At 39.6% G+C, this 1,115,000-nt stretch overlaps 1 protein-coding gene, 1 non-coding gene and 1 pseudogene across 15 annotated transcripts; 2 read left to right on the top strand and 1 right to left on the bottom strand.

The window, feature by feature from the left end:
* Window positions 1–246,640: 246,640 nt before the first annotated feature.
* On the bottom strand, window positions 246,641–247,031 carry LOC101594784 (annotated as a pseudogene).
* A 10,713-nt stretch (window positions 247,032–257,744) lies between these two features.
* On the top strand, window positions 257,745–740,553 carry Adgrl3 (adhesion G protein-coupled receptor L3). 14 transcript variants are annotated; one of them, XM_045130204.1, is made up of 25 exons: window positions 257,745–257,976; window positions 274,936–275,139; window positions 331,390–331,603; window positions 386,961–387,070; window positions 423,237–423,251; window positions 425,328–426,128; window positions 476,322–476,402; window positions 547,140–547,445; window positions 549,722–549,825; window positions 556,199–556,384; window positions 559,333–559,371; window positions 584,384–584,567; window positions 585,631–585,753; window positions 590,455–590,663; window positions 591,416–591,592; window positions 614,563–614,772; window positions 618,185–618,405; window positions 631,041–631,107; window positions 633,537–633,628; window positions 659,829–659,855; window positions 662,421–662,589; window positions 668,650–668,775; window positions 674,442–674,538; window positions 701,376–701,427; window positions 703,337–703,531. In XM_045130204.1, the coding sequence occupies exons 1-25, from the start codon at window positions 257,928–257,930 to the stop codon at window positions 703,395–703,397; spliced, it is 3,924 nt and encodes a 1,307-aa protein (XP_044986139.1). In that variant the 5' UTR covers window positions 257,745–257,927; the 3' UTR covers window positions 703,398–703,531. The 14 variants fall into 14 exon arrangements, with proteins under 14 accessions (XP_044986139.1, XP_044986143.1, XP_044986131.1 ...); XM_045130208.1 differs by lacking the exons at window positions 701,376–701,427; window positions 703,337–703,531 and adding an exon at window positions 739,588–740,553; XM_045130196.1 differs by lacking the exon at window positions 701,376–701,427 and having other exon boundaries at window positions 703,337–705,771.
* LOC123453422 lies at window positions 385,683–385,790 on the top strand. The gene has a single exon (XR_006632812.1). It is a non-coding gene; the product is annotated as a U6 spliceosomal RNA (small nuclear RNA).
* Window positions 740,554–1,115,000: the final 374,447 nt, after the last annotated feature.

Here is a 1,115,000-nt window from a genome sequence, read left to right as displayed (position 1 = left end):
GTTCAGGTTTGGAGATGTGTGTACTGATCGGCAGAGAGACTTACTGCAGAAGGTTGCTCTTAGCCTAGTTTTATCTTCTCACACCCTTGAACTAGCTACCTGGCGACTTTTGGCACTAAGGAAACTGTGGAAGTGGAGGGAGTGAGATAGGAGGAGGAACCCTGGTGCTATTTGATGGAAGTTAACTATCAAGATGAGCAGCCAGTTAGAGACCTGCGGTGGAGTCATGCAGGCAAGACAGACCTCCCTCCTCCGGCAAGATTAGAATGCTTCTTAAAGTGTGGTGGCTTCTCATGGCATGTGATAAGAAAACATTTTTTATTGATAAATTGTTATGGTGAATTAAAGGTGAAATTTCTTCCTGAAAGAAAAAGTGACCCTAATTTAGGACTGTTTGGAGGAAATGAAAAGTATTGTTTAATAAAAATCTCTTAGAGGAATAACATTATTGTAGAAGAGAAAGTTGGGCTCATTGTTTTTGTTCATTCATGTGTATAGATTGGCTATTTCCAATATGACAAAAACAAATACAATTTTGGTCATATTGAAAAGGAAGTATGAGGCATATCATAAGAATCTTTGACTCAGAGCTCAGAACTCTAGGTCATTGGTTTTTTATTTTTATTTTTCCCTGATGCACTGACCATGAGAGATTGCACAAAACTTGGCCACAAAGCATCCTGTCTCAGTGCCTGGAGGAAAAAGAAAGAATTAATTGAGAAACTCCAATGAATTAAGGAACATAGGATTGAGAAATAGGAGGCCAGAATATCTGGAACATAGGACGGTAAAGATATGAAACTGGCAGGGAAGGAAACAGGGATCTAGAATGTGTAGCTGTTTATTTATTTTAAGGAATGAATATCTAGCAATCTGTGACACAAACTGAGAACTTACGGGCATTGTCAGAGAAGGCTAGAAAGGCTTTTATAACTTGTTTTTAATTTCTACATTCTGTTGGCATAGTTTGAATAGATGGCCCCCAATATATTCAATGTTTTGTTAGTTTGTATTTTGCATCTGCAGCCACCTGGCTGGAAGAGGTGTCCAGGGTGGATCTTAAGGTGTGGTGGTGGGTTTCAGATTTCAATCTAAAGATATGCAAAGTGTGCCTAGCAGGAGTTCCTGAAGTGTGCTATGCTGCATGGCTTTTGGATTTTGGCTTGTGCTTCTCTCTTTCTCTCTGCTTGGTAGTGTGAAGGCAGGCCAGCTTTTTCTGCCATTATGGAACTTCCCCTGGATCTGTAAGCTTCTATAAATATCCCTTCCTCCATAACCGTACCTGGTCTGGATGTTCATCTCAGCAAACCTGAGCATAATATATGTGCTATGAAATGCAACTTGTATGATTAATATTTCAGGGCAGATCTGGTCTCCCACCCAACCCCACAATGCACAGTTGTCTTTAAGTTTTATTTTAAAGATGTGAAAAACCCACTTATTCTAAGTGAAAATTTAATAAGAATTTATTAATGTTGCCGTGAGTACAAGGCAGGAGGAGGGTGAGCTCAGAGGCCTTTATCTCTGATGAAGTACTCTCCTTCAGTGGATGAGAGTCTTATAAATAAGTTGAGGGCGGTTGCTTTTCCCCATCACAGACGTGCCACTATTGCACCTGTTGGCTCATTTGGCCTGGCTGGCCTAATACAAGGCTTGTGGAGTCCACTGTTGAGTATCTTCACTGATGGTTTTTCTCTCTCTCCCATTGAACTGTATGCATCATGGCTTTTTCCAGCTTTCTGTCAGCTGGTCTACATGGAGGAGGCTTTCAGCTCAGCTCCAGTAGGATTGTTCAGTGACCTTGCAGCCCAAATCTGTGGAGTCTTCAGAAATAGGGTCTTAACATCTATCTATCCTGGTAGGAAATCAAGGGCTTCGGCAATGGCCTGTAGTGGTTTGGGGGCATCAGGGACCTCCCTGGCCAACAACTCATTGGAAGGTATCCCATCCCTGGCACTTAAAATATTGTAGTAATAATCTATGGCTCCTGTGTGTTCCGTTGTCCAAAAAAGTAGGTTTCCATATGACTTATTTATATCCTCTTAGTTTTTTGTTTGTTTGTCTGTTTGTTTTTGTTTTTTGAGGCAGAGTTTCACTCTAGCCCAGGCTGACCTGGAATTCACTATGTAGTCTCAGGGTGGCCTTGAACTCACTGCAGTCCTCCTACCTCTGCCTCCCAGGTGCTGGGATTAAAGGCGTGCGCCATCACGCCCAGCTCCACTTAGATTTTGATTAGCCCTCCCTTCACCTTTCCTTTACTTAGTCTCTTCCCCTGACCTCACTTAGGCCTTTTTACCCCCCAGCAATTAGGAATTATACTTAAATAATATTAAATGAATTTATTTGATATAATGAAAATAGAAAATTATCATGCATGACTAAAATAATATAGTTCAAAGGGATATGTGAAAGCCCTTTGAAAGCAATGGTGTACGTATGTGAACCAGGAGCTGGCATACTTTACCCTTGGCCTGTGAGAACTTGCCTTTCAAAGGTAGGCTTGTAATATGATGTCAGTGTTCATGACCTCTAGGAGAATGGCTATTTCAATATGAGGTATTCTCTACTCTCTAATTACAATATGTAAAGGAGATACAATTTGAAACCTTTCTTGACAGCTGAAAGGACAATTTGAAAGGACAATAAAGACCCTTAAGTTCTTGTACTGCGAGGCCAAGCACCTGATTTTATTTATCACACTCACTGCACTATAAGTGAATTGTTAATTTGCCTGTGCATTTCTTTTTAGAATTGATACTTTTGTGACTAAACTGCTGTGCATCTTATTTTTTTCTGAGTGTTATATTAAAAAAATACTACTAAGTAGATTGTGGCATGTTTATATACAATTAAAAATATTTTGATTAATTTTGTGTGATTATTGTAGCAACTGGATGTTACTGGGTTCTTATTTAATCAGAGATAAAAAAAATATTCACAATATACTTTTGTCTAGCTGTCAGTGGAGAGAAATGAACCTGTTTCAATCAACATGCTCCTGGTTGAAAGCAGGGGGGGATATAATATAATATTTTTCTAGCTACATTTGTGGAGAATAAATACTGATTTTCTGTGTGGTGCGACACATGCTGAGTTGACTCTGTCATAACCATAATTTCAGCAAAATCTTTTCGATATTTCAGTTTTATAAGTTTTACTTCACTTATCTTTCTGGAGGAATTGGATTATATTCTACTTTTTGCTCCTATTTTACAACCATAAAGGCTTATGTGTAACAGATGCTACTGCTTAGGACAGTCTTGATAAGTGTATTGGCCAAACACAGAACTGTAGCCCAGTTCAGATATGTTACTGGTCCCCCAGTTAAATAAACTCCTTATTTACCTTTCTTTCTTTCAAAACTGCATTTAGGCTGGGTAGATGGCCAAGTAGGCCTGGGTTTCAGTTTGCCAGTATGCATATCGAGGCACACCGAAAGTGATACAAGCATCTGGGGCTTGTTTGTAGTAGCAAGAGACCCTAAAGTGTACGCGTACGCACGCCTGTGTGTGAGCACAGCCGCTCCTGCATGTGTGCGTGCACGCCCCCCAATAAGTAAATATTAAACCCCAAATCTGTTGGCCTTCATGGGAGAGGCTTCCCTGTTCATGTTTTGTTACCGATCAGTCTGTTGGTTCAGTAGTACTGACAGTAGTGCTTCCCCAGCTGGGCTGACTCCTCAGAAAATGTGACTTAAAGTAAAACATTAAAGTAAAACAAAACCCATAGTAACTAGACCAAATAAAAGAATAAGGCACAAGGCCAAAAAAAAAAAAAAAGTTAATTTCAAGCTCTATTGGAAATGCCAGTGAGAAGAATGGCAGAGACTCACCGTAAGTTCAGGGACCAAACTGGAAGAAATGAAGCTACATTCTGATCTTGCTGTGTGACGAAGAAAGGCAGAGGGAAAAAAAATCACAGTACATGAGAAGTTTCCTCCTATGACAATAGCACCATTACTTTCTCATAGTAGACTTTGCAAATTATCTATCTGTCTGTCTATTATCTATCTATCTATCTATCTATCTATCTATCTATCTATCTATCTATCTATCTATCTATCTATCTGTCATCTATATCTATCATCTACCTACCTACCTACCTGTCTGTCTGTCTGTCTGCCTATCTATCTATCTATCTATCTATCTATCTATCTATCTATCTATCTATCTGTCATCTATCTATCCATCCATCCATCCATCCATCCACCCACCCACCCACTCATCCATCCATCCGTCATCTATCTGTCTGTCTGTCATCTCTCTATTTATCTTAGGGGCTTCCAGTACTGTTGCCTGCAGGAGTTGTGATTATGTGGTTGTGAGTTTGATACTTTAGTTGTGATTGTTGATTTTGATCAAGTTTAAAAACTGCATAGTAAAAAGAAATGACATAGAAAAGCGCTGTGAGCTGCAATGGTTCCTCTAGATAACTGACTGTCCCTGATTGTGTAAATGCTTGTCTAGGCTGGTTGTCAATAAAATTAAGAAAATGAAGGTTGGAGTTAGACTTTTGAGATTTGGTTTTGAAACTCAAGTTATCTTTCTCATCTCTGCTTTATTCATGTCCTCTTTAGAAAGCAGGATTTGAAAGGGTCATTTCTGGCCATTGGCTGGAAGCACTTCGCAGAGAGCTTGGAGAGGCGTTGCAGTGTGAAGGAGGAGTGAAAACCTGTATGAATCGTGTTACTTAACGCTCTCTTACTTACAGAGTTTTGGAACAGAGTAGAAAGGGAATGCCATGGGCTCTCTGCAACCTCTGCTGTGTGCAGTGAAAGAGAAGAATATAAAATTGTCCCTTGATGAATCTCTCCTCTCTTACTCAGTGACTTGATAAATGAGATCTGAAAGAGCTCCCAGCTTCTGAGGCCCATGGTTTTGAAAGTAGGTGCATAATCAGACCTGTGAGCCCTGGGCAGATGCCTTGTACTTAGAGACGATGTGTCAGCATTGTGGGCGTGTGGCCCACATGCTATGGGGTAACCACCCATACTTCATGTGTCTCCCCTGCGGTGCTCAGGGTGTGTGTGTGTTTGTAACAGTGATTGTTTGTGTGTTTTGAGTTCCCTTGTCATTCTTACATTAGCTAGTTTCTGTCTGCCTCAGTAAGCCCGGTGAGACAATAAAAATAACTATATGGGAGGCAAGGGGTCAGCTTCCAAGAGCAGAATTCCAATATCCCAGAGTTAAAAAAGAATGATTTGTGCAAGATTTCAATTGTAACTGTCAAAAAATACAATCAACAAGGTAATAGGGTGTCTTTTTATTTATAAGCCTATCATCTGAAAATTTTAATACAGTGCCTGAGTTTTACTTTTTTGTTAATAAAATTTCTAAATTGGTAAATTAGAATTTAGTTTGAGATGCCTTAAAAATCTTACTTTCATGTTTATTTGCATAAATATTTTTATGCATATGTGAGTGGTACCTTAGAGTCAGATTTGATAAAACTTCCTTGCTCATAACTCACTTTTGATTGTTTTTCATCTTCTAGCAAACTTTAAATGCTTCTATTTTACATAGGTATAATTTGTTACCTGTATTTATATCTAAAGTATATTTAAGTATCTTGATTTTGGTCACTGTTGACATTAAAAATAAAATATATAAGCCGGGCATGGTGGCACACACCTTTCATCCCAGCACTCGGGAGGCAGAGGTAGGAGGATTGACATGAGTTCAAGGCCAGCCTGAGACTACCACGTGAATCCAGGTCAGCCTGGGCTAGAGTGAAACTGTACCTCAAAAAACAACAACAACAAAAATAAAATGAAACCCAAAAACAAAAAACCCAAATAAAAAAACAAAATTTAAAAGGTAAATAAAAAAATAAAATATATGTTATATGAATGTGGAAGCCATCCATTAATTCTTTTAAAAGTTAGTTTTGAGGTATGAGTGCCCAGAAACATTAAGTGCAAAGGTTAATTTTGGCCCTTAAAATAATTTGCAAATTATATTTTGTAATTTCTTTTCAGTTGAAGGAAAATTTTATAGATTAAATGTTCTAATTTCTTTCTTGAAAAACAATTAAGTTGTATTACATTTTTTTTTAAAAAAAGTTTTATTATTCTTTATTTTATTCTTTTATTTTTTTGAGGTCAGGTTTCACTCTTTGGTTTTAATTGGAATTATTTGTGTGGCAAACTGTAATGATTAAATAGAGGCACAGTGTGTAATGATCAAATCAGTGTAAATAACGTTTCCATCACCTTGAACATTTACCATTTATTTGTGATGGAGACTGTCAGATGTTTTCTAGTTATTTAGAAGGTACAATAATAAACAATGACATACTATGAACTATGGTTGCCTTATTTTGCTGTGGAATGGTAGAACTGATTTTCCCATCTAACTATAGCTTAATTCTCATTACTTATTTCTTTATTTCCTATAATGAGATACGTGGACTATGGGTAATTCAATTATTTTTTTTTTTAATTTTTTTTTTTGTTGTTTGGTTTTTCAAGGTAGGGTCTCACTGTGGCCCACACTGACCTGGAATTCACTTGGTAGTCTCAGGTTGGCCTTGAACTCGTGGCGATTCTCCTAACTCTGCCTCCTGAGTGCTGGGATTACAGGCGTGCGCCACCACGCCCGGCAACTGTTATTTACTTATTTTTAGAAAACTCCGTAATGACTGTCCACAGACACTGAGAGTCCCCTTGCCTTTCCCCTCTCCAGCATATGCTGTCTTTCTGTCATGTGATGGTAATTATTCTAACTGGGCATATGATAATCGCATTTGAGTCTTTGCTTAGGATTCTTCTTAAAAATGGCGGTTCTGAGCGGTCTGTTATTTTTCCCATACAGATCACTTACTTCCTCATTGATTTAAGGCCTTTCGCATATCTGCTTTTGAGAAATGCCATTTGGATTACTTGCCTATTTTTTAACGAGACTATTTGCTTTTGAGTTCCCTGTGTCCCGTGGGTGTTAGTCTCCTGCCGGGTGAGCACCAGTATGTTTTATCTTTCTTTGCTCTTCACACAATTGATTTGTCTTCCACTGTGAGGAAGCTTCTTAGCTTGATGTAATGCCTTTTGTCCCGTTTTGCTTTTCTGCTACTGATTTGAGGGTCTTATTTAAGTCACATCGTTGCCCCCTATCAAGGTCTTGAAGCACTGCCCTCCCTGCCTTTCCTTCCGGTAGTTTACATGTTTCAGGTCTCACAGTTAAGTCATTAATCCATGTTTCAAGGTCACGGACTCTGAAGCCCCCAGCTCTGTTCTTTCTGCCTAGGATGGCTTTGAAGTTTTTAGGCTTCTGTGCTTACATGACTTCAGCATGAAAATTTCTGGGAAGGATGCTATCTGTGTTTCGGTGAGGAGTGCTTTGAGGAATATGACACAATTGAATTTTTCCATTAACTAAAATTGGCTATCTTTCCATTATTTTGTTGTTGTTGTTTATTTTTATTTATTTATTTCAGAGTGACAGAGAAACGGGGAGAGAGAGAGAGAGAGAGAGAGAGAGAGAGAGGGAGGGGAGAGTGGGCGTGCCAGGGCTTCCAGCCACTGCAAACGAATTCCAGACACATGCGCCCCCTTGTGCATCTGGCTAATGTGGGTCCTGGGGAATCAAGCCTTGAACCGGGGTCCTTAGGCTTCACAGGCAAGTGCTTAACCACTAAGCCATCTCTCCAGCCCTCTTCCCCTTATTTTTATTGAGAATTTTCATACATGAAAGACTGCAATTTCATTATAATCCTCTCCCATTACCTTCTTTTGTCTCCTTCCTGTCCCCATTCCACTGAACTTTTTTATTTTCAGCTAGTACCTCTTCTATTTTGATATTTTCTAAATCAATGTTGTGCTTCTTGTCCCATAGAGATCATTTACTTCTTAAATAAATTTTCTCTTAAATATTTATCTTACTTTTTTTTAAAAATCTTACTTTTTATGTGGTTACTTTGACTGGGTTTTTTCTTGATCTTTTTGAAATGTTTGTTGGTGGTATGTAAAAGTTACATTGATTTGTATGAGGATTTGTATTTTGCAACATCACTGTATTTTTTAATCAGCACTAATATTTTTTGGTGGAATGTTTTTGGATTTTTTATGCAGATCATCTTTCTGCAAACAGGTAATCTGACTTCCTCCTTATATATTTGTATACCCTTTGTTTATGAATCTTGCCTAATTGTTGTGGACTATACATATTTTGTTGTATTGGATAATTGGGTATGAACTTCCACTGGTTTTTAAAATTTTTTTTAAACAAACTTTAATTATTCGATAGAGGCAGACAGAGGGAGAGAGAATGCGTGGGCCAGGGTCTTCAACATTGCAAATGATCTTCAGACACATGCACCACTTTGTGCATCTGGCTTACATGGGTCCTGGGGAATTGAGCTTAGGTCCTGTGGCTTTGCAGGCAAGTGCCTTAAATGCCAAGCAATCACTCTAGCTCAAGATTGTTTTTAAGAACAGGGATAAGTGTGCACCTGGGGAATCGTTGTGTTTACAGTGTATGTGTAAAAGCACAGAAAGAATAGTTTGGGATACTTCTTTAACCCTTCGCAGTCACAGTCTGGGCTCACCAGCGTTCTGTGCCCCTTAGGCTTGTGGGCACTTGGTCACTCAAATATCCTAGGCTAGGCCAGGCCTCTGGGTGGTGGACTCCAGTGCTCTGCAGTCACTGTTCCACTGCCCTGCCTGTCTACTTGACGACAGTGATGTGCAACACATCCTGATTCCTTTGGCAAACCTGCAGAGGGTGAAACAGCCTGTGTGCCAAGGCATGGGCTGCTCTTGCTTACTGAACTCCGTCTTCTGAATGTAATTGCAAACCACTCCTTCCTACAAGAAGCCCCACTCCTGTGCAGAGTGCAAGGGTAAGGGACTTCTCTTCTTCTGTCCTCACGTCCATTCCAGATTCTGATTTTATTTTATCCCTAGTAAAAAGAAGAAGGAACAACAAAATCTCATGTCATTTCACCCAAAGGTTATTCATCCTCCATGGAATTTAGTCAGTTGCACTGTGGAGCTTTTAGAGTCACTGCCTGGTGCATTGTGGAGGCCATGAGCATTGGATTGGTTCTTACATTGTCTTCTCATTACCACAGTGGGCATATTGATTGTCAATCCAACCTGTGTTCATTGAGCCAATAGTTACCCATAGCTAAAAGGCTGTGATGGACTGAAAATTATAGCAACAAACACATCCAATTTGTAGCTAATATGCCAGTGTTTGACCTTCCCATTTCTTTGCTTTCTATCTGTATTCTGGGAGACCGTTGTCCTTCCCTCATCCTCTTCAAACACAGGGCTGGCATTGGGTATAAACACAGTGTTGTGAAAAAAAAAAAAAAAAAAATATATATATATATATATATATATAGACATATGGTCTGGAGAGACAGCTTAGCAGTTCAGGTGCTTGCCTATGAAGCCTAAGAACTCATGTTAAAATCTCCAGGTCCCACGTGGCCAGATGCACAGTGATGCATGCATGCAATATGCAAAGCTCCACATGTCCACCAAGGGGCATGCATGCATGGGGTGTGTTTGCAGTGGCTGAAAGCCCTGGTGTGCCCATTCTCTCTCTGTCTCTTCCTCTCTCTCAAAATACAAATAAAAATAAAAGAAATATGTTTCACTCTGTATCATCAGTGACTGTCAATGCTAAAGCTACAGTCAGTATTTATCTGTGCAGGTAATTATACCAACTCGGCATTCACTTTAGCATAATATAGATTAATGTCTTTCAAGAGAATTCTGTTTTATCGGCACATCGGTTTTTACTTCCTTTTGGCTCCTTTAGTGGTCACCTGTTTCATTTCTGAACCATGCTGGCTTCCTTCTTGGGCAACCATGGTCCTGTCTTCTGAGCCTCTCCGTCCATAGTTGAAATTCTTTTAAGGGCACGCAGAGCTCACCGAGGTCTTTGGATCCTGTTTTAGATCTGCTTCCTTTCTCGTCCCACGCCCATGCCACCGAAAGCAACGGAAAGCCCCGCTGCTCCTCTGCACACACTGTCTTGGCCGTCACCATCTTCTTCCTCTTCTCTGATCCACTTGCTACAAGTTCTCAATCTCTTTTTCTTTTTTTTTTTTTTTTTCTGAAACAGTTCCCTGTGTGTTCTTTGTCCTGTCTCCTCTTCCCAAATGACTACTGGAACTTGAGTTGACTCATCCTGAGTTTCTTGTGAATCACGCCTGCCAAGCTTAGTTTGAGCTTCCTTTGTTCCTTTCCAGCTCGGATTTTAGCATGAGCATGCCCCTCTGCGCGCGGCCGCTGCCCTGCTTCCCTGGGCGCCCAGCTGGCACGCCTCCCTGCTCCCAGCACGACGGGCGGCTCGCAGCGTATGCTCGCCCAGTTTCTTGTAGTCAAGGGAGAGAAAGAAAATACCTTTGGGTTTATTTCAGCTATAGGTAGACAAGGCTTAGGGTTCCTAACTGGTGTCCAAGTGTCAGTTACTTATCAAAGAGGTTTGTTTGTCTAATAAAGTGTGGAAGATATCCCCTACCCACGGGGTCAGGATGTCTGCTTTTCTGTGTGTGCGTGGCTACTTTATTTTTATGGTCACCGATGAAGTCGAGGTTTCTGTGTAAGAGACTCTTCCATGACTGTTGACCTAGCTCGCAGGTTGAGATTCAGATGCCACCTCCGGGTTAGGAAGCAGACAGCGTGACCCCTGTTCACTTCACCTGAAGAGATGACGCGGGAAGTACAAACACGTGTCATCTCTAGTCTGCTTCTAGTGGTCAGTGAAGGACTTCGGAGCACACGCGTCATGGAGCGGGAGCTCTGCTCATTCCATAGGTGTTCATGGGGGAGAAAAACAATTGGAAATGAGAAACTTTCCACAGCCTCTTTGCTACTCTCTTTGCAATATCACAGATTGAGATGCTTGCAATCTCAAGAAAGAGCAACGGAAATGATACCTAATGTAAACCGTTTTTAAATCTCTCTTTTTTTAAAAAACCCAGAGTTAGATCTTCATCTGTTTTTTTTTTTACCCATTTCTGTTATTTGAGATAGGGTTTCTCTCTCTCTACCTTGATTGACCTGGAAGTCATGCTGTGGCTGCAGGCTGACCTCAAACTCGATGCGATCCTCCTGTCTTAGTCTTTCAGGCACTGTAATTAAAGGTCTGTGCTACCTCACTTGGTTTAGATAATCTTAATACTCTGTGATTTGGGCATATGTTATCTATGGTAAGAGTCATGGGGTCTTCTTTTTATAAATGTTGTTTCTTGGCACTCAGTGTATGTTGGTGTGGAGCCTGTAGTATTTGCTCCATCAATGAATTTGTTCAGGATGAAAGGTAATTAAATAGCCTTTTCTTTTATATCAAGTGTCAGCAGGAGATGGGGGATTTTTACCTGTTTTTATTTTTCCTGGTAACTTATTTGAAAATAACAGTATTTCATATTCGTGTGAAACATGTATTAAAATCAAAATGGGTTAGAATGTTGTTTTTTGGTCTTTTTCTCTTTGATCGAGCTGAACTCTGGAATTTTATGGCTGATGGAATTTGTTGCTTTCTTCCTAATTTTGAATGTGACATTTTGACTCATTTCTCATTCAAGGACATATGTGAGGCTATTCTTTTACCAACAGTTGGTGATTGGTAAGTCTTCGTTGTCAAGCACAGTGAGCAGGCACTGTGGAGTCCTGCTCTCCTAAAGCCTTAACACCCAGCGTGGTCACTGGTTGCCGTGCTTGTCCTGAGCAGGCTATGTGGCCAGCCACTCTGACATTTGGTGTTCATGTAGCTATGCGATAGTTTAGACTTATTTTATAAAAAAAAAAAATTATTTACTCATTTATTTGACAGAGAAGGAGGGGGAGACAGAGAGAAAGAATGGGCATGCCAGCACCTTCAGCTATTGCAAATGAACTCCAGACACATGTGCCCCCTTGTACATCTGGCTTATGTGGGTCCTGGGGAATTGAATCTGGGTCCTTTGGCTTTGCAGGTAAATGCCTTAGCCGATAAGCCATGCCTCCAGCCCATAAACTTCTTATTTTAAATCAAATATCAGCCTACAGAAAAGTTGCAAAACCAGTACAGAGGGTTCCTTTTAATCTTTTGTCCTACTGTTCCTGTGTCGGTAACCATAGTCCGTTACTAAATCTGCGCGGTGCTGTGATACTCTTAGCTGACTGGAGGATTCTGTGTGTCACCAGCTTTTCCACTAGGTAGAGGAGTCAAGGTGATTTGTACATGAAGCTAGTGCTAAGATTGATCAGAGTTTGCTTTGTTTATTTTTATTTTTAAACAAAGTACTGATAGAAATTTGGCAAGGCTCTTAGTACACGATGCTATCACAATGGTGTCTCTTCTTTGTATTATGAAGTATATTTTAATTGTCACCATTTGCAAAGCAGCAATGTCTTTACTATTTTTGGGAAACTATTATGTGGAAATGGTGTGAATACTTTGCCATGTTCAGTGATCTGTTTCTGTAGTGTGAAATCCGCTTGAATATTCTAATTTGATGCTCAGGTCTGAAATAGTCTTGAAATGTCATAACTCTTCAATGCCGTCACTCATAATGGCCACTCTCCGTGTAGTACAGGGTAAGAGGTAGTGAAATGGAGCTTTTCCATGTGGAAACAGGATGGAGAGGAACTTTCGGGATAGCGTACCCTGATGAACAGAGAGGAATTTGGCTTTGTGTTTGGATCTCATACTGTACCGTGACTTAAATCACTCTTTGTGTGTAAGCAGCAGCTGGTATCTGGTCCCTTCCTCGAGGACAGGTTCATTTCTCACTTATCTTTGCACATTTCAGCAAGAGAGGTTGCTGGCACCCGTACAGGTCCATACAGTGAACGTCTCTGCAGGAAAATCTGCGAGGGGCGGCAAGAGTGAAGGACTTAGAGGTGGGCACTGACCGGGCAGGCTCTGTCCTGCTGAAGGTGGTGACAGTCTTCTTCCTCCCCCCGTGCGCCTCTTGGTCACTAGGCTAAGGGTTCCAGATGGCTTTGCTTGGGTGCCGCAGGGGGTTCTTTCTCGTTGCTGGGACAAAGCACCTGACCCGAAGCAGTACTGGTAGGAAAGGGTTTATTTCAGACCTACAGTGTCAAGGGGGTCGTTTCCTCATGGGAGGGGAAGCATCATAGAGCAGAGGCTGGGCATCAATGGTACCCCATCGACTAAGAGGTGACAGAAAGATTGAGCTTGCTAGTGAGCGCCTAGTAAGGCTGGACTAATGAACCCCATGTCCTGGCCTACAGTGACACGCCCCTTCAAGCAAGGCTTCACCCCCCCAAGGCTCCACCAGCCGCGGATTGCTTACGCATCTTCATTATGTGAAGTGGTGGAGGTCACTGACCATTCACACCACCACGTAAGCCTACATAAGCCTTGCTTATCTTTTTATGAACAATGCAAACGTATAACATATCTTATGTCAAATGAGACATATAGAGAACAGATTTTTTAAAAAGTATATTTTACTTGTTTATTCGAAAGAAAGAGGGAGGCCAGGTGTGGTGGGGCACACCTTTAGTCCCCAGCACTTGAGAGGCAGAGGTAGGAGGATCTCTGTGAGTTCAAGGCCACCCTGAAACTACATACTGCATTTCAGGTCAGCCTGGACTAGAGTAAGACCCTACCTTGAAAACCCACAAAAAGAAAGAAAGAAAGAAGGAAGGAAAGAGAGAAAGAGAGAGAGGGGGAGAGAGAGGGCCTCCAGCCACTGCAAGCAAACTCCAGATGCATGCGCCCCCCTTGTGCATCTGGTTTATGTGGGTCCTGAGGAATTGAACCAAGATCCTTTGGATTTTCAGGCAAATGCCTTAACTGCTAAGCCATCTCTCCAGCCTGAGAACAGATTTTTAAATTAAATCTTCCAAGTAGTTGTGAATAAATCTATGCAAACAATTATTCGAATAGCCTTATGTAGACATTATTAGTTTCATAATACTGCTTGGAAAGAACTTTCATTCTGAACTAGCAAGGTTTTTGCTAGACTTGAATTGCCACATTTTATACTTCTTTTTTTAAAAAATATTTTTATTTATTTATTTGAGAGCGACAGGCAGAGAAAGAGGCAGATAGAGAGAGGGAGAGAGAATGGGCGCGCCAGGGCTTCCAGCCTCTGCAAACGAACTCCAGACGCGTGCGCCCCCTTGTGCATCTGGCTAACGTGGGTCCTGGGGAACCGAGCCTCGAACCGGGGTCCTTAGGCTTCACAAGCAAGCGCTTAACCGGTAAGCCATCTCTCCAGCCCGTTTTATACTTCTTGTATTCACATTGACGCTGGGATTTACACTTCTGTAACTTAGCTCTTATATGGTAATTTTAATTTAGTGAATACAGGAAAAAACAAAAGAAGTCTGTGAGTCTTTAGTTCATGGAAGCCATTGTACTACCATTGTTGTTACTGTGTTGTGTGTGGATTGTTTTTAAACCATCGAGGGTAGCCGAGGTCTGGTTAGAGGGGCATAGTTCCTAACAGAACTCTCAAATATCACTGATTCTCCTGGCAGCGCAGCAATCCCTTCAGTGTGGCCTTGTTCCAGATCCCCAATGCATAACTGCACGTTCTAGCAGTGGCGTATTTTCTCCTGCAAATATCTACCTAGGATGAATTTTTAGAACAAGCACAGTGAGAGGTGAACAATGAATGTAATGATTACAGGAATGTGCTAGAGTGAAGCTATCTGGACGTCTCTTCTTCACTCAAGTCACAGGGGAAAGCAGGACACCTGTATTTCCGAGTTCAGAATGTTAGGTTGCTTGCAGACGTGATTACGAAAGACAGTGATCAACTTGTCTTCCTGACTGATTTGCCTTGTTTCATGCCTAGTGCGTGCTCTTTAACTCACAGGTTATGTTCACCAAAAATTTGCAAGTTACTCTACCCCAAGAGCCACTAGTTGCATGTAAGTGTTATAGTAGTGTAAGTATCCAGATCTGCTTGACAAATTCACTGTGCAGTAATTTGAAGGTTTTTCCTGATATATGTAAAAATACCTGGAAACAGATCCAGTTTTAAATTGTTGTCTGAATTTTAAAGGCTTATATAAGGGAGGAAAAGTGCTGATAAAAGCTAGGCTGGGCCCAGTCAGGCAGGTTTGATCCAGCATGGGCGTCCAGTCCAAACCAGAGTTGACTGTGCTAGATAAATAACGCGTGACAAAAATCCTGTCATCGGGGTGAGCCAGGGACGAGAACTGGTGGAAACAAGTCCACGAGATGGGCCGGCAGAGAGCAGGCTGGGTCTAGATGGGCCACGTTACCAGGCGGCGGCAATAGAAGTAATTCACGCGCGGCTGAGTGGGTGGATGTGGGTGGGTGGCATTCTTTTAGTCTTTACTGGCAGCAGGGTGGGACAGAAACTGAAGTTGTGAAGACTTCTGTGACCCCGCCAAGAAGGAGTTATGAATGGAGAGGTCCACCGTGACTAGTGACTCAGCAGAGAAGCCACGAGCGGTGGCTGTGGAGGAGGAGTGGGCATGGGCACAGACCGCTTTGCCACCCCAGCTTCATTCGCCCTTCCTCCTGCCCCTCTGCCCCCCGGGCATTTCAAGCACATCCTTGAGGGTTCCGACTAGATATTGTCTCCCCCACGTCTTTGAAAAGTTCTCCTGAGCACTTCCTTCCACACAGTGAAAGAGCTTTCTGTGACCGTGTAACTGTGTGCCACTTATTTCTTTTCCCACACACACATCAGGTAATACCACTGCACCTTCATTTTACACTTTGAATCTAACCTGCAGCCTTCAGTATAAATTACTAAAATGCATCATAGCCTCCTATCGGCTTGCATTGGGACTTCACCGCCGTAGCTTGGGGGGAACGCATTTGGACACACAACACAGAGGAAGTAATTCTGACTCCATGCTAGTAGAAACCCAAAATGAGACCACTAGCTGAGAATAGAGAAGCAAAGGCAGCACTGGGCGGGAAGAGCATTACTAGACAAATACATTGGGAAACCACTGGCAAATAGCCTTCCGTACAAAATTCATCTCCCACATTCCAGTTTCTCAAGCTAACAGGGCTCATCTCCCTTGTGCGACAAGGTTAAGATCAAACGCACTGATGTGTGTGAAACACACAGAATCATGTTTATTGCAGAGTAAGTGATGATATTTAAGTAGATATTATATAGTACACATTACATTATATATACATATACATAATACATATAATATAATATATTATATATATATATGTATATTTTTTATTCTTAACTAGACTTAATAAAGTATGTTCACTAAAGAGATGCGGTGTCAATTCCGGAGCATGCTTGCTTGGGTTTGGATTCCTAAACTGCAGGTAACTGGCAGAGTCATTTTGGAAAAGAATGCTGATTTATCTTTTAAGTGGGGTCATAATGGCACCTGCTACTTTTATTCCTACCAGAGTATGCTACAGAGACTCACTCACTTACGGCATGCTAAGTGCTTAGAACAGTGCCTGGCACATAGGCAGTATGCTTTAAGATAATTGTTTTGTAGGGAAGGGCAAAAAGCAATGCGATGTGAGAGAGAGCACTCAGCTCTTACCGAGGTGGTGGGCAGAGCAGGGTTGCCCAAGGAGAAGGCCGTGTGGGACTTTGGTACTTTTGCCAGGATCTTGGCTTCACCAGGCCTGTGATCTCACGCACAGTGGCTTACTTATTCTCTCTTGAATGTTTAGGTGACATGCTCTCTCCATGTTTTCTAATTAATTTATTTATTTGCAAGGAGAGAGAGAGAGAGCGAGCATGGGCACACCCTGGCCTCCTGCTACTGCAAAAGAGCCCCAGGCACATGTGCCACCTGGGCATCTGGTTTTACGTGGGGCTGTGGAGAATCAAACTTGGGACAGCAGGTGTTGAAGCAAGCGCTTAGACTGCTATTTCCCGAACTCTCGCCATGGTTTTGTGATATGACCCTATGCAGAATTATGTGCTTGGCTATTTGTACAGACTTTTAAGATGATTTTATTATCATGACTAAAACCCATTATGACCGTCGTTACTAAATTTATTTGATTGTATTAATGAAAATGTAAAATATCCCCAGTACCAATGTTCATATCATATTCTGTTTAAGGTATTGATTTTAGATTTTATCCAAGTGCTTCCACATTTTTTTTGACTTCAATTCATCCTATCTACCTAGGCATTTTAGTGATCAAAATGAAATTAGCTCATTTCCTATACTCAGCGTCCCCCGCCCTTTCTCCTTGCAGGTTACTTTTCCAGGCCTCTACTTTCTAACTTAGATCATCTGACGTTTCTACCACGTGCTATTTAATATTTTTAAACTATTTTTGTTTGTTTATTTATTTATTTGTCAGAGAAAGAGGGAGAGAGAGACCAAGAGGGAGTGAATGTGTGTGCCAGGGCTTCCAACCACTACAAACAAACTCCGGACACGTGCGCCCCCTTGTGCATCTGGCTGACGTGGGTTCTGGGGAATCAAACCTGGGTCCTTTGGCTTTGCAGGCAAACGCCTTAACTGCTAAGCCATCCCTCCAGCCCTATTTAATATTTTTTTAAACTTCCTTGTGCTTTAGCATGAATACAAAGGGAATAAGTGTTCTAGGAAAAGGAGGCGGAGCAGGGGCGGGGCTGGCAGGGCTGAGGCAGAAGAGTGGAGAGAAGCTACCCAGACAGGAGACCAGGGTTAGCCTCGGCAGCCAGACGGGAGACCAGGGTAGCCCTGGCAGCCAGCCAGCCAGTCAGCAAAGGCTTGGAGGGCGTCTGAGTACTCAGGGAAGTGTAGCCCAACGTGCACCATCCTAATTGTACCTTTTAAAAGAAATAATTCTTTTGGCAGACAAACATATAGACAAAGATTATATTAGGTTATTTTTTTTCATATATTTTTGTTTCCCTTCTCCCTCTACTCTTACCTTCTTTCTCTTTTTACCTCCTTTCAAAAATCTTTCAAGTCCATGCTACATACGAGCTTTGGTTCCTCCCCTTTACCCACACCTCCTCCCTTCTCCTGGTCTCCTACCCAGCTTCATAGCCTACAAATATATATATCCTTTCTCACATCCAACTGTTTATACACACACCAACATTTCAGAGTCAAGATCTGCATATGAGAAAGAAGATAAAATTTTTGGTCTGGGGCTGGAGAGATAGTTTAGCGGTTAAGCACTTGCCTGTGAAGCCTAAGGACCCCGGTTCGAGGCTCGGTTCCCCAGGTCCCACGTTAGCCAGATGCACAAGGGGGCGCACGCGTCTGGAGTTCGTTTGCAGAGGCTGGAAGCCCTGGCGCGCCCATTCTCTCTCTCTCCCTCTATCTGTCTTTCTCTCTGTGTCTGTCGCTCTCAAATAAATAAAAAATTTAAAAATTTTTTTTTTGGTCTGCTTCAGTGATGAGGTGTTGGGGGCCTCTGAGGCTCTGGCTCTCTGATTTGGTAGGAGTTGATTTTTCTCTGTGTTGGTCTCCTTCCCCCTTGTGCTAGTATCTGGGTTCATCAGAAAAACATCACCCTTGCTTATTTTTGCCAATTTTCCTTAGTTTCAGTTGGGGCCTTTTTGAGGTATGGTGGGGTGGCTCTCTCCATAGGATCTGCATCTATCTGAAAAAGAGAAGCAGAATCTCCAACGGACTCACTTATTCAATTACACCTGTTTTTTTCCTGCAGATTTATTTTTCTGTATAGCTTATATTTTGTGGCCCAGTGTTATGATCCAGTCATGGGCTGATGTGCTTCAGGTCTGCTTCATACCCTAGCCATTGTGCGGAGGGCAGCAGCGGACGTAGATGTGCAAGTGGCTCCATGCTGGGCTGCGCAACCCTGTGGGTGTGTGCCAGCAGCGGCGCCCAAGCACAGACCCAGTGGGGCAGAATAGAGCGTGCAGACATCCACACAGCGGCCCCGCTCACCTCGCTTGAGACAAAGGCATCAAAAATATGCACTGGCAAGAGAGGCTACTTAACAAATGACACTGGCAAAAATGGAGATACTCCTGCAAAAGAATGAATTTAGATTCATAACTGTCACCTTGCAGAAAGAGCCGTTCTGAATGGAAGAAAGACCTTCATTTAAAACCCGAAATGCTGAAACTACTAGAGGAAAGTGTAGTGCATTCAATGACACGTGTAAGTATGGATAGAAACTTCTGAACAGGATTCCGATAGAACAGGAAATAGTCCCAATAATCAACAAATGGGAGTACATGATACGAAGAAAAGTTCTGACAAAAAGGACACGATCATCAGGAGAAAATATTCGTCAGCTACACCACAAAGGGTTGGTAGAGAGAATATAGAACTATAAAAATTAACTACCAAACCTAATCCCACCCCTACCCAAACTGCCGATCAATAAATGGCCTAATGAAGTAAACACACAGTGCTCAAGTAAAGAAACACAATTGGCAACAAATATTTCTATAAAATATTGTAATCCTTAGCCATCAGAGAAATGTAAATTAAAACTATCTTTGCATCTGTCTCACCCCAGTCAGAGTGAATACCATAAAGAACACAAACGGTTGGGGCTGAAGAGATGGCGCAGCGGTTAAGGCGCTTGCCTGCAAAGCCTGAGGACCCGTGTTTGGCTCCTCAGATCGCACCTAGCCAGGTGCACAAGGTGGTGCATGAGTTCGATTGCAGTGGCTGGAGCCCCGGTGTGCAAACTCTCTCTCTCTCATAAAAAATTGATGATTAGTAATTTCTAACTGTGTAAAAATAAGGAAAAGAGGCCTGGAGAGATGTCTTAGCAGTTAAACGCTTGCCTGTGATGCCTAAGGACCCTGGTTCGAAACTCGATTCCCCAGGACCCACGTTAGCCAGATGCACAAGGGGGCGCACACATCTGGAGTTCATTTGCAGTGGCTGGAGGCCCTGGCGCGCCCATTCTCTCTCTCTCTGCCTCTTTCTCTGTCTATCTGTCACTCTCAAATAAATAAATAAAAATAAAAATAAATTTAAAAATAAGGAAAGGAGTACATTAAATAAATGTATAAATTAAGAAGAAATTGTGTGTTAAAACCACGCTAGTGGTTTTAAAGGAGTTAGGAAATTATAGAATTAAAGCTGTGGGGGGTGGAGGTGACTGAGGGCCTCGGTGCTCTGACTTGTGTGGACTTTCTTTTAATTAGAGGAGTGGATTGTGGATAGGAGAGCTTCAGTCCTAGAAGGGAAGACAGTGGCTGACTGACTCAGTTTGTTTTTTGTTTTTTCCCCCTAGGCAGGGTCTCACTGTAGCCCTGAAATTCACTATGTAGCCTCAGGGTGACCTCGTGCTCACAGTGATCCTCCTGCCTCTGCCTCCCGAGTGCTGGGATTGAAGGTGTGCGCCACCACACAGGACTTTGGTCTTTTTTTTTTTTTGGATTACTGACTCTTATACCAAGCTATACAGTAATGGTGCAGAGTGCAATGTTGAGGTGATAAGGCAGGGAAATCTTGAACAATTGGCACCTAATTAAGATGCTTTATAGAAGAGAAGTAGTTTAAATGATAGGGCTTATGGTGTCATTTTGTGGTCCTAGAAGATCATGAAAAGGATGGTGAGGGAAAAGCTACTTTTGACATAGGCCTTATTTTTAATGAATATATGCTGTACGTAGAGGTCTGTGGGGCACAAAACTGAACGTCAACTAAAGTTATAGGTAGTGAATGTCTTCTAGTGGGAGTTGAGGTTCAGTGAAAAACAGGGTTTCATTTCTGTGAGAAGACGTAATGGGTGGCTGTGGAGTATGGACGATGATAAACCCATGGGAACTAGCGTTGAGGGCTAGGAACAAGAAAAGAAAACCAAAAAGAAAAACAAACAAACAAACAAACAAACAAAGCAAAGAACTTAGCTCTGATAAGAGAGTGTGTCAGAAACTCGGGGGCAATTCCTGTCCTTTCCAGAGCAGTTGCCGTGAGGGCAATATTGGCTGAAAGGTGATCGCAGGGGCTGGGAATTGAAGGAAGGTCAAAACCAAACCAGACAAAACACAGCAACAAGAGCAACAAAAGCCCAGCAATTGGTGGTGAGTTTTAGTGACAGTTATAGGAGGGGTCAGTCCTTTGCATACAACTGTATGTGATTCTGCCATGGAGCTGTAATGGCACCATTAGCCCCTTCCAGAGTGGCACAGACCGTGAGTGTGATGGCAATGTTGGGTACACGGGTGCTTTTCTCAGTCCCACGATACAGCATGGCCTGCTCCTTGGCCATCTTCTGGCAAATGTGCTGTGAACAAGGGCAGTGGGGAAGAAAAGAATAAGTTGTGTCCAGGCTGAGAGGATAACTGTAGACACTTGTGAAGATGGCTGCGTGCTTCCTGCCTCGTTCGCATGTTGTTTCAACATGTGAGAGGCTTGAACATAACTTTCTGTATTAAGAACCCAGCCAGGGTATTGGAGAAATGGCTCAGTAGTTAAGGTGCTTGCAATGCCTGACAATCTGGGTTCAGCCCCTTCAATGACCACGTAAGCCACATGCGCAGAGTGGCGCATGTGTCTGGAGCTTGTTTGCAGTGGCTGGAGGCCCTGGTGTGCCCGTTCCCTCGCCCTCTGTCTCTCTGTCTCTCGCTCTACCTGTTTGTCTTTCCCTCTGTCTTTGAAAAGAAATAAGTAATATTTATAAAAAAAATACTGAGTTCCACTATTTTTACCATGTAAATGTGATAAGAAATAGTGAATTAGTTAAGCGAGCACTATTGCACTAAATTTTAGGTTTTCAGTATACTTTTTAGTACCAAACAGAAATTGGCTGTATTTTTTACTACTCCTTTTCAGGCTATGTTACTGATCATATAAAATGTTGTAGATGATTACGTGAATTCTTTGGAAAGATCCAGCAGTATGCTGAGCCCTGTTTCCTGACGTGTTGCTTGAGGAAGTTAGAAAGGAAGTTAGTATCAAAGCCAGCAGCAGTGAGAGGGGACCATGATTGACAGGAAAGGTTTGTTAAGTTACCCCAAGGGACATGACTTCTTGGCCAGGGACTCCTGCCAAGGACCGGTGAGAGCGCTGTCAGCTGTGACACAATGACCCGCCTTTGAGAATGGAACCTGGTTAGCCGAGGTCAGCCTGCATCTCTTGGTTTAGACCATTGCTCTGGTGAGGTAGCCTGACTGTGGAATTCACTAGATATTTGAGCCAGTTTATTGTCTCTTGTTTTGATTCCATGCGTGTTCGAGTTTCTTGAAGTCAGCCTTTAAGGAGACCATGAGGGCTGGAGAGATGGCTTAGCGGTTAAACGCTTGCCTGTGAAGCCTAAGGACCCCGGTTCGAGGCTCGGTTCCCCAGGACCCACGTTAGCCAGATGCACAAGGGGGCGCAAGCGTCTGGAGTTCGTTTGCAGAGGCTGGAGGCCCTGGCGCGCCCATTCTCTCTCTCTCTCTCTTTTTCTCTCTCTGTCTGTCACTCTCAAATAAATAAAAAAAAATAAATTAAAAAAAAAAAAAAGGAGAACATGGACTGGTAGATGCGGCCATGGATTTTGGTGCTTGTGACTGTTATTTCTTGCAGATTAGTCAGCTTCCACGAGTCTGTGTGTATATAATGAGTTGGGTGTGAGAGATTATTTTTGATTCCACACGTGCTGTCTTTGTCTTTGTTCCTCTGAATGAGAGCCATGGTGAGGTGCCTACAGTAGCTGATGTTCTGTGTCATGCATAACAGACACACACATTTATAACCTTCAAGACCCTTGGTTGTTATTTGGTGTTATATGGAAGCCATTTTACTATATATGGGTGTGGGTCTAATAAGACTTTTCAATGTTTATATGTGTGGGATAAAATTTTTATGAGTTCATCAATATTATGGTAGCAAACTATAATGATTTTTAGTCATCATAAGTTGGAGTCCTGTCAAAATATGTAGGCCTATATTGTCTGCCTTATTAACTTTAAGGAAAATGTGCTAAGTGCTGCTAATAATTTCTTTGAAGTACAATTGTCACCGACGATGTTATTCATTACTTAATCTAATAAAATGAATTGGAGTTAAATATAAAAACTATTTGTCTACATGCTGAAAAGATAGTAAATATGTCTTGGTTTAAATTCTTCCTACCTACTTTTAAAATTATTTATTTATTTATTTAAAAGAGGCAGAGATAGAGAGAGGGAGAGAATTGGCATTGCAGGGCCTCTAGCTACTGTGAAAGAACCCCAGAAAGAACCCTTGTGCATCTGGCCTACGGGGGCACTGGGGAATCAAACTTGGGTCTTTAGGCCTTCATGGCAGCACCTTAACCACTGAGCAATATCTCCAGGCCCCTTATTACCTTTTCAGATAAATGAAGCCATGGCCTTGGTTTATATGACAGATATTACGTTAATGTCTTTAGCTTTGCATGTGAAATAAGGTTTACTGCCTTGTCTTTCGCAATGAAAAGAGACTTCATTCCTAGTTATACTCCCAATTCTGTTTTTATATTTTATTTTATTGAAGATGTCATGTGAATTAACTCAAGTTTATATTCCTTATAGTGTTTTCTCACATGCAAAAGTAGTTAGCAGCAGGATTCTAAAATGGTAGGACTATTCCATTATCCACATGTGTGTATGGGTGTGCATGCATACATACATATACATACACACACATGCATGCACTGTGACTGCAGGGGAAGTTACGTATATTAAATCCTTTCAATTTTGAGTCATTGAAAGCATTAAATAAAACATTTATACCTTATAATTCAATGCATGTTGAGGCCTCTTGTTTTTTTCAGCATGGTTTCTACTGGCTATTTACATATTCAGTTAGCAAAGGAGGGTCAGCTGGTTGATTTTGTTGCATAGAGAGAAGGGGTTTTCTCATCTCCATTTTTGACACAAGGAAGGACACAAAATGTGACTGAGGAGAATCACCACTAATATGATCAGAATACTTAGTTTCTGAAACACCATGAACAAATCAGACTTGGCCATTCTCCTTTGACCCTTCCTCCCCCACCCCCAACCCCGCTAAAGTGTAGGTCCATGTTTATATCTTGAACGTTCACTGCTCATTGGTAAAGACTACCCAAATTAAAATGGTCTGTTAGCTGAGAGGACACAAAAGACAGCTGTAAAATAATTACCACGAGTGAACATTTCTGCAGTTATTAGTATTCTAGAAATAGCTCACCAAGTTGCATTATGTATTTGAAATCTCTGCACGATCTATTTTTAAAATCTGGTCAGTAATCACATCTCTAGTGCACTAAATGTAAAACCAGCCCTGTTCGTGAGCCAGATGATGTTGTGACGTTGCATATAAGCACCGTGTGCGGCGAAACGGTCAGGGAACAAACGCATTGCATTTCAGATCCGCGCTCCTCGCTCCTCGCTGGGTGGGTGTGCTCGCTGGGCTGAGCCAGTTGACACTTGGTCTTTTGCAGCCTGACTTGGTGCTATTACGGATTCATTGGAGACTCACACTTCCTCCTTTCAGCTGATTGATTCTGTATTTTTCAAACTGATTAATGTTTTCATTTGAATGGTAATGCTGACTTTGCAGAAGATGTGATCTTTTAATTAGCAGATGCTGAGATTAGCATTAGGGCTGAGCAGTAATTAGCATTTGTTCTTACAGTGCACGAGCGGGTCGGGGCTGCAGCAAGGAGTGGGGATGGGCTTCCCCCGCTGCTGCTTCCCACTTTCTGTACGAGAGTAGAGGAGAGTTATTGGCGCTCGTAATCGCCGTGGTGCTTAAGAACATTTCAACCGACGGTGGGGCCTATGGGAGCAGTGTTTTCAATTCCCTTATCTGTAGATAGGTATGGCTCCATTTTCCAAGTTATCCTGAGTATTTCCTAATGGAATTAACTGTTTCTGTGAAGGTGCATGCTCTATCTAATGTGTGCATGAAAGAGAGAGGAGAGAAAAGGGGAGAAAGAGAGAGAGAGAGAGAGAGAGAGAGAGAGAGAGAGAGAGAGAGAGAGAGAGGGAGAGAGGGAATATGAGAATATGGGTCTGCATGTGAATATTTGAAACAAAGTGTCGGTTTACAGATTTTGCTATATTAGCAATGCCCAGTTCATTTGCATCGCTCTTTTGAGGATCAACCTACCATTGACGACTCCAAGAAGAAACAGCAGAAGGAAGGGTTAAATAAAGCATTGGGCTTTGGATTTGCAGCTGGATTCTTAGGGTCTTCACCTGCCAAAAATATGGAAAGAAATTTTTATAAAAAATGAAATTGACATTTTACAAATAGCACGTAATCCACATTAATAAAGAGTAATGGTTACTGTTTAAAAAATATAAGGTTTGTATAATTATCAGTATTCATTGTCATAAATGGCCTACCTTTTAAAAACCAGAAGAACATTGTAGACTTTTCTTTTAATCAAATGAGATAATTGAATACCAATTCATGAAAAACAAATACCCTCAAAAATATATCCTCTCTAGCTGGGCATGATGGTGCACGCCTTTAATCCCTGCACTCAAGAGGCAGAGGTGGGAGGATCATGGAGAGTTCGAGGCCACCCTGAGACTACATACTGAATCCCAGGTCAGCCTGGGCTCGACTGAGACCCTACCTTGAAAAAACCAAAATGTATGTTCTCATTCCATCAGTTTGGTGTTTTTTTTTTTTTTTAAATTTTTATTTATTTACTTGAGAGTGACAGAGAGATAAAGAGGGAGGGAGAGAGAGAGAGATAGAGAGAGAGAGAGAGAGAGAGAGAGAGAGAGAGAATGGGTGTGTCAGGGCCTCCAGCCCTTGCGAACGAACTGCAGACGCGTGCACCCCCTCGTGCATCTGGATAACGTGGGTCCTGGGGAATCAAGCCTCGAACCAGGGTCCTTATGCTTCACAGGCAAGCAGTTCACCACTAAGCCATCTCTCTAGCCCTGAGTTTGGTTTTTCATATTATCTTATGTACACTATATGCATGTCAGCGTGTAGAAGAGCATTTGATCTACTCTTTATGGGAATTCCTTCCCTTTGAGGTGTCACGATTACTCTTGAGAGGTGACAGCTACTTGAGTTTGCACATGCCTTCTGACCCAGGTGGTGGGGGTAAGCAGTAAGGATGAGATATTCATGCAGGCCCAGGGCCACGTGTCCTCATAGGCAATGGGATGTCTATTTTCAGGGCCTTGGTGGTAGACACAGGGGTGCTGCATAGACGCTAAGCATGTGCCTGCCTGCTTAGTATGCTTCAAAGTGCAGCCCGTGAAACTTTAGCCATTAGTGTTTAAGGAGGAAATTATTGCTGATCTCTAGAGTCTAGAGAGACTTGGGCCTACATAGGCCACCCCCCTTCCATTGATGGCAACTCAAATAGCCCTGAAGTGAACTCATTTACATCTGTTACCATGGGTGCGACTCTCCCTGGAGACAACAAATAGAGCACTTCAAACTGTTGAGCGAGGCATGATTGCCTTTCTGTGTCTCTTGCTTGCTACCTGCCCACAGAGAGAGAGAGAGAGAGAGAGAGAGAGAGAGAGAAAGAGAGAACACAAAATGAGCCAAACTACATCTTTAGGAGACAAAAAAATTGAGGGAAAGACCTCAAAAATACTGTTATTATTTTTTTCTATGAGAGAGTTGAAGTTGTGCTTGAATGTAATGAAATTTTAGCATTGGGAGGAATTAGGATTTTCTCCCGTGGTGTCCCGGCATTAAATGCAGGTAGAGGCAAATGTGCCGCAGAAGCAGGAGAGTCGTCCTCTGAATCAGCGCGAACAAGGGCCAGGCGGCTTCCGCAGGCAGCGCTGGCTGGGGGCGTCAGCTGGCCGGTTGGGGTGTCCGCTCCCTGCAGCGTGCACGCCTGGCCCCCTTGTTTTCACGCCTGCCGGACTCGGGCTCTCTCGTTCTGCTGCACCAGTCTATCTGAGACCGGACGACGTAGAACTAAGAATTTCCTTTCACAAAAGTTCGAAGGCTGGGAAGGTACCAGAAGTTTTGTTCTCTGGGGAGGACTGCCTTACGTTCCACAGTGGCCCATGATTGGAGTGACCTCAGGGGACAGGAGGCCCTGCTCCTCCCTTGGGCTCCTTCTGTTAAGCTTTCTAATCCAGTCGGAGAGATCTCTACTCTTCTGAGACCGAAGACCCCCACCATGTGGGTCCTAAGGTCCAGTGTAAATTTTCTTAGAGGACCTACATTCAAACCCTAGCATAAGGGTGTTTTCCATGTTGATCTTGTAAGATTGCCTTAGGCTATGTCTAACCAAGCCCTTCTCTTCACTTTTGAAATGGAACCCAGAGCCTCCTCAATAGCTACGGAAGCATTCTACACCGAGTCACATCTACAACAGTTCACAAGTTTCCTATACAGAAAATGCTAGCTTTAGATACACACACACACACACACACACACACACACACACACACTAGAGCTTACTGAAACCTATTCAGAGTTAGAGATATTTCATTTTGTTTTCTCATTCTTTTCATGTTAAATACAGTTTACTTGGCTAGGGGTCTGTTTTCCATATTTGCAAATTGTATGTTCCAAATCATATTATAAGACAGTTTAGAGAGGTGTGCACAGATGTTTTCGTATGAACACATACACAAATACTTGTAGTGTTTCCAGACCAGAAATGAACAGAAGATCACCTGAATAGAAATTTAAAAGGAAGGCTGGAGGGATGGCTTAGTGGTTAAGGCATTTGCCTGCGAAGCCAAAGGACCCAGGTTCAATTCCACAGGACCCTCGTTAGCCAGATGCACAAGGGGGCGCACGCGTCTGGAGTTCGTTTGCAGAGGCTGGAGGCCCTGGCGCGCCCATTCTTAACCTCCCCCCTCCCTCTTCCTCTGTCAAATAAATAAAAAAAAGTTAAAAAAGGAGAGATTTTATGAAGCCAGCCGGCGTCTGTCCCCTCCCCAGGGGAGCAGCCTGACCCTGTCCTACTTTTTCAGTGAGTTTTTTTTTTTTTTTTTGAGGTAGGGTCTCGCTCTAGCTGGAACTCAGTGTGTAGTCTCAGGGTGGCCTTGAACTCACAGTGATCCTTCTACCTTGGCCTCCCTAGTGCTGGGATTAAAGACATGCACCACCACGCCCGGTTTACGGTGAGTTTTAAAGGCAAAAACCACATTCCTTTACAAGGATCTTAAAACCCCCAGCCACCCCTGCACACATAATGGTCTTGCAAGAGCAAGCGAGCAAGCATGCTTACAAAAGTAGAATTTTTGTATTTAGCAGCAGGTATGAAGCAGACACCAAATATCAGGACATCTTGACCTTAGGGTAAGAGCACACACCAGATACCTTACTGGGACCACATCCTCATTCTTGGAATTACTGCTCCGGGCTCAGCTCTAATCTCCTGTGGCTTCCGGGGAATGTCAAGACCACCGAGTGGCCTAAGGTGACTTCCCTTAGGTCTGCCCGCAGAGGTTGTTCATACTCACTTGTGAGTTGCTAGGAATGTGTCCGTGAATGTTCATACTTGCTTTCATAGTGGTCGCCAGAGTCTTTTTGTTCATGAATTACTTGTGTAACATAATTTTAAGAAGAACGAATCTAATTTTTTTGTTCTGTACAATTCTATGTGTATATTCTTCATGTTTTTTGAATAATACTGTGAAATAATGTGTAAGAGTGATTTGGGTGGTTATTCTATCAAGGCAGTAACTGAATAATTTTTTTTTTATTTTTGATCTTCCATGTAATTGTTCATTTAAATCATTGTAGTTGTGTTATTTTCTGTTTTAGATGAACAGCTGTCTTTAATAAGTATACATATAAACCATATTATGTAAATTAAAAGTGAATATAATAAACCTTTATAACTTGAAAGCATCTGGACAATCACTAGATTATGTAATGGAAAAAAAGCATAGCTCATGGGGGTCCTTGAAAGATTGACATTGAGGGTTAAGCATGTTTACACGTACTTGTAATGTGCATGTGGTCAACCAGTACTTGGGAGGCTGAGGCAGGAGGATCAAGGCTAGCCTGTGATAACTAATAAAATTCTGTCGCAACACCCACCCTCTTCCAAAAGAGGTAGTGATTACTTATAGATGAAGTGTATAAAGATGTTTTGGTTTTCAAAAATATCTAGGATACACATTTTGAAACAGCATATTATTTCTCCAGAGGATCAAGAAGATCTTGAGTGTTAAAGGCATTATTAACTTACTCAGGAAATTGGACACCATGTTGATTCTGAAATTATGTTGCAATATATTAAACCTACTTTTATCAGTGCCCTACTTAGGGTAGATTACTTTACCATTGACTTGGAAATACTTTTAAATAATATTGTAAAGAAAATTTTAAAGAAAACATTTTAAAACTGAGCTTTTCAAAAAAAAAAGGTAAAAATCTGGTTTTCATCCTTGGTTTTCACTTCATTTATAAATAAAAGTTTGAAAATATGAAGTTTGAATTAGCAGTGACCTCTCACATGTTCTCTTTTACCCTGAATCCTTCTGATATTTTAATAAATGGCCCTGTGTATCTGTCATTTGTATATCAAATAACGTCTAAACATTTTAAATTTTTATTACCAAAATACACTCCTATGTACCGTTAATTCTTAGAAATTGCTTTTCCTTGCTGTTTTAGCCGTGTATTTTTCTGTGTTTCATGTTCCATAATTAATTTCACCCTTAAGATGGCATTTGTTTTGGCATTTGCTGTGATCTGCTTAGTGTACCATTACTTGCCTGGCACTCCTGACTCCGCTCCGTGATTCTCTGTAGGTGTTGTAGACTCATCCAGAAGTGCCGGCTCCTGACATTTTGTGCCCTGCTTCCTCTTACTCGTCTTCTTTCCTGGCCAGCTTTGCCCGGCCGCTGCTGCCTTCCCCTCCTCATGCAAGCATCCTGGCATGTGCACATGCTGCCTTGACCTGGGGCACTGGCTCGCCCCCCTCCCCTTTCCTGGGCAGCACGGATTCATGAATTTAGTGACTTGATCGTCTGTTTAATGTGTGAGCCCGTGAGTCCACTGTCACCCTGGTAAGAATGGTGACCACATCTATTATTTGGTACTGTTGATACTCGTAGCCCATAGAGGACTGGCCAGTTAGTTGATGTTCAGTTGGGATGTGTTAAATGAGGTGAGCGAATCTCTTTCCGACCGATTAAGTGGTGTTCCTTAAACACATGAGTGCTAACTGCCATAGAGACACCTATCAGCTATTTGAGAGTTTCCACGAGTTTAAAGAAATTATTCCATTATTTCACATATTTATTTATATTTGAAACAAAAGAACATGCATGTTATTTTAAACATTGAATATTCTATCTTTATATAGACCTAGATTTAGGAGGAAAGTCTGCCCCCACCCCGAAAAAAAGTGCCTAGCTGTATCACGGAGGAGTTTCCCAGTGAATCCATTGAGTGAATTTTCATGAACATTGGAACCAGCAGTGCAGAAAATACATAGAAATTCCCCCTGTACTGGTTATCATGGCCTGAGGGCTGTTGGCTAACAGTTTGCCCTGAACTGCTTGGGAATGTATTCTCATTTGTTGGGTAAACAGAATATATGAGGTGACTTCAGTTTCACAGCCTGCCATTACTTCACAAGCCTATCTTGAATGCTAATAGTTTAACATTGAAGAGTATATTAATTTTGCAATCCATTTATTTATTCTTACTAACTTTACCTTCTTCTCTCCTGCTGTCTCTCTCTCACTTCTCTTCTTCCACACGGTCATGTGCTGTCCCAGTTTACTTTAGAACTCACTCTTTAGCCCCAGGTTAGCCTCTGTCTCAAAAGATCCCCCTATGGTCCTCCCGTGGACATTGCAGATGCTGGGATTATAAGAGCGTGTGCAATGTAAGAGAGGCTTGATCTGTACAAGGCCCTTCTCAGTGGGCGAACTTTAGTGGGTCGCCCCTGGGTGTAAGGAGTGTTTTTGTGATCTGAGGAGGAAACGTGAAAGTTTCCATACGTACCTCACAAAGAGCCAAGGGACTGAGGGGAAGTGATGGCTACCCGTGGGAACCACAGCTCTTTGCTGAAACGGGCGATGCTGGACCTGGGTGCAGATGAGTGGGCATTCAGCAGGTGGGTGAGGAAAAACCCTGTGAGCCCTCTGTGTGATGGCATAAAGATTTGAATTTCAAACCAACTGGGAAATCACACAAATACCAGGTAGAGATTGTTTGCTTGTCACTATAAGCCTCAATTAAAACCCCAGTCTCACCTGAACTCAAGTTGCTTCCCATATATTTCTTCCCTAGAATTAAACTTATGTGGACCAAGAGAGAGAGGAATCCAGGTCATTTGTGGATTCTCTTTTTACATCTTTCCTTTGATGCATTGACTACTGTTGTCATCAATGACAGACTCACAAGGTCTTCAACCACCACACCCTAAGGAATTTCTGCTTCTCTCATGGTGAGTGGTGACTAAGAAATGAAGAGTTTTTCTTCATTGTGAGAAGATTCTGTACAAGAGATGAGTTTAGGCCACGTTTGGTGGTGTGCATCTTTAATCCCAGCACTGGGGAAGCAGAGGTAGGAAGATCACTGTGAGTCAAAGAACAGCCTGGGTCTACAGAATGAGTGTTCCATGCCAGCCTGGGCTAGAGTGGAACACTACCTTGAAAAGAGGGGGGGGGGAGAGGGGGAGGGAGGGAGGGACGGGGAGAGAACACAGCTTAGTTCTTCTAAGGGTATTTGTAAAAACATTGGCTTCCATATTAAAAGATACATCCTTGTAATAGGTAAATACGTTTAATAAGTTTATTATTTCTAACATTGGAATTTCTTTAAAGCTTCTGTTGTGAACACTTTCATATCCTTCTTAGTCTCTTCCTTCATAGACATTTGAAGGGAAGTCATGTTTGTGTTAAAGAAACTTTGGCAAATAATATTAAAAGGCTATTATGTCAGATTGTTGAATGAAACCCAAGGTTGATTTTCATACTGTCATCATAAAATCAGTTGAAGGACATTGTTTCACTATGCAATCTAATAAAGCTAAGCACATTATCAGGACTGATTTATATTCAGTTTTACTTCACTACTAAAACATTATAATGAATATCCTTGGATTTATTATTTTTTCTCTATCATATGTCAAGTTTGCATTGCATTTTTAAATATTGCCCATTGGTAGAATTCAGAAAGGCTTACTCATTATTGTCAGCTCTACTTTTCCTTTCCAGCACTCCATATTTTTCTGAGTATAAGTCTATAGGTTATGGCATTCATTCAGCTTAAGACATTTGGCTGTGGAAGCTTAATGACCACCTCCAGTAGCCCTGATTTATGTAGAGGTAAATATAATTAAAGGGGAGGAATTATTTTTATTGGTAAAACAGTAGACTAGAGAGGATTAAACTTTTTCTTAAGATCATATACTCTCTGGATATATAAAAATAATTGATCTTTGAGTAGAGTTACAGGTCCGTGCCTTAAGTTTTTCCTTTTCATGGAAGCCAAGTTATAAGTAATCACCAAAAATAAATGCGTATTTTTATTTCTCTTTCCAAGTAGGTATGTGCAAGTATAGACATACGGGTGGCATGTTATGTTATATCATGTGAGTTTGAATATCTGATACTGAGGAAATTAAACTAGCGTTTAACAGTGGTATTGTGCAGTGACATGCAATGTTGCCAATTAAAACTCACAGCGCTCTTGCCTGCGCGGTAACTCAGAGCATGCAGAGGGCGTCGGTCCCCGCAGAAACTGCCTGTCCCTGCTGGACCCTTGCGGATGTAGAGGGCATGAGGAATGCCCAGCAGTCGATGGTAGCAGTGGGTAAAGATAACGCTCCCCAAAGGATCCCCGTTTACCACCGGGATGTGGCTCCCCTGACGTCAGGTTTTTCTTACTGCCTTTCTCTTCCGGAGTCTGCCTCTCATCCAGGCTTTCTTTGTTATATACGCGGTGGTTTGTTTCATGGAAAGTCAGGAAGAGTTCATTACGGAGGTCACTGCAAGCTGCCCGCTCTTTCCCCTCCCACGTCCGCGTGTGTCCCGGTGTGAAGAGCTGCTGTGCGGACTGTGGCTGGGCCCTGGGCTGCTCAGTGAAGCGATGGCACCTTGCCCACTACTTGGGTTTTTTCTCCCTCTTCTCATCCTCTTCTCTCTGAAGCATATTCCTTTTGCCTGCCTTCGCGTTTGGCTTCCTGTGCCACAGTGCCAAGGATAGTGGGGGGGGGGGGGAGCCGCCCCTGGCCCTCGAGGGCAGCTGGGCAGTGCTCTCCTGTCTCCCGGCCCTTGCTGCTGTCACCCCTGCTCGTGGCATTGGCGTGCGCATTCTTTCTCGGAGGTGCCCTTGGCGTCTTGCAGACACAGAGCCGGGTCATCCGTCCAGGTAAGGCAGGGGGTACCTCGGTTCAAGAAGCCCCGCACGCAGGTGCGTTTCTTCTGCCAGCTTCCGCACCTTGACTCCACACGCCGTTTCATGTTACTCTTGTTTTTATCTTTACACTTTTGCTTCAGGTAGTGTTGCCATTACAGTCTGTGCCTTTTTTGCTTTCTTATTTATTTTAAATGTGTTTTGCGCCTGCCGGCGTGTGTTCATATGTATGCATGCATGCACATACGGAGGCCAGTGGACAACCTCACTGTCCGAGCACTCTCAAGGATGATTGGTTGAGAGGATTCCGCCCACGAAGGTCAATGATACTCAGACGCTGGTGTACTCGCAAAGGAGTTTACTGGGATGAAAGTCACACACAAGCAAGTCCAAACTATCACAACTAATATTATAGCTAATATAATATTTAATCAAGGTATATTCATCGCTACTAGCACAGGAATATTTCTAACGAGTCTAACATGTATACAACCTGATAAATGAGACTTGGGACGCAGTATCGCGAGACTCGGTCTCAACGCGAGACTCGGTCTGCGAGATTTCTGACGTTTTACAACCTGGTGGCGCTGGTCCGTGCTCCGACTTTTCTCTCGGTTCGCGGTGTTTCAAGGCGAGTCTCGGTCGTTCGGACAGCGTGTCGGGCAGATGAATTCGGATCGGTGATGCGTCTCACGGAGGTCTCAGTCCGGACTGCTGAGCAGCCGTTCAGTCAGTCATAGTGTCGGGAGGACTGGGACAATGGCTGCTGAGCAGCTGGGGTTTTTGTATTTTCCACTACTTATCTAGGGTTCCACACACACCTTCTGCTAATCTCTTACTATGTCATTGTACTCAGCTTACTCTTAGTTTTTGCTTACAAAGTTTGACTTTGCATTTTTACTCTCACACACAAAGAAAAAACAAACTTATTTATCTAAACTGTCCCTGGACCATATGCTGGTCCTTACATGCTCATAACACCTCACGTGTTACCCACATGAAGCTTTAGAGACGGGGTCTCTCATTGGCCTGGAGCTCACTGGTTAGACCATCCTGGTTGGCAAGCTGAGCTCTAGAGACCCTCCTGTGTCTGCTTGCCCAGTTCTGGGGTTATAGTCGTTTCATCATGCTCGGTATGTTCACGTGGGCGCTGCAGATCCGACTCAGGCCCTCATGCGTATGAGGCAGGCCTGTGCCCGCTGGGCCATCTATCCGCTTCCTCGTTTCTGCCTTTCTCTCATACGCGCCAGCCACCCCTACACATCTGTGTTTCATGAATTGTTTCTTGCCCATTGAGTATTAAAGGGTTCACACGCACTTGGGTTTGCTAACATAGGCGCGGCGTGGGAATCCGATGTCATTCACACAATCAGGGTAGCGAATGCCATCGTCTTCCTGCTCATGTGGTCATACTTCATTTATACACGACACTGCCCTGTAATCCGTTAGGCAGTAAGCTGTTGGAGGGTGAGGACGTAGTTTAAGTAATAGTCTTAGGTTTATTGCTTTTATTGCTATCAGATAAGGCAACAAAATACCTTCGAGGAAATAACACTCTTTTTTTTTGTTGTTGTTGTTGTTTGTTTTGTTCACACGAGTTCCAGGTATAGGATTTCCTGTCCACTGTGAGGAGTTCCTCCACAGCCGGCTAGGATCCGATCTGCATACGGTCACTGGGTAGCTTTCTCCTGGGTTTCTTTCTCGCCCTCAGCCCATCTTGTCCTGCTGGCCTCTCTTGCCTCCGTGGGTGTGCACTAGACAGCTCTCCCAGATCGCGCGCTGACCGCTTGCCAGCCCTTGAGGCAGCAGCTGCCTCCTCTTCCTCCAAGGAAGGGTGGAGCCCTCTGGCTTGGTCACAGCTGCCATGCTGTGGATTCCTTCGCCCTCACCGCCTTGAGAGCCCAGGCTCTTGGTTACACGAAGTGGCCCAGCTGTGCTTCATTTTTGTGCCCAGTGCTCAGAGGAGAGTGTTCATTTTTTTGGTGGGGGGGAGTTGTGACAAGTTACATGGGAAGCTAGGTGTTGTCCAGTAATTTACATCAAATGCCAGGGGTGAGTTTAATCATTGCTCTATTGCCATGTACTAACGACTGCTGGGAAGTGTGTTTTGTGACACAAATCTGTAAACCTTCAGGCACTGTTTACTCTCTGTGCCCATGGTGGCTCACTTTAAGTTTTCGTTTCTATTGACATGGGTGTTTAGGTTGAAACTTAAACAATGATACTTAACTTTTTTTTTTTTTTTTTAGTTTTCAGTTATTGATTTGACAGAGAGTAAAGGATGGGGGAGAGAAAGAGAGAAGGGAAGAATGGGCACTCCAGGGCCTCCAGCCATTGCAAACGAACTCCAGGCGCATGGGCCACCTTGTGCATCTGGCTAACATGGGTCCTGCGGAATTGAACCTGGGTCCTTTGGCTTTGCAGGCAAATGCTTTTAACTGCTAATCCATCCCTCCAGCCCAACAATATTACTTTTGAAGACATCCCAGTCAAAGGCAAATTCTGCTTTTCTTTCACCATATTATGATTTTTATTTTGCTCTTTCAAATGTAAATAAAAGACCACTGTGCCTTACATACTATGCTTATAACAATACCCCATCATATAATATAATACCATTTCTAAAATGAGTATGAGTTAGTGAAAGTATGTGCAGTGGTCAATTGGCCGACCAGAAATATGTTCCTTTTACATGGATTACCAGTTTTATAGCATCAAAATTCTTTGTATGCTTATAGGAAGCATATAAGTCATAATATATAGCCAGTACCAATTCCGAGTGCTACTACTAAGGAAAGATTGTTTTCCAAGTGAACATGATATGTAATAACATAGCAGTGTAAGACTTTATCTTTAGATGATGATCAATTCTTGAACTCATTATGTTGTCATTTTGTCATCGTTACCTTGAGTGTGCAGGCTTAGTAAGAATAACGAGAAGCAGTTAGTTCATAAAGCTAACTCAACTGAACTGTTGGTTTAACGTGTACAGTATCTATATTAGTTGCAGTGGACACTGGCAAATTACCCATATGACTTGTTTTTTACCATTCTTCTCACCCATTGCCATACCTCAGGCCTGCCTACTTTGTTCTCTCTTAGAATATTTAGGTATCAACTCTTTTTTTTGGTTGTTGTTTGTTTCTTTCTTTGTTTGTTTGTTTGGTTTTTCAAGGTAGGGTCTCATCTAGTCCAGGCTGACCTGGAATTCACTATGTATTCTCAGGGTGGCCTGGAACTCATGGCATGTGCCTCCAGGTATTAACTCTTTTTTGGCTAATTTGTGCCTTTTGTAGAGGATTTCAAGTCAACCCCAGAAAGATACTTATGTCATCTGTTACATGATGTCATGTAAAAAATTTAAAAAAAAATCAATGTCTAAAAACATCTGACTGCATTCTCTTAACATTCTTGAATTTTGTGTTTATCAGAAATCATTATGCCTTTTCTTAGATAGTAAGATCTTATCCAAAGATATAAAAAGAATAATAATAACTACCATTAGAGGTCAGTATCAATTCCAGAAGCTGCATTTTATAGAAGCCATAGGAAGTTGAATGTCATTCCTTTTATTTTCATCGTTGAGGCAGTTGTTCATTTATTGCTTCCCCGATGTTAAGCCCACCTGAGTAGATTCCAGGTCTCTGGCTAAACCTTCCTTGGGGTTTCTTTCTACCATTTTATCTTTTCCCCTTCACATGATTAGTAGGAACTCATCTAGCTCTTTGCTGCCAGAGCTGGGAGAAGACAAGTTAGTCACGGGCTCCTCATGTAAAGCGTGTGTGAGGCACGTCTCCTCCTGTCTTGATGCTTCCTTCTCATGCACTTAGTAGGAAAGAAGTCAGCAATAAGAGTCCTCAGTGTATTCCGAATACTTTCATGAAATGAAGAGTAACTCAAATCAAAATGGCCTATGTGGTTGTTTGAATGTGAATGTCCCATGTAGCCTTGTGTTTGTGATTAAGCCTCATGCACAATCTCCAGCTAGTGGCAGTTGGGGAGGTGGAGTCTTGCTTAAGGAGGTGTGTCACGAAAGTGAACCTTAAAGTTAGTTAGTCCAGCCGCACGTGGCCTTGCTTGCTTACTCTTACTGCTACCTCTAAGCTGATGTCACAAAAGGAGATGGGCAGCCTCTGCCCTGGCCTGCTGTCCCGGCCACAGTGAGCTGGGACGCCCCCTTGACGTTGGGAGCCAAACTAAGCCTTATCCTTCCCTACCGTAAGGTGTTTAGTCTCGGCAAGGGATGGTAATAGCCGTAGCATGATGCTTTCTTTTTCGGAGCAACTTAAACCACAGATATACTATAACAAGAAGAGTGTCATCTCTTGTTTTGAAGCCATTTAAACTTTTAGAGAGGGAATTGCTGATATATCCCCAACAACATTTGTTGGCTTGCAGAACTCAAGCATTCTCATTCATTTACTTATGTTTCTTATCAGCTAGATGAAGTCTACTGAAGAGTATCTGTGTTTTGTCACTCTTATAGATTTTCAGATTTTCTTCTACAGCACTCTCACGAAGAGCTGTCGAAATGCTTCATTTCAAGGTTGCCCGTGATTAGGCATGCCTTAAATTGAAAAGTTAAATTAAATTACTACTTATATAACATTTCTCTCCAGCCTTGAGTCTGATTTCTATTACTTATCAAGCAGCTCATCAGTGATTTTATTGTCACTGTCTTTGTCCATTTATTGTTTGTTTAAGGTACTTTAAAAAACAGATTTCACTGCAGTTCTGCAATCAGTTTGACTCAACAGCAAATACTATGTTAATCTACCCATATCAATTGTCTTTGGGTATAATTCAATCTGTAACACAACCTAATCTATCACGATTTGTGTGTGGGTCAATGAAAAAAGGTATAAAGCAGTTATCAGCTGGAATATGTAGTCAAAATGTTAGATAAACCTTTTACAAAACCACTTAAATTAGCCATTTTGTATTTGTCTACAATACTCTTTGAGACACCTTCCAATATTTCCTTTGGAAGCACACCTAATCAATGTCATGGTGAAGAACAATCAAGCCAGAGCCAGTTTTGAGCACCATTCTTCCCTGAGATGTTCGGAGGGCTGGGATTTATTTTCCAGTTCTAGCTGAGCAGCGTTTGGGACTGGAACGGGCATGGATAGTGTCTGGATGTACTTCAGCCGAGCGCTTGCTTATTGAGCTTCGCCTCGTTTTCCTTTGTCTGTCGCCACGTAAATAACGGGGGAACTTTCTTGGCTGGTGGATTTCCACGTGTGCAGCATACAGCTTCGAGTCAGCTCAGCGGAGCCGCCGCCACTTCAGGAGCTGCCTCTTCTCTCGGCTCACCACCCCACCTTGTCTTGTCTGCAGTGTGATGCACAAGGTATTAAGGAGTTTAAACAAGTAGAGTTTTCATGTCTCTCTTCCAATCATCCTTGACGTGAAGCATGGTTTCCTCCAGTCTGAAAGAGAAATCAAGACAAAGATTGCCATTCCATGTTAATTGATTTTTTTTTTTTTTAATGTTTCGATTTCTTCACAGTTTTCTTTCTGTAAACTATGTCGGTGAGGATGAACTATTTCCAATGGCACTTGTCAGATCTGAACACACTGAGGCCTTGTTAGCTTTGAAACGCATCTTTCTTGGAAAAGGAAGCTCAGTAGTAGAGAGTGTGTGACTCCCTTGTCGCCAGGATCTTATGAGGCTCTGGCTTGGCCCTCTCTTCTTCCTTCTTCCACATGTTGCCTGAGGCTTTCATTCTTGGCATCATCTCACATCAGATGGTGACTTCTGGAGCTGCATCAAGCTCTTGAACATTCCATATTGCATAAAGGAAGGAAGCAGAGCCGGCAGGAAACAAGGAATGTGTTTCCCAGCTGAATCAGCGGCTTCCCAGGAAACTCTATGCAACACTTATGTCGTTAGCATGAACTTACTCACAAGGCCTCACATAGCTGAAAGAGAAGATCCAAAGTGTGGCCTTTTTATCTGAGTGTATTGCCTTGGAAACTAGAACTTGAAAGGGGAAAACGTGTATCACGTCCAGTTGGCTGTGGTGGTGATTGTTCAAAGACTTGGCAAGTGCCAATCAGGTTTTTTGTTTCCTTATTTTTCAGATGGGCAAAGAGGGTTCTCTTCCTGCTAGACATAATTTGCTTGATCTTTAGGACATGCTGACTGTGGGAAGACTCATGGTGATCACATTAATGTTGGTGATTTTCCATGTTGGTAACGCCCGTGCTCTTTGTTTTACGTTGGCATTGCCATGCGCCCCCTCTTCTGTCATGCCCTTTCAAAGCTGCAGAGATCTGTTTTTCTTTCTGTGTTACATGTCCAGGTAGGAGTTAGTCACTCTTCGAATTGGAAAAGGATTTGACAAAGGAGTGATTAGTGCCACCCAGACGATACTGAAAGGAGAAGGCAGTCCTTCAGGGAAGGGGCTCGGGTCCCCTGATGCGTCATCATGTCCTTGTTGAAGAGGAGGCTGGCTTGCCTGACCTCTGAAGGCCATCGTTCTCCTGAGAGAGGACGACTGTCGCTGTCTCCTTCTCTTCGGGTCTTTTGTGCACTCATAGCGTTTTGCGCTGTGTGACCACTTTTCTCTGTAACCCGAGAGGGAGGAGATGATATGGTGGTCTTGAAGGAGACATTTCTCCATGGACCTCTTCCGCCTGCAATCCTGAGTGCTTTGTTTTTCTTATGCATTTAGAAGGTGAGCAGGCAAGCAGGGTGTGGTGGCGCACGCCTTTAAGCCGAGCACTCGGGAGGCAGAGGTAGGAGGATTGCTGTGAGTTCGAGGCCACCCTGAGACCACATAATGGTTCCAAGTCAGCCTGGGCTACAGTGAGACCCTACCTAGGAAAAAAAGAAAAGAAGAGAAAAGAAAAAAGAAAAGAAAGTGAGCTGGCAAATTATTCGGGCTTATCACTTCTAGTAAATGTCGTTGGTGGTTAAAGGATTTTACTGATAATTATATTGATACAGTTTGGCTTGTAGTTATGAAAAGGACTGCATATATATTTTTCTCCAACAAGGGGAGTGTGGTACTGATATCTGAGTTCCCCCAAATAACTCCATGAAGATACTAATTCTGATGTATGATGTATATTACTTGTGGGCCTAGGGTTATTACATTGGTCGCCATGTCTCTCTGTGACTTAATGTTTTAATTCATGAAATGGAAATTTGTGTAGTGCTTGTTTGTAAGTTACTTAGACAGGTATACATGTGAATTGTTTAAAGACCATCGAATAGATTATGAAGCAAGTTTTCTTATTATAATTGCTGTTACTATTGTGCTAACGGACTCAGGAAAGTGGCCTCATTGCCTAGAAGGGTTGCGACATAGCTCGTGATCCCCAACCTAATGATGTTAAAAAGACACGTGTGTTTTGCACACACAGTATCGGTGCAGAACTCTGACAGGGCGTGGTGAGGAGGGGGTCTCACGGGCCTCGAGGGGAGAACGGTGGAGTGTCCGGGAGGCTCCTGCCGCACCTGCTGGGCCGGAGGACGGCGGTCTGAAGAGCGAGCCCGCGGGAGCAGAGGCAGCAGGGCTTCTCCCCGCATGACATCGTGCTCGGAGGAGGAAGCGCGTAGGGAGCAGGGTTTCCAGCGACCGTGGGTAGTGATGACCGCCCTTCGGAAGCCAGAGTGACGCTTCCGCCGCATCTCGCTGGTGAGGGCACTCGGTTTCCTGCCGGTGGAAGGGAAGGAGGGCACGGTGGAAGGGAAGGAGGGCACGGTGGAAGGGAAGGAGGGCACGGTGGAAGGGAAGGAGGGCACGGTGGAAGGGAAGGAGGGCACGGTGGAAGGGAAGGAGGGCACGGTGGAAGGGAAGGAGGGCACGCATCCCAGAGCCCGCGGAGAGCGCCCAGGGTCAGACGCACGGCGGCGTCTCCAGCCTTGTACCGCTCACTGTGCAAGGAAGAGCGGAAGAAGCATCACTTATTTTTAAACGTTATTCGCAACATTGAAAGTTTTACACAAAGGCTGATAATTTTAAATGTAATCCCAGATTTCAATGCTGTTAATCTTAGGACTGATTATATACTCAGATGTGGCCTAATTATTATAGTTTTTATAAATTTTAAATACTATTGTGGATCTCAGGGCAGCAATTTTTTTTGTTCTTTTGCTTTTTGAAAATGTGTAAGAGTGTGTGTGTGTGTGTGTGTGTGTGTCTGTGAGTGTATGTGTGTGTGCTTGTTTTCATGTGTTTGGTCATTCTGTGTGTGCAGGTACAATCATATGTATGTGCGACGTGTGTAGAGGCCAGAGTTATATTCCTTGATTTTGTTATTTGTTTTACTTTTATTCTTATTATTAGTTATGCACATAGTGTATAAACAGCCATGTTGGTACCATCACTAGCCTCCTCGCTGTCCTTCCCCCTCCACAGGGACCCTCCTCGTTGGGGAGCATGGGTCTTGCATTGGGGGGTTAGCCAGAAGTTATGGGTAAGAAGCAATGTCTCAGTGCATAATGTCACAACTTGTGGCTCTAACAATCTTCCTGCCCCCTCTTCCATGAATTTCCCTGAGCCATACTGGGTTCGTTTTAGGTCTAATTCTAATATAGGTCTTGGGAGCCTCTGTGTCTCTGGATATCTGGTTGGTAGGAATTGAGTGTTCTCTGTGTCTGTCTCCTTCACCCTTGTGCTGGTATCAGGTTCCCCAAGAAAGTAGCACTCTTGTTCATTTCCCCAGTTACTCTGTGGTTTCGGCTGGGGACCTGGTGAGGTGCTTTGGGCTGATTCTATCCTCAGGTTCTGTGTCCATCTGACAAAGAGAAGCAAATTCTTCAATGGAAAGTGAAGTCAGCACCAGATAAATGGGATAACCACTATTATTATTTTAGTATTTTATTTTTACTTATTTACTTGAAACACAGAGGAAGGGAGGAAGGAAGGGAGAGAGAAAGGGAGACACAGAGAGAGAGATAGAGTGTGTACATGGGCTAGCCAGGGCCTCCAGCCACTGCAAATGAACTCCAGATGCCTATGCTCCCTTATGCATCTGGTTAATGTGGGTCTTGGGGAATTGAACCTAGGACCTTTGGTTTGCAGGCAAATGCTTTAACTTCTAAGCCATCCCTCCAGCCCATCATCATTATTTTAAAGAAAATTTAATAGGTGTAGGCCTTCTTGTAGCCCACAATTGGTGGGAGCTTGATAATGGAGAGCAGGCTCATTTTTTGGATATGGTTCTGACTTGTTTTCCTTAACCAGCTATGAATGGGTTCTGTTCCACTAAGCTGATCCATTAGCCAAATCAAGAGCAGTTTGTTACCCACCATGGCTGTGTGCCACTATTGCACTTGTGTGAGCATCATGTCAGGTTGTTTGCTGTTGAGTAGCTTAGGCCACAAGTTTCTTGGACAGATGTTGGTAATTTTCCCCTAGTCACTCATGTAGCCCCATCGGGCACTAGATGAGCTGACTATCTGGGGACTGACTCTCTTCCAGATTCCAGCCAGGTCACTCCATATTCCGTACTAATAGCATATGGTGTCTTCAGCAGTAGGGTCTTGACCACTAACCTTTGGTGGGTCGTCAAGTACTCTGACAGAAATCTGTCTTCTTTTGGAAACCTTGTAGGTCTCTCTGCTCTACAGTTCATTGTGGATGTTAACCACATCCTGGTACTGGGAGTTACAGGTCAGCACCAAGGGAGAAGAAGGAAGAAAAAGATAGGTCACATGAAAGTTTTGAAACAGGATCTTTGCTGCATCTACACCTCACTAGGTTAGCTAGACTAGCCAGCCAATGAGCCATGGGGAATCTCTGTTTCTGAGTCTGCGGGGTGGGATCCTGCAAGCCAGGAGCACTAGCGTTTTACATGTGCACCGGGATCGAACTCAGGTCCCAATGCTCACACAGTGAGCTCTGTACCCACTGAGCCAAGGTCGTAAGCTTTAAATGAAGGTGAATTTGCCTGCCCATGAAGAGCTTAGAACAGCACCAGATATATAAGTCTATTCTAAGTGCCTACCAAACTAAAACCAAAAGTTCATACCCATTTTTAAAAGCTATAGGAAACAATTGGCTTGTTTAAGTCAACATGGCATCTACTGACAAGTGTCACTAGCTGAAACACTCCAGTGTTTTGTCAAAAGATTTGCAAAACAAAAGTGACTAATGAACTTGTTTTAAAGTCTACATTCATCGTGACTATATTGTATTACCTAAGCAATTCAACTTTGTGAATGCCAGTGAATGCATATTCTTAAGTTCCTTGTCAGAGCTGGAGTTATAATTATATTGAGATGTGAGTGTCTCATTAATTTTTCAAATTCATCCCTCTTATTTATTTAGAAGTGACATCTCATCAAACCCAGTTAATAGCTCCCTTGTTCAGATCACTGTATTTTGGTACATTTTTTTTTATTGATATTTCAGTTGTCTAAAGTTAAATTGTTGTTGGTCGTACATGTTTATAACCTGACATTGTAGCATACAGTGTTTTAGTGAAACTATTAAAAACTTACTAAAAACAAAAAGGCAAAGAGGAAATGTGTTTACACTTAGGACAATATACTTTCTTCTACTCAGTATCCAGCCTGTTAACACATTTTCATTTTCAGTGACCTCATGGTAGGAGTCTAAAATGATATGAATGACAAAAGTAAATTTGCTTTTTTTTAAAAAAAATCAATGTATTTCCCTTCAGAGGGCTTAGCACTTAAGGTGTTTGCCTACAAAGCCAAAGGACTTGGGTTCGACTCCCCAGGACCCACGTTAGTCAGATGAACAAGGAGGCGCACCTCATGGTAGGAGTCTAAAATGATATGAATGGCCAGGGTAAATTTGCTTTTTTTTTTAAATCAAGCTATTTTCCTTCAGAGGGAGGCAAGGACACTGGAGTCAAAGTGTGTCATACATATTTTGTTCACTACTCATGTCTGTCTCAACCAGTTTCACAAACATTTCTGGTGGTTAACTTTGTAAATTGCTGTGGAATCTCCCTGTTTTCTCCAAACATACCTGGCCCTTTAGACAGGAATCTCCAGGCCGTGGTCTCTGGAGAGTTGCCTCAAGATGATTTAGAAAATTGGTTGGAAGCTTTGTTCTCAGCTATCCAAAATTAACCTGCCAGACATTTGTGGATGCAGCAGCATTATGTTAATAATTCTGAATCATGCACAAGACTTCATTTTCTTCTTCCTCTTTTTTTTTTTTTTTCCATAGGGCCAAAAAGTCCAAATTCCAGAGATTCAGCATTTATTATTTGGCCATGTACTTCTGTATCTGTGCTATGAATAGCACATTCATTATCTGGCTCCTGCCCTGCCTCAGGCCTCAAGGGTGTTTTCGCAGCCTGCTCACTGGAGGCAGGCTACTAGTGTTTCTCCAGTGATGAGCTTGCTTCTCATTTGCTGGGAAAATAAGAGAGGAACATCTTTGCATCAAAGCCTTAACTCCAGCAGGGACTGTTGTCTCATTTCCAAGCAGGCCAGGGAATATTTTGTGCTACAGTTTCCCCGCGAGTATTCATTAAAGCATCCTGACTGGGTTACAGGGTAAAGTGCCAAGAGAATGGAGAAGTGCCGAGTTTACGACCTACAGACTTATGGCTATATGTTTGATTCACTCATGTGTGTATGTATTTATGGGGAAGTATATATATACTCGTCCTTCGCAATCAATATCTCTTGACTTACAAATTACCAAGCTTATTTCTAGAATCATTTTGCAATTTATAATTAAAATGAGATTCTAATGCTTTGAAAGTGTACCTTTAAGTTAATATACTCTTCCATCTGCCAGGGTGGAGACAACTGATCTCCAGGGGCGTTTGCAGCTCTCAATCCCTGTGATTCGGTAACTCTTGGTTAGTTTTCCAAAACGGAGGTTCCAGTTGTGTCTTTCTCTTTGCTTGACTCAGGGTGTGAGCGTCCTCAGACAGGAGGCAGTGCCATCAGTCAAACAGCTGCATCAACACCAGTGGCTGAGCAAGGGATGCTGCCCACTGTCTGCTTCCTCTTCTGACCACTGCTCAACCTCAAGGCGCGTGCTTTCTTCCCAGGTACAGGGGTCCACTCACGTCCAGAAACGGGATTACGCCACGAGGAAGTCGTGAGTGTGGAGCAGTCCTCTTTTCACTCCCATCTCCCAGGAGTTCGGGTCAGACCTTCAGAACTGCTGAAGTGAGAACCTTAAATTTAGAAGCCTCAAGTATGTGCCTTCATTAGTTAAGTGTGTGCAATGCATGTGTTGACAGATGCTCAGATTCTTGTTTTGCATATTAGAAACCCCGATGTTTGTTTGGAGACATTTTCCATCCTTTATGCAATTTGAAATTGTCTTACAATCTTGAAGTGAGACAGAGGAATCGAGGAGCGAGGCGGGGAGCCAGGTCTGCTGTTCTCCATCTTCACGCTGAGGGGTTCCGTGTTGAGAGCCATTCGGTGTGGATGTGTGTGCAAAGCGCAGTTGTCTGTAGGCTTTGATAGAAGCTCCACAGTAGTTGGGTGGCTGTTACCATGCTTGCTTAGTTCATGAGCTCACTTTTGTCCTCTGATCCTCAGGTTGACAGGCATCGGGGATGAGTCTAATCTCCTGGTCAGCCAAACACAGAGCTTCCCCTCCCCCAGGGAAGACTGGCATGGAGCCTGGGCAAGTCTTGCCTTAGCGATCCTCCTGCCTGAGCCCCTAGGCACCGCCAGCAGAACTCTGCACTCGTTTTACTGGCCAGTATAGTTTCCTCCCTGTACCTCAGATGAGAAACTTAAACTTTTTTAAAAGACTTATATCATTTTTAAATTTTTATTTATTTTCATTTATTTATTTGAGAGTGACAGAGAGAGAGAGAGAGAGAGAGAGAGAGAGAGAGAGAGAGAGAGAGAGAGAGAGAGAGAATGGGCACACCAGGGCCTCCAGCCACTACAAACTCCAGACGCGTGCGCCCCCTTGTGCATCTGGCTTACGTGGGTACTGGGGAATGGAGCCTCGAACTGGAGTCCTTAGGCTTCACAGGCAAGCACTTAATGCTAAACCATCTTTCCAGCCCTGAGAAACTTAAACTTTTTTTTGCGTGTGATTTATTCATCATCTGTCCACATTGTCCCTGCTTTTGACCCAGTGCACATCTTTTAGCACCGATGATGTCCATTATCTTTTAATTCATGGCCTTCTGTATTGCTTTTAACATCTTGAGCTTTATATATTATGAAAGAATAGGATGCATAATGTATACAGAGTAGCTCAAATTATAAAATAAATATTGTGGCCACACATTAGATTAAAGGGTAAGGCCATCATCTGTCAGAGGCATATGATTTGAGTGTTCCATCTGCTTGGGCCTGGATGGGAAACAGGCTGATATCCAAATGTTCTTGCTCACTTTTATGAAACTTCAAAAGTGGGAAGTTCTCAAGTAAAGAGCTTCTAGCTTCAGGTTCTGGCATGGAAAACAACTCATAGATTCACGTACTGAAACATTGGAATTTCTGGGGTTACACTATTCCTTCTCCCCTGAATGCTCGCTGCCTTCCTAATCATCTAAAAAACACCCAGAATAATCAACTTATAAAGAGAAGCAATTTCTTTTGGCTGAGTGTTTCAGAGCTTCGAGCTCTTGTGGTTTTTGGAGCCGTGGTGGGGAGCGCCATGGGAGGAGCTCAGGGTGAGGGGAAGGGGCGCGGCTAACACATCCCCTTTGAAGCCCACCCCGAAATAGAAGCCTAGTTCTCTAGAACCCACTTAAAAAGTTCTTCCTCCTTCTAGTCATTCTAGGCTCCAGCACATGGGCCTTTGGCAGACACTCCACATGCAGAATATGATCGACCTGACTTAATTACTCAATTTTTACTGGTGTGTACAAAGCTACCATAAATGACCTTCACAGTTACCTTGTTGAAAACAGGCACATTTAATCTTCCCTGGGTCCCTTATTGCATTACTTATTGCATGTGTTCTGAAATTTTAGACAGTAATTGGGAATGACATTTTTAGTTATTTACTCAGAGAGAGTTTGTGAATTTCTGCATTACATTGTCATGGATACAGTCAACACCCCCCCAAAAAAAAGTATTATACAGAGGGAATTTGTTACCAAAGAAAGCCATGTTCTTCTGACAGTGAAAATTACATGTCCAGGTCACATGGGTAGGTGCCTGGCTCTGGAAGTTTAACTCAGAGCTGCCAGTCACAATTAATGCGCTGCACCATCTGCCTTCCAGAGCTGTGGTGGACATAACTCATGACTCCCACAAGCCGGGGCAACACCTAGTAAACACAAGTTCTTCCTAGCACTGTGCAAATAAATCCTTAGTTTGTTGTGGTAGAAGATTTTTGATGTATAATTTAAGTTTATAATTTAAGTTTTTTCATGATACTTTGAAGAATTCTCGGTTCTTTTTTTAAAGTTTTTTAAACTTTATGGTATTTTATTATTATTATTTGTTGTTTATTTTTATTTATTTATTAATTTGTGGGCTACAGAGAGAGAGAGAGAGAGAGAGAGAGAGAGAGAGAGAGAGAGAGAGGGAGAGGGAGAGGGAGAGAATGGGTGCACCAGGGCCTCCAACCACTGCAAACGAACTCCAGACGTGTGCTCCTCCTTGTACATCTGGATAACATGGGCCCTGGGGAATCAAGCCTTGAACCGGGGTCCTTAGGCTTCACAGGCAAGTGCTTAACCACTAAGCCATCTCTCCAGCCCTGTTCTTTTCTGCACAAAATGCATCCCCATCTTCTTCAAGTTTTGTAGTTCCTTCCGTAATTACTTCAGCCATTTTATAAGTCATCTAAAGAATGTGGTTCTGGGCTGAAGGGATGGCTTAGTGGTTAGGGTACTTGCCTACAAAGTCAAAGGAACCTGGTTCACTTATCCAGGACCCAGGACCCAGGTACAGCCATATGCACAAGGTGTCACCTGCATCTGGAGTTCATTTGCAGTGGCTGGAGGCCCTGGTGTGCTCATTCTCTCCCTCTCTCTCTCTCTCTCCCTCTCTTTCTCTGCCTTTCATGCCTCTTTGTCTTCCAAATAAATAAATAAATAAATAAATAAATAAATAAATAAATAATTTATATATATATGTATATATGCGCATATATGTGTTTTAAATGTGGTCCTTAGACAATTTTGCAGAGAATCAAATCTTCCTGTTTAAAATCTTGATCTCCATTTACTCTGACTGATGTAGTTCTTCCAGCCATGTAGTCATCCTCTTCACCACTGGATGGTTTTGTTTGTTTGCTTGCTTGCTCTGGAGAGTTTCTAGGTAAATTCTCACTCTAGCCCAGGCTGGCCTGGAACTCACTAGTGCCCCGGGCTGACCTTGAGCACGCCGCGATGCTCCACCAGGCCTGGAGGCACTGGTTCTGAGACACGATTATTAGTGGGTCTTTTTTTTTTTTTTTTGGTCTTTTTCCATCACTCTTACCTGTGACATTATCATTTTCAAAATCCATGCCTCTTCCTTCCTTATATGTATATTTTAATGTTGATTTAAGCTGCACCAGCAGTTTTTATTTTTGGAATTTAATTCTTAGTGCACTTAGTTGTCAATCCCAAGTCACCTCCTACAAAGCCGACAGGATTTTCAAAATCTGTGAGAATTGTTTTCCTCCTTGGGAGGCAGCATGATCCAGTAACAGGACTTGTTATTTGAAAAAAAGAAAAAAAAAACTCATGTAAATCTTTCTAGATAAACATCCAACAGTTAGCTTCCTGCATTTGCTTATGTTGTGTGAAGTATCATGAGTTAATGAATAGCAAATCAGCCAGAGAGAGGACATTTTTACTTTGGATTAACCAATGAGTCACTTTATGTTAATCTTTACCTTCTGGAAATAAACTGAGTTTATAAATGCTAAGGGAAGCTAAGGACATTCAGGGAAAGAATCACATTTTAAACACATAAAGTCAGTTAAATTTTAAGTGCATATGACTGTCGTGGCATTTCCTGTCATTTGTATTTATGGAGATAGAATCTGTCTTTAAAAGCTAAATTCAATATTTCTCCGATAAAAGGTCCAAAACTGTTGAGACCCCCTTATTACTTAAGTTTGAGACCTTTATGCATACACATAACACACACATTCATAAAACAACTCTAGCACTATTAAAACTTGAAACTTGGTCTGGAGGGATGGCTAAGGAAGTAAAGCATTTGCCTGGAAAGCCAAAGGACCCAGGTTCGATTCCCCAGGGCCCATGTAAGCCAGATGCACAAGTGGTCACACGTGTCTGGAGTTTGTTTGCAGTGGCTGGAAGCCCTGGTGCGCCCATTCTCTCTCTTTCTCTGTTTCTCTTTCTCTGCCAAATAAATAAAACAAAACATGAAACTGATAACTCCATACTTTCAAGCTGAACATGAAAGTGTATTAACAAACCCTAATGTCTATTCTATAAAAACAATGACAAAATTTCTTCATTGTAAAATATATCTCAGTGTATTTATTTCACTTTCTAATATCTTGAATTCCTTGGCATTGAAATGCAATATTTCTATAAATCATATCACTCTGTCTATGACTGTCACAGTAGCCCTCCAGTGAATAATATCTCATCCATGACAGATCACAATATCAAGAAACTGATCTGGTTGCAATTTTTTAAAGTTTTTTGTTTATTTATTTACTAGTGGCAGACAGAGAGAGAAAGAGGCAGAGAGAGAGAGAGAATAGGCAAACCAGGGCCTCCAGCCACTGCAAACGAACTCCAGATGCACATACCACCTTGTGCATCTGGCTTACGTGGATCCTGGGGAATCAAGCTTCGAACCAGGGTCCTTAGAATTTACAGGCAAGTGTTTAACTTCTAAGCCATGTCTCCAGCCCCTGTTTCTAATTTTTAACCATGTTGGGGAAAAAATTAAAAAGTTCCACTTATTTTCAAGTTTTATAAAGAAGAAAAAAAAAGACAGTTGTTCAGTGTAATGACTCTCATATTTATTTAGTGGTTTCTAACTGACTTTGTTGTCTACTGCTGTGTGGTTAAATCACAGGTGGGTGGCACATATATGTTGTGGGCAAATAAAACCCACCTAAGTTCATCCACCAGGTGTGTTCTACCAAGTTCAGCATTTTCCAGTGCTCTGTTAGATGCCTTAAACATGGCATTTCAAGGAAAGTATGCCGAGATTAACACTTTTAAAAATGAAAGTATTAAAATTCAGCTCTTCCGATACATTTCATTATTCTTCTGTTTAATCGTGAAGTTAAAAGTTGACTGAACCATGATCATGTTAGCATTTTTGTTCTGCCGTCACTTTCAATAAACTATAATATTAAAGATATAATTTTACTTCCTTAGCCTTTTCAAAATTTTAAAACGTTCCCCAGTTGACCTGGTTAGCTTTTCATCCCACGCTGATCGATCACCTATCTCTCCCATCAAACGAACTTATCTCAAACCCAGTTTCTCATCGATTCCAGTAACATCCATCATTGTCATCTTCCTATTGTCCTGGTTTCTAACATTTAAAAACTCATGATAAATATCATGCCGTTTCAAAAGTAAACCACCAAGTCCGCAGAACTGGGGAGAGCTCTCTCTGGTTTCATGCAAACAGCAAGGCAGAGACTCCCCACTGCCTCACTTCTTCATGGTGTCTTCATTGGCACCTGTGTCCTGGGCAGACTGACCACACTGAGACAGTCCTTATGCTCAGACCCCAAATCAGCAGATGCCCTTCTTCCTTCGCTGAAGAGAGCAGGCATGCGACCCTTTGCGTTGGGCAGAAGGAAATGTCCCTCAGAGGCCTGCTCCAGCTTTTGGTCTGGAGCTGTTGGCAGTTTGGGAGGAGGAGCCTTCCTGGAGGACCTGGAGGTGCATCAGCGCAGTGAGCTGGTGTCCAGAGCTCGCTCTGGCGACTTCTGGTGGGTTGTCTTGTCCCAGCACTGAGAAAGGACCTGCAACTCTCTTTTACCCTGAGATCGTGTTTCCCTTTGCACATGTTCCTTTGCTGAAGGACTACCTTCTGGTAGCAAAGTTTGCAGTTCTCTCATCAGGCCATGCAAGTCAAGGCAGACTCAAGTAGCCTACCCAGGCATAGGCCTGCTGTGCGCTGCACTTTCCCGTCGTACGTCTTCAGCGATTGTTATGATTCAGTTTGGGAAAAAAATTGAAATAAATATTTGACATCTAGTACTATGCTAGAAGCTTTGTAGAGTCCCAAAGAAGTATGAAAATGGAGTTACACACTTCCCTGGTATCTGTGACACATGGATGACTGAATGTCACAATATATAATGTACATACAAGATAAAGTGCCATATGCTGAGATATGGTGGAAAAGCTAAATGGATCAGATACTTGATGGTTTTGTTGAATCACCAAACTGTAATCATACGTACACAATGCTTGAAGAGTTTCTGAAGCTTCGCGATGGTTTGGTTGGTTGTTATTACGTGGGGGACAGGTCGAATAGATGGAGACTAACCTAAACTGAACACATTTCCCTGTCTCCTTGTATTAAAGCATTGAATCAGGACCTGTTTAAATGTCAACCCAAGCATGCACATTTCTGTTTTATTTTTCCCTGGGCATTGCTTGACTCATGTGTTAATAAATAATAGAATAATAAAGAATGAAGTATACAGTTTATGTCTGAAGTAGAGCTTAAGGGAAGATCAAAGTGTCTGTGTATAATCTGGCTTTGAATCTTACATTAGACATTTAGTGACTTTCTGATTTGGCAAAGCTATATTTAATATCACTGAGTCTTATGGTCATATGTACATGTGTGTATATCAGAGTGGTTATCCAGGTTTGAAATAAAACACACGGAAAGTGTTTAGCAGAATGGACGACACATAATATTCCTACGTAGTACAGATTTGCCTATGGCTTAAATTCACGGATCTAGGATTCTGTTCGTAGTTGGAAATTTCTTGTCTATATGTATGGTGGCATTGTCATAATTTTGTCCTGAGAAATTGGCATATATACATATTTTCAAGTTGTAGTTCACAAGTACTGTTCTATCAGAGAAGGCAAATGGTTAAATAAATTATAATGAAATATAACATGATGTTATAATGCATTGTTTGCCAGGACACGTAAACTCGCTGTGTAGATAAAGGACAGCATATGCATTCAAAGAAGTGATACTTAAAATGAATTTTGAAAGAGCATAGGATTTGTCAAGCAAAAAGGAAGACAGGTGAGTTTGAGGAAGAGCGAAGGGTGTGTAAAAATCCAGAGGTAAAAGAGGAATTGTTCTCTCAAACAGCCAAGTGCACTGACTAAGAGCTTAGGCTTCAAGGTGAGCTAGAGGTGTTAGTGGAAGATGGCATTGCGTTGGGAAAACAGTGTAACAGACAGCCTCAGGCTCGCTGAGATGAACTTCCAGACCAGGCTCAGTGATGGAAGAAGGGATTTATTGAAGCTTACAGATCCAGGGAAAGTTCCATTAACAGCAGACGAAGCTGGCCTGCTTTCATAGGTCCAAGGAGAGAGAGAGAGAGAGGGAGAGAGAGAGAGAGAGAGAGAGAGGGAGAGAGCCAGCCAGCCACAAGCCACAAGTGACACACGGCACACTTCAGGAATGCCCAGGTGGAACACTTTGCACATCTTTACACTGGAATTTCAAATCCACCACACCTTAGGGCTGGGCCCTAAGATCTGCCCAGTGACACCTTCTTCACTCAGATGGGTAGAAATCCAAGAAGTTCAGTAAACCCCCGAATCTATTGGGGGACATTTATTTAAACTACCACACAGAGATGAAGTGTCAAGGCACGAATGAAGGCTTGACATTCAGCATTATTCCTCATCGAAGGTAACTGTCCTGGAGTCAAGACTCATCTATGAAGGTACATCACGTAAGACAAATCAAATGATTATGTTTTTAGTATTTAATAGTAATCTAGGCTTGCGGGGCCATCTTAGTCTACATAACTACTATGATAGTTAATCTTGTTCATCAGGTTTTTTTTTTTTTTTTTTTTGGTTTTTCAAGGTAAGGTCTCACTCTAGCCCAGGCTGACCTGGAATTCACTATGGAGTCTCAGGGTGGCCTCGAACTCACGGTGATCCTCCTACCTCTGCCTCCCGAGTGCTGGGATTAAAAGGCGTGCGCCACCACACCCGGCTGTTGTTCATCAGTTTTGTTGGATCTTGAGTCACCTAGGGCATAAATATCAGGGCACGTTTAAGAGGGTATTTCTACATTAAGTTGCTGTACAAAGACCCACCTTGACTGGAGGGTACTAGCCCATGGGCTGGGGTCCTGGACTAAATGAAGAAAGGAGAAGATGAGCTTGGCCAGAACTTCTGTCTCTGCTTCCTGACAGTGGGCATTCTGTGACCACCCAGCTTCTGTTTTGGCTGGGAAGGGCTGTACCATCGAGCTGGGAGCCCCAATGACCCCTTCTCCTAAACTGCTTCTGTCATGGCACTTTGTCACAGCAGTGAGCAAACTAGTACTTATAACACCTTCTTTATTTCTTTTGCATACTTAATATATATGTCAGTATTGATGCTTTATATATTTTGTGAAATTCGGTATACTCAACTTCTCCAATGGAGAATGATGTCAGCTTACATTAACTGGGATGGGCATTGTTAATCCAGGGAGATTTTGATGGATGTAACCCCTCCTTTAGCCAAAGTCTAGTGGGAGGTTGATGTTGGAGACCATAATCTTGGTCTCCACAGGATTCTGACCTGGTTCCCAGTTCCAGATATGGGTTCTTTCTCCTGAGCGGATCTCTTAGCCAATCAGAAAGCCACTGGCTACCCAACAAGGCTGGGTGCCACCATTGCCTTGCTGTGTGCCTCTCTTTAGGCTGGTGGCTTGTGAGTAGCTTAGACCCCCACTTGCTCCTGCCGTTGCTGGCCGCCTTCCCCCGAAGCTCAGGTAGTGCTTCCCAGCACTAGAATGGCTAACCATCTGGGGAATGGCTCTCCCCCGGATTCCAGCTGGGTCTCTCTGTGTTCTGTGTCAGCAGCATATGGTGTCTTCAGCAATAGGGTCTTATCTTTGATCTGAGGTGGGTAATCAAGTGCTCTGACAGAAGCCTGTCTTGTTTTAGGAACCATGTAGATCTCTCCAATCAACAGCTCAATGGGGTCAGTAACTGATGTTTGGTACTGGGAGTTATAGGCCAGAGCCAAATGTTTTAAGGTAGGCTTCATACCACCCTCTCCAGGGACCTTTTTTTCTAGCTACTCCCCCATAATCCTACTGAAGGTTAAGGTTAAATATTTTAGTTGATCTTTAAGAAAGAAAAAAAAAAAAAGGTTTCTATGGTATCCATTCATTTTGGGTTTAGGTTTGCACAAGTTCTGAGTCTTACTAGTTAATATTTTTTTTTTTCAAAATTAGAATGTAATTTGATATTTCTTTACTAGAAATCTGTTTCTCAATAAACACTTCTTTTACAGGTTTTGGTTTGACAAGACAAAAGTACTAAGCACACCATCCTGTTATTTCTCCCATTCATTCATGTCCACCAATAGGCCACGTGTACTTGTACATTCTCTGCACGGTGCCTTAGTGATCACTTTGCAGATCACAGAATACACTGGGCTTCTTGTGCAAGGGAGCAGCATGGATTTTTCTGGATTCATAACATCGTCCTCTCAGTTGTGGGTGCTGGTTTCGTCTTCATTGTACTTATTCTACCATAATCAATGGCAGGAGAAATCACCTTTCGTTGAGAAAGCGGGAGTGGAGGATTTGGGTCCCCTGTCTGGTTTTGTTTTATGTGCTGCTTTTTCACCTACATGTCAGCGAGTTCAAACCTCTTTATATTTTGATTTTGGGAGATGAGAAATGAATATGTCATTTTTGTCTTTTGAGGTATATAAATAATGTTTTAAAAACTCCTGCAACTTAGCCAGAGAAAGGAATGTCTTTTAAAGTATCTGAAACCTCCAGGAGCATCTCAGCTCGCACGCAGCAGCTCCGAGGAGGACTTGGGATCTACTGGGCAGGTCCACTTCGCACTCCGCGCGCAAGCAGGAGAGTCTATTTCAGGATGAGGAAGATTGCCTCCCATTCCTCATTCTAGAAAAACGTCAATGGCAGTCTTGATACATTTACTCATTAGGTGGACAATGACTTACTAAGTTAAAAAGTTATGCAAATTTGATGTCCTTGAAGAAGTAATTCCTCATTTCTGTGATTCCCTCTGTTATTTCCTAAACATATTGTTCTATTAAAATTATTAAATGGAAAATAATAGGAACGAGGTTTAGATCATATACAATGATTAATAGTTATTAACCCTTGCTATCCAAATGACTCCAACTGAAAAGATAAAATTTGAAGTGATATTTAAATTCCCTTTTTTGGACTGAGACTGCCGAGGTTGCCCAGTGGAGAGGGTTTGCCTCTCAAAGTGGAGAACCGGACTTCAGTCCTGCGATCCATGCAGAGAGTCAGAAGTCACGGAGGGCTTCTGAATCCCGGGACATGGGTGTGGCCAGCCAGGTGGAAGCGGAGACCGGACTCCTGAAGTGCCGCTAACAATAGCAGAGCAAGAATCCAGAGGGAGAAACCGAGGCCCGAGTTAGGTGGACGGGGAAGACTGAGGGGAGAGCCGCTCTCTCAGCCTCCGCACTGGTGCGCTAGCATGTGATTGCACGCGTGTGCACACGCGCACACAGAGTAATCAATAATAAAATACTGTAAAAACTTAAAAATCTTACAGTTCCAAGGATGGCTTATTCTATTTATTAAAAACCATAATTACATATAACTTACACATCAGTTGTCTTTGGATACATGTTACTTGGGCAGGGAGGAGGCCAAGTCTATCCTTGATGTGAGGAATCAGCACTTTTAAATTTCATCCATTTGGATGGAATTGTCTCCGTACCTGGCAGTTAAAGGAAAATTCCCTCATTATATGAGAAGTGCTGGGAACCAAGCCACAGGGCTTCCTTGTCATTCTGACTCCGTCCTTGGTCATTCTAAGTTTTGTCCATCACCATTGTAGATATTCTGTCTCAAATGAGCAGAGGACATTTCCAAGGTGGCCAGGGAGACGGAAGCACCGGGGCAGCGAGGTCCTCACTTCATAACCGCCGGCCGAACGTCACATGGGATCGCTTCATCGTGGCGAACTCCACTGGTCACTTTCCCAAGTTAGTGCAGATTGCTTCTCCTTCTTTTGCTGTGAGTGCGTTCAAGTGACTGTGGATGTGTCTGGGCCAGGGTGCACATGCTCCTGTTGTGTACGTGCTTGGAGGCACGAGGATGACCTGGGCTGCGTTTGAGCAGGGGTTCTCACTGGCCAGAAACTCACTAACTAGGGTACAGTGGCTGACCACTAAGCCCAAGAGATCCTTTTGCCTCAGCCTTCCCAGCTCTTGCATTGTAAGTGTGGACTACCACACCTGGTATTTTGCACGGGTGCTTGGGATCCAAATTCGGATCCTCTTTCTTGTGGGGAAAATATTTTGCTACTGACCTGTGTCCCCCGCTGGAGATTGTTGTCAGTAGACTTGTTGGTATACTTGAATATCTCAGGTGTCTTCGTACCACTGGAAGTTTAGTTTAGGACACTTGCACAGTATAACAAGAGTGCTCAATCTGGCCAATATTGAGAACTCCTGACTCTCCATAAACAGCTCTGGCTGACTTCTAACTCATATTTTATCCATACTAATAGCGTGTCGCTGTGTAGATAGTTGTTGACAGTTGCAGGCTCTGGTTTCATTCAATTAAGCCGGTAACCTTTTTAAGAAAGTGCTTGTGAGGAAGCCAAGACTCCCAGTCAACGGATTTTTAGGGGAACTGAACTGAACTTGTTTTAGCCTAGAAAATGTGCCATGTAGGCCACAGCTGTGTTAATTAACCTTTTTCTTAAACTACTCTCTCTGCAGTTAGAATCCCAAGTTGGCAAGCCCAGTGAAGAATCATATTATGTAGATTTAGGTTTTGCTCAGAGTAATTATAAATTTGGAAAGACATCATAAAACAAGTTTGAGACACATAGATTATGAGGGATGGTATGTCTGCAAAATCAAAATTCAGATTCTTTGCTTGCTTTCTTCATTTTTTTTTTCTAAAAATTACTTACATGTGTATCCAATAAAAGTAAAGCCAGCATGTGTTACACAAAAGGCTTGCTTTCTCTGTCAAGCTGTAAATCCAAAATGACAGCTATTGTGCTTGGAAGGCCTTGGGAAACTTGGTCAAATGCAACTATTTCCTAATGAAATGGTGAGGTGTCACTTGGAGCTTTGTCCTTGACCTGTGGTGAACACTACCCGAACTGGCCTTTTGTCTTTCATGTTTGGTGTTCTCTTGAATGGGAAGGGAAGGAAAGGGGATGTTATGTTGAACGTATACATTAGATATTTTTCTTCAGTAAATCCTTGAGAAGAAGCTAGAAACCGAGGTCGCAGGTCCTGGTAGTCATGTAGTCAGTACAAGGCACCCTGTGCTTCACGGCCGTAGCCAGTCATCCGTCACCTTGAGCTGCTGGACACACGAAGGGGGCGGGGCAATACTGAGGGCATTTCAAAATCACCATTTCTCCCTGGGCAAGGGGAAGAGAAATATTATACATTTGCAAAACACCCTCCTTTGGGGGATAGTAATGTAATTCTGTGCCAGAATACTTGCCTGGCACGTGTGACCCCTGGTCTTAAGCCACGGCACCGCAAGTATTCAGAAGGCTGGAAACCCGCGGAGTGGGGAGGGCGCTTGCCGTGCACGTGTGACGCCCGACTTCGGATCCTTGGAACCCGGGTAAAGCCCGATGTCTGGCGCGAAGTCCCGCGGTCTTAGTGCCCCTCTGCAGCGGAGGCGGGTGGAGACAGGAGGCTCCCCAAGCTCAGAGGTCAGGCATCCTGGTGAAAGGAGTTACAGACGGTAAGAGAAGTCCAGCCTCAAAACCAACCGGGAAGGCAACAGCCAAAACTCAAGGTGACACTGGACAGATTTTGACTTAATGGTTGAAGCGCTCGCTTGCAAGCTGGCGACCCAGGTTTACATCCCCATTTCCCACATGAGGTCAGATGCACAAAGTGGCACATGCATCTGGGGTTCATTTGCAGTGGCAGGAGTCCCTGGTACTTCATATTCTCTCCCTCCCTCCCCCTCCTTCAGCTTGCAAATAAAATAAAATAAAATAAAATAAAACAAAACAAAATAAAACTTAAGATTGTCCTCTGACCTCCACACACACATGCTATCGCATGTGTACGTAGACACACGTACGCACACACAGCAAGAGAAAAGAAAAACACTAATTTATTTGGTGATCAGAACTAGTTCCAGGTGTTATCTTTGTATACAGAATCCCCAGAGCTACATTTTATTAGCTGCACCAGCATGATGAATATTTCTGTGTAACTGGGACATTAAAATCTCACAAAGGAAGACACATGCTGAAAATGAATGGTAAATACTGCATTTTAATAACGGAGGCCTCGGTCTCCACCCGTGATCTGATGCTCACGAGATCCACTGTTCAGATAGTCTCCCATTGTGGTTTTGACTCACTGACTTTTCCTGCTTGCTGACAGGTTTGCCTTATGCCCGTTGATTCTAGATGAATCCCCTAGGTTATGTTTCCACCCTGAAGTCACGAGAATTATTTTCTGGCTCCTCGGGACGACTAAGAGGAGAGTGTACTTAAATACAGTGGCTTTGAACTGTGTCAAAATAATGAGGCAGGTTTATTTTATGTTGTAAACAACCTTCTAATCTCTGAGGGCAAAAAGGTGAATATTATAAAAGATAAAAGAGTGGAATATGATGAGAAGTTTGTTAGGGGAGAAAGTAGTGAAATAATTGGCTAAAATGGGCCAGCTTTAAAATGTACTGGCCCTGAACAATGAGGAGCGGCCAAAAGTGCTGAGGAGAGCTGGGTTTTGGAGAAAAGCAATATAAGATGTCCTGGAGGTCAGGCACTTCCAGCAAGCGCGAGACCCTGGCACACGCAGGAAGGTAATGTGCACAATTAGCTTCCATCTATGATTTTTGACCTTTGATACAATTTCAACTTTAAAAAGAGAGCGAATGTTGGCTTTTGCTTTCTGGAATTTATCTTTCCATCCTATAAAATCACATGCATCTCAATAGATGATACCAACACATGAAGTATCCATACAAAATGTATGTACTAATGCAAAAATAAGTAATTTAATACAAAAGCCATGTATTTCAGCAACACTCAAGGCATTTTTAAAATAACAAATATGTTTTTTACCATGGATATGAACATTTTATATATTAAATTGTAAAATATAAAAAATCACATATTAACAAACATCAATTTTTTGTTGTTTCATTTATATGTATTTATTTGAGAGTGACAGACAGACAGACAGACAGACAGACAGACACACACACACACACACACAGAGAGAGAGAGAGAGAGAGAGAGAGAGAGAGAGAGAGAGAGAGAGAGAGAGAGAGAGAGAGAGAGAGAGAGAATGGGCATGTCAGGGCCTTCAGCCACTGCAAATGAACTCCAGACACATGTGCCACATTGTGCATCTGGCTTATGTGGGTCCTGGGGAATATAGCCTTGAACTGGGGTCCTTAGGCTTCACAGGGAAATGTTTAATTGCTAAGCCATCTCTCCTGAACATACATCAATATTTTAAGAAAATTATGTGTGCTGTGTAAATTTAACATGAAACCCCATCATAATGACTTTTGAATTTTAGTTGTCTTTAAGTTTTCCTGAAATTTTTATTTGTGCTGATACAACTAGATTAGAAACTCGATGATAATTCCACCACTTCATATATACTAGTTAGAATTTCCTGTCTCCTTAGAGTGACTCCAGTAGAGATTAAGTTATCACAGTTGCTTCAGCCTTTACACCTTCTCTAGTCATTTTGTACATGTGAACCCCAAATGTCTGTCATGAACCTCCCCTTGGTTCCTCATTTCACTTTGACATTGAGATGACATTAGCTACAGCTCTCTTATGTGGGCCTTTTTCTGTGCTTCCCTAATATACTTTCTAAATGCACATAGATTAAATTCCCTCATCTATATTCATACGATAGAGTAAACTTGGCTTACATTTGGAGGGATGTTTTAGAGAGGAGAGTCCCTGGCTCTAAGAGAAAGCTATTTAATTTTAACATTTCTACTGGAGAAAGATCCATGGCAGAAAGAATACTAGTGATGCTTTCACTGTTGATGGGAGAAGCTTCTCTATGGAGATGGGAGTAGACACTGAGGAGACTCAAACCTTAACAAAGCTGAAAGTAAAAGGCCAACGAGGGACTGGAGAGATGGCATAGTGGTTGAGTGCTTGCCTGTGAAGCCTACGGACTCCGGTTCAAGGCTCTATTCCCTAGGACCCACGTTAGCCAGATGCACAATGTGGCGCATGCGTCTGCAGTTCATTTGCAGTGGCTGGAGGCCCTGATGTACCCATTCTCTCTCTCAATGTCTCTCTCTTGCTCTGCCTGTTGCTCTCAAATAAATAAATAAGTAAAAACAAACAAAAATCAACCTAAGAAGGCCATTGAGAATTTAACCCTAAAGGAGACCTTTCTGTGATGCTCTCCAACGCTCAAAGAACACTGTGGACGTGGGGACAGAAAGGACGTGAGAGTCTCAGGGTGGGAAGGAGAGCATTGGGCCACTCTCCCCCTGAACTGAACCGAGCAGCGCGTCATGACCTCACAGCGTTGGCTGTGACCCTCACAACACCTAGAACAGTTCTGACCTGCCAATATTTTGACACAGAGGAGGTAGGAGGACTAAAAGAATGATAAAGAAAAATCGAGACAGTACTACTGGGAAAGGGGAGGGGGCTCAGTGGAAGAGGAGTTTGGCAGAGAGGACACAGAGTAGATAACGGGAAGGGAATACCAGCAAACTGTAGCATGCTCCTATGTGAAAGCTCTCCCCTGTGTGAAAGCTCTTGCCTGTGTGAAAGCTCTTGCCTGTGTGAAAGCTCTCCCCTGTGTGAAAGCTCTTGCCTGTGTGAAAGCTCTCCCCTGTGTGAAAGCTCCCCGTAATCGTGTCACAGAAGAGGGCTTCCATATGTTGCACTGATTCTTCGCTACATGCTTACCTGATGTCCGTGAGCAGAATCTGTGGAGAGAACGATTCTATAGAGGGCCTATATTAAGATTTGTGGGTCTCATTGGAGACTTACAGACATACAAGAATTTAGGGGGGCTGGAGAGATGGCTTAGCGGTTAAGCGCTTGCCTGTGAAGCCTAAGGATCAAGTTCGAGGCTCGGTTCCCCAGGTCCCACGTTAGCCAGATGCACAAGGGGGCGCACGCGTCTGGAGTTCGTTTGCAGTGGTTGGAAGCCATGGTGCACCCATTCTCTATCTACCTCTCTCTCTCTCTCTCTCTCTCTGCCTCTGTCTGTCACTCTCAAATAAATAAAAATTAAAAAAAAAAAAAGAATATAGGGAGTAGAATTCTGCCAGCTGAAACCATAGAGGAATTGGCGAAATGAGCAAGACTGCTGTTTTCCTGGTGAACCTGATGCCAGCACAAGGTGAAGGAGGCAGACACAGAGAGCTCTCACCTCCTACCAACCAGACACGGAGTCTCCCAAGACCTCATCACTGAAGTAGACCTAAAACGAACCCCACATGGCTCAGAATTTTCAGAAGACGGGACAGAAAGATTGTTAGAGCCACACATTGGGGCATTATGCACAGAGACATTGCCTCTTCCCCATAACTGATGGTTAACCCCTTAATGCATGACCCACATTCCCCAACGAGGAGGGTCCCCGCGGAGGCAGGAGGACGGGGAGGAGGCTAACGATGGTACCAACCTGGCTGTATACACACTGAGTATGTACATAACTAATAAGCAAGAAAAAAAAAAGAATTATGATAGAGTAACTTTTTTGATTTAGTATTTAGGATTTAATAATTATAATTATAGAACAAAACTGGCTTTATTTAAGTGAGAAAACTCGTATTCTTCCAAGAGTATTTTATACCTGACACAAACATCTTTCTGATCTAAATTCTAGTAGTCCAGTAATTATAGTAAGCCACAGACAAAAGTCAAATGTCATTGATATTTAAGAACAATATTATAGCAACCACAGTGAATAATTATTATTCAAAAATCATAATTTTGATGACAAAATGTATGGGCATAGCAATAAATGTGTTTGAATTAAATTTTGAATTATTATCAATAGTCTTTTGTAAATATTTTATTAGATAGATAGATAGATAGATAGAGATAGAGAGAGAGAGAGAGAGAGAGAGAATGGGCCTGCCAGGCCCTCCAGCCACTGTGGACAAACTGCAGACGCATGTGCATCTGGCTTATGCGGGTAGTGGGCAATGGAACCCGGGTCCTTAAGGCTTCTCGGCCAACCCCTTACTTGCTAAGCCATCTCTCCAGCCATGACTATAAATATTCTTTCTTAGTTTCCCAGTGTATGCCTCTTCTAAGTATCATGATACTGTGCTTAGCAGTTTTGAAGCATTTAATTTGCATTATGACAACTTCTCAAACAAAAATAGTTTCTATTTCCCTTCCTCGCTCTTCTCCTCCTCCCCATCCCTCAGTTTTTCCTCTTTTCCACCTTCGTCTCCGCTGCACTTTCATGTCACAGGAGACCTTCGGCCCTTCCCAGCTTCCTTCATTACCCATTCTTCCCTCTTCTGGTCTCCAGTCTAGTTCCTAGACCCACTTTCACATTCACTTATTTACATACGAAAATTAAATTTCAGATCTGAAAGAGAACAATAGCTGTGTGATGTGTTAAGAAAGATGTTAATAATCTACCTTAATGTTCTCTCAAAGTTCTGTGTGAAACGTTGAATACATAGTTGCAAAGGTATTTCATTTTTAGTGTGTGTTAATAACAACCTCTCCTGCCTTTTAATTTCACTTTTGTATGGAATTTTAACATGGGACACGTTTTTGTAAAGGCATAGTGCACAAATAAATGCTGAGCTACTAATATGTCCTCTTATTAATGGAGCAACATAATTTCTTAAGAAGCACTGCTTCCAAAAGGAAGGAAACACACAACCAGGCTCTGCAGAAAATCAGAGTTATATTTTTACGATGAGCAATATACAGTCTAGGAGTGTGCCTTTAAAAAAGCATTGTTTTGTAAATCCTTCCGTTATTTGCCCTTTAAATTCAGGTCTTTAAGAAGAGAAGGGAAAGTGATACTGTATCCACTCTCCCCTGAACCTTCAGACAGTACCTTGTTCAATTAAAAATTCTTGTTAGGTCAGACATAATGGATTCTTATTGTTACTTTAGTATTTATTCAATGAGGGAGATCAATATTTTGGGCCCCAAGGGAGCCATGGCGATAAGAGACTCTGCGGCGAGTGTCTCATTATGGACTTTTGGCTGCCGGGTGGGGAAACTGCTGCGCGCGCACTTTTCACTAGCGCGTCAAGGTGGGAGAAACGTTCAGACATTTTTTTCTCCCCCTTTCGTAGAACAGCTTCTGTGTTAGGCACAGTTTACATCGTCCTTGCTGTTCTTTTTCATGCAGTCTTTTTTTTTTTTTTTTTTTCCCCCTCAAGGGTCTTTGAAAAGGAAATAGGAGAAGAGATCTGATTTGGGGAAATTTAACCAGCATGCACTCGCACCCATTTGTTTCAAGTTTGAATAGGTCACATGTGACCATGGCGGTTTGCAGGCTGCTCGTACCAGATAGGAAGAGAAGAGTCAGTCTTTATTATCGCCGCCAAGTTTTAAAATGTGTCTGTGTTTAATTTAATGAAGCTGATTTGTGACTTTTCTGAAGCATGGCATTAAATAAAGCCATAATAAAATCTATTTTCTTTTGCTTCTTCTACTTTCCAAATACGGTCCAATGCTCTGTTCAAGGAATAATGTCATTTGTAGAACAAGCTGTCAGATTCGACTAGCTCTAGATTTGGTTAGAGTTATTATTTTAAAATCAAACCAAGCTGTAGGTCCTCGTTTTCCTTCCAACACAATCTCACTTGGACCATCGCATTTAATCTCAGATGATTTATTAACTCACCACTTTAATTCATCCAAATCAAAGGTTTAAATCAGATGGTAAATTTGAAAGCTGGCAGAAGCCTTTATAAATCATTTAATTTTGTTCTCTTGTCTAACAGATGAAGTTGAGACCAAGAGAAATTAAGTGGCATGTCTAAAGTTTCATATCAGTTGTTTCTAGAAAAGCCTGTTTGCCCAACTTTATTTTCCTTTTAAAGTATCATGTCAAAAATATTTCTTACTTGATGTAAGAAATGACTTTTTTTTAAAAAACACTTTGTTTATTTTTATTTATTTGAGAGTGACAGAGGAAGAAAGAGGCAGTTAGAGAGAGAGAGAGAGAGAGAGAGAATGGGCGCGCCAGGTCTCCAGCCACTGCAAACGAACTCCAGACGCGTGCGCCCCCTTGTGCATCTGGCTAACGTGGGTTCTGGTGGATTCTGGGGAACTGAGCCTCTAACCGGGGTCCTTAGGCTTCACAGGCAAGCGCTTACCCGCTAAGCCATCTCTCCAGACCAAGAACTGACTGTTTTTTTTTAAAGGATATATAATTCACTTTTTGTTTGGATCTTAGTTTCCTTTAGTGTTACCACAGGAGAAGTAATTTAGGTATTGGTGTTTGTGAGAACCATCACATTGACAGTTTGGAATATATATAAAGGTTAAATATTAGGTAAATGCTACATATAACTTGTAAGTCTAACCTTGAAATTGTGGATTCCTGGTTGCAGAAACATTGTCTACCTCTGTGATTTCATAAGAGAAAAATGTACTAGTTGAAATGTGTAAGAGATCATTCTATGTGATTAAACATCAATATTTGATAGCACAATTGATATAATGTGTAGTGCCTTACAGTTAATATTATAAATATGAAGAAAATGTGTTCATTTGAAATTGGCCACTTTTAGAGGTAGATGCTTGCCTAATAATAGATGTCTCAAGCATATGAGGACAGACGATGGTCATTGTAATTGTACAGAGCACAGCACTGATGTAGAGGAAACAGTGAAGATGCAGAGGTAATTGCTGTGTTGTGAGGAAATTAATATTACCAGAAGCATGTTTAGATTCTTGCTGCCAAAAGACAGACCGAATGTAAGCAGAAAAAAGAAATGGAAAATGTCCTAACATCTGTTTTTCACAGACTCTAAAATGGCAAGCTTATGCAGGAGTCCTATCCTTCCTCACCTTGCCCAAAACACCTGATTTTATGTCTTTTGTGATCAGGTTCATCATGGTCCGTGATCATGGCAAGATTTATTTTCGAATCATGTGGTTTGATCATGTGGTTGATCATGTGGTTTCTATGCTTTTACACACCATGAATTTAGAATTTGGTATTATTTGTACAACACACTCATTCCCCAGGGAATGGATTCCGTAATATAAAGAGGAAAATCCTGTGATGGCTGAGTGCTTTTTAGAAGTGATTGTTTAGAAAACACCTAGAGACAAACTTTAGGACCGTTGTAAAACAGTTTGCTGGCCTGGAGGGATGGCTTAATGGTTAAGGTGTTTGCCTGCAAAACCAAAAAACAAAGGACCCAGGTTTGATTCCCCAGGACCCATGTTAGCCAGATGCACAAGGGGGCACATGCATCTGGAGTTGGTTTACAGTGGCTGGAGGCTCTGGCATACCCATTCATTCTCTCTCTCTCTTTCTCTCCCCTCTTTCTCTGTCAAATAAATAAAAATAAAATATTAAAAAAAAAACCATTTTAACAAGTGTTCAGGGAAGTCCAGGGTTGAAGTGGCTGGGACAGAATTCATATCCAGGGCTTCAGTGTCCAGGTCAGAAGAATGCTAACAGCAAATGCTAAAATGAGAGTATAGAATTCCTGTGGCTGTAAACAGTTCTAAAGTCTTGCTCTCAAATTTTGACAGATTTACTACCATATTTTTTTTGAGGCGAGTCCAGTGGACTTTTTTTTTAATGTAAGAGAGCAAGTGAGAGAATTGGCATGTCAGGCCCTCCAGCCACTGCAACTGAACTCCAAATATGTGGGCCACCTTGTGTGCCTGTGCAACCTTGTGCACTTGCATTTCCTTGTGCATCTGGCTTATGTGGGACCTGGAGAGGTGAACATGAGTCCTTAGGCTTTGCAACCAAGCGCCTTAACCACTAAGCCATCTGTTGAGCCCTTACCATAAGTTTTCATCTGTGGATTTGCTGTGGAATTAAGTTCTAGTTCAGACTTTTAACTGGAAACATTTTAAAACAATAATTATGGCACATTGTGTTTGTATATATACACCCATGTTCTTCATAAGACTGATATGGTGACATTTAAGAACAATAAGAAAAATCTTAAGAACTAAAGGCTGAAATGGTTGAGAGGGCAGAACTTGGAGCTAAGAGTGCCTTTGCCCCTAAATCAGTCCTTATGCCTGGGTAGTCAGTGCTCTCATGCTCTTTGCATTATTGGGAAATAGCCTTCCAGGCGAGCCCAGAGTTAACGGGGGAGTTTTCTTAAAGTTGGGACTGAGAAAGATGTCCCGTGTCTCTGGGAGAGCTGGATCGCTAGATGCCCCGCGCCTTGGCCGGCTTCTCCAGGTGGTGCGGGAGGAAGAGGTTCCTGCCCGGCAGCGTGCCCTCGCCTTAGGCGTAGGCGGCACAGCCAGTTCCAGGGCTTGCTCTGTGATCACACAGATGGTCTCTCTGCTCTTGAAAAGAAACCCTGACTACATATAGAATTTAGTTCCTAGTGAAAATACATTGAATTTTAAGGAAATGATATTTATAAGGGGTTCATATAATGGAATAAATTTCTAGCCAGTGCCTTGGTATTTGCATATTTGGGAAATTTTTAGAGTACTTGACTTCTTCCCTTTCTTTCTTTCTTTCTTTCTTTCTTTCTTTCTTTCTTTCTTTCTTTCTTTCTTTCTCTCTTTCCTTCTTTCTTTTTTTCCTTTCTGCTTTCTTTTTGTACATTACAGGCACCCAAAACATGCTACAACATTTTATAATACCATGAAAATTAATTATTGTGATAAAGCAAAATTATATTTCTAAGTAGACTTCTGTCTGGAATTCATTTTAAGATTTTACTTATTTTTATTTATTTATTAGAGACAGAGAGAAAGAAAGAAATAGAAAGAGAGAGAGAGACAAAGAGTGAGAATGGGAACGCCAGGGCCTCCAGTCAATGCAAAAGAACTCTAGGTGCATGTGCCACCTTGTGCATGTGGCTTACGTGGGACCTAGAAAATCAAACCTGGGTTCTTAGGCTTAGCAGGCATGCGCCTTAACCGCTGAACCATCTCTGTAGCCCCAGAGTATTTTTATTATTAAACCCTATTTTTATTATTAAAACCTTAACTTAATTAAGGTTTTATTCTGGGTTTAAGATTTTTATGTGCTTTAAAAAAATTGATGTAGGGTCTTACTCTAGCACAGGCTGACGTGAAATTCAATCTGTAGTTTTCAGCTGGCCTCAAACTCATAGCAATTCCCTTGCCTCTCCCTCCCAAGTGTTGGGATTAAAGGTGTGTACTTCCATGCCCTGATCTATTGTTCCGTGTGTGTGTTTTTAATTTACGTTTATTTATATTTATTTATTTGAGAGCGACAGACAGAGAGAGAAAGAGACGGGGGGCGGGGGGAGAGAAAGAGAAGGAGAGGATGCTCGAGCCAGGGCCTCCAGCCACTACAAACAAACTCCTGACGCATGTGCCCCCTTGTGCATCTGGCTAACATGAGTCCTAGGGAATTACCTTGAACCGGGTTCCTTAGACTTCACAGACAAGCACTTAACAGCTAAGCTATCTATCTTTTCAGCACTGTTTTGTGTGTTTTGGGTTTTAATGGCAAACAAAATTTCAATGACAGAATCAGTGTGTGTGTATATATACATATGTGTGTGTGTGTGTGTGTGTGTGTGTGTGTATTTATAATGTATTATAACATATTATGTATATTTAAACAATTAAACCACCTTGGAGTGGTACGGTATGTAATAATAGCAACTGGCTTCCTCGTGTCTCACTGGCTCTGTGATTTGGTGAAGTTATGGACACATTTCAGTGCATTCATCTGTAAATGGAACGACAGTGAAGCCTAGTTAGGAGTATTTTTTTTTTTTTTTTTTGGATGAAATGAGTTTTACTGTACATTCTTAATACAACTTGTGGTGAAGTGTAAGTCTTGTTATTTTCATTGCTCCTATTGTTTGGAACAGAGTAAGTACACATGGTGACCTACTGGAGACTGGATTTGACTTCACGGTTGTGGAATTCAAGTGTTTCGCCACGGGGAATAAATATTTTAGTAGGACCACTGTCATTACTCTGAAGCCCTCTTTTCCCAAGTATGGAATTTGAAGGAAATTACGCACTAGAGGTTCTGTTCCCAGCTGGCAGAGTCGAGCCAATGCAGAGACATCTGTTTTGGATTTGGAGGAAAGTGGTCTCCGAGCAAGTGGCAGAGATGCCCCCTGGCCTTGCCCTTCCTGCAGAGCTAGAGAGTTTTGCTGAAAAACCCTCTTAGGAGGAGAGGCCAGGTGGTACTTTTTGTGGCACTGAATTGTTACCATCTGTTCCACAGCCAGTCTTAAAAGACAAAGGGAATAAGACAGAGGTAGCATTAGAAGCTAGAAGTGCACTCTTATAAAATATATGGAACATTTTGTTTTACACTTCGTCCTCCATCCCCTCACAGGTGGCCTACAAAGAGAGAGAAGGCTTCAGATGCCAACTGAATTACCACAGCTGCACTAAATTAAATCATTTCCTTTTTAAGTGATGTTTTCACTGTTCGCAAACAGTTGTCCTCCCTAAAAGACATTTGTCATGAATGCCTTAATTCAACTTTACATTATGTATGCACTATTCGTTTCTTTCGTTCCAGCCTGTGTGCACATGCGCACACGTGCAGGTATGTGTGTCTGTGCTTGTGTTGGGGTGGAGGCTAGAGGATGATCCCGCTGTCATTCTTCAGGAATTGTCTACCTTTCGTGAGAAAAGCTGTGTCACTTACGTGGAACTCACAACGTGGGCTAGAGGGTCTGGACAGTGAGCTCCAGGGATCCATCTCTTTTCACCTCCAACGTTCTGGTATTTCCACAAGAACCATCACCACATTAACTTTTAAAACATGGGTAATGGGGAGTCAATCACAGACCTTCATGCTTGCAAGACAGGCATTTTGCTGGGTTAGCTATCTCCTGAGCCAGTGTAACACACACACACACACACACACACACACACACACACACACACATACACAAACACACACTTATTTTTTTTATTTTAATTTTAAGCACATTCCTTCCCATAATGATATTAGTTCTTTTCCTTTCTTAAACTGAATTGAGCATAGTAAATACTAATAGTTTTCAAGCTGCAAAACCTCTTATTTCTTTGATAAATAACCTACCATCTTAATCATCCCAGTTACAGCAAAGGACGATCAGTTTTATTAAACAGTGCCTCTTCGAGAGGCATAAGTGAGCAGAGGCCTGATGAACTGTGATGTGTGTGTGGCCATGTGAGAGGAACAGGGTGTCGCCCCTCGAGAGGCTTTGGCAATGAAACGCCAGCCTAAGTGTGGAAGTCCGAGAAGTATTTGATGACAGAATCCTGGCAGGGGTAGCTTTTCCCTACCTTTCATCATGAAATATTGCCAAGAGTTTAATGAGCAAGTATAAAAGTGATAAATGTTAACCATTATTATATAAACCATGGGAGAGACTGCCATTGCCCGTACCAAGTTCAGGAGTTAGTTCCAAATTGTATCCCATTAGTGGAAGACAAAAAGGGAAGAATGTGTTATGAGCTCTAAGCTGTGTTGGCTCCATGTTGAAAACATCAAATTCCTCTTGGCTCTGAAAGTCCATCTGGGCAGGAGTGCTGAAGTGCTGTGCTCAGCAGCCCTGCTCCCCTATCTCTGGCCCGGAAGGTCTCGTCTCGGTGACTGGGGGGAATGGTTCTGTTTTCCTGATGTCAACAGGTTGAAAGTTCACCACACGTCCTCATGTGGTTACTGGGGCAGTGGGTCAGAAAGCACTAGAAGGACATTATGAGATTTGCTTCTGCACCTCTGTTCACCACCTTTGGGATCTTGAACTACCACTTTGTCCTTTTGTGATCTTCATGGTTCTTTCTGGAAAACAGCCATCTGGAACTGGACATTCTCAGCCTGTAGAGCTCATACGTGCTGAACTCACCCCACCTCATCTTCATGTGCACATGTAGCTGGGGTGAAGTGGTGAGTGTTCGGGACCAGTTTAACCATCTTTTGTTTGCTTGATTTTGCTCCCTCATCACACTCCTTTCTGCTGTTGGGGTAACAGTCTCTTAACTACACTGTGCCCTTATTTGAAGGTAGGGCTCTTATTGACTTTGGATGGTGACCATCATAATATTTTCATTTTTGTTTTTTGGTTTTTTATTTTTAGTTATTTATTTGAGAGCAACAGACAGAGAACGAGGGAGAGAGAGAGAGGGGGAGACAGAGAGAGAGAGAGAGAGAGAGAGAGAGAGAGAGAGAGAGGGAGGGAGGGAAGGAGGGAGGGAGGGAGAGAATGGGCGCGCCAGGGCTACCAGCCACTGCAAACGAACTCCAGACGCGTGCGCCCCCTTGTGCATCTGGCTAATGTGGGACCTGGGGAACCGAGCCTCGAACCGGGGTCCTTAGGCTTCACAGGCAAGCGTTTAACCGCTAAGCCATCTCTCCAGCCCAATATTTTCATTTTTTAAATACCTACAAAATGCTTTCTTCAGTAACAACAGAGAGCTCTGTTCGAGTCGTAACCAGATCTCCAAAACCATCTGGCTGGAGTGGTGGCTTATGGGCGTTGGCTTTTGTTTTCGTAGACTAGGCCCACATGAGTCCGTCTTGGTAACTAGGCTGTCCTGTCAACATCTCACCCAAACACAAGCCCTGGGCCTCTGGATTCCCTGCTTATTCCAAGTTCTCTGTGTCCTGCTGCTACTCCGTGATCTTAAAAAGAGGAAGTCATCTGCCTCAGCAGGAGCGCACGTGTCCGAGTCTTCCAGAGACATTGCAACTTGACAACGCCTCTGCTCATTTGGTCTCTGCAGACCCATGAGTGGGCATGGTGTCTAGACAGATCAAGACTGGGCATTCGGTTACTTACTTATCTGCGACCAGAGTGATGTCTGGCACCCTCAGGGGAGATGTGGCTGAATCTATTTATTCTCTTAACTATAAAAGTGGAAAACCAAATAAAGATTAAAGAAGTAGACATTTCTGACTCAGCGTTTATGATTATCATTTCTTTTTTCAAGCACTAGACGTGTGACTGTGTACCACGATTTGTTGACGGGCCTTGGGGAACCTTCGGGAAGAGACGGTAGGCTGGCGTCGGCGTGCGTGATGGGGTGGGTGTGCAGGCAAAGCGCGCGGGGATGGTGGGTGAAGAGCGGGCCCGAGGCACCAAGGGTGCTGGACACGGGAACCTCATCCCATTCTAAAAGTCATTTGCAGTGAAAGCCGTGCTGCTGGGGAGAAAGGAAAGGAAATTGTTCTTTCCTCAGCATGTGTGATGATGCCCGCAACAAAGATAGCTCTTTCTCCATCGTAACTAAATTCTAATGCTTCCCTGTCAAGCCTCGTTAAAGGTCTGTCATCCCTAAGTCCAGACATCTTTCAGACGTGTAAGTATCAGCCTGTCCTCTCCTTTCCATGTGCGATACTCCCCGTGTGGAGGACGTGTCTTTTCATTTGTTAGATATTTACCTCCTCTAAACTTTAAGGAATATCATTTAGTTCTGTTCTATAGTTGTGATATCACAGGTTTTGATCATATTTATCTTTGGGTTTTAGATCTCAGGACTATAAAGCACTTTATTTAGTGGTGGGATTTACATAGACCTACTTGAGAAGTCATTTTGTGTTGTATGTTTTAGAATCCCAGCTATTCATTTCTAATGTATTTTACTCAAGATACTTGGCAACAGATAAACGGGTTTCATTTTATGTGGGATTGCTCAATTTTCCTCAGTTATAGTCTTCCCATATATTTTTTTGAAAGCTTGGACAAATAAACTTAGAATAGGTTCTATTTAAACTGTTTTTTTTTTTTTTTTTCTCCATAAAGAGGGACTCAAATTTTAACAGTGAAGATTTTAACCACTCAATTTTAACAATCAACCCAAGGCACATAACATAAATTAAGTTTCCTACATCATAGTGTATGGAACTATAGGATTTGGGTAAATATCTCTAGTACATATTGGATACTTGTGTGAGACTCAGTGAATGTGGAGGAGGTTAGAAACTTTCATGTTCAGTCATATCGACTTGCAATACGAAGCTGAGGGCACTCTCCACGGGCATGCTTTTGGCAGTGCCATGCTTTTGCATCTTGCCTTAGTTTGCTGGTGCTGAGGTTAGAACCCAAAGTCTCAAGTCGGCTAGTCCTGTGTTTAAGCGTTGAGCTCCGTATCCAGGCCCTGCCTCCTCTCCACGGCTGTGCTTCAGGCTGAGCCCACCAGGAGCAATTGTTGGGGGGGGGTCCCTTCTCCTTTCATCCAAGTTCCACTTGGAACCACTCCTTGTTGAGCGTGATGAAGCGATTCTCGTGTCTGATAAGGACCATCAGCAGACTGATCCGGTGACAGAATTCTTGACGCCTGGGAACCCCAGGGCCAGGGGTGTTCGACCAGCTGTCCACCTCTGCCCCCTCAGGGCACCTCAAAGAACCCTGCTAGTCAGATGGGAGGCACAGTGTGTCCAGAGCAAGCAGATCTGGAATGTGAGGACAGGGCTGAGGAGAGAGGGTACAATTCCTGAGACTGACTGTCAGAAGGGACTTTTCCTGGGTGACTCAGGACAGATGCGTTGGATCTCCCCAGTTTGGGTCTAACAGGTGGGGGGGGGTGCATGCTTGTAGGTAAGGACAAGAGCAATTTCCTCTTGGCATGAGTAGCCACGCGCTTCACGATCTGCAGGCTAGGCCCAAAGCCACAGTCCAGCTCAACTTCTGTGAACCCACCATCCTTATCTGTAAAACTGGAGTTATTGCATCTATCCTTTGTACCGTAGATCCTGTTGTACATTCACACATGTCCACATGCTTAATAAACTCCATAGCTTACAATAGTTCTCCAAAACAAAGGGCAGTGTTGTTTACATTAGGCAAAGCTACGAGTTACCAGAGGTGGATGTCCCAGGAGACCCCAGCTGGCTCCCCGTCGGGGTAGAAGGGACAGACCCAGCCCAGGCATGTGACGGAAGCCACACACCTACCTGCTGGGCGAACTCTCAGCTGTAAGATCAGGGGTCTGCAGTTTGCTGAAGAAATTAAGAAAATAGGTTAAAGTAAAATTGGGTAACGTTTCCCTTGCCTCTGAATGTAACACTTGACATTGTTTGCCTGGGACACAGCTGAGCCTTTCATTTTTCTTTAAACTTATTACAGCAGGGTTTGGCTGCTCGCAGATCTGGCATGAGTCATGTTTATATCCTGAAAAGATCTTCTCTTTCATCTCCTCTTATTTCTTGCTTCCAGCCATGCCATGCAGCTATGATCTAAAAGTTGTTGCTGTTGTGTGTGTGTGCGTGTGTGTGTGTGTGTGTGTGTGTGTGTGCACGTGAGTGTGCGTTTGTGTGATTGTGTGTGTCCACCTCATGGGAGTTCTTGCCTCGTATGCAACAGAAACCTAGAATGCTGAACAAAGATAACTAACAAATTTAATCTTTGTTTTCCAAAGACTATGACAGCATTTCTCATAGAGAATATGTTGTGTTGCAAATAGGCAACATCACATGGAATTGCAGCATATTGTAGGAAACAATGCCACGTTATTGCACAGGGGGAAGAAACACATCAGTAGTGAAAGTGATGGGAGCATGCACGCAAAATGGAGTGGATGGGACCAGAGGACGGCTGAAAGCTCAGGCGACACTGGGATTTGTGGGGTTTGCTCCCAGACTTGCCAGAAATAAGGCCCTCGCATGGCAGACTTGTATGGCCCCAAGCACATTGTTGCCCTAGGTCTGTTCACAGTCAGAAAAGAGAAGAAAGTGTTCCAAACCTAAACAGATTGGCTCTGTCTAGACTGGTTTCAGAAAGGATATTGCATTATGTGATAATGGAAGTTATGACATTCAAGCGATTGGTCAGATAACTTTAAAAGTTTAGATCTGTTTGGACTAGGACTAGGGGATTGAAGCCCAAAAGATATTCCTTCTAAAACTTGGTTTCCTTGTAGGTCCCTAAGTGACTGACTCAAAACTAGGCATCTGAGCCTGGCGTGGTGGCACACGCCTTTAATCCCAGCACTTGGGAGGCAGAGGTAGGAGGATCGTGTGAGTTCCAGGCCACTCTGAGACTACATAGTGAATTCCAGGTTAGCCTGAGCTAGAGTGAGACCCTACCTCAAAAAAAAAAAAAAAAAAAAACCAAAAAACAAACAAACAAACAAACAAACAAAAAAAACAGAAAAAAACAAAAAAACTGGGCATCTGGTGAATTTCTGTCTTGTGTATGGAAATTTGGACTTCTACGAGCACAATCCCTTTCCTCATATAGTCCAGCTGTCTTCCCATTCATTTATTCAAAATACACTTACACATGATATTCCAGGAAGGAGTTTCTTTTTGCAAATGCGATCAAGGAAAGCATATTAAATGGAAAATAGTCAAGCTTATGCTGAAAATATTTACAGCTAATATATACACAAATTATATATAAAATAAAATGTTTCGAGCTAACCATTCATCCGTAAGTTAAAGTTGGACCTTGCTATGTCTAAGATCAAACCCATGATTTTAGACATGCATGAGTAATGTAGCACCTTTGGCTGTATTGCTTGTCATGGATTTATTTTTCAGCTAGTCAATTTTCTTTGTTTCTTTCTCTGAGTTTTTTTAATCCTTGCCCACCTATTATTTACTTTTATTTTATTTTTTTCTCTTACCAGTTCTGCGTTGCTCCATGACATGAGCTCTTGAATTTTGTTGGCTGGCGGGAAGGATATCGGTCTTGCGCCGTGCCTGCCCACGACGGCTTGACTGTGGTCACTTCACCATGTGCCGCGAGCTTGCTGTTAGCTGAGAATTTTTATGTGATCCCCCTGCTTCACGGGTCCAGTAGATGATTAATACTTCTGCAGCATAACTGTTGTCTCCTAAGTAGTTTCTGAGAAGTGCAGGCTCTCTTTGAGAACATAATGTCTTAGGGAACTTCACCTAAGAAGAGATGTTAACATTAGTCATGGAAATATAAGGCCAAATAATTTATGTCTCTTTCAGATGAATTTAAAGTACTTTCGATTTTTTTAAGTGGGTAATGTGATAGAAGTTCAAGAGGTTTGGTTAAGAGGCATTATTTTCTGTGTCAGTACGCTGTAATATTTTCTTAAAAATACGTGTGTATGTGCATGTGTGCATGTTCGTATGTGTGCATGTGTTTGGGGGACACATGTGCGTATGTGTGTATGCAGGTGGAGGCCGGAGGGAAAGATAAGGGCTTGTTCCTCAGAAATAGCACCCAGTTCCTTTTGGAGACGCGGTCCCTTGTTGGCCTAGAGCTCACCAGGTGGGCCGGAGAGGCTGAACCGCAGCTGGCTCCGGGCTTCCCTGCTGAGCGCGTTCCAGCACCTCCTGCTGCGCAGCCCGGCCTCAGGCTTGTGAGAAAGCACCTTACTGAGTGAGCTCCCTCCCCTTAACTATTTGAGAGAAAAGACAGAGAGAGATAATGAGGCAGAGAGAGAGAGAATGGGCGCTCCAGGGCCTCCAACCACTGCAAAAGAAATCCAGATGTGTGTGCCCCCTTGTGCATCTGGCTAACGTGGGTCCTGGGGAACTGAGCCTCGAACCAGGGTCCTGAGGCTTCACAGGCAAGCGTTTAACCACTAAGCTATCTCTCCAGCCCACTGTTTGCTCTTTTAAAGACTAGGTTAACAGTGTTGACTAGGCTGGCTTCAAAGTTGCTATTCTCCCTCCTCAGCCTCTTGAGAATTAGAATTACCAATGTGGGACACCAAACTTAGCTAGTGCCTTTAAATATACCATATCTCTCAGGCAAATATTAACAGGGGTGAAGTACTACCTAATGTTGATTTAAAATCTCACTTAAGATTAATAGTTTTTGGGATGGAGAGAGTGCTTAGTGGTTAAGGCACATGCCTGTGAAGCCTAAGGACCAAGGTTTGATTCTCCAGGTTCTACATAAGCCAGATGCATATGGTGGTACATGCATCTGGAGTTTGCAGTGGTTAGAGGCCCTGCCGTGCCCATTCTCTCTGTCCCTCTCTTAATAGCTTTTAATTATGATATTGTTTTTCATAAGAATACTAGTTCAAGTGATACTCTCTAAATCCTTAAGGTGTTATTATGTAAAGGTTAAAAATGTATCTTGCATGTTTTTCAGAAGAAACAGACAGTAACACAAAACTACTACTAATGCGTGTTTTGAGTGTGTGTGTGTTAGTGTGAGGGTTTTGTGTGTGTGAGGTTAGAGGACAGGTGTCAGATTTTGGTCCGTTTCTTTCATCTCATTTTGAGGCAGGGCCTCCCATAGGCAAGCTGGTCCCCAAGCTGCAGGAAGATGTTGTTGTCTCCACCTCCCTTTCTGTAATAGTCAGGCTGGGATTACGGACACCTGCTGCAGTGTCAGGCTTTTACTTGGCTCTGGGGATCTGAACTTAGGTGTGCACAGCATCCACTGAGCATGTCCCAGCCCCTAAAGATGCATTTTTTAAGTCAGATAAATACTAGACTCAATCTCTATGTCTAATGCAAAAAGATGAAGTAATCATAATGTAATAGATTAATTTAGTGGAATTTTTGTGATATTAAGATGAGGAATGTAACTTTTATACTTTTGATCTGAAAAATTGCTGTGATCTTTTATGTAACAAGACATATGTGTCAGCTATATGCAACTTTTAAAACATTACCTATTTATTTGAGGAGAGAGAAAGGAAGAATAGGCATACCAGTGCCTGGAGCCCCTGCAAGCAAACTCTAGATACATATATCACTTTGTGTGTCTGACTTTACGTGGGTAGTGGGGAATTGAACCTGGGTAGTTAGGCTTTACAGAAAGTTCCTTAGCCACTGGGCCATCTCTCCCACCCCAGCTACATACAACTTTTAATGAATCTTATTGGTAGATATAACAAAGAATGTCCTCACATACTATATACCAAATTTGTTTTTTTTCCTTTTCTCTTCTTTCCTTTTTTTTTTTTTTTTTTTGATTTTTCGATGTAGGGTCTCACTCTAGTTCAGGCTGACCTGGAATTCACTATATAGTCTCAGGGTGGCCTTGAACTCACGGCAATCCTCCAACCCCCCAGTGCTGAGATTAAAGGCATGAGCCACCATGACTGGCTGTTTTTTTTTTTTTTTTTAAGTACAATAGTTTGAATTATATTACCTCTGAGGATATTATTCTAAATGCCAATAAAGTCATGATATTCAAATCTAGGTGATAGTTATGTCCAATGGTCCTATTTTACCTTTAAACTTTTCATTTTCCAGCTTCCCTTTCTATGAATCTGGTAATATATCTCTAGTAACCTTTTGGCACCCCATGGGTAAAACCTACTGCATATAAATTTGTATTCTCTGATGAGGAATTAATGTTTTAAGAGCTCTCACATACTTGTAGGTAGCTCTCCTCCCCTCCCCCCTTTTTTTTGTAGAAGAAAATGTTAATCATTAAGAATGGCCATAGGGGACTTGGTTCCTGGATGAAGCTTACAGTAGTAACATGTGTGGAAATGAAGGCAGGATTAAGACTTCTGGATTTTCAGACTTAAATATTCCTTTATTCTGATTCTTTCAAATGGCTGACGACCCTGGGAGCGGATGCAGGAGCGGGGGAAGTGACAGGCAGGCATGGATCAGAGCTGCTCATGGACCTTGATCACGCTGGGGCTGCTGAGCGGGCGTGCACGACATTATTCTGTTGCTTTTATCTGCAGAATTAAGTTTTACGTTGAAGGTATTGTGTTTGAAAGCAGGTATTTCAACAAACATATTTATTTATGGCAATAAATTTACTTTGAGATAGAAAGAGAGAAAACGAGAGTAAATGGGTGCGTAGGTGCACTGGGGAGTCATGGCCACTGCAAGTGAACTGCAGACCCACGCTCCACAGGGCCCGGGACGCTGGTCATCAGGCTTTGCAAGCAAGTGCCTTTATCCCCTCAGCAATCTCCCCAACCAAGATGTTTTTGATGGTAAGGTTCGAAAGTCTTCTCGGTTTCGATCACGAGTCTTTCCTGGTTCCCTGCGTGTGTCCTGCGCCCGGTCCAGCTCTTCCTGTACTGGCTCCCGCGGGGCGGGGCTGCCTCGTTTCTCGTTCCTCGGTGGGTTTCTTTACCCTCGCCAAGAGCTTGGCCCTGGGTTTTGTGTTCTCCCAAACATGTTATTTTTCCATCAAGATTGTAAGTACAATATCATGCGCTTGTTTTTTTTTTTTGTGCTTTAGAAAATAAAATAAAATAAATAAATAAAATATAATAGAGATTACTATAGTGTTCCAATTCATTGAGGAAGTAGAGATGACTATATCTTGGATATCTAAGGGGAAGGTTGAATTCATAGTTTATTAGTTATGAAAAGCTATTCAAGGAAGGAAAGAAGGAGGGAAGGGAAGGGAGGAAGGGAGGAAGGATTCATTTTGGCTCATGTCACAGTGGCAGTGAGTGACAGCTAGGCTGGCTGTGGTGCAGGAGGTGAGGTGTGTCCGCGGGCACAAGGCCGGCACTGGCTTGTTTTCTTTTCACTTGCCCATGGGACAATGCCACCCACATTCAGGGTGTGCCATCCCTCCTCAGGTAAACCTCCCTAGAAACACCCTCTCTGACTTGCCTAGAAGTGCTTCTCACTTGAGTCAGGTTGGCAATGAAGACTGACCAGCTCAGGGCCTCTGTAAAGCACTCCACTTGACAATAACATATAATGAATAAATAACATATAATACTAAAAGAGATCACTATAGTGTTCCAATTCATTGAGATAGTAGAGATTACTATATCTTGAATATCTAAGGGGAAGGTTGAATTCATAGTTTATTAATTATTAAAAGCTTTCTGAGCTCCTGGGAGTGGATAATAGAATCCTCAATTAAAGAATCTTCAAAAATTTCACTCTCATATGTTCAGAGACCATGGTTCTTGGATACTTTGACAAAATCTAGCTGTACAATGAGGTTGTAAATCATACTTGGTTATTAACTTGTAGCCATTTTAATATTTTAAAGATATTTTGTGCGCATGTGTAGTGTAGTTAAACAGTGGCTCAAGGGTCAGAACGTGAGATTCTTAGTCTTTTTCAACGGCTCTTGACCACTATTGGAATTTTAGCTTTTTTTTTTTTTTTTTTTTTGAGTTCTTTATTGTTGCTTGTTTGAAGTTTTGTGGTTCCACAAAGCAAGTCACAGCAGTTTTTGCATCTAACACAGTCAGTTTAGGTTTTTACATTATGTATGCTTGTATATTGCCTTATGCTGTCAAGAACAGGTTGTGGTAAAGGGATACTAGTAATAGATTAAAATGACACAAATTAGAATCATAGATATCAATAACAATAGAAAGTACACAATGACTGGAGTTCAATATTTACCTTTGAACCCATGAGGAAGTTGAGAGAGAGAAATAGGGAGAGAGAGAGAGAGAGAGAGAGAGAGAGAGAGAGAGAGAGAGAGAGAGGGAGAGAAAGGGCATGCCAGGGCCTCCAGCCACTGCACATGAACTCCAGGTGTGTGTGCCCCCTGGTGCCTCTGGCTTTTGTGGGTCCTGGGGAATTGAATATGAGTCCTTTGACTTTGCAAGCAACCACTAAGCTATTTCTTCAGCTCAAAATGTTTTTTTTTTTTTTTTTATGCTTTAATAAGAAAATTCAGGGCTTGGAATACAGCACAGGCAATAGTGCAAAGCCTTGGACCTGATGTCTGGCGTCACACAAACCCGGCTTGGTGGTGCAAGGCTTGTATCTCCATACTGGGGAGGGGGAGGCAGGAGGACCAGCAGTTCAAAATTGTCCCAGGCTACGTAACAGATTCAAGAACAGCTGGCGATACATGAAACACTATCAGAAAGAGAGAGAGAGAAGAGAAAATGACAAGGAAGGAGACAAGGAAGGAGAAGAGGGAGGAAGGAAGGCAGGAGGAAAGAATGACTCTCAAATCCTCAACGTGGAGGTACACGTCTTTGTAGTTTACACAGCTGTTTCTTCTCCTTTTAAATCATCATGGCCTTTCCTTTGACATCTGTCCTTACAGCAGGTGGAATATTAAGGAGCTTTCGAAGGTTACACTAAGTTGGCAGGCAGATAACACATTGTAGGCATCGTCACTATGGCCAGGAATATTTCATGGCATACATGTGCTGTTAGGCTTTGGGAAAAAAATATAGCTACTTCTGTCTGTCCTGTGTTTTTCTTCCCTCCCTCCTTTCCTCCCTCCTTCCCTCCCTCCCTCCCTCCCTCCCTCCCTCCCTCCTTCCTTCCTTCCTTTCTTCCTTTCTCTCTTCTCTTTCTGTCTGTCATTTTCATTCTTGTTTCATTTGCTATTAAGCAACACATGTTTAACTCGAATATATCAAAATTTGTTAACTTTCTAGCACATGAAGTCCTTGAATTTAATAGCTAATGTCATTTTCCATGAAAAGAATTAAATATGTTACGTGGGCTGTGGCAGCTACATTCACATTGCTAGGATGGGAACACCTGAGCAGAATCAACTTTGAGAATGGCAGCTTACATTTTCAAGGGGAAGCCTCACCGTGGTGTGGAGAGCAGATACATACATGTGTATCGCGTCTCCACAGCAGCAGGGAAGCAGTAGACTGAGCTATCCAGCACTGCCAAGCAATCAAGGCTGGATTTATAAAATCTCAGACCCTTCCCAGATGACTCACCACACTCAGTAAGGCTCCACCTCCCAAAAGCTCTGCCAGCTGTGATTAAGTGTGAGGCTTAATCACACGCGTGAGGCCATGGGGGACTAGTGAGCTGTGTTCAAGAACAGCCCGTCCGAATGAATCTTCATTTCCAGTTTTTTTCCATGCTTTTCTGACTTTCCTCTGTTTCTCCCCCTCCAACAGCTGTTGCATGTGCTCATTGTCTCTGTGACTTGCTTCTCTGCTTTAATGATCACAAAGTCCTGTGGTCTTTGGACCAGGGACACTCTGGTCTGCCCGTGTGCAACTAGGTTTCAAAAAGGTCACAGATAACTGTTTTCCGTTCTTCAAAGTACAGCGGACAACTGACCCTCGTGGTTTAGATTGTACTCATTACCAATAAGACCACTGCGGTCCCCATTCTGCCTTCTTGTTTTTGGTCCAAAGTTTGAAGAGCTCAGACTAGATTCCTTTATCTCTTTTTACCTTGAAATGATCGATGGTCTCAAGGTCCACATTCCGTGGGATTTTCCTCCATTTAATCATGCAGTTTCGTAACCTGATCTGGTCGTAAATGCAGTCACAAGGCTGTGGGTCTGTCTTAGGACCCCAGGACATAATGGAATTGGTGCATCCTGGATTTTTATCCTTGATGAAATATCATGCCCCTACAAATGTCCTCTCATATCCCTTTTAATAATGTAAAAGGATATCCGTGGTCTTAACTGTGTATCTTTTGCAAATGACTGCTCAAAATTGCAGCAATTTCTACTCCTAATACTTCTCTGTAAGTTATAGTTCACCATTGCATTGCAAAGCACTGATGAAAGCTCAGATCATTTAAAGCATACTGCCAACTCCCTTGATCCTAGAGACCGTTAACTTTCCTTCTGAAATATTACCATCAGGTTTTCTGCCTCTTTAGGTATTCTATGCCAAACAATGGGTTGTTGCTCATTTTAGACTTACTAAAATAACTCTTTTTCCCTACACATAGAAAAGTTAAAAGATTTTGACACAAACCCAACATCTAGTCTTTACCAAGGAATATTTCCACATATCATTTGTAAGCTGCTTGTGTAGGGTGTATCCCAGAATAGATCTCTTTTTTTTCTGTCTGAAAGTATATATACGCTGATGTTATACTCAGACTCTTTTTTGTTCCTCAGAATTGCTTGTTTAATAAGGACTGTTTATTTTGAGAAAAAAACAATAATAAAGGTCCCAAATAGCAAGATGTTCACAAAATAACCCACAGTATCAACTTTAGAAAGTAAATATTAAGACTATTACAGTATTTCCTAAAAGATGCCTTTGACATGCCAACTCTGATTCACAAAAATACATTGGTACATATATGTTGAATACTCTCCCCCAGAGCGATGTGGAAGTAACTCACGTACCTGGAACTCAAAGTTGCTCTTGTGCTACAAGTAACTGGGAATGTCTTTGCAATCAGCGAAGCAACCATTGAAACCGTGTATGAATGGAAGAAATCTACTCCTTGCATAACAAGATATTATTTTGGAGACAGTTGATAAAAATCATACATTTATTTAATAATTATTTTTAAATCTTATTTATTTCTTTACAAGCAGAGTGAGAGTGAGAGAGATAGAGATAGAAGAGAGACAGACAGAGAATGGACACGCCAGGGTCTCTTGCCACTGCAAACAAACTCCAGATGCATGTGTCCCTTGTGCATCTGGTTTACATGGGTCATGGGGAATAGAACCTGGGTACTTTGGCTTCACAGGCAAATGCCTTAACCACTAAGCCTTTTCTTTGACCAAAAAAAAAAAAAAAAATTTTATTGTTATGTCATAAAGAGGTATCAAAAGCAAAAAAAAAAAATTACAGAATAAGACTTAACATAAGTACTTTGGAGCATCAAAGGAAGTGAAAATGGAACTTGGGAATGCGCAGCATAGTATGAATTAATGAATGTGGGTAGGACAAGGAAAAGGAGAACATAGAAAATGGGCCGAAGATTGTGGGGGAGTGGATCTGGTGTAATTTTGATCTTGGACAAACGCCTAGGTAAAGGAACAATCTGTACGAGTTCTCGACCCTGCTAGGTGCGTCAGAGTCATCCTAGCCATTGGCGCCGTCCCAGCCTCTCCTTCCCCAGCTTCTCCTTCCCCAGCCTCTCCTTCCCCAGCCTCTCCTTCCCCAGCCTCTCCTTCCCCAGCCTCTCCTTCCCCAGCCTCTCCTTCCCCAGCCTCTCCTTCCCCAGCCTCTCCTTCCCCAGCCTCTCCTTCCCCAGCCTCTCCTTCCCCAGCCTCTCCTTCCCCAGCCTCTCCTCCCTCAGCCTCTCCTTCCTCAGCCTCTCCTTCCTCAGCCTCTTTTGTGTCATCTTTGGTCAGTTCAGGTGGTCGTCCCCGTCCTCATCACGCAGCGCATCGCGCTCCTCGGGGGCGTCATCTGCACCTGCCCCATGCTCTGGTCCTTTCAGGCTTTCCTTCTGCTGGGGCTGCCCGGGACACGTCGTGTTTGCTCTGCTCCTTTTCTGTTTTCCTCCCCCACCCCCCAGCTTTCCAGTACAGAATCCACCTTTTGTTTTATCTGGGTCAGGTCCTTCTTAGTGGCTTGAAGGTCAGCTCCTTTTAACTTTCCAGACTTTGAAGAGGAACCCTGCTGTCCACTCTTAGAAGTCCAGCCCCGCGGCCCCTTCGCGAGGTGTTTCTGGGCACATGCTGGCGTCCAGAGGGCACCGCCGCCCCAGCAGCTGCAGGAGGAGGAGCGTGTGCTGGGTGACCACGAGTCCTGCCATCATAGCCACGACAGAGGAGGGCCGGGACATCTCCGCTGTCCATCGTTTCCCAGCTGCTTTTCCGCCTTTCACTATTAAAATAATTTTTTAAAAGATATATTTTATTTATTTATTTGAAAGAAAGGAAGAGAGAGGGAGAGGGAGGAAGAGGGAGAGAGAGAGAGGGAGAGAATGGGCGCACCAGGGCCTCCAGCCACTGCAAACGAACTCCAGACGCGCGCGCCCCCTTGTGCATCTGGCTAACGTGGGTCCTGGGGAATCGAACCTGGATCCTTAGGCTTTGCAGGCAAATGCCTTAGCCACTCAGCCATTTCTCCAGCCCCTCTGTTCACTTTTGGCTTTGCAGCCAGATTACTATCTAAAACCTGACCAGCTGTCATCCTGCCACCCTCTCCTGCTGTGGCAGCTCGGGCGTGCCTGTCATTGGCAAACTGGACAAAGGCAAACCCTTGTCGACGGAGCAGCCAGGCATTTTGCCACGCTTGGAGAGGGTCACCGCCGCGTCGGGCAGGAGTGTTGGCATTCCCAAAGACTGCACGGAATTCACAGAGCGAGGATGTGTCTTGTTGGAAACACAGCTAGCTGTTTTCTTTGAAGATAACGTTCCTCACTAAGCTGAAAAATGTAGGTGAAGATCATAAAAAAAAAAAGTCTCACTTGAGCAAAAGTGACTAACAAGTATTTTAAGTGATTTGCAACCAGGGTGAAGGGGATGAGATCTGGGCGCTGAATCTCCTCCTCCGGGCTTCCCCGTGAAGCACACTGCAGGGCAGAGACATGCCCCAACCATCCACGCTTCATCTCCTCAAAGAATACTATAGTCAGCGTTTTTGATTGCTAAAGAAACTTCAAGTTCATGATTAAAAAAAATACATTTCTGGAGCTGGGCATGGTGGCACACACCTTTAATCCCAGCACTCGGGAGGCAGAGGGAGGAGGATCACCGTGAGTTCGAGGCCACCATGAGACTACACAGTGAATTTCAGCTCAGCCTAGACTAGAGGGAGACCCTACCTTGAAAAAACAAACACTTTAAGCTTTTGTGGACTTCTTTAGAAACTGTTGAGCATAACTAAGCTTGAACTGTCCAGCTATAAAAATAACTGGAAGACACTTTCGTATTGGTGCACTCATTGATCCTCTTATGAAGGGGGAGGCCTCTCCATGAAGTCTCCTTAGCTTCTGTTATGCCAGCCTTGCCGAATGGTGGGGGCTGTCCTACTGAAGCAGAAAGAGCAGAATATAGAACTGCAAGCAATCCAGAGTTGTGTGAATTTTCCTAGGCATTTGTCATGCATCTTTATTTTTGTAAATTATTTTATTAATCCTATTTATGACAGAAAGAGAGAGAGAGCAAAGCAGTTAGAGAGAGACAGAGTATGCGTACACCAGGGCCTCAAGCCATTACAAACAAACTGTAGACACATGCACCACCTTGTGCATCTGGCTCACTTGGGTTCTGGGGAATCGAACCTGGGTCCTTAGGCTTGATAGGCAAAGGCCTAACGGCTCAACCATCTCTCCAGGCCTCATCTTTACTTTTATTTCTTCTTCCTGTCTATATCTTATTGAAACTCTTTTCTGGTAGGTTCTTTTTTTCCCATTTGTTTTTCCAGTGACTTTGTTTACATATCCTGTAACAACTTACCTAATGAGATAAATACTAAAAAAAAAATATTTTTGAGGTGGCTGGCCATTTATTTTTAGGCATTGTTTTGTGTTATGAGACAACAGCAACTTAATTGGTTGGGTTAAAAAAATTATGACCCTACATTTATTTAGTATAAAGCAATAATAAAATAATTTACCAACCTGCAGATTTCAAATAAATAAATCATATCTCTAGATGATAATTACAACAGAAGGTTTTACCACCTGGCCAACTTAAAAAAACAACAACAAATTATAGGTTGACTTCACTAAGTAAATTTATAATGTCTTTATTTACCAAATGGTAGCACAGATGTATTGGGTTTTCGTTTTCAACTCTGGGATATTGTTTGTATTGGAAGACAAGTAAGTATGTGTCCGTGTGTGTGTGTGTCCGTGTGTGTCCGTGTGTGTGTGTGTGTGTGTGTGACAGAGAGAGAGGGAGAGAGAGGGGGAGGGAGAGGGAAAGGGAAAGGGGGCAGACAGAGAAATGGCAGAGATATGCATATTTGTTAAAATTTATTAGGAGCGAGATATAATTTAGTGGTTTTCATATGTTAAACTCAAGGAATTATATGTTTAAGGTATTTCTTTTGATCTTTTTAGTCATTTATTGGCCCTTGGGTAAAGAAGAAAGAACAGTGTTCAATTCATGTCTAAAGCCCCCTTGAGCACGGCTGATCTACAGACCCGCGTGGGGAGGACCAGTATCAGAGCCGCTGCCGGTTCACCGTGAGCTCTGGAGTATGATTGTGACGGGCGTCCCTGGTTTTGAACTCCCAAAAATGTATCTTTAATTTCAGTTTCATCCTTGGCTTTATTTCCTTAGAGGTGAAAGGGAGCTCAACTTTTATACAGGCAGTTTGAGAGACAGCTTCAATTTTGTGAAATGTTTGGCCACATGGCACACTCCTTACTTTCCCATAAATTTAAGATTATTTGATTTGGTACCGAATCGAAATAGGAAAGGGACTATTTTTCCTAAGGAAATTAAAATAAATCTCATCCTTTTCCATGAAAACTGACTTACACTTTTACTTTGCCTGCCTTACTTTTGTCATAGCTCATACGTGAAGAGCTTAGAGCTATGTTTGATTTGCCGGGGAGCCTTTGAAACACAAAGCTGGACCTTAACCGTATTAAGCCACTGTGATTTATTCTGCTGTAAAGTTGATCTACTTTGTGGTCAATCGTTTCATGGTATCTTGGCATGAGAATATAGTGTATTCTTAAAAATGCAATAATTTGAAACTTGATTTATCTTTTTGGCTCACTTGTTTGAACCCAGAGACTATTTCAAAAGGCTTGAAATGCCAAATTTATGTCATTCTTGGAAAACAGTGTGTTTTCTTGTTGTGGAGTATGAAGCTTCTAGTTCAGTATTTTTTCCACCATTAACATCTTTTACTGTTGTCTTAAAAATCAGTTTCCATTTGCAATAATATTATAAATCAATGAATGGATGGTTATTATTCTTATTAGAAGTAAAATTTAGGATTTGTTTTCTATAATATGCCAAAGCTCTTGGATATAGTGACATATGGCATTATATGAGAAGAGAAAATCAGTTTGACTTTAAGATGGCATCTATGTAACTGAAGATAATTGGCAAATTACATATAATTGCTCAGTAATTGGTACACTAGGCTAATATAGTAATTCAGTTTTGTACTATTTCTTCCCACATTTGTTATATCCAAGTAAACTTTGTGGATGGTTATAAATTCGCCATATTCATTGATTTTTTTTTGAAGCAATATATTCTTTCCTGAGGCTCTTGTGTGAATGACATTTTTAAAAAAGCAACATTAAAATTCTGACATACTTTCTGAACCATTCTGTTGAGATACATACTATTGGGAATAGTGCTTCAAACTGAGAAATCCATTGTTTGCCTTTACCAAAAAATATCACTAGCTTCATAAATATTTTCTTTGTCCTGTCAAATTTTATAATTTTTAAAAATTTTCTTGATTTTGATAAAGAGGAACTCTGTTTGTTGTAGCAATTACAAAGTCTAAAGATCTCTCTTACTTCAAAATAAAAACTGCCCATATTTTACTGACTCATTTCAGTAAGTCAACATCACCATCAAAGAATGGACTTGTAGAGACATCTTTGAACTTATTTAGAAAATGTAGGAAAATGTAGAAAAGTTATGTGGATTTTTTTTTTTTTTTGTTGTTGTTGTACTGACGTAGAACTGTTCCATGCCGAGGGTTTGGTTACTGTACATGAATCTTACATGGAAATTATGGTTCAATCACAGTTTGTTCTCTTAAAACAGCGTAGCATTTGAATAGTAAACAGCTGTTGCTGATGTCTTTTTCTTTGCTGTGGTCTAGCCTCCAAGATAATAAATATGTCTGATGGTGTCTTAAGGCTGATAAATCTGGTGCCAACATATTGACATTTCCATTTCAATGTTCTCTATCTGTGTGAATGGGGGAACATTAGTGCACAGTTAGAACATTAAAAATGACCTCATGACTGGGAAAAAAAAATGACCTCATTACAATATAGTCTCCTTTACAGGATAAGGGGGATTTACTTCATTCTTTATGCATTGTTGGGGAAAAAATATTTCTGAACAAGTGTTACTTTTTGGGCCAGGCATGTTGGTGCATGTCTTTAATCCCAGCACTGGGGAGGCAGAGGTAGGAGGATCACCGTGAGTTTGAGATCACCATGAGACTACATAGTGAATTCCAGGTCAGCCTGTGCTAGAGTGGAACCCTGCCTTGAAAAACAAAAATAAATAAAATAAACCAAAAATGAACAAAAAATGCTATTTTTAAATACATATCAACTTTAAATTGCCCCTAGCTTCCTTGGTGACAAAGGCAGAGCAAGTTCTAATCTTCTAATTCTGAGAAGATTCTGGTGGAGCAGCAGCTTGGTGGAAGGTGTGCGGAGATCTGCCTTGATTTCTTAGGAGAACAGGAGCGAGATCAGAAGGGCGAGAGTTGCCTTTCCACAGGCCTTCAGAGCTGTCACAAAATGACACTCGGGGCTGTGCGTGGCTTGGTTCGGAGAGCGTACCTGTCAACACATGTAGCACCTGAGGATGGCACACCCTGATGGGCTAAGTCAGTTGAGGCTATGGTCTGCACGTGCGTGAATCCAGCAACTAGGTGGAGGGCGATGGGTAGACAGAGAGAGAGAGAGTGGCGTCGCAGCGGGTAGGGACTCAAGAGCTCGCGGCGCGGAGGCTGGGGCTCGGGAGAGCTTCAACTGAAGACTTTGTGCGTCGCCTCACTGCTGGTCACCCTTGGAGTTTTACATGGGTAACACTCTCCTGCTACCCAGTGTCATGGAAAAAGTGGGTCAAATAGTGTAATTAGAGCAGAATAATACACAGATATTTTGAAATCTTACTAACTTAGACTTATTTGAAGAAAGGCCCATTTTTTTTTTTTTTTCATTCTCTGGTGCCAATAACGTAAACACCGATTCTCCTGGCAGAAACCTGGCTGCATGCTGTCTAAGCACCCTGCTGTGCACCTGCAGCCGTCCTCCGCCGCGAGCCACACAAGAACGCCGCTCTCCTTTCCCTCGCGCACTTTTATTTCAGAAAGTAAACGGGGACTGGAGACATGGCTTAGCAGTTAAGGCGCTTGCCTGCGAAGCCAAAGAACTCATGTTCGAATCTCCAGGTGCCACGTGGCCAGACGCACAGTGACGCCAGTGAACAATGTCACACATGCGCACAAGGGGCACACACCTCTGGAGTTCCTTTGCTGTGGCGGAAGGCCCTGGCATGTCCATTTTCTCTCTCTTCTTTCTCAATCTTCCTCAGTGTAAAATAATATATAAATAAGTAAACGGTTCTAGTTGAGTCATGCAGGGCACTGTTGGTTCTGTGTAACAGAAGAACAAGCTAGTAGACAGATTGATAAAAGGACAACTACAACTTCATGAGTCTTCAAAAATAAATTTGGCTATTATTTATTTTAAAAATGTTTTATTTTATTTACTTATTAGAGAGAGAGAGAGAGAGAGAGAGAGAGAGAGAGAAACAGGCAGAAAGAGACAGAGAGAATGGATACGCCAGGGCCTCCAGTCACTGCAAAGGAACTCCAGATGCATACATCACCTTGTGCATGTGGCTTACATGGGTTCTGGAGAACTGAACCTGGGTCCTTAGGCTTTGCAAGCATGTGCTTTAACTGCTAAGCATCTCTCCAGCCCTATTTATTTATTTATTTTGTGTCTTTTTTTCCCCTGGGAACTGCAATTCCTAAGGCCCTCCGCTCTTTCAACATCTTTGGTAAGATTTTATTTTCCTGATATGAAGGTGAAATATCAATTTCAGATATCTTGGAGTCGGGTCCTGGATTGGATAATTTCTTTCTGATGTTGCCCAGAAAGTTCCTCTTCAGCATCACTGCCTCCTCCTCAAGCTCCGAATCAGTGTTCGCTGAGAAGCACTGGCAGTGTGCGTGCTCCTGGCTTCTTGGGCGTGGGCACAAAGTCGAGTGTTGTGAGGATAGGTGATGGCCAGCGTCTGCCAGCTGCGTGCACAGGCAAGAGAGCGCCTGTTGTTTAGTAGAGACACTAAAAGTCAGGAAATTCAGTAGAAAACTTTGTATTGAGTTCTTTTCCTGGCCCAATTTGTGTGATTTTTCTAGTGGTTCTAAATTTTTAGGACAGTGCTTGCTTTAAATTAGACCTTGCTTCTTGCTTTTTCTTTTTTTTTTTTTATTAGTCTAGCATACTGTGTCTAGGGCATTGGCAAAATGGACATGTGAACAAGTAATGCTAAAATTAAGATAAAATTATACTTATATCCATATATACATGCAGACATTTTCCAATACTTGGACATGTGTATCATCCTTATGTTTAGATGCATAGATTTCTACACAATAGCACAGGTGAGAAATTCTAATAATTTAAAACAGAATTATTTTTCATTCATTTGCTGATTGCATCCTATTCTCCTGTCCCATATTCAGATATGGATGACGAGTTTGCCATTGAAATCATGTATTCCGTGTAGACTATTTGTAAGAAGCATTTGAGGTAATTTTTATTCATATTAGCATCTCCTCAGAAATGTTAGCTTATTATGTTTAATAACATTTTTCTCTTTTTCTCATTTTATGTTTGATGAATAAGGTACTTATAATTGCATGAGACTTACATAATTATGACATGAATAATTTTGCTTTATTGGTCTCTTGCAACAAAAAGATTGTAGAGATATACATTACGGCAATAACTTTCTGTGTGATGTAGTCATAATTTACAATATAGTAAGGCAAGTCAATTAGAGTTTAGCTTTAAAATGATTTTTTTTCTTAGGCCATGAGAATTAGAAATTCTGAATCAGTTAAAAAACAGTGAACCTCTCAATTAAGAAAGTATTTGGATATAAATGCACAAATAAAAACCGGGCATGGGCTGGACATGGTGGCGTATGCCTTTAATCCCAGCACTCGGGAGGCAGAAGTAGGAGGATCGCCGTGAGTTCGAGGCCACCCTGAGACTCCATAGTGAATTCCAGGTCAGCCTGGGCCAGAGTGAGACCCTCAAAAATGACGACGATGGCAACAACAAAATGCACAGATGATTCTCTACGTGCCCTGACGTCTTTGTTAAAGGTGAATAAATAAAACTCGTCAAGAGAAATCAGCGTCTCTCATGATGGAGGCCATAGTCATGTGCGCTGCTCCGCCCGACCACGGGCCGCAGTTCTCTTCTCCATCCTCCAGGGGCTGCTCTACCATCAAAGGACTTTAGGAATAGTACAGGAAATTACTCAAGATGACACTTAGGTCCTAAAACATGGTAAACACGGAATAACTTTCAGTACTTGTTATCATTTGACTTGTAAACCTGGAGGGAGAGATACTTTGGGGCAGGGAAGGTTTTCATGTCTTTTCTGTAAAAATGGCGATATAATGTTCCCTGAAATAAGATGAGTCTAATGATCCATGTTAAATCCAGGGGAAGATTGTGCTCCTGAATGGCTTGTGTGCTTTCCATGGGCTGCGATTTTACATTCTTTGTCGTGATTATTTTTTACTGTTGGTGATACACTGTTTTTCTTTGCTGAGGGTACTAATAACAACTAAATAAAAATGGTGGCTTTTGTTGTTGTTGTTGTTTTGAGGTCGGGTCTCACTCTAGCTCAGGCAGACCTGGAATTCACTATGGAGTCTCAGGGTGGCCTTGAACTCATGGCGATCCTCCTACCTCTGCCTCCCGCATGCTGGGATTAATCCATTCATTCACCATCACACCTGGCTAAATGGTGTCATTTTGAATTACAAGTAAAAAGAAAAACAAAATAGGGCTGGGGAGATGGCACCTGTTCAAGGCGCTAACTTGCCGATCCTGATGGCCCAGATTCTCCTCCCCAGTACGCAAGTAACACCCGTGCATAAAGAAGTGCGGGCCCCTGGAGTTGTTTATGCTGGCAGGCGGCCCTCGTGTGCCCAGATACTTAACTAACCATCTTTTTAACAGGAAGGGATAAATATTATAATATAAATAATATAATATAAAGGGAAGAACAAGTGAGATGGAAACAATGTTTTTCAGTGTTCATTGGTCGGTACAACATTTATTGGTTAAAAATATGTCACCACAATTAAAGTTGAAGTGACCTTGCATCCCAGCAGATAAAGCGGGTACAACTGATGGTGCATCATTTCTCAGTGAAAACAGCTTTAAGCTTTATTGAACAAAATACACTTACTTTTCATTATCACTGAGGTATAAAGTACCCTGGGAAAGAAAGTATATTTAATTTTGTTTGTTTACTTTAATGAGAAAATGTTCCAGATTTGATGACAAAAGAAAATATAATAACATAAACAAGCAGAGTTTTGAGGCTATAGTTGTATGCTGAGTAACATTAATTACAGCTTATGTGAAAGATACTCATGGTGTCTGGGAATCATTTCATTGTTCAGCTAGCTAGCTTGCACATGCATGTAATTATCTTTTGTTTACATAGAAACATGTTTATGTGGGCATGTATACATAATCTGTACTCTATTTTTTTTAAATCTGTCTGTTTTAAGACAGCTTAAAGCATAGTCCATTCATGACCGTGTAACCCAGCCAGTGTGTGGTTTTATTGGAGTGAAAAACGTGGACGATGAAGAGAATGCCTGGGCTTTTTTGTCGATACCAAAGTTAGAGGCCTGGAGTCAAAAAGACAGAGGATCTTCAAGGCCATGAGGTTGCTGGGAGGCAGGAAATAGGGAACTTTTATAAAAACGGAGATCTTAGGTTCCTTCTGCATTCTCTTTGATGTCTCGCCTCAGAAAGCTCCTGTCTTCAGATTGGCAAAGAGAACCTTCTTGACCAGCGAGCCAGAAATCATTTTTATAGAGTGTACCTTGAGTTCGACTTTCTCTTCTGACGTGTCATTTCCCCCCCCGAAGCCCAGGGAAGGAGGGGGTGCTCTCGAGAGGGGTTCACAGGTGGCCGAGAGCCGGCTGAGCCGGAGGAGGCCGGAGGAGGAGGGAAGAAGCAGAGTGCTCGGGTGCGGGGTGTTGCGGGGAGAGCCATGAGCCCCTCCGCAGGTGGACGAGGCTCGAGTGCAGACGTCAGGGTGGAGCGGGGTGTGCAGTCACATTTCTGTTTGTAATTTCAAACCATCTTTCTTTTAAAAATATTTTATTTATTTATTTATTTGAGAGAGAAAGAGGAAGACAGAGAGAAACACACACACAGAGGGAGAGAGAGAGGGAGAGAATGGGCACACCAGCCATTGCAAAGGAACTCCAGATGCACGAGCCACCTTGTGCATCTGGCTAATGTGGGTCCTGGGGAATCGAACCCTTGTCCTTTGGCCTTGCACGTAAAGGCTTCAATCGCTAAGCCATCCCTGTAACCCTCAAACCAATCTTTCTATAGTTTGTTGACAGGGAGCTGTATAAAGCATGATTTCTGCGAGGAGGTTTTTGTTTTCTGTTTTAGTTTTCATTTTCATTTTTGTTTTATCCAATACAACTGTTGAATGCAACTTTCTTTTTAATTTCAACTAAACATCACAAAATTTCAAAGATTTTGCATAGACACTTGTAAAGTAGATTTATTCTAAAGTGATGTTAAAACCATTCCTTTTTAAAGATTTTTATTTATTTATTTGAGAGCAACAGACAGAGAGAGAAAGGAGAGAGAGAGAGAGAGAGAGAGGGAGAGAGAGAGAGAGAGGAGAGGGAGAGAGAGAGAGAGAGAGAGAGAGAGAGAGAGAGAGAATGGGCACATCAGGGCCTCCAGCCACTGCAAACGAACTCCAGACGCGTGCGCCCCCTTGTGCATCTGGCTAACATGGTTCCTGGGGAATTGAGCCTCGAACCAGAGTCCTTAGCCTTCACAGGCAAATGCTTAACCACCAAGCCGTCTGTCCAGCCCCCATTCCTTTCTTATAAATACAAATATACTGAGGGTAGAAGGTCCCAATAATTTGGTTTATGATTTCAGTCACTTTGATAAATGCAGTTATACCGAATATAGTGTCAATAAATGCCTTATCTGTATGTCCCTTATCCTGATGGGGTTTGCTAATGAGAAAGTAATGGGTTCAGAGGAGTATGTTGATATTTGATTCAGCTGTATTTGTTGATAATGCAGACAAAAGTTAATAGAGAAGCATATTCCTAAATATTTATAAGCCCATTTTAATAAGCTAATATAATAATAGATCTGTTAATAAAATTTTAGATTGAGCAAACAGTAACTATTGAAGAAGTGTCAACCAACATGGGATCTATTTTAATTCCCAACTCTGGGTAGCCTAGTTGTGTTACCTACAACGTATAACTCCCTCTTTCTAAGCTAGTTTCCCCACTTTATAAATAAGGAAAGTTATCTAGCAAATAAAAAAAACTGTTTATTTATTTACTTATTTATTTGAGAAAGAGCAAGCTCCAGGATCTCCAGCCTCTCCAAGTGATCTCCAGATGCATGTTGCCACCTTGTGTATCTTGGGTCCTGGTGAATCAAACCTGGATCCTTAGGCTTTGCAGACAAACACCTTTTCTGCTAAGTCATCTCTCCAGCCCTATCTTACAATTTTTTGAGAAAAGAATAGGGGATGGATCTAAGAGCATTTTTGCAATGGCAAGAACATATTATACTATAAGCATTACATGTTCTTTGTTGAAATCATATTATAACATATCTGAAATTAGGTATAGCTTGACAGTCAACAGTATATCAGTTTGATTGGTAATGCATTTTTCTTAATCTTACATAAATCATATCAGAGGTACTACATGTTTGCTGAAACGTGGTTCATACATGAAATACCTTTAATCAGGAGCTATTGTTTCATAATTGCTTCCTGAGTCTAGTATAACTTACTTTGCAATTTTACAATTATATTTTATTTTTAAAAATATTTTACTGATTGATCGATTGATGAGAGAGAGAGAGAGGGAGTCAGATAGAGAGAGAGAAGAATGAGTGTGCCAGGGCCTATAGCCAATGAAGATGAACTCCAGATGCATGTGACACCTTGTGTGTCTGGCTTATGTGGGTACTAGGGAATCAAACCTGGGTCCTTAAGCTTTGCAGGCAAGCACCTTAACCACTAAGCCATCTCTACAGCCCCACAGTTAGATGTTCTATATAGTGAGTATGACAGGTCTAATGAATATAAGGAAATATAAAAGCACCCAACTTTTCATAACTATAAAGGCAAGAAATTGCTGTTTTTTTTAAATGTATATTTGCTCTTCCTCAGCATTCCTATATAATAGGTATTTTCCAGATATGGGAAGTATGAATTAATAATGTCACCAATATACAATGGATGGCACAGTCGTTTTGTATTGTGGCATTTCCCTCCTGCAGCTTATTGGAGGGATGTGTTGATTTGGCCTATAGTTTTGAGGGGAAGTTCACCGGGCAGGGAAAGATCAGGATGGTGCCTTAAGTTCTCATGCATCTGTTAGAAGTAACTAGTGAGAGTGAGCTAGCTAACACTTACAAGGGTTGGGGGGAGGCTGGATTATAAAATCCCACCCCCCAACCTCAGTGACAAACCTCTTCAAGCAAGATCCACTTCCCTAAGGCTCCGCCAGCTGGGTTGTAGCAGGAGACTTGATCATAAACACCTGGGGCCATTCGACATTATGTGTTATGTATGCTCGAATCGTCTTGTAGGTCTTACGTATTCTTCATTTAACTTTCCATGGTTTCTCTTCAAAGGTGGATTGATTTCTGGTGGCTATGTTGTATGAGTTTGTATAATTTACACGTGTAGTAGGAAATGCCTATTTTGAAATTGGTGCTCTTTAATTTGCAGAACAGAAACAAAAGTTTATCCAGATGAGCACCATTGTTTTTCTGTGGCTTTGTTAAATTAGGTGTCAAGGGAGACTCCTATCTGGAAACAGAGTTGGAAACAGAACCGGAACATGGTAGGCTGAGGTTCATAGGAAATGAAAGAGGAAGCGCAGTGAGAGCTCAGCGCAAGCCTCGCAGACTAGCGGCTAGGCCGGGGCTGGGCACTAAGAGAAAGTCACGGCCTCTCACGGGGAATGCCCGCGCACCGGGGCGCGAGGGAGCCCCGATACCCCGGTGTGCCTCTCAGCAGATTTGTAAACTAGTAGACACGTGCAGTCAAAATCAGCCGCTTGGAGTTAGTGTGTCTTCTTATATTTGATGGAGAAATTGCTTAAGGATTTAAAATACATCCACTGTAAGGATGAGAAAATCTGGATTAGAATTAAGGGATTTACTTGGTCTTTTCCCAGAAAACCAAGATTACTTTATGTCAGAACACAGTGTGTTAAGAAAGTGTAAATAACAAAAGGCTTTACTTGCAATTTAATTTGAAAATGAAGATCCATATTTACAAAATATCTTATAAAATATAATTTTGTATATATTTATGTCTAAAAGTAAACATCCTTATATCAAGCAACATATGTTCAGTCATGTTTATAAAACATGACTTTGTGAAAGCAGCAAAGCTTATATTTATGTTTCTATTTTGACATTTTCAATTTAATTATATTATATTTTTATATAAATAAAATTCTATTGGGATGTGACTTGGCATAGTTCAGTTCATACCTTCACTTCATCTAATACCTAGGTACTGTATCACCTCACATTATTTCCAAAAAGAAAGAGAGGTGTATTAGCAGCTATATGGATAGATCACGGCTCCATAATGCTTATTACAGGACAGCAGTATAGTTGTCATGTTCTATTTTTAGTTAAAACTTACCTCTTACTGTGCTAAAATAAAATTTTATTACAATAATATGTGTATAGAAAACACACAGAGCATATGTAAAATCAGGTTCTTTTTGCATTGGAGCATTTATTGACTGGCAAAAGCACAGACTACTACACAGATGTAGAAACACTATAAAAGCAGGAAAAACACTAAAATTTTATTGTGTTGGGCTGACGAGATGGCTCAGTGATTGAGGCACTTGTTTGCAATACCTGATGGCCTGGGTTTGATTCTCCAGTGCCCACATGCAGCTAGATACACAAAGTGACACATTCATCTAGAGTTTGTTTGCAGCAGCTAGAGACCCTGGTACACCCATGCTTTCTCCCTGTCTTTCTCTCTGAGTTTGCAAATCAATAAATAAAGATTTAAAAACAATTATAGAAATTACTTTATTGTCCTCAGTGGTGAAAATTTTCCTCACTTTTTATGTTGTCTTGAAATACTTCATTTTTTATTCCTTCCTAGAGATATTTGCTTTTCAGCTAGTGTCTCGTTTATGCATAGCCTTTTAATGTAAGGCACATTGTAAAGGCTCAGGGAGGGGAGGGCGCTTGAAGGAGACAGAGCTGCAGCAGGAGTTGGGCTTCCTCGGTTAATACATCAATATATGCCACACACCCATATGACGTGAAGCTTTGAGCAGGTCCCCAGGCTCTCATCTTGTGAATGTAAAGAGCTGACATCCACCGAGCAGAGGGTAACGTTTACAGGTGTTGTTAGATTATGGATAGAACTTAAGAAAAGGAAGGCAAAGAGCTTATGCCCAAGACGAGACTTGAGTAGGATTTCCTGAAATGGGGAAGCCCGGAACTTAACAGAAGGAAGGACTGCAGAGCTCTTCTTCTAGAAGACAAGGAGGTCTTTGAGAAGCCTGGGATCTCTTGTATACTCCCTCCTTGGACCCTAGACCCTGGCCAGGGCTCTGAAAATAATGTGTACTGTCTTTGACACAATCCTTGAAATAAGGAATTTCATCCTGTATCTGTTTGTCCTTGAACTCAACTTGAAGGCCTCCCTAGAGAGAAGTCTCTCCCTCGAAAGGGCACCCTATGAAATAGGAGGTGGATTTTAGGGAGAATTAGAATCCAGGGGAAGACTACCTGGAAGACTCAAGGCAGAAGGGCATTTTCCTCCTGGCCTGACTGGATGGGGAGGGGAGAAAGGAGAGAGAGGTGCTGACCATCCCCCAGAGAAGCCTGTGCGGAGGGCATGTGGGCACACACAGGAATCAGAAAAGTTTCAGGTCTTTTTTTCCCTCAATTTTTATTAACATTTTCCATGATTATAAAAAGTATCCCATGGTAATACCCTCCCTCTGCCCCCTCCACTTTCCCCTTTGAAATTCCACTCTCCATCATATCCCCTCCCCATCTCAATCAGTCTCTCTTTTATTTTGATGTCTCTTTTATTTTGATTTTCCTCCTCTTATGATGGTCTTGTGTAGGGAGTGTCAGGCACTATGAGGTCATCCAGGCCATTTTATGTCTGGAGGGAGCACATTGTAAGGAGTCCCACCCTTCCTTTGGCTCTTACATTCTTTCCACCACCTCTTCTGCATTAGACCCTGAGCCTTGGAAGGTGTGATCGAGATGTTACTCAGTACTCCAGTCACTTCTTTCCAGCACTATGATATCTTCTGAGTCATCTCAAAGTCACTGCCATCTGAAAAGAGAAGATTCTCTACCCAAACTTTCAGTTCTTGACAGGAGATCAAACGTGGTAACAAGGCACGGAAGTGTCTGAAAGCAGAATGCATGTGTAGGAAACAAACAGAAGTTCGTCCCCAACCCCCTAGCAGGCTAGGAAGCAGGGAGAGCGAGTCTTACCCGCTGTTGTTCACGTGCACGTGCAGGATGGAGAAGGACAAGATGAAGAGTGTGCTTGCACACCTGCTTAGGCTCCTTTTCACAAACGAAGTATCAACGCCTTGCCGCAGACTCGGGAGGGGCAGCCCACCTGCGTGTGCTAACCTGCACTATCTTGAATGATGCTGGACAAGACACAGGTTCTAGTCTTGCCAGGGCAGGCAAGGTGGCATCAGGGTTTTCCTTGGTCCTTTGTCCCTGGCTGACTGCCTATAAAAAACGTTCTTTTGTTTCTACTTTGCTGTAACCCCTAAAATGCTTCCGGGCTCTTCAAATCTTAACTTTCTTTCATTGCTTTTCTTGTGCTAATGTCAGGTTATCCCAAGTGTCTCATTTCCAACGTGAGGTGTGTGTAAGATACATTCTGTGATGTTCTTACTGCTTCTAGCCCCATGCCCCACCCAGGCTGTTGACCCATAGACAGTGGGCTTGCTGTTTGCAGTGTTTGCATGGACTTGCTATCTACAGAGTTTCACAAGCACAGTCCTAACAATAGACAGGCTATGCGTGAGGAAGCTGGTGTTTGATGAAAGTGCTCCTCACCGTTACACGTCTAGGGTGCATTATAGGCTAAGAGGTGAGTCACTTTGTGTTTTTTCCACGATTTGGGATAGTATTGTTGCAAAGCAAAAGTATTATTTTAATTGAGTATGTGAATAATAACTGTGAAACTTTCCACTTAAGAGATACTGAAAATGTCCTTGTTTTCTTTTTCATGCTTTAAAAAAAAATGAATAGTGGTACTAGAGTCAGGAGAATATCATAATGATATTGAAAACAGCAGAGTCAGATTAGCTGCATTTAGACGTGTGTTAACCGGTGTGCGTGGGTCCACCTCCTGGAGCTCACAAGCTGCTTGCTGATTGTGTTTGTAGAGATAACCCTTAATTCCTCTGTATCCTGTTTTTGAATCATTTCATTAAACAAAAGCCATTGAGTCTTCCTTTGTTGCTGAGAACAAATGGCTAGATTTTAGCTACTTTCGTTATTCACAAATTCCAGAGCCTTTCAGAGCTCATCATTCCCAAGCACTCCTCTGCACACAATCAGGCATTATGTCAGCAGCTGCCCAGGGCGCCTTACCACAACCCAGTCAGCCAAATAATAACCGCCAGGACAGCCATCTCCACATTAAAAATAATAATACGATCAAATCCTCAAATAGCAGGGTGCTTTATTTCTGTAGTTAAAAATTAATTACTTAGATCCAGTAGAAGTCCCATTGTGCACCTTGACAGGTAGGCAAAAGCAATATCAGGGTTGAAAATTGAAGTGATTCGATTGATATGTTTTCATAATGGAGAAGGTTATAAAGGGTTCCATTTCTAAGTAAATGACTGCAGATGATTTATGAGAGGCCACCAGAACTGAATCAGATGCCACATTTTATTTTATTTTATTTTATTTTTTTTTTTTAGTTGAGCGAGCAATGAGAAGTATAATCATTTGAATAATTATAAATTTTGAAATTCCCATTAAGCACAGAGGTAATCAAAGTCTGCCTTTTATGTATTCAGAAAAATATACAGTTACTATTAACTGTTCAGATTATACATACACATACATACATATGTACATATATGTATGTATGTATATATATACATATCTGTGTATGTATATATGTATATATATATATACACATATATGTATGAATATATATATATGTGTGTGTGTGTGTGTGTGTGTGTGTGTGTGTACGTACATCAGAACATGGTTATCTGAGATTGTAACCTGTCCTCTCCACTTTTCTGCCACTGCTCTGCCCCTCTGTCTTTCTTGGCTCTTTCCTGTGAGGGTTGGTTCTGTCACCAGTGAGATCGAGACTGAGACTGCAACTCGCACGTCACATGGAAGCCCAAATGTTGGTGTTTATGTGGTGAACGCCATCGTGTCGCTGTTGACTTGTAGACTTTCATAGCTTTCCCTTGTGAGTTTCTCCCTGTTTTATGCCCTTGATCCCGTTACTCTCCACTGGTCACATCAATGAAAGTCACGTCACCGCCGGCATCCTCAGCTCTTACTCTAAAAGCATTTTGTCCGCAGGCATTTGAGGACACAGCTCCATCGCCCGCGCACTGGGTGCCGCCTCCGCCTCACTTCTCCTTTCTTGCTGGTTACCGTCAGTACCAGCGTGATTTCCCGGACATGTGAATTATATTTTTGTTATTTATATGAGAAGAGAAATAGGTGCCTTCAAACCTTTTTTACTTTACTCTGATTTACATATGTCACTAATGCCCAGATCAATGACTTACATTTTCTTAATTATTGGGGAAAGTTCAACCAGCAATACTTCACAGTTCATTAGCATATCCAAAGTGACGGAGACCAGTACATACAAGGCTATCCAGTGAAGTTCAGTTTTTATGGCAGACTATTTGTGGAACATCCATTCTTTTCAATTATCATCTGGTACCCATGTTATTCTCTTATTTATCTGCAGATATTAGGACCTGGTTTTCTATTGGTAGGCAAGCATTAGTAACAGGCTAAACAGTGGGTGTTTTATAAGTTATAAATGTATTCATTAACATTATTCCTAATGGGTAATTCTCAGTTTTCTCATTTTTTAAAATTTATTTATTTATTTATTTGAGAGCGACAGACACAGAGAGAAAGACAGATAGAGGGAGAGAGAGAGAATGGGCGCGCCAGGGCTTCCAGCCTCTGCAAACGAACTCCAGACGCGTGCGCCCCCTTGTGCATCTGGCTAACGTGGGACCTGGGGAACCGAGCCTCGAACCGGGGTCCTTAGGCTTCACAGGCAAGCGCTTAACCGCTAAGCCATCTCTCCAGCCCAGTTTTCTCATTTTTTTTTTAATGAAACGAACTTTGAATTTGATAACTTCTTAAAATTCATGTTCATTGAATCACTCACTGTGCATATATAATACCAGTATTTACCTTTTCATAACCCATGTTTCTAGTGTCTGTGGCTATTTCCCCCCAGTGGCACATTACATATATGTCAAAAGGGATTCTTGGAATCGTGCAAGCGCTTTGAAACCTGCCACACAACTCTTAAGTGCATAGTCTGCTCTTCAAACCAGTGTGATCCAGAACTGATGTGAAACGGGAGTAGGCCAGCCTAATGAATGCCAGGCTTAATGTACAATCTCCGTTTTGAATAAGTCATACAGGAAACTTGCAGAGTGTGTAAATTACACAGCCATCATCAATCAGTGTCCTTTAGATGGCTACGTATTAGATCAGGAGTAGCCGTACAGAGACTGTGACATACTTGGTAGACTGAGACACCTTCAATGAGATGAACAGGTGCAGTTGAGAGATAACTAGGTAAAGCATTTAGAAAGGAAATGCTCAGATTATTTTTATAGAAGATGAATATACAGCCACATGTTCACGGGCAGCGGCTATCTTACACAGCGTGATGGAGGGCTGTGATGGCGCAGGCTGATTTTCACTGTGTGATTCTTGGGGACTAACGTAAGATGATTAAACTCTACTTGCAGACTTGCTGTAGTCCTCAGGAATGAGTTGTCAAAACCCTAACACAAAGTAATTTCTCTAATAAAGTATTTGAGCTCTCTAATATATCTATAGATTTTGTTCCAATCTCAGTTTTCTGTTTAAAACATTTCTGAGACATAACTGTTGTCTCTTATTTTTTTTCTCCATGGACAACCAATTTATCAAAACTACACAGTGCTATCTGCCTATTAACTTTTTTTTCATCTGTACTAAGTGAATGAACATGTTAGCCATCAATAATAACATGGTCAGTTTGAGAAAATACTAGTTGTGAAAACATTATCTATATTGGTGATGTAAGTTTTATGAAGACATGTGGATACTTAAAAAAAAAAATCTTACCTCCCCGCCCCAGGATCTCATTAACTGCCAGGAAGTTTTGCCAAACAGATTTTTAAGGGGAAAACGAGGGTGTCCTAACTGTCCAAATGTTTTCTCAAGTTTCAAGCAAGCAGCTGCTGGGGAGTCCACGCCAGCAGTAAACCTTTCCGGCTGCATGTGAGCAGCTGCCAATCTCACGTCAATATTTTAGACAGTCTTGTAGCCATGGTCTCGGGAGTGAACATCTCCTCCTCCCCACATAGCCAGCAGTTACCCCTCTGTGGTGCTGCACCTCTTTTTACTGCCCTAGTGGAAAAGAAGATAAATGAGCATTATTTTATTTGAGGTTTTTTTTTTTTTTTTTTTTTTTTTTGCGTGGTTTTTCGAGGTAGCGTCTCACTTTAGCCCAGGCTGACCTGAAATTCACTATGGAGTCTCAGGGTAGCCTTGAACTCATGGCAATCCTCCTACCTCTGCCTCCCAAGTGCTGTGGTTAAAGGCGTGTGCCACCATGCCTGGCTTTTTATTTCATTGAGAGAGAGTGAGAGAGGAAGAGAGAGAGAGAGAATGGGCGCATCAGGGCCTCCAGACATTGCAAACAAACTCCAGATGCATGCACCCCCTTGTGCTTATCTGGCTTATGTGGGTCCTGGAGAACTGAACCAGGATCCTTTGCCTTTGCAGGCAAATGCCTTAACAGCTAAGCCATCTCTCCATCCCCTAAATGAGATTTGTTTTTTTTTTTTTTTTTTTGAGGTAGGGTCTCATGCTAGCTAAGGATGACCTGGAATTCACTCTGTAGTCTCAGGGTGGCCTCAAACTCATGATGTTCCTCCTACTTTTGCTTCCTGAGTTCTGGGATTAAAGAAGTGTGCCACCACACCAGGCTTAGAAATGAGCATTTTTGATAGGGATTTCCTTGAATTATAGAAGAGTTAATGTTGGTTCCTTCTACCAGGCAAAGAAAACAAATGTGGACTGGAGAGATTGCATAGTGGGTAAGGCATTTGTTTTCAAAGCCAAAGGACCCAGGTTCAATACCCCAGGACCCATGGAGGCTGAATGCGCAAGGGGTGCACGCATCTGGAGTTCCTTTGCAATGGCTGGAGGCCCTGGCACGTCCTTTCTCTCTCTCTACCTGCCTATTTCTGAATATCTCTCTCACAAACAAATAACAAAAAAGAGTCAAGAAGAGAAATGTGTTTGGGTAGATTGCTCAGTGGTTAAAGCCACTGGCTGCCAGAGGCTACTGGTCTGCACTTGGTTCCCCACTCCCCAAAAATCCAGACACACAAAGTAGCATATGCTGCTGGACTTAGAGGAAAGAGACCTTGGAATACCCATAGTCATTTTTTTCCTCTCTCATAAGTAAATAAAAAAAATTAAAACAGACAAATGTGAAATCAAAATAGTCATAAAGAAAATATTACATTTAAAACATAAAGACAGTTTAGCAAATATTTGAATGGTGAATTTATTTAGTGCTTTCTCCTAAACCTTTAAAAACATCTTTCTAAAAAGAATCAAAGCCCATAATTTTAATTTCAGAAACGTATGGATCAGAAATGTATAGATCCCTTTGGCAAAGGAAGGGTATTGATGACTAGAAATTAGAACTTTAATGTATCTGTTCAATTTATAGTCAGACAGCGGTTTTCTAGACGCCTTGTACACGGTGATGTAGAAAGGGTATTATTCGTGGTCCCGGGGAGTGTTCTCCAGTGCGGACAAAAGTCAGAAGCCCATGACGTGCACCGAGAAAACAAAATTCTCATAAGATTTTGTTTGAGAACAAACTGAATGAAACCTCTGTTTCTGAAAGTAAGTAAACTTTGGATTTTATTGAAAGAGTCAGATAGGAATAGGATGGGAATAAGAAAGAAAGAGATGGGGGTGTAAATAGAAGTGGGTACACCTGAGGCCATGGGTGTGTTTGTGGAGATAATTTGCTGAGCCTGAGGAGCTGATGTGCAGCCCGTCAATGGTGACTTGAAACAAATGTTCTCCTCATTTAAACTAAAAAAAAAAAAAAAGGTATTTGAAATTATTTGAAATTAGGAGTTGAACAGTTTGTGAAGCAGCATTGACTTCATTACTGCGGGTTAATTCCACTTACAAGGTTTTACTGGAACATTTGCTTTTCACATCAGAAATGACGGGCACGCCTCACTGTGCATGTTGACAATGCACAAAGCAACCCAATTCTGACTCAGGATTCACTTCACAATGAAGCCTAAAAAGCACCACTAGAGTTGGGGCGATGGCTTAGCAGTGAACGGTGGTTGCTCACACGGACAGCCTATTGGCCTGGGTTTGATTCCCCAGTACCCATGTGACGCCAGAAATGTGCTCATCTCTGGTGTCAAGAGACCTGTGTGTACATGCGAACGTGTGTACATGCGAACGTGTGTACATGCACACGTTCACGGGAAAATGAATGCTACTTTTTGTCAGAAGCTATCGGCAGTCCTACCTGGCCGAGGACCCTGTGCATTTAACCACTGACCTTCTAGGCAGGATATTTCCATGGGTGCAGTGATGGCGTGAATGTTAACGGGGCCACCTGTTGCTTTTGGATTGCATTTCAGGATTGCTCCATAGGTGGGATTTCATGCCTGGCACTGGAATCCTGACCAAAAACCTATGGCTGGGAAATAGGCCCTAGGATGTGGCTATGCTAAACAGACACCATGTCAAACCACCTTCTCCATATCTGCATTTCTTCCCTAGAGTATTACTCCTTGAAGCCTCGATCACAAAACTTTCCTATGACAATGGGCTGTGGTTAAAGCAAGGATGCATTGATGGTGTTGCAGTCAGGTTCCCATTGCTGGTAGAAATCACCCGACCAAGAGCAGGTTTTGAGGTGGGGAGGCAAGGATTTATTTTGGCTTATGGACTCAAGGGGAAGCTCCATGATGGCAGGGGAAGATGATGGCATGAGCACAGGGTGGACATCACCCCCTGGGCAACATCAGGTGGACAACAGGAACAGGAGAGTGTGCCAAACACTGGCAAGGGGAAACTGGCTGCAACACTCATAAGCCCGCCCCCAACAATACACCGCCTCCAGGAGGCGCTAATTCCAAAATCCCCATCTGCTGGGAACTTAGCATTGAGAGCACCTGAGTTATGGGGGACACCTGAATCAAACCCTCACAGGAGGTGTAAGTGACTACTGTGTGCTCAGCTTCCAATGAAACACCCCCCCCGCCCCCGCCAGGCACCAGGAACTTCATGGAAGGAGTGTGGGGCAGAGAGTGTGCAAAAGCAGGAGGAGAGGCAGGAAGGCTGAGAGTCTTCTTCTGGACATAACGTGAACTTTACTCTCACAAACTCACAGTAGCTGCGGTTTCCAGCACACGTTTGAGCCTGTCATTCCTTCACCATCACTGAAGGATGGGTGCTCAGACACCCTATGCGCCCTCCTGACTGCTGACAGCCGCTGGGAGAGGGGAGCAGGGGTCACCAGTGCTGTCAACATTGCTGTGCGGCCCGCTCCATGGTAAATGGCCTTCCACCCCCGAGTTTCCCAGGGAATGACACCCACGACAGCCCAGTGGGTGCTGAGATCCAGTCATTTTCACTGATTGGAGACTTATACTCTTATAGTAAACACTAATTTGTTAGACAGTTATACATCTCCAGTTAAAGTAAAATATCTAAATGGCGAGAAAATTGACAAGTTTCTTTGGCAGGATTTTTTTTTTTAAAGTCCTCTTGAACTATATTAATATATGAACGATTCTGTAGACAGTTTCAAACACTTTAGTTCTATCATTGTATTTCCTGAACCCCACTGGATACAGAAGACACGTATTTTGCAGGAGAATAAAGCTGTCTGGAACTTTTCCCGACCAGCTATTGGAGGCACGCATTTACATACAGCTCGGCGTCCCTGCTGCTTCCACAAGAAGCAGGATAGATACCCGGTTTGTTCAAGTGTGAGCATGCTCACTGTCTGACTCGGGAGCAGCTGGGACCACTGTGCGCAGATGTGACACACTCTCCAGGTAGGTGAGCAGCGCAGAGCGAGCGTGTCAGCTGGCGCTCACTGTGCCACACCTGCCAGCCCGCCTTCCACCTTGTTCCTCGCCACAGTGGCGCAGGACTCAGCGCGCTCTGGGGTTTTCCGTTCAGGTCATCAATTCCATGTCTGTTTCTCAGTTTGTAGTGGAATGGCGTTTGATTTCACTCCAGGAGCTGGGCAGTTCTCAGCACCCATTGTGCTACTGTGGATGTCAATCCCTGGGGGACTCAGGCCACGGAACTTGCAGCTTGTTTGTGTCTGTTCTTGAAGGCAGGGGTTAGACAGCCCCGTCTGTCTCCCTCCTATAGGAGGTGCTTCTGCAAAGCCAGCCCTTGAATGACGGTGGGCACTGAGGTCGCCCAACACCATCGCCTTTGAAAACACTAGAGCATTTAAGTATGTGTTTGACCTTCTAATACCTTGTATGTTCGATTAGATTTACCTTTCCTGGTAGCTGGACAACTTGTATTAGAATTTTAACATTATTAAATGACTTTTAAATTGCTGTGGCTTTTTGTGTTTTTCCAAAGGTTGTTGAAGTTTAAAACCCAAAATGACTAGACTGTGGTACGATCACAAGGTGAGGGTAGCTCAGCTTTGGTGGATGAGTTGGCATGGTCAATGCCAACCTTTAGTAAGGAGTTTTTCTTCAGCCACAGTAAGTGCTGTTGTCTTGGGGCAACCATGGGCTCACTCTGCCTGGCAGAGGGCCAACTCTGACTAGGTTTGCCAACTTTTAGAATTACTCTTCTAGTCTAAAAGTACTGGCAACTCAAAATCATTTTTTTTTTCTGTAAAAGTTCATAGAACAATGATGTGCATATCTTTCCAGAAAATCTTTCAGTTTTCTAACTCCAGGGTTAGCCCCAGCTTTTATAAATCAATATATAATATTTTTATGCATAAAGTGCACTCTTAAGTGATCCTTCAGAATTCAGTTTAAATCAGTAACACCCATCCAATTTAAAGTTTAGATTATTTCTCTCCAGAAAGTACCATTTCAACTTTCCCCTCATCCTTACTAAGAACCACTTTTTAGAACTTTCAGAGACCACTCTCTCTCTCTCTCTCTCCCTCTGTCTCTGTATGTGTATGTGCATGTGTGTATAATTTCATATGTCTCTCTTAATCGTCTTCCACATTATATTTGAGGAGAAGTCATCAATTCTACCACAAGTCAGTAAGCTTTTTTTCGGCTTCCCTGTGCTGAGAATACAGGCATCTGCAGTGCACTGGATTTACCTGGGCTACAGGGATCTGAACTCAGTTCTTTATGTTTGTACTGCATGCTGAGCCATCTCTGCAGTGTGGGAAATAGGACTTTATTTAAGATGAAATCCAAGGATTGTAGCTTCTGTTGGCAATCTCCTCTTTTAAGACCAAATGAAATACTTTTCCTCCTTGAGTCTTGAGAAGAGGGAAGAAAAACACTTATTTGTTTAATGCTTACTATGTGTGTAACAATTTATATTCTCTGAGAGTAGAAATTCCATAGGTTTTTTTATGCAATATCTACCGCAGGCAAGAGTTCAGGCTCATAATGAGTAGAGGTGCTTTGCCCAATGTCAACAAATGAGTAGCCAAGAGGAGAGTTAAAAAAATAGCCTCATACTATTGCAGATTATTTTTCAACTACTATAAGCCTAGAGATATGTTTCTGAAAATTAATGATGAAGCAAATTTATTAGTACATAGTTAGAGGACTATCTAAAATATTTTGATTGTGCTTAAGTTCCCTAAAATCACTGTGAGATACTATTTAAACTTAAATAGTATTTTTAAAGTTATGCATTTGTGATTTGTATCCGTATTTTATGTACAAAAAAGAAGGAATTGCTAATAGGAAATAATTTGTCCAAATTCACATATCAGGAGAATCAGGCAGATGAAATTTAATCTAAACATCATTATCATTAATGTTTGAAATTGTTATTTATTATATTTTTGTACTGCAAAGTTACCAATATTTGTTTGTAAAGTGTTCTTAATCTGTTATTTATTCTAATGCAACTATAGTCATCAATTGTGTCTATCAGTTAATGAACATAAAATATAAAAATATAAAATATATATTATATAAAATATAAATATATACATTATATATTAATTAAATTAATTAAATTAATTAATTTATTAATTATAAATATATATATTATATAAAATATAAATATATATATTTATATATATATAATATAAAAATATACAATTGTTATAGATGCTTTAAGTATGTGAACAGTGTTGATGAAAGGTAATGAGTATATTTACGATAGTTAATGTTAAGGAGAAAACCCAAATGAACGTGCAGTTATGGTATGTTGCACATTGTACTGAAGGGTGAGTTCTGTGGTCTAATTGTTGAATCATTTAAATGTTCAGGTTTCCCCCCTCTTTAGGTTAGATAGTGCAGAGACTTCGGTTTTTCTTCTGTCTTAAATCTGAATGATTTTGGAAGGTAAAATCAAGGTGATATTTTTAGAATTGTTATTTTTTTTAGAGAATGTAGGTTGGCTGAAAACGTGTTGTTCCTCGTTGTGGCTTTTCTTACTTGGCTATGGTAGCAGGAGCTGGGAGATGAAGATCTTCAAGAAAGCAGGAGTGCGTCTTTTTTGACTTTGTTGAGGCGGGGCTTACTTCTGGGTAGGCTGACCTGGAACTCACTACGTAGACTCATGCTGGCCGTGGACTCCTTTCAGTCCTCCTACCTCCGCTCCTGATGGCTGGCACTAAAGAATGAGGCCAGGCGTTGAGTCTGATACTGGTGACTTGGTACGTCGGAAGTGAAAATGAGGTCCAGGATGCAAGACCGTGTGAAAGGTGCAGGATCCGCGGATGGCTCCGATCGGAGCAGCGACATGCATATACTAACTGCCCACAGCTGACTGACCATGGCCCACTGAAAGCCCGGCTCTTAGTAGCTTGTTCTCTCCTTTATTATGGACCAAACAGCAGACACTCCTTACCTAATACTTTTCCTGAGGGTGGATGAGGTTGTGAAAGGAGACTAGAACTTTCATGCAAATCTGGAAGGGAGACAAGGGAGAGCTGAAAGAATGTCTGGCCTATTATAGATTTTGTTTTTGTACACTTGGAGGTTTCTGCTTGAGTGACAGAGAAGGGTTTCATCTTCCGAGTTTCTGCTTTGAAGGCTTCTTTGATATGCGCTTACTCTCCTCACCTGTTTCTTCTGCACCTCCATTCAACCCTGTAACTGAATTGCATCTAAAACTCAGATTTAAATGAGAGCCAATTGTGAGGCTCCAGTCAGTTACAAAAATACATCCTACAAAGCTTTACTTCAAGAAGTAATATGTGGTGTTTAAAAAGAGGGATTAATAGCCATAACTTAGAAAAAAGGTGGAAAGCATTTGTAAAACCCAATGGATAATAATTATGAAGATATGCTTGATTTTAGAATAGCCTTTGTAATCTTGGTCGCATTGGAAGGATTAAAAACCCTGCAGTTGGGATGGAGGGATAGATGATTGGTTAAGGCACTTGTTTGCCTGTGTAGTCTAAGAATCCAGGTTTGATTCCCTAGTAACCATGCAAACCAGAAGCACAAGGTAGTATATGCATCTGGAATTCTTTTGTAGTGGCATATTTTCTGTCTCTCTGTGTCTGTCTTTCTTTCTCTCTGCCTCCTTCTCTGTATCTAGCTCTGACGTATTACTTAAACCAAGGTAAAACCTTTTATGTTTTCAGAAGTCTAATATTACATTCTTTTGCCACAAATTGGCCACAACATAAAGATTCAAATTACAAGACTCCAAAGTGAATATCACAATATCAACATCTATTTTGAATCTGGAAAAAAAATACATATTCCTTATTCCTCATTGATTTTCATAATAGTAGAGAATGTTAACAAAGCAATTAAGTCACACCTGCTACTTATTTGTTTCTTTAATTGTGAATGTGTGTGTTTGCGTGTGCATATGTGTGTGTGTGTGTTCATAGGGATGGGGTGTGTAGAGGTCATAGGATAATCTCTGTGCTGTTTGTTTTTCTCCTCAAGCCTTCTTTATGAGAGAGGGTCTCCCTTGTTAATTTTGGTGCTGCAAGTGCACTGGTCTACCTGGCCTGCCAACTTCTGATCTATCCTGGGCCCTGCTCTCCTTCCCCTAGGTGCCATGTGGTCGTAGATACACGGGACACCCTGCATTTGGCTAAAGGTGAGTGGCGAGTATCAAGTATGCCATCAGGCTTGCTAGCGTCTTCAATGGCTGAACCATCTCCCCAGCCCTGGATGTTGTTAGGTAAACATATTTGAGTGTAGTCGGGAAATTTGACTTGGTCTACAGTATAATCCAATACCTGAGCTCAGGATAGCTAATTCCTGATTTGGTTCTGCCACTGTGCTCCAGGGGACATTTTGGTGGAGCATTTTAATCACCTTTTTGTTTATTCCTAACTGTTCTGTCAAGCTTTCAATAAAGTAAAATCCAGCAGTTGCCACAGATGTATTATTAACATCTCATCTATTGTCTTTATGTGAAAAGAAGCAGAACAAATACTTCTTCTATACTATTTCCCGATTGCTGTTTATAAGCTTGTTTATCATAGCAAGTCTCTTCCTTAGTAAACACATTTCTTGTTAAGTCATGTATAGCATAATAGAAATTCTACATAAGATTCTGGCACTTACTCCATTTAAAAAAATTGGAAAGAAAGAGATGGTGAATTGCTTATAGATAATTCATTGGTTCAATATTGGTTTTGAATTTTTACATTTGTTAGCTAGTGAAACCACAATAGATTCTTTTTGGGTAATCTGTACAGGAACATTACCCTCTTAAAAAATAGGATTTGGTTGTCCTATAAATCATCTTTCTAAGAAAACGAACTGTTCATGTGGCAGATGGAAAAGCTGGAGGGGGCACATGCTCTCTGCTGCCAAGGATATTGAGGAAAGAAGGAATTATGCTAATTTGTCTATTTTTCTCTTTTTCAAGCAAATTATATATATATATATGTATATACATATACATTCATATATATATACATATATGTGTATATAGTATATATATATACATATATATATATATATATGTATATATATATATATATATATATATATATATATATATGTATATATGGAATTCATCCTCTCATTCTGGAAGTTGCGTTATTATTTTTGAGCACTTGGCACCTAGCTTAAACTGTGCACAGAATGTATCTGCTCTAACATTTAAACATTACATACAAGTGCACTGTATTACTAGAAGGTCTCGGGCTTACTGGGTTTTGGAAAACAAACTGTGGGAAGGTTAAACAATGCCCAGGACATATGCTGGTAGTCTTTCTTGCTGCCCACTTTGAGGTCATGTGAAGATTATGAGAAATGTTAAAGAAGTCCAGGAAAATAAGTAAGATGTGCATGCCCTGTATGGTTAGCCATTCAGAGATGGCTTGGTTGTTAATTGTTGCCGGCATTCAGAGTGGTTAGACTCTTGCAAGATTTATGTACTGTGTTGGATTCTGACAGAAGACAGAATTTATTTTGCTGTCTTTCCCAATGTTTATGTAAGTGAGTGCTTACAACAAGAATCTCAGCTCGGTATTGTGACTCACAATTGGAATTCCAGCACTTGACAGGTAGAAGCGAGGTAGTTACTCATTCTAGACCAGCCAGTTCTAACTTGTGAGACTTGTTTGAAACAGAACAATCAAATAAACATGCAAACAAATAAAGCAGAATATATTTCTCTCTTTCAGGGAAAATTCTCTACCAAGGGCATGGGTTACTCTAGGGTATGGTCAAGTGATCAATCCATCAGTCCACATTATTATATCCTTCTCTTCAAAGTGAATATCATGAGAATTGCTTGTTTTCTCAGGCAGTCTCACATGTATTACCATTCCAAGATCAAACTCAAAATCCTTTGAGCTGTTTTGGAATAAATACGCAGTGTGAAAATGCAGAGCACATTCATTACAGTCTCTCCTTTCTTTCTTTTTTAAAAAAAATTTGGTTCATTTTTTAATTATTTATTTGACAGCAACAGACAGAGTGAGAAAGGCAGGTAGGTAGAGAGAAAGAGAGAGAGAGAGAGAGAGAGAGAGAGAGAGAGAGACAGAGAGAGACAGAGAGAGAGAGAGAATGTACCAGGGCCTCCAGCCACTGTAAACGAACTCCAGATGCGTGCGCCCCCTTGGCATCTGGCTAATGTGGGTCCTGGGGAATGGAGCCTTGAACCCGGGTCCTGAGGCTTCACAGGCAAGCGCTTAACCGCTAAGCCGTCTCTCCAGCCCCCACAGTCTCTCCTTTCTAAGAAAATACGCGTTCTCTAAGATCAGCACCTACATTTCCCTTGTGCTCTTTCGTCCACGCTGTTTATCTGCTGCACCTCAGAGGAGGATAAACAAATCACCTCATTCCAAGTGCTCCTGGGCCCTCTAAATTCAATGTCTCTAAGTGAACTAGTCATGTTAGGGTGAGAGGAATGATTGCATTCCAAACCATGCTGTGATTTAAGATGAGTACCTAGTTTCAGGTGTGGTGTATAAGTTTGATAGACAATAAAAAGGACACTTGGATTTTAGGTAAAGATACCAGACTGTACCAAATTTCAACTTTAGGTAACCTTATTTTGTTCTGAGTACTGCCACATTCCTGACTGATAATAGCAAAAGGAGAAAGAAAAAAAAGAGCCTACTATTTTTAGTGTATAGACTAGTGTAGGTTGTGGTCTGGATACAAAGGTTTTTAGTCATCTTACAGATCAGTGAGGGTCTTCTTGTATCTGGTGCATATTAGGGGGATTTCTTTGCTGTCTCTTCCCTAAACGGTGACTAGAAGACGAAGGCAGTTTCATATTGTACTTGCTTCAAGCATACACTGTTTCTGAGTTGTCCTCAGCACTTACAAGGAAAGCAAGAAGTCCGCTAGCTGTGTCCAGAAGGCCAGCTCGGGAGGGTCCGTGTCTGGAGGCTTTGCTTTAGCACTGGATGACCAGTGGTTTGAGGACTGTCACTGGTGAGTCCTTGTCAATGTGATAGTTGACTCGAGCTCCGACATCCTCAGTGTGGAGCACTTTCTCCTTCCTCTGGGAACTTTTGGGACATGTTTAGAGGTAATTTTTTGTTTGCCATAATGTGGGGTAATGTGCAGTTTTGGAATCGAGTCATTACGTATCAAAAATGGTGCTAACCATCATATAAGGATAGGGTCGCCACCACAACAGAGAAAATTGGTGCTATGGTTAGACAATCTTAGTGTTGCTGTTTTTTTTTTTCCTGTTTTGTTGGAAAAAGGATATATTATCTTATTATTGTTATATTATCTTACCCCTTATTAATTTAGTGGATGTTTATTAGATAACTATTAGAATAGACAGATACAATGAACATGTTTAAGTATGACCATATTTATGAAAGTGGATTGACTGTGATGTATGAAGGAAAGGTAATTGAAGGAGGCAGTTTTCAGCTGATATTTAAAGGACGAGACAGTACATTTTCTGCGAGCAAGGCAGGGCAGAGTGTGGCCAGGATGTGTTGAGGTCAGAGGGGGATTTCCTCATATGAATCTGGTCCAGGCTGTCAAAGGAGAGAACTTCTCAGGTTTTGCTCAGGTTTTTAATTCAAACCACCCTGCGTTCCTTCCCTGCTGTTCTGTTAAGTGACCCCATGGATGGTAAGGGTTTGCTTCTGCAACCCATGTTCAGGACACGGGATTAGTGAACAAGCTGTCTATATGTCTGTGTCTATGCAGGCATACAGTCAAATTCTTAGCGTGTAGCCTCAACTACCCACAAATGCTGTGGTGGTAGCCTTAAGCTGTCAGGCCAGCACTGTGAGCAAAGTCCTCTTTTATGAGGATGGGAACTAACCTAGTTATGGCCATGTTATTAAAAGCACAAAGAAGGGCTGGAGAGATGGCTTAGCGGTTAAACCCTTGCCTGTGAAGCCTAAGGACCCCGGTTTGAGGCTCGGTTCCCCAGGACCCACGTTAGCCAGATGTACAAGGGGGCACACACGTCTGGAGTTCGTCTGCAGTGGCTGGAGACCCTGGTGCGCCCATTCTTTCTCCCTATCTGCCTCTTTTGCTCTCTGTCGCTCTCAAATGAATAAATAAAAATGAGCAAAAACATTTAAAAAAAAAAAGACAAAGAAGCCAGGCGTTTTGGTGCATGCCTTTAATCCCAGCACTCAGGAGGCAGAGGTAGGAGGATTGCTGTGAGTTCGAGGCCACCCTGAGACTCCATAGTGAACTCCAGGTCAGCCTGGGCTAGAGTGAGACCCTACCTCGAAAACCCACAAAAAAAGAGTCCTGGATAGATGGCTTAGTGGTTAAGGCACTTGCCTGCAAAGCCAAAGGACCCGGGTTCAACTCCCAGGACCCACATAAGCCAGCTGCACAAGGGGGCACATGTGTCTGGAGTTGGTTTGCAGTGGCTGGAGGCCCTGGCATGCCCATTCTCTCTCTCTCTCTCTACCTGCCAATTTCTGTATATCTCTCTCAAATAAATAAATAAAAATGAAATATTAAAAATAATTTTAAAAGTCACGTGACCCCGTTAGTGACCATGGGGCCGCGAAGGCAGGGACCCAGGCTGGGCTCTGCTTAATATAAAGTCCTGGACGTGCAGCTTTAATCACGGCATCCTTTCAGGAGCAACTCCTGGGGTTAATCAGAGGAAGTTTGAGGTCCAGAGACTCACAGCAGTCATACTTGGGTTATGACTCTTGACAGTTTCCTTCACCTCCCCCATGAAACCATTCCTTCAGTCCAATTTCAGTCGTAGATAGTAATGAGTCCTCAAAATGACAGTGTTTCTTGGCATTGCATCAAGTGCAAAATGAACTTGTAGCTTAAGTTTACATTAAAGCTCATGAGTATCATTGCATTACCCTTTCATTGATCGGATATTTATTGTGTACTTAATTGTGCACCGGGACCAAGGCACTGATGGCACAAAAGTCCGTAACAGTGTGTTCGACCTCTCATAAAATGTGCTTCCACTTGGTGGAGACAGATGATGGAAAAATAATAACAAACACTGTAAGCTGTGGTCACGCCGATTACACAGACGTAGACTGACTTGAACATGAGATTCAGGTGGACTCTATCAAGAAAGAAAATGGGAGCTGGAGAGATGGATTAGCAGTGAAGATGCTTTCCTGCCAAGCAAAAGGACCCAGGTTTGATTCTCCAGCATTCAAGTTAGCCAGATGCACAAGGTGGCACACGCATCTGGAGTTCGTTTGCAGTGGCTAGAGGCCCTAGCTTTCCCATTCTCTATCTGCCATTCTCTCTTTCTGTGAATTACATAAATAAATAATGAATAAAAATATAGGGCCGGAGAGATGGCTTAGTGGTTAAGGCTTTTGCCTACAAAGCCAAAGGATCCCGGTTTGATTTTCCAGGACACACGTAAGCCAGATGCACAAGGGGGTGCTCATATTTGGAGTTCGTTTGCAGTGGCTAGAGGCCCTGGTGAGCCCATTCTCTCTCTTGCTCTTGCTCTCACTCTCTCTGCCTCTTTCTCTTTCTCAAAATAAATAAATAAAAATTTTATTTATATATATATATATATATATATATATATATATTATTAAAAGAAACAAAGAGTAAGAGGGGGCAGGGCTGGGAAGATGACTCAGTCATTAAAGGCATTTGCTTGCAAAGCCTGAGGGCCTGGGTTCATTTCCCCAGCACTCATATAAATTCACACACACACACACAAATGGCTCAAATATCTGTTGCCAGTTTACAAGATCAAGAAACCCTACCTCTCCAACACACACACACACACACACACACACACACACACGGAAAGAGAGAGATGCAAATCAATATATTTGAAAAACGAATTGTCAAGCTCGGGAAGTAGTGACACTGTCTCAGGGACACAGGAATGAGTCCTCTGCGGGGAGGGGAGGCACCCGCTGGTCTCCTTTCGCTTCCACATGACATGTGGGCCCAATGGGATATGCACATCTGCACACGTATGTGCATGTGCCACATGCACCATGCCACACACAGTACACGTGTGCAAAAAATAGTATGAAATGGCATCCGAATCTTAAGCAACAGGAGTTTCTTCTTCCCTGAGGACAATCTGGTAGTTAAGTGCAGAATCATCGAGACAATTTTCGCTTATTTCATATGCAGTCAAATCCAGTATGACTGGCATTTAGGACAACATGCATTTTAGAAGACAGGCGCAGTCTAAGTGACGTGGGTCCTCGAACGTCAGGGTGAGATGCTTTGAAGTTTTCCATGCTCCTGTAAACTCTTCCGAGTTACTGACAGGGAGCAGGGGTGGCAAGCGGGGGCGCTGCCCACGTGCTGCCGCAGAATGAGCCCCATTCATTCAGGGTGTGTGTGCGACGTTTCACTCCCTGTCACTGTCATGGGAAGACTATTTACCTTGAGGTCATTTTTAAAATTTTGAACACAGTTTTGCCAACATATTAAGTGCCCACTATAACCTAAATTTTCTCCTGCTTTCTGCACTCATCATGTAAAAGTGATTGGAGAGTTTTAGGCTTTTTTTTTCTTCTTCTTGATAATACAGAAATTGAGTGGTTGAATTGATTACCTTTGAGATATTTCTCAAGGCTTTCAAAGTGTTATTCTTCTACCATACTTACTTTTTGGATCTTTGGAGGGTATTTACTTATTATTTGTAAGAATATTACAGGGAAGAAAACCCTAAAACTCATGAATGTGAAAAGCACTATTAATTTCTAATTTCCCTTCTATCTGTGAAAACTTTGGTAATCCTGCATTGTGTAATTGGTCATAATCTCTATGGCTGGATATACTATTCTTGTAACTTATTGTAAAATTCTTAGAACTGAATCTAAGAGAAGTTATGCTGGACTAACTTCCTAGCTGCCTATCCTGCTAAGGATTTAGCAATCATTTAAAATTTTTATAAGATGAAAATGCCTTTCTAGGTTGTGAGTTGCTTGATTCAAGCGCCAGTAGGAACCTCACCTAGTTCTTCATGCTGCCAAAATTCAGACAGCCTTTCTGTCGTGCCAGCATCATTGAGGGGTTGTGGCTGGTGGAAATGGTTTTCCCTCAATCAAGGCCTTTAGCTTGTTTATTTATTTTTTTGCATATGTTTTAGCAGTCTTTCCTTTGTGTACTGATTCTAGTACTGTTTTGAAGGACACAGAATCAAGTATAAAGTGAGATTTCAAGTTAGTGGAGAGGCAAATTGTCTGCCTATTTCCTGGCCATATGTTTTGATTATGGAATGGAAAAGAGAGATTGAAAATCTAGCTATTGTCAGACGTGAGGTAACAGGATGGGCATCGGCTTTCTGATCAACCTCACTAACACATTCAACAGCAAAATACTGTCGCCCATCAGTTTTCTCTTTTTAAGCCTGATAGCAAAGCTACAAACACTATTGTTTTATGCACTATAAAATACACAGGATGGACATGTGAATATGTGTTTTCTTAACCTGTCTCTCCCAGCAACTTTGGAAGCAGACTATTGTAAGTAATACTGTTAAGTAAATTTACATTATGCTTTTGAGCTCTGCTTTTTCCAGTGAGATAAAACTCTACCTTCTCAAAATGGCATCACTTCACCGTCAGGAAAGCCATGCTCTGTTCTCTGCCTCTGCCACCAGTTTGTGTTGAGGTTAAGTGAGATAATGCTCAAAAAGTTTCTGAATCCTGAAGGCCTGCAATGTGAGAGTTTGAGGGATTCGCGTCATCACCCTTTGCAGGATGAGCCCCTCCGCCTGTCTGCCGGGGTCCCCTGGCTGGGTTCTGTGGGATGAGCTCAGGCCGCGCTGGGGCACCACAAGGGCACGGGACTGGCGGCAGGTGCGTCATCAGTCCTCAGAGCCTTCGTCAGGGCAGAGGCTCCACCACGCCCCATTCACTGCTCCGCCAGCATGGTGCTGTTCAAACTCTGCAAGAAATCACATAATTAAGTGTCTCTGCAGTTATATTTCCCATGATTTTTCCCTTGGTAAATTTAACACTATTGCTAGGGAAATTTAAAATATTTCAAATCACATGTTTTATGTTAATAGTTACAATGCTTATTAGATTTCATATTTATTTAGCATATGTTTTCAGATGTTTGGGAAGTTATACAAGTTTACGCTTCCATCCTTACATTTTTTTTTTTTCGAGGTATGGTTTCACTGTAGCCCAGGCTGACCTGGAATTCACGATGGAGTCTCAGGGTGACCTCGAACTCAGGAGATCCTCCTACCTCGGCCTCCCGAGTGCTGGGATTAAAGGCGTGTGCCACCACGCCCAACTCTCATCCTTACATTTTTAATCCTATGATATTATGCATACTTTAAAGACAATTGAAACTTAAGAGATTATAATAGCCTTATCCAAAATGGAAATTGATGAGGGCTATAAAGGGAAATCACTCAGTACTATGGTAGGGTCATTTATTTATTTATTTATTTTTTGGTTGAAAAATATAAAAGAAAAACTACCAATGGGGAAATCATTCGTTTCTTTTTCATTTAGGGTATAGAAAATACCTATCTTCCTTACAATCATTTACAATAAATTAATATGTAATTTTATGACCATCTTTCTATCGGTATTACTTTCTGCCTCACATGTCAAGACAGTTAAGGTTTTCCTATTCTCATTCATTCTACTCAGGATCTTGGGTATGTTTACAGGATTGTACTTAAGTCAAAAACTAAAGATGGGAATGTCTGGCTAGTTCTTTCTGACTGGCCTAGACACATGGTGCTACCCTCACCACGGTTCTTCCCTCGCCCTCAGGTTGTAGTTGACGAGAGAACTGAGTATAGAAAGCCCTTTGAATTCAAATCTACGTTCACACCTTTTTAACTAAGTGAGATTCAGGGGCTGGAGAGATGGCTTAGCGGTTAAGCGCTTGCCCGAGAAGCTTAAGGACCCTGGTTGGAGGCTCGATTCCCCAGGAGCCAAGTTAGCCAGATGCACAAGGGGGCACATGTGTCTGGAGTTCCTCTGCAGCGGCTGGAGGCCCTGGCATGCCCATTCTGTCTCTCTCTCTCCTTCTCCCTCTTTCTCTCTCTGTCTGTGGCTCTTAAATAAATAAAAATAAACAACAAAATATTTAAATTGAGATTCAGTGTATCCATTTTATGGTGCTGTGCCTTTATTGCTAGAAATATAGAATAAATCAGAATAATCATATATATATTAAAATATTTATTTATTTGATAGAGAAAGAGGGAGAGAGAATTTAACCTTGGTCCTTTGGCTATGCAGGAAAACGCCTTACCCGCTAAACCTTCCCTCCAGCACAGAATAATATATTTTTATATTTTAGTTTGCAAAAAAGTTACTGCGGGCGTGGTGGTGCACACCTTTAATCCCAGCACTCGGGAGGTAGAGGTAGGAGGATCATCATGAGTTCGAGGCCACCCTGAGACTACACAGTGAATTCCAGGTCAGCCTAGACTAGAGTGAGAAAAAAAACAAAATAAACAAACAAACAAACAAAAGTTAGTGTTTAACTAACAGGTGATCTTGCTGTGAAAGAGGAGGAAAGAGAGCCATTGGCTGAACACAATTTTAAACGTTTTTATTTAGTTATTATTTAAAAGAGAATGGAGAGAGAGAGAGAGAGAGAGAGAGAGAGAGAGAGAGGGAGAGAGAGAGAGAGAGCGCGCGCGCTCTTATGAGCATGAGTGATTTCCTGCTAGTGCAAATGATGCCTGAACCACTTTGTACATCTGGCTTTATGTGTCCATTGGGGACTCAAACCATGGGCCATTACACTTTGTAAGCAAGTGTCTTTAACTATTGAGCCATCCCTCCAGCCCAGCACAATTTAGACTTCTCCAAATTATGAAGAGACGTGTTCCGTTAAGAACATTAGAGGAGGGACTTGGAATGCTCCCCCCACCCCTTGGCACGGTAGTACGCGTGGTGTGCTGTGCACCATGAGCCTGCGGAGGTTACAGCGAGCGCCGCCCGCCCCGCCCTCCTGCCTGGTCCCCGCGCCGCTCTCCCGGGGACTCTGGCGCTCACTCCTCGCAGCGCAGCCGGCCCGCGCTCTGGGGACCTGCTCTGCACAGCACCGCTCTGTGGGTTAGGCTCAGGGCATCTCAGGCCCGTCGAGCTGGTGCAGCACGTGCCCGTAACCGCTGCGCAATCTTCCCTTCGAGATGGGGGGTCATGAAGCGCAACGATGGGGGCCGCTAGCGAGTGGGCTGTGCACCATTGCGCGGGGTGGGAATCTGGTCCCTCAGTGGAGACGCGAAACCAGCTGTGCCTGATTTTAACATTGATGCTTAAAAATATGCAAATTTATTTATTTGCAAGGAGAAAGAGAGAGGGGAAAGGGGGAGAGAATGAGCACACCAAGGCCACCAGCCACTGCAAATGAACTGTAGATGCCTGCACCATTGTGTGCATCTGGTTTTATTTTGGGTGCTGGAGATCAAACCAGGGTGGTAAGGCTTTGCAGGCAAGTACCTTAACCACTGAGCTATTGCTCCAGAACACCACTGATGCTTTTTGTTGTTTGGTTTTTCAAGGTAGGGTCTCACTCTAGCCCAGGCTGACCTGGAATTCACTCTGTAGTTCAGGATGGCCTCATAGTCATGGCAATCCTTCTACCTCTGCCTCCAGAGTGCTGGGATTAAAGGCGCGTGCCACCACGCCCGGCTCCCATTGATGCTTTTAACTCAAATAAAATCCAACATTTTTGATTTTCTCTTAACTCACCCACATGAGGGGATATCTCAGTTGCTTTATGCTGTTTCTATATGTAAAATAGGAAAACTTGGAAGGCGGTTTTGACTACTATGTGTGTGTGTGTGTGTGTGTGTGTGTGTGTGTGTGTGTGTATATATATATACATACATATTTACATGTATATTTAAAGTTTTATGTCGAAACAATAATTACATAGAAATTTTATCTAGAAACAATAGACTGGAATCCACATACATGGATTCAGGTTCTTCGACTGTATTCTCAACATCTGTATGTTCACTGTGGAACATACATGATCTGCTAGAGGTTTCAAATAAGCACATAGATTTATGAGGATAATATAGAAAAAAATGTAACATTGGTTACTTCTCTAACAGTTGTAAAAACTAAATCTGTACATTTTAAGTTTCGCATTTTATTTTTTACATGTGCACACTACGTGGTATGTTTTGTGTGATTATAGATTTAGTATGAACTTGCTGTGTGTGAGGGTGACGGTGCTGCCCAGGGGAATCATCAGGTGTCCCCTTCATTGCTTGTCTGCCTATTTTGCCTTGAGATGGGGTGTCTTCTGGGACTTTGGTATTTTCCCAAATGCCAGTGACTGTTTGGTCCCAGCCTCCCACAGGGTGAAGGTTACAGATGTGCACAGCCAGACCCAGGTGTGCACTTGGTGCTGGTCACAGGCTCCCTTGGGCTGCCATATTTTCACAGGAAGCACTCTTAATCAGTGAGCCATATCATCAACTACACATTTTTAATTAAAAAATATTAATTCATTTTCAAGCAGAAAGCGACACAAAAAAGTAATGGACAAACCAGAGCCTCTAGTCACTGCAAATGAGCTACAGATGCATGCATCACTTTGTGCATCTGGCTTTTTGTGGGTACTGGGAAACTGAACCCTGCTTGTTAGGCTTTGCAGGAAAGCACCTTAATGCCTAAGCCATCTCTCCCATCTATAATAACTTTTAAATAACTAAATTTAAATTCATATCTTAGTAATCCTAACAGGACATTTGTATTTGAAATTTATTTAGGCTTTTGTTTTCCTTAATTCCCACATGCTAAGAAAAGTTTGGTCAATGTTTTATTTATTATTTAATATGCTATGTATTTAACCTGGTCTTTTAATGACTATTTCTTGATACTATTTGTTTTGTGGCTGGTGTATGAAGCAAATAAACCAAACAGACACCATTTAAGTGTTGCATGAGACTCAGGAGAACTCTGAAACATTTTCTATATTTTATTAGAAATTTTAATAAGAAAATATTCATAGTCCTGATAACTGTTCACTTAATTGGTTCTTTTCAAATATAATTACTTGCAAGCTAATATTATGTCTTAAGGTAACTACAGTTACAGCATATCCATCATATTTTGTTATGCTGTTTTATTTAGGGAATGTAATTTGATTAACAAATTATTATTGTGGTGGTGTTGGTCGTTGATCCATGGTCAGCCAATTACACATGTTAAAGTAATTTGAAAAAATGGTTTGAGACTTATATTTAAGAATTACTAGTGATAGTTTTCCATATTCTTTACATATTTGAATAATGGAGGTCTAAAATGCACATGCTTATTTTACATGTATATAAGGCAAACAATTGGAAAATATATAGCAAAAAGGGAGATATGAAATTCAAGTCAATTAATATGTTCTTTTAAATTTTTATTGAAAGTTAATGCCTTTATCCATACATTATAAAAAGTAACTCATTTTCACAGCATAATGGGTCAATATTTTGGTGAGCCTGAGGCCCATAAGTAATTCCACAAAAGAAAATTTCAGTGAAATATGGTGTCTTATGCTAGTATTCATGAAGAACATGGCTATATTGCTGTAATTTATTACAATTAAAATTTACCACTAACATTTAAATTTGCTATGATAGGAAAAACAAGATTCTAATTTGTATTATGAAAACAATGACTAGATACTTACATAAAAATATTTCTGTGGAAATTATAAAATTTTATCTATTTTGAAAATCTTTTCACACAATTTGGGGTAAATTTTCAGCACAGTCTGCATTAAGATTGAACCCTGTAACTCTTCTGACTGACGTTAATGGGAATCTCTCAGTAAATCTGTTCATGCTGCGCTGAAAATGTACCCCCTAATGTTTGAGTAGTTTTTCGGCAATCATAGATGAGAAAATAGAGTTATTATGGTCTACTATATAAATATATATTCTGACAGTTTAAAAAATATTCATTTGATATAGGGTTATGTGAATTGTTTCATGGAACTCAAAACCAATACTCTACCCTTTGATGTTGAAAATAGTGGTGTTCAATGAAGAAAACCATATATTTTACTTCAAATAAGACAGAGATTCACTGTTTCACTCCGAGTTCATTTTCCTCCTTGCTATGATTTTGAAACGACGGCACTAAGGCTCAGAGTGATAGCACCCCGTAGATTCACTAATATAAAGCCGTGTGTTAGAGGTGGGCTACATGCTCCTCTTTCCCCATTGTCTTTAGTTTTAATCTACCAACCCTCCGAGGCACGCTGTCTACTGTAACCCGCACGCTGAATCTTACTGAGTCTATTTTTTCCCCTTGAGTTTTGCTGCTCACGGTACAAAAATGTATGCTGTAAAGTGTGCTCTTGCCAAGCCTGTTTTTTTTTTTTTTTTGACATTTTAGTCTTACTATTTAATTACTAAAATACTTTGTATACACATGTGATTTGATTTTAACTTCCCATGTGTGTGGTGTACATGCATGTGTATGTGTGTCCACACGTGTAAGGGCATGAGTAGTCAGGTCTGTATGTGTTATGGCATGCAATGAGCTTGGGTTAGCCTATGAACATACGCTTTGTAAAATAGACAGATGGACAGAGTCCTTGAGATGAAATCATGCATTTACAAATGATTAAGATATTTCTGACATTCTGTTGTTTGAGATGGTGACCTGCTTCACCTCTCAGGATGGCCACGGATTCCTGGATCGCTTGATCCTCTGACTTCTGTCTTCCTGAATATATCAGATAATCTCTGTTGGAATGGGTGAGAATTTGGGGTTCAAAGTACTGCTTGATGCTATAAAGCCACTCGTCATAGGAGATGAAAACTAATAGTCTTCCTCTGAGATGGTGTGTGATTTATACCAGCTTCATGATCCTAGAGTTCATAGTTGAGACATTAGGTTTAGATTAGACCACTAAGGAAGTGCATTTGGAGCAAGACTTAGCTTACCTTAAATGCCAAGCCATCTCTCCACCCCCCTAGACAGAACTTTTATTATGGTGTAAACAGGACTACTTCTGACAGGGACACCATGGCTATCAGCACTCACGATGAGATAGTTTCATAGAGATTGTTAACCTAGGGAGTAGAGATGCCCCGTTTAAAAGGTGATGGGGTGAAGTCTGGTAAAGTGGAGCTGCAGTCCTTGGATGACTCCCATGTCTGACAAAGATTTTAGGGCTCTTCATGGCAGATGGAACAGAGATTTGTGGGATTTATCCCTCACATGATTGGCTTGGTGATACGTCCCCAATGACTGATCACGTATGCGGGCCGAGCCTGGAGGGTGCATGCCCATGGCTTCCTTCTACACCAAGGGTAAGTTTGTGACAATGAGAGGAAAAGATAGAAACTTGCCATATGGCCTTAACAAGTTTTACAGTATAATATAAAAACAAGACTATTACCAGTAATAGAAAAGAGAAAAGAGTCCAAACCATAGAATTTTTTTTTATTTTTAAATTCCTTTATTAATTAGGTTTGTACTCAGTGAATACAGTCAGTTTGGTACCCTTATTAGGCTCATCTGTGACCTACCCCTTCTCATTGGCCCCTCCTTGTTGAGGTATATGGGTCATGCATTAGGGAGTTAGCCCACAGTTATGGGTAGGATAGTAGAATTTTATAAATCATTTGTTTCATTTTTCAGTTTCATGTTGATTCATTTCTTATATGTTACTTGGGGCCATATGCGACTCAGATGAAACTTCAGGGGGTCTAAATTACAGTGCTTTCGTTAATCATACACTGGTGAAATTTGCTAACATCAGTGGCCTCGCTTTATACAGAGGCTCTTACCTGTTTTGCTTTGTCAAGCTAGTAAGCCATCAGGCTGATGTTCCGCCTCTGGGTCCTCCTTCATCCCTGGAGCCAACCTTTGGTCTGTAGTCTACAGTGGGCGATGACTTGCTCGACCCTGAGTCTAGCCATGTTCTCTGAATGAAAATCCTCCTGTAGGACGTGATTGCTATGTCTGTGAAGGCCGAACTGGTTAGACACACTCCTCACTGCTCTGGAGTGTTCTACCATAAGGGATTGTTTGCCCATAAAAGATGGTAAATTGAGCAGATGTGAGGGACTGTGTTGATTATTGCTTTCCCTTTTACAATATGCACAACGGGAGAAAAAGGTACATATTAACAACTAGCCCTTGGTTTTGAAGCAACATATTCCTGTTCCCCTGAAAAAAGGTATGTTTAGGTGACTAATGGAGTCAGATCCCTAACAGGATGAAACCATCGCTTGGAGCGAAAGCTCATTAATGTCAAGAACTTTTCTTCCTGCAGAGATCAAACCATCCTTTGTATGAAAAGTATTTTTTTTTGATGTTCCTCTCAAACATGTTCCTCCTCCCCTTCTTCTCCTCCTCCTCCTCCTCCTTCTTCTTCTTCTTCTTCTTCTTCTTTTGTCTTTCTGCATTTCTGTTTAGCTTTATTAAGGGAGACATTTGACTTTGTCCTAATTTAAACAATTGATAATCCATAAAATTATTAAAGTGCAAAAATCATATAAAGGAAAATAATGAAACCCCTCAAATCTAACAATAGTTTGTATTTATTTATTTTTCATTTTAGGTCACTGTTCTTCTAGATATCATATAGCAGGGCTATTTTAAAGACACTGTGTCATGAACATTTTCCAAACCAGTTAAATTATTTTTTGTATTTGACAACTGTGCAATCTTCATATATTCAGCTGATTTTCTTCTGGCTGACATAAATTATTTTACTATAATAAGAAAGGCACAGGAAAACTTGTCTGTTCAGAGATTGGTGATGGGAGAGGCGTGAAGTATGAACAAAAAGGAATATTCTAGCAGGGTCCAGGCATCCTGGGGTTCTGACATTTCTTAATGATTTTTGGTGTCTTGAAAGGCCTAAATCAAGAAATAGCTTTGATATTATATTAGTGAGCTTTTTGATGCTCTACAAAATAACAGATGATTGACTTATACAAATCAGTGGTTGAGTTTTGGCTCACAGTCTTGGAGGTTTTAGTCCAAGATCAATTGGCCGTATTTCTTTGCGCAAGCAAACACATTAACATGGGAACAAAATTACTTCACTCAAGTCTGGAAATTGAAAGAAACAAGGGTACACATCATCCAGTCACTTCAGAGGCATGCTTCAGATGACCTAGAAACTTCTCCCCGGGGACTGGGGAGATGATATGGCGGATAAGGTGCCATGCAGAAGTTCACGAGGTTGGATTCCCAGCTCTCAAAGGGGTGCCACGTAGACATGGTGGCTGTCTGTAATCTCATCCCTTGGGAGAGGGAGACATGGGATCTTCTGGGGATGCTAGATAGCCAGCCTGGGTGAATCACCAAGAATCTGGGGCCTACTAAGAGATGCTGCCTCAGTACATGAAGTGGAGAATGCTGCAGGAAACCTGCCAGCGTCAAGCCTCTGGCCTCCGTGTGTGCCCACGTGCCTACGCACATGCTCACGCACCAGTGTCTATTGATCTGTTTTATTTCTTATAGTTTTTATTTTTTAAGACTTCCTACTAGACCACAACTTGTAAAAAATTACTCCACCACCAAGATGACTTTGGGAAACAGGCCTTTTAAACACAAATATCTTATGGTGATAATTAAAAAGTCCAAAACATCACAGAATCATGTATCTCCATTCTGTTTTTATTTTTCTTTCTTTCTTTCTTTCTTTCTTTCTTTCTTTCTTTCTTTCTTTCTTTCTTTCTCATCTTGCTTCTCTTTGGCATTTTTTTCTTATTCTTTGAGAGATTCTTGGGCATCTTGGCCTCTGGAAGTGGTGGAAAGTGGCTGTTCTGCTGTTTCATGATGTCTGAAGTTTAGTCGGATTAAAGTTTTATTTTTCTTTTCTTTTCTTCTTTCTTTTTTTTTTTTTTAATTTCCAAAGTTTGTTTAGGCAGATATCAGTTGGTCAGTTGATAGCGTAAGGCATGCCTTGTTAGCAAGCTCACCTTTATTCCTAGATATGCTGGTGAGGGTCTGCGAACATTTGAATTGCCCCAGTGAGTAAAGATGGTCTTTTACAACATGGATACTCACACCCAGCTTGAAGATGTCTGCAAAGGAGCAAAGTGGTGAAGGGGGGGGGGCATCTTTCTCCTTGGGCTGAGATGGCCTAAGCTCCAACAAGCACCATCTGAGCCCTGAGTTCTTGTATCTTCAAACTAGGGCCAGGATTTACACCATCAGCTCTCCTGGTTCTCAGGACTAAAACGTTTGTTCTGGCAATAACCACCATGTTCCACGTCTTCCCGCTTGCAAATGATATCTTGTGAGGCAATTATCACAACAGACCTCCCTATGTATGTGTGCCTGCATGTAGCTGTGAATGTGTGAATGCATGCATGTATGTACATATGCCTGTATGAATGTGTGTGTGTATCTGTGTTTGTTTGAATGTATGTGTTCATTTCACACTCATTTCTTTGAAGACTCTTACACTGTCTACAAGTGGAACTATCACATTAGAGAAGCCTTGCTGGTAAAATCAGTCCAGTTCATTGGAAGAGGCATTATTAATGGTGCCTTGTGGGGCTTACGGGAATTCTATAGGGTGTCGGATGTCAAAGAGGAAGTGCTAATGGAAGAAAAATAAGCTTTGTGCATGCAAAGCCAAAAAGTAGCTGATAGTTGGGAAAGTTTGAAGTAAATGTCAAGAAACAAAACATATAATCAATTATCCATATCATCTCAATTTGACCGTCAAAAGGTTGTGATAAGTGATCCTTGCTCCAACATTCTTGGAAATGCCTTCTTCCTTGACTTCCACAGTGTTTGTATACATAATAGGAAATTGTATGTTTTTAAAAGTTGACTTAAAGTGAACAATTTATGAGCAATTTTGTTTCAGTTAAAATTTATTTAAGTGAAGTTAAAAAATATTAAGCTGGAGAGATGGCTTAGTGGTTAAACCCTTGCCAGTGAAGCCTAAGGACCCCAGTTTGAGGCCCGATTCCCCAGGACCCATGTTAGCCAGATGCACAAGGGGTGCATGCATCTAGAGTTCATTTGCAGTGGCTGTTGGCCCTGATGTGCCCATTCTCTCTCTCTCTCTCTCTCTCTCTCTCTCTCTCTCACTCAATCTGCCTTTCTCTCTGTTACTCTCAAATAAATAAAAAAAAAATAAATAAATAAAAATATAGTTTGACCTTTTAAAACTGTTATAAATGGTAATGTATATGAGAAAGTATGAAACACATTTTAGATGCTGCTATCTATTTGCAAAAAATATATATATATGTATATTTTTCCAATGTTCTGTTTGCTTTAAATTCTATGATAGGTATTTTCATTTATAACTTTGTGCATAACTTGTAGAATGCTTCTGTTACTATTGGGATTAGCAACATTTCATATATTATAAAAAATTCAAAATTATATTTTTATCATATATACAGGCAATTTTTATGACTTATTTTTATTTATTTATTTATTAGAGAAAGAGAGAGAGGGAGAGAGGGAGGGAGGAAATGGGCGTGCCAGGGCCTCTAGCCTATGCAAACAAACTCCTGATGCATGTGCCACAATGGGGGACCTGAAGAATGGAACTTGTTCTTAGGCCTCGCAGACATTAAGTTAACTGCTAAGCCATCTCTCCAGCCCAAGACTGGTAATTTTTAAGGGTTAGTTTTTAGGTGTGATTAAAATTTTAGAAAGACATAATATAAATTAACTTTAGGTAAGAAAAAGAATTATGGATTTTTACTTCAATATATAAACTCCTATTGCAATTATAAAAATGCACATACTTACTTGCAGAGTTTAATCATATTTCCACCATGAATACAGCCATTAAATTTCAAGTCAATGTTTCTTTTCTTCATTTTCTGAAACATGAGACTGGGTTTTTGAATTGATCTCATGCAACTGCTAGTGAAAAGGGAAGATACATTCACTATCCTGTAGCAGGGTACCATGGCTTAATAAGTCTGACTTTTTGCTAAAGTTTACTCCCATTAAGGCCTTACACCAAAGCATTTAACCCATTTTCTTTAAATAATGATTGAATCAGATTCAGAAGGAAGTCACATACTAATTGCGAGTAATGTAGGAACAGGAATTTATACTCATAGATGGATGAATATTTGCATATTTATAATTTCTATTTAGTTCTTGCCCTCCCATTTTAAATAAAGTTGAAAATACAATATTTTCTTTTCTAATCCTTTTCTGTTTATTTATGTGTGTGTGCATATGTGTGTCTGTGTGTGTGTGTGTGTGTGTGTGTGTGTGTGTGTGTGTGAGAAAGAGAGAGAGAGAGAGAGAGAGAGAAAGAGTGAGAGAGAGAGAAAGAAAGGGAGAGAAAGAATGAGTACACCAAGATCTCTTGCTGCTGCAATTATATGTCTGTCTGGCTTTACATGGGTAATGGGGAATTGAATTCAGGGCTCTGCATGCTATACAATCAAACACCTCATCCACACAGCCCTCTCTCCAGCCCCTAAACTCACTATTTTTTGAAGAAATGCAAAAGAGAAAGCTTTCATGGATCGGGCCACTATAAAGAATGGAAACATTTGATATTCAATAGTAGACAGTGGGGCTGGAGAGATGGGTTAGCGGTTGAGCGCTTGCCTGTGAAGCCTAAGGACCCCGGTTCGAGGCTCGGTTCCCCAGGACCCACGTTAGCCAGTTGCACAAGGGGGCGCACGTGTCTGGAGTTCGTTTGCAGAGGCTAGAGGCCTTGGCGCGCCCATTCTTTATCTGTCTCTCTCTCTCCCTCTCTCTCTCTGTCACTCTCAAATAAATAAATAAAAATGAGCAAAAAATGTTCAAAAAAATAGTAGACAGTGTCACTGATATATGGGCTGTGAATGTAGTCCTGCCTGAGTGACAGGAACTGGAAATTCATGAAGTATGAATTCCTTATCTCAAGTGCTTCATTTTGATTACAAATATTTTGAAAATGTTTCAGCACATTAACTAGTAAGTGGAGTATAATAAAAATGATATGGCCTGAATTATATAAGATCTTTTAGTGCCTGAATGTCATAGTTTAAAAATATTTTTTGAATACGAAGTTCCTACTTTTCATAGTAACTGCCATGTGTCCTAAGTCTGAAACCTACTTTGGAAATTATGTCTTCAGAATAATAATTATATCTTCTTCAGTTTTTGTTTTCTTAAAAACTAGGGACTGTAAGCAGATTTAGTTGGAGATTTGTTGATAAATAAATTTTTATATGTATCTGAAACTGTACTGGCTGATCAGTTCACTGCAAACAATTGCAATGAGCTATGGAAACAATAGCTCAAAATTATGTTACCAATTGACACAAAAATAAAATAAAAGTATGATATAAATTAGTCAAGTACTTTTTCTTATCATGGCATATTTTGAACTTGCTTTCAGCTTAGAAATAAATATCTAAGCCGGGCGTGGTGGCGCACGCCTTTAATCTCAGCACTCGGGAGGCTGAGGTTGGAGGATTGCTGTGAGTTCGAGGCCACCCTGAGACTCCATAGTGAATTCCAGGTCAGCCTGGGCTAGAGTGAGACCCTACCTCGAAAATCAAATAAAAGAAATATCTATACATATAGTAATGAGGAATATTGTACTACTCCATAACCTTATTTTAAATTTCATATTTTCTATTCTTTGCATATAATTAATGTTAATTAAAAGACTGTGTCTATATACAACTCAATGAAAATAACACTGTTCTCTCTAAGCTTTGCAGACCCTGGCTACCCATTCTATTTGTGAGATCAAGGTTAAAGAATTTACAGTTTCTGAGGGCTCTAATGATGGTGTTGCTGGCTCAATGACAGGGTTTGTCTTCCAATAAATGGTGAACTTCTCACTCATGTGATAAATAGTGTACTTTACACAGAAGTAAAATGAGGAAATTTATTTCCTCTGCTTCAGGAAATGAAGCGAATTGCATACTGTTATCTTGGTTGAAATGCTGCTATTTTACCAGAATACCACAGATCGAATCTATAATGTAAACAAATGAAAATACTTACTAAAACTAAACTTTACTTGGCCACTTTATAGAGCAAAAGAAGAGTTCATAGCGATGTTTTTATTCTAGTAATATTCTAGTGAGTATAGCACTGGTATTACTAATATCTCTTCTTAAATTGCAAAAGTTTTATGGGAACATATTGCAAATTGGCCACCGTCCAGTTGGGTCATACTCCTGGGTGCCCTCTCGCCCACTGCATTGCACTCAGAACCCTCCTCAGCGGGGCTCTTTGCAGTCAGTGTGGCGTCACGAAGGTACCGGTCAGCCTCTGTCAGGGGACAGTGTTTCAGAGTAATCCTGTCCACCCTGCGGCTTTTACTTTCACTCCACAATATCGTTTCTTTATGAACTAGCATGCTATACAAAGCTTTATCCTGGGTTTAGAATTCATGCAAAGAAATAAGTATTAATAAATGTGCAAGTGTGGTGCACAACTATTTAGGGCATGTTCCCTTCCTTAAGGAATGATGCTCATGCCACAAAATTTACCCCCTTACTAACATCCTTAAATGTCAAAAGCATCATTTTGTTTTAAAGTATTTTACAGTTTTCTTTTATTTAGTTTCCTGTTGCTTAAAATATGAGTGAGCCTTCACAAGATACGTAGTGGGACATTCTGTGAATAGTAAAGGCAACGCCACTTGCGTTGTGTGGATGAGAGCCCTTGACTCTGCACACCCGCATGCCTTCCGGTCTTACGTACAAATTTTAAGTTTATTGAGCACTTGATCTTAAATATTACCAAAATAATGTAATTTCCTTTGCCAGAAAAAGATTTTAAAATAATTTCTTTAGTATAATTTGTCCCTCTGTCTATGTAGTGCTGTGAAATGGTGTTTCTTCTGTTTTCTTCTTTATGCAGTGTTGTTTATGCAGTGCGTGTGTGTGTGTGTGTGTGTGTGTGTGTGTGTGTGTGTGTGTGGTGTGCAAATACATGTACCGGAGACACATGCGGGTGGAGGCCAGAGGAAGACACTGGGCGTCCTCTATAGTTCTACATCCTTTTACCTTCAGGTAGTGTCTCTCTCAGAACCTCAAACTTTTTTGTTTAGACTGACTTGCCAGTGGGCTCCAGGGATCCCCCTGGCCCCACCCACCTGAGGCTGCTGGTTACAAGCCTGCGTTTTCTGTGGCTGCTAAGGACCTAAGCCAGGGCCTGTTTCTAGAAAAGCAAGCACTACTCCTCATTGCCCAGTTTCTCTAGCCCCGATATTCACTTTAACTAGAATAACTTTTTTCTCTACCCAAAGATGTGCATGGATGTTTTCTAGGGTACTTGATGAGTTAGGGAACTACTCTGGGAATTGCTCAGAATTGTTCCCTCTCTCTCTCTCCCCTATCAGCAGGAAGGAGACTATGGGAGAGCTGCTATGGGAAATAGGGATATTAATAAGAAATAACAATTCCTTATAGCCAAGCTTAAAAAGGGTATGTTTGGCACAAAACAAAAGCATAAGGAATTGTTTGCATTACTAATTAAGAAGAAAGAGTTGAAGGTCTCACTGGGAATATGGTTCTTCCCTGAGGGCTGTTCTGCGGTGGGCTCCCTTCTGATGTCATGGCCTTGAAACGCAGGTTCCTCTATGTGTGTCTCAACATGCCTGGAGGAACATCTGTAGTTGTGCTTCAAACTTTACTTCACCTTTTTATTTTTTTAAATATATTATTTATTTATTTATTTGAGAGAGAGAAAGAGGCACCAAGGGGGAGAGAGAGAGAGAGAGAGAGAGAGAGAGAGAGAGAAAGAGAGAGAGAGAGAGAGAGAGAGAGAGAGAGAGAGCGCAAATGGGCACACCAGGGCCTCCAGCCACTCCAAATGAATTCCAGACACATGTGCCCCCTCATGCAACTGGTTTATGTGGGTCCTGGGGAATCTAACTGGGATCTTTTGGCTTTGCAGGCAAACGATTTAAATGCCAAACCATCTCTCCAGCCCTCCTTTTTATTTTTTACTCCTTTTTTTTTTTGTGAACAAGAAAACACATGTTGTGTGATGTGTATCTGGTGTGTGTTTGTATTGTGTGTGTGGAGGGGTGTGTGTGGAGTGGGAGAACTGATGTGTTTCCAGCTGTTGCTTTTCATCTTGTTTATGGGGGGAGGGCATGAATTGTGCCCTGGGCTGTGTTAGCCAGGATAGGTGGCCTGTGAATGTCCCTGAGACATCCCTGTCTCTATCTCGCTCCTCCCCTGGCAGGCTGTGATTGCTGACACCAGTGCCCCAGGCTCAGCTTCTAGGATTATTTAACAATGCCTCCTAGAGAAGATTATAAATGGATCTTTCTCACTCTGACTTGCATTCTATACATTAGAGAGCTTTGCTAGGATTTTTATCTTTATCAATTTGAATTTAGAAAGAGATTTGTCATTCTAATAGATTAAAAGGTGAAGAAATCTAGTTTAAGTTGCATCTTACCATGGAATTAATTAAAGTTTCTTTTAAGGTCATGCATTAGAATGTTTGCTTCCTCATTACAGTAACCAATGATTATTATAACCCAGATGAATTGCCTTCATAACATTTTCTTTGAATTCACTTTAGAAATGAATTGTAAATTAGGAAAAAAAAAATAGAATTGAGCCCTCCATTCCCTTGGAAAAAGTTGTAAAATGGGAGAACTGATTCATGAGAAATGGAACTGGCTTTATTTTGTTATTAATTTTTATAATGTTGCTAGTTAGCCTTTTCAGACAAGTGCATTTAAACAAGCCTTCTCTTTATCTATCAAGGCTTTTAAAATCTTTGTAGAGAATTTGTAGTTAGAGGCATAAGGTTCATTTACTTTTCCTTGGGAAGGATAGCGATGAAAGTCAGGGTGTAATGCATATATTCCTCTTCACTCTGCTTTACCCTTGTGATTATTCAGGTTTTTCCAAATGCCATTATAGTGTAAGCTTATTCCTTAATGTGAGAACTCAGCATGCATCTTGGGAAATGGCTCCAATTCATATTTTTTCATTTGTCTGCAAGTGATATTATAAATGTGCAAGTGTGGTGCACAACTATTTAGGGCATGTTCCCTTCCTTAAAGAATGATGCTCATGCCACAAAATTTACCCCCTTACTAACATCCTTAAGTGTCAAAAGCATCATTTTGTTTTAAAGTAGAATGTTAGGTTATTTTTTATTATGAGCAATATATCTAGCAAAGAAGAAGAAAAGAAAGAAAGGAAGGAAAGAAAATAAAAGAGTAGAATAAAAAAGGAAATAAACTAATGAAAAGAAAAGAGACTTAAAAGTTGCAGCTGTCAGAGACAGCTTGGTTGATCATCTGATATGATGAAACAGGACTACATGTTCAAATGCTTGCCAAGGTGTCTGTGGTTTGCATGACGAGGAGCAACAGGGCGTATAAAATGGAAAGACAGAACGGTTGGCACAGGTGTGTGAAAACAGCTCCACCTGATTTCCAAATTTCACATTCTGAGAATTATTTCTTCATGCCTGTAAACTCTCTACCTCTTGGGGGAGGAGGGTTACTTCATTTTGATTTTGTTTATTGGCATGTGTATGTAATGTGAAGACATGTGTGCATGTGTGTGTGCATATGTGTACATGCACATGTGGGTGTGTATGGAAGCCGGGAGTTGGCATCAGGTGTGTTACTGGATCACTCCTTTCCGTGCTAACGTAGGCTCTCACTTGAGCCCAGGGTAGCCTCTTTGACTAGCTTCACTTCCAGCTTGCACCAGGGTCTCTGCTTGGCAAGCGCTGGGATTATAGGAATGCGCTGCCATGTCCACCCAAGATTTATGTAGATGCTGGGTATTTGACCTCTAGTACTCATTTCCACACAGAGAGTGTTTTATCAACTGAGCCATTTCCCCCACTTGTATCTTTAGGTTTTGCGGACAATGTCTCACCATGTCACTAGCCTAGGCTGCGCTGGAACTCGTGATTCCCCTGATTCAGCATTCTGGGTGCTGAGCTTACAGGAATGTGTCACCATACCTGGTGTTGGCATCACAATACAGTATACCCTTGAGGCCAAATGGGCAAAACAGTTTCCATCATTAAAAGAGAATCTTTTTTTTTTTTTAATTTATTTGAGAGCGACAGACACAGAGAGAAAGACAGATAGAGGGAGAGAGAGAGAATGGGCGCGCCAGGGCTTCCAGCCTCTGCAAACGAACTCCAGACGCGTGCGCCCCCTTGTGCATCTGGCTAACGTGGGTCCTGGGGAACCGAGCCTCGAACCGGGGTCCTTAGGCTTCAAAGGCAAGCGCTTAACTGCTAAGCCATCTCTCCAGCCCAAAAAATAATCTTTAATGATTAAAAATCTACTTATTGTATACTTTCATAGCAAGGAAGCCAAGGATATGATATGTATATCAAGAAGGTTTTGGGTAGAGAATAAAGAAAGGATATTGATTAATATGACAGGATTCTTATAATGCATTCTGTGTTTGATCATAACATAATGTTAAAAAACTGCTCTCACCTAAAGGGTATAAGAGAGAGCTTATTCTTGAGCCTAACATGTGGGATCATGGCTCTGCACCATGGATTTGGGTCTCTCCTACAATTTTTTTTTTTCCCCGCACTCAGAGGTTTCATGAAAGTTTTATAGTGATGTGACAAAAGATACCTATCCTTAAGGGAGAATTGTTTTTTTTCAGATCCATTGGTAGGAACATCAGGTAGACAGGTGATAGGAAAACAGGAACGTTTCCCTTCCAGGCTTTGGATGTTGCTGTCGGTGTGCTTAGCTCTGGGCTGATGAAGAAGAGGCAGGAGTCTAAGTTAGCCCATCCCAGTGTCCTTACCTGACCTTGAAAGGATGTTAGGTCAGAACCACCAGTGGGCAATGGATACTGCTTTGTGTGTGTGTGTATATATATATATATATATATATATATATATATATATATATATATATATAAAATTTATTTATTTATTTTCCAATGAATGATTCTTAAGGGACTAAAGATAACCCTTGACAATTGGCTTTGGGTCTGCAATGTGTGGAAATTACTAATCCCCCTTGTAGAATGCTCAATAATGGAAGATATTTTACTCAGTGCTGCAGTTCACAGTATCAAGTATACGGAGACTGATCTGGAGGCCATGGTTTGGTGGTGCACGCCTTTAATCTGAGCCCTTGACAAAGGGAGGAGGATCACTGTGGGTTGGAGGACAGCCTGAGACTACATAGTGAATTTCAGGTCACCCCGGGCTAAAGATACCCTCTCTTGAAAAGCCAAAAAGGAAAAACAAAAGTGGTTGAAATGCTGAAACCGATCTGGTGAAATGGCTGAGTGGTCAAGGACTCTTGCCAGCCAAATCTGGGGGCCCCGTTTTGACTCCCCGTGACCCATGTAAATTCAGGTGCACAAGGCGGCACATGCATCTGGAATTTTTTTGCAGTGTCTAAAGGTCCTGGTGCCTTCATACACTTTGCACACACAGATAAATAAATAAATAATGTTCTGAAGTTGTTCTCAAATGCTGCAATGATATTGAGAATAGTGAGGGACTACCCAAGCTATACACAGTCTGGCTTTTTATTTTTTTTAATATATTTTATTTACTGATTTATTTGAGAGAGAGAGAGAGATTGAGAAGGGAAAGAGAATGGGCATGCCAGGACCTTCAGCCACTGCAAATGAATTCCAGACACGTGTGCCTCCTCGTGCATCTGGCTAACATGGGACCTGGGGAATCGAACCTAGGTCCTTTGGCTTTGCATGCAAATACCTTAACCACTAAGCCATCTTCTCCTACTCTAGTCTGGCTTCTAAGTTGTCAGTGAGATCCAAATAACTTCCCCTGGCATCTCCCTGTAAATTAATTAATTTAATTAGTTAATAAATTTTTTACTTTGTGAGGGAATGGGTTATTTTGGCTGTCTCACTTTCTTCCTTTTGAACAGGAGTTTGTCTCAAGGAACGATTTGGCCACCCACCCCCAATGGGGATGGAGAGTGAACCCTTGCGGGCCTGAGGAGCAGGTGGGCGTCGAGAGCTGGGCCTGGGCTGGCTCTCCCATTCCCCTTGTCCTAGGATCCGGCCCAGAAGCCTGTGGGGTGTTTCCCTCCTATAGGCAAAGCGCAGCGTTTTGTGGGAGCCTGATCCTGTGGTGCCTGCTTTCTTGAGTGTCTGGGGCGGGGCGGGAGGGCGAGTGGACTCCTCATCTCTCTCAGTTTATTCGCTCGGTGGTGCCCGGTCATGCTGCCAGCGCTCTGGGTAGTGATCTGCCGACACTCGCGGAGGCTGCATTCACTGCACCCGCTCTGCTGTGCCCCTCCATTACAAATGGGCTCTGAATGCAAAGCTTCATGGTATCTGGTGATAAACAGAGTGCAGAGCCACAAAGACATGCCTTGTGTTCTTTTTAAAAATCTTCTTATAATCCCAAGATGTTTCACCCGCTTTTAAGAGGGGATTTTCTGAAATAGGAAGGAGAATACATGCCATCTCGTCTCTACTCTGCCCCAGTCTCCAGAAAGCGCTGGGGAGGCCTGGCTGTGGTTCCGAGCTTTAAAACCTATTTGTTCCTTAGTTTAACAATCAGCAAACTTTGGAGCTCGGTTTCCACCTGTAGAGGGATGGGTGAATTGGCCTTTGTTTACTTGTGTTACCTTGCCCGGCAGGTGGCCGCCTTGGTTATGCCTGGCAGGTGCTTCAGAAGGGCTTTGTGACCCCTGCTTCGTCCCATAAGCAGTTCTGAGGAGTTCTTAACCCTGTACTGGCCCTGCCCCTGGCTTTATCAGGGTCACCTCCTTTGGGTCTGTTTTGTTTATTATGTTGTCAGTGAGGGGGTCACAGTGGCTTTAGAAAAACATTCAATGACAAAGCTTCCAGTCAGCAGACCAGTGACAGTAACAAATTAAGTAGGGAAGGTTCACTTTCCTCACCCCAGTGCCTCTGCCCAGCGCTTCCCTGAGAATTAGGACCCCAGTGGGGAGGACGTGCAGCAGCTTTGGGAAGCTGCTTCCAGCGCTCTTATAGAAATGGAGGATGCTGATTTTTCTTTTTTTCTTTTCTTTTCTTTTTTTTCTCCCCTCCCCTCCCCTCCCCTCCCCTCCCCTCCCCTCCCCTCCCCTCCCCTCCTCTCCCCTCCCCTCCCCTCCCCTCCCCTCCCCTCCCCTCCCCTCCCCTCCCCTCCCCTCCCCTCCCCTCCCCTCCCTTCCTTTCCTTCCCTTTCTTTTTTTTTTTTTTTTTTTGTAAGATTCGGTCTTCTTCATTTTATTTTCCTAGTTTCTTTTTGTTCAAGGCTTTCACTCAAGAGAAGATGAGATATAAGTTACTCTTTTTGTAAAAGTTCACTTTGAACAGGCATTTAAAGGATCACATTAAAATTCTCTGAAGGCTGGAGGAATGGCTCAAGGGTTAAATGTCCTTTCTCAGCAAACACAACAGTTCAGGGGAATGAGACAGCCAGAGTTCAAGTCTCTGGATCCCCTGCAAACTGCTGGGCACGGCCATGCGCCCCTGTAGACCCAGTGCGTAGGAGAGCCGCGGCTTGAGAAGTGAGGGCCGCTGAGCCCCAGAAGCTCTGGAATCATTACAGAGACTCAGGCTCCTAACAAGACGTCGCAGAAGAATGATGGAGCTGGACACCTGATGTTCTGCTCTGGCCACAGGAGGCCAGTGTCCCTGCCTCAGGGGGGCACGTGGAATGCCACATGGAGTGTCATGCCGCACTGCATGTCTGCACTTGCACACACGCACACACATACACACACACACGAAAAATAATTCTTTGAGCAATTGATGCACACTGTATCTCAGTAATTTCTTATCTTTATTTTCCCAAAAAATGTTTTTTTGATAACTTCCAAAATTATAGAAAACAAACAGTGAGAATTCCCTCCCTCCCCCACTTTCTCTTTCACAAATTCACTCTCCATTATATCCCCTCCCCCTCTCAATTAGTCTCTCTTATTTTGATGTCTTTTCCTCCTATTATGAGGGTCTTGTATAGATAGTACCAAGTACTGCAAGGTCATGGATATCCAGGCCATTTTGTGTCTGAAGAGTGCATTGTAAGCAGTCCTGTCCTGCCTTCTTCTAGAAACATTCTTTCTGCCACCTCTTCTGCAAAGGACCCTGAGCCTTGGGAGGTGTGACAGACATGTTTCAGTGCAGACCACGAGATTTCTCAGTCTACCGGATGGACTTATGATCAGGAACGCCTGTGCTTCTCTAGAGGAGTCTTTGGCTCTTACAAACACACGAGTCTATTCTGGTGGCTTGGGCAAAGCATTTTCACTTCACTAAACCCTCACATTCTGTCCTAGGCATGTGTATGTGTACACATGTTTGCACACATTCTCAACCTAGCAATGTCTGCTGAGATCTTCCATACAGGCCTGAATGGAGCAAACCCCAAGTATTTTGTGCATTATAATGAAGAGAAAAGCCCTGCATATATCACGTCCTCCATCTTTTACTTCAGGATCTCCATAGCAAGACTTTTATGTCAATACAGAATTGAGAAAAACATCTCTCTGTTCACCATGTTTTTAGGAGGTTCTCAACTTTCTTTTTACTTGATTCAGTGATGTTGATGTGTGTGATATCTGAGTCAGAGGGAGAGGGCAAGAGGGCTGGGAGGGGAGAAAGGATTTTTGGCTTCATTCAGCAGGCTGTGGTGGCACAGGGTGTTAAATAAATGTATTTTTTTTCTGGGCATGATGACACACACCTTTAATCTCAGGACATGGAAAGCAGAGGTAGAAGTATCGCTGTGAGTCTGAGGCTACCTCAAGACTACATAGTGAGCTCCAGGTCAGCCTGGGCTACAGCAAGACCCTACCTTCAAAAGCCAAAGTAAATAATTGTATTTTTATGCAAGAGTCGTAGGCCTTCTGGGTGATGAGTATTGAGAAGTCATCAAAACATCATTCTGTGTGAAGGCTTACTCAGCAATGGAATTGATTTTACTGTATGCACTTCTCTTTGTTTCTTTCCATTGATTAAAAAGTCTGGTTTAGAGATACTTCCATTTTAAAATGTATTTGTGAGTCCAGAATCTACTCAAAATGTACTTCAGTTGCATTTCAATAAACTCATTGTAAATGGTAAATAACATAAATCAAAAATGCACTTAAAGCATTGAACGCCATAAATATAGTTTATCCAAGCTGCCATAAACACGCTCAGAAGACTTCCATTATAGGCTATAACTGGACAAAGTTACATAACACAAAAGCTCCTTTTATAGTAATGTTGAATATTTCGCATAACTTATTGAATATTGTTCCGGCAGTGAAAAGCAAAATGGTTTTATGAATATACTTTCCCATCATTGTACATTTGAAAAACAAATCATAAATTGAATCATTGTTAACTTGATGACTGTGGACACTTCATTATTTATGTCGCATAAATGTGCATTTGGTCTCCTGATGAGTTTTAGCCTGATTGAGACAGCACAACCTAACCACACGTGTGTCCCACGTCAGACAGAGCTGGTAAATGCTATTCCCATGTTATCGTCATAACATGTTTCATGCAGAGAATGTCATTCCCAGTCCATCCGTAGTTACTTATGAGCACTGGTCATAGCGTTGGGGGATTCTAAAATTCTTATAGAATCACGTGAACCTTGTGAGTGATTACAGCGTGTTATCAGCATGGATTCATTTTATTTAGATTTGGTTAACTCGTTACTGTTATTATGTTAATTTTGTACCCAAATAATTTTAGAATATCTAAATTAGTCACCTATGATCACCATCCTTCGTATTCGGAAATTGAAGAAAATAAGTACAGAATCATGACTAATCTGTCATTGGATTTTACCCAGGGATGGAATAGATTCCTTCTAGTCTCATCATACCATGAGTAGAGATCACAGCCCTGAGTTCATTACCACGAATACCACCCAGTCGATCATCTCCACTCCACGAATAGATCCCATGTGTATTTTAGACATCAATGCAATGTCAACCATTCTTTACTGTGCATTTTCAAAATAATTTTCTTTTGGGAATTTGTTCTGGTAACAACATATACCTATGCAGATATTTAGAAAGCCCTGCAAATAAAATTGTCCTCCTTTTGTATATGGGTATAAGTTGGCAAGGGCGGTCGTGTGGTCTGGCAGCTGTGCTGTGTAATGGATCTGCTCAGGGGGACAATCTCGGGTCCCTTGGTCCTTGGATTCAGAAGCCCAGGTGCTTTGAGGCCGTCTCTTGCCAGCTGGCTTGTTCTCACAGGGGACATTTTGGCAGGAATCCTTCAGGCAGAGAGCAGCAGTCATTTAGTCCAAATAACTGAAAACCATTATTGGATTCCGTGTTTAGGACAAATCTTTTTCACCTGCTCCTGGCTGCCAGGGAAAGAGGACCATGGCTGGTGGGGGTCTCTCGTGGTCCTTCTCTCCATTCCATCAAGTGCTCCGCTGCAGGTGTTCCGAGGCCTTTGGTTGCTGGGATGTGGTACGTTGCGGGCATTTTAGGCGAGACGTGCGTCCAGACACCACCCCTCAGAGCAGACTCAATGGTGCTCGGCTGTAGGGGTAACTCCCTGTCACCCGAATCTGACTGCTCCTTATCAGACGCTGGGTCTCATCAGACCATTATGAAATAACTCCTTTCCAATGGTTCCTTCCTTGCTTTCCTCTTTGGCCTTCTGTCTTTCATGTTTTTCTCTGTGACAGCAATGAGAGCAATGACTGGTGTCTCTCTTGGAGATGAGAAGCGCTGGGAGGGACACTCCTGTGCCCTTTCTGTCGGCGCAGCTCTCTTTGTGTGCACGCTCATCACAGTGCCCAGCACTCAGAGTGCTGACGGGGAGGGAGGGCCAGGCTGTGCCAGCCTTTCCTCTCTTGGGAAGGTGGATGAACTGTGTTGCCTTTGCCAAGCTTAATTAAGGTAACAAGTATCAGCCCCATTTCTTCTGAGTGGAATACTCTTGTTTTTCTGGGAGATTTCTGCTCAAGTTGTCCTTTAAAACTCCTGTCATGAAGCTGTGGTTACTAGTAGTTAGCAACAGCAATTATAATAAATTCTGTTACGTCAAGAGCCAAGGCATTTCTCCAGGATTTATGTCAGTGTGTTATTGACATGCATGTGTGGATATATATATATATATATATATATATATATATATATATATATATTTTACACCTATCTATCATCTATCTGTATATCTATAAAATGTGTATAGGTGACACACACACACACACACACACAGAGTGTTAGATCAGGGCTGGAGAGATGCCTCAGTTGTTGGGGTGCTTGCCTGCAAAACCCAATGTTCCAGCTTTGGTATTGGAGTTCACTTGTAATGGCTTTGGGGCCTGTCATGCCCGTGCTCTTTCTCTCTTCCTCTCTGTCTCTGTGTTTCTCTTCTCTCTCTGTCCTTGCAAATACAAAAAAATAAGAAAATAAAGAAAAATGTTACATTATATTTTCCTTCAGGTGGACTTTATTTAGATACATTTTTACAAAATTAATTCATGACTATAAAAATGTATCAAATTATACAAAAGTATATCACATAAAAGAATATTAGCATCCAACCCTCCATCTCACTGCTCCCAACAAATGCCTTTAAATGGTTTATTGTTTATTTTTCTAAGGGTTTCTTAATTTGTGCATATTCACACATTCGCTAATCTATTCATGTGTTCATATATGTATACATATAATGCATTTAATATTTGCAATTGTTTAAATAGGCATAGGCAAAATGTTCTCTGAGGTGTTTCTCGTGCTTAAACTTATCTTACAAGTCCTTTTCTACCAATATCCAGATGGTTTCATTCTCTGTATCAGTTCCTAGTTGTCGCCCATGCACGAGTCTTTAAATCATAGTTGAGTTCTCTTTTTCCCCTTTCTTGGGGCATTGACATTGTTCCACGGCTTTATTATTTGCCGGTGGCTGAAACTGTCATGTTGGACATCAGTATTGGTGTCTTGGTGCAAGCATCTTCAGAGAAAATACATGTATTTGAAGATGGAATTGCAGGTCTAGTTATGAAATGCATAATTAATGCTCTATTCAATATTACCAAAATACTCAATGAAACATATGCATTATTTATCCATAGTACTTCAAAACTAGAATTGTGATATTTTGGAGAAAGTAATTTTCCATTAGGTTATAAAAGAATGCATGTTCATTGTACATATTTTAGAATTATAGAAATGTTAGTAAATAAACAGTAAACTTTTATATGTATAAGCTTGCTATCTAGAGGGAGGCATGGGCATTGTTGATATTTTGAGACATTTCCTTGTAATCCCCATTTCCTTGCGCCCAAGTCTGGTAATGTTTAAGCTCTCATAATTCTTTATTCTGATGTTTTAGTTTAGCATGTCTACCTACATCATTGGAGACATTACAATGCCAATGTAGTGATCACATCATGGTCCATGACAGAACACCAGCTTTATTTTGGTACATAATGTATTTCCATTTTTGGTTTATGCCAACTCAGAAGATAAGGTATCTTTTTTTTTTTTTTTTGCCTGTATTCTTTGTTAGAGCATATTAAAAACTGTAAGTGCTGAGTTGAATATTAGCAATACAAATGTGTTTGTTTTTTATTGTTAAAATTATACTTTGTATGGATAGACCATGTGTTGCAATCCTCCACCCCCCATTCCACAGGGGTCCCTCCTCAGTGGCATTCTGGAATTCCCCGTGGGGTTGGGGGATGTGCTCGATGGTAGCAGCAGTCCGTGTCAGGTACGGGGTGGGGGGGCATGCTCTGGGCCTGACCCTCAGCCTGTGGCTCCCACAAGTCTGCACAAGCCCTGTGAGCCGGCTCTCCCTGAGAACCCAACATTGTTTTCAGTAATTTCAAAACAGCCATGCTTCAGACGCATCCCACTTAGTTAGAACCCCACCCACCTGCCATGATTTCCCTGAGCCTATGGATTGATATTTCTCTTTGCAGACCCCAAAAGTTAGATTTCCCTCTGATTACACTCATTTATATTTCTCACTAGCTTTTTCCAGGAGTCTCATTTTAAAACATTACCATGAATATTTTGACTTTCTTCTTTCTTTGCATTGGGCTCTTGGGTCACCCTTTCACTTCAAGTCTTAAGCGGGCAGGAGTGACCCGTGTTTGTACAACTAAGGAGCGCTGTCAGTGGATGGTGAAAGAAACCAGAGACCGTCAAAAAGGGCTTATGGTCATTGCTCCCGTACATATAAAACAAGGGAAAGAAAATCCTCTGTAGATTACGCATGAGAAGTAACAACATAATGACGTAACTCCTAATAAAATATAGAGCACTACCAGATACTCTAATAGCCGTCGTGTGACTATGCTTCCTTTCTCTCTCTCTCTCTCTCTCTCTCACTGATGTTATGTTTTCCCTTTTCTCACACGTCTTCATGTGATGAAGTAAAGTTAGACAGTGTTCACACGAGGGGATGAAGTGGGGTGAATTATGTAACACTTGTGATACAATGGTAGTCTACAAGGTAAGGCATTACTGAATACCTTTGAAGGTAAAAACAATGATCTGGTGACAGTTGACTGGCTCTGACGGTGGCTACTCAGTAACGCTAGGGAAGGTTATGGATACGGTCTGGACATGGTGGACAAAGAGGTGACTCTCCTCTCAGGTAGGACTGACGTGGACATATTGCATTTTCATCATCTATTCAGAACCCTATATGGTTTAAAACTCATGAATGGCTAATTTCTTTTTAAAGTGTGATATGTATGTGTGCATGATTCTGTGTGGCATTTGTGCATGCATGGCATGGGTGTATGTGGAGGTCAGAGGACAACTTCAGCATGTTGGTTCTCTCCTTCCGCCCTCTGGTTGGGGCAGCGTCTTTTGTTGTCTTGTTTCTACGGAGGCCAAGCTTGCTTTCCGGGACTTCCTGGATCCTCCTTCCCTTACGGAGGGTGTTGGGTTTACAGATGCACCGTGGGGAGGGTCCAGCTGAGGAGGCTAGTTTGTAGGCAAGTGTCTTTAACTGCTGAGCCAATCCCCCGCCCCGGGGTGCACCCTCCTTTTTAATCTAATATTTTCAAGCTCTGCCTCAGGGCAGTTGAAATGAGAAAGTGGACGTGTGGGGAAGTGGACCTCCTGTGCTCTGGGAAGCCTTGTGTTTCTTCTAGCCTTCCACAGTCAGGCGGGCGCTCTACCTGCGTCACGGGGGGTGCGTGGGGGGCTGTGGCTGGTGTTCCCCGTGTGCTCACCTGCAGTGAAGCCACAGCAGTTCAGCTCACTCTTCTTGCCAGTGGAGACGGTGACATTTGAATGATGCCCTCATTTTCTAGATGGAAAAGACACTAGACCCAAATGTTACCATTTACTGAAAGAGCCTCATTGTCAAATGAGCTTGACAGATACAAAAATCATTTCCTTTGCAAATTCACAACGTACTATAAGAGCACCTTAAAGCCTCTGAGTTTGGGGAGAAAATTACTTAACATAGTTTAATACTTTCATTTCTTGCAGTTTGATGGAGTGTTATACAATTAATTATTCTCTGCAGAATTAAATAGAGGTTAAGGGAGGCCAGCCCAGGTCATCTTTCAGATTATTTACTTTTGATTCTTGTTTTATGATTCTGTAACTTTTTATGTACTTCTTTTAGAGACTTGGAATATTTAGGAGCAGTACCTTTCTGCATCTCCATCACTCAGTGTGATGGATTTATGCGGCACATCATCCACAAATAACATAATGTAGTATGGTGACAGTGATCTTTCTTCAGAAAGTATTCGTTCAAGGTCAGCAGTATTTCAGGTGCCATGTATGAGAGGGCTGAAGAGAGAAGCCCTTCCCCTACAATTGTTGTGATTGGTGACCTGCAGTGTGGCAAGTCATTTCTCATTCTGTTTGCAGAAAATGTAGGTCTGCTTGAGACCATCTTTAAAGTCCACTGTATAAAAAGAGGATGCATTTATTTTTGCAAATGTGTATATATGTAAGAATCGCCAACAGTCGCTTGCACGACTTCGTGATTCTGATGGGCTGCCTATGTACAAGTTAAACAGATGCAGCAAGTACAGGCTTGTAAAGTTCAATGGAAATGCAAACTTGATTAACAAAGCCCCTGTCTGAGACTAATTGTAATTCTGCAGCATATGAATCTTGAATAATGTTCCCCAAAAGGTCAGCCAAAAATCCCCACTTCTCTTTCCTATTCCCTTGAAGAGAATTTTAAAATTTAGGTATTTCCTGGCATTATGAAAGTCAAAGAAGGCATAAAGCATTTTTTTCTTTTAAAGTTTCTTCCACAATTTAAAACAGTGGAATGTGGGTGAGCACAATGTGTGAGCTTGGTGTAATCTCTTGGAAAAGGACACGTGAATATGATGTGTGAATCATAGATATGGTATGCAAACCTTTCAGAGCCATATACATTGTCTCTTTCTTGCTTGTTTCATTGTTTAAGACTTTTTCTTCAGGAAAAAATAAAAAATTTCAGTGTTTCACACATTGTTAACATATTGGAGAGCCATGTCAATGTTATCAATTATGCATTTTAAAATAATTATGTTGAATTTATTATAAATGTGGAATATATTTTCCCAAGACAATAGCAGAAATAATGAACTAGTAGTTAGACATTTTGTCTAGATTTAATGATTAAATGATTGCTTCACTAGTATAATTTTTCAACTCTACATAATTAATAACTGTGAATATGTAATTAAATTATGTTTAATTTTACTAACTGTTATAATTAAATAATTACATATTTTGTTATTTCTAAACATTAATTGTTTTATTGGCTGCAATGTTGAGCAAGTCCTCATTTATGTAATTTGATTTTTGTCATTAAAAATGTTTCCAAGTCAAACAAAAATCTCAAGTTGACTTAACAGCAAAAGCTTTTAAATTTATTCTTAGGCAAGTATAAACCTTGGGGTCCAAGGATAAGAGACGTTCCATGTATATTATTAACTTATTCAAGAATGTTTTTCATAGAGGATGTTTTTCTGGACACTCTTAAAAGGAATTTTCTGTGGCATACAACTTTTCTTGTTTATTTTTTTCACCCTCCTATAAAGTGTTCAACATTTTATTAATGACTTGAAGAAACACATCATTTTTTTTTATATATTTCCAGAGGATTTTATTTGGTAGCACGATGTTATTCTGCCAGAAATCCCAATATTGGTTCTATAGCTTATGAAGCTTGCATGAGTTGCAGACAAAGAGGCTTATGGCTTCCTACCTTTCTTCAGTTCAAGAAGCCACACGGAGGATCGTCCCTCTGCAGGGACGTGTGCTCAGAGTGGCTCTGGTGGACACAAGTGAGGGCTTTTTATTCATCCTTCAAATGTGAGGGAGAACTCACCCCAGCAGGTCCTAGGCTCAGGGGTGTCTGGTCACCGGGGGAAGGAAGTAAACGAATGAGCAACGCTCAACAGTGAAGAGGCTGTGTCCAAGGCAGACGATTCGTATTGGAATGGAAGGAAGCCTCTTTAACCGGGGCCCTGTGTTCCAGTTTTTGAGGACACATGACCTTAACACATCTGGACAGGGATGGTCATGTCATCAAACATCTAAGACCAATCTAGATTGTTTTAATGACAATTAATATCACCCAGAAAAAGGGAGTTATATTTAGTAGTAAAGAAAAAAACATGCTCCAAACCATGTCATAACAATGTATTGTCTGAAATAGAAAATGCTTGGGGCAAGGACAGTTTTGTTTAAATGCTTTGAGGTGTCCAAACTCATACTCTAACTAGTGGCCTCCTACAAGTGGCTAGAATGTTTGTGAATGTAAGTGCAATTTGTCCCCTCCATATATATATGTGTGTGTGAATATATATATATATATGGAGAGAGAGAGAGAGAAAGAAAGAAAGAGAGAGGCTCTTAGAAACCTTAAGTGTCTGTCCTGTGGTATGTGAAATGTCCTCTAGTTTGCTAACAAAGGTAATTGTTTAAGAGTCTCAGTATGTGTCTTTCATCTTAACCAAGTTAAAAAACAATGTCCGCTTTAGGAAGCAAACCAAGTACAGTTATTTCCCCCAGCTACCAGATATGGAGGGTTAGTAAGTTTTATTCCCCTCAGTGACAAAGTGACATACTTGAGCCAAAGACAGGCGTGCTAGCCTTTTCGGGACAGCAGGCAGCATCCCATGTGGTCTTGAAATAATAGAGCCAACGATGTTCTAGTGTGCCCTTCTGGTTTTCAGTGTCCAACTCACAAGTACATAAAAAGGCCTTTTAAATTATAATCTGCCACAGGATGCCTAAACCCAGCAAATTCTAGGAAGCAAATGCAATGTGGATAAATGCTATATTCCAAGACTGATATTTAGAATCCCTGGGAAAGTCATCACTGTGATGGTGCAAAGAGCCAGTCCTGGTGCTTTGTATTTTCATAAGCTGAGCCCCAGAAAATTCCAATCAATGTTACAATGGTGTGCTGTTCTTCATGCCAACATCAAACGTGAAAGATGAGCCATGTTATCCACGGCTTCTTTCCTTACTAATCCATCATTTACCCTTGCTCGGTTTCGAGAACTTGCCTTTATTACGTAACAAGGCGCTTGTTGCCGCTGGGTTTCTGTGGGGCCATTTCTGTCCGACCCGGTTCCTGCTTCCTCAAAGCAGAAGGTTTAGTGAATGATCCTTACACTATGAATCATTTCTTCTACTCCACTTATCGAAGATAAATATGCTCATTTCATAGTGTTTGCTTAGCATGTAAAAGAGGAGGGTACCTTTGGATATTTTTTGTATTTTTTCTAAACTTCTAATAGTAGCAACCGTGAAAGAAAAAGAAGAAAACACCTCAAACCAAAACACACAAAACCCAGAGACATACACTTTTCATTTTTTGCATGCACGTGTGAATGGTTTAATCAAAATGGTTATAATGTGATTATTTTCCTATGTAGGGCAATGTTTTCTTTTGCATATGATTATGTCTTGTAACTTGGAATTACCAAGGATCAGCATTAAATGTGTAATGAAACATTTGTTATACTTTGTTGATTTTTTTTTTAGGCAAAGTCATTGTGCCTTTTAAATATTCAGAAACCATCTTCCCTTAGGACATCAATGAGGTCATGTAATAAATAGTCTCTATAATTCTAAAGCAGAGATGTGGATCAAATGTGGTGCATTCAAATAAGTATTCTGGTAGCTCAGCCAGAATTAATGTATGTTCTTAAAATACATTAACAAAACTTACATTCTTTTGAACGTGGAAGTATAATTCTTAAATTGAATTTTACAAGACAGAATTAAGGTTATTTAATAGGTAAAAATAAATTTCTATTGTATAGAAAGCCAGAATATGAGAAAGGACTAGCCACAGGTGTAAAATATGGTAGATATAATAATGAATTTAAATACCTACGTAAATCATGGCTGCAGCATTTTATTAGACAGTGATCTATAAACTGGGACCTGGCAAGCTGATAAATCTGCCTTTAATATTCAGTGATTAAGTTTTAAAATAACTTATTCCTGTGTCTTTTACCATGGTAGTTAGCTTAAGTCTGTTGTAAGAAATGAAGAAATCTTCCATTAGTGCCAAGGTAATAACAAAAATTAAGTAAGGAAAATTCCTGAGCATGAACATTAAGCAAGTATTATTTTAACCTTCTTCTTTATAAATTCTATTCTTGTTGCTACTCATCATGTTCAAATTGGCAGCACCTGATTTTCTTTTTAATCCAAAACAGTCTAAATCTAACAAAGCTTGGCAACGGAGTCTTGTTTGGGATGTGATTTATCCCTGTGTGGATTCATGACCTCCGTTGTTTAAAGACGTTGAGGACCTCATAGTCATGACGACTTCTGACTTCTGGCTTCTGAATTCATTCATTCTACTTCATTATTATGAGTAATTACATTTTCCATACAGGGGACCAAGTGTATGGGTTTGCACATGCTGGCCCACCTACCACTTTACCTTTGAGCTGCATCCCAGCCAGTCCACTCCCCATTCTTAAATAGGGTTTCACTCAATTGCACACATTGGTCTTGAAATCACTTTGCTTCTCCTGCCTATAACCTCTTGATTAGCTGGGATTATAGACCTGTGCCACAAGGCTGGGCTATTTAAAAAATGAAAAAGCCTTTCCTGTCCTGTCCTGTCCTGTCCTGTCCTGTCCTGTCCTGTCCTGTCCTGTCCTGTCCTCTCCTCTCCTCTCCTCTCCTCTCCTCTCCTCTCCTCTCCTCTCCTCTCCTCTCCTCTCCTCTCCTCTCCTCCCTGCCCTGCCCCTTTCACTTCCTCTCTTCTTTTCACTTCTTTGCTATAGATGATAGAAAGAATAACGGTGGCGATTTAATCCAAGTACGCGCCATAAATTCACATATTCTGAATGTCTCATCCCTAGCTACTGGCAGTTTGGGACGTGAGCCTTGTGGGAGGAGTGCTGCGGGGAGGAGACTTATGGGTGCTCCAGCCGCAGTTCCCTTGCCAGTTTCGGGCGCCCGCTCCTGCTGCTGTCGTCCACCGGGTACTGGCCGTGAGGGGCTGTGCGGCCTCGGCTCATAGCACAGTAGCCCTGCCCTCATGGAGCTTCCTCGCCTGTCTGTAAAGCCAAAACGAACTCTTTCCTCCCATAAACCGCTTTTGCTTTGTGCCAGCAACATTAAGGCAACTAACTGCAAAAGTAGCATCGTTACTCACCCATGGGGATGTAATTTAACGTACCTTTTTTGAGGGGACAGTGTCTTCTAGGTTAGGCAGACTGCTCACTCCTAATCCTCCAATCCCAGTCTCTTGAGTTCCAGAATTACAAACATAGTCCACTGTCTGACCATGGGTATTGTAGCAATAAATCTTTCCATCCCTAAATTTTGTACTATGAATTTCTATATAAATCTTAGCACACTATCAATCATAATGTCCCTTTGGAAGTTTTGATCAAGTTTGGATTCCAAATGTTCGTGACTTTACTCTTCACCATCCGTTAAATGGCATAATATTGTGGCCTGCTCTTTAGTGATGATTTAAAAAAATTGACTTTTATGTAAAGTAAGTACCGAGCCACAGAGTTTATTATTCCTGTTTGATCTCTGTAATGTGTAGATCCGGCTCCTACAATGGTGCGTTGTCCGTGGCCCATAACCGTTGAATGAATACGTAAACACATCCATGTCTGCCATGGTGACATTTTCATGGTACACTTTGCTCCTGATAATTTTTGAGTTCACCATTAAAAAGTTAAATGTGTCTTAATTCTCTGGTGTCTTCTACACATATTCATGTGCATACACTTAGGAGTTTAAGATCACCAATTAGCCAGTGACATATTCAGTTACATGAAATGTTCATCAAATTAATTAATAGATATTAAGGGTTTATTTCGGATGAGCTGGTGTAGCTAGACTCTCAGGTTGTAAGCAAAGAGATACATTTAAGTATGATGGTAATGCCACCTAGAGAAAATAACGGGGGTCTTAGCAGTACTGGGACACGCGCCTTTCTGTGTAACGCTTTTAGATATTCCTGCTGTTATCGACCACTTTGCGCCCGGAGTTCCGTACAGTAGAATGATTATGAGGACGATCATCTAATTTTGACGAAAGGTGTTCCTCCCTTGAAATATTCTGGTTGAACTTCTTTTTCTGTCTAGGCAAATCGAGCCTTTCGTAATACCTGTCTTGGCAGAAGTCTAGAATCGAGAGCCATGGAGCGGTGCACTTTTCTTACCCCTAATTGCAACGTCAGTAAGAACAGGCATCTAATGATTTGAGTGAAAAGCTAGGAATTGAAAATATTCACAGCCATTTAGTCCTCAGATGCACAGCGCTACATGACTAGACAGGGTTGTAGTCCTCCCATCTGTTTGGCCCTGGCTTAAAGAAGTCTCTAGAAAGAAACATTGTACGGCCTAGCTGCTGGTTGTTTAGGGGAATAGGCCCTTGGCTATCAACAGACAAATGTTGGCTACTGCCCTGGGCAAAGGGTCCAGGTGTGGTTATTGGTTTATTGGTGATTTTTATGTACAGCTCCAAATAACTTAACCACTCTGCCCTTTATGTTAACATATGTGAGCCTCTGTACATATGTGATGTCTTAGGCATGTAGGCATACATGTATAATTTATTAACCCATTTCATACGTTTCTGTCTTTAAGGCTTTTGTTGTCATCTTTTTGGTGTGTGTGTGTGGTTGGTATTGTTCTGTAATTTGAAAGAGGCTTTCTTACGTGGTTTCCCAGACTGGCCTCAAGCTCACTCTGTGCAAGCTGTCCTGCCTCATGCTGGGGAGGACCTGGGCGAAGAGCACCGGCACCGCGCCTGGCTTCGGAGACACCTTCAGTGTGTGCTCTGAGTTGCTGTTCTGTGAAAAATAGTTTCTTTCTTACTTACATTTTTTTCCCCTTTTTTTTTCTTTTTTCCGAGGTAGGGTCTCACTCTAGCCCAGGCTGACCTGGAAGTCACTATGGAGTCTCTGTACTCAGGTTGGCCTCGAACTCATGGCGATCCTCCTAACTCTGCCTCCCGAGTGCTGGGACTAAAGATGTGCGCCACCACGCCCAGCTTTGGGAAAACCATTGAATTATTGAGTTACTTGAAGGAGATATATTTTTAAATATTTTAAAGTATGTACTAAAGTTTTCTCTAAAGAATGTGTCTTAATAGACAGTGCTTTCCCTCATTCCATTTCATCGAAAGCCTGTGACCCTCACTACAGATTTTCAACTAACTCATTTTCTATGTCAGTTACTCATCACTTTGAGAACAAAAGAAAATCAGTTTATACAATTTTCGCCAAAAGCTATTATCTAAATGTTTGTATTTAAATTTTATGTCAATTCTTTTGAGACACTAACAAGGATGGAAGTTGCCATGCTATGTTACTGACTATAATGTTTTAGAATTACAAAACTTAAAGTTGTAGATAGAAAAGTCAGTTTTTGTGACACTAACTCGAAGGGTTTCTTTTCTATAGAAAGGAAAATTTGGAAAAGTATTTACGATTCCATCTAAAATGACCATGTGCATAATGTGCTCAGTAGACCAATGCAAGCAGACTGGTGTGATGCTTTGTTTCGTTGTAAGGACTGTGGGAGAAAAAGTTATTTACATATTTAAATACATAAAAGCCACACAAGAATATTAAATATGAACTTTGGTTATGACCCTTTTGAAAAAACAGTCATGCATGACTTTAAGACTGTTAAGTATAAAAATTTTAAAAAATTAAAATTATATACAAAAATTATAAAAATATAAAAAAACAGATAGTGAGTGATAGTAAAAGATGTTTAAAATATTTTGTATGAAAATAGATTGGTGACTAAGTAGAAAATACTGTCTTTTGAAAATATTTATGAATGAAGTGTAACTTCCACGTCATCTTTGTGAAATGTGTCAGCTTCACTCCCTCCCCCAAGAGAGGAAGGGAACTTGACTGCGCTTTGGACACCGTCCTTTGTCGGTGGAGCAGCGGGAACGTGTGATGCACGTTGCACTCTTAGCTTCCAGAATTTGCTTTTAGCTGTCATGGCTATAAAATTTACCCCTGTAGGTTCTCATCTTTCTGACACACTGGGTTGATGTTGTTCTTGTTTTCATTTTCCAAACAAGAGCTCACACCCTGATATAGTTTGTATCTCTCTCCTCAGAAAAAAATATAAGACTAACACTAACATAAGTATTTACTGATTATTATGGGTCACGTGTTGTCTAAGTGAATTACTCCTTGCCATCCATCTACCCATCTTCACAACAAGCAGATTATATGCATATTAATGTACTCATGTTTGCAACAAAAACATGCCGAGGTACAGAGAAATTGCTGTTCTTTCTTCACACTCAGGAAGAGTAATTCTAAACCAAGGATTGAAACCCTTGTAGTTCATCTACATTGCTCACACTATTAACTGGGAATCTATGCTACTCTTTTTTTTTTTTTTTAAATTTTTTATTTATTTATTTGAGAGCAACAGACACAGAGAGAAAGACAGATAGAGGGAGAGAGAGAGAGAATGGGCGCGCCAGGGCTTCCAGCCACTGTAAACGAACTCCAGACGCCTGCGCCCCCTTGTGCATCTGGCTAATGTGGGACCTGGGGAACCGAGCCTTGAACCGGGGTCCTTAGGCTTCACAGGCAAGCGCTTAACCACTAAGCCATCTCTCCAGCCCTATGCTACTCTCTTAAATGGATTTTCACACACATAAGTGAACAGATTTTAAACATTCTTCGTAAGGACTATAGGTCTAAGTATTGATAAAAGGGTAAATCTGAGGAGAGATTTTAAGGGTAAACACTGTAATTTAGAAATAAAATGTGATAGCAAAAAACAGGTATTACTCTATAAAACTCTTTTGTCTTATCTAAATGATTGTGTGTGTGTGTGCGTGTGTGTGCGCGCGCACGCGCGCGCGCGTGTGTGCGTGCATTTTAGTAACCCAAATAGAAAACAGACTTTGAACTCTGGCTCAGTAAGCTACTGTAAGATATTTAAAATTTTCAAAATTATTAATCATGTATGTGAATAATATGCCCATTACCCCTGGGTTCAGAGAGGCCAGGACAGTAGGTTCTGCAGAAATTAGCATGATTTATTAGTCGCTCTAAGTCATATCCATTTATCAGCATGACCTTGTTGAGTCTCTTTACAAACCTTCAGGAGTTCACCTTGCCTCAGTGTGTGTGGGGGGCGCTCTGTGGCTTCTTTTCAGCCAGGCTGTGTTAGACCAGGTCCTTCTCTGTTTCCAGCCTTTCTTCAGTTCCCATCTGAACTGACCTAGATACACAAGGTCAGTGGACCAGGACCATTTGTTCTTGGTTCTTTACTGAGGCCCCCTGAAGAACTCTACAAGGATGAGGGCATGTGTGTTTGTGTGTGTGTGTGTGTGTGAGAGAGAGAGAGAGAGAGAAGGGGGTGTGGAGCCTCTATTCTAATACCAATTCTACTAAGAGATGGTGCACAAGACAGTTAACTAATATTCTAGGCTCTCACCTTAATATTTGGTTAAAATGAAACCTACTCTGTGATCTGTGTATAAATCTTAAAAGGTTCAAACATCTTTGAAGCAAACCCTACCTCTTTATGCATAGCAATACTATAGTTGAATTTTGGTAATATTGTGTGAACTTGATTTAAGATCTTTCTTAAGCATCTTCCTCTCAGAGACATGCATTCTCAACTATGTGTATGTCCATAGTCCATCTTTATTGGCTATTTTTTTTTTAATCCTTAATCCAAAGGCATTAATCACTCCACAGAGACAGGCCCCTAGTGTTGAACAGACACTGTACTTGATGCAGAAGCATTTTCTGAGTTTCTAGGCAATAGCAGGTAAGAAAATGCAGAAACCTACACTTTGATCACATGTCAACTTGGACATACCGTGGCTGTCATAGCAACAAGAATTGATCTCACTTAGCCGGGCGTGGTGGCGCACACCTTTAATCCAAGCACTTGGGAGGCAGAAGTAGGAGGGTCACTGTGAGTTCGAGGCCACCCTGAGACTACATAGTGAATTCCAGGTCAGCCTAGGCTACAACAAGACCCCACCTCAGGGGAAAAAAAAGAATGCTCTCACTTTCCTTAAAATATGTAGATTTTGTTTACTTATTGGACATTTAATCTCTTAACATGGCTATTCTAGTTTCTGTAAAAATAAAGAGAAAATAAAAAAGAGCCGTTTTTCAATAAATACTGGTTAAATGTATAACAATGTGTTTCAAAGGTAGTCTTTTGGCTTTGGAGATAATTCATAGTGATGATGCTCAAAGTTTGAATCGAAGCCCTGTAGTTATTCCTTTATTCAATTCTTAGTGTCTTAATTTGACTTTGAATTTTAATTACAGTAATTATTTAATGTATTAAAATTGCTCAACCTAAAGGGGTGTACATGAGGTTGCTACTTTTGTGGGAAAACTTTGACATCATATATTCACACAGAGAATCCGAAGTTTTTGTGACTGGTTCAAAAGACTGTTCATAGTAGACCTCAGTTTTGTTTCTTTTATCTCTTTTTAATACCTTTGAAGTCATTTCCTTTTCTTCGAAAATAGGAGAACATAACTTTTTTTTTTTTTTTTACTGTTTACTCACCATCTGTTATTCTTATTGGGCTCTAGGTAAGGAAAGAGATTTCAGCATGCGAAAATAAGTGATTTTTGTAAAAAAAAAATTGAACCCTCAAAAACATATTGCACATAGAATTCATTTGGTTCTTCTGAATAGAAAGTTAAGGCTGCATCAAGCACACTCTTTATGGGTAAATTGTAAGTGAAAAGGAACACTGTAATTGTTAATGTAGTAAAAATGATTCCGCATATTAAGCTGAAAGAAACCCGATATTTTCCCTCAGAGGAAATGAATTCAGTTATATAACCAATGACCATATCTACTGCTTTTCTTCTTGTCTCTACAATACTATTTGGAGTTTTTATTTATTTATGTATTTATTTGCAAAAGCTTTCCTGTAGTACATCAAGCTCTGGGATTCATTCCATGGGGTATTTGACAAAGTTGTTGCAGTAAATACATTCTTTCAGTTTTTACTCCTTCATGTTCTTTGCTCAATTTCATTTTAAATTAAAAACAAACATAGGACTCTTCTAGTAGTTTCTTATCATAAAATCACTTACAGAATGAATTTCATCATTAAGAAGGAAAATGTTAAGAGCAAAAAATTTAAAAATATGTGTTTTTTACTTATATATTTGTGAGAGATTAAAAGAGGCAGCTGGAGAGAGAGAGGGAGAGAATGGGTACGCCAGGGCATCCAGGCACTACAAGTGAACTCCAGACGTCTGCACCACTTTGTGCATCTGGCTTATGTGGGTCTTGGGGAATTGAACCTGGATCCTTAGGTTTTGCAGGCAAGAGCCTTATTTGCTAAACCATCTCTCCAGCCTGCAATTTAAAAAATATGCATTGAAAATAACCATGACGGAACGTGTTTCCTGAAGGATTGGTTTATATTTTTGGTCTGGCTAGCAAACATCAGGTGTTTGTCCCCCTAAGTACTATTTACCTGTGCCTCAGTTTACACATTGGTGTTTGGCACCTTCATGATTCAATTTAATGACAAATATAATGCTTTACATATTTATTCAATAAAATGTTGGTCTGTTTTACATGCAAAAATTCACTTTTCCCGTCAGTGTCCTCAGTTTAACATCCTAACACCATGTACTCCTTTTATTATCTGTTAGTACTGTAGGATTTTTTTTAAGATTACTTTTTGTTTGGATCTGATAAAGGAAATCAGTCATTATAAAAAAACTGGATTTTCTGATGATAAAACATGATCTATGAATTTAATTTCTTCTTATCGTTAATTCATATTGACACTGTAAGTGGTATTCACTGCAATATTACTCCGCCTATTTTCCTTTATATGATGCCATCTTCCTTAAATTTTAATAGTTTTCAACAACCTACTCAGTTCCACCAAATTTTGGAGATTCTCACAATTTTGTCTTTAGTATTTCTTCTGTTATCTGTCTATGTTTAACTCACAATTAATCTCTTCTGAATTAGTCTAAAGTACCTTCTAAATGATTTTCATTGACCAGTATTTATCTGTAGACAAAACATTCCACTCCAGTCCCATATGCATGGCTGTTTTCCCAAGCTTTTTTATTAGACATCTTCAAATCTAAATCCCAACAGATAGTCTCTCACATTACTAAATTAGACTTTTCCCCCTAAATTTCTCTCCCTCTTTAACAATGAAAACTCTTCTCTTTCATTTGCAAAGTTTGCACAGGTTAATTTCCCTTTCTGTTACATCCCATAGATAAATCATGCAGGAATCCACTTGGGGCTATATATTACATGCGCCATGCATTGTAAGTACTCACTGCTTATGGAGTAACCCACCCACCATCACCTCCGGTCTGCATTAATGCAACTATTTTCCTGAATTTTCCACTGGGTCCTCTATGATTTCAAGGCAGCATCCAGATTAATAATAATAATTTTGGTTTTTCGAGGTTGGGTCTCACTCTGGCCCAGGCTGACCTGGAATTCACTATGTAGTCTCTAGATGGCCTCAATCTCACAGTGATCCTTCTGCCTCTGCCTCCCGAGTGCTGGGGTTAAAGGCGTGTGCAGAATAATTATCTAAAAGGTGGAACCTGCTGTGTTACTAGTCTGCTCAGACTCTTTCTCTCAGTGCATAAGTAATCACCCCATGACCTACTGAAGCCAGTGCTCCTCCTTGGCCCAGTCTCCTCTCACCGGCTGAAGTGCTTTAGCCTCTGCATGGCTGCTTCAATGTCCTTCCCAGCTCCATCCCTTGGGATTCTGATCTTGTTCCCTCTACTTCCCGTCCTTTCCCTGGGATTACCAGACACAACATTTTGGAGAGCATGGTGTACTTTCAGATAGCCATCCCTTAAAGGATAACAACGTCATGTAGATAGTAATTATAATAAGAGCATTTATGTTACAGGTGAAGGCAGCGTGCACTTGTATTATTAAGGCAGTTTAAGGGTGACAGGGTCCCAAAGTGAGTAAGTTTTCTCTTGGCTAAATACAGGAACTGTAGGGGGAAATCTAGGGCATTACGCTTTACTGCAGACCAGAAATGTCAGGAGGATCTGCCCTTTGCTTATCTCTGCTCCCTTAGGACGTCCTTCTGCTCCCTTTTGAGGGCACCCAAACCAGCTAAACCGGCTGCCTGTCCATGGGGCTCACAAAATAAATAAATAAGTAAATAAATAAAAGAACACCCCGAGTGCTGGGGTAGACTTCTGAAACTCCCTCTTGATTCCATGGGCAAGAAAAGGTGTGCCTTGCTTTCTTCTTTCAATAGTGTCCATGTACGACCACACCTGCTTGTGTCACTGCTGTCTGACTTACGTGGGGCACGGAGGGTCGACCAGGAGTGCTGAGCCATCTCCTGCCCTGCTCCCCTTTCTTACGTGGGTGATCACAGTCACGGTGCCAGGAGGGAGATGCTTCCTACAGTGACAGTACCTGTGTATGGCTAGCTGTTAGTAACTGTGCGGGTTCAGAGAGAAGAGCACCTTGTTCTTAGAAGGAGAAGACTTTTCCTTGTGGGGATTGCATGATTTGGACAGTGTGCTTTCACATTAAGCCATGAAGTGATAGTGACGTCATGTCAGTCAAAGAATGTGCAGATTGAAATGAAGCCCCGTTCACAGCATTGGTTTGGGGGATATGGAGTGCCTTGGTTTATCTAGTCCACTCATGGCAAATTGTTAATCAGTTCTTACATCTCCATTGATACATCATAAAACCAGAGCAGTAATGATATCTGCCTGCTTAATGTTGTGAAGATTTTAGTCAGTCGTATGGCAGTGTCTAACACACATAGCTCGCTGCTCTTCACTGTGAGTTTCTGTGTGCTTTAGAACACATCCTTTGGAAGCAATAGTTTTAATGATGTAAGCATAATGATATATGAAAATCTTACATATGTATATGCATACACACAAATATATGATATAAATATTGTTACCTTTTGGTCACTTTTTTTCTATGTCCCTGTCTCTTCCTCATGCATACTTTCTCAAGTTTTGTGTAGCTATTTACCAGTGAAACCTCACCTTCCTAGAACTTGTCTTAGAATAATATGGCATATTGGCACCAATGTACCACAGATAGCCTTTAGCCACCACTTCCCTACATTTATATTGTGTATTGTTGATACAGGTATGCAGCTTGAAACATGGAAAGCACTTATTTTAGGAATATGTTGGGTGGCCAGCTTCTCTTGCCCGCAGGGTTTGTCCCATGGCGGTGCCCGGCAGACGATAGTGCCCGGCCCCTGCCGAGCTGGTCGCTCTCTCAGAGACATCCTGCTTTCTCACTCCTGTGAGCAGGATTGCTGGTTTCAGTTTTGTGTTGTGTTGTTTTAAGTTTTGAGCAATTGAGCTCAAAGCCTATTGCATTTATGTATTTATTTAATGTTGGGAATTTTTGCAGTTTACTAATTTTAATTTAATTATTTTTAATTACGTCATTTTTATCAGTTGGAGATGCTCACTAGTCTCTGGAGATACCCTCAGCTGGCAGCGTGTGGGTTATGAGCGCCAGCACATCCTGAGCGTGTTGTTCGTATGTCTTTAGAATATTGTAGTTACCAGTTGACTTGAGAATTATATTGAGAATATTTAAAACATTTTTTCACTGTGCTGCAGATTCATTATCTTTTCAGTGGGAATGCTATTCACTTTAGAGATTATAATTTAAAATATATGCATGCAAATAATAAATTCTTTTATTTGGGGCCCTAGTAGCCAAAACTGCTGTGTTCATAATAGGTGCTAGAGTTAGCTCTGCGTGTATTTTTTTCTGCACATTTTTAGATCCGTTGCTTCTTTTTGATTTTTTCAGTAGCACTTTAAGTTCCTATTCCCAATTTTTTAAATTAATTTTTAATTTTTAAATAAACATATTTATTTATTTGGGAGAAATAGAGATAGAGAGAATAAGAATGGGTATACCAGGGCCTTTAAACGCTGCAAATGAACTCCATATACATGTGTTACCTTGGGCATCTGACTTACCTGTGTCCTTTGAAATTGAACTAGGGTCCTTCGTCTTTGTAGGTAAGCGCCTTAACTGCTAAGCCATTTCTCCAGCCCATCTAGTACTAATTTTATAAATGAGTAAAATCAGACAAGAATTTTGTTTCTTATCGTAATTACCATATGAGTTGATTTTTAAACACTTGTGTGTTATTTATTGTAGTCATGCAGGTACGTGATATGTTATATGCACAATCTGTGGAAAAACGAGATATTTCTGGGTATGGTAATGTACATCTGTTTTCTCAGCACTCAGGTGGCTGAGGAAGGAGGGTCACATGTTTAAGAATAGTCTGGGCTATACAGCAAGACCCCGTCTTCAAAAACACAATGAATGAATGAATAAAAGAACAGACAATTGCATTATCCTGTCCCTTTGCTGTTATGATATGATCAGTTAGTATATGAAATGCTAATATGCAAATTATATCAAGATTTATTAAAATCACTGGCAGTAGTAGACTTGACAATTTGGATTGTCTTGCTTACAAATATTCTATCTTCCACTGCTGCTTTCATTTCTTTGTTTTTTTTAAAGCATTTCCTTGTTATGCCAGCTACTTTCGCATGCCATTAAGAAGTTTAGAAAGCAGAGTTCTCCTTTGTTTTTGTCGCACACAACGAGGTGCAGAATGTAGCGCACAGAAGGTGTAGAATACGTGGTGGAGGATGAGCAGTGAGTAACGCGTCCTGAGCACTGCGTGTCGAATCCGAGAAGGGCGATGTCAGGTTGGGTCAAGATGTGCACAAGTTGCTTGTAGTTTTGGGTAAAGACAGGGCACATGAGAGACAGTGGTAGCCACCAACATGTAGTGATTACGGCAGACTTGCTACTAGGTGACTTGTGGCATGACTCTTTAATGGAGCCCGTTCTTTGATGTCAGCACCCCCATGTGAGTGAATAACTGTGTCGCATTTGATGTCGTCACAGGGAGTCAGTCTGTTTTAGTATCCTCATGAAATGGTGATCATAGTTTATGTTGGCTGAATTTCTGGAGGGACTATGAAGAGTTGGATGATCTTTAATGTTGCTCTCTCACTCTGGAGCACGTCTTTCGTCAAGGAAATGGCAGGTGATGGCATCATGGCCGTCCTGCACCTTGCCTGGGGATCCGCCTCAGCTAACTTCCATCTCTAAGCTGTAAGAGTTAACAAAGGAGTGAACCCTTGCTGTTTAGTTGACTTCACCTGCTGATCACAGTAGCAAATCCCAATTTCAATACAACTCAACCAGTTGGAAATTCCGCCGACCCGAAACACAGAATCCAGTTTCTAGAGACTGTAGAATAACGATCCATCGAGAGGTGGAAGCAGTGGAAGCCCGTGGAGGGGAGGGCCTGAGCGGTCGGACGGGAGGTGGTCCTCCCCTGGCTGTGCCTCAGGTCTTGTGGGGGGGGGGAGCATGCTGTAGTTCTCTGCAGAGCCGTGGGATGTCAGGAAGCCTTAGCTGTGAGATGAACCAGGACTTTGAGGACATGTTCCACAACTAATTAGAAATTGCTTCTGCCTCGAAACTAAAAGCAACTCTGTGGCCTCCCAAAGTTCTGGGCAAACAAAGCCTCCCTCAGTGTAGACAGATGATCCTGCGGAAGACCAGCGTAGTACCCTTTGAATCTGCAAATCCTAACCCCACGTTAATTTTCCTTACCTTCTCTTCCTTGCAAATAACAGGGAAAAAAAAAAAAAAAAACAAAAACAAAACAAAAAAAAAAAAAAAACTAGATATTTCTTTTTATATAGCTTAAATCTGCCATTGTACGTGCAACATTTTTCACATGTGGTGCATTGGAACTGATGAAATGCTGATGGAAAGAAGTGGCTGTGGAGTTGCTCCAACTGGAATGTTAACTTTGGTGTGAAGCTCACTCAGGTTCTCCGCAATTTGGTTACTTGCTGTTACAGTCAGGTTCTCATTGCTGGCAGAAATCACCTGACCAAAAGAAGCTTCTGGAAAAAAAAAAAAAGGATTAATTTGGTTTACAGACACGAGGGGAAGCTCCATGATGGCATGGTAAAACGATGGCATGAGCAGAGGGTGGACATCAGCCCCTGGCCAACATAAGTTGGATCATAGCAGCAGGAGAGTGTGCCAAACACTGATCAGGGGAAACTGGCTATAACACCCCAAGAATACACTCCTCCAGGAGGCGCTAATTCCCAAATCTCCATCAGCTGGGAACCTAGCATTCAGAACACCCAAGTTTATGGGGAACACCTCCATCAAACCACCACACTTATTCAGTAGCTAGGCTGACAGCTAGAGCTTTCAATTTACCTAAAATTCAGTTTGGTGAAGATGTTCAGATAGCTGATGATGTGCTGGCTACTAGTTTTGACAGAGACCTAGTACTTTTTAGGGAGCAAGAAAGATTTTAACAATTAAATATTTTTTTTAAGAACTAGTGGTAGCAATGTGCTTATTTTTAAAAAGCTATGCTTCAGTAATATAGTCACTAGAGCTACTGAGAAGCTTGTAGGTTTCTTTAAAGGCATGTTTTATGCAACATTTAGGTTCCAGCCCCACGGCCAGCTTTATAATCCACGCCATAAGCACCCGTGACTATAGACACGCGGTAAAGGCCCATGTGGAGCCCAGCCCGGCCTGACGGTGCCTGCGTCCGGGATTAAGAAGGCGTCTGTATCATTTTTTTTCCCAGTGCAAAATAACAGGATGTCACCTAGTATTTTTTTTTAACTAATGCATAATAAAATACAGCCATAATAAATAGCACCTAAAGAAATAAAGAGGGTTTGGACAGAGTCCCTCTTTCCTTCATCACTTAAAATATAGTTTGGGCTTTTAAAGAGCCATGTATCCTAAATGGGCCTAATTGCATCAACTTGCCTTCAATTTTCTGACTGCACTGAAGCGGAATCCATTATCTTACTTTTATTTGCCATTTAAAATTTAGGCGATGTTTTCCAAACATTTGCCTTTGTCCTCCAGTGGGCTTGTGAAGACAGGCCCGGTGGTCATCGAAATTGTCCTGCGATGAGGCTCGTTGACCTCCTAAGGTCGCTGCTGGCTGTTGCTTCACTAGTTTCTCTGTTATGCTTCGTGTTGGAGGTGTTGCCCATTAAACCCTTACAGGCCAAAACTGGCACTGCCCAGGACCTGCTCAATGGCCCATGGGTATCGTGGAAGCAGGAACAATGTTTCATTGGCTTTTGGTTTCTTAGCTCAGTTAGGAAGCCCAGCTCCTGAAAATTACTCTGAACAGTTTTCTCACATGAAAGCTAGCTTCTATATGGTTTTCCAGTTATGTATTTTAGATTTTCATGTGTTTTTATAGAGTAAACACTAAAAGGAAATGTTGAAATACTTTAGAATTTATACTGGGCATGGTGGCAGACCCCTGTGATTCCCACATAGGGGGACTGAGGGATTAGGGTCTGGAGTTCAGGCTGGCATTCAAGGAGAGTACAAAGCCAGCCTAGGCTACATGGAACAGCCGGGGTTCAGGAAACCCCAAACCAAATCAAAACAAAGCCTGAGAGTAGAAGAAATGCTAGGGAGTTTAAAAGCTATTGCTGAGAGCTTTGCGAATCACTGCAAGAAAGATAGATTTTTATGGTAAACAACAACAACAACAACAAAAAAAAACTGGTTTGAACAAAAGATTTCCAACTTCTCTGTTACTGGCCTGGACAATGTACTCAGTCTTTGAGATGGATTTTTCCTCAAATGTTCACAGCCTGCTGTTCTTACAGTCATTGTAAGTATGCAATAGCTACACAAAAGAATATGGGTGGATGCCTGGTTTCTATTAACACATAACCACTTAATATCACATGCTGTCTTGTAGAAACTGATAGAATACTTCTCATTTATAGAAACAGGTAAAATTGATCTTTGGGTATTCAAACACATGGATTTCAGCATTTAAGTTGCTAAAAGAAATTTTAAAATTTATTACTTTAGGTATTACTATTTCCCTTGTATGTCTAGATTATCTTCTCCTTTTGCTTGTTTTGGTTTGAGGTTCTGGAGACAGATTACACTATGGAGTCTACGTTAGCCAAAACCCACTATTTAGCTTAACATATCTCCAACTCATGGAAATCCTTCTGCCTTAAACTCATGAGTGCTAGGATTATACATATATGCCACCATACTGGCTTTGATTATGTTCTTTAAAAACAAATTGATTATAATTAATAATAATGGGAACTAAATTCCCTCCCCAGTAAATTAAAAAAAATACACACATACATCTTTTATTTGGCTCCCTCTCCCTCTATCTTGTATTTCATATGTAAAAAATAACATATATATATGTATATATATATATATATATATATATATATAAGTTCATGGCTAGTTAGTCTTCCTCCCCAAGCAACTAAATGATTAAGATGGTTTAGCTGACTTTGCCTGGACATAATGATACAAAAGTTTGTCTCATGGGTTTGGGATATCTAAAGAAATATTTAAAATGTATTTACATATTCCTCCTATGTATAATATGTAGAAGTACAGTCGAAATACTTAAAAAATACTGTAGTTCATTCTTGCCTACAGCTTCAATATATGATCAATAGTGATCCAAAAGTATACAGCTCCTAGAAATACCTCAGTCTACTGGTTTCACATCCTTGCTGCCGGGAGTGACGTGAGGACAGCTTGCAGCGTCCTCCTCAGTCCCACATGACACGTCAGCCACCGCCCTGCACAGCATGCTGCACCCCAGCGTGACCTGCCCAGCAGCCACGGCCACCTGGTGGTCATCAGAGGCATCGCCATGGTACCATGTGCCTGCCTTCCAGTTCACTTGTGTTATTCAGTAATGGCCCCAGATTACGGCAGTGTTGGTGCCCACAATTCACACATGCACAGAACAAGTCATAAACGGTTTCCTTTAATGCCAATGACGAAAGTTCCGTGAGATGTTTTTTGTGTGCGAAGGCCTCCACTTTCACGGACCTGCTGTTGAAGTGTAGTTTTGCAGTTGTAGTCTCAGTTACTGTTAATCCCTTTAATGTGCATGTGATATTTAGGTTAAAAGTTACCATATGTAAGTATAGGAACGAACAGTATAGATGGATTGAGTTCTAACTATAGTCTCAGGCATTCCCCCAGGATCCTGGAAAATATCTTCTACTCAGAAGAGTAGAAAGCTGCAATATTGTCAAAGGGAATGTCTAAAATATCCACCCAGCTGCCCGTCTTTTGCATTCCAGGAAGGTGGTTTTAATTGTCTTTTAAGATTAATTTTTAATGTTTATTTATTTATTTGCCAGCAGAGAGAGGGAGATAGAGAGAAGACAGACAGATAGAACGGGTGTGCTAGGGCTTCGGGGTATTGTAAATGAGCTCCAGATGCATGTGTCAATTTGTGCATCTGGCTTCACGTGAGTACGGGAATCGAACCCGCATCATTAGACTTTGCAGGGAAGCAGCTAAACCACTGAGCCAGCTCCCCAACCCTTAATTAGCTTTAATACTAGAGAACAATTTGAATTTACTGACTCATGAGGAGTTTGAGTCTTTCATAAGAAAAGCTTCAATTATCCAGGGTATTGTTGGATGCATTGGTGAGAGAAGACAATCATTGAGTACAGGAAAAACAAACTATGAAAATATATGTAGACACAGCCTTACGACACTGCCCAAACCCAGCGTGTTCCCCTTGACCTAATAATCTACAGTCAAAGGTCCTCGAAGGCGGGTGTGTTTTCTGCCACACTCCAGTCGTCCGCAGCGCTTGTTGGTCTGTCAGTCCGTAGCTCCTCCCTCTGACTAGTGCCTGTGGAGCACTGGGCGGGAAGGGTGAGCCAGTGACCCAGCTCATCAGGTCTTAGCGCCCCGACTTTTACCATAGTCGATTGATGCCTGGACGCTGAAGAATGGACACATGCACGCGATGGGGTGTTTTCAGCTGTCAAATAAAAGGAGATTATGAAATTTGGAGGAAACAAGAATGGAATTGGACAAGGTTACACTCGGTTAGGTAATCCAGGCCCAGAAAGACAAAAATCACATGTTCTTTCTCATATGTACATCCTAGTTTTAAATATTTGAATATAAGTAACTAAGGCGATGGTTGAGTGACTGTAAGCTATGGAGCGCTGGAGAGATTCAAGAGGTGATGGGAAGAGACCCGGAGAAAGGAGCACGTGGTGCCAACGTGGAAGGAGGCATTGGCCGGTGGGCCAGGGGGGTGGGGGTTGACAGGCTAAAAGAGGGTGAGAAGGAAGCAAAAAACAAACATATTTGAAATACAACCCAATGAAACCTACTTTTTTTTTTTGCATGTCATTAAAATAGACAAATTAAAGCAGAAAGAAAAATAATCACATTCCCTGATTCAGGACTGTAGGCTACTTAGGTCTGAATTCCAGCGGCTAGAGGTTCAGATCAGGGCCGGAGGAGCATGAACAGAAAGGCGACCATTTTGAGGCCATCAGCAGTGACGCTTTTCTGCGTGAAATCTTAGACAACGTGAGCAATACAGCGTCCTGCTGTGAGGGGAGAGGGGTAGAAAGGGAGCATAGCCCGGGGAGGCAGAGGAGCAGAGCTCTGGAAATCCGATATTTGATATGTAAGTTAATCACTTCTGGACCCCAGATTCATTTTCCCCCCACTTGAGCAGAAGCATTTCTTTATTTTGTCCTTTCTGCTGTTTGAGCCCAGTACCCGCTCTGGCACAGTTGGCGCGGTCTCAAAAGAAGCTGGCAGCAGTTGCATCTCAGAAGCCTTTTAAACTTTAGTTAGCATACATTTATTGATTTTATTGAATGACCAGAGGAGTGGGGGGGGGGGTTGGAAAATGCATATCTGAAACTCAGTGTCTGCTCTGGAAATCCAAACCATTTAAATGTCTGAGAACACTTCATTAAATGCAGGCGCTCATCTTTTGAAAACAGGAAAAGTTCTACTGTGTTTCTGTTACCTGACATACATACCCTTATGGGTCTGGGGGGTGGAAATCATTTTTCTATAACTCAAATAATGAAACTTTAAGTGCTACAAACATTCATTGATTTTATAAAATAATTCAGCCACTCATTTATAGAAAATATTTAGTGGCATGCATCATCACAATAACTAATTCTTGGACATGTGTTCCTCCACATATTGTGTGATAGAAATTAAACTCTTTTGCTAAACTTAACATCCATAGAAAGTACATGTTTAAAAGTAAAAATAATATTTTCATGTTATGGTACTTCTATTTGAATACATTTAAGATTTATTACTCAAAACTTAACCATAAAGCAGGAAAGATTTTGTTACACCTTAAACTGTGAGACAACTCTCATTAGATCCAAGTGATCGCTAGTTACAGTGTTTTGGTGTTAAAAAAACACAAGAGATAGAGTGATTGTTCTGAGTTTAAATGATAAAGATTGAAATCCAAATGTTTTATCTTGCATTTCAAAATGATTTTGTGTGCACCTCAAGTAAGTGGTGAACACCTCTGAGAGATGAATTCATATATACCATTTCAAAAAAGATGGTATATTAAAGATATATCTATACATCCATAGTTTTATATGATTTACAATGGCTAGCCATGATAGCACATTCTGGGTGTATTTTACCTCTTGACTTGATTATTCTATTGTGAAAAATACCCAATACTTAAAAAAAAAAAGTCTGAGCTGTGCATAGTGGCACACGCCTTTAATCCCACCACTCAGAAGGTTGAGGTAGGAGGATTTCTGGAGTGTTCGAGACTAGCTTGAAACTACATAGGGAATTCCAGGTTAGCTTGGGCTAGAGTGAGACCGTACCTTCAAGCCCCCTTCAAAAAAATGTATTCTTACGCAAGTTAAATGTGCTCTGACATGTATAATCCCTTTCTTAGTTAAAATTCTTAAATTTATAGTTATTCTTATGACTTCATTACTTACAAAGCAACTTGGAACCATTTTGTCATAGCTTTTAATTGTGTGTATATATTAATAATGATCATTTAATACTGTAAATAATAGGCTACATTGAAGTCTGCTGTATTAGGAAATGGTCATTGAAAGTACAGAGGGCAGGCACATTTTATTGTAATGGAGCTCCATAATCCCCATTATTAGAGAAGCTGGAGGTCATGATCAGGAGGCAAATATGTCATGTATAATTTTGAGGAGTAAAGGCGCGGAGCAAATGAAATGATTGTTTTTATATTGATAATTTGAAAAGTATTTCTCAAGCGCAGGAGTGAACCGCCTGTGCGGAGGAGGTAATCTCCTTGGACGCTCACCACGGCTGCTCAAGGTTGGCCGCGGGCCGCCTCCTTGGGATGTGAGATGGAGAGAGCCCGGTACTGCCTCCGCGGCTGCTCCGCCCGCTCCCGCGCCCCTGGCCAGGCAAAGCGCATCCTTCCTAGGTGTTTGTTCCAGCCTTCCCGAGTCACATCGGCCGCACCTTTTACCATTCAAGGCCCCTCGTTTTCCTGTGTGGGATGGTCCCTAGAATTCACACGCGGAATGTCTTCAAGCCCTAGGAGAGAGCCTGCTGCATCAGGAGTCCGCTAAAGCGCCGCGAGCCAGTGGGCAGGCAAGCGCATGGGCTGCGCTTGCGGCTGGCGTCGGGTGGGGCTGCGTTGTTGAGAAGAGATAAGTACCTGGCTTTGGAAAGTGTAACCACAACAGACCACTGCAAGAATTCCCACTCATGGACAAAGGCCTGGCCGAGCACTTACGCCGATGTTTGTGTTATGGAGGTAGCCCGTGAATTACAGCGTCTCCATGTACGGCTGTTGGACTTAGGATGAGCAGAAGTGGTCAGCATTCTGTCAAAACTGTGCTCGGAGGCTTTCATGATGGGGCTGAGCCAGGTTTGGGCTGCCCGTTACCCGAGCAGCAGCAATTGCAGTCCCTGGTCCCAGGCAGCTCCTTGGCAATGACAGTAAACCCTACCTTGTAGTCTTTCTAAACCATGCCATTCCACAGGTTTGGAGTAATAGATTCTTGTTTTGTTTACTTTACTTCCAACCTACCATGGGTTATTTGGAACATATCCCCATTGTAAGTTGAGAAACACCTACGTATGTGTGGACTTCTAATTAATAAAGGCCTTACCATGTCTATTGGGATAGGATGATCAATGTCATTAATTGCAACCCCAAGGAAATAAAAGCCTAACTCTTGTTTGGATTTTTATGTGCAAAATCTACTTTGCATGTATGGCAAGGATTATGTCTGTTTGTAGAATCCATCCTCCATCTGGTAGCCCCATGGCTAGGTATGGAGTAGACTTCTGGGTTTCTTTCTTATAATCTCTCTGCCTCCATATCATACATATTCTATAGTGTGGCATAATGTACTTGATATGGTGTGATATCCTATGGGATGTGATTGTATTGTAGGCACCTGAGCATGGTGCAGTATGGCATGCATAGTACCCTATGGTACAGTGTGCATGTTTCCTAGGTGTTTGTTCCAGCCTTCCATAGTCACATCTGCCGTACATTTTATGGTATGTATGAATGGAATGATATGGTAGCATGCATTTTCCTGCTATGCAGGTGAGCTATCATCATAGTCAATTTCAGAGTTCTATAGGAAAAAAAATGGTAATATGTTGGTTAAGCTTTGAGAATTTTGTGGTTTAAATTTTCTGTAGTTCTTTTTATTTCACAGTAATCGGTACCTTGTCTGTGCATAGTAAACATACTGACTTCTTTATAGGTCTGTTAGTTGTTCAAAATAAATATATTTTATATTAGGAGAATTTATTTTCTCCTAAGCCTGTATGTTTGCATGTGTGTTTGAGTGTGTATGTGGAGGTTAGCGTTTGTGTGCAGGCCAGTTCTCACCTTTTGGCTATTCTGATCAATGACTAGTTGATATCTTTGTCCTGAAATGGCTGTCATGGAATTTCTTGTCTGCTGTGATCCTCGTCCCTGGAGGAATATTTGCCAATTTTCTCTAACCGTTCACAAAGTTACACCCCCAGGCTCTTTCCTGAATGTGCTGGGTGGTGGTGTCTGCAGCTAGCGCATGTGGCCCGGCGTTGCCTGACTTCCGAGACAGGAACAATCTCACCCCTGATCTGGGTGACATGAAAATTATTTGGTAATATTTTGACAAAAAAGATCTTTGTAATATAAAATACTGTATTTTTCTTTATAGGGTCTTGAGCCCTAAACTCTGTGAGAAGCAATGTGGTGCCATCATAGATTGTAGGGAAGAAAGCCACCAAGGGAAAAATGAGGTTTAAGACTCCTCTGGTAGCAATTTGAGAGGTGAAATGGAAGGTCTCAAAGAACGCTGAGGTGCGGAGGCCAGCGCTGATATGTTGTCGTGAAGATGGTTGAGTTAAGGACAAAACATTTCGAATTCTCACTCTGACACTCTCATGCGGTAACCATGGTGATATTTATGAGTTGCAGATTTGTATTGTACAAGAGAAGGAAACTTTTTCTGCGCCTCCTTCACATAAGGAGAGAACATTATGCTATTGGAAACTGAGTTGGAAGAACCTTAGCTCTGTGGAGACAGTGAGGCGGTGGCACATGGTGGTGTTTTTCAATAAAGCACTTCAAGGAGAACACACTTCACGACGGCTGGACCCGTGCATCGAGAACTACAGCGAGAAGGCGACGAGAGGCATTTGAACATCATGAGTTTAGGGAGATGGAAAAATTGGAGGTGTAAGTGAACGGGGAGGGAGAATCACAAAAGCTTAGTAGTATGTGCTTCCAGATCATTCTCTGACATTTCCCCATAAATGTCTAGATAACATGAAGGCTAAGGTTTTCTTTTTATAGACAAAAAGAATTGTTGCACTTGAATTCTGTTTATCTAGTTCTGGAATTGCTCCTAGGATTAACTGTCACAGAGACCATTGCCTGATACAATTGCTCTAAGTTGCATTGTTTGTACCTCAGTTATGAGTGCTGTTCTGATGTGCCTGTTCTGGGGCGCACGGTCATCGCGTGCGGCAATGGCACAGCGCACTCTGAGGGACAGAGGCCTCGCTGCAGTCCCAAGCAGCTGTGCCTGCAAATATCTCACCTGAGGGGAGAGCCATCTAAGAGGCTTCCTTCAAGCCCCGCCTCTATCGCCTCATGGACTTTTCTAGAACATCCCTGCACTTTATGACACATAATTTTGGAATTAGTACAGTTTGGACAGTGAAAATGAAACATTTTCTTCTTAATTCCAGCCTTTCCTGTACCAGGTTGTCTTGGAAGATCCTTGATGTATGAAAACGTGAGGACACTCCAGGAGCAATTAGCACCATGAGCTTCTAGGGTGATCTTTCTAAGCTACCGAGTTAAGGGACTTACTGCCGCTTTAGTTATAAGCATTTTCTCATTGCATGTGGCCAGATGTAGTCAACATAATGCTACGTGGAGGGCGCAGCGTGCGGCCTGCCCTGGGGTGCTTGCAGGTGGAGTCCACCCTTGTCTCCTAGACGCTCATGAAGCAGGTCTGCAAACTTGGGAGGGTTTCTTACAGGGGGATAAATAAGAGTACAAAGGCTTTGGAACCCTGCACAGAGTCTCGTGACTAGTGAGATGGCTGAGTAGCCAAAGGCTTCTGGCTTGCAAAGCCTGACGGCTCGCTCCGCACCTGCATAACGCCACATTCTTAAGCGGTGCATCTGTCTCCAGTCTGCAGTGGCAGGCGGACCTGATAGGCTCGCTCTCTCCTTCCCTCCCTCCCTCTTGCAAATAATACAAAAAAAAAAAAATTAAAAGCATTGTAAGAATTAAAACAAGAATATAAACAGTAAGATTTTAAATATATAAAATATGTGCATAATATATAGAATAACAGCATATATTTTATGAATATATAAAATGTGTGTATGTGGATTTAGACACATACTTTTTTCTTTGTATGGCTGTCTGTCTCTGCTTCTGAGTGAGATTGTCACAAGCTCTGTGGGTTCTCTTGTCAGCCTTGCAGATCATCTTGAGTCTGTACTATGTGGAGCCTCCCAAAGTAATTCTAATGTGTCACTAAAATTCCTCATCTTTTTACACTTGCTGATGCAGAATTAATAAACTTACCTTGAGAGTTTCTATTTAGCACATATTCCTTTATTTAATACATTGGTCAGCCGAAACCAATTTCTACTTGACTTCAAATTCCCTTTTTATTTATATATTTTTATTTATTTATTTGAGAGGGACAAACGGAGAGAGAGAGAGAGAGAATGGGTACACCAAAGCCACTGTAAACGAACTCCAGATGCATGTGCCCCCTTGCGCATCTGGTGTATGTGGGTCCTGGAGAGTCAAACCAGGATCCTTTGAATTTTCAGGCAAATGCCTTAACTACTAAGCCATCTCTCCAGCCCTTTATATGTTTATTTGATAGGGAGAAAAAGAGCAAGAGAGTACTTTGTATTCTTGATTGTGTTTTATAAGTGATTGCTTCATAAAATTGATCTAAAGTGTGGGTTAATTTCACTTTGGATGTTTAATTAACATACCCTAGTACTTGGAGCCAAGGCATTTCCATCTAATTCATAAACATTTTAGGGTGTTGATTTTACATTTTCACCCATATACAAGTATAAAGTAATGCAAATATGAACGGATATTGGATTGCTTTAATTTTCAAACAAATCCTCCTCATCTTTCAGATCTTCTATGAGTTTTCCTTGTGAGTAGTCATGCCCATTAATGTAAGAGCTGCTTTTAAAAATCCATCTCACACTGTTTATTAAATAGGAATAGTAATTAAGCAACATTACTTTATACTGACAGAACGGTTTCATTTGTTAAGCGGTCTTTCTCTGTACGTATTTTCTTCTTCTCTCTTCCCTCCTCCCCTGTTTCATCTTCCCTGAGCTGGGTCTCATACCTGCCCTTCTCATTAGGAGGCTAAGTGGTTCTAGCAAGCTTGCTCCCGGCCTGCTCTGCCTGCCCACTCTTAAACCCAGTAAGTGGTTGTAATTGAGTGGAGCATGGAGACACTAAAGAGCTTAACTGTTACTGGAAGATTCACTCTTAATGCTCAAAAAAGAAAAAGAAAACTAGATGAATGAAAGTAGGTATGGAAACAAAGCAAATAATATAATGGTTTTCTTTTCCTTTGGTCTCAGTCTGGGACCAATGCAGACAGTTTCCGGTGTACACGTTATTTTCAATTGACGAAAATATAAATGTTGTCTACCCTACAATATTTTTGAGGTCTAGTTAGTAGCTTGGTCCTTTAGGGAAAGGACATATAAGCTATGTCCCTGTCCTCAGACAATTGCTTTTTGTACGTGTGGAGTTCAGCAAAATGGCAAAGTTCAGAGTAATGGTAGAGCTTGGAGAAGACATGACTGCTTCTCTCCTTGGAGAGGTGGGTCTGGTGGTGTCCGAAAGGACGTTGAGGGGTCACTCTTTCCAGTAGTCAGACTCTCTCTTATAGTGAGATGAACAGAGCTGATGGGAGATGGTGATTGTAGGAAAGCTTGTTCAGTCTGCCCATGATGGTAAAGACAAGTAGATCGTTTTCCAGGTGACGTGCATCCATTCTTCATAAACAAGAGGGAAAATCAACCTGTGCAAATCATCTATAGTTATTGAAAGAACGTGTTGGATTTGGTGAAACAATGATTGTTCAGTGAAATTAAAGCAGCTGATTAAAGTATTAGTGTTAGTGACCTTTCCAAGTACTTCAGCTCATCATTCAATCTGGAGTTTTCCCTTGTAGTCTAAAATCTCACTAAATGGTCCACATGAGCCAACACTTACTGGGAAATATCAACTAAATCCTGTTACTTTAATAATTTCAAATGCCTAACCAAAATGCAAGGCATCCATAACTGGAAAGTTGCCCTTAATTTGTTTTTATGTCATGAGAAAAATCTGAATTTAATCAATAGTTTGTCATAAAGATCTTGATTTTAACTTTATGCCATTGATTCTTGGCCATAGCTAATTTCTTATCCTTTTGGGTACAAGATGTTGGAATACACCTTTGGTTTTGTATTATTTTTTTTTATCTTGGCATGGGGTAATGAATATTAAACAGAATAATTAGTAGATGTGATAATTGTGCGAAACTAAAACAGATTCACTGGAAACTTCAAACGTTTAAATGCCCAGTTAGAGAACAATTAGAGGATATAAAAATCCCTCAAGCTCTTTTTTGATAAAAAGTTGATTAAGTTGATTGTAAGATTAATAACTAGGAAAAAACCATGACAGTTTAAGGAAGTGCATACTAAATCTTGAAAAATTAATGAATCAATTAATATATTAAATGTGTGCCTTTGTACATTTTTTTCCATGCGAGTTTGTTTTGAGTTTTAAAAACAACCAGTCTCTCTGTATCAGTATGTGCAGTGTACACCTGTGTGTGTATGGGGTGTAATCTGATGCATGAAGGTATTTCTCAACTTGGTTTTTCCTATATCAGTTTTCAAATAATAAGTTATTGGACATATCCCATGACCTTAGTTAGAAATGCTTGTTTTGATATGCCATATTTTTATTTTACTACATATCAAAACTTATTTAAAATACTTTTCTGTTGTTTAATTAATTATTTAAATTCTATACATAATGAATTCTCTAATATACTCAGGAAATCTGATGTAACTTGCTGTGTTACACATATTTGGAATTTTCTTTTTCCTGCTATCTATTTTGACATGTTCAACATGGGAAAATTGATGTGTAAAGCAATAAAGTATACTTTGTAATCATAAAATAAACATTCTCTCATCTAATTGGCATGTTTTCTTTCATTTTTTTTACAGAAATGTTTAATTCAATAAATCAGAGGAAAAAAACATGGATATTTAGCAATCGAAGAACAAATTAAGGTAATTGGTAAATTGTTCCCAGTTATATTTGTTAATAATTTAAAACTGTATTTTTTATGTTATTATATGTATCCAAGTTAGTGTATGGGTTTTGAGACATATTACATTTAAAATGAAGTATAGGGCTGGAAAGATGGCTTAGCAGTTAAGTGCTTGCCTATGAAGCCTAAGGACTCTGGTTCGAGGCTTGATTCCCCAGGACCCACATTAGCCAGACACGCAAGGGGACGCACGAGTCTGGAAATCCTTTGCAGTGGCTGGAGGCCTTAGTACGCCCATTCTCTTTCTCTCTCTGGCTCTTTTTTTCTCTGTCTGTCGCTTCAAATAAATAAATAAATGAACAAAAAAAATTAGAATGAAATGTAACTTAATATAGAATGAAATAAATTTTCATTTATTATATATTTTTGGAAAAATTTGCATATTTTCTGAAACATACATAATTGAACAAATTTGCTGTTGGGAAGAACTGCACTCTAGCTATAAGCAAAATAAGTGGGATATTATCAATAGTTATAGGTCTCCATTTTCTAGAAAGGTGTTGATGCAGTAATACATTATTAACCAATATGAAACAACTGTATTGAGTTTTTTTCCCCTTCAGATGATGTATGGATGTTAAGATAATGCATTCTATAATTTACTTTATTGGTTTCATTTTTGGATCCATAAATGAATGCAAATATTAGTGAATAAAATGTATTCCTTCCATGCCAGATCATTGTTTGATACAATATAAAGCCTATTATTTTCAAAATGGATTCATTTATTGAAATAGCATTCATAGAGTACAGAATGATAATATTCAGAGTATAAAGTTAAGATAGCACACGTATACCCTAGCAAATCGTAAAATGTAAAACAAGACTTCATATTAATCATCAGTGGTAAAATTTGTAATTTTATTTCTTTTACTTTTTTTTGTTGTTTTGTTTTGAAGCATTGTCTGACTGCATGGTCTTTATCTCATGATCTTCCTACCTCAGTCTCCTGAGTGCTAGGATTATAGGTGTGCACCACAATGCTAGGCAGGCTTCTGTCTTCTAGAATTTATTGACATTAATTTCCACAAAGTAGAACATTTGTTAAAATTTAAATTAAAATATAAATATGCACATAAAATTTACATCTATCAGTTTCTTATGCGGCTCATCATAACAAATGGTTTGTGTTCATTTAATTTTGAGTTGTTGAAATAATTGTGTTGTGCATTTATTTGTAAAGATTATAAATCTTTCCTATTAAGGTTGGGGACTTGAGGTTATGAAAACATAGCACTTGTCTTTGTAAGTTGTAAGCTTTTAAATTGATATTTCATCTTCTCAACATTTCTACCTCAGTTTCTTTGTCACTACCTCCATATCATTTACATATATAAAGTATTACCAACCTTATATTCAGTAGACCCCATTGAGACTTGTTTGCACTGATTGGCTGTTTACATTCATATCTAAATTTTGTAGTGATCTTGTACTAAGTTGAGAAATAGTTTCCTTGGTGCTTTGAAATTAAGTAAGCAGATTCTTTCCGTCACTTTTTTTGAAAAGAAATCAGTAAACCAAGCCAGAATTTCATGCACATATGCTTTGTTCATCTCCTACATCGTTGTTCCTCAGAGCATCATTTTGACTTAGTTATCTATTTCTCCACTGGCTTTTCTCATATATTGGGTAAATGGGACTATCATAGGTGACCACATGCACACAGGTAGGTATATTATCTAAGCAATACTTGAAATGACTCAGTTGGTGTCACATGAAGGTCCAACAGTGAGGACTGAGAATATTTACAAAGTAAAATTAGCAGATATTTATAACAACTTACTGCATTTGAATGAAGAAAGCAGAACTCAAATCAAATATAGGTCACAGCTTTGAACTGACAACCCTGTTTATGGTGATGCTGCTTAGTTATCTGTTCAGTAATTCTTAAAATATATAGGTGATTACATATAAACTGAACTATATACATAGATAATATATTATAAATTATATGTATAATTTAATAACCATGTAATATATATTCCATTATATATATACATACATATATATATATATATATATATATATATATACATATATATATATATATATATATATGTAGATAGTAAGACATGTATGCATATGAAACATTGTTTTATGGAACCAACACCCAGAGATATTCTTAATTTTCACATATAAGTAGAAGTGATGCATAAAAATATAATAAATGAAATTGAAGGACCTTGCACTTTCACCTTTTTGTTTTTAAGGACTGAAAATTTTATTTGTTAGTAGATTGCATTTTCTAACTCATTGCATACCGTACTCAGAATTCTAGCATGTTGATCACGGCCATTGGCAAGGTGAAAGCACATTGTCATTCTCCATTATTCCTACTTATCCCGTTCTTAGAGACAGAGTGGCTGTCACATTCTGTCACAGCAGAGTTAGGGCCCTTCAGTATCTGAGTGCAGAAATGCAGCCTTCAGAAATCGGCATAGCGATGTGGCTGGCGATGGCAAGAGAGCTGCCAGTCAGTTGAGCCCAGCTAATACTGTCAGCAGCTTCTCACCAACAGACAGGGTGAGAAACGGCGACAGGAAGGGCAGCATTTGCAAACTGCACACTCACCTACTAGCCGAAGCTAACTAACCTTGCTTTCAAGAAAAGTAAATCAATTCATAAGCCTTTCCTGAATATCCTGGGTTCTGGGTTTTTGAAGTGTATGGCTTGTTCTCACTTGCTTAAAAATGACTAAATGTAATCGTATTTGTTATCCTTTATTCATTCATTCATTCATTCATCCACTCATTCATTGTAGTACTAGGGTTTCAACCCAGGGTCTCAATACACATTGTGAGGTTACTTTCTCGTTTTTCCTTGCTCTTGTTCGTAACTCTGAACTAGTAGCAACGTGTATGTAAGCCTCACCATTCACCAGACTGTGTGCTGACCTCAAAAGGACTGGTCCTTTCTGTGTGGATAAACAGTGCTATTGTGAATAGAATGCGATCTATACATATGTATGGATTGCTGTTTTGTGTCATGACTAAATGACATTATTGGCAATGGGATATTTTTGTTTTCCTGCTAGTGGAAGATTTATTTTTTTCTTTTTTATTAAATATGTTACTGTATTTCTTGGGGAGGGGCAGGGAGGCTTTGTTTACCTGGCATGCTAATCTCAACTTTTAGATCTTTGTCCATTCCAACCAAGAGTGGAGGAAATGGAATCTTGAAAAAGTTAAATTACAAGATTTATTTGAGAAAATTGATGTCCAGGGAAATGCTGGAAGGGTGGAGGACATTTCTAGGGCAACTGACTGAGGGCCAGGGCTTAAAGGAACACAGATCCCCTCCTTCCCTTCCCACCCTTGTGTGGGAGGCAGGACGACGTGGGAAGCGGGCAGAGTGGAGGTTCGCGTTTCGTGGAAAGGGAGTGAATGGGTCAGGCAGTCAAAGAGCACCACGTAGAAGAGCAACGGAAGGAGGAAGAAAAAAGTACCTTCCCCCCATTCTAGCAACCAGGCCTTAGCAGGTGAGGAAGGCCTTACCAGTTGAGGTTCAGGAGAGGAGGAGTGAACAGCCCAGACGCCCTTACCCACCAGTTAAGCCCCTCTTGTGGATTATTGGGGTGGGTTTTACCTTCAGGCACAGGTGAGTCTGAGAGAGAGCTGACTGTTGGGAAGTTGGGGTGCTGGCCCCAAGGAGGTCTGCTACCGAGTAGAGGGCACTGTCACTGAGGATTGAGGCTGGGCTGTAGATGTGGAATTCCCTTTGGGTCCCTTCCCAGCTAGCTACCGAAATGCCTGTCTCCGTTTTCTTCCTCATATACATACTGAGAAACTCAGTGAGCAGTCATATATAAAATTGTGCATTGTATGTGTTTGATGCATTTTAACAAATGTGAATGCATAGAATCATAGCTTTTATCCACATGTAAACTCATTACTTCTTGGTAATTTTGGTAAATATCAAGTGGAGTATTTATGCATCTATCTGTCGATCTATCTATCTATTTATATCTTGGGTTTTTTTTTCTTGTCTTTCTAAATTGTATAAAATTTGTTACCTGTATATAATCATATAATTATCACCAAATTAGGATACCAAAATATTTTATAACTAATAGATTTCCTTCTATTTCTCCTGTCTATTCATCATGCATGTATGCCTTTAACTTGAGGGAATCACAGAACATTCTTTAATCCTCTAGCCTCATGTCTAGTGCTCTTTACATGCACAAGGAATCATAGGAAATATATATTCTAATAGATTAGGTCCTACAAAATTCGCCAGATGAAAAGCACTGCATTTTCATGGTCTGTTAAAACACGTATTTGGATAACAGGCTTTCTCTGGCAGGTCAGTGTTTCTCTGTGGCGTCACCAGTCAGAACTATATAATGGACATACAGGGGAAGCTCCTCTGAGCACGAAACCTTCGCCTGCACTGTGCATCTGGCATTGCCACTGCCTGGTTGTGAGACCGAGGGCACGTCAGTAATCTCTCTGGACTGCAGTATTCTCATTTGCCCAATTAGTGAGGGCAATGCCAGGTTACCCATAAAGGGCCTTCTTGCTCTGAAAAAAAATATATATATATATATGATGTTGCAATCCCACGGTGATCTTGTGTCAGTGGGTTGAAAAGTTGTGTGGATGTTTTTAATATGTTCTCTCAGAAGTCAACAACATGGACAATTTAAAAGGCATGAAAATACTAAAGATTAACAGAATATAATTTGCTAAAGTAGGCTGTTACATCCTTCAGACTACTTGCACATCATAGAAAAACTAATCCATATCATGATTTTCAAAATGTACTATCTTAAAAATTCTAGATATAAATTATGTTTACCTAAAAATGGGGTCAAAAATAAGTTTATGTCATGATTTATTATTAATTTGGGACTTTATTGAAAATTCTCATTTTTGAATTTTTCTAAAAGTATTTTTCTTTATTTCATTCATCTTTTTACTTCTGTATTTTGAGGAAGGGTCTCACTCTAGCTCAGGTTGACCTGAAATTCACTATGTAGCCCAAGGCTGACCTCAAACTCTCAGAGATCCTCCTACCTTGGCCTCCTGACTGCTTGGATTAAAGGTGTGCCCCAGCATGCCTGGCCAGATTTTCAGTGCTAGCATTTTGCTTCATTTTAGCCTCCCTTTCATAATAATGACTTGATTAAAAAGTACTTTATTCTATAAAGTGAAGATGCATTTCAAACTTCAATACATTCAAGGATATGGGTGAAAATATCATTTTTGGTTATACTTTGTAAACAATAGCATTTGCTTCATTATGTGACAATGTCTAAATCCTGAGGGTTGTTGCAAATCTTGAATAAAGACATAAACGTTAATTTTATTTTACAAAAATATTCATTTAGTGAATATTAGTGTTTGATCTGTACTAAAATGTAGAGTTCCAGTTCTATCTTTGTAAAAATATCTTTATTTATTTGTTTATTTATTTATGAAATACGGAGAAGAGGAGAGAGACAGAGACAGAGAGAGAGAGAGAGAGAGAGAGAGCGCGCAAAAACACCAGGGCCTCTAGTCCCTCCAAAGGAGCTCCAGACACATGTATTACCTTGTGTATCTGATTTATGTGGGTCCTGGGGAATAGAACCATCTCTCCAGTCCTCCAGTGCAGTCATGATTTGAGGAAAAGTGGTTGTTCAGCTAGCTGTGTGATACATCAAGTTACAAATACTTAAGATGCAAAGAAGGCATGGGAGTCATTTTCAGTGCAAGGCCTTCAAAATTTTTAACCTATCTTCAGTCTTTTACTTCTAGACAACAGAGACAGGCTTTCTATGTAAAATAGCATGGTAAGACTAGGTTATTTTGCAATGGTATTCAATGTGTTCTAAAGGCAAAATCATTTTCAGGAATCTTTGAAAGAGTATTGGCAAGTAAGAGGGTATTTAAGAACACATTAAGAGAACCTTTCGCTATTGTTAATAAGAATTTAGTGGAGAAAATCTGTGATATTAGTGTGAACTTATCTTTGGCGTGCAAGGGATGCATTAAATGTGGCATAAATGATTACATAAAAAACAATGGAACACTGAAGTACACATCCAGACCTATAGATCAAATATTCCAAGAACTGTTCACAAATGCCAGCACTCTCAACCCTGAAGTCAGTATGATAGGTGAATCCTGCAGTGTTTTTGGTCCTGGAGGACAAAACTGTTTCTTGATTTAAACATTGTAAATTTTACTGAAATAATTTTTTTTTGTGCCATTCTTATCTGTCCAATATAGAACATACACATTTATACTTGATCTCTAACATGTGTTAGTGGGAGAAAATTTAATTGCTTGAAGAGAAAAGAAGTTGGATTTCTAGATTTAGCCTATGCTTCCTTCAATGTTCTGAGAACAATAACACAATTAGCTGAGATGTTTATCTACGGAATTTAATTCCTGGGAGTATCTTCTCAGATTGCCTCTTCCAAGGATAATGAAAGCAAGCAGTTGTTTTGGTGGCTTTGTTGCAAAAAATTGTTAATGACTGGATTTTCAGAAAAAGCAGTGGTAATACATGTGATCATGTAAAGTTACCATTGTAAAATTAAATGAAAAAAAAAAACCCTACATTTTCTAAGTACATATTTTGGTTAACTGTATCTCATTGTTCTTAGCCACAAGTGAATACAGCCTTGTTACTAAACTATTCCACATGTAATATTCTTAATAAATGAGTTCCATTTGAATCTGTTATCATTATCTCTGATACTCAGCAGCATTTGATATGTCCAATGTGTGGAAAATTCAGTGACAAATAGTTGAAAATCAAAATTAGAGTTTTATTGTGGATGTAGTACAAAGTTTAAAGTAATATATGTTTTATATCAGCATCAGTAGTCATTGTAGCCATAAATCCTTGTGATGCTACCTCAGAAAAATATTAACTATAGAACAAGAGCAGAAATATATATATATATATAATATATGCATATATATGTACATATTGTATATATATATATATGTATATATATATATATAAATTTTATGTATGTGGACAAAGGATATATGCTTTATTTCTAGTAACATTGCTTGATTTTGACCTATGTTATTTCAGTTTCTTTTTTTCCCTGATGACATATTTTTGAACTATATTTTAAGCATGCTCACTGCTGTATTTTAAACCTTATATAGCAAAAACAATGAAAGCCTAATGGTTCTAATAGATAATTTAAACCACTTGACAAAATATATAAACAAATCATTACGTTGTGATTTATAAAGTAGTCAATTGCAACACATAAGATAGATTAGAAAATGATAATATATCTTCAAGAATTTGAACTAGAATTAAGTTCAACAGAATGCTAAGGAACAAAGGTAATAGAAAATTTGAAAACTATTGATGTAGGAGGGAAGAATTCAACCTTGAGTGTAGAAAGACGAACACTAATAGATTTATTATTCTGTTTACTGAAAAATCTTATGATAATTATATGACTGATATTAATAGAAAAAGAGTAAGAAACTATGGTGAATATATTAAACTGATTAAAATAGTTCACAGTTATAAGAACACAAGGTATAAGCCACATTTAAATTGAGATTAGGTTCAAGTTCTATTTTTTCATTGTTTACTTCAGCAAAACAAGGAAGGTAGGAGGGATTTGCTTGTGATGTCTGTCTAGATATGTTTTCTACATACTTTCCCCTATATATGTCTGTCATGCAATGGCAAAATTCTTTCATTTCTAGCTAAGGCAGGAAGTGAACTCTGTGTGTGTGTGTGTGTGTGTGTGTGTGTGTGTGTGTGTGTGCATGCGTGTGTGCGTGCGTGCTTGTATATGTTACTTTTTATTTACGTGTGTGTCTTTTTGCATTAGGTTCTCACTCTAGCCCAGGCTGGCTTCAAATTCATGGAAATATTTGTACATCAGCCTCCTGAGTGCTGGAATTGTAGATGTTTGCCACCAGGTCTGGCTGGCAAGTACAAATTTAAAAACATCTAGAGTTAAAACTTTCCTCTCTTGCATATTCATGTTTAGCACATGATAATAAAACATTCTACTTTTTAATATTGTATATTTAAAAGGAAATTATTTTATTTCTCTTGTAATGTCTTAAATCATCCAAAATTGGGAGTGTTTTGAAACATTTTAGTAAAACACATGAATTAGGTTACATGGTGGCATTTGTTGATGTGGAAGTGGTGGGTCTCAGTTTGATCTCCCTTGGATGCACAATTGACTACTTGACCTTTGTCCCCAGAGAGCTGTGAAATGCAGGCCTTATTTTAACGATCTTTTGTTACTGTTATGTTTTATCTTCTTAATTATTTTACTTTTTGCTTATTGATAATTTTATAAGTATATACAGTTTATCCTGATCATATTAATCCTCTGTTTCCCTCCATTTCTACTAATTTTCCTTATACTTTTTTGTCTTCTGTGTGTGTGTGTGTGTGTGTGTGTGTGTGTGTGTGTGTCCATGTGTGGGTGGTGTGTGTCCTATTGTAATCAGAGTTGCTTGTTGGAGTGTGGATTTGGAGATGCTGGGGTGTAGCAACTTACTGGGACTACACCACTGATCAGCGTCTGTCTCCCTCTCCCCAGCAAATCTATCTATAGCTCCCTGGGGACGGGCGCAGACATTGCCCTTCCTTGATGGATTGTTGATTTGGCCAAACTTACAGCAGGCTCTATCCCAGAGACAGCATTGCCCAGCGCTCCTCCTCATCTTGTAGCTCTTGCACTGTTTATGCCTCCTGTCGTGATGCTCCCTGGGCCTTGGACACTATGATAATACACACTTACAAAGACACACACACACACAAATTAATTTATACACACACACACACACACACACACATAAATATATTGTTGTTTGCTAATTACTACCAAACAGCAAAAAGGAACTTCCCTGACCGAAGCTGAGAGCAGCAGCGATCTAATGAGTTGGGTTCCGGGGAGCCCCTGTCTTTGTCTCTATTTCTGGTTGTCTCTGCTGTCTATTATTTTACCGACTTTCCTGCCTGCTTTTGCATGGTCTAGCTGCAATACTGGCCTGCTGCTACTTTGGGTGAGACTGTATCCTCTGTTTCTTGTGTTCAACTTCAGTCCCTGTCTTCTCCCTTCCCTCTCTCCCTTTCCCCTCTCCTCCCCCCTTCCAGTCCCTTCCCTCCCTCCATGTCTTCCTTCTTTTCTTCCCTTTTCCCTTCCTTCCTTCTTCCCTTCCTTCCTTCCCTCCCTCCCTCTCTCCCTCCCTTCCTTCCTCTTTCCCTTTTGACAGTTCTTTCTTTCTTAACACAATTACATGTGCGTGCATGTGTGAGTGTGTGTGTGTGGGTCCTCATGCACATACGCTGGCACACACACACACACACACACACGCGCGCGCGCATACACACACACACACACACGCCACAGTGTATTTGTATCATTTTCACCATCCATTCTCCTTTCTTGTTCCCTTAAGCACTTCAAATAAATACCTCCTTTGGGAAAATTTGAATGAACTTCTGGAGTCCATAATATTTTGGGAGAGGTGTGAATGAATTGAGGGTATTTAGTGGCCTTTTGAGGCTCTCTAGGGGGTGGCATAATCACTCTTTTGTCGCTAAGAATCATTCCTTTAAGAAAGTTTTACCTTTCATGTAAAACATTCTACTTCTCTGTATTTTACTCCCAAGAGGTCTTGCATGTGGAGTTGTGGAAAAACAACAAAACACTGGGGCAGAGGGTCATAAAGTTCTGGGCCATTGTATATTTTGAACGAATTAATCAATCTATAATTTGAAAACCAAGCTACTTTGAAATTCTTGGTAATAACCATTTTTCGTATTATTTTAATTTTTCCTCCAGGCTTCTTAGAGAGCTTTATGATGGGCCTACCAAATTCAACAATTTCAGTATTTCTTAGTGAAATAACATTTGCCTTTTGAGCCATATTTGTTTCCCTATATATAGTTTCTCCTTGTCTGACTACCCTACCTTGTTTGTATTCTCTGTTCCGTTAGCCATTAACCTCTTTATGGACTATCTGGTGGAGAACAATGGGTTTATTTTTAAGCAGTTTCGCTACTGGTGATGAAGTTCTCAAGTATGAAATGACATATTCCAGTGACCTGTAGGAGCACATGTGTAGGACAGCCGCCCTCAGAAGGACGGCGAGAACACAAAGGAGCGTGCTTCTCTCCTCCTCTTGCTCCTCGTTGTCGCGTGTGTTCCCTGCTCTGCCTCCCAGCGGCCCCCGACTCTCATTCAGTCTGCGCCCCAGCCCTCCTTCCTGCGTGCCCTCCTTCCTGCGTGCCCTCCTTCCTGCGTGCCCTCCTTCCTGCGTGCCCTCCTTCCTGCGTGCCCTCCTTCCTGCGTGCCCTCCTTCCTGCCTCTGGCTGCAGAGCAGCAGTGTCCCACTCCAGGGCTACTTAAATTCACATATTCTAGTCAGAAATTTGAAAAGTCCCGAATGGGCCATTTATAGTACCCAACGAGCCCATATTTGCAACGAGAACATATATGAAAATGGAGATTATCTGTGCTCTCTGAGATCATTCAAATTATTAGTGATTCAAATGGAAAAACTAGTGTGTAAAGCAACAATGTTTCGTTTGATTAATACTTATTTTTTTTGTTAAAGACATTTAAATGAACTCTTAAATTTTCAAGAATAGACGTGATTAAAAAAAAAAACAAACCAACAATATTTTCGAGTAAGAATGAACAGTCATCTGTAAAGGGTAATTTTGAGAATCTTAATCCAGATGCAGAATGTTTATATTACTGCTGAATGCATAGTGTTAAAGACAGAGTTAGTGTTGAATGACAGAAATTATGCATTGAATATTTTGGTCCAATGCAATTCATTATTTTATATATTTTTATGTGATGTCCACTAATTCTTCCAGATTTATTTTGTAGATGTGATTTACTTTGCAGTAAAACTTTTCAAAGCTTCTTTGGTTTGTAAATAAAGTAGAAAAGGATTTCAGTGAGTATCAGGATAAGGTGTCTCTCCTGGGTAGTAGACATCTAGCAATGCTCCCTGGGTGCTGGGGAGCGCAGTCAGGATTTGTAGGCCTTCCCCTCTAAAGCAGCTCTCCAGCCCTGCTCTCCTCAACTCCAGTCTACAGTTTGCGGAGGCTGGGTGTGGTGATTCATGTATCTTTATGACTCTAAATGGTCAATATCAAAGATTTCCTGCTCTGTGCCTTGAGCTATTTCTTTTGGCATTGCAGGAGTGAGGGAATGCAGTGGCGTTTCCTGTTATACACAGGGAAGTGAACAGGAAGCTCCTGCAATGAGTATAATTTCCAAATTCCAAACACTGTGATGAGGGATGCAATCAATTTCGGCTCAGTAACCCCTAACAGGAGTGAGCAGTGGAGGAACACTGCTTGTGTAAAATTCCCCCAAGAAAATAAGATTTTCAGCAAATCAGAATACTTGACCAGAGAGCATCTATTCCTTAACTGGGTACGAAGAATTTATCAGCTCTTAGTAGGTGCTTGAAAAGCTTGAGGAAAGGCAAGGAAATGATGCAGTTCAGTTTAGAAACTTTAGTAACAAATGTGGACTATAGACATATCTTTATGATGAGGGATATGCAAGGAGAATTCCATGTTAAGAAGGCATGTTAATAAAACTGTACAGAGAATATAATCTCTGTAAATCAATTGGGGAAAATAAAGTATGACACAGTTTTATTTACTACCTGAATATGCCAGACAACTTAAAAGGATTTGTTTGTTTCAATTTAAAAGCCACGTGAAATAAACATTGACTTAAAAGTGAAGCATACAAAACTCCTACAGTATATAAAAGGAAGAAAACAGTATGATTTCTTTTCAAGAGGTGACAAGACAGTGAACTAGAAATAATTCCTCTGTTTAAGCCCAGTATTTAGTGGGAGCAAACCACCAATATAGATGGTTGCTGAGAAGCCTTGTGAATGACTGTAATGTGAGGCTCCGGCAGCCACCTCTGTCCCTTCCAATCCAGTCATTGTGCTACTAATTAGAATTGGATATTGGTGGTCGTGGCAATGGTGGAGACTATCAATGTTACTTTGTGTTAAATTTTAATCACACAAGTTAGGACATTCAGAAATATGGTTTCCATGGTGACCACAACACTGAGCCCTGTGTGGAGGCATTACAGTGGGGGTCTTTGATTAAGAGAAAGTAAACCAGCAATGAAACAAAACCCTCCATATGTGCAGCTGAAGTGACCAAAGGGACAGGAGAGGGGCGGGGGGGAAGCGCAGGGCCCGGAGCCTGAATTGTGTTGGCTTAATGGTATGTCCTGTGTTTATGGGGCACACTGGGCTGCCTGTACAGCTCTCCTGTGGACGCGCTGTTTTCTTTAGATTTCAGGGTAGTCGTTTTCTAGCACCTTTTGAATTTTCTAAAATGTACACTATTTGTATACTTATTTCATTTTTAGAAGTAGCTGATGATTCTGACTTTTAAGTCTGGTTACAGTGCCTGTGGAAAGAACATTTTTTCAATTTTTTTTTTTCATTTTGTTATCTACTTAAAGATATGTTTTAACAATAGCAAACTCTTTTTTGTTGTTTTGCTTTTTGAGATAGGGTCTTACTCTAGCCCAGCCTGACCTGGGATTCACTATGTAGTCTCAGCGAGGCCTTGAACTCACAGCAATCCTCCTACCTCTGCCTCCCGAGTACTGGGATTAAAGGTGTGTGCCAACATACCTGGCTAAAGTTATTTTAAAATTTTATTTATTTGAGAGAGAGAAAGAAGGAAAGAGAGAGAGAGAGAGAGAGAGAGGGAGAATAGGAGCATGCCAGGCCCTCCAAGCCCTGCAAAGGAACTACAGATGCATGTGTCCCTTTGTGCATCTGGCTTATAAGGGTCCTAGAAAATTGAACAGGGATCCTTTGACTTTGCAGGCAAATGCCTTAACTGCTAAGCCATCTCTCCAAGCCCCTCAAATTAAAATTTAATGGAGTACTTTTAAATCAGTATTCAATGAATTTGAAGCGAAAATGAGAATGAGTAATTCAAAGGGTATTGAATTTAAATATGTGCATGCTCTGTTCCATAAGAGAATGGGAGCCCCACTGTTCACTGTAGATCACAGTAGACAAAGACACTTAATTTTACAGAACACACATTGGTCAAGGATGGGCATAATCACAAAGCCTTTAGGTCATATTCTGTGTCATTTTATCTCAAAATATTCTTAGTGTTGAGTGGAAATGACTGCTTCCTGTGCTTAAATTTACATGCCAGTAGGACTGAGGAATGTTTGTGCTATAGAAACCCAGCAGAGCTGCCCAGATGAGGAATTCTGCATGCACTGCAGAAGCTCTTCTCTGAGTGACTATTTGGGGTTTAATTTTGCCAAGGTTGCCATCCTCTCAGCTTGTCTTTCAGAAATCATATAGCCTAATGTCATTTTGTTGAACCTAAGTAAAAAAGACATGTTGCTGCGTTTTCACATTTAAATGTAGAAAATAGTAATCAGATCAACTTACATTGTTGTGTGTAAAATTTGTGTGGCGTGTGGCCTGTAAGGCGTGGTTGGTGCGTGTGCCGCATGCCGATGTCTTTGTCCTGTGACCGTGCGTGTGGAGGGCCTGGAGGGCCGGAGGAGCAGGTTTGGCGTCCTCCTTAATTGCGGATACGTCTCCTTGAGATGGGGATTCTCATTAGAACGAGAGCTGTGTTTTTGGTCCGTCTGGCTAATCAATGAGCCCCAGCAATTCTCTAGTCTTGGCTCCCCACAGGCTGGGGATGACAGGCTTGCATGGGGACAAGCCCAGCCCTTTGATGTGGCTTCTAGGGATCAAACTCAAGGCCAGTAAGGCCCTCTGACACAGTCACGCTTGCCTAGCATGCTCACTTACCTGCACAGACATCCCTCTAGTCCCTCGTGCTACATTGTAATGCTCTTTTAGCGTAACGTGAATTCAATATTGCACTCTGAAGATGGAGGTGTTGGGGAATACCTACATATCAGACTTGATGCCACATGTGCAGACCTTCAGTCCATTGAAAGGGATGTTTTTCTTTAAAGGGCAACATAGGAACTTCTTTCGACTTTGCAGGCTATGGGACTGTTCTGACAGCAACATTCAGTAACTGCATGACAAACACAGCCATTGTGAATATGTAAATAAATGGACATAGCTGACTTGTTATAAGATTCCAGGTTTGAAGTTCATAGAATTTTGATATCATAAAGTATTATTTCATCTTTGACTTGTCCAGCATTACAAAATGTGAAAAAAAAATGTTCTTAGCTTCTGAGATGAACAACAGCAAGCCATGTGACAGATGAATTTCTTGGAATGAGGGACTGACTAGTCGGCATTAGTTTGCCAAATACTGGTCTTTTTTGGATGTTTGCAGTGTTTAATTTTTTTCAGGTCAAGGTTTTGTTATTTGCATAAGTATCATTTTAAAAGTTTTCTTCTTGCATGGAAATAAATCTGTCTCTCTCATGAATATATATATACACACACACATATATTTCTAAAATATGACCAATTTTTCAATTTTTAAAAGATTACTTTTCCAACAATGATAGGCATATTTGATGATCCACACTAAGAGTTTAATCTAGTTGATCAATAAGCAAAGGTTTGGGCCTATTGAGATAAAATGCTGTAAAGGAGTTAGAGAATGAATTTACACACACGGGTACACTGGTCTAACTTTTCTCAATATTTTATTTTTATTTATTTATTTATTTGACAGAGAAAGAGGGAGGCACAGAGAGAGAGGGAGAGAGAGAGGGAGGGAGAGAATGGGTGCACCAGGGCCTCCAGCCACTGAAAATGAACTCCAGATGCATGCGCCCCCTTGTACATCTGGTTAACATGGGTCCTGGGGAATCAAAGGAATCAAACCTGTGTTCTTTGGCTTTGCAGGCAAATGCCTTAAGTGCTGAGCCATCCTCCCAGCCCTGGGCTAGATTTTTTTAGTCATACATTTCATCAGTGTGACAAAGTATCTGACATTGGCACCTTAAATTGAGAAATTATTTATTTACTCTGGATCATGGTTTTTCTTAGTTGATGGCCCATGATTCTGTGCCCAGGTCTTTGGTGTAGGACAAAAGTCATACTGACAGGAGTGTGTCAGAGATACCACTCATTTCACTTCATGGTAGACAGGAAGCAGAGAGAAAGGAAGGAGCCAAGAATCAGGTATTGCCTTCAAACTCAGGCCCCTTTGACGTACTTCCTCCAGTTATGCCCTTTTGAATTGTCCGCCCTCCACTAGCTGCACACCAAATGTACTATGATTAAACCTGTGGCGCATTCTAGATTGAAGGCATAAGATCTACCTAATATCACATCGTGAATTTCCAGTTTCCAGCATACTGGCAAGCAAGCCTAGCACACCAGGTAAGGACCACTACTGCAGCATGCACACTATGGGGCAGTCCACCTGAACTGGTGTTCCTTGTCAATATTGGCTGGCTTAGCAAATATAAAGAAAAGGAAGAACCAAGGTTAATTTTTCATGTTTCTGCCCTAAACACGTTGGTTAGAAAAGTCACCTTTCTTCTCTGTAGCACAGTGAATAACGGTAGGAAAATGCCAGGCAGTTACAACACATGCTTTTCTTTCTAATCAAAAGTGTGAATTCAAAGGCTCTAATCAAAACAGGCAGAAGTTCAAGGACGGCCAAATTACAGAGTGAGCTTTGGGCCAGCCTGGGCTGCATGAAATTCTATCATAACAATCAAAAAGGAAAAAAAAGAGACCCAAATTGAAAGAAAATGGGACTCTTTTCATCTTTTTCATTCATTCCTTCATTTATTCAGTGAGTTATTTATTTTTTTAATAAACTATTGTATTCAATCTCCTTTGAGATTGAATTAATCACTAGATTCCCATGATTTAATCAGTCATGCCCTCATGTAAAAATCTCCTAAGAATCCCAAGACCAGGGTGTGGAGAACTTCTAGTCTGGGGAACCATGGGGCTGCTGGGAGGGTGTGTCACCTGGACAAAGAGTTGGATCTCTATGTCCCTTCTTGCCCACCGTCCTCACCCTTGGCAACCCTTCATCAGTTTCATAGAGACTTTTGCTTTTAAGAAATGAGTGTTCTAGTTAGTGAAGTGCTTCTCTCCGAGTTTTGTGAGTGTTTTAATGTGATTGCGCCTAAAGAAGGGGATTCTAGAAGCTTCTCAATTATAGCTTGTCTACCAGAAACAGAGATGAAGCCTGGATTTGTGGCTGGCATCTCGGTTTAGGATAAGGGCAGCTTAGTGATGAGCTCATTTAGTGAGACTGGAACCTGAACTTGAGGGGTCTGTTCTAAGTCCAGGTTATAGAGAGTCATCATTCAACTGAAAGGTAGGACACCCAACTGGTATCTGAGAGACTGCAGTATTAATGAGGTAATATGGAGAACAAGGGGGCTTTGGCTTGTAAACAGAGTGATGTCATTGTACATCAGTTGTTTCCTCAGCCAGCACAGTAACAATCAGAAATTTAGCATAGAAATTTTGAGGGAACTCAGTTTACTCCAAAGCAGCTTCCATATCAAAACTCTGGGCTAATACTTTATATATATATAATGTTTAGCCATTTCTGGTGCTGAATATTTATGGTCCTTTGGCAAGTATCCATATTACTCAAATAATGTCAGCAATTAATGTTTAATTGCACCTGAAATAACTTTGCTGACAGAAAGAAATAATATTTTGAGACATTTATAATAACAAAGAAAACCTAAGTACTATATAAGTAAAAGATATCTAACTTCACCTGATGGTTTCTGAGAGGCCCTTCCTAGAGACCAGGAAGGTATGCCCTATAGAACAAAAACAGCCTGAGATGTTTGTACCTTCTTGCAGATTGCAAGATTCTGATTTTTTTCCTCTATGTTACTATAAGGGAAATAGAACCCTTCTTTTCTTCCAACACAGCATACATTTTGCTCTGAAAAAAAAGAAGAAGAAGATAAGGGCTGGAGAAGATTGCTTAGCAGTGAAGGCATTTGCCTGCAAAGCCAAAGGACAACAGTTCGATCCCCAGGTCCCACATAAGCCAGATGCACAAGGTGGTGCACGCATCCGGAGTTTGTTTGCAGTGGCTGGAGGCCTGGTGCGCCCATTCTCTCTCTCTTTCTCTCAAACTTTCTCTCTCTCAAATAAATAAATAAATAAAATATATTTGAAAAATTGAAGATAAATCTATAGCTTATAAGAACTTTTCTGTTGAACTTAAAATCAATTACCTAGAAAAGTACAGAATCATGCCACTCAACATTCTTTTGCCTCGCTTTAATATTTATTACACTGGAGGAAAGCTAGGCTAAATCTCACTCCTAAGGAGTGCATGAAGCATTTTAGTACATACGTTTTTAATCAGTGCTCTGAATAAAATCCAAATTATCTTGATAGAATAAGTAGTTTCATCTAAATCAATACTGTGTTCACTTCTGTTCTCTGAAAAATCTATTTTAATAACTATCAAATGGAATATCCATTTTTTTTTCTTCAAGCACCAAGTCAAAATTATAAGTGTAATAAGTGAGAGGATGTTATGCAAAATTTTGATATTCAGAGTCTTTGTAACTGGATATCTTTTGGCTTATTGCTCACTGTGGAGTATAAATAAGTACAGATTTTGAAATGCTCATCATTTTATTTGAAATAAGTGATTCTGGTGAGGAAGGAAATAAGAATTTCATCAGCCCCAGCACACTTTGTTTGGGGGGGGAGGGTTCAAGGTAGGTTCTCAATGTGGCCCAGGCTGACCTGGAATTCACTATGTATTCTCAAGGTGGCCTCCAACTCATGGTGACCCTCCTACCTCTGCCTCCTGAGTGCTGGGATTAAAGGCGTGTGCCACCGCGCCCGGCTTCCCAAAGCAGTTTTTAAATCTGAGGCTTATGATGACAACAAAAATGTTTATGAAGTTACGCAAGCTTTCATCTGGCTTGGAACCTGCTCATTCAACATCACAGTGAACCGAGCTGTGATCATGTGCCTATCACTTATTACGGTAGTTATACAATGAGAGCCAAAATTTATGGTGAATTTTAAAAATTATGCTATTTATGGATTTTTCTTTTACACTTAGTTACAAAGAAATATGTGGTGTTATAATTTTCAACCTCAACTTTGCCAATCTTGTGTTAGAAGCATCTTTGTATTGAATTCAAAACATATTGTTTACATTGTCGAATGCTAATTTTGTAAGTAGCATTACTCACTCTAGTGGTCAACCACAAGCAGCAAAACGAATGGACTTTGATGTTTAAAATTTAACATCTGGTTGTCGCTGGAACGCTCAGGCTACCAGATACACATTTGCCAGATGTGACTTAGGTTGCATGTTATTTTACTTAGTTCAGCCAAATGTATAGGAAAATAACTTTGAGAAAAGTATTAATTCCAGGAAGAACCAACCTGTAAGCAGCGTTCTTGCATCGTTCACTGAGAAGAGTTCGTAATGTAAGCGGTCAGCACACAGTGTGGGCAAGCAGCGTTGAATCCAAGCTGAAAGCAAGAAGCCGGCCGTCCGCAGTGCGCTGGCCAGTGTCTGCTGGGTTCCCGAGCCTCTGAGCTTACCTCGGCCCACAGGCCAGTCAAACTCCACTAATACTTGGGGGCGGCCTGCTACTCTTTATTGAATTAGCAATATGAGGTGTTACTTATTACTGAGGAAGATAGATAAGATTTTACTTTATGCAAATGTATTCCCTAGCTGAACATACAGACTTCTAAAAATTTTAGAGATTAAATTTTTTATATTATTTTTAATGTGGTGTCTTTAGCAATAAGGTCTTACCATTGTTGCATAATTAGTCTGTATGGTTTGAGGGTCTTTAGGGGACTCCCTGACAAATTCATTGCAAAGTATCCCTCTCCTGGCACTGGGATTTTTCTACAGTAATCTATTGCTCTGAGACAAGCATTATCCATTCACAGGGTACATCCATATGAAGATTTTAATGATTTTTAAACTTTTTTTTTACTGCCTCTTTGCTGATAATGTACTTTCATTCAAAATTAATGTCATTTCTCAATGTGCATTATTTTGCATTTAACTATTTCTCTTAAAATTTTTGTTTATTTTATTTCTTGGAGAATGAGAGACAGGTAGATAGAGACAGAGAGAATGGGAACACCAAGGCCTTCAGCCCTGCAAATGAATTCCAGATGCATGTAACACCTTGTGCATCTGGCTTATGTGGGTCCTGGGAAATTGAATCTGTCTCCTTTGGCTTTGTAGGCAAGCACTTTACCACTAAGCCATCTCTCCAGCCCAAATATTTCTTTTTATTTTAATTTTTTTGTTTATTTTTATTTATTTATTTGAAAGTGACAGACAGAGAAAGATTCCGAGAGAAAGAGAGAGAGAGAGAGAGAGACAGAGAATGGGCACGCCAGGGCTCCAGCCGCTGCAAACAAACTCCAGATGCGTGCGCCCCCTTGTGCATCTTGCTAATGTGGGTCTTGGGGAATTGAGCCTCGAACAAGGGTCCTTAGGCTTCACAGGCAAGCGCTTAACCGCTAAGTCATGTCACCTCCACCCCAAATATTTCTTTACTAGAATATAATGATAAGCACTGTGGTTAAATGCTTGGTGTTATAGACATTTGAAACATCACATTTATTTAAGAAAAGCTGAGTTCTCAAATATTTTAAATATAGTGTGATTTTACAAAAAAAAAAAATCCTGCACAGCATATTCAACATGCCAAGTTAGTATAAATGTAGCACACACTCAGTATTGTTCTTTAATAGGTGAATTTATCTCCTATAATGGCTAAGTGATGTCATAGGTATTTCCTTTTACTAATAGAAATGACACAAATCATTCTGTGGAACCAACTGTCATAAAAGAGAGTGTAAGGTTTTATGTTTCAACTAAAGCTAAAAATAACAAAATAAAATATTATGATTATAATTACCCTAGGCTGATTTCATGTGGGCTTTATTGTACCCACTGGCACTCTAAGGAAGGCAAATAATTACACAAGCAGTTCAGCTGAACTTTCATCCTGTGGCTTCAGTAACACGGTTTGTAGTTGATGCTTCAATCTTGTGCAATGAAACCTAAAATGTTTACTTTGATTTTGAAGAAAAATCTAGACAATTTGAGGCAGTTCGCCTCCCACTAGAAGCCAAGATTAGAGCCACATGGAAAATACTGCATTAGCAAATCATACTAATTTAATATTCTTGAAAAATAAAATACTTTCACACTGTAGAATTAGATATGTCCTTGTCCCTTACATAACATTTGCTGTTTACTATCTATAATTAAAGACGTTGTTGTCTTTTTAGACATGAATACCGTCTGAAAGGCTAGGTCCACAAGTACATTTGTTAATCCCTTCATTTTTTGTCCTTAAATCCTATGAAGCTCCAAACCTTAAGGTTTTCACTTTTTTTTTTTCACCTATGATTTCTTTTAGAGGTGCCTACAAAAAGCAGGAGAGACTGGAATTGTGTGGAACATTTTAAATTTATATTACATTGTGTTTTCTTTCCAAAACGCTCCAAAAATCATTTCTGTCATCATTAAAAAATAACTTCAAGAATTAGAAAAAGCAATATTCACATCTCTAGGGATGAAGGAGACTGGTTAGCCCTTATGCAGTGTGAGTATTTGACCATTAACTTTATAAATGCATGTATTCACAGCAGTAAAAATGCACATGGCTTGCATTCTGAAGTATGGATATGTGAACTCTATAAATGAGGCGGCGAATTCACTGGAGAATGAATAAATGACTGAAGAAGTAAATGAAAGGATTCTTTGTAAATCATGAACTCAAAACTATAAGTTAGTTTTGTATAGTAAACATTTTGTAGAATATATTTAAGATGAATGCATTTGGAAAAAATAAGCATGGAAATGCATATGGTAGTGGTTTTGTGACATCATTTCTGTAACAATTTTGTGCTGGTAGGGATAGAATGTATATGAAAGGAAAATAGAAAAAAAGTTAAAATGAAAGCTTATTTTTCCCAAACTCAACATCCAACAAACAATTTATTTTTTAAGATCAGAATAAAATAGACTATTGCACTCTGGTTTCATATTTTTCAAAGAATTTTTTCCCATTTCTTTTGCTATGGTGAATTACAAGTTTGGTGAACTTTTTACCCAGGACCTTGCTGAGGCCCAGTTTGCCACTGGCAAGGCTGCTTTAAAGCACTGACCTACACCTGGGTATTTGCAGCCCGTGATGGTCTTAGCTACTGCCTACACCCCCACACGCTCTTTTGATGGTTGGAAATACTTGACTTGTTTCTGACCGAACAAAGATTAATTTGAGCATTCCCTGCATGAGATCTGTTACCAGAAACTCCACATTTATTTCCCAGATTTTACTAGTATATTGCACCAATTTTGGCTTCTAGCCACATTTTCTGTCTTAAGTTTTAGGAAAATGGTCCTTGCTTCCCAGTGTTTAAATGAAAATGGAGCTTTTGCTCTAGATTATTCCTTTGCAACTGAGTCATAAGTAATGAACTTAGAAATTCTTAAAAACTAATGCATATGGTTTAGACTGAGATTCAAATATCATTGAGTGATAGCTTGATTTTTTTTTTCTCTTAGAAAATCAGTTTTTATGATGGTTAAAAAATTTATTGTGTGTGGTAAATGTAACATGCTAAAGTTTATGCATGAGAATGTTTAAATTATTGTCATATATCATTATCAAATAAACATCAGTGATATTGAAACTTAGTAGTTCTTCAATCTGAAGATGCTTTTGAAGTCTACATAATAAATTTTCTTTTTTTAAAAAAAAATCTTGATTCTTAACATTCCATTGATAGCAATCATTTTGGCCATGGAATTATGTTAGTAGAATATTCTTCCTCAAATTAGCTTTGCCTTACTCATTAGTTTGCTTTTCTTGTAACAAGCAGTTTTATCATATATTTTAACATATGTATTTTAACATAAAATTAAGATACATTCTGTGGGTTAAAAAAAAATAATCACTGGGCTTGAAGGATGGCTTAGTGGTTAAGGCATTGCCTGCAAATCCAAAGGCCCAGGTTCGATTCCATAGGACCCACATTAGCCAGATGCTTTGCATTGGTTGGAGGCCCTGGTGTCCATTCTCCCTCCCTCTCTCTCTCTTTCTCTCTCTCTCCCCCCACGTCGAATAAAGAAATAAATAAAAATAAAATATTTTAAAAGTAACTTCAAAAAAATAAAACATTTTCTTGAAAAATGATGTTAGGTGGCTTCTGTCATAAGTTTTTCCTTTTCTTATTTTAAAGCACTGTGATAACAGTAACAGATTTTCAACCTGAACATGCTACTTGCAAATGTACAAATTAAATAAAATGAGTAGGAAATTCTCCTTGTACTATTGTCTAAAACTTTAGTTACAAGCAGTCACGACTCATATTCTTACTAGAAAGGACAACATGCACCTTTCTAAATCACATTTCGAAGTAGAAGACAAAACAAAACATTTGTTTTCATAAAATTAAATTGAAATGCGACTTGATTTGTGAGGTTGACAGTAAAGAGGAAGCAGTCTTTCTATGCCTCTCTTACTTCCAAGAACAACTGTCTGTGCACTTATAAAGTCCTTTGGAGAAGTCAAAGAACATGAACTTTAAATAAGAGGTCACAGGAGGAAGCCTTCGAGCTCGAACATGAAATGGAGGAGCAATTGAAAATAAATATGGTTATTTGCATTTAGAGTTACTTACTACTTTATAAGAACTGATGTAAAAGTAAAGAGCTCCTTTTTAACTTGATAAATTTGTACGTGCAACTGTAATTAAAGTTAGGAAGTTAACTGATAATATGGTTATTTGTACCAGATGCAGTCAGCTGATGTGGGCCTGGCAAGCAAAGTTGTTCTCTTGGAGACTCTGGGCCAGCCCTGGTGAGGCAGGTGACCTCCAGGCGATCACAGCATCTCCCGACCCAACTTCTAGCTTCATTCGCGCTGAAAGAGCTGAGCTGGGTAGAATGAGCTGTTGGCAATCGCACCGCTGGCTGAGAGGTTGGACAAGGGACAAGGGACAAGGGCTACTTCCTGCCTTGACTCCGTGTGTGCTAAGCCTCAGTGCTACTCGGTGACCACAAATACCGAAGCAGCTGAGGGGCTGGGTGTGATGCCAAGTGGAAACAGGAACTCTTGGAAACCGGAAGGAGCAATTGAGGCCTCCATGTTAGCTCATAAAGGAATGTCATGTGTGCAGGCACCAGGTGATCTACACAGGCTCTGTAAGCCCATTCAACTTTACCTACAAAATGTTAAAAAAAAAAAAAAAACACAGTGGGATGGTTACTGAGAGCATTAGCAAGCATGGGCTGATGGATCTGCAGTGAGGCGTGTGTGAAGGGACTGGGTGCACACCCACAAGCCAGCCTTGTCTATGAACCTCACACATATTTTGAGCGTTCTAATGACCATTACAGCAAAGAAAAATTAGAACGTCCATTAGATTCCCCCCTTCATATCATCTTATGGTGAGATCCATGTGTCCCATATCGGGACAGCAGTGCTGCGGGAGGACGTGACGTCCTCAGTGAGTCATAGAATCAAATGTTGTCGCTACCAACTGGCATCGAACACGCACGTACAGGTGCCGTGACAGGGCACGCAGCATTTCCTCGTGATGAACTGGCCGACTTTGGCCTATCATGTGGCTACGTCAGTGTTATGCTTGGAAGTTTGATCCATTAATGACACGTCTGTGGCTTTTGGTGAATAGTTCAGCTCTTTTATTGTCTGTCTTGTCAGGAAAATAACCAGTCCTCCTTATTTTACTATGAAATTCTGTTTTCTTCACATTCATAACCTGTCAAATTTCAAGCACACTTTAAGCTCAGCTACTAGAAGGACTACTTACTACTTACTTATGCATTATTTATTGAATATCAGGAAATAATTTGAATATTTCAGAGATTTTCCCAAACCCTTTCAGAAGAAGCAATATTACTGAGGGAAAAAATAAAAAAAGTCATTTAGGAAATTCAGTCAATGAAGTGATAAGTCCATTTCAAGACAGAGTTCATTTTGCATGGTGATTTTTCTTCTTGTTTGGATTGAAATGTTGCATTATGTTAACCTTTGCTCTGCTCATGAACCCCATTCTGCGAGCTACGTCACCGCTCACACTGCTGGCTGCGGGGCTTGCTCGCTCGTGAACGTCTGCGTGTGTTGGTGGACGGCGTCCATCGACAGTTTAGCTTAGTCGGTGTCTCCCACGAAAGAGGCTGGCGCTGGGTGTGCTGAGATGCGCTGCTGGGTGACCTGAGCGGAACATGGAATGACTAGATTTTTGCCTTCGTTTCTCAGGGAACTTTTGTGGGTGGTGGTTTGTAGTTTTTTTGCTGATTTTCCTTAGTCATTCTTGTCCCCGTGTTCAGTTGGAACAGTTGAATTGCCATGTCTTAAAAGTAACTCATTGTATGCTTCTCCATCTCTGTTATGTTGGCGATACAGGGCCTGGGATGCTGCTGATTCTTCATATGGTGTATGAATGATTTCCTCGTGAGACTGTGTGCTATGTGACCTGGGCTTGGGTTTTATTTAAAACTCCTGTATTAGTGGGATTATTTAATTAATACCTTTTACCCTTTCTGTAGAAGGGAAAAGAAGATCAAGGACCTTCCCGAGCCATTGCCGATTCTGGAAGCTCCTTAATGCTCAGTGGGTTTGGAGACAGAGATTAATTTGCCCAGTAGGAAGGCATTGACAGCTTCCTGGCAGAGGTGTCGGGGAGCGTTAGCGCCCCGTCTTTGGCCCCACTGATACGAAGGTACAGAGCCCTGCCTCACCCCTGAGCATAGATGATAGCCTCCCAGAGGCTCTGTCATGGAAGGAGGCAGAGGTGTTTGCTATGGTTGGGGGTAGGCTGCAGTGTGGGAAGTCTGGGTTCCTGAGACAAACCCCCAGTCATTGCTCAAAGCTCCCTCCCGCGCCCCTGGGCTGGAGGCCCAGAGAAGTGCTGCATCCGAACCCAGCGCCTGGTCCTACACCCTTTCCTGCGTCTTGTCTTTACTGTGGCAGCTGAGGCCTTCACCGGAGTTTCGGATGTCACTTGCTGCATTATAGTTATTTTTGTTTTCACATTGCTGTGGGAAAATAACCTGAGCAAATCAGCTTATGGAAGAAGGGTTTGTCTTGGCTTACAGCTCAGCGTTACAGTCTATTATGGGGGGGGGGGGGGCGCATTAGCTGCCGAGCATGAAGCAGGTGGTCAGCTTGCGGCTGCGCGGGGCGGGGACAGGAACGCGCAGCCCCACTGTGTGCCTCGTTCCCTGTGTCGCCGCCGGGACTCGAGCCCATGGAGCAAGTGCTGTCCGCGTGCAGACAGCGATTTCCCGGGTTATTCTAGACCTATCCCGGTGGCAGTCAAGAATATTCACCACTTGTGCCTCAAGCAGGGTGGTGTGTGTCGGGAAGTTTGAATTGTCGCACCGCATTACTTTGAAACATTTTTGGTCCCTGCCTGTCATTTGCAGGTTTATATCACGGTGTACTTCTCCAAGTCTGGAAATAAAAGTCTTAAAATAGCAACTACAAACCAGTGCTGTTATTTGAGTCCTGATATTCTATACTCCCTTATCCTGCCTTATCCTGTCTTTCTTTCAGAGTGTTCAAATTTATGATATGTATGTGTGTGTGTGTGTGTGTGTGTGTGTGTGTGTGTGTATTTCATATTTTTTAGTTTTACTTACCTGAAGGAATATAACAAAAAATTCTGTCTGCACCTTCATATTGAAAGCCTAGATCTCTTTAACTTGCTTTTTAAAAGAGAAGTCCTCATATAATGCTTTGTCCTCTGGTTTTACAAGAAATAAAATATCAGTTGGGATTTTTTTCTTCTTATTCATTGATTTGGGATTACTAGTGAAAGGATTCTGTCTACATTTTAATATCAGTGGTAAATTGCTAAAGCCACATGCTGTTTTGATGAAAAAGATCTTTGGGATATTTCAGTGTCATGTTTAGATGGGTGCCTGTGTATCAGTCCATGGCATTTAAAATTACATTTCCGCCTTCATATTGGTTCACATGATTCTGTGCATCCTTTCATAAGCTGTCTAGTGATCAGGCTAATTTGTTCATCATCTCTATTTGTTCCAAGGAAAGAAGGCATTCCTCATGTGATATTCACAGTTTAATCATGATGCATGTGTAGAAAAAGAAGTGATTATTGATTAACACAAACACACGTAGCATAGCTCTTATTTTCTTTTTGTCTTTCTTAACTCTATCTGTGGAATCAAATTCTGATGTTTCAAACAGGATCAAATATCAGATAAAATCCAAATGTTGGCTTGGCACTCGTGATCCAATAAGTGGGGAGAGTTTATTAAATCATGCATTTTTCAAACATTATCTTTTTGTTGAGTAGTTATGAGTACTTTTCCCAAAGCCCCTATAAATGTTTATTTCCAAATGGCTTGTTTCTGTTATTCAGTTAAACCAACATAGTTGTCACTGGGATTTATAAACCCTGTGGGCAGATGAAAAGAGTCATAGATCACAGTACAAGTCCCTCAAGCCTGCCACACCACATCCTAACAGGTAGAAGCGTTGCTGGAGTGTGAGAGCTCAGTGGGCTCATTACTAGGAAAAAGCGGACAGAATTCTACCACCTTGTCTGAGTCTAGCAGAAGACTGTTAGGTTTCTTTAACTCTGAGTGAACAAATGTTCCAGAAATGTCCCTGGAATGTGGTGTAAATAGCAATAGTTGCTAGATACTTTCAATACTTTCAATAATAGAACTTTGGTAACTTTATTTTTAAAGTATGCATTGCTTTTAAAGTATGTGTTATTTTGCCCAGTGTGGTGGTGCATGCTTTTAATCCTAGCACTTGGGAGGCAGAGGTAGGAGGATCACTGTGAGTTTGAGACCACCCTGAGACTACATAGTGAATTCCAGGTCATTCTGGACCAGAGTGAGACCTACTTTGAGACAAATAAATAAATAAATAAATAAATAAATAAATAAATAAATAAATAAAGTATATGTTATTTTATCCCAAAATAACATGTACTTGATTAGATGTTTTATTCTCATTTGGTAATGGAAATAAAAGTAACTTCAGGGGCTGGAGAGATGGCTTAGCAGTTAAGTGCTTGCCTGTGAAGCATAAGGATCCCGGTTTGAGGCTCGATTCCCCAGGACCCACGTTATCCAGATGCACAAGGGGGTGCATGCGTCTGGAGTTCGTTCGCAGGGGCTGGAGGCCCTGGCGCGCCCATTCTCTCCCTCTTTCTCTATCTGCCTCTTTTTCTCTCTCTTACGCTCTCAAATAACTAAATCAAAATAAACAAAAACATTTAAAAAAATAAAAAAATAAAAGTAACTTCAGGTAACATGACCCAAATGACTGTTTCCAATAATTGGATGATTATGCTTATTATATTTCTTAATTCTAGGAGCTCATAGATCAACAAATGTTTTTCCTATTATATTAAGGATAAAAAGGAGTATGGGAGGCAATGAAAATATAATAATGGCCTTACTGTTACAGTACTATATTGAATTAAACAGTTATAGTTCTGATATTTTATTCTATATTATTCATAGTAAATGTTTATATTTGCATATATTAATTTTCTTATCTAAAATGACATTTCATTTAGTTTATTGTTGAAAAGAATGTTCAGTCTTCCAGAAATAGTTGTCAAAATAATGGAAGTTGTAAATCCAATTTCTTTTGGGAGTTGTGTGATATTTGAACCCAGAAACTGGTGATTTTGATATTATTATCCTTATTTTGCCTAAATTGTACAATTTTCATGGAGATCCTAAAAAAGTAACATTAATTACATGAACACATGCAGTATGTCTCTGTTTATTCTACTGCCTCAATGGGAAGAGTGTTTTATTTTTATTTATAGCTATTTGCTATTTTTTTCATTGGCATTAGAAAAAAAATAATTAGTGGAGACTGTCTTGAATAAAGTGAGTGTGACCTTTAGAAATAGGGATGTGGAAGTATCTTCGGAAATAGCTATCTGAGGCATGTTGCTACTGTACTGCATCATGCAGCAGCCCCAGGATCCTCAGATTACACTAGCCCGATCAGACTGATAAATTAAAAAATAGATAGGAATGGGGCTGGGGTGGCTATAAACTGAGGCTTAATAAAGGAAGCTGCCCTGCCTGTTTGCTAAGTAGTTACAAGATAAGCAGCCGCATCTGCATCTAAACAGACACAGTCCTTGACTTTTTCCCGTTACAGCTCTCTCTCTGGGAATGAAAGGTGGGCAAAGTGATGTGCAAAGTTAATGGTGAAGGCGAACCAAGTATGTGTGCAGTCAAAGGAGGCATCCCGTGCCATAGTCTCCAATGATGTTTGGTTTGGTGTCACATGTCCTATTAAATTCTTACTAAATACTATTAATGGTAACTTGATAGCAGATGTGATTGACTTTGATATCAACTCCATTTTTGTATCTCTGTGCTGGTGAAGGATAATCTATGCAGTCCTATCAGTTTATTCCCTTTATCCTTGATCAAGAAATAACTACTTTTTCTCATTGGGAGTGTGCATTTGTGTGTGGTGTTTATGTGTGTGTGTTCATATGTGTGTGGATTCATTACGTGTGCTGCCCCTGTGTGTGCATGCACGTGTGCATGCTTGTGTGCATGTGTTAGAGGCTGACATTGCTTGTCCTTCTTTATTGCTCTCCACTTTATTTTTCCTAAGGTGGGGTCCCTTGGTGAACCCAGAGTTCACCATTTCACACCTTGTGAGCCTCCCCTTCTGTCTGCCTCCAGACTCCTGAGATTACAGTAATGCTGTCTCGGCGGGCCTTTACATGGGTTCTGGGGATCGGAACTCTGGTCCCCATGCTTGTATGGCTAGTACTGTGTCTACCCGGTCACCTCCCCAGGCCCCTATTTATAAATTGTCCTGCCCACATAGGAGAAAGTCCAAGAAACAGTTATTTTTTTTTTTTTTCCAGATGGATAGGCAGTTTGATTTAAGAATGTAAGTGTGCATCTTGTCTAGGTATTGGATATTCAGAGAGTCTCAAGTTAATATAAATTGCCTTTCAGAAATATGTATGGGAAAGACTCATTTTAATTTAGAAGACACCCTTAGAAATGAAATAATTTTTAAGGTGATTTTCTTGGTGAGTATTTCACCGATAGTTAGCATTTATTTACCACCCAGATGTCATAATATGATGAGTATTTATTGGAGACTTTTTAATTAGAAATAATGGCTTGTACAGTTGAAGCGATGAATCATTCTGTTCATGTATTGGCCTACGTGGCCCCAATGAAAGATAATTCCATGGACAGCTTTTCACTGTCTTAACCAAATGTTTTATCTTTTAAACGAAACCCAATTTGTCCTGGATTTCAGTTTATGTACAAAAGCTCTACATCATCCTTGAGATACCAAGATGATCAAAATATTAACCTGTGCCCTGGAAACAAACCAGTGATTCTTTTCATTATAACTGAAGCACTTTATAAATTAATAGAAAAATATCTTCTCTGGCTACATATTTCTAAATGTAAATTGGCTTCGAAAGGAAGCATCAAATCTTGTCAAATTTATGAGCTGGAGTGCAGCTGCCTAGCAGATGAGATGCTCAAGCCGGTATGACGGACATGCCATTCGGAAGAACACATTGATTCCATAATTTTTTTTTTCTGTTTGTTTGCATTTAATTATGTCCTAAAAGGATTAGCGCAGAGAATAAAATATACATGAACTAGCACTTCTGATTTATAAAAGTATATCAGTGGCATTTCAATTTAAAGTACAACCTCTGTAGGGAAAATGTGACTGTGTACATGCAACTTGCATTAACAATATTGAATTGAAAAGAACATTTATTTTTATTCTTCATCCTTTTAGCCAAGCTATTATATTCCTACTGAAATGTACATTTTAATACTGCTTGTAGTTAGAACCCACAATCAATAGAACTGGATACAAATATAAATAACTAAAACATGGAATAAAATATAATACAGTTTTTTTCTTTACTCATCCTTCATTAAGAATGTATTTCTTAGTTCTCTTTCGTATGACAACGTCCATAATTGTAAGTAGTATCCCATGGTAATTCCCTCTCTTCCCACATTCCCCTTTGAAACTCCACTCTCCATCACATCCCCTCCTCCTCTCAATCAGTCTCTTTTATTTTGATGTCATGATCTTTTCTTCCTATTATGATGGTCCTGTGTAGGTAGTGTCAGGCCCTGTGAGGTCATGGACATCCAGGCCATTTTGTGTTTGGAGGAGCATGTTGTAATGAGTCCTACCCTTCCTTTGACTCTTACATTCTTTCTACCACCTCTTGTGCAATGGACCCTGATCCATGGAAGGTGTGATTGAGATATTCAGTCCTGAACACTCCTCTGTCACTTCTTTTTTAATTTTTTTTTGATTTTATTTATTTGAGAGAGAGAGAGAGAGAGAGAGAGAGAGAGAGAGAGAGAGAGAGAGAAAGAGAGAGAGAGAGAGAGAGAGAGAGAGAGAATGGGTGCACCAGGGCCTCCAGCCACTGCAAAGGAACTCCAGATGCATGTGCCCCCTTGTTCATCTGGCTAATGTGGGTCCTGGGGAATCGAGCGTTGAACCAGGGTCCTTAGGCTTCACAGGCAAGCACTTAACCACTAAGCCATCTCTCCAGCCCCCTCCTCTGTCACTTCTTCTCAGCACCACAGTGCCTTCGGAGTCATCCCAAGGTCACTGTCATCTGAAAAGAGAAGGTTCTTTAACCAAAAGTGAGAGTAGCATTAATATATGGGTATGAACATTAAGAGAAGTGCTTACTGGGCAGTTTGGTAAGCATAGTATACACATTTAGCCAGACAGCAGCAGATGATACACCCCTAGGGCTCATGACTACCCTTGTTTTACGTTTTCAGTATCAGGGATGTATTCCCTCCCATGAAGCAGCCTCCAGTCAAATTAAAGAGCAGTTGATTTCCCCCATAACAGACATGCCACTATTGTACCTGTTGGCTCATTTGGACTGGCTGGCCAAATATAAGGCTTGCAGTGTCCACTGTTGGGTATCTTCACTGGTGATTTTGCTTCTTCCAATTGAACTGTATGCAGCGTGGCTTTTTCCAGCTTTCTGTCAGCTGGTCTACATGGAGGATGTTTTCAGCTCAGTTCATGCAGGATTTCTCAGTGAACTTGCAGCCCAAGAATGTGGAGTCTTCAGCAGTAGGGTCTTACCATCTACTCCTGGTGGGAAACTAAGGGACTTGGCAATGGCCTGTAATGTTTTGGGGGCATCAGGGACTTCCATGGTCAACAACTCACTGGAAGGTATCCCATCCCTGGCCCTGAAAAATTTCTAGTAACAATCTATGGCTTCTATGTGTTCCATTGTCCCAAAAAGTAGGTTTCCATATTACTTATTTATATCCTCTTAGATTTTGATTAGCCCTCGCTCTACTTTTCCTTTACTCAGTCTCTTTCCCTGACCTCATTTAGGCTTTTTCACCCCCATTAATCTGTTTTTATACTTACATATATTCAGTAGCATCCTATTAAGTTCTCCACTCCCACCATTTCTATTCCCTTTATATCTCCTTTCTAGCTTACTCTCCTCTGCTACTGAGTTTTCTTCCTATTCACACAGAAGTCCAGTCATTTCTTAGTTCTCTTTAGATAATGTGAAGAAATTGTCTCCACCATTAATAGTCTATGTGATTACTGTTATTTTTCAATGTACCATTTATCTGATCTGATGATATCTGAATATGTTCAGGTGAATATGTTGGCATTACATATAGCAGAAGTTGAGCTGAAGCGATGACTCTGTTGTTAAGGTGCTTCCCTGCAAAGGCTAAGGACCAGAGCTTGATTCCCCAGTGCCCATATAAAAGCCAAATACACAAGTTGGTGCACACATCTGGAGTATCTGGAGTTCGTTTGCCAAGGCAGGATGGCATGCCCATTCTCTCTCTCTCTCTCTCTCTCTCTCTCTCTCTCTCTCTCTCTCTCTCTCTCTCTCCCGCATAAACAAACAATTAAATTAAAACATATAGCAGAAGTTTAGTGACAGAATTGTATCAGGTGGTCATGAAAAGTGCAATGTGGCCTAAAGAGCACATTCACATCCAACATTTTCGTTGAAACAATCTGTTCTGATGAGGAGTCAGAGGTAAGTTGACCATAAAGCAGGATCTTTAAGGATCTTAAATTGAAAGATCCATGGGTGTGAGGGACTTCTGGCCTGAGGTCCTGGCATCTTGTCACAGTTCCTGGATGGCAGGTCTCATCTTGTGTAGAAGCCCTCCTCACGTACAGGATGGCTCTTGCTTTTGAAGTGGTGCTCGCCGTGACTAGATCCATTTGCTTCCATCTTCAGATGTGCTCTGGGACTAGGCTATTCTAAATTCTCAGTTGATAGAGCTTAGGCAATTTTTTATAAAACTCAACCAAATACCAGTGAAATGAGTTTGGGAGTTAAAACATTTCTTTTATGTAACTTCTGTGTTTGAAATGATTAGGGAAACATGGAATCAAGAATATTGGAAACAACAGTTTCATGCTAGATCCTTGTCAAAAATAAAGACACTTTAAGTCACCTAACACCCCGAGCGTTTTTCTCATGTGGTCCTGTAATGTGTTTCGCACATAACTCGAGTTGTTCCGTCACAAGCGGCAACAATAGTCATAGCCCTGGCTGTGTAATGATCTCGGGTGTAGGCCGGTGACGTTTTCTGTTTTAGTTTCTGTCTAAGAGAAAGGCAGTAAGGATAGTTACCTTCGTCATTTTGCGAGATCAGGGGAGTAGGTGCAGGCTTTGTTCACGAGTTTTCTTGTGCAGAGCAGTCACGGCTTTATACTTAGCAGGGGCATCTGCTTGGCTGTTCCCTGCCTCCCGCAGAAGCGCTTGGCTTCGGGGCTGAAGGCGCGCCAACCCGTACTCACTTGTGAGCTGCCGCCAGGCCTGTGCCCTGAACCTGTCTTACTTCATGATGCAGTCACACGACCACATTTGGGACACTGTGGATGTCATGAGATTTTGTGGCTAATAATTGGGAAGACAAAAAAGCTAGCTTAATTTAAAAAAGGAGTTGTTTCCCACTGAGGTGGTTGTGATTGTCCTTCTTTGATCCATGTCATCAGTACTCACCAATCATTAGCTGTTCCACATTATCCATAATCAGTGAGATTATGTGAAAAGTTTCCCTAACTTATTTCTCCTCCCTCCTCCCTTTCTTTCTTCTGTTGACTTTTTTTTCCTTTATCAAGGTAGGGTCTCGCTCTATCCCTGGCTGACATAGAACTCACTAAATAGTCTCCGTCTGGCATTGAAGTCTTAGAGGTCCTCCTACTTCTGCATCCCAGTGCTGGGATGAAAGGCGTGCACCAACATGCTCAATTTCTGTTCTTTTCATTATTTTGTTTCTTTTTGTGCAAAGGGATGTGCTTGGCACACATTACAGAGCTAACCTACATGTGTAGTCTAGGCTTGAAAATTTTAAGTATTTGTTTATTATTTATGTATTTATGAGAAAGCAAGAGAGAGAGAGGGAGAAAGAATGCACGCTGGGACCTCTAGCCACTGCAAACGAACTCCAGATGCATGTGGCACCTTGTGCTTCTGGCTTTACGTGGGTACTGGGGAATTGAACCCACGTTCTTTGGCCTCGCAGGCAAGTGCCTTAACTTCTGAGCCATTTTTCTAGCCCTTGAATCAAAAGAAAATTCTCATGATTAACAATTATGTTATACTCTTTTCCTAATCTTAAGATAACTGTTTCAATCTCCTCATTCACTGTAATATTTTTCTTATTTATGTTTGTCATGTTCTTTTTTTATACTGGGACATTCTGAATTTCCAAAAGCTCAGCCTTAGGGAAAATTATAACACCTGGAGCTGTGATTGATTCCTATCCTACCATTTGCAGATGGCATAACAAAGGTAAAGAATGCACTGGATACAGAAATTACTTTCCTCCATTCCAGAGACCCCTGTGTTTATTCTGCACTGGCGTTCTTCCATGGTGTGTGCTCTGTTATGTAATGGGTCTGAATTTTTATATTTAAATTGTTTGGTAATCAAAGTAATGTTCATTCATCTTTGAACTATTAGTCCATAATAGACTGCTTGTTAGCTAACAATTTAATAAAAGTTTATTTAATTTCCTGAGAAATGTGTAGTGTACACGATCTTTAGTTCTTGTTTGGAGTGGATACCTTTTTAAAAATATTTTATTTATTTGAGAGAAAGAGGCAGAGAGAGAGAGAGAGAGAGAGAGAGAGAGAGAGAGAGAGAGAGAGAGAGAGAGAGAGAGAGAGGGAGAGAGAGAATTGGCACACCAGGGCCTAAAGCCACTGCAAATGATCTCCAGATGCATGTACCACCTTGTGCATCTGGCATACATGGGTCTTGGGGAATTGAACTGAGGTCCTTTGGTTTTGTAGGGAAGTGATTTAACCACTTAGCCATCTCTCCAACTCCAGGAATAACTCTTGATGTCAGATAATTTTAATTTTAGCACAGTGATTTTATTTCACTTACCAAGCCACTTCTCTCCCTGGTAAAGCCTTGATATTTGTATTAATAATTCTTTCAGCTTAGTTCCCAGTGCTTCTTAATCAATTATTCATAGTCCAAGTTTGCAATGGTTATTTTTTTCCTGGGTTGTTTGAGAATGTGCTGGCTTCCTTGTTAGTTTTAGGGGACTATATTTGCTTATGTTCCTCTTCATGACCCCAGAGGGGTGGTGTTCTTCATGGTCTGTCTTTACAGCTTGACATGTCACCCCACTCTGACTGAACAGTAGCGTCCCTCTTTTGCACATAATGAGTTTTTGTTGACCACAAAGTAATATATATTTTTTTTTTCTCAAGAACTTCAGGCTTATATGGCTGCCTACTTTTTTTCTCTTATCTCAATCTACTCTCTCTTTAGAATTTTGTTGTTGTTGTTGTTTGTTTGTTTTTTGAGATAGGGTCTCCCTCTGGTCCAGGCTGACCTAGAATTAACTCTGTCATCTCAGGGTGGCCTTGAACTCATGGCAATCCTCTTACCTCTGCCTCTCAAGCGCTGGGATTAAAGGCATGCACCACCAAGCCCAGCTTAGAAATTTTTTTTTTTTTCACATCTTTATGCTTTCATTCAATCCCAACAATTTGACCCTGGACAATGTTCCAAATGAGCCTACAGTTTTCTTTTCTAGTCCCTACTGTTATTATTATTATTTTCTGTTTACTGACCGTTTTCAAATGATCATAATGCACTTACCTAGACCTACTTAAATGTTTATTATTTCTTTGTTTTCTGCTTAAGGAAATCACTGAGTCCATCCCCTTGACTGGAATACATACTTCTGGACAGAAATTAGATCTGGTTTCCTGTTTGTAACTTTTTCAAGTTCTTGTATCAGTACCTAGAAAATTGGTTTTAGGAGATGTTTTCTGCATAAATAGATTGACTAAGTCGTCCTGGAAGATCTGTCTTCTCTTAACTCCTGATCATGACACTATCACAGTGACATCTGCAGTGGTCAGGGTGGAAGGACCATTTGCATGGCTTGGATTAGTTGATCCAAATATCACTTAAGTTGTATTGGGTGACCTTTGTACTTAACACTTTCCAGAATTCCACCTATAGTAAGTTGATGATATAGATCGTGTATTTGTACCTTTAACTCAAGCTGCGTGATATATTATTATGAAGTTCTGTGCATGGAAACAGTGAAAAAAAGAAATTATATTCTGTTTGTAATCTTTTTTAAGTCAGAATAAATAATGGATATAGAGAATGCTTTCTTGTTTTGTTATCAGTGCAAGCTGGATGATCTCTATGAATCATGCTATTTCGAACACTTCTCAATTCAAGATGTAATAATTTGGAAACAAGTAGAGTTCTTTATGCAACTGTATTGGGTGGATTTTTAGCTTTATGTTCATTGAGTTATTTCAAAATTAGCCAAGTTTCTTAAGAAATGTGGGGATGTGGGGGTTGAGATTTTGATTAGAGCTCACTTCAGATCACACTCACAGTCTGGTGCCGCTGGTGAAACTTGAAAAAATTAAGTTGTAAAATTGAAGAGGAACATGCCATCACTCATTTTAAAACAGAAATGGACTTTACACATGTCTTAATTTAAATATATAAAACAAAACTGATTCATATGCTAGGAAAAATATCACACAAGTACCATGAGAGGATGTTCTCAGATATGAATTTGCCAAATGCAAAATTCATAATTCTATTATTCTTAGATATTGTTAAAATGAAATTAAAGCAATACTTATTTTAAAATGTCAAAACAATTTTGCCAGGATCTGTGTCTTGACAATTTATTCATACAACATCTTTTCATATCAACATATTTTGATGAGTTTTTATGTGATATGGACATTTGAACTTGATAGTTTTAAGGCAAATTGAAGTTAAGACAAATTTTATTGTGGAAGAGTCAGTTTCTAAAATTAATAAGGATTCATTATCACTGCCATTCATTCCAGTTTTCTTTTTACATGACAGAAGAATTCATCATTTCTACAAAGGAGTTCAGGATCATTACTATAAATATTAAAGCAAAAGTAATAGAAGATTAAGTGAAGGAAAAGTAATATTCTTTTTTTACTCATGGCTTCAATCTCAACACCCACCAGGTACTTATAGACTCATTTTAAATGTCTTAAACTTTCCACATGCATATGATTCTTGATGAATCCATAGGTCCTTATTATGAGTTTGAGAATGCAAAGGTTGGAATTGCTATCTAAGTGTAGACTGAGTGAGTTTGTCTGCATTATATTTTCATAGTTTTATACCTTCTAAAATATGCATAGCATTTGATTATCATCATCTACTAAATGCTATGTCTCCTGTGGCACCCTCACCAGGATCATGTCACTGGCTGTTTGTCTGGCCATTGCTTTACTCTGATTCCTTGGTAATCCATTCTAGGTACCTAATAGCCAGTGTTGGAAATCCAACCCAATTACCTCTCCGCTTCCCATTTTGACAAGACTTTTTTGTTATTTTGACAAGTTTAAGTTACCAATGGGATATTTATTTTTCACTGGGGCTGTTTCACTTTTAGTTCGTACACATAGCAACCACTTATTACGGGGGCCATTTTTATGAGATTATACAGTTTTAAATATGTCATTCTTTTAAAAAAATTGACTACATTGAATATTAGTAGGTACTGTTGACAATTCAAACTAAAACCTCCTTTAAGCACTAGGCCATATGATATTTATTTTCACATTTATATAATGATGTGAATACAGTCAGTTTTCCTATGTATTATAGACTTCCATTAGCAGGCTCTCCCAATGGGTAGGTAAAATGTAGTGTTAAATATGTTTGTTATCAGGTCTTGTACTGTAAAGTGTTTTAAGTGCATTATTCATTCACTTCTCAAGAGATTATATGTTGTTATTCATATGGACTGAAGAAAGTATCTTTCCTATGTCAGAATTCTACCTTAAGTGAATCTAAGCAAAATATATTTCCCAGTGTTCCGGTTGTTCTAATAGTTACATATATAAAATGCCATTAATGTTAGTCTGACTTGAGTATGAATTTATGCCCACTGTACAAATTTTTCATTCTGTGACTCTCTCCGCTTTAACATATGAACATAGGGATTGTAAACTGTGTATGTGTATGGATTTTCTTATAATTACATCTAAAATGGCATTCTCAAGGCTTTCATAAATATTGATGATTATATGTATGATTTTACTTATTTCATGTTTATGATTGAAATTATGGGCTTACCTTCTTTCCTGAGATGTGTAACAATAGCATTATATTGGATGGATGCAGAATAAGGGAAGAATCTCATTTTATAACCCATTTTAGTCTTTTTCTACCTCGTTTTTGATCCTTGTATCTTCTCATTCCTTTACTACTCTCTCTTTCTGCTTTAAAGTATTTTTATGCTTTTTTAAAAATTACAGAAGCTTGAACCATAAAAAGCTTCCCCTAAATTCCATATTTCTACTATATTAAATGTTATTTATGAAACTAAAGTCTAATTTATTCCAAATCAAAATGTTCAGGAGCTTAAATACATATAATAGATACTTTTAAAAATAAATTTAAGATTTATCCTATAAATTAAATTCATATGGGAATTCAGACCTGGCATACGCTGAATAACTTTGTTAATATGAGAAACACTAAAACAGTTTCATTTTAGCCAAAATCATGAATAAGAGATTGGGCTGGAGAGATGGCTTGTAACTTAAGACACTTGGCTATGATAAAGCCTAAGGACTCATGTTTTACTCTCCAGATTCCATGCCAGCCACATGCACAAAGGTGATTCAAGCGCAGGGTCCCATGAGCTCACTGGGTGATGCAAGTATCTGGAATTCAATGGCAGTGGCTGAGACCCTGGTGCACCAATTCTCTCTCTGTGTGTTTGTCTCTCTCCTGCCCTCTCTAACAATAAAATAAAAAATAATAATAATAAGAGACTATAGCATTGAGTAAAGTTTATCTCTAAGTTATGAGTAGGTCTTGCATAATACCTACTGTACAGTTAATACATCATCTGTTTATCATGTATGTATTTAAATTGATATTTTCAAAAAGTTAGAGTCATGTGGATGACTCATTCTATTTCTTATGCATTTGCTCTCTTATTAAGTTTATGAACAGTAATTGTCAGTTTGTTTTCTGTCTTAGCAATGGTGATATAAATCTGAGTGGCAGTTTCTCTTGGCTAGGGCCTCACATGTCTAGTAGGGAGAGGTCTTGGTTGAGTTGCAAAGAATTATGTATAAAGACAGAGTTATGGAAACCTGTGACATGTTCCTGAAGAGATGCATTTACATAGAGCACTGCAGTCTTGTAGAAGAGCAATGTTCTAGCATTCACAAGAAGAAATAAATACTTGCACATAGAGACAACAGTGGGAGATGCTCGTTGCTGGGGAAAAAACACATCTAAAGATCACATGGATCTTAAGTGAAAGTTTAACAAATATGATATCAAGGTATACTTTATTATTTTTTAAAATATTTAGTTTTATTTATTTGAGAGAGGGGGGGAGGGAGAGAATGGGCCCACCAGGTCCTGTAGCCACTTTGAACGAACTCCAGATACGTGTGCCCCCTTTTTTATCTGGCTCACATGGGTCTTGGGGAATCAAGCCTCTAACTGGGGTGCTTGGGCTTCACAGGCAAGCGCTTAACAGCTAAGCCATCTCTCCAGCCCTGTTAGTATTTTTGAACAGATTTTTATGACTGACTTCTTTAGTACTAGATGTATTGTTTTTTCCTGCCTACCAAGAAAGGGCCAGTGGGTCTCACATCTTATTTTGTGTTTCTTGTGATTCTTGACACCTAACATTGTCTCTCATGTTATGGACACTGTATGTAGGAGGTTCTCTATCTTTGATTATGTCTACAATTTCTAGTTTGTGATCAGAAAAAAAAAAAGTTATTGGAATAGTGGAATGGATGGATGGATGGATTAATGAATGAATGAATACATTTATTTGCAAATAGCATGCCACAAAAGTAGCTGAGGATGAGACCTAAAGATGGTTTACTCTTACAGTATTAAGTTGAAGGAGATAGAAACTCTCAAGGAAGATCTGAGCTAAATATATTATAATGCATAGCAAAATCAAGGAACTCATGCAAATATCATTATGTTTTAATATTCTTTAAATTAAAACTTCCTGATTTGGGGCACATGTCATAAAGTTACCTTTTCTGTGAATCTACCTGAAAAGAATTAAATCTCAGGTTATTAAACTTAGGCATTACTAAAATAATAAAATAGACCTTAGGGGTTTGAAAGACAGTATTTGATAAGAAAAGCTAATTCTCAACAGATTCTTTTGTCAAGATTTCGTCTCCAGTAAAGCTTTAGAATGATTCCTTTATAAATCAGAGGTGACATTTTGCCTGCCAAAGAAACAGATATAAATATCATCTTGGCTGGAATTTTAAACAGCTTTCCTATTTATTTTAAGAATATGGCCCTTAGAAATATAAATTTCAGAAAAAATTATTTTTTCTTCCTCCTACACTCATCCGAAGTCACCATGCATTATTTCCATTTCAGTTTCTCTAACCTGTTCAGATACGGACACAGACACACACGGGGGTGCATACTCGTGTTTAAGTCACGTGTAATAAAAGTGTTACAACTTTAGTTAAGTCCCATTAATGATATGGTTGTATTTATTTAATATTCAATGTGTGGCTCTTAAATTTAGCATATTTTTTTCCTCCACAGTTCTTTTTGAGACCTCTGACAAAGTTTAGAAGAAGTTCAAAGTAATTGGGCGACTCTTATCATATAGTAGGTGATTCACTGGTGCTATTTTTTAACTAACATCTGTTGTCTGCAGTAACTGCTCAGACTTATAAGCCATAGCGATACATGGTTTCAAGCTTTTCCGGAGAGCATATTGTGGATGATTCTCTAAGTGGATAGCATCTACTCTAGCAGACGTTGGGCTATTATATGCAGCCGAAATGTAATCAGAATGCTTATGGTAAAGCAAAGACACTGTTGGCCCATGTTGTTTGCCTCTTTTTCCCAGTTTGGTGGTCACCGTGTTACCTTGTCCCAATTTTTCATGCTTCCCTGCCTTGTTCCTGCATTTCCTGGTGGTTTTGCAGAGAATAATGCTTATAATTACCCCTACCTAGAATCATGGCCAACTTACTGAGATCCTAATATTTGGGAAGTCATTATTTGAGCATTATGTCATGTCACCCACACGCCATTGAAGGACTGAAGTGTATTTACCCACCACTGGCCACATTGTGAGTGGAAGAGCCCACAGCCAGGCTCACTGCTTTCTGCATGGGCCATTACGGAGTGATGCCCTAAAATTCCTTTCAGCTGCGGTTTCTCTTCTGACTTTCTTTCCTTGTCAAAATGATCTGTTTTTGCTGCACTGATTTTAATGTTTTGTAGATATTTCTTAAATTGGCACCCACATTCCTTTCTTTATCCAGCCTCCAACTTGTATTCCAAATGCCTGGCCAATCAGTGGCTTTACCTGAGTAGCCTCCATATGCATCACTGCCTTCACACCAAGACCTATTCCTTATTTTTTTTTTTTTTTGGTTTATGGGATAATTATCTTCTTCCCATTTAGACTCGCATCACACATTTTCTGGTCCTGGTGTTTTGTTGCTCCTGCAGGTAGAAATCGTTTAGAAGTGATTTTATGCATGTCTGTGGGTTCTCACTGCTTCATCCCTACACTAGCTCTCCTACATGTAAATCTCCAATAGGACTGCCATTCCATACATTTTCCAGCTTAAAATTAGCCCTACAAATTTCTCTTACTTGTTGCTGCTGTTGAAGCTTTTGAGAAATTATCAAGTTTTGAAAACTATAAAGATTATGCTTACATTCCAACATTCTTCATCATCTCTACCTCTTACAAAAAGAATTTCAGAATTCACACCTTTTTTTCTTGGTAGCCAAGGTCCCCTATAGTGCATGCCCCTGACTCCTATGCATTAACTTTGTGAAGATGTTTAACTTCTCATACCCTTATAGAGGTCCCTTTGTGTCTTCTTGCAATCCTTCCCTCCTAACTCTCTTCCTAGCTGCTTTCCTAAATTCCACCCCTCCTTTATTCTGCGCAGATGGCTCCTTAGTGGAAAGAACTTTCTCCCATCATTGACCAGTATGCCTGAATGAACATTCTTTTCCACTGTAGATGTTCCATAAATATTGATTGAATAAAATCAACTTTCTCCATGCTCTAAGGCTTGGCTACTTAAATGTAGATAACATTAAAACCCCCCTTTTACATCCAGCACAGTCTTTTGTTTGAACAATTGACTGTAACTTTGAGCATTCTTGGTGAACACAGTTGATTTCTGGTATCACCAATTTTTTAATATTTCATTTTTATTTATTTTTTGTGAGAGAGCATATGTGCAGAGAGAGAGAGAGAGAGAATGACACAGAAAGAGAATGGTTCCTCCAGGGCTTCTAGCCACTGCAAAAGAAATCTAGGCACATGCAACCCCAAGTGCATGTGACTTACATGGGTTCTAGGGAATGGAACCTTAGTCCTTAGGTTTCACAGGCTAGTGCCTTAACCATGAAGGCATCTTTCCAACCCACAGCTTTTAATTACATTAATCAAGATGATGTTCATAAGACTTTTTCTAAAATGTTTCTTAGTACTGAGTGAAAATAATAAATAATATTTTTCAGATAAAATACTAACTTGAAATCTAGGGCATATTTTTCATCAACATTTCCATATATTTTATAACATATTGTTACTCAACTCAATCAAATGTATAAATTGAGTTCATGTTTATTGCATCTACTACTTACATTGACCAGTGTGCCTAGGACTGGCTGAGCTGATCATCTAAACGCTCTCTTTCCTTCTTGTGCTTAAGATAGAACTCCAGCTTTCAGTAAATAAATGTGCTTCACTGGGTGTGGTGGTGTATGCCTTTAATCCTAGCATTTGGGATGCAGAGGTAGGAGGATCACTGTGAGTTTGAGGCCACCCAGAGGCTACATGGTGAATTCCAGGTCAGGCTGGGACAGTGTGGAAACCTGCCTCAATAAACAAAGAATAAATAAATAAATAAATAAATATGCTTCATTGATAATTATATATTTATTATTTAAACACAAATATTTGGGTTGGGCATAGGGGACTCAGTTATTTCATGGAGGTCAGTCAGATCAGAACTGCACCCGAAGCACAAATCTGAGTTGAGAAGATCTAGCCCATGCAGTGCAGAGTGCTGCTGTTTTCCTGTGGAATATTTCCATGCGCGGCACAGTACGACAGAGGAAGCATGGGGCATGGAGGAAAGTGACTGTAGTTTAATCTTTTGGTGGACATGTGTCTCAGGAATCACTCAAGTCCCCCCTTGTCCCTACCTCCACAGCATGGAGATTAAATTTGCATGCTGTCATACCCGACCACAAGCAGTTTGTGGGAGGAAAGGGTTGGTTTGGCTTACAGACTTGAAGGGAAGTTCCATGGTGACAGGAGAAAACAATGGCATGAGCAGAAGTTGTACGTCACCTCCTGGCCAACATTTGGTAGACAACAGCAGCAGGAAAATGGGCCAAACACTGGTAAAGGGAAGCTGGCTATAGTACCCATAAGCCCATCCCCAATAGTACTTTGCCTCCAGGAGGCTGCAGTTCCCCTGTTGCCACCGGCTGGGGATCTACGCGTTCAGAACACATGAGTCTATGGGGGACACCTGATTCAAACCACCACAGCTCCTCATGCTTGCATTGCAAGCACATTATTGACTTAGGAGTAACCGTCCAGCATAGGAAGAACTGCCTTATTTTGGCAATGTATAGATGATGTCATCATGTGAGGACACACTACATAATAGATTGGAGATTAAGAAGAGGCCATTGAGGTCATTTAGGACCCACTTTTGGCTATCCAGCAGAGAAAAACATGCTCAAACAGAAAAAACGAGTAACAGATGGCAGACATGGCAAGTAAGGCAGTGCCCACACTCCTGGGTGAGGGTGCAGAGGTTCTGTGCGCGTTTATCGTGGAAACCGTGGCAGATCATGTCGTAAGTGTAAAAGTGCAAGGGAAAAAAAGGGTTAGGAGACAATACAAGCATAATGTATTTTTATTAATGACTTGATGTTTATTAACTGAGCTAATAGCTATATAATATGAACTTAAAACATGATGCATTTTATTAACATGTACTTTAAAAATAATATAAATTTTTCTCTCTTTCAAAACTTTAAAGGGTATTTTTGTTTTATCCAGAAAGAGAGAAGGAATATAAAGCGTTCTTGTGTGATAGAGCATTTTTGAACTTGAATTCATTTTTGCCCTAATTTACGTTTAATAGAATGTATCTTGGGAACATAATGTAGACTGTAGAGCATCTTAAACAGAAGTTAAAAAGACAAAGATACAAAAGCATTTTGTTCTAAGTCAAATGCACTGCTTCTGACCCTTCTCTTGCCAAGTTCAGTTGGTTTCAGATGAATGAAGCCATGTAACTTTCTCAACTGCAGGCCCCTTCGCTTTTGTTTTATGTAGCATTGTCTGTTCACCAGTCACTGAAGTCATTACCAAAGCCCATCCCATGTACACAGCTACTTTTTTTCACAAAAACAAAGCTCGATTTGTTTTTAAATCGGAAATGCTCTTTATAGGAACTCAGGTTCTAAGGAATATTTCAGTTTGGGTTATTTAATCTTACTTAAAAATAAAGTCATGCTTCTCCTTTAAAACAAGGGCAGGCCACCCATTTATCATAAACAATTGTATTATTCAGTGATGAATAATACCACCCTGTGCTGTGGGCTTTGTGGTTATTATCTTATCTAAGGAAATCTTCACAAGAGCTCAAATAATGTGAGCATGGAAAACAGCCAACATATGATTCTTTTCTTCCAACATCCATTCAGAATTGAAAATTATCGTATTGATCATGTGTTATACGTGTTTCGGGTGATTGTGCTTTTTCTTTATGGCAAATTCTGGCCTGAGGTCATCATGCATATAGATCAGTAACATTTTGTCTCCTCATACTTTATTCCTTACTCAAAACTCACATTTCAAGTTTTCAAAGGCAAAAAAAAAAAAAAGGAAATAGGCAGTGACTAACTTCAAAACCTTTCATTGTTATTCACTGACAGCGGCAGTGGGTGCAAGGACAAATTTCACTATGAATTATGTGAGAGTTATATCATGAACTTATTAATTCAGTCTCATTGGGTCTTCATGGTCTCATTTTGGAGTGGCTGTTGTCTTAAACTCCTTGCAAATGTGCTTGATTCTGATTTGGGAATCAATTTGGTGATAGATGGAAAACAGTCACAGCCATATGTTTAATACTTTGCAGTCCAGGCAAAGGGATTATCTTTGCTCAAATTAAGAAAAAAGCGTCCTTTGTTTCTAATACCCCGATCCATCCTATTCACTTGGTGTCAACATTCCGGTCTGCGGAGGCACCCTCGTTACTCTTGCACTTCTGTATTTCATAGCCTAACACATTCCATTCCTTTGGACAGTTAGCTTTGCAAAATATCCGAGCCTCTGTGCAGTGGCTTTGGATGCTGTTGACAGAGACTGTCAGTCCTTGAATTCTTCTCTCCTCTCCGCGGTGGGTGCTTTGTTGTATTAACCCATAGACACCCCAGCACCCCTTCCCTCGTAATTCCATGACCGTCTCTAACTATAGCTCTCTTAGACTTGGGCCGCGTTTTGGCCTGGAGAAAAGTTGTCCTTAGGATACTCTTAAAGCCTTTGATGAACCCAAACATTTCTGTACAGTTTTAGAGTCCTTGTCTCCTTGACTTTACATCGTCCTAGAGCCTCCTTCACACGTTTTGAGGTCTGTGCTTTTCTTTTGAGACGACATAGGCTTCCCCATGTAGCGCACGCACCTTCAATTTACCATGGAGCCCGCGCTGACCTCACCTTCCCCACATGCACCGTGCGGTCCAGGCTGGCCAGCTAAATCTGTGTCGTTGTCCCCGAGAGCTGTGATGGCAGGTGCATTTCTTGCTTTCCAAGCTGAAATGTGATTGCTTGTTGTGAAGTCTTTTTTAAAAAATATATATATATATATATACTTTTGCAAATACTACTTTAGTGAGTTTCATCCTCAAGGAAGTTTACACTACAGAAACCAGCTTCAGTCTGTGGCGTCAGTACAGTGTTCCGGCGGCTGTAGCAGACACTGGGTACTTACTGAGGCTGTATCCTGCCTAGAAAGATCCAGGGAGGTTGCTTTTCCCATCTTCATCTAGAGATAAGAAAACTGATGAAGTCCAAAAAACAAACAAAGAAACAAACAAACAAGTGACATCAGCCATGATTTGCGGGATGCCAGTGCTGCTGCTGGTCTGGGCGCAGAGCTGATGGGGCGCGGCGGTGCGGTGCGGGGGGCACCCGCATGGGCCTGGCACGGTGCTGCGCCCCTGCGCCCCTGCGGGTTCATGCGTGCGCGTCCTCGCACTGTTTCCCAGAGAGGTTTTCTCTGGGCGTTTGGTGAGGACTCTGCCACGGATGTGTGCGGGGACTGGGGCTCCTTCCTCCCATGTTCTCCTCCCTCTTTTACGTCTGTACGGGGAAAGGCCATGGATTTGTGCGGTTCTCAAATGTACAAGCAGGAGCAGCAGCGTGTGACCCCTTGCTTCACAGTTCAGACCGGCTACCCCACTTTTAGCCTTCCTTGGACTTCTGGCCCCCTGCTTTATTATGGTTCCAGGCCAGCTGATCTCACCTGAAAACTGCTCCCTACGTAAAGGTCATAAGAAAAGTAGTGTCTCACTTCTGCAGCCTCATGTTTACACAATAAAACAAGCTCTTGAGGGGGTGTGTGTGGACAGATATATTCAATATTCCTTATGTATTAACTACTGACATCTACAAGGAAGGGAAATCCTCTTGAAGAAACCTTCTCTGTTCATAAGTGCACAAAAGATGGGAATGGGGTGAGTGACCGTCCTCTGCAGAGGAAAGCGCTCAGAGCTCCTAAGGATGGAGCGGAAGTCCAGCCGCTCTGAGGCGCCTTTGTGTGGCGAAGGGCAGGGGAGGAAGCCGCGCAGTGTAGGCACTCACTCAGTGCAAATGTTTGCTTTGCAGCCCGTTCCCATTTCAGTCGTTTTTCTCCTTACCACAGAAGTGTAACAATAAGACCCCTGTAAAAGTTAAGAGGCCGGGCTGCAGAGATGGGTTAGTGGTCAAGGCACTTGACTGCAAAGCCAAAGCACCCCGCTTTGATTCTGCAAGACCCATGTAAGCTGATGCACAGGGGGCACATGCGTCGGGAGCTCGCTTGCAATGGCTAAGAGGCCCTGGCACACCCTTTCTCTCCTCTCCCTTTTCCTTCCTCTCTCTTTCACTTAAATATATGTATTTAAAGTTAACAATCCAGTCTGTGTGGTTATCTGCTTGGGCGACTTACCTGGGATTCCTTCATAGTTACCTAACCCCTACCTGTGAGTATTCTGTTTCTTCAAGTTAAAACAAACAAACAAAAATAATGACCCATTATTATGTATCAGGTAGGAATTTTTTAGGTAAGATAGTCCTAAAGGAATTACTAGAAAATACCCTTAATGTGGTAAGTTGGCAGCTGAATTCTGGAATGGTTAATTGCGATGGCTAGCTGTCAGCATGGTTAGATTAAGTAACGCCTAGGAGAGTAGGGGTGCACCTCTGGGCATGCCAGGATGGCAACTTCAGAGACTAGACCCTGAGGGCTCTGGCACCATGAATGGTTTAGTGCCTAGATCAGTCCACAGTGGGAAGACCTTATTGAGAGGTGGTGAAAGGGGGGTAGAGGAGCCCAACTGGAGGAAGCTGGTCATTGGAGGCATGCTCCTGAAAGCGCTATTGTGTCCCTGCCTCTTTCTGTATTGCCCTTCTTTTTGCCAGGAATTGAAGAAGAGGCTTGACCACACCCTCCCTGGCTATGGAGTCTTTTCAGGGGCAAATTGACTATAGGTAATCTCCTGGAACCATCTGTTTAAATAAACAGCCTAATGCTTTCTTTAAGGTGTTCGGTCAGGTATTTGATGACAGTGACACCAAGCACTAACTCAGCTCCCTGATGCTGATCATCTGCTTGGACCAGTCGTCACTTCCTGTTGTCTCAAGTATAAGGGACCTCCATGTCAACAGAGGGTTGAACCCTTTAGTGAGTCTTTTATTGGGCACACCACTTAATTTTGTTATGTGATTCTTTTTTTTTTTTTTGCAAGGTAGGGTTTCACACTAGTCCAGGCTGACCTGGAATTCACTGTGTAGTCTCAGGGTGGCCTGGAACTCACGGCGATCCTCCTACCTCTGCCTCCCGAGTACTGGGATTAAAGGTGTGTGCCACCACGCCTGGCTGTTATGTGCTTTTAAAAAAAAAAAAAACATTTTTGATTTATTTTTATTTATTTGAGAGCGACAGACAGAGAAAGAGGCAGAGAGAGAGAGAGAGAGAGAGAGAATGGATGTGCCAGGGCTTCCAGCCACTGCAGATGAATTCCAGATGTGTGCACCCCCATGTACATTTGGCTAATGTGGGTCCTGGAGAATCAAGCCTCGAACCAGGGTCCTTAGGCTTCACAGGCAAACGCTTAACCACTAAGCCATCTCTCCAGCCCTGTTATGTGCTTTTTTAATGTAGGCATTTCTTTAATTCACATTTCCTCAGTCTATACCTTTGCACATTGTGTTTTATAATACAGTGTTGGCTTTCAATGTGCACATGTAATCCCTTACCGATCATGCTTATTAGAACCCATTTTGTCACTTATTTCGGTTACTTGGTAATCTGCTGATTCTCACATTGGAAGTTTTAGAGTAGGTTTCTTGAGTCAAGTATTAAAATGTGAAATTTATGTAAGAGCCTGCGGTGTGATTCAATATAAATTCCAGCTACTTTGGGGGCTGAGACAGGAGGATTGTAAGTACAAGGCCCAAATGAGCTTTAGAGGAAACATCAGGCAATCCTGAACAATTTAAGGAGACACTGTCTGATCATAAAAATGTAAAAGGAATGGGTGGGGATGGAAATGTATGGACCGCTGTAGCACAGTGGATAGAGAGATTGCCAGTCATCTCTAAGACCTTAAGTCCATTCGCCAGTAACACAAAATAATTATTTTAGATGGATTTTCTTTTTTTTAATTAATTAATTAATTTGAAAGTGACAGAGAGAAGGAGGGAGGGGGAGAGAGAGAGAGACAATGGGCATGCCAGGGCTTCCAGCCACTGCAAACGAACTCCAGATGTCTGCACCCCCTTGTGCATCTGGCTAATGTGGGTCCTGGGGAATCAAGCCTTGAACTGGGGTCCTTAGGCTTCACAGGCAAGTGCTAAGCCATCTCATCAGCCCTTGGATGGATTTTCTATGATGATGTAGGTTTCAGATAGGGAAAGAAAGTTTGGTCCCTGGGTAATGTTAATGCAGGTAAAGCTGTCCATAGAAAAAGATGTTTTCTCCAGAACCTGCTAGGCATATTTGGAACAAATATCGATGAGTTTATAGATAGCTGGAAAAGGTTTATATAAAGGCAATAGTAATCTTGCTTATGTTAAATCCCAGTATTTACCTCAGTGGTGTGCAGAGAACAGTCAAATGTATGAGCTTGTATCACTAATGGCGTGCTGGTAAAATCCTCCACTGGTTCTTGAATCCCTGCACTTGGGAAGCCAAGGTAGGAGGATCGCCTTGAGTTCAAGGCCTCCCTGAGACTACAGAGTGAATCCCAGGTCAGCATGGAGTACAGCAAGGCCATAACAGACCCCACCCAAACCGATAAATTGATACATTTTGTAGAATTGCAGCTTGGTGAAGTAATAATGGCAAGTTAAATAACTTTCTGAAAGGACTTGGTATAACCTCTGATAAACGTGTTTGTTCTATCTTGAATGGAGTGGCAACATGCGTCACCAAACCTGGAAAAGTCTATAAACTCATGTCTATTTGGATTTTAAGCCTATAATGTTCTCTATTTTCCCCCAAGCAATAAATTGGTTTTAAAATTACAGAAAAGAATTCAATAATTATTATTTTTCACTGGTAGAATCTTAAGGTATGGCTTGTAATATACATTAAGCCTACCAAAATAATGTGGCACCTACATTCTCCTAAGGCTGTTTGGATTATCTGGAATGCTTCTTAAGTGGGCAGTAAAGAGTCAGGTTGCCACTGACAACAGCATTATTGTGTTCCATGCACATTAATACTGTTTGGTTTCTTGTGGTCTTATTATTTATTTATCTACAAAGTAATCAAAAATACTTCATTAAATAATTTATATTTTCTCTGCTTTGCATAATTTCTGCAAAAGTATTAGTAAGTATTAATGAGATCAAGATAGTGACTGAGCTGAAGTCAGAGCTGTTCTAAGGCAGTGTAGATAGGCCAGCTGGAGCACGTGGCTCAGGTCTCACAGGGCAAGTCATATCTGGACTTCTCGAGGCGATGGGTGAGGTGAAATTGCTTTATCTTTTATATGAATGTGTTTCTTATACAACATATATATGTTGTATGTATATATATATATATATATATATATATATATATATATATATATTGCTTAAAAGCATATACCTGCTAATTGGCATATTGAGTAAAGTTATGGTAACTGATGTTTTCATTTAAAATGTTCATGTTTGTAACTCATTTCTTTTTTTTTTAAATTTTTTAAAAATTTATTTATTTGAGAGCGACAGACACAGAGAGAAAGACAGATAGAGGGAGAGAGAGAGAATGGGCGCGCCAGGGCTTCCAGCCTCTGCAAACGAACTCCAGACGCGTGCGCCCCCTTGTGCATCTGGCTAACGTGGGACCTGGGGAACCGAGCCTCGAACCGGGGTCCTTAGGCTTCACAGGCAAGCGCTTAACCGCTAAGCCATCTCTGCAGCCCTGTAACTCATTTCTAATTGACTTGTTAGCTTTTGATTCTCTCCGATGGTAGTCTTCTTACATATGGCAAAGGGATTGTGAAATTTTACTCTGAATCTTTTTTGCACAATAGCCTTAAACTTTCCAATTATCTTAAATTATTCTAATACCCATTTGAGAGCCACATGAGTATATTATTAAAATTTGAAAGGACAGGACTATATTAAATTGACTGTATAAAAAGGAATAGTGAATATGAAAATAGACCTTGACTACTAAATAACATCTAAGTACAAAATATCTAAGTTGTGCAATTATCTTATTAGCATTTGGTATGATTATTCTACATGCAAATTTTATGTGTAAATATGTTTAAAAAATTGTTAGGGACTGTATACTGAGTGTCTATTTTGTTCTGACCATTTTCATTTTTCTTCTCATAGTTTATTTATAGAAAAGTAATTTGGACACAAGCACACTGAAAGTATTTGGACAAAAAAGATAGTCCAATAGCAGGATATAGGATAGATGAAAGCTTATTTAAATGAGAAAATAGGTTTCTCAGTTACTTAGAAGCCGTGTGCTTGGGTGAATGCTGAGTCTGGGGGTGGTTTGCTGCAATCTCTATGAAGATGTGTCGCCTTCACTCACTCCACATGCACGATAAATTGTAGGCGGCTTAAAGACCTCAGTATAAAAGATGTAACATTGTGGAGGGAAAAAAATGGGCCAAATATAACTCATAAGTGAACGTTGAAGAAATTTATGAGCTCGTGGGTAATGAAAAATCTCACCAAGGCTATGCAGCCACTGTGTTGAATGTAAATAGATTCAACAACTTCTGGATTGATAAGCAGGCTGGTTTACCACAGCAAGGTAAACAGTTCATTTACCTAACATGAACCAAAGGGGGGAAAAAAAAAATCTCAGAGACAGCAAGGTAGGAATTTTCCTATATAAATGAAAGTTCAAACATTGAGCTTAAAGTCCTTGCCACAGGGTTCTGAAATGTAAGAAAGGACAGGTGACCGAGTGAGGGGTTACATGGTGCCTTCTGCGAGTTCAAAGGTCATCATACGCAGGCCCAGACTCTTTATGTTCGTGCGTTTATAACAGTTGGGGACTGTCACATGTCCCCCAGTCTGTACATCGCTGCAGCTGATCAGCAGTCTTTAGTCCCTTCGTCTTGAGTAGAAGAAGGAGAGAGGTCAGTCTCCCCAAAGGCAGTCCTTCCACAAAGCAGACTTATGAAATAGGAAACATCAGCCAGCGCTTTTGCTACAACGACTAAAATTATTGGGTTCTGGAAAGTGGTTTTCATCATTCTGTTTTCAAAGCCCTTGTCGTCTACTGACAAAGCACATCTGGGTGTTTGTGATGGACAGTGTTTTCCGTGCCCACTCCCCTTCCAGCCTGATTCCCCTGGGGTACGGCTGATGTGTGTGGACAGCTGAGTTACTGCGCATAAAACCCACTAGAGAATTGGTGGGTTACTCAAGGATATGCCTACATTCTCTCAGGAATACCAATATCAGCGTCCCGAGACCCTCTCGTCTGACTCATCTTTGGACCATGCAGAGTGGCTCCCATGTAGACCCCGTGAGGAAGAGGTGAGACCCGTGCACATCCCCAGTCACAGCTCAGCATGTTTCTGCCCAGTGCTCAGCTCACTGTCCCCTTCTGCCCAGTTCTCGGCCCTCCCTCCCCACTGGGGCCGTCCTGGTGCCCTCCGGCCAAGGGTTTCTCCCGCTGAGTCAGCGGCCCGAGCCTGACCCAGTGCTCGTCCCCTAAAGTCAAGATCATGCTTCAGATCTTCCCCACACGGCCTCGGCTTTAGTTGGTATCTGAAAGAGGAAGAGAAGCTGTCCTTCTTTGTTGGATTTGTGGGGGTAATGTGTGAGAATTTTTTAACTGTTCCTTGTGGAGTGTTGAAATCATCGTTAGCATCTGGTCAACGATCAAAGGGGTTTTAAGGCATAAAACACAGAAGTCGAATCCTCTGTTTGCTTCATTCTCACTCACATTGTTGGCATAGCTAAGATGAACATGGCATGTCCACAATCTGTTAGGAAATTTGGAGGTTGGGAACTGTGAATTGCTTCCTCTTAAAAACTAAGCAACTCAAGTTGCAGTATTTTTTTTTTTTTTTCTGGAATGGCAATTATCTTTCTATCTGAATCTTTATACAAATCAAATTATTCTTTAACAGTTACTTCAATATCTTATTTTAGAAGGAAGAAACACATATTCCGTGTGTGTGTGTGTGTGTGTGTGTGTGTGTGTACACAAACACATACATACATACACACATACATATATATATTAGCTTTATTAGCTTCTATCTTGATTAGGTATCTTAGGTTATTCTCAGACTTTTAATAAAGTGTTTTAATCAGTAACTCTGTGATTTGATCTTAATAAAGAACTCTTATGAAAATTACTTTTGGTATTTCAATTTGTTCTGAAAGAGAGTAATATATTTCTCTTTGAACTTTATATAGATCATTCTAGAATGATAGGTAGATGATAAAGACTTTTGACACTCTGTAGTAGTGGAAGATCCACTTTTGACCAAGTTGTATGTGGAGGAAAATATGTAGATATAAAAGACTTGAAAATCCATGCCTAAATTTATCAACTTAAAATGTAAATTGTATGTAAAGACATTTCAAATAAAATGATATGCTTATAAAGGGGTAAACGTGCTACATTAGAAAGAGTTTAAACGAAGCTGTACTTGGTAGGAATCACTCACAATGGGGAAACAAAGTGTGTGCTGAAGAGTGCCTGTCCACCAAGCTGGTTGCAAATGCTGGCTCGAGAGGCTACTTGGTGGGTGGCCTTGGGTTAGTCAGAGCCTCTTTGCAACAGATTAGAAAAACTTAATTCCATATATAGCCCTCCCTCGTGAGGTAGCTGGACATGCTAAATAAAATAGCATTTGTTTATTGTCAGTGACTAAGGTAACCCTCTGTCTTGGAAGCAACCCTCTGTCTTGGAAGCTTACACAGTAACTATTGTTTTTCCTCATCGTTGACTAGCATACGATTTAAATGCCTTCTCCAACTAGAGCTTATCTTAATTAATGGTCATGTAAAATTAGTTACGAAAATTTGTTCACATTTACGAATGCAGGTGACAATGAGAGAAAGAAAAACTATGTCTTTAAGAAAAGAATACTATTTACTCTTGATTTTACTGGAAGAGTTTTTATTTATAATTTTTTAAGAATACTATTCAGATGACTTATGATGTAGATATTTTGCATTTCAATTTTATTTCAAGATATTGATTTATTTTTAAAACAACCAGGGAGTCTGGGCATATGTAGCTTCTTGAGTTAGATGTATGATGCATGTACAGTATTCTGCAGTGAATTTGGTTTATAAACCTGGGAGGTAATATAAGTCAACCATAAATTATAGTACTAAGCTGCTTCTAATTCTTAGAGTATCTGATTTTACATATGACCTGGATAGTACATGGACAACTTTGTTTCAGTAGGAGATTATGTATAAATATACATAAGGTTTTTTTTTCTCTTTGTGTAGATATTCCCAACTAATATTAATGTATTTCCCCTTCTTTCTATACACACATATACTTACATCCTCAATGTATGACTTATCTATAAATTTTCTTCACAATTATAACATGAAAATACTTTTATAATCACATGAAATAATCACTCATGCAAATATGTGATTGAAGAAAATGGAAGTTTTTTTTTTTTCTTACCTATCTTTGAAATTTCTGTTGTGAAAAGCTGACTACCAGGAAAACACAAGCCTTGTATTTATTTAAATCCTTCTTTGTTGACAATGGTATGACAGACTAAAGTTAGGGAATTTTGGGGGGGAGCCAGTGATATATTTTTTCTATAAGTTAAAATAAACAACAGAAAAAATATTGTAACAAGGTTTTATGACATGGAACTAAATTTCTACTTGGGTTGGCTGTGCGTACCTCAGTGCAATTACTTGACGTTGAAGTGTTGCAGGGATGATTTGTTGAGCACGTGACATTAGAAGCACAAAGATGGCCTTGTGGAGGGTGGGGCAGCTTTCAAGTCGGTTGGGAACAGCATCGCGACGTATTAAAGATGACAACGGGTGCTAATCGCAGGGTTGGAACATATGTCCAAAGTGATGTTTTTAAAGGTGACGTGCATAGAAGAGGGCAATGGCAACTGCCAAAAGCAAAAATATGGTGAAAGCTTCGGCATGTGTGAAAACTAGATTCTGAGTAGAGATTCCACACAATTCATTTGCTTGCTCAACAAATTTATTGACAATAAGTACCAGATCCTGACATTGTAGAAGAGATCAAAACAGAACTCAAGGAATGTTCCTTCTCATGCACTATGTTTATAATAAATTATATTCTTATATCAATATTCTCCAATTAGGCAACTATTTTCTATTCTGTTCTGAATTAATAAGTATTTCAAGAAAGGTGCCAGGTATTATCTGAAGACATACTTCTTTTTACCTTATGAAGTTCTCTGAATTTTGTAGTTACTTCACCATTAAACACAATGCATCTATGATCAATAAAAAGAAGATAAATGCTTATTTTCATTAAAATTATACTTATATAGGCATTAGTGGTTATATATGTTTACTTTCTTGTTCTCCCAATACCGATCTTTAATTCTCACATTTATAATGAGAAAACAAACTGGACGCATGAAGTGTATATAATAAGTAACAAGGTTGATTTAATTTCAGACCTATTGTTCATTGTGTATAACGTGTGATTGTACTTTAATGGAAACATTAGGTAATGGATTGGGAAAATGAATGAGAACAAAAGGTTATATAACGCAGTTACAACTTATATGGAAAGTTTTGAATATAGAAGGGATAGACAATAGATTTGAAATGAGATGCTTTGAGTATAGACTCAAATATAAGTAGAAAAGTCGTCATAAAGAAGGTGGGATGTCTGACTTTAGAATGTTCTGGATGCTCTTGTGGAAATAGGACATGCATGGGAAAGTTGTATGGCCCTTGCCAGGTAGAGTCTTGCTGAAAGGGTCACTGTGGGAGAGTCAGGATTTATGGCCCAGCCACACTCACCATAGCTAGCTCACTGAGATAACGTCCTTCTTCCTCATATGAAGATGGGCCCCCAGCTCCCTGCTCAGATCTGTCATGTTTCCCCACCGTGCTGACACCTCCCCTCAAAACCGCAAGCTGAAATAAACTCTTTCCTCCCATAGGCTGCTTCGAGTTGGGTGTTTTCCCCAGCAACTAGAAGGTCACTGCCACAGGAAGTTACATTTCTCCAATTTTCTTCTAATTATCATATTGATTTAAATTTGTTAATCCCTTTCTCTGATATAAACAAAAATATATGCAATAACAGACTAATAGCTTCTGTTTTTCTTTAGTTCATTATGATGATGCTTGTTGCTTGTAAATGCTTTTGCAGAATATTGTTCTGTCTGTCTCAATTTTTTAATACTCTTTTTCCATTTCTATTTATTTATTTGAGAGAGGAAGAGGGAGAGAGAGAGAGTGAGAGAGAGGGCATGCCAGGGCCTTCAGCCACTGCATATAAATTCCAGACACATGCTCCCCTTTGTACATCTGTTTTACATGGGTACTGGGGAATTGAACGTGCATCCTTTGGCTTTGCAGGCAAGTGCCCTAACCGCTAAGCCATCCTTCCAGCCGTGTCTCAATTTTCAAAAAAATACTTGCCTGTATTAGATTTATAATTGAAAATTATAGTTAACTAATATAATTATTACTGTTTATTAATATTATTAGTACTTTAAAAATTTTAACTCATAGATATGTGTATATAATTAGATAGATATAGATAGATAGATCATTATGTTATATATATTCACTAATATGTATTGATTAGTGCTGTGGAGGAAAACTACTTAACTTAGAAAATTATGGGGAATTAATTACCACATATAAAGCAATACAAGTCATTATTATTTAATCACTTAATTTTTGATACATTAAAAAGAAATTTCAACTTAAGGGAATTTTTTTAATCAGAGAATTCAAACCGTGACTTCATTCTTACTCTCAGCTCTCCCAGCATAAATTATGTAACTGTTATGTTCTTGCAAAAAATCTCTGTTAAAATGCAAATTACATACTGTTGAATAATGGGAATTTAATAAAATTAATGATTCTCTAATTTACATATTTAATCCTTTTGACTTCTTCTGGTCTTGGTGGCCGATCAGGTTCAGTCTGTTCTAGAGTGAGACCTTCTCTGCAGCTCAGGCTCAGCTTCCTCGGTGAGAATTTACTTCTCTGTGCTGGAGACTTGAGAGTGGAATTTGTATCTCTCATTTTACTAACGTGTACAGTGATTAGACAGGACAAGATTAGTTTCTACTTGGTTACGTCTAATGATGTGCATGGCTTGTTAAAATTGTGTATGAATGCGACACGCATGTGTGTGTATGAGTGTGGCTTCTATGTGTGTGTCATCCACATAAGTGTAAGTATGTTATATATGTGTGTCCATGGAGCCTTGTGGCACAAGGTTTCTAATCTCAGAATGAAAATAACCATCCTTTGAACCCTCAGATCCCTTCTAAATCTCAAATTCACCACACTGAAGGTCTCTAGAGAGTATGGCATGCCTTTTCTTCATAAAGTTCCTGAGATGTTTTGTCCTGAATTCATGCAGATGGAAATATAGTAGTGGCTACACATACATATGTCATATAATAAAATACTTTTCTCAGAGAGTGGGATTTTAATAGGTATAATGATTTGAATGAGGGTTTTAGATCACTTTTATTTGGTTTGTGTATATTACTAGGAAGTAGTAATTAATATGTTGGATTCATTCATTGCCATCTAGTTGAATATAACGTAACACTATAATGCGGTCTGTTCTTCCAGATTGCCTACTTTCTCACAAGAGGAACCAGAAAAACAGATAACTTAAATAATGCCATCTTTTGAGAATTCCTAGGGTATGAAATTAGATTCATAACATTTTTGTGGGTTAATAATCCGTTGTGCATTTATTAACTGAGAGCATGAAGTTCTATCAGTCAAAATTTGAGTTTGTTTTTTCTTACCCGATGTTGTTATAAACAAGTAGATACATATATTAGTGTACATTAAAGGATAAATTCCATTGTGCATGAATTATCTTTATCAATATGTTCCACTCAACATTAAAGCCACTACTTTAATGTTTTTATTTATTTATTTGACAGAGAAATAGTGAACCTCATTTAGCATGTCTAAGATAAATGCTTTGAGCATTTAAGTTGCCAGGAGAAGAGTTCATATACTTGTTTCTTTATATTTTGCTTCCTGCTACTCTATCTGTGTGTACCTATCATGTCATATTAAAGAATCAACTACTCACAGTTCTGACATAACTGTTTTCAAAAAGCAAATTGGTTCTAACGCTACTGAAGTGTTAGGCAGGTCTATTAGCCTAATGCTGACAGAATCTGATTATGTGAAGCCATAGGCGAGACTCATGAATGACGGGGTCAGCAAACCTGTGCCTTCCAGGTGGCCTGTCCCTATGAAAAAGTATTCAGTGGAAGACAACCCCCCCCCTTTTCCCCACATAATATCTTTGGCTTTTTTATGCCGCAAAGTTAGGGGTGAGTAATCTAACAGAGATTATCTCTGTCCTTTAGGAAAAAGGTCTGCTGACCCCCTAATTAGATGAACAAGGAAATTTGCCTCCAATTGCACCATCCTGCAGAGAAATCCAGAAAAATCTACTTTCAAATGTCCATTCACTGTCTCAGTGAAGTGGTTTGAATGCAAACACGGGTAGATAGGTTTTGATTAAGGTTCAACTTCCTGCTTGGGGGGGCCCGTCACTGGGGGAGATCTGCTTCCATCCCAGCAGTGCGGGGAGAAGAGCTTCAGCTCCAGGATCCTTCTTGTGCGATTTCGGGTACGTGCTGGTTGTGTGGCCTTGTCTTTCTGCTTGGACCTGTCAACGCGCGTCAAGTTTCTTCTGCCATCAATGGAGCTTGCCCTGGATCTGCAAGCTTAGAATAACCCCGTTCTCACGTAAACGGTGTCTGGTTTGATATTCATGTCAGCCGGTGGAGCTGATCGCAACACTCTGCTTAAAGTTCGCTTAGGATCCGAGCCTACCTAGAGCTGGTATGAGAATGTTCTACCAAGCTTCAGGTAACTCTCCACCCCACCTCTCTGCCACGACTCTAAACTGACCCACACCACAACAAAGTTCAGGTCATTTTCAAGGGAGGGCACCAGAGTCACAGGGGCAATTGTTCTGGTATCTTTTTTTTTTTTTTTTTCTTTGTGTCACTGGTGAAATCTGTGAATGTTTTGTACTTAGAATGCAACTGCAAAATTTAGCAAGCAAAAGTTGCAGGCGATTCACTGACATTTGAATCACACATGAATAACAAGCACAATTGTTTTGAATAGGTATTCAAAGAAGTACAAGATATTATACACTCCTTTAAAGGCACCCGAATCCAGAAAATTAAGAGAGGCTTTCTGGCCTCTATTGTCAGTTTTCTTCTGCATTATCTGCCCTATGAGCGCAGTACCCCACTCAGTAACTGCAGCTTTTATTTTTATAGCAGAGGCCATAAAGGCCGGACAAAATGAAGGCCAGAGCCCTGAGTTCTTTAAGCAGGTCTGACTATGTCCAAACGTGACTAGTCTTTAATCTCATCGGTGTAAGACTGCTCTGGCTGTCAAACTTTTGCCAAGAGTCAGGCACTGTGCACCCATTATTCTTTGCCACAGGAGCTGTTTATCCTGGGCAGCATGGCTGGACCTGGCCAGGCCAACTGACCCAAAACACTTGGCCAAGTCTAAAGCAGAACTTTCATTGTTCCTTTGAATCTCCTGTTTTCTGCCTTACTTCTTTAAGTGCTCAGTTTCCTAACTGCTTAGTTAGTGTTAAGCCACACTTATAGTCACTCCAGGAATACCAAGTTACGCCAGCCTGCACTTATTATGTTTCACGCAGGATGTGTTTTCCTGCTGATTGCATGGACAGGCTCAAGCCTAACCACATATCCTCAGAGAAACTAGTCCTTAAGGAGTGACAATTTCTTCCTTGCTCCCCAAGTCACCTCTTCTCACCCTAGACTTCTGACCCGCCATTTTTATGAAACAGTGCAATGAATTCTTCCACTGAAATATGAAATTCACTTGGGCTCAAGCTGTTGTCCTTCCCAGAAACATCTGCATTTTAACACAAGCCTGCTACAGACTTCTCATGTCACCAATCAAGAGATTAGTGTATTCAGAGATGAGTGGCTTCCTAAAAGGGCTATTACAATGAAAGGTCAAGTTTAAACTTTATAACAAGAAGTCATTTAATTGCCATATAGATATTATATTTCTTATACAGCTAATGATAAATGCTTATAGCATTGCTATCCTTTTGTTTGATTTTATTAATTAGTCCTTAATTTAATTAGGATGAGGCTGGCTCTCTGGACAGATGGACAAGAAAACCACAGGGCGCACTTCCTCACTTATAGATAAAAATGCAAGAAAAAGGAAACATCATCTTGGAATTGTACATTAATTCCACCTGGCTCATATTGCTGTAAATGATAATGCAGATTTGCAATATGTGAACTACTAAATTTTGGCTTAGAAATAGAGCATGATTAAAATATTAATGACTTTTAAAGTCATCTGGTTCTTAATATGGCTGATTAAAAATTTAGCAGACATGACTAGAATGAACTTATAAGTTTAAAGTCAGGCTGGAGGGATGGCTTAGCAGTTAAGGCATTTTCCTGCAAAGCTAAACGATCCTGGCTCGATTCCCCAGGACCCATGTTAGCCAGATGCACATGAGGCCACATGCATCTGGAGTTCATTTGCAATGGCTGGAGGCCCTGGCATGCCCATTCTCTCTCTCTCAAACAAACAAATAAAGAAAACAAAATAAATATTTAAAAAAGAAAAATATTCTATGTCACTGAATTAAAATTGCTTTGACTTTTAGGTACAGCCTTTGTCAAAAAGGAATTGTGTGCACCATTTTATTGCCTACTGAAATGCAGACGCATGGAGCATTTATAGCATCAGTAAGTGGTGAGCGCTTCAGGCAATTAGGTCCACCAGCTGGTTGACAGAATTGTGTAAATATTGCTGTGAGGTGCTTGTCTTCTGAATCTCAGACTGTAGGAAAAGGCTGTGAGGCTCTAGGCATAAACTATTTTAATTTTTTTTAGCAGTAATAGTACCATAAGAATGGCACTATCAAGTTTTATGTCAGGAAGACAAATATGTACATATGCAAATTCAAAGAAGTGAGAGACTGCACCAAAACTTCAAACATATTTCTTTAAGTGTTAAAAATTTACCGTTTTAAAGTTAGTTTAGTGTGACCAGCGGTAAAAGAGAAGTACTGTATAAATGATTTTATAAATAAATTTGATCAAATAATTGTTCTATGATGTTTTATAGTCAATGTATATAACCTACAGAGAGCCACACATGGTGGTTTTAAGTATAACATACCACGTAGGGTAATGTTTAAGTATGACTGGAAAGCAATACCTCCTCATTCTGTGTACAGCCCAGACAAAGTTATATTATATGTGATCTGGGATTCTCATCATAGTTATTGGATTGTAAAATAACTTAAATGAATCATATACTATATATCCATACATATATATATACATACATATATATATATGTATGTATACATATATATGACAATAAAACATGAGCAAACTACTTTTTGAAAAAAACTTTATTTATTTATTTATTTGAGAGGGAGAGAGAAAGAGAGGCAGAGAGAGGGTGAGAGAGCGAATGGGCACACCAGGGCCTCCAGCCCCTGCAAACTAACTCCTGACGCATGTGCCCCTTGTTCATCTGGTTTATGTGGGTCTTGGGGAATTGAACTGAGATCCTTTGGCTTTGCAGGCAAACACCTTAACTGCTAAGCCATCTCTCCAGCCTGAGCAAACTACTTTTTAATTGTGTAAGTTTAAGAAATGTTTATACCTCATAGTCAAGTTTAAAGGAATTCCCTGTAAATATTACCTTTGAAACTTATTTCTGGATTATATAATACTTTAAATACCATCCAAAAGTAAAGCCTTGGGAGAAAATATCATGGCTCACATGATGGTGAAATGTATTTCATTACACTGTATTTTTTGATTATCAGAAAACATAATGTTTTAATAGCTCTCAATATTTTACTTCATTAGTATTTCATATGAAGACCAAAAACACAGTCTATGACATGTATCTTTTGTAAAAGCTATACATCTTTTTGATTAGTGGAGCAGGGTGATGCATAAATCATATTGTAAATGAATTTTTATGTTACCTTATTCATACAGGTTCATTGCCAATCAGTGGTCCCTGTACTCTTTGTACAATTATACATCCTTAGGAGAGTTCAAGTTGCATGAGATCAGAATTGTTTCCTGTTTTCCACTTTCATAAAATATGTGTGTTTATATGCCAGTTAATGGTCCTAGGAAGACTTCGTGGCAAACATGTGTTCCATGTAACAAGCGGTGTGACCTTCGCGTAGAAGTTGCTACACATTTCAGAAGCAGCTTCTGCGTCAGCAACACTGACTGTGACTCAAACTGATTTTGAATTAACTGATTTACTGGACTCCTTACTTATGTGCTCCCTACATCAAAGTGCGGTTTGTTTACAAACATGTCGGGCCAGACAAACTGCAACTTTTAGGACTTCAAAGTCAAGTAAAAGGCAAAAGTGTGCAAACATGAAATTTCAATTAAATTTCTTAATCCCCATGATAAAGGCATGCTTTTTTTTTGGTGATGGAGATTGTTCCTATTTCTTTTGATCATAACTGAGAAAGCTTGAGCTGCCTGAAAAGCATGTGAGAATATTACTGCTAACTTGCTTTCTGTCTTCTGTTCTTGATCCTGTGTGTGTGTGTGTGTGTGTGTGTGTGTGTGTGTGTGTGTGTGTGTCCATGTGTATGTCCCTTTATATGAGGGATATTTATGGCCAATTTTAAATACTTTTGTTTTGCTCAATACAGATACTTTGATTGTATTCCAATCTGAGACAAGTATAATTTTTTGAAGAGATATTATTCTTTGTAAAACTTATTAAGGACATTTTAAAGTCAATTATCACATGATCAGAAATCTATTGATCTAATTGGCCATGCTTTCAATTTTTGAAACTCATTTCCATGTCAAGTTTATTTTTGGTGATTTATATATTTAGTTATATCTTAACATTATTGCTCCATGCAAATGTTTTTTAATTGGATGAAAAATATATTGCAGTTTAAAATACAATTATACATATCTGAGAACTTGCTATTGTCTCTTTTGGAGATACTTTTTGTGAGATAATTGATTTCCTGTTTTAGAAATGCATAATTTAAATAGTCAGCACAGAAAATAAAATAAAGTTCAGCTTATACTCAAAGAACAGAGGCCACTTTGTGCTTGATGCTTCTATCTAAATTAAAAGAGATGGAAACATTTCTTAGAGCAACCATTCCTTTATACAGCCAGCTGATTCAGTCTTTGCTGGACCCAGTTTCTTCCTTGGCAGATCAATGTAATGATAGCTATGCAGAGTTTTCTCATCACTAATAATACTTTTCATTATATTACCTATTTTGCCTCCACATTTTTAATCTTTTGACAAAGTTGACCATAATTCTGCCTGTGGTTCAGAACATTTCTAGACTACAGCATTGATCGACATATGACCTTTGAAAATGATCCCTTAATACACTGATGGAAAAGGACCATGTGCATGAAGTTATTTGTTCTCTTAACTAGGGTTATCTGCTGCTGTCCTCCAAAAATACGCCTTTTACAAATTCTCTGCATGAATGATTCTGTGCTTTGTACCATGTACAATAATTCAGTATGAATTGGTTTGAAGTCCATGAAGTTAGATTATGATATCTTTGTGTTCACAGAATTTCTTTCACTTTTATGCTGGAGCAGCAACAAACAGCAATGCTTTTACAGGAATTACTTTTTAAAAATATTTTCATTTTGTTATTTATTTATTGGAGAGAGAGAGAGAGAGAGAGTTAGTTAGCAAGGCCTCTGTCCACTGTAAATGAACACCAGACACAAACGCCACTGTATTTATCTGGCTTATGTAGGTACTTGGGAAACAAACTTGGGTCCGTAGGCTTCACAGGCAAGCCCCTTAAATGCTAAGCCATTTCTTAATGCCAGGAATTTCTTTATTGTTATGAAAAATCCCTTTAGGGAAACAATTTTTGAATCCTTGTAACATATCTAGCAACAGGTGCTGAAGCCCAAGTAGATGTAAATGGGGGGGGGGGCAGTAAAAACCTCATTGCTGCAAAATTGTTACTACTGGCATAATGGTACCCATTGTCAAGGGCATATGAAGTTACAATATGAGAATATTGTACCAACTGTAGGAGCAAAGGGGTATATAACACCGAGTTCATCTAGCTTGTAGACATAAGTATTTTATTTGAGGCATCAAAGATAGCATGAGCCTCAGAAGGCAAAGAAGAAAATGTACATTACAATTGCATTAATGCCGGTGTCACTTGTTTATTTTAAAAACAAACGTAAGACTAGGACATCCTAAAATATCAGGTGTGCTTTCAACCAGCTGGATGCTTTCCCTGTTATTGTTTATTTTATACACTCAGAGAGGTGTCCATTTGAAATCTCACTTTAAACAATAACTTGTTTTAGATTAGCTGGGTCTTATAAATTATAATTGTAAAAGAAATTCATTAAGCATTAACATAATTATGGCATAAAAATTTATAATAATTGGATTTTCCAGATTGGTGTTAATACATTTCCCAAGTCAATTCTTGGAATTCAGACAATCTATACTGTAGCATTTGACTGATAGAAAAGCAGATCACAGTGATTCCTTGGAATTTTATTATTATGCAAGGACATTACAGAACCAAATTTTGTAAATTGTGAACGTTTGGTATTACTTTATGAGATATTACTGTTTAATTCACTTCTTCAACATTTCTTTGTTATGTTCTTTGGGTTGTGAACATGAGTGTTTTTTAGGGGACCATTACTGGCTTAGTGTCCTGCATGAAGTTCTAGTTTGAGCCTTGCACAGGCCTATCACCTTGGGTACAATGTAAATGATGGAGACTCTAAGATGATTCATAGGTGCTTATCCATGGGGCTATATGATGTTAAACAGCTGCTTTCCCCAGAATATGACACATGCCTTAGAGAGAAACCGCAGTCTTGCTAATGCCTAATCTGGGAAATTTCCTCCCATCTCTTCTGCAATATATTTATTAGAATTGAGTATTGAGCAGCTTTAAGGAGGCTAGGTCATTCATGGATATAGAAACTTTCAGGCCAGAACAATTGGGATCCATTATGTGGTTGCTAAGCAAAATATTGAGTCTTTATATTTGAATTTGATATAGAGATTGAAAAGAAAGATCATTTTGAGGAAAGTCACTATGGACTTGGAATTGCTGTGATTTTTTTTTTTTTTTTTTTTAACCAAGATGATCATTGGTTCAAGAGTCCTTTCTGTTTGAGAGATCTGATCGGTTTTCTGTGTCTCATTGCTTTCTCATTTATAAAGTAAGATGTTTGATGCAGTTGTTTTATTACTTATTATTATTTGCCATCTATTCCTTACTACTTATTTAATTTTTGGAGACAAGTAATCAGATTGGGTATAGCAGTTTAAAGTGCTACAAGTAAATTATGTATAATGAAACTTACGAAGAAATATCTGGATGTGACAATTGTAATAAGACTCTTTGCTGATACTTAGATGGAATTTTCAGTGAATGAAGGAAACAACATGTATTGGAGGAAAAATAATAATAGAATGGTTAGAAGATAACATAATCAATGCTTAGTGGTTGTGAAAGAGAATTCTGGCAGTAAAAGGAAAAGTTTGTGAGATGGCTTAGCCATTAAGGCACTTGCCAGTGAAGCCTAAGAACTCATGTTCAACTCTCCAGGTCCCACATAAGCCAGACACCTAATGAGGCAAGCACTCAGTGTCACACATGTACACAAGGGGGCGCATGAGTCTAGAGTTCATTCACAGTGGCTTAAGGCCCTGGCACATCCATTCGCCCCCCCCCCTCCATAATATAAAGGGAAAGAAATATCAATTCGTATGTGTTTAAGTATGTGGAGGGATATTTGGATATGTCTGTTAAAGGTTTTAACAAAAATTAAGCTATGTTTTCTGTACCTTTGTACCTCACACAGTGGCTGCAAAAGAGCTCACACATTGAGTGCAGGTCCTTCCTTCCATTATTATGGGAGGCATGGTTTTGTGATTTAAAATATCTTCTAGTTTGGACTGGAGAAATGGTTTAGCAATTAAGCGTTTGAGACTCGATTCCCCAGGACCCACGTTAGCCAGAAGCACAAGGGGGTGCATGCATCTGGAGTTCGTTTGCAGTGGTTGGAGGTCCTGGTGCGCCCATTCTTTCTCTATCTGCCTCCTTCTCTACCTGTCTCTCTCAAATAAGTAAAAATAAACAAAAATCTTCCAGATTAAGCTTATTGCTCTAACACTGCTTAATTTAATGGTTATTTTTTTTCAAAAGTTATTCAAAGTTCTAGTAGCTCAAAATGATTATTCTTTTACCGTACAATGAAACAAAGGGACAGGAAAAACAAACTCCAATGATAGGTTGCATTTGTAACAGGGCTTGGAGCAAACTGAGAGGTTAATGAGAAATTTTGATTAGTGAATTTCTGGAGAATAAATGATTTTCAGACCAGTTTCTTTTTCTTTCCATATACTAGTTTCTTTCTTTAAGACCAAGACCCTTAATCACTGATGATTTTACTGTGATTTAGGGCACAGGCATTTATTGACTATCTATTATATTTCACGTCTCATAGTCATTGATAGGAAGGGATGTAAAGTTGAATAAAAAACGAACTTACCCTTCCGTGGTTTAATATCTTGAAGGGGTTATGCCAAAGTAGAGGGAAAGAGCATTCTGGACCCTGAAGGAATTATGAGTAGTCATTCTATTGTCATTGTTGGCATTTCTCTTGCAGAGAAGACTGCATGCATATCACAGCGGTAGTGATTATTTTGTGATGGAAAGTAAATAGTGATAGGATTTAAGCTTGGGCCTCTATTGGCCCAACATAGCCAGCAGAGAGACCATTTTAGAAATATACCATTTAGTGCTCAAGAAGAATATAAAACTTGAGCAATATTCTTCTGAAATATTCAGGAAATACAGCATTATCACCCAAGTGTCTTCTTATGGAAGCAATTTTTAATCAGAAAAAAAAGAAAGCTATGTAAGGATCTTACTGGAGGCTTTGTTTTGCCTCCTTTACCCTGTGAGATTTGAGAAGTTAATGAAAGGCAGCAATTATGATACTTAGTGTTATGTTTAATGACACTTTTAGAATAGTACGAGCATTTATTTATTTACCTCCCTCATGGAGTTGCAGTGTAACACACAATATTAGGAGTTGGTGAGCTTAGGGCTGGAGAGATTGTTCAGTGGCTAAGGGGCTTGCCTGTTAAGCCCAACGACCCACGTTTGATTCTTCAGTACCTATGTAATGCCAGGTGCACAAAGTGGTGTATGTATCTGGAGTTTGTTTGCAGTGGCTAGAGGTCCTGGTGTGCCCATTCTCTCTTCCTTCCTCCATCCCTCCTCTGCTGTAAATAATAAATAAATAAATAAATAAATAAATAAATAAATAAATAAACAAACAAACTATTTCCAAAAGATATGAGTTGCTGAGTTTATAGAGCCAATGTAATCATCTTGTCTTAAAGTGAGTGATTTTTGAGGAAAATATGTGAAATCTTCATCCTTCTGGCAACGAAATAGCAATAGTAAAATAAATAAATGAATAAATAAATTAAGGAAAACATGAAAAATGTTTCAGTTCTACTGGGAATTATATTTTGTTAATCATTTCTTTTTCCATTTAAACAGAAGGAGCCCTGACAACTTCATTAGCATCCTGAGAGAGTTTAACTAAGACGAAAAAACCTTCAGACCTCAAAGCTTCAGCCCAGGAGCTAGCAATTCTGTTGTGTCTAATGCATAAACCCATTTCACTTGAGTATTATTATATTACATTTATTTATGTAAATGTGCTGCATATCATCCCAAGATAGATCAGATTCCCTTGCAATATTTTAGACTTATTGGGTAAATTAATATAAATTTAATATTCTGCTCTCATTAAACCACTGCATCCCAATTCCACATTCACATTTTTAACTCAAAATAATTAATCTGCCACCACAGAATGCATGCACCTCATAATGATAATTGTATTATTTTAAATCAATCTACCAAATCGCTTTAGAACGTGAAAGAAAAAATGTGAATAAATTTCTTCCACTGAGATCCTAATTGAGAATTCTGAGCAGCTTCCATAAGATAGACATTTTCCCTCTTGTTTTAAATGCTCATTTGTTTTATAGTAGTGTTATTTCCTGTCTTTTATCAAAAGATCCCTTAAATCTATAGTAAGTTGTTCAAGCAAAAAATTAAGCATGTTTTCTTAGACGCTGAAGGCATGAAGTAAGTTGGGATATCATTAGCAAACTCCTTCCCTACCTCAGCCAAGGGAGTGGGACACTATTTCGTTGTGGCTGAACCCAGAGCCAGTCTCTGAAAGCCCCTCAGAGACTTGGGGTTTCTTCCCAGTCTCTCCTCCTCCTGTTGTGCTGCCTTGAAATACACCACAGACAAGTGCTACCTGCAAGCTATTCTCCATAAAGGTGCATTTTTAAGGCAGATTTGGGACATGTTAGCAAAGCCCTTCTGAGTTTTTGAAACAGTAATAAATTATGACTACTAACTCTGAGTCTTGATTAATATTTATAAAATGTATCTTACCTTTGTTTTGTCAAAAATCCCTGCCAAGATCCTGTGGTAACTGCTACTCCTGTACTGATTTCTTAGAAACTTTAGTACTATTTCAAGGTTTAAACTTCACTGTAATCATATTACTTTCATGATGAATTGAATGCTTACCTTCTATTACCTCTGTGGATGGATTTACTGATTATATGTGTTTAATGTGGAAACCTATAGCCATTATCTTTCCCATTGTGAAACAGTTCTATAGATCACATACTAATAAAAATGGTGATAGCATTTAAATCCAAGAAATATGTGTTTATGTACAAGCATTTTACTTTAGAATGTAGATTTTATTCTAGAAAGGTAAGTCATCTACTTGACAGATATGCATAGCTTAGCAATATTATGGTTTCAAGTTGGGTCATAAAACTTTTCCTGCTTGGCCTTTTATTGTATTAGATTTGCATCACACAATAATCATGAAGGGTTTCTTTGGACTGGCACCTGTCTCAAATGAAGTCTCTGAGCTTTTTCTAACCACAGTCAAGTATATAACAGATATTATTGTGCCAGCGCTTTAAAAGGGTAATGGTTCTGTTACACTCTTTCTACCCTGAATGCTCACCTTCCTATGAGACAGAGTGCTTGGTACAAAAATATTACGGCATCAAGAATTTGAACTCCGTACCCTTAAGCTGAATGGAGCTGAAGTTACTTTCTAATTGCAGTTTGTGTTGTCTTCATTGCTCTTATACATTGGGGTAATATAGCCCAGTCATAGAAGAATGGCCTGGCATCACATGGAGGGTTTAGGGATGGCCCATAGCAGTATCCCCTCCTCACTAGGGTTAAGAGATTTAAGAGACTCACTGTTGCTTACAATGGATTTTTGGTGGGAGTTTGTATATTGAAACCACAAGTTATGACCCTTGTTTATCTATTGTACTTTAAAATATTATTTGGTAACGATAGGCATGCGTATTTATAGAGAAGAATTGGTAAGCTATCTAATTTAAACTTTATTTTATTTTATTTTGTCTAGGTAGGGTCTTGCTCCAGCTCAGGCTGTCCTAGAATTCACTGTGGAGTCTAAGGGTGGCCTCAAACTCAGGGCAGTTCTTCCTATCTCTGCCTCCCATGTGCTGGGATTAAAGGCGTGCGCCTCCACGCCCGGCTAAAATTTTATTTTTGAAACAGGGTATCACCTTAGCCCAGGCTAACCTGGAACTCACACTGCAGCCTCAGCTTAGACTGGCCTCACACTCACTCTGGTCTTCCTACCCAGGGTGTGATCCACCACACCTAACTGAAACCATTTCATTTTTAATATTTGATGATTACAGTTCTTCTCTTTATAAAGCTGATAGTAGAAGTCATGTGAAATTTTCATACATTCTGAAACATGATAATTATCCAAATATGGATTTTGTGCTTTTTACATACATTAAACTATTTTAGTTACTTCCTCCATAAAATTTCTTAAGTCACATGTTTCACTTTTATGTCCTTATAAATTTTGTTGGAGAAATGAACATAAAACAGTAATCACCTTCATTTGGAACCGAATCTCCCACAGCCAATAAAAAGTTCCTGTATGTTGAAGGAATTTTTATGGGCATTGAGGATAAGTCTACAACAAAAAGATTAGTGCGGCAGTTTGTTCCTGGAAAAAATGTAGAACTTTTGTTTAATTGTAAAATGCACAAGCTCACACTGAACACTCTCCACACAACATTGTCTCCAGTGAAGTCGACGTGATTCTGGCAATAGTGAATCTTTGCTTTATCAGCTGTGTCACCCTGAAGCAGCCAAGAGAGGAGAAACGAGGGGACAGAGAGGGTCATGTCTCCAAGACGCTAATGGACGCTTTTGGTGTAATGGTCTCTGAAATGTACTTTTTAATGCTCCTTCGAGTTCAGTGGCACTTCTCCATTAGATTAACAGCATTGAACAGGTAACCCCGATCGCTCCTGACCCACAATTACATTTCTTTCTGTTCCTTCCTGCATGTTTCACCTGAATCTCTATAAACGCCAGGGCGTCCATGATCGGGTGGTTTGGCTGTTTTGGAAGAAAGAGAATTCTTATATTTGTTTCATGCATCTGGATGAGTAATATGTTTTTCAGTTTAATTTTTAATGTCAATATTCAGAAGAGTCTTGCTAAATCATTGACTTGTGAGCAACATACTGTTCTCTAGGGTTTTTATTGTCTGTGCTTCCCGTGCAAGGACTTTGTTTATATTCATGTGAAAAAGGAGCTCATTCCATTGAAGGTGATGCTTTGTTTTCTGAGGAAGGAATCTTACAAACCGTCAAGGGAAATGGGGGCATTCCATTTTAGATTCTAATATTTTATTTCATTGACCAGATAGTCATTCAATTTATTCTCTGAATAAAGTAGCTGATTTTTGGGGTAGTTTGAACACATAACCCCATAGACCTGGGTGTTTCCTTAAAGCTGGTAACTCGTCTCCTGCAGTTTGGCTGGAAGAGGTGTCACTGGGGGGTGGATCCTGGGGTCCAGGTCTAAGGTGTGTTTGGGGGTGGATCTGAATTCTAACCAAAAGGTGTGCAGAGAGGTGCTGAGCACCAGTTGTGTCTTGCTGGCGGTGTAGGCTGGCTGGTGGCGTCTCTGTGCCTGGCTGTGTGAAGGGAGCCAGCTTCTTCTGCCTTTGGTTAAACTTGTCTTGAATCTGTAATTGCGAAATAATCCCTTCCTCCCCTACATTGTGTCTGCTTTGGATGTTCATAGCAGCAGTGTGGAGCTGACAGCAACAACTTTCCTTTCAAAGGTCTTATTTAGGAAGGATAACATTGAGGATCTAACCTTTGTGATTAGACTATACCATGCTGCATGCATTGTGTTTTTTTAAAGTTATGACTGATAATTTTTCACATAAACAAATTGTATTATTTTTCTATATAAAACTGTCCATATGCTGAGCATGGTGGCACATGCCTTTAATCCCAGCACTCGGGAGGCAGAGGTAGGAGGATCGCCATGAATTCGAGGCCACCCTGAGACTACATAGTGAATTACAGGTCAGCCTGGGCCAGAGTGAGACCCTACCTCAAAAAACCAAAAACAAACAAATAAAAAAATCACTGTCCATATAGTTTAGGATTTTATTTTTTTGGAAAATATCCTCAAAACATACTCTAAAATGGAAGGGGAAGCATAACTTTATGTCTCTTAAAGACTATCACCTTACTCAAGAATCTTAGATATGCTATTAAAAGCAAAACCAGAAACTACTGAGGAATATTGTTGCTAACATAAATTTTTTTTTGTTTTTTTTTTAATTTCTATTAATTTGTTTGAGAGAAAGAGAGAGACCAGGGCCTCCAGCCACTGCAAATGAATTCCAGATGCATGCACCACCTTGTACATCGGGCTAACATGGGTACTGGGGAATTGAGCCTTGAACCAGTCCTTAGGCTTCACAGGGAAGCACTTAACTGCTAAGCCATCTCTCCAGCCCTGATTGTTGGGAAAAATTAAAAATAACACAAACAAACAAACAAAAAATACATCTAAACCTGAAGCTTCTGGAATAACCACTTGTTCTTGCCCATCTTGGATCTCTCCTCAAACTTGACCTTGGCCTCCCGTCTGGCCTTCCGTTTCAGAGCTGGGTCTCTGAAGACTTCTTTGATGACAACAGTTTTGTCTAAGGGGAAACCCACAGAGTATCTTGCGGGCATGAGGTGATTATAGTTATAAACCTTCACAAAAGACATGATCTTTGGGCAGTTTTCTTCTTGCCCATGGCAGCTGTCACTGCATGGGTAGCGGTCAATTCCAGCCACTAGGGCACAGCTGGAGGGTCCTCGAGGTGCCATCATGGGCATTCTTTACGATGACGGCCTCGCGTCCAGAGTATCTTCCCGCCAGGAGCAGCACCGCTTTCCTGGCTTTCATGAACTTGCCTGTTTCGACAGCAAATGGGCACACAACACTAATGAAAGAAGGGTGCTTCCCATAACTACCTCTGATAATTAAACTTCTTATTGTTTTCAACTCTTCACAAATTAGCGCACATATAGTTATTTAACTAGCACCTGTCTTCACCTATACATGTTTCTGTACTTTTCACAGTTATTGATCTGCTATAAAATCAATTTTGAGAAGACTAAAGCATTTGATTTAAACTATCCAGATATCATGGTTATGTTAATCTGCAGGGGTGTTGAAAGCTGATGAATTTTCCATCACAGTCCATCTGTCTTCCCTTACTTGGTTTTGCGCTGGAGCGCAGTGTTAAACAATGACGCCATGCATCATTGTGCATAACCTGCCAGTGTGGGTTCCTGTGGAGGCGACGTGCTCCTGAATTGTTTCAGTGGCTCCCCACTCTGCCAAGAACTGAACAGAGGGAAGATTTATTACTGCAACATTGATGTATTTTTCTCAACTTCGTAAGTTACAGATGGTTTTACCAAAGAAGGAAAAGCCTTAGACAAGGAGCAAAAGTGTAGTGACTTAAAATAAATAGGAACCATTCTTAGGTATCTTAATCATTAAGAAAATAAAATTGCATGAAATAATTTCTTACAAGCTTTTCTCATGAACTAGTGTTTTTAGAATACTTTGGTCAACACAATTTATCCTGCTTTTAGCAGTCAGCTTCTGGTGGCTGACGTGAACGTCCAGAGCAGTCACAGTTGTGGAGGGAGGGATGTTTATTGAAGCTTGGAGATCCAAGGGAAGCTCCATCAAGGCAGAAGCAGCTGGCCTGCTTTCACAGGATCAAGCAGAGAGAGAAAAGCCACAAACCAAACCCAAAGCCACACCACCAAGGCACGTGCGCTTCAGGCCCTCCAGACACCACTGAAGTGCTCTGCTCATCCTTAGACTGAATTCTAGATCCCCTCCCACCTCAGGGCTGGGCCTGAGGATCCGCCCAGTGACACCTCCTCCAGCCAGGGGGCTGCCGATCTAAGTGACAAACTAATAAAATCCTGAATATTTTGGGAGGCACCCATTCAAACCACCACACTGCTGTTTTTAAAGTTTTCTTTCTTCATTTCACTTCATACTCTATTTAGAATATGTTCCTATGTTGCCCAGATTTAATCAAATGTAACATGGAAATAGTAATGTAGGAAAAGCCAGGTGTGGTGGCGCACACCTTTAATCCCAGCACTCAGGAGGCAGAGGTAAGAGGATCACCGTGAGTTCGAGGCCACCCAGAGAATACAGAGTGAATTCCAGGTCAGCCTTATCTAGAGTGAGACCCTACCTCGAAAAACCAAAAATAATAATAGTAATATAGTATGTCATGTAATATGATAAGAAATTGTTTAAAAGTACTTGCTGTCTCAAATCAATGAGAGAAGTTCATTACAATTTCCAAGTTTTGTATATTTTGAAGAGTTTAGACCCTTAAAGTGTGTGGTACTGAGACCCATAGGGGGCATGTTATGCGTTTGAGTTTCTCTCTTCATGCAATTTCATTCTTCTTAATATCAGTGACTCTTCTTTTGTTTGTCTCATTCTGCTAACTCACCACTATTTCTTTCATTGGATAAAACAATCACTATATTTAAATGATTTACTTATCTATGAAAGAATATTACTATTTCTATATTTTCAGAAATCCTTGATATAATTTTGTAAATGACAATTATCATCACTAATTGATCTCAGGTACCATTTATTTTAACATTATAAAATGTGCCAAATATGTGTTATATGCTCACAGTATTTGTATCATGTTAGACTATAAAGTCATATCCCTTCTTTTCTTAAATTTTAGTTAGTAAGTTTTCAAGTTGCAGTGTTTATTGGATAAATATATGAATGATATAGTAAATGTCTTTTTTGTTATTGATCATGGTTTCATATTCATTCATTTGAAATATAAATGCTATATATATATGGCACACACACACACACACAAACTAGTATGTTAATAAATAGGTATTTTATGTAATCTCTTTTAATTATTTTTACTTTGTTTTATTTGAGAGAGAGAAAAAATGAAAGAGACAGTGATAGCAATGTTTTAATGTTCTCACGAGAAAATATGATTATGCTAGTTTTAAAACAACCCATGAATTTTTGCTCATGATACAGACTTTCTTTGGATATAATGTCCCACTTGTTAATCATGAGCTACTCAGGTAGTTTGTTATAAAATTGCCAAAAATTAAATTTAACCTTGGACATCTTCTGCTTTTGCCAATCCTAAAGGGTCTGTAGATTAAAAATTCCAATACAAGATAGAGATAGCTGATGTTTATTTGATCTACCTACCAATTTGTAACTTGAAGTTAAAAGAACTATGAGAAAGTAAGACATAATTCTACTTTAAAAGTATATTGTAGGTTGGAGAGACTGCTCAGTGGTTAGCAGCATTGCTTGTAAAGCTCATGACCCTGTGTTTGATTCCCTAGCGCTCCCAAAAACCTAGACACACAAAGTGGCACATGCGTCTGGGGTTTATTTGAAGTGGCAAGAGTCCTTGATGAACCAATACTTTCTCCCTTTCCATCCTTCTCTCTCTCAAATGAATAGGTATGTTTCAAAAAATAAAGATGTATATCCTTAGCTTTCATAACGTTTGAAATAATCTCAATTCTTTTTAAAGATACTTACCTTAATAACAATTAAAGTCATGAGTATTAAAGTAATTTTGAAAACAATTTTTAAAACTTTTTTTTTTTTTTTTTTGAGATAGAATCTCACTTTATTTCAGGCTGACCGGAAATAAACTATGTAGTCTCAAGCTGTCCTTGATCTCCCAGCTCTCCTCCTACCTTGACCTGCTGAGTGCTGGGATTTGAGGTGTGTGCCACCACGCCCAACCCTCAAAACATTTATTAGAGAGATAGCATTGCATTGTTTTTTGATAATTTTCTGTAAATCAGAAGGATATTGCTTTGCCTCTGAGGTCCTTTGAGATCCTATTTCCTAGATCAATCTTTCCATGAAATCAATGGTCTTGCCCTAACATGTCCAGCATGAGCCTAAACAAAAGGGGTCATTGATACAGATTCACATAAGGCCGTGATTGGCAAGTTTGATGCCAGGTGGAAACATTCAGAAGTGGAACCACTGAGGCCCTTGTGTTTATGGCATGTTTCTTCCCGGCTGATGCTTTGGTTTTTCATTGCATCGTACATGATCACCACACACCCTTCAGTGTGCAATTAGGTACTACTTTCACGTGTTGAAACCCCATGTCTTGACTTACGACTGCTAAGGAATCAGGGAAGAAACACAGTAGAATCTAGTGGCTGATAAAATGTTACTTCATTATGGGGCTGTTTTAGGAGTAAGAGTAATATTTCTAGATAAAATAAACTAAGTGAGTTCATGCCTAAGAATCTTTCAGAACTGTACCTGTAGTAGAAAAGCCCACCCCCCCCAAAAAAATATTAGCTGTTGTTAAATACTACAGTTTTGTTTGGTTCTCTATACATTTGGGAATGATCTTAAATACTACGATTTTGCTTGGTTCTCTATACATTTGGGAATGGTCTTACACATACATTGTGCACATGGATTTGTTTTGAATGTGACAGTTGTCACTGATGGCCTTTCTTGAATGCCTCTGATGGAAATATAAACATCACTCTTTAACAATTACTACATATGACACAATTCCAGGTAATTAATACCTTTTTTGGCTAGCCTTTTAAGTGTTACTGTGCTATTCCAGAGTTCAACAAAGTTGTTGATAACATTTTGAGGTTTAATGAGTTTATGTTTTTAGTGAGGTAGGAATTGGACCCAGGGCCCTGTGCCATCTAGGACTGTGGACCTAATGCCCCACTCCATGCTTTTATTTTGACAAGTAAAATTACTCATTTTGGAAGTTGTGTGTATGAACATGAGACCATTTATTTTATTTTAGATGTCTAATTGTCAATTAATTGAGTCATTTTAAACTCGTTGCGTCAGTTATTTATATATACCTTTATATAACAGTCACTGTTTTCATTTTCAGGGAGACATGTCAGTGGAGGCAGGTTTTATCTGATTCAGATTCTTTTGGAAACAAGCCCTGTCCCAGTGCTTTGTAGGATTTCAGAACCGAGGTTAACACAAGGGCACTTCACAAGAAAATTGCTCAGTGTGCAACATCAATCACTTGCACAGATAAAAGATATACTGCCTAAAGTCCAAACAGCAGTGTTCATTAAATCCACATTTGTTCCTCAACATTAATAAACATTCATTAGATCACTGCATTATCTGTATGCCAATTAATTGGACCTTTACTCAAGGAAAATGTTTTTATTATAATTGCCATCCTACATGATTTGTTTTCTCTGTCAACATTATATTGAAATAAGGACATAAGAATTTTGCTTACCCCATAATAAAGTTAGTATTTCAGAAACATAAAATTTTGGCATTCTTTGCTCAAACCATGTTATAAGTAATCTTAAAATTAAGGTTACTTTTAAAATAAATTGAAATAAATAAAATTGAAAATTAAAATTAAAATTTGTTGATTGAGAAACTACGTTTCTTTAGTCTCCATGACGCTTATGGGAAAGTTGTGGAGGAAGATCAGCTCTGCGTCAAATGTCATTTGAATTTGCATTCCCGCTCTGACTGTTCTCCACATGTCTTTTTTACCCATCCTGTATTTGTCTGTCTGATTTTCCCCGTCAGACTTATCCTATCTCCTAACCTAATAAAACACTGTCTATAACTGTGATGTTTATAAGATTTAATTTTGTTCAAATAATTTGTACATTAATTAACCTGCTGGATTGTGAGTCATTATACTAACTCTGTCTTATTACAGATGATTCTGGCCAAAGTTATTTTGCTTTTCTCCCCATTTTTCTCCCATAGAGCACAACCAATTTTATCTTCTAAAAATATGACAATATAACTTATGGATTTTTTTCTACTCAACTATTCACAAACTCCAATGTTCTTCTAACTTACCACCAAATGACATCTCATTTATAGTTTATAATATCCCTTTTGAATATAAATCCCATTGATAAATTTGTACAAAGAGTTTATTTTCTCCTTATTGGATTCCCACTTTTGCCAGGAAATATACATATACATATATATATATCTTAAAATTGGTAAAATTTATTTAATTCCAATGTGATAACTAGGGTATAGAACATTTAGGTAGCCCATTGTCATATATCTGACAACTCAAATGGAGACAATTTTCTAAGAACAGGACACTTAAGTGTACAAGACATCCTAAGCTCATGTTGACTCTCATGGCCCAGTTTATTTTTAATCTTTAATACTTGACAAAAGTCAATTACATTCTAAAATTAAAGAAGAGAAAGACCTTTCAAGAAATAAAAGTCTTAGAAAACATGACTCCATTAGTTTTAGATCAGGTCAAATAACTCCCTCCCATGGGTGACTTTACTTGCAGATACATTTGAGTAGAATGTGCTATAAGATATAGATCCATCAGAATAAATTGTCACAACCAAATGCATAACAAAACCATTCTATCTAACTCTTTTTAATTCTGTGGCATCAATACTTCACCTTAAATAGCATCATGACCGCTCAACAGTATTTTGCAAGTTTGGATCTCTTCCAAAAAACCAAAATATCAACAACAACAACAACAAAAAACGCTATATGATGAACCAGCAATGGCTGCATTATTGTCTGTACACTCTTATGTTTCAAACTATTTTTTGCTTTAATTCCATAATTTTATATAGAATCTCAATTTCCTCCAATACCTAATCATCTGCAATTCTTTATTTAAGACCAAAAATGAGGTATAAGGACAATTCATTAAAAAATCATGTTTAGAGACAATAAGCAAAACTATAAACTATATTTTTAATAAACTTACTATAAACATATGCCTAGTTCTTAAAAATATATATATAACTTGAGCTGGGCATGATGGCATATGCCTTAAATCCCAATACTAGGGAAGCTGAGGTTGGAGGATCACTGTGAATTCCAGGCCAGACTGAAACTAATTCCAAGTGATCCTAGGCTAGAACAAGATCCTATCTCAGAAAACACACACACACACACACACACACACACACACACACACACACACACTCTTATAGTGCTTTAAATATATTGATATATTCTGTGTAATTAAATGTAAAAAAGGCATGTATTGAACCCAAACAATTTAATTCCCTTACCTTTGTATTACTGTCAAAATCTTTTCTATTCTGTCCTGGTGACCTTCAGTATTTTAGACCAGAATGTCAGCTCTATAGAAAGCTGCCTTGTACCTATCCAGTTTTCCCTACAAACTCTTCATCTAGAATACTCTTTCAAGTCTTATGCATTCTTCAAATTCTAGTACAATTTATACTTTTCTTTTTGTTTCAAGTATTTTTAACCTTCTATGTTGTATGTCATCATTTCCATTTATTAAACTCTTTCTTTCTTTAAAAATGTGAGCAAAGTGTCTTCTGTAGCAAATTGACAAAGAAACACTTGTGTGAGTTAGGCAATTGTAAGACTGTTGGCCCTTATGAATTCCCAAAGGAAAGCACAGCTTTTTAGCCGTATCTTTATTACTAATGCATTCCACTTCTTATTTCCACTCACAGGTCTCAAATGTTGATATGTTGATAATGTTTATTTTCTATCATGTTCTTTTAACCTCATAAATTTGAGTGAAATGGTAGTTTAATATACTAGTAAAGGTTTGGTTTTCAGAAGCAAATTGAAGTTAAGTAGTATTTTGTTCTTTAACACTGGAATGAGTGACAGTAGAGCTCAAACTGTAGGTGACTTACAGTTCCACTGTGGGGCAAAGCCACATGCACCCTCTCAATTTATTGAATCAGAGGCATTATTGTATCCTATGACAGCTGACCTGAGACATCCCCAAACTCGTGTTTCTTTGTTTTTGAACAGCATTACTTTACAAATGATTTCAGCAAAACACCATTGTACTTAAAAATGAACTAATTTCAAGAATTCATTGATAGCATTTATATTGAAAAAATTCTTCATAAAATTTTCCATCTGAATAAAAGTTTATTCAAAGAGAAGTAGCATGTTTGTCTATGCAGATTAAAAGCAATCTACTCATTATCGCAATTTATAATTAGTAATTATATATCAAACATTATTTTTTATTTAAAATTTTTTGTTTTATCATTTATTTATTTACTTGAGAGCAATAGACAGAGAGAGAAAGAGACAGAGAAAGAGAATGTGGGTCCTTAGTCTTCATAGGCAAGCAGTTAACCACTAAGCCATCTCTGCAGTCCTCAAACATTATTTTAATTATATATAATTTAATTATTTTAAAAACATTTGGATGATAACTGCATTTGCATAATTTTATATATGAAATCATGTTACAATCATACAGATTTTTATGATTTTTGTAATTTAACCATAACAATTTAACTCATTTATGTTCATAGAACATATTAATTAATGTAAATCTTCCCATCACAAATTCAGCAAATCTGAGGAACTGAGGTGTCAAATGGTTTGCCCAAGATATGAATACTAATTTTTGCAGTCAGGTTCACATTGCTGGCATGAACAACCCACCTGACCAAGACCAACTTGTGGGAATAGCTTTATTTTGGCTTACAGACTCGAGGGGAAGCTCCATGATGGTAGGTAAAAACTATGGCATGAGCAGAGGGTGGACATCACCCCCTGGCCAACATCAGGTGGACAACAGCAACAGGAGAGTGTGCCAAACACTAGCAAGGGGACACTGGATATAACACCCATAAGCCCACCCCCAGCAACACACTGCCTCCAGGAGGCGTTAATTCCCAAATCTCTATCAGCTGGGAACCTAGCATTCAGAACACCTAGGTTAATGGGGGACACATGCATCAAACTACTACATTCTGCCTCTGGCCCCTATAAACTGATAACCATACATGATGTAAAATGCAATGCATTCATCAAACTTTTAAAGCCACCATTGTTTTTATCAATTCCAGTGATGTTCATACATCCCCATAGACCAACATCTTTTAACTGAGGCATGATACTAAAACACATATAACCCCCACAACACCCATAATGGCACAAAATACACATGCACTCTGCAAAGATGGCATTGGGCATAGCAAAGAAATATTCATCCAATACAAGATTTAAAACAACCAGGAAAAACATCAAATTCTGTAGCTTCAAGTCCAACAACTCTAGCCGGTGACAAATCCCCAAGATAATTCTAACCAGCTACAGTTCTCTGGAGTTCCAATTCCGCCCTTCCAGCTAGCTAAGCTACTCACAGTCCTGGAAAACTTCATCCAGGGATGGCAGCTTTCTTTAGCAGCCGTCTCATGGTCCCAGCATCTCCACTGGGTCTCCACTGCAATCCGTGGTCCATCTTTGTGACTCCATGGGGTCTCCATGCAGGCATCCAGCAGACCTGCTGCACACTGCCCATGGCTGTTTCCAAAACACAAGACCGTGTTGCAAATTCAGTGACCTTCTCTTTCCTGTATTTCTTATGCCCTATAATACCACGTAGGGTGTCATTTTGTTAATCCGGTGGGGTGAGGGGGAGCAGGCTTTGTAGACCAGGACACTCCTTGAGCACTCAGACCCCTTCAAAAGAGTCTACATTCTTCCTGTCGCCCCAGTGCAGGTCAGCTGGCCCAATCTCACAGGTTGTAATCTCATATAATTGCAGCTGAACAGTCAGCAGTTTGGGCCCAAAGATTTCAATCTTTCTGTGCTATAGCCTTATACTCACCCCAGCCTGTTTCTACACACAGCAACACTGCACAGCTTCTTAGGACACAGGCAGAACAGCAAGCCTCTCATACAATTTGCCTCTGGTCCATACCAGGCAAAGCTCTTTCTCACCCTCATAAGCCAAGCCTCACAGTGCATAGTTCTTACTGCATTCAGGACTTTCAACTCTGGACAGAATAGTCCATCAAGCTGTACTTGCGGCACTTCAAGGTATCTCTTAGGCCAAGGTTTCAATTCCTTCCACGTTCCTCTTGAAAATCAGCTCCAAAAGTCCAAAGCCACACAGTCAGGCGTCTAGCGGAGTCTCACTTCTCTTGTGCCAATGATACTGTTGAAGTCAGGTTCTCATTGCTGGCAGAAATCCCATGACCAAGAGCATATTGTGGTAACAAAAGTTTATTTGGGACCTGGAGAGATGTCTTCGTGGTTAAGGCATATGCCTGTGAAGGCTAAGGCCCCAGGTTCAATTTGTCAGGTCTCCCATAAGCCAGATGCACATGGTGGAGCATGTGTCTGGAGTTTGTTTGCAATGGCTAGAGGCCCTGGTGTGCCCCTTCTCACTCTCTCTCTCTCTTTCTTTCCCCCCACCCCCGCTGTCTGTCTCAAATAAATAAATAAATAAATAAAAATGAATCTTAAAAAAATTCAGAAAGTCTTATTTGGCTATGGACTCTACAGGAATCTCCATGATGGCCAGGACAGACGATGGCATGAGCAGAGGGTGGGCATCACTTTCTGGCCAACATCAGGTGGACAACTGCCACAGCAGTATGTGCCAAATGCTGGCGAGGGGAAACTGGGTATAATAGCCATGAGCCCGCCCCCAGCAATACACTGCCTCCAGGAGGCTTTAATTCCCAATTTGCCATCAGATAGGGACCCAGCATTCAGAACACCTAAGTTTACTGGGGACACCTGAATCGAGCCACCACATTAGTAGAACAAGGAAGTGAGAGAAGGGCTGGAGAGATTCTATAGTGGTCAAGGCAAAGCCAAATGGTCAGGTGCAATTTCCCGCAAAGTGGTGCATTTGTCTGGAGTCCCTTTGCAGTGGCTAGAAACCATGGCATACCCTTTCTCACTCTCCGCTCCTCTATCTCTCTTTCTCTGCCTCTCTCAAATAACTAAAATATTTTTAAAAATGAAAGACAGTAAGAAAAGATGTTCTGGCTCCAGAGTATATTCTCCTAACTTTTGTACAATAATACTAACATGCCTGGTGATTTTTTTTTAAATTTTGATTTATAAGTTATGATAAAGGCAGTATTTCAGAAAGACTTTGACTTTGATTTTGGCAGAATGAAACATATTATATTTTGAATATGCCTTATACAAAATGATTGGAATCAAAATTTGTTTCAGAGCAGGTCATGTTGGCACATGCCTTTAATTCCAGCACCTGGAGGCAGAATTAGGAGGATCACTTGTGAGTTCAAGGCCAACTTGAGGCTAGAGTGAGACCCTTTCTCACAGAGACAAAGAAAAAAAAATGTTTATGTCGGAGAATTTATTTTTAGAGTTTGTAATATTTCTATGTGCTTACAAAAATATGTTGAGGATCCCACTTATAAGTCCAATTCTAAAATTCACGTTCCCTCAGATGACACTTGTGTGCATAGCCTGAGGGCGGGTTTGCGCAGTACGTGTCTTTGTGGGTGAGCTGGTGACCCTTCGCAGTAAGTCAGGGGTGGAATTAGCCACTCGGCTCGCACAGATGCTGAAGAGCGCCTGTGTCTTCCAGCACTCCAGACTTTGTTTTTTCAGATTGAAGATGCTCAACATGCAATATGCTCTTTAGTAACTAACTTTACTTTGTAATTACATTAAAATGTTTGAATTTTTTACTTAAAATAGAAATATTTTCACCATGTAACCAACCAACCTTCTTTTTGTTTTGTTTGCAGGTCTCTGATTTGGGAAAGCTGTTTTTTGTTTTTTTGTTTTTTTACTTTCTTTCTTTTTTTTTTTTTGTTTGTTTGTTTTATTTTGTTTTGGAGGAATTTTTCTTTGTCTTTTTAAGTCTCTCTCTCCTCTTTATTATTATTTTTTAATCATTGATCTTGGAGTACAGAATTGAGGGCAGAAATATACTAATTTTGCTCCCCTGCGGGACCACTCACTCTTGAGGAATTTGCAAGCGAGGACACAGCCATGTGGCCGCCACTACTCTTCATGATGCTCTTAGCCCCGGTAGTCCACGGTAAGTTCTTTGCACTTTTATGTAATACTTAATGCCTGATTTACTCAAAACAGACCCTGTCTTTGGAATATTTGTTCTCAGATATTATATCTGTTGCTTACTTTATATTCATAATTTTAAGTACCACAGTTTGTACTTTGAGCTATAGTACAATGTTTTGTTTGCATTTAGCTTGTCTACTGAGATCTGTGTAGAACATAAGGCTTTTGCTTGTTATTATTTATTTAATTCTGCATGACTTTTTCTTTGATTTTTACCACACATACGGAAAATCAGCTCTATGAAAAATTAAATCATTATCTGTGAATATCTTGGCTTGCATTTTTGGCACTTAGAACGTTTTTAATATAGTAAACAAACATTAAAAAAGAAAGGAAGACTAAGTCTTCTTTTTTGGTATTTTTATTTATGTTGTATAAACTTTAATACACAAAGAAAAACTGTAACCTCTCAGTGGAAAGTTATTGTTTCTTGTAGCTAGCTTTTTAATATAAAATAAATATGATGACTAGAATAAAAATGATAAAACAATGTCACAGCACATTGGTACACTTTCCCAAGCTCAGAGGAAGGTGTGTTTATAGAAACTTGCTGACACCCTCATGATATACACATATCCCCCTGTATTCATTTAAACTACTTGGCATTCACAATATGTGTGACAGCTTACAAATTCCATATAACTGCTATTTTATAAGATAGATAATATCTCAATATAGAAGCATCCTACATTGTACAACAATATCATTTAGACTAAATTTTTCTAAAAGCGAATAGCATGGGTGTTTCTATGCATGTTGCCCTTCCTCCTTAGTTACCTTTGGCTTTCCAGTGAGATGAAAATGTTATAGTAACACCTCACAGGCTGATGTTAATGATGCCAAAGGAAAATGATTCGGCTGTATTTCCCACAGCATAGAAGATTTCACCTAACTCTTGATGCAGCTGAAATGATTTCTCACCTTCTAGGGATCACTTTTTGTTCCTGATTTGCTGCAGAAGTTCACCATAGGTCATCTTTGATAAAGTTCTGAATTCAGCCTGTGTTCTTAAGTTTCTGTATAAATTGGCATACTATTGATATGATGAAACTGGATATAAGTTTTGACAAATCATTGCCTACGAGTGGAAGTATATCAAGATAGACATTATTAGAGTCCCAAACAATCCAGGCTCACATAACTACTACCTTAATTAAGTCCTCTAATAGGCAAGGAGAAACAAAAGTCAGCTAATGGAAGTACTTTGTGTTGCAAGCATCCTTCAGTGGCATTTCTTTGGGTTCCATTGAGGTGTCCAGGAGGTTTTCCTTTTGAGCACAGGAATCCACTTTGTTCAGTAGTACTTGAGCAACTGACTCTTCCTCTAAAATGAATAACCAAGACCACTATTGGTACTGTGACTATAAACTTCAAGTGAATAAATTCACCCTCAGGACATTGCGATGGGTTTACTATTATCGTATTGTTACTATCATTTTTGCCTATTTTACAATTAAAAATGCTTTTACACTGAGTAGGGAAGTGCCTTGAGAGTGAGGTCACACAGCTAGTTAGTGACCTGAGTGGAAATCAAATCAAGGACCTGGCTTATTGAGTTCCACCGTGGCTGCCAGGAGATATCCAATTATGAGGATGGCGTGCTCTTCTCACCGTGTCCTCTCCCCACTCGGGGGCATGTGGGAGCCCACAAAGCAAACCGCTAATCACCCGTGGCTTCCATGTTCTTTGGACACATTGGTTTATTTTGAAGTGTCCCAGAAATATGAAAAAAAAAAATCAGTTCTGCCACCTACTAGCTGTTTAGACCTGTTTCTCTGTAAACTAATTAATATCATTTATCACTAAAAACAACTTTTCTTGTTACAAATAATATAATAGTGTACACAAAAAAAAAATGTATTTCTTCCCTCCAGGAGCTAACAACTTCTTTAAAAACTTATAAGCCTATTTTTCATCTGCATGACAAAAAATTTTGCAGGGTTATTTTGAGAAATCTATGAATAATGCATGGATAAATCTTAGCATGGTGATAGGCATTTGATAAATCTTCCCTTGTTTTTCCTATCCCTTATTTACCTTGAAATAAAACTGAGCTTTTGAGCAGTAGGTAAATAAAATGAATGATTATTCTTAATGTGAAACTTGAAAAGTCATTTCTTTTTACTTGAACCTCAGTATTCAAATTTTGCTAGACATTTCAGAATACTAACATGTATACAGAATTATGGTCTATATGATCAACTTGTAAGTAACATCCTTACAAATATGTAGCCATGCATAAATCCCTCTTTATCAGTAGCTTGGTGTTGCCAAGTGATGGACATTTGTGTTATGTCTGCACGGTTGTAAATTAGAAGCTCAGCTAAATTCAAATGAGGCTTACCTTAGAGGAGTCATCTGCACTCCCTGCTCCTAAAACAATCCCCACTCCAGCATTACATACCCATGCCCGCTCCTTACGTCAGGAAGTGTCTCTGGTTCTGTGTTTATCTGTCCACATCTTATGTTTCTGTGCACCTCTGTATTTCTCTTTTTTCTGTTTTCCATGAGTGCGTCCCCTTCCTGTAGCGCTGTAAGCCTGTTGGTCTAGTGCAGTGAGAACGAACGGAAGTCAAGAGAAGCAGGTCAAGTGAAATGTTCCTCCCTTGGTATGCTACGCAGTGCTGGAGTCTTGCATGGAAATGAAAACATCTTTTTTTTTTTTAATCTCATTGTGCAGATATGACTGGAAGTTAGGGAAAAGAAAATTGCACAACAGTCTAGTGATAACGAGGGTGGTTGGTCTGCAAACGTGATGAGAGGCAGAAACAGAGCCTCAGACATACTAATCCCTTGGGATAAGGACCCTGGCTCTACCCATTTTAAATTCGATTTCAAAGCCGAGACTCTTTGAGTTTTCCTGATGGTCCTGGAACTTGTCCCCTCGTGCTCCAGTCTTCCGGCAGCCTGGGCCACGTCATCTGGCTCCTGGGACCCGGTCAGGCTGACAGTAAATGGACACGGAGAACGAGTGTGTAACCTTGAGCTGGGGAGGCCTTTCCTGGCCCATAACTACTCACGACCCTGTGGTGGCTGCTGGTGGGGCATTGGGATTCTAACTACTTAGTCAACAAAACTTTCCTGAAAAGCTGACCATCAAGCGCAAACATGGAAAACAGGCTCACTGGATGTGCTATGAGAAACAGGGAACATTTTCAACAGTGTATTGAAAAGGAAAAGGCATTTTCAAAATCTGGAAGCAATTTACTCATGTTTTTTTTTTTTTTTTCTATAAGCCTTTGTTGTTAATACCAAATTCATGATATACATTCATGAACTTTACACATTTCTATAAATAATTCTTAAAAGGACAAAACAATGGTCTGATGATTATATGCTTAGTTCTTGCTTTTCTTTTATAATTAGTCTGGTTTTATAGTTACATAACTTAATATGTCAGTGTTTTTATAAAAAATGGTTAATATATGAATCTTGAAAAACTCCAAAGTTACATTTTAAACATAGATTTTGCCACATATATATTTTTTTTTCTATCAGATACGTTTAATGACTTATGAAGAAGTTAGGTGAACTTCTAAGCTCTACATAACTTTTTTTTTTTTAAAATTTTCTTCTTGGTTTTTCAAGGTAGGGTCTCACTCTAGCCCAGGCTGACCTGGAATTCACTATGTAGTCTCAGAGTGGCCTCGAACTCACAGCGATTCTCCTACCTCTGCCTCCCGAGTGCTGGGATTAAAGGCATGCGCCACCGCGCTGGTTTAACTTTGCTATTTTTGGAAATTACTAATCTATGACATATTTATGTTTGCCAGAGTAGGTAATTTGGAACATTGCAGTAATATATTATTTTCATAGTCAAACACACGTACACAGAGCCCGTGTCATGAAAATAACATGTGACGTTACTGTTGCATATCCCACAGCGCCCGTGTGAGCTGGTTGCAGAGACTTTCCAAGTATCTCTTTTGTCGGTTGCACCAGCTCTGCATAACAACACAAAACACTGGATAGGGAGCAGCATTGTTTTCTTCTCTACACAACAGCTGCTTGGAGACTTTTCAAAGATTTTGTGTGACGTTTCACAATTAGAAAAAGATTTTGTTTGTATTTAAACTTACAAGCATGTAATATGTGAATTTCTTGGTAGTGATACTTGATGAGAAATGCATTTGTATTGAGAATAAAATGGCATCTTCCTGCAATCATATTTTATTTATTATGACTATTTGAGGGGCCAGGGCATATCTTATTTTTATGCTTCTTGGATGGGGGTGGGGTGAGCCCATAATAGGATTTTTGGATATTCAGTGCTAATTGAATTGTAAAATATTTGAACTTATAAGATGTAGTCGTTTTTTTATCTTTTTGAGCTTATTGTGTTCTTCAATTTAAATATAAGAATAGTTCTTTCACATTTCATTTATAATTTAATATAGGGATCTTTTTGTTTGTTTGTTTCTTTCAGTTTGCTTGGTGATTTTTGTTTTTTTCTTAAAGCCAAACCAAAATTTAACCTACATTTGGAAAAAGAGTTACTGGTTTGTAATATAAATAAGATACAATACGTGTTATTATCTACTTTCCTTGACAGATTATGACAAGGCACAATTCAAACACAAAAATAATGTGGGTTTTTTTGAGGCGGGGGAGGGTAATTATATTTACTTTAGAATTAAAATTTTACCATTAAAATGCATTTGATTTTCTTCGAATCTTTATCTTTCCTGTATTTAGATATAGTATCAGAATTTTTTTCTCAATTTAGACAAATGTCTTCATGCTAAAGAAACATTACACAAAGATTTGATTAATCTTGCTTAGTACAGATTTGCAAGAAAATATGCCCATTATACTTTCAGAAGTAATAGGTAAAAGTCCTCATACACAATGGCCAGTCCCAATGATACCGGATTGCTTTCCATATTTGCCTTTCACAGCTTCTCTTAATTTGAATGTCTTGAGATCAAAATTGAAGAATAATCATAATGCCCCAAAACATAGTCATATGTATATTGTCTTGTCTTCATGCACATTTAAATCAGAAAAGTAAAAGCCAATAGGCTTTATACACAGTGTTAAGAAACACTAGATTTTTACTGCAGTTATGTTGATTTGAACAATTTTAAAAAAATTAGTATATTGAGGTATTTGTACCTTTTATTTTAATATCTCATTGATATTTAGCTATTTATTTGACAGAGAGAAAGAGGGAGAGAGAAAGAATAGGTGCACCAGGTCCTCCAGCCACTGCCAGCAAACTTCAGACACATGTGCCACCATGTGCATCTGGCTAATGTGGGTCCTGGGGAATCGAACCTAAGTACTTTGGCTTTGCAGGCAAATGACTTAACTGCTAAGCCATCCCTCTGGCCCTGTGTCTTTTATTTTAAATTAGCGTAAAATCTGATACTTTTACTTTCAATCAAAGTTTTAATAGTTTTTTAAAAGTGATTTTGTCATGTGAAAGCACTAAGATTTTTCTAAATCACATCTCTTTCCATTGCAAATCACGGTTTAGTGCTGAAGTTCTGACACTCTTGCCATACTTTTGGATACAGTTTGCGAAAATAAAATATTATTTAAAAAATATTTTGTACTTATTTATTTGAGAAAGAGACAGACCGAAGTGAGTATGTTCATGTATGCAAGGACTGCTGTCACTGCTAATAAACTCCAGATGGTTGCATGCACTGCTTTTTTCATCCAGCTTGATGTGGGCACTGGGGAATCTAGCCCAAACTGTCAGGCTTTGAAGATTTGCGCACAAGTGCCTTTAACCGCTGAACAATCTCTCCAGCCCCTCAAATAATGGACATTTTATTAGTGAACAAATACCTTTAAAGAGTTGGAATGAATGGATCAATACTACTTTATTTTTATCACTGCAATTTGTCTAAAACAATTATGTATGAATGTACATACATATGTATGGAGGCATTGGAGTAATGATGAAAATGGAAAAAAAAGAATAAATTTTCAAATATTACAATATTATTCACATCAGAATAATGATGTATTCAGAGAATGTAAGCAATAAAATTTGTACTCAAAATTAGTTAGAGGTCTTTGAATTTGGTTATCTGCTTCACATACATATGTGAGCTTGGACAGCATGTCAAAGAAATGTGTATATCACTGAAGAAATATCAGAACAGAAAATGTAAGTAGATGATCTTTACCAGGAGTTATAAAATAGGTATACAAAGTAACAACTGAATCTGAGAAAATTATCCAATATTTCTCAGCGAATCTTCATAGGCTGTTGCACAACTGCCTTTAGAGCTCCTGTGTGAACGCAGCAAGGTCATTCTTAGATGTATAGGGTGTGAAACAAGGGGAAGTTAATAAAATTGAAAAGAGTACTAGGAAGGTATTTGCCTGAGCATATCATATATTTTATAAATATAGTATAATTATCAATGGAATATCTAGATTAAGAAAATTGATGTTGAAAGCACATCCACCAAATTGAGCTTAAGGTCATGTTTAAATTGCAAAGTGATAGAAATGGACATTCAGAAAATTAAATATTTAAGATAAGAAGTAGTCAGGCAAAGTTCAGTTCCATAGAGAGGGAAATTTATTTTTGATATCTATATTTTTCTTCATTTTTGAACATTACATTGGATAAGCTAGATTGTCATTTCTGTAGACTGCAGGGTTAATGTCCCACCCACCTAACAATCCTGCTAAGCAGATGTTTCTGGTGAGTGGGGGTAGGTTACTTACAATTTTTCCGAGACCCTTTCAAATGGCACAAAGCTCCCAGTGCCATATTGGATATTCTCATCCTTTCAGTTCACACAGAGGACGGAGAGGTTGTATGAAGCAGCTAATGGATGGTAATTAGGATTTTCCTGTGAGAAAATTCAAGTTTAACTTCTCAACCATTTCCATGAAGGAAACCTCAGTATTAGAGTCCCGCTTATAAGAAAGATTGAAAACATGGAGGCTTTTATGACAAAGGAATAAAATATGCCATCAATGGCAGCATATAGTTTTGAAAATTGGACATGATTAATGTGATGATGTAGTTTATAAATGTGGAAACTGTTTTGTCTAGTGTTGCTGGGGTGTTTTGTTTACCACAATACTCATCATGTGGGCGGAGTTCATTGGTAATGGATGTAGGCCCTGGTGTACTCATACTCTCTCTCTCTCTCAAATAAATCAATAAGAAAACATGTAAGTAAATAAATAAATTTAAAGTGTACAGTTTAATATGTGGTTAATGATATAATAATTATCTGAATTAACATTAGAATGTTAAGATACCACCCAAAATAAATTATTCCATAACAACATTATACTGGCTTCCCCTTTCTGCTAAGCCCTTGGAAATCAGTATACATATTTTCTGTCTCTATAGATACATTTTTTTAGTAGACATTTCATTTAAAAAGAGTTGTCTAGGTTGATTCCTACTTCTCCACATCTTTGCCAGCATTTATTTTCACTTGATTTTTTAAGTTTTTGTATTTGCCTTTTCCACTTAGCCTAATATTTTACGTTTTTCATATCCTATATTTTTGCACTCTTTTTTTTTTTTTTACTTCATAATAATACTCAGCTGCAGGGATGAACTCCATTGCATTGGCCAGTTCCCAGGAACATAGCCTACCTGCGCTAATTTTGAGCATGGATAACTTTCCAGGTAGTACCTGTGCTGCGGTTCGTGTTTGGATATGGCCTCCCTTCCTTTGGGTGTATCCCTAGGTGTGGAAATGATTACCCAATGTTTAAAATTTTGAGTTACTGTCAAACAATTTAGCAAATTAATTATATTGCCATGACCCCCAAAAATATGAGCATCCCTATCTCATATCCTCACATCTTCTCCATTTGTTGAATGTTTATTCTTTATTTTATCCATCCTAGTAAAGATAAAATAATAGCTCACAGTAGTTTTATGTGCTATTGAACTAACTACTCTTTGGCAGTTTAAATACTATTCATGAGATTCTTGATGTGAATGTGGTAATTTCTTTACTTTTAAGATACATTACCTTAGCCAATTTATATCAAAATATCATTGTTAAGGGCATAATTAAGCCAGCTTTGGGAGACAGAGGATTAAATTAAAAAGTGATGTACAGAAAGACCTTCACTTAAAACTTTATGCACTCAGTCCTAGAGGAATGAAGTCATTAAAACATACCTTTAGGAATTAGAACTCAAAACAAATGACCTGTGTTGTAAGCAAAATTTAAAATACAGTACTGTTGGGGTCACTTACTTTCCACAGTACTTTCAATGAGCACATTGTACGTTCTTAATCCCCTTATGTGACAGTTTCTTTAATTGTGAGTTACCCATTTGCACACACAATCCTCTCATCATTATATCTGGACTTCCCCACTGGACTGTAACGAAGTCTTTAATGAGTTACTAATGAACATCTTTAGCTTAGATCAGCATTCAGAAAAAAATAAATGCTAAAGAGTGTTGAGAAACTATTTACATTGCCAAGTTTGGCTTTTAATTACACTGTAATCCCCCTAAAATTTCCTGTCATCGCTATTCCAAGTGTGACGAAACTGAATGGCAAGTGCCAGATCTGCCCTTAGTTTGATATCGTTCACCCTGTGTGAAGTTAGGAAGGGCTGAATTTGAGCTGAATTAGAGAAATGACTGCATTGATTCAATACAAATACAAAAAAGATATTCAAAATTACAATAGCATTGCATAATCTTTCATCCCTTTTCTTGGACTCAGAAGACTTTAAAACAGACCGATTTCGTTGTTTTCTTAGAGAATAACAGACGACTTAAGAAAAAAACTCTCCATATATGACTAGATCATGTAGGTAAAAAAAAAAAAAGAAAAAAATCTCTCCATACTTTAAAAGAACAAACCATCTGTTGCCACTCATTACTGATTCTCTCCAAACTGTTCGAGGTAGCACAGAGGTAGTAGTTATAAATACCACCTGAATAACATCAAGATTTTCCTTTCCTGTAGCTGTCCATGCAAAACAACAATGGCTCTGACTATTTGACAATAATCATCTTTTCTTCTTTTTTTTAAACCACTTTTGGTAGTGAAGTTGGAGAAACCATTGCAGACCCAAATGGCACATGATTTAATAATAAAGAAGATAGAATTTAGAGCAACTGGCAGCTAGCTATGAGGTGCTTCCTTGGAGAACTCCACACAATTATTTGAAAGGAGGCTTTTAGATTAGTCACAATAGCTGGTAGCTGGAAAAGCTGAGATAGCCCAGATGTATCATAGATTATGGGCTGTTGTTGGCGGGTTTATGTTTGTTCTCTGTAGATGGGTAAAAACCCACCATGTTGATCTTTAAAAGTAGGGGTCCAATAATAATCCCAGTATGTGTTCAGCACCATTGTGACATAATCTGATGTTTGAGCTTGTTAACATATCTGATGTTTTGTTAACAAGTATTTAGACATTCATTTTTGTTTGCATTGAGAATGGGGGTGAGAGGCAGATGATTAAAATTTTTTTTGTGATCCTACAATATAGAAAAGAATCAATTTTCATTCTTAACTATATTCAGAGATGCCAGTAATGATTACTTAGCCTAAGAAGGTAAAACTCACTAACAAGACAGATCTCTGTCAAAATAGGCTTCATTTTTTGCTCATTTTTGCCCACACATCCAGGATAATTGGCAGTGTGATTAAAGAAAAGTGCCCCATTACCAAAGTCATAAAGAATTTTAAAGAAAGGATTTACTTTTGAACATTTCAAAAGCACAGTTTCCATAACATTAAGGAACTTAACATTCCTGAGGAGTTTAGAAGAGGAAAGTCAGTCTTATAGAAATAATAAATCCCAAGGCTTTATTTTTGGTACCATGAATTAAATTTATTTATGTTATGTTTGTAAAAAAGAAGGTGTTATTAGTTGAAAGGAAAAAAAATAACTCTCATTCTTCAGATGAGTAAGATATATAATAAGCTTTTTTTTTATTTGAATGAAAATAAATCTGTCTTTTGGGAAGAAGCCAATGTATTGAAATATAATGTATTGAAAATATTTCATTAATGGAAATTCTCTTCTTAGTCATTTTCACAAGTGTTTGTGGTGTTTACATTACAGTATTGTAAGTTAGATAAGCATTATAATGAGTTAGTCACAATTTCCCTATGTTTTTGTGTATGTAAAATTTCAGATAAGCACGTCAATTTGAAAAATAGACTTTCTAAGTAGATTGTTGGTGGGCTGGGTGATGGCCCAGTGGTTGGGTTTCATTCCTCAGTACCCGTGCAAAGCCAGCACATGCATCTGGAGTTCCATTTGCAGTGACAAGAAGTCCTAGCCAGCCCATTACCTACCTCTAGCCAAGAAATGACTAAAAACGTACACTTTTAAAGTACTCGTTGTGGCTGGGGAGATGGCTCAGAGGTTATAGGCTAGTAACCTGGATTTAATTTGCCAGTACCCATGTGAAGTTGGACAGGTGTTTATTTCAGCAGCAAGAGACTCTGGTGTGTGTGCGCACACACACACACACACACACACACACACACACACACACACACACATACACACACATACATTCATAACTAAATAAATGTTTACTTCTAACAGTACAAAATATTCCTAGCCAAGCATTTGTCACATCATATACAGCTTTTGAATCTTGTTTGGTCAGTCTTTAGGCAAAAGTGAATGTTATTTATGCATTTCGTTTTATTGCAGGAAGTTAACTTGTGGAGAAAACAAGTGAGAAACCTAACCCCAATCTGAGAGCAAATAGCTCACCCATACCAGGCACATCAACACTGCCTGAATCAGCTCCATGTAGAAAAGGAAATCTATTAGGCTGAATAATATCCACATATATCAGGACGCTTGTTTCATCTTTCACTAGAGGGCAATTCACCACCCTTGAACTCCTTTCTCGTATGAAGCAGCTTCTTCCCAGTTAGAGCGCCGGTGTTGTGATTTCTGCATAGCAGTGCTTTGGGGCAGGAGATTGGGCTGGAACTTTTATGACTATTGTTAGTAGTTGTTATTTGACTTATAAAGAAATTATGTACCTATCACACATACCTCAGGGAGAAATCTGGAAAGATTTAATCTTTTATATGTTCAAAGTCAAGATGAAGGTTCTGTATGAACACAGAGCCTTTCAAGTTTGCATGGGAAAGCAGAATTGAAAACGAAGTAATGGAGAGAAAGGGGACAGTCAGTATCGAACGATCATTGTGTAACTTCTAACATTGTCACAGTACCTGCCAGTCAGTGGAATAAGTTTGCTCATAATAGTTCAGTGAATGTACTTTTCAGCTGTGTATTTCGGTGAGTGTGTGCATGCATGCGCATGTGCACACACTTGCCCCAGCACAATGTGGAGATGAGAGGACGACTTTCTGCCCCACCCTCTCCACTGCACCATCGTGGCTGCTTCTTTTTCCTGTGCTTTCCAAGCGCATCCAGGGAATTCTCCTGTGTCTACCCATTCTTGTTTGGAGCCCAAGTCTCTGACTGATCCTAGAGCTTGCTGTTATTTTCATGAGCCCCACAGATCCTTGGGTCTCTCTCCTCCTTAGGAATGGGGTTACAAGCATGAGCAGGAAGCCCAGCTGTTTATATGGGTTCTGCTGATTCAACCTGGGGAATTCTCAGACCCCTTTAAGCCCCCAGGCTTATCCAGAAAGTATACTTAACAATTGATTGATAGAGACTGGAAATCTTATGGGTAACGCTGCCACCATTAAGTTCATAGACTCTTTCCAGATGTATGATTGCAAGCTTTCAACAGAGAACCAGAGTTTTCACTGGGATAGTTATTTTGAAGAATTTCTAAGTAACAGTTTGAAGAAGATAAATTGAAGTTATCTTTATAATGCAAGAAACATTCCCAGATGTCATGCATTATCATAAGCACAGGATACCCATTTTTTAAAAAAAATTTTAAATTTTTATTAACATTTTCCATGATTATAAAAAAATATCCCATGGTAATTCCCTCCCTCCCCACCCCCACACTTTCCCCTTTGAAATTCCATTCTCCATCATATTAGCTCCCCATTACAATCATTGTACTTACATATATACAATATCAACCTATTAAGTACCCTCCTCCCTTCCTTTCTCTACCCTTTATGTCTCCTTTTTAACTTATTGAGCTCTGCTACTAAGTATTTTCCTTCTCACGCAGAAGCCCAATCATCTGTAGCTAGGATCCCCATATGAGAGAGAACATGTGGTGCTTGGCTTTCTGGGCCTGGGTTACCTCACTTAGTATAATCCTTTCCAGGTCCATCCATTTTTCTGCAAATTTCATAACTTCATTTTTCTTTACCGCTGAGTAGAACTCCATTGTATAAATGTGCCACATCTTCATTATCCACTCATCAGTTGAAGGACATCTAGGCTGATTCCATTTCCCAGCTATTATAAATTGAGCAGCAATAAACATGGTTGAGCATGTACTTCTAGGGAAATGAGATGAGTCCTTTGGATATATGCCTAGGAGTGCTATAGCTGGGTCATATGGTAGATCAATCTTTAGCTGTTTTAGGAACCTCCACACTGATTTCCACAATGGCTGGACCAGATTGCATTCCCACCAGCAGTGTAGAAGGGTTCCTCTTTTTCCACATCCCCACCAACATTTATGATCATTTGTTTTCATGATGGTGGCCAATCTGACAGGAGTGAGATGGAATCTCAAGGTAGTTTTAATCTGCATTTCCCTGATGACTTAGTGACGTGGAACATTTTTTTAGATGCTTATATGCCATTCGTATTTCTTCCTTTGAGAATGCTCTAGCTCCATAGCCCATTTTTTGATTGGCTTGTTTGATTCCTTATTATTTAAGTTTTTGAGTTCTTTGTATATTCTAGATATTAATCCTCTATCAGATATATAGCTGGCAAAGATTTTTTCCCATTCTGTAGGTTGCCTCTTTGCTTTTTTCACTGTGTCCTTTGCAGTGCAAAATCTTTGTAATTTCCTGAGGTCCCAGTGATGAATCTGTGATTTTATTGCCTGAGCAATAGGGGTTGTATTCAGAAAGTCTTTGCCAAGACCAATATGTTGAAGGGTTTCCCCTACTTTTTCCTCTAGCAGTTTCAGAGTTTCAGGTCTGATGTTAAGGTTTTTAATCCATTTGGACTTAATTCTTGTGCATGGCGAGAGAGAAGAATCTATTTTCATCTTTCTGCAGATATATATCCAGTTTTCAAAACACCATTTGGTGAAGAGGCTGTTTCTTCTCCAATGAGTATTTTTGGCATTTTTATCGAATATCAGGTGGCTATAGCTACTTGGGCTTACATCTGGGTCCTCTATTCTGTTCCACTGATCTACATGTCTGTTTTTGTGCCAGTACCATGCTGTTTTTGTTACTATGGCTCTGTAGTATAGGTTAAAATCAGGTATGGTGATACCACCAGCCTTATTTTGTTGCTCAGTATTATTTTAGATATTCGAGTGTTTTGTGATTCCAAATGAATTTTTGGATTGTTTTTTCTATTTCCATGAAGAAAGCCTTTGGAATTTTGATAGGGATTGCATTAAATGTGTAGATTGCTTTCGGTAATATTGCCATTTTCACAATATTGATTCTTCCAATCCAGGAACAAGGGATGTTTCCCCACTTTCTAGTGTCTTCTGTGATTTCTCTCATGAGTGTTTTAAAGTTCTCATTGTAGAGATTTATTACTTCCTTGTTTAAGTTTATTCCAAGGTACTTTTTTTTTTTATGCAATTGTGAATGGGAATGATTCTCTGATTTCATCCTCTGTGTGTTTGTTGTTAGCATATATGAAGGCTACTGATTTCTGTGTATTTATTTTGTACAGGATACCCATTTTTTAAATATAAAATTTAAGGTTTGAGGGCTGGAGAAATGGCTTAGCAGTTAAGGCACTTGCCTACAAAGCCAACAGACCCAGGTTTAATTCCCCAGGACCCACGTAAGACAATTGCTCAAGGTGCCACATGTGTCTGGAATTTGTTTGCAATGGCTAGAGGCCCTGGTGTGGTCAGCCTCTCTCCCTATTTCTCTATCTGCCTTTCTCTCTCTCCCTCTCTCTCTCTCTGTCTCTCTCATATAATTAAATTAAAATAAAATGAAAAAAAGTTTTTTTTTTTTTTTAAATTAGGGTTTGAGGATCTGTTCTGTTAGCTTTGCAGGCAATGTTCTTTGACTTTGATTTTTTTTTTTGTTGTTGTTGTTCTTTTGAAGTAGGGTCTCACTTTAGCTCAGGCTGACCTGAAACAGTCTCAGTCAGGGTGGCTTTGAACTCATGGAGATCCTCCTACCTCTGCCTCCTGAGTGCTGGGATTAAAGGTGTGTACCACCACACCCGGCTTGGATGGATTTTTATACAGGCAGTGAATTGAAATAAGCATGAACTGTACACATAAAATGAATCTATTGCACAGAACATGTAAGAATCTGCTCTCCTCGGAAGTCATAGTCAAGTTGATCCAATCTTTTTGTATTTTGGGTGGCTCAGTTCCTCAGTGGGCTTGAAGTGTGTTCTGTTTTTTGGGGAGACCGTTTCTTTCACCCTGACACTGCCCTGTTGGTCAGCCAGTGCTTGCTTCCATTGCAGTTGCATTTTAACTATTGCCAGTTTCCTAGCTGCTGTAGAAATTGATCTTTTCTGAATATTTGGTCTCTACTTCACAGTCCACTATTGCTCCTCTGCTGTCTTTCCTAGTCAGATGCTTTGAACTTGAAACTCTTGATCTGGGTGAACCAAGCTCACGAGCTGGTAGTTGCTTACCCTCAACTGGTCTCGTCTGCAGCCTCCCCCTTGATCTTTGCTGCCATACGGAACCTTCCGGGAACCCTTGGACAGCTCCGTGGTGATCCAGTCAAGAGATGTGCATACTCTACTTGATGGGCGGATCAATCACATCTCACAACTTCAGGCTTTATTCCCACTGATGTCTTCCCTAAAACCTTGTAGACAGTAACCTGCACAGCTTACTCACATCTGTGTGGTATTCTCCTCCTCTGTCTCTTTGTTCTCAATGTCGCCCTCTGCAGGCAGGGCTCTTTAATTCTCTCTCAGCGTGCTTTCATCACGGAGACACCTTAAAGAGCAGTCGCACCCCTGGGAATGGATCACTAAGCACTTGTCCCATCATTCCACATGCGTCTGTATGTGGACTTGGGAAAGGGTTAATCTTTCAAGTTTTGTACAGAGGAAGCTTTCAACATCCCACATCTTGAACCACTCTTGCTAGTGTCCTTCCGAGAAGTACTTACAAAGATGTAAGCAAGCATGCATTTGATGGTAGTCCCCAGTGAACCACGAATTAGTCTCATCACTAGAGGCACTTTAGAGAAGTTAAATTAGAAAAAAAAAATAAAAGTCACTATGATGAAACATAAAAGAAAACTGTTATTCTGAGATTTGAGATTTTGTAGTGTTTTTTCTTTATTTCTTTTCCACATGTTTCCTTCTAATTGTTTTCATTCTTATAGGCTAACAAAATGACATTCAGACTACTTCTATAGACCTATTTTAATGATCAAACATTATGCTGCATTTAAGTTTAAAGAGTTCTTTCTGGTCACTGTCATACATCACATCTAAAAGTTACCATCTTGTGCAGATATTTTAACAGATTTCTTTTTTTTTAAATTTTTTATTTATTTATTTGAGAGCGACAGACACAGAGAGAAAGACAGATAGAGGGAGAGAGAGAGAATGGGCGTGCCAGGGCTTCCAGCCTCTGCAAACGAACTCCAGACGTGTGTGCCCCCTTGTGCATCTGGCTAACATGGGTCCTGGGGAACCAAGCCTCGAACCGGGGTCCTTAGGCTTCACAGGCAAGCGCTTAACCGCTAAGCCATCTCTCCAGCCCTTTAACAGATTTCTTAATACAACATCTCTTCTTTTCTATAAGGGCAGTATCATTTCATGTGGTTTGGGCAGAATATATATATTTATATTTAATTTGCCAATAATACTTATATCAAGATATTGTAGTCTTATTGTATAAACTTATGTTAGGATGATTACTCACAGAACACTCTTATTTATTGATTTTCTTGATTTTAATCTTGACTGTTCAATGTTACCCATGTGATAGAACAAATGGTCTTTCAACCTGCATGTTGTAATATGTTAAATGTTTATTTACAGCATATTTGTTTCTTTGTAAATTATTTTGTGTTCTACTGAAAAGTATATTTTTATAACCATTTCTACTTAGTTAACTTAAGTAAATTAGTGCTGATAAATATGTGAAACTCTTGTATCAATTCATCAGAAAAAAAGATCCTGTATTTAAGTAGCTCTATTTTTTTTCAAATTATATACTATATGATTATTTTGTCAATTATTAAAAAAATCCTTTGTGTACAAATTTACTTTCTCATTATTGTCTTGTTCTTCCATATTTATTCATTTATGTACTATGTATCATTTGTCTGTAAAAATCACTGTGTATATAAATGCAAAAATGTATGGCTATCCTTTTCACCCTAATGTCCATCACAGCTCTTAATACAATTGTTCCAAAAATGTCAGCTAATTGACCTGAAAACATATAAATAAATTTAAAACAATCCTTTTAAGTGTAATTTTACACCAAACAAAACAAAACAACAATAAAATCTCTTTGGAGTTTTCTTCACCCATTACTTAATCAATCTTTTTTAAATATAATCACTGAGTTTACACTTGTGCAGATTTCAGTGCCCCCAGTTTGTATCAGAATGCAATGATAAATGTAGATTAAAATAGAAGTAACATATATATATATATTTTCAGGTAGCTAGCTTACTCTGTTTTCAGCAATCATGTTGAATTTTCTAATCTTCGCAGGCCAGAATAAAATTTTGGATAGTGTTTAGCTAAGAGGGAGCTGATCTGCGGGTCAGGAGAGTCCCCTTTCCTTCAGGGTGGTTGGCAGGGGCCCGGGGTGGCTGGAGTGCTAACCGTGCATCAGCGTCGCGGAGCCAGCCTGTGCTCAGTGGGGTCTGACGGTGCGCCCTGCGGTCCCCGCAGGTGGCAAGCACGGTGAGCGACGTCCGGGCCTCGCCGCTCCCCTGCGACACGCCGAGCGCAGCCCGGGAGGCTCTCTGCCCCCGCGACACCTCCTCCAGCAGCCGGCTGCGGAACGCGCCACCGCTCACCGAGGACCAGCGGCCCGCGGAGCTGCCCGAGGAGTTCGTGGTCCAGGGGCCCAAGGAGCACAGATCGCAGCGCAAGGTGCGGCCGGCGGTGCGCGGTGCGCGGTGCGCGGTGCGGTGCGCGGAGCGGGCTGGGGTGGCCGGGCAGGGGCGGCGGGCGGCTCTGCCGAGGGCAGTGATGTCTCTGTCTTCCCGCTTACCACCTGCGTCCACGAGCGGCCAGGGTTTCCGCTTAGCACCGGCCACGACGGCAGGTTAACGATGTGTGTCTGTCTCACTTTGCAACCACGTGTTTCTTTGGAAATATTTGCCATAATTTTTAATGGTTGGGAACCAGGCACGGGGCCGGGGGGGGGGGGGGCGCACACTTGCAATGCCAGCACTTGGGAGGTGGAAGTAGGAGGATCAGGAGTTCAAGGCCAGCCTCTGCTATGTAGAGACCAGCATGAGCTGCATAAAACATTGTCCTGGAAAAAACTGAATAAATGAGCAGCATGGTTAGGTTACCATATTAACTGCAGGACTGCATGATAGTTGAAATAAGTATTTCAAGTGACAATTTCAATGACTGTAAAATGTGTAAGACTGCTGTTAACATAAACACTAATGTTCCTGCTGTTTTTCAAAAAAAAAAAAAGGAAGCAAATTCTCAGCAAAAGGAAACTTACCCAGGTTTTTAAAAAAATGAGGATTAAAGCCTCTTGGTTGGGAATTATCCATCGTCATAGTCATTGAAAGTGTAAAATGACATAGAAAAGCTATGTTTATAGAAGAACCTAATATTCTTATGAAAAATTGGGTAAGTGTTGAATAACCTTGTATTGCTTCTACAGCTGGCGAGACACTGAATGAATCCAGTCCTTTCAACTTCACTGTGGAACATTATATAATATTTCCACAAAACTCAATACTTGCTCTTTTTCTCAATGCATTTTATTTTATTTTTACATAATATTTAGGCAGTATAATTTTTCTTTTTCTTTTTTTTCTAACACAACTCCATATGGGTTCTCTTCTCCTTGCAATTTTCCCTAGGGAATATAATATTTATTATTTTCTTTTTGTGCCAAAACATGAAAAAGGCTGGAACGTATTCAATTGAAAACCATGAATTTCAAGTCTTGTCACAAAACTTAATCACCCTTCCTACTCAGTAATTTCTTAAAGGGATTTTACGAATACTGAGAATTACGCAGCCAACATCCCTGTGTTCGCTGAGTTTGTCTTCTAAACTCCACTATAAGCTCCACTATCGAATTCTCTGGTACAATAAGGTCAAATTCTATGTTCCACTTCTGTGACTAAGAGAAGGTTGATTGGAAGTTGATTCCAGATTTTCGAGCCCTGTAAGAGTTAAGCCTCCCCCTTCAGTTACCATAAGCATGAGGACAGAGCTGTCCCCTCAGTCACTGTTCTACGCCTGCTCTAGAGTCTTGCACACACTGGAGAGTTTCTCCTTTAGCATAGACGGCGAGGGACAAGAGTGGTGGTGTCAAGCACAAATATATTCAATACGTACAGACACTTCCACAGCTGCACGCAGACTCTACCGTGTTTTGAAACTTCCAGAATACAGTACAGAAAAACCTTTTTACGAATGTCACTTTTAGAGCAGGAGAGATGGCTTAGTGGTTAAGGCATTTGCCTGCAAAGTCAAAGTACCCACGTTCAGCTCCCCAGGACCCACATAAGCTAGATGCACAAGGGGCACATGTGTCTGGAGTTTGTTTGCAGCACCTTGAGGCCCTGATTCTCTATCTGCCTCTTCCTCTCTTCTCCCCCCCTCCCTCTCCATTAAATAAATAAATAATAAATAAGTAAGTAAATAAATAAATAAATAAGAATGTCACTTTTAGCCTGGCATTATGGCACACCTTCAATCCCAGGACTCAGGGAGCAGAAGTATGAGGATCTTCGTGAGTTTGAGGCCACCTTGAGACTACACAGTCAATTCCAAGTCAACCCGGGCTGGAGTTCTCAAATCTGACAAGCTTGGATGTATTTCCAGTTTACCCCAGGGTGTGCTTCAATCTTCACCAAAATGTAGTTACAGTTTTATTTTGATTTATATTTATGAAATAGTACTAGAAAATAAATATCACTTTACTTACACCAGCACACCAATGGAATTTCTAGAAAACATAATGAAACCTAGAAATAATATTTAATATTATATGTATCTCTTGTAAATATTTAAATCATCAAACACACACCAAGCTGCTGACCATTGTGTCTCCTGAGAAAAGTTCAGAAAATTCTTATACAACTCATACTAAGATGTTGGCTGCATTTAGACATCCTCCATATGTACATACATAATTATATATATATTTATATAAAATACATCATACATTATATAATGCATTATACATCTTATATAATACTATATATATGTATATGTGTATATATGTGTGTGTGTGTGTATGTGTGTGTGTGTGTGTGTTCTAGTTTTAGTTTACAAGGACAAGGTGATGTTTTGTTTGAAACCATGTGAGTCTGTCAACCTATCAAATAGCAAAATTGATTGTTATTCTATTTTGGCCAGCAGTGAAAGTGAAGTCACCAGACAGATTTCATGGGAGCTCATACGAAGGTAGTGGAGGCTGGGTGATGTAACAGGAACCAACAGAACCATGTAGATCTACCATGAAGAGCTGCTCCTTTTGGAAAGCTGCTTTGTGAGACTGAATTTTCAGTGAGACAGTGACTAAAGCTCACTGAAAGTGTTTCCCATGGAAAAGAACACAGAAGGATCAGTAAATATTACATTCTAATAATCTCTCCAGATATTGAAGAGAGTACATAAAGCTAGATGCTAGGGTGGGTATTAAAAATGAAATTGAAGTAACAGATTCACATTATCATGGACTCTTTAAGTCAAATAGGCATGGAGAAATTGAAATAAGAAAATGTCAGGGGGCTTGAGTTCTGCCTTTCCCTGCTTCCTCTACACCCCTGGAAGCAAAACCAAGCCTCCTGCAGGTCGGAGGCACTGTAACAGGATCACATTGAAAAACAAGTTAATAAACTGGGCGTGGTGGCGCACGTCTTTAATCCCAGCACTCGGGACGCAGAGGGAGGAGGATTGCCATGAGTTAGAGGCCACCCTGAGACTCCGTAGTGAACTCCAGGTCAGCGTGAGCAAGAACCTACATTGAAAAACAAAAGCAAGCAAACAAACAAACAAAAAGCAAGTTAATAGGGAAAGACAATATTAATGCATTCGGTCTGACACTTAAACATCCCATCATATGGGCTGGAGAGATGGCTAGCAGTTAAGGTGCTTGCCTGCAAAGCCTAAAGACCCGGGTTACACTCCTCATAACCACATAGAAAAGCCAGATGCACAGGTGGCACATGCAACTTACGGTCACTTTCAGCTGCTGCAGGTGCTGTAGCACCGAATCTCACCGTCTCTCTTCTAGATTTCTACCTCTACTTTCAAATAAACAAATAAAAATATTTTTCAAAAATCCCTCTGGTATCACCTTCAAAGTTAAGCTCAGTTAGAGTCAATAAGTGGCTAAACCAAAGAGCAAGACGCCAACCAAACAGCCACAGTCATGGAACAGCAGTCATTTTATTGTTTTGAAGTGACATTTTTGCCCTTGAATTGAATTCATTTAATTTTTCTATAGCACTTGAGTGTTACTGATTTTGGATTCATTAAAATCAGGACTTCTTAATATAAAAACAACATACACTTACAGAGATAGAGACAGGGAGAGAGAGAGAGAGAGAGAGCAATTGATCAGATATCAAGACATTACCTAGATACTAGAAGAATGCTGAAGTTTTTGTTTCCCATAAGTGTCTTTCTTCTTGTTACTTGTGATAATCATGCCGATGTGCAGAATGTTGATTGAGAAGATTTTCAGAAACTTTTCCTGCATACAGTACATAAAAAGCTCCAAGTTCACACAAGTTGCCTCTCAGAGGACATAAAAGCTCAACCCTGCACTTGTTTTGTAGCTCACTTGCTTCTTTATTTCTTTTTGCCATTTTCTTTCTTCTTGTTTATTTTGCAGGAGCTGAAATGCTTTCTAGAAGGTTCACATAGTTTATTAATCCTTTTGGAGAATCACACCAAACTCTGCCATAACCTTAGTTCCCCTTAATTTTTAGGTTTGAATGTATGGGAATATTCCCATGATGTTTATAAACAAAGAAACATCTCTGTTTAGTTAGTACAATTATTTTAAACCAGAATCAGCCTTTACCTTTCGTCTGTATTGTCATATAGAAGTTGTCACTGCATTCGTGCTTGAATATTTCTTTTCTCCAACAACACTAGATCCACGGCTAACATATGCTGGGCATTGTACCACGTGGAGATAAGACAGAGGTGGAGAACACTCCCAAGTTTGAGCTCTCAGTGAGTCTTTTATGTCACTGACAAAATAAATAATAAATAAATAATAAATAAATAGAATGTCATGTGTTGAATGCTGACTGGAAGGTCCCTCCTATTTATACCCTAGCAATCAGAGATCTTTGAAAAAGTGAGACTTAATGGCAAACTTGGTGGCTGAGGAGATGAGTGATCGGTAGGAACACTGACAGGTAAAAACCTGAATTAGAACCACGGCACCCGGCATAAAACGCCAGGCCTGGCCCGGTGTGCCTGTAACCCATTGGAGCATCCCTGGTGATCTCTGGTCATCGAGTGGAGTGAAAGAGCAACCTACAGGCTCAGTGAGAGACTCCACATTGAAGAGGTAATGCTTAAGAGTGACATGGGGGGAGTCACCAGACATGTTTCTCAGGACTCCAGATGTGCTTGCGTTACATAGGGCCCATGCATCTTCACACACATGTACATACACTACACATACGCACAGACAAACACACACACTGAACAGACAAATGTGCGTGCTTGTGTGTGCATGTTGGATAGGGTGCTGAATGAAGGAATGATGTTTTGAGCATATGTCCCTTGTCATGGGAATGGAAGCTGTGAAGTGGTGGTTTTCACTGATGAGGGACCAATACTGGGAGGATGGTGTTTTCAAACTTTAATAAAAGCTCTGCTGTGCTCTATTTTCCCAAAGGCCCCCTCTTCGTGTCACCGTGATGGTCATCTCCAAATGTCCCCTTTTACTCTCAGACACAGGGTCTACCACCAACGGGCACTTCGCTTCTTGTCTCTTAGGTCAGATGTCTGAGCAGGGATTTTAACACTCGTGGGGCTGAGACCCCTTCCTCGCACACACGCTTACTCCCGTCAACATGTTTGCCTTGGCAAGGTTCTAGAATAGCATTTTGGCATTTTCCAGATGGCAGCCAGGACAACGTTAAGTTGATTTGAGGGGAATTAAGCAAGGAGTGGCACATTTGGCTTCAAGACAGGATGGAGAGTTTGTCAGACTGACAGATAAGAAATACGGACTTCTTGTGTTGGTGTTGCTGACTTCGAGAGGGAGAGACCTAGTGAGGCCAGGGCGCCGCGGGCGTGAGCAGCGGGGGAGCCTGGGCCCAGCGCCCACAACCCCGGCTCTGATCCGTGGCCTCCTTCTCTCCAAACAGTGATGAGGACTGGCTGGGAAGAGTTAAAGATTTAAGTGAAAAGTTACAAGGGAGATGAGAAACAACTCTGGTTTAATAAATTCCATATGAATGAGTGTTCCATTTACTGAGAGCAGAACGATAAGGAGAGATAAGGGTCCCCATGAGGCAAGATGGTGGTGCTAACTAAACATATGCCCAGTAAGTAAAACCCTAACTCAAATTTAGCACATAAATCTGGCAGATGATAATTTAAAATGCTATTTGTAGAGCATCAGTCTCATTAATAATATGAGATATGTAGTATTAGAGTTCATCATGAATACTATTTGGCCGAGGCATGACAATATTAGAACATCTGTTAGGATTTCAGTCAAGCCTCCTCTTACTCTCCAGTAATACCTTGCGAAGATAGAGTGGAGATGAGATCTGGTTATTGCGCTTTTCTGTCTCCTCAGGCCTGGATGTGTTTAGGACCTGTTTGGCCTCTTGCGCAGTATTTCCAGTTCAGGTCTGGAGAGCGCTTTGCTCATGTTTGTTCTCATTAACAGCCTAGCTGAGTGCTCACTTCAATAGAATAATAACCAAAAGTAATCTCCACATGTCTTTGGAGAGTTCCTCAGAAATGAACCTTGATTAATCTCTTGCCTAATTAAAACTGATTATTAAAATAGTATCTCCCTTGGTGACGGTGGAAAAATGGTGCTTTATCTTCAGGAAACAGTGAACGTTCTTGTTGGTAAAGAACCTTAGTGATGAAAGCTGTGTTCATGGGAGCAGTGATTTCCAAACCGCACGTCATGGGCATGAACTCCAGCCTCTCAGAACTTCACCTGTGGGGTTCAGATAAGTGTGCTATCAGGGTAAGGGGGACAAAGGTATCATTTTCTAGGTTGCATTGAAGCCAGTCCTTTTGTACACCATGAAGTTACTACTTTGGAAGGGTAAGTCGTTGGTTCTTAAATAAATGAGAAGTGTAGAGAGGTGTTTGCAGAATGCTTTAAAACTTACAAAAGCCAGGTGTTAATTTTACTGTCCAGTTGATGAGACACAACATCTGACCAAAAGCAGCATGTGGGAGAGAAGGGTGGATTTCAGCTTTGCAGGTCTGAGGGGACACTTCATGGTGGTGGAGAAAGCACGGCAGTGAAGGCAGCGGGTTGTCGCTGTCACACGTCAGCAGCAGGACAGGAAGAGCATGACTGAGGCAGCCACTAAGAACTCTAATTAAGGCTGGACAAGTAAACCTCAGAGCCCACCTCCAGGGCCACACCGCCCTGGCAAGGCTCCACCTCGCCAGGCTCCCCTAGCTGGGCGTTGAGGGAGGCTTAATCTCAAACACAGAAGGCTGTGGGGACATTTCACATTCGGACCACCACAGCCGACACGCGCACCTGCGATAAGAGACAGGTAGTTGGCACTTGGCCAAGATTGCATCTGCACAGGTCTCTGCTTCAGCCTCGTGCGTACCTGGGCTGGCCGGGATGGAGAACAGGCTCTGCACATGCAGAGGCATCCGTGCCAAAGGGTGGGAGGCGTATCATTGGTGTCCAGGCATGGAGAAGGATTTCATTGTCTTTTAGACCAGCCTTCATCCTTCCGCCATGCCTTGTCAGACAGGGCATCTATTTATTTATTTATTTATTTATTTATTTATTTATTTATTTATTTATTTACTTTGGTTTTTCGAGGTAAGGTCTCACTCTAGTCCACGCTGACCTGGAATCCACTGTGTAGTCTAAGGGTAGCTTTGAACTCACAGCGATCCTCCTACCTCTTCCTCCCGAGTGCTGGGATTAAACGTGTGCGCCACCACACCCAGCTTTATTTTTTTGTTTTTGTGTTTTGATTTTTGCTGGGGATGTCCCTCACAACCTTAGTCCTCTTTAGTCCAGTAGAGAATGAGACTCAAGGTCGCACTGACCTTCAAGCATCCTTGCTGCCCTTCTTTTCTCTCTTGTTGGGGGGTTTCTAGGCAGTCGTCTATGCAGCCCAGACTCTCCTCACACTTGCTACGGAACTCAAGCTAACCTCAAGCCTGGCTTAAGGAAGCAACGTGTTTTTGTGCTGTTTTGTAGTGATGGGTATTGAACCTGGGACCTCACCCATGTTAGGTTAGTGCTCCCCCGCTAAGTTTTATCTCCAATTCTGAGCTCTTCTCCTGACAAAATAATTCCTGTTTTTTCTTTTGCTTTTGAATTGATGTGGTCTGGAAGGTGTGTGTGTGTGTGTGTGTGTGCGTGTGTGTGTGTGTGTGTGTGTGTGTGGGTGTGGGTGTGGGTGTGTGTGTGGGTGTGTGTTTATGTCTGTGGGCTCAACAAGTTATTTTCATTTCCTGTGGCATTTTGATTAGCTATAACTCATAATTATTAGAAAACACTGAGACCTTGTATTTTTATTAGTGTTATTTATACTGACAGTGATAAAGTTAGCTTCTGGCGTGGTCACATACTTTTATTCCCCATGCTTCTAAATTTTTGGAAAAGCTGGTTCCAATTTTTTTTTTTCTTTTTGTCTTTTATTGCCACATGGCTTGTGTGGGTGAGGTCTAGGAGGTAATGGTTAGGTAAGGGGATGAAAGAAAATGTAACATGAGAGCGGAGATTAATGTTACCACAGCAACAGAAACCCTTGTTTCACAAGCTCAGCCTTTTGGATATAACTCCTACTGTAGGAGAATAATATAATGTGGCCTTCAAAGTGCTGCGTTAGCTTCCTTCTTTTATACATCAGAATAATATTATTTCAGACAATGGCCCCATTCACATTTACTTGTGTCTTTCAAGGAAGTTTGCCAGGTTAAAGAAGACTTCTGCTGTAATTTATCTGCAGAAAGTGTTCTTTGGACGCCTCCCTTCACAATTCCTAGGCTTGTCTGCAGTGCTGTTTGCGTGACGAGAAGATGGAAAGGCCTGTAGAGAAACAGGAGAGGTTTGAAGATTGAAGCAAGCCTCGTGGGCCAAAGCACAATTCTGAGGAATTTTAAATCCTTGCTTTTATTCTAAAAGTTATAAATACCTGAATGATGTATCCCATTGAAAATAAGGGGGGCGGTAGAAGTAAAAGTACTTCTGGAAAAATGGGATAAATGCCACTTTTTGCATTAAATATGCTTTCTTTTTCCACTTTATTAAAGTAACTTTTCAAAATGTTTACAGAATTTCTCTTTGCAGATTAAATACATTTCTTTAAAAAAAAAAAAACCTCAGTAGTGGAAATTGGTACTAACTTTTGATGTTTTTTGTTCAAAAACATCTTGTTTCTGAAATTTGATTAGGACTGTGTTTTACATAATTTAATTAATTTCTTGAATATCTTATATATTAACCACATATGTGGTCAAAAATATAAATTTTATACTAAACAATGACACATTTTTAAAAGATTCAGTTGATAAATTACTTTGAAATCCTTTCCTATTTCTTTAATTTTGCTTAATTTGAACAATGTCTTAGAGGATAAGACATCTGAAGTATATCCCAGATACAGACTGGAAACTTCCACTGTACTTATAGAGTTTTACACTCACCTTTAAAAAGATAAGGAGAGGCAGGGAAGGTGCCCGGAACAAGGCATAGTGTTTGCATAGTTATGCCCACATGGTTTTAGATAATTTTCTTATTGTTTATGTTCCCAGAGAGTTTTCCAACAATTCTAACTTATTCTTGTTTTCATAGATTCAGGTGGTTTAACTGATGATCCCTTTACATATTTTATGGATTTTTTTTTCAATGGTTTGTGAGATGAACCCAGGCCTTACACATCATAAACAAATGCTTTCACTGAGCTACATGATCAGCCTGACTCTTAACTTTGAAGAAGCCATTCATTTTCCTTCATTATTACTCTTGGCTGTAATTTTTTTTTCTCTATTTTGTTTTTCTTTCTGACTTTGCTGTTACAGCAAGGCCATCCATATAATAGTGCAAGTAATTTATGGGCTTTGTATACAGAGAGGTTTGGAATCAGTTTTAGTGTTACTGTTTATTAACTGTCTTAACAAAAGCCAAAGGCTTACACCTTAAAATCTGTTATGACATGTGTATGGTGTTTTAATTAAAGAATATACTGTTGTTATGGCTAGGAACAGTATATAAGTTTATTCATTTTTATAAAGCACATAAATTCATGACATGTACTAATTGTTCATGCCTATTCCTTATCAGCCTTATTCTTTATGTTTTGTAATATTTATAACAGGTTTATAATGGAAGCCTCATGAGAAATTTTCAGTTGATTAATTTTGAATCAATAATATTTTTCTCTAGATTTAGAAATAAAATAACTTTCTATGATATTAACTTCTCATGGAAGACAAGTTCGTGGGGTTGTAGTTTAAGTACATGGTCACTAAATATACTGTTACTCAATTTAAGTTACTTGCTGACTGTGCTTCTGACATAAGAGGTGCCCTCCATAATGTTTTTCTTTGTTAATTTTATACAGTTGAATCTTAGAGCAATAACTAGGCATATATTTGATCCCATAACCTGGTGGAATATGATATTAGTGAGTACAGCTAGGATCATATTTTAAAGAAGAAAGAAATCATACTCCTGTCGTATAACAAATCTTTAGCTATCGTTCCCTGCTCCAACATCCCTAGGAAAATCTGCATGCATAGCTTAAAAGTGGTAGTGGAGAATCTTGCAGAAATCTGACTAATGTGCATATAGTTACAGTTGGAGAAAATCAGAACAATTTCATGCAGCTGAAATGGGGTGGTTCAACTGACTACAAGCACACAAGGGAAGAAATAGTGAGGGGAAGTTTGAGAAGTAGTGTGAGGCCATCTTGAGGGGGTGGGGGGCGCCCTTACATGCCAGGGTGAGACTCTGTGTATGATTGTCTGCAGTGGGGGTGCTCTGGAAGCTCATAATTGGCATTGCAGTTTAGATCCAGCCAGCATTACGTGGAGACCATTCAGCGGAGAACGCGAAAGCACAGATGTGTTAGGCTGCCGCCGTAGGGTAGAAGGTAATGATGTCTGCACAGTGGAGACCGAAACCGTGGTAGAAAGAGGACCGAGGATGAGAGATGCAGAGTTTGAACCAATGGTGCTTGGCAGCTAATTGGATGTGCGAGGTAAGGTTGAGAGGGAATAAAGGTGCCTAGGTGACTGGGTGGTACCAGTCACAAAATCAGGACAGCAAGATGAAGCTTTGGCTGCTCAGAAGTAAGTGGCACATTTGGTCTTAGAAATAATTGAGTTAGAGGTACAACTGTGCGGGAGATACGGAGCGAGTGAATATATATAGACTCTCCTGTGCTCCAGGCTGCACAGGAGCCATTCCATCGCTGAAGCTGAGGCTGCAAAAGCGAGCGGGGCAGATCCCGTGCGCGCTCTGAGGGCGGAAGGCGCTGGAGGCAGCGGATCACGGCGAATGCGCACTGGCTGATGGCTCGCCGCTCCGCAGCCCCTGCTGTACGCATGCCATTCTGGAGAAAGCTCATGCATATGAAGGAGGGTGGATGGGAAAATGAAAGTGGTTTTGATTCTCACTGATAAATTACTGACTCGGTGACCTTTCTGAAATGCCCTATATGTTAGAAGAACAAATAACAGATGATTAGGCTTCTGAGTATACTTGGTGGAAGTGAGGAAATTTGATTACAGTGAGTAAGTTTCTTCCATATCTGAATGGCAGTGTCATGTTTCCTTTTGGTTTTGGTCATTGATTAGTTATTACTCATCAGAGTAAAGGCAGATGCGCAAAAGTGACTGTATACAAGAAGAATGTAAAAGACAATGAAATTCTCATTGAGAAAATGTAATACCTTAAAAAACAAGAGTAAATTTGGTACAGTTTTAATCAGATACGAAAATAGCAAGCAAATTATATGCTATATAATGCAATAAACCATAACCAGAGGGTGGAAAATACTTCATGTAGTCTATCACAGAAACTAAAGTGAAGAATTATTAAAATGTAGAATTAAAAAAATTGACAACTATGCTATGCAAAAGAGTGGCATTAATATTTTAGTGATCACAGGTAGACTAGAAAATGTAGGGTGCAGCTGAAAAGCATGCCAGGCCATGGGCTCAAGCCTAAGCGCTACAAAAAACAAAAATTTTAGCTTAAAAGTATGAAAATATATGATTATTTGTAGTATATTTTTATACCTAAAATGTGTATCTACCATTATTTCATGCACTTTTATACTAAAAAAGCCTCTGAAAGAAGAAAAGGTTAATTCCTCATGATATTTAAAACAATTCCTGTTTTCGTTTTTCTTTCCAGAAAGGGGTCATCAGCTCAGGCAGGCCCTTATTGTTTAATTCTCCAGCTTGTTCATATATTGGGCTGTGATTTTAGGTCTATATCAGCACCTCATTCAATAATTGGTCTTATGAATGCAACTTCTGCTTGTAGTTTCATATTTATATCTTTTTTCATATTACAATTATTACATATTACATATATTATATATTGCATGAGAGTATATTCTGCCATACTCATTGGAATTGCCTACAGAGACTTTATATATACATATATAAATATATATATATATGTATATATATGTATATATATACATATATATACATGTATACATTTATACACACACACACACACACACACACATATATTAGTATAGTTTATTTCTTTTTTCAGGTTATTACAAAACTGCTTATCATCTTAAAAAAAACACCAATATTATCATGGTGTAGTTAAAGTTCTACTTGGATAAAATCCATGATTTTATTTCTCCACTTTTTAAAATATATGATTTAGTTACTGATTTATTTATTGGAAAGGGAGAAAGAGACAGAAAGAGAAGAAGAGAATGAGCCCACCAGGGCCTCCAACCACTGCAAACAAACTTCAGTTGCATGTGCCAGCTTGTACATCTGTCTTCCGTGGGTCTTGGAGAATTGAACCAGGATCCTTTGGCATTGTAGGCAAATGCCTTAACTGCTAAACCATCTCTCCAGCCCTATTTCTCCACTCTTTAACTAACATACTCATGCTCACAAGTATATATCCATGGGTTTACGTGTAATTTTTATGTGAACGTAATTTAAACCTCACACAAGCGGTTAGGCAACTCATGGGTAGAACTCTACATTAAACATAAATAATGTGTAACTCTCCATTGCTGCTCATAGAACCATCCATGTGACATTTTATATAGTTTTGATGTATTCTTAAATAATATTCTCTTTATTTAATAATATTGAAAGTTTACTTCTCCTCCTTGTTTCCATGCTACAAAATTTGTCACTCTGATGAGGCTGTCACTCAGGCATAGTTAAGGGTTTCAGGACAAGGAACACAACTAAGCTATGACTAGAGCTTTGCGAACTAAACCAAACTTAAAGTCATGTCATTGTCAGGGCCTTCCATCTCTCTAGCCCTGGGTCTGTGTTGTCCTGCACCACTTTCCCCTGGGAAAGCTTCTGTTGGTCCATGGAGGCTCGGGTGGAATGACAAATTCCCCAGCTCACCTCATCTGCTTAGTGCTCATTCCCTTTCCTCTTTGGACCCTCATAACACAGACTTTATCTTATTTTATTTTTATTTTTGAATATTTGAAGCACCTGCTTTGTAGAAGACATTTACTATTAGATGGCTATTAGATGGATATCAATTACCATCAGGAGAGAGGTAACACTAACATGGTTTAAATTCATTGTCAACTTCACCGGACTTCCCAGAATCAAATGGGAGGGGTGAGCTAGCTGGATTAGCTTCTGGGCATGCTTGTCAAGGGTTACCTCAAGGGCCGAGGGAAGATCCACCTTAAGTGTGGATGGATGGCGCATTCCATGGGCCATTGTGCTGAGCAGGCGGAGCCCCGGTGGCCGTTGCTGGTCTGCCTTATCCAGGGGCAGTGAACGTGAGCAGCTCTGCTCCAGGCTGTGGCAGCACCCACCATGACAAATTGTCACCCAGAACTACAAGCTGATAAAATAAACCTTTTCTCCCTCAAGCCGATTTGGTCCCAGCAGTGATAATGTCATTAATGCAGACATGATCTGGTGTTTATGAATATTCTTATGATAGTCCCATCTCTTTCTAATTGACACTCTCATTACATTTTTGTTTAATGTCCAACAGACTTATAGTATATCTACAGAGTAACAACTTACATTTTCTTCTTTTGTTTCTTTACTGTGTTAAAATCCAAAGCTAAGCTGTCATCCATTTTAGACAAGAGCCTTACCACCGAGCAGACGCCACCAGCCATTACTCTCCAGTGCTAACGCGTCATGCGAATACTGCCTATAACCTTCAGGCTCTTTGCTTACCAGTATACAACTCGACAAGAAAATTTCACCTGTGTCTACCTTTTCCTGTATTTTTGTAGCAGGCTTAATACCTGGTGTACTTATGTCTTCCTTGCTGGGACAGAGCATCTGACCCCGAGCAGCTGAGGGAGGAAAGTTTTGATGTTGGCTGAGGGTCTCCAGGGGAAGCGTCATGATGACGGGGCACACCATGGCATGAGCAGAGACTGGACGTGATTCCTGTCACAGTATGTGGAAGCAGCAGCAGGGGAGTCAGCTTAACTTTTAACATGGAGACCTGGCTTAAGAAAAAAAAGGCTGGAGAGATGGCTTAGTGGCTAAGGCACATGCCTGTGAAGCATAAAGACCCAGGTTTGAATCTCCAGGTCCCACGTAAGCCAGATGCACATAGTGGCACATGTATCTGGAGTTCATTTGCAGCGGCTAGAGGCTCTGCTGTGCCCATTATCTCTCTTTCTCTAAATAAATGAATAAATAAATAAATAAAAATAAAATCTTAAAAAAAAATAAACATAAGCCTACCGCTAGTAACACATCTTCTCTAGCAGGGCTCCACTTTGTAAATTGCCACCAAATGGAGTCCAAGTATTCAGTAAACATGAGTTTAAGGGGCACATATGATTCAAAACCACCACCCCAGTGTTCTCAGTTGAAACCACAGAAACACAGATTGTACTTTGCCCCAAGAATCCCATATGAAATCTTTCTATTCGTCATCCTTGGTAATGCCCAGTCCACCTCTCAAAAATGACTTGAAATGGGTGGTGACCATGTAATAGCCGGAGTGAGTAGACCCCATGCCGCTCCTTACACAACCACGCCAAGTGCGGTGTTGCATAATATCTCACTTACGACATCAGATTTCACTATCTGGTATATTCTTACCCCATCTAAGATAACCCGGTAGTCATGTACAAAAAAGATAAAACTTCTTCTTTCTTAGAGTTTGTTTTAAGATTCTTATTCTGAAGAGACGTGATTATTATTGTAAACTTAGATCTAAATAAGTGTTTTATACAAGCATATGTACTAACTGCAAGCATGATATGTAATTTTAATCTATAGTTGGGAAAAAATAGTTGACATATAAGCCTAGATTTAAAGTCTAAAAAAAAACAAGAGCCATGTTTTCTTAATATACTATCCAATATATTAAGTAAGAGATTGAAGTCATCATATATAATTGGAAAAAATATAGCTTTGGACTGAACTTCTGCTTATATTCCTTATCTGCCCATGGAGTTAAACAGTTGGCACAGAACACTTGTTTCTGAGGAAATTAATGATTTTAGTTCTCCATGATATATTTCTAGAAGTTCATGAGCCAATTCTTTAGAGGTTTGGGAAATAATGTGAATTAAATTAAATCCCATTTTCAGACACTGATTTAGATATCACCTGCAAGAGAAAAACTGCATAAGTGCATGAATTGTCCCAGAGGATTAATGTATGTGTAGAAAAGTAGTGAGGGAAATATTTCTGCTGGCCAGTTGTTCTCTGGGCTCCTCTCCTGATTCTTCACTGAACAGTTTACCATAACTGAACAAAGGGGCGTGGCTCAGTGATAGCAAACTAATTAGCTTGTGTATAGACCTGGAGTTTATTCTCAGCAACACAAGGACACACACACACACACACACACACACACACACACACACACACAACATCCTGCCATATAGTAATGAGCAAGGGTTATTCTCTTCAAAAGAAAAGTATCCTCGGATGTACAGACTCTGTCTTTTCAATGTCAACCTTCTTATTTTAAGGCAAAAGAGTTCAGTGGCTCAGCTTGAGTTTGGTGGTCATAGGCTGTAAAGAGAGAGATTCATGCCTTTTAGAACTTTTATGCTTTCCTTGTACTTCCAGTTCTAGGTGCAGACTAATGCATTACTCATGCTTCCTTTTTCCCCTGCCTAGGAGAGCACTTCTGAACATGTGGCATTGCAGGTTTCCTGTAGTACCACACTATTAATGTATATATCAAGAGTTTTAATAGGCTCTTCAAATAAAGCATTCTCATTTTTACAGATGTATAAAACAGCAGGTGATGGGAACTTGTTCATCTCCTTATCAATGGGCGCTTATGGGAATTAATTTAATTATAGATGACATTGCCTGACCCTTAAATGTCCTTGGGAACTTTTAGTGCTTTTTCTTTTTACTTATTTAGATATATACATGTGCCTTTCTTCCTTATATTATTGTAAAGTCTTTGAGGCAAGGACCTACACTTACCAGAATTCTGAATGGATCTTCAACTTATTGGTGCTTCGAATGAAGATGGCACCCATGACTTCAAATGTCTGTGATTAAGCCTTCTATGCAATCCCCAACTGGCGGTACCTTTCGGAGGTAGGGGCTTTACAGAGAAAGTGTGCCCCTCAGGTGGTGGACCTTAAGTTTACTAGCCCCGCTACACAGGTTTTCACAGTTTGTTTCATTTTTTAGCTTACTGCTTCCTCCCAGCTGATGTGTTAAGATGTGACAGTCAGGTGTCTGGTCTGCCATCCTTTCCTTTCCACACCATGATGTATAGCAATCCCTTAACTCTGTAAGTTGAAATAAAACCTTTCTTTGTGTACGCTGCATCTGGTCAGGTGTTATTTTTCCCAGAAATGAGGAGATCACTGCAATAATTTATGATATTAAAACTATGAATGGTACATTTAAAATATATATTATTTATCTGAAAACAGAGAGTGATAGAGAGAAGAGATAGAGAGAAAAAGAGACTACCAGGGCCTCATCCAGCCACTTCACGCCAATTTAGGGTGCATGGGCCAGTTTGTACATCTGGCGTTATGTGGGCATTGTGGAATCCCACCCAGGTCATTATGCTTTGCAGGCAAGTAAGTGCCTTAACCACTGAGCAATCTCTCCAGCCCCCCACTTTTTTCAATTACAATGCAAACACTAGCATATTTGTATTGCATGGGCCACCACCTATGCAAGTATGAAGTTGTCAAATACTGGCCTGCCTATACCAGCCTGTCACCTCTGAGCACAACAAATCAGAGAAAAGAAGTGTGCATCTGTCACTTGTTCTTCGTGCCCCCCCCACACTCACACAGAAGTGAACATTAGTGCAATAAGTAGATGCTCTTCTCCCCTCCAGTCTCAGCTCTGAAGTGACAGGCTGTGGTGCTGATATCACTTGTCTGTCCCTGGGCTTTGTAGGAGCTGCTTACTCCCCCTTGGGGCCATGGAGGGGGAGGGTCTCTGAGGGCCTGGGGGCTCGCTGCAGGACGCGGTGGCTGGAGGCATGCTGGGGTTAACACCCTGAAAAGCCCTCCTGTTGAGATGCCATTGTAATTAAAGCACTTCATTGTCTACCAGCCAGCAATCACTTAGTGTGAACCTGAAGCCTACAGAAATGAATGGCCGTGGTTAGATCCATGGTAAAAACCTGAAGTTTTAACAACTTACTTAAGAAGGAAATAGTAAGCAAGGAGATAAAATTTCAGAAGTGGAGGAGGCATGCTGACTCACTGAGGGGATGAGAGAGGTAAGGAAGAGCTCATGTGTAATAGATGTTTCTTTCACTTTCTGATGACATGTTTTATATCTCTTCATGCATGTATTACTTTCTTCTGGGCTGGGGCGATACCTCAGTGGTTGAGGCACCTATTTGCATTAGTTTGTTCTTGGTATGTCTTGACAAAAAGCAGAGAGTATATATATTTTTCTCCCATTATACTTTTTAGCATGTGGCAATACTATTTTCACCAACCATCACCGAATTATATGTAATAGAGCTTTTGTGTGATATAGGATAAGCATATAAGATGTCATGAGGAACTTTTGGCTCTGAGAAAAATTACTTCTTTGATTCCGTTCAGTCTATTTTGTAACCATATGCTGTTAAGAAGCCAAAATAAAATATTTGGAGGAGTTTATGATCTCTTGCCCCAGAGGAATGGTCTTGGAAAGGGAGGCATGCTTCGGTCTAAGCGCAGGTCACCAGTTCTTACTGCGAGTGTGCGGAGGGGACGGGCGCCGCGCTGCGTAAATGCACACGGGAAGTCTTGCGTTGGCAGCCAGAGCAGCACTGGTTCATCTTCAGAGTTGGAAGACAAGCTCGCATGAATGAGAGGGGGAGAAAAACAAACTTTATCAGCAAGATCATTAATCACTGGGGACTGAGCCTTTCAAGTAACAATTAGCTGTTGTGCAGCTGTGACCTTCGGGAGCATCTCATTATTGTGGGTCCTGATTGTTCCCTGCCACGGTAGAGCTCTCTTCAGAAACAGTCCCTCTGACACCCCAGGGGTTGACGTGAGAGATGAGTCTGCAAGCACTCATTTGTAAGCCTTGTTTCTATAGGATGCTGCCTGCGTATGTGCATGTGGCGTGTGTGTGTGTGTGTGTGTGTGTGTTCAGCTGATGCTTAGTTAATGCCTCATTGTGTATCCGGCTGTTTGGTCAGATTCCAATTAGGATGATCTGGGCTAGAGGAAGAAGGGGCACACATGTGTAAGTCAAGTGATTTAGTGGCCTCACGTACAGATTAAATTGGATGGTGACACAGGCTGTGTTTTATTTCAACCTGCTTCTTTATTTTTTTTTTTTTCTTTCCCTAGTAAAGGTCTCAACACACTTGCTTGCCAAACTCAGCCATGCATTGTGTCACATCTCAATGGAGCAGCAGGGATTGTAAACCTGCTAGGAGTTTGGCACACACCTCCACCCAAAGAGAAGGTGGGGATTAGAGCGACCGTTGTGAAGTAGGAAATGAAAACGCGGTTGGAAAGGAGGACTGGATTATTTTCAACTTCTTGCTTTGGTTCTTTGGAGATGAGAAACACGGGACTCTTAGGAAAAAGGGATTTTCTTTCTCAAGGCAAGATTTAGTGCATAATCTGTCCTTTCTGGAAGGAGACTTAATTATAGGAAAGCTACCTGTTGTAACACCAAAGAATGAGCACACAGGCCAGAAGGTGGAGGGAATTTGTTTCTAGTACAGAACTTTGTGGCCAATTCCAATCTAGAACTACATCGTGTCTTGGAGCATTTTATCTAGAAAATGTGTATGTGATGAAGTTGTTTCTTATGTGTCCTTGGCCCTTTCGACCTGACGTCTCACATATCTGGAATCAATGTTATGTGGCAACTGGGGTGTCTGGATTGGGCCTGATAGACTGGAGACTTGGTCTGACTCATGTCCGAACCACGTGGGCCAGGTCAGGGCAGCAGAACTTTGAGCAAGAAGATCTGAGAATGCAGCACAATTTCAGGCTCATTTTATTGTGACTGAGGACTGACCTGAACTTAGTGCCCAGGTTTACACATGGAGGGTTTATGGATTAATATAATTAATTAATTATATTTATATATATTATTTATATATATTATATTATTTATATATATTTATATATATAATTAATATAATTTGTTAGGAAGAGAACATTGTGTGGGTATGTGTGTGTGTGTGTATATATATATATATATATATGTATATATATATATATATATATATCTTAAATACTAATTAACAATGCAAATCTTACCAGGAATTTGATGCAGGAAGTAGTCTCAAAAGAAATAAAAATAAAATAATCAGGCCAGGCGTGGTGATGCACGCCTTTAATCCTAGCACTCTGGAGGCAAAGGTAGGTGGATCACCGTGAGTTCAAAGCCACTCTGAGACTACCACTCTGAGACTACAGAGTGAATTCCAGGTCAGCCTGGACTAGAGTGAGACCTTACCTTGAAACCCAAGATAAATAAAATAAAATAGTCATGAAATAAATTAATAAAACACTGACCAACTAGACTTGGCTGGGTGAACCAAAACTACCAGGACACAGTTAGACACAGCGCAACGTAAGAGAGGCATTCTGAGTTCACCTGCTAGCAGCTGGGAGCCTGGCAGGAGACTGAAGACTCGGGAAAGACGGGGAGAAGGAGTTGATGGCCTCAGCAGCAAAGAAATGAGGAAAGTTCTGAAGCAGCTCCTTGCTCAGCCTGTGCCGTCTCTGTTTGTTAACCCCGCCCGCCCCCCCAGCAAGAGCTCTTCCTGAGGGAACGTGGCCAGCAGGTGAGGATAACTGAAAACAGCTGGCTGCTACCAAGGGCAGGGATGGAGCAGATGCTGTTTTCCAGTACTGATTATTTATTTATTTATTTTGCTGTGACAGCTGCACAAGTCACATGCAGTTGACTTTCTAGCCAGACTCTCCAATGGTCCTTCTTATAATCCCCTGTCCAGAAGGATGTCACTTTCATGTCCTTGACAGTGTATGTATCACTGGAGATACAAACAGAGAGCGGATTGGAAGTGAAATACGGCCATTCCTCAGACAGAACTCTCACCTCCTCGCTGAACTCCCAACCCGTTCCCATGGAGGCTAGAAGAAATAATGTGCTCGAGCTTTCGTTCTCTATGTCACCGCCACCTTCCCCGAAAGGACACTGCTAATAGAACTAGTTAATTGTCCAGAGTCCCCTGCTGGCTCTCAAGTGGCCTTGCTTTCTCCCTTGTCAAAGCAAACAAACTCCAGAGAATAGCAGCCCGTCAGGCAGGTGAACAGTTTGAGCCTTAGCTATATTGAGAAACACACATTTATTTTTTTAAGAGCAGAGTTTGTTGGATACTTTGTAACCACTTTAAATTATTTTCTATTATCCATCTGGGTGACCATATTTAGACAGACTGTGGTGGGATTATGGAAGTTTCATCCGAGTAATTATAAGATCTGAATGCTCGTTCAGGGGATTCCCATTTTGCTTTCTGTTTTTCTGATTTAGCGAAATTAATTACATCGATTTTCATAAAAGCAGCGATCACTCAGTGAAACTAAGGTTGTAACTTAAAAAAATGTAAGTAGTCACATAAAGTGAGTTGTTAAAGAGTATTATCTGTGATTGTATCTTCTCTGTGAGGCCAGGAGAAACTGTGATCCACGGTTTGAAGCTACGTCCGTAGAATTCATGCACCTGGCCTATACTGAATGGATCCAGTTTCATTTCCATTCAGAGTTTATACTATATTATAAGCACATATTTGTTTTTAGTGGAATATTTACGGTTTGAGTTCAGTAGTTAAAATAAAAAGGAATCTCCCTATATCTAAATATTCATTCGAACTTTTTTAAATCATAATTTTTTCTAGAATTAAAAATAGGAACTACAGAAAGATTGATAGAAAACAAAAACACATGCTTACACACTAAAAATAACCACTATGCCTGCCTTTGTGAACATCCCCTCTTTGAGTATATTCCTGTATTTATTTTAGCATATTTATGGTGATGCTTATATAAGTCATTTTTATCTGCTCCTGCTTTTCAACTGTGGTTCTCAAAGCGTCTGACTCAGCATGGGTTCGCCGCTCTTGAACTGTCATGATACTACTTGAAGGGACCGGAGCATTTGCTCTCACGTGCTCCCCGTTCCACGGTATTTCATGTAAAGTACGAGCAGATTTCTGCACAAGATGGACATGCGCGGAGCGAGTAACCCTGGGGTTCTTATCTCCCCGCCTCCTACCCCTCCTCAATCCAGGGTAATCACAGCGTTAAGGTTGCTTTTTTTAAGGCCACCAAGTATATCTGTTTTACCGGATGCAATACTTGTTCTCTCTGTCCTCATCATAATGCACTTCACAGCACCCTTTAACACCATTGGCTACTGTCCGGTGCCCACCATGGTCATCTCCCTATTTCTGTGTTTCCCTCGAGACTCACTGAATTGAGTGATTTTTTTTTCCCCCTTATTGGGTAGCACACTAATTTCTTTCTTCCCACAATCTTTATTATATTTTTCTTCTTTCTTTGATATATTTTCTGTCATTGACTTGTACGTTTCTGTTTTATATAGTCTTAACTTGCACTTTTATAACCAAAACCATATCTTCTCTCCCACAAGACATTCATATCTGAATCTTGGAAAACATAGATTATTTCAAATGACAGGAAGGACACTCCAGGAGAATTAAGTTAAGGACCTTGAAGCAGAGAAAATAATCTTGGGCTGGGCGTGGTGGTGCACGCAGTTAATCCCAGCACACGGGAGGCAGAAGTAGGAGGATCGCTGTGAGTTCAGGCCTCCCTGAGACTATATTGTGAATTCATGGTCAGCCTGAGCTAGAGTGAGACCATACCTTGAAAAAAACAAATAATCATCATCATCATCATCATAATAAATAATCATTGGTTATCTGGAGGTGTCCGACGTGGTCCTAAGGATCCTTCAGAGTGGGGACACAGACGGGGTGGGGAAATATTTCATGTCTTTGGGCATGAATGAGGGCATTGTCCAGCAGCTCACATTCTCTATTCATGAGGCAGAAAGGAACACAAACCCACTGACTTCTTGTTACTAAGTGTCAAGCCGTACTTTTCAGTTACCTAATTATAAATTAAAATTATTGTAACATAAATCACTTTGTTTGGAGTAAGTTGATAGTTCATCTCCTCACTAGTATGTTCTTTCCCATATATATTTTTTTTTAATCAAGTAAAAACTTTGTATGGACACATCATGTATTGGTACCTTATTCCATGTTTTTTCACACTTCTCTAAAGGATGCATACATCCTTAAAATAATAGAAAATATTCATTTATTGTGAATGGATACATAGAAGGAGTTTCCGTTACTTTTTCTGGTGCTGGCGCCACAATGCCTAATAGAAAGAACTCGTGGAAAGAAAGATCCACGTAGGCACATAGTGTGGAGGGCATGGTGAAGCATCTCAAGAGAGGGCAAAGGCTGGAGACACTCAGGAAAGGAGCGCTGCTATTCAGCTAGATTTCTTATTTTATCCCTTTTACGAAGCGTAGGCCTCCAGTCCACAGGGTGGCACCAACCTTCAGAGTTGGTGTGCTCCCCGCAGATCATTGATCAGCATGTGTCTGTCTACATCTTGTCGGAGTCTCAATGGTCTTGATGACAGTGAAAATGAACCACCCCGAGTCTATTTCTAGTCAACTTGATACCTACCTAACACATTATTTCAACATAACATAACCTTCCACAACTAGACTCAAAAAGGCTCAAATCCACTTCCCCTTACGTAATGCAATCACTCTAGCTTCAAGAGACCACACAGACTTAACATTGCAACGTTGTTTAGAAGACCTGAGTTTAAGATCTCCTCTGAGACACAATGCAAATGCTTAGCTGTGAACCCTTGTGAAATCAAAAAGAAAAATAAATACTTGCAAGATACTGTAGTACACAGTAAACATTTCCATTCTAAAGGAGACACAGACAGGACCAACCAACACAGCAAACATTAAGTCATGCAGATACATGCCTGGCAATGGGGCACCTGGCATTGTGATGTGTGTGACGTTGAACGTGGGCAGCTCTGCCCTTACCTCTTGCTTTGCCTACACTTGCTATCTGTGCATCCTTGGCAGTTATACAGAATCCCTGGCAACGGGAGTGCCAGAAGAATGCACAGCATCCAGGACCTCTCCTGAGTTTTGTGCATTGCTCTCAGGACCTCCCCTCCTCTCCCCTCCCCTCCCCTCCCCTCCCCTCCCCTCCCCTCTCTTCCCCTCCCCTCCCCTCCCCTCTCCTCCCCTCCCCTCCCCTCTCCTCCCCTCCCCTCCCCTCTCCTCTCCTCTCCTCTCTTCTCCTCTCCTCTGCTCTCCTCTCTTCCCTGCCATGGCTCATGTTTTTCAAATCTTCCTTTCTATTTCTGATTATCACTGTAAGTCTGGTTAAAACCAGCCCATAGTAATCATGCCATAGCCCAAAATTTATGCTTTCATACATTTACTTCCCTCAAATCCATTGGTTCACCAAATATAAATCCAGCCTCCCATAAAGTTTCAGTACATGAAGAAATATGCAACACCAATAATCTCTACTCCAGCCCTAAGGAAAGTCCTTGGTCCCATGTGAAGGAAATCTCATACGCACCGGCTGTGCTGCGTGCATGTGTGGTAGCCTTCTCACCAACTGAGCTCCTTCCAGGAATCTCCCGTAACTTGAGCGTACCACTCTGTGGCCTTCTGAGGCCTGCATTTCTAAAATCTTTCAAATCCCTCCCACAAACAGGTTCCAAATTCCTAAGAAATTCATAGCTGTGTTTATTTATAGCGAGACAAACATTCTCTGTAACCAGTGTTCTGTATTAATTGCTTTGGTGTTTTCATGACCACATTTCCTGATATAAGTAGCTACTTAAAGGAGAATACATTTATTTTGGGTGCTTGGTCCCGTGCACTTGGGAGGAATATCGGGGCAACACAAGCTTGAGGAAAAGGGCATATATAATGGGAAGGGAGCAAAGAGAAAGAGCAGGGAGAGGCAGGGCATGGCTGTGATGGGAGTCCCCAAATTTGCACAGCTTCAGTGACCCGCCAGACCCCACCTCCAACCCTCCCCACTTCACAGTAATGACGCCCTCATAGTCTGACTTCAGCAACGGACTGATCCGTTGGTAGGCAGAATCCTCACAATGTGGTTTTTTTTTTTTTTTTTTTTTCTGGAAACATCATCAAAGACACACCTATAGGTGTGTCTCAAATGTCTTCTAGGTGATTATTAATCCAGTCAAGTTTTTCATTAAGATTAACCACGATAGCCAGGCGTGGTGGAGCATGCCTTTAATCCCAGCGTTTAGGAGGCAGAGAAGACTGCTGAGAGTTCGAGGCCACCCTGAGAATACAGAGTGAATTCTAGGTCAGCCTGAGCTAGAGCAAGACCCTACCTAAAAAATAAAAAATAAAAAAAAAAAATGTTTAATCATGGGAGATGGTATTATGCTATCTTAATTATGGCTTTTTGTAGAAATTGCTTTTGTTTTGCTTTGTTTTGTATTCTGAAGATGAAGGCTATGGGCTGTGTTCATGAGGATCCCACTTTTAAGGCTTAGCTTTCCCCTAGTCTTTCTAAATGGCATGCTTTAATTCTACCCATATTGCTAAAATGTAATCTACTTCAATGGTTCTCCCTCTACCATCTTTCATTCTTTATTTCATTGCGGTGTTGTGTTATTATCTTGGATTTTTCTGGTTCCTTTGTGTCTGCCTTTCACGTAGCCATCGGCATTTGTGTGGTCTGGAACCCAAGCTGACACGGGAGCCTGCCCAATGCAAGTAACAGTTGTCGGGTTAAAAACTGCAAGTAATTCTTGAGAATCATTATCGAGCCCAGTTCTCATCTGATGGCAGGAAAGGAAGCGTGGACTACAACATCTGCCCTTGCCTTCCTCACAAGCAAGACTTCTCTGTTCTGTTAGTAATTGAGGAGTCAGGTCTGAGGACAACTTTCATACATTGTTCCTTTCCTTCCACTGTTTGAGGCACGGCCTGCCCTTCTCATCGTTAACTGTGGTGCTCACCATGCTGTTTAGTTTTAGAGAATATATCCACTAATTATTGAAAGGAAATCTTTTGAATATATCAAATATATTTTCTATTCATACAGAATATTCATCTGAATATTTTTACTTTGCAATTCACTTGAGGTCGAAAAGACAAGTAGATTAAAGGTACTAGACTTTGTTAATTTTATTTTTATTTATTTTTACTTATTTATGTATTTGTTTTTGTATTTAGAGGTAGGGTCTCACTCTAGCCCAGGCTGACCTGGAATTCACTATGTAGTCTCAGGGTGGCTTCGAACTCATGGCCATCCTCCTACCTCTGCACCCCCACCCGAGTGCTCAAGTGTTGGGATTAAAGGTGTGCACCACCACCCCCATCCCAAACTGGAGGATTTTGTTTTAAAATAGCTATACTGCTAATGTTGAAATACACTAAAATTATTTACATCTTAAAAATGTTATTTATTTATTTATTTGAGAGAGAGAGAGAGAGAGAAAGAGGTCGAGAGAGAGTGAGAGAGTGAAAGAGAATGGGCGTGCCAGGGCCTCCAGCCACTGCAAACAAACTGCAGATGCATGCACCTCCTTGTGCATCTGGCTTATGTGGGTCCTGGGGAATTGATCTGGGGTCCTTTGGCTTTGCAGGCAAATGCCTTAACCACTAAGCTATCTTCCCCAGCCTATTATTTACTTTTTTAAAGATAGGGAATAAGAAACTTTCAAACTTACTCTGAAAGTATGTCTTTCTTGTATTCTAATTCAAGTGTGGATGTGGACATATGTATGATGTAATTGAACATGATGATATGATCTTTGTTGATTTATGTTGTGGGGCAATGTAGAAAACTTTCAGATGTTTTTATGTGGGAAGTGGTGCCTTTGTGGCATTTTTAGCTAAGGGATAACAAAGGAAAGGACACAAATGATTTCAGAACTATTCTTCCTTGTGAGGCTAATTGATTTTCAGAGGTTGGCTAACACTTAGTTTTAAAGCTGTGATATATTTATTAATTTATGGGTCATTAATTTAGGGAGCTGGCCAACTAAGTTGTTACTTGGTTAAATAATTGCTCCATAAATCTAGGTAATTCCTAAGTATCTCACCATTTACAGGGACTTCCTGGCCTGTACTGGCAATGCATACTTGCACTGCTGGAGTAGAAGGGTGGTGTTGAACATGGTGTGTATTTGTGTTTAAAATGCACACATGTGTAAAAGACACTTGAAATTTTTCCTCTTATATCATAGCAACTAAACTTTTACTATAACATGGATAAACATCTGAACCAAGCTTTTGGCATTTATTGTGAGGTTATTTCTCCAGAAGCAGACTATGAGGCAAGAGTAACTTTTATAATTGTTCCTTAGACCCTTAAACTTAGTTTATAAGCTTGCAAACAGGGAGTACTAATTTCATAGTGTTTTTTTTTAAATTTATTTTAAATCACCTATGTATATGATCAGTGTAAGGTGAATGGCATAGCTCGAAGTTCAGAACTAATCAAAGTTTACTGTCTTAACTAGAGTTGAAAATATGTTCCCATACAAGTCACTGATTACTGCGTAGTGCTGCATTTTCTTCACAGAAGGCACTGTTGGTATTTATATAAGTTGTGACAGAATTGATGCCATGATGTTGTCTTTCCCCTTGTATTAGTAAATCCCTAATTGTAAGGTAATATGCACAGATTGTATGTTGCAGGCATTAATGTCAGGCATATACCTGGCCTTTTACATAGAATCACAAGGAGGAGCAATGTTGAGGAATAAATAAAATTTAAATACATATATAGATATGTATTTGAAGCCTAAGGTAGCAGTTCCAGAATGAAATATCTGGTTATGTTTTGCAAAAGCTGAATTCATCAGAGAATTTAATATGTATCTCATACTGTTATTGGCTTTAAGAGTAATAGTGCCTATTTAAACTTTGGGTGTAACTTAGGGGTAGTATTGTCACCCACTGTTGTTCTTTGTCCTATAACTTATAAAGAATGAACAAGTGAGGGCAGAGAGATGACTTAGCAGTGTAAGAACTCATGTTCAAATCTCCAGGTCCCACATAGCCAGACACACAGTGGCGTGAGCATGTATCGCCGCATGTGTGCCGCAAGGAAGCTCTCACGACTGGAGTTCATTTGCAGCAGGCTGAAAGTCCTGGCCTGTCCATTTATTATCCCTCTCTCTCCCTCTTTCACTCTCTCTCAAAAAAAAAAATAATAAAAATAAAAAAAAAAGAGAAATAACAAGTGCACGTAGCAGAAGGGAAAGTAAAGAAGATTTATTTCAAGAAAGGAAAAGTAGAGCAGAACATATTCAGAAGTTCCCCCAAGTGTATGCTGAGAATGTGTTACAAACCTCACCTGCTGGAAGATGTATAAATAACCTTTTTATATCAAGGTCAAGGCTAGAGGAGTAGTCAGCGAATGCCCAAACTATCAAAGCTCACCTCTTTTCCTAGCTGCTTCAGGTCCTCCCTCTGTAACCCAACAGTGCTTCAGACCATGGCGGCTTCTGAGCAGGCCATATGGAGAGCATCAGCACGTGTTAACAGGCAAACTCAGTGCATGGCCGAGGACTCTAATGCGTTGCTTCTGAGCCACACAGATTATAAGCTTCCTCTGTTCACTTTCACTAGTGGGCATAAGTTACAGGTGGGCATTTCCCCTTAAGATATGTTATCTACCTGGCTGGCCAGATTGCTTAATCAAATTTTATGTGAATGGTATGTAACCTAAGTAAACTGGCATTGTTCTCTGTTTATCTTCAAACTACTTAGAAAGAAAAAAGAAAGGAAGAAAGGGAAGAAGGAAGGAAAGAATGATAAGAGAAAGGCAGTAAAGACAGGACAGACATGTCTATAGATATGTATTTAAGTGAATCTGGACCTAAAATACTTCTAACATTAATATATATATATATATATATATATATATATATATATATATATATATATATATATGTATAAACATGATTTCAATAGTCTATATAAACATTTTTAAAAGTAGATTTTTTTTTTGTTATAACAGGAAGAATAAAGGTTTTCCTGATCCATTTTCAAAACATGACTATGATTTTTTCTCCCACAAATACGTTTTCCAGAACACTAAATAAAGCTAAACAAGTTAAGTGATCTAGCATTAAAATATAGTTTTCTTCCTGTTCCATTTCAAGTAGCCTTCCTCCCCTAGCTACCCTCTCCTAACAGGTATGTCCAAGATCTGACAATCCCGTCTACTGTTAAGGATGCTTACTAAGCTTTACTGCTCGGGGGTCTGGACAAGGCACGACGCCTTCTTTTCCCAGCTGCTGCCTGTGGGCCTGGGGATGGGAAAATCCAAATTTCACTTTGTGGAGTGAGTGTGTGCGTTCCCGAGAACCAGAACAGGTGCTTACAAAGTCCGGACCTAAAAGAGGAACGTCCAGGTCAGGTGTGGCGGCGCACGCCTTCAGTCTCAGCACTTGGGAGGCAGAGGTAGGAGGACCGCCGTGAACTCGAGGCCACCCCGAGACTAGAGTGCATTCCAGGCAGTCTGGGCGAGAGTGAGACCATGCCTTGGAAATATTTTTAAAAAAAGAAGAAGAAGGAGGAGGAGGAGGAGGAGGAGGGGGAGGGGGAGGGGGAGGAGGAGGAGGAGGAGGGGGAGGAGGAGGAGAAGAAGAAGAAGAAGAAGAAGAAAGAAAGGAGTGTCCACGCTCCTCACCCTCCTCACCCAGGCGTGAGTGGCGCACGCGTGGTCAGCACCAGCCGCCACAGTGTCGTTCTCCTCCTCCTTCCCTGAAGCCCCTAGAGTCTCCTTCCTCCCCTCCTCCTGCTTCCAAGCTTTTCCCTCTTTTGCTTTGCATGCTTCCCTTCGTTCCTGTCGTCCTGATGCCACCTTTCCCATCCAGTCCTCCTGGTTAATGACACCCTGTGCCCCAAATCTGGCTCATCAGTGGCTAAGTGACCGGATGTTCTAGAGTCAGCCCAAGTTCTCCACACTTCTCCACTAACTCCCACAGTTGACGTTTTCAGTTTTCACATTCTCAAGCACAGAGCAGACTTAACAGCCCATCTTTAAATGAGCTTATGCAAATGAAGGGAAGTTGACCTGAAGCAATCAAAATTTACCTGTAGAATCCTCCTTAAATTAGTTCTTTCCAGGTATAGCTACGAGATGAGGGGAAAAGGGAAAGTTTTTCAGTAAAGCTCTGAAAGTAATATAAATAAATAAATAAAAATAAGATAAATTAAAAAAAAAAATACTCATTCTGTCATGATCATTTTCAAAGTACAAAGCAATCCACATGTTGGTAAGATTATTAAAATCTATTGTTAGCATCTCCTAACTTGGAATGATGACTCCATGATTATAATTTCTGTTATGCTCCATAGACTGTTACTGTAAAATACACTGGGACATTTTAAATAATTTTACTTATTATTATACTTTAAGTATATAAATAAACTTGTTTATAAAAACATCTCCTAATTTTTATGTTTGTTCTCGGTTTTACTTATACATTCTCCCACTTGTTTTATGAGCATGGACCCTGCTTGTTTATGTGAGTGTCTGTGAGAGAGTGTCCATGGGTGATAGATGATAGATACATGATATAGACAGACACGTAGAAAAAGGAGCAGAAACTGTCATAAGTAACCAAGGATTACTTCTTATGATTTGCTTCTCAGGTGGTTAAAAAAAAATTCTGTTTGTTCTGTACTGAGAAGAGGACATTTTTACGCATGTAAATTTTCTTTAATACAGGGAGATGTATTCCCTACATTTACATGAAATTGAGGGGAGGGCTTTGGTCTGCTCATTCTTTATGGTCTTCAGCACAGAATAATTCTCTGCAAACTGGCATCTTTCAGGTACTGTCTTAATCTACTTAAGAATAACATTAAATGTCTGTCAAGAGATATGTTTCTCAGTTTGAGACTGTTTATTTGCCCCCTAAAAAGTAGCAGAGCTCTGTTCTGGGAGTACAAAGGAGTAGGAGCCTATTCATAAATTAAGGCCAGGGTTATATGCACTGTCTTTCTATCAGCATTGAGTCCCTACTGTGTTTTAGATTTTGGGAACTTACTACTGGGATGGGAGTGTACAATAGAAACATATATATATATAACTTCAGAGAAATATGTTAGTGATAGAAGAGCAAAAAGTATCAAAATGGCATAACAAATTTGACATATGTTTACATGTACAATAAGAGGAAAAAATAAATGAGGAAAGGGGCACGGGATTGCTAGGATTCTGGTGATTTTGCACATTCAACAAATATAGTCAGAGAAGCTCTTGGTGTTGAGTGACATTTGAGTATTGGAGTTTGTGGGAAGCTGAGCCAGGCAGAATGGTTAAGAATCAAAGGCTGCGAGGCAGGAATTTGAGGGACAACAAGGGGACTGGGGGTGACTGGGCAGACTGGGCAAGGAGGTGAGTGTGGGGAACCAGCCATGATGCAGGTGGACATTATGAGATCATGGTAACTGGGCAGAGTAAGGACTTACAAGTAGATTCCAGATTTCTCTTAGCAATCTGAATGGTTCATGCTCCCCCAAAAGTTTTTAATTGATAACTCACAGGAGAGAATGCCTCCCTTATCTTGTAGAAAGGAAGGTATTGTGAAACTCCTAAGCCTGGATCTAACCATCACAAATGTTGTGAAATGCATAGCTCTCATCTCAAAGTAGATAAGAGATCGTTTATTCCCAGGCTGGAGAGATGGCTATGCAGTTCAGGTGTTTGTCTGTGAAACCTAAGGAGCCAGATTCAATTCCCCAGTACCCACGTAAGCCAGATGCCCAAGGTGGCACATGTGCTTAGAGTCCCTTTGCAGTGGCTGGAGGCCCTGGTGTGCTCATTCACTCTCTCTCTCTCTCTCTCTCTCTCTCTCTCTCTCTCTCTCTCTCTATATATATATATATATATATATATATATATATATATATATGCCTCTTTCTCTCTCTCTCAAATAATAAATGAAATAAAAAATATTAAAATATTAGTGACCATGACCCATAAATACAGATTTGCATTCCCTAAATTCCATGTTCCAATGTGTTAACAATTTTATGAAGAGTTTTTATGGTTACAGAACTAAAGAAAGTTATAAACTGAGGTGCTTTTCAAAGACATCAGTAGAAACCTCGGTTAGGCAGGTTAGAGCAGATCATGGAAGTCTTTGCTGTTGGTCTTAGGTGCTATCTGATGGCATCCTTCGCCTTTGGGCTGGGGGAGGCTGTCAGTCTATTAGTACATTCCAAACAGGTTTCTCTGGATCACCTGGTAGTCACAAGGCTTTTAGTTCAAACACAGAGGTGGAAAATAAAAGCTTACTAAGGGACTAAAGATAGAGCAAGATAAGCATTCCTGCTCTGGGTGAGCGCAGAAGCTCTGTCAGTCAGCCAGGCGTGTACGGTGTTTGAAATGCATCTGCTTGAGGGTGACTTTAGTTTCCAGTTTCCCCATTGGTAGATAAGTAACAGGTGAGGCTAAATCCACCGGAATAAAGAAAACCCTAGGACATTAGGTTATTCAAGGTAAACAATGTCAACATTGTCTTGTGACAAATAGTCGAAATCTCTGAATGATTATGGCCTAAATTAAGGCATTGTTTATCTTCATGATTTTTAATGTGAACTTGGTTACAATGTTTCTTAACACTTACACACATTAAAATACTTCATCCTTAAATAGCAGGAACCCTCATGCACATATATAATCTAAAGCAAATTTCCATTATGGATTCTTAATGGATGCATGGTTCAGTCGCTTTTATGACCAATATGTCATTGATTCCCAGCCCTCAGGCACCAGGAATCGCTGGAGTCCATAGATTCACAATGTACTTTGAGTAAGAATAAAGCAGTAAAAGTCGATAACCCCTTTATTATCAATGTGTTCCTCTACAGTATTGGGCGTTTTAACGATGGTACTGCCTGCTCCTGTGGATAGAGCTGCCTTGCAGTGGCATTTATAAGTCATTACTAATGTAAAATTATCCAGCAGGCTGGCTGCCTGTCTTTCACTCTATAATGCTAAAGTGCTTTAGGTCCCCAGAGTTGCAATTAATAAGAGCACTCAAAAATAACCTTAGGCATCTCTCGCAGGGTGTGGCTTCATTAGAGTGAAAGTTTACACTTGAGCTATTTTACTTTGAATCATTGATCATGTTTGAGTAATATACATATATATTCTTTTCACAGAGTATGTTTGAGTCCTATGCTAGTTCTCACAACTTTTGTCAGAAAGAAACTCAGGTTACCTGCATAAGAGCATTTATCAAAACTTTAAGGAAATGCATAGCATTATGTATGTGTGGTGACCTTACCATCAGGGAGAAACTTTTTGACTAAAAGAGCTTACTTGATATAAAAGTTTTGAATTGTAATTTTAAAGTTTCAGACTGTTTGAGATTCTCAAGTTATAAACCTTGTCTTTAAGGAAATGTACAAAGTTATCCTAATGCTGAGAGTTGATTTCTTTTTGGAATCCTTATATGTATATCATGGCTTCCAGGCTGTCCTATCATAATATCCTGAATTTCATAAATATAAGATCTTAGGATACTTTACTTGAATTGAGCTTTGTAATAGACTTAAACTCATTTTTTTGTTCTGGGTTCTTAACTCCTTTTCTCCTTAGACTATTCTAGTATGCATTGGATATCCATTTTAGGGAGAAAAAATGATACTTTGAAATTGATATTTAGCCCTAATCCATAAAAAGTTGCTTTTGATCCCATTTCCTTTTTCCAAAAATATAAAATGCACATCTAGATATATGCCTACCATTACGTTTCTGTGCTGCACTGTTATCTAGTGCTTATTTATCATTTTCCTATCTGTCTACAACCTATTGATCATGTATCATCAACCTGTAATCCACCCATCTGTCTGTCTGTCTATCTATCTATCTGCCTATCTATCTATCTATCCATCATCTATCTATCTATCTATCTATCTATCTGCCTATCTATCTATCTATCCATCATCTATCTATCATCCTCTACCTATCATCTATATCAGTTATCAAGCTATGTATTATCTATCCTCAACCTGTATACCAATCATTCATATCTGTTTCTATGAGTTAAAATCTATTCAAATGCACATTGCTTACTTTTTAAATTTTTCTTTTTTTAAAATTTTATTTGAGAATGACAGAAAGAGAAGGAGGGAGGGAGGAAGAGAGAGAAAGAGAGAGAGAGAATGAGAATGGATGCACCAGGGCCTCCAGCCACTGCAAAGGAACTCCAGACTTGTGCGCCCCCTTGTGCATCGGTCTAACGTGGGTCCTGGGTAATTGAGCCTCGAACCTTAGGCTTCACAGGCAAGCACTTAACTGCTAAGCCATCTCTCCAGCACACTTTTTAAATTTTTCTAAGTTAGGGTCTCACTTTAGTCCTGGCTGATCTGAAACTCACTCTGTAGTCTCAGGCTGGCCTTGGACCCACAGGCATCCTCCTAACTCTGCCTCTGGAATTCTGGTATTAAAGGCATGCACTGCCACGCCAGCCTTTCTTATTTTTTTAAAATTTTTATTTTTTATTTTTTATTTTTTGGTTTTTCGAGGTAGGGTCTCACTCTGGTCCAGGCTGACCTGGAATTAACTCTGTAGTCTTAGGGTGGCCTTGAACTCACGATGATCCTCCTACCTCTGCCTCCCGAGTGCTGGGATTAAAGGCGTGCCTTTCTTATTTTTAAATTGATAGGCACACACCATACTCATTACTTCGTTGCTTTATCATAATCTATTAATTTTCCCACAATGCCCTGTTTATTAAAGATGGTCAATTAAGCTTCTTGCAGAAATTGTAACCGTTTTCTAGGCCACCAAGAACATATCTGATTTATCCACGTCTCTATAATTTCAAATTGCTGTTGAACACGGTGACCAGGATTTGAACTCAGTCTTTTGTTTTTCCTTATTGGTAAGTTGGGGATTATACTTGTGTTATCCTAGGGATGAAAAGAGAACATTGTATGTTCAGTAATTTTAATGAGGACTAATCCTTGGAGGAGGTACTGATGTACAGTAAGAGGTTAGTCACCCGGCAGGATTAGTTTTCATCACATATTGTTCTATGTAAGGAGTAAATGAAAGTTTGCACAATACACTTAGCACAGGTTTTGGCTCGAGGCGCGCACTCTTCTAGGGAATCTACTTCATTGTTGCTGTCTCACCACCACCGCCCTCGCCCCTTTCCACCTCCTCACTACATAGCAGCCCAGCCTTTATTCTCTGCGCGCCAAGTCGATGGATTTATTTGTAGAGGAATGACTCAGAGGATATAAATTGGATTCCCATTCCTGTTGATTTTTGGTGGCGTGAGTTGGATATCTTCTTTCAACTGTCCTTACACTGCTAGTATGAGCTGCTTTTGTTTGTGGCTTTGTTGGGCACTTAAATACAAATTAGATAATGGAAAACTTTAAAAATAAAAGCTTGGATTAACCCACCATGGCGTTCTGTGTGATTAGGCAGAAGCTGGCTCTTCCTTGCAGACTAATAGTCAGTGAGTCTGAAGAATTGGCAGTCAGTTCTTCCAGCACAAATGTTCATGCTTTGAAATGCTTTCTACTTCATGTGTGGACACATTTGTTATGTGTTACTTTTTCTTTTCCCCCTGCCAGGGCCATAGTGGCAGAAAGTGTGACTCAAAAATGTAGGAAACAAGTAAAGCATGAGTAAAATATTTGTGTCTTTCTGCCCTGGTTTTTATGTCTATATTACAGTGTAGTTAAGAAAAAGGAGAAAATGTGGTATCTCTACTTATCATGGCAACTCACACTGTAGTACCATGAATGCCTTACAGAGCAAGACATTAACTTTGAAATAAAAAAAAAAATCTGATATTCTCTTCTTTTATTTCTTGAATAAGCCCTTTTGTGCCTATGTTTCATCTTTTGCTTTTCCAGGTAGGGTCTCACACTACTGACTATGTAGTCTCTCAGGCTGACCTTGAACTTATGTGAGCCTTCTAAGTCTGCCTCCCAAGTGTTGGGATTAAAAGGTGCATCAACATGCCCACTGTGACTATGGTTTTAAGATAGCTGTACATGGTTTATTTGCTTTGCTTGTGTGTGTGGTGTGTGCACGCGTGTGTCCGTGTGCGCTCCGTGCACTTGTCTGCGGTTGGCTCTTCTTTCCTGTGTTGGCTGGACTGGAAAATCTGGTGTAGGGCTTCATTGTTCTTTGTCCATTCTTGTTCAAGCAGGAGTTGTTTTTCCTCATTTTTGGATGCTTTTTGTTTTTCTGCCCCCTGTAGGTCTAGCGTTTTAGATACATATTGCCTTGCCCACCTTTTTGCCAGAATTTTCTGTAGATCACAAGTTGGGAGATGTCAGGTCCTCTCCGTACCTCACTGTTTGCACACTACGTTCTCCTATCCGCCGAGCCATCTCTCCAGCCCAGCAAGACATATTCACTCTTCGATTCTTTTGTTTTCCATATTTTATTTATTTGCAAGGAGAGGGGGGGGGGGGAGAACAACAGGGTCTTGAGCCACTGCAAACAAACTCCTGATCCATGAGCCACCTAGTGCATTTATGTGGGTACTGGGAAACAAACTCAGATTGTTAGGTTTTGCCAAGCACCTTAACCACGGAGGAATCACTCAGGCCCTCTCTTTGATTCTTTATTAGCATTTTCTGATTCGCAGGACAGACTCCTCATCATGTGTCTTTGAGGTTTGTCGCCTGACTGGGCAGCCTTCGCTGTGCTGTAGTTTTATACCGTTCCTCACCAGGTGATAGCACCAGAGAGACCCTTGCATTGCTTTCGTCCTCCATGGTTCTGTTATGCTTACTGGCCTAATGGCATAATCATTGATTATTTGGTTGGAAACCAAGTAGAAACAGAAGCTGAGGAGCACTGATGGCTGTCTTTTGTTGCTGTTTTAAATCCTTGGTGGCTGGCTTTGTGATTCAATAAATTATCTTTTTATTTCATAAGATAATTATGTTGGTGAAAATAGTTAATGAGGTATCTTTTATGCAGTCACAAATCTCCTAGAATACATATGAAATTCCAGTGCATTCCAAGTTAGAAATTATAAAAATAATGCGATGTGACTATATTTGAATCTAAATTCTCAAAGATAAATTAATATGTACTGAAATTCATACAGCAGTTGGGATTTTCTTATTGGAAAATGTGACGGTCTAAGAGCCTGTAGTAACTATGGGAGAATTTGTCTGTGGATGTCAGTAAAGGTTAAGAATAGCCCACCAGCTCCACCCATCCAAGTCAGGTGGAATTTGTATTTGCCTTAAGTGCTTGCGTTTATGAAGAGGGATAATCTCCCCTCAGAAGTACTTAAGCAGATCTGCCTTTGCGTGTTTCCTCCCCGAGGTTTCATTTGCTGCTTAGAGGCTCCAACACATGTACCTTTCAGTCTCAGCAAGCCAATGGGAAAGAAGCCAGTCTCTTGATTCCCCACTCAAATTTGCGTTCATTCACAAAAAATTCAGATTGTGCATTTTTTTGAAAGTTGTAGGTTCTTCTTTTTGAAAACTCATGGAAACTGGGGGTGTGGATAACTTAATAAAAGCTTTTTGAATAAATAATTTAGACAAACACAATGCTTTCAAGTTTATTTTTAGGTATTTAAGTTGTGTGGATGTGGGCTATGAATACTGTTCATTAGTAATTGTGCTTCAAGATCTTTTATCACATTTGTTTGGCAACCCTAGAAAGATAATTCAGTTCTTCAGAACTTGTTTCCATTAGGACATATTGACGCCATGTGAATACCTCCTTAGATAGAAAAGGACATAGTTCTTTCCATCCCTCTCCTCTGCTGTAAGAAAATTGTTGAGAAAATAAACAGAATGACAAGACTTTTTGTTTATTAATATGCATATTTGTAACTTAGACCTCATATTCTCCTTTGCTCTAGGTATATAGAAGTAACAGATTTCCTGATTTAGGCTTTGTCCACACACTGGGAAGAAAAAACATGTAATATACTGTTTGTAAAAACAAATTATTTACAGCAACAAGGAGGAAGAAGACACAAAAAGTTTCTTTAGGATATTTCCCTTGACTACTTCAGGTGTAATGTTAAAATACCTGAACTTTTTGTATCTTGGTTCCAAATAGATATTGGTCAAGATAAAATAGAGAAACACAAATATTGTTCACTTGTATTTTATTATAAAACACAGTTGTTGCATCTCCATTTCATAGATAAATATAATTTATAATCAATACATTTCATAAAATATTAGTGACATAAATTGTTACTACAATTCTCAGTGAAGCTGATTTCGGCAGTTGCCATTATCTGGAAGGTTGACTTTAGTCAAACACACACACACACACACACACACACACACAGTCACAAAGTTTATCATTATTATTGCAAAATATTTAGTCTACTGTTTGATAGTTTTATGCAACCCAGACTTGACATCTCTTAAGCAATATTTCATTTATTTATTTGAGAGGTGATGGGAGAGTGAGAGAGACAGAAGGAGAGAGTGAGAGAGAGAATGCATGCGTGTGTGTATATGGGCATGCTGGGGCCTCCTGCCACTGCAAAAATTAAAAAAAAACCCAAAACAAAACAAAGAAAACTCTAGTGCATGTTCCACTTTGTGCATCTCGCTTTGTATGGCTACTGAGGAATTGAATTTGGGCAATCAGACTTTTCAAGGAAGCACCTTTGACCACTGAGCAATCGCTCCAACTCCAGACTTGTCATCCTTACCTATAATTAATTGTATAGTCATAACTCTGTATAAAGCATTTTAAAGTAGACTAATTTGATATTTAGTGGCATAAAGGAGAACCAATCTTGTTGAATTGACAAAAAAAAAACCAATAGAATAGAATAAAACTCCAAGTCAAACTGGGCATGGTGGTATGTGCCTTGAATCCCAGCACTCAGGAGGCAGAGGGAGGAGGATTGCTGTGAGTTTGAGGCCAGCCTGGGCTACACAGTGAATTCCAGGTCAGCCTGGGCTACAAGGAAACCCTATTCCAAAAACCATATGACAAACGAACGAAACGTAAGTGCTGTGCACTGGGATATACCATGTGTGCACACTGGTTCAGCTATATTTTCATTGGGGACACTGTAAATGTGCATGAGCTGTCCTATCACGAACATAGTTGGTCTTTCTGAGTGCTTGGAATTTGAATGCCTTTCTAAGCTTTGTTTTGGGTGGGGGGAGTTTTTGATTTGGCATTAGCAATTGTTAATAGTGTTAAAATATTTTGACCCTAAGACAGAGGTTTGCCTTAGAACATTGAACTGGAGATGATGAGTTTGCCAGGGGTGTGATATAAAACCAGAAATTAAGAGAATCAAATCCAGAATTTTTGTTCTAAATGTGGGAAGCCGGAGGTGAAGCTTCTTGCTACTTTATTTTCTGCTCAGGACATCGAGGCTTCACAGGCTTCAATTCTTGGTTGCGCATGGCCATAGTCCCCTCCTGTGTCCCTGGGTCCGATTTTCCCTTTGTTATATGAACACCACTTATTTTGGATTAGGGATCACGCTAATGACTTCATTTTATACCAATGACATTGAGTTAGAGAGATGGCTCAGTGGTTAAGACACTTCCCTACAAAGCCTAAGGACCTGGGTTCAGTTCCGCAGTACCGACACGTAGCCAGATGCACAAGGTGGTACGTTTATCTGGAGTTCATTTGAAGACTGGAGGCCGTGGTGCACCTATACTCATTCTCTCTCTATATATATGTCTCTTTCTCTCTTCTCAAATAAATAAAATACATAAATAAAAAAATAAGATAAATAAAAACACTTTTTTAAAAATACATGAACTAATAACCTCATTAAAGAACCTGTTTTCCAAGAAGATCTAATTGTGAAGTAATATAGGTTATTATATAAAATATTAATTAAGGAAATAAGAAAAATTCAGCATGTAACAGGAAGTAAAACTTGGATTTTAATAAATATCTGGACTATTATTTTTGTTATCAGAAGTGCACCTATTCTTTAAAGTTTACATTTATATTTCTACTGCTTGGGATCAAAGGTGGTATTTGTATACATGCAGCATTTCTCTATGACTCAGCTCCATCCCAAACATCATCATCATCATCATCATCATCATCATCATTATTATTATTACAAATCTCCTGCATGTGTAACCTAGAGCCTTGTCTGCTTTACTTCTGAGAGAATTCTCAAGCCCTCAGGTATTCTGAGTTTGAATGCTTTATTGGTGTTTGTGACATCTTAGAGAAATATAAAAAATAATTTCTGTTACAGAATCCTTTTATTATGTCTGCTTTAGGTTAAATACACAGGGTTGAAAACTAATATTGAGAGTTAGATAACATGATATTTTGACAACTTATGGAGAAATTTTGGTGCTACTCGATGTTTTGGAATATTAGATTACCAGAAAGTTCCTGCTGAGTTTACTATGCCTGGTAACATATGCGCCCATTTTCTCACTCCCCTTTGAATTTTATTGAAAGGAAGGAAAGATGCCTTTCTCCCCTTCAGGAAATCTTATCTATTTCTTTCACTAAAATATAATATCCTAGCTTATATAACATGGACTTTACCTTATTATATCATCAATCACATACCTAACTTGGAATTTGAGCTTCAAGAAAATTGTTCATCATTTATATAACATCCTACATATTATGATAAGGAAATTCTTATCTCAAGTAGGGAAGTAATTTTAAAATGTTGTATAATTAGGAGAAAATGCAGTGCAAGAACCCAACAGTTAATAGAATAAAAATTGGATGGCATTTATGACTTACAAAGTCCCTTGAGTGAGCCAGCTGTGTAATTGTCCTGAAATGAGTACAAAGGTTTAGAGAAATTATCACTTCTTGAAGCCATAGTTAAACCAGTGGCAGAGAGAGGATAGATTACTGCAGTGTTACTCCTCATCAATTTAGTCAAGGCCAATGTTTTGGGGACTCCCATGATTGCTCTGTCTATGTTCTTTTAAGTTCATATGTAGAAACAATATTACGTCACGATGCCAGATGGAAGGGTCTTTGGTTGGTGACTAGATCATGAGGGTTGAATCCTTTTGAACAGGATTGATATTCTAAATGAGGCCCACAAACCTGACTTGCCCCTTCTTCCTGGTGTGGTAAAAGCAAGAAGGTACTATGAGAAAGGTCTAGGACTAGATACAAATCTGTCAGTGCCCTGGGCCTAGACCCCTCACACTTCATAAGTGTAAAAAGTTAAATGTTGTCACTTAGGAGACAGTTCACAACAGCTGCTAATCATAGCCCATGTGACCCAGAGAAGTGCCCGCTGTGACTACAGTGACCTCCACCACCTCCTCCTCAAAATAACCCTGCACAAACTAGTAACGGTATTTGGGGACTGTGTAGTTAAGTGTGCAACACAGAGCGTGTGTTCCGTTATCTTTGTACTTGTCAGAAAACATACTTCGGGTTAACCCTTACCAGAATACCTGGCCAGTCAATGGGCAGTCAAAGCACAACAGCACTTAAACCAGCTCTTTTCTCTGCCCGCCATCTGAGGACCTGAGATGCCAGCCAGTGCTCAGGCTCTGGACCATCCACGACTTCTTCCTATCCCATTCCTGTCAGGCAGGGCATAGATTCATTTTAATTATATGTTATTTTGTGCTGGTCTTTGTACCTATTACACGATAGCTTATATTTTCCTCCTTTGATCTTCATTATTCTTTTAATCTATCAATTTTGTGATTATTGTATTATGTGACTTTATTTAAAAAGTCTCTGCTTTCCTCAGTAATTAAGTATTTAATCTTATCTCCCTTTATTTTTTAATCATTTTTACATTGGCCCAAAGAGATTATTTAAAAACATTTTTAAAAACCACTCCACAATGACACACTCAAAAAAGAGGGAACAAACCACCCCCCCAAATGAAGATAAAACCTTCTAAAATTCTATCTATGATGCTATTTTCCTGCCCACTCTCTTCTATCTTACTTGAAATCATGTGCATATTTAAGACTACCCTTAAATTTATCATTAGTAAATTCAAACTCATTTCATCTTTTTTCCCCCCATTTGGTATTTTATGTCTGTCTAAATCCCCAATTCCTTTTTTTTTTTTTTTTTTTTTGAGATAGGGTCTCACTGTAGCCCAGGCTGACCTGAAATTCACTACGTAGTGTCAGGGTGGCCTTGAACTTACAGCTGTCCTCCTACCTCTGCCTCCAGCGTACCGGGATTGAAGTTGTGCGGCATCACAGCAGGCTCTCCATCGATTATTCTACAGGAGCGATCAGTAATAACTGGGAGAAGGACTGGAAGGGTACTGTGAGATAATTGCTTGTGTTCATAGATTAGGCTCTGGCAAATTATGAAACTTGGATCCTGTCGAGTTGCTAAGGGCCAAGATTGCGAAACAAAGAGTCTCTTCACAGAGTGAGCTGGTCCACCTCTAGTACCTTCAACAGGCTATCGACCAAGGGGATGGTCTTTCTAAGTCTTTCTTCCGATGGAAAATTCTGTTTTGTCTGAACTTGGTGCAATTCCTTCCTTCTTATTTGCTTCTATAATGCATGTTTGCTTTCTTTTCATAGATGCTTTTAAATTTCTGATTTTGTTTTTCTTCTATTTCCACCCTTTAGGGAAAGTTTGGTGTCATCCTTGGTGTGACCCTGACTGATCTTTTCTTTCCTAGAGCTGTGGCTGTTTTCAACATACTGATCATGATTAAGGATTAAATAATGAAATCAGTTTACTGGACCGAGAGTTGAACTACTTTAGTGAATCTGAATAGCACAGACTAAGATTCGTGTAGCAAATACAGAGTTGTTTGTGGTGGGTTATGTGTCCAGTGTGCGTGTGTGTGTGATGTGCGTGCGTTTATTCAGCTACTTCCATTCCTTAGCTCTCTACAGTATGTCTAGGGGTTCTACAATCATGGGTCAGATGAAGTATCACACAAACCCAGTCTTCTAAGCATAAATAAATACATATTGCCTCTGATCATTTATATTCTTTATTGCCTTGTCAGTGGTATTTTCAAAATAAACACGTCTTTTCCTATTTGAATTTTGATCTAAATTGACGTCTAGAAAATAAGTCAGGGTATCACTGATGCTAGTGAGATGTGGCCTTTGGCAAAGAAGAGTGCGAAAATGGTCTTTTATCTCAGGACCTGAAATCAAGGTTATCTCAGAAGATGTAAGAGAGTAGCGGAGTATTGGACACAAGACAGGATCTGAGTGGAATATAGGAATAAAATCCAGAAGTGCTGTGTATTCTAGTGCTGATCACAGCAGAAGGGAAATTTTAAGACTTGGGTCTTGTCAGAGGCTCACTGGAGGAATCTGGAAGGCTTGGAGAACACCAGGAAGAGAGATTATTTTATTGTATACCTTTGTGACTTGTCTCCCTCAGTGTCTTTGCTTAGACCATCCATTCCCTAGGGGGTGGTTTTGCATGCATGTTTATATTCACTTAAAGTCCTGGCAGTGTTTAAACATATTGTATGATAGACATTGACTGACCACTTATAGTATCCCTACACTTATGCTTTATAGTTGATTTATTTCCTTACTGGAAGATTCAAATTAGTATCCTAACAATATCAAACAAAATTACTACTTAAAAACTTTTGATAAAGTTTCTCATGAATTAATAGCTTTAGGCCAAGAATGATCATTCATATTCCGTAAATTCATATTCATCTTCCAGAGAATAAAGCTCATTTCTTGGCATGTAGAAAAACTCCACAGCTGTTTGTGGAGTGAATGGTTGAATAGATAGATAAATAAATTCTGTTAGCTTACAAATAATAAGAGGTTCACGTCAGATGATTTTCCCAAAGGAACTGTTTATGTGTCATTGAAAATTTAATAATATCTGTTAGGCGGTTTTTGAGAATTCTGCTGGCATCCTTTAAATCCTTCTTCTTGGCAAAACTTGCTTTAATAGATTTAGTGTGATGGCAAACAAGCCCTATAAGCCATACAAAACACTATAATCATGCAATTTATCATTTCTTTAAAAACGAAAATGCTGTTCCACTGTGCCTATGGCTCCGCCACAAAAATGTGTGAGTGGTCTTCAAGTTCCAGGGAGACTAGGAATAAATGTGCTCTAGGAATTTCTTTGTCCTTGTGACACTTGGTGTTTCCGCGAGAGGCGCGCTGCACTCAGCTTCCCAGGGACTTGTGCTTGGTTCTGTGAACAAACGTATGCTGTAGTGTAGTATAGTCTTAGGTTTAAAAGGTAAAATTCAGGGTACCCACATGTTGTACTGCGAGAAAAAACAAAACAAAACAAAACAACTCACCATGAAATTCATGTAAATTTTTACAAAGAGTAGTCTGAGACACTGATGACGTTTCCAGTTGAACTCATTATCTGTAATATACATCTATGCGGAAAAATTACATTACCCAGACCTTAATAAATTAAACCATACCCCTATGATTAACGAAACTTATGGCAATGTGGGATCTTAAAATACTACACATTAACTAGCAACTTGTCATTTATATAAACAGCACTTAGCTATATCACAGTTCACGAATAATGTGTTGGTTTGTAACCAGAAGAAACATACAACCATTCAAGATGTAACACTGTCATGAGTTTTTAAGGGTGTCTTTTTTTTTTTTAATTTATTTATTTGAGAGAGACAGACACAGAGAGAAAGACAGATAGAGGGAGAGAGAGAGAATGGGCGCACCAGGGCTTCCAGCCTCTGCAAACGAACTCCAGACACGTGCGCCCCCTTGTGCATCTGGCTAACGTGGGACCTGGGGAACCGAGCCTCGAACCGGGGTCCTTAGGCTTCACAGGCAAGCGCTTAACCGCTAAGCCATCTCTCCAGCCCTTTAAGGGTGTCTTTTGTGATCTTCCTTCATCTTTGAGTTCACCCAAATAAAATAAATATTTTTGTACTTTCAATCTCCAGTGATCATCTTTTATCAGAAATCCAGAATTTATTTTTCATGACAAATCCTTTGGGTACTTCTGCAATAAGATATATTCATTACTTTACTCACATATTATAACCCAAATAAGTTATTACTAAAGTAAACTTGGGACATGGGTAGCTGACAGATTCAGGGTCGCTGAGACGAACTTCCAGACCAGGCACAGTTGTGGAGGAAGGGGTTTATTGGAACTTACAGATCCAGGGGAAGTTCCATAATGGCAGAAGAAGGTGGTCTGCTTTCTCCAGTCCCAGCAATGAAAGAGAGAGAGAGAGAGAGAGAGAGAGAGAGAGAGAGAGAGAGAGAGAGAGAGAGAGAGGAGTAGGAGCATGCCACATCACACAGCACACTCCAGGAACTCCTGAGGCACAAATCACTTAGCATATCTTTAGATTGGAATTTCAAATCCACCACCTCACCTTAGGGCTGGACCCTAAAATCCATCCGGTGACACTTCCTCTCTCAAGTGGCTGTGAATCTAATTACTGAAATAGATTTGTTGGGGTCCATTCATCTAACTACCACAACATGAAAGCAGTTTTGTTTTTTCCCCAATGAAATCTCAGCTTCAACATTTAGCTAGCATAGTAGGGAGTATAAAGATATAGCAGGTTTCCTTTGGCCATATTTGAACGAATACCCCCAAAATATGGCATAGTGATGTATAGCCATGACTCCTGCACCTGGAAGGTAAGGTGGGTCAATCTCAAATTCCAGGCTATGCTGGGCTTGCTGGTGAGCTCAAGGTCAACCTGTGCTACTTCGTAAAGCCCTCTCTCTAAAACAAACAAACAAGAAAAAAAAAAAAATCAAATAAATAAATTGAAAGAAAAAGAAATTAAAAATGCACATATTTTATTTTTACTGTGAGAGTCACTGAGCTCTCCTTGTTCTTGATAGCTCAAAACAATGAAAATTTATGCCTAAAGTACAAACAAATAATAAAGTGAATAACATTGAAAACTGTTTTAGTACTTTAAAAATCTGTGTGAACTTAAATATTTTTACTATAAAACTTAGGAGCTTCTGTCACTCAGCCTAACCAGCTTATTACTGGGGCCTTGTACTAACCCAATCATCTTGGAAAACATGTTTGACATTAAACCAAGAGAAATAGTGTTTTACCATCAGATCTAAAGTAAACGATAAGCAGTGGTTAAATATTACTTGAGAGCTAGGCGTGGTGACGCACGCCTTTAATCTCAGCACTCTGGAGGCAGAGGAAGGAAGATCACTGTGAGTTCGAGACCACCCTGAGACTCCATAGTGAATTCCAGTTCAGCCTGGACTAAAGTGAGACCCTACCTCGGAAAAAAAAAAAAAGAAAAGAAAAGAAAAATATTACTTGAAAAGCCATTTTTCATAAATCATGTATGTGGGTGTCTATATATAAATGTGTTTAGTTGTATATATTACTTTTTAAAATATTTTTAATATTTATTTTCATTTATTTATTAGTAGGATAGAGAGGGGGGAAAGGGAGAGAGAGAGGAAAAGAATGGGTTTGCCAGGACCTCTAGCTGCTGTAAACGAACTCCAGATGCATGCAGCACCCTATGCATCTGATGGCTTCTGTGGGACCTGGAGAATTGAACCTGGATCCTTAGGCTTTTCAGTCAAGCATATTAACCACTAAACCATCTCTCTAGCCCAGATATATTACCTTTTACATGTAGTATGGATTTAAAATATACCACGAGAATGCATATAAAATAGCATCTTAAACTATCAAGTCATTTTTTAAAACTCATTAAGTAAATTAAATCTTAATTTAAAAATAATCTTGGTAAGTGCCATTTGATCTTATTATTTACCTTTGATGAGCATGGAAACTTAAGAAAATTTGTCTGTTTTAAATGTTAATAATCAAAGGTTATAGTTAGGGAATGGGGTGTAGAGGAGAGGTTCCCAAAGAAAACGTTTATACTACTTTTCATATTAGGAAAGACCATGCAGTTCTGAAAGTTGTGTGAGTGCTCTGTTTCATATTTATTTCTGTTTCTGCGGTTCCTTTAGTCCTATTATTACTTTTGAATTTCCAGTGCTGAGGATTGACCCCAGATTTTCAGGACTGTTAGGCAAGCACTGTATTTCACCGTAGTGCCTCTTGCATCATGTTTTGTGTTGAATTAAACTCCTTACCAGATTAAATAGACATTGAAATTAAATTTCATATTCAGGAATTAAATATAATTCGACTAAAGAATAAGAAACCATCATCTTAATATCAGTGCTTACTGCTGTTTTATTCTGCTATAGCTTTATGCATTTGCTGGAAGAATTCTCCTTCCTAGCATTTTGTTCATGAAACACAAGGAGAATACACTGTGTGTCCAGTACGTGTCCTCTCTGCCTCCCCTCCCTCACTTCCTGTTTAATTCCAACCATAGCTTCCCATTCTAACTATCTCTGTTGAAGACAGTTTCTTGGTATGATAAATGATGATGATAATATTGCAATTTTTCATTGTTGGATGTTTTAAATGAAGTGATTAAAAAAAATCTAGCATTTGAAAAACAACTAGTCAAACAATTATCATTGATATGATATGACCCTAAATAACTTACTGAAATTTCTTCATCAATTATGGCATATTTTTAATTTCTGATATTGTTTAAGGAAGCTATTGGATAGTGATTTTTAAGAGTGATTGTGGTAATATTTTAATTTACATGTAGTACACTGTGATCTACAGACCCAAAATTTTCGAGTATGTTCTGCATCTGATTTTATGACACTCTAATTCCACTACATTCTTTATTCACACTTTCAGCATCCTACTTGCAAAATTGTTCTTTCCTATATCCATGCGTATTGTTTTGGCATTATGGGACGACTAAAGTCAGCTTCATTCAGGAAGTCCTTCGAAGGGCGCTGACACATGATTACCTTCCCTCTGCGCGTGGTGCATTCCTTCTTCATAGGCTGGCACTGACTTTGCAGCGCTGTCTCTGGCGTCTCAGGCAGACGGTGGTGCTCGGGCCTTGGCTCTTGGTCACGTGCCCACTTTGTTTTGTACGGACCACCCTGAAACTCGAGACAACGCCTAGTGCGGAGGGGAAATTTAGGCAGCACCTGGCTGCTGGTTTACGTAACCTTGGTCACCCACGTGGCAATGAGTTGTCACGTATTTTTAAAATTTCTTCTGAATTGTATAATAGTTTTCACTGGGTTCTTGTTTATCATGGAATCATGGAAACTTGTCATCTTAAAGATTTGCTGAACAGCTAGTTTGGAGGGTATTTTTTTTTTGCATTTGGAAATTTGGGGAAAAAATGATATGTGAAATTTGACACAATTTTAGAAATAAAAATCTCACAAATTTAATTTGAAAAAAGTGGAATATAATTTACTAAATGTTGAATAGTTACAGCAACTACATGTGAATTCATTTATTCAAATTATTGCTACATTTTTAGGCTGTCTCCATGTGAACCATTTCTTATGACAGTGACAGCTTTGTGTATATATTCTCAAGAAGGAAGTCAAAAGAATAACTGAGGGTTGATTGTGCTAGTTTTTTTTTCTTTAAGTTCAAATTTTGATATCATATCAACTAAATTTCACATTTTTCCTTTTTATAAAACTGAAGACAATTGCCTTCAATTACTTTGTTATGGTGTCCATTTTAATTGTCCCAATGTTACACATGAATTAAGTACTGATGTCCTTTGATATTTGTGAGGAGATGTGCTGAAATTTATTATATGAGACATCTACAGGTAGCAGATGTATTTTTTAAAGAAAGTGGAGAATGAGTTGATATTTTACAGGCCTTCTGATATTATTTTTACTGCCAAGTATTTTGGACTAGATTTTCAGGCACATATTATAACTTAAATCAATGTGTTGGCATGTAAAATAATGCAGAGAAAATATCCATATTTAAGAAAATTGTGTCAAAGTCTTGGCTATAATTTAGAATTGGTGATTTTTGTTTTATGGCAGAACTTGTAGTAAAAGTGAAATTTCATTAGGAATTGCCAATATCATAGAAACATAGCCACTTTAACATTGCTTTCCTGTATATAATTAAAAAACACTTTTTAAAAAAATCATAAACCTTGATTTTCAAACAGTGTAATTAACTTTCTTCTCAGAAAAAAATCTGGATCTGAACCGTTTTCCATTTGCCTTTAATTTTCAAAAGAAAGAATGGAATGAAAGTCATTTTATCAATTGCTAGATCAGCAAGCTTTCCTTATATATTAGTACATATAAATCCATATATATAATATATAATGTAATTATATATAAACTTTAATATATATAATTTCTATTATATATATATTTAATGACCAAATTTATTATTTATTTAGTAACCAAAGTTATTTCTGAAATTGAGGTGGTACTATTGCATTACCTCTGTGGGTTTTTTCCTAATACTTTCAGTATTTGGTGATTGTTCAGTATCTACTAAGCAGCTTTGGTTTGAATTCTCAGCAGGCTTGGCTCTGTTCTGGGTTGCACAGCCCAAGCTCAGTGGCTGGTGCCAGGGACCTCGGTTATCCTGCAGGAGCCCTGAGTTAGAACCCAGGAGCGGCTCCATCCTTGTGCGTGGCTGGGGACAGTGGCCAGGGATTTCCCTGGGCTGAGGAACTGGCTTCCTTGGTGCCTTCTGGATGCCTCAGGAGTTCTAGCCGGCCGTCTGCAGGGGCCCCCAGCCCCTTGTCTCCCTCCATGGTGACTCCCCTTGCAGAATGAGCAGTGACCCAATAGGGGCTGCTGCAGGCCTCAGTTCTAAGGAAGCACTCTGGGAGACCTTGCAGTCACAGTCCCCACACGCTGTTACAGGAGCGAGTCAAGGGCAGTGAGAGGAGAGAGTCAGACAGCAGACAGGTGTAAGAGCAAGTACACCCTGCTTTAAAACGTCTGCACCTCCTAGGTCACCCGACCTGGGCCTCGCAGCTCTGCATTTACCACCTCGCTCTATCAGCTTCCTGCAGGATGTGGCTTAGGGCGATGCACCACGCCTTTTGAATACGCCAAAACCCGCTGGTCAGCCTGGCCTCCTCATTTTGTTTCTTACCTCCAGTATTTCATCATAAAATTGTAGGATTTTTTTTTCTTTAAAGGCAAGAATTGGTGCGCCAGAGCCTCCAGCCACCGCAATCAAGCTCTAGATGCGTGCACCGGCTGGGGCCATGTACCGCGTTGCCCACCTGCGACCCGGTGCCCGGGGCTTAAGTGGGGCCTGCACAGTCACAGCGTGGTCCTTAGGCGGTGCAGTCACTAAGCCATCTCCCCAGCCTTGTGGTTTGTTTTTTTTAATGCACACCAAATAAGTCCGCTGCTAGTATTCATTTAATTCCATTGTCTTCTCTCATTTTTAACTGCTATACAAATAGCCTTCTAAAATGCCTTTCTTCTCATTCTTATGACACTTTCTCTGGCATAATTGTTATTTGATAAGTACAGGAAACAAAATATAAGGGTGTAGCAAAGCAAACAGTAGAAAATGGAGAGTAATTACAAACATAGACCATTTTGCTGATTTTTTTTTTTTTTTTTTTTTTTTTACTTCACAACAAATTGAGCAGTTTGAAATTCCCGTCACCTGTGTGTGGAAGTTAGTCCGCAGCGACTGGGTTTTGACTGGGTCCTTGCACATGGGCAGGTGAGCGTGTCCTTCAACTGTTGTGTAAGAATTGAAAGTCCCGTTCCTCAGTGTGATAAGGAGTGGCTCAGCCATCCGGGGCTGGGCACATAGTGCCATTCTGGCTAGGTCTCTCTAGTGAGAAATGGACATGCCTCCTCGACTGCAGTCACCACTGATGCTCCAAGACCCGAGTCCACGTGTCTTTTATTGCTCTATATTTTAGTGGCTTCTCTAGTCCATGTCAGTTTGCTACTTCTCAGTTCTCGTCTTCCATATGTGCCGTATGTGGGTGCTGTCCTCACACCTGAACTTCCGTGTGTGTGAAAGTGAATCAAGCACGATACGTTGTAGCGCCCCCAACTCACTAATTCGCTGCGTGTGTTACTTCATTTACTGGTGGCCTTTTTACCCATTTAATCTTAGGTCTTTATAATATTTCCATCTTTGAACTACAACCTGAGGGTTAATGTCGGGGTTTCTGACAGCTGTGGTTGAGCTCCAGCAACAATCGTCTGACTCCTGATTTGGTCACCAGCTTTAAGGCTCCTGATTTCCCTTCTGTACTTGTCAAGCACACTAGTTCTCCAAAGGACACACAGGCGAGCGTCACAGCGCAGGCCGAAGGGTAGGAAGAGAGGCAAAGGAGAAGGAGCCAGACGAAGAAGAGATTTCAACGAGAGAGTGGCCGACAGCTCCCAAAAGAAGGAAACCATGAGAGCGACTCCTTGTTGGAGCAAGTGAGCAAGACCAGGGAGCACTTTTCTTTTCCTTCTTTTCTTGTCTTTCCTTTTTCTTTTTGATTATTTAGTATTTATTTTTACTTGCTTTCCTGACACTCCATGGTCAGAAGACAACGCAAGGTCAGGTGAACGGACTCTCAGGACTTCCTCGCGTGGCCTCTGTGCAGCGATGTGCTGGGTTTGGTTCACCTCTGCTCAGTCCCTAAGTAGCACGTGGGCGCAGCATCCCGCCAGGTGTTCCAGAGCGCACAGGCAGCGCCGTTCCATGTGTCTAGAGACCATGTTCTTTGTTAAAGCAGTCTTCATCGTGCGATCAAAGTGAGTCTACACGAAGACGTGTGTAGGACCTCTTTGCCTCTGTTTAATTTACCATTTCACAATGCTCAGGGTGATGTTATCCCAAAGATATAAGTACTAGGCAGTTTGACTGGCTGCCCTGCATTTGATTTTTTTTAATACTCTCCTTGCTTTTCAACTTCTCCTCTTGTAACCTGAGAATTTCTATTGATAACAATAACTCAATAAGAGATAAAGCACAAAAATGCCTTTATTTTTAATTTAAATTATTTTTTTCCTTTTGAATTGTGGTAGTTGGTGAAAAGTATTAGAAAGTTAAAAGAATTTCAGTGGTTAAGCCAATAATGTAATAGAGAAAATTCTAGGAATACATTCCTTTCAACAAAGCAGCCGTCATGTGTGGAGTACAGTTTGTCACTGGGTTACTGAAACAAATATTCTCAAGAAAGTTTTCAAAACTTTCCTCTGGAGTTCTGAAGAAAATAGTCTTTGGATAACTTTTGAGTCATGTTTAGAGCTCCAAAATAGAGATGCTAAGCAGAGCTGACTGCATCTATCTGATGTTTGGTTGTCAGCAATATTTGGGACAGGGAAGGCCCAGATTAAAGCTATGTCAATGTTTTGACAAAATTGACTGATTCAAGTCATCAGCCAAATTGTCCACTTACACAAACACTTTGACAGTCTGGTTTGCTTCTAAGTTGTTTCTTTGTTACATTAACTTCTTCTTCTTTTTTCTTTTAAACTTAATTGACTAGTTAAGTCAAAATAATATAATGAGATGAATACAGTGGTTGAAATCTTTTCAAAGTGATTTTTCTTAAATTGCTAGTCCAAGGTTAAAGAAACAAATTGTCTTATAACAAATGTGCAAAAATTACTATAAAACATTCTGGGACTTCTGGGTAAGATGGCTGCATAAGAGTCATGCCAATCCAGCCTAGGGAGAGATTTAAGCTAAGCCACAGCAAAACACATGCTTCATCTGAAAAAATGAAGGTGTGTAGGTTTTGACTGGCCACAGTGGAGAAGCAGGAGAGACTAAGAGCTATCAGAAAGGAGGTGGACCCAGATCAGATCTGCACAGATCCGCGAACCCACCCAGCGTCCAGCTACAGGAGCAGAGATCAAACAAGGGGATTTTCCAACCTCGTCAGATTCCTTGCAAAGTCAAAAAACTTGAAAGGAAGACAGTGGAGATCAGTTAAGGAGCCACTGAAAGAGGTGGGAGCAGCTGAGCAGGTCCAGTACAACTCCAGGCTGCCTGCTCTCTCCCATCCCCCAGCCAACTGCTCCTTGACCCTCCAGAGAAGCATTCAGCCCCTGGTGGGCAGAGCACCCAGCACAGCTGATCAGAAGCCAGATTCACAACACAACATGGAGGGAGGGATCAGGTTGGGCACTCAGCATTGGTGAGATTGGAAGCTACCCCAGAAAGGTAAAGAGGCTGACTGACAAAAAAAAAGCAGGTACACAGGCCTGCACCAAAAGTGCTAATCTCTCTTTCCATGTCAGGACAGATTATGGGTTACATATTGGTTGCCTTTACCATTCTCAATTAAGTTATATTTGGGGGATGAGTATTATTGTTGCCTTTGATGTTTTCAGATTCACAAGGCCTTTGTCTTTTTCTTCTGTCATTAATGGGGGCAGGGTCTGATTGAGACCCAGGCTGACCTGGAACCCATTTCAGGACAGCAATTTCAACCTCCCAGCTGACAGGGTTAAGGGTGTACAGCAACACACACCCTTAGGGATTTTGGCATTATAAGGTTTTCTATTTGTTTCAATCCCCACAGTTGCATACTCTGGGCTGATTTTTATTGAATGTGCATATTGCTCAGTTGAATTTTAGAATTTGCCAGTGAATTGCTCCACCCAACGCAGTACAATACTTGAACGGCAGGCAAATCCAGTGCCTAGGATTACTTCTGGGCTTGGATTGGAGTTCAAGAGCTGCACATGGCACCTTAAACTGCTACTCTGATAGCACATAAAGTTGGATTTCAAAGTCTAAGAGCACCACAGATAATTAGAAAACTGAAGCATCAAATCAAGTCAGGATGCAAAAATTGCCACATTATAATACAAGAAACTCAAAGAATCAAGACAATACAGTTCCACCAAAAGTTATAAATCTATCAGATATGACCCCCAAGGAGACTTGTTTAGATGAAACGCCTGACAAAGATATTTTTGTAAAGATTTTATCTATACTCAAAGAAATTAAAAAAAAAAAGGAATTAAAGAGGAAAACAAACTCCTGAAGGAATTCCAAGAGAACACAGGAAACTAGCTTAATGAAACAAGGAGGTCATTACAAGACATGAGTAAGGAAATAGAAATACTGAAAAAAAAGAACCCATGCAGAAATACTAGCACTGAAAAACACAGTCAGTCAAATAAAACTCTGTGGAAAGTATTACAAGTAGAATGGGTGAAGAAGAGAACAGAATACCTAAACTAGAAGATCACGTGGCATATCTAATACAATCCAACAAACAGAAAGACAAGCTAATAGGAAGTATGAATAGGAATTTCAAGATATCCATGACACTACAAAAAGATCAAACATAAGAATGTAGGGTATAGTAGAAGGAGAAGAATTTCAATCCAGAGGTATAGTAGGCATTTTCAATTAAATCGTAGAAGAAAATTTTCCCCAAACTTGAAAATAAATTCCAAAACAGATTTAGGAAGCTTTTAGAACACCAAACAGAAAAAATCTGGAAAGAAGCTCTCTTTGCCATGATATAATTAAACTGCTAAACATGCAAACCAAAGAAAAAAAATATTGAAAGCATTTATCGAGAACGCATTCTGATAACTGTAATTTTAAAGAACTTTTTTACAGCAACAGTAGATCTTTTAATCCATTTAAGGGGATCAAATCATGAAACTAGATTTAGTTATAGAAGCACATTTATTATTCAACCATGTCTTTATTTCAAAATTTAAATGAGGACAATGTCTTCATCCAGGAACACAGAATCTCTGTATTAGAAAATACTTAATATTTAGACAGCTAGCCAATTTTGAAGTGATAAACAAGTCCATTTTATTTTATTAGGAATAGAAATTCATTGCCTTGCTTTTGTGAGGATAGCCTGCCAAAATGTGCACCCAAACATAAACTTTAAAAATAGTATTACTGCTTACTTCTAATTTTGCTGTCATTTCAAAAACCAAATGAATATTTTATGTTTCAATAAAATGTTAAAATAGTCACAACTGTAGAATTTCTCCAATCTTTTTATTTCACATCTTTGCTTTCCCTCCCATCTTTTCTTATTACTTTTCTTATTACTTTTATGCGTAAAGTAAAGAAAAGAAACTGCATAATGGGTATTTTATATATATATTCACATTAGCGAGTTAACCACCCATCAATTTATTTTTTTTCATCAAATATGCTTCTCCAGGATGGATCCTCTTATGTAGAAATCCACTTATTCATAAGTTGGTAAACACTTCAGTTAGAATTTCAGCAATACCCTTTGTAAAGTAGACTTGTTGGATTTTTATGACAATTAAACATTTGACTTTCTTCCAATGTGGAGCTAATTATGTGCATAGAACTGGAAATGAAAAATGTTTAACTTGACAAGAAAAAAATTACAGTCATCTGGAGAGAAACTAAGTATATATGTTCAACAGATGTCTAAAATTAAATGACCGGACATGGGTGCGGAGGGGCGCCTCCTTAATCTTAGCACTCACGGTGCTCAGCAAGGAGAAGCATTATGAATTCAAGGGCAGCCTGGGCTTCAGAGAGGGTTTCCAACTGAGCCAGAGCCATAGTGAGACCCTGCTTCAAAACCACAAAATAAAATGAATAAAATAAAATAAAAGTAGAAAACATTTTATTTTTTACAAATGTAGATAAGAGATCTATAGTCTTCCTGTATTAAGAACTTTACCAGAATCTACCCGCATAAATTTGAACAAAATAAATTACAAAAATATAAAAAAGAAAAAAATTAAAATGCACTCAATTTTAAAAATAAAATAATTAATACAAAGGTATTATGCCATTCTATGTCTGCTGAATTGATAAAACTTAAAGAATTTGATTACCTTGAATTTTGAAAAGTGATATACTTACTATTAGTGGCCTGCACACTTTTTAAAACATCAGTTAATACAAACATTTCCAATATGTTTCCATTGATTCCTCAATTTCATTTTTAGAAATATAGCATAATAGTAGGATTGTTATATTTTAGCCAAGGTACACAGATGTGTTTATATACTTCATAACAATACTATGGTACAAATCACTGAGTGTCTTATATCCCCAGAAACAGACGGCAGAAATGTATAGTGTGTGTGTGTGTGTGTGTGTGTGTGTGTGTGTGTGTGTGTGCGTGTCTGTGTGTATTCCCATTGGAATGAAGGAACCAATATCAGGAAATGAGTTCACCAACATGATTTTAAATTGATATGTAAAATAAAAGGAATAAAACAATATATGTATAAGATGCAGTCAAATTTTCCTGAATAAATAAGAACACAACTGTGAATGCACCTCCAATATGTTTTTCTTTGTGTGGGAAATCCTCAAACAAAGTACCTCCTGAAGTGGATTACTTTAAGCGTATTTAAAAGACAAGAATAGTAAAAAAAAATTAGAAAGAAAGATCAAGGAAGTGCTGGGGAGATGGTACAGGGCGACAGGACTTGTTTGCAATGTCTGCCAGCCTGGATTCCATTCCACAGCCACATACATACAAAGCTAGATTCATCTGTAATAGCAGGGGTATGGACACATATGATAATATATGCAAATTAGTACATAAAAATAAAAAAAGGAAAGAAGAAACAGTGAAATTTATGTCAATAGTTTTGTGTAGATGATATTTTTATGTAATTTTTTCTGAGTGTTATTTTTTTTTTTTTCCCTGAAATAGAGTCTAGGTAGGTTTGTATCCTAGGTAGTCCTGAATTTCTGATTCTCCTGTCTCAGCCTTCTGAGTAGATGGTATAAGACACATGTTAACACTATTGCTGCCTTTTACATATGGTTTTTAACATACATTTTGGTAGAAAATATGGAATCTTTTTTCACTTAAGAAATGGAATTTTAGGGGCTGGAGAGATGGCTTAGCGATTCAGCGCTTACCTGTGAAGCCTAAGGACCCCAGTTTGAGGACCCATGTTAGCTAGATGCAACAAGGGGGCAAATGCATCTGGAGTTCATTTGCAGTGGCTGGAGGTCCTGTCATGCCCATTCTTTCTCTTTCTCTCTCTGTCTGTCTTTGCCTCTTTGTCTGTCACTCTTAAATAAATAAATAAATAAAAATAAAATAAAAAGAAATGGAATTTGATAGATTAGTTTTTAAAGAATTGTTACCGTTAGATTGGAAGGGAGGGGTTATAAATTAACTAAAGGGATAATTAATCATTTTTTTCAATATTTTGTTTATGTATTGGCAAGCAGAGGGAGAGAGAGAGATAGAGAGAGCATGGGCCCATCAGAGCCTCCGTCCACTATAAATGAACACCAGTTGCATGCTGCTACTTTGTGCATCTGGCTTATGTGGATACTGGGGAATTGAACCCTGGTCTTTGGGCATTCGAGGTAAGTGTCTTAACCACTTAGCCATCTATTCAGCCCTGAGAATTATTCACTTTTATGTAAAGTAACAAATTGTGTTTGTTTTATCTCTTGCACTATTTCACCCCAAATACTAGAAAAGCACATACATGTCCTACGTATTTAAAGGTAACGATGTCAACGCCTCTCTTCTCCTGTAGCTTTCAGCCGTGCCCCGATTCCCATGGCTGTGGTCCGCAGAGAGCTCTCCTGTGAAAGCTATCCCATAGAGCTCCGCTGTCCCGGGACAGACGTCATTATGATTGAAAGCGCCAACTACGGGAGGACGGATGACAAGATATGCGACTCCGATCCCGCTCAGATGGAGAACATCCGCTGCTATCTGCCAGACGCCTATAAGATTATGTCTCAGAGGTACGACCTTCCAGCCCTGTTCACCCCTCTCTCCCTTCAGGCCGCGTCTGTGTGAAACACTTCGCATGAGCAAGGTCAACTGGTGGCTGTTTTTGGAGAATTAGAAAAAGTTTCTCCGTATGGTTTCTACTCTAAAGAACCAAAATGTTAGTGTTGCAAATTGCCAAGTAACCCTTGGGAAATATCAATGTTTATTAAATTATGCTTCATAGTATCATCCCATAGTATCTCCATAGGTCTTATTTTTATAGAGTTCTATAAGAAGTAGGTTGATTTTGTGAATGATATATTCTTGAAAAACCTTCAAGTCAGAAAGTTCTCCCAAAATTGAAGTCTTTATTTGGAATTATTTTCTAATTATGTAGGAGAAAAGAAGTCAAAGCAAAATATGTAAACTTTAAAACTTTTAACCAAAATACAATTAAAGATTATTGATAAAAGACTAAGTGGCTTCAGAAACAATGGAAGAATATGTTAATTTGTTACATAGTATATTAAAATGAGCACTTTTAGTTATTTAAGTTTTTAACACATTGTAAAATATAAATGAGGTACCATGCAGTATCATTACAAAATGGAAAATATGTTTCAATCTGAAAAGATTGGCCAAAAGGATTCTATTCTACAGAAGGTTTAAACCATAATATTTTTTTTTGATAAATTAAATTGTACATTTCTCAAATACTTGCTATTACAATGCCTTTTCAGAAATCAGTGATCATTTTTGTAAGTCATGTCACTTACTTGTCCCAGAGTGATATTAAATAACTAGGCAATCAAGATTTTATTTAGTGAATTCAGTTCATGATTGAGTAATCTCACTTTTTCATAAGGATGATACTCATAAATTTCTTATAGTTCTGTTAAATAATTCTTAAAATATTTGGGAAGTTATAACATATGTAAAACCAGATGAACTAAAGACTAGGCCAAGTACAATCACACTCAGGATGACCAGTGTTCAATCCAGAGAACCAAATCAACCCACAAAGAATGAAAAAAGAAAGAAAGAAAAAAAAACCTACAAAATCAAATCAAATCAAAGTTCATCTTTGAGTGGCTTAAGAAAGGGTTCCTTGTTTTAACATTTTATCTTCTCTATAGTTAAAATTCTGGTAGGCAATTTTGCATATTATTAATAGACTAATAGTGTTAATGTCTTAGTTGTATAAATCACTTTTACATAAATTATTAATGCAAATTCAAAAATGGCAAGTGTTTGATATACAATCCATCTAATTTCCACTTGAAGGATAAAGAGCACATAGTCATATCATGTGTTTTGCTTTGTTTTTATTTCATTGATTTATTTGTAATGAGAGAGAGAGAGAGAGAGAGAGAGAGAGAGAGAGAGAGAGAGCACGCCAGGGCCTCTAGCCACTGAGAGAGAGAGAGCAGGAGAGAGAGAGAGAGGCACGTGCCAGGGCCTCTAGCCACTGCCAGTGAACTCCAGGTGCATGTGCCTCTTGTGCATCTGGCTTCTGTGGGTCCTGGAGAATCAAACCTGGGTCTGGGGCTTTTGGCTTCACAGGCAAATGCCTTAACTGCTAAGCTATTTCTGCAGTCCTGCTTTGTTGTAAAAAGTCAGTTTATGTTAAAGCTGGTGTTAATGGGACACATGATTTGGAAATTATGGATTTTGTCTAATATAAGTTTGGCTATACTTTATCGTACTCCTGTGTTGTTGTCTTTATAATAATGTCTAAATAATATATTATGTTTGATAGAATTTCAATCATTTACGTCAGTGCAATGTTTTCTCAGTAGATGTTTGTTTATGAGTAGAACAGTAACTTTTAAAAATTCATTTAGGCAATAGAATAGGATCCTGTAGAATCCTTTTTGGGTGATGTTGCGGAGGGTGTGGTTGTTTGTAATTATGTGTTTATTTGAACATAGCAGAAATACTAACTTCATTTGTTTTTGCCTCTCTGAAATTCTCATTGAAATTGTTGTAATGCCATCATTGATATTCTTAAGAGCATTCTAAATAATTGCTTAATCTCATACTTATGGTAAGCATAGTGGAAATGTACTGTCTGAACTTCACTGGATGTGTGCGCATCAATCTACAGGGTTCAGGGCTCGGGATGCTGGCCCGGTCCTTTAGGCTAAGTCTTTTCCAGATTCTTAACTAGGTCTTGTTAGTTGCTTAAATAACTGGGATTGTTTACCTTTGGACTTCTAAGTGTCTTTACACTTTTCCACAATAAATGTTCTTGAGTCTTGGAGAGAAAACAAAAGCAGTTCCTTGCTATCAGATGTTTGAGGTTCTCCGTGTTGCATGACAGTGACCAGTGATGGGTCACGTCAGTGACAACAGGGTAAGCAATGGTACTAACCACCCACTATGGCTTAAGTACATTATGCTAATAACATGCATAGCTTACGCAGATTAACATATTCAGGCTGAAATCAAAATGCAAAGTGACTTGTCCAAAGAGTATTTTAGAAAAATGAGATTTTTTTTTTTTAAGGTATGCTTTTAGAAAGAGACTCTTTCAGGTTGCATGTATTTTTAAGTATGTCTTGTGGGAGGATTATTACAAAGTTCACAATAGTTATTACTGTGTTCTTGCATAAACTTGTTAAAAAGTACAAAACCTTCCTAACTTCCTCCAGCTTAATATATTAGACAGTTATCACAGACAAGAAGTGACATGAATCATTATCATGTGAATGTTTGGGAAAATAGATAAATTAAGTTCGCTATTAACCTTTAACTTAAGGATTAAAAAAAAGAACTGGACTACACACTGTAAGTATACGGGGCTTGCTTCCCCCACCGTCTGCAGCAGGGGATCCCTTCTGCTAGCTGATGACTCAGAGATGCCGCCCTGACCCCATTCTTTTAGCATTTCCCTGACTTGAACCTGAGGATGCCACTCATCTCTGCAGCATGTGCAAGAACGCTACAGCGCACACACATCCATGCGCACATGTATGCACGGACACACACGCACACTCCCAGGCACCGACACACGCGTGTGCACATGCGCACACACACACACATGCACACGCACACGCACATGCACATGCACACACAAGACTGCACCTCCTGTCCTCAAACCCACGCTTGCCGGCGTCTGGGTGCCGCTGCCCAGCCCAGTGCGCACTTCCCACTCCCGACCTTCCTCCTGCTGAAGGATTAGCTCAAGTGCAGTACATTTCTACCCCCTCCTAGAAACGTCTAATATTACACACTGATGTCACATTCTTCCTTATCACACATGAACCTTGCATGAATCTGCATTTTCACACTGTTGGCTTTGTCTAAACTGTAGAATTCTAGAAGGCAGACTTCCTGTTACTTTTAACTAAAGCCAACTTTCACCTGTAAATGAATAAACACATATGCTGTGTGATTTATTCGTACTTACTTTAAAAAATAAAAGAAAAGAAAAACATCTTCTCTATGTTTTTACCCTGGTTTCTGTTTCTTTGTGATTTATATTTGCGTATTTTAGAATTTTTTTAAAAGATGTACATCACATACAGCTTTCGAAACTGGGTAAAAATAATTTTTTAAAAATTGCATAACTTGAAAAGTGTCACATGTGGGATTCAGTCTAGATTTCCTGTTGTCTTCAGCTCTTAACTAGAATATGTCAATTATGAACTCGGTCATCTGTTGAAAGTGCATAACACTAAGCTAGCAACGACAATCCCTGGACTTGATGGAGGAGTAAGTCAGGCGTGGTCCTGCCCACAAAACGATCTTCGATTTCAAAAGCAACCAGCCATGTCATTTGTTCAACATTTTATTTTCGTCTCATTTACATTTGCCAAGGAGATCCAAAGAGGGATTTCTCGCAGGTAGATGCATAAGAGAGTGCATCACTGGGGCGGCCGGGCCATAGCTGTTCCGCTTACACAGAGGCCTCTGAGAGCAGGTCCCTGCAGGAGAGAAGAGTTCCTTCCTTCCGGAGCCCTTCCCGGGCCTTCGCTGTGCCAGCGTCATGATTTATGGGTGATCTGACTGAGTGCCTACCAAGTTCCCTTTGCTGAACCCTCAAGCAAATGAGGGGTACCTGTGATCGACATGGCACTAAGGTGTCGTGGTACTACCAGGCAATCCACTAGGGTAATAAATAAGCGTATTTATTTATGCATTCTGTGTGCCTTAGAGTCCTTGCTCTAAAATGGGCTTCAGTTTTCTGTAAATGGGAAAAAAAATTTGAATATCACTTATAGTGATATCCTTCTGCTTCCATTTTAGCACTTACTATAGCATATATGACATAGGAACCTCGCTTTGCATACAATTGACATATATGTATATGTGTGTGTGTGTATATATATATATATATATATATGTATGTTGCAAAAGCACTTGTGAACAGGCATATATTTGTGTGTGTGTATATATATATGTATATATATGTGTGTGTGTGTGTGTGTGTATAAGCATATATGTTCATGTTTGTATTAATATGTAATTTCTATTTTCACTTCTTTTCATATGTGGGTGTGGCCTCTTGCCACTGCAAACTAACTCAAGATATATGCACCAGTTTTTGTTGTTGTTGTTGTTGTTGTTTTGCATCTAGTTTCACATGGATATTGAGGAATCTAACCCAAGTCGACTGGTCTCGAAATCAAGTACGATTAGTGCCTGTGCCATCTCCTCAGCCCTACGTGGGTAATTTCGTGGATATGTCGCACATATACAGAAATCGGTGCGCAGTAGTTGCATACAGCTCAGTCAAGTTTGCAAGCCGTCCACGTGATTAAATAGCAGATGAGGACGCAGAAAATTCTAAGCACCCGAGGACATCCCCACTTTGTCCACCATTAACCACACCACTCTCCAAGGGAGCCTCTCTTCCCTCTTTTGACAAATTAATTTTGCTCATTTATAAATACAGTGCCTAGTTTAATCTTGTGTGTACTTGGGCCTGGCTTCTCTCAGTCACTGCATTCATTGTCTTACGGTGTTGCTGAAGGTCTCGATGTACCTTATGTCTCAGTCATTTTATGTGGATAATAAGTTTTTAATACATATATCATAGGGAACAGCCTTCCTAGGGAATCAGTTTCAGTATATTGATGTCACTGTAATTAGGTTCTCCAGGCCACTCACTGACCATCTCTACCCGTTACCTCACATGTATCATCATTCAGCTCCTTTCTGTTTATATATTTATCATCAGTGCACAACTTTCAGTGAAAAACTCATTTATTTAAATCAAGATAAATTTAATGAACCTTTTCGTAAGGACACTAAAGGGAACTTTTATCAGAGTTTCCTTGCAGGCACGAACGTGCCACTGGCGTTTGGAATCTCTGCGAATCAAATATGACTTTACATTTAAAACTTGTTTCCTTAGGGGTTTTTAGCAAACGTAAAACTTATTTGCATAAAGCAAGAATATTTTTTTCTAAACATAAGAGATACACGTTTTCATTGGTTTTAGGATATTTAAGAGTAATATTACATTTTTGAAATACTCTAATTCCATAAGGAACATGCAACAAAAAGACAGAGCCCGGGAGATTTGCGTCTCACCTTTGGAGAAGTTATATTTCAGTTTCCATCAGAGCACAGCAGGGTATGTTGCAGCTTCCTAAGAGATTTTTATTGCAGTTGTAAGTCACTGCTGGCGAAGTTAAGGAGTCCTCAGCAACAATAGAACAGGAGACAGAGGCAGGGTTTTGTGAACACACCTAGCAAGTGCCCCACAGAGACTGTACGCCTGCATGCATTTCCCACCCACCTCCTCTCCACGGTGACAGGTCCATTCAACTGAGCATTACATTTCTCTTACAGGCTACAGGCACAGAGCAAGTTCTCATGCGACGGATTATTATTTTTTTTTTCTTTTGATTCCAATACTTTTCAACTATAGATAAAAATAGAGCTTCCAATCTATAATTCATTGTGTTGATATGTGCATTCATGATGATTTTAAAGAAATAAAAAGGAAAGAAGAGATGGTAACTCCAATTGTTAAAGCTTAATATACAGAACATGGGCAAAATGGGACTGTTCTTATCTGGAACGAATTTACTTATGTTTTCCAATATTTTTAGCCAGTTCTGATGAAGAGAACACATTTTGATCAGTCAACCTACTTGCGTTCAAGTATGCTTACTATTAATTTAAATTACATGACATATGTTATACATGTGTAGTACTAACCTATTTTGAAGGACTGTATCAGTCTTTCGCTGATATTTTTCTAAACAAATAAATGTGGGTCAAATGCTATTTATAAGTAGGTATATTATTGTTGCTGTCAGGTTCACAGCTTATGGGAAAAAGGTTTATTTTGGCTTACAGGCTCGAGGGGAATCGCCATGATGGCAGGGGAAAGCAATGGCATGAGCAGAGGGTGGACATCACCCCTGGACAACATAAGGTAGACAATAGGAGCAGGAGTATGTGTCAGGTACTGGCAAGGGGGAGCTGGCTCTAACACCCATAAGCCCGCCCCCAACAATACACTGCCTCCAGGAGGTGTTAATTCCCAAATCAGTTCAGCTTCCATTTTTAAATTTTTTTGGTTTATTTTTATTTATTTATTTGAGCGTGACAGACAGAGAAAGAGGCAGAGAGAGAGAGAGAATGGGTGCGCCAGGGCTTCCAGCCACTGCAGATGAATTCCAGATGTGAACACCCCCTTGTGCTAATGTGGGTCCTGGGGAATCGAGACTCGAACCGGGGTCCTTAGGCTTTACAGGCAATCACTTAACCTCTAAGCCATCTCTCCAGCCCCCAGCTTCCATTTTTTAAGTATTCTATCTTTATTTATATATTTGAGAGAGAAGAGAAGAGGTAGGTAGAGAGAGGAGAGACAGAATAGACTCCACAGGCATCAAGCCACTGAAAACAAACCCCAGACACATGCGCCACCTTGTACATCTGGCTTATGTGTGTTCTGGGGAATTGAACCAGGGTCCTTTGGCTTTGCAGGCAATCACCTTAACTGCTAAGCCATCTCTCTAGCCCTCACTTTCCATTTTAAATAGGATTCCATTGTGCAGTGACAGAATGCAAAAATTGTTCAGTGGCTGTTTCTTGACATTCTTTTCTAAAACTATTTATTTATTTGCAAGGAGGGAAGGAGAGAGAGAAGAAGAGAGAGAAAATATGGATGCGCCATGACCTCTTGCTGCTTCTCACAAATGCCACATGCATATGCCATTTTGTGCATCTGGCTATGCATAGGTACTTGGGAATCAAACCCAACTAGAAGGCTTTGTGAGCAAACACTTTAACCGTTGAGTCATCTCCCCATCCCTGTTTCATGATATTCTGAATTATGCAGAGATGGGTTTCATTTGGTAGAGTTCATGAAAACTGTGGTGCATGTAGCCATTAATTAATGTAATGCCAGGGACCTGAGGAGACGGTTCAGCAATTAAAAGTATTATCTCGGCAAGCGTGAGGTTCTGAGTTCAATTCCCAGCGCCAGCAGAAAGCCTGGATGCTTGTTGCGCATACTTCCTTATGATCCTTGCACTGAGGGGCTGACACAAGACCCTCAGGACGACATGTCCACAGTCTAAAAGCAAAACAAACAATGACCAGCAACTAATTCAAGCTCAGTGAGCAACTCTGCTTCAGGGAAGAAGGCCAAAACAAAAGGAATGAAGACAGCTGATAACTTCCTGTAGCCTTTGAACACATGTGCATGGGGTGTGCATATCTGCCAACATGCATGTGTGCACCACACACGTGCACACACATAAAAACAAATGTGTACTGCACACACACACACACACATGCACGCACACACAAAACAGGACTGAATTAACTAATGTGCCCCCTGACAAATTCTGCAAAAGAAAACTAAAATAAAGTGATTTCTGTAGTGACAGTAGTTATACTAGGTTCATCTTGAAACTGTTCATACTTCAATTTTATATATATATATATATATATATATATATATATATCCAAATATTTCTTCTTTTTAAAAAAAATCACACATAGTTAATTTAACAGTGCAGTTATACTTTAAACCTTCATCATTTTATACAGTCTTTTGGTAACCAAGCCAACTCATATCACTTGAGATACTAAAGTATTTGGAAGAAGTTTCCAAGAAAGAATAACGAAAGTAAACGATTCTGAATGTTAGAAGACATGGGATAATCATAATTATCTCAAAGATCTGCTATGTGTGGATAATCCGGCTCTCTGGTTCTGTAAGCCTGCAGTTTTGGCTCCAGTGCTGGCCTGGATGTTCTGATGTCATCTGTTCAGAGACAGGACTGAGGCTGAGGCTGAGGCTTTGTTTCATGTCATACAAATGTCATTGTCTATGAATCAGACAATGTTATAAGAATTTAGTATGAATATAACTCATTTAATCCCTGTTTCAGTCCTGTGAGCTGTACTGTTATTCCTTCATGGCCCATGGCTGTTTTCACTTCAGCAATGAAAGGATTAAAGGGTGAATGGGTGAGGGATTATCTTCCAAAATACCCAAATACCATGGTAGACATGCAGGATAACACTGGTCATAGAGCTTAAAATTTCACAATGATTACTATAATTTATTGTTTTGTGACTTTTGTTAGAAATATGCATTTTGGGGGGGCTGAAGAGACGGCTTAGAGGTTAAGCTCTTGCCTGTGAAGCCTAAGGACCCCGGTTCGAGGCTCAGTTCCTTAGTACCCATGTAAACCAGGTACACAAGATGGCACATGCATCTGGAGTTCTTTCGCAGTGGCTGGAGGCCCTGATGTGCCCATTCATTCTCTCTCTCTCTCTTTCTTTCCCTATTTCTCTGTCTGTAGCTCTCAAGTAAATAAATGAAAACAAGCGAAATGTTTAAAATGTATTTTTTAAATGAGAAAGACTAAACCAGGAAATAGATATTAACCAGCATCTGCTTCTGAACAAACAAGGACTCATGCCCGCACTGCTAGAAGACGGTCCTCACATTTGTGATGTGCAAGGTGCGCTGTGTATCATACTAACACATGCAGCGTTTACCTTCTGTCTCAGGAGAAGTTTCGAGATGGAAACACTCAGGAACTCTTACAATAAAGCTTTCTTCATTAAAAAAAAACTATCAAAAATCCTTTGTTGATATTTCTAATATTTGAAATTTTAAATGGACAATTATCTATAGGAATGTTTGAGTAAAAATAAATTTATTACTGATAATGGGGGATAATTTTGAGTCTTGGATGACATGAACATAAAGAAAATATCACTTTGTGTGTAAACTTTGGAACTGTGGTTCTATGAGTCAGGAATTACTTGGGATAAGGGCTTTAAAGTATTAATGGGAAGATGTATCACACTGATTCAATGAAATAAATGTAAGAAATAATATTAGATAGTTACTAATGCATTATATTAATGAGACTTTAGGCAATACATTTTCATCAGCCCAACTTTTGCTATTAGTTCTAAAAATAAATTTATAACTCTGTGTCACACGATAATACATAATTGTTTTATTGCAAAATTGATATTTTTTAGTTAGTGTTAAGCTGATTTTTTTTCTCTATAAGCGCTCATATTATTTTGAAATGTTAAATTTAAATTCAAAAATGGCCTTTCTCACAACTTTAATTGGCTCATTGTTTCCTTTCTCTATAAATGTAGTGTGAATGTTTGTTTGTGTATGCATTTGCATGTGTGTACGGCGTGTGCGCACTTACAGGTGTAGAGCAGCACAGTTCACACCAGGCGCAGGCAAGAGGACAGCCTCCAGGCATCCGGTGTCTGCCTTGTGTCCTTTGAGATGGCACCTGTCTTGTTTGCCTCTGGGGAAATCAGGGTTCTCCTGACTCATCTCACATCGCCTTAGGCACATCAGGGACTGCAGACACGTGGGCATCTGCTTCTGGCTGTAAGGAGTTCTGGGGACCCAAACGCCAGCTGTCAGGTTTCACAGCAAGAGGTTTGAACCAGTGAGTCATCTCCCCAGCCCCCACTGTTTCTTTATTAAGAATGTTTTTGGGGTTGGAGAAGTGATTCAGTAGTCAACAGCAGTTCCCGTGCAAGCATGGGGAGTGCGGAGGCCTGAGCGGCTGCTTGAGTGTACACCCGGAACCCCGCAAACAGCTCGGCCTGGCCATGCCCAGTGCCTACAGAGGGAAACCTGAGAATTGCCAAGGCTCGTGAATTAAAAAAAAAAAAAGGCAAGCTCTGGGATCATTAGAGACTAAGGGTCAAGTAAGAACAGGTGAAACAAAAGGAAATTGGGTTAATTGATACTATTTCTGTTAAGTTAGATATTTACATTATCACTGTAGATCACTTATATATTACATGTATAGCGTGTTTACTTGTCATTAGAAATATGTAAGAGTAAAAGCAAAGTGTGTTTTTTAACCCATATGTGCTGTGTGAGTATATAAATATGTATGTGTTTGTGTTTTGGCTCAAAAAAACTTGAGGTCTTTCCAAAAATGTCTGTACTCCTAATTACTAGTACTATCGATCTCTGAAAATAAACATTTGGAGCTATTTCTTGGACCTCTCAGTGTTATCTAGGAAGTAATGCTTGGCAGAGAATGTAAGTCAACAGGAATATTGCAATACAGAAGACCAAAAATCTTAACACATAATAAAACACTAGGAAAAGATAGCTGTTACATATAAAAAAGTGAGAACACATTTTTGTTGGTTCAGAGGAAAGTAAGTAGCAATTTAACTGAAGAAATGTTTTCATCTAAGTAAAGATTTTGTTGATTATGTAGGACCTCTTTGATCCTAGGCTCTAAATTGATCTCTTAAACAACTTAATATATTTTTATATTGCATATTAATATACTCCTAGAGAATTTTAGAAATATGAATTTATTTAGCAAATGTGATTGTCCTATTGTTATATGAAAGATTAATGATTGTGGCTTACCAATTTGAGCATATATTAAAAGTAATGTTAATTATTATCTCTTGATTTACTGACTGTGAGGCTACTATTTGTTTTTTGATAATAGTACTTCAGTTTAGAATTATACTCATGAAGTTGAGTAAAGCCTAAGTGGGTGCCATGCCTTTGGGAGTCACTGTTAGATATGATTCACGTGTTTCTGAGAAATATTATAACTTCCTAATTGTAAATTTATTTAGATACTCATTTTGATTTTCTTTCTCTTCTCAAAAGTCCAAGCATCTATATGTGTAACATTATGCAGTGTAAAATTGCCTGTGACCAGTTTCATCCATTTTAACTTCCTCTCTGTACAGAACCTGGAAGTGCGTAATCTAAAACAACCTCTCTTTGCATAAGGTAGACAGGATTCTGAATTACTTTTCCTGTTTGATAGAGGAAAACAGTCCTTTAAATTATTTCATGGTCAACTATTTCTTTCAATATGCATCCCCTGTTGTAGAATTAAAAATACTATTACAAGTAACACTGTGCTGTGTAATTTGTTAATGATGCTAAGGAAGTGGAGTGGTGAAGGTCTTAGCGATGCTGGGGCAGAATATGGGCTTCCTCCACTGTGACAAGCAATTCTGTCCCAATGTAATTTGTCAAGCAGAATGACAAGATTATTTTAACACACACACACACGCGCACATGTATGTATATATTTGCATATGTGTATGTTCTGTAATAGTGTATGATTTTATAGTTATGTAGCTGATATATATTTCAGCGACAAGTGACAAATGGATATTTCTACATGAATTTTACTTCATGGTTCCTTTTTGTCATTATGCTTGTGTGTGTGTGTGTGTGTGTGTGTGTGTGTGTGTGTGTGTGTGTGTAACATCTTGAAGGGACATTTTGTTTTGCTCATTGAAGTAAACATTATCCTTAGGGCACCAGTTGGTAAAGAACATACTTTTGGACTGTTGCCATGTATGTGTTCATAATCATACACTTATAAATGGGAGCATGATCTATTCAAGTTCATAGAGTATTCTTTATATTGTATGATTCTTAGATAACATTAATGAAATTTTATTTAACTAATGATTCTTGATTTTAGTAAATATATTTAAAAGCATATGAACATATTTTCATATTTATTAATAGATTTTGCTGATGGCATTGAATTTGGAACCATATAAATGGTAGGGGATCCCTCTACTATTGGCCTATATTCCTGCCTGTGTTATTTTATTATTATGTTTGTAAACCACACTGGTCTCAAACTTCAGGCAATCTTAAGATTGGCGAGATAAAACTAGTCAGCAGGTTTATTGCAATGCAAGGAAGAAAATACTCTTCAGAATACAAGATCATACCACCACACCTGGTATAGATATACATTTTGGTATTTTCAGAATGGCAAAGTAGACATAATTATTTTGCTTTACTGATTATAGAAATTTTTCTTATAGAGGAAAATAATGAAAGAAGAGTAATTATAATTCCATACTATTATTCCAAATTTGAATATATTTCTTAAGTATTTTGTTTTGAAAGAAAAAATGTAAACAAAGTGTATTTTTATCTGTTTTCAAAATTTAAAAATGTGTAGTTTTAACTTTGTTTCCTGAGTATCAGGAAAATGAATTAGAAGTATACTATAAGTGGCTATATAGAGATTACATTAAAAGGTCTCTTAGAGCTCAAACATTATCTTAGTTTCAGGAGGATATTTGGAAAACCCCACCCAGTCTTCAGATATTCATGCTCCCTAGGCTCTGAACACATAGGTGCTTTGAAGTCTTCGTAACAGGGTAGTTAGAAATCTAAGCACCGTGTTCTGGAACACTCCATCTCTCTGAGCAATGTAGCAATGAAACACTGCTCTGCAAAACTCATGAAAAGGTAAGAAATGTTTGTGTTTGCTAAAGTGACTTGTGACGACTAAGATATTTAGCTTTTCATGACAATCCATGGCTGAAGCAGAGCTGTCACCTGGACTTTGATAATACTGTTTTGTCTGCGTAGTTCAGCACAGAAGAGGGAAGGACCCCTACTGCAAGGGGCGGTATCTCCATCATCATCATCATTTCTTCATCTCCTCAGTATTCGGAAAATATAATGAACACACACTGATAAGTTGTTATCTTGTTCTTTTTGGAAATGAGGAAATCCCTAAAGCACATGAAGCTTAACTTCCAACATCAGGAAGGTTTTCCTTTGGGAAACTTTTCTGAAATTCTCCTCTCTCTAGGCTGACTTTTGTACTACGCGCTGTTTCTCTCTGCTTCTGACTGATCTCCTTTCTTTATAATCACAGATTACAATGCAATCACTTTCTTAGTCTAGAACTATCATCTTGCTGAATTTCTCTCTCTCACTCACTCTCTCTATTACTCTTCTCTTGCATTAGTGGCCATGAGCACCAAGGAGAAGGGCCCTGTGCCTGCTTTATAAGTACCATTTAACTGAGCTGCATCCCTAGGATTTACTCTTGCTGGATTCCAATTTTCAATGCTTGTTTCATAAATGTAGTCAAAATGTATGTGAACAATTCCCAAAAATGATCCTTTCAGTTTCCCTTCAAGTTGCAAACAGAAACCCCTTGCTTTGCTTATTTTAAAAATCCTGCCAAAATGGTCCTTTTCAATTTTATTCTACCAATATTTGAAAACTGTGCAATGTGGCTTCATTTATAATATCCATAAAACATTACATAACATGTATTTATTTTTTCACTTTATTAAACATTTTAAAAATATGAATAATCACTCTTTCAGTGGAGTCAAGCTATTAATTTCCTGTGTAGAGTACAATGGAACCATAATGTGGAGGACAATGTTTGTACATATTTAATACTAAGATCATGTAACCCAAGCAACCAACACTAGAAGTGCATTTCCACTTTCTCTACACTTTTGTCTGCCAAGATGACTTTACAAAACCATCTATTTATGTGCAAAGATGCATAAACATTTATAAATTGTTGTTTTCCCTCCTTCTTTTTGCCAGTGGCAAACAAGACAGGACTTTCAGTATTCCACTATGGTCAGTCCCTTGCAGAATGCAGAAGAATTATTTTTAAAACTTTTAAAAAGTGCATGGAGAAATAGAAATGAATCTGCTTCTTTCTTACATGAATGGAAATGTTGATTCTATACTGTATAAACACACATACTCCTGATTTCTAAGATCCTCATGTCTTCAAATTTTGTGAATGCTTAGAATAAACAAGCCATGTACAGAAATTTTTTTCTTTCATGATGATCAAGCCTAAGTTATTACATTATATATCTGATAAAAATTTTCAGTTTAAAGTGATGTAAACATCTACTTAAAAAGACATAAAAGTTGGGGCTGGAGAGATTGCTTAGTGGTTAAGGCTCCATCCCTCAGCACCCACGTAAGCCAGATGCTCAAGAGGACACATACATCTGGACTTCATTTGTAGTGGCTAGAGGCCCTGGCATGCTCATCCTCTCTTCCTCTTTCTCTCTATCTGCCTCTTTCTCTGTTTTTCACTCTCAAATAAACAAAAATAAATTTAAAAAAAAAAAATCAAAGTTGAATAAGGACTGGCTGGAAAGAAGGTTTTCAGTGAAAGGGAGATAGGAAAAAGTATATTGGGAGGAGATTATGACCAAGATCCCTCTACACACAATATGTTTCTAGGATATATATCTATATCTAATCTATATCTATCTAAATGTATATATATGAAAGTTTAAAAGATCAAAAGTCCCTCTCTCCCAATGACTGACTTCTGCTCTCACAGTGTGTAACCCACCACAGCAGCAACCCCAGAGTTGGGCCCTCAGTGGATCAGGGACAGGGAGGAGGGAAATGATGATGCCAACACATGATGTGTCTATAGAAAGCATATTCTTAATAAAAAAAAAATGCAATGTTTAAAATGGAAAACAAAAAGACAGGTTGATAGATCTGAATTTTTTTTAGATTTCTTGATGTGAGCATCAGGGCGTGGTGGCACACACCTTTAATCGAGCACTCAGGAAGCAGAGGAAGGAGGATCACTATAAGTCTGAGGCCACCCTGAAACTACATAATGAATTCCAGGTCAGCCTGGACTAGAGTAAGATTGTACCTCAAAAAAGAGGCAAAATATAAGATATATATAATTTTAAACTATTTTTTCTATATTTTCACTTTTGCAAATTAATAAACAGAAAAAAAAATCCTCAGTGTAAAAATGGGCAAAAATACAGGTTTCTACTCCTTATTACCAAAATACAAACCACACAATATATATTTCTCTAAAACAAGGTTAGCAGCAGACCCATCTTTAACAATGTCATCTATTTTAATGCTATAGATGTCTGGCTATAAAAAGAACTATACATACTTACATCCTTCCAGTGAAAATAAAGCTATCAGTAGGAAAGTTAAAAAAAAAAAAAAAAACCTCAAAATAAGTAAACTAATGGAAATTCATCCCTGTGACATTGCAAGGGTTATGTGGTCAGCTGCATTTAAAAAACTCAGCAGGCTAAATTGCAGAATATAAAGTTTTAAATCCCAAGAGAAGGGGTTAAAATATATGCAAAGTTTGCTTCTGGTGAAAAGTGATAACATTTACTTCTGTGAAGAAATGCCTCCTCATCCACTGAGCTGAGAGTTCAGAAAACGTCAGCATTCGTTCCCATGTAACACTGATAATTTTCTACTCAGATGGTCACTTCCTAGGTTAAAAGACCACAAAAGTAAATGGGATTAAAATATTCCTTTGTTCAATCCCGGGCTCAGTCAGGTGGATGCCAGAATTATTTTAGTAATTTTGGGGATTAAAAATTCATGTTCTTTCAACAGTGTCAGAAAGAAACAATGGGCAATGAATAATAACCTTATTCAAAACAACCAAAGCAAAATCTCCCACTTCGAACATTCCCCCAATTTTCTTGTTATTGACATCTCAAACGCAATTCAGTACCTCCAGCCTCCCCAGTCTCAGAAATTCAGAATTTCAGAATCTGTGATGGCCCTGTAAAAGTCTATGCCCAAAACCAAACTAAATGAATCAAAAGAGACAAACAACATTCCCCACGTAGTAATCCTGTGATTTTGAAAGAAAACAATAACAGTTTGGTTTTTCAGTATTGACCTTGAAACGCTTAGGGAATGGGTTTATCTATGATGAGATGGGAAATCCAGCTGTAAAATAAAAGACATTTAGCCTGTTTATTTTCCAGTTTTAGTCTTGTCACCAGTTTTCATCTAGTACTTTCATTAATTTCTTTTCTGTTATCACTAGTCTGTGAAGATACTTTTAAGCCCTGGGTAGGCTCTCCCCTTCCAACCCGAGACCTGGTGGCCTCCTTGAGGGCAGTGCCTGCCCTATCTTCCAGGTAGCCAAAGTGAAGGTAATTAAACCAGCCCAATAAAAGAAACACAACTTTAAATCAAATCAATGGTACTTCTGCTGTGAAATATAATGTGCAAACGTGGTAGGAAGAGAAATGTCATCAGTACTTCCTCTTGGAATGAACAAGTAAGGAAGTAAATGTTGACATTGATCAGTATCTGGGCTGGAGAGATGACTTAGAGTTTAAGATGCTTGTCTGCAAAGCCTAATGACCCAAGTTCAATTCCCCAGTACCATGATGCCAGAAGCACAAGATTATATATGCATCTGGAGTTCATTTGCAGTGGCCTGGTGCACCCATTCATATTCTCTCTCTCTCTCTCTCTCTCTCTCTCCTTGGCAATAAATAAAATATTGTATGAGATTGAACATCTTGGTTACAAACAGTCATGAAACAGAATGCAATCTCACATGCTCCTTTGTTCCCGCGATGGTTTATGTTGATGGTCAACTTGTCAGGACCTAGAATCACCTGTGAAGGATTACCTAGATTAGGTTAGCCTCTGGGCTAGACTGTGCTTAGCTTGATCAGGTTAATTGAGGTAGGAAGACTGACCTCAATGGTGGATTGAACTGTAAACTGTATTAAAAAGAGAGAGTTGACTGTTCTCAAGGGCTCATCACTCCCTTCTTCCTCAGTGTACTGGATGTGACCAACTGCTACCAGGGAATGTAAGCTGAAATAAACCTTTCCTTTAAACTGACGTCAGGCATTTTGTCCCAGCAAAGGGAAGTTGACTAATGGACTTACTTCCCTTCCCTTCCCTTATGTCAAAGTAGCGTCAACCACATAGTAAAGCAATAGTGCACATCCTACTACAAACCGATTCCTGAAATGTTCAGAGGATTGCACCTTCTTTTAACATTTACCTGAATAAGCTCTTTGTTAGATACTGAGTAGTGTGTGATTCATTTGTACTAGGCAAAAAAAGAGAAAGTTTCCATCAATAACTAAGTAACCAAATACTTCAAATTATTTTCCAATTCAGTCTGAATAAAAGATACATTATTATATTTTAAGAGGACAAAGAACAGGACAAGGGAAAGTTACAGGAAGGGGTAATGATCAAAATACATTATATACTTGTATGAAGATAGTGAATAAAAAGATTAAAGTAAATATTGAAAGGTTTTTATAAACATGTGTTATTATTATGTAAAATTGTTGACATTTGATTATAGGAAAATAAACTCCATTGCAATAAAATGGAAATCAGAAGGGGACTGTAGTTTTCTAGAAACCTTTAAACTTCTCTTATGACTTTTATTTCCTTGGGAATCGCAAGAGAATTTTTCATGGAATTTACACCTTCAAAATTAAAACATTTTTTTTTCCTTCTTGTGCATTTACACTGAAAAGGCAAGATATTCAAGTTTGTTCTCTAGCAGATCATTTGTCATTTCAATGACATTAAAAACAAACTAAAAACCCACAAATGTCTTCTGTATTTCTTAGGAGCATCTGATAGCTCTATGTATTTTAGTCTGAATAAATAGGAGAATAAATAAACTTATGTATTAATCTTGAGACTATATAAACATTGTGGTGTGTAAACAGCTCCAGTTAGGGTAGAGATGTGACTCAATTATGAATAGTTCAAGATCATTGAATTTGAGTAAACTACAAGGAAATTCAGTAGGATGTTTAATTTTGTGGTGGTTACAAGTTTGCTTTGATGGAAAAAAAACAGGGCAAGTGCTAGTTTTTGAAATATTCAGAGCCTGTGCAGCATTTTTGGGTCGTGGTAGACTTTTACTAAAAGCTAGCGTATGTGAAGTCAGTTTTGAAAGCTGGTATTAAACATATCCCGTCCTGATTGGATGGGCCTACTCAAAATAACTATAGAGATGAGCTGTTACCAGACATTCCTCTACACAAACACTGATCGGCCAGTCACCTTAATGTGACGGAAATAGTCCCTAACCACAGGCGGCCTCACGAGGAGCGTTCTAAGTGCATTGTAAAGAGCATCCTAGCTGCGGAGAGTGAAAGCTCAGGTCCTGTGCGGTGGCACTTTTCATGAAGCATGAGTTGGGCTGAGAAAAATCCTCGCAAGCTTGCCGTCCTCGCTAAGTACTGAAGCCCCAGCAAGAAAGGGACGAAAGGGCATTCTGGATTAAAGGTTGAGCGTGGCTGAGGGAGATGTATAGGGTTACATGGATATGAAGAGAGCTAATGTGATTTGATGTCTAACTTTAAATTTGCGAAATGTTAGATGAGGTGTATCCAGGTTAAGTCACAGCTCATCTGTCATGCTAAGAATGTTCGGTTTTAGACTGACTGTGAGCTTGCCAAGACTACCAAAACAAAGTGCCGTAGAGCGTGTGGTTTACGAATTGACAGTGTTCCTTGTGAGACCAGCCTTGAAGTTCCAGGTCAGCTTGGGCTAGTGAGACACTACCTTGAAAAACAAAACAAAACAAAATAAACAACATAAAATTACAGTGTTCCCTCCACCTGACGGTACAGAAAGTTAGAATGTCAAATTCAAGGTGTTGGTAGCATGGATTTCTTTGGAGACCTCGCTCGTTGGTGTCCGGGTCCCTGCTGGGTCCTCCTCTAACTGCTCCCTTGTCTGCATGTCCCTTGTCTCTCATTTTTTCCACAATAATGCGGCATGTTACATAAAAGCTCACCCCTTATGACTTTATTCAGTCTTACTTTCCTCTTTCAAAGTTCTGTGTCCACATGCAGTTACTTGAAGGTTTTGCCTTCCCTGTGTGGATTTAGCGGAGCAGTGTTCTTCTTAGCACTCTGGTCGTGGATAGATGCTTTTCACTGAAGCTATGTCCAAGCACCGTTACTGTTTTGGTTGAGTCTCTTCAGGCCCTCGATGTGCCTTGTGGTCCACCAGGATGGTAACTCAAACAGGATAGGTGCAAAGCCTGACTGACACAGCGATCAACTTTTCCAATGATTAAGATAGCTTGCATAAAACATGGCTCCCATTAACACTCTTCCCATTAGCTTACCATAAATTTTCAAGATGATTCCAAATATGTATGCAAAGAGATAGAAACACTTCTAAGTAAATAAAGATGGCTTATTAAAAATTGAGGGAAACAAAATGAAATTATAAAGCACTCAAACCAAAACTGATGCAAATATTAGAGATGCAAATGGAAATGTGATTTTTCCAACATTAATTCTGTACTGCTTGTCTATTGGTGAATAAAACCAAACCTCCACAAGTGATGGAAATAGAAATAGGAGTTTTCCAACATTCATTCTCTGCTGCTTGTCGATTGGTGAATAAAAACAAACCTCCACAATTTTAAGGGGAGTGATAAGAGCTGTGTCAAGTGTCAAGTTGAAGGGGAAGACTCACTAGTCTTAACGTTAAAAAAAAAATTAAGCCTTCCTCCTAACCTTAGGATTCTGTTAAGGTGCAAGGCAGTGTCTATTTGTTTGTGTTTGTGAGGATGTATTTTCATCCAATGTGAGGTTTGCACTGTATAGAGGAAGTCACACCAGGGATAAGGCAGGGAAATTATGGCCAACAATACACTTATTACTCAGCCTGTTTGCCAATTTTTCATGGAGAATATATATTTGAGTTCCCAGTTATTTAATGTTGATATTAATTAAAATATACCTATCAATAATCCCAGAAGTATGTACTCTCCTGTTATCCTTGCTTTCTGCAATAATGAATTCTCTCTCTGCTGACATGTGCAAATACATAATTAATTGCCAAGGTACAATGTGCTGTATTTACTGTTTTGGACTACATCCTAGAAACTGTTTTAAAACATTTATTAGGTTGCATAAGTCATTTATGAGTAAGAATGTGCCTGATTAATGTTTATGGCTATTAATATTTAATACCTCAATGCTTAAAATTAAAGAAATAAACATATGCCGTGTGGAAAACATCCATATATCTGAAATTCACTTTAAGATCACTTCAAACTTTCTGTCATGTTATTTAGTTCAGTTGATTTGAATACTTTACAGTTCTTCTTCCTTTAATAAGAGGACCCTTCCCAAATATAGTGAAATGAAATACATTAATGATAATTAGATAATAATGATAATATGTAACATGAAACATAGTGTATATTTTTTCTAATTATGTATAACTAGATCTAATGTGAAAGTTAAATTAGCTGGTGTTAATAATTATTTCAAGATGATGGGAGTCTATCCAGAAAAGCGTACACAACTGGGGTATTAGTATGAACTATGAACTACAAGATTAATTATATGCTTGTGTGAACTTAATACTAAAGAAAAAGAAGAAATAATGCACTCTCTATAAGGTGACCTGTTTTATTTTTATTGCAATGGTGTTTACTTATGGTTTTAACACTTACATTTTTTTTAAATCTCTGAGTACCTTTCTTTGAGCACTGTTACACATTCCTATAACCCATTTGAACAATGCATTGTTTTCTCATTTCCAGTGTGAACTGTTTCCAAACACTGTCCAGGCTATATCAGCAAACTACTGCAAGTGTGCAATTTCACACTGAGACATGACATGTCACTTTGCCATATTAGGAACACTTTTTTTTTTTTTTTTTAAATTTTGGTTTTTGAGATAGGGTCTCACTCTAGCCTAAGCTAGACTCAAACTCATGATGATCCTTTTACCTCATGCTCATGAGTGTTGAGAATAAAGGAGCGTGCCACTACTCCTAACCCCAAGAATGCTCACAAAGGCTGTGATATGCAGTGGATACTATTTCAAACCTGCGACCATACAGCTAAATGTTTGAGACACGTGGCATGCAGTAGATTAAAGCAGTACCCCTGGTTTAAGTATTTGTTGAAGACAATTCCTTAATAAGTAATTTCACAAAGATTAGTTTGTGACCATGAAGTAGTTTGAGGATCTCACATTCCTTGATTTTGAGGTAAGACCATAGACTCATTATTCAAGCATTAAGTTAATTCTCCTGATATATTATCTGCTTGTCAGTTGAAGGATGAAAGGAAAGTGGCTGTTCCTATAGGGAACAGAACATTACATTAGTGCATCGAAAGAAAAGCTAGCTCATTTCTCTTACATTAGAATTCATTTCCTGTAAGTCAAACACTAAATACTAAATTGGTAATGAGGTGAAACAATTTGCATATTATTGAAATTAGCAATTTGATTGAAAAGTGGAAACTGCTTATCAAAATCATTTTAATACTCTTTTTTTAAATTTATTTATTTATTTATTTGAGGGCAACAGACACAGAGAGAAAGACAGATAGAGGGAGAGAGAGAGAATGGGCACGCCAGGGCTTCCAGCCTCTGCAAACGAACTCCAGACGCGTGCGCCCCCTTGTGCATCTGGTTAACGTGGGACCTGGGGAACCGAGCCTCGAACCGGGGTCCTTAGGCTTCACAGGCAAGTGCTTAGCCACTAAGCCATCTCTCCAGCCCCATTTTAATACTCTTAAAGCATAGAGACAATATCATATTTTATTTCTCCTAAAATATTATGTCAAAATATATGTCCTGTATTTTGTAAAAATAACACATGATGAATTTGTGTTTGCAAATGAGTATGACTAATGAGGAATCATTAATGTTACCAATATGAAAACTGCTAGGTTATTTATTTTTATGAATGGGAAGTCTGAAATGTTCTTCACTAACTAATTTGAAGGTAATATTTGCATTCCCACATTGCCCTTTAGTGTGTCTATCCCAACAAGCACAATGGGAACCCACCGTCTACATAAGCAGGACATGGGGAACAGAATGGCTAGTACGTGTAAGTACTAGTACTTTGCATGTGCACAGTTCTTTAGTAATCTTACCTTAATGAGGGACATATTGATGAGTGATTTGGAGTAACTAATCAAGAAAGGGTCAGGAAGGATCTTAGGTCTGAAAAACAAACAAGCATAGCATGTATGTTACCATGGCCTTGCAGGCATAGTATGAGGGGAACCCTTTCAACTCCTGTAATCTATTCCAGTGTCCCCCAAGCTCTGCATATGTTCTTGTATTGTCTAGTCTTTATTATTGAATATTTATTGCTCAACATCATGGGTTTCATTAGGACAGTTTCCCATTTGTTTGTAAGTGTTTTGATAATATTTACCCTCCTTTTTACCTCTTCTAAAAATTGAATTCAGAGAAGTTTTGATACAACCTTGCAGAAGAAAACAATTTTTATTTCTCTTCTGTATTTCTCATGGTGTGATTTTTATACTATAAGTAATGATTACCTTTTATACTTGACAAGATGTATTTAAGACCTAGGTTTGAACTTCTGTGTTACAGAAATTTCCAATGGTATATTCTAAGGATTGCGTGCACTTAAGCATTTATTGAAATGAATCTTGCTCCATGTACCAATGATAGATTCAATTATAATAGTAGTGGTATTACATTATGCTGGATAAAATATAATCTCTGAGATGTGCAGGAGGGAGTGTACCACCTTTAAAAACGAATGATGTCAGGGCAGTATGCAACTTGATACAGTTGGGGCAGGAAGGAGAGAGTAGTGCATGATTATTACTCTATGTGGTTCATAAAAATCCTCTGAATAGATCCATATAAAATATGTTTGAAAAGATATTTGATGAATAATGAATTTATTTCTGCCTCTGTTTTATAAAATTGGAATATGTATATAGTTTACAATAGAAATTGGAAAGGGATCCATTTTCTAGAGCTCGTGAAAATATTGCCAAGTACAAACATTCTGCTGATCCTATTGAGAGTCACCAGTCAGCTCAGAAGTAAGAATTATCTCTCCTGGAAGAATCCAAGCCTGGCTGGCCAGCACTCAACACAGTACTCTCGCTAATAGCATTAGGCATGCTTGCACTGAGAATCATCTCAAACAAAATTGAATTTATCCCAAGTGGCAAACTTCAGAGGTATCCTTTTTACCAAACTTTGTATTGTGCAATTCAGAGAACAATTGATCTTATGAAGTACTTGACAATGTCTGCCACGAGGCTGCTAATGTGTACAATCTCTGCTACTCCTATGTGCAGTTTATTCTTGCCACAAAGGCTTTTGCTGCAGGATTTAAGTAGTCAGTTGGGACCCTTATGACTGAAATCTTAAGAGCAAGCCCCTATAATTTATTTTATTTTTTCCCTGCTTTTTTCATTTTTTTATTACTAGACATGGACATATTTTGTATGCAAACATCACATGTTGCTGCCATCTTTCCCTTCTACCTGCCCCTTTTCTGAAGAGGCCTAACCCTTGGTGATTGTGGGTCAAGCATTATAAGGGCAGCAATCAGTTATGGGGGAGTGGCAATATCTCTGTGCAAAATGTCCCAACTTGTGGCTCTAACAATCTTTTTGTCCCTTCTTCTGCAAATTCCCCAAGCCATGCTGGGAGCATCTTAAGTCTACTTCAGTGGTGGGCACTTAGGACCATCTAGATGTCTGGGTTGACAGGGCTGAGTGTCCTCCCTCTCTTTCTCCATCACCCTTGTGCCGATAGCAGCTTAACTGACAGCACAGCCGTCTTGCTCACTTCCCCAGTTCCCCTGTGCTTTCACCTGGGGCCGGGGCAGAGCGTGCTGGGTTGTTTATCTCCTCAGGTCTGGTTCCTATCTGAAAAAGTGAAGCAGATTGTCCAATGCAGTGTGAAGTCAGCGCCAGTTAAATGGGAAAACCATTAATAATTTAGAGAGAATTAAAATGGTTTAGATACATTTATGGAGCTTGACGAAGGAAAGCAGAATCATTATCTGGATATGATTCTGACTTGTTTCTCAGTTCCAGATATGGCTTCCTTTCCACTGAGCGGATCTGTTAGTCAATCCAAGAGCAGTTGGTTACCCACCGTGGCTGGGTGCCACTGCTGCACTTGTGTGAGCATCACGACAGGTAGTGTGCTTCTGAGTAACTTCGAATTTGTGTTGCTTGGACAAATGTTGGTTACTTTCTCCTGGCAGCATGCAGCACAATCCAGCACTAGATAAGTCTCTAAAACTTAAAGCAACTTTTAGCATAGTAATCACTGTGTAGAATAAAAGATAGACATATCAAGTCTTATAGAGACAGAACATTCAGGGATTTGAAGGACACAACAAGTGGTACGTTGTTGACTTTAATTCCATTTCTTCTTACAAGTATTTTCCTGATCACCACTCTCTAAAATACAAATTTGTGAACCTAGTTCTTGTCAGATGCATTTTTCTGTCTATTTTCCTTTGGACAGGACCACATTCATTGTTTAAGATTTTTTTTAATTTATTTAATTTTTCTCCATCAACTAGAGCTCCAGACCTGTGAGATCAAGAATTAACATTTGTCTGGTTTTTCACAACAACGTATGCGTGAGTCTAAAAATGTTACCTCAAATATGAAAGATATTGAAATATAAATGTGTACCTGTCATAGAGAAATAAAATATGTGTTAATCTTTACTCACTAGAACTAACAGTAAGGGAATTTCTTTCAGCAATCTTAGAATAAAAAGTTTTATATCCAAACTTTGATAATGAAAAATGTTAATAAGTAGCAGTTTGATTAGAGAAAAATGAGAAGAACTTGAAAGCAAACAAAAGTTCTATGAGCTCAAGTTATGCCTCAGAATCAAGACTTTAAGAGAGGTATCATGATGAAGCATGGCCTTGGAGAGGTATTAAGCAGTAAGTGATAAAACTGAAGTTTTGCATAAGACAAAATCTCTCTCTAATCATCAAAAATGCAGGTTATCTCCTCTCCCCTTCAGGTGATCACAGTCTAGAAAAACATGGTAATGAGAATGAAATATTTAAATATGAGCACAAGCATTATGTTAATATAGAATCTGGTAGGAAAAAAAACCCTGTAGAGATTTTTTTTTCCTTTTTTTTTTTTTTTTTTTGTTGGGGGGTACTATGCAGTTCTGACAGATACCTTAGGAAAGAGGTGCTGGTTAAACTGAGCTTTAAAATGTGGTTAGAAATTTATGGGTTGGATAAATAAAAGGACCAAAAGTAAGAAGTATGAGGAAAATTTTGCACTACTAATTAGAATACATGTGGCACAACAGAATGATAGAAAGAGACACACAGTGGCTCTTTATTCTAGATTAGGATGTACTTTATTTTGTAGGCAATAGGAAACTGCCAAAGAACTTCACGCAGAGGAATATCAATGCAGTTGTGGTTTTGGAAAACAAAGTGTTTTTGTTTTTTGGATTTTTTTTATGATCAGAGTGTAGCTACCACGTTGATGGGACACAGCATAAAAAGATAGACGACAAAGGTCACAGGTCTCCAGCATTGCTCAAGTTTGTTCTGTGCAACGCTTGTTTGAAGGGGTGCCTCTTGAAAGTCTATAAAAAGGGGATGCATGGTGAGCTCCATTTTGAAAATAGAGACCTAGGCAAAGAGAAATAGATGTGTTATTTCTGTCTGTAATTTGTTACAGGATTAGCACATCATTATGAATTGCAAATCCCTGTAGGGAGCCACCTTATGTCATTATTTTCACATATGGGTGACTAGGAAACTAGCTGTGTAGCTGAAGAGAGGGATTAGTGGTTAAAGTACTTACCTACAAACCCAAAGGACCCAAGGTGTATTCCCCAGGACCCAGGTAAAACAGATGCATGAAGTAGTACAGGTGTCTGGAGTTCTCCCTAATAAATAAATAAAAATTAAATATTTTAAAAATAATATATTCACAAAACTGTCACTTGTTTCAGCCTGAAACAAGTGACAATTTTGTAAATATTCACTGGAGCTTGTCTGTAAGTAGTCTCTCAACTGAGTTTTGTGGGAAAATTGACTCCTATTGAAAATTACTTTCAATAGCCATTTTGCGCATGGTCCATGAAAAAAGAAGCCAGTTTTTCACAAGGAGGGAATGCCCTTCCTCAGATGGACACTAGAAGTTCATTTGTACATGGCACTTTGGCTGAGAAGAACACCTTTGGGGAGGTGCTCATTCAATTATGAAGACTTAATCTGAAGTAATAGCTTTATTAGTGAAAACCAAAATACAACAAAATAAGTAAATGACCCAACTTGTGGTTTTTGAGGAATTGTATGGTTGATACCATAGACTTTTTAATTATTTGAAGTAACTAAAGTATGCTTAAACTAATTATACATAAATCTACATAGATTTCAGTAAAACTATTTTTTTTGGTTCAAAGGAAAAGTCTTGAAAATATAATAAAAATCATAGTTAATTTTCTTAGGAAACAATACCAGAATATGGTCCAAAAAATACCTATTTTTAAAGGCTGATGACTTGTCATATGAGAAGAAAGTGTCAATTTGAATAAATGAGGGGTTTCAAAAAACCTATAATTTAGAAATACATTTTATATTAAAATATCATTAGAGGGCTGGAGAGATGGCTTCACAGTGAAGCGCTTGCCTGTGAAGCCTAAGGACCCTGGTTCGAGGCTCGACTCCCCAGGACCCACATTAGCCAGATGCACAAGGGGCACACACATCTGGAGTTCATTTGCAGTGGCTGGAGGCCCTGGCGTGCCCATTCTTTCTCTGTATCTGCCTCTTTCTCTGTCTGTTGTTGTCAAATAAATAAATAAAAATTAAAAAATATATCATTAGAAGTAAAAGTTTTCAAAAAAACAATGTGTTATTGAAAATATATGTGAGAATACATACAGCTCAAAATTAAACATTTTAAGGCCACTTATATTTTATTTGGAGAATGAAAGCTATTGAATGGTTCAGTTGGCAATATAATTTCATCTCTATTGAAGATTTTCACTTCAGTAATCAGAGAAAGAAATTTAAATTTGGCTGTCCTAAATATTTTGAAGAATTTTAAGCAACACAAATAATACAAGAGAAGCCTTGTCTTTTCTAAACAACTTGATTGTTGGGAGAATTTTTTGTTATTTATTTATTTATTAAGCAGAGCATTTCCGCTACCAACTATTGACTACAACCTCCCACATTGACCAAAATGTCCTTTGTGATCTTGATAGATTTTTGGAATATGAAGAATGAATATTCAATACAAATGTGTGACTTTCATTTCTCTAACCCATGCAGTACAGTGTGATTAACATAAAAATGACAATATTTTTAAATGTGTTACATAATCCCTTATTTTGGTATCCAAAATGGGAGCTACTATTAATTTGAATGGATGCTTAGTATTCTGACATCACCCTATAATTTAGGATTTCTGTTTAAACAGATTCTTATGATTTAGCGTTAAAATATAAGCAATAAGTATATTGCTTATATTTATTATATTTCATGGAAATTTAGAATATAAGAATGCTTTCTTGGTTTTTATTACCATGTATTAATTGTATGAAAGCATTGTTTCCTTAGGACATCTCTCTCTCTCTCTCTCTCTCTCTCTCTCTCTTTCTCTCCATATATATATATGGAAATGTGTCTCTTTTGTCTTTTGGCTGACTCAAAAAGAAAAGCTAGGTTCTAGGCAGCCATGGTGGCATATTCTGTCCTGCAATCTCCATACTTGGAGGATGACCAGGAATCCCTTCAGCTCCAACCACATACTTGTGAGAATTTGTTTGTCCTCTTATTGATAGCTACTCGGACTGAAGTAAGATGAAATTGTAGAATAGTGTTGATTTAAATTTCTATAAGAGTACTTTCATTGGTGTAGTACTTGTTAATTTTAAATCTTAAGAAATTTGATCATATAACCAACTGGCCATCTGAGTTTTACATTATAGTTATATTTACTTCTTATTTTACATATGTGGACATATAACATTCCAAGTAATTCACACATTGTTACTGTTGTTGTTATTTGGACAATGAAAACTGTTGGATAGTTATAATTATTTATCATCATCATCATCATCAATTTCAGTGTATGTGCCACTTTAAGAAAGACACTGGCCTGCAGAATTTTGGGTGTTTGGAAGACCTCTGTATCATTTCAGTACTCTTGGTTGTCACTGCCTGGATCTTTATTCTGTTTAGTTTTATTATGTTGTTTCTCCCCTAAGAGGTTCCTATAAGGCTAGCTGTCCCCTTACAAGAACTTTGGAATATGCCTACAGAGCATTTCTAGGCATTTATAAGGCTAAAATAAACACTAACACAAACCACTGTAAGTCATGAAATCTATATATGTATACACACACACACATATATATATATATATGTATATATATGTATATGTATATATATATATATGTGTGTGTGTATACACACACACACATATATATATATATGTATATATATGTATATGTATGTATATATATATATATATGTGTGTGTGTGTGTGTGTGTGTGTGTGTGTGTGTGTGTATATAGATATATAGATGAACCTATTTGAACTTTATGATATTTTAAATGCAGTTTACCCACCAGGTGGTAACTAAAATTCACAAGGTGACTGATTTCTGCTGTCTTGTCATCAGGGTCCATTCAGAGCAGGGACATTGGTGCTAATGAATGTCACAGATGAAAGTTCTAGGGGCTGAAACATTGTTATTTTATTATGATGATGATTGTCACTTTTATTTTCGTCATTGAACCTCCACCAGTCAGTTCAAAATAATCATATTCTAGAAGAAGACTTTATGATTTGGAGACAGCAAATTTAATTTCTAGAGGCCCCTGCTGACTGAGCAAAAATGTGCAGTTAGTGAGCCTGGTAGGGGAAATTTTGCCAGCATCAAGTTTCTACTGGGCTCATTTATAGTGGAAAGATGAAAATAGAATAAGATTATAAACACGAAGTATCGAGAGCCACAACTATCTCTGTGTTTGTGGAATAAGATGCACTCTAAGGCCATCTTATACTTCCTTTCTTTTATTTATCTTGCTTTTGAATTAATTAATTAATTATGTGCAGAAATAGAAAATGGGCAAGCCAAGACTTCCTGAAACTGCAAGCAAATTCTAGACCTCTGTATATTGAGAGAGAGAGGGGGGAGCAAACACCATATGCATGTGCCACATTGTGCATCTGGCTTACGTGGGTACTGGGGAATCGATCCTGCATCCTTAGGCTTCACTGGCAAGCACTTAATCGCTAAGCCATCTCTCCATCCCTGAATATGACAAATTTCACTCAAGCTCACTTCTTTTGAGACTTTTGCTAAAATTACAGTAGAGAAAACTTTACGGCATGCATTCTACACCAGTGGGGCAAATAAGAAATGAGATACTTCTCTTGGCAACTTTCCAGTGTGGAAATTAGATGGTTTAATGGTTATTAATTGAGAACATCTGAGAAATCTCAATTCTAAACTGACAGAGAAGCCCTCCAAGGGCTTAATGGAATGAAGGTACCGAGTCCTTCTGGAGGAAGAAAATAACATAGAAGTTGACCTTGCCTTCGGCAGTGCTTCCTGACGTGAGTCTACATTGGTGTTGTGGAATGTTCTTATCCTTCCTCCAGCTCTGTTGAGTAACTGGACCAAGTGTTGAGCTTATCTTCTCTCCTATAATCAACACATGTGATATGAACTGTGGTTTTTCTAAAGTTGTTTATTTCTGTGCTATGAGCTGATTTCATTTTATTTTTAGTATTTTGTTTATTTATTTGAGAGGGAAAGAGAGACAGAAAGAGGGAGATAGAAAGACAGAATGGGCACACCAGGGCTTCTAGTCACAGCAAACGAACCCCAGATGCATGCACCACCTTGTGCATCTGGCTCATGTGGGTCCTGGGGAATTGAATCAGAATACATGGGCTTTCAGGCAAACGCCTTAACTGCGAAGCCACTTCCTCAGCCCCTGATTTTATTTTTGCAAATGATTTGACTTGTTTTTCTTTTTCTCTTCCTCCTCATTTCTTCCCTCTCCTTCTGCTTTTGGTCCTTCCTTTCTCCTCCTTCTTTTCCTCTTTGTTGCTTATTTTCCTGAATAAATGCTCCAAAGGACTCTTTTTTAGTAAACTTAATGAGTACAAATTATCTTAGGATTTCATTTAATTAGTTATTTCTAGTCGTAAAAATATTTATTTCTTTTTTTCATGGATTCATTATTATTGCCCCTTTTGCACTATATGTTTATTTCTAAATTGAGAAGAGATGATTCAGTAATCATAACATTATCATAAAGAAGGTTCATACAGCTAACTACCATGAAAATCACTGAAAACTGGTCATCTAGCCAGGTGTGGTGATGCATGCCTTTATCCCAGGACTGCAGAGGCAGACTGCAATGAGGTCAAGGTCATCCTAAGACTACACAGTGAATTCCAGGTAAACCTGGGCTTTAGCAAGACCCTACCTTATGCCCACCCCCCAAAATGGTAATTGATAATAAATGTTACTATTGTGTCACTGCTCCTCTGTGGATGGCATCGAGATGTTTGCTTGCTGAAACCCTTAAGTATTTGTAGTTATGTGACTGATTTCCACAGCAAACTGGTAAAATCTGAAGGGAAATACAAATTTTACAAAGCATTCACTTCTATATATGTGTGCCTGTGTGCATGCATGTAGGTCAGAGAGTAGAAAGTAGACCATGAGAGAGCCAATTAAGATCAAAGGACCATGGTGTAAAGGAATCCCTATGATGGGAGAGCAGAAGGGAGGATTATGTGAGGTGAATAAAGGGACCTACAAGAAGAGAGCAGGAGAGACAGGAGAGGGGTGGGGAAAGAAGATGCACTTGGGATGCAGAGGTAGGAGGATCGCCATGAGTTCGAGGCTACCCTGAGACTACATAGTGAATGCCAGCTCAGCCTAGGCTAGAGTGAGACCTTACCTTGAAAAAACAAAAACAAAAACAAAAACAAATAAATAAATAAACAAAATAAAAGTGAGTGAAAATGAATAGAAAAAAAAATAAATATGACATATATTCATGAAAATGTCAAAGTAAAATTCATCACCTTGTAGGCTAACTTAAAAAATCAAAAATCTTCACAACTGAAATGGTATCATGTGGCATGATTTTAATAGTCTCCATTAACCTTTATTCTAATATGTTCTTAGTATTAATCCAGATCTTTGTAAAGTACCTTATCTATTTCCAACCAACCTGAGCCTTTTTTTTTTTTTTTTTTTTTTTTTTGCATTGGGCTCATTAGTTAATTCTTCCAAACTTCTAATTTTCCTTTTACTTACTGTCACTAGCCTAGTAGTTAATTAGTTTGAGTAAAATTAAGTTTTAGTTTTGTCTTCCTTCAGTAGTATTAATTTTTGCTGAAATGCAAATTTAATTCACATTTTAAGAATAGAATAAAAATAGTCATACTTTTATGTGATAAAAAGTAAGTGAAAAGGAGACAATTAATCACTATCTGCAAACTGTATTCAAGTGGAAACTAAGAGGAGAAGAAATTGCTGTTTTCATCCATCCATGCCTGTGCTGGTAAGCAAAATTTTTGTCAGATAATTAGACCCCAGTAATTATTCACCAAAAGGCTGCCTGCATGTCTGTGGCAATTTTCTTGTAGTTATATCAAGCCGGTCTGCTTTTAGGGTTCCCAGAGATTTTATACAGTCAAATTTGAGACATACATACATAACAAGGAAACTATGGCACTCAGTATCCACTAAATCTTTAAAAAACTATTACTTTAGGTAAAATGAGGTAGAACTACTGACCTTACCTTATTCTCTTCTTTTCTTTAAAATGTTCCTTAAACACTTCTTTATTAGAACACTTCTGTATTAGAATTTGCTGTTGAAGTGAGAAGAATGCTAATTCATACCAGATGACTTAAGGAAATATGTCCATGTCATGTTCTTACTGCAGCTTACCCATTACCAAACTGAAAGATAAAAACCACTGGAAATGCTGCGCAGATCACTGCCTCCCATTTCTGCACAGCTTTTCTTGGTCATTCCTTTATATATGTTAAGACATTTTTAATATATGATGATAAATAATAAATAAAAGTATATGGGGATAAAAATACTGAAGTTGCCAGGTGTGGTGGTACACACCTTTGTTCCTAGACCAGTGTTGAGAGGATTACTCTTAGTCCAAGGTCATTTTGAGACTGACTACATAGTGAATTCCAGGTCAGCCTGGGTTAGAGCAAGAGCCTACCTCAAAAAAAAAAAAAAAAAGTAATAATGAAGTTAATGACACCAACAGTAAGAAAACATTGATGATGAAAAGGAAATAATTAACATTTATCAAGTAGATATTACAGAACTACCATTCTTGTGCATGTAATGTGTGGTCTATCTCGATTCTTATAACAAATACATTAAAAAATTGTTTCTAACTTAAAATGATAAATTCCCTTCTAACATAATTTAGTTTTTTTAAGTTACAAAGATAGTAAACAGTGAGACTTGGACAAAAGTCAAGACACGTATATTCCAGAACATTCTACTCCTTTCATTTTCTCAATGGCAGGTTTATCCATATCATATATGACGATTATAATGCTTCCTTTTGGGGGGAGCGTTAAGCATAAAAGGAAGAATTATGGTAATTTTCAATGTGATGATGGGTGGGGTAGAATATACAAGGCCATTAGACATATTATGGAAGGTTCCAGGAGTTTTGGGAGGTTTAGATTGCTAGCTGGATGATTAGGAAGGAAATCCTGGCTGGTGACCAAGTTTAAGTACAAGATTTGTTGACAAAATATTCATGAGAAGTTACTTAATCCCTTCCTATTCTGGGTGACTTGAAAGAATTAGCCCTAAGTGCTTCTCACTGCCTTTGCTATCTGTAATGACATACTTCCTCCCTAGGCATCTGGAACGATACCCATCTTGTAATTCAGAAGATAACCATATCATTGAATGTAAGTTTTATCTTGTAGAGCCCTACAAGATTAAGAAAAGGGGTAACTTCCTCTATGCCAGGTGTTGAAATAAAACAAAATGTCTATAAAATTTAGAAATGGATAAAAGTCATCTGTACAAGATTAACAATATTTTATTTAGTAGGTAAAGGATACCAAAATCACCTCATATATTTTGTTTATGCAGTTAAGAAAATATTTTAAAATTGTTGAAATGAGTCTTTTCAAATTACAGTATCATATTATGTATCACTAATGTACTATTTCTCAAGTCATAGATATTGTAACTCTTCTTAACAAAGGCAAATAGTGGCCTTGGGAAATGGCTCAGCAAGTAAAAGCACTAGCTTGAAAAACCTACCAGGCTGGATTTTTTCCATAGTACCCACATAAAGCTAGATACATAAAGCGTTATATGCATCTGGAGTTCATTTCTTAGCTAGAAAAGGCATGAAATGTCCTCCTTCATTTTCTCTGTTCCTCCTTCATCCCTTAATTTTTTAATTTTTTAAAATTTATTTGACAGCAACAGACAGAGAGAAAAAGAGGGAGAGAGAGAGACAGAGAGACAATGGGCACACCAGGGCCTCTAGCCACTACAAACAAACTTCAGATGCGTGCGCCTCCTTGTGCATCTGGCTAACATGGGTCCTGGGAAATTGAGCTTTGAACCAGGGTCCTTAGGCTTCACAGGCAAGCACTTAAGTGCTTAACCACTAAGTCATCTCTCCAGGCCCTTTATTTATTTATTTATTTTTTCTTTCTGAGGTAAGGTCTCACTCTAGCCCAGGCTGACGTGGAATTTACTATGTCATCTCAGGGTGGCCTCCAACTCACAGTGGTCCTTCTACCTCTGCCTCCCAGTGCTGGAGTTCTGGGATTAAAGGCATGAGCCTCTATGCCCAGCTAAATAAATATATTTAAAAATACAAATACTGCCCATTTCAGATTATTTCTGAATTGTTCATGGACTTAAAAACCAACAGGATTTATCTTCCAGAATTGCTTAAAAGAAGATATTAGCCAAACAAACCTTTTAATGTAGAACAATGAAATGGTGCCATGTGGATTTTGAACCTTGGATGCGATTACATAGAGATGAAGTGTCATTTTCTATGCCATCAAGTTATTTGCTTAATGTTCAGGAATATGCCAAGTAGTATTCTTGGCAGTGGAATAAAGCTTGAACACAGTGGATAATGTGCATGTTTTGGTTTGGGTAAAGCAGGGTGCTGTGTTCATGGAGTGTTTGGTCAACAATGTGATTGGTTCCCAAACACATTAGCTTAACTTACAAACATTCCTGTGCTGCTTTTTACTCTCATAATGCACAGTGGTTATAAGTCAGCATATGCACATACAGACAACTCATATACGTGTAGATGAACTAATGTTATCTAGCCACACTAATTGGTGAGGGACATTTGTGTGTGTATAAACATGCATATATATATATATATATGATGTATGTATACATATAGGTTCATATGAAAAATTTCTCTATGCACTCATCTACCCTAGATATTTTCTGCTTGTTAACTGGAACATAAAAAAAAAACCAAAAAACTGAATATAAACCTTTTTTCCCTTCATGTAGTTCACACCCCTAACAAAGGTTCAAGCAAATCTACATAAATTCCTAAGAGAAAACTTTGAAACTGGGCATGTTCCAGTGAGGGTGAGATGATATCACAGTGGAAAAACAAAGGATACAGTAATGAGGGAGGCTTCCCAGGCAAGACCTCTCAGCTTTTTGAAGGAAAAATAATGTGAGGTAGAGATGTGAGATGTGAAATTCCAAATCAATGTTTACAATTTCCTTGTAACAATAAACTCAAGGGAAAAATATATTCATTAACCATATACGTCTGCTATTTATTTATCTATCATGCAACAGAGATGAAGTAGTTTTTCTAGAGTGTAACTTCTATGCAAAACCATCAAATAATATAACAATATGTGAAATTCCATCAAATTATGTTCTCTTAATATTTTATACTACATAATAGTCATCTAAATGGCTTTTAATTTTATAAAATAAACTATGGGTCAAATTATTATGGAATTTTTCAGTTTAAAATCTACCAGAATCAAAAAAAGTAATTTAGAACATGATTGTGTGATTTTTTTTCTAGTCAGAAATTATACTATGATCCAAATTAAATGAATGTTTTATAAAAAGTAATTTTTAACGAGTTCAGCTTTTTGTCTCTCTGTGAAACTCATTTATTAAGATCAGAATTCTTATGATCAAATATTTTGTAACTGGTAATAGATAAATGTAAAATACTGTTAGCTTTCTGTTCTTGTGTATGCATCTGGCTAGTGGGTCCTGGGGAATTGAGCCTTGAACCGGGGTTCTTAGGCTTCACATGCAAGTGCTTAACTGCTAAGCCATCTCTCCAGCCACCACCCCCCCCCTGCCCTTTTGAGGTAGGGTTTCTCTCTAGCTCAAGCTAACCTGGAATTCACTGTGTTTTCTCAGGGTGGCCTCAAACTCATGGCGATCCTCCTGCCTGCCTCTGCCTCCTGAGTGCTGGGATTAATTGTGTGTACCACCAGGCCCAGCTGAGTTCTGTTATTTTTGATGGTATAGAAATCCCCTGGAGCATATGCACTCCCATGGCGTGGTAATGATACTTTCTGTTCACATCACATTTATTTGTACAAAGTAAATATCTCATTGTTTGCATGAAGACTCTGAGTCTCCAGGGAATGGGAGACCAAGTCACAGGCGATCTAGGGTAACCTAGAGTGCTAAGAGCACATGTGGACTTCAGTGAGATAAGCTTGGCAGATCAGCAGGGCGAGAATTTGTGAAACTTACTATCAACAAATAGAGACCCTGGAAACTTCTTTGAGATAACAACTGTGGCTGAGATAGAAAAGGTTTTTCTGCTCCCCGAAAACTGGTGACGGTGGCAAATACAAGATACGGATGATCTTCATAACCAGCACCATAGGTGTCCATCCTGAGTGATGAGGGGATATTAGTTATGTTCCCAGTGTCACTACTCCGTGGACTGTTGTTTTCACTTTACTCCATAAATCTTTCATCAGGTTTATTCAAAGCATTCAATTTTTACTGTCTGAAGTTGTATTTTCCTTTTTCCACTTTATATCTATCCAAAAATTATAATCCTGACTGCCAGAGTCAGAGGTGCGTGCACTGAACATGTGTGCTAATTGTATGCACGTGTTGGCGGCATGGCATCCTGCAGAGACTAAGTTTGATCACTCTGTCTCACTGTCCTGGACTTCCCTTCCATTACTCTGCTAAGTCATTGAGCGCGCCGGGCACATGCTTCTGGGTCCTGGCATTGTAACACCTCTAATGAAGAGCAGCCTGGTAGATCTCTGCCTTCATGTACTTTGCATACCCCCCTTGATTGAATGTGAATGTCTGCTTCTCTGAAACCAGAACTTCAAGGTTATTATATTTTATGTGGGTTTCAATGTTCTAGTAGATTGAAATATATTATCACATTTCTTTAGAAACAAAAACTGATCACATTGCTAAATCTTTCTAGTGTTTGTACCCATGAAATATTTACCATATGCTTTACATTTCTAATATAATGTTTCTTTAGAGGTGAAGTTTGTTTTATAGTATTGGCATTACATGAATTTTCTATATATAAATTCTTCATGGTTTTTTGTTTTAATCATAAGTCTTTTACTGCAAATTATAGGAACTTGGTAAAAGACTATCTTAGTTGGAAAATCAGTCTTCTCTCATGCTTTTCAGATTCACAAAGCAGACTACTGCTATGAGAATTTGTAAGCATGTAATTAATCTTGATGAATGTAGAATTTTTTATCGAATGTTTGATAACCTCTTCAAATAAAGTGAACAGTAGCAGTGTCTCATGGGACTGATGTATACCAGTCTCTGAGAGGAAGGTGCTGGCTCAGAAGAGCAGAAGTTTCTAGTATGTTCTCTTTCTTATCATTCTGATTCTCTTCATAATATGCATTATTTTTGTTCATATAGCGTGAGCGTGCTATCTACATCACCTGAATTAAGAAGAAATGAGTTTCATTAAAATTAACGATTGCTAAAATATAACATTTTTTTGGTTAAAATGACCAATTAAAAATAAACAGCCTAACTAGTAGTATTGTGTTTGAAATTCCACTTTTTATTGATCTGCCTTTATCTTTGTCAGAGAGGTGTCTGTCAGATGAGTATGAAACAGAACATTAGACATCTCATAACGTGCAATGTTATACTTACCTCGAATGTAATGTTTGCAGACAGACTGCTGTTCATTTTAAGTAGTGCCCCATTCAGTTTTGTGTGTCTACATAGAAACTGCTGTTTGATTTTAAATGATGCATACTGGAGAATCACAGTGCCATCTTGGCATTCTGAGTGCTCAGTTTACACGCATGTATCAATTTGTAAGGCTAAGTATTTTTATTTTTAAATTCTTACTTGAAAAAATACACTATGAATCTTGTGGTTATAATAATCTTTTCCATAGTGAATAAAATGCCTGTTGGAGTGAGTGTCATGGAAATCATAACCAGCATAAGAATATCTTACTGAGTCTTTAATTAAATCTCCCATATTAGCTTGTTCTTTTTTAAGTTAATGAACATCAAAATATTTTGTTGTTTAAAAATCAATGATGGGACCTCCTGGAGGCTCTCTCCACTGTGTTTCTCTTCTCTGCCTGGGGCGTTAGGAAGGGGCTAACATCAGCTTGTCAGTGTGAGCTCTGCGGCCATGCCTGCAGAGTCCAGGATGAATGTGGGCTGGTATCAGACCACCCCAACATTCGCCCCAGGTGTAATGTCTGGAAGCTAGTTTTCATCTTCCTTTTAAAAACCTCTTTACACCCAAACAACTTTTGTTTTCACTTTCTTTGGCATATCTTTTAAAAATATTTTATTTATTTACTTATTTGAGAGAAACAGAGAGAGAGGAGGTACCACTTTGTACATCTGCTTATGGGGGTCCTGGGAATTGAAACCAAGTCCTTAGAATTTGCAGGCAAGCACCTTAGCTGCGGAACCATCTCTCAAGCCAATCTTTGGTGATTTTATTTTATTTTATTTTATTTTATTTTATTTTATTTTATTTTATTTTATTTTATTTTATTTTATTTTATTTTATTTATTTTAGAGTGGCAGACACAGAGAGAAAGAGGCAGATATTGAGAGAGAGACCAGGCGCTTGGGCCTCCAACCATTGTAAATGAACTCCAGACACATGTGCTCTCTTGTGCATCTGGCTAATGTGGGTCCTGGGGAATCGAGCCTTGAACTGGGGTCCTTAGGCTTCACAGGCAAGCACTTAACCGCTAAGCCATCTCTCCAGCCCTTTGGTGAATTTTAATTGCACGTATTTCTTGTTGCATTTTGTAATGTGGCTTCAGTACATAGAATGAGTATGTTGGATTTATCTGCCAAAATAATTGACCCACTTGGGTTTTCATACTACTTTCCACCTGAGTTGATTTACCTTACCTAGCACTGAGGTGGTCTATACTATTCAAAATTATTGACAATTAAAAGGCTCATTGCTTGCCTCTTAAAAAAAATAGCATCAATAGTTATTAAGCTTGGAGTTTATTAGCAATAGCTGTGATATTTTATAGCGTTTTGAATTTACCTGCATATATTATCTTATTGTTTCTTGCAACAACTGCATGAGATGATAGATGTAACTTGTCAATGTAATAAAATGGTAGGATGAAATGCATATTGGAATAATCAGTGTTCATCCCAACACCGAGGATAGGGAGGAGAGAAGGGAAAGGGGGAGGAAGAAGAGCATAGGAGAGTAACTACATTACAATTACTAAATCACTTAAATAGCTTGTGTGGGGGCTAGGATTCCAATCCTAGGTTTTTCTATGCCCTACTTCATAAAGGAATAACTTTTTGTTGTTGTTTTGTTTGTTTGTTTTTCTTTTGAGGCAGGGTCTCATTCTAACTCAGGCTGACCTGGAATTCACTATGTAGTCTCAGGGTGGTCTCAAACTCACAGTGATCTTCCTACCTCTGTCTCCTGAGTGCTGGGACTGAAGGTGTGCGCCACCATTCCCGGCTAAGGGATAACTTGATAAACATGAACCTATGGATTGCTGTGCAGAATGCCCAAAGGTTAAAGATGTTTGGAAAGTTTGCTGACCCTGGATCAATGTCCCACCAAGCACCTCAAGCCAGACAGAAAATGTCACTGTGATGCAGCAGGAAGACACCCTGGCACTTATACACATATAAATAAATTGAAAAATGAAGATGGATCTAGATCACAAGTCTTTGCTCATTTGCTTTTCAGGGTGAATACTGTTTTGGGCACATTGCTGAAACTTAGCATGTGCTCCCACACATACTTGACTTTTGAACACTCCTTTTCTAAGGACTGAACAAATTAGAACCCCACGGTTAATACAGACTACAAATCAACAGTGCACTCCATATGCTTATTTCACATCATTGATGTGGCCGGATATGATGGAACTGTTAACATACTGGAGTGCACAAGCACTTTACCAATTAAAAACCCCTCACAAAGTGAGCTAACCCGGGTGTAAATCCACCCATGCCAAGCTGTGTGACCTTGTCCAAGTTAGTTGAGAAAAAAGTTACCTTTAGGTAAACGGGAGGAGAGATCATTGCAGTGTATTTATCGAGAACTTCTTAAGTAATCAGTGGTCCTCCCTCTCCCTCCTCTCTTATTTTCTTTCTTGTTGAGGTTGGGATGAAACCCAGAGCCTTGCTAGGCAAGTCCTTTAGGACTTCCTGCAAACTCTGACCCAAAGCATATATATTTGTTCTTACCCGCTGCTTTTTCTTCTAATAAATGTGTAAATATAAAAATTTAGCTTCTTCTACTTTTTTGTTTCTTATTTTGCTTTCTCTTATGTCTCCTTTATGAAGTAGCTCTTTATCCTGTTTTCTCAGATCGTATTGTCTGTTGCATTCATTATATTTCCTAAGCCAGTCAGACTGAACTTTCATGTCTGTGAAAGAAATCCAGTTTCTTAAACCAGGGGGACCATTTTAAAGAGTGAGATCACATCCTGGTAAGTAAAACAGGGTTAATGGGCAAAATGGAAATTCACAATATCTTTGTACTCTTAAATGGAAAGCCCATCTTTAATCCATATATTTTTCCTTCCCCCTTTCCTACCACCCCAGAGATATTAAATGTATTAGAGTGATTAGTGAGAGATTTTAGATTATTGAAGCTTTGGGCATTTCCAACTTTCTTGAGTATATGATCTAGTTATGCAAAGATGTTTAATGTAGTATATTTTTTATTAAATAATAGGATATCATAAATAAAAACACAAACTTTGAAAAAATTGTTAAACTTAACAATAAAATAAAAGTGAACATTTCCGCAGAGTTCTGACATTTATTATCAAAGCACCTAAATGTAAAAAAAAAAAAAAAAAAAACTCAAAAAAATATTTTGGGAGTTTTCTAGGATGTAGATGGAGGAAAGATTTTATAGAAAGTTTGAATCCTACTTAAATTGCCTCTGTAAAGTTGAATTATCATCCAAAAGAGCACTGATTAACTAGATAAATTTAATTAATTAATTAAATAAAATATATTATTTGGACTGGAGAAATGGCTTAGTGGTTAAGGCATTTGCCCTCAAAGCAAAAGGACCCCAGTTGGATTCCCCAGGCCCCATGTAAGCCAGATATGCAAGGGGGTTCATGTGTCTGGAGTTCGTTTGCAGTGGCTGGAGGCCCTGGCGTGCCCATTCTCTCTCTCTCCTTCTCTCTGTCTGTCTCTCTCTCTCTCAAATAAATAAATAAAAATAAAATATATTATTCTACTGAGAACTACAACAAAGCCACTTTGCGCTGCAACAGCAGAAAGTTAATGAAACCTCACTACAGAGTTTTAAGGTTTCAGGCTCACACATCCTTGGGAAAGGAGAATGGTCGTGACCGGAGAAGTGGCTTAGGCTTGGTGGTGATGGCTGGAACCCAGGGAGTAGGTCAGAGAAGAATTTCCGTGGCTTCCTGAGCCAGAGTTAAGCAGCAGAGTTATCACGCCGCACAGGAGTGAGCCGGCGGCCCCTCCAGCGGAGCACAGCTGCCCCTGCTCTTGACCCAAGGGCACGGACTCCGCAGAGAAGCCCTGTGTGAGCACCCAGAGGCCATCTCTTTCCTATGAGAACATGACCTATCAGGACCTCCTGCCACTGCACATGAACATACGAGTGCCAGATGCAGGCAATGCTTTGTATATCTGCTCCCACGCGGGTGCTGGGGAATTGAACATAGGTCGTAAGGCTTTGCAAGCAAACAAGCACTTTAATCACTGAACCATCTCTCCAACCCTTAGTTGATTTTTGTAGGACCGCAGTCCCATTTTAGAAGATATTATTAACATACCTTTCCTTATTTAATTCTCCAAGCGTCTGATCTATTGGACATGAAACATTGTCGGTAGCCTTTTAACTTTCTTTGTCCATACCTGTCTATTCTCTGAAGAATAAATGAATGATAAGAAAATCTATGTTTTATTAATTAATGTGTTCTTCCTTTATTACTGTGCATATACTGATTAATGCAATTTGGTACACCTGATGTGAAATATTGACATTTAATAAGTTCTTAGAATTTTTATGTAAGCCTTTTTGGATTAAGAAAATCTCACTTTATTGTGGGTATAGCTTAGTAGTAGAGGATTGAATAAACAAGGATCTCAGTAGTTCTCCAGCCAGTGAAGAAAAGAAACAGTAAGGAAGGAAGGAAGGAATAGAGGTATAAGGTATAATGGGAAGGCAGAGAGAGAGGAATGGATAGAAAGAAGGAGGGACGAAGGAAGAAGGTAAGAGGAAAGAGAGAGAAAAAAAAGAGAGAAGGAGGGAGGGAAAATTACACTTCTTTTTTCATGGCATGCCTAGAAAAGGAAATGCTTTTTAATACTGTGCTCTTGTTGGTCACAAGGTCTCTTTCTTCTTGAATTTTTGAACTGGATCTTAATTATTATAATCAAAACTATTTTCCTAAGGTCAATGTAATTTTGTTTGTGAATTAAGTAGAGTATGGAAAGATAGGGTTCTGTTTAACTATTGTACTTAATTTCTTAGATATTAAACTAAAAAATAAATTTTTCAAGTTGTTTATAAATAAACATATTTTCCCTCTCTAAGATCTTACTTTTTATAAGTCATTGAGAAAATACTGCATTTATTACCGAATTTAAATTTAGTTAACCTTGGCTTTTAAATAAAGCAGTGTTCCTTCATTTTTTTTTAAATTTTTTATTAGCATTTTCCATAATTATAAAAAAAATCCATGTTAATTCCCTCCCTCCCCCCCTCATTTTTTATAACGGCATTTAATTAAGATAATATAAATAAGAAAAAATATACCAAAATCTATTAGCACAAAAAAGAAGTCCTTTTCCAACATCATTTCACACATGGCATTATTTTGCAAATAAGTAAAAGAATAATAGCTAACATATACAGTCATCTTAATGATTAAATATTAAATATTACCTGATGTAATATCTGAAAAATATTTTGCATAATTCTTGTTTCATAGTTAACTTAAAAGAGCAAGTGCTTTTTTTTTTTATTATTACACCTGATGCTAGGTTTCTGGTAAAAGGTTATATTGCCAGATATTCAAAGGGCTAAGGCATTAAGATCTGAAGTTCAAGGCCAGCCTGGGCAATTTAATAAAATCCTGTCTGAAAATAAAAACTGAAGAGAGTGCTATATAATTCCAGATTCAATCTCCAATAAGGCAAAAGACAACATAAAATTATGGTAATCTCCTTTGAACAGTGACCTAAGAGTTCCTTGCTTAGTCATAAGTGTAAAGTTGGGATTTAGTTAATAGATGACGATTTTAACACAATCAAAGGCTCTTAACTGATTATTTTTTCTTACTATTAAGTATGTAGTCTGTGGGATCCCTTTAACTTGTCCTTACATAGGTTTATTTAGTAAATTATTTGATCAGGCTCAATTACTAAATTTCATTTTACTTTGATTCTGATTTATTTCTGTGTGCATATATTTCCTTATGTTTCATAGCACCTTATGATTTTTTTTACTAATAATATCAGTAGTAAATGAATGTTTATACAGTTATTTTGCAAACAACTTATCATTTAAGTTTTAACATTTTGCAAATTTATTTTAATAATTCATTTACACTTGATTTGTGTAAGAAAAAAACTAGTTTTAGTAGATATTTGTTTTCTGACATAACTGGCCAAAGTATTATTTATATCGCACGTATGTTTAGTATAAAATTATGACTTTATATTGCTAGGACATGTCATTGTTTATGTATGATGAAAAGCCATTTTATTATTCCATATTCAACCACCTTTCAAAGTAGAATATAATTAAATATTTCATAAAGAAGAGATATTTTATAATTAATCCAGAATTCTCAGTAGCTTTTCAGACTTAGGGGATGAGTTCTGTGCTTTTTTTTTTTTTTTTAATTCAATAAATGCTTGGTAAGAACTTTTTCTGTTCAGCTAAGTTGGAGTGAGATGCATTCTTTTCTGGGTCCCTAAGTTAATGAAGTCAAGGATTTTCCTGTATTGTCATTCTTATCAGTCACTGCTGTAACTGGCATTTAGAATTTTGGGGGTTTCGTTTTAAAACAGTCTGTTTCTACATCATGTAATCCTCATTCACACCTCTGAAGCCTCATGTTCCACAAGCGCTGTTTCTGTTCTCTAGCTAGGGGAGAAATAAAATGTAGAAGCGCAAACATCGCCCCCTTCGCCAATGAGCAGGGGCGGGAATTCAGAGCTGCTGTTTATTTGTCCGACACCATTGAGCTCCTCACATGCGTCACTGCGTTTCTTACATGACCTTGACGTTCAGATGTTATTTCTATTTTATAGATGAGGAAATTGAGGGTAGCAGGTGTGTGTGTGTGTGTGTGTGTGTGTGTGTGTGTGTGTGTGTTGAAGTAGGGTCTTGCTCTAGCCCAGGCTGACCTGGAGTTCACCATGTAGTCTCAGGCTGGCCTCAAACTCACAGTGAACCTCCGACTTCCACCCCCATCTACTGGGATTGAAGGTATGCACCACCACACATGGATGTTATGGTTTTTTTTGTTTTTTTTTTTTTAATTTATACTCTGAAACTACCCATGAAGTGATAAAACACATGTCCTATGAATTAGTTATCATTTATTTTATCTCACTGTTAAGTATTCTTTTCAATTATGATGTAATTTATTAATATGAAAACGTGGTTCCATTTAGGAATCACTTTTGACAATCCCACAGTATATTTTTCTTACTTACATTAACTGTATATAAAAAAGTATTCTTATTCAATACAGCATACTATACCTACTTATTTGAGGTTAAAATGCACTTTGGTGTCCAAATGGATGACTTAGCAGTTAAGAGCGCATCTTACCACTGAGAAATCAAGCTGACTTGATCTGGAAGCTTCCTTCTTTCTGGATAGCTGTCATGGTGCTGAAAAGTGCTATTCAGTCTGCTGGGGGAGAAAAGTCATCAAAGGTCTTAACGAGCAGTGGACGTGACAGGCTTCACAGCTGGTCAGCCAGGCAGGATGTGCCTGTTAGTGCAGTAGTGGTTTAGCTTCTCTGGAAGTGACCAGCCACTCTGTGATTGGACTTGAGGTCCACCTCAGGGAGGGGAATTCATGCCAGGCATTGATAATTTAGTAAAATACCTGTGACTTGGGAGGTCATAGATCCTAGGGGGGAACGACCACCATCATTTAGCTCAAAAGCTACTTACTGTCCATCCAAATGCCCATCCGGTCTCTACGCTTGTGCCCATGAGCTGGTGCGGCCTCACCATTGGTCAGAGGAACTTCTTTTTTCCAGTGCTGGTGACAGGTCATCAAAGTGCTGACATGAAGGTTCAGGGAATGCTGCAGGAGGGGTTGTGGAAAGAACATAAGAAAAACAAATAAGTAAGACAAAAAGAATGTAAAGAGCAAAGGATGGGAGCAGTGCTGTGAGATGCTGCCTTCTGGACACAAAACGGCCTTTGAGTTCATCACTTCAGAGCAGCTGTTGCCTAGGTGACACCTGCACAGTACCGTGTCTATCAGTGTGTCATCATGGATGATGGGGAAGAGCAAACATTAATATTAACAATGTGATAAACATCAAGATACGGGAGTGACTAATTGGAAAATAGCAAGGGTTTAGTGGCAGAAGGATGGGTGATGGAGGAGAAATGAAAGAAAGGGCAGTATGATCAGAATAATTAAGCATATGTGTTAGAATTGGCAAGAAACCTGTGCTTTCTATGCAAGCATGAGGGCCTATGAGGGTCTGAGACCATGTTCTCATGTGAGTTCCATGTTTTAAAACCCACATGCATAGCATGCATGCATAGCATGGTGCGACCATGCGAGGCGTGTCCCGGGACACACTGAAGACTGGAGGGCGCTTGATATACTCCCCTGGACTTGCCAGGTGCACACACGGGGCACGCTTACATCTGTACACACCTGCATACACTATACCACACACACACACACACACACACACACACACACACACACACACACCCCCCATATTTTGGAAATTCATGTTAGCAAACATGTTATCTTCTTCTTCCTAATACGTAGTATGTAGATACCCCTAATAAAATCATTCAGCCCACAATTGTCAAGAGGAAATAGCTACCATATCCATGTACTTCCAGAAGAGGGAATGGCGCTAATAAGAGGTGCATCTATGATTGACCCGCCCCTCCTAGCAACAGCACATCCCTGTGTGTAAGGCTTTCCTTCCTTCCGGTGTCATTCGCTAGCTTTTTCTTGTATGCCCTCAAGCTCCAGGAAGTTTGCCCTCCTCTGTAATTTATTCTTTTTGTTTCTGGAGGCTCTTTCTTCTCTCTCTCTCTCCCTCTCCCTCCCTCTCCCTCTCTCTCCCTCTCTCTCTCTCTCTTTCTCTCTCTCTCTCTCTCTCTCTCTCTCTCTCTCTCTCTCTCTCTCTCTCTCCCCCTCTCTCTCCCTCTCCCTCTCTCTCTCCTCCGTCCCTCCCTCCCTCCGTCCCTCCCTCCCTCCGTCCCTCCCTCCCTCCCTCCCTCCCTCCCTCCCTCCCTCCCTCCCTCCCTCCCTCCCTTCCTTCCTTCCTTCCTTCCTTCCTTCCTTCCTTCCTCTCTTACTTTCTAGTATATGATGAGCTTTGTGAAGTAGCATAGCTTTTTGTCGTTTGAAATCCATGATCTATGTTCTTATGCTTCCTGCGCTGAGCAATACACAAAACCTCCTCTGAGCTATTTGGGGTGATATTTTTATCCTATTGTTCTGCATTCGCTATTGCTTAAGAGGAAAACTTACATTCTATTTCCTTTTTATAATTGGGAAAATAAATGGGTCAAGCCTAATAATGTTCACATAGTTAGAATCAATATGAAGTCTAGAACCAAACAACCATTGTATGTCTCCTGTATCAGTTTTTATGTTTATTAGATATGGATCCTCAAATAAGTGTGTGCATACATACATACGTGTGTGTGTGTGTGTGTGTGTGTGTGTGTGTGTGTGTGTGAAGTAATCCAGATTTGATTCCACAGTTCAGTTTGCTTTTCTGTGGTAATGATTTCTCATTTTCTCAATATACTTACTAAGTTGCATTTTAAAACAGTAAATCATAGTAGTATTATAGTCTAAGAAAAATTAGAGAAAACATTGAATAAATAAAAAATTGACAGACTTATTATGCATTGCTGTTTTTTTTTTTAAATTATTTATTTATTTATTTGAGAGTGTCAGTCACAGAGAGAAAGACAGATAGAGGGAGAGAGAGAGAATGGGCGCGCCAGGGCTTCCAGCCTCTGCAAACGAACTCCAGACGCGTGCGCCCCCTTGTGCATCTGGCTAACGTGGGACCTGGGGAACCGAGCCTCGAACCGGGGTCCTTAGGCTTCACAGGCAAGCGCTTAACCACTAAGCCATCTCTCTAGCCCGCATTGCTGTTTTTGTTCTTTGTCAACAGATTGTGATATATATATTTTTTTTAAAGTATTTTATTTATATATTTGAAAGAGAAAGAAAGAGGTATAGAGAGGCAGAGAGAGAGAGAGAAAGAGAGAGAGAGAGAGAGAAGGGGGGGCATGCCAGAGCATAGAGCCACTGCAAATGAACTCCATGCACATTTGCCAACTTGTACATATGGCTTAATGTGGGTCCTGGTGAATCAATCCAGGCTCTTGGTTTTGGAGGTGAACATCTTAACTACTGAGCCATTTCTTCAGCCCAATTTTATGTTTCTAGTGATCTCTGCTCATAGTATTTCTTATATGTGTAACTATACTTGTACTCTTTACTTTTTAGTAAAATGAAAGCATTTAAAAATAAAATACTTTACTTCTACCACCCTCTTTATGTCCTTCCCTATATCACTTTACTGAAGCCCCACTCTTTTTCGTCCTATTCCTGGTTCTATGTTAATGTATTTCTTTTTGGCTCACCTTCATCATCCACAATAACTGGTGGGCCCAATACTATGCAAGTCTTGTGCAGATACCAGCAGCCTCTATGAGATCATTGAAGCAACCACTATTTTAGGTCTGGGAGACAGTGTCCAAAGCACTTCTGCCCTTCCTCACCCTCTTCCACTAGAGTTCCTGAGTCTTTGGAGGGTATGGTAAAGGTGTCTTATTTATAGCAGAATACTCAAATGTCACTTCTTTTTATAATATCCTTAAATGTCGTTTAAATATTAGCATGATACATGGTGTTCATTGCTTCTATATTGGAGGCAGGTTTTCTTATGACTATTCACTGAATTAAAAGAAATTTTGTGATAAAGGAACAAGTTTTTAGATGAAATATGTAATTCACATTGTCTGACCTCTTTTCATTATGACATGGACCTTAAAAGATTTTAAAGATGACGTCCAATGTTTGGAAGGGCCCTTTACTTTTGCAATCTATGGTTTTAAAATCAGATATTAAAAATAACTATAGAAGTGAATCTTTTGATTCCTATGCATGAGGTGGCACATGTGTCTGGAATTTGTGTACAGTAACTTGAGGACCTAATGCAACGATTCTCTCTCTCTCTCTCTCTCTCTCTGTGTGTGTGTGTGTGTGTGTGTGTGTGTGTGTGTGTGTGTGTGTGTTGGGTGTACTGGCACATACTTTTAATTCCAGAACTCAGGAGGCAAATGTGTGTGTGGGGGGATCATTGTGAGTCTAGGCCAGTATTAAAGTACATAGTCAATTCCAGTTCAGACTAGGCTTAAAGTGAGACCCTGCCCCCCCCCAAAAAAAAATCTTGTCCCATTTTATAAATTCTTACAAGTTGAGAATATATAGCTGAATTGCACATTCTGATCCTGCATCTCCAGTGACAGGGAGGAAAGGCCCTGTGGGTTCCAGTGAGTAGTTGAGATGATGAATCTTCTAGCTTCTTCTGCCTCCTCAGTCAGCACCCCCCTTCACAGTTCACTGTTGAATAACTATGTTTTGTGTCTAATCACACATTTCAGAGGTCTGTCCGGCCATTCCAACACTGAGTCCTTACCCGCTCCTATCTTCCCACTCTGTTCAACTTCTGCATTTCTAAGTTGTCAGGTGATTGCTGTCAATCTCCCCGTGTTCTTCCCCCATCAGAAGAGCAGTGACTTCCTTAAGCTTACGTGCCCTTGCCAAAAGCCTGCCCTCCATAAACATTTTTTTTTAAATTCATAACATGTTTATTCACCAAATACATTATGGTAACAAAGAAAAGTATACATGTTTTCCTATTCTTGTACATAACATTTTAGAATTTCCTGTGCTTTCCATCAGGATAATTTGTTTCTAGCAAAAGAGCCAAGAGAGCAGGTTTTCCTCAAGCTTGCATAGAGGCCACGCCATAATTAGGCCATCAGGAATGCTGCAGAAGAAAGTCATCTTCCCTGCCTCAAGGGAATGTCTGTCAGCTCTTCAACACACCCAAAGTCCATATCCCCAAGGAACCACACACACACACACACACACACACACACACACACTCACGCACATGCACGTGAAGTCAGTAGCTTTACTCATAATTCCATGTGTTCAAAATGTATTACCGACCAATGGTAAGCCGATTCACCGTGTGGAAATCTCATTCATGTAGGCTTTCGCTGGAAAACATTTATAATGTAGTGGGAACACTACACCAAGAGCAAAATTGCATAGTGTCCCCTCTTAATACTGATGTAAAATGACTACTGGAGCCACTTTTTCATATTTACATTTCTGAGAAACTTAAATTTATTTGTATAATTTAAATTTATTAATATAACAAGTCATTCTTTAGAGAAAGGACAAACACAAAACCTAATTATCTAAATGCATGCATTGCATTAGAAAGCTAAATATTTCAGACTTATCAATAACATGGCCAAAGGATGGATAATTCTTTCTTCTGACATCTGAGGTTCATCTTAACACCTCGATCTCCTTGAGAGTAACAGTGAACATCGTAGGGTAAGAAGAGGCTGACTGTCGCTAGCTCCTACGATGCCCATTGCAGAACAGAGTCCCCGGGGGCATCTGCTGCCCGAGGCCCCTGGAGCTTTAACAGAGGCTCCAAAGTGTCCCCTGTCACGTCACATCACGTCACAGTCCTGATACCACCTTTAGCTTTCTTTCTCTCAGTCATTTGATCCACCAGCCTTTCCCTTTCTAGAGCTGACGTCCACCTCAGATGTTCAATCCTGACTTTTCAACTGACTGCCCAGACTTGGCATTTTTCCATTTTAAATATATTTCCTACCTTCACTGATTTTCTACATTTCTACTAGGGAACCCCATCCCTCCCTGCCTGCACCCCGCACATTTCTTGTCTGCAGGCAAGACAAGTTTGTGTGTCTCAAAAGTGAAGAGTCTGTGTCGTCCCTCACTTAGAGAATATCCCTTTCCTTTATTTGCTCAGTGGTACCAGTCGAGATTCATCCAGTATGAGTTGTATATTCTAAGCATCAAAAGTATAAGTTCTCAGAGCCTATTTTTCTTATAAACTTAGGTCACTTTATTATTGGGAAGATTGCAAGGGATAATGTGTAAAAATCATATTATGTAGTTTTGAGCACAATGGAAATGACTGACAAATGTTAACGCAAAATGGTGGCCCTGGTTTTTCTCATTCCTCCTTTCTGAGTTATTTATTTTATATTTAATTATTTATTTGAGCAAGAGAGCAAAAGAGGTAGAGAGAGTATGTGAGTGTGTGTGTGTGTGAGAGAGAGAGAGAGAATGGGTGTGTCAGGGCCTCCAGCCACTGCAAATGAAGTCCAGACGCATGAGCCCCCTTGTGCATCTGGCTTACGTGGGTCCTGGGGAGCCAAACCTGGGTCCTTAGGCTTCACAGGCAAAAGCCTTTACCACTAGGCAGTCTTCTCCAGCCCTTTATGAGTTGTGTAACCTCTGTCTTCTACTCTAAGACTACCAAATGGCTTGAAGTTCACCACATTTCTGTGCTGTTTCAATTCTCCTCCTTATCTGCTTGAAGTGCATTCGCTTATGCATTTCATCTCACTGACTGCCATTCATTCCTTAATGATGAATTGGTGTCCCTTCCTCCAAGAAACCTTCCTCGATTCCCCTTATCCCACCCCTGCAATATGTGACCATTACACACAGTACTAGTTAAGCCAAGTGCTACAACCTAGGTTTAAAATAACTGACATTGACTCTGTCAGAACTGTGGGATCAGAAGTGGTAAGGTGTCAGCCAGGACCTAGGGAAGGTCACTTCCTTGCTTCTTCTGGGCTTCCGGTGGTGGCCATCTGTCCTTGACATTCTGTGATTTGTAGCTGTCTTCTCATTTGAAGCCCTCCTTCTAACACCGCATGCCATTCTCCTTGTCTTTCTCTGATTCTGTGTCTCAATTTCCCCTTTCTTTAATGACAGCATTACATTAGGTTAAGGACCCATCCTCTTGTAAATAACCTCATGCTATCTGTTTGTAACAAAAACAAACCTATTGCAGAATAAAGCTGCATTGTAAGGTCTTAAGGAGTATTGCTTAAGCATACCTTTCGAGTGAACAAATGTCCTTTACTAATGACTTTTATGTTAATGTGAACATTTCTATTACCTGTGTGTGTATGTATATGTGTATATATATATGCATGCATATGTGTGTGTGTATGGTGATCATCTCATGTGACTGCCTCTAAATGGTTTTGCAGTGCAAACAGCATGTCTAATCAGCTTTCTGGCTAGCACTAGACACGTGGTAGTTTTCCAGAGCGTGTTGATTAAATGCATAAATCTATGCCCACTACAAACAAAAGGCTTTCAGGACCAAAGATTACAAGTATGGATAATGTCACATAATATCTAATAATCTACTTTTTATTTAATCATTACTACAGAGAAAGGAAGTAGAGACACTTTGAATGAAGTACAAAGAGAGCGTAGTTCTTTTCCCAGGGTCTCCATTGTCTGTGCAGCCTTGGGGAAATTACTTAATTTCTTCAAGCTTATCTATAAAATATAAATGAAAGAAGTTGCAGTTTACTGATTCACTTTCAGATATTTATGGTTTGCATTTTCTGTTCTAGAACCACCAGAGACTCAATTTAATCAGAAAGTTGAGGCTGTGGCTGATGAGCCTGACATGGCAAGCTAAGAAGTGTTCTTTTTTTTTCTCTTTTCTTTTTTTCTTTTTTCAAAATTCTAGGCAAAATGGGGCCTTAGGAAAATCAAAGGAGAGTTTCAAAACAAGGTGTGGTGAGGCGAAGAAGCCTCGTGCTATGGTTACAGTAGACACAGGACGCCGATGGGGCATTCCAAGAAAGGAAGGAGAGACAGCTCCATTGCTGGAGGAATTTGGTCAACACCTTACTAGAAACCACATATGACCATGAAGGCAAAACTCTTATTTATGTTGAGAGGTCGAGAGGATTTGATATCTTATCTTCAGAGCAGGAGTCACATCAAGGCTTTTCCTATCTGTTGCTGACCAACTTGTATTTCTGTGATCAAAAAGAATTTGTTTTTTTTTTAAATTTCTTGCTGCCTCTGTTTTTTTTCTTTTTGTCGTTGTTCTTCAAATAAAAGTCCATGTACACACACAGAAATACTCTTCAACCATAAGGAAGGAGTGGCCTTGTAATATTTGTTAGAGCATCAATTGTTCTTGAGGGTACGGTGCTAATTGAAAGGGATCAGAAAGAAAAGCCAAATTGAAAAACAAAAAAAAACCTTTCACATGTAGAGACAACGAAGCGAAGCGAAGCCGAGTGGAGTCAAGGTTGCCCGCGTCTGGCAAGTGAGGGGAGGAGAGAAGAGCTGGTCAGGTGTTAGAGAGGGTCAGACATGCCTGGTGCTGTGTTGAGAAGGCTGCCCTCGGGAGCCGCATCGCGTGCTCAAGCTTTTCTAGGACATCAGCCATGCTTTCTTCACCACACAGAGGAAAGTGTAAGCCAAGACAGCAGACAGGCCCTGCCCCGCGAAGCTGAGCGGTCACCAGGCCGAAGGATGCTAGCGGAGAGTTTGGGGGCATCTGAGTGCGTGTAAACCACAGGTGTTCACACACAATGAGTGCTGTGCCTGCCTCTTGGAGGTTCTGGTTTGTTTTAATGATACTGTGCTTTCTCACTTTCTTCCCTCAGTCCAGGGAAGTTACAACCTACTTTAGTGTGCTGCTCTGTCTGTCTTGTATGTTTCTATCCAGTGTGCCCAACTATCTGTAATGAAGCCTCAGTGAAATGAGCAAGTAATGTCAATGATCATAAAGCTGAAAAAAAAATCAATGCCAACCCTCATGCATGTGCATGACGCTTATTTTCTAATGCAATTTTGAAATGAATACATCAACCCTGTAAGGAAATAGAAGAACAGGCATCACTGCTAAGGTTACTTGATAATTCTACCTGACAGACTTGAAGGATAATGATGTCAGTCTAGAGACTGTTTTCACATAAAATTTTTAATGAAAAAAAATATTGAAAACTTTATTATTGTAAATAATCCTTCAAATATTTATATACGATGATGGTGTTTTCCTCAGCATAAGCGGATTAAGATGTATTTAACAATATTATTGGAGTCTTTTCTCATACTTTATTGTGGATTTAAAAATACCTTTCATATCAGCTTTGAAAGATAATGAAAATCATTTTTAATTTATATGTATATTAAAGGTAAACAATCAAACACCTGAGTTCAAAGCACTTGAGATTATTTTATTTCACTTTTATATAGAGTACATTGGACTGATTTTACATTTGACAATTTTGAAATAACTATGAAATGTGTTTTGTTTCAGAGTTGTTCAAAACAATCTTTGATCTAACATCTAGGTTCATTTTATTTTGATTCACAATAAACTAAGTTTGAGAGGGAAAAAAAAGCAACAAAAAGAAAATAACCTTTAAACCTTGCTTTTATGATGTTAGCCGTTGACTCTGGACCCATGAATGCAGTGGTGTGTCTAGGCGCTCGAGGCAAAGCCTCTGGAAACTACTTCTCGACTAGTAGCCTTGAGAGTCCTTCTCCCCTCTTCCTCAGTGTCCCTTAGCCTTGCAGGCCCTCTTGCAATGGGGGCAGGGGAGAGGGAGCATAAGAGTATGACCCAATGGGAATATGACCAGTATGTAAAATATTTTTTTTTTTTTTTGAGGTAGTCAGCTTTAATCCAGGCTGATCTGGAATTCACTATGTAGTCTCAGGGTGGCCTGAAACCTACACAGTGACCCTCCTGTCTCTGCCTCCTGAGTGCTGGGATTAAAGACGTGTGCCACCATGTCTGGCAGTATGCACTATTTAAAGATAATTAAATAAAATATTTCGTAAACAGAAAAAAAATACAGCTAGACTTTAAATTATTTAAGTAACATTATAATAATGTGCTGTATCTCATACAATACAGAATATTCCAGAAATTGTGTCTTTCTCCATTTTTATATTGATTTTTATATTGAAATGGTACATTTATATTGAAATAGTAATAGAGTATTAAGTTGTTCTAAAAAGATGATTTAGAAAAACAGTACAGTTCTATGTAGAACAATAGTAATAACAAATGTAGATATGTGATTGTCATATTATATTGAATCCAAAAAAAAAAAATTTGAGTTAAATAACCAGTAATGAGTCCACTGTAAACTTGAGTATTTTTCAGTTCAGTAACTAACTTCAATATCTTTATTTCTTATCAAAAATAAATCTATCCATATTGGTTTAGCCAATTTAACAAAATGACCTGTTTGTATTTCTGTTTCAATGGTGGTATGTTATTATCCTCTTTAGAAATTTCAATCTATTTAAAATGTTTATATATGTCATGCATATTCTATGAAGTTAGTATAATTTAACTTAACATAATTTACATGGAGAGTCTTAAAAATGGTTTAGTACTCACTTTGGTAGCACACATACTAAATTTGGAAATGGTACAGAGAAGATTAACATGGCCTTAGATCAAGGACGAAATACAAATTTGTGAAGCATTCCATATTTTAAAAATGAGGGGGGGCTGGGGAAATGTCTAAGCCGTTAAGGCATTTGTCTGCAAAACCAAAGGACCTAGGTTAAATTCCCAGGCCCACGTAAGCCAGATGCACAAGATGGCTCATGCATCTGGAGTTTGTTTGCAGTGGCTGGATACCCCGGCACACCCATTCTCTTTCTCCTTCTTCCTCCCACTTTATGACTCTGTCTCTCTCAAATAAATAAATTAAAGTAAAAAAATTTAAAAATGGTTTACTTGCACAGTTAGTAATAACTCAATATTTATAATATTTTTACTGATTTTCAGGCATGGATTATTTTATGCCTATATGCATATGTGTATAGTACATAACATGTGTGCAAATGCATATTCCCCATGCACATGTGTCTTGTCCAGAGCCCAAAGAACACTGGGTTTTCTTCCCTGCTGTCTCTCTTCTGCATGTTTTTTGAGATGGAATCTCTCATTGAATATGGAGGTGCTTTTGTTGTTGTTATTTGTTTTTTTTTTTTCAGTAAGACTGGCTGACCAGCCAATTCTAGCAATTTCTCTATTCTCTTTTCCACACAGGACTTGAGTTTAATGTGTGCATGGCCACGTCTAGCTGTTTACATGGGTACTGGGGAATTGAGCTCAAGGATAGGTTTTCTGAGGGTTCTCTTGTGTAGCAAGTATTCTTATCCACTGAGCCATTTCCCTACACATAGATAAAGCTTTTTACTTTCACTTTTTGATGATTTAAACTGAATTTTATAGAAAACACTGAATTTATTTTATAATTATCTAATGAAAACTTCTGAGTGACATCATAAAGTGTTTATTATTATTATTATTATTATTATTGTACTGGATTGGTGTTTTCTTCTCAAATAATCCTTCTTACCTCACTTCATAGTGGCAGTATTTGATGGACTACATCATGTTGCCTCCAGTACTTAACTTCCTTCTCAAAATTAGGGTTTTTTTTTTTTTTTATTCTGAACCAAACATGATTTAGTATGCACAGACTAAAAAAATGAGTTTTAAAGTTATATGTTTCATTTATAATGAACTTGAATTGCTAAGTAAACCTAGCCCTTATCTCAGTCTGTCTCTATGGGAAGAAAAGAAAGTTAGTGTGGATGTCAGTAATGCTTTAATGCTGCTTAAATTGACTGTTTCTTCTCCTCTCTGGTTTCAGATGCAATAACAGAACGCAGTGTGCAGTGGTGGCAGGCCCGGACGTCTTTCCAGATCCCTGTCCAGGAACTTACAAATACCTTGAAGTGCAGTACGAATGTGTCCCTTACAGTATGTATGCCCCTTCCTTTTCTATAGAAAGAGAATGCATCAGCCTTTCATTTGCATGCAGGGACCAAGTATTCTCTGTGCTTACATAAACACAATTAAATAAAATGAGTAAGAGGTTAACAAATTTACTGTGAGGATTTTGTACTCTTTCCACAGTGCATGCCTGTACAGCCTTTAATTTGGGAGATATATTGCTATACATGAATGCCTGTGTGCACGCCATTCCTAAGTCAAGTTCATAAGGAGCTTTTGAAAGTGTTGAGGGAGCAGTGTGTCAGGTCTGCAGCCATTCAAATTTAAGCGCATAGGAAGTGCGTAGATAATAACATCAACATAGATAAATGTCCAATGTGATCCCAGTAATGATGTCGACATTTCGTGTGATGGCAAGCTTCAGAGAATCCATATATATATATGTTCCAAAGGGAACAGACTAGAAAGCAAATACAAGGATGATTTTAACTAAAGAGCTCTTCAAGGGGTATTTTATTTTGTTCCTAGAATCAGGTCTTTACAACCCTTATTTCAGTCATAATATAGGCCAGAAATGTTTTATTTTTTTCTTTTGGAACAATGAGGAATCTGATGATCTAAAATGGAGCTTTTTATTTTTTTTTTTAACTTTTCTTCCAAAGGAGACTCAATGTCTCAAAAAGGAAATAATCCAAATAATTATTCTTGGGTTGTCCTATGGAAAGTTGCTCAGTAATCTGCTAGTCTCCTGTAGACACTCAGCTCATCTCAAATCCCAAATTCCAACTTCCTTTGATGTCCCAGAAGGAACAAAATATCTAGGTATCAGTAGGCTTACTCTGCCAGGAGACGATTCTGAGCCTTCCTTCTCGATGCTTATTTCAAGAAATGCCATAGTACTCATGAACCAGAAGTTTGCCTATTTTGAAAGTAGAGAGAGTTTTGGTCAAGAAGTCATATATTAATTTTTAAATAATTATAATAGTACAATTGAAATATTTCTGGTTTTGAGCATATTGATGTTTTATAGAGTTTTATGTTTTAACAAGTCTTTTTTTTCTAGTGATGCTTCATGTGTTGATATTTCTTATCCTGCAAAATGTGAGCGATAGGCTTTATTAAACTTTAGTTAATGTATGAGAAATGTTCAAATTCATTTATAGTTGACCTGTGATATTGTGAAGAAATGAAACTCATAAGATATCTTGTAACTGCAATAGTTCTCGTTCATTTTCATAAAGAGATCTTTGTGATCTAAGTAGAACTCAATGCTAAAAAGGCATTTTATAAAAATATACAATAAGGTACACCTAATTTCTAAAGACAATTTCAGAAAACACCTGTCTTTTAGATGTTATATTTTAAAACATGAAAACTGAAGGAAAATGTCAGATAGTAGATTTTATCATAAGTTTTTAAAAAGTGAAAAACTTCATAGCAATCTCAAAGTTCTTACATTTGATCAGAATTTCTTTGAGGATCACAACTCAAAGATCATTGCCAAACTCATCCTGAAATATCATTGACTTTAATCACCTCAATGTAAATAAGAGCTTGCGAAAGCACTTCTGCATAAAATATCAGTTTCCCACTATTCATTCTTGCATCAGTTTTCAGAAATTGGCAACTTTATTCTTTCTTATCTTATTTCTGATAATCTGTATTTTTGTGACTTCCTTAAAATGGTTCATTATATATTATTAATCTGACTGCTTCATTAAATTAGAGTTACAAAGTTAGGTACCTACTAGCTACTTTATGCCTATGTTTGATTCATACTCTATAGCATGACAATATTAATTTACATTATCAGCAGTGTATTTTGTTTAGATGTGTAACACCAAATTGAAATTCTTTTGTGAATTTAGCATCATTTTAAAGGAAAATAATCCAACTGAATGCACAAACTGGAGCTGGAGATACGGCTCAGTTGACAGAGGGCTTGCCTGGTGTACACAAGTCTTGGTTTGGGGTTTGACGCCAGTACCTCATAAACTCATTGTTAATGAGTTTAACAGAAGAATAAGGAGCTCAGACATCAAGACCTTATAATATGATCTGATTACATAACATAACAGCCACACTCTTCAACCCATGTAATCGTGCCCTCTGCTTATCTGTTTTTAAGCCCATATTTAGATCAACAACCGCCTATTTTTTAAGCATAAAATGCATTCTTTTTTCCAATGCTGAAATCAGTTACCTAACATCTCTATAAGTTATGGGCTCCACGCGGCATGTAGTCTGTGGGTTGCATGTTTCCGTACCTTCCCTTCTTCGCTCCTCACGAGATACTCCCTGCAAATGTGTGTATCTCCACTTGACTGAAAAGGAAGTGGCGTCAGCAGGCTGCCTGCATGTCCTGTGCAGGATGTAGACTAGCTAGGCAAAGGCAGAGCCCAGGATTTAATCTGTTTCCCACACCTGCTCTGAAAGAATCTCTGTATTTATCTTCTTTGATATTTCCCTTTGTATACAAATGTGACTTAATATTTAATCTTTTTTTCAGTATTTGAATCATGATATTAACCTTAACACTAATGTTACCCAGTGAAAGCAAGTATTTCAAGGTCCCAAAGCATTTGCTTTTAGTTTCTTAGCCATTGATTAAGAAGTCTGTGTCTATTCAGAGCAGCAGAATCACTAGAGTGTTTTTTTTTTTTTTCCCAAACACTTCAAAATCTTTAGTGCATGGGCAAGTTTTTGCCGTTAAAAATCCCTCTTTCAGGAGCGGGGGAGTTATCTCAGTGGTTAACGCACTTGCCTATAAAGCCTAAATACACCTAACATCTCTATAAGTTATAATACACAGGTTAGATTCTGCAGTGCCCACATAAAGCCGGAGGCACAAGGTGGCGCCTGCACCTGGAGCTGGTTTACAGTGGAGTCCTCATTCTGCCCATCTGCCTATTTCTGTTTCTCTCAAGCAAATAAATACATAAATGAAAAAGTGCCCCTTGCAACTTAGAGGAAGCCTCTTATCTAAATAGTAAGTTAAGAAGCTTTCAATTACCTGCATTAGAGAAAACAATGTTGGAGAAACTCCTTTTTCATTCACATTAGGCAAACCCGAGGTTTAGGATTGGATATGTTTGATTTTTTCCCCCCTTTGAACAGTTAAATAACCCAGTGATATACTGCTCCCTTCTGTTTATTAAATGGCTGTAATACCCATTTCCATTTCACAGTGAAGAGCACTAGCTGTGAAGTGTGTGGTTTAATTGCTGGTTGCATTGTGGTATTTGCTCCGTGACAGATTACAAACAGGACTGTGACGCCACCACAGTACACAGTCTGCAAAGTTCCCATTGCCTAGTACCTGTGCTCTTCCTTTTGTGTTTAGACCATTGCATATACACAGATGGTTATTGTTTTGCAGCTGTCTACTGTCCATAGACTATAGCAACCATGGACTAAACGGTCTCGTTTTCTGTTTGTGTAAGCTTTGTTACTCATAAAATGCCAAAACTACCTGTTGATCTATGTCTCTGGATGTATCACTATTGTTAATAAACACAATACATTTAGTACCTAAGACAATTTTATTTTTAATACTGAGATATGGAAGTAATAAAATTGCAAATATATTCTGTTCAAACATGTTCACTCAGTGTAATTTTACCAGCAATGTTGTCTGTTAAAGGATGATTATTTTCATTTGATACATATAGAAAGGCAGAGAACATCATGAAAGTATATCAGTGATAATCAGGCATAGTAGAGATAATATATTCATCTGAGTCTAATGCATTACATGAAAAAATGGAAATAACCAATGGGAGATTACGATACTGCTCATCAAAGCCAGCTCCTTGTGTGCTATAATAGGGTTATACCAACTGCTACATCCCCAGCTCCACTTACAATATGATTAACAGAATCTTAGGTGCCAGTGAGCAGAAACATAATTGAACAAGGACAATTGTAGAGAAGAACTTACTGAATGACAGGTCTTATGACTTGCTTTTGAAGATGCCAGTGCGGCGGGGGGGAAGAGTGATTGTAAATGACACTGAACCTGCGTACTTTGGGTGTCTTTGTACTCGTTTTCTTTTTATCACACTTACTAAAGTTATATTTAATCTTTTCTGAAATCTGTTACTCCGATTTTGTGCTTTCTTGTCAGCGTTCACAGGTAACCTGTTCCAATGAAATTTGGGGCAGCTGGATCAATGCAGTCCTCTGTTCTGGTTACACATTAGTTCCACTGACTTTTATAGTCTCTGGATTTTTTTTTCCAGATGTTTGATTTTGCCCCTTAGCGGATACCATCCTATGTGAAAATGACCCAAAAATTTAGCAGGCTTAACCTCTCCTTTCACCAACATCACTTTATTTTTTTTTTTTTTTTTTTTAGTCTTCTGTCTTTGTTTCTCTCCAACCCCCAACCCTTCTCTGACCTAAATTGAAGTTGGAATTTTGGACTCTTCAAGGACAGCTGCCATCATTTACTCAGGTGACAGGGACCACGTGTGTAGGAGAGAAACCGTAAAACAGCCAAGCCCCTACTTCAAGCATCCTGACCAAAGAACCTGTTCTCTGCACCCCGCTGACACACGGAGTTTCTACCAAGGCATACAATTTCACGCACATTACCCACCAACAGTGCTTGTTTTTCCTCATAAAATCAAGCTTTTCTCCTCCTCACTTCTTTGTTTCTTCCTTACAAAAAATGCAAAGCAAAGAACTTGTTACTTATTCTACCAATCTTCTCTTGTACACAGTGTCGGGTTTCATTAGACTAATCTAACCCTGCTTAAGACGCTCCTCACCTTCATTATTTTCAGTAGCTATGCTGGTAGTTATCTTTATAAAAAGAGATAAAAACCAAGTTTCGTGGAAAAAAAATCTTATTTATAAATTATTATAAAAGTTTTAGGCTTATCTTTTATAGTCACTTTATAGGAGGACCTAGACATAGAATCCTCCGGTGATGGCACAGAAATATCAAATTTTAGGTAGCCTACACACATCCCTTCTTTTTATGGTTTAACAGCCTCAAGTCCTGGGTAATTATGGAATCAGTCACTGCACAGCTAGAGCTCGTGGACTCCGTCATTATGGAGTTCTTTCTCTCTTGAGAAAGTGTTTTTTTTAAACTTTCAAAATATTTTTTTTCTATAAAGGAGAGAGATTCAGGCATACTCTCAATACTGTAAAAGACTAAAATGCACGCTCTTCAAGTGAAATTTGGAAATATATATATAGTACCTCATTGTAATTCACAGTCTCTCAGAGGAATATCAGAAGTCAAGGCGGTCGTCACGTGACAGCCTGGTATTGTGCTCTTCATTGGCTTGCTGTAGGGCCTACAGTTCAGGCGGTTAATGGTGACACATGGCAATATCAAAAATACAACTTTCTCAATATTATGAAAGAGCAGTTTCCCTGGGCATGTGGCTTGATCTTGAGCACCATGGCCTCTCCCATAAATTTAGTTCAAATTGACTGGAAAAAGCTAGTAAATGCACATTTTTAGGGAAGGTAGGTGTGCAGTTTGCTTTGATGATCACTGTTGGCTTTCTGGAAGCCTTACACTGTTGAATCCAAATGTATGTGCCACACTTTTTTCAGACTCAGTTTTTTACATGGCTTGAAATGAATTCAGCAACAGAGTTCTCTCAGAGCCCAAGGGTTGTTTGCAGTTAAAAAGAAAACATGGTCCTAAAGGGATCAGGGGAAGAGATGCAGAGTAGATCTCTGTGTGCTGGCGAAACATAACACTTCTCCTATGCTCTGTTTTTCCTTGACTCTTTTCTTTTCCCATTCTTATGACTGAGACAGCTCATTAGTTGTAATTATGTAAGGTAGCAGGAACATTTCAGAAAAGAGATTATATTCACACCTCTTGGTAAGAAAAATGCATTTTCCCCCTACAATGTAGCTTTCTTTCTTTTCCTTTTGTCTTTCGATCTTGTAGTCATTGTGATTATTTGGGTGCCCACAGAATCATAGCTGGGCATTTCCAGGCACCAAAATGTAAAAGGAAGTTCTTATGCCCACTTTTGACCTTGGGCAATTCTACTACTGTGTGTCCAAGCTCACCAAACTAAAATTTCAAAACCTTTGCTGCAAAACAAAAGAGGATTATGACAGATATTGCCAAGGCAAACTCAAAATTCATTCCATCGTGCCACTCACTGACTAATTGTTATGCTAAGTGAGTTAAAATACCAAGTGTGGAACTCATTCATGAAGAATCCCTGCACTTGGGCTGAAGAGCTGGTGTGGCAGGCAAGAGGCTTCCCTGGGAAGCTCAAGGACCCGTGCTTGATACCCCAGTACCCACATAAGCCAGATGCATAACGCCGTGCCTGAATCTGGAAGTTCATTTGCAGTGGCCCATTCTCTCTCTTTTACCATATCTCTCCCTGTCAAATAAATTATATATATAATTTTAAAAGCTTTAGGTGATGAGAATTCCATTTAAAAAAAAAATACCTGCTCCATGGCAGAAGTCATGTGACACTCTTTGTAAGAGTGGGTGAAAAGTATAGATCAAGAAGATTTGCTGTGCTATGATGCCATTTCCTTTATTCACATATTGATCTTAGACAGCATTTGGGATCAGCATTATTATTACTTATTGTTGTTTTTGTTTTTCTAAGTAGGGTTTCACTCTAGCCCAGGCTGACCTGGAATTCACTATGTAGTCTCATAGTGGTTTCAAACTCATAGCAATTCTCTTGCCTCTGCCTACTGAGTAATAGGATTAAAGGCATGTGTCACCATACCCAGCTATGGTTAGCATTAATTCCCACCTATGGTTCTAATCCTGAGTTTATTATGTGCTATGTTACTTCATTGAAAATTAGCTGTTACCGCTTAAGTTGTACAGGGATATTTTCCACAGTAGTTCCTTGATTGCATACCAGTTTGTGTTGATCACAAATAGTCAGTTTATCTTTGGTTTTTTAAGGTTGAAATCTTGGGCTAGTGAGCATCAACCTAGAGGAACCACGATGAAAATGTCTTTCATCCCTTACTTCTCTCTTTTACAAAGAGGGTCCTGTATCTCTCCTATTTCTGGATATTAAGGAAGAAACATGCCATTGTTTCCTAACAACATCCAAATGGATATAATACATTAACGGAATGAGTTCTTTTTTCAATACAAGCAATTCGTTGAGGTATTTTGACTATTTAGATAAGTCACATTTGTAGTAAGATTAAAACTTTCCAGTACACATTATATGTCAATGCATTTTAAATTCTAATTATTTCAAAGTATTCGAGATATCACCAATATCCGGCCTATGTTTGCAGAATGAAACTAAATCAAAAAGTCCTCAGTATCAATTCCTAGCCCTGATTTCAGATCTTAAAATGTTCTATGTGGATGTGATTTTAAGAGTTAAAAGTCTGGCAAAGTCTAGAACTCATCTGTCTTTGAGCCCTTTAAGTGGATTAGAGACCTCATAGAAAATCAGACCTAATTTTCTATTAGCTATGGTTGCTAGGTAACTATTTGATGCAAATTAATCATTAAACATTTAGCAGCTCATTTTTTGATTGGAATGGAAGGTGGAATGGCTTTGGAAGCTGACAGCTCAACAAACAACTGATGAAGAAAGAATATTCTGGAACATTTAATTAAAAATAGTGTATGTCTCAACCATATGGTTTTCTTCCTCTTGGTCATAATCCAAAAGGAAAATAAATAGTTGATAGAAGAAGCAAGAGCTTTTTCCTTATACTAAAGGTTTTTAGTCAGAAAATACCATTAACACCAAAAAAGCACACCAAAATGTTTTATATATAGTGTTATTTTATTTTCAACCTGTTCCATTGGTGAAAATTCCATTGTATGGTTCAATAATCTAAGAATATAAAATAGGCTCATCCCTATTTCCCAGCCCACAAACTCCCTGTGAGTATTGTGTTCACTTTTGTGTGGTGTGTGTGTGTGTGTGTGTGTGTGTGTGTGTGTGTGTGTTGATAAAGAAAGCAGGTATAAATATCTTTACATCACAGACCTAAGAATATATGTAATTTCTTGGAGCCTAGTACCTGAAAAGAAAGTGAAGTCTCTTGTGTTGACGTTACCTTCAGTGCAAAGACTTTCTGTCAGTAGATAGGGAAGAACCATTGTTTGGAAGGTGGTTTTCCAAAGAGGGTGACAGAACGCAAGTGTGAGCAGATGTCATGGTCCTGGTCCTCAACTGCACCAATTTTATGATGTTTGGTTGCTGTTAAACATAGTTAAGTGTTGCATTAGTTTCCTGCTGTTAAATTACTGTAGCATGATGGCTAAAACCCACATAACCCTTTTTTATTAGCATTCTGAAAGTCAGAAATGTAAAATTAAGGTTTTGGCTGAGCAGTGATCATTCTGAAGACTTGAAATGAAAATTTGTTTTTTTTTTTTTCTTTCTTATTTTATTTTTCTATTTTTTTTTCATCTCCCAGAAGCCAGTTACATTTCTTAGCTCATACTTTCTTGCCCTTCCGTCCTTTCTCTTTCATTGACAATCCGCCTCCCTGTCATGAAAGACGTGCATGATGAGCTGTAGCCCTTCCCTGTGCACTTGAGAATCAAGTCGCCATTTCAAAGACCACTCCATATCACTCTAAAATCCCTTGACTCTGAAAGGTAAAGTGCTCACTAGCTTTAAGAATTTGTATAAACACATCTTGAGAGAGAGTATATTAGGCAGACTACTATTTAACCTCTTCTAATTAAGTACAGTTTAGTCTTTGAAAAGAACATATCCAGGAAAAAATTCATGTAAAACCTTGTTTAAAACACTTGATTATCAGTTGCAAAATATTCACGTAGTACATCAGAGGAAAGAGGTGGCCCATGGCTGATTTCAGGCTGATAGTTTATTTGAGAGAGAGAGGATGGAATTGCCGGGGCCTCTAGCCACTGCAAAAGCACTCCAGAAGCAAGAGACACCTTGTGCCTCTGATTACTGTGCTTCTTTATATGAAAATTATTCCTAACATATTTTTACCCTAGCTTTGTTAGGCAAAGTCAACCCCATTTTTGATAAGATTAGATGCAATAATTGGAACATTAACATCCTAGGTCCTTTCCCATAATCCTCTTACAATGTGTTGATTTCTTATCATCACGGTTTATTTAGTTTCCAATGTAAATAAGTAACTGACGTTTACGCCGCCATATTCAGTTTTCTAAAGCATCAGAGAAAAAGGCTAACTCTGGAATTTCCCATCTTTGACTTGATTTGCTTGTATTTACATGTGACAGACGAATTGGTGCATAACAGGCCATAATTCTAACTTGTGTCCGTCGTACAATGTTAGGCCCCTAAAATCAGTGTGATCAAATCAACAGGAAGTTCTGAAGTGGTGGAACCAGGATTGCACTCAGTCTTAGGGGAAGAAGTGCCAGCCCCCTCATGTGATTGAAGGCCGCCCCAGCACCTCCGCTGGTGGCCATGTCCTTGATGGAGACAGAGTTCATCCAATTTGAGTTCTCACTGTGGAGTGGTATTGATGTTTTCATGGCACTCCGGTCAGTCAATAAGGTTAAAAGGATAAGGTTTATTTAGTTTTCAACATTGCCTTCTTGAAGTCAAATGTCTCTTTAATTAAATTTTCCAATATTTGGCAAGAAAGGGATAGTCGTGTCAGCTTTCCTTGGCTAGATATTTAATAGCGTCTTAGGAAAGCTGGTAAAGACCTTCTCCAGTAACCCGAACCAGACGTGCAGCGAGGCTACTTATGAGAGCAGCCTGCAGTCCAAATGCTTTTCAAGGGAGTTAATGATGTCTAAGTTTTCTCATGGTACAAGTACTCATTACGTCTTATCCTCTTAAGTACATTATTCAACCCATCAGTGGATTGTGATGGTCTGTAAAATGCTGCTGCTTCATGTATCAAGCACTCCCGCAAAGATCCACATTGTTCTCACAATTACTTCCATGCCACAGTAAGTGATGGTAACTTCAAAACACCGTGTCTTTTCCTTTTCTTCTCTTCTTTCTCTTTCTTTCTGTCTTTCTTTCTGTCTTTCTTTCTTTCTTTTTTCTTTCTTTCTTTCTTTCTTTCTTTCTTTCTTTCTTTCTTTCTTCTTTCTTTTTTGTATTCTTGATCTGGGCACAAATAATGTAAGTGTGTGACTTTTTGTCATATGATTTAAAAGTTTAATTGTTTGAAAAATATGTTTATTTATTTGCTAGCAAAGGGAGAGAAAATGGGGATGAGAATGGTCATGGCTGGCCCCCATGCCACTGCAAAGGAATTCTAGGCACATACCACTGTGCATCTGGCATTAGGTGGGAACTGGGGAAATCAAACCTCAGGATTTGTAGGCAAGAGCCTTTAACAGCCGGGCCATCTCCTCAGGACCTTTATTTCTTTATTTTTAATATGTCAACTGTGCGCATCAAAAAATATATATAAAGCTGATTTATGAAAAATTTGACCACTTGTGAAGTGATGAGCTTTTTATTTACTCAACAGTTCCATAATAATTACCCAACAAATATATACCTTTGCAATGATTATGATTACCAAATTAAGTGTGAAGCCTAGCAAAATTAGTAGGACAAGCTACAATAAGATCTGTGTGCTTTTATCTAGTGTAGGAAATAGTCATTATGTTAGTATATTGAAAACTTTAGTCACCAAAGGTAACAACTGGCATGTATGAGTCTGATTGTAAATATTTCAGGTCATAATTCCTTACAAAAACGTGTCATTGTGGAGCCTATATCCCAATGTTCTGGCATATTCCACTCCTGGGAGTGTTTGCCTCCCCAGGATAGAATTGTGCCTTGTAGAAGTCATAGTGGTTACATGCAAGCGACAAGAAAAAAAACTTGGTGGCAATTTTCTCTCTCCAAAGTGGAATATTACTGTCAAGTAAATTATCTACCTTTTCTCTGTACCTTTATTATCATGAAGAGAGTGAAGATTTTATTAATTTAATTATGCAGTGGACTTTATTTCCAACTCACTTCTATTTTAGATTCAATGTCAGATGCCATCTTTATAGAATCACACTACAACAAAGATGCTTCCCTATTTCTAGTCTGTGTTTTATCCCTATACGCTTTACAGGAATGGTAGTTTCTAGAGCTCCCTGTGTACTGTGGTAACTGGGAGATACAGCCTTCTCCACTCCCAGTCTCCGGTCATCACCTCACCTAGTATATATATAATAAACGCACTTACAATGCTGTTTATGCAGGTCATCAGCATTCAGTAAGTGCGATAATAGAAATAACTAAATAAATATTTAATGCTGGTTGTGAAAAATAAAGAAATATCACCTTGAGGCACTAATTGCAAAGTTACTTGGCTACGTTAAGCTGTGCATGGTTAGCGATTGCCATATTATTTATTCAACACTGCATGGTTAGTGGTGGCCATATTATTTATTCAAAATTGCTTGCTGAGTTCCAATATTGTTGTCTTACACCTCATGATAAAAGCTGAAGCTGGTCAGAGTAGACTCGGCAAAGTGAGCATGAGTCTGCACTCATGTTTGGGTTCAGTTATCCCAACATAGTCGCCCTCACAATCTCTGAGGGATGCGTGAATCGAGGGATTTGCAGAAGTCATCATGCCCTGTGAGTTGGTCTCAATCCGAATGATGAGCACTCCAGAGAATCACGAGGTGCGTGATTCTGCACTCAGCCACGGCTCGTGACGACCTTGCTTCCCAGACCTTGTTCTTAACTGAGATAATTCCATATGTAGAACTTCCAGAAAATCTACTTCGAAATTACATCTTATGTAAATGCAAGACTATTCTTTTGCCAATGGGTAGCAATTTTTTTTTTCCATTCAGTTAAAATTAGTTTCATCTTACTGCCCCGGCTTTGACTTAAATTAGTTTATCTTCAGGTTTGAGCAGCTCACTTAAACCATCAGTGTCCCTCTTACTCGAGGGACTTTCCCTTACGCTTGCCCATTCAAAGTGTAATCCGGTCAGCAATGGTAATGAGGTTTTGTTCTCTGTAGCATCTATCATCATCCAGAGCATTCTGGATCATGTTCAAACGTGAAAGCCTTACTGTCCGTGACATCCCTGAGAAGAAGAAGCCAGGCGGCCATAAAGAGGGATGGAAAACAAGGTGAAGGGACCTAGGGGGGATCTCTGAAAGCAATGCTAAGAGAGCTGCTGGCATGGGATAGCAAGCGTTTTAAAATAATCAAAAGTTTCAGGGGAGCCGGGCATGGTGGCGCACGCCTTTAATAAACCCAACCCTCCGGAGGCAGAGGTAGGTGGATCACCGTGACATCGAGGCCACCCTGAGACTCCATAGTGAATTCCAGGTCAGCCTTGGCGAGAGTGAGACCCTACCTCAAAAAGCAAACACACACACAAAAAATAAATCAGGGAAGAAGTAAACTGAATATCATATACGTCCTAACATAGGACAATTTAAGTAAAGACGGTACTTTTCAATAATCCTGACACCTGACTCTCTTTAGTCTTTGTCAGTAACCATTTACCAACTGTTTCATGGTGCTTTCCCCTGTGTTACACTTATGAATCAATATAGCATGAGAGAAAATAGGTTACAGAGCCAGACACAGGCTTCAGATTGTCCACAGCCTTGTGCATCAGGTTGAGGACTGTGGGCTTGGTCTGAGCTCATTGAAGGGCTTAAGACAGCTTGAGTTTGTAAAGAATGCATGTTTGGTAGAAAGCTAAAAGGGAGACAGAGGAGGGTTTCTATGTCTAACAATGTATACCAATCACTTGTGGTCTTGTTTCTGAAGGACACACGCAGTGCTTCCAAAACATATCATCATTATTTCTAGAAATCTATGTCATTATAAAGGAATAACGTGAATGCAGTGAATTTTAGAATACAGTCCATCATTCTTTTAGAAATTACATGAAGATTGCTTATGTTGGAAAAAGTACTAAGGATAAGATATTTGAGTTGTGCAATATGGTAGCAAGTCTTCACATGTGTGATCGAATAGATACCTCTTGTTTCTGTTGATAATTATGGTCTAAGGGACGCGGTATGCTGGGAGCCTTTGAAGACGTTGCTCCACAATAACCTGGGGACTTCTGTGGGGATTCCGCTCGCTAGGTCACCACCAAGTTCATCTCCGTGTTATTTCTACTAGATGAACTTCAGCAGAGCTTTAGAATGCAGTTGTACTTCTGCTCTATACTTTTCCAGATTTTTTTGGCCTAAAAAGAGAATCATATTCATTTAAAATAATTTATGAATGATTCCACTTGCATTTTTTAAATACGCAGGAGTGGTTTGTTTCTTTATTCAGTCTAGATCCTTTCCTATGACTTATCTCTGGAACACTCAATGCTGATTTTCTTGCATTTCTGGTCATTGAACTTTTACTTGATTCTGGGATGTCTTCTTAAAGGTGCATTTCTCCCTTTAGAAACGGTATGTTTCTTCTGTGTGTTTTTTTTTTTTTTTTTTGGTCAACCTTGTCTTTTGTACTTAATTATTTCATTAATGTAGTTTTATTATTGTAATCATTAACTCAAATCCTCTGTCCAGTTTGCCTATCAATAACATTGCACTAATCATTGTTTACACCTTATAAAGTGTCAGTAAGAAGTTAATCAAGTTAATTATCTTTAAAGATACTCAAGTAACATAAATGTTCTACCAATCTTGGTTGTTATTGTTTAGAATTCTGTTATCAGGGACAACTGTGAGCGATCACCACTCTTATGTGAAAGTGCTTCTGAGATACTCTAAGTTGTTGACCAAACAGGAAGGATTGAAGCTAGGCTTGAGCAGGGAGTTACGTTACACTAAACAATTAGGATCCAGTGATTTCCAGGTGCACATTTTATGGTAGACACCTGTTTGATAAACATGAGGCATTGGTTTATCAATCACACATCTAAAAATAAATTTCTGCATTTGCACTTAAACTACCAGTATCAGATGACACAACATAGATTTAGGAAAAATGAATTAGTTTAAAAAGCCTAGACATCAAAACTGTCATTTCTATTGTTGAGGATAACAAATTAGGACAGTCTCGCTGGGCTGTGACTCAGGGGGTGATGGAAGGAAAAAAAAAAAGAGCACTGGATGTCAAAAAAAGACCAAGGGCTGGAGAGATGACTGAGCAGTTAAGTGCTTGCCTGAGAAGCCTAAGGACCCCGGTTTGAGGCTCAATTTCCCAGGACCCACGTTAGCCAGATGCACAAGGGGGCGCGCGTATTTGGAGTTCGTTTGCAGTGGCTGGAGGCCCTGGTGCGCCCATTCTCTGTCTGTCTCTATCTGCCTCTTTCTCTCTATGTCTGTTGCTCTCAAATAAATAAAAATAAACAAAAATAAATTAAAAAAAAAAAGACCAAACCCTGTCAGTGCAGAATTTAGGCCTGCTTCATTCACCAGGATATATGTTACCCTTTTATGATATTTTTCTTCTATCATTTGCTTTTATGTTTATTTGAACCTTTTATTCTCTTTACATTAAAAATAAAAGTTTTATTTAAAGGCTCAAGAATGGTATTTCCACTGAAGGTGCTGGCCAGTGGTTAATGTAAACTTGAAATCATTTGATTCAGCGTACAGCCTCTGAGCTGGAAAGATGGCTTAGTGATTAAGGCGCTTGCCTGTGAAGCCTAAGGATGGATGTTTGGAGTGCAGCCTCTGGACCGGAGAGATGGCTTAGTGGATAAGGCACTTGCCTAAGGATGGTTGTTTGATCTCTCTCCAGATCCTACGTAAGCCAGGCGTACAAAGGCGACTCAAGCTGAAGGTCGCACATGTATACTAGGTGGCAAATGCATCCAGAGTTCAATTTTGGTGCCGAGGACCTGGCAGACCAGTTAACTCTCTTGCTCTCTCTCTCTTTCTCCCTCATTCTCTCTCTCTCTAAAAAATAGAAAGAGCAGTACCTGCTTCCCTGTTTGTAGGGTCTGTTTTCATAGACTGAATGAAACTCATGGAAGTTGAATGAGCATTGATTCACAGCAGTCACTGAAGGGTTTTAATGTAACATAAAAGTTATTATTGTTAAAGAAGATCAAATTGTGCTCAAATTTTGATAGCAATCTACTTATGACTGATTTTAAAACAAGGTATTTCCTCACTTACCAGGAAATACACACTTCCATATTCCTTTTCAGTAAGTAGTAAAATTCCCAAGGAATGGAAAATAATGAGATGACTTAACAAAAAATATGCATTATATGGAGATATAAATTCAGCAACTTGTTGAACAATCAGTGATTAAGATTTCAAAGGCATTTATATTGATTTTCCCAAGACTGTATGTGTATAACTTTGTCCAAGTATATGCTACTTTTTTTTTACATGAGCAAATGTTTGAAATATTTTCAAGCACTTAGAAGCACACGGAGATTTTTTTTTTTTATGAAGTTTAAGGAAGTAATAAAAATGACTTGAAAGCCTTAGGCTGCCAGTCCATCCTCTCTTCCCTATCCTGACCTGTCATCTGGGGTCTGTAGGATAATCCCTTTCTCTTAGAGCCCTGAGGATACATCATGCATGCTCACATGTAACAGTCCCCTGTTGCACAGTATATGGGCTAAAGTCACAATGTCATTATTTGTATGCAACTAACCTACAGCTGGTCACCCTCACCAGTATTCATTCCCCATTATTGTAAGCATAAGGCACAATTTAAAGAATTTTTTTTGTTTGCTTGTTTTTAGTTTTTGTTCTATTTTCCACAAAACTACATTCAACTTACCCAAATTTCAGGTGTTCTGAAATTTAGCTTTCTTGTGTCATTGGGCTCATTTCAAAACTTGGCAACTCTCTTTTGTTTAGCATAGCTGACATTTTCATGTTTATTCATGAATATTATCAGGGGAATTTGCATTGGCACAAGGAGAAGTCAGCCAATGTGCCAACAGTAAGTGTCCCCTGAGATGTCAGTCTTTAAAGCCACTATAAATTGTCTAATCCTAAGTGCAGAGCTATGTCAGTCATAAATCTGATTTCTCAGATGCTGTTTTAAGTTACACTTGCCTACTGTTCTGCGTCAGTGTTTTCAAACATTCTAAGGTACTGCTTTTTAACTCAGTTGCTGCCTGTTGAAAATCCCAACATCTTTGCTTATTTTTATTTGATTTTTAAAAATTACTAATTCCATTTGTGTGTTGTAAATGCCTTTGTGAAGGTGCGTGCTCCTGCGCGGAGGCCCATCCTTGCCTTCCACGTGGAGTGGGGCGCGGCTCCCCGTTGCTCATGGCTCGCGCAGCGCCTCCCGCTCCTCACTGTGTGCAGTGGAGAACGGAAGACCGCTGTGTCCTCTGCCTTCTGGCTTTCACGTGGGGTCTGGGGATCTGAATGCAGGGACACTGAGATGAAGACAAACACTTCATCTACCGAGCCATCTGCCGAGCCCCAGTCCTTGGTTATTTTAAATAAAAATTTAAAGTTGAAAACTCACAGTTACTTAATGGATGATATTTGTTCTTATTAAATCTAGTGAAGGGAAAATAAGAAGCCATTTCAAAAAGCACATGGTGTGTTTTTTTTTAAATATTTTATTTATTTATTTGCAAGAAGAGAAAGAGAGAGAAAGAGAGAAGAGACACAGAGAGGGACTGGGCACGCCAGGGCCTCTAGCCACTGCTAACTAACTCCAGACGCATGAGCCACCTTCTATGTCTGGCTTACGTGGGTCCTGGAGAATTGAACCTAAGTCCTTTGGCTTTCCAGGTAAATGCCTTAACCACTAAGCCATTTTTCCAGACCGCACAAGGTGTTTTTTATTTCTATGAATTTTTCAGTTAAAGAAACATTGAAAGATTATGTTTCATTTTTATTCATTCTTAAATAAAGTCCCACCTTGCCCATAGAATATATCCTAATTACTCTTATTCCTCCTCTCATCATACTTACAAGCCATTCATCGCGTGCTGTATTTGCTTTTTAAATCTCCCTACCATTTTATCCCAATTTATCTCAGTTTCGATGTTATTTGGCATTTTATCACTTAGCTTAATGTGGCCCATCCTTATCCTCTTCCATATCCTTGGCAAAATCATAAAGTTTATTAAAGCAATTTTACCTCCTCTTGTTTGTGACTGCCCTTGATCCTCTAACCATGTGAGTCCTTTGGATCATAATGAAAAATAGCTGGTACTTTGCAAGCTCTTTCTCTGTGCCAGACCCTAATTAAGCTTCAGAATAAACCCAAGAGGCAAGAAAAGAAAGTCCTTTTTAACAAGAAAACTGGAATGAAGAGAAATTACATACAATCAACTCCAAGATACATAGCTAAGCAGAAGTAGAATAAGGATCCATTTTATTGAAGATATGTGAATAAAATTCTGCTCTCTCAATCACTGTGACATGGTTCAATTAAATATGCCACACATACATACCTACATAAATGTGTATTTATGGGTATGGATGTAGTATAGTTTATAAAGTACTTGCCAGCATCCCTGTAGCCCTGGGCTTGAACCACTGCACTGCATAAACCTGGCATACAAGACTACAGTTACATCCCTGAGTAGGTGGAAGCAGGAGGATCAGAAGTTCAAAACCAACCATAACCACCTAGCGAGTTAGAGAGAGGCCCAAGATCCATGAGAATGTGTCTTAAAAACATCTGATTAATTTAATAAATTATCTTGAAAACATAAATCTTAATTCTCATAGTGATTAGTATAATTTTACTAATGATTACAAAAAAACTTAAAAAATTTTTTTTTTGTTTATTTTTTATTTATTTATTTGAGAGTGACAGGGCGGGTGGGGGAGGGAGGGAGGGAGGGGTGGGCAGGCAGGCAGAGAGCGAAAGAGGATTGGGCGCGCCAGGGCTTCCAGCCACTGCCAACGAACTCCAGACCTGTACGCCCCCTTGTGCATCTGGCTAATGTGGGTCCTGGGGAATGGAGCCTCAAACCAGGGTCCTTAGGCTTCACAGGCAAGTGCTTAACCACTAAGCCATCTCTCCAGCCCTACAAAAAAATTCTTATGTGTCTGTGAGAGCTTATATTTTGGCAAAAAAAAAAAAAATCTGCTAAGCACAATAATGTATAGAATTTAAGTGTTCAAAAATGCTCCTAAGTAGCTTGAGTGTAAGTCACACTGGCTTTATTGCCGCCTGGACAGGCTATCCACTCACAATTACTGAAGAAATTGTACAGTTTTATTATCGTCAAGTTAATTTAGCTGTGGTTAATGATTTGGAATGTTTAATCTATAAAATTTACTTCCTATATCTAAAACTGGAATTACTTGATAGAAAAAAACTTTCATGAATGATTGAAATGGTGTGTGTTTTTCCTACTATCCATATTTAAATCATAACATTAAAAGCAGTTCTGGGGACTCAAACTGTTGGTCAGTGGTAGAATAGGGCCTAAGCCTGGATTAATCTGTATCATGAATAAACAAAACCAAAACATAGCTATAAAATAAATAATTTGTCTTAGGTGTTGGAAAGGGCATGGTGATTTTGGGTTTATTGTCTTAAGCTAATGATAAAGGTTTTACGTTTTCTAAGCAATTCTTGATTCTATAGACAGAAAGCTAATGGGTCAGTCTTGGGAAAAGGCCCTGCCCAGTCTTCATGTTTAGAGGACCCTGTAATTTATGGCTGGCGGGTGCTGACCTCCTGAAGCCACACTCCTGAATGTACCTTTGCTCTCTAGGTCCCTCTTGCCCCCCAGATCCCATGTGCCTGCTCTCTGGACCATTTCACATGGTTGTGATTTTTCTGAATCCCTGGTGGGCCAGCTTGACTAAAGTAGCTTGTCAATTTTTTTTTAATTTATTTATTTTGAGAGTGACAGACACAGAGAGAAAGACAGATAGAGGGAGAGAGAGAGAATGGGTGCGCCAGGGCTTCCAGCCTCTGCAAACGAACTCCAGACGTGTGCACCCCCTTGTGCATCTGGCTAACGTAGGACCTGGGGAACTGAGCCTTGAACCAGGGTCCTTAGGCTTCACAGGCAAGCGCTTAACCTCTAAGCCATCTCTCCAGCCCAAGCTTCTCAATTTTTTGATGAGATTTTCAAGTGAATTTTACTGGACCAAACATATTGTAGATTGTGCTTCAACAGCTTCATGTTTCTGTCTGAATTAAAGCATGTATGTATTAAAAACACATCATGGGGTTAGGGAGATGACTTGGGCATTCAAGGTACTTGCTTACAATGCCTACTAGCCCAGGTTCAGTTCCTCAACACCCACATAAAGCCAGATGCTTAAAATCTGGCATTCATTTGCAACAGAATAAGACCCTGATGCACCACTCCTTCCCCGACCCATGCACAGGTTAAAAAAAAAAAAAAAAAAAAAAAGGAGAAGGAGGAGGGCTGGAGAGATGGCTTAGCAGATAAAGCAAATGCCAGAAAAGGCCAAAGGACCCAGGTTTGCTTCCAAAGGACCCACACAGAGCCCGATGCACAAGGTGGCTCATGTGTCTGAAGTCCGTTTGCAGTGGATAGAGACCCTGGCATGCTCATTCACCCTCCTTATCTGCCTCTTTCTTTCTCTCTGAAATAAATAAATAAAATTAAGATAGATGCTAGATAGATAGATAGGTGGATGGATAGATGGATAGATGGATGGATGGATAGATAGATAGATAGATAGATAGATAGATAGATAGATAGATAGATAGATAGATAGATAATAGGTAGAGGGATGACAGGTAGAATGCTGCTTCCGTGGTGAGCCTGACAACCAGCACCAGGTGGAAGGATTCAGAGGCAGAAGATACAGAACACTTAACCAGGCAGAAATCCAGAGGCTCCCGAGAGCCTTTTGGTGAAGTAGACTTAAAACTCACCGACCATGGCTTGGGGAATTTTGCAGAAGAAGAGGGAGAAAGACTGTAAGAGCCACAGGCTGGGATGGCATACCCAGAAGCACTGCTCCTCTCCCCAATGACTGACTGCTGCTCCAACAATTCATAACCCACAACCCCATGGGGAATATCAGCAACCCCACTAAGTAGGGCCATCAGTGGAATGGGGTCAGGAAGAAAGGAAATGGTGGTACCAACTCATGGTATGTCCATACAAATATATTCATAATAATAAAAAAGAAAAAAATGAAAAAAATATTTTAAAAGAAATGAGTAGGAATGGCTTGGTAGTTTACTAAAACAAATTACCAAAGTACTGCTCTCAGAATGTATTTTTTTCTGGCTTGAGTACATTCTAATATATTTCCCAGGCATGTTCATGCAATTCAGATATTACTAATTATTTATGTACTTGATTTTATTTTGTCTTTGGTTGTGTTTTGGTTCCTTCATTTGTCTTTCTATAAGCTCCTCTCTCATAATTTTATCATTTCTCCAGGAGAGTTTATGTTTTTCATTTGTATTGATGATTTGATCAAAACTTGGCAGCAGTTTTCTGAAGGAGTTCTAGTGCATAATGAATTATGTAAATTTAGGCTGCAATCCAAGAAAATTACAAACATGTAGACATGGGGCCCAGGGAAAGACACAGCCCAAGAACCCCATGACTTAATTAACAACTTATTTTAGATGAACATTTTTATATCTTAGAATTTTGATGAGGAAACTCTTGCTTCATCATTGTGAACCATGCAAATATTCTTGGTAACATCAGAATATTACTTCTAGTGGGAGAATGTATCCAGCTGTACTAGTTACGGGCGATGTGTAGTTGGCTTTGTAGATCTTCACCTGAAGGCTTTCAGCCGTTTCTATCTGTTCTTCCTCTCACCAAAGGCAGAAGCTACTTTGTATTTTTATATTAACCAGCTTTCCTTAAGCTTATCCTCTAGAACAATTGCTATCACTGTTTGACAGTTGACCTACTACATACCCTCAAACAAGCTTAGTTAGATAATCACTGGTTTGAGACACTATAAAGCAAAATACCTTTTAAACTTTTGTGAAGTACCTAAAATTATATTGTATATTCGTATTTTATTGTATATTACTGTATACAAAAACAAGAGAATACTATTGTTTTAGAAAACGGGTTTTTCATCTATAGCTATAATACCGTGAACATGTCTGATCTCAATGACTTCAGAAGCAAAGCAGGGTTAGATCTGGTTAGTGCTTGGGTAGGAAAACACAACAGGTTTTAAAATCATGCAAATCTGGTTTGATACCTAACACCCATACTGTGAGCCATGTGTGCTGTTATCATGCAACTCATGGAAACTTAATTCCCTTCCATAAAGAATGAAAAAAAGATTGTAAGATAAATTAGAAGTTGTAAGCTTTCTAACATAATGACCAATATAAGGTAATCATTGAATTGAATGCAATTAAAAATTAAAGTCTGTAAACCCTTATCACATAGCCAGTCCCCCAAATGTTTGACTTGTGGCCTATACACAGTGTTTTGCACACTCATTTTCACTTACTTAATTTTAAAGATTGTCATCTGCATGAAGGAAAGTGCTATCCGAACCTCACTCTGATTTCCATTTCTTTTGTCTTTTAAAAACATTTTATTCATTTATATGTGTGCGAAGAGTATACAGGGCAGAGGAAGAAGGAGAGAATGGGCTTGTTGGTGCCTGTTGCCTCTACAGACGAGCTGCAGATGCGCGCATCGCTTTATGCGTCTGGATTTCTTTGAGTGCCGGGGAATTGAACTACGGCCTCCAGGCTGAGAAGCGCCTTTAAATGCGGACCCGTCTCCTCAGCCTGATCACTGTCCTGTTCGGTTGCTGGCTATCAGCATATACGTTTATGCTCTTCCGTTCTTCTTCTTCTTCTTTTTGAGTCTGCATTTATTTTAATTAACGTTTTCTCTTTTTGACGAAAACTTCTATTATATGCTTTCAGAACGTCTGTCATTTATGACTGGATGTCTGAGTTAAATAATAACTAGAAAACCACAAAAATGTTCACTGACACCACAGATACTGCAATATAACCTGTACATTACAGATAATGATATAGACATGCAATGATGAGACTTTCAATATTGCTACTTAAGTATGTACATATGAATACTTACCAGTGCATCAATAGCTTGACTCTGCAGCTTACTTTTACATTAATAAATGGACTGCATTTTCTATTAATTACAGCCTTAGCTAATTATCTTCTTTTTTTCTTCCCTCCATGGAGAAAACATTTTGGAGACACTTATACTCCGATGACAAACATTGTATGCACCAATTGTTTCCTCTATGTTCTTCCTCCATCTAGAAATCAGTTTGTATTAACTCATCTTTAAGTTCATTAAGCCAATCAGTCAGCAACAACTTGTTTTGTTATCCCAGATTCTTTAAATTTTGTATGGGCTCACTTTTTATGTTTGTCATTAAAATAAATATATGAATTGAGATTGAAAAACACCCACCACTTTTATTCTTATTTGTCAAGAATCCTTAATTCCTTTCTTTATACCTTGTCACAGAATTACTCTCCTAGCCTATAGTACTGGGTTTGTTTGTTTGTTTGTTTGTTTGAGGCAAGCACAACAGATTGGATTTTTTTTTTTTTACATGACACATTGAGATAGTGAGAGAGGCAGAGAAAGAAAGAAAGAAAAAAGAGAATTGGCCTTCAGCTGTTGTAGTCAAACTCCAGACACGTACAACCTCTTGTGTGACCTTGCCCCCTGCATCACTGTGCATCTGGCTTACATGGGACCGGGAGAGTCAAACATGAGTCCTTAGGCTTTTCAAGCAAGCACCTTAACTGCTAAGCCATCTCTCCAGCCCCTATCCTATAGTTTTCAAATCCAAGAAATACAATCTCTAAAACAAGCAACGGTGTTTATCTGAGAAACATTTCATTCAATGTTTCCATGATGAGGTCCTGCCTAAGTCCCTGCCTTATCAAAATAGGAATAGTTAGCCATGGGCTAATGTCACATAAGTGTTAACAAATGAAATGAAATAGTGAAAAGAATTATGACTCTCCAGCCAAGATCCTGTTGTCAGCCCAGTCTCAGTTGCGTCGGAGCTCACAACAGGCGATCTGTGTGGTTTACTTTTTACTCACGCTCTGTTTTCAGGATGGACAAGAGAACAGAAAGACTTAGTCTTATGCCCACTTTATTTCGCTTGTTTGTGTGTGTGTGCTTTGTCTCCTTGCTTCAGCTGCAGCAGGAGTCCTGTGAAAATTAAAGGCCTAGCTCCAGTTCTTTTCTCAACTTCCCACTCTCAGTTGCATATAACTGGAAAGGAGGATAGAAAAAAAAAAGAGCTAATAGTAATATTGCAGTATTAAAAATATCTATTGGAGATTGACTAAAGAAAAGCTACCCTAAAAAAGGACCACAAATTAACTATATGTCACATTGAAATCACTGTTAATTACATTTAAATCTCAGTATTGTTACAAAGTAAGATTTAAGTACTGAGGCCCAGACAGTATTTCATGAGTGCACATGCATAGACTCATGTTTAATAGATGCTTCTGGACATATATTATACCCATTGGCCTAACTCTGATTTCAACCAGATTTGGAAAAACTATTTTGTGGTCGCTCAGGCCCCCGTTTGTTACCCACTCTTTCCTCTAGATGTGTCTACTTTGTCCTTTAGACATTTGCACTATGACCTTCTCTAGGGAATTAGCCAGCTTGGCCATGACTCGAGCCATCTGCCCGAGTAAGGGGACTTCATGTTGGCCAAGTCTGTAATCAGTCCATGGGGAAAAGGAACGCACGCACAGTCTTCAGTTTTCCTAATTTCCTATCGCCATTCTGGGAGGCACTGGTGTATGTTCCAAACATCTGAGTGGAACTTGGTTCTCCCGATAGCAGCAGCAACTTAATTCCCCATTTGGTGACATTCCTTTCTTTTCTGAATCTGTTTTCCTCTCCCTTCACATTTGTTTCCTGGGATCACCTACCCCCAGTATGATCTACCAGTATTGAAGGAAGAAATAACATCAGTTTGGGTCTAATTCTCAGAGATCTCTGAACTATATAGGAATATTTTCATATGTCATGTTCCAGGAATTAAAATACTTAGGCATCCCTCAGTCAACATTTACCAAGAATTGTTTTATGTTAAAATATTGCATATTCATTTACAAATCTAATTCAATAAAATAGTAATCATATTGCCATCTCTTTGAATATTTCACCTGTTAACTACTTTCTTAGATAGCAGCTATAATCTTGTCAGGTAAGATTGATATGTTTGAAACTTTAGACTAATATTATAAAGACTCTGTTCAATTATTGAATTCTACCAGTTATTATACTTCGAGTTGACATTTTAGCTGGAGTGGAATCTTCCTCCAGCTCCTAAAGGTGAGAAATTTCAGGAATTTCTTTTCTTCCTAAGACTTGCCTTTCAAAGGTAGGCATTGCCAAAACATTTAGGCTACATGAGATGAAAACTTAGAAGAGGAAAGATTCCACAAAGTCTAGATTATTGTAAACAATCGAGAAGAACAGTATAAACTGTTAAGTGGTACATGTAAGAGCACCAATATTGCCGGCTGTTGTGGCGCACGCCTTTAATCCCAGCACTCGGAAGGCAGAGGTAGGAGGATTGCTGTGAGTTTGAGGTCACCCTGAGACACCATAGTGAATGCCAGGTCAGCCTGGGCTAAAGTGAGACGCTACCTTGAAAAACAAAACAAAACAAAACAGAAAAACACCAATATGGACCAATACATTTCATCAAGAAGTGCCAGCTAGACTAAGAATGACCTTATAACCATGTGTGAAAGTGGGAGCTTATGTACAAGGAAATAGTATCTAAAATAAAAGCATGGCTTTATTCACACATGGATTTCCAGAAATAAAATCAAATAGGTCATAGTACCACTTCTGGTATATATCTATTGACTTTGTTGTATTTTGGGTTGGTAAGGAAACTATGTCCTACAGTTATTTTATAGCTACAGACCTAATCTGGTTTCATGAAAATCTATCGTTTTTGCTCGCATTGTGTAGCAACAAGGGAAACATGACCGTCACGTAAAACCAGTAGATGTGGTTTTACATGCTAACATCTATCCTGACATTCTGCTTAGCCAATTTGCCAGAATAGCTGTAGAGTAGTTACAGAGACTGTCTCCGGTACCTCTCCCGGGGCTGTAAAGTGACAGAGGCCGTCTCCAGAGCCTCTCCCGGGGCTGTAAAGTGACAGAGGCTGTCTCCGGTACCTCTCCTGGGGCTGTGAAGTGACAGAGGCTGTCTCCAGAGCCTCTCCCGGGGCTGTAAAGTGACAGAGGCTGTCTCCGGTACCTCTCCTGGGGCTGTGAAGTGACAGAGGCTGTCTCCAGCGCCTCTCCTGAGGATGTAAAGTGACAGACGCTGTCCCAGTACTTCTCCTGAGGATGTAAAGTTAGTTTTAGGGCCAGCTGTGTTTACTAATCACATATTTTTCTGCAGAAAAATTTAAGATGTCCAGATCTCAAAAATTTAATCAATTATTGGGGTGTGGCATAGCAAAGCTTTAATCCCAGCACTAGGGAGGTAGAGGTGGAAGGATTGCTATGAGTTCAAGGCCACTCCAAGACTGTATAGTGAATTCTAGGTCAACCTGGGCTAGAATGAGTTATTTCCTTTAAAAAAAAATGAATTAACCTTAGTTACCCAGTTTCTTTTGTTTTTCTATCAGATAGGAGATGGATACCTCTAGAAATGATAGATATTTTCATTCTGAGTAAAAACCCTCAGTGAATCTTTCCAAAATATTGTCAACTACATATGAGAAATTCAAATCTGGTTCCATTAAGCTAACATGAATTAACTTGTACCAAGAAACAGTGCTTCTGGGGTCCTTGAGTGGGCTGGAATACAAGGATTTCACCACTCTGACTGCTTGAAGTCTGGAGGATAAAGGTGTCCTGATGTCCACTGAAAGTGCACCTCAGTAAACTGGACAGATGTATTGAGTTTGCTGCATTCTCACCAACTTCCTCTGGTAGTAAGTGTTTTAATCTATCAATGTCATGGAGTAATTTTGCATTAGCTATAAAACAGAGAGGGCACAGTTTACTCGCAAGACCAATCACACATGTAGGGCAACAAATGCTTTGCAAGAGTTCAATGGCCTTGAATCCAAATAGATAGTTTGTGTTTCACTTAATTGAGGAAGAAGATTCACAAAGATGGCTGGTTCTTCTAACTGCATAAACTTAACCTGCACCTATCAAGGCATCAGTTTCATAGTGTTGGATGAAATTGTTTTTAATTTGAAGGAGACAACAACACTTTAAATAAACACTGTAAACTACTATGGTTTTATTATATGCATTTAATTTTTATTTTCATTTTTAAAGAGTCAACATTTCAAGTCAACATCTCTAATCTATGAAATTTGTAGCCACACTAGTAGAATATCAAACTTGACCACTCTGAGCATTTCAAGTAGCGTGCATAAGGGGGACTTGTGAGCCCAGAGGCCATGATCTGTGGTTAATAAATATCAGCTTCATAAAGACAAGAAATCTAGTCTGCCCTCATTATGTTTCCAAAAGTGCATAACATTTATTTGGAAGTACACATTTGATTCTGTAAGCCAGTAGCTTTAACATTTAAGAAGAAAAGGAGTTCAGGTTTACAAATCAAGGTCTCATTCCAAATACCATATTTTGTATCTTTTAACATATTTATGTGTTTGAGAGGGAAAGAGAGACAGAGAGAATAACAAAGCTTTAGGGTCACTAGCCACTATAAACAAACTCCTGACGCATAAGCTATAATGTGCATGTGGCTCACATGGGTACTAGGGAATTGAACTTGGGTCGTCAGGCTTTACACGCAAGCACCTTAAACACTGAGCAATCTTTCCAGCCCTTTTGTATCTTTTAAATTCCTAGTTCTATCTCCTTCTAGATTGGATGTGTAAGCAAGTATTTTAATGTATCCTATCTCTCGTCTATTCCTCTATAAAATTGTTACAGTTCATAAGTTCATGGTGATAACATAAATTCCTGCCTTCTAAAGTGTTTTGATGGTTAAATAGGTTAACAGTGAGGGTTTCCACATAAAAAACCATGCAGTCACTGTTGGCTAAAGCATGCTTCTGATTCCAATTATGCACTTATTTAGCCATACTTTAAAAATGCCCCAAATGCAAGTTATTTTTTTCCCATTTACATTGTTTTAACACATATCTGGATCTCCCTTTAAAAATATTATCAAATGATTGTTTTATTTAAACATTACATTTAGGGATAGGAGGTTGCTCAATGGGTAAGAAGACCCGCTGCCCACATTTTAGGTCCTCAGAGAGCCTGGGCTGTCAGAGATCCCAGGGACCCATGTCAAAAGCCAGCATGACCCCATACAGCATGACCCAGTCCTGTGAGAGAGGAGAATCACCGCAGCTCACTGTTCTGACCAAACAACAGGTTGACGTAGGGGTCGAGACTCCCCATCTAGGAGCAGTGGAGACGCAGTGAAGACCAGACATTCTCCTCCGGTGTTTGTATGCATGTGAGTGGGGAATATGCGGCCGTACACCACATCCATACACAATACACATATTATACAAGTGCAAAAATAAATAAATACATTAGCATCCCATTTAGAAAAAAAATTCACTTCAGCATAGGCCTGTGTAACCCACACATGTATTTCATATTGCATTTATTTTGCCTTGGTTACTTACAAATTGTACCAATTGCTCAAGATCACGCAAGATGGAGAATCTTCGTGTCATTTAAGACACCTGACACACCAGAAGTAGTGGCAGTCTTTCTTCTACACACTGTTCTACATGCAGAGCTGAGTCAGGAAAATCTTTGGGCAGGTGCGCATCACTCTCTCGATGAAAAAGCAAAGCCTGTTTGAACAAATAAGTTCCTGAGAAAATATAATTTCCTTTTGAAATTTATTTGCTTTTTAAAGTTTTGCTCTCTGGAAAGATCACCTGTATAATATAACAAAATTTATAAAGTACTTGCATTGACACCACCTAAAACATGAAATTAAAATCCCATATGAAACACCTTATTTTGTCTGTAGGAAGGTATATTTTGTTTCACTATAAAGTAAGGAAGTCACACCAAATAATGCTAGATTGTGGGTAGTTCCTTCCTCAGTGTTCTCACAAGCAAATTTGTTTTATGAGCCTTTCACAGATGGGTGGCGAGGAGAGAAAGAGCTGGAAGTGCGTGAGCTGCAGCAGGGGACTGCCTGGTCTGGCGGAGAGAGGAGCACAGTAGCCTCCTGTCACTTCCGCTGAGCCGTGCTTTTCCTCCACTTTGACATGTTTCACCAAGACATACATTTAAAAAAAAATTACAAGATTTTGTTCATTATTTTAAAAAGGGGAGGGGGAAAATCTGGCTGAGGCGACACACACGTTTAATCTCAGTGCTTGAGAGGCTGAGGTAGGAGGATACCTGTGAATTCAAGGCCAGCCTGGAACTACAGAGTGAATGCCAGGTCAGCCTGGATGAGACAGAGAGAGAGAGAGAGAGAGACAGAGACAGAGACAGAGAGAGGGAGAGAGAGAGAGAGGGACCCTATCCCAAAATAAAATGTATAAAATAAATAAGGTTAAATAAAAAAATAAATAGAATTAAATTGGAGAAACATACTTTGTTACCCCTTACTTGTTTTTATTTAAAATTTCAATTTATTAGTGTTGGGGTTTACAATACACTATTTATGTTGCCATGTGTGTGGGGGTGTGATATGATGTCCATGCATGTTTGTACCATGTGGAACACTTCCTATGTCTTTCTTGGTCTTTCTCCACTCCTTTTATTGAGGAAGGTCCTCTTAGTTGAAGACTTCCCCAGAAGGTCACACTGGCCTCTGCCTCTTGAGAGCTGCCAAACAGGCCCCACACCTACTTAGCATTTATGATTTATGGTCTCAACTCCAGTCTTCATGTTTGCATAACAAGTTCATCCTCCATTGAGCCATCTCTCTAAACTTGCATTATATGTTTGAATGCCTTTTGAATATGTGAGTCATACATACAGCAATATACACAAAACTAGTAGCAAGATTCAATCAATGATACATCTAAGGAAACACATAATGGAAAAGAAAAATAAGTTTGCACTTTGTCTTAGCTACCCTTCTCTTGATATATCCCCACCATATTTCTCTGACATTCACTTCTGTTTATTGGTTGCAATGTCTTCACACAGGCATCTTTGAGAGCATTCAAGAATAGATTGTTGTGAGTGAATATACATCCTAAAAATCCAAAAATCAGTTCATTCTAATGATTGTTCCTCCAACCTCAAGGTGCTATGAACCGTGCACATGATGGCTGCATCCAGAAAACATGTCTCGCCAGCTATTAGTATCTTAATCCCACCTCTTCTGCTTACCTTGTTAATTTACCAACATGCCTCCATATGAATCTTCAGATGTCAATGTGGTATGCAATTGTTGCTGACAGAGAAGAGTTAATCATTTGAGGTGATTGTATCCTCATTTTTTATTTAGCCACGTGTCCTGTCCCATGCTTATCAGCTAGCAATGACAAGACACTCAAACACGTATACGTCCATGATGAAACAAATGGTAGTGTTGATTTGAAATTTTACCGACAAGAACTTTGAAAAATTATTATTTTCCAGCAGCTATTATAAGTAGGTTCTAAAAGGAGAATGCTAATGGCAGTATTTTCTTTTAAGAGGCTAGATTAATGGTTTGAAAAGCTACACAGATCCCTCAAAGGAAAAGGGTGTTAATACACAGTAAAAGGCCATCTCAATCTCTTCAGCATCTATAGATATTGTATTTAAGTGTTTAATTTAGAATGTGGCTGCTGAAAACATTTTATGAATTATTGACATTTTCAATATAGACACTCTAGGATGAAATTTATCAGGAGATGTTAATTTTGGAAACACATTATATAAATCCATGATAATACAGGGTGCTTAAGTCACTCTTTTGTTCACTAATGCATGAGTATAATTTGAAAAACATAATTTGGAAGCTGAGCTGCAGACTCCTGTCTCTCATTAAATAAAAGGTTAGCATTTTATTGAAAGAGACAGATGTCCCTCAGAATTTTTGATGTGCAATACACCAAAAGTTTTAATGAACTTCACAGATCTTGTTTTTATTTACTAAAGAGCTTTGATAGTTCTTGGTGGATAGGAAACTGGAAGAGAAGCAATGAGGTATTTTAGAACAGTAAGAATTAGTGAGCCTGGTGGTATTGAATCCATGTTTCTTTCCAATGATGAGAGTTATCTTGATTTTCGTGGCCAAGAAATGTGGAGTCCATTTCTGCCTTGTATTCCCTTGAGAAATGCTATGTCTCACTAATCCCATAAGATAGCTCTGAGTAGAGTGACCTAGCATCACTTTCTTTGAAAATACCACAGTACTAAAATTGGTTTCATAGAAGCATAGCACATATTATTTGCAGTATTTCTATGTGTTTTGAATTACAGATGAACAAGATCACCTTTTATTGGAGATCATGAATACGATAAAAAGTGTTCCTTTGAATCCCAACTTTAACACATTTATCATACGGCCTGTGAGAGTTAAAGACCATGAGAATGTCTTCTTCAGTGTCTAATGTTTAGACCATTACAGGTCAATGGCACCTACTAATGTTAGCCTTTTTAAGTCCTTTAACCACTCCCTTTCTTGTTAACCCTTCCCTGATGGGAGTAATAAATACCACATCAAAATATGGTTTGGAAAATTAAATTGGGTTATTCATGGAAAAACATTTCATTAAATTACAGTGTGTTTCCAGACATATCACTGTGAACTTTGAAACTTTGATTACACACTTTCACAAGGCATTGTACATGGTGCATATATTTAAAAATACTTGATTCACTTACCCGTGATGGGAGAGAGAGTGACAGGGAGAGAGAGAGGGGAGGAACAAAGAATGGGCACTCCAGGGCCTCTTTCCACTTTAAATAAACTCCAGAAGCATGTGCCACTTTGTGCAGCTGGCTTTACATGAGTACTGGGGAATGGAACCCCAGTCAGAAAGATTTGTACCTAAGTACCTTTAAATGCTGAGCCATCTCCCCAACCTCCAACTGATTTTTACCCAAGAATGATTGTCTTGGTTACCTAGTCTGCATTTTTTTTTTCCCATTTATGTAACTGCGGTTGGCAGTTAAGGTTAGCCAAATGTATTTTACTATTCCATGCCAAATAAAACCAGAAAAACAATGCTCTCTAAAACACCACTGCATTTCAATGAAAAAAAAAAAAAAATGCTTACGAATTGCCTCCTCTTTTATAACCATTGTATCCCCCATGCATGTTTCCTTATTTACAGATTAAAGAAGTAAAGAACCATGAATGGACTATATCATTGTGCTATTTGGAACGTTTATGTTGCAAATATAAAATTTTATATATAATTTGTAGTTTTAGAAAATAAAATTTCAGCCACATAGTTAGATGCAATGTCATCATTCTCAGGGCACTAACAATTTTTGGCGTGCAACAAACTTACTTCTCTTTAATTTGCAGTGCAGTTTGGCAAGGCTTGGCAGGCATAAGCTCTCTGATCTGTACCTTTTCTTTTTTCATTTCTTTCTTTTTTATTGAGGTAGGGTCACACTCTAGCCCAGGCTGACTTGAAATTCACTCTGTAGTCTCAGGGTGGCCACAAACTCACAGCATTCCTCCTACTTCTGCCTCCCATGTGCTGGGATTAAAGGTGTGTGCCACCACAGCCGGATGTGTGTGTGTGTGTGTGTGTGTGTGTGTCTGTGTGTATGTTTAGAACTGACTGAAAACCTCTTCATTTTCTGAACAACATAACTATGATTTTATATATATATATATATATATATATATATATATATATATATATATATATATGCTATGAACTGGAGGAAATTGCAACTAGTCACATTTTCCTAGTGTCTTTCCTTTGTGCAGAATGAAATTATCTTTCATCTGAATCTGTCATTTGTCCTAACCACAGCATATAGCTTATGTCATTAACATTGACAAAGGACCACAATAAAATCACATTATGGAAAGATGTAAACATATTTATGGAGGGAGAATGGAGAATAAAAATAGTTGGAGAATTAAAAGTGAAGAGAATAAAGGGATAAGAACTATGTCCAAAGAGGTTGGGAAATGAGCAATGACAGCTGTCACGTCAGGATTCAGGATGTCGGGCAAGTTAAAGACAGGAGCTCCTGAAGCCGTCCAAGCCCAGCCGTCATCCAGCGGTTCGGTTTTTATGGCTGCATTACACAGAGAAGATAAGATGCACGCGAGTCCTGTGTTTTTACGGCTTTGCAGGCTGTTTGGTGTAAGGAATACTCATTTCTTGTTCATAAGGCTTGAAAAACCTTCCACATACTTTTTGTTTCCTTCCAGTTTTATACTTAATAATTTGGAGATAAGAATTTCTCATAAATTTTGCTTTATTCCCTACGTACTATAATGTTGAGAGGTGTTAAGTATTTGTGACTTTTGCACTATACATCTAATTCTGACTTTCCACTTGATTCTTTTTACAGAAGAATAAAAAAGAAACCTGTTCACCATTATTTCTAGTATGTGCTTAGTTCATGAGCTATTCACTGAATATGGACTATGGGCCCAGCACTGAGTGCTCAAGAAGGATTTATGCATGTTTCTTGTTTCCATTTAATTTAGCTTTCTTGTTTTCAGGGTAAACTTTCAGCACCAGAATTAGACACCATACAAAGACTGGCCACTTCTAACTCTTGCTAAGCTCTTCAGCGACAAATTACGTCGTCTTGCCGGTTTTTATTATGGAAATATGATTTGTGTGTTCTTGTTTCAACTTAAATTATAGAACTGTTTTACTTCAGTCTTGAAAATGGCAAATAAATGATAAATGAGCTATAGCCAGTCACGACATGGGCAAGACCATAATAATTATTCTCTGAAGCAGGCCTGTCCAATAAATCTTTATTCTGAGAAACCAGCAAGTAGTAATGGCATGCTTGGCTTTTGTTCCAGCTCTTGCCAATTTCTTAGAAATTAGAACAAGATGAAAAGATTGAAAGCAGAATATTCCCAAATAACAGTTAAGATAAAGAATTCAAATAGCTTGGAATAATTTTTAAAATCCCCATTAAAATGTAAGATAATATTTATAGTGTGTAATACACTATCAATCTGTACATTTTTTACATATCCCATCTTTCTAATCAAATATTTATTGGAAAAAGAAATATCACTCAGATAAAAAAGATCAGTAGGATAACTCAAAAGTCACCAAAGTGCTGAGAAGTGACCGTGGAGTGTTCAGCACTAAAGTGAGACGTCTCCATAACACCCTCCAAGTCTTGAGAACCATTGTAGAAGAGATAGCAAAAAGAATGTAAAAGCCAAACAAAGGGATGGGGAGGAGGACAGCTTACAGTGCTGTCTTCCAGGCACAAATTGCCCTTGACCTCAGGGTGGTTGATGATACCTATTTAATATCTGTATAATGGGCAGAAAAATAAAATTGCTGACATGGAAATAGAAGAGAGACAAGTTGGAAAGATCAAGGGATTCAGTCAGTGAACAGGGGATTTAGGAGGGGAAAATGTGTTGATGAGAGAGTATCATGATCATGGCATATTGTTCTCTTTATGGAAGTTGTCCATAAAAATAATTTAAAAGGAGGATTTTGGCCCTGAAAAGCAAGTTACTTTTCTTCTACTCTGGTAAAGAGTAGTTTTTGTGTTATTTAATATACATACTTCATATTCAAAAGGACATGTAGAAAGAAAACTATATTAAGGAATAAAACTAGTTGGAAATCTTTCATACTGTAGTAATTGAAAACTGTCAGCTTCCCACTTTCAACCCCAGCCTTCATTGTTATGGGGGTTCAGTCCAAACATTTCAGACTAGTGGTAAAATATTTTGTACTTTTCCTTGGATTTATGTTGAAAAAGGTTTGTGTTCTACTCACAGGGTTTGGTGAATCTTTTAAGTAAGGCTTTTTAAGGCTTTTTTTTTTTTTTTCTCCCTGAAGGTTAAACAAAATATTGTACAATTTTGTTCTTTTGAAATTAGTCAAAGTAGAGGCCAGTGGCCTGTTGGCCAGCAGCAGGACTCTAAGATCTACAAGCTGAATTTTCAAAACAATTTGATCAATAAGCAAAAATGCAAGACTCGCTTGACTCAGGACCACAAGAGGCGCCGCAGTTCCCGGGGCACCAAGGCCGCAGGAGTCTCGCACTGCACTTCTCTCTGGCAAGGTCTGATCTCACAAGACTGGATTCTGGAAGTATTCACTGTGGCCTGAACTGCATTGGCCCAGGGTGCTACACTTTTCTTGGTCTTGGAGCCCACACTGCAGCCACTGCGGAAGCGTCCTCCAGGCCCAGGCCAAGCCCCACCACACAGAGCCCCGACCCTCCTGCACATGGCCAGCCTCAGGCTCTACCTCCTCCACTTGGGCTTCTCTTAGATAAAACTATTGACTGCTTTATATTACCACACAGTGCATACCCAACAAAGAGAAATTGAGGGTGATTAATAACCAATAATAATTGCATAATAAATTTTGAGAGTCATTCTCAAGAGCTGGAGAGATGGCTTAGCAGTTTAGATACCTGCCTGCAAAGCCAAAGGACCCAGGTTCGATTACCCAGGACCCATGTAAGCCAGATGCACAACATGGCGCAGGTGTCTGGAGTTTGTTTATAGCAGCTGAAGGCCATGACCCACCAACTTCTCTCCCTCTTTCTCGCTCTCTCTCAAAGAAATACTATAAATAAAAAAAATAAAAAATAAAATAAAAAATAATTCATAAAATATTGTTGATATGTTTGTAAACTAATAAAACAACAGCTCTAAGCATTTTTACATACACAATTCATACACATATGATGACCAGTAATTTCTTCTGATGTGTAATATTGTAGTCTCCAAAAAGGCCTAAGCATAGTTTTGACAACTGCATGCATACATATGAGTTTAGGTGAAATACAGAAATTGTGTAATTACCCAAAGAAGTATTCTTGTTTGTTTTTGAAACTTCCCTGAAGTTTTCAATTTATTTCCTATGTGATAATTATCAGTTCATTCTTTCCACTGAAATTGCTTTAGTCATACATTATTTGTTTTCTGTGGTTTTTCATATTTCTGTCATGAATTCCTCTACTCTTCCACAAACTCTGACTTTTCATTGGTGATCCCTTTTGCCTCAGTAGGATGTAGGCAAAATACCTCAAATAAGACAAATGTCTATTTTAAAAAATAAAAAAGGTGAGCCTAAAGATATTTCATGAGATTTTCATTCTCCTAAATTTTCACTAACTTCATTTAGTACCTTAAAAATAGTGACATAATTAAAGATATACATAAACATAAGTGAGAATCTCCTATTATTACTTTACCTCATCTTTGAAAAGCTTTATTGATGGTTTTCATAGAAGCAAATAATATCTTTTGATCATAATTCCCTTCAATACCTTCTTATATCTGTCTTCCCTCACTCATCCTCTATGCTCCATCCACTGAGCCCCTTTTTAGTCAAACTATTCCTTTTCCTATTTGGATATTAATTTTCCCCTCCTCACTCATCCACAACAACATGTTGATGGGCCCAGTATCATGCAGCTCTTGTGTAAGTGATGACAGTTTCTGTGAGGTCACGAATACATTGGCCATTTCATGTCCAGAAGGCAGCATCCAAAGCATTCCTTCCTTCCCATCTTTTGATTAAATGTTGTGGAAGAAGTTATGGAATGACACTCTGATATAAAGTTTTTTTTTCTGTTTTTTTTTTTTAATTGGAAGACAGTATTTTTTCCATAATAACATCAATGATTGAATTAATGAATGGAAAATAAGTTTATTTCTCAATAATGATTCTAAGTGCATTTATTTACGAGGGTAAGATTATTCATAGTTAACATGGCACCTCAAGAAGTACACTCCTCCCTTGACTGCTAAGTCCTTGAGAATCTAAATCCCTAGGAAATGAACTACAGAGTAGATTCTTGTCAACAGAGCAGCTCTTTAAGCGGTGTAAAAATCAAGATTGTGAAGTTAAATAGTGGTATTTGCTATTTGTGTGAGGTAAATTGACCAAATTATTTGGAAGTGTTCCATGCATATACTTGATGACTTCCCCTTTCACATGTAACTGTTGGTTACCTTCTTAGGTGTACTGAATGTCTCATATTTGTGGTTTGTAACAATGTGCTTATTCAATCTTACCTTGATTATTTTTATCTTATTTTTCCATTGTTATACTGTATGTGGAAGCTTATGATTATTTTAAAAAGAACTTTCTTAGTGAGTTGGTATTTTATAAAAAGACACAATTTTCAATTAAAGAAGTATGAGTGAAATAAATTATTTACTTTCAGTTTGGAAGAGGTGATTAAAACGTGCTTGGCCAATACCGTACCATTAATCTATTCTCTTTTCTCCTTTCTCTCTTTACTTCTCTCTCTCCAATAGAAGTGGAACAAAAAGGTAATTAAATACCTTTCATAAATTATATACTATTTATAGGCTAAGATATTTAACAGTTTAACATTTAGTTCAAATAATATTGTTATTAATTCTTATCAATTTTATGACAATTTATTGACTACTTCTGCTGCTCAACTTCACGTTAATCTGTTTTACTGACCATTTTATCCTAACAGTTTACTAGAAAATGAGCAACACTGTATTTTGTTCAACATCAACACTGTTTTGCATTTTTAAATCAGTAGGTAGAGATCCAGTAGCTGTGAATATGGGTTGCTTTAGAATCATTTATTGTTTCTTTCCTAGCTGTCCTTAGCTCTGTTATGACTTCCCCTGCTTTATTAGTTTTTTTAAATACTAGAGAAAAAAGGAGACAGCCTATTCAAAAAGAATTGTAAATACCTTTAGTAACCAATGGCTCATTACTGACTTGAACATAAAACTTTGAGACAGTGTGCTTCATCCTTATAATTGAGATATTCATATGGAAAATCCCTAATCCCATCAATACTATAATTAATTACAAATTGATAATTGTCCTTTATTGTTGTTATGAAAGATGTTAGATCCAGTTTTTCCCATCAAGCCTGTCATTTGTTTAAAATCAGAACTTTGATCCTTTTGCTGATGGGCCTGGCTTTTCCTTCACCTCTAATACATAGCTGACTTTCCGTTGTTTCCCTCTGGAACTGTCCTGATAGTTTCTAGTAGAGTGCTGGTCACTAATGACAAACAAATAATTCTTGACTCGTGAAAACAAACAAGAAAAACAGGTCAGCATCCACATTCCTTACAGTTCCTAATTTTTATTTTTTCCACCCAGGAAACTGCTAATCATCTCAATTCTAACTGTGGAGTGCATGGTTATTTTTCAGTGTTGTTTGCTTTGCAAATAGGAGAGCAGTGTTTCCCAGAGCCGGTGTAGTGGGACAGTCATCCAAGAGACAGCAGTTCCTGGGATCTGATGAAATTGTGTAGTTTGGCGATTCATTCCCCCAACTTCTACCTTAGAGACTCACCAATGGACGGGTTACTAGTGACCTTGCCCCTGCTCCGCTTAAAGAAAACTGAGGATCTCTTGGCTTCTACTGGGTTATATCATGCTAAGCCCCTCAAAACATGTGTTCCAGACCATCCTTTGGGAAACACTGCTTTCTAGCCTCGTTATGACAGATGAACCTGCCCTGTTTTCTTACCTCTATTTTCACAATATGCTACTGAATCATACTAAAAATCAGTTGAGTCTCACCCATTTCTATTCTGAAGTATGAGCAGCAAAATACAGCGAGTAATCTTATTTTTTTCAATGCCTTTCTCATGTTACAGTAAAAGGTACATGTTTTTAAATTCCAATACTATTGTATTTAACAGGACATTTTTAACTGATTAAAATCTAGATCTTGGGTTCTTTTCTGTAACCTTTCACCTTTTCTTCTTCCTACTTTCCTTTCTTTCTCTACTTTTCTCTTTTTCCTTCCAGTACCCATCCATCACCCATGTTAATTGTGTGGGTTGCATGCTCTGTGTGCGTTGTTGAAGCTTTAAGAGCTGTTTTTACTAGATGATAAGCTGGTCTTTGTTACAGAGATTTTCTTTTCCTTTAAAAAAACAATGATGTGGATATCTATCTATTGCTTATGGGTAATTCTAAACAGCTAACTTCATCAGAGTGGAAGAAATAATTATTTTTCATTTTTCCAATGAGATATGTTCTTCAGTGAATTAGTACACATAATGTGTATAAATATCTGTATTTCATTATATGTCTATAGAATGAATAGACATGTTATAATAAATATGCTAAAATATTATACAACATGTTTACAAAGGTAAAATCATAAAAAGTACAGCTACTCCTAAAATGGATTTTTTTTAGCATTTGAAATCAAAATGACTTGGAAAAAAAGCCAAAATTCATATGGAAAAATACTTTTTGTTTTCAAAAATATAATGTAGCAAAATAAGTGAGTGTATCTTTTGTCAATGTTGCATTCTGTTTGGTAAAAGATAGTAACAGATGCAGAAACTATTGTTAATATATTTATAATTTTAACTTTTTATTTTCCTTTCTGACAGTTTTTCTTTGCCCTGGACTACTAAAAGGAGTCTACCAGAGTGAGCACTTGTTCGAATCTGACCACCAATCTGGGGCATGGTGCAAAGACCCTCTGCAGGCTTCGGACAAAATTTATTACATGCCCTGGACGCCCTACAGAACTGACACCCTCACTGAGTATTCATCCAAGGATGACTTCATTGCCGGAAGACCGACAACTACTTACAAGCTCCCTCACCGGGTGGACGGTACAGGATTTGTAGTGTATGACGGGGCTCTGTTTTTCAACAAGGAGCGCACCAGGAACATAGTCAAGTTTGATTTGCGGACTAGAATAAAGAGTGGAGAAGCCATCATAGCCAACGCCAACTACCATGACACCTCCCCATACCGATGGGGAGGCAAGTCTGACATAGACTTGGCAGTGGATGAAAACGGGCTCTGGGTCATCTATGCAACAGAGCAGAACAATGGTAAAATTGTCATTAGTCAGTTGAACCCTTACACCCTACGGATCGAAGGCACGTGGGACACGGCGTATGACAAAAGGTCCGCTTCCAATGCGTTTATGATCTGTGGGATTCTCTACGTGGTCAAGTCTGTGTACGAGGATGACGACAATGAAGCCACGGGGAACAAGATTGACTACATATACAATACTGACCAAAGCAAGGATAGTATGGTGGACGTGCCCTTTCCCAACTCATACCAGTACATAGCAGCTGTGGATTACAACCCCAGAGACAACCTGCTGTACGTGTGGAATAACTACCATGTCGTGAAGTACTCTTTGGACTTTGGACCTCTGGACAGTAGGTCAGGTAAGTTGGACTCCAGGCGGTGTTCTATGCTGAGGTGCAGCTTGGTCTCAGTGAGGTGGCTGTGAGTGTGAGTTCACTTCCTTGGTTGTCTTCTGGGCTGGGGATATCAAAAAGGGTCACTGTCATTACAATCCAGAAGGGTTGATCGGTTGATCATAGTCACTTTCAGCGTTGAAAACGCATACCTGCAAGACAGTGACGCTCTGTCCTTTGCACCACGGTTCTCAGAACTTGCTTTGCTTCTCTGAAGCTCTTCTGTCTTTATCAGATAATTACTTCTTTGCACCATCGTAAAGCACACAACACCTGTGCTAAGATGGAATGCCAGTTTTTCAAATCAATTGTAGTCTGCTTTCAAGAGTGCGTTGTCCACTTGGAGCATAGCTGTAGGTTTGCTTGGTATAGGGCTGCAAAGGCTGGAAACTACTAACTTCTCATTTCCTGGCATCACGAGCCTATGTGAAGGTCAGATTGCTTGTACGTACATCTCCGCATGTCTACTTGATAATGCGTATGTCCAAAAGTTCACAGTTTTTAAAGAAATGACTATTCTAAACACACTTTGACAAAGGTTGAGACAAATCTTTCTTTCTAAGAATTATAATTATAATTATTCCCCCTCTGGATGAAACTGTTTTCTTCGAGAGTTTTTAAAGATGAGAAATGAAAACACTAGCTCCAGCGTGGGGACATCGCTGAGCGCATAAGCAGATGAGAATGCTGACTCTGCAAGTGACAAGGACCCGAATGTGGTCCCCGGGACCCATGAGCCAGGTGTGACCACCCATGCCTGTGACCTCGGTTCTGAGTGGATGGAGACAGGAGAATCGCAGGGGCTCAGTGGAGACTGAATCAGACTGGAAAAAAAACAGCAGCTCCAGGTTCAGTGAAAGACTGTCTCTCGAAGTGGAAACGGAGGAGTGACGGTGGTCACCCACCATTCTTTCCTGTCCCCTGCGTGCACGTGCACAGGACTTGTGCATCTCTGTATCCATGTGCAACACTATACACACTACACGGCATGCACGTGCACGCACACACAAAGACACAAACCCTGAGTTTCTCCCATATTTTAACAACTAAGCAATTTTATTTTGATTTGAAAACTAAATTTTCACGGGGCATGGTGGCACATGCCTTTAATTCTAACACTAAAGAATTTGAGCACAGCCTGGGCTATACTATGAGACCTTATTTCAAAAAAAAATAATAAGACAAATATAAACTTATTGATTGATGAATTAATTAAAATGAAACTTAAGTTTTATAGCAAGTCGCAATAATGTTCTCCAAGTCAGAGTACCCTAGGAGGGTTAGATGTGTGTCCAAATTCCAAAAACAAATTCATCTTATCCTTGTGTGTTTGCTTGTATACATTTCTTTGTGTTTACATTATTTATCTTGCTTTCAGTACATACTTTCTGCTATCTTTCTTAGCCCATCTGACAAACATTTTCTTATAGCCCTAAATTCTGAGTCCATTATCACGTCGCCTTGCCTTAGTCGTCTTTCAATTGTATATGTGTCTGATCACGTCTTCCCAGGAATTAGTGTGATACATTGTGCAGCATGGCTCTATGGATCTGTGCTGAATGAATGGATGGTTTTCCAAGCCTTGTTCACATAGGATGACAAGGGAGGCGTCTGGGTTAGTGTCCACCATAAATCTCGAGCCTTTCGAATGCTTGCTCCCCAGCTGGTGGCGGTTCAGGAGGCGGGGCCTTGCTGCAGGAGAGGTGTTGCTGGGGGGGGCTCTTGAGGCTTGTTCTCCTAGCTTGCCCATGTGAATTGGCTCCTTTTTCTGCACCTGTTTTCCACCTGTTCTGGCAGAACTGATGCCTGGCCTGTGCTCTGTCATCTTTCCCTGCCATCTTAAAGCATCCCCTTGAGACTGTGAGCCACCATAAATCTCTTCTTCCCACCTGCCTTTGATCAGGTGCATCCTGCCCTCTACAACAACATACAAAAACAGCTCAGGTGCCATTTTATCTAAGAGGCTTCAGTCTGAGTGACAGTGCTTTCCGCACTCAAGGCCGAGGTTCAGTTGACTTTTCTAGAAAGAACGGTACCCACAAAATCAAGGGCTACCCAGTCTTCCAACCAAATCTAAACTATCTTATCTGCCTCATTGCCGTATGGTAAGATTGCTAAGTCCACTGCCCTCTGCAATTGAGAGCCTGGACAATAGTCAGTGTTTTGAGGAGACTATTATTTCATAGCTGTGGTCTAATTAAACAAAAAAAACTATTGATCAAAAAGTTTTAGCCTTTGGGGAGGGGGGTTGAGGTAGGGTCTCACGTGAGACCCTAAATCACTGTGTAATCTCAGGCTGTCCTCAAACTCACAGCGACCCTCTGACCTCTGGCTCCCAAGCGCTGAGACAAAAGATGTGCACCACCATGCTCGAAACATTTTAGCCTTTTGACTACCTTAAAATATGAAGTAGCTTTTGGAGGCCTCAAACCATTATAACTTATCAGATTTTATAGTTAGAGAATCAAAAAATAACATTTTTCAAGTTTTGTTTATTTAAAAATTATATATTATTTTATTAAGAATAGCCTAAAATTCATGAATATGGTTGGTTTCAATTTCATAAAAGAATGCAAAATTTCAATCTATATCTGGTAAGAAAAGTATTGTACCTTTGTTCCATATATTTGGAGATTTTCTAAAAAATAATTCTGGCATACTTTGTCATATATATATATATATGTGTGTGTGTGTGTGTGTGTGTGTGTGTGTGTGTGTGTGTGTGTGTGTATACACTCATATATGTACATTTGTATATATATGAGACACACAAATATATATATACTTACATATATATATGTATTCTTTCTTCCTACATAAAGATAGCTGTATCTTGCATGAGAGAAAATGAAAAGGCCGTTAATCGTGCACGCCAGGACACCTGTGTGTACCATCCATCCACTTGTGTGTGTTTGGTGGAAGTAAAATTATGAGTCATTTTCCCCACAGGCATTAGTGCCCATATTTGCTTAAAGACTGTTCATTAAAGTTGCAAACATTGAGAAATGATAAAATTTGGCTTTTTATTGGATTCTTAAACCAGAAGATTTAATTATCACTCCTTTGGACGACTATATGTAAAACCGTGTCTGTTTTGCAAATCATGAGTTTTTGTTTGTACTGAATTTGTTGATATAATCATCACGAAGGTATCAGTTTGCACACATGAGTGCTCAAATTAAAAAGTCAGTGGTTTGGCATGGGCCCATTGTAATTTAGAGGTGGATAAAATAAGTATACAAGTGCATTTTATGCATGATATGTGTGGGTATGAGAATTCCAATTACCATTAATAGAGGTAGGTCATATCATAACACACACAAAAAAACTGTTTTCTGCTCGGTATTTTGCAGAGTAAATTATGCTGACACTTTTCAAAGTAATTGCTTTTAGTAATTCTTATGGCCATTTTATTGTGGGTCTTGTTATATGACTATATACAGAAACATCAACTTAAAGCAAATATGTTAGGGTCAAAACCTTACCCAGTTGAATTTGGCAACCAAAGCATAATTGTTGTTAATGTTGTTGCCATAGGCTGGGAGTGGGTTGAGCCTTTTGGTTCTGATTTTAATTATGTTCTCTGTTTTTTTTTTTTTAAATCATTACCCTCAAATTGTTATGTAAATGGTTACCTATGTTTTATTTCTTCTATACATTATTATTTTGTACATCAAAAAATATCTAGTTTCAGGATGAGGAGATGGCTCAACGCTTAAAAGCACTTTCTTGAAAAGCCTATAGGCCTAGGATCAATTCCCCAGTACTCATGTATAGCCCCGTTAATGCATGCATGTGCTGTTTGTTTACAGAGCAAAGAGGCCCTGGCACCCCCATTATCTCTCTTTCTCTCTCCTTGCAAATAGATAAAAATTAAAATTACATGCACATACCCAGTTGGGGAAGATAAAAGGCAAATATTCCTCTCTTGGCTACATAAACGTTTTTATGGGGGGATCCTTAATTTCAGGTAGTGCCTCCTTCTGGACAAGAAGGGGGAGTGGAGCACCAGGCTTGTATTCCACAGACAGCTCGCGCTTAACTGTGCAGGGTTTACTTGGGTTCTCCATCCCAATTTTCTCAACAAAATGTTCCTTAATCATATCCCTACCTCAGAATGTCATTGTTAAATCTAAATTTCAGAATGCATATATTACGTATGACACATTAACAAAGAAGCAACTTGCTACAAACCAGTGATCATCTGCATTATCAAAATGAGGGACCCAAATCTTTATAGCTCATGTAACCTGTGAAAATCACTGCATGCTAAATATTCTCCAGATAGTATATAATTTGGAGTCTTGGCTTACATAATTAGCATAGATGTGTACTCTAAAACTTGCATCTTCTTCTACTATAAAATCACGTTTTCTATAGTTGTTATTTTTTTAAATAGTGCACTTTGAGGAATGAAGGGGGAAAGACTCGGCACAGCAGAGAGGCTCCTGAAAAGTGGTTTGGGAAGTCATGTTAGTCGAGCCTCTTAACCTCATCCATGCCGCACCCACCTCGAATCCTCAAACCCTTGCATTGTACGTAGTGATGGTTGAAGGATTGTGTCAATGCATGAATGTTTTTATTTTTGCAAACCTAATTTCTTAGGACTTTATGAGGATTTGTTTTACTTTGATTATGCACGTGCTCGGTCACTTGTCCTCTTTGCTGTGAGCTGAGGACATGCAGCGCCACAAGGTTTTGAGGTTACCCCAGCCAGGCTCCCCAACTGCACCTTCCCTTTTTGATCCAGAGTTGTGAGATTCCCTAGTCTAAAAGAGATTGAGTATGTATTAAAGAAATGTGCCAAAGCACATTAACACCTAATATCCTTTCTTCTACACGTAACTAAGAGAAATTAAAGTCAGTGGTCTTTACCATAGAGAAGAAAGTGGACAAGTAATCAAAGGCTTTTATATTAAGAACACATTTTCAACTTTTCAGTTGACAAGTTACATGGATTTCTTCAACTGGGAAGGGGAAAAAGACTATATTATATTCAGAAAGCACAGTGATTACAGTCTATTGAAAATACATTTTGTCCAAAGAATCGACACAGGTTTCGATGTCAGATAGTTTCTAAGAGAAGCTATGGCGAACACTGAGCCAAGATGAGAGCCTGCTGCGTCATCAAGAGGGCTTGAGTCCAGCCTCAGCACCCACGCAGAAAGCCAGACGTGGCCCAGGGTTTCTGTGACCCGGCCACCCCTCACTTGGGGACGCAGTGACCCTAGCAACGCCCAGGCCCCCATCTCAGCTGGTCTAGCCTAAGGAGAAGCAGAAAGTTGAGAAACAGGGCAGAAGAGTGACAGAGGAGAGCACCCGACATTCTCCTCTGTCTTTCTCACTTGTGCACACAGAGCACAGGCGTGCACACAGGGAGATGCACACACACACACACACACACACACACACAGGTGGGTAAGCACTGACAGTTATAAAGGAAGTGTAAAGAGGAATATTGGTCTTTCAGGGCAGAGTAACAGGTCCAGGATTATGTCACTGTTTTCTCTTTTTTTGAGACATTGTCTCATGTAGCCCAGAGTGGCCTCAATTCATTATGCAGCCTGGCCCCCTGGACCTCCTGACTCTTAGTGCCCAGCTGCTGGAGTTCAGGTGCATGTCACCATGCCAATTCATGAGACATTCGGAGTTGACCTGTACACTGTTTAGCACACACCCAGCGCCAGAAATATTAGAACTATAATTATTTTCAAAATTGCTTTGAACATATATAATCTTTTTATACATATATGTGATTTCTAATTACCTCCAATTAGTTATCTTCTGTACATTAGACATTAAACTTTTATTTTTTTTTTTTTGAAAGAAGTCCAACAGACTGGCATTTTGTATGTGACAGAGTGAGGCAGAGAAAGAGAGAAAGAGAGACAGAGAGAGAAAGAAAAGAGAATTGCTGGCCCAGGGCCTCCAGCCGCTGTAACTTGACTGCAGACGGGCGGACCACGTTGTGCTCACGTCCAAGTTTGCGCACCTGCATCACGTTGTGTATCTTGCTGGCACGGGATCTGAAAAGTCAAACATAGGTCCTTAGGCTTCACATTCAAGCACATTAACCCCTGAGCCACTTCCCCATTCCTGTGTTAAACTTCCTTAAGCAATACATGGTAGTTGCACAGATTAGCTGAACGACCCTCACGTTGGCATCGTTATCTCTGTCATTGTAAGTAACGTCCTGGCGGATGTGGATGGGGTAGCCAGGCGCGTCACCCGCCTTTTGCCACTGCTAGTGAGTGGTGCTACCTCACTTCTCTCAAATAATCCTTCTAAGCCACCGTGTGCCAACTCCAGCTTTCATTTCCTACAAGTCCTGGAAGGAGTGACGTTTACGTCTCACACTTCTAAACTTCTATACAATGCTCTAGTCTTCCATTAATTTACAGATATTTTCCAGTATTTCCAACTGAAGGAGGAAGATGTAAGATTGAGTGGATAATAATAAACAGGCAGAGAATCCTGGCTCCCAACTGTCCTGAAATTAGCATGCCTGACAGATCTGAAACTCTCCTGGCTGAGGTGCAGTAACAAAAAGCCTCCGTGGGAAGGCGCTCACACAGGAGCTAAGGCAGGGAGCCCCAGGCCTGCTTTTGCCCTGTTTCTCAAAGACGATCCGCATTTTCCCGGAAGCTACTTAAGGTTACATAAGTGAACTCTGTCCTGTGTATTGAAGTCTAGGATCTAAACCAACAACCAAAAGCCTACAGGTAACAGTTAAAGAATGCTGATAAGGTGAACCTTCTGTCCTTACAAGATGCCAACTAGGGCGTTTGTGTCCCCAGTAAAGGCTGTGGCCACATCGTGATGAATAAGAACGTTAAGCACGCATGACACCTCGTTAAAATGTAATTTTCACATCATATATCTGATCTCTCTTCTTTGACAACTGAGTAATGTGGATGCTGGGCGGAGAATCCTGAATACCTTTAAACTGTTTCGTAGGTACCTGACACAAGAAATAGAGCCTGGATAGAGTGGGATCTAAAATTAAACTTGTCCTCAACCTGTACGGGCTATGGTTGCGTGAGATGCCTCGTTGTCTGGGAAGTTTAATTGACCTCCATCTTGTAGCTGAGTGTAATTTGCAAAAGGAAAACAGTCGGCAACTTGTTACTGTTTTTTTAAAATATTGTATTTATTTATTCATTTGAGAGTGACAGACAGACAGACAGAGAAAGAGGCAGAGAGAGAGAGAGAGAGAGAGAGAGAGAGAGAGAGAGAGAATGGGCACGCCAGGGCCTCCAGCCTCTGCAAACGAACTCCAGACGTGTGCGCCCCCTTGTGCATCTGGCTAACGTGGGTCCTGGGGAATCGAGCTTCGAACCAGGGTCCTTAGGGTTCACAGGCAAGCACTTAACCGCTAAGCCATCTCTCCAGCCCTTGTTGCTGTGTTTTTATGCATCCTCTGTTTCCCTGTGCGCAAAGCTCTTTGTGCTTCCCCCACTTCTCCCCTGCCTGCTGTGACAGCCACAGCCCTGGGAGCTGGCTGCTGCTGAGTGTCCAGGAACACAGCCAGAACCTGCCCCGTTTGCCCTCAACCTCGTCTGAGTTCTCTCTTGAGAATTAATTTTCAACCTTTCCTATATTTCCCTTTCTTCATAATTAAGGTTCGAAACATTCCACAGTGACATCATCTGCTCTTTCAACCTCTGAATATAAAACTCACAATCCTGCACCCAGCAAAAAGCTTACAGCTGAGCCTGGTGTGACCCGTGAGCCTGACAGCTAGGTGAACTTCTCAGTGGATGGGACCCGAGGAGGCAGGGATGAGGGAGCTCATGAGCGTGGCATTCCTGTTCCAGTAGTCAACAGAATGATGTCTTGTACACAGGAATATCAGCAAAGTAATCAGGATTATTTCTACCTGTTCCTCCTGGGCATCCAAAGATGGCTTTTGAATGAGCCTGACCACTTGGTGGCTACCTTTCCTGCACCCATCTCATGTGCCCGTCCCACAGAGAGCAGGCAGGAGAAACAGATAGGTGTGCAGTCCTTATTGGCACGAATTATAAGGTTGGGCAATTGTGGCGCGGGTGTGGTTTCTGAGTACCTAAGGTCTACTGGCCCGCGTCCTGTTCACTCTTGCGCAGCTATGGAATGACTCATCGCTTAGTTATCTCTTTAAATGGCTAAACCTGCACTGCTGTTTTTAATTTTGCAAAATGATGATCAAGTAATTTACACAGGGTTTGACAGGAAATAGTATGAGATCTTGATAATAAAGGTATTTCTGTCTTAAGGAGTGCCATCAAACTAAAAGCTAAGTCCTATAACAATTTTGATTACTGACCAAATAAGTTAGCATACAAAAATGAGATATAAACTCTTTAATAGTTTCCAATATTAAGAAATGAGAATTCCTGTCAGACTTAGCCAACAAATGGAAAATATATCTTTGTGTTTGTCTAAAACAAGTTTTATATGCTTCACAGTTTTTTAGTAGTTGAAATTTATAAGCAAATCTTTTGTTACTATGACCTCTCCTGAAAACACAAATCAACATTATCCTGTGCTTTTTCTGAGTTCCTCATGAGTCATATATTTTAGCTATAATACTTGATTTTTAAAAATAAATTTACAGGACTGGAGAGATAGCTCATTGGTTAAGGCACTTGCCTGTTAAGCCTAGGGCCCAAGAGTGATTTGCCAGTACCCATGTAAAGCCAGATGCACAAAGTGGTGCATGCATTTGGAGTTTGTTTGCAGAGGCTAAGACCCTGATGTGCCCATTCTCTCTCTCCAACAGGTGTGGTGGTGCATGCTTTTAATCCAAGTAATCTGGAGGCTGAGGGAGGAGGATTATTCTGAGTTTGAGAACAACCTGAGACTACATAATGAATTCTAGGTCAGCCTGGGGCCTGAGCTAGATTGAAACTCTACCCTCCAAAAAAACAAAACAAACAAAAAATTACAGGAAACAATTCCACCCAAAAAACCTATAAATGCAAGAGGATGTGTAGATCTTTGTGACATCAGTATTTTTCTAGCCACAAAAGGCTAAGGCAAGGAGTATCTCAGGAATTTTAGCTCAAAATGGGTTACATAATGATTTCCTAGACTTCCTGGGGTACAGCATGAACATATCTTGTCTTTAAAAATATAAAATAAAGTCAAGACTGAATTTTCTGTAATGCAGATATTCTTTTAATCAGATATTTCTTTGAAGCATTTTAAAACATTTCTATGAAAAAGGAAAACAGTGTGTTGATAAAAACAACAGAGTAGTTTTGAACCAGCAATGTCATCAGAGTCTATAAGTTTGACCTCACTGAGGAGGGCCCCCAGCAAAATGGGGACAAGGAGGAGGAAGAAGACAGTGCCAACATGTGATGTATCCATACAAAGTATGTTCTTAATAAAAAAATGTTAATACTTCATAAAATTATTTTATTAGCATTCAAAATTTTAGGGTGATTTTAGAAAAGTAAAGTGTTACTATTTAGTCTAGGCTAGCCTTGCTCTCACAGGCTTCAGCCTCACCCTTCAGAGTTCTAGATTTATGGACACCACTATCATGCCAGGCATGATTCTGGTTCTCATGTCTCTTAAAGAAAGTCACTGAGATGCACAAGCTACAATGATTTGAGGAGAGGGAATCCAAAAGTGGAATTGTTAGAATTGAGAAAAAGCAGAGCTGGAGGGGTGGAGAGATGGCTTAGTGGCTAAGGTGCCTACCTGTGAAACCTAAGAACATATGTTCAAATCTCCACATCCCACGTAAGCCAGATTCACAGTGACACAAGTGTGCACTGCCACACATGCGGACAAGGGAGCAGTGGCTGGAGGCCCTGGCACACCCATTCTCTCTCTCTCTCTCTACTTCTCCCCCTTTCTCTCTCAAATAAATAAAAAATAATAATAATAAAACAGCGCTAGCGATATTCCTCTGAGCAGCGTGTTGCCTAGCATGCATGAGGTACCCAGTAGTCTAACAAAACACAAAATCAAAGTTGAAAGGTAAAATTAATGGAATTAATTGATTGAGTCATTAAGTAGCTTTTATTGTTTTCTTTCAGTTAAGAAACGTATCTTTGGGCCTGGTGGAACCCAAGCCCTGCACTGTGTCTGTGGTGAGAGCATGGTCAGGGACACATGGGCGTCCTCGTGGACCTTCCAGACCAGCGGAGGCAAGGCAGGGGGAAAAGAAAGGGGACGTGTCTGAAAGCGGTGAAGTTGCCGCTTCACAGCCAGTGTTTTCTCTGATGGCTCTTTATAGAAACAGTCCCATCTACACTAGTGAGAATCACCCCGGGAGAGCACAGGGCTCCGGGTGGAGAGAGTGGGCATCCGTGGACTTCAGTGAGAGCGGCACCGGGCATCCCAGCGGCCCCCGCCCCTGCTGCCGCCCACTAACCAACTAACTAACTAAGGTGCTGGGGAAAGGGAGAAAGACAGCTTGCACGTAGAAGCATTTCAGTGAAAACAAGCAAATTTTAGAGGCCAGTGCAAGATCTCAATAATGCATCAATCTCGAAGCAGAGTGAGGGCAAGGAGCATTAATTAGTGTCGTAATGTGCCCACGGTCCTCTCCAAATTGGTCTGGGTTGGAAGGAGTGGTGACACAGGCCTTGAATCCTAGCACTCAGGACGAGGAGGGAGGAGGATTACTGTCAATTTGGGGCCACCCTGAGACTACATAGTGAGTTGCAAGTCAGTCTGGACTAGAGCAGGAGACTACCTTGCAAAACCATAAAAGGAAAAAGAAAAAAAAAAATGTTCTGGGTTTACGTTTTGTTTTTCTTTTTAACCCATAAAAACAATCCCTTTTAGATACCAAGGTAGAATGGAAATTCACCTTCCCCAAGCATACAGTTCGTGAAAGTAGACTTGAATTTAAATGAGCTCAATTTGGAAGAATAATGCTGGGATACTATCTATTTACCTAGAACTAAATTTGATATTGTGGCATGTGGTTTGGAGTTATGTGTGTGGGGCGGGGCTGTAAGAGAGAGGCGGGAGAAGAGAGAGAACTTCTTTGAAATCCTTGAAGAAAGAGATTTAATTATTGAAGGATTAGAAAGATTAGTTGGAAACTTTACATCGATTCTAAGCAATTTGAAGGACCTTTAAGATGTGAGGACTGGATCTTTATTAGATTTAAATCTACTTAGCATATATTATATCCTTCTCCTGAATTCAGATATATTGCTGAACATATTCTCATGCTTATTATCTATGAACAAAATTGGTAAATAATGAAAAGTGGAATGGAGAAAGACAAGAAAGGAAGAGATAAATTAACAGATAATGGACCAAAACTTGATTCCTCAAGACTGACGTCGCCACCCTCCAGTGGTGGACCGTGCGGTTAAGGACAATGTGAAGGATGCTACTATGTTGCGAACTGGAGTGACAATTGTTAAAACCATGTGTGGACAGCAACTTGGCCATACTGACGAAGGAAAAAGCCAATCTTTTCTTCCTACCTTTCAAGATTCTCTACAGAAGATAAATTAATGAACAGAAAGAATACAAATCTTTCCTCTGAATTTGTTGTTCATGAGGACCTTAAAATACAGTGAACTAAATCAAAACTAAACACAGCAAAATAGTCAAACCTGGCTATTTCTTTCTATTGTGTGTGTGTGGTGTGGGGTACGTGTGATGCATGCAGGGGTGTGTGCAGATGGGCAGGTCTATGCACATGCGTGTCCTCTTCTATTGCATACCCACGTTTTCTTCAGACAGTCACTGTACTTGCAGCTTCCACTTATGGGCAGACTGGCTGGCCAGTGAAGTCCAGTACTCTCAGGTCTCTGCTACCCATAAGACTGGGGATAGAAACACGTGTAGCCATGCCCAGCAACCCGGCTGTTTTAATGCTAGGCTTGTTGCAGGTTGGAACGTCACGGAGAAATGTGATAGGAAAGGGGCATGAGCTAAGAGTAATAAACTGAGCAAACTCATCAAAGTCTTTTTAATTTTTTTGTTTATTTTCTATTTATTTATTTGAACGTGACAAACAGAGAGAGAAAGAGGCAGAGAGAAAGAGGGAGGGAGAGAGAGAGAGAGAGAGAGAGAGAGAGAATGGGCACACCAGGGCTTCCAGCCACTGCAAACGAACTCCAGACACGTGCGCCCCTTGTGCATCTGGCTAACGTGGGTCCTGGGGAACCGAGCCTCAAACCAGGGTCCTTAGGCTTCTCAGGCAAGCGCTTAACCGCTAAGCCACCTCTCCAGCCCAATGTCTTGTCTTTTCATTGCTTTCATCTCCATCCATCTCTGACAATAAGAATTTTCTTTATGAAATTCTGGGTATTTGAGCACTCAGCTTGTCTGACAGTCTCATGGTCAACGTGTGTACCGAGATGTGCTCAAGATGCTCATGACCATGGTGGCTGAACTGTCATAAAAGTACAGTACTGTGAAAGATACTTTGCAGGCAAGAGGATGCAGAGGGAGAAGGATGGTCCACACTTTGCATGAAAGGATCATGTGGCAAATGCAGAGCTAAAAGTGAAGACAGGAAGTAGTTAGTGAGGGTTTGAAAACCCTTGGTCAGCATGGAAACTGCAGGAAGAAAATGATAATCACCCCTTCCTTAGAAAGAATTATGCACAGAGAAAGGTGAAATATCGGTACTGATGAAATGAGTAATAGAAATAGATCTTATGCCAAAAGTTCCACCTTTGTAGCACAGATAGAATAACCCTTTCTCAAATGCTTGACACCATAAATATTTCAAATTTTGAATTTTTTTTTGTATTTTGGAATATATGTATTTGCCTGATTAAATATCTAAGGGATGGGACCTTAGTCTAAGTTAAAAAAAAATCACTCATGTTTAATATCTCTGCTACATATATAACATAATGGTGATTTCTTATGATGTTTGATAACATTTGTATGATTTAGCTGTGACTTAGGGTCCAGTATAAGATTTTTCTCCCGTGCGCTAGTGAAATAGCTCAAGGAGTTATACTGCCCCCCCCCCATCCCAATGTGTCATCTTGTAAACCCCAGAAAGTTTTCAGGTTTTGGAGTTTGTTATTTCAGGTTTTGAGTTGGAATGCCGACCTACTTTGATATCATCCAATTTGGCTTTGTTTCTGCTTCTCTTCTGTCGTCAATCCAAAATAATAAATATATCAGTGACATATTTTTTGGTGACATATTCGGTTCCCTTTGCTGGTCTTCCCTGGAATTTTTCTCTAAGTATAAAGACATGCTCACCCGTCAGGATTGCCAGGTTCCTATGACAGCTGCAGTCCCGCTCTGTTTTGTTAGGTTTCAAGGACTTGGAGACTCTCACTGGGGGAACATGAGGGCCCTTTACTGATCATGCTCCAGAGTGAAGAATTTGAAATGTTTTAGAGCAAAGATTCAAATGTCTGGTTTTAGAAGCAAGAGAAAATGAAGATATTGTAATCCTAAAAGTGAATTAAGGGGGCATTTGTGTATGAGTAAGGTGGCCTTTCTAGTTTTAGTAAAATAAGATGACCCCAAAAGAAAAGATTCATGTTACAAAGAGGTTGGGCTTCACAACAGAAGTCTCATTACGAGTTAAACATCAACATGCTAATTTAGGGCTAGAGAGATGGCTTAGCATTTAAGGCGCTTGCCTGCAAAACCTAAGGAACCAGGTTTAATTCCACAGTATCCATGTAAAGCCACATGCACAATGTGGCATATGTGTCTGGAGTTAATTTACAGTGCCTAAATCCATAAAAGTACAATTTACTTGAATTTATGTGAATTATATATACCGATGATGTAACTTCTGTGCATGACAAAAATAGACGGTACTGGTGTTTGGTTTTTTGGTTTTTTTTTTTTTCCTGTTTTAATATATCCTTTCTTTTTTTCCCCCCTCAAATCAATACATAGGCAAAGAAACTCATTGCATCTACTGGTATATTCATTCCAGATATCTTTGTACACATCTTAGATCTGCTGATATATTCAGTCCTATTATCTTTGTGCACATTTGTTGGATAAATCACCAACTATCACAATAGTGCAAGTATTGGAGCTTAGCATAGAACATTCAATGATATGAGCATTATTCATCATGTACTGTTAATTTCCAAGCAGCTTAAGTGTTTTAAAGTTTAGATCATTATACCTTTTTCTGACTTTATGTTAAGAGTCCTATTTTTTAAATTTATGAACTATAAGCCTATTGTGTAGTTTAAGCATTTTATTTATTTATTTGTTGGAGAGAGCAAGAGAAAGGGGCAGGAGAGAGAAAGAGGGAGAGAGAGAGACAGAGAATGTGGCACTACAAAAGAACTCCAGACACATCCACCACCTTGTGCCTCTAGCTTACATGGGTACTGCGGAATCAAAGCTGGGTCCTTAGCCTGCACTGGCAAGTCTCTTAACCACTAAGCCATCTCTCCAGCCCTGTGATTTTTATATAATACATATTTTTTAAAAGATGAAAACAGTTAAACCTTAAGTAGTAATTTTAATATTTGAATGAACTATATAAATTATTTAAATTTGAGCTCTTTTGCATCTTACCAAAGTTCTTTGGTGAATATTGGGTTATCAGAATTTTGAAATGCATTGCTTTAAATTACCTTAGTAAAACACAATGATATCAGGCCAACAATCTACTATTCAGGATCTACGAAGGATGTAAAAATCCCTTCTAATTATGTTCAAGACAGTTAACCTTGTAAGTCATTAGAATGTTCCTATGATCAGGATGATCAAATGAAAAACACCAACATATTATGAGAAGAGGCAACGCCTACAAAAAAGGGCCATACTCTCTTTCTGGCTCTTGTCTCCTTTTCACTATGGATTAATAAATGGCAGCAAAACTATGGGGAAGGAGGCTGTTATAGCTCTTCAAAACACTGGATAGTGCTGGAAACAGCTGCTGCTCTTGGTGGCTACCCCTGAAACAGCTCCGAGCACATGCTGCCTTGTCTGCTCCGAATCACAGATGAAACCACAATTTGTACATTTTTAAGTAAATTCCTTTATTTATTTATTTATTTATTTATTTATTTATTAGACAGAGGGAGAGAGAGAGGGGGGTGGGAGAATGGGCACACCAGGGCCTTTAGCCACTGCAAAGGAACTCCAGGTGCATGCACCCCCCCCTCCGTGCATCTGGCTTACATGGGTCCAGGAGAATCAAACCAGAAACCTTTGCTAAGCAGCCATCTCTCCAGCCCTGCAATTTGTACTTTTATCTTCAACAGTAAAACAATGAACGAAATGCACCCATGGCATTCATACATATAACTGTAACCTTTTGTGTTCATACTTACATTTCTAGGGGAGGTGTAGGTTAACTGAACTCTCAGCCTTCACAATGCCAGGCCTGGCATGGCCACACACACCTTTAGTCTCAGCACTCTATTTGGGAGGCAAGTGTAGGAGGATTGCTGTTGAGCTTGAGGCCAGCCTGAGACTACAAAGTGAAGAATCCAGATCAGTCTGAACTAGAGGAAGATGTTACCTTGAAGACAAAAAAGCAAAAAAAAAAAAAAAAAAAAAAAAAAAAAAAAACAAGTCAAAAGTCAATGAGTAATTTGGATGAAGCAGCCATTACTAGTTTGCATGATCATGATATAATGATAGTAAAAAAAAAAGTTCATAGAGGAATTATTAGAGTTTAAAGTACAATTTTTAAAAATTATTTATTTGTTTGAGAGAGGGAGAGTAAAAGTGAAAGAAAGGCTCAGATATACTCTTTTTATAAGAAAACCTGCATACATACAAAGCACATATAACGAATGCTGCAGTCATATTGACAAGTGGGCATCTATGGGCGCTACAATGGAAATGTGGTACGAATTTACGTCCACCGAAGACCAAAACACAGTCAGTTGGAGCCTAGCACTTGCTTTTCAACAAGCAAGTCCAATTTTACATGTGCACTAGCAGACATAATCCCTAATTTGTTACTAGAAAAACAGAAAGTGATGATCCTAGTTTTGTTCAAGGGATGGAATAAAAATATCACATTGTTTTCTGTGATATTTGCCTTTGAATCGTTTAAAAATCTGCAAGGAGGTAGCATAGGTCCCGTGGTTCTGCTCCGCCCCTCGCCCTGGCTTCCCAGAGGCCGAGGATGCTTATCTACTGTTTGAACTCAGACCCAGGAAAAGAGTTGCTTCAAGGGGATCCCAGATATGATGGTGAGTCACAGGTGTGGGGAGACAGCTCGACAGTTAAAGGTGCTTGCTTATGCTCCCCTAGGGTCCTGTTTCTGATTCCCCAGAACCCATGTAAAATCAAATGCACAAAGTGCTGCATGCATCTAGAGTTTGCTTGTATAGGCACGCCCATTTTCTCTCTTCCATCTCTCTCTCTCTCATCACAAGTCAATAAATAAAAAATATTCTAACTATTAAAAAAAGCATTAAAACAACAACAGCAGCTCTAGGTTAGTAACACGAGAGTAGAATTTGGGCCTCAGCTTGCATAACTGCCGCGTGTATTTGCATAACTCAGAGTCCCCCCTTAGAAGTGCTCTGGCCAGAACGCCCCCCTCTCTCTTGCACCGGGTGACTTGGCGTCCTCCCCAGGTGACTCTGCCTTTGCCTGGGAGGGGCAGCCCCGACCGCAGAGGGGAGGCTGCGGACAGGGTGAGTTGACCCGCACCTCGGGCACCCAGGCTAAAGTAACCCCGAGAGAAGCCGGAGACAAGGCCACCCCTCTCGGTCACCGCTCAGGGTCTGCTCCAGGGTCGAAAAGGGCTCGCAAGTGTGAGCAGAGAGAGAAATTGCACACATCTCCTATTGCGTCTGAAAGAAGTTAGTAATGCAAACAGCGGGGTCCCATCCACGCCAAGGGAAATACTTCCCTGCTCCCCATCTCAGTGTGAGGCAGAGGCATATTCACGCCGAAAAGGATGATCGGGCGCAATTTGAAGTTTTCACTTAGGTTCCTAGTTTTTTTCCACGTACCCTAGAGAATAAGGAACCCACGATGGGAGCCTCCCCGGTCCATCCCCACGGATGTCCCTAAGCAGGGCAGGGCGGGAGCTGCCGAGCCGCGCAGCATCGCTGCTTCAAGACCAGTCACTCAGCAGAACAGAGTAGCTGAGTGAGTCAAGTTAAAATAAGCATGCTGGTCTGATTAGAAGGGGCTCTGGTAGCATATTTTTAATTTTTAACATTTTTCATGACCATGCTATCTCATATAACAAAATTTATTAATTAATTTCTTATTGATTACATTGCTTTCAGACAAAGCCTCACTGTTGCAATCTAGGGTGGCCTAGAACTCAGGAATCTCCTGCCTCTCAGCCTCGTCATTGCTGAGCTTGTAGGTCGGTGTCATTATCCAAGGCAGAGTAATTATCTGTTTCAAAGTAAGGCGTGTTTTTGTTTGTTTGTTTTTGAGAAAGACTTCCTGTTAGGTTAAGCTTTCCATGTCTTTTCCTTCCTTTCTTTCTTTTCTTTTCTTTTGGTATTTCATTAGAGTTTACCTCTGTAGCATTTGGGGTAGTGGCCCAATTGAGTGGCAGTTCGTTGTTCTGAAGTTCTTGGCTAAGTTTTCATTCTTTCTTTCAGTTTTACCCCAGCTTCAGCTCAAATTAAAACTGAAAAAGCACTCATTGATTTCTGGTATATAAATAATTGAGTTCTTTGTTCATAGACTATTGGTATACAGTTCAGAACTTCATTAGAATTCATACCGTAGTAGGATTTAAGGTAATTTTTCCATGTCTCTTAAAAGTAATAGACAATATTAAAATTAATAATCTAGTAGTAAATTTACCAAAGATTTGTGAATTTAAAACTATGTTTAAGTTTGAATATTTAAATTTAAAGCTATAGTAGAAAAGAAATACTAAATAATAAAACAATTTACATTGTTTCATGGTGTCTACCACCATGATTATATACCTGTAGAATCAAAGTATTTCAAAACTATTTTCTGTCATTTGTTTTCATGTTAACAAATATAAAATTATTAAATTTCATCAAATTAAAAGGAATATGTAGTAGAATTGACCCTCTCAAATTCTGAAGGGAATTTAAAAAATATACTTTTGTTTATTTACTTGGGAGAGAGAGACAGAGTGAGGTAGAATGTGTATATCGGGATCTCTTGCTGTTGTTACAAATGAACACACACATGAGACACATTGCTCATCAGGCTTTGCGAACTGGGTGATTAAACTTGGGCCAGCAGGTTTTCCAAGTAAGTGGCTTCAACTCCTGAACCATCTCCCCAGTCCACAGAGAGATATTTTAATAGAGTGCACCATGTTCCTGGAATTTGGTTGAGTGGGACACAATTATCTCTTAACAACCTGTCTATGGCTACCGAGATGCAATGCGGTGAGGAAGGCATCCTAAAAACGTGAGCTTCCTGTTATTTTGATGGACATAGCTACATTAGGCCCCTCTGTTTTGGTATTAATGAGAAGCAGTGATATTCTCTGATTACGGTTTGCCCATTATCTGTGGAGCTACATAAACAATGAGAAGCTGTATCATTGTTTATGTAACATGATTTTGTTTATTCATTAGAAAAATTTTGTGACAGCCATGTGGCTTACCAGCATGCTTATGGTAATGAAGAAGTTAATTAGCAATATTGAGCAAGACTTCAAGACATGAGTTTTTATAAGTAGTGCTAAAAATATTACAGTTGTCATCTGCAGATAAACATAATATGCCTCAGGCAAATATGGAAAATGGTGAGATTATTTAAAAATGTCCTTTTAGAATCTTTTGGCTTTCTAGTTTCAAAAGACTGGCAAAGATAAAAATACATACTAATTCACATACTGAGAATGATAACTGCTATTTCTCTGTGGGTTTTCTTCCTCTTACCTAAAAATACCGTGTGTTAGAAAATAGGAGCTTCCATTAGCAAAAAAAAAAAAATAAAATAAAATAAACAATCCACTGAATGATAAATTCACTATGATGGAAAAGGATGACTGTGCTGGTAAAAGAACCGAGACAGCTCACCAAGGTGCTAGAATGATAGGAGCTTTCCGGTCCGAAAAAATATTGATAAGGCCATCTGAGTGTGGGGCTCTGATTCATTTTCAAGACATGGAGTCTTAATTTAAGCACTAGAAAATAGAAATTCATAGCTGGAAATAATCCCATAGTCATGACTTACATTTTCCTCTAATTATAAAAGAGTTTGTTGTGACATAAACCCACACAAGAGCACTGAATTTTGATAAAGAAAATATCCCCAAGGCTCTGTCAATGAGACTGGATATTAAATTTACTTGTGTGGTTTAAGCATTATAGTGCCATGTTGTACTTGCTATAAGGATATGAAAACATTAATATCAGAATATTTAAAGACGTCATCCTCTTTCCCTGAGGGCCACAATAAGGTTGAACTTGGGCTTCATGATACTGGTGGCATATGGATTCTGTGAGTCTTTAGAGAACTTCATTATGACTGTCAAAAGTGGTGTGATTGTATTATTTTGTGATGCCATGATTAGTAGTGTCTCTGTATCTGAGCCTGACAGCCTGGGTGAAGATATAGATATATATATATATATATATATTTATTTATTTATTTATTTATCTATATCTATATCTATATCTCTATCTATCTATCTATCTATCTATCTATCTATATATATATATATATATATATATCTGATACCCACAGACTGAAGTAGATTACTTTTTCATTCAAAAGAATTTTTTCATGTTTATAAATGTCAGAAATACAAATTTCATATGAGTGTGATATTCCAAAAGTCACTAAAATCAAGAAAAGTTGGATGACTGGAGATGTATTTAAATAAGTAGTTTTTAGTTTTAGTTTAAAGTGTTTTAATGAAGGTTCTTCCTAGGTAAGTTATGACCACAGTCCAAGTATTTGATTTCATTAATTCCACACTGAGCTAGTCTTTGGGCCAGGTACAAATAGAGATTAGTAAGACCTGTGAGAAATGAAAGACAAACCTTCACTCCATACGTAAGAAATTGTCATTTAGCTCTGATAGTAACATCTTTTGAAAGGCAAATCATGCCAAATAACTAAGTTTAACAAATTTATGATAATGCATCTTAAATAGCAAATCCTAACTATGGTCACGTTTGATGTGGTTTTATTCTTCGTTATATGATATATTAACCAAATATCTTCTATTCTTGCATATGGAAATATGTTGATAGAATTAGATATGATGAAGTATTTGAATTTTCCAATATTTCTTTGAAAAATATACCTAAGTATTTTATGTGGCTTGGTTGAATGTAATCTAGCAGCTTTGTGGGTGAAACGATACACTTAAGAGTAATAAATCTCTGTGTTGATGTTCATCTGGGTACAATGTCACACCTTGATCTTGGCTCGTTCCTTGTAAGTATTGATAACCACTAACACGGGTGAGGATGCAGACAAGATGAAAATCCACACTACTAGATGACAGATTAGGAAAGAATATCTTAACATTTAGTAGTCTGGATGACAAAATCAGGAATCACATGGATCTAGGCAACCTTATATTGGTGATATAACATTGAGAGATATAACCTGATGCAAATATTAATTTCCAGGTGTAGGTTTTCTTATTTCCCAGTTGTTGTAGTCAGGTTTGCATTGCTGGCAGAAATCACCTGACCAAGAGCAGCTTTTGGGAAAAAAAGTAGGGGAGTTATTTTGGCTTACAGACTTGAGGGGAAGCTCCATGATGGCAGGGGGGAAAGATGGCCTGAGAAGAGGGTGGACATCACCCCCCCCCACAACCAACATAAGGTGGACAATAGCAACAGGAAACTGTGCCAAGGGGAAGCTGGCTACAACACCCATAAGCCTGCCCCCAACAATACACTGCCTGTAGGAGGCATTAGGTCCCAAATCTCTGTCATCTGGGAACCTAGCATCCAGACCACCTTAGTTTATGGGGGCACCTGAATGAAAACACCACATTAGTGTATTCCGTAATTCCTAAATTTTAACACTCTGCTTGGCAGTGGTTCATATGAAATATGTATATAGATAGATAGATAGATACATAGATAGATAGATAGATAGATAGATAGATAGATAGATAGTTACTTAGTTAGTTAGTTTCCACCCAGAAAAGAGATATTAAACAATAGGTCATGTTTAAAAAATTTGTGCAATGTGTAGGCTGGGCTTTCATGATGGAAACACAGTCATTCTCTCTCTGCAGAGTCTTGCAGCCTTGGGGGACCACTAAGGCAATTTGTTATAACAACCTGGGACATGGGGAAGGAGAGAGGAGTGCAGTCTTCCAGTCCACTAATAATGGTCATAATAATATCTAGAGCACGGGTGAATGTGCCATTCACATTTGGTTACCCTGTTTCCTAAGAACTGTGTTCCGTGTCACTGCTCAGCAGCTCTTATGAAGAAAGGATGTGAGAGCATGCTGTATGTCTCATGGGAACTTGGAGCCATTTGATGATGGATCAGAAAATTTGGCCAACAACCGTAGCATTCATAAGCAGCTAAAGAGGTTGGGATAATAGCTATAAGATTAATGACACTTGTTTGCAAAGCCCACCCACCCAGGATCAATGCTCCAGCCACCCACCTGACGACAGACAACATTTGCATGCAATGGTAAGAAACTCTGCCCCCAATACACACACACACACACACACACACACACACACACACACACACACACACAATAAATAAATAACAATTAAAAGAAATCAGCTTCATCACTTATTGTGACACAGGGCAATCAACTACACCTCTCTATGTTGCACCAGTGAATGGCATGTAAATAAACAGATGATAAATGGATAGAGGAGAAATAAGCAGGTAGTTATTGGGAAGTTTAGAATATAAGGCATATGCTCAACTCTTGGAAGAGAAGTCAAAGGCAGAAAAACTATTCAGACCTCATCTTCCAAAAGGAGAATCAGCACATGTCTCAAAAACATGTTCTTCAATAAATTGTAATTTTTTTTTCTTAACTATTTTTCATCTTACTGTGTTTTCTTGCTACCTAAATCTTACTTATTTCCCAATCATGCAGAATTTTCAGAACTCCATTCCACAACTCTGCCACTTGCATGCGTAAAGTAGACCATCCTCAGTTCCTAAAAGAAATCACAGAGAAACCCCTATCATAGAAATGAAAATTATCCTTCCAAGGTCTGAAACCCAAATCCTTTACCATGGTCGGCCCCAGCTTTCCTCTGACTGATGATGGAGTTGACTTGTTATGGCAACCAGGGGTCTGGGGCCTTCTTTGCAGGATCGCACCTACTGAGTACAATCTGCATGAAGCTACACGAGGTTCTCGGTGGCCCTTGTTCTCCTTTAACAAAATAAAAGCTTGCACTTTGGGCATCTGTGCCATCCACAGACCTCCTTCAGCAGGTCGTCTGGCCATCCACACACCTCCTTCAGCAGGTCGTCTGGCCATCCACACACCTCCTTCAGCAGGTCGTCTGGCCATCCACACACCTCCTTCAGCAGGTCGTCTGGCCATCCACACACCTCCTTCACCATGGACATCGCGCAGCCCGACTGTCTTGCTACACATAACACTTGGTTATGCTCATCTATTTTTTTTTATCTATTTTTGTGAAAACTTTCTTGCCAAGTCTTACGTGAATTTAATGTCATGTTTCCAGACTAAACGCCCAAGTTTGAAAGAAACAATGTAGCTTTTGAAATTAGATCTTTAAAAATTACTTCCTTAAAAGGGAGTTGGTTTTGCTTGGTATGCCAAGCCTGCGATATTTTTAGAGCACCCAAAAATACTACAGAAAAAATTAAGCATGGCCACACATCTATCGGCATGGCTTGGAGATATTAGTGGTACAGTATTACATAATTGAACAACAAAGATGCTCCCTTGATACCTTACGGAATTGTGTGTAGTCCCAGGGTCGTCAATGCATCTACAAATGCAGACAGATAGCTTTCTTCTGGTACTGAGGCATATATATCTACGTTCATAGCAAGGGGAAGCCATTGATACAGGTTTGGCTTTTATCAAAAGGCCTATTATGCCTACCTTGTATGTAAGGTGTGGAATATGATTAGCAAGCAGTCAACTGTTAGCGTTTGGTGAACGGTCCTGACTCCCCTTCCCTCAGTTTAAGCCCTCCGTCATGGATTCCTTCATTGGCTCTTTCTGTTGAGTGAGGTTGTTTGCCTGACAGGTGCTGTAGATGAATGTGACAGATGACACAAGAAATACACCAGTTGGGGACACAGGGTTTGAAGAATTAAGCCAGGGAAGCAGGGATGGGGAGAGAATGCATGAAGTCACGAAACAGTGCTCACAGAGGCAAAATGCTTGGGGCATGTGGAGGAGAAAGGAGGTCCTGGACTTTGGTAAGGGCTGCTGTCCTCAAGAACCATAGGACATAGAGGGCATCATACTACACAGCATGACCATTGAGCTCAGAACTCCCTTGAACTCATTGAGTTCTTCTCCACAGATCAGCTGATAAACTAAGAAAAACAAAATTTACCACAAATGAATTTTGGATCCAAAATAATGACAGAAACGCTTTCTCGTTAACACGCCTGCTGTAATCTAATTATCAGTTGACAGCTAAGTTTCATTTGGAGAGGTGCTTAGCTTTCTAGAAAACAGAACAGAATTTTTGCATGTGGTAGAGAAAATACCTCCGTAAAATGATTTTGGACAAAGTAAGTGGGGCATCTGTGAAATAATCACTAATATTAATAACAGCAAATGTTTGGATTCATCAACTTCCATTTAAAACTCAGAAGAAAAATAGAATGCTTTGAAATCTTAGCCCGATTACTGAAAGATTCCTCACTATTTGAAAGAAAATTTGCTAATACTGATGAAAATCATCAGGACATGAAAACTCAAAACATCTGGAGAAGAAATTAATTGAACTAGAGTTACTTAACATTCCTTAATTTCTTGTTTCAAGTATATCTTTGGGAGACTTATAGAAGCAAGGAGTAAAGATAGATATATTTCTTTTATATTTTTTAAATGATTCAATTTTTGAATTTCACAATAACATCTGAAATCAAAGTAATTTTTCTTTAATTGATAACTCACCTAACAATGAATTTAATGGGAATTCACATAAAAATTCATCATTCCTTTCCACTAATTGCATAATGGCTATTCAGACATTATTGCACTATTTGAAAATCTATAACAATTGCCTTTTTAGCTACACAATATGTTTTAAATGTCCCAGTTCTGAGTAATCAGTAAAAGAACATCCATAGGTTTGAGAACAAATAAAACAATACACACACACATGACAACAATTTGGGGTTTAGTAATATTTTGCTAGACGATGTGTAGTTTGAAAATCTTGTGTGGTCAGACTTTACAGAATTATAAAGCTATACTATAAATACCGTTGGGAGGAATTGCAATTGCAGTAACAAAAAGGGAGGGGAAGAATTCAGTGGTAGTCAATATCCAAAACAAATCTATTCAAAATAATTCTCTTTTTCTTGCAGTTTATCAGCAACTTGAGCTTTATCAGGATTATGCTTTTGTCATTATTAAAAATATTCAACTATATTTCAAAATCAATGTGCCAAACTTCATAAGTTGAAGTACTATTCAGCACAATAAAAAAGACATTTTTCAGCAAATTTTGACAGAATTTTTACAGACAGAACTATAACTCCTTACTCATGGTATAAAACAACTATATATACATATGTATAATCTCAGTAACTCTAGAACAGGACTGAAACCATTTCATGAAACAGCTATAAGAGGGAAACACAAAGAAAACTAAAATAAATAAATAAATAACTATATTTACAAGTAATGAAGTGAAAATGAAACTCCTCGAATCTAGTAATTGACCACAATTTTCTTTTAGTAAAGGTCCACTTACGTCAACAGAAATGTGATATATGAAAAGTCAGTTATGCAGCTTTCGTAGATCAAAGTTGTCAGAGTGATTGGAATTTGTTGTACCATCTACTCTTCACATACAGAACTACATGCATTAGTTTCTGTGGAGAGCGCGAGCCTCCTTCTGTTGGGTATCACAGGGATTCACTCTTGAGTATGTATTCCAGTGAGCAATGGTTCCGTGGCTGTAAGTTCCTTCTTCTACCAAATCAATTCCTTTCTCTGCGAATTATATGTAGCTATTTTTTTTTCCTCTTTTTCTTTTGGAGTCAGATGCAGTAAATCAAGTTTACATTAGATAATGATCCATCACAAATTTAATTATGTCTTCCTCCCCACAACTTTTCTTCTCTAGTCTCAGTTTCCTAATTTTCTTAATTTTCAAGTATGTATCTCCATTTCAATGGTAACCCTGGAGTTGATATATCAACAGTACATTTTGACATCATCATTCCCAAACTCTTCATATTCTTTTCTCTTTCTAGTCTTTCTTGTCTTTTTCTTTTTTTGTTTGTTTGTTTATTTATTTATTTATTTGAGGAGACAGAGAAGCAGAGAGACAGAAAGAAAGAGAAAGAACGGTGTACCATGACCACTGAAAATGAATTCCAGACACATGTGCCACTTTGTGTGTCTGCCTTACATAGGTACTGGGGAACCACACACCTTAACCACTAAGCCATCTGTCCATTTTTCTCTTTCTATTCTTAGTCTGAGAACCACATAGAGATGTACCAGGATCAATAGAGAGGAAATTTGACCATCATAATCAACAATAATAAATATATGTAAGCTTTACCACTGAGGTGTGAGGTTTTGATTTCTTATTTTACACATATGTAAACTAGGAATTAAATGACAAATAATTACTCCTTAATCACACTATGAGGAAACAAAATATCTATTATGTGAATATACATCTGAATTGTTTAAAGTGTTTAAATCAGGTCATAATTCTATTGATTGAGTTTGCTTTAAGATTTAAGCATATATATTCCTGCAATGATTCTTAAGTTTATTTTTAAGAAACCCAACTAGAACCTTCTAGAACATAATTATATGAAAAATCAAACCAAGGCTGGAGGGATGGCTTAGCGATTAAGGTGTTTGCCTGCAAAGTCAAAGGACCCATGCTGAATTCCCCAAGACCCACATCAGCCAGATAGATGCATATGGTGCTGCTTGCTTCTGGAGTTCCTTTGCAGCAGCTAAGGGCTCTGGCTCACCCATTCTCTCTCTGTCTCTGTCTATCTGCTTCTTTCTCACTTTCTCTGTCTCTTAAATAAACAAAATAAAGAAAGAAAATTAAAAAAATAAAATAAATCCATGCCTATTCTACCTGGCATATGGACTTTCTCTATTTTAGAAATTAAATGAAGTACAATTATAGAGCCTAAATGCTCCACATTTAATTCAAAACTTGTCTTGCTGAATTCTTCATACTTGAGCTCAGAGAGATAGTCTATCAAGATATTTTGAAACACTACAAAATTACCGTGTTCAGTGCACACAAAGTCACCAACAGCAAGTGAGCATTATAGAGAATTTCTGATTACCTGATTGATATGTTTAAAGGGAAAATATGGATAGTGGCTAGTAATGCCAATTGAGTGCCCAAACTAATGATAAATCTTGGGCAGAGGAATTTAATTTTCTGCTACTTCTTTTATAATCTAATTAATGAATTAAATTTTCTCAGAATGATGTAAAAATAAATTCAAACCTGTTGAAATATTAATCCAATCAACATGTTGGATTGATATTAAGGATTCATGCTTCTATCGTATTCATGAGTTAAAGTTGTGCTCTTTAGACTGTCCTCACTTTTTTTTTTTCAGTATGTTACTAAGATAAATCAACCTTTTTTTGTTTTTTGTCTGTGTTTATGTATGTGGAGGTCAACAGACAGCTTTGAGATTTCTGTGCTTTTCTTTGAGTCAAGGTCTCTTCCATTGCAAATAAGCTGTTGGATTTCAAAGCAATGTCACTGCAGCTGACCCGTGAGCTTCAGACGCTCCTGCTTCTGCCTCTCAGTGTCCTGGGCCCTGGGTCACAGGTTCCTGTCTTCCCTTGAAGTCAGCTTCGTGAGAGTGCTGTAGAGTTGAACCCAGACAAGGGGCTTCATAAGCAAGTTCATTTAACGTCTGAGCCTTCCACCCACTACCGTGAATTATAGCCCATAAGAAAGAAGAGAGTTAAAGTTCTGTACCTTTGAATTTATATCTTCTGGGAAAGTTTTCACTAAATGACATGTTAGCTTGTGTACATAATAAATCCAAAGGATAAAACCCAAAGTGATGAGAATGTCCTATGGCAATGTCATAGTGGGAAACACTTGCAAGCAGATCAGTTATTCACCAGATATACTAAGGAAAGACTATCATTGCTCTGTAACTATCTAAAGAAAACATTCAGGTTTCATAATCATTTTAATAAGGTTTATTAAGTATGTTGGCAATTATAGATAAGAACTATCCTTACCAGCTTTTGTTTCCTACAAAATTTTAAATATTTTTATTGTATTTTCCTAAACATGCTTAGGTGATTACACAGCAAATAACAGCATCCTAAGCTTACATTTACTGGCATCTCTGAATCCACAGTATTTCATAATAAAAGTGACTAATGGTCAACTTACAGAGGAGTCTCAAAGGAATGAGATGTCTTAATCTCCAACAAAACGTAATTTAATTCTTTTCGTTCTCACTGAAATATGTTCCTATATTAGAACATGCATTATATAACTCCAATGCTAAAGGTTACAAAAGTCACTGAAGAACGTGTTGCATAATGAAACCCGAAATGTGAAATATAAAGTACAAAGGCATAAAGGAGCCATGCCCTTTACTCAGCCCCTACTATTAAAAATAGAATCAAACGTTTCCTATCTGAAGCCCTTAGATAATGAGTCATTCAGAAGAGCTGAATTTTCTACCTAAATGAGAGTATTTAACCCCTGAAACACTGAAGACACTTTATCCTCAGAAGACCACTTCTGGGACTTTTATACCCTACTTTTTTAACTTTAAAGTTAACTTGAACTCTTCTTATTCTCTCCTGGTTATCATTTAGCTTGTAAGTTTTGAAATGCCTCCCGTATTTTATATTCAATCCGAGTTTCAAAACAAATAGGCTAGTTTTACTGTGAGTTTACTGAAAATGAATTGTACCTAACATAAAACATGCTTTAAAATTTTAAACAAAGATTTGAGTTTAGCTAACAATATTTGTACATTTGTTCAGACCATTATAAATGATTTAACCTACTCCACATTAAAGCATCTGTCTTCTTAAAGTATTCAAAAACAAAAGGTAGACTTGTGTTGACAGTAAAATACTTCACAAGCATTGATGCTCAGAAAATTAATAAATGCTAGATTGAGAGTGGGGTGTGAAGGAAGCAAGGGAAGGTAGAGTGTCGTGGAATCCTCCTTCAATACCTAACCATTGTGGTTTAGTGCAATCCATCTATTTGAAGTCAAGTTTGTGGGTGAGGGGGGATGTTGGCTGTTACTTTCATGCCAACACACATTTGGACTCTTGAGTCCCTGTCCTTCAAAGCTGCTATAAGTCACTCTTTCCTAAGGGAAGGTGCCCTTCCTTCAAGTAGCAAAAGGCTGTTTACCCACTGCTGTGGATGCCTGTACAAACATTATCTGCCCATATTTTCAGCAAGTATCTGTCCCCAGTTTCTTGTTTCCTTCTGTTGTTATTTCCACTCTCAGTGTGATTCTCAGCTCCTGGATACTTCCAAAGCAGCACTTGCAGTCCTTTAGAATTAGTTCATGACGTTGTGTGTTTGCGCATGCGGGTTCTGCTAGAGCACACGTGCTGGGACAAGGCTAGGCATCTGTGCACCACCTGATTTGAGACAGAGTCTTTTGATGCTTCAAAGAAAAGCCAGACTTCAAAGGAAGTCAGGCTTTTCCAGGCTTCACCTCCCCTTATCTTCTCGCACTTTGGGATCACATTATGCATGCACCACTTCACATATGATCTGGGAATTGAAACTGAGCTGACGGGCTTTTCAAGAAAGTGCCTTTAACTGCGGACCCATTCTCCCAGTCTCTAAAGAGAGAGAGAGAAAGAGGATGAGTGTGGTGTGTCAGGGCCTCTTGCCACTGAAAATGAAGTCCACGTGCATGAGTTCCTCTGTGCATTTGGCTTTACATAGGTACTGGGGAATCGAACCCTGGCTGTAAGGCTCTCAGGTTTTGCAAGCAAGCATCTTTAATCGCTGAGTCATTTCTCCAGCTCTAGTTTATTTTGCTAATTTCCTGCTGCTTTTGTGATTCACTTCCTGAAAATTATCATAAGAAGCTGGACCTCAACCTGTAGTCTTAGCCATAAACAATGTGCAGTCCTAAAGTTACCTGATTCTCTACTGAAAATGCTGTGTATGTAATTCCAAAACTGAAGAATATTAAGTATAAGATTTAAGAAAGTACAAAATACATCTGTGGAACAGAGAATAAATCCCTATACTATAATAATGGGTGTATGGAATCATGGGAAAGCATTTTATAATTAGGATGCGTAGAATCATCTTCAAGAAGTCATGAGCCATCTTACACAAACGTAATCTTGGTTGAGGAGGTTGTCTTGCCCTTAGCAAGACCAGGTAGGTCATGTTTAGTTTTGTTCCTGAAAAAGTCTTAAACATAGAACATAGTTTAGCTGGCAATACTCAAATGAATGCATTGTTTTTTCCCCATATTTGTAATGTGTTTACCAGTGGCAAGAAAAAAAACATTGTTAGCTGGATATTGGTCCAAAGTCATGCTGTCCTCACTAAGTAAGGTCATAGTAAATAAATTATTACAACACACTCTCTCTGTTATTTCTCTTTCTCTACCAATTTATATCTTTGTGATGTCCTTCACTAATATATTCAAAAGACAAAGGAAATTTCTGTCTCTAATACTTTCTGAAAAGATCAAATTGGTTGTTTTTTTTTAAACCAATTATTCTAAAAAGAGAACACCTGTCTCCCCTTAAATAATGAGTGTGATGTTTACTCACGAATTCATTTTTGAAAATAATGCTAATCCGTAAGACCATAATTCATTTCTCATTGTCTGTCTTCCCTCCAATCTGAAACAAAAGCCTCCCGCTGTTGAGGCTCCTGGGAAGAAGAGACAAGTGATTGTTCCCTTGCCTGTGGAGATATTCCCAGTGTAGAGGAACTCAGATGTACTCGGTGGTGATTGACTTGCTGGGAGGATGGGGCTGCAGTGTTAGAAGAGGCTCTTGTTCGTTTGTAAGTCCTAGAGCCCGAGTGAGATAGAACGCCCGAAGCCTCCTTCAGTTTTCTGTCATGTTTGCTTGTGAACTAATGACCATTTTGAGCATAGATATTAACTGCAAATTATTCTAACGTAAGTTACTTATTACTGGTACTTTCGCAATTACTTTCACATGAATAACTCCTTATCTCTTAACCTCTTTTCATGTCTAAGAAGCTCAGAAAATTCCTGTGCAATAAATGCATTTTGCATGAATAGTTTTATCTCAAGCTACAGAGGAGAAATTGAAGAGCTATTCATAGGACCGTTCTCAGTATATCAAATAGAAAATAATAGGTATTTTTATAAAAAATGGAAACAGCGAGTTTTCTGCTCAAAGGGTTTATAAAGAACACATCAAGAATGGATTAGAGACAAAGTGCTGATTAGAATTCTCATGTTTCATTCCTTTCAGCTTGGCTGTGACCTTGAGCCAATCATCTGAACTCATCTCCATTTAGCTGGACTGATAATGCAGATTCGACAGTGAAATGTATGCACATGTGGTAGCTCATAGACTGCCATCAGCTGATGAATTATTTTCAGCTATGCACTGGGGATGATTGTTTGGTAGTATACTTCATTCCCCAAGAAAAGCTAGCAGAACTACTGCTTCAGGAAAAGACTGTTTTTATATTTGACTCTTCAAAATAGGTTTTTCTGCAGTTGTTTTGGAAATATTGTGTAATCTCATACTGCATCTCTTGTTTGAGTCCCAAGTTCTTTTTCTTTCTTTTTTTCTTAAATTGACATACTTAGTATGGATACATCACGTGTTGGTACCATCCTTTCCAACTCATTGCATGAGTTCTTTGATGAGTTCATTCTCATCATTGTCATTGGTAAAATTTCACTCTTGTCCAGACAGACTCGGATCTCACTCTGTTGTCATGGTGATCCTCTGACCTCTGCCTCCTAGAGGCAGTACCATGCCTGGCTTCCCCACCGAATTCACTACACATTATAGTTTCTGCTTCAAGACAATGAGCCTGTCCTCTTGCCAGTGCAAAGAAACTAAATTCGACACAAGCATCCTGCTCTGTCTAGAGCCATGGGGCCTCTTAGAGAAGAGTCCGCTCCATGGCTCTTCGGCCTCACGCTTGACTTTTCACACTTGGCTGTGGCCCCGCCCACGGTGACGTCTTGACTTCTCACACGTGGCTCTGGCCCCGCCCACAGTGACGTCTTGACTTCTCACACGTGGCTCTGGCCCCGCCCACAGTGACGTCTTGACTTCTCACACGTGGCTGCGGCCCCGCCCACAGTGACGTCTTGACTTCTCACACGTGGCTGCGGCCCCGCCCACAGTGACGTCTTGACTTCTCACACGTGGCTCTGGCCCCGCCCACAGTGACGTCTTGACTTCTCACACGTGGCTCTGGCCCCGCCCACAGTGACGTCTTGACTTTTCACACGTGGCTCTGGCCCCGCCCACAGTGACGTCTTGACTTTTCACACGTGGCTCTGGCCCCGCCCACAGTGACGTCTTGACTTTTCACACGTGGTTGTGGCCCCGCCCACAGTGACGTCTTGACTTTTCACACGTGGCTCTGGCCCCGCCCACAGTGACGTCTTGACTTTTCACACGTGGCTCTGGCCCCGCCCACAGTGACGTCTGACTTCTCACACGTGGCTCTGGCCCCGCCCACAGTGACGTCTTGACTTCTCACACGTGGCTCTGGCCCCGCCCACAGTGACGTCTTGACTTCTCACACGTGGCTCTGGCCCCGCCCACAGTGACGTCTTGACTTTTCACACGTGGCTCTGGCCCCGCCCACAGTGACGTCTTGACTTTTCACACGTGGCTCTGGCCCCGCCCACAGTGACGTCTTGACTTCTCACACGTGGCTCTGGCCCCGCCCACAGTGACGTCTTGACTTCTCACACGTGGCTCTGGCCCCGCCCACAGTGACGTCTTGACTTCTCACACGTGGCTCTGGCCCCGCCCACAGTGACGTCTTGACTTTTCACACGTGGCTCTGGCCCCGCCCACAGTGACGTCTTGACTTCTCACACGTGGCTCTGGCCCCGCCCACAGTGACGTCTTGACTTCTCACACGTGGCTCTGGCCCCGCCCACAGTGACGTCTTGACTTCTCACACGTGGCTCTGGCCCCGCCCACAGTGACGCCTGTCTCCTTGTTATGTCATGTGCAAGAAAATGGGCGCGACCTGTACACATCAACAAGGAGGGGCCCATGTGGAGGGGGAGGTCACGGATGAGCCTAATAATGGTACCAAACTGACTGTATTTGCTGTATACAAAATTAATTAATAAAAGAAGCTGAATCTACAAGAATGTAATATATATTATCTTAAAATCAAGGCAATCCTATGATTCTCTGTATTTTCACATCTATAGCAATGTTTGCTGCTATCTGTAACTAGTATAATTATCTCATACCTCCAAATTATGCTAATGATGCTTCCCATTCTCTGATCGTAGAGCTTTATTCTAACCTCTTCAAATCCTTTTGAAGATATGAAAGTAGGATTATTCTGTCAGAAATGAATGACTTACACAGAGCTCAGTCTTCCCAGCTGACAGCATTGTCACATGCACATGGGAGTTGTCAAAATTTCACTACAGGCCATTTCATTCTATGCAATGACATATTTTAGAGAACTTTGAATAGAATATTGTAGTAAACTCACTGTCATCATTCTGAGAAAATTTTAAAGTCTTATTTCTCTGTACACCGACTTGGTGTAATGTGTGGGTCAATCGATCTTGTTTTCATACATATGCGTTATAGACTTTGCCTTGCATGTTTTGTGTTGAGTTCCCTACAGGCATTTCTTGATTTCTAGTACATCAAATGCTGACTGGTTCAGGGGCTGTTATTCTGATCAGTCCACTCATAGATCCATGAACTGATGTAAATAAAGGAGAAAGGCTGACCTATTTGTAAGGAAAGTAAGCATGACTCTTCCTCTCATGTATCTGTATGTATATGTATGCATGCATGTGTGTGTGTTTAAATAATGTGTGCGTGTGCGTGCGTGTGTGTGTGTGTGTGTGTGTGTGTGTGTGTGTGTGTCCTGCACTCAGGCTTATGTTGCTGGCAGAAAGCACTCAACCAAGAGCAGATTGTGGGAAAAAGGGTTTATTTTGGATTATAGACGCAAGAGGAAGGTTCATGATGGCAGGGGAAAACAATGACATGAGGGTGGACATCACCTCCTGGTCAATATCAGATGGACAACAGCAACAGGAGAATGTGTAAAAAAGTGGAAAGAGGAAGCTGGCTATAACACCTATAAGCCTTCACCCAATAACATACCACCTCCAGGAGGCTTTAATTCCCAAGTTGCCATCAGCTGAGGACCTAACATTTAGAACGCCTAAGTTTATGGGGGACATCTGAATCAAACCAAAGCATTCTTCCCCTAGCCCTCATAAACTCAACCATCCATGGTGTAAAATGCAATTTATACAGCCCAACTTTAAAAGTTGGGTCAATCCTAATGATGATCAAACATTCCTGTACTCCAAGGTCTTTAACTTGAGTTGCAATATCACACTGCAGAAGGTGGCATAGCAAAGAAGTATTTAATCAATACAAGGTTTTTTGTATTTTATTTTATTTTTTAGTGTTTATTATTAACAAGATCTTTCGTATGGATACATCATGTGTTGGTACCCTCTTTTCCTTTGTCCCTGTCCCATTCCATTGGGGATCTCCTCAGTGGGGTTGCAGGTATTTTCCATGGGGCTGTGGCTTACACCTTGTGGCAGCAGTGGTTAGTCATTTTGGAGGGCAGGGAAGGCCTCTGGCCATGATGTCTCAACCTGTGGCTCTTACAGTCTTCCCACCCCTTCTTCCACAAAATTTCCTGAGCTGTGGTGGATGGGTTTTAAGTTTACTTCAGTGGTGAGCTCTTAGGAGCCTCTGGATCTCTGCTTTGGTAGGTACTGAGTCTGTCTCCTTCAACTTGGTGCTGATTCTTTTTTTTTTTTTTAACAAGCAATGCAGACAACAAACTTTCTAACTCCAGGTCCAATAACTTTAACTAGTGACATGTCTCCAAGGCTGATAATTTTAAGCAGTGATAGGTCTCTGGAATTTTAATTCTGCCCTTCCAGCTAGGCTACTCATAGTCCCATTAAAAGAACTGATAAATTAAATTAAAAAAAAATTATAAAAAGAAAAAAAAAACTTTTCCAAACACAAAAGAAAAAAAAAAAAGAAATAATAATAAATAAAAACTTCATCCAGTGTTGGCAGCTCTCCCTGGTAGCCATCTCCTAGTCCATAGATCTCCATTAGGTCCCCATTGCAACCCATGGTTCATCCTCATGGCTCCACTGGGTCTCCACACAGGTAATCCAACAAGCCTTCTTCACGCTGCCCATGGCCATTTCCAAAATATAAAACTGTGTTGCAAACTCAATGACCCTCTCTTTCCTGCATTTTTTTTATACTCCATAATACCAGGTGAGCTACCAACTTGGTAATCCATGGGGAAATAAAGCACACTTCGAAGAACAGGACACTCCTTTAGCATTCAGGCCCCTTCAAAAGAGTCTACATTCTTTCTGTTGTCCCAATGCAGGTCAGCTGGCCTAATCTCAATGGTTGTAATCTCTCATACAATTGTAGCTGACCAGGCAGCAGTTTCAGCCCAAAGATTTCATTTTATTTTTCTGTGCCATATAACTCTGTTCATACCAGTCCATTGCTATACTATGCAATGCTGCACAAATTCCCAGTACGTAGGCAAACAGAACAAAGCAAGCTTCTCACACAAGCTGCTTTTAGCCCAGTCCAGCCAAAGCTCTTTGTCACCCTTAGAAGGCAAACCTTATAGTCCATAATTCTTAGTATACTCAAGTCTTTCAACTCTGACCAGAATTGTCAATCAAGTTCTATTTATAGCATTAGCAAGGCATCTCTTAGGTCAAGATTTCAAATCCTTCCACATTCCTCTCAAAAATCACCTCCAAAAGGCCAAAAGCCACACAGTCAGGTTTCTAACAGTAGTGATCCCACTTCTCAGTAACAAGTTTACTACTGCAGTCAGGTTCACATTGTGGGTAGAAAATCCCAATCCAAAACAGCTTGTGGGGATTAAAAAAAAAAAAAAAAAACAGGTTTATTTTGGCTTATAGACTCAAGGGGAAGCTTCATGATGGCAGGGGAAAGTGATGGCATGAGCAGAGGGTGGACATCACCCCCTGGACAACATTAGATGGACAACAGCAGCAGGAGAGTGTGCCAAACACTGTCAAAAAGCATCTGGCTATAATACCCATAAGCCCACCACCCAAAGCACACTGCCTCCACGGGGCTTGCATTCCCAAACTGCCATCAGCTGGGAACCTAGCATTCAGAACACCTAAGTTTATGGGGGACAATTGAATCAAACCACCACAATATGTGCCTAATTATATCATTATTACATGTATGTAACTTCTTTGAACCCTGGGCCCCTAATAAAACATATCAATCATTTCCACCCTTGTGTGAACTCAGCTGTTTTATAGTTAATGAATATGACTCTAGTATCCAGCAATTTGGTTCTGATTTTATAGATCTTTCTTCTTTATGGTCTTCACACACCACAACTCATGTGGTTTGTCTGGTGCGCATGCTTTGGAAGCCACTCATGATAACTAGCTTGTCTTTGGAGATCTGCACTGTGACACTCTTGAGAGGAACTATTCAGGTGTATCCTCCCTGCTACTTTTCAAATCTTGGGATCCTTTCCTGACTGTGGTAAGAGGGGAAGAAGGTTTAGCTTTTGGTTGCCATTTCCTTACGAACCTTGTGGCATATGCCTTGTATCTGTTACTTGCTCATCAGTAGGACAAAATACTCAATCAGAAGGAACTTATAGAAGAAAAGGGGTTTAATTCATCTTACAGTCCAGAGAGTCGAATACATCATGCTGGGAGAAGCATGGAATTCACAAGAAGCTAGCATTGTGTCCTGGTATCAGCAGAGAGGAAGTAGAGAGAGTGGTGAATGATGGTTCTCAGCCAGCTCTCCCCTTATCTAGAGCCTAAGATGCCAGCCCATGGGATGATGCTGCCCACAGTTAAAGTTGGTCTTCCCACCTTAATTAACTTGATCAAAATAATTCCTCACAGTCACAAACAGAGACAGACATAATCTACATTCTAGTTCCTATCATGCTGACAATCAGTGTAAACCCTGCCAGGCCTTTAACACTCTTGCTAGTCTGGCTTTTTGAGTTGGCATGATGGGATACTTTCTGGTCTATGAGGAGGAAGTGAAATGTGATTTGGCATGCTATGTTTTCTTACCATGCTAAGGCAACCTTAAGGCAGCAACCTTGAGCAGCAGGGAAGATTTCTTTTGCACGGTCCAAGGGAAATCTCTGCTTGGACTCTGCTAGTTTTCCCACTGCTTGTTAGTTTGTGTGGGTTTGATCATAAATAGTTATTCTCTGAAGTAATTCTAATATCAGTTTCCAAGCATAATAACCATTTCCCTTAAACACATTGATCCTTTTTTTTTTTTTTTTTTGTCTTTTGGGCATTAATTAATTTTACTTCCATTAAAAAGAGACAAATAAGAGAACTATGCTACTGGATTCTTCCAGGCTCTGTGCTGTTTCCCATGGTGATGGACAAGTGAGGCATTTTAGAAAATTCTTTACTTGGTGAATTGCTATGTATTTAATTTGGTACAGACATTGAAATAAAATGCAGGATTATGTTGTGCTAGATAGGAAACAGGCTGAGTTTATATAATTATCACATCTGTAACATTTATCAGTTCAGTTCATTTCTATTTCCATTTTTAAAGGAAAATTTACCAGTTTGAATAATTTTGTTTATGTTTTAAAGTATGCTATTTTAACATATATTAATTTACCATATATCATCTATGTGTATTTTGGCTAGGAATACACTGAGGTTTTAGAGATATGAAGAGTAAGTCTTCTGTAATGTGTCCATTGATGTCAGAGAAATGAAAGGAAGATATGATTTTATTATTTTTCAAATTACAGCAAATGTTCAAAGAATGTCGAGGAAACTTTAAATAATCCACAAGTGCCTGTCCTCACATGTAAATGAATGTACATACATTGGTATACTAAATATCAAATACATTTTCATAACAGAAAATAAAGTCTACTGTCCTCACAAATGAATAAAATATATTTTTTTTAATCTTGAAAATCAAATTAGTTTAAATGATGTTTTCCTGTATTTGGTTTGTTCATTGGTCAACTTACTCATGAACAAAAACCACAAATGTACAACCTCAGCTCTGCAACAGCCAGAAAGGCCCGTGGGGAGGCGAGCAGCACACCACGCGCTGCGTCTGTCTTTACCCGGGGAGAGCTCCGCCCCGCCGGGTCCTGCCTGTGACTCTCTCGTTTCCACGAGCTAAGGTAGCCGTGAGGTCCTCGGGAACTCGCTCCGGCATGTCAGTGCGTGATTGTATCTAGTCACGCATCTCACAGGCAGTCGTGTTTGTACTATCATTTTTGTGCTCATTATCATGACAGTGGCTTATTAAGTACCTCCTAGTTCTCATTAAAAGATTGTCACGTTCACTTTGCCGTTGTTAACATTTGAGGTCATAATGGATTCTTAATAACATAGTGTAGGAATTTTGGTGTCATTAGAAAAAAATGTGGTTAAACAGTTGAAAAACTTTTAGGGAAGGTTTGACAAAATGCACAATGTCATTGAATTTTAATATGATAATACTTCATATAAGTGTATCAGAGGGGGGGGCATGCATTAAATTCTGAAAGACATTCAAGATTAGTATTCAAGAGCAATACTCTTAGGTAGAAAGGAGTATCAGGTTATAATATGATATCATTTCATTTCAGTTGAGAATGTACCATGTACATGTAATAGCGATTCAAATAATTCATACGGTGTAATACTAATAGGATTATTAGAGCTAAAATAAATACCAGTTATTCAATTACTTATTAATTTTCTGACACTTTTAACAAGTCCTTCTAAGTTTAGAGACTTAAATATGCAAATTTATGATCATACATTTGTTTCTCCAAGTCAAAAGTTTGACAAAAGAAAAAAGGCCAGTGGCCAATGATCTTTAAGCTTTGGGGAGAATATTCTTTTGTCTAGAAGCAGCCACTGTTGCTTGCTGCTGGTTTTCTTTCTCAATCATATAGCCAGCAAATCCTACCCATGCACACCCACACATCGCCTCTCTCTGGCATCGTCTTCTACCTGCAATTGCCACTGTTAAGGACTCAGGTGATTTACCCTCTTCTAGCTTTGATCTTTTTTTATGTATTTATTTATTTGTTTGTTTTGGAGGGCAGGATCTGATGTAGTCCAGCCTAGCCTTGCATTCTCCCTGCAGCCGAGGATGACTTTGAACTTCTCATCCCCTGCTTCTTCCTCCCAGATGCTGATGCTACAGGCTTGCATCACTATGCCGGGCTTGCATGGCACTCAGATTGAACTCGGGATTCCATACATGCTAAGCAGGAACAATGCACTCTGAGAGCATCAGTAGAACTCCCCCCGCCCCAATTTTACTTGTAGTGCCACCAGCAAAGTTGAGTTTGCCCCATTGCCATAGAAGGTAACATGCACAGGTCCCAGCGATTACAGTGCAGACCAGTTTGGAAAATCATTATTGTACTAATCACAAGCCAAAAAACAAAATATCAGAGGTAACCTCCCCTCTCCCTATACTTTTTGCTGTGCATGTGAAAGGGGTTTACAAACACGCTCTTGTGTGCCTTGTATTATCCGATGAATGGGAGCCATTGACCTTGGCATGATAGTCTGCTGGGTGAATTTACCCATGTTACTCAAATTCTGCCATTTCTCACCTAGCTCATCACAAGTTCCCCACCCTTAGAACTCATGTCTTCCACTGAGTAGGCTTAAGTGGGAAAATATTTTCTTCTCCCACTTATGTATTCATATGTTCCAAGTGCCATGATGATAAAAGAAATAGAACTGTAGTGGGTGTATTTGTTAGGGGATTATTATCCACTTCATGGGCCCTTTGTCAAATTTTTAGAACTCACAGATGTTCAAGAGGAGATCTTTAACCCCGTTTTATGGTCTCTATTAATTGATTTTAATACCAAGAGCAAGCTGAGGGACCTTTCCTCTTGTTGAACATGATGTGATGTTTTGCTCATTGTGAAAAGGTTCAATTTGGAGCCAAATTGTTCTCAGATTTAGTTTCTTTAGTAACATAAACACTACCTTCAGAAGTGTTTTGATTTGTTTTCCTTTTTATTATCAGTATTGGAATTTTTGCTGCAATAGCTGTTTTTATTTTTCAAATCCCTTGCTCACTTTTTAATTTGATTCTTTTTCATATTCATCTTAGATGTTATTTAAATCTGCATATGAACAAAGTGATTGCTACATGTCTGTTCATCGTAGCTACTTAGGCTGAGAGGAGAGAATCTCTTGAGCACAGAAGTTCAACACTAACCTGGGCAACATAGCAAAAACCCATCTCAAACAAAAAGAAATCTCTGTTGGCGATACACGTGGCTCAGGTCTTCTCTTTTTATATGAGTTTTTAACTCTCTAAACAATGTCTTTCAATAAAAAGCATTTGTAATTTCATTGTAACCACATTTTGTCGATCTTTTTAGTTTAGTGCTTTCATTGTCTGATTTTATTTTATTTTATTTTATTTTATTTTATTTTATTTTATTTTATTTTATTTTATTTTATTTTATTTTATTTTATTGCAGTGGCTTTTTGATGTTTCATGGAAGATTGTTTTTAAATGGTGCTTCCAAAATTCAACATTTGTCCTTTAATCACCAAGTGAATTTTTCATATTTAATAAGAAAGCATTTGTATAGTCTTGTATAGTCTTAAAAACAGATGCCCCTTTGCATCTGTGGGCATGTAAAATTCATCTTAAAAATAAAGCATTCCTTGGACTAATGCAATTTCAGCAGTAGGACTAATGTGATAGTTTTCAGGCGAGAAGACTCCTGTGTCATTCAGGTTTTTGATTATGTTTTCCTCACAACTTCACATTTAATTTTATAAGTGCCTCCATTTTAAAGTGTTTGTTTTATGGTTGTTTAAAAGAAATCTGATGTATTTTTGAAAAAAAAAATAAACTGAAATCAAACACAGTGATGAAATTACAAGATGTCTACAATTTGCTTTAAAAATTTTGATGATTAGAAAGTGGTCATCCGTGAAAAAGATACAGAGTTAAAGGCCCTGAATTCACCATCGCTGGAGCTAGACATTTTTAATTGGCTGTCTTTTCACTACACTTATGAATTTTTCTCTGCTCTTTAATGCTTTCTTTAGTCTGCCCTAACTGGCCTTATGTGCCCTATCTTGCCTTGTCCTTTGATCTGCATCTCCTGCTATCATTTCTTCTACCTGCACAAGCTGCCTCGATGGTCCTCAGCTCGGCCACTGCCCTTCCCTCCGTCTGCAGCTCTTCACTCCCCACCGTCATCTCGGCAGCTACCACCGGTGCTCTGTTCTCACCTCTCACAGGGCGCACATCATTCTTCCCTGGGATGGTTCAGTACTGCATCACAGATACCATCTGTCAGTGCCGGGTGAGGTTATCTTGTTAATACTGGCCACTGAGTAGGAGAAATGTTTCACTCATACATAATAAGCTTCCTTGGCCTCAGATCATACCATCTGCTCCCTTTGGTGAGAAATGCAGATATAGTTAATGGAAAGATGTCCATCAATGACTTTGTAATCCATCGATGACTCAATATGCTAGCAAACCAAGCAAGTGCTGGTTTCTCTGTGTCCTCATATTTTACTAAATTTGGGCAGAAATATATGATTAGTGAGATGGAGAATAGAAAAAATAAAGCATAATACAAAGATAAATGTTAAACCATTTCATTTCTGAGTCCTTTGGTTTGGAGCTTACTTTGTCACTTGAATGCTAGATAGAGTGGAATTTAAAGACAAAAACCAAGCTATTCTAATGCTAAGCCTGCTGGATTTTTTAAGAGAACAATAAAAATACTGACCTCTGAGGTCTCTTGGCCTCATATCAATCTCAAAGATTAGATAGATAGATGATAGATAGATAGATGATTAATAGATAGATGATATATAGTGAGAGATATTAAATTTGGGAGCAATGCTTACTTTAAAAAAGACATTAAACTTTTTTGAGAAAGCTTAGCTACTTTCCAAGTTCTTTGATGAGTTAAAAGCTTAGAAAAATCCCATACACCATTTGTGAATATAGTTCTTATAGGATATTTTATTCCCATGTGGAGTCATTATTCTAAGAAAACATGGAAATGTAACTTAATATTATCCTAAAGGTCATAAAACCAAAATCCTAATATTAAGAATCCCAGAAAGAGAAATGTGGTATATTTTATTGTTCTTAAAAGGGGAAATGTTGTATCTCTAGAGGAAAATAGTCAAGATCAGCAATTGGAAACCTTCAAGTAAACAAACAAAACACAAGCATAAAATTTGTCTGGAGGGCAGTAAAGTATTAAACTTGTTTACAGCACTATATAAAAATGAAGAGAAACTGAATTGAGATAGTGCAACTGGAGACACCAATAGGCATTTATGGTAGTGAAAAATAGTTTTACTTTAAGGGGAAAGTTAGATTCATTTTTCTCATAGAATCTTTCCATATTTTATTTATCACCTTTATGCATTGGTCAGTGGTGACATTATTAATGGTTTTAGGAATATGTGTATTATTTGAAGTGGGTTAAAAGCAAGCATGTAGTACAAATATATTTAGACTTTAAATATTAATTATTTGAGGCCTGGGTGTGTAGCTCAGTGATAGAGTCTGAATGTCTGCCAAGAGTCCATATGTTAATAACTTAGTCACCTGACTGTGGACCTTTGGAAGGTAGTAGGACCTTCAGGAGCCAGGACCTAGTAGAAAAGAGTTAAGTGATAGTGAGGGTGTTATTAGGTGTCTGAATGGGGAGTCCAACACGTTGCTTTCTCTCTTGTAGGCAATAAGGACTTAGACAGCCTCCTCCACCCCTCACCGCCTGCCACCATGGGCTGCCTGCTGACAGAGACCACCAGCAGCTAGGGGTAGAGTGGACACAGACTGTGTCTCCTTATAACTGGCTTATTTCAATCACTTGTTACAGAGAGAGTGAACTTCTGAGCACAGCACCATGAAGAAAGCCCCAAGTTCAGCCTCCAGCATTATAAGATAAAGTAATTAAATAAATAAAATAAAATTTGAGCTCTTATCTCCTTCTATCCCTTCTGAGTTTCCTATTAAAGCTAGATATTATCTCACCATTGCTTGAACCCTTGAAATGCCTATAGAAATGAAACCAGGCTGCCTCTGACCATCTACACCTTCCATTTCTATACCATTCACCTTAAGCTACCTTCATCATATTTCCTTTACAACTTAAACTTATTAGAGAGTTGCTGTAATTATTGCTTTCTTTCTGTCTCTCTCTATATATAAGGGTGTGAATTAGTACTATTTTGATGTGTGATAAATGTAAAACACTTTTAAAAATAAGTTACTTGGGCTTGATGAATTATTAAGGATGGATGTGTAATTAAATAGCAAAAAAAAAAATTGTAACAAACTCTGCTCTAAGAACTATGCAGATACACAGATTCATTTAATGCTCAAGATGTCCACTTAAGTAGCAAACAGTCTCCAGACATATGTGTCACCATGTGCATCTGGCTTATGTGGGACCTGGAGAATCGAACCTGGGTACTTAGGCTTCGCAGGTATGCGCCTTAACCCCTAAGCCAACTCTCAAGCCCATGTCAGCCTTTTCTTTATGAAACATAGATACTAGGCTCTGGCCATCATGCATCTTCCTTTCTCCAAATTCCGTGCCGCTGTGAATGTATTTCTTTGCTCAGGTGTGCTGAGGAGACATTGACAGTAGAGAGAAAAGCCTATCCCTCTACCAAATGCTGGTCAGATCCTTTCTATATTTGAACATTAACAGAAATCTCACAGAGATCTTCAATGAAATAGAAATTCAATTAAAGTTGCAAAATAAATTGAACATAGAAAAATAATGACTTTTTAAGAATCCTTATTACTTCCGGTAAAGATGGTGGCATAGGTACCACACCAAAGCAGCCTAGGGGGGAGAAAGCCAAATATAACCCAGCAAAATACACACTTTTACTAAGAAGTGAGGTGTATAGGAAATTGAAACAGCAACAGAAAAGTAGGAGTGATCCAGAGCATCCAGAGCCCACACGGGCCCGCAGAAGCTGCTCCGGCAGGGCAGGTCCACACACAAGGCCACAGCAGGCTTGCCTTGAGCACAGGAAAAGCCAAGTGAGGGGATTTTCCACTCACACCGGAGCTCTCTGCAAACTCAAGAAACGTGAATGGAGAACAGCATTGAGCAATGGAGGAGCAGATCACAAGGTAGAAGAACACATGGAACAGCATGCAAACTGAGGAGCATCGGCTTCCTCCCTTCCCCACCACCAGTGCCCAGCCCTGAGGTACAGAGCAGCAGTCCAGGGACCCAGCCATGCCTACTTGAACTGACAGAGAACCAAAGAGGGGCCCAATCAAGAATGCAGCTGAGGGGCTGGAGAGATGGCTTAGCGGTTAAGCGCTTGCCTGTGAAGCCTAAGGACCCCGGTTCGAGGCTCATTTCCCCAGGTCCCACGTTAGCCAGATGCACAAGGGGGTGCACGCGTCTGGAGTTCGTTTGCAGAGGCTGGAAGCCCTGGCGTGCCCATTCTCTCTCTCTCCCTCTATCTGTCTTTCTCTCTGTGTCTGTCGCTCTCAAATAAAAAAAAAAAAAAAAAAAGAATGCAGCTGAAACCGAAAATCATCCCAAAAGGTAATTGGGATTACAGCAGGTCAGTACCCGCCTAATATACCTGATATATATGCCTGAACCAGAAATGCTAATTGCACCTTCCATATCAGGATAAATTATATATTAAATCAGATGGATGGACAAATTTGCCATTCTTTTTTTTTAAAATTATTTATTTATTTATTTGATAAATAAAAAATTTAAAATATATATATATATACATTATAACAAAAGAAACACCAAAAATCAAGACAATATAAATCCACGAAGAAGTATTAATGCATCAGGAATGACCTCTAGTAAGAATGAGTTAGAGGAAATGCCTGTGAAAAATTTCAAAGGAGTGATTATAAATATGTTCGAAGAACTCAAAGAAGAAATCAAAGGAAGCAAAGAAGACACAGGACACCAATTTAATGAAATAAAGAGGTAAATACTAGACATAAATGAGGAAATAGAAATAATAAAGAAAAACCAATTAGAATTACTAGCAATAAAGAACACAGTTAGTGAAATAAAAAACTCTGTAGGAAATCTCACCAGAATGGATGAAGGAGAGGACAGAATATCTAAGCTAGAAGACCAGGTAGCAAATCTAATACAGTCTAACAAAGGTAAAGACAAATTTATAGAAAAGTATGAGTGGGAATTTCAAGATATTCAGGACAGTAGGAAAAGATCAAACAAAAGAATTCAGGGCATAGTAGAAGAAGAAGAATTTCACTCCAAAGGCATAGTTGGCATCTTTAACAAAATCACAGAAGAAAACTTTCCACAAATTGGGAAAGAGGTGCCAATGCAGAATCAGGAATCCTGTAGAACACCAGCCAGACAAAACCTGGAAAGAACCTCTCCTTGCCATATTATAATCAAACTACCAAACACACAAACCAAAGAAAAAATATTGAAAGCAGTCAGAGAGAAAAATTAAGTTACCTACAAAAGCAAGCCTATCAGGATTACAGCAGATTACTCAATACAAACTTTAAAAACCAGAAGGGCTTGGAATGATATATTCCACGTTCTGAAAGATAACAACTGTCAACCAAGGTTACTTTATCCTGCAAAGCTATCCATTCAAATAGATGGAGAAATAAGGACATTCCACAACCAAAGCAGGCTAACAGACTATTTAAAGACAAAACCAGTTCTAGAGAAAATACTTGAAAAAATCCTCCATGCTCATGAAAAAGAAAAGCAAACATATAAGGAACCAGGAAAAAATAAACAATACTCAAATACTAGTTAACACAAGAGAGCAAAGGTAAAACCGGAAGAACTACAAAAAATGACAAAAACGAATACACACCTTTCAATAATATCTCTTAATATAAATGGCCTCAATGCCACAACCAAAAGACATAGGTTTTCAGACTGGGTTAAAAAGCAGGATCCTTCAATTTGTTGCCTCCAAGAAACCCACCTTTCTACAAAGGATGGATACTATCTTAGGGTGAAAGGTTGGAAAACAGTGTTTCAAGCAAATAGACCTAGAAAACAAGCAATGGTTGCTATCCTAATACCTGACAAGGTAGATTTCAGTTCAACATTAGTTAAGAAAGATAAGGAAGGCCACTTTATATTGATTAAAGGCACCCTCCAACAGGAGGACATTACAATCCTAAACATATATACACCTAACATGGGGGTCCCCAAATTCATCAAACAAACACTATAAGAACTAAGGTCACAGATAACACCAAACACAGTGGTGGTGGGTAACTTCAACACCCCACTCTCATCAATTGACAGGTCATCCCGGGAAAGAATAAACAAAGAGGCATCTGGAGTAAATGAGGTCATAGAAGAAATGGACCTAACAGATATGTACAGGACATTTCATCCAAATGCTGCAGAATATACTTTCTTTTCAGCAGCACATGGAATATTCTCTAAAATAGACCATATATTAGGACACAAAGCAAATCTTAACAAATTCAGGAAAATTGAGATAATTCCTTGCTTTCTATCTGACCACAATAGAATCAAACTACAAATCAATAGCAAGAAAGGCCATAGAGCATACACAAAATCATGGAAATTAAACAACACATTACTAATTGATGAATGGGTCAATGAAGAAATCAAGAGGGAAATCAAAAAATTTATAGAGTCAAATGATAATGAGAACACAACATACCAAAATCTCTGGGACACAATGACGGCAGTCCTAAGAGGTAAATTTATAGCTTTAAGTGCCTATATTAAGAAATTAGAAAGGTCGCAAGTAAACAACCTAATGCTTCACCTTAAAGCCTTGGAAAGAGAAGAACAAGGCAAACCCACAATCAGCAGACAGGAAGAAATAATAAAGATTAGGGCAGAAATTAATGAAATAGAAACTAAAAAAACAATCCAAAGAATCAATGAAACAAAGGGTTGGTTCTTTGAAAGGATAAAGAAGATGGATAAACCCTTAGCAAGTCTAACCAAAAGAAAGACAAAAGAGACACAAATTAATCAAATTACAGATGAAAAAGGTAACATCACAACAGATGCCAGAGAATCAAAAAATCATAGGGACATACTATAAAAGCATATACTCCACAAAGTATGAAAATATGAAAGAAATGGATGATTTCCTTGATTTATATGACCTACCTAAATTAAATCAAGATGAGATTAATCACTTAAATAGACCTATAACAAGCATGGACATCCGAACAGTTATCAAAAATCTCCCAACAAAAAAAAGCCCAGGCCCGCAGCCGAAGCGGTAGATGAGAACCAAGTGCGGCTGCTCTGCAGCTCTTGGCATAGAGGCTGGAAGCTATGTTCCAGCGCATGGTATCAATCTCAGCGGGGTACTGAGATTATTTAGAGCATGTGTACAATGAACGTCTTAATATTGTTACTGAGCTATTTTTATTTATTTGCAAGCAGTGAGAGAAAGAGAAGAGAGAGAGAGAGTGAGAGAATGGGCATGCTAGGGCTTGCAGCCCCTGCAAAGGGACTCCAGATGCGTGTGCCCCCTTGTGCATCTGGCTTTACCTGAGTACTGCAGACCTAGACCCGGGTCATTAGACTTTGCAGGCAAGTGCCTTAACTGCTGAGCCATCTCTCCAGCCCCAGTATTATTTTTAGTTTCATGATCCAGTATTTCAAACTAATGCATACCTTGATGACATACTGTTTTTACAGCCGAAGTGCGGAGTGGTGTTGAACAGGTGGTTTTATAATTAAAATAACCTGAATTTTTTAATAACCAGTCTTACACTCAGACTGCTAACAGTGCACAACTGTTAACTTTTTCCTCTGTAATAGCGCTTTTAGTGCTCCACTGAAACAGGCCCGGTGGTTGGGCAATATTCTTAGTTACCATTCTGAGGGACTGAGGGTATCACCGTCGCTCCACTCTCTCTGCTGTTTGCAAGAAAATGCAGGAGGAACTGTGGGTTCCTATCGACAGGGAGCCATATTAATTATTTGAAATGTTCCTCATAAGAGGAATCAGCAGAGTTTATTACACGCCGAATATTACTTGAAATGGGAAGGTTACTTTAACTGTTATCATATTCTATGTATCATTAACTTTCCTTGTTTAGGAAAAGAGATTAACAGCCCTGTAAATTGCTGTAGTAAATGTGTGAAGAGTACTACCACACGTTCCCATGTAGAGGAAAGTGGTGGCTTCTCTCCTCCTCAAAGCTTCCTTATTGAATGTGGCTTTGGAAAATGAGATGGCTGTAATTATGTTTTCTTTCTTTAGAATCCTAATCACTGTTGGATCATCACTACAATGATAGCTACTTTGAGCATTTAGAATTTTTGCATTCAAGGCAGCTTTTCTCTTTATCCATTCTTTTTTTTGAGATGTGACTCACTGTGTTATCCTACCTGGCTTGTTTTGAATAAGTCAACAGTTTTTTTTTTTTTTTTCAAAAAGTCATAATTATGGCTTTCACATCAACTGTAGAATTTTTAACATATAAGATAAAATATATTGTGAAGAAATGTGTGAATTGTAAGAATGCTTTCCATGGAAAAGCATTTGTATTTTATTATAATTATCCTCTTTTTTTTTACCAAATGTATTTTATTATAATTATCCTCTTTTTTATTATAATTATTTATTATAAGTATCCTCTTTTTTTTACCAAATGCAGTGAGCAAGTTAAAATATATTTATCTCTATTTAAATAATGTAAAGTATAAAATGTAAGTCAGTCAGAGTTGTAAAGTTAACTATTTTTTCAAGGCAGGGTCTCACTCTAGCCCAGGCTGACTTGGAATTCACTAAGCAGCCTCAAGGTGGCCTCCAACTCTTTGAGATCCTCCTACTTCTGCTTCCCTCCCCATTGGAATTAATGGCATGCACCACCACACCAGGCTTGGAAAGTTATCCAAACGTTACCCAAGTCGCTGGGGAGAGGACACAGTGGTTGAAGGTACTTGCTTGCAAAGTTCACCAGCATTCACATAAAGATTGGTGCAAAAAAAAAGGGTTCAGAAATAATAAATAAATAAATCGACATTAAAGAAAAGTAGAATCAATAAAAGAGATGAACATCTGGTATCCTGCTCACAGTAGCAGGAAACCCTTTTGTGTGTGTGTGTAACCCCCCACACGTACCCATACACACTCACTAACACACACACACACACACACACACACACACAAGGCTTGCATGTTGGAATGTGTATAACTATAAAATAAGTAAGTAACTAAATAAAATGTTACCCAAATGTTATCTGTACGAAGGGTGTCAGTTTGAAAATAACCTAATATTTGTCTGCAGTGAAATACATACAGAAAATGAGAATGTTTTGGAACGCGGACATTAGGCAGAGCATTTGATGTCTGCTTCATATATCTTGAAAGAATGCTGTTACCAGTGTTCCCTGGGTGTTGCCAGGTCCTTGGCATCTTTTTTAAGGAATTAAAGAATGTAAAAGCACCAGGAAGTTTTATTAGGAGGAAGGCAGAAGTATGAAGGGTGGAAGAAATCTCTTTCAAGATATCAAGAGAAAACTTGAGCTAGAGGCCTCAAGAGCAGTAAGGTAATGTTTTGTGCTCTTTTTAGAGAACCTAGGAGGAGGAGGTGGAAGGTAAGGAGGAAGTTTGGATGTTTTTCCATTTTGGTTGACAGACTTGAGTTATAAGAGAGTTTCTCTGCTGAGCATTTCCCATCCAATTACACATCTGATCTTAATTGTAAAAACACATAATCATAGATAGGCACAGTATGGTAACTTAAGAATACTTCCTACAAGTTTATCCAGTCACCATTTGTCTTACTGTGTATGGACCCAAAACCAGTCCAAGCCAAACTGGCCTCATCTCCTGATCCTGGATTATATATTGGACAACTTTGAAACTGACCACAAAAGAAGGGTTCCTGGGCTGGAGAGATGGCTTAGAGGTTAAGCGCTTGCCTGTGAAGCCTAAGGACCCTGGTTCAAGGTTCAATTCCCCAGGATCCACGTTAGCCAGATGCACAAGAGGTCACATGTGTCTGGATTTCTTTTGCAGTGGCTGGAGGCCCTGGCCCACCCATTCTCTTTCTTTCTCTATCTGCCTCTTTCTCTCTTTGTCTGTATCTTTCAAATAAATAAATAAGTTAAAAAAAAAAAAGAGTTCCTAAAGGTGTCTAGCAGGGGAGAAAACCAAATGTGGTCCCAGATTACTAAACTATCTGCCTATGCTTGCTTGCCTGCCTTGGGGACTTGATTTTTTTTTATAAGTATTTGTGGATTTTTCATATCTTAAAAATAATTGTATTATCAGATAATCAATTTATGTGTATTTTTAAATATTTTATTTTTGTTTACATATTTGGCAGAGAGGAACTGAGAGAGAGAGAGAATGGGCACTCCAAGGCCTCTACCCACTGCAAACAATTCCAGACGCATGTGCCACCTTGTACATCTGGTTAACATGGGTCTGGGGAAATCAGACCTGCGTCCTTTAGCTTTGCAGGCAAATGCCTTAACTACTAAGCCATATCTCTAGCCCTCAATTTATATTTTTTAAAGTGAATAAATATATAACACATGAACAATGACAAATAAGCCTGAATTCCCAGCAGTTTTGGTGGGGATACAGGCAAGAGAATCAGGACTTCAAGGTCATCCCTGGCTACATAGTAAATTAGAAGCCAGCTGTGATTATAGGAGACTCTTTCTGAAAAGCAAAAAACAAATCAAATCGTGTTACTAGAAGCACTGATTGAATTGAATTATGTTTGTGTGATATATTTTATTTCTGTGTTTGAGTGGATCGCTCTACTCTTCTCTACAATGACTATTAATTCAGTGTGGAAGAAGATACATGACATTCTACAATGTTCAAAAAAATAATGCATAAGTATGATGATTGCTTAACCTTTGTTTTTCGTGTTCACAGGTCAGACACATCATGGACAGGTTTCATACATCTCTCCACCAATTCACCTTGACTCTGAGTTAGAAAGACCTCCTGTTAGAGGTGAGTTTTGCTTTACTTAAAGAGGAAAAAAAAAATTTGTTTTCTGATGAGTAATGGACATTACTGAAATTTATGATATTTTAAGTATTCATTAGCTTAATATGTAAATATAGAATTTATTATTTTTGCTTTGACAATCAACCATTGATCTTCAAAATGTCTTCTAGTGCTCAAACCTGACATGATATAGTGATTCTTCTCATTTTATTATGACCAATTGTCCCAAAGTTAATTGCGTGGATTTGAGCAATGCATCACATTTTCTTATACTTTCAAAGGCTATTAGGTCTCAATTTTTTTTGGGGGGGGGGGATGTGTTCTGCTGTCTGGAAGAAACTTACCTTTCACCCGTTCAGCTAGATTCAGTGAGGGTCTGCTGTTCTGCCGGGCCCTTTGGCTGCGTGCGGGTGTCGCGGAGAACAGACGCACTGAGCCAGCAGGCTAGTTGTCTTGCTGTCGTCCAAGAGTAATGACCGCATGCCTCTCCTGTCACTTGGCAGCAAAGGACACCACTTTTCTCTTGTCATCGTGGAAGGGTCCCAGCTGTATGAATTTAAGCCTAAAGTTCAGGTGTTTTCTAAGTCTCGGAGTCACGTTTGCTCACATGGCCAAACTTACAATACCAAGTGCAGAAGGAGATTTTCTGTCTTTGTGGAAGAGCTACAGTTCAATGAAACATGGATACAGGAAGGCGATGAGCTTGAGGAATTTGCAAATGATCATAGACAGCCATATGAATATAACATAAATAAGGAATTTTCATTTCAAAATTGACAGATTTGGGAGTTTTAGACTGTTTTCTTTCAATGTCCTGAACTACTGTTTGGAGCAGAAATATGGACTTCAATATGTCTTTATAAGGATTAAGGACGAATATAGAATAAAGTATTATTTTCGGGCCCTACAAAAAAAATGAAGCTACTACTAGTGTTTTGGTTCATTACCTATATGCACTTAGGAAGAAGTTCATTATGTCAGATGTAGAACAAAAGTCATAATACAGGGCTGGAGGGATGGCTTAGCAGTTAAGACATTTGCCTGCAAAGACAAAGGACCCAGGTTCGATTCCCCAGTACCCACGTTAGCCAGATGCACAAGGTGGCGCATCGTAGCTGGAGGCCCTAGCATGCCCATTCTCTCTCTCTCTCTCTCTTTCTTCCTCCCTCTTTCCTTGTCAAATAAATAAATAAATTATTTTTAAAAAATTATAATATACTCTGATTGATTTATTACAATAAGCAAGTGAAATAAAACATGCTCAATTCTTGGAAGGTATATAGAATGTACCAGACGTGAGGAAATGGTATATGGGTAAATAGGTAGGTCGCTACTATTTAGAACTTGGCTTTAAAACCATGTCTCCTTTGTATTACTGGATGACATCAAACTGGTAAAGAATGAATGGCAATGACCCAGCAGCCATCACTGCTTAACAGATATTTCTTATTGAACTTTGTTGCACGTGTGGCTTTCCTTTGATTGTCCCATTCTTGTACCAATCCTCGACATGCACTGACCCAGAGACTCTCCAAAGTCGTTCTTGGGTAACTACAATTGCAGTTATAATCACTAGCTCAGGTTACGTAGTCCTTCACTTGTCTTCAAATAAGAATAATTCGTTAGATTCACTTTTTACAAAATATCGTAATTCCATTCCAAAACAATGTGTATTTTTCTGAAGACTATGTGACATAGCTTTGCAGAGGTGGCTCAGTAGGCTGGAGTGCTCGCTACACCAGCCTGAGACCTGAGTTCCATCACCAGCAGCCATGTAGAAACTCCAGCACGGTCACGCATGCCTGTAGCCCCTGAACTGTGAAGCAGAGACGGAAGGACTGCAGGAGCTTACTGGCCAGCCAGTCTAGTCCAAACACAGTGCAAGCTCTGGGTTCTCTAAGAGACCTTGGCTCAAGGAAATAAGGCTGATGATTAAACTTGGAAGGACATTCACACCCTTCTCTGGCTTACCACACATGCACATGAGGCGTAAGCATCTGCGCACACTCGTGCATATGTTATGCATACACACACACACACACACACACACACACGCACAACACAAATAAAAGACTAATATTTGGGGCTGGAAAGATGACTTAGTGGTCAAGGCACTTGCCTGTGAAGCTTAAGGACCCTTGTTCAATTCCCCAGAGCCCACATAACCCAGATGCACATGGTAGCACTCATGTATGGAGCTAATTTTCAGTTGCTAGAGACTTTGGAGCACCCATTCTCCCTCTCTCTCTCTCTCTCTCTCTCTCTCTCTCTCTCTCTCTCTCTCTCTCTCTCTCTCAAATGAATAAAAATTTTAAAAAATTTAAAAAGGCTAATATTCCACTGAAAAATATATTGGAATTGGCATGGAGTTAACATAATGCTGTTATTAGTTTGGAATTACAACATATTTCATAGAAAGTTCCTTCCAACTTTCAAGCCTCAAATAGACCTGTGTAGTGTGTGTGTGACCGCTCACATTTGAATCATTTTCAGCTCAGTCCATGCATGTGTCACCATTACCTTTTGTCACTTTTTGTTTATTTTTATTTATTTATTTGCAATGGATAGACACAGAGAGAAAGAGGCAGATAGGTACAAAGAGAATAGGCACTCCAGGGCCTCCAGCCACTGCAAACGAACTCCAGACGCATGCGCCCCCTTGTGCATCTGGCTAACGTGGGATCTGGGGAACCGAGCCTCGAACCGGGGTCCTTAGGCTTCACAGGCAAGCGCTTAACCACTAAGCCATCTCTCCAGCCCCCACCTTTTGTCATTTTTAATGTAAAACTATTTCATGACACTGACACTTTTGTTTATTCTGTTTGTTTTGATAGTGTGTATTTAAAGCATGCCCAACATGACCCTTGTAACCATAGAAAAATGCCGTAACAACTTCCCAAATCCCCAGTAATTACCCACTAATGAATAAATTTGTGTGTTTCTGTTCTTTAAACCTCATGTGATCATACATGATGTTTGGTCACAATTTATGCCTGTGATGACTTTGTGTGCATTCTTCAATTTACATGTTTTACTACTGAATAGGAGTGTAAATTCCAATAGTTTACTAGTGCATTAATGTCACAATACATTAAAAGGTAATTAACCAGTGCTGACACTATAAATAGAAAAATAGCCACAGCCTTCACTATAAAATACTTAATAAAAATAAGATCTTGAATCAGCACTCACCATTATAGTAAATTTTCTTGACATATGTCTCATTAATCAGAACTTTAAGAAAACCATAGCTCTATCTAGAAACACTGCTAGAAACCATTCGCTAACAAAACAAGCTTGTTACGATTTTACAGTTAACCTAATAGAATTGATTATATGTTTCTGAGAGAAAATACATCCGGCATGCTTTTGAGACACATTTTACAATTTCATGTAACTGAAAGGGAAGGAAATATTTTTGTCATTTGGCGGCAGATTTGGAAACAAAGGCCTTGACCGGGGCTCATTAAGAGTTTCAGTTCTCACAGCTGCTCGTCCCCGCCGAGGGGCCTTTCCCCCAGCTGTTCTTTTGCCCCCATCCATACGCGTTCCGCGAGTCAGGTGCGTAGATGGTCACTCGGTGACGGTGACTGTGGGAACCGGAGCACAGGCTGACCCGGGGCCCCGGGCCACAGTTGTGTTTGTGCGCATCCCCATGAACCGGTTGTTGTACACCCGGCACTTGAGACTTGTTTTTTAAATCTTTTTCACTATTTTCCTATACATTTGAATGTCAACTTTAACAATCATTGCAGAACCCACACAGGGAGGGGGAAATTTACATCATGGGAACTGGAAGTTAGATAAATTCATGTTGTTTCAAGAAAAGGCATTAACTTCTAAGCTTTCCATTTATGTATAATTAGACTTTATATTTTGAGTATTTTGCCAGCATTCAGGACTCTTTGCCTTCCAGCATGGTAAACAACTCATAGAAAGGCTGGTAGAGGGCTGGAGAGATGGCCTAGCGGTTAAGTGCTTGCCTGTGAAGCCTAAGGACCCCGGTTCGAGGCTCGATTCCCCATTCTCTGCATTCTCATTGGCGTGCCCATTCTCTCTCTCTTTCTCTCTCTCTCTCTCTCTCTCTCTCTCTCTCTCTCTCTCTGCCTCTTTCTCTGTCTGTCACTTTCAAATAAGTAAATAAACATAAAACAAAAACAAAAAAAAAAATTTAGAATGGCCCGAAGAAATGATCTTCTATTTGTTTTGGATAGGCTTCCTTTAGGTAGGATCTCAAGAAGAAATCTCATATAGTAGACAAACTTTGGCTATATTTTTAAATGTGACTTACAATTCATAATCTGTGACAAAGCAAAAAAAAAAATGTTCGCCCATATTTAATAGAAGAGCTTCTGTTTTGAAAACTTTTGTAATAAACTGAGTAATGTGAACATGGTTTACTCGGCATGTAGTCCCTGGAGTAGAATTATGACATGCATTAAGTTTCACGTGCGAACCGAATTGCATTTAGCAAACCCACAAGTGGGTAATATTTTATTTTGAAGTTCTAAGTAAGCAGACGGTGCTGCCTGGTGCATCAATGTAGAGAACAGGCCTGGCTGCTGGTTTAGCATCTCAACTTGGAGGGCTCACACACAGTACCATCTAGTAAGACGTGAAAATGCTCCTAATTGATTAAAATAAAGAAGGACTATGACATGTGTCATATCTATGAGTTTCCAGGACTGTTCCTTAACATTGCACGCGAGTGCTTTTCTAACTTACCAAGTTACAGACATTCCACGACAGAACTTAAGTGACTGGCTTTACTCACTGTTCTCTTAAGAAAATACGGAGAAACTTTCAAACACCATAGTACTCTGGCCATCTCAACACTTTATCCACCTATATTTGTAAATGCCACACATTGTGGTATGAATGTCTTTGAGATACCAGAAGATAACATACCTGATTAATGACTATGAAAAACAAATTCATTTTAATTAACTATATCCCCCTTATATATCTTAAGGAAAAAAAATGCATTCTGTCATTTAATCTCACAAGTATCCAATTACTTCTGATCATAGTTATATTTATAACTGCAAGCATAGTACCATTATATTATATAATTATAATTAAATTTTTGTTGAATTTAATTGAAATGTAATTCTAAAGTTAATAGTATAATATTTTTTTTTATTCAGCATTATCAGGCACAAGTATGAGGATTTTTGTAAACCTATAAACATACTTTCCAGACTTTCCAAGTTATTGTTTTAAAATGTAAAATTTATAATTGGAAACAATTTAGCACACCCCTGCTGGCCCTTTGAGGCTTAGGATTCTCATGTGCTAAGAGTAGTTCCTGCAGAGTAAAGGCACTTGGCAGCTTTATGCCGACGGCTGTAGAGCAGCGCGCAGACGCCTCTGCTGTGCGGGAACGCGCCGCTCCGCACTCCCAGAGCTTTACGTGACTGTCCTCCAGGGCGAGAGTCACAGCACCGCTGGTGACCATCATCCTTGCCTAGTATAGGGGAGACTTCTTGACTGAGCCATTGTTCATGCAAATGCTGCCTCCAGTTTTCTCTGAACTTGCCTTTCCCCACGTGACAGCCAAAGCTTCCCTCGTCTTCGTGCAAAGACTGTCCACTGCCCAGCTCTCCTGTGATGACTATTTTGGATTCCAGGACTTCTTTCTCTGTTTTACTTTTATCATCATTCATAAAATATAAAGATAGATACTTTGATTTTATTTTTTTCTGAGAGATAAGCCTTTATAGAAATCACAGTGAGATGTAAGTTCTAAGTAGAAATGATAATATTTATTGCAGAAATTAACTTTTGTATGTGTGTACAGGGAGGAGAGGATAGGCAGAGTCCCCAGGGTCTCGGGCATGCTCAAACACACTAGTCATAAGTTCAGAAAAAACAAATCCATCACGCCTTCTCTTCTCACTTCCAAAAGACAATCACTCCTAACAGTGTTTGGGACTACGTGTGGTTATCAACAACTTGAGTGGATCAGGTGTGAACACTCATGATCCGTTCCCAGCTGTAGTCTGAGTGCCTGGCACGGGTTAATACTTCATTAATGTTCTGACTCCCACGAAGCCGGTCATGATCTTGGCATGTGTGTACAATAAGATGCAGACGTAAGGAGGCTGTCCACATTTACAAGCATGAGACAGTTTTGCAATGAAAACACTAACCTAAGCATCTGCCAATGTCCACCATGTAATTTGTCAGTTAAACAAAAAGAACAGGGAACTCATTGCTAGTACTAGCACTAGAACAAGAAATTCTTAAGAAAGCATGTTATTGCTGAAGGATGATGAGATATGACCATCAGTAATACAGCTTTTATTCTTAAGAAAGTCTTCCACCGTCTTCATTAATCATCTCAGAAGCACAGTACAGAGTAAGTACTTTGAACTCTCGCGTGTCATTTACTGCCCATGACAAATAATTTTATGTGCAGCTTATCTTCTGTACAACAGAATATCTTTGTCCTACTGCTACCCTGTTCTCTTTTACTGTTTTCATAAAAAGCTTCATTATTTCTCTCAAATCAATATCTAGAATCATTCAGGAAGAAATAACACATTTTGACGATGTATTGCAAATTGTGTACAAGTTAATGTACCAAATGTTTCTCCTTACTTGTGCTAATTTATTCTATTTTTTAAAAATTCCAACATTCTCTTTCTGCAACGCTTGAAACAGAATCACCAGAAAATAACTTCACACCTGTATAATGAAAATTAATTTCCAAAGTGCCTGAAGCAGACAGCTGGCTGGTAACCATATTGGCTGTTACCACCACAGCCTGAAGGAGTGAAGAGGTCTGCCTTGATTTCCAAATGTAACTGTCACCATCATTGCCACCTGACAAACACTCACAGCTGCAAAGTTTCAAACAGTTTCAATGTTCACATGATACATGCATGCACAGACATGTGCTCATGCCACTCAGAAGTGTCCACTGATTCTAAAAGTTCCTCCTGACAGTAGATACAGAGAAGATGATACAAATTACATTTTACAAACTTTAGACAGTTTCTTCTTGCTCTCATATACTCTCAACGTTGTATAACAAATATTTCCCTGTGAATGAGTATACACTAAAATTCTCAACCATTTATCAAAGCTTATTTTTCTTTTATTCAAAACTACATACTGACGTCTCTCTGTTCTTGCCTGAAAAAAACTCAACTTATCTTCGGTATTCAAGGAATATTTTTATGCAGTTGCATGGATTAACTCGTCTTTGGAGAGAGCTAGAAACTTAAGTAAGTGTGTAATACCATCCCCCAACAAAAAGAAATTGCATAAAAATCCCTTCCCTCATGTACACAGGATGTAATGTCCAAGAGTGTATCAGAGGATATGTATACAGAAGTTTACCAAATCTATCTTGTATGTGGGGGCGATTTGGTGATGTCACGTGAGGGAGACAGAGGCGGGAGAGAGGGAATAGTGTTACCACCGCAGTCACTCATGAGCAATGAACCTACTGAATAAACGACAAGAAATAGCTCCTCAAAAATTCTGTTTACAAAAATTCTGAATTACCGTCTAATGATTTTTGATGAAATATGCTACGTTATGTACGTTGTGTAGTGTATCCTATGTGGGGCCATAAAATAAGATGATGTACAGGAGAAAAGAGATATTCTCTTTGACTTCTCCTTGTGAGGACAGAAAAGAATAATTGATTAAACAATCCAGATTACAATCATTATTATAGCTGTAAAAGAGATATAAATATAACGTAGGTGACCATGGAAAGTCCTCTGGGAGGTACCTTTTAAACTAAAAGAAGAATAATGAAGATAAGTTGGCTGCAATTAATGTTAAGGATAGTACATAAAAAGTGCTCCAACATGTGAAATCCATAGTATCCTACTTCATTTATTCAAAAGGCAAATACTAATGAGGACTTCCTCTTTGCCAGGTTTAGGTGTGATTGAATTAGGACTATACTCTCCATGCAGCATAGTCCCCAGACAGATGAAAGTATAGTGTAGTTTTCCTATTAGTAAATTCCAAATAAATGTGTAATTTCTGAGACATAACGAGAGGAGGGACCAAAGTCATAAGCCCATCATTCAGGGACTTTTAGGAAATGAAAGGAGTTAAGGTTTTATTTTAAGAGCTGTGTGGATCCCTGAAGAGTTTTTACAAGAGTACTACATAATCTGATTTGGATTTTTAAAAGATGACTCTAGCTACAGGGTAGAGAATGGCCCAGAGGGAAGTAAATCCAGCCACATATGGTGTGGCCTTTCTTTAAAATTCCAATTGCAGAATTTCCTCCTGCCAGCACAGTTCTCTGAAGATTATTCTGTTTTGTTTTTGTTTTGTTTCCCTCTGTCTCCTCTATTTTCCACATTAGCTACTGGCCTCTGGGTTATGTGGGACTTCCCTTCTCTCATCCAGGTATAAGAAAAAGGTTTGGAATAGGCAGATCCAACTCCTGGGACCATATCTGAGTCCTTTAAAAGTGCCCAAGGAAACATTTGCCTGTATTCCAGTAAATGCCTCAGGGTTATAGTCCCTTCAGTGGGTAACAGCATAAAATTCCAAGGGATAACTAGTAAGAAACCCACATTTGCCAGGATTCAATTCAGTTTTTCTGGCAGGTAAAATTACTGAGTCCCAGAGGGATAGATTTCCAGACTGGCAGTCTGGCCCAGTGTTACATTAAGTTTCACATTGCTAGCCGAAACCACCCAACCAAGAGTAGCTTTTGGCAATAAAATGACTTATTTTGATTTACAGACATGATGGCAGAGGGACACAATGGCAGGAGCAGAGGGTGGACATCACCCCCTGGCCAACATAAGGTGGACAATAGCAACAGGAGAGTGTGCCAAACATGGCAAGGGGAAACTGGCTATAACACTCTTAAGCCCGCCTCCAACAATACACCTCCTCCAGGAGGCATTAATTCCCAATTCTCCATCATCTGGGAACCTAGCATTCACAACTCCTAAGGTTATGCGGACACTTGAATCAAACCACTACATTCCACCTCGAGCCCCCATAAACTGATTACTATGCAGGATTTAAAATGCAATGCATTCATCCAACTTGAAAAGTCCCCATATGTTTTGTCAATCCCAATGATGTTCAAATTTTCCTATAGTCCAGGATATTTTAACTGAGCCATAATACCGATAAATATACTAATACTGGCACAGAATAAACACACTGCAAAAGATGGCATTGGGCATAGCAAAGAAATAATCAACACAAGACTTAAACAGGGCAAACATCAAACTCTTTAGCTCCAACAACTCTAGTCAGTATCAAATCTCCAAGTCCCGTAATTCTAACCAGAAACAGGTCTCTGGAGTTTCAATTCTGCCCCTGTAGCTAGGCTACTCACAGTCCTGGAAGACTTTTTCAGAGGCTGGCAGCTCTCCTTAGCAACCAACTCATGGTCTGGGCATCACCACTAGGTGTCCACTGCAATCCACGGTTCATCCTCCATGCAGGCATCTAGCAAACCTGCTACACACTGCCCATGGCCATTTCCAAAGCACAATACTGTGTTGCAAACTCAATGACCCTCTCTTTCCTGCATTTCTCATACTCCACAATACCAGGTAGGGTGCCAATTTGTTAATCCAGGGGGAAATAAAGTAGGCTTTGAAGAAGAGGACACTCCTTGATCATTCAGGCCCCTTCAAAACAGTCTACATTCTTCCTGTTGCCCCAGTGCAGGTCAGCTGGCCCATTCTCAAAGGTTGTAATCTCTCATATAATTGCAGCTGAACAGGCAGAAGTTTAAACCCAAAAATTTCATTTCAGTGCCATATCCCTCTGCACATACCAGTCCATTTATACACAAAGCAATCCTGCAAAAGTTCTCAGTACCCAGGCATAACAGTAAACCTCTCACACAAACTACTTCTAGCTGAGTCCAGGCAAAGTTTTTTCTCACCCTCATAAGCCAAACCTCACAGCCCACAGTTCTTATTGCATTCAGGTCTTTCAACTCTGACCAGAATAGTCTGTCAGGCTGTACTTACAGCACTGTAAGGCATCTCTTAGGACAAGGTTTCAAATACTTCCACATTCCTCTTGAAAATCAGCTCCAAAAGGCCAAAGACACACAGCCAGTTGTTTAGCAGCAATGTAACTCTTGGCAGCAGCATTGCTATTGCCAGTCAGATTCACATTGCTGGTAGAAATCACCCGACCAAGAGCAGCTTTTGGAAAATAAGGGCTTATTTTGGGTTACAGACTTGAGGGGAAGCTCCTTGATGTCAGGGGAAAACACTGACATGAGCAGAGGGTTGCCATCACTGCCTGGCCAACATAAGATACACAATTGAAATAGGAGAGTGTATCAAACACTGGCAAGGGGAAACTGGCTAGAATACCCATAAGCCCGCTCCCTGCAATACTCTGCCTCCAGGAGGCATGAATTTCCAAGTCTCCATCAGCTGAGAACATAACATTCAGAATACCTGAGGTTATGGGGGACACCTGAATCCAACCACCATACCTAGCTTAGTCAGTGTTACCTGTAGCACCTCTTAGGTTTCGTCCTGAATAAGGGATCTACTATAAACTGTGGAATAAAGAGTCTAACAGAGCGAACTGAAGCCTTGATAACAATTAGACACTGTACAGTTGCATTAGCGATTCTATTTTTCCTTTACACGTGGGAAAAAAAAAAGAGGACTTCCTGCATAGATGACATTAACAGCTAATGGCTATTGTGCATGGAAATTTCTACTGTACTACTTACTATTGAGTTGGACTGGAAGGGGAAATAATTATAGGTTATTTTGTGAAAGGTTATTGTAATAGACTGCTTTATGTTGTTGAGATGATCTTCCAAACCAGGCACCATTATTGGGAGGAAGGGATCTATTGAAGCTTACAGATAGAGGGGAAGATCTATAATAGCAGAAGGAGCTGGACCCTTTCACAGGTCCACACAGGGTGAAAAAAAAAAACACCACCAGCATGAGCAAACACACTTCTGGATCCCAGGCAAAATTCCCTTAGTCTGGAATTCCCTCAACACACCTTAGGGCTAGACCCTAAGACCTACCCACAGTGACATCTCCTGCATCCAGATGGCCAAATATCTAAATTACAAGCTTTGTAAATCTCCTGAATGTATTGGGGGAATTCCATTCAAAGTACCAGAAGAGTTCAAACTGGAAGACAGTAGCACTGGGATTGGAAAGATGTGGAAGCTTCACTGATATAGCAGCTAAAGCATAATAGGGTGCAATGACTGTCTACATATCTTGGGTATATTTATCAATACCTATAATTCCTTAAATTCTAATTTGGATAGTTTGGATAGCTGTTAATGCTGTATTGGAAAGCAAGGGAAATCTATGTTTCTGTTGATAACCACCTGTTTTTAATTCTTCAAGAGCACGTGCAACATGAATGATGATTGGAAGTATTTCCTTTGATGCTGTGGGAGAAGAAAAAATAAGAGTAAAGTAAAATAATTCCAGGAGTGTCCGAGACCCTTGGCCTTTTCTAAGTAATTGAATTGGCCTTTTGGTTGTCGGGTTGTTAGTTATCCCATGATGGAAGTTATTTAGAAGTGTGTGGCTGGGAGATTTATGTGATGCAGCCTCATAGAGATCCTTCCTGGAACTGAAAAGTGCTCTGCCAGGCTTTATTTAGGCTTTAATAATAAATAATAAATGAAGCCAAACCTATAGAGCCAGGGCCAGCTGTGGTCACCAAGTGGCCCGTGCCTTTCCTCTGTGTCACTGTTCTCATCAACTGTCCCTCTCCATGTCAAATATGCACGTGCGTTTGAGAGAGGGCCTCAGGGCACACTTGTCTGCTACTTCTATAACTCCATTCCTGAAGACAGCACAGGCTATGCTGCGAGTGTATAAAACCTTGGATAACAGATGGAAAATGGTTTAGCTTTGTATTTCTGGTATGCTGAAATTAAAAAAGAAAAGAGAAGTGCTGGAGGAATGGCTTAGCAGTTAAAGCACTTGCTTGCAAAACCAAAGGATCCAGGTTCAATTTCCCAGAACCCACATAAGCCAGATGGACAAGGTGGCATATGCACCTAGAGTTCATTTGCAGCTGCTGGAGGCCATGGCACGCACATTCCCTCTCTCATTCCATCTGCCTCTTTTTCTCTCTCACTCTCCCCCCTTAAATAAATAATTTTTAAAACAAAAGAAAAGAGGGTCTGGAGGGATGGCTTAGCGGTTAAGGCGCTTGCCTGGAAAAGTAGAGAACCAAGGTTCGATTCTCCAGGACCCACGAAAGCCAGATGCACAAGGTGGTGAATGCATCTGGAGTTTATTTGCAGTGGCTGGAGGTCCTGGTCTGCCCATTCTTTCTCTATATGCCCCACCATACAAACAAATGGAAAAAATGGATACAAGGGACTTTTCAGAGTCTTAAAACTTACCTCACCTTCAATAGAATCCATGGCATCATTTCTTCATTCGGATCTACCATTGCTTTCTGATGACTTAAAATGCACATGAACCACTGCTCTCAAGGGATCTCATGTGAGTACTTCATTTTGTACTGCATTGAAATGTGGGCCCTGAAAATGGTGAACTTTTCCCTCTTCTACCTGACATCACCAGCAACCGGGCGTGGACCAGCTACATGCCCACATTCATGTCGCCCTCCCCCAACATAAATGCTGATGGGACAAGCGCCCTCCTGCCCGCCCTCTGATATGGGAAGCTACATTCAATGCAAGAACATAATCTTTTATTTAAGCTCAGCAGTATTCCTTTCCTACTTCCCTTTTTATTCCTACTGCTCTGAGAACCATTACTGTTGGTCATGCTCTTAACTGAAATATTTATAGGAAAAAGATTTGTTTTAAAGGAGCAGATGGGCCAGGCCTAAGACAAGCTGCCCCATTAATAAACATGTGCAGTGCTTTATCAGCAAAGGAGCTTATTTTGACATTTCTTTGGGATGATTTGTATAGCCCGTCACTAACACACCTGGTGCAGGGACAATAAACGGGCACTTAATAGTCAAGAAGTGTGCAGACACCTTCCATTATAACTTCATTATGTCAGATATAACCATGTATTACTGAATGTCACACACGTAATTTATGATCCGTTGCCCTATGGAATTAGTGGCCTTACAAATGAATAGCCCATTCATATCAGTTTTGCTGTAAATTTCCTTCTCCTCTTAATAACTTCCCTACTTTTTAAGAATATGGAATTAAAGTGAGATCTTTTAAGAGTTCAGACTATAAAACATTTTATCTATGTGAAATTTGAAGACTGCATTAGATACAAAATTCTGCACTCAATTATGCTAATGCCAGTGTCTATTTAATATGTGCTATTCTTTAGTTTCCTTTACCAAGAGCTGCTCTTTGATTCTGACATCATAACAATGCTCTCAGGAAAAGAAAACAAAATTTCTCCTTGAATATCTGTAGACCATCAGGGGGCATATAGTTCGCAATACCATGTCAAGTAGTTAAAAAACAGACAAGGGTAAATTTCCTGTTATTTATTTCATGCCACAATTGAAACCAAAGTTTATTGGCTAGCAGAGCAAACAAGTATACAGTTAACTGTGGAAATACCTGGAACCTACATAAAAACACAGAAAGAACAAATAAGTGGGTTTGTGGGAGATGAGCTGAGGGAAATAAAGACAGCCATACAAGTAGCACTGTTGGGCTTTAAGAAGTAATGTTTCCTGCTGGCGTCTGCAGAACCTTCTGGCCCTTTTCTGTAGACTGAAGAGCATGCCATCAGAACTGCATATGCCTGCTTGCAAGACGCCTCCTAGAGAGATTTTCAGCTCCCACAAAGGCTCCCAATTGATGGTATTTTCTATGGTAAAGGTCTTAATAGAGATTTCTAAATTACTATCCAGAAGAGACCTCAGTTTGGAGGCGATAAGACCAATGCAAGGGGAAAAGAAATCTCAAAAGCTATTTAGTGTTCAAGGAAACCGCTGAACCAGTCAGGTCAGGGAGAAGACAGATAGGAGAAAAACAGGAACTGTTAACAAGCCTGTCATAGAGATGGGCATCGGAACCACACGCCTATGCTAGATGCCCAACACCAGGTGATGGTTGCCTTGTACAGTGTGAAGGCTGGAGCTGCCGAAGAGGAGATTCCACCGGATCACAAGATTTCTTAGCTGGAAGTCTTCTATCCAGTTCTAGGTCTCATTCTGGCGCTCACACCTAGGGCATGGCAGCAAACCATTAACTTGTTTTACAGAGCTGTGAAGAGAAACTGCTTTTTGGAAAGGATGCCTTCCACAGGAAATGTCTTCTACAAGATACCACACACACATCCACCCTAAATACATACACACACACACACACACACACACACACACACACACACACACATATGTATGTATGTATACACACACACACACACACAGATATAAAATCAAGGAGAAATAAGAAAAAGATGCTAAGTAAGGGACACAGACCCAACACCTTCTAGAATATTCCTTCTTATCTCATTTCATTGCAATGAGTGGAAAGGCATCTTGGGTATAGTGGAAGACCTTCCTTAATCAATACAAAATTTATTGTTAAGGAATCTATGAAAACTCATGCTAAATGGCAGTGTGGCTCTGACCGAGACTCTTGCACAAGCATTCCAAAGTAACTGTCATTTGAACCTTTGGCTATTTACTGAATTAAGGGGACACTGGCTGCAACTCTCAGCAGACTGGACATGAAAAGCCCCCAGCCGACAGAACAAGCTTCTGTTTGGTGAGTTCTGGGCCAGTTCAAGCATCAGCCACTTGGTTGGAGCTGAACCTGTGCTCCGCTCTCACTGGGGAACCTGGCACAACATCAGTTATAGATGTTTTCCTTCCTTGTCTTCCCGTTTTAGTTCTTATTGCTTCATTGTCTCAGACGCTTCCACATCTAGCTGGAACCTTGTCAAAAAACCTACTTGTACATCACTTGACAAGGTCCAAATTCATTGTTTTTCTTTCATTTTTGACCATCAGGTCAGGCTCAGGTACATCAATTATCCCTGAAGTGTCTATAGACTAGAACTAGGGAGATATTTTGTGCAAAATAAAAATCAAATAACATTAAATATTATCATTTATAATTATATCTTATATATTATTGAATAATAGATAATGTCACTGTTTCGAAATGAAAGTAAATGTGCATTTATTTCCTTCTTTCTCACGGTTATTTTAGTACTACTGGTGCATACCAGACTTAATTGCAAATTAAAACACACATCCATCTCTGTAAGCAGTAGGAAAAAAATAGAACCCACAGTGAAATTCTATATACACAGTAACTTGCCTCCCTTGAAAGTGCAGTAGCTTCATCTGACATTTAAAATAAATGTGCAAAGATAAGCAAGGTGCCCTTTTGTTTCCAGATATACCTCGAGTCATTAAAAAAAAAAAGTACATGGAAAGAACATAACTTATTATGCACTGAAATTTAATGTTTACTACTTACTGAGGAACAAGGCAAGTACAAGAAAATATATTCAATATTTCTTTTAATTTTAAAATAAAAGATAAAATAATAATCAAATTAAAAATAAAAACAAATTGTAAAAGGGAGTAGAACATTTTAGTAACCAGCAAAAAAGAGATGTTTAATATCAATGTTGAATTCTCTGGTCTAATCAGAATTTATATAGACAGTATGCATTCCTCGTGAAAACACATGATAATTATATTTACAAATTCCAAAATGAAAGCTTTTTGGCTTTTCTTACATGATACAAATATTACTTAATAATAATTGTAAGGTAGAATCATTACTTAATAAGATATCATCAATTATTGGGAATTTGGTGACAATATCTAGAATTATTTGATTACATTGCTTAAAATCAAGTGTGGCAGTACAAACCTGGAATTTTTCAAGGACATCCTACATACTTTGACCAATTCAAGGTCAGTCTGGGCTACATGAGATATTAGCCACAACCACCACCAACAAAAAAAATGACTGAACATATTTATTCAACTGAATAAATGAGTAATTTTGTTATAGTTTCCATTCATACTAAGATTCAATCCTTTTACATAGATTGATTGCATCATCCTTTTTTTTTTAACCTAGAAAAGCTCTTCATTACATTACAGTTCTGAAATTCTGTGATCTCTGAGAAAATATTCTGAGTCCAGGTTCCTCTCAAACCATGTAAATCCACTATTTTGTAATACTGGGGAATAAAATTTGCAGCAAAAATTTTGAAATCTTGGAGTTACAAATCTGTAAAAGGCAAGTGAAAAGAACTGAAGTGTATTAATTTCCTTCATTTAGCCACTATAGTTTAGTTTTGATTTGAGTGTATGTGGGCAGGGGAGGGAGGGAGAGAGAGAATGCAAATATTATGGATGCTGTTGAATTTTATTAGTAAAATTTGAATCTATGACATTTAGGGTGTTATGCACTTCTAAAATCTCAGGACTTTGAAGAAGTCAAGAGACATGTACAACCAAATGTCTTCCTTATGCTATTTTTGAATAACAATGACATTCATGAATAGTTATTATGTGCTTATTAGCATTTTATTTTTAAATGACTATATTTATCATGAAGCATAATTAACTATATAGAAATTTTATATGTTCTTGATTTGGAAAAAATGGCAAGTGATTTCTGTTGTTTGTCATGGAAAACCTTTGCCTTCATAAACATGCAATTAGAAAGTGAGATTATACTCAGCTTCCACTCAACTGTCACTGAAGTCCTGAGAAATAGAAGAAAGAGGATGGAGGATGGCTTATCGGCTAAGGCATTTGTCTTTACAGCCAAAGGACCCAGGTTCAATTCTCCGGGACTCACTTTAGCCAGATGCACAAGGCGGCACCTGCGTCTGGAGTTCATTTGTGGTGGCTGGAGCCTTGGTGCTCCCATTCCCCGCCCCCCCCCTCTTTGTTTTTCTTTCTCTGTTGTCAAATAGATATATAGTTAGTTAGATAGATAGATAGATTATTAAAGAAAAATGGAAGAAAAACTAAAATCTATGATAGAAACGATTTTTAGAACTTCCTTTAGCAAATAACATTCCCTTAGTAAATGAAATAGCAATGAGAGGTGTCATTACTGACTAGTGGAAGTTCCTGACCTTGGGGCTGGCTTTAGTGTGACTTAAATGTTATTTCCAGTTCTTATGAAAACTAGGCAAGGTACATATTTTTATCTGCTCTAAAGGACAGATGCCAGGACTTAGAGATATAAAGTAATTCATCCAAATATTAAATGCTGATTGGAACTCTGGAAAAATTTCTTCCTTCTTTCCTTCCTTCCTATCTTTCTTTCTTTTTTCTTCTTTCTTCCTTCATTATTTTATTTTATTTTACTTTACTTTACTTTACTTTACTTTACTTTACTTTATTTTATTTTATTTTATTTTATTTTATTTTATTTTATTTTATTTTATTTTATTTTATTTTATTTTATTTTATTTTAATTTTGGCAGCAGGGAGTTGGGTTAACCTGTCAGCCTATAGTCCTGGGCTGGCATCAAACTCTGAGATCCTCTCACCTCTGTCTCTTGACTGCTGGGTTTACAGGCGTGCACCACCATACCTGGCAGAAGAGATTTTAAGTAATAAACTATTAGTCATATTTTTTATGACTTATAGATGATATGATAGAGGTAACAAAAATACTGCTTTTGGGGGGATAGGGATGACTTTATATTTGGTGTTACGTATAGAACGTCTGTGAATTGAACTGAGAAATGACAGAGATTAACAGGAGGAAAAGTTCATCTACAGGAATAGTTCATCTACACATGACAGGGTCCCTAGATGGATCAGAGATGGAAAACTCCAGGCAAGTGGTTTGAACTCCCCCTAACTTTTTCACAGAAAAAGAAGTAGAGAGATAAGCTTTTGGGTTTTCACTGGGAAAGACATATAGGCTTTTGGGGTAGAAACTGAGAGATACGCAAGCTTATGACTGTGTTTGTTGGTAGGAGGAGCAGATGCAATGTTTTTTCATGGCCATAAAACTGCTCAGAAAGGAGACTTGTGGTTGCTGTGTTCTCTTGTTCTCCAGGGAAGTACTTTCACTATTGCAGTTTGATTTGAAATGTCTCCACAAACCCTTCTGTTGACACTCTGGTCCCCATGGAGCAGTGCTCAGCGACGGGGCTTTGGGTGAGGCAGTGGTTTATCTCCAGTCCGTTAATGGGTTCATAATTAGATGGGCTTTTGACAGCCTCAGAGACTTAGGAAGAGGGATGTGGTTGGGAGGTGCTGACTTTGAGTATTCTATCTTGTTACGGCCGTTCTCTCTCTCTCTCTCTCTCTCTCTCTCTCTCTCTCTCTCTCTCTCTTTCTCCACGTCCTTTCTCCTTTTACTTTGTCCTCCTCAAGGGGAGACACTCCTCTGCCATACCCCATGTTCTCTGCTTCACCACAGGCCCGGAATCGATGGGGCCAAATGAATGTTGATGAAAACCTCTGAAACCTTGAGCCAAAATAACCATTTACTTGTTGGGAGTAATTGTCTTGGCCAAAGAACAGAAAGTTCACTGGTGTTCCCACCTTCAAGAAGAATGTATGGTGATGTTGTTGCTATTGGGAATCCTCTGAGATGTCTTCTCTTTAAGAACTGACTCTCAAAATCTTCTCCTGAAAGTAATTCTCTTTCTAATTTCAAGTGACTCCCCAATTAGCTATTACAAAACAGTGTGAGGTTAACAAGCACTGTAGTGTTTAAGGAAGAACAGAATGACGAAGTAGATAAGCTTAATTTTCCTATAGGTCCAGGGGGGCGGGGGAAGGAGGGCAGTGGAGGGCAGCCCTACATTATGATTGCAAAGTCAAACGAAGTTGCAGCTCCACTGTGGTAGCTCTCCACTGAAGATCGTTTAGTTTTGTTCTGTTTGCATCTGAGGAATAAGCTTGAGAAGTATCGTGTTTGTTGCAATTGACAAAGTTTGTTGGTTTCTCTGTAAGTTCACATCATCATGAACATATCAACCAGGCCTCCAGCTACAGTCAAATGAAACCCACCTGGAGTAATAAGCACACTTGTGGGTTCTATGGCAGGGCCAGGGAAGAGAAATGTCCACGAGACAATCTGACCATCACAATATAAAATGAAATTTAAAAAGGTGTAAGGCAATATAAAACTGAGAAACCTTTTAAACGGTCTCTGAAGCTGTTTTAAGACTGTGATTACAGCAGGTTAAATTACTTATAAGAGGCCATATGAACTTAGCTTTCTATGAAAAAGAAACAAACAGGAAGTGTTTATAGAAATAAGACTCTGGTAAACTCATGATGATTCTTTTGTTGTTGTTGTTGGAACTTTAAATAAAGTGAATTAAAACTCCCTGTATAAAAATCATAAGGTATTTACATTGGATTTGATCTGGCCCTGGATATGGGAATGGGGTCACAGAAAATTAGGAGAGCTAGGCCCGTGGAATACAACCTAGAGGGAGAAGTCATTGTGGATTCTGGCCGGCTTGGGGTTGTAGGCAGATTGCTATATCACCCAGGATGTCAGGAGATTTGAGTAAAATTTTAGCATAGATACAAGAATACAACATGATTTTGGGTTCTTCTTGGCCTATAGTTTTTCAGCTGAATATCCTATGCCATCGTGCTTCCTTTCCACAGTCTGGGACTTGTAATTAAATCAAAGACATCACCGAAATTTTCTCTTATCAGTTTTATTTAGGTTTTGGACATGGCATGGAAAATTATGCAGCAAAAAATATGAATGAAAATTCTAGGTCTTAATTTTTAATATAATAAATCATATAGTATAACCTTAATTAACAATTAACTAGTTTGTCTCATTGATTATATTTATGTTATATAGATGGATAGACAGATATAGATGACATCGATATTAAATCTCCATTTACAGAAGAGGAAGGAAAGCTCTAGTAGTTCATGACTGAGTGACGTATTTTAACAATATGCTTGTTTTGCATCTTGCTTGAGCTCAGTCTCCTGAGTGAACAAGTATCATCACGTATTTCCTTGAGCTAGAAAATACTCCAGGACTTCTCTGCTGCTACCTTTCTCACTGCTGATTTTACTAGCTCTGATACTGAGGTCTTTGGGAAGTTGCAGTGAATGCATGTGTGTTTGCTTATTTAGTGCTTTTTGTGGCCTCCTTAGAAATGAGAATTTTTCACTGAAGAACGATTCAGTGTCTGGAGAGATGGCTTAGCCATTAAGGCACTTGCCTGCAAAGCCAATGAATTCAGCTTTGATTCCCCAGGACCCATATAAGCCAGATGCACAAGGTAGTGCAGGCACCTGGAGTTTGTTTGCAATGGCTGGAAGCCCTAGCATACCCATTCTCTCTCTATCTGCCTCTCTCTCTCTCATATAAAGAAATAAATAATAATAAAAATAATTTTTAAAAATGATTCAGGTAATTTGGGAAATAAGAAAGAACTGCTATTGGTATCTTGCTTGCCCTTGAACCCAAGGAGGGGTGGCTCAAAGCTATTGATGCTCATTAATAATATGCACGATACGTTACCTAGGAAAAGTTTCTTTCCTTTGTCAAAAGTTATGGGATGGTAGTTTTGTTTTGTTTTAGCTTGTAAGTTTTATTAAGATTCTGTGTTTGGGATTTTCTTTCCTCTTCCCTGCTATATAGTTCAGATATGGTTTGTCCCCTAAACACATTTGGATTTAAACTCCCCAAATCACCTTAAGGCATTAAGAGGGTGGAAAGTATCCAACTATGACGTTTCAAAGGGGCCGTTGGAGAAGGATGAGACTAGATAAGGCCCTTGGAGGACTGACCTGTGGCTGAATTTTCATTATTTCAGAAGACAGATTAGATAGGATATTTATGCATGCAAACATGCATGGCTGTCTTGACTCTTGTCGTGTGATGAGTGCTTCAGAGCCTTCCAGGAAGAACCATCCTGACATAGAACCAGTAGATCTCATCCGAACTTGAAGGTGTAGACTTTTCCTTATAAAGTAGCCTACCATAGATATTTTATTACAATAACTAAATTTTAACTAAAAAAGAAAGAAATGCCTTTTCTTTTTTTGCATTTCAAGTGACATAGAGGTTTACCCTTCAAACTTCCTTCTTCTTGAAAGGGAGTGGTAACAACACTCTAGAGGAGTCTCACCATTATGGATGAAAAGTTACACTGGCTGAGATCTCAGTTCCACATTCCCATGAAGGTCACGCCCACAGCCTGGGCTTCCTCCTGCCTTACCCGTCTCCTCTAGACTCTGTCCTTCCCCAGTAGCTTCACATAAAAGCAATCCATGAAAACAAACAAACAAAAACCCTAATTTCAATATTAAACATATGAAAACTCAACAATGAAAATTCTGAGGGGTATCTAAAACTGATTGATCTCTACCAGAACATTCTAATAAGGTGGTGGCACATTTGTTCATTTGTAGTTTCTTAAATTTGCATATATATCTTTAAATTGTACAAGTATTTTCACCTTATTTTCAAATCAAAATTACAGTATCCTATATCCTGAGGGATGTTTTTCTTAAATTTTCTTTTTTATTCATTTTTCATTTACCACTCACTGTAACTAACAAAAACTTTTAACACTACATGACTGATAGAATTTCTGATTCAACATCTTTAAAAACAGGCGAAAAGATATGTTTAGAATATTTCACATTTAAGGACGAAGTTATCCCCCTCTTCCCCCCCCCCCCCCTGCCGCAGTGCTGGGCATTGAATCCAGTACATTAGGCAAGTTAGGCAATTCTTCCACCACTACTGCAGAAAAATAAACAAAAAATATTTTTTTTATTGGATAAAATAAAATATCACTCATCCTGAGAAAAAGTAATTTCTATTTCTGAAGACTTAATAATATTGAAATAAGTTTTCCCTTAAAATTTCGGAGTTCCTCTTATGTTTCCACTCGTGGTTACAATGCTGACTCCTTCTGGAGATGGAATAAGAGCGTGAGAAAAGGCGAGAGCCCATGAGACACATGATGGAAAGTGTGTTCACCTATCCTTAGTAAGGGTCATCGGGGTTGAAACCTGGTGTATTTTCTCAGCTATTTGTTTAATTAGCTGAAACTCTTAAGGGAAGAAAAAGTTTTACGAAATAGCAAACTTTCACCACTGAATTTAAATCTGTATTCCTATGTATAATAGAATTTCATAATACAGAGGCATTAAAAAAGTACCAGTGAACAAACTTTATGTCTCCAAAACATTTTAGTACTAAAAGTAACGATTATAGAGAAATGTCAGAGTAAATTATATAGGCTAAAATATCATTCACATGAGCATGAGCAAATCAAGGTAAATATTTTTATTTGGCTAAGAAAATGGTATGTGGGGTAATTTCCTTACACAATATTTCCCCTCTTTCCAGTGGATTTGTACACACACATATGCATATCCTCAGGTTATGTGTGTTCTCCATACAGTTTTTAAAATAAATGAGACTTACTTCATGGATTTTAGAGTGATTAAGAAATTGTCTAAAAGCTGCATATTCTTCGTGTTTCTTTGGTGTTTTCAGGGTTTGGGTCCAGGGGCTGGCTGATGTGGGGCCAGTAAGCTATAAACAGTGAGACATCCTCCCTCCATGAATAAAACACCATTTTTCTCATAACTTTTGCTCTAAAAAAAATCAGCTATGTCATTTAGAAAATCGGAACTTATCAATGCATTGATCCCAGATGAGTAAAGTCCATCGTGCTTGTGACAATCCCAAGGCTGGAGGGTGAAGGGACTTGCGCGTCGGCGGTTTGCAGGGGCTGCTTTGTTTTCGGGCTGTAGTGGCTGATGGTTTGGGGGCGCTACCATTGGGACGAGCAGCTCCGCGGACTGTCCAGTGGAGAAGAGTGCTGTCCACACTCGATACGAGACAGGCGTTCGAGACAGGGCACTGGGTCTTCAAGCTCTGCTTTCCCCAGCAGGCTGGGAGGAAGCACGTGAAAAGACGGCCAAAGAGCCTTCTCATTTTTGTGATTTCCTTCTCTTCTCTCGTAATGCAGAGCAATTCAGGGGGGGCAGGGGACTAAAGAGCTTGGGGGGACTAAATCTTGCAAAATGTGGGTCTGGGACAGAAAGGCGTGCTAAGACTGGTATGGCAAAAAACAGAGTGACAGACTGACTGTTTTCATTGTGAGGAGCATTGTTTCAGAAATTGAGTGAGGCTGATACGATGCCTCCTCGGTATGTATGGATTTGAGTTCTTGGACGCTGAAAAGCAGTGTAGCAGAGATGGCCAGATGTCCACCAGTGTGTTCCTGTGTTTTCTGCTGCATTTGAACCCCTTGGTTTGAGCTGTAAATCTAGTGACTGGGAAGCCAGACATTCCCCAGCTTCCCATTTCAGCTAGGGGTGTGTTGGTCGGGAGTCTTTGAACGGTGGCCCGAGCAGCTCCTGGAAGGTGATGGTAAGGGAACGAGCTGCACTCCACCCCCATGGGCTGGGTCAGTGTTCTCTGGGAAGCCAGATCAGACCAGAAAACTGATTCTGTGAAGGCGAAAACAGGTTGTCATTTTCACACCAACTCTGCGATCATCTTTTCCCTTGAAAAGAAAGATGATTCTTTCAATAAGCCATTGGTATTTTGGATTTCTATTCCCAGCAGTCATACCTGATAATCTCATAGTCTACAGAAAAAGCCAACAAAGGTTTCCCTGTCAGACTCCCCTTACGAGGGTCTTAACCCTGATAAGAAGGCTGGCTCAGTGTACCCTTTCTTCACCACTGTGAGCTGTTGCACGAGACTCCATCTACTTGCGCTGGTGGGACTGTTTCCCTCTCTTTGCAGGTCAGCTTCTCCACTGCCGTGTGTCATCATGTGCGCATGTCTCTCAGCGCTTAGCCATGTGTTGCACAGTCACTCTTTGCACGCTACACGAGACAGCTCGTGACCCTTCCTGGCCTCCTCAGCTTCTGATAATGGCAGTCTCCACACTCAGCAGCACCCCAGCAACCCTTGTCTCTTTGTGACTCTCCAGTCCGATTGGTTCAATGACGTGCCCTGCTCACACGTGCATGCGTGTTCGTTAGTGCAAGAGCCATATTGCCGAATAGTGACCCATTCACAGAAGCCAAGGAGTAGGACGTTATCGTGTCCTCGTGTGCTTCCAATAAAAGGTATGGATGACACCATGAATTTTAAAGTGCTGCCAAAGAACACTTTGTTTTATCCTGGTGACGAGGTAGTCATGCTTTGTTCTCAGTTAATAGTGTTGTATTATTCCAAGGAGATATTAATTAAATGATCAAACTTTCTAATGACTTCTTATGACTATTCTTGTTCCAGAGATCTTCCCAAGTACACATAATTCCATTTATCCTAATACAATGAGGACTCTGTGAGACATACCACTGATGTCATAAACATGATGGATTATAACAGCAATGAAGAAAGCGCCACCCATCTGGCTTTCTGTCCCCACCAGTATCCCACAAACACTTCATTAAGCTCCCAAAGCAGTCCCTAACTAAACCAAGTTGTGATAAGAGGAAGTGTATACATCTTGTACGTCCTGGCAGTTTAAAAGATTTATACACAGTAGATGTGAGAGAAATGTTTAATTTTCTTCCAGTGAAATGCCTCAGCCACCGTAGTAAAAGCATTGCTCACTTGGAACTGGTCTGGATTTCTTTTTGGTCTCGCTTTCACCCACTTGTATTGATGCTTTCTTTTCTCTATGTATCTGAAATTGATCTTTTCTCACAATTGCTGCCTTTGCAATGTCACTTTCTTTTATTGGGACTCTTACTACTATTTGTAAAGTCCCAGTCTACTTAGACAGACGGTCAAGTTTCACTTTCAATCCAGTGATTTTTAGCAGCTCCCCCAACTCTCCCCTTAGCGCTGAAGCTCTGACTCATTAGGACGGAATCTGGCATATGTCTCCTTCTTTTCTTTGATGAGTGGAATATTCCATACTGCATTTTGTGGAACGTGGTTCAGAGCTGGGCCCTTCTTGCAAACCTCCCATAGGCAGCGTCCTCTCTGCCCACTCCCATGAAGAGGTCTTGCGGGAAGTGAGGGTTTGAGACAGGGTCTCACGGTGTGGTCAACTTCTCCGGAACCCCTCATTTTTCTGCCTCAGGCTCCTGAGTGCTGGGATTACAGCACTCCCAAACACAGCCACGGGAGTTTATCCATTTTATATAGAATGTATGTGTGGCTTTTCAAAAAAAAAAAAATCTGATTTTTCTCCTTCTTCTGTCTGCTTCTAATTGTCTTTAGGGTAGATTTCCAATTTTCTTATAAATATTATACTCATTTAATATATAAATGCCATCTGGGATTTCATTTCCAACAAACAAAGAGAAAATGCAATCAACATAACCAAACACATGTAGTTTACTGCTAATTTGAGGACTGCTTCAAATATTTTCATCTCTTGGTAAACACTGTTGAAGGTATTTTGGGCATAAACACATTACAAATAAACAGAATGCTTCAGCATAACAGATTGGTTTGGAGAACATTCGCTGGAATTATAATATAGAGTATTTGGGGAGTTTGGGGAAATTTTGGACTGTGTTTCTAAGGGATGTCATGTTCTTAGTTCTATCTGTAGAGACCACAGAATCTTCACTCCTAAGTGATCGCTGCTGTCCTGACTGGACAGCTTGATGTAAACCATAACTGGAAAGAGTAATTTAACTTAGAACATTATGTCTTACGCAGTGAAGGTCTGAGCACCCCAGGTATCATTCATCACATATCATGGACCACATAAACGATGCTTAAAAACATGCCTGGCATCTCCTTTTTGACTCAACATGGTTCTGAAATGTTACCTGTTTTCTTTGACTTTTACAGATGGACATTGATTCTTAGAGAAATGAGCCAATCAGGTTTCTTGTTTTAATTTTGAATGTAATTATGCAGGTTTCTAAACTGTCAGTGAGTGGTGAAGAACAGAATAGGTTCTGGTATCATAATTTACGTTCCCTTACCTTCACAGTAAAATTATTTAAAAATATATATATATAAATTTAGCTAGAGTAGCTAAGTGAATAGATCCAGGTCATCTAAGTTCCTCTGTCTAATTTTGTCCTGGGCCAGAGTTCAAAATTGTGCCGGAAATTTTTAACATAAATGACAGATAAAGGTATCAGCTCTCTGGGATCTCTATAGACAGCATTGTTCTTGGCAATGTTTAAACTTAAAATAGACACTATGTAGACAGGGTTATTACTTTTATAACACATTTAGATACATGTCTTCACTGTTATCTAAAGATGGAAGCTATGTAGAAATTTAAGCAAAAAAGAAAATTCTAAAGTTTTATCCATACATTGCATAAGAAGATTCACCTGTAGAATAGCAAAAAAAAAAAAAAAAAAAAGAGGAAAAAAATGACATTATATAGAATTAAGTAGCAAATCATTATCAAGATAATATTGTTGTTGAAAATTTAATGCCCCTATGGAAACTTCACAATGGTGTTAACTTACTGAAATAAAACAATACATTCCTTATAATGAAAATGAACTAAAAGGGATCTTTAATGATTGAATTGTTGAAGTAGTAATTGAATGCCTATATGTATTAGTTTAAAATAGATGTGAAATTACCTGTTTTATCTATTTTTTTTAAATCACATACTTTATGCATACTATTTTCTTTACAAAGTAATTCATAGGGATTAATCTGAGTGGTAGAAAAATTATGAACATTTCTTCATTAATCCTTAAGTTAGCAAATATAAAAAGCTCAGACAGGGATCTGTTTATCTCAAGAGTATTTATTAGGCACCTATACCATAATAATAAATTGAAGTTCTCCATTCAATGTATTTCATGTCATTTTTAGAGGCAGTTACTAAGGAGTAACTTTAGTTGCTATTGTGTTTTAAATGTAACAGTAGACTTATGGTTCCTGAAATTGTTTTGAAATATGTTTCCTCTTTGGAATGTGTAGAAGTAAACTTTTCAAAGCCCTGTAAAACTATCGGTTCCTATAATGCAATTGACTAAATGAGGTTATGGTTTTTAATCTCAAAAAGAATTGCCAATAATAAAGAGTTGTTTTGCCACACACCGAGAAAAAAGATGAAATTGACACAGTTTTTAGTTTTTACAGAGTGTTTTTTTGTATATATATTATATACATATATATGAGATATGTATATATGTGACACTATGCATAGAGGTGTGTGTGTGTTTGTAGAGATAAACATATCCCACAGCTATAATGTATATTGACAGTGTCACATTTTTTTCCAAGGCAGGTTGATATTTACATCTCATTGTTTACATGCTTCTGAGTTTACATACTCCAGTAAGGAAAATTAAACAAGAATATTATTTAGTAGTCTTTCTTAAAATGATTAAAAGAAAACAAAATGTTTTTTCTAAGCTCTGCCTTGTTAACTGTATTATTACATTGATGTATTTAACTAGTACAATAAATCCTGGGATTTGATTACAGTGACCACAGTTTACTCGGTTTTATGCATGGTAGTTAGAATGTACAAAGTTCAATATGGAAAACTATTGATCAAGTGTCAAAATGTATACAAATAATCAACAGAAAAATTCTGAGTTGTTTGGTTAGGGAGATTGTTAGTGGTTAAAGGTGCTTGCTTGCAAAACCTGACAGCCCATGTTCAATTCCCAAGTACCCCCAAAAAGGCAGATGCACAAAGTCACACATATGTTTGCATTTCATTTGAAGTGGCAAGAGGTCCTGACACTCCCATACTCTCTCCCTCCCTCCCTCCCTCTCTCTCTCTCTCTCTCCCTTTCTCCAATCAATAAACAATAATGTTTAAAATAGAATTCTGGGCTACAGAGATGAGTTAGCAGTTAAGGTGCTTGCCTGTGAAGTCTTTGGACGCAGATTCAATTCTCTAAGTCCCACATGAGCCAGATGCACATAATGGCATATGTGTCTGGGGCTCATTTGTAGTGGCTATAGCCCTGACATGCCCATCAATTCTCTCTCTCTCCTCCTCCCTCTCTCTGTGTATAATAAATAAACAAAAATACTAAAAATGAAATAAAATAAAATAGAATTCTGAATTCAGTAAAATATATAAAAATGTTGACATTTTTAAATGTGTTAAGTACCCCATTGATATTATCAGCCATTTTAATCTATTTTCTATCCTCAAAACCTTACTCAGCAGGTCTATTTCTCCTTATTTTCAGAGGAGATTACTGAAACATGGAGAGTGTGACAGCTTATCTGAGATTATTATATGCAGTAGAACTCATGGAAATTCTTCTCCTTGAAGTTCTTGGCATTAATTTACTAGCTCATCATTTCCCAAAGTGCTTCCATAAGATAAGTGACATATACAAAAGCATTAAAATAGTCTGGACCACACACCATACACATGGGGACCAATGACTATTAACTAATGAAATAATTTCTCTTGTGAGAAAAACACTATACTTGAATTATGAGTTTTTCCAAAATTACCTGTTCTATCATTTTCCCAGGAAATGTGATGGATGCCTTGATAGAGGATGCCTGGCCTTCTTTACCCAGCTCTAGCCTCCAAGTCTAGTTTGATAATGTGCTAACACTGTCATGCAGAGGCAATATCGTGACACAAATCCCTTGCTCCGAAGGGCACTTGAATACTGACAGAATTGTTCCAAGTGCATGGACGAGGGATGAGGAACAGGAGCTGGCCTACACTACCCCCCCGCACTCTGTTAGGTTTCCGTTTCTTTGGAATGGACTGCAAACACACTCCTGTGCAGGCACTTGGAACCCCTGATGCAGACAGATCAGTTCAGAAGTCTGTGGTGTCATAGCAAGGTGTTTCCCTTCCTGCCTGACAATCTGCCGCCCACACAGTGTGCTTTCTTGTCAGTTTCTGGGGGAAATGTATTCCTTATGTTTCTGTCTCAATTTTTCTATTTCTCTTTTTTAACTAAAATTTTTGGAATGGCATTGCCTTAGTGTCTAATGGTGTCATTGAAAAAGGAAAAATAAATACTCAATTTCAAAATATAAGCAACGTTTTTCACTATATTTGTTTTGTTTTCCTACTACTGAACCAAACAGGAAAAGGAAACAGAAAGAAGAAAGGAGAGGGGAGGGAAGGGGAGGAGAGGAGAGGAGAGGAGAGGAGAGGAGAGGAGAGGAGAGGAGAGGAGAGGAGAGGAGAGGAGAGGAGAGGAGAGGAGAGGACAGGACAGGACAGGACAGGACAGGACAGGACAGGACAGGACAGGAAGGAAAGGAAAGGAAAGGAAAGGAAAGGAAAGGAAAGGAAAGGAAAGGAAAGGAAAGGAAAGGAAAGGAAAGGACTAGAGGTTTGCAGTTAACTACTTAGCAATTAAATATACATCTTGGACATATACCAACGTTTTTTTAAACTGCATTTCCAGTGTGTGTGTGTGTGTGGTGTCTAGTGTTTTTCTAATCTAATTCTGGGTTGGGTCTTTGGATGGGCAGACTCCTTCCTGGAACTGTAAGAGAACCTGTCCTGAGTCACCCAATTAGCATGAACCAAGTGTACCCGAAAGGGACTTGAAGAAGAACAAGACGCTCCATTCTCCCATTAAAGGTCATGTTCTTAGGTTCTCTGTGCCAGGAACAAAGGCTGAGGACTATGGCAGCTGTGCCCCTGTGGCCAGGACAAACACTGAAGAGAAGCAGCTGATGGAAAGCTTTCAGTTTTGAGGGAGCGCATTGTCCTGGAGGAGAAGGCGCCGGGCACAAGTACAGCCAGCTGGTTATCACGTCTCCAGCGCAAGCAGCGTTCAAGTCGGCTGAGTGCTGGGCTCCGAGCTGGCCTGTGTCGCCCCAAAGCCTGCCCCAGTGACATACTTCCTTTTGCAATTCTCCACCTCCCTGAAGCCCCGTCACTGTCCCAAATTGTCACCAGCTGCAAGTACTCAAAGTACATGAGCCTATGGGGGGCATTTAATTCAAACCACCACAAAAGAGCAACTATGTTCTTTAGGATACCAGATTGATATCTGAGGAGAGTATGTCTTAAATCAGAATTTCTACCAACAGGCTTTTCAGTGTTTGCTGTCCCAGCATTTGAAACTTGCCATATGTTCCACTCCTTAGTTTCACTGTGGTCTGTAGAACCAAAAACAAATAGCTATGAAAATACTAGGAAAAACAATAAAACACACATTCTATGTATGCAGTAAAATTGTTTAGATTACATTGGAGAACATTCTTTTTCAGTGACCCTAAAAGTGCCCGGTATGTTTCCTCAACCTCTTACCCACAAAGTTACCTGAAAGCCCCCTCTGGCATTCCTTCAATTGATGCTTACATATAGATCTCAGCATTCCAGCTCTCCCCATCCGGATCCCAAAGGGCCAGTTTCCTTTGTAAAGTTCCAGAGAAGAGAAGCAGATGTGGAAATTGTAGGCTGCAGCGATTCCTGAACACAGCTGTTGGAACGGATGCCACTTTTCTGCAGCTCCTACCTGAGAGCAATACCACTGCACACTAAGCATCCACCTTTGTCGTGTGGAGTGTTTATACATGTGCATACGTTATGGTCATCCTTTGCAGATAGAATGGAGTTTACTTTTTATGAAATTCACAATCCCTGCATATTTGTAAGCCAGAGCATCTGGAAATGCGTTGCCTGTGAATGGGCCTCTATCTCCAGTCCCTGGAAGAGCTGAGGAGATTACAATGGACAGTGTCAGAGAACTGACTGGACAACACTTTCCCGCCAAAATGAAAGGCAAAGTCCCATTTTCTAGTATGATTCCCCAGTGAAAGAAGCCGGCAGTATTAGAGAAATGGCTGGGTTGAGTATTGGAGTAGGAAGTACAGAAAATGAGCTTTACCAGGAAGGAAAAGAAGGGTACCAAACAAGGTGAGAGAGGTAGGTCCAAGCGGGACTGAAGCACCGAACAGAACAAGCTATGGCCAAGTATGAAACAACTCGGGAAACAAAATAAGCAATGTGCTGATGGGTTTCATAGACTGTCATTATCCATGAATCTATACTGATGCCAATAAATTGAATATATGTCAATGAGACAAATCATATGTAGAAAAGAATTCCAAATAATTTGTGTATGTACTCCCTTCCTGGGGAGTTACAGTTTAAATTCACCCTGCTGGTGTAATATGCACTTGGTAACTTGCCTCCAAAGAACATGGTGTGAAAATTAAAAAAAAAAAAAAATACTTTTTGGAGAAATGGGTAACATTTTCTGTTTGATAACCAATGTTAACTTTATTGCCAGTAAGTCAAATTAATAGCATATCAACTTGATATGATGTAATCAAAGTGAGACTTGACCTCTTTGGTGATCGTTTCATAGATTCATAAGTGACACAACATGCATATTGAAAAAATCTACAAAATATTCCTTAAGGTTTCCATGATCGTTAAAAAAAAGGTAAATATGTGTCAGAGATTTAAGGACATTATAGAGATGTGACAGCTAAGTACTTCAACATTGTGGGTGAGATTCTAATGTGAAAAAAGGCATGAAAAAGGACAGGGAAGGAGGGAGGCTTGGAGGGAAGCAGATGGGGTAGCACAGACTGCGATAAAACTTATGAAATCCCTGTAAATAAACTAAGGTTCTAGGTTCTGTTAATGATAAAACATCAATATTGATTTGCTAGTTGAGATAGATACACTATAATAACGTAAGTTGTTAAACCAGAAACTAGGTCTTTGGAAAACATCTGTAACTATCTCTGCAACGTTCATGCAACCAACTAGTAGCCTTGTATTTATTATAAAATTAAAAGTTAATTGAAAACAAAAAAATTAAATAAAATAACCACATCAGGAGTCTCGTATTCATAGGTTTGGCTTAGTTTGTGTATTGAAGAATATTTTCAAGATATAGAAAAATCCAGAAAAAAAAAAAAAACCCACTGTGAAGGTTGTAAGGCATTTTGTACCGTATCGCTTATGGAATGAATTGACTATCCATATATGATCATGACATATCAATAAGGAATATTATTAAAGGTTATTTTCATTTAAAAAAATAGTACTAGTAAAATAGGATGGAATTAAGTGTTAGTTTCCACATCAGCATCTTGCCACCATTAAAGCATACAGCTGCCATGTACAGAGACCTCACACCACTGGCATGCATAGAGACCTCACCGCTTGACCTTTCTTCACATCATAAACCTGTGGCGGTTTGGACCCGGTGACCCCCTTAAACTCCTGTGTTTTGCATGCTTGATCCCCAGCAGATGGCAGTTTTGGAAGGCAGCCTGGCTGGATGCAGTGCGGGCTGGGTGGGGGCCTCGACAGTGTTCAGCCCTAGCCTGGCAGCGTGAGTTTGGCTCACTCTCCTGCTGCTGCTGTCCCCGGGCTGTGGCGAGGATGCCCAGCCTCGGCTCCGCCGTCCTCCCCTGCCGGCGCAGAGCTGCGTCTTGAGACGGAAAGCCAGAACAAGCAGCTGTGCTCTTAGCTGCTGCCTTTGGCCGGGTTCTCTCCCCCGGCTCTATGAAGGCAGCTGCAGCAGACCTGCTAGTAATGAAAAGACTCCTTACCTGATGGTGACTTAAGGGTGATGGCTAAAGTCACTCTTTGTCAACTCACAGTTCTTTTCATGTGTGGGTGCACGTGGCTGGTTATTGGGTGGCATGTGTGTGTCTGTGGATGTAGGGTACACACGTATGTGCAGATGTGTGCCCCCTCTGTACACACTCGTCAGGATCCTTCTCCACTGCTTGTCTGCTCGTTTCCTTGGGACAGAATCTGTCTATGAGCCTACAGCTCGTGTTTTCTGTCACGCTGGCTGAGCCGACGAGCAACCGCGGAGTCCTCTTGTGTCCACCTTCTTGGGGACTTGGGTTGCGGGCATGGCCGACCACCCTGGGCCTTTTCGCGGGAGCTGGGAATCAAATAACAACCTTCATGCCTGCACAGCAAGCGCTCTTAACTTCAGACTCAATCGCCCTAGCCCTTCAACTAATATTTCTTGACTATCTCCAATTTGTTAGTCTCTTTGATTATAAACCTATTCTCTAAATTCAAGAAGTTATAGTAGAGGGAAATAAATATGTAATTAACAAAAGGAAATAAGGGAAGTCTGAGTCCATTGAGCACATCGACAAGAAAGATGATCAATTCCAGAGTTTATGGGACAAAGTAAAGCACTTGCTGATCCGATAACTCCAGAGCCTGAGAGAATGTGAGCATGCCAGCACAGTGGGAAACCCAAGGGTTAGTGAGCAGCTGGAAGCAAGTGTCAAGCTGACGGAGTTCTGGGAATCTGGAAATTGCTTCATCATGTGAACAGTAGAGAATTTAGAAAAGAAAAGTTATATTGGAGAAAAGCCTGGAAATACAGCCATGCCCTGGGTTACAGAGGGATTTATAAGCCAGGCCAGAATTTTAGATTTGCTAGTAATGCAATGAAAGTTCCTTTTAGTAGCTGTTTATAAGGGAGAATGAAGCTCAAGTGTGAGAGCTGAGGATTGCCCCATGCTAGAGTATTTGTCTCACATGCGCAAGTTCATTGGTTCAACCCCCAGAGTCCCCCACCACACACACATACGCAGATACGTAAAATACAATAACAACAGCTGGGTGCCTTGACAAACATCTGTAAGACTAGCGCTGGGGAGGAGGGGCAGCAGGATCCCAAGGCCACACCAGCCTTCCTTCTATACTGAGATCCCGTCTCAGAATAAATAAATGAGTGAGTGAACAAACAATAACTAGGACAGGAAATGATGTTGGCTTTCCTATCAAAATGTCTTCTGTGCTTTAAACTGCTACTAACAAACCACTGTTAATTTTTTCCACTATGCTGTACCTAAGAATGAGGTTCTGACAGGCCCTAAGTACAATGGGGCATATGACAATTGATGTGTATTTTCAACTTACTTGAGTCTAGTAGAATCATCTAGGAGACAAAGCTCAGGGCTTGTCTGTGAACAGTTTATAGATTAGGTTGAATGACATGCAAAGAGGATGGTGCTATCCTAACCATGACAAGTACCATGATTTGATGGGCTGCGGTCTCAAATTGTGTGTGTGTATATGTATATGTATATGTATATGTATATGTATATGTATACATATATATGTGTATATATACATATATATGTATATATATGTATATGTAATATATGTATATATATATAAAGAGAGAGAGAGAGACAGAGACAGAGACAGAGAGACAGAGAGAGACAGAGAGAGAGGTGGGGGGGAATTGTATTTAAAACAAGGGACCTTGATCATTCTCTGCTTCCTGACCCAAGGTTGGATGTGACCAGCTGCTTCATGCCCTTGCTGCCACCGTGATGGGGGATGCCCTCTTGAACTATAAGAAAGCATAGGCCATTCCTATTTGAGTTGCCTCAGGTCAGCTCATTTTCCCCCGGTGCTGAGGATCAAGCCCAGGGTCTGTGCTTGCTGACTCATCCACTGAGCCAAATCCCCAACCCCGCCTCAACTCTTTTGTCACAGCTACAAGGAAAGTGATATAGAGCAGAAAGCGAAGGGCAGGTCTGGAGGGACATTATATGGCAGGCGGTGGGGAACTGTGTGTGACTATGAACAGCCCATTTGACAGGTGTGCATTAACACTGAATACTAATTGTAGGGACGGAGACAAATGTCCGAGATGGGGATGCAGCAGAGTCATTTTGAACTTGTTCCTTGATAGGTAGTAAGAATAAAGAAGATACAGATAACTTTTCATAATTAAGTGCAAAAATTGGTTTGTAAGAAGAGATAATGACTTGATTTGTGGCACATTAAGTTTGAGATTCCTCAGGGGCCCGGGGATAGCATATCCATGTGGGGTGATTACAGTGATACGGAGCCAGGCTCGTCCCTCTTTCTCCGGAAAGGACTAGCTAGTCAGTATTTCATTCTATGCAGCCCACCGGCTTCATCACCGCACAGTTCTGCACATGCAGCAAGGAAGAAATGTGTCCCCATAAAACTGAATGAACTAGGGCCAGAGAGATGGCTTAGCAGCTAAGGCGCTTGTCCGCAAAGCCTAAGGACTCAGAAGTGTTATTTTATTCCATTTACTTAAAAAAAATTTTTTTTGTTTATTTTTAATTATTTATTTGAAAGTGACAGACAGAGAGAAAGAGGCAGATAGAGAGAGAGAGAATGGGTCCGCCAGGGCCTCCAGCCACTGCAAACGAACTCCAGACATGTGTGCCCCATTGTGCATCTGGCTAACGTGGGTCCTGGGGAATCAAGCCTCGAACCGGGGTCCTTAGGCTTCACAAGAAAAAGCTTAACCGCTAAGCTATCTCTCCATACCTTATTCCATTTTCTTTAACAGGGTACTGTAGCTCACGCTGGATTCAAATTGTCTAAGCAGCTGATCCTAGCCTTGAACTCTTGATCTCCTTGCATCCAACTCCCAAGTATCGGAATTATAAATATGTGTCATCATGCCTGGATTTGTCTTCCCAGTTACTGTAAAAAATTGTCAAAAAATCCACATTTGTGGGTTGTACAAAAGCAAGTGATGGCTTAGATTTAAACTGAGGTCTTTAACTTGGTGACCTTTAATTTACTTAGAAGTATGGCCTACAGATAGGAATATTTTTATTATTAGCTTGTAAACAGATGTCTAAAATTATGACTTTGCATATGATAATATTTCTGGATTGATGGAAAAAAGAATATAGTTAGAATGTCATGTGGGGAATACTAGAATCTAAGAAATAGGAATCCATGAGAATAAATTACAAGATGGTAAAACAAATTCCATATTATGATAAATAATCTTATATCATTGTTTGTACATAAATTAACTGTATAAAAAATATGCATGAATATATATTATATGCAAAAATACATATTATACTGTGCAGACCTCTGGACTCATTCTTTTGTGAACTTTTCAGTGTCTTGTTGCTGAAATAGATCTAATTTATCTCAGAGATGAATAGGTAGCTTAATTTTTATAAATCCTTATTCACAGATTGTTTTGATTCAACACATGAAATTAACTGTTGCTTTGCTTTCTTTATTAATTTAGAACTAAGTAGAGTTAGTAGAATATTGGAAAGTACTTTCACATCAAGGGATAAAGGCACCACTATGGCATGCCTGGCATGATGGCGCACACCTTTAATCCCAGCACTCGGGAGGCAGAGGTAGGAGGATCGCCATGAGTTCAAGGCCAGCCTGAGACTCCATAGTGAATTCCAGGTCAGCCTGGCCTAGAGTGAGACCCTACCTCAGAAAAAAAGAAAAAAGAAAGAAAGAAAAAGTACACCAGGATGGGCCATACAGCGACTTAGTGGCTAAAGTTGTTGTTCTTACACTTCAGTCATGATGCCATTACAGGATTCCAAATTTGTTAAAAACATCTATTATGCCTGTGGGCAAAGCACTTTTCATGCAGGCATGAGGTTCTAAGTACAGGGGCCCGGAACCCACCTACAGCCACGGTAGTGTGCATGTGTAAGCCCAGGGCTCTTGGGACAAGACAGGAGGTGCCGTCCTGAGAACTGCAGACTCTCCCGGACCCCCTTGCCTGGCGGACCACGGGGGCAACCTAGAGACCGTGATCAAGCCAGGCGGAGGGGGCTGACACTGGGCTTCCCCAGCAACCTCAGGAGGAACTCGAGAACTTGCCCATCCATTCACAAACATCACGAAGACACATGCATAATTCTTACGAAATGACTAGAAAGAACTGACTATGAATCTAAAAAGATTCTATTTCTTTGGCATATAGTATTAAAGTAGCTTTATCCTTTCTGTAAAGAACCCACTAAAGAGAAACAGTTATCTAATCAGGAAGCCAGGTTTGAGCGGAGGAAGTCAGCACCCAGTTATTCATTCTGAAGTCATGGGTGGCATTGACGGCCTGATACTTGTCTCGGAAAAATACTGCTTTTAGCTAAACAAGATAGCATTATACTAACACCTGCTCAGTATTTTTTTTTTCAAAATAGATATCTCATAACCTTAATAAAAAAAAAATAAGAAGAAACAGAAATAAAGATGCATATCTATGTTCAGCGTTTTGAGAAAAGCTTCTTGATACGCCGTGTGATTTAGAATTGCTTACGGAGAGATTTGGGCTCTGTAGACTTGGCCGGCCTTGGCCCAGCCAAAGCCCCCAGGAGGCCGTCCATCCTGCAGTTCAGCACTGCGGGGCGCTGTGGCGCTATGTAAAGCATCCTCTGGTTCTTTCTCTGCCACTGGCTTGGGGTGGTGATCATGGAGAAGTCTACAGTGCATCCTATTCTCTTTTCACTATTACTACTTACCATCATTGTCCAAAATTGAACTTTCATGGCTGGAATGAAATGTGGAATTATTTGCATTGCTGATCAGAAAATGAACAAATTTGCCCCGAAGCAGAGAGAAGGTAGCCACAGCTGCCAACTAATCCTTTTATCTCTCTGGATCTGGGTGGAGTAGAAGACTTTTATGATGTTGGCATCCACACCATGTGCCAGTGCCAATATCTGGGTCCTTCTGCTGGTGCCAGGATGGGACAAATCCTCTCATCCACTGCTCCATCTGTGGACCCTCCCCCGAGGGCCGCGGCTCACGTGGCCACGGCAGCGCCCTGCTTCTCTGCAGGCATCTCTGAGAAGCCCCGTGCCATGCATAGCCGCCACCACTGCTCTGGGCTCTGATGTCTTCCCACTTAGTGATCACCTGAGATTCGAAGACAACAGTCCCCGTTAACAACAGCACCTGCTATCACACATAAGAAAAGTAAGCCTTGGCCACAGTAAAGTGACTTAGCCAGCAACAGGGAGTCATCAAGCCAGGATAGGAACTTTGGGCTAATCTCTATTTATGTTGTTTTCCTGAGCTGTGGTGCCAAATATTACTGTGTTATTTCACTCATCATTTCAGTCAGTATGAAGAGGATTTGTACCTAGGAAATAGTAAAATCTGTTTCCTAGTCTGGTGAGGATGTAAAATGCTGCTTTATATCAGAAGACACATTTTTTTTTTTTTTCAATCAGGTAGATGTCACAGGCAGTTGTATCCTCTGGTTTTAGAAATCATAGTTGTGGGCTGGAGAGATGGCTCAGCAGTTAAGCGCTTGCCTGTGAAGCCTAAGGACCCCGGTTTGAGGCTCGTTTCCCCAGGTCCCACGTTAGCCAGATGCACAAGGGGGTGCACGTGTCTGGAGTTCGTTTGCAGAGGCTGGAAGCCCTGGCGCGCCCATTCTCTCTCTCTCCCTCTATCTGTCTTTCTCTCTGTGTCTGTCGCTCTCAAATAAATAAATTTTAATAAAAAAAAAAGAAATCATAGTTGTAATTTTAAAATAAGCTACAGAATTCCCAGGGAGGGAAGGGTCACAGAAAGGGGGAGACAAGAGTCCCATGCTGACCATGTACAGCCATACTCTTGCCTTTCTTCCCTGTGCAGCACACTCTGGTCAGTATGTCCATTGTGTTGCTATTGTATTCGGTTTCATATGCAGGAAGCTGTGTGTAAGCTATATAAAAATTCTGTGCCATTTTATCCAAAGCACTTGAACATTCACAAATTATAATATCTGCAGGAGGTCCTGGAAGCAGCTTCCCATGGAAGCTGGGAGGCAATAACATATCACGATTGTTAAAAGCCAGGACTTTGTATATTACTGTGTATATTCAAATCGAGAAGCCAGTGCATATTAGAAGTGAAACAGGAGGGTGGGAGAGATAGCTCATTGGCGGAATGCTTGCCAGACATTCATAAGGCCCTAGGTTCAGTCTCCAGGAAAACACACACACACACACACACACACACACACACACCAATTAAGCATTAGTAATAGAGGGTGCCGTGAATAATATAAGCTATCAAGATAGACCAATGCCTGATAAGTGATTTGTGCAAATAACTGCTTCACAGGGAGTCCCGAGAGGCTAGATGAGAGGGCTGCATTCAGTGCAGGAATCAGTGTAGGCACAAAAATGGAAAAGCAGCCTGTTTGAGCCAAATCGAAATAGAGACCAGCCTATGACCTTCTGTATGACATGAGGTTGTGATTATTTGTTGGTTCATAATTACTGCACACTTGGTAACACAAACCTCCATTTGATTCAGCCCCTTGAAGTGCGGGCTCGGTAATTCATCCAGAGCACAGAAATTGGCTTGGTGCTTCTCTACCATGTCTATGGCTCCGCTGAGTCGTCTTGAAGCATAGAGGGGACTTGAGTGAGCAGCAAGGAAACACCTAGAAGGTCTGACAGCTGGGAAACCTACATGCGGTTTTTCCATGAGGAACTGGAATTCCTTAATATGGTGTCTGAATGTGGGAAGGGTGTGTCTGCCGCTGAAACCTCTGGACAGCAGCTGTGCTCACTACAGAGAAAGCTCCACATCTGACCATGATTCCATCCCGCATTCAAACAGCGTCACTCCAGCAACATTCCTACGGACAGTTTCCAGGAGCGGCCAGAAGTCAAAGACGGACGAGCTGGACCCCACTTTGTGATGGAGAGATGGCAAAGTAGGGCGAGCTGCCTTGTGGGTTTCCTTAGGCTATGTGATCACTGTGACAGATTTAAATCTAGGAAAGCCACCGGACAACAGTAAGACAGAACAGGACGCTTTTACTGTGGTGAGGTCGCCTTCAAACGCTTGTGAAGAGGAAGGTAGTGCTGCTCCCAGTGTGCCCTCCGCACGCCACTTGGGAGCCCAGACCCAGTTGTCACCGTGGTCAGTTGTGGTCCAGGCAGGTGAAGGCATGGCAGTTATGGCGCAGCTGCCTTTTCCTACTTGGGAGGCACGTGCCAAAGGTTGAACCTGAAGACTTGCTAAGCATGGGCTCTTGCAGTAGATTGCGTCTTCTACCCCTTCCCTCTTTTGAACTACAGTTGTCACCATTGTGAAATGCAGGGCAGAAGAGAAGAGCAACCAGTGACAAGATGTGCAATAACTGGTCAGGTCTCAGAAGTAAAACAACCTAGGATGCCCCTGTGCACGCATGCCCTGGTGCTGTGTGGCAAGACCGTCGTCACAGCCTTGAGAACTAGATGCATCTGCACGAAGTCCACATCTCCTGCTGGCCCTGCTCCCCAGGGCTCTGCAGTGGACTGTGTTTCCTGGATCCACCGCGGGGACTTGCGAAACATACAGATCTGAGAGCTGTACCCAGATTGCCGTGTTCCGACATGGGGAGGTGACCCAGGGATGTGTTGAAACAAGTGATCGTGCACCTTGCCGAAGGCTGCGAAGCACTGCTCAACACTACCACATGGGCTGGTGGCCTTGCGCGCGAAAGTGCAGCCAAGCTAAATGTTTCCCATGTGGGCATTTGTTTGTTCTTTATTTTGTTTGACGGACACACTTGTCCTAACATCAGAATAAAGTCAGCTTCTGGGTACATCACAAAGAGAGTCTGCTTGCTTACGTTAAAACAGCCTTGGCATCAGTGAAAGAATCAGGAGTTAAGTTTCAGAATCAAGCATGGCAGTCCATCTTCACCTCGTCCATGTTGGGTGATCCCCCCTGCCCCGCTTGAGAAGCCCCACTTGAACCGTATGAACCGTCCCGATCCCGAGTACACGCTGTCTGTGCAGGCTGAGCTCAACTCATTTACACTGTTGGGAAGCCAGCGTCCTTCTGCCTACTCTACCTGTATATCATTCATCCTTAGCAATCACCTTCCATCTTTTTGAGAGCTGTGAAAAAGGCATGTGTGCGCGCACACACACACACACACACACACACACACACACACACAGAGAGAGAGAGAGACACACACAGACACACACACACAGGTACAAACAAGCTGAACATCTTCCTGCTATTTATTTAACAATACTCTTGCAGTGCAGTCTAGTTGTGGTGGTGGGAGATGTCAGGTGTCTTGCAACTTTAAGGCAACCATTTACTCCTGGCAACAAAAGGCTCAGAGGCTCACAGCCAGCGCGAGGGCACAGCTTGAAAGATTGGACTCATACGTGCCTCTCTTCATAAACATTGATTTTTGTCTGGCATGGTTTTGTAAAGATTTTTTTTAAAAAAAAAAAGGATATTGTGATTATGCTCAAACAGATGTTGGCAATGAAACCCTACATTGCGATTCTCCCTGTGATGACTCAGTCAGCATTGATTATTCTGGATGTGCAGCTTTTCAAGAATGTAAAAGGACAGTGTAGGGGAGGTGTGATGCACGTAGGCATATCCGTGTGGGGGGGAGTGCGCACAGGTATGTTCATCTGAGAGCCCGAGGCCAGTGTCAGGTGTCCTCGATTATTTTCCACCTTAATCTTTGAGGCAGTTTCTTGTTGAAACTGAGCTCACGGGTTAGGCTTGAATGAGCCAGTGAGTCCATTTCCCCAAAGCTGGGGTTATGAGACACACCACTGTGCCTGGCACTTGTGTAAGCTCCAACAAGTCAAACTCACACCCTCACACTTGTGTGGCAAGGACTTTACCCACTGAGCCATTCCTGGTGAGCTGTAACTAAGGCATCATCAAAATCTGGAGCGTGGGTTGATACGTGAAGCTCACTAGAAGAGTGCTCACTTAGCATGCCTGAGGATTTATGTCGTATTCACAGAACTATAAAGAGACAAAGCCAAAATAATGTGGACATACTTAAGTGTCAGACAGGGTTCAGGGCCTGGAGGGATGGCTCAGTAGATAATGGTCCACTCTTATAGGGCCCGGTGACCCAGGTTTCATTCCTCAGTGCCCACACAAGCCAAAGGCACAATGTGACACATGCATCTGGAGTTCTTTTGGAAGTTGCAAGAGGACCTGGCATGCCCATAATCTCTCCCTTTCTCCCTCTCTGTCCTTGAAAATAATAATAAGAAGAAGACAGTGTTGCTGGACATGGTGGCAGAAGTCTTTAATCCCAGCACTTGGGAAGCAGAGGTAGGCAGAGGTAGTGGGATCACTGTGAATTTAAGGCTATCCTGAGACTGCATAGCAAAGTCCAGGTTAGCCTGAGCTAGAGGAGACCATACCTCAAAATAAAAAAAGAAAAGACAGTGTTTACTGTATAATACAAGATAAGAAAAATTGTACTATGAAAATTATCTTTGGAAATTCAATTACTAAGTAAAAGGCCTCGCTTGTAAAATTGAAGACTCTATTTAGGTCTTCTCTTCAAGTCAATTTACTTAGTAATGATTGTCTTACCTTAATTATAATTCATCAGTGAATTGGCAAAACATCTTCAAAATGGGACGATGAAGGTAACTTCTCCAAGTCGATAACAATTTCCCCACTGAAGTCTCGCTCTGAATCAGAGCGAGGAGATGAGTTTCCTCTGTGTGAAAGGCCTTTCTCTAAGTCTCAGCAAATAGTGATATGTGCAACACAAAACTCGGGCTCTTTCCTGCTTAAGAATCGAGTCTGAACATTTCAAAGCCCTGGAGTACGAGCCGCCCATGTTACACAGAGCCCAGCAGAAAGCCACGCTTGTCAGCATTGTTTCTGCAGTCACGTACTTCCCCCAAAACACATGCAGACCCTCCAGGAACACTGGCTTTGTGGAAGTTAGAATTTGATCCATGATTTCCTCTATCTGTGGTTAGAATTATGGCATGCTGCTGCTGATGTGACATACAAACTGAGGTCACAGGGAGAAACTGGAGCGAATAATGAAACTTCCGAGCAAGATTTGAATCTCAGGTGGAACTGACTGAGGGAAAGAGAAAGTGTGACATTTGCTGAGCTGAGGGAATGCTTGGAATAGGCCCCAAAGACGCATTGACAAGAACACTTTGGGGAGCTGGTAAGATTGGGAAGGTGTGGAAATGAAATGCCTTTGAGAGGAGGATCGTGTGAAATGTCGCATTTAGTTGTAGTTCGCTTGTGCCTTGCTTGGGGACTATCAGACACTTACTGTTTTTTACTCAAAATGGCTCAAATAATAAGTAATAGTGACTTTTAGTCTGCTGGGATAAAATGTGGAGGCTTTTGGGTAATTACCAATGTTTATATCTTGCTATGTATTAAGCTCATGTGTTATGGTGTGAAATTTGTGTAAGTTATGAAATAAAATGTTGGTCTTAAGCATAAATAAGTGATTATTTTTTCCCATAGAGTTCTCCAGGCAAAAAGCCTATGTGATACATCTTTGATTGACAATGAGATCTGTTCACAGGTAGCTACGCTTGGCCAGCAGACCTCCAGGTTTACTTTACAGCAAACGCTTTAGACGTCAGGAGCCTGGCAAAGATTATGAGGCTTTTTCTCCTTTCTCCCAAGTTGAGGCCTGTGGGGGAGTAATGCCACGTTTCTAAAATAGCATATCTGTCTGAAAGGCTGATGCGCCCACTAAAACATGTTAAGATAATTGACTACGTTATTGGCATGTACATTAAGCAACAGGAACTCTGAATGTGAATCCTCAAACAACTTCATCCTGGCCATACATTGTGCTTTTTCTATGGTGACATGTGTCTATAAACATCACATTTTGCCCTTAAAATGATCAAATGTTTGAATTCATTGTATAGTTCTGTATGAGAGTAAAATACCTGAATCTCATTTAAAGTCTACCTGGTTTCAAAACTTTCCCTGCCTTTTGGTACTATGAGTCAGTCCTGCCTTGCAAAACCCATGCTGAGAAAGTTTCCTCACAATGTGCCCTGGTGAAACATATTCACTTGACTTTTGCTTGGAAGAGTGCTCCCGGCTTCTAAATAATTAATCAAGTAAGTGGGGATAGGAGAGGACGTGTGTGGAAAGGTCATTTCTTACAGGGCATAATGATTACTCATGGCTCTCAGAGGAACAGAACCAGTGGAATCAGTATAACTTACAAAGAGAATTTATTAGATCGGCTCTTGGGACGAAGGCTGGGCTGTCCAACAATGGTCATCTGCATGCGAGGGCATCAGAGAATGGGGCAGATGCTCAGTCAACAAGGCTGGATGCCTCAGCAGCCTCAATCTGGCACTGAAGACCTGGAGGATTCCTGGAGAGCTACTGTTCTTCAGTCCACGTTGGAAGAGTGAAGAAGCTCGGTTCTGACGGCCACAGAGGATCGTAGCAAAAGGGTTGGTGCACTCACCAGCAAGGCGTGAAGGATAGACAACCCCACACTTTTTATCTATATTTCTGAGGTGTCCCCCAAAAGTGCTGCCCTTCTGTTACTTTTTCAGCGAGATACCCTCACAGGTCTGCTCACGGAGACACCTCTGAGTTTATTATTGATCGAATCAAGTTAACAAAAGACACCAATCATCACACATGGCGAGCTTTGGGGAAGCCCAGTCTTCATTGTGCCTCTTAGGAGGACAGATGATGATCAATCTCTAATGGCAACAGGTTTTTGAAAGATGAGTGGTGTTCTAAGCGACAGCATGGGATTTTTGTACAATTGCATCATTGAGAAATATCTGACTGCATTTTCTGTCAAAATGAATGAGTCATATCCTTCCAGGGAATCACTAGCTGCACTTCCTCTTCTGTTCTCTGGGAACCTTAATGTACCTTCCTTTATGGGCTATCAAATACTGCTCTAAAACTTTGTGCTGGGGTTCAGGCTAGTGTGCTCCCTCGACCCTTAGAAAATATGCTATCTTTCCTTCACTCTCCGAGTGAGCATGGTGATATCCTTCTCTGCTATTTCTTGGACTCTGAGACAAACGCATTGAGTTCTCCCCTTATGTGAGGGGACATCACCCACTGTGGGGGGGGGGTGATTCAGATGTCCCACATCATCTTTGACCCCAGCTGGTGGCGCTTTGGGAGGTGGATCCTTGGCGGAGGAGGTGTGTGGTTGGGGGCGGGCTTTGGGGTGGTGTGGGTGGCTCTCCCCTGACAGAGCTCTGCTCTCGCTCGCTCGCTCTCTCTCCCTCTCTCTCTCTCTCTCTCTCCCTCTCTCTCTCTTGCTGCCGTTTCCACTTGCTGGAGTAGAAGCCATACCCAGTCTGTTCTACCCTATGTTCCTGCCATTGGGAAGCGTCTCCCCCCCACACACTGTTAGCCACGGTAAACCCTTTCCTCCGTCTGTTGCCTTTGGCCAGGCACTCTGTCCTAGAAGGTAAGGACACCAAACCCTCAGGCAGGAAGGAGGAAAATCACATTCACTAACATGGACTTGCTGGTGGCATGAGACACTCGACTCATTGCCTGATGTCCTTCCTGTCCACGGCACCGTCATCTACCTGGCCATGACCCACAGGCCTCATGACTTCTGATTTGCCCACCTGCCATCTGCCAGTGCACCCTCAGCCCACACAGCCTCTGTGGTAAGGGAAAACTGGATGCTACGTGGGTAACACGTCACTCTCTCCTTGTCAGCTTAATGGCAGCTAGTAAACTCTCAGATTGACCAATGCCTCTCAGCCTCCCAGTAAATCTGGTATCACGCCATCAAGAAACTTCTCACACAACTTGCAGCAGCCACCGAAGGCTCCTTTTACTTCCTGCCACTGACGAAATCCCATCTACCCCCCCCCCCATCGAGTATGCCCTTGAGCCTTCTTGGAGGAAAGGTTATTTTCTCATGTCTGTCGTAATTCTACTTTAAGAATTAAAGGTAATGTCACATCGATCAAGCCTCCCCGTTCCTGTTAAATAACAAAATTAAATGAGCAAGGAAAACCCTTCTGCACTTCGGAAACTCGGGATGTTGAGCCTCTCTCTGAGAGTGAGCTGAAAGTGTTGTGCATAGACTGGATGAGACTGATTCTGGCTTTGTTGAAACGTTTTTTGTTTGATTATATCCTGGGAAGTGCTGTGACTCTGATACTTTTTCTTAGGTTTTAAAAAATGGAAAGGACATGATGAAATTATTCATCTATGTTATTTAAACAGCTATGGTAAAGGATATTTACAGAACTGGTTAGCTTACATGGAAGAGAAATTTACATTTGTTGTGGTTTAGAGGTGTGGTGTCCCTCATGTTGAACACGTAGTCCCTTGCTGGCAGCACGGTTTTGGGGCGCCGTGGACCACCATGGTGGGAGGCGTGGCTGGTAAAGGCGTGTCACAGAAGCAGGATGTTAGGGGTTCTAGCTCCAGACTTGCTTCTGGCCTCAGCTCTCTGCTTTTGTCTGTCCCAGTGATGTGACCAGCCACCTCCGGCTTCCACCACCAAAGGCTGATTGCAGTCACCATACATGCCTTTGCAGCTGTGACAGACTGAATCCCATGAACCATCATCCAAAACAAACTTTTTTTATTTCCCTGAACTGACTCTTGTCCAGGTACCTTGTCACAGCAATGAGAAAAATAACCAGTACAACATCTAAATGTAAATGATGTTTTAAGATTGTTAGGAAGAAAATATTTCTCCTTAATTGAGGTCTGTGGTTGACATTCTTCTAGGAAAAATTGATTAACAAAAGGAAAAATACACAAATTTAGTCAATTTTTAAGTGAAAACCAGAGCCTTCAGAAAGGGAGACAAAAGAAGAAGGATTAACAAGCAGAGTCAGGAAGAAGCTGCGAGTTTAGAGAAACGCAGTGGACCCTAAGTCTGATGACTCGGCAGCAACGTGCCAGCAGGGAGTTTAGCCAGGCTGTCTCCCCAGCTTCCTAAGGGCACCCCTGGGTATCATCCTCTTCCTGAGCGAATAGGGCCCTCCCCTTTGTGGAAAGAATGGATTAGGAAACAAATTCTCACCCAGTTAGAGAAGATCCGCGTTGGGTGCTGGAGGGAACGCATTTTGACTTCATGGGTGCCCTCGGTGTGGTGTTTGACAGCAGCTAGCACTTCTCATCTTAAGTGATGTGGCGAGTGTTTTCCAAGTAGTTACCACACAAACGAATCCTAGAGAGAAACTAGCAGTGTGTATCCTCTCAAGAAAGAGCTACACAATGCAACTCCGTTCTCTACTAATAGTCTACAATCATTTAAGGAATACGCTAACTAGGATGTTCTTCCAGCACTTACGGTGGAATGGGAGGCCTTCAGAGTGGGTCCCGTGAGAACTAGATCCATAGTTGTTTATGTGATAAAGTTCTCAGGATGGCTGTTGTCTTAGAGCTTTGCCAAATATGTTCGGAGTACTCGATGAGAGACTTAATAGGTTTTTGCTTTCACGATACAGGTGAATTTATTATATCTTTCCTTCTTTATGGAAAATGTCACTTAATCAAAATGTTGCTGTTCTGTAGTGCTGATGACAGTAAATTACTTTCAGGATTGTGTGCCATATTCAAAAACAGGAATAAAACTGAAATAATTTTCCATGAGAGCACAGCAGATAACTTTTCAAATTATTTTCACAGCCTAATATTTTTTGTTACACATATTGACATGAAATATCAATCCTTGAGGTTGATTTTTTGGTACCATTCTTTTTGATTCAAGATATACAATGATAGCTGGTGATATATGATATAAATAAGTTACAATATTGATGTGACAAGTGTGAAATTATTCTTTATAACATATATCTGTGAAGTCATATCTATAAACACATTTATTTAATTCATAGAAAAGAAAGGAATTTAGGGTAAAAACTTAAAGGCGCACATTAAAATAGGCCATGTAGGGGTGGAGAGATGGTTTAGCAGTTAAGGCGCTTGCCTGCAAAGTCAAAGGACCTCAGTTCAGTTCCCCAGGACACACGTAAGCCCGATGCACAGGTGGCGCATGTGGCCACAGGCCTGGTGCACCCATTCTCTCCCTCTTACTCATAAATATATAAAAATAAAATATTTTTAAAATAGGCCATGCAGACCATCACTAACAAGAAGGAAGTGGGGAGTTTTTTCCTACTGCTTCCTTACTATATATCTAAATGTCCACAAATATAGCTAAACCTCCCAGCCTGTACTGTTATTTACACTACAGTCCACTGGCATGCCAATAACTCAGTTTTTATAAGATTATAAGGAATAGACACATGTTATTGTGTATATACATTTTTGTTTTTTTCCTGAGATTGTGCATAAACTATTAAATGTATCTGTGTAACTTGTGAGCTTGTCATTTTCAGTAACAATAATCTATATGCCATTGAATCATTGCCATATGGTATTTTTTCTTTTCTTATGCTTTCTAAGAGGTAAACAAAACCATTTACAAGTATAGGAATTCTCCTTATACTGTTCATTAAGCAGGAATGTAAGGAAAAGGTTATATATATGTTTTTTTTTTCAGTCTGAATATGTTGTCATTTACTTTATAGATCTGATTACCCTTTGTTTAAGACTTGATAATATCCTGTTTGAATACCAGTATGTTTAAAAAAAAATCCAGTTTACCTAATCATTAGATATGTGTAAGTAAATATATAAATATATACTGCATTATACAGTTTTGTAAGATTATGTGTAGGCTGTTCCTTTATTTAACAACGAATAAAGTGCCTTTATTGTTAGTGATCTTAGACATATGGAAATAACTTATTAAGACTTTCAATGATATTCTATAGACCCTCTCATTTTTCCTCTCGGTTCCAGGACACATTACATTTTAGATATAGTTCTTTTTAAAAAGTAAATAAATAATTAAACTGTCTTCTGCCTCTCTCTCTGTCATTATTACCAGTATCTCCTTCCACAGTTGACCAACAGCCCCTTTGAAGAAACCATTCCAAACCCTTTCTGAGCCTCAGGTGTTTTCTTGTAATTTCCTGTTTGTCATTACACAGAGTGCCCCACCATCTTCATTATCCTACTGATCCCCTAAACCACGACGTTTTCTTCTTTCTTCCCTCACATTTTCTTTATGTCCTCCCTCTTATTCTGGGTTTGTAACCCTTGACAGAAGTTTCCTATCTTGCTTGTTAGACACTTATTTTCCCACGAAAATCAGAGTAATAGCAATGCCCATGGGCAAGATGAAAAAGTATTTTTTGTTGTTGTTGTTGTTAAAATTATTTAGAGCAAAGGAAATAAATACAAAGTGACTAAGGTTAATTTTTCCCCGTTAGGGAAAAATCTATCAACCAGTAAGGAAATTAACAATCCCTGCTCTCAGGCCTTTGTTTAAACTGCACTGTGGAGCAGGCTGATTTGCATATTAATGATGCACATCCGAGTGGATAATAAATTGGAAAAAGAAAATGCAAACATGTTTCGGGGAGCATGTCTGTTTGTTTGCTTGTGCTGGTTGACTCTTCGCATGTTTGCCTATAGCCGCATCCCAGTGGTGGGCTTTTGTGACTACTGAACATTGTTACACCCAAAGGCTGGCAATGGAGCGAGAAGTTGCATTGCAGACTTGTCACTCAGAGAGCAATTGGTCACTGAAGGCTCTCGAACATCACCGCAAAGGCTGGCACACCGTAGTAAACAAGAGGCTGGCAGAATTTCTTCTGTGCAGTGTAATCTCTGAAGTCAGAAACCATGAAGTTGTCCCAATTTCACCTTATCTTGCCAATTCCCCTGCCCCGTCCCAACTTAGCCATGCCTTGAGGTGAGTTACATTTTATCCTTTTCAATCTTTTTTCCTGATACCTTCTTATACATGCCATCCTTAAGTAAAACATCAAGATAAATCCAATTAAAAAATATATATATTATTATGCAATTAGTGGGAGTGTGTGTTAGAAACCTTGAATGATTAAACTAAAAAAATGTAATCTGTGTATTTGACAGCTATCCAGTTCATTTTATTGATAGCCTCTGAGGCATGTCACATGTTGAAAACAACCATCCAGCCACGTAACATTTAGATTATTATATATTTAAAAGATCCTAGCACTGTTATTAGTATGCAGCATGCCTCTCGTCGGGAAGAAATTCCACTAGCTCCAAGGCGTTCAAACAGTGGTGACTTTGCCCTCAAAAGAACATACAGCTCAGATAAAGATAATGAAGCAAATTACAACCGAAATTTTAAATTCTAATAGCCAGACTTCTGCTTCCATGCAAGGAGAAAAGAGTAGATACCTTATTTACCGGTATTTAATAATGCTATGTTGCAGGTGGGCAGACATCGGCGGGCGTGGAGGTCACTGGAGGAGGGCTGGCACCTCCCATCTCCCTAGCATGAAAGGGAAGCATGCGGAGAGAGGGTCCAGCTCTCATCTAAGGGTAGTGGGCAGGGCTGGGAGGAGTAGTGGTACCTTTAAGGAGATCACATCCTCTGCGCCCAGCTGTCCCTCTTTTGAAGTTGCTCTGAGCTCACTCCAAAAGCATTATTTATTTATTTATTTATTTATGAAAGAGAGAGAGAGAATGGGTGTGCCAGGGCCTCTAGCCACTGCAAATGAACTCCAGGCATATGGGGCACTTTGTGAACCTGGCTTCATGCCATGGGTAGTGGGGAATTGAACCTGGTCCTTTAGCTTTGATGGCAAGCACCTTAACCACTGAATAATATATCCAGCCCTCTTTCCTTCCTTCCTTCCATCCTCTCTCTCTCTTTCTTTCTTTTTTTCATTCTTTCTTTTATAGCATATAGCCATGTTACCCACACATTATTTCCCTACCTGTCTGCCTGTATGGGTGAAACTTTCAAGAAGGTTTTTTTTTCCATTTGGTGTCGTGAAGGCAGACAAGGAAACCCAAGTTGAGTGCTCACCATAACAAGAACTTATTGGAAGAAAGGGCCTAAGCCATGGAGAGAATGCTGTAATTTGGGATTGTGGGAACGTCTAAGCCATGTTGAGAATGCTGTAATTCGGGATCGTGTTAGCTGTCTAAGCTATGGTGAGAATGCGATAATTCGGGATCATGTTACCTGTTTAAACCATGGTGAGAATGCTGGAATTTGGGATGGTGGGAGCGTCTAAGCCATGGTGAGAATGCTGTAATTTGGGATCGTGGGAACGTCTAAACCATGGTGAGAATGCTGTAATTTGGGATCGTGGGAATTTCTAAGCCATGGTGAGAATGCTGTAATTCGAGATCGTGTTAGCTGTCTAAGCTATGGTGAAAATGCTGTAATTTGGGATCATGGGAGCGTCTAAACCATGGTGAGAATGCTGTAATTTGAGATTGTGTTACCTGTTGAACCTGTTTACCTATTTAATGGTGAGAATGTTGTAATTTGGGATTGTGGGACCATCTAAACCATGGTGAGAATACCTTAATTTGGGATCATGGGAACATCTAAACCATGGTGAGAATGCTGTAATTTGGGATTGTGGGAGCTGTCTAAGCCATGGAGAGAATGCTGTAATTCGGGATCTTGGGAGCATCCAAGCCATGGTGAGAGTGCTATAATTCTGTATCGTGGGAGCTGTCTAAGGGTCCATCCACCATAGGGAAGTTGTCTTCCTTCTGTTTTGTGCTTCTTTTGCATTTAAAGTGTGTGGCTTTTCATGGACTGTTAAAAGCCTAACTACAAAGATGTACTAAAGGCTGAGGGCAAAGATGCCCTACCACAACCCAAGTAAATGTCAGCTGTCTGTAGAAGGTGCAGAGTTTAGGGAACTGAGTGAAAGCAGAGCTCAGATCATCGTCGTCCCGTTGCGTGTAGCTCTTGCCCTGGTCTCACAACCTTTCTGTTACCACGCGGACATGCCTGACCCGGTCCTGTGCTCTTCACTGATGCCAGCTCTCCTATGTGCTGGTTCACTGTCTCACTCTGTATTCGAGAACCTTCAGGTGCATTGAGAGCTGCAAGAGTGGGGGATGGGGGAACAGAAGGTCCGTCCTGAGCTCCTCTGCTTCACTAGGCTGGGGTGGGGTTTCTGTATTTAGAATAAGGCGCTGTCCAAAAGGGGCGTGCAGTAACTGGGAATGGGGAATGTGAGCTACGTAGCACTCAGAGCTACTGACTTTTTCTATAACTCATTAAAGTTGACTTTCTATACTACGTCTTGTCTACTAGACATTTTCGGGGAAATTTGAGCACGTATATTAAGTACACCTAGAATGTTCATTTTTTTTGCCATTGAATTCTATTTCTGCCTTGCCTACAATGTCTTGTCAGTTTAATTTCTATATTGTGTTGGAAACTAATTTCAAAGGTGAAAGCATGGGTGATACTAAAAAGATAGTGCTAAAGAGATTCTGTGCACAGTACAAAGATTTCCAAGCAAAGTTCTTCTGCAACATGGATTCCTTTACCCATTTGTGTTCTCTCAAGGTCTATAAACAGCTAGGGTTCTTTATCAGATACTATTTCCACTATTAGACTTGTAAAACACATCCTGTTATATTCCATGCACATGATGACTGATGACATTAAATTGCAAGTTACTTTCCCATTACACAGGAAATTCCTGTTTTGCTTAAGTTATATTCATAATGCATAATTTTGGGGAATGTGAATATAATATAGTCAGATTTTCCCTTATATATCTTCTATGGATGTTCTGATTATTTGCATTTCCCACATGAATATCCATCATACAGAAAATACTTAAAATATATATTAAGCCAAGCCAAGGACTGTGCTTTATGGGCCATATTGCGTAATCATTTTTAAGACTAAATTGTTTTCTTTGCAAACAGCACTTAGCTCACCTTTCAGCCTTATTAGATGTATCTAGGGGAGAAAGTATTGGAGCTGATACACAGATCTAATATATTTCTTTCATACCACCTGGCTCAGCCTAGCTAATGGTGCAAAAAGTGACATCTTGAAACAATGAGTTCTTCAATTCTTTCCAGCATCAATATCCTAAAAATAACTTATTTATTGAGTGCAAGTATGGATCATTATAAATAAGGGTTACAGACAGAAGCACTCCCTTTCTGTAGGATGGGAAGGGATCTTTTGAGAATGCAGGAAATAAAGCCGCAGTGACTACAAGAGAAGGAACGAGGTGAGGGGGGTCAAGTGGAGTCTGGAGAAGGGCAAGACAAGGCTGGCAGGGTTTGTACAGCCATGTTTAAGGAAGTCAAATTGATAAGATCAGTAGGGAGCTTTTCAAAGGGAAACAGCCTCTGATTTGCAATTCTCAAAGTTCACACCAGCTACGAGGTGAAAGACCTGATAGCAATACAGGGCTGATTTAACTATTGACACATTTAATAGACTGAGCAGACCTCAAGACCATATGGCCTACTGGAAACAAAAAGATCTCTAAAAGTTCCCTGCTGTGTGATTCCATTTATAATGCAACCTTGAGACAGTGAAACCACAGAGATATATTCGTGGCTGCCTGGAGGTAGGGATGGAGGGGCAGTGCAAGGGAGTACAAACAGATAACATGAGGCGATTCTTCTTTAGTAAGGAACAGTCCTGTAGCCACAATGCAGAGGTGCTCACACAAATCCGTACATAGGTATTAGAGAGAAACACACGTGTGCACACACACACACACACACACACACACACATATAATTTCAGGTTTTTCAAAATGGTTTTGTATTATTATGTATCATTTTCCTAGGGCTGACAAGAAAGTGCAAGAAACTGAGGGGATTTAAGGCAGAAATTCATTTTCTTAACATTCTCAAGGATAAAAGTCCCAGGTCAGGCTGTCAATCACAAGCAGAGTCTGTTCTTGGCTTACTGGTGAAGTCCGTCTTGCTTTGTCCGCACAGCTTCATGGCTCGTCTGTGCCGTCTGGTTTTTGGTCTTCCCCTACCATGACAGCACTCATTTTGGATTAGGTATCACTCCATTTTACTTGAGCCTTTCCAAAACGGCCATGTCTCAAACACAGCGGCATTCCTGAATTGCTCATGGTTTGGATTACAACTTACAAATGGGACAGCTACACTCATAACTGATGCAAACTGAGTGAGGTACTGGCTAGTTCAGTGAGAAATCCCCCAAGAATGTGTGTGAGGCAGAAAGGTCTCCAGTCTCCTCTAACCTCAATCCCAGGTGCTGGTTCGTGAGCTCCTCAGGGAGAAGCACTGAGACAGGATGCAGACGGAGAACAAGAAGCCATGCGTTGACAGCCAGGAAGGCAGCAGGAACACATCCTGTGATAAGATGAAGCTGACCTGACGTGCCACGCCTGGAGGGCAGAGGCAGGAGGATTCCTCTGCTCCCGGTGGTCTCCTGCTTTCTGTCTTCCGCAGGGCAGGTGCTCCCAGGAAATAGCCTTTTCTCCTTTTCAGAAGCCGATCTTACCCAGAGTTCGATTTGTTGTGAGTAGGTGAATAAGATGCAAGTAAATGTGGAAGGGTGCATGCAGCCCTAAAGCTGAAAGGCTCACTTGCAATGAGTGACAGCTGTCTGGAGTCGCTCCCCTGGCAACGTCCTAGAGCGCATTTGAGTGACCCAGCTAGAGTCTACCACCATAAACCATTTTTCTTTAGGTCCTGTTTGGGGCACTCTGAGCTGGTACATCTGGGGTGACCATTGCCATCTGTTGCATCTTATGTTGTGTGCTTGGAGGCCCATTGGTCAGCCCATCCCAGATCTCATCTGCCGCCTAGTGTCTGTTTCCCCACTGTGATGGTTCGTTTCTGGAAATAGTGAAAAGGGAAGGACGCAATTTCTTTCTGAGTGTGGAAGGTGTTAGGTAGGCATTATTGGCCATGATGGTAGAAAGAAGAATAATTGTTCTATAAGTGAGAAAAAATTACTATTTCTCAACCTGAAACCTAATAGAAATCATTTACCTTAGAAATAACCATCCAGTGGGCTGGAGAGATGGCTTAGAGGTTAAATCACTTGCCTGAAAATCTAAAGGACTTCCCCAGTACTCACATAAAGCCAGACATACAAATAATGCATATGTCTGGAATTCATTTGCAATGGCAAGGGGCCATGAAGTACACACTCTCTCTCTACCTGCCTCTTCCTTCCCCCTCCCTCTCTCTCTCTTCCTTCCTTCCTTCCTTCCTTCCTTCCTTCCTTCCTTCCTTCCTTCCTCCCTCCCTCCCTCCCTCTCTCTCTTGCTTCCTTCCTTCTTTCTTTCTCTCAACTCTCCCTCAGTCTCTCTCTTTCTCCCCCCCCCCATATATAATAAAATATTAAAAAAGAAATAATCCAAAATTCTATCCTTAAAGCTGTATCAGAAAATACCTTGGTTTGATTACTCATTTAATTATTAATGCAAAATAATGCATTCCTATCTTGACTGTGGCCAAAGAAGAAACTAATTATAAAACAGTAGATGTGGCGATATCTATATAAATGCTTAAAGTTCCTTTAGCCTCTAAGTCTATAATCTCTGATAATAGCACTATGGAAGTTAATATGGTATGAAAAACTTAAATTGTATTTGTTAAATCTTGCTATTAAGTTTATTTTTGAGTGAGTGATCAAAAACATTAATCTTGGTTTAAGAACATTAGGGTGTCACACTGATACTGCATAAGTAAAACTTCTGAACATTCATTACAGAATAGAGCTTAGAGAGGAGTTCTATTACTTATACATTGTGTTGGTTCCTTTTCTTGTTGTAGTGATAAAGGGCCTGAAATAATGGGAGAAAGGATGAATTTTAGATCACAGTTTCAGGTGATATAGTTCATCCTTGTGGGGAAGGATAAGCAGCAGGAGTAGCCAACAGCCCCAGCTGGGAAGTAGCTTGCTCACATTTGGTGGGTCAAGAAGCAGAAATAGAACAGGATTTGGGGTGGAACTCTAATCCTCAAGGTAGACCTGGACCCCACATATTCCTATTAAGCTCTATCTCTTAAGGTTTAGCAGTCTCCTAGAACAATGTTAATAACTGAGGATGGCCTGTAAATACAGGAGCCTGTGGAGGGCATTTTGTCTCCAAACTATGCAAGAGAATAGGTATTCAGTAAGGGGGTATATATACATGCCAAAGAATATCAAATCTTACTGTCAAAAAGAACCACAGTTTGAATGTGACTGTGACTGAATAATATATGCCCATACATTTTCTTATCATTCTTTAAAAGTAATTGCACTTTATTTGTGGTTTTACTGTAGTAGAGAATCATTTAAAAGTCATTTACACAGCTTTATTTCTTTTTTTTTAAATTTTTTTTTTTTGCTTATTTATTTGAGAGCGACAGAAACAGAGAGAAAGAGACAGATAGAGAGAGAGAATGGGCATGCCAGGGCCTCCAGCCACTGCAAACGAACTCCAGATGCGTGTGCCCCCTTGTGCATCTGGCTAATGTGGGTCCTGGGGAATCAAACCTCGAACTGGGGTACTTAGGCTTCACGGGCAAGCGCTTAACCGCTTAGCCATCTCTCCAGCCCGCTTTATTTCTTTTTGATTGCTTGATATACTAGAATAAAAGAAATACTTAGCAACCTTGTCAATATTAAAACAGATGAGTCAGTGTTTCTCCGATTAGCTACATACATTGAAGGAACAAAACTTCACTTCTTTTAATTGTTTTTTTTTTTTGTTGTTAATTTAAAGGGAGAGTAATAGAGATAGACAGAGAGAGGGAGAGAGAGAATAGGTGCACCAGGGCCTCCAGCCACTGCAAATGATCTCCAGACTCATGTGCCACGTTGTGTATCTGGCTTATGTGGGACCTGGTGAATCGAACATGGGTCCTTAGGTTTTGCAGGCAAGCACCTTAACCACTAAGCAATCTCTCTAGCCCAAGACTTCAATTTTAAAGCCATGAAAAACTTAATGTGCCCAGCATATAATTCCTTAAGAAGATTCTCTGTTTAGTTTATCTATGTACTCTCTTTGTAGTACCATGATGCATCTCCTATTTGCTGTGCTTTTGTGTTAATCTGGAAAAAATCAGTGTTGCAGATTCTTTAGCATATTTTTAGAAAAGATTTTTGAAGTGCTTTAAGAATAATAAAATACCCTCCTATCCAGACTCTAAATATAAACGAACAAAACACCAAAAAATCTGCAACAGTAGCCACCATGAAATAAGTCCTTACATTTGTATCAGCTTCTTAGAAATTAGTGCATATGTAATAAAGACAAGAATATAAAAATTCTCCAAGCATGTACAGTCAATCAATTATTAAAAAGTGTGTCCATAAAAATAAAACTCTTGGAACTTAAATTATGGATTCTTCATCACATTGGCTTTTCCATTTCCAAATGCAGAATGTTAATTTTATTTTATACATACATACATACATTGTTTTTTCGAGGTAAGATCTCTCTGTGGCTCAGGCTGACCTGGAATTCACTATGTAGTCTCAGGGTGGCCTTGAACTCTTGACAATCCTCCTACCTCTGCCTCCCTAGTGCTGGAATTAAAGGCGTGCACCACCGCACCCAGCCAATTTTTCTTAAATATATTTTAACATCATACTTCTCATATCTAAATCATACGTAGTGCTTATGATTAGCTATCCCATTACTGTCATAGGTAAATTACAGTTCACAAGGTCATAGTGAAATAGTATGTTCTTGCAAATGTGAAACAATGACTTCGTAAGTATGTAACTGTGATTTCAAGTACCAGAGAGATATCATAAGATAATAGAAATAAAGACAGTTTGTTAGGAAGGAAAAAAGCACTCCAGAGAGTGGGAGTGAGCTATTGAGTTGGAAAGGACATGTGCCCCGAAGCGCCAGGCCAACATTTTCATGATCCGTTGACACAGTTCAGCACCTTTCTCAAGTTTGAATGGTCCAGGCTTTGTCTGAGCATGCTCAGCTGTTACACGCAGTCAGCACTGGAGAGATTACCAGTCATCACCTCATGTGATAGAGGACAGAAATTGATTAGATAGTTAGGGTAACAGAACTCCAAAGTGATTTTTTTTTCTCTTGACTAAAAGTGATAAATGTCATTAAGCCTACAAAAGAAAAAAAAAAACTTGATTTTTTTTTTCTTAGCTATTTCTGCTCTGGAAAGTTATTATACCCTCAAGGAAAGATTTCTAGATTGAATTTTCCCCCTTCCTAGCTGAGAGAAATTCTGATCCCAACTTAACGAAAAAACCTGGTCTGTGTCACATAGTAACATGTATTTCTGGTCTTTGGCACATAGTAATCTGAGTGCCCCCCCCACCCACCTGCCCCCGTAAAGTTCCACAGCCTGGGCCTTGAGCTGGGCTTCTCTCATCCCTTTCGTGTCCCTGGGCAAGAGCTCCGCCTTGCTTCCCTCTTGTATTTTCTAGTGGAAGACAGACTTCTCTTCCCCTCCTAATGTTTAAGGTACAATAAAATATTTATGAACCTTATTCTCTGCTATGTGGATTTCATCTGTTTTTGATTTGGGGGCAGGAAGAATTATATTCATTTCTACAATTACTGTACTTATTTACTCTTCCAGCAACAGTGTACAAAGCCATTGTTCTAATTCCTCCATGTTCTTTTTTAGAGTATTAAATTTACTGACAGTTTTCACACATGCACATAACATTCTGATGATAGCCCCTCCCATTAATTTCTTTTGTCCCTTCCCCTGTATCACTTCCATATAACGCTTCCTCTTGTCCTACACGGTGCCTGGAGACACAGGCTATGTCTGGCTTCTCTCACCACTTCCTGTCTTCTCAGGTAGCTATTTCTACAGAGCTTTTTAGAGAAGATTTCAAAAGGTTATCAGAAATGACAGCCATACTCAGTATTTTCTTCCCAAGGTGCCTGTCACATGGGGGTTAAGTGATAAAATTAGATAGGATGAATTAGCCTAATAATACCAAGGGTTGAACCCTGTGTGTGTGTGTGTGTGTGTGTGTGTGTGTGTGTGTGATCATATAAGCTATACTCTGATACTGGAAAAATTACTTTAAACATTGATCAGTCCACCAGAGTATCCACATTCACATAAGACTTGGTGTTAAATGAACCATATGAAAAATCCTGTCTTCACAACTTATAACTGGCATGAGACTAGGGAATTCCCTTTTCCCATTTGTCGCTCATTTGTGGATGGAGAATTTTAGAACAGTATGTCTAGTATATAATAAATCATCCTAAACAACAGGACCAAAATTTGTTGATGTTTTACTGCCCATTGTTCTTGAGCAAGATCGGGATTTGGGGGAACAACAGATTTCTCATCTGCGGTGGTCCTGGATCCTCAGGGAACTAAAAGTACAAAGATTATAAGATTTACTTCCTGCCTCTCAACCACACACAGCAGGCTGCTTCCCCACAGGGCAACCGCGGGCCTGGAAAGTCTGGGCATTCAACAGTAGTGCTTAGACGTTTTCTCTGCTTCTTTGAGTGTGTGACCCCAGGGAGATGACTGAAGCTCGTGACCCCACAGTTTCCCCACTGGTGAAGCAAGGATTGTGAACAAGACTTTTCTCAGGGTTGTTTGACCGTCTCTCAGCATGCTGGGAGTATGGTCTGCCCTATCATGAGTACTCAGTATACTTCCAGCACACATGGGTACCAAAAATACCTTTGAAAGAGTGGATGGATGGGCTTTATTTGGGACAAATCAATCCAAATTTTATAGCTTTTACCCATGTTTACATATGTGTAAATTTTCTCACCTCCTCAGTGGATGTGAATTTAGGAGAACCACTGCGTTGAGCTCTGTCATTTCCACGATGGAAACGGAGGTGAGTGTACCCAGCCCGGGGTGCTTGGGAGCTTAACACAGGTACATCAAAGTCTCAGCACCACGGCCAGCAATGTTGGGTCTGATATGCAGCAGGTAGTGTTAACAAAATTCCCCTAAAATATGATGTTCAAATGTATTACCATAAATAGTAACTTTATTACAATTTCATGTTTATTAAATTCACTTAATTTTCTTTATTTTACAATGAGGATAATATCTTAGGAGGGAATCAGAAAATGTAAATGGATCAAATTATAAATAATAATAATAATAATAATAATAATGTTTCTCCACATGGCTAATGGTGTGGGGAATTTCGCTTTCTCAAGAGGCCATGAAGGCAAGTACTGTCAATGAAGCCTGAACAGAATTGGGTAATTTCACCAAGGGTGCTGTTATTGTCTTCATACAAGCTGTATAGTTGAACCTGAAACCACCTACTGTTGTCTGGGGGACCAGAGAGAACTTTCCCTTTAACTGAAGCCACCTACAGTTGTCCAGGGGACCAGAGGGAACTTTTCCTTTAACTGAAGCCACCTACTGTTGTCCAGGGTACCAGAGCAAACCTTCCCTTTAACTGAAGCCACCTACTGTTGTCCAGGGGACCAGAGCAAACCTTCCCTTTAACTGAAGCCACCTACTGTTGTCCAGGGGACCAGAGGGAACTTTCCCATTTAACCTAGAGCATTGTGCAAACAGCCCAGGCCCAGGGCCTTCGAGTCACTGTCTTCAGGACCTGTCTTTGAATGCAACAAAACGCTGGGCAGGTGGAGTGAAGGAAATGCTTTTGCAGCCAGCCAAAATATTATCTGTTGGAGTGAAAATAATACAAAAGAAGTGTTTGCAGTGAAAATTCCACAGAGAGGTGCAAATAAAGAAATGAGTTTTGCCTGTGGAAGAGAGGGAGGAAAGATTGTAAGAGCCACAGGTTGCTATGTCACGCCTAGAGGCATTGCCTCCCCCAAAAAATTACTGACTGCTGCTCCCACAAGGCATAACCCACAACCCCATGGGGAATGATAGCACCCCTATTGAGGAATACACCCTGTGGAAGTGGGGCAGGGAGGAGGGAAAAGATGGTATCAACACATGATATATCCATACGAAGAATGTTGTTAATTGTAAAAAAAAAAAAAATTTTAAAGTCTTAAAAACAAAAGAGAGGGGAGGCAGAAAAGGAAGAATTGAGAGGAAAAGCTATAGACTTCACGAGTAAGAGGACAGTGAACGTCGTCCTGGGTTTACAAAGTTTCATATCCTGTCTTCAGTGCTGCCTTTTCTTCAAAGCTGCTTATCCTAAGTGATAGATGTTTTATTATCACAGGAGTCACAGAAAAGATTTCTTTAATCTTTTCATGCCTTCAGTATCTTCTTAAAAGTTTACGTATGACTCATAATTGGGGAACGTTTAAAGCAATTCATAATAATGTCAGAGGTGTTTGTTTGTGGTGCTGGGAGTCAGACCCAGGGTCATGTCATGTGCATGTCTCCAAGGCTCAGCCACCAACCTTCATCAACAGCTTTCTGCTTTTGCAGGCAATCTCATGTTATGTAACACATGCTGGCCTCTGATTTGTGTGCCTCCAGCCCTACCTCCCAACTGCTGTGATTACAGGAAAGCCCACAGCTAGAATATTTTAATAGCAAAGTATTAAAAGCGTGGAATATAGAATTAGAGGACAGGAATTTTATTTCCTGCTTGGGTGATTATGATTTACTTGCTGTTTGAGGCTAAGCCTTCTGTTGCAGTCGGGTTCACATTGCTGGTAGAAATCACCATCCAAGAGCAACTTGTGGGGAAAAGAGCTTTATTTTGGCTTACAGGTTCGAGGGGGAAGCTTCATGATGGCAGGGAAAATGATGGCATGAGCAGAGGGTGGACATCACCCCCTGGCCCACATAAGGTGAACCATAGCAACAGGAGAGTGTGCCAAACACTGGCAAGGGGACACTGGCTATAACACCCATAAGCCTGCCTCTGACAATACACTGCCTCAAGGAGTTAATTACCAAACTTCCATCAGCTGGGAACCCAGCATTCAGAATGCCCAAGTTTATGGGGGACACCTGAATCAAACCACCACATTCTGCCCCTGACCCCCATAAACTGATATCCATCCATGATGTAAAATGCAATGCATTCAGTCAACTTTAAAAACCCCATATTGGGCAGGAGAGATGGCTTAGCGGTTAAGCGCTTGCCTGTGAAGCCTAAGGACCCTGGTTCGAGGCTCGGTTCCCCAGGTCCCACGTTAGCCAGATGCACAAGGGGGCGCACGCGTCTGGAGTTCGTTTGCAGAGGATGGAAGCCCTGGCGCGCCCATTCTCTCTCTCTCCCTCTATGTGTCTTTCTCTCTATGTCTGTCGCTCTCAAATAAATAAATAAAAAATGAACCAAAAAACTTTAAAAAAAAAAAAAACATATTTTTTTTAACAATACCAATGATGTTCATATATTCCCATAAACCAAGGTCTTTTAACTGAGCCATAATACAAAAAAAAAAATTTAAAACACTTCAAAAAACCCATACTGGTACACAATAAACATTCACACTGCAATAGATGGCACTGGGCATAGCAAAGAAACATTCAACCAATATGGGATTTGAAACAACCAGGGCAAACATCAAACTCTGTAGCTTCAAGTCCAGCAACTCTAGCCAGGGACAAATCTCCAAGTTCTGTAATTCCAACCAGCAACAAGTGTCTGGAGTTCTAATTCCGCCCCTCCAGCTAGGCCACTCACAGTGCTGGAACACTTCATCTGGGGCCAGCAGCTTTCCTTCGCAGCCATCTCGTGGTCCCCACATATCCACTGGGTCTCCACTGCAATCCATGGTTCATCCTCACAGCTCTATCAAGTCTCCATGCAGGCATTTAGCAAAACTGCTTCACACTGCCCATGGCCATTTATAAAACACAAGACTGTGTTGCAAACTCGATAACTCTCACTTTCCTGCATTTCTAAACTTCACAATACCAAGTAGGTGCCAAATTGTTAATTCAAGGGAGGATAAAGCAGACTTTGAAGAACAGGACACTCCTTGAACACTCGGGCCCCTTCAAAAGACTCTACATTCTTCCTGTTGCCCAAGTGCAGGTCAGCTGGCCCATTCTCAAAGGTTGTAATATCTCTTGCAACTGAACAGACAGCAGTTCATCCAAAGATTTTTCTTTCTGTGCCATATCCCTCTGCTCACACCAGTTCATTGCTATGCAAAGCAACCCTGCACAAGTTTTCAGAACATGGACATAGCAAGCCTCTCACACAAACTGCTTCTAGCCACCCAGTCCAAGCAAAGCTCTTTCTCACCCTCATAAGCCAAACCTCATAGTCTGTAGTTCTTACTGCATTCAGGTCTTTCAACTCTGACCAGAATAGTCCGTCAGGCTGTACTTACAGCACTGCAAGGTTCTGAGGCCAAGGTTTCAAATCCCTCCACATTCCACTTGAAAATCAGCTCCAACAGGCCAAAGCCAGACAGTCAGGTGTCTAGTAGCAATCCCACTCCTCTGTACCACTTTATTGTTTACAGTAAGGTTCGCATTGCTGGTAGAAATCACCCAACCGGGCTGGAGAGATAGCTTAGCGGTTAAGCGCTTGCCTGTGAAGCCTAAGGACCCTGGTTCGAGGCTCAGTTCCCCAGGTCCCACGTTAGCCAGATGCACAAGGGGGCGCACGCATCTGGAGTTTGTTTGCAGAGGCTGGAAGCCCTGGCGCACCCATTCTCTCTCTCTCTCTCTCTCTCTCTCTCTCTCTCTCTCTCTCTATCTGTCTTTCTCTCTGTGTCTGTCGCTCTCAAATAAATAAATAATTGAAAAAAAATATTAAGAAATCACCCAACCAACAGCAGCTTGTGGGGAAAAGGAGGTTTATTTTGGCTTACGGGCTCAAGGGGGAAGCTCATGCATTGGCATGAGCAGAAGGTGAGCATCACCCCCTGGCCAACATAAGGTGGACAACAGCAACAGGAAAGTGTGCCAAACACTGGCAAGGGGAGCAGGCTATAACACCCAAAAGCCCACCCCCAACAATGCACTGCCTCCAGGAGGTGTTAATTCCCAAATCTCCATCAGCTGGGAACCCAGCATTCAGAACACCTAAGTTTATGATGGACCCCCAAATCAAACCACCACACCTTCACACTTTTGAAGTTAACATTTTATAGTATTATTCCCTATTATTTATTGTTCACAATGAAATGAAATAACAGAGATAAAGAAACAATAATAAAAACAACAGCACTATACAAGTGTTGGTTCTTGCCGCACTTTTCTGCTTCTATATTCTACGGAATTCTGTCTGCAGGAACATCCAAAATAACTTTTCATGAGGGCTAGAGCGAGCAAGTAAAAAGAAGTCATAGCAATGTGTCGGGAGCCGTAGAGCAAAAGCCTCTCCATTTTGCCTGGGCCTGTCCCTAAGTTGACTCAATATTCAGAAAGCTGGTCCATCCAGCTTTCTGTTAGGTACTTCTGGAATGTCGGTTAACAGACTGCCAGTTTATGGTCAGGCTGTGAAGCCTGGCGCAGTCAGGATGTTAAGCCATTGAGGCAAGATTAGATAAATACCTGATTACATCCCCTCTAGGTTTCCTGACAATTCCAAAGCCCTAAATCATGTCAGCCAACTTATTCCCCCCTTCTCTTCCCCTATATAAACACTGTGTAAAAAATAAATATTCAGAGACCTTGATCGGGATATAGACGTGGTCTCCTTCTTTGTGTCTCTTGTCTCTCATCCAGGTTAATTTCCCCTCGGGTCCTTGTTTAACTCCTCCCTGGCCGGGGCAGCAATGAAACAAGTTCTGGATAATAAATATCAGGGGATGGGAGAATTCAGGTTTCTAGTAAGGGGGAATAAGGTTATGAAGAAAGTCCAAGTGGAGTTTTGCATAACTAATCTTATGAAGCACTACCAGACATAAGAGTGGAAAGAGCACCCAATTTTGATACCTGTCAAGCGTAAGTTGTCACTCAAACTTATTTTCTGTCAGAGCTAGCCTTTCCCAGGTGCACACCATGTGAGACACTCTCCAGGGCACGGTTTTATTAAGCTACCTGTGGACCTCGGTGGATGAGATGATAGTATTCACTGAGAACAAGTCTGTCACTCCTCCCTTGTGGGTGAATAAACCCGAGTCCCGTAATGGATGGTATGTGTGGGAGCTTGCTAACCACTGGCTTCCATGCATCTAACTTGGTTTTTGATTTTTGGGGTTTTTATTTTTATTTTTTGCCAGTATGCATTGATAAGACAATTTTCTTTTGGTAGAGGGAATATCATGTATTCTACTCGTGCCACCTCTGCCAAAAGCTGGCTTTGCTTGGAGCCTATGGGACTTATGCAATCACAGGAAGTAGAAAGGATGATGCGGGAAATCAGAGAAAACATTTAGAATTGACTTTTATCCCGTTTGGAAACTAGCAGAATGATACAACCCTGTTTTACAGACCGACCTCTGTGGCATGGTTCCGAGGAAATCAATTCTATATTAATACTTAAATACACGGATGCCCCTCAGTATATTTCATAACAACATGAACTTCTTAAAACTCATTTTGGCCCATAATATCGCTTCATGAGAGCATGTTCACTTTAATATGATTGTCTTGAGGTTGAGTTATTTTTGTGGGAAAAAAAAAAGACATATTTTCCCTGATTATTTTCTCTTTGAGTTGTCTCCTGGTATCTTCAGTGGTAGCGGAAGCTACATTTATAAGATAAATTTTCTACTCTCTTCGCTGGAGGGACATTTAACCCTCTCGTGTGCTATGTTCCTTTACTTATTTTTCCCCCATTGTGATGGTTTGAGTAGAATAGGTGGCCCCCAATATATTCAGTTGTTTGTTTGTAGTTTGCATCTGCTGGCTACCTGGTTGGAGGCAATGTTACTGGGTGGATCTTTAGGTGTGGTGGTGGGTTTCAGATTTCAATCTAAAGATATGCAAAGTGTGCCTAGCAGGAGTTCTTGAAGTGTGCTGTGCTGTGTGGCTTTTGGCTTGTGCTTCTCTTTCTCTCTGCTTGGGCCTGTGAAGGCAGGCCAGCTTCTTCTGCCATTATGGAACTTCCCCTGGATCTGTAAGCTTCAATAAATATCCCTTCCTCCATAACTGTGCCTGGTCTGGAAATTCATCTCAGTGAACCTAAAGCTGTCTGCTGCACCCACTGTTGCTGATATTCTTGTCTGTGCTCCTTCTGTGGCATATCCCTGGTGTTCATCTCTCTTGAAACTAAAAGATATGGAAATTGGACTGGAGAGATGGTTTAGTGGCTAAGGACTTTGCCAGTAAAGACAGAGAACCCAGGTTTTGATTAACCAGGACCCATGTAAAGCCAGATGCACAAGGGGGCACATGCATCTGGAGTTTATTTGCAGTGGCTAGAGGCCATGGTGTGGCAATTTTCTCCCTATCTACCTCATTCTCTTTCTGAACTAAATAAATAAAAAGGAAGTAATATAAAATAATTTTTAAAAATTGACCTGTACCAAAATGCATGCCAGTATACAGTAAGGCTTAGTAAAGGCTCTTGGATGGCAAGTTCACACAGCCTTGCATGGAAGACTAAGGGAAGACTCAGCGGGTGACAAACGTGGTGGTGTGGGGTGGCCTGGGGCAGTGAGGAAGAGTGCATCATTGTGTCATTTAAGGAATCAATTAGGAAGTATCCTGAATAACCTGTAGAGAGAGACTCAGGAAGGGCTCGGTTTTGTTTACAGAGCAGGCAGAGACCTAGTAAGGATTTGAATTAGGAAAGTAACACATTCCAACTTCTTTTTTGTTGTTGTTGTTGTTGTTTTTCCGAGGTGGGGGTCTCACTCTGGCCCTGCCTGACCTACAATTCACTATGTATCCTCAGGGCGGCCTCAAACTCACAGCGATCCTCCTACCTCTGCCTCCCTAGTGCTGGGATTAAAGGTGTGCGCCACCATGCCCAGCTCTCCAATTTCTTTTTTAAAAAGGAATACTGGACTGGAGAGATGGCTTAGCGGTTAAGCGCTTGCCTGTGAAGCCTAAGGACCCCGGTTCAAGGCTCGGTTCCCCAGGTCCCACGTTAGCCAGATGCACAAGTGGGCGCACGCGTCTGGAGTTCGTTTGCAGAGGCTGGAAGCCCTGACGTGCCCATTCTCTCTCTCTCCCTCTCTCTGTCTTTCTATCTGTGTCTGTAGCTCTCAAATAAATAAATAAATAAATAATTAAAAAATTTTTTTTTTAAAAAAGGAATACTTATACACTTTACCATATGGACAAATTGCGTGCTGGTTCCATTCCCCTCGTGTTATCCTCTTGTAGCCCCTTTCCCCTCTTCCGCGGGGTTATTGGATTCCCCATGGGGCTATGAATACATCAGTCCCTCCCTGCAGGGTGCACGGACAGGACCTTCCCACCCTGTAGCTCTTATAATCTTCACATTTCTCCCAGTAAGACGTGGCCCTGTGGAAAATTAGAAAATGCTTTGAGTGGGATAATTTTGGAAAAAGAAAGACCATAAATTTCAGCTACATAGTGGTATCATTGAAAACATTTTCCTGTGATGATGTCATCTTCAAAAATATGAAATCTGCAGCACAATGTAAATGGATTAAATCTGGGCTCAAAGACATCTATTTAGAAGCGGTAAGCCTTGAGTCATAGTGAGCAAAAGTGTAGGCACTGTGTGCACTTATGTTTTCTGTCTGGCTTGTAGCTGCAGCACGGGGGGCTCAGGCTGAAGGTCCTTCCTGCCCTTGGCATAGCTGTGTAGAGATGCACCGACCATGATTGCTGGGCAGACATTTTCCTCCCAGTTACATGCTAATTAAAATACTTCACTGAAAAATGATACATTCACTTCGAAAACATTCTTAAGTCCTAGCATAATTCTTAAGAAAGGAGAGAAGACAATAGCAAAACAGTTTCTATTTTAAAGTATTTTTAATATAGCTCAAAGACTTCCCTGAACAAGTTAATGTGAGCATCATTTTATTTAGTTAATAACAGGTAACTGCTATAAATCTCCACTTTTGCATGATCAAACCAAAAAAGACAAAAAGAAAAAAAATGGAAACACAATGTTTAAGCAGAAAAAAAAAAAAAAAAAAAAAAACGTACAGCTAATTATCAGTGACAAGACTATAGGTCCCTGTCAAAGAAGCTAAGTTACTCAAAGTGGTCCCTTCACAAGTACAAATGAGAGCCGGCGTTATGCAAATTACAGTCGTTAGAGAAAACCCTTGGAATTAGAGCTGAGATATTTCTTTACTATTCTACCAGGTAATAAAAATTCAAAGAGAATTGTTCAAACACTACTTAGAAAAAATTTGTAAAATATGTTGTTGGATTCCAGCAATGGCATTGACAAGAATTTTTAAAGCTAATGCTTAATAATATTCAGTATTTAGCTTTTAAATTATTATATATTCTTAATTTCCATATAATGCTTTTGAAGCACTTCATTGATTTCTATGTGTATTGAGTCAGATTTTTACCACTTATAGTTTAAAACATCCATGTCACTTCGAAGTTTGAAATATATTGCTTTTGCTTGTTCTGTGTTAAAAATTATGGTTATGATTGTATTTTATGAACCCTGAGCTTTGATTTGGGAAAAATAATTACTCAAACAAGATTGCTATTCTGGACTCCTAAACTTTCATCAGCAGAACAATTTAAAAGGTGTGATATTCCTTCACAAATGATAGTGAACTCAACACATAGTGGTGGTCAAGGGAGAAAGAAAAAAAAAAGAGAGAGATGGATTTCAAATAGAAGAGCGAAAGAAAACCACCCAAATGTGGCAGCCCTGTGTCTGTTGTTCATGGGGGAGAAGGTAAGCCGGGAAGGAGACACTCACCTTATTCTATGAACCTGGAGTCCATCTGCTTCTGGAGCTAGAGAAGAGAACAAGCTTCCCTGACCCCTTCCCAGGTCCTCTTCCATATGAAGAGAAGAGAAAAAGGGAAGGAGGGCTGGAGAGACGGCTCAGCTGTGAAGATGCTTGCTGGTACAGTGTGCCGGTGCCCACATTAAAGCCAGATGCACAATATGGCAAGGTTAAGCATTCATCTACAGCTTGTTTGCGGGATAAGCGGCCCTGGTGCACCCACTTACTCTCTCTCGCTCTTGCTATCTGTCTCATAACTTAATTAACTAGTTAATTAATTAATAAGAGAAAGAGGATGAAAGCTGAAAGAAAGGAGAAGAAAAAAAAAAAAAACAGAAGAAAGCATGAAGTCAGAAGATAGCTGGCTTTGTATCAGGAATGCTGTAGTTGACGCTGACTTGATGCTCTGAACCCCTAGCTTTGGAAGTGGTACAAATCACAAGTGTGCTGTGATGAACGTGGGATGTCTTGAAGATCAGTGCTTTGTCACTGTGATGAGCTTTCTTCAAGGAGATAGGAAGTGCTCACCAGCCAGAACAGGGAGCGGATGAGCCCAGGACACTCTGCAGCTAGCTTTTTTTTTTTTTTTTTTCTTTGTTTCTTTTTTTGAGGTAGGGTCTTACTCGAGCCCAGGCTGACTTGGAATTCACTATGTAGTCTCAGGGTGGCCTAGAACTCATGGCCCCTGCTTCAGGAGTGCTGGAATTAAAGGTGTGCACCTGGCTCCCTGCGGCTTCTTGACTTAAGGTACGTTGCTTCTGGATGAAGCCAATGTGCCCACAGTTTATCGCCACTAAATGAATTTAGTAAGTGTGACTCTTACAACCTGGAACACAGCGTGCTTTGTGGAAGACGGGTACTCTTGCAATCCTGTGATAAGAGCACACATGCTTTCTACACGAAAGAGAGTCCTTGGTGAATGTCCCCTCAGTAGCATAAGAAGATTCCTTGAATATGTTCAGTTGCATATTAGTATCTGGTCACCGAGCCTAACTAGTGGTGTTTACTTAGAACTTGGGTATATTCTTCCTTGTAAAAATAATCTAAAAATTAGTTGAGGGGTATAACTACGTGTCAGCTACTTTTACATTGTACTGGAAAATGTTGTATTTGGATTTTCTTTTGGTTAATATTTTACTTATTTACTTCCAAGGAGAGAGAGAAAGAGTGAGAGAGAGAGAGAGAGAGAGAGAGAGAGAGAGAATGGTTGCCCCAGGGTTTCCCGCAGCTGGAAATAAACTCCAGATACATGTACCACTTAGTGCGTCTGGCTTTTACGTGGATACTGGGGAACCAAACTCTAGTCCTTAGTCTTTGTAGGCAAGCGCCTTAACCACTGAGCCTTCTCTCCAGACCGGATTTTCTTTTCTTTAGTTTTAATGTTCTGTTATAATTAAAAAGACAGAGCAAGAGGGAGATAATGTGAGTAAATCACGGTAAATCAATTTTAGACCCATGTCTCAATTTGTGCATCCAGCTTTTTGTGGGTACTAGGGAATCAAAATTAAGCTGGCAGGCTCTGCAAGTGAGAGCCTTCAACTGCTGGGCTATTTCTCCAGCACTGGATTTTCTTTTTCTTTTATTTTTGAGAGAGATGGAGAAAGAGAGAGAGAGAGAGAGACAATAGGCACGCCAGGGTCTCTCAGCCACTCTGGTGTGTTTGCCCTCTGTGGGCATGTGTGACATTGCACACTTGCATAACTGTGCATCTGGCTTCGTGGGACCTCGAGATCCGAACAAGCGTGCTTAGTCTCCATGGGCAATCATTTTAACCACGAAGCCATCTCTCCAGCCCGGGATTTCCTTTTTTGATGTTTGGTGGGTTCTAAAAATATGAAGGGAGCTCGCCAATTTCCTGTGATGTGTGGTAAGGGTTGTAATCAGGCTGTTTTATTTCTGTTCCAGTTTTTATTTTTCTTTCTGTACATGCTGAGGTACACACATGCACCTCTCTCCTGTGGCACCCTTAGAAGCTTACTTCCTGTATTAGTTACTGTTACTGTGTTAGTAACTGTATCAGTTGCTTGTCTTGCTGTGACCACATACCCAGAGAGAAGAATTCATAAGAGGGAGGGTTTATTCTTCCTCACAGTTGTAGAGGCTACAGCCCAGCCTGCCAGGAATAGGGTGGTGGCAGGGCGTGAAGTGGCTGGTCACATTGCACTTTTAGGAAGTAGAAAAAGATGAAAGCCTTCTGTTCAGCATAGAGCCCCAGCTGAGGGCAGGGTGCTGCTACTTGGTCACAGACACTCCTGGAGGTTTACCTCCTAGGGAATTCTAGAGCCTGTCTACTTGACTGTCAAAATTAACCGTCACAGTTATCTAATGTACTCCTTATTATTAGGGAGAATTTATTTATTTATTCATTTTGATTTTTTTCAGGTAGGGTCTCACTAGCTCAGGCTGGCCTGGAATTCACTATGTAGTATTAGGGTGGCCTCGAACTCACGGTGATCCTCCTACCTCTGCCTCTCGAGTGCTGGGATTAAAGGCGTGCGCCACCAGGCCAGGCTTAGGGGAATTTATTCTAACTCATGGTTTGCTGGATAGAGTCGATCATGCGAGGAACCGGTGAGAGAGGATGGCCCTACCCAAGGAAGCCGGCTCACACCCCTCTCTTGAGTGAGGAGGAATCTAAGTAAATGGATTAAGATTTTGATTGTTAAAAAGAGCTGAGAACATCATTACTTACACAGAATCAGGCTATGGTGGAATTTTGTTTTCTACAATTAGAGAAAAGCCGTTAAAAAAAACAACTTATATTTGGCAGCGGGGCTGAAGGACTGTGGGGTACACAGGTGACACGCTCCCACATTGGTGTTGGCTTACCTTTGACCATTCCTAAAATGAGAATGAGGTCAAGGATTCCTAGAGCCAACGAGCAATGCAGGTATCTCTTGCTCTCCCACTGTGTTCCAGGAATCTCCACCACAGGACCGCTGGGCATGGGAAGCACGACCACCAGCTCCACCCTGAGGACCACCACGTGGGGCGCGGGCCGCAGCACCACCCCGGCGGCGGGCGCAGGCCGGCGCAACCGCAGCACCAGCGCCCCGTCCCCGGCCGCGCCCGCGCCCGCCGACCCCAGCACGGCCCTGCCGTCCGCCGCCTCCCAGCTGCCGGCGCAGGACGAGAGCTGCGAGGCAGTGGAGGCCCGCGACATCATGTGGTTCAAGACGCGCCAGGGCCAAGTGGCCAAGCAGCCCTGCCCCGCGGGGACCATAGGTGAGCGCGCCCACGCCCCAACACCCCAACACCCACTGATTTCCTTCTGTTTTTGGATCCCTCTTTTCCTCGGTCTCCCCTCTCCTGTCTGTCCCTCTTCGTTTGGCTGCTGTCCTTGTGGCTATTACCACTTCGTATTTGATGACCTTCTGACCTAATGACAGTTTAAAGGGCTTTGTGGTTAGCTTTTGACACACAGCCTTGGAGGGCCCAGGTAAGCATTTGGTAGAAATGTCTGTGAGGTCAGTCCTGATCCTACAGTGCCAGGTTTGGGGGTGTGGAGTGTCAAATGACAGTTAAGTAGCCAACAGCCCCTCAACCCCAGAGTCTCCTCCTCAGCCCGCAGCATTCCAGAGCCATCGCTGGACCACTGCTGCTCCTACTTTGTCTAACACTGGGAACCAGTGGTCGCATGTGCACCAGAGAAAATGAGGCTGGAAGGAGCTGGGTGTGGTGGCTCTTTCAGATGGGTCCCCCCAAACTGGGGAGACTGAGGCAGGAGGATTGCCGTAAATTCAGATCCCCCTGAACTGGAGTGAGACCATGCCAAAAAAATAAAATTAACAATGAAAGAACTAAAAGAAAACGAGAGTGAGTTCTGCGACACGACGTCAGAGCGGACCGGGAACACAGTGGCAGTGGACTGGTCTCAGTGGTGGCTTGTGCCTGGGCTCCGGTGACGTCGCCACCCCGCTGCCAGGGTTGGTTCAGGACTGCGTAGTTCTGCTCCTGTTTAATTGCTGCCACATCATGCCATGTTCTCCAGCCGAAATCATCTCATCCCTTTAAGACAGAAACAGTGTACTTGCCTTCTTGATCATTTCTATTGATCTCCATACACTAATAATTGATACATTGAGAAAAGCATTTGTGTTTGTCGCCCCAAATAATACAACAAATACATAATACATGTCACTGCGCCAACATTCCTAGAGACTGTGCCATTGGCCACAGTTTATTTGCTTTCTGTAAGCAATGTGGATTCATCATCCCCAGTTCATAAGTGGCATCATTTTTTAAAATTTTTCTTTCTTTCTTTCTTTATTTGGGGCAGAGAAAGGGAGAGAGAGAGAAAAAAAGAAAAGAGAGACAGAATGGGTGCACCAGGACCTCTAGCCCCTGCTAACGAACTCCAGAGGCATGCGCCACCATGTGCGCCTGGCTGACAGAGGACCTCGAGAATTGAACCTGGGTCTTTAGGCTTTGAGGGCAAGTGCCTTAACCGCTAAGCCATCTCTCCAGCCCTGCATCAGTTTTTATGAAGGAGCACATGTATTTATTTTTAGCAAAGTGCTCAAAAATAATAAACATAAGTTTCTTTTTCTGAGAAGGAGGGGGGTATTGATATTGAAGGTTTTCTCTTGTGCTGGGATCAGAAGGCCATTTAAGACCCCGCTCTTGGATCTAGACTGCTGTTCCATGCCGTCTAAGGAGAGATCATCGCAGCCTCCTGCTCAGTCATTTTGTGTGAAGATGAGCAAAGCCCTCGATGTGAAAGCACTTTGCCTCACAGAAACAGGCCACTATTGTTCTGGAAAAATTGGAGAAAACTTCAAAAGGAACCTTCTGAAGCCCTCCCAGGGCTCAGAGGTGACTGTCGGTGCGCCCCAGCCCCGTTTGCACACCCGTCTGGGCGTCCTGGCGTTCCTCCCTCCAAGCCCTCCCAGGTTCCCACTGACGCCTACCCGCGGCTTCCCCAGCGGAGTCCGTCTTCCATCCTGCTGCCAGAGACCACTGGCTAACGCTTGGGTCTCCTCATTTCTCCCTACTCCTTACTGATCTTTATTTCCCAGCTGGACTAGAATCACTCTGTGTCTGCATCCCTCCCTTTCCAGCCTTTAAGCCCTGCTCTTCCACCCAGGGCTTCAGCAGACTCGGTCTACCCAAGCCAACCCACTCGCCTGTACTTGGAATGGTCTTTCACCCCTGTTTACCTGAAAATACTACACATGGATCCCTTTGTCCCTGCAAACTCCTGCAGGAATGCCCCACAAAAGTGGGTCCCACATGGATATACTCTGTGAAATTCTTCCCCACTCCCGGCCCCCATAGGTGCCAACAAGAGCTATAAACATGGTGAAGGTTTTTGTTTGTTATGCAACATCTACCCAGTGTTATTTGCTTGGCCAGCCATAGAATATGGATTTTAACAGACATTACGTCAACTAAATTCTCATTTTGACCTTTGCTTATACCGAAGCCCAGCAAGGAGGTAGGGTTGATCTGAGAACGCTGGCTTGACCATGTGAATCAGATCTATTTCTCCATTCCTGTAGGTGTAACCACTTACCTCTGCCTCGCTCCTGATGGACTCTGGGATCCCCAAGGACCAGATCTCAGCAACTGCTCCTCTCCGTGGGTCAACCATATAACTCAGAAGGTAAACATGTAACTGACGAGGAAGGCTTGGCTAGATGCATACCATCATTGTTGATCAGAATTGCTGAAATCAAGACAAGATGCTTTTAAATTGATTGGGGAGGGCATTGATTGAATTTCAAATTTAAAGACAACCTCTGATGAACTCTTTACTAATTCTAGAATTCAGCTATTTTTAAATTGCAAGTTCATGAACTTCCTCCAAGCCAGGCAGGATTGCTTGTGACAATTGTATTTTTAATCAAATTTTGATGTTAATGTACAGATACCAACATCCAAGATGCATTATATAATACATCAAACAAGCTAAGTTCCCTTCACACATACATATGGATATTTTCCTCTGGAAATAATAGTTATGCTATGCAAAAATCTACCTCTGGAATCATAGGCCACTTGATGAATGTTGTGTAACCTAATCGTTTATCAGAGCTAAAAGTACACACGTGTGGGACAGAATCTTCAGAGTCAAATTTTCAGGGCATTCTTCGATTGCAGTATGTTGAACGTTTTTATTATTAATGCACTGTGGGCCTTTGGATTAATTTTATTACAAACAGAGACCAGATGTGTGTTTATGCCAAAAGGGCTATGGGATGAATCCTTATTATAGCAATTTATGTGGATTTATGCACTCCTAAAATGGAGAGTGCTATGGCGCATTTGCCATGCTGAGGAATTTCTGTAAGATTTTTTTTTTTCCTAAAAAATATTACAAATGATGGCCTTCCTAAGAGCCAGCCTGTTCCATTTGCTTTTCTCTCTATTTGTTTGCAAGCCAGCTTCTCCTCTATAATAGAGTGTATAGTCACCCATAAATATCTGCCCACTCGGTCATTTTGTGGATGAAACATAACTGTCTGTTCACCCTACATCATGGAAGAACAGGGGTTACCTGAGTCCGGTGACTCTCTTAGTATGCGTCTCCGTGCTCGTTGCTGTTCATAATGACGGTTCTCCAATTTCAACACCATTCCTGCCACAGCTTTTATGTCCTTTGATTTTATTACAATGTAGCTCAGACCCCAGGGCAAATAATTCTTGCTGGATGTGATCAGATTAAGAGATCAGTAGCATATCTTTTTACATTAGCAACTTAAAAAAATACTCCCTAGATATCTAGCCCAGGGGTTAATATAAATTCAATAATAATTCACCTAGAAAGTTGAGTGCTTTGGTGATAATTTCTGAAAATGGTTGGGCTATTGCATTGTAGAAATTTCTGGGTGACTTGAACTGATAAAGACACTTAATTCCTTTCTTTCCTCTGCAGCCCATCCTAATCTTAGTACAAAAGAGATAATTCCTTTCAAAGACCAGACAGCTGTTGCCCATTTGATTCATGGAGGGGATGTTTTGTTTTGCAATAAATTGGTCTTATTCTTCCGGAGCATTTCTGTTTAATCTTTGTGAGGCTATCAAGTTAAGACATATAATTATATTCAAATCAAAGAATTTGGCCAACTGGTATCATAACAGTACCTTAAATTTATAAAATTAAAAAAAAAATCTTTTGAGCCCTGCATCGACTTTTAGCTGGTGTCTCAGTGAGGGAGCTTTGGGGTTTATGTGAGGATGGGTGGAGTCTACCTTCCCCAAAACATCCAGTCAAATCCACACCAGTCAACCTTAAGATCAATCGCTTTCCTAGCCATTCTGATGTCAATTCCCCAGAGGTCTTTCTTCATTTTGTCCATTCTTGCTGACTGGCTATATTTGTGACTTACTCCCTGCATTGAATCAAAATCCTAGCTGAACAGAATTCTTTATCTCCCTGTCCTTATTTCCCCATTCTTCCTTCTTTTTCCTGTGCCCTCTCACTTGCTTGGAATGCCTACTTCCCCAACTTTCCTTTCATTTAATCTCTGCCATGTCAATAACCTGAAGAAAATCCAGTACCTTTGATTATTCATTGTGTGCCTCTCCTCACTGAGAGACTTGTTTATTTCTCCCCAAAGGGTTCCAGAGTCAGTGGTCAGTGTGCTTGTGATGACTCTGGTGCTTTCTGTACTTTGATTGCTGTAACAAACTGCCATAGACCAGGTAGCTTATAAAGAAGGCATGGCTGGAGGCTATGGAGTCCTAGGTTAAGGTGCACATTTAATATCTGGCAAGGGTTTGTCTTTGGTCTTTGCAGCCTCATGTGGTAGAAAGGTCCAGGAAACACATTCATGCCCCTTTCTTCTTTTAAATTTTTTTATTAATTAGTTTTGTATTCAGCAAATACAGTCAGTTTGGTACCATTATTAGGCTCATCCATGACCTACCCCCTCCCCTTGGCCCCTCATTGTTGAGGTAGATGGTTCATGCATTGTGGAGTTAGCCCTCAGTTATGGGTAAGATAAATGTCTCTGCATATTATGACCCAACATGTGGCTCTGACATTCTTTCCACCCCCTCTTCCGCAAAATTTCTCTGAGCCATGTTGGGTTCATTTTTGTTCTGGTTCAGTGATGAGGTGTTGGGGGCCTCTGGGGCTCTGGCTCTCTGATTTGGTAGGAGTTTATTTTTCTTTGTGCTGATCTTCTTCCCCCTTGTGCTGGTCCCCAGTTCACCAGGAAAACATCACTCTTGATTGTTTCGCCAATTTTTCTTAGTTTCAGCCGGGGCCTCTTTGAGGTATGATGGGGTGGATGTCTCCTTAGGATCTACATCTGTCTGAAAAAGAGAAGCAGAATCTCCAACGGAGAGTAAGTTAGCACCAGGACAAATGAGATAACCCTTACTTTTTTAATAGAGAATTTAATGGGTGTAGGCCCTTTTGTAGCCCTTTTTTTTTTTTTTTCTAGCCCATTTTTGATAGTAGCTTGATAATGGAGAGTGGGCTTATGTTTGGATATGGTTCTGACTTGTTTCCCAGCTACAGCTCTGGGTCCCCTACCACTGAGGGGATCAGTTAACCAAATCAAGAGCAGTTGGTTCCCCACCATAGCTGTGTGCCACTATTGCACTTGTTTGGGCATCACAACAGGTTATTTGCTGGTAAGTAGGTTAGACCATGAGTTGCTTGGACAGATATTGGTCATTTTTCCCCAGTCGCCCATGTAGCACCTTCTGGCACTAGACGCGCTGACTGTGTGGGGACTGACTCTCTTCCAGCTTCCAGCCATGCCATCCCATTTTATGTGTCGACCACATAAAGTGTCTTCAGCAGTAGGGTCTTACCACTAACCTTTGGTGGGTCATCAAGTACTTAGACAGAAATCTGTCTTACTCTTAGGAAACCTTGTAGGTCTCTCTGATCCAAAGCTCATTGTGGATGATAGCCACATGCTGGTACTGGGAGTTATAGGTCAGTGCCCACTAAGAAAAGGAGGAAAAAGATAACTAATATACAAGAGTTAGAGAGAAGAGAGAGAGGGGGGCGGGGAGGGAGGGAGGGAAGCTGTAGAAGATTAAGGTTAGTATTCATCATACCCTCTCCAGTGTCTTGTGGTTCAGATGTTCCCTCTAAGGGCCTGGTGAAGATTCATTAAGGCATTGCCCTCATTGCCTAGTAAGTTCTCCAGTGCCTCTCTCTACTGTGAACACATTGGGTATTATGTTGGTAAATACCTTTTGGATTTCAGCTTTTCCATTCAAACAATAACAACAGTCTTATTTGGTTTACAGAGCCTCTGAAATATTGCTTAGGACTTTAAAGAAAATAGATCTGGGACTGAAGAGATGGCTTAGTGGTTCAGGTGTGTGCCTGTGAAGGCCAATAATCCCGGTTCTTTTCCTCAGGACCCATGTTATCCAGATGCACAAGGTGGCACATATGTCTGTAGTGTTCTCATTTTTTCTCTCTCAGATAAATAAGTGAAACATTAAAAATGTTAAAAAATAAACAAGAAAATAAAATTGGCCTGAGGACCTTGGTAGCTAGGTTATTGTGGACAAGTCATTAACCTTTGACACAGTTTCCCCATCTATGAATCAGGATAGGTCTTTCATTTCCGAGTGGTTGCATGCTAATTTGTCAGCAGTGTTATTGACAGCCACTATACAAGTAAAACAACCGGGAAGCATTCTTTAGTTGGAAATAATAAATTTAAATCTTATACTTTCTTTTAAAAATTAAATATGTACCCCTATATAACTTGTAACAAAAAAGACTTTTACTTCACTGATGGGAAGAGACTAGCGAAGAAGGCCTGAGCTGGGGAAATGGCTTAGTAGTTAAGGTGTTTGCCTGCAAAGCATATGGACCCCAGTTCGATTCCCCAGGACCCATGTAAGCCAGATGCTCGAGGGGGCATGTGCGTCTGGAGTTCATTTTCAGTGGCTGGAGGCCTTGGCATGCCCTTTCTCTCTATCTGCCTCTTTCTTTCTCTCTCTCTCTCTCTCTCTCTCTCTCTCTCTCTCTCTCTAACAAATAAATGAATAAATAAATAAAAGAAATAAATGAATAAATAAATAAATAAAAGATGGATGGCTGGATGAATGTAGGCAGATGGCTAGATGGGTGAGTGGGTAGATGAAGGCATGGATGAATGAATGGATAGTTGTGTGGAAAAGTAACAGCAAAACAAGTGCGTGCACATTTATATGTATACATATAGACATATCTTCAAATTAACTTAACACCACTTTCCAGTTTTTACTGAAAATAAACAGTTTTGCTCAGAGCCTACCTTCTAAAGTATATGTGACAAATACCTGTTTTCTTCCCCACTTTAATGAGTAATTAATAAAAACATAATCTCTATCATCAGCCTGATCTCTCTCTCTCTCTCTCTCTCAGAGCTCTCTCTGCCTCTTTCTCTCTCTGTCACTCTCAAATAAATAACTAAAAATAAAAACAACAACAAAAAAAATTTTTAAAAATCTATTTTCAGTAGTAATTAGGTGTTGTTCATTTCTATAACCTTTCAGCACTTGACATTAAGTCACTAGGACTTTTTGACATGCTTAGGTTCTTCTGAATGCTCATTGGGAAGACAGTCTATGGAGAGGAGATATTTTTCATTTATTATTACATGTTATATACTAGACTACCTCAAAAAATATAAAAGAAAAAGAGAATCAATACCTAAACAATGATATCATTATGCATTTAAATATGGATGAAGATTATAGTTTGGGAATATTCATATAAAACAATAATCTCTGGAAGGTGGGAATATAGAGTAATTGTTACAATACATACCTCTTACATTATGAAGATATGTTGCAATCCTGTTAAGACTTTATAATTTAGGCTACGGGTGTTGGCATATGCCTTTAATCTCAGCACTTGGGAGTCTGAGATAGGAGGATCTCTGTGAGCTAGAGGTCAGCCTGAGGCTACATTGTAAATTCCAGGTCAGCCTGGGCTAGAGTAAGACCCTACCTCAAAAAAAAAAAAAAAAAAGAAAGAAAGAAAACTTACAATTTAAATTTAATTCTTCAATTTTAAAAAATATTTTGTTTATTTACTTGAGAGAGAGAGACAAGAAAAAAGAAGAAAGAGGCAGAAAGAGAGAATGGGCACACTAGGGCCTACTACAGACAAACTCCAGATGCATGTGTTACCTTGTGCACCTGGCTTATGTGGGTCCTGGGGAATCAAACCTGCCTCCTTTGGCTTTGCTGGCAAGTGCCTTAACTGCTAAGCCATCTCCTCAGCCTCTGATTCTATAATTTAAACATGATAAACCAGACTGTAATTTGAAGAGTTGTACCTATTCTCCTTTTAGAAATATTTCACATGTCTTTCTTGTAAGTAAACATAAACTCCCATGTTCTTAACGCCCAGTGGGTCATAGGGAATTAGTTACCTTCTCAACATTTTCAGAATGTTGTCAATTTGATGTGCTCTCATAGAATACATTTGAAATGCTAGTATATTGTCAAAAAAGGAAAATGCAAGAACCTGAAGATTAATTTGCTTCCTAAGGTATTGGGAGAAGAATTTCTCAACATGTATTTAAAAAGAGAAACAAAATCAGTTTGAAAGCAGGGATTGTGTTTAGAGTAAATTTTCACAGATCTTAGGACTTGGGGACTGTTGACTAAGGGCTCAGGGAGGTACAAAAGGAGGTCTGAACTTGCCTCTGAGAACTTAGGGTGTGGTTAGAGATGGGTCCTATTTAGAAACTGGAGGTATTAGGATATATCTTAGACTTTACCATCCCAGTGGCTAATTAAGGTAAGACTCTTTAGAAGTAAGATTCCTCAATAGAAGTTTCCTGAAGTCATGGACTTAAAGACAAGATTTGGGAGGGGGAAAAAAAAAGGATAAATTAACAGGAGAAATGTGGAATGTACTGAGATGAACATGGGGTTTAATAACCTGTTTAATCTCCTGCCTCAGTGATTCCATTTACATGAGAAAAAAAAAGTGTTTAAAGAAGCCAATAGAAGTATTTGTGTGAATTATTTTTCCTCTTTATTCTGTTTCACAATTAAAGCTGAAATCTGGAGAGACTGCTGCCAATATTGCTAGGGAGCTGGCTGAGCAGACCAGGAACCATTTAAATGCTGGGGACATCACCTACTCAGTGCGCGCCGTGGACCAGCTGGTGGGGCTCCTGGACGTGCAGCTGCGGAACCTGACGCCAGGCGGCAAGGACAGCGCCGCCCGCAGCTTGAACAAGGTAAGGCTGCAGCCGTGGGTCCTTCCCGCAGCCTCGCTGAGTTTTTCTTGCTTCCGTGGAGTCAGATGATTTGAAAGAGAACCAACAATTACATTCGACTGACTTCAGTATTTCATTATATTGACACTTTCTGACTCTTAAATCTAAAAAAAAAAAAAAAAAAAATTTATATATGACAGTCTCCCCATCTATATTTCCTATTTGCAGGTCTCATTTTGTAGAAGTTACTCAGTTTTGTTTGCTAAATTATGTCAAGATGAATATGGATGAATGGAATTTTCAGGTTTTTTTTCTTTAAGCATTTGTTAAAACAATTGACAGTGATTGATAGAAGTGACTAATCAGTAAGTAAAAATTTAGGAAATATTAACAAGAGCATATTACCAGTTCATGAAGAATTTGTTTTAAGGATGAGATCATTTAACCCAGTTAATATTACTTCTAGATGCTTCAAGGGCAAATAGCTGGGTCTTAACACTTATTTCATTTTAATATTTAAATTAGTCAGAATTTCTGTTATTACCAAAATTTTAAATTCTGGGGTCTATTTCAGTAAATTTCAGTTGCTAATGAGCAAAAATAGTTCATACTTTGAATTTGAGGAGAAATGCTCCTTATGAATTTTTGTTCATTTTTCTATAAAGAATTTTGATGACTGTTATTTGCATAAATTATAAGCACAAGCATATGTTGTGTATTTATGAAGAATATCATTTATTCATGTGACAAAATATTAGCCTCTTGGTGAAAACCTGTAAGAACTGTCACCATTAAGACAGTGTTTCCTGAACGGGATTTGTGCAGTAGGGATTTCAGTGATAAAACCAAATCTGCAAACCTACCGTCCAGCTAGTGTAGTTTATGTGTACATATACAAGCGAAGGATTTGTAGGGAAAGACTAATATGCCCCTAAGAAGTTCATTAAAAGGACATTCCCCCTTTAGGAAAAAAAAAAAAAAAGTGACTTTTAAAAGTTGTCTTTTAATGCTTGCTTCTTAGTTGGGTAAGAATTTCACTCTTTAAGATGGAAAAAAATTGATAGTAACTGTTTAACATAAAGAACAGTGTTACTTTATCTGGTAGATAGCTTTCTTGCATCACTTTAGTCAGCATTGAATCTTATTAAATATAAGTTATTATGATTCTCCATGCTGTGCATAAGAGAATTGTTTTTTTCTTTTTCTTTTTCACACTTGTATTCTGACAAAAGCACAGCCCAAGCCCCTGATAAAATAATCCGCAGCTGCCTCTATAATTTGGGCACGCCACGATTTCCCTGTGCGACGTCTCGGACGCACACGCAGGCGCTGAATGAACACTGCCCCAGCCCTTCTCGCCCGCAGCACAGGGAGTGGTACTTCTGTCACTGTCACGTGTCCAGACAGAGCTCTTATCTCAGTACTTTGTATCATTATTTAAAAACAGTGTTGGCAACTGAGGGTTTCAGGTAAAGCTGGCAATTAATGTCACTTTCTAACCAGCTACAGCTAATCAGCTTGCCTCCTCTGAATATCGAGTAACCCCATCACGGGCAAATTTCCATTCCTGAGGCTTCTTAATGCTCTCTTTTGTGTTCCTTTTGACTCTGTCAATTGCTTCTGTAATGTGGTTTGTCACATGTTGTCTGCATGGTGGGGTGAGGAGATAGGAGGGCAGAGCTGCTCTCTGCTTGCTGGCTGCCTCTCCTTCCCTGTGGTTCCTGGTCCCCCCTGAAGCAGTCAGAGGCCATCAGATTTGCCAAGTCAACCCGATAGAAATCAAGTGCCCTCCACATTGAAATTCGGGAGGGTTGAGAGTCCTGCAGAACCGTGATGAGGGTTAGTGATCCATGTGACAGCCTTGGCAATTTACCTGTGCTCCTCCCTCTCTTAATTCTTAGGGGCCCGGCTGCTCCTCTCCTTGAGGAGCGCATGCATTAAGACTTGGGGTGGTGTTCACTGGCCACTGAGAAAGCACCAGAGTAGAAACTGCTTCTAAAATCGGGGTGCTTACACTTGACTGCGACAGGAAAAGCTAAACAAAGCAAACAAAACAAAAGCAACAGTTGGCGGAAGCAAATTCCACAATCTAATTTATACAGTTTTGGGTCACTATTGAAGCAGCATGAATAAAATGGTATTGATTATTTATATTAGCACCAGAAAAAGTATGTTTGGGACAGAATTTGAGCTGCTGTCAATGTTTTTTTACCCCCCCCCAAAAAAAAAACAGCTTGGACTAACAGATAAACAAAGAGAAGCTTCCTTATTCCCCAGGAAGTTTCTGAAATGCTTTATTTTATTTGACTAAAACTACCAGAACTACTTTTAAGAAACAAAAGACATGACATCTGAGGATATTATTTCATTCACCCCAGTTGAAATTATTTGTCTCTTGGCTCTTGGTATTTGTCCTTTAGGGTCAAATAGTAATAATAATATATGGGCATTCTACTTTTCTGATAAATAGAATATTTTTTAACATACAAATGAACACAATGATATGTGGGACATAATTACCACGTGTCTTGTCTGAAAATTGCAAATAATCTACTGTCATTAAAAAAAAAAGGGTCCCAAACCTTTTGTTTAATTGACTTCTTTATGTCTCCATTTTGTTTACCCACAAATTAATAACTAACCTGTTGTGAACTGGATCATTTCACTTGAATGTATATTGAATTTTGCTAATTTCTACTAGATGTATTCAAAGATCTCTTTCTGCACTCACTCCTTTCTCCCACGTGGTTTGCACTTGGCTTGTTTGGAAAAGGGTTTTGTCCTCATGCGAGCCAGTTGTTGCATGTGGCTGTGGCTTAACCTTCATTTTCTTCTAGGAAATAGTGAACGGGGTGGGGCGGTGAGAATAAAAGTGTTTGTGTAATGTGTTCTTTTATTTTCCTTGTTTCCTTCTGTTACTAACTTGTTTTTTCTATTCTGTGTTTAATCTGCTGTCTTAATGGACTCAGCTTCAGAAAAGGGAGCGCTCTTGCAGAGCCTATGTCCAGGTACTTTCTGCGTTTTTCTAAATGTGTTCCGTTGTTGCGTTGTGCCTGTGGGTGATGGCATGTGTGGACATCTGATAGAGAAAGAGTACATCCCACACTGAGCTGGTGGATTCCAGGGATGGTATGAAGGCTGGGAATGGAAAGATACAGGAGAGACTGTGTATTAAAACAAACAAACTGGTGTGCCAAATTCTGTCCAACCAAACAAACACAGACTAGAACAGAGGTGCATTGGGGTGGCACCATTTGGGATCAGCTCTGAGGTGAGCTGGGTACAACCTAAGAATCAGATGATTTGTAACGTCAGTGTCAACACCTTCCATTCATGAGGGGACAACTAAGTTATCCAGCATGGACAAGGACATTTAAAGACAAGATACATTCTGGGATATTTGGAATATCCTATTTCTTGTGCAAATTACAACTCAATATATCTTTGTAAGCAACGGTCATGGCAAAAATGTTAATTGCTCTTTCATATAATTTTTATTCAGCTTAAAAATTCAGTTTCCAATCAATCAATCAATGTCATTCCTGTGATTTTTAGGTTTAATGTACAAGAACTTCCTGCCTCCCCCCTCCCCCCCGTGTGTGTGTGTGTGTGTGTGTGTGTGTGTGTGTGTGTGTGTATAGTGAAGGGGGCAGAAATAATTTAATTTTATCTTCCTTATTACTATTTCTTTTTGTAAAAACAAAAGGTAAAAGGAAAAGGTTAGGGCATTAGAAACCATGAGGCTGTGAATGTCATGCTTGGTGTATGCACCTCACTTTTAAAATCATATTAACTTGAAGTTTTTGTACAAGTGTATATTGTATGTTGAACATATTCTCCTATACCTCCTACCTTTTCATTTCCCCTTCCCTTCTGTTAGTTCTTTCTGTCCCCCTAGAGAGTATCACCTGTACTTTTTGGTCACATATATGTACATGATTTTATATACCTGTGTATAATTCAGGGATCACAAAGGACAGAAGATGGATGATCTTTTACTTTCTGAGACTGGATTAATTCACTTAACATATTTTTTTTCTAGTTATATTCATTTTCCCACAGAAGCCACTTCATTCTTTATGGTTGGGAAAATTTTTCATTGGGTATATATGCCACATTTTCTTTATACAGTTCTTTATTGATGGGCACCTAGGTATATCCATTACTCACTTATACTGAATGGTGATACAACAAAAGTGATTGTATTATAAGCTTTTTAAAGTTTATTATTTATTGATTTATTTATTTGGCAGAGAGAAAGAGGGAGAGAGAGAGATAATAGGCATGCACCAGGGCCTCCAGCCACTGCAAACAAACTCCAGACACACGTGCCACCTTGTGCATCTACCTAACATGGGTCCTGAGGGATCAAACCTGGGTCCTTTGGCTTGGCAGGCAAACTCCTTAATCACTAAGCCATGCCTCTAGCCCACATTGCAAGGTTTTAAAAGAGAAAATACACAGATGACCTCATGAGCCATGTTAGTGATTATGAGACTGGAAGTTTACTTTTGTTATTCACCATTAAATATAATAGAAGACCATTGGATTTGGTTGATGCTAATCCTAAATACTAATTTGTTCTTTTTAACTTTCCAATGACTTGGATATTCAGATTGACTGTCTTTCTGGGCAGTATGAAACTGAGAGTTGAATTTATAATTAGGAAGTCACTCAGCAGAAAATTATAGCAAAAGGGACTATGTAACCTCAGGGGGAAGCCAGTCAGGTTGTGAAAAGCACAATACAGGAAACATTGCAATGAGTGGGGATGTCACTTTTTGCTGCCAAGTGTCATTGGCTTAATTCTTACTAGCACATTCTTTTTCTTTCAGCTGCCTAATTCATACCATGAAATCTTTTATTTCCACCAAAGTAATAGGGGGAAGCACAGATTGAATTCCTGCTCTAGGACTCTGGCATCTAGTGGGCCATAATGATTACAATCTCAGTTCAGGGCTGGAGAGATGGTTTAGTGGTTAAGCGCTTGCCTGTGAAGTCTAAGGACCCCTGTTCGAGGCTCGATTCCCCAGGACCCACATTAGCCAGGTGCACAAGGGGGCGCACACATCTGGAGTTCTTTTGCAGCGGCTGGAGGCCCTGGCACACCCATTCTCTCTCTATCTGCCTTTTTCTCTCCCTGTCTATTGCTCTCAAATAAAGAAAAAGATATTCAAAAAATCTCTGTTCATTAACACTTCCGATGACCTAAAGCAGTATTGAGAGTGTTCATGTTTTCCTAGGCAGTTTCATCCTGGGAATGTGAGCAACCCCTTTGATTGTTTATGGTGTTTCAATCATTAGTTGATTATGTAAGAGAACAAAGATTTGACCCCTCCTCTCTCTCACTCATCACTAGGGCCATGCCTAAGGTCCCTGTATTTATATAGAGATTAACAAGAGAAAAGTGTTACAACTTGCTTATTTATTTACTTGCTTATTTATTGACACACAAAGAGAGATAGAGAGAGAATGGGCATGCCAGGACCTTAGTCACTGCAAATAAACTCCAGATGCATGTGCCACTTTGTGCAACTGGCTTTTGTGGGTACTGGGGAATTGAACCCAAGTCATTAGGTTTTGCAGGCAAGCTCCTTAACCACTCAGCTATATTGCCAGTTCACATGATAACTTCAGTAATATAAGTTTGTGTCATAAACTCCTTTGGAAAAAGAGACCCAGAAAAGCAGAGAAAAGTGTGTGTTTTTATACTTAGGCTGGATGAAGAGAGGTCCAGCTGAGGTAGAGTTTACTCAGGCAAAGAGGATGATACAAGATTAATGAACAAAGGGGAACTATTTGTTCCAATTCCTGGCATCTCTGGGGCCTTTGGCCCTTTGTTTGAGAATAGGTAGACACTTCACATAGAACATATTGAACAGCTTCAGATTAAGGTTATATTGTCCTTTCTCAGGTACAAGGAGAAGGTTAGGGTCAATGGGAAGTAATCTTCTACTTCTGACCTTTTCTCTAATGCCTTGAAGGTCTTTGGGTGCTCTTCCAGTCACCTTCTGGTTGCTGTGACAAAAGTCCCAACTCAAATCAGCTGGTGTGAGGAAAGGATTTATTTACATTTTTAGCACGGGAGGACCCTTCATCATGGCCCAGCAGAACAGAAGCTGGGCATCGCATCCTGTCATGTCAGCTGGGAGGTAGCAGCAAGAGAGTGAACTGGAGAAGGGGAGCTGGGATGTGGTACCTCAAAGACCACTCCAACGCAAGCTCCTCCAGCCATACTGCACCTCCAAAATGGCCTCTAACTGGGTAACCAAGCATTCCAAAATGCATGAAAAATTAGTTCAAGTTGTTTGAACAAAGAAATACACACACACACAGAAAGAGAGAGAGCGAGAGAGATTGGCAGGGGGGTGGGACAGAAGAGAAAAATTAGTATTTTTGCCTTGGGAGTTTCATTTTGAATTTAAAGACATTGCAATGAGGAGAACAGTGGTGTTTTGTGAGTGATTTAAAAAGAAGAAAACAAACTTGAACATCGAAGATTAGGAGGATTAGCTTTTAATTTGCATTTTACTTTATAAAATAATGAATCTTTGTGCACATATACTGTTGATGTTTGCCTGAGGTTTTAGCAAAGAAATTGGAGAAGCTTCGTGCACTAGGTAAAGAAATCATCTGTCAGCAGTACTGAATGTTGAAGATCATTTTAGAGCAATACTCGGGTTGTTTGTGATTGCAATCTATGCTATCCCTTTAATAGTGCCTTTGGGATCATTAGTCCAGAATTTAAATCTATGAGCCGCATGGTCAAACACAATTCTCTGATGGAAAATTAACAGCAGAGTGTATCCAATGGCTGGCTTCCTGGTGTGCTAATTGACTGGCTATGAATAAATGATTCAGCTATTGACAAAATATCTGATAAGACAGAGTACACACAGACTACTTGGGGGAGCAGAGATTCTGGGCTTAATCATACACTGCCCTACTTCTCATCATTTTCTTGTGGGTTATTATTTCACAGAATTCCCCAGTGAAAATCATTTAAAAACCTTTAGTGCATTTGAATTGTAGATACGGGTTTTATTTTTCTTATTGTTTCTGTGTTCTGATTGCATTCACAGCTATCTATGAAATAGGTAACCGATGTACTTGAGGTGACTGCCAGTCATGGTGATTTTCTCAAAAAGTGGCTTCTCTCAATGGAAAAGCAATGGTTCTTCTGGGTTGATCTGGATCATCAAACTCCATTTAGTTTCAATTCATTATTTTGAGTGCTACAAATTTGTTATGAATTATATAAATCTACCTTTTATATTTTTACTTTGTACCTTTTATTATGTGCACAAATGAAAACACAGTAAAAGCCTCTCCGTGAGATTACTACATTTATTATAGCATCACAGCAAAATGACTATGCTATACCACGGGTATAATGCCTGTCTTTGAACTAGACCCATTAGCGGAAGCTTGTATTCAGAAGATAAAGGCAAGAAGATCATTGTAAGTTCAAGACCAGCCTGGAGTATGAGTAAGGTCAAGGCTACCTGGTTAATGTAGTGTCACAAAATAAAAAGGAAAAATAGGGAGCTGGAGAGATGGCTTAGCTGTTAAGCACTTGCTTATGAAGCCTAAGGACCCTGGTTTGAGGACCAATACCCCAGGACCCACATAAGCCAGATACACAAGATGGCACATACATCTGGAGTTCATTTGTAGTGGCTAAAGGCCCCGGTGCACCCATTTTCTCTCTCTCTCTCTCTCTCTCTCTCTCTCTCTCTCTCTCTCTCTCTCTCCCTCTCTCTCTCTCTCTCTCTGCCTCTTTTTCTGCCTGTCTGTCTGTTACTGTCAAATAACTATATAATAATAATAAATCTTTTTTAAAGTTTAAAAGAAAAAATAGGGTTCAGGCCGTAGCTCAATGATTGACTGCTACTTTTTTTTTTAAGATTGAAGTTTTCTGTTAGGAAAAAAGACTGCTACAAAAGCATACTAAAACAGCTGCTATAATGTGATGGTATGAGAAGGAGCCTTGGAAATGAAAAGGACGTGACTGGGACCCAAAGGAGACGAGATGACAGGCCAAGGCCACACACTGTCATAGTCTCCCACGACCTTGGCTTCTTTCACACCAAGATTCAGAATAATGATGACTTATTGTTACGAAAAAGAACATTTACAAAGTAGGAATTATGAGACCATCATTGGGCTGAACAGTAAGCAAACTTTATTTGTCATGTATTCAGAGAAAGGGCCACCCCGTGTCACTCCAGCGGACCTCCACCTGGGTGTCCTCCTGGGTGGAGGAGCTCAAGGAAACCCAGCACTTATCACAGTTCTTATCCCATGTTCATCACAACTCTGGTGAGACTGCTATAGAGTTTTATGTGAAAATGGCCATGCAGGCAGAGTTAAATGACTTTCATCAGATCGCACAACAATATTTGAGGTGGCTCTGAAATATGAAATGAGGTTATCCTGATTCAATTGATTGTGCTCCAAACCCCTCAGATACCAGAGTAGCTGGCCGCGTTATTGGGAGGCAGGGGGAAGGACATATCATGCAGCTTGTATTTATGAATATTTTCCTATGGCATTTAAGAAATGGAGCAATTAAACAAAATTTTCACCCTTTTCCTTTAGAGACTGAGATTCAGTGATTGTGTGATATTTTATATCATTACATGAAGTTCATATCCACAAGTCATTCACTTTAGTGTCTTATCATTGGCCAGGTAGACTCTGATTAAGAAATATCATTTTAAGGGCTGAAGAGAGGTAGCTTGGGGATGAAATCTTTGCCTCAGAACCATGAAGACGCAAATAGTAATGTCAGGAATGGTGGTACACTCATGTAATCTCAGTACTGGAAAGACAGAGACAGGAGGATTCTTGTAGCTCATTGGCCAGGCAGTGTATCCTAATCTATGAGCTTGAAGTCAAGGAGAGGACCTGCTTCAAAAAGAAATGGGCAGTGTGCTTGAGAATAACACCTGAGGTTGTTTTGTGGACACACACACACACACACACACACACACCTGCACACAAGTGAGCATGCATACATACACCAGTAAAAAACATAACATTTTAAGAAAGGAAAAGGCAAGCAAAAAAATACAGTGACTCTGTTTTAAAGGAGGAGATGTCAAGCTGTTTCTCGAAGTGAGTGTGTCTTTGTGTTTCTACCAATCCACGAAGGTTCCGGTCTGCTACTCCTTGTAGCAGACAGCCTCAGGCCACTGAGATCAGAACTTCCAAAGCAGGCACAGTTACGGTGGAAAGAACTCATTGGAAGCTTAAACATCCAGGGGAGGTTTCATAATGGCAGAAGAAAAGGGCCCACTGTCACACGTCCAAGAGAAAAGCCTCAATATCTGAGGCTTCCAAAGTCTCCACAGCCTCACCAAGTGTGACTCGCCTTCCTGATGAAGCCCTCAGTGGTGGGTGAGAGAAGCTTGGGAAGTGCAACCCTGGAGCCAGGGAGACTGCTGGTGGCTCGCGGCAGAGGCGTGTGCTTGTGATGTGAGTCTGGATTTAGGAACAGGTTCTGACAAGTCATACAAGTGTTGTTCCAGTAGCTCCTGTTTTTACTAATTTTTCAACCTCACCACCATTTAAAAAGCAATGTTTGTTACCATTGTGGTCGTCTTTAGAAGGAACTCTTGTTAGCTTTTAGGAATAACTGGAATGTTTTATTTCTCTTTCTTCCTCCCTCCCTTCCTTCCTTCCTTCCTTCCTTCCTACCTTCTTTCCTTCCTTTCCTTTCTCTCTCTCTCATTTTTATTTCCTTCAAAGATGGGACATTTTCCTAGCTAGAAAGCAAACATATTTCTTTACAGAGTACTTTTTTGGTCCTCTAAATTTTAGAGGCTCTGTGTTCTTTCTAGACTATATAATCAGCCTTAATGGAAAAAAAATAAGCATATTTAGGTGTTAATGTGAGGCTTTGAGCCCTTTCTTCCTTTCTTTCTTTTTGAAATTGCTGTTAGCTCCATAACCAGTTTAAGAGGTGAATACAAAAAAGTTGACTGATATAAATAAAACACAATCACGCTAAGCTGGTTCCTTCCTTCCTTCCTCCCTTTCTTTCTTCTTCCCTTTCTCCTTCCTTCCTTCCACCCTCCCTCCTTCTCTCTCTCTCCCTTCCTTTCTTCCTTCTTCCCTTTCTCCTTCCTTCCTTCCTCCCTCCCTCCGTCTCTCTCTCCCTTCCTTCCTTTCTCCCTGTTTTCCTCCCTACCTCCTTCTATCTTTCTCTGAAAGAAAGAAAATTGTTTCATGTGTTTTTTGAAGCTTAAAAAAATAGTCCCATCAAACCTTCTGTTTCAATTTGAAGCTACAATTTGCTCATTTATTGATTTTGTTATTTTACCTTAATGATTTACTACAAATGTTGATTGTATATACCGGTAATGAACAGCCAATCTATCTTGGACTGAAAAAGCATTACATAGTAGTAAAACCAAAAGAAATCCAGAATTACTAGTTGAGCGCACATATCCAGCAATACTCTGAGCACTGAGCTTACAAGAACACACTTCCCAAACCCCTGATCTCTATTCTAGGGTGAAATTCTAGTGGTTGAGTGTAATACATGATACAGATATAAAATACATGTCTTGAAAATAAAAGTCAAATAAAAATATGAAGCAAGAAAATAAAAATAAATAAATTATTGAGTGAGATCTTTGCAAACAGATAGAGGAAAAGGACTGGAGATACTTGTGTGAGGCAGAGGGTGTTCCAGGAAATTACTGGCTGGGAAATGCTCCTTGTAGCAGACAACCTCAGGTCACTGGGATGCACTCCCAAAGCAGGCACAGTTATGGAGGAAGGGATTTATTTGAAGCTCACAGATCCAGGGGAAGTTCCATAGTGGCAGAAGAAGCTGGCCTGCCTTCCCAAGTCCAAGCAGAGAGAGAAAAGCCACCACTAACGCCATACCAGCCCAGGCAGCACTCTTCAGGAACCTCACGGGCAGAGCTCAAGCATTTTGTATATCTTTAGACTGAATTCTAAATCCGCCCCCACACCTTAGGGGTGGACCCTAGGACCCACCCACAGTGACACGTCCTCCAGCCAGGTGGCTGGAGATCCAAATTACAAGCTTTTAATAAACTCCTGAATCAATTAGGGATAGCCACTCAAAGCACCGCACTCCTCTTGGCCATGAAGGAGGACTGTGTAACTAGAACCCAGGGAACATGAGGAAGGAAATGAGACTTTCTTAGCAGTGGGGTCCTGGTTCTAAGAGACCATAATAAAGACCTCTGCCTTTGTCCTGAGATACTCAGTAAACCTTCTCATGCTTGTGAGGAAAATGGAAGTATGAAATAATGTGTTTTAAGTGGTGTATATCCATTCACGGGGGAAATGAGGGCAGGAACAATGAGGAAATGAGAGTCACTTGGATAGATGTCACAGAGCTGGATGCTGAGGTAATTCAGAACCAAGATTTAACAAAAGATAAACTCAGAATTTGGAAAGTTATTAAACTTGAAATAACAGACAAAGACAGGACTGGGAAAGGCAGAAAGATTCTAGCCTGAGAACCCTAAAGGATGACACTAGTCATCTGTGATGAGTTTGAGGATAAGAAATGAATGTGACCAGGAGATGAGCTTGTGATGTGTAATGAATAGGAAATATGCATGAGTGAAATACACAAGCTTGGGGTATAGTTGAGAGGTGGGTTAAAGACCATCCCTTGACAATGTTAAGCTTAAAGCGGTGCTGAAAGCTGTGGCACTGATGGATTCATCAAGTAAAATTAGGGATAAATATTGAGCCCTGGACATCCCAAACAGCTAAGTTTCACCACACCACATCTTCAATATACCCAATAAAAACAAATAATCGTAAAAGAGCATAGACGTGAGATGTGTTCAGTGTGACCACACTGGGAAGCAGGATGAATAAATGTGCCAATGACCACCCAAGTCCGTCTTCCTCAGCATGTGGACACAAGGCCTAGGCTTCAATAGCAGGTAAGACGTTTATGTAATTAAGTCTGCATGTCACGGAGCCACCATTGTCTGGGTTGGGATATGTCCTGTGTGGTGGTCTGATAAATTGTCCGAACTGTGAAATCTCTTCCCGGGAGGCAAATTCCCTTTCTGGCAAGGACCACACTTCAGCCTCTCGCTTCGCCTAGCATGAGGCTCCTGGGGAAAAAAAAAAATTAATTCTTTAGGTCTATTGCCTCGTTCATCTGATAGCACAAGAATATCTTCTTAGAATATCTTCTGTCCTGACAGGACGGGTAGAGAAAGAAGAAAATTTAATGCTGTATCCCAGGACCTTTCATATTGAGAGGTCACAGAGGGGAAGAGAAGCCAGCAGCAGAGACTTAAAGAGGAGCCTTCAGGGTGGGGAAGGAACAGGATTAGGAGAGGCGGGTGTCCTGGAATCACCTGCTCATCTGCCTTCAAAGTGGGAAAAAAAAATGATGCTTAGTTTGGTTGAATCCCCTCAGAAATGCTGATCCAGCTTTCCAAGGATAAAAAGAACACCAATTCCTGATGAATATAAAACACTCCAAATTCTAGATCTCCATATCTATCTATAATGCCTAAAAAGTATTTTGTCCCATTCTTTCCATTTCTGTGTCAGTTACGCAGACTCTGTGATCCAGAGTTGCCACTTGCACCTCTGACCGAGTGCAAATTGAATTATGCCAGTTTTACTGTGCGCCTGTGGTGCGTGAGACACGGAGGACTCGGAGTTCCATTTATATCGCTCAGGAGAAATTAATGTGTGTTTTCCACTTCCTTGTTTGGTCACTTAATTGGCGGTGTGACGATGAGCTCCGTGGTGCATGTCAAACAACTTCCTTAGTTCTCTAATGATGTGGGCTTTGCTTGACTTGCAGTACTGCCCTGTGTGGCCTGTCAGGCTGGGTCCCCTGGTTGAAGTGGCTAGAATCAATTGTGGAGCAGTGTGCATACAATGGAGCATATTGTCGAGCAGTGTGCATACAATGGAGCATATTAACTACAGCAACAGGGAGTATTTCTAGCAGCTCTTTCAAGAGATTTCCGTGTTGGCCCATAAGCACGAAAGCCAACCCAAACTTTCATTTAATATAATTAAAAGGACATCTGAAAGTGGTTTGAGTCACAGCAGGTTCTTGGGGGTCGGTAACCCTTTGTTAAAGGCCTGTGAACTTAATATATTTCACAGCTTGATAAATCTGCTCTTGATTTCTGTCAGTATGAGAGAAAATATAAATCTGTCCCCTGCATGTTTTTAAACCTATTGTTAAAAGACCGTTGAGATCAAGGGAAGTGACTTCCATCTCCAAAGCTAGAGGGGATTTTCTCTGGATAAAGAGTAGTGACGTTAGAATCCCCTCTGATAACTTGGAGGGCCTAAATGGAGCTACGTAGCCATCAGTGAATCAAGAACAGCAAAACGGCACGTCCGGGGAGAAGAGGCTGTCATGCAGGTGTTATGTCAGCGTGACTGGAAGTCAACTGCTACGTCTGAACGACCTCCAGAGGACAGTGACAGGTGCAAATGGTGGCAGTCATGCTTAGACTTAGACAAGGCGCCATTCTAGGAATCTCTGAAAATTGCTCTGGAGACCACCTCAGGTTAGGCAGAGATGGTGGCTCTATAAAGTAATTTTGGCACCTTCCACTCTGCACATTTCCTATAAAGAGACAAAAGTTCCAACAGCTGTTTATATCCACAAAGTGTGTGAATGCTTCAGAAAGCTATTTTCATGGATGGGGTGGGGGAGCACCGTTCTGTTTTTAAATAAAATATTTCCATATAAAACCAAAGTATTTTCTCTCTTCCCTTCACCGACTTTATTTCCCCACTTAATTTCTAGATCAAAGCTCAAGTCATGACTTAATTGTCAAGCTGTTTATTTAAACTCCATTCTGTGCATCATTGCTTTCTGAACATACATTGACCTTCGGAAAGATTTGAAATACATAATATCTAAATAGATCCTATTTCTGTGCAAGGCAAGAGGCTACGCATCAATTTACTTTGCTATGCCTTTAATAGCTTTATGATCACATAGCTAACCAGAAGGAAAGAAGATATTAAAAATGGCATTTCAGATTTAAGATCCTACTTTTGGAAACTATCATTAGCTTTTCTGGTACAGGTCACAAAAGAAATGAAAGTTTTAAATGGTAATTTGCAATAAAGTAGTTGCCTGATGGCTTGGAACCAAACAAATGATTTTTTTTTTAGGACTGCTCCCAAGAGAGTTGTAATTTTTACAATGTCTGTTACCTAATGTATAAATTTTGAACAGACAGTAAGAGAAATATAGCTAGGGTAACTTAAACCAGAGCCTACTTTCACAGTAGCTATAGATGAGACAGCGTGGGAGGCTTTCTGCCTCTCTGTGACAAGAGCACTCAGCGTTTCAAGGGGTTTTACTCTATGGTCTAAATACATGGCCAATACATGGCTGTCTCCCTCCAGTTGGGAAGATGACCACTTAGGTTCCAGTCATCATTCACACTAATCTCAAACAAGAAGGGAAATAACAAGTGGTTCCAGCAATGTCCAAGAAAAGTGGTGTTATCCATGTATCTATACATTCTAATGAGGACTCAGTGAGAAGGTTGAGGCAGAGCCACACCACGGGTACCATTTCTTCAAGCAAAAGAATGAGTGTGAAGAAATGAGTGCAATATAGACATGATACTAACCCAAAAATTCTAGTGAATAGCCAAATAATAGATTATTTCCCAAACATGGAAAGAGTCCAGTAGATTTTACACTGACTTAGAAAGATGTGCACGATATAATTTCAAGTAAATCTTTAGAAGCAGGCTATAAGCATTGAGAGGGGTGCAATGTAGCTCATGTTAGAGCACTTGCCACCTATGTCCAAGAACTTGGGCTGGATCCCCAGTGTCAAATCCAGGACAAAGGAAAAGAACACACATTTGTTTGTGCACATGTATAAATTTCCAAAGCAATGTTTTGGGAGTGGGTGGTTGTAGTCTGTAAATAGGTTTTCAAGTTTTACATACTTGGATATTTTCACTGTTTAGATGGATGTGCTTTTAATCTCATAGATAGTATTTGTGCAATGTTTCAAATTTGTACAAAACTTGTACAAGTTCCTTCTTACCTCTGATTCACACACACACACACACACACACACACACACCCCTCTAGATTCATATATTTCATTTAGGTTTCTAAGAGTGTCCCAGATGTTGAGACCATTTTTTTTATAGCCAGAATCATATATTTTCCATTAATTGTAAAAATAAACATATATAATTTGAGAAGCGCACAGGTTTCTATATTAAATCACTTTGTCAAGGACTGTCGGGTTGTTACTATCTAGGCACAGTGCTAGGTGAGGGTTCAAGTGAAAAGACAGGCGTTCTGCTTGAGTAGAACTCACATCCTACTTTTCTGCAGATGGAGCTTGGGAAAGATACAGTGCATCCATCAGTCAATGCAGTAAGATGATGGCTGAATATGACAGTCCACATAGTATGAAAACAGAATATCAACAGTTAAGGGACCATGAGCTAAGACTGAAAACCATGGGCTTAGCCATGTTCCCATCTGGACAAGACCACTCCAGGCCACTGAGGACAGAAATAGTCAGGTCAGGTGTTGTTAGGGACTTGACCATCACCCTACCTAAGGCAGCTGGTTGAGAGCCTATACAGTGGTAGGAAAGCTTTAGGAAGTGTGGATTCTTAATGTGAATGAAAAACTTTGACAGGGATCATAACAGTATATTTATGCCAGATGAATAGGGCTGTAGAGTTCATTTTCTACTACCATCCGTGCTGACAGCTTTAGTTGGGTTTAGTTTAGGTGGGTGATTCTCAAAAACTGGTTAACCCAGCAGGAGAGAAGGCTTAGCTGTTAAGGACTTTGCCTGCAGAGCCAAAGGATCCCAGTTTTATTCCCCAGAACCCATGTTAGCCAGATGCACAAGGGGGCACACACATCTGGAGTTCGTCTGCAATGGCTGGAGGCCCTGGCATGCTCATCCTCTCTCTCTCTCTCTCTCTCTCTCTCTCTCTCTCTCTCTCTCTCTCTCTCTCTGCCTCTTTCCCTCTCTCAAATAAAAAAATAAATAGACAACTGGTTCTTTAAAAAACTGGTTAACCAATGGCTCCTCAAATTTCCAAATTTGTCTGCTAGCCCATTTGCTCTACTGAAAAGTCATGATTTAAAAATGAAAATCAGGGGCTGGAGAGGTTGCTCAATCGTTAAGGTACTTGATTGCAAAGTCTAACAGCCTGAGTTCAACTCCCAAGTACCCACATAAAGCCAGATGCTCAAAGTGGTGTATGCATCTGGAGTTCTTTTGCAGCAGCTGGAGGTCCTGGCATGCCCATTCTCTCTGTCTGTCTCCCTTTCTTCTCTTTCTACTTGCAAATCAATAAATAAATATGTTTAAAAAATGAAAATCAGGGCCAGGGAGATTGTTCAGAGGTTACGGTGCTTGCCTGTGAAGCCTAAGTGCCCATGTTCTACTCAATAGATCCCATGTTAGCCATACACAAAGAGGAGGCAAGGGCAAGGTGGCACATGCCCACTAGGTAGCACCAGTGTCCACAGTTCGATTGCAGTGGCTGAGGCCCTGGTGTTCCAATTCTCTCCCTCTCCTCTCTCTCTCAGTTCTCTCTCTCTCTCTCTCTTTCGCTGTCTCTCACTTGCTCTCTCTAAAAAAGAAATTTCAAACAATAAGAGATCATTACGTTATGCTATTCAGGGTGATATCTCCTATTTATCTTGTACAGCAGTGGCCTCTGTCCCACTTTTCCAGCTTATTACTCAAACCTTGAACTGGCTCTGCTGTGTCTTTTTGAATCTTCCACTCCCAAACCACCTAAGCATTGTAGTTTAGGTCTCTGAGCCTTTCTACCTGCAATGCCCTGTGTGTAGATTAATTCCACATTTGCTTTCTTTAGTCCTTTGCTTGTTCGGTTGCTTTGTTTCCTCTGTCAGCTCCCACTCCAGGTGTCGGTTACTGGAAGGTAGCGTCCTTGGTCCCACTTGGTCTGTGTAAAGCCCTCATATCACTCCGTTTGGTTTCGTGCCAGCAGTTATCAAGCTGCATGCTAATGTCAATTCACTCTTTTGTTATTGAGCTGCTTGGAAAGGAACAAGGCCCCTCTTATTTCTGTATCCTCATGACCCTTGGAATTCTACTTAGCATCTCTTGGCTCCTAAAATAGTCACTGTTTAAAACATGTAATTGCAATGGTGATCGCAATGGCTTCATGCTCTGTCCATTGCTACAGACACCCAGAAACCTGTGGTCATTTACTGGTGCCTTCATTCCCTCTTCGATTTACTTCTGGCCTGTGTCCTTGCCACATCGCTGAAGGACATCAGTGGTCTAACTTTATCGGACCTCACCAATCAGAAACATCTGAAACTGATGATCATCTTTCTTCCTTGATTTAAACCCGTGAGGGCAAGTCACTTGATTTTCCTTCCACCTAATTGAAACTTACTTCAGGTCTCATTTGCTGTTTCCTTCACTTCTCCCCAAACTGTTAAGATGGCGTAACTGATTAGGACTGATGTACACCAGGTGCATGCAGTTGCAGCCTTGCTCTCATGCCCTTAGCTGAGAGAGGCTGTGTCCCATGGTGCCTTGCTCTTCCTAGCACCCAGCGTCACTGCAACTAGAAGCAAGGCCTTCTCTTTGTTCCTTCAGCATTGAAAGAGGATGAGGTCAGTGGTCAGCCAGGTTATCAGGTACTGCCCGAGGGAGGAAGAGTAAAGCAGGGGTCTGACCCCCAAAGTCAACCAAAGAAGGCGGGACAGACATGCTAAAATGTTAATCATCGTGTGCATTCACCTAAGGAGTCAATTTATGTGTGTGTGTGTGTGTGTGTGTGTGTGTGTACCCCTTACATTTCTTTCTTTGATGTGCCACCGTACTCTTTTAACCAGAACCTCATTCTTCTCCAGTATTGACTGGGCACTCCCCACTTTGTCATCTATTTTCAGTAGTGCTGTGTGCCCATATTCAGTCCATCTCCGACACCCAACTTGAGTTCTTAAACTACGTCAAGAACAGGTCTCCTGTGCTACATTCCGACATGCACAACGACGTGCACCTTGCTGACTGCGCACATTGCATTCGGAGTACTCATCATGTTCCTGCAGATTTTCGTGGCACAGACATGCTCACCACTGCGTCACTGTTGACAGAGGAAAACCATGTCCCATTGCTTTGTGACCCCGTTGGGCGCGGGTCTCCCCAGCACATGCCCTGTGTGCTCTGCTTCTTTATTCCTTCTCCAACTGACCTTAACTTAAGCACAAATCACCTCAGCCCTCTGCTCTTCTGCATTTCTGGAGACACAATGCATGATGTTGCAAGAGTACCTTGAATGTTGATTTTAGCCCATGTTGTTAGCTAATTTTTTTGCAAAAGTTATTTAACTTCTCTACTTCCCAGTTTTCTCACTGAAACATGCACATAATAATCATGGGTGCCTTAGTGGCTTTTTTTTAAAAAAAAAAAAAAAAACTAAAGTTGATGTGTTTATGTCAGGGTTGGGATTATACAAACCATTACAATGTACATGATTTCCACTCTTTAAAGTTTTTTTTTGTTTTGTTTTTTCAAAATGTTTGCCTGCCACTGAAAGCTAGCCCTTACTCATAAGTATGACCATCGGAAGCTGTATGTTCTTTGCTATATCACACGGAATTGTCCCCAGTTCCTTGGAAATGTTGCCTGTCTTTTGTCTCTGCCGGTAAGGACAAGGTCCACCCTTTGTCTCTTGGATTAGGGTTGAAATTCTGCTTGGAAGTTTTCTACTTCATGGAGCTTTTCTAACACAGACACCATTTCCTGTTTCTACTATTCTTCTACATGTCTTGTTGGATTTTAATTAATTGTTTAATTGTCTGGCTTCACTGTATTTTCACTTGAAGAGAAGGGAGAACAGCTGCCTTTCTTGCTGTATCTTAATGGTCTGCCATGTTGAAAGAACTCAGCTAATACTTGTGGAATGATTCGAGTTGGCAACAAGGTTGAGTCAAGTCGAGCTCTACTTACCTTCTGTGATACACACATTTCCTTGACAGCATTCTGTCATTTCACCCTCAACTAAACTATATGTTTTAAAATAAGGCAATCAAGTGTGGTTTGCTAAAAACACTCCTCACTCTATGCAATGAGGAGTCTTAGAAGGGGCAGTCTTTTCTATACAACTCTAGTTTCATGTTCTGTTAAAGGTCCTTATTATTATATTAAGGTCAGTTGTGTTATACAGCATAATTTTAATTAAGATTTGAAAATGCCAATACTTCACTGTAATATAAAAGGGAGTTCAGAGATTAGTCGTTTTTATGCGCTTAATAATATTATATGACAGTGGTTATAAAATGAACCTTAGGTTTATTGATCACATGTGTAAATATCAGTCACTCAACTTGACTTCTCATAAAAAACTCACAAGTCATAAACTGTTTTGAAGACTTTTTGAACATTTGACCTTTAAGTTTTTGATTTGAATCAATATCTAAATCCAGATTGAATCACAGTGTGCCCTATTCAGTAATAATCTGAAACTGCAGCAGTATTTTATTGTATTCTCAACTGGTAAACTTGATATCAGAAAGTCAAAAATAAAGAATATCTAAAGAATAAATTGAAGTGACTTTTTGAAATTATAAATCAGGGTAAAGCATGCTCATGGGGCTGAGGAGATGGCTCAGTGTTTAAAGGCACTTGCTTGCAAAGCCTACCAGCGCAGATTTAATTCCCGAACCACACACATAAGCATAACTGAGAAATCAGCACATGAGGGCTGGAGAGATGGCTTAGCGGTGAAGACGTGTGCCTGCAAAGCCAAAGGACCCGGATTCAATTCCCCAGGACCCACGTTAGCCAAATGAACAAGGGGGCGCAGGTGTCTGAAGTTCATTAGCAGTGGCAGGAGGCCCTGTCATGCCCATTCTCTCTCTCTTTCTCTCTCTCCCTTTTTCTCTGTCAAATAAATAAAAAAGAATCAGCACATGATTCTGGTGTTTTTTTTTCAGCTGCAAGAGTACCTGGCATGCCCATATACATGTATATTTGCAAATAAGGAGATAATTTTTAAAAGCACATATATATGCATATATATTGACACACACACACACACATACATAAATATATATGTCAATGCATATATATAGACACCACACTACCATGTAATGGATCATGTAGATATGTTCTGAGCATGGTGATTAGGTGACTTTTGCAGACATCATGGAGTATACTGGAACAAAGGTAGCTATGGTGTCACTGGTTAATATAGGCTTAGGGAGCCTCATGGGTTCATGATCTGCTGGTGACCACAGGGCTATAATATCTAGTAAGAAAGCAAGAGACAGAACGAGAGAACAGAGATGCCTCAACGTCTTATTCCTCTTCTGAAATATATCATGGGATTTAGACCAGAAAACAAATTTCAGAATAGCTATCAATGTTACAAAGATCAGAGAACCATCATTGAGCACCTTGACAATGGCGTGGACTGATCACAGTGTTACATTAGGGAACACATATCAAAAACACTGAAGACAGAGTAAAGAAGAAAGTATTATTTTGATTACTATACAGTTTTTCAAAAGGGTGCTGACAACATTTAAGTAAAAATGTATGCACTTGGGCTGGAGGGATGGTTTAGTGGTTAAAGTGCTTGCCTGCAAAGCCAAAAGAACCAGGTTTGATTTCCCAGTACCTACATTAGCCAGATGCACAAAGTGGCACATGTGTCTGGAGTTCATTTGCAGCGGCTATAGGCCTTGGTGTGCCCATTCTCTCTCTCAAACAGTTAAAAAAATAAATAAATAAAAATAAAGCCTCGTGAGCAACCAGGCTTTAAAAAAGCTTATGCACTAACTGTTATGATTGCTCTCACTTAAAATGGCTACCTAAGGATAATTAGTTTTGGTATCATCAGCTCCTGTCTTTTCGGTTTTAGCTTTGGAGTCAAGGAAAGGATATTCTCCTTTTAATCCTCAAATCACATATGATGCTCTCTGGGATCTTTCTTCCTTATATATGAAAACTTTATTGTATGACTGTTGCATTTTCGTCATGTCCCCCTCAGGTTATATTCTTTTCTCTCTCTCTCTCTCTCTCTCTCTCTCTCTCTCTCTTTTTTTTTTTTTTTTTTGTTTCCTTGCACCAACCCAATTATCCTGAGGGCCCTCCTCTGGGGGGTTATTTGTAGTCACTGTGGGGCCATGAATGTACCAGTCTCTTAGGGGGAGGGGCAGAGGGAGGGGCTGCATCAAGATTCTTTTCCCGTTCTCTGTCTTCTACACTCTTCCCGCCCCTCTTCTGAGTGTCCCCTGAGCCTTGGAAGGTGCATTATAAGTCTCATTCAGCGTGGAGATCTCAGCAGCATCTGATTTTCCACTTTGAGGAGTTTTGATGCTCTCGGTGTCTGCTTCCACCTCCCCAGGGGAGGATCTCAGGAGAGCAGTGAGAGCGGACTCCTGTTCAATCCACAGCTTCCTCTGCGATAGCCCTGGGACCTGGCAAATGTCATAGAGATGAATCATCTCATGCTCAGCTTTCTCTTCTCATCTTACCGATGGATCGTGGGTCTCCCTGATATTCTTTGTCATCTATGAAAGGCAGATTCTTTAACCAAGAGTGGGAGTGGCATAGATCAAAGGGCACAAGCACAGATACTTGGAGACTTTTTGATGGCCATACTCTCTCCTTTCAGCCAACAAACAGTAGTGGGAGCTTCCCTGCAGGGTCTAAGACCTTCCAAGCCATGAGCTTCTGACTTGTTCCTCAGTACCAGGTATGAATGCAGTGGGTCTCATGTCCAAGTAGAGGTCTGTTGAATACCCCCAGAGCCTGTGTGCCACTATTGCTCAGGCATGGGCGTCTAGCCTGCTCCTTGTTTCTGTAGCTTGCAGGATAGCCTCCCTGTTTACAGTGTTGATGTCCACTTATCCCCCAACAGTTCACAGAGCACCTTCCAGCGCCAGGCAGGCTAGTCACCCTGGAACTGGCTTCCTCCTCGGCTCCAGCATGGATCTTTTTTTAACCTTTGAGCAAGAATTCATTTCTTTATATCCTATGTTCAATGGGTGGTTAGCAATATCTGTGTAACTTTCTGTTGTGGGGCATGTTAGAGACAAGTTCTGCTTTTTCCTTCTCTTTCCTAGCATCATCCAACAGTGTCTGCCTTAGTTCTTTGCATATACTAGCGTGTTTCATAAATTGTCATTAGAAACTATATTGAAATCCAGATGTGGTGTACTTTGCTAGAAGCAAACGTTTTGAACGATGCAATGTCGCCATCCATAGCGGCTGCCACTCCCCACAGAAGCATGCAGTCCAGCTCTTCTTCCCCTGAACTCCAGGTGTCATCTGAATCTCCTCTCATTCAGCCTGCCTTTGCTCCGTTCTAGAGAATATGCACCTCATATTCTCCAAAACAGCCTTTGGGTGAAATGTCAAAAAGCTACAGGATGGAAGTTGACATGAAAAAGTAGTTTTTTTAAAGATGTCAGAATAAGGAGGATGCTTTCAGTCTTCTTATTCTATATAAGGTCATTAATTATTTGACAATAAAAAAGTTTGCTTTTATAATTATAATTAATAACTCAAAATAATACATGCATCGAAATGACTCTGGAAACACATATGTTTCTCTGAAGATACCATTTTTGAGTCAGTGAGAAATCCAGATAAAAGTGTGGATGGGCCTGGAGGGATGACCCAGCACTTAAGGCACATGGCTGAAAACCTAAGGAACTGGGTTCGATTCCTTAGTACCCACATAAAGCCAGATGTACAGTGTGGTGCATGCATCTGGAGTTCCTTTGCAGCAGCCGGAAACCCTGGCATGTCAATTCTCTCTGTCTATCTCTCTCATATTTATCTCTCCCTGCTTGCAAATAAATAAAAATAAAGGAATATAATATTTTTTAAAGTATGGATAAATTTTATTAATGACAGGAAGCTGTTACCTTAGTGTTTGAATCTCTCCATAGTTCATATGTTGAAATTTAATGGTAATTATGGTGGAATTGAGTGTTAGGGTATATGAGAGGTGATTAGATCATAGAAGAACTTTCATCAATGAGATTAATATATAAAATAATATATTAATGTTAACATGTGATAGTATATTAATCTTTTCAAGATGTCCAAGAAGGTTTGTTCCTCGTATACACCACATATGGGTGCAGAGAGCAATACTCCCTTGACATTGAATCCATTGGTTCCTTGATTTTGGAATTATGAATAATGACTATGTAATTTAAAAATTAGCCTGTGCAAGGTATTGTGTTATAACAACTTAAGAAAATAGAGACAGCTAATTGTATTACTCAATCTCTGAAATGGGAACAAGTCATAAAATATGTCTAGTTAATATATGCATCTGTTCTTTTGCACTGTTTTGCTCTTTTAGTCATAAAACCAACACACTCAGAGATGTTCATTTCCACTGACTTCAATATGCATTTCAGTGTACAAGGAGCACTTATCAAATAGTTATTGAATTCTGCTTAGGCCCCTGTACATGAGATAGTGTCCTATCCTCATAGGCGTTCCTTGCTCTTGATCAGAGGTATAAAATACTCATGAAGGCCATGAGGTACATATGAGAGAGATACTTTTATTGAGTAATACACATTACAAAAAGAAAAAAAATGCTGTTTTAAGATAAGAATTCTCTCTAGATTCTCTGATAGTAGAATTACTCTACACAGTGTACAATCATACTTCTCTGAACACGCCCAATCTCATCTGACCTTGGAAACTAAGCAGGGTTGGGCCTGGTTAGTACTTACATAATTGGAGAATGGGAGAATTATTCTACACAGAATTTGAGCAAAAATTGAATGAGCTCACAATAATAAAAAAAAAAAAAAGCTAATACTCAATAAATTCCAGGGTAGTTCTGTTTTACATCTCTTCACAGTCATTTCTTCTCGAGTTATTTCGGTGCCTCTCAGGTGGAGGAAGGAGGGCCAGTGAATCCCCCAGGTGATTCTTCTTTCCTTCTAGCCTGAGTCTCACGGCTCACCTGGGTAAAAAGTGCCACTGAAGTATTTCTCACCACTGATTCTTTTTTGCATTTCTGCTGACAAATCACAAGAATAGATAGCTGTTTTTTCCCCAAAGTCTTTTATACAAATGTTAACAAATCAGTAAACCCTCCCACTTCAGATATGGAAAATGTGATTACAAAGTCTCTTTAACAAACATATGCAATTACAAGCTATGAGAAAAGCCAGCCAATGGAATTTTTGACAGGTCTAAATTTAATAAAGAGTTCACATAATGTTGTATAGTGTTAGTGTAAATGTAGACGCATGTGATGTGTCCACAATTTATGTCAGTATAAATGTCTTTTGAATCTCTCTAATTCATACTTGATTTTGTAAAAAGGCCAAATATCCACAATTTTATTTATTTATTTTATTTATTTTCAGCTGCATAATGAAAGAGGAAATGGCCACCACTCTCTTCTTCCAAACAAACATATAGTGAAACTTCTCTTCCTGAGTAGTTCAAATTAAGTTAATTGGTTAGAAAATATAATTTGTCCTAAGGCACACTGAAATTGTGTGGTGGATTCAAATGCAAATTTCTAGTGGCCATTTCCCATTCAGGTTCATATGACTTCAAAAAGAAAGAAATGAATTAATGTTTGGTTTCTGTCAAGGTCAGTGTTGATTTAATTTACTTTTCAGGATGTTATATTTTATTGTGTACATGCCAAAACCATTGAATGATTTTCCCCCCTCCATGATTAAATATAAAGTCCTACGAAATGATGAGAATATAAAATTTTGTAAGATACATTCATGATCAACTTTATTTATTTATTTATTTTTAGAATTTAAGGTCTAGACAAGTTTTTAGGGAGAAAACAGAAATTAATGACTACTGTTGGATGTTAGAGTGATATCCCATTCTCTGCTATATAATTTGACTAAATTAATTACATATGTATCAGTCATTTAGTTTTTAAGAGTATTTAAGCTAATTTCTATCTATATAATGAAATACAATGGAAATCAACCTGAGTTCACAAACAACAAAAAATATTTGTGATCCTGTGTTATCAGCTATGAAACAATAACAATAAATGAATATATTAAAAAACAAACATAAGTATAAAATCTAATTTTGTTATTATTATGTAGTTCTGACTATCTAATTGACTTTTATTTTGCTGGGACAAACATCCAACCAGATGCAGCTTACAGGAGGAATGGGTTTACTTCAGGTTTACAAAATCCAGGGGAATGTGTTCAGTGGTGGAAGAAACTGGCTTCCTTTCATAGATCCAAGTAGAGGGACATTACCAACAGCACCACAAAACCCTCACTGACACAGCTCAAACTACTCTCTCCATGCCTTTTGGGTGGAATTCAGTCTGCCTCAAAACACCCCTTATGAGGGGTCTCAAACACCAGCCCCAGTGACCACTTGTCAGTAGGGTTGTACCCACCGGAGACTCAAAATTCAAGACTGAGTGTATGGAACCGTGTACTCAAACCACCATAATAACTCAGGGCTTTCTATGCATGGCCCCTAACGTGTTGACTTAATTTCCACCTATTCCTAGTTTGTTAAAAGTAATTATCGTGAAAAGTGCTGAATTTTGACAAGTGTATTTTTCTATAGTGATTGGGAAAATCATGTGACATTATTTGCTCTGTTAGAGTATATTTACATGTTGAACTTTGCACTGCAGGAATAAATCATACTGAGTCCTAGAGTATGTTTTTTTTTAACAAGCTGTTGATTTAGTTTGGTAGCATTTTGTTCAGAAATTACGCATCTACATTCACAGTGGATATGGCTAGCAGTGGCTAGGAGCTGTCTTTACTCGGCTGCCATTGTCTGGCTTTTGTATCAGAATAGAAATGCTGGCTTCATAACGTGTGTTTGGAAGTGTTCCCTCCCTTTCAATTTTTTGGAAGAGTTTGAAAAAAATTTGTATTAATTCTTTAAATGTCTGGTTGAATTCACTATTGAAGCCATCTGTTCCTGGGCTTTTCATTGTTGGGAGGTTTTTGATTACTGATTCATTCTCCATTCTATTCAGACTGTCTTTGATTCACCATTCTGAGTTGGAACAAGTTATTTGGAACACTGTTGGAGGACATTGTTGGAGTGCACCATATTGTTTATTTTTCTATTTTTCTCATTTTGCAATTTTTAAATTACGTAAATAAAAACAACAAAGTCTAAGACAAAATACTATATTATTCTCAATCAACAGTCTCTGAGGTAAAATTTGAGGAGTCATTGTAAGATCATTTAATAATTATCAAGATCATCTTAGAAGATAAAATGGCTGCTCTGTTTTAAAGAAGAGACATCATTTGAGTTGCCTCTGGGACTTCCTGAGTATTTCTGATGAATTTAGGGCATCATGTCATCCCTGGAAGAATTCCCCTTACACTCAAAAGCTCAGTAATCTCTGTTTGGCTTAAAAAAACCTAAACTTTTTGTTAGTTGCTTTCCTATCTGGCACCTCTCTTTTGGCATATCCTGTTGGCATTTTCCCTATAGAGAACTTCCTGGAAAGCAATTAATTTTGTTGTGGCCTGTACATACTTTTATATGGTACCAGGTCATCCTGCAAACTAGAAAAACAAATGAAAGAACTCAGCACACTGTATGAACGACCTCAGTCTTTGAAGGGTTGACAGATTTTTTTGATTGTGTGTGTGTGTGTGTGTGTGTGTGTGTGTGAGTGTCTGTGCTTAATTCTACAAAGGCCATAAACTGTGAGGAATAATACACTACTTAAAAGTCCAGCAATGTTAGTCTTTTTTTCTTTTTTTTTTTTTTTTTTTGTTGGAATGGCTGGGAAAACATCAAGAAAAACAACTTTTATCTAAAGGCAAATTAGTTTTTGAAGCTGGTGTTAATTGGCAGCCAAGGCGTTTCATTAAGAAGGGGAGTTTTTAACAGTTGTTAGTTGGTTACTATGAAAACACCAGTCAGAGGAAAACACTGCCGTGCAAAGGGTCCGTCTCCTGCCTAGCCCACTCCCTGTGCCAGCGCGCCGGTAACGTGCATCCTGTTTTAAAACACTCATGTGCTGCCTGGAAACTGTGTCTGTGTGGGCTGTTTATCCAACTTTCTGTCTGGCTTAGAGGCACATGTCGTAATGAATGGGTTGAGGGACGATCACTTTCAAACTGCAGGTGTCATATTTTTCTATTTTGCCATTTTCGAAGTTTGAATGAAACCCAAGACCTAATATTGTGAGAACTGTTTCTTCTTTGTAACCTGCCACATAAAGCAAACCACAGGACATATATAAATGGTGGCCGCAGAGATGATTCTTTTGGCTAAAGCAATGAGAAATGTGGCGCTTTGTCTGTGTGTGTGGATGTACCTACCGCTGATTTGTAAAGGAGACACCAAACACCTGAGGGCCATAGGTAGCAATTTCCAACTGCTATTCGCTCCCTAATAATAAACAGCATGGTCTCACTCCACGTAACACACTCAAAGCACAGGGGAGTATGTATGCTTTGATATTTTTCCCATTTTGACATTTCAAATAGCTGGCTAGGGAAGGGGAAAAAAAACAGGAGAATAAAAAGAAAAAAAAAATATATATATATATATATATTGGTTCAGTGAGTCCCCATCCTATAAGCAAGAAAGTCCTGTAATATCCTGTCTGTATCCTTTCAAGTTCTGTTGTGATCAGTATCCAGTTTATGATGATCTACAGAAAAAAAAACAATTATTTTTTTTTTCTGCAGATGAAAACTGTTAGCTTAAATTACAGGCCACCAGTTCCTCAGCCAAATAATTTAATTGTGAGCTCACAGTCCTGTGCAAACCCGCGATGTTCTTCTGAACAAGCATAGCTTATTCGTTGTCCCTCAAAACAGGGTTTGCAAAGTCTCAGCTAGTGTTGAACAGAAAAATAATGAATGTGTCTGCTGCGGCGTGGCGCAGGGGAGGCTGGGGCAGCGGTGAGCTCACGCACGCTGCACATCTGGCTTGGCGGGCAACATGTGCCCCTGGGTTTCTGGCAGCTCCTCGGGCTCACTAGAGACTGCTGTCATCCTCTTGATCCTCTGTAGGCCATGGTGGAGACAGTGAACAACTTGCTTCAGCCCCAAGCTCTGAGTGCATGGAGAGACCTGACCACAAGCGACCAACTGCGCGCCGCCACCATGCTGCTGGATACGGTGGAGGAGAGCGCCTTCGTGCTGGCTGACAACCTTCTGAAGACCGACATCGTCAGGGAGAACACAGACAATATTCGTAAGTGACCTTGGAGAGACAAGATGCCCAAGGAAAAGACGAAGGCATGCCCGCTGTCCCTTGTCTGAGTGAGGCTGTGTTTCAATGGAAATATCTAATTTCTCCGATCAGGAGGGCATCACCTCCCAGCTACACAAGGTCAAAGTTCACGTTGGTTGCCCACATGTCGATATTGGATGTGCTAGCCCAAGATCACTTGTAGTGAGCTCTGTTTATTTTCAGAATTTTATACATGCGTATTTATGCATGTTGTACCACATTTGGTATTTTGTTATCTTAAAACAAGGCTTACAGGCCTTTTATTAGTATGCTTGAAATATAGAGTATAGAAATAAATTATTTGAGTGATAGTGGTACTGATTATTAATTGTATTGTTGATGCATGTGAAGGGCATAATGCTTTTGGGGGTCTGGAGGATAGATGGCTTAGTGGTGAAGGTGCTTGCCTGCCAAACCAAAGGACCTAGGTTCCATTCCCTTGGACCCACGTAGGCCAGATGCGAGAGATGGCACATGTGTCTGGAGTTGGCAGAGGCTAGAGGCCCTGGTGTACACATTCTTTCCCTCTCTGCCCCCATCTCTCTCTCAAATAAATGAAATTTAAAAGGAGTATAAAGCTTTTTTATTGAGGTTTAGGATGTAGCTGACAATGTTATTTCTGGAAATTTGATAAGACAGTTTTGTGTTTATTAGATTTGAAGATAGACTGATATTGATATGACATTGTGACTGTGGGATACAAAAAGGTTTCTACTTAACTCATAAAATAAGGATAATGCCTTGAAAATTAACTGAGAGCCAAAGAAATTATGAGGACTTGGGCTTGAATTGTAGGTTGTAGATTTTACTACTTTTGTAGTACTAACCTGATTTTGCAAGAGTTTGCTCATTTCATTTTGGCAAAAAAAAAAAAAGGCCTTGTCATGTGATTTCTCGAAGATGGCAACCCTGCAGTATGACTGATAGACTGAGCTCTGAGTCCAGAAATGTTGTGTGCTTTGGTGAGTGTTTGGGGTGTTGGCACATCTTTCCCAGTGTCCTGACGTCTCCTTGTTATCTACAGAACTAGAAGTTGCGAGGCTGAGCACAGAAGGGAACCTAGAAGACCTGAAGTTTCCAGAGAACAAGGGCCACGGAAGCACCATCCAGCTTTCTGCAAATACCTTGAAGCAAAACGGCCGGAATGGTAGGTCAGAGGCGCTCCTGTAGTGAGGGGCTCAGCTCGCTGTTTCGTGGCTTGAAATTTTGAGTTTAGCCCGACATGTCCCCTCTTCCTCCCGCTCCCTGTACTCACCTGCTCTCTTCCTCCTCTCATCTGCTACACCATCAACAGAACACACACATTATTCCAGAAGATTCTGTCAGATGGGAATTGTGCTACGACTACACAGTCGTCAAAAACTCAAACACAAGGGAATTTTTTAAACCAATCCTCAGATGTTCTGACATTTTCCCACCCAGTGTATTTGCAAATTTGTTTGGTAAAATTTTTGATTAAAATTTCCTTTTTAAAAAAAATCCATGATTTTTTTTTTTATTTAAACAACATATTTTAAAGAATGTGTCTGTCTTTATTCTTTGTATAGCACGCAGAAAATTTAGATGTGTAGAGCTTTGGGAAAGAGGATAGATCAGTTTAGGGGATTGCTATGAAAAATTCATTAAAACAAATTCAACAAATGAGTAATCTCACAGAGAAAATAGACCATAAACTGCACAAATATTAAAAATAAATAAATAAAATCTGTGCTGGGGAGATGGCTTTGATTAAAAGTGCTTGTTCCACAAGTCTGATCATGGGGTACAGATTCCTAAACTTCATGTAAAGCTGGATGTATTTCCTGCAAGCCTATGGACAAGATGCACTGTGGAGCCAAGAGAATTCCAGAAGCTCATGGGCCAACTAGCCTGGGGTACACACCAGTGCACAAGACAGAGCCTGTACCAAACAAAGTGGACTGCTAGAACCAACTTCAAGGTTGTTCTGTGACCTTTCCATTCGTGTGTGCCATGGCATGTGTACACTTATACACACACAGAAAGACACACACACATACACACACACACACACACACACACACACACACACACACACACTAATTAAACTAATTTCCGCCCAGGTTCTGAGGTTTGTAAACATTCAATGATAGGACCGTAGCAGTCATTTTGTATTACAGAGTATGTAGCTTGAATAAAAGATATTGGTAAATAATCATCAAGCAAAATGAACTGTGTTCACTAACGTAAGAATAAAATGCCGAATTAGTGTTAGAAATCTTTAAGACTACTTCCTTGGTACTATGTTCATCAGTTTATCATTGCTGTTCTGCTAACTGGACTGAGGGAATGTTTGAGGCAGCAGCAGTGAAGTGTGTAATCTGGAACCCGACTCCTGTCCCCGCTTCTGCCCTCAAGTAGCCCTGGGGAGAAAGCAGCCATCCCCTTAGGAGGCCAAGTGCTACTCCCTGGTGGCGTTTTCTTGGGCCCTGGCTGGCACACATCATGTGTTTCTTAACCCTGCTTGTACAAGCCAAGCCACGGTGACCTCTCTGGATTCCTCCCTCGCAGCTTCCAAGTCCCCACGTCAGGTTTTATGGGTTTGGTGGTACTTGTTGATTTGACTTTCTTTTTTTTCTTCTTTTTACATTTTTTGTTATAGCAAACTATCATTTGCTCCTTGTTAAAGTTAACCTCGCGTCTTAGGAGAGGCCTGCCCGTGGGCTCTGGGATGTCCCCAGCACGTTTCCCACTGGCCTCGCGGCCACCAGCGCCTGTAGCCCTGGCTGTGTGGGTGTCGGTCAGCTCCATGAGGCGGGGACCGCGGGTCAGGTGGCTCTCTCCTGGAATCCCAGTGCCCGTCACCGCAGTGACACTGGTGCACTGGACTTCCTCACACAGAGCTGGGCAGGCTGACACACACCTCTTTAAGCCATGCACTCGTTTATTATAAACACATTCCCGCCCAGGATCGTCAGCTTAACTTACACTGCGTCATTGCTTTCGGGGTGCAGCATCTAAACCCAGCATACGAGCGTTCTGACCCAACAAGGAGGGGTGGCGGATGGCAGCATGATGTCAAACAGAAGGGAAAGGACGTCCCCGTGGAATCAACCTGGAAGTGGGAAGCTGGTTTGACCTATTAGCTGCTTAGGAGCCAGTCAGAATAGCAATCAGTAATATCAACAAATAAAATGCTTGGACAATACTGAGTTTAGCTGAACGGGAGTCTGTGTTTTTATCCTATGTCTAGAGGGAAAAGATGAGAATTAATTCTTTGCTGTAAAAGTAATGAGTGAGTCACAGTTATTTGGAAATGCTGTGTTAACAGCTGTGGGTAGGGTGAAGATGCCCGCCTCTATGCAGCTCCCACCACAGCCACTTTACTAGAGTTCTGGAGACTGCATGGCAGGCTCAGAAGACACGGGAGCCAGAGGGCTCCGAGCAGTGGGCCGCGCGGCAGACTCTGTGGGGAGACGCAGGGTAGAGCTTGTCTCTGGAAAAATTGATGGAGCTTTATCCTGGCCGGATAACCGCTGCTGTTGCCACTATCCTATTGAGGACTGCTGGGCCGCCATCTGCCTCCCTGTGCTCCTGAATCCTCACAAGATGTCAAGGCTTGCATCTGTTGGATGTACCTGGGTGAGGTGCCTAGAGGAATTTCTTTGCAAGGGTAGTTGGAAAAATCATTTTATGTGCATTCTGTGTGTACAAATTCCTATGAGCTCAGGATCACTCAAACATGGAAACTAAGGTGTGGGATTGCCACTCTTCTTTAAGAATTAGTTAGTATTGTTTGTTTATTTTCTAATTTGACTGAATTTGATTTATCTTATTCTAAGATGCAAAAGTAGGGATTATTTAACTTTTCGCACCTTCCTAATGATAAGCTAGGTAGTATTTGACAAGGCTGTACCAAAGAAGGCAGTCCCTTGGTGGACTGATACACCTTCATCACAGAACTAAGGCATAGCGCTTGACTTTTAGTAAGAAGAAAAATGAGACCATAAAAGTGTGATCCAAAGAAGGTTAGCTTGAAAAATTATTGCATTAAGGAGATTATTGTCACAGAAAAAAAAAAAGTGGAAGCACTTAATGACTTTGCAGCAATAGTGACTGGGAAATAAATAAATGATAATTAAATTATTAGATAAGTAAAAATTTGGTGTGCTTACTCTTTTAGAAATGCAACCAGAATACATTTAACATATAATATATAGGATATATATATATATAGTTTAGCTTAGGGAAATTAACAGTTACATATATGCTATAATATCATATAAAATGGAAAATAAGTGTCTATTACTTGGAAATTTCCCTGTTAGTCTTTTACTTCTCCTTTTGCCCCCTCTCTCATCTAATGAACCTTGCTTATTATTATTTTTTCTGTAGGCAAACTATTCCTATTTTTTTTACTTCATTTACGTAGACTCATTCCATGCTTAGTTTTCTGTCTAGATTCTGTAACTTAGGAAATTCAGTCGGTTCTGACATACTGCTTACTTTTAGTTTGCCCTTATAGATGTACTGTAAGTTCTGTTATATTAATGTCATAATTTATGTTTAATTTCTTTCCAATTTTGGGCTATTATCAATAAGGATTTTACAAATTTTCTAACCTTTTTTTTTTTTTCCTTTCTGGTTATATGTTCCCATCCAGAGTCAATAGATATATTATTTTATAAACAAATGCCAAACATTTTTTTCCAAATACTTGAAAAACTTTATACTCCTGTTAGCAGTATATGAGAATTTGAATTTTTCCCAATCCTTACAAACATTATTGTGATTAATCTTTAATTTTAATTTTGTGGTTTTGGTGGGTATAAAATATTCTTGTAATCCTTTACCTTCTTAACTACTAATAATGATAATCATCACTTCATATAACTAGTGATCTTTCATTTATTTTTCCCCAAAGTATGTACTTGTGTGATTTTCCACTTTATAACATTTTCTGTCATACTCTTGCTGATTATCATATATGTTTGATATATTCACGAGTCCTGTTTCTCCCTATGCTGTGACTTGCATATACATTTCTTAACTCTTCATCTCGGTACATACGTTGCATTCACACATCTGTGTATGCATGCTTGTAAGTGGGTGGACATGTGTCTGGGAGCACATGAGCATGTATGAGCATGTATGAGCATATGTGTAGGCCAGATGGCAACATCTGGTTCATCCTGGGAAACACCACCCACCTCTTTTTGAGTCAGGCTCTCCCATTGTCTGGGAGCTCACCAAGGCCACACAGACTGGCAGTGAGCTCGAGGTTCTGCCTGAACTGCCTCCCCAGCCCTACAGTCACAGGCACAGACACTAAACCTGGGCTCTCACGTGGCTTCTGGGGATCAAACTTATTCTCACGCATGCAAGGCAAGCACCTTACTGACTGAGCTTTCTCCCAGCCTCATGACGTTATATTTTAATGTGGTCAAAATTCTAATTTGGAAAAAAAAAATCTATTTTCCATTTTATGGTTGGTTGGATTTTTTTTTCAGTGCTAGCCACTTAATTTTCTCTTCCTTGGGGTATAAAGACGTCTTGTGTGTTGTTTTAGAGTCCCATTGGCTCTGGACTCCATGTCTGAGCCCGTAAACCACCTTGAATTCAGTTTTGAACATGAAGCTAGATGTGGATTGAGATTCATTTTCTTAAAAACAAAATACTGACATGTGAGGATTTCTCCGGAATTGGATTTTTCTTTGCTCATCAGTGACTTGGCACTTTGGTCCCAAGCAAATAAGTGCTTGATTTTATGTCTGGGGATAAGTGGAATACAGATCTGCTTATCACCCAGTTAGAACTACGAACTTCAGTGGAAGGTGCAGACGAACAAGAGCTTTTCCCCGCTTCTGAGTCACCTTTGCGTCTCTTGCAGGAGAGATTCGAGTAGCCTTCGTGCTGTACAACAACCTGGGTGCTTACCTGTCCACGGAGAACGCCAGCATGAAGCTGGGCACTGAAGCTCTGGCCACAAACCACTCCGTCATCGTCAATTCCCCTGTCATCACAGCAGCCATAAACAAGGAGTTCAGTAACAAAGTTTATCTGGCCGACCCGGTGGTATTTACTGTTAAACATATCAAGGTAGGAAAAGGCAGGTTAACTTTATCTTTTAGTGTTAGGATGAATATTACATATGTTAGTTTTCTTTCATTATTTTTCTAACATTTTACATATAGAAATTCAGAGATGTACTTAGGATTGTTTCAGAAATATGCAGATTACATTTGTTCTTGCTAATAAAACAAAAACGGTCATCCCTGTGAGACAATAAGTTAAATTTTTGAAATTACAACATTTTTACTGTCTGCACGTAGTCTGTAAGAACAAATTGCATGCACAGAATACGCAACACAGAGTTTTGTAAGAGAGCTTGTAGAATACTAGATGGAATTGAACACGACTTCATAAGTGGTTAAGTAGTTACAGCGCCGTGTGGGGACGCATTGTGTGCACGTGTCTAAACGAAGACTCCAGTTCTAAATTCCAGGAAGATCTCTCTGGACAATCCTGTAGCCATTGTGCCAAGCAAGTAGGTTCTCTACTTTGAAATGCAAGTTAATTGGTAGGATTCGTAAATATTGCAACTGGCATCCTTCAATAAAAATACTTTAGAGAAACTGTAAGTTCTCCTCCAATCGGGTGCAGCAAACACTGGGCATTCAAGTTTTGCTTAGAGTTAATGTGTCCCACTTAGTAGGAGAAGATGGGAACACGCCTCCCTAAGATTAGAACTGGGTACATGTGTGTATGTTGTGCGAAGAAGATACCAACCTAATTTATGCAGTCAGAAAAAGTTGTTACCTTTACTGATCTTTTTCTTTTCCTCACGGTAGCAGTCAGAAGAAAATTTCAACCCTAACTGTTCCTTCTGGAGCTACTCCAAGCGCACGATGACGGGTTATTGGTCAACACAGGGCTGCCGGCTCCTGACGACGAACAAGACGCACACCAGCTGCTCCTGCAACCACCTGACCAACTTTGCAGTGCTCATGGCGCACGTGGAGGTGAAGGTAAGAGGCGCGGCATGATGAAGGCGCTGCCGTGTCCAGCCAAGTTGCTCGGGGTGAATGCCCCGGCTGAATGAGTTCGCCTCAAGCCCATAGTTTTCTACGTTCATAGTAATTCCGCCCGGGGAAGCTTTGGCATTCACTCCGTGTGTCCTAGCGGATCGCTCAACAAGTATCTTTTCCTATTGTCAGTAGACTTCATACAATTGAAATTTTCTAAATACATTTACCCTGCCTTCTCTGCCTTCATTTTATGCAAATAAATGGCAGACCATAGCTTCACAAACAGGGTAAGATTAAATATTGCCAAACGGAGTGTTGGCAAAGCAACTCACAGTATACAGTATATGGTGAGAGAATTGGGCAAACTCTCACATAATGGGGACGGGGTTGCCCATCCATGAAGACACAATGCTGAGGGAAGAGTCAGGTGATAGGCAGCTGTCAGTCACTCCGCTGTTTGGTTTGCATCAGTTTCCCCCAGAGTGACCAACCTTCATGTCTACTGAGGAAGCCAGCTGTGGGTTAGCCAAAGAAGGAACTGCTCACTAGGTCTTAGGGTATCAACCCAAGTAGGAAAGCCATGATGAAATAAAGAAGCTAGGGAAGGGAAGAATACCCTGGGGCAGGAAATACAATTAGAGTGACTGAGGAGGCAGAGATCCTGGTTTTTCTGCCCTGGAATGTGAGCAGTGTGCGCCACCCCCCGCCCCAGCAGTGCATTCTACCCACTCAAAAGTATCAGGTCCAGATGAGGGCTGTTTTCTCAGGGTATAAGAGGATACCTGTGCTTTGAGTCTGCCAGCAATTAAACAGTTGCTAGCTCTCTGAACAGTAGTGGTACTGGCTTAACTTACACCTTACATAGGTGACACTGAGTGCTGATGTTAGTAGAGGTGGAAACTATTGAACTAGCTATAATGTTGTGGTTATTTCAGTATTGTGGTCAGGGCAGTCTATAGCCTAAGCAAGAGCTGTCATGTCAGGCATGAAGTGAGTTTATATTTCAGATAGAGTTACTGTATAAAAAATACACGAGCGGGCTGGAGAGATGGCTTAGCGGTTAAGCGCTTGCCTGTGAAGCCTAAGGACCCCGGTTCGAGGCTCGGTTCCCCAGGTGCCACTTTAGCCAGATGCACAAGGGGGCGCACGCGTCTGGAGTTTGTTTGCAGTGGCTGGAGGCCCTGATGCGCCCACTCTCTCTCTCTCTCTCTCTCCCTCTTTCTCTGTCTGTTGCTCTCAAATAAATAAACAAAAATATTAAAAAAAAAAAATACACGAGCAAGCCAGAGAGGTAGCCTAGGAATTAAGGCACTTGCCTGCAAAGCCAAAGAACCCAGGTTTGATTCCCCAGGACCCACTTAAACCCAGATGCACAAGGTGCCATATGCATCTGTAGTTCATTTGCAGCTGCTAGAGCCCCTGGCTCACCCATACTTTTTCTTTCTTATTCTTTCTGCATCTCTCAAATAAAATTTTAAAAATGTTTAAAAAAATACAAAAGGCTTATTACCTTGGTAACCCAGTCTGAATGATGAGTTAGAAACTACACTTTACATATCCGTGACATCTCATCTCCAAATAATAGTAAAAGTAGAGAAAAATATTCTTGTTGATCTGATTTTAAAAAACGAAGAGTGGCCAGAGTTTTGTCTGCCTTACATCACTGATGGAAGCCATTGCTCTCACAGTTTGCTTTGGCTTGGATTTTGAAAGCTGATTCAGCCAATCCCAGAGGAAGGCCACATCTATGTCACGGTAACAGAATGAAAAACAAGATTACCTTAACTGTGTCAGCACAGTTCAGATTTTGGTCTACAAAGGAATCAACCCCAGTTTTGTCAAAGCATCGCACGCTCAAGCAGGCGGAGTGCAGGGAGATTGGTTGACCCTGACAGAAGTGACACTGGAAAGTGTGCATGAGATTCTCGGAGTGCACGTCTCAGCCAGCCTAGGGAAGAAACTCAGAAAAATGGATCGACGTTGAGGCAGCTAGAAAATATCATTATCCCTGCTGTTCATTGCATCTCTAACTCTCAGAAATCCATTATATAAGAACCATAGCTGTGACCGCTATTGTGTGTCAACAAGGGATAAAATAAATGGAAGTCAATATTTTCGTTTAGCAATCCGTCACACACTATGCATGACATGAACAAATGTCTTGTATCAGTCTTTGGTAACTGCCTTAGTTGGTCTCATTTGGATACCACAATGTGAGTTTGTCACTTTTGTGATCAAGAGACAACAGAAAATTTGGAGACCGGTCACCACTTGAAATCTAAAGTGAAATATCTGAACAAAATTTGCATTAGACTAATGCCTAAAATAGAACACTAATTTATGCATACACAATGGGAAATGGAGCAGCCAGTAGGAACGGCTATATTTATATCTGCTGGTTGTCACTTTCATGATCTACCAAAATATCTATGAAGGAAACAGAATTATATTGAATAATGTTGCTGGACAAATTTGGAAAGTAAGAAAAGAAGAATTGGGAGAATAATCTTAATAGCTACTGATATCAAAGCAAGCTTTCATAGATACTCAGGCTCCAGAGATCAAGTCAGGGCTCGGATTTATTCTCATAAAGCAATTTTGACAGTCTTTTACAATGTAACTCGGCTCCACCTGACTCAGTCTTCAAAGGTTCCTAACTGCAGGCAGAGCATGATCTCAAATCCCGCCAGCGTCTCTTCACTGCCCTTCCTCCCATTTGCTTGGCCTGAGCCTTTGCAAGGTCACCCCAGGTATGTGCTGGAGACACCAGCTTTTCCGTTTCCATCTTCTCAAGCTTCCTCACAGCCTTGGCTTTATATCATGTGACCTTCTCCTTTGCCTCAGGGATTTTATACTTTATCTTGGAAGAGTTGTATCAAGACATTGTGGAACTAAGCATAAACAAACAAACAAAAGAGAGAGAGAAGGAATGCTTGCAACATATTAACTCAAATTAACAATGAAAATTAAATAGGAATACTGAAGTTTTCCTGTTATCACTCATAATTTATAAAGAAAAAGGTAGTGAACAACAGTTAGTTGTTTTGTTTTCCGAATTTTAAAGTTTTCCTAACTTGATTTTACGCTAAATCCTTACTTTAGTACCAAAAAAATAAATAAAGTAGCATGAGTAACCATTTGTCAGTGACCTTGCCCTTAACTCTCAAAACTAGATGGTAGAAAATAATATACATATGTTTGAAATTAGATTTTCTAATTACCTATTCCTGAATTTATTCTTTTTTTCTTTAAAGTATATGAACACATATACATATGTGCATGTACCACACACACACACACACACACACACACACACACACACACTCACACACATGTGCAAATAAATAACAAAAGGTTTTAGGATGAATAATTCTGATGAAAGAATTTTTTGTGTGATTCAAAGCCACAAAACCAACTGCTATGAGTCATTTTCTCTACAAATTATACTAACCTCCAAGTAGTCTTGTAGTAGACTACTTGTAGTTTTCAAGAATTGCTCCCATAAAACCCAAGATGGAACACAGCTGGCTGACTACTTTCTAATTCTCTCCACTTCTATTGTCTAAGAAAATCCTAGTCCCCTTGTTCAGACACAAAAGTCATGATTATACAAACCTAGGTACTCTCATTTTCTGTAATACAGAGCTAGTATTTTTAGTAAATGAATACTTTCCATTAAGCTTAAAAATGAAAAAAAAGTTTATAAAGCCAGCCTAATTTAGAATAGTGATTACTAGAGTTTAGGAAGGGTAGGAACTAAATGCAATCAGTTTCAAACTAATTGAATTGACATTTTGATTGTGGTTTTGTAGATAAGAAGACAAATACTTCAAAGAGTGTCTTGTCATTTACATTCCTAGCTCTTTCCTCTGTCTCAGTTGTAATTCTTCAGGATTTAGTAAAATAAAATAGTCCGTCTAGTCTTCTACACTCAACTTGACATTGAGATTTATTATCTTTCAAAGGTTTCATTTCAAAAGGTTTAAAATGTTTGAAGTTTTTGACTTAGTATATTTGGTTGATTAGTATATTTAGTTCATCTCCCCCCATTGGCATTAATCTGTTGCTTAAAACATATGCATTCTATTCCGAATATAGTATTAATTGAGTCAAGGCAATAACAATTTGGAAATTTTAAATTTCACACCATGTTCTCTGTAGATCCAATATTTGGAAAGCTAGAACTTTTCTCAGCTAGAGGAAAGTAGTAGATAATACTTTGATACTTTGAGATGTATGCACATGTGGGATTTTTTTATTTGACATAAAGAACATTTTCATTTTATATTCCAAAAAAGTTATTTTAGGAATTTAGTAAATTTGTTGCATTAGTAAAATATAAAATATTTAGTGTATGGTACTGAACATGGTACAGTTGATTTCCAAAGCTATGATTATATTTTGTCCACTTTGTATTTTATCTCTGGTATAGTGAAATTAAGGTGAAATACAGATAAAAATATAATTTAAGTATAGTACTTTAGTGTGTTTAAGGCCAAGAACACCAGATAAGAATATTTTACCAAATATGAAATGTTTCATGAAAGCAAAATGTTTTGAGAAATGCAAAATTTTGGTTTATTATCTTGAATACTAACTTTTCCCCCAAATGAATCTCTTAGAACCAGGTGTTATGTTTGGATTTTTTTTTTTTTTCTCATTAAACAGCTTTTGGGATTTTTTACACATAGATTTGTTAAAATTTTGAATTATTTGATACTAGTCTGCTGTATTATCAACCTCTATTTTCTTATCTCTCAGAGCAGGGACAAGCGAAGTGGCTAGGAAGCAAGGTTGTGTATCCATAGGCCAGGTCACAGTGGACATAACAAATGACAGAAAATTCCCCTGGCCTGTGTTGGATATGCAGGGACCCAGTCTTGATACTAGCACAGGTAGAAGTTGGAATGTTTTTAGTTCATCCACTGTCTGTTCCTCAAATCATTTTACACTGTGTTTGTAAAAGAAGATTAAGATCTAATTGGTACTATAGCTAATCAGCAAAATAAGTGCAGTTATTGTGGAAGATACTTTGTAACCTCAGAGACCCTAACTGAACCTTGAGTGGTCAGGGAAGACACCCAAAAGTGTGGTCCCATGAAACAGTTCTTGGTCCCACACAACCCAGAGAAGAACAGTTGGGTATTCCTGCCTTAAAGAAGTGACATGACTTCAAAGAACATTTTATTTAAACAAACTGAGATGGTTGAGTTGTTTTATGAAGTAAGGCTTAGTTTTTACAATGCATCTTTTTAGCAGATTGTGTAATTTTAAATATCAGCGACATACCTTTATTACTTTCCCTACCTATATTATAGCAGAATTTTCAACGATACCGGGGGAGAGTGAGTTTGGATCTTGACACTAACAACGTTAAAATTTTGCATCTTCTGTGGTAAATAAGCACAGCACAAATAGGAGCTAGAGATGCCCCTGCAATGCCAGAGCAAAAAAGCTCTAAATGAAAGTAACAAAGTGTGTGGAGGTGACGGGGGAAGAGAGTGACCGAGGACTTCCAGTGTCAGAAATGCCCCAGATGTCGCAGGATCAGTGAGAATCAGAAGGGCCAGGCTTCCTTCAGTGTCTGCATCGGTTTAATTATCCCACAGCCTCAAAGTTAAGACATCACACTTTATTACTTTTCAATTTGAAATTCAATGAAAGAGGAATGAGAACGGATTTCTAATCCTACAAGTAATTGGCTCTTGTTATTAGGCAAATCTTCCCAAACTTTTCTCACTACTAATTGGTTCAATGAAACAAACACTTTTTTTTTTTTTTAACATCTTCTTGGGATATTTTTTGAGATTAACAAACATCTACAAAAACCATGTTGAGAATTATTATGTTTACTGAAAAGTATAACTTATTAATTTGGAGTGCATTTAACTATCCTCAAAGCTTTTGATCCTTAAAGAAGTTAACTACTATGGCCAACGTGTTTAGTTGAGTTTTTAATTAAAAACAAAACAAACCAAAAAACCCTTAATATCGTTATGTTCAAGTCAGCTTTCACAGTAAGAGGGAAATTTGACCAGCACATTGTTGCCTTGGTTTCAGAAGTGACAGGTTAATGTTTTTCTCTAGGAAATTATCAACTAGTATATTTAAAGCAAGACTTTATTGTAAGTACGTATGCCTTCCAAAACATCACAGTGTGGGGTGTGTGGACAGTATGGCGTTTCCCACTAACAGTACCACGAAATCTAAGTGTAATTATAAATGAATATTAGGAATTCATAACCTTTTCCTGTTGACTTGGATTTTTATTTTGCAACTGAAGATTTTACTTATTTATTTTATTTTTATTTATTTGAGAGTGAGAGGGAAAGAGAGAGAGAGAGAGAGACAGAAAGAGGCAGATAGAGAAACTGGGTATTCCAGGGCCTTCAAGCCCTGCAAAACAAATTCCAGGTGCATGTGCCATCTTGTGCATCTGGCTTTTGGGATCCTAGGGAATCAAACCTGTGTCTTTTGAAAGCCTTGCAGGCAAGCACCTTAAATGCTAAGCCAGCCCAAGGAGATTATTTTTTCAATAAAAGTATTTTTTTAATTTTTTAAATATAGTGGTTCTACTCAATTTGCCCACAGTTAATGCAACCAAGCAGCCAAGCAAAACAAAGAAACAGCAAGAAACTCTTCTTTTTGATTTAATAATAGACTTGATTCTCTCTCTCTCTCTCTTCTTTTTTATTTTTATTTATTTATTTATTTTTTTTTGTTTAAGGTATAGTCTCACTCTGGTCCAGGCTGACCTGGAATTAACTATATAGTCTCAGGGTGGCCTTGAACTCATAGTGATCCTCCTACCTCTGCCTCCTGAATGCTGGGATTAAAGGCGTGCGCCACCTCAACCAGCTCAATTCTCTTTTTGGTAAGAACTTAGCTGAGGTGTTTTTTAACTGTACCTTATTTGTTCCGCACCACAACATTTCACATGTAGATAGTTCACTGACTGTTTGTTTATTTTCTTTTCCCCTGGCCTATTTCATTCTACTGAGTCTGGTAAATAAAATGATGACACTAGAAAAGTAGAAGACCCCAGGGAACTGAGTGTGTGTGTTGGAATAGCTGGTCGCACAGCTTTCTAAGGTAGGCAGTCAGGAGAACTTGTGCAAATAAGGCTTTAAAAACAATTGAGTAAAATATATCTGACTTAAACCACATCGCCTACTTGTTATGAACAGCTCCAGAGACTGTCAGTTTCCTCTGCACGCCATTACAGTGAAAACATTACTGTTTTAAAGAGCCAATGTGGGCTACTTGGTGATTGAAATACTGTCTTCATAGAAAGTACTGTTTTAAAATTATTATGATCTCCACTTCCTCTAAGCCTGGGCGATAATCGTCCTATAGATTTTTATCTGGAAGACCCCAGGTCTACATAAAATATAAGAAATTTGTTTGTGGGGTGGAATAAAGAAAGCTTAATAACTATTTCTTTTATTTTATCTGATATTTCTATAGCTGGGGCTGGAGAGATGGTTCAGTGGTTAAAAGCTCTTGCTTGAGGGCTGGAGAGATGGCTTAGCAGTTAAGCGCTTGCCTTTGAAGCCTAAGGACCCCGGTTCGAGGCTCGGTTCCCCAGGACCCACATTAGCCAGATGCACAAATGCACACGTCTAGAGGTCGTTTGCAGTGGTTGGAGGCCCTGGTATGCCCATTCTCTCTCTCTTTCCCTCTTGCTCTCTGCCTCTTTCTCTCTCTCAAATAAATAAATAAAATACATTAAAAAAAAAAAAAAAAGAATTGAGCTTGCAAACTTGAGTCCCCAGTAGGCAGAATCCCGGTGGGAGAAGGTGTGTGGCGGGTAAATCTTCAATCCAACCGCACTAGGTGTGCAGAGAACAGTTTGCGCTCTGGCTGTTCCTCTTGCTGTCTGTTGGTATTTGCTGGTGCTGGCCTCTCTCCCTCCCTCTCTGTTGTGATGCATTTTGGAGCGAGCCAGCTTCTCCTGCTATGATCCACTTCCCCTTGGGCTCTGTAAGCCTGAAATAAACTCTTCTCCCGTATGCCGCTTCTGACCAGGTGTTTGTTTAGCAACATGACAGTAGCCGTCACCTGTGCTGGTGGAAATGACTCTGCGGGAAACATAAAGCGACGACAATAAATCTATCTTTGTAACACACGTCTGGTACTTCTTAAGCCTCATCTTACATTTTCCCAAGGTTCACAGTCCCTAGCCTACTCTACTGTCAAACTTCTTTCGAAGGCACCGTGCATTCCACTGGGGCTGGGGATTGAACCTGGGGCCCTGTCCTAGGCAGGCACTCCCCCAGTGAGCAACATCTCCGGCCCCTTTACTTTGTGTTTGGAGGCTCAGTTGTCCAGGGTGGCGGTGAACTCATGCTGCCCCGTGCATCTCGGACTTGTGATTCTCCCCTGTTAGCTGAGAAGCTGGGACTACAGGCCTGCGCCGCCAGCCTGGCTTATGAGGCGCTTTCAAAAGGGGTGAACTTGGGGGTTTCTATGTAGTTGTCGGTAGAGCTCTTACCTACAGGGGAAGAGGCCCAGAAAATAATCCTGGCACTAGTTTTCTTTTCTTTGTTGAAGTGTGTGTGTGTGTGTGTAGGGGAATTCTCTTCAAACACAGAAGTTATGCAAGTTATGCATTTTTATCTGTGAATCGGGAAATTTGCTAAAATATTCCCAGTAAACATGGTCATAACAAAACTTAAGGAAGCTACAACATTTTTACACATGAAATCCAGGCTCTTCCCACTTCTAAGAGATTTCTGTAAAGTTGGTCATAAAAGGTTTTTATAAGAAAGTATTTGTGTCTTCCTTTTAGATTTAGTAAAGTTGCTAAGAGTACTAAGTATTGGTTACATTTTAGAATGACCACGTTTTGATAGAGCCCACTGGAAACAGTACTGACAAACCAAAAATATATGTTAAGTAACTGTACACTTGCATGTTATTACCATGGAATAGTAGCCATCAGTAGTATGCCCATTAGTAGTAAGGGCAATAATGTGGAAAAATAATAATATTCAAAAATATTTGTTTCTGTCGTAACCTGTAATTTCTTTTAATTGCTCTTCTCTTATTAGATATTTACGTGTTTTGGTGATAATTATTATTGGATATTTTTTAAATGTTAAAGATGTTTTTAAAAAGTTAAGTAAATAATAAAAATGTAGCTATAGCCTGTAATTCATGAAATAACTATAACACATTTTTTTTGTCTTTTCCATTCTCTTAGTTTTTTAAAAATTTATTTTATTTTATTTTTATTTATGCATTTGAGGGAGGGAGAGAGAGAAAGAGGCAGATAGAGAATGGCACTCAGGGCCTCAAGCCACTGCAAATGAACTCCAGGTGCATGCCCTCCCTTGTACATCTGGCTTACTTGAGTTCTGGGGAGTTGAACTTGGGTCTGTTGGCTTTGCAGGCAAATGCCTTAATGGCTAAGCCATCTCTCCAGCACCCTTTTCTAATTGTTTCTTTCTTTCTTTTCTTTTTATTTTATTTATTTATTTATTTATTTTTTGAGGTAGGGTCTCACTCCAGCCCAGGCTGACCTGGAATTCACTATGGAGTCTCAGGGTAGCCTCGAACTCATAACAATCCTCCCACCTCTGCCTCCAGAGTGCTGGGATTAAAGGTGCGCACTACCATACCTGGCTCCCTTCTCTAATGTTTTACGAAGGTAAGATTGAATGCAGTCAAAAGTCAAATTCCGGCTGGAGAGATGGCTTAGTGGTTAAGGCACGTGACTTCAAAGCCAATGGATCCATGTTTGATTCCCCAGGACCCACATAAGCTAGATGCACATGGTGGCACAGGCTTCTGGAGCCTTTTTGCAGTGTGCAGAGACTGGAGACCCCAGTCTGCCCATCCTGTCCCCGCCTCTAGTAAATAGATAAATCAGGAAGAAAGAACTGTAAAATTCACTTGTGCTCTCATGTAGGCACATTATGTTGAAGCCTTAAGTCCCTCCAAGGTGACAACATAAAGCTACATAATGGTTCCATTAAAATATTTGAAAAGCATGGGGTCCTTCTGGTTTTCCTTGATGGCTCTACACAGCAGCTTTTGAGAATCATGCCTACCTCTCCAAAACTGCCCATGCGCTTTCCTTTTACGGCTGGACTTGGTAGAGCTGCTGCCCGTTTTGTATGACACGCTTTCGTCTGTGAGCCCACCGCAGGTCTGACCACGTCCACAGCATCCGTGGTTTATATGCACTGCTCAGCAACCAGAATACTAACAAGTGTGAACGCACTACCAGGAAGAGCAAGTCTCTTTAATTTTACCTTCTGCCATTGAGGCTGCGTGTCTAGCAAGTGACCATTTTAGTAAAGGAGTGAGAAATCTGCACTTAACTTGACTGCTCTTTTAATGCCAACATTTCCAGGAAAAAGCCTAAATTTCAAAAGATGATTTTTTATCTCTTAAACTGTTTCTGCTTCAGAACTTTAGAACAGTTGGGAGGAGTCATTCCTTCATTTTCCATTTCCATGTAGCTTCTTTAGAAATCATCCAGAAATTTGGGAGAATCATCATGTGCATTTCTGTTTTATTGTAAAATTTTTCTTAATTCTCAATTGCTGGGTATTTGGAAATGAGAGAGAGAGAGAGAGAGAGAGAGAGAGAGAGAGAGAGAGAGAGAGAGAGAGAGAGAGATCTGTCCCACACTTTGAGAATACAAATGTACAAATAGCTGGTATTTTCAACATCTTTGGAAGACTAGTTTCAGTGGTCACCTTCTTGCAGACAGGCATCTCAGGAGCCCCTCTCCATCCATCTCCAAACTGGCAGAGTCCCATTCAGTGTTCCCGCACATTTGGAGGGAACTGAAAAGTGCCTCCAAGCTTTTACTATGGACCCTCACCATCACAGGTGAGCAAGTCACTTTGCATTGTATCATTACTATGTGAACTTCTATAGAACATTCAGTCTGTAAGAGCCATTTTGTAAAAAGAAAAAAAAAAGACAATGACTGAATGGAGTTGTCTAAAACATACTTTATGCAATGGCCACCTAACCAGATAGACAGTAAAATAAATTTATAGAAGTTATTACATCTCTCATATCTTACATGTTTTTTATAGAAATCAACATGATTTAACACTACCCAATATACAATAAAAATGTGATCATTAATAAGTCTGAAAAGAAATCACCCTAACACTGTGGAGAACAGGCACACTTCCTCCCCTCTGATTTGTGTGTGTGTGTGCCTGTGTGGTAAATTTCTGGCATTTTGGAATGTTTGGACATGTGTTTGGGTGCACGTGCATATATACAGGCATGTGGAACTCTGAGGCTGCCATTAGGTGTCTCTGACTATTACTTTCCCACTTCTTTTGTAACCAGATTACCTGCTGAACGCAGAGCTAACTGACTGGGCTAGGCAAGCTAAATAGCCAGGCCCAGGAATGCCCCACACCCCCAGCACTGTGATCACAGGCTTAGATGCTGGCATTCAAAGTCACCAAGCCCTTTACTGACCGAGCCATCTCATCCGCTGTCGCCCCACTCCAAGCTGCACCCTCTGCACCAGGAGATAAACTGTCCCAGATGTATGGAAAGACTCAAGGGACCGACACGTCAAAGAGTAAAGACTCTTGTGGCAAGCCCAGCTCATTCAAGGGCCCCTATTTTCCACAGAGTTAATGTCTTATGTGAGGACAGCTTTCTGATGTGATTTTTAAAAAATTTTTAAAATTGGTCTACAAATACTTGGATGTTGCTTATAAGATCTGAGGCATTCAATGTCAGTAGAGCCATTGACATAATATAGCCCTCTGTCTTATGCCTAGTTAAATGTTTTTTTTTTTTTAAATTTATTTATTTGTGTGTGTGTGTGTGTGTGTGTGTGTGTGTGTGTTGCCCCAAGATCTGTTGCAAAGGAGCACAAGACATTTGCACCATTGTTTGGATCTGGCTCATGTGTGTGGTTTAGGAATTGAACCCCTGGGTGACAGGCTTTGCAAACAAGTGCTCCAACAAGTGAGCAGTCTACCCACCCAAGTTCACTTTACATTTTTGCAGAGTACACATGTTTGGGTTTCTCCTTTACCTGGTTCTTATGCTCTTTTGTACTACCTCAAAGTAGCAGAATTACTTAAACTTATTTTTTTTAATTTTTTTTATTATTCTTATTCATTTATTTGAGAGCAACAGAGAGAGAGAGAAAGAGGCAGAGAAAGAGAGAGAGAATGGGCGCACCAGGGCCTCCAGCCACTGCAAACGAACTCCAGACACGTGTGCCCCCTTGTGCATCTGGCTAACATGGGTCCTGGGGAATCGAGCCTCGAACCGGGGTCCTTAGGCTTCACAGGCAAGCGCTTCACTGCTAAGCCATCTCTCCAGCCCCTGCTTAGGCTTCTTGTGCAGTTCTGTCAGGTGAGCTTTGGTGCTATGCCATCTCATTTTCATAATTGAATTATCAAGAATCACTCAAAATACTCACCACGTGACACTAACGGAGCACAATCTTGATGCGGAACAAGACAGGGAACTGACACGGGAGCTCAGAGAAGCTGGGGACCCACGCGTGCTTAGCCGGCATGTGGCCTCACCTCACTGGGGAGACTCAGCAAGGCTTGGCTCTGCTGAGGGACTGAGAGCACGAGTCAGGGTCTCCTCCTCCAACTGACAAGGGAAACCCTGCGCGAGCCACTGAAGAGGACGGGGAAAGAATCACTGGCCATCCAGCACGGGAAACTGGCTCGCATCCGTTTTCCGTGCTGCCACAGAATTTCATGCATCTCACTCTGCTGCTCCTCACATGTCTCGTCTGAGGCTGGTCATGTGTCTGAGAGTCATACCACCAGGGTGGCAGCAGGTCACCTGCTGTGGTCATGTCTCTGCAGCTGCTGGAGGACGATTGAGGGGCAAGAGCTCACAGCATGGTGCTCCCGTTTCTCCATCTGCGCAGTGGACAGCTGTATGGTACTTCAGCAACATTTTAAAGCATAAACATGAGTACCTAATAAGGAAATGAGCTCTGCCAGGAAAAATCTGACATTTTGAACCGCTGTTACCTCTTATCATTAGTCATTTTATGTATATCAGAAATGCTAAGGATGGGCTGGATAGATGACTCAGCAGTTAAGCGCTTGCCTGTGACGCCTAAGGCCCCTGGTTTGAGGCTCGATTCTCCAGGACCCACATTAGCCAGATGCACAAGGGGCACACCCATCTGGACTTCGTTTGCAGTGGCTGGAGGCCCTGGCGCGCCCATTCTCTCTCTCTGTCTCTTTCTCTTTGTCCATCGCTTTTAAATAAAGAAAGAAAGAAAGGCATGCTAAGGATGAAAGATCCACTATTTTATTTTCATTCCTTTAGCCATACTCCACGTACTAGTATTTTTCCCCCTCATTTACAGCTGAGTCATTGACTGTCAGTTACTCTACTTAATTCTGATTTTTTTTCACTAGTTTTTTCTCTTTCTCCTTCTTTATGGCTATTGTAGCTGTGCTTTACTAAATATAGTGATTTGTTTTTTAAACTCACATCAAGGAAACCTCATATATGGCCTAGGGAGATGGCTCAGCAGTTAAGAGCACGTGCTGCTTAAGCATGAGGGCCTGGGGGGGCCGGACACCACTCAAGATCAACACTAGCCAGCACCAAGTCTCTGGAGTTTCACTTCTGCCCCTCCAGCTAGGCTACTCATAGTCCTGGAAAACTTCATCAGGGCTGGCGACTCTCCTTAGCAGCCGTCTTGTGGTCCTGGTTTCTCCACTGGTTCCCCACTGCAACCCATGGTCCATCCTAAATGCTCTATAGGGTCTCCATGCAGGCACCCACCAAACCTGCTTCACACTGCCCATGGCCATTTTCAAAACACAAGACCATGTTGCAAACTCAATGACCCTCTCTTTCCTGCATTTCTTAAACTCCACAGTACCAAGTAGGGTGCCAATTTGTTAATCCAGGGGGGAATAAAGCAGACTTTGAAGGACAGGACACTCCTTCAGCATTCAGACTCCTTCAAAAAGAGTCTGTATTGATTCTGTCATTTTAATGCAGGGCAGCTGGCCCAATCTCAATACTGTAATCTCTCAATTTCAGCTGAATGGGCAGCAGTTTCACTGAAAGATTTCATTTTTTGTGTGTCATTTCTCTCTGTTCACACCAGTCCATCTCAATGCAAAGCAACCTGTGCAAGTTCTCAGGACACAGGCATAACAGCAAGCCTCTCACATAAACTACTTCTATCCTAGTGCAGGCAAAGCTCTTTCTCACCTCATAAGCCAAACCTCATAGTTCATAGTTCTTACTGCATTCAGGTCTTTCAACTCTGACCAGAATAGTCCATCAAGCTGTATTTACTGCAAGGCATCTCTTAGGCCAAGGTTTCAATTCCTTCCAAATTCCTCTTGAAAATCAGCTCCATAAGGCCAAAGCTACACCGTGGGGTGTCTAGCAGCAATCCCACTCTTCTGGTACCAACTATTTTGTTATATTCTCAAATTGTTATATTCTCAATATTGTCAAATTCTCATTGCTGGCAGCAATTGCCTGAACAAAAACAGCTTGTGGGGAAAACTGGCTATAACGCCCATGAGTCCGCTCCCAACAACACTGCCTCCAGGAGGTGTTAATTCCCAAATCTCTGTCAGCTTGGAATCCAGCATTCAGAGCTCTTAAGTTTATGGGGGACGCCTGAATCAAACTGTTATGGAGGAGACCCCCAGAGAAGACCACATGGACACCAAGTACTAAGGAAGGAATTTTTATTACCACCCGTCAACAACATCTGGGACTCGGGAGCTTGAATGCACTACCAGGCTGTACATCAGGGCTCCTTTTATGGCACAGCTTAGTTTAACAGCTCAGAAGCTCACTAATCATAATCTTACAAAACCAAGAGTTAATTTCAGTTGATTTTAGAAAAAATAGAAACTTTTCCAGAACCTCCCTCCCCTGCATTTTCCTCTCCTGCAACTGCAAGCAAGCATCAGTTAATGCAAAAGCTAAAGACTGCATTTGGCAATAGTGAGACAGACATCTTGGCTGCTGTGGCCTGTTGTGTTAAAGCAAGCCAAGCACGAAGTTCAAGGGCAGGTGAGAACGTATCCTGAGGCACCAGCTAAGCTGGGCTTCCTTGTGTAAGTTCACAACATGGAGTCACGTATGTCCTTCTCCAGTTCAGGCCCTTGGCACAAAACCACCACCCATGACATCATAAAATAAATATCTGCATGATTGCATAAAATCATATTAGAAATATTATAGGTATCTCAGTACAAAAGCAATTCAAAAATAATTGGGTTGCATTCGCATGGTGAAAATAAAGTACATTAATAATTACTCTTATGTAATTCAAAGTAAGTATAGGATGATCTAGGAAACTCAACTATCAGGGCTCGAGAGATGGCTTAGCAGTTCAAGTGCTTGCCTGTAAAGCCAAAGGACCTAGGTTCACCCATGTAAGTCAGATGCACAAGGTGGTACGTGCAGTGGTTTGAGGCCCTAGCATGTCCATTCTCTCCCCCTCTCTCTCTCTCTTTCTCTGCTCCTCTCTCTCCAATAAATAAATAAATTAAAGAATTTAAAATTAGGGCTGGAGAGATGGCTTAGTGGTTAAGTGCTTGCCTGTGAAGCCTAAGGACCCCGGTTTGAGGCTCGGTTCCCCAGGTCCCACGTTAGCCAGATGCACAAGGGGGCGCACGCGTCTGGAGTTCGTTTGCAGAGGCTGGAAGCCCTGGAGCGCCCATTCTCTCTCTCTCCCTCTATCTGTCTTTCTCCCTGTGTCTGTCGCTCTCAAATAAATTAAAAAAAAAATTAAAAAAAAAGAATTTAAAATTAAAAAAGAAGAAAACTCAGCTCTCTAAAAAGTTATTTATTGTTTTGTTTTTCAAGGTAGGGTCTCACTCTAGCCCAGGCTGATGTGGAATTCACCACTAGGTAGCCTCTGGGTGGCCTCGAACTCACAGAGATCCTCCTACATCTGCCTCCCAACTATTGGGATTAAAGGCGTGCACCATTATGCCAGGCTTTCAAGTTATTTTTTCAAGAAGGAAAAATATAGGGATCAAAGTTAATTCATGCACTTTAATACTCATTTAGTAGTACTTAGGCAGTTGTAGTGAAAGGTATTTTAAAATCCATCTCATTCTCAACTTGCTTTTTGAATCATAAAGTTAGTAATTTCAAGATATCCACAAAAATGCTACTGTTGTCCAGATTTAATTTTATAGTCATGAAGGCAGACTTGCTTCCATGTTTCATGAACTGGGACTTGCTTTCCAAGAACGCCCATGTGTGTGGACATATTTCAGTTTTACAGTCAGAGAATCTTTCATAAGATAGATTGCTGTTACCATGTTTCCCACCCCCTCGTTTACCATAGTATGAGGTTGGAGCAGTTCTTGAGCTGCCCATGGCAACAGGAGGTAGCAGGTTGTATGAGGTCAACATGAAAGAAAATCAGAAACTTAGGCCTTACAGACTATTTTACAGGAGAGAATCATTGAATTTTCTAGAACTACTTCTTGATGGATAATTCTATCACTCTCCTCTGATATTTTCTTTCTCATCTCCCCATACTTTCCTAGGAAGATAGTGTCTATGAAGTACTTTGTTAGTTTATTTCTTCTTTTTAAAGTTTTGTAAGTGTTCTTTGCAATAAATTATATCGATTTATGTTCCTGAAAATAAGTTTTAAATGTAAACTTCTGTTTGTTTCTTGGATTTTTATGTCATAAAGGAGAATATATGTATTAAATTATATCCTGTTTATTATTTAAAAGTCATAAATAGGGACAAAAATAGAATTCAGGTTTTAAAGTTGAAATATGTTGCACAATAAACGTTACTTGGTGTTTATATACTGCTAGGGCAAATAGCATTAATAATAGAAAAGAAATTAGAAATATTATGAAGTGAAATGAGATAATTCATTAGCTAGAATGATGTTTGGTGTCTGCAGCTGAAATAACAATATTTATTATTGTTATGTTTACTATTATTATAATCCATTATCATTCATAGAAACTTTAATTATTTAAATAGCTTGTGCTGTTACACAGCAAAACACTCACAATGTGTTCTACTGTCAAGGCAAGCCTGGCTTTCTAACTCCATGTATATGTGTGCACGTATGTGAACATTCATTATGCATCGCAGCAACCCCCAGGCTGGCACACTTCACTTGCATCTGCCCGGTGCCTGTGACGCTCTCAGAGGTCCTGATCTTGCAGCGGTGCTTCTTACACTCTGTCCCCTTTAAGGAGACGCGAAAGCAATAAGGATGCAGTGGAAATGGAGCTGCACTTGGAACGTTGTTCCCCCCCAGGGCTGGTACTAGGTGGAATAACACATCACCATGGTCCTGGTCAGGGGTATAAGCCACAGGACCCGGTCAGCTGAATCATTACCCGAAGTGCCAGATGGCCCACGCCATACTGTACAGATACCCTGTGATATTTGGTACATGGATTGCATGTGTTTTGACTTAGCTGTATTTTCAACAGAAGATGGGCTTATCAGATATACATCTATTATTAGTCAGAGAACATCCTTAGTTTTTTTTTTTTTCATGGCTCAGTTTAGTGACAAATTTAAGTGAAATCTGCATACTCCGTGAGAGATGCTACAGTTCTTTGACATTTTTTCCTACATGTTTATACTGTCTGGGAGTTTAACATTTCTGGATAACTTTAGATATTTTAATGTAGCAAACTTGTAAGACTCTAGGTGTAATGTTCAGTTTTGCTTGTATGTCTGTTTGCTTGCTTGAGACAGGATCTTGCTATGCAGCCCAGGCTAGCCTCATGAGAATTGTCCTACCTTTGGTCTGGGATAACAGGTGTGCATTACTATGCCCAGCTTCTTTAACTTTTGCTTAAAGTTTGCTTGTAATTATATTTATATTCATTTATTTATTTGAGAGAGAGATAAAGAGGCAGAGAGAGAATGGGCATTCCAGGGCCTTTAGTCATTGCAAATAAACTCCAGATGCATGTGCCACCTTGTGTATCTGGCTTATATGGGTCCTGGGGAATCATACCTGGGTAAGCAGGCACGCACCTGAACTTCTAAGCCATTTTTCTAGCCCTCAAAGTTTTATTTCATTATATTGAGATAGGCTCTCACTATATTCCCCAGGATGGCCTCAAATTTCTGAAGTCAATTAGTCCTCTTGATCAGCCTCGTAAGTAGCTGGGACAATACACCAAACTTTTCAAGGGGTATTTTGAGAAACAAATAGTCTTAAGGACTGTGAAATGGGGATTTTGATAAAACAGATGATTCAGAATCCCAAGCCATTGTAGAAGAAAATCTAATTTGAAGAGAGATTTTAGTGGGATATGGTGGTGCACATCTATAATCATGGCACCCCAAAAGGATATTGAGTTCATAATTCGGCTATCTAAAAACACTAAATATATAAATAAAGAAATATGAATTTATCCAATGAACACATTAATGGTAAATCTAGTATCCATTTTTTGTGAGTTGGTGTACTGCAATCATCAATTGGCTGATTGTTTTGGTGCTTAATTTCTAGTGAGGTCACAGAAAATAAGAAAAGATACAAATAATATTGTGTCCATAGGTACTACCAACTATGTATATCAGGGAAAAGAAAGGAGGAAAGGTATTGTAAATTCAGATAGAGTAATTGGGAAAAGCTCTCTGAGATGGGTACAATTGAATGTATAAGTAGCGTGGAGAACAGCAGAGTCATTCAGATTTCTTTTGGAAAAGAACTCGGACCACAGAAGTATCAGAATCCAAGGTATTGGGACTAGAGTGCCCCTGATAATTCACGTAACGGAGCAGGTCAGCAGAGATGGAATGACTGTAATGAGGAAAGGAGGAAGTCATCGGGGCCAGTTTTTTGTTTTTTGTAACATTATGTAGAACTTTATATGGATTTGTTTTTTATGGTCCTTTAAATAAAACCCACTGTGGGCTTTGATGTCTCTCTCTCTCTCTCTCTCTCTCTCTCTCTCTCTCTCTCTCTCTCTCTCTCACACACACACACACACACACACACACACACGTGTTTTTGCTATGTGGTCAGTTGGACTTGAGTTTGTGTTCTTTCTGCCTCCACATCTTCATTACTGAGATGACACGTGTTTCCACCCCTCCCTGGTTGCTATACCTCATTTTAACCTCTCTTGTCTGCAGCCCAGAAAGGGGATTAGGGTCAAAGGATGAAGAACAATTAGGAAGATATTAGTTGGATATCCGCAGTCAAGTTAGCACAGCTGAGGTGATGGTAAACTGGCAGATTCAGAAGGTAGAAATCTGCTGATGGATTAATCCCCTGGTGGATTAGCTGTGCTTTGTGTAAGAAATAGAAGAAGCAGGATAACTGTTAACTTGTAAATTTGATATCAGAACATTTCAAAGAAAAATGGAGTTCCTATTTAGTTAAAGGAAGGGGACGTGGGTGGTGGGCATGAGGAAGTTTGAGGACTGGGCAGAGGACGTAGCTGGGAATATGTGTGTTGGAAGTGGAGTGCCCCCCTCTTAAATAGTCAAGTGGAGACTGAATACAGCTGGTGCTTCCAGGCCTTTGGTCTAAGAAGAGAGGGAAATAACGTTCCAAATAAAAGCAGAAACCTTCAACTCCACACTAAAACCGACTTAGAATACACCCTCTTAGGCTTAGGGAATATTTAGGAAGTTGGGCAGGACAGGAAGAATGTAAGAAACACAGAACAGGAGGCCATCCTCTGAGACATCGTGCCCCCAAAAGGGAACCAGAAACCAGCTGGTGTATACATGACCCCACAGTGATTGCTGATACTCAGACTGAGAAGGACTTTCAGAAATGGGGTTGATGGAGAGAGTGGAAATGGAAAGATGACCAATTTACAGTATCTCCACATATTAATGTTCTGAATAAGAGTTATAAATAAATAAACACGGGACTGGAGAGATGTCTCAACAGTTAAGGCACTTGTCTGCAAAACCTAACAACCCGGGTCCCAGTGCCCACATAAAGGCATATGCTCAAAGAACATTTTCAGTGCCAGGAGACCCTGGCACACCCATTCTGTCTGTCTGTTGCTGTCTGTCTCTCTGTGCTTGCAAATAAATGTGTAATTAATTAATTAACTAAAGGTAACACATAGGAAATAAAGTTAAAATAATGAAATGTTTATAAAGCATTTTTGTGTCATGCACATATTATAAGGTTTTATATATATATATGTGTATATATATATATATATATATTTCTTGTTTTCAAATATATAATGGTATGCAAGTGTTGTTACAGATATGTGAATTATATAGTGTTCAAATGGAACTTGTGAAGAGTGGAATGCTGATTCCATTTTCACATTTTGACAGCTATACCTAGTTTTATTTGATTAGCCATTCTCTTGAATGGAGATTAGTTTTTCTTTAAGCCTCCTGAAGTTCTTATGGAAGACTCTTCTAAGAAGGCATTTAAACTTTCACCTCTTACAATTAAGTGTCCATGGTCCTTTTCTGTTTTATCATATTGATGATTTTTAAATTGACTTGTATCAAACATATGTTGTATCCCAGTATCATGTTGATGTTTTCCAAGCTAACAAAAGCTAATCATTAGGCTCATATGTTCTGTGTTTGAGTTTAATGCACATTTGTAAGTCTTGTTTTGAAGCAACACTGGTATTCTCTCAATAACTCTGTGTGGGGCTTTTGAAGGCACCAAGTAAATACATTCAGAATAATGCAACTAGCCAGGCAAACAAAGGTGGGGGGTTTAGTTTCTTCTTTTATTTTATTTTTTCTCTTTAGTGCTTTAGGTCTTTCAGATACATTTGATAAGGTATTACTGCTGTCATTTTCCCACTATGGAGACTGCCGTGCGGAATGCTGATGCTTAACCCTCCAGCACAGCGTCTTTGCTCTGAGTCAAAGACGGGAGTCGATGGCTCTCTGCTCGGGGAACCAGGCCGCACTAACCATTCTCCACGACCAAATCACAGGAGCAATTTAAACCATACGCAGCCCAGCACTGCTTCAGTAGAATCCCCCAGGGGAACCAAGCATTTAAAACAAAATTGCATTTAGTTCTCATTCATGATTTGTGCTCTTTCCGAGAAATCCAATCGAGAGTTATGCAGGGATATTTAAAACCTGTTTCACAGACTGTTCTAGGGAGGTCTCCATGAAATAACAACTGGGCAGCCATGTCTGACAGGAGGGAACAAATGTAATGATTCAGAGTGTGACAAACAGATCACTTCTGAGAGCCTCCACATTGAAATCAAGTCCTTATTACATGAACTTGAAGAATAAAGTGAAAGTAGAAATTTGGATTCTTATATATTTTTAATATGGCTAACTGAATATGGTTACTTCCTTCTTAAAACAACAACAAAAAATGTATGATATATATGTAGCTGAAAAAAGTTTCAGTTTCAAACACACCTGAAACATATTCAAAAATCTCCCTGCACCTGTTTGTACTTTAATTATTGTTGGAGATTTATCAATAAAAGCAATGTCATTGATGTACATCATCTAAATTTTTCCATGAATGATATACTGTCTTGATTTACTGGATGGCTGCATCTTTGATGAAAATTTATTAGATCCTTGAGAAGGATGTATCTGTAGCTATAAATAAATTTCATTCATTTCTACTGCTCTCTAACATTAAATATAATAATTTCATTTAATTTATTTACTCCATTTCTCTACTGATAGAAATTAAATATTTAGGACTTTTCAAGAGACCAAAAAGGCAGAATGGCAGTGGTAAACCATACCTTGATTTTGTGCTTGGCACGCTGTCATACTGAGTCACTATTTATACTAAAGCTACAAGGAAATTGCTTGAGGTAGAAGCAAATTACCAAATGATGGCACAGTTTTGAATCTTAAAATGAGGACAGAAGTAAAATAAAAGACTATAGCCGTTATTTTCCTGTTGCTGACCAAAAGCCGATTACAGGAGAAAAGGGTTTATATTTCAGTTTATAGTTTTACGGGGAAGTTTCATAGTGGTGGGGCAAGCATGGCCGAGCAGCAGCTGGACGTCCCATCTGCACAGGAAGAAGGAAGAGAAACCTCGGGGTGAGCCAGCTGGCAATGACCACTTGGGCTTCACTCTTCAATCATGAGGTCCCAGGCCAGCAACACACCTCCTCCTGCAAGGCTCCACCTCTCCGAAGCTCCACTAGCTGAGCCTATGTAGAAACCTTCATCACAACTTTGAGGCTGAGGGGAAATTTGCATTCAAAGCCCCACAAGGGCAGGCAGACCAAGGAACCTGGTAAATATGAAACTCATGGAGTGATTTTTAACAGCCTCAAAAGGCCCTTCATGAAGTAGAGAGGAGGTATGGACATTTCCTGTGTCTCAAATCTGTTACCTGCTGTCGTCTGTGATTGTGTACAGTCATACCTATTTTCCACCAAAATGCCCCGTTTAAACCACTCCTAGAAACAAACTTCCTGCTCTTTAGCCATTCAATGTGAGTATAAATCCAGTCAATATCATCATTCTTTAAGATCTTCCAACTTATATGACTATTTGTCAGAATTAACTAGGTATTTTTATAAAAGTGCATATGTTTATGAACTCAACCAATAAAAGATTTATAGGACATAGGAGTTGTATTTTTCCTGTACAAAAAAAAAAATCTGTACGTGAATCAAAAGTCATTTGAAACATGAGTTTCCTAAGCACAGCTTAAATGTTTGAATAAAGGATTCCTCACAGGAACTAATGAAACAATGGTCTAAATTAGTAATGTAAGCTAAAAAAGAAAGTTATTCTTGAAATGTTTGGCCAGAATTAGAGTGATGTGTTTGAGTTGTTTATATTTTGAAATAGTATGTGCTGAGACAGCAGCCAGTGTCATTGACACCGCTGAGTTTCCAGCTGTTTCTCACCTAAGAGGGTAGCCTGCCTCTGGTGTGGATCGGGTTATTGGGTTCACAGTGGCCACGGTGGGTCTTTGGTTCACTTCAGAAACATGCTTCCTGAGTCCCAGCACTGGCAAGGTTACAGCGGCTCACAGATGACAGTGTGTCTCCTTGTGTCTCCAGCACAGTGACGCGGTCCACGACCTTCTGCTGGATGTGGTCACGTGGGTTGGCATCCTGCTCTCCCTGGCTTGTCTCCTCATCTGCATCTTCACTTTCTGCTTCTTCCGCGGGCTCCGGAGTGACCGGAACACCATCCACAAGAACCTCTGCATCAGCCTCTTCGTGGCTGAGCTGCTCTTCTTGATCGGGATCAACCGGACGGACCAGCCAGTAAGCCGCCCACACTGACCTGAGCAAAAGCTTCCCACAGCCCCCCACCCTGCTGGGACTGTAGAGGGTCACACTTAGAGCTGCCTTGATGGTCAGCCCATGCATGGTCACTTCCAGAGTTTACCTGGTTGGCCATTTTCATGTCCCATGGTCATAAAGAAGCAGAGAATATTATAGAAAAGGTGCACATTGCCTTTATTTAAAAAATATTTAAAAAAAAACAGATTATACTCTTTATTCCTTCTCCCCTGTTCCCATCCTTTGGGGCCCTCCTCAATGGGATCACTGTGGGCTCAGGAAGGCCTTAATTAGTTCCCACGGGACAGCAGTTGTACCATGTCTCAGGGTATTCCCACCCACTCTGTGGCTCTGACAATCTTGCCATCCCCTCCTGCACAGTGTTTCCGGAGCCATAGCAGGCCTGTTTGCAGGCTGACTTAGTGTTTTTTATTTATCCAGGTAGTTCTTGACTTTCTGACAGTTCAGTAACTACCCAGGTCACCCCTACTTGTAAATAAGCCTAACTTCCTCCACGGGCAGTACTTCCCACCGGAACAACACATTGGTGCAGCTCATGAAGTCATATTAAAATGCCATTGTCACATTATATTCACAGTTCAAATGGGTAGTAGTATAGATATTTCTTCTCTTGTGGTAACAAAGGAATATTTTTCTACCTTGAAAATTCTGTTTCCGTCACATTAACCCCTAGTTCTCTTCAAATTCATAATGACCACTGCGACACACACACACACATGCACACACATGAACACGCGTGCACTGGCTTTTCTTTTAAGGACTCTTAAAGCTTGGCCTAAGTATCATTTAGGTTGAATAATGTGATATATAGCTTTTTCAGACTGGCTTATTTTACCAAGTTATAGGTATTTAAGTTTCCTTCACTTCATTTTGTGACTTGATGGTTCTTTACATTACTGAATCACATTTTATTGTCTGACATACCACACTGCCATTCACCAACTGAAGGGCATTTTTAGATGACTTTAAAGTCCTGGAAGTTACTTTATTTTTAATTTACTTTTATTTTATCTATTTATTTTTTCAAAGAATGGTGTCACTGTAGTCCAGGGTACCCTAGAACTCACTCTGTGGTCTCAGGCTGGCCTCAAACTCACAGTGATCCTCCTACCTCTGCCTCCAGAGGGCTGGGAATAAAGGTATGCATTTCTGGCACGTTTTGGCAATTGTGAGTGGAGCTTCCACAAACACCTGCCAGTAGGTGTTTGTGGAGGTAGAAGCAGTGAACTCCTTTAGGTAAATTCCAAAGACCAGGGTTGCTGGGGTGTACAGTAAAGGCATGCATTGTTTTGGAAATTGCCAAGCTATCTTTTCAGAGTATCTGGATTGTCTAGCATGCCCACCAGTGAGTATAGTATGCATTCAGTCAGAAATCCTTGAAGTCTTTTCTCATAGCTAAAACTGCAGGGGGAAGGAAAAACTTATTTTTTGGAAAATTTTTACATGATTTAAGGACAAAATAGTTCATTCAGTTAATGCTATTCTCCAGGAAGTGTTCGTATATACAGCATACTGTATAATAAAAAGGCAGTTGGACTCAAGTCTGTGATTATGCATTCATGATTAATGACTGTCAAGGATACAGCTATGGTGAATATATTTTTTAATTGGTTTTCATAGCTTTCCTCATGAATGCATGTATATGAATAAGCAATCACAGTGTATGTTTCCTTTCCCAAAAGTAAAGCCCTGTGATAACAAAAATTAATAGCCAAAGTTCCAACTTTCAAAAGCACAAATGAGAAATTGTGATTTCTTCCAAAAAGATATATCTCTTCCTTTTCTTAACCTGCAATGCAAATACTGTGTGATTTTCCTTTCATTTAAAAATCGGACTTGTATTTTCGTTTCTTGATGAGATACTATAAACGTTTCCACCACCAAACAGTGCAAGCAGAAGCCCAGCGGTCTCTGACGAGTCACGCAAACAAGAGTGATTAATAAGGCAAACACGAGGGAGGTGCCACTGGGCAGCGCTTGTCCTTTCTCCCCTGACAGCTAGGTGACCACTTCTGAGCCCAGATCCTGGTGGAGACCTGATTTCCCACTCATCTCTCACACGGGGCTTATTCATATGTCCTCCCTTGTCACCTGTCTAAGGCGGGGAACCGACTGAGTCTTTGTTACTTCCTAGGTGTTACACTCATCACTTAGTCCACCTTAAGCTCATAATGTCTCTACATTAGTTGAACTTTCCCACTCTAAACCATTGGTCTGAGTTAGGGCTTCCTGTCAAAAGAAAGGAAACAAAGATGTGAGAATTTCAGGAATTGGCATGTGAGTGGGCGATGGATAGACAAGTGAAGTTGATGGTAGCTTATTGGAAAACAATATACATATGAAAGGATAGTTGTCATTTTTTTTAAAAAAAAACTTATCTATACTAATATTTAGTACACCGTGTGAACTTTCAAACACCAACCAACATCCTACCTAAAATAAGGCACGAAAGGAATACTAGCAACTATAATAATTGACACTGTAATATAAAGACTGTTATTCATAAATAACAATTTTAACAAAGTTTATTCCCCTTGGTTTTAATGTTTCTTTTTTATTATAACTAAAGAAACTGGGGGTGGAGTTCAGTGGTTAGAGCACTTTTTTTTTTTTAGCATGTACAACACCATAAATTTGATTGCCAACAATGAAAAAAGTATCACAATATGTTAGCCTGACTTTGCCTAGGAAAGATGGAGATTAAAAAAAAAGAAAGAAAGAAACTCACAAAATCTGTTTTAAAATCTTTTTGTTGTTGTTATTGTTTGAATTTTGAGATTGAGTCTCACTCTTGTAGCCCAGGCTGGCTTAGAAATCACAGCCCTGGGCTGGAGAGATGGCTTAGCAGTTAAGCGCTCGCCTATGAAGCCTATGGACCCCGGTTCAAGGCTCGGTTCCCCAGGTCCCACGTTAGCCAGATGCACAAGGGGGTGCACGCGTCTGGAGTTCGTTTGCAGAGGCTGGAAGCCCTGGCGCGCCCATTCTCTCTCTCCCTCTATCTGTCTTTCTCTCAGTGTCTGTTGCTCTCAAATAAATAAATAAAAAATGAACAAAAAAAAAATTAAAAAAAAAGAAAGAAAGAAATCACAGCCCTCTGCCTCCCAAATACTGAGGACATGATCATACTCCACTGCTTAAAAGTCTTTCAACTGAGTTCAGTAATAATTATCTATGCTCTCTTGTTACAGTTTCTCCTGAAATGTTATATGTTTCCTTATGTGAACGTTGCACTGGCATGCATGTATAAGTGGTTTTCAAAGACAGTCTTCAAAGGGAAGTACCGGGTACTGATTTGGGTAGGCGTTGGTGTCTTTGCCTTGGGGCTCTGCGCTCCGGCTGGCTGGCTCGTCATGACCCTGTGCTCTCCTCCCAGATCGCCTGCGCCGTGTTCGCGGCCCTCCTGCACTTCTTCTTCCTGGCCGCCTTCACCTGGATGTTCCTGGAGGGCGTGCAGCTGTACATCATGCTGGTGGAGGTCTTTGAGAGCGAGCACTCCCGCCGCAAGTACTTCTACCTGGTCGGCTACGGGACGCCCGCGCTCATCGTGGCCGTGTCGGCTGCGGTAGACTACAGGAGCTACGGAACGGACAAAGTGTGAGTTGAATGTCGGCTTTCCTTCTTTCTTTCCTTTCCCTCCCGCTCTTGAACTCTGCTTGAAACGAAAGCTTTGGAAACCCTTGCTCCGCCAAGCATGCACTAAGGGGACAGGGGATGCCAATGACATGGATGGCTGTGCATTTGTCATGATGCAAAAGAAAGCACATTTATGAGACTAAATGCCACTGTACTTTAAACTGAATGTCATAATGTTCAAAGCACTGAGGTGTGTGCCCTGTGTAGAGTAGTCGTGGGAAAGCTGTTAGCTATCAGAGAACAGTGTGCATTTCCTGAAATTGCCGCTTCTCTTGAAAGTCAGTCTGGTCACTGGGAGGGTGGCTATAGTATTAACAGGAGACTGAAGGAGAAGGAAAGCTCATCTTCTCCCCTTCTTTTTCTTTCCATATATGGGATTTGGTATATGGTAACACATTTTCTTTTCTATATACATCAAATTGTTCAGAAATGCTTATAGAGATGTGTGTCATCTCAAAAAGAGGTTCTTTCGAAAATGCTTTTATTTCAAATGTGTTCTGGAGGGCTGAGCACAGGTTTCCGTAGAAGAGATAAAAACAAGGGAGATCTCTGATGAACACCTATAGTCAGGATATAGACTGAGGAAGAAAAATAAAAAGAAGAGAAGAAGAAGTAAACTGAAACTTAGAAAGAGAATCTGGGGATTCAGGGTCAAGGAGAGTGAGAGAAAGTTTCACATCGGCCTTTCAAAACCAGTGGTGATTTATGTCAAAGATAATTCGAGTAGGATAAGCATCACTGAAAATCGCTTGACCTTTCCAACAGCTATTTTGAGAAAGTACTGGAAGCAGAAGCCAAATTGGAGGGTGTGAAAAAGTAAGTCAATAGTAATCCAGCAGGGTGTTCATGGGTTATCTGCACCCCAATATGTATCTCACTGAAAATATTGTTTGTGTGATGACAATGATGAAGTTTATGAAATGGGACATAAAATAAGACGTGGGGAGGCATGGATCTATGGTAGAGCACTTAACTTGGCACATGCAAGCCATGAGTTTTGTCCTCAATATTGGGAAATAGAGAGGGAGGACAGTTTACAAAATATGAAGTTTTAAGTTAACAGGAAATAAAAGCTTCAGTGAATACAGGTTGGACAAAGGGAGGGGTCCTCACTAAACACACGGAAAGTAAGACCTTCATTCAGTATGGAAAGTATTCCATACTGAATATTCAGTATGGAAAGTATCCTCAGTATTCACAAGTCTGTGGTATCAACATGATAGATGGAAAATGAACCATCTGAATTCATTACTTTGCCTGTGATCTTAGAGCTCTGTGGAAGAACACGTTTGGTAAACCAAATCAGGTTTGTTTCACAAGAAGTAGGATATTTTTTAATGATGGAGTGACCTTTTCTTTTATAGATAAGTGAAGGAAAGAACAACTCTGATAAGTTTCTAAGCACATCAGTGTTTCCAACTAGACTAACACATGAAGTTCTGTTGAGTGAATAGTTGAGGTCACGCTAAGAGGACAGGAGATTTGAAAAGGTTTGAAAATGAACACTGTGGAAAATTTGTTACGGAGCTAATTAGACATTACTGAAAAGATTTCTAAGCCACAGTGAAGGATCAGAGGAGGTTGGATAACATCAATTTGCACAGACGTTAATAAGCCAAATTTCCTGACGTTCCACCAGCAGTCAGCAGCCTGAACATGTTGGCGGTAAACCTCCTTGCTTCCGGAAATGAGGATTCATAAAAAGGGAATGATAGAACGAAGACGCCAAAGTTATTGGGAATAGAGTTAAAATTGTGTGTGTAATGGGCACCGGTACTGAAAATAAAATGAAAAAAAGAGGCCTTCTCATTTCTGTGCTGTGAATTGTAGTCAGATCTGAATCCCTTCTGTGAATCCCAATGACAACTGTAGAACAAATAAGCATTATGGAAAGGGCTTATCCAGCATCGCCTCTAAAACTATCTTAGACAAGAGGTATTAGATTAATCACAGTGCTTTTAAATGCCTTTGTTGATATAATTTGCACACGATAGAATTCATCCCTTTAAAGTATACACTTCAGTTGTTTTTAATATGTGTTCAGTGTTGTGCCCTCATAACCACTCAAATCTGAATGTTTTCATCCATCTAAGAAGAAACCCATTAGCAGCCACTCCCCCAGGATCAAAGCATTTTACATTTTAATTAATGCATTGCCCCCCTAAGAAATTTAGTTGAGTGATATCATTATGTGTGACCTTCCGTTAGTTTAAATGTTGTCCTTAACAGTTCCATTTGGGCTCTCTTGATAGTATCAATTGGCTTGGTTTTCTTTAATACCCCTTTCTCCTGACTTATTTGTAAATTATCCTATTCCAGATCAGAGTCAAATGGTTTCCTTTGTGTTTAGTCATTTATTTGGAGACAGATATGATTTTCCGGATAGTGAAAAGTCTGTCTTCTCTTAGAAGCAATAACGTACACTCTCCTGTGACCTTCCAAAGTGCTGGCCACCGTGGCTTTCATTTCCTGCCAGCAACTGAAAGGTCTCATTTGCTGACATTATTACTGTGTGGGAATAGGGACTAATTTACTTCTCAGGCACTAATTTTAAACAAAATTTAATAACTCAGTTTTACACTTAAGATTTTTCACCCAACTAAAAAAACAAAGTAGATATAGAAAAAAAGGAGAGGATATGGAAGAGGGTAAACAAGGAATAGGAAAATTATTGTTCAAATTTTTCCACAGGAAGGCATAGAACATTTCATTATGACTTTGTACATTTTATTTGAAAGCAAAAGAGAGAGAGAGACAGAGACAGAGAGAAAGAGAGAGAGAGAGAGAGAGAGAGAGAGAGAGAGAGAGAAAGAGAGAGAGAGAGAGAGAGAGAACAAGAGAGGCAGAGAAAAAGAGACACAGAGAGAGTGAGAATGGGCACTCCATGTCCTCCAGTCACTGCAAATAAACTCCAGATGCATGTGCCCACTTGTGAATCTGTCTTATGTGAGTCCTGGGGAATCTAAATGAGGTCCTTTGGCTTTGCAGGAAAATGCTTTAACCACTAAGCCATCTCTCCAGCCCTGACTTTGTGCATTTTATATAAATTGCCCACAAATATGACTTCTAAAGCCATGAGTAATGGAGGTGGAATGATATTTTACTTCCTCTTAGGGTAAACTCATCCAAGTCAACATCTGTGCACCTGAGGTGCACAGTAAGGAAGCAGGTATTGAAACTAGAAGGATTATTCACTGACTGATCCTTACCCGAGAAGCTGAGACAAAGGGGGCATGTTTCTACCAGGTCTAATCAAGACATCTTCTCAAAGAAGAATACAAGCAATGAGTTTTGACCCAACACAAAGGATTTCTACCAATAGAATTCTGTTTTGTCTTCCTTTTTAATTGTCTGAATTGGCTGTTTCAGTCTCTGTAACCATTGTGGAAAGATTTTATTATTTTCTATATGACTTTTCTAAGTCTTGTTTAGCACATGATGTTTCTCAAAGTTTTAACCTCTATTGAAAATTTTCATACATACCCATAATCATGCTACATTTTGATTTTACTCCCCTCCCTTAACTTTCTTCCGTGACCCTTCCTCATCTCCCCCCTCTGAAACCCTTCCTTCAAACTAGCCCTTTTGTATTTTGATGTCTTTCTGTGCCCTTTTCTGTTGTACATAGCATAATGTTCATGTGCCTGACATTGTGCAAATCTCACACAGATAATGAGAGCTGCAGTCAGCTCACGAATGCAGTGACCACTACAAATCCGAAATACATTTATTCATGATGTTTGTGCATAACTGTGATATTGTTCATTGTTTGGTTGCCAGTGTTAACTTTCAACTTGTGACATTGATTCAGTTAAAAACAAAAACTATGAAGCCAGGTGTGGTGGCGCATGTCTTTAATCCCAACACGTAGGAAGCAGAGGTAGGAGGATCGCCATGAGTGTGAGGTCAGCCTGAGAGTACATAATGAATTCAGGTCATCTTGAGCTACAGTGAGACCCTGCCTCAAAAAACCAAATAAACATATAAATAAATAAAACTAAAAATGTGAGTGAGCCAGGTGTGATGGGCAGGCATGTAGTATGAGCAGTCTAGAGGCTGAGGTAGAAGGTTCATCATGAGTTCAACGTCAGCTTGGGCTACAAAGAGACCCTGTCTCAAACAATGTGTACAGTCCAGTCAAATACAACTAGAGCTAGAATTCGAAAACACACTGTCAGCCATGCTCCATGTTTCTGTTCCAGAAGAGAAGTAAGCTATGGTTCACTCGTCAGCTGGTCCCACCTTTCAAAATCAAGTAGCTGCGGTATCAATGTGATATTACTGGCTCTTAAGTTTTACTCCAGTTTCACCCCAACTCCGTGTCAGAATAATACCATATCATAATCCAAATAACAGGCATTTTGCCATTTTCTCCCCATACTGCGTTTAATCATTTTATTATGCTGATAATGAGCTGTTATGTCTAAAACCTTCAATAATAATAGCTTACACTTCCAAAAAAAAAAAATGAGAATGATTTCAACATAAGAAGGTGAATTTAGAGATAAAATTGTTTTGTGGGCTAAATAAATGTTATTTTGATCACGATAGCTATCATATTCCATCTGGCTGAAAGATTATGCTGTGTTTTGCTATGAAATGTTATTAGGCTGCTGCACTTATTACGTACAGAACCATACTCAAGAACAAAGCATACATAATTTGATCTTGAGACATTGCTTGGTTTGCCATCAATTTGAAATGTTAATAAGAGTAATTATCTTCAGATGTTTGTTTAACAAAATCTCTTAATCTAACTGCCATATACTCAGAAATGTATTTAAAATGAAATTTGGACACAATAACATACATTTAAAAAATTTATTTAAATAACAGAAAGTCTTTTTTTTTAAATAACCCTCTGCTAGTGATCACAAATCTAAACTTCACTGTTAATCGTGGGGATATATTTCCACTTTATTTCTGATCTCTGTTGCTGGTATTCATGTGGACACACAATAGAGCTCTCAATAGGATACTGTTAGAAGATGCTGATAAAAGAGACTGGCATTGACATAGTAATCATTCAAATGGACTGTCCCATTTTTCAATTCTAGATATTATAGTTTTGAGACATGAAAGTAATAAGTTAATTTAAACTGTAACACGATATTCCCCAAAATGCAAGGTTTGAACAAAAAATTTAAATACCATTGAGAGAGGATTGGAGGGAAGGTCTAAAAATGGGTACCAAGGAGAGAGAGAGGGAGAGCACTGGCTGGGAGTAAACCCAGAGAATATTCTCAAAGATCAAACCTGGGCTGAAAAGTTGATAATGCACTCATAAAAGATACGGGTGATGTCAGCTAACATGTAACCAGCTGGAATTCACAAGCACTGGAAAAATAGCCAGGCTCTTCAATATAATTGACATAAAATACCATGATCTGAAAATTGTTATAAACCATCTGTTAAATTTTGCATCTGTCTGTTTAGCTCATGAATGTAAAGCATCTGTAAAAAGAGTGGTTTTGTTGCTCAAAAAAAGAGTTACTTTCACTTCCTCAAATAGCCGGAGTAAGCCTGATGGAGGAATAGTGACCACTGGTTCCCATCAACATAACAGGTTATAGTGTTATTCAAGAAGGAGACTAGCCAGGGAATATTGAGCTCGGTAATATCTGCAAGCTTTATGTACAGATTGATTTTATACATTTGTTCACAATTTTGAAGGACTGAAATCTACTGTGAAAAAAATTGCATCTTCCTCAGGAGTATTTCCCAGCAGTTATTACATGACACTACAGGAGCCTTTGTTTACCTGACATGAAACATCTACTTACTGGACATAATATCATCCCATGTGTTCGGCTGTAATTTGGACAATGGGAAATAATGTAGTTAAGGAAGTGCTTCTCAATGACATATCAAGATTATCATCTAAGGGTTTATAAGTCTGTGTATATATTATTATATAAAGGCTGAGATATTGCTTTCTGTGTATGTGTATTAGAGATGGAATTTATAGCTTCATGTTTATTGTATCATGTTTTCACCCAGGAAACCTGTGACTACATATGAAACTATAATGACACATGAAAATATTGGACTGGGTCTCATTATTTCTGTTAAGGAGTTTTTCATACCATATCTATATCAGACACCCACAAGACCCTTGTCATGTTATATTCAGTGTGCATTGACATATACCAAGAGTCAAATGCTGTTCCTGAGTTTTTACTGTAATCAAAGGAGTGTGATCACTTCCACCGCTCACTATTTAGTATATCTGCATCCACTAGGATGGCTACATAAAGGAGATGCTACCAAATGTTGAAAATGTGAAAAGGTTGCAATTAGTATAAGTTGCTTACAGCATTATGAAATGATATAGCTAACTATTTCAGAAGAGTGATCAGCAAAACTTATCGTTAAAGGTATTTACCATGCAGCTTGATGTGGAAGCAGGTGCTGCTGGCGCCAGCATGCAACAGGCTGAGCTAGGAGTATCATTGGAAGCCAGGAATTTAACATCAGCCTTACAAACACAATTAAGATCCTGTCTTAATACCAAACAAAACATAGTTACCATGCAAACCAACAATTTTATTGATAGACATTTTCCTAAGAAAAATGAAAGCACAGATCTACATAAAAATTTCGCTCACTATTTTTCTTATCCAAAATAAATGGAAACAATAGTGTTTACCAACTCATGAAGAGTATATGTGTGTATACACACACACACACACACACACACACACACACACACACACACATATATCTGTATCTATATCTATATCTATCTATCTATCTATCCATATATGAAATAAGTAGATATGTAATGCATGTTTGAATAGTATTTGGGATCAAAATAAAGTTGTAATACATGGTAAAAAAAAGGGATAAACCTTAAAAATATGTCAAATAAATGACATCATCCAAAAAGCCTACATATGACTGTATATTCCTATTTATGTGAAATGTCAGAATTGGCAAATCTTTGAGGTCAGAGAACAGTGAACGCTGCCCAGTGGACAGAAGTTGAGTGTTGCAGGGAAGGAGGAAGATGGCAGTGGAAGTGAGTTTTGATGGGTATGTGACTTCATTTCCCTACAGTAAAAGTGTGAAGTAGATCATTCCAACTTTTCAAAACTTAAACATGTTAAAAATTAAATTGTCCACTCTATAGTGAATTCCAGGTCAGCCTGGGCTAGAGTGAAACCCTATCTTAAGAAAAAACAAACAAAAAGTTGTATTCTTTGAGTGATTATAAATATAAGTTATTGTAGTAAAGCCATTCAGTAATGGCAAATTTTCACTAATATCCAAGCTGACATAATTAGAAGGAACTGATAATTTTACCTTATCCTTATTTCAGCAATATGCACTACATACAGCATATACATTTCCCTCTATTCATTAAGAACTTGTGATTGTCAGGGCTACAGAAATGGCTTAGCAGTTAAGGCATTTGCCTACAAAGCCAAAAGACTCAAGTTTGATTCCTCAGGACCCACATTAGCCAGATGCACAAGGTGGCGCACACATCTGGAGTCCGTAGTGGCTAGAAGCCCTTGTGCGCCCATTCTCTCTCTCTCTCTCTCTCTCTTCTCTTTTTCTCTGCCAAATAAATAAATAAATAAACAAACAAACATTTGAAAGAATTTGTGATTGTCAAGTAAATCACAGCTTTGTTGTATAAAATGTCTCTATTTTCTGAGTGAAACACCCAGAAGTCATAAGGAGTTTAAAATAAGGTAGACAGGAATAGAATTAAGATTCAGCTACTTATCTGTAAATTAAGGATCCCTATAAGTACCTTGGATCACTGCTGTGGTATTTGAATAAGTGTATAAACATGTGTGTGGGTATCTATATATGAATATATATATATACATATATATATATATATATATATATATATATATATATATATATATATATATGTGTGTGTGTGTGTGTGTGTGTGTGTGTGTATGTAAGTATATAAGGTAGTATGCATTATTTAAAGGCTGAAATATATAATTACTAAATTATAACTATTATTGGTTCTATTATCTAGTGGTGTAAATGAAGAAAAATGAACTTTCTGATCAGTAGGATTATTTTTAGTTAAGTGAACTGTATTAAAATATTCCTTTATTAAAGACGTGATTACAATTCTTATATTAGCTCCTGTCATTTTAAACACAATAGGACCATGGGAATTACTGCAGTATTTACTACTGATAAATTCTATCAAATAGCATATGGTCCCTCATAAAAGTATAAACTATATTTTGGAAGAAATAACAGATCGCCTTTTAAAAAATTTAACAGATTGGAATATTGGGATGGGGAGAAGGCTCAGCAGTTAAAGGCACTTGCTTACAAAGCCTCTCAGCCCAGGTTGAGTTCCTAACCACCCATGTAGAGCCAGATGCAAAAAAATGGTGCACGAATCTGAAGTTCTTTTGCCCTGGCACAGCTATTTTCATTCTTTCTTTAATTTTCTTTCTCTCTCTCTCCTCACAAATACATTTTTTAGAAATATTACAAATATCATATTGAGGACATAGAGACAATGCAAACTACACTTGATATATTAGAGCTAGTTTTTATGATGCATGTGTGTTATATGGGATACATGCATTTCAGGGGTCTAATTATATCCCCAAAGTGTATCCCATTGAAAATATCATTGCTAATTTACACAACTTCAGGAAATCTTGGATAAAAGTCAGAAGTCTGCTTGACAGGAATGAGTTAAACAAAATGCAGAGTTTTACTGTCATGAAGACTTTGAATGGGGCAGTGTTTAGGAGTACCGGAAACATTAGGAAAGGTGTGCTTATTAGGTGATATGTGTATCTTGAGGCAGCTGGGCTTGTTCTTTTTCTAAATACAGAATCCTGTCTTTTCAAAATGACTGAAGAAAAGGAAGTGGTAAGAGGTGTCTTATCATTTACAAATGATAAATTTAAAAGGTGTATGTTTCTGATGTCCTTTGTTCAGAAATTAATTTGGTTTATTTTTCTATTTTCTGAATAAGTATGAAGGTGGTCCTTGTTGAATATCTAACTGACTTTCAATGGGAAAATGTCACTGATGTCAACATCTTTACTATTATCTTTAAGGATGTGCCCTAAATTCTGAAAGAAAATAGCAATTTATCCTTGTGGTTGAGTACTGGCTCTTCAGAATGCAGGAACCAATAAGTTATATTAATTCAATATGACTTCATTATGCAAAGAGAAATATATTATTTTTATTATTTGAAAAAAAATATGCTATAATCAAAGAATGACATGTTTGTATGTATTACTGAAATTAAAGACAAGGCAAAGTCTATGGCATACGACAGACATGCCTTTGAATTCTAGAATATATTTGATATTGAGCAAGCTGTGTGGCTAGGGTGTATGTGATATTCCAACCTACCTCATGTCTTTCTTCCTCTACAGCACTTCCAAAGAGCATGATTGGAGATTATACACGGATAACTGAATTCTTTCAAAAAATAACAAGTCAAGATATCTTTAAAATTAAACAAGAATAGACTGTCAAAATTGCTCATTGCACAGGTCAAATGCTTCTTACTGGATCAAACCCTGTTCATGTAAATAAGTTTCTTACGTGGCAGGTTTATTTGGCCATTCACAGGCTGAATTTTATTGTGCTCAATATGATGAATTGGTCCTCCAGCATTTGTCTCTCTAATCCGAGCACATCTCCTTTCACCCAGAGGTTTGGGGCTGTATCCCAGTGGTGGATAGTACGCAGGTCTTAGAGTACTGTGCGGTGGGACACATGCCCGGCATGGGTCTCTATGTCCCATGTCTTACCACTGTTCGCACTAAAGGCAGGAGAATGGTTTCAGTGCTGGACGAGTAAACTGAGAGCCATGCAAACCTGTGGGAAAGAGAGGAAATAGGCAAATCTTTGGGAAAGCCAGCGTGTGGCCCAAAACAACAGCAGGTGTGGCCATATGGCAATCAAATTAGAAAAGGCTTTCTTGCCACACAGCTTTCCAGAAGATAGGAAAACCCAGACAGCGCCTGTGGAGCGGTGATTTACTTAGTACATTTTTAGTGTCTCCTACAGCCTCTTCCACTGTTCACTGTTGAAGGGAACTTAAATCTATTGTAACTAATGGCATTGGTGAATTTTATCAAAGAATAAAAATAGTTTCTCATTTTCCTTTAACATTTAAGAGGTTATTAGGCCACAATGAAGCATTTGCTAGGCTTGAGGACATTTACAAGGAAATAAAGCCTTTGTAAGGCTAAAATGGATAGCATTGTGTTACTTATGCACACCACTTGATGGTATAAGAGTTGTAAATTCTCTTATTTCAAGAAAATCACTAATAATGTATTTAAAGTCATTTGTATTTGCTTTACTTATAAAAGAATATTTTTTTCAAAAGGCCTTGAAGCACATTTTTTTTAATAAAAAATTATTTACTGAAAATGCACCTAGTTCACAGATGACCTCTCCAAGACTAATTTGGCCTACAAAGAGGGGCCATGACATAAGCAATCATCTTCAATGTGTTATCAATATCATGTTCTTTCTGTTGAGAGAAAGTTGTGTGCATGTGTGCGTTTGTGTGTGTGTCTGTGTGTGTGTTTCTTGGCTAATCAGGGAAAATGTGCTTCCTTTGTTCCATATTGCTTTTACCCTAAGAAAAATCTGGCCATTGTTGAGCTCTGACAACTGATGAAAATTCACCTGCTTGCCTAAGACACCCACACACGTCCACGTACTCCTTCAGGAAGTTCCTGAGAGGGATGGCTATTCATATGGAGCCTTGGCCTTTCTCCTTTATTTCTGCTTTTAGACACATGACACTCTGGTGTTTTATGACCAAATAATTGAATATGATACCCAAAGTGTAACTAATTGTTCAGGCAAATAAATAGCTAACAATTTAAGTATGATCACTTCATTGTAACATTTTCTAGAACAAAATTATAATACTTATTTTGAATAAAAGTAATCATCCATTCAGGTAAAAATGATGAACTGGTAAGCAAATTGATTTTTTTTTTTTTTTGGTAAGAATATCATTGCTTACCATGATTTGTGAAAATGCAAAAGTTACAGAAGAGTAGGGAAAAAAAAAAAAACATTGTCCATATTAGTCACGTATAAAGCTTAGTATTTTAGAGCACATTCAGTAATAATTAAAATAAAACATATTTTTGCAGTGTTTTGGGTTACTTTCTAGTCCTCTGCACAATATGATATCTTTTCCTTTCCATATATACAGATATGTAATATAAGTGAACCGTATATGTGTGCGTGTTTGTGTGTGTGCATGTATTGCAGACATAGTACCAAGTTATTTTCATGGATCTATATGTATACAAATATTATCCTGTATGTATAAAATTTATATCATATCACATATTATATATGCATATAAACTTAATATACGGTTGATATAGGTGTTTTATCATGCCTTTAATCTCCTTTTCCTCATCCTTCCTTCCCTCTTTCTTTGCTGCCTTCTTCCTTTCTTGTACTGAGGCCTGAAACCAGGCCTACCTGTATCACTAAGCTGTAACCCAACTTTTAACTTGCAGAAACAAGTATCCACTTGACATGAGTGATTTACTCTTTTTTTCAGTTTGATAATATTTTATCAGTGGAAAGAAAATATTTGATTCACCAATGCCTTTATTAATATCATTTGTGCATTCCTTTCTCGATAGCTTTTTCTGGCATTTCATTATTGCTTATACTTAGCTTTCATATAATCATATGCATGTATGATCTTTGGGATTTGCAGGTTTAGAGTACATAATAAAGCAATCTTGAACACATATCACTGGGAATGTTTTTCTTTTAATTGTGACTCCAATGTTGAAACAATTGCAAATTATTCAACATATTATTTTTAACATCAAATATAATTTGGTCAAAATTCACATTAATCTTCCTCATAACAAGTCACTTCTACTTCGTCTCCTTGTCATCCTGAAGAATGAGAATGTAATTTCCCACAGGCTTTCTGAATGGGGGGAGTATTAAATGTGGCTGAAATTAAGTGATTAATAATTTACTTTGAGGTTGTGCATCAACTTCATGGCATACTGGGCATCGTTTGCTGTCCCGGAATCATGCACAGTAACAATGCGCTTTTTAAGGCTTGAGAACTCTCAAAGGTTGGCTGCTCAACCTAATTAAACTTCAATCTTCTGATACCAAATTTATTTCTTCTTTGTACTGAATTTCCTCAGATCTTCTTGACAGGAAAATGTCACTCTGCCTGACAGCTGATAGACAGGTTATGTAGCACCATAATTGGAGAGAAAAAGATAGCTTAAAGCTACTTGGTTGAATGGTTCTGTGGTATAGGGCTTTTCTTTCTCTCTTTTTTCTTATTTTTCCTCCCATAAGGTTTATATGTCAGGCACAAAAGGCCTTAGCAAATAGGCCCATTTCCAGTTTTTTCCTGCTTCCTCCAGGGGTAATTATCCTACTCCATCAATAGTGCTGTCAGAAATCAGGCACATAATTCAGCATTTAAATGAACAAGCAATGTAATATTTCCTGCTTCCCAGTGGAGTGTTTTTCACTTCGCACCGTGCTCTGTCATTGCTCTCCCCTGACACATGTCCTGCCCTGGTCTTTGAAAGCCTTCTTTCCCCTCTGTTTCACTGCAGATGTTGGCTCCGGCTTGACACCTACTTCATTTGGAGTTTTATAGGACCAGCGACCTTGATAATTATGGTGAGAACTCTTAATTAACTATGTATTCTCCGGGACGAGATATAAAACTTTCATTATCCATGTACTAACTATGTGAAATTTACATAGGTTAATTTCGGGAAAGTATGTAGTTATTTGACCCTACGTAAGTCAAGCAATTAGACACTCATTAAATTCTACTGCTATAGTGTAAAATAGTTCATCAGCACTGGGGGAAGAGGAAACCAAACATTGGCAGAAGTTTTTGTAACATATGGTTTCTATGAAACCCAGCCCACTGTAGTCCAGTTAGTCACAGATATCGTTGAGCATTTGCGACTCTAACTTTGGCCACAGCACTTACTCATTCCTTTGCTTTTGGATTATCTGAAGCAAGAATGATCAAGATTTGAAAATATGAGTAAACACCTCACTATTCTTTTAAACCTTGTTTTTCCTATAATTCTTTAACATTTTACAACTCAACAAGATCCTACTTGAAAATGACAAAGTCAAGTTGGGTGTGCATTCTGGACAGATGCCTCCTTTTGTTTTGACTTTTAGAGGCATGGTATTTGTATCTCACATGTGATCTGACTAATTTTGATAAAATTGTTTGTATTACTGTCACAAACTACACGGCTACCATTCATTATAGGGAGAAAAAGGTAGTCTTGACTGTGAGTGAAGTCTACTTCTCACAGCTTCCACGGTGCAACCAGTTAACACATAGTATTTATATGAGTTAAATCAACTCCAAAAATCTTACTTGAAACTCTTTGGGCCAAATGATGTGTTTTGAAATTAAGAAATGTTGAGATAGGAGGATCATGATGACTTCAAGGCAAGCTTGAGCCTCAGAGTGAGTTCCATGTCAGCCTGGGATGGAGGAAGACCCTACCTCATAAAGAAAAAAAAATTCTCATATTTGAGTATGGCATATATACATTATATCACAAGTAATATGGTATATATACATTGTATCACAAGTAATACATAAATCTATATGATATAGGCTACTGCCTACAAGCAAACATGTCACCCATTATTCACACTATGAGAGGACTGTGGTACTCTACCCAAAGAACACTAGACTAACAAAGAAATTAGAAAAAGTAAAAGCAAGTAGACTGAAGACCACGGACAGCCAAATACCAGTACAAACCAGGCTTCCCATCAAATGCACTCAGTTCACATTAGGTTTGATCGCCAATCAAACATATTTTTTTAAAAAAGACTTTAACTTTTGGGATTTTTCTGGATTTTTGGATGATTGGCAAGGGATTATGAAGTCTGTAATGTAGGTGGATTGCAATAAAGCTTTTCATTGGCCCCTCCTGGTCCTCATCAGTCCTTAACTGTGAGACCATGGAAGCTAATCATGATGAAGAGGAGCTCAGTAGATGGTTTCCTATACAGCTTGAAAGGAAGGAGGAAAAACAGTTTCCACTAGCATGCACCATTTTAAGTTACAGGGGAGAGGCTCTTGACTTTCTTCTTAGTTGATTGGAACAAGGAATTTGAACTAGCACTTTTAAACCCATGTAAGCTATCTATTTAAAGATGTCTTGATGTGTGTATTTTAATCTGTGTGGTGGCTCATACCTATAATTCCATAACCTTCTAGGCAGAAGCTGAAGGACAGCTACAAGTGCAGTGTCAGCCTGAGCTACATGACAGTTTCCAGATCAGGCAGGGTTAAATATAGAGACCCCATCTCAAAAATTAAGCTATAATTAAATGAATCCAGAAAACAAACAAAAGGGTTAGGGTTAGGGTTAGGATTATTATAATGTAGCATCTGAAAATACATCTCTGGAGCTGGTGCCCCAGTTGGTAGAGTGCTTGCCTAGTATCCCTGAAGCCTTTGAGGCTGGACCTCAGCAATGCATCAACCATGCAGGGTAACCCATGCATAGCTCCTAATACTCAGGAAGTAGAGGCAGGGAGCTCAGTTCAAGGCCATTCTCATCTACATAGCAAGTTCTAGACCAGCCTTGGGCTACATGAGACCCTGTCTAAGGAAAGATTATAAAGTATCTCTGGAGTAAAAGAAATTATGTCTTAATTCATCATTTCAGAGAAATGTTCAGACAATGTAAAAGAAAAAATCATAATCCTGGGAGAGCAAGCCGTCTAGGTCAGTTTTCTTCGCGGTGGGCTGGTGTCCTTACGTCTTCGCAGGGCTGTGCATGATCTCTCACCATCTCCCCAGCGTCCTCCAAACCGCTGCTCGTTCGGCGTCTGTGTGTTTTTGGCACAGCCATGATTTGTAATTCTGAGATTGTCACCGTTCCCTAAACTGGATTCTTCCCTCTTCCTGTAACACGAGGCAGTCCCCTGAGATCCGACTGCTTTGAAAATATACAGAGAACTAAGTAGTTATCCAGGATAGGGCATTGCTGCAGGGAAGCAGCCCAGCCTTTGCTCTGTTGTGGCCACACTACATAACCTTACCCTTTGCGTTTCAGCTCAACGTGATCTTCCTCGGCATTGCGTTATACAAAATGTTTCATCACACTGCCATATTGAAGCCTGAATCTGGCTGTCTTGATAATATCAAGTAAGTGATCCTCATGTTTTTTGGTTTTTTTTTCTTTTTGATAGACTTGACTCTCAAGCTAGTCCTAGTTTCTACTGTAAACAAAAATGGCAAAAATAACATCAAAGACCGATGTACCATCTTCACTGAGTGAACTCATTTATTGACGGTTGAGCGTCGTGATATGCTGAGAATAAGTATCATGATGCTTTAGCTTCAAATCAGCTTTGTCCTCTAAACACCGATTTAAGATTTGTCTTTGATCTCTCTATTCTATGCAGCACATTGAGGTAGGAACAGAGCATCGTTTTTTATAGAACTGCATCCTTTCCTTCACACTCTTCTCTCTGCTCAGAGCATGGTAACTGCAGGAATCAAAATAGGGCGTTCATGACACAAGGACAAGCGCAGGGCTGGAGAGGTGGCTCAGCGGTCAAGCGCTTGCCTGTGAAGCCTAACGACCCCGGTTCGAGGCTCGATTCCCCAGAACCCACGTTAGCCAGATGCACAAAGTGGCACATGCATCTGATGTTGGTTTGCAGTGGCTGGAGACCCTGATGCACCCATTATCTCTCTCTCTCTGCCTATTTCTCTCTCTGTCTGTCTGCTGCTCTCAAATAAATAAATAAATATCTTTTAAAAAAATAGGAAGAAGAAGAAATGCAGAATGTGGAATCTAGACATTTGTATTTAGGAGCTGTGCCTAGCTGAGAGAGAGAGAGAGAGAGGGAGGGAGAGAGGGAGAGAAGAGAGAGATCTCCCTCCATCACATTCACAAGTACAGGCTGAACTTGAGATGAGAAACATTTCAGACTCGAGAATGTTTACATAGACATCACTGGTTGAAAAGTCAAATCCCTCATCTGAATTTACTAAACCTAAAGTGTTCCAAATTTGAAGACTTAAAAAAGTAAAACTTTTGATTTTCATCTTTGAATTTAAGAATGTTTTGGATTTGGGGTTTTCAGCTCAGCCCTCACTTTGAAATATAAATGTATGTAGCTCCAAGTTTCCGCTTTCTTTGAAATCCACAGCCCTGAGGAGGTAAATCTCCCGTAGTCTTTTTTTGTCCAATCATTTTTTCACTTTCAAAATTTGTCTTTCAGAGGAGAGTGTGATGCTTCCACCCCTCCCCGGGGACTTACAAGCAATCACTGATGGCCAGGGGAGCGAGAGCAACTTTATGTAACAATATAGCCCCTGGCAGGACCCACATGCTGCAATAAATAAGCCCATACCTGTGCCCATGCAGGCCACCTTAACTGCGCTCATAGCGTCAAACACATACCAAAGGAATAAGATACACACACACACACACACACACACACACACACACAGGGAGAGAGAGAACAAGGTAGAAGAGAGACTCACTGGGAGAAAGAAGAGGTTAAGCAGAAAGTGCGTGAGGAGAAGCCAAAAGAATATAATGGCTGGAACTGTGATTAAAATAAATGCCAGATAAAAATTGTCAATAAAAATATGAAAAAATTCCCATGGCATTTTTTAATTCTGGTGGTACTTTGTATACATGTATATAAAAAGCAGTTAGTTCTGAGCTGGAGAGATGGCTGAGCAGTTAAGGCGCTAGCCTGAAAAGCCAAATGATCCCAGTTCAGTTCCCTAGGCCCCATGTAAGCAAGATGCTCAAGGTGGCACATGTATCTGGAGTTTGTTTGCAGTGGCTGAAAGCCCTGGAACACCCATTCTCTCTCGGTCTTTCAAAAAAATAAATAAAAATAAAATATTTCTTATAAGTAGCTAGTTCATATTTTCTAGATAATAAGAAAAAAATGCATATTAATTTGCTCAGGAATGTTGGCCTTTGAAACCAATAGTGATGTTGAGATGCACATTTGTCACTTGTCTGAATGCCTTAAAATGCAGTTTCATATAATTTGCCTGGATGAGTAACTCTGCTTGAATGAGAGGGTGGTCGGAAGTTCTGGATGCTGTCTGGTGCCCTCTTCTACCACAGGCCTTCCTGAGCCTCATCACACGGCAACTCCACCACTCATGGCCTGGCTTTCTGTATTCGGTGCCTGGCACAGTTCCTGACCACAGCTGGCCACCAATGAGTGATTCACCATCAGACAGGATACTGATGTTCATGGCAAAGATAGCTGACACAGAGCAGTTAAGTTTGATGAAAAAGTCATTTGCCTAAATCAACTGGAAAGAATCGACAGTTAGAAAATGAGAACAGAATAGAATGAACTAGAAATTATCTATGGTGTGTCATTGACTTTGTAATTCTTACTTTTACTTTGTTGAGATAGTAATCTTTCTGTTACTGAGTTATGTACAATTAAGTTGTTGTTTTAATGTGTAGTGTCATTTCCTTCAGCAATTATTGGCAAAATTAGATTTGGATAAGATAAATAGCCAAAGAATACATTTTGGTTAACATTCATACATTACTGAAGTTATTATAATTTACATCTCTGCTTATTGTTTTTTATCATATAATAAACACATTGTTTACAATTTAGGTAATTTTTTAAAGTATGATTAGAAAGAATTGAATCAAGCACATTGATCTCATTTTTTTTTTCCAGTTTTGGTCAGCTTAAAAATCAAAGCTTTATTCATTATTATTATTTCTTACTATTATTTATTCTTCAAGTATGCCTTTAAGGTAGGTTCATAACATTTTTATCTAATATAACTTACTTTTAGCTTTATTCTTGTAGTTAGCATCATCATATGTCTTGAAAGAAAATTCTTTTTTCATAGCATTGATGGATAATACTGTTTCAAAAAGCAATCAAACACCCAAAGGCCAATAACTGTATTCAGTGGCATTGTAGCTACAAGTTCTATATTGCACAGCTATCACTGAGACAATCTCAATTTGCACTCTTGATTTGCCTGCTAGGTTAGGACCTGTGGAAAGGACTTAACTTTGTTGAGTCATCCTTTCCCTTTCCCAATGTTAGAATGAATGAGACAGATGTGACCATCAGATGAGCAAAGAAATGTATTCTTTGAAGACGCTTTAAAAAAATACAATAAGGGAAGGAGAGAAATTAAGTAGTTGTTAAAAAGTCATTTGAGAGATAGTTTTAGGATGGAAGAAATGTGAATATGGGTGTACTGATAGAAAAGATCCAGTAATGTTAAGAACGTGATAAAAGAACAGGGGAGTCGTTGTTAGAACCCAAGCAAGTGCACGGAAGAGGCCGGGCCACGATGGAACAACGCACTTCCTTAGATCCCAGGAAGTCCACTCTTCTGCCATAATCCAAGCAACCAGGAAATCTGTGCTGTTCTGACAGTTCCCTGTGGGACACAGAGCAGAACAGTATATTGAGGGGTTTCTACCTTCTCTCCACACAGTAGGAAAGTTGCTTTGCAGATCATGGGTGTGAGTGGAAGCAAAGCATCTCAGCACTTACACCAGAACCCAAAGGACATTTCATTTCACTTAAAATGGACTGAATTAACTAACAAAGGCCTGGTTGTAAAGAAATCAGCGTGGCATAAATGATAAGGATAAAGGGTATTTTTGAGGTAGGGTCTCACTCTTGCCCAGACTGACCTGGAATTCACTATGTAGTCTCAGAGTGGCCTCGAACTCACTGCAATCCTCCTACCTCTGCCTCCCAAGTGCTGGGATTAAAGGTGTGTGCCACCACCTCCGGCTGGCATCTTTTTAACATGAACATAAATGTGTAAAATGTGTTTTCATATGGCATGGGTTATAATGTCCTATTTATTTTTTATATTTTTTTTTTAATTTGAGATAGGAAGAGAGAGAGGGAGAGAGAGAGTTTGGTTGTGACAGGGCCCCAGCCACTGCAAATGAATTCCATTTGTGCATCTGGCTTGACATTTTGTACCCAGGCAACCAGGCTTTGCTGAGCCATCTTCCCACCCTGAGAGTGTTTTAAATTGTAAGTATCACTCATCTGGATTTTGTATATTTTAGTAAATGAGGAAAGTTACCAAAGTTAATGTTTTCTTGGGCTTTAAGTGGATTGCTTTTTAAAAAAAAAATGTATTTTAAATATGTTTTGGAGGTCAGGGATGTAGCTCAGTTAGGAAAGTGCTTGGTTATGTTTCAGTTACTAAGTTTTCATTGCTGTGACCAAACATCTGACCCAAGGCCACATAAGAAGGGTCTACTTAGGTCTTAGTTTAGGCACTGCCCATCCATGTTGGAAAGGTAGGGTGGTGGCCCTTAAGACAATTGTTCACATCCAACCCACAGTGAGGAAACAGAGAGTTATCAATGCTGGTGTACATCTTTGTTTCTCCTTCTTATTCAGTCTTGGACCAGAGCCCATGGCATACTGATCTCCACAGAGTTGGTTCTCCCAAGTCAATTAACCTAATGGACAAAGCTCTCAAAGTTATTCCCAGGCTATTTCTTTCTATGATGATTCCAAATCCACTCAAGTTGACAACCAGAGATTTAAACATCACAACTTGCAATCACGAATTACTTCAATCCGTAGCTCAGTCAGTTCAAAGCTTAGTTCAATCCCTAGAACCCATGTGAAAAGCCATGGCCTGTGAGGATGCGCGTGTAATACAGCCCTGGGGAGACTGAGGCAGACACGTTCCTGGGACTCCCTGGTCAGGCTTTCAAGCCAATGAGCAACCCTGTCTTAATAAAAAGTGGGCAGGGCATGGTGGTGCACACCTTTTAATCCCAGCACCAAAGAGGAGGCAGAGGTAGATCATCATGAGTTCGAGGCCACCCTAGGACTGCAGATTAAGTTCTAGGTCAGCCTGGACTAAAGTGAGACCCTAACTCAAAAAAATCCATAAATAAATAAAATAATAAAATAAAATGGTGGGCAGCATTCTTGAAGAATGATACCCATGGTTTCCCTCTGGCCCTTCACCCAAATGTGCACACAACATGTGTGCCTCACAGTCATGTGCACCTGCAGACTGCATACGTGAACACACACAAAAGTGTGGCACAGTATGATTGTTCGCCAACCAAGCTGGACCACTTTGGTCACCGTAGTAATGAAAACCCCATGGGAGCCTGCTTTTCTCAAGCACTTCCTTCACCAAATACTGACTCCTTGTATCAGACAAGTTCTTTTATGCCTGCGCATCACGTGAACATGCTAAGATGCACATCTTGTCTTAAAGCCTTTCCTTAAGTCCGTTTATCAACCCTGCCACTTCTTAAAATAATTTTTTAGTTTTTTATTAATTAGTTTTGTATTGAGCAAAAACAGTCAGTTTGGTATCAATATTAGGCTCATCCGTGACCTACCCCCTCCTCTTGGCCCCTCCTTGTTGAGGTATATGGGCCGTGCATTGTGGAGTTAGCCCTCAGTTATGGGTAGGATAAATGTCTCTGCGTATCATGACCCAACATGTGGCTCTGACATTCTTTCCGCCCCCTCTTCCGCAAAATTTCCCTGAGCCATGTTGGGTTCATTTGTGGTCTGCTTCAGTGATGAGGTGTTGGGGGCCTCTGAGGCTCTGGATCTCTGATTTGGTAGGAGTTGATTTTTCTCTGTGTTGGTCTCCAACGGAATAGTGTCATTAAAATTAGGTATGATATGATCTTTTTTTTTTTTTTTTTAAAGACAAACTTAGCTTGTCATGAAAGAATTCGCTTCAGGAGTAAAATGCTCATTTGATTAATAGATAATGAGCTCTGGAATTCTAGAGAAAAGCAACACAATAGAAAGTGTCTCAAGTGCTCTTGGACACCTGCCATATGTAACGGAAGCTTAGAAATCTTCAGAAGATCTGTAGACGAAAATAGAAAGATTTTAATAATATCCACAGAAATTCCATTTTTCAGGAAGGTAACCTTTACTTTGAGGACTGTTTCTCAATGTGTTAGAAATAATTAAGTCAGAATTATATCCACCTCTCTTAGTATTTCATTAGTACTTTATGGAGTGTAAGGAGGATTAAGTTCTATAAGAGGAAAAGCAATTCTGTCATCTTGAAAATAAAACAATATCACAGAAATATTTAAGGCTACATAGTAATATATATAATATTATATATATATATGATATGTAATATTATTTTATAATATATATCATATAGTCTCTCTCTCTCCATATATATATATATATATACATATATATATATATATATATATATATATATACATATATTATATGTTTATGGTGTATATGTGCAGGTGTGATGAATTGAATCCAGGGTTTTGCATATGCTGAATATATACAACCAGTCAGGAGTATCCAACCTTTTGACATTGTGACATGATGTTGCAATCTACAAATGTGTTGGGCTTCATTTGTAGGATACATGAGGGCCACAGGTTGGACATGCATTAATCACTGAGCTCTACCCAGCTCCATATATATATATATATATATATATATATATATATGTAAATTTCCTATAGACAAATACATGGCCTACATTTCAAAATTATCTCAATTTTACACTGTGGTCAGAGAAACCATGTAAAAAGATTTTGAACAATCCTGGAAACATAAATTCAAGTCCAGATAATCTTTAATAAAAATGATTATAAACTTCACCTTTCTCTGCATCAGATTTCAAGAAAATGCTTAGGACACTAATGCTCATCAAAATATTGGCTACTAAAACTTTCAAAATGTTGATGGGGGTTTTATGAAAGATGCTCAAAGTCATCCGTGTGAGCTTTTAAAAGGAGTTTATGTCACTATACGTGATTTTCCTCATCACTTCTCTGTCAGGATCAAAAGTACTAAATTTTGAAAATTTTAAAGACTTTATGTCTAATAGCTAGAAATGCTATTTAACACCCGTCTCCTCTTGTAAAGGGTATTATGTGAGCCCTGTACACACTTACCGCAGGAATATTTTTCCTCTGTGGAGACACAAAGACGCTTCTATTCACCCCAGTTAGGGTTCAGTCTATAGACCAAAGCCCAGTGATTGCACCCAGCTAGTAGTGGTGGGCCGTCAGCTTACGGTGGTCTCAGTCCTGTATGCAGCACTGTATGCAGCCACTTGCAGGAATTCCTCCTTAGCCGGCTGCATCCCCCGACGGTCCATGTCAGCGAAGGTGACAGCTCGTGGAAGCTGTGACTCTGGAACACCCTGCACAACTCGTAGGCAACAGGACTGGTCAGAGAGCCTGTTTCCCAAGCACTTGTCTCCCTCCATATAACCTTAGTGCGGGCGTCTCACAGCCTTTATCCCTGACTTGTTGACTTGCTGAGAGTCCTGAGCTTCCTTCCGCCCCGCAGGAGGGAGTGTCTTACTTGCTGTACCACCCGGGTCCAAGTCAGCCCTTGCTCAGTTATTTCCCGCTCTCAGAACCTTGGGAAGTGGACCTGTGATCGATAAGATCCCATTATCCTGAACTTGACTTGCTGAATCTCCAGAGACTCCCTCCTCTCTTTGAGAGAGAATATTTTAATTTGGAGGAGTGTGCTATACGTTGACAGTGAAGATATTGTTTTTTATCTGTTTAAACAAATACTTTTGTTCATACTATGAACATATTATTACTTGGAATTAGAAACTATGATGTGTTTATTTCATTCATTAAATGAAAAAATACTATGAGGATTCTAAAAATGTATATCATGTGTCCCTTATTTCCTTTGTCCAGTTTCCCTCCCCTTCTTGGCATGAGGAAATGTGCCTTAACATTATGCCATGATCAGGTGTATTTTAAGAACAATGCAGTTCAAACAATATTGGGGCTCTGTGTATTGTTATGATACATGGATTCAGTTCGAACAAGTTCAAATCTTTCCAAATCAATGTGTAGGTAGTTCTTCACTGATTAATCACAACATTTAAAATCATTTAACTGCCTCAGTGGTTAAGGCCCTTTCCTGCAAACCCTAACGACCAGGGTTCAGTTCCCGAGAACCCAGGTAAAGCCAGATGCACAAATTGGTGGGTGGATCTGCAGTTGGTTTATAGTGTCTGGAGATCCTGTCATGTCTGTTCTTTCTGTCAGTCTCTCTTCTCTCTCTCCTTCCCTACTTTCTTCCCACTCTGTCTCTTCCCCTTTCTGCTTGTAACCAGATAGATGGATGGATGGATGGATGGATGGATGGATGGATGGATGGATAGATAGATAGATAGATAGATAGATAGATAGATAGATAGATAGATAGTAACTTAGCCATCACTTATTAGAAGGAAGATTCCAGTCAAAGTTTCACACAGCCTTACCTCCATCAGGCATTACGATAAATCTCACAGTATCATGCCTATTTAGGTTCTGAAGTATTAAAAGGATGGTCTCTTTGAAAAGTTTTCTGTTTAAAATGGATTGCAATTGCCATGCTATGTTTCTGAGAACTAGTGGCTTGTGCCTGACTGTGGTGCGGCACACTCCCTGCCCTGGCGCGTGGCACGTGCGGAGGCACGTCTGAAGCAGGGCTGCGTGGCGCACTGGCACGCACGGCTCCGCGCCGCACCTTGAGACTGAGGTATTGTCTCTCTCGTCCCCAGGTAATTAGGATGATATTAGATCTAGCACAGGCAATTTCTATCTAAGGATGAGAAAGCCTGAAAGACTTCCTTAGGGGAAATTGTCTTCCCAAAAATGAATATAAAAATTAACATGTTCTTTGCTGTGAATAAAGAGCTTAGACTCAGATCACTTTTACATTTCATGGTAGATGTGCCATCAGACTCAAAAGCTCATAAAACTTTGGTTTTCTCCCCCAAACAGTTAAGGCCAAGTTTTTATAACAATGGGAAAATTCTAAGAATAATTCTCATTAAATAATATTTTGTTCCAGATTATTTACATACTTAGCATAAGCTTCAATGTACAAACATAAATTTTACTTTTATCCCTGATTATTCTTATTAAATTCATGAAACAAAAAAAATGTACACTCTGTGTGTGTGTGTGTGTGTGTGTGTGTGTGTGTGTGTGTCTGTGTTTGTGATAGGAAAAATGCTTTGAGCTAGCATGTGAGTCTGCGTATGTGTGTCTTTGTGCACATGCATGTGTGACGAATTGAACCCAGGGTCTTACATATGCTGACTGCATACATTTCCAGTCAGGAGTATCTAACCTTTTCGCACTGTGACATGATGTTGTCATCTACAAATGAGTTGGGCTCCATTTGTAGCTATCCGAGGACACATGAGGCCCAAAGGCCACAGGTTGGAATGCATGACTATGAATCACTGGGCTCTACCCCAACATTTAGAAATGCTAAAATTTTGATGGTAGAATGGACAGATTTAGCCAATTAATTTTATAGACATTTCAAGAGAAAATAATGTGAATTTAAGGCTTAACACTTGGGATAACAAAAGTGTGTTATTACTGAGATGTGAACACACTGTATAATGGAATAGTTTTTTGTTGTTGTTGTTTATTTGTTTTTGAACAAAGTTACATCGGACATGCTGTGGCTGATGGCGCTGGATTGGAGAAAGCTGAAGTTACACTTTTGGAGTCATCAGTGCACAAATGTGTTATTTTTTTATGTGTGAATTAAGTGTTGTATGTATTTTTATTTTCAGTATTGAGTTCCTTTTGTAGATTCTTATTATTTTCAGTAATGGCAAGTGATCCTGTAAGCTTTTTTGCAAAAATTAAAAAAAAATTATAGTAGCTACATATTTTCTTTAAAAGCAATAAGGCAAATGGTTAGGTAGATAGGTAGGTAGATAGATAGATAGATAGATAGATAGATAGATAGATAGATAGATAGATAGATAGATAGATAGGAACTCTGTTAAAGGTGCTTGCTTACAATCCTGCCATCTTAAGTCCAGTCCTCAGCACCAGAGCAAAGTAACCCATGTATAACCCCAAAGCACCGACAGCAATGGGAAGAGGAACCAGGAGAATCCAGAAACAGGAAACTGCAGGGGCAAAAGAGACCCTGTCTCACAATGAGATTGGGAGGAGAGGAGAAACGCCCTACCTGCATCTGCACAAGTGAATAATAAAAGTACACACACAGACGAACGTGAAGGTGCTGTACAGAGAAGACGACTTTCCTGCTCGACCATTTTCCTTGCTCACCCCAGAAATGTGTGGCGTGACCAGTGCTGAGAGCACGAATGCTGTCCACAAAGACCGTGACAAGGACCCTGAAGACTCAGTATGAAATCCAGAGGGACGTGGGCTTAGAATTGATTCCAATGTAGGCACCTAAGCTCGTATTGTCCTGTCTCTTTCCCTTGAATTTTAAAGTTTTGAATAGATACTCTGAAATGTGTCACTGTTGCCCAGGCTGACCTGGAATTCACTCTGTAGTCTCAGGGTGGCCTCGAACTCGCAGCGATCCTCCTACCTCTGCCTCCCAAGTGCTGGGATTAAAAGTGTGTGTCACCACACCCAGCTTAAAAAATTAATCTTTATAAAAAGTATGATTGGATTTTATCTCTGTTGTGACAAAAATACCAGACAGAAGTAACTTAAGGAAAAATTTAATTGGCTCAGAAATTCAAATGGCTCAGACAATTATCATTTGGTATCGTGGGCTTATGTAGACCATCATAGCAGTGAGAGATAGTAGTGGTCTAAAAGACCTACTTATTAAAGCCAACAAGGAAGTCAAGAAAGCAACAGAAAGTATTCAGGGAAAAATCCCTCCAAGGTCCCCTCATGACCTACTTCTTCAAGTTAGGCCCCACATCCCAAAATTACACATCCTGCCAAAATCCCAGCAACATCTATAAACTCAGCATTCACACACATGATACTCTGTGGACATTTCATATTCACACCATAACATTCACTGTGACTAAACCTCAGAAATAAACTAAAATAATTTCATAACCTGTGACATAACCATTTTTTTATTTTATTATTATTCTTTTTGGTTTTTCAAGGTAGGGTCTCGCGCTAGCCCAGGCTGACCTGGAACTCACTACGAAGTCTCAGGGTGGCCTCAAACTCATGGCAATCCTCCTACCTCTGCCTCCCAAGTTCTGGGATTAAAGGCATGTGCCACCATGCCCAGCGACTTCTGACATACTTAATTTCAGTGAAGTTTTGGCTCATAGACATAAGGAATAATATTTGTCATAGATTACAAATGGAAATGAAGGGTTGGAGGGATGGCTTAGTGGTTAAGGTGGTTGCCTGCAAAACCAAAGGACCCAGGTACAATTCCCGAGGACCCACGTTAACCAGATGTACAAGGTTGCACCTGCCCCTGGAGTTTATTTGCAGTTTATTTGCTAGAGGCCCTGGTGCTCCCATTCTCTCTGTCTCTCCCCCTCTTTATCTCTGTCAAATAAGTAAAAATAAATGAAAATGAAGACATTTGATTCTGTAGGGCAGAAAAGATTTCAGATCTGTTCCAGTGGTTCGTAGCTGAGATCCACATAAAAGAGACAGAGTAACAAGAGAAAAATACAAATTTATTTAATACATTTTACATTATATAAGAAGTTTTGAAAATAAGGACCAAAAGGTAAACTTTACTCAACTGTTGGGAAGGTAGATAGACATGGGGAGATCTGAGTATTTTGTAGTAGTTATTACTACTGAGGGGGGTTGAGCGAATCACGTTTGCTCAGCTTGTAATGGCACCTGTGTGTGCTCATGAACAAGTCAGTTCCCTTACCCTGCTGACAGGGTGTTCCTTCTGGGATGAGAGTTTAGGACCTAGTTCAGAGAGGATGGGTGGAGAACTGTTTTATGGTAAGAGAGAAGCTGTGGGATGGCGGAAGAAGCTCTTTCACCTCTGCTCTTTTCTCAGTCCATCATATTGTAAACCTCATGCTCTACCTACTGAGGGAGCCCTCTGTCTTTCAAAGCAACGTAAAGTAATATGTTCTGAACCCCTTAAATCATTTTCTAACTATTACTGTGCATACCTTTGAGTACACACGTTTTCCTCAATTATTATTGAATGTCATAGCTGTTCAATATCATGAGCAGATGATGTTATTATTTCCAAAATTTGAATATAGTACTCATGAAATCTCATTAATAACATAGTTTTGTGACTTTAAGAGTTATTTTTGTTGCTATATCAATTACGTTTTTCATTGTTGGGACAAATACCCACTAGAAAAACAGTTATGGAAGGAAATGGGCTTAGTTTGGCTTAGAGTTCTGGAGGGCAGTGTGGCCATGGCTAAGAAGGCACGCCGCAGGAAGGAAGCCAGTTACCACATCCCAGGGTGGGAAGTAGAGAGAGTGAGCATAGGTGTGGGGCAGGCTGCCAACCTGCAAGACCCTCCGCCAGTGACCCACGTCCTCCCGCACGGCTCCACCTTCTCAAGGGTCCATAACTGCAGAGCGGCCATCGTCTGCAGGGGAAGTGCACAGAGACGCAAGCGCAGAGGCTGCGTGCTTCGACTTCCCATTCAACCAACCACTGTCAATTTACTCAGGAATCAACCATAAAGACATTTTTTTTTTTCCTCTAGCCAAACTTTCTTTGACGTACCATGACATTGAAATTGAGGTATTCATAATGATTATACACAAACAAATTTAGCATTTGCTCAAATTTTACTGGCTTTTAAAGATTTGCTATGAGCAAATAATTGTGCGACACTGGGCTGAAAGGAATTTTGGCCTCCAAAACTGAAATAACCCAAGTTCCCCAAGCTTCTTGGAAACCTGATTACACTTTTCACTCCCATTCCGAGAGGCCGTGTGTAATCTTCGCATCTGAGACATGAGACAGCTTGCTTCCTCCTTCGGCCCCGAGAACAGCCTTACTGCACTGGATCAACCACCACTTTGAGATCGTAAATGTTCTACTTGAGGTGGTGCATAAAATAGTAATAAGAATTTATGGTTTTGTTATTCTTCAGACATTACTTTATTTTAAATCCTTTACATAGGTTAACTCTCTTAATCTCTTGGAGACGCTTTCTCACATCAGGACGCCCCAGCTGCAGGGTCAGAGTCCCGCTTGCCTCAGAGCCCGCCCCGACTCCCAACATCGCCATGTCGCCTCACACCACACATCTGTAAATATCTTAACCTCTGTTTAACTTTGAAGGGATTTTCTTTTCAATAAACATCCCCGTGAAAACGGCCAACAGAAAATCACAAAATCGTGTGGTTCTCAAGCCTCAACTTTGCAGATGTTTTGTCTCAGTATCGCACAAAATAAATGTGCGCATGTTCTAATGGACCAATGGACCGCATGGATCATGGGTTCAGACACTCCTGAACTAAATAATATTACAATCCTAATTTTCAAGATGGTGTAATGATCATGAAGATGTTTTTAACATTTAAAACCTGTCATTATTTGAATATTTTAAATTTGAACTTAGAAAACCAGGCCAGCAAAATGCGGCTACATTGAGTCTAAGTCACCGTGTCATCCAGTACCCGTGCTAGTGGCAATGAGGTGAGGAGCTGCCCAGGCAGAATGGCACTGGGTCGGGCAGCTGAGGAAGAAGCATGCGGAGGCCAGGTGAAAAGCCGCCATTCTGGAAGCTGAGCATCCATGGAGGAAGAGAGGGGAAGGGCCGAGAAGATGGGCAGAGCTCTGCCCTTTGCAGGAGTCACGTTGTTCCCGTTTTGTTCTTGTTTCCCAGGGAAAAGAGGAATTGATATTCGGCTGAAGCAGTTGGGGTTATAAAGAAGGGAAGAGCACATTGTACTGGGAAATCTAATTAGCTTGTCATGCATTGTCACCCCCATTAGAGATCTGTTGTCATGGGTTCAGCGTGCTTTCCCTAATTGCTGGTTGTCTGTTTTTCTGCAGTGCCATTCAGCTACTCAAACCAGGAGGCTTATTTATTTATATATTTATTTATTTATTTATTTCAAATCTTTCAAAAGGAAAGATGTAAGAAAACAAGGCATACGAGCTGGACTGGTCAAAGAGAGAGGTATGAGCTTGGAGCAGGTAATAGGGCTGCAGTGAAAAAGCAAAAGAAAAGAAATCCTGGGATGTTGAGACCCCCCAGCTGAAAAGGAATAAAGATCACACGCCTAGTCCATGTTCTCTTACAATGAACATGTGATGCTGAAAGAAAGAGGCTGATTTGGCTCACAAAGTTCTGGCTCTTGTAGACCATCATGGTTGATCATACAGCAAGAACCAAGGGAGCAAATGGGCTTACCCCTCGACTTACAGCCCTTTCCCCAAATGGAAGCAGGGCCACAGGGGAAACATGTTCATTCTATTGAATCCCATAACCTAGTGGATTCCGTAGGTCAATGCCTTAGAGATTTCATCCTGTTTAACACCACCTTGCTGGGGACAAACTATGCAGTGCACTGAAACCATGTCTGAAATATGGAAAAGTGGAAGTAAATATCTGAAGGAAGAACCTCATTTCTGTTTGTTTGTTGATTTGTTGGCTGAGTGATGTAGGAGTCATGGTGCAGCAGTGGCAGTCCCAGCGCCCACGGATGGACACCAACCAGAGAACCAGTAGCTTGAATTGGTGTGCCATGGGTGACTTCTCCGCATTAAGTAACAGAAACATCCCAAAATGAAAGTTAGGATTTTTAAGGGATTTATTATTGGGATGCAAATTCCAAAGTATTGAATATAAATGTCTGAGGACACAGAAATGGCAAACTATTATATGGTATTAAGGGCCATACAAATATATCAATGAGATGGAAGGAATAATCTGCGTTAAAGTTTTCATCATTTCTTGACCATTTATGTCTTACTATCTTGATGTGCTCCCCTTACCAGCTTTGGCAATAGAAAAGCCATAGTAATGTCCCCAAGATAGATGTGAACACTCATTCCACTATGTCCTACTGACATACTGAGTATGCACTCCAGAAAACACTATGAGCCATTAGTCATAGGAATCACTCCTCAGGCATTTAGTTGTACCCCAGTTCATAATAAGATGGTCTCTGTGTGAAGGAGATTCAGGTGACCACTGATTAACAAATTGCCCAATGCAGCTACCTCACCCTGGGTGCACTCCAGATTCTTCTGCTTCCCAGTGAATTTGACCCTGTAAATGAAACAAAAAGAGAAAGGAGAAGAAAGAAAACAAATCAGACTCTGAGACTTCAGCTGTTCATTCTTGTATTATTCATGAATGGCTCATAATAGGAACACTAGATTCCTTTAAAACAGTATTTTTTTCCCTTTGCCTCATTTCAACAGTGCAGAGTATAGGTAAGTCACAGTGACCTGACATGAAAGACCATGCACAAGACCACTGGGTTGTAATTAAACTGTGCAGACAGCACAGCGGATGGTTAAGTGTTTGGAGCTGTTCACTCTGCACTGAAAAATGTCCTCATCTGATTCTCCTTGACTGAGTCCCAGTTGTTGAGTTTTCCAACTACACACACTTGTGTATTTTAAAAAAGTCCATCATAAAATTCCATGGGAATCCACAATACTCTAGGAATTGTCTGTGGAAGTTGGTTTGTGAAACTAGATACATTAAAATGCTAAGGAGAAATCTCTGTAGCACCTCTGACATTGGTAGTCTAAGATTATCATTTAAAACATTCAATTATGGGGCTGGAGAGATGGCTTAGCGGTTAAGCGCTTGCCTGTGAAGCCTAAGGACCCCGGTTCAAGGCTCGGTTCCCCAGGTCCCACATTAGCCAGATGCTCAAGGGGGCGCACACGTCTGGAGTTCGTTTGCAGAAGCTGGAAGCCCTGGCGCGCCCATTCTCTCTCTCTCCCTCTATCTGTTTTTCTCTCTCTGTCTGTCACTCTCAAATAAATAATTTAAAAAAAACATTCAATTATGGTAATAGGAAAATAAACCATGGGAATAGTGGATTATTAAAACTATTGTCATAAATTATTGAATGTTGTATACACCAAAACATAATTCAAACACTGGTAGGACTTTTTAAAAAGTCATTCTCATTATATTCCTTTGTTTTTTATTTTATTTTTATTATTATTATTTTTTAAATCTACTCCATGACTGATTGGCTATAGAAAAATAGATCTCACACTTTGTAATATGGTATGCTACAAAACATCTCCTTTACTGCTCACTGAAGCCCTACATAGTAAAATTGTTTAGGCCATTTATTTCACTAGTTTTTCTGCCTCTTAGGAGGTATTATCCCCCCCCCCCCGCTAGCTTTCTTAATAGCTTTTTCTTTTGCTAAGCAATCGACATTTGTCATGTTTAGTACATTAAAAATATCTTCTTCCAAAGCCAGGAATGGTGGCACATGCCATTAATTCCAGAACTTGGAAGGCAGAGGTAGGTGGATTGCCAAGAGTTTGAGACCACCCTGAGACTATATAGTGGATTCCAGGTCAGCCTGAGCTAGAGAGACCCTACCTCAAAAAACCAAAAACTAAAAAAATCTTCTTCTAGTTACATTGGTTAATTTTTTGTTCATACTATAAATATATGCTATATATACATACAAACATGTAATATATACAACATACATACACAAAAGAAATTGACCTTCTTAACAATAGATAGTGTGTCAATCTCATATACATATACAAAATTTGTTATTGGATTGTGTGTATAGATATATTTTCTTCAGGTCCTTATAGTTTCTACAATGTTTGATTTGCACATTAAAATGCTTATTATCTTTGGAAACCATACTGTCTTGTTTCAACCAATACCCTTCACTCCACATGCCATCCTGGCCCACCCACGGCCGCCCTGCACCATCGCTTCCAGCCGCCGGTGATGTGCTTTCCCTCCCGCCCACAGATGCTCGTCCACGTTACCTCCTTACTGCTAGAACAGGCTAGGAATCTGTGAGATCGTTACGTGAAAGATTGTCTTAGTTATTGAAGAATTTTATTACTTTTCACATAGACTCCCCAGTTTTTAATATTATTCCAATGTATTTATCTTCTAAGTGTAGATTCATTAAGTACACAGGATAAATAAAGAGAGCCAGCCTGTTTACACGAATGAGTCTGGCCAACCCTACTCACGAATCCACTTGGTTGACCGTATGTTATGTACTCACAGATTTTTAAGGCGTTGTGCATTGATGACCATTCTCATCTGGGTTCATTCCTAGCTAAATTCCTTTTAGGGCTCCTGGCTAGCTGAGTTGGTTGAGCATGAGACTCTTATATTGTTTATGCAATGATATCTAATTTCTCTTGGATTTTTGTCCTAGTCTGTTACTGCTAAATAGGAGAATTATATTGATTTGAACATGTGGATCTTTATATATAGTAAATGTATTGACCTCTGCTAGTAGTTTCAACAATTTTTATCTCAATTTATTCTCATTTTCTGTACAAGTTATAATGGCATATTCAAATAATTGAAAAATCATCTCTACAACTCTATGCCTTGTATCAATTGATTTTTTTTTCCTTTCTTATCAGGACAGCTAGCATTATGGTGTATTGTGTAAAATTGTATCCCAAGGATAGCCTGCGTACTTTGATCTTGAGATTAAAGTATATTTGCACATATATGTATTACTCTTTCTACAGCATGTATGATATCTGCTGCTAGATAATTCTATCAAGTTAATGAGACTGCAATAAATTCCTAATTTTAGGTTATCTTATAATTTTTTTACTGTTTCATTGGCAATTTATGTATACATATATGTATGTATATAAACATGCATTTAAAAATTATTTACAAGGAGAACGAGATAGAGAGAGTAAGACAGAGAGAGTCAGGGCCTCCTTCAACTGCAAACCAACTCCAAATTGCATGTACTATTCTGTGCATGTATTGGGGAATCGAACCTAAGTCTTTGGATTCTGCAAACAAGCACCTTAACCACTGAGCCATTTCTTCAGACCCCCACCAGCAATATTCACATATGTTCAAAATGTATTTTGACCATATGTCATTCTCTTGCCCCACTCTTCCATAACACTTCAACTAAACCCTATCGGGACTTCAACAAGTCCTTCATTGTTTTGATTTTTTTTTTTTTTTTAATTTTGTCTTCCTTCATCATCCAACATGTTGATGGGTCCAATAGAGGGCACGTAGCAACTGCCACAGTGAGGTTATGCCTGCAGCAGCCATCCGGTATCTGGAATACAGTGTTCCAGAGTTTTCTTCCTGCTCCCCATGCTCTGAGTCTTCATTCTTTCTGCCGCCTCTTCCTGAATGTTGCCCGAGCCTTGGCAGGTGTGATGGAGAAGTCTCATCTAGTGCTGAGTGCTTAACTGCTGCATCTTTATAACAGCAGTCTGCGGCTCCCCACCAGTCACCTCCGTCTGTCTGACCCTCCTTATCACAGTGGCTCTTTCATATTTGCAGGAAAATAATTTCATCAAACGCTCTTTCTTCATTTACCTGCTAGACTTTCTTCTTTGGGCTATATACAGTGAATGCATGGTTGAGTATACTCTTATGATTCTAGGAAAAATCTTCACTAATTTGGTATGCACATAGACTTATATTTTTATTAATATATTTTGAAAGTTTGATTATGTTCTTAAAGGGCTTTAGAGTTGTTTTTTTTTTTTTTTCCTTTTAAACTAGTGAGCTATCATGGACTCCAGAAACTTGCTCTTCACTTCAATCGAGGCCTGACTGCATGAAAGGGGTTATTTCTTGAATGTGATTTATAAAACTGTGAAAACTTGTGGGTTTTTTGGCGGTGCAACAGCAGACAGTTGATTTTTCATGCTGACATGGATGTGCACATAGGTTATGACTCACTGATGTCTAATTTAATTCCACAAGCATCAGGGAATCCAGTGCCTGCTATCGCTCCCTGATGCTACACTGAGGCCGCACTGTGCTCTCCAAGTGCTCTCTTCAGGATGGGTCACTTACCTGGAAAATCAGATTCATCATAAATGACTTACTACCCTTTAATTTCTGACTTTTTCCTCTTATGCTGCTTTAGAAAGATTAGGTTGAAATAGCCTAGTAAAAACCTTAATTAGATCTCTGCTTTTTTTTAAAAATTTTGCTTAATCTTTTTTATTGTTTTCCTTTGAGACAAGGGATCATTGCATAGAGAATTTTAACTTGAACTTGAGATCTTCCTACATCTGCTTCCCAATCCTGTGACATGTACATGTACTATTAAGCCCATTCCTGGGTTTAAAAAAATTAAATTGAGGGAGAGACTTTGAGTCATTGAAATGGCCTACTCACTGCCCAAATTCTCTTGTCCACTAAGATACAGGATAAGAGTGCCAGCATTCTTTTAAACTAGCAAGATCATAATAAACTATCATTCTTCCATATGAATAAGGAAATCAAGAATTCTGAGTTTACTTCAAAAGTCCATACCATAACCTTCGAATGCTGATTACTTGCTTTTGCCCATTCAACTGTAAAATATACCATTAAGTTTATTCATGGGGTGGATGAGTAAGTAGAGGTTTATAAACGTTAAAATTACTTGGTTTTTAATATCCTATGACTTGTTCTCTTCACACAGGACACAATATTTGCATGAGCTATTTTAGTCTTTGCATGTAAGCCAGGAAATTCTGGGGTTTCTATCAGAATTCCTTGGGTATCTGCCCATTTCCTTATTTCAGTTTAGCATATGACAATTCGTGGCCCATAGGGATGCATTACTTATCCAAAATTAAAGTCGCTTGTCTCCCTCCTTGCTGCCGTGCCTCTCTGGGTTCCACGTGGAGTAGCCGTTAGTAGGCACAGATGTACTTTACACACTTGCTTGGTGTTTCTTGGGTTTCAGTTGTTCTTATGCCACAGTGTTTGTTAGCAGAAAAAATATGATGAATGTTCCTGTTGCAAGTTGGTGGAAAGAAAGGTGCTCCTTCCATGTGCTTTGCGAGTATAACAGGAATTCAACCTGTGAAAATACAGTGGGGACAATAACGAAAAGTCATTAGTTTTCTTGTTTATTTTATTACATGCAAGTTTATAATCCTCAAATTTGGGGAAAAAAAGAAACCCAGAAAATATGAAACGTAATTTTAAGTAGAAATTTGTAAGGAGATGTCATGTATTGGTACCATCATTTCCCTCCTCTGTGCTCCCATTCCCCTGAGGGTCCTCTTCCGTGGGGCTGGGGGCAGTCACGCGGGGCTGGGGGCTATGAGTGGTGAGAACGGCAGTCAGTCGTGTCCAGGCGAGGCGCGCAGTGCCGCTGGATCTTCCCCTCCACCACCACCCTGTGGCTCTTATCATCTTTCAGCCCTCTTCTCCACAAAATTCTCCGAGACACGGTGGATGTGTTCTGAGTCTGCTATCACAGTGACCTCTCAGCAGCTTCTAGATTTCCAGTTTGGTGCGTTCTGAGTCTCCTCAGTGTCTGTCTCCATCGCCCTGGCCCAGGTTGTCAGGCTCACCTTGGAAGCAGCACTCTGTTCATCTCACTGACTCCTGTTTCCACCTGGACCCTAGCTGATGTGCCGGGGTAAAAAGTAATTCTTAAACTAGTTTTTCTCTATGTTTCAGTGGCCCTAATATACCAGCCCAGGGGTCACATGTTGTCTAGAACTTAATCTAAGACTTAAAAAAAAAAGCCAGTGAGACTCTGGTAGACCAGGAAACACTATACATTTTAATTATAAATATCAATAATTTATAGAAGTTAACATTGATATTTTATGATCTTGATATGTTACTAAGGGAGCAGTTTCTGCTAAGTACCTGATAAAATAATATAAAGCAATATAAATATATCCTTACTCGGGTATAGTTATTTATTTGTACCTCCATACTTAAGATTGCAAATTCTGAAAATGTCATAAGAAAATAATTATGCATTCCACTTTATGTCATATCTCTTCATGCATTTTCATGCACTTTTCATGTATGATTTCACGTTTTGCCTTCATTTGTGGTTAAATGATGGCATTTAGTGAAAAATCACATTTACTTTGTGGACATATCAATGCTGAGAATACAGTATAATAATGAGTAAGTTAAGCTTTCTCATGCAAACCAGAAAATTCCTGGTTTCTTTTTTTATATACATAAATAATCTGGGTATAACTTCATTTTAATTCAGAATATTAAACTTCACAGCATGGACTAGACCTAAATTTAGCTCCAAAATAAATATTTTGTACAAAGTGGAACTCTGTAAATATTTAAATCATTTTTAAGATGTCAATCACTGAGAGATTTATCCTTTTCTGCATCTCTACTAAATGTATGAATTTTCAAAACAAAATATTCATATTTGTGTTCTCCCTAGCCTCTTTTTAGAGGTCACAAGGTCAATATGTATCAGTACCTGTGTTAACTAATGGCATACTCTATTTTATATCAAAATATTTAGTTTCATTCTTGTATGTTTCTATACCAATGTATGAAGGTGTGTTATTTAACACACTTAAAAGGTAAATGAAGAAAGTTCTATATTATTGTACATTTTAGAGAAAACAGTTATGAAATATGGGGAAACTCAGCAGTTAGCCCTCAGCTGTAGTTGGGAACCGCCCTCCTCAGTGGTCTCTCTATCTTTGTATACTGATGTAAAGACCCATTTCAGTCACGAATCTACTCCTTTTCATATGTTAATGTTCATAAACAATCACGTGGAAATATTATTTATTTTCAACAAAAGAATACAAAATTGCACTTTCTATTTCCATGCAACCAAGCAATTTAATTTTTTATATAGTTGGCAGATGGCAATACTAACTGATAATAAGTAAATAGTTACCCAGGTATAATTTAATGCTTTGTTCTCTTCATTGATTCTTGATGGTTCTTTCACACATAAATTATTGCTTTTCGATCATATGATATTGAGTTGTAGAAATTTATGTAACATTGAGTTGTAGAGATAATTAAAATGTTATCTATCATTGATTTGACATTGATTGATTCTGATTTAAAATACTAAATGATTCATAATTTCAGACTTACCTGGTTCATCAACAGCATGAAATCCATTTCTAAGGACTTAATGTTGGTGTTTTTTTTTTTTTTTTTCTAAATCTTCAGTATTGTTGTGGGCACATTGAAACAGGGGAATAGAAATGCTGTTGATATATTCCCAACCACTTTTTAAATTTATTTAGTTCATTTTTTTCTCTCAATAAACTGCACAAGAATATAGCTTTCAACAGTGATAGTTCAGCAGCAATAAAATTTGTAGTGAAATATCTTCATCTTCATTGCTTATAATTTCCACATTTATTTCCGATAGCCTTCATATTTTAATGCCTTAAATACTTAGTGATTTAAACCCATAGACATAAAGAAGCATTGTGTATATTTTACTCTCACTTTTGAATTAAATTCTAAATTCTTTTTCCTTTTAATCATCCTCTAATGATAAAGAGAGAATTGAATATACTAAGGTAAATCCAGGTAGTATTGCCACACTAATAAAAAAAAAACATATTTGAAAGAAATATAAACTAGTAAAACTTCTATCAGAACTAATCAGTAGATTGAATATTTTCAGTAATAATGAGGTTAAAATTGAAAGGTTTGTATCTTTCTTTTGTCACAACTATGCTAGGTAATTATTTCAATAACCATATCCAAAATAAGTAACTTCCCAAGTTAAGGAATGAATATTTTATACCTAATTTGATTCACTCACACTGTTTCATGTCAGTATTTGTCTATCTATATTTGTGGTATTGCTCACTACACCATCATATTAGTTTTAAAATTGAAGTTGGGTTAAGAAACCTATTCTTTTGAAAATGTACTTGGAGCTAAATTTTCATGGAACCGAATTTTAATACTTGTATGATTTGAAATTATTTTAGAGTACATTAGTATACACATAATTATTGTCAGCCTATACAGAAACACCCAAAAATTCTCATCCCAGATTTAATACTAAAGTAAGGATAAGTTTAATGGTAGCATTTTAATAATATTTTAAATATTACTAAGCATAAAATATTAGACCAAAGAGAAATATACTTTCTCAAAAGAAAGGACTATCTTTTATTCCATTTGTCTTTTAAAACTATATCTATATTTTACTTTATTTTATAAAATGCAACACATACAATCCACCATTTTTTAAGTTGGTGTGTACACAATGCCATCAAATTTTAAAATACTCACAGTGAAATATTTTAGTCAAACTACCTAGCATGAGAATTTTGTTTAAATGGACTTTCACTTAGCAATCAAAATTTGTGTTATAAGCTTGATCAATATACTTTCTTTTTAAAATACAAAGAAGCAAAAAGAAACTTATAGCTTTATCATCATAAGTCATGACAATATTATAATTAATTTGATTTGGACCTGATGGAGAAACTTAATAAATCTAAGTTCTGTAAGCTAATGGAATAGCTGGAAAAATGATAGAACTTACTGACATATTACATATGATCTTTAATGATCTGTAGATTTTAAGTCATCGTATGTCAATTATGTCTTACTGGAGGTACAATTGATGAATATGTTCTTTTATCCGGAAGTATATATTGCTATATGGAATATTTATGTAGATTATTTATAGTTAAACAGTAAAATTTATTTTTAGTTTTAAATATTGCACAGGGTAAACCACTATAAGACCTCGTCTAAAATACTCTGACTTAATCTGTCCTGGAGAAGCCCCTAGAAGTAGGTGGTCTGCGTCTAACACATGTGTGCCACTTTTAGAAGTGCTTCCATTCCATATTTGAGGCTCAGTTCTCTCTTTCTCAAGGTCAAAAGGAAGCGCCAAAAGGTCCAGGAACCCCATTTCAGTGTTTTAGCTGGCAAGACCTAGAAATGTGACCCTCACTTCAGTTCACATCCCCGTGCACACCATGTCACTGCAGTGACTCTAGACAGAGCTGGGGTTGGCAGAGGACGCATGAGTGGCCCACGCAGCAAAACACCTTGCTCCTCGATCTTTCCCTTGTGACATGTCACACGAAGGCAAAGCATGTACCTCTCTAGCAGTTACAGTACAAGGCGGCTATTGTAATTTTTAAAAATTATTTATATACCTTAAGGCTTTTCAAGCATGAAGACCTGAATTTGATTTCTAATCTCTGTTTAAATGCCAAGTGTGTTGGTGGAAGCCTCTAATCCCAGTGCTGAGGAGGTGGAGATGGGAAGATACTTGGGGTTCAGTGGCCAGGCACTCTGACCTAATTGTCTAGCTCCAGGACAATGAGAGACCCTATCACAAAAGGTGGAGAAGGGCGTTCCTGATGTGGACGCCAAATGTTATCCTCTGTTGTATACACACACATGCAGATACATGCATATACATGTGTACATACACACATACATATGTGCATCCACACCACACACAAACATCCAAAATATTTGTATGCCTTGGTACAATTTTGTATGGCATTTTTACTTGTATTTCTATAAACTAATCTGCAGCTGTCTGCACTTGACACTGTTATTTATATACTAATGTAAAAAGTTTTTCTAGAGCCAGGCGTGGTGGCACACGCCTTTAATCCCAGCATTTAGGAGTTAGAGGTAGGAGGATTGCTGTGAGTTTGAGCCCACCCTGAGACCACATAGTGAATTCCAGGTCAGCATGGGCTAGAGTGAGACCCTACCTTGAAAAAAAAAGAAAAGTTTTTCTCATCATGAACTTGACATCATGGATATGTGAACTGGTACAATGAGAATGTATATAAGGGCTGGACACATGGATCAGCAGTTAAGGCACTTGTTTGGAAAGGCTAATGACCCAAGTTTGACTTCCCAGGACCCACGTAAAGCCAGATGCACAAGGTTGTTCATTTGCAGTGGCTAGAGGACCTGGCACACCTGTTCTCTCCCTCTCTCTCTCTCTCCCCCCCCTTTCTCTCATAAATAAATAAATTTAAATAATATGTAATAAAAATACCTACTATGCTTTATAACTCTTAGCTATTACTACAACTATAAGATTTTCTATTTATTTTTATAACTTAACCATAATCAATTCTTAGAAATTTGTCTACCTTTCACATGGCTATCACATAATTGAAATGTCTCTTGCAACTGTATAATTGACCTGATTGTCTTAGACTGTCCTATTTCAGCATTATCCAATAGAACTTCTCTGTGATGGTGGAAACATTCTAGAACTGTATACAGATCCATGTCATGTCTACCACATATTTGAGGCTTTTGAGCACTTGACATGTGACTGGCGTGACAGAGGAACTGTATTTTCAACATTATTCTGTTGTAATGAATTGAAAGTTAACCATTGTGATTAGTGATCACCTTATCAAACGCACAGTTCCTTTCACCCTGCTCCATCTACCAGTTTCTTTTTCAGCCACATCTCTCTTTGCTACATCATATGACTGCTACACCATCCTCAAATGCATTCAACACTCAATATTTATGCCCTGAGTGTCTTATTCTTTGAGCGAGAGATTTTGTATTGTTGATTTTGATTTTTATGTTCGATTTTAGCTGTACACAGTCTGTTAGTAATAGCGTGTAATTTTTATTGGCAAGAACGTTCTAGCTGGAGGAACTTAGACTACGCTCAGCCTGTGGTGATTGCCATATTATAGGTGTATGGACTGAGATGTTCGCAGGTTAATGCGTCTCTGCACCAGAGCCACTGGCTGGTAAGTGGGTGGACCGCACTGTCCCCCCAGGCTCCCGCCGTGGCCTGTCCTGGCTGTTGGCTCGGGGGTGAGCTTGGTCAGCCCGGTTCTGCTCGGGGGAGCCGCATCTCGCAAGGAGCTTTCCTGAGAGCGGCCCTGGTGTGCGCTCACCAGCTTTGGCACGGAGGAAGGAAAAATGCGGAGGCAGTTCCCCTTGCCTTTAATTCTCCGCCACAGCTCACTAAGCAGAAACTACTTTTGTAAAAAACCATGGCTGAAAAAGTTCCCTGATTTTTCTTTATGAACCTGGCTCGAGGATCCCATTGTATCTGGATGATACTAAATTCATTAGTAGTAATGAATAACACTCTACAGGTGCTCTGTGTTTGCTCCCATCTCCACAAAAAAATTACTCAGTTTATTTTTTCCCCCTCAGTACATGAAGTGAATGAATTTTAAAGTAATTAAGATTGGTTATTTTCAAGGAGCTGTAATGTATACATTTAGCTCAGTTTAACCTGTAAGTTAAAATTACATAGTAGTATACTGTCAACAATTAAGTGATCTTACTTACTAATATTACAGAATAAGTCATACCTTCAGGTCACATGAAATTCCATCATTTTAACCTTGCCCCCAAGCCTTTTTCAAATTGCTCATGAAATTTCCCGTTCTCTAGAGAAATGTGATCCCTAAAAAATAAATGTCTCTGTCAAGTTATATGATGAAAAGTGGAATTTTTGAATCTCATATGGGATATTAAAGTATTGTAAAATGGATTCCATCCCCTGGTATTTAAGTTCTTGTGGTCACTTTCAGATTTTCCTTCTGGATATAAAGGCAAGGTTATGATTCCTTTTTAGGAGATGGGGAGGCAAACTTTTGGGGGAAAAAAAAGCTGGAGGATATTGTTCACCTGAAATCCTTGTCATAAAATGCTAATGTTGGTGTTCTTGTCTTTATGTCTATGCATTCTTTAGCTATGAGGATAACAGACCCTTCATCAAGTAAGAATGACCTGAATGGCTGATAAATTGCATTTATCAGTGTGGGTCCCATGAACCAGCTGTCAGATCAGTACTGAAAAATCATTAGAGCTTCTGTCATGCACATTGAGGCAGAAGAGCAAACTGGGCAGGAAAATGCTGTGGCAGGCAACTTCCACGCAGACCGCGTGTCCTGCCGGAGCGTGACCTCCACCCTGCAATTGGGCATCGCTGGAGTTCAGTGTTGGGAGGGCCACCCTTGCCTGCGGTACTGACTTGATTCCATGAGCACATTGTCCCTGCAGCCCCGTGGGGTCCTCAGTGCTGCACACGGCTGCATTTCTGCAGGGTGTCCAGACATCCGTCTCCTCAAATTGTGTTGTCACTTCCTGCAATACCTTTAAAGAGATCTTCTAAGGATGAAATTACCAATTGTAATTAATCTCAGTGATCTATTGTGCTGAACATCCAAAAAGGGGGGAGCACTTCAAAAATTAAAGTTTGTGCATATGAAATGTTCCCTTTAAATTCGACCCCTGTCCTGAGGAGTAAGCTAGTTGTGTGCGGCCACATTTAAATTTGTGAACAAAGCTACAAGTCTGTACCAGTCTTGCAAATGCAAGGGTAAATGGTGATGTCGGGGTACTCCCCGGAACATTTTAAAATTACATGTCCTTCAAGAATAAAGTAAGATTGGCAACCCATGGGCAGCCTTGCTGTAGAACTTCAGTTTGTTCTTCTGGTGAAGAGTCCTTTGTTTCCATCTGCTCTAACCCCACCTCATGTCCTGCCTCATGCCTTTGCTGAATTTCTTCTGCAGCGCCTGGAACTCTCTGAAGTTCCAGATCATTTAACCTCTGGGCCCATCATGTGTTTTCTACTGGATAATAGCCGACTTTAGTACTGTGTGACATCATTTTATTTCTAAATCTAAGTGGTGGTTTTGTCTTTATTTAATAATGATTCTTTCCATGTTTCTTTCGTTTCAATGTGTGAAAAACAACTGAGAGCTTTTCTGTGTATGTGGCCATACTTTGGACTTCAGTGGTATGATGAAATATTAACATCTGAGATGCTATCTAATTCATATAAGCAAATGTGCCAGACACAGTAGCAAACCTCTGTGAGGGAATCTTTATTCGAGAATGTTGATGTCTCACATTAACTGTAAGAAATTTAGTGAACATTTAAATATAATATAAAATAATATATAAATATAATATAAAATATAATAATATATTATAATAATATATAATAGCTGATTGGGTGAGAGAAAAATAATAAGTACTTATAAGTCAAGTCATTTTGATAGGAATCTGGGACCACATGTTAAAAAACTTTTTGAAAGAAAAATGCTTCAGATTGTGGTGAACATGGGCATGTTCCCCTTCACTTTGTAAATATTCAATTCCCCCAAATATTTCTTCATTTGACAACATAAATGAAAGATAAGAATGTGCTGAAAATAAATGTTAGCTCACTTTGTTCAGAGAAGGTGTGCTGGGAAGGAAAAGGTCAGGCTGATGAGTGTGCAGCGCTCTTGTCTGCTTCGGGTCTTGTTCTCCCATCTGCGTGGAGGCTAACGAGGGTTCCATTCCTGTCCCTGGAGTCCCACGTGCTGGAATGATTCCTTTTTTTAATCAAGAGTAAATGCATACATGGCAACAAATACATGCACTTTTGTTACCCACTTCTTACTACCTTGACGGGCAGGTTGGAGGACATGAAGCGACTGGAGTGAAAGTAACTATCTGTCCTTCAGGATTTGCTGTCTCTTCATACCACTCCATCGTCATCCTCAGCTTCATCCTTTTCCAAGTCTGTGCACACTTCTAAGCCATAAATGTGCCCTAGGATGTTAAGTGTCTTTCAGCAAAGATGCCAAATTCCAAATGCCTGATCTTGAAAACCTGGTCCAACATAACTTAGAAGACAATAGGGAGAAGGCTGAAAGAATGTAATACGGCGTTATTTATAGGAACTGAACTAGTTTCCATAGCCACTGTATACCACACTGACTATCTTTTCATCAAATCAGCAAGCTAGGGCTTTCAGCTTCAGACCTGCACTATGAATACTGGTTCCTTCTAATAAGACTTGCTTTGTCAGATAATATGATGCCTTTTTTAAATGGAAAATTAACAAATGTGGAAAAGGGATTAAAAACATACCCATACAAATGGATTGGGTCCCATCAAGCAGATGTGATGTCAATGTCTCACATGAAGACATTAGATGTTAGCTTTAAAGAATTTTTTTCTTTTGCCATTCACCCTAATTACATTTCCATACCATTTGCATATGTACTACAAATACATGAAAAATTTATGGCACAAATCTGCTTTTGCTTAAATGAATTTCTTCTTCATAACATTTTTCATTCATGGATATTTCTTCACGCTTAATAACTTGTACTCTCCATGAAGATCTTAAAGTGCTTTATACCACTTGTCTTACATTTTTCTGTCAATAAAACTGGCCATGACATTTCTTTTTAATGTCAGCATTGTTGATATGGCATGATATGGTTGTGTTAACTGAAGACCAACTTGTGTCATAAGCCTAAATGTTCTTTTCTTTTTACAGGTCGTGGGTCATAGGTGCAATAGCTCTCCTCTGCCTGCTGGGATTGACCTGGGCATTTGGACTCATGTACATTAACGAAAGCACCGTCATCATGGCCTATCTCTTCACCGTCTTCAACTCTCTACAGGGAATGTTCATATTCATTTTCCATTGTGTCCTGCAGAAGAAGGTAAGATACACGCCTGCTGTCAAGACTAAACGGCATGTAGTTCATGACAGCAAATTAGCCCTAACTAGGAGATTATACTTTTGATATGTGTTTCTCTTAAAATAAATGTAAGCCTCCATTTTCTTATAGTAGCAAATGCAAAAGGGACACAAAATAAAAGTATGAGAGTTGGTAAAAGTGTCCAAGGCAGAAACCAAACATTTTATAATTTGGCAAATGAACAAAATGTATATTTTTATAGGTTTGTTCTTATACTCATTTGTGTATTTGGAAAGTAAATCTGATACAGTTGAAGTAAATCATAGGATAGACTCATTTTGTAATTTTTTATATTGAAAAATATAAAAAGTAATTTATTTAGAAGCAAATGTTAGCAACTAAGTATTTGTATTTCCTACTTTAAAAACAAAATCTTAAGTTTTACTTTTTGATTCCCATATTTTCATCTCTATTAAGTGTCTCTTCCTCAGTCTCTCTCTTTTCTCTCTCCCTTTCTTCTCATCCTTCTTCCTTCTCTTTCTCCTCCTTCTTCTCCTTCTTCTCCCCCCGCCCCCATCTGTTATAGTTAACTCTAGGCTGTCACATAAATCCTTTACCCACATTGTCTGGGTTTTACAAGCTTATGTTAATTAACCTTTTCACATTCTAACTCCTGAGTGTGACATAGAGATGGCAGAAATAATTATGAGATATTCAGAAATAGCTCTGGAAATGAAGTGGCAAAATGGTTTTCTTTAAATCTCAGAAAGAAATCAGATTACAATTGTGTTTAGAAATCAGCAACAATAAAAAGTAAAATTCAATATATCTAGAATTGTTTGAGACCAAAAATAAAAATGCATCCACAAACTGTGGTTAAGAGTGGTGTCTACTTGTTAATATGGACAAGAATTAAACAAAAACATTCTGCTTCAAGCTTAGGTGGTGATAGGCATCTAATATGAATTTCTGTGTCCACAAACATAGGATGGAGGACTTAGGATCAATCAATCCTCTACATGTAGATTGCAGCTATTAATTAGGATGGATAGATTTTATTTTAAGGAATTCACATTCATCTTTAAAATAGGTTATAATAGAATGAAAAAAAGCTCAATATTTGATTTTTGTCTTCATCTCAATTGCTGAAATCTAGCAGGCAATCAAAGAATGTGGAGGTATTTGTAGAAGCCATGTATACAAGGCTTGTATCACTTCTCCATCAGAAAGGACACTGCTGATGGTATTAATTAAACCTCAAGGGAATCTGAAAAACATAGTGTAGCTTTTTAACCCAGAAGGACGAGGAATTGGGTATGGACATCAGCTAATAGTGTGCTGCTCTTGATGAGACAAATAAACAGTGAGAACACAGATGGAAAGAATAAGAATCAAACCAGTGTGCTAACTTAGAGATAGTTGATAAAGATGATAATGTGACAAAACTGATGGTTAGCATTTTAGTAAACTTCAGAGGAGTCACAGAGACTAACTACCTGGAAAAGTATGTAGATTGGAAAAGAAGAAAATCATCATGATTCTCAAGAAAAGTATTGGCAGAAATATGAGAGTCAGATCAAGGGCATAGAAGAAAAGATGGATGTGTCCAGAATGGGTCCATGGTAGTCTGTCACAAATTCTGAATGCACAGTGGATTGTCAATTGCATTTACCTTTCACCTTTATTTTATGACTTTATTTTGTTTACTTAATTAGCTGGGAATTTTAACTAACAATGATTATATATTTTAAAGTTGCTATACACGTTGCTATATTGGAGAAAAGCTTACTTTTAATACATTCATATTTATTTGACTTATACTTTTATTGGCCAATACATATTATAATTTCTTTAATTATTTCTTTTATTTTTTCTTACCTTACATAAAGACCTCACTAAAATTATGAAGTAGTACTACTAATATTAAACTCCTTTATCTAATCTAGAATTTTATGTATGTTACCATCATTAACACAGGTCAAATTTTAAAATATATGTATCAACAAGTTCAACTTTGGGATTCATTAGACTGCATTCAGGAAACTCTGGCTGGCAGGACAGATTGACCCAGCTGCCCTTTATCATCCAGTAAACCAAGCTGGGTTATTACGTTTTTAACATTTGTATTTAAGTTTTAACACACACACACACATATGAATGTAATGTATGTAGGTATATAGAACATACATGTCTACTATCTTAGTCCATTTTCTATCATGATAACTCAATACATAGACTAGGCGATTCATAAACAATAGAAATTCACCAGGTATAGTAATGCATACCTCTAATCCCAGCACTCAGGAAGTAGAGGTAGGAGGATCACTATGAGTTCGAGGCCACCCTGAGACTGTATAGTGAATTCCAGGTCAGCCTGGGCTGGAGTGAGACCCTACCTTGGAAAAATAAACAACAACAACAAAAAGAGTAGAAATCCACTTAGCTCGTGGCTCTGGAGACTGGGAAGCTCACACTCACTCACGGTGATGCCATTTGCTAGGGCCCCTTTCTACTTTATTACATGAAAGAAAGTCTCTTCCAATTCCTATAAAGGAACTGAGGCCATCATCAGGGTTTCGCTGTCAGAGCCTCATGTAATCCTAATTATCTGCCAGAGACCCCCAACCTCTAATGTCAGCAACATGTGAATTTGGGAGTGCTGCTTCCAGCACATGAGCTCGAGAGGGAACGCAGTCACACTGCATGGTACTTCATAACAACATCTGCGAGTTTCTGATAGAGAAACTAACTTTTATAATGCATAATAAGTGATAAGTATGCTATACTTTTTATAAGATTGGAACATTTTTGCTCGTTGACAATAGTGTGATCCTACATCAGAAAATATAAAGAAAAATGAAACTATTGGTTGTTTTTTTCTCTTCAGAAAATCATCAAGCACTTTTTTGTTTGCTTGTTTGTTTTTATTTATTTATTTGAGAGTGACAGACACAGAAAGAGAAAGAAGCAGATAGATAGAGAGAGAGAATGGGCATACCAGGACCTTCAGCCACAGCAAACGTACTCCAAATGCATGCCCCTCCCCCCTTGTGCATCTGGCTTACGTGGGTGCTGGGAATTGAGCCTTGAACCAGGATCCTTAGACTTCAGAGGCAAGCACTTAACCACTAAGCCATCTCTCCTGACCATCAAACACTTTTTTTATAGCTATAGAAATAGCTTAAAAGATTTTTCAGAAAAAAAAATATGACTAGTTTTATTAATACACCCTTGCTTATACATTTGCTCATATGTTTTAGTTAATAACACATATGAATTTGAGATTTTTAAAAGGTTGTAGATTGGTTGATTCTACTCATTTTTAAAAAATCGAACTTGTTGAGTTGACATTTTTTAATATGGCTTGCATGGTTGCACCCCAACATTTCTACTAGTTACACACTCAACTATGCTCTTGGAGCTCTAATGATTATTTGGGGATTTGAGAGTATGAAAAAAACTCCATATGCAAGGTTTATTCTCTTCACTATCTCCTAGATTCCAGAACAAGATCTCATCGAAATGAGATAGTGTTACATGACTGGGATAATTAAGATGGCGGACCTTGTTAAGTAGATGGAAAATGCTCAGGATTGAACAAACAGAGAACTTTCTTTTGTAATCTAGATACAAATGTGTCATGGGCATGGGCCACCTTATGTTTTCTTTTTCTTCTTCTTTCTGTGAAGATGTACGCTCGTGGCTTCGAAACATATCACAGTAAAAGAAGGCTGGGTAGTGAATGCATGACTCAAGTTTCTCATGTGGAATGTGGCTCCGTCCCACCTATCAGTTTGCTGGTTGTTTGTGGAATCAGTTGACAGCCGTCAGCCTTCTTGAAAATTGCGAACAGTCTGTGATGAATGCGGCGACTTAACTTATGCAGCTTCCTCTTACTGGGAGAAGCATGTTTCTCCAGCTTGCCCCATGCTCTCTTTGCCTTTGTATGGAAATACTTAAGCAGTCTCATCACCAATGAAGATCTCATTTGCTGAGTGCATGAGGCAAAAGAAGCAGAGAGGAGAAGCTCTAATTACTTAATCAATGCATAGATTTACAGTTGGGACATTTCAAAATTCAGTACATATTACTGAGCTGTTGCCAACAGCGTAGCTTATGTAGAGACCAGTTTAAGCCTCCTCAAGTTGCAATTATAGCATTGACACATGTTCTAAGTAAATATAGAAAAAATCATCTAGTAGATAGTAATAATAGTAATGCTATCTACTTCAGTCTCGTATGAAATTAGAAATGTGGTGCCAGAGCTTTATCCAATGGAGCCCACGAGATAGGGATGTTTTCATACAAGGCACATTGCATGCCATTTTTGCTCTTTCAGTTTGCTCTGACAGTTTACCCACCTCAGTGGTCTTAGCTGCACAATGGAAGTAGACATGACCCTCAGAGTTGCTCTGACAACTCATGAAGAAAGCAACTTAAGGAAGGGAAGGTTGATTTGTGGTCACGGCTTGAGAAGACACATTCCATCACGGCGCGGAAGGCGTGGGGCACAGTGATGGGAATGGCTAGTCACAATTGTGCCCATAATGAGGACACAGAGAGGAGATCAGGTTCTCTTCTCCTTTCTCTGTTTTGTTCAGTCCCGGCTCTGGCCTCTGGGATAGCACTTCCTACATTCAAGAATGTGTCTTCCCTCTTTAGTTTTATCTCGGAAAACTTATTCATGCATAACTTCCGGAAGCTTTGTCTCTGCCATGATTCTGAACCTGGTCATGTAAACACAGAATTAAGTGAGTCCTTCATGGAACTCAGAACAAGCTCTGATTTTAAATATTGTTCCTTTCCAAGAACATATTTCATATTTTATTTTCAATAAAATTATATTGAAATGCTACATTGACATAAATTGTAGAAATTATGTACTCAGTGAAATCAAAAACATAAAGAGCTAAGAATGATCTGTACAGTGTTGAGTAAATTTGTGAGTGTATAACCAGCATGGAAAGTCCCTTTATTGTAGGGCTTTTGATAGTGAAGGTATGGCTTAGGAAAGCTACCTTTTTTTCAAAAAAGTTTTTTGTTTGTTTATTTAATTTATTTGAGAGTGACAGACACAGAGAAGGAGGCAAAGAGGGAAACAGAGAAAGAGGGAGAGAGAGAGAGAGAGAGAGAATGGGCGCGCCAGGGCCTCCAGCCACAGTAAACGAACTCCAGACGCGTGCGCCCCCTTGTGCACCTGGCTAACATGGGTCCATGGGAATTGAGCCTCCAACTGGGGTCCTTAGGCTTCACAGACAACATGTTAACCACTACGACATCTCTCCAGCATGGAAAGTTACCTTTTATTTTAGTGTTTTATTAAAGAAGTAGGCATTAATAGAAATTTGAAGCATGGTAAAATGTTCCCAGAAATTTCTTGATATGCTTCTCTTATTGAAAACACAGAGGGAAAAGGATTCATTTTCTTTCTTTTTTTTTCCTATAACTTGCACTAAATAATAGATTAAATGTTTACTCTCCAATGCCAGAATGAAAAGTAGCTATATTTCTCTGAAATTACTGAGTAGAACAATTTTATGAAAGTAAATTTAAAAGTATTTTATATTTTTATTCTAAATTTGTAAATTGGAACTTTGAGAAAAATCAAAGAAATAAAGATGCAAAAGAAATGCTTAGCCCCACTTTTCCATTTTTGCATTTAATTATTAACTCTCTGCCATTCTACTGCATTCTTTTTAACTTTGTCACAGATTATAGCCTATGAACAATAGCTCCAATCCCTCTTGCACCAACAGGCTACTTTATGTAAAATGTATGAAGCTAAAAATAGTGTCTGAGAGTTTTAGACATATGCTCTTTGAACTAAGAGATAGTGCCCCTATGGCATGATTGATGTGCAAGAAGCCTATGTTTGAAAAGACTCCATTTAGGCAAAATTTCATGTTCAACACTATGAACCTAATTATTTTTATCTAACAGAATATACGCTGAGCAATGTCTTGTCTCTGTATGGCAAGGGAATAAGTACATTATCACAAGCTGAAACTCACGTCCATTTTACCCCTCAGTTCCTAGCTGAAATGGGCATAGAACTAATGCGGTGGACGTTTAATTGGCCAGGTACGAAAAGAGTACGGGAAGTGTCTGCGCATGCGCTGCTGCAGCGGCAAGAGCACCGAGAGCTCCGTGGGCTCAGGGAAAACGTCTGGTTCGCGAACTCCTGGAAGATACTCCACAGGCTCGCAGGTAAGCAATGTGCGTGCCTCCACGTCACTGTACCCTTTCGTCTTTACTCCCCTCCCAAGCGACCCCCACATCAAGCTTCCTCTTTTAGTCTGACTGGCTTGAGAACAATTCTAAGATTGAAGAAGAAAAATTATGTTAGCATTATCAAGTCAACAGTGTTAACTTGCCTAATAACTAATGACATCATATTGCTGTCACAGATGGAGAAGAAAAAAATGGTACGTGACTCAAAGTTCCAACAAAGTAATATTTTATATATAGAACCCTATTTCTGGGCTCCCTAATCGGTTTAATAATCCTCTATCACATACTCAATCACTTTATATATTTTTTAAATGATAGAACCAGGGAAATGCCTCAGTGGGTAAGAGAGTTGCTGTACCAATCCCTGGTACCCACATAAAAGCGCGTCTTCAACACCAGCCCTGAAGAGGGCAGCGAAGGGAGCAGTGGGGCTCCCCGGCCAGCCGATCTAATTGAAGAGCAGGTTCAATGAGAGATTGCCTCAGAGAAATAAAGCCAGAGAGAAATAACGGACTTCTGGCATCTTCTTTTGGCTTCTGCACACATGCCTGACCACTAAAATGCTTCTGCAGAGACATGTGCATACACCACACACTCGTGCCACATGTACCAAATACACTCCACATGCTTTTACAGCTCGTTCCCTCTTGTGTGTTGGCAAGTTGAAGGACTGGGTGCTATATCGTTGCTTAAATAAGTGATCAAAGTGCTGCTCCCTTCAATCTCACACGAGACATGACTACATTGTTTCTCACAAAGGAAACATTAAGCTCTTCAGTAGACTGTTCTACCATTTTCCCCAGATTACAGCATAGAATTGCATGGGTTTTTAAGTTTGGAATGAGACCAGAAGACTAATCTTAGATGCTTTTATAGGAAATATGATAATGTTTTCTGTCACTCGAATTTAATAAATAAAATTGTAAATAAAGAATTAATTTTCCTTAACTTTTTTAAAACAATACTATTTATCAAAACTAGGGTCTTGGGGCTGGAGAGATGGCTTAACAGTTAAGTGCTTGCCTGTGAAGTCTAAGGACCCCAGTTTGGAGCTCGATTCCCCAGGACCCAAGTTAGCCAGATGCACAAGGGGCGCATGCATCTAGAGTTTGTTTGCAGTGGCTGGAGGCCCTGGTGTGCCCATTCTCTCTCTCTGCCTCTTTCTGTCTCGGTCACTCTCAAATAATAAATAAAAATAAACAAAAATAAATAAAATTAAATAAATTTTAAAAATGTAAGCATAGACTAGGGTCTTGCACATGGTAGGCAAGCCCTCTACCCCTGAGCTGTAGCTCCTGCCCACGTCATTGTTCTTTAATGAATATTCAATTGGATTATAAACATTGATGACATTTTGGTAAACTATTTCTTTGCTTACAAACTCAAATTTCCTTGAACCCTCCAATAAGTGAAATTTGCCAGATTCTTTCGAGCTCATTAGCTGACTTTACAAGGGCCACACCTCATGAGCACTGGAGCTCATAAGTAAAAGATAGAGAATATAGTTTTCTTAAGCCATAATAATGGAGCTCTTTTATCTTGCAAATAAAACCGCATTCTAATATCAATCTAATAGACTTCCTGCCGAAATTTATCAAGTAGCATATACCTGTCAAATATATAGACTAGCAAGTAATTTCATAAACACAAATCCATTAACCTTATTTCTTTCTATTTATTTCTTCCATTCTTGGTATTTTCATACATGCATACAATGGATTCTGTACATATCCTCCCCAATTACTCTCTCTTATCCCATTTTCCTCCTACATATGCCCTTCTCCATTAAATCCCAACTTACTTTTATGTTTTTAACCCCCTGAGTTAAATTGGGGTTATGTGTATGGGTGTGGGGTTACTTGCCATAAAATGGTCAACTTGCCAGTGGTTACACCATTGACGAACCTGACCTCCCATCTAGCAGCAACACAGTTGCCCTTAGTTGCTGTAGGGCATTTGGGGTCTCTTGTTCCCTTCCCCATCAGTAGCAGGCTCAATCCTGTGTAAGAAACTATAGCTGGTGTGATTAATGTGTAGCGGCCAAGCCAGATGCCGAAAACAGCAGTATTCAGCCCTCCTTCCCATTCCCCCGCTCTTACACTGCTGCTTCCCCTTCATTTGTGAGGTTCCTTGATCCTTTTAGGGATGGTTTATTTATCTTGTTTATGACTAATCACACAGTAGTCATTTGCATCAGTTTATCCAGCTATGCATCTTTGCACTAACCACTGTCCATGGTAGTAATAAACATCTGTGATTGAGGCTTCAAGCAGTCATAATCTGTGGGAAATGTGGTTTGACAAACTGTTCATTTAGTATACTAATAGTAATGAACTCCTGTCTAGGGCCTATGTCCCTAGCCATAGAATTTGGCCAAGATCACAGTACCAGGAATGAATTTTCCTACTGTGGAGCAGGCCCCAAATCCAATCAGAAAGTGATTGGTTACTCCCAAGGCATTGGCGCCACTATTTCACCAGGGAACACATCGAGTCCAGCAAGTCAGTTGTGAAATAGGAAGGCTCTGCAGCTGCGTGGCGCTGCAGACAACTTTTCTCCCCCGGCAGCTTATGTAAGCAGGGAGGAAGCTTCCAGGGCAGTTCCAGCTTAGATTTTCCGAATCCTCCTTCCTGGGGTTGTCTTCTGCAACAGGAACGCTGAACCTGCTAAAGGAAAAAGTACGTAGTACATTACAAGGCTGTGGCATGGGTAAGGATTTTCTGAGTTGGACTCTAGTCAACAGGAAACAAATTGGACTGTGTTAGATCGATTGAAATGCTCGTGTGTGTGCAAGAAGTGGCCATTTGAATGAAGAGGCTGCTTACAGACTTGAGAGTGAACCTTTGCCGACCACATAACTGATTTAAGTGCTGGAATCTACTGCAAACTCAAAAACGAAGCATCGAGAAAACAAACAACAACAAAAAACACATTGGAACAGATCAGAGAGTTCTCATAAGAAGAAAAACAAATAGCTAATAAATACTTTGAAAAGTGTCCAACATCCTTAGCGGTCAAGTAAATGCAAATTATAAGTACGTTGAGCCGGGCGTGGTGAGACACACTGAGACTGAGGTAGGAAGATCACCAGGAGTTCCCGGCCAGCACCGAGCTACAGAGTTCCAGGTCAGCCTGGGCTGGAATGAGACCCGTCCTCAGGGGAAAAACAAAACCAAACAAAAGTAAAGAAGAACACCTACTTACCTACTTTGTGATTCCTTCACAATCTGGCCAGAATGGCTAGCATGCATGCATGCGTGTGTGTGTGTATATATGATAAAGTTTTATTTAGCTTTAAAGAAACCCTAATTTAATTCAGTGTTTTTTTTTTAATGACATAAAAGTTAAGTAGGGAAGGTTTTAGTAGGAGGGAGAGAGAATAAGAGATGGTAATTGGAGGAGATAAGAGAGGAAAATTTGGGAAGAACAAAATACATTATATACAAATATGAAATTTAAGGGAAAAAGCAAAGATCATAGGGAGTGAGATAACACAGGCTAAAAACACAAACACCACGTGTTCTCTCTCAAACATGTATCTACGCTTTGAATTTCTAGATTAGTGGCCATAAGCCAAAATGTGTACAGAGGCCAGGAAGCTAGGAAGGGGTCACGGAGGGAGATTCTGTGGGAATATAATAGGACACACGGGGCATGAATGTGGAAGGGGTTAACAGCGGTTTAATCAGGGACGTGGCGTGGTGGTGCATGCCTTCAACCCCAGCACTCACTCAGAAACACAGCTAGGGCATCACTGTGAGCCTGAGATCAGTTTGGGACTACAGAGCAATAAAGCTAATATGTGAATAAGCCATATGGAGGCCTAGTTGATAAGTCAGTTATGCTAACTCCACACTGAATACCAGCAACAGCAATCCTACTAAGGAGGGCTCTCAGTGTGCTGGGGGCAGGGAGGAAGGACATGATGGCTCCAAGACTTGATGTATCCATTCAGAGTTTCTACTTAATGACAACAACAACAAAAGGATAGAAATCTTTAACACGGTGCTTTAACAAAGGAGGGTAAAGCTGCACCCAGACGCTGTGGGTTATTAATGGTAAACGCCATTGTCAGCAATGAGATACATCCCAGTGAGCTGTTGGTCAGGGAGGCCACAGAGGCCCCCAAACTGTATAAGCCACTGCTCTTGTTGCCCACCAGAAATAGATGATAAGCCCCTATTGCTGGAGTCAGGAAATATTTTTAAACCCATTGTCTAATTATTATCAAGATAAATTTGATCTCTTCTATACTTTTTTTTTTTTTATTGAGAACTTTACTGTATGAAGCTATTGCCCACTGGTCATATTCTCATGAAGTTATTCACTGATTATTCCCTCTCCCTGGGCCCCATTCCACCAAGGGCCATCCTGAGCTGGGGTATTGGTATTCACTTTCTTGTTGCTATAAAGCTACAAGTTACGGGGTGTAGATGTCCCAGTTCAGGTGGGCAGTAATTTGGGGGGTTGGACTACTATTTTGACAAATGGACAAATTTGAGTTTAACCCTAATACTAGAAGCAAATCAGGGAGATGCTTCCACAACGCCCTTTCTTGTAAGCGGTGCTCTCACCTGATTTTCCTCTCCCCATTTCGGTGAAAACCTTTGTTCACAGATTTTTAACTGAACCTGCCAAGATCCTGTGCGCTCTCCGTCCTGATTAGATCCTGCCTGTCTTTGACATGATTACCTCAGCCGCTACCATCCCATAGTTGTTTTATTGACAAAGAGTGTTCATGAAAGTAGGACGTTTGGGAACCCCAGTTGTTATGCTGCCTCAGACTGGTGTGACATGGGTCAGCACTTTTGAACCCCGAGACTAGACAGCACTCTACCTGAGTCTTCTGGTGGTGAAACCTTACCTTCCTGTGTACCAGCTGTGACACGGAGCAGGATTTGATAATCATTTTGTTTTCTTTCTGTCAGAATCTCACTGTGTAGTCCACGTAGACTCATGACCCAAAATCGAGGTGCTATTTCTTGAGTGCCCCTAGTCTAGAGCTGGGGTTACAGGTGTTTACCATGTCCTCCAGCCGTAACAAAGTCTTAGTCTCACTATATCTGTTTTCCCATGTGAAAATGATTGTAATGGTACTAATTTGTCGGGTTGTTAGGATAGTTGATTTAATGTACATGAAATACTTTGCAGGACAGAGTGGCCTGGTTGCTACTGTAATCCATCAGTGTCAATATTACAAAACCCAACAACACACATATGCATTTGTAACTATTCTGTGTATAATGTCCTCATCCTACTTCAGGAACAGTCATATATACTTTTTAATAGTAATTCTTATTAACCATGACAATATAGCCCTGTGGTAGGTGATGGAATTCTATCTGGTTAAAACAAATAGATATATTTCATAGTAATTCTAACCACTATCATATTTCAGTTGGGATATCACTCCCCACCCATTCCTTTTTCATAGTTTTTTATTACCTTTGGTCCAGGCATTTATGGAAGTACCTGGTGAGAGGCAAATGTTGCCATTAATTGCACTTCTGATGTTCTCCGAAGAGTGTAGCGACCATCTGTTTGTCAAACACTAGGGCTGAAGTTCTTGTATGCCCATGACATGACTGGCATGAAAATCCACTGCCTCACGGGTCCGTCTTTTTCCCTTCTTCTCTGTTCAGAGCCGAATCCGGAGGATGTGGAATGACACAGTTCGGAAGCAGTCAGAGTCGTCCTTCATCACCGGGGACATAAACAGCTCAGCGTCACTCAACAGAGGTAGTTAGACGCGGTGTTTCTCATTGATGACGTTCCAGAATACTTTAAGCGCATGGCTTCGTCCCCAGCGCTGACCTAGGTCACGGGCGAAGAGCACGTGGTCGGGGAGAAGGGCTGCGTCAGCGGTCGGTTCCGTCATCCACGGGCCTTTGTATTTATCTATGCACTCCTCGGGTGTTTTTACATTTTTATTTTGAAATCTTAAATTTTCTGGAAGACATTTTGGAAACAAATTAGGAAGTGAGAAAAGTCCTTCTCTTGTCGTCAGGCCCTGTGGTAAAGTGGCAAGGTGTCGGGCCTCACTGCATAGCAGTGACAATAGGCAATTATGAGGCTATATTGAAAGCTAAGCATCATGGAGTTGCACATTATCCCAGGTATAAAGCAGTTTCATTGTCTTTGTGGAAGGGAAAATATACTGTCTGTCACATACTTAAAGCAATATGAAAGGAAAAAAAATCACATCTAAACTTCATATCAAAAGCCACACTCAGAACATCATGGATATTTAAAGATCGAGGGGCGAAAATACTTTCATGTCAGTCATGCTTTCGTTGGGAGGGAGGGCGCGAGGTTGGGAACATGACACTTGGGAGATGCTCTCTGGACGTCACTTAGATTTTTGAAATGAAATGTTCTTAATCTACTATTTTGTTTATGGGATAATCTCTCGTCTTTCCTTTTCTCTCCCTCTCTCTGTGTACCTTTGTGTGTTTGAGAGAGAGAGAGAGAGAGGTTAGAATTCTTCTGACTGCAATAAAAATGAGTAGATGCAATTTGAAGTTTGTGTGAGGAATCATTTACAATGTAATCATATCTGGGGAAACATCATTTGTATGAACATAATTTGAATGATCAACATTGCTATTTTTTTTACTCTTAAATTAAATGGGTTAGTTTGTTTAGCCTGCATCTGTCAACTTTTTGTAATGCTACTTAGAAAGAATTAATCACACCATAAACTTGCTTTATGATTAAGAATGACCCAGGTGGCGGTACACTGGACCATCAGAAGTAACCACATTGTTTTATATGCTTATATACAAGAGGTTATATGGCAGCAGCGTCCACACTGAACTTGGTTTACAGATTCATGTTTTACTATAGCCTTCCTGTTTCACTTTATTGGGGCAATGATATAGTAAATATCATCTAATTATGACTTTAAATTATCTGTATTACAGTTACATAGAGATAGCTAGGTGAAGTATGTCTCCAAATATAAGGACAATACATTAAAATAATGCAGCTATGTACTTATATTTTTCACTATTTATTTTTGTCTCCTAGAGTATATTCATTTAGGCAATCTCAAGTTTTTTGTTTTCCTTTTCAATTTAGTTTTTGTGTTTACTCTGTGAAAGTTTATGTAAATGTCAACATGTTTTTACTTTACTTTCTAAACATCACTAATTGCATACGAATGCTCCAGTGGCCTTGAAACTCACTTATTTCCCAGGTGACTAATTTTATTTGCTCTTTAAATAATGCCACACACAGAGATTTTTCAGTTTCTTTTAAAAACAACTCCATTTATTAATAGGATTACATCAGAAGTATCTTGATTGTACTGACCCAGCAGGCAGGAATAGTTGTTTAAGCAACAGATGAGGTACTATGACATCAACCAGACGCTAACTCACTGGTCTACTGTGAGGATGTGTTAATTATTCTTTTGTCTAATAATTATGGCTAAATTCTACATAAAGCTATCATAGTATATAAAATGAAAACTGTTTTGAATGAGTTTTTTTTTTTTTTTGTGGCTTGCAAGTCAAAAACACTACGTAATGGTGCTCTGTAGTTCTTTCTCTTGAACACCATCTCCAGAATTTCGTCTGTTTATACTTCAATGATAAGTCAATATATGAACCAATTTAGAATAAATTTAAAGGAAATGATCATACCTTACAGAGGCTGATCATACATGTCAGTTGATTAGTACATTGCCCACTTTGAGAAGACTTTTTCATAAAGCAATAAATTGAAGGCTATAAAATTGCTTGTGATCTTAGTGATAACTCTGGGGAGGGAGCTAAAATGAACATGTGACTTGACGTGTGCCCAGGCCGTGGTCGATCATCAGAATTTACATTCTTCCTGTCACATGCAGGGTGCATGAAAGCATTACGAACTTCTTCACTCCCTCTGTTAATTTCCAGCCTCAGACCCCAGGCCCCATCACACACTCCCTGTTTATTTTCATCACATTCTTTTTGTTTCGCACCTTGGGTGATTGGAATACGTGAACATCTTATTTCTTCAATCTTTAATCTTGTCTTATTCCCCAGGCTCCTATCTAACCTGCATTCGGGCGTGTGTATCATATTTAGGTAGGTGACATCCAAGATTCATCTTTCCAGACATATGCCTCAGCCACCTGAGCAGCATAATTGTCCACTGCTGGTTCTTCACAAGACGACACCCTCCTTATTACAATGCACATCCTGGACACTGCATCTTTGGATCTTCATATAGCTCTAACCTCCCATCTATCCTTTGGCCGGAAATTGCTGAAACTTTAATTTTATTTCCTTTCTTTCCAAATTAGATATGTTAAACCTTTTTACTTTAAACTAGTACTGACCCATAAATACTATAAGTGATTGCCTAAAAAAACTTCTAAATTTAAATTAGATTTTCTTTTCTTATTATTTTTCTTTTATCATTTCTTCTTATTATTATATTTTCTTATTCATATATCACAGTCAAATACATAAAACAAGTCTTATTTCGTGTCTCATCATAAATTCTTCCAAACAACAGTCAATCATTATCATCTTAAAATCTATTAAGAGTAAAGATTCTGCCTTGCAGGGCAGAACTACTTATAATGGGTTTTATTTTTTTAAATAATTCCTGATATTCTGTTCTTAACCAACTTGTTGCATCTGTTGCACAGTGTGTGGTTAATATAAATATTCAGATTATATGTCTGAATTTTCAATATAATAAAGTTGATTGCTTTAAAGATGTTAATTATTGGTGGTATGTGTAACCTTGGAAGATTTATTGGTGATTTTCAATGATTGTGATAATCTTACATATTCTCTCTCAGAGGTTTTTTTGCTTGGCTATCTTATCAGTTTATTAATGTTCCTTTAAGTTTCTATCATTTCTTATGGGGATATTTCCCAAAAGACTTCCTAAACCTTTTCAAATACACCCCCATCCATGTGTTTGGTACACACATGATCACAGAGGCAAATCTTGACTCCCTTGCAGTCAGCACCCATTCCGTTTCATACATAGAAGGAAGGAACTTTCTACAAACTGTAAGGTGATGGTTGGATACAGAGAGTTTCAACAAAGGTTAACTCCCAAAGCGTGGTGGCCTACAGGCGGTTTCCTTAAGCATTTACTGTTTTGCCTGAAGGCTCTGTTCACGCTCAATCTCCAACTCCTCCCAGGGATATAGAAATTCTAAACCAAGGGTCTCTTAGCTCCCCAACAGCCTCTCAGTGGGTGGGAAGGAAGCATAGGTGCTTTCCCACTCATATTGCCTATGTCTGCTGAACAAAATCTCATCTTAAATGACTGAACTCATCAGTGCCCCTGAGACTTGAGTATAATCTGAAATGAGCAATCTCTCTCTCTCTTCTTTCTCTTTCTCTCCCTCTCTCTCTCTCTCTCTCTCTCTCTCCCTCTCACTTCCTCTCTTTCTGCTGGATCATTTAATTGTTAAGCATTTCCATTTTTCTTTTTAAGCTTTTTAAATTGTTTTGTTTTATTTATTTTTATTTGTGTGTATGAGTGAGAGAAGGGGAAGAGAAAGAGAAAACATGGGCACCTCAGGGCCTCCTGCGCCTCAAATGAACTCCAAATACATACACCACTTTATGCATCTGGTTTCACCTGGGTGCTAGGCAATCAAACCTAGGCCATCAGACTCTCCACAAGCAAGTGCCTTTATCTGCTAAGACATCTCCCCAGCCCCATGTTTCTATTTTTTTCTCAGATCAAAATAGAAGTCAGGAAATCTGATGTTACTGAGCCTACTTCATCATAATATTATAATTACATTTATGTTTTTCCTCCTTCAATTAGCAGACTGAGGTCATGCATTTTTTTGAAACCAAAGTTTGCTAGCTAGTCCCTCCCACATGACACCTTCCTGACTTACAAAACAATTCCTCAACTACTGTCCTAGAGTCATTTCTAAACTGTTCCCTCTGAATCAGAAACAAAAGACATTTCCTCTGAAGCAATGGCTTGGCACACACTGGGTTATTTCTCCTCCCCCTCTAATCCTCTATTTTATCAACCTGCTGCACAAGTTATGTTCACAATTTTTATGGACAGAGATCTGACCAGTAAGACCCTATTTATATAAGCCACACTGAGTAGTTATATGTTAGGAGCCTGAAGTGTGGCACTTATTCCGTAATGTGGATAAATTCCCTTTTCAGGGTTCAGAGCTGTATTAATCTGCCCAAACGTTTTCAGTAAATTTATGTAGTCAGTAAAATTATGATGGTCTATGATGATGCACTTACTGTCACTGATTTTTAAGGATACATTTTAAGTTTCAGCTACCAGCACACCTACCTGCTAAAATATGACCTATCCTGGTGTCAGCGTCACCAGCGCGGCGGGGGACGAGGTCGCCATCAAATAGACACTGCCAAGCACCCACCTTCACTGAGCAACTTCACAATATAATCCTAAGGATGGACACAGATTTAATTCAGTGGTTTTACCCAGTGGCTTAATTTCCCAAGGTCTACTTAAGACAGTCCTTGGGAAGAATACCTATGTGAGTTGGTGAAAATGGTGCCTCTATCGCATTCAGTCGTATTGTTATTATATTCAGAAGTCTGCTTACATTTTGTACCAAATAAACTCACACTGGGAAGGCTCTTGAGGGCCTGAGCATTACAAGTCACCATTCACTGCAGAAGGTTCTTTCCTCTTTGTTTCCCTCAGCTAGATGAAAGGAAAGAAGTAGTTCCCCAAATAAAACATTAAGAAGATAATTGATTTCACTCTTGAGGCTCACAACAACAAAAACTAATACAGGTGAATTACCTCTGCTAAATTAGAAGGAATGCAAATTATATCTGCCTATTTCTGCTTTCCACTTTTGATTTGAAGCTATATTGGGCATCAAAGGAAGAAACATAACATATTTCTTTCTTCTTATATAATAACAGAAGCAAACACTGTCTCCTCTTTGCTTCTAAACCCTGCCCTCCAGAAGCTTGGAGAACAGTGGTTCAATTCAGACAGCCCTGCTGAATATGTGGCTGTGTAGCCAAGCAGGGATGCGATTAGACCTGTTTGTAACTCTTGTTTTCTCAGAGCCCGAATTGTCATTCCCAGGAGGCTGGTCAGTGAAGCAGAAAAAAATTCACAATAAATCACCTGCTTCCTCATTGATATTCAGGCTTCTAAACATTTTATTTTTATGTTTTTGGAATGAATACAAATGAAGAAATGTAAGTGGTATTTGACTGCAATTAATGATTTATATAAATTAAAGGTGCTAGGGTAAAACATGCATGCTTATTCAATACATGTATTAACATCAGTAAACACAATTTAGTTTATACGCATAAACTAAGCCCCTGTCCCAATGCCTTACTTTTTCTGAAGGATTATAAGATCACTCATTGAAAATATTATCCATCTCCTAATATCAGCTGATATCTATCTGTGAAATTTGCCAAACCATTTACTAATGTGTATATAGCACTTGACTAGATAACAAATAGAGCGTCATGCATAAAATAAACCACATTCATTACAAACAGGCATCATGATACATTGAATTGAATAATGCTGCGGCATACGTGAAATTTTCTTTTGAGAATCACTCTTATATTTATTTCAGTAGGGTTTTTTCCCATTATGTTCTTGATATGCAAATGAGAGCTTTCCATGTTAATTTCTTCACTTGTACACGTCATTACTATGACACAAAAAGACACAATACAATTGGAGACATCTGTGTTAAAAATATGAAAAGTTTTGGGCTGGGGGGATGGCTTAGCATTTAAGGCTTTTGCCTGCAAAGCCAAAGCACCCAGGTTCCATTCCCCAGGACTCATGTTAGCCAGATGCACAAGGTGGCACATGTGTCTGGAGTTCGTTTGCAGGGGCTGGAGGCCCTGGCATGCCTGTGTGCTCCCTCTCTCTCTCTCTCTCTCTCTCTCTCTCTCTCTCTTCCTCTTTCTCTCTATGAAATAAATAAATAAAAATAAAATATTTCAAAAATTCAAACAAAGAATTTTAATATCCAAATGCAACATAAGTACAGATTTTAAAAGTAGAATGCTGAGTTGAATGGATGAGTAATGCTATTTGTTTTCTAAATCTAGCTCAAGAAGTCCAAATAATGGTCAGAATGCTCCCTTCATGCCAGGGGCCAGAGGAAGTATATTGCATATGGATTTTTAGTGAATCAAGGGGAAAGATTTGGCTATAAGTTGTTGACAGACTTTAAGAAAAATAGTTTCAGCACTTCTTTCTCATATTTTGTGTTCAGCTTTGTCTTCTTAATATAATATCTTCAAATAACCCAGTATCTGAGAAAATTATACCATCATAAACATGGTTTCCATTGTTTAAATTATTTATTTAGAATTGTCATTGATCTGTTTTCAAGAAGAGGCCTTTATTGATGTAGAGACCTTTTTTTGGGGGGGGGGGTGAGGGCATCGCTTTTTAAGGTAGGGTCTCACTCTAGCCCAGGCTGACCTGGAATTCAGTATGTGGCCTCAGGCTGGCTTTGAACGCACTGCAATCCTCCTGCCTTGGCCTCCACCTCCCGAGTGCTGGGATTAAAGGCGTGCACCACCATGCCTGGCAGGGCCTTTGTTTTTAAAGCTTATTGCATTATGTACTTCTTCCTAGACTGAAGGTCAAATACACATCAGAGCGCAACTTAACTCGATTGGAAGCCTCGGTCCACGGTGATTCTCCCTTTGCCTTTGAAATGTTTCTGCATGTAATGTAATTTACTGAGGCTTTAGTTTTCCAAACTCACTTTCTTTTTTGAGTTAAAACTGAACACTGAGACACAAGGAATGCTGATGTTCTCTTTGTTGCCGCATATAATATGTCTTTCTGAAGTTCTGTCTTACCTATTCAGAGCCTTGACAGAATATCTCAGATGAACATCTGAGATGGGTTTTCCTTCGGGGTTTCCAATGGTCCCATTACTTACTGGCATGCAGGTGAGGCAAAATGCCATGGGAAGGTGCAAGAGACTTTCCCTCCTGCAGCCAGTGAGCAGACACGAAGAGCTACGCAAGCCACATTGCCTGGCAACACATTTCTTCCAGCCAGACCCTACCTTCCACAGTTCCACCACGTCACAGGCATCTCCTCGTATTTTGACTCCATGCATGGTTGCAGCCACTTGACCTGACCTGATCTCCGGAAACACCCTCAGGAGCCCACCAGAGGCATTCTGGTCTCAGTCAACTTGGCAGTCAGGGTTCACCCTCGCACGTTCTCGTCAATTTGAAGTTTCTCTTTAACGCAAGTAGCTCTCATTTATATATAGAATGTGGCTCATTATTAATTGTCTTTTGATACATGAAAAATTGGATTTCTTGGCAATTAATGCAATAACTTATCCAAGATCATGTGACTAATGAGGGCAAAATGCAGATTACAAACAAGGACTTTTTGACAACAAAGTCAGATATTCATTCTTTTCATATGATGAGATTTTTTTTTTATGAATTTGCCAAACCTTACAATAAATATCTTTTTGTTTTCAAGAATGCATTTTTTCAAGTCAATGCCAGACTGTATTTTTACATGACTTTTATTTACCTTTTAAATATTGTTTTATGTTATTTTATTTGTTTTTTTTTAAGTTTACAAAGTTTTACTTACATAAGATGAATAAGTTCAGGTTGAAGCACACTGTGGAATGACTATATTTAATAACATAGCAAATACTTGCAAGTAGCTAAGAGAGTAGATCATAAATATTATCTTCACACATGCATTTGGGTATATTAAGTAGTAGAAATGTCTGTTAGCTCAATTATAATCATGTTACAATGTGCTTCTTTGTATGAAATTAAATACTTTAAATATAAATATTTTTTAATTAGTTAGGAACATACACAGTATGTAAATAGCACATATTGGTACCATCCTCACCCTCATCCCTGCACCCCCAGAGGAACCTCCTTGGGGTTGGTGGTTATCGCCATGGGGATGTGGGTCATGCATTGTGGGGGTAACCCTTAGTTATGGGGAAGAGGCAATGTCTCTATACGTAATGTCCCAACTTGTGGCTCTAACAATCTTTCTAATCTTTCTGTCTTCTCTTCCACGAAATTCCCAGAGCCATAATTTTTGTTTGTTTGTTTTGGTTTGGTTTTTGTTTTTGTTTTTCTGAGGTATGGTTTCACTCTAGCCAAAGATGACCTGGAATTCACTGTGATCTCAGGGTGGCTGTGAACTAACAGTGAACCTCCTACCTCTGCCTCCCGGGTGCTGGGAGTAAGGGTGTGCCACCACGCCCGGCTTTATTTTATGCATTTGAGAGAGAAAGAAGGAGAAAGAGAGAATGGCTGCACTAGGGCCTGTAGCCCTGCAAACAAACCCCAGACTCAGGTGCCGCCCTGTACATCTGGTTTATGTGGCTCCTGGGGAATTGAACCTAGCTCCTTTGGTTTTGCAAGCAAGCATATTAACTGCTAAGCAATCACTCTAGCCAATGACCTTTATTTTTTATCACCTGTGATGAAATTGATATAATTTGGTAGTAAACAGGAGTTAATTCTATTACATTAAGAATTTACATGTGGGCTGGAGAGATGGCTTAGTGGTTAAGCGCTTGCCTGTGAAGCCTAAGGACCCCGGTTCGAGGCTCGGTCCCACTTTAGCCAGATGCACAAGGGGGTGCACGCGTCTGGAGTTCGTTTGCAGAGGCTAGAAGTCCTGGCGCACCCATTCTCTCTCTCTCCCTCTATCTGTCTTTCTCTCTGTGTCTGTTGCTCTCAAATAAATAAATAAAAAAAAATTTACATGTGAAACAGTGACACATGATTAGAAAGAAAAAATCCTCATTATCTATATATATATATAACTGATCATTATCAGTTATTGTATACTACCTAGCTAAAATAACATTTGTTAAACTATACAGAGAGAGGTTTACCCTTTATGAAGCTGTCTCGTATACATTCTAAGTAAAAGCATTTGTTGATACATTCTCTTTTTATTTTCATCATAAACTTTCTTCATAATTTGTTGTTATAAGGAATGTAAATACTTCAAAATAAGCCAAGTTTTCCAATGTTGTTTTGGCTGGTAAAACACAACACTAGAAATGCCTCAGTTAATTAAGAAAGATTTGGGGGCTGGAGAGATGATTCAACAGTTAAGGTGCTTGGTAGCAAAGCCAAAAAACCCATGTTCACTGTCCCAGTTCCCACATAAAGCCAGATGCATGAGGTGGTGGTTCACTGGTCTGGAGTTCATTTGCAATGGCTAGAGACCCTGGCACATCCATTCTCTCTCTTTCTCTCTCTCTCTTTTTCTCTTCTTCCCTTCCTCCCTCCTTCCTTCCCTCTTCTCTTCTGTCCTTCATTCCTTCTCTCTGTGTTTCTTTTTCTCTCTCTAAAATAAGTATTTTTTGAAAAAGAAAGTTTTTTTATAAAAGAAATATTTGAGAGGATTTTATTATGAAAGAGAATTAATCCTGATTAAAACAAATAGAATCAATATTTTCTGAATAAATCTAATTCTAAGTAAAGCAGAGCTGATTGTGATCACATGACAAAGTAAGTCTCCCCTGTCAGAATTATCAAAAATAATTTCCCCTTGGGTATCTTGTTTTAATCCATATACTCTTTTCAGACAAACCTTTTATCTATAATTCCACTTTTAGTATTCAAGATAAAACTTGTGAGTATATTCTTAGATAATTTACATGATATAAAAACCAAGCCAATATTGGGCATTGAAGTATACTAAAAGCCATATTCTTTTCAATCTGGCAAATTATATCATAATATTAAGTAATCATAGTTTCACTGGATCTGAAGTTTTACTTGACAAAAATCTTCAAGCTATAAAATGGTATTCATAAGTAAAACTCCAAGATTAACTATATACCGTTTGCCAGTTGTGACAAAAACTTGATTCAGAGTAAGTTAATTGAATAGTTACAGAATGAATGAGGGAAATAATATTTTTTTTGTTTCTTTGATTTATTAAAGTAAGTCTGGCTTATTGCCATTTTATTTGTGGTTAAGCAAAACGGGCCTATTCTCTCCTGGCTCAAATATCTTGGTTGTAAGAACTATGCTATATAATGTTAACTATAATTCAAAGTATCATACTTATCTAATTTTAAATGTCCAAGTTAATATATGCTTTGATTTTAAAAATTAAGGCTTACAAGTGAATAATGGCCTGGACTTATTGCCACATATATAAAATATCAACACTGACGAGGCTGAAAATATATCAGGTCAAGACCAAACTAGCCTGCATAGTATGGTCCTGTCTCAAAAAAAGAAACATAATGAAAATAAAATAAAATAGTTGGAAGGGAAGAAATTAAGTGCTTTGCTAATTAATATAAGTTCATCATCAACAATTACATTTGTTGTACAGCAAAGAAAGTGTGAGTTCTAACCCTAACCCTGTTGCTGCGAATTGTCAGATCTAAAATCTCCAAGCAGCCTTTCTTTCTGTTACATGTAAAAAGCACCACTGACTGTCTATTTGAATCAGCTTCTTCATCTGCAGTAAGTCAAGTTTGTGTTGCATGTACCTTTGGGGAGGATAATGATGAAAGAATAACAGCACTTTTAAATCTTTAGAAGAAAGCATAATTTACACTGTAAATTAAGGAAGGAGTTTTAAAAGCCAAATATGGTACAGAAAGGTCTGCAGCGATGGCTCAGCAGTGAAGGCACTTGCCTGCAAAGCCAAAGGACCCAGGTTTGATTCTCCAGATCCCATGTAAGCCAGATGCACATGGTGGCGCACGCATCTGGAGTTCATTTGCAATGGCTGGAGGTTCTGGCATACTCATTTTCTCTCTCTCTCTCTAATAAATAAATTAAAATGTAAAAAAGAAACTAAAAATGTCAAGCCGAAAGAAGATAAAATTACAGAATCTGAAAACTATGTACACCAATTAAGACATAAATGAGACATAAACTATGTGCATAATGAAATGTCAAGGCCCAGATCATATAAGATTATATAATGCCTACAAGCTGATAACTAAAATACAATAATCCAGGATATTTGTGAGCAAAAACAAAACAGGCAATTCACATGAAACAAACCCTGGTATCCAAAAAGCCTACCACAAATCATCTCTCCAGGAATGGGAATTTCCAAAGGTGATAGGAGAAGTGATTAAACATTTTCTTTGATTAGCAAAAGCATACTTTTGGACAAAAGTACGACTTAGCAAACGTGTGTGGAAGACGCACTGGCACAAGGCAATGCAAAGAGGTGCGAACCCGTTTGACCAGGTCCAGGAAGCTGTTGTAAGTTGACAATATGCACACCCTCTGGGCCAGCAATTTGATATCTATGCCCGGGTTACACAAAGAAGTCATTGCTTTGGAAAATATGCTGTGAATAAAGATAAGCAATGCAATATAAGAGGGCTGATGTAGGTGACTGCTAGGTTGCGGTTCCAAATCAAAAAGGTCTGAATTTATGTAATAAAATAGGCAATCCTGGTACACAGAATGCTTCATTTTCTACTGGACTCACAAGAAACCAAACTATTATTTGGAGAAAACATATCAGTTGAAGTCCATGTTAATAGATTTGAGTGAATGAATTAGCTACTAAAAGAAGCTTAAGGATGTCAAACCATTTGAATGAAATTTAATAGACAGGTTGATTAAAATTTAATAGCAAACTTGCTGGCTATTAAAAGTGCTTGGTGATAAATCAAGATGCCAGCTCTTCAATTTATGAATTTAGCAAAAATAAAATGAAAGCACTCTTGACTTTTCAACAAAATATTGCTTCGTTGACACTTAGCAATTCCAGTAATTGTTTAAATTAAAAACTAAAATTGCATTTTGAAAGCTATTTTGCATAATTCAAGGGTGTGGTACAGATTTCATTAGTTTGCTTGCACTAATAAATGACCCGGTCTTGCTTCGTAAAGTAACCCTACGAAGTTGAATTAACCACCAGTCACTTTATCCCTCTGTGAACAGAGTGGGCTAGGCACTGATATTATTTTGTTAATACAGAAAATAAAAAAAAAATATTTACAATAGACAATGTCTTTGAATCTATAGTTCTAGAGTCACTTTTTTTCTTTGTCTTTCTTTTTCCTTTTCTTTTTTCCGAAGTAGGGTCTTATTCTAGCTCAGGCTGACCTGGAATTCACTATGTTGTGATAGGGTGGCCTTGAACTAACTGTGATCCACCTACCTCTGCCTCCTGAGTGCTGGGATTAAAGATGTTCACCACCATGCCCGGCTCTGGAATCTTTTTAATCTTCTGAATTTCATTTTTGTTTTATACAATGTAATATATGTATGGAAATGAAATAATTGACTATTATGGAAAAGCAAATGAGGAAATTACCTCCAAGAAGAACCATCATAAAAACATGTTGAAACATGGCTTGTTCTTGACGTGTGTGTGGGGGGGGTGGGGGTGGGTGTGTGTGTGTGTGTAGTAAAACTTTGTGTGAAAAATCACGGATTGAAATGTATCTCAGTGTCTACAGCCATACCCCACCCTGCATACACCTGATCTCACCTGAAACAGATTCCAAGAAAAGTATCAGAGTCAGCTGTGCGTGTGTGACCTCGGGAAAATTAACTATGTACTAGGGTCTGCGTTTCTTAAGGTATTGAGGGATAAAAATAGAGACAGACACCTTTATAATTATAATCGCTTATAATTTCTGAGTAATAGCTTTTTACCATAAGGCTGTATTGTAGTTGGTCAACTTGTTTTGACTTGTATCATAGGGTACATTTTGCATCTTTTTAGTTAATATTGCTCAGCTTTCTTTCCCATATATCTAACTTTCTAGAGAAAGAGACTTTTCACTTCTTTCCTTCATATCAGTTTTCTTAATATTTTGAAAAAATTAATAAAACCACGGTCATCTATTATGAGAAGGCAGTTTATGCATATATGTGTAAGGAATTCCACACAAATATTCACCTGCGGTATTTTACAGGACATTATAGGGAATTTGCAATCTGATGGAGGTTTGATGTACTGGTCTATTGAATGGCACTGATGGTAGCATTCAAATTCTGTAATAAGTACTAAAATTACTGAGAATATTTTTACTTAAAAGTGAAAGTCCCTTCACAGACACAAATTAAAGCCTGAAGATTAAAACACAGAGGTATTAACTAATAATAATTTTGCTTTGTGTTTTACTTATATACTTATATCAGTCAGTGTACCTATTAGAAATGATCTTAATATAAAATAGGAATGTCAAAATAAGAGACAGCTATGAGGGAATAAACGAAGAATGAATCATATCAAAGAAGAAAGAAACATCACAGAAAAACATTAGAGTAAAAAAGCAGGAGCTTTTCATCCCACATACTCATAAATAATCAGAAACTGAAAGTTGAGGCATATTGCTAAGTGACCCGCAAATAGCTAAACTCAGGTAGTCCATTGGCTCATCAAAATCTTAATGTGTAAAGTGTGTGCTCATCTGGTCTGATCAAATAAGAAAATAGGCACTTTTTTAAAAAATGAAGTCTGAAGCACAGTGCAGAGAAGCAATCAAGTTATTTTAAGAGCTTTTCAAAATACTTGTGTTCAGTTGCTGTCAAGATACGTGTGCTGTATTTCTCTGAGTGAGAAATCCACATTCAAGAGAGATGAAGCTTGCTTCCTCAGATCTGCTTTTTGCATGGTGATTCCAAAGCACACAGATACTTTAGATTTCCAGAATTTGGTGTGGAATGGTCACACAGAACACACCCACACAGCATAGTCATTGTCACCTGGGGCATCCCAGTGCCCAAATACACACCCCATTGTCATAAGGAAGGAAGCATCATCGTGCATTTGTGATAAAATTACCCATTTTGGAAAGAATGTACTCTTCATTCTTCCATTCAAAATCCATTCATTCAAGAGCCATTGTTATCAATCTCAATTTTCAGTATATATAGAGAGACAAAAAGAACCTTTCATAAGATGACTGTTTGATCTTTTCCAGGGCTTTAAGCTCTGATTTTCACAGTACTTGTCAGAACAACTCTCTTTCTTTCCAATATGGAATATAAAAGCCCTATTTGCTCTGTATCTCACTTGCACTAGAAATGAAAGATTTGAGCAATGGGCCTTCCTTGATAGCTGTGATGATGACTCACATAAGTTGAATTTCAATCTCAATGCTTAATTGATTATAGCACTCTTGTTCTTGTCAGGAAATACACAGATATGAATAGGCAATGACCAGACTTAGTATTAGATGATTAAGAAACACCTGTTTTGACATAGCCACATGAATTTTGAGCCAAATGTGTGCTTTAAAAAAAAATGAATCATGGCAACCATTTGGTTTTGTTTGTTTGGGGACATTGTTTTCAGATTTCATTTTGTCATTGCCAAAAATTATAGGATTATTTGTGTCTGCTTTCAAAGATACAATAGTGTAGAACCTGGCATTGTATTAATAGGTACAAGAATATCCCATCAGAATTTACACAATTTGCAGTCTTAAAAAAATGATTTAAAGGGCTGGATAGGGTGGGGCACTTCTTTAATCCCAGCACTTGGAAGGCAGAGGTAGGAGAATCACTGTGAGTTCAAGGCCAGCCTAAGACTACATAATGCATTCCAGGTTAAATATATATATCTAAAATTGTTAACAGCATTCTTAATTGATTGGTGACTTTATTTTATATTGTAAAGCGGCATCAATTTTATCCAGAATTTTTAATCAGATAAGCTTTTTGTTTTTGCTTTTTCATGAGTTCTTGACATTTGGTATATAGAGCAGGGAAAAGTAACCACTGTGTTCAGTTTTCCTAAAGTTTACATTGTAAAACAAACAAAAAAAAATCACACACAAACCTTCTTTTCATACATAGATATTTCTTTCCTCCCCAAAGACCAACTTATTTGTGTCTTCAAACTGACTAAACAGTAAGCTTAACTTTTCAGCTAAAAAACAGTGACAGATGGTCTATAAACACGCACCTTCTTGGAAGTCTTCAGTCATTTCACAGCTGTTAGAAGGAAAGTTTACAGATCAGAAGTTGGTTGGAGGGAAGAGGAGGAGACAAGGTAGACAGAATCTTGGACGACAGTATTAGAATTCAAAGTGACCTCTGTCAGTGGGGAAACAGAATAGACTGCAGCAGAGACCAGTATGTGGTGGGATGGCTACCAAAAAAAGACAGAAGGATATTTGCACAGCAAGGATGGGATAAAGCAGGTTCTGTGCAGGTTGTATTTCAAAGACCAGGTATTAGCAACAAGCTGGGTTCTATGGTCATGTCTGTTTCTTTCTGCATAGTCAGTGCCACCATCCAAAGCTACAGTTGCCATGGTTAAATAAATGTGGATGATATGCACGGTGTGCTCAGTCTGTCTCAGCGGCTGACCTAGTTGGGGTACTGATAGTGTGAAGGCATTGTTGATGTTCAGTGAAGGATAGTTATTTGCTTACTCACATATATTCCTTATTCGTCCTTAGCAACAAATCTATAAAAATTACTTGTACCTTTAAACTCTTCAACATCAGCGGTCAGATTCTCCTTCCAAAGCCCGGCTCACACCCAGAATCCCAGCAGCGCTAGAATGGCAGAGAGATCGGCGGGCTTGAGGCCAGCGTGGTCCAGGCTGCAGATGCCAGGACAGGCAAGGCTACTCAGTAGAACACCCTGGGCTAGCTCATTTTCTTGCTGCTGTCACCGAATGCCTGATGAGAAGCAACTTAAGGAAGGCAAGGTTTATTTTGCCTTTGAGTTCCGGGAGACACAGTCGTCTTGATAAGAAAAAAGACAGCTGGTGCCTTTGAACCTGCGCTTGTGAAGCAGAGAGGGCTGAATGCTAGCTCTCGTCCCCCATCCACACGAAAGTGACACCCTCCTTAGGGTGTGTCTTCCTTCCAGCTTCTTTTAACATAACGTAGAAAGTTACTCTCACAGACATGCCCAGATTTGTCTCCTACGTGATTCTAAGTCCAATCAAGTTGACAAAACTAATTATAAGTCGTAACGAACGGTACAAGGAGTCTCTTGTCAACTTGACATCCAAACACGTAACTTTTAAGCCACAACCTTCCACACATGTGCCATAGGCTCATGGCCATCTCAAAAGTGCAGACTTCATTTACTCTAACATCAAAAGTTCTCATCGTCTTTAATAGACCCAACCCTGTTCAAAAATCCAAAGTTGTTTCTGAGACTCAAAAGAAAAGGGGGGCTTATCTGAGAGACCCTATGAAATTAATGAGTAAGTTATATGCTTCAAATATACAACGGCACAAAGTAAGCATTCCAGTTTCAGAGGGACTAATGAGGAGTACAGAAAGACAGTTTGGGCTAAAACAAGAGCAAAACCCGGCAGAGCAAACTAACAATTCCCAAAGCCCCATGGTCAGCGTCTGAACCGCACGGATAAGATTTCCTTGGCTCCACAGGGTTTGAGCTCTTCTCCAGCTGTGACCCGCGGCAGTCACGGCCTTTCTCCTGGGAGAGTTCCGCTCCGAGCCGGGCTCTGCCCTGGCACCTCCAATAGCCCACGCCCTCCATTTCTACCTCGGCTTCATGCGATGGCTTCGGAGGGCTGCTTGCAAGGAACTTGACATTGCCACGCGCTGCTGGCCTTCAAGCAGTGTTATTCGGAAAGTCTGGAACAAGACTCCACGGTCGCACCAGCCGTGTGTATGCGCATCCCTCCTCCGCACGGCTGGTGCTGGCCAGTTCCACCGCTCACTCCTGCGGACTCACTTGTCTTGGCCTCTGAGTGGCCTCTGGGTGCGCCCTGGAGAATCACTTCCACGGGCAGGTGTTTGTGATCGGGGTGTTCTCGGTTTACGCTCTCCTGTCAAATAAATCAGGACTTTTCAAATAAATTGGGAGCCTTTCATGAGTACATTCTTGCCCTCGGGCCATACTTCCTAGTGTCAGTGCAGAAAACTAAGTGTTTTCTTTATTGCTGCTCAACTCTTGAACAATTAAATACTTTCTAGGACATTTTCTGTACATCTTGAATGTTGCTTTTCTTCGCTAAATGGCACGCATTTCATATCTTTCCATTCCGCTTTTTGTTTTCTATCATTGATGACCTTTTCGGAGAAGGGAGCAATAGTCATCGCACAGACTGGATACTCTCTTCTCTTGTCATGAGATTTTTCTCCAATAAATGTCTGAGTCCATTTCTTTTGAATCTAGCCTTGTCCAAGTTCTCAGGACATGAACAGAATGCAGTCAAATTCATTGCCAGAAGACAGTCTCCAGCTGATTTCTACATAAAGTCCTCCCTCTTCCCCTCTGAACTCTTATGAGCTGGGTCTCCAGTGCCCACATATCTCTCAGCATTATGGTCTTCTAACGGCCTACCAGGATAGCTCACCATGTTCTGCTTGTAACATTTGAAGGGCTTTTCTAATCCAAAGTTCCAAATTCTTCCACATTCCTCCCGTAAACCGTTTCACATGTGTGTAAATTATAGGAAGCATCTTAAGTGAGGAAGGGTTTATTTGGATTAAAATCCCAGGGGATCTAGTGCATTGTGGCCAGGGAGTTGGCAGGAGGAAGCTGGTCTAATTGTGAACACATTTAAGAAACAGAGAGGGGCGAATGCCAGCGCTCACTTCCATCCTTCCTTTTTATTCGTTCTGGGACCCAGTCCCATCTATGGTCAAGCCAATGCAGAGACTTCCTCATGAGCCCTCCTCAGCATATGTCTCCTGGGTGATTCTAGATCCTGTCAAGTGGACAAAATAAACCATCATGCTCTGTCTCAAAAAGGAAAGCAAACAGTGCCATCACCTACTCTTGTTGTAATTGCTAAAGCCATCACTTGAGCTAAAAGTCATGTATATAACAAAAATTGGGTTGCAAATGGTGCCTGAGGCGTAGACGGTGCCGGCGATGCACATAACAAGCAGTTGATGTGTGCATGGTAGCTCTTTGAGTCAGAATATTGGTTCCTCATTCTAAGACTAGAAATTGTTTTAAAATTATAAATTATTTTTACATGTGTTTATAATTGTCATGTAAAGAGTACATGTATCTCCTCTTATGACCGTATGCCATTCTTTTTTTTCCCTACAGATCGTAACTGATTCTGGTATGCAACAAGGTCTGAGGTAGCTGGGGATGAATATGGTTTCACACAGCCAACATCTTATCAGAACACCTAGCTGTATGCACATAGCATGTCAGCCACTGTGGCCAGCCTTTGAAACTTAGCAGGACTTGAATATATATAAATATAAAATGAATAAAATCAAATGAAAATCAATTCAACTTTAGAGCTCAGTTTTTCTTCCTAGACCAACAGTTTCACTGTCGAAACTACTTTGAATGATCAGGAAATGAGAAAGGGGCCTAAGGCCGTCTCAGGGGTATGGATGGACAAGACCCAAACTGAGAGTCAGAGAGGGGTACACTGGAGGCTCAGTGAGAGAAGGTGGGAGAGGTGGGTGAAGGGGGGTGGTTTAGGAGAAAAGTATACAAACTGGAATATGTATGGAAACCTATCACTCTGTGAGCTAATTAAAAAATAGTAAATAATTTTTGAAATAAAATTAACACTACAAACCAAAAACAGATAAACCCATGGAAGAACTGAAAATGAATGTTATTCTGGGAAAGATATCAGGAAAGACTGTCTGTAAGAACTTTGATAGCTCTTTTGGATTCACTTCTGAAATGTTTCTTTTTTCTATGATTTGCTCTATATATATTTGGTTTTTCAAGGTAGGGTCTCACTCTAGTCCGGGCTGATCTGGAATTCACTCTGTTTTCTCAGGGTGGCCTTAAACTCATGGTGATCTTCCTACCTCTGCCTCCCGAGTGCAAGGATAAAAGGCATGCCCCACCACGCCTGGCTTTGATTTGCCATATTTAAGGAAACTCATATTCATAGCTTTCTTGTAAGCTGTGTGACAATAAAATTAAAGTATTGTGCCATTAGTTTTATACTAATGAACCATTCTTTGCAATTCAATTATTTATTCTAAAGCAGAGTCTCTATATGTATTGTACAAAAAATTAATGTTATAAAGTCAGGGAACACTTTGAATTTTAAGGTACATAAAGCAAATAAATGAATAGCACTCAGTTTTATTTCCCTAGTGTTTATTTTCAAATAATTCAATTTAGATAATGTGCAGTAATTAAGGGATGTACAGAGAGATGCAAATGTCAGTCTTAGCCATAAAGAGTTTACTCCTTTTTTTAAATGTCTTGGAGGACATATAGAACATGTTGAGAATGTTCTATTTTTAAGGTTGTTAGAGTATTTTATTAAGTAGCAGCTTTCTTTTTTTTTTCTTTTTTTGCTTAAATGCTCATTTAGGGTAATTATATGAAGCATTTGACATAAAAAACTAACTTTCCATTTTATTTGTTTATCTTTTTATTATTTTTTCGAGGCAGGCTATCACTGTAGCCCATGCTAACCTGGCCCTCACTATGCAGACCAGAGCTAGCCATGGACTCATACTAACCCTCTCCCCTCACTTCCCCTAGAGCAGGGATTAAGAGCATATGCCACCACACCCAGCCTTAGCTTCCATTTTCACTTAGCAAAAGGGTAGAAAAATAGATATTAAATAGCAGGTAAATTTTATATATAAATTGTTATTTTAAGATGCTTTATAGAATAGACCTTGTCTAAACCAATAAATGTTACATTTATGCAACAACAAAAATGTATGTGTTTAAGATTTATGATGGTCCGTTCTTACCTGAGAGTCACTATGGTACGTTCTTTTCAACCTTTAAAAGTTAATATCCCATACATCCATTTCCTCAGTGGGAAGAAAGCTGCTGATGGGCCTGCTCCCTGAGTGACAGAAGTCCCCACATTGCGCTGGGGCAGAGCTGGTACAGGGATATGTGTTGCAGCTGCAGGGAATCAGCTGAGTCCTCACCAGTGATGAATAGCTTCCTCTAGCCCCAGGCCGGTTCTTCGTAACACGTACACTATGGAAACATCTGGCTCGGCTAATGAAAGAACTGACACTTTCTAACTCTAACTTTTTGGCAGGCTGCTTGTCCCTTCACTTAAGAGGATCTCAGTTTTCCAATTTTGTGGTTCACATATTTGTGAGTTTACCCATAGCCTACTCTGGAGCGTTGCAATTTAGAAAAGATTGACAGTAATTTTGAATAGTCCCTTGCTCCTTATGTTTTCTAAAAGCAAGGGTTTTGTCGTAATAATTCAATAGGGATTGCTTTTGACTCTGAGGTAAGAATAGACCATGAGTTCTTTATGCTGACTCCTCTCAATATCACGTGTAAGTGTACTACAGTGTCACATAGGGCACAGAGCTGGAAATAACCCACATCTGATACAGATTCCTTGCTTCGTTTGTGTTTAATTATATCTGTGTTTAGACAGAATTGATTAAAAAATCAAAATCAATACATGTTTAAGTGTAAGCAATATCATTCATGCAGTATCATTCATGTGTCCGCTATCATAGTCAATATAAAGAATATTTGCAAACTTCTGTCTACACAGGGTGCCTCGTGCTGGCCTTGTATTAATTCTCCTTTATTCATCCCTCGAAACCACTAATCTGTTCCTATTTATAAAATCCCACATTTATATCCATGTATATGTGCTCAGTGAAATTCTTTGGAAATCTGCCTAAGTCCTTTGAGTGTGTGCGTAGTGCTCTGTGGTATGCCAGTCAAAGGAATGTACTGCATTTCAACCTGGGGTTAATAACACACAAAGCTGTCAGTACTTTTGATGAACAGTGCTCTTGTGTGTCCCTTCCATGAAATGTCTGATGACACCACCACGACAATTTCTAACTGGATGCTTTTGTACTTTTAGGATTGACTCTTTTTTTGTTTGTTTGTTTGTTTCTTTTTGTAAGTGTTAACTTTGGAAGTTTCTTTTTATAATCTAGATAACTACTTCTTTGTTAAATCACAAGTATTTATATATATGGCAACCGACACATTTTCAGTCTATACTTTGTATTTTCACTCTCATAGATGTATGTATATTTCAAGTAACATACGTGTGTGTTCAACATGACTCCTCAGATCATTTGAATTTTGTTCCTCCATCACATTTCCTTCTTTAGTCATCTAATAGAAATATACAATTCCCCACAACATGTTCATAGTATGGTCTAACGATAGTTAATAAAGTTCCTCCTCCTGATTCTTCCTATTTTGGTGAAACACACTATTATATAATAGTGTGTTGGAAACTAAATATCTATTCACAACTTGATGAAAGAATCTAATTTTTTTCTACTTTACTATGCCAAAGATTGAACAAGCACTTGGAAAATGGAACTTTATATTTATGTGTATGTTGCTTGATGCCATAAAGCTGATATTTTCTTTAAAATATTTAACAATAATATCCATTTGATTTATCACATAAATAATATCACCAAGTTAATATGCTTTCTAGGGTGTGGTAAGGTGTGACTATATTTTATTTTCTTCTGATACTTTTTCTTTGAAGTTCAAGGAATATCAAATTTCTCTCGTGTCCATAACTGCTCTCCAAATGAGTGTTTTTTCATAAATGTTGCTTTTTTTTTTTTTTTACTTTCATTGAAAAACTTCAATGATTTCTGTGAGTGTGCAACTTTTAGCTTTCTCTTGCCATTTTAACCTACTATTTTCTTTTTCTTCTGGCTTTAGATTCGTGTTTTATTTGTATAAATGTTAGGACTGTTTCTTTATTATTATTATTTTAACTTTTGAGCAAACATGGGGATATATTCTTGCATAGACCTTGGAAAAAAATCAACCCCGCAAATTATTTTCTTTCTTTCCCATCAACTCAAATATGTGCATGGTTGAATATGTGTGCGTATGCTATGGCATATTTTTTAATCTAATTAGCAGTCTGCCTGAAACCAAGGCAATGTCTACTGTTGTCATTCTAAATGTTTCCTTTCTTTTCTTCAAACACATTGGCCTGATTGACCTGTTTTTGTTTTTGTTTTTGTTTTTTCTCTGTCTTTCTATGGGGCTGCTCCAGGAGCCATGGCTAACCATCTTAGAAGCAATGCTCTGCTTCGTCCGCACGGTACTAGCAATCCCTATAGCACATTGGTTGGGGAACCGGCGGTCTGTCACAACCGTTCTGTCAGCACGTACAACGCACCAGGTGCGCTGGAGTTCATCTTGATTTTCCCAAGTGAGGGTCCCACGTTACATAGCTTTATGGGCACGTTGCGTTTCCCTTTCTCCTGCCTTTTCTTCTCTTCTCTTTTTTCTTTCTTTTTTCCTTGTTCTTCTAAATTTATTTCATTTTATTCATTTATTTTATTTTATTTATTTATTTTGAGCACACATGCAGGCTCCTTCACATCCCACCTCCCTTGGTATTTTTATTTTCCATTTTCGTTAGGTTTTCCTTAGTATGGGGTAAACAAATTCCTGACTTACCGATGTGTGTTTGTTTCTTTTACTGTTATGAAATGCATGGTGGTCTGTCAGTCCTTTCCTGTTATCTGTGTATTTCTATATTAAATACTTGTGTATTTATTTTGAGAAACTTGTCTAAGGTAAGTAAGGTAAACAGAGACTTGATTCAGCACTCACAATGTTATAGGAGTGAGAAACTCAATCCGGGTTACATCACAGAATCCACTCTGGGCACACACCATTGGTTCCAATGAAGGCCTAAGATTAAGTGCAGGGGAAATTGCACGGAGCTAAGGCGGGCAGGAAAGAGCTGCTAGCTGGACGGAGGCAGCTCTGTTCCTCCTCAGCTCTCTCATGGCCTGCAGAACCGGCCCAGGCACCTCACAGAATTGCTTTTTTTCTCCCATAGCTTCATGTGAGCAGCTAGGCTTTTGCACATAGCTCCCCTCTATTTCCTTCAGCTTGAAAATAATACAAAAATCTGTCTCTCAAAAAAAAAAAAGCATGCATTCTTTTAAAACTTTACATTATCAGCATTTAGGCATGGTTTTTACCTTTCATAAAAATGTGCTGAAGACACACATAAAAATGCCTTGCTCCTGTTTCCTTAATGAATCCACAGAAAATTATTCAAGTCGAAGTTTCACAAAATAAAATATGCTACTTAATGGTACACTGACTTAAAAGTTATGTTTCATGGAAAGATTGCCATTAGAGACTTCCATGGTTCTTTCAAGTTGAATATGATAGATTAGTAATTTTAAACAAGAATTTATGGTACACCCTAGGAACCTTTTTTGTTTTTAATTCCATTCTTAGTCAGAAGTGGAAGGTTAGCAATGTGAGTGTGGAAACTTGGTGTAAGTGGTCCAATCCAAATCAGAGGAGTTCAGTGCCTTGTGAACCCTGGACGTCTCAGATCATCTGAGCTTCACCAAGTGACCCCTTAGCAGACACATAATAATCAAGCAAGCTTTCATTCCTCTGGGGTTTTCTGAAGCCTCCATGTCCCAAACTCACAGGCATAGATAATCAGAAGACAAGACAAAGATCACAAATCCTCCCGTCATCGCTGCTGATGTCCGCAAGCCTGCGTGTGACGGCTCCTCTGACCGGGCTTTGCCCACTGCAGGGTTTCATACCTGTGTGTTGAAGTTCTCCAGCTGTTTCTCATACTTGTGGAGATCCCTCAGGCTGTGATGCTGAGGCATAAGAAGGCCGAGAAGGACAGGAGCCTTCTTCTTTTGTCCCTTGGTGCTCCTCTAAAACCTTGAAAGCAGCCACACTGCTTTCCTCTGTTCCTCCATCTCCTGAGTGAAACAGAACAGTCAACGCGTGGCAGGTTCTGGGCCCTTCTGCAAGGGCATTCTTCCTGTACTGCCTCTCCCTTTTCAGAGTCCACACTCTGTCCTACAGCTCTATGTGCTGTCCATACTTGGCACCCAGATGTATTTTGGCAGAATGGTTCAGCCAACTTTGTTTACAGTTGTCGTCTTGCTTTATTTGCCATGGACCAAATGACAAAGAAATATGTCATTATAAACAATTTTGCATGGAAAGTGAATATTTGCACAATGTCTGTGAACTTAGATGTATTCTGCATTGTGTATCTTACACTATCTTACATAGAGGACTTCTTGGAATTGTTATTTAATAATACATTTGGATCACAGTTTTTCTGTGCTTTTTTGGCTTTTCAAGTACAAATTATAATTTCTTATATAAGAAAAAGTAACCACGATTGGTTGAAATATTCCTTCAATATCTGCATTCTTATCTTCCTTTTTACCCGTATCCAACAATTGGTGAGTTTTTGAATTACAGAATACTTCTATAAAATTTACTATGTCATCCAGACTTATTAGCAAGCTCCTAAATTCCTAGCACTCAAGAGGCCAAGGCAGAAGGATTCTGTGCTTGAAGCCATCTTAGCCTACATTGCTAGACAAATTATACATATATGTGTGTATATATATATATACACACACATATACATATATATATGATCAAAATTTTCACAATGTAAAGTTCAAAGTAAATGTAGATACAAGATTTTTATTCTTAAGAAATCTGTTACTGGTTATTGCTATTAAAACTGTCAATAAATATACAAAGAACTTGGATGATTTTGTCTTTGATCATGGTAAATTTAATAATTTGTCAATATTTTCCGAGTCAGAGGTGGAATTGTTCAGCTATTGTATATTCTAGTGTTTTTTAGGATGCTAAGGACAAATGACAATGCTTTAACTGAGTCTGTTAAAACTAACCAAAAAAAAATAGACCTTGGTGATTGTTACATTGCTACCAATCTTGTTTCAGACGAATGCAGTTATATTCTTACTGGCAAGCTGAAATTGTACATATAATTAGGTGGCTAGGTATGTAGTGGAGAGGTGCATGTTGAACTGCCATGTAGCTCTGTTGACAGGGATCCTCTTACTCAATTATGCCAATATTGTCCAGGCATTGAAATGTTCTACTTAATTTACCCATGTTTATTTGTAGTTTCTGTAGTTAAGTACTATAGAGATATGTTTATGGTGTTATAGAAACATTTGTAGTTAGACGAAAAAAATGAATAGCATCCTATTATGATACTGAATTTATGGACTACCAATGGAAATATTTAAATTTTCATGCATGGTATTTCTGCACCATCATCTTCTTATCAGTATTAGAAATTCAATTTGTATGCCATTAACTCTCAAAGAAAATTCTGTCTATACAGTTATATAAAGAGGAAGTCATGAATTTACTAAGGTAAATTCACATTCCCAAGTAGTTCAATTCTAAAATGTTAAAGTAAAAAACTCATAGGATGAGGTATGGCAAAGAACGTAATATATTAGATAAATATATATATATATATATATATATACTTTAGAAGTGTGAAAATCAATACCTTTATGGCTTTTAAGGCCTTGGGTAGATGACGTGAGAATGAGATTGTGAAAGAGCTGGAAGACGGCCAGAGACCCCGCCGGATCCCCACCCTGCCAGAGGAGCGAGTTGGCGTTAGCGCAGGCCTAGCCTCTGCCAGCTTTACCTGAGTGACGCAATTGACTTGGTCAGCCCTTAACATCTGTCTACAAGCAACTTGGCTTTTGTTTTACATTCTCATTCTAAAGCTAATTTGAAACGTTAAAGGATATTTCCACCGCATTCTAAAATGTTGTAGGCTTTTTTGATAAAAATGAAATTAACCTTTAAAATATAAAGATGATCCCTTTTTAGACAGTGAATGTAATATATGGAAAGATGACAATGAACCCATTGTTTGTACAGTGAGTGCACATTAACACAGGTAATCATGGCAAGTAAAAGGAACATTAGTTGAATTACAAATTGGACCCTACTGGAAGTAATCTGGCATAGTGATGTTTTGTAGTGATTTTTTTGTTTGTTTGCTTTTCTGAGATATTTTAGCCTTGCTAGAAACAAAATCAAGCATTTTGTTTTTCCTGATTTGATACAATTAGCTTCCTTTAAATCATTAATGCATTAGGGTTGTTTTTAAGTACCTATGTTTGCTTGTGTATGGTTATGTAGCTAGCTCAAGGAAATATTATATGAATTATGCAAGTTTTTCCCAACTTTTGATTCAGAATAATAATTAGTTTAACCTTTTTTCCCCCTGTAGTCAAACAACTTCTGAATTTGAGCTACAGAAATGAAAGCCTCCATTCTTGTTATTTACAATGAATGCCACATTTATGTAGGTAGACACAGTGGAGAAAACTTTGTGTAGGGGAAGAGAAAATATACATACACACACACACACACACACACACACACACACACACACACACACACAAACAAAATGAACAGCATTATAAAAACCATCAACTCTGGGTGTCTCTACATAGTTTGTTTTTAATTCTACTAATAAATTCTAAAGTTACCTTATAAACAGATGTGTTCTATCATACACACCTAAAGTACAGAATTACAGTGTTGGAAGTCGTCCTGGGTCTTTTTTATCCTCTTTGGTTTGTGTGACAATTTTAAGTGTAATGTAAGTGTGTATCTGTTTGAAATTTACTAACCACAGAAATGCTTATGAGACGCCTTTTGGCATGTGTTCAGGGGTTTTCTTATTTTTCTGACTAACATTTCAGTATTTTTAATGATGATAAACCATGTAACACAGACTCATGAATTTTGGGGCAGTGGAAATTATTTCCTTTAACTCTTTTTTCTGCACATCATCAATTTGCTTTTTACTCATGTTCCTCCTACTGTCGCTGTAAGCTTACTTGTTGTTTTTTCTTTCCTTTCCTTCATGCTGTCGTTTAGAGCCCTACAGAGAGACCAGTATGGGAGTAAAGCTAAACATTGCATATCAAATGTAATTTTTTTAGTTCACTTTTATCGCATCACATATAGATGATGTAATTATTAAAAACAGTTCATCTCACAATTTCAAAATGAAAGAGCCTATAACTTGACTTCTGTAACTATCTGCTGATAGAGACTAGACGCTTTTGTTGTCTGATTCTTTTAGTCTTTGACATAATTGATCCACGTAGTTGTTAAGTCTCATGGAATGTTTGTGTGAGTTAAATTGTTTTTAAATTAAGTATTTTTGTTAAGTAATTCATAAACATTTAATTTTCATTAGTACATTCCATCATCAAAGTCTGTCCATTGCAGCATACCCACTTTATTTTACTCTGGCTTTTTTTTTTTTTTTCTGCATCAAATGCATTGACAACAGAAATAAGAACCATGTCAATGCATCTGGAACACAGCCATCACCATTAAGCATACCATACCGGCCTCTGAAGCAGCAACCACCATCATATACAGCCCTTTAAAGGGCATTTCTTTTTTTTTTTCCCTTAACATTGTGAATATGTGTACCAGATATTTTATGACATGAAAATAAATCATTTCAACCTATGTCTGTGGTTGCAGCTTATGAATACATTTTTTTGTGCATTGCTATTTTTGAAAACTGTGCTACTTGAATACATAGTATGCAAAAGTCCACAGAAAATTGGCCTATACATGATGTGTCATTTAAATAATCACTGAATTGAGTTTTCATAAATGTAACTGGATCACAGATATAGAATGAATGCTGTATTTTCACACTGTGGCAGTGTATTGAGAAGTTTAAGAAAATTTTGAAATTTTTTTTCTGAGAAGAAATTCCCTTCTTTATTTACCAGTACTGGCTAAATACTTAAGATTTTTTTTTTTTATTTGTGGATGTACTTGAAGTGATTTATGAAACCATTATAGATTCTTGAACTTCCATTCATTCAAGGGAATGCAAAACCCTTGAAGAAGTGTGTGTTAAAATTCATTCCACCAAAGCTGTTTCTAGCCAGAATAAAATATTTATTCTTTTTTAAACCCAAAGTATAATATGTCCCAGAGTCATCACATACATTATAAAATGGTAACTTTAATAAGATACTGTGTTTTAGGAATCAAATCCCCTACTTTTAAACATTCTTACTTAGCATAACCTAAGAACCCTAAACAATAACTAATGTATTAGTATATAATCAAAACTGATTATATTAGGAAAAAAGTACAAAGCCAATACAAAAAGTTTTTGAATGTTCCTATGAATAAATTATTTTGACATGGAATTTATTTGACTAAGCATTATTTCAAGACTATATCATCTTGGCAAATTTAACATAATCCTTTTGTGGTTTTGTGTGTAAGGATTGTTTTAATCTTACAAAATTATATCTCAAATTACTGGAAATAATTTGTTTCCCTTACTCTGGTGGACTCAAAGAACCACACATGAATTATGTTAATATTGTAGTTATTTCAGGGTTAGGATATGTACAAAGAATAATGAATTATTTAACTGACTTTGATGTGTATAAATTGAAAGCAATGAATGATTTCACCAAAATTTGTTTTATTTTGCCCTTTATAATCAAATATGCTTCCAAAAATGCTAGACAATGTTTGTGTAACTATAGTAATTTAAATTTTATAAGTTCCTTTAAAATTATTTTAAGATTTAAAATAAATATTTATTTTCCATTTATAATATTTTGGTCATATATATTGACATGTATAGCTGTAATAGTATTTTTTTCTTTCAAAGCTCCTGTTTTTCTTTTTACAAAAGCTGCTAGCAATTTATACATATTTCATAGTCGATGAATGTTTTTGCTTCTGTGTTTGTGTGTGCGTGTGCGTGTGTGTGTGTGTGTGTGTGTGTGTGTGTGTGTTCGACAGCCCTATTGGATATCCATGTCATCGTGTCTTGTAATCTTTTTCAGAGGGGCTTCTGAACAATGCCAGGGATACAAGTGTCATGGATACTCTACCACTGAATGGTAACCATGGCCACAGTTACAGTATTGCCAGCGGCGAATACCTGAGCAACTGTGTGCAAATCATAGACCGTGGCTATAACCACACCGAGACCGCCCTCGAGAAAAAGATTCTCAAAGAACTCACTTCCCACTACATCCCTTCCTTCCTGAACAACCACGAGCGCTCCAGCGAGCACGGCAGGAACCTCATGAACAAGCTGGCCAACAACCTGGGCAGTGGGGGTGAAGACGACGCCATCGTCCTGGACGACGCCACGTCCTTTAACCACGAGGAGAGCTTGGGCCTGGAGCTCATCCACGAGGAATCCAACGCTCCTTTGCTCCCCGCGAGGGTTTACTCGGCGGACAACCACCAGGCGCATCACTACGGCCGCAGGCGCATCCCCCAGGACCACAGCGAGAGCTTCTTCCCGTTGCTGAGCAACGAGCACACGGAGGAGCCGGCGTCCCCGCCCCGGGACTCGCTGTACACCAGCATGCCCGCGCTGGCTGGCGGGCCCGCGGACGGCGGCGCGGGTGCCCACGCGGAGCCCGCGGCCAAGGCCGGCGACGCCGAGGACGTTTACTACAAAAGCATGCCAAACCTGGGCTCCAGGAGCCACGGGCACCCGCTGCACGCCTACTACCAGCTGGGGCGGGGCAGCAGCGAGGGCATCATCGTCCCTCCCAGCAAAGAGGGCGCCTCCCCCGAGGGGACTGCCCGGGGACCCGCGCACCTGGTCACCAGTCTATAGAAGATGACCACCACAGGGGCATCTTCGTCGCCGGACGGTTTGGACCCTTCTCAGTTGATCGAAGCAGTGGTGTCATTTACTCCGACACCTTGACGCTGCTGTCAAAAGAAAACACGGACTCTCTCTTGACTTCTTCTTCTTCTTCTTTTTTTTAAAAAAAAAAAACAAAAAATAAACTTGGATTTTTAGGTCAGCCCAGGGGGAATATAAACTAACTGCTGAAATTCCCCTGTGCCTCCTTGCCCTTTCCCCTCAGATGGAGACTTCATTATGTTAATGAACGAGATACGAAGATGACGGCGCTCACGGTGGCCTTGTCGAATTACGTTGTGTTTCTTTTAACATCTGGGATGCTCTGTTACTATCATCACAAGGACCTGATTTTTTTTTAATTTTATTTTTTTTTATTTTATTTTTATTTTTTTGTGAAAGGCCAGGACAGTTGTTTCAGATTAGTAACAGTGCTACCTGTCCACCAGAGCGCTGCACAAACCTAGGAGCCAAGCGACATCGTCCCCCAGCCTGAATTCACCACGGCGGAGACAGCTGTGGAAAACAAAAACAAGCAAAAGCCAACAAAATTAATCATCAAATGGAGGGGAATTCTAGAATTATATGCTAAATGCATATTTTATGATTTGCTCTATTAACTGATGATAAAACTAATGGCAGAAAAATAATTGAACGATTTCTATGTAATGTACAGATATACTAGCATCGCGCATATGGTCTGTTTTCTGTTTCTCCAGGATTGGAGTCCTGTTAATGTAGTGGGGAAAAAAAAAGACATTTTTTTTTTTTCTTTTGTGCTAGTCTTGCAAGTTTGTCTACCAGTAAAGAGCAAAGTTTCCTTCATTTCTTATTTTTCCCCTCATTTTCTTTTTGTCACTCTATCCCTGCTTTTTTTTTTTTTTTTTTTTTGGCCTTTTTTTCTTTAAGATTTCACCTGGCAAAAAAATAAATAAATAAATAAATAAATGAAACTATCACTTTATAAGAATCATTTTCTAGTAATGCAAACAAATTATTTTTTACAAAAAATAAAATAAAATAAATAAAATTAGACTTTCTTCCCTCACTATATATCTATATCTATCTTTATTCAGCCCAAATATTTCCAACAGCATTTTTTGCAAATTAGAGTAGGACATGATTTTTGTTGTTGTTGTTCTGTTTACAGGGCACCTCTGTTGTAATGCAAAGCATATCTGGCAAGCAGTTCCTCACCCAGGCAGTAGCTGTGATTCTAGAAATCAAAGGTGTCTATAGAACTAGAGGTTCTGCATGTGAAAAACTGTGTCCCATAGGCGTTAAAGTGCTGAGTGCTCAGTCTGACACCCCCAAGTGGGAACCTGCACTAACAATTATTAGAGGAAATTCACTCCCTCCTCGTAAGAATTGAAAGGTCAAATTATTTTGAAATGAATTTTTTAAAGTCTTCTGTTAACAGCAAAATTTATTTATTTCACAGGATTTTAAGTAACGTAGGAATACAAAAGGTAAATTAGCAGCACATATAATTTTTTTTAAATTTATGATCCATTTTGTATGGTCTCAAAGTTGGATGACCTCATTACTAATATTTGTTGTAAAAGTGAAACTTGTTTGCCAACCAATAAACAACTGATTGAGATTTAGAAGATATGTATGGATGTATGTACTACATTATTAATTGTTCTTTCTATTTTTCTCGCCTCTCCTTCCTTCTGTTTATAGTATGTAAACTTTGCTAAACCTCTGTGACCCACGTAAGCAAAACAAAAGAAATCCATCTGGCTCAACTCACCTAAGCACAGAATGGTACAGTTTTTCGCTAAGTGAACCAGAAAAATGAGAGGTGTGTGTATTTGGTTGTCTGAAACAAAATGGATATGTTCCACTTAAGTAGGTTGCCATAGAGTTACCGGTGCTTGTCCAGTATAAAGCCAGAGTCCATCAGTGGTTTAGACACCAAATTTGTGTGAGATGCCCTTCTCACCCTCTTTTGTCAAGCTGCATTTGGATGGGGAAAGTTAGGAATTTCATTTTACTCTGGCTAAGAGCTACAAGAATGAGAAAAGAATATGCCCATTGTATAAGGATAATATAAGAAGGCTGTGATGCTACTTTTTGTTCTAAATTATTTAATGGGGAAAAAAAAGCAGAAGAAAGATAATTCCTTTAAAAGAACCTTTCTAGCCCTCCAAGTACTGCAGGCCTTTGTTAGCGGTGTTGGCTAAGAAGCTCCACTCTGGAAAAAGTGAAAATAAACTTGCAACCTGGTAGTTTTTCTTGTAACATAGCATGGGGTTTTATTTTTCAAAAGCCTACACACCCCTCATCTGTGAATGACTGTCTAACGTCAGGATGAGGAAGAGTCATGCAGAGTGCAAGCAGTCAGACACTGTTTAAAATATGGGACCAAAGAAATTTGTACTGGGCCTGAGTTCACGTTAACTTTGTGTTGCCTCAGAATATTTTATGAATCGTTCACTTTTAGTAAATTCACATGAATCTGTTCCTTAAGTCTACAGATTTTGTGTAGAAGTGGAGAAGAACCACAGCTTTAGTGATAAGTAGTGTTCTTCACGCCCCACTGGGGCCTCCTCACCCTTGAAAAGTGAGTGGTCCCACCTAGGCCTGCTTTCTTCAACAGCAACTCTTCATTCAGACACATGTAAGGTAACTTCAGAGACACACCCATGATCTCTGCACTCTGTCTACTCGTACTTGTCATGAGAAATAGTAAACTGGATGAAAACAACTCCCAACAGCAAAACGTTGACTTCACAGAACCATGGGTGAGCTGCCTCTTTTCAGCTTGCTGATCTGATAACCCTACCTCTTTGTCTGAGTTCTGTTGTGTGGCAATGTGAAGCACGTAGCCGCCTCAGCTCTCCACAGACCAAGTTGGAGGTCACTCAAATACATTAACTGGTGTAGAAGCCTTTCCCATACTGTCAGTTTAACCAAACTCTTTCATCAGAAAGGGATGAGGCTTGACCTCTCCTACTTCAGATCTGGTATGCTTACAGAAGGAATTAAAATCACACTGATTTTTCAAAGAGAGAATATTTCATCAAATTTTATGTGACAAATGAAACCAAAAAGTTGGTAACTAATTGTTCACACACTTTAATAGAAATTTGTGTGCAGCTAACATGTATTCATTTAGTCATTTGGTATCAGCAAAGGTTGAATTTCTGAACTTGAATCTATTTTTCACACATTCCTTTTCATACAAAGCTACTAATGAATTATTTTTCTTCTTTCTAGAACTTTTTGTTCCTTCCATGTTTTTAATACCCTCTGACCATTGCTTATTTGCATAATTTTGATAAATTTATTTCTATTTTCATGAAGAAGAAAGTTTAAAACAAAGAGCTATAGTGTACATATCACATTATTTAGCCAGTTGAAACTAAAAGTTATGCCTATGTAACAAATCAATCATTACTTTCTAGTAAAATATTATTTTTTATAATGTTTTGCAATTTCCTCTCTGAAATCTAAGTTGTATGACATTAGTTCATTAAAGGACCTCATATGTAGCCGATTCTAATACAATGGGGTATTGCACAGCCAATATTCCTAACTTAAAATATTCATGAAAAAATACAAACTTGGAGAAGAAAAAATGGGTTGGAATTCTAATAATATTTTGTGGACATGATGCTGTTTTCATGCCATTGAACTGCACATACAGAATTAGCACATTAAAAATAATGCTAATAAGTAAAAAGAGCTGGCATGAGAACAATTATATTGAAGTAAAAAATAACCAAGAGAATATATTAAACAAAAGCAAGTAATGGAAGTACTTTTAATTTCCTGTAGAAAATCCACATTACAGCATAGTTTATGTTGTATAATTTCAAGATCACCATTATATTTAAAAAAGCTGACATACCAAAATAATCTTCAAAATTAGTTTTTTTAACATTTCAGTATTAACTTGATTGATGTGACAGAGCTTTTCATGTTAATTGAGATGATCATATAAATGAATAAGTAATGTTTATAGAGAATCCATATACTTCATTTTAGGCAATATTTCCACCTCCTCATCCACACACACTCACAATCAAATCTGTTGACTAGTTTACTTACTGTAAAGCTTACCATTCAAGCTTTGGTCACTGACTACCTGGTTGTACAGAACATATAGAAGAGAAAAACGTGGTTTAAGTTGTCTAATGATCAACTCTGAAATAATCTATAATGACTCCATAGTCATGAAAGTACATAGCTTTTGAACTTGTCTCACAAGGACTGAACCAATACGACTATTTGAAATATTTTGAGGGACTAAAAGAGAGGTCTGGAAGACGATGGCTCAGTATTTAAAAACACTGACTACACAAACATAATGACCTGAGTACAGATCCCCAGACCAGATGCAGCAGCGAGTGAGCTTGTAACCCCGGAACTCTTAAAGTAAGATGGGGGGCCGAGACAAAAATTCCTGGAAGCTTGCAAGCCACTTAGCCCTGCCTATGCAGTGAGGAACAAGCTGAGGTCCCGCTTCAAGGTCAACTACAGAGACCAACACACACAGGAGGGTGTCCTGTGACCTCCTCACACGCACTGCCCTAAGAGCTTTCATGCACCAGACACACACACACGCACCACATCACACACACACACACACACGGGAAGATAGTACATTAAGATCAACAACAACAAAAAAAGATAAACACTGTCCAAGTATAAGTGCATGACAACACAAATTTAGAAAGTGCGCAAACAGATAAAAGCCATGAAACCCTTCTCTGTTTTTCAATACACATGAAGATATTAGCCAAATGTCCTTTGCTAACAAAATATTGAAAATAATACCTACAAACTTCCCCAAATATTGTACACCTAGATGTTAAGATTTTCCAGTGTAAGTTACTATGCATTCCTAATTAATACTTCATGTCTGAGATTCCAGCACTTTAAGATTGCCAGGAAGGAGGAGGCAGGAAGGGACACGGGCAGCAGCAGGAGGGAGAGGCTACGGCACAGAACGTTCTCTGGGAGAAATGGGCTCGTCCCAAGAGTAAATGCAGTTTTGTAGTCAGCACGTTTCTGCTTTAAACCAACTGCAAAACATCATTAGGCATCTAAATTTCCCTCTGTGCTCTAGTAGGAAGCAAGAGGTGTCGGGAGCGTCTTCTCTTCTACTTATGGCTCAGGACAAATGTTTCCTACTCATTGTTTCACCCTGCTAACATTCTCTTAGCTCTGAAAGAAAGTCAGTCTTTAATGCAGTTGCACATTCTGATTGATTTCCTGCAAAGCTTTTAGAAGGAATAGTTTACTTGTGATTACCATGAACCATAATTTTGGCAGTAACCAAGGCAGTTAATGTAATTATCCTTGTTCTCATTGAAATATCCTACCCATTCTTTAAAAAAAAAAAAAAATGTTCCAAAGCCATCCCTTTAACACTTGGCACATTAAAGTTACTGTTTAGCTGTCTTGATTTCAAATATACTCTGATTCCCTTTTGTCTATCTAAATCGTATGTTAGCTTTACTTTTCCCACTTGATAATGTTTATTCAATTATATTTTATTAAAAATAAGCAAACTGTGATTTATATGAGGAAGTCTAGGCAGACTGTATTAAAAGAAAACCTCCATTCTAAAAAACAAGTTTTTTCAACTATACTATGAATGGAGGAAGGGAGAATCATGTTGACAAATGCATATCAAGGAAAAGAAAAACTTAATTAAAATTATACAGAAAAGGTTTCTGGGGAGGAAGGCAATGCAATTATTCATAGTGATAAAATTTTCACTGAACCAAATGCCATAGAGTTTTAAAAATAATAGGATATTTTCACAGTATAATTTCACCCTGCTACTTACATAAGAAACATTCACTGATTTTACACTCTCTAGATATTTTTATTTAGCTAGATCATTTCAAAGAATGTCAATATTTTATAACTATTTCTAAAATACTTACTTTGCGTCAATTCATTGTCACTCTAATCTGCAGGCTGTTCTTTACCACATTATACAACTAGTAGCTTTCTGTCTTTAAGAACTTAATTATAAAACTTCCGGCAAACATTAAATCATTACTACCTTGGAATTGTATACATTGTACAAATGAACAAGCAGTATTCTTATCACAAGATAATTCATTCTATATGAATATTACATTAAGACTTAACCAACTACTACAGTGCTGAAAACATCCTCAAGTCCTGTCTTTAATTATCACAATCAATTCACAAAATTCCGTAGACAACTGTGCACATGTGCAGCTAAGTAGTCCATGATAAAAGTGCCTCTATAAGTATTCCCATGACTACTCTCATTCTAGAATGAGAGGGAGTATCAGAAAGACAAAAGGAAGCAACACAGACTTCTGACATGAGTTTAAGAAGTCATTGAAGCTGACCCATTTAGAAATAAGAATGCTATATAGCTTTCCATCTAAGGAAAAAGTTACAAAGAATTTATTCAATCTTGAGTCAGACTATAGAAGTCAAAATTTGTTTCAATAGTCCAAGACTGAAAAAGTTCATACTATATTGGACAGGAAAATGTTTCTTTATAATTTAGACTGAGAGAAGATTTTGAAAACATAAAAATTTCTGTTTTTCCTCTGAAGGATAAGACAGATAAAATGTGCCTGACCCCAAAATAAATATATTGACTGACCTCAACTGATGTTTGGAAAAATGAGGGCCCCCACCACCCTTTAGGAAGTCTTTAGGGTTGAAACTCAGGACACACTGGCCAAGTCACTGTGCCCTCAAGTGCTAACAAATATCCATGCCATTGGCACAGAGTATGGCTTAAATGCCTTCTATTTCAAGTTGTCATAGTGACCTTTGATTTGAATGGCATCTTGAATTGAGAAAGATGAGGAAAAAAACCAAGTTCGTTTTTATGCCTCATTTGAATGTAAAGCTTTCCTTTACCATCCTGAGTAACAAGAGATGATGCCTTGAAGCCAAAGTGGTTCACTTCAAGATAGTCTACTTTTCTGTGGAGTCTCCCACTGATCTTCGCCTGAAAATTATAATATCTAACTGTCTAGGCTCAGGTTGATTTCCCTTCTTATGGCTTCACTGAGCACACTGTTTTCCCTTGACAGGTATTACATCTAATTCAAGATATATATTTTTCAAAAATAATAATTTGTTTCCAAGAATAATGACTCATTGAACTGTTCCTCGCTGATAAGAAAATTCATTCTTAGAAACAAAAAATATATCTATTATAACCTTGGTCTCTTAGGATTCTAATATATTTACACATAGCTTTATTCTGATATTATCCACCCACCAGATATCAAGTTATTGGATATCCCCCTTGTACAACCTTTTAATTCTTTCTCTTAAATGCTCTGTACAATCACGTGTGAAATCATGAGCTAAAAACCTCAATAAAAACATCAGTAAACAATGAGCGATGTAGTTACTGTTATTACATGGGATTTCCAAAACCCTGGTTTTGAGACTATAGGTCAAGCAGCAGGATAATGATTGCAGTGCAGATCACTAATATACTTCCTACACGCATGGGCCTTAGCCATGCCGCCACTCCTCACTCACTGGAAATAGAAGGTGAGGTCGTGCTTTTCCTTAATGTGCTTTATAAATTGTGTCACCTCAAGTGTTCATGAGGCTGTTTGTTGTTTACAGGAAGATAGATGTTTTTAGAATCTACTTTTTGATCTTGAAATCTATCCTTAGTAAAGAATATTCAAATTTAGTCTTGCAGGGGCTGTTCATCTTATTTATCCTCATCTAGAGTCATGGATGGGTTCCTGGCCCAAAGGAAATCTGGAAGCTGGGAGCTGTTACATGCTATTCTTCTAAAGGGTACAAAATTAGTAAATACTTTTACTCCCATGGAAGATGTTAGATAATCACCATTCTGTATTATCAGGGATTTGATTATTTATTCTTCAATTATGTTATTCTCTGCCAGCTAAATGATTAGTAGGAATAAGATTCACCCATTTATTTTCATTAAAAAAAGTGAGGATAAGGCATTTCAAGGAAATACTGAGGAACACAGATCTCACAGCTCATGCAAACCCTGTTATACTCAGCAGCAAAGCAGATATGTGGAGGAGGGGCTGGAAACAACGTCCATAGATATTAATGAGACAGAGAAAAAGGGAGAGATAAAAGAAACTCTATCTACCCATTGAGACATTTCACAGACAGCCTGCTAGGAAACTGGTTCTATCACTTATCTGTCACACAAAGGTGGAGCCCTTTGAAAAAAATTTCCAAGAATAAACTTTCTTATCTCTAAATACTGAAATACAATTTTAAGCGATATATAATGTGTCCTAGGAAAATATAAAATCCTCATCTAGACCATTAAATGGATTCTGAGTCAATTCTTTACAAAAACAAAACTCTGTTTTTATCTTGTTTATCTTATTAGCCCCTCACCCCTACGAATGGCTGGATTATAGTCATATGATCCTAAATTAAACTACAGCTGCTCTAGGATGAATATGACAGGCTGGTCTCCTTGTCACAGCATGTGACATACTGCATGTTTTCAGTCCTCATGTAGACAAGACAGTGTTTCAATCAAAATTCAGTCTTTACTTAACAATTTTACCAAGTGTGATTTCCAAGCATTTCATATTTTTACTCAGCAGCATTTATCTGATTGTAAAAGATGGTTCTAAGTTTAAATATATTTAGGTGATGTGAAACTAAGCAGGTTTTTGCTACTATAGGATTACAGGATGCTCGGCAAAACTCTAACAGTAGTATATATTATCCAAACTCCTAAAATTATTTGATCCTCAAGACCACTAAAGAATCATTCATGGGTAACCTAATGATGCACAGAACTCAATTTGTGAATAAAATATTTTACTCTGAATGTTTTATGTAATGAAGTGCTTGGAGTACAACACAACTATTAATCAGCATTATAAATCAGGAGAACACAATCTCTTTACTGAATGCCTTCTTTCAGTCTTTGGCTGGAGATGGAAAAACTAAGATGAAAACTTCTAAATGTAGAATCTCTTTGTTTCAGTGTAGTTACCCATCTTATAATAACCAGTGTCCATTTAGATGTAGTAATGGGAGACAAAAACTGTCTATACTCAACACCTGTGCTCCTTTAGAAAGTGCTCAGGAATTCGACAAGTCTTTCAAATGCAAACTTTGACTTGTATGAAGTCTGTGGAGGTCTGAGGTTCTACAATGCAGTCAAGTAACATGGGGCCTCTTGAATTAGTACTAAGACTCACTTTCCCAGTGTCTTCTCTATGCCTCACTATTAGATACAGCTTTCCCCCAACTGGATATTTTTATATATCAGAAAAACATCAAAAAGAAGAAATAGAGTTTCTAGAAGTTGCTCAGTTTCACCTAAGGTAAATCTGTTAATATATCTGGTCATGAAAAGAGTGTATTCAAAAAGGTGCCAGTGGTTATAATAATTATGAAGCAAAACCATCTCCCATCTCACTCCAGCATTCTGAGTTAAACATGGCATGGGAAAAGGAAGACTATACAATTATACACATACACATGCATGCTCGTGCATGAGATACATGTACATATCACATACATGCACATGTCTCTGTAACTAATGACACAATTGGCCATCTACATTCAGGTTCCACATCTATGAATGCAACCAAATCCAGGCAGAAAATATTTGAAAACAAAAGTCTCTATTGTATATAAATAGATAATTCTCTTGACATTTATGAAAACAAGATAATATTACAATTATTTACATAACATCTTCCTTGTATTTGACACTATAAGTAATCTTGAAATTAAAGTATGTAGAAGGATGTGCTCAGGTTATTGATAAATATGTTACCATTTTATATTAAATATTTAATCACCTTCAGGTTTTTATATCTTCTGGGCAAGAGAAGGTTGTGTGAGAAACAGTCCCACACACATCAGAGGGGAGGAGATAAAATTGTAGTATGGTCTCTAAACACAAAATACTGACAAAAATTTCCAAGTAATTGGTTCTCTTTACAATTTGAATTGAAAACAGTACTGAAATATTCTATTAATATTTTGATAGTCTTGCTTAGATGAGTAGTAAAGAATGGATATTTGATACTTGTATGCATTCTTAATTCTACCAACCAAGCTATATTCCAAAATTAACACTTAATTTTAAATGTGGAGGAAAACATTGAGTATATTTTAGTATACACTCTTTGTATTATGCTCTGTACTTCTTAAAAGCAGTAAGTTTTTTCCTTCTTTGGGAGTGTTTAGCTGTCATGTTAATTTTCATCATTCCATTACAAGAAAATACAAATTTTGATTTTAAGTTTACTTTTATTTTTTAAAAATTTCATATATAATTTATTGTGGGATTTTAAATGTCTGTAAGAATTGTGCCCATATGTATATTTGAACTAAATAGTAAGAATAATAAGTAGTGGTATTATTTGCATATCATTCAAATAGGATTAATATAAAAGAATGATGAGTTGAAACTGTGTCTTTCCTCTGTGGAAAGCAGAGTAATTGAGCATTTCATTTTAGTCATTCTTTTTTTAAAAAGAGGATAGTTGAGAGTATCTCACTCTGTTCCCCTTCTATGATGAGTGTAAATGGAACACCTTCCTCAGTGTGTCCCAGCCCTGGCTCCAGGAGAGTCACCTGAGTGAGTCAGAATCCCTTGGCACAGTGTCAGGTAGAAGTAAAATTTGAACCTCCCAACTTGCCATCCCCAGCTTAGTGTGAAGTTTAGTTTACACTGAGAATCATAGACACGCGCTTAATAAATGTAAGGTATTTCATTAATTATGCTCAAAATTGTCTCAAAATCTTTTAAAACAAACAAACAAAAATTAACATGAGATAGGGGTTTGGAAAGTAGCCTGGCAGTTAAAGGCACTTGGTTGCAAAATATGTTGGTTTTGGTTTTACTCCCCAGTACATGTGAAAAGCCAGATACACAAAGTGGGACATGTGTCTGGAGTTCATTTGCCATGGACAGAGGTCCTGGTGGGCCCATTCTTTCTCTCTTGCTCTCTCTCTTTTCTTCTCTCTGTTTCTGTGTGCTTATGGATAAATAAAATACTTATAAAAATAAATAACTGAGACATCAAAATAAAAAGGATAAAATAGAAAATTTTGCAATGCTTGATGTGAATAGTGAATTACCTAAATATAGTTTTCCTCTGAATTTATAAAGATGGATAATTGCTGAAATGAAGATCAAGTTATTAAATCAACTTTTTATTTAGTTATTTACTTATTTGCAAACAGAGAGAAAGAGAGAATGGAGTCACCAGGCCATTTAGCTACTGCAAGTGAACTCCAGATTCATGTGCCACTTTGTGCATCTGGCTTTATGTGGGTACTGGGGAATTGAACCCAGGTTATTAGATTTTGCAGGCTAATGCTTTAAATGCTAAGCCACCTCTCCAGCCCTAAATCAATTTTTGTGTTACTTAATTTTGAGAGAAGAAATTCTTGCTCAAATTGTCATGTGTCTATCAGTATTTTGGGAGACCCAAGATATTGTCACAGGAGGTCTAGTTAAGTTACTAATGTTAAAGTACCACAAATTCACACACACACATTAGGAAATACATTTTGAGTACTCAGTGGGAACTTGACTTATTAGATTAGGTGTGTCCTGATACTTAATGGAGAGTCACAGCTATTCAAGCACCTGCAAACATGAGCCTATAATTTCATAGAGTGAGGCAATCAGTTGAGAGATCTTTGAAAGAAAAAAAAATTTTTTTTTGTTAGTTTTATTTCAAGGTGAATTCTCACTGTAGCCCTGGCTGATCTGTAATTCACTCTGTAGCTCCAGGCTGACCTCAGTCTCACAGAGATCCTTCTACCACAGCATCCTGAGTGCAGAGTTTAAAGACATGTGCCACTAAGTTTGGTTTCTTTTTTAATTTTTTTTGTTTTATGTTTATTTATTTATTTGAAAGTGGCAGACAGAGAAAGAGGGAGAGAGAGAATGAGAATGGGCATGCCAGGGCCTCCAGCCACTGCAAACGAACTCCAGACATATGCACCCCCTTGTGCATCTGGCTAACGTGGGTCCTGGGGAATCAGTCCTTGAACCGGGGTCCGTTGGCTTCACAGGCAAGCACTTAACCACTAAGCCATCTCTCCAGCCCTTGGTTTCTTTTTATAAAACAATTAAACAAAATGTTCTTTAGCATTATTATATTTAGCTTCTATAGGTAACCCAATTTAATTTTTTTCCAGCTTTATTAAATATATAACTTCAAACAAACTTCTCAAATATTGTTTTATATAGAAATGCCTATGAGAACTCAGAAAAAGTTATAAAGAAATCAAGAATTATCATATGGTAAAAAAAAATACTTTTTGATTCTCACACCTACTGGCATTCTCCTTCAATTGTTCAGCAATAAAACATGGAAAATATATCTTAATTTCAGAAGTTATTTAGCATGCAACTTTCATGGATAGTGTGACAAGGAAGAGATAGTTTTTATTTCAGTGCCAACTTCTAAATGGCAATTCCTTTTTGAATATTGTCTACACCAATTTTCATCCAAGATTGGTAACGAACAATATCCTGATGGTTTGTTTGTGTCTACTAAAGTACGAGGAAAAGGCTTCATGGGGAAGTAACCAGGTAATTAAATTTAACTTCTGTGCCATCCTTGATATACAGGTTGTTAACACATATATCTGACATTCATAATTTAGAAGAGAGAAATAGAAAATATTCTTATCAGTTGATTTATTTTATTTATTCGCAAAGCAGGAAGAGGGAGAGAGGAGGGAGAGAAAGAGAAAGAAAGAACTCTGAGAAAGAACCAACTCCAGACGCATGAGCCACTTTGTGCACCTGGCTCTGTGAGGCTACTGGGGAATTGAACTTGGGCCTTCAGACTTTGCAAGCAAGCTCCTTTAGTTCCTGGGCTATCTTTTCAGCCCAGAAACTATTTTTGAAAAGAGAACAAAAAGTTGCCCACATAATTCCCTTAGTGAACCATACCATTCCAAGCGGGTATTTTACATTACTTCCTGAGTTAATTTTATATCTACCATTTATACCAAAGTCCCACCACCCTCTCTTCCATCCAGTCCTCACCTCCACATCCTCGCCTCCACTTCTCTGGTTACCCAGGGTAGCAGTCTGAGCACCACCTACGCCTGTGACAAGGCAGGAGCTCTTTGCTTCTCCACTCTTCGCCTACCGAGCCATCTCATTCCATCTTTTCACTTCAGGTCTCACCAGGGCCTTGCTCACTTTCTCCTCGCCACTGCTTGTCCCACAAAAGTCATCTCTTACACCCAGGCTCTCTCGTCCTGCCTCGGTGCTGGCTCCCAGTCACTCTGTGTTCGCCTTTGCCTCGAAGCACTTCTTCTCGCCGTCTCTCGGGACTTCTCTGCTGGGCATCCTCGGCCATTGGTTTCTGCGCGCTGCCCACGTGTAGCGTGGCCGGCTTGACCGTGCACTTCCAACCGCTTTGCCCTGTATCTTTATGGACGTGCTTCGGTCAGAGCGCCGGGCATTCGTGATCAGGGTTTCCTGGTCAGCATGCCGATGTCGTCAAGGCTGTTTCCCTTGTGCCATGGATGAGATATGGTCCCCCCCTCCCCCCCCACCCCCCAGGCTCGTGGGCTGAAGACCTGGCTCCTAAGTGAAGAAGCCGGTCATGGAGAGCCAGCTGGCCACTGAGGGCCCCGACTGATGGGTGAACCCTGATCCTCTCACTGCTGCATGGCTAACTTAATAGTATTATTGGGGTGGGGGGGGTGATGGAAGCGTTTGGAGATGTGTCCTTCTTGGAGGAAGCAGGTGTGGGGGGCATATAAATGGGGTCTACCTTGTCTCCGGGTGCTCCCCTTCTGCTCGTCGCTTTCCAGTCACCACAAGGGCTCTGCATCTTCTGTCCAGATCAGAGGGGACCGCGACCTCGGAAACCGCGCTGTTGGGCAGATTTTCCCTCCTCTGGACTGTTTCTTCCATAGGCACACCCCGTTAGGCCGCCCTTTGCGGTCCGCCGGTCTCCTTTCTCCCCTCATACTGGATGGAGTGTTTTAAGAAAGTTTTGGGGGTTGAAGACCCACAACCATAAATAAAGCTAGAAAATACAAGTTAAAGAAAAGCCAAGTATTTTAATAGAATTAAATAGAGTTCCTCTACTGCAATTGGGGGTGTTTATTCATTCATTTAATCAGGGAGGGAAGGTAAGAGGCTAGAGATTGTTGGGAACCAAGAGAGTTGACACAGTACAGGTTGACTCTGTTTATATTTTATTTCGGTGTCTCCCTGCGTACTAATTTTATTTTATTTTTCTTCCTCTTGGGAGGCAGCATTTTATGACGGTGGAATGAATGGGCTTTGAGTCTGCACTGCCTGAGAGGGAAGCCTGCTTCTCTTATTTTTCAGTTTCATAGAAAGGATCATATCTCTGTTTTTCCGCCTCCTATTTAAAGTGGAAAAGGTAATTAAATCCACTGACTAGAGTAACTAGGGTAAGATATTTAAAACCACTGCTAAAGAAAAAATAACCAAAAAACCGTGTTGTTTAGAACAGAGCCTGACAGCAACACATGCCTGAGAATTGCAGCCTTGTGGAATTTCTCTTTAACGAACTGACGTTTGGGTTCTCAAGGAAACTGCTCTAAGGGAATGTGCACGGCCTCTTGCTCTAGCCTTTGGTTAGGAACGTGGTAAGGAAAGATTCAAGTCTATTGTGCTTGATTCTTTTACCTTTCCCTTAGCCGGTTTTTGCAGGGGATTATGTACCTGAGTCGCTGCTCATTTCAGCCCAGCAGCACCGACCTCTCAGAAGCTCCACGGGGAAGGAGAGCCACTGTCACCCCTGCCCAGCTTGGCCCCGCCTCTGAGACGGAGCCTTGAGCCCCAAGGGTTTTGTACTAAACCAGGACTCCATTCCCTTTCTGTCTCAGCGGAGGAACATTCAGAAGCAGTCACTGAACTGGTTTCAGTCAGTCTTCCAAAGACACGCAGTCCTTTGTTCACAGTTAATTTCTGTCTCTTCTTAATGAAGAAAATCGGAAGTGAATGTTTAGCTCTTCTGTTCCCTTTTCTCTTAAAGGAAAGAATTCTACTCTGTAACTTTAAAATATTCAAGTGCAGAAATGCCAGGCATATATGTCCTTGAAAAGATAATTAAATTGGTTTTGGCCAAAGCTCTCTTTCTCAAAAAAAAGTAGTAATGAAAATGATATTAGGATTAATCCTGGATTAGCAAGATATATCCAGAATAAAACCTTTTATTCTCATCAAGCTTCCAGGCTGACAACTACGGGTTGAGCTTTGCCACGGCAGATGCATACTTCTCAGTCAAAAGAACCGCGGAACACAGGATGCTCCTTCCTGAACAAAACATAAAGTTGGGGAGACTTCCTCAGGGTATACTGTCAGATGCACCCCAGTATTCAATTTGAATATAGATTGTTGATCTTGCTTTCCACATGCGCACACATTAGATCAGCAGCAGCAGCAGCAACAACAACAAAATCTAGCAAATTCTCCCCAAATTACACAACTTCAGTAAAACCAAGTAGCTACTGTACAGCACAGAGATAATGCAGCTGCTAATTTGATAGTAGGGATGTCTGACTTTTGAAAGAACCCAGTGGGCAAGGAGAGTCACGACTCTGTTCCTTCCGCACATTCACATGGAGTGGGGCTGGTTTACTTACAAGCGGCTGTATCCAAAGTGAAACTGGTTACTAAGATTTTATGAATAAGCCAACAAGAAGAAATAATATTGCATTTATATATTTTTTTGAAATAAGGCTTTTCCAACAGAACTGCAAGCAAGACAAAAATGTAAACCTAATTGAGTGGCTTTATATAAAAAATCTAAAATTTCCAAATCTGAGACTCAGAGACTTGTACATATATCAGAATAAATTGCTTATTATTCCCAGTAGATTTAATTTAAAACAAGCCACAGGGGAGACTATTATAAGAAAACCATACCAATCTGTAATTGGTATAATTAAGAGCTAATTGTGATTTAATTACAGATAAGATTAAAACTTTCCATGTTAAAAATTCAAATGTATAGCCATGCTTGATTAAAGGCTTGCTAGATTTAAAAGTCTAATTCTGGAGTTGTGGCACTTGAAAATAGAATGGCAATATCTACGCATATAGGCTTACAGTTCGGAGGTGCAGTAAAGTGTTGAAAGTGAGAGGACTGTCAACCACTCCCATTGTCTCCCACCTCAGATCAATGCTCACACAGTGCAAAATCAACGTACACTTTAACTTCCCTCAATAGGATATCGGCTTCGAGAGCAATTTAAGATACTGAAGAATAAGTCACACTTGGGGCTTATAGAGTTGCATGTCCAAAGTGTTTGAAAATGCCTTCAGGAGAAAGGAGTGCTTAAAAGGATTATAACTCTCAAGACTCTTGTAACAAAGCATATTGTGCTACAAATAAATCCTGATGTGGCTGTTACAGAAAGTGGGGGCTGTAAAGACTATCCTTCAGAGGGAGCACACAAACTGGGTTTGCATAGAATAGGACTTTTTTTTTTTAATTAAATGAGCAGGAGCTCTGATGTCCCGAGAGTTTTAGAATGCTACTCAGCAATTATGTCCCCGCTGAGATTTAATTATCCCATTAGATATTTATTTACTGCCACATATTAACTTGCCATCATTAGAGTGGATGTACCAATAAATACATAGCTACTGCTAGATAAAAACAACTTAGCCAAACAGTCACAGTTATTTTACAAACATCTAGCACTACACTCAGAATAATGCTTGTCCCATTGTAGCCTCTACCAAATATATTTTTTTGGAATGAGAAAATGAATGAAAATTGGTTACTATAATCATGCAGAGTGACAAGGAGAACTTTAACCTAATCTTAAAGTTACATTAAAATAGTTTGGAACCTCATGCTGTTCCTGATAATCAGAGCCAGGGTGAAGGAGATAGACCCTGAGGATACTTAACACCTACCAAAGCAGAGGTCCAGAGATTCCTAAGAGCTCATCACTGAAGTAGACTTAAAACTCACCAACCGTGGCTCAGGAAATTTTGCAGGAAAGGGGACAGAAAGATTGTAAGAGCCTCAGGTTGAGACATCATGCCCAGAGGCATTCCCTCCTTCGAAATATAACTGACTGCTGCTCCCACAACGCATAAACCACAACCCTATGGGGAATACCTGCAACCCTGCTGAGGATCATCCCCAACAAAATGGGGGCAGGGACGAGGTAAAAGAGGGTACCAACACATGATGTATCCATATGGAATATGTTGTTAATAATAATCAACATTTTTAAAAAGATAGTTTGGGAGGGGCTGGAGAATCCGTCGAGCTGTTACGTGTGCTTGCTTGCAAAGCATAATGGTTTAGGTTCAATTCCTCAGTATCCACATAAAATCAGATGCGCAAAGTGGCACATGCATCTGGAGTTTGTTTGCAGTTACAGGAGGCCCTGGCACATCTATATTCTCTCTCTCTCTCCCTCTTACTCTGTCTCTCAAATAAGTAAATAAATAATATATTTTCTTTTAAGAGTAAAGATATCTTGGAAAAAAGAAAGGAACAGAACCATGTGGAATATAGCTTACCAAAAAAAAAAAAAAAAAAAAAAAATAGGGACTTTCTCTACACATCTGGACATGGTGATTTTCTATGCCTAAAACTAACTTTAAAAATTGAAATATAAAGGACTTAAGATAAAGCCTTTGTAGATCCTCTAAGGGAAAGAGAACAAAAGCCTGCTGGTTTAAAGATAAGCTTTTACAGATTCTCCTACTAAATTGACATGTATATTTATATTGTATTTCTTACTCAAAAAAATAAGGAAATTTTATTGTGCCTTCAAACTTACCTATGTTATAATGACATTTCTGTAGTATTTTTTTTAATGTAGCATAAACAAGGTACACAGAGAATGTAGTCAATGTTTTCAAAAGTGTTCTAATCAATGTTTTTTCTTTGAGATAGGTGTGTGTGTGTGTATGTATGTGTGCTTGTATATGTGTGTGTGTTTGTTGAGTAGTAGTTTCCAGTTTCTGTGGGTCCAATGAGTTAAGATGACTAAATTAAAATTGGACACATTTTGTTTGTTTGTTAGCCCAGGCTGACCTGGAATGCATTATGTAGTCTCAGAGTGGCCTTGAACTCACAGTGATCCTCCTATCTCTGCCTCCTAAGTGCTACGATTAAAGGCATGTACCACCAAGCCCTGCTTTAGTTTTATTTTTTTAAAATATTTTATTTAGTTGTTTATTTGAGAAAGAAAAAGAGGGAGAGAAATAGAGAGAGAGAAAGGATGGGTGTGCCAGGGCATCCAGCCTCTGCAAACGATCTCCAGACGTATGTGCTACCCTGTTCATCTGGCTTACATGGCTCCTGGAGAATTGAACCAGGATCCTTTGGCTTTGCAGGCAAACTCCTTAACCACTAAGCCATTCCTCTAGACCCACCCATGTGCTTTCTGTTTACATTTAATTCTTTTTCTGTATTAATTACTTATGCGTTGGGAATTGACTTTGGAATTCTGAAGACAGGCAGCAAAACTAGCATAGCTTGAATTACGTTTTTAAAAATTATTATTTTTTATCTGAGAGAGAGAGAAAGGAGACAAGAGAGAGAGAATGGGCACACCGGGATCTCTATTCATAGCAAGTGAACACCAGACACATGGGCCACCTTGTGCATCTGGCCTACGTGAGTACTGGAGAATCAATCCTCGGTCCTTAGGCTTCACAGGCCCACACCTTAACCACTAAGCCATATCTCCAGCTCAAATTACTTTTTTCTTCTTCCTCATCTCATGGATGGAAGACAGTCTTTTCAGAGGTCATACATTAGCATGATTTTACTTCATCCCTTATGAAATCAAGCTTCTGCATTGTCACCTAAAGTAAGCACTTTAGGGTTTCTCTTTGATATATCTGAATTTCCAGCATTATTACTCAAGTGCTGTGATGTCATTATTAAAATAGCACTTACTAGAAAACAGCCATTGTAATACTGTGACAGCCAATCTGACAACAGCCACCTTGGGCTGGGTGGTTTTCGGATATCTGATGTTTACTTAGAACAATGTGTGAGATAAAGGTTAGGGAAGTTTGCTTCCAGATTTTTCCATTTAGTAATGTCTGTCTTCAGTTGACTGCATAGAGCTGATGTTGCAGAAAGTAAAAATGGCAGACTAGGTGTGATTCCTGTATTGCTGGTAGAAATGTCTAAAAGGAGTAGCTTGGTGGCCAGTAAATCCTTAATCCTTCTTCTCTCTCTTCCTTTATCACATTGGAATATGACTGTGGCAATTGAAGCCTCTTGCGACCAAAAGATGACCTTGACAAAGCAAAACAAAACAAAAACGGTCTTTTTAAAAATATTTTATTTTTATTTATTTATTAATTTATTTGACAGAGAGGAGAGAGAGACAGAGAGAGAGAATGGGTGTGCCAGGGTCTCCTGCCGCTGCAAAAGAACTCCAGACGCGTGCGCCTCCTTGTGCATCTGACTAATGTGGATCCTGGGAAATACAACCTGAGTCCTTTGGCTTTGCAGATAAATACCTTAACCGTTGAGCCCTCCCTGCAGCCCCAAAAGTATGTTTTAAGATAGTAAAATAGTGATTAGAGTCCTAGCTTTCTGCACACCTGGAGCTGCCTACCTCCAAATGTTTTCATCTGAGGAAAAAAGTGAATCTCAGCCGGGTGTGGAAAAGAACCTGAAAGAACACTTCAGAGGTGGAGGAAGGAGGATGGAACAATATAGCCTGACCTATACAGTGAGCTCCTTTCTCATAATAACAATAAATAGCAAAGTAAAATAAAATGAAAGTAGTACTCTGCCAACAAAAAATAAATCTGTCTTCAGTCATCATTACTTAAATGTCTTATCATTGAGCAGCTAGTGGTGACAACAGCGAATCAAGTAAAATTATTATTTTCTTGTTTGGGCAAAAATAATAATAATATTAACAATAGTAATTGTAAGGCCAGGTCTGGTGGCACATGCTTTTAATCCCAGCATTTGGGAGGCCGAGGTAGGAGGATAACCGTGAGTTCGAGGCCACCCTGAGACTACATAGTGAATTCCAGGTCAGCCTGGGCTAGAGTCAGACCCTGCCTCGAAAAACCAAAAACTTTAAAAATATATACATAAATATAAATAAATAAATAAATAGTTGCAGTGGGGTTCTGGGGGTTCGAGAAAGGTTCTTAAACTCCTAACCCTGAGTTCATGTCAGATTTACCACAGAATTGAGATACAACAAGACTCAGAAGGGTAATTGTAACTACAATTCTTTCCAGAAGTTTCGAACTAAGGGAAGGAAACTGGACACAGCCACGTGTCTGAGAGCCCAAGTGGTCTGTGACATTGGCTGGGGAGGCACATGGGAAGTCTTGTAGAGGAAGGAAGAAAGTGCCAGAGCTCCTGCGTGCGGGAGGTGGCAACGGCTGGAGAGCCCGCGTGCAGTAGAGCCTGCGGACGGGGGACTCGGGAGCTTCAGAGAGAGAGAGAGAGAGAGAGAGAGAGAGAGAGAGAGGTGGGGGGTGGAGGGGTAAGGGGGAGGGGGGAGGGGGAGAGGGGGAGGGAGGGGGAGGGGGAGGGGGAGAGAGATGGCTTAGCGGTTAAGCGCTTGCTTGTGAAGCCTAAGGACCCCGGTTCGAGGCTCGGTTCCCCAGGTCCCACGTTAGCCAGATGCACAAGGGGGCGCACGCGTCTGGAGTTCGTTTGCAGAGGCTGGAAGCCCTGGCGTGCCCATTCTCTCTTCTCTCTGTCTCTCTCTCTCTCTCTACCTCTTTCTCTGTCTGTTGTTCTCAAATAAATAAATAAAAATAAACAACAACAAGAACAAAAAAGGTGTGTGCCATCATGCCTATCTTATTTAAAAAAAAAAAAAAGAAAACAGCAGCCAACACTTAGTCAAAAGACGGAAGTGTGCTGATGAAAGCCTGGGGGCAGGGGGGGAGCTTTCTTTTCTTTCTTGATTCTCCTGTAAAAGTTGTCCAGAACCACACTTCCCTATATATTTAGAAACCAGCACTACAATTCAAGTGTCTGCCAATTGAAAATGGAATCAGGTTATTCATGCAAAATAAAATAGTAAATTAATTAATTAAATAAAAGGGGCAGAAGTAAAAGAAAAGATGGAAAGAAAGAAGAAGAGAGAGGGAGAGGGAGGGAGGGAAAAAAGAAAACCAGTACTCATTAAGACTTATTAAATGCTGGGTGTGGTGGCGCACGCCTTTAATCCCAGCACTGGAGGTAGAGGATCACCATGAGTTTGAGGCCACCCTGAGACTCCATAGTGAATTCCAGGTCAGTGTAAGACCCCCCAAACGAGGACCCCACGCTCTGCCCGGATATGGCGACACCCCAAATCGCTCACGAGAAGCGGTCTTGATGCAAACTGCAAGAGGATTTTATTCCAAGCGCGCTGGGGCCCACAGTCGTACACCGCACAGGGGTAGAGGACTGCAGAGCCCCGAATGCAGGAACAGGACAGTTTTTATAGGGTTTCTAACAAAGCCTGTGCATTAGACCAATCATTTTTTTAACATCAGGAGCCCGCGGGGTGCGAGCCAGTCAGTTTGTGCCACTCCATAGTTTCTAAGCCAATTAGTTTAATTTGTTCAAGCCCGTCGTGGACCAATCAGTCTCTTATGACCTTGGAGGTCAGCATTTGCGCAGGTCCTTGGGTGGGAGTAGCAGAGTGTGGTATCAGTCTCCTATGACCTTGGAGGTCAGCATTTGTGCAGGTCCTTGGGAGGGGGGTAGCAGAGTGTGGGCTCTTAAGGCTTATGGTGCAGGCTATTTACAGAAACCAAATAAGTGGTTCACTTCATTACTCATTTCCCATCCTTGAGGGCTACCTCATACCCTTTTTACCTAGTTTTATATTAGGAGCAGGCTCTGATACAATGAGAAGAGGGATTCTTTACTTGCCTTCAACAGAGAGTAAAGCCTGGAGTTTGAGGTATGCAGGGGCCCGCTTAAGCTCCCTTTGGAGCGTGATAGTATTTCTGGGCTTCTGAATTCTTGGGCCTTTCATCAGCCTGGGCTAGAGTGAGACCCAACCTCGAAAAACAAACAAAACAAAACAAAACAAATTATTAAATGCCAACCGCAATACGAAATAGCCACTTAAAAAATGTATCCCCACAGGAGAGATGAGATCCTGTCATCTTCGTGATCGACATCAGAAAAGATAAACATCTCTGTGGATGTATCACACAAAATGTAGATGTGAGATAACCACAGGGTGTTTTAATTTGGTTTGGTTTTTTGAGGTAGGTGTTCACGGTGTAAACGCAGCTGGCTTCCAACTCCGATTCCTCCTGCCTCAGCCTCCAGAGTGCTGCATTCGGGGAATGGAGCAGCACCCTCAGCTTGCAGATTCCCAGATAACTGTAGATACTGTAGAGATCACAAAACAGCTCCCTCAAGTGACAACAGCCGGTCTCCAGGAGCCTGCAGAGCGCCTCCGGGTCTTTGTTCTCTTGTTCCTGCTTGGACTCTCCTCACTTAGCTAGAGGTCATAAATGTCAGAGGCCTCTGGTCTTTCCCTACCTGGTCTTCTCCAAAAGAGTTCTCTTTTTCTATAAGACCTCTTGTCTAGAAGACCACACCCTTCCTAGAGGATTGAAATTCCTGGGAAGGTTGCACTTTCTTAGAAATTCTGACCCCTCTACCTAGACACCTGGTGTATCCATGGTTAAAATGACCCGTTTAAGGCCCTTTTCCCCTTAAAAGACTCCAATGTGAGTCTCGGGTGGACTTTCCCATTTTCTGGAAACCCAGCTCTTGCCTACTGTTTCCTTCTCTTATGCTCTAAACTCACTTTATAAGAAAATCTTTCTAAGTCTTATCCTCTGGCATGTGGATTTCAGCCATAACTTATAAATAAGAATCTGGAGGCCACTGGCCCAAGGTGAGCTTTATATGAATCTTGAGCTATGGGTAATACTGTCCAGGGGTTGAGTTCATTTTCTCTGCTGAGTAAGGAATTAAAGGGCAGGAAAGTATTTAAAAGAGCAGTTGGGCTGGAGAGATGGCTTAGTGGTTTAGGTACTTGCCTGCAAAAGGCAAAGGGCTCAGTTTCAATTCCCATGGACCCATGTAAGCCAGATGCACAAGGCTGTGCCTGACTCTGGACTTCATTTGCAGAGGTAGGAGGCCCTGGAGTGCCTATTCCCTTTCTTTCTCACAAACGAATAAATAAGAGTAAAGTTTAATTTAAAGTAAAAAGCAAAGAAAACAGAAGGCAGATTCCTGATGGAGAAGCAGACACCAGAGCTGGAAGATCTGTTAACCCGTCTTTAATTGAATGAGGAAGTCTGCTTTTTTCAGAGCCCATGATTGGTCAGTTTTAAAAAGATGAAGGGGCTGGTTGGTCCATGATGCATCCAGCACTTTACAGGTCCCTTGTAGTAACCTGGCATAGGTTAGGGAAGCGGTGAAAATGTACTTGTAACTGGTTCACTAATCCCCTGGGAGAGGAGATATCCTCGGGGAAGTCGGGAGGTGCTGGGAGTGGCCGAGAGCCGCAAGCCCAGCCGCGGGTCTGCTTACCAGCTTTCCCCGCGCATCCTCTTGAGCGCACACAAGGAATGCATTTTCATCCTAGGGCAGCGGGGGCAGGACGAGGCGGAACAACAGCATGGGTACAAAGTGAGGAACATTCAGTGATGAGAGCAAACTTGGCGATTTTTGTTGTATTTTATGTTCGGAGGCACCCCTTCATGCTTGGCTTTATTTCCTTCTTTAAGACCAAACAGGTGGCCACAATTTAATTGCAGTGTAATTTTAGTTGGGGGAGGGAGTCTCTCCCGGCTCCCCAGTGAAGACTTCCAGGACCTGGGTGAGCGATGGAGCTGCTCAGCCCTGGCGCTGTCTGTGAGGATGAGTCAGGGCTGTGCTGGCCAAGTGGACTTTTTTTTAGCAAAAGAGGCCAGAGGCTGATTTATTTATTTATTTTTTTCTCAGTTGTGATTATCCTGTTTCAGACTGGCCCACGGTTTCTTTTTGTTTTGGGGGCTCCATATCCTCCCTGATCAAGAAGATATCTGGCTCACCAGAGAGCCAATATGAAGCACACTAGAAGTGTCCCATCATCTCTAGTGGCTTTGTGTCCTTGGGAGCGGGGGCCAAAATACTGCCTTCTTAGCTCTGATCATTTCAAGTGGCTTTGCATTTTATGTAGCCGATACACTTAGGAAGAGAAGTTACATCAGTGACAGGGGTGTGCACACATAGCTTCATTACAGAAACAGATCTGGTGAAAGAATGGCACAGAAGATTAAAGTCATTTCATCCAACCCCTAAGTTTAGTTACACTGTGACAGAGTAGACGATATCTGAAGCATGGAAAGCAGACACACCTTATCTTTGAATATCTAATAGCTATAAATATAGTCAGAACATGGTGTTGGTTCTGAAAACAATATTTTATTATTAACAAATCCAAACCAATTAATTTAACTTAGAAACTAGCAGGAAAGACAAATAAAACAGTGTAAAATCTTGTCATCTGTATTTGAAAACCTAGCTTAGATATCTCTGTGAGTGCCAATTACCCAGGGAACATTGGAACAGATAAGCAATAGAGTTGGTATACCAAAACTTAGACAGCTATTTAGTATTAGAATAGAACCTGACCATAGTGGAGCCAAAACAGTTAAACTCTAATACAATCTTTGACAAATCTGATTTGAAAGAGAAAACATTATTTGACAACCAGTGTTTTTAGTTTAATCTTGTGTAGTTAGTAATATGATGTACATTAGATAGTTTTGTTAACATAAAGCAACTTTATGTATTACCCATGACTTACAACTGATAAAACTTACGCAAGCTATCCTAACATATTTTACCTAACAGGAGGATAAAAGTTAAAGTGACTGAAATTAAATCACTTAAACTAAAGTGATTAAACCTAGTGATGACCATTTGATAGAATTAGCATCAATAAAACAGGAGTTTTCTTTATAGTCACTAAGGTTTTAGGTATGAGAAACTTATCTGTGGAAATTAAACATTTATTAGTGAACTTTATATTAATTTTTTCAATAGTTAAAACCTTCACAAATAGAGGAACCTGATTTACTTTATTGAGAGACTTAAAGCCAGTTATCATAACCCTTAAAACATGAACATACTGAACTGCTGGACCCTGTTTTTCTACTGGCTAAAACCTTGGCATCAAGTAAGCATATTTTAGATTTTACCCAGTTAAATGTTTTAGTGGAGTGGCTCTTTCTTAATTAACTTTATTACTGTTATAGTCTCCTGGTGACAATGAAAGATTAAAGCTTCTTTCCTGAAACTTAGTGTATCTGCATGAGTCCAATTCTCCAGGAGATGGGCTAGCAGGGACTTTTGGGTATCTTGGAAGCTGATTGTTCCATTTGAAGTGAAATGGAGGAAAAATAACTTAAAAGAATCTGGAGTGAGGTTATGCCCCATCCTGTCTCTCAGCTTCTTCATGGAGGGGGGTATCCCTCCAGCTAGTTTGGGGAGAAGAAATTAGGGTATTTTGTCTCCATCCTGCAGGTGTTTTAACCCACCTTTCCTGGTTTTCTGCCCAATCAAAAGGGGACACATAACACAGTCTATGTGCCGTCTGGAGCAAGGAAAGTCCAAGATAGGATAGCCATCCTTATCCCACAAGGCCATTTCTAAGCTCAACCTCCTCTGGACTTTCTCCACAGCCTTTTTTTTTTTTTTTTTGATTTTCAATGTAGGGTCTCACTGTGGCCCAGACTGACCTGGAATTAACTATGTAGTGTCAAGGTGGCCTCAAACTCACAGTGATCCTCCTACCTCTGCCTCCCAAGTGCTGGGATTAAAGGCGTGCACCCCACACCTGGAGCCACTGGCCATTCTAACCACAAGTGTGGAGACATTCACCCTTGCTTCCATCTTGATAGCTTATATATCCCATAGGGGGAGTGGTTTCTGGAACCTCTTTCCCTTTTCCCCTCTGTGGGAGCCTGGGATATGGGTCACCCTGGTCTGTGAATGCTTGGGATTAAAGTGGTGGTATTATTGTTTTAAAGGCAATATCTGGTTTTATTATCTAAATATAAGGTTTAGATGTATGATTGATCATACCCAGCAGAATTCTGGCTTTGATAACCTTTTAAAATATCAAGTGCTAGGACTAGAGATGTAAGATAATACAGCCAGCAAGATATTATCATTTTCCTTTAGAGGCCTTAAAGTCTATGTTAGGGTCTTGGGAGTGACAGGTTTGAATTATTTTTATTGGAGTCTTCAAAAAAGCAGTTAAAACCATGTCTCCAGTTTTCTCAACACCTACTTTATTGCTTATTTAATGTCCTTCTATAATTTTCCATTCTATGTTTATCTTATAATCCTTTATCTTAGTATCATGAGGAACCACACCCAACTAATTCATTCTTAGTATCTTCTACCAACATAAAACTTGTTTTTATCCTTGAATCTAAGTACCACTGAAATAATTCCTTCTTATTAATCCTACGACATCCAACACTTACAATTTCCTTTTATCAACTTCACATAAAACACATATTAAAGGGGAAAAATCTGTAAGTAGGGAAAGGAGAAAAAAAATCCATTTATTTATTTATTTTTACTTCTTTTTAACATTTTTGGCTTTTGTGATCCATGACACTAAAAACCTTCCTTGATAAAGAATAGTCTAGGAAAAAAAAAAAAAACATAACTATCATGGATATCAAGAATATGTGTCGGCAAAGTGGCATTTGCCTCTGGACTTTGTCCGCAGTGGCTAGAGACACAAGGGCTTCCATTCTCTCTGTTTGTCTCTCTTCTCTCTAGCTCTCTCTGTTTGTAAATGAATAATAATAAGTAAATAAATAGTTTAAAAATTAAAAAAATAAAAGAATATGTGTCGGGCTGGAGAGATGGCTTAGTGGTTAAGCACTTGCCTGTGAAGCCTAAGGATCCCAGTTCGAGGCTTTATTCCCCAGGACCCATGTTAGCCAGATGCACAAGGGGGCACATGCGTCTGGAGTTTATTTGCAGTGGCTGGTAGCCCTGGTGTGCCCATTCTCTCTCTCTCTCTCCCCCCCCCTTTCTCTTTCTGTCTGTCACTCTCAAATAAATAAACAAAAAAAAAAAATTAAAAAAAAAAAGAGTATGTGTCAGGATTGTCACCTTAAACCAGGAACATAGCAAACCCTGGTGTTGGCTGCTGGGCAATCAATGGCTTTGTCAATTGCTAGTACCATGGAAATTACAAGTTCACAGCCAGCTCCTAGGCTCTGCCCTCTTTGGTGTATCTGGTTTCCCTCTTTTTCTTTACACTTTTGGTCACTACTGGAGTGGATTAATCCTGCATGATTCCTCTAAAATCAGGTCTAGAAATTATTAAGTTAGAGAACAAATGGAGAACCTATTGCTTCATTTGGATAGCGTGCATGGCCGTCACCATCTTCAATTAGGGAAGGGTCACATGGTGGACATGATCTTTAACTGAGGAAAGGCCAAGCTGTCAATGTCATCTGTAATTAGGGGAAAGAGACATGGAGGATGTAATAGAACACACATTTTAGTATTCCAGAGAAAAAGAACATAAGTTTTTAACTTTAAATTTGAGAGAAGGAAAAGGGATTCACAAGTGGGCCCAGAATTATTTATATAGTCATAGAGCATGGCTGAGGTCAGGAGAGAGACAGAACAAAATGCAAACTGTAAGTCTGATTTCTGTTCAAAGGCTGTGGAAGAAACAAGCCAATGTCTTTCTCCCAGGGGAGTTTTGTCTCCTCCCAGAAACTGCTAAAACATTGAGCTCTGAGCCACTTTTTCTAAAGGCTGTAGTACTGGCAGAGCCAAAGGTAGCAGTGGTGTGTTTCCCAGTGGCTCATGAAGTTTTAGTAAGGTGAAACTGTGTGAAAATGTGGCTTATTTGTATAAAAATCATTCCAAGCTATCTTGATGGGACCTCTATTCTGCAACCTGAGGGAGAGGAGGGAATTGGGTTTCTGGGATACATTCTATAACCCTAAGCCCTGAGTTCATAGCTACAAACTAACCAAAGAACTGGCAATTTTGGATTTAAGAAAATGATGTTTAAAAACCATGTTTTATTCAAATTTTACAAAGGAGTGGCTAAGAGAGAAAACTGGGAGGTAAGGGTAGATAAAGTGGCAAAAAGAGATATACACCATGTGGAGCCCCAAAACCCACATAGGCCATGTGTAGCCCAGGATCCTATATAAGCAAACATGGATCGTAGAGAGAAAAAGAAAAGGGATAATGACAGATAAAAAGTCTCTTCCCATTCTGGCTGCAAGGGTGGAAGAGAAACCTTACCTCCAGAGGACCTAAGAATGTTGATGCCAGTTCTGGAGAAAGGAAGATGCTCGGTGCTCTCCATAGCTCCAGGGAGATACACTTTAGAATTTGTGCCACAACACCTGGACACACCCACACCAGGTGTCCCAGCCTCATGGCGTGGACATAGAGGAGCAATCCACTCACGCCTGGGCTGAGTGTGCACTCCAGAGAGACACAATTGAGTGGAACGGGCCAGCTCTAAGTCCTGTGTTGGGCAGGACAAGGCTGTTATGTGCTAAGATCCTCCCTTTATGGGCGGTCCTGGTCCTGCTTAATTCAACGAACTGCCTACTCTGGCACCTCCACACACCTTCTGCTCATGCCATTGTTGTCCCTTGCCATCACAGTTCTTCCTCTCTAGTCTGTTAGCCAAAATAAACCCTGTCCCCTCATAAGCTACTCTTGGTTGGGTGTTTTCTGTCAGCAATGTGAAGCTGACTGCAACAGTAAAATTGGTACCAGAAGTGGTCTTGTTGCTGCTACCAACCTGCCTCTGTGGCTTTTGGCCTTTTGAAACTGATTTGTGGGAGGAATGTGGGTGGATTTGAAATCTTGGTGTAAGACATGTCTTTCAGTGTTGTAAGTACAGCGTGATGCTCTACTCTGGTCAGAGTTGAAATACGTGAACACAATAAGAACTAGAGTTAATGAGGTTTAGCTTATGAGGGGAAGAAAGAGTTTTGTCCAGACTGGGCTAAAGGCAGTTTGTGTGAGAGGTTTGCTGTTATACCCATGTCCAGAGAATTTGTGTAGGAATGCACTATGTAGAAATGGACTAGTGTGACCCAAGGGGTAAGGCACAGAATGAAATGAAGTGTTTGGGCTAAAACTGCTGGCATTAAGCTGCCACTGTGTGAGAGATGACAACTACTGAGATTGAGCCAGTTGACCTGCCTTGAGTCATCAGGCAGAATGTGGACCCTTTCAAGTAAGGACCCTGAATGCTGAAGGAATGTGCTATCCTTCCAAGTTTGATTTATTCCCCCTGGATTAACAAGTTGGTAGTCTACTTGCTACTATGGAGTATAAAAAATACAGGAAATTGAGGGTCATTTAATTTACAACATGGCTTTGGTTTCTGGAAATGGCCATAGGCAGGGTGAAGCAGGCTTGTTGCACTTCCTGTGTGGAGACTCGATAGATCCACAAGGATGAACTGTGGGGTGCAGTGGAGACCCAGTGGAGATGCCAGGATTATGGGATGGCTGCCAAGAGAGCTGTTGGCACCAGGTGAAATTTTCTGGGACTGTGAGTAGCCTAGCTGGAGGGGTGGAATTGGAACTCCAAAGACTCATCACTGGTTAGAATTATTGGACTTAGAGACTGAGCACTGGCTAGAGTTGCCAAATTTGGATTCATAGCATTTGATGTTTGCCTTGCTTATTTTAAATCTTTGGTTATGTTCTTCTTTGCTATGTGCCCAATGCCATCTCTTGCAGTGAGAATGTTTATTCTGTGCCCTCATGGTTTCCTTCCTTCCTTCCTTCCTTCCTTCCTTCCTTCCTTCCTTCCTTCCTTCCTTCCTTCCTTCCTTCCATCTTTCTTTCCTCCCTTCCTTCCTTCCTTCCTTCCTTCCTTCCTTCCTTCCTTCCTTCCTTCTTTCCTTCCTTCCATCTTTTTTTCCTTCCTTCCTTCCTTCCATCTTTTTTTCCTTCCTTCCTTCCTTCCTTCCTTCCTTCCTTCCTTCCTTCCTTCCTTCCTTCCTTCCATCTTTCCTTCCTTCCTTCCTTCCATCTTTCCTTCCTTCCTTCCTTCCATCTTTCTTTCCTTCCTTCCTTCCATCTTTCTTTCCTCCCTCCCTTCCTTCCTTCCTTCCTTCCTTCCTTCCTTCCTTCCTTCCTTCCTTCCTTCCTTCCTTCCTTCTTTCTCCTTCCTTCCTTTCTCTCTCTCTCTCTCTCTCTCTCTCTCTCTCTCTCTCTCTCTCTCTCTCTTTCTTTCTTTTGATACTACAGCTCAGCTGTGGGGATGTTTAAACATCACTGGGATTGATAAAAATTATGAGGACTGTTATTGTTTGTATTTTTGAGGCAGGGTCTCACTCTACCCCACACTGACCTGGAATTCACTATGTAGTCTCAGGGTGGCCTTGAACTCACAGCTATCCTCCTACCTTTGCTTCCCAGGGACTTTTAAAGTTAAACTTAATGCATTGAATTTTACATCTTGCATGATCATTTTCTTATGGAGGCCAAGGGTGGAATGATGTTGTTTGTTTCTCATGTCAGCCATAAACATGTGCTCAGGATGCTTAGATCTTGAGCTGGTGGCAATTTGGATTTTGGAGCTTCCTGGGGGTGATGGATGGTTTGGAGTGGGCTCATGGGAAGTCATAGTAGCTTCCTCTTGTCAGTTTTTATCACACTCTCCTGCTGCTACTTCCCACCTGATTTTGGCTAGGAGGTCACGTCCACCTTCTGCTCCTGCCCTCATTGTCCTCCGCCACCCTGGAGCTGTCCCTAGAGTACATAAACCCAAATCAACCTGTTTCTCCCACAAGCTGCTCTTGGTGGGTGTCTTTTGATAGAAATGTGAAGCTGACTGTGACAACAGGGGAGAAGAAGGAGGAAGGGAATCAACCTCTTTTAGGTCACCATGTTTGATTGCTCTAGAATATAGCCACCTACCAAGAACCCCTCTCCTCTATCTGTCTAGCCAAGAGGTAGTGTCTCCCGGGGACCCTACCTCATGAGTCAGTGCCCATCAAGAGCTGAGATAAGGCTATGGCATTCAGAAACACCCCAAATTCTAGTATTGTTATATTATATTATATTATATTATATTATATTATATTATATTATATTCTAGTATCATAATAACTGAAGGTCCTGCCCATAACACTAGATATGAAGTATTAAGACCTACAAAACATTCTGCGATTGGGCACCCAGTACCTCTCTGAAATTCTTACTTATTAATGCAGCCTACAAAGGAAAAAGTAGTTCAAGCTATTTCTATAGCTATGTTTGGTATTCATGTATAATTGTCCATGCATTAATATTTTAGGTTTTATTTATTTATTTATTTGGGAAAGAGAGGTGGATAGAGAGAATGGGTACACCAGGGTCTGTAACCACTGAAAACAAAGTCCTGATGAATATGCTACCTTTACATGGGTGCTGGGGGAAACAAACCCGTGTTCTTAGATTTGGCAGGGAAATGCCTTGTCCACTGAGCCATCTCTTCAGCCCAGCATTTATGTTTTCGAACATATTTCTAACATGTTAGTGTTGTTGTTTACTGATGTATTGTTTCTGTTAAAAAATCAAACTTTGTAAAGAATAGTAATGCAGAAATTTATGTGTGTTATAAATGTTTCATGTCTGTGTCGTGTGTGTAACATCTTATCACTTAAACAATTCTGGGGACTGAGGGAATTTGTCCATTCAGTAAAATACTTCTTCAATCCCTATTGTCCACATGAAAATGTGAAGGGTGGCGATACAGACCTGCAGAGCCAGTGTGAGGGAAGCAAGAGAAGAGGATTCTTGTGCCTTACTCACCAGCCGGTCAACGATAACTAGCTAGAACTGACAGTGGTGGTGCACGCCTTTAATCCCAGCACTTGGGAAGCAGAGCTAGAAGAATTGCCATGAGTTCAAGGCTACCCTGAGACTACATAGTGAATTCCAGGCTAGAGAAAGACCCTAATAAAAAAAATGATAATAATAATAACTGACTAGATTCAGGCCAGTGAGAGATCCTTACTTCTATCTTTTAAAAAATGTGGAAGTGTTCTTGAGAATGAATCTCAAAGTTGTTCTCTGGCCACATGCATGCATGCGTGCACACACACACCCATAAAAATTATGTTATTGTCTGGAGTGGTGGTGCACCCCTTTAATCCCAGCACTCAGGAGGCAGAGGTAGAGGATTGCTGTGAGTTTAAGGCCACCCTGAGACTTTGTAGTAAATTCCAGGTCAGCCTGGACTAGAGTGAGACCCTGTCTTGAGAAACCAAAACAAAACAAAAAACAATCTACTATACAAATAATCTGTTTTTCTAGATTAATTAAAATTTCACCTTCCCACTCTTCAATAATCAAACTGAGCTAGGATTGGCAGTGGTCATAAGATTCTGATTCCCTAAAGCATCTGCTTTTCCCATCTCTCATCATATCCACTTGAATCTGTTATCTGTACAATATCATCAGACACACGGTACGTACCCTCGTGCATTTTTCTCATATTTTTTTCTTTCAAATAAATGAAATCTAAATGTAAGTTTCATTTTTCTAAAGACATAAATGGTTTATTTGAGGTCATGGTGATAAGCAGCGTTATTTTGAAGTAAAACCTCCTTGGGTTCAAAACCTCTATTCTTTTGGCTTAGTTACTTTTCAGAAATCCTCTTGTTTTCATTCACATAGAAAAACAAGTGCATGTAATTATTGCACATCAAACTCTATGCTAATCATTAAGACTTTGGAGATAAATTACTTTACTTCTGGACTTGAATGCTTTTTGTCTAATATCCTACTGTTAGGCTTTTTATTGCCTATTTCCCTCCAGAAAATCATAGATAAATCCTTATAAAACCATTTAAACCCATAAAAATAGTAATGTTTAATACCATAAATTCATCCCTTGGATATATTGTTTCCATAATAATTGTTGTTATTTGTATTATTTTTATGGAAGTATAACTTAAAAAGGATAGTTGCAAGACTTACGTTTTAAAAAAATATTAAAATATATGTTTTTTCTAAAATAGTCTTTGAAACTCACTCCTATATTTCTTAAAAACTAATGTCAGCTAATTCCTTTTTAATGATTATCTGGTATACAAGAAAACACGGCTCAGGTTCTAAGGCGTTTCTCCTCATATCCATATTTATTGCTCTTTAGCATACCACCCTAAGTGTCAATTGCTTCAAACAATAACACCTGTGACTTCAGGGGAACTTGATTTCAGAAAGCTGAGTTCTTGTGAGGTAGGCTGAGCACTCTGACTCAGGAAATAGAGGACTTCACTCATAGCAAGCTGAATCTGTGTTTCTTTCCCAAGCTTACCCACATCTCTGCGGACAAGATGCAATTATTTGTGGCTGTGGAACAGAAGGGGTCAGTGTCTCCTTGGCTGCCGGTCAGAGGCTGCCTCAATTCAGTGCCACTGGAGTCTCTTGAGGGGCAGCACACAATATGATAGCTTGTTTCATAAGAACAAGGCAACTAGAAGACAAGAGGGGGCATGGAGGCAAGGTGGCAGTCACAGCTTTATCTAAACTGGTCAGTGCTGTTCGTCACACTGATGGCTGTAATGGACTAGGAGCAGGTTGCCGGTTCGTGGGACATACAAGCAGGAGGAGAAGGAGAATGGTTGTTCAGCTCCTCCCCACAGAGGCTGCAACGCTTGTAAGGCAAAAGTGGCAAGCATGGTATAATCAATACAATAGACTGAGATGTGCCTGGAATAATATTGTATGGATTTTTCTTTAGTTTTATGATTACCACTAAGAGTTAACAATTGTTATAGATTGACCATGTGCCCAACTAGGATGAAAGTGTTCAAATTTGTTTCCCCATAATATTCACATGATTGCCAGTACACTCTTCAGTCTGATGAGTTGAGTTTTATTTTTATTATTTTTGATATTTTTTTATTATTTGAGGAAAAGACACAGAGGAAGAGAGAGAGAGAGAGAGAGAGAGTCCTATTGTCATGATTGATATTACCACATTATTAGTAAAAATGCTTACCAAATTATACATGTAAGTAAAAATATATGTAGTCTTGTCTAAATATTGTGAACTAGTTATTCTTTTTTTTTTAAATTTATTTATTTATTTGAGAGCAACAGACACAGAGAGAAAGACAGATAGAGGGAGAGAGAGAGAATGGGCGCACCAGGGCCTCTAGCCTCTGCAAACGAACTCCAGATACATGCGCCCCCTTGTGCATCTGGCTAACGTGGGACCTGGGGAACCGAGCCTCGAACCGGGGTCCTTAGGCTTCACAGGCAAGCGCTTAACTGCTAAGCCATCTCTCCAGCCCTGAACTAGTTATTCTTTAACTCATTGTTCATAAGTGATTTATGAGGACAAAATCATCTTTAAAATAGGCCTGATGAGTGTCTGGGACAGAGAATACCAGCTATGAGCAAATGCCCCTATAAACAGCATACAGTTAGGTTTTACTGCTCAGAAATGTTATGAGCCTGGAGCAGTGTGGACTGCAAAAAAGCCCAAACAGACTTCTGCCGACAACTATACTGACATGCCTACTTCATTACTTTTAACAGAATTGGATTTGTGGGGCTCATGCCAGGGCACATGAGCACGATCTCCAGGAGGAGGATGTGTCACATGTCCTTACTCTCAGGGGATGGAAAGCTTTTGGCAAGAGTCATTTAATGGCACGAAGGACACATACCCTCAGCTAAGGGTGCAACTGTCATGGAAATAAGAACACTTAATTTCTTTATAAGAATTTCATTTTTATTATTTTATTTGAGAGGAGGGAGAGAGAGAGAGAGAGAGAGAGGGAGAGAAATGGGCAGGCCAGGGCCTCCAACCACTAAAAAAAAAAAAAAAAACAGAAACCTCCAGATGTATTTGTCACCATGTGCATCGGGCTTACGTGGGCACTGGCGCATCAAACCTTTTCTTACTCTTACTTAGCTTCTTCTCATTCTTATCAATGTTAGTCTCCCCGGAAGCCATGGGCTGCTTTTCTCATGCTATGTTTAATTTTCGTGTTTTGCTGATTGTCAAGTTCAGTACACTTGTAGTATGCCAATTGGTAATTTGGACATTTTTGCTTACATAAAGAGCTTACTTTGGTCATGGCACCCTTTTTGTTTGATTCACTTTTGTTTTCTTACTTATTATTTCATATATTCAGTATCTTCATTCTTTTAAAATATTTTTATTTATTATTTATTTGCAAGGGAAGAGGGAGAGAGAGAGAATGAGTTGCTTTTCCAGGTCCTCTTGCTGCTGCAAATGAACTCCAGATGTATATACCATGTTGTACATTTGGCTGTGTGTGTCACTGAGAAATCAAACCCAGGCCTTCCAGCTTGGCAGGCAAGCTCTCTTAACCTCTGAGCCATCTCTCCAGCCAAGGTTCTAAATTTTTAACCGAAAACAGCTTCTTTCATCTTGTAACAGTTCTGTTTAACTTACAGCGACTGGGTGAGTAAAACCTTCCATGTTTTAATATACTACCCGAATCATTCTGGTGCAGGGGCGCCGCCCAGGAGTCCTGCAGCATGCTGTACCGACCGGCCAGGCGTCAAGACGCAGAATCCATGGACCTGAGGCCTAGCCCCCAAACGCACTACCTATGGTACTCGGCTCCAAGAATATGCATGGGTGGGGTAATCAGTTTTGAAATGTATGAATGTAAAAACTAATGTGCTGAAAACTTTTACAGTGAAAAAAGTTTATAATTGTGACCAGAAGATTTTGGTTCTTCCTCATGCCTATTCAGAACAGAGTTCCAGTTACATATGTATACAGTGATTCACACACACAGCTGTAAATGTTCAGTGTGACTTACACAGTAGAGTGTGTCAGATTATATATGTTGTAGGGCAGAAACCAAAAATATGTCAGTGTCTCTGAAACTAGTGTGGTTCATTTCAACACATGGAGGAACATCTTAATATATGATACCCCTTATCTTATAAGTCTCTCTCTCTACACACACACACACACACACACACACACACACACACACACCCCTATTCTACTCACTTGATCTGAAATATTAATATTGATAAATATAACATTTAAAACATAAGAAAATAACATATGATATAGGATGCAACAAGGCTATGTGAACAATATATAAACAAACTATACCTACCTAATGAGTTCATAATTCTCTAATATTTTTCCTGCAAAGGAAAACTTTCATACCCTAAAATCTTACAGCATATACATGCAGTTTGACAAAAATCAATCTTTATAAAACCTGCATATTACTTGTAATCACAAAACTGACACTTTTACATACCATAGACATTGAAAGGCAATGTTAATCATGCTGAAAATGGAATTATACTTCTGTTATGTTCGTGAAAATTTTCTAGAATTGTTATAAAAAATAAAAGTAATATACAGCACAATATTTAGAGAAATTGTGTCTTAGAAGCTATGTTCCAAGGGGAAATTTTAGAACATGTTTTTCCTTTTTGCTTGGGGTATTTGTGGCATTATCAGCTTTTAAAATCTTAGAGTTGTGGTTTCTTTTTAATTCAAAATAAATATTAAATTTTGCAGCTAAATTGTGACTATTTTGTTTTTGTTTTTCTCCCCTTTGGGAGTGAACCTCAAATTAAATAAACATGTTGTCCTTTATAAAACCTAGATTTGAGACTATCTTCTCCTCTTAGAATGATTATTCATTATAATTTTTACTATTAAATGAATGTAAAATAGCATTTTACATTCAGCATTCTTTGATCACTACTGATATCTTATTAACCATATGAATTTTCTCTTTGGTTAAGCCTTTTTTGTGCCCTTTGACATTAAAAATTTCTTTAAAAACCAATAGGAAAAAATAATCCTTTAAGGCATTTTTCTATTTATTTGTGGAAATTTAAAAATAACTTCTTTGAGCTGAAACAGTGGCTCAGTGGATAAAGCACTTGCTACTCAAGTGGACGACCTGAGTTCAGATCTCAAGCACCTATATACCTAGGGAGGTGTGCTGGCCACCTGTAATCCCGGTGTGCTGGAGGCAGAGACAGTGGCAGGGCTGGCTAGCAAACTAGTCTGGTTTAATTACCAAGCTCTGGACTCAAGTTAAAGACCTTCCCTCAATAAGTAAGGAGGAGATGCAGGTCAACCCCATGGGGTTTGTGGCCCCCACATTGTGGGGGCAGCAGCCAGTTATGGGGGAGAAGCAATGTCTCTATGCATAATGTCCCAACTTATGGCTCTAACAATCTTTCTGTCCCCTCTTCTGCATAATTCCCTGAGCCCTGTGGTATATGTTTTAAGTCTAATTCAGTGAGGGGCTCTTTGGATCCTCTGTATCTCTGGTTTGGTAGGTTTTGAGTGTCCTCAGTGTCTGTCTCCTTCACCCTTTTTCACTGAGAAAGCAGCACTCTTGCTCCTTTCCACAATTCCCCTGCTATTTCAGCTGGGGCAGGCTGAAGCACCCTGGGTCATTTATCTCCTCAGGTTCCACTCCTGTCTGACAAAGAGAAGCAGATTCTCCAATGGAGAGTGAAGTCAGTACAGGTTAAATGGGATAACCATTATTAACTTGGACAGAATTTAATGAGTATAGTCCCTCTTATAGCCCAAGATTAGTGGGTACTTGATATGGGAGAGCAAAATAATTATCTGGATATGATTCTGACATGTTTCCCAGGACCGGATATGGTTTCCTTTCCACTGCTGAGCAAATCTGTTAGCCAATCCAAGAGCAGCAGTTAGTTACCCACCATGGCTGTGTGCCACTATTGCACTTGTGTGAGCATCATGTCAGGTTGTTTGCTTCTGAGTAGCTTCGATCTTGAGTTTCCAGGACAGATGTTGGCCACTTTCCCCTGGTAGCTCATGTAGCGCCTTCCAGCACTAGACAGGTTGTCTGAAGACTGGCTCTCTTCTGCATTCCAGCCAAGTCTCTTCATATTCCATGCTGATAGCATCTGGTGTCTTCAGCAGTAGGGTCTTTCCATTAATCTTTGGTGGCTAATCAAGTGTTCTGACAGAAGCCTGTCTTGTTTTGAGAGACCCTGTAGGTCGCTCTGATCAACAGTTCATTGTGGGAGTTAACCACATCCTGGTACTGGGAGTTACAGGCCAGCACCAAGGACCAGAGTGTATGTAGTTATTTTTTTCTTGAAGTCAATTTCACATTTTATACTTTCTCCTGGTATTTAAAACTAAGGAGTTATTCAGACAATAAAATAGGTCATGTTTTAATGTTAAGAAATATACTTTGTATAGCCAGGCATGATGGTACATGACTTTAATTTCAGTACTTGGGAGGCTGAAATAGAAGGGCTAATTAGCATGAATTTGAGGCCAACCTGGAGCTATAGTGATTTGCAGGTTAACCTGGGCTAGAGTGAGACCCTGTCTCCAAATACTTGATTATGAAGTATACTGTTTTCTCCTCACCCTAGTTTCTGTGATCACTTTATGACACCTGTGTCACTGAAATGACCTGGTGGCTCCAAATGTGTGAATTCTGTCTCAGATTTAAGGTACATTGGCTTATTAGCCACTTAATTACACAGGTCATCATTGGATGCTTATAGAAAGTATATTTAGCTAGAGTCCAAATGCTGGGGATGTTTTTATGACATTGTATATTGGTAAATACTTTGCTTCATTAGGCTGAGGTTTAAAGCAGTTCAAAATAAAAAGGCAGTTTGAAGAATTATTTTAACATGAAAACTTTTTTTTTTTTTTTTTCTCAGTGCTGAAGATTAGATTCAGAGCCTTACTCAGGAGAGGCATGTACTGTAGTGCGGAGCAATGCCTCCAGCCCAGGCAATGTCGAGTTCTTTCATCTAAACTGTTACAGCACCTTTGTTACTAATAAGGATATTTAGTACAACTTACACTTTAACAATGTAACAGATTTACTGAAACAGTGTCTTGGAGGTGACATTTTTTACAGTAATGGCCACATGTGTATAATTTATGTTTATAAATTATAAACTTTATAATTCACATGCTCAGCATGGGTTCTCAGCCCTGCGTATGAGTAAGGCTGTGGCCATGGACGCCTTCCGCATGTGCATTTAGCTGGAGGGAGGTATGGTACCTGTACTATCAACTCCTTGCATGCTACGAAATGGAAATTCACTCAGCTGAGGCATAAAGGAAAGCTCTTAGGGTGGCACTATTCTGAAGCCTTGGGAATAGTACTAAAACGGCAACACACTCAAGTATTTGTTACGCCCGTCTCCTGGACGCTCTCACACCTACTTTTCTCTGCATAACATTCTTTGCTTTTCTCCTTCATTGCTGAACAGTTTTTCTTTGTCTCAGTCTCACAGGTAGAAAATTACCAACACATGCTCCGGAACAGATGTCACGTTATGAGGTAATTGAGAAATGATGAATTAACTCTCCCTCTCTAGCTCTCAAGTTCCCAGTATTTGTCACAGGAAGTGACCGGTTGAGTTCAAGGCTCAGAGCAGTTGTCTGAATGACCATCAACAGCCTGCACAGTGGCCGCCACAAAGCAAAGGATCATGTGGGGAGAAGAGGAGGTATTTGGAAGAGACAGCAGAGCGAATGTCACCTGACTTCTCCGCAGTCACATGCTTCTCCACCCCATCTTTTGAAGATTGGTCAACAGAATAAAAACAAGATTTTAAAGATTTATAATCATGGATTCTGCTCTGAATGAAACAGCCTTTGTATTTTCAAGTTTCTAAGGTGGTTCGTGTGGACATTCACACTCTCATGCAGGGAGTAGGTGAATACCATACTTACTACACAAGCCTGGGGCCCATTAGGGCCTATATTTCATCCCTACCCCCATGTAAATCTCTGAGTGTAACCACAAACATTGTGTGCATCTAGCCCTATGGGAGTCACAGACGGGAGAATCGTGGGTCAGTCAAGCTGACTGAATAAATCAGAAACTGGAGGTTCCATAAACATCTTGTCTCAAGGAAACAATACTGAAAACAGATAGAGGAGGGTATTTGTCTTTCTCTGCTCACTTACACACGGGGCACATGCATATGCACACACATGCGCATCCACTACGCAGCACATAGCACATGCACACCACACCATGCCATCTCCATACATACACACCAAGAATAAGAATGGAAAAAAGAAGGAAAGAAAGACACTGTCAAGAAGTTATAAAGTCATGGCTCTGTACCTGAAACTGTCATTGCATTTCAAGGCATGTTTTACCCCTAGCCAGAATGAAGCATTTTAGCTTTCTGTTTTAACCTGGCATAATACCCACTAGGTATTATGTGTCTTAAAAGATTTATTTTTGCTTAGAGTGGCGGTGCACACCTTTTAGTCCCAGCACTTTGGAGGCAGAAGTAGGAGGATCACCATGAGTTTGAGGCCAGCCTGAGACTACATAGTGAATTCCAGGTTAGCCTGGGCTAGAGTGAAACCCTATATTGAAAAATCAAAACTGAAAAAAAAAAAAAAAAGATTCACTTTAAAACTTTCAATATAAAGGGAATCTAAGCTGAGCATGATAGTGTACGCCTTTGATAACAGCACTCAGAAGGAAGAATTAGAAGGATTTGGGGGAGTTCAAGGCCAGTCTGAGACTACATAGTGAATTCCAAGTCAGCCTGGGATAGAGCAAGACCCTACTTGAAAAAAATAAATAAAAATCAAAGGAATCTTGAAAATGAGTTCACAAACCACTGTAAGTTTATTTGCTCTAATGGAAAATCAAGCAATTCAAGTTAGAAACCCCAATAACTTGGGCTAATAAGTTTCAATTTTGCTTATGATGGGTACATATTATGTCCACCAACACGAATTTTTTTTATTAGTTATGGACATACTCAGTATGTAAAGAGCACATGTTGGTACCATCTTTACCCTCAACCCTGCCCACACCTCTGCAGGGACCCTCCTTGTTGGGTATGCTAGGTTATCCCCAAGGGGACTGTGGGTCATGCATTGCAGGGGTGGCCATCAGTTATGGGGAAAGAGCAATGTCTCTGTGCATAATGTTCCAACTTGTGGCTCTAACATTCTTTCTACCCCTTCTTCCATGAATTTCCCTGCGCCATGTTGGGTTTGTTTTAGGTCTACTTCAGTGATGGGCTCTTGGGAGCCTCTGGATCTCTGGATCTCTGGTGTGGTAAGAGTTGAGTGTTCTCTGTGTCTATCTCCTTCTTTCTTGAGAAGATATCAGGTTCACCAAGAAAGCAGCACTCTTGCTCATTTCCACAATTCCTCTATGGTTTCATCTGGGGCCCTGGTGAAGTGCAAAAGGCTGATTCTCTCCTGCATCCATCTTTAAAAGAGAAGCAGATTCTCCAACAGAGAGTGGAGTCAGCACAGGTTCAATGGGATAATCATTGTTAAAGAGAAATTAATAGTTGTAGGCCCTTTTGTAGCCCAAGATTGGTGGGATCTTGATATTGGAGAGTGAACTGGTTACCTGGATATGATTCTGACTTGTTTCCAAGTTCCAGATATGGGTTCCTTTTTACTGTGAAGACCTGTTAGCTAATCCAAGAGCAGTTCATTATGAATCATGGCTGTGCGCCACTATTGCACTGTGTGAACATCACATCGGGTTGTTTGCTTCTGAGTCACTTAGATCTCTAGTTGATGGGACAGATATTGGCCACTTTCATCCAGTAGCTCATGTAGCACCTTCTAGCACTACAGGAGCTAACGGTCTAGGGACTGGCTCTTTTCCAGATTCCAGCCAGTTCTCTCCATGTTCCACACAACATCATATGGCATCTTCGGCAGTTTTGTCTTACCATTAACCTCTGGTGGGTCATTAAGTACTCTGACAGAAGTCTGTCTTCTGGGAAACCTTGTGTGTCTCTTTGATCAACAGCTCACTGTGGGTATTAACCGCATCCTGGCACTGGGAGTTACAGGCCAGCACCAAGGGAAAATAAAGGAGAAAAAGAAAGAAAATATGAAAAAGAGAGAAAGAACTAAACAGGAGAAATTAAGTTTAGGCTTCATCTCCCTCTCTCCAGAGCCCTTTGATTCCTATGTTCCCCCTGAGGTCCTGATGAGGGTTCAACCTTTTAGTGTGTCTTCCAGGATACAGGACTTTATGGTACCAGTTCCATTTGGCTCCAGTTTTGTCTCCTCTCATTGTTATCCTCCTCTCCAGCACTATCCCCCCCACCATTGTCTGGTACTCGAGAGGCCTATTAGGTATGCTGACATGAATTTTTAACATTTCTAACTCTTACTGCTGTGAGACGTTTACATGTTTTCACCAAAAATAATAGCTTAGCTGTGCCACTCAAATGGAACCATGGATAGCAGGTCAGCTTGATGGCATGCTTCACACAGGGAAATCTCAGCTTTTAGCAACTCGGCGCCCGTAATTTGCTACTGTATTTTAGGGAATAAAACATCTACATAGGGTACGTGATTACTGCAGGCCCAAAGCTTCTCTAAACCCTTTTCATAGATCTCATGCCTAATGCTTGGATGTACTCATATGGTTTTCTACCATAACTGGACTTTGAAAACAATAAATGTTTTCAGTGATGTTTTCCTTTTGATGCTTGTTTTATCATTGTAGTATACATTTGGATTCTAGAACCTTCCAGATGCAGCAGTACTGACATGGGCTTAATTTCTTTTCAACCTGTTACTAGAGTCATAAGCTTGAGGTAGTTATGTCAAATTCCTAAGGCTCACTTCTTGTCTATAAAGAAAAAATGTAATAATTTCACTCCATTATAGCACATTGAGGATTAAGACAGAAAAAGTAGATCCTGGCATAAGAAGAACATAAAAATTAGTTTTGGGGCTAGGAAGATGGCTCAGCAGTTAAAAAAGCTTGTTTGTAAAGCCTAGAATCAAGGTTTATTCCTCAGCATCCAAGTGAAGCCACAAGTAGAGAGTGGCACATGTGTTTGGAGGTTTGGTTTGCAATAACAAGAGACCACAGAACACACAGCTCCTCTCGCTTTCTCTTTCTCTCTCTCTCTCTCATAAGTAAACACATTTTGAAAAGATTAGCTTTGGCAACACTAATCATCTATTCATCTTTTATTAATTTCATTTGTTTCATGACTATAGTTTTCTCATGTTGCTTTTGGAAACAATTTTACTCTAATTATCTGAGATAGAAGTATTCTTTTTAAGTTCCTCTTCTTCTAGCTGAGCTCAGTGTGCCTGTTAGATTAGAAATTTGTTGCCACTACATCTCCTTTCAAATAACAACTTGAAAATAACATGTGTTATCTACATTTGACTACAAAGCCCATTTGGAATTGTTTTGTTTGATCCATTATTTTTGGTGACTTTATATAATCTTGCACCATTATAATCTACATTGTTAGGAGCAGTCATTGGTTGGCTGTATGTAGAGGTATGTATTACTAAATTTCCTTCCATAAAATGAACTCCAGTTTTTTGACTCAATATTAGATTTGCCAAAGATTACCATGCAACATTTTGTAGGTCAGAATTCCACATTAGAATATTTTGTGGTAAATGTGTGCTTTCATATAATCATAAAAGACATCTTTTGAGCTTATAAAATTGACTTCAAAAAACTTGGTAAATATTCTTAACATGTTCCTACAGCATGGAGTTAGGTATATGATTACTTTTATTTAGTATTTTGTTTGTATTATCTATCTTACATATTTTATAAGATGAAAATTCAGTTATGATATATTTCACATAAGAACTCATTGAATATTTTTTATTTTAAAGATTTTGTAAGCCATAAATAATTTTAGTCTTCTGTTCAAGATAGCAACCAAATGAAAAATGGACATGAAGTAAAAAAGACAAAAACAAAATATTGCTTCTTTCATAACTAATTGGAAAAGATACATTTATATATAAGGGTATATTGACTTGTCAATAATCTATTTTATATTGTATTAACTCATCCCATTAGTGAGAGATTTGGACAGTTTCAGAATAGTCATACCAGAACTCTCCATGGCCCCTTACAAATGGGACAGAAAGCCACTTAGGTACAAGATTTCTACAGACAGGACAGAAACTCGGTTGTTGCCAAGAGACTTATATCAAGTCTTTGCTCCCAACATAATTTCAGGAAAACTCCTCCTCCATTACCAAGGTAACTTTGAGTTTCCTACTGTTATTTTTTTTTTCATCATGATAATTGAGTGAAATGTCACGCCATTTTAATATTACTGTGGAACTGGAGCAATCTAAGGACAAGTAAACAGTAGCATTCTAATGATCTGAGTAGGTTACACTATCCAAGAATAGCATGTTCAAATGAAATACTGCAAAGTCAATTTATGCAGAACATAAGAATAATCAGAGGTTTATAATACCCTCTAAAATTTTTTTTCCTAATCTCTGGAATACAAATTGCACCTTATTTTAACTTTGAATATGTAATTGAAATTCTCTTTAACCACTGACAGTGAAAAAAATTCTTTCTTTCCCAAATTTCTAGTTTCACATATTGTTTTCTGTTCAACTCTTTCTCTAATATTTTAATGATTTCCAGGTAGCAGGAAGCTCATCAGGTACATTCCTGATATATTCTGTTAATTATCATATGACTTTATGGATAAAAATATCAAGTATCAAGTTTAGAATGTATTATTACTGTTTCTCTTCCTTGAAGCAATTCAATTGAGATTGACTGCTGCAGTTTCAACCTCGCAGATAGCATCATCACAAGAAACCCATCTCTCCTCCTAACACAGTACATGTAGAATGCAAACGAAGCCATGGAGTCAGGGTTAACTTCTTAGACTCTAGGAAATCATGAGTAAACAAAAAGTTTGAGTTCAGTTTCTATTTTCTTTTTTAGTTCTATTTTCTTTTTTTGTATTTCTTTTAACTTCCAAATTTCTTTCTTTCTTTTCTTTTCTTTTTTTTTTTTTTTTTTTTTTGGTTTTTCGAGATAGGGTCTCCTCACTCTAGCCCAGGCTGACCTGGAATTCACTATGGAGTCTCAGGGTTGCCTTGAACTCACAGCAATCCTCCTACCTCTGCCTCCCAAGTGCTGGGATTAAAGGCATATGCCACCACACCAGCTCCAAATTTCTATAGTAGCTAATTTTTAAACATAAAAACGAAGCAATTGCTACTGGTTTGTTGTTTGCTAGCATAATACTGGTGATTTGTAGCATGACACAAATTTTAACACTATTGATTTTGTGCTATGGCAATAAAATCACTCATTTTGCACAGAAATCTGACATCTTAGCTGTAATGTTCAACAGTATAATTTTGTTTATTTTTTTAACTTGATAACTTTTGCCACTTACTTTAAATAAAAAGTATCTGAAACAGATTTTGGGACATAAGATTTTTCAAGATAATTACCCATTTAAAAATACACATGTTGAATATTAGTGACATTCTTCAAGATGATTAAACTATTCTCTCTGGACAGTTTAACAGCATTCTTACTGCATACACACTCGACCATCTGGTTCACCTAAAGAGAGCTTAAGAGTGATATCACCAACTTCTCCTCATTGGCGCTGAAAACACTGTGTCACGTACATAAGTGTTATTAGGAACATATGCTGCATTTTAAATGCCTGCCACTCCATTCACGGTGAGCCAGGTCCTATTAGTGACAACCATGTCTCAGGAAGTTAGCTGGAACTTTTGAATTTATTAAATTGCTGCAAAAAGGCACAACTTTTAAAAAGTCTAGTATGTCTGTTGCACCAATTGCCATACTTCATTTACTCTTAGGAAGAAAGTTCCTGTGTGTGTGACGGGGGGTGGGGGCAGTATCTGTGTGTTATAGTTGGGAAGGCATAAGCAAAATATGAGACTCTGGACCAGTGTTTCTAAGTCCCTTCACATTTAATGAAAGGAAGCTTAGCATCTAATCTCACAGCAAAGCCATTGACTCAGTTCCACAGAGAATTAAAAGTATTTGGAAGATTGAGTTTGGAGAAGACAAGCAAGAGACATAGGGAAATTTAAAAGAAGTTAACTGGTCAAGCATCATTTTAATTGCCTTTACCAGCAATCTCTCCTGAAATATCCTGAAATATCTATGAGAGAGAGAGAGAGAATGAGCACACCAGGGCCACTAGCCACTGCAAATGAACTCCAGATACATGTGCTACCACGTGCATCTGGCTTACGTGGGACCTGAAGAATTGAACCTGGGTCCTTAGACTTTGCAGGCAAGTACCTTAACCGCTAAGCCCTCTCTCCAGCCAAATTCTAGTCATTTTTAGTGCTGCACATTTGCATGGATTTATTTATCCAATTCTAACTTGGAATTTGATGGCTCTTATTTTCATAGTCCCCATAAATTAGAACAAAAAAATAGAAAAACATGGTTAAGAACCAGACAAAAGTCATAGCATGCACAAGGCAGAGGCATTCTCTTGAGGGCCCTGGAACTGCTTGGTTGAGTGGGTTTTGTCACCCTGCTGTAGTCCATGAGGCACTATTCCCTAACCCCACCCCATCTTTGTCTATTTTCAGGGGTGTGGGGCTGCTGGGAGGTCTGCATGGTAAATAAGTCTAAACAAGAAAAAAAAAAAAAAGGTAGAGTAAAACTTTTTATAGCCAGGAGATGAAATATTTATCCAAATCACATCAAACACAAGCAGAGCACCAATTGCACCATTATTAGGAATGCATCTGCAGTTATTAAGGGGATTGGTTGGCTTTGCAAGCAAGGACGGAGAAGCATGACACTTAGGTGTGTATGATAATGATAGAACCATTGAAATCTTGTTGAAGAATATGAACAGTTGATAGCATTGCCTGTATTTTCAAACAGAAACTAAAAGCAGCAGGTTAAGTTCAGAAAAATATAAAGTATTTGAGCATGTGAACGTGCTTTGCTTTGTGTATGTACTTGTATATGGATGAGGATATATAGAAATATAGATGAATATGAAATATAATATGCATGTATGTACATGAGAATCATGAACAGATATGACACAGCCATCTAAAGTTAACCAAACCATAAGAAGAGAAAAGGGAATATTTTAATTGTATTGTACAAAGGATTCTTTAATATATTCATTTTATTTTATTTACTGGTGGCGGGGGGGGAGTGAGTACGATTGCACCAGAGCTTCTTGCCACTGCAAACAAACTACAAACACACACACCACTTTGCGCATGTGGCTTTCCGTGTGTACTGGGGAATCGAACCTAGGTCATTGTGCTTTCAGGCTTGGCAAGCAGACAAATGGCTTTAACTGCTGAACCATCTCTCTATCCCAAAGAATTATTTTTAAAAATGAGAGAATACATAAAACATACACTTTTCATCCATGAGAAAAACTTCCCAAAACAAAAATAGATACAATTAAATTATACATATTGAAAAGATTTGGGTAAAATGATGGAATGATTAAGAAATTTGACAGACACATATTTTAGAGACTTAACTACTTAATTTCTTCTTGGAACAAATCCACAAGGAAATTGTAATACTTTAGGGGCAACATTTGGAAATAGGTAATTCACACTGAAGCACCAATGGCCACTTTTCAGGGATATCTCTATGGACATTTGTGTTTTTGTTTTAGCTCCCCACGAATTACTTCTCCATTTTCTCACAATAAGTGCTAAAGTACATTTAGGCATTGCATTCCACACCTCAGCGAGGAAGCATAGAATCCGGGCTCAAGCCGGGCGGTGCTTTATAGATGAACACGCGTCCTGAAAGGATGTGCTCTGGCTCTTAAGAGCTCTCTGGGGTTTGCTAGCAAATAGGGTTTTACGTGGGCTGCAATCTGGGAAGATGGATATGGAGCTCTAGCTGCCACAACCATTTTGCCGCTGTGTGGAGTCCAAGAATAAAGCTTATAGACTGAAAAAGGGAGGAACACTGAGCCGGATGGCAAATTTCTGTAGTTGCAGCTACTCAGCAGATTGAGGCAGGAGGATTGCTTGAGCTCAGGAGTCAAGGCCAGCCTGGCCAGCATAATAAAAAAAACCTATCTCAAAACTAAAAGCTGAAAATAATAGAATAGCAATGGCAAACTGATAAATACTGTTTTAGAGAAGGAGGACACAAGCAAGCAAACGAAGGCGTGGGAGCGAGGAATGTTTCAGGCTAGGACCTCAGCTGCACCAGAAAAAAATCTGCAGAACAATGTAAAAAAAAAAAAAACAAAAAGCAGTGTTATTCCACATGACCTGGAAGCTGTAAATTAATACAATAGAGCATTCATGTGCTTATCTTCTTCATATTTAGATAATGTGATTATTGGAAATTTTAGTTTTATGTTTTTATCATGATTTTAGCCTAAAATATGTCTTTTCCTTTCCTTGCTCAGGCCCTCCTTTCTTCTTTCCTTCCTCTATTTCTTCTCCATTTCCTCCTTTTCTTCTTTTTCTTTTGAGATAAACTCTTGCTTTGTAGAAGCAAGGACTCACCATACAGCTCAGGGTGGCCTCAAGTTTGCAACCATTTTCCTGCCTCAGCTTCCTGGATGTTGGGATTACAGGTGTACATCACCACGCAAATCCTTTTTTTTTTTTTTTTAAAAAAAAAATGTTTTTCTAAACACTGCTGCTGTCAGGTTCACATTGCTGGTAGAAATCATGTGACCTAGAGCAGCTTGTGGGAAAAAGAGGTTTATTTTGCCTTATAGGCTCGAGGGGAAGCTCCCCGGTGGCAAGGGAAAACGATGGCATGAGCAGAGGGTGGACATCATCCTCTGGCCCACATAAGATGCACAAAAGCAACAGGAGACTGCCCAATACTGGCATGGGGAAACTGGCTATAACGCCCATAAGGCCGCCCCAACAATACACTGCTTCCAGGAGGCGTTAATTCCCAAATCTCCATCAGCTGGGGACCTAGCATTCAGAACACCTAACTTTATGGAGGAACCTGAATCAAACCACCACATTCTTCCCCTGGCCCCCATAAACTGGTAAGCATCCATGATGTAAAATGCAATGCATTCAGTCCAAGTTTAAAAGTCCCCCATTTTTTTTTTATCAATCCCTTTGATGTTCAAACATCCCCATAATGCAAGGTCTATTAACTGAGCCATAATAACAACAAAAAAAAATAATGGCATAGAATAAACATTCACAATACAAAAAATGACATAGGGCATAGCAAAGAAATATTCAACCAACACAAGATTTAAAACAACCAGGGAAAACATCAAACTCTGCAGCTTCAAGTCCAACAACTCTAGCCAGTGACAAATCTCCAAGTCCAATGATTCTAACCATCAACAAGTCTCTGGAGTTCCAATTCCACCCCTCCAACTAGGATACCCACAGTCCTAGAAAACTTCATCTCGGGCTAGCAGCTCTCCTTGGCAGCCATCTTGTGGTCCCTGCATCTCCGCTGGATCTCTACTGCACCCACAGTTCATCCTCATGGCTCTATTGGTTCTCCATTCAGGCATCCAGCAAACTTGCTTCACACTGCCCATGGCCATTTCCAAAACACAGGAGAATGTTGTAAACTCAATGACCCTCTCTTTCCTGCATTTCTCATATTCCACAATACCAGGTAGGATGCCAATTTGTTAATTCAGGGGACAATAAAGCAGACTTTGAAGAACAGGACACTTCTTGAGCACTCAGGCCCCTCCAAAAGAGTCTACATTTTTCATGTTGCCCCAGTGCAGGTCAGCTGGCCCAATCTGCAATATCTCAAACAGTTTGCAGGTGAATGGGCAGCAATTTAGGCCCAAGGATTTCATTTTTTCTGTGTCATATTCCTCTGCTCACACCAATCCATTCTACACAAAGCAATCCTGCACAGTTTCTCAGAACACAGGCATAATAGCAAGCCTCACACAAACCACTAGCCCAGTCCAAGCAAAGCTCTTTCTCATCCTCATAAGCCAAACCTCACAGTCCATAGTTCTTACTGCACTCAGGTCCTTCAACTCTGACCAGAATAGTCCATCAAGCTGCACTTACAGCACTGCAAAGCATCTCTTAGGCCAAGGTTTCAAATCCTTCCATGTTCCTCTTGAAAGTCAGCTCCCAGAGGCCAAAGCCACACAGTCAGGTGTCTAGCAGCAATCCCACTCCTCGGTACCACTTTACTGTTGCAGTCAGGTTCACATTGCCAATAGAAATCACCAACCAAGAGCAGCTTGTGGGGAAAAGAGGTTTATTTTGGTTTATAGGCTCAAGGGGGAAGCATCATGATGGCAGGGAAAATGATGGCATGAACAGAGGGTGGGCATCACCTTCTGGCCAACATAAGGTGGACAATAATAATGGGAGACTGTGTCAAACACTGGCATGGGGGAAACTGGCTATAATTCTCATAAGCCCACCCCCAACAATACACTCCCTCCATGAGAAATTAATTTCCAAATCCCCATGAACTCAGAATCTAGTATTCTGAAAACCTAACTTTATGGAGGACACCTGAATCAAACCACCACAAACATATACCAGTTAATTTTTTTTTTAATTTTCTGTCCTATTTTATTTTATTTATTAGTTATGGACGTACTCAGTATGTAAACAGCACATATTCATACCATCTTTTCCCTCATTCCAGTCCCTGCCAAAGGGACCCTCCTCATTGGGGATGTCAGTTTTCCCCATGGGGATTGTGGCTCATGCATTGTGGGAGCAGTCATCAGTTATGGGGAAGAGGCAATGTCTCTGTTCATAATGTCCCAAGTTATGGCTCTAACAATCTGTCCAGCCCCCTCTTCTATGAAATTCCCTGAGCCATGCTGGGTTCATTTTAAGTCTATTTCAGTGATGGGCTCTTAGGGGCCTCTGGATATCTTGTTTGGTAGGAGCTGAGTGTTCTCTGTGTCTATCTCCTTCACCCTGGTGCTGGTACCAGGTTCATCCAGAAAACAGCACTCTTGCTCATTTCTTCAATTCCTCTGTGGTTTCAGCAGGGGCCCTGGTGAAATATGATGGGCTGATTCCCTCCTCAGGTCCTGCTTCCATCTGAAAAAAAGAAGCAGATTACCCAACAGAGAGTGAAGTCAGAACAGGTTAAATGGGATAAACGTTATTAGTTTAGAGAGAATTTAATGAGTGTAGGCTCTCTTGTAGCCCAAGATTAGTGTGAGCTTGATATTGGAAAGAAAACTTGTTATCGGGATATGATTCTGACTTGCTTCACAATTCCAGATATGGCTTCCTTTCCATTGAGTGGATCTGTTAGTCAATCCAAGAGCAGTTGGTTACCCACCATGGCTGTGTGCCGGTATTGCACTTGTGTGACCATCACATCAGGTTATTTGCTTCTGAGTATCTTAGATCTCAAAGTTACTCAGACAGAAGTTGGCCACTTTCCCCAGCAGCTCACGTGGTGACTTCCAGCACTAGACAAGCTAACTGTCTGGGGATTGGCCTCTTCGAGACTCCAGCCAGGTCTCCAGGTCTCTCCTTTAACTTCTGGTGAGTAATCAAGTACTCTGACAAGTCTGTCTTATTTTGGGAAACCTTGTAGGTCTCTCTTATCAATAGCTCATTGTGGGTATTAACTGTTTCCTGGTACTTGGAGTTACAGGCCAGCACCAAGGGAAAAGAAAGAAAAATTGAGAAAAAAATGAAAAAGAAACAGGAGAAATTTAGGTTAGGCTTCATCTCACCCTCTCCAGGGCCCTTTGATTCAGGTGTTCCCTCTATCCACATGGGTCTTTCACTTCTTTCAAAAATTTCATGCTGTCTTCTGTCTCTGACTTTTCAAAGTCCTCTCTCCTCATTCACTAATTAACTCTTCCTTCCTGCAAACTTAAAATCAGTCAGAGCATCATCAGCTACCCCTTTCTAGACCTCTCTCACTTAGTTAAATTCTTCCATTGCAAATTCCTGTAGTCAACATGCGCCATGCAGGCCTTACTTATTACAGTGGAAATACTTTATTTTGTGGTGTGTTCTTCTAAGAAGACAGAAAATTTCATCCTATTTAGTTTCTGTGATATCACCAGCACCTTGCAGAGTGATTCTCTGTGATAAAGGAATATACTTATTGGATTCTTTTGACTTATCTCTTACAGTATAGTCTAAAAACTGTTTACATACCTAGGATTATATCACAGTGGCACGGGAAAAAGAAGGATCATGTTCTATAGCTAATATATTTCTTATCATTCAATAATGCCAACTTTTCCTCCTAGAGCCTAAATTCCTTTTATCAAATTTTTCTTAAATTATGTCTGTCAAATAGGTAAGCACTATTTTTATTTATAGACTCTTTTTCTCCTTTCACATCATCCTTTTTTCAAAAGATCCCCTTTAATACTGAGCCCTAAACCTACCCTGCTTTCCCAAGGGCATCTCCAATCAAGTTAAAGGAAACACTGATTTACATGAATGGATAAAGTCTTTCCCTTCTCAAATTTCTGTTATAATTAGTTTCAGAAGAACAGATTCATGTTATGTCTATTTCTATTCTTTTCCTCATCTGTGACAGGGGAATGAGTCATTAGAATTTTAATGTCTGTATTAAATGCCAGCAGTGGTCTGTTGTCATGCTTTAAAAATCCTGAATCCTGAATGGCTTATCCATTCTACCTTTTATTGGAGGAGAACAGGAAGGGGCCCTAATCACACAGGAGAGCAGGGAAAAGGTCAAATGAGTGCGAAGTCATCTGTCTATCATTAAATGGTGACAGGATTCAGAAGGCCTGCTTTTGTGAATAAGATTGAAATTGGAACATAGAATGTCACCATATGAATCCTCTAGATTGACAATGAATGTAGCTGGAGCAGGAATGGTGAGGAATTAACTATTTTTAAACATTTTTTTTTGCATATAAAAATTCTGAAAAGCATGTGCTTTAGCTGCAGGAAATAGTTCCAATAATAATGGTTAGTTCAAGTAATAATGGGGTAGGGATAGAGTATTGTTACAAACTCATAGGAATGCAAAATTTTTGGCCAAACAATTAAAAAGTAGATAAATCCTATTCTTGAAGCAAGCCATGAGTTTCATTACTAAGTATATCCTGTCAACACAACCTTGGGTTTATAGTCTGCAAACTCAAACAAAATTGTTTGGACTTTGTAAATTGTAAGGTGCAGTTATTAGATATAAATTTATATCTGTTTCATCTATTATTTGGCTACATATAAATCTTGATTATTCCATTCTTTCCATCTTCAGGATATTTGTCAAACTGCACTAGTTTAGATTTCTAAAATATTGTGTATTTAAAGAGAACTTCAAATAAATCATTCTACAAGGCACTGTTTCCTTTGCTGGGCGTTAGCTCAAGTTGACTTTTAATTGCATTCATATCATTTTAAAAGGTAGAAAAAGAGACGTATGCTATCATTTCAAGCACAAAACTATATGCCAGCCATCAACTAAGATTTTTATATTTTAAAGACAGGTAATTTGAGGATTATTTGGAAAGATACTTTAAAAAATTTTTCTTCTATGGTCTCCTATTGGTTTTCTCTATTTGCTATTCTGAAGAGGAGAGAGAAAGAGAAGACAGGAGAAGAGAAGAGGTTATAGAAATTTGGGGTTCCTTGTATGCCAATTCCCCAATAATTTGAGGTGTTTTCGGATTCTTACCCTATGACTTTGAAGAATGAAATCCATAGGCCAAAAGATACGGTTCAGAAAGATTTTATTGTGGCTCAGAACTTCAGGAGGAAGAAGAGAAGGGGCTTGAGGCTAGAGAAGAGGAGAAGGAAGCAAGGTTCAGCTCATGCCAGGAAGGCATGCAGGGAACTAAGAAGCCCTTGGAGAGGAGAACTTAGAGCTCTTGTCCAGACAGGGAAGAACGGGCTTGAGAAGGCCCCCTCCAGAATCAGAGCTGTTTTTTTGGTTTTTTTTTTAAATGAGGAGTGGCTACATGAGGAAGACCAGATTACTATGGACACAGGCCAGATTTAAGAACTTTGCCAATAATCTTACATAAGGATCAGAGTTTCTGTCCTCTTGGAAGGGTGCAAGCTTGTTCTAGAAACCGTTCCTGGAGGGTGTTACATTCATGTTTCTGTAGAGATATTTCCTGTTTTCATGAGGAAAAAAAGTTCACTTTGGGGGGGTTCTGTTGCCCTGTCTGCTTCTATTTCCTATCAAAGAGAGATGAAACACAGATAGAGAGGAGAGAGAGAAGAGAAGAGGAGGAGAGCAGAGGGGAGCAGAGGAGAGGAGAGGAGAGGAGAGGAGACAGAGAGAGAGAGAGAGTGTAACCACATAACGGAGGCTCATTCATTAGGTGAAATTCAGTTTGTGGTACTCTCTGGATGGGTCCTTTACCCTTTATCTCCTACATGTGGATCCTTGGCAATTAAAGTTATTTATTCCTTTGCCAGGTGTTGAGGCCTCCAGGAGGTCATCGGAAAGGTTCTTTGTTTTCTACAGATAACAGCCTTCCAGCACTTAACCATTGATCATAAGCAAGGATCTTTGAACTAGCAATGGCCTCGTTAGCTAGCAGCTCACGGAAAACTTCTTGGGGTTGGCGGTGAAACAGATATTTATAACAGTGATAGGAATCTTGAATGTCAGAAGCACCGGCGTACCGAAGCACAACATAAAACATTGTAGCTCATGGTAAAAAGAAAAGGCTGAATGACTGATCCAGAAGAAATCCAAACACCGTGCTTCAGCAGTGGACTCACACAGCTGTGTTGGGTGCAAGCTAACGGAAAGATAGAGGCCGGAGAATCAGAAATCACTATTAAAGAATGTGATTTAGAGGCTGCCAGAGGGGACTCTAAAAGTCCAGATTTGGGGGGAATTATTTGAAAAATCTCTTCAAAGATGTGCAATGTAGAGGGCAAGGGAAAAGTAGAATAAAATTGATAGGACCCTTTACCTGCCTGTGCTCAACACGGGTGTAAAACAGGCTTCTTAAAAAACGCAGTGGCTGGTATTTCAGGTCAGTCAGGGAAGTTGTGACATGATCATGAATCCTCATTAAAACTGAGTGAAATCCTCAGTTGGATTAAACAAGTTCAGTTTGCTCAGTCTTTACACATGTTGATTTCAGCCTTTTTGTTTCTTCTTTGTCACTGTCGGGAGGAAGCATTGAAAATCACAACAATGTAAGAAGCTGAGTTTTAGGATTGTAAAATGAATTTTCTTCTTAAGCCATTTCTTCACTATTATGGACATGAAATAGAAGATAAAAGGGTCAAGCAAGGAAATGTATTGTGAGGAAATGGCTTTTAGAAAAAGAGTGGAGAGTAAGAGGATGGAAAACAAACTTACTCTTTCAGTAGATACACAGAAAAAGCCTCCAAATATTGTAATGGCATTTAGCTGACATTCTTCAAAGCTTGGCCAGGCCTGTGTGGTAATCGAGTCTGAAACAGCACAATTAGTTATGGAGGCTCTGGGGTAGGTGCCGCATCACCAATGTTATCACGTTCTGATTATTATTATTTTTTCTTTTCATTGTCGTACCTCTCACTTTGCTTTGCCCAAGCTTAAGGTGAGTGGCTTTGCTCCATCGTGAACATCTTGATGGACTGGACTGCTAGAGCGCCGCTAAGAACAAGCACAAAACCTCACGCCCTACAACTCTAAAACTCCGGTGCTAATGTCTCCCATTCCTTGGTTTTTGTTCTATGCTAACAGAAAGCTGACTAACATAGTCATCTTTGTCAGCTGCAATTCCTTAACATAAATTCATTAGTTCATAAAGGATAACAATTAATTATAAAAACTCCTTTGCCCATCTTACAAAAGCTGGGCTTATGTGTGGGTCACCATGCCCATTTAAGTGAACAGATGGATTCTGAATTTTATTGAACTTAATTTTTTTTTTTTTTTTTTTTTTTTTTTTTGGTTTTTTGAGGTAGGGCCTCACTCTGGTCCATGCTGACTTGGAATTTACTATGCAGTCTCAAAGTGACCTTAAGCTCACAGTGATCCTCCTACCTCTGCTTCCCAAGGTCTTTTTCCTTAGCTTGTGTTAACACTACCATCTTTTTCCTAAGTATTGGAATGTGGGAGATGATGGGATGATGAAAAAGTTCCACATGGGTTGGCAAATATGGTTTTTTAGGATATAATTCCACTTTCATTCATTTGTACTTTACTACATTATACAATGACTACAAAAATAAGCATGAATAGCAGGGAACTGAGTGAGAATGTGGAATGAGCACCTTGCATAACAAAGTAAGTTTTCCACATGCTGAATGTGATGAGGAGTTTTTCTTAATCTACATAATTGTCTGTCTTCTGTATTTGCTATGTAGGCTGAGGAGAAATCAACAGTTTTCATTACCACAGTTTCACTTCATTATTTAGTCTGGGAGAAATGTGTCGATAGGACTTCCATACCCTGTTGTACCAAAGAATTGGTACAACCAAATTACTAAATCAATAGATGTTTAATTTTCACGTATCTGTCCTGCACAGGCACCTTTCAAAGGAATTCTAGCAAGATCTTGACAAGGTTATGTGCTTTTAGAAAATTTGTAAAATTAAACCAGCTTTATATTTGATCCTTAATTCTCCATTATTACACTTTACTAATAATGAGATGGCACTGGAGAGTTTAAGGCATTTTGAGAGTGCAAGTGACACAAAATTAAGGGAATATTTGGTTTTACTCTATGGACACACATTTAATGTGATCATTTCATCCCAAGGTGTAAGTTGGCTTTTGGTAGTTATATAAGAGTGAAAAGTAACTCCTAGGAACAATCTTACTGGCTTCTCTGTTGATTTATCTGGCACTGAAGAACCCAAAAGTAGAGAATTTGGAAGTTACATGCATGTCCTATATAATAAGAGAGTTTTCTTAAAATATATAGTTTATTAAAGAGAAACAAAGTTTAAAATATTCAGGCAAAGCTAACCTGTATAGATGTTTCCTAGTTCTCATACCTATAAGTAGATGTTTAATTGTCAACACTGTCTACAATTAAAGTTTCTTCTGCTTAAAATTTGTCCAATGAAATACATCTACCATACACCTTTGGTGTTTTTTGTTTTTTTTGTTGTTGTTGTTGTTTTTATTTTTTTGAGGTAGGGTCTCACTCTGGCCCAGGCTGACCTAGAATTCACTATGTAGTCTCAAGGTAGCCTTGAACTCATGGTGATCCTCCTACCTCTGCCTCCTGAGTGCTGGGATTAAAGACATGTACCACCACACCTGGCTTAGATTATTTATTTATTTTTTATGACACTTAAGTTCATAGGACATTAATCTTTAGTAGTAGTAATTACAGTGACTATACTGATGTGTGACTTTAAGTTTATGAGCATTAATTGATAAGATTATGTTGTAGAGTCCGCTGTTGTATTTTGCCTGGTTGAAATAATATACCTCTCAAAATGTCTTGGGAAATTGTCAACAATCTTGCAAAGCACACAGAATGAAATTGTTCAGAAATCATATTTGTGCACATGTTTGTCATGTACATACATGTAATATAAGAATAACTTCATTGTATGTTCACATAGCTAAGTATACTCTAGAAGAAAACTTAAAATTAAATCATTCAGATTCCCTAAGTTTTATGAGTTTCTAGGCCATCAAAAAGCTTATTTATATCTGAGAAATATTCATCAAAAAGGTTTTTTTAAATCAAGTTAGTCAAGCAAACCTGAGCTCTTAGTCCTTTAATCAGAAATAAGCTATAATCGAATTTTTCAGAGTTTTCTGTCAAGATCCTGATAATTAGCCTGTAAATATGATTTGAACTGGCTTATAATTGACAAAAGAGGTCACTGAAGCTATTAGGAAAGTCAGTTGTCCTGGGAACTGGATTGCCAGGGAAAAATCAATTCAAAATAACTTTATTACCAATATCATATGGGTAATAAGTATGTGAATATATTTATTACACATTGCTTGAAAAATTGTGCTATGGGAAAAGTTGTGGTATCTATAAAGATATAATCATTTGAACTACTTTGCACTTAATGTTTTATAAGAAAATTGACTTTTGTAATTTTTCTTCATAGGGTTCATCAGTATTCAAAAGTCACTGCTTTTGAAATGGCTCCAGAGGTTTGGTAATGAAAGCTTTCATATACTTCTAACAGCTTCCTAATAAAATATTTCAGAAATGAAAATTTCTGGGAAAAGTTGATCAATAAACATATTCTCCTAAGTATAGCACATTTTCTTTTGTATATTTTTAATATATTGCTAAACATGTCAGATTCTGAAGTGAGACTAAAACAATGCCAACTTATTTATCATAATCATTTGTATTGAAAATAGTAAAATACTTGCTTTTGTGGCATCTGGAACAACAAATGCACATCTATATGTTTCTTCCCTGATGATGTCTTCCTCTATTCTTCAAATTCTACTTAAAAATTTGCCTAAGGGTCTATCTTTATAACACAGTCTTTTCTAAAATGATAGATTACCTACTGCTTCACAAAAAACTTTCACCAATTGTTCCACACTAGTATGTAAATTCATCATGTTTTCAAATCTGATCTCCCCAATTAGCTTTTACTCTCCATCTAGACAGGATTCTATCTTAACGTTTTGATACTGCTCATAGAAATATGTAAGTAATAAACATTTAATGCAATTAACTTAATTTAATTTGATCTAGATTCCAGTGGGCTTTTGGAATTAGATATATAAGATTTTTATCCATTAAAATATGTGGTTATACTAATATCAACCATCTTTTACTTATCCCAAGGGTATATTTTGTATGTTCCTTGACTAGTCACTATTTTAGGTATATAACCTAGAAATATCTAAGATCCTTGTTCTATAAGACAACAACATGTATTCATATCTTCATGCTAAAATCAATAATGGAGAGAGGACATAGTGATGCTTTTTCCAATATGTCATTCAAGACTGAAATTCAAATTTTATCCTGTAAGATACCACCTAGGAGACATGGTACATTTACCCAACTTACAAGTTGGCATTATCAATCAGCATGTCTCCTAAATTACATAGCACATGTAAATACTGTATTTAGAACCAGAAGACTTTAATAACAATAAAATATCACACCTGTATTACATTTTGTAATTGTCCAAGCAACTTATTTGCTTGCTAAACTCATGGCAGAAAGTCTACTTTCCTCTCTCTGTAAAAGGCAGCAGAGAAAATACAAGAGAGAGAGAGAGAGAGAGAGAGAGAGAGAGAGAGAGAGAGAGAGAAAAGAAGGCACACACAGAGAGAGAATGGGTGTGCCAGAGCCTTTCAACTGCAGTGAACCAACTCCAGGCATGTGGGTCCATGTGTGGCACATGTGCTCCATTGCACACTTGCATCACTTTGCATTTGGCTTATGTGGCCCCGGAGATTGAAACATGCGTTTTTAGACTTCACAGGCCATCTCCTTAACCACTAAGCTGTCTCTCCAGCCCCAAAGTACATTCTTGATAAAAAAGTTATATTTATTGATTTATTTGTAAGAAAGAAAAGAGAGAGAGAGAAAGAGAGAGAGAGAGGGAGAGAGAATGGGCTTAATCTGGCCTCCTACACTGCAAAAGAACTCCAGACATATGCACCATTTGTGTATTTGGCCTTCTGTGGGTATTGGGGAAACTAACCCTGGCAGCTGGCTCTGCAAGGAAGTATGTTTAACTGCTGAGCCACCTCTCTTGCAACCCCCCCCTTTTTTTTTTTTAATAAAGTGAGAGAATTGCCTAAAAAAAGGGATTGCTTAGCTTGAATAATTTCATAGGCTAGAAGGGAAAGTAAATCCTGGAAGCCATCACAGTGAACAGAGGTATGTTAATTGATTTTTTATTACTATACAAGGATAGGTATGTCCAAAAACATGAATATTCTATTTGCCTCACATGATTGGAAGCTGAAATTCCAACCTGTAAGGCAACAGCCTCATTTTATGAAGGCTGGTGTCATGGAGAGAGAGAGAGAGAGAGAGAGAGAGAGAGAGAGAGAGAGAGAGAGAGAGAGAGAGAGAGAGAGAGAGAGAAAGAGTGAGCACAAGGGAGATCAGAAATCAGAAGCCACAAGATGGGGAAGGGGCCGTCAGGGTTTACTACCAGCCCCGATTCTTAAAATTCCAGACACCCTCAACATCACCCCTCTAAGCATTGAGCCTCCCAAACATGAATTGACGACCGTTTGAGGTTGAAACTCCCACTACATCCAAACCATAGCATGGGGTGTGATGAGCTTAAACGTCTTATGACCTAATTAAGACTTTCAGTTCATTTGCCAGCCGATGTTAGCAGACCTCCTGGAAGGCAGTTATTAAACTTTCTTAGATAGTCTTTATTATCCATTCTGTGTTTAAATTTCCATGCAAATGTCCTCTGTGGACTGTTAGATGATATATGAAAACAATTTTTTTCCTTGTCAAGCTATGTGGAAGGAGCATAGCTTTTTAGTAAGCCTAGCTTTTTAGATGTGTGATCATGCAATTACGATCTTTCCCACAGGACTGTTCGGTGGCACGTATAGTAGGCATGAAAAAACTGTTTGCATTGGTCAAAGCATACGTCACATTCTGTTTTGTGTAGAGATACAATGGATAAAAGTAAGCACATAAATGGGCAAACGTATTTGATCATACCTCCTAGAAATATAATAACGGCATGTTTAGGCACTAGTGCACTTTATTTTGTTTAGAGTTTTACCGAGCATTATCTCCTATCAGCCACCCTCTCAGAGAACCACTGTGGCCAGAGACGCTGCTCATCGGATCGCTACCAGAGCAGCATGGGTGCCTCAGGATACGCATCGACGTGAACATACGCCTCCAGACCAGCACTGGCCCATTTCACTCAGGATTTGCATGTATCTGTGCTTTCTCATATGTTCAGGTTATCTGGTTATATGAGAAACACACACACACACACACACACACATATATATAATGTGTGTGAGATTTATCTGTGTGGCATGTATGTCCTTGTGAGTGCAGATATGTGCCCTCTGTGTGCAAGCAGAGGAGACTGTCAGATGTCCCTCCTCCATTGATCATGGCGTGTTTCCTTGAGATGCAGTCTCCTACTGATTCTGAACTTTGCCGTGTTCATCATCCCCAGCGTTTTTCCAGTCTCTGCCTCACCCAGGTTTGTGGTTACATGCATGTACAGCCATGCCCAGATTTTACAGAGGTGCTGGAGAATTGAAGTGTGACAGTTTAGAACCTTAAGGCCATCATGCACGGAAGGGATGCACTAATACACTGAGATAATTCTCCAGCCTTGGATTTTTTTTAAAATATATTTATTTGAGAGCAACAGAGAGAGAAAGAGTCACAGAGAAAGAGAGAGAGAGAGAGAATGGGTGACCCAGGGCCTCCAGCCACTGCAAACCAACTCCAGACATGTGTGCCCCCTTGTGCATCTGGCTAACACAGGTCCTGGGGAATTGAGCCTCCAACCGGGGTACTTAGGCTTCACAGGCACTTAACCGCTAAGCCATCTCTCCAGCCCTTGTTTTTTTTTGAAAGGCAATCTGTACTTAGACCTTCATATCATTATCTTTGTTTCTGGATGACATAGACTATGAAGTATTTGTTAATAAAAAGGAGGCAGACCTGGAGTGGTGGCATACACATTTAATCCCAGCACTTGGGAGGCAGAGGTAGGTGGATCTCTGTGAGTTCAAGGCCGCCCTAAGATTACATAGTGAATTCCAGGTCAGCCTGGGCTAGAGTGAGACCATACCTGAGAAAAGCAAAAAAAAAAAAAAGTGGGGGGAGGGGGCAGGTATGATCTTACCGGTCTACATTCACTGTCAGCACTCTACAAAACCCTAAAGGTCAGTCCTCCAAGAGAACAAGTGCTCACACATACGTGTCTCCCGCATCTTGCCTGGGCCCTTCAGCATGCTGTGGGCTCCTGGCTGTGCCCCCCTTTCTCAGGTACCAGGGGTCATAAAGTAATCCGCTCCACTCATAGCCCAGTGCAAACTTCAACTTGAGACCAACGGACAGTGAACCTATTCATACATGATTTCCTGAGAAGCAGTTTCAAATATAGATTTAATCTGAGAAGGAATAGCTCCTTAAATATTGGATGCACTTATGTTCTATGCAAGTGTGAGAATCTGAGACACTCTAAGTTTGAATCCCCAGCTACCATGTTAACAGCTAGGTATGGCCATGCATGTCGGTAACTCCTGTCCTATTAAGAGAATGGAATGGAGACTACATAAACACACATCCACACACACACACATATATATATAGTGTGTGTGTGTGTGTGTGTGTGTGTGTGTGTGTGTGTGTGTGCTTCACTGTTTTGCCATGGTTAAAACATTTATGGCACTTGGATTTAACAATTCAAGATAAACTCAGTATTAACTGGCAATACATTTTCAAAATTACAAAAAGACTGCATCATTTAATTTCCAATCCCCTTATTTTTTCTTGAGTTTCCATTTACAGAGTCCATGTTGAAAAGAAAGGAACAAGATATTCATAGATGTCTCATAGAATGCTATCCTCTGTGTGTTTGGATATACATACGCGTTGCTGTGTCTAGATATTTGTATGTGCGCTTAGAGTTAAGTTATGGAGCAAATGTTCATTACAGAAGATAATTAAATGTCACCTGTCATAAAAATTTCCAGCGAGGTTATAGGTGGCATGAATTTGCAAGAAGCCAATTATGTAATTCTTGCCCTTTCAGCTATTTTTGCCCTTTTGTCTATAGATGGATCTTCTAGTTTACTCATTTCTTTATTTCCTCTTAATTACAGTAAAAAATGGTAATTTCCACTAAAATTCCCATGCTCTTTTGAAAGTAGGTGGCAAGCAGCAGGGCTATTCAGGTGCCCGTGTTGTGAAAGATAAGGAGTGTGGGTGGGAAGTATGCCGCGGCTTACCCTGCTATCGCCCAGTGTTAGGAACAATTAATATTTTCTTCTTTAAATGTCCATGTGTTTGCCTGGGACAGTAGCTCAGTGTGCAAAATGCTGGCTTCACAATAATGGAGATTTAAGTTCAAGCCTTAGAAGCTACATTAAAAAATAAAAAATCCTTGGGTTGTGGCGCACACTGAGGAGGAGACAGCCTGATCCCCGGGGATCACTGGCTGACCAGTCTGGCCTAAGTGACGAGCTCTTTTTTGTTTTTTGTTTTTATTTTTATTTGAGAGCAACAGACGGAGAGAGAAAGGCACACACACACACACACACACACACACACACACACAGAGAGAGAGAGAGAGAGAGAGAGGGAGAATGGGCGCACCAGAGCCTCCAGGCACTTGTGCATCTGGCTAATGTGGGTCCTGGGGAATGGAGCCTGGAACAGGGGTCCTTAGGCTTCACAGGCAAGTGCTTAACTGCTAAGCCATCTCTCCAGCCCAAGTGACAAGCTCTTGATCAGCGAAAGAAACTGTCTCAAGAAAGGGTGATGATATTCCTAAAAAAAGACTCCCACGGTTTCCACACACATGGGCACAGACAAGTGCAAGTGTGCCCACAAATATGGGTACATCTACACACACTTAATGGACATTTACGTACATGCATGAAAATGTTAGTTTTTTTTTTATCATTTACATTTATTGAACTGGTCAGAACATCAATATTAGCAAAGTCATTTTGTGTCCTTTTATCTTCACTTTTTATATTCGTTGTTTCTATATTACCTCATTTTTTTTTGTTGTAAAATTCGGACATTAAATTTGGTGATTAAATACAAGTTTATATCATATGAACAGAAGCTGAATACGGAGTAAGACCTATAGGCCGGGCGTGGTGGCACAAGCCTTTAATCCCACCTTCGGGAGGTAGAGGTGGGAGGATCGCAGAAAGTTCGAGGCCACCCTGAGACTACATAGTGAATTCCAGGTCAGCCTTGGCAAGAGTGAGACCCTACCTCAAAAAACACCCGCCCCCCAAAAAAGAAAGAAAATAAAAGAAGAAAAGAAAAAGAAAAAAACACAAAGAAACAGAGTAAGACCTATATAATTTATCATCAATCAACATTTCGACTTTTGGCAATCATCATGATAAGGTACCATGCACCCAGATTGTGCAACCTTAGTATTATATGACAAATCAACTGCTTCTTGATGTGGTAATTTGGCTTAAAGGAACTATCATATTCCTCGGAGATACTCTAACTAGAATCCAACAGCTTCAGAGTATCTTTGAAGTCTTAAAAATGTATGCAGTAATTTATGCATTTCTCCCCTTGTGCATATGGCCATGTGCACACTTTTTAGAGGGAAATCTCCTTTTTAAGACCCCACATCTTAGGTTTCTGACTATATTTACCACTTAAGAAAATTATTAAATTTCTCATCTATTTTAAATATTTCATGGAAGAGATTAATTATTCTGACCTTAAAATGATAGAAGCAATACTTTACTTTGGGCCTTAAACTCCAGAAACAAGGTTAGAGAGAATGCTCACCAGTTAAGGCACTTGCCTACAAAGTCTAACAATCTGGGTTCAATTCCTTAATAATCAGGTAAAGCCAGGTGTACAACATGATGTACTCATCCGGAGTTTATTTCCAGTGCTGGAGGTCTCGGAGCATCCATTCTATCTCTGTCTGTCTCTCTTTTCTCACTATCCCTCTCTGCTTGCAAATAAATAAATAAATAAATAAATAAATCCCAAGAACACTATTCTCTCTCCTTAGGTAAGGACTAATTTCATTTCATTTCTATGCTGGTCACCTCTGCAAGTAACATTGAAAGCTTTACTGGTCATTCTTAAATTTATTTATTTTAGGAAGCTTAGTGAGTGTGTATGTAGTCAAATATAATGTGACTACTATATGATTCCAAGGGCTTTTGGAAGGACAGGATTCCTTCTGCTTCTCTTATGGCCTAGCTGCTGTCTTGATGAAACCACTTATCAAATCAATGTGAGACAGGGACATGGGGATTCAAAAGAGATTAAAGATATTCTTTTGGAGTTGCCTGTTGCCATCCTCACTCTTCATCTTCCTGTGAGGCAGAGGCTTACTTTCCAACCCCAGTGTGGGAGAGGCATGGACTTGTTGCTCTCAGTAGATCTTTAAATACTCAGAAAATCCCATAAACTAATGGTTGACCACAGCATAGAGAAGGTAAAGCAAATTGTTCTCTGAGGACTTTTCTGCCCAGGAAAGCCAAAGAAAGAGAAGGTCAGGCCAACAGCTTTGGTGGCTGAGCCTGGAGATACTGCTGGCTTGGAATGGTCCCATCCTCCAGTGCTGATTAGGAAGAGACATGGAGTGATTCTCAGGAACCAGGTGTGGGCATGTGGTGTTGGTGGCCAGACAGGAGGAATTTTCAGAGAGATGGTGGCTTGTCATAGTCAGCTTCATGTTGCTGTTTTGAACTCCAGGCTAGACACAGTTAGAAGAAGAAGGGAAACTATTTGAAGTTTACATTTCCAGAGGAAGTTCTGTAATCATTGAAGAAGCTTCCCCTTTTGCAGATCCACACAGTGAGAACAGCAGCCACTATGAGCACCGTAAATCAAGCTTACTCTAGGTAGGGCAGGCGAAGCTCAAGCACTCTGCACACCCTTAGCTGGGATTCACCCCCTCCCCAAACACAGCTTAAGGCTGGACCCTAGGATCCACTCAGAGTACCATCCACTCTCATTACCACATGGCTGGAGATATACTTAATAGATAGATGTTCATCTGCCCTAAGCAAGGGTAGGAAGAGGGATCCATCCCCAAACTCACACAGGCAAGATCACAACAGAAAGACTCAGTTTTAACCTTCTTCCAAGTTCAAGGAGGACGCTCAGCATCACATTTTTATCACTTCCCAGATAGCTCAAAGCCACCGCAAGGAGGAAAAGGAGTCCAGCGGCAGTTGGCAAGTGTAGGTGGGAAAGAGCCAGTGCAGAGGTGATTGCAGCTACGCCAGGCACTGCCCTGTTCCACCTGCCTCGAGCCTGTCACTGGGGAAAGGAGACTTAAAGCTAACTCAAAGATGAAAGTTTCTAAGTCTTATTGTAGATATTCCAACTTCCAGACTCCAATGGTGTTCGCCCATTAATGTGACTATGTTGTGATCTGTTCACTAAGAATGTGAGCAAGAAAGTCAGACCTGCCTGACCTTGAAGTAGATCAACTCTACTTCCTGTCCAGAGGACGGCAAGGAGGCTGTGTTTCCTACTTGTCTCAAGTCCTGTTTATTCATCACTGTAGTTATGCTGTTTAAATACAATCAGGACAGTTAGTTATGACTCTTGATAACTGACTCATTTCTTATGCAGTGCATTGCTTTCTTACATGGTCATACATAAATAGATGGATGAAATATAATACATAGTATTTAGCTTTCCACTGTGGCATTTTAGTTTCCAGCATTTTTACTGTTAAAAAAGGTAAAATGATGCTTGTCCTCGGCTTCAGGTGTTTGCCATGGTATTTCATGTTAGGAAACTTCAGTTTCATCTTGAGATGTACGGAGTTCTGGGATAATTAGGATGCAGCCTGTATACCTGAAAGTTCATTATCTAGGGTCAATATTCCTGGCTCCACACTGCAAGGTCCCACATCTTCAAGTGTGCATGAGAAAACTGACTTTCAGAGACAGACTGCCTGGTAGTCACAATGTGAAATTGCCTTCTAAACTCATTCAGCTAAATCACACTTCAGATCAGATTTGTGGGACTTTCTCAAGGCTGTTTATCAGCCTTCTCCACTCCCAAATGACTCTTTAATTAATTGGGCCTCCTTCCACAACTCATTTTCTGTCAGGACCCTTTCCTCAGAGTACTGTTTTATCCCTCTATGTCAGAAAGCCTGTCTGAGATTTTGCCATTATTAAATGTAGTCTAATATAATTTAAGTATGTTACCTTGATGACAGTGACGTCATTCAGGTATTTGGCCTACAAGGAAAGAGCACAATTTCACTTATTTCATTTTAATGGGTCCCTTGGCTTTAAGGCTATAAACTAAAATACCATTGCAGTCTCCTCCAGCAATCTTAAACTTAATTATTCCACTCCAGGAAGCCGTCTGATGGCCGTGCAGAGACCTGTTTTTGCTCTAAAATTCAGTATTTTATTGTGTGATAAAATTACCTTTGTTTTATGTTCCTTTTTCAAAATTTATTTATAAACACCATAAAGAAGCATTTTTCAAAATAATCTAAAAGGTGAGTTATCAAATTTCATTTTGACATTTAGATTGCATATTTGTTAGGTTTTATTTTTATTCTTTCCTATGTCATCATAACTTCTTAAATACCATCCAAGTACTGGGCATTGTGGGTAATGTGGTGTAAATTGCCAGGGTTGCTGACTCAAATCTTCTCCCTGACCGAGTTTTGATACTATTTATTAAGTTTCATAGCTTTGAGGACACATCTTATATGACCATCTCTACCAAGCCCTTTTTTTTATACTTCTTTGAACAAATTTAGTTTCCTAAACTAAATTTTGTAGAAGGCCAAATAGATAGAAGGATGGATGCATTTCAAGAGAAAGAGACAGAGAGGTGAACAGAATTTCAAATCTTACCTTTTGTAATTCAGTTATTATCTGCAAAAAAAAAAAAAATGGAAGGAACATCTGATGAGTGATCGGAAGTTTTCTTTGTAATTGCAGAATGTTTTCGCCATTGAATAATAACCAAGAAATATTCAGTTCTGTTATTGGCCAAAAAAGAAGTTTGAACGTAAGCCAGGGTCTGCATGTTTCACAGCAGACATACTTGGGCTTTATTTCTCAGTGCTCCCTGGTGACTGGCAAGACACACCTTGCTTCTGTCTCCTCTTGACGACGGGGGAAGTTCCCACACCTGCTATTTGTCTTAAGAATCACATCTCATTCTGTTCCTAGGTTTTCAGCCTTTGAAAACGTAGTGAAAGGAGACAGGAAAGAGTTTGAGGGCTGACGTTGTCCTACCAGATATGTGCAGGGTTTCTTTCTTTCTTTTTCTTTTTCTAAATTGTATTCCTTTCAGCTCATTGTTTTCATTTGTTCAAGAAATTAAGGGCATGACAATTAATAAGCTCAGGTCAATACATGAAGCAATAAAATATAATGGAAGAGAAAAGCCTCCCTTGTGCTCCCGAATGATAGACATTTAATTCCCTGTGGGCACAGGACGTTTACTTGCCTGGGTTACAGCTTTACCCCAAACAAGAAGGAGATTTTCTTCATTTTGAACTTGCAATCCCACTTCATTTAACAGCCATGGAATCGAGAAAGAAAAACAGACACAGAGACAGACAGTGTCTGGGAAAGAGCCAGAGAGAAGCTGAATTCTGCTTGTTTATTTTGGGGTTGGGAGAATACAGAGGGAAAGAGATTGAAATTACACACACAAAACCCACAACACTATTTTCCTGAAACTCATTTTAGTTTATCTTCCCTGAACAAACAGACACTATTCAGTAAAGCTCTCTCCTAGTCCTGGTGAGCACTTTTAAATTACAGCATGGTCAGGGAGGATACATGAGTGTCCCCAAGATTGTCAAGTAGGAGCAGCCTGGGCAGGCAGATGCAGGTTTTTCACATAATCTTTTGTCTCGCAATGAAAAGTCTTTATCAAATGTGCTAACCCTATTTTTTCAGGTATATTGACACAGGCACAAAGGTTTTCATGGAGATTACTTGATTTGTATTAAGGTAAGCAAAAACTAATATAACAATCACATAAAGAAATGCTAATTTAAATATTCTTATTGAAATACAGCATCAAAGATGTTATGAGTAAAGACTAATATTCCAAAATATAAAGTGTATAGATAGTTATCATGTGACCAAAGCATGTGCTCTCTTATTCAGGGTCACGCTGTTTTTTGAAAAAAATTTTTACATTGTTTTTATTTATTTATTTGAGAGAGACAGAGAGAAAGAGGGAGAGAGAGGGAGAGAGGGAATGGTCACTCCAGGGCCTCCAGCCACTGCAAATGAACTCCAGAAACATGCACCCCCTTGTGCATCTGGCTAACATGGGTCCTGGAGAATCAAGCCAAGGTCCTTGGGCTTTGTAGACCTTCACTGCTAAGCCATCTCTCCAGCCCTGAGTGGCTCTGCTTTTAATCCCAGCACTCTGGAGGCAGAGGTAAGAGGATTGCTGTGAGTTCAAGGCCACTCTGAAACTATGTAGTGAATCTCTGGTTAGTCTGGGATAGACTGAAGCCTTGCCTCAATAAATAAGTAAGTAAATAAATAAATGAATAAATAAATAAAATCATTTACATGAAATGAAAAAAACTTTGAAAATGGTTAAAAATTCTACAAAATGGCAGCATTGAATTTCATTATATTGAATTTTCTTTCTACCCTTTTAATGATAATAATTTTTTATATTCACCAAGTAAAATTTTTAATAAAGTTTCTCTCTTTCTGAGGCCTGATTTTCTCAACAAGTACTAAGTGATATACTTAGTCCTGTGTGTTTAAGCTGGTTTTACTTCATGTCTATAAAGCAGATGCATTTTATGTAGCATGCAGATAGACTTCATGGTGTTGACAGTTATGCAAGGAAGAGAGCACTTGTACCAAGCGGACATAAAACTATGCGCTGGGATCCCTCCCAGGGCCTTGTCAGAGATGCAGCTTAGTGCAGCCCTGATGTTTAATCTTGGCTAGTTCTACATTTCACCCTGCCCTGGTCACCTAGACTTCTTGAAACGTGTGATTCTTTATCCTTAGAACTGGAAACAAATGAGCAATCATGACAACAAAGAGAATGAAATATCTTCTCCCTTGCCTTGCAATGCAACACTGAAGAAGATGTTTCTAAACATTACAGATCAAATGGTGATAAGTGTGCACTCCCAGTGAGTTTTCACTAGACCATGTTTGAGAAACAATTGAGGTAAGTGACAGGTAATAGGAATGCAACATCAGGCACTATCTGGCACTGTGAAAGGTCAAATAGTATTGAAGACTGTGTAATTAGAATCATGAAGAGATTGTCTCAGTCCAGCCCTATTAAAGCAAGAGTGAGCTCTAAGATTGCAGACGTACCGAACTTCCATATGCCCAGGATGGAACTGAGTCGTTTTATCTGACCTTTTGAAAAACCAGGATTAATAAAATATAGGCAAACTTCCTAAAAGACAAGCTTAGTTGGCATTATGATCTTCTGACTTAAACCTTACGTGCATGCGCGCGCGCGCTCACACACACACACACACACACACACACACACACACACACTATAATTTCTAGGAACATAATATACAGTCATCAGTTATTTCCCAATTGTTCTATCTTCTTGCTCCCCTTTTATAGAGAAAGTAACTTTAAAACGAACAACCCACCCTGTGTTTGTTTCTGTTTTCTTCAGCCCTTCTCTGTCTGAGAAACTAAAACATACTGAGACCCTTGAACATTTATTCTATTTTATAAAATTAAGTACTAGCTTATTTGAGAAGGAAAAAGGCAATTAAAACCACTAAACTATTTAAATTATTAAGTTGTCATTTTGTCCTTGATATAATCATTTTTAATATATGGCAAATTATATAGAGATGAACATATACATATATAAGTATATAACAAGCATATTATATATACATCCACTACACACACTCACATATATACACACACATTTTATACACACACACACACTTACATAACGTACTTGGACAATTTGTCATTCCTCCACTAACCCCTCTAAGGGTTCCAGTTACACCTAGGGTAAAGCCTGCATGCTGTTTGCAAGGCTCCGTTCCTGACTTCTATTTCTTACTAATCTCTCCTGCTTTCACTGATTCTGTTTCACCCGCCTACATTTCTTAATTTTTCATAGGTACGTTAAGGCAGCTCTCGCTTTGCTCCTTGGGCCTGGAATGATGTCCCTTCCCTCTAATCTCATCTCTAGATCCTGCTGTGAGTTAGACCTTGGACTAACTGCATCCTCTTTGGAGAGATTTGCTTTGTGCTGCCTAAGGTTTCCAGCTTCCCACTGTGGCTTCCTGTAACCTTTCCAACTCTTTATCTGGAGGGTGAAGAACGCCCTCACAGCCCAGAGAGAGCTGCCAAGTCCCCTCCCCCACCAACAAGCAACTGGGAAATTAATAGTGTAAGTACCAGGGTATACGACCAGGCAAACATTGTCTATTCATAAAACTTTATGAAATATGTACAGACTTAATATTTTTCTATATTCTTTATAAGAAAATTGAAGAATTAATAGAAGTGAGTAATGCTCTGAATTACATGGTAGGGCTCCTGCGGTATTATGATCAGACATTCATAGTTCAATGACATATTTTTTTTCCCTACTGAATTGCTTCCACCCTTGCCAGAAACCAGATGAACGTACAGGTTTGCATTTCTTTCCAGATTCTCACTCTTCCATTGGTGTTTTTTTCTGTCTTTAGTCTGATTCATGCTGTCTCATTCTTCTTCCTTTAATGTCTTTTCTTTTCAGTTTTTTAAGATTTATTTTTATTTATTTATTAGAGACAGAGAGGGGGTGGGAGGTAGAAAGAGCGAGAATGGGTGTGCCAGGGCCTCCAGCCACTGCAAACAAACTCCAAACGCATGCGTTGCCTTGTGCATCTGGCTGACATGGGACCTGGAGCGTTGAACGTGGGTCCTTCGTAGGCAAGCTCCTCAACGGCTAAGTCCTCTCTCCTGCCCCCTTTCATGTCTTTTCAAAGCAGGGTGCTCTAATTCTTTGTGGTAGTTTTGCTTATCTTGTGTTCTTTTATTTGCCACATAAATGTGACCTTGTTGAGTTTAAGTCACCCAAAAGCCCATTTTAGCATGACATGTTGTTGCCATCAGCACAGTTTGTTCTTCACTGTCAATGACCATGGGCAGGAGTGGCTCCACCTCCCGCAGGTGCCTTAAGGACAGCTTTCCAGGTCTAGGGGGAAGGCCTCACGAGGGACCGTAAGCGAATGAGCTGTGATGTCCTCCTTTCTGCATCTTTTTTACATGCTAGCCTACAATAGTAAAGAGGAGGCTTAATGGGAAGATTTCGAAAATCCAGATTCAGTGCATGAGGGCACGGGCAAAGCATTGTTCACAAACATTACAGGTAATAGCGCAGTCACTAAGTGGAAGTTTGAGGGTACAGTTACCTCTAGATCAGTACCGAGAAGAAAGCTGAGGCCCACCATTACACTGTATAGCAACAAAGATGAAAACCAGTCATGAAGCATGCCAACGCAGAAGGCAGGCATAATTGAAAGCTCTTGACATGGCACAGTGCTATTAATTTGGCAGTGAGGCTTGAGTTAAGTTGTATTTTGTTGTTCAGTGATGTGTGTGTGGGGGGGTGTATTCCTGCTCTGGGGGGGCTGCGGTGCCGCTGGAGGCAGAGCGGAGTCTAGCACCAAGGTGTGGGAAGAGCGGCCGGGGCGCTGGTGGGTTGCGGCTCTGATGGTGCTCGAGTTTTGCTTGCTGCGGTCTCCGTTCTGCTGGTATCCACGGAAGAAAGCCCCTCCTTAGTGGAACGCCCCTGGGCTCGTAAACTGAAACAAATCCCTTCCTCCCATAACGTGGGCCTGTCTGAAGTTGGCCTCAGCAAAGTGGAACTGACTGTAATCCCCTCTTAGACGCTCGTGCTTTCAGAACAAACCTTCCTGACCTGCTCAGCTGTCTCTGCAGCCCTGACCAGGACGATTTTATTTTATTTTAAAATGCTTATTATTATTATTGACATGTTTTGTATGGATGCATCTCGTGTTGGTACCCTGTTTTCCCTTGTCCCTGCCCCACTCCACTGGGAATGTTCCTTAGGGGGGTTTCAGGTGTTCTCCATGGGGTTGTAGTTTAATTCTCTAAATCATGCTTGCACTAACTATCATGTAGGCGTGTTTCAGATGGCAATTAAACAGTTAACTATTAGTTTTATTTTAGGAATTAGATTTCAAAGGAAAAATTACTACTTATTGCTGGGAAATAGAGCCATTATCACCATCAACCTACTGTCAATTTCTTATTGCAAGGGATGTAGGGAAAGTCGATAGTTAAACAATACAATACCTTTGAGGTTCAATTTTATGCTAGAGATCGTAGCTATACAAGAGGAGAAACGTTGTGAGATCTTTGAGTTGACATTGCAACAAAGACTTTTGTTTCATTTGCCACTGAATGCTCTCCTTCCTATTATTCATCATATATTATGCCGAAAATTGGCCACATTAGCAAGTCAAGAGTCAAGGTCTTGAATTAAGTGGTAATTACTATCCAAATGTAGATAAAGTAGCATTAGACCATATAGGGATAACATACTATTAGTTATCAATCATTTTCAAATGAAATTGCTCATGCATATCCTAAGTTGTCATTGAGATGATTTGAAGAAGAGGAATGCAGCACCCTATCATATAAATGAAGTATTAGAATCTAGACACATTTCTAAGAAAAGACTTCTAAAAATTATCACAAAAGAAATACAGTAATTCCTGGAAAGTGTGCATGGCATAGTGTAGGATACGTTTTTGGTACTCTGGCCTTCCATCCTAAGCAGTGCGCATGAAGGGAAGCCATCATGTCAATTTTGATGGCCATCGTGTTACTATGGCTCTATTTCCTTTGATTGATACCAATTTTATTTGAATAGACAGCATGCTTCCACATATCTGTGAAAGCTTAGCGTACTCACTCCGTTTAAAGATACCCACATGTGGTGGTCAGCAGCTGCCGAGACACCCAACACCCAAGAGGCTTCTGCTGCTCTGGGCTGGATGTTTTCTCAGATGAAGCCAGTCGGTGTTCTTTCTAGAATGTGATCACTCTACAGTATGAGTGGAGTGTATCTTCTTGCTTTAGGAGGGATGGGCTGAATCTGGAAGTAACAGAACTCTTACATTCTTCCCTGGGGTCCCCAACCATGCTTTCGCTTTTGGGACCAGGGACCATCTTTTTTAAGAAGTGAGAGAAACAGAAAGTGTATGTATGTCTTGGTAATACAATATGTGAAAAGTTTTATTATTCAACACTTTTGAAATGTGAAAATTAAATAAACCAAACTAACCCAGTGAACCATGGGACTAAGTAGCTGGTAAAAAAAAGATGGAAAAATTAACTAGAAAATGTAAATATTTGTGGTGGGTTCATCACTTGTTATCAGGTAAACATGGACACAAAAGGCTAAATATCTATATTCTAGGGAAATAAAGAATACTGAGAATACTGGGCATCTGTTACTAACACTCAACAATGAAACTGAAATTGATAAGAAACATCTACAGCATGATGTTTTGCCTTTTGGAACTTTTATTTCCTGCTTAGATATATTTTCACATAGAGATGAAAGACAACTCAATTATGCTTTGTGGTGACAAAATATTTCTACAGCAAAAGTTCCAACCTTAAAATTCAAAATGGCTGAAAAAAAGTAAAAAACAAAACAAAGCAAAAAACAAATTCTTAAAAGCTCTTGTTAAGGAAGCAAAAATTATGATCAATTTATTATACCTAAATCCTTATCATGTATATCTTTACCTTTTCAAATATGCTTTTAGAAATTTGGTTCCCTCTACCATCATCAGGCTAAACATTGGTTATGGGAAATAACTAACATTTAAACTCTTTAAGAAAAATAGATTTATTTCACATTTATAATTTTTTCAAAAAAGATATTCTCAAATTCATGTGCACATTAATACAACTTGACAGTGTTTGTCTTATCATGAGGCATACAATAGTTGCATGAATCTAGATGCTGCACTGCAGGCCACATATACAAGTTCTGGTTAATGTATTAGAAGGCAAATTAAAAACTGGGCATGGTGGCGTGCTCTTATAATCCCAGCATTGTGGAGGTCAAGTGGGAGGACTGACAGAAGTTAAAGTTACGCTTGGCAGGGAGTTCAAGGCAAGACTGGGATGTGTAATGAGAACCTGTCTTAAAACCAAACCAAACCAAACAGAACAGCAACTTATTGGCAGCATATTAGTTTGTTGGGGTTCAATAGGGGATTCACAAAGCATCAGCTGAAGACATATAGAGAAGCATCAACTTAAAGGCTCCTGGCTCCAGCCCCTCAATCTCCTCCCGTACCGCTCTGCCACTGTGGATTAGTGTGACCCCTGGGAATGAGAACTATGTCTTTGCTTCACATCCAAAGCTCAACCTGCTGTACCCTGAAGAACAGCGTTCAATTTACAACCAAGGTGGGTACCAGCATCCTCGTGTCTAGGAATTCTGGGAGACCACGTCTGAACTCCTTCACCTTGTCAATCAAGACTTACCATGGGTGAATTTCCTCCAACATATGAGAAAGGAATTGGTGCTGAAAATGTGGCTCAGTGCTTAAAGGCACTAGCTTGCAAAGCCTGGTGGCCCATTTTTGATTCCCCAGTATCCACATAAAGCCAGTTGCACAAAGTGACACATGCATCTGGAGTTTGTTTGCAGTGGTGAAAGGCTCTGGCTTCATGCCCATTCTTTCTTGTCTGTCTGTCTGTCTGCTAGCAAAGAAAAAAAAAATGAAAAAGAAATGCACTGGAATAAATAGAAAATGTTAGTTAAAAAAAAAAGTTTAAAAAGAAAGAAATGCATTGGATAATGGAAAAATAAACACAAGCAAATATCCTCTAAACTTGACATTCTATAATATAGGCAGATGTAGCGGTGGGAATGGATGTCCTTCAGTATATTCAGTGGTGTCTTCAAGCTTGTAACTGAGGCTCCGGCTTCCTGGCTGGAGGCGGCGTAACTGTGGGAGGATGTGAGGTCCGGCCGTGCCGTGTGCCTGGCGACTTCCAGCGCCTGAGCTGTGCCTGGGGATCCGGGTACGTGCCTGCTGCTGCGTTGGTGCTGGCTTTTCTCTCTGCTTGGACCTGTGAAAGTGGGCCCGCGTCCTCTGCCATGATGGAACTTTTCCTCGATGTGTAAACGTCAGATCAGTTCCCTTCACCCCGTAACTGTGCCTGGTTTAGAGGTTCATCCAGCAAACTGAAGCTCTCTGCTTCAACAGATGATTGAAATATAGATGGTAGAGTTTTGACATATAAGTGATGGTTGGTTCTTTTTTAATTTTTTAAATGTATTTTAATTATTTATTTATTTGAGAGAGAGGGAGAGAGACAGGCAAGGAGGGGGAGAGAAAGAGAGAGAGAGAGAGAGAGATTTAGAAACAGAGAGAGAGAAAGAGAGAGAGAGAGAAAGAGAGAGAGAATGAGCACACCAGGGCCTCCAGCAACTGCAGGCAAACTCCAGTTGCATGTTCCCCCCTTGTGCATCTGCTTGGGTCCTGGGGAATTGAACTGGGCTCCTTTGGCTTTGCAGGCAAAAACCTTAACCACTAAACCATCCCTCCAGCCTGATGGGTGGTTCTTGTTATGTGCCATGTTACATTCTATAAAGTTACAGTTAACAGTGAAATAGCTAATAACTGTTCCCAGTGGCTTCTGTCTATGTAATTCTTGGTGCCTTGTTCAAAGAATTTGAAAAGGTTTCCACACAAATGTAAAGCAACAGGTTTTATTAAGAGAAAAGTGAGGGCTGGAGAGATGGCTTAGCGGTTAAGCACTTGCCTGTAAAGCCTGAGAACCCCGGTTCGAGGCTCGATTCCCCGTTTGCTGGATGCACTAGGGGGCGCACGTGCCTGGAGTTCGTTTGCAGTGGCTGGAGGCCCTGGCGTGCCCATTCTCTCTCTCTCTCTGCCTCTTTCTCTCTCTGTCTGTCACTCTCAAATAAATAAAAATGAACAAAGAAATTAAAAAAAAGAGTAAAGCAAAAATACAAGTTTTGAGTACACTACCAAGAGAGATGGTGGACTACCTGAGTGAGTGAATGCTGAAGCGTGCCAGCAATTGTCCAGGGCATCTTTTCTTGGGTGTAGGAACAGGAGGTCGGTATAATGAGAGTGTTTCTCTATTTTATATTATCATTTATTTGTTTATTTTGGTGTGTTTATTTCGATTGACAGGTGTGAGTTATATAAGCTGTTTTCTACTGTGTATCCTTTTCTATGATGCATCTGATTTCAATCATATGAATACTCAATCGTGCATATGCACAAAATTGTACATGGGGGTTCTCCATGAAGGTTCACTCTGAGGACACACTTTGAATTACTGAACATGCGCCCCAGACTAGTCCAAGCCAGATCCATCCTTTGCCCCCTAACCCCAGATACATCCCAAAGCAGTTTTAATAGAAACAGAACATTACCAAAGTGTTGCTAGGAGGGTAAGATTATATTGTTTGACGTGTGTGTTCATGCAGCTCGCGGCAGATGAGGGCCCCAGGTTTCTAAGTGCATTGTAAGGAAAGGAGTGTGTGTTCACTTCCCAAGCCACATGGTGTCTGGTGTTACTAAGCTATTTCTTTCTGCTTATTTGTCTGCCCAATAACCAGTTACCCCTAGGGAAAATATAAGATAAAGTCTGGTGAGTATCTTGTCCTAATATCTTCATCAAGTAATCAAAATGCCATTCTCTGTAGGTTTACTTAAAGGTGTCTTATTAAATATGTTATTGAGTGATCAATAAAGAAATGAACACACCAGATCACACACAATCCTATACCTTCTTGTTTCAGGTTTCAACTATAAGCAAGTGTCCCTTTTATAGTGCACGTAGTGTCCCACGGTATTTCTATGTTGTCTGTGACTTCTCAGTTTAAAATAACACCCAAGACAATGCTGCAGGGCCTCCTGCAGCAAGAAGTTCAAGAAGGTCATGTTGTGCTCTGCAGAAAGACGCATGCATGTCAGGCCGAGCTCCGTTCAGGTAAAAAGCCTGACCAGCAACCAGCGCTGAGTAGACAGAAAAGCGTTTGCAGAGCTGTCTGCTTTGTTCTTTTCTGTCTTCACATCCTGGGCATCAACCCCATGGCCTTGCCCACACTAAGCCTGCAGTCCCGGGTCTCATTGCTCAACATAAGTACTGGCCAATTCAAGTTTAGCTTTTACACCACTGGGTATAAGAACATGTGAATGACGCAAGTTGCAGCATTTGTTACAAATAACTTTCACTTAACATGCAGATTCACAAACATGAAATCTGTAACTAGTGAATACATATTGCATATGCAAACATACATGAAGTATGTATGTGTATATATACATATATATAGAGAGAATTAAAAATGCTACTGTAATTTTGTAAATCGTTGTGTGTAGTCATGCATATAAAAGCTGGAATCATGTAAGTCAGTGATCCAACAAAGCATATAATTTTTTATATTGCTATAAATACTATTAGATCTCTAATTATCAATATATTTCTATATTAATTATTATATTAAAAATTAATTGTAAGACTTCATTTTGTTTGTTATCTAATAATATTTTCAAAATTCTTCACATCTATTAATTTGCTAATAGATTCCTTTCACTTAAGTATGTCAAAATCTGTCTGCTATTATTTAAATATTCTTTATATTAATCTAGTACTCCTAGTACCCAGGTATTAGGTAAAAATTTTCATTTTCTAAACTCATTCAATGGTGATTACCTTGCTAATTAATCACTTCACATTTTGGTTCAAGATACACATCTCTATTCTAAGAGTGAAATGATTTTTTTTCTTATATTTAGGCCTCTGATGAGTTGGGTAGATCTCATTAGTCAAATGATTTCTCTGGGCCTTTGGCAGAGTATGGACTTCACAACACAAAGAAACCTAACTCCTTTCCACATCTCCATCTGTTCTCTCCCACTCTCTCTCTCTTTCTCTATAGCATAAGGTTTCTAGCACTTCAATGCTTTCCCTCTCTCTTGGCTCACTGACTTTTGACATTTGGTTTCTGTCAACAGAGATAATAATGTGAAATATATCTTAGGAGGAAATGAGGAGGAAGGACTATCTGATCCTACACTATGTTCCAGATGGAAAGCTTCACCGTCCCCAATGCAATGTGTTGGCTTTGTTGAAACCTCTGGCAAAGGTGATTAAGGATACTTTGGGCAAGGTTCAAACCAAGGCCAAGGTTTGACTCAAAATACAACAGGCTTCTGCATCACCATAGCTTCAGTAAAGGGAAACAGAGCCTAAAAACAGGTAAGAGTGTTTGCTCAGGCATCTCCTTTGTAGGCTCTGAAGCGACGCATGTGAAATACATAGGAAGGAAATATTTAATATCGAAGGATCAAGGAAGGAGCGGGACTCCAGAAATGACAGAGTGCCTCGCCTGGTCATGCTACTTGCTAGGATGGATAAACTCGAATCTTCAGGGGTCACTTTAAGCAAGAAACAGGTCCCACATTTTGTAGGATAAGGTCAGACCTGAAAATAAACTTTTGAAAATAATAGAGCTATGATAAAATAAGGTAAAACACTCTGAGTTTCTTAGTAAATGTGAACTTGGTTCTTGGGAGGTAATTGAAGTAGCAAAGTCTGTAACATGTAATCTTTAACATATTTATCTGAAGTAAAAGCATTTTCTAATCTCTAAAATAAAAAACAGAAATGTTGTAAGTTGTTGATTCTGATTCACAGTTAGATGTCACTGGGTATAGTGGTGCATACTTATCTCTTGGGAAATGACATATAGACAGTGCAGACGTGTGCAATGTCATTGCCAAAGTAAGCTCACTTACCTGGTTCAAATCCTGGCTCCAACATGAAACCAGTGGTCACTCAGTACTTTCTTCCCCTTTGCTCCAGCCCCAGAGTGAAGAGCAATAAGTCATGGAGTCCTTGTTAGGATGAGAACAATATCTATGAAGTTCAATATGTATGATTTTTTATACTTCTAGGTGGTATACACTGAAAAGTAAAGTTTTCAGACCAGGTGGGGTGGCGCACGCCTTTAATCCCAGCACTTGAGAGGCAGAGGTAGGAGGATTGGCATGAGTTCAAGATTCCATAGTGAATTCCAGGTCAGTCTGGGCTACAGTGAAACCCTACCTTGAAAAAGCAAAAAAAAAAAAGAAAAAAAAAGAAAAGAAAAAAAATGTTTTGAAATATAAGAACATAGCGAGAACTCAAGCTCCCTGTAACAGTATCAACTATAATTGAGTTATCAGCTATTAAACCCAAATCAGAGGTGTTGGAGTGAAGTCCTCTGGCATCTCTAGAGTCTTTGCACATCCTAAACTACTTGACACTGTTAAAAGGCTCAGAAATTGGTATTCACTTGAAGTTTCTTGGAATGAGGCCTAGAGGTGATTTCATTGTGATATTGACGAGGGAAACCTTATATGTTGGAAATGTGGAAGGTTTGGGATATTGGGATTCCATAAGTAATGCAGAAAGTGAAAGTCCCCACTCTTCAACATCATTGGAAATATGTTCTGTTAATAAGTTTTCATTTAAAACATACTCCCTCCACTTTATCTTATGTTCAAATAAAGAAAATTGTGTGTCCAATAATGATTTTCACTTGCTGCGATTCACCAGTGGGCACATGCCCTCAGGTCTCATCGATGTTAGGCTAAGATGACGCATAGAACTTGGGAGATGTAGGTGCCAGGGCTCAGACTTGAACCCGTGTGGCATTGTATCAGTTGCTTTATTCAAGCATTCAGTTTTGTCATATTTTAAAGGAAAGTATTTAGCTAAATCATCCGTAAAATGTATTCTGAATGTAAATATGTATCATTTCAAGTATTCAGTAGTAATGCGGGCTATTGCTTTTTAATCAAAGGGCTTGTCACCCAAAACAAGTACAGCGATTCAAGAGCATACACTCAGCTGCTTCGGAATTTCACCAAACAAATCACATATCTGAACACATGTGAGTAACTGATAATGTGATACTTACTATATTTTTAAATGTGTGATAGTCTTAAATCTTTGTTTTGTTCATTTGCCAGGCTATTCACTGTAACTGGGCAACAACATTTGATCGGGAACTGAACATCTGCTCAGGACAATCTCAGATGGGGGAAGGCAGGGCATTTGATAGAGGTAAGCTGCCCTGTCTTTCATAGTTTCAAGGAGCAAGCATTAGAGCTGGTGGTAACAGTGGGACAGGGACACCCATATCTACAACAGGGTCAAACATAAATAAAGACAATGTGTTCCCCAGATTCACACGAGCCTGAGCTCATATTTTGACCCTTGAGGTTTTGCTAGCTAAAGCATTGTTACTGAGTGCTGTTCTCCAACCTTCTACAGAGTGTCTTAATTGCCCTTTACTTCCCAGTCTGCTGCCAACATATCATTTTTACATACTTACTTAGTTGTTCTTTTTTTGGAGGCAAGCCCAACCGAATGGCTTTTTATTTTTAAATGGAAGAGATAACGAGAATTGGTGCACCAGGGCCTCAAGCTTCTGCAATCAAACTCCGGATGCATCCCCTGCCCCCTTGTGTGCATATGCACCCCTGCACCCTTGCGGCACTGTATGTCTGGCTTACGTGGGACCTTACATGGGACAAGCAAGGTGAGGCAAGCGCAAGGTCACACACTCCCACTAGGGGCGCAAGCACCTGGAGTTCGCTTTCGGTGGCCGAGACCCCGGTACACAAATTCTCTCTCCCTCTCTCTCTCTCTAAAATAAAACAAATATTTTTAACGGAGCTGATATAGACAAGTCCTCTGGAAACTTCCAGTGAGTTTTACATGTTCCCCCAAACTGGTTCCCAGTCAAAAAAGTCTAAGCAAACTGGGTTATTTCAAAATGTAGATGCTCTAGTCCGAGATAATTTGAGTTTGTTTATTCAGCTTAAGGCGTTTGCTCTATCTGTATGTTATTTTAGGATTATGATGCCAGATGTTTCTTGTGAAGGATGCTGGCAATGAAATTCTTCACATATTTACCTAGTGATTCCTATCTGGAAGGCTTTGACTGGATTTCACGTGACTAGAATTAAAATAAACACACAATCAACCTCTTAGGTTAGCATCGGATCACTTTCCCCACATAGACAAGCAGGACCATCGGTGTTAGGTAGTTTCCTCAATTTTGGTTGACTCTACGTAGTCCACGATCGTATGCTGTGAAATAAAATTAAGAATATGTAATTATAGTCCTCTTGATAATCTGTTGACTATTTTGAGTTAAAAGCTCTATGTACTGGCAGCAGAAACACGGCAGCAGCAGTCCAGTTTCCTCTAATCCATGAGGTGCCTGTGTAATTACAACCTTCCATTCACTGGCTCTCTGGCTGGCTTCCATTTTTGCTTGTATATTTTTTTTCATTCAGTTTATTGTCCATTTCTAGTTCATTGAGAGACATAGAATACAGAGTATGCCCATTTTGTTCCCTGGCTTTCCACACATTCTAAGTTGAGCCTTTTCTATATTTGGTTGTAGAATGGATTTTAATTTAAAAAAAAATAGAGAAGTAAGACATTGGTAATAAGGTTTAGTCTTTAAAAGGTTTTTAATCTTCTTTAGGTGTCAGAATATTGTGAGAAATAACTGTGGAGTGCACGAATCATTTCATCTGTCAAGTTGATAAGTAAAGTGGCAGATGCAAGGAAAAAATAAAAGATATTTGTAGAAAAGCTTTTCTACCACACAATGTATCTAATTTTAATGAAACAGAGGTGTAGAACTACTTTTCAAAACTTTTCTCTTTTGTATATTCAAGTCAAGAAATATTGGTTGGAGCCAACAGGAAAAAAAAGAATTTATTCAGTACACAGTTGCTTCTATTATAGCATGTTAATGATATGTCTAAATAAATTTAAATACATATAAGTATATGAAGTTTTGGTATAACTGGAACAGCTGTTGTTTTCAAGACTTTAAATTTTATCTGAAGCATCAGAATCTTTTGTTGCTGAACAGGGCTTGGTCAGCGCTTGTCACATGCTCAGCATGTGCTCTAAACACAGCCCCCAGCATTTAAAAAAAAATAGTAGTGTTTGCTTTAGCCCATGGTAACTTTACTTAGTTTACATAGATTATAATCCAAAGGAAGACAGAGGCGTTTTCTGATTATTTTAGTCCCATGTTCTGGGGTTATGAAAAAATAAAATCTTATATGTGATCAATGGGAATATGAACCACTGTGGAAATTTTTTCCTAGGACAGAAATAGACGCGCACTGACAGATTCAATATGCAGTATACAGCAAGAGACACATCCTGGATATAAGCACGTGTGGCAGCAGCTTAACTTTGTGGAGACAGATGCAATAAAACAAATTAAGAAAAGGTTTAGAGAAACAGAGAAAGAAAATTCAATCTATAACCTTAGACACTCATGTTAGGTATGTTTTTAGAATAACAAAAGTTTTGAGCACAAATGTTGGGTTTGTTCTTTGAATAGAATGAACGAGGTCTGAGACCCTGGAGAGGGTTCACATGGAAAGGGAAGAAAGACTCCGCACAGTGATAAAATTGCTCTGATATTGATTGCGATGGTGGTTTCGTTCTTGTATGCATTTGTCAACACTCAGAACGATACACTGTTTGTAAGTAATGTCGTTGACTTAAAAATGTTCCCAAGCAAGCAAAATAAATAAATACAACGTAAAGTGGTAGCTGATAATGTGCCTTTTAATAAGCTCTCACCAGAAAACAGTCCGTAATGTGAAAAGAAGCCTGACCTGTAAACAATTTATCAACCTGGAGTTTGTTGACCAAAAAATTCAATGACCCAGTCATTTTCGGTTTTTCCCCACCTTTCCTGGCTATTAGCCACTGAAGAAACAAGGCGTGGAAAACACAAGAGGCTGAAAACTAACTCAGAAACTATAAGCTGTCTGCTCAGTGGTAGAGGATGGGACAGACTTTACGGTTGTTCAACATAACTCATTGCACTCCTATAAAAGTCATATTTTAAAATATTCATTCATTTATTTGCTGTGTGTGTGTGTGTGTGCATGTGTGTGTGTGTGTGCCATCTCTCTAGCCCATATTTTTACTAGGACACTGTGGTAGTTTGAATAAATGTCCCCCAAACAGATTCAGGAATTTATTTATTTATTTATTTTTTAATTTATTTATTTGAGAGTGACAGACACAGAGAGAAAGACAGATAGAGGGGGAGAGAGAGAATGGGTGCGCCAGGGCTTCCAGCCTCTGCAAACAAACTCCAGACGCGTGCGCCCCCTTGTGCATCTGGCTAACGTGGGACCTGGGGAACTGAGCCTCGAACCGGGGTCCTTAGGCTTCACAGGCAAGCGCTTAACCGCTAAGCCATCTCTCCAGCCCCAGATTCAGGAATTTATTAAAACTACTTGGATTTCCAGCCACCTGGCTGGAAGAAGTGTCACTGGACAGATCTTTGGGTTCAGCTCTAAGGTGTGCTGGCGGATTTGAAATTCTAGTCTAATGATACATGAAGTACCTGGGGTTCCTGAAGTGTGCTTATTTGTGGTGTGGCTTTAGGGATTTGCCTTGTGGCTTCTCTCTCTCTGCTTGGACCTATGAAAGCAGACCAGCTTCTTCTGAAGTTATGCAACTTCCTCTGGGTCTGCAAGCTTCAAAAAATATCCCTTCTTCCATAACTGCCTGGTTTGGAAGTTCATCTCAGCAACCTGGAACCTGTCTGCTACAGAAATTGGTACCAAGGAATGGGCTTAGACGAATCTGTCCATGTGGATTTCAGTCTTTGGGAACTTTTGGTTTGGAGGAATAGGCATGGACTGGGTGCTTGCAACTGAAGTTGCCTTCTATAGTGGTAAGCCAAATATTGTGGACTATTCTGAGGAGAGATTAAAAATTCTAGCTGCAGAGATAAGTGTATTTGGAAGCTTGGCTTATGAACTTCATAAGGGGAATGAAAGACTGGAGAGGAGTTTGATTGTACTGGGGCACTGGCATATGAGCTAGGTGCATTCTGCTGCCCTGGCCTGGAGAGCTTGATCAAGGTTAAATTTTTAATAGACTGACATGCTTGGCTAAAGATATTGGACTGAGAGATGTAAGATTTTCAGTTGGAAAACTTAAAAGCAAGTAAAATTGTAAGCACAGAGAATGGTTTTAGGTTAGTGAAGCTGCTATTGTCAAACACATTAGCAATCTTTTTTTTTTTTCTCCAATTTAGGGTTTCACTCTAGCACAGGCTGACCTGGATTTCACTATGTAGTCTCAGGATGGCCTTGAACTCAACGTGATCCACCTACCTCTGCCTCCTAAATGCTGGGATTAAAGGCATGGACCTCCATGCCCAGCCACATTAGCAATTTTAAGGAAGATGGCCCAGCTGTTTTACATGAAAACAATGGAGAGAATTCCTGAGGAAAGGCTAAAGAGAGAAATGCAAACTCCTTTGGAAAGAGTTGACTGGAGAAGGAACCTGCTCTTCAAGGCTACAATTTATTTCATCCCGAATTAAGACTGTGCTTGTGCCCTGCACACCTGGTATTGGTCTTGGAAGCATAAACGATGAGTGGAGTGGGTCACATATGGTGCCAGGAGCCACTGCTGAGAAGGGGCGTGAGGCAGCGCATGATGACCCTGACAGCCTGGAAAAGCCACTAAAATATGAACTATGGCTTACACAGAGACCCAAAGATGTTTCAGATATGCCAGGACTATACGAGGACTGCCATCAAGGCTGATGGCTAGGGATACAAGTATTCTCTGGCTGGAGAGGCGGAATTAAAAAAGCTGAAGACTATCAAGTCACTGAACATGATATCGGACTTGAACCAAAACAGCTTAATGCTTGCTTGATGGACTGTGGTTTGCATGGAGACCCGAAGATGTTTTTGATATACAAGGACTGGAGAAGGGCTACCTTGGAGGCTGTTGGCTAGGGATGGAAGTTTTCCCTTGCTGCTCAGTCCAGCTGGAGGAGTGGCACTGGGAAATCTAGAGGCTGTCAGTCACTGGTTGTGATATTGGAATTGAACTGCAGTAGTTTGACGTTTCCTTGGTGGTTGCTGAATTTGCATTGTTCTAGTCTCTCCCTGCTATGTCTTATCCCAGTTTAAAGTGTTTGCTGTGGCTTTATACGTTGAAGGTATACAACTTGTTTGATTCTACAAAACTTAAATCTCAGAGGGGACTTGGGACTTTGGAACTATCTTAAGTCAGTAATGACTATGGAAACCTTTGGATCTGGACTGAATACAATTTATGATGTGAGATGGTTATGAAATCTATTGGGGACCAGGGGCAGAATCTGTATTTTGAATAAATGTGCCCCAATAGATTCAGAAGTTTATTAAAACTACTTGGATTTCCAGCCACCTGGCTGGAGGAGGTGTCACTGGGTGAAACTTAGGATCCAGCCCTAAAGTGTGGTGGTGGATTTGAAATTCCAATCTAAAGATATGCAAAGTCCTTGGGGTCCCTGAAGTGTGCTTGTTTGTGGTGTGGTTTTAGGGATTTGGTTTATGGCTTCTTTCTGTGTTTGCACCTGTGAAAGCAGACCAGCTTCTTCTGCCATTATGGAACTTTCCCTGGATCTGTGAGCTTCAATAAATCCCTTCCTTTCATAACTGTTCCTGGTTTGGAAGTTCATCTCAGTGACCTGGAAGCTGTCTGCTACAGACATCATTAGGACCTCGGCTGGCAGCAACTTTAACTGCAGAGTCATATTCCCAGCTCATATTTTTATTAGGATACCATCATGGTCTCTATACACAGCTGCTCCTCAGTTTCCCATGGGGTTATATCTGTTGTAATCTACTTCACATTAAAAATACTGTAATTACAAATGCATGTATGCACCTAACCACCACTCATTGTAACACAGAGTTCATGGTTGAATACTGTTTTACCTCTGTGGCTGGATTCCATGGCACTCTGAGTTTGCCTAGCACCCAACATCAGTAGTCCATAAAAAATATCTAAGTTCAAAATTCAAAGTGTGGTTTCTAATTAGTACACATTACCGTCATACCATCATAAACTACAAAAGAACGGTTAGTAGAATTGTAGTAACTGAGGGACCATTTGTATAGGTTTTTTTTTTGTTTGTTTGTTTCTAATTTTGCTGTTTAGTTTTACTTTAATTCACTAGTAATAGTCCTACTTACATTTGCTCAAAATAACAATGTTTGACACTGTTTTAAAGAGTCTCTGAGAGAATCCTTATTGACTTCATATCACATCATTCTTTAAGCTTTCCTACGAGACATAAGCTTGGTCTGACAACATCCGTGCTTGGTAATAAAGTCTCATGTAGTGTGCTGAACATAATCAACATAGGGAGGAATGCACTGTTACGCCCTGTGGGTTTTCGGAAATTCCTTTTAGGAATTACCCAGATCAGTTAAGTGTAGGTTTAGTTTGGCTTTGTTGCTATGCTATAAATAAATTAAAAAAAAAAAAAAAAGGTTTATAAAGGGTCATGGTATGATTTGTAGTCTCCAGTATGTTAAATTATAGTATCAATTCCCACTGCTTAAAATACCTGGAAATCCATACATTGTTATGCTGTTTTTCAGTGGTTTCTACATTTTGAGCATTTCACTTATTTGGAAAAAAATTTCATCCTTCTGTATCTTACCTCCTGGGAGAAGATGGAAAGAGTTTAAGCTGCAATATTTCACCTAGATCTAGAAATGAAAGCATCCATTCAAGAGGATTACTTGGAAGACATGATGTCATCATATGCTGGACATTAGATAAACAATAAATCTGGGCATGTCCACTATCTTTTGATTTATTCATCTATTAATTCATACCTGTGATCGTAGAAAAAATACTAAATGATTAATAAGTGGACAAAGAGAAAAGATTTTGGTTTGGTTTATAGACCTTTTGGTGTACTACATCAAAACCACAAGTCTGTACAGTGCACCATGATATTGAGGCACTCCGGATTACACCACGCAAAGATTGTGTGGGAGAATAATTATGTTAATGAAGAGATTATGGAGCAGTAATTCTCTTCATTCACAGATCCTGGAAGGGTAAGGGGACCTGATACACTGTCTTCCACTCCTCACTCATGGACATTGTATAATGACTTGGCAGGGATTGACCACAACCAAAAGGAAGAATTGCTGAAAAGGCATTTGTGGGAAGATGAATTTCAGCAGGTAATTAAATGTACATAGTGTGTGACATTTTTTGCTCCTTGTGTGAATTATCAGCTAAATATTCTTACTGTAGAGTAGTGACAATTATCTGATAGAAAATATAGTGTAGTTAACAGTGGCAGAAATACCAAGCAGTGGAAGGAGTGGACTCCTTCAGTATTGATGGGCATAAACTTTGGGTACCAGCGACTGGCTATATCATGCATGAATCCCTTCACCAGTAGCAGAAGCTGCAAAAACAAAAACAAAACAGCAACCACAAAAACCTCTTAACCCTTGATAATATACATATAGTGGGAATGGGTGGGCATCAGAAAAAGACTAAACAAAAACAGGTGGCCAATTTACTTTTTGAAAGATTCATTATTCTAAACCTATTCATCTGTAAATTTACTGAATGAAAATATCATGATGTGAACCATTATTTTGTACACTAAGCTTAATGATAATATTCTTTTAAAGTCTCATAAATCGAACAAAGAAAAAACGCTATTTTATATATAATGTCAAGTATTACATATCATATGTATGATCTTTGAGGAAGTATTTCTTACTGACTTAAGATATTTTTGGTAGTTTTATAAGCCAATAAAATAGTGTTGTGTTCTGGTGAGTGTGATGCCTAAAGAAGCACGGGCTAGAAATATATGAGTCGAGAGAGTTCTGCAACGTGCTGTGTGTAAAGAGATCCTGGTGTGAGCACTTTCCTTGGGAGCTCATGCACCTTCAGGTGAGAATATGCTGCAGGGCAGGAATGGTCCTGAGGATGCTGCGTTAAAGTCCACATTCATGAGCATGATCATTTTCAGGTCACGGTTCCAGAAGGCAAGATGTCAAACATATTTTCTGGCCTATTTCACATAAGGACAAGGGCCACATGGTTAAAAGGTTAAAGGGACAGAACATTTTTGGGAATGTGCAGCAGTGTCAGAAAGACGGCAGACAGGAATGCCCCTGGGCCTTCAGCTTCTACTGCAATGGTTTAACTAAAGGAAGTAACAGGTGGGTTGGATGTGCGTTAATACAGGACTTTGCTCCTTAGGTATGTACTTCAGGGGTTAACAGTTTGAGTTTATTATTTTTTATTCTTTGCTTAATGACCCAAGAAAGTTTAAGTATGTAGTTGCTTAGTTTTTCTTTTCTCTCTTTCTTTCTTTCTTTCTTTCTTTCTTTCTTTCTTTCTGTCTTTCTTTCTTTCTTTCTTTCCTTCCTTCCTTTCCTCCCCTTCTCTCTCTTTTCTTTTCCTTCCTTCCTTCTTTCTTTCTTCCTTCCTTTCTTTCCTTCTTTCTTTTCTTTCTCTCTTTCCTTATTTCACTCATTGTTGTGTGAACTTTTTCCAAGGGGCTGTGAGCAAGCATCTCATCGCCTCATCAGAGCACCAAGAACAGAAGCAAAGAGATGCAGACAAAAGGGTAGGTTGCAGGAATAAGGGGTTGCTTAGGAAGGCACTGGCTGTATCACTGAAGAAAATGTCTCTCTTCAGTCAAATTTTAACTGTGTCTATGTTCCCAGGGAAGGGTAGGACCCTGTGAACTTCTCTCCCTAGCAATCTTTAACTATCTATAAAGCACAGGGGAATGGTGAGACCTCCTGAGCCCCTTCTGTCCCCTTGAGGGGAAGTTAATGGGCGCACTCTTGTGTCCTTCTGCTTAGGGTAATCACACCTGCTGACAGTTCAACGGTGCAAATGGGCCTGTCACACCAGGAGCACAGCAGTCCCTTGTCATGCTTGTGTGTTTTCTGGAAATTCTCTTGTAAATATCTAACATGCTCCCTTCTCCTCCAAGAGTCTCAATAATTCAAAACAAACACATTTTGAATGCTGGAAGTAGTTAATTTTTACCTACTTAAGGAACTTGATTATATCAAAGATAATTTTTTTTTTCACTCTCTCAGGTTAGTGATGCTAATAAACTGGCCCTTTTCTAGAAGGTTCTTTTCTCTGAATGGTCAAGGTCTTGCTCAGGTTATTTACCCTGAGCTGTTCTTTGGCTTTTACAGCAGGGAAATCACAAAAAGCATACAGCTTGTGAAGATTGGGCATCTTAAGTTACTACTGTCTCTCCCTTGCATTTATAAAGGAATGCAATACCCAGAGGGATGAAAATATTGTGAAGCATTTACAAATGTCCTTTAGGGGCAAGAGAGATAGATCCGTGGTTTAGAGGCACTGCTTGTCAATCCTGATGGTTTAGGTTGAATTCCGTAATGGTCATGCAAACCCACATGCACAAAGTGGCACATTGGTCTGGAGTTCATTAGCCGTGACAGGAGGTCCTGGAGCACACATCCACTCTCTCTCATCTCAAGTAAATGAACAAAATATATATTTTTTAAATGCCCTTTCATCCTTTTGCCCATCAGGCATTTCTGCCGGGTTTTCTGCACTAATTTCTTCCTGGTTTCTAGTGCTTATTTCATTCAAACATTTGGTGAGAAGTTCTTAGATCAACTCAAACAAGACAGTCTTGCCTTGAGAGGTACAGATTCAAGGTCACATAAAACACAGTCACAACTGAGCCTGCAAAGGGTTCGGAAAGGTATACAGAGGTGGGAAGCAACCCAGCTGTTCTCACAAGAATTTAGACGGACTCCTGCCACCAGCAGGGATCGTGGGAAAGAAAAGAAAGGGATTCTCTTGCGCCTTGGCTACAAACAGGAAAAGCACTACATCGCTCCTTCTCCTCGTAGATTTTAGTGGATGGAGACGGCACACAGAATAAAGCTATTTGAGCACCGAGGCATGTACTGGGGAGTAAAACCAGAAGGGTCATTTTAATTTTTATCATCATTCCAATTAGAAAGGCATAGTAATTTTTTTAAAAAGCGGATACTGTTGTTTTATCAGGTTTAAAATGTTTTCAGCAACAAAGGGGAAATTAAAACAAAACTTGACAATTTCCTCTTTAAGTGGTCGATTCCCAGCTTTGGTTCACAACTTCAGTCCAGAATTTCCCTGAGCTACTTCATTTATGACCAGAGCTTCATGAGCAGCGGTATTTTGTGTGTTTGTTCTATGTTTTCAAGCCCACTCCTGTTCCGGATGCAATTTAATTCTGTTTATTGTTGAAATCAAGTACTTCTGGACAGAGATGGTGAGCTGCTGTTTAATATTGTCTTTCTGCTGATATGGAGGTTCATTTCTTGTGCCCTCTGAGGACAAAGCGGAGCCCGAGATTTCCAGCAGGTCGGCTGCCCGGGCTCAGCTACAGAAAGCTCTGCTGCTAATTGGTGGGGCTGGCTTTCCCTGGCAGGTGTCCGTTTAAGACCTGTATTCCAGGAGGATTTCTGAGGATTCTACTTAGAACAAGTCAGTAATTAGAACAGAAAAAGAAAGCATCATTTTTGTTATACAGTTTCCCAGCTATATTTTCATCTTCTGTCACTAAATTCAATAAACAGGAGGTTTTTAGAATGAAGATGAGCACAGATGATTTCTGCCTTTTTTTCAGACTGTATTGAACTGTCAAGGAAGTAAAGAATTTCTTTTTAAAAAATGATTTAGTTAAAATAATTAAGCAAAATTTTAAAGTGAGATGATGGTTTTAGTCATTTTATTTTATAATGTTTAGTGATCAAAATCATAGTCCCTTGAAATGGTCCCTCAGATAAGGCGTTTTGGCTTGCTTGTTATTATCTGAGTCCCCAAGCTGATGGGATGATTCCCTTGGTAAACTCTTTGGGTAAGTATTATCAAAGACATCAGGATGTGTGCTTTATCAATTTTTTTTTGGTGATGAATGGGGGGGGGGTGACTTCTCAGCTAAGCAAGCCAATTTCAGCCATCACAGTGGTTCTTAGTGAATTTGCATTCTGAGAAGGCCTTGTTATCTGTCTCCACCTCAGGTAAGTTTTTTTAAGTAGTTTATTTTTATTTGTTTATTTGACAAAGAAAGAAGAGAGAGTGAGAGAAAATGGGCGCGCCAGGGGCTCCAGCCACTGCAAATGAACTCTAGCACCCTTGTGCATCTGGCTAACATGGGTCCTGGGGCATTGAACCTGGCTCCTTTGGCTTTGCAGGCAAATGCCTTAACCACGAAGCCATCCCTCCCTCCAGCCCTGAGATAAGCTTTTACTGCAGTGTGTGATAATCAGCATGGAAAGGATGAAACACTGGAAGCTGGGCTCTTGCAGAAAACTCTTTGCAATAAATGATCAAAGTTAGGTACGCACTTCTTGGTGTTTGTTTTAAGACGGGGTTTCACGTAGCTCAGGCTGGCCTCTGAGTAGCTGAGGCTGCATCTATGCTTCGGATTATAGCTTCTTCACCTCCCAAGTGCTAGGGTTACAGGCAAGCACAGCCACACTCAGCTTTACGTGGTACTAGAAATCAAGCCCAGGGTCCCATGCATGTGAGGCAGATACTCTACCAACTGAGCCTCGGTACTGGTATATTTATGGACAAGAGTATCTTTGCTGTGAAACTGTAGTTCTTTAGGCTTTTTGGATAGTAAGTTAGCATGGAAGCTCAAGATTTCAGAAAGAATAATGTTGGAGCAATAGGAAGAAGAAACTTAGGGACCTGATAACTTGGGTGCTCTCTGCTTAACCAAGGCTTTCAAACAGTTTGGCATTTGTTCTATTTAAACCATATAAGCCTAGTGTCTTTGTTTTCCTGTACAAAGTTGAATGTGACAATAAAGGATGCATTTATCAAGCAAGTTGAGATGTAAAAGTGCATGAATCTCTCTCCTGTCCTCCCTTCCATTCCTGTTCTCCGCTGCTTTCTCATATCTCCTCACGTTGCTATTGATGCAGGGTGTCATGTAGACACAGGTATATGGAAACACCGTAGGCACGCACCCACCCAAGTGCACGTTGGATAAACAAGGTAAAGCCTGACTTCCATTTCTAGCCCCTGTGGTCACATTTCCTTTCCCAGTGTTGCTGTGTACCTCTGTCCTCTGCATGGAAACGCTTCTTCCTGGAGGGAGAAGGGAAGCTTATTACAAGACTCGGCAAGTATGCAACTTGCAGGGCTCGGTAAGATCCGGAAGTTGCAAGGCTCACGGAGTCCCTCGTTGTTACGGAAGCAGCAACAATGTAGGGAGCTCCCTGCGGGTTGTACAGGCTGCTGCCGCCGGCTGCGGCTCTGGCAGCCGTCACCTATGTCACAGTGGGCTTTTCAGTCATGCTCCTGCCTCCGAGTTATCCAGACTCCTGTGAACCTGTGAGTGAGCCCAATAAAGTCACCAGTTTTCCAAGCTATACTTGGTGGGGGCTTGATCCTTTGTCCTAGCCTATCTGGGGTGAATAGACCTTTTCTTCACAGCTCCAAGGAAAAAGTCACACAACCAATACAAAGATATCTGGTTACATATATGATTCGTGGGAATGACTCTCCTGTCCTCTTTAAGATTATCAGTGACTAGACCGATGACGAATGAAATAATATGAGAAAATAAAACCTATCACTGAGATACCGAGTGTCAGTTAGAGATGACAGTAGCTTTTCTCCTTCCTCTAGGGAATGATGTAATAATGTAAATCACCACAGGTTGCGAATACCTTTCAGATGTCAAGGCTGTGCTGTGTTTGTATGTATTTTAAAATGAAGGGCTTGAGAGATGGCTTAGCAGTTAAGCACTTGCCTGTGAAGCCTAAGGACCCCGGTTCGAGGTTCGGTTCCCCAGGTCCCACGTTAGCCAGATGCACAAGGGGGTGCATGTGTCTGGAGTTCGTTTGCAGAGGCTGGAAGCCCTGGTGCGCCCATTCTCTCTCTCTCCCTCTATCTGTCTTTTTCTCTGTGTCTGTCACTCTCAAATAAATAAATAAATAATTTTAAAAAATGAAGTGGCTGATGGTAACATATAATTGTGCTGTGGGATAGGAAGGATATGAAATTTATATAATACAGTGCGTAGTCCTCAACTAAATGATATAAAAAATAAAAGAACTTTTTCTGAATACAGTGCACTCCCCCTCCAAATTTTCTAAACACACACACACACTCTCACTCACAAACACATATACTAGTCTTTTGTAGGTGCAACAGTGACATTTATTTTATTATATGTGAAGAAATCAATTGTCTGCCCCAGAAATTTATTTTAGAAGTAAATTATATCCCAAAGCATTTACTGTTTACCTCCTCGAGCTGGGAGTGGGAATGCATTTCCCAACAGGTTGCATCCTGTGATCACAGAGATGCGGACCATTGCAAATCAGAACCAATTTACCTTGCGCGCTTTTAGCCCCTTAACAGCCATTTATTGCCCACTTCTGTGTCTTCACTAACATCCTGGTAACTATCAATTGATCAGGTATAATCATTTTTGAAATACAAGAACAGACCCTCAAGTTCTACCAACCCAGGGCCTCAGAATGTCGTCAGATAGCATCTGAGGCCCATGGTGAAGATTTCCGCATTTTCCTACCATCTGCACACCTGCCGGGCAGCCAGTGTGTTTGAAAAGTGCCTTGATTTATGACTTTCTTTTGTCCTGTAACTGTAAAACCTTCATGAAATTATTAACACGTTGGAACAGAGAATTTGGGGTAACCTAACTCTGTGTTACCCAGCTGTTGTCACTCGTATTTGGCTCCAGAATAAACTATCTCTTATCCCCTTTGAGGTGAGAGCTGAGCCTTTTGCACCGGCATGCATAATCCAACTTTAGTCCTGTCTTATGTTAAAAAAAATAATGCGAGCAATTTTCATCCGTTACTTTGGCATATGTTTTTGGTCCTTTGTTATGACTCTATCAAGAGGCAACGCGGCTGAAAACAGCACAAGCCAGCGATTCCACTTTAACAAGATTTCAGTCTAATTATATGTGCTCTAAAGTTTCCAATAGCATTGGCTCGAAAGCCAGTTCTTTTTTTCTGGGCTTAGTGGAACTGAACTTATGAACTTCTAAGTTTGTTTTTCAGTGGTTGAAAGGTTGTTCTAGAGAAATGAATTGCTCAGGCTGGTCAAGAATCATTCAGTTATGTTTTCTTAACATCTAATCTGCTACATCTGACTTGGCTGTACCCATTCACTTAGCTTGCATGTAAGAAATACATCATTTATCTAAAGAACAGCATTTTTTTTTCCTAAGGAAGTGAGTGTATATTTTGAATTGCATATTTTTTGTTAAGTGTCATGCTTATAATTTACATGAATTTAGTTTTTGACTAGTTGATATAAACTCTGACTATATAAAATAGATTCTTAGGCAGGGGACATGACCTAGCAGTTAAGGTACTTGCCTGCAAAGCCTATGGGTCTGGGTTTCACTCCAGAACCCCCGTGAGCCAGACACAGAAGATGCATGCACTCAAGTTCGTGCATGTGCACATGGTGGTGCACGCGTTGGGAGTCCAATAGCAACGGCTGGAATCCCTCGCGCACCAATTCTCTGTCTCTCTTGCTCTCCCTCTCTCTCATAAAACATGGATTCTCTATTTAATAAATCACTTTTATTCAGTGCTCTAATGTTATCCCTGTTGGATTGAATATATACCTGACCCTATAAATTCACCGTGAAACTTTTATCTTTCTCATGTTACAGGAAGAAAATGTGTAGAGATTTAAGGGTGTAGAGATTTAAGGTGATTTTCTGACTTTGTTACTCAACTGAGATCTTTTTTTTTTTAATTTATTTATTTATTTATTTGAGAGCGACAGACACAGAGAGAAAGACAGATAGAGGGAGAGAGAGAGAATGGGCGCGCCAGGGCTTCCAGCCTCTGCAAACGAACTCCAGACGCGTACGCCCCTTGTGCATCTGGCTAACGTGGGACCTGGGGAACTGAGCCTCGAACCGGGGTCCTTAGGCTTCACAGGCAAGTGCTTAACCGCTAAGCCATCTCTCCAGCCCTCAACTGAGATCTTTTGATTTCGGCCCGTTATTTTGTGTCTCAACTGTCTAGGTAGGGTCTCACTGTAGTCTGGATTGATCTGGAATTCACTATGTAGTCTCAAGGTGGCCTTGAACTCACAATGATCCTCCTACCTCTACCTCCCAAGTGCGGGAATAAAGGAATGTGCCACAACACCCGGCCCATCATATTTCCCATTCTAATCATATTAATTTATTTTTCTCAAAGAGATAAGCAAATGAAATGTAAAAGTACTGTGTGTTGATCAGTGGTAGAGGGCTCACTTATCATGTGCAAAGACTTAAGTTCAATCCTTAGCATTACAACAAAACAAAGCTCTCTGTCCAACAGATAGGTTCAAATGCATGTCAGATAAAGAAGACATTTTAAACTTTGTTCAATGCTTTTGTGTAGGTGTGTGTGGTATGTTCGAGGCTGTGCATAAGTATCTGCACATGGCTGCACGTGTGTGTTGGTGTGGAGGTCAGAAGTCTATGTTGAATGTCCTTCAGTGCTCTCCACCTTAGTTTTAAAATTATTTATTTATTTATGAGAGAGGAAGAAGAAGGAAGAGAGAGAGAGAGAATGCGTGCTCCAGGACCTCTAGCCACTGCAAACAAACTCCAGACACATATGACACCTTGTGCATATGGCTTAGATGGGCACTGGGGAATTGAACCTGGGGGTTTTTAGGGTTCGTAAGGAAGTGCCTTAACCGCCAAGCCATCTCTCCAGCCTTCCACCTTGTTTTTGAGAGGGTCTCGTATTGAACCGAGAGCTGGCCAATTCAGATGCACTAGCTAACCGGCGAGACCCAGGCACCCTCCCGTTCTGCTTCCAGAGCACTGGGGTAACAGGCAAGTGCCATCTCGACGCTTTGACTGGGGTCAAGGGATCCTAGCTCAAGTCCTCATGTTTGTGTGGCAAGCACTTTACTCACTGAGCCTTCGCCCCAAACCCTGATTTTGCTCCCATCTTAAATGATGGAAGGGTAGATCTATTTCATTCCAATGTATCTGCCCAAGAAAAAGTTTTAAATGTTTGTTTTTATCTTTGTGTGCATGAGTTTGGGGGGCAACTCCTGCTGGCGATCCTTTCCTTCTGCCTGGTTTGAGGCAGTGGCTCTTGCTCGCTGCTGCCACAGCAGGCAGGCTAGCCAACCGGTTTTCGGAGGTCTTCTGCCTCTGTCTCCCATCTCCCCACAGGGCGCTGGAATTGCAGATGCTAGCTGTTGCGTTTGCATTTTGTGAGTTCTAGGGTTTTGAGCTCAGGTCTTCACAAGCATGTTCAGCAAGCACTTTACCCACTAAATCATCTCCCCAGCCCCAATAAAACCAAAAGTTTGTTTTAAAAATAAGAACTAATTTTTCCAAACCAAAATTTAGGAGAGTGGCCTTGGTTTACCATCATATGAGTCTCTCTAGTGTCTGATTAACGAAAGGCAGCCAGGTTCCCATGGCTACTCCTGTGCTCACTTGACCTTACTGCCACACTTCCTGGGTTCTGGGTACAGGGCACTTTACATGTAGAATAATAGAGTGAAGGAGATAACATGAGGCATCGTTGTGAAAATGATTTTGACTTCATGGGCTGCTGAAAGTATTCTAGGGATCCACTAGGGGAGTAAGAGTCTCTGCTCCAGGCTGCTACCCACTTTTATCATGACACCCCATGGACTATCACGGGGCTTGCTCACTCTTCACTCTTGGAGAAGCTAAGTAGCTTTGATTAAAAGAAAAGTGCCATTAAGGCCTTCCCTTCCCGGCTCCTGAAAGCAATGGGAGCCAGGGCTGGTCTGTAAGCCGGGGATGGGGTGAGAAGACATCTTTGCTTAAGGGAAATTTAAAATTATCAAAACATTCCAATTACTTCAGTTGAGTATAGAAAACAGCCACTCAAATCCTATGACAAATCTAGGTACCACATCAGTATGAATTCTCACCTACTGCTGTGTGATAAAAATCTCTCTGGCTGAGTTCAACCGTTTCCGAGACTGCGCGTACTGAACTCACATGGACTTTTCTGAGTATTCCATTATAGGACTGAAAAGCCATATCAGAAAGCATGAAGGAGACATTACCGTCATCAGAAATAAGGAAAAACTGTCTTCAGAACAACAAGAAGATAAAGGAATGCCTAGAGACTGGAACTGAAGAAAGATTAAAGGAGAGAGAGAAAGAACTGTGGCCCCGGGCGGTAGATGGAAGCCAGCATTGAGCAGATCTCCTGACGTCCAAGGTCAGAATGAGAATGGAGGGGAAAGGAGAGGGCCGGTGAGCGTCAAGCCCGTGATTCATTAAGCAGCTGCCGGGGAACCGCCTCTTTCCTGTGTAAATAAATAGGCTGACAGCAAGGACTCGTGCCCTTAGGCTCCAGGGGTGAGCTACTCCAGGAGTTGGCGCCTGCCTCTGGGCGAGGGCCTTGCTTTCTGAGAATGAAACACTGTGGAGTTGGTGATGAATCGATTTATAGGACGGGCAGGAAAACAGTCTTAATGTATCATGTGCTGCTGGGGGAATGGTGGGTCTCTAGCTGACTGCTAGCTCATTGCTTATCCCCATATTCTATTCACAAAACTGCCACTAGTCTCTTTCCTTTAACCTGAAATCACCGTTTAGGGATGTGGCCAATTGAGGGGGTAAAAAAAATCACTCTCTCTCTCTGTGTATATATATATATATATATATATATTGCCTGTGGGTATGCAAGAACAGATACAGAAATAGTATATAGGTAAAAATCCCTGTAAGCAGAGAAGACTAATTAACCTGGTGCTTTGATTAAAATGGGAATCAACTCCTCACATCTTGGGGATGTTGAACAAGGGGAATGATATTTCATGGGTGTCATGGTGAAAGCATCTAGTGCAATGTGGGCAAAGCTCCCGACTCATTCTCACGGTCCCTTCCAGAAGGCAGTCTGGTCCCTGTGCCTAGATCGCCACACGGTGCACGGCTGCAAAGCCTCTGGCTGCTTCGCTGAGTCGAAGACAGCTCTCCCCACCGCCCTCAGCGTGCGTGGTGGTGATGTTTTCTACAGGAAAAAGCTGCACTCAGTGAACGCTGCTCCTCACTCTGCTGACAAGCTTCCTTTTGACTGTCAAAGATTTGGGAGAGAAGATAGTAGAAAATAAAGTGTGTGCATGTGTGTGTGTGTGCGCGTGTGTGTGTGCGTGGCTTACAAGGGTGGCTTACAAGGGGCTAACACATGCGGCCTCTCCTTCCACTTTTTTGAGGCTGGGGTCTTCTGTTTCTCAACACTCTGTTCGCTGAATTAGCTGCCAGCAAGCTTCTGTCATGTTCTCTGGTCTCTGCTTCCTTTCTTCCAGGGGGCATTGGAATTACAGGTGCCAGCTGTTTGTGGGTTCTGAGAATGCAGAGTCGGTCACTCAACACTTGCACAGCACGTGCTTCAACTCTCGGGGCTATCTCCCCAGCCCTAGGAAACGTTCCTTAGTTCACAGGGTTGTTGTGAAAATTGAACTCACGTGATATGTTAATGACTATAAACCACATTCTTTTATATGACACAAAAAACCCAAAAATGAAATATTGCCAATGATAATGCACCTTAGGGCTAATTTTTATTTTTTGTTAATTATGTTTTGTCATTATTGAAATAATTACTTAAGTATAATTTTTTCACCTTCATACATAAAAATGGAAGCTACAGGTAAATTCAACTTTTTTAATGTGACTTTGAAATGCTCACACAACTCAACACATCTGAGTCCCCTTTTGATTTAGTGTTGTAGATGGGGCTGGAGAGGTGGCCTAGTGGTTAAGGCGCTTATCTGTGAAACCTAAGGACCCATGTTTACTTCCAGTTACCATGTTAGCCAGCATGCAAAGGTGAGGCAAGTGCAAGGTCGCACATGCCCACTAGGTGGCGAAAGCATCTGGAGTTTGATTTCAGTGGCTGAGGCCCTGGCATGCCAGTTCTCATTGTAGCTCTCCTTTCTCTCTCTCTCTCTCTCCCTCTCTCTCTTTCCCTCCCTCTCTCTCTTTCTCTCTAAAATAAATAAATAAATAAATAAATAGAAAGTTCAGTGTCATCAATGTCTGTGACAGTCTGCTTGTTTTCCTGCTCTGTGTCATAAACAGTGTGGTGGTTTGAAATGTCACGATCCACAGAGACCTTGCCTCCTGCTTGTAACTGATGGTTAACCCCACAACGCATGTCCCATATTCCCCAACAAGGAGGGTCCCTGCGGAGGGGAGAGGCAGGGAGGAGGCTAACAATGGTACCAACTTGACTGTATTCACTGAGTACAAAGCTAAGTTAACGAAGAAAAGGAAAGGAAAGGAAGGTTCTCCCATTGCCTGGTGTGTTTGTGATGAGCCTGCACTGAGCTGGCGGAGCCTGCAGGAGGTGCGGCCTCATGGGAGGAAGTGTGTCCTTGAGGTTCGACCTTGAGGTTACTTGTCTAGTACTGCTCTGAGGGCTCAGCAGGCCCCGCCTTTGCTTCCGCCCGCTGAAACAAGATGTGACACTCAGTTGTCTGTTCTGCCATGTTTTCCCACCATGATGGAATGTGCCCTTGAAACTGTGAGCTGAAATGAACCCTTTCCCCGTAAGCAGCTTCGGGCAGGGAGTTTTGAGCCAGCAGCAAGAAGGCAGCCGCTGCACTTTGTGATTTAACACTTCTTTCTTTCTTTATTCATTTCAGAGAGAGAGACAGAGAGGTAAAGAGAGAGAGAGAGAGAGGGAGAGAATGGGCACGCCAAGGCCTCCAGCCACTGCAAACAAACTCCAGATGCATGCACCACCTTGCGCGTCTGGGTTACAGGGGGCCAGGAGCATCCAACCCCGATCCTTTGGCTTTGCAGGCAAACGCACTAACTGCTAAGTCATCTTTCAAGCCCGTGATTTCACAATTCGTAAAAGAATATTCTGTTACTGTTTGTGGACTATTTCTTCAAGAAACTGACATTCTTCCTGCCAATGTTGATGTAGGTATATATATTTTTTTCTTTTCTTTTTTGTTTTTTTGGACGTGGGGTTTCACCCGAGCTGAGGTTGACCTGGAACTCACTATGTTGTCTCAGGGTGGCCTCGAACGGATGGCGATCCTCCTACCTCTGCCTCCCGAGTGCTGGGATGAAAGATCGTGTGCCGCCACAGCCGGCTAATGTAGGTATATTCTGGAGCTTTTCAGAACTCAAACAACTCGGGCTCCTCTTCCCTCCTTAAAGGGTCCTTACATGCTTATTAACTGGACTGTGTGAAAGGCCATTGTCCAGGCATGTCATTGGCAGAACAAGTGACAATGAGAGCTGTGATAAGTAGACAAGGGCGCCCGCACTCCTCATGGGGTGTTGGGTAACAGGGGAGTGAAGGTGTGGGTACGTTGACACTGATGAGATGCAGTACTTGTGTGTGTGAGAGAGGGGGAGAGAAGAATGAGTTTCTTTAGTAAGGACATTCTGGAAAACGTCATTCCTTCTGTGTGTATTATTTGTTGTTACCATCATTATTGTCATAAGTTCAGTGATAATCTAGAGAAACCATGTTCCCTACAACTGGCACATGCCTCAAACCAACTGTTTTCTAATGTAGGAACCCTTTTATGTATTTTTAAAAATTTATTTATTTTAGGGGAGAGAGAGAGAGAGAATGGGTGCCCCAGAGCCTTCAGCCACGGCAAAGGAACTCCAGACAAGGGCACCCCTTTGTGCACATGTGCATTGCTGGGCACTGGGGCCACTGTGCATCTGGCTTATGTGGGACCTGGAGATTCAAACATTACTTTTAAGGTTTTGCAGGCAAGTGCTTGCAAAGCCTAAGTGTTCAAAATTAAAACTAATCACTTTTAATCTAGAAAGTCTATAATGACTGCTTAGCTATCTTTTTGAGGTTTTAAAAAAACGATTCTTGTTAACAACCTCCTTAATTACAGACAGTAAGCCATGATAATTCCCTCTCCTTTCCCACTCCCCCTCACAAATCCACCATCCACCATATCCCCTCCCTCTCTTTAGTAGTCGATATTTTATTTGATGTCATCATATTTTCCTCCTGTTATGAGGGTCTTGTGAAGGAAGTCCTAGGCACTGTGAGGTCAATTTTTGTCTGCAGAATTGCATTGTAAGCGGTCTTACCCTTCCTTTGGCTCTTAGATTCTTTCCGCCATCTCTTCTGCAATGTGCCCCGAGCCTTTTGAAGGTGTGATAGAGATATTTCAATGCTGAGCACTCCTCTGTCACTTCTTCTCAGAAGTATGGTGCCTTCTAGGTCATCTGAAGGTCACTGCCATATGAAAAGAGAAACTTCTCCAACCAAAAGTGAGGGTAACATTAATATTTGGGTCTGAACATTAAGTAAAGTGCTTACAGGGCAGTTTGGTGATCATAATATATGCAGCCAGACAAGAGCAGTTGTTATCTCCTAGGTCTCATGACCTCCCCCACCACAGGCTTTGGATTAGGTTTTCAGTACCAGCCATGTATTCTCTCCCATGGAGCAGGCCTCCAGTCCAACTAGAGAGCAGTTGGGTTCCCCCAGAACACACATGCCACTGTTGGTTTGGTTATTTGGACTGCTTGGACAAACTTAAGGTTTGTAGTGTCCATTCTTTTCACCACTGATGACTTCTGTATCCCATAGGGCTGCATGCAATGTAGCTTTTTTCAAGCTTTCTGTCAGCTGGTCTACAGGGAGGAGGTTTTAGCTCAGCACCAGCTTGATTTCTCAGTGACCTTGTAGCCCAGGTATGTGGAGTTTTCAGCAATAGACTCTTACCATCTATTTCTGGAGGGAATCAAAGAACCTTGGTAAGGGCCTGCAATAGTTCTGGGGGTATCAGGGACCTCCCTGGCCAACAATTCACTGGAAGGTATTCCATCCCTGGCACTGAAATTTTTCTGGTAAGAATCTATGGTTTCTGGTGTGTCAGTATAAAAAAAAAAATAGGTTTCCATACAGCTTGTTCACAGCATCTCTCCCACCCTTCTTCCCATACCTGAGGCATTCCACCCCCAGTAATCTGTTCATCTACTGCATATACACAATACCCGCCCCTGAAGTTGCCCCTCGCTCCCCTCCGTACAGCCCTTCTCTAGCTTACTGGCCTGTGCTACTGATTTTTACTCCAACTCACATACAAGGCTAAACATTTGTAGCTGGGATCCACCTATGAGAGAGAACATGTGATGATTGGCTTTCCAGGCCTGGGTTACCTCACTTAGTATAATCCTTTCCAGATCCATCCATTTCCCTGGAAATTTTACAATTTATTTATTTTTTTTAACCACTGAACAGAACTCTATTGTATAAATGTAGCACATATTCATTGTCCATTCCTAAACTGAGGGACATCTAAGCTGCTTCCATTTCCTAGCTACTGTGAATAGAGCAGCAGTTAAAAAAAAAAAAAAAAAGTTCAGCAAGTATTTCTGAGGTAGTGAGAAGAGTCCCTAGGATATATGCCTAGGAGTGCTATAGCTGAGTCATGTGGTAAATCTATCTTTAGCTGTCTCAGGAAACTCCAAACTGATTTCCATAATGGCTGAACCAGATCCCATTCCCACCAACAGTGCAGAAAGGTACAGCTTTTGCTGCATTATTGTCATTTGTTTTCTTGATAGCCATTCTGACAGGAGGGAGATGGAATCTCAAAGTAGATTTTTTTTTCTTGTTTGTTTTTATTTATTTATTTGAAAGGGACAGACAGAGAAAGAGGGAGAGAGAGAATGGGTGCCCCAGGGCCTCCAGCCACTGCAAATGAACTCCAGACGCTTGTGCCCCCTTGTACATCCGGCTAACGTGGGTCCTGGGGAATCAAACCTTGAACTGGGGTCCTTAGGCTTCACAGGCAAGTGCTTAACTGCTAAGTCATCTCTCCATCCCTCAAAGTAGTTTTAATTTGCATTTCCCTGATGGCTAAGGATGTAGAATACTTTCTTTTCAATGTTCATATGCCATTTGTATTTCTTCTTTTGAGAACTCTCTATTTAGTTCCATAGCCAATTTTAAATTTTTAATGTCTTATTGTTCAGTTTTCTGAGTTCCTTGTATATCCTAGATAGTAAACTTCTGTCAAATGTATAGTTGGCAAGATTTTCTTACATTCTGTAGGTTGCTTCTTTGCTATACTTACAGTGTCCTTTGCTGTATAAAAGCTTTTTCTTTTCATGAGGTTTCAATTTTTGATTTGTGGTTTTATTTTCTGAACAACTGGGGTTTTATTCAGGAAGTCATTTCCTATGCCAATATGTTAAATGTTTTCCCTTACATTTTTCCCCAGCAGTTATGGAGTTTTATAGCTAATATTAAGGTTTTTGTTCCATTTGGACTGATTCTTGTACATAAAGAGAGATAAGGATCTATTTTCATCCTTCTACACATGGATATCCTGTTTTCCCAGCACCATTTGTTAAAGAGGCTGGCTTTTCCTCCAGTGAATATTTTGGCATTTTTGGCAAAAATCAGATGGCTATAGCTGCTTAGATTTACATCTGGGTCCTCCATTCTGTTCCATTGATCAACATCTCTCTCTTTGTGATAGTACCAGGCTGTTTTTTGTTAGTATGGCTCTGTAATATAGCTTAAAATCAGGTATGGTGATATTGCCAGCCTTGTTTTGTTTGCTAAAAATTGTTTAGGCTATTTGTGGTTTTTTTTTTGTGCTTCCAAATGAATTTGGGGATTTTTTTTTCCTATTTCCATGAAGAATGCCATTGGAATTTTGATGGGGATTGTACTAGACGTGTAGATTGCTTTTGGTAATACTGACATTTTCACAATATTGGTTCTACCAATATTTAAACAGTTAAAGTTTTCATGATATAGATCCTTCACTTCTTTGGTTAGGTTTATTCCCATGTATTTTAATTGAAACATTAAGTTGGTTAGTTTCAACATTTCTAGTTTCTTAACATAGGCCTTTTAAGCTGTAAATTTATCTCTTAGTACTGCCTTCATTGTGTTCCAAAAGTTTTGGTATATTGTGTTATCACTATCATTTGATTCTAAGAATTTGATTTCATTTATGATTTCTTTAATGACCCATTCGCTATTCAGTAGTGTACAGTTCAGTTTCCATGATTTTGTGTATGCTCTGTAGTTTTTCTTATTGCTGATTTGCAGTTTAATTCCAATGTAATCAGATAGAGTACAAGGAATTATTCCAACTTATGTGTATTAAGATTTGTTTTGTGTCCTAATATATGGCCTATTTTAGAGAATGTTCCATGAGATACTGAAAGGAATGTATATTCTACAGTATTTGGGTGGAATGTTGTATAGACATCTGTTAGATCCATTTGCTCTATGACATCATTTAATCCAGGTACTTCTATATTTATATTTTGCCAGGGGGACCTGTTAATTGAGAGTGAGGTATTGAAGTGACCCACTACAATTGTTCTCGTTATCTGTGACCTTAAGCCCAATGGTGTTTGATGAAATTGGGAGCCACTGTACCTCTCCCCAAAACTGACTGCTGCTCTCACAGCATAAGCCACAACCCCATGGGGAAAACTTGCAAGTTCACTTATCAGGTCCCCCGGTGGGAAGGGGCAGGGATGAAGGAGAGGATGGTGCCCACTTGGGATGCATTCATATTGACTATGCCCATGCTTAATAAACGATTGTATACTAAAAGGAAAAGAATGTCAAAGCTGACCATCAATCAGATCCAACACATAACCTGCCCTGACATGGAAGGTGTGACCAGCACCTCCAATGCAGGCCTGTCCACCAGACGCTTTGGCAGGTTCTGACCTGGTATAAATAGGCCCTTTTACCTTTTGTCTTGGCTTTGGTCTCAGCTAGGGAGGGGTGTCTGCTTGGATCTCTCTTTGCCGTGTTGTGGGCTCAGCTGGGCAGCCTGGGTGGATGGCTTCTCTGATCGCCTGTGCTGGGTGCTGTGTAGCTGACCTCCCTCCCCCTCATCTCCAGTGTTTGCCAGCACTGGAATTTGGGGGGGCATGGAGGTGGTGGAGGGTGCCCTGAAGTCTTACCGCAGCTGCATAGCTGGTCCCTGTGATCTGTGCCTTATGAGCTGCTCGGCTGGTCCCTGCCGTCTTTCTCCTCCACCTTTCCTGACTTTTCTGGGAGGCTGGCGTGAGTGGAAAATCCCCTCACCTGGTTCTCCTGAAGCTCAGGCAGATCCTGGTGGCCGTGCGGACCAGAGGTGCTGCAGGAGTCACTTCTGCCTGCTTCTGTAGTCTCTAGATGCGCTGGGTTTCTCTTACTTCTCTGCAGAAGTTGATAATTTCTTACACACCTTCACTTTTCAGTAGAAGAGTGCATTTTCCTGTTTTTCTGCTCATTTTCTCCCTTGGCTGCTGTGGTGTGGCTCCTATACCACCACCTTACCTGGAAGTCTTGTTTAGCTGTCTTGATGTTAGTTTCATGCATCTGCTATGATGTGGATGTGTTTGTTTATTTTATCTGGCATATTTTCTTTATTTATTTGAGAGAGAAAGAGGCAGAGAGTGAGAGAGGGACAGAATGGGCACAGCGGGGCCTCTAGCCACACCAGACGCATGTGCCCCCTTGTGCATCTGGTTTATGTGGGTTCTGGAGAATTGGACCAGGATCCTTTGGCTTTGCAGGCAAATGCCTTAACCTCTGAGCAGTCCTGCCAGCCCTTATCTGGTATTTTTTTTTTTTTCTTGGTATGTTACTTTAATTCCTGCAGGCTTTCTGCAAACGTCTTTGACCTTTTAACATCTGCTTTCTAAGACAAATTCTTATTAGATTAATTTGCATTGATTATAATTTCCCAGGTAACAACATAAATTACAGCTATTTGCACAATGTTTTAAGAATATCATATGTACTTAGTCATTCCATGGTAAACTGAAGATTTTTTTCTTTTCAGTGTAACAGAATTAACCAAGGGTCTTTTGCATGCTAGGCAAGTGCCTTACCACTGAGATACACACCCACCTTAAAGCTGTTTTTAGTTTTATTGTTGATCAAGTTGAACTCCATAAAGAATTGTTTCAGCAAATAGTTTTTGAAGGTTTGGAGACCTTTCAGAATTTCTTCAGAAATTTAACTGGGCAATTCTCTACAAAAGATATTTACATAGGTAAGTAAATAAAGTTAACTATTGGGTAGGAACTTCTCTGTGCACAAGTAGCAAGTATGATTTTAACATGAGCCTCACTTCAGCCCCTTTGAATTTGTTCCTACTTTTGTAGAAATGTTCTTCCCTTATTTTTTAAATTGAGTAACTCCTATACACCATTGATCCCTTACTAATATTACTGTTACCAGGCCATTCTCACCTGAGGACAAAAGCTCCCATTATGCATTTTTATTTTTTTGTTCATCCTCTACTTTATTTTCACTTTTCTTTATGATTCACATCAACATATATTCACTCACTCTCCCATGAGTGCAATTATTTACTTGATATGACTCCAAGAATGGCAAAAACATATCTCTATTAAGAATAAAATTTGATTTCCATTTCACAAAGGCATATGAAAACTTCCTTGCTATATCAACATGTGTCAAGGAAATGAGCAACTTAAAATTGCTGTATATCATGTAGTATTGTCCTTGCACATATTCCATTATTCAGGTCACCCCAACCTTCAAATTGCTCTTGACCCTGACAGACAAATTATGTTCAAATGTCATGACATTCTTACTTCTTGAGAAACACAGTCATTTGTTTCTTTTTATTACTGTACTCAACTTCGTGGTTCCCCCCACACACAGCCCATTGGTAGTTTAATTTCTTTATTTCAACAGGTACAGATTAGTGAAAGGAGAGATTTTCAGAAAGTTAAATGTGATAAATAATTTGGAAGTTTCCCCTCCTCTTTCCAACTTCTTTACTAATATAAAAAACAATAACTCTTGGGCTGGAGGGTTGGCTTGATAGTTAAGGCACTTGCCTACAAAGCCCAAGGATGCAGGTTCAATTCCCCAGGACCCATGTAAGCCAGATGCACAAGGGGGCACATGCATGTAGAGTTTGTTTGCAGTGTCTGGATGCCCTTGTCTTCCCATTCTGCCTCTCCTCTCTCTCTACCTGCCTATTTCTCTCTCTCAAATAAACAAATAAAAATAAATATTTTAAAGAAGAACAGGAGCTCTTAAACACAAAACCTGTCATTTTAATAAGTCAGCTAGGATGCTAGATCCAGAAGCATACTAAGGCGCTTTGGAGTAACTGGACCCCCAGAGGTAAAGGAAGGAAGTGTCCTTGACCTGCCCTTGCGGTTGCTACTTTGCTGGATGTCAGAGATGATCTGGCTTCTCCTTATCTCCTGCCTAAAGGAGTTCCCTAGATCTGCTTTTCCATAAATAACCCGAGACCTTCCCTAGCAGGAGCTCCCCTTTTTTAGGATTAGGATTCCTGGAAGAATTAACCCTGAACCTGGCATTGTGGTTGGTTAAGCTCAGCCCCCATAACTTGGAATATTGGCTCAGCCCCTGTTGAGAGCCCACAAATGACCTCAATTTGGGTCTCTTCTAGCTGGGCTTTATCCCCTCCCACCTTCCCATACACAAGAGCTCTTATAATTTCTTTCCATCTCTCTCTCTTTTTTACTTTTTAAAATTTATTTAAGAGCTATATATAGAGAAAGAGGTGGGGGTGGGCAACGCGAGCACCAGGGTCACCAGACACTGCAAAGGCATTCCAGATGCATGTGCCACCTTGTGCATCTGGCTTACGTGGGTCCTAGTGAATCCAACATCCTTAGGTTTCATAGGCAGGTGCCTTAACTACTAAGCCATTTCTCCAGCCCTCCTTCTCTTAGTCCAGTAAAATTTCTTTAAGGAAATTTTGCAGAAGAGGGGGTGGAAAGAATGTCAGAGCCACATGTTGGGTCATGATATGCAGAGACATTTCTCCTACCCATAACTGTGGGCTATCTCCACAATGCATGACCCATATACCTCAACAAGGAGGGGCCAATGGGAAGGGGTAGGTCATGGATGAGCCTAATAATGGTACCAAACTGACTGTATTTGCTGAATACAAAACTAATTAATAAAAAAAAATTAAAAGAAGAAAAAGAAAAAAGAAACTCAAAATAAAAAAAAAAATTTACCAGAGTCTGTGGATTAAAATTCTTTGAATTCATAAGTCAAGAAACCTGGGATACCCCCAAATTATTGGTACATTGGTATCACTTGAAACTTATTTGTGTATTGGCATATATTGGTGTATGGAAGATGAGCCCCCAAATCTCCATATCAAAACCAAGCCCGATAACGAAAACTCTCTGGCTCCTCCTGAAAATGACCAATACTCTTCCCAGGTTCCCAGTGCCCAATAGCTTGTAGACAGGAGTAGACCATCAGGTCATACACAACCCTCCTCTCACTGCCAGCATATTCTTGAGGGATGTTAGTACAGGGCACATGATGGTGTCTGTCATGTGCCTTTCTGTGAGACATGCAGAAGCGATATTTCCTTGGAGTTGACTCAGGGTTTGTGCAAGTCTAAGGTGTGGAAAAGTGAAATAATTCTGATCTTCAGGCATCAGCCACATTGTGAATGAGTAGTTTTAAAACTTGGGGTCAGGTCAGGTCACTAGTGCAGACCGGAGTGTGACTTGAGCTCAGCAACTCATAGCTACTTCTGATAGCTCATGTGGGGAAATTTGAGGTGGCAGCTGAGTCAACAGCTGGGGTTCTAAAATCCCTATCTTGCACATAGGATTTATCTTTCTCACCCACAAAATTACGGTCCTATATTTACCATCTGTGTGTCACTTTTTATTTATGAAATTATAAAAAAAAATGAGTTGTGGTGTGAGTCAAGAAGTAATTTTGAAAACAATTTGAGGCCATAAAGTAATGACATAGAAATATGTTCCTTCATAAGACACGATCCATTAAGCAAAACAATAGCTCATTAACAAGGAATTGCTATTAGGTTATAACTTAGAAGTTAGTATTAATTTAAAAAAGCATCATTAAAAAGGCAATCCTCCTGATAACGATGGCAAAAAGCCCTTTCCACAGCTACCGGAGTTCACCCAGCTCTTTCTCACATCTGTTTTCCTTTGTGATGGGCGAGGTAACCTTGTGCCACCTTTGCATGTAGTTTATATTTCTCTCCATATTCAAGAGACATTTGCTTTTGCTAGAGGGTTTCAGAAGACAGAAAGGCTGCCAACATGGAGGTCACTTTGCTGGGAGTGGGACAGTTGGAGCAACAGGGAAGCCTGCCACTGCCAGGCAGATCTGCCCGGGTGGGATGCCAAGCCCCCACTAATAGTTCCCCTTGGTGTCATTAGCCTTTCTCTCCATAAATAAATGCCTCTGTGAAAAAGACCTTCCAGGTATTGTTCCCTTACTTCTCAACAATGGCAGCCTGCAAAAGAGGAGAGTTAGCAAAGAAAAAGTGACCCCCAGAGAGCCCGTCACTACATGCTGGAGCAATGTGCTGGTCTCGCTGAATAACAACGACTTCACCTCTAGATGCTTCTGTGGAGCACTGCGTCTGTTCCCGTGGGCCCCCTCCAGGAGGTAAGGAATTAGAAGCACTTTCATCTCTGCAGCATGGTTCTCTTAAGTCCACTGTTTATAGTAACTCATAGCTAGAAGAGACCTTAGAGATAAACCTGTACAGGCATTTACTTGTTTCTTTTTCTTTTTTTCCTAGAGCCACATGCTTATTTTTCTTATAGAAAATGATCAAGTTCAAGTGGGAGTGCAGGACTGTGTTTGAAATTTGAATTTGGCAACTCCTCAATTCAGATATGCTGCTTCGTTTGAGGATCAGAGAAATCATACAGATTCCTGACATAAATACTTACTCTTTACTTTAGATTTTGAATGCTTTTCATATCAAAGACACATTTCTTTCTTTGGAAGTTGCCTATGTTATTAATCTATTTTTATCTAAAGTTTGATTATCAGAGATGATTTTGTTTGTTTTTTTTATGAAAGATATCCAGTATCACTAATCCCATGAATGTATGGTCCTAATTTAAAATAATTGTTCTGAAATAAAAAAATAAGCAAGTCTATCCCCCTGTGGGGCTTTGAAGGAAAGGGCAGACTTCCAAGCCAATTATAAACAAATTGACCCTCTTAAGATTTTTCTTCTTCTGTGAAAACTCATTCAGTGCCAGCAATGTTCTTCCCTACCGCCCCCCCACCCCGCCCCATCCCACCGTGGCTAGAAAAGCATAATTCTTGGTGGACCATTGTAATCAGCCTTCCTGATCCAGACAAGTAGATGCAAAACTTTGCCTCATGAAGAACCAGATTTGTGCACATGGGTTTAAGTGCCCTGCGGGCAAGGACATATTGGTAACGTGCAGGGAAATGAGGACATTACGGGTGAGACTGGCCAGACCTACCTTGATATGGAGGCAATCAAGTGAGGAGAGATCAATCGGCATGCATTTACCACTAACGTGTGAAAATGTCTTCAAGAAATTAAGTTGCTTCCTTCTCTTCTCTCAAAAAGGAGAAATTAAGAGCTCAGTTAAAACACATTTAACTTATAAGCACAGTGGACACGGCATTTCAGCAGACTTGAGGTGTCTTAAGGAATGCATTTTCATTTTGATGTATATTTAAGGAATACTGCCAAGGTAAGTTTTATTTTTGTTTTCCCTTTCATTGTATTAGTTATTCATTTTGAGGGGTGTCCTCCCTCAAGCCAGAGCTGAACTAGAGCTCATTCCATAGTCCCAGACTGGCCTCAAACTCACAGCAGTCCTTCTTTCTTGGCCTCTTGGGATTAAAGGCTTAGCCAAAACAAAACAAAACAAAACAAAACAAACAAACAAAAGCAGTAGTTTTATTTAGGTTTTCTAATGGAGAGAGGATCAAATCTATCTGCCATCTATCAATCTACCATCTTTATATCTATTCACTCTCTCTTCCATCTCCCTGTCCACTCTATCACCTATCATCTCTCTGTGATCCTCCATGTGCTATGGGGCGGTCTCCACACTCTTCTGGGCTAGACCCCCACCAGCAGCAAGCCTCCCAGTTATTCTGCTGCTAGAGGAGAATGACAATGGGCCATTGCACAAGAGGGAGCACTTCAGAGTTGACTGCTGTATGCAAGGGAACCAGAACGCACTTTTAGTTAAAAAAAGGAGGATGACCCAGCCAATCATCCGGACACTGGCATACATTAGTCTTCTCTGCCTGTCATCTCTTCCCTCCAGGCACGTCCAATAAAAGGGTGTGGTTGATCGAAGAGGCTCATTTTTACCTAGAATTCACTCTCAGGAGCTGCGTGAGGTATACATTTGTACTGGAACACAAGCATCCCTGCAGGCCCAGTGGTCAGGAGGAGACAGGACAATGGTCCGCTGAATCTCCTGCCCTGGTGAGCAAATCCCCAAAGTTGGTTTGAGATGACCCAGCTAAGGGGGGTCCCACCATCTGTTGTCCCTTACTTCCATAGCTGGACCCGTGGACAGCTCCATCTGGAGTCCATCACCGCCCTGTCCTTGCCTCTGGTCTTGTCTGCCGCCATCACTGTTTTCACATCCTGCTTCAGGGCACTGAGCTGGTCCAGCGAAGGTGACCATTTCTTGTTTTCTGTTTAAGCCCTACTTCAGCTAGACTCTCCTTGAGCTAGTCTCCTGCCTAACATTATCAATCTATCATCTGTCTTCCACCTGTCTAGTATTCTGTCGCCAAATAAGTACGTCACTGATGAAGGTGGAGGTTCCTAAGAATGTAATAATAACAATACTAGACTGATTCAGACTTTTTGTAGTCTTTTTTTCAGAAATTAGATTTTTCACAGGTTCTGCAAAGTAGCAACTTATATTTAATCTCCATTACTCATACAAAGAAAGTCATACTGTTGGTACCCAAGATTCCATTCCAAAGGTAGAAGGAGGAAGGAAGGGGAAAGTCAAATGCTTAACAGCGATGGGTGAAATCAACAAGAGACTGTTCCGCATTCCTGAAGAGGACATGCTAACACCATGGCATAGAACCCCCACCGCCAGGTCCAGGGCCTGGTCCTGTCCCCTTCCATCCAGACACGGGCTCTCCAGATGACCACCTCAGCCATTGCAGAAACGATAAATACTCCTAATGGCTTGTCCCCCTGAAACACTATAGGAGATAGATAGTTTCCTTGGATAGGCTGATAGATGGGGAACAAGGGTCTTTTGTACGTGGCTATATTCTAACCCAGGATGGCAGAAAGTTTGACCCCAGTCTCTCCTTCCTGGCCTAAGAGCACCTTCCTCCCTGGTAGAAGGCTGGGTGGTTACTGGGACTATGTATTCTGGATGCATCATGGACCAGCTAGTATCTTCATCTTCAGTCACTTAGGCTGACCAGTCATGAACTCTGGAGGGATGGGCTTCTTTCATTCAATAATAATAATAATAATAATAATAATAATAATAATAATAATTTTCCTACTGGGTTGCATGACTTTCCAGCTCTGGTATCCCTTCCTCCAAAGGCAGTCTTTTCTCTTTGCTTTGCTTACCTCTTTGAAACAAACGCTTCACTTTTATATATCTTTCAACTATTTGATCAGCAGAGAAAATGAGCCCAATACCCTTAGATAGTATTAGCCCCATCTCAAAACAACCTGTTTTGTAGATCTCATCTCTCTATCCTACACCCAAATGCAAATTACATTTTGTTTCTTTTCCAAAGTTTTTATAAAGATAATCTTGGCTGTTAGCTTTGACAGACATAGTTCCAAGTGCTCTCTTGCCTTGTTGCTGGGAGCTACACATGAACATTTGGAATGGCTTAGTTATTCCTTTTAGTTTTGTGTGACAATCTTTTGAATTTTGAGTATAATCTGGACTACCCAACTGATTTTTTAATTTTTTAAATTATCTATTTTATTTATTTGAAAGAGAGAGAGAGAAAGAGAGCACCAGATAGAGAGAATGGGTGCTCTAGGGCCTTTAGCCCCTGTCAATAAACTCCAGACACATGCACCACATTATGCATCTGGCTTATGTGGGTCCTGGGAAATTGAACCCAGGGCCTTTGGCTTTGTGGACAAATGCCTTAACCTCTAAGCCATCCCTCCAGCCCCCAACATATTTTTTATACAATGAAATTTGAGAAAACTGATTTGCTCAAGATTAAAGCTTTCAATAACTTACTAAAGTAAACTTGGCTGTGTTAGATATGATTTCACAAGTACACACAATCACAATATGATTATAAGAAACTAAAACTACGCAGACGTGAAAATTAAACAATGTCTCCCATCTTCCCTCGTCACAATAACATTTTTTATTTTGCAAGGAATTTTTTTTTAGATGCAGCTCATGGATTTAAAAACAAATAAACACATATACAAATTGACATACCTTCTTATACACTACTTGGTTCAATTATTTATATAAATAGATTGACAATAGCAATTTTATTTATTTCTGCAACACATTTTTTAATTGTATTTATTTATTTGCAAGGAGAGAGAGAGTGTGTGTGTGTGAGAGAGAGAAAAGATATATAGAAAGATAATGGGCCCACCAGGACCTCTGGCCACTGCAAATGAATTCCAGATGCATGTGCCCCTTGTGCATCTGGCTTACATGGGTTCTGGGGAATCGAACCTGGGCCATTTGGTTTTGTAGGCAAACGTCTTAGCTGCTAAACCATTTCTCCAGCCTTGAAAACTAATATTTTAAGTTAATAATACATGCAAAGTGTTTGTATTTAGAATAGCTAGCTGTTTTTTATTTTTATTTTAAAAATATTTTATTCACTTCTTTGTAAGCAGAGAGAGGAGAGAGAGAGAAATGGACATATCCATGCCGGGCCTCTTGCCATTGCAAACAAACTCCGGATGCATGCTCTATTTTGTATATCTTGTTTTAAATAGGTATTAGAGAATTGAAACAGGGCCAACAAGCTTTAAGGTAGGAAAGTACCTATAAGCTCTGAGTTATCTCTCTAGTTCCTATTTTACTCATTTTGCTACTCAGTTATATTAAGTATATAGATTTCATTACTAAAAAATGTGATCATTTACACATTTTCATAGATTTTATATAGTTTCTAATATATCTTCTTAACAAAAAGTGGATAACTTGTATATTTATTTTTGTAAATGTATGGAAAACATCTTAGAGACTAAGTGTCTAGACATCATTAACAATAGAAAATTTCTCCCACCAAGTATTATTTGACTGATTCACCAATTTACTGAACTGAAAATAAATTTAAAATTGTTACTTATCAATGAAATGAAGATAAGTTTCAGTGTTTTAAGAAATTATCAAAGTTTATCTGACTAAATTTTCATTTGTTAATTAGGTAGTTTTAATCTTTTGTCCTTGAAATATCTGTGAATAAATTAGAATATGATATTTCCACAGGATAACTTACACAACATCTTATTTTGATTTTAGAGACATTTTATACATTGAAAGTATAAATGGATTGCACTGCATCCTGCTTAATAAGGTCTGTTTTTGATCATTCTCAGTGAACTTACCCAATCACAGAAAAAAAAAAAAAAAATCACCACATAGTCTCACTCATCTACAGCACCTCACCTGAATTGACCCAATATACCTTACATACCCAGCAAGCACCTTGTGGACTAGAAAATAGGATGGGTGGGGAGGGAGGGGAGGGCAATGAAGGGATGGGTTTTTAGTTTTTCATATCATAAGTTTTATATTATTATGTGATTTCATAAAGCAATTATTTCCTTTGTGGGTTCTGCGTTTTATGTTATAATTAAAAGAATTTGTTATTACAAATTAATGAAAATATCCATATCCTCCATATTGTTAGTTCTTTGTTAGGTACGATATGAAGCATGAATTTCAGAACATTGTTTTCAAGTAATTATTTTATTTTATTATTTATTTTTAGAGAGAGAGAAAAAAAATTGGCACCCCAGGATCTCAGCTACTGCAGTGAAACGCCAGATGCTTACGCCACCTAGTGGGCATGTGCAGCCTTGTGCTGGCCTCACCTTTGTGCCTCTGACTTATGTGCGACCTGGAGAGTCAAACACGAGTCCTTCGGCTTCACAGGCAAATGCCTTAACCGCTAAGCCATCTCTCCTGTTTTCAAGTTATTCTTTTTTTAATTTTTTTTTTAAATTTATTTGTGAATGACAGAGAGAGAGAGAGAGAGAGAGAGAGAGAGAGAGAGAGAGAGAGAGAGAGAGAGAGAAAGAGAAAGAGAGAGAGAGAGAGAGAGAGAATGGGCACGCCAGGGCCTCCAGCCACTGCAAACGAATTCCAGATGCATATGCCTTCTTGTGCATCTGGCTAATGTGGGTCCTGGGGAATCAGGCCTTGAACCAGTGTCCTTAGGCTTCACAGGCAAGTGCTTAATTGCTAAGCCATCTCTCCAGCCCTCAAGTTATTCTTAACTATTATCTTTGAAATTTTTGTTGAGTAAACTGACTAAACTGCACAATCCCTACAGAGACAAATTTGGTAAGGAGCTGAAATCTCACTGGTGTGTAATTTCAAACTGTTTGAGGGGTCTCTTTGGTTCCATTTCTCCACCTTTTCTGGATCCACTCTCAGTGCTTTGCTGCTTTATTCTACCTGTCCAGAAGCTTTTATTTGAGTATGTCATCACACATTGTCACTTTTGTTCTTCTCAATGATCTATTTTTGTACTTTTTATCATCAATATCCTCAATTTATTACTGAGATTTTAGTAAGGATTTTATAAAATTTAAAAATTAATTTGTAAATCTGGAAAGAATTGATACATTCCTATTAACTCTTCATGACCACAAACACACAAGATATACATGTGTATGTATGTATGTATGTATGTATCTACCTACCTACCTACCTCCTTACATACCTACCTATGGCAGAAAGATATCTGTCATCTGTCTACATCCATCTATCTGCCAACTATATTTCTTTCTATCATCTATCTTCTTTTGTGGCTGTCTTTTTAGTATTTTTTTTCTTGTTTAATTTATGGAGCATGAATAATCAATTTAGTGCTTCAATAATCACTCAAAATGAACAGTTGTCAGTATAGTTAATTTTAACTTCTCATCAAGCTGTGCCCATTTTTAATTAACCTTATATTAAAATTTTTAGTTTTTTTTTTAAGTATGCTTTAGGGCCAGAGAGATGGCTTAGCAGTTGAGGCTCTTGCCTGCAAGCCTAGGTTCGATTCCCCAGGACTCACATAAGCCAGATGCAGAACGTGACACATGTTTGTGGAGTTCATTTGCAATGGCTGGAGGCCCTGACATGCCCATTCTCTCTTTCTTGCTCTCTTTTCCCTCTCTCTTTGACTTATTTTCTTTTTCTCTCAAATAAACAAATAAATAAAAACAAAATATTTAACAATTACATTTCATATCAAGGGAAGTATGCCATTTCTACCAACTCACTATTCTTGTTCTGATAACTTTATTTTTTTAATTTGAATTTATTACCTGATTTTTTTTTTCTCTTTGTTTTTGAGGCAGTGTCTTGCTATGAAACCAAGCCTGGCCTGGAACTCATTGTTCTATCTATGAAGAACCTTTGTAGATAATGACAATGGAGACAGAGAGAACGAGAGGGGCAGAGGGAGGGAGCGAGAGAGACAGAATGTGGGTCTGGGAACATGTCTGGGGCTCAGTGTATTATCTTCTCTTATAAGCACAGGGCGTGAGCTCAGATTCCCAGCACTCATGTAAATGCCAGGTGCAGCTGTGGTCCTATAATCCCAGGTCCTGGTGTGAGAGAGGCAGGAGAACTGCTCAGGGCCTATTCATTACTGCTTGAGCTCAGTCAGCTGGTTCTGGCTCAGCGAGAGACCCTGCCTTAGAAAAGGTGGGACAGATTGAAGGGGACTCCCCGTGTCGGTCTCTGCCCTGCGGATGCACATGTAGACATGAGCATGCCCACCGGCCCACGAGCGCGTGCCCACACACATAGGAACATGTACACGCATACACACTGCACACAAGCGTACGAAACTGAATGTGTGGAGGCTGGGCGGGTGCTCCAGGGAATACAGCTCTTGCTGCTCAGACCTGAGCACCCAAGTTCGGATCACCAGATCCCATGCAAAACCTTGGAAATCAAGGCAGACTTGTGTAATTAGCACACTGTCAAGGAGGTCTGCCCCCAACAAGACGGGTGGTGAGACAGTCACCCACAAGATGTCCACTGACCTCCACACTTATGCCATACCTCAGGCATACACGTAGTCACACACGTGAACATACACACACACCGAAAATAAGATGTGTTATATCTTCCCTTAGCTATAGCCATGTAATCCAGATACACAAGGCAGTGCATGTGTCTAGAGTAAATTGGCAGTGGCTTGAGGCCCTAGCACACCCATTCTCTCTGTCTCTCTTTTTGCCTTTTCCTACGCCTCTCTCCAATAAATAAAAATATTTTAATCAAAAATATATGAACATATAAAAATATGTATAAGTATGTGTTTGTGTTCATATGTGTGTGTGGGCACACATTTGTGGGTGACATATATGTATATATATAATTTATTCACTCATGCTTACAAGATAACTAGAGTCATGAAAACATCCCCAAATGAGTCCAATATATAGTTTTTATAATTATGACTAGAAGTCTAATTTGACTATCAACATGATAAATTCATGATTAATGCAGCTGTTTCTTTCTCCCACATTCTCTAAGAAAGTTTACTTTTCAAAAGCTTATATAGATCCCCTGAATTTACTTGAATAATTATAACATCTCTCTTCATATTGCAAAATATAATGATACTTTTGGAAACTATGAGAACATTTGGAATTATATTTAAAAAAATGAGCAATGAGTTGAATATGGTTAAATACTGGTCACTTTTAAGTGTAAGTAAAATGAGCTCATAATTGTATATTCGTATTTCTATATTAATTCTTCTGTTTCAACTTATAGTATCCGTTAAGCAACAGGTTTCTTCTTTTGCCTCTTCCGGTCCCCATCAGTGATCCTGGTCTCCTGGCATTGGATCTCCTTACCCGCTGCATCTGGTTGGAAATCAGTCATCTTTTCTCTGCACCTTCAGTGGGTCCTATCACTTCTTACGGGTTTTATATGAAATAGTGTCATATCTGTGACATGGATTAAAAAAGATTTTTTTTTGGAGATTCTGGGCAACCTGCTCACTCCATGAAATGCAGTTAATGGATGATGGAGGACATTCTTCAAGTAACATTGAGACTGGAAGTGTGTCACCCCTCGGGGTAGGTGTAGTGAGGGGACAGCAGAGTGAAGATGTGCGAGAGAGCTGGAACGACACGCAAACAGACGTCCCCAACACTTCTGGACATGGAACGGGGAGAGGCTGAAGGGAGTTGGATGAGATTCTTCCTAGTGTGAGGGCACGGCTATATGACAACCTTGGGTCACATTTTCCTAAATACTTGTCTTCACATACTTCTCACTTGCCAGTGTGTGGAGGAACAAACTGACCATCTCCGTGGGGCATATTGGATTCTGTTACACGCATGCCTGCCTAATTTTACGGATGGCACTCATGTTTCTCCCTTCTTCCTTGAACTCATTGTCTTTGCCCTAGCCATAGTCCAAACCTGCCCTTTGGACTCTCTTCATTCAAACACCTTCAAACTAGAAACCCAAGACAGAAATAAGGGGTCTTAACACCTTCCTGCCCCTTCTTCTTCCCAGTTATTCATTTGTTTGAGGAGATGACTCCTGATATATCTTTCAAGTAGACCTTCTCCGATCACTTCCCTGACATTTGCTATGAGTTCAAAACCTGTGTTCTAAACTATCAAAATGTTTTCTTGACACCTTAGTGCTTCCAGAATCTATGTCTCTTTCTCCATATCTACACTGATTTTTGAAAAAATAATAAAACAGATATAACACTGAAAAAACTTGTATTTAACACTTAAAATGACACTCTATGATACACTCGTAAAGTTCAGGCACCCCAGCAGAGTATGCAGGCTCACAACCTTGACTCTGTTGACCTTGGTGATGTGCTGCCCTACCAAGGAATCCTCTTGACAGCAATTACTATGCATTATGGAGGCTGTTGGCAATATTTGGGCCAAAGCTGTGTGAGGGACAGCAGCCAGAACAATTCAAAAGCCTTGGCTGCCCAACTCTTTCTTTCTTTCTTTCTTTCTTTCTTTCTTTCTTTCTTTCTTTCTTTCTTTCTTTCTTTCTTTCTTTCTTTTACTTTGCTTTGTACAAGAAATGGATTTGGAGTTGGTTTTGAGAAATTCAATGACACAAAAATAGAGGATGAAAATTGATACCACTTGGTGTGGCTGGAATTCCTTTCTTGAATTTAAGTTAACACTATGGGCCATCATTTTCCCCTTTTCACATGTTCTGAGATAGCAGGAATATTGAACAAAAGTATTTAAATGCATGACCTAAAAGAAGCAGAAAGATGGGATGGAAGAGTACACAAGATTCCTTGGTCCTTCTAGTGGCTGATTTCCTGATGTTTGAGTATGTGAGGAAAGGGGGAGAGATTTCCAAAAACTGTACTCAGGAAAATAGGATACAAATAATTTTACTAATTTTAAGTGAGAAAGAATCAGTTTATTAAAAGTTTGCAATTAAAATTTTGCACACTTAAAATTGACATAGCTTTTAAAGTTTACTCTCAATAGAAGAACCTAATCAAATATTCACATAATATACAATTAAATAAACTATGAACCAGACAGTTACATACAATTTTTCATTTAACTTTAGCTCACTAGGTATTTAAATTCTGCCATTATCCGAGGAAAGAGCTTTTCTCCACACACAATATTGAGTGTGTAATTGCAACTGGAGGTATTTTCTGAGTCAGATGTGGCATGAGGATAGCCGTGGCCTGTCCGCGACCTTTTCCTCACCCACTGATGATTGCAAACCAGTTTCTGGTTAAAGGAAAATGTCAAGGAAATGTGTTGCATCTCTTTGTTTTCTATAAAATTGCATATAACACTGAAAGCTGGGAATAAATAGGCTCTGAGTAACCTATTTCTTCAAAGGACCGTGAGCAATTAGGCCGAGTGTCCTCCCTCTCTTGCTATGCAAATTCCTGGATATTAATGGTGAGGTGTGTCTCCGAAAGGGGCTACCTAGGTGCGTGATTTCAGAAATGCAGTTTCACTTTGGTGCTTGCGCTGTCGTCCAGTGGCTCAGCTATTGTACAGCCAGAGTTCATTTCTCAGCACTGGAGAATAAAAGGAAAAAAAGGTCAATGGGTGCCTAATATCTGAGAGCAGCAAGGGCTCTGCGTGAGCTAACATTACGATGTGATCAAACTTCACAGAGTCTTGATGGGACCATCAGCAGAGGAGTCTACAAAGACAATCAGCAGGTTAAAATGTTTAAGATGAGAGGGTGCAGCTGCTGAACCTTCATGGAAGACCACGCCCTCCAAAGGAAGTGCAAGGCAGATGTGGATGTAGGAATTTATCTGAGGTGATGACAGATGAATGTGAAAACCTGTGGCCATTGAGAGAGGTACTGAATAGGTTTTATGATTTTGAATGTATTTGCAAGAATATTCCATGAAATATTAACATAACCCATTCAGCCTTTTTTAAAAAATTATTTTTATTTATTTATTTGAGAGCAACAGAGAGAGAGAGAAAGAGGGAGAGAGAGAGAGAGAGAGGGAGAGAATGGATACACCAGGGCCTCCAGCCACTGCAAATGAATTCCAGATGCATCCACCAACTTGTGTGCCTGGCTTATGTGGGTACTGGGGAATTGGGCCTTGAACTGGGGTCCTTTACAGGCAAGTGCTTAACCACTAAGCTATCTCTCCAGTCCCTCATTCAGCTTTGTAAAATTTTTGTTAGTTAATAATAAAAATCGTATCATTATTTTCTGTACAGCCTTCTCCTCATTCCAAATATTATAGTGAATTTAAAAATTAAAAATATTACTTGTCAGGACATGTCTTACATATGGAATGAGGCATTGTTTTCATAAGTGTCTTTGGTTACAGAGATAAATACTCACGAATGTTACATCAATTTCTATCAACAACACAATAGGGAGGGAAATTCCAGTTAGTGCCATTCAACTATATTTAATTTAAAAAAGAAATCTCTTGTCAGGTTTTTTTTTTTTTTTCTAAGACCATTTGACCTTGTCCACCCAATGTGGACAATGTCAAGTAAGACATTGTTTCAATCACATCCAGGCTCTTCTCTCCTTACCTTCAGGAACTGGTAAGCACACATCATCTGACTTACTATAGAAGTTTCAAGGTCACCACTCTTCAGAGCAGATCTTTACTTGGACACGTTAAGACGACTATCAGTAACTAATGGAGTGCCATGGTGATTTAATCAATCAGTGTCTTGCAGGAAGGTATTGAAAGTCAATATATAAAGTTCATCAGTGCAGTGTTGGGAGCAGCAGGCATTGACTTAAGGGCCCAGGTGCACTTCACAATGGTAGGCACTTGCTCTGCTTGTCAATAAGGAGAAATGAAAGCTAAAGAAACATTAATTGAGTTTGCCAGGGTTACAAAACATGGGAGTGATGGAAGCAGAAAGAGAGCCTATGTTGTCTGACACCCAAGTCCCACCTCAGAGTCCGACATGATGTTGCCTCTGGCTAAACACTCCCCATGTGGGAGACTGTAGATCCAATTCAATACTTTTTATTGTGACTTTTTGATAAATAATGATGGGGGATGCTGTCTCTGTTCTTTCCTAGATGTTAAGCCGTTTCTCAGTGAGTTACCGGCCATGAATCTCTCTTCTGTACTCACCTATATTTCTCACTCCATTGACTTCACGGTGAGATGGAATGTGGCAAAGATGGAGAGCCTCTGCTCTATTTTCCATTAGTGACAATATTTTTCCAGTTCACTTACTGACTTAAGCATAGGCTCTTTCTTGGCCAATTCATCTAAAACCTCACTCACACAGCGCCCTGAACATGCAAATGCCTCCTAAATCTTCATCTTCTTATTCTATGACTTTCAGAGGGAAAGTAATGTGATCTTACCCCCCCTTTTATTGTATATCTTTTTACCATGAAATATAGATACGTTCTGCAAAGACTTACTGATACAATAGGTTACCAAAGATTATTGATTAAATCCTACTCGTTCATGAGTAACTACTTTTAGAGCTCATTTCTCATGAACTGGGAAGAGTTTAATAAATCGTGTGCCTTTGTGAAATGTAGTAATATTTGGAAACATGTAAATAATGGTATGGAGACCTTCCAGTCAATAATATAGAATCATGCATTTAATTGATTTTCTTACTGCCTTCCAAAGGCAATGGGAAATTGGAGTATTTTTCTCTCTAAAATGTTCATGACATATTTGCAGTAGTGTACACTGTTAAAAACACAGGAGGTCTGTATCACTGGGCAATAAAGTAGCACGTTACTCTGGGAGCAAATGCATGTGGACAATTAGTTACTGGATAGCTGTGATTTCGTCAAAGACATGTGAGCCAGGGAGAAGCAGTAGCAGTGACCGTGAGGAGAACATAGTCAAAGCAGTGGTCTTAGTATGTGATTTAAAAGTATCTGTGCTCTTCATCACCATATTTCTTTGTTTGGGCCTGTGCCCCGTACACTCAGGTTCCATATTCAAAATGAGAGCAGTCAGGATGCGCTTACTTTTAAACCTTTCACAGCATTTTCCATGTTTTTAGACAATGTGACTTAAAGTCAGCATCAACATGCATAGTTCCCTATAGTTTCATTTTATTCCATGTAATATAGCTAATAGAATTTCCACAGAATGAATAAAATCCATTCAGTTTTTCAGAATATGTCCTTGTGATTATTAATGTCCCTTGGCTTTTCTTTCATGGAAAACAATACTTGGCAGAACCATAAGCTTATGTTAGGAGAAATAACCTATAATCTAAAAGAAATGTTTTCCTCCACTGATTGATGGACAATTTTTGAGGAATGCAGTTTGTCAAGAAGTCTGTCTCCTTTTCTTCCTGAAATCCCTGATTCAAACAAGTGTAGCAATTTCCTTTGTGTGATGGCATTCAGGACAGGAGGTGTCCTTGTCTTTGACAATAAAGGACTTTTTCTTTTCTTTTTTCTTTTTTTGTTTGAGCTGTACTCTTATCATTGACAACAATGAAATTGTCAAGTATACTATTTGAAACATCAAATTTAGTCAGGATTTTTGTGGCAGCAAGCAGTATGAAATAACGTTTCTTCCCCCCCCCCCTTAAACAATGGAGCAAGTGGCTAAAATTATTAGTGTGCTGAATTGTGAAATATGCATAATTACAAGAAAATGTAATGATATAGAGCTCAGAGGATATTTTTATGATTGATGCAGTAGAATATAAGCCATTTATGAAATTATATATTGGTAATCAAAAGATCTATAATGAAAAATACTAGAAGAATGCAAACAAATTTTCATTCTCTCAAAAGGTTTTAGTTATCATTGAAAAAATAAAGGAAGTATGATGGAAGGTAGACATTCATCTGTTTATTTAGATAAACTCTCTATAGATTAGAAAGAACATTTTTAATTAAATCATTCATTTTTTCTTCATATTTCTCCATTTCTTTCTGATCCAAATCAAAATGAAGGAATTCAGTCTTTGTAAGTAAAAATAAATGTATCTAGTCATCTTTGTAAATTGCTGAAATACATTAGATGAAAAGAAGTTTAAAGATTAATTTTAAAATTCAAAACTTTTGAAGCTTAAAATTTATACCATTACTGGCAACAATTATAATTACACTGAAACTTAAGACAAATTTCAGTTAGAATGAAAATCATATTTCCATGAAGACACAGCTGTATCCAATTAATTTAACATAGCAGTAAATCTGTCATATTATAAAATGCTAGATCCAGTGTAATAAGTATGAGATTATTAAAAAAAGACACCAACAATATTTATTTTTAGCATTTATGGAGCCTTATAATTTGCATTGATAATTACAATTAGATCATATACTATATGTATATTTTTAATTTCTTGATTTTTGTTTGTTTGTTTTTTGAGGTAGGATTTAACTCTAGCCCAGGTTGACCTGGAATTTAGTATGTAATCTCAGGGTAGCCTCCAACTCATGGCGATCCTCCTACCTCTGCCTTCCAAGTGCTGGGATTAAAGGTATGCACACCATGCCTGGCTTTAATTTCTTGATCTCTTAATTTGATTTCTAAAATTTGAATTCAGAATATATACCATAAAATATCCAGGAGCTAGTTGAAAAGAAGAAGGGATTCATGAAGAGAGTAGAAAAGCAGTGAGAAAGGCAGGCTTGGGAGGGGATAATGATCATGGTACATTGTGTACGTATACATATGGAGGTTGTCATTGAAAAAGTTAAAGAAAACAAGGGTTAAAAATATAAAATTGGAAAACATGGAAATTACTTAATATGTAAAATACATAAATGAATAAATATTTTATAAAACCATATTATAGCATTTTCTAATGCACATTTTCTTGAAATATGTATGTCCAAAGGGAGAAATAAAATCCTGTTGCACTCTTTACCAACTAAATTTGAGGTGGGAATTCTTGTTATATTTTTCCTATGGATAAATAAATATCTTTCCATTCCTTCTGAAGTAATACACTAACTGTGCATGACAGGTGTGATTATTTGTAGAGACAGCGCATACAATGTGCTGTGGTTTTCAGCATGCGTGCACACACCCATGCGTGTGCAGAATCGAGTTGTGTAATGCTTCAAAAGCGCTGAGCGGTGTTCAGCGTGGAAGCAGGAAGGAGCGAGAGGCCCCGTCCTCCGATGCCTTCCTTTCCACCTCTTGTCTCCTCTTGTGCCTTGTCTTCTCTTCCTCACTTGCACAGCTGCTTCCAAGGACAAAGACGAGAAGGCATTTACCTCTAGGTTTCCTGTGGATTTGAAAATTGTTTTCTTGGCCAGACTGGACAAATTTCCAGAAACTTTGAGGTATCTTAGAATAACAGCTATTTTTAATGATATTTCTAAAAGGACATGCTAGGTGTGAACTAGGCGATCCTAGAAGTAGAAATAAGCAGACGAATACATGAAATTACTTAATTTGATCACCACTTAGCATTTGCTTGATGTAATTGAGTTGTTTGAAATTAAGTGTACCAAATGGAAAATACGATGTGAACTCATTTACTCTTCTACAAATATGAATGTTTACTTTACGTGATACTAAACGTACACCAAACATAATCTGATGATCCTAGGATCAATCGGTAGCGCAGCCCATGGACGTGTCACTTCTCTCAGTGCGTGCCTGGAACTTCCACTCGCCCCCCCCCGCCCCGCCCCTGTTAGATTACCATAGTTTAGAACCCACAGTCTCAAGGCAATGTGCTCACAACTCTTCTGGCCATCGTTTGCTGAATCCAACAAGCATCTGGCTTAAGAATCCTGCTCTCCACTCTATGTACAGGTTGAGTCAACCTCCTCACAAGTTGTCAGCACTCATGTGAATGACTTGATTCCAGCTTCTTACGCAGAGCTGGCTTTTCAGTTCCCTCCAGGAATCCCTGAGAACAGGTTATGATGTTTAACAAGATGTTACTGAAGGCTTGCAAACACTAGAAGAGAAATATAACATGAAGGCCTTTCAAGAGAATGCTCAGTCGAGCCACTCGGGAACCCAGGGGAAGTCTGACACACAGCAGTGCTGCGTAAGTATTTTTATTGAATTAAGTCTTAGAATTAAATGTCCAACATCTCCATACATTCAACTGTAGTCAGAGGTTTTGAACTAAGATTCCCTGTTCATCCATTTTAGCTGTTTGCCAACATGCACTGGGATTTGATATATTGCCCTAGAAAGACTGATTGTTTTAGTTTTTCTTTCTTTCTTTCTTTCTTTCTTTCTTTCTTTCTTTCTTTCTTTCTTTCTTTCTTTCTTTCTTTCTTTCTTTATTTCTGAGAGAGAGAGAGAGAGAGAGAGAGAGGGAGGATGGGTACACCAGAGCTCCTAGCCACTGCACACTCCAGACGCATGTCTGCCATGTGCATCTGGTTTACAAGGGTACTGGTGAATAAAACCTGTGTCATTAGGCTTTGCAGGAAAGCATCTTAACCACTAAGCCATTTTTCCAGCCCTGAAAGCATGACTTAGCCATTGTCTCCAATTCATGATATCTCAAGACTCATGTTTTCAAAATTATTAGAAACAAAGAAGTTTCCTCCTCCTTATCTTATTCTTATAGGCAAAGATTTACTTCTAGAGTAGCCATTGTGAAGGCACTTTCATTATTTTAGTATCCAGCATGTGTTGTCAAGTTTAAGCACAGGAAAATACCACTGTGATTTATCACAATTGTGATTTATCAGCCAGAAATTACAGATTCTTCATGATTTTTCTTTCTTTTCCCTCTTTTCTCTCTGTCTGTCTGTTCCCTTTCTGCCTGGTTTGCTGTGGTATTCTCACAGCAAAGCCTCTAGCCACTCATGTTCACTCAGGTCCTCCAGTCTCCGCTCACTACTTCCACTGTTCCAAGATCCTTCCTGATCTGGCAACTCCATGCCCTCTGGGATTATCTCTCCTCTGTGGAAAGGGAAATGTCAGCTCAGAACACTGGACACTGCAGCCTTTTCAGCTGCAGAATTGCTCTCAGGACGCTTCTTGGCAACTGCTCTCCAGGCGAGTAAGTCAGGCAAATAATTCTGAAGCCTAATGAGCAGAGTTCCTTCAGCATAGGAATTTTCATCCCAAGGACGCCTTGGGTGTACTGGACCACAGTCAAGAACAGTTGAGCCCAGAGCAGCTAGCAGTTTAAACTGGTGTGCTAATAACAGACTCAGGCACATGTACATGTTGGTGTTTTGTGCAATGCATCTGTAAAGCCAAGTGATTGAGCTTTCATAGATTTGAACACAGCATTAGTATAAAGTAAATGATACCAATTTTACATAGGAAGTTATTTCTTGGGGGAAATTTTGACCTACATTGAAGTTTTATTTCTCGATAGTTATATAACAAATGAGATTAGATAGATTTGGCCTGGGGAGATGGCCCAGCAGTTAAAGGTGCGTGCATGCAAAGCCTGAGGGTGGGAATCCTACTCCCCAATGCCCACGTGAAGGCAGATCCACAAAATGGCTAGTGTGTCCCGAGTTCTTTTACAGTGGCAAGAGGTCCTGGCATATCCATTCCCTCTTCTCTCTTTCTTTGTGCCTCTCCTTGTGAAAGTTTAAAAACATTTTAAATTAGATAATTTCAATACATACTATTATTAATGTCCCCTTTTTCACATTAAAATATCCTATAATTTATATGTGTGGTTATCAAAAAAGAGAAGGGTAGTTAAGACATTCTCAAAGGCTTGCAGAATGTTGGTCAAAGTGAGCAGTACAAGGAAATTTCAATGACTGCAAGGTAACGTAGTTTGGCCGTGTCGACAGTGAGTGTCTGAGAATGGGAAGTATATTAGCCTTCCATTGCTGGTAAATTCTTGAAAGAAAAAAACTTATTTTTTAAAACAAATATTTTTTATTTAATTTTGTTTATTTCAGAGTGACAGAGAGACAGAGGGAGAAAGAGGCAGATAGATATGTGTACATACATACATATATGCCTCCAGCTACTGCAAATGAACTCCAGATGCCTGTGCCCCCTTGTGTATCTGGCTTATGTGGGTCCTGGGGAATTGAGCCTTGAACCGCAGTCCTTAGGCTTAGCAGGTGAGGGTTTAACAGCTAAGACATCTCTGCAACCCAGAAGCAACTTCTTGAAAAGAGGGAAAATTTTCTTTGGTTCATGATTTCAAACCAAAGTGTGCTGGCTCCATGCTTCTGGGCCTTCAGTAAGATAGTGAATCATGAGGGAAGGAGAGCAGCAAAGCTACTCATTGTATGGGATGGGAAGCACAGAAAACATAAGAGGAGGCCAAGGAAAATGTGTCCCTCAAAGAAATACTCACAATGGCCTACCTCTCCTAGACCCAGCCCACAATAGTCAGTTCCAAATTTTAAATCATTGAAGGATTAACCTTTAATTAGGTCAGAACCCTCATGCTCTAATCATCTCTGGAAATTCCAGACAGACACATAGATGCTGCTTTACTTGTCTTCTAGGTTCCTCATAACCCAGTCAGTTTGACAAGATTAACCATTTTAAGGAGAATTTCCCCATTGATTAGAAGAATTCCTATTTTTAAATCAATCAAGTAAATTTTGTCTTGGAGGAAATGGGATTTAGTAAATTGAAAAAAAAATTACATTGCTAAGGAAGACAGAAATTTTATAGCTTTTTTATTTATATATTGATTCTATATTCTCTAATCAGACATTGTTGGTTTTACTCTACTATAATGAAAAGAATAAACAAGCATGCCTCTTCCTGCATTTGGGAAATCACAGCTGTTGGATAGACCCCTATTGCTCACACGAAATTCAGGTGTTCCTACTTAAGAAGAAAACTTTGGGAGACAATTCCAGTGTTTGAAGTAAAAGTTGAATGACAATTACTGAAGAAACAAGTTCTGTGCCCAGAAGGTTTCAGTGAAGGACGATCCAAGGAAATGTTTTCAAACACTTGATAGAAACTGTGGATCTTCTTTGAGAATCGTTGAAGATAAACTAATTAGGGAAAGCAAATGAAATTCAGTTCTTATGTCGGAAACAAAGCCGTTCCTTCATTTGCTTTGTGTGGTCGGGTGGGCATCGATCCTCTCTGGACGCTGCTGTGAAGGTGTCACGCTCACGCTCACGAGAGACAGACAAAGTGGGAGTGTATTGTTGTTTAAACTCTGCCACAAACATTGTTGCAGGTGGAAGATAAGGTGCGAAATTCTCAAATTGTCACCTGGCTTGTTTGCAAGAAGGAAAAGAGCCATGCTTGCTTAGCAGAGACATGAATCTAACACCTGGCACCTAGGCAAGATGAACCGCTCAACCCTCCCACATGTCATTGAAAGGAATCAGTACCCACTGCATAGCAATGCAATTTTAGGCAAAACTGAGGGGGATCTGTAATCGCAGGGTTGGAAATTGTTAAAATAAAATTCTTAATCTCAGAAAGTAGGTGAGCATTTTGGAGCCATGTTTTTGTTGAATTTCCGACAACCACAATTGCATCCATGAGACCGTCCAAGAGCCATGCTTCTATATGCATATGCAATGAGGAAAGAAGCATTCACATGTCAGTTTGATTCCATGAGTAGATTCTGCTCACTCATTGTTTATTTTTCTTTAGTTTTACTGACAACCTATGCACACACACACACACACACACACACACACACACACACCATATATATATATATATATATATATATATATATATATATATATATATATATTGAACATAATTCCTTCTAGCTACCCTGTTTCATCCCCTGTCTATCTGTCCTTCACTAAACCCCTTGTTTTCTCAAACTGATCTCTGGTCTATTTTGACGTCATCATTCCCTGCCTCCCCTCATTTTATGCATGTTTTTTGTAGGCAGTGTCAGCCACTGGGGGAAGCCCATGAGTTCCACGGCCACTTTGTGTCTGGAGGGATTCAATGCCTCCTCCCCTTCCTTTACCCCTTACCTTCCTCCCACCACCTCGTCTGCAAAGGTCCCTGCCGCTCCTGTATTCTAAGCAGCGTGGTGGTGTGAGTGGCCCCCTCCAGCACGTTTTAGAGTGCTAGTAACTCATGCTCACAGTGTTATCTTTTGCCCTTGACTTATGGGCACTGCTTTGAGCAACTCCTACTTGTAAAAGATAAAGAAGTACAGTGCATTTGATGTCAGGAAATCTTATACATTATGCAATATGCAATAGTATCAAGTGCATAGTGCCTAGGGACTTATATTTGTTGGTTAGTCTAGAAAAGTGTTATTATTAGAAACAAACCGGCAAATTTGTTTCATATCAGTAGGAAAAAAATACTGTGAAATTGTACAAGAATTGGTCTCTAGGTTAACATGATATTATATTTGCCATGGAAAATGTCTGCTTAAATTGCTGGAAACAAGGGGAATTTGTTATTTGAAAACCTTTGTAATTTATATAGTGGCTGGCTGCCCATGAGCAATTGGTCTCCTGAGACCTATAACCTTGATTTTGCTTTCCATCTCCTGACCCCTACGACCATTTTGTTGTGCATTCCTCTCTAATGACTGGCTCAAAGGTCAATAGAGTTCCCTTTCTCTCCAGTAAAAACCTCATCTATATTCTCAAGTTAGTGCTCTATTTCTAACAAGCTTTATGTTTTGCTCTATTTTCTGTTACTTTGTTCTTCTACTGACTGTGGAGGACTACATAAACCATACACCTGCATTTTTAAAGACAAATGCTTAAAATCCACTCTGTATTTTAGGACTGTAGTTCTTTCAGGCAGGAATACTCATGTATTCCCAGTTTGATCAACATGCTCTTTAGTGTTATGGTTTGCAAATTAAATGATTCTAAATTCTGTGTTTGAAAGGTAGTGTTATACAATTGTCAAATCCAGAGTAAATATATATTTTGCATTTTAATCTTTGTGTGTGTGTGTGTGTGTGTGTGTGTTCTTGGGGATAGAATACAGGACCCCTTGTACAGCAAGCAAGGACTTTACCTCTGAGCTACATCTCCAACTTCCTGCATCTGTTATCTTTTGACCTGTTGCTACCTCTTCTCTCTCTCTCTCTCTCTCTCTCTCTCTCTCTGTCCGTCTCTCAAACCCTCTCTCTCTCTCTCTCTCTCTCACACACACACACACAGACAACAAAATGAGTTAGACATGAAAAAGATCTCTTACAATGCAGTGTACAAGAGAAAAGAAATGCTAACCACCAACAAACAGTACTTTGAATCTCTGTATTAATTATGTCTGAGCCTCTGAACCACTAATTTCGGAGAAAAAAAAGATTCTATTACTTTATGATAGCCAACTTTAACTTTTTGCTTTAGACTTGCTGAATATTATTACATATCTACTTACATTGGTTTTATAAATTGATCCCTGTGGAACTATTTTTTTCCAAAGGTAGCATATCATTTTTTCAAGTCTGGATTAATATACCCAATTTACTCTTAGATGTTAATAATTAAAGAAAGAATAAAAGTTCCTCATGGCTTTTGTTTCCAATGCAGTTCCAGGTCAGTTTCTTTGTCAGCAACAGCGTCCTGGTAACAGCTACATGGATGGTGAGGGTCGTTTGGAGAGTGGAGCTTGTTTTTGAACTGACAGGAACTGCGCTCAGATGCTTTGGCAGTCGGAGTCTCCGCGTTTTCTACAGACAATATTTTGATGCAAATTGCCTTTTTACATGGTGGCAGATTTTTTTTTAATCCAAGCTCAGGACCTAATGGGGTTTTTTAGAGCTTTCTCCAAGTATTTAAGAGAGTGGACATGCTATGGACAGCTTCAGTTGGACTGCACTGCCTAGGTGTGTTTCCTGACTGTAGACAAAGCGAGGGCAGGGTTAGGACCGAGGAACCATCTTAAAATTTTACTCACTCAGTATATCCTAAGATTTCTGCATAATGAGGTTTGCTGTCTTTCTTAAATACCACCGGTTTTTCTCCAGTCCTAGTTGGAGAATGCTAGCTTTTCATTTGGCTAATGTTGTAGAAACTTCTTAGTGAACAGTTCTGCCATTCTCCACATATAGCTTCCAATCCACTTCTGACTCAGTTCTCACCACAATGTTGCTGCACTGACAGCAGCAAGTCAAATCCCGTCTGTCTTGTGCACCTTATTCTTGGTTTCCTTGCATTTGTCTTTCCTTACTCATCACTAACCCTCTGTTCTTCAGCCAGAATAAGCTTTCATCACCTGAGAGAGGTGGTACTCTTTCTCAGATCTCTTACTTTACACATGCTGAAATCTTAGCTTGCATTCCTTTCTGCCAAACATCTTATTTCAGGTCTTAGCTCATCCATAACTTTCGACGGGAAGATAAAAATCTGAGAGAGATTCTGTTCCATGTTATCACATTTCATTTTATGTTTACTTAACCCATGTTCCTCTCCTGATAACATATCTTTCATTACATTATAGTTAGACTTTGCCAGTATATCTACACTGCTAAAATGTAGCATTCTTAAGGACTAGGACTCTGCCTTGCTCACTGCCTAAATCTTGCCACACAATTGTTAAGTAAGTCCTGCTCACAGTAGACACTCAGAGGGACGGAAACAATTGAATGAATGAATATCAACTATCTCCTCTGCTGTCAGTTTTTATTAGGTCATGAATAGGTGGCAAGGTAATTACTCCCAAATTTTAAGTTTTTCTTCACTATATTCCCTATGCTTTGTGTTATTTCCTTTGTGATATTTTCATCTGCTGCTTCTATACTTTCATATACACGTGAGTTTTCTGTATTTTTATCCCAAGAATCAGGTCACCACTTACATTTTTTTCACTTTGTATGACACAAAGAGGAGCTTGGAAGATGCTGATATGTTATATAAACTGACAACCAGGATGAATTGAAAACAGAAGCATGGTGTCCACATTCACAGAGAGGAAGGGAGCAAAGGGCAGAGCTCTGACACAGAGGATGCTTTGGGGCAGCTGCTGCCACTGCCATCCAGCTTCTGACAATAACAGAGCTGCTATCCGCTTTTCCTGTATCATCTTGCCAAGGCAATGGAGTCTGCAGCAGTGTGTTTGTATGTGAATGTTAAAGGGAGAAATGCCCAGCCAAACATCACCACCATAAATAATATGTGCCAATGAATTGGAGCTTTATTCTCCGAACAATGAAAACCACAATGTGACTGAAAATGAGGGAAGCATGAAGAATGGCTTTGAGATGACTGTGCTAACATTGTGCCCATTCTAAATATGTCCTACCACTTTCTCTGGGAATGAGTTCCAGGTCTGTCAACATGTAGTCAAGTAATACATTTAAAAACAGCATGACCCTTACATTTAGAGTCTTTGACTGTAGGATGAACTATTTTTGTTATCTGTGCTTCACACGTAATCCCTTCTTAAAACACTTTATGTATTTATTTGAGAGAGAGGTGGAGGATGAAGGGAAGAAAGAAAGAAAGAATAAAAGAAAGAAAGGAAGGAAGGAAGGAAGGAAGGAAGGAAGGAAGGAAGGAAGGAAGGAAGGAAGAGGGAAATGGCCAACAAGGGCCTTTAGATATTGCCAATGAAATCCAGACCCATGTGCCACCATGTGCATTTGTATTATATGGGCACTGGGGAATTGAACCTGGAACCTGGGTCATAAGGCTTCACAGGAAAGTGCCTTCACCACTAAGCCATCTCTCCAGACCTGTATTCACTTACATGGAAAACTTTACATTTCTGTTGTATCCCTTTGACTAAAGTACATTTGGAGCACATAGTCTTCTGTGGTTTGGGAGTTAAAAAAAAAAATCTAGAAAATTGAACCTGGTACCAGCACAACAGTGAAGGAGATAGACACAGAGAACACTCAACTCCTACCAAACCAGATATCCAGAGACACAGAGGCTCCCAAGACCTCATCACTGAAGCAGACCTAATATGAACCCAACATGGCTCAGGGGAATTTTCAGAAGAGGGGGCGGAAAGAATGTCAGAGTGACACGTTGGGTCGTGATACACAGAGACATTTCCTCCTATCCATAACTTATGGCTAACCCCACTATGCACAACCCATATTCACCAAAATGGAGGGACCCTGTGGAGGGGGAGAGGACAGGGAGGAGGCTATCAATGGTACCAACTTGAATGTATTCACTGAGTATAAAACAATAATAAAAAAACAGCATTTAGCAATCATAGAGACTTGCTTTAACTCATCGCTAAGACCTAATTGCTGAAGACAGTACATGCTACAGTTGCAGAGCATTGAGAAGTCAATCTTGAACTCAGCTGGAAGACTACTGGGTGTTGGCTGGCTGTGATGCTTCTGGAAAGTGCTGCGTGCTTTGGTGAGGGAGAAAAGCCAACCACATGGGCAAGAGGAAGGCAGAGGTACAGTAGTGGCATGTAAGTTATGAGGGTGACCAGCTGCTCTCTGGTTGGATTTGAAGACTGTTCAAGGAAAGGGAGTTCATGCCTGGTACTGAGAACCAAATCCAAAGCCTGAGCTGGAAGGACATAGGTTCTAGAGGGAAACTGACCCTGTTCTTTAGTTCTTTGGCTAAAAGGATATGCTAAGCACATCGAATTACTTTTTAAATATATTTAGAAGGCAATTTGATCATGTTCAGTGATTAATGCTGTTCTTACTTTTGGTATTATGATCTTACTTTTGCAGATGGCAAAGATTACTGACTGTAGAGACCCAAGACTTATCAAGATGAGAAGAAGAGAAAGCCTGCTGCTTAGAACTGGACAAGTCTTCACTACCATACCCTCCAGGGCTCAGGGAACATAAATACTGGGAAAAAATTATTAGTAATGCTTTCACTAATAGCCAGGGAATCTGCTCTAGGGAAATGGCATTGGGCACCAAGAAGATTTAGAAGTCTACAAAGCTGAAAATAAGAGGCTGTTGAAAGCTCAATACTAAAAGACATGTCTGTCATGCCTTTCAAGGCTCAGATAGCCTCAAATAGGATGTCACAGAAAGAATTTAAGGGCCACAGATCAGAAAGAGTACTCTGGGTCACTTTCATCAGTGCATAAACTGATGGGTGCATTCAGGACCTCACAATGGCTGACATTACCCCCAGGAGACCTGTGCATCTGAGCCCATCAACATTTGGACACAGAGGTCAGAGGAGAACAAAAAGAATGAGACATCAAAACTGAAGGAGGGTGCTCAATGTACTTGGGGTGGGAAGAATGAAAAAATAATGGTAACAGAGTGGAAATATGATCAAAGCATAGTGTGTGCATGTATTAAAATTCTCAACAATGATATTCTGGACAAAGATATAGAGAGAAGAAAACTGCCTCCCTGCCTAGCCAAGGAAACTCCACTTGTACAATATGGAGAGAGGCAAACTCTGTATGGGAAATACCCTAGAAATGGAAGTTTTGGTTAAACTCAGCACAGGTTACAAGGGACTGTATTTGCTCAGGTAGCACTAGGAAAACAACAGTTTAATATTTTGTCAAAGAACTAGAGCATCTGCTGAAGCAAGTTCTGATCTACTGTTTTCATTACTAGTTTGAAACCAGTAAGCAGACACACATTCATTGACTATTTACCATGATACATATGAATGGGCTGAGTCGGACAGAGATACAATTGTAGGTTCTAGGTATGGTTCCTACCTTCTTTAATTTTCCTGAATACCAATACCATCCTGTGGGGTGTTCAATATCAAAAGCTTTACTCTTTCTTTTGTCACCTAGAATATATGAAAATAAGAAACGATGGTTCAAAAGACTCCAGGTGACCCCATCTCCATTTATGGGATATTCTTTCATTGTTTTCTTCTCCACTTTTAGGTTTTGCATGGGCCACTTTTTCTCGTGATGTCACTCTATGTTCTCATGTTTCCCGTTAGTTTTGTTCTCTATGGCCCCCCAAACCCCCCAAACCCCCCACATATGTCTACCCAGTAGTTCTGCCAGTCTCGTTTCCTATGCTCTTCTTAATATCCATTAGAGTTCTTATGGCACTCTGAAATACTGCTTATATTAAAATTATCCAAATATAATTAAGTTATGTGGGGTGAATGATACTGTTTCTGAAAAGTGATGAACTCATAACACTTAAAAATAGATGCCTGTGTAAGCCAGGTGTGGTGGTGCACACCTTTAATCCTAGCACTCAGGAGGCAGAGATAGGAGGATTGCTGTGAGTTCAAGGCCACCCTGAGAATACAGAGTGATTCCAGGTCAGCCTAGACTAGAGTGAAACCCTACCTCAAATGAATAACTAACTAACTAACTAACTAACCACTAACTAACTAACTAACTAACTAACTAACTAACTAACTAAATCAATGTGTGCCCACAGTGGTGCTTGGTGAATATGTGGTCACATGTCTGAATGGAGCTCTGATAAAACCTTATCTATTCCACACCTATTATCACCAGAGAAACTGAGCTGTGGGTAAGGTACAGGAAATCAGCTAAATGATTCTGTCAATGACATGTTTACTTCTTCCTTACACATGTTCATTACACACATTTCCTTTGGTACTTAGATATAGGCAGGAAGGAAGCATTTTTCCCTTAAATGAGACCTCAGTATTAAAATTTCAGCAAGATATTATTATTTCCCCATGAATTTATGTATCAAATATAGGCCTTAGTATATTTTTTTTTCTGAAAATAGTCATATATGTCATAATTGGGTAATAAAATAATTTTTTTAAATTTATTTTTATTTTTTAAATTTAAATTTATTTTTATTTGAGAGCAACAGTGAGAGAGAGAGAAAGAGGCAGAGAGAGAGAGAAAGAGAGGATGGACACGCTAGGGCTTCAAGCAACTGCAAACAAACTGCAGACGCATGTAGAGCCCCCTTGTGCATCTGGCTAATGTGGCTCCTGCGGAGTCGAGCCTTGAACCGGGGTCCTTAAGCTTCACAGGCAAGTGCTTTACTGCTAAGCCATCTCTCCATCCCTAAAATAAATTTTTATGGGAAGTGATTTTAAAAGTTGTAGAAAGCAATCTGGGCGTGGTGGCACACGTCTTTAATCCCAGCACTCGGGAGGCAGAGGTAAGAGGATTGCCATGAATTCGAGGCCACCCTGAGACTCCATAGTGAATTCCAGGTCAGCCTGGGCTAGAGTGAGACCCTACCTCGAAAAACCAAAACAAACAAACAAACAAAAAACAAAAAAGTTGTGGAATGCATTGGTATATATGTTATACTCAATACATATTTAGAGAAAAACATATTTCAAGGTTTTGTTTTTAACATATAAGTTTCTTAAATTAGAAACTGTCTATAGTAGGCATGCATGTTATAAAATAAAAATAATACTGATAGTTGTCTTGAAAACATGGCAGGGTTATTCTTCAACTTTACAAAGCTTCACTACAGTTTTCCAAGAATGACAGCCAATTTCAAAAACAGCTTTAACTAAGTGCACACGTGCTAGGCACGGCATTACACACCCTTTAAACATCTTCATCCACATCTGTCTTATTTCTAAGCCAGCACTTGCAAATACCAAGTTACATTGAGAATGTTTATTATCTACCAATTTTCTTTTTAGCTTGAGAGATAATCCTCAGTATTACAAGTTGTCTTCCTAGTGGGGGGGGGGGAATCATTCCAGAAAATACTTCTGAAGTGAATACTTGTCAAAGAAGAATATCTTTAAAATAGATTCATTTTATAATGAGAAAAAAAAATAGAAAGAGGGAGCCTTTAAATATCATACCTAATACTAAAAAATCCTAGAATCTGAAAATATGAAAAATTGTAAAAATTATCTACTTAATTTTGATTCATTAAAAACAGACTTAATAGAAGGGAATAGCATGAAATAGTGAATGTAATACTTTGTCCTGGGTGTAATTACGGTCCTTTAGGTTATCTAATTAACCTATGGTACTGTTGATTGCTTTGAGGCAACTGTAAGTATCTGATATTGTAAGTCGAGTTTACAGCAGGCTCTGATTCAAGATAAGAAGTTTCAAAATGTCCCACTGATCACATGTATATTGAACATTTATTTCCCATCTGACTTGAAATTCTTCAGAACAAATATTATTGAGGAACTTGCCTCAGTGACGCTTCCTCATAAACACAGAGACACTTCTAAGAGGGGGAAAAAAAAACATATTCTACCTATGACATATAAAGGTCAAGTTACTCCTGTGTACATTTATCTCGTACTTGTCTTTCTGTTCTTCCTTCATGCTCTATCTTTCTTCATCCTACCTATTCCTTACCCCAGGAAACCTTTCCTCCTGACAGAGTCACCTTTACTGTGACTCAGTGACGATATTCTCACTCTTCCTGGCTGCTGTAATAAGAACCTCCCCTAATTCAAGGTTTCTAACACGAAATCACTGGAGGAAGGAGAGGACAGCAGCTGTGAGCAGTCCTTTGGGCTCTGGAAGGAGGGGAGCAGCTGTGAGTGGACAGAATTCCCCATATAGATGTCCATGTGGTATTCTCATCCAGGGACACATTTATGGGGCATTACGAATCTGCCAGAAGATTAAAAATTCATTTGCACTTATAAAAATGTCTGAGGAAGCTATGTGAAGTGTGATGATTCTTTGTAGCTTTTACAAGGAGGCCTTTCCAGAAGCATTAGAAAGCCTGGCTTTAAGTTTACACCAAATGAAGTTATCATTTTACCACCAGAAGAGTAGAACTTATTTTATAAAAGATGACAAAAGAACATCCTTGCATGGGCTAATAAAGATTTATTAATAAAACATTATCAGTAGACGAAAATATTTTAATATTTCAGTTCATATTTTCACTTGCCAATTTTTTTTTCTATATGTAGACATAGGCATGTTCATCTATTCTTATACATTTATCAGTGACATAGCTGAGAAAGACTAAAGAAGACGGCGTCTGTGAGGCTTCAGTTCAGGGGCTTCATCCCACAATGCACAGGAAAGGTGTGGTGAATAGTGTACCTAACCCACTGAGGAACAAGAAGCAGGAAGAAAGAGTGCCTATTTTCTTTTCATAAGTTCACTATTTATAGCTCTAAGTTAATATGGCACTTAGTACAGAACCCAACACTTACTAGGTGTTCAGGAAATTTGTTTATCTAATTGAAAATATTTTATTTAATTATTCATTTGAGACAGAGAGAGAGAGAGAGAGAGAGAGAACAAAGAGAGAGAGAGAGAGGAAGAGAGAGAATGGGCAGACCAGAGCCTGTAACCCCTGAAAACAAATTCCAGATGCATGTGCCATCTTGTGCATCTGGCTTACATGGGTTCTAGGGAATAAAACGTGGGTCATTAGTCTTTGTAGGCAAGTGCCTAAACTGCTCAGCTCCAACCCCAAGAAACTTATTTTAAGTGTTAAAAATTCAATGGGATGTGCTGGATAGATGGATTAGTGGTTGCCTGCAAAGCCTAAGGAACCATGTTCAACTCTCCACATCCCACGTAAGCCAGACACCCAAAGGTGAGGCAAGCACAAGGTTGCATATGCACACTAAGTGGTGAAAGCATCTGGAGTTCAATTTCAGTGGCTGAGGCCTTGTTGCACCAATTCTCTCTCTATCTAAAAATAAAATTTAAAAAGGGCTAGAGAGATGGTGTAGCAGTTAAGGTACTTGCCTAAGAAGCATAAGGACACAGGTTCAATTCCCCAGTACCTATGCAAGCCAGGTGTAGAAGGTGGCATATGTATCTGGTGTTTGTTTACAGTGGCTGGAGGCCATGCATTCTGTCTCCTTCTCTCTCTTGAATAAGTAAATAAATTAAAAATATTTTAAAAATTCAATTGGAGTGGGGTGTGGTGCTGTACACTTTTAATTCCAGCCCTCTGGAGGCAGAGGTAGGAGGATTGCCATGAATTTGTGGCTATCATAAAACTACATAGTGAATTCCAGGTCAGCCTGGGCTGGAGTAAACCCGTGGCTTGAGTAAGACAAAACACAGTATTCAATTGGCATGCTGAATTGTAATTATAATATAAATAATATAATATAGTGACATGAGTTGTGTAGCACTGATAAAACATATGTACATCCTTGAAATTTAATTTATGTGTCAGTGGATTTTCTAAGATATGGCAGGATTTAGCATGGCTTTTCAAAACAATATTTTATTTATTTATTTGACAGAGTGAGAGGAAGAGGCAGAGAGAGAGACAGAGAGAGAGGGAGAATGGGAACACCAGGGCCTCCTGCCACTGCAAACAAAAAAACTCCAGACACATGCGCCCCCTTGTGCATCTGGCTTATGTGGGTCATGGGGAATCAAACCGGGGTCCTTAGCTTCATAGGCATGTGCATTAACTGCTAAACCATTTCCTCAGCCCAATCATGGCTTGTGTGTGTGTGTGTGTGTGTGTGTGTGTGTGTGTGTGTGTGTGTGATGGCCTATTATTGTCTTCTCTATTACCCAATTTTTACAAAAATTTTATTTTTATTGCTTTTTTAAATAAAATGGTTGCACCCATAGGCTTTTCCTCCCCAATTCTGCTGAGGATCTTCTTTGGTGGGGTTATTGGTGTTCATTGTGGGGAGCTGGAGGCCTCATTCAGTCTTGGCAAGGATGGGGGACACCGTGTCTCGGGCTAGTCCCAACCATCCTGAGGCTCTTACCATCTTGCTGCCAACTCTACTGTGTGCTCTCTGGGCCTTGCCAGGCAAGGTAGGGATCTGATTTAGTGTTGCTTTCTAGGTAAACTCTGCTTGAATGTGGTTGGAGTGACTACGGTGGTGCCACTCTTGGCTTCCCTGGAACCAGTTTTCAGGCCAGCTTCCTCTGTCGAGGCACAGAAAGGGCAGGCAAGGTGAAGGAGACTCTTATGGCTGACCGTCAGTTCTCTCTTCTTGATGCATCGGTGCGACTTTGTTCATCCCCGTATTCTCCTTCAAGCCACACACACGTGCCACCTGGGAGTTCTACCACGTTCTTTGTTGCTTTTTAATTGAGAATTTTAAGACATGAATATACTGTAAATATTCCCGTCCTGTCACCCTCTTTTGCCTCCCCCTCCCCTAGCAGGATCACACTGAGCTCCTCCTCTTTGCGGGAAGGCTTTCTTCTGTTTTAGTGTCTCCTCCTTTTGTACTCTGTTCTCTAGATCCAAGGATTGGCATACTGCATGCTGGGCGTGTCCTGCGGGAGTCGTGACTTCCCTGAGAGTTGCTCTGGCCCAGGTGGGAACAGCACTGACTTTCTTCCTGCTACCTCCCCTGCAGCGCTCTTTGAGCCCTGACGGGTGTCGCAGAGATGCCTTGCCCTGTCCCGGGCACTGGACTGTGTCTTCTCATCTCCTTTAAGAATCTTGGGTCTCCTCAGAATTCACTGCCATCTACAGAAAGAAGCCTCCCTAACCAAAAGTGAGACCGGCTCTGACCTACAGGTATAAACATAACAATTTAGAAGGCAATTTTGAAGGACACAATGTGTCCCTTAACACAAGAACAGTGGCTGCATCCCCTCCATGGCCTATAACATTGGGCAAGACAGATTGTTACCATACAACAGGTTACAGTTCAGCGTCTACGCCCTGGAGTTGTAAACTAGGTGTGGTAGCGCGTGCCTGTAATTTCAGCATGTCGGAACTTGAAGCAGGAGGGTTGAGAATTCGAGGATGGCCTAGGCTACAAAGCGATACCCTATCTCAAAAGAAGTGTGGGTGGAGGGTAAGGAAGACTGCTGTGAGTTCAAGGCCAGCCTGAGATGTAGTAGTGAAGTCCAGGTTAGCCTTGTCTAGGGGAAGACCCTACCTCAGAAAATAATAATAAATAAATAAACAAATACGAGAACAAGATATAGTTCATTTATACAAGAATGAACAAGCAGAAATGAAGTATAAAGTAAATTTCTGCATCAAATCTAATTATCAGACCTAATTTTTAGAACCCAGGGATCAAACTGTAGTTACCTGTGGAAGGACCTATAGCCATTGGTCTGGGTTATAATTCCTGGGAAATAAGAGCCCTGGGTTGTTAGTGGCCTGGCCAATGAGGAATCTAGTTGGCATTGCTGTTTGGGGACCCAAGGTGTCATCATGACCTCTCTGTTAGAGAGGTGCTTGATTGGATAAGAGCGAGAGCTCAAGTCCGTCTCCCAGCGGGTCCTCTGCAGCCCCAGGGGCATAACTTACCCTGATTTCCCTCATCGCTGCAGGGAAGCATTTGGTGACTGAAGAGCTCACATTTCTTCTGTGACCTGTGGAGAAAAAGTCGGAAGGAAGGGAAACAGAAGCTCTTAAAACCATCCTTCTCCTCAAAATAGTACATAAAATAGTTTTGGTCAATCATTAGTAGAAAAGAGATGGGGTGCCCTGTGGGGGGCAGTTCGTATCTGATAATTTCTCAATGGGATTAGACTTGAGGCAGACTCTAGCAGAAACTAAATGCTTGTCATATTTGTTTGTTTGGACATAGGTTCTCCGTATGTAGTCTAGACTCTCTCTCTCTCACTGAACCCCAATCTCCTTGATTCAGCTAGTCCAACTAGCCAGCTTGTGTCAGTGACCCTATGGGATTACAAGTATGTGCCACTATGACTGGCATTTACATGGGCACTGAGGATCTGAACTCAAACACGTTACGCAATGAGCCTCTCCCTAGCCCTACTGAATTAACTTTTAATTCAAAAGTAAAAGTGTGTGAGTTTATATGAGTATAAATTAAGCCTTAGTTTTATGCTTAGCTGTCTATGTTTATGAGCTCTCTTCTGTTTATGTTGACAAGCTACATCTTGTGTATTCTAGCCGTTCAGGATACAATTTACCTCATCTTTGAAACATGCACTGTTCTGGATTGTTCCCTACTGGTTAACAGTCATTTTATAAGTGGAGCAACATAATATTTAACCACCCCAAGATGCCATCAATCTAAAGAACTTCACTTCTTTGCATATTTAAGCTGTTGAAATTCAATGTAAGGTAGTGCATAGATTTTACTATACCTAGTAAATCATAAAACATTTATAATTTTTAGGAATTGAATAGATTTTGTGAAATCATTATTATAGTTTTATAGCAATTTTATCTCATAAAAGATCTCTCTTTTTACTTAAACTAATTGATTGAATTATTTCACTATATACTTTATAGTAGCCTTTAAAATAAAACAAGATTACTTTAAAATACAATAGTAAATCAAACACTTGACATACACTGAGAGCAGACCCTTTGGGCTCATTTCCACTTGTCAGGCATATCATGTTACCTAAAGATTTAAAAAACACGGCAACATATTACTTAGAGGGAGTTTGGATGCAGAGCAACAAGGATAAGAAATTTTAGTGCTTTTTAAGGTACTTTAGCTCCACTTGAGGAGGCATTAGGGGAACTGGCTTACCATCCTCACTCTGCTCTGCCCTAGCTGTATAACCTGGGATGCATGTGCTGCCATCCATAAAAGGTTTCATTTGGTCATGGGCATGGATAACTATGCATTATTGATTTTGCTGATCATGATCACCCTATACTCGTGCCCATGTGAGCTTCATATAGCAAATGACACAACTATTTCATTGTTAAATTTTACAAGTGCACATTTTCCCCTACATATTAAAATAACCATTGTGTGTGTGTGTGTGTGTGTGTGTGTGTGTGTGTGTGTTTATCCCACGAAATCAGCTATAATACTATTTAATTATTTAGCTGTTACTCAAACCAGGTCTTATGTCATGCCCAAAGATGATTCTATGGAAATCATAGGCAGCTGTATACTATTACTTGATGTAGAGGCTTGCACTTATGTATGCTTGTCAACAGACATGTTCTAAGGGTCAAGTCTACTTCGTTTTCCTCATATGTTAGGCAGCTGCTAAAAAGGACCCAATGATCCTCTCTTCCAGGCACTAATTCCATGATGTAGCCCTGTCTCTTGTCTGAGGTAAGGACTTAGATGGACCTGTTTATGAATGGAGTACACGCATACGGACAAGTGTTGAGTCCTTAGTGCTGATGTTTGCCCTGGTCACTGACAGTGTAGTTGTTAGTGATTCCTTCCTTCTGTGAAATTGCTTCTATAGAAAATTGCATCTTGAGGGCTGGAGAGATGGATTAGCAGTTAAGGTATTTGCCTGCAAAGCCACCAGGACCCACGTAAGCCAGGTGCATGAGGGGGTGCATGCATCTGGAGTTCATTTTCAGTGGCTGGAGGCCCTGGCGTGCCCATTCTCTCTCTCTCTCTCTCTCGAATAATCTTGCCTCCTAAGAGTAATTTGTGGAGAGTGTCATGTGCCTGAGGGCTGAAGCTGATATCTAAAGACAGGAGCCACGCCAGTGAGGGTCTAAACGGTTCTCTCTCACTTGACCTTTGAAATTACAGCAACTATCTTACTGACAAAATGCTTCACAACATACCATAATCTGGGTAGTTCCTGGTTAATATGAATTCAATCCTCATAGTTCTGGAGGCTGGAAGTTCAAGAGAAGGATGCCAGCCTGGGTGAACTCAGAGAGTCCTCTTTCAGGATGCAGGCTGTCCGTGGCTCTCTGTGAGACACGAGAGGGGTGTTTTCTGTGACTTTCACCAAGCACCAATCTCAAGATCCTTATGACCTCAGGTAATCCTCATTCATCTTCCGAAGATTGCAGTTACCAAAACCACCCCGATAGCGCGTGTGCATTAAAGGAGCTGTGGGCTGTAAGAATTTGGTTCATCACGACATCTTTGGGTTCCACAATGCGGCTTCAGAAGAGACGCCGAGACCCAGGAGTAGTCGCAGGCATCACACGAACAGGATTGGCAGAGCACATGTGCACAATAAAGGAAGTTGGTCCAGCTAGCTTACAGGACGTGGTCCAGGTAGTCCAGCAACAGCCGTCTGTAGGCTGGAGAGTCTGCTCAGTCCTCGAGGCGGAAGGACTGGAGGGTTTCTGGGGAGCTGCTGGTCTTCAGTCCTCATTGAAAGGCCCACGAGGCTGGGTATCAGTGCTTATCAGAGGAGGGCGGCAACAAGGCAGATGCATGGGCCAGCGGTGAGCGCGAGCTGCCCAGCAGAGGACCGTGTGATTTCCTGGTGCTTCCTCTTGTCTGGTCTACCACTGGGCCTCTCCTTTCCTCCATCAGTCCTGCCTCAGAAACAACCGCGCAGACCCGGCCAGGTGCTGTGACCTGATCTGTTCAGGTCACCTGTGGATATTTTATCTAGGTATATGACTTTGTGCTCACATGACACATCACTTCAAGGCTCTTCCCTGTCTCCTGAATCCATCCATGCTTTTCTAACTATGGTCAGATTAGCTGAAGAGATTGTCATTCTCACCAGAGAGGAAAAAAAAAAAAAAAATAGAGCATTTGAGAAAAAAAATGTGATTTCACATTGTGATAAATCAATGAACTGGCCAATTTAGCATATAAAGCATGTTTGTGTTTATTTATTTATTTTGGTTTTTCAAGGTAGAGTCTCTCACTGTAGCCCAAGTTCAGCCGGAATTCACTATGAGGTCTCAGGCTGGCCTCAAACTTATAGCAATTCTTCTACCGCAGCCTCCTAAGAGCTGGGTTTAAAGGTATGTGCCACCATGCCTAACTAAAGTATGTTTAATATGTTAGTTTTCTTAAAACATCTGGTCTTCTGAGACAAAGTAATTTCCTAAGTCATCTGCCCAGCTTTAGACACAAAGTGATGAAACTTCGATGACCGAGGCAGACCGGCCACGGCACTCGCTTGCATAAAGGAGACTCGCAGGTTCAGACAGAAGCAGCCTCCAAAGGACGGCAGTGCACAGGTTGGTCAGAGGACAGCAGCCTTGATCTTCGTGGCTGGCATCCTGCCACCCCCAGCTTACACCAACACCCTTTGAAATAGCTCCTTTTCATCTGTCCAGTCCATCCACATTGTGGTATTTTTTAATTGGTCAAGCCCTTTGATCGCTGTCCTCACTCATGGGTCTTGCTGGATGATGGCTCCAGACCAGGGACCTCTGTCATCACCAGTCTTTTCATTTGTATAAAAGGAGAAATCTTTCAATATTATTTATATAACTAGCTCCCCCATTGTTCAAAGCTGAGCCAGCAGACGCAGCCCCCTCCGTTCTCTCACAACTGCCCTGTGAGTGCAAGGGCTTCAGTGTTTCCGTCCCTTCCGCTTTCTCACAGCTGAGCTCCAGGGTGCATTTTCATGTAGACGTACCCCGAAAATATTCATGGTTGCACACACATACTCATAAAGGTGAGGATGTTCTACCTTTTTCCTGTGAGTGAGCAGTACAATCATTATATAGTAGTTAGTTCAAGTGAAATAATAATTCTAATAATTTTAACTATATAGTAGTTGACAGGTTGGAACGTAGACTAAAATTAATCAAAGCTAGACTAAAACTAATCCATTTTCTTTTGTCTCTTTGAAAGTTGGTAATATGAGGGCTGGAGAGATGGCTTAGTGGTTAAGCGCTTGCCTGTGAAGCCTAAGGACCCCGGTTCAAGGCTTGATTCCCAAGGACATTAGTCATATGCACAAGGGGGAGCACGCATCTGGAGTTTGTTTGCAGTGGCTGGTGGCCCTGGCTTGCCCATTCTCTCTCTCTCTCTCTCTCTCTCTCTGTCGGCCTCGGTCTCTCTCTGTCTGTCCCTCTCAAATAAATAAATAAAACAGAAAAAAAAAATTTAAAAAAAAAGAAAGCTGGTAGTATGAATACACATACTTTTCTCTCTTCTTTAATTTGGCCATTTTATAATTTTATTTATTTATTTATTAGTTATGTACACAGTGTGTATACAGCCATGTTGGTACCATCATTAGCCTCCTCTTTGTTCTCCCCCCTCTGCAGGGACCCTCCTCATTGGGGAATGTGGGTCATGCATTATTGGTGTTAGCCCTCAGTTATGGGTAAGAGGCAATGTCTCTGTGCATAGTGTCCCAACTTGAGGCTCTAACAATCTTTCCAGCCCCTCCTGAGCTATGTTGGGTTCATTTCAGGTCTACTTCAGTGATGGATCTCTGGTTTGGTAGGAGTTGAGTGTTCTCTGTGTCTGTCTGCTGCACCCATGTGCTGGTACCAGATTCACCAAGAAAGCAGCACTCTTGCTCATTGCCCCAAATACTTTACAGCTTCAGCCGAGGCCCTGGTGAGGTGCGATGGGCTGATTCTCTCCTCAGCCTCTGTGTCCTTCTGAAAAAGAGAAGCAAATTCTTCAACAGATTGAAGTCAGAACCAGATATATGGGATAATAATTATAATTTTAGAGATAATTTAATAGGTGTAGGCTCTCTTGTAGCCCACAATTTGTGGGAGCTTGATAGTGGAGAGCAGGCTCATTTTTTGGACATACTTTTCTCTTTTAATCATAGCCAGCACCAACATTTTTCTACTCAAACCATTTTTAGAGTTCCCTAAGTCACTGAAGTGTGTTTCTTGGATTGTTGTTTTGTTAGGGACCAAACTAGTATATGTTAATAAATCTCAGAACATTTTGAAAGTGCTGGTAAAACAAGTTCAAATTTTCTCTCCTCAGTAAATATAAATTTGAATATTTTAAACTAATATATGTAAGTTACAAATAAAATCCATATGATTTGGTTAAGTTATTAATATGGAATTGGAACTATGAAATATAACATTATTCAAAAAATACTTAATAAAACTGTTACTTGATTCCTAATCTGTTCAAGTTGACAAAAGTATTTTTTCTAGAGAGTCTGTGGTTTCAAATTAAATGCTCCTATAACCTCAGATATATATATATATATATATATATATATATATATAGAGAGAGAGAGAGAGAGAGAGAGAGAGAGAGAGAGAGAGATAAATAGATAGACAGATTATTTGTTTGTTTGTTTGTTTGAGGTAGAGGCTCACTCAAGCTCAGGCTAACATGGAATTCAATATGTAGTTTCAGGATGGCCTTGAACTCACAACGCTCCTCCTTCCTCTCCTAAGTGTTGGGATTAAAGCCCCACAGTGCCAGGAAATCAGAGAGAGAGAATGGGTGTGCCAGCACTTCTAACCATTGCAAAGGAGCTCCAGATGCATGTACCACTTTGTGCATCTGGAGTTAAGGGGGTGCTGGGGAAGCAATCTCTCCTTGTTAGGTTTTGCAGGTAAATCCCTTAGCTGCTGGGCCATCTCTCCAGCCCAAACTCAGATATTTCTATTAAGCTTACTACTGAGTCTGCAGCAGGTGGAGGTGTGCTGGAGGAGGTGTGTCAATGGGAAAGGATCCGTCCATTCGTATGGTTTCCTGAGTCAGCTGGTGCTTGTCTGATGAAAGGGCAGTTTGTTCCACTATATTGAAGCTTCCCCTGGAGTTTGCAAGCCTGAAATAAACTCTGTGCTCCTGCAAGTTGCTTCCAGTCAGGTGTTTGTCCAAGTAATGAGAAGATGACTCCAACAAAGTCCTACTTGGAGATTGACATAAATGGAAGGAAGGGAAAATGTGAGGAAGAAAAAGAAGAAAGGGGGGGGGGAAGAGAGAGAAATTTGGGGGCACATATTGCTTTTCTAATATTTTAAAAGAAATGAAAAGAAATTACTCTCTGGCTAGAATCTACCCCACTTTTTCTTTGTGCTTTTATATATACCCATCACACTGTATATTCATGACTACTAATGAGATGGACAGAGGAGGGAGGAAGGGAGGGAAAGAGGCAGAGAGAGGCAGGGCAGCAGGGAGGACTGGAGGAGGGAACTTTTAGGAGAAGTAGACAACCAACTTAAAAGAAACGCTAAAGACTCAATGAGGGAGCTGGAGGTTGGTTCAAGACTGGAGCAGCTAAAGGGAAGAATGAGATGGAGGACACCAGAGAGCATGACAGTTATGTGTGCCAACAGTTCTCAGATGGGGGGGGGTGTTAGACATATTTAAATAAAATATTGGTGTCAAATCTTATAAAAGTCAGACATTGTTCCACTGGAATACTTACATATAAACAACAGTTTCATGATTTTTGTCATGTAAGAGTCCTTGAAGAACTAATTAGTGGTTGTGGGTGAATGCTCTTGATTGTACAAGAAGTGATCAGCAAATAGGTGTGATAAATCAACTGGCCTCAGATTTAGGAGAGTGTTTCTTTATTATTTTCCCTATTGATCCTCTCTCAGATATTTCTTTTGTCAAATATTTCTTTTGCCATTTTCTTTGATACTTACCAAATTCATCTTGGTTTCCTATCTTCTCTATTTCCTTTTATTTCCAACCCAGTTTGTGGTCCCTCATTTATCTTTTCTATTCAATTTACTGCTTTATTACTCAAAGGTCTTTGTGTAAAGTACAAATCTGATCCTGTTGTTCTGGTGTCTGCGTTTCCTGTACGGCAGTCTAAAGTCCCATGTTACTGTGTTTCTTCATGTCAGCTAGCAGTCAACTTAGTTTTACCCTTGTGCTTCCCTCACCAGAAGCCCTCTCCAATTATGTCCCTCTTGGAGGGCTGTTAAAACTACTTCAAAAAGTCAGGTTTTCTAGAAATGAAATGGAGAACAGGCTTTTTAAGGTGTAGATTTAACTTTCTTAACACACTTGTTTTCAGTTAAATCCTTACTTAAATCCTTTAGAACATTTCCAGGTTCTTTTTTTTTTGTGCTACTTGAAAACATTTAAAAATATTTTCAATACATTTAAATTATAACTAGTTTTCATATTTCTAGAAATATAAAATGAAAATATCATTAGCAATTTCTCCTACCTAAAAGACATGGGAGAATGAGAAAACAGCCAGGCCTTCAAGTGCTTAATGAGAATTATGATATGTGAAATACCAAGTTAAGTGGTTCTTAATAACAATTATGATCCACACAGTATGCTTGCAATTGGTATTTTATTGTGCTATAAATCTTGACATCATTTTCCTCCATAAATATTAAAATATGCCTTTAAAGTACTTGCTGAATGAGCTTATGTGTAAGCTATTTTTTTGAGATGACTAGCTTTACTTGTTTGAAGTTATGCAAAGGAGCTGCCCTCACTAATCAGGAAAATACAAAACTCCCGAAACACTCAAAACAGAAAACAATGACTTCTACAGAGTTAGCAATTCCTCCTGACACTTCAGTCACCCATTCAGCTACCAAGACATAGATCCATTTCCACTGAACTAATTACAGATATATATTTCTTGAATAAATGAACCAAGAAGAGGGAAAGTAGTTCAGAAAGAGGCATTTGGTACTATAAGAATCGCAGTCACTGGGAGGCACCACAAATACTTTTTCTTTTAAATTTATTTACTCATTTGAGCCCAAGAAAGAGGCAGATAGAGAGAGAATGGGCACACCAGGGCCTCTAGCCACTATAAACAAACTCCAAATGCATGTACCACCTGTGCATCTGGTTTTACCTGGGCCCTGGGGAGTTAAACCTGGGTCCTTAGGCCTTGCAGGCAAGTGTCTTAACCAGTGGGCCTTCCCTCCAGCCCACTACAAAGACTTTTTACATTGTTAAGTGAATAGAGATCCCGTTACCTCAGAAATCATGTTAAGGCTGTGGCCAGTAAGGGTATTCTTATGAGCGCACACTGAATGAGCCTTGTGTTCATTTCAGACGTCTCGGCTTTTAACCTGGGAGTCCTTCACCCCATGAGAGCTTCGGTGAAGAACAGAGCTGTGTGATGAGAGCCGACACCCTGTGTTAACTCCCCAGAATGACTAAACAAGGGGAGAGGAGAGACCCTGTTGTCTGGGCGTTTTAGAAAACATCAAATTGACACCTTTGGTCACACCCATAAGAATCCACCAGAAAGGATAAAATTAACTCTCAAGAGAATGGACATTGTTCAAAATGGGCTTTCCATAAACATTACCCTGAAAAATGAAGATTGCGCGACCTCATGCAGCCTGTGGCTGGCATGCTTGGAAAAAGAAGTTGGAGGTAAGACTCTTGTCAAGCAGGTTTGATGTAGGAAGTGAGCCTTCCTGGGTTGCAAAGGTAGCTCCAGTTTCCTCTGATTTAACTATGCATTCCCCTTCCTGCAAGGAGTATCTAAAATGTGCATTGTCACAGCGATGCCTTCTGTATTAACGTTGGGCATTTTTCTGCCAGAAGAGAGCTCTCTCTGGTCTGTCCCAAACATTCAGCTTCATTTCTGCTGAATTAGTCACCGTGAGTGCAAGGTGCTCAGTCTGGCAGAGGGCGTTTCTCAGATGGTTTCACTCCTTATGCACAATTTCCTTGCTGATCTACTCTCTGTATTCCCCTTCCTCATTGTTTTCATTGATTTTTCAAAATTAAAACCCAGTATTCCCAGTAATCACTGCTGTTCCTCTAGATCAGTTTCACTTCTCTATTATTTACCTCTGTCTGGATGTGGGGAAAAGGACAGGGGAGAATAATTTGAAGGATTAAAAAAGCTTAACAGCACAGCACAGGGCAGGGCCAAAGTGTCAAGAGGTACAACTGAGACAAAACTATAGAGATAGAGCTAAATGTGTTTACGACACAGGAAATAAAAATCACCTGTTTAAAAAAAAAAAAAAACAGGCAAAGAGAAGGCAGAACTTTTACATGGACGTACATAGCATGGATAGGACAGGCAATAAGAATCAGCCTCAAATATGAATAAATGCAGTATTTCCCACTACTGATTTCTCATTTCTTGAATGCAAACCTGCCATGCTGAGTTACACTCCTGAAAATTTTCCAGCTAACCATGAAGCCAGACCCGCTGTCCCTTGGTTTCCTGAAGAAATGGACTTGAAGGCATCACTTGTCTCGGTGCTGAGGCGTGGCGCTCACTGCGGCGAGTTCAGGAGGAGCTGTCCGTCTGGCGGGTCAGGTGGGCAGCGTGGACTGGTCAGGCTGGGCCGGTGTGTCGGAGACGCCCGGAGCGCATTTTCAGGAGATGTCGACATGGTGTTTCCCGCTCTTGCTGCAGGCCAGCACACACATGTCGCCCTCTCTCACCTTCTGAATCACAAGCCAACTGTCAACTTGTCACTGTCTGCATCTGACAAAAGATCTGCGGAGGACTCATTTTATTCCACTGGGTATTTGGACAGCAAAAGGAAAGCAGCAGCAGATTAAATTTTAATTTTCTTTCTTTCTTTCTTTTTTCATAGAGCACAGTGATGTTGTTCTGTTTGTGAATCTGTTGGGCTTGCACATGTATATGCATGTGTTTTTTTTTCTTGATTCTTTTCTCCCTTTTGTTTTCTTTCTTTCCCTTTTCCCTCATTGATAGGCATCTGTGCCCTTCTGGACAGACAATGTCAAAATAGAGAACAATACATTTTGTAGTGGCCGATTTGAAGAATAATTGAGTAACACAGGCAGAAACCAGCTATAGGACATAAGCATGGAATACAGATGGTATGTGGATACAGACCTGATGTTAGCAGCATAAAAATATTAAGGGATACCAACGACAAGAGGACTTCAGTTTATTAAGTAACAAGAAAGTATTAGTTGCAAGCATTATTTTGTGGATTTCAAGTTAAGCCGTATCCTCTAACCACAGAGGTCACCTGGCATTGAAGTGGAGGATGTCGCTTATGTTAAGAACATAAAATCTGGGCTGGAGAGATGGCTTAGCAGTTAAGCGCTTGCCTGTGAAGCCTAAGGACCCTGGTTCGAGGCTCGGTTCCCCAGGTCCCATGATAGCCAGATGCACAAGGGGGCGCACGCGTCTGGAGTTCGTTTGCAGAGGCTGGAAGCCCTGGTGCACCCATTCTCTCTCTCTTCCTCTGTCTTTCTCTCTGTGTCTGTCACTCTCAAAAAAAAAAAAAAGAACATAAAATCTTAACTTGTATTTAAGAATGACACTCTTTATGGCCACTAGTTGCTTCATTAAAAAATTATAAAATCTTTAAAACTAAGTGGAATCCTGTATAACTGTACAAAATATGATAGTGTTCAAATTATTCCAAAACTACTCCCATTAAAATGTGATGTGTATATAACATGACTTGTGTTTATGTGCCTGTGTTTGTGGCATACTTTTATTAATGAACAAAGAAAATATTAAGTGCAACTGTCATCTCACATTCAAAGACTGAAAAAATGACAATATTTGTTAATATTCTATGTTTTTTTTTAAAAATGCATTATTTGGTTAGTTAGTTTTGGTCTTTTTGAGGTCGAGCCTCACTCTAGCCCAGTCTGACCCAGAACTGACACTGTAGGCCCAGGCTGGACTCAAAGTCACAGTGACCCTCCTACCTCTAAATCGCAGTGTCTGGAGTTAGCGGTGTGTGCCACCCTGCCCAGCATGAAAGACATAAGTTAAGAGAGACTAAAATAAGAGAGGAGAAGTAAGTCAGAAAAACTCCCAAGCTGAGAGAGGCCCCTAGACCCCATCGAGCTGGGAGGAGGACCGAAGGGGAAATCAAGTTCCCTGTTTCAAAGTTACTGAAGACATTTCCTTAAGTGAGAATCTCATAGGAAAAGGAAAGTTGAGCAAGGATATTTTCTGTTTCCATTAAATGTAAATAATAGAACGGGGTCAAATAACTAAACTACTGTTTTTGGTTTAACATGCTCATCACTTAGAATAAAGTCAACATTATATCCAATTTGGCATAAATAACTAAAGATACTACAGAATAATTGCTTAATTATAAAATTTAAAATAACCAATCAGAGACGATCCACAGTCAATTTGAAATGTTGTATAATTGTTCCAAAAGTGTTGAACCTGATAAAGCACAAGTAGGAGGAAATATTAACAAGATTTCTGGCGTTCAGATGGAAACACAACATATCTTTCAAATTGCAAAAAGATTCAGAGAAAAGTGCAGAACTGTATTTAATTACCTATTTGTTTATTCAATCCTTTATTCATTTACAATTTCATTGTGCTTGTTAACAGACCATTTGGTTAGATGATTTAATTAATTCGTTGATTTAGCCTGTTAGGATTATCCTAACTGCTTCATTTTGGATTTGGGCCAGAATGTTCCATAGCATACTTTATAAAATGAACATACAGAGGGACATGTGTTGTAAAGAAGGGTTAGATGAGCTACAGCCTGAAGTCTCCTTAGTTGTAAAATATATTTGTCTTCTGTGATTCACATCCCACTTTTGGAATAGTTACCTCTTTTGTTCATATTTTCTTTATTTACAGAAGGACTTAATCATTCAGTCTACTTGCATTTCTGTTCTTTTGTTAATTTAACTTATTAGCATTCTGTAACATCTGAACACAATGTTTTTATTAACAGAAAGTCTAGCATTAAGCAACTACTTGGTACAGAGTTTCGGAGGTAGGATGAGACATGGTGGAGTGCCTAACTCATAGAGGAATATATAAATGACACGGAACATTGCTATGATGTTACTTTTGCCAGGAGTATAAATATAGTCATCTAATTCTCAAAATAATACCGTTGATCACAAATTACTGTCATATGTTACAAAGTTCTTTTGTTTAACTTCTGGCTGTGGATCTATGTAGACTGAAAAGTACCTGGTTGCTGTGCTGGGAGATGCAGGTTCGGCTCACTCCACTCCTCCCCGTCATGCTGACGTGATAGGGAAGTCGTTATATGATCCTCACCACTTTACCTAAATTGGCATTTGTAGAATGGCACAAAAATGCTTCCATAATATTGCTGTCTCCGTCCCTGACCCAGAAGCCTGACATATTCTTCTGCCACCCAAGAAACTATGGAAAGCTGATCTGTGAGAGTACAGCTCAAGTTAAGTCTTAGATACTTTACAGTTCTTGACAATGATGTTGTTGGCACATGAAATGATGCTATATTTAATAATGGATAGCTTCTTAGGTCTGATGACACATGGTTTCTGCTAAATATTCCTCCATTTATAAGGTATAGCATCAATGTAACAGTATCATGCTTTCTCTCCAAAGATCTTATGAAAGCATCAAAATCCTACACCAGTTAGTGAGAACATGGTAACAATCCTAGGATTTTCACCTCAAATTAGAACCATTAGAGAGGCTTCACTTTACATTTGATTATGATATCTTTTACATTTTGTTAGAACTTTGTTCTAGAGGGCAGGAAAGATGGCTTAGCAGATAAGGTATTTGCCTACAAAGCTAAAGGGCTCGGGTTTGATTCCCCAGGACCCAGATGCACAAAGTGGCACATGAGTCTGGAGTTTGTTTGGAATAGCTGGAGGTCCTGGAGTGCCCATTCTTTCTCCTTCTCTCTCTCTCTCTTTCCCTTCTGTCATAAATAAATAAATAAATAAATAATATAGAACTTTGTTCTAGAAAGATTTTGATAGTAGTCACATCAGTTCATAATTTTATTTCCATACTCTATCCATGCCTTGTGAAGAATCTTAAGACATATCCTGGTTAGTAATTTGTTTGGCTTTCAAGATATTTTTTTAACAAAAAATTTCCTTTTTCCTGCCTTAATAAAATCTGCAGCTGGAAAACTTATCATTTACAGATTAAAAAAAGCAGAAACAGACAAAATAATTATTTTTATTTAGTATCTCCCTATACACAGGTGTCATGAAAAGACAAGTAACTGACTCAATTACATTATTTATGCCACCAATATCATTTGTAAGTTATTCACATATGACTGAAAAACCAAAACTCCCCAAACAAAACACTCTTCTATGGGGCAGGGCCCCAGTGGATTGGATCATTTTTGCCATCCATTGGAGCTTATCTTTATGGCTTCTTCCCACAAAAAACGGCTTTTGAAGTTACACGCATAAGAAATTCCACATTTCACAGTGTCAGAAGTAGGCTGAGTATTTCTGAACCTGACACACACTTCCCGAATGGACACTTGCAGGCAACTGAATCTGCGGTCCATGCCTACATGGGGGGGGGGGGGGGAGGGGAGGCCAAAATACCAAGAGCTTTGCAATGCCGAGAGAGAGTGTGTCCTGAGTTACCAGATTCCATGCCGCCACTGTGCACTCAGCAGGTCAGTCTCCTCAGCTCTCACTGGTGCCTGGCTGTCTTCCTCTGGGGGACATCACTGGTCTGAGCAGCAGACATGCCAAGTGGATTCTCACTTATTTCTTATCACAGCTCTTTTCGTTAATTTTCAGCCTGTTTCATTTTTTCTCTCCTTCTGACAAGAGCTTCTTTTTTAATGTAGTTTTTATTAGGAATTTTGGAGTATGTACCCATTGAGTATGTACCCATTCCACTGGGAGCCATCCTTAATGGAGGGTTAGTAATCACTGTGGGGTCATAAATGCACCAGCGGGTTGCAATTAGCTCAATGACTATGCAATAATTGATCTTTTTTATTTTTGATGCCAAATATAGAATTCTTTTTTAACAAAATATTTATTAGGGCTGGAAAGATGGCATAGCAGTTAAGGTGCTTGCCTATACTGCCAAAGGACCTAGGTTCAATTCCCCAGAACACATGTAAGCCAAATGCACAAAGAGATGCATGTGTCTGGAGTTGGTTCGCAGGGGCTGGAGGCCCTGGCACACACATTCTTTCTCTCTGGTTTCCCCTCTCTCTGTCTGTCTGTCTCTCTCCTTCTCTCTTAAATAAATAAATATAAAATATTTGAAAATAGTTATTATATTTTGGAGAGACTAAGAGAGAGAGAGAGAGAAAGAGAGAGAGAGAGAGAGAGAGAGAGAGAGAGAGAGAGAGAGAGAGAGAGAGAAAGAGTATGGGTACACCAGAACCTCCTGCCATTGAAAATAAACTCCAGACACGTGCCACTTTGTGCATCAGACTTTATGTGGGTTCTAGGGAAAAAACCCTGTCTGTTAGATTTTACAAGCAAGTGTCTTTAAATACTGAACAACTCTCCATCCCCCAGAATTCTTTTAATACTACAGATTATCATGTAGTATTATTTTCTCAGATTCTTATGAAGTACAGGCAGAGATCATTCAATGAAAATGAAAGGGAACCCATCTTTGATATAGCAAAATTCTGTCTCACGAATGAATACTCCAGGCATCACATTTCTACCTATGTAATTAGCCACTTCACTTTCTTATTACATAGACTTGGTCATTATTTTGCTAAACAATTTGTGGCTTCATACACTAAACTGCTTTGTGTGATTTCTGTTAGGGTTTACTCTACTTCGTTACATTGTTTCAGAGACTGGTTTTGGTATGTTGTCCAAGTCGTCTTGAACCTGTGACTCCCCTGCCTCAGCCTCTCCAGTGCTGAGGTGTACACACTCAGCTTTTTGCTTTTAATACAATTATTATTACATTTATTCTATAGTAGTCAATTTTATGTGCTGAAAGTCATATTTTTCAGACCACCACTCCTAATGGACTTATTTGATTGAATTTCTTTGCTGTTTTGCACTTTAATATTTGCTCTTATTGCGAATCACAGAAGTATTATATATAAAAATAATTTTCCCATTTCTTCCTTGCCAAGGTTTATTGTTCTTAAGGGAATAATTCTCTTTCATAATCATAAAGGTGTCTCCAATGATAGCTTTGTGCTATTCCTTTGAAAGGGTCCTTTGAAACATAATATTTTCATGAGTACATATAATTTCCTGAAGCCTTTTCATAAAAGGCTAACTTATATCTTTTATCTCATCTACTTAATACCATTTTTCACATTTATAGCACATATTTTAATTTTCGTTCAACAGTTTTGTTTTTAAATTTGATAGTCACAAAATTCTATGTCATATCCAAGCCACTGATTAAACTATTGTAACACCTCATTCTCTACCATGACCCCACACTATTTCCCTTTCTATGGCAATTATAAATGGAGGCAGACTTGAAATGAGATCATTTTAATCATTTTGAATATGAGCCCAGGTTGTTCCTGCAAGACAGACCTGAAGCTCAGCCTGGGGAGACAGCAACAGATCAAAAACCCTGCTAATGCCAAAGAAGCCAACCAGAGTATGAGCCAGAATATGTTAAATGTGTAGTGAAGGCAAGACTTCAGTAGGCTGACAAAAATGATCTAATGTAGTCTGAGATCCAAAATGTTGCTACCATTATTATTTAACATGATTTGGAAAGTCTTGCTAAAGTAATAGGATTATGCTTAAGAACTGGTAAAACTTTGATTTTTCAAAATGAACAAAGGAAAAGTCATTGTTTATAATAATATTGCCATTATATTTATCGAAATTGCTTCCTAGCTGAGATGTAAAACATTAGCTTCTATAAAATCAGAGATGTTTATTATAATTATCATTATTAGTTGTTGCAAACATTAAAAAACATTGGAATTGACTCAGTATTTATATATATTGTCATGGTGAGACTTCTAATTTTGTTCCATATTATTTAGGAAGTACTGTTAATATTTCTTCTTCTTTATTTATTTATTTATTTTTGTACAGGATCTCAACATATCCCAGACTGACTTTAACTTCACTATGCAGCCAAAACTGAGCTCCTAAGGTTGTACTCCCAATCCTTCTGTCTGCATAGCATGCTTGTTCATATTTTCAAGACAGCTGCTTGCTCAATTATTTTATTATTATATACCCAGTCAATAAAGGTCAATATCTAGGTCATAATAATATTAATAAAAATGATAATGATAATCAAGATACAAAGAAAAGTAATTGCTGGGTGAGTCTGTCCTAAATTCTGTTTAAAGTCTTGACCTGGAAAGTCTATCTTAAAATGAAGAACTTTCACTCATAGAGATGATGACCCATGATCATTGCAACACTCCAGTTATGCTGAGGACGTGCAAACTTGCATCAGGTAACATACAGGGTCTAAGAATAGGACTATTGATTCCTGAAATTATGTACACAAATAAAAACAAAATATTAATATCCTTTTAAAAATTGTAACAAAGACAGGTATGAACATCTATAAAATCCTGTGGGTTGGAGAGATGGCTTAGTGCTTAAAGGCACTTGCTTGCAAAGGTGGTTGTCCTGTGCTTGATTTCCCTATATTCATGTAAAACCAGATGCACAAAGTGGTGAATGTGTTTGGAGTTTTCAGTGGCAGGTGGCACGCAAAGTGTGCATGTACATACACACAAGCACACACACGCACACACAACATACACACACAGAGCCTCTCTCCTCTGTCTCTATATGTCTTTCTTTTTTAATATTTTGTTTATTTTCAAGGAGAGGCAGAGGGCAGAGGGTGAGCAAGAGAAAGAGAGTATTGGCACACCAGGGCCTCTAAACGAACTCCAGATGCATGTACTACTTTGTGCATCTGGCTTGACCCCTGAGCCATTTCTCCAGCCCTCTCTTTCTTTCTTGAGTAAATGAATAGAAAAATTTGTAAGATAATGGAATTATAGTCTAAGACTAAGTTATAGAAGTCAAATCAATAGAAATGGATAAGCAGGGCAATGAAATTACATATTCTGCATATATTAATGGAGGTTTTCCAAAGAAACAAACTAAATAGGTGTATGTCATAAAGCAGAGAGACATGAAAGTTGGTACTTAGCTGACTTCTTCCTGGGTTTTGGGTTTTTTTTTTTTTTTGTCCATTACAGAACCCCACATTCAGAGCATGTCTTCTCTCCCCAGTTACACCTCTCTGGAAATGCCCTTACAGACACACCCAGAGGTGTGTTTCCTTCCTAGGGGAGTCTAATCTAGCTAAACAGACCATGGAACTTGATCAGCACAATCACTTGGTGACATTTCAGCGATTTTTGTACACATATCACCATATCACCCATCGTATATGTGCAGTTACAAACTTGTCATTAGCCTTCCTTAGAAGGACATTGGTGTCATGAAGCCACACATGACTTTATAAACACTGGACTTTTCAAAAAGCTTTATTTTCAAGTTACATAAGACTTGAAATGGGAAACTGGCAGGTATTATACTATATTCACAGCTTTTATGAGATTAACATTTAAAAATTTTTTTGATTATTTTTATTTTTTTATTTGAGGGAAGGAGAGAGAGAGAGAGAGAGAGCGAGAGAGAGAATGGGTGCACCAGGGCCTCCAGCCACTGCAAATGAACTCCCGACATGTGCACCCCCTTGTGCATCTGGCTAATGTGGGTGCTGGGAATCGAGCCTCAAACCGAGGTCCTTAGGTTTCACAGGCAAGTGCTTAACTGCTAAGCCATCTGTCCAGCCCCAAACATTTTGATAACAGAGACACACTGTCATCACTACATTATGATTTCACTTATCACGGTGGCCACATCAATTGAGAAACATTTGTCCTGATACACCAATGAGACACTTGGGGGGTTAGCTTGCTCCCCTGAATTCTCAGCTCTCAGGTTTGGTCACTCTACTCTTCCTGACAGCGTGTTTCAGCTCAGTATACATTATCACTTTGCTGTTTTTGAAAAGGTTTCTGCAGTTGCTGTTTTTCTGTTATTACTCTTGTATGGATTAAACACATATTTTATTTCAACAGCTGTAAAATGTCTGCTAGCTTCTTGGGAACCATTACATTTTGGAAAGGAAAATCACCTTTTAATCAAATCGAATATGCATGGATCTTTAAAAGCTCTGACATTACTTAAACAAATGTTACCTTAACAGAGCGATTGATCTCAAGGAGGATCAATTATGATAAAACCACTACATCCAGAAGAGATGTCTTGTCTTTGGAAGTGAATATGAAATGATTTCTTTGAATTCTAATAATATGTATGCCATTAGAGAAATGAAATATCTTCTCCTTGCCCCAGAGCAGATACCAAAATGTATATGAGAGAGTCGATTTTCTGATAGTTTCTTTCTCCTTAATTTTATTATTATTATGCACACTATACATAGATCTTATATCATGGAGGGAGATCTCTTTCTAAGTTTCAAGAATCGTTTTAAGAAAACAGTTGTTTATCTTTTTAGGAAGGAAAACAAATTCATTGATTTACAAGCAGAGAGAGACAGAGAGAAAGGGAACCGAGAGCATGGGTGCCCCAGTCCCTCCAGCCACTGCACACGAACTCCAGGTACATGCGCCCCTTTGTGCATTCCGTTTATGTGGGTACTGGGAACCAAACCTGGGTCATGAGGTTTTGCAGGCAAGTGCCTTAACAACTAAGAAGTCTCTCTAGCCACAGGAAGAAAATTTAATAAGTATTTTAATGGCTCAAACAAATAGTTTCTCTCCTTATTTAATGTTAATTCAAGCCCTAAATTGATCAGTTTATAAGTGCATTATCTTTGAACATATTAGTGAATGGATAATCCTTTCAGGTATGGAAATTATTTGTTGCTGAAGGCAAGAATTATTTATCTAAGCCCTGTCTTCCCTATTATTAATGTATTGGCAGAACCTTTGTTTCTCCATATCTTTTCTGTTGAAAGTCAGCCTGAGCTTTGTCCATAAAAGCCAATACATTTAAATAACGAATGTGGACACATTCCTTTTCTCCTTCCATATTTCACTGTAAGCAATTTTACACAAATCTTTTAAATTCAATACATTTTAATGATTTTTTTCTCTTAAAAATAATAATACCTTGTTGACCATGAACATATCCTTCCATAAGGAATGTTAGTATACATAATTAATTCTGTGATTTATAGACTATCGAGGCTATGTAATAATAAGTTTAAATGATTAAATGGAACCCTTTCTGCATTTCTATCGAAATGTAGACTGAGAAAATGAATTTAATATCATCACTCATGAAATGTCATGGCGTCCTTGTTTTTAGCCAGTGGATGTTGTTTCTGCTTCCCTGACTCTTAGTTTTGTTTTACTTGTGTTGGCATAACAAAACACCACAATCTGCATGGCTTAAGCACCAGAAATTTATTTTCTTGTAGCTCTGGAGGTCAGAACTGTGGTTCAGGTGCAGGCAGGGCTGATTTCTTCTGAAGCCCCTGGGCCTTGGAGAGGCATTGTCTGTCTGCTCTCACACAGCCTCGCTTCTCCTCCTAACTGTGCTGGAGCCGACTCTCTAGATGCGGCAATAGGCATCCCGGCGACTTCACCTCAGCTTCATCACTTCTTATACTTCTATTAATTTTTAAGTTAGTAGGCAAATGAATGCATTTTTATTATGACTTTTTTATACATACATATCAGGATACTTTGCTCTTCTTCATTCTTTTCACCTACTGTCCTCTCCTGCAATGCCACGCCTTTCCTGTTTGTACGTGTGTGCGTGCTGCGCCATTGTGCGTGCGTGCATGAGGCAACCTCAGGCACTGACGGTCACCTGGACACCGTATCTGAAGTCGCGTCCCTTTTTGTTGTCCTACCTGGCCTACAATCTTGCGTGAAATTCTCTTGTTTCTGCCCTCCATCGCACCTTGTGATTAAAGATGGCCACTATAGTATCCAGACCATTCTGTGTGTTCACACTTGTGCTGTGAGCAAGCTGTTATTCTGCAGAGCTGTTTCCCTCTTCCTGGTCCCCTTCCTTTTCCCATGGGATCCTTTGTTCTGTTTTCATGTTAGAAGTCATCCATTACCCTCTCCTTCCTCAGGATTCCTTTCTTCCCTCTTTAAAAACATTTTTGTTGATTTATTTGCAAGTAGAAAGAGATACAGAGAAGAGAGATAGAGCACACCAGGGCCGTCAATCATTGCAAATGGACTCCAGATGCATGTGCCACTTTGTGCATTTGGCTTTATGTGGGTACTGGGAATTTAACCTAGGTTCTTAGCAAAGGCCTTTGCTAAGAACCCTTATACATATATAATACATACACACACACATACATATATGGACATATTCATATATATATATATGTAAATGGATATATATATATATGTAAATGGATATATATATATATATATATATATATATATATATATGTAAATTTAGTACTAGAATCTACATATGTGAGAAAACATCTAGTATTTGTCTAAGTCTGGACAATTACCATTGAGCTTAATGTTTCCAAGTTCCATCCATTTTCTTTCTTACTTGTTTCCTTTTTTTTCTTTTCTTTTCTTTCTTTCTTTCTTTTTTTATTTGCTTTTAAAATGTAGGGTTTCATTTAACCTAGGCTGGCCTGGAATTCACTATGTAGTTTCACGGTGGCCTTGAACTCATGGTGATCCTCCTACCTCTGCCTCCCAATTGCTGGGATTAAAGGTATGTGTCACCAGGCATGGCTGCATCCATTTTCTTGAAAATTTTACAATTTCATTTTTCTTAGTCATCTTGTGGAAAGCTCTTTCTGAAAATATAGTCATATTTTGAAGGACTGTAGGTTAGCACTTCAATGTGTGAAATTTTAGGATATAAATCCAGCCTATAAAATACCTCAAGCAAGAATTTAATCTCTCTGCCAAAGGAATTTACACTGCCAGGATCAACTCATGGGCACTGCTATGCTGAGGAAGAGAATGTTGCCTAGGGCAGAAAGAACTCAGCTTCTGATCAGCGCAGAGTTGGCAAGTTGGGACCGAAGAGCAGCAGGGGCTCGCAGTCATTCTCCTCAGCCTTTGAACAAAACTGGAAGTGAGAGAGTTGACCAGAGTAGCTTTCTACTAATTTAAGATGTACATTTTAGTATTACTTATGTACTCATTACCAGAATAGTAAAATGCTCCACTCAAAACCAAAGATTAAATATGTGATGCTAGATCTTCCAGCCCTCCAAAGCGAGGCGTTATATATTTAAGCTAATGAAAAAACCAGGAATCAATTCTGTTCAACATCCATCTTAATCTCAAGAGCCATACTTGGGAATTCAGCTCCTGAGGAGAAGCTTCCCTTGCACTCTTTGAAAAAGAGATACTGCTTTACAGGACTTTGGTCAAGTGTGAGGGTCATAGCTCTGGGTGCCTGAGGTAGGTTGGTGTTAGATGCATATCTCTGCACACATTTTTTCTTATCTGAATATTTACAATCAAGAAGATATCTGAGGCCAAGTGTGGTGGCACTCACCTTTAATCCCAGCACTTGGGAGGCAGATGTAAGAGGATGCCTGTAACATCGAGACCAGCCTGGGATTAAAGAGTGAGTTTCATGTCAGCTTAAGATGGAGTGAGACCCTACCTCAGGAAAGATAAATGAAAACAAACAACAACAACAACAACAACAAAACAAACAAGGTGGGGGAGCCAGCTGAGGGACTGGGGAGATTGCTCTAAGTAGGAAAGAGAATCTTAATTCCGATCCTCAGTAGCCATATAATATGCCAGGCATGGTGGTGTGTGCCTGTAATTCCAACACTGGAAGGCAGAACTAAGAGAATGCCAAAGGCTTGCTGGCTAGCAAGTCTCAAACTGAAAGGCAGAATGTGACTAAGGAAGATCCCTAACATTGACCTCTAGACTTTATGTGCTTGCATATACATTCATGCATGTTCATACATATATGTACACCAGAATACATAGGAACATGCACAAACATATAACATACACACACACAAACAAATGATGACAGCAGCTGTGTGTCCTACAGCAAAAGAGTAAGTACCCTGTTAAATAATTAACTTCAGGTTGTCTCAGATGCTATCCAAGAGATACATTACAACACCAGCAATGGGAAGTCTATAAAAGTACTTCGCCAAAGTAATTTGGGATACCTACCTAATTCTCATGAGAGTGTAGCTGTGAAGTAAGTGTTGATACAATATCTTAAATTTAAGGAAGGAGAGAAACACACTTGAAATGTAACTCAGAATTCTGAGTACTGCCAATGACAGATACTTTTAAAAAATATTTTAGCTGGATGTGGTGGTGTACACCTTTAATTCCAGCATTCAGTTCAGGAGGCAGAGGTAGGAGGATCGCCATGAGTTTGAGGATAGCCTGAGACTACATAGTGAATTCCAGGTCAGCCTGGGCTAGAGAGTGACCCTAACTTGAAAAACCAATATATGTATTTTATATATATATATGTATATAATATATATATATATATAATACACACACACACACACACACACACACACATACATATATATAATTTATTTATTTATTTATTGGGGAAGAGGGAGAGAGACAGACTCACCCCCCCCCCATAGCTGCCACTCTGCACAGAGAGCAAGGTGGGGAGGAGTGCCGTGTCCTCTCAGGGCTCAGGCACTCACTCTTCACCTCAGTGGTCAAAGAATTCACGCCCAAGGGGCTGGAGAGATGGCTGAGCAGTTAAGGAGCTTTTAGGCAAAGCCAAAGGACCCAGTTTTGATTTCCCAGTACCCACATAAAGCCAGATTCGCAAGGGGGAGCATGCATTTGGAATTGGTTCACAACGGCTAGAAGCCCTGATGTGCCCAGTTCATTCTCTCTCCCTCCATCTCTCAAATAAAAAAATAAATTTTTTTTTAAAAAAGAATTAGTACCTGATATTCACCCTTGCAAATATTTCAAAAGCTTTGAAAATATTTATTAGAGCTCTAAAATGATATTCACCTTTTGCAAAATGCTGGGGACAAGCGATAACCTATTTGCAACAGGAAGTGAAGCTGTGAAATTCTCATGAAGAAATCCATACCTGGCCAGAATAGAGAATGTTCCTATGAACACTGCATATAGACATCACATTTCCTTCCTGAAATATTAAAATAAAGCTGGAAATGTCCCAAATGGTACATATGTCACACCAACTGATATAATTATCATTTAAGCATATGCATATTACTTTATTCTTTTAATTTTTTTTTCATTGTAAGTCTATAATTCAAATCATTTAAGTGAATCCTCTTGTCCTTTTCAAAAATTAAGTTAAAAAACAAAAACCCTGATCTAAAGCTGGGTGTGGTGACACACCCCTATAATCCTAGCATTTGGAAAGAAAAGGCAAGAGGATCAGAAGTTCAAGGTCAGCCTTCACTACATAGCAAATTTGAGACAAGCCTGCTATATAAAGTCTTATCTCAAAACAAAACAAGAACCCTGATTTATGTAGAATTTCTTTTTTAGGATGAAAACGTGATGTCCCAAGAAGGCAAATCCAGGTGAAGAATATGAGTTACAGAGCCATGTGTGTAAGAGGGTTATTTCTGCCTGCTGTCAGCACAATGGACGCTTGCGTTCCACAGACATAATTGCAGATCTTAAGCTAGAAAGCTTAGTAATGTCTGGTGGATGAGACTTTTTTTTCCCCCCTGAAGCATGTTTGTCAAAGTTTTCAAAGTGCTAGGGAAGGTAGGTGGATGTCTTAATCTGTATTTCTTTTTTTTTAAATTTTTTTTATTGTTTATTTATTTATTTGAGAGCAACAGACAGAGAGAGAAAGAGGCAAACAGACAGAGAGAGAGAATGGGCGTGCCAGAGCCTCCAGCCACTGCAAATGGACTCCAGATGCATTGCGCCCCCTCGTGCATTTGGCTAACGTGGGTCCTGGGTAGTTGAGCCTCGAACCGGGGTCCTTAGGCTTCATAGGCAAGTGCTTAACCGCTAAGCCATCTCTCCAGCCTTAATCTGTATTTCATGACTATTAATCCCTGAAAAGGAGAGATGAATTTACATTAAATCCCATTTGGTCTGATTGAGTACAAAGATATATAGCATTGATAAAAGTCACTTGAGGTGTTGGTCCAACCATTGAATGTAGTACTCTGGTAGACAACCTCTTCAAGCAATAACTAGATCCTTTGACACTTACTCTTATATAGATTCAACATGGAAACTACACAGCAAACAGTAACTGATTAAGCAAAGCAAGTGTAATCATTTTAGAAAGCAACTGTTGGCACTGATGTGCCTAAACTGCAGTTTGAATCCTATGTGTACAAGAGGATTTTCTTTGAATTTTCTTAGCTTTATAAAGAAGAAACAAAACGTTAAAGCTTGGAATTTGAAAAAAAAAAAAGTCAGAAAACATTATAGAGTGTCCTATTCTCTATATTACCAGATATTCTCTGAAACAAAATTCCAAGCAAAACAATAAAACACATGAACCCAATATCCTTCTCTAGCATTTTAGAGACTGAATTAGGAAAACAAACAAGCAACAACAACAACAAAAAATTAGCAGGTAAAGTAGAACAACATTAGAAGATAATATATACATATTTTTTAAAAGGACTTAGGCAAGCAGAATTGTATTCTTGAAACATTGCATGTCATTGTCACATGCTTTCATTTAATGAAAGAAAATTGTGTCCTGAGATGGTCTTGGCAAATTCGTTAGATGATTTCCGTGTTACAGAGGTAGAACAGGCATTCTGCCGTCACAGTTTGACAGACTGCTGGCGTGCTTGCAGCAGCAACCTTGGCCTTTCTGTCTAAGGCAACAAACAGCACTAATCCATCAGAATGCTAGTTCCTTTTGTTCGGACAAGGCTTCCTAATATCAGCTATCACCATTATTTAAAACTTGTTAGTCTTTCTGTTTTTCATAGAACGGGTACTTACCTCAGCTGCTGCCTTTGCTTTCTAATAAAAACTACCAGAGTGTTACCAAACGCATCTACCTTCAACATGTGCAGCCAGCTCTCAAACATCAAGATGTGAGCTGGGCATAGTGGCGAACGCCTTTCATCCCAGCACTCTGGAGGAGATATAGAAGGATCACTGTCAGTTTGAGGGCAGCCTGAGACTATATAGTGGATTCCAAGTCAGCTTGGGCTAGAGTGAGACCCTACCTCGAAAACCAACCCTCTCCTCAGGACCCACCCCCCAACAAAAAAGCAAGATGTGTGGAGGTAGATGCCTCAGTGATAACAGGCCATGAAAAGAATTATGCAGGCAACTGTTAGAGGCAATAAAGGAGGAAGAAATGGGCTGGATTGAGATTAGAAAATTAGTTCCACTTAAAAGGCAAGAAGAGCGGGGAAGGAAGCGTGGGTGAAGAGCCAGGGACCTGGCTCCTAGTCTTTCCTTCGGCGTTGATATCTGCGCAGAATGTGGGAGATGGCCTTTAAAAAATACATGTAGAAACTAAGAGTGCAGGTTGATTTACAAGGTTGCTTCTAAGCTAAACTCTTAAGATTTATTGTGTTTCACAGCTGTTAGTATTCAACTCGTGCTTAACAAATGTTCAATGCATATATAGTTATCTTTCCTTTAAACAGGTGGAAATTTTATTTAAATACAAATGGTCACGTGTTCCATAGAGTAGCGTTGATCACTTTGGGCTCTGACATACAAATGGTCACAGCCCATATATATATATATCTATATATATATAGCCCATATATATATATATCTATATATATATCTATATATATAGATATATATATATTGGTTTTCCAAGGTAAGGTCTTGCTATAGCTCAAGCTGACCTGAAATTCACTATGTAGTTTTAGGGTGGCCTTGAACTCACAGCTATCCTCGTGCCTCCTGAGTGCCGGAATTAAAGGTGTGCACCACCTTGCCCAGCCATAAATATATATTATTGTTGCAGTTATTATTATTATTTTTTTTTGTTACCAGGACAAACACCTGACCAGAAGCAGCTTACGGGAGGAGAGGGTTTATTTCAGGCTTAGAGATCCAGTGGAAAAGCCGTCACTGGTGGGAGAAGCTGCTTCTCTTTCACAGATCCATAGCAGAGACACCACCAAATAGCCCACAGACACCAAGAGCCAGAGCTCACACTGCTCTGAACACGCCTTAGGGCTGGACTACAAGATCCTCCTCCAGTGTCACCTCTCTTCCCTAGCAGACTGCTGAGACTATGTAAAAAGATTAACCTTAATCCAGATTCCCTGAGGCTATGGGGGCCATATATTCACACTCAAATCCTTAGTTATTTATATATAAATTCATAGTTATAGGTAACTATGAATTTATATATATGCACACATATGTAAATATATATGTATGTAAATATATATTTTCTCACGTTGGATTGATATTTATTTACCAAGATCAATGTCTAGAACAAGATTTACCAATAATTCACTAGACTGGGGATAAAATTATTATAAAAATTATTTTCTTATCTCATGTGCCTCTTGATGGAAACTGAATTCTTATTGAGATCTTACTATGTGCAAATAAACCTCCTGTTCTCTACATAATCTTATATTCTATAGAAATTGATGAAAATGCAATAGTATGGGAGAGATGGGTCAGTGATTAAGGCACTTGCCTGCGAAACCTAACAACGAAGGCTTGATATCCCACTACCCATGTAAAGCCAAATCACAAGGTGGCACATGGATTTGGAGTTTGTTTTCAGTGGCTGGAGGTCCTGGAATGTCAATTGTCTCTCTCTCTCTTCTTCCTCTTCTTGCAAATAAGTAAACAAAAATATTTTTAAAATGTATTAGTAAGTTAGCAACAAGGTAAAGGAAAATGGATGGTTTTGGATGGATACATATGAAAACAGTGCGATGAGTGAGAGAAAGGACAGTTATTCTTATTACTTTCTAATTTTACTTATTACAGGGAGATTTAAATGAGAGCATTAAGTGTTTGCATGAAAATCAATGACAATCATTAAGTATTAGAAAGGGTGGACTACTCGGTAAGAGCCAGACTGGATGTAATCCCCAAAAGGCTGCTGAAGTGTCTCGGCTTTTTCCCTGAGAGCAGCTGAAATAAGTACCATGACAACAACATATCTGTAATCCCTACACCATTGTCAGAGCAGAGATGAACTTTTTCAGGCTACATGTCCCTGTAATGCCCATCTATACTGCAAGACTCCAAACTATGTAGTTCCTCCAGGAAATCTTTGGCATCAGCCATCTAAAGGTACTACAGAAAGGCAACTTGCCTAATCATGTGTAAGGTTGGAATAATCACCTGAGCGATGGCTCTGATTTCAGGAAAAGTCAGCAGTTTCTTTAACTGCATACAGGAAAGGCAATTATCAGTGGTCAGAACTTGAATGGAATCCCAACATCAAACGGCTGTGATAATAGCCCAATAAAAAAAGATGGTGGTCACTCATAACAGGGCCTCCAAGCCTCATGAACATTGTAGAAGCAGGGAAGAAAGAATGCAAGGCCCACAAGGAGAAGATCCATTGCCCCTCAGACAGACAGGCGTTCATGACTGCACAGTGATTGCTGATAACTGAGGAGCACTCTCAGTGGAAGGGGAGTGGAGGGAAAGGAACATAATAATGTAACCCCATGGAAATATGGACAATTTACAATATGTTAAAGTTCTCAAAATATATTAAAGTTCTCCAAAAACAAATGAAAAGGGGAAAAAAGTCTAAAAAATTGTGGCCAAAATAATACTGGCTGGCTTTACTTAGTTTTAGGTTTATGCAGACTGCTTTTTGCATTTTATTTCAATTACTATACAAATAAGTAGATATATGTATTGTTATTTTTATGGAGATTAAGTAACCTGGTCATGTAGCATTGTTACTTAAAATTAGTTTTTTTCTTCTTTAATCTTAGTCATAGATTCAGTTCTTTACCTAAACAGAAATAGTAATACATGAGCCGGGGCGTGGTGGTGCACGCCTTTAATCCCAGTACTCAGGAGGCGGGTAGGAGGATCACCATGAGTTCAAGGCCACCCTGAAACTACATAGTGAATTCCAGGTCAGCCAGAGCTACAGTCAGACCGTACGTTGAAAAACCAAAAAAAAAAAAAAAAAAAAAAAAAAAAAGAAAAGAAAAGAAAAGCAATAAAAGCAATAAAGAAATAGTCATGCATGGATATCATGTGCTTGTTCATACATATGTCTCCATCTTAATCACTATGACTATCTTCACTACGGTTTGAATTGCAACCTTCTTCGATCATTGGTTACCAGACTGTGGTGCTATTGGGAATGATATGGAACCCTTAAGGGGGGGTCGGGTAGGAGTTGGGTCTGACCAGGAGGAACACCCCGGAACACCAGCGCTGTCCTCTCTGCTTCTGAGCAACTATGAGGTGATAGCTCCATTGGCAGTATGCTCTTGCCTTGCCCAAGGTCCAGAGACAATGGGGCTTGGAACGTAAGTGGAAACCTTGACTTCAAACCATTTTCTTCATTTTACCAGGGATTGTCTCGAGACAATTTTGCTACAGCAACATAAAGCTAGTTATATACATATATACATACACATATATAATCATTTATCAATTTAACTGATGACTGTTTCCTAATAAGCAGTAACTCGTATTTATTTATATGACACCCCTATTTAACTGAAACCAGAGTATAGTAAGTCAAATGCATTTTGATTTTATTGATCTTTTTGTTTTCTTTTCACTCGGACAAGTTCCTTGAGCTGCCTTAAGATGCCTCCAGCTTAATATTTTCCTGATTCCTCACATCATGGCTAGAAGATAATGATGCTGTCACTAACAATTTACAGATTTCTATGTACTCATAATGTTTCATCCACACTGATCCCAATGCAAACCGGTCATCACTTGTTACAGATAAGGGCACTTCTGGTTGAAGAGGTTAAATGCCACGTCCAAAGTCGTATGGGTAATGACAGGGTTGGCATTGTGCTCCAACTTCAAAGCTGCTGCTCCTGTCACGCCATGTCTGCAGCGGACACATGCTACAGGACCCCCAGGGCTTTCTACCTGGCTTTCATGTTTATGCCTTGTGAGTATAGGTGTAACCTTTGTTCCTAGCTATGTGGCAATCATTAAAATTTTTTGGTGGTGTGTTTGAGATGCAAGTCACCTTAGACTAACTTTTGTCAGATATTTTGACTCAGAAATGAGAAGTTAATACAGGAGGTCATATAAAATTGAAGTGTATCGTCGTGTCTATCATTCAGCTTTGAGCTCCGTGGTCTGGGGAAATTGTCACATACTCTTCAGGCTCCCAAGCACTGGGAGTTGAGAAAGCAACTACAGAACGGAGATCTGTACATTTGGGCTAATCTCCTCTGTGTTAAAACCTACTGAGCTTTAAATGCCCCTGCTGGCGGCGTGAAGCTGTGGATGGCGTGTGATAAGTTAGTGTTTGAAGACCCTAAGATAGTGAGCCTTGTGGCTCCAAACATTGATGCACCCGTCAGAAATAGGGTTCGGGCCACTCGCCTTCACTTCATGGGATGATTCTGGCTTCCACCTATCAAGGTTGAGACTAAACCGTAGTGCACCCACACTGCCCGAGTAGACCATCCTGACAGCCGCACTTTTCACTGCATCCATGTCCAGCCATGTCTGCCTCTGTGAGCCTTCCCTAGCCCTCTCTCTCCCTAGGACTGTGGCACAATGACTTACATCTCCATGACTTATGATTATCACTCACAGTATAGCTCACTCTGCAATAGCGAATGACGTCTTGTCATGGTCACAGCTCTCTGAGACTCCGAGAATGACGAAGTGGACTTCCTCACTGTGGCTGACCCATCTCATTGTCTCACGAAATCTCCCAACTGAAACTGAGGCTTGCAAGAATTACGGGCTTGTCCTGTGGGTCGGTATCGCAGACTGTTTTCCAGAGCCATCTGGTTTGCCTATCGGGATTTCTGTCACTCCTAGCCGCAATGGGAGCCTTGAGCCTAGGGCTGGGTGCTGCTCCTCCCTTTTCCTGCTCCGTTACTCTTGTGTTCACTGCCCTATCACCCTCTGTGACGTCAGATTCTCCAGTCTTTTCCTCAGTACAGCCTATTCTGTCTTCTTGATGTCATAATCCTCATACCACATAAAGGAAGCTTCTCATCTGCCATCTTACACCAGAAGTCTGTGTAATCATGACTTGTTGTTGTTACCTATATTCACATGTAAATTTGGCAAAGACATGCATAGAAATACTGAATAGTAAGATAGACCATCCATAAAATATGCCATAATAAAGATATATTAATGTGGTCTCCATCTTTTTCACTGCTGAAATAGCTTGCTGAGCTGTACTTGAACATCCTCAACACCATGAGTAAGAGGAAACTTACCTGATATCTAAGACAGATACTAAGTGACTAATGAGTGAATAATATTTAAGGGTAGATCAGATGAACAAATGGATGCTTACATACTAGGCAGGATATAAAAGAGAGCATGGGAATTTTCTCACAGTACTCAGAATATGGCACAAATGATAACTTATACATTTATTTCTAGGATTTTCCATTTAATATTTTTGACCATATTTCATCATAGTTAAATGGAAAGTTAAATCACAGGAAAGGGGGAACTACTGCATGGATGTTTTGTACAGCAATAGAAAACTAATGTTAACTCAACATATAATTGCAAAGTGTGCTATATGAGCGAGGAACTATGTGTTAGAACATATGACACAAATGGGGTTGTCATTCAAAAATCCCTGACCTTGAAAAATTATAGCTTCAATTGCAAATTATGTTGCCATTCTGGTGCCCATTGGCTTGTTCTGGAATATTCGTTCTCCTTAGGAGCCAGGGTTAAGTAATTACACATGATATCCAGGTAACAGCAAATATTTTCTATGTTTTTACTTGAATAGGGCTTAGAAATAAAATAATACTGATTGTAATAGGGTATGGTTCAGATTATATGAAAATATGACATGTAAAATAGATATTTATATAACATGAATTTGATTGCATTTGAAGTTTAGCTTTTGGAATACAGAATCTCTTAAATTCTCTTTAAAAATATAATTTATTACTATAATAAAATGATTCCTTTTGTCTCCTAAATTAGATTAACTTTACTCCTACACTGATAGAATACAAGGAAATTACATAAGTCCAGGATCATTTTACATGAAATTACATGAAAATACTCTTTAGAATCTAGTGTAAATCTTGGGAAATATTTTACTTTTCTACAGTGAATTTCAAGATATAGGATATTAAATGCATTGTGATCTGAATTTGTACTTCTTAACCACTGCAGATTTGTAATGTTGACTTTAAATATGTTTAAGTCCCGTAAAAACCAATTAATCATAAAGGTCATTCTCAGGTAGTATAGCATGGAAATTTAAATTCCAGAGGAATCCTTGTCTTTCTCTATTGGAATGAATTAACCCTTAAAGTTTCAAGCAAGAGCTATAGATAGCTTCTCTCTACACTATAATATAATAAATGGATGTGATAGGAAATATTCTACCTTTTTGCCTTTTCCAAAATCTTAGGAAACATGGGTAGGCTGAAATTGTTTCCAAAGTAGGAAACAAACTACCATCAAGTATAGCAAGATCAACATCATCATAAGTTATCAATAAGTGACATTATACAATCATGATAAAATTGAATACCATGTCTAAGAACAATTGACACTATAAGATTAATTACAGTAAAGAGAATGGACTCAACTTCTTTACTTCTTTTAAAAAAAGTATTTATTTGAGAGAGAGAAAGAAGGAGACAGACAGATAAAGAAAGAGAATGGGCGCACTAGGACCTCCAGCCACTGCATGTGCATGCGTCGCCTTGTGCATCTGGCTTATGTGGGTACTGGGGAATTGAACCTGGGTCCTTCGGATTTGCAGGCAATCACCTCAACAGCTAAGTCACATCTCCAATCCTCTTTCCTTTTTTAAATTATTAATTTTTCTGTCAACTTTTATTCTTTGTTTTAATTTTTTTTTATTAGTTATGGACACACTTAGTATATTAACACAACATGTTGGTACCATCCTTTCCCTCAGCCCTGGTCCTTTTCCGAAGGGTTCTTAGTTGGGGATGTAGGCCATCCCCATGAGGTTGTGGTTTGTGCATTCTGGAGGCAGCTGTCAGTTATTGGAGAGAGGCAATGTCTCTGTGCATAGTGCCCAACTTATGGTTCTAACAGTCTTTCCTCCCCATCTTCTGCAAAATTCCCTGAGCCATGTTGGATGAAGTATACTTCAGTGATGGGCTCTTAGGAGCCTCTCGATCTCTGGTTTGGTAGGTGTTGAGTGTTCTCAGTATCTATCTCCTTCATCCTGGTGCTGATACCAGGTTCACTGAGAAAGCAGCACTCTTGCTCCTTTCCACAATTCCTCTGCTATTTCAGCTGGGGCAGGCTGAAGCACCCTGGGTCATTTATCTCCTCAGGTTCCACTCCTGTCTGAAAAAGAGAAGCAGATTCTCCAATGGAGAGTGAAGTCAGCACAGGTCAAATGGAATAACCATTATTAATTTAGAGAGAATTTAAATGGTGTAGACCCTTTTATACACAAGATTAGTGGGAGATTGATATGGGAAAGCAAAATCATTATCTGGATACGATTGCGACTTGTTTCCCAGTTCCAGATATGGGTTCCTTTCCACTAAGCAGATCTGCTAGACAATCTAGCTGGTTACCCACCACAGCTGTGTGCTTATGTGGTCATCATGGCAGGTTGATTACTAGTTGCTTGGAAAGATGTTGGCCATTCTCTCAAGTAGCTTGTCCAGTGCCTTCTAACACTCGATGGGCTAGCTGTCTGGGGACTAGCTCTCTTCTTGTTTCCAGCCATGTCTCTCCATATTCCATGCTGAGAGCATATGGTGTCTTCAGTAGTTGAGTCTCGCCATTAACCTCTGGTGGATAATCAAGTGCTCTGAAAGAAGTCTGTCTTGTTTTGGGAGACCATGTAGGTATTTCTGATCAACAGATCATTGTGGGTGTTAACCACATCCTGGTACTGGGAGTTACAGGCTAGCACCAAAGGAAAAGAAAAAACGAAATGGAAAGAGAAAAAAAAAAAAAACAGTAAAGAAAGAAACAGGCAGAATTTAAGGTTAGGCTTCATCTCACCCTCTCTAGGGTCCTTTGATTCAGGTGCTCCGCTAAGGTCCTGTTGAGGGTTCAACCATTTAGTCTATCTTCCAGGATATAGGTTTCTATGGTATCAGTTCCTGTGTGTATGTGTGTGTGTGTGTGTGTGTGTGTGTTTGTGTTTTAAGCTGACAAATGAAAATAGCTAGTCAGGAATAAGGAGAAAGCTTTTAGAGACTACCTTACTTCAGCAAAGAGTCAATGTGTTTCCTTTGAACCTATCACAGGGAACTCACTCCCAACTTCTTTTCATGACTGACATTAAAATGCACAGAAAGCAAGAATTAGAAAGCATTTTGTTTTAGAAGACTCTCAGAGCTTTGAAGTACTGTGGGGATTTGCTTGTTCTACGCAGCCGACCTTAAACTAAAAGCATGTGTGGTGCTGCTATGACCTACTCTGTTTTTTCTTCTGTATCTGTCACTCCTACGAGAAATACCTGCCTGCTTGATTTGGGAACTCCTGGGGATATCCAAGCTTAAAAATCCCAGGATTGTAGTCCATGTGTATAATATGCATCAGTAAGATTTTTCATTCAAAATAAGCTCCTCCTCTTTTTCAAGGAGGGTGTGCGGTCCCTGTTTAGGTACCGCATACAATGAATAACAGAAACTGAAGTGAATATCCTGTCAAGTTCTACTTACTTGCATTTGGAAGACCTCACTCATTTCTGAACACTCAGGAAACCAGATAACGAGTATGACCCCTACGTTTCATGAGCTAATGGAGTTTGGAATCCTTGTTCTCCTTCTTTCATCCACATAGAATTTCTCATGGATCCCTGGATTACTACACTTTGCAAATTAAATTAATAAGGTCCTTTATTTGAAAAAAGAATAGCATCATCTTGGTGTCCATAATAAATGGTTATTGCAAGAAGGGACTTGTAGAAAACAATTAAAGGGTATAAATCTCTCAAGAAATATTTGTGAAACAATTGGAGATATAATCTGCTCGTGTAAATAGTGATCTTACATTACATAGCTCATTTCATCCAAATAGATTGCTGAACACTTAACAAATGTGACCATTGTGTATAGCAACTTACAGTGTATTCTTTCCTTTCTTGAGTGGTTTTCATGAAAAAGTGCTACATCTGCTTAATAAACTTGGGTAGGGTTTATTTAAACAGGAAGTATGAAGGAATGAATGACCCATTTGAGATAATTAAATTAATCAAAAAAATGGTTTATTAGAGAATTCATCTCCAAAATGCTGATGTTTGCAGAACTGCAGCTAGTTTAGTGGACAAAATATCTACCTCTCTTTGGATTTATCTTCTTGCTTATAAGCATGAGTTGACAAATTTGCCTGGTATCATCACTGTATTCCCTTTTCTTTATTTAATGTAAAATTTGCCTTGTTCAACATTCTCAATTACAGGTGTGAAAACTTTCACTTAGGTCAGTTCCCATAATTTTGATCTCATTGACTGCAGTCTTTGCTAGTTATATGTTTGGGCTTTAGTTCTTTTAATTTATAAGGTTGGGCATTCCCAAGAAGTCTCTCTGGCTTCTGTCCTTTTCCTTTACTAGTACCTTCTTCTTTTCATTAAACTTTTCATCATGAATTTCTTTGCCCATGTCAAATATAAAAAAATTAGACAGTTAGTGCATTTAATTTTTAATTTATTTAATAGTGTAACACACACACAAGAAATGATAGATAGAATGATAGATAGAATGATAGATAGATAGATAGATAGATAGATAGATAGATAGATAGATAGACAGATAGATAGATAATGGGTGTGCCAGAACCTCCAGCCACTGCAAATGAACTCCAGATGCATGCACCCCTTTGTGCATCTGCTTTACTTGGGAATAGAAATAGAACCAGGACAGGAAGGTTTTGCATACAGACATGTTTAACTGCTGAGCCACCTCTTAAGCTCCTTCAGTATATGTTTTAATCTTGATCAATTTATAATTAAAAGTACTCTTAAAGATTATTGTTATTGTGTGAACATAGACTGGTTGTGAACAGAGTTGTGACAATAAACTAAGCATATGTAAGAGACATGATATTCACAGGCCTTTAGAATAAAACATTACATAAGTAACTATTTGGAAAAAAAATGTAAAGAACATAGAAGTTAATGAAATGTGCTGTGGACAAGTAGTCAATGAAATGCAGTAGTTAATGGGATTCAGAAATTGACTCTAGGAGTATTGTCAACAGGGAGGGAGGATAGAGCTTTGTCAAGGCCATGCCACTAACATCTGATCCTTGCCATAATGCTGTCTTTCAAGAAGAAGCAGGATGTGTACCTTCCTGAAATAACAGTGAAATTAACCTTCATGGCACATGTTCAAGTTGGCAACATAGACTTTACAGAAGGGGCACCATGGTGGTAGGGAGAGAAACGTTGCAGTGGATTCCTCAGTAGGGGAAGGAGACTGAACACAATGCGTGCTCAACAAGGACAGCTGAAGACAGACAACTCGGGAGTAAGGCGGAATCAGGTGGAAATGACAATAAGGACCTCAGGGAGAAGTAGACATTGTGTTTGGATTGCGCGACAACAATCTGGAGTGAAGGAGAAGAATCTTAGCGTGCCGTTAAGTACTTTGCTGCCAAGACAGAACCACAAGATTAAAGCAATTTAAGGAAGAGAGGGGTTGTTTGGACTCATAACTAGAATGTATGGTTCCTCATGATGGGGAAATTATGGTTGCTGAAGAGGCAGCCAGTCACATGCAGACAGAGACCGGAAGCAGAAAGCAGTGGGGACTGACACTCAGCTTACTTTCTTTTGGTGATTTTGTACAGAAATTTAGTGTGTAGAATGGTGCTGCCACTTTAAAAAAATTATTTATTTATTTATTAGCAGATAGGTAGAGGAGAGAGAGAGAGAATGGGCACAACAGGGCCTGTAGACAAACGAACTCCCGATGCATGAGTCACCTTGGGCATCTGGCTTATATGGGCACTGGGGAATCAAACCTGGATCACTGGGCTTTGCAGGCAAGTACCTTAGCCACTGAACCATCTCTCCAAACCAGAGCAGCCACTTTTAGAGTAAGTCTTCCCACCTTCATTGACTCAATCTATCAGATAGGCTCAAAGGTTTATCTCCTAAATGATTCTATATCTCATCAAGTTCATAGTTAATATTATCATCACATTGGGATTCTTGCTTGAACTTAATTCTACAAGGACAGAGCAGGAACTCGAGATCATGGCTAGTTGAACAAAGGAGGTACGGAGGAATTACTGAAATTGGGTTCAAAGGCTGGTGCCTTTGTCAGAGTTCCCGTGGATCATTGCAAAGAAAAGGCATAATTGATTTTTTATAGAATTTTCTGTCAAACAGAATAAAATCTTGTAATAGGATTATAGAAGGAAAGAAAATAATATTACCTTTTTCAGGCTAATTTATAGTTTGTTATTTTAGATGTATTTTGATAGTAAGGGTGACATACATTTAATTCTGAGCTTGGGGCCTTCTATAAGACTGAGTAATAAACAAAATTTTCTCAGGGCAGATACATGCCAGTTTTATACGTTTCTGCCTTTAAAAATTAATTGGCTCTTAAAGTATGGTATTGGATTATGCTGCTTATCAGCATGGTTGAAGGGGATAATTTAAGGATAACTTAAGATTACAAAGGCCTTCACAAATTAAGTTAATTCTCTTTTGCAACAGCCTCTCTAGGTAGAAAAATATTGCTCTCCTATAAATGGTAGTTTGAAATTGAGATGTGGTTAAAATAAATAAGTTTCCAAAGGGCGGGGGGGGGGGCGCTGTAGTTTATGAACTTTCTGTTAGATTTATGGCCTCATGTTAAAAAAAAAAATCTCTGTGAATAGTCACTTCCTTTAGAGTCCAGGCTTTCTGAGGGCTTGTGGCTTGCTGTGCGCTGTGTCACCACTCTTAGCATCATCATTTACATGAGTATCATTCATTTTATCCTAGGGACCTTTGAGCTTGAGAGAAGGAAAGGATGTGGAGCTCCTTCTGTAAGGCCAGTGGGGGTTCATGGAAAAGGGGAAAGCTCGCCTAGAGATGCTGATCGGAGTCATTTATGGGAATTTGCTGGCTGGATTTGAGCTGGTCAGTCCAGCCCCACCGCAGGTACGCAGGAGCTGCAGGCTTCCAGGCAATGGAGTCAACCTGCCCATGTTCTCAGGAAAGGGAATTTTCCAACTTGGGAGTACCCACTGTCTCCTCTAGGAATGAAAGAGTTAAGGAAAAACCAAACCTTCTGTCATCTCCATTGTTTGTAGTGTTTTGGCCTATCGTCCTCTTAGCTAAAGTCTAGTATGAGGATGATTTCATGTAAAAGTCTTATTATGATTTTTTGTTGTTTTACTTTTTTTCTTTTTTGTTATAAATGTGTGTGTGAGTGCATGCACAAATGTTCATGTTCATGAGTGTGGGCACAAATGCGCCATGGCATACATGTTGATGTCAATGGACAGTGCTTAGTGTGTTGGTCCCTGACTCCCACGTTGTTTGAATCAGGGTTTCTTCTTGTTGCTGACCACCAGGCTAGCAGGTCTCTAAGCTTCTGGGGAGGGCGATTGTCTGTCTTCACCTCTAGTCTCCCTTCTCATCATGGGCATGCATATGGCTGCCAGTGTGCAGGTTTTACATGAGTTCTGGGGATCCAAACCCACGTGTGGAAAGTGCTTTATATACTGAGCTACCTCCTCAGACATCATCATCATCATCATCATCATCATCAATATTATTTGTTTTTTTGAGGTGGGGGTCTCCTTCCAGCCCAGGCTGACCTGGAATTTACTATGTAGTCTCAGGGTGGCCTTGAACTCAAGGTGATCCTCCTATCTCTACCTCCCATATGCTGGGATTAAAGGCATGCATCACCATTCTCAGCTCATCCTTGTGGTTTTTGAACTCTAAAATTCAAGTCCGTTTTACAGGGGTATTTTTGTATTTAAACTTTAAGAATTGTGTATATCTTCACTAGGAAGAATAAGGACAAACTCTTCACTTGGTATATTAGCTTTTCTTGACTGAGATAAAATAACTCAAGACACTCAGTAGTTAGTGGTGCTTGCTTGCAAAGCCTGCCAGCCTGGGTTCAATTCTCCAGTGCACCCTCACAGCGCCGCTTGTGACCCAGACTCATTTGCAGCGGCTAGACGTTCTGTCTCTCAAAAAAGATGGCGCACAGGCAAGACTTCTGACCTCCACTTGCATGCTGTGGTATGTGTGCCCATATGCACACGCATACACACAAGTATTTACACGAGTAAGTAAATAAATATTTTTAAAAAGAGGAAATGTTTATCTTAGTTCAGGGATTTGATTAAGTCTCAGTGGACAGTTGCTAAGTCCCATTGGTTTGGGCCTGTGGGAGGCAAAGCATCATCATACGGACCATGTCGTGGAGCCCAGGCTACTCAACTAAGCTGCTCAAGTCATGAGTGCAGAGGGAGAGAGAGAGGGAGAGAGGAAACCAGCGTGCCAACATGCCTTTCAACATCACAACCACAGGAATCTAATTTCTCCCACCAGGGCCCAGAGTCTAATGTTTTTCCACCTCCCAATACCACCATCAATTGCTGACTAGTCCTTCCACATGTGAACTTTGTTTTATGGGTTTAATATGCATCGGTCCTGTATGGAGCACTATTTATATTTCAAACAGGTCCGAAGTGACATGGATGGATTTATCCTGAGTCCCAAGATCCAACACAGTCAAGGTTAAGGAAATTCCCCAACCTATGTAAATTCTGGGGAAAAGTTTATTGCAATGGATCATTTTCTTCCTTAGGCCTTGCATAAAACTTATGGATGGTGCCTCTATTTTTTTTTAACCTATAATAAGGTCAGAAAGACCTTCCAAATTCCCATTTCTTTCTCATAAGTGATTAGCTGAAGCACTTGTCCCTACAGACTTAAGAGGAGCAAAATGCTTGTTACAAAGCTTTGGTTAAAATTCTCTCCTTCCCCCAGGCACTTAGAGTTGACAGAACCTCAGTCTGAGCCCAAAAGCAATCCTCCTTAACAGCCTCTCCTAAGAACAGGCTGGCCTTAGGGCAAAACATTTTCTGATTCACTATCTTCCTTTCATCCCATTTCCCCACCCATTTTAGACTTATTTACTCCATCTTGTGGGAGAAAAATCCTTTTCTGTGTAAGCCTTGGGAGGCTTTTAACCTTCCCAGTCAGTGTTCGGCCTCCTCTCATAGTTCTGACTCAGCCCTTTTCCCACCCATGCTTTTTGAATCAAATTTCATTATCAATGTCCAGAGATGTTTTCCTTTGACATTTGTAGAAAGTGTCAGGTAATGAAAATGTTATATTCAGCTAATATCTTAAAGGCAGTAGATTAAATTAAGGCAATGATCATCTCCACAATTATCCAAAAAAAAAATAATACTTTTATCACTATGGCATTTATCAGTTCATTACCCTAATGTTAAAAATATATCTTTGTTTACCATCTTTTGTCCTCTTGAAGTTGGGCTCAGAAAAGTCTTTGCTGTAAAGTGGTAATAAGGCAATTCCCTCTGTGACATTTTGGTCAGTTACAAGAGTGACGTGAAGTCACTGCCCCACACGGTGACATTTTGGTCAATGACAGCTTGCATATTGGATAGTAGTTTCATAAATTTTAAATGAAGATGAAAAAAGCTTATTGCCTACTGACTTCACAGTGAGGCTGCTGTAAACATATTTGAACTGTGGCCGTACAAAATATGGGATGTATTACATCATAGTTCACAATAATAACACAATATTGATAGTTTAGATGTCTATTGTAGTTCAATGATTTCTGGAGTAGAAAAGAAAATACAAAAAGAAATGTTTCCTATCAGAGTCTCATTCATCTCAGTACTTCATCTTTTGACTGTCATTTTCTTTCATGTCTCATTTAATCTCATTTTGCCTCTTCACCATTGCCCTCAAACCAATGGCTATACCTTCTTTATGGGCTGTATAGCTTATGTTTGGAAGAGGTTTCACCACCTAGATTTGTGCTAGGAGAATCCATGCTGCTCCAACAATGAAGAGTTCACCTAATATATATATATTTTGCACAACATAACATTGTATTCAAACAGGGCTAATAGATTCACATCCCCCACATTTACTGCATGGCGTGGGGGTCTTCCATGCTGGTACACTCCATAATTTCTGTTCAGTCTAAGGCTCCAATCTCAGCTGTTTCCTCTAGCCACATCCAGCAGCAGGCCTTCTGGAAGCTGCTGCTCCCAGCATGCCAACAGCTGCTTGTTTCTGTAAACCATGGTCAGCCCAAGCCCCGTGACAGGCTTCTTCACTCGTGGGCCCTGAGTCCTTTTGCTACCTAAGCTTGCTTTGCAGAGACCCAGACTGACTCACCATTGCCGAGGGGCGACCTCTTCTTATTTCCTTATCGTTTTGCTTCCTCAGCCAGGGGAAAGTACTTGCCAATTTCCACTTACTACTCCCAGACCCCTTAAAAGCTGCTTCTCTACTTTAAGTGGGAAAAGGCTTTTTACTGGCTAATATCTTTCTATGTTGAAATTCCTCTTTTCAATGAACCTGTGTCATTTCTTTCTTCTGTCTTTTGTGACTGACAGGCCTGAAGAAGAATTGTCCTCACTTTTCAATTTTAGGACACTCTAGTCTTGCATTCTTCTTCAGAAGAACTTACTTAACAAACATATACCCAACCAGAAATTTGAGAGCCATCTTTTACATTCTGCCTGTTTGTCTCCCCCAGTACTTATAGCCATAGCTTCTATAAGTTTAACTTCCAAATCTGTATCTTCTTACTCAGAATTCACACACACTTCTAAGAGATTCTGCATCCCAGATGATGAGTCTGCTTATACCATAGGTAGATTGATCTATTAGCATGCACATGTAACTTACCATATTGATATATTTCAGCGTCTTGCCGTGTGATGCTGTGCAATGTAGATTAAAGTTCACTAATGCCAATACAATTGCCAACTGGCTACAAACTTTTTCCTTCACTTTATGCTTTTAGTGATCTGTCCATTTTTTTTCTAGCACAATAAGCAACTGAAAAATTCAAGATAAATCATAATGGTATCTTTGTGAAGCATGAAAATGTCACTTCAGTTCGCCATTGTGTTTCCAATTATGCATAAAATTCAACCTAAGCAGACAGGAAGGGACAGCTCTAGAACATGCTGACAGTGATGACCGTGGAAGCCTGCTACCTGATTTGGGAAAATACCTTTTGGTATAAGATAACCTCCAATGGTAAAGTAAAATAAATTATAAAAAATTGTTTTCAACAATATAAATATAGTTGTGTTGTTTATAACATCATGTCTTCCTTTTTAAATGCTTTTATTTTATTTTATTTTATTTTATTTATTTGAGGGAAAGAAAGAGGCAGATAAAGAGAAAGAGAATGGGTACGCCGGGGCCTCCAGCCACTGCAAATGAACTCCAGACACATGTGCCTCCTTGTGCATCTGGCTTATATGGGTCCTGGAGAATCAAACCTGGGTCCTTTGGCTTTGCAGGAAGCACCTTAATGGTTAAGCAATCTCTCCAGCCCAGCATCTGCCTTTTATCTAAACTAAAAACTAGATAGCTTTTGTAGACCATTTGAGCTCTACCATCAACTGAACTTTGAGACATGTGGGGTTAATTTAATATACATCAGTTGATAAGTGCGTTCAAGGATTCATAATACTTAGTGTTAAAACTTGAACTCATGTTTTCTAAAGGGAGAGAAATGGCATTTTTACTTTTTTTCTTTTTTTAAGGTTGTGCCTCAGTGACTGACCTTGAATAACACAAGTAGGCACTACTGAGCCAGGGATCACAGAACCAAGAAGAAGGAGTCTTTTCATCTCAAAAGAGGGCATATTTTTTTCTCAAAGTGAACAGTATATAGGCTTTGTGTACACTGTACATAGGAGACCTTTTCCTCCCTGTATTTTCTCAACAAAGCCTACAGGCTGTGACTTTAAACCTCAAAGAGAAGCTATGTGTCACATGGGGCGTAAACATTAGAGAAAGAGAGGGTCTAGCTTAATAATTTTAGATTACAACATTACTTGTTATATTAAATCAATAGCCAAAATTATGTAGGACATTATGTTTTTATTGGCTGTATTTAGGACTAATGAATAAACATTGCAGATAATTTATAGTGTTTATGTGTCTGGTCCAGTGATTACAAGGGCTACTTCTCCTTCTCTCCTACCACATGGGTTCTAATCATGTCTGATTTATTACTTACAGAAGCCATGATTGTAGACGTTGACTTCAGATGCTCGTCAGCCTATTCAATTACAAAGAAATGATGAGTATTTACTCCCGACTAAATAGAAGTATTGCTTTCACTTGGCAGGGAAGGAAGAATTTTTGAATGAGTTCCACATGTCAAGATTAAAGCTGATCAAGAAAACATGTACCTGGGGGGTTTTATTGTCGGGAATTTGGTGGTACTAAAAGAACGTAGGAAGTTGGGACATCAGAGAAGTTTCAAAATATTAGATGAATGAACCTCACCAAATGATTTCAGCTCTGGAAATAGCAGCAAGCCCACTGTGAAAGCATCAGGGAATATAGCAGGGACATACTTAAAAGGAGGTGAGATCATTGAAGTTAAAATTGACCCACAGGACAGACCAAAAATATAGATTTATTTATCCCCTTAAAAGTGCTTTCTCAGGTATTTGCAATAGCTGATAGCAAACAGAACAAATAAGTAAAATACAACAGAAAACAGAATTTTCTGCTGCTCATAGACAAATGTTTCCCTACTATTTGTTTGTGGTAATAGGTTACCTTTTGGTGTTGTTATTGTTTGTTTGTGATATTTTGATATGGGGTTTCCCTGTGTATCGTAGGCTGGCCAAAAGTTAATAATCTTCCTGCCATAGCCACCTGAGAATTAGAGGTGGGTACCAGCATACCAACCTCTTCCTATTTTGAAATGAGGAATTGGTTAAGTCAAGGATGTATATAATCCTAGGCTGTCTTGAGTTGGTTAAAGAGACCAGAGAAGAAGAGGGATGAGTATGGATTGATGCTCAGAGGGAAGTTGAAGGCAAGGAAATACTGAGAGGTAAAACTTCACAGATAAATCATTTATTGAAAGAATCAGACACATTTAAGTGCTGTAAACAGTATTCAGAGTTGAATGAAACCCACAGAAATATTCTCTGTATGTCCTTTATTTTCAGATGAGATTCAATATAACATCTATCCTCAGATGCCATAATGTATAGCAGGACTCTTAAGAAAAGGAGTAGGGGACCTGCTAATAGGAAATCAGAGAGGACTGTAACAGATAAAGTTGAGTCTTTGGGTAATTGATCCTTTTATACAAATACTAATTACAACTAAAACCCCCCAAACTTTAATAGCTTAACCCAAAACCAAAGAAAGTCAATTGCAAATCAAAGAGCAAACAAAAATAAAAGTAAGAAAAAGTCAAAGAAGTGCTCTTGGGAGAGAAGTAGAAAGACAACTTTAAAAAAATGAAAATGATAAAAATAAAAAACAACAAACTGCTGAGCCCAAAACTGGAGAATAGCAAAAAATAGAACACAAAGGGAATATTACATCAAAGCTGAAGAAACCCTGTCAATACAAAGTGTTTCTTCTGTGTGGAATACTTAAGTAAAAATGGAAAACTTACTAGAAGGATGGCATCTGGCCGCAGCAGCCTGTGCCTGCACTCCTAGCTGCTTGGGAGGCTGAGATTGAAGGACCACTGGAACCCGGATAGGGGCCAGCCTGGCAACAACACTTAGAATCTGTAAGGGCTGGAGCGACGCTTAGTGGTTAAAGTGCTTCCCAACCAAGCCAAAAGACCCACGTTTCAGTCCTCAGGACCCACATAAGCCAGATGCACAAGGTGGCACATGTGTCTGGAGTTCTTTTCAGTGGCTAGAAGCTCTGGCACTGCCATTCTTTCTCCATCTACCTTTCTCTCTCTCCCTCTCTCTCTCTCTTTCTCTTTCTGTAAAATAAATAAACAATAACAATAATAAAGCAGTCTGTATGAGAGGAAGGAAAGAGCAATTACATAGTCACATGGTCTTGATCCTCTTTGGAGTTTCAGCTATATACTGCAGAAAGATCAGATGCACTTTTGATTCAAGATTCTACCTAGCATAACTGTCTAATTGAAGAGAACAAAGTAGGTGAGAGGGAGGTTTATCTCATAAGCAAGGTGACAAGCAGGAAAACGCACTTTGGTGGCTGGGATGTCAGATGAAGACAAAGAGAGGTTCCTGCAGACTGAGAACTGTGGGGTTCTTAGGACAGACTGGGACCTAGCACCGGAGAATGGATCCATGGTGAATGTCACTAACTGGGAAAAGAGCCAGAAGAAAAGTAAGCTGACCCTGTTTTACCTTCCTACTCCAATCCCGAGATACAGGAATAGGATGACGTGATTCGTCAGCTTTTCTGAGGTTAATCCATCTTAACCTCATAGGCTGTGAGCTCCCTCAGTTGGCAGTGGTGATTGACACCCTGCTGAGGTGTCTGTAGGAAGATTACTTTTACTTTATTATCAGAGTATCTTGATGGGATAAACGTTCTTCCAGATAACAGAAACTTTTGGCAACATTATTATGGAGAATGGATGATATTAAAAATGTGATATTATTTATGGACTTTTGGGAATCACATGTGGTTTCCAAATTTTATGGGTTCAGGAATGATATTGCAATGTTTATACATGCTTTGAGACTGCTTAAATGATCTTTAAATACAAACATACAAAAAATGATATTTATAATAATTTCTTTATTCATTCTTAGCATGTATCAGTTAGTTTAAGATTGTCATTTAGCTAGGTGTGGTGGCATATGTCTTTAATCCCAGCACTCAGGAGGCAGAGGTAGGAGGATCACTGTGAGTTTGAGGTCACCCTGAGACTCCATAGTGAATTCCAGGTCAGCCTGGGCTAGAGTGAGACGCTACTGTGAAAAACAAAACAAATAAACAAACAAAAGATTGTCATTTAAACTTAAAGTTTAAATAGTTTTAGAATTCACTTACTTCAAAGTCTTAAACTATCTTGCTCATTCCAGAGGAAAACAGTTCAGGAATTCAAGGGATGTCTTTCGTTGGAACACACGTGGTAAGGAATTAAGGATAATAATGGAGGTATGTTCTTGAGATTTTAATAATTTTGTAATAAAATTAAATTCTGGACTTTAGATTTTTTTTAATTGTAGCCTTTCAAAAAAGGGACAGAAATTAATCACCCTTCGGAGTATTCCAACCATTACACTATTGACATGTAAGTTACTGTGATCACTGTATGATTGGATAGTTAGACATTTTGGCTTTACCATCTAATGTCCTACTCTTTGACATTAGGTCAAATTTTAAGTGTTAAAATGGTAATGTGTATGTGTGATGCTGAAGTTTGTTTTCAGCTTCAACAGATCAGCAATGCAGTGAGAGATAAGCCTCTGGGTGTGTCTGTGAGGGTGTTTCCAGGCAAGATGGCTGGAAACAGATATAGGAACCCAAGAAGATGCTGATGCTTTTCTTCTTTTGTCTGGCAGCCTGTGACGCTGGCTTTGTGCCTGGCTCTCCTTGTGCAGCTTCTACTGTTGGTTTGCCCAGTGCAGTGGGGAGCTGTCAGGTGCTAGGAGTCTGGGCCATGTCCTGCCTCCAGGAGTGAGAGGCTGCCTGCCATTTGGATTTCCCAGGTTTCACTCAGTCTCCTAGAGTGAATGGTTCTCTGGGGCCTGCATCTAGCCTGTGGTCTAAGCAGCTTCTGGGGTTGTGGAGAGCTGTGGTTGAACTGCATAGTCAGTGAGGTAATTTAATTGTGAGATAATTGAATAAATATCCCCTTTTACATATTTGTTCTATTGGTGCTGTTCCTCTAGGGAATCCTGACTAATACTGCATGTATAATTGATGAAGGATTTATTAGATGGCATACATAATTAGGAAAATGCAAAAGATAAACTAAAACAATTAGAGAGCCATGAAAATTGACAATACCAAGAACTCACCTTGAGGAAACAGCTCCCTCCACCTGTGTAGCACATCCTAATTGCCCTTTTGTGTATTCATTCATCCCGTGGTTAGTGGCCTCATTATCCAGTAACGCCACCAGCTGGATGCCACAACTTCAGTGTATGAGTTTGTAGGGGCATGAGGGGGAGATACTCTAGATAAGCCAATAGTCAATTAATAGTGAATAATAGTGAATAAGTATAGTATATTTATTTAATGAAAACCTTAGAGAAGTAAGAAAAGGATAAAGGATGAATATGGCAGACCTCATGTTGAGTGGAAGGCGGGAGGAATAAGAATCCTTCTTAGCTGATTGTACTTCCCTGAGGATTGATGATAAGCAAACGTGATCATCATCAATGACGGTGGCATGAGCATGGCCTGAGGAGGCCTATGACTGCATGGGACAGGAGAAGCCTGTTAAGCTGCCAGAGATATTCTATATCTGGATTTCTTTGGGAATTGTACAAATCTATACATATGTAAAAAGCCATGAGAATTCCCTTAGGGCATTTAGAAATAAATTTCACGAGATTTGTTTGGTTTCAGCCTGTGATTTTGGTGGGAGATAATGTCCAGCACATGCTTTGGGGGTTAGGTTGGCAGAATCTTAATAAACATTGTGTATGAGAGAAAAGATTCCTTTGAAAATGACTTGTTGATTTTAGAATCAGAAAATATGGGATTCCCTTGATTTGGGGCTGAAGTTAGATAAGATACAGAGAACAGAGCATGAGATTCAAGGACTTTCATCATCTAAAAAATATGCACACATTATGCCCAAAAGTAGACTACAAAGTATCTTGCAGCTATAAAACAAATACTACAAATGTAAAGAAGAAAAAGACAATTGTTCATTCAAATGGCATTAATCATTTAAGGATATATGTCAAAACAGGATATTACAAGCCAACTGGAACACAGTCATATTTCCCTTTCAGTTTGAAGAATGCAATGATCTTAGAAATCCTACTGTGTTTTGTGTTATTAAATATAATAGAAAACATGAAAAAAAGTATCACCCAGCTTCAACAATAAGCAGGACCACACAATCTTGTTTTGCCTCTAGCTCTGCCCGCTATCTCCCACAAATTTAGTGTGAAGTTAATCCCAGATCATATACAATATTTCCATATGCTTTTAAAAATCCTGCTTTTGAAAATCATAACCACAGTTGAGTATCACAGCTAAATGGCTGCTAATTTTAAAAATAGACCAAATACCCCATTAGTAGGCATACATGCTCACTGTTTAAAATGTAATTTGTTTAAACTGGAGTTGAGAGATGATTCATGCACAAAGATGATGTTTGATACATTTTTTGATCAATAATTATATCTCTAGTTTGGTAATTTCCCTGCAATTTTCTGTTTGTAAATTCAGACCATTTTCCAGGTAAATTAACCAAATTTTTGGCAAGTTACTTAAGTTCAGTATGACTTAGTTATTTTATTTAAAGTTGTTAATCTAAAGTTGAAAATAACTGTAGGTGAATCCCAAGAAAGCGCTCAGTACATTGTACATACTTAATATGTGTGGGAATTGCAGCTCTTTCAAACAGACCACACACTTGACATGCCCCGGCCTTCGTTGTTGTAAGACGTCCAGTTCATCCCTGTGGATACGTGTGGAGCATCTTCCTTGATCATTCTACTAACAGCCTAAGGCTACATACACATGTGGTTGTTATTGGTGCATGAAGAGTGTCCTCTATAGGATAAGTACTTTTCAAATTATGTAGTCTTTTGTTTGCAATTAATTAGCAGGGAATCCAGAATGCATGATTTATTATTTGAAAGTCTCAGTTTATAATGTGAAAGTTTATCTTTAAAGATTATTATTCCTGTAAAAAATCATTATAAAGCTGTAGTCATTACCAAATATATGCATTATTATTATCAATCTGTTATATAACAAATTAGAAATACTAATATATCTCATAACACTTTATCTACAGAAAATATTACAGTCTGTTGTAGCTAATTCTTGCCCTTGGGGAAAATTCCAGATTGTGTTTATAGTCCACCAAGCTTAAAGTTAATCACAGAGTATTTAAGATTAAGTACTATGTTTAAGGAACTAGCAATCCACTTTACAAAACATACCTCAACTAGGTTTGCCATCCCGTCCAATCACTCCTAACCATAGAGGCATGAGAGAGGGGAAATGCTTCACTTCTATTACATTTCCTTACTATATTGAATATATAATGAAGCAAAATCACTTGGGAGTCACTATCAAAGGGAAGAAAAGAATGTATGTAGGGCTGGAGAGATGGCTTAGTAGTTAAGGCACATGCCTGCAAAGCCTAAGGACCCATGTTCAACTCTCCAAATTCTACTTAGTAAGACACACAAGGAGAGGCATGTGCGAGGTCGCACATGACCACTAGGAGGTGCAAGTGTCTGAAGTTCAATCGCATTGGCTCAGGTTCTGGCATGCTAAGTCTCTCTTTCTAAATTAAAAAAAAAAAGTTTTACAAAAAGAATGTTGGTATATTGGATATTTATCAACATTTTAGAAAACATGCTATCACAGGTCTTGTCACACAGAAATGGATGTGTGTGTGGGGGGGGGGGTGCACATGTGCACGTATGTGTACGTGGAGCCAGACATACTGATAGCAAATACCTAAATTCACCCTTCATTTAGAATTTTGGAATGATTTCAAATCATGGCAGACTTGTGATTCACAATTTCTTTTTGTTTATAATTTTTCACTCTAGTGTTCAGTGATATTGAAGCCTTACAAAGATATCAGGTACTGATACTTTAAAGTTTTCTGTAAAGCAAGTAACCCAAATTATGCTAAGTAGATTTCAGTTTGCCAAGTTAAAAACACAAAGAACAATTGACCTTGATGCTACCTCGGGCCACAATATTTAGAACAATGTAAATGTCCATTCAGGACTGGCTTGTAGATACAAAATGAGAAGTTTGCCCTAGAAACTCTAGGGCATAGAGGTTGAGGTTTTACATGCCTCTTTTGCAAAGTTTTATATTGTGTTCTATTTCATTTATTTATTTGCATGGAGAGAGGGAGAGAGAGACAGAAGGAGAGAGAGAGAGAGAGAGAGAGAGAGAGAGAGAGAGAGAGAGAGAGAGAGAGAAAGAGAGAGAGAGAGAGAGAGAGAAAGAGATTGGGAGGGAGAGTGGGCATGCCAGGGCTTCTTGCCACTGCAAATGAATTCCAGACGCCTGTGCCCACTTCATCTGGCTTTGTGTGGGTACTGGAGAAATATAACCCAGGCTACCTGGGTTTTCAAGCCATCTTCAACCTCTGAGCCATCTCTCCAGGCCCAGTATTTTTTTTTTTTTTTAATACTTGGGTTAATGGTACATTGTCTGTCAACAAGCCTAGCATGAGAACAACAGACTCAAAGGAAACAAGGAAGAGAAGTATCTTCTAGCATTGCCCTTCCTTGGAACTAAGGCCAGGCATGGCCTGTCACGTAAGAAATGGAGGTGTGGTCCTTGGCTTCAGCGTGTACCCTTGTCCGTAAGCTCCAGGGTTGGAAATGAACAGAAGCCGGGGACGAGAATCTTGAGCTTATCTCTGCACATCCGTTTGCTCACAGGCTCCTTGTGCAGGAGGTGGTTCTGCAGTGCCACCTGAACAAGGCCCTGCAGGCAGACTGGTAGGGAGCAATTTCCTCTCTCCAGGGAATGGCTTAAGCTGCCACCAGCAGTGCCAACAGGCCCAAGGCGCTTCTCATGCCAGTGAGCAACCATTGGCTATAACTTCAGGCTGGTAGTGGCTAGGTCGTTACTGTGAACGGTAACTTTTTTTGTGGTTACCCACACTTCTGTGTAGAAAACTTGTGGGAGAGGCACTGTGACCAGCTGCTGGAAGCACGGGCCTGTGGCCATTTGACTCCTCTTGGCATGCAAACCAGCCTTATGGGTTGCAGACCAGTGTATAGCAAAAGTTCTGCTGGAAACAATCGTCCCAGTCACAGTGGGGAGAGAACCCCAGTTTCCTGCCGGGTCACTTTCTTGGGACTGACTACTTGCAAGCCCAGCCTAGCTATGTCATGGGAGAGAAGTCTGGGGAGTGGGGCACCTCTCAGACCTGTAGACTGAGTCGACAGGGCTCACAGGGCCACCTACAGGCCCCCTACCTCGAGGCAACCATAGCCACTTTATTGCCATGTAGAGTGAGATTTGTGTAATCCGCCCTTCTCTTGTGTGTCCCAGAGTTACAGGAGAAAAGTGGCCTGTTTCTATTTGAAGAGGGACGGGGTAGAACTGTCCTCACTTTGGTAAACAAATAACCAAACTGCACGAAGATGACGGGAAAACTCTCCTGTAACCAAGGGCTCTGCTGCTAATTACAGCCACAGTCTCTGAACCCAGGGCCGCTGGTCTGCATCTCCAAGATGCTGATCTTCACACCCATCTCTTTATCTAAACCTGACTCCCATTAGTAAAATTTGACGTCAAGGGTTGATGTATGTATGCCTCCTGCTCTTCCAGCTTTTACTCAAGAGCCTCCTAAATCAACTGTGGTGACATGGCAGGGACAAACCCCAGTGAAGCCAAGCACTCCACGTCTGTCGGCAGTGACGTTGACCCCTTCTCTTAGCTAGCTATCTTTGGAAGTTATGTATTCTCAGTATAAGCTGCCTAGTAAAAATGAGTTGTGCCATCTATTAACTATGTAACCTTGGACAACTCATTCCCTAATTTTTAAGTACATCTAGGGCATATAGAAAAAGTTAACAAGATAAGAGGTATATGTTTTGGTGAGCCAAAACTAAAGATATATGAAAAATCCATGTGGGAAATGATTCATTGTTCAACTAATTGAAAAAATATATTTATTTCTTTATTTGAGAGAGAGAAAGAGGCAGATAGAGAGAGAATGGGCACACCAGGGCCTCTAGCCACTAAAAATGAATTCCAGGGGCATACGCCACCTTGTTCATCTGGCTTACGTGGACACTGGGGAATTGAACCTGGGTCATTACGCTTTGCAGTCAAGTGCCTTAACAGCTAAGCCATCTCCCCAGCCCTGAAAAATGTAATTTGGAAAAGTTTGAACAGAAGCACTCTGTATGGGTAGATAACACTGCTTTCAGAAGACGTGGGCTGTTCCAGAAAATTCCAGTGCCAAGAGTGGGGTACTGTGCAGTGAGTTGTTGGCCAAGGAGGTCACTCAGGCTCCAGACACAAGCTGATGCCAACACTATTGGTTAACAGTTAGAAGTAGAAGATAAGATTCTATTGCCGAAAACACCACATGATTCACTCGCAGGCCGCTGAAAAATGAAGGTGGACTGACCTAAAAGCTTTCTCTCGGCCAGCTAAGTGTTAGAAAGTGCTGTGCGGGCTTCTGAAGGAGAGTAGTCATCAACGGTCTTAACCAGTAGTGGGCTCTTTGAAGTAGGCAAGCAGTCAGGCAAGATGTGTCCACCACTGTGACTATTATGAGTTTAACCAACTGCTCTCTGAACACATTTGAATCTAACTCCAAGGGAAGGAAATCATGTCTGATAACCTAGTCCAAAGCCCATGACAGGCAAGGCCGTGAGGGAACTGACTACTGTTGTTTGGCTAAATAGACTTGTTGTGCCCATCCAAATGCCCATAGATTAGTGCTGCTCTCATCTTTTGTCAGAGAAAGTTCATTTTGAAAGTGCTGGTGATGATTGACACTGAAAGCTGGCCAACATCTTGAAAACAAGAGAATGTGGGGAGCTCAGTGTTAGATGAGGCATCTCTCTCACCGCCGTTAAGGCTCAAGGACCACTGTGGAAAAGTGGCTTGGAGAGGCAGAGAACAGAAGGGAGTGGTTTGGAACACGGTGCTCTGATGCGAGGTGGCCATTGCCTTGACGCCGTCACAGAGCTCGTCATGACCTACGTGCGACCTGCACAATCCTGCCCAGCATTGGACCCATCCACATGCTGCTATGGGTGGTGGAGGAGAGCCAAGCAAAGAGACATCAAGGTAAGGAGGGATTTGTTGCAAAGAAGAGGTTCATTGGAAGGTGGAAGTGAGATAGAGGAGGGGAGATAGAGAGAAGATAGTAGGAGGGCATGATGATCATTGTATTCATACATTAAACTTGTCCATAAAAAGTTCCATGATTGGGCTGGAGAGATGGCTTAGCGGTTAAGAGCTTGCCTGTGAAGCCTAGGGACCCCGGCTTGAGGCTTGATTCCCCAGGACCCACGTTAGCCAGATGCACAAGGGGGCGCACGGGTCTGGAGTTCATTTGCAGTGGCTGGAGGCCCTGGCGCACCCATTCTCTCTCTCTCTCTGTTATCTGCTTCTTTCTCTCTCTGTCTGTTGCTCTCAAATAATAATTAAAAAAAAAAGCTCCATGATTATTATAGTTTTCCTGACATTCTTTTGTGAGTCATAATTCTACAAAACAGTGATCATATATTTCTAATGGGAAATACCACTGGCTTTTCAAAAGCCATATTATGCTGAAGAAAATAAGCTCAAAATAACATAGCACCCCCCCCCCATTTTTAGGAGCCATGGATTGAACTCAGAGCTATGTGTTTACTAAATACAAGGTATAGCTATCAACTATACTTCAACCCAGTTCAATCTCTTTTTTTTTAATCATATGTATTTTAATATAAAAGAAGAGCTTTCAGAAGTTAGCTTATAATTTTCCACAGTTCAAGGTGAGGTGTTATGGGTAATTATGATAATAGTTAGAAAGATTGTTCTAGCTTCTATTTCTAATCTGAACATAAATGGTGAAAAAAATCATGTGGAAGTCATTCATGTTTTACACACTATTAATGTAGCCTTGGACTTACTCCAAGAGGGTTAGGAGACTTCCATTTGATAAGTGACACAGTACATGTTTAATCTGAGATCTTGATGAGGAGAATGAAAGGCTCAGATTCAACCTGAGCATCAGTTAAGGAAAGGGTTCTGGTGCTGTACTTGGGAAGGAGAAGGCTGGTGCTTCCTCGCCTGGCCTCTGTCTGCCTTTCCCTCTGTACAGAGGTGGGCAGCGCAGTTTACGCATTACTGGAGGGTGGAGATAAACTTAATGTTAATGGAATCAGTTCATTATCCCAGAGTAATTCATTTAAAATGTACCTATGTTGAACATCAGTAAAACAATTTCTCTTCCTTCTTGCATTAATTCTGAATAGGGAATCAAGTGAGAAAAATTATATTTCAAAGCATTTGTACTTAATCAAACTTTTCAGGCCAGTATGTGAACATTGAAAATAATTGTGTAAGTAAAAATTATTCATTTAGACAATACTCTCATTTTAACAATAGGTTATTTCCAGTATTTAATTACATGATTTTCCATATGATATCATGTAATTCCAGTAGAACAGAGAAGGCTTCCCGATCAGTCTTTTGAATATTTGACCTAATTAATCGCTACCACTTGATATTGTGAATTATAATATCACGTTGTTGGATAATTATTGTTTTATTATTTTGATGATGGGAGACTGATCAGGAATGAAAAGGTTTAAACAAACACTGAAATTGAGTTCAAATATGGTTTTGATAAAGGTGAAGCAGGTTATGTAAGGGCATCATTGTATACTTAGTGATTTCAGTGGTCTCTATGCCTACGTGAATAAAAATGATGACAGAGAAGAAAGTGGAGAGTTTACTGCAAAGTTTGATATAATTAAATGCAGTAAAAGAGCCCTTAATATAGGGAAATTTCTAGGCATGTACATACAGCTATTTGATTTCCAGGGGTAGGAAGCATTTGATGAAGAAAGGATATTCTATTTACCAAGTGGGATTAAAATAACTAAATACCTGTACAGAAAAGTAATGAGCTTTGAGTCTCACTCAAATTTTATGCACAAAACAACCTCCATATGAATCACTCAGAGCTGTATCACTTCCACAAGATATAAAAACTTTGGGGACCCAGGGCTTAGTATCTTAGATACCAATATATATAGATATAGAGAGAAGAGCAATTGGTAAGTTGGACAAAATTAAAACCATCTGTTCTGAGAAAGACCCTTATTAAGAAAGTGAAAAAGATAAGCTCTACAGAGAAATAAAACAGTTGTAAAGGATGTTTGGCAAAGGTTTATGCTAGGATGTAGAAGGAACTCTCAATGCTCAAATAATCTATGAGTGATAGTGCTTCATGCCTGGGCTCCAGTATGTGGGTGGCAGAGGCCAGAGGATTGCAGGTTAGAAGAGAGCCAGAGCTATTAGGCAAGATTTTGTTTAAAAAAATGAAACCAAACCAATCAAGCAAAAATTTCTCAGAAGTAAAACAAATAAGTAACGCTCACCCATCAATCCCAATAGGAAATGAGTGAAAGATAGGAAGGACATCTCACTGAAAAGACTTAAGGATGGCAGATAAGCACATGACAAAATGTTCAGTGCAATTCATTCAAGAAATATTTGCAAACCAAATTGAAATTCACCTACAGACCTAGTGCAAGAGCTAAGTAAAAGAGAAAATTGTGACAATACCAAGTGCTGACAAAAATGTAGAATTACACCCTTCTCTTTGCTGATGGGTATAGGCCATTGAGAAAACAATTTAAAAGTCACTAAACAGTGCAGAATTTATATCCCTGAGAGTTCATTATGGAGGTATAGAATTATGGCTATCTAAAAAGGATTCACAGCTGCTTAGAGCGGCATTATAAGAAATAGCCAAAAACTCGAAAAAGCAAATGTTTGTCAAGAGCTACACGAGTTGCTGGGAGAAAGTGGCCAACGCCCAGCGTCTCGACAGCAAACAACCTGAAGCATGCTCACACAGTGCAATAGTGGCCCACAGCCATGGTGGTAAACAACTGCTCTTGGGTTTGCTAACAGACCCTCTCAGTGGAAAGGTAACCATATCTGCAACTGGGAAAAAAAAGTCAGAATCTCATCCATTTAATGAGTTTGCTTTCCAATATCAAGCTCCCACTAATTTTGGGCTACAAGAGGCTCTAAACTGATTAAATTATCTCTAAACTAATAATGGTTATCCAATTTAACCTGTGCTGACACCGTTCTCCTTTGGAGAATCTGCTTTCTTTTTCAGAGGGAAGCAGGACCTGAGGAGAGAAACAGCCCATCACACTTCACCAGGGACCCAGCTGAAACCACAGAGGAAATGGAGAAATGAGCAAGAGTGCTGCTTTCTTGGTGAACCTGGTATCAGCACCAGGGTGAAGGAGATAGACACTGAAGACACTCAACACCTACTAAGGCAGAGATCCAAAGGCTCCTAAGGGTCCATCACTGAACTAGACTTAAAATATACCCAGAGTGGCTCAGGGAATTTTGTGGAAGAGAGGGCTGAAAGATTGTTATAGCCACAGGTTGGGACATTATGTACAGAGACATTGCCTCTTACCCATAACTGATGGCTACCCCCACAATGCAGGACCCACAATCCCCAATGAGGAGGATCTGGATCTCTGGTTTGGTAGGTGCTGAGTGTCCTCAGTGCCTATCTCCTTCACCCTTGTGCTGATACCAGATTCTCTAAGGAAGTAGCTCATCTTGCTCATTTCCCCAATTCTTTTGTCATATCAGCTGGGTCTGAGGTGGAATTTGCTGGGTTGTTTATCTCCTCAGGTCCAGCTCCCATCTGATAAAATGAAGCAGATTCTCCTATGGAGAGTGAAGTCAGCACCAGTTAACTGGGATAACCATTGTTAATTTAGAGAGAATTCAAAGGGTGTAGACCCTGTTATAGCCCAATATTAGTGGGACCTTGAGAATGGAAAGCAGAATCATTATCTGGATATGATTCTGACTTGTTTTCCAGTTTCAGACATGGTTTTCTTTCCACTGAGCAAATCTGTTAGCCAATCCAAGAACAGCTGGTTATCCACCATGGCTGTGTGCCACTACTGCACTTGTGTGAGTAATGCATCAGTTTGTTTGCTTCTGATTCACTTAGGCTTGGAGTTGCCTAGACAGATGTTGGCCACTCCTCTGGTAGCTCATGGAGTGCCTTCCAGCACTCGATGGGCTAATTGTCTGGGGACTGGATCTCTTCTGAATTCCAATCAAGTCTCTCCATGGTCCATGCTGACAGTGTGTGGTGTCTTCAGCAGTAGGGTCTTACTATTAAGTTCCAGTGGGTAATCAAGCATGAGCAGAAAATTCCACGTGACCATGGCTTTCCAACAAGTGCTCAAGATTTGGGCTACTCATGTACCTCAGTGATCTTCATTTATTTTATTGTCCAGCAGAGATGTAAGAGCAAGGGGAGGCAGAGAACTGTGGCCATCTGAGATAATAAGACAGAGATCAGTTATAAATAAATAAATAAATAAATAAAAACTTGACTTTACTTTAGGAAATTGCTGCAAACCAATTTATTTGGGTACACAGTATGGTCCTTTCAGCAAACATGTTTGTTGAGAAAACAGAATTCTTTCTAGTACAAATATCTCATATTTTAGTTATTATTTTCCTCATAGAAATTCTGATTGCTCTTCATTTGTCAATTCTAAACTGTTATTTAGATTGAGAAACTTGTGGGATTCCTCTCCTTGGAGAGAAACTAGGACTCTCAAAATGGTGTTCTGATAAACTCCCCATTGACTGAAAAAATTTTAAATATAATTAATAATTGATTTGCTTATTCTTAAACTGAAAATATTACATTAAGGATATGGAGAATAATTTGTAAGATATATTTATACATGATTTTAAAATTGCGATTAGATTTTATTTCCTCAATATAAATTATTTCTTTCAAGTAAATGTGAAGTTAGATTAAAAACCCAAAGAAGGGCTGGAGAGATGACTTAGCTAAATATTAAGGCATTTGCCTGCAAAGCCTAGCAACCCAAGTTTGATTCCCCAGTATCCACATAAAGCCAGATACACAAAGTGGTACATGCATCTGAAGTTCATATGCAGCAGCTAGAGGCCCTCATGTGACTATTCTTTCTCTTTTTTCAAATAAATACACACAATATTAAAAAGTCCAAAGAATAAGATGAGATTAATGAAGTATTATAATACTGACATAACTGTAGGAATGGCAAAGAGACTAGTGGCTATGACGATCTGTGGGTTAAGCAGAAGGAAGGGTGAAGCTGTGTTGACAATTGAGAAGGCTCGCAGCAACGGCATCTTGTGTGCCTTGACGTGATGGTAACTATAGGAAACTGCGCACATGATGATGTTGAATGGGGGTGCACATACTCACACACGCAAACACACTAGATGGACCACTGTCTGATGAAATCTGAGGAAATCATGAGGATTGGACCCTTGTGAGTTTTATTTGTTACTACAACAGAGCTATGAATCAGCACTTATTTTGTTTAATGAACTGTCTATAGGACACTTCTTCACCTGTAAACTATAGCACCGATGATTTAAATATCATGCTATTTTTAAAATTATATTTATTTATTTGTTTGAGAGAGAGAGAGAGGGAAGGAATGGGCATACCACGGCCCTCAGGCACTGTAAATGAACTCCAGACTTATGCACCACCTTGTGCCTTTGGCTTACATGGGAACTGGGGAATTGAACCTGGGTCTTTAGGCTTCATAGGCAAGCTCCTTAATTATAAGTCATCTCTCTAAGTATTATAATATTTTTTTAAGTAATTTGTAATTTTGTTTAAAAATTCTATTTAATGTGATGTTCTCCCATGTAAATTAACAAGATACATCTTTTAAGCAATGAGCTACATTTAACACCAGAGAATATTCACACTTGGCTAAACTCAAAATACTGCACTCTCAAGTATATTTCAGGTGAGATTTATTTACACACAGCAGACCTCACTTGAAATTTATTGATGGCTACAAAGAAAGAATAAATATTAGTGCTACCCTTTTGCTGAAATTTCACTGTTTTTTTTTTTTTTTCTTAAGGAACTTCAAAAATAAACCTGGAATTTTATGTTAAACGATGCTATGATTTCCTCAGAAGATCTTGAAATGAGCATACATGTCTAATTTTTTTCCTTCTTTCTTTTTATTAAGTATAAACTTTGTATGGACATACCATGGGTTGGTACCATCATTTCCCTCCTCCCTGCCCCCACTCCACTGAGAGTATCCACTATGGAGCTGGGATGCAGGAGTTGTGAGAGCTGCAGTCAGTCCTTGTAGGGGGAGTAATGGCTCTGGGTATCCCCTCCCATCCTGGGGCTCACAATCTTTCTTCCCCCTCTTCACAAAAATATCTTGAGCCATGGTAGTTGTGTTATAAGTCTACATTAGTGCTGTGCTCTCAGCAGCCTCTGGAGTTTTGCTTTGGCATGTGTTGAATATCCCCAGTGTCTGTCTCCATCACCCTGGTGCAGGTTGTCAGTCTCCCAGTGGAAGCAGCTCTCTTGTTCATCTTGCCAGTTCCTCTGTGGTTTCACCTGTGCCCTAGCTGACGTGGGAGGAGTGGTTCCTCTCCTGCCAGGCAGTCTATCTTTTCTTGTCTTATTGATAGATTTTGAATGTCTTTGGTTCTTGCTGTCTTATGAAAAATAAGAAAATAATAATAATAATAAAATAAAAATAACAATTACAAAAAAAAAAAAAAACAGATTCTCCAATGGAGAGTGAGATCAGCAGACTTTTCAATGTTCTGCATTGGCAGCATGTGGTGTCTTACCTTTTACCTCAGGCAGGTTATTAAATGCTTTGACAGAAACCTGACTTGTCTTGGGGACCTTGTAGTTCTTTCCAATTGTATGTCCAATGTGAGTTTAAACTAGTTCTAGTACAGAGAATTACAAGTCAGAGACAAATATTTTAGGGTTAGGTTTCATTCCACCCTCTCCAGGGCCCTTATTACAAGATGATCCACCCATATTCCTATTGAGGGGCACATATGTTAATCTGCTATTCAAGAGGAAGTTTTATGTGGTTCCAGTTCATTGTGGATTTAGAACTGTGTGTATCTCCCACATCCTCCAATTCCCCTAAACCCAATCCCTTCCATCCCCATTATCTGTCCCTTGAGTTGATTGTCAGGTATGCCTGCAACTTAAGCTGGTCCTGGTTGGGAACCACAGAAGAGGGAGAGCACGCAGTGTTTGTTGTCTATGCTTATGAGAATTTGCTTTGCATGATCTTTACTGAATCAGTCCTTTTACCTACAAATTTCATTATATCATTTTTCCTAACTTCACGGTGGAATTTCATTGTGTAAATGCACCTCATCTTCATTATCTTCTTTATCCATTCTCAAATGATGGGCATCTGGGTTAATTCTAGTCCTTAGCTATTTTGAATTGAGCAGCTATAAATATGGTTGAGCAAATATTTCTGCAGTGAAGTGTGGAACCTTTAGGGTAGATGCCCAGTAGAAGAATGGCTGGGTCAGTTGGTAGTTCTATTTTCATCTTTTTCAGGAGTTTCCATATTGATTTCCATAGTGATTGTACAAGTTTTCACTCCCACTAACTGTGAATGAGGGTTCCTCTTTCCCCACAACCTTGCCAGCATCAACTGTTGCTTGATTTTTCTTAATGGTTGCCATCCTGACTAGAATAATATGGAATCACATAGTGGATTTTATTCGCACTTTCTTGATGGTTAAGGCTGTTAAACAGTTCCTTTGGTGACTATTACCCACTTGCATTGCTTCCTTTGAGAATTTCTTGTTTAGCTCTCTGCTTCATCATTTTCAGTGGATTACTAGATTTTTTTTCATTGCTTGATTTTTATTGAATTCTTTATAGATTCTAGATATTAGGCCTCTGTCTGTGGTGTAGCTGGCAAAAATATTCTATTCTCTGGGTAATCTGTTGGATCACAGTATGGTATATTTGTCTGTATAAAAGATTTTTAGCTTCATGAGATAATACTGATTGAGTGATTTTTTTTTTAATTTCTTGAACTACTGGGATATTGTTCAACAAGTCTTTCTCCACTCCTATAACATATCCCCCCCTAAGTTTTTCATCCAGTAGTTTGAGAGTTTCAGGTCTTACACGGAAGTGTTTAATCCATTTGAAGTTGATTTTTGTGCATGGTGAGGGGAGTGGGTGCAATTTCACCTTTCTACACATGGCTATCCAATTTGTCCAGCGCCATTTGTTGAAGATGCAATCTTTCCCCCAGTGTGTGTTGTTGGCTCCTTTGTCAAAAATCAAATAACTAAGGTTACTTGAACTAAGAGCTGGGTCTCTGGTCCAGTCAGGTTCACATTGCTGGTAGAAATCACACAACCAAGAGCAGCTTGTGGGGAAACAAACAAACAAAAAAGATTTATTTTGGCTTACAGACTCAAGAGGAAGCTCCACGATGGCAGGGGAAAACAATGGCATGAACAGAGGGTGGCCATCTATCCCTGGTCCACATAAGGTGGACAACAGGAACCGTACAGTGTGCCTAACACTGGCAAGGGGAAACTGACTATAAAACTCATAAGCCCACCCGAAACAAAGCCTCCAGGAGGCTTTAATTTCCAATTGCCATCAGCTTCAATGAAGCTTTGATAGCATTCAGACTACCTAAGTACATGAGGGACACCTGAATCCAACCACCACACTATCAAATTCTGTTCCATTGGTATATATGTCTGATTTTATGTCAGTAAATTGCTGTTTAGGTTACTATGGCTTTGTAGTATAGCTATAGCTTTAGATTGTGTATAACAATAACCTTCAGAGGTGTTTCTTTTGCTGACAATATTTTTGGATAATCAAGGCCTTCTGACATTCCATACAAATTTTGAGATTATTTTTCACATTCTATGTGAAGAATAGTGCTGCAATTTATTTATTTACTTTTTTTGGTATTGCATTGAATCTACATATATATTTGCCTTTGGTATTTTTGCCGTTTTCATAATATTAATCCTACCTATCAAGGAGCAGGGAAGTTATTTTCATCCTCTCAGGTCCTCCTCAGTTTCTTTCTTGAATGTTTATATATTTTCCTTATATGTCTTTCTCATCCTTAGCTAATGGTATTCTGTGTGTGGTAGTTTGAATAGATGGCCCCCAATATATTCAGTTCTTTATTGTTTGTAGTTTGCATCTGCAGCCACCTGGCTGGAGGCAGTGTCACTGGGTGGATCTTAAGGTGTGGCGGTGGGTTTCAGAGTTCAGTCTAAAGATATGCAAAGTGTGCCTAGCTGGAGTTCCTAAAGTGTGCTGTGTCTTTTGGCTTTTTGGCTTGTGCTTCTCTGTCTCTGTTTTCTTGGGCCTGTGAAGGCAGGCCAGCTTCTTCTGCCATTAAGGAACGGTCCCTGGATCTTTAAGCTTCAGTAAGTCCCTTCCTCCATAACTGTGCCTGGTCTGGAAGTTCATCTCAGCAAACCTGAATCTGTCTGCTGCACTCTGTGTTTGTGTCTATTAAAATGGGACAGGCTGGGTGCTTTCTTTCTCTATATATTTACCCCTTGTATATTGGATGACAGCTGATTTTTATGTGTTGATTTCATATCCTGCCACTTTGCTGAAGGAATTTATCACCATTTGAAGTGTTACTGTAGTCTTTCAGGTCACTTACATATAGGAGCATGTCATCTCCACATAGGGCTAATTGACTTCTTCTTTTCTAATTTTATCCTTTTTATATCTTTCTGCTATCTTATTGCTTGTGCTAAGCCTTCTCGTACTATGTTGAAGAGCAGTGGTGAGAGTGGGCACTCCTGTCTTGTTCATGATCTCAGTGGTAACTCCTTGAGTCTCTCCCCATTGAGTATGATTTGGGATTTAGGTGCTTTGCATATGGCCATTATTATGTTGAGATATAAACTCTTCATGCCTAATTTCTCCACTGCTTTCAGCATGAAGTAATGTTGTATTTTGTCAAAGGCCTGTGCATTTGTTGCAGTGATTATGTGGTTCTTGTGTTTAAATTTCTTTGTGTGGTATATTATGTGAATCAGCTTCTATATGTTGAACCATCCCTGTATCCCTACAATGAAGACCGCTTGGTCAAGTTGGATAATGCTTTTGATGTGTTATTGGATTTGGTTTGTGAGGATTTTGTTCAGGATTTTTGCATCAAAATTATTCAGGGTTTTAGTCTATAGTGTTCTATTCTTGTTGATCCTCTAGTTTGGGCATTAGGGTGATTCTATCACCATAGAAGGAGTCATGGAGCATTCCCTGGTCTCCAGTTATGTGAAAACTCTTAAGAAAAAGTGGATTTAGTTCTTCAATGAAGCTTTGGTAGAATTTGGCTGAGAATCCATTAAGTTCTGGTATATTGTGTTTTCATTATCATTCTGCTTTAGAAACTTTAAAATTTCCTATTTGATTGCTTCCACAACCCATTCATTATTTAATAGTGTGTTGTTTGGTCTCTAGAAGTTGGTGTAATTTGTATTGTTTCTCTTGTTGCTAATTTCTAGCTTTAATGTATTATGGTCCTATATGATGCAAGAAGTTATATCAATTTTTCTAAATTTATGGAAGCATGCTTTATGCCCTAATATATGATTTACTTTGGAGATGCTTCCAATGGCTGCTGGAAGAATGTGTATTCTGTAGAATTGGGGTGGAAGGTTCTGTAGATATCTGTTAGGTCTAGTTGATTTATGGTGTACTTAATTCTATTATTTCCCTGTTGATTTTCTGCTTATGTGATCTGCATATGGATGATAGTGGGGGTTTGATGCCCCTTATTGTGATGGCATTGGGGTGTATTTCTGGTTTGTTGCCAAGTAGGCTTTTTTTGTTTGTTTGTTTTGTTTTTTTTTTTTTTAGTTTGATTTATTCGTTTTCTTTTCATCAAATACAGGCAGTTTGGTACCATTGTTTAGGCTCATCTATGATCTACCCCCTCCCATTAGACCCTCCTTGGTGATGTAAATGGGTCTTGCATTGTGGAGTTGGTCCCCAGTTACTGGTATGATAAATGTCTCTGCAAATCATGACCCAAAATGTGACTCTGACATTATTTCCACCCCTTCTTCTGCAAAATTAACCTGAGCCATGTTGGGTTCATTTTTGGTCTGCTTCAGTGCTGAGGTGTTGGGGCCTCTGAGGCTCTGGCTCTCTGATTTGGTAGGAGTTGATTTTTCTCTGCGTTGGTCTCCTTCCCCTTTGTGCTGGTATGTGGTTCACAGGAAAACATCACCCTTGCTTGTTTCGCAAGTTGTCCTTAGTTTCAGTTGGGCCCCTTTTGAGGTATGTTGGGGCAGCTCTCTCCATAGGATCTGCATCTATCTTTTTCTCCCTGGTATCTGGAGTGCAGCTAGGCGGTTGCCATCTTGGCCGGAAGTCCAAGCTTTGTTTTTTTAAAAAATTTTATGCCCCTGTGTTTTGTGCATATAGATTTATGATTATGATGCCTTTTGTATCATACCCTTTATGATTAAAAAGTGGCCTCCTTTGTCCTTTTAGATTGCTTTTGTTTTGAAAGCTATTTTATCAGATATTAATATAGCCACATCCAGTTGTTTCTTATTTCCATTTGCTAAGAAAATCATTTTCCATGCTTTCAATCTGAGGAGTTGCCTATCCTTAGTCACGAGGTGAATTTCCTGAAGACAGCAATGGAAGTGTCCATTTTGATGGGTGAGGGAAGACCATCAATATTTAAGGCTATAACTGTGAGGTTCTATTTAATCCCTGCCATGTTGGAGGGTTTCTGGGCTTTGGTGTTTTCTTGGGCTTTATATGTTTTTGTGCTTGCTCTAATTTTTGTTACTCTCTTGTGGGCTCTTGAGGGTTTTTTTTTTTTTTTTTTTTTGACTCTTATGTGTGTATTCCCTGAAATAGTCTCTGTAGGTTTGGCTTTCAGTTCATATAATTATAGAGCTTGCCTTTATCATAGAACATTTTCCTTTTACCATCTATTATGAGGGATACTTTTACTGGGTACAGTAGTATGGGTTGGAAGCCATACGTTTTTAGACTTTGAAGTGCTCCATTCCAAGCCCTTCTGGTTTTCAGTGTTTCTCTTGAAAAGTCTGAGGTAATTATGATAGAATAATCTTTGTATGCAATGAGTTGTTTCTCTCTTGCTGCTTTTTACCAATCTTTGTTTTTATTTTTTTAGAGTATTTACTATGATTCACCTTGGAGAGTTTCTTTTTTGATTCAGTCTGTTTGGTGTTCTTTGAAATTCTTGTATCTGGGTGGCTCTTTTAAGAGCATGGATAAGTAAGTTTTCTTCAACAATTTGTTTGAATCTGTTCTTATGCTTTTGGCCTGAATTTCTTCCCCTTCTGGTATAATCATGATCTTCTTTTTGTTTTGTTTTGTTTTAAGGTATCTCACAATTCCTTCCTAGTCTGTTCTCATGACTTTTTTGAACTTATTAAAATTTTTTGTTCATGAACATTTTTTTTCTGTCTTTTCTTCCATACCTGAGGTTTTGTACTCTGCATGATTAACTCTGTTAATGAGGGCCTTTTCAAGCTCTATTTTATTTTTATTTTCTGTTGTACTTTTCTATACCATATCCATCATTTTGTTGAGTTCCAACATTAGGTTATTGTTTGATTTTCTTGATGCTTTTTAGAATTAATTCTTACATTATTCACAACTTCATTAAGCTTAGTCAGCTGGTCATTGATATCTTCTCTTTGTTGACTGTCCTTTGATTCTTTTATCTCTCTTTTGAGGTCTGTCTAGTGATGAAAGCTGTGTGCTGTAAGAGGTGATTCTTTTGTATTTCTTATATATGATTGTTGCTTTTTTGATGATTTGCTTCCAGTTCAGTGATTCTCTTATTCCATGTCACCTAGCTTATTGTGCTTTCATTTTGGGATTCTTTCTGTTGTCTTCTGTATGTTTTCATTGGAGATTTCCCTTGTGGGACTATGCAATCCTTGTGGAGACTTATTAGTGTGTTGTTTTGTTTTGCTTTTCTGCATTAGGTTCTATCCATCTTGAAGGTAAAAGTCTTGTTTTACTAAGGAGGAAGCAAGAATTTGCCCTTGTAGGATCATCACTGAATATTCTGTTTTGGGTTTGAATGGGCTTGGAATGGGATGAACTTCTATCCACAGATGTATGGGTTGTGGAAGTCCCAAGTGAAATCTTTCCCAGGAGTGTGTGTCATTAGGGCTTCAGCCACAGGCTGGGTGGTTTGGGTATTCCAGTGTAATGTATTATCTCCAAGCTTGGAGAAGTTGCTGGAACCTGTATGGGGTTCCAAGCACACCTGTTATCAGCACTTCTTAACTCACTCCAGGGCAGATCCCAAAACATGCTGGGAATCCTCCCCTGGTCTGAGTTGACAGTTCCAAATCAAGCTGGTACCTCATCCCTCCTCTGTTTCTAGGCCCCAAGCATGCCTGCACCTCACGCAGCCTGAGGACACAGGCCTCATCACACCTGCACCTCACCTTCCCTGAGCACACAGGCCCCAAGCATACTCAGTCCCCCAACACAGGCCCTGATGTAGGATTTGAGGTACAGGAGCAGTCCTCCAGAATGTATGAACCCCAAGTTTTTTATTGTGTCTTAACTTTAATACAACATTAATAAAGATGGGTTCAACAATGATAAATTATGAGTTATCAACTTTTTGGGGAGAAATGATAAATCGTGGGGCATATTTAAAGGAGAAATCACAAATAGTGGGGTCTAGAAAACATGCTCCCAGTGGAAACACTGCAGACTTAATAAGGTTCACTTAAAAGAAATTGAGGTTTTTGGGCAAGAACTGGAGTAGAGCCTTAAGCACATGGAGGATAGAGCTTACATACATACATAGGGAGCCTCAGAACACATATAGCATTTGACATATGATTTCCTATGGAGGAAAGTTAAGAGGGCGAAGGGTGAGGCTCAAGGAAGAATAACAGGGAAAATATCAAACCAGAGACTAAGAAATTCAGAAGGGAAATGAGTGATGGAGGAAGTCACAGTCACAGTGACCCAAAGGTTAAGGAAATTACACAGGCAGCATGCCTAGAATTAGTGAGAACACCCACGTGGTAGATTGTGAGGTGCAATAATTCTCAGTCAAAATGAGGCATTCGTCCAGGGGCCACAACATCACCATGGTAACCGGGGGCCGCCACTAGAGACCGGCTACATGCTGATATGCGGGTGCGCTAACCCTAAGGTGGCTATCAGCAGCCAGAGTGACTGAGGACAATATGTAAAGCCCAGCAAAAGCTCCGAACATTGTCACTCAACTCAGAGGCAGACACCACGTCCCTCTCTGGGTTGATACCTGCCACCAGAAGGAGCAGCCTGTGGGACCTCTTGGCATCCTGGCATAGAGTGGAGCAGACAGAACGCCACCTGTGGTCCAAGTAACATGCAAGTGAGTGCCCCAGGGGTTCAGGCTAGTTGAGAGGATAAAGGTGAAAGGGACCTGGCTTAATTAACATGTGTGAAGAGTGAATAAAGTGTGGCAATTGGATTAATATATTTTGCCCCTAGAGTACTGGATTTAGAGATTGTGACACAGATCTATAGTATAAGGTAAACACACACTTGGTTGATTCAGAGACCAGAGGAATATTGGACATGTAATTAAAGTGAGAAGTTACCCAAACTATACAGCAGAGGCAAGCATAACAGTTCTTGCAAACCAAGAAACAGTTTAATGTTCTCCCCCTTACCAGCCAGGCTGGGTGAGGAATGCCAGCCTCACCTGTGTCCTTTGTGGCTGGGCAAGGGGAGGCAGGCTGGAAGAGTCACAAAAGCAGAGCAGAGCTTAGCAGCATGGGGGGGGGGAGGGTGTGGAGGGGGGGGGCTCGCCACAGGAAGAAGACGGCAACAAGAAGACCTGATTTGTTTGGAGGTTTTGAGGGGGGAATCCCAGAGCCAGCCCGCCTGGGCCAGCTCATCTAGGTAGTGTGCCAGACTGTGGGCTACAGAGGGCACTGTAGATCAGTCTTGATCAATCACAAGCTCCATTTCTGCCAGGAGTTTCGTTCTTATGCCAGGTCAAGGAGGTATGTAGGGTGGCATCTCCTGGTTCTCTGTGGACCTCAAATTCTAACTGAAATGGCCTAAAAGAAACTAGCTTCCTCCTATCCCCCTTCAGCCCCAAACCAGCCTGCACCTCTCTGGTCTGAGCACACATATCACACCCAAACTAGACTCAGCACACAGGCCCCCAACACACCTGCATCTTATTTACTCTGAGAGCACAGGCCCCTCTTTCTTTTTTTTTATTTTCTATTTGAATTTGTATTCACATGAGTACAATGCAAGAATAAATAGTAACTCACAACAGCACTGACAACTGCATAATGAACCCATACATGTGTCAGATATTTGAGAATATTATTTTCATGTATTTTGATGATGGGATAATTGCATTACCTTATGATGCAACCATTGTTCCATGATTAATACTAATCTCACTACCCCACCACACTATGATCCAGATATCTCGAATGTGCTGCAGTCTCCTGTGGACACGTTACCTTTCCCCCTTTCTTAAGTACTTGAAGAGCTTTAGAGCTCTCGCGTACTGTTCTTATTTATAATTCTGTCTTTTAAATTGAAAAAAAGAATATCTGGACATATATTTGAATATGAAAACGATGGTGACATTTAGTCTCAGCTTCACGACGTAGTTGACGGGAAGCTTCATGGCAGCTGCGCCTCTGCTCCGTGTCAGTCACGTGACCCGTGAGCTGTGGGGACACTGGACAATGTGTGGACAAAGTCCCGTTAGCAAGGGGGTTCTCTTTCCAATTCTTCTGCACTAATGCATACTTTAGTGGATCCAAGGATGTAAGAGAAACATGAATTTTTTTTGTTAAATTTTTTTAGTTTTATTTATTTATTTGAGAGCAACAGACAGAGAAAGGCGGATAGAGAGAGAGAGGTGGGCACGCCAGGGCCTCCAGCTACTGCAAACGAACTCCAGATGCGTGCGCCCCCTTGTGCATCTGGCTAACGTGGGTCCTGGGGAATCGAGCCTTGAACCAGGGTCCTTAGGCTTCAAAGGCAAGTGCTTAACTGCTAGGCCACCTCTCCAGCTCGAAATGTGAAATTTTATATGCTAATCTTGATCTCTATTAGAAAACTCTGTATAAATATGAATTATTAGTATGAAGAATTCATATAAAATACAATGTGTATTTTTTTTTTAAATTTCATTTATTTATTTACTTGAAAGAAAGAGACAGATAGAAGATAGAAGAGAGATAGATAGATGTTAGATAGACAGAGAAAGAGAATGGACACACAAGGGCCTCCAACAACTGCAAACGAACTTCATATACATGTGTTCCTTGTGCATATGGCTCACATGGGTCCTGGGGAACTGAACCTGGCTCTTTAGGCTTTACAATCAAGCACCTTAGCTACTAAGACATCTCTCCAGACCGACATGTATATTTTATAAATTATAAGAATGTAAAAGATCTAAGGGAATATATGCAGAGAAAATTATATATATAGAACAAAGAATGAGTTGTTCTAAAATACATCAAATGGAATAACATATAAGGGGAAGAAATGTATTGACTTTGACAATACATCTAAAGTGTTAAAACTGTTTATGCAACAAGTAGTGTCTCTGAATGGATTCCCACTGAAATTCATCCAAATCATGTAGGCTGAGCTACATTAAAAATGACATAGCAAACTGAAATGCAAAGAAAGCATAAAGTAAACCAAACTGAAATATGAAGAAAAAATGTTAAGAAACATGATCAGTGTATTGCTCCGTGAAGTAGAATTCAAAATTTGAGATGTTAAATTGATAAAGGTTGGATATACATATTTATAGACAGTGCAGGCCAAAACAAACTGCATCTCTCCAGAAATTATGAACCACCAAACAACACAAAGAAATATCAAAATGTATGAAGGGAAAAAGAAATACCAGGGAAAGAGGCCAAAACACTACATGGTAATGTGACATAATAAAGATTTATTTAACATTAACTTAAGATATGAAGTTCAGACAATGCAAATATTTAAAGAATTGTTTTATACATCAATGGATTCCAATAAAGTAAAAGTTACTTAATGAACAGACATTGGCAACATTTTCTAACAAAGGTAAAAAAAAAAAAAAATCATAAATAGTAAATGTTAAAACAACCAAAAGGAACATCACAGGTTTTGTATGTGTGCTGGTCACATGGAATTGACAGTTCCCTATTACACCCTCCAAAATCTAGCAGACATTGTGGAAGGGAGAAGGGAAACATGTAAGACACAGAGAATGAGAAGGACTTGTGTTGAGACCGTGTCATCTACATGTAGTTGGCCATTGCGTTTCTGACTCCTCAGCACTGTAATTACCTGCATAAGACCTGTACAGTATTGATCCCATCAGCATGCCATTGTGGGTGCTGGGTGGGGGCAAAAAATATGATGTCAGCATAAAATAGAGTGAGCGAGCCAGGCGTGGTGGTTCACGTCTTTAATCCCAGCACTCAGGAGGCAAAAGTAGGAGGATCACCATGAGTTCAAGGTCATCCTGAGACTGTATAGTGAATTCCAGGTCAGCCTGGGCTAGAACAAAAACCTACCTCAAAACAACAAAGAGAGAGATAGAGAGAGAGAGAATGAGCATGCCAGGGTCCAGATACTGGAAAAGAACTGCAGACACATGCGTCACTTTGTTTATCTGTCTTTATGTGGGTTTTGAGGAATCAAACCTGTGTCCTTAGCTTTCACAGGCACTTTCACCTTAACCACTGACCTATCTCTCCAGCCCCCAAGCCTATTAGGTAACTTTTATTTCCCCTGTTTCTTTCACTCTCTTCTATGCTAGTTAGCTCTTAAGGAAACAAGCTTCCATCTTGCAAGCTGCCCTACTGAGGACCCTCTACAGCATGTAGGAAAGCAAGGGATCTGGCCAGCCCCCTGTGAGACATGTGAACCTTTAGCCCAGCAGGCTGAAAAGAACTAAATTCTTCCTCATGCATGAGCTTGGAAGTCCATTTTCTTCCACTTTAGTCTTCACGTAAGAACAGAGTATTGGCTGGCACATGGATTGTAGCTTTCATCGTTTCTACGTGATATGTCCCTCGATGTCTCATGTGTTGATGGTTGTGTCGTCCCCGATGCAGCGTTTGGAGGTGAGGCTCTGGGAAGTGCCTCATTCTGGCCTAATAAGTAGATTATTATAGATTTCATACTTTGAAGATTATTGCTAGGAGGACGGTAGAAATGGGAAAGTAAGACCTTGTCGGAAGAAGTAGGTCATTGTTGGTATGCCTTTCCTGAGTCTCAGTGCCTTCTTCTCTTACTCTGTTTCCTGCATGCTGAGAAGTAAACAACTTCCTTTCCCATGTCTTTATACCATGACGATTCTGCCTGGCTTATAGACCTAGGAGCAACGAGAGACAACTGATCATGGATGGAAATGTCTGAAATTACTAGCCCAAATATATCTGTCCTCTTTCATATTCTTGTGTGTGCGTGCGTGCGTGTGTGCATGTGTTTAAAGGTAGGTTCTCGCTCTAGCCCAGGCTGACCTGGAAATCACTATGTAGTCTCAGGGTGGCCTCGAACTCATGGTGATCCTCCTACCTCTGCCTCCTGAGTGCTGGGATGAAAGGCATGTGCCACCACGCCCAGACAGACTGGCCTTTCTTGGATTTTGTGAGACAGTGAGAATGCGAATGAGAGCAAGAGAGACAGAAGGAGTTAGGGGGAGAACTGGCGCACCAGGGCCCCCAGGCACGGCAATCAAACTCCAGATGCTTGCGCCACCTAGTGGGCATGTGCAACCGTGCATACTTGCGCCACCTCGAGCATCTGGCTTGTGGGGGACCTGGAGAGTTGAACCTGGCTCCTTAGGCTTCACAGGCAAACACATTAACTGCTAAGCTATCTTTCCAGCCCCTTCATATTCTTTATATCAGGTATTTTGCCACAGGGATGGAAATTCTCCAGATGTTGAAACAGAGTCATTTTGAAAAGTCACATTCAGAAGACCAACACATGCAAACTGTAAGATAATCACTTATTGTTTGAGCTGCAAAATTGGAATCATTTGTACAGCAGACATAGATAAATGACACAGAGATTTTAGGTTGGCTTAGAGATGATTGTGTGTTCCATTTGCTGTGCTAAAACAGAAACCTGGAAATCCTTTATAAAAGTAATTATATACCTTTTAAAAAGAAAGTAGGGTGATTATTATATTAAAGAGTTACTATTTGGAAACTGTGTGGGGTATGTAACTATAAGTCTCAAAATTTGAAAAGAAAGGAGGAAGAAGATGTAATCAAATGAGTAATGATGAGGGCAGGAATCAGAGGACATTAAGGGGAAAAGGCAAAATTGACAGCTATTAGGAAGATTCACTCAGGTGATGTAATTACCAAGTAGATATTATAATAAAATTGAATAGAATTTTTAGTAGATACAATATGGGAAGAAAGAGTGGATGATAATCCCTGAATGAGATGAGAAGAGAAAGGGTAATTGGGAGGAGGTTGGAAATGACCTTAGTGTTTACTCTCCTGATCTTTATCTAGTGCCCTGCTACTTCTGCATGGACAAAATTTTGAAATATTATGTTGAACGTAGAAACTCTATTTCTGCAGCTCACCTTCCTTACCTCCACTTTATACAATCCAAAAATAACCAGTTCACAAAAGGAAATCATTAGCATTGTCTGCAGAAATTCTGAACATCTTTTGGTTGTTCTAAATATTTGTGTAACCAGACAATTCTGGTTCTAATTATATGACTGGGACTGCAGCCTAAAGATAATTGCTGGCATTAAATATTTTTTCTGGTGAATTATTATATTTTGTGAATCAATTACTTGTAAGATATGTTGTTGATAGTTATGGAAAGAGACAGGCCTGGATTTCAGTGTTAAATTTAATCACTGTGGTACAAGCCTTCTGGGGCATTTCTCATATTCACTTAAGTGGATTATAATAGTGATTATTATTTAAATCCAAAATCTTTAGGAGTAAGTGATTACATAGCACAAGGGTACCCAGTGATTTTTCAAATAAATTTTAACTTGGTTGTACTATTGAAAAATTGCAGCCCTAATTATTAAATTATGCCATGTAAATATTCATTTTTTCATATTAAGTTTACTTTTTAGAAACAATTTTGCAAGATTCTGCTACTACCGAGGACAAGGTTATGTCTTCTTTCCTAAAGTTTATTTTTTGCTTGTGTCTGTATGTAACATGTGTGGCGTGGTGGTGGTGGCAGTGTGTGTGTGTGTGTGTGTGTGTGTGTGTGTCTTTGCAGATGTACACACCCTGGGTACATATGGAGTCAAGAAGAGAACATCGGAGGGTTTCGTCCTCTGTGGTTCTTCGGCTTGCTTCCTTGAAACAGTCTGAACACACAACTGCTGACTTTGTTTTTTGTTGTTGTTGTTTGATGGGCTAGCTAGAGAGCCCAGTTGCCCAGGTGATTCTCTGCTCTCTGCTCCCCACTGGACTGGGCTGCAGGTGTGCAGGCCTTCCCTGCCTGTTTCCATGAGTTCTGGGCAATGAGGTCCTGTCCGGCCCTCATGCTTTTGTGGAAAGTGCTCTTCCCTCTTAGCCATCCCCCTCAGCCCCTTGGGCTTCGTTTTTCTGAAGTAGTCATCCATTTGGCAGAAAAATAAAAGTTTTCAAGACTATGTCTATGGGGGGGGTAAGGGTATCTCTAGCAATCTAGAGCTTATTTTAGGACAACTAGAAGAACATTTTATTGAATTAAGTAAATGAATTTCATGATGATGGCAGGTCCAATGAAGAGTACAGAAAGATATTTAGTTGACATCACTGAGACATTGAAGCTGAGAGAACCAAGAGAAGACTTACAGAAGGCAATAATTTAAAAAAAGTTCAATATATTCAGTAAATTCTTCTTTGTAAGCAAGCTCCTTTAACTGCTTTCTCCCCAACCCAAATTCTTCCTTGAAATTTTTGAAATGCTTACATTCTGCATTCTATTCTTTTATATCTGTTCCCTAAACTGATGTAGCTGCTAATATTTTATCAGTGCTTCTTTTTTCTTCTCTGTTGAATTATGAAGATTTAAAATATGCAAGATCAATAGTGCAGACATTCATGACCACTGTTCAGAAATTTTCAACGGTTCTCCTATCTGCATGTGAATTTTAATTTATTCTTAAATATTCTAATATGCAACTAAAGATATTAGGGATTATTTGTAGCTTTCTTCTTAGTAACAATGTTGAGTGTTTGCTTGGTAATTAAGAGTACAAGCCTTAGAGAATTAAGTACAAGATCTACCTAATATGGATTTGCTTTGCCTCATCTTTGTAGTGGACCATGAACCCAGGGCCTCTGGTCCACACTAGAACAGTACTGTAACACAGAGTTAAATGCCAAGCTCACTTCTTCACTTCCTGAAACGTCCATTTCATCGCCCATGAGACAGACCTTGAAGACTTCCTCTTACGTTACAAGGCTATTGTGAGATGGGATTCAACACTATATCATCAAAGAAGCAAAATATCTGAGATAAACAGCTCTAAAAGAAGACATGCCAATTGTCTCAGGGCTTCATTGCAAGGTCACTTGGCCCTTTGCTTTGGCTTCAGGCAGAACATGATGGCAGAAGCTGTGAGGAACATCATCTCCTGTCAACCAGTCATGAGAGAGAAGAAAGGAGAGGGAGGAGGGAGAGGGAGGGAGATGGAGAAGCACATCCTGACAGCTTAACTTTTTTTTATTCGTTTTAAACTACTGAAGTTCAACTGCTTCCCGACAGCGCTGTTAGGGGAGCTGTTCTAAATACAAGGAGTTTTTAGGGACATTTGAAATGAAAATCGTGACAGTAACCCCGCGAGAGTGGTGTGCGCCCTGTAACCAGCACCTAGCTGGCACACTGTACAGATGCCCAGTGGTCTGAAGGGCCGCGTCAGACCCTGCCGTCCTCTGACCCTGCTCGCCTCGCCCTCCGCTCCTGCTGCTGGAGTAACTCCTTCTAACAGACAGTGTGCAATCAGGTTTCCCTTGAGCATGGAAACTTGGAAGCATGAAAAAAAAAAAAAGTTTGGAGAAGGCACAGTTTCTGTTGCTTAACACATGCTTACTTGGTTCTATTTAAAGCTGCTCACACACAAAAAAGGGGAGGGGATAAAAGGTAACTTTAAGAAAAAGATTTTCCTACATTATCATTTGCCAAGAATGAACAGATATGGGTTTCCTGCTGCCCAAGCTGTTGTTACAGCATTTGGGATTTTTTTTTTTTTTTCTTTTTAACAACCCACTTTCAAGTAAGTGTGCAGCCAGTGATCAGAGTTTGGTAGTTAGGGACCTTTTGTCACTTGACTGTTTTAACAGAGAGCTTAATGAGAGTAACTGGGAAGCAGCTGGAGCCCTTTGACAACCCTCGGGGCAACAAGCAGCAGTTTTTGGAGAAGAATTACTCTCTGCGTTTCAAAGGAAGAACGCCTGTTTGGGGACAGAGAGCCTGGCTTGCTGTGGTGAGGAGGAAGCTGCTGCTTTGGGGAGACCAGCTGAGCTGTCTTCATGATGAATGTTTTTTCCAGAAACAGAGAAAGGAGAGACAATGAACATGGGTTGACTATTTCTTGACGAATGCTGAATGCATGCCCACATCTATATTTCTATCTTTACTCAGTATTCTCAGTGACCGTACGTACTGTTGCGGACCATCTTAACATATGCAGCAGTGACTTTAAGATGCTAAATCTGTGGTTCAATCTCACAAAACTAGCAAATAATGCAGTTTTAATTCGCTTATTTCAAAAGATATTTATTTTATGAGAGGGAGAGAGAGGCAGAGAGAAAGAGACAGAGGAGAGTGGGCACACCAGGACCTATTGCTATTATAAATGAACTCCAGACACCTGTGTCAATGTGTCAATGCATTTGACTTTATAGGTGTACTGGGGAATCAAACCCAAGACAACTAGCTTTGCAAGCAAGTGCCTTTAACTTCAGAGCCATCTTCCTAGCCCTGCAGCTGCAAACTTAAACTCAAGGATGTCTACCTCCTAAGCTGGCATCCCTTCTGCTCTCCCAGTGATTCTGGGTGTGATCCGCCGTACAGCAGCAGCAATGTCACTTGTTAAAACGAAGCTCTTCAGGCCAATTGCATGAGTTTGTCTACAGAGATGTGGGAAAACTGAAAGAGCAAAGAGAGAATCCACCTGAGGTAAGCCTTGTGAACCGATGAGCTTATTGCGGTGACTTTGCTTGACGATGAGTGACTCATAGGCAATGACACTGGACAGTTTCCAGAGTCATTTATGGGCAGCTATCCTACCAAGAGGTCTCAGCCCAGTGGTTGCTGACCTCTTCTCGACTGGTCTTGGGATGGTGGAGAGGAGATTGGAGTGTGAGCCTCTCAAGCCGTTTGGCCCTCCTCGTGCCCTCCATGTTGGAGTCCTGATAGGCCGGGTCTCGGGCTGGAGAGGTGCCTGAGTGAGGCGTTTGCCTGCAAAGCCTAACCACCAGAGATCAATTCCCCATTATCAACTGTGCCAGACGCACAGGGGCGCATGGATCTGGAGTTCATTTGCAGCGGCTGGGAGCCCTGGAACACCCATTCTTTCTCTCTCTCTCTGTCTTTTATCTCCCTTTGCTTGCAAATAAATAAATAAAAATGTTTAAAAGAGAAATACAGGGATTTAGAGAGGGAAACGAGGATTTAGTGCTAAATTCCTGTCCTGATAACGTCTCTCAGAAGTACCTTCATCCCAGGCTGCGGGTGACTTACAATCAAACAAAACTGCCTTGAGAACACGGAGGCAAAGAGCACGCTGCAAGAGAGCGCTTCCCGCAGCAGAGCGTGTCTGGAGGAAAACGTGGACAGCGCCAGGTGGACCCAGGGGGACATCACGGATGGCTGATGAGAATTTTCACTGAAAGAACATTTTGGTTGTATTATGGACTCACTGATTTTAATGTTCACTCAAAAAGAGGTCTTCAGAGATTTCTGGGGAAATACTTGATACAGGGACACTGATTTGCCTAAATCAAAATACATTGAATTTGTTTCTTTTTACTTATTTCTTTTTATATATTTTTATATTTTTATTTTTATTTATTTATTTATTTGAGATCGGGAAAGGGGCAGATTGAGCAAGCAAGAGACAGAGAGAGAGAGAAAGAGAGAGAGAGAGAGAATGGGTGTGTGAGGGCTTCCAGCCACTGCAAACGAACTTCAGATTCCATGAGCCACCTTGTGCATCTGGCTTACGTGGGTCCTGAGGAATTGAACCGAGGTCCTTTAGCTTTGTAGGCAAGCAGCTTAACCACTAAGTCATCTCTCCAGGCCCACATTTTACTTATTTCTGATATATATATTTTAAAAAGTCTATTATGTCCTGTACTTTGCAGTTTGGAGTACAGGTGCAAGACTAAGACTCTGTCAGTACTAATTCATAAATATTCAAACTATTGAAGATTTGTACCAGGCATTGGATAAATAATATAAATGTATCAATTGGAAGTTCAACCTACAAATTTAAAAGGTGCCTAGTCTTCATTGTTAATGGCCTAAATGTCTTTGAATAAATGAAAGGATAAAATATCTGATTATAAAAACTAACTCCAAAGCTAAAGAGTTAGGCACGGAATTACAATTTATGACAAATCAATTAAAAATAAATATGGTCAGCAGATGTGATATTATAACTAGCAGAAACAGAAGCAAAAATTAGACTATTTAACTTAAACAAATGAACAGATGCTTGAAAGGAAAAAAAAACGGCAAAACAAACAAACATTTGGAATTTTAATTTTTAAGTTGAAAAATGCAGAAGAAAGGAAGTAGCTTCTTAATTTGAGGTGTTTGGTGTTGTCTGTTATTTTCTTTGGCAAATGTTATTAGTATTATTATTTTAGGCATCTGTGATCAGTATCAAGATCATTAGGAATCCATTTCCAAATTGCTCCCAAATTTAGATTTTATTCATGCTTGAACGTGGGAGGAACATCACCACACAGCCAATATTTCTGGACACTGAGAATTCAAGATGTCCAGTGAATGAAATGAATCCTGGAATATGGCCACTGTGGTCATGTTTCTGGTTGTCATGGTCCCAGAGTCTTTGGGCTGCCAGGATAAATTTGGCAGTTGCTAGATAGGTTCCTGCCAGCACTAAATGTGAGTCTTTTTTTTGATTTGAGGCCCTACTTTCTAAGTGTCTTGTAGATTCAGAATTCCCTTTCTATGATTTGGTTACAGTATACGTACTCTGAAGACGTAAATTGAAAACTGAAAATCACAGATAGACATTCGACATTCTTTGTCAGATTTTCTGTAAGTGGAAGTGGAGAATTTAGAAGTTATGTAAGCTTGTCTTTGGCTTTCTTTACCAAATTTATGTATTGTCTTCCAGGCGATTTGGGTCTACACTGGTGTCTGAGCAGCATAAGGCCAGACACACTTATGTGAAGGAGTGCTATGATGCAATAATGCCTCGAGGGAATTTCATTTTCTCATGTAGATCGTAGAATTCCAGTTCTATGGAATTTGTGAGTGAAATGGTATAGTGTGCTATAAATAAAGAACATATTGCTCCGTTATATTGTAGAAAAATTGCTGAATTTTTAGTTAAAAAAATCCAGTTTGGTTCTTGGTTGGCTTTGCTATAATGGATGAAACATTCAATATTTCTTATTCTCAGTTTTCCTGGTTGTACAAATGGGATGGTAATTTCTTCTTATGTAGATGTTATATGAGTAATATAAAAATTATTAAAATATTCAATTAATGTTTTTATTTTTATTTATTTATTTGAGAGAGATACAGAAATAGGCAAGAAGAGAGAGAGAGAGAGAGAAAGAGGGAGAGAATAGGTGCACCAGAGCCACCAGCCACTGCAAATGAACTCCAGATGTGTGCACCACTTTGTGCATCTGGCTTTCGTGGGTCCTGGGAAGTCGAACCTGGGTCCTTTGGCTTTGCAGGCAAATGCTTGAACTGCTATGCCATCTCTCCAGCCATCAATTAATATTTTTGAGTACATGTTATATACTTGATATATTACTATAAGCTTGAGATGTAATCATAAAAGACATTAGTTGTTTTCAATAACAGGAGGTTGCAATATTGTATAAGTACTCCTACTGAAGATGGCTGAAGGATTAATCCTTTTTAATGTTAGTAGTGGGGAAGAATCAGAGTTTGCTCTCAGTATTCTAAGAGAAATATACAATAAAGTAGGAAGACAAATTCTTTATGACGGAAATATGTGGTGGTGAAGCTTGATGGTTGATAGGTATAACATATTCCAAAACTTGGAGGCAGTGAAAAAGGCATTGGATGTCAGTACTATGTCATATTGTTTTCAAAGCACGTTGATGCAAATATATGGACACATAAGTAACAAACAAATCGGGACATCGAGAAGCATAACTGGCTCCATTTAGAATCTATGGAAGTTATTTAATTTTATTTAGTTTTTCTCAGGATGCACATAAGATCATGCTAGCAATGAGGTAGTTTAAAGAGATATTGCTTTAATTAGAGTCTCAATTTGTGAAGATAAGTTGATCCACAGCCTAAGAAGGGTAGAGACTCTATTTAAGTGGTGCCTGTGCCAAAGCAGGGAACAGATAACCTCAGTTTATGCTAAGAAAGTTTGCAATTGATATAGATGTCCAAAAAATATAGATATGGATCTGCTAAAAATGAAGCATCAACGGCATTTGTGAACTAATGTTAATTTCCCAAATAGTTTTAGTCTGTAGTTACAAAACTATTTCAATGGTTAAATCATTATTGGTGTGCTAGTATATTTTGCTCAGAGTGGCAATGACCTCAAATGAGTCTTCTAAGGTTCTGATCTCCAATCCAGGCATTAGCCCATTGTTGCAGTCAGGTTCTCATTGCTGGTAGAAATCACCCAACCAAGAGCAGCTTGTGAGGGAAAAAAGAGGCTTATTTTGGCCTTTAGGCTTGAGTGGAAGTTCTATGATGGCAGGGAAAATGATGGCATGAGCAAAGAGAGGACATCTCCTGGCCAACATCAAGTGGACAACAGGAACAGGGGAGTGTGTCAAACACAGGAAAGGAGGAGCTGGTTTAATACCCATAAGCCCGCCCCCAACAAAACACCACCTTCAGGAGGCTTTAATTTCCAATTGCCATAACATGGGGAACCTAGAATCCAGAACACCTAAGTTTATGAGGCACACCTGAATCAAACCACCATATTCTTCTCCTGGCCCCCATAAAATTATAACATACATAATGTAAAATGCAATTCATTGATCCAACTTTAAAAGTCTCCATTTAAAAAAATATTTTTGTTTATTTTTATTTATTTATTTGACAGTGACAGATAGAGAGAAAAAGAGGCAGAGAAAGAGAGAGAATGGGCGTACCAGGGCCTCCAGCCACTGCAAACACACTCTAGACATGTGCGCCCCCTTGTGCATCTGGCTAACGTGGGTCCTGGGGAATTGAGCTTTGAACTGGGGTCCTTAGGCTCCACAGGCAAGCGCTTAACAACTAAGCCATCTCTCTAGCCCCAAAGTCTTCATTTTTTTAAAATCAATTTCAGTGATGTTCATATGTCCCCACATAATCCAAGGTCTTTTAATTGAGCCATAATACCAAAAAATCTCCCCCAAAAACCCATAATGACACAAGAAAAATATTCACACTGTAAAAGTTGGCACTGGGCATAGCAAAGAAACATTCAGCCAATACAAGATTTAAAACAACCAGGGCAAACATAAAACTCTGTAACTTCAATTCCAACAACTCTAGCCAGTGACAAATCTCCAAGTCCTATAATTCTAACCAGCAACAAGTCTCTGGAGTTCCAATTCCACCCCTCCAGCTAGGCTATTCGCAGTCCTGGGAAACTTCATCAGGGCTGGCAGCTTTCCTTAGCAGCCATCTCGTGGTCCTGGCATCTCCAATGGGTCTCCACTGAAATCCATGGTTCATCCTCATGGTCCCATGTAGTTTCCATGCAGGTATCCAGTAAACCTGCTTCATACCACCCATGGGCATTTCCAAAACACTAGACTGTGTTGCAAACTCAATGACCCTCTATTTCCTGCATTTCTTATACTCCACAATACCAGGTAGGGTGCCAACTTGTTAATCCAGGGGTGATAAAGCAGACTCTGAAGAACAGGACACTCCTTGAGCACTCAGGCCCCTTCAAAAGAGTCTACAGTCTTCCTGTTGTCTGAATGCAAGTCAGCTGGCCCAGTCTCAAATTTTGTAATCTCTCAAGCAATTTACAGGTGAATGGGTAGCAGTTTAGATCCAAAGATTTCACTTTTTTCTGTGCCATATCCCTCTGCTCACATTAGTCCACTTTTATGCAAATAAACCCTCAAAAGTTCTCAGGACATGGGCATAACAGCTAGCTTCTCCCACAAACTGCTAACCCAGTCTAAGCAAAGCTCTCTCTCACCCTCATAAGCCAAACCTCACAGTCCATAGTTCTTACTGCATTCAGGTCTTTCAACTCTGACCAGAATAGTCCATCAAGCTATACTTACAGCACTGCAAGGTATCTCTTAGGCCAAGGTTTCAAATCTTTTCACATTCCTCTTGAAAATCAGCTCCAAAAGGCCACACAGTCAGGTGTCTAGCAGCAATCCCCCTCCTCAGTACCACTGTACTGTTGCAGTCAGATTCACATTGCTGAGAGAAATCACCCAACCAAGAGCAGCTTGTGGGAAAAAAAAAGGTTTATTTTGGCTAATAGGCTTGAGGGGAAAGCTCCATGATAGCAGGAAAAACGATGGCATGAGCAGAGGGTGGACATCACCCCCTGGGCAACATCAGGGGGGCAACAGGAACAGGAGAGTGTGCTAAAAACTGGCATGGGGAAACTGTCTATAACACCCATAAGCCCACCCCTAACAATATGTTGCCTCTAGGAGGTGTTAATCCCTAAATCTCCATCAGCTGGGACCCTAGTGTTCAAAACACCCAAGTTTGTAGGGGGCAAATGAATCAAATCACCACACCAGTCCTGACCCTAGATTCGATGAGATTGGACACATTCAAGTGGTATGGCCATGGGCTGATGTTGTTTACTTGTTTTAAAAAATGTTTTTATTTTTATTTATTTATTTGAGAGCAACAGACAGAGAGAGAAAGAGGGAGAGAGAATGGGTGCTCCAGGGCTTCCAGCCATTGCAACCGAACTCCAGACACGTGCACACCCTTGCGCATCTGGCTAACATGGGTCCTGGGGAATCAAGCCTTGAACTGGGGTCCTTAGGCTTCACAGGCAAGCGCTTAATCCACCAAGCCATCTCTCCAGCTCTGAGGTTGTTTACTTTTATGTGCTCAATGTTAAGTCCACAAAATGCTTCAGCTCTGTAATCTTGTCATGCCATTCTATAACGGTTTTTCTGTGTGAACCTTGAGTTTTGGGACACCTCGTTCCAGTGGGCTCCGGGCTGTGACCTTGGGGTGAGCACATGAAAGCCCTCCATCGTATCATGCAGATCTCTGTTTCTGTATCACATATGTGGCTCAGCACGTGGTTGAGGGATGCCAAAAGTCTAAGCTGACTAAGCTGTGACTCCTACTAATACATCTCAGGGCTGGAGAGATGGCTTAGCAGTTAAGCACTTGCCTATGAAGCCTAAGGACCCCGGTTCGAGGCTCGGTTCCCCAGGTCCCACGTTAGCCAGATGCACAAGGGGCTGCACGCATGTGGAGTTCGTTTGCAGAGGCTGGAAGCCCTGGCGCGCCCATTCTCTCCCTCTCCCTCTATCTGTCTTTCTCTCTGTGTCTGTTGCTCTCAAATAAATTAAAAAAAAAAAAAAAAAAGAATACATCTCAGCAGATCCAGGCTCCCTACCAGTGTTTAAAACAGCACAGAACTTGGTGCCCGACACAGGGTGGAACCCATCTCATTCTGCAGCTCTCTATTCTCTCTCATGGCCCACTGCCCTTTATGTACTTACAAGTGTCTGAACTCCCGCACGGAAATTCTCCAAGATCTCCAGAAATCAGACCTAAAGCTCCCTTTAGCCCTAGAGGGATGAGGAATGTTCTACCTCAACCCAAAGTGTACTTTGGCTCTTGACCCCTTTCTGGAGCTCAGGTCACAGAGAATGTGAGCATCAGCAGAGAAACTTGCCTCCTCATGTATTTATGATCTATTTCCATCATCCCCATAAAACAACCTAACAGGGCAATGTGACTTTCGTTTATCTCTCACAGTCTAAGTCACTTGGTTTTAAACAGTTCCATGTGGCAACATGTTCAGCCTTATTCATGAGCGAATATATTGCTTAGTCTACTTCACCAAAAATTTAACAGTCTTAGGCCTGCAAACTTACTTGTGGTAGCCTTGTTGATTGCATGCTAGTAAAACACAGTACTAATATAAATGTCATAATTTTTCATACAAAGAAGAAAGTCTGAAATGCTTAGTGCAGTTCTTTGAATACGAGAGAAAAGTTTCCCCTACCTAGAGCACAATGAAAGCAAGAAAAAGAAAACATGCATGCTACAAATTCATTTTCCAAAATATCAGAAATATCTGAAACACAATGACAGCTTGCCTCATCAGGTCACCAAAATCCTGAGAAGACATGCTTTATAGCAGATTTTTTAAAACCTGATAATAAATTTTCATTCAGGTAAAATAAAAAGGTAATTATATTTATAATCTTCTTATTAGATGCATGATATATGTATTCCTTGGCTTGTTTTTTTTTTTTTTAACAGACTTAGCATTTTTCTTTCCTTGAAATTAGAAAAAAATTACCTCTTATATAATTTTCCATTGAAATTAACACCCAAAATATTGGGTAAATGTCCACCTGTATATGTCATGGTTCTTGAATCTACATGACATATATCATAAGAAAGTATTTCTAGCTTTTAGAAACTCATAGTTTAAGCTAAACAGCTAATTTAGGCACATAGGATCATTTATGAAAAACACCTAAAAAAACACATTGTATCTAAGAAAGGAGACTGGACAATTGGGAATGTGTCAGGGAATTTTGGATTAGCACTGTATTCAAACTTTTATTATCACTTTGCTCTTGCTGTGGGTGTGCATGTTTGTAAGATGGCAAGACCTGGGACTGTGCACATACACTGGTAACACATCATGCTCTGGACCCAGAGTAAATTAAATGAAAGATGGTCCAAGACTTTTTTTTTTTTTTTTTTTTGAGGTAGGGTTTTGCTCTAGCCCAGGCTGACCTGCAATTCACTGTAATCTCAGGCTGGCCTCGAACTCACAGCAGTCCTCCTACCTCTGCCTCCCAAATTCTGGGATTAAAGGCGTGTGCCACCATGCCTGGCTCCAAGACTTTTCATTGTCCATAAGTTTCCTATTCCTATGTTGTCTTTCTTATGCCACAGTGCCTTCTTTTTCCTATTACCCATCAGATAGGTCTCCAGGAAGAATGTTGAGAGACAAATCAAACACTATTATGCCATTTCCCTCCCTGCAGGCTTGGCTCTGCCTTCCCTTGACAAAGAACTCACCTGGACATCAATATACCACAAATAAGAATGTTCTAGTTCCCCTGCACATCCAGCTCACTGGTACTGGGCCATCGGCTTATCAGAAGCTGTCATCCACTACCTTGCTTCAGAAATTGGCCATTTTATTCTTCCAATATACTTCTTCCTCTAGAATGGTCCATTCAACTTTCTTCTTTGAGATACATTAATTTCATTCAAAGCTTCCTACCAGTCTCTGGGGAAACATCTTACTGAAAAGGTCTTGGCTTCAGGGCATGCTAGAAAATGTTCCATCTCAGTCCATGATCCAGAGCGCCAGGACCCTCACACAGGGCTATGTCAACTCCTCTTCCTATTCCACTACAGTTTCTATCCTTCAATGCCTTTTGAACATATCATAGTTATTCTAAAATTATGAGGCAAGCCCCTCTTAATCAATTTTTCAATAAATAGAAAGATGATTCTATATACCATATTAGTATATGTATATATGTTCCTTGCTCCAGATTTTACCTTTTCTACCTGTGAGAATCCTAGTGGATTACCCATCTCTGCCACCCTGAGTAGGAACATCTGACTTGATTGCACCCCCAAGCTCTGGGCACTGAGTAGGCCACTCAGGGTCCACAGAACAGTGAACACCGGGAGACTCCAGACTCATCAGTATGGCAATAAAAGAAAGCCTGTGGCCTAGCACGAGGGGAGCTATCTCTACCACATCTTCCAGGGCCAGAAAATATTACAGAGGAAGAGGTTCATCAAGTATGAGTGTTGATCCCATTGCTGGTAGACACTGAAGAGACACAAAGCTAATCAGAGCAGAAACTCGGAGGCTAGTGAGAGCTCAACCCGAAAGGAGATGCACAGCATGAGAACCCTCAGTGGAATGGGGTCAGGGGACAGGGAGCATGGGTATATTGATGGAAATGTGATCAATATGCTTATACAATAAAGTTCTTAATTAAAACGAATAATAAATACATAAAATTTTATCAACTATTGATTCCTTGAAGTTGTCAGTTGAGACTGGATTGTAAGACCCAATGTTTTCCTTATAGTTTATTGTCCTACATCTACATGCCACAGATTTCTTTTTGGTTATACATATAATCCAAAACAGATGTATTTCTTGGCATATCCTCTGTATATTTTTAGTTAAAAAAGTACCTTTCTCTGTTTTATGCAGGATCCTTAATGTTGTGAATGACAGAATCTCAATCAAAATTGGCTTAAGGAAAAATTAAATTTATTGGGCTTCATAATGAGAAAGACCAATGGCAAGTCTGGCTTCAGGATTCAAACATGTCATTAAGACTAATTCCACCATTTCTTGGCTTGATAACCTGCTTTTCATTCCAAGTGGTAATGCGGTGATTGCATGGTCTGTTGTTCTTACATAATCTCAGGTCTCACAGGAAGGGCAGAGATATCTTTTCCAGAAATTAGAGAAAATCTCATTCTATCTCTCAATCCTAGTAATATACAGGCTAAAGTCACCTGGAATTGTAAGATTTATCTATAAAATAAGAAGAAAAAAAAAGGAGAGATTTTAAGTCTTAAAAAACAGTGGAAAGAAAATTGTCTAAAAACACTATGCAACCCCATGACAACAGATATTAATGTAAGCCACATGCACAAGGAGGCACACGTGTCTCGAGTTCATTTGCTGTGGATGGAGGCCTTGGTGCACCCATTCTCTATCTCTCTTTCTCTGCGCCCCCCTCTCTCCCTGCCTATTTCTATATCTCATTCTCTCAAATAAATAACTATATTAAAAAAAAGGCAGAAGGAGAAGACCAACACCACAAGGTTGTTCCCTGAGCTACACAAGCCCTGCGACACAAGTGCAAAGACACACACACACACACACACACACACACACACTGTACATGTACTCATGCACGCGTACATCATACATAGGTGCAAGCTATTTTTATCAAGAAGGGTGGTCTAGAGCTGGCAATGTAGTTCATTTGGTTGCCTGACATGATCAAAGCTCTGGGTTTGATCCTCTGCAGTGCTTAAAACTAGACATGGTGGTACTCGACTATAACCCTAATACTTGAGAAGTAGAGGTGAGTCAAGGCTATCCTTGGCTACATATCGAGTTTAAGAAAAGCCTGAGCTATATGAGACCCTGTCAAAAGAAACAAAAATAAAGAGTTAACTTACATAATGAAGCCCTTCATTTCTCCAAATAGACTGTTAACTTTGTACCAAGATTTACTTTTGGATATTTCCTTACTGTAAGCATAAAATAAAACTCAAGTCATTTATTTTAAACCCTATGACTTAATTATATATTGCCGTAGCAAACCTGGGATTCTTAATTCATAATATACAATCATTTTAATTCTGAGATGCCCTAGGTCTTTTCATTGTCAAAGCTACATTTTTTCCCCAAGTAACATAAGAACCTCTAGATAGTATTTTGCCAATGTTTTCCAGTAAGTACACAAAATCAACATTACTTAATGTTCATGTGCTCCAGATATGAATAAGATAGGGTTACATTAATATATCTCTACTACAGTAGGTTTCATAGTGTATTTAATCTCATTCTCTTTATATACATATATGCCCAAATATATATTCAATGACATAAATTTTATTCTATCTATAAGTTATAGAAAGTTTAATGTAAGAAGATATTAAAATATTCCTGTTTTATTTATTTAGGTTTTAGAAAAAAGCATTATATTTACTTACTTATTTTAGAGAGAGAAAGAGGAAGAAGGGAACTGAGAGAGAGAGGATTGGCACACCAGTTCCTCTAGGCATTGGAAATGAGCTCTCGATGTATGTGCCACCTTGTGCATCTGGCTTTACATGGGTACTGCAGATTAGAGCCTGAGTCTGTAGCTTTTGTAGGTAAGCTCCTTGACCACTGGGAAATCTCTCCAGCCCTTTTTTGAAATAATAAAATCAGCTTTATGGGGTGTGTTTGTTTGATTCAGGTGTCTCCCATAAACTTGGATGTTCTGAGTACTGGGTTCTCAGCTGATTACAATTTGGTAATTGACGCCTCCTGGAGGTAGTGCATTGCTTGGGGCAGGCTTATAGGTATTATAGCTAGTTTCCCCTTACCAAGTGTTTAGCACACTCTTCTGTTGCTATTGTCCACCTTATGTTGGACAGGGGGTGATGGCCACCTTCTGTTTATGTCATCATTTTCCCTGCCATCATGGAGCTTACCCTCAAGCCCATAAGCCAAAGTAAACCTTTTTGCCAAAAGCTGCTCTTGGTCGGGTGATTTCTGTCAGCAATATGAACCTGACTACAACAGGGGGTAAGAATCTGTCTCTCCTCTCGTCTGTTTATCTGTTATCTACCTATGATCCACCTAAGCATCATGTCCTCATCTATTGCTCTATCATCTATCTATATCCTTCTTCTATACATAAAATCTGATCTCCATTGCTCACAGGTTGATAAGAACAATCTGAATGCTGTTAGTGCTTTTTCAGCCCTTCCTGGGACAGGATTACAGTACATGGGGAATGATGTGGGAGTTAAATGGTTCACTATCATGTGTCATGTGTGTGCTTGTATAAAAATTCCTATATTCTATTCCTAACTCGACCTTGCTCTTTCTTTTTTTGTGTGTTGACTGTAGTGCCTAATATACTATCTGGGTCTTCTGCTTTTCTGGTGACTGTTGGTGTATGCAGCTATTTTTGTGATATCTTGCTGTGGAATTCATAAAAGACTAATTGACACATTAAAAAGATAACACTATAATTTTTTAGTCCTCAATAGGAGATCAGCTATATTAGGTACCGCATCATGCACTATGTAGATGGAAAAATCTTTTGATGGAGATGGTTGTTAAGAAGCAAGGAGGAATGATGCACTAGCCATGATGCCTATAAAAATCAGGTCTGGGCCAGCTGTTAGAGGTGAATTCACTTAGAATTATTTCCTTGAATGCATTCCTTGGACAATGAATGGCATCACCACCACTGAATGATTCTAATGACTGGAGACTACATCTGATATTTATTTTCTGGGCTGTAAAAACCCCGATTGTTCTGGGTGACTTGAAAGAGAAAGGCTAAAAGTAGCTTTAGTAAGTGGAGGGATAGTATATAGATTTTGTTGGCTTTGCCAAAACAAACTGTTGCAGTACCTGCATGTGGAGAGCTACCGAAGCAGCTGGCGTCCTTTTACATCTTTGTTGGAATGCTTCCTTTGCTCCAGTCAGTGTTCAAAGTATTGTGCATCGAATGCTGAACAAGACCGTACTCTCTCTCATAACATTTACATTAGATGAGATATACAGACTGTAACAAATAAAGAAAAGAATTTACAATATCATTTGAAGTAATAATTTCTTATAGAGGAAAAAAGAAATGTGTTACACATAGTGTATTTTTATTTTTGTTTACTTATTTGAGAGGGATAGAGGAAGAGGAAGAGAGAGAGTGAGAGAATGGGTATGCCAAGTCCTTCAGCTGCTACAAATGGACTCTAGACACTTGCAAAATGTTGTGTGTACGGCATAGATGGGTCCTGGGGAATTGAACCTGGGTCCTTTTATTTGCAGTCAAGTGCCTTAACAGCTAAGCCATCTCCCCAGCCCAATAGTGTATAGTATTAATAAAGGTAAAGGCCAACCCAGGTTTGATTTCCCAATACCCTCAGAAAGCCAGATGCACATGCATTTGATTTTTTTTTTTCCCCTAGTGGCAAGAGTTCCTCACGATCTATTCTCTCTGTGTGTATGTGTGTGTTTTCAAATAAATAATTTTTTTTCATGTAGTTATATTTGCATTTTGAGTCTTGACAAATGTTGTTAGTGATGTAACTAGTATCCATTAAGAATATTAGTAATGCCATCACCTGAGAAAATTCTCATTTCCACCTCGGACATCAGTTATCGCTCTTATATCTCAGGCTGACCTGATTGACATAGGCTAGTTTTGCCTCCTCTTTAGTGTAAAATAAATGATGTCTCCTTCCTTTGCTCAACATCTTCTTACAAGTTAGGCATTTTTATGTATTAGTATTTTTTGTGGTGTGTATGTGTGTGGGATGCATATGCCTGTGAAGCCTGAGGACCCAGGTTCAATTCCCCACTACTCAAGTAAGCCGCACAAAGTAATGCATGCGTCTGGAGTACATTTTCAGTAGCTACAGGCCCGGGTGCACCTATTCTCTCTTGGTCTCTCTTTCTTTCTCTCAAATAAATAAATTAATTAGGTAAAAAGTGTTAACTATACATAAAAGTGAAAAGCAATATTTCAGTAGTCGTAATACATCCAAAAGTAAAATATATAACAAAAATATTGTGAGGCATAACAAGCTAAATATATTTTTATAAGGTCCACTATCTCTAATCAAAACATATATTATTTGAAATATTTAATATATACTTCATCATTATAAGTTTGAGGAAGTTCAAATTTAAATCTTTTTAGAAGAGTTAAAATGGGAAAAAACAATTTCTGGTTAATTTAAAACAAAAGAGAAAGAACAGATCAACAATAAAACTTAAATTAAAATATAGAACAAATAAAAATAAATGTCAACAAAGTAATTTATTACATAAATAAATAAATATAAAAGATTTACAAAAATAATGTGTAAAATCAATATTCTAAACTTTTAATTTAGAAAATCTAGACTATCGGCTGGAGAGATGGCTTAGCGGTTAAGCGCTTGCCTGTGAAGCCCAAGGACCAGGGTTCGAGGCTCGATTCCCCAGGTCCCACGTTAGCCAGATGCACAAGGGGGCGCATGCGTCTGGAGTTCGTTTGCAGAGGCTGGAAGCCCTGGCGCGCCCATTCTCTCTCTCTCCTTCTGTCTTTCTCTGTGTGTCTGTCGCTCTCAAATAAATAAATAAATAATTTAAAAAAAATATAAAAATCTAGAATATCATAAGAACAAACTCTTAGTGGAGAAATGAAGCCATAAGAATGAGTAGATACTGATGACACCAAGCGATGGGTAATCAAAGAAGGTGAGGAAAGTCGGGGAAATGGCAGGGGTTACTGAGACCAAGTGCACAGGGTCACATCCGCGACACATGCATCCAAAAGCTGGCATGCCTGACAGAGGCTCTTCCTCCAGAGCATGCGCGGAACACCAGAGAAAGCACTGATGGAGCACCTCTTGAAGTCGGCGATTTAAATATGAGGGTGTGAGGTCGGAGTGCCAGAACCCACACGGCACCAGAAGCAGGCCCACCGGGTGCGCAACAGATTCTGCTCTCCGCGCAGCCCTGGCGGGGAAAGGCAGACCTAAGCGTGCCCAGGGCGCGATCGCAGGGCAGGGAGTGGGCAGAGAAAGGTGGCAACAGCATGCGCGAGCCTTTACAGGGGAGGGCCTGATTGGCTTGTGGACTCAGAGGGCAGAGCCCCGAAGCTGTGTGAGGCCGCAGGGAACACGGGGCACTGTAGTTGTGCAGTAAACTAGATCAGATACCAGTTCCATTCCTGGCAAGGCCAGGCGACATCTTCTGGCTTTGGCCTTTGTTCCTAACTGAAATTGCCTAAATGAGGCTAGCTTTCTCCGGAGTCTCCTTCCCTGTGATACATTATGAGGTGTAAGAGAGATTCAGAACACCAAATGGTAAAACTGTCTCAAGCTGTTCGTCGCTCTGGGCAATCAGTAGTGAGATAAGCCAATGTAATCTTTAGTATTCCTTACTTCCTTGACATTGTTGCATTTTTCTTTTATTCCAGATGAAACACTTCGCAAATTTTATTGCAATTGCTAATTAGCTTAGCCTTTGCAGATTTAGTTAAATTTCAAAGTATCAATCAAATTTTATAACTTAATTTGTTACATTATCACTCATTAGAAGTTTTTACCTGATAGGTTATGACAATTTAGTTAAAAAATTTAAAGCCTACATATATGATTGGAATAGTAATAATTATCTTATATTTAAATTGCATATGTCAAGTTAGTGAAAAGGCATGTGACATAAAGTCTGTGTAAAATGTAGGAAACTTGATTAACATAAACTAGAATTAATTTATGTCATGATTGTCCAATGTTATCCAAGTATAAATGGAGAAGGTGGAATATCACCTAATTTGCTGTTCAAGAGACTCTAATTCTTCCAACAATAATAATATCAAATATTATATTTAAAAATGTCCAACATGGGGCTAAGGGGGATGGCTTAGTGGTTAAGTCACTTGCCTACAGAGCCTAACCACTCAAGTTTGATTCCCCAGAACCTATGAAGAGCCAGATGCACCAAGTGGCAAATGAATCTTGAGTTTGTTTGCAGTGGCTGGAGGCCCTGCCGTATGTCCCTTTTCTCTGTCTGTCCCTCTTTAATTCCTCTCTACTTGCAAATCAGTAAAATTATCTTTTAAAAATTCAACAAATAACTTTTGTAACTCACGCATGTGGCCATAGCTGACAGACCTGTGGAAGAGCAGAAAAGCCGCAGAGGTGCTGTGAGAGCCATGGGAATGATGTCTTAAAGATGCTGCTTGAGCTTTGATATCTGGACCTTGAAAGTTATTTAAAGATCTATTTCTTCTGACTTAATAAATGTATTCTGAACAATTTTATTGTCAGAAATTTTCTGACTGTCATGTTATTGATACATATAAGATAAAATAATGTGTAAGCAAGATGATAAATAGATCTATTAGCTGGATAAAAAAAAAATCTATGAGATGAATTTTAAAATACTCAACTACCTGACTTGTGTGATATATGTAGGTTTTCACATGAAAATCATCACATGAAAAGGGACCCTGAAACCTTACTAGATTGTGTTATACTTCTTAGAATGTGTCAGTGTTTTTTCCAAACAATTATAGTGACAAGCTACCACGATTAGGAAGGCTGTCTTAATTTTTATTAATGTGTTTGTATTTACTTAAAATAACATGTCACTGTATTAGAAGCATACTACCTTCAGTATATTATTTTCCTAATTAACATCCTCTTGCCTAGTTATATTAGCCCTATTGAATGTTGTATTTAGTCATTTATTGTGGTGTAGTCCTGGGCTAAACAGCAACGCCAGTGTGGGCTGGTTTGAACATGGAATGTCTCTCCTAGACTCAAGTGTTTGTGATTAAGATTCCCATTTAATCCCCATTTGGTAGATCCTTTGGGAGGTGGAGCCTTGGTAGAGGCTGAATGCTACTAAAGGCAGACCTTGAGGTTCATTAGTCCATCCCCCCAGGGTGTCCTCTAGCCTGCTTACTTTTGCTGCTTCCTCCTGGCTGATGGGATGTGATGTGGTAGCCAGCCTCCACTCTGCCACACATTCTCTGACATGATAAAACAAATCTTTACCTGCCATAAGCTGCTTTTGATTGAGTATTTTTGTCCCAGTAAGAATGTAAATATAACACAGTAGAAAAAAAAATAGCCTCAGTTTACCAGAAACATGTTAATACTGAAATTCCAGTTTATCTTGCAAGAGATTGTAGCTCAACTCACCTTAGCTCTCCATGTCCTAGAGATATTCCATGTATGGGAAAAAAAATGATGAAAATGTATAGTATTAAATGCATATATTTTCAGATACTGATTATTAAAAATTGTTGGTTGTCCAAAGAATTCAGATAACAAATGCTTAACTCTGTATTTGCAAAACATCTAATTAGTTGTTTATGTATACCTGCTATTTGATGGCTTCCATTCTATATCCTTTTTGCAAAAGAGTCTTTTGAAATAGATCTAAAGTTCTGGATAAAAGTTTTTAAACAGCAAGCTTCCTTCCACCTACCTGTCTCTTTTTTGACTTTCAAGAGGACTGTGGCTTAATATCTAAAGTGTGGCTGTTTTCATATTTCCCTTCCTATAAAATTTGAATGATTTGAGGCTAGGTCAGAGAGGATAGTGAAGGTGAGTCACCTGGAGTTCCTAAAGACAAAACCAATGAAGGCATAAATAATAAATCTGGAAGAATATAAGCATCAGAATTTTCTGTGACAGGGAAGAGTGAAGAAGCTCTTCTAAAAGAGTGTGATTTTAAAGCATGTTTTCTACTGTATAATGCAACATAAAAGGTTGATAATAAGTGGTATTTTCCTTATACAGAATGACAGGATGATTGTAACTATTTTCATTTCATTTTTCTCTGAGTTCTAAAACATCTTTAAATAGAATATCCTTTTTCAGCTCACAAACTCAGACTTCTACTAGGAGAGGGAATAACTTACCATCACATATAAGTTTACTCCTTGCTAGCAAATTACACAATAAATGTTACTTTCAAATATTAAAGTGCAATTTACAGTCTATGATTTTTTTTTTAAATTATTTATTTATTTATTTGAGAGTGACAGACACAGAGAGAAAGACAGATAGAGGGAGAGAGAGAGAGAATGGGCGCGCCAGGGCTTCCAGCCACTGCAAACGAACTCCAGACGCGTGCGCCCCCTTGTGCATCTGGCTAACGTGGGACCTGGGGAACCGAGCCTCAAACCGGGGTCCTTAGGCTTCACAGGCAAGCACTCAACCGCTAAGCCATCTCTCCAGCCCCAGTCTATGATTTTTAATTTAAATTGTAATTGTAATTAAACATAAGCAATCAAAAACTTATAATATCAAAGCAATTTAAGTCAGCTTAATATCTTATTATGTTTAATGCTGACAACTAATGAAAATAATGTTTAAATTTCTAATTTGATAATCAAGTGGTTAGATCACTCCGCTAGTGTTTGCAGTTGTGGACTGCACAGCGCTGGGCTGGGTCGGTGATGGGCTATATGCTTGAGTGTGGCGCCTCACCTAGGTGCAACGCAGAGTAGGCTACTCAGCGTAGGTCCATGTTAGGATACTGTATGTGTTTGAAGGCCTGGAGGATTCCTGGAGAGCTGCTGATGTGCAGTCCATCTTGGAGGCTGATGAAACTTGATTCTAATGCCAATGAAGGATAGCAGAATAGGAGAGATGCACATGAGTGAATAGCAGGGAAACACTGGTTAAAAACCCTTCCTAGAGAGCAACTCGGGCATCGAGGTGAACAAAGGGACTGTGGCCTCACAGAGCTTCCTTACTTATAGCCCGTCACTGCTGGGTGGCCACCTCCTCTAGGGGAAGCTCTTCTTCCGTCAGACAACCCTTCAGTGAAGACATCTATCATAAAGATGATGTCATTTTAAAGATTTGAACTCAACTTTGTGAATTTTCTCACTTAAACTTGCGTGTCAGTCTATCCAGGTTATCGTAATAGACTACCACAACCTAGGTGAGCAAAAGCACAGAGATTTATAATGGCTCTGGAGGCAGAGAAGAGCAAGATCAAATCACTGCACACAGCTGCTTCTTGTGTCCACGCGTGGTCAGGGATGGGAGGGACCTCTTAGTGTATGTAGAATGAGTCTAACCTAGAATGCTGATGTCATTCTATTTTTATGACCTCAATGTGTCCAGCTTGCAAAATTCCCCAAACTGTCCACTGTGGGTTTTTGGAAGTCCTTAGATCTATTTTGTAAACCAATAAAATGTTAAACAATAGTGACTTTGAATTTGTTAATATCTCTATTAATGTACAACCACATGGGAAAAATTACCAAACTATAGTTCACTCATCCTGTGACATATTACCTATGTTTTTAATTGTGCAGCTCTAATAGAAGGAGAAACATGTCACCGTAGTTTAATTCTTAGTCTGAGAAAAGATTTGTTTCCTTTAGTTTTTGGAATTTGAGGAAATATAAAATTTCAAATGTTTACATGGGGTTATTCCTCTTTATTATTTGTTCCTCAATTTGTATTCTCCCCATCTTACTAGACTAATGCCTGACTTTATGTCTTATGTATTTATTTATTTGTTCACTTGTTCAAAAAGTCAAGTTGTATAAAGAAACTGAAGAAATAGTAAAAGAGCAAATAAAACACATGCAAGGAGAAGGGCATGGTGGCACATACCTTTAATCCCAGCACTCAGGAGGCAGAGGTCGGAGGATCGCCGTGAGTTCGAGAACACCCTGAGAATACAGAGTGAATTCCAGGTCAGCCTGAGCTAGAATGAGACCTTACCTTGAAAAGCAAACAACAACAATAACAGCAAAAATATGCAAGGACAGAGAGAGACAGATAAAGAAAAGAGAAACAAAGAGAAGAAATGTGATTCATTTTAAGGAATAAGGAGCGAGTTATCTCATGTTTGGGAGAACCAGTAGGCTGGCAGCCCCATGGTAGAAACCCTAGAAAAAGCTGACCCAATCCAAGTCCAGGTCCAAAGAATGGGGAAATTCCTGTTTTCTTAAAGTACCTCATAAGAGCTGGGACAAAGCTAACACTCCTTATGTAAGGTAATCTCATCCACTCAAAGTCTACTGAATGAAATGTTAATCATATGTTAAAATAATTCTCACTGTGGATTGAGAATTTGACAAAACATGTGAGTCTTAACTGAGTTTTAAGATGAGAAATGTCACTTTCCACTGAACATCTTTGGACATAAATCAAATGGTGGAAAGTGAACGAGAAAGCAGGAGGAGGAAAGGGACAGGGACAAGGTCAGCTAACGAGATGATAACAGAAAGCAAAGAAAGAGATCCTTAGGGTGTCCTGGGTGCTGAGAGGAGGAAGCGGATGGTGGAGCCGGAGAGCAGTGGGCCATGTTGGGCCGTGTTTCCACGTGGAAAATGCCTTCCTCTCCAGCAAGAATTCGGCCCAGAGGAGCGATATCTCCAGTGGAGGAGTTTAAAGAGCTGCATGAAGCTGCACTGGGGCTCAAGAAGCATGCTTTCTAGGCGTAGGTCCAAAATATTGCAAACCTAAGCTCAGATTCAATTTTATAGTGAAACCTAATATGCGTTGGATTCAATCTCAGCTGGAAACGTTGTCTTTAAAAATCTCTTTCGCCCAGATAGGTTATGTTTTATAAGCATCATAGATGACTATTTGTTTCTTTAATCCTGAGGAGTTTTTGGAAGTCTGTTTTAAACTGCTCTAGCCCATGAGCTATCTGGTTTTTCCATCTGAAATTCTCATATTAGAGTCTTTTCTTTGGTAAATCACAAGCCCTCCCCCCGCCCACTTTTTTTTTCTACTGCAGGATTTTGGCAGCTAAAATCAGTCTGAGCACAGTGGATTATCTTTCTTCAGAACACTGCATTAGAAAAACAATTTTATACCCTCAGGTTTTTTTTTTTTTCTTTTTGTTAGTTTTGTTGTTAGTGTTCTTCAGCAAAGAATTAAATCACTTTCTTGAATACAGCTTTAGTTATTTCACAACCTAATGTAAACTATCACTATAAACCAAACTAGATTCTAATGAACTCGCTTATGGAAATTAATGCATTTTATTAATGTGAATATCACAGGAGGCACACTCTCCATAAAGATTTAACGAAAGAACATTATGTGACATCTACCTATTGGTTTTAGGCAAGTGTTTCCAGGATCCTGTCTCATTCTAACCCCCCATTCCCCACTGCCTGTGGTGTCAATGTCCTTCTTCTTCCTGCTCCCTAAGACTTCCTCTGGCCTGAGCTCTTTTTCCTTCCTGTTCCATAGGGCCCATTGCACGACCTGCCTATGTCTTCCAGGAATCCGTCCCCCATCCTTTATTTCACATCCTCCCTGTTGTTCATAGCATCTACTGTAGCACTCCATCACCCTGTTTTCATGTTCAGTCTCTTGTCCTTTAGTGTATCTTGTTGTTTTTTTTTTTTTTAAACCATCAGATATCGTAACATTACATCGAGTTAGTTTGCTGGTTGACTTATTTGCCCAAATAGACTTTGTTTTACTCTTAAAATTTAGTTTCCTTATTATAAATGACTCCATTTTCTTTTTCTTTTAATTTTTTATTATTGACGGCTTCCATAATTATAGACAAAGAACCGTGATAATACCCTCCCCCCACCTCCCCCTTCGCAATTCCACTCTCCATCATATCCTCTCCCTCTCTCCATCAGTCTCTCTCTTATTTTGATGTCATTACCTTTTCCTCCTATGTAGGGAGCCAATGCAGACACCATTACAAGATGATGCTGGCTTCCCGCCAGTCTTGAGGTAAATACTTCCTCATTTAGGCAGCAACCTCCCTTGAGGTTGTGGATGCGCTTGATGCACCTTGTCCTGAGCCTATCCCGTGGCTCCTGTGGGTGGGTGAGCCTATGGCAGCCAATCAGCAGGCGTCCCATAGTATTCTGCCCTATAAAAGCAGCTACACTCCTGGGACCCTCGCCCCTCGCCATCAACTTTCCTGTTAACCAAGAGGCTCTCCAATAAAGTGTGATCGAGAAGGATCCTTGTTTGCTGGTCGTGCTTTTCCTGCGGGTCAGGGGGCTCGCCGCACTCCTATTATGATGGTCTTGCGTTGGTAGTGCCAGGCACTGTGAGGTCATGGATATCCACACTATTTTGTGTGTGGAAAAGTGCATTATAAGCAGTTCTACACTTCCTTTGGTGCTGACATTCTTTCTACCATATCTCCCACAATGGCCCTTGACCCTTGGAAGGTGTGATATTGATGTTTCAGTGTTGAGTACTCCTCTGTCACTTCTTTTGCGTCATCCTGGAGGTCACTGTCATCTGAGAGAGAAGCTTCTCTAACCGACAGTGAGAGTAGCATTCATGAAAATCCATCTTCTTTTATTTTCCTAGCTGCTTTCTTATGACATGTACACAAACACACACACTCATATAAAATAATAAAATAAATGAAATTTACAAAACATGCAGGGCTGTTTATGCCAAAACTTGAAAAAATTCAAAATGTCCTTTACTACTTAAACTGTGAAACACCTGGACACTTCATCACATTGAATGCAATGTAACTAAGTCATGAGGAATCACAGTTATCCTAAGTGTTTGTTGCTAGGTCAAAGAAGGCCATCTGCAAAGACTATACACCATTCCATTACGACTTTATGACATTCTTGAGAAGGTGTAACACGATGCTCAGTTCTTGCCTGTGCTTGAGCGTACTGGAGGTGGGCACGCATGGTACAGGGGATTGTAGCTGCAGCCACAATGTACATGAACCAGGGGTGATGCTATTGAATATTGAGATCTACAGAAAGCACCGAACAGACAACACTACTGTCAGTTCTGCCTGGCTGACATGTTAATGTAGGCTCATCAATTATGACAATGTCTATCTCTGTGGGGGGTGCTGATAGTGAGGGAGGTATACATGTGTGGAAATGGACTAACAGAAAGTCCCTTTACCTCATAACACAGTCTACTGTGAATTTCAAACTCATTTGGAAACTGAAAATTCTATTAACATAGAATAGTTTGAAATTACATTTTAAAAAGGGCTACCTAGAGCCGAGGAGATGGCTCAAGATTAAAGGCACTTGCATGCAATGCCTGCTGACCCAGGTTCAGTGACTCAGTACCTGTTTAAAGCCAGACTGACAAAGTGGTGCATGTGTCTAGAATTCATTTGCAGTGGCAAAAGGCCCTGGCATGCCCATACTCATATCCCTGCCCCTCTCAAGCAAACAAGGAAAAAAAAAATTTTTAATAAAGGGGATATATTATTTAAAGAGAAAATTATGGCATCTGTCTATAAAACTTCAATATTGCTTTTTATTTAATTGTTAATATTTTTAATAATAAAGTTTTAAAAACTTGTACAAAAGTTATTTTCTGAAAAGCCAGGTGTGGTGGGGCACACCTTAATCCCAGCACTTTGGGAGGCAGAGGTAGGAGGATCGCCATGAGTTTGAGGCCACCCTGAGACTCCATAGTTAATTCCAGGTCAGCCTGGGCTAGAATGAGACCCTACCTCGGAAAACCAAAAAAAAAAAAAAAAAAAAAAAAAAAAAACTTGTTTTCTGTATTCTTTCATGTTCATCATAATTACTGGTAAATAGTACTGAGTTGTTTTTATCTATTACTTGTCCCTCTTATCAAGAAACACAGAATGGCAGTTAATTATTGCTACAAAGATGCTTCCAAGAATGGTATTCTCAACAGATATTTGGATGCCATTCAGTGAGCCTGTGGGGTGGTTTTGCTCCCCTCCCCTTGCTCAGGCGATTCTTCCACAGAACATGCGGCAGCGTTTGTTATTCTCTGAGCACTGGCAGAAACTCTTGCTTTCATATTAATTTGAATATTCCCCCTCACCTTGTAACCCTGATCATTCATCTATTTGGCTTGCTATGGAAACCCGAATGGTGGTTTGCATATTTGAAATCCACAGACAAATGAATTTGTATATTTTTCCCAGTTATGCAGTTTCGTGCTTGAGAAAATAATTTGCCATAGATGCTAATGGATCAACTTTTAATTCTGGCCCTTTGCACCTGGCATAGGTGTTGGGATGAAAATAAGCTCCAGCGCAGTCCCCAGAGACCACCACAGCAGACAAGAGGACGCGCTCCTGCATAATGAGGAGCTGGGTCAATTCTCTGTAGCCGGTGGCGCACTAAGCTGGGAATGCGTCCGTGACGATGAGGCTGGGGAATGATGAGCTCACGCTTGTCCTTCTCCACCCCAGCTGGTCCATTACTTCAGTGGTATATAGAATTTCATTTTTGAGTTCCTCTTGCTTTGAAATTTGAGAATAAAAATTATATATGTTACAGGGAGACTTTTCCCATAGGAAGGCATATAATTTAGACAGTTGGCTTATGGTATTAAATAAGTAAAATTTAAAAAAATACTTTATTTATTTATGAGAGAGAGAGAGAGAGAAAGAGGCAGATGGACACGAGAAAGAATGGGCAAGGCCAGGACCTTCAGCCACTTCAAATGAATTCCAGACACATGCACCATCTTGTGTTCATCTGGCTTACGTGGGATCTGTGGAATCGAACCTGGGTCCTTTGCCTTTGCAGGCAAGCACCTTAACTGCTGAGCCATCACACCAGCCCTAAGTGAAATATTTTAAGGTGTTGATTTCAATTGTACTTTCCATTTATTGACTTTTAAATCATGTAGATAGTTTTTAAAATGGTTGAGAACAGAGGAACTGAAAAACAGACCATAGATAAATGGAGAAACAATGAGAGGTTAGAGAAAATGGTAACCTTATGTTGGCTACTGAATTATTAATAATTGTTATGAGGTCAGATCATCAGTACAAATGATACTTTGTAGCCTGTTAAAGATTTATTACTATGTATTTCTTTATCACTCACTGTTTTCCAAACCCATAAAAAGTATTAGAAATAAGTTCACTGAGACAGACATCAGCTGTAAGGACATACAGGACGGGGAGTGGGGGGGCAAAGACCTACCATTATGCATACCTATAATCAGGCAATCAGGTAAGACTCCTTTGTCTGCATTAGCTCATTCGATGCTCACTTGGAGATCTGTGCCATAGACACTTCCCTCCATTTGTGCCGTTGAGGCACCTGGATGTGAGCCCTGAGATTAACTTGCCCACAGTTGTCTAGTGAACTCTGTTCTCTGAGATGCTGAGGCCATGGCACTATGGGAAAGAACTGAGGAGCGTAAGAACTGCATACTAGAAAGTTCTATCTATTCTATTGGGTGTGCATGCCCTGTTTTAAGTGGTAGCCCATGGTGTCAAGTTTCTTCTGTAGTAATATTATTATGGCCGCAGTTATCAGAATATCTTATTCTTGAGCTCATTATAGAGGCATTTGGGAAAGTAAGGTGGTTGCTTGGTGTGGATGTTGACAGCCAGTGGATTGACAAACATCAGTTTCTTCACATCCGTTGGGCATAGCAGTCATGTGATTTCAATTTCATCTAAAGGACCCTGAGAAATGTAGTCACTGCTGGTGTTCAGAAGAGTGAAAAAGTACTGATGAGGATATGGCACATGCCTCCGTCACAATTACCAAGTAGCATAAGTACAGCTCGTACCTCTGTGGCCTTGCAGGGCTGCGCTCTGAATGGCTAAGTGTTTTGGTGAGGGAATGTTAATAATGCCATGTGGAGGGCAAGGCGGGGCAGACTAGTGTGCCTTAGCGAGCTGACAAAGCACTGAGATCAAGTCTTGATCACATGCAGCCAAAGGAAGTAGCTTTTGTTCTTTTGAATGGACAAGGACGTTCAGCAGGGCATTCAGGGATAACAAAGAATTTCTGTGTAAAAATGTATATACATATATGGTAACCGATTCCATTCACAGGTGTCCGCTTAAACATGAGGACACATCTTTCATGATTGCACTTGTAGTCAACCTTAAAACTAACATAACATGTAAGCATGTATTGTAAACATATCTTCAAAACTGATAAGATTCAAATTAACATTAATTTAATGTGACAGGAATATTAGTTTGATTAAATGGTATTGGTGATCCATGGTGACTGATTTTCATCGCTGCACTACAGTTACTTCTATTTGAAAACTGAGGGTTTTCCTTTGAGGCATTAAATCCCTTGTCTTGTTGTTCTATTTGAATATGTGGAAAACATTTTTGTTTTTTCATATTCCACCTTCTGATGTCATTTGGTCTTTGCTTGGCTTTGTTGTGGATCACAGTATTGATGAAAGTCAGGTTGTTCAGCATTTATTTCACGGTGACTGTAAAGTAGAAGAGCCCAGAGGAGACATATAATTGTAAACACAGGGGATTGTTGCATGAAAGCAGCTGGGCGAACTTGCATAGGCAGTGGCTATTTGCAGGGTGGCATGTGTAGGTGGGGAACTGTGGAGAGCTGCATCTGAGCTGACGAGCAGCGCCTTAGGGAGGAGGCTCTTGAAGACCGGGGACACAGCTTCTAGTCTTCGCATTGAAGACTCCGCGTAAGAGTCTCCTCAGACAAGGAGAAGGAAGACACTCCTCACTGACCCGTAGCACCCGGGGGCGACCTCAGCCTCTCTGGAATCAATTCCTCATTCCCATCTTCTGACAGTTCACCGCCGTCAGTTTGTACTGTTCATTGTTAGTCACCACCGTGAAGTGTTTTACAAAGTGCGTATTAAAAAATGGGAAATGAATTTGTTGGGTAGGCATCATTAAACTTGTAAATTATAAGCCAGCCTAAAACCTAAAATATTATAGGACTTTCCAATATAAATAGTTTCACTTTTAGAGATCTGAGTTTTCTTTCATTGCACATGTCCACTTGTGTGCACATTTGTAGGCCAGAGGACAGCCTTGGGTGTCGTGCCTGAAAAATGCTAGTCACATTTGTTTATTTTTTATTTATTTATATTTTATTTTTATTAGTTATGGGCATAGTATGTTAACAGCATATATTGGTACCATCCTTTTCCTCATTCCTGCCCCTTTTCCAAAGGGACCATCCTCCTTGGGGATTCAGGTCATTCCCATGGTGTCCTTGGGCTGTGCATTGTGGGGGCAGTCATCAGTTATTGGGGAGAGGTAATGTCTTGTGCATAAGGTCCCAATTTGTGGCTCCAATAATCTTTCTGCCCCATATTCCACAAAATTCCTTGAGCCATGTTGGATGCATTTTAAGTCTATTTCAGTGATGGGCCCTTAGGAGCCTCTGGATGTCTGCTTTGATAGGTGCTGAGCGCCCTCAGTGTCTGTCTCCTTCACCCTGGTGCTGGTATCAGGTTCACGGAGAGAGCAGCACTCTTGCTCATTTCCTCAGTTTCTCTGTGGTTTCAGCTGGGGCCCTGGTGAAGTGCAGAGAATTTGCTTCTCTTTTTCAAATAGGAGCAGGATCTGAGAGAGACAAGACCTATGGCTATGCACATTTTATTAGCTATTGTTTTGAAGCAGAATCTTCTATTGGCCTTGAGCTTATTCATTAGTTTAGACTGGAAGGCAAAAGAGCCCAAGGGCTCTGCCTGACTCAGCTTCCTCAGTGATGGGATTACAGGCATGAGTCACCAGGACCAGTATTCTTATGTGGGTTCTTGAGATTGAACTCAGGGCTTTATTATTTCAAGACAAATATTTTACTGAATGAGGCCGCTCCTCAGCCACCAGTTTTGAGAGCTTGGAATTTTCTTAGGGGGATATGTTTCTTATTCAATAATGCAAGGATCTAAACAAAAATGAAAATTTAAGGCAAACACCTCAATTTTATTATTTTCTTTTCTACTCTTTTGACACATCTAGCTCTTCCTCGCCTTTTCCACACCTCTTTTCTTTGTTATGGAATGGGGATGATAGACCAGGCATTATGTTGGTGCAGGAGGATATGTAAGAAGCCACTGGGCGCAAACATGACTGCTGTCTATTAGATAAGTAGTTAGAGACAAATCCACAAGACACCCAGGAGCTGGGCTGAGGCTGGATGAGGAATGATGAAGATCTTTCAAATATTTACAGAACATTTGTATTTCATTTCAGAACAATCTGTTCAATTTTTTCCATTCATTGATTGAATGATTTGTGAGGTTTCCTGTGTCCTTTTTGTAGTTCTTTATAGATCCTGAACAATATTCCCCTGTCAGATGTAGATCTTCCCTCCCCCCACAGGCCACCTCTTCACCACACTGTTCTACCTCTCCTTTGTTGTGATTTTTTTTTTTAAATTTTTGAACTAATGTACTAATAGGGATTATACTGAATGGATTGCCTGTTAATTCCTTTCAGTTTATTATTGATGGTGTTACACCCTTGTATCCATTAAAAACACCTGAAGCATTAATTAGATATGAAAATATCAAGATTCTTTCCCCACAGATTTTGACTACAGCAGGAATAAAGAATCATGATTGTAAATAAACATTCTGTCTTAAGCAGGTGGCCCTAGGAAATGGAGTTTTAGAAACATCAATACGTTTATTTGGCTCAGGAAATGTAATGTTAGGCCTGCAGTTGTTTGGGTGTAGAGTTGAAATACAGGTGTATAGTTCCTCATGGGCAGGTGAGAATTCTTGCCCGTGTAGGGGGCTCGTGCTAGTGAGAATACGATCATGGGGCCAGAGCCAGGGTTGCTGAGGACAGAGGCAGAGGTGCTTCCCTGAGGTGAAGCGGAGGTAAGCTTTGTAAAAGCTGAGGGGCAGAGGAGGAAGAATTTCTCAGATCTGCTCTTTTATTAAATACTGGCTATAGTTTTATTTTGTTTTATTTTTTCAAATAATCTTATTTATTTATTTATTTATTTATTTATTTATTTATTTATTTGAGAGAGAGAGAGAGAGAATGGGTGTGCAGGGTCTCCAGCCATTGCAAATGAACTCCAGATGCATGCACCACCATAAGCATCTGGCTTATGTGGGTACTGGGAAATCAAGCCTTGAACAAAGGTCCTTAGGCTTCACAGGCAGGCACTTAACCACTAAGCCATCTCTCCAGCCCTTGTTTTGTTTTAATAAGAAAATCTTTTGTGCAGGAAGTCTTCAGTAGACTTTACTGTACAGCACAGTCTGCTTCCTGAGCCTGTTCATTCCCACAAAGCTCAGAATAGTCAAGTTCTACTATCAACATGTCCTAGCATGGAATACCTAGGATTTCCAAAACTTCAGTGAATTTCAGAGAGCCAGTTATTTAACAATTATTATTCAAAATAATCCCACCTAAACTTATGAAGAAACAAAATTAATAAACACTAAAAAAATAGAGCTTTCTAATTATTTAACTATTATGTTTGCTTTTGACATTACAATTTCTATTGTGTTTAAACTCTGTTTAAATTCAGGAAAAATTCATTGGTATTGTGAAATAACCATGATGTAAGAAATTGATCAGTAGGGCTGGAGAGATGGCTTAGTGGTTAAGCGCTTGCCTGTGAAGCCTAAGGACCCCGGTTCAAGGCTCGATTCCCCAGGGCCCATCTTAGCCAGATGCACAAGGGGGCACACGCATCTGGAGTTCGTTAGCAGTGGCTGGAGGCCCTGGAGTGCCAATTCTCTCTTTATACATATCTGCCTCTCTCACTCTTTCTGTCACTCTCAAATACACAAACAATTTTTTTTAAAAAACTTGATCAGTAAAGATTTCTGAATTGAAAAAAAAGTGGCTTTTTGTTTGTTATGTTTGGAGAGAAATTTGTTTAACCTCTAACCAACACCCCACATCATCATAAACCGTTTCGTAGCTTTCCTCCCTTCATGTCTTTTGCTTTCTTGCTCTCTTTAGTACGTTTCTCTCTCTCTCCCTATCCTTCCTTTCATTAATTCCTTCATGCCTATCCTGTTCTTTAGCTATGGTTTTTTAAAAATACCTGCTGGTATTAGTAGCCTACTTTATAACATGGCTCAAGTAAAGCTAGTCATACATGAGACTTTGGATTGAAATCCCCATTTTTTTTTTTTTTTTCATGGAAAGCCTTGGAAATAGCAAATTTTCAGCTGGGTGTGCCTTTGTAGGGCAATAGCTTAAGGATTGCCGGCTGTTGCTAGTGAAGGGGAAGCTGGCTTGAGGGTGAATGCAGCACTGAGCACAGTGGAGGACTGTGATGTACCTGTGAGCTCAGGAGGGAGCTACGTCTGGGCTGTTCTCCTTGAGTCAGTCATTGCTTTACATCAAGAAACACATTAGAGTGGGTTTTTGTGCAAGAGATATTTAAAACAGTCTACCCAAAATAGACTGGGTTCCATCTAGCTTGAATAAAGTAATGCAGAACTGAGATTGTTCCTACAGACTTCTGAGATAGATAGTCTGGAAAAGAAGAGAAGAGTCCACAGAGAACGTGTGGACAGGGCAAGGACACCATAGAAATGAGGTGTGGAGCAATTATGCCTTAGCAACTGGGGCAATCACATGACTCACTGACTGTTCCTGAGTTCTGAACCTTTTAGTCATGGTCACTTTTATTCTAATTTCGTATGTGTTCAAGGTCTGTAGTTCCTAATTTTATAAACTGTATCTACAGGATTCATTACAATAAGTATATTTCTTTCTGTTGTGGCTTGGTTCCCTGAGATAAAGCCTCACTCTATAGCACAGACTGCACTGGGACTCACAACACAGTCAAGACTCACCTTGAGTCATGGCAACTGGTCTTCCATGGCTACCATGCGATTTCATATGTGAACAAATATCTTCAGCTTAAAATAAGTATGTTTTTGAAGTTAAAGGTCTGATGGTTGTTTTTTTTAAAACATCATGTTGAACATTTAATAAATGTTGACTACTTACAACTCATTGCAGCTAAGGGAGAGATATTTTAATTTTTAAAACTTCCTGTATTTCCATTATTTATCATGTGACTGTTTTGAAAATTATGTATTACCCAAAAGTGCTCCAGTGGAGAAAATGGGTAATAAATTGAGCATTTTAGATCAATAAACCTCTATCTTTGATAACTTTAGAAGAAGGCGATTAGGGGAAATGAGAAAAGATAAATTTTCTTGAGAAGTTAATGCACTAAGATATAAATCATTTAATTTAAGCCTTACCGTATGTTCAAGCTTCCTTCTTAGGCTGGCAAAGCCACTACCAGCACATTTTCAATTCTCAACAATAGCCTCCTTTGAGGGATGAATTACATTTGGTGGTAATCACTTAAATATTTCCAAGACTTGGATCATGTCTGAATGTCCTACTGGTGATATTTAAAAAATATAAAATATTTCAGATGTGTAAATGATTGGAAAAACCAGAAACTTACATATCTATATTCAAAATTTCACAATTGTTAGCATTTTGTCTTCTTTATTTAGCTTTCCTTTTTTAAAATAAAATAATATCACAATTAAAATTAATGGATTTACTACCCAGATCTCATAATTTTTCTTCCTCCATATAGGTAACTGCCAAACTGTGGGCAAATGTCGTGAATATGCTTGCATTCACATTATTATGTGTATATTAAAAAGTTGGCCTGTGATCATTGAAGTTTAATACTATTTGTGTCAAAGTTCCTAAACCCAAATAAGAATAAGTGTTTTATGGGAGAACATTAAAAACATCAATTTTTCAGCCTTTCTCCAATATATTATTTCAGAAGATTTTGCAGTTTTAATCAGAAATATACCACATCATTCTAATATTTTTACAGACTGGGGAAATTTGATTATTATCAGATCCACATCTAATTTATGGTTCTTATTTAGATATATGTTATCTCGTTTGATGAGTTAGTGATTGACTATTGCAACAAGCAGTAAACAGCTCTGGATGAATCTGAGCAGCTAAGCAGGTAGGTGTTTCAGTCATCTAAAAGATGCTTTTGCTTATAATATCAACAAAGTAGCTTCACACTGGTGTTTTGAGGGTGAAATAGCTATAGGAAATTTGTGCTTATTATGCAAATTCCCAAATGAATGTGAGTCAATCAAATTATGTGGTAAGTATAAAAAAAGCCTATAAATTAAATGTACAAATAAGTAAAACATACTAATGTGAATAAATGATAATATTGATTTGATATTGAGTTTCAGGAAAGGTCTAAAAGTTTGGAAAACATGAGTGCACTTAGAGACCAAGCATGCTCTTGGCCACTGCACAAAGAAGGAGCTGTGGGGGCAACAGCGGGCGCTCAGAGGTGAAATGATGAAAATATAACATAAACGCATAAATTCCAATACGTTTTGGTTCTGGGCTGCACTGGAAGGATGCTGATTTCAGTTTACTAAAGTTGTTTAAATCCTCCATGTATTTCATATTTTCATATTTGACTTTTTTTCTTAATCATTGAATATTTGGTCTTTCTTATTTATTTATTTATTTATTATTATTATTATTTTGTTAGCAATGAGTTTATTGGGCTTTCTTATAGGAGCATGAGTGAGTATTTGGTCTTTCTTTAATTTCCTTATCCAAAGCCAACCAGCATCGTGTGTTCTGATTACATATGCATGTATACATAATAGTCCTTGAGGCTAGGAGTGAATTGTAGATTCATTTCATATAATAGTGCTAATGGAAGAAAATAATGTAGAAAACAAACTTGGAGAGCCTGCCAGAAAATTTCAAGTGCCTTATCTTAAATATTTACATGTGTATTTATAAAATACTCCACTGCTGGGTCCTCACTACCCGACTTCATCAATCTTGCATTAGATGGACTAATCAGAGAGGCAGACTTGTGCCCAAAATTTCACCAAAAGATTTAATGATGTAGCACTCTGTTCATAAAAGTACAGTGAGTTTGGCACTTTATTGTTCTTATGTCTCTCGGGGTCTCATGATAATAGAAATGGAATAATGGAATGAGTAGGATAATTTGGGAAGAAATGGTGTTTGCAACTGATCTATCAAATAAATCACCCTCTCAGGGAGACAACAATAGATAAGATTGTGCTCTAGCAATTGGATAAAGATAAGCATTCAAAATGAGACAACCAGGCTAACATAGATAATAGCTTGTCCATCAGGGGCAATGTTGCCAATTAATGTTAGTGGAAGCATACAGAATTTCGCAGTATTGCTTCCAGCCATGCTCACAATGTTGGCAACATTTTTTATTAAATGTCTAGAAAGAAAAAGTAACAGGAAATTCAATCAAAGCTGCTTTATTGAAGTTAAAAGAGATCTTAATTGAGAGTCATTTTTTTTTTTAAATGGTGTTGTAGTAATAGAATAAAATGGCTTCACATTTCCCCTGATTTTACACTTAGCCTTTCATTGTGAACTCAGGAAAGTTTTGAACTCATTAATCTCATAGTGTATACTATAAGTATCACCCTCTAGAGGAAGCATTGGAAATGGAGAAGGGAGTAAGCGAGACAAAGTCATTGCAATTACAGCCTCCTAATAAATACAAGCTGGGCATGGTGGTGAATGCCTTGAATCCCAGAACCTGGGAGGCAGAGGTAGGAGGATCTCCATGAGTTTGAGGTCATCCTGAGACTACATAGTGAATTCCAGGTCAGCCTGGACTAGAGTGAAACCTTACCTCAAATAAAATAAAATAAAAAAATAAAATAAAATAAATACAATGTAGGTAAACTACAGCCAGCTATAAGAACCTGTATGAAAATTCCTGACCAAGGCAAGACTCAGAAAATACTTGCCAGAGAGAGTTAACTAAATGAAGAATTGAAGGGCATATGGATTTTAAGCTAAAAGAGAAGAGTTTGAGGGTTAAAATTCCTAGAAAACTAATGACACATGCAAAAACATGCATTGAAAATAATATGTATAAATAACTTGGAAAAGATTTTCTCTGATATAATCCTCAGAAATATGGGGATTAAGAGTAGCAGAAGTTCAGCAATAAATCCTTCAGTGATCCTCGAATTTTGAGCACCATGCCTTTCCGCACTTGGGTTAGGGAGGTTGTTTGGGTGCATGGTGAGGCATGAGTTTTAGGAAGACAGAAATGGAGTAAGAGTTAACATTCAGTAGTCTACCTGAGGATGCTTAAAGGTAGGCAGAGAAGAGAGAAATGGCAGATTTGTCAGCTGCCATAGATAGTACTAACAGCCTGCTCATACTTTGCATAGTGTTGATGATAAGCAATCAAACAGAATTAAGAATAGTACCAAAGTTGTTGTAGGTATACATCTGTAGGTGAGGAAGGAATAGAAAGAATACTGTGGTGGCCTACATTGAAGGGAGTTACCAAGGCAGAGGTCACAGGAGAAAATAAAAATTGAGAATGAAACATGTGTTTGCTGCAGGAATCAGTAATCACTTACAAGGATTTTATGGTTGAGGGTTATGTTTCTGCTATTATTCAATAATGATTAAATATTGACTGGATTTGTGAGAGTGAACAGATCTCTTAATGTATCTAAGCAAAAGAAGTGAGATTGAGATTTGTATTTCCCTAAAGAAATATACTTAACAGAAAAAAAAATACCCCTTGTAATGGACAAGTCAACTTGATGTGTTTAGGAATACTCATACATTACCCATAAGTGGGTCTCTGAGGTTGCTTCTGGGAAGGATTTACTAAAGGAGGAATCCTTTTCCCAGGGTGAGACCTTCTCCCAGAGTGGGTGCCCCCCCTCAGGTTGGGGAACGTTAAGGAAGCTCAGGGATGGAAAGTATCCCCTCCTCCCACCTGGCCGCCAGTGCTGCTGCTGCTTTCCAGTGTGGACTGAGGACCAGTGTGGACTGAGGACCAGTGTGGGCTGAAGACCAGTGTGGGCTGAGGACCAGTGTGGGCTGAAGAGCAGTGTGGGCTAAAGACCAGTGTGGGCTGAAGAGCAGTGTGGGCTGAGGACCAGTGTGGACTGAGGACCAGTGTGGACTGAGGACCAGTGTGGGCTGAAGACCAGTGTGGGCTGAAGACCAGTGTGGGCTGAAGAGCAGTGTGGACTGAGGACCAGTGTGGGCTGAGGACCAGTGTGGGCTGAAGACCAGTGTGGGCTGAAGACCAGTGTGGGCTGAAGAGCAGTGTGGACTGAGGACCAGTGTGGACTGAGGACCAGTGTGGGCTGAAGAGCAGTGTGGACTGAGGACCAGTGTGGGCTGAGGACCAGTGTGGGCTGAGGACCAGTGTGGGCTGAAGACCAGTGTGGACTGAGGACCAGTGTGGACTGAGGACCAGTGTGGGCTGAAGAGCAGTGTGGACTAAACACCAGCGTGGGCTGAAGACCAGTGTGGGGTGAGGACCAGTGTGGGCTGAAGACCAGTGTGGGCTGAAGAGCAGTGTGGACTAAACACCAGTGTGGACTAAACACCAGCGTGGGCTGAAGTCCAGTGTGGGCTGAAGACCAGTGTGGACTAAACACCAGTGTGGACTAAACACCAGCGTGGGCTGAAAACCAGTGTGGGTGAAGACCAGTGTGGGCTGAAGACCAGTGTGGACTAAACACCAGTGTGGACTAAACACCAGCATGGGCTGAAAACCAGTGTGGGGTGAAGACCAGTGTGGACTGAACACCAGTGTGGACTAAACACCAGCGTGGGGAGAAGACCAGAGTGGGGTGAAGACCTGCATGAGATAAAGACCACTGTGGAGTGAAGGCCAGTGTGGACTGGAGAGCAGCGTCTCTCCCAGAAACCTCCAGGCCTTCAGTGTCAGATTGGGACTGCTGAGGCATCCAAAGCAGGGTGGACTGAGCAGGTACCACGTTCCTTGATTCCCCGGCCTGCAATTTGCTATTGTTGGACTGTCATAAGATAATTCAATAAATTCCCTTTTCGTACCATTGACTGTATGTGTTCTGTTCCTCTAGAGAACCCTGAACAGTACACCTCTCAATGGAAAACCCAGGGATAAATCAGAACAAAAGCAAATTTAGGATGAGTGAGAACAAGCAGAGAAGTTGACTTGCTTAGGCGGACTTTGACAGTGTGTACTCAAGAAGGTAGAGATGAGGGTCCATCTCCCAGGTAGATGTGAGTAGAAGTAGACTTCCTTTACCTAGCTAGGACACTCTGTATCTATAGTGCTTTTGAGGCAGTGTCCCAATCAGTAGGTCAGGCTGGTCTTGAACTTGTCACGATGCCCCTGCCCCAGCTTACAAACGACTAGGATTACTCATGCTTAAAAAAGAACAGTAATTCCAAGGGGAAGAGTTGGATGATCTAATCTCCCATAAGCAACATATTTTCAAAAACTAAGTAGGGATTCTGATGTGGCAGGATCAGTTCATATTCTGATTGACAGCTTCAATATTTTAATAGACAAAAAAATTTTATGCAATTTTTAACCAAACATTATAGCAATTCTATCAGATTTCAAAGTCTATCAGTGTTCAAGTGTAAGAGTTTAATGAAAGTATATTATCACCAAGATTTTCATGTGAATCTTACTTGTACCCAAGGATTCAAAACTGTTAAATTTGCTGTTTACTTTTCTAATTTCTTCTAAAATTTCATAAAATAAATAATTTAAAAATAAAATATGTGAAATTTGGAGGCATCTTTCTTCAGCATTTAAAAGTACTGTTACTCAAACTCAAAAGTCCTTTAGTGGTAAATTTTATTTTTGAGACTCTCAATTATCTTGGGAATTATTTTGGATTTTAAAAGTTTTTCCACCTTAAAAGAGGAACCCTTCTACACTGTTGGTGGGAATGCAATCTGGTCCAGCCATTGTGGAAATCAGTGTGGAGGTTCCTAAGACAGCTAAAAATTGATCTACCATATGACCCAGCTATAGCACTCCTAGGCATATATCCTAAGGACTCATCTCATTTCCTTAGAAGTACATGCTCTACCATGTTTATTGCTGCTCAATTCACAATAGCTGGGAAATGGAACCAGCCTAGATGTCCCTCAACTGATGAATGGATAATGAAGATGTGGCACATTTATACAATGGAGTTCTACTCAGCGCTAAAGAAAAATGAAGTTATGAAGTTTGCAGGAAAATGGATGGATCTGGAAAGGATTATGCTAAGTGAGGTAACCCAGGCCCAGAAAGCCAAGCGTCGAATGTTCTCTCACATATGTGGATCCTAGCTACAGATGACTGGGCTTCTGTGTGAGAAGAAAAAAACTCAGTAGCAGAGGACAGTAAGCTAGAAAAGAGATAGAAAGGGAAGAGAAAGGAAGGGAGGGGGGTACTTAATAGAAGGGTATTGTATATATGTAAGTAGAAGAATAGATTAATGGGGGTGAAAAGGACCAAAATGAGGTCTGGGGAAGAGATTGAGTAAAGAAAAGGTGGAGGGACAGCTAATCAAAATCTTAGAGGATATAAATAAAATATACATAATCCAACTTTTTTGGACAATGGAACACTGAGGAACTGTAGATTGTTGCTAGAAAATTTTCAGTGCCAGGGATGGGATAACTTCCAGTGAGTTGTTGGCCAGGGAGATTCCTGATGCCCCAAAACATTATAGGCCATTGCCGAGACCCTTGGTTTTCCACCAGGAATAGATGGTAAGACCCTATTGCTGAAGACTCCATATACTTGGGCTGCAAGGCCACTGAAAAATCTTGCTGGAACTAAGCTGATAACCTCCTCCATGTAGAACAGCAGACAGAAAGCTGGAAAAAGCCATTCTGCATGCAATTCAATGGGAGAAAGAGAAATCACCAGTGAAGATACTAATCAGTGGACACTGAAAGCCTTATAATTGGCCAACCAGGCCAAATGAGCCAATGGGTGCAATAGTGGCATGTCTATTGTGGGGGAAACCAACTGCCCTTTAATTGGACTGGAGGTCCACTCCATGGGAAGGGAATATATCCCTGATACTGAAAACTTAAAACAGGGGTAGTCATGAGCCCTAAGGGTATTACATCTGCTGTTGTCTGGCCAAATATGCATACTATGCTTATCAAACTGCCCAGTAAACACTTCTGTTAATGTTCACACCCTTATATTAATGCTACTCTCACTTTTGGTTGAGAATCTTCTCTTTTCAGATGGCAGTGACCTTGGGATGACTCAGAAGGTATCATGGTGATGGAAAGAAATGACTGCAGTGCTCAGTTCTGCAATATCTGTATCACACCTTCCAAGGCTCTGGGTCTAATGTGGAAGAGGTGGCGGAAAGAATTTAAGAGCCAAAGGAAGGGTAGGACTCCATACAACATGCTCCCTCCAGACCACAATGGCCTGGATATCCATGGTCTCATAGAGCCTGATACTACCTGCATAAGACCATCATAAGAGGAGGAAAAGATCATGATATCAAAAGTAAAAGAGAGACTGATTGAGATGGGGAGGGGGTATGATGGAAAGTGGAGTTTCAAAGGGGTAAGTGGGGGGAGGGAGGGTATCACCATGGGGTATTTTTTATAATCATGGAAGTTGTTAATAAAAAAATTTAAAAATAAATTAATTAATTAAAAAATAAAGTTTTTCCAACTTAAATACAAGTTTCAAAAAATATCACCCATGAATGACAACTGTTTCAACATAGTAATTAGAAAGCAAAGTGTTAAAGAAAGCTTTAAATTATAAATCACCCTTTGCTCCTCATTTTCACTGTATCTTTGGAAATGCTCAAGGTAGCTGACAAGCTACATTTCATGCTAGTCTCAATCATAAGACTTACTATTTCTACTAGCTAGGAATTAAGCTCATTTTTTTTTCATTTCTTAAGTAGAATGGGGTAAATTAAGATGTTCCTAGTTTCAGATTTTCACTACAGTAATTCTAGAAATGGTTTATGAAAGCAGGGGACTTCTGGCAAATGTTTTCTTGGAAAATGAACATTTCATTTTCTTCTTTGGAATAGACTCAATGTTTTTATTATACTCAGTATATTCAGATAAAAATTTCCTGTGATATTCTTTCAGAAAGTGTTAGTATATTAAATGAAAGGTCATATATCCTCATATTTACACCCAGCATACCTATTAACTATGCTTCGTTTTCTATTCATGATGGCAAGCGCCAACTCTAGCTAGCCAAAGCTAAGGCGCACTGCAAAGATGGCTTCTTCCTGTCTTGTAAACAGCATGTCTTCAAGAGACTGGTCCGTGGAAGGCAAGGGTGCCAGTCCAGGAAGAAGAGGGTCAGGGGCGCCCTGCCCTGGTCTGGATGTGCCATTCTCGTTGCTGTTGGCTCACAACCAGCAGCAATGTGGTGCAAGGCAGAGCTCGTGGGCCTGGAACGCTGCGTCTCCAGCGGCGCTGCGCAGCGGGAGGGTGAGATGAAGAACAAAGCCACCCACCGCGCAGCCCGCATCCGGACAGACCTCGGGAGGCAGACATCTCGCTGGGAGAAGACCTAATCCCTGGGAGCATGGGCAATTTTCTGCTTTCATTCTTGTGACTCTTTCATTGGTTGGATCATACCCCCAAGATTTCACAGTTCTTGTGATTTTGTAATTGCTCTGCAGAGCGCAGGGGCGGCTTGTCCAGGGTCCTCCAGCCTGTTCATCTCTCTTCTCTCCCACTTCTGGGCTATGAGCTGAGTAGCTTTGTCCCACTATGAACTGTCCTATGGTGCACTGCCTTACAGAGTGCTGAAGACAACTGGACACGAACTAGAACTTCCAATAATGTGACTGGAAAATCCATCAACTCCCTCTACATAGGGTTAATGAAGCCCAGACACTTTAGCAAATAACAACAGAAAGTGATCAGACATTCTCAAGTGAAGACTTGAGGACATAGTACAACAGAAAGACATTAACTGATACAGCCATTAACAATATTGCTGCAATGCACTGGGTATTTGAAAACTGACAAGAAAACAGACTAACTTGAATGTGGTTTTAGAATATACACAAAGGATTGACTTTCTAGTAAAGGTTTGAAATATTACTTAATTTTATTTAATTATTCCTTAGTGTGTATAAGCATGTGTACTTATCAAAATATCACATGTAACCCATAATTAATTTTTACTTTCAATTTAGAGTAAACAAGTAAACATATCTTACAAAGAAGAAATAAAATAACATGTTATGTTTTATTACATATTATATTTTTCTATTCTGTGGTTTGATGCTTCATTACTGTAATTAATTGTTTGATAAACAGTCTTATTTACATTTAAAATACACAAATTAACCTCTTATGGTTAAGTGCTTCTGTAATTTGTTTAAAATTATCTTTTTATGAGAATATTGTCTTATTTTCTAGAAAATTCTATTTCTTCCTCTTTTTTTTCTCCTCATAATCCTGACCACACCAATAATCCATTGGGATTATTGAGAAATAGCAACCTGTAAACTCTCATAATAAATATCTTTTTAAAATTATATGATCTAAAATATGAGCAATGTGCATATATTATCTTTGTTTTACTTTTTATTTTGACCAACAAAATTTTACAATCTTGTAAAATAGGTATCACATCTTTTGTACAGTGCTCATTCATGGATACTAGTTATTTTATGCTCCTTACACATTTTACAAATAATTCTGACCACATTTGACTATCACATTGGACTACAATCAATGTTTCTATTGTATCTTAGTGTGGCCTGAAACATTTTTGTAGTTTATTAATAATTCTACTAATTTATTTGGCATTTTTAGTGGAGTTCCAGTGCATGTAAGAATATTATCGTTAAATAATAAAATTTATCTTTTCTTTACGCTCAGCAACTTTCACTCCTTATTGTTCTAATATTGTTTTACTATTTGCTAATTTCATTTACTTGAAAATAACATATAACAAATGACAATAAGCATAAACATCACTGTTTTATTATTTTATTTATTTATTTAATTAATTATTTATTTAGAGAGAGAGAATTGGTGCACCAGGGCCTCAGCCACTGCAATCAAACTCCAGATGCTTGTGCCATGTAGCTGGCATGTCCAGCCTTACGCTTGCCTCACCTTTGTGTGTCTGGCTTATGTTGGATCTGGAGAGTTGAACATGAGTTCTTAGGTTATGCAGGCAAGCACCTTAACCACTATAACCTTCTTTCCAGCCCTCCTTATTTATGATATAAAAAGAATTGTCTCAAAAGAATTTATACATAATCTTTTCTATAGGGTTTTACTTATAATAGAACTTCCTTCTATTACTATTTGGTAATATTCAGATTTTATCAAATATTTTGCATACATTAAGATACTCACATTTTCTTTCCTATTTAACCTATTAATGTAGGTTAATGTAGGTTAAACTGAACTTACCTACATTCTCAAAATAAATTGAAATTGAATGCTATTCACTTATTTAACATTATTAATTTCAGTCTTGTATTATTTTGCTTGTAATATTTGTATTGGGATTCAAGGTGGAAATTTACTTTTATTTTCATAATATTTATTTTCCAGATCAAATTTTACCAGAGCCCTAGAAATGTTGTGTGTTTTACTGTGATTTCTTTACTATATAAGTAAAAGTTATCAAAGGATAATTTAGGGGTAGGGTTTTTCTCCATAGATTTTAAGTATTAGATGCATTGCATTAAATAGATAACAAATCAAGTTTTAATATATAACAATTCAAGCATTCTATGGATTTTAGGTAGGTTGTTGTTTTCTGTGAATATATACATATACTACACTAAAATAAATGTAGTCATAAATGTTTTTGTGATTTCTTAGTTTTTTTTTATTATCCATGTATCTGTAGTGATGACCTCTTAAGTAAAATACTAGATATTAATACCTTTAGAAGTTTTCTTTTCTGTTAGCCTCATTACATATCGAGTAACTTTTTCTTTTCTTTTTTTCCAAATGAGATGTTTTTGGCTTAAATTATGAGGTAGAATCCTAAGATAGATTTGTTTTTATTGTACTAATTTCTGATTTATTAATTTCTCTTCTACTTCATTTCAGTCTACTTTAGTTTCTTTTTTATTTTACAAAATAAACACACAAGTTGCAATTTGTCAGGCTTTTATTTTTGTCTAAAATAGATTAAAGTTATGCATCTTTGACATATAATACTTTAAATTCATTCCACCTGCTTTGATATATATTATTTATATTTTCTATAATTAAGTACCATTATTTAAAGTTTTCAAATTTTGGAGTTTTTAATCTTATTTTTACTGTTTGCTAGCATGAATTTCACCTTAGTCAAAAATATATTAAAGGGCTGGCGAGAAGGCTTAGTGGTTAAGGCATTTGCCTGCAAAGCCAAAGGACCCAGGTTTGATTCCCCAGGACCCACATAAGCCAGATGCACAAGGTCGCTCATGCATCTGGAGTTCATTTGCATTAGCTAGAGGCCCTGGTGTATCCATTCTGCCTCTCTCTCTCAAATAAAAAAAATTAAAAAATAAAAAAATATATTAAGAATTTTAATCTTTTTGCCCTTTTTTGTTATTGCTTTATAGCTTAACATACAGAAAGCGTTTGTAGGAGACTTCTGTGTTCTTGCCAGGCTGATGGACTCTGCTGCTGTGGATGACCTGTCCTTCATGCTCTGCTTTTTCCTCAGTCTCTTATTTACCTAAACAAAGATATTTAAATTTCTATTCTGATTAAACACTTTTATTTATTATTTTAGTTATAGCAATACTTTCATACTTGTTTCCTTCTCACTGTGACCTTATGTGAAAGAAGAAGTGCATCAATGCTTTGGGGCCTTTCTGACTGGCAGCTTTGTTTGCATTTGACAAAATCACAAGTTCCAATTTAAAAAATTCAGGAATGTCAAGAATAAGACCCAAATGCTTAAAGTAGCATTTTACTTTTATACATAAGCATGTGTAATTATTTATACTGAGGCTGTCCAATTTATCATAATTGATGAACTACGTATATCTTAACAGATTTCACTCATTTGTTTGGTATTTCTTTAGCTGTAAGCTATTAAGAGCAAACATTATTATGAGCTGTTGGTTTCATCTAGTCAAGTGCATTAGTGGAAAAACTATAGAAGAGAAAGAGATCTATGGATTCTATAAACAAATTACAGCAGAAACAACCAAATGTTGGCATGCACTTAAGAGAAAAAAGCTGGTAATGTTGTTGGGGGAAGTCAGTAAAGAATTACCCATTTTAACAGCCAGCATTTAGTCCTTTTTTTCCCTATTCCATTTTATTTTATTTTATTTTTTAGATCTTTCCCCATGTTACCACTTTAACGGTTTGTATAACTGGATGAGGAGACCAAATAAACTCTCAGGAGTGCTCAAAGGTAGACACTTAAGTAAGTAGTTGATGAAAACAATGCAGACAAAGGAATTTCCTTTTGGAATACAGTATGCCACCTTTTTCTCTTTAAATTTCATCAATCTACTGCAATCTCAGGAGACTGCTTCTTTTTTTAATGAAAAGAACATATATATATATATATATATATATATATATATATATATATACATATATATATACATATATGTATATATACATATATATATACACATATATATATATACATACACACACACACACACATATATATATATTTGAAAGAGAGAGGAAGAAAACAAAGAAAGAATGAAAGAATGGGCACACCAGGGCCTGAAATTACTGCAAACAAACTCCAGAAGCATGTGCCACCTTGTGCATCTGGCTTACATGGGTACTTGGGAATTGAACCTTGGCCCTTAGGCTTCATACTGCTAAATCATCACTCCAGCCCCAAAAGCTGTTCTTTTATTAAGCATTTTATGATAGATTTCTGAATATGGTAATTGTCCTATGCTCAGTGACTTTCCTGAGGAGACATAAAAGAAACACCTATTTAGTCAATAAGAATGGGGCCAAAAAACTGGAGTCAGTGTCTTTCCATGCCTCGTGGTAAATAGGTGAGTTCTTCAGGATCACTCCCAGGATCTTGGGTGACTCACGATCTGCTCTACACCTAACACACCTACTCTAATCGTTTACTACTTTGTGTAATTAGGAACCACATACGCCTAGGCTGCAAGAGGAAGTGGCGACTGGATACCCAGGAGAGGTGATGCTCCTCTACCTAGCTCCATGCTATCATTTTCTATTATGTTGGCATTCCTGTGTGAGTTGCAGTCTTGTGTCAGTCACCACAGGTGCTTTACCCTCAGATGGCAAAGGCCAGGTCAAGCCCAGATGTGACAGCTGCACTTTACCCCAGGAATTCCAAAGAGAGTGATCCATAATGTTGTCCAAGGCACAGTGGCAAGACTGTGCTAAGTCAGAAACAAATTAAAAAAAAAAGAAGGAAACACCTTTGCATTTTCCCATGACAGACATCTTTTAGGAAAAGCAAATTCATAAGCAACATTAATTTTATTAGCTACAATTTACCAAGTAATTCTGTTTTTCCTTGACAGTATGTCTGTTGAGAAGAACAGATTATTTTAATTCTAATGACCATTACTAATATTCTCACATCTAGGTCATACCTAACATTTTACATATTATGTACATATATTCACACAAGTACATGTGTACACGCACACACACACATACACACACACACACACACACACACTCACAAAGAATGGCTATACAGGTGTTCAAGAGGCTCTACTCAGTATTCAAGTGGCCTTACAGTTGGAGGAAGCTGACTCAAATACCAGGAATACCAGGAGAGTCCCTTCTGGTGGTCAGCTGGGCCAAGGGAAGTAAGTCCAGACAAGGAGCAGGACCAGACCTGGGAAAGAAGTGATTTCCATATGTTGCAGTCAGCAGCCGGCTAAGCTACAACAATGGAGTCAGTTGGGGATCTGTGTCTGTAGACCCTGCAGCACATACATCATGTGGTTGGAGGGGAGGTTAGTAGGTGCTACCGCTATGTCCCAGTGTTAAGTACTCCCCACCTCTTATGAGACCCAGGTGAGTGGGTTACAGCATTCATTAGTCTGGGGTGTTCAGTAAGCTTGAGGACTTACTTTTATTCATACCTGTGAGATCCCTATCTACTTTGATCATTTCTTTTCTTCCTTTTTTTTTTTAAGTAAGGTCTTGACTCTAGTCCAGGCTGACCTGTGATAATTTCATTGGTATTACTTATTTAATTGCATGAATAAGACATTTATTTATCTGTTCTTCATGGTTTCTGTGGGGCAGGTGATGGTTTTCTATGTGCATAAAGAAGAGGCACTTTTTAAATGTAATTTAGAGCAAGATGTGACTAGAATAAAGCTAATCTATGAGTTCAGTGGGGCTGCCTGTTTCAGATGCATCCTTCTGCTTTCTAAGCTCCTCAGTACTCATACACGCTGTGCCTGATCTTTGGTTCTTTCCTGATATCACAGTCATCTTTGTGTTCCTGGGATGAACTACCAGACCAGTCACAAGTATGGGAAGAAGAGATTTATTGAAGCTTACAGAGCCAGCAGAAGTGCCATAATGGAGAAGGTACCTGGCCTCTTTTACTCAGATCCACACAGAGAAGAAAACAGCCACCATCAGCAAGCACCCTTCAGGAGCCCCAGGCAGAGCTTAAGCCCTTTGTATATATTTGGACTGGAATTACAGATCTTCCCTCACATCTTAGGGCTGGGCTCTAGAATCCACCCAGTCACATCAAGTTACAAGCTTGAATGTAACTTCTAAATCTACTGGGGGACATACATTCAAACTACCACATTCCACCCCTGGTCCCCAGTAGATTCATAACCATCTAACATTGTATATTGTATTTAGTTCAAATTCAAGGTTCCAATATACTTTAACAATTTTAAGGTTTCTCCAAAGTCCCAAGTCTCCTTTGAGATTTAAGACTGTCTCTTAACTTTGAGCCCTACAAAATCAAAACATACTTTCAAGATATAAAGGCAGAGAATAAACATTTCCAACTGTTATAAGCCATAACAGGGAATAATGGACCAATGTAAACTTAGTAAACATCAAGAAAACATCAACCATCTGGAATTTAAGTTTGAGATCATGAGCAGAGTTTTTTCAATTCTGCCCCTCCGGCTGGGCTGAGTAGCCAGAGAAACTTCTACCCCAAGCCAACAGCACCCCATTGGAGCACTTGCATAGTCTTGGTATATCCAAGGACACAGGCCTATTCTTAATTCAGGGATGCAATAAGTCATGACCTTGAAGAGCAGGTTCCTTTCTTTCATTCAACTAAGAGTTTCCATTTGTACCATTTAGCTTTTCTGGAGTGGAAGTAGGATCACCTTAGGCATTCTCTCCATTGTTTCAGTGTGAAGCAGTTGGACCATCTTCCTTAAGATTGCAAATGTGTTTGACAATAGTAGCCTCAGTAACCTAAAGCCAGTCTCTGTGCCAGATAAAGTTATAATACTTTTTTGAGTTTATCAAACATTAAGTCTTAAATTTCTTAGTTCCATATCTTTAGCCAAGCTCATCAGCCCATTACAAATATGAGCAGGATTAGACTCTCTGGGCGTGGGCAGCCAGCCCTTATGCCCCTAGCCCAGATCTAAGAAAGTTCTCTGCAGTCTTTACTTCCCCTTAGAAAGTTCATAAACAAAGCCTCCAAATACAAGTCTCTCTGCACTTAACATTTTCAAATTCTCATGGAAATACTCGATGAAATTTGGCTTTTTGCTCTGGAAGCCATCTTCAGTTGCAAGTACCAGGTCCATGCTCGCTCCTTCAAAACAAAAGTTCCAAAAGACCAAAATCCACATGGTCAGATGCATCTCAGCAACTGCACCCCACTTCTGCTCCAATTTCTGTCACAGACAGCTTTATGCTTCTGGGATGAACTTCCAAACCAGGCACAAATTATGGGAGGAAGGGATTTATTTAAGTTTACAGAATCAGGGTAAGTTCCATTTAACCTACCACACCTAATAAGTATCACTGGGCCAAACAATTTACACTGCAGGCAAAAATGCCCTTACAATCCCAACTATCCAGATACAGAGAAAATGACAGCTCCAGGAGAATGCTAAAAAAAAAAAAAAAAAAAAAAAAAAAATCAGTGTATGCTCAAACCATCTTAAGAAGAAATTTGGGATACATCATGTATGATAGATATTTAGTTAACGAATTGATTTTTCTTACAAGAATTTTTTTTTTCAGTATCACTTCAGTGTTTAATCCTTGGTCATGTACCATGTGAAGACATTTAGGTCAATGGTGGGCTGCATGCAGAGGGCTGCAACAATGCGGAGAGACCCCTGGTTCTAACAACATTGTCACTCAAGTGGTGGTGATAGTGGTACAATTGGTATAAGGTGTGGTATATGCACTTATGTGCAGTAATAATTGACAATGATAATAAAGTCTTTTAAATTTACTCTTCTCGCCTATTTCGTTCATGTGTGCTCCTGTGAGCTTGCACACATTTGCTCTGAAGCCCGTGCCGTCAGGACGCACAGATGACGAGGTCAGTGCAGTGCTGTGGCACCTGCATGAACAGCCGGGTTCGGGCCACCAGCACCCGTTTGAAAGCTGGCCATGGCTGTGTGCACCTGTAATCCAAACGCTTGGGAGGCAGAGACAGGAGGCTGCTTAGAGGGCACCGGATAGCAAGCCGAGTCAAATCAGAGGGCTACAGGTCCAAATAATTATGTAGACAGCAACTGAGGAAGACTCCTGATGTTGACCTCTGTCCTCTGCATCTCACGTAAAATCACACAATGGTGAAATACAGGACAGCGTTGTTAGACGTGTGTTTTCTATCATCACACAGCCCGTGACTGAACTCACTGCACATGGAATCCCCCAGAGCAGGATGTTCAGGAGGGGAGCCATTGCCAATTTGATTTGAATGAGGCATTGCTAATAGGATACCAGTGGTAATCTCTGTTTGTTAAGTTGACAAGATGTAGACTCACCATCGGAAACAAATCTCTGGGCATGTTTGTAAGGGGTTTTCTAAATTAGATGGGAATACCTGTCTTAACTTTGGACTGCACCATTCATCCCACAGGGGTGCCAGAGAAAGAAAACGGAGAAAAATCATTCCTTACTCACTGTTTTCTCAGTAAGGACAAAAGGTGGCCAGCTGGCTGCCTCAATTTCTCTATCTCTATACGTCCTTCTCCATGGTGGAGCGTCTCCTTGAACTCTAAGCTGAAATAAACTATTCCTTTCAGAAGTTATTTCTGGTCATGTGTTTGTTCACAGCCCTGATGACGTTACTGATACAATATTGTCTCACAAAAACTAGGAGGCAGGTTAGGAGAACACTTGTTATGTTTGGGTTGCCCATAGATACACATACTTTTCATTCTTTTTTTTAATTTTTTTTGTTCATTTTTTATTTATTTATTTGAGAGTGACAGAAAGAGAAAGAGACACACAGAGAGAGAGAGAGAGATTGAGAACAGGCGCGCCAGGGCTTCCAGCCACTGCAAACGAACTCCAGATGCATGCGCCCCCTTGTGCATCTGTCTAACGTGGGTCCTGGGGAACCAAGCCTCGAACCCGGGTCCTTAGGCTTCATAGGCAAGTGCTTAACCCCTAAGCCCTCTCTCCAGTCCTTCATTCTTATTAAGGACATTTTGCAGTTTCCCCTTTGTTGCTGAGACAAACACCTGACCAGAAGCATCTTATGGGAAGAAAGGGTTTATTTGCTGATGCTCGGGAGAGTTTCATGATGGCTGAAGAAGCTGGCCCATTGCTTCATGCATTTAAAACACAGCGGGAAAGACAACAGCCAGGGCTCCGGCTGGCTTTCCACACACCTTAGAGCTGCATATAAGCTCTGCCTCCAGTGACACGCCTCTTCCAGCAGAGCTCTACCTGTTGGAGATATAACAGGAATCACAATCTTAATCTAAAAAACCTAATGCTATGGGGGACATTTATATTCAAAACACCTCAGTTTCTTTTCAGGAACAAAAGTCTCAGAAAGCCAAGGGATCTATGCCAAATTCCAAAGGGAATAGCTTCCTTTCAATCAGACCAAAGAGAAAAGCATACTACTATTCTTGATTAAATGCAGCATTTTTGCTGGGCAAGGAAAGGAGCATTTTTCCATGTTACCTTTCCGTGAATGGTGATAGATGACAAAACCAGACTCACTCACTCAGTGCTTAGAAAATAAAGACTAAAAGTGCATGTACTTGTCACTATATGTTCATTGCAAAGCAAAAATTTTTGCTTTATCTAGGCCTATTTTGTGTGTGTGTGTGTGTGTGTGTGTGTGTTTATTCTCTCATCAACCTTGCCTTCCATTCTTGTTTTAACCTATTTGTACAACAAAATCGAATTTTTTGGTGTCCTGCAGTGAGACAAAGACAAGTTATCTCTCGTTTGATCATAGTGGTTCCAAACTGCTCTTAGCCCAATGCTTTGGGCTCCACAGTGGCAACAGGGAGGACGGGAAAGTGCCAAGAAATATATGAAAATTGAAATAGTCTTGGGTAATAACTTTACACTTTATCCCTCTGGCTACTCTAAGTGATAAAGGTGGGCCTTAGGAGCCTGGATGAGACCTCATCTATCTTAACCTCCTTTGACAGCATAATATGTGTTTCTCCAGGCTAGATACTACTTATATTACCGAAAGTTGATTTCCTGCCTGAGGAAAGTGTGGTGAACAAAAGCAAAGTTACTCTGTGGATGGTTTCATATATTTTATTTAAACTAACGTAATTATGATTCTTAGGATGACCAAAACAAGTTTGTAAAGTTTAAACCTGCCTTTATGTACTTGGATTGCTTATTTTCAATGACTCCTTCATACAGTTGTACTGGATCTCTCACCGTGGAAGTTGGCTGAGAGAAGATATTCTTACTCACTCTCAGCCGTGTGTAATTACTGTGTTAGATGCTTCATGCCTCCCATCATTTTGCATCAGTGAAATTAAACAGTTACTAAAAGTAACATCTCAACCATATGAGCATCCATAAGGGAGCTTATGGGAAAAGAAAGGCAAGGTAATGTGAGAAACAATAGACTATTAATCTTAGACATTAACTATTTTGCCAGAGGAATCTCAGAAGATTGTATCTCCGTAACAACCTTCTGTTATCTTGGGGTCCACGATTTCAGAATCCAAAGCAGAATATTTTTGATAAACATCCTCTAGCAGTCAATGTTTGTGAAATAATAAACATCCTCATTCTGATTGTTGTATTTCTGCCCCAGAAAGGGATGACATATAATTATAACAATGCCTTTCCTTTGGAGTCATTTTTGTTTATGCAATACCAAAATGGCTGTATTGGTAGCACCTGCAAATATGATTGTATTTAACTGTTGTATCAAGCTATAGATTGCTTTTGTTTTTACATTTTGAGAAAAAAAAAGTAATACTCATAAGCAACCAGTAAACAAATATTCTTCACTTTATTGCTGAGATTGTTTAAGTGAGTGCTTGAAACAAAATATATCCATTATGAGTTGTTTATTTTAGGAGCCCCTGCTATGGACCAAATTGATGAGCTTATACCCAGTTGCAAAGAATTTGAGTGTAAGAATCTTCTATGGAGGGAGAGTTAAAATGCTCCACAGTGAAAATTCTCCTCCTAACACCATTCCCAAGAGTCTTTTGGAACCAATGTTGGAGAAATGACAGTAGATTTAAGTTGGTCTTTAACTTATAGTTAGCATAGAGTTCTAAATTTACCTAGTATACACAGCATATTAAGAATTCCAAGGAAATACTTTGCTTTGAATTTAAGACTTCTAGTTGGTAAATACAGTGGATGGTAACTACAGGTGGGGAAAATGTATGGGAAGCTGATTGGTATTATCTTGCATGAGGACCTGGAATATGGCTCAGCAGGAATATGGAGATTTGGGAACTAAAACCTCCTAGACACAGTAAATTGTTGGGGGCGGGCTTATGGGTGTTATAGTCAGTTTCCTCATGCCAATGTTTGGCCCACTTTTCTGTTGCTATTGTTTGCCTAATGGTGGACAAGGGCTGATGTCCACTTTCTGCTCATGCCATCATTTTCCCTGCCATCATGGAGCTTCACCCTTGAGCCTATAAGCCAAAATTAAACTCTTTTTACCCAAAAGCTGCTCTTGGTTGGATGATTTCTACCAGCAATGCATACCTGACTGCAATAATCCTCCTCTGGCCTCTGCACATGTGAGTGTTGAATGTGTACCCCAACATAAGCATGTGCATGCACTGTGCATACACACACCACATCACACATGTCACATTACATACATGCCCAAAATAATCCTATTGATATATAGAAACCATGGTGCTAAGCTGCAACACTCAATACTTATTACAAACAAGGAAGGTGAGAGAGAAGACATTCTACATACTATTTTAAGTTCTACTGATTATAATGCTTACAATAAGTGAAATTATGTTTGTCAATATTCATGAGTGCTGAGAGTGGTGGAACAACCTTTAATCCCAATACTTCAGGAGGCAGAGGTGGGAGGATTGCCATGAGTTCAAGGCCAATCTATGAATATGTAGTGAATTCCAGGTTGGCCTAGACTATAGCGAGACACTACCTCAAAAAAAAAAAAAAAAAAAAAAAAAAAAAAAAAAAAAGCATGAGTATTTTTATAATGAAATGAGACAAAGAATGTATTAATTTGCTTCCGTCAAGAGATGGAGTTTATAACCAAGAGTTAAGACTCTGCCATCTTTCCTATAGACAGATGCAAGCTAAATGGTGTGTATATGATTGCAATCTTTGATGGTTCTCCTAAAAATGAGGCAGAAAGGTGTAATTTCAGAAGCTTTCATTTGCCTTTTCTTTTAAAATAACCTTTACTTTATGGTCAGTGAACAAATGTGAGATCCTGAAGATCGCTCCAGAGCGTCTCAGACCAAGCGCTCCTTTTCACTTAGCCTCCCCCCCAGGCTCCACAGTGACTTCTAGATCACCTGACTCTTTGTGACAATAAATTATTGGTTCAGACTCAAATCTTCCATCTCAAATACTTCATGTATACTTCAGACTCCAGACTTACAATAGAAATAGAAAACAAACGGAGTGTCTGTCAGTCAAATCCTGACAAGACTTGATTCTTCTTTACCCACAGTGCAGTAACCTTGGTTAATAGCAGCTAGTTCTCTTTGTGGAATCAAGCTCACCACAGGGCCTGTGATGTTATTGCTTATTTCTATCTCCAGAGTACTCACTTTCTTATATATTCCCAGAGCCTTGGGTTTAGGAACTAACGTAGGTGTTCCAGTTGTCTATTCAGATAGCTTAAACCAGCCCATGATCATTAGAACTATGGGTTTTTCTTTCACTTTTTTAAAAAATATTTTTTTACTTATTTGACAGAGAAAAAGGGAGAGAGAGAAAGTGAGAATGGGCACACCAGGGGCCACAGCCACTGCAAAAGAACTCCAGATGTGTGTGCCCCCTTGGACATTTGGCTAAAGAGGGGCCTGGGGAATTGAACCTGGATCCTTTGGCTTTGCAGGCAAACTTCTTAACCGCTTATCCATCCCTCCTGCCCTTGATTTTTCATATAGACCAGCATAATGGTACTCTGTGGGCTTTCTATCTAGGTTGATTTTCAGAATCCACAAATATACCCACACTCTCTCATACTTCGGAGATTAACTCCGGTCTTGCTATGAAGTGCCCACACCTAGCTTTTTCTGACATTTAAATGCTGTCACTTGACACTCTCACAGGATTGCATGAACCTCATAAAAGGAGGGCCATAACTGCTACCATCAGCTGTGGCCCACACTACACACCCATTATGATGATTTTTTTTTTCAGAATGCAAAAATATCATCACCAGTATGAGTGTTAATGACATTGCAAAACAAAGATGTTTATCCTTTTGTCTAGGATTAAGCCTAGTCATATGTACTTTTTGTTTTGTTTTTTTGAGGTAAGGTCTCACTCTAGCTCAGGCTGACCTGGAATTCACTATATAGTCTCAGGGTGGCCTCGAACTCATTGCAATCCTCCTACTTCTGTCTCCCTAGTGATGGGATTAAAGGCATGCCCCACCATGCCCGGCTCATGTGCACTTTTTTTTTTTTTTTTATTTTCAAGCACAATGCTTTCCTGCATTTATTTATCTATGGTTTTCTAATTATTCTGTTTGTTTTCTCTTTAGCTGAAACTTAGTGAGTAGAGTCCACCATCATACACAGCTCATCTGTTCACTATCCATTATGCAAATTCATTTTTATTTTTTTATTATTAGTTTTCTATTCAGCAAAGACAGGCAGTTTGGTACCATTTGAGGTATCTACTCCAACAAATCTGTCATCAAATCTTTGTTTCTTTGTTTTTCTTTTTGTTTGCTTGTTTGTTTTTGTTTTTCAAGGTAGGGTCTCAGTCTAGTCCAGGCTGACCTGAAATTCAGTGTGGAGTCTCAGGGTGGCCTCGAATTTACAGTGATCCCCCACCTCTGCTTCCTGAGTGCTGGGATTAAAGGCGTGCACCACCACACGCGGCAAATATTTGGTATTTTAAAATTCTTGTAGACATGGATGATAGTCTTCCTTCAACCTACATGCAAAACAACCCCAAAACAGGATGCTACTTTTTGAGTTTTTGAGCTGCATCCAGTACAGTTAGAAGCAATCTGTCTCCACGAAGTTTTACGATCTCCTGTGGTTTAGTTTGTCATCCGTGGAAAACAGCTGTTCAGTTTGCCAAAGCTTTTCTTTAAGTCATTTAATTCTTTGTAGCCACAGGTTTAATAAAATTAAAATTTCCCCACCATCGGTTAATAGTTCAGTCTTCTAATATTAGCTGAATCCTAATGGTATTCAAGCTCAATTGGTTTCCACATTACTTGATTGTGTTGTTAACCACTTTTGCTCCAAATTACCTTCTTGATCAGTGTTCTCACTACCAGATGACTATCCACTGCCTGTTTCAGAGGTGTAGACTTCTCAAAAACCATATGATAAGAGAGCCTGATTTTCACAGTACACGACCAGGTCCAGCATGGACATGAGAAAGCCCCTCCCCCGCCATGTGATTACTCCAGAAAAAAAAATTTGTCATAACTCTGCCTTGAAGGAGCCATAAAAGAAAAGGAAAATGAAAAGCCTGGAGTGATAATAGAACTCCAGTCACAGGCCTTGAAAAATAAATACTTTCCAATTTTGTGCATCAGAAAGGTGAATCACCATTGCCTTAGCTTGTTCCTCTTTTTACCTTCTAATTCCCTAGCAGATACATGGACTTGGTAGGGCATCTGTGGACCACGAGTTCTAAAAGGTAATAAAGGAGGGGGCTTTTCTGCCTTCCCTTCCCTGGCCTTCCTTACCCTGCTTCTTTTCCTCCCTCCATCCTGCCTTCTCTCCCCTTTTCTCCTCCTTCTTTCCTTCCTTCCCTAATGAGATTCAACCAAAATTAAAATAACTCGGGCCAATTTTATCAAGATAAAACAGCGATGATGTTTTAGCATTACTGACACTGTTTGTTACTATTAAAGATGTCTACTTGGTTGTCGTGTATTGAAAATCAAAGGCAATGTTGATTTCGCTTTTGTTTGAATTTAACTTCTTGCTAGTCCATAAGAAAGTTGAGAACAAAGCTACAAAATCAATGCAAAATTGGATCTTAAGCACATGTGACGCAGGTGGCTAACATTTAGCACATGGTAGAGAGTTATAGACACATGGAGATTATCAGTATTCTAGTACAAATTTTGTAAAGCCTTGAGGTGTCTGCACATGCATAGAGTCTATGTCCCTGGCACATGATCATCATTTGCTAATGACACTTGCACTTTTAATATTTTTATTCACTTGCAAGGAGAGAGAGGGAGAGAGAAATAGTGAGAGAGAGAGAGGAAGCATGTATATACGGGTGCAAGATCTCTTGCCATTACAAACAAACTCCAGATACATCTGCCACTTTATGCATCTGGCTTTAGATGGGTACTGGGGAATTGAACCAGGATTGACAGATTAAAAAAAAAAAAAAGCATCTTTAATCACTTAGAAATCTCTCCATTTTTTAAAATTATAATAATTACATTATTTACTTCCAACCCAGTGAGGGCTTTGCTACTATTACCATTCCTGTGTACACAATACCTGCTGATAAGTGACTATAACAGCTCCAGATAGTAAAGTTGAATGTACTTTTTACACCTCTCTTCCTGGTTATTATTTTTTCTTTGTGTCTTCTTCCCTGGAAATGGGACTGTTGTTATCAATGCTTAATACAGGCCCAACACTAAACTTCTACAGACAGAATCACACAGGTTCACATATGTGTGGCAATCAGATACCCGCTTCTTCAAAACTAGAAATTCTTTTAGGGGAAAGATAATGAATACTAACTCCTTGTGAAACTTACACTCCTTTTCTTAGAAGGCAGATGGCTGTTTTTATCCACCATGAGAGCTAATGTATGTGTCAGTGACATTTTGCAAACAAATGAACAGTGCTCCTTCTGAGGATACTAACTTGGAAATCAGGACAGAGATGTGAGGAAGCCCTCATCATGCAGCTAAGTTCTGCTCATTTGCTCCTGGATGATAGGATGTACTTCAGTCAATCAATCAATTTTGCAACATATTTTTAATTTCTTCATATATTTTCAGAGAGTTATTGCTATTGTTTGCATTAAGTAACCCCATCACATTATTTAAAGATTGATATCATTAGCTGTGGGCACATACAAAATATTTAAAAAAATAAAAAACTTAAAGAAAAGGTGACCTTATCTTTTCGAACACAGAGTAAATGAGATCTGCAATCCCCAACATTGGTGTTTCAAGGTAATTTAATAACAAGACCCTTAACTAAAGCGCAGCAGTGAGCTTAGCTATGTCTCACTTAGAGGCACACACAGCCTGTGAGGGCAATTAGTCACAGTAGCTTTTCCAATCCTACCATATTGAATTCAACTAATCTATTCATTGACTGAAAGATACCTGGGCTTTCTAAAACATTTTCTAGGTATTTTTAATCAGTAATAACACTTGTATATTCATTTTATAGCCTGAATAGATGAATATTTATTCATGAATAAGATATTAGTGCAGGAATTGTATTTAGTTTTCATGAGGGTTAGTTAAAGTTATATGTGGTATGTGCGTGTGAGAGAGAGAGAAAGAGAGAGACAGAGAGAGAGAGAGAGAGAATGATTGCATTTCTTAGATCCTTTAAATTTGGAATTAAAACCTCTTCATAAAAAGCTAGAAAAGTGACAAGAGAGGACATAGAGGGATGACCAGGAAAGCAGGTTGGTGGGGTGGGGGTGGGGGAGTAAAAGGATAGTGACATGAAAGCAGCAAGGAGAAAGGACATAAGAAGCATTAGAGGCATGGCAGAGTTGAGGTAAGAGAGTGACCAAACAAATCATTTGAAAATTCCACAATGATACCTAAAACCTTGTATGTCAATTAAGCATAATAAATAAATAAATCTGCAACCCATGCCACATTGATGATGTTCTCACCTTATCCTGTTAGCCTTATCTTGTTATCACCAAGAAGGCAGAAACTAGACATTTTGGGATTCATATTGCATGTGATACTTGGATAAAATATATTCTCACAAATATTACCTTTGTTTCTAAAGGAGTAGCAGTTAACATTAATGCTGTTACAAAAATTAAGAAAAATGCATGGGACAAAAATTCGTCTCTAAATAGCCACCCTCAGGTGACATTTAGGTGGCAGTTCTTAGCTTAAGAACTCCGGCTCTGGAGTCACGGAAACACATGTGCGATTCCCAGCTGCTCCTCTCCTCTCTGCTGATATTTGCCGAGAGTGGGGAGGCAATTATGTTCTCTAAATCTTGTTTTCCACCGTGAGGAGTAGAGAAAAAAAAATGCCTATCGCCTTGGCACATGTGAATTAGCATCATTTTTATATACTTGCCTCACATTGTCTAAGTAAATCATTATGTTAATAAAAATGTCTTTGGTCTCAAACATGTGTGAAAAAAGCCCAGCCAGCGCTTCAGCACGGAGAAAACAGCTATCCACTGCCATTGCTTTTCTGAGAGGATCTCTGGTGTATTCTGCTGGGGGAGGGAGGGGCTGGGAGCTGTGTGCAGGACAAAACTAGAGATTGGCTTAGTAAAGTTGTGTGAATCCTGGGGTGTTTTGAATGTAAATGTATGTCCCCCCATAGACTCAGCTCTTTTATTATGCTTATAAATTGGGTCTCCAGCTGCCTGGGCAGTGCAGGAATCACTGGGGATCAATCCTGGGGTCTAGGCCCAAGGTGTGTTTAGGGGCAGATCTGATTCCAACCCTAAAGTGGAGAGAGCACGTTTGAGCTCTGGATTTGTTTTATTTCTTTTCCTCTCTCACCCTCTCTCCTTGCATTTATGAGAGGGAGCCGCCTTCTTCCACCATTTTCCCCTGGCTTTGTAAGCCAGAAATAAATCCCACCCTCCCATAAAGTGCACGAGCTTGGAAGCTCATCCCAGCAATGGGGCGCTGAATGCAGCAAATCCCATCTAGCCCTTTTGGCAGGTCTGCTTTTAGCATGTGGCCTTGCTCTGGCTAAAAGGATGTCTCTGGGAGAGAAACATTCCGAAGTCATTAAAGAAGAGGAGGGCACTGGGCTGTCACCTCTGCTCTCCTTTGCCTGGGGATGTAGTTATGCCATCCGTGAGGCCTGGAGTGGCATCCGCCTGGAGCAGTCATGAGGGAAGAGTCGAGAGGTGCACAAAAATTACAGACCTGCTGAGCTGGAGCTGCTGAATTAACCTGCGAACTTCCTGTCATCAAGATTTATTAATACAGCTGCGTGGGTGAGCCACTGACGGGAGACAACAGCTGACTGAAGAGGAAATCACCTTAAGGGGGCTTCTGTGAAAACGTGTGTTTTATTGAAATTCTTTGTTTTACTACTTCCGAGGGAAAAAGGCATGGATTTTTTGTTTGTTTTGTTTTAAGGTAGGGTCTCACTCTAGCCCAGGCTGATCTGAAATTCACTCGGTAGTCTCAGGGTGGTCTTGAACTCACAGTGATGCTCATTCCTCAGTTGTAATTAAAGGTGTGCACCACCATAGCCGGCTCAAAGCACTGAGTGTTGGCGCTGGAGGGTGCAGGAGGGGATAAACTTCCCCTGGCACTCCAGCCAAGCCCCAGGTGAAAGCACAGAGCAACTGTGGAGTCTGAGCGCTGCTTCCATGCTGAACTGGGTAATCAGCACCAGGGTGAAGGGGACAGACCCCGAGGATGCTCAACACCTACCACAGCAGAGATCCAGAGGCTAAGAGCCCATCACTGAAGTAGACTTAAAAGTCGCCCACCACAGCTCAGGAAGCTTTGTAGAAGAAGGCCTGGAAAGATTTTAAGAGCCACAGGCTGAGACATCATGCCTGGAGGCATTCCCTCTCCCTTCCAATAAGTGATTGCTGCTCCCACAATGCATAAACCACAATCCCATGGGGAAACCTGAAACCCCACCGAGGAGGATTCCCAGTGGAATGGGGGCAGAGATGAGGAAAAAGAGGGTATCAACACATGATGTATGCATACAAAATATGTTGTTAATAACAGCAATAACAATATATGTTTCCTTTTTAATAGTTGATGTATTCCATTTGCTCACTGGCTCAACGCATATTTATTAAGCTGTGGAAAATGGACACTAGTAAGTACTGGAGGGACAGGCCAGGGACAGAGTGACAGTATCTGTGGCAGTCTGAATGGATGTCCCCAACAGAGTTCAGAATTTTACTAAAGCTTCTTGGATTTCTAGCTACCTGTCTGGAGGAGGTGTCACTGAGTGGATCCTGGGGTCCAGCCCTATGGTGCTTCTGGGGGGGGGGATCTGAATTCCAGTCTCAGATACGCAGAGTGGAGTATTTAACCTCCACCTGGAGTCCCTGGAGGGTGCTTGCGGATGGGGCTGAGATAGTATTTCTCTCTGCCAGGACCTGAGAAAGGGGGCCGCTCTCCTCCTCCTCACAGAACCTCCCCGGGTCAAGCCCACCCTTCCTCCTGTGAACAGTATCTGGCTGGGAAGCTCCTCCCGGCACTGGAAGCTACCACGGCATCTTCTGCAGAAAGCCCGCGGGCAGGACGTTGGGGCTCTGCCCACAGCAGCCGGCTGCAGCCTTCAGGACTGGGCTTGGCTAGCCATAGCTCTGTGGCTAACCTTAGCAAACACTAGTTAAGTGAATGAGCAAATGATACATATTCTCAGGTGGATCCCACAATAATATATTTGGTCTACACAGTTCAGTTCTCAAAATAAAAAAAAAAATCCAAATATGACAACGCTAAAGTATGTAGAAATGTGAATAAGATTTTGAAGTGCTTATGAGCCTTCAGTCATTGGAAGTTTGCCATCTCTCCAGCAGTTCTCGCAGTGTGAAGCTTTTCTTCTCAACAGTTATCTATCTTTTGCTTTATCCATTCAATCCAGAGTAAAGATATATGTATATTTTTAATTGTTAACTCTTTGGTTTAAAAACAGCAGTCTAAAATAATGAAATGAAATTTCCTCCTTTTGCTTTACATTCACAAACGTCTTTACACCAGAGTGTTTGCGGTTGTCACTCCTATTCTAGAGGGGGGGAATTGAGGCCCACAGAGGTCTCATGGCTTGTTTAAGGGTACACAGCAGCTAAGGGATAGGACTGGAGTTTGATCTGGGGTACTTTACAGATCCATGCTGACTACCATATCCATTTCTTGGAGGAGGTGTTGCTGATGTTAGGAAATCATTTCTGCCTGCCAACAATTCAGATCTCTTGTGCCAAGAGGTTCACCAAAATCAAACCCCAAAGTGAGCCTTGAAGCCAGCATGGGTGGTCTTGTGTAGGACAAGGGCTTCTCCGGTGACCTTTGGAGAGTCTGGTCAGAAGCAAAGTGGCCATTCAGACTGACAGAGATCCCAGCACAAAGGACCAGTATAGGATCCACTTTGTCACCCATGTCAGACATTGGGCCAGAGGGAAAATAATTTCAGAACCAACTGTATTATGATTTTGTTGTTGCTGTTGATGGTTTTATTTGTTTCCCCACACTTCATTGTTCCTTTTAGAGCATCTTATCAATTCAGTGAGAGTCAGCGTCATTTAATTAATGACCACCCCCCCAAATACCTGTGTCCAAATCCTTGGTAACTGAGCAAGCTTTGTTGTTTGGCTAGGGATTCAGGACTTAAAAGCATGGGTCATTAAATAGGCATGTTATGCCGACTTGTCTGTGGATTGAATGAACGTGCACAAGCCCTGCGTTGCTAGTTTTTCTCCTGGTTAGAATCAGGGTGACACAGGAGCCGGAAAGGAGATGTGGCAGGAGGGACCCCAGATAGGGTGGTGATGTGGGACTTAATCCGCGGTAGCTGGTTCTGAGGTGTGTCACCTTTGAGCACGGAAGAGGTTCTTGGAGTCCTGGGTAGCTCTTGGGTGATCACTAACAAACAATGGGTACTATTTGCTAGCACTCTCCAAAATCCACATCTGTGAACAATTTGAGTGGGTTTGAAATGGATTCCTCCTCATAGTCTAGAATAAGCACTTCTAACTTATCATCTAGGGAGATTCATGTGTGGGCTCTGATTTAGCGAAACTCGGTTAACCAGTGCATGCTGCTTAAAACACCACAGTTGCTCTTTGAGATTAGATCCTTTATGAGTTTTCACATCGAGGAAGTAAGAAAAACAAACAATACACTTTTACCTGTTAGGCTATTGCAGTCTGAAAGGAAACACTGAAGACAGCTTTCTACTCAAGAAAGAGACACTTAAAGCTGGTTGTCTCCAAAATAAGAGATTTAAGCTCTTTGCCAAGGGTGACATCCCAAAGCAGTACACGTTCTTGTTCTTCCCCTTAATATGCATCTGCATCACTTTCCGTATTCTAGATTGTACCATGGTCTACTGCCCTCATGTGGATCTGTTTATGAGGATTAGAAAGAATTGCCAGCCAACAACTGCTAATTACTTTACCTTTTCTCTTTGGATTACCAATATGTGTAGTTTCTTGTGTAGGATTATATACTATTTAATTTTGGAAAAATTACCCTTCAACACTAAAAATGCAAATTTTCTCTGAAAGAGATATTCTATTCCAAAACAATATCCTTCAAAATTTAGGAAAATGATCCAACATTCAAGCTTGGAGCAGAGGTTGTTTATTCTATCAGCAACAATGTAAATTTTCTTAAGTAGGTATTTTGTTATTGTTTTTGCATTCAAACAAGCCAAGCCCTAGCAAAAAAGTCTATTTTTATGATCAAATTTATAGAATAGTACTGAGGGACTTTGATTTGGCAAAATCTTCATGTTAGGTGAAAATAGAGTCATGGAGATTTTCAGGTTGAGCTGAGTTCTAGCCATTGAGATTGTTGGCCTATTTCTTTTGAGCATAACTGCTGTGCTTTCTTTCATATTGATTGGAGAACTGAGAACATTGCTTAACAGAAAAGTATATGGATGCATAATTTATTTTCCTATTTTAAAATCTTATTGTCAGGACAAATTATTTAGAATCTTCCCATTTTCCTAACTGCAGCTTTTATTACCTTATGTCCCTGCTTTAGACTAACAGGAATCCTACACTTTACTCTAAACATATCCACCAAACAGTCATGGCTCATGTTTTCAAGTTATCTAAATTGTTTTTATTGTTTTTTAAAGTCTGATAATAACTGTGGTATGTTGTTATTCTAAAATGTTTGGGGGGAAATTTTATAAATCAGGCAATAAAAGTTCCTCAGACTTTGCAGTCAAAAAGTGATGGTTTTCATCTTAGAACTGTGAAGCATACCTATGATCTTAGCAATTGGGAGGCAGAGGCACAAGCACCCAGGAGCTCTTAGTAAGCACGGGCTGTGTAGTGAGACCCTATATCAAGAACATTTATAATATTTTGGCACATGTTTATTTTTTAAGACATTTTGTGCATATGGAGAAATAATGTCTGGGAAGAAATGTACACTATTTTATATCATTTTCTACTTTTCTTATTAAAAAAAATAATCTTTCTTTTCCCTGGGGTAAAAGTAAAGATTGTTAGAGAAGATATACAGAACAGAAAGAAGGCTAGTTCACTTTTAAATAATGTTATCTGGAATATCTTCAAAGAAATGCTACTTAGGAACATAGATATCCTCTCAGCTGAATATAGCACTGTGGCCGTCAAGATAGAGTTGAACGGAGACGGGCTGGCTGGTGCAGAGGACAGGTGTGTGTGTGTGTGTGGGTGTGTGTGTGTGCGCGCACAGAGCGCCTCGCTTACACGAAGCCTGGCTGTGCTTGCCGTGTGGGGGGCGCTGCACTGAGGCTGGCTGGGGTCGCAACAGTGGCAGGGCACTTCAAGCACGCGGTGGGGGGTGGGGGGCTCGAGCGTCGCCTACAGGATGGGCCTGCGGAATGGAGGGAAGTGCGGCAGCATTTCAGAAGGCAGGCAGCCAGTGAGCGCGACATGGACGTCATCCCAGCAGAGGGGGCAAAGACTGGAGGGGAGACAGGCAGATCATGCACAATATTTCTCTTGTAAAATATGGCATAGTTGCAAAACATTCATTTATGGAACAAGATCATGCATGCGAAGCTTAGTGAGCGTATCTTAGCCTTGACCTTCTGTATACTCTAAGAAATATTTCCTAACATTGGTATGCTTTAATTTTTAACTTTATAGAGATATACGTTTGTTCCCTAAACAATACATAATTTTGCTAAAAAATTTATATAGTAAACTATATGTAAGATTTTGTAACCTGTTTGAAATCCAAATTTGTTACAAATATTTATTGTATTGCATTAAACCATAGTTAGCCATTTATGAAAAAAGTTGTTTTATAAAAGTATGTGAACATCTAACACATTTTTATTCACTCTGTTGTCTATTGCATGTTGCTTTCAGTTTTGCTACTAGGAACCCCACTGCTCTGATTATTTTTGTGCATATATTTATGCATATACATGCATGCATGTATCTGATATTGTGCTTAAGATTACGGGTTTCTTGAAGGCGTATATTACAGATGACACTGTCCCGTCACAAGGTGCCAAACTTTGTGAGGAGGACTGAATCTTGTTCAAGAAGATGACATGGACAAAACAACTAGTGGGCCTTAAGGAAAAATTTATTTAAATAGGGCTGGAGAGATGGCTTAGCGGTTAAGCGCTTGCCTGTGAAGCCCAAGGACCCCGGTTCGAGGCTCGGTTCCCCAGGTCCCACGTTAGCCAGATGCACAAGGGGGCGCATGTGTCTAGAGTTCATTTGCAGAGGCTGGAAGCCCTGGCGCGCCCATTCTCTCTCTCTCCCTCTATCTGTCTTTCTCTCTCTGTCTGTCGCTCTCAAATAAATAAATAAAAAATTTAAAAAAAATTTATTTAAATAGATAGTACACACACACACACACACACACACACACACACACACACATGCATATATAGAATTTCTGGATTTTTTTTCAATCTTTATTACAGGTAATTCTGCTGTAGAAACTAAGTCAAAAGTGTTTAGATTTTAAGTTATTTTGATCAAGGGTTTAAGTTATGTTCTTCTTGATATAATTTTGTGCTAACATACACATTTGGAGACTGCATATATTTCCAGGCCTTGACTCCTAGTGAAATAGCACTGTTTTTGAAACCAGCTAGTAATCGCATAAAAGAAGAAACAAATTTGGCAGAAGCATATGTACTATTTATGTTTTTCTTGCACATGGACCTTGACATTTTGTTTTTCTGAAAATACTGTACTACATACAATAATACCTTATTTCTGAGACTTGTCAATAAGCCTGCATGTGGAAAAGCTTTTAAAAATTCTGTTTGAGTGCCCAGAAGAGTCAAATATTTGTTTTTGATGACCACTTGCACGTAAAATCATAGCTGTGAAGTATGATCATGTTCATGGCACAGTGTTCCGGGGTGAATTCAGGAATGATGGCATCAAAGCAGGACTTGGAAAATGCAAGCTCCGGTGCTTCCAAATATATTTCCGATATGTATAATTTTGATTCTTTTCTTAAAATTTATTGATTATATACAGATGTTTTCAACAAAGCACTTTCAAGTGAATAGTCAATCCACTGGCACCCTCTGCCTGGAACCGCAACAATGCCAGTCTTTTCTGGGTTGGATTGCCCGGTCTTTGAGCTGAGCGAACCAGGGCTCTTCTTCTCCCCCTAAACCTCCTGAAATGGGTTTAGCAATCTAATTTCAAGTTACCCAGGTTTTCCCAAAACAAAATCCTCTCTATTAAAATGGCATGATGTTTATGGCCACCCCAGGGATGATTTGAAAAACCATGAAAAAATATTAATTTATTAAAAATAATGACAGTTGCAGCAAATGGGAGGCATATGAAAACCATGGGGCCTCTTTTATAAGGTATCATTGAGCTCTTGTCCACAGAACACTCACAGGTTCTCCACAGCTCCAAGATATTCACAGTGGCCAGATTCACATTGAACCATCCTGATAAATCCTATTCACGGTTTAGACTCCTTTGGTGTAATAGAGGTTGTAAAATTGACAAAAAACTTCTCTCTGTACTGAAGTAAGTCATTTCGTATGGTTTTTTTGTTTTTGTGTTTTTTGAGGTAGGGTTTCACTATAGCTTGGGCTGACCTGGAACTCACCATGTAGTTTCAGGGTGTCCTCAAACTCATTGAGGTCCTCCTACTTCTGCCTCCCAAGTATTGGGATTAAAGGCCTGCACCACCATGTGTGGAAATTATATCAAAGTTACTAATTGAAGGATATAGAGACAGTTTAGCAATTAAGGCACTTGCCTGGAAAGCTAAAGGACCCAGGTTCAATTCCCCAAGACCCACGCAAGACAGATGCACAAGATGGTGAATGTGTCTGGAGTTTGTTTGCAACAGCCAGAGGCCCTGCTGTGCCCATACGCTCTATCTGCCTCTCTCTTTCTCTCTCAAATAAGTAGAAATAAAAAAATTAAGTTATCAATTTATGTCCTGTCAGGTGGCCTATTTACTGTGTTGTTTTGAGTTAAGTAGAACAGAATTATTCAAAAATTTATTATTATTTTACATTTAAGAAATGGTGACATAAATTTAAATATATATTTTTAGTAAAATATGTTTGTGTAAATAACTGTTGTAGCTTAAACCCATGTACTGTTTTAAAGTTCTAAGCATGTTCAAATATGTGTACATATACATGCACTTTACATACTTACATTCCATGTTTAGATACAATGCATTCAATTTGCTCATTGATGTGGTACTCATGTCTTGTAAGGATAGCATTTGAATCAGAAGCTCATGTAGTTCCCAGGCGTGAGGGTACGTTGTTTTCTATTTGCCCGCCTCTTGGCACATACGTCTTTCTGGTGTATTGTTTATAGATGAGCTCGGCTTACAAAATTCCTTCCTCTACATACATAAAGTTTAGGTTAGCTCCTTGGGGTCCCTGTGTTTCTAAATCATGCAGGCATCTAATTTTCTTCTTGTCCTTGAGTAGCTAGACCTCCTGGCTATAATCAGAGACTTGACTTCGAACAAATTAATTTAGGATGAGGGAGGAGGCCAATGAGCCCTGAAGATGACCGCCATGAAGAGACTGCGAGGCAATAAAGAGAGAGCAGGCCTTACACACTCTGTGTTTCCAGTCACTTTTTAATGCATTCCTACATTACAAATAAAATACCAATCAAGTATCCTGTTGAATGGATGCATAGGTTAGGATGTATAATATAATATAAAAGCTGGTATATTGTTACAGGTGTATATCTATCCCTTTATATACTTATCAGAAAATAAATCTAGGCAGGCTCTTTTGGTTTGATTATCTTTTATGTCTGGAAAACACATAAGGTCACAAGGTAAGATCTTCATGGCTTTTATCTGCAAAATCTAGCTGACAAATACCTCTTTATAGAGAGTTTTGATTTGAATTATGATGTTCAGAAATTCAGGTTGAAACATAATGCCCATCAATATGGTATAGAGGGGTCGGGTCTCTCATCATTGAGCACTGGCAAACATGATGGCTTTGACCTCATAAATGGATAAGCATCTTGTAAAAGATGAGAGGAACTAGCTTAGGCCCTTAAAAAAAAAAACAAAAAACAAAATACTCTACATTATGTTGTGTGAGAACATAACAATTGCCCTTTCTTCTATGCAAATCTCAGAAAGAAAGCCTATATGTATTATTGCATAGTAACAACTTTATCTTATGCATTCATGCTTCTAAACCATGAGAAATAAGTTTCTATTCTTTATTAATTGACCAGTGTCAGGTATTTTGTCAGAGGAGCAACATGAACCAAGACACAGAGTTTCAAGCAGAGTTGCAGGTATCCAGTTAGTGGTATAATTATGTTTCTTTCTTTCTTTCTTTTTTTTTTTTAAGAATGACTCTCTGCCATTCTTTTTCTTTAATTGTTTATTTTTATTTATTTATTTGAGAGCAACAGAGAGAGAAAGAGGCAGATAGAGAGATAGAATGGGCACACCAGAGCCTCCAGCCACTGCAAATGAACTCCAGACGCGTGCGCCCCCTTGTGCATCTGGCTAACGTGGGTCCTGGGGAGTCAAGCCTCAAACCAGGGTCCTCAGGCTTCACAGGCAAGTGCTTAACTGCTAAGCCATCTCTCCAGCCCAATGTTTCTTTTATCTATCCATGTGTTTGTGTATAGCACTGTTTAATTTGAAAATCTGGTTTTAAAGAGAATTTTCATTCTTGACAATAAATAACTATTTACATGAATTTGCATGCACAGGTTTTACTTATATCTTAATTAAATGTTTTCAGAATGAGTTTTTGTCATGACTGTGGCCTATGGAGAGAATAACTGTGTGGAGAGATATTGTAAAGTTGAGAGAACTGAACTGTATAAAAATGAGGGAAAAGATATTTGAGGAGAAGTCTTATCTTCCCTTTTAAATAAGTAATATTTAAAAATATTCAAGGCAGACAATGCAGTGTTAGAAAGGGCTTCACCTAAACTCCATTTCACTTTTCACTAATTGAGAGATTAAATTAACTTTCCTATACTTTCTAAACCTCAACTCTACAAACATTAAATGGTTTTTTGGGATATTTAATAAATACTAATGATATGATCCATTATGGTATATAGATGGTAGTTAGGAAATGTTAGCAAAATGGAAATACTCCTGACCATGGTTACATAACAAGTCACTTACCCTTTTAGCAACAGCCAGAAATTGTTGTGTATTAGCATTACTTTTAAAGAAGGATTGCAGACTTACAGATAGCAAATTTCACTAAGTATCTTCCATAGTTGTGTATGGATATGTGAATTGAAGTAGCGTAGAGAAGGTAGGATGATCACTGTGAGTCCAAGGCCAGCCTGAGTTTATATAGTGAATCCAGGTCAGCCTGGGTTAGAGGCCCTCCCTAAATCCCTCCCCTCCAAAAAGAGAGAAAATTCCCAGTTTCTACTAGAATCAAGATTTTGTTTTAACTAATATAATGATTTTTCCATACAACGATTTTCTGCATAGAATTTCATTTTGTAATAAACAGTTACTTGGGGGAGTGCACAGAATGAGCTTTCTGAAAGTGGGTGAGCTTAGTGGAAGGGGCCTTTGAGGATTTGTATAGACAATGTGGGGTTCAGAAAACTGGCGAGTGGTCAGGGGTTAGCACCCATGACCTGTGCCATACTTGAGGTCAGCTCCTAGCCCTGATTATGTCTAAAAAGTGAAACCTCTTTGTATTCACAGCAAGTGAGAAGTCATCAAGCAATTACTGATGACTGCTGTCAAAGATCCTACTTCCTAAGGACAACCAAACTTCTGTTATCTCAGAGGAAAAAAAATATTATTGTACAATGTCATTAGAAAATGAATTAGAGTGTTAATAAGCATTGATTTATGGAAACAAATCTTCCAGTTAACCAGTGTATTTCCTAAGTAGTCATGTGGTTTTTATGCCTTTTGCATCCTATGAAATGGTCACAGAATTCATGAGTAAAAATTCCTTAGCCATATTTTGATCATCAAGGCAAAGCTCAGATAGTTTGTGTTGGCTAATGAGGCACAATTTTTGTATGACTAAAAGGGTTGCACTATTAATAACCTACTGTAATTTTATATCTCATTCTTATTCTCCCTGGCCTTAGACAACAAGTTTTATAAGGCCATTTAATGGGGTCTTCTGTGAGCTGTACCCTAGACATTTTCTGTTGTAGTCAAGGAGAAGGCTTGTCATTGCAAATCAATAAAGGTAAGTGAGGTCTATACTCTGCTTTTACATAAGAGATAATGCTTTGTTTCTTTCTTAGTGGGGCAGGGTATGAATTTGAACATAATTTTATACTTGCAATAATCTCATTTGATGAGATACTTCACTACTGAGGTGAACTGATTCGGATTACAATTAGCATTATAGTTAAGCATGTGGCTTTGTGGGGTGACATCAACAACCTGACTCACATGATGGCTAAGACTCAGCTATAGGGCCCCATATATGAAAGGACAATGACGAGGAAGGAACTTCCTTGCTAACATACTTTTGAACAGAGCCTGGCCACAGAAAGAAGGTGGGAACTGACCAACCACAGAAGCTCAGGGTGGCTCATTAGACAAGGGGAGGAAAATTCCACCTTCCCCCTGTGTTTCTCTTGTCAATATCAACTTGGAACCAGGAGAGATTTCTTGCTCTGAGCCAACAGAAACATGAGGCCTCTCCAGCTACTTACTCCTTTGCTGCCATGGAAGCCTGTAGTTTTTGTTAGTATATAACACTGCCATTTTAGGGAGCTACCTGGACTTTATATAACTGAATTACTTCATTATGCATGGTCTTCATTCCACCATGACTCAATTTGGAACTCAATATTAGTATGTACATCAAATATCTAGGTTGAAGGTTAAAAGCCGAGTTAGTCATAAGCAATTGTAGGTAAAATAATTTCTTAAAGAGTGTACAATATAAAAAATATATAAATGAAGGCAAAGTATGAATTGTGTGTGTGTATTTGTATGCAACAAAGTGAAGTCATTAGCACCTAAATAGTCAAAACGTGCATACAGTTGTTTGTTGTTTGTGTGTGTCAGCCCCATGGAAGACACAAAGGATATATAAACACACATGTGAGAAATGAGTCCAAGCTTAACACTAGTGAACCAGCAGTTAAACAAGAGGATAATAGAATGAATAATGGTTCTACAAAACCAAATTGATAAAATTATGATAGCAAGTTCTGACCTATCTAAATTTTCTAATTAAAATATAAAGAATAACCAAATGTATTTTTTTTAAAGAAAAGGAACTATAGTCTTTCCAGAATCATGTTACCTGTAAGGACAAATAAAGGTGAAAATAAAATGCTTGAAAATTATATTATTTTATGATGAAACTCTTAGAATTTTGTCACCGTATAAAAAGTCATAGGTAACAAACCAAGTTTATCCTATTAAATGGAGGAAATTCTAAATCTCTTTTAACATGTTTAAAACATGAAAAATATGTTTTCTTCTATTCAATAGCTACTGGAAAGTTCTGCAGAAGCCTGCTAGTCTAGAGAATAACCAAAATAAAAGTATCTATATTGAATATGAAAAAGTCAAAATGTAGCATTTTTCATACACATGATCTAGGCCCCCCCAAACCCTAAAAATTTCTTCAAAACTGAGCATTTCACTCATCTAGTAAGAGTTAACATAGAAAATATACAAAGGAAACAAAGAAATAGAAAGGAAAATATTACTACTAAAATTGCAGAGAAAGTTTGAATATTTATTTGTCAATAGAGGTGACAAAAAAGAAGATGCCAACAAGTGTTTTTGCAATTGCAACAGTCAAGAGGAAAACACAATCCAAACCTCAGTGAGACAACACCTCATGTCCCTTGGCATGGCTCCTACTGCAAGACACCAGACTGATGCTAGATAAATGCGATTAAGGGAACTTTTATAAATTACTGGTGGGAATGTAAATTAGTATAACAATTTCAAAACAGTATGTAGGTGTTTCTCATGATAGTAACAGGGAAAAAGAGGGCAGGCATGAGAGGGGAGGATAACGGTATTTGTTCTCCCACCAATATTTGTAGCACCATTTAAGCATACTTTCAGTTGGGGTATTACTGACAAAAGAGGTAAGTAAGGTGCTGGCATACAATGCCGTACTATTCAGACACAACCACTTCTGAGACTGTCATTTGTCATAGCATTGATGTAACTGAAGAACATTGTGCTCAGTGAAGTAAACAAGATACAGGAAGATAACTATTAGGAAATATGGAATGTCAGGCTGGGGAGGTGTCTCAGCACTTATGGTGTTTACCTTCAATGCCTAAGGACCTCGGTTTGATTCCTCAGTACCCATGAAAAGCTAGATGCACTAAGTGGCACATGTGTCCAGAGCTTATTGGTAGAAGCACATGGCCATGACATACCCATTCTCTCCCTCTCTTCTATCTCTCTCTCTCCTTACAAATGAACAATATTGTTTTTTCTTTTAATTAAAAGATATGGGATTTTCCTATTATGTCTTCAGGTTGGAATGTTGAGTATCATCCTTACACTGTGACACAGCATAATTATTTCATGCTCATTTCTTTTCTTGCTCTTTATTTTGTTTTAGTGGAGAATAGTACTTAGGAAAAAATTCTAATTTCGGTGTTTGCTCATGGCTGGCCATCTCAGCCGTCAGGAGCATAAAACAAACAAACGCATGTGTGCAACCGTCACAACTAATACCAACTTATCCACAGTTAGAAGTATCATGTCCATGTTGCTAAGGCTTCTGCATTCCTATCAACCTACAGGAAAAAGTGAGACATGGATACACTATTCCTGGAGGTTCATCCAATACCAGCCAGTACACGTGAAGAGCTTTGTCAAACATAGGATGTGAACAACTTAGATTATGCTCTTTTGATTGCCATATTGAACTATTAAATGTAAGCTTTAAATAACATCAGATGTTTAATAATGATAATACATTGTAACTTTATATTCACTTACTTTAAAAAATATTTTATTTATTTATTTATTTGAGAGCGACAGACAGAGAGAAAAAGGCAGAGAGAGAGAGAGAGAGAGAGAGAGAGAGAGAGAGAGAGAGAGAGAGAGGGGGGGGGCACACCAGGGCCTTCAGCCACTACAAATGAACTCCAGACGCGTGCGCCCCCTTGTGCATCTGGCTAATGTGGATCCTGGGGAATCGAGCCTCGAACCAGGGTCCTTAGGCTTCACAAGCAAGCGCTTAACCAGTAAACCATCCCTCAGCCCTTCACTTACATTTTTACATATTCGTGTTGTATGGCATATGTATAATTATGCAGTTATGCAGAAATTTGTGTAATATGTACATATTACTGCTTCTCATGCTCTCTAGTAATTCAATAATGTAGCTATTTTGTATATGAGGAAACTATTTTATTGGGTGCTAAATGATTAAAATCTAAACAGTGATTTAATTGGTTCAATTAACTGTATGCAAGGCATTATTGTGAATCATGCTATTGTTTCTGTACTTAAGCTACAAATCATTCTTTGTTCAATGACCATTTGATAGCTGAACATTTGTAACTTATCCTTTTGTGTTCTCATGGCTTATATTCTAGATTAGAATTTCTTTTTTCTTTACAGCCTAATGAAATCCTGTTGTGAATATGTACCACATTTTCATTATCCAGTCATCAGTTGCTAGATATCTAGGTTGATTCCATTTCTTTGTGATTCCTTCAATTTGCTGGCAGTTGAGTTCCCAGTGGAGACTGTCTTGTCAAGGTCTTCAATAGATTTTCTTAGTTCAGTGAACTGTGAGGCCATTGATCCTTTTTAGATGTACAATTCTGAATTCTTTCTCTGATATTTCCCCTACCTCAGTGGTTTGGGCTTCAGGTATAGGAGACTGGAAGGCTGAGGAGTGGATCACCTTGGACTGTTCCCTCAGTTTTCTTTCTTGCGTCAGTTCCAGAGTTAATTTCCTGCTTTTCCAGTACCAGTCGATGGTTAGCTTTATTTCCCTGGGGGCTGCCAGTGGCCTTTTCTCTCGTGAGTTCCTTACATGAGTACACACTGAGCAGGAGGGATGTCCCCAGCTACTTATAAGCAAATCCGAGTGTGGCTCGCTATAGAAAACCTTTTGATATTGCTGGCCTGGGTGTAGCTCTAGAGCGCAAGAAGACTTCTGTTCTTGAAGCCTCGCCCTTTCTAGAGGCATGACGTTGTTTCCCAGATACTGTTTGGCATGTGTCATCGAGGCTGGCGAGGTAGAGACTGCATCTGATGCCTGCCTGTCAGGCGGGCCCATGGGTGGGCTGCTGAGGCCTGCGTCCTTCCAGTCACTGGCTCCTCCGCCTGCTCACACCAGCTCAATCGTGATTAGTTTTCAAAACAGTTTTCGGTTATTACAAGTAACCTCCTGCAGTATTTTCAAGCAAAACTAATGTGTAAAGAAAAAAATAATAATAATATAACCCATTTTCCTGGGCTATATTTATAGTATCCATTGATCACATTCATTTTCTGTAAAACATGCTAATATAAAATAGGTTCTTGTTATGAGTAAATCACAATAATAAAATATCACCGCTATTATCGGCTGTTAGAAATTAACAGAACTAATTCCTATAGTTAAAAAAAAAACCTATACATTGATATTCACTTTATATTATGCCACCTTTAGAGAATCATTTTACTTTATTTATTTACTTGCAAGCAGAGAGAGGCAGAGAGAGAAAGAACGGGAACAGCGGGATCTCTAGCCATTGCAAATGAACCCCAGACCCCGTACCACCTTGTCCTCTGGCTTTCTCTGTGGCCAGGGAGCTGAACTCAAGCGCTTCATCTTTGGGGGCTAGTGCCTCTGTGAGCTGGGCCACCCATGCAGCCCTATGCCGCCTTTTATATGCTAATTTAGTAACGGAATCATCAAACCCTGGTTTTATGGTATCTACTACATTTACATAAAGTAGATTTTGTGGACTACATTGAGGTTCGGAGATATCCAGTGGTGTGCCTTACTGTGCAGAGGAGCGTCCATACCCTATTCTCATAACCATTTGACATCGTCCCAGTTTCATTGCTCTCCCCATCTTCATCCCCATCAGCAGCTGCAGTGCGGGTCAGGATAAACGATAGTCCCCGACGCTGTGTTTAAATTTCGGCTTTGAGGATGGAGTCAGTGATCACTGGGGCCCTTTCAGACAGCGCACTGCCGATCCCCAAGTGTCCTGTACTGCAGAGCTCCTCCGGATGGAGGTCAACTTCCCTTTCACATTAAACCTATTTTTTTTTTTTTTTGCAAGTTTTGTTATACAAGTGATGGAGAGAAATTTGCTTCCTTACGACATGCCTGGGACGTGAGATGCCTGTGACCTGCCTTTGAAAGAAAGAAACAACCCCTTCCTGCTATGGAAGCTCTGTCTCTTTGCAGAATAAGAAAGAAGTTGTCTTTTTTCTTTCTTTCTTTTTTTTTTTTTTTTAAACCTGAGTTCTATCTTGCTTTTGAAGTAGCCTGTGGAAGTTTAATAGGCAGTCTGTGGATTCCTTTAGGAATTAAGCCTTCCCATGTCCTACTGTTAAAATATAGAACATATTCTCTCTCTATGTCAGAAGTGCTACCTCTATTAATAAGTTGACAACTGTTCCAAAATGCATCATTTTGGAGAACATCTTTTAGTTAGAGAACAGACCAGAATCTGAATGTACATAAAATTTTTAAAAGTGGAACAGTATCTATTTTGAGTATTCTATTTGGCCTAGTGTTAATGGGGCAGTATACAAGAATTTTTGTTGTTGTTTGAAGCAATCTTCACCAAAGACAATTTTACTTACTTCATGACATTATTTTAGAATAGTTGTGGTGTTTAATCTCTAGTTTTGAACTGGACAGGATATGGAATAACCATGGAAACAAAAGTGGTCTTTGCCGAGAAAGTTTCTAAGTTAGATGAGTTGAGGGCGGGAGAGTCATGTTCATTCTAGGCAGCACCATCTCCTAGGCTGGGTTCCTGGGCTGGTGGAAAAAGGAATAAGGCAGCTGATGGTCCATTCGGTGTTCATCACTCTGCTCTGCTGATGGGACCGTAGGGCACTGGTTTTCATGCTTCTGCCATGTCTTGCTTGCCATGAAAGGCTTTCCCTCAGAAAAGTAAGCTGGACCTAGCTGGGTATGGTGGCACACACCTTTAACCCCAGCCCTCAGGAGACAGGGGTAAGAGAATCACTGTGAGTTGAAGGCCACTCTAAGTCTACATAGTAAATTCCAGGATATTAGGTTTGCCTCAGCTAGAATGTAGACTTGTAACCCCACCTCGAAAAACCAAAGAAAAGTAAGCTGGAAATAAACCTGTTCCTCCAGCAGGCTGTTTCTGGTTGGGTACTTGTTTGTCCCAGCAAGGGAAAAGTAACTGGTATAATAGTTTAGAAATTAAAATGAATACAAAGAGTTCCCAGGGACTCTCTCTCTCTCTCAGACCCAGGTTGTGCCTCCTCTACACTTTGAGCAATGACTAACTTCTCATGCCTGTGTGCTGAACTATCAGTACAAGAGTGCACTGATACATTATAACTAAAGTTAACCAGTGGCATCCAGGTTCACTCTTTGTGTTTTCTAATCCAATGATTTTAACAAATGGACAATAGCAGGTGCCTACAAGTACAACAGAAAGCAAAATAAATAAATAAATAAAGTAAAAATTAAAAAATAATAAATAAGAAAGAAAAGCAAAATCCCTGTTTTACTTTTAAATCCTTTTCTCTTCTTTCTCCCCAAGCCTAGAACTTTTAATCCTTATGACTATAATTTTACACTTTTTCCATGTCATATAATTATAATCATGTAAGATGAAGCTTTTTAAGACTGATTTCTTTCACTGAACAATTAGAATTTGACATCAGCCCCTGCACTTTCATGGCTTGACAGGCCAGTTATTTTTGTCAGAGGATAATACTACGTACATCACAGGTGATACCTACACCTATTCAAAGACATTTTGCTAGCACGCTGGGTCAGAATCTATGAGCAGATCCAGTACAACAATTGTGAGCCCACTTTCTGTGGGTGTTTTTAACTTCTTTGAAAAATACCTAGGAGGGCAATCCCTATCTTATGTAGTAAAGTAAATTTAGGTTTTCAAACTGACCTATTATCATCCAGTATGGCTCCACCATACTGTGAGGATTATCACCAGTGCTGAGTGAGTGGTCTTCTTGGCATGTGAATTAGAGTATTTGACACTCTCAATGCTGTGAACTGCTACACGTTTATATCCTGGGTCTCACTCTCAGCTGCATTTTCCTAATGGCCTGTGATATTGACAATGTTTGCCTATTGCACATATTTATTTTCCACATATGTTGTGTAAAATATTTTTTATTAATTATTTGTAAGGAGAGAGAGAGAGAATGGGCACACCAGGGCCTCTAGCCACTGCCAATGAACTCCAGATTTATGAACTGATTTTTGCATATGACTTTATGTGAACACTGGGGACTTGAACCAGTGTTGTTAGTCTGTGTAGGCAAGCGTCTTAACCACCGAGACATCTCTCTACCACTCCCCCCTCCAACCACCATATATCTTTTCTGGCAAGATTACTGTTCTCAATTTGTGTCCACATTTTAATTATGTTATTTTCTGACCATTGAGTTTCATGAATTCTTATGTTGGGTACAAATGTGTAAGGATTTTTCTCTCAGTTCATGCTTCGTAATACATATATAAACAGATTGTTACATAGTAAAAACTTTCATGATTTTAGGAAATTCTAGCTTGTCAATTATTTCTTTCTTTGTGATTTCCTTTTATGGTCTCATTAGTTGTGGTGGTTTGAATTAGGTATCTACCATAAAGTCATGTGTTTTGAAGTCTTGATCTTCAGTTGGTGGCAGTTTTAGAGTTGGGGCCCTGCTGGAGAAGACGTATTGTTGGGGGCAAGCTCGGTTGGAATCCCAGAGACTTTGTCATTGGGACAGATGTTGCACTTGGGCTACAGGATTTGATGTTGGCTCCATTTGTTTCAGAGTTTGCATTGTTTTCAATCATTTCTTTCAGCACCATCTTTTGCAGCGTCAATGCCTACTCTATGCCATTATGTATTTTTGATTTTACAGTTCACAGTTACTAAGAGAACTTAATTTTTATTATGAGGACATTTGAAGTATTTGAATTGATTAGAAACTATGGTGACTGAATACATTGTATTTTAAATTATGGATGGTCATCTGTTTATGGGGGCCAGGGGCAGAATGTGGTGGTATCAATTAGGTATTCCCCCCATAAACTCATGTATTCTGGATGCGCAGTCTGCAGCTGCTGGAAATTGGTAGGTGGGGCCTTGTCTGAAGGAGGTATGTTGTTGAAGGTGGGCTTTGGGTTGTCATGGCTATTCCCCTGCTAAAGCTCAGGTCATTCTGCTGCTGCTGCTCACCTGATGTTGGCAAGGAGGTGATGACCAGCCTCTGCTAATGCCATCTTTTCTCTGCTAAGATGGAACTTCCCCTGGAGACTACAAAAGCCAGGACAAAAACTTTCCTGCTGTAAGCTGCTTTTGGTTGGGTGTTTCATCTCAAATGAATGTAAAGGTGACTGCAACATCTAATGTTTCCCACTATTGTAGAAGGAGGAGATGGGAGAGGAGGGGAAGATGAGTGAGAGATGCTTTACTTGTTGTACGTATATTTTACAGCACTTGTTGCTTCATGGTGAGCTTACAAGTTTACACATTTTCTCAAGTAGAATGCAATATTGTGGATTTCATGTATTTTCCATGTTTGTATCAGGCTATACAAGAGACATAGTAGATTTTTAAAAAATATATTTTATTTTTATATATTTATGTGTGAGAGAGACAGCAAAAGAGAGAAACAATGGGCATGCCTGGGTATCCAGCCACTGCAAATAAACTCCAATGCATATGCCACCCTGTGCATAGCTTACATGGGTCTTGGGGAATCAAACCTAGGTTCTTGGCTTTGCAGCCATACGCCTTAACTACTAATCCATCTCTCCAGGCTTATAGTAAGTATATATTAAATTAAAATAGTTTTTTTACATTTTAAAATATCACATGGATAATATTTCCTTATATTGAATACAGAAAATTATAACTTTTACAGAGAGGAATGAAATTTTATCCATGAGTTTTTGGACATTTGCTCTCCTTTTATTGATATTGTAACAATGCACTTTTTAGTGTGTCCTTACAGTATACTCCAGTTTTCTGCTTTGCTGTCTTTAAAAATAGGAAGAAAGCACATTGTTCACCTGGAAAGAAAATAGATAAGGGCAGTGTTACCTATATGTTAAAAAATATAAAGTCATTTTACTATTACCATGCCTGAAAATAATAATATGTGTAATATACTATAATAGTAGTAATATGAAAATATACTGTGCAATGCATCGAGCTTCATGTGAACAATGACCACTCACTGTGATGATTTTGAATGTTTGTGACTATTTCTAAAGGAAAACATGGCTACATAGGTGCTGGCCTCCTTTTCTGAAGTGTCTCAAACTTCAGGTTATCTTTAGAGCTTAATTTCTACCACCCTTAATGTGACAGATCGCTATGGCTCTTTTTCTAGTGCCAAAATTATAATATTCAATAATACTATTAACTATAATCTGCTTTGTGTCTAATTTGACAATCTCCTCATTTTAGTAACATACATAAAATCAAGAACGTCTATATTTAGTACATGTGACAAAATTATTTGGTACTTTCTACCACAAAGGCAAAAATGGAATTCGGCACAGGGATAGTAAAAGAAGGGAATGAATTTTAAGGGTATATGTAAGCATGTTGTGGTGGCTTGAATGTATGCCATCCATAGATTCAGGTGTTTTGTTAAAGCTTTTTATATCAGTTTCAGGAGCTTGGCTGGAGCAGGTTTCACTGGGACAGATTCTGGGGTCCAGCCATAGTGTGGACAGAGGCAGATCTGACTTAGAACCCAAAGGTTCACAGCGAGGTCTGAGCTCTGCCTGGGACCTGCTCGCAGCAGGGCTGGGCTGCTGCTGCTGCAGTCACTGTTGGTTTGGCTCTGTCTCTGTGTTTGGATGTATGGAAGCAGCTTCTTTGCCTTTGGTGGAGCTCCCCTCTCCCCCAGATCTGTAAGCTTGAGGTAAATCTCTCCCTCCCATAAACTCTGTCTGGTTGGGATGTTCATTCCAGCAACATAGATATGACTATAACATATGTACATAGAAATGTATAGATCTTTGCACTTGTATATACACATATATGTTGTGCTCCACATGCACACACAAATATATCCATAAGCATAACAATTAAGGTACAAATTATCAGTATGAAATTAATGAGTGAAGTATAATTTATATGAATAATTATCTTCTTGGTCCATGAGCAAATATTGCTTTTGTTTGGTAAACGGAAAAAAATAGGGGTTATTCTATGCTTACTTATATTATAATGAAGAAAAATTGACTTTCAATCATTTTATTATAGAATAATGGTTGGCGATATTACTCAGTGGTTCAAGGCTTTTCTTGCAATGCTTACTAATCCAGATTCTATTCCCCTCTACCCATATAAAGCCATTATGTACATAGGGGAACATGTATCTGGGGTTCATTTGCAGTGGATGGAGCCCTGGCATGCCCGTTCTCTCTCTCTCCTAAACAAATAAATAAAAATAAAATATTAAAAAAGAAAATTTAAGACAAGTTAACCTAATGCTATCATCAAAGATAGACACCACCATAAATGTACACAGGGGGTGTGAGAGGAAATTTTGTCCAGAAGTTTGCTATGCAAGGACAGTTTCAGAGGAGTTCTGAGTATGAGTATTGTTTACAGAATGTGGTCACCATGTTATGACCATATTTTCCAGAGCTGGACAAGGAGGGAAGAAGAAAAAGTAGCACAGAAATTGCCAGTAAGAAACACTTTGAGAGGGCTGGAGAGATGGCTTAGCAGTTAAGCACTTGCCTATGAAGCCTAAGGACCCTGGTTTGAGGCCCAATTCCCCAGGACCCATGTCAGCCAGATGTACAAGGGGGCACATGCATCTGGAGTTCGTTTGCAGTGACTGGAGGCCCTGGCATGCCCATTCTCTCTCTCTCTCTCTCCCTCTATCTGCCTTTCTCTCTCTGTCCATCACTCTCAAATAAATAAATTAAAATAAACAAAAAAAAAATTTAAAGAAACACTTTGAGGATCTGTGTGATCTGACACTACTCCTCATGTTTCTCTGCTCCTTGGGTTGCATATTGTAAATTTAGTCATAAAATATTCAATCATTTAATCAACCAACAAAATGTATTAGGCAGTGTTTTAGGTAACAGAAATAAAAATGTGAAAAGTCCTACCTATTTCCACAAGTATAAATTATAGTAGGAAATATTAAAATAATTACAATCTCTCACAATCAAAGTTCTTTTGACATATAAGGCTTATTTCCACTATGTTCTATTTCTCCTCTTCATTAAGTACTGCCTACTACTACTGTCGAATATTTTGCTTAGTTCTCAGAAGGTTAGGAACTCTTTCTGGATCTTGGAGCATGGATAAGTCAATATCTCATGTGCCTGTCTCTGTACCCTAATAGTGCTCAAGTTTTTATTCACCTTGCCGGCTATTTTATTTAGGGTAGGGGAATGGGCTCTTTGTATGTGTCTATGATGTAGGTGCAGTGCTTACAGAACTCCAGACCAGAGTTTTGCTGAAAGAAGCAATAAAACTCCTTCGTAAATATATCCAAGAGCTATCCTTGCTTTATTCAATGCAGTTGCTCATTTTGTCGATTGAATTTCTAAAGCACTGAGTGACATTTTCAGTCTCTTGGTCATCCCTGATAAAATAATTAAATATATTATTTTTATATCAATTTGCGTGCATTGTAGACATACTTTTTCCTGTCTTTTATGACTTCATAAAGATCTTTGAAATAGAACCAGGAGTGATAGCACAATCCTGTAATTCCGGCACTCAGGAGGAGATGTTAAGGTAGAGGAACCGGAAGTTCTACTCCAGCCTGTACTAAGACCCTGTCTCAAAAAGTGAAAACCCTTAACAACAAGCTGGGACATTGTGCCCAGAGGCGTTTCTCTCCCCAGTGACAAACTGCTGCTCCCATCATTCACAGCCCACACTTCCCAAGAGATTACCTGAGACTCCAACGAAGAAAGGCCCTTCAGAAAAGGGGCAGGGATGAGGGAAATGATGGTACCAACCCATGTTGTTTCCATACTAAGTACACCAATAACATAAAAAAAAATGGGATTGTACTGCGTAGATTTAAACAAAAAAATCTTGGCAAAAATATGCATGTCCTGGTTTAAATTTTCATATATTAGCCATATATAAATACACACACACACACACACACACACACACACACACACACACGACTGTTATAAAGTGATTCCTTGAATAAGTATTTATTTGGATAATTAAACAGCCACATCTAATAAAATAAAAAAATAATAAAAATAGCAGGGTGTGGTGGCACACGCCTTTAATCCCAGCACTCGGGAGGCAGAGGTAGGAGGAGTACCATGAGTTCAAGGCCACCCTGAGACTACATAGTGAATTCCAGGTCAGCCTGGGCTAGAGTGAGACCCTACCTCGAACCCCGCACCCCCCAAAATAGTAAAAATAATTTAGAAAACTCCTATGCTCAGAGAAATAAAGCATGACATTTACAATGTAAAACTTGCTCTCAGTAGCTTTTCTAGGTATAATTTTAAGTTCTTGTATGGTAATCAACAGATAATTGGGGCGAAATATATAAATGCATACAAGTAAAAGTTTTGTGCACACAAAATATACACTCACAAATAGAATTACTGACATCTCTAATGTTTTCAAAAGTTTTTAGCTGAGTGTTAGCTCAAATATCATAAAAGAGAACAAGTTTTGAATCCACTAAGAAAAAAAATTACCTATGGAGCTGGACTAGATCTTATATATCCAGAAAAATTGGGCACAGCAACATGGATAACGATCCGGAAGAATGAGAGAGTGATTGACAGGCTTCTGTGGACCTGTGGGGCTTGGGCAGGATTTCCTGGATCTCTGTCTGGAGTCACCTCGGCCGGCATGATTCCTTCAGTGTGCAGCTCAGGTGTATCACGATATATGATAGATTATCATGGGTTTGTCTTCCTGTTTTCACTGTCATTTTTAGGAAAATAAGAGAAAATTCTAGGTTAGACATACACATTGAATAGGCTTACTGTACTTAATAATTACCCTTTTCTTTGAACTGTCATTTATTATTCATTCCTATTGGCCTAGCAATCTTTATTTCAATATGTTAAGTATGAAGTTGCTCACTGTATCAACTGACTTGTCCTCATGCTTATGTCCAGAGCTCTCACTTTGGGATCATGCCTCTCCTCTTACGAACAGCCTCAGGGCCACGGTCATGCATGGGGATGGTAGGCAGCAAACCTGGACCACTCACATGCTCTGTAATGTATCAGTTGGAGGACCTCTGTCCAGTGTCTTAACATCTTTGTGCCCTCTCCTCTGAGAAATGCCTTGTTAGGAGGAGAGACTGAGAGCGTTTGCAAAGCAAGTGGAGATCGAGACGTGTCCTTTCTGCCAGTCCAACTCAGTGCAGCTCTTGAAGTGGCCTTGCCTCATATTTTTTATTCAGTTTTATTTCAGCAAGCATGCAGGAAAACACAGCGTACATTTTATCCCTCATTTTATACACAGAGAATAGTTACCAGCTCCAATTTCCTTAGCTGGCATAGCCAAGAGACAATCCGTGATACAAATTTAAGCAATCTGGTTCATCAAATGTTAGATTAGAGCATTGGAACAGGTAAGGAGGAAGCATAAAAGGGTGGTTCTAATATCAAATTATGTGCAAACACTTGTTTAATTGTTTGAGAGGGAGACAGAAAGAGAAAGAGAGGCAGATCAAGACAGAATGGGTATGCCTGGGCATCTTGACACTACAGACAAACGCTAGACATATGTGCCACCTTGTGCATCTGGCTTTACCTGAGTACTGAGGAATTGAATATGAGTCATTTGGCTTTGCAGGCAAAGGCCTTAACTGAAAAGCCATCTCTTCAGCCTGTTTGTGAAAGCACTTAGTTCTCAGTATTTTATATACTTCCTAGTATTTTATATAATCCCTGTTATAATCCTGAATGACATATACTTTATTAAGAGCAATCTGGGGCTCATGGATATTAATCAACCCACAGACAATCCATGAGTCAGCAGGCAGTGAATTTTAGATTAAAATACAAGCAATAATGGTTTTAAAATCTTACCTTGGAGTCCTGTTTCTTAGGGATAATTGACACCAACTTTTTACTTTCACATTTTGTGTAGACTGAGGAGGTCAAGTCATGTGTTAAAGCAAAGCCAAATGTCATCTTCTCAACCTCTCTTTGTCATATTTGTTCTCTAGTATTTTTCTTTAACTTTTGATTTATTTCTGTTTTATAAACATACTCAGAATTTTAAACAATTTTACTACATCTCGAAAACCATATTTCTTTTTCAAATATTTATTTATTTGAGAAAGAGGGAGAGAGAGAGAGAGAATGGGTGCTCCAGGGCCTCTAGCCATCCAAACCCAAATGCATGTACCCTCTTGTACATCTGGTTAACGTTGGTCCTGGGGGATTGAACCTGGGTTCTTTGGCTTTGTAGGCAAACACCTTAACTGCTAAGCCATCCCTCCAGCCCTAAAACCATATTTCTGAAGCTCTGTGTCCTTCAGTCAGACTTTCTGTAGAAAGCTATCACTGTGGTCTGGTCTCCAGCTGGTCCCTACTGTGGTATTTGCCAAGATGTAGCTTAAAGTCTTCAGCAGTTTACATGGGTTCATGCTGGCTACAGCGCTAGTGATCCACTACTGCACACTGCTCTCCCAAACACAAAGTGACCAACGATCACATGTGCCCAATAATGCTATTCCCCATGACACTTGAAGTTAATTAAAGAATGTAATTCAAAGAAACATTGTTATTTAAAAATAGTAATCCCCTTATTAGACAATGTGCGTTTTAAGACAGTCTATATAATAATTTATTAACCAAGTAAAAACATTACTTTTGCTTTTCATCTATGCTTTTTATTAATTCCAAAGAATAAAAAATCCACCTTTTTTTTTTCCCAGATCATCTATTACTTTAACCAGTTGCCTAGAAATCCTCCAGCTCTTCAAGATAATATCCAAGGACTTCCAAATATGAACTCCTTCTCAGATAGGTGAGATATCATTGTCATAATAGCTGACTGTTAACATGATGACATCATTTTAGTATCATAGCAGTCCTGGGAATTCTTAGTTCTAGTATGAGAGGTGCTAGCTGGTTCATACATCATGGCACACCCAAGTGGAGGCAATCAACACAATAATGTCCACAACTGATATTAGGATGTCTTTCAACATTATTTTTTTTTTTTATTTACGATGCTCTTCCTCTTTGTCATAATGGCTTGTAGATGTATACTTGCTCATTCATATGTAGAAAGAAGTTCTGGTTCAGGTCTGTCTCCTATGGAAATCAGAAGCTCTCAGCATTGCTAAAATTTTGTTGTTGGTGTTGCGTTTTATAGTATTGAGGATTGAACCCAAGACCATTTGCTTGGTAAGCAAATGCTCTTCCATTGGCGTCTTGCTAAGCTTTTATATGTATCAATGGAAGCCTTGCCTTCCCATTCCTGCTATAAGGCACCTTTTGAATAATTCCACAGTGAGTTTCAAGATATACAATTGATCCTTTGATTAGTCCACTGGATAAAGTAAGGGATCTTAGCTAACATTATGTTTATGATTCATGATAAAATGCAAATATAATCGCTATTTGATAAATACTGCCCTTTCATACATTTCTCTGCTGTGGCATTTCCAGCAGGATGTGTACGGATTCCCCACTATCAAAAGGAGAGCAGAGAATCAGGAGTAAATAATAGTCCAGGGTGTGGAGTTTTGTTCATGGTGTGTGTTCAGTTCTGGCTGACTCAACCAATATATGAAACTTCAGTGCGTGATCAGTCCCTGCTTATCACATCGCTCATATGTGTTGTCTTCTAAAGTTCTCTAGACAATTACCTAACAGTGCTTCTGAAAGTAATTGTTCATACTTTTCAACATATCTGAGCCTGTTATAAGAATAAATCATGAAATGATTTGACTAACCATTATACTTTGAGCTATGATTTTTTTCTCCATTTATTTGGACAGCGTTGTATTTACAGCAGAATCATTTATGCACTTGGTAGAAACATTTACCCACTTGGTCTAGTATAAGCATTTTAGGAAAAGTATTAGCATTCTTATTTTTGCAGCAAAGAAGGAAAATTGAGGTTTATAAGAGCAGTATCAATGGGTGCTTAGGTAAGGAATCTTGGTTGCAAAGCAATTGTAAAATATTTATGTTTGTCAAATTCATTACTCATTTTTAATACATAAACACAGTGGTTCATTCGCTATAACACGTGTGCGTGTCAGAGGGGGCTTTGGGTTTTTCCAGAAGGCTCTCCTCTAAATGGATATGAAACTGCATACTTGTTGTAATGAGCAGCTCTTCTTTTTCCTTCGTATCAGCCCCCTTTCAGTCTCTTTGTGCTTTGAAGATAAGCCGGCATCCCTCCTGAGCGAGGGAGCAGACTTGCACATTCCGTGGAGAAAATGTCAGCTCTGGACAAATGAGGGCTGTGGCTGTGTTTTTATCTGGCTTCTTAGAGATAAGCACTCTCAGGTCAAGACACGTTTATGTGCTTCTCTGTTCCTCCGCAGTCACTTTAAATTATGATAATAGGTCAAAACACAGGGGTTCTTCTAATGCATTTCCTGATTATTATATGTGTATGCATGTACATATATTATATCTCAGGAAAAGGGTAAAAACTGTTGATGTGTAGCGACATGTAAGAGGAAATGGGATAAATTGGCAACCAGAGCAGAATTAAAACTATGGTCTCTGACCATGTCACAGGCAGTCTGTCAGGCAGAAAAAAATCCATGAAACTAATTTGTTTACATTCCTAAACAAATCTGCAATGTAAGATTAATTTTTATTTGCATAGAAATCTCATTACTCATATAATCAATGATTATTTTGTCCTCTAAAGTCTTGCATGTCATTTTAAGGTACTCTTTTTTTCCTGCTAATATTTAGCTAATAGGATACAGTTTGTCTCACCTAATAGATTTTCATGCCATTTTTCATGCGACTGTTAACATTATTAAATTTATAATTTTATTTTTATGCCTGCGCTGCCTTATATCTCTAGTTCTCAAAAATAGGCTCATGATTAAAGTGAGGCTCAGTGAAGCATAAAAAGTGATGAAAAGAGGAGAGTAAATAGTACAACCCAAAATAACATCATAAACAAGGGAGGGACTGGGCTCCAGTGGTGAGAGTGGAATGCACATCTCTAATGCTCTGCCAGATAAATCTGCACATGTCATGAATTCACATATGCAGTAAGAAAAAAAAAACAGATAAGAAATACATTTATGAATACCGAAAACATTAAATTATGTTTGGCTGAAGGGTCATTTACCATGATTCCCCAGTTCATTTTCAGGTATAAAGCCTGGCCAAACAGCAGCATCAATACCTAGGGGGATTATTTCCTGAGCAGTTCAGCAGTATGTCCTTTTTGGTTCCTTGAGAAATCTCGGGCTTTCACTTCGAGGATTTTTTCTTTCCCTCGTCCAGACCACATGAGTTAGCAAAATCACCCACTTTGGAATCATGCACAAAATGTCCAAGATGAAAAAGAAGAAATAATGAGGAGGATGAGAGAAAGCAAGAGGCAGGGAAGGGAGAGAAAGGAGCTAGAAAATAAGGGCTCATCTCCCATAACGCACTCCTTCACCCAATCTGAGGAGTAAGTAGAGATCATCTCCCATAACGCACTCCTTCACCCAATCTGAGGAGTAAGTAGAGATCATCTCTTATAACGCACTCCTTCATCTAATCTGAGGAGCAGGTAGAGAACATGTTCACTTTAGACACCAGGAGCATGCAGAGATCCCGACCAACTTCTTCACTATTGTTTATTTCCATGGTGAGGTTACTCAATAAGTGGCCTCCAGCAGACCTTTGATGTTGACACCTGTTACAGTGAAAATTTCTTTAGATAGAGATTCTGTCTTGGTTTTGCCCACTTCCAGTAGATACATTTGTAATTTTTGACCTACCCTTGGTATCAATAACTTCTTCACTGCTAAGACAAAATACATAAACAGAAGAAGATTAAGGAAGGAGAGTGGTTAATTTCAGTTTACAGTTTTAAGAGGAAGTTTCATCATGCAATTCATTGCAAATCAGTCAGCTGGGCATTTCGTCTTTACATCAGCAGGGAAGGGGTAGGAGAAGGAAAAAAAGAGAGAGAAAAAAGAGAGGAAAGGGAGACCAAAGACCGAGAAATCTGTATACTATGAAACCCCGGGGCCTGTTAGTAGTGACACACTTTCTTCAGCAAAGTTACACCTCCCAAAGTATCCACAACCTACCCAAACAGCTGGCTATTAAGAATTAAAGCACAGGCTGGAGACATGGCTTAGTGGTTAGGTGCTTGCCTGTGAAGCCTAAGGACCCAGGTTTGATTCCCCAGGACCCATGTAAACCAAATGCACAAGGTGGTGCATACATATGGAGGTCCTTTGCAATGGCTAAAAGCAGCAGTGCATCCATTCTCTCTCTCTCTTAAATAAATAAATAAGATATTTAACAAAAGACTTTACACACATGAGGCTGTGGGGGGTATTTTCCATTTAAACCGCTCTATGAAGCATCTGAATGTGTGAGGCCATTGTGCAGCACAATGGGGTGGAACTTAGACACCAGGTCCTTTGGGTGGGTTGGTGGTGCTCATGATAGTGACCAAGCGGCCAATTTTGTTCTTATACGTACTTGCAAGATCAACAGGAGAGGACTGTGAAACCAGTGGTAACTTATGATCAGATCAAAATCAGAAGAAGTGATGGCCAAGGCTTTATCAAGTTTTAATTAATTAATTAATTTTTAAGATTTGTTTTTATTTATTAGAGACAGAGAGTGGGAGGGAGAGAGAGAGAGAGAGAGAGAATGGATGCACTAGGGCATCCAGTTACTGCCAACGAACTCCAGATGTATGCAACACCTTGTACATCTGGTTTATATGGGTCCTGGAGAATCGAACCTGGGTCCTTAGGCTTTGCAGGCAAGTGCCTTAACCACTAAGCCATCTCTCCAGCCCTTACGTTGCATTTTAGAATGACACACAATGTGTACAAAGAAGAGAAGCTCAGTGTGCAGTGGGCTAGGTGCCTGCACACATTGTGCTCCACAGTTAAAGTGCAAACTGAGAACAGACTGTTCATATGCACCACAGATCTGCGGTCATCAAATGTGAGTATTTTAATCATTTATCAAGGACCTGTTTTTTACAACAGATAAGAGACTATTCTTATTGAGTTACCACTGGTTTTGTGATGTGAACCTTAAGGATGGTGGTCTTCTCAGCATCTACCACCATTTCCCTGGAAGAGTTTCTCAAGTTAGCCAAGAGCTCAGCACTCATATTTAATCTGTCATTTCCTCTGTAATGTTTCTTAAGCCCTGGAAGATGTGATAGAGATGACTTGTCGAGCAAGACAGTCAACTTTCTTTAACTGTTGTACCGATGGGTCTTGGGTCTGTCTGATATTCACTGCAATCTGTAAAAAGCAGATTATCTAATGTAGAGTGGGGGCAGCATGGATGAAAGGGGTGGAATGTAGACTTTTGGAAGAATTTTTGATGGGCACAACCTCAGTACCTCAGTGGGAGCCTCTCTGGAGGGCCTTTGACCTTCCAAACCCCAACAGAAATTGACTGAAGCATTTGTGACCCCACAGACAGTGCTGAAAATCTCACTGAGGAGAGTTCTCAGTGGAACGGTGGTAGGCAAGAAGGAACATGACCAAAATGCAGTATGTTCATACAATAAAGCTCAAAATTAATAAAAATATTTTATAGGGTGGTCAAAAGGAAGGAAAGACATAGCTGTTTGCATCATTTTAATGTTAATTTATATCCTACTTCATGTGCAGTCACTATTTTATGCAAGTCAATTTATTCTTGACCATGACTCTATGTATTGTGAGGTAATAATAAGAGACAATCATATCCCACTGTGGTTACTACATTTTATATTTCAGGAAAAGTTTGCTGTAAGAAAATTTAAAACTTTTGTTTTGCTAGATGTATGTATGTTTTCTGTCTTATGTAAGGTGCCTACATGACTATTAATGTACTCTGTTCACACAATAGTGTTGCCCCAAAAGAGTTTTTACATAGTTTAAGAATTTTTTTTTGGTAATATGCTAGATGTGTACACACATACATATGCAATTTGTCAAATGACTTGTGTCTGTCCTTCAAGAATGAGATCTCAATCTAGTATCATGTAGCTATGAGCCCCAAACTTGAGAAGCAGAGCCTAGAAGATTGTGAGTTCTAGGTAAGCCTAGATTACATAGTATGGCTCTGTCTTAAAAGAACAAATGAAAACTAATAAACTGTTTAATTTTGAGGAAGATTAGATATTAAAATTTCCTAAACTGTGTAGCTAATACTTTTGAAAATTTGGGTAATTTCTTATTAGTGACTATAATTTTCAATGAAGCAATGTCAAATAAAAAGAAATAGTAAAACATTGTGAAAGCAAATGTAGAAATGAACTTGACACAAAGGGAGTTGGTTCACTCATTAATCTTTCATCATGTAAGGACAATACCCATCTTTCTCTCTACTTAAAATTAATTCAGGAAGTAAGTACTTTCAAACTGGATAAGTCCCATGCTAATTTAATTTAGCCATTATTGAAACAAATCTTACTATAAACATCTTATCTATGAACTTCCTGTTTTGCAGACAACTCCACACTTAGTGGAAAATCACCAAGTGGAAAGGCAAATTGAAGAGGAAATTTTTAGTTCCAAGGTTAACTAAACCCCAAAGCTTCTGGATTCATAGGAGACATGGCAAGGGTACTCTGCTTACTATTTTTTGTAGGTGTTAAAGAAAACAAACAGAAAAAGTAAGGAGAGTTGAACATTTTGACAGAAAAATTACAACCTTACTACATATTAGCATGTGATCATGAACAAACTGGCAATGTACTTATGTGACCATGATCCATGAACTCAATTCATTAACGATTTGCATTGAACTTGATACGTGTCTTGTGGGAGATTCCACTTGTGTCCACTAGAGTACAAGACAACGTGTGCCACTTTTGCTAGTTTGTAAAGTTTATTCACAAATGATATAAAAAATAGAGAAAATATTTTGCCGTTTGCTTGTCAATTTTGTTTAGATACAGAAGTATTTTAAGTTTATAATCTAATTTAGACAAGAAATCCATATCTATGTTCATATTTATTTTCAACCTGAACTGACAGATGATAACACTTTATTCCTTGACGTACTTTTTCAAGAAAAGATAAAAGTTTTTAAGTGTGTGAGAAAGGTAGATGGGAAAAAATTATGTTATATAAATAAAGACTATATTCTAAGGATTATTGATGGGGTTCAGTTTACTGTTATTGTAAGAGGACATGAACCACAAGATCTTCAATGCTTTCAAAGGTCAGGCTACCTAAGAAAGCTCTCTTCTAATGTTTTGTTTGTTTGTTTGTGCGATTTTAATTAAGAGGCATAACCAAGGCTAGAGAAAATTGGGTTTTGGGAAGTGGGATAAGCCTGTGAGAGCATTAGATGAAGGAACTCATTTGCTTATGGGCAGCTGGGCTCTAAAAGGTAGTTCCACCCTTTTGATAATGGCTCTGGTTGAGGCATTTGGAAGAAGCTGTGGGGTCACAGAAGAGAAGCTGAACGTTTGATCCAATCAAGTTAGTTAGCTTTTTTGTGGGTAGGGGGGCTTTCTGGGTTAGTCAGTGGGTATAGTTAACCATGAGGCTGAGAATTCCCTCTGTCTAATCCTGTCCTAGTTCAACACAATGACATCCATGTCCCTTCTGGAAGTCATATGGGGAAGGGAATATCTTTGCACTAAGCTATTTTCTACAACACAAGAGTAGAAGGATGCCTCTTAGTCTTTGCAATAATCCAGAATCAGTCAATGTTACTAAGGAGGGCCATCTCAGAGAACAAAGCGATCAAAGTATTTTCATCCCAACTTGCAAACTTTTAGATGTGTCTAAGAAGGCAATTTTTTTCATGTATGTATGTCTTAAACATAGTGATGATAACACGAACTATTTTTTTAGCTTCATTACGAAAACCACAACTCTGAATCTTAAAAATATAAAAGATTACATAGCTGTAAATTATAGCTTGTTGCTTCAGTGTGTGTTGAATACCCAGCTGCAAAATCAGAAAGCTTCTGAAGTTATGGATGTTAAAAAGGGAGCTTGTGTCAGAATGAGCATCAATACCCTACTTCCTTTGTACAGTGAGATTTGTTCTTTAAAAATGTGTTTAGTAACAGTCATGCTTATTAATTATAGAAATGCTCAAACATTTACTGTGAGGTAATGTGAAAAACAGATCATTAGCAACTATTAACACATGCAAGAAACTGAATGTTCCCTTCAAAACTCTGAATTACCTCTCTCTCTCATTCAAAAAAAATTAAAATAAAATAAAAAAGGGCTAGAGGGATAGCTGAGTGGTCAAAGTGCTTGCCTAGAAAGCCAAAGGACCCAGATTTGATTCCCTAGGATCCATGAAAGTCAGATGTCCAAGATGGTACATATGTCTGGAATTTGTTTGCAGTGGCTGGAGGCCTTGGTATACCCATTCTCTCTGTATGTCTCTCTCTCTCAAATAAATAAAAAATAAAATAAAATGAAGCCCTAAATTACAAAACAAACAGCAATTTTACAAATTAAAAATGAATTTTCCCAACATTTTAAATATGAAAATTGGACAGGTTTTTATATATTGAAAATATTTAACATGTTTTTAATTTTTTAATTGTTGTTTATTTTTATTTATTTGTTTGAGGGTGACAGATAGAGAGAGAAAGAGGCAGATAAAGAGAGAGAGAGAGAGAATAGGCACACCAGGGTCTCTGGCCACTGCAAACAAACTCCAGATGCATGCACCACCTTGTGCATATGGCTTACATGGGTCCTGGGGAATCTAGCCTCGAGGCAAGGTCCTTAGGCTTCACAGCAAACACTTAACCTCTAAGCCATCTTTCCAGCCCATGTTTTTAATTTCTAACTTGCTGTGAATATATTATACTTTTCAATGACAGGATGAAAAAAAAAAAAAAGCAAAGATTGATGTGAAAGAACTGGAGAGGAGATCTATATAGGTTGTTTAACCTGTTTCTTAATTTAAGAATAATTATCAATAAGAAATGAATGTCAATATTACTTATCTGTAAGAACTTATCACTTAATAACTTGAAAATTTTATAGATACATGCGATTACTTGATTTGAGCATTCCCAAACAATGAAACCAATATCTAGGATATCTTTGAAGTTGGCATCTTTTTTTTTTATTTTAGTCACAAAATAATGCAAACTTAATTATAATTTTACAGGACTAATTATAGGAAATATTCCTGAAACTTGAAATGAACTTAAAAGCTAACTAATGCTTCCTTTGGCATTTCAGTTAAAATGAAGAGTGTGAGATTGGCTGGGATCATCTTAAATGTCACCTTCAGTGCATCTCAACATTCCTGCCTGAAACTAGAAACTCCACTCATGCTATTAGGGAGGTAACACCTTTTAGATAGGCACGGTCTTCCTCAAGTACTATTGCCATCTGGTTCACCTAGAGTAGATAAACTAACACAGAGAGAACAGCTTATTTTCAGTTTAGGTTTTATGGAAATGGTATACATGGAATTCATCAGAAAGCTGTATAATGGGACTTAACATGAACTGTGTTTCAGTCATAACTTGTTACCAATGTGCAGTAAAACATGACTGAAATGTGATAGGGGAGAAGTGATTACTTCTTTTGAACTCTTGAGCAACATGTCTACTTTTCATAATTCTTTTTACCTAAGAATGTGGAATTTGGTCTTTTCATTATTACATATTTTAATTTGATATTGTCTTGATTTGGTATGTTTTACAAAGTCCCGTGTGATGGATTTTAAATGTAAATCTATTTAAATTAGTCCTTAATTAACTGTAATTTGGGAAGTACTGCAATAGAGCATGGTTGATGTCTCCTGGATTCCCCACCAACTACATTCATACCTCACGTCCAGTGTTGTAACCAAGACCAATGGGTCCTCCACAGTCTAAAAGTCACCTGTGCCTTAAAGTCCCCTCGGAACTCTTACACACATGGCATGGTTCTACCTACTTCATTTCTCTCAAAGACTCGCATCAAGTAGTTTGCTCATAGCTGCAAATTTGAAAGTTTGATGGATCGTCTTGGAATAGAGGTTTCATAAAATATAACTATTTAATGTGTCTAAAATATTGTAAGCCTTCAAAATAGAGAATTTGTAGTTTTGAAAATGGCTGCTTATTCAATGGTAAATTTGAGTATATTCAATGAATTAGTAAAGGATATAAGGAAATGTAACTATTAAACAAGATGTCACACATAAATATTCCTGGTCATGCACAGACTTAAAATGTATTGTTGATTATGAACGGACTGACAGAATTGTTATTGATATTTATGAAAGGAAACTATAGTAAGTTAAATAACAATACCCTCAAAGATCCACCTGTTCTAATCCCCCAAACCCATGAATGGTATAAGGGAAAGTGAACTTAATAGATGTGAGTAAGGTAAGAATCCTGAATGGAATGAAAATCCTCTGTTATTCTGGTGGGACTGATACATTAAAAAGGCCCCTTATAATAGGAATAGGTGAGAGTTCCTTTTAGTACATGTGGCATGTAAATCAATGGGCAGAGTGATATAAGGAATGTGCCACAAGCCAAAGAATGCAGGCAGCCTCTGAAAACGAAAAGGATAGCAAAGCAAACCCTCTAGCAGTCCCCAGCCTGGCTGGCATATTGACCTCCCCCCTGAAACTAATATTGGACTTTTGGTGTCTAGAATCATGAGACAAACTAGTTCAGATTTCAGCTCATAAGTGTATGATAAGTAGAAAACTAACCCATGCACTCACATTGGCATGTGGGAGGTTTCTGCAGGAACTTATATTTAGTCTGAATCATAAAGAAGAACAATGTCTTACCCTGGTAAAAGTGAGAATACACCATCTATAAAAAATTTGGTAAAGTAAAAGCAGGCTGAGTGTATTTCTTCTTTGTTGTTTCTGTAGCAACTTCCCTCGCCCATTGGCTTGACAGACAATAATAGGCACAGTTGTGGAAGGCAGCTGTTCAGAAATAGTTCCTTCAGGCTGAAACGAATGTGCCCTCAGGGCTTCATACTCCGCAGAGTCTTTGGATTCCTTCTCTTACTGGGAAGGAACTCTGGGATCACCTCAGTCCACCAGGACTACTTTCCCATCTCAAGACCCTTTACTTAAGCACCCCTGGAAAGTCCCTTCATTGTATAAGATAAAAAATGGTTTCAAAGATGAGGATTTAGACATCTGTGTGTGTGTGAGCGAGTTCTAGAGTGGAAAGAGATGTAATGTCTAAAGAACAGTGTAAGGAGAGCAGCAGCAAGAGACAAGTCTTAAAGCATAAGCAAATCACAGCCACCATTTACCGATTTTATCTAAGGTGTTCCATCTTAGAAGGCTTTGGCAATTCACTGATTCTTGGTTTGTCTTTGTCTCTCTCTCTCTCCCCACCCCCCTTTTATTTAACACATGTAGGTAATTTTGATACCCATGGAATGAATTGACTAGATGTAATTCTGGAGGAGATGAATTCAGAAGCTACAATGGATGTTGGGGGCAGGACGTTTGGCAAGAAGACTGGTGACAAAAGAAGCAGCCCCGTCGTGGCGGTTTCTACCGCACCCTAGCGGGAGCGTGCGGTGGCAATGCGGGAAGAGAACTAGCTGAGGGTCTGCACGTGAGAGGGAAGTTAGTGTGGGGAAAAACAAACAAACAAACAAAAAAACGGCTGTTTTGTTTCCCTGGATAGAACTCGCATTCCATACACGAGAGGTCTGCTCGCTCTCTTCGCACTGCCTAACAGTGAAGGAAGCCAAAGGTTCTAACCACCCTTTCATGACAATGTCTCCCTGCTCAAGGAGTGTCAAGAAAAATAATAATAATAATAATGCATTATTTCCTGGTTGCTGGTTTTTATATATTTCTGGCAGATGAAATAGATAATACACCAAAATGATTTTTTTCTAGATACTCATACCATATAGAGGTTGGTAGTGAGCTTTCTAAATTTATTATTTCTGTCATAGTAGTGAAGTGGATTTAAATCAAAGTGACTTTGTGCATATCCTACGTCTGCAGGGGTAGCAGGCAGGAATAATGATCATTCTATTTGTCTATACAAATATGCACAATAAATTAAGCTCAAAAGTGATGTGACTCTATAAATAATACTTCTTCTAGTCCTTTAAACTTCTATAACATGATCACTATAACAATATTATTAGCATTATACCTCCTCTGTGATTTTGATTTGCTGTTGTTTTTACCATGTAATATTTTATGAGCATTTTTGCACTTCAAGTATTTCAATGAACAATAATTCATTATATAGATGATCTATAACTTAAATATTTTTATTTTAGAACTTGTATATCCCTCCAAGGTCTTATGTATAAATTGATTTTTTTTTCTGTTTTCAGATGCATTTAAAAAATGAACTTAATAGGGCTGGAGAGATAGCTTAGCAGTTAAGCGCTTGCCCGTGAAGCCTAAGGACCCTGGTTCGAGGCTTGATTCCTAGGACCCACATTAGCCAGATGCACAAGGGGGCACATGCATCTGGAGTTCGTTTTCAGTGGCTGGAGGCCCTGGCATGCCCATTCTCTCTCTCTCCCTCTTTCTCTCTCTTTCTATTTCAAATAAATAAATAAATAAAAATAAACAAAAAATTTGAAAAAATGAACTTAATACATAAGATATATATATATATATATATATATATATATATATATATTTAAATGCTTGTTACTCATTGTCAAAATGCATTACCATGTCATGTGATGAGGACATGATGTCTATGTGTCTATTTCAATATAGTGTCGTGAGTTACAGCATATATATGGTCTGGCATGTTTCTGTGTTACCACAAGGTCAAAATCCATTGAATGACAACAGAGGAACAAGCCAAATTAGTTTCACCACATGTATTTACCAACTATTTCCACTTTCCTGTGGACTCTACACAATGTCAACTACTTATTGCTTATTTCATATTAAGCTTAAATATTGATAGCTGTACTTTCAAATCACACATCAAACCTCACCTTTCAATCTGCACCATCTATCTCTAGCTATACTGGATATCATTCTGTTAAATAAACTGAAGAAAATATCAATGGCCTGCAAGAGTTACAGGGTCAGGTGGTCCGGTGTTGCTGAGGGAGGGCTCCGGCAGCGCTGGCCTGAAGGGGGTCTGAGGCGGCGGAGGAGGGTCTCCTGATCGGCTACTGGGCAGAAGTTTGAGCAGCAACTGAAGTGATCTGGGGCAAAAACACAGGCCTGTGTACCATGGTGTCGCCTGGAGTGCCCCTTCGTATGAATATTGGGTGAAGTGGCTGAGGCATTGTTGGTCTGGAGTAGTAATAAAGTCACAAATGGCAGGACCCCTCTCCATCCCCGAGGGAGCTTTCCTATCGGGGAAAATGTTTGCTTCGGCCTAACTACATGATTCCCTCGTGTCTGCATTCTTTCTCAGTGGCTGACAAAGAGCCTTTGTTTGCCAATATCATCAATGTCTCCACTCTGTAAACTTGGAAAGGTATGGGGAGTTTGAATTTTTATTTTGTTTTTTCTTTTTCAATTAATATCATTATAAGAAGTTTTATTCTTAAAGTAAGAAACTGGTTTCTAAATTTAATGGACATAGCTGTCTTCAGGTTTTCTGCCTTACTGTGCTTTGTATGACAGCAAGCATATTTTATCCACTGCTGAAGTTCTCAAGCCAAGGCGGATGCTGAATGGCTGGGCCATGTAGAACTCTCACTCAGTCCACTTCCACTGCCCCAGGTGTCCCTCTCCGGAAGCATAGGTTGAAGGCCCGGGAAAAGAACTTCTCTATGAGAAAATCTCTTTGCAGCTGAAGGAGTACCAAGTTTTACACAGCCATAGCCCACACCTTATTTGCACAGAAGTGAAGTTCCTGATGTGCTAAAAAGAAATGATACTTATTACCAAGATGTTTTTGTTTTAGGTTTAAACATGTTAAGTTTAGGTGGAATTTTTTCTAATTATATCTTCAATTTTTCTTCCATCTAATGGTTCTAGTACATTCATCAGAAATACCTATATTTTTGTACATATTTCCTGTTTCTGTTTTTGATAGTTCTCAGTTTCTTTTATGAGCTTATTCCTCTTGTCCATACCCTCTGTGATTTCTTCTCTGGAAATCTGATGATAATTCCTGTCAATAATTTGTCATATTGCCTGAGTATTTTAATATTTCATTTTCATCTCTCCTCATGACATTTGTTGTTTTCATCTAGATAATTGTCTCTCGACCCCCCTGCCACCCTCCCCTGTGAGCTTCTCCCCAACTTCTGGTTATATCTCACAGTTCTCCTAGCTCTTTACAGACTAGCGTGGATAATGAAGGTGTGCTAACACTTCATTAGGATGCACTATAGTGTTTCTCCCTGATATAAGTACTTTTGAATTTCAGGAGGACGCATTTATTTTGTGCTGCAATGCTCAAAAATTTACTCATTTTTGTAGATTGCTTTGGTTGGGACCTGCAGTGGCATGGATTTTCATGTGTATGAGTCACCGTTTTTCTTAGAGATTTGGTTTTTTTTGTTTTTGTTTTTTTTTTTTTTGTAATTTTAGTTGATTGACCATGACATTTTAACTTCTGGATGGTGAATTTTATTGCATAGTCTCTACCATGAATGGAGTTCTACCATATATAGCATATACGAGCTACATTTGTGGCTGGTGGGTGAAAGCTCTGGCTGTTCTGATCAGCTTCTCAAGTCAGTTGACTTAAGCTAACTGAATACATAGAACAGGGCTCTCTACAAAATGATCATCCTGTCTTCTCTTTTTTTTTTTCTTTTCATTTCTTTTATCTTTTCTTTTTTTCTCTCTCTCTCTCTCTTTCTTCTCTTGGCATTACTGCTTACTATTGGGGAATTTACAGCTCAACAGATAGTGTATTCTATATTTTGTGTGTGTGTATATGTGTGTGTGTGTGTGTGTGTGTGTGTGTGTGTGTGTGTGTGTGATGTTGATTGAGAATGACAGATTTAAATAAATATAGGAAGCAGGATTCTGTAATAGTTAGGAAAGGGTCAGGAAATACTTTTGACCCACTCCAAAAAGCATCTACACTGATGAGTACAGGCTGGCTACCTTTTGACCAAGAAATAAAATGTGTAGCCAGGTGTGGTGGCACACACCTTTAATCCCAACACACAGGAGGCAGAGGTAGGAGGATCGTAGTGAGCTTGAGGCCAGCCCAGGCTACAGCAAGACTTTACCTTGAAAATCAAAACAACCCCCCCCCAAAAAAAAAAAAATGGAATTTGGAGTGAAACCATTTTCTCCTGACGGAACTTCAGAAACAGCCAGTGATGGTGTCTCACAGCACAGAGGCGTCCTCCTGCCTGTCATCACGAGGCCGCTCAACGTGCACAGCTTTGGCTGCAGTAGTTCCTCTAACTTCTGGAGTAAGTTTAGTGTCTTATTTTTCTCGCTTTTAATTTATTTTTATTTATTAGAGATAGAGGGACCGAGGGTAAGAAAGGGAGAGAATGGGCGCATCAGGACCTCTTGCCACTGCAAACAAATTCCAGATGCATGTACCATGATGCGCATCTGGCTAACATGGGATCTGGAGAATCAAACCTGGGACCTTAGGCTTTGCAGACAAGTGTCTTAACCACCAATACATCTCTCCAGCCCTTGTTTCTGACACTACTATATAATATCTTTGTCTCCTCTTTGTGTACAGGCATGCATTGGAGAGGAGAACATTTGGATCATTGACTGCTAGGTAGACACTATTTTTGACACTAAATACATAATAATAAAGTGTTTTTTTTTTAAATAATGGCAAACATCTTATGGTTATCATATTAATGCTGGACTTGGGGACTTTTGATAAGGTACAGCTGTGTGGTAGAGGCACAGTGTCAGAGGTGTGAGGTGCTGAATCACTCACCTGCATCTGTGCTTTTGTCAACTGTTGTTGTATATTTCTTGAGTGTCTAATGGGCAGTCTGAGCCATCAAAACTACCATGGAATTAAACTGTGATTTTCAGTTTTCGAATTTGACAGCACATTCTTAAAGCAGCCACATTTAAATTTGGCTTTCAGGCTGTTACCTAGTTAGGTAAAATATAACTTTTTGTCAGTTTTAATCTATACTAGGAAAGGACATCTAAATTAAAATCAAACAAAAAAAATGGTGTGCTCATTTCCTTTTCAATTTTTTTTCCAATTTAGCATGTATTTCAGCCCTCTATCTGGGAGATACATAGCCTAGCTCTGTGCTGTAATTGAATGTTATCAATTCTGCATTTCCGTGGACAGGCCAGTTGGATGGCTCTTCGCAAGTTGATTGGGAGCTTGCTGGGTATAGCAACAAGTGAACTTGTCATAGATTTTCTCATGTGGAACTGTTTACCTCATGACCATGAAAAATCAGGCACAAGGGCCACAAGGTTGGGTGAGTTAATAAATACAGGACATTTATTCAGGAAAAGAGGATAAAGTCCCAGATTGTCAAAGCAAACATGACTAACATTTCAGCTGGCATCCCCCTGCCCTCAGAACAAAAAGACAGAATGAAGAAAATAAAAGTTAATGCTCTTTCAATTAGAACACAGAAAAGCCATCAGGCTTAGCAGAAAGGATTTGTGAACAACTGACCCAAAAGTGGTCTTCCTGGAAAGGTGGGTGTAATACATTATCTCATTAGGGGAACTGACCTCCTATGCGTTGAGCATGTCTTTAGCTGAGGGGTGGCCTTTTGACCAGGTTAGTTATTGATTTATTGACTTGGATTAACTCTTCATCATTCATGTATATGTGTGTGTGTATGTATGTATATATATATACATATAGGTTTCTAGGAATAAACTTTAAACCAAGATGTGAAAGTACACATTTTGTGTGTACAATGAAAACTTCAAGTTACTAAAACATAAAATCAAAGAGGATGATAGATGATATCAAGACCTGCTGTGTCCCTGGTTTGGCAGAATGAATTTACGAACACGGCATTTATCATCAACAATAATCTATAGAGTCAATGCAATCCCCATCAAAATTCTAATAATATTCCCCACTGAGCTGGAAAAACAAACAAGCAAAGAAAGAAATCATATGGAAGCACAAAAGAACATGGACAGGGCTGGAGAGATGGCTTAGCAATTAAGGTGCTTGCCTGTGAAGCCTAAGGACCCAGGTTCGATTCGCCAATAATCATTGTAGGCCAGAAGATCAAGGTGCCACATGAACAGTTGGATGTCTATCTTCAGTGGCTGCAGACCCTGGAGTGACATTCTCCCTCTCTGTCTCTCTCATCTGCCTCTGTCTCTCCAATCAATCAATCAATCAATCAATAAATAAGTTTTAAAAAGAACACGGGCAGTCAAGCAATCCAAAGGAGAAAGAAGTTGCACATCTCAACAGTGGATACAAATGTACCGGAGCCATCAGTTCAGAGCGGGGACCATCGCAGCTCCAATTGGCTAGTCGCAGCCCTCCATCCTCAACAGTTCAGTTAAACAGACAAACAAGAACGAAAGAAGAAACCGGAGATTTATCTCATGTTGTCCACACTTGGAAGGTGAATAAAGAGGCTCAGTGATACACTGTCCCCTAATCCATCTGTGGGCTCTTGTCATGAGGTTCAGACTTCAGAAGAGGTCAAGAGCTGTACATAACTGGGCAGTCTGACCAACATGTGGTCGTGGCCGCAGCCTGAATAGCATAGAGCACAGGCTGTGATAACGTGGTAAACAGACAGGCACAGGCTCAGAGGTTAGGGAGCCTTGGTAGCATAAGGAAGGGAGGAGGCGCTTCCTTCTGCTGAGAGCGGAAGGTTACCTGGTTCCTGGTTGGAGCCTGCCGGTCACTCACTGGGCAAGAGATCAGCTCTCGCCTGCATAACAGCTCAAGTGGTGAGAGGAACAGTTACCCCTTCATGAGATAGAGCCCTACACACTAATAAATCCCTCTATGGGGCAGCTGCTTTCAGACCCTCCTTGCAGAGCCAGACTCCTTTTTTGGCTTCTAACCCTGAAGGCATTACACTGTCTTTATTCCTTCCTTTCTGTACTTTGGATGCTAGTGGAATCCCTAGACATGATTGTACTGATACTGTGGGACCTTTCTACCCTGGTACCTCCCAACTGCAAACCCTGATCTGTCACTCCCTGACTCCCCCCCCCCCCGCCTTCCTCCTCATCTCTGGAGTCTTTTTTAAAAAAAAATGTTTCTTGAATAAATCTTCTGTCTTCCTCTCTTCCTTCTCTGCATTCCTTAATTTCTCTTTGGCATGTGATAGGAACTCAAGAACCTTCCCCGCTCTAGTCCCACCCATCTCGACTGAAAAAGACTTCACCCCATCAGTTTGGCTTTTCTTGCCCTGACTTGGATTTGAACATGCAAACATAAAAAGTAAGGGCTAAGTAGAGAAGAGCTCAAGAAGGGGGGGACTTGTCACCCAAGCCTAACGACCTGTGTTCAGATCCTAGAGCCCATGTAAGAGGTGCATGTGGTGGGCTGGAGAGATGGCTTGGAGGTTAAGCACTTGCCTGTGAAGCCTAAGGACCCAGGTTCAAGGCTTCATTCCCCAGGACCCACGTTAGCCAGATGCACAAGGGGGTGCACGCATCTGGAGTTTGTTTGCAGTGGTGGGAGGCCCTGGTGCACCTATTCTCTCTCTCTCTGTCACTCATAAATAAATAAATAAATAAATAAATAAATAAATAAATAAATAAACAAACGTGGCTGTGGTGATGCGTGGGCTGGGTAATCACAGTGCTGCATGCTGGAGCCTGTGATTCCTGGGCTTGCTGCCCAGCCTGTCTAGCCATGTCAGTGAGCGGCTGCTTCAGGATGAGTCCCTGGCTCAAAAAGTGAGGCGGGGAGTGATGGAGGAAGACACGCAGTGCTTAAACCCCACATACACATGCACACATGCACACAAGAACACTCATACACACATGCACACATCTGCCTGATGTGCGTGAATCGAGTTTCCTTTCACATTAAAGGAAAGGTACTGTGGAACAGATGAAGTTTTCTAAGAAAATTTCAGTTTAGTGTGGTTGATCTAATTTCATGGAACTCATTTGGCCTGGACACGTAACTAATTTGTGTGAACTATTCTTTCATATACATTCTTTAAATTATCACATCTGGGAGTATCATCTTTTGATGACTGATAGCTATTTTCTTCTGTGTGTAAAATAACAAAGAAACTGATATATGTGAACTCAATGAAAAGGCTGATGCAAGCACATGACTATTATCTTTATTTAAATAGATTAGAATATACTATGTCCTGCATATGCAGTGAGCCATGAAACCTTACGAAGTGCCAATAGACTTTTCAAGGGGCAAAAATTGGGAGCATATTTTCAAGAAAATCAAATCTGACTGATTTTTCTAAAAGAATTTTTATGTATTTTATTTTTATGTTTGTTTGAGAGAAAAGAGAAAGAGAGAGAAGGTAAAAGAGAGAATAGGCATGCCAGGGCTTTCAGCTACTGCAAACAAACTCCAGACACATGCGCCACTTTGTCCATCTGACTTAAGTGGGCTCTGGGGAATTGAACCAGGGTCCTCTGGTTTTGCAGGCAAGCACCTTAACTGCTAAACCATCTCTACAATGCACGACTAATTTTTTTCATGATATTTCATCTAATAATTATGTTATAGAAAGTTATACCAGCTCTATGTATTACAAAAGCTTTTATGGCTAGAAATCATAAACTAGATGATTTGATGACCAGGCTCACTGATATTATTACATGGACACATCAGTAAGGTCCCTGGTTGTATAAGATTGTGTTGTGTTTTTCAGCCTGACACTATGGACAAAAGCTTTCCTTTAAAATTTTATCTTCTCTCTGAGCTTATCAAACATCCATTGATCTGTTTCCCAATAATTAAAATAATATACATATTAAAGCTCCTTATGTCATTTTAGAATAATTTACCAATGACACTTTCTTATCTGTTCTATTCAAATAAGAGAAGATATATGTGATAAGTACAAAAAAATAGCTATTGGTCTCGAGAGATTGCTTAGTGGTTAAGGCACTTGCCTGCAAAGCCAGTGGACCCAAGTTTGGTTCCCCAGGACGCACATCAGCCAAATGCACATGGTGACGCCTACGTCTGGAGTTCATGTGCAGTAGCTGAATGCCCTGGTGTGCCCATCGTCCCTCTCTCCTTCTCTCCCTCTCTCTGTCTCTCTTCCTCTATCACACATAAAATAAAGTGTTAGATAAAAAAGTTTATATGAAATGCATTCTCTGGGGGATGGTTTCATGGGAAAGGTGCTGGCCAACAAGGGTGAGTACTTGAGTTCAGAACTTCCCAGACCAGATCAAGTCATAATGTTGAAGGAGAATCTGTGTTCCCAATGTACTTCTATGGTTATATGAGAGGCAGAGACAGGAGAATCTCTCAGAAGTTTGTGGGCCAGATAGCTTGCTGAATGTATTATAGAGCAAGATATTTTCCCATTCTCTATCTCTTTCATTCTATCTGTCTTTCTCTCTCGAATAAATTTTTAAAAAGGGCTGGAGAGATGGCTTAGCACTTAAGGTGCTTGCTTGCAAAGCCAAAGGATCTAGGTTTGATTCCCCACGAACCACGTATGCCAAATGCATAAGGTGGCACATGGGTCTGGAGTTCGTTTGCAGAGGCTGAAGGCCCTGGTATGCCCAATCTCTCCTGTCTGTGTTTCTCTCTCTCTCCCTGCCTCACTCCCTCTCTCAAATAAATAAAATAAATTTAAAAATATCTTGCCTAAAGGGAGATAAAAGGCTTAAACCAACACCCTAAATTGCCTGACCTCCTCCACACATGAATTGTGACATGTGCGCCTGTCTTTCTCTCCTTCTCTCCCTCCCTCTCTGTCTCTCTCTCTCTCTCTCTCACACACACACACATACACACAATATACATATGACACATTCTTTTTATAATAAAATGCAATAAAAGATTTACTACTGTTTTCACTACCACAATAATTTAGAAGAGTGAAATGTAGAACTAAATGAAGCTATAATCAGAAATCTAAATATGCTGCAGACGTAGAGTCCTTAACTTAGATAAATGTAAAAATATTAATCTGTCAGAGAAGTTGATGGTCTCAGATTTTAATTTTAGGTCAAACTCCAGGACTCTTAAATCCTTGTCAACTAAAGCTGATTTTATAGCTTAACCCTTGATATTTCCTCATAAATACTTTAAAAGTTGTAAACTCGGGCCACAGAGATTGCTCAGTAGTTAAAGACATTTGCTTGCAAACCACAACAGCTCAGGATCTATTCTTCCATACCCACAAAGAGCCAGGAGCACAAAGTGGCTCATGCATCTGGATTGCATTTGCAGTGGAAGGAGGCCCAGGCACATCTATATTCTCTCCCTCCCTCTCTCTCAAATAAAAATAGAAACAAAAAATATTGAACTTCAAGATAGAGTTTGTCATCAAAATATCAACAAGCATTGCTAGAAGATGAGTATAAGACTTCTTTAAGCATATTATTCACTAAAACATGAAGTTTAGGGTTGGAGAGATGGCTTAGCAGTTAAGGCCCGAAGCCAGAGGACTCAGGTTCAACTCCCCAGGACCCATGTAAGCCTCTGCACAAGGGGGAACCTGCATCTGGAGTTTGTTTGCAGTGATTAGAGGCTCTGGTGTGCCTGTTCTCTCTCTCTCTCTCTCTCTCTCTCTCTCTCTGCCTATTTCTGTGTGTGTCTCTCTCTCTCAAATCAATAAATAAAACTAAAACTATTGAATTCCATTTATATACACACACACAGACATGCATGCATGTGCATATGTATCCTTAATTATTTGACCACTCTGGTGGACCAGTAGTGAAAGGAGGTAAACTCTAGCGTGCTTACAAGTTGTCATGTTTCTTGTTCTTAAGTAATTTATGTAAGAGAGAGAAGGGGGAGGACAGAGAGGGAGTGTTCAATCAGATGCCCCATTTTGCAACCTGCTTCCCCTGATTGGCTTTCAGTGGCACCTGTGCCAGGAGGCTTTGCAAGTAAGCACCTTTAGCCACTGAACAATTTCCTCAGCCTCAGAGTTGCCAAACCTGGTGTAGATAAATGGATATACAAATACTGATGGTTCATTTTTTGTGTTTTTAAAAATTCATTTGTTTATGTTGCAGCAGATGCAGGCAAGTGTCAAATTCGTCACCTATGTAAGGGATGCATATCTGTCCTATTTTGGTGAAACATTTTTCTTCCCATTTGAATATTATTTCTTGCAACTAGTAAACTCACAGTTATACAAAACTCAAGATTATCTGTCAGCCTTCAAGCATTTGAGAAGAAATGCCTTAAGTCAGTGTAAAATATTTTCAAAATTGAAGAAAATAATAACTTTTAATTTAGATAATCCAACTTTCAAAAGGTTTAACCAACAAAGAGAAAATGAAACTTCAGCCTTTTGTGATCAAGCTGCAAGGTATTAAAATACCTAAAGACATTTTGTTTTTAATGTTTTAAAAGAATAGCATTAGGTATATGAAAAATAACTTGTAAAACATACGTATGTATGACCCGTAGGAAATCCATTTTGATTATTAAACCACTTTTGAGCTACTCTAAAAAAGTCCTATGTCTTCAGGTGATTTTATTTATATTCTATTCTACGGTCTTTCTCTCTTTTTCTTTTCTTTTTTTTTGTTTGTTTGTTAGTTTGGAGTTAGGGTCTCACTCTAGCTCAGGCTGACCTGGAATTCAGTATAAAGTCTCAGGGTGGCCTCGAATTGACAGTGATACCTCTACCTCTGCCTCTTCAGTGTTGGGCAAACTGAACTCATATGTCTTGTTTTGCCTCCCCCCGCATTTGATATGTCAACCTATAATTCTCTTGTGTAAGTTCAACAGTAAGCCTTTAGCCTTTGATAGAATCCATAACTGAGTATGTGCACGCACAATTGTCACAAAAACTAAGCAAAGCACTCTTCCTGTTACCATGGGTGAGTCACCCATCCAAAACTTTGTGACTTAAACTTGATGTCATGTCTTTAGCTCTTCGGCCTGCGCTTTAGTCCATGCTCCTTGCGACAGCTCCTCTCTGCAGCCCTGGTCAGCCAGCATCCCTGGGAAGCGCGGCGCAGGATCCTCTGCAAGCTGTGCGCGCTCACATCGGGGGCAGGCGCTCAGCTCCCCTCTTCCCGACTGTGGGTCCCCACGACCGCACGGAGCTGCCCGCCCGTCCTCGCGGAGACCGACCCGGTGATGAGGGGCTCTCAGGACAACCAAGGGTGTGTCAGTCACTGCAGCCACAAAAGACAAAAGGGTTCAAAACCACCAAGAGGGCACCACATCCAAACGAGAGCTGCAAGGTTGTGGAAGGGCAAGTGGCGTCAGGAATGAGGAGATGCTTGTTCGGGGAGTAAACCTGTCACGCTAGTCAATAGACAGATCAGTTCTATCACTCATCACCACGACGTCGTGAGATGCTCCCACACATTCCTTGTTCGCTCAAACCCAGAACCAAGGCATTCAGCCTTTGTTGATCCCCTCTTTTCACCTAACTAATCAGCAGTCTTACTTCTTCTTTGTTTGTTTGTTTGTTTTTCGAGGTAGGGTCTCATTCTGGCTTAGGCTGACTTGGAATTCACTATGTAGTCTCAGGGTGGCCTCGAACTCAGGGCAGTCCTCCTAACTCTGCCTCCTGAGTGTTGGGATTAAAGGCGTGCGCCACCACGCCCGCTCAGCTCAGTCTTACTTTTATCACTCATGTTAGGTAGTGATCTCCCACCCTATTTGCTTTGTCCCTTAAATCCCAGCGTTTTTTTTTTTTTTTTCTTTTTATTTTGAACCTTTCCAGTAAACTCCTAACATATGACTGGAATTTTCTTCTTCTTCTTTAGCCCATTCTCTAAATACATGCAAGTTATTTTTATTAACATAAAAAAAAACTAGTATCACTTCTCGTTTAAAATGGCTACACATAGCAGGGACTATTTTTCTTAATTTTCTTGCATAGAAGGACAGGTTCCGATGCTCTGTTGGAAAGAGCCCCTTTCATATACAAAATAAAAATGAAAAGGGTGTGGGGGAGAGGCAACATGTGAGAATGACCTGATGGGAATATGATCAGTTTGCAATATGGTGATGTATTAAAGTTCTCAGTAAAAATAGTCACTGGCAACATTGAGTAGTTAAAAACCAGAGTATTACATTCAATTGTTCTGCCTTTGCCTTGAAATAATGCAAATAAAAGGTAGATTGTATGGGTATTTTTTAACACTTAGAAAGTTATGCTTTTATTCATCATTATTTGTAAGAAATTAACAGTTATTTTTCCTATAAGTAAATACACAGTTGAACTGTTCTTATTTTATTTTTTTTTCTTTTCTCTGTGTGTGCTTTTTGGATTGCTTCCTGTAAGTCTAATTGCTTATGTGCTGACTGAGTGTGTCTAGTATGTAACTACATAAAGCAACCAGCCACCCTAAATTACTCATGATCTTGATTCAACTGCTACCTGTCATTATAAAATACACCTAATTTTAGGCCAAGTGAGAGCAAAAAGCAGTAAGATTTTAGTTCAAACTGTATCTCAGACTGGAGAAATGGCTTAGCACTTAAGGCACTTGCTTGCAAAACCTAAGGACCCAGGTTCGATTCCCCAGGACCTATGTAAGCCAAATATACAAGATGGTGTATGATTCTGAAGTTAGTCTGCAGTGGCTGGAGGCTGGGGGAAGGCCTCACCCTGGGAGAAGGATTCCTCCTTTAGTCAATCCTCCCTGGAAGCAACCTCAGAGATCCACTTGTAAGTAATGTCTGTGGATTCCTAAAAAGATCAAGTTGACACAAAACTTAATCATTACAGTCAGTGTTTTTGCAATATTTTTTCTAATTTTGATTAGGAAACAATATTTTTCAAAAGTAAGCATTAATATTGCTATATAAAATTTAGACCATCCACCCAAATCTTGGGTTTCATTTCCCATTGAAAAGTAAGTTGTAGGCATGTAGGCTGTGTAGTCTTTTATGGAAACACAGTTCCATGTGCAGTAAACATTTTCCTCAAACTTACTATGCTGCCCTGGATGGCAGGGCACTTTATATTCTCCGGCCTCTGCTTCCTCCGGGTTGGGATTACACTCTGTGGTCCTTTAAAGACACAAGAAAGGCCTATTCATCTTTTGAATTAAAACAGTAAACTAGACAGATGGCTATAAATCTAATTACCATATTTGGTAATATTAAGAGGAGGTTAGCCATTATAACTTGCAAATGAAGTAATCTAGAGAAGTTTAGTGCTTTGTTCACAGAAATCTAAATATTAAAGTGCTGTCAAGAGACTTCTGCAATAATTCACTAAAGGTAAGAAATAAGCCTTCCTGAAGGGATATGTGTGGATATGCCACATTACTTAGAGATACAGATTATTGAAAGCCATCTGAGAACCTGCTTAAAGCAGCTAACTTTGACAATGACAAAGTCTTTGAAGGTAATTGTAGGTAAAATAATTATGTCAGTTTATATTTATAAAAACCAGTTTAAAAATTCTAAATTCACTTCAATTTATATATAGTAAATTTGGTTCAATATGACTAAAAATTCTTGGATTCCAGAAAAAAGTCTTTAGTCATGAATTATGCAACAATGTCTTATATTTCAGCTTTCTACTCTCATTGTTACATCAATACAACCATTTTCTTCACTTTACATAAATTTTACGTGAGGTATTATGTGGTATTTTCCTTTACCATATCTAAGGAATATATGGGTTTTAGAGTGCTTCTTGCTTTCAAGAGAATTAAATTTAAGAGCGATTTTCTTAGTCTTTCTGTTGCTACAGAATATCAATCCTGGAGGTAGGGCTGGTGATTTATGAAGGAAAGCAGTTGATTTTGGCTCACGGTCCTGGCTCCAAAAGCATGGGACCAGCACCTTCTCATCTTTACCTGAGGGTCTCTTGTTCACCTAACCCACTGGAGAAGGCCAAAGTCAAATGAGAATGGCCTGGCAATGGTGGGGAGAAGGGGCAGAATGGATGGACGACGCTTTCAAACCGCATCCAGCCATCGCTTTACCAGGCAGACCAGAGCCCTGCTCCCAGTTCCCATCTCCCAACACTGCCATGTGGAGGAGTTATTAGTTCAAAATGAGTTTTGATTAGGTCCAATCATATTAAATCTCTAGCAGATTTTCTACTTAAAGTGACCCAGGTAATAAAAACGAGCCAGATCTTTTCCAAACAGAACTAGGAGGGATTAGTTATTTCTTAGTCATTAGTAACATGGAAAGGGGCAATAAAAATAGAAAAACCAACTTATTCCACATCCCTCTCCCCTTTTTCCTCCCCTTTCTTCCCTTCCTTCTCTCTTTTGTTCCTTTCCTTCCTTCTTCCCAAATCCTTTCATTCCTTCCTCCACCAGCTTTCCTTTTCCTCCCTCCTCCCTTCTTTTTTTTTCTTACATCTTTCCCTCATTTCATCATTTCTCAGTCTAATTCACTGAGTACTTTCTCTCATTCAACTATTAAAGTAGAAGTAAGATATAACAATTATAACATGCTTCAGCAAGCAGACATGGGCTTTTCTACAAATACCTTGCTTGACCACCTAAGAATATTACAAAATGTAAGCAACTAATCTGGTTGCCTGTAGTGTGATAAAACAAATAAAACATAAAGATTATTTCAAACAGAAACTTTTTTTTTGAATAGTGACTATACATAGAATGTCATCAGATTTCACTGCCAGATTTCCTGTGGCCAGTGATTAAAAATCACAATGCATTATTTCTTTGTAGGAAACATAAGGCTAGCCGACTACAATGTGAAATGAGAAAAAAAAATTATATATATATATATATATATATATATTCTTTTAAATATCACTTAACAAATTATATGTATGTTTATGGACAAATATCAATATATATCTATTGGAGCCTACTACACAGAGAGTGATTTTCTTCCCATAATAGGCCAATTTTGAACTCATGTGTGAAGGTTTTCCATGCTGCTGCTATCTGAATGTTTGTGCCTGTCAAAATGTCTTATTTTGAAATCTAAACTCAATGACCATGATTAAAGGGACAGGGTCTTTGGAAAGTGACTGAAATTAATGCATTATGGACATGCTAGAGATCCGCATTCCTTTAATATGAAGATGTTTGATGCTAGGCACAAAATCTCTAGTAACTTGATTCGGAATTTTAGTATTTCCATTGCTTAAATTTTTACATCCAGTTAGTAGTATGTTGTCATTGTAGTACTGTAAATGAAGGGTGCTGTTATATTTTGTGGAAGAGTAGATATTTTATTTCTAATAGTAAAATTAGTATTATACTTGGCTAAGTTCAGAGGATTAATTTTTATTAGAGTAGCAGGGAATTTTTTTTTTTTTTGCCACATCCTGGGCTAAGGTTATTTTTGTGGTTTAATTTCATTGTTGCCTATGTGAGAAGTAGGTTTCAAAATGTCTAAATCTATTTACTTCCAATATTTACTGGCATTTGTCTTTTAAAATCTATACTTTTCAGTTTCACCTTCCCTTTTCTATTATTCGAGTAACATTGGTAGGATACTAATACGTTTACTTTCCAAGAACGTGAATATGGAAATGCAGAAATGAAAGCAGAGCACACGCTCCTTTTCAATGTATTTGGTGTAATAGTTTCAGAAATGTGTGCCACACAAATACCTTAAATACGGTACACACCTGCGTTACATACACACAAATGTACGAGCTGTTTCTTCCTACAAATTAATTCTTGGAAGTTATACTGACTTATCATATAGCACTCTCTCTTTGTGATAAAGTAGGATTATTTTTTGCTTTAACCCCATTTTCCTCTGTTTTTTTTTTCTATACTCTCCAATAGCCTCCATGATATCAAATCAATGGAAATTTCATTTTTTTTCAACTGACCTTTTTGCCTTCTCATTGGTATTTGATTTATGTGATAAATTTGTCCAATTTCCTTGTGTGAAAATATCATTCAGTTTATAGCCTATTCTATTGCTTCGTTATCTTTTCTTTTTCCCTGTGCATTTCTTTTTTTTTACAAATGGTTATGGTTTGGTTGTGAAATGTCCCCCAGAGGCTTGGGCCAGTACATAGGGCAGTTTTAGAAACTTTCTCAGTCGGTGTGATGGTGGGCGCAGGTCTCTGGGACAGAGAGTGTACACTGAGTTCAGAGTGTAGGCTGGTCTCACTTCCTCCTAATCTCTGCTTCCTGACGGTGGGTGCCAAGTGAACAGCCTGCAACACCTCCAGCAGCCTGGTGACATGTCTGTTTCAGGATCTGTCCATTTCACTGTGAGACAGAATGAATCCTTTCTCCCTTAAATTCCTTCTCTTCAGGATTGTGGCACAGCAATGAGAAAAGTAACTAATCAAACAGATAAGATCTTTGTTTAGTGCATTTCCTTTTCTTCCCCTGATGTGTTGTATGCATAATTTGTCTAGCTCATACACTCCCATGACTTTAAATGCCTTTATAGTGACATCTCCCACAAACATATAGCCAGTATTATTTCTCATTTTGAATTGCAGGGCTCAGCAGTAACTAGCTATTATATTTATTCATCTGGAAATGTCCTAAATATCTCACTTCTAAAGCCGTCAACATTATTTATATTTTAATCCTCACAACAAGCATATTTCTCTTTTAGTCATCATTGTTATGGTAAGAGATGCCTCCGTCCATTGATTACGGAAAGGGTGTGTTGGTGCATGTGTGTGGGGGGGTGCGCATGTACGTCCATGCAGGTAGGTGACAGAAGACCACCCCTATGCCATATTATGAAGTCCTCCATCTTCTTGGACACAGGTTCCTTAGTTTAGAGCTTATCATTGCTCTAGAATGGCTGGCTGTGAGTCCTAGGGATCTTGTCTCCACTTCTCCAGTGCTGGGATTACTGTCCTTCATGTGGCTTCTGCGGATTAAAGCCAGGTCTTCATGCATATGAGGCACAAACCTCACTGACTGAGCTATCACTCCAGGGCCCTCTAATTAAATTTTTGAAGTGTCTAGTATTACACATAGGGTTGATTTAAAGCATTCAACTTTGCCCTCACAATGCCCTTCCAGCTTCATTTCCAGCCACTCTTCTCCCCCTACATTTTATGCTACTCATGACCTGCACATTATGTTTTCAACTTTATTCTTTTGTATCTTGTGCCTGAAAAACATGCCTATTACCCATTTTTTCTAATGCATGCTCAAAATTATTATCACCAGTGAGATTTTGATTTTTTCTGTTTCTTATAGTCTTCCACAGTCCCCTAATTGAAATGCATCTCTTGATCTCATGAGCTGTTTCCTTTATTTCTTAGACTGTACTGGTTCCTAAGCTTGAGTGTTTATTTTGCTGACTCAATGAGCTCTTCTCTCAGTGGAGAATACAAGGATAGTTCTTAGTTACTTACATTTTACCTATAAAGACTATTGTAGTAAATGCTATGTTATGATACGACCATAGTGAATATTATAAATGATAATTTTGTAGTAATACATGTCAAATTTCATTTTTCTCTAAAATCCCACAGGTTTATACGCTTGCTTCTTTGTTTAACTTTTGGATTCATTTATACTTCCCATTTTTTATCACATCATTTCTTAACAGGACATGTGAAGCAGTACTTCTTCAAAGGACTTCAAGTCAGTTGATGACTGCTTTGTTGTGGAGACCTGCAGTGTCTGTCAAAACTCAATGTCAAGTTTTGTTACTTCATAGGATATTTTAACCTGAATTTCATCACTGTAATCCATAATATATTGAAACCTGCATCTGAGTCCTCTTTTACCATTTTTTCTCAATTTACAGATTATTTATTTATTTATTTATTTATTTGAGAGAGACAGAGAGAAAGAGGGAGAGAGAGAGAGAGAGAGAGAGAGAGAGAGAGAGAGAGAGAGAGAGAGAGAGGGAGAGAATGGGCGCGCCAAGGCTTCCAGCCACTGCAAACGAATTCCAGATGCATGCGCCCCTTGTGCATCTGGCTAACGTGGGTCCTGGGGAATCGAGCCTTGAACCGGGGTCCTTAGGCTTAACAGGCAAGCACTTAACCACTTTGCCATCTCTCCAGCCCTCAATTTACAGATTTTTCTTGCTATGGTTTTCTAATGTACCTATTGTTGATACTCTATTAACATCAGTGAATTTAACAATAGCCAAATTGTGAAATAGTGAGTTAACATTTCCTGTAGTGTGCTATTTAAAAAATTCCTTCAATTGTATATAAAGAGCTCCCCCCCCATCTTAAATGTACATTGCAGAAAAACAACAGAAGTAAATGGTTAAAAGAAATCTTTAACTTTGCCATGGGAACTTAATGAAAGTGAGAATTTGCGTGGGAAGTTCATTATCAGAAGTGGGTACAAAGTTTGATTTTCTGTTCTACAATCAGGTAAACAAGAGCAAAGTTCTTTGTCTTCTTGGATATTTATTGTTTTTTTTAAAGCGAATATCGAATTGAGCTCTTTAAATACTGGGTGCACTCTGGATCTTTTTCTACTGTGGCATTGTTTCCACTCTGGAAATTGTCAGAAATGCTCCTGACTGGTCGTCAGGTTTTGTGGGCAGGAAAGAAAAGAGTGTGAAGTCAGGTGGTAAGTGCATTGTTTGGTGCATAATACACATCACTAATACTTTGGCCAGGCTGTATTTGGTGGCTTTGTTAATAGTTCTTTCAAAAGGGCCAACTTATAATTGGGAATGACAGGTTCTTTAAACTTTTCCTTCTTTTCACCATTTTGGATAATGTGGGGTCACTAATGAGATCTGTCTGCAGAGATTTCATATAAGGGCAAAAATTACATTGGGGAGTGACAATGAAATAATTATATTTAATTATTATTGTATTCTTTTATTAAGTGTCTATACACAACTACACAACTCTTCTTTCATTTATTATTTCTGTAGTGTTTCTTTAACCAAAATCAGTTGTTTTTTGACTAGTTTCTATGAAGAATCTAAACAGAACCAAGTGATACATTGACAGGATTTTATAACTGGTGAAACTTCCTTCTACTTTGCTCACTTGACATTAAAATGCCTAAGAAATAATATTTAATTGCCTATATGTCACATAAATTATAAAGATTAAACAATTAGTTTTCATAGCATAGGAGATAAGTAAGTTTCTGGAAATTAACAAAAATCACACTCCATGGTGGAAATATACAAGTTACACTATATGAAGAAACATACAAAGTAAGCTACAATCTGATAGATAAAAGAAGAGGAGAGTTGTAGATGCCTAATAGGCTGATTCAATGTCAGGTAGATGTGATGATTACCCTAATAGATTTAAAACTATATTAGCAGGACAGTACCACACCACAGACTGGGTACAATGTAGTCCAAGCCCTCATGTTTTTTTTTTTTTTTTTTGTGTGTGTGTGTGTGTGTATGTGTGTATGTGTGTGTGTGTGTGTGTGTGTGTGTGTGTGTGTGTGTGAGAGAGAGAGAGAGAGAGAGAGAGAGAGAGAGAGAGAGAGAGAGAGACAGAAAGATTATGGAAATCCAAAGAACAAAGTTTGCTTCTTGTTTTTTATGTTTTTGGGAGAACTGGAAAGTTCTACTCCACATGACTCAGTCTGCTTGCTATGATCAATGGAGGCCTGGTGTGACTGGGGGATAATGATGACCTCTAGGTTTTCTAGGGCAAAATCTGTTCTGCTCCTGCTCATAATGGGCTTTGGGGGTCAAAGGAGGCAGGAAGACAGTTAAGAGAGTAAAGTTATAATTCAAAACAGCCTCAGCTGTGCCATCAGGGGAGCGGGTCTTGGTCTCAAACCACAGAAGGACGTTGAAAGTGATTATATCTATATTCTAACCTTACACTCTCTTGCCTGTCAGCTATAGATGATGGGTTAGTTTTCACCCTTGATGCTCAGGTTGCTGATGTCTTTGCTAGCACGGTGTGTTTCTTTGAGGCAAGAGAGCTTGAATTGGTTTTTCGTCCATTGAGTTTGTCTGTATCGTTTTTGTTGGTGAGTTGAGTTCATTTATATTGAAGCTATTATTGAGTGTATCTTTATTGTGGTTTTATTGTGGGTGATATTTTCCTTGGCTGTGTTATTGTCTTTCATACCTGCCTTTGCCTTTCTTGGTGGGTTTACTTGTATGTGTTTTGTTTTGACAATATTGATTTTCATCTCCCCCAATTTAATCTTTAAGTGGGACTAATCAGGCACATTCAAATAATTTGTGGGCAAATTTGCTCCCATTTTGAGTAAATAGTAAAATTTTATGTATATGCGATGATTATCTTAAAGTAAACTTCTTTATGATTTATCATTATTAAATGTTTGATTCATATATCTACTTTATCTGCCTTCACTTTTGGCTAACATAAAATTTTATTGATCAAAAATCTGTTGTGAATGGCAAACAACTAGGAAGTCCTGTTCTAACACATCTGAAGTTACATTGTCCTGAAGTCGTCACTTCTCATTCTCCATCTGGTTGACATCGGCCTGGCCCTTGTGATTGAGCTGTAAGCATCTAATCACCCCATCATATTCTGTTACATCCATGTTTTACTCACCATTGTCAATACAACTTGGGGACACTCGGTATCATCAAGTTCTCTTTCTCTCCCCGGAGTGTCCTCAGCTTTTGTGTGCGTTCAGGAAGCATGGTCAGAATATTCAAAGTACTCAGTGTGAAGCACCGGTCTTGGTGTTTGTACTTCCAGTGTTAGCAAAAGCACAGGGCCCGGGGAATCTCTCTCACTCTGCTCCTAATCCCCTATAAGAGCAGAGCTCAGGCTTTCACTGTTCTGACATTTCACGCACAGCATAACAAAGACAACACACTTTTGCCTTGTGTAACATGTCTCTGGTTATTAAAAATGCAGTAAAATGACAAAAGCTTGAATAATTTACTACTTAAACGAGTAACAGAGCAACAAAATATTAGTTGTAGTTTTAAATTTCTTAGATTAAAATGAGATCTGTTTATCTGAAACATAGGTGCACATACATAAATTATATATACTTAAAGTATGAAGCATTCAATACTGTGAGATATAGAATGAGAAAGTAATTAAACAAAATCTAGCTCATTATGTAGCAAATGCCATTCCTATAATTATTTCTAGGTAATTATTAGAAATTAATTTAAATAATTATAATTTATCAGAGTAATGTATTTATATTCCATATTAAAATTTTTTTGAAATGATTCATGCTTGAAAAGCAAGCATTGAAAAAATAGAGGGATAAACCAAAGACTAATTTAATATAGTTATATTTTCTTCATAGTGAATTAAAGAACATATTAATTATTATAAAAATTCAATGAATAACAAATATATAACTCAATTTCAAGGTAGAAAATTATCTTACAGGGAGGTAGAATTTCAATGACACTTGATATAAGAAAAAGTTATGATTTATTAACATTTAATTCTATAATCTCAATTTTATGAAGAAACATTTAATATTAGCATCATTAGTGTCATGAAGAACACTGAATTTCTGATATGTGTAAATTATATGATAAATGAAGAAAATTTATTACCTTAAGGAAAATATAGTTAGCATTTATAATACATAGGATAAAACTAATTGGTATTCCAATAGTAATTTATCAATTGTGTAGTATATCTGCATTACAATTAGATTCCTATAAGCACGGCTGTAAATTCCTACACAACACAACAAAGCACATAGATTAGGTAAGTGAAAGATATGCCATAATATGGAGAAAAATAATTATGAAAACATTTTATGTAATTTTATAAGGTCATATATTTGCTAATTTTAGCAAAAAAGGTAAAAATAAATAAACCACAATATATATTATAATATGACTATTATCCTAGTATTAGGAAGATAGTGGCAGACTTATGTCAGAGCTACATAGCAAGGTTCTGTCTGAATGAAATATTTATTATGGGGGCATGGAGGGATGGCTTAGCAGTTAAGGCACTTGCCGGCAAAGCCAAAGGAGCCAGGTTCAATTCCCCAGGACCCACGTTAGCCAGATGCATATGTGTGGTGCATGTGTCTGGAGTTTGTTTGCAGTGCCTGGAGGCCCTGGTGCTCTCTCTCTCTCTCTCCCCCTCTTTCTCTTGGTCAAATGAAATAAAACAAATAAAATAATAAAAATATTTATTATGACTGTTTTCCTTTTATAGTTCATATACAGTTTACTTACTCCTAGATCAGAAAACAACAAATATAATTCATTAAGAATAATAGAAGATTCTTTGGTAATATTGTTCACACAGACTCTGTGAACTAGGATGTGATTATTTAATGATTTATTGCTTCTCTGGAAATTTTATCCAAGGACTCAAGCAAGAAGAAGAGGAAAGAAAGAAAGAAAGAAGGAAAGAAAGAAAGAAAGAAAGAAAGAAAGAAAGAAAGAAAGAAAGAAAGAAAGAGAAAGCAAGAAAGCAAGCAGGAAAGAAAGAAAGAAAGGACAAAATAAAGGAAGGAAGGAAAGAAGGAAGGCTGGAAGAGAGAAAGAAAAGGGGAGGGAAAAAACCATCATCTCTTGCTCTACTTTCAAACTGAATTTTTATTATGCATGAGGAATTTTTTCATGTATTAAAATGCTGAAAACATTTAAAGTTAGAGCTCACAATAATTACTACAAAAATAGAAAGCGTTCGAATGCCATGTTTGTAATGAAAACAGCTGCTCTGGTCCTAGGTGCAGTGGGGTGTACCTAAGGTGGCAGCTGCTGTCCTGAGGTCCACGTTGCCACTGTGGCTGTGTTCAAGAGCGGGGAGTTCATCATAGTGGGGCATGGTGGCATATGGATCGTGCACGTTTTTGACATGAAATACTTCGGTAGATAGCTATTTCAGGGTGAGGAACTGGAAAATGCAAATATATATTACATATCTCATTCCCTGATCCATAAAGCAGGAAGAAAAAGGAATGGATGCTCAAAACGGTAGGGAGTTAAAAGACAAAAGTCAATGTTGTGGATAACTTATTCACAGAAATAATACAAATCCAAGGCGATTAAAAAAATGTTTCATTCACATTTCAATAGTTTGGAACTATTCAAAAGTTCAATGAAATGGGTATAGTTAATATATAGCTTAGCAGTATATATATAGTGTAGCTTAGCAGTTGAGACACTTGCATGTAAAGCCAAAGGACCCAGGTTCCATTCCCCAGGGCTCATATAAGCCAGATGTACAGGGAGGCACATGTGTCTGGAGTTTGTTTGCAGTAGCTGGAGGCCATGGTATGCTCATTCTCTCTCACCTCTCTTTCTCTCTCAAATAAAAAAATTAAAAAGTAACTTTAAAAAATAGAAAACAACAATTTTAGTAGCAAAAAGGTAACAAAAACAACAAATTAGAATGGCATTTTGAAGCACACATGCCTTAGCATTGCCATTCTTCCTTTAGTGGCCAAATGGACCCAGTATTAACATTAACCTTGGTTTATTACACATAATGTAACTCAAAATTGATTTTATGTCATAATTTACTTTAATATACTGTTAAAGTTTAGCACCAATTGAGAATATTTTATTCAAATCATAGTTATATGTTCCTGTTTATATATATATATAGCCTTTAAAAGCTTACATTTTATGAAGATCAACATAACATATAATTAATGTCTTCATGATATCATTGTAAGATATGATGATTTTTTTCTGCCAATTCTATCAATCAAGGAAATGTGAGAAATAAACAATCTGTAAAATGTGGACTTGCTACATTTGATCCTGTCTTACTTAAATGATAGTCATTCCTGTGAAAGAGTATCTGAGATACTGTTTTACAACTGCTTTTCTGGTTGGTTGAGAGATGCTAATTATTCTCTGTGTCATCATTAGTGATTGATGTAATAACACACCAGAACAGAAATCAGCTAATGAATCAATGAGACAAATCTGCAGAAAACCCTCTACAATTTTCTTTCACGAATGGACTAGAAAAAAAAAAATGTTAGAATGAAAGCAAAACAGATCTGAGCTACCCAGCTCTGCCTGTTGCATATGCTTAAGGAGAGATGGCTTCTGTTACAGTGACAAGAGTTCCCCCCACCATATATACATATATACATATACATATGCATATATATATATATATATATATATATATATATATATATATATATATATATATGATATTATTGCCAATTATTATCTAGATGTACTTAAAGATTTGGGCAGATAGCTCAGTGAATTAATTACTGGCTGTGAAAGTGGGAGAACCAGAGTTCGGACTTCCAGTATTCACTTAAGGGCTGACACCAGCATTTGGGAGGCAGAGAAAAGGGATCCCCAAGGTAAACCAATTATCTAGACTAGATGAGCCCATGAGATCTGCAATCAAGTGAAGGAGTGTGGCCCAGTAAGAGTGAGAGAGGGTGAAACCCAGTGCCAGCCGTTGGCCTCCATGTGTATGCATGCCCTCATGTGCCCACAAACGTATGAACATGCACACACACAAAGCACACAAAGAGAAAAATGCCAGGTATTTAGATTTAAACAGAGGCAGTATAGTACTGCCCATCCCAAATTATCTTTGCACCCAGGCTTCCTGGAGAAGAAATGATCCTCTTTTCTCTTCCCCGGAAATGTGAAACCCATCTTCAGATAGAGCGGCATGCTTCCAGCCATTCCTGTCTTTATATTCTCACCATTTTCTGTCTTCCTTTGTGCCTCTGCAATGCAGTTCTTGAAATGGGATAACAGTTTTAAAAAGGGTGTATTTCTAACAGCTCTGGAATCGAGGACGTTCAACACTGAAGGAACCACATTTGTTGAAGGCCTTTGTGCAGTGTCATTCATTCCGTGCCTGGGACAAAGAGACAGAGCAGTAGCAGAGAGCAAGAGGGAGCCAATGTTTTTTATAATTAACCCACTCTCAGAATTACTAGCCTGTGTTAGGCAAGACAGCCTTAATCCAATCATGGTGGTTCTTGGTTACCTCCTTCCATGTCGTTGCAATGAGAATTAAATTTCAAACCCATCAACTTGGGAGCATGCATGCAAACCACACTAGATTTGCAGAATCATTTCTGATCCTTCAGATATTGTTAAACTGTAGGCAGGGAATTCATTTTCTGTTTTGCTGAGAGGCATGTTGCTAAGAACAAAGGGGAGAGATATGGATACTTTCTACTAGCTTTTGCAAAGAGCCCAATAAGACCCTCATGAATTAGCAATTGACACGACAGGATGTGTCCCTTTTCATCTGCATTGGACCCAACAGATAGTATTAAAGCAAGAGGAATTGCATGAGCTGGTAGCTTTGCAGGGAGGTATGCGCTAATGGGAAAAACTAGTGATTTGTCAAAAAATAAAATATTGAAATCTCAGACCAATAACTTGTAGTCACAGGGCTATATTTCCCAGGTTTTGACATTGTATCTAATGGGACATATGGTAGAATTATTGCTGTCTTGTTACCCCATTCTGGAAATTTCATATTGAACTCTATAAAGTGTCAGTCTTTTGTTATGAAAAGTAGTGCTTTACTATAGAGAATTCTTTTCTTTCTTTTTTTTTTCTTTATTAGTTATGTACATACTCAGTTTGTAAACAGCCATGTTTGTTCTCCCTGTCCTCCCCTCTCTGAAGGGACCCTCCTCCTTAGGGATTATGGATTGTGGGTTGTGGGGGTAGCCATCAGTTAAGGGGAGGAGGCAATATCTTTGTGCATAATGTCCAAACTTCTGGCTCTAACAATCTTTCTGCCCCCTCTTTCGTGAATTTCCCTGAGCAATTTTTTTTTTTTTTTTTTTTTTTTTTTAGGTCTACTTCAGTGATGAGGTCTTGGGAGCCTCTATGTCTCTGGATAACTGGTTTGGTAGTGTTCTCTGTGTCTATCTCCTTCAATCTTGTGCTAATACCAGGTTCACCAAAAAAGCAGCACTCTTGATCATTTCCCCAATTACTCTATGGTTTCAGCTGGGGCCCTGGTGCGGTGTGATGGACTAATTTTCTCCTCAAGCTCTGAATCCATCTGAAAAAGAGAAGCAGATTCTCCAATGGAGAGTGAAGTCAGCACTGGATAAATGGGATAACCATTATTATATTAGAGAGAAGTTAGTAGGTGTAGAACCTTTTGTAGCCCGAGATTGCTGGGAGCTTGATATTGGAGAATGAACTCATGTTTTGGATATAATTCTGACTTATTTCCCAGTTCCAGGTATGGGTTCCATTCCACTGAGCAGATCTGTTAGCCAATCCGAGAGCAATGGATAACCCACCATGGCTGTGTGCCACTATTGTACTTGGGTGAGCATCACATCAGGTTGTTTGCTGCTGAGTAGCTTAGACCACAAGTTTCTTGGACAGATGTTGGCCAGTTTCCCCCAGTGGCTTATGTAGTACCTTCTGGTACTATACAAGCTAACTGTCTGGGGTCTGACTCTCTTCCAGCCAGGTTTCTCCATGTTCTGTACCAACAGAATATGGTGTCTTTGGCAGTCGGGTCTTACCATTAGCCTTTGGTGGGTAACCCAGTGCTCTGATAGAAATCTGTCTTTTTGAGGGAAACCTTGTAGGTCTTTCTTATCCACAGCTCACTGTGGATGTTAACTGCATCTTGGTACTGGACGTTACAGGCTAGCGCCAAGGGAAAAGAAGGAAGAAAATGATGGCTAATATAAAAGAGAAACAGAGAAGAGAGAGAACAAGACAAAGAGAGAATGGAGAAACAGGAGAATGTTAAGGTAAGTCTTCATCATACCTACTCCAGGGCCCTTTGATTCTGGTGTTCCCTCTAGGGACCTGATGAAGGTTCAACCTTTTATTTTGTCTTTCAGGATATTCCTTTTATTTCTCTTTTGCTTAATGATAAAGGTGGCTCTCTGTGTATTGAAGAAAGGGGCTAAATGGAGAAACATGGCATCTTACAGAATTCATTATAATTTTGTTTTGTATTTTTTTGGGGTGGGGGGATGGGTGGTAGTGTCTTGCTCTATCTAGCACAGACTGACCTAAAACACACCCTGTAGCTCCAGGCTGGTCTCAAACTCACAGCATCCTCCTACCTCTGCCTCTGGAGTGCTGGGATTATCGGTGTGCACCACCATGCCTGGCTGAGAAAATTTGGTTTGTGAATAAAAATATTATAACTTACATCAGTATAAGACTTGAAGTATGAAAACATATTACTCAATTAACTAATGACTTATGTGAGAAGAATCTCTGAACGGAAGAGCTTGGATGAAGTAAATAAAGAAATGACCACATCAGAACTGAAATTTTCAACAATAGAGACATTCCTAGGGAGTGTCTTCAATTTACCTTATGTCTGTGAAAATTTACTCATTTACTTCTCGGTATTATTTTAAATTTATTATGTAAAAAGTGTTCCATGAAGAATGAGGGATTATACCTTCTTTTAACCTACTAATGCTACAATTTGTGTCACAAGTCTTGAAAGGCAAAAGTACTATATAACTATAATCTACTGTCTTCTTCCATCTCTTTAACTTAATTTCCATTATAAGGGTATTGTCAAGTACAGCATAACAATTCACAGTTTGGTTTACAGTTGTTGAATGTGAATGTTTAGTCTTGAAAAATAGCTGCTAAATAATACAAATTTGTGAGCAACCTGTTATGTAAACAATGAATATTTTCACTTTATTTTAATGTTTACCTTTTGCCAGAAATAATTATTTCTGTTAAAAGCAGAAAATATGTTTTGACCAATGCACTGTACAGAGCAAGTCTAGAATCATCTCTGTAAGTAGGAAATACTTATATAACTTCAATATCCATTATAAATGAGTTTTTGTTTGCTTATTATTTGATTTACTATGTTCCCACCTAATAGAAAGAAAAAAGAAACTTTTTGATTGACAATTTTCACAGATGTAAGTAATATACTTTTATTCTAACCCCTTCCCATTACTTTCTTTTATTCTTTTTTTCCCTTCCCCTGGACACCTTCTTCCTTTCAACTACTCCCTCTTCTATTTTGATATTATTTTCCTCTTCTATATCATCTATAATGGAATGTTGATGTGCCCCATATTTTTCAGCTCTTAGGCATGCATTATCAGCCACTGTGAAATCATGAATACAATCTACTTCATTTACAGAAGATGTTGTTTCAAGGCACTCCACCCCATCCTCTGGCTCTTACAGATCTTTTTGTTTCCCCTTCTGCAGCGTTCCTTGAAGGGCCCTGAAGAGATATTTTATTTAGTGCTGAACACTCACCAGTCACTTGTTCTCAGCACTTTGCTGAGTTGTGAGTATCACCATTAGACACAGCGATCTACAAGAAGAAGCTTCCATGACCAAACATTTAGCAGTAATCTATGGGCATGAAAACAAATATTCAGAGGGCAATTTGATGGATATAACATATCAAATCAGCCAAACAGTGATAGTAGCTTTTCCCTTAGGACATATAACCTTCCCAGGCTTCTAACTAGGATTTCAATATCAAACATGAATTTCCTAATGTGGAACGGGCCTCAAATCCATCCAATAAAGGAGCAGTTGGTTACTATCCTATCATAACCTTCATGACAATGTTGCATCTGTGGTCACATTTTCCATGGCTGGCCAGTTGTGTAGTCCACACAGTCCATTGCTGGATAAGAGTGATGATGGAGTTTTCTCCTCCAGCAGCCTGAACAGCTCATTCAAGCATTAGGACAGCTTGAAAGGAGGCATCCAGCCCAGTTTCAGCTTGACTTCTCAGGTGGTGTCTTCAGTAGTTGTGTGTTAAAATCTAGTTCTGGTGGGAAAAGAAGAGCATTTCCAAAAGCGTGTATCTTTTTGAGGGCTTCAGGGGCTTCATCATATACAAGAGATTTTAAGCTAAGGAATTTCAATAAAATATATCCTGTTCCAATAGGAGTACACAATACACAAAATGTGAACAAAGGATGTCTTCTTGTTGAACTGTGAGTACAAACTTTGCCCAGCATGAACTTTCCACTTTCAGTTCCAGGTGTGGAGCCAGGAGAGTGAGACCTGCCTATAGTGACCCATTTCTAGCAAGAATCTACCTCCTGAAGGTTCCCCAAACTTTGGAAATAGCACCACCAGCTGGCAAGCGAGTATTCAAATACATGGGCCTGGCGTGGTTATTTTACATTTAAACCACGACCAGTTATAGTACTGCCCCAAGTAGTAATGTATTTATCTTCCCATTGAAAACAAACTAACATAAATATCTGAAATATTTTAAGTGATTTCACCATTCTTTCTGCTTTCATTTGCTTAATATATAGTAATTAATAAAGCAAAACATTTCCAAGTACCTAGTTTTTTATTTATAAATCTTCAAGGGTGTATTATAAGTAATCTTGGGATTTCAACAAATAGTTCAAAAATATCTTTAAATTTATGAAATAGAGACACTTTGACTTTCACTTTTATGATCAAAAATAGATTGACTCATACTTCTTTAACACACTTAATATTTTATCTTATTTATTTGCAAGCTAAGAGGTATACAGGATAAGATAGAGAGAAGAGAGAGAGTGTGCATGAACATACCTCTAGCCACTGCAAACTCACTTGCCTGCACCAGTTTGAGCATTTGGCTTATACGAGTACTGGAGAATTGAACCCAGGTAATTAGGCTTTTCAGGCAAGCACCTTTACCCACGTGCCATCTTTCCAGCCCAGATTTACTCATATCTTTACTGCGCTACTTTCATACAATTTGCTATTATTGCATTAACATGTGCTTCCAACACAAAATCCTGTAAGAATTTTGAACTATTTTTATTTATTTATCTCAAGAAAAAATTTGTTTTTCAGTGAGATATGTAACAAAATTTCTTTCTCAAAAGTAGTATTTGTCTTCTGTTTTGAGCTCTATTCCAGTATACTTTCAAAACTGGAATCCCAGGGTCCTTTATTTGCTCTTCCAGGGACCAAGGTAAAGCACCAAGGTGGCTCATAGTCCTATGGAAATCAGAGTGAAGTTGGGCTTTTCATCCTACTGGTGATCTGTCTTCATCACACGTCCACACAGTTGTGGGTTTCCTTGTTTCTCAGTGGTCAACTTGATACTGAGCCATTGCTGGTTCTTATTTCATGTGTTATGTTTAGCATGCCGTTTCTTCTGCAGGAGTACTATGAGACAAGGAGAAAGTTGTCTGCTGTTTGCATGCATATTGTGCTCGAGAAACTGCAAGCCCCATTACTCCCCTACCTGTCTATAAATTCTTTGCAATTGTGCTGGTTTTGGCTTCTTTATTTTTTATTTTTTTGCCTGCAAATCATTCTGCCTGCTCTGTATTTGCTGGGACCTAAGGGGCTCTGTGACTCTCTAAGGATCTGTTTGCTTAACACTCAGTTCAGATGTCTTTCTCTGGAGGCATTCACACTGCCTTGCCTAGGTGTTCATTCCTGGGCAATGAGGCTCAACTACATTACACTCTCATGTGCCATGTATGTGCCTAGAAAGAATGGATTGCATGCAAATAACAAAGTGTGAAACATAAAATAAGCCGAACTGGTCATTTACTTGCTTCTACATGCAAGTTTTCTTCTTTTTCTCCTTCAATATAAAGAGATTTCCATGTGCCGAAGATTTTAATCTTTCCCCTCTTTCTTAGGCTTTTGACTTCTTATCTTGCACTTGCTGCCACCTTTCCCCTTTTCCTACTCCAGACTTATTCTGACAGTGGTGACGATAGACAGGGCGAAGGCAGGAAGACAGAATCCACGTGGAATAATTCAACAGATAAGCAAAGAGAAAGCTAGTGGTGTGGGTGATAAATGAGACAAAGAACAATGGATAATGGTAAGACCATGTAAAATAATGGTGGCTGAAAGCTGCCATCACTCCTATAGCAGGAAGCAGAGATGGTGCAAAGGGATGCTACTACCAGCGTTCAGACCAGGGACCAGGAAGGAAAGGAAGCGCCCATTTAGACCTACAATAAAGCCAATAAAAAAATAAAAAGAAGAAAGAAAAGAAAGGGTTAAGATAAGTATCCTGTCCTCTCTTTCTCTGACTGCAGCATTCTGCTATTTCATCCGGGCTCCTCAATCTAATGAAAATGCAATGGAAAAGGGAACCTGGCACATGTGATGTGCCATTCACTCAGAGCCACTGGGGAGCAGATCTGGGAATCAACACTAAATTCCAGGCTCAGAAGCTAAGGAAGGAAGAGTGGCACAAGTAATTACTGCCAATCCTGGATGTAGACATGGATGTCATCCCCAACTCACAGAAAACTGGAGTCATGTGACTTCAAGATAAAGAATGGGTGCATGGGCCAGCTGGAGGAAAGGAAAAGGAATGGAGAAGATGTTAATTTTACCTTTAGGCACCATTGGGTTGATAAGAGTGTTAAAACCAAGAGGGATTATTTTGCTAGGTGAAAAATGAAGTAATTAAAGCTCTAGGAGATGGCCTTGTGGCTGAAAGTGGCCTGATAGATCCTGAGATTGCATGAGTTCAATTCCTCCAAAACCCACTTAAAAACCTGTGTGTGGCCACGCAGCAGCAGATTTGCCAGTCACTGGGGCTCTTGGTGAAGTCCAGTTTGATGGAGAGACCCTGTCTCGAGGAAGCGTGCAGGTCGTGCCAAGACAAGCGATCCTTCTCTGGTCTCCACATGCACGTAACACACACCTGCACACATGCAGTCACATTGCCCAGGATATTGGCTGGCTTTATCCTAGAGAGAGTTTAGTGGTGGAAATAAGTCATGAGCTAAGGCTCATTGGAAACATCGTGGTATCAAATACAACTTCAGGATAAAAGGGATCTATTTTGGCTCATGATTTCGGAGAACTAAGGTTCTCCATGGCAGGGCAAACAAAGTAGAGTTGCTTAGTCTACTTCAGAGAAACCATGGCGTGGTGCTTGTTCACATGCTAGTAGACCAGAAGGCAAGAAAGAAAGAGAGAGAGAGAGAGAGAGAGAGAGGGAGACAAAGAGACAGAGAGAGAGAGAAGAGAGACAGAGAAGAGAGACAGAGAATGGGCATACCAAGGCCTATAGCTACTAAAACCAAACTCCAGATGCATGCACCAATTATTGTACCTACTTTATGTGGGTGCTGGGGAGTTGAATGGGTGTGATTAGGCTTTGTATGCAAGTGCATACTCTCTCCAGCTCCTCATTATGTTTTTAAAATATTATTATTTACTTGTGAACATAAAGTGAAGGGAAAGATGAGAAAGGGAAAGAGAGAGAGAGGTAGGGAATGGGTATATCAGGATCTCTAGCCACTGCAAATAAACTCTAGATGCATGCACACATTTGGGGCATCTGAATTTTGTAGGTCCTGGGAAATCAAACCTGCACAGTCTGGCTGTGTCAACAAGCACCTTTAGCCAAGCATCCATCTTCATGCCAGAGTGTAATCTGTTTATTAAACGATCTTGATTTGGTTGATAAATGGCGGCTTCTCTAATTTTGCCTCTACTTCCTACTTAGTACTTATCAGGGAAAGCCAGATATGTGCCCTAATCATCACACAGGATGCTTGGCTTCTGCATAACCCACCTCTACACATGGATCTCATGACAGTAATTTGCAGTTGAGGCCCTACTGTGATGCAATATGCAGCTTTCACACTGCGGCCTTTGTGTCTTTGTTAAATGACAGATATGGTGGCAGAATCCCTTGTTTCCTTACAAGATTCAAATAATCCACTTCTGCGTGTTCTCTGAGTGGACTTCACCAATTTTCATAGGAGTTATATATCTCAGTTTGTTTGTTTTATAAGAGAAAGAGAAATGCTTCTTTTTACTCACTAGGGTTTTTAGCTGTTCTATAAATTACATTGTTGTCGAGGATTTAAACTAAGCAAACAATTTTACTAGCCCATGTAGTCATGGAATCGCACAAAATAATAAGTGGCCAGATACATGGGCCTTATCCACTGCCATCCTGAGCTACAGAGCAGCATAGTTGTTTGGTGATTTTGCAAGGGGCAGAGGCATCAGGGTGGGAGATAGGAAACATGAAGTGTTATCTTTTGATCCAGTCAGGGCTCTTTTGCTGATGAAAAGAATTTCAGAGTAGCTCCATTCCTAGTAGGGATAACTACCAATGAAAATTCCCTTCACAAATGTAAATCTCCTTTATTAAAGGGAAATTTTCTATTAGGAAATATAGCAAGAGAAATAAAAAAAATTGTGATGACAGGTTCTTAAAATTTTAAATTGAAAATAGTAAATGCACTAAAGTAGAACACTTGATGTGACTGTAATCCTCTTCCATTTCAAATGACAGGAGCAAACTAGTAGATAACAGATTCTTTTTCCATGTCAGATTTCTATGTGGTAAAAACACATCATGTGGTACTTTACATCAAGTAACACATTAGTGAGCTTTAAGAATGGTTAATGGTGAGGAAACTTTACCTCCTCAAGAACAAATACTGAAGAATTATTTGTCTGAATGGACTAGTTTGGACTACATAACTTAATGAGACTTGTGTGGAAGGAATATTTTCTAAATGAATCAGTCTTAACTACATACTTTGCTAAGTAATTTTAGGCCCAATGATGGAGTTAGAACTCAAAGAGGAAAGAGAAGAAGATATTTTCCTTGGAGAATACTGTAAAGTTACAAAGACAAATTCATTGTTGTAAGAAGAAAAAAAAATAGGAAAAGGCTGGAGAGATGGCTTAGCCATTAAGGTGTTTGCCTGCAAAGCCAAAAGATCCTGGTTTGATTCTCCAGGACCCATGTAAGCTAGATGTACAAGGTTGCGCATGCATCTGGAATTTGTTTGCAGTGGCTGGAGACCCTGGCGAGCCCATTCTCTCTCTTCCTCTCTTTCTTTCTCTCTCTGCCTCTTTCTCTCTCAACCAACTAATAAATAGATTTAAAAAAAATAGAAAAAAAAGGACACCTGCCTAATTGAAATCTATGTATCGAAGACTTCTGGGTAAAATATCAGTTCACTCAAAGAAGATGGATAAAAAAATGATTGGCCTTATTGTATGTAAATAAAGTTTATTTTAAAAAGTGGAACATAGGAAAGATGTGTCAGGAACTTCTCAGTGAAGTCAGGCTCTGTCCCTCAATTATAAGGCAACTCCCCTGGCTGGAGGGATGGCTTAGTGGTTAAGACATTTGACGGTGAAGCCTGAGACTCATGTTCAACACTCCAGTTCCCATGTAAGCCAGTCACCCAAGGTGACACACTCATGCATGTTCACATAGGCACACAAGGGGGCACATGCGTTTGGAGTTTGAATGCAGTGGCTGGAGGTTTTTTCTCTCTCTCTCTCTCTCTCTGTCTCTGTTTCTCTCTTGCCAGTGTGTTGGGTTTGCCACAAGAAAATAAAAATAAAAATAAAAATAAAAATAAAAATAAAAATAAATAAGACAACTCCCTGACCCACTGACCAAAATGAGCCTTAGCAAAGTGATAACATTTGCTGATATATGGGTAAACAGGAACTCTCACTTACTGCTGGTGGGAGTGGAACCTGAACAGCCTCCATGGATAGCAGTTAGAAAGTGTAAAACTACAGGTCAGCCTGGGCTAGAGTGATATCTTACCTCAATCAATCAATCAATAAATTCTAAAACTCTCATTTGATCCAGCTCTGAAAACTTCCCACCATAAACCCAGAGGACCTTATATCCTATCAGAGACATCTGCATGTCCATTACGATTGTTTCCCTGTCCCCAAGAGCAAATGGAAACAGCTTAGATGTCCAGCAACGGATGAATGCATAAAGAAGCTGTGGCACATATACCCCATATAATTTTATTCTGTTGTAAGGGCAAATGGAAGTGGGAAATTTGCAGGAACTAAATCACCCTGAAAGTTATGAAATGAGCTAATGAGAAATGACCAGGAGTACCACCCATTCAATTTCTATGTATCTGTATATGTGATGCCACATGTACATGCAAATGTCATGAAAGTAGAAAGTGGGTTTGCCGGAGGAAAAAGAAATCTCAAGGGAAGGCAGGAGTGATAAAAGCATTTAGAATGCATAATCCATGAAAATGGGAAAGAGGGTTACATGCTATGAACAGAAAAGGGGCAGCAGTCAGGGGAATGGATGTGAGAAAGGACAACCAGCAGAAGTGCTGTGAAACTGTGACCATGAACCATGTGACATTGTACAATAATTAAAAAGTAAACTAAGCCCAGTGTGGTGGCGCATGCCTTTATTCCCAGCACTCAGGAGGCAGAGGTAGGAGGATCACCATGAGTTCAAGGCCACCCTTAGACTACAGAGTGAATTCCAGGTCAGCCTGAGCTACAGTAAGACCCTACCTCGAAAAACCATTAAAAAAATTAAACTGAACTAAAATCATCAAATGCCATGTCACATTTGACCTTCAATTTGCTGGAGTTGATGTAGAGACTAATTTTAATGGAGTATTTGAGTGTGAGCTACAGACAGGCTTATATTCATGATAATTACAAGACTATAGTGAAAAAGAGTTATTTTTTAAAGCATCTATTGTTCAGGATGCCTAATATATATTAGATTGTTTTTAAATTAATCTTTTCACTTATGTTTCAAGAATACCCTTACCAAATTTATTATGTTCTTTGAAAATGAGGAAATTGAAACCTTTAATATATTATGACTTCCACATATCTCATGACCAATGTCAAAAATGAAAGTCAAACTTATTTCTTAATGGCTGAAAACACACATCATCATCTTAGGTTTTTTCTAGGTTTTCCAGATCCTTTTAAAATAATCTAAAAGTGCTTTTAAGACGTCAAGTCAGAAACAGATCCGTTGACAATTGCTGGTTTGACAGTTTTTTTTTTCACTTTTACATGCATTTAGTTATCCTTTGAGCCAATAATTGCAGTATATTTAATATTTCTATTACTTCATTCAATGTGCATTGAGCTTTTATTTCTAGTAAGACATAGGCATGGTACATGAGAGGTATAAATCTGCATGTCATTTGGAAGAATCAGTTGAAGCTCTGACTGATGATGGAGTAGAAACAAGGGAGAGAGAAAAACTGATATCCTTTCTACTAGTATTTGCTAATCCTTGGCTATTGGGAGCTATCCTAAATTCTGGAGATATGAAGTCAATCATGTTTCTTTTCTCAATTACACTTACCTTTGAAAAGAGTTCATATCATACAAGCAATAAATAATGCTTGTGCTCAAGTTTCCAGGGTAGCAAAATAGGGCTCCTTGTCTCTCCTAAGTGTGTCAAGGAAAAGAAATGTGCACATGAATGTGAGCGACTAAGATGTTCTTACGCTGTGAAAGCTATGGCAGGCAGCGCATGGGACAGGCTGCAGAAGTTAGCGCAGTCAGGAGCTGGAAAGGTGATGCTCAGCATATCATTGTTCTTGCTTCACCATTCAAATGAGTGAACCCCTCTATCAGTTTCTCCCTTCATTGAGTGCCTGTATACAACAGTTCTGTTAACATACCCACTTTCTCTAGACTTACTAAGTGGAGTCACTTTTTATTTTACTTTACTTATTTTTTTTCAAAGTTTTTTTGTTTATTTGAAAGCGACAGACAGAGAGAAAGAGGCAGGTAGAGAGAGAGAGACAGAATGGGCACGCCAGGGCCTCTGGCCACTGCAAATGAACTCCAGGTGTGTGCGCCCCCTTATGCATCTGGCTAACGTGGGTCCTGGGGAATTGAGCCTCAAACTGGGATCCTTAGGCTTCACAGGCAAGCGCTTAACTGCTAAGCCATCTCTTCAGCCCATTTTTTATTTATCCACTAAACATGCTTTTGTCTCCACTTGTCTCTTTAGTACACTTCTTTTTTCATCTCATTCTTTCTAATTTTAAGTTCTATTGTAATTGATATTATGCCTGTACTTCTTATACACCATGTTCCTGAAATTTCGTCACATTTTTTTTCCAATAAATTCTTCTCTCGTATACATCTGATTTATTGAGGCTTCTGTTATTTAAAAATTAATAGTAATTATTATATAGGTTTAAGTTGTCATCAATCACATTCTTTAAGGCTCTCTTACACTATGTCATATAGAAATGATTTTAATGTGGTGGGCACAAATAATATTGGTACCAAAAGAACATTCTGATGTGAGAACGATATTGGGAAATTTGCAAATATCACAATGCTTATGACTCTGGCCTCTTTTTAATTTTTTAAAATTTTATTTTATTATTTGAGAGAGAAAGAGGTATATGTGTATGTGGATAGATAGATAGATAGATAGATAGATAGATAGATAGATAGATGATAGATAGATGGAGAGAGAACCAGGGCCTTCAGCCAATGCAAAGGAACACCAGACACTTGCACCATCTGTGCATCTGGTTTACATGGGTCTTGGGGAATCGAACGAAGGTCCTTTGTCTTTGCAGGCAAACACTTTAACTGTTAAACCATATCTCCAGCCCAACCCAGGCCTTTTAAATAGATAAGACTTCTAAGCAAATTACTAATTGCCATTAAAAAAATAGTAATTTGCTATGCCAGGGACTGAAAGGCAAGAGAATGAGTCCTTACGGAGGAGCAGTTCACGACTGCACTGTTGTAGGACTTCAGAGAATGCTAAGTCGTGGCAGAGGAGGGGTGTGCAGGATAACTTGATGATCCAGGACTGTTCTGCTGTAGAGCTCTGAAGACTGTGGAGTCATGGATGAGGTGAAGTGTTACAGGACACCGTAAGCATATGGGAGATATACAACTCTTGAATTTTCAAATTTCTTGTTAGGATGAAAAAATTTTATGTATGTTTTCAACGTTTAATTAACATTGTAACATAATATAACAGGTTTTCAGCCTAATGAACTTGATAAAAGTAACTGCATGGGCTATGTACTGTTAACACACTTATTTTGTGATCCGTGTTGGTTTTTACCAGACACTACTTGCAAATGTATAGTATTCAATGTGTAAGCCATTAACTTTTTCTAACATTACTGAATTATACATGAGCATCAATTTGGAAGTGAAAAAAAAAGACACAGAGGAAATGAACAAAGTACCAGAATTGAGGAGTGCCAAAGCAAATACAGACTTCCCTATGACAGGTAACTTTATCCCTGTGTTTTAAAACGTAAGCCTGGGGAAAGAAAAATGGGTGGATTCAAATTCATTAGATTTCATTACTTTTCTTGGTTCACACTTTCACATTTAGTCATAGATCTGTTAAAAACTTGCAAAATTGTGTTACTCGTTTGGGGAATAGATCCAAAGGGTATTTTAGGAGCAGCAGAAAATTAATCAAAAATTGGAAAACCAATGTTACTAACAGTACTTTGTTCAGTTTCTTTGTTACAAATAATTGTGAAAACTGGGATACACTTTATACTGTTTTTTTTTTTGTTTATTTCTATTTATTTATTTGAGAGTGACAGACAGAGTTAGAAAAAGGCAAAGAGAGAGAGAGAGAAAATGGGTGTGCCAAGGCCTTCAGCCAATTCAAGCAAACTCCAGACACGTGCACCCCCTTGTGCATCTGGCTAACGTGGGTCCTGGGGAATCGAGCCTCAAACCAGGGTCCTTAGGCTTCACAGGCAAGTGCTTAAACACTAAGCCATCTCTCCAGCCCTATATTGTTTGTTTCTAATTCAGGTGTATAACATTGTTTTTTTTTTTTTTAATGCATGAAGTATTTTCAAATAGTAAAAAAGTCTGGTTTCATAGCAGTAGAATGAGAGTTTTATGTATGGTATGGTGTGGGTTGGAAACTTTACAAACTTTCTTCAAAAAAGGAAATAGCTCTCTGCTCCTGAGGGACCCAGATGTTTCCATGAGAATCGACTTCTCCCCCTCCAAGCATGTCGTCAGTGGTACACTCTGAAGCCTGCCGAGGTCTCAGAAGCACCACTGTATGCCCGCACGTGCTTTCTAACCATGACAAATCACTGTGGTCGGTGGCCAATAGGATTAAATGGCTATAAAGTATGTGGAAGAATGACCTGAGATCGAGCAGACTCTTCGATGTCAGATCCTCTGATCATTCGCCAAGCATCATGGACACCCTCTAGCTAGACAGAGTTTAGTCTACAAACGCAGAATATGTGAGTTTGCCCTGGAGGTGTCAGTGAAATCACATCTGGGACTCTGTAACCAGTGGCTGATTAGATCATTGGAGAGTGCCGGGACGTCTCACTTAAGGTATCAAGCAAGCTAAACAGATCAATTCCAAGAAATAAAGGTGACACGGGGAACTCAGAAGAAATACAGAAAAGAGAAGAAAAAGGCAGAGGAAGGAAGCGTAGAGAAAACTCAAGGAATAACCAATAGCGCAAGGAGAAAATATCCTTAACTGAAAAAGAAAGAATGAAAAAAAAAAGGAATTCTGCTGCATTGATTATACTAGATGACCTTATTTCAAAGCACTCTTATTGGACTATGAGTGAATCAATGATAGTCAACAACTAATAAAGAGATGAATTTAGGGGGCCAGAGAGATGACTTAGCAGTTAAGGTGTTTGCCTGAAAAGCCAAGGGATCCCCATTAGACTCTCCAGGACCCACATAAGCCAGATACACAAGGGAGCACATGCATCTGCAGTTTGTTTCCAGTGGCTGGAGGCCCTGGCATGCCCATTCTCTTTCTTTCTCTCCCTCTCCCTTTCTCTCTCTCAAATACTCTCTCTTCTTTTCCCTCTCTCAAATAAATCAATAAATAAAACATATTCTTTAAAAAAAGAGATGAATTTATTATGATAAAATCAAGACACATTTTTTTCAAGGGCCCTACATAGTAAAAAAAGAGGGAAAATGTGGATCAGGGCATGGGGGTTCATGTCTGTAATCCTAGCATGATGCTGAGACAAGAAAAGCACAAACTCAAGGGGAGACTGTGCTGGGGAGAGAGAGAGAGAGAGAGAGAGAGAGAGAATATGAGAGAAGAAGAGAAGGAAGGAAGTAGGGAGAGACAAAAGTTGAAAAAAAGTAGATAAAAACGTTTTAGGGGCCAGGTGTGGTTGCACACGCCTTTAATACCAGTACTCAGGATGCAGAGGATTGCCATTAGTTCAAGGCCACCCTGAGACTGCATAGTGAATTCCAGATCAGCCTGAGCTAGAGTAAGACCCTACCTCAAAAAAAACAACAAAAAAAAAGTTTTAGGGTAAATAAATTCATAAATTTATATTTTCTGAAGAATGCAACAATCTTGATTTTGAAGTTTGAAAATAATAACAGATAGGTTGTGAAGAACCCAATACACTAGAAAAACAATCAAAGTTAAAGGTCTGTTTTGTGAAAAATGAGACAGGATTGTCCTTTAATAAAAATAGAACACTTTCAAAGGTATTTTATCATTACTTTCTATAACTTCAAGAGGTAAAGAAGGTTGAGAAAATGGAGAGGACAGATAAAAGGAAACAGAGAAATATGATGATATTTCAAAGGGAATGCAAGGTCAAGAGTTACAGAAATGCCTTGTTTTCATATGCAAAATGACAATGCATATTTGGGGTTGATCCTCACATGAGACTTCAAATGAAACCTGGGAGCATATCTGTGGTACTATCTTGGGCTTGTTTGTCCATCACTCACTCTTGAAAATGCCATTTTCCTCAATGAAAGAATAACACACTCCTCTGGTAATGAGGAAAATGCTTTTCTTTTCTGTAGCTCAAGCCTCAAAATCTTTGTGGAACCTAACCAATACTGATGAATGGGGAACAGGGAAAAGCCCCTAAGTTTTTTTTTTTTTTTTTTTTTTTTCAGATATGGTCTCACTCTAGCCCAGGCTGACCTGGAATTCACTATGTAGTCTCAGGGTGGCCTCAAACTCACGGCGACCCTCCTACCTCTGCCTCCCAAGTGCTGGGATTAAAGGCGTGCACCACCATTCCCAGCTCATGCCACTAAGTTTTATATGAAACAAAATAAAATTCCTAAACTACTGGGAATCTCTGTAATCTGCAAGGCTGCAGGAGGGCTCAATTCTATAGTGCTTTGTAACCAAGTGTTCAGGTTTTGTAGAGGCTTTTAATTTTTAAAAAATATTTTAATTATTTACAAGTAGAGAGAAAGAATGAGAATGGGCATGCCAAGTTTACAGGTACTGCAAAGAAACTCCAGGTGCAAACACCACTTTGGACATGTTGCTTTCTGTGAGTACTGGAGAATCAAACTCTGGTTTGATTCTCCACATATGCACTAAGTGATCTCTCTAGGCCTTTTAAATTTTTAATTTTTAAAAATGTTTTATTATTTGCAAGCAGAAAGAGAGAGAGAGAAGTGGGGGTGGGGAGAGAGGGAATGATCTTTCCAGATGCATACACCACTGTGTGCATCTGGCTTTCTGTGGGTACTGGGGAATCAACTCCAAGCTGTTAGGCTTTGCAGGCAAGCACCTTAACCACTAATCCATATCTGCAGCCCAAGTGAGGAGCCAACCTGACTTCATTGTAACAGCAGCAGCCATTCTGAGATAATGACTAAGTTCAGTTTCTGTTTCTCTATGTTTCTGTGGCTGAGCTGGGGCCACAAATTGTTCCCTGGTTACTGTTTGCAGGATTGCGTGTTCACAACGTCCCAAGAGGTAGTGAAACTGTAACGGCTGCTCTGCTTCTGTCACCGCACTTGCTTGCCTCTGAGAACCCCCTGCCCTGTGATTTCTACGGATTCGCCCTATAAAAGCACCCTGAGAAGCTGACTCGGGGCTCTCTGCACCCCGCCTTAGGGCGGCAGCCGCCAGATCAGCTCTAGTGTGCACAATGAAAAGCTTCCCTCCATTGGCCATAAAGTATGGCCGGTGGTCTTTATTCTCACAAATTCTTGGTTAACACAGGGTTTAGGACTTTTAGATGGAAAACCATTGCGAAATGTATAGGAATTCTGCAGTATAACTTATCTTAACATGGTCATCCTGAATGCAGTGTTGGAAGATGACATAAGACTAAAGATAGATAGACTGACAGAAACCTATTGTTAAAAACCCATGAAAGATGAGATTATACTAGAGTAGGCTAGACACAAATAAATAGGAAGGGAAGCTCTTTTCAAAGGTAAGCTTGATTCAGGTGGGATGTAGAGACATAGATGCACCAAGAGCGAATCTAAGACATTTCATTTCAGTGGCCATAAATCATTCATAAAAGGATATGGGGTGGAGCCTTATGGGTTTGCCTTAGAATATGTCCGGCTTAAGATCATCTTTACACATCCAAGGGGCCATGTCCTAGGCATGCATGAGACCTGAATTTGAGGTCCACAGACTTTGGAGGTGTTTCAGGAGGCCCAGTCAGCATTCTGATGTGCTTAACGTTAAATTTTTCAATGAGGTAACTAAAGGAGTAAGAGTGGAGGAAGACATGGAATCTGAAGTTGATGCCTGTGCTGCGGCGGCGTTTGTTAGCTCGGAGAGGATGTTGGCGAAGGACACGAGGGAAAGGTGGGCTGTGAGGAAATAGGAGCAACCTACACGTGCACGGGGTCTGAAGGCCATCAAAGATGACCGGGTATGAGCAAGCAGGAAGCTCAGGTAATGTTGTGACTAGTGAATTAGGAGGGGAACTAAGAATTTTCCTTTGGTTCTGAAAATCGGAGGCTCTCAATGACACTGACAGCAACAACATGGAGTTGTCACTATAAAAGTGTAACTGGGGGGCTGGAGAGATGGTGTAGCGGTTAAGCGCTTGCCTGTGAAGCCTGAGGACCCCGGTTCGAGGCTCGGTTCCCCAGGTCCCACGTTAGCCAGATGCACAAGGGGGCGCACGCGTCTGGAGTTCGTTTGCAGAGGCTGGAAGCCCTGGCGCGCCCATTCTCTCTCTCTGCCTCTATCTGTCTTTCTCTCTGTGTCTGTCGCTCTCAAATAAATAAATTAAAAAAAAAAAGTGTAACTGGGTAGGTAGTGCTCAAGAGGATAAAGGTGATCTGTTGATGATACATATAAATGCTACTTTTAAAGAAATTTATTTGAAAAGGATAACTGGACTTGAGAAATGTCTAAGCAGTTAAGGCACTTGCCTGTAAAGTTTGGGGACCAGGGTTTAATTCCTCAGTACCCACATAAGCCAGATGCACAAGGTGGCACATGTGTCTGGAGTTCATTTGAAGTAGCTGGAGGCCCTGGTGTGCCCATCTTTTCCTCTCTATCTGCTTCTCTCTCTCTCTCTCAAATAAATAAATAAAATATTTAAAAAAATTTTAAAAATGTATGATCCACAAATGTGTCAGGAAATGGGAGATGTGAGATCATTAAAAGAAATGCATCATTGTGTGGAGGCCAATTTTATTTTTTTTGGCTTTTAAATTCTCTTTTGTGGGAAAAACAATAGCCTATGTTTTGCTGATTTTGTTGTTACTGGTTGGAGGAAGAAAAGGAAGATTAATATTCCAAGCCTGTGGAAAGATAAAGAGGGAGATAAGGAGACAGAGAAAGTGTAGGAGTCGGGCTGGCTTGGTTTTGGACAGGTTCTTTGCATCCGTGGTAGCAGCAGGGAATTCACTGACTGTGTGCACAAGGCCAGGTGAGCGCCTACATAGGGCAGGCAGTTGGGGGAGTTTGTGAACCTTTTTCTCCTGGATGCATTTTTCCCTTTCTTTCTCCATCAAATAAATATTAAAACATCACCTGAAAGTAGACACTGTGAAGGAGACATTGGGTGCCCACCCAAGGGACCTGTATGAACGATTAAATACAATGATACAAGTTTTGCACATTCAGGAGATCTCCACTCCACCGAGTCTGTCATTTTCTTTTTCAATGAAGGTCTCACGGAGTTCTCTCACCTTTGCAGGTCGAAAACACATTGGTCCAGCACAGTGTCTCTCTCATGTATGATTGCATTTTTTCTTGCTAAATCCTGTAGAAGAGTACCACTTAGCAAGGTGCTAGTCACTGAGAATTTATGGATGTAAAACTCTGACTGGCTATGTGATCCAGACAGAACACACAGCCACTTGGGTTTCCATTATTTTGCCTGCTTGTCTTTTGTGCCTGTCATTTGCACTGTTTTTAACTTGTGCTTCCTCCATTTTTTTCCCCTCGAGGTAATGATGCCTGGTCACTTCACTGAGAAATTATAGAGACATCAAATGAGACTCATTCGTGCATCTTCCCTCACCGAATTTATACACCAAGAGCTGCAGCCATGTTCTGTTCACCGTTAAAAAGGAGACAGCCTCTCCCTTCTTCAAAGACCTTTTTTTTTTTTTTACATGTGCAATTGATCCTGTTCTTTTTTTTCTTTGTAATGTATTTTCTATTTTCTCTCCATCTGTGTTGTGTGTTTTCTCTTTCTACCCCTCCTTGTGAAGGTGTGTGTGTGTGTGTGTGTGTGTGTGTGTGTGTGCATGAATGCTGCAGCGCATGTGTGTAGAGGCCACAGGACAATCTCATGGTCCTCCCCTGCCCTTGCCACGGGGAATATGACACTAGTTGGTTCGTGGACTTTGGGGTCTCCTGAGTACGACGGCCAGTGCTGCAGATGTGTTGGGATGCATGTGCTACTTGTCTCTTACTTCCCATGGTTCCTAGGGACTTGGACTCTGGTCACCAGGTTTGCACAGAAAATGCTCTTGACTAATGGGCCATCTCCTCACCTCATCTGTCTCCCCACTCTTCAGAAGTATTCTAACTACTGTTTTTAAAGGAATACCAAATATCGGTGGCATTTAAATTATGCTACATTTATGAAAATGATTTCATATAATTACCTCTTTCAGAAGTTTCTGAAGTCTAAAAAATGCATTAAATGCAATGTATTTCATTGATTCAGAATTTAGTCTTAGACCACATATAGTTCGGATGTAAGTTACATTCTAGGAAATGTCTTCAGTTCTCTTCGATGTTTATATCAGCACTTCAGCTGTTTGGCCAAAGAAAGAGCATGTAGTTTACTTGTCTAATAAAACTTGGGTTGACATTCTGATGATGGTCAATTAGTTCTTATCTAAAGACAGAATCCAAACTGTCAACAGATTTGGAAGTCACATGGTTTATCTTCACCACTATGGCAGAGAAACTACAAAATGTTTCTCCTGATATCAAAAGAATTATTGGATTTAAAAATATTACAGCCTCTTTTGGCATGCCTAAGATACCAGTGCTTCATTTCAAACATTTTATTATGGCAACATAATATTGCTAATTGCTAAATTATATAGGATGAGTTAGCATTATTTTAGATTCTAGACCAAAGACAAATTTGAAGATCTAATTATTTTCCTGTAATAGTTTAGGGTGAGTGCTGGAGAGATGGCTCAGTGGTCAAAGGCACTTCCTTGCAAAGCCTGACTGCCTGTGGTCAATTCCCCAGTTCCCACATTAAGCCACTTGCACCAAGTGGAACATGTGTCTGGAGTTTGTGAATAAAATATTTATTCATTTTGGATGACTCTTCCAATGTTTTTCCCAGACTTGTGGACTTCCTCGATCTCTTGAGCCTATCTCCTCCCCCCAGGAGGTAATGTTTCAATTCAGATACAATTGCTGCACAACACTGGTCACAGACTGTCCATTCAACAGTCCCCCACCACTCCTATAGCCCTCCTGAGTTTCATGAGCCTCTATCCTGCCGCTTTCCCCAGGAGGAATGTTACACTATTGAGGATTTGCTATACAACATGGAGGTTTTAGGTATTCTTAATACACAGTCTTCAGGTCTCATATGCTATTAGTTTCTGACTCTCAGAATCCAGGCAAGAAAAAAGAGAAACTAGATGACAACACACACATATTTTTTAAGGGCTATGGGCTAGAATTTTCTTATATCACTCTACCACGACACCTGGATTGTTCTAGCACTAGGAAATCCAAGGATTCTAACTCCACATCCATTTGTTCCTGTAAAATTCAGTGGGAGATGATGCAATCCTGACATTGTAAGAGGAAATGTGAGAGTGGGAGAAAATTGATAGTGTGTCCCATCTTCTAGAACGTGAGCACGTTCTTGCACTGTTCATGCTGTCTCTGCATGAAAAAGGTCTGGACAACAGTCTGCATTTCAATGACTCTTTGAAACCAGTTTCTCCATTTAGTGTCTCTGGGGGATTGAAATGGCTGAAGTAAACTTGTTCCTTGCACATCGCTTGCTGAATGAAGTCTATTCTGTGGTTCCCACTTACACTGCCAGAATTCCCTGCCTTGTCATAAAAAGGAAAGAACACAAAGAATTACATCTTGGTTTAGGTCTAGCTGCGGGTCAGCTCTCAGTTTCAGACTTATTCCTGGATCTCAGCGTCTCTTACCGCTGTGGTGATGTGCCACTTGGCTCTGAATTTGTCAGAGAATCGAAAGCTCTAGCTCATCCCCTCCTCCTGTTCATTCTTTGCTGTAGCATCTGCACCTGGCAGAGCCCCTACCGTAGTGGACCTCCCCAGTCTCCTGGTGGCCTTCATTTCCCCTCAGCTCACGTGCTCTTTTTAGCATTCATGCTACTCAAACTCTGAGTAGCTCTAGACAGGCATAGATATTACTGTTTGTTAAATCGTATCTTTGTTTTTGCATAATTCAGACTTCTCTGAGACTCTTGCTGTTTTACTGGTGAGTATTTTTCTTCAGTTTTTTTTTTTTTTACTCAAGTTCTAGTTATTATCATTCCTAAGGAATCAGTTTTGAGATTTCTCGATCTATCAAGTTAAAGCATTATTAGAAGACATATATCTTTACTTCCTGCCTTACTACCAACCTCCCAATAAAAGGGTGTGTGTTTTTAATCCCATTAGTCAGATGGTTGGCGTTATCCAGCTTGTGATTAGGTCTGCTGGATGCTGGATCTGAGCAGAGGTTGTGGATTCAATGCCGCCATTTGGCTAAGCTTTCCTTGCTGTACTTTGCTGTGAGAATGGCTGCGCTCTAGACTGAGGTTGTCCCTTCAGACTGACTTAATGTATTAACAGGACACATATTGAAGACGTAGGGCTGCCTGCAGATGAGAAAAGAGTAGAAAGCAAAGCACAGGATGGATGAACACGGAGTACGAAGTGAGTCTGTGTTCTTGTTAGCCACTGAGGCTAAAGGCTGTTGGTTACATGGCATCCATCATTGAAAGCTGTCCAGTTCAAAAAAGGGCACCTAGACATATTACATTCCATAACCAAATTCATAACAAGATAAAGTAAGACTTGAGGTATATGTAACAATGTGTGTGGAGCCAATGGAAGGAATGAAAACCATGAGGGAAGCATCACTTTATTATAGTGGAAAAAAAAATAACAAAACCATCAAGTGCAGTCATTAGACAGGAAAATAATTTGTGTAATGAAATTATGGCCAGTGAGATCTAGAAATAAATGCCATTATGAAATTTAGTTGGTAAGTTGCTACTGTAAGAGATGAGTACAGAAAAATAAACCTGATATGCTTTCCAGAAATAATAAACAAAACTTAGAGCTTTGATTATGTGGGATTTGTAGATTTGGAAACTTTATAGGTGTCATATCTAGATAGGACATGTAAATTGAAAAAAATGTTTTGAAACAAAAGCCTTCAAAGATCTATACTTAGGTGAAAGACCAAACCATGGGCACCGTCAACAGGACACCTGCTCAAGAGACAGAACAACCTTAGGAAAGGCAGTGCCTGACCCCCGAGGTCAAAACCCATTCTTGAGTGGATTTCTTTAACTCCAGATAGCTCTGATTCCAAAATGACATCTTTTGTGGTGGCCTATTTTGTCCGTGCAAATCAAATCCACCATATTAGCAGATACTAAGCCCGGATGATGGGCAAAGCTTCACAAATGCCTGTGTCTGTCCAAACTCAGCCGCATTTCTGTTGTTGTTCTTGGGGTGATGGTGGTCCACCCATCTCTGGGGTAAAAGTCTCATTTGTTTTTTCAAGGAGCAAACAAGAATTAGCCCCTGCGGGGTCTTCAATGAATGTTCCATTTTAGGTTTGAACTGACTTGGAGTGTGAGGGCATTGTGTCCACCAATGTGCAGGTTGCGGAGGTTGCCAAGATGCCAGCCACTCGGTCCCCGCAGTCCCTTGTCTACGGGGCTCAGGCGCAGGAGCACTTGCCCCTGGTCCACCACTGCACCCACCTGAGCAGCCTTTGGAGGAAGCACTGGTACCCTGCTGGGTAGCTGGATAGTCCCGTGTCCCGTTCCTGGGGTCCTGGCAGGTGAATGCTGGCAGCGGGGGAGTGGCGGGGCAGTGTGGAGGCGGTGAAACTCCGGGGTCCAGGAGCCAGGCCCCACGGAAGTCAGCAGAGGCCGTGGTGTGGGGCTTGCGCGCGTGGAAGTGGCCTGGCTTGGCCTGTTCACAAGAGGTGGCCGGGGCCAGAAAGCTCTGCTGGGGCTGGTAGCTTGAAGACGCTCAGGGGCCGTGGCTTGGGGAGGGTCCCACAGGTGGGGGTCCTAGGGCAGATGGGAGAAGCAGGCGCTGGCTCTGGCACCATGAGCAGCCTGGGCCTCGGCTCTTGCACCCTGGGTGCTGAGGTGTGAGGACGGGCGATCAGAGCAGGCGCTGGGAGGTGCTGGCGTCCCCTGGACGGGCAGAGTGGGCATCCAGTGGAGCCTAAAGCGGAGGCATTGGTGTGGAAGCGCGCGCCCTGCGTCCCGCACCCTCCGAATCCGCTCAGCTTAGTGCCCCTTGGTGCGCCCGGGTGCAGGGAAAACGACAGCCAGGGAGCCCTGCCCGCCTGGATGCAGGCTGTCATGTTGGGCCACGGTCCACCCCAGCCACACCCCAGCCATGCCCAAGAGTGCATGGGGACCTGAAGTTCCCCTTGCCCCCATTGTTTTCTGATTTCACCCCCGGAGCTCTAGCATGGTCTGAGCCTACCATCTTGACCGAAAGTGTTATTTATTTACATTTAAAATATATATATATATATTTTATCGATGTATTTGTACACAGGGCCTTCTGTGGCATGTTTTTGCACCCAGTTTGATGTGGGTTGCTTAGGAATGTCACCCGGTCAGGCACACTTTGAAAGCGAGTGCCTTTAACTTCTGAGACATCTTCCCAGTCTCTGCATTTATTCGTATATATTTATGTTTGATTAAGATGAATCAGCTAATATTTTCATCGCCACACGGTTTGCTGTTCATTTTGTCTGATAATCTGTTGGAGATAGTGTTGGAAGGGCTGTCCCATGCAATTTCAGAGGCGATTGAACTCACGATGGAAGTCCAAGTGTGTGCATTTGGTAAGTGTCAAACTGAGAACCAGGAACTCTGACCAGAAGAGTTTGGCACAATATTCTATGTAGTACTAGAGATAAGGAGAAAATTAGTGAGGGGAAGAAAATGAATAGGAAATGTAATTAGAGAAGATGGGGGTTAATAAAGGATGCATACCAGGTTTACATTAGGGACTTATAAAATGTGCATTTGTATGTATGCCATATATATATATGCGTAGTATTATTAACTATAAAATCTACCACACTCCAGAACAACTGACTTTGCATTTTTGAAACTTACGCTATTTCAAGCCAGAGCTGCGCATGAACACTTATCAACCGCTGGTCTGGAGAAGGAGACTGTACGGTAAAGTCCAGTCCCCGAAATCCCACCCTGAACTCTCAGAGCGCAGCTTTCCCTGCGCTGCTGCCCGGCAGTCCTCATCAGAAGGAGCAGTCTCTGCTCTCTCTCGTGTCTCAGAGGTTCGACTGTATGTTGTTTACTTTTTGAATGTCCTGTACCTGCCGTTCAGGTTAGTCCTGGTTTCCCAGTGTATCATTAGAGCATGGGCTTCCACCCGGACTCTTGTTGGCGCTGGGCTGGTGTCATTGTGTTGTGAGGTCTCACCTTGGGGTGCTTTGCACGTGTCCAGCTGGGAGAGGAGGCACGGCACTAAATGTCCTGCAACGTGCGTGATAGCTTCTCATACAATTCTTTGGCCAAAAATATCGGAGATGCCGAAGTTGAGGCACCTTGCATTAGAGGAGAGAGAGAGAGAGAGAGAGAGAGAGAGAGAGAGACAGAGACAGAGACAGACTTCAGTACTGTCTCTGTCTCATACAGGATAGTAAGGGAAGAGGCACATATTTAGGGGTGAAGTAACCTTTATGAACAGAATAATAAGTGTAAATGCTTTCTCTACTGTGGACAACACTGGGAGACAAAAAAAAACCCACTCATTTTCATTTCTCACTCTTTAGAATAGAAAGCATGGAAAAATGTTTTCTTGACTCTTAAAATAGCCTGGAGGTATAGAAAATATGCAGATTTCCTTGAGTGAAATAAGGATGGTGATAGTAAATGAACAAACTTAAAAGGAATGGTCCAAATTCATATTTTTCAAATTCTTGATCAGAGAACAGCACATTCACTGATAATCAGAATATTCATAGATAAATTTTAGTTATTGATATGTCTATCGCATTTTCCCAAAATGCAAGCCCTGATCTGATCTCCTTTACTATGCAATGGTGAAGAACTAGGAGAAAAATTTCTTTCTGAACCAACCCTCTTTCAAACACAATGCCCTTCAGCTTGCAGTTTTCCCCTCATCCTGAAGAAGAAAACATATTTTCTTGTGAACGTTCAATAGTAGTGGATACATCGTGATTAAATTATAATTGACTTGAATTTATTGGTGTTGTTTATCAAGCCCTACACTACAGGAATAGAGCTCTTTTAATTGAAATGGATTTTATTTCAATTTTATAAGGGCAAACATGGAAGGAGAAGGAGAAGAAAAGTGAGTACAAATTCTATTTCTTGTGATCTCAGTGATTACCAGTAGCTCGTGTTCAGTCTGATGAAATTAGAGTCTTTTAAAAATAGATGAGAGACACCAAGTCACTGGGAACACAATAAAAACATAGTATACTATAAAATACTCATTGACTCTATGAAACATGTTGACCGATTCCCCCCAAAATGGACAACATTTGGAACATTCCAGAATCAAAAAGGTCTTATTTCATTCTTACCTAATTATTTTGACAGGAGTCTAACAGGTGTGTGGCTTCCCATGCAAATGAGTTTGTGGAAAACGAGGTGACTGACATCTCTGTAAACACTCTGTAACTAATTCTTAGTTCCACAGAGAGATGAAGCAGTGAAAGTTAGCAATTAGAATTCAGAGACAATGTCTTCCTGCAACTGATCATGGAGTAGAATGCTCTTCTATTAGACAGGCTCTGAACAGTTCCACCATGCACTTTTTCCTTTGGAACCTCTGATTATCCCATCCCTTATGTCTGTATTTTCCTCATTTTGTTGACTTTATCCTGTTTTTTAATATATTTTCCTTGCTATCTCATTAAGCTACCTTTCCAAATTGGCCTTGTATCATAGTATCTCTTTGTACTCTTTTCTTCCTGCTTTGGTATGTATGTGTGATGTCTGGGTGCATTCATTCACTGTATATTATCCTCTATATTAGTACCACAGACACATTCCTCTGTTCTCAATGTCTATTATGTGAATTAATATATATAAACTAAGTTGTAAGACAGACCTTAGAGTAACTGCTCTTTCAGTGTTAAATGCAAATCTCTCTCATCTCTTGTTAAGCACATTCCAAGTTCTTTTCTTTTTTTTGGTTTTCCAAGGTAGGGTCTCGCTCTAGCCCAGGCTGACCTGGAATTGACTATGGAGTCTCAGGGTGGTCTCAAACTCATGGTGATCCTCCCACCTCTGCCTCCCGAGTGCTGGGATTAAAGGCGTGCACCACCACACTAGGCAGTTTTTATTTTCTTTTGACAATTGTCAGGACGTTTTCCTTCATCAAGGATATGCTCATTCCCTTTGCTATTTTCATCTTAAAATTGAGATGTTGCATTAAATCTTTCAATTTTCATTTTTCTTAGTAAATTAGTTATTTTTATTTTTTTTTTCATTAGTAATTTTCTTATTTCCTTTGTTGTTAACCCTTTGCAACTATCCTGTGTGCACAGCCATAAACTTGCACCAGGAATCCAGGACATCTTTTTGTATCAATCTTCATTGTTGTGTCTTCATTTTAAAGGCATCTAATTTCTTCTCTCAACAAATTTCCTGAAACTTTGTTATCTTCCTTGTATGACCTCTGGGCTCAGAATCATGACTTGATGAAATTACTTTCAGGAAGAAATCGTGTGCATTTCAAGACTGTGTTAACATCTACAACCCTACTTACTTGTCTTACTTTGTCCTCCATGGCCTTCAACAAGCTGTTTAGAATTCTCTCAGGAGCAATATGGCCTATTTTTGCCTTCTTCAGGGTTTTTACTAGGTTTACAATAGCCTTGCCTATCTGCTGAACCTAACCGATCTTAACCTAATATTCCACCTTAGCAATGTGTTCTGTCACGCCATCCCCATCACTCAGTTCTACAACATATGACCTTGGGAGACAGAAGATTAGCTATTTGCATAAACTTTTGAATGGTATATAGACTTTGCTATTATTTCTACATATTTTTTATGTAGTGATATACTGAGTACTTTAGAATACACACACACATATATATTTCTATTTATGTAGAGAATTATCTATTTACTTACAAAACGATTTATGCACATTCATTTTAACAAAATGTATACATATTATGGAAGTAATATAAGATGGAATGCAATGATTGAAGAATCTGGTTTGATTTTGCCATGGTTAATGTAATGTGTCAACCTAAGAGGGCCAGTGTGAGTCCAGGTATTATTTTTTGCAATATTCTGATTGTGTCCTTGGCAGTGTTTTGAGATGAGATTCAAATTTAAATAGGTAGACGAATCAATGCATGTGATGTTCATCCAATTACCAAGAAGCCTGACTAGAGAGCAGAGGTTCCCTGCTCTCGCGCGTACAAGTTCTCCTGCCTTTGCTCTGGGGTCTTAGTGTTTTCCTATCATCAGACTCCACCGGAACATGGGTGATTCCTTCCTTGCAAGTTCTCCTGCTGCTGGTTGATCTAAACCCTCTTTTCTCTAGCCCACTACTCACCGTGCATATCTGGGGTCTTTTCAAACTTCGTAATTGCATTAACTAATGCTTTATAACAAAATTCATTCCAGATATATAAATCCATTGGTCCTATATTTCTGATAAACTCTAATACAAAATGATTTTTACATGTGGGTCCAGCTCAACAAATTACTCACCTATGAATGGGATACCTAGAAATCGAAAAACACAGGACCTTGCCCAGAAGTGCTGAGGTGAACTATGTCCTAGGATACGAGAACAACAGCCAGGCCTATCCTCATTCAAGTCCTGACTGCATATTCTGTTTTTTTTTTTTTTTTAATATTTTTATTTATTTATTTACGTGTGTGTGTGTGACAGAGAGAGAGAGAAAGACAGAGACAGAGACAGAGAGAGAGGGAGAGAGAAAGAATGAGTGCACTGGGGCCTTTAGCCATTGCAAACCAACCCAAGATGCATGTGCCACATAGGTTCTAGGGAATCCAACCTGGGTCCTTAGGCTTCACAGGCAAGCACCCTAACTGCTAAGCCATCTTCTAAGCCCTTTACTGTGTATTCTTGATCAAGGCAATTAAGATTTCTGAGTGTGAGCTTTTTTTTTTTGCATTTGTAACATGATGGGCTATGATTTCCAGATTGGGTTTGTGTAAGGAAAACACATCAACTGCAAATACCTTGATAACTGTAAAATGTTAACAACTAAACCTGTCACTAGAATCACTATTTTTAATAAAGCATTTCAGCTGGCATTTTTCATTTTAAAAAAGGCTTTTCCAGTCCCCAAGTTGCCGAGCATACTAGCAAACCAGCATTCCAGCAAATGCACAGAAGTGCCTCATTCCGATTTTCAGAGTTAGTGTGGGGGAAAGGTGGGAACACTTTCCGAAGCCATGCCTCTTACCTGCAAGAAAATAGTCTGGCATCTTAAGTAGCATTAGGCAAGTTCTGAAGTGCACTGAAATACATTCAATATCAGTCGGAAGATCAGCCAATGCATTTCTGCTTGCAATTGTGACTTGTTCCATAATTTAAAGTAAAGCTTGGCACTTAAAGGAAACACAAATATTCCCCACACAGATGAAAGAGAGAGGAAGGAGGGATAAGGGAGGAAGAAAGGAGGGAGAGAGAGTACATATCCTCTCCTTACAAAACCAAAAAGTACTAAGGCATTCTAGTTCCAATGTAATAATTACATGCATCAGATACTTTAAAGTATTCACAAAGCAGCATATGGCTTAGTTGATCAGCTGCAGTGAAAATGTGGATTATTAAGAATAAAAATTAGTTTGAAAGGCAGCGGCAACAGTAATCCCAAATCCCCCGTATGCCCATAAAGTAATGGAGCCATCTGTACTTTGCACAAGCTGATGACCTTGGATTAATTCTGGCAATGTCATTACCCAATTAGTTGAGGAAGGAAGATTCTTGGGAATTACAATCCATTAAAATCATGCAGTGCTTTTGTTCTCAAATATTTATGAAATCACATCTGCCTGATCATCATTATATAAGGATTTTTTTTTTTCACCTAAAGAAGACTAAATTTGTTAGGCAAAATAATTAGCCAGATCTGGATAGAAGAGTTATGTTACTTGAGCATTTTTCAAGTATCTCTGTATTAAAAGTCCTGTACTGTATCTGTACTAAGGTTTCCTTTGAATCTCATTACTTCTTAGACAGCAGTGTCTCTAATGGCTTTACACAGAATAATGATCATTAGAATCTGTTTTCTACTGAAGAAAACCATATGCACGTGTATATGATGCAGTGATTTTTACGCTAAACTTCTGCACTTTCTCTTGCTTTATAGAAGGACTGTTGAATCTCTAGGACATATGTTAAGGAAGCTAATACTTTGACAATTGAATGTGCTTTTGTGTTCATTGTTCAATACGTGGAAAACTAATGCTATTGTAGTGGCTTTCAGACAATAACTTGCTGTTTTGTAGCTGTTCTTTCCTATTTTCCTTTTTTGCATGTGATGCCCATGGGAAGTAAGTCTTGTGGGTGGGCACGTTAGCACACGTGAGGTGGGCGCTGCGTTTGAGGGTGTGTGGCGGCTGCAGGTGGAGGCTGTTTTCTTCAATCCACCTCCGCTTTGTTGACTGAGGCGTGGTCTTTCCTGGAACGCAGAGCTCATCAGCTTGGCTAATGTAACTAGACGACTTTCAAAGGGGTTGCCCTGCCTTACCTCCTGCGCACTGGGGCATAACCGTGATCACGTGGGCGCTTGGGATAGGAATTCAGGTCCTCACGCTTGCACAAGCATTTTCATCACTGACTCATCTTCCCAAGCTTTTCTTGGAACATACTGATTATTTGAGAAAGACTTTTATAGCATGCCATTTGCATATAAGCATTTCCTATGGAGGAAAAACGATCTATGGTAAACATAGATGTAATATATATGTTAATATGAAGCACTGTGTGAAAAGTGTGACATTGTAATCACATCCTTAGAGTAAAATTACACATAAAGAATATTGTGTTTTAATAATATATAACAAAAAATGCATAACATTTGTCATTAGGCTCTATCTTTAAAGCCATTTTTATTTATTGGAAATAGAGAAGCAGGTAATCAAACAGAGAGTGAATGTGGGTGCAGCAGGAAGGGCCTCCTGCCGCTACAGATGAACTCGAGACGCATGTGCCCCTTTGTGAGTCAGCTTGCTTTGGTTCTGGAGTACGAAATCAGGGCTGTTAGACCTTGCAAGCCATTGTCTCTGAAGGCTGAGCCATCTCTCCAGGCCAAGGCTCTATTTTAGTTAATTAACTAATTAGTTAATTGTATGTTGGGTGCATGTGTGCATGTTGGAGGGGGCACATGTGAGTGCCGCAGCGCACAGGCGAAGGTCAGAGGTCACTTTGTTTCCTGGTCCGTCTCATGGGAGTCAGGAATTTTATGGCTCTTACCGTGTTGTAAGTTTTGTTTCCCTGGTCAAGAGCTTTCAGGGTAGTCAATTGTCTCTGTTTCTCATTGTGCAGTGATCATGGTGGGGTTAAAGAAATCCACAATCGCTTCTGAATTTTTATGTGAGGATCAAACTCTGGTTTTTCGGCTTAACAGTGATTTTTTTTCCCCCCACAGAGAATCATTTTACCAGCTCCTTATATTTAACTTTTAGGTGAAACTTTCCTTTCCACGGACTGCCACTGCGAGAAGAGGCAACTGACCGGCATTCTGTATACTCTGTGAGTTTTGAAGAAAATGAGTGACATTTAGATACACTTGTTAGTGGCGAGTCCCTCCATAACCACAGCTCTCGTCACATCCCTTGTAAGTGCAGCTGGGAAAACATAAGGTAGATTCCTAGGTGATGGGACTAAAGGTATAAACCACTGTATATGGCTTCAAAGAAAGATTTTAAGAGTGAGAGAGTAGTCTTCTTAGTACATGCCTCAAATTCAATCATTGGATAGTTGTAAGCTATTTTTAATTCATCCCGATTGATGTGAAAAGCAGTACATATGCAGGTGTGTTTGACACTATCAATCATAGTGTTTTATATACATTAATCAGCTTTGTATGATTATTTAGATATAAATAGTTTTATTTACCTAAAATTCAGCAACTAAAAATATCACTTATATCAACTGAAAAGTGTCTGATAGCAACTCTAATTGTGGAATTGTTCACACTTTAATCACATGTGCTTCAGTAATGTTAAGGTTTGTCAGTATTGTTCTAATAATTTGGGACAGTTAAATCCCTTCAGTGAGTTTATTATCTGCTCATATTAATGTTTCTATTTATCCCTAGAAAAATTTATCATACAAAATTCTACTTTATTCTATGTAAATGTAAAATTTATAACATTAAAAAAATTAGTCAGTTAGTTATTTATTTGCGAATGATGGAGAAAGAGACAGACAGAGGGAGAGAGAGAGAGAGGGAGAGAGAGCATGGGCACACCAGGGCCTCCAATCAGTGCAAGTGAACTCCAGACGCATGCACCACTTGTGAATCTGGCTTAGACAGGTACAAGAGAATTGAATCTGGGTCCTTAGGCTTTACAGACAAGTGCCTTAACCATTAGGCAATCTCTCCAGCCCCCAAATTTTTAACTTTTGATATATATATTTCAATTTTATTGTTTTATTTATTTATTTATTAAATACAGAGGGAGAGAAAGAGAATGGTGCACCATGGCCTCTAGCCACTGCAAATGAACTCCAGATACATGTACCACAATGTGCATCTGGCAAATGTGGGACCTGGAGAATCAAACCTGGGTCCTTAGGCTTTGCAGGCAAGTGTTTTTGACAGCTAAGCCACCTCACCAGCCCTATATTTTTTTATAATATATTTTTCTCCTTTACATGTAACTGATTTTATCCATTTAAAGAAAATAGATTATAGAAGCATATATTTTCTTCCTTTTCAATTGAGACAACAAATTTGCCTTCTGGTTGATTCATTTACATTTATTATGTTTATCTTTATAGTTTCATTAAATGCTTCTGTTCTTTATATTTTTTATGCTTGTAATATTTCTGCTTTTATTTATTTTTCTTCTGCTGTCTTTTCCCTAGTAATTGTATGTGATTTTATCCATTTAGATCTCACTATGATCTCTTAATTCTCATTTTTATGTTCCTACTGATGTTCTAAAATTACAATGTGTGTTTACAATTAATCACAGTGAAAATAACATTGCAAAAATGAACATTATCTTGTTTAGAGGGAGATTTATGTGATAGTTCCAAATTTGTAGAACTTTTTTTTATATGTATCGGCATATAAATATCTTTTAGTCATAATGTTTAGTTTTCAACTTTTGTAAAAAATAGGATAAAGATGAGTTTTTATCCATATGATTTTTTAATTCATTCTTCTTGATGACCTGAGTTAAAAAAAAATTAGCTGCCTTTATTTACTTTCAAGACTTCATTTGACATTTCTATTGGTGACTTATTTACTCATTCATTCCACTCACAAGGATTGAACTAAGGTTCACACATGTGTTAGGAACTACTCTACTCCTGAGCAATGTCCTGAGCCTCTTAACGTCTGAGGCTAAATACAGTTCCTGTTTTCCTTACACTCCTAAACTTTTCTTCAGTTTCAATACTTGTTTAAACTAGAGAGATGATTAATGGTTTCTAGGTTGATATGTTTATATATTGTTTATATACTTATATATAACCAAACAAATATATTGGTTGAATACATATGCATATGTATTTGTTTGTTAGATCTAGGAGTCTTATGGTAGGTCAAAGGGACCTTTTCTATAAAGAATCTTGTTATCTGCAAGTAGAGAGGGTTGGATGTCTTCCTTCCTTATTTCTATTCCTCTTATAAATTCTTGTTTTACTGCTCCAGCTAGAAAGTGAAGCACTATTGAGTAGAAGTGGTGAGAGTCCGCATCCATGTCTCAATCCCAGTTTTAGAAGCAATGTTATATTTTTCTCCATTGAGCACCAGATAAGGCATGTGCTTGTGGTGTGTGGCAGTTATTATTGAAAAGAGGTATATTCTGTTTACTTCTACCTCCTCCAGGACTTTCATCATGAGTTCATGCAGTGACTTTTCTGCATCGATTGAGATGGTCCTGTCATTTCTGTCCTTAAATTCATTTATATGGTATATTACATCCATCAATTTACCATCTATATAGTGTATTATTACATCAATCAATTTGTGTTGAACACAAATCCTTAATATGAAGCCCACTTGATAGATGACCTTCTTAATGTGTTCTTAACAACTTTAGTTTGCAAGTACCTTGTTGAGAATTTTTGCATCTGTATTCATCAGGGATATTGGTCTCTAGTTTCTTTTCTTGGTTGTGTCTTTATCCAGTTTAATTTTGTTTTTTATTATTTACTTATTTGAGAGAGAAAGAGAGAGGAAGAACAAGAGAGTGAGGATAGGGGTGCCAGTGCCTCCTGTCACTTCAAACAAACTCCAGATACAGGTACCATTCAGTTCATGTGGCTTTTCATGAGCACCGGGGAACTGAACTTGGATCATAAAGCTCTGTAGGAAAGTGCCTTAACCTCTGAGCCAAGGCTTCAATCCTGTATCCAGTTTTAGAATCAGGATGCCATTGGCTTTGTAAACTGAATTTTGGTTGTGTTCCTCTACTCTCTATTGATGTTCATATGTATATTTGTATTATTTTAGTGCACTAAGTAGATCTTGTCATTGTATTTATGTTGTCTCATGAGGACTTTGCCAGTATCACTAAAATTACATTTTGTATGAAGTGTAATTTTTTTCTTCAGCAACTTCAAGATTTTTTTGTCTGGTCTGACCTTTTGTAGCTTAACTACAGTTTGCCTAAATATATGTTTCTTTGCATTTATGAAACTTGGCATTCTCTGACATTCTTTGATTTCATTTCAATGCAGGCACGTGTGTGTGAGTGAACGGTAGTCAGAAGATAGCTATAGATACCATCCTGAGGAATGCTATCCACTGCTTTGAAACAAGGTCTTTCATTAGTCTTGAGTTTGCCAGTTAGGCTGGACTGGCTGGCCAATGAACCCTAGGGATCTTTCTCTCTCTGCCATTCAGAGCTGGGTGGAGAGGTGTACACCATCCCACTCAGAAATTTTAGTATACGTTCCCACCTCTCAGGGCAGTTTGCCAGCACACTGCGCTGCCAGGCATGGTGGTCTGGAGTGAGTAGGCCAGATCCCTGTTTCTGCACTCCTCTCACCTCCCTGGTCTGGGTTTCATGTTCTTGTCTCTGTGCTGGAGGGCATTGCATGAAGTAGGCCAGAACCCTGTTCCCTTGCTCCTGTCAGTCCCCTGGTCCTGGTAGGTTGCTTTGTGCCTCACTTGAGGAGGCCTGGACCCTATGTGACCTGTGGAATCAGGCCCTTTGCTCTGATATCCTGACTGGCCACTGGGTTCCAATACCCCTGTTCACCTGAGTCAGAGGGTGCACAGACCAAAGGACAAAAACTTTTTTCCTCCTCAATAAAACCGTCTTCCTGGGCTGGAGAGATGGCTTAGCGGTTAAGCGCTTGCCTGTGAAGCCTAAGGACTCCGGTTCGAGGCTCGGTTCCCCAGGTCCCACGTTAGCCAGATGCACAAGGGGGCGCACGTGTCTGGAGTTCGTCTGCAGTGGCTGGAAGCCCTGGCGCGCCCATTCTCTGTCTCTCTCCCTCTATCTGTCTTTCTCCCTATGTCTGTCGCTCTCAAATAAATAAATAAAAAATGAACAAAAAAACCCAAAAAACAAAAAAACCGTCTTCCTAAAATGGTTAGACAACAATGCAAAAGAGACAACAAAGTCAGAAAACTGAGAGATCTCCACCAAGGAAACCTGCAGTGAAATCATAGAAAAGTCAACAGAAATTCATTCCCCAAATGAAACACAACAACCAATGAGACCCTAATTAAAAATAAAAAGTCACTGAACTAGAAACAAACTATCAAAGAACCAACAATTATATCAAGAAATTGAACAGGATTGTCTCCTAGAGTGTTCAGCTTTTGAAAGTAGCCTTAACTTGACTGAAGAAAATGTTAGAACCATCCAAAGAGAAACGAATAAATTAAAGGTAAGTCAAGAAAGGGAAGATCTCAACAACCGGTTGATTAAGCTTAATGAAAATTTGATCAAATGCAGGAATGAACTCCAGGAAGCATCAGGAAAATCATAACTCAAATTGAAATTGTACCTCAAAAAAAAAAAAAACCCAAAAAAACAGATGGATACAATGCAAAATAACACAACAGAAAACAAAATTCAAATAGAAATTATAAAAACCTCTGTAGAGCTCCTCACCAACAGAGCTACTCATGTGAAAGACTGAACATTGACCAGGAAGAGAAGACAGATGAAATTGATTGGGAGGCCAAAAACTTTGCTAAGTTCAAAAAATAAACTTAACAGAATGTGCGGAAACTGCGGGACACCCTAAAATGACCAAACATCCAGATCATGGGTCTACCAGAAGAAGAAGAAACCCAGGCAGAGGAATAGAGAACATATTCAACAAAATTATTGAAGAAAATTCTCTGAATCTCTCAAAAGAGAGGACCACCCCAATCCAAGAAGCCCACAGAAAACCAACAGGACCAAAGAAGAAACTCTCCAAGACACATCCTAGTTAAAATAACATCAAAAACAAAGAGAGAGAGAGAGATTTTGTGTGTGAAAAGCATCAAGAGACAAACAATTTACAACATGAAAAGGTAATACCATCAGAATTACATCATATTTCTGGAATGGAACAATTCAAAGTGAAAAACTATGGCTTCCAATCCAAACTACTTTACCCAGCAAAAGTATCCCTCATAATAAATGGTGAAAGAAAATGTTCTATGAAAAAAGTCAACTGTATGATTATATGAACACAAAGCCAAACCTGCAGAGAATACTTGAGGGAATACTCCACTTAGAACAGTAATAAAACCAATCTCAAGAGCCAACAAGATTACCATAACCAAAATTGACCAGGCTCAAAACACATTGCAAACCCAGAGAGATCCTAAATCAACAACCTGACTGTCCACCTGAAGGCACTGGAAAAAACAGGAAGAACCCAACCCAAAGAGCTACAGATGGACAGAAAATCAAGATTAAAGCAGAAATTAATCAATTGGAAACTAAGTAAACAATTTAAAAAACTTATGTAAAGAAGAGCTGGTACTTTGAAAGAATAATCAAGATTAACAAACCTCTGGCCAAACTTATCAAGAAAAAAATCCTTTCTGCCAACTTATTCTTAGTTTGATCATTCTACAATGTCCTTTATGCTTTGTTTAAAGGTTTTGCTTTAATTTTTATAAAGATAAGTCTAGTAAAAGCTACTGTACCATTATACATCTGTCTTACCTTTAGAGTAAAAGTTGGTTTCCTATATATCTGTATGTATATAGGTAAATGTATACAGATATATGTCATTATTAGATTTATTATCACATGCTAAAATTTAAAGATTGAATGTACAAATTAACCCATGTTTTATGAAAAAGATATTCTAAAAGAAACAATGTGCTAGTATTGGAGATATGGCTTAGTGGTTAAGAATTTGCCTGCAAAGCTGAAAGACCCATGCTCTACTCTCCAGATCCCCTGTAACTGAGATTCACAATGTGATGCAAGCATTCAAGATCACAAATGTGCTCAAGATGTCACATGCATGTGGAGTTTGGTTACAGTGGCTGGAGGCCCTGGCATGCCAATTCTCTCTCTCTCTCTCTCTCTCCAATTAAAAACAAAATCATAAAAAAACAAGGTGCTGATATGTATTGACATCTCTATATTATATTAAATTTACTAAAAATAATTTAAAAGCTAAATATACTTAATCTAGTAATGTCAACTTTTAAAAATATTTGTGTTTTATTATTTTTTGAGGAGAGAGAGAGAGAGAAACAGAGAGAGAGAAGCTGGGCAATCAGTGCCCAGTTGCCACTGCAAAAAACCTGGGATACATGTGCCCAGTGATGCATCTAGCTCTACGTTGGTACTTGGGAATCAAACCCAGGCCTGCAGACTTTATAAGCCAGTGTTGTTTGTTTTTTCTGTTTGTTTGCTTGTTTTGATTTTTACTGCTGATCCATGTCTCCAATCCAAATGTTAACATACGTTAGTCTATTATATAAACACTTCCTTTATGACTATACAAGATGAGGTGGAACTACTGGATTATGATTGGGGTTTGAAATCATGTGTGGTGTTTTCCACCTACAAGAAAGGCTGAGAAAAGAGTATCACAGTTTTGAGATCAGCCTAAGAATTAAGAAAGACATTGTAGTTATAAAAATGAATGAAAGAGGACTGGAGATATGACTTATCCATTAAAGCACTTGTATGTGAAGCCTCAAGACCCAGGTTCAATTATTTCTCAGTACACACACGTAGATTCACAAGGTGGCACATGTGTTTGGATTTAAATTTTAACTATTTGATTTCATAAAATGTACAATAAATGTCTGATTGCGTAGATTAGGTAAATACGCTGTGCTCCTAGATGCACTCAGAAAAACAAACAACAACTACAACAAAAAAATACAGCCAAGTTGTAAAAGCTTGAAAACCTTTGAAAAAGGAGGTTTTCAAAATTAGGATGGTGAATTGGGGTAAATTTGTTTGCAGGCAGTACTTATTCTAGTTACTAATGGAGTATTTAACATAAAGATGTTTCTCAACATGTTTTTTTTCGTTGACTCTACATCCCTACTCTGAGCTAGCTGGCCTCCCTTCCTTCTCTCCCTCCCTCTTTGCTTCCTTTGTGAATTTCTTCCCTCCTTCTTTCTTGCCTTCCCTCTCTTTCTCTTTTATTTTTCTTTTGTTTCCTATACAGAGTCTTGCTAACGTATTCAAGTTCATCTAAAATTTACGGCAATCCTGCTTGAGCCCCTTGACTTCCCGGTGAGTTGCGGTTCTCGCTGCTGGGAGGAGAAACACCTGGCGTGGATCAGGTGAGAGCAAGGCTGTTTAGCTCAGCTTGCAGCTTCGCGCTGCAGCCCCTCTGGACAGGATCCAGGAGAGACTGATGCGTGCGGGGCTCGCCCGGCTTCCTCCTTTGTGTGCCTTTGAGGAACACAGCCCGGGAACCAAGCCCCCCCCCCCCCCCGCAGTCAGGGCGGCTCCTGCACCCCCGATTCGCCTAAGCACGATAATCACTCAGGCAAGGGCGGGATCGGAATTAGGGGAGCTCATCCCTCACAGGTGATTCTAGACGGTCAAGTTTTCAATCAGTGGACACCACCCTGGCTTGCTTTGCAGCTGGTGCACCACCACGCGCGACCCCATCATGTTTTTGAGGTTATATTGTAAGATGTACTTTTCCTATAAGGGATTTTGCGATTTAGAGTAACCTTCTTAGAGTTACTGAGAACTTTAGATTTTAATTTCTTTACTCCCAGAATTCAAGACTAACTTCCAGGTTTAATGCTGCTAACTGAAGTGTCATCTCAGATTACACTTCCATTTTAATTTGCTTCCTTATAGAATGAATGGTCATTGTAGAGTCCCAGGCTCACTGAAGAGATGAATGACCCCACTCCATTCTTCTTGTTTGAAAACATGGAGTCACAAGGCCCAGGCACACACCCTCACAGTTTGCTGAAGGGGATATTGAACATTCAATGTGTGATTCTAATCTTGCTCAACATGTCTTCAGCATTGTGCTTTTAGACCGACAGTCACCTCCAGCTGAGCCTGGAAATGTGAGAACATCAAAGCGAGCGGTGTTTACCCTCCACTGCTGAGAGGTTCACTCTTCACTCCAGGCTTCCAGGGCTCTGCAAATGCGTGTGCAAAATAAAGCTACTGCACTTTCCCTGCTCTCCTGAGTTATGTCCACCTTGACACCTCCTAGCCAAGAGGGCCACAAGAGATTTAAAGGACAGAACTTCAACATTTTTGGAGGAAATATGCTCCATTTTTCTCTAGGCAACTTTCATTGCATATCTGGAGCTCTGAGTATTTAATTCTGTTAGCCTTTGGCACAATGTATATCCATTTCCCTTGAGCTCTACGCTACCACATGCCATCCTTCAAAGTTGAGAAGGAGTGACAGAGTCCTGACTCCGGCTAGTGCCGTACTAACCTGTTCTTACTTAACGGCCTCTGAGTTTGGGAATAGAGGTCAGAACTCACTATTGCTGTATAGCTGGATTCCACTGAATTACTTCATTTTTAAGCCAAGTAAATGGGCTTAACAAAGGAAAATAAAAGATGACCCAGATATTTTTAGAGTCACAATGAGGAAGCAAGGACTATCAATGTTTGTTTTATTGAATTTTTAAAAATTCTTTTTTAACAATCTCTTGTGCCACTCTTCTCAATGCTGGGATTATAAGTGTTAGCCACCACCCCTGGCAGGCAATGTTTTTTATTTTTGAAGAAATGTTTGAGAAATTATAATGAACTTTATAGAAAACAACATGACTCTAAGTCCAACTTATTACTCAATAAACATGTATGTCAGGGCTATTCTGTGACTGGAACTGTCACAGATACTAAGTAAACATAGAAAAAAGCATTATCTTCAATATAGTTACAGATTGTAGTTTTTATATGAAATTTATAGGTTTGAATCATTACGTGGGAAATCTAAAATGTTAGTTGGTGTCGCTGGGCACGTTAAGAGTCTTCGCTCCTCAGTTATCTCGCCCCAAGCACCTGTCCTAAACTGCCCAATGTTTACAGTTCCTGCCAAAATTAGTCTTTCAAGTATAGAAGGCAATGCTCATTGATTCACTCTCTAGTTTGAACTTGGGTTCTATATATCAGAATATCATATTTCTAAAGTCATTGAATTTGTCATTTCCTGTTAGTCTTTAAAAATCTCTACATGCAGTGTTTTTCCTTTCATACAACACGCTGGATCATAACATGACAAGAACATTGGCTACAATACATCTAAATTAGGAAACTGAAGTTATTTTTCTTGACACTGGCCTTGCAGTAAGTCATTAGGAAACAGTAAATTCCACAATGAAATACTCAAACTCTCAAAATAAAGAAAAAAAAAAAAGAAACTGACTATTATTACAAAACTGATAAAATTAATGAAATATATGTGGCAATTATCAATTCAAAGTAGAGTAAAGCATTAAAAAAAATCAGAGTCCACAGATGCCAAAGCAAACAGAACCTCAAGCAAACCCAAGTCGGAGAACATCACTGTCCCCCGAGAGGACTAAAATGCAAGTTTAATGTTAAGGAAACATATGAACTATTTCTCTTGCTGTACGTCAAAACCAATTTCTATTTTTTTTTTGAACAAGTACATTAGCTATGCAGCCCATTACCTTAGCCATTAGAAAGCAGCTGCCAATAGATAAGGAGCTGGAGATGGGAGGCTAATCTTATCCAGGGAAGAAATCCACAGTGTAGCTTTACTAATTTCACGTCATACTTCATGGGAAAGATGCGACAGGAGAGCCATAATCACATCTCTGCTCCTGTACTGTGGCCCGCCCTTTACACAAATCTCCTCAACAAACCTCAACAAATTGATTTCCCTACCATCAGTGCAGGGTTCCAAACTGATGACTTTACAGTATAGGTTTTATTAACGTTCATCTTGAATTAAGAATTGAATAAGAGTTGAGTAAGTTTGAGTTTATGCTCAGCAGGGATTTTCAGAGACAAGTGTAGATTGACACATTTACAACAATTTTCCTCAATCTTTAAAAGAAAAAAAAAAAAACAGAAAAGAATTCAGGTAATCTTTGTCTTTCATGGATAGCAGTTGTGGTGGTTTGATTCAGGTGTGCCCCAAAGCTGAGGTGTTCTGAATTCTAGGTTCCCAGCTGATGAAGATTTGGGAATTAGTCTCCTGGAGGCAGTGTATTGTTGGGGGCAGGTTTATGGGTGTTACAGCCAGTGTCCCCTTGTCAGTATTTGGCACACTCTCCTGTTGCTGTTTTCCACCTGATGGTAGCCATGGGGTGATGTCCACCCTCTGCTCATGCCATCATTTTCCCTGCCATCATGGAGCTTCCTCTCAAGTCTGTAAGCCAGAATAAACCTCTTTCCACACAACTTTCTGTTGCTTAAGTGTTTTCTGGCAGCAATGTGAACCTGACTGCAAAAGTAATGTTGGCACTGAGGAGTGGTGTCATTCACTGATAGACACCTGACTGTGTGGCTTTGGACTTTGGGAGCTGAATTTCAAGAAGAATGTGAAAGGATTTGAAACCTTGGCCTAAGAGACACCTTGCAGTGCTGTAAGTAAAGTTTGATGGACTATTCTGGCCAGATTTGAAAGGCCTGAATGCAGTAAGAACTATGGACTGTGAGGGTTGGTTTATGACAGTGAGAAAGAGGTTGGTTTGGACTGGGCTAGCAGTTTGAGTGAGAGCTTTCTGTTGTGCCCATGTCCTGAAAATTTGTGCAGGATTGCTTTGCATAGAAATGAATGGGCGTGGACAGAGGGATATGGCATAGAAAAAATGAAATGTTTGGGCCAAACTGCTGCCCATTCAGATGCAATTGTATGAGATTACAACCATTGAGATTGGCACAACTGACCTGCATTAGGACAACAGAAAGAATGCAGTATTTTGAAGGGGTCTGAATGCTGAAGGAGTATCTTGTTCTTCAAAGTCTGCTTTATCCCGCCCCCCCGCCCCCCCCCCCCGCCGAATAACAAATTGGAGCCCTACCTGGTATTATGGAGTGTAAGAAATGCAAGAAAGAGAGGGCCATTGAATTTGCAACATGGTCTTGTGTTTTGGAAATGGCCATGGGCAGAGTGAAGCAGGATTGCCTGCATGGAGACCCCATGGAGCTGTGAGGATGAACCATGGATTGCAGTGAAGACCCAGTAGAGATGCCAGTATCACTAGATGGCTGCTAAATAATGCTGCTGACCTCTGATAAAGTGTTCCAGGACGGTGAGTAGCCTAGCTGAATGGGTGGAATTGGAACTCCAGAGACTTGTTGCTGGTTAGAATTACTGGACTTGGAGACTTGTCATTGTCTTGAGTTGTTGGACTTGGAGCTACAGAGTTTGATGTTTGCTCTGGTTGTTTTAAATCTTGTACTGGTTGAATATTTCTTTGCTGTGTCCAGTGCCATCTCTTTTGCAGTGTGCAGTGTGCAGTGTGAGTTTTTATTCTGTGCCTTTATGGGGTTTTTGGTGTTTTTTTTTTTTTTTTTTTTTTTTGTATTATGGCTCAGTTACAAGACCTTGGACTATGGTAATGTTTGAACATCATTGGAATTTTTAAAAAATTATGTGGATGTTTAATGTTGAACTGAATGCAAGGGCGTATTGTGGTGGTTTGAGTCAGGGTCAGGTATCCCCCATAAACTTAAGTGTTCTGAATACTAGGTTCCCAACTGATAGAGATTTGGGAACTAAGGCTCCTAGAGGCAGAGTATTGTTGGGTGTGGGTTTATGTGTATCATAGCCAGTGTCCCCTTGCCAGTGTTTGGTACACTCTCCTGTTACGGTTGTCTACCTGATATTGGCCAGGGAGTGATGTGCACTCTCTGCTCATGCCATTGTTTTCCCCTGCCATCGTGGAGCTTTCCCTTGTGTCTGCAAGCCAAAATAAATCCCCCCCCCCCAATTGCTCTTGGTCAGTTGATTTCTACCAGTAATGAGAACCTGACTGCAATAGCAGTCATAGTGAAAATATAGTTCATAGCACTGCTTTATCATATTAAAATTATTTAGAATCCCCTGAAGTATTTTTTTATTATTAAAGATATTTTATATATTTACTTGAGAGAGAGAGAGAGAGAGGAGAGAGAGGGGAGAGCAGGAGAGAGAGAGAGAGAGAGAGAGAGAGAGAGAGAGAGAGAAAGAGAACAGGCACATCAAGGGTCTCTTGCTACAGCAAATGAATTCCAGGTGTATTAGCCACTTTGTTCGAATGGCTTTACATGGGTACAGGGAATCAAACCTTGGCTGTCAGGTTTTGCCAGCAAGTGCCTTTAACCACTGAGCCATTTTCCTAGCCTTTAAATCATTTATTGGTGTAAATTATAGGTATTAACTTCTATCACATTAAAAAGTAAAACAAAGTTTTGAATATTATTTACCTAAAATGAATAGATTTAATATCATGACATAAATACATACTAAGTAGAATTCTGTTTTAAAATAAAATTGTTAAAACAATTTCTCCAGATCTCTTTTGTCTTGCATAATGAATGACTCATTGTCTTATGGTCTGAGTATCCATATCTCCCCTGAGTCATATGTTGACACTGAATCCCCAATGTGCTAGTACTCCAAAATGGAGGCCTTTGGAGGTGGTTGGGGCAGAGCTCTTGTGAACTGCAGAGACACCATGTGCTTCTGTGCTCTATGGAAAGACCACTTGAAGAAACACCTGGGAGAAATAAGCCAACATTACAGACAGAATCTTCAGTCTCCCCAGCCACAGCACTGTTAGATAGAAAGACGTGTTATTTATAATCTTCCCATCATATGGCATGTTGTTGGAGCAGCCCAAATAGATGAAGAAACAGGGGGTTTATCATCTTTTTCTTGACTTACCATGCTGCAATACATATTAGATGGAAGAGAATCTGGTTTTGCATCAGTGTGCCCCTGAAATAGGGGAATTATCATGATAGCTTTTATGTGTACTATGCAACATTCTTTAATTCTACGCAAATTACACATGTGTAACTCTTCAATCTCACTTGCTATATGGAATATTAAATACTATCAATGAGCCTTCTGTACACTTTCACCTGAAGTGTTCCGTTTGCTTTGTACTTGGATTCATCATGGAAGGTGCATCATATTCTTATGCCATACAGTGGTCAGGTGGAACATATTTATTCACTGAATGACATACAGACATCTTTGAAACATTGGTATATTTCCTTTCACAAATTAATTACTGATTTCATTAATAATCTCTCAGATCTTATTGTATTGTTTTTAGTTATTAAGGAACTGTTATGTTCATGATAGTGGAGACATATTTTACCCAGTCCAGCTTCTTGCCAGAAATCATGACAACATAGCTGTTACTTTTTTTTTTACATGCGAGGTGTGTTCCTTTTCAAAAAAAATTCTGTAAAATACTGAAATCTGAATAACCAGTTTTTGTGTCACTCATTCTATGCATTGATAACAGTGTCCCATGGAAACAATCCTTACTATGCTTCAAACAACCACACAACTACACAAATACTCACCTAGACAATCAATATACTTTGTCACACACCAGAAATGCTTAGGTATCCCTCATTTTATTATGCAGAAAATTTACAAGATATGTATTTAAATACTGATATATAATTAAAAATAGTACTCAATCAAAAAATTCTTAGTTGAAATTTGTAACTCTGTCATTATAGGTGCATGATGCTGCACAGGGACCACCAGTTCTGCTTGGAGATGGAGCTTTGAGCTTGTGAAGGTCACAGCAGTTGTAACAAGATTTTATTTTACAGTGACACTCTAATGTCGACATGTTGAAAGATCAAATAGTTTACTTTTTTATTGTTACTGTGAAAATGACTTTTTCCTTTTCTGCCTCTTAAAATAGTCACAGGATTTCCTAGAACTCCTAACTGCATTTTGTAAGCCTATGGATAAGAGCTAAGAAACAAAAAGCATAGCTTAATCTTACTTTCATTCTGAAAATCAGGGTGGGAGGTTTGGGAAAAATTGAGATGAAAGGCCCAGAGATATATAGTTACATTTGCATATGTCTCATCAATTAAAATAAATTCTACCATAGGAATGGGAACTGTGCATAGATAAAGGACCAACTTCCTGAACACACTAAACTCCTGTAACATTTCTTCGTGAGTCTTCCTCAGTAGGAATTACCCTGAGTCTAAATCAAGACTCAGTTAATCTGTATTCAAAGCATTAAAGGGCAAATTTTTCCAGTGGGAGCCCTATGGAGTCAAGTTTGATGTTCCAAACTGCCCTGACACCCTAAATGTGAAGAATGGAACCATCACCGAGTGAAGAAGCATTAGGCAGCTAAATAAACAATGACCGAAACCACACCCTAAAAAACCTTTCTCTGTTATTCTAATACAGAAACAGTGACCGCAGACAAAAATAGTGATTCCTCTGCAAGTGCACAGAAAATCTGCTTTAGCTCCAAATTTTCCATAGTCTCTCCATAACCAGAGTAGACTAGCATCTTGCAACCTCTAGAGGGGTCCTCCGGAAGAAGCAAGTAAAAGGAAGGACACATCATCTCATTTTGTCTGTGCTAGGAAACCCGTGTTCTCCTGCTCCCCATATGCACACTTCTCAGGCTCAAGCCTTGGCACATAAAATGCTTTATCAGACTGTGGGGCCTTAGACCAACTAAAGCTAAGACGCTAACAGTCCTGGACCTCCAGTCTTCAGAGAGCCACTCACAGGGTTTCTCAGCATCCACAATCACAGCTCAATTCTTGCTACAATATCTATTTTCATATTGTCTATCTATATTGTATTTTTTGTTTCTTGTCTTTTGAAAATTTTGTGAAAATATTTTTAATATTTGATTATTTTTATTTATTTAAGAGAGAGGGAGAGGAGAGAGAATGAGGATCAGCATGCCGTGCCAGGGCATCCAGCCATTGCAAACAAAAGTTCAGACGTATGTGCCACCTTGTGCATCTGGCTAATGTGGGTCCTGGGTAATTGAACCCGGGTCCTTTGGCTTTGCAGACAAGTTCCTTAACAACTAAGCCATCTCACCACCCATGAAAATCATTTTTATAGCAACTCAGGAGTGTAGTTGGCTACACTCTCTTTGTTCTAAGAATACTTCTTGATAAGAGAAGACATCTGTCTCTGCTTCTAGACACCTTGGCCTGAGGTGCTAGACTGCACAAGAGGAGAGGCTGCCTGAGCACCAGTTGTGAGCACTCTCTGTTGCCTTGTTTTGTTTTGTTTTTGTTTTTCGAGGTAGGGTCTCTACCCACTCTAACTCAGGCTGACCTGGAATTCACTATGTAGTCTTAGTATGGCCTCAAACTCATGGCGATCCTCCTACCTCTGCCTGCCCATTGCTGGGATTAAAAGCGTGCACCACCATGCCCGGCTGACTTTCCGATTTCTTAATGTTGTCTGGATGTGATAAGTTGCCACCATGCTTTCTTGCCATGTTGGACAGTAACCTCGAGTGGTAAGCCAACCTAAACAATTCCTCCCTTAAAAACATGAGAATAGGGCTGGAGAGATGGCTTAGCAGTTAAGTGCTTGCCTGTGAAGCCTAAGGACCCCGGTTCGAGGCTCGGTTCCCCAGGTCCCACGTTAGCCAGATGCACAAGGGGGCGCACGCATCTGGAGTTCGTTTGCAGAGGCTGGAAGCCCTGGTGTGCCCATTCCCTCTCTCTCCCTCTATCTGTCTTTCTCTCTGTGTCTGTCGCTCTCAAATAAATAAATAAATAAAATTGAAAAAAAACATGAGAATAATAGCAGAAATCTCATTTTATAAGAGGGAATGTTTTTTTTTCAATTTTTCCATTGTTCAGTCTACAAATTTTGTTTAACATCATGTTGGCCATATCTATATGCATTTAGAAAACCTTATCTAAAGCCTGTGGCTGGGGAGGTCATATGCCCTGGTGAAACTGCTACTGTTGCCTGGCTAAATTGATATAACATGCCAATGAAATTCCTCTCTAAATATTTATGTCTATATACCATGGTCCTCACCGTGTTTTGAAAATACTAAAACAATGACAGTGTTCAGCACTAAGTAAGATGTCTCTATCAACCTTCAAGGCTCCAGGCATTTTGCAGAAGTGGTAGGGGAAACAATGTAAGAACCCAGAGAAGAGGAAGAGTGCTCAGCAGTGTTGCCTTCCAAACACAAATTGCTGCATTTATGACCGCACAGCAGCTGTCACTACCTGCCAAAGCCCTCAACAAAATAAGGGGGGGAGGGAATAAAATCAAGACGAAATTGAGACTTGGGCTGCGAAGATGGCTTAGTGGTTAAGGTGCTTGGCTGCAAAGCCAAAGGACCTAGGTTTGATTCTCCAGGACCCAAGTAAGCCTGATAGACAAGCTGGAGCATGAGTCTGGAGTTCATTTCCAGAAGCTGGAGGCCCTGGTGTGCTCATTCTCTCTGTCTATTTCTCTCTCTGCTTCTAAATAACTAAATAAATAAAGTAGTAAGCAGCATGCACTTAATTTAAAAAAAAAAGACACAAGTGAGACTTGTTGGAAAGAAACTGTTCAATGGAGGGGCCAGGGTAGGATGGACAAATTAGAGGTGGAAGGGTAGTGTGAGCAGGTTACTTTGTGTATATGTGTGGATGTTGTCAATAAAAAGTTAAATAAAAGTAAATATAACTTTTAAGAACTGTGTCCCTTTTTAAATTCATTTTCATATTATATTTAGCACAGAGATATTCATAAATATACTTGTTAGCCACCATGGTTTGTATTTTTCTCTGTGTCATGATGACAATAATTCTTCCTGTCACTCATAAATGATTTAAATTGCCCTATGGAGGAACATTTCTTTTATTATACCTAACTATATTAAATTTATGATTTAAAATTTTCTTTGTCTTTCATTTTACATTCATTTTTGATGGAGTCTTTCATTTTAATTAACGTCCTTGGAAAGTTCCTGGGGATGTCTATATTTAACCCCAACTTCTTAAGGATCAAGAATTGAGTGAAGAATCTAGGTTTCTTACAAAGTCTTAATTTGTTTCCAAGTCACTATTGCATGTATCTCTGTACAGAGAGTAAGAGAAATGAACAGAGAGACTCTAGGATATGAAGGGAAAGTGACTGCACCTTATAATTCTTGGACTAGTACGTTTAGGAGCTCCAAGGAGAAGTAAGTGAGTTACCAAGGTCGTTTTAGAAGAGAAGGGCTCAGAGTTTGTAACATTTCCCTTCTAGATATTTGTGTGTGGACTAAATGCAGTAGTGTAATAAAATCATAGGTCACTGTTTCTTCCAACTTGAATTTAAGGAAAAAAAATTATAAAATAAGTGACTAAGTTATTCCTGACTACTGGTTTTAAGAAAGAAAAATAATACTATGCAATTTATAAATTCCATGTTTGCCATTAGTCTGAGACTTTAATAGTATATGTAAATTCAGATTAATATTAAAAAATGCTGAGGTTTGGAAGTAGAAGAATCTAGCAATTTCAGTACTTCTACTTGAATATTATATTCATTTACATGTGGACATTATTCACCAATACCATTGATTCTTATTGGGAGGTTTGAATGTATCTTAAGATACTGAAACAAAATGGTAGTATTATTACACTATCTTATCCTTATGGTTTCATTCATATCAGTATTTCCTGCCTTGATCCACGATATCATTTCTAAATTTGGTCTATTGTGGACATAAGTCTGTGAATTACATTATCAAAGGAGGAAATTTAGAGAATATAATTATGCCTTGTGAAAAAAAAAAACAGGGATAAATTGAAGGATAAATTAGGGATGTTGAGATGCTTTATCAGTAAAGGCACTTGTCCACAAAGTCAAAGGACCCAGGTTCGATTCCCCAGGACCCACATAACTCAGATGCACATGGTAGCACATGCTTCTGGAGTTTGTTTGCAGCAGCTGAAGGCCCTGCCATGCCCATTCTCTCTCTCTCTATCTGCCTCTTTCTCTCTTTCCCTCTTTCTCAAATACATGAAATAAATAAAAGGTTTTTAAAAAGAATAAATTAAAACAAGAATTTTGAAAAGGTAAAACCTGTTCAAAAACCAGTCCCATAGAACATGACATGAAGAAATGCCGGCTACTCACAGTTGGGAACCTCACTGCTTCTGAGGGGCAGAAGAGGAAACGTGGGGTCTCGCGAGGTTTCAGCCATGTGTGCTACACAGTCTTCCATAATCTTTTGTCATGAAAGCACAGAATCCTTCTGAAGATCCCTGGCTCTCAAATAACATAGTTCCCCATAACATTCTCTCTTTTACTGCAAGGTCTGATCACTGCAATTACTGAGACCCTGATGAATTCAGGGTCAAGAATATTATGACTCAAGAGTACTCAAGAACCTTTACTTATGAGTGAGACACATTAACACATTTCTGCTTACCTTTGATTAAGTCCAATTTCTTTGCAAGTCTACTTTGTTTCTTTATTTCATCAGAAAAGCACTATTATAGGCATCTTAACCACAAGCAAGTACAATATATTTTCTCAACAGTTTTTGATAAAGCAATTAGTTCTTTCTGGGTGACAGTTGGAGAGAATGACCATTACAAACTACCACAAGTTGGGTGGCTTAAAGAAAACACACCTGTTTTTTCCTCATAGTTCTTGTTTTTAGGGTGTGTTTTTTCTCCCTTTTGGTCTTTTTCGAGGTAAGATCTCACTGCAACCCTGGCTGGACTGGAACAAGTGAAGCTCCTGGTTGGCCTCAAACTCATGGTGATCCTCATACCTCAGCCTCCTGTACACCCAGCTAAAAGTTCCTGTTTTGAGAAGTTCGAAATCAGTTCAATGTCAAGGTCTTGCTGCCTCTGAAGCTGGCAGAGGAGAGTCCCTCTGAGGCTATTCTTAGCTGCTGGAGGTTTGCAATAACCTTTTCTGCTCTGGGACTGGGTCTTGCGTCATTTCAACCTCTGCCCCTCTCCTCTGCGTCTACCTCGACCTGGGGTTTTCCAGTTCTGATAAGATCACCTGTGCCAGTTATGCTGTTTGAATGTATTACAACTTCAAAAACCCTACTTCAAATAATTTAATTGTGTATTAATTTGAGACAGAGGGAGAGGGAGAGGGAGAGGGGAAGAGGAAGAGGAAGAGGAAGAGGAAGAGGAAGAGAAAGAGAAAGAGAAAGAGAAAGAGAAAGAGAAAGAGAAAGAGAAAGAGAAAGAGAAAGAGAAAGAGAAAGAGAGTGTACCTCTAGCTATATGTGATATTGGAGAATTGAATCCAGGCTGCCAGGCTTAAAAATAAGCACCTGTAGCTGCTTAGCCATGTCTCCGGCCCCCAAGCCCTATTTATTTTTATTTATTTTTTGTTTATTTTTATTTATTTATTTGAGTTCTACAGAGAGCAAGTGAGAGAGAGAGAGAATTCTGCGCGCCAGGGCCTCTAGTCACTGCAACCGAACTCCAGACACGTGTGCCACTTGTGCATCTGGCTAACGTGGGTCCTGGGGAATGGAGCCTCGAACCGGGGTCCTTAGGCTTCACAGGCAAGCACTTAACCGCTAAGCCATGTCTCCAGCCCCTAAACCCTATTTGTAAGCTGGAGGCCACATTCACAGGTATGTAAGGATTTCAACATATCTTCTTTGTATACAAAGGGCAACAAATCCTCTTCCACAGATCTGTGTACCCAGTCTTTTCAGAGCCTGCAAGCCTCTACTTCATATGAGATAGCAAAATAACAACTCACAAATTCCTCATTTACTGGGGCTGAGATGATGCAGTAGTTACAAGTTCCTTATTTCAAAGCCTCTGGCCCAGGGTTCAATTCCCCAGCCACTCACATAAAGCCAAGTGCAAAAAGTAAAGCAAGTATCTGATATTCATTTGCAGTGACAACGGACCCTCGCATGTACACACACACACATACACACACATTTGAAAAATAAATAAAATTATAAAAAGAATAACTGATTTATTGTTGGGTTAAGGAGGAGAGGCCATATATTAAAATATAGACCTATAAGTGGTACTATGAATTACTGCAGGAATGTCTCACTGTCTCTCTTTTCCCAGTGGGTCATGTGATTTGCTTGTTTGTTGTTTAAGGTAGAGTCTCACTCTAGGCTAGGCTGGCCTGGAATTCACTATATAAAATCAGGCTGGCCTCAAACTCACAGCAATCCTCCTACCTCAGCCTCCCAAGTGCAGAGATTAAAGGTTTGGGTCACCACGCCCACCCTATATTTATTCTTTCTTGAATCTTCTTTTCTTTCTGCATTTCTAAACTGAGTCTGTCCAGTGATATTTTCTTTATGCATAAAGAGATCTAGTGATTTTTCAGTGTTATCTCATGTACCTTTACCTTGTTTTACTTGCTCCTTATCTGTGAAAATTTTATTTTGTTTTATCTCCCATTCAACTTACTCCTTTGTGACTTTGTTTAATCTAATATTAAAATGATCTGTTCAGCTATTATTTCCCCTCAGTTATTTTCTTTATCAGTTCTCTCTCAGTTTGTTCATCATTTCTAATTCCCTTTTCAAATTCATAACCATGTGTCTTAACTCTGATCCTGTTTAAATAGTTACCTGCACATTTCTTTCTAATAATAATTGTCTATATCATGTTGGGAATGTGTCTACTGGTTACTGCTCCATTGTTAAAAATTTATGTCAATTTGGGTTATTTTCTTTTTTTTTTTAAAGTCACTCATCAAACGTAAAAGTCATGGGAATATTTGAGGACAAGTATAATAATATATTCCTTCACCAAGAATTTATATTCTGCTTTGAAAGGTAGCTTGGTGAAAGACCATCAGTGTTTTCTAATTTCACATATCAAGATAATTTGAAACTTGATCCTGTAGAAGGCACTGGAAGCTGCTTTCTCTGCATCCTCAGTTCCAATTCCACGGACTGGTTTGGGAGTGGTGACGCCTCAGAAGCTCACGCTGACACGGCCTCCATTCAGAATTCCTGCCAGAGTCGGTACACTGTTCAAAGCCTTGAAGCTACGTTCATTTATTTATCATTTACCTTTATGCAATGAGCCTTGCCTGTAGAAGAGAAGTAAAAATCCCCAGAACTTCTGCATGTTTTTTATTCTTCTGGGTCTTGGTCCTACGAGTTTTTCACCTTATTTTAAATTATCTAACATCTTCAGAGGGTAGATTTTCTTTTGTTCTTATTTCTGCTTGTTCTCCGCAGGAAGCTTAATAGAAACTGCCCAGTCTGCATTAGTTAAGTAAGAATCTTTGTTATTGTTTTTAATCTCTCTGCATCAATGACTTATTAAAACCTCGAAAAGAAAGTTGCTTATGTACAACTAGGTGCCAAGCAACGGTCTTATGCCGACGTTAATCGTGGCGCGAATGATTGGCTGGCGAGTGGACCCCGCCGCGTTTTGGAAGCTTGTGTGTGTCTGTAGGATGAAGGATGCGGCGCAGAGGCGATAGCCCGCTCGGAAGACCACTGATGCGTGCTCCTGGCTACAGGCAGGATCTTTCTCTTTACCTTGTGACCTCCGCTCTTCCTGACTCTGAATTTCCGTTTCTACTCACAGGGCACCTGTATTCAAGACCTCAGATCCTCTGCATGGCTATGAACGGTATTGATGTTTCTCGCTCAAAGCCTCCTCAAATCAATGACATGTTCATTACTATTGCTCCATATGTCTGCTTTTCTTTTCTTCATTAAAATTACTTTGATCTTTTCTTATTTAAAAAAAAAAAAACACAAACATTTGAAGCAAGCCCAACAGACTGGACTATTTTTTTTTTTTTTTTTTTATGAAGGAGTGAGAACAAGTGTGAGAGAGAAAGAGAATGCCAGAGCTGCCAGCCACTGTAAGCAACCTCCAGATACATGTGCCACCTTGTGCACATGTGTGACCTTGCATGCATGTGCGACCTTGCACATGCATCACCAGAGTCAAACATGGATCCTTAGGTTTCTCAGGCAAGCACCTTAAGTGCTAAGTCATCTCTCCGGCCCAACTTTCATCTTGTTTTCTGATCACAAATATAAATGATTTCTCATGTTTGACTTTTTGCGAGTTAGGCTTTGTTTCAAATATATTTGAAGAAAATAGTGTATTTTTCTGTCCTGTCATAGAGCAATCTTAAGTTTGGAACTTTTGCTCTAATTTTGATAAGGAATATGAGATGTGATCATAAAAATCTTACGCAGGAAGATAGTGGCAAACTTAGTAAGGAAACACACACATACACACATTCATCCATTGTATGGAGGCTTTACTGTATGTGATTGTTAGAAGTAGGTTTTCAAATCAGATAGATGTAGGTTCATATTTAAGTTTTGTGAACATCTTTTGAGGAAATTGTTTATAGACATTCATTTATTATATATAATATGGCCTATAAAAAGTATTATATTAAAGTTTATGTATTATATTATTAGCATTCTTAGCAAAGTACTTCATAGAATGTTAAGATAAATAGAATGTTATGTGTGTGTGTGCATGTGTGTGCATAAGAATTGGCTTGTTTGCTTTCATGGTCTACTCCTTAATTAATAAGCTTCCATCTGGAGTTGAAAATCTACTATTATCTACTATAATCTATCATTATGATAGGTTGCAGTGGTTTAAGTTATCACTACCATTTTGTCTCTGTTGTGAACTGTGACACCCAGGCTTGTCATTGTTACTATGGCATTCATTAATATATGCTTGGTTTTTACTGTATGAGATATCACCTAAGTGACTTTTTAATATTGTCATTGTGGATAATCTTCAATGTGGCATTATAAATAGTTCACCAAAGTTTAAGGTTTAAACCCTGCAGTGAATCCAGGTATATCACTGTTCAGCTGCAATCCCCCTCAGCACTTAGGAGGAAGAAGAGGAGGAAGATCAAGATTTTCTGGGAAGCCTGAACAGCATAGTGAGACCCTGTCTCAAAATTCCAAGGCCTGATCTGCTGTCCAGAGCGCTTCATAAATGTATGTCAGGTGAAGAGTTGGAGTATCAGGAATACAAAACCAAACCAAACCAAACAAACTCAAACAACATAAGGAAAAAAAAAAAAAAGAAAGAAAGAAAGAAACAGAAATTACTGTGAGATTTAAATAAATGTAAATGATTTGTAAAAGATAATTCAGCATCATTAAATCACTGGCTTAACCTCACATTTTTTTTTTATTTTTAAGGAAAATATTTTTGGAGATTCCTATTTTTCTGGCTTTATGATGAACACAAGTCTAGCAAAAGTGAAGATATTTCATTTCCATTCAAGGAAGTACATTAACACTTAAAATACAAACATAGGGCAAAAGAGCTTTTAGGTAAATCAGGTCTACAAACTATTGTTATGGTAATGACATGGTAAATATGAAAGCTATTATCTTTTTCCATATAAGAATATGCTATGTTAAGCAGGGTGTGGTCACGCACACCTTTAATCCCAGCACTTGGGAGGCAGAGGTAGGAGGATCACCATGAGTTCAAGGCCACCCTGAAACTACATAGTGAATTCCAGGTCAGCCTCGAATAGAGTGAGACCCTACCTCAAAAAACTTAAAAAAAAAAAAAAAAAGAAAGAAAGAAAGAATATGCTATGTAAGGTCTGAACCAGAGATTTAATTTTGAAATACATCTTGACCTTTTTCTTTATAGCCTTAAAACATAGTCTCACACCAACTGAAGAAAGAGGACTATTCTTATAAGACCTTCCACAGGGTTAAATGATGAACAGCAGAATTTCCTTACCAGACAGCTTTGTACACACAAACAAAATCCCGATTGCCTATACACTCAAAACTCACCAAAGCGGAGATCAGAAGCTGCTGCGCTAAACACTAGAGGACACTCATCACACCCCCTTCAAGGCTCAGGGGACACTTTGGGAGAGGAAGCACAGAGAAGGTAAGAGTGGCAGGCCAGGAAAGTGGACTCAGATGCGCTGTGTCCACCCTCAGCTAGTCTGAGTGACCCCAGTTCAAGACTTCCCAGTGATCACTGATAATCCCACTCACCCAGGACCTCGAGAGTACAGCTCAATGGGAATACACCAGCATGTAATATGTTCATATAGCAAAGTTCCTAGTGTTTTGTTTTTTTTTTACATAGTTACTGTGAATGCCTTTTTTTTTTTTACATGATTCTTCTATCAAGTTCATTATGACTGTACAGAAATGCTACTGGTATTTATAGATGATCTATTGTCTCGGTTGGACAATAACTCACTGTAGTTTATTATTCCTCATATTCTCCACCCTCCTGCCTTTGCCTCCCACCCAGTTTTGGGAATACAGGTGTGGAGCACCAGGCTTAGCAGGATTGCATTTTTATCTTTATTTTGTGTTCTTCTTTCTGAATTTATTTGCCATTTCTAAGTCTTTTGATTAAAGTCTTAACTTATATTTTCCCATACTGAACCATGTCTACTCTCAGGGGTGGTTTAGTATTTTTTTTTCTATTCTTATATCTCTGCCTTTCTTTCCTTGACTAACTACACTGGCCAAAATTTCCACTAATGTATCAAATAAGACCCGTGTGAGTGAACATTTAATCCTAATTGACTTGATCCTAATTTTAGAGGAAATATTTTTAATCCCCCATTGATTATAGTCTTGATCTTAAATTTCTCAGTACAACCTTTATTATATTAGGGCATGATCTTTGTATATCAAATTTGTCATTGCTTATTTTCCTGAAGAATTATTATATTTTACCCATTTTTTTTCTATAGCTATATCATTGATACTTATCCTTCATTCTACTTACAGGATACATTAAACTTATTAGTTTAAATTTATCTGAACTATCCTTGAATTCTGGGATGAAACAAACTTCATCATGATGTGTGAACTTTCTGCTGTAGTTGAATTCAGTTGCTAATATTTTGTTGATGATCTTTGTATCTGTATTTTTCTGAGATATCTATATACCATTTTATTTGTTTATTATATTCTTGTCAGGTTTGGCAGCAAGGAAATGGATTTGACTGGATGAGAATAGAAGGGTTACTTCCTTTCCAGTTATAAAGAATGATAAGATTAGTTTGAATAGTATAGATAAGAGATATTTAAGTTTGGCAAAATTCACTCATGAAACTTTTCTCTCTTGTGATATTATTAACTGGGAATTGTTATTATATTATTGTTTTATTATAAAATATCATTATCTATCATTAGCCTATTTAGGTTTTCAATATTATTTATGGGATCATAAATAACTATTATTCTTCATGCAATAATCTGTTATTGTTTGGCAACTGGAGCTTCTCCCTTATAAGGCCTCATTTTTTTTAATTGAATGAAAAATCCTTGCATTTTACTAATTTTTAATCATTTTATATGTTGTTATTGAAGTTGAGAATACATATTTCAATATTTTAAAAATTGTGTTTTAATCTGTGTGTGTGTGTTCATGTGCACACACCCAGGTCTCTTGCTGTTATAACGAACACCTGCTTGGCTTTCTGTGAGAAACTAGAGAATTGAACTAAGGCTTGCAGGCTTTTCAAGAGAGTGCCTTCATATTGCCTCCCCAGACACCAACTGACTGCTGCTCACAATTCCTAACCCACAACCCCATGTGAGCATCAGCAATCCCACTGGGGAGGGCCCTTAGTAGAGTGGGGGCAGGGAGGAGGGAAAGGATGGTGCCAACATGGGATGTGTCCATTCAAAGTATATAGTTAAAAAAAATAAAAGGAAAATACTTTCAACAACTGAGCCATCTATCCAATTCCGTAACATTTTTTTTTTTTCTTCTTCTTCTATGTTTTCTGCGGGTAACCTGGAATCAACCACATTTCTCTGTGCTTCTTTTCTGGCAGTGGCATATGAACTTGAGTCTGGGTTCTATATGTGCCCATCGCTGTTGACATGCACTCTGTTGGGCTGCACTGGAATAGCAGAGGGAGGAGCTGTTTCCAAGCCTAGAGCTGCCAAATCAAAGAGAAATTCAAGGAAAGCACCTGTCATGGGTTAGAGCCTCAGAGCTATGCAAGATCACATGCAGATCTATCACTTTAGTTTGGATGGAAAATGTTACAAATTTTTAGGGCAAGGGAGTTACCCATTTGGATTTAATTCTGTGGAAATTCATGGATCTGTTGTAGAATCTTTGGGTGAATCCTGCTATCTGAGGAATAATATCACTTATGAAGCACTTGTCTTGATTATCCATGGCCAGCAGTATAGGGAAGACGCAGTATTATCACTGCAAATGAAGCAGGTGAGGTCTCTGACAAATGATATTCTCTTCACTTGTAGCTCTGAGTGACCTATTTAAATGTGCATCATATGGGTCCTGAATATGTTTATAAAGTTTCAATCACTCTTAATTGGGTTGTTTTACTTCAAGTCAAATGCATACAAAATGTGTATATCACTTTAACATGACGTGTGACATTTCATGCTCTTATTAGCACCTAGTAAGAGCTCTTGTTTTTCTACTCCTTGACAATTTGGGATGATCAGAACTGTTAATTCAAGTGGAATTTATGGGTTAGTGATCAAATAGCAGTTATGATTTAAAAATAAAGTTATCATTTTTGAAAAAATTACATCTGAAGAAAAATTATAGAAATAGTCAACTGACTTTGAGTGTTATTGTTCAAGTATATTTGTCGTGCGGAGTAGTAGAAGCAATAAGATGCGTGTGTGTGTGCATGTGTGTGTGTTGTGCACACAACTATGTGCATAATCAATGAAGTCACTCATGCCCATTTATCTTAACAATACATCTCATAATGTCTAAATTATTCTGGAATATCCTTTAGTAAGAATGCTGCAGCATGAACTGATGCGTGAATGTCTTGAATTTATACATTAACTGTGATCATTACAACCTCATTATAAAACTCTAATGTCTACATGCATCCTCTTGTATATATGTTATAATGAAAATTATTCTGTTTTTAATATCATATACTAATATTTAATATATGTAAACATATATTACTATAATTATAATTTATATATAATTTAATATATGATAAATTACTATAACATGGAATATTTTTTATTAATATGTTAATCTTATAGACTGTACTTCATCACTTCCAAACTGATTAAATGTTAGATTGAAGCTTTGAGAATTAAAGTATCTATCATTTTTCTGTGAATTTATGGATTTTGCTCAAGGAAAGCAGGCATTGTTTTTTTTTCCACAGACAGTGGTTTTTTTTTTTTTTTTTTTGGTATACTTAAATGTATCTCACCAGTCTGAAAAAGACCCTGTTGTAGTCAGCTCCATGTTGCTGGGACCACCATCCACCAGATACAGCATGTGGAAGGAGTGTGTTCACTGCAGGCTTGCTGATCCAGGAGGCAGTTCAGCAGCACTGGGATAAGCTGACTCCTGTTCATAGACCCAAGCAGAAAAAATCACAAGACAGTCAGCCTCCCAGCAATGCTGAGCCACCAGAGCACAAGCTGCCCTCTTCTCCCTTTTGGGATGGAATTCAGATCCACCCCAAACACACCCTAGGTTGTGCAACCTTGGCCAGTAGGCTGGTGGGGAATAAAGCAGGAAGCTTCACCTTAATCAAAAATATCTGAGGCAACGGGGACACACATCCACATTCAAGCCACCACAGCGCTTCTTCAAATTCACTCTCAATGTGAGAACTTATTGATTAGTTTCTACTATATTTAAGAAAAGAAACAAAAATTGTAATTTCACAAAATTTGGAATGGAGAAACCTTGGTGAAGTGCAGAAACTATTAAGAGCTGTATTAATAAACTGTGTTCTCATTTCTTCTGAAGAGATCAGACGGGGTCAAAACCCTGTCTGCTGTGGAGAAGAAACTATAAACTAAGAAACAACACTGTCTCCAAACTGCCAGCACAGTAATTTCCATTTAGCAAATATAATGATTACCCTTCAATTTTAATTTCCACAATTGTTTTTGTCCATTTGCATTTTAAAAATTTTTTGCTACTCTCTTCATTTCACATTTCCTTTCTCTCTCTCTCCTTTTTGTTTTTTCATTTTTTGAGGTAGGGTCTCACTCTAGCCCCTATCAAGCTCATTTCTCTTTTGGCAAAACACATCCTGTCCACAGTTTGTGCCCTTCTCTATAACCATTTTATATGCCATCTTTTTTTCCCATAGTTCTTGAAGAATAGTGGAAAGTATCAGTATTGTATTGTAAATTGAATTTGGGATTGTTTGATGATCCAATATTTCATTAATAAATCAGAATATTCTAACATCTATATTGTTTCTATTGTGATTTCTTATTCATTAATATAACTAGCTTCATAAATTATGCAGCTTTCATAGTTGCAGTCATTGAAGTGAACAGTCACATTCTCTTCAGTCTTATTTTCCCTAAGATATTGGAAAATGGCTCCCAGAAATCCTCTCAGAATTTTGCTGGTGCACTTCTACAATACCACTATGGAGAGCAAAGTGCATCACCTCTTCTTTGGTACATTTTTCAGGTTTAGTTTTTTTGATTACAGGTTGTGAGTTTTCTCTGCAGAAAGTCAAGATTAGACTGACATATACCATACAGCGTACATCTTTGTTGAAAAACTGATAATCACTGAAAATATATTTGTATGTAACGGTTTTCTGATTGCATAATTTGTCACTTCATAAATAAATATAGTTTTCCCCTCAGGAGAAAATTTGTTCAGCTAAATGAGACCTGATCTATGCTCTTGAGCCATATGATTTTCCTGCCATGTGTGACTTACTCTATAAGATTGTTCTAATTCAGACATTTTAACATTGTTTATACATAAGACACCTGAAGATAAGTTTACATGACTTTATGTATAAGAGTAAATGCTTTATATCTGTTGAATGTGGTATTATATAATGTGATATTGTTGCTATAGCATTACTATGTACCTGGTATATGTCTTATCAATCAGTATTGCACTTAAGCGTATTTTAAAAGGATAGAACATACATGTGCAAAAATACTTCTATTCCACAAAAAATATTTAGTGAACTTACAATGATTTATAAGAATCCATTCAATAACACCACAATCTTTCAGGAACCTGAAGTCCAGGACAAAATGGTTGAAAAAAGTCCTGGTGCCAGGAGTGTTAAAAAAAAAAAACACCTGAGACTCTTGCAGCAAAGCTTCTCTCCATTACAGGAGAACGTTTACCTATTGTGCGTGCTTCACAGAACAATTTGTTACATGAAGTACCTTCACCTAATGAAATAATTTAGGAAATGAAATAATGCATGGAAAATTAAGCCACATTTTTTTTTCTTTCTTTCTTTTTCTTTCTTTTTTTCTTTTTTTTTTTCTGAGGTAGGGTCTCACTCTAGCTCAGGCTGACCTGGAATTCACTCTGGAGTCTCAGGGTGGCCTCGAACTCCTCCTACCTCTACCTCCAGAGTGCTGGGATTAAAGACGTGCACCACCACGTCCGGCTTTTAAGCCACATTTTTGACATCTTTGATTCCCCTTGGAAAATATGACACCTAGTGTTGTTGGAATTGTTTGATGTTGATTAGATTGAGTATTTCTCTGTGCAGTCCCTGGTTTGTGAGTGGTACGTTACTCCCTTAGAGAAACTCAGGGTAGCAAAGGGTGGCTTCATTCTCTTGTTTTCAGTCATTGAGGCTGAGCCAAACCTTTCTGGAAGTCGACGTGAGCTTGGAATGCAAACGAGAGCAAGATCATAAAAATGAAAAAAAAAAAAAATGAGAAACGGGCCTGAAGTCAACTGCATAAAAATGATAGTAAAACTTTCTGATGCTTTCCCCCGATGGTAGAAAATTATATGTTACATTTGATCCGGCTTTCAAAGTGCCTCATTCATCCATTACTCAGTATCCTCCTAACCCTGGAGTGAGATGAAAGATTGGGAGCCTTGTCCTGTGAGTCAGCATTACTGCAGGCATCCCAGGCATGGCGGAAAGGAAGGGATCCCCAGTCCGGCGGCTGCGGGAGGAAAGAGGAGCATTTGCAGAGGAGTGCGTGAACCACATTCCCAGTGGGTTTCGCTCTTGCAAAGAATTTTCTCTGATACAAACTACTTAAGGGGCTGGAGAAATGGCTTAGCGGCTAAGTGCTCACCTGTGAAGCCTAAGGACCCCGGTTCGAGGCTCGATTCCCCAGGACCCACGTTAGCCAGATGCACAGGGGGCTCACACATCTGGAGGTATCTTGCAGTGGCTGGAGGCCCTGGCATGCCCATTCTCTCTCTCTCTCCTTCTCTCTCTGTCCCTCTCAAATAAATATAAATAAATAAATAAATAAAAAACTACTTAAAATGTTCTCTGGTTGGGAGAACCTAGTCTGTCTTACAAATGCCAGAGAATACTGGGGAGAACCACAATACATCAATACATGGAAAATAGCCAACATGGGGATGGAGAGATGGCTCAGAGTTTAAGCCATTTGCCTGCAAAGCCAAAGGAACCAGGTTTGATTCCCCAGGACCCATGTAAGCCAAATGCACAAGGGGGACCATGCGGCTGGAGTTCATTTGCAGTGGCTGGAGGCCAATATACATTTTTAACCATAAGCATCATAAAATGTTTAAAACTATGTCACATGCAGGTGTTAATGTTTCAGGAGAGCATCATGTCCAAACTCACTCAGTTTGGGTTTCCCCATTGTTCTTCAGTAAGATGATCCTTCTGTCATTATTCACAAGCTATGGGACCAAGACACTGTGAAAATGTCTGGTCTCTGGATCCTGGAGTTCTGGATTCTGGTCAAGAGATCAGAGAGTTGGTGGGAAGAGCCTGGCTCAGTGGTACATTACCTTTCAACTATATATGTATATATATTTTTAATTTAATTTTTTTTGAGGTAGGGTCTTACTCTAATCCAGGCTGACCTAGAATTAATTATGTAGCCTCAGGCTGGCCTAGAACTCATAAAAATCTCCTACCCCTGCCTCCCAATGGTTAAGACTAAGAACCCCTGTGAAGCCTAAGAACACTTGTTTGAGGATCAATTCCCCAGGACTCACGTAAGCCAGAGGTGGCACACGCATCTGGAGTTCGAGTTTGTTTGCAGTGGCTGGAGGCCCTAGCACACACATTCTCTCTCTCTGCTTCTTTCTCTCTCTGTCTGCCTCACTCCTTCTCACATAGAAATAAATAAATAAATGAGAGAGACAGAGTAAAAGAGGCATACAGAAAGAGAGTGAGTATGGGTGTACCAGAGCCTCCTACTACTGCAAACAAACTCCAGACACATGTGTGCCACTTTATGCATCTAACTCTAAAGAGGGCACTGAGGAACTGAACCCAGTGGTCAGGATTTTAGGCTTTACAAGCAAGTGCCTTTGCAAGCTGAGCCAGCTCTTACCTATATTTATCCACTTGCTGGAAACATCTTCAAATTGACCCTCTTACCAAAGTCAAGCTTTATTTGTCTCAAGTCTGCTGGATGAAATAGAATCAAACAAAGCAGGAGAGACAGGAGGCAGGCAGGGCATGCGGCCGATAGGCATGGGGCATAAGCAGGGTGAAAACAGAGTTATGTGATGTTCATACTCTTATAACCCTAGTATGAACCCATTATTGAAGCTAAAAATACGTACACAGAGAGGAGTGCATTCCTCCTGATATTTCTAACCACATATTTTGCATCATTTCATGTGTGCTCATGTATATATTTTCCTTTTTCCTTCTGGACTTTTATCTGTATTTTATCTGTATTAATAAAATGATTATTAATTATTATTAACACACATTTTATCTGTATTAATAAAATGCATAATTATTTTAAGATTCCTAGAAATATTTCTATTCATACCAAATGTCTGAAATACAAGTTCACTTGCATTTATCCAATATTTGTGTGATATAAAAGTTTGTTTAGATGTTTATTTCATATCCATAACATCAGCCAGGTATCAGAAAACACCATTGGGTAATTTTCCTCAGTATTAAGTGATATTTCACCAGCATTGTGATTATTAAAGTTATCTGTGTGGGAACCAGCAGGAATATACATCTTATCCACATGATGTAATGACAGAGGTCCAAATATGGATTCCTACTTTTGAATTGAAACAATATAATGAGAAAGGAAGGATGCTGGCATATCTTATAATCATATTTTCAAAGCTTATGAATCCTGTATTTTGGTCTGTTTTAAGATACCAATCAAATATTAATAAAATGTTGTGAAAACCAGCAGCCAAAAAATTATTGGAATTTTTTTTTCAGTATTGATATTTTTCCAAGCAATTAACTTTTCCTTGGCAGAACACAGGAGGCAGTTCCACTCTTTGATGACTAGCTAATATTTTCAACATACAACTCAACCTTTTTCTTCACCAGGGAAAGTGGAAATAAATGTAGTTTTGTGAAAGGAACAAATACAGAAAAGCCAATTAAACTTTTGGACAAAAAGTTCATTAAACTACCGTTTTCAAAGAGAGTAAACACATTTTCTACATAATTCGTAGTTAAATATCAAAAAGAAACTTTTAAGGGAACGTGCCATCTATTATGATGGCGACTGATGTGAACTTCAACTAGGGCATATTGAACTTATTTTTCTATTCCATTTTGTTTATTTATTTGAGAGAGAGAGAGAGAGAGAGAGAGAGAGAGAGAGAGAGAGTAAGAGAGACAGACTGAGGAAGAGATTTGGTGCACCATCGCTTCCAGCCACTGCAAACGAATTCCAGATGTAAGAGCCTCTTTGTGCATCTGGCTTACTTGCGGACTCGGGGGTCAGACTCAGTTCCTTGCGTTTTTCAGGCAATCCCGTTCACTGCTGAGCCATCTCTCCAGCCCTATTTTATTATTATTTTAAAATAGGTGCTCAGATATATTTGCAGTGTGGAATGGGCTTGAATTATCTGTGAGGTATACTTTTCACAAAGTGGTTGATCAGTAAAACAATTAAGATGCTAGCTTTATTGCTTCATTGTCTATACCAACAGTAACACATCCTTCTTGCTACAGCTCATAGACACAGAATATCGTACAGTTACCATAGAGCTGTGTTTCAAAATAGGAATAATATTCGAAAATAAAGGCACCATTAGTATCAGGAGAGAAGAGGGAATGTTAATTGTTAATATTTTGTGGAGGGTTAGTTACAGAGGATCATGCCTTTTTCACAAATGTTCTAGTGTGTAATATGTACCTGATATAAGGTCAACTCAATAAATATCTGCTGGCTGAATGAATGAACAAATGATTGCATGTACTAATCCATAAACTCTGACTTCCAGTCCTTCTTGGGATGGATTCTAAGGTACTAGTACCTGTGATTCCATTTTCCCAGCCATTTCTTTTGTTTTATGTTCAGAAAAAAAGATGCTAATAAAATATATAATTTAAATCAAGACAATCCACTTAACAGAAACAGAAGAAACGTTTTGGGTATTGAAATAGAGGAGGAAATTAAAGTCAAATTTAATTAATGTGTTTGCAGTGTGAAATATTTTGAAAGTTGATAAACAAATGAATCTCCCATGTTTATTTTTCAAACTGAGTGTGGATTACCACAACTTATGTATGGCCCAAGACACTGAGAAATTCACATTGTAACTTATTTCCTTTAAAAGTCTTAAAACTATGCTATTGATTTTATAGTAGGAATTTGTATTTCCAGGTAAAATGTGTGAGGCATTACATGCCAAAGATTTGCTTTCCCAATTCTTTTTCTTCTGAAAATATGGATGCAGGAAGGAATGTTTGACAAAAAAATTGCTTTTGTTCCAGCCCACAATGCACTTTAGTGCAGTACTACGTAAAGAAATCTTTGGCATATGAATGACATTAGTTTTAATTTTTGCTTTGCTACATTCCTCTAGCTGTTCCAATGCTAAATAATTTCCAAGAATGGTTATTTATGTAACAGTTTATGGAATCATGTCAATGGAGTGTATCATAAAGAATGATGGAGAGGTCACATTACAATAAATAATTCAATAGATTTAGTCATCAGCTGGGGAGATTGATCCCTAAGAACAGCACTAGGTACAAAAGCATGAGGATCAAAGTTCAAATCTCAGCATCCACATGAATGCTGGTCCAGGATGGTGGCCTGCCTACAACTCTAGTGTTTGAGAGGCTGAGACAGGCCATCCCCATGGCAAGCTGGCTCATTAGGGTGGCTAAATTGATGAGCTCTGGGTTCTTGTTGGAGACCATGACTCAGTGAAATAAAGAGGAGAGAGATAGAATAGAACATCTGTTATAAATACCACATGCCCCACCTATGCAAGCTACCCCCCTACATGAACCAACACATAGACACATGCATGCACACCACAATCCCATGCAAGTGTACATATGATGAAAACACGATCTGCTTTATGGAAACAACATTTAGCAAATAGTTATATTTAGTTGTCAGCTAGGGATATAGGGTGCCTGTGTACTCTTCATAAGATCTGTAATTACAGTGACAAAGTCTTGGACATGATGGTGAGATAATACAGACGAATCAGCACAAGTTTTCCCTTGATAGCTCTATAAGTTAATTTTATTTTTGAGTATGCTTCAATAAGATATGACATCTGGGGCTAGTGGAGTGGAGAGATAATGCATACATGAGACTGAAAATAATCAGAGAGATGAAGGGCTTTGAAAGGAAACAGGCAATGTGTGTCCAAATTCTATCTTCACCATTAACTACTTTTAAGATTTTAGTAAAGTTATTTAAGTATTCTATACATAAATGCACTTTTGTAAAATGACAGGAATATAGTATTAATCTGTGAAATTTTATAAAGACTACCTGAAGCAATCTATATAAAGGAGCTAGTAAAATAAAAAATATATAAATATAAATATATAAATATCATATATATGTACATATATATATGTGTGTGTGTGTGTGTGTGTGTGTGTGTGTGTGTGTGTGTACATATATATATATATATGGCATAACCACTGCTACTGCAAAGGAGGAACGTGAGCATTCGCTAATTATGTGCAGTGTATTTTTCTACATTGGTACTTGATGTAGACCAGCAGCAGGGCTATTTGAAGACAGGGATTCAATCCAGTTCTGCATGACCAGTGAAGTACAATGCAAAGTAGAAACAGAAACACATATCAAAAATGAACCAGCAGATATTTTCTTTTCATAACCAAAAAACATGAATCAGAGGACATTTTTGATACGCTCCATGAAAATGTTTGAGAGTCATTATCATTAGTGGATAAAATCATGTTAAAGAAAACTAGTATGGTTCTCATTGATGCATTTTTTGGCTCATTATGGTATTTGCGAGACTGTTGCAGGCAGAGCAATGAATAGTTATGTGAGTTGTAACGTTCTAGAGCTCTGTGCACAAAGGGAAAGGACAGCCTCTGTCTCCCGGCCACACAGTGGACGGAGTCAACAAATTCCATATTCTTCCTACGACTCTTGAAGTCCTTCAGGCTTTAGGACAATATCTCTTTTCAATAAACATTGGGATTCACTAAGGAGGAAAGTTTTCAAGTACATTTACATTGTGAAATGTCTATTACTTATCTTTAGATGAACTGTGAAGCATGCGTGCTTATTGATACTTTCTTAGTATTTTATGAGAAATCATGATACATGCTTTAACTGAGAAAGCACATTCCTTTTTAATCATCAAAGTGACTTCTGGTCGGCTGTAAACTTGAGTGAGTGTCATCTGTATTGAATGTACTACATTATACATGACATTTTTTTTCTTTTATATATCTGATGTGTGGATGGAACAAATTAAAAAAAAAACATTTTGTATTGTACAGCAAACATTTTAGGAATGAAAATAAAAGCAATTGTGTTGCAAGATTAGGAAGGGGAGATGCTTTCTGTTCTTTGATGGTAGGTAGGTTCAGATAAATGACGTTACTCACTACATCCTTACAGAAAAGTATGAGGGCAGCCACAGGTCAGTTAAAAGTGGGGGGGGGGTATTATAAATAAGAAAGTTCAGGAGTAAATGGTTTGAACTATGAGAAAGCAGGGTGAATTTAAAAAATGCCACTTTTCACATCATATTAGGATGGTTATAGAAAAAAGGCAATAGTGAACACACTAACAATTGTGCTCTTTGACGGGACTGCCTGGTAGGTGACCTGCGTCTCAGGACAGATATGCAAACAGTGGGACACGGACTTCTATTCTGCTACGGAGGGAGCCATTTATACTTTGAAATATCTTTGGAAAGTAGGTTAAAGCTTGTTTATGGCAGTGTTCTGCAGGATCCTCTGACTGACTTAAATATCCAGTGAGGAAAAACTGCATATATGTTAAAACAGAATGCTATCACGGACAGATCACGATTTGGAAGGTTAAAATTCGCCCAGCTACAATTTGGGATACAGAGCCTCACACAGCTTGCAAACTCACCAGTAACCCTGCTGAGGAGTGCGTCCACCCATTTCCTGGGATCATTCATCTGTCACACAGCATTTGCCTATTGCCCTTTCTCGTAGATTATCCACCAAGACAGTGTCTTACTCTTTCTTCATTACTGACTTATTAGTATATTGTAAGAGGTGTTTAAATAATGCATCCTATTAATGGGTTAAAATCTTGGATTTTTAGGTGAAAATAATTAAAACCTGAAGCAGATGGGTGAATAGTATTATCAGTGTAATTTCAAGTAGAGGGAGATACAGTAATCTTAAACGTAGGGCCTGCTATGAGTGTTTTGGGGTTCAGGAAAAGCTCATCTTGTCTATAATAAACAGACTGAGAAGGGTAGATTATATAAGCCATTTCCCTTATTCAGGGGCATCTATGAAGCTAGGGAGGGGCTGAAATGGGGAAACATAGCCACATAGAGGCAGAACCTGAGCTTGGGAGTGGACGGCAAGCATCAAGGCTGCTGTCCAGGGATATTGGAAAAGATCCAGGGCCTGAAAAGAAAACTAGGAGGTAAGAAGAGAGTAGTACATCCAGGAATTAAAACACCTTCCACCCCCGCCCGGCCCCCACCATTCCAGCACCATGGACGGTCCTGGCTTCCTAGAAGACCTTCCAATACTGAGGTCCTGAGGTTCAGGCCAGGTGAGACGAGCAGCCAAGGAGACCTGGCCCACCTGGTAAGCTCCTCTGGTAGCCTGTTGGAGTGGGCTTTCCCTCCAGGCTCACGTGAGCCTGAGAGAGCTGGTTGGTTTAGAACTAGGGGGACTGGCCAAAAAGAGCTTACTTGAGGGTCTTGCCACTGAAGAACAAAACTGGGCTGGATCAGCTGCTGAATTCTCATTGGGCCCTCCCCTAGTGGGCTACCTAAAAACAAGGCAATCTGATTTCTATTTTCCCCTCAGGATACTATTTCAGAACACTGAAATCTGAATCCAAGCTTACCACCTATATCACAATGCCTATTTATCAGAATTGTGCTTTATGAAGAAGGTTTTAATCATAATGTTTGGGGTCAGTTTAAATAAGCAGATTGGAAACAGGTGGCCATTAAAATAGTCCAAAATAGTTGTTAGCTGAACCATGGGAATAATAGAAGACAATTTCTATTATAATAGTGGAACTTGGATACAATCTTTCAGTGAGACTACAAACATTTATTTGAAGTATAAATACTATTTTTTTAAATGGATTTGGCTGCAAAGTATAAAAATATGTGTTGGGTGGCTGACATGGTTAATTTTAGTGTCTGAAAAATACAAATGTTAAATCTGGGTGCGGTGAGGTATGCTTCTAATCATAGCACTTTGGAGGCAGAAGGAGGAAGATCACTGTGGGTTCGAGGCCACCCTGAGACTAAATAGTGAATTCCAGGTCAGCCTGCACTAGAGTGAGACCCTGCCTTGAAACAAACAAACAACAAAAAAAGCCAAAGGAAAAAAAATTAAATAAATGTTAAGAGTTAAAATTTTGCTGTGTATTGGCGAAAGAAGATATATTTTAGCATGAAGCATACATAGGAAAAGGGTTTGCCTTATTTTAAATGCTGAGCTGTTATTAAATTCCTAATAATTATATATCTATTTATTTTTGCGCCACCCTACCTTCTGTGGATGTTTTAAATGTTTTTCTTTGTAGGGTGGGAAGCTTGTAAGCTTTAAACTATAGAAACATAATGACGCAAATGTTTTCTCAGCCTCAAAAATACTGTGGGGAGCTGTTAAATTTGCGTCATTGTCCATTTGAAAAACCAGTATTATACTAATTGTTAATTTGTTATTTCACACTGGAGTTTGGTGCACTGGTTCCTTTAAATAAAGCCCCCTGCAGAAACATAAAAAATAAAAATCAAGGGCTGGAGAGATGGCTTAGCAGTTAAGGCATTTGCCTGCACAGCCAAAGGATCCTGGTTCGATTCTCTAGGACCAATGTAAGCCAGATGCAAAAGGGGGCCCATTAGTCTAGAGTTCATTCAAAGAGGCTGGAGGCCTTGGTGTACCCATTCTCTCCCTCTGTCTCTCAAATAAATGAATAAAATATATTTTAAAAAAGAGAAAAAAATGTTGTACTGTAAAGAGCTGGTACCTTCTTTAAATCATAGAAGGCAGAATGTTAGAAAGATCTCCCATGGTTAAGACATGTGATTTGGTTTTTAAGCTGAGAAGATGAGATCTTTGTCATCTTGTGAGCCAGGACTCAGCAGCACCCATTCAAACATGTGCAGCAGCAATGAGAACACAGTGGAAGTTCAATTACTTGCTCCCTGGTACACAAAATGTAGGCAGCATCATTGCAAAAATAAGCAGCAGGTAGGAGTGGTCCTCCCAAGGAGGAGGCAAAAATAATAATAATAAAATAAAATAAAGTACAGCATAGAGTAGATTTTCAGCCTATGTTGCAATCTTTACTCCTAGCCAAATAGCAAGGCATTAGTGCATGAAAAGTTCTATGTGATGCTTTGATATTCTTTCTAACCACAGGATTTAGAAGAAATCAAACAGTTTTGTTTCCTGAAACCTTTAATATATCTGAATAAAACCAACCATGCAAGATGAGGGAAATGATTTTTCCCACTATCCGTATTGTGAATATTTACATAAAAGCAATGCATGGAAGACGAACTGTGTTTCTACATAGTTTAAATGGGCAGGCTGTTTTCCTGTCTGTGGAAAGAGGAGTGGTTTTAGTAAATGCATTGATCATTGCATGTTTAGAATAGCAAAGCAGGTTTGGATTCATTTGTATGAACACATTGGAAAGAACTTTTAATTCTGAGAAATGAGTTGAGTTTGAAAGATCAAAGGCTTTCAAGACATGACATGATGTTAGTTCATTGTCAGTGAGATTGTATGAGTCGGGCTGGGTGGACCGTCAATGAGCTGCTGTGCAAGAATGAAGACACGGGTTCTAATGCCAGTATCCACTTAGACGTTGGGCAGGTGTGACTGCCCACCTGTGATCCCACTTTTGAGGAAGCAGGGGCATGGAATCTCCTCGGATATGCTGGCTAGCCAGACTAGCAACCTAGGTAAGTTCTGGATTCAAGTGAGAGACTGAGCCCATTAAATAACCTCACCCAACATCCCCCCCGGGCTTCCACATACACAAGCATGCATGACCAAGTCCACTTACACGTGTATATGATCAACATGCACACAGACATTCATGCACACCACAGATATATATCATTTCAAATACTTCTTCGGGAAGAATTAAGAAAAGTCTACTTCCGAAAACCTTGGTATGTTTAAATGCAAAGGAGAACATAAAGTTTGGAATATTATATTACTTCCATGATACAAATTATGATGCAGAATTTAGTTATTTTTGTGCTAATTTTACATCAGATATTTCAAATAGAGGACTGCATAATATTTAAAAAGATAAAAATGATTTTCAGATTTTAAATTCATGGTTGCCATGTTTATTTTTGGTACTTTGGTGGCACAAAACAGGCCCCAAATGGCAATGGTACCATAAAATTCTACATCATAAAACACCAAATGATTGAACCTTCACTAGGCCCTTAGAGGGAACACTGGATTTACAAGGCCCTGGAGAGGGTGAAAACTGTCCATTATCTCCTCCTGTTTCTCTCTCTTTCCTTCTTTCTCTCTCTCTCTCTCCCTCTTCTCTCTCATCTCTCTATCTCTTTTATATCAATTGTCTTTTTCTTCCTTCTCTTCTTGGGCACTGACCTGTAACTCCCAGTAACAGCATGTGGCTATCATCCACAATGAGCTTTTAATCAGAGAGACCTACGAGGTTTCCCAAAAGAAGACAGATTTCTGTCAGAGTACTTGATGACCCACTGAAGGTTAGTGGTAAGACCCTACTGCTGAAGACACCATATGCGGTTGACATGTAAAATGGAATGACATGGCTGGCAGCTGGAAGAGAGTCAGTCCCCAGACAGTCATCACATCTAGTGCCAGAAGGTGCTACATGGTTGACTGGGGGAAAATGACCAATATCTGTCCAAGCAACTCATGGCCTAACCTCCTTAGCAGCAAACAACCTGATGTGATGCTCACACAAGTGCAATAGTGTCACACAGTCATGGTGGGAATCCAACTGCTCTTGACTTGGCTAACCGATCTGCTCAGTGGAATGGAAGCCATAGCTGGATCTAGAAAACATGTCAAAACCATATCCAAAAATGAGCCTACTCTCCATTATCAAGCTTCCACCTACCATGGGCTTCAAGAGGATCTACACCTATTAAACTCTCTCTAAAAAATAATGGTTATCCCGTTTATGTGGTGCTAACTTTATTCTCCACTGGAGACTCTGCTTCCCTTTTTCAGATAGACACAGATCCTAAGGCGAGAACCACCCCATCACACCTCACAAGGATCCAGCTAAAACTAAGAATAAATGGGGAAACATGCAAGAGTTCTGTTTTCTTGGTGAATCTGGTACCAGCACAAGGGTGAAGGAGAGAGACACAGAGAACAAAACTATCAACCCCTATCAAACCAGATATCCAGAGACATAGAGGCTCCCAAGACCTCATCATTGAAGCAGACCCAAAATGAACCCAACATGGCTCAGAGAAATTTATAGACGTAGGGGCAGAAAGGATGTCAGAGCCACACATTGGGTCATGACACACAAAGACATTTCCTCCTACCCAAAACTGAAGGCTAACTTCACAATGCACGAGCCATATTCCCCAACAAGGAGGGTCCCTGTGGAGGGGGACGGACAGGGAGGAGATGAACAATGGTACCAACTTGACTGTATTCACTGAATACAAAAATAAATTTAAAAAAATAAACTTGGAATAGAAGGAACATATCTCAACATAATAAAGGGTATTTATGTCAGACCTGTAGCCAACATACTACTAAATGTTGAAAAACTTGAAGTTTTTCCAATAAAATCAGAAACAAGAAAAAAAAATCAATGCTTGGAACCGTTATAGTTGACTATGCTAACCTTGACTGTATTCATGATTTTCAGAGCTAATGTTTATGAGTCTTCATATTCAGTGAGGGAAGGAAATAGTTTGGACATAAAACTATCTGATTTGATTCCTTTTGGTGTCGTTGCCTTTTTGACTCTCTGAGTGTTTCCACTTGGCAATTGTGGCTTTGTTCTTCCTGGGACTGCAGGGACCAGGCATGTGCTGGTTTCTGAGTGGATCTGCTATCACTCTAGCTGGAGAATTATATTTACCTCTAAGAGTGTTCAAGAAACTTGCCCTTCAGTAAGGCTGGTCAAAAATGCGGATGGAGAAAAGAGAGAATGCCCTGGTATAGAATGTTAGGGGCATAAGGGGAGAGGATTGCCTCATTGTGCAGTCAACCCTGAATAAGGAGAGATGCTTTAGCAAAGCTTGGGGAAATACTGAGCTAATCTTATGAATTCAGGGACAGGAGTAGCAGTTTATCAGAGACCAGGCCACGTGAGACCAGAGCAGCCATGCAGTATGCAGGCTACTCCTACCCGTGACTCAGCTCCATGCTTTAGGTATAATATTATGTACTATTCATTTCAAATAAGGTACATTTTATGAATCCATGATCTATAAACATACTAAATTTTCATTTTTATTTCATTTTTTTTATTTGTAAGAGTGGAGAGAAAGAGAGTGAGAGAGAAGAGATGCATGTTCTGCAGAACAAACTCCAGACTCATGTGCAGACATAACGTCCTCTGCCTGTGGTAGCCTGTTCTTGTTGAGACAATATAAATAGTACATCATTGTAAGTCCAAGACTCATTGACAATAGTAAGCTAAGCCTTGATGTAAGACAAAAATAGAATAAAGATAAATAAATGATAAATAACAGAGAGGGTAAAATGATCAAAATTGGTTTTTCTCCATGTTTCCTCAATTCCTCATTAAACACTGTGTTTTGTCTAAGTACTTTTGTATTCATATTTAAGAAAACAAACTATCTTACGCAAATTGTCTAATCACAATAGATTTGATTCTCATCTGTTACCATGTCTACTTCTTTCCAGTTAGTACTATCAAGGGCCATTTGTCCAAATCACTTCCCATATGGCTCAGAAACCAGTAATGCTAGGGGAAGTTGAGAAGCTGTGGGCCTACATCAGAAATAAGTTCACAGAGCATTATAAATAATTAATGTTTAATCAGTCACGGCAATATGCTAATTATATGTGTGTATTCTTATGTGTTGGTTTAGATGTTGACTTCTTTTTTTCAATTTTTTGTTTATTATTTATTTATTTATTAGAAAGTGACAGGCAGAGAGAAAGAGGCAGATATAGAGAGAGAGGTAAAATGGGCTCACCAGGGGCTCCAGCTACTGCAAATGAATTACAGATGCATGTGTCCCCTTGTGCATCTGGCTAACATGGGTCCTGGGGAATTGAGCCTCGAACCAGGATCCTTAGGCTCTACAGGCAAAGGTTTAACTGCTAAGCCATCACTCCAGCCTGAGATGTTGACTTCTTTTATGCATTAGATATTAAAAGTATATATCTTTGGGTAATAATGGTACAAATCTACCAGTGACAATAGAATTAAACTTGATTGAGGCAGATTAGAAATGGGAAGTCAGTTTCAAAGCTGCAAGGCACCTGTAAATCTCTCTATCATATTAGAAATAGAGAAAAATTTCAAGAATTTGAACAATTTAGTCAGTCCTCCACACTGTATAGAAATGTTTTATAACTCAAACTGAGTTTTGACTTTATGTTGAGAAAGCTATAGGTATTCACATTCGATGTGAATTATGTGGCATAGAAGTTTACTTCCTTAGTAACTTTATAAATGTCTGTTGGAAGGAAAATATTATTTAACTGTATTTTATTAAGTCTTCAAATTTTAATTTGCTACTTTTCATGTCTCTAGTGATATTTACAAAAGCCATTTTGCATAATTTCTAAACTTTCAGTCAGTTTCCTTACTTCTTTATGCTTATTTTTATTTTCTTTCTTTCTTTTTCTAATTGGCTGTAAGATTAGAACTTTGCAAGTCTGTGGTAAAGATTAGAAACAAATATGTAGGGGCTGGAGAGATTGGAGGGCAGATAAGGTGCTTACCTGAAAGCTTAATGAACAAGGTTCAATTCCCCAGGACCCACATAAAGCTACAGGCACAAAGTCCACTAGCATCTGGATATTGTTTGCAGTGGCTGGAGGACCTGACATATCCATTCTTTCTGACTCTCTTCTCTCTATTTTTCTATGCTTACAAATAAATAATTTAAAATATCTACAAGAAGAAAATAAACAATGTATGTCATGTGTAGCACATGTCTTTAGTGAGTAAATGAAGAATCATTTCATTATATATGATCTTTGTTAAAGTATGTTATGATTCAAAGGTAAGAGTAAGTAAGAATAGCATTGTATTTATTGGATAGTCTGAAGAGAAATTGGAAAATACTTCACTAACACTCATAGCAAAATTTTTCTAGTATAAGTTGTTAAATGCAATATGATACTAAGTATAGTGAAATTTCTTTTTTTAATAAAAGTATAAATCAATTAAATTTAAGCTTTGTTTACTTACCTTTTTAATTATAGTTTAATTCCATATGCAGTGTTTCTTTTTCCTGAGTAAAAGTGAATGACTTGACTACCTCTACTCAGTGTCCCCTTAAATGACACCACACATCCATGAGGTAACAGCAAAAGAATGAAGATTTATGTTTTGAAAACAGCAAAGTTAGGGCAGAAGGAGAGGGATGAAGTAAATTGCCCATTAGATACTATTATAAAGAGTGAAAGTTGATTAATATGGCACGACTGGGTTTATTAACTATGTTTATTTCATTACAAATTATGCTATCTTTGTTTTATGTCACAGACTTCCCTCAGCAGAGTTGATTCAAAACAATTGGAGGGAAAGAGGATTTTGGCAATGACCATTTTCTTAATTAGGAATCCTCCCCCTAGCTCAGTTAACTGGAGCATAGCTCAGGGGTCTGCTGATACACCCAGCTTAAGTAGATCTTTTGAAGCAAAAGAAACCCCAAGAAACACACCAAAAATGTAACAGAATGTATTCCCCACTTTCCGTGAGCACAATGTCCATCAAAGAAAGACAGGACAAACACAGACACATTCATCCTGAATTGCCTCAGGAAACGGGTCTTGTCCACTCTTGTGTAGTAAACAGAATCTACACTAAACATGGTCTTTCTTTCCTGCGCTCACACGGGCAGTCCTTGTCATCAAGCACAAAGCTTCCAGACCTCCTAGTGCATGTCACTGTTTCTTAAACACAAAAACTGAACTCTGGAATACATAGAAAAGGTATTTTTGAACAACAAAATATGCTTAGCACCCTGTTTTAAAGTTATTTAAAGTTATGGTAATTTTGATAATAATTTCAAGGAAACAAAATCAAGTGAAGCAAACGTGAAAGCATATACAATATGATCCAAACATCTAGGAAAACAAAATAAAAATAACTGTATTGAGTAACATGACAAATGTCCAGATTTTCAGAGTTTATGATATGAGCAGAGCTTGGCCATGCTGCCTTCGTGGATTCTCGGGAAAGTCTGTAAGCTGTGGGCATGCAGCTCTGCCTTCGTGCCTCTGTGTTTTCTCATCCCAAACAATCACAGAGCACCGTGCTGTCCTTGTACACGTTCTCTCTTCATGTGGGAGCTTGAATTTTCATGTGAATGAGGACAAACCTGCTGCAGTGGTTGTCCTGAAACCAGCTCAGTAAAGCGCTTACATTTCTGTTACTTACACAGTCATTTCAGTTTGGTATTATAATTACCTATTTCCTTCCATTCCAAGACCATAGTATTTTCACAAGGATATATACCACTATTGCTTTAACAATTGGCTAGTCCCAATATAAATATGCTGCCAGTGAGTATCTTCTAAAATTGTCTTCATACAAAGTATATCTTTCATACCCTTCATAATTGAACAAAATTAAAAACTGTAGACAGAAAGAAAATGGTTTGCCAACTGACAGTGCAAAATTCTGTTGATGAAAGGAGAGCAGAGCAGAAAGTTACAGGAAGGAGGCTCTGCACCCAACAACCATCACACACATGAAGTGTGCCCCACGTGGTACCTTGGAACTCATGAGAGAAGGCGACATGTAAACTCCAGTCAGTCACCTCTTACTGCAGCGGCCATTCTTTAGGGCATAATGAAATGAAGAGGAAGTGAGAAGGGCTCATGCTGGCACGCTAAAGAGGACATAAACACAGCTGCCACAATCATAATGCCAAATAATAAAATGGCACTAAAATAAAATGAATAAAATATACCACAAATTCTACAGAGAGGGAAGAAAATTTGATTTCAGAATTACCACTTTATTACACCCAAATGTCAAGTTTTAAATGAAAAAAAAAGCATAAGGA

The sequence above is a fragment of the Jaculus jaculus genome, chromosome 11 (assembly GCF_020740685.1).
Source record: "Jaculus jaculus isolate mJacJac1 chromosome 11, mJacJac1.mat.Y.cur, whole genome shotgun sequence".
Classification (NCBI taxonomy): Eukaryota; Metazoa; Chordata; class Mammalia; order Rodentia; family Dipodidae; genus Jaculus; species Jaculus jaculus.
This window is presented reverse-complemented; position numbering and strand designations above follow the sequence as displayed.

Coding starts and splice junctions, on each gene's coding strand:
- Adgrl3 (XM_045130196.1), top strand. CDS start 257,928: ATGTGGCCGCCACTACTCTTCATGATGCTCTTAGCCCCGGTAGTCCAC. Junction 476,403..547,139: donor AGAAAGACCTCCTGTTAGAG/GTGAGTTTTGCT, acceptor ACTGTGTTCCAG/GAATCTCCACCACAGGACCG. Junction 674,539..703,336: donor CTCAGCGTCACTCAACAGAG/GTAGTTAGACGC, acceptor AATCTTTTTCAG/AGGGGCTTCTGAACAATGCC.